Source organism: Drosophila elegans, unplaced genomic scaffold (assembly GCF_018152505.1).
Source record: "Drosophila elegans isolate 14027-0461.03 unplaced genomic scaffold, ASM1815250v1 contig_149, whole genome shotgun sequence".
Lineage (NCBI taxonomy): Eukaryota > Metazoa > Arthropoda > Insecta > Diptera > Drosophilidae > Drosophila > Drosophila elegans.
The window spans coordinates 18,627,910-19,647,958 of NW_024545513.1; the positions used below are offsets into that span (position 1 = coordinate 18,627,910).

At 39.7% G+C, this 1,020,049-nt stretch overlaps 105 protein-coding genes, 3 long non-coding RNA genes, 1 other non-coding gene and 1 pseudogene across 213 annotated transcripts; 54 read left to right on the forward strand and 56 right to left on the reverse strand.

The window, feature by feature from the left end:
• The first annotated feature begins 22,488 nt into the window (after positions 1–22,488).
• Positions 22,489–23,551, forward strand: LOC108143981. Its single transcript, XM_017268596.1, has one exon. It carries the CDS (start codon positions 22,558–22,560, stop codon positions 23,461–23,463), a length of 906 nt encoding a protein of 301 aa, XP_017124085.1. The 5' UTR covers positions 22,489–22,557; the 3' UTR covers positions 23,464–23,551.
• A 16,505-nt stretch (positions 23,552–40,056) lies between these two features.
• Positions 40,057–41,673, forward strand: LOC108143998. The gene is made up of 2 exons (XM_017268620.2): positions 40,057–40,561; positions 41,183–41,673. Exons 1-2 carry the CDS (start codon positions 40,251–40,253, stop codon positions 41,517–41,519), a joined length of 648 nt encoding a protein of 215 aa, XP_017124109.1. The 5' UTR covers positions 40,057–40,250; the 3' UTR covers positions 41,520–41,673.
• Positions 41,674–59,522: 17,849 nt separating this feature from the next.
• On the reverse strand, positions 59,523–60,765 carry LOC108143967 (metaxin-2). Its single transcript, XM_017268571.2, has one exon. The coding sequence runs from the start codon at positions 60,691–60,693 to the stop codon at positions 59,845–59,847; it is 849 nt and encodes a 282-aa protein (XP_017124060.1). The 5' UTR covers positions 60,694–60,765; the 3' UTR covers positions 59,523–59,844.
• A 23,257-nt stretch (positions 60,766–84,022) lies between these two features.
• Positions 84,023–101,356, reverse strand: LOC108144690. Of its 6 annotated transcripts, none has more exons than XM_017269793.2 (7): positions 101,230–101,356; positions 100,782–100,980; positions 94,885–98,730; positions 94,714–94,801; positions 90,297–90,381; positions 88,959–89,297; positions 84,023–87,751 (listed from the first exon to the last, which is right to left on the reverse strand). In XM_017269793.2, the coding sequence occupies exons 3-7, from the start codon at positions 98,414–98,416 to the stop codon at positions 86,291–86,293; spliced, it is 5,505 nt and encodes a 1,834-aa protein (XP_017125282.1). In that variant the 5' UTR covers positions 98,417–98,730; positions 100,782–100,980; positions 101,230–101,356; the 3' UTR covers positions 84,023–86,290. The 6 variants fall into 6 exon arrangements, with proteins under 6 accessions (XP_017125282.1, XP_017125273.1, XP_017125254.1 ...); XM_017269784.2 differs by lacking the exon at positions 88,959–89,297 and having other exon boundaries at positions 94,885–97,374; positions 97,450–98,730; positions 101,230–101,355; XM_017269765.2 differs by lacking the exon at positions 88,959–89,297 and having other exon boundaries at positions 101,230–101,355.
• Positions 101,357–101,964: 608 nt separating this feature from the next.
• Positions 101,965–107,172, forward strand: LOC108144363 (LIM domain-containing protein jub). 4 transcript variants are annotated; one of them, XM_017269132.2, is made up of 7 exons: positions 101,965–103,687; positions 104,411–104,440; positions 105,195–105,335; positions 105,418–105,587; positions 106,143–106,220; positions 106,298–106,463; positions 106,538–107,172. In XM_017269132.2, exons 1-7 carry the CDS (start codon positions 102,274–102,276, stop codon positions 106,783–106,785), a joined length of 2,247 nt encoding a protein of 748 aa, XP_017124621.1. In that variant the 5' UTR covers positions 101,965–102,273; the 3' UTR covers positions 106,786–107,172. The 4 variants fall into 4 exon arrangements, with proteins under 4 accessions (XP_017124621.1, XP_017124630.1, XP_017124638.1 ...); XM_017269141.2 differs by having other exon boundaries at positions 106,158–106,220; XM_017269149.2 differs by lacking the exon at positions 104,411–104,440 and having other exon boundaries at positions 101,966–103,687.
• Positions 107,173–107,373: 201 nt separating this feature from the next.
• Positions 107,374–110,873, reverse strand: LOC108143799 (nuclear pore complex protein Nup93-1). The gene is made up of 5 exons (XM_041710774.1): positions 110,631–110,873; positions 110,388–110,568; positions 109,487–110,296; positions 108,794–109,422; positions 107,374–108,274 (listed from the first exon to the last, which is right to left on the reverse strand). Exons 1-5 carry the CDS (start codon positions 110,789–110,791, stop codon positions 107,578–107,580), a joined length of 2,478 nt encoding a protein of 825 aa, XP_041566708.1. The 5' UTR covers positions 110,792–110,873; the 3' UTR covers positions 107,374–107,577.
• A 332-nt stretch (positions 110,874–111,205) lies between these two features.
• Positions 111,206–121,376, forward strand: LOC108144397 (chloride intracellular channel exc-4). Its single transcript, XM_017269181.2, has 4 exons — positions 111,206–111,564; positions 119,927–120,436; positions 120,901–121,011; positions 121,070–121,376. The coding sequence occupies exons 1-4, from the start codon at positions 111,478–111,480 to the stop codon at positions 121,145–121,147; spliced, it is 786 nt and encodes a 261-aa protein (XP_017124670.1). The 5' UTR covers positions 111,206–111,477; the 3' UTR covers positions 121,148–121,376.
• Positions 121,377–122,155: 779 nt separating this feature from the next.
• Positions 122,156–124,018, reverse strand: LOC108144388 (nucleoside diphosphate-linked moiety X motif 8). Its single transcript, XM_017269169.2, has 2 exons — positions 123,664–124,018; positions 122,156–122,925 (listed from the first exon to the last, which is right to left on the reverse strand). Exons 1-2 carry the CDS (start codon positions 123,942–123,944, stop codon positions 122,361–122,363), a joined length of 846 nt encoding a protein of 281 aa, XP_017124658.1. The 5' UTR covers positions 123,945–124,018; the 3' UTR covers positions 122,156–122,360.
• Positions 124,019–124,673: 655 nt separating this feature from the next.
• Positions 124,674–125,702, reverse strand: LOC121467969 (kelch repeat and BTB domain-containing protein 2-like). The gene is made up of 2 exons (XM_041710770.1): positions 125,669–125,702; positions 124,674–125,602 (listed from the first exon to the last, which is right to left on the reverse strand). The coding sequence occupies exons 1-2, from the start codon at positions 125,677–125,679 to the stop codon at positions 124,780–124,782; spliced, it is 834 nt and encodes a 277-aa protein (XP_041566704.1). The 5' UTR covers positions 125,680–125,702; the 3' UTR covers positions 124,674–124,779.
• Positions 125,703–126,491: 789 nt separating this feature from the next.
• On the reverse strand, positions 126,492–134,459 carry LOC121467959. 4 transcript variants are annotated; one of them, XM_041710741.1, is made up of 4 exons: positions 134,104–134,459; positions 132,898–132,921; positions 131,482–131,614; positions 126,492–128,786 (listed from the first exon to the last, which is right to left on the reverse strand). In XM_041710741.1, the coding sequence occupies exons 1-4, from the start codon at positions 134,382–134,384 to the stop codon at positions 126,738–126,740; spliced, it is 2,487 nt and encodes an 828-aa protein (XP_041566675.1). In that variant the 5' UTR covers positions 134,385–134,459; the 3' UTR covers positions 126,492–126,737. The 4 variants fall into 4 exon arrangements, with proteins under 4 accessions (XP_041566675.1, XP_041566676.1, XP_041566677.1 ...); XM_041710742.1 differs by lacking the exon at positions 132,898–132,921; XM_041710743.1 differs by lacking the exons at positions 132,898–132,921; positions 134,104–134,459 and adding an exon at positions 132,744–132,884.
• A 654-nt stretch (positions 134,460–135,113) lies between these two features.
• LOC108144006 (kelch repeat and BTB domain-containing protein 2-like) lies at positions 135,114–136,142 on the reverse strand. The gene is made up of 2 exons (XM_017268632.2): positions 136,109–136,142; positions 135,114–136,042 (listed from the first exon to the last, which is right to left on the reverse strand). Exons 1-2 carry the CDS (start codon positions 136,117–136,119, stop codon positions 135,220–135,222), a joined length of 834 nt encoding a protein of 277 aa, XP_017124121.2. The 5' UTR covers positions 136,120–136,142; the 3' UTR covers positions 135,114–135,219.
• An 802-nt stretch (positions 136,143–136,944) lies between these two features.
• On the reverse strand, positions 136,945–167,197 carry LOC108138534 (diacylglycerol lipase-alpha). 6 transcript variants are annotated; one of them, XM_017260797.2, is made up of 16 exons: positions 166,663–167,186; positions 164,817–165,038; positions 148,918–149,012; positions 148,703–148,809; positions 148,544–148,648; positions 148,380–148,481; positions 147,616–147,793; positions 146,787–147,206; positions 145,573–146,097; positions 145,360–145,501; positions 144,881–144,985; positions 144,690–144,817; positions 143,334–143,357; positions 141,918–142,050; positions 140,100–140,230; positions 139,198–139,219 (listed from the first exon to the last, which is right to left on the reverse strand). In XM_017260797.2, exons 3-16 carry the CDS (start codon positions 149,010–149,012, stop codon positions 139,213–139,215), a joined length of 2,202 nt encoding a protein of 733 aa, XP_017116286.2. In that variant the 5' UTR covers positions 164,817–165,038; positions 166,663–167,186; the 3' UTR covers positions 139,198–139,212. The 6 variants fall into 6 exon arrangements, with proteins under 6 accessions (XP_041564173.1, XP_017116288.2, XP_017116289.2 ...); XM_017260799.2 differs by lacking the exon at positions 140,100–140,230 and having other exon boundaries at positions 136,946–139,219; positions 166,663–167,197; XM_017260798.2 differs by lacking the exon at positions 143,334–143,357.
• Positions 153,746–155,220, forward strand: LOC108138536 (galactose mutarotase). Its single transcript, XM_017260801.2, has one exon. The coding sequence runs from the start codon at positions 153,807–153,809 to the stop codon at positions 154,965–154,967; it is 1,161 nt and encodes a 386-aa protein (XP_017116290.1). The 5' UTR covers positions 153,746–153,806; the 3' UTR covers positions 154,968–155,220.
• A 1,168-nt stretch (positions 167,198–168,365) lies between the features above and the next one.
• LOC108138449 (TM2 domain-containing protein CG11103) lies at positions 168,366–169,187 on the reverse strand. Its single transcript, XM_017260651.1, has one exon. It carries the CDS (start codon positions 169,129–169,131, stop codon positions 168,454–168,456), a length of 678 nt encoding a protein of 225 aa, XP_017116140.1. The 5' UTR covers positions 169,132–169,187; the 3' UTR covers positions 168,366–168,453.
• A 391-nt stretch (positions 169,188–169,578) lies between these two features.
• Positions 169,579–172,346, forward strand: LOC108138574 (cathepsin B). Its single transcript, XM_017260856.2, has 4 exons — positions 169,579–169,916; positions 170,002–170,262; positions 170,395–170,562; positions 171,715–172,346. The coding sequence occupies exons 1-4, from the start codon at positions 169,797–169,799 to the stop codon at positions 172,186–172,188; spliced, it is 1,023 nt and encodes a 340-aa protein (XP_017116345.1). The 5' UTR covers positions 169,579–169,796; the 3' UTR covers positions 172,189–172,346.
• Positions 172,347–173,169: 823 nt separating this feature from the next.
• LOC108138523 (protein retinal degeneration B) lies at positions 173,170–195,468 on the reverse strand. 10 transcript variants are annotated; one of them, XR_001774132.2, is made up of 14 exons: positions 195,152–195,455; positions 188,465–188,822; positions 187,288–187,432; positions 187,031–187,222; positions 185,888–186,298; positions 184,879–185,210; positions 184,014–184,052; positions 183,633–183,708; positions 181,944–183,179; positions 180,891–181,028; positions 179,807–180,774; positions 178,968–179,140; positions 176,186–177,102; positions 173,170–175,801 (listed from the first exon to the last, which is right to left on the reverse strand). XR_001774132.2 is itself a non-coding variant. In XM_041708062.1 (13 exons), exons 2-13 carry the CDS (start codon positions 188,540–188,542, stop codon positions 175,744–175,746), a joined length of 3,846 nt encoding a protein of 1,281 aa, XP_041563996.1. In that variant the 5' UTR covers positions 188,543–188,822; positions 195,152–195,455; the 3' UTR covers positions 173,172–175,743. The 10 variants fall into 10 exon arrangements, 7 of the variants coding, with proteins under 7 accessions (XP_041563996.1, XP_041563997.1, XP_041563994.1 ...); XR_001774131.2 differs by having other exon boundaries at positions 173,172–175,801; positions 176,186–176,548; XR_001774134.2 differs by lacking the exon at positions 184,014–184,052.
• A 2,352-nt stretch (positions 195,469–197,820) lies between these two features.
• LOC108138447 (vitellogenin-3) lies at positions 197,821–200,253 on the reverse strand. The gene is made up of 3 exons (XM_017260647.2): positions 199,982–200,253; positions 199,087–199,469; positions 197,821–198,653 (listed from the first exon to the last, which is right to left on the reverse strand). The coding sequence occupies exons 1-3, from the start codon at positions 200,184–200,186 to the stop codon at positions 197,979–197,981; spliced, it is 1,263 nt and encodes a 420-aa protein (XP_017116136.1). The 5' UTR covers positions 200,187–200,253; the 3' UTR covers positions 197,821–197,978.
• Positions 200,254–201,364: 1,111 nt separating this feature from the next.
• LOC108138597 (probable RNA 3'-terminal phosphate cyclase-like protein) lies at positions 201,365–203,054 on the reverse strand. Its single transcript, XM_017260887.1, has 3 exons — positions 202,137–203,054; positions 201,913–202,066; positions 201,365–201,837 (listed from the first exon to the last, which is right to left on the reverse strand). Exons 1-3 carry the CDS (start codon positions 202,947–202,949, stop codon positions 201,653–201,655), a joined length of 1,152 nt encoding a protein of 383 aa, XP_017116376.1. The 5' UTR covers positions 202,950–203,054; the 3' UTR covers positions 201,365–201,652.
• A 667-nt stretch (positions 203,055–203,721) lies between these two features.
• On the forward strand, positions 203,722–204,767 carry LOC108138457 (gametocyte-specific factor 1 homolog). Its single transcript, XM_017260660.2, has 2 exons — positions 203,722–203,974; positions 204,047–204,767. Exons 1-2 carry the CDS (start codon positions 203,780–203,782, stop codon positions 204,305–204,307), a joined length of 456 nt encoding a protein of 151 aa, XP_017116149.1. The 5' UTR covers positions 203,722–203,779; the 3' UTR covers positions 204,308–204,767.
• A 1,354-nt stretch (positions 204,768–206,121) lies between these two features.
• Positions 206,122–216,608, forward strand: LOC108138540 (programmed cell death protein 4). The gene is made up of 4 exons (XM_017260810.2): positions 206,122–206,660; positions 209,839–211,263; positions 211,613–211,752; positions 215,653–216,608. Exons 2-4 carry the CDS (start codon positions 209,956–209,958, stop codon positions 215,723–215,725), a joined length of 1,521 nt encoding a protein of 506 aa, XP_017116299.1. The 5' UTR covers positions 206,122–206,660; positions 209,839–209,955; the 3' UTR covers positions 215,726–216,608.
• A 547-nt stretch (positions 216,609–217,155) lies between these two features.
• On the reverse strand, positions 217,156–218,602 carry LOC108138450 (mediator of RNA polymerase II transcription subunit 20). Its single transcript, XM_017260652.2, has 2 exons — positions 218,101–218,602; positions 217,156–217,655 (listed from the first exon to the last, which is right to left on the reverse strand). Exons 1-2 carry the CDS (start codon positions 218,512–218,514, stop codon positions 217,320–217,322), a joined length of 750 nt encoding a protein of 249 aa, XP_017116141.1. The 5' UTR covers positions 218,515–218,602; the 3' UTR covers positions 217,156–217,319.
• A 428-nt stretch (positions 218,603–219,030) lies between these two features.
• LOC108138541 (gamma-tubulin complex component 3) lies at positions 219,031–228,759 on the forward strand. Its single transcript, XM_041709599.1, has 6 exons — positions 219,031–219,192; positions 219,336–219,448; positions 220,371–221,792; positions 221,877–222,069; positions 222,148–222,469; positions 227,424–228,759. Exons 2-6 carry the CDS (start codon positions 219,337–219,339, stop codon positions 228,138–228,140), a joined length of 2,766 nt encoding a protein of 921 aa, XP_041565533.1. The 5' UTR covers positions 219,031–219,192; position 219,336; the 3' UTR covers positions 228,141–228,759.
• Positions 223,380–225,090, reverse strand: LOC108138544 (peroxisomal multifunctional enzyme type 2). Its single transcript, XM_017260813.2, has 3 exons — positions 224,990–225,090; positions 224,758–224,906; positions 223,380–223,800 (listed from the first exon to the last, which is right to left on the reverse strand). Exons 2-3 carry the CDS (start codon positions 224,888–224,890, stop codon positions 223,586–223,588), a joined length of 348 nt encoding a protein of 115 aa, XP_017116302.1. The 5' UTR covers positions 224,891–224,906; positions 224,990–225,090; the 3' UTR covers positions 223,380–223,585.
• LOC108138543 (probable methylthioribulose-1-phosphate dehydratase) lies at positions 225,984–227,164 on the reverse strand. Its single transcript, XM_017260812.2, has 3 exons — positions 226,936–227,164; positions 226,399–226,869; positions 225,984–226,302 (listed from the first exon to the last, which is right to left on the reverse strand). The coding sequence occupies exons 1-3, from the start codon at positions 227,061–227,063 to the stop codon at positions 226,209–226,211; spliced, it is 693 nt and encodes a 230-aa protein (XP_017116301.1). The 5' UTR covers positions 227,064–227,164; the 3' UTR covers positions 225,984–226,208.
• Positions 228,760–228,992: 233 nt separating the features above from the next.
• LOC108138573 (AP-3 complex subunit delta) lies at positions 228,993–239,794 on the forward strand. The gene is made up of 13 exons (XM_017260854.2): positions 228,993–229,288; positions 230,779–230,874; positions 232,060–232,188; positions 232,585–232,725; positions 232,785–232,914; positions 232,997–233,136; positions 234,780–234,853; positions 235,722–235,870; positions 236,440–237,116; positions 237,197–237,842; positions 237,908–238,054; positions 238,114–238,246; positions 238,917–239,794. Exons 1-13 carry the CDS (start codon positions 229,190–229,192, stop codon positions 239,578–239,580), a joined length of 3,225 nt encoding a protein of 1,074 aa, XP_017116343.1. The 5' UTR covers positions 228,993–229,189; the 3' UTR covers positions 239,581–239,794.
• A 930-nt stretch (positions 239,795–240,724) lies between these two features.
• On the reverse strand, positions 240,725–245,667 carry LOC108138563 (DNA topoisomerase 2-binding protein 1-A). Of its 2 annotated transcripts, XM_017260843.2 has the most exons (2): positions 241,351–245,667; positions 240,725–241,295 (listed from the first exon to the last, which is right to left on the reverse strand). In XM_017260843.2, the coding sequence occupies exons 1-2, from the start codon at positions 245,492–245,494 to the stop codon at positions 241,075–241,077; spliced, it is 4,365 nt and encodes a 1,454-aa protein (XP_017116332.1). In that variant the 5' UTR covers positions 245,495–245,667; the 3' UTR covers positions 240,725–241,074. The 2 variants fall into 2 exon arrangements, with proteins under 2 accessions (XP_017116332.1, XP_017116331.1); XM_017260842.2 differs by having other exon boundaries at positions 240,725–245,667.
• Positions 245,668–246,217: 550 nt separating this feature from the next.
• LOC108138570 (E3 ubiquitin-protein ligase MGRN1) lies at positions 246,218–249,317 on the forward strand. Its single transcript, XM_017260850.2, has 3 exons — positions 246,218–247,639; positions 247,697–248,676; positions 248,748–249,317. Exons 1-3 carry the CDS (start codon positions 246,378–246,380, stop codon positions 248,915–248,917), a joined length of 2,412 nt encoding a protein of 803 aa, XP_017116339.1. The 5' UTR covers positions 246,218–246,377; the 3' UTR covers positions 248,918–249,317.
• Positions 249,318–249,998: 681 nt separating this feature from the next.
• On the forward strand, positions 249,999–292,163 carry LOC108138504 (glutamine-dependent NAD(+) synthetase). The gene is made up of 7 exons (XM_017260738.2): positions 249,999–250,123; positions 265,011–265,103; positions 272,546–272,784; positions 286,146–286,431; positions 287,358–287,447; positions 287,517–288,950; positions 289,780–292,163. The coding sequence occupies exons 4-7, from the start codon at positions 286,286–286,288 to the stop codon at positions 290,474–290,476; spliced, it is 2,367 nt and encodes a 788-aa protein (XP_017116227.1). The 5' UTR covers positions 249,999–250,123; positions 265,011–265,103; positions 272,546–272,784; positions 286,146–286,285; the 3' UTR covers positions 290,477–292,163.
• LOC108138502 (cytosolic carboxypeptidase Nna1) lies at positions 250,305–281,885 on the reverse strand. Of its 3 annotated transcripts, XM_041710763.1 has the most exons (16): positions 281,522–281,885; positions 266,759–266,937; positions 262,568–262,720; positions 261,284–261,889; positions 259,344–259,726; positions 258,583–258,856; positions 257,728–258,008; positions 257,434–257,593; positions 256,848–257,006; positions 256,570–256,764; positions 255,428–255,543; positions 255,140–255,275; positions 254,011–254,625; positions 252,711–253,279; positions 251,965–252,378; positions 250,305–251,508 (listed from the first exon to the last, which is right to left on the reverse strand). In XM_041710763.1, the coding sequence occupies exons 1-16, from the start codon at positions 281,622–281,624 to the stop codon at positions 250,647–250,649; spliced, it is 5,205 nt and encodes a 1,734-aa protein (XP_041566697.1). In that variant the 5' UTR covers positions 281,625–281,885; the 3' UTR covers positions 250,305–250,646. The 3 variants fall into 3 exon arrangements, with proteins under 3 accessions (XP_041566697.1, XP_041566696.1, XP_017116225.1); XM_017260736.2 differs by lacking the exons at positions 250,305–251,508; positions 251,965–252,378; positions 252,711–253,279; ... (2 more) ...; positions 255,428–255,543; positions 281,522–281,885 and adding an exon at positions 277,390–277,777 and having other exon boundaries at positions 255,727–256,764; XM_041710762.1 differs by lacking the exons at positions 256,570–256,764; positions 256,848–257,006; positions 257,434–257,593; ... (5 more) ...; positions 266,759–266,937; positions 281,522–281,885 and having other exon boundaries at positions 252,711–253,270; positions 255,428–256,532.
• An 852-nt stretch (positions 292,164–293,015) lies between the features above and the next one.
• LOC108138518 (probable uridine nucleosidase 1) lies at positions 293,016–294,621 on the reverse strand. Its single transcript, XM_017260764.2, has 2 exons — positions 294,300–294,621; positions 293,016–294,237 (listed from the first exon to the last, which is right to left on the reverse strand). Exons 1-2 carry the CDS (start codon positions 294,513–294,515, stop codon positions 293,419–293,421), a joined length of 1,035 nt encoding a protein of 344 aa, XP_017116253.1. The 5' UTR covers positions 294,516–294,621; the 3' UTR covers positions 293,016–293,418.
• A 2,024-nt stretch (positions 294,622–296,645) lies between these two features.
• Positions 296,646–299,313, forward strand: LOC108138517 (uncharacterized protein C1683.06c). Its single transcript, XM_017260763.2, has 3 exons — positions 296,646–296,947; positions 297,831–298,274; positions 298,910–299,313. Exons 1-3 carry the CDS (start codon positions 296,696–296,698, stop codon positions 299,291–299,293), a joined length of 1,080 nt encoding a protein of 359 aa, XP_017116252.1. The 5' UTR covers positions 296,646–296,695; the 3' UTR covers positions 299,294–299,313.
• A 443-nt stretch (positions 299,314–299,756) lies between these two features.
• Positions 299,757–303,699, forward strand: LOC108138519 (transport and Golgi organization protein 2). 2 transcript variants are annotated; one of them, XM_017260765.2, is made up of 4 exons: positions 299,757–300,435; positions 301,320–301,442; positions 301,600–301,903; positions 303,070–303,699. In XM_017260765.2, exons 1-4 carry the CDS (start codon positions 300,294–300,296, stop codon positions 303,524–303,526), a joined length of 1,026 nt encoding a protein of 341 aa, XP_017116254.1. In that variant the 5' UTR covers positions 299,757–300,293; the 3' UTR covers positions 303,527–303,699. The 2 variants fall into 2 exon arrangements, with proteins under 2 accessions (XP_017116254.1, XP_017116255.1); XM_017260766.2 differs by having other exon boundaries at positions 299,761–300,435; positions 301,774–301,903.
• On the reverse strand, positions 303,522–311,095 carry LOC108138515 (RRP12-like protein). 2 transcript variants are annotated; one of them, XM_017260762.1, is made up of 10 exons: positions 310,869–311,095; positions 310,237–310,781; positions 308,557–309,482; positions 306,962–307,843; positions 306,769–306,903; positions 306,267–306,699; positions 305,936–306,198; positions 305,658–305,863; positions 304,463–305,006; positions 303,522–304,140 (listed from the first exon to the last, which is right to left on the reverse strand). In XM_017260762.1, exons 1-10 carry the CDS (start codon positions 311,008–311,010, stop codon positions 304,032–304,034), a joined length of 4,185 nt encoding a protein of 1,394 aa, XP_017116251.1. In that variant the 5' UTR covers positions 311,011–311,095; the 3' UTR covers positions 303,522–304,031. The 2 variants fall into 2 exon arrangements, with proteins under 2 accessions (XP_017116251.1, XP_017116250.1); XM_017260761.1 differs by having other exon boundaries at positions 310,237–310,784.
• Positions 311,096–311,573: 478 nt separating this feature from the next.
• Positions 311,574–358,178, forward strand: LOC108138528 (nuclear factor of activated T-cells, cytoplasmic 1). 5 transcript variants are annotated; one of them, XM_041707166.1, is made up of 10 exons: positions 311,574–312,336; positions 340,735–340,859; positions 341,466–341,881; positions 345,270–345,956; positions 347,410–347,830; positions 348,328–348,484; positions 348,546–348,793; positions 349,044–349,227; positions 353,825–355,837; positions 356,295–358,178. In XM_041707166.1, exons 1-10 carry the CDS (start codon positions 312,207–312,209, stop codon positions 356,297–356,299), a joined length of 4,386 nt encoding a protein of 1,461 aa, XP_041563100.1. In that variant the 5' UTR covers positions 311,574–312,206; the 3' UTR covers positions 356,300–358,178. The 5 variants fall into 5 exon arrangements, with proteins under 5 accessions (XP_041563100.1, XP_041563102.1, XP_017116278.2 ...); XM_017260789.2 differs by lacking the exon at positions 311,574–312,336 and adding an exon at positions 335,750–336,485; XM_041707168.1 differs by lacking the exon at positions 345,270–345,956.
• A 2,276-nt stretch (positions 358,179–360,454) lies between these two features.
• On the forward strand, positions 360,455–390,975 carry LOC108138520 (zinc metalloproteinase-disintegrin-like batroxstatin-2). Of its 16 annotated transcripts, none has more exons than XM_017260775.2 (24): positions 360,455–361,280; positions 367,529–368,332; positions 369,157–369,207; positions 369,408–369,556; positions 369,742–369,798; positions 370,076–370,149; positions 370,213–370,285; positions 370,721–370,867; positions 370,933–371,232; positions 371,302–371,471; positions 371,954–372,123; positions 372,206–372,369; positions 372,477–372,641; positions 372,712–372,856; positions 372,924–373,095; positions 373,281–373,400; positions 373,487–373,673; positions 373,863–374,013; positions 378,414–378,552; positions 383,141–383,299; positions 383,874–383,935; positions 386,483–387,287; positions 388,006–388,036; positions 388,441–388,647. In XM_017260775.2, exons 2-24 carry the CDS (start codon positions 368,263–368,265, stop codon positions 388,522–388,524), a joined length of 3,645 nt encoding a protein of 1,214 aa, XP_017116264.1. In that variant the 5' UTR covers positions 360,455–361,280; positions 367,529–368,262; the 3' UTR covers positions 388,525–388,647. The 16 variants fall into 16 exon arrangements, with proteins under 16 accessions (XP_017116264.1, XP_017116265.1, XP_041564209.1 ...); XM_017260776.2 differs by having other exon boundaries at positions 388,498–388,647; XM_041708275.1 differs by having other exon boundaries at positions 373,496–373,673; positions 378,414–378,513.
• Positions 390,976–392,343: 1,368 nt separating this feature from the next.
• LOC108138522 lies at positions 392,344–393,022 on the reverse strand. The gene is made up of 2 exons (XM_017260782.1): positions 392,691–393,022; positions 392,344–392,573 (listed from the first exon to the last, which is right to left on the reverse strand). The coding sequence occupies exons 1-2, from the start codon at positions 392,958–392,960 to the stop codon at positions 392,367–392,369; spliced, it is 477 nt and encodes a 158-aa protein (XP_017116271.1). The 5' UTR covers positions 392,961–393,022; the 3' UTR covers positions 392,344–392,366.
• A 1,234-nt stretch (positions 393,023–394,256) lies between these two features.
• Positions 394,257–398,647, reverse strand: LOC108138591 (sex determination protein fruitless). Its single transcript, XM_017260882.2, has 3 exons — positions 398,167–398,647; positions 395,775–396,744; positions 394,257–395,333 (listed from the first exon to the last, which is right to left on the reverse strand). Exons 2-3 carry the CDS (start codon positions 396,644–396,646, stop codon positions 394,670–394,672), a joined length of 1,536 nt encoding a protein of 511 aa, XP_017116371.1. The 5' UTR covers positions 396,647–396,744; positions 398,167–398,647; the 3' UTR covers positions 394,257–394,669.
• A 1,291-nt stretch (positions 398,648–399,938) lies between these two features.
• On the forward strand, positions 399,939–406,897 carry LOC108138586 (stromal interaction molecule homolog). Of its 4 annotated transcripts, none has more exons than XM_017260873.2 (8): positions 399,939–399,990; positions 401,453–401,971; positions 403,326–403,483; positions 404,667–404,899; positions 405,278–405,393; positions 405,623–405,795; positions 405,863–406,457; positions 406,521–406,897. In XM_017260873.2, the coding sequence occupies exons 2-8, from the start codon at positions 401,602–401,604 to the stop codon at positions 406,610–406,612; spliced, it is 1,737 nt and encodes a 578-aa protein (XP_017116362.1). In that variant the 5' UTR covers positions 399,939–399,990; positions 401,453–401,601; the 3' UTR covers positions 406,613–406,897. The 4 variants fall into 4 exon arrangements, with proteins under 4 accessions (XP_017116362.1, XP_041566699.1, XP_041566698.1 ...); XM_041710764.1 differs by lacking the exon at positions 399,939–399,990 and adding an exon at positions 400,004–400,166; XM_017260874.2 differs by lacking the exons at positions 399,939–399,990; positions 401,453–401,971 and adding an exon at positions 402,515–402,591.
• On the reverse strand, positions 401,943–407,571 carry LOC121467967. The gene is made up of 3 exons (XR_005977976.1): positions 407,366–407,571; positions 407,106–407,273; positions 401,943–402,013 (listed from the first exon to the last, which is right to left on the reverse strand). It is a non-coding gene; the product is annotated as an uncharacterized LOC121467967 (long non-coding RNA).
• A 951-nt stretch (positions 407,572–408,522) lies between these two features.
• On the forward strand, positions 408,523–414,824 carry LOC108138590 (ran-binding protein 16). 2 transcript variants are annotated; one of them, XM_017260880.2, is made up of 18 exons: positions 408,523–408,780; positions 408,837–409,232; positions 409,305–409,534; positions 410,020–410,119; positions 410,180–410,395; positions 410,450–410,596; positions 410,668–411,344; positions 411,424–411,716; positions 411,895–412,048; positions 412,113–412,518; positions 412,577–412,715; positions 412,774–412,851; positions 412,913–412,974; positions 413,043–413,182; positions 413,431–413,550; positions 413,665–413,735; positions 413,796–413,822; positions 414,561–414,824. In XM_017260880.2, exons 1-18 carry the CDS (start codon positions 408,778–408,780, stop codon positions 414,569–414,571), a joined length of 3,270 nt encoding a protein of 1,089 aa, XP_017116369.1. In that variant the 5' UTR covers positions 408,523–408,777; the 3' UTR covers positions 414,572–414,824. The 2 variants fall into 2 exon arrangements, with proteins under 2 accessions (XP_017116369.1, XP_017116370.1); XM_017260881.2 differs by lacking the exon at positions 413,796–413,822 and having other exon boundaries at positions 408,524–408,780.
• Positions 414,825–416,052: 1,228 nt separating this feature from the next.
• Positions 416,053–420,365, reverse strand: LOC108138448 (gamma-aminobutyric acid receptor subunit beta-like). 3 transcript variants are annotated; one of them, XM_017260650.2, is made up of 8 exons: positions 420,244–420,365; positions 419,009–419,224; positions 418,485–418,656; positions 418,234–418,418; positions 418,011–418,168; positions 417,099–417,602; positions 416,436–416,657; positions 416,053–416,363 (listed from the first exon to the last, which is right to left on the reverse strand). In XM_017260650.2, exons 2-8 carry the CDS (start codon positions 419,083–419,085, stop codon positions 416,188–416,190), a joined length of 1,494 nt encoding a protein of 497 aa, XP_017116139.1. In that variant the 5' UTR covers positions 419,086–419,224; positions 420,244–420,365; the 3' UTR covers positions 416,053–416,187. The 3 variants fall into 3 exon arrangements, with proteins under 3 accessions (XP_017116139.1, XP_017116137.1, XP_017116138.1); XM_017260648.2 differs by having other exon boundaries at positions 420,267–420,361; XM_017260649.2 differs by lacking the exon at positions 420,244–420,365 and adding an exon at positions 419,817–420,188.
• Positions 420,366–421,387: 1,022 nt separating this feature from the next.
• LOC108138465 (gamma-aminobutyric acid receptor alpha-like) lies at positions 421,388–423,126 on the reverse strand. The gene is made up of 5 exons (XM_017260673.1): positions 422,741–423,126; positions 422,601–422,683; positions 422,337–422,539; positions 421,762–422,286; positions 421,388–421,696 (listed from the first exon to the last, which is right to left on the reverse strand). The coding sequence occupies exons 1-5, from the start codon at positions 423,109–423,111 to the stop codon at positions 421,388–421,390; spliced, it is 1,491 nt and encodes a 496-aa protein (XP_017116162.1). The 5' UTR covers positions 423,112–423,126.
• Positions 423,127–425,614: 2,488 nt separating this feature from the next.
• LOC108138549 (low-density lipoprotein receptor-related protein 4) lies at positions 425,615–438,150 on the reverse strand. Its single transcript, XM_017260820.2, has 14 exons — positions 438,060–438,150; positions 436,931–437,174; positions 434,937–436,294; positions 434,120–434,241; positions 433,576–433,767; positions 432,030–433,495; positions 431,189–431,404; positions 429,365–430,590; positions 428,384–428,775; positions 428,182–428,307; positions 427,594–427,711; positions 427,022–427,520; positions 426,808–426,965; positions 425,615–426,734 (listed from the first exon to the last, which is right to left on the reverse strand). Exons 2-14 carry the CDS (start codon positions 436,980–436,982, stop codon positions 426,597–426,599), a joined length of 6,063 nt encoding a protein of 2,020 aa, XP_017116309.1. The 5' UTR covers positions 436,983–437,174; positions 438,060–438,150; the 3' UTR covers positions 425,615–426,596.
• A 1,540-nt stretch (positions 438,151–439,690) lies between these two features.
• On the forward strand, positions 439,691–442,215 carry LOC108138558 (3-hydroxykynurenine transaminase). The gene is made up of 3 exons (XM_017260830.2): positions 439,691–440,038; positions 440,821–441,683; positions 441,981–442,215. The coding sequence occupies exons 1-3, from the start codon at positions 439,889–439,891 to the stop codon at positions 442,150–442,152; spliced, it is 1,185 nt and encodes a 394-aa protein (XP_017116319.1). The 5' UTR covers positions 439,691–439,888; the 3' UTR covers positions 442,153–442,215.
• Positions 442,216–442,846: 631 nt separating this feature from the next.
• On the reverse strand, positions 442,847–445,455 carry LOC108138559 (60S ribosomal protein L7a). 2 transcript variants are annotated; one of them, XM_017260831.2, is made up of 5 exons: positions 445,328–445,455; positions 444,709–444,769; positions 444,523–444,646; positions 443,968–444,338; positions 442,847–443,260 (listed from the first exon to the last, which is right to left on the reverse strand). In XM_017260831.2, exons 2-5 carry the CDS (start codon positions 444,721–444,723, stop codon positions 442,955–442,957), a joined length of 816 nt encoding a protein of 271 aa, XP_017116320.1. In that variant the 5' UTR covers positions 444,724–444,769; positions 445,328–445,455; the 3' UTR covers positions 442,847–442,954. The 2 variants fall into 2 exon arrangements, with proteins under 2 accessions (XP_017116320.1, XP_017116321.1); XM_017260832.2 differs by having other exon boundaries at positions 444,709–444,771; positions 445,332–445,349.
• Positions 445,456–446,650: 1,195 nt separating this feature from the next.
• Positions 446,651–451,159, forward strand: LOC108138566 (protein deltex). The gene is made up of 4 exons (XM_017260846.2): positions 446,651–447,514; positions 448,057–449,361; positions 449,457–449,599; positions 449,665–451,159. The coding sequence occupies exons 1-4, from the start codon at positions 447,017–447,019 to the stop codon at positions 449,963–449,965; spliced, it is 2,247 nt and encodes a 748-aa protein (XP_017116335.1). The 5' UTR covers positions 446,651–447,016; the 3' UTR covers positions 449,966–451,159.
• A 7,970-nt stretch (positions 451,160–459,129) lies between these two features.
• Positions 459,130–500,390, forward strand: LOC108138497 (serine/arginine repetitive matrix protein 2). Of its 10 annotated transcripts, XM_041707694.1 has the most exons (16): positions 459,130–459,202; positions 469,760–470,153; positions 470,724–472,880; positions 473,001–473,372; positions 473,947–479,745; positions 479,812–480,345; positions 480,419–480,558; positions 486,950–487,090; positions 487,184–487,259; positions 488,123–492,449; positions 492,573–493,729; positions 496,137–496,226; positions 496,289–496,391; positions 497,672–497,819; positions 498,915–499,066; positions 499,613–500,390. In XM_041707694.1, exons 1-16 carry the CDS (start codon positions 459,146–459,148, stop codon positions 499,734–499,736), a joined length of 15,771 nt encoding a protein of 5,256 aa, XP_041563628.1. In that variant the 5' UTR covers positions 459,130–459,145; the 3' UTR covers positions 499,737–500,390. The 10 variants fall into 10 exon arrangements, with proteins under 10 accessions (XP_041563628.1, XP_017116199.1, XP_017116200.1 ...); XM_017260710.1 differs by lacking the exon at positions 492,573–493,729 and having other exon boundaries at positions 488,123–488,482; positions 496,134–496,226; XM_017260711.1 differs by lacking the exon at positions 492,573–493,729 and having other exon boundaries at positions 488,123–488,482.
• A 238-nt stretch (positions 500,391–500,628) lies between these two features.
• Positions 500,629–502,458, forward strand: LOC108138456 (E3 ubiquitin-protein ligase MARCHF7). Of its 3 annotated transcripts, none has more exons than XM_017260657.2 (3): positions 500,632–501,210; positions 501,688–501,903; positions 502,078–502,458. In XM_017260657.2, the coding sequence occupies exons 1-3, from the start codon at positions 500,848–500,850 to the stop codon at positions 502,312–502,314; spliced, it is 816 nt and encodes a 271-aa protein (XP_017116146.1). In that variant the 5' UTR covers positions 500,632–500,847; the 3' UTR covers positions 502,315–502,458. The 3 variants fall into 3 exon arrangements, with proteins under 3 accessions (XP_017116147.1, XP_017116146.1, XP_017116148.1); XM_017260659.2 differs by having other exon boundaries at positions 501,107–501,210; positions 501,675–501,903; XM_017260658.2 differs by lacking the exon at positions 502,078–502,458 and having other exon boundaries at positions 500,629–501,210; positions 501,675–501,845.
• A 347-nt stretch (positions 502,459–502,805) lies between these two features.
• LOC108138560 (amyloid protein-binding protein 2) lies at positions 502,806–510,165 on the forward strand. Its single transcript, XM_017260833.2, has 8 exons — positions 502,806–502,980; positions 503,345–503,621; positions 505,745–506,385; positions 506,795–507,019; positions 507,107–507,208; positions 507,664–508,340; positions 508,410–508,567; positions 508,650–510,165. Exons 2-8 carry the CDS (start codon positions 503,445–503,447, stop codon positions 508,779–508,781), a joined length of 2,112 nt encoding a protein of 703 aa, XP_017116322.1. The 5' UTR covers positions 502,806–502,980; positions 503,345–503,444; the 3' UTR covers positions 508,782–510,165.
• A 447-nt stretch (positions 510,166–510,612) lies between these two features.
• On the forward strand, positions 510,613–515,035 carry LOC108138599 (anaphase-promoting complex subunit 7). The gene is made up of 5 exons (XM_017260890.1): positions 510,613–510,844; positions 510,907–511,414; positions 512,109–512,788; positions 513,293–513,573; positions 514,458–515,035. Exons 1-5 carry the CDS (start codon positions 510,773–510,775, stop codon positions 514,738–514,740), a joined length of 1,824 nt encoding a protein of 607 aa, XP_017116379.1. The 5' UTR covers positions 510,613–510,772; the 3' UTR covers positions 514,741–515,035.
• Positions 515,036–516,771: 1,736 nt separating this feature from the next.
• LOC108138492 (GAS2-like protein pickled eggs) lies at positions 516,772–574,124 on the forward strand. 2 transcript variants are annotated; one of them, XM_017260698.2, is made up of 10 exons: positions 516,772–517,198; positions 522,853–522,943; positions 546,970–547,375; positions 563,734–563,930; positions 564,073–564,191; positions 564,332–564,624; positions 568,130–568,237; positions 568,298–568,494; positions 568,783–569,468; positions 570,379–574,124. In XM_017260698.2, exons 3-10 carry the CDS (start codon positions 547,208–547,210, stop codon positions 571,635–571,637), a joined length of 3,027 nt encoding a protein of 1,008 aa, XP_017116187.1. In that variant the 5' UTR covers positions 516,772–517,198; positions 522,853–522,943; positions 546,970–547,207; the 3' UTR covers positions 571,638–574,124. The 2 variants fall into 2 exon arrangements, with proteins under 2 accessions (XP_017116187.1, XP_017116188.1); XM_017260699.2 differs by lacking the exon at positions 516,772–517,198 and adding an exon at positions 519,620–519,944.
• LOC108138496 lies at positions 522,966–530,816 on the forward strand (annotated as a pseudogene).
• An 11-nt stretch (positions 574,125–574,135) lies between the features above and the next one.
• Positions 574,136–575,511, reverse strand: LOC108138495 (calcyclin-binding protein). The gene is made up of 3 exons (XM_017260701.2): positions 575,385–575,511; positions 575,148–575,320; positions 574,136–574,779 (listed from the first exon to the last, which is right to left on the reverse strand). Exons 1-3 carry the CDS (start codon positions 575,397–575,399, stop codon positions 574,272–574,274), a joined length of 696 nt encoding a protein of 231 aa, XP_017116190.1. The 5' UTR covers positions 575,400–575,511; the 3' UTR covers positions 574,136–574,271.
• Positions 575,512–575,943: 432 nt separating this feature from the next.
• On the forward strand, positions 575,944–581,351 carry LOC108138493 (cell division cycle 7-related protein kinase). The gene is made up of 4 exons (XM_017260700.2): positions 575,944–576,208; positions 576,357–576,804; positions 576,869–577,091; positions 579,380–581,351. Exons 2-4 carry the CDS (start codon positions 576,456–576,458, stop codon positions 580,818–580,820), a joined length of 2,013 nt encoding a protein of 670 aa, XP_017116189.1. The 5' UTR covers positions 575,944–576,208; positions 576,357–576,455; the 3' UTR covers positions 580,821–581,351.
• A 1,274-nt stretch (positions 581,352–582,625) lies between these two features.
• Positions 582,626–583,517, reverse strand: LOC108138451 (zinc finger protein 593 homolog). Of its 2 annotated transcripts, none has more exons than XM_017260653.1 (2): positions 583,429–583,517; positions 582,626–583,367 (listed from the first exon to the last, which is right to left on the reverse strand). In XM_017260653.1, the coding sequence occupies exon 2, from the start codon at positions 583,245–583,247 to the stop codon at positions 582,759–582,761; it is 489 nt and encodes a 162-aa protein (XP_017116142.1). In that variant the 5' UTR covers positions 583,248–583,367; positions 583,429–583,517; the 3' UTR covers positions 582,626–582,758. The 2 variants fall into 2 exon arrangements, with proteins under 2 accessions (XP_017116142.1, XP_041563004.1); XM_041707070.1 differs by having other exon boundaries at positions 582,626–583,271; positions 583,336–583,488.
• A 246-nt stretch (positions 583,518–583,763) lies between these two features.
• Positions 583,764–590,057, forward strand: LOC108138561 (high affinity copper uptake protein 1). 7 transcript variants are annotated; one of them, XM_017260834.2, is made up of 6 exons: positions 583,764–583,864; positions 587,440–587,536; positions 587,599–587,804; positions 587,862–588,109; positions 588,624–588,653; positions 589,270–590,057. In XM_017260834.2, exons 2-6 carry the CDS (start codon positions 587,503–587,505, stop codon positions 589,469–589,471), a joined length of 720 nt encoding a protein of 239 aa, XP_017116323.1. In that variant the 5' UTR covers positions 583,764–583,864; positions 587,440–587,502; the 3' UTR covers positions 589,472–590,057. The 7 variants fall into 7 exon arrangements, with proteins under 7 accessions (XP_017116323.1, XP_017116330.1, XP_017116325.1 ...); XM_017260836.2 differs by having other exon boundaries at positions 583,786–584,196; XM_017260838.2 differs by having other exon boundaries at positions 583,802–583,820.
• Positions 590,058–594,725: 4,668 nt separating this feature from the next.
• LOC108138579 (luc7-like protein) lies at positions 594,726–597,462 on the reverse strand. The gene is made up of 4 exons (XM_017260865.2): positions 597,041–597,462; positions 596,036–596,979; positions 595,126–595,199; positions 594,726–595,045 (listed from the first exon to the last, which is right to left on the reverse strand). Exons 1-4 carry the CDS (start codon positions 597,140–597,142, stop codon positions 594,831–594,833), a joined length of 1,335 nt encoding a protein of 444 aa, XP_017116354.1. The 5' UTR covers positions 597,143–597,462; the 3' UTR covers positions 594,726–594,830.
• A 741-nt stretch (positions 597,463–598,203) lies between these two features.
• LOC108138509 (DNA replication licensing factor Mcm6) lies at positions 598,204–600,981 on the forward strand. The gene has a single exon (XM_017260753.2). The coding sequence runs from the start codon at positions 598,314–598,316 to the stop codon at positions 600,762–600,764; it is 2,451 nt and encodes an 816-aa protein (XP_017116242.1). The 5' UTR covers positions 598,204–598,313; the 3' UTR covers positions 600,765–600,981.
• Positions 600,982–601,209: 228 nt separating this feature from the next.
• Positions 601,210–602,101, reverse strand: LOC108138514 (NADH dehydrogenase [ubiquinone] 1 beta subcomplex subunit 8, mitochondrial). Its single transcript, XM_017260760.2, has 3 exons — positions 601,926–602,101; positions 601,586–601,815; positions 601,210–601,517 (listed from the first exon to the last, which is right to left on the reverse strand). Exons 1-3 carry the CDS (start codon positions 602,008–602,010, stop codon positions 601,305–601,307), a joined length of 528 nt encoding a protein of 175 aa, XP_017116249.1. The 5' UTR covers positions 602,011–602,101; the 3' UTR covers positions 601,210–601,304.
• Positions 602,102–602,488: 387 nt separating this feature from the next.
• Positions 602,489–607,011, forward strand: LOC108138513 (fumarate hydratase, mitochondrial). Of its 2 annotated transcripts, none has more exons than XM_017260758.2 (5): positions 602,489–602,642; positions 604,283–604,414; positions 605,242–605,442; positions 605,508–606,312; positions 606,591–607,011. In XM_017260758.2, exons 1-5 carry the CDS (start codon positions 602,553–602,555, stop codon positions 606,851–606,853), a joined length of 1,491 nt encoding a protein of 496 aa, XP_017116247.1. In that variant the 5' UTR covers positions 602,489–602,552; the 3' UTR covers positions 606,854–607,011. The 2 variants fall into 2 exon arrangements, with proteins under 2 accessions (XP_017116247.1, XP_017116248.1); XM_017260759.2 differs by lacking the exon at positions 602,489–602,642 and adding an exon at positions 604,086–604,214.
• On the forward strand, positions 606,943–609,747 carry LOC108138512 (probable fumarate hydratase, mitochondrial). Its single transcript, XM_017260757.2, has 5 exons — positions 606,943–607,058; positions 607,128–607,304; positions 607,371–607,574; positions 608,305–609,109; positions 609,419–609,747. The coding sequence occupies exons 1-5, from the start codon at positions 606,978–606,980 to the stop codon at positions 609,676–609,678; spliced, it is 1,527 nt and encodes a 508-aa protein (XP_017116246.1). The 5' UTR covers positions 606,943–606,977; the 3' UTR covers positions 609,679–609,747.
• A 718-nt stretch (positions 609,748–610,465) lies between these two features.
• On the forward strand, positions 610,466–613,316 carry LOC108138510. 2 transcript variants are annotated; one of them, XM_017260755.2, is made up of 5 exons: positions 610,466–610,805; positions 610,862–611,065; positions 611,128–611,868; positions 611,939–612,940; positions 613,022–613,316. In XM_017260755.2, exons 2-5 carry the CDS (start codon positions 610,901–610,903, stop codon positions 613,220–613,222), a joined length of 2,109 nt encoding a protein of 702 aa, XP_017116244.1. In that variant the 5' UTR covers positions 610,466–610,805; positions 610,862–610,900; the 3' UTR covers positions 613,223–613,316. The 2 variants fall into 2 exon arrangements, with proteins under 2 accessions (XP_017116244.1, XP_017116243.1); XM_017260754.2 differs by having other exon boundaries at positions 610,467–610,805; positions 611,128–611,871.
• A 1,347-nt stretch (positions 613,317–614,663) lies between these two features.
• LOC108138539 (diphthine methyltransferase) lies at positions 614,664–615,963 on the reverse strand. The gene has a single exon (XM_017260809.2). The coding sequence runs from the start codon at positions 615,861–615,863 to the stop codon at positions 614,796–614,798; it is 1,068 nt and encodes a 355-aa protein (XP_017116298.1). The 5' UTR covers positions 615,864–615,963; the 3' UTR covers positions 614,664–614,795.
• On the reverse strand, positions 615,959–622,141 carry LOC108138538 (AF4/FMR2 family member lilli). Of its 4 annotated transcripts, none has more exons than XR_005977492.1 (3): positions 619,562–622,141; positions 616,359–618,165; positions 615,959–616,292 (listed from the first exon to the last, which is right to left on the reverse strand). XR_005977492.1 is itself a non-coding variant. In XM_017260808.2 (3 exons), exons 1-3 carry the CDS (start codon positions 621,215–621,217, stop codon positions 616,510–616,512), a joined length of 3,054 nt encoding a protein of 1,017 aa, XP_017116297.1. In that variant the 5' UTR covers positions 621,218–622,141; the 3' UTR covers positions 615,959–616,509. The 4 variants fall into 4 exon arrangements, 3 of the variants coding, with proteins under 3 accessions (XP_017116297.1, XP_017116296.1, XP_017116295.1); XM_017260808.2 differs by having other exon boundaries at positions 615,959–618,165; positions 619,562–620,089; positions 620,348–622,141; XM_017260807.2 differs by having other exon boundaries at positions 615,959–618,165; positions 619,562–620,089; positions 620,165–622,141.
• A 604-nt stretch (positions 622,142–622,745) lies between these two features.
• Positions 622,746–625,362, reverse strand: LOC108138589 (GATA zinc finger domain-containing protein 10). Its single transcript, XM_017260879.2, has one exon. It carries the CDS (start codon positions 625,124–625,126, stop codon positions 624,125–624,127), a length of 1,002 nt encoding a protein of 333 aa, XP_017116368.2. The 5' UTR covers positions 625,127–625,362; the 3' UTR covers positions 622,746–624,124.
• Positions 625,363–626,553: 1,191 nt separating this feature from the next.
• Positions 626,554–645,453, forward strand: LOC108138545 (mediator of RNA polymerase II transcription subunit 15). Its single transcript, XM_017260814.2, has 8 exons — positions 626,554–627,293; positions 636,459–637,028; positions 639,540–640,654; positions 640,716–640,814; positions 640,888–641,004; positions 641,073–642,056; positions 643,532–643,591; positions 643,657–645,453. Exons 2-8 carry the CDS (start codon positions 636,840–636,842, stop codon positions 644,663–644,665), a joined length of 3,573 nt encoding a protein of 1,190 aa, XP_017116303.1. The 5' UTR covers positions 626,554–627,293; positions 636,459–636,839; the 3' UTR covers positions 644,666–645,453.
• Positions 645,454–648,457: 3,004 nt separating this feature from the next.
• On the reverse strand, positions 648,458–660,868 carry LOC108138537 (synaptic vesicle glycoprotein 2B). Of its 2 annotated transcripts, none has more exons than XM_017260802.2 (4): positions 660,700–660,868; positions 653,293–653,468; positions 651,915–652,641; positions 648,458–650,767 (listed from the first exon to the last, which is right to left on the reverse strand). In XM_017260802.2, the coding sequence occupies exons 2-4, from the start codon at positions 653,327–653,329 to the stop codon at positions 649,627–649,629; spliced, it is 1,905 nt and encodes a 634-aa protein (XP_017116291.1). In that variant the 5' UTR covers positions 653,330–653,468; positions 660,700–660,868; the 3' UTR covers positions 648,458–649,626. The 2 variants fall into 2 exon arrangements, with proteins under 2 accessions (XP_017116291.1, XP_017116293.1); XM_017260804.2 differs by lacking the exon at positions 660,700–660,868 and adding an exon at positions 656,253–656,870.
• A 13,646-nt stretch (positions 660,869–674,514) lies between these two features.
• LOC108138582 (60S ribosomal protein L17) lies at positions 674,515–679,942 on the reverse strand. The gene is made up of 3 exons (XM_017260869.2): positions 679,932–679,942; positions 676,115–676,205; positions 674,515–675,038 (listed from the first exon to the last, which is right to left on the reverse strand). Exons 2-3 carry the CDS (start codon positions 676,193–676,195, stop codon positions 674,559–674,561), a joined length of 561 nt encoding a protein of 186 aa, XP_017116358.1. The 5' UTR covers positions 676,196–676,205; positions 679,932–679,942; the 3' UTR covers positions 674,515–674,558.
• On the reverse strand, positions 678,320–678,392 carry Trnaf-gaa. The gene has a single exon. It is a non-coding gene; the product is annotated as a tRNA-Phe (tRNA).
• Positions 679,943–681,772: 1,830 nt separating the features above from the next.
• LOC108138557 (putative metabolite transport protein HI_1104) lies at positions 681,773–690,907 on the forward strand. 2 transcript variants are annotated; one of them, XM_017260828.2, is made up of 3 exons: positions 681,773–681,942; positions 688,783–690,133; positions 690,196–690,907. In XM_017260828.2, the coding sequence occupies exons 2-3, from the start codon at positions 688,798–688,800 to the stop codon at positions 690,465–690,467; spliced, it is 1,608 nt and encodes a 535-aa protein (XP_017116317.1). In that variant the 5' UTR covers positions 681,773–681,942; positions 688,783–688,797; the 3' UTR covers positions 690,468–690,907. The 2 variants fall into 2 exon arrangements, with proteins under 2 accessions (XP_017116317.1, XP_017116318.1); XM_017260829.2 differs by lacking the exon at positions 681,773–681,942 and adding an exon at positions 681,949–682,189.
• A 677-nt stretch (positions 690,908–691,584) lies between these two features.
• Positions 691,585–710,376, forward strand: LOC108138499. 2 transcript variants are annotated; one of them, XM_017260720.2, is made up of 6 exons: positions 691,585–691,962; positions 697,849–698,099; positions 698,170–705,503; positions 705,715–706,917; positions 706,998–707,692; positions 708,571–710,376. In XM_017260720.2, the coding sequence occupies exons 2-6, from the start codon at positions 697,906–697,908 to the stop codon at positions 710,020–710,022; spliced, it is 10,878 nt and encodes a 3,625-aa protein (XP_017116209.1). In that variant the 5' UTR covers positions 691,585–691,962; positions 697,849–697,905; the 3' UTR covers positions 710,023–710,376. The 2 variants fall into 2 exon arrangements, with proteins under 2 accessions (XP_017116209.1, XP_017116208.1); XM_017260719.2 differs by lacking the exon at positions 691,585–691,962 and adding an exon at positions 696,904–697,727.
• LOC108138501 lies at positions 710,060–711,034 on the reverse strand. The gene has a single exon (XM_017260723.2). It carries the CDS (start codon positions 710,862–710,864, stop codon positions 710,394–710,396), a length of 471 nt encoding a protein of 156 aa, XP_017116212.1. The 5' UTR covers positions 710,865–711,034; the 3' UTR covers positions 710,060–710,393.
• Positions 711,035–711,144: 110 nt separating this feature from the next.
• On the reverse strand, positions 711,145–713,072 carry LOC108138500. Its single transcript, XM_017260721.2, has 4 exons — positions 712,867–713,072; positions 712,385–712,781; positions 711,595–712,324; positions 711,145–711,527 (listed from the first exon to the last, which is right to left on the reverse strand). Exons 2-4 carry the CDS (start codon positions 712,773–712,775, stop codon positions 711,281–711,283), a joined length of 1,368 nt encoding a protein of 455 aa, XP_017116210.1. The 5' UTR covers positions 712,776–712,781; positions 712,867–713,072; the 3' UTR covers positions 711,145–711,280.
• Positions 713,073–713,669: 597 nt separating this feature from the next.
• On the forward strand, positions 713,670–715,547 carry LOC108138578 (5-demethoxyubiquinone hydroxylase, mitochondrial). The gene is made up of 3 exons (XM_017260863.2): positions 713,670–713,789; positions 714,706–715,223; positions 715,291–715,547. The coding sequence occupies exons 1-3, from the start codon at positions 713,786–713,788 to the stop codon at positions 715,447–715,449; spliced, it is 681 nt and encodes a 226-aa protein (XP_017116352.1). The 5' UTR covers positions 713,670–713,785; the 3' UTR covers positions 715,450–715,547.
• LOC108138576 (protein shifted) lies at positions 713,805–724,705 on the reverse strand. Of its 5 annotated transcripts, none has more exons than XM_017260861.2 (8): positions 724,349–724,704; positions 717,769–718,179; positions 716,788–717,045; positions 716,558–716,701; positions 715,564–715,752; positions 714,450–714,545; positions 714,187–714,384; positions 713,805–714,113 (listed from the first exon to the last, which is right to left on the reverse strand). In XM_017260861.2, exons 2-8 carry the CDS (start codon positions 718,166–718,168, stop codon positions 714,067–714,069), a joined length of 1,332 nt encoding a protein of 443 aa, XP_017116350.1. In that variant the 5' UTR covers positions 718,169–718,179; positions 724,349–724,704; the 3' UTR covers positions 713,805–714,066. The 5 variants fall into 5 exon arrangements, with proteins under 5 accessions (XP_017116350.1, XP_017116349.1, XP_017116348.1 ...); XM_017260860.2 differs by having other exon boundaries at positions 715,564–715,764; XM_017260859.2 differs by having other exon boundaries at positions 716,507–716,701.
• Positions 724,706–726,757: 2,052 nt separating this feature from the next.
• Positions 726,758–756,337, reverse strand: LOC108138507 (guanine nucleotide-releasing factor 2). Of its 11 annotated transcripts, XM_017260744.2 has the most exons (15): positions 737,492–739,112; positions 735,301–735,963; positions 735,036–735,226; positions 734,372–734,940; positions 734,127–734,305; positions 733,860–734,036; positions 732,821–733,468; positions 732,141–732,164; positions 731,193–731,298; positions 730,387–731,129; positions 730,071–730,239; positions 728,842–729,417; positions 728,626–728,751; positions 728,414–728,545; positions 726,758–728,342 (listed from the first exon to the last, which is right to left on the reverse strand). In XM_017260744.2, the coding sequence occupies exons 1-15, from the start codon at positions 737,943–737,945 to the stop codon at positions 728,210–728,212; spliced, it is 4,890 nt and encodes a 1,629-aa protein (XP_017116233.1). In that variant the 5' UTR covers positions 737,946–739,112; the 3' UTR covers positions 726,758–728,209. The 11 variants fall into 11 exon arrangements, with proteins under 11 accessions (XP_017116233.1, XP_017116238.1, XP_017116241.1 ...); XM_017260749.2 differs by lacking the exon at positions 737,492–739,112 and adding an exon at positions 755,886–756,337 and having other exon boundaries at positions 730,071–731,129; XM_017260752.2 differs by lacking the exons at positions 733,860–734,036; positions 737,492–739,112 and adding an exon at positions 750,859–751,547.
• Positions 756,338–757,750: 1,413 nt separating this feature from the next.
• LOC108138524 (ATP-dependent RNA helicase dbp2) lies at positions 757,751–767,493 on the forward strand. Its single transcript, XM_017260785.2, has 4 exons — positions 757,751–758,267; positions 759,063–760,594; positions 761,092–762,865; positions 762,929–767,493. The coding sequence occupies exons 2-3, from the start codon at positions 759,074–759,076 to the stop codon at positions 762,481–762,483; spliced, it is 2,913 nt and encodes a 970-aa protein (XP_017116274.1). The 5' UTR covers positions 757,751–758,267; positions 759,063–759,073; the 3' UTR covers positions 762,484–762,865; positions 762,929–767,493.
• Positions 767,494–767,792: 299 nt separating this feature from the next.
• LOC108138525 (synaptobrevin homolog YKT6) lies at positions 767,793–769,339 on the reverse strand. The gene is made up of 2 exons (XM_017260786.2): positions 768,965–769,339; positions 767,793–768,891 (listed from the first exon to the last, which is right to left on the reverse strand). Exons 1-2 carry the CDS (start codon positions 769,087–769,089, stop codon positions 768,417–768,419), a joined length of 600 nt encoding a protein of 199 aa, XP_017116275.1. The 5' UTR covers positions 769,090–769,339; the 3' UTR covers positions 767,793–768,416.
• A 460-nt stretch (positions 769,340–769,799) lies between these two features.
• LOC108138551 (protein hold'em) lies at positions 769,800–772,001 on the forward strand. Its single transcript, XM_017260822.2, has 3 exons — positions 769,800–770,806; positions 770,872–771,028; positions 771,614–772,001. Exons 1-3 carry the CDS (start codon positions 769,888–769,890, stop codon positions 771,999–772,001), a joined length of 1,464 nt encoding a protein of 487 aa, XP_017116311.1. The 5' UTR covers positions 769,800–769,887.
• A 37-nt stretch (positions 772,002–772,038) lies between these two features.
• On the reverse strand, positions 772,039–780,187 carry LOC108138550 (sorting nexin-25). Its single transcript, XM_017260821.2, has 12 exons — positions 779,364–780,187; positions 779,147–779,286; positions 778,886–778,982; positions 778,683–778,817; positions 778,449–778,625; positions 777,630–777,802; positions 777,159–777,565; positions 775,591–776,328; positions 775,344–775,526; positions 775,121–775,258; positions 774,356–775,039; positions 772,039–773,743 (listed from the first exon to the last, which is right to left on the reverse strand). Exons 1-12 carry the CDS (start codon positions 779,486–779,488, stop codon positions 773,351–773,353), a joined length of 3,390 nt encoding a protein of 1,129 aa, XP_017116310.1. The 5' UTR covers positions 779,489–780,187; the 3' UTR covers positions 772,039–773,350.
• Positions 780,188–780,927: 740 nt separating this feature from the next.
• Positions 780,928–784,602, reverse strand: LOC108138580 (very-long-chain 3-oxoacyl-CoA reductase). Its single transcript, XM_017260866.2, has 5 exons — positions 784,039–784,602; positions 783,464–783,510; positions 782,307–782,382; positions 781,897–782,237; positions 780,928–781,596 (listed from the first exon to the last, which is right to left on the reverse strand). The coding sequence occupies exons 1-5, from the start codon at positions 784,202–784,204 to the stop codon at positions 781,261–781,263; spliced, it is 966 nt and encodes a 321-aa protein (XP_017116355.1). The 5' UTR covers positions 784,205–784,602; the 3' UTR covers positions 780,928–781,260.
• Positions 784,603–785,694: 1,092 nt separating this feature from the next.
• On the forward strand, positions 785,695–791,308 carry LOC108138569 (fibroblast growth factor receptor 3). The gene is made up of 6 exons (XM_017260849.2): positions 785,695–785,999; positions 786,238–786,646; positions 787,334–787,780; positions 787,834–788,011; positions 788,848–788,984; positions 789,045–791,308. The coding sequence occupies exons 2-6, from the start codon at positions 786,565–786,567 to the stop codon at positions 789,215–789,217; spliced, it is 1,017 nt and encodes a 338-aa protein (XP_017116338.1). The 5' UTR covers positions 785,695–785,999; positions 786,238–786,564; the 3' UTR covers positions 789,218–791,308.
• A 93-nt stretch (positions 791,309–791,401) lies between these two features.
• LOC108138567 (bystin) lies at positions 791,402–794,146 on the reverse strand. Its single transcript, XM_017260847.2, has 5 exons — positions 793,906–794,146; positions 793,721–793,838; positions 792,277–793,069; positions 791,719–791,838; positions 791,402–791,657 (listed from the first exon to the last, which is right to left on the reverse strand). The coding sequence occupies exons 1-5, from the start codon at positions 794,032–794,034 to the stop codon at positions 791,507–791,509; spliced, it is 1,311 nt and encodes a 436-aa protein (XP_017116336.1). The 5' UTR covers positions 794,035–794,146; the 3' UTR covers positions 791,402–791,506.
• A 675-nt stretch (positions 794,147–794,821) lies between these two features.
• On the forward strand, positions 794,822–796,859 carry LOC108138531 (40S ribosomal protein S6). The gene is made up of 3 exons (XM_017260793.2): positions 794,822–794,930; positions 795,161–795,365; positions 796,178–796,859. The coding sequence occupies exons 1-3, from the start codon at positions 794,925–794,927 to the stop codon at positions 796,711–796,713; spliced, it is 747 nt and encodes a 248-aa protein (XP_017116282.1). The 5' UTR covers positions 794,822–794,924; the 3' UTR covers positions 796,714–796,859.
• Positions 796,860–797,486: 627 nt separating this feature from the next.
• On the reverse strand, positions 797,487–800,294 carry LOC108138529 (general vesicular transport factor p115). Its single transcript, XM_017260791.2, has one exon. The coding sequence runs from the start codon at positions 800,194–800,196 to the stop codon at positions 797,653–797,655; it is 2,544 nt and encodes an 847-aa protein (XP_017116280.1). The 5' UTR covers positions 800,197–800,294; the 3' UTR covers positions 797,487–797,652.
• Positions 800,295–800,570: 276 nt separating this feature from the next.
• LOC108138533 lies at positions 800,571–801,075 on the forward strand. 2 transcript variants are annotated; one of them, XM_017260795.2, is made up of 2 exons: positions 800,571–800,655; positions 800,907–801,075. In XM_017260795.2, the coding sequence occupies exon 2, from the start codon at positions 800,911–800,913 to the stop codon at positions 801,073–801,075; it is 165 nt and encodes a 54-aa protein (XP_017116284.1). In that variant the 5' UTR covers positions 800,571–800,655; positions 800,907–800,910. The 2 variants fall into 2 exon arrangements, with proteins under 2 accessions (XP_017116284.1, XP_017116285.1); XM_017260796.2 differs by having other exon boundaries at positions 800,640–800,750.
• A 37-nt stretch (positions 801,076–801,112) lies between these two features.
• Positions 801,113–801,351, forward strand: LOC108138532 (NADH dehydrogenase [ubiquinone] 1 beta subcomplex subunit 1). The gene has a single exon (XM_017260794.2). It carries the CDS (start codon positions 801,113–801,115, stop codon positions 801,281–801,283), a length of 171 nt encoding a protein of 56 aa, XP_017116283.1. The 3' UTR covers positions 801,284–801,351.
• A 2,017-nt stretch (positions 801,352–803,368) lies between these two features.
• On the forward strand, positions 803,369–805,983 carry LOC108138530 (serine/threonine-protein kinase Nek2). The gene has a single exon (XM_017260792.2). The coding sequence runs from the start codon at positions 803,532–803,534 to the stop codon at positions 805,758–805,760; it is 2,229 nt and encodes a 742-aa protein (XP_017116281.1). The 5' UTR covers positions 803,369–803,531; the 3' UTR covers positions 805,761–805,983.
• A 480-nt stretch (positions 805,984–806,463) lies between these two features.
• Positions 806,464–807,996, forward strand: LOC108138588 (acetyl-CoA acetyltransferase B, mitochondrial). Its single transcript, XM_017260878.2, has one exon. The coding sequence runs from the start codon at positions 806,588–806,590 to the stop codon at positions 807,818–807,820; it is 1,233 nt and encodes a 410-aa protein (XP_017116367.1). The 5' UTR covers positions 806,464–806,587; the 3' UTR covers positions 807,821–807,996.
• Positions 807,997–808,417: 421 nt separating this feature from the next.
• LOC108138466 lies at positions 808,418–812,657 on the reverse strand. Its single transcript, XM_017260674.1, has 4 exons — positions 812,332–812,657; positions 810,592–811,096; positions 809,473–809,660; positions 808,418–809,334 (listed from the first exon to the last, which is right to left on the reverse strand). Exons 1-4 carry the CDS (start codon positions 812,655–812,657, stop codon positions 808,668–808,670), a joined length of 1,686 nt encoding a protein of 561 aa, XP_017116163.1. The 3' UTR covers positions 808,418–808,667.
• Positions 812,658–813,558: 901 nt separating this feature from the next.
• LOC108138443 lies at positions 813,559–816,560 on the forward strand. The gene is made up of 3 exons (XM_017260643.1): positions 813,559–813,923; positions 814,475–815,000; positions 815,547–816,560. Exons 1-3 carry the CDS (start codon positions 813,559–813,561, stop codon positions 816,558–816,560), a joined length of 1,905 nt encoding a protein of 634 aa, XP_017116132.1.
• A 495-nt stretch (positions 816,561–817,055) lies between these two features.
• Positions 817,056–819,932, forward strand: LOC108138488. The gene is made up of 2 exons (XM_017260690.1): positions 817,056–817,907; positions 818,910–819,932. The coding sequence occupies exons 1-2, from the start codon at positions 817,056–817,058 to the stop codon at positions 819,930–819,932; spliced, it is 1,875 nt and encodes a 624-aa protein (XP_017116179.1).
• A 1,643-nt stretch (positions 819,933–821,575) lies between these two features.
• LOC108138444 lies at positions 821,576–823,939 on the forward strand. The gene is made up of 2 exons (XM_017260644.1): positions 821,576–821,931; positions 822,493–823,939. The coding sequence occupies exons 1-2, from the start codon at positions 821,576–821,578 to the stop codon at positions 823,937–823,939; spliced, it is 1,803 nt and encodes a 600-aa protein (XP_017116133.1).
• A 588-nt stretch (positions 823,940–824,527) lies between these two features.
• Positions 824,528–827,634, reverse strand: LOC108138453. Its single transcript, XM_017260655.2, has 2 exons — positions 826,452–827,634; positions 824,528–825,604 (listed from the first exon to the last, which is right to left on the reverse strand). The coding sequence occupies exons 1-2, from the start codon at positions 827,304–827,306 to the stop codon at positions 824,579–824,581; spliced, it is 1,881 nt and encodes a 626-aa protein (XP_017116144.1). The 5' UTR covers positions 827,307–827,634; the 3' UTR covers positions 824,528–824,578.
• Positions 827,635–829,897: 2,263 nt separating this feature from the next.
• Positions 829,898–837,218, forward strand: LOC108138583 (defective chorion-1 protein, FC125 isoform). 3 transcript variants are annotated; one of them, XM_017260870.1, is made up of 5 exons: positions 829,898–830,122; positions 830,961–833,427; positions 833,485–833,756; positions 833,961–834,073; positions 836,459–837,218. In XM_017260870.1, the coding sequence occupies exons 1-5, from the start codon at positions 829,958–829,960 to the stop codon at positions 837,171–837,173; spliced, it is 3,732 nt and encodes a 1,243-aa protein (XP_017116359.1). In that variant the 5' UTR covers positions 829,898–829,957; the 3' UTR covers positions 837,174–837,218. The 3 variants fall into 3 exon arrangements, with proteins under 3 accessions (XP_017116359.1, XP_041562999.1, XP_017116360.1); XM_041707065.1 differs by lacking the exon at positions 836,459–837,218 and having other exon boundaries at positions 833,961–836,035; XM_017260871.1 differs by lacking the exon at positions 836,459–837,218 and having other exon boundaries at positions 833,947–834,043.
• Positions 837,219–837,991: 773 nt separating this feature from the next.
• Positions 837,992–840,445, forward strand: LOC108138445. Its single transcript, XM_017260645.1, has 2 exons — positions 837,992–838,816; positions 839,315–840,445. Exons 1-2 carry the CDS (start codon positions 837,992–837,994, stop codon positions 840,443–840,445), a joined length of 1,956 nt encoding a protein of 651 aa, XP_017116134.1.
• An 8,418-nt stretch (positions 840,446–848,863) lies between these two features.
• Positions 848,864–849,558, reverse strand: LOC108138472 (mitochondrial import inner membrane translocase subunit tim16). Its single transcript, XM_017260681.2, has 2 exons — positions 849,541–849,558; positions 848,864–849,476 (listed from the first exon to the last, which is right to left on the reverse strand). Exon 2 carries the CDS (start codon positions 849,409–849,411, stop codon positions 848,986–848,988), a length of 426 nt encoding a protein of 141 aa, XP_017116170.1. The 5' UTR covers positions 849,412–849,476; positions 849,541–849,558; the 3' UTR covers positions 848,864–848,985.
• A 5,543-nt stretch (positions 849,559–855,101) lies between these two features.
• LOC108138455 (mitochondrial carrier homolog 2) lies at positions 855,102–857,245 on the forward strand. The gene has a single exon (XM_017260656.2). The coding sequence runs from the start codon at positions 855,234–855,236 to the stop codon at positions 856,446–856,448; it is 1,215 nt and encodes a 404-aa protein (XP_017116145.1). The 5' UTR covers positions 855,102–855,233; the 3' UTR covers positions 856,449–857,245.
• Positions 857,246–868,262: 11,017 nt separating this feature from the next.
• LOC108138593 (carbonic anhydrase-related protein 10) lies at positions 868,263–889,206 on the reverse strand. The gene is made up of 8 exons (XM_017260884.2): positions 888,572–889,206; positions 878,078–878,125; positions 875,186–875,322; positions 874,905–875,096; positions 874,213–874,375; positions 872,435–872,589; positions 871,205–871,336; positions 868,263–870,635 (listed from the first exon to the last, which is right to left on the reverse strand). Exons 1-8 carry the CDS (start codon positions 888,654–888,656, stop codon positions 870,549–870,551), a joined length of 999 nt encoding a protein of 332 aa, XP_017116373.1. The 5' UTR covers positions 888,657–889,206; the 3' UTR covers positions 868,263–870,548.
• Positions 889,207–918,078: 28,872 nt separating this feature from the next.
• On the forward strand, positions 918,079–918,851 carry LOC108138476. Of its 2 annotated transcripts, none has more exons than XR_001774117.2 (3): positions 918,079–918,330; positions 918,385–918,605; positions 918,668–918,851. It is a non-coding gene; the product is annotated as an uncharacterized LOC108138476 (long non-coding RNA). The 2 variants fall into 2 exon arrangements; XR_001774118.2 differs by having other exon boundaries at positions 918,389–918,605.
• Positions 918,852–921,047: 2,196 nt separating this feature from the next.
• On the forward strand, positions 921,048–921,735 carry LOC108138477. The gene is made up of 3 exons (XR_001774120.2): positions 921,048–921,252; positions 921,317–921,476; positions 921,539–921,735. It is a non-coding gene; the product is annotated as an uncharacterized LOC108138477 (long non-coding RNA).
• Positions 921,736–942,863: 21,128 nt separating this feature from the next.
• Positions 942,864–943,942, reverse strand: LOC108138470. Of its 3 annotated transcripts, XM_017260678.2 has the most exons (5): positions 943,856–943,942; positions 943,681–943,790; positions 943,477–943,617; positions 943,150–943,422; positions 942,864–943,091 (listed from the first exon to the last, which is right to left on the reverse strand). In XM_017260678.2, exons 2-5 carry the CDS (start codon positions 943,769–943,771, stop codon positions 942,961–942,963), a joined length of 636 nt encoding a protein of 211 aa, XP_017116167.1. In that variant the 5' UTR covers positions 943,772–943,790; positions 943,856–943,942; the 3' UTR covers positions 942,864–942,960. The 3 variants fall into 3 exon arrangements, with proteins under 3 accessions (XP_017116167.1, XP_017116168.1, XP_017116166.1); XM_017260679.2 differs by lacking the exon at positions 943,856–943,942 and having other exon boundaries at positions 943,693–943,849; XM_017260677.2 differs by lacking the exon at positions 943,856–943,942 and having other exon boundaries at positions 943,681–943,849.
• Positions 943,943–956,784: 12,842 nt separating this feature from the next.
• Positions 956,785–957,048, reverse strand: LOC108138490. Its single transcript, XM_017260693.1, has one exon. It carries the CDS (start codon positions 957,046–957,048, stop codon positions 956,785–956,787), a length of 264 nt encoding a protein of 87 aa, XP_017116182.1.
• A 3,215-nt stretch (positions 957,049–960,263) lies between these two features.
• LOC108138489 lies at positions 960,264–962,111 on the reverse strand. The gene has a single exon (XM_017260692.1). It carries the CDS (start codon positions 962,109–962,111, stop codon positions 960,264–960,266), a length of 1,848 nt encoding a protein of 615 aa, XP_017116181.1.
• A 32,283-nt stretch (positions 962,112–994,394) lies between these two features.
• On the reverse strand, positions 994,395–998,393 carry LOC108138584 (mitochondrial import receptor subunit TOM40 homolog 1). Its single transcript, XM_017260872.2, has 4 exons — positions 998,075–998,393; positions 997,609–997,871; positions 996,188–996,605; positions 994,395–995,509 (listed from the first exon to the last, which is right to left on the reverse strand). The coding sequence occupies exons 1-4, from the start codon at positions 998,280–998,282 to the stop codon at positions 995,370–995,372; spliced, it is 1,029 nt and encodes a 342-aa protein (XP_017116361.1). The 5' UTR covers positions 998,283–998,393; the 3' UTR covers positions 994,395–995,369.
• Positions 998,394–998,728: 335 nt separating this feature from the next.
• LOC108138592 (ras-related protein Rab-39B) lies at positions 998,729–1,000,773 on the reverse strand. Its single transcript, XM_017260883.2, has 2 exons — positions 1,000,362–1,000,773; positions 998,729–999,709 (listed from the first exon to the last, which is right to left on the reverse strand). Exons 1-2 carry the CDS (start codon positions 1,000,467–1,000,469, stop codon positions 999,161–999,163), a joined length of 657 nt encoding a protein of 218 aa, XP_017116372.1. The 5' UTR covers positions 1,000,470–1,000,773; the 3' UTR covers positions 998,729–999,160.
• A 450-nt stretch (positions 1,000,774–1,001,223) lies between these two features.
• On the forward strand, positions 1,001,224–1,004,142 carry LOC108138587 (pyruvate dehydrogenase [acetyl-transferring]-phosphatase 1, mitochondrial). The gene is made up of 4 exons (XM_017260876.2): positions 1,001,224–1,001,668; positions 1,002,182–1,002,683; positions 1,003,095–1,003,662; positions 1,003,728–1,004,142. Exons 1-4 carry the CDS (start codon positions 1,001,555–1,001,557, stop codon positions 1,003,978–1,003,980), a joined length of 1,437 nt encoding a protein of 478 aa, XP_017116365.1. The 5' UTR covers positions 1,001,224–1,001,554; the 3' UTR covers positions 1,003,981–1,004,142.
• Positions 1,004,143–1,004,613: 471 nt separating this feature from the next.
• On the reverse strand, positions 1,004,614–1,007,935 carry LOC108138581 (lateral signaling target protein 2 homolog). 2 transcript variants are annotated; one of them, XM_017260868.2, is made up of 3 exons: positions 1,007,653–1,007,935; positions 1,007,241–1,007,581; positions 1,004,614–1,006,504 (listed from the first exon to the last, which is right to left on the reverse strand). In XM_017260868.2, exons 2-3 carry the CDS (start codon positions 1,007,422–1,007,424, stop codon positions 1,004,925–1,004,927), a joined length of 1,764 nt encoding a protein of 587 aa, XP_017116357.1. In that variant the 5' UTR covers positions 1,007,425–1,007,581; positions 1,007,653–1,007,935; the 3' UTR covers positions 1,004,614–1,004,924. The 2 variants fall into 2 exon arrangements, with proteins under 2 accessions (XP_017116357.1, XP_017116356.1); XM_017260867.2 differs by having other exon boundaries at positions 1,007,241–1,007,935.
• A 738-nt stretch (positions 1,007,936–1,008,673) lies between these two features.
• LOC108138547 (negative elongation factor B) lies at positions 1,008,674–1,011,048 on the forward strand. The gene is made up of 3 exons (XM_017260817.2): positions 1,008,674–1,008,884; positions 1,008,960–1,010,258; positions 1,010,325–1,011,048. Exons 1-3 carry the CDS (start codon positions 1,008,753–1,008,755, stop codon positions 1,010,676–1,010,678), a joined length of 1,785 nt encoding a protein of 594 aa, XP_017116306.1. The 5' UTR covers positions 1,008,674–1,008,752; the 3' UTR covers positions 1,010,679–1,011,048.
• An 81-nt stretch (positions 1,011,049–1,011,129) lies between these two features.
• LOC108138546 (protein HIRA homolog) lies at positions 1,011,130–1,014,982 on the reverse strand. Its single transcript, XM_017260816.1, has 5 exons — positions 1,014,831–1,014,982; positions 1,012,833–1,014,727; positions 1,012,245–1,012,609; positions 1,011,983–1,012,187; positions 1,011,130–1,011,920 (listed from the first exon to the last, which is right to left on the reverse strand). Exons 1-5 carry the CDS (start codon positions 1,014,865–1,014,867, stop codon positions 1,011,489–1,011,491), a joined length of 2,934 nt encoding a protein of 977 aa, XP_017116305.1. The 5' UTR covers positions 1,014,868–1,014,982; the 3' UTR covers positions 1,011,130–1,011,488.
• Between the last annotated feature and the right edge of the window lie 5,067 nt (positions 1,014,983–1,020,049).

Sequence of the window (1,020,049 nt, forward strand, 5' to 3'; positions counted from 1 at the left end):
TCACGCAGACACACACATGTCGAAAAGTTTGTCCGTACTAAATGGTACAATGCTTTCGACCACTTGCTGACCTCTATTTGTTCAGACGAAAATTAAATACCTCAGTCGAAAGTTTTGTGCCTCACTTAAAAAACCCATATACCCAGGAATATTTAGTGGGTAACTTGCTTGGTTGCTTGGGCAAAACAGTTTCCACAAGTTTTCATGTTACCTCCGCGCTGTGTGCAACTTTGCCAAGCATCTTCATAAATATTTTGAGTTCTTGTCTCGGATACCGAACAAAGACGCTGTCAGAAAAGTGGCAGGTGCACCAACAAAATACTTTATCAACAGTAGCAACAAGATGCATATCGAGAACAACACAGATAAATATCCGAAAGTCGAAGCTTATACTGTGTACTTGCAGATACTTTAAAAAGAGGGAGCCTCACTTCAACAGCAGGCCATGAACAATGTTCAATCAGAGCCCATCAAGAATCCTAAAAACAATACTTCAAAAATAGCGATAAGAACACAAAGAACACCAATTTATACCCCTAAAATAACACCAAGTCTTAAGTACTGAAATAGCTAGTACTGTTTATTTCTTTAAAATGATAGGTATATATACAAAATTGTATTATTCCAGTGCACAAAATACACAATCAATCAACACCTACACCAAAAATTACAAAAAAATATAAAAAAATTTTAACTTTGGTTTTTTTTAATTTTTTTTTAGTTCTTCGGGGTAAAGTGATGATTAAATATTTCAGAATTACGATTAAAATTTCATCGGACGACATAAAGCTCCAATGGAAACAATAAAAATATTAAAAATAATTTTTTATTAAAATAATTTCTGAAGAGTCTTTTTGTTGTAACTTTGCCAAAATAAGACCCAAAACCAAAAGAGTTGCTATTTTGAACAGCTATCAACCTATACCATCCGTCCCTGATCGATTTAAAACAATTAATTTTGTTTTGACACAAAAACAGAATTTAGAAAAACGTTTTTTGATATATGTATTTTTGTCCAAATTTCGGACTTTTTTGTAAGGGGGTACATCATCATTTTTTGCAGAAATTTGAAAATTTAAAAAAATGTTAACTGTGAATGTCATTCGATTGGAAATTTTATAACGAATTTAACGGTGTATGACATTCCACATTTTCCCAGGGTTTTGACACAAAAACCAAGTTTTTGATGTGTTTTTTTGGATTTTTGGCGATTTTTCAAACACAATAATTTCTGAAGAGTGTTTTTGTATTTCATTCTATTTTTTTTTGCCAAAAATAGCTTGTAGAAAATTTGGCCAATGGAATTTACATATTTAAAAAAAAAAAACTTCCAGAAAACTTTTAGACTTTAAAACTTTTCATTAAGATTTCTAATTTTAAAAAGATTTATTACTTAAATTTCCAAAGAACTGTGCTTAAATGTGGTAGTGACTTTGCTAAGAACTTAATTGGTATTTTGGAATAAAAAACTTGGATGCATTGTAAGTGTTATTCGACGAAAATTGAGCTTTTAAATCTATATTTTTTGTTAAGTACAAATTTTGTGTGATTTTGGGAAACTTGTAGTACCCTTTTATACATATTTCACTAAAGTTATTCCGCTGACTAAAAGTGTTTTTCGATTAACGTGTATATACATGTTGTTAAATGCCTGGCAGAAGGGTTTTGCGAATTGGAATCCCGCAGAGATTGTCGTCTAACCCCAACAAGGGGATTACATGCTGAAACCCGATTCCCAGACCACCTGTTTGTCGCTGTCTTTGTCTCCTTTTCCTTCTCCATCGATCCCCTATCCCCTATCCCCTATTCCCTGTCCCCTATTCCCTATCCCTTTTCCTGTTTCTCTGACTGTCTTGGTTTTGAGTGGTACAACGATTTCCATTTAAGCCATTTTCATGGTTGCGTTTGTGGGCGGCATGTGCCACGCCCCCTGCGGCTTGAAAAGCTGTCAACGCCCTAAAAGCAATAATAATACCTGCAAGCTGAGAAAATTACTGTCAGGATAACGTTGTGGCTGTAATATTTGTACGTGAGCTTAATCAAATGCTAGCTGGAAGCAATCTGTGAATGCAGAAAATTCATTAAACTAATTTATCAAAATAGCAGGCATTAAAGAAAACTCATTTTCTTAGTGATTTTCACAGACTTAACTTAATTATTTACTTGCTTTTAGAAATATATTTCTATATATATTTACTTGGCCTTGTAATAAAAAAAAATTAGGTATTTAAAAAAATTGCCTGAATAACAGTAATTTCCTAACTGAATAACAATATAGTTTTAAATGTTTTCTAAGTTAATCGATTATATATAAATGCTTTTATTGTACGTTCACTTTGCTTATGTAAGTACATGTGTTCAATGCCCTAGAGAGAATACGTCTCGCAAGACAACGTGTCCTGTTGCAGAAGCAGGTGCTCATATGGTATACTTAATACTCCATCCCGCCCCTATTTGAAACCCCTTTTCGTCCCCCTTTCCGACGCCACAGACCAGACGACGCCTGCTTAAGTAACAAAAAAGATCCGGAGTGCAACGCACAACTTGCTAAAAAAGTATACACACTTTGCTTGCCAGCTGCTGTCTTGTACACTCAACAACATTGCTAATATATAATCTATTATATGCATGCCAGCAAACTTTATAAATCTATTAAAGCGTGTTTGTATAAGTTAAGTATTTCATTTATATCTGAAAATGTAATATTATTTATTTAAAGGTTTATCAAACATTGTTTTTAAAATTATGCTGTAATAATATAATATGTATTTGAAGGTTTATCAATTATTATTTTTAAAAATATCCTTCATAAATTATACATTTTTGTAAGGTAATTAGGTCAATTTCTTTTCAAAATGATTACATTATGTTCAATTTTTTTTGAATTTTTTAAAGTGAGCCAACAGCAGTGTCAGTACAAGGTAGACACTTCCAATTTCGAAAACCCAGTAACAAAACTCATAAATGTGCACAAAGGCAGTGGGCGCACATGTACAGTCGCGGTCAAAATAGTAGCACAAAAATGTTTCATAAGGATTAAACCATTTTCAAATAAAACTCTTAACCAAATGGTTTATATGTAATATTTAATGATTCTATTAATCAGCAAATTACAACATTTGCTTGTTTTACAAAATCGAAAATACTGTTGAAGAGTTCATTTTTGAAAAAAAAAATATACATATACATATATATACATGTATATATATATATATATATATATATATAACAGTCACATCAAACCATATAGCAAGAATACAAAAATGCTTTAACATAGTTAATAAGTAAACAAAATTAACCAGTTATAGGTGTATATATTTTTAAGAGCAACTGTAAGTGCGGGTTACATGTGTGTGCAAGTGCCATCTCGCTCGCTCCAGCAGGCTCCCTCTCGCTCAATCTCGCACTGCGACTCTTAGCAACTTTTGGCCTTGTTTGGCCCCGTGGGACCAACTTCAATTCAAAGCGAACAAACTAATTTCCTATGCAAATTGAATGGCAGTCAAGTGTGCGAAGTTCGAGATACATTTGCAGCAAATGCTTTTAAAAACAAGCCGCACACACACAGACGGCACGTAGTGTAAGTGTGTCCTGGATTTGTGCGAGGACCTGCAGCGGATGCCTCCGATCCTTGGCTTGGCTATGTAATTTACTTTTCATTTTAATTACCCAGTGGTTAGTGCAAATTAATTGCCATCAGCCGGCACCACTTTGCAGCACCACTCTCAAACTTCGCCACCAGCACTACGGATACACCACTAACACCGTGTAGCACTACACCACCACCACTACACAAATACACCACTGCCACTGCCGCCACATATACACATCCAATCAAGTGTCACCGAGGGTCCTGTGCGGCAAGCCAAATTGTTATTGTGCTGGCAAATATTTCGAATTGCGAATTACAATACAATAACAATTGACTCGCGGCAATTGGCTCTACTGAACGCCACCACACTGAGAGAAACCATACATACCTCGCCACTTACTTTCGCCGTTATTCACTTTTCGAAAGCCGAAAACTTTTCAAATTTAAATCACCCACTGACAGAAAAAACTTATGCATTTCTTATCTTATTATCAGGAAATTCAATTTTATTTGCTTTGATATTTTTTTCAAGCTTCCATTTATTTTGTTATGCTAAGTGTATGATTTCATCGGAGCTAATTAAATGTATGCAAGAATGCGATATGCGGGATTATCGATACGAGTGCGGAGTACTGAAATTGAAACGCGCAGTATTCTCATGGAAAAGAGCAAATAGTTAGGAAAGTTTCCTTGAGTTTTGTTCTTTGACACAATTATGGTTTAGATTATAATTTCTTTGATTGTGAGTTTTGCAATTTTGTAAGTCTACTGGCACACAGTTTTCTTAGTTTTAAAGAACTTCAATCGACTTCAGAGTTTAAGTATAATATCATGAAAACTTACATTTATTAAATTATTTGCAGCTCAGACTTATAATTTTGATAATGATTTAAAAGATATATTCTTTATAATTGTTAAGTAGAGAGTGAAACAATGTTTTTCACATGGCTTATATTTCTTGCAAATAATTTACTTATCGTTTTCCTGTTAAGTCAATGCCAATAGGATTAACAGGAGTATCTTAAATCGCACATATGCCGCATTGCCATCGTCCGTAGATGCAGAACAATCCGGAGGAGACCGGGATCCATTTTGCTGGCTTCTTCGGACCGGAGCACTCTTTAGGCACTTGGAAATTCCCAGCAGATAAGCCGGCCCACGATGACAAGTGGCTGGGTGCGTGGCCCGAGTGGAAATGAAACTCATTCGTCATACGCAACGTGGGCCGACTGGCTGGCTGACACTATGTTTATGCTATGAATTTCATGAATTCATAAATACATAAAATCAGAAGAGAGGAATGCATGAAATAATATTAGCAGAGATACCAGACGTGTAAAATTAGGTCTGGTAGCTGTGCTAGTATTATTATTTTAGCTGATTATTCATACTTTTAGCGTCGCCAAAGCGAACAGGAAAACAAATTAACAATAAAGTCGAGAGTGACTCTTAAAGGGAGAAATAAATTGAATGTCAATTGTTTATCTTTAAGTCCGCTGTTGCCACCTTATTTATAGCGACTTAAATTGCCTCATAATTTTACGCATTAGACGAATACATGAAATGGTGTTTAAGCACAAAGGTATTTTTAAATTTCATGAATTGATTGCATGAAATGGCCATCGTATAACCACAGTATGAGTCAAATGGGAGTTATTCACGTACGTGAGAGCTCCATACTCCGTACTCCATATACCGTACTCCCAATCTGCGCCCCCTTTGTTATTGTTGTTGCTGGCTATAGCAGCATTTATGATGCTTTGATATATCGAAATGGCAGGAAGCCAAATACAGGCGAACGAGCGTGGGACAAGTTTTTTCCTTTGTCGTTGCCATGACAAACATTCGCCGTCAGTTGACAGTCATAAAATCAAATGCACACACACACATATATGCACACATACAGCAAAAGGAGCTGTATGTGACAGATGGTGCCACGCCCCCACTCGTCCTATTGCCGACCCATCTGGGGCTTATGCAGCTCAAATATTTTTGCAACAATTTCTTTTCGTTTGCTGGGTAAATTTACTTTCAGCTATGCGGCCATTTTCAACAAGAAACTTTTTGATTTTATTTCGTTTCGTTTAAACTGTCTCCCTCTCTCTCTCCCTATCTTTCTGTTCTATTTATTTGCCGTCTTTTTCGCGGATAGATTTCTACTTCTGGCAATTTTTTTCGTATACGTTATTTTTTCTTTTGTCAAGTCCAAAAGTTTGACTGACCAGAGCATCGAAACTGGCTGACAAGCTCTAATTGATTGACGTAGATGTGGCTGTCACTCGAGGCATAATTAAAAGCACATTTATTTCAATTTCCGCGCTTAAGTGGTTTGGTTTTGGCCTTCCTGCCGTCATTGAAGCCACTTTATAGACACCCACCCTTGAAGGGAAATCAGAAATTGGTCAGTTGACTTGTGGATCTCAAAATAAATAGCCAGTGATGCGAAGGCTGAAATTCTGTTGGCCCTAAAATATACCTCCGCTTTGATTGTATTTAATTTCTTATATAAAATAATAGAATAAAGATTATCCTACACTATTCAACTAATATATAAGGCAATGACAAAATATAAACAGATTTAAAATCACAGGCAAATTTTTTTATCTGAATTTGATAGCATTTAAAGTAGTATATATATATATATAATTGCTTAAAAACTTTTTTTAAAGTTAAAAACTTACCTTACCTTAAAAAAAATTTATCATAAACAATTATTAGTGAACGCAGTGATTGCGATATTATTTATATAACATATATAAATATTTGCTCATAAATTTAAGTTTTTGTGATACATATTTCCAGAGCTACAAGTATCATAAAATCGTTATTAATATAAAATGGTGTCTATTAAAAAAATCATTGCCTTAGTAAAATTTTGAAAGTATTGAAATGGATAACATTATTTAAGATTTTTGTAAAACCCCAAGCTTAAATTCTCCTTAGATTAATGGCTTTTCCCACAGATGCTTAAATTGCACCTTAAGGTAAATTCATAATAGTAAGTAATAGTAATTTGAGTGCCAGCACTGCTGTCCGTTTCTCATAGTTACAGGTGGCCCAAAATAATTCATCCATCATCCGACTTAGTTGGCCCGAAACTGAGAACTGAAAACCGTTGCCTACATTCCGGGGCCTCGGCCAAATTTTCAATTACATTCCGTTCGCTGACCCCATTCCCCCGATTTTCCGGCACTTATTGTAATTGGAAATTTATTTTGAGCGTCTGCAAATAATTGCGCATTAATCAATTTCGGGCCGAGACAAAAAGCAGGCAACTGACAGCCAGCGCTTTGGCTTTGGCGTCATAACCAGGATTCATAATTAACCGCGAAGGCAAAGGGGTGAAAATTTTAATTAGTTTAATTAAACATCGCAGGGCTTCCAGCGGCTTAAATTGGTGACTTCTTGACCAGGACAATAAATTCCGCTACCCAATTTCCGCTGCATCGTTCTCAGATTATCAAATCAGAATTGTTTGTTATTATCAGAGGACGAGCGAAACCCTATCAGAGCGTTTAAAACGTTAAAACCTTAAATGGCTGCTGAGGTCATAATGAGCCGGAAGTGAGTTCGTGTCCCCATATACCTAAACCATTTTCCCCATTTTCCTACGACTTTTTCCTTTTGGACTGAAGGGATCTGTTCTGGGGGACGTGTTTGTCGCTTTTCCTTTATGATTAAAAATTGACTTGGCACTACGTTTAGATCGGAGAGGTTGATGCACTTAAAAATAAATATATTTAAGAAATTTTAGGTAATTGCAAATAGCTGATATTGAATAACGTACCTTTAAATGACTTTTAATACAGAATTTAGAGAAAACTAGAAGACCCATACTTTTCAAAGCTCAGTGAAAATAATTTGTTTAGTAAAAAGTTAGTTTAAACTAATTTAACTTGTTGTATATAAATTCAACATGTATTCTATTTGCGCTTTGGTATTTATTTATTTTCATCAAATTACTTTTAGTTTTTGATTAAGTCAAGTGGTAAATAAATATATTACATTGGTATTTATTTTGAGAGAAGTTAGTATATCTTTTTTGTTGAATTTTTGTTGATAAAATGTAATGTAACTTGTTGTATATATAATCCAGGATTTATTCTATTTGTGTTTTGAAATAAACGTATTTATTACTATCAAATAACTGTTAGTTTTTAATCAAGTCAAGTGGTAAATGAATACATAATATTTCCAAAAAAATGCCTAATCGAATTATTACTGATTAAGAGGGCTGCTTGCAGACTTGCGTTGTATAAGTATATCCATATTTTGTTCCAGTGTAGGCTTGTGTGTCGCCAAGGCAACTTGGGCAGGAAAAGCGGAGGAGCGGAAGACTGAAATTTCTTTTCTCCACTCTCTATTCTCTTCTTGTCGCTGGCTTTTCTTTTGGAAATTTCCTTTATTATTGCATTAGTTGCCTGCTGTTGTTGTTGGCATTTTTGTTTGTGTTGCTGCAGTGCCAGTTAATAGAAAAATCTGCAGCCCAGCAAAGACTTTCAAAGTTTTCCCTTGTAGTTGCGCTTTTCTTTGCCAGCGAGTGTATTTCATAATTTAGACCAGCTTGTCGCTGCCGCTTTTCCATGTATTTCCCGGTGTTTCCCTGCATTGCCCCTTTTCTTCTCCTCGGCAATTTTCATTGTATATGGTCCCGCCCCTTTTTTCCCGTCACCCACAATACTCGAGTAGAGTTAAGTTGATTTTTCTTTTCTCTTCGCCGGCTTCTCTTTTCTTCGCGTTCCTATTATTTTCCCTTATTTTTCACTCCCCTGATCTCTGTTTTGTGTGTGTGGCGCAGCGTGAAATTGAATTAGGTCAATGCGTCAGGCAAAAGTGCCAAAATATATAAATTGAGAAACTAGAAAGTGCAGACCGGGGCAATACCAAGGGGAAATTCCAAAATACCAGCGAACAGTAAATGAAATATGCATTGGCCCCGTCCCTCGAAATAATAAAAGTACGCAATAAGAAAGTTTCGAGCGAAAGTGAAACGCTCCCAACGGAATATACTGATGAAAAGCGCAACAAAGTGCAGTCGAAAACTTTGTTATCGGGCGGGAAAAGGGAAATGCCTTGAAGAAACCCACGGGTGAAGCTGTACAATTCAAATGAATTAACCTGACATGTCTTAATAACTAATTTATTTGGTTTAAATATGACATTTAAGTCGTTATCGTTTTAGCACTTCTACAAATTTATTTAGTTTGTAAAAAAAAAATTTCTTTAATTAAGAAAAAGTCCAAATTTGATGCATTCAATACAGTTTAAAATTATCATGTTTCTGTAAATTAATTAATTTTTTTGAATCCTAAAAAAAACAACTGACAAGCTGTCACAATCGAATTACCTATTTATTTACACAAATAAAATAACTATATAGATGTATATCCATAAAGCAGCTTTAAAAGCTTTTTCAATTATCTTCCATGATTGATTTCCCCAGCATATTTATGCGATCAACGCCGTTGGGAACCGTCTTTTTTTTCGGGTAATTAACTTTGCGCTGAAATCCCGAAAACAAATTGAATTCCGAGGCAATTCCCCGGCTGGGAGGCCAGTAAAACGCATTAGGCGATCCAATGAGCCACTACTGGCACTGCTCCACTGCAGGCACCATTCGTGTGTGTGTGTGTGTGTGTGTGTATGTGTGTGTGTGTGTGTGTGTGTGTGTATGGAGGTGTCCTAGTAGCTGACTGGCTAAATGGTAAATGAGGCAACTAAATCATAACTGTGACAGCAACTGCTACGCACTGGGATACTCAGCTCGGCTCGACTCAGCTCGGCTCAGCTCAGCTCAGCGCGTTTCATTGCGCTTCGAAGGAGCGGCAGCTACAACGACAACGACAACTACAACGACACCGACAACTACAACGACAACGCAGCCCATTAACAACTTCAAATAATTTCGCATAATTTATTGGCCGACATGCCGGGCCACTGAGCCCGAATGTATGCCACGCGGCAGCGTAACGAGAGCCAGAACATAACAGAAAAACTCCAACAAAACATCAATTCCACAGGGAGAAAAATGCAGTTTTTTCCTGAGTTTTAATAGATTAATAAAAAAAAATAAATGTTTACAAAAATCTTTGCAGGGATTTACCAGCAACAAAAATGCACCATCATTTTGTTGGAAAATATTTTTGTGTCACCCCGGTAAATATCTATTATAAAACCAAACCTATTTTCCCTTTTATATTAAGATACATTAGGGTAATGAAAAAAAAAGTACAATTATTCAGTACCATCTAATAAAGTGTTTTGTACGTTGTCATACACAATTAAATGAAATTAAATTGTCTATTTAGCTTACATGCCATACCAAGTTTGTTAATTTTAGAGATTTTGGCCAAATTAAAATTTTCAAATTAAAATTAAACTAAAACCAGATAAGGCTTAGCCATAATTTAAAGATCAATTAATATTTTTTTTTTCAAAAAAATATTTTTCTTTTATATACTTCCTTTTAGCCTTAATTCATTCGACTTAGATTATTCTGCGTGCATCAGCAGCATTGCACCATATTCAATACAAAAAGCGCCGATAGGGTGGTGTGCTCATTAATTGAATTTGCGCCCTAATAAGTACGCTGGGAATTAAGCCTCCCCAGCTGGGCGTAACATGCATAAAATGCATAATTAACACGACGCGTGGAATTTATATATGCATACATTCATAACTATCACCATGGCAATATCTGTAAAAACGTATCCATAAATGCAGACCTTTTGGGTGCATTCATTCAGATAAAAAACATTGTGCAATTTAATATTATTTCGATTTGACCATATTTTTTCCCGACAGTTTGAATTAAATTTGAGCCAATATTTTGATAACAGAAATGGATTTCAGGAGCTCTTGCGGTTGCCGTTGCCGTTGCTGTTGGCCATTGCCATTGCCCAATCAATATTGAATGGTTTGAGTTTTTTTTTTTTTTTTTTGTTGATTGCACCTGCATGGCAACATGCAGCCAGTTGCACTTTAATTAACATTAACCCTTCGGAGAGCATCATCATGTAGTCAAAGCTGAAAATTGCATTCACTACTTAAAAAGAGGCATCCTCATCGACACCCACGTCGCTCCCACTTGCATCATTATCGCCAAGTGACTACGAAAGGAGGTCTCTGGGTGGTTGTATTTGTTGTGCTCCCACATACTTTTAAAATACATTTAAATCGGTCTAATCGAACACAATTTTCGAGATTATCATTTTAAAAACATATATCCTTTTCCCGCGACTTAATTACACAATTTACCATTAAGTTATGGGTTCCTTGTTTTTAGAATATAAATGTATTATGCAGTTGTTAAATGTACATAATCTAAGAGTTCTTTAAATTTAAATATATTGATATTATTCATTGACTTTTTTTCTACAGAACTCTTATTAAAAGACATAGTTTAATAGAGCCTATGTTAAAAGATTTTCTGTATTTATGTAAACTTCTAATGATTTTGTTTTTACAACCTTCTTAGAACTATTATTTTTTTTATTTATTTTCTCTCTTGTTTTTTTTTAAATTTATTTGAGTTCAACGTTTTGTTTTAAGTGGATGTGGACGAGTTGGGATTGGGTAAGAGGAGTGCGGATGCGGATGCCATCGGTTTTTCACCGATGGCATGAATGGAGCTCGGGTGGATTGGAATTAAGGTGAGGCTGTGTACCCGCGCCATAAACAAAAACTCATTAACCCAATTTCAATATTAACGCAATGGAGGTGCAGCGGTGCCAAAGGCAAAAAGCACAGAGCAGAGCGCTTGTAAAGGGAAACGGCTGTTGGAGTTGAACTTCGGGTAGGACCCATCAACATCCACATCCACATCCACATCCACATCCGGAGACAAGGCGCCAGTGCGAGTGGCAGTTCAATCCCCACAAAAAACGTTCCCGCAATAATCACTCAAAGTGCAAGTCATTAATTTTCATTACATTTCGTAAGGATTGTTTGTCAGCAAAGCACTTTCGTCATATATACACATTACATGCCATATAAAAATGAATATCACGTGTCTGCCTGATAACAAAAAACGAGCTGTCCTTAAATCAATCAACAGAATTTCGTTCAAGAGCCTAATGAAAGAGTAGGAAATTGTGAAAAAATTTGTCACGTCAAAATAACGTAAATTTATAATGGTTTTTTCGCGAACAGCTGGAAAAATGTTATAAGGGCAATTGGGTGCGTTCTAAAAAAAACTTTACAGCAGTATTCAAATAACTAATATATATTTAACATTAGGTTCTAATATAGTTTTAATGATTTTTTTATAATTTTTAGCAATTTGTTAAATACATATATAAAGAATTTATTTTGTTAGAAATGGAAATGATAATAAAAACATTTTTATTGAAGCTCACCAATTAATTTGAATTACATAAGATAAGGGTTACTATTAATTTAAACACTGGTGTTTATAGAAACGAAAACACCAGCAAATAGGCTTTTATGAAAAACAGCTTTTGTTATTCGTTCGTTTAAATCATAACTGGTATTGGTTGATGGATACAAAATACACAAACAACAAGCAATTGGTGCATTTAAAAAAGTTACTTACTTTAGTTGGCATTAATTTATATAAATACAGATTTCTTCTGGCTGATTTGCAATAACAGCATTACAGTTGTGTCAATGTTATTTTAATCCCCTGTTCTAACAAAATGTATCAGCTCATAAATTGACCTAATTTGCTGTGATAATTAAAGACGTACATGTCCTCGATTCCTCTGGTATGAAACCAGTTTGTTTCCCCAGCCAAGGTGAAGCTCTATAATTAATCACCCGCAAGGCCAGTGTCAATCAAATGTGACCCAAAAAATGGATGAAGCTGTCCCAATCAGGATTCCACAGATTTCCCAGATTCCCGACAGCCAGCACATCCATTTGGCTATCGTCTATATGCTATGCTATCCACCTGACCGCAGCAAACTTTGCCAATAACTGCAAATGCAATGCATTAAGCCCCAACCCGCAGAGGAAAAACAGTTTTGGTGCGGATGAGGGGGGGATGGAGGGTTGCGGGGGTTTGGAGTTGGAAAAGCAGTGGCGGTCCGAGTTGAAAGCTTTTCCCGAAATAAACCCCCCCACCACCAAACGCCAACTCCTGCAACACTCAACGCACCTGTCGCAAAACTGACATTAAATTCACATTACAAAATTGGTTGCCTGCATTCAGCGTATCAATTTTTGGCTACCTTGTTGCAGTCAACTCGATGGGGGGCTTTTTTTGGTTTTGGTAGTGCAAGTGAGGGCTTTTTGGGAGCTGGCTTAAAGGGGAAGCCATCGATGCGCTCCACCTGCCCGAAAAAGTTTATTTTAATGGACAAAGTTGGCTGTTGAACGCTGAACGCTGGTCGGGATTGGCAACTGCCAACTGGCAACTGGCAACTGGAAACTGGCAACTCAAAACCTGGTAGAGAAATGGAAAACCGGCGAAGCTTTCGCCTTGCTCTATTTGAGTTTCAAGTTGTGAGCCGCAGAGCCGAGAGGGTTTCGCACAACTTTTTCCGCCAACACACAAATTAAATTATAAATCAGTGGGCTGATGGGGGCGGAAGGGGGCGTGGCCCTGCCCCAACCCTTACTCCATCACCTGGGCTCAAGTTCCGTTCGGTTTGGCTTAAGCTCCGGTTGGCTTACTGATCCTGGGAGGGCGGCTCTCGCTTTGAGTGATTTTCTTGCTCGTTAAATTTGGCCTGGCAGCGACAACGCGGCGTATGCGTAATCTATCAGATTGTGCCAGGGAAAAGAAAAAGTTTGCCTTACACACAAGAGCAGAATCTAGACCCGATATTTGATGCCATTTAATTCGAGAGCCTTTAACTTTTGCCATCAGCATAAATGTAAATGTTAAAGCCAATAAATATGAATCTCTATTGGAACCATAAATTGTTCAGATAAGACAATTGTTCTTATGTGTATATGTATATGCGTATTGACACTAAATTATTTTCAATTGATCAAGAAATTATTCAACGCAATTTGCGATTAACAACGTATCATTATTATTATTGAGGCTGGAATTATATATTATTATAATTGTTTTCTTAAAAAAATATTAAAGATTATTATACCCTTGCAGAGGGTATTATAATTTCAATCAGAAGTTTGCAACGCAGTGAAGGAGACATCTCCGACCCAATAAAGTATATATATTCCTGATCAGCATCACTAGACGAGTCGAGTCGAGTCGAGTCGACTATATCATAAAGCTCCCATAGAAATAATAAAAAATATATAAAATACCTGTCTAATAATTGAGAAAATCTTCATAGCTTAAATATTTTTCAACATATACGCCAGTAAGTCATAATTTTAATGTTTTTAAAAGTATTTAATTCTTGCTATAGCTGTAAGGGTATATGAACTTCGGCTTGCCGAAGTTTGCTTTCTTTCTTCTTTTTCACTACATTTAAATTATATGAAATTAAACGTATAAAACGCCTAAATCGCTTAAATATAATTTAGATATATAAGGGATTTATTCTTCAATACTTATTCTTGCACTAAAAAATTTATTTGTAAGCTAACATATTACAAAATAATATATTCGCAGTTTTTGAAATCAAATATTAAATTACGTAAAATTTAATATAAATATATATGTTTAAGTATTATTATTAATATTAATTACCAACGGCAGATACTGAAAAAACTATAAGCAGTGCTAGACTTAAAAGTCTTTAACAATTAAGGATTACTTAATTGGCAGACAATTTTCATGGCACTCAAAGTAAATATACCGATTATTGTCAATCAATGCTTTATTTTACAACTGGCAAACATAAGTTAACTTAAGTGTCACTCAATTATGAAAGTCAATCAATCAAATGTAACCAGCTGCACCGTCAAATCGGTTCGTTCGATTCCATCCAACTTTTGTTCTGCGTCTAGGGTTCAGGATCCACTTTCCTCCATTATTGTTATTTTGTTAGCCCCTTTAGTTGTTCCCTATTGCCGTTGCCATGTTACCTCGAGCAACAATTTAGTCCTCTGTAGCCATTAAATGCTTGAGCTGCTTAATGAAGGAAATTAGCAACCCAGCAGGAAGGTAAAGGGGCCAAGGGAAACGGAAGTTGCAAGGAGCAGCATCACTAAGCAGGGCACATTGTGTTGCATTGTGTGGGCAAAAAGTTGTAATGTTTCACCATGCCAACCACGCCCACCACTCCCACCACCCACTGCAATATAGAAAACCAGCATAGAACACCGCCTGCAACTTCGCCGACCGGCAACATCCATCTGGCAAGCCAGTGGAGCGTGCAAGTTATGTTTTCTTTGAAGTTCATGAAGCAAAATGTCTTAATTACTGAAATGAGATGACGACAAGACAGAGGAACGCAAAAGATGGGAGCCAAAGGAGAGGCCAAGGGAGAAGTCAACACCGTAACATATTTGTATAGGGTCATTAAAAAAATAGTTTGAAAATCAAATAAAACAAGAAAGAAAGCAAACTTCGGCAAGCCGAAGTTCATATACCCTTGCAGCTATTGCATGAATTAAATACTTTTGAAAACATTTAAATTATGATTTACTTCAGTATATACTGAAAAACAGTGAAGCTATGATGATTTGCAGCTCAATTATTAGATAGTTATTTTATATATTTTTATTAGTTCTATGGGAGCTATATGATATAGACGTCCGATTTTGATAAAATTTAAACCATAATTCTGAAATAATTAAACATTGCCATATGTCGAAGAACTAAACAAAAAATTAAAAAACAGAAAAGTTATAATTTTTTTTCATTTATTTCTCCGATTGTTCCTATGGGAGTTATATGCTATAGTCGTCCGATTTTGATGAAATTTAAACCGTAAATCGGAAATATTTAACCATTACTAAATGTCGAAGAAGTAAACAAAACATTAAAAAACAGAAAAGTTATAATTTTTTTTCATTTATTTTTCCGATTGTTCCTATGGGAGCTATATGCTATAGTCGTCCGATTTTGATGAAATTTAAACCGTAAATCGGAAATATTTAACCATTACTAAATGTCGAAGAACTAAACAAAAAATTAAAAAACAGCAAAGTTATAATTTTTTTTCATTTATTTTTCCGATTGTTCCTATGGGAGCTATATGCTATAGTCGTCCGATCCGGCTCGTTCCGACTTATATACTACCTGCAATAGAAAGACAACTTTTGGGAAAGTTTCATGCAGATAGCTTTAAAACTGAGAGACTAGTTTGCATATAAACGGACGGACAGACGGACAGACGGACAGACGGACATGGCTAGATCGACTCGCCTAGTGATGCTGATCAAGAATATATATACTTTATAGGGTCGGAGATGTCTCCTTCACTGCGTTGCAAACTTCTGACTGAAATTATAATACCCTCTGCAAGGGTATAAACATAAAAGTTAAAAATAGTCCACAAAAAGCAAGTGACTTTGATATTAAATTGAACAAATTTAATTTTTATAGGGAGAAAATGTCGAAACACTAACAATTTTATTTATGCGCACAACTTAATGTATTTTATAGCTTACACAGACTAACAGAATTTAACCTTGGAAGGAAATGAATATTCAAAAAACAAACAAGCCTTAGTTTATAAGCTGAATTTTAAAAGATCATTACGGAAACTGGTAAATATTATAGTTATTGTAAGATGGTGATAAAAATTAAAAACACAGAGTTTTACAATTTTTATTCCAGTATATTTAAGTAAAAAGTGAAAATATCAAGAAAATATGAATATACAAGCCATTTTGTATATGAAGTTGAAAATTCGACAGTTTTATTAATGGATATCCCTAAATGCGACAATGGAATTGTCTATTAATTGTGTATTAGTTGTTAAGTTATATTTTAAAAGAAACAAATATGTCGCATTCCCTTAAAAAAAAGATCCTTTTTAAATGCATTTAAATATTCACACAAATATTTTTTCTTAAATTCCTGGTAAAATTGAATCAAAGGCTTTTTGGTTTTAATCACCTACTATTTAGTAAAAAAAAGATTTTAGTCTATGTGTTTGCACAATCCTCAGATTTCGACCACAAAACATTGAAATATATTTTTCTGTGCAGCTCAGTTCATAATAGCTCTGGCAGCGGCTACGAAGATTCTTCTCATTCTACTTGTAATTAATTTGTTGTGGGTTGAACGAGCGAGAAAAAATCCAGAACCAAACCAAAATTGGCACAGCCAGAAAATGGCTGCAACAGGGTGGAATAAAATGGAGGAGATGCCGAGGTGCCGAGGAGCCGAGGAGCCGAGGAGCATATATCCTGGGTGGCCTGGTGCACATCCTGCGGCAATAACTCACGACCACTTTATGCGCTTAAGTGATTTCTAATGCAAACCAATTTCCGAAATCAGGCACAAGCACTTGAAGCCAAGGACAAATGGAGCAAACCCAAACCCACACCCAAACCCAAACCCCACCGCCCCCAACTTTATCCCTATGAGGAAAATCTAAAGTCAGAAGGGATATTTCGTTGGAGAACGGACCAAATCGCCTGCCAAAGAACGCGGCCTGCTCTTCCGTCTATCAGGCAAATGACAGTCGCGTCCTGCCTCGTCTTTGGCCGCCCATTTACCACCCCCTCCACCCCCTGTTTGTGTTTCCTGTGTCCTGTAGCCAGACGATGTTTGTCCTCTCGACTCGGTCCTGGCTTAATATCACATGCAGAACTCTCACAACGCTGCACATGAAACGAGAGGCCAATCCGAAAGCTGGCAGCAAAAAAATGCTGGCTCAAAACGAGCGGATGGGTATGAGAATGGTGATGGGGAAATATGGCCATAAGAACGCGGCAAAGACAGTCAGCGGGAGAACGACAGCAGCAGCACCAGGCAGCAGCGGAAAATCATAAAGGAAAATATTGAATTTACTGCGAAAAATGCAAATTTCTCCTTTGAGGCAATCTTCACCGACTTGCACAAGTACTGGGAGGCAAGTGGCATATTTGTTTTATAAGGTTATAAAACTTTTAAGACCCAGACTATAAAGTTTCTTGCCTATTTCATTCGAGAATGTGCTGACTACTAATCCAAATTTATTAGCTAAGTTTAAGTTTCTCGATTCATATTTATTTAATGCGATGTGATTTACTTATTTATTGCTGTTTACAATTTTTTTGTCTTTTTTGATTGGCACTTAAAGGAAAACAACAGCTCTTTTAAATGCACAATAAATTTACTACGTACAGGTACCCAGGCGGATGAGTAATATTTTTTTGTTTTTTTAAAACGTAACTGTGACTGGGCAATTTTAAATACTTTTTATTTTTGTTTTAAGAGTTTTATTGAGTAGAAAAAAATTGAAAGTATTGTAGATGTATCTTTTTCTTCTATAACCTACTGTTAGTGAAATAAGCAATAGGTGAGATCTTATATTAATTACAAAGTATGAACAACCTTACATTCTAATTCTTAAGAACTTAGGTGAGCTTATATTTTTGTTGGAACTTAAAGGACATTTTGTTTAATGTAGGTAAGTTAAAACTGCATGGCGAATTAACCACAATTTTTATTTGAAGTATATACACCGGCCACCTAGGCGGATGAGTAATATTTTCGATTTTTTATAACCACCTTTGCTATTTCCCATTCAACTTTGTGAGGGTATCCTATTGCGGAATGTCCAGTGATATTGGCCGTCTTTCTGTTGTCAGCTTACGCTCTTTCCGGTCCATCTTCTTTGCCGCCTGGAACAGGACACCAGTGTGGTCCCAGCACACTTGTGTGTAATATTGCCACAATTTGCTGGCCAGTTCCAAGGCCCCAAGCAATAAGCCAAAAACCAGCGGCCATTACAACCCGTGTGGATCGTCATCCTGCGACCCCGATTTCTTCGTCCATCCGCAAGCATTTCGGGCCCACCTCGCCGCCCTGTAATCAAACATAAAGACTGGCAGGAGAGGGTGGTTAAATGGGAAGGAAAAAAAACCAAAAAAAGAAAACAAAATCTTTATGAGGGAATACCGCGAGCAATAAAATGTAATATGAGCAAATGATATGGGAATGGGTGGGAGGGCGGCAAGAACCACAAATAAAAGCGGCTGGCAGAGGCAATGACAATAAAGAACGAAGAGGAAAATCAAAGTTATGCAATGGCCCCCCCGTTGAATGTCAGTGTATGTTCCTCTGCGTGCGATAAAATTAACAATTCAATGAAGTGAATTCGAAATGGCAAATCGAAAAGCAAAATCGCTGAAAAGGGGAGCTGGCTTTGGACCTAGAAGAGCATAAATGGCAGACACCCAGCCAAAAATAAAAAGGAAGAACATATATACGAGCACACGCAGTGAGCAGGGCTCATAAAATATTGCGTATACGTTTAGGAGTACAAAGCCAGACGCACAATAAAAATTAAAATAAAATAAGAAAACAGAAGACCACAAAAAGTTTTTCCACAGCAGCTGTAACAATTACGACTGTGTGAGTAACTTGGTTGGTTTTCATATTGATCTCTCCCAGAAAAAAACAACCTAGTGGACATAATTCCGCTTTTCTTTCTACCAAATATGTTTTGTTATACTGTTTTGGACCCAGCTAGCGAAAAAACAATGTCCTTGCATACGTATTTATAAAAGCTTTGTTAAAATAAATTTATATAATATAAAAAACAAATCAAATTTCATATCTGCAAAAAGCATATGCAAACACTTTATACACTAAAGCATGTTTTTCCCCATTCATTTACAAACATTCCTTTCTTTATTATTTCAACACTCAGGAAAAACGCCGCTGCAAATTTTGTGTGCTCTGTTTTAATTTGAGCTGTATGTATTTCCCAAAAAAATATTATTTAAGAATAATAACCGCATAAAGAAAGCTTAGTTCGGCAGGCTAAAGTTATTATACCCTTGCTGTTTTACCGAGAAAAATTAGTTAACCAAAATTCGCCAAAGCTTCATGATATAAGCCATTATAAAATATTAAAAAATTACTTCAGCAGGCCGGAGCTTCAATACTCTTGCTGTTTTACCGAGAAACATTAGTTGGCCAATTTTCGGAAAAAATACATAAGCCCATAAACCCATATAAAATATGCAAAAATTGGCCTTCAAAATATATATACACTTAGTGGGGTCGAAAACTTCTTCTTCAATACGTTACAAACTTCTGGCAAATATTATAATACCAACTGCAGGGGTATAAAAACAGAACCACAACCAAAACATTTGCTTACGGACTGAATCCATAAAATAGTATCGAAACAAACATAAATTCACATTCCCGTATTATGAGCTCAACAGAATGGTTAGTTTAACAACACGAACATTTCTCTTCTAATTACAATTTTTTTTAAGCCCCAGGCTTATGCTTACAAAATACATAATATTAAATTACAAACTAAACAAAAACTATTTTGAAAATGATTGTTTAGAAAACTTAAACCAGTTAAAGTTAGCAAAAACTAAGCGTTTTATTCACATTAAATTTTAACTCAAAACCAACTGCACAGGAAATGGCATGTGTATCCACACACAAATAACTTAAGTTGATATGTTTACCCTGAAGGAAGATATTTTTGTTTCTATTACGAGTTTGTCAGGTTTGGTGTTTAATGAACAGAATGAAGTGCCATTCAAAATTAATATGACAAATCTTATGTTAAGGGCTTAAAAACTTAATGCTTGTATTGATTATTGTTTAAATTTATAGGAACAATGCATTAAATATTTGCCAAAACAAAAGTAATCATAACAATTTCGTCTAAATAACAATGCCTATGCTGAAATGATGAGCTGCGGCTTAATTTTTAATTAAAATGCCAATATAGTCATGTGTTTAATTAAGCTGCTTGATTTTATCGTTTGAGTGTTGCCAAATGAAATCGATGGAAAGCCGTCGCCGTCGGTGGCGTCTTTTGTTTGCACGCCGTTGCGCTAAAATGTTTGCACTTGGCTTAAACGCAAAATTTGCTGATATTTGGCAAAGAGGCAAAAGGATGCCCGAGAATGCCGAGAGTGGAGCGATGCAGTGTCAATGGCAGCATCTGCGGTTTTCCGGCCGGTTTTCCACGGGTTTTCCAACCCAAAATGCGGGGAGGGTTTGTATTGTAGCTTGAATTGTTCATATTTTGATTAATTTCTCTATGCGTTGCGGCTCCTTGCGGTGGCTGCCGTTGTTGCTGTTTGTCAAGCGAAGTAATTGCTAAATCCAGTGCGTTTGTGTGCTGCAATTATGCTCACGCACACGCACACGCACACACACACACACACAAACGCACACACACAGCCAAACTCAAGCACACATGCAAACTGCAGTTGAGCAAATAAAGCGCTAAAAGCATAAACTAAATGAATTAAACGACACAACCAACACAGAGACGAGGCTTACAGCACCCACCACCAACCACCCCACCCCCCTGAACTATATAAACGTAATGTGTATATATGTGCATTATTGCTGGATTGCTGGGTTGCTGCCACATCCACCCCTGTTTTCCTCCTGAAACTTTCTATAAAATATGAGATAATAAAAAGTGAATTATGCTCGCGCCCAGCAGCGGCTCCAGCGGAATGAGGACAAGCAAAACCAAAAAAAAAATATATATATATATAAAGCTCTGATGAAGAACAGCAAATAAATGCGAGTACAAACATAAAGCAATAACAGCATCAACAAGAGCCCAGCAACAGCAGTTAATTGCAATTGTTTGTTCGCCAGTTAGCTTTTTATTTGCACTTTAATTATGAAAAATAGTGGTGGTCCGAGCGTCGAGCACCGAGCACCGAGCACCGTGCACAGCGGCAGAAACTAATTTTCATAAGTAGACAACTTTGCACTGCCAGTCGGTGCGAAGCAGGGCGAAATGAGAACAAGCACTCACATGACTTATGACAAAACACAAAACTTGATGGCCAACCGACTACCGACTACTGACTGCTGACTACTGGCCACTTTAGAGACACAAAAAGGAGCCGCAGGAAGTGAAATGAAATGAAAGCAAATGAAATAAAACGAGGCACTCGAGGATCCAAAACAAATAAAGTTATAAATAATAATGCGAGAAAATTAAGATGCAAGCTGGATGCTCAAGTGAAATGCTTGGCAGCTATGGCAACCCCATGAAAATCTTACATTATTCGGAAAAATAAATAAGAGAGGGATAGGGATTAAATACAAATAAATAAATAATATCTCAAAAATAAATTTATATTATGTAACTTGTAACACAAAATATACCGCCCCCTTTTCTACAAATTCCACATATGGATAAAATGATATTTTATTAACTTTATTTAAGGAGACAAACAAATAAAGTTATAAATAATAATGGCAGAAAATTAAAATGGATGCTGGATTATGGCAACCCAATGGAAATCTTACAAATATTTGATAGGCTGTGGGAATTAAACACAAATAAACAAATAACATCACAAATAAATTTACAATAAGTAATTTATAAACTAACATCAAACATACTGTACAATATGGTATTAATGCCAAACATTTCTTCGTTTAACATTTGCCAATTAAAAAACACGTACGTTAAAATACTTAAATGATTAATTACAAATGTTAGTTGAGCAGTAAATTAATTAATATGCATTTGTGAACGCTGAATCAATTAAATAAAATTGTACAAGCACCGCAATGAGCGAATTTTATTAATGTTGGAATTAATCGATAAACTTTCACTGGTGATTCACAAAAGAAATTAAATTCCGCATTTAATTATAATACCTCAATGAATTCAAATAAGGAAATAAGTTAATATATTATCCATATATGTTATGCATGCATATCCATTAATTTATTAAACCAAATAAATCGATAAAAACAGCCCAAAGAAAGTTCTGGAACAAAATGCAACCAACTAAATTGAGTAACCCATATTAATAAACACATAATTGTACAAATTGGGAAGCAATCTAAGTTGGCTGTGCTGTATGCTTCACATTTGTCAAGGTGCCATTCAGTTTGCTCTGATTTTCAATCCACTGGAGAGCTCGGACTGGTTTACTAAATTGAAAACTTCTAATTTTGGTTGCAAATGAATTTCAGCCGAGTTAATCGAGTAAATCGTTCCCGCGACGACGAAGGAATTGATATGTCATCCCTGAACTCTGGACTGACTGGCAAGGCCAAGAAGTTGGCCACAAATCCACACTGGCTAACTGTCTTGAAGAAACTGCCGCCGAAGCCGCAGAAGTCAAACCGTTTGTTTCAGCCAACATTGAAGAAAAAAGCCATTCCGGTCTCTTTGGTGGTTGGACGCAAGGGTGTCCAGGATGTCCACGATGTCCACGATGGTCACAATGTCCACGATGTCCACGATGTCCAGGATATCAAGGATTTCCAGGATGCCAAGGTAGGAATGACAGTTGAAGAACCACTGCAAGGAAAAGAACTTGCCAAAAGACTTGCATCCAAACGCAATGGCGTGCGTAATGGTCGTGGTGGCAGGATCCTGGATCGCCAGTCCGGATCAAGACGCACCGGGGTGAAGGCGGTGTTCAAGCGCAATGGGGGCGGGGCCCACAATTGGGGATCGCCCAAGCAGGACATCGAGATGCGCAACGAGATCGATTGGAGCCCCTCTTTCAATAAGACCAAGAAGTCCAGCAAGTCGCTGGACATGGAGGATTCGATGGAGAAAAAGGAGCTGTTCACCCTAGACGAGTGGCGTGCCATGCGTGTAGGTGCCCAGCAGAAGAAGAAGCCTCCTCAGGAGAAGGGGCAGGAAAATGAAGACGGTGCACCAGGACCAGGATCATCGGGAACAGAGGCCACTGGACGCCGCTGTGGACGCCAGCAGCGCCTAGTCGACATCAAGATAATTTTCTATGACAAGCGCCTGGCCAGCTCCTCCAAACAGGGTCCCACTCTGAAGATCTCCCAGGATCCGAAGTACTGCCCAAAGGTTGACGACGAGTTGCAGTTCCCAAATCTTCGCTAAGGCTACACATTTTCAAGTTGTCCATTTCCGTACAACTTCGTGTTCTGCGTGATTGGTTGTTATATTAAAAAGCCATCATTGATCAATACTTAATATGCGTTTTACTTCAACATCAACTTCAGAAAAGGCACTATTAAATAAAAATATGAAACAAATTTAATGAAACTGATTTAATTTACTTAAATTTAAAAGTAGTGTTTAACATGAACGCTTCTCTGATTAAAGCCCAGTTAAATACAAGTTTGAATATTAAGGCTCAGAGAAATGTATCACTTCCGATATCAAATTAAAAGGCTAATATAGCATTTATCTGGCTAAAAGGTACCAAGGAATAATATTGAAATGAATAAGCTTACAAATTACAAAAATAGGTTATCAGTTTACAAATAAAAAAAAAAAAGTAGCACAACAGTTATTTAGAAATAAAACATACTGAAACACATTTGCATGTGTAAGATTTATAACATGAAATTGATATGCCAATATGTGAATAGAAAATCAAAGAATTTGAGTGATCCTTTAATAGTTCTTCCTTAGTTCTTCAAAAGATCTTTGATTTAAATTTGCCTGAATCACCTAAGCTTGTGTCCTCTTAATCGCCTTACCATTTATTCGCAATCATTTTTTTTTTTTGGAGGTCGTTTTCCAAATTCTTGGGGAGAACTTAAAGTCGCTTTAAGGTTGTCCGCAAAGCCTTGAACGAAATGAAATTTTCCGACGTCACCGCAAACTTTTCAGTTTTCCATGTTGTGTTTCATCTTGTTTCTCACGCCCACCTCCTTTTCGCTGCTAGTTTCAGCTTTTTGTGCTTTCTCTTCCATGTTACATTAAATTGAACAAATTCTAGCGAAACAAAAACAAAAGCAGCAACTGGGGAGCATAAGAAACTGTAGAGCTCGAGTGCAAAAATAGAAATAAAAAATAGGTCTGCCAACTTTTTTGCGCGGCCTATTCTCTGTCCCCCTCTCGTTCGCACTAATTACAGCACACGTTCAGTGTCAAGAGTAGGAAAGAGACAGCTACAGCGTACGATAGAAAGGGAAAAAGTCTCTGCGAAACTGCAAATTAAATGAAATTCTAGAAAGTTTTTATATTCCCTTTTTTTTTTATTTTGCTTTTTCCACACAGCTGCAGGGTACATAATAAAAAACTGTTTTGGTCCTTGTTTAATCTTATTTAATTGTATTTTATTTAATTTACAACATATAGTGAGTAGAGGCCGAATCGAACTTGATTTGTCCTTTGCACCTCTACGTTTACATAACTGGCAACCAATTAGGAAGATACCCCAAGATCTGAAGTTTTTGTTAGCATGATGAATACATTTCGGTTGGCCTGGCTGCTTGTTAAAATTGATTGCCAGCCAAAGCAAGGGAAAAGCAACAACTGCTTAGGCTGGTTACCTTTTTGCCGACTTTCGAGCCTGGGCCGAACATTGATTTATATTTGTATTGACACTTCTTCGGCCCCCTTTGGCAAAAAAGCCCCGTGCCAACAAAACTGCCACTCCGATGCTGTTTGCCTATCGCACGAATTTGTCCTTGTCATTGTTTTACAAGCAGCCCCTTTTTCTCACGCCCGCTTTTCCTCCCGGAAAACCGGAGACAAAACGAGCCAATCGATTAAGCAACTTCGGAGTATTCCCTCAGCACACTCTGGCATATTCATTTTGAAAAGGCTTTTTGTAATCAAAAACAAAAAATCTCATTTTCAATTAAATATTAAAGGAAAACACATGATTTAGGTACATATATTTTTTACATAAACAAATATTTTAAAGATTTTTGACATTATAGTTAGGTGTTTGCAAATCTAGCAAACTTTTTCTTTGATTTTTTTTTTATTTTGGGCTTTTACATTTCGTATAAAATCTTTGAAAATTAACCAAACTGATTTTATGGTCTATCTCTACGAACGAAAAGGTCTTATTAGCGTAAAATCTTTTCAAAAATAGAATTCCCACTATATGAAAAACATTTTTTCGTAAACTCTATAAGCCCCACATGATTGCAAGCAAAATGTTTATTAGTTTCCCTTAAATATTGCTGATCCACAAACCACAAACAAATCGGCAGAATTGAAAGCTTCGTTACACAATGGCTGGCATGTAGAGCAGCATCGTAATGATTGTATAATTTTTGTGGGCATTGGGTCACACTTGAATAGTCCTGTTTCCGTCAACTGAAATTATGTCCAAGCTGACACACCAAATTACCATTGATAAATACCGGAAATGTGCTACCCACGCCCTCTTTTGACCCCCTTTTGACCCCCTTTTGACCCCCTTTTGACCCCGTCCTGTTTTTGTTCATTTGCGGGGAGGTCAAAGGCCATTGGTATTGGGCGCAGCTCACAATGACCATGCAAATTGGACACGGTTGCAGTTCGACTCCACCACCAGCACCACTCAATCCCCATCCCCATTGCAATCCCTGTCTGATGGCTGGAGCTGGGTCATGTTTGTGTGGCGTGTGTTTGTTTAACTTGGTCATCAAGACAAAACAAAAGGTGGAAAAGCATGGGCAACATAGTGCTAAAAAGAGGACAACCGGTGCCGTTGAATGCAACATAGTTGGTGGTTTCTTTTGAAGGCTAAAGCGGCACTGAGGCAGGCACTAGTTCACAGACGGCTTCCTGCAATTAATGTGATTTTGTTACGAATAACCCGACAATTCCAATAAATAACAAATGAAATGGTTTTAGTCTTGTCAAAATAATATATTTTCCAATTCCAATGAGTTACTAAAACACATTTTTATCAGCTGTTTTATATTGCGTAAGAACATTCTGTAAACATAATTTAAATATACCTATAAACGGGAATTAAAAACAGGATACATTTTTGAATTTGTCCACCATAATTCGATTTTGGCAATTATCTAAGTGCAATTATTGCAAGCAGAGCACGTAAATCGAAAATAATTTGCAGGCCTGTGAATCTAGTACGATAAATTAAGCTAGCCAGTAAATTTATATTTGATTAGTTATGAGCATGGTAGAAATAATTTCTATAATATTTGATAGGTCAGAAAGAGCGGTGTTCAACCATATTAAATTACTTGAATTATAAAATTATTGTCAAGTCATTTTTCATAACCAAATTTAGAGATTATCTTTTATTCAGTCACTTTATTGAATTCCCTTTTAGGGCTTTATTATTTATTTATTTATTGGGTTTTTGTGACATTTGCTATTTCTCAAGACTTTCCCTTCTCGTTGTCATATTTAGCCTCTTATTTTTTTTTTTTGGTCATAAGATTGAGTGGTTTATTGTTAGACCGCCTTCGGCGATCGATGGCACCGAGCTATTTTTGACATGTCGCCCATGTCAACGTCAACACAACGCTGACATCCAAGTGGCGGGCCAACACCTGAGACATGGCTCCAAGCCGAAATTCACATTTTCCATTTCCCATTTCCCATTTGCCATTTCCCCCTGGCACTTTCCAAGTGCCATTTCCCAATGCCGCTTGCCGTTCGAATACCGAGCACCGAGCACTGAGTGCCGAGTGCCTAATGATGCGGCTGAGCGGTGGACGGGGTGCCCGGAGTTCTGTGTTTGTTTATCTAACGAGTAAATACGATTTTAATTAAATGTAAATCACATTGTCAAGCCACAGACACACACACACACACACAGCAAAGCCATAAAAGTTACTCCGCTTGGAAAAGTGAGGAAATTCTAGAGAGGGGAGGGGGGAGTGTGGCATCAACACCATCAACAATTTGAGACACACCAGCTGCCTGCTGGGTAGACTTTTCCGCCACACCAACATACATACATATATTGCTTTCGCATGTTACTCATACGCCCCGTTGCTCTGCAACAACCAGCTCCCCATTGCAAATCCAACAAAACTCCATCTTCTTCAGCCATAAGCCATGGCCAGGACAGGCACGGCACAGGCACAGGCACAGGCACAGGCCAAAACACCCTTGAGATTATTAATTAAAAGACAAGAAAACATAATTTCTAAATTTCCATACAAAAACCAAAGAACTCATGCAGAGGCAACAACCGAAAACAAAAAAGGGCGGAGAACGGCTGGAGAGAAAGAGGGTGGAAAGGTTGGGGTACACACGGAGAAAGTAATGGAGGAAAAGGGAATTGGTTATTGTGCAACTCTGGCAGATGGAAGCTCATTTGACAAGAGATGTGGCTGTGTACTTTTGTCTTATCAGCTTGCAGCCCAGTTTGGCATACTATATTTTAGAGTTCAAAGCGAAGACAAAAGAAATTAAATAAAAGCAATAAATAAACACCAAACTGAAATGACTTTTTATTGTTCTACAACACAAGAGATTGGTATAATGGAAATTTTAAAGAATTTCTTCACCTCTAGACTTCAACTTTCAGGTAAAAGTGCATGGGAACGAAATTTAACTACGAAAGTAAACGAGGATTATTCCCCAACATGTGCCCATCATAGTTTTAAAACAAGACTTTAAAGTAAAACATTGATCTTTAAAATACATATAATATTTCATATTCATATATCTTATTTTATTGATTACGAAGGGGAACTAGAACAATTTATAAACTATTTTTTACAAAATTTCTATATAAGTTTTATGGGGAAACTAACTTTCGTACAGCGAATTTGGCCAACAAAAAAGCACTTGCAGTGCTGATCCCTGCCTAACCCATCGTTGGCACACTTATCCATATCCATTGCATTTTTTAGAGCACAGATTGCCACCTGGCTGGCTGCCCATCAATTCAAATGTCACTGGGAAGGCGGCTTCAGCTCCGGCAGTTTGAATTGATGATGCCGATGATGGTATCGCCACGAAGGCGTTGCCAGCAAAATCTTACGACATGTTCGTTCACCCCGGCCGGATCCGGATCCGTATCCATATCCGTCCGTCTCCAGTCACCAGTTACCAGTCACCAGTCTCCAGTCTCCTCTTTCATTTGCCGAACTCAACAAAAGGCATGTGCCATTGTCGTCGTTTATGCCGTCAAAGTGAAAATCCATGCGAGAAATTATATGTCAAAGTTTCACTTTTGATATGCCAAAGCATTTGCGTGCCACCCACACAGATGTGGTGACGCCTGGGGGTGGTGACCTCCACCTCCTGATGCTGGTTGGTGACCTCCAGTGACTCCCCCACTGCACTGCAACGCGGCACGCTCCACTGACGCGCTGACGCACTGACAAAGACACATTTGCGGGCCACACAGCGCTGAAGATGAGCAATGGCAATGACGAAGGGCTGTCAGGGGTGTGCCAAAAAGAGGAGGGGGTGGGGAGGGATGGACGTACTACCAATTACTCGAGTTACTGGGCCAGTGCAAGTCCGGACTAGTGGCCCGGGTCCAAAGCAGACTCCGGAGAATGTCAACGAAACGTATCCTGCCCTCTTGCCCTGGTCGATCACTCAATGCCCTTTAGAGTCACACCAAGTGTTCGCTGGATATTCGCTTAGATAAAACAAAAGTTCTATCTAAAGATTTTGGTAAATTGCAATTAAAATGACTAATTAAATAAAAAAGCCAGTGCCTCGAAAACACAAGCAATTCTCATGGTAACCAAAGAAAAATAATTTGAATATGTGACCTGTTTATTAAATTGTAATTAATAAGAAAAAGGCCAAATAAATTAAATTAAATTAAAAATCGTTAAGTAATCGGAAACAAGTCAGGAAATAAGTATTATTTAACACCCAAAAAAAAAACAGCAATTTAAGTTTTAATACGTGTGTCTTAAAAATAAACTACAGTTGGTATTAAAGTAAATGTAATAATTTAAACCTAATTTTTATACCGAAGAGTCTAAAATTGTTGTCTAAATTGTGGTCGCATTTGATATTTATTTAAACTGAACTAGCAAGTGTATTTGGAAATTCGATTGTGAGAAGCCAGGCTCAATTCTCCATTCTTTTTTTGTTGCAGCTAGTTGTGCGTTGTCCTTTGCTTTTGTCTATGCGAAAAGACGATGTCTTGCCATTCTTACATCCTTTCCCCTTCCTTTCACCCTTTCCATTCGACTGTTTCCTTTTTCTGTTGATTTTTCCATGGGTTGGAGCCACGACCTGCACCGTTCTGCATTTTCCTATGGGGTATATTTGATAGGCTTAATTTATATATCTTTGTTTTAAATAATTTTGAATAGAAATATTCCAAATATAAGAAATATAAGAATGTGATTAGTCATTAAATAGCAGTCTATATATCATTTGATTTTTAATGGCAATGCCCCAATGGGCATCAAAGTGGTCGAGTCATTGCCTATCTTTCCTCCCATTCCGGTTGGCATTTTCCGGAATCTTCGCTCCTTGGCTGGTGGCATCATTCAAAGCAATGTAATCTACCCTACTTTACAGTTGACAAGCCAAAGAACCCGTTCGCCTCGCCACTTTCCCTTTGTCGGTTGCGGTTGTGGCTCCACCATCCCAGGATCCAACCATCCAACCATCCAACCATCCACCCGACTGTCCTTCGAGTCCTGCCAGCTTTCCGGCTGCATTCGATTCGGAATGTGGCTGCAGTCGGAGGCCACGGCATCCAAGTCCTCAATCTGACGGCCCCGACTGCCTTATCAATGTTTGCACACTTTGCTTAATTTGATTTCGCATTTGGCGCTTGGGCTCTGATTGTGTTTATCCCATGCGCTGGCCACGCTGCCTGCCACATTTAGTGGCCTGGTCACACTGGGCACTGAGCTCAGCCTCGCTCAATTTCCGCAAATTGAATGGCTACTTCCAGAAATTGCCCTGCGGTTCTTACTCTCTGTGTTCCTTTCATCGGTCGCTTTTCGAAAACTTTATTTTATTTGATTTCCCAAACGATAGTAGTTTCATTTTTTGTTTTTTTTTGAGAAGAAGTCTATATTCTATATTCTTGCCTTGCGGTTTTTCTCTTTGTGTTATTTTTATTATTTTTATATGTGATTTTCTAAGCGAAACTAGTTTAATTTTATATATATTTTTAAGGTACAACCTATAACGAAATTGTTTGAATAACATGCTCAGTTTATGAAAATCAAATGCGAGGCCCAAAGATTGATGCCACAACAATGGATCGTTATTCTATATTGAAAAGCTACTTCCATTGCCTTGCGGTTCTTACTCTCTGTGTTATTTTTCTTGGTTTCGTATTGTAAACTTAACTATAAATGTTTTCTTTTAAACTATTAGACTTTAAATTGTTCTTCTAATGTTATGTTTGGTGATACAACTTTAAACTTAGGTGTTTGAATAACCTCTTCAGTTAATAAAAATCAAATGTGAAGCCCAGTGATTGATGCCAGATCAATGGATCCTTGGTTCACAGCCCCCGTTCCTTCTGGTTGTCAAACGATAGGTGAACAACCGCCTTAGAACCGAGATTTGGGTGAACTCTGGGTCTGGATACAGCCATATCCCCTCGGCCCCCTGAGACTCTGCAATTTATCGGGCCCATTAAACGCAGCGCACTCCTTCGATTCCGAGTCCCGTATTCCGTTAGCAATTGGTTGGGGAGCCGGGCTCCCGGCCAAACTGACATGCAATTTATAGCCCCGACTGGTAATTGACAGTCAAGTCGCTCCCTTCCCGTCGTCCCTGGCTCTTGTTTCTGCTGTTTATTAATAAATTGTCACTTGCATCTCGTGGCCCGGACTGGCAACAAACTGGCATTATGGTTGATTGCCCCTTGGTTGGTGGGAAATGGGGGAAAGTGGGAAGTGGGGAAAGTGGGAAATGGCAGCCAGATGAACGAACCCATGGCCAATTAGTTGCCATCATCGTTCATCGGCTGCACCGTATACCGTAACTCGTATCTGTACCTCTTGTTTGCTCCTCTCGTTGCCTAATCCCGCCGTTAAGCTTCATCGAAATTGTATCATTATCATATCGAGAGCTGCCATTTTTGGCTTACACAATGGCTGAGCATCGGGTTGCCGGCTGCCAACTCCCAACTTGCAACTTCCATCTTCTGTATCCGACTAGAGCTCCTCTTGTCTGCCGTCTGCTTCTGGATACCTGGGGGAAATCTCCATTGCCCAACGTCTCAATTCAATCTGTATAATGCTCACTCTCTGTCTCTCTCTCTCTCTCTCTCTCGTTCTTCTTCGGTTTTTCCAGCTTTTCCAGCTTCGATTTTGGCGTTAACAAGTTTTCCCACCCACACCTCCTGTGTCCGAACTACGGACTCCGGTCTGAGGACTCCGGAGTTTGGAGCTTAAGCTGCTTATTATCCCGCGGGGTTCGAAGGTCTTGGGCGAAACACACACTCACACACCCACACAACCACACACTCGGATATCGGCAGCACTAATTGGATTTCTCCGAACAATGGCCAACTATTGGCCATTTTATCGTGGCCAAAAAAAAAATGCAATTGTTGGACTGATTAATCTATGGAAAAATGGGCAGAAAAACATCACCAAAATAAAGTTGATTTGTTCATTTTGGCAGATGTTTACTGCCTGAATTTAAATTTACTTCACAGCTTTAACATACTGTATTTTTTGTAATATACTTCAGGGAGAGCTCATTTAAATTTGATTTTGCATATGCACATAACAATCAACTTTTCCCCAAAAATCTACATTCTGTTGAATTCCTAGTAATTCATATTGATTTGCTAAAGCTCTAAATAGTAAACAAGGTAAAACGTTTTTAGGGAAAACATGAAATTACGTATGCATTGTTTTGATTTGATGCGTACATTTGGGTTAGCCAACAAAATAAAGTTGATTTTGCAGCAATCAGAAAAATTTGCCAAGGGCTTGTAAGCAATGCTGTGCTATTGCAATGCATGAATGCAACTAATCTACTGAACAATTACACCCCAATAATTGCCTTTCATCAGTTGTTTAAGCCAAAGTCAGCTGGCAGTTAATCCAGCCACTTGAACAATGCACCATTATTATAGCGATTGCGAGTGGCATCGGCATCGGCATTGGCATTGGCATTATGCTTTGAGCAGGGAGTGTGGGGGAGGGGGGTGTGGGGGCATGTCTGGCACTGCGACTCCGCCTCATCACTTACGGTTAATTGTGATGGCAACTGGACGGGCATGGGGCACAAAAAGCGCACATAATTCATGCCACTCGGACAGCGGAGCAGTTACAGCGGCCAATGCTAACAAGCACATTAATAATATCTTAACGCAGACGTTCAAGTGGCGCCCACAGACCATTGGCAGCTATATGTACTTCCAGGGGATACAGTGGAACCTCCATCTAGTGGTCAGAGAACAATGATTTGACAGTAATAGCGAATGAATAAAATACTGCAAATCCTGTAACAACATATCCTTTTTAAGGTTCAGCCTAAACAATCAGTGCAAATATAGTACAGATGATTGTGTCTTAAAAAAAATAGCACAGTAAAATAATCATAAATAAAACGTCTGCAACACGAAGTTTGTAGTTTAGTAGAAATAAATAATATTACAAATATTATATAACTCAAACTCTCCCAAGCATTCGGCTGCTTAACATGATTTTATCGCAATATATGTATATCTAAATTTTAAATATGGTAGAAGTACTTTTAGAACTTAATATTATATGGCTAGAATTATTAGCTGCAAGAATGGTTCATATAAAACCATTCCCAGTTATCACCTTGGTATATTAGATAATATAAATAATATTACATAACTCGAACTCTCCTAAGCTCTCGGCTGCATAAATTAATATTATCGCAATATATATCTAAAAGGTAAATATGGTAGAAGTTTTTATAATCCGTTATATATTTTACAACTAAATATTTTGTGGCTTAAATTTATAGCCAAAAGCATTGTTGGTCTAAATAAGGGTTTGTTATGGCTTACGTATTTTAAAGTTAATAATGAAAGTCTGGCTTTCTTACAATTATGTTTAAGATAATATAAAAAGGGCACATAAAAAGGTAAATGAAATATGTTAAAAGGTTAAAATATAGCTTTGATGTGAGTTCATAAGTTTTTAACATAAGAGTTGCCCTCAGCCCTTCTACTTATGTATTCAGGATTTCAATAAGAGGGGGCTCCACTGTGACTATGGTCTGGGGTTGTGGGGTTTCGGTGTGACGGCAAATGGCCGGGGCCACCGGACGTGGTCGAGCACAAAATGCAGTTAATTAATCATTCCGGGCCAAAGTAGTTTGGTGCTTGATTTATTTTCGGCCATAAGCAGCCAGCGAGCGCTGGCAAAAGTTTAAGTTTTTTATCTGTTCGGTTTCAGACGGACGGAGAAGAGGAAAAGCCCTGGCCAAGTTATTAAAAAACGTCAACAGTCGAACACAAAAGGCGTGGTTCAAGGGATTGGGGGCGGGCTGTGAAGCCGCAGCGACAGGAAGTCACTCCAAAAGGGGCGGGCCAAAGGGGCGGTGCGAGCGAGAAGGCAGCATGCAGCTATGAGTCGATTAATTAAACCACAAGCGCTTAAACGGCAGACCGCAGAGGTGGGTGGATGCTGGATGGTGGTTGCCCAAGTTGAGTTTGCTTTAATTTGACTTTCACTCATACACCCCTGTCCTCCCCTCTCCCTTCCACACACACACACACACAGGAAAAGAAAGAGAGAAAGAGAGAGAGAGAGAGAGTTCACCCGCATCCGGTGGTGTTGGTGCTTCTTCTTCGCATACTTCCGGTCCCAACGCAGCAAAGGCAATCAAATTTCGTATTAATTATGTGCTTAACCAAACACCTCACACACACACACAATCTGGCACACACTCAAAAGCACACCCACACACACACGTACACGTACATGCAAGGAAGAACAACATCATCAACTGAAGACTAACATCATTAAACTGAGACAACAGCAATGCGAAGGGGAAGGAGAAAGCGGAAGAAAGGGTCAAGAAATAGTCCGGAAAAGCTACATTACAAATCTTATTTAATGAAGTCTAAGCTGATTACTTATTTAAGGGCACAGTTCATAAAAAATAATTTATAACAGAAAAAGATTGGCTTTTTAAATCTTTGACATTTGAACTAATCACGTAAGTCCTTTTTCAATAAATAAACTCGACAAATTCTTTGGTTGTAAACAGAACACAATGAATTATTAATAAGTGTATTATTATGGGCTTACTTTTTTTTTAAATGTTGTAATTAATGTAAGCTAAAACAATTTTTACACTAAAAACTACAAATTCGGAGTCAGCTTTCCAAAATTCTAGTATGTTTTCAAAAGTCCAGTTTTTAATTAAGTGCCATTTCTATATTTGCAAATTCTTACGATAAAATCTCATAAACCAATTTTTTTGTTTGCTCTTTTAGGCTTAACAAGTTTCGCCCCTCACAATCAAACAGAAATGACTTCCCTTTTTGCTTTCAAATAAATAGTTTTTTATTGCGGTTAAATGCAATGATGTAGAAAATCTAGGAACCTTTAAGAGTTAGTAAGTATTAAGAGCTGGAAATTACTTATAATATAAATAACAAGTAGTTTCAATAGATCTGTTCAATAAAAGCTCTGAACGGAAATAAATTCTATAGTAAATACAAATATAAAATATACTAAAATAGAATTAATATATTTTTGCTGGCTTGAAAACAACCAATTTATCTGCACTTGGTGTGGGTTGCAAAATTGTAAACCGGCAGTCTGGGAATACAGATATACGTCGGCGGATGGCGTTGGCACAAAGATTATGCCAGCCCAACTGGCCATGTGGAGATGTGGGCGGTGGCCACTCCCACAGGGGAGTGGTTGGGTAAGAGGTAGAGGGTCAGGATGTGGAGCGGTAGAGGATCAGGTCAGGGACAGGCGACAGGCGACAAGGCAATAATTCTTTGGTTTTCACATTTTGCTGGCGCCCGTTGTCGAAAATCTTTTTGCGGCTTATGTTACACCAGGCCGACCAACCAACCAGTCAACCCAACCACCCACCCACCATTCCGCCCACATGTAAACCATAGCCCGCCCAGATGGGATGGAAGTGGGCGTGTCCGCTGGGACGGACGACACATGTTACGGGTCAGTGGCGCTGCTGCCGCCGGCTTACACTTTTCGGTTTAGATTTTATTCATTTGCATATGCATGCTTATGATGAGATTTATATATTTGATTCTCGCTCCCTTTCTTTCTTCTCTTTTTTTTTTTTGCGGCTTTTCCCGATTACGGCCGGGTTAAGTTGACGGTGTGAAATTTCAAATAGGTGACATCGCCGTCCGCTGCAAAAAAAATATCGTTTACTTTGTGGTTTGAAAATAATATTTTTATTAAACGACATTAAATGATATGTAAAATATCATGTTTCGCTTTAAATACATGGAAAAGGGGTTTTCTGAAACAGATTTAAACTCACCTAAGGATAAACAATTGCAAAAAGCGATCAATCATCTGAGTTAAAGTTAATTAATATAACAAAAACAAAGCTGCTTGTTCATTGGGAATCAACCATACAAATCCATTGAGTATTCTTTAATATATCAATCATTAAAAATAATGATTAATCACTGTTAAGCTTCTTATTTGCCATCATGCCAAACTCTTTGGTCTGAATGTATTCCGAAATTAAAGCGTAAAAATGGTGGAATTTGGATTTACAAAAGCTTCATTTTTCAAATTCCGCCCTCCCAAACAAAATCTTCACTATTGATGTAAGCTATTTAGCCAACTCAATGTCAAGTCCGCTCTGACATGAATACAAATGCGATAACTTTATGCCATAGTACACAGTAAAATAGTCAAAAGAAAATTGAGCGAGGCATTACGGTACATATGTTTCAACAATATTTTATATTAGCGATTACTTATTAATGAATAAGCTAATTTTATAATTACGAACCTAACGCCCTTATCCAAATTTATTTCCCCTGCAACAAGGCTTTTGATTAAAGCTTTTGTAATCCCATACTAATTACACTTTGAGTGCATTCGCATCAGGTCGATGAATTCCAAATGCGGCAATTAATCACGGAAATGACTTTGGTACAGTCCCGCGTTACGTGCAACCAGGTGGCAACGCCGCACGTCACCCGGCGCAGCGGAAACGGAAATGGGAAACGGGAAACGGGAAACGAACCTTAACCTCAACCTCAACCTCGAAACTCAAAGCACGAAACACGAAACACGAAACACGCAACACACGCGCGATTAGCAGCAATTTGTGCAGCAATTAAGCTCAAGTGCAATAAAACTTATTTCCAGCCAAGTGCGGTGCGGTAGCGGTGCAGCGGGAGCAACAACAGCAGCGATGACAACCGTAAGTCGAGCCAAAAGTTATGCGCTTTTTTAAGTGAATATGATTGCATTCTAATGTCAGGCCATAAATTAGCGACTCGGACTCCGGCGCGGCATGACCTCAGCTCAGCACGCGACCCACGCCTGCATCAGAACGCCCCTCTGCCCACGAAACCGTATCACGTCCTTCGTCCTGCGTCCTGCATCCTGCGTTCTGCGTCCTTCAACCCCACTGCGGGTTACGTGACAGGAGTATGTGAAACTTTTCAACTTGAACGAATATTTATATGCTGAAAAATATAGCGAGCGAAGCCAGTGTTACAGCCACCACAAAATAAAAAAAAAAAAAAAAAAACGAAAGAAAGAAAACATGGGGAAAGGCATCAAAGAGTTTGAGTTTGCCAGACATAAAATACCCAGCACTGCGTTTCCTGCGTTATTTTATGATCTGTCATAAAACCATATTCCTTTTGGCTTCATTCTTAAACTAAAACTCACCAACTTTTAACTAATTTGGAGGGCAAAGGCCAAAATATTGTGTGTAATATTGTGTGGCTCACTAAAATGTTATGGCAAGTAAACATAGAAATTGTAGAATTAAGTGTATAAAACATCATATGAATTAATGTTATAATGGAATAATGGTTAAATTATTATGCAATTTCTCAACTTATCTCTATAGCTGGGTTTCCCTTAACTATTATATTCTATAAGATTTCCAAATATTATTACCATTGCTTTAATGTCAACAAAGATCACATAAATGGGTTTTGAGTAGAAAACTGCCCACAAAACCCTATATGCCTTTGCAGCCTATGAGGTATCAAATAAAGAGTAAAAAAAAGGAGCAAAAATGTGCGAAAAATTCGCAAAAGCATGACTGGGCCAAAAAAACGAGTGAGGGGTGAGGGGTGAGTGGTGAGGGGCAAGGGGAATCCGCGATTGCGATTGCGATTGCGAGTGCAAGTGCGAGTGAGTGTGATGAAGTAAGAGGTTCGCAAGTGGGGGGGGGGCGACATTTTGTGCGGTTTCGCGTGCCACTGAAAAGTTGAACGTGCTCGGCTAATGCTGATGCTGATGCTCCATAGCTTCTTCTCCTGATCCTGGTCCTTCTGAACATACACATCTGGCACTGCCAAGGCCACGGGGGCTGTGGGGGGAGTGGGCGTGGCATGCCGCCACTGTAGATGAAAAACTGCTGCGGATTACGTGGTGGTAAAAACTTTCTGACGCTTGATTTTCATGCTGATTGTAATCCTTGTGTGCGAGTGTTTTCCAGCCTGATCATGAACGAAACAACGCAACTAAATATGTCGGTGGGGGCGTGGCAATTCAACGCAAAACTGGACCGGAATAATGCCAGCAAGTTGATATGGACCAAGCTGGTGCCTCTGGACTTTTGAACTGAATGCTGCGGCCAAATGAACTTTCCAGCTCGCTGCAACAGTGTTGCCAACAATGGTTAACAAACTACACAAAAACTGACAATAAAATATGAAAATTGATTACTTTTATACCTTTTTTCGATCATTGCTCCTCACAAAGACTTTTCTAATAGTTTTTAAGATTTAAAAATATAAAAACTGTGAAAGCTTTAGAACAATTTTAGGTATTTCCTTTATCTAATGCTTATCTGAGCTTTTCTGCTGAATTTCAAAGTGCCTAAAAAACAATTGGGGATTGCAGAGTTCTTAAGAACAATAAAACATGATAAATAAACATTTTTAATAGTAATAATAATTGTATATTCCACCTATTTTTGATAGCTATTATGTAAACATTTTAAAGGAAAAAAATCTAAAAAAAAAAAATACCCATTATTAAATGAATGACAACTTTTAAAAATATCCAGCAAAAAGCCAAAATGGAAGTTCTGTTTCCCCGAAAACAACACCGATGTGGACAGTGGATTGCGGTTGCATCGGCTGTTTCGCTGTTTTGCCTTGGGCGCTGATTTCCCCGCCTTTTCTCATTCGGAACCGGCCCTTCACCCCTCGCACCGGGTATGCGTATTTAACATTTTTGATGTGGGCCCTTGGCCGACGCAAAGGGCAGGGCGAAACTAATTTATTTCCATTAGTCGACGATGTCGGGCACGTGAAATATTTCCGCTAATTGGCATTTGGCAGGCCACGCAGCCGGAACCGAGATCCTGTGCTCTTGGGCTCTTGGACTCTGGGACTTTTGGACTGTGGAACACCAGGACTCAGCCCTCCCTAAAACATTCTGTAATTAATCATTTTCTGATTTGGCATTGGGATCTGCACGGCAACTCCGGCATTTTTCCGGCCATTGGACGTCGTCGGCCTCGCATTTTACGCGCCGTTAAAGTTTAATCGAAAAAGTATTTTTGTGGCCAATGAAAATTCCAATAACGAAATGCCAGCCACAACAAACTTCTTGACTTTTTTATGCCCCGCAGCAGGAGAAGTTTTTGCACCTGTAGCAGGGTCTCGTTTGCTTTCGCTTCAGCTTCAGCTTCAGCTTCAGCTTTGGCTTGATTAGTACACCCAAAGAAAAAAAAAAGAAAAAAAACATTACAATATGCCCCTATTTAGGTGTCAAAAGGGACCCTATTGAATGGTAAAAAGCATTTAATAAGATGATCGTCAATTTGACACCTTTTGCAGTGACCGATTGATATTTTCGAAGCTATCAATATTCACTATTCCGTGTCAATATGCCATTATCAAGCAAAAAACAAAAATTAAAATAACGTGGGTTTCGTCATAATAAGCCACACTTATTAAATTAACACTCAGAGATTTTGTTTTGGGTGTACGGTTGGACTTTGATGCAGCCGCAGCCGGGAATGCCTGCACTTGACGAACATTCCGGACACGGACATCGTCCATCGTCCATCGTCAAATTGTCTGGCTGGAACTTTCGCAATGTGTTGCGTTGTGGCCATTCGCAGGAAACAGGAAAACTTTTCCCTCTAATGCGCAATTAAGCAAAAATTCCAAGCGTGATGGGCGAAATATTGTGGATCATCACCTGAACGCAAAGTCCGTTGGCTCTGACGCTCGCTCAAAATGCTTGAAAATTAACGACTGCAGAGATGTGGTTTGTGGCGGGATCAAAAAACCACCGGAACTTTAATTGCATGTTCTAGGAAGCCCCATAAATTTCTTTGTAAAGTCATATTTTAAAAATTATCATAAAAGCTTTGATAAATTTGTACAAAAATAAAATTATAAAGACAACATATTTACTTTGTTTTATAAATAATTAATACAAATTATAGAAAATTACATTATAAAGTCTATATCTTATTTATTATTTGCGTTTTCTTTTTTGGGCTAACTATATTAGTTATTTAGTTGACTACGAACGTAAAAGACCAACTTGCACAGCTGTTTTTTATTTATTTATTTAAAAGGTAGCCTTTTACCAGTAATTGGGGTAAGGTGGCTTAAAACTCCCATTCGTGGTTGCACAAGAGTACTAAGTCAAAAATTTCAACAAAACAAACAGAGAACAATTTCACATTCTCAGTTAGTTTAGCAACACCAAATCTCTTGCCATGAAAATTGTATCTGTTTGACCACAAAAAACGAAAAGCAAAACCCAAAAACACCATAACAGCACAGTTCACAGGTTTAACCCAGTGTCAACCACAAAATACATACGAAGCAAATCTAGCTGCGATAATTCGGGCACACACTCCAAATGGGCGCCACTTTGGCCGGTGAAACGCGTGCCGAGGGCGATGGAGGCGAGGGTGGGGGCAAGGCCGACAGGGCAGCGGGTGGCGCAGAACATGCCCCCGAACCACTTCCATCGCAGCATGACTCCACCTCCAAGAAGACGGAGAAGTCGAAGAAGGAGTCGCAGGAGGAGTCGCCACCCAGACAACCGGACCAACCCGACCAACCGGACCCACAAGACCAGAATCACAAGCAGAAGCAGCAACATAATCCCCTGTCCAGGGAATCGATCAAGCTGGTGAGACGCCGCTCCACCGAGGATATTCAGCGTATGTAAGTACCACAGCTGATATTTACTCAAGCAAGTGAAAACCAAATCAAGGACAGAGGTTTCCTAATACACAATTCCAAAAAATTATCTCCGGTCACAGGATAGTGGCCATCGACATTTTGGCCAGAACTTTGTATGTACGTCTTGTTTTGGCCAAGTTACACTAAGAGGATTCTGTAGAAATTTTTTTTTTAATCTCCAAGAACCCAAAAATCCGTTTTTTTATCAAAACGCCGGGAAGTAATGCTCAAAAGATGAAATTTCATACATCGCTAAGTTCGTCATTAAATTGCCAATCGAATGGCATTCATAGATAAAATTTTTTCATTATCAAAAATGCAAAAATTGGTCAAAAAATTATTTTTTTAAAAAAATCAATTTTAAAAAACAAAATGTATTTTTCTTAACCGATTGTGGATGTGTAGTATTGGTCGCCAACTATTCAAAACAGTCACTCTTATGGCTATACGTCTATTTTTGCCCAAGTTACAACCAGAGGACTCTGTTTGATTTTTTTCAAAATAGTCCGGGATTGGAATGCATTTGTTCGATATTCTTGGCACTTGAGTAGAGCGCTTCTCCTTGCTTTATTTTAAAGTTTAATATATTTTTTTCTGGCTTAGGCAAACGGAGGCCATTGTCGCGGAGTTCGACCGCCTGCTGCTGCAGGCGGAGGGGCAGCTGAAGGAGGTGGTGGAGTCATCGTGCGCTGACGTGGCTGCCAGGCTGCAGAGTTGCCTGCAAGCGCACCGCCAGCGGTCCTGCAACTGCTTCCCGGCGATGGAGCAGTACCGCAACTGCGTGCTGCGGGCCACCCAGAACCGCGTGGACGATCTGGCGGACAGAGAGCCACCGATACTGCCGGTCGTACCGCCCCAGTCGATCCCTCGTCCCGAAGTGCCGCCACCGAATCAGCGCTCGAATCGCAGATGGTGGAAGTTTTGGACATGGTTTCGCTAGTCAAGAGGATCCACCCATCCATCCCAATCGCTGTCCGTTCTCAGCTGAAACAGTAGTTGTTCGTGGGCAAACCGCCAGCCCCATTTAATGTAACGAAATGCCTTTATTAATTAGAAACACAAGCCCCTTGCCACAATCCATTTTTGCTTATTTCCACGTGAGGAGGTGCAGCTGCAGCTAGGAACGTGGCTGCTTGGGCAATTGATATGGCTCCAATTAGTCTGAGCCCTTGGAAAACTGCACTTTTAGCTGCAGTCTGCCATTTCAATGGCAACCTTTAGTCTATTAAGCAATTTAAAGAGATGTTCAAATTAATTAAGAGAATATTTTTACAAGCTTTGCTTTTAAAGTTACTGGTGCTAATTCGGTTAACCAACCACTGGTTTCCATAATTTACAGGTTGTTCAATTATTATGTAAGTACTAAGCTCTTTGAGGTGCAAGAAAATAACAAATTAAGATCAAATGAAATTCGGTAAGGAGCACCTGAATCGGTAAAGCCGATTCAAAAACCTATTATAATTCTGGCTTTAATGACTTTCATAGCCATTGTAGAGTGAAACCTAAGCGTGCAGTGCAAAACGCATTGTGTGTGGAAAACAAAGAGATTCGTTGTCAGTTTCAGACATGCCTCATTTGCTTATGGGCGCTCATATATATTAAAATCTAAATTAAACCCACAGAGTTCGGCTAGAATTTCGAAAATGTTGCATTTACGTTGGTGCGTAGTGGAGCTGCACTCGTGTAATTCTATGCTTTCAATTTGTGCCGAGTCAGTGGCCGCTTTATGTCCATCATAGCCGGCAGTGACTGTGGCAGACATTGCGAACTAGAGGACGCTTATGAAATGCAGACTCTCCGAGGGCTGGGCATCCCCTCTGCCCCATTGCTCCTCTACTCTGCATATCTGTCCACTCATTCATTTAAATGTCTATATCATGTGGCCAGAGTGAAGGCGGCAGAATGGAGAATGCAGAATGCAGAGTGCAGAATTGCAATTTGCAATAAAAGTAAATCTGCTATGGCGCCGGGTTGAGCTCAAAACCGAGAGCTGAGAGCTGAGAGCTTCGGTTCCAGCTGGCTAGCTCCTTATACATTGTTATATCCCCTGCCAGACCGAAAAACCATCTGCCGCCATATGTGAGCTCGTCTCGTAACCGTGTGTGTGTGTGTGTGTGTGTGTTCATGTGCGGTTTCAGGTTGAAAGCCTTTCGGGCAAGGTAAGCAAACATTAGAATTTATTAAATCCAGCTCATGCAGAGCAGCCACGCCCCCCGCACGCCCACTTTTTCCTTTTGCTTGAGCGCAGAAAAATACAAAAAAAAAAAAAAAAAAAAAAAATAGGAGAAAAATTATAGCATATAAAACTCACCTTGCCACGGCTTCAGCAGCACATTCAACTTTTGGGCCAGGCCAGAACTTCCACACACCTCTACATACAATCAGCCACACACACACAGCGGACACCAAATTCGCCTGTATTATCTTCACACACACCCGCACATATTTGCCCTTACATAATCCAACTTTGCTTTTAGCATTTGGCAAAACAAACAAAATGGCAGCACCAAAAAGGAGTTTGCCTTCGTATACACTGACCAAAAGCTGACTACTGCGTGGTCTGCCGATTAAGATGGTATATTCTGATCAATATTATGTATTAAATAATTTCATTTCGCATTACCTACAAAAAACTAAAAGCTATTGTAACTATTGTATCAAAATTAAAAAAGGCAGATGTAAAAAGAAACTAGAGACAATGGAGACTGTCAAGAAATTAAATGAATACCTATAGCAAAATGTCAATCTGATTTTTTCCTGTGTAATATAAAGTGTTTGCCGGAAAAATGTACAAAAACGCTATGCTTAAATATTATTCCCCCAAAAAATCAAATCAAAAACTGAACTATAAAACTAATTCCCAAAAATGGGACTGAAAAATAAATAACTTGCTTGTAATTTTGTACATATTCATTCCTTGTAATTATTTAAAAAATATTAGTTATCTGTAGATTATGTTATTTATAGCAAATGTGAAGTTATCAAAAATAAAGCATTACAACAAACACGTTGGGAGTTTGATAAATAGTTTGCTAAAAAGGCTTTATAAACAATTTTTTTCACACACGTTTGGGCGCAAGAATAAAAATCGTAAATTTGTTGCTAAATTGTCCGATTATTTGTTTAAGCAGGAAGCAAAGGAAAATGCAGAAGAAATGCAAACTGTCGTATTTGAGTTATTCGTGGGATTTTCCGGGTAAGTTGTTACTTCCCGAGGAAGCAGGCGATTTATTATCGCAAACTTAATCTCACAAAAACACGTCAAACCTGAAAATCCTACAGCTCGGCAGCGAACCCCGCCCCCTTTTGCCGCACGCCCATAAAAAGTGTACTGGAGGAAGGGGGAGAGTGTGGGAGGAGTGGTGTAGCATATATTCGGTCGCTCGCCGTTAGCTTCATAAAAAACCAACTACATGGAGTGCGCATAGCAACAAAAACATGCAGGCAAATCACAGTGTACAGCGCACTTTACCCCCTTTCCTTACTTTTTTTTTTTGTCGGTGCCCCCCTTTGAAAACCCCACCCCTGGCAATTTCCATTTGGTTGCCCTTCTACGGAAGTAAGGCACAGAAAAAAAATAATGTCATAGGACCAGCATAACATTTTTTTAATATATGTTAAATATAGTTTTACAAATATCCCTAAAATAACATATATATTTTAAGGAAATAACAATTAACACGATGTCTTTTTTTTTTGTTAATTACTAAGTTTTGTTATTTATTTCAATAATATTATTAAAAAATATAAATAATGAACTATGAACTTTTTTTAAAAACACATCTTCTTTAATAATAAGAATCAACATTCAAAGACCATTTATTTGTAATGTCTTTCTTTTAAGTTATAGTCTACGTTTGATTATATTAAAAAATCAGGATAATTTTAATTGTAAGAGTAACATAATTCGATATGTTAAACCCTTTTTTTCAGAATCATTTGAAGGCAGCTTATGAAGTGATCCAAGTTTTTTAAGATTTCTGCATTTATATTCGTTTAGCCGTGTGTTTTACGTTTGGATGTATTTTTGTTTTTTGGTAACAGTTTTGCCCACTGTTTTTTTCTATTTTCCTCGTTGTGCCATAAAGATTATTATGAAAGTATTTTGCTAAGCTGAGTTCTGAGTTGAGATGAGATGTGCCGGGTTGGCTATGTTGGCTGGGTTGGTTGAGTTGGGTTTTCGAGTTTAGGTTAGGGTTTTTTGGATAAGGATAAGGGGGTCTGGGGGCTGGGGGCTGGGGCTGGGGCAAATGGCATCTCTGTTGCACGCGCTATCTGGCCGTATATCCGTCTCTGTCATGCCATTTGGCTGGCACACTCGAGGCCTTAAGTGTGCATGCATTATGCCATGTGCAGGACCAGCACCATCACCATCACCATCGCCATCACCATTGCCAGGACCCTCAAACGCCCCCAGCCCCCAGTCCCCAATCCCCAAACCCTTAACCCCCCGCCGAGTGTAATATGCATGCATGGATAATTTATCAGGACACAGACGCAGCACAGCTTTAAATTTGATTAAAGCCCTGGCCATGTCCACTGCCATGTCCTGTCCATATCGCAGTCGTTTTAGTTCCACTCGCCAACTGACAGCAGCTCAAATGCAATTAAATGCAACCACACAGCAAATCAAGCTCAAATCTCAGCCGGACTTTTCACCAGAAAAACCAGATCAACCAGAAAAAAAGCAAATGTTTAGAGAAAAGTGCTGCAAATAGTCCGTAATCTATACTTTAAAAATTGTAATGCAATTGTTTATTTATTTATTTCGTTTTAAAATTCTAAATAGCATACAAGAATTTGCTTGGTTATTAAATTATTAATTTAAAAAAGATTATAATGTTGTGTAATATATGCGTAGAGTACAAGAAATATGCCAAATGGCATAGATATTTAGCAACTGTAACTGAAACTGATATAATTACCTACGTTCACATAAAAAACGTTTAAGAAATTCGAAATAAGTTGAAGTTTTGTATTTGCTAACAAGGTAAGTTCAATCGATTGTACTTAAGGTGGGCTCAAATCCAATCTCAAAATATGAAAAAGTAGTGCAGAGCACTGATGGCCATAAAACCCCAAAAACCCCCATCAGGCATCAGGTATCAGGCACACTCGCGCCCCCCTAAAAACTCTCGACGGACTTAATCCGCTGTCAGGGGAATGGCGAAACAAGTAACAAGGAATTCCTTGTAGCAGAGTGTAACAGCCTGGCTTTGTGCCCATGCCCCAGACCTTACAGCATTTTCGAAATGCTTGTAGTTTCGGTTTTTTTATGGGTTAAGGGATATGGAAATGGGTCCTCGGATGAAGATGAGCATGAGGATGACGATGAAGGCGTCTTGGCGGGCATATGGAAATCGGATAGGGCCGAGTCGGCGGCCAAAGTTGTTTGTTTTTATGTTGTCTTCGGCAGCGTTGCATAAGTGCATTTGTCTGTTATCCCACCAAGCTTTTGTTTCGCCCCTCATCCTGCGCTTTTCACCAAGCCATGCCATACCCAAACCAGTGCCCACCATACCCATACCCATACCCATACCCTTATCCATTTTCTCACACTAGTCCGGGCACTTGTTTTCAACGGAATCAATTTAGCGTAAGAAGTTTCAGCTCCAAGCTCGAAGTTGTTGTCATGTGCAGGACACGATGAGCGGGACGAGGATTTGGATGTGAATGGAGGGCTTCATGGGCGGAGGTCAGGGGTTACGGGGTTCAGGAGGGTGGTGTATATGTGTGTGTGTGTGTATGCGGTGCAATTATGCCAACGACAGCTGCCTGGCAGCCTCGTCGTCGCTCTATTAATCAAAAGTTATACAAAAAGCCAGCGAACTTCGCCACACGACTTGGCCAGCTTTTCCCCGGCGTTTCGTCCCGGCTTTTCCGCATTTTCCTGTCTAAGGCCCCACATCTCCCTAGCTCTATTCCCAGCTCGATTTTCCCAGCTCTCCCAGCTTTTCCAGCTTTCACAGCTTCTGGCGCCGTCTTCGCCTCCTCATCCTGCTCTCCCTGTTGTTTGCAATTTAACTTTGCTTTGAGCGAAGGCTCTTCATGAGTTGGCCCAAGCTTATGTGCGCAAACACATAGACGCACTCGAAGAAAATCTTTAAGCACTATTAATATACAATTATCATTAAAATGATGGAAAACGATTGACTTTTACGTCCCCAACCAATATAAATTCATTATTTTATATTGAACTTTCATATTAAATCAATATTTATCATTGAAATGATCGAAAATTCTTAGCTTTTACGTTTTCAATCAATTTGAGTTTACATATCCAATGCCAATCTATCCAGTAAACCTGCCATTCTTGCCTTTCAAAACAAATTTTGTATAAAATAAGTAGGCAATGACTTTTAAATATATTCATAACATGATTTGTCATTTATATACTGAAATAATATACATTTAAATGATATTTGCTAATTTCATGAAAATTACCTGTTTTTATTAATTATTAATTTTTAAATGCTTTTCACAAGTGTTTTTATTGGAATTACTTTGTTGAATTATTGACATTCATTTTTGAATGATTATGAAATGTATTATAATTAATTTATATTGTTTAAGAGGAATACATTCAAAGGCTAAAATGTTGTAATACAGCTATTAAAAATATTGAAAAGTCTTTTGGGGAAAGTGGCTGTAGATACATCAAGAAGACAATTTATTTTTTAATTTCTATTGTTTTTAGCGTAAACTCAACCAAATCAAAGTACATAGTAAATAAGCAATTTTGAGCATTACTTTTATATTGAAATATATACACGGAACTTTTGTTGAGTGCAGAAATCAGTGTGTCTGTGCGGCTTGGTGAGTAAAAACAAGATATAATATTTTATGAAAGCTTGGTTACTGGCCCCTGAATGGACTGGGACGCATTGGCCATAAATAAATAAGGCAGCCAAACACAATCAAAAACCAATGAAGCACACCAGCAGCCACAAATGACAGCAGGAGCTGCGAGTCCCTGGCAGTCCCTGCCATGGCAGCCCCATCATCATCGTCATCGTAGTCGTGTCAGCTTTTTGTCCTTGTGCTTGGACTCCCAAGTGCCACCAAATGCGCCCAGCCCGTGCTCCCAGTAGTTGGCCATGATTTAATGCCCTAATCTTTTCCGTTTGTCCATCTTTCCACTTCTCCAGTCCACGATGCTTTGCCCCAAAAGCGTTCATTTATCCACGAGTCGCTTATAAATCTTTCATGTAGTTAGCTAGCATAGCCAGCTACGGCTGATCGTCTGTCCGCTGTGATATATTTTATGTGCCACTACCTGGAGAAGATGACGCCCAGCTGCCAGTTCTACTTCATCTTGAAGTTTCAGGTCAGCAGACGTGGCTCCAAATGACCACCAACTTCAGCTGCGAGGAGGTATGTCGCTTCCAAAAAACAATATAAAAACAATATAAAAACAATATAAATCACTTGTACAGCATGCAGCAGCATATTTTGAGTTCGCAAGTCCTTAAGATTCATTCCGCTAAAAAGATGCCACCACTCGATCTCCCATAGAGCTTCATATGATTATTTTAAATATAAAACTATATATTAGTTGTATTTTTGTACTTTTAAGTCAAAGCATATCAAATAATGTAACCATTAGATATAAAGTTTAGTATATTATTATACGTGTTGTTGTCTTTAATTACAATCTGCTCAAACTGTCACATAGGAAGCAGTAAGTTTGTTTATTGAGAAAATATACATTTTTTCCACAATTTTCTAATTTAAATTCATTGTTATTCTTATCCCAGCCCTACAAGAAAGTCTTATAAATTAATGCACTAGTCACTCTACTTAGTTACATTCCGGGAGAGGAAAACATTTGCTATTTACTTTTATTGTCCTACATTTTTTGATGATAAAAATAAAAATATAGTTATTTATTATTAGTATTATATTATATATATTATTATTATTATTTCGTCCATTTCATCAAATTTTTGGATCATCTACCAAAACAGTGATCTCCAAAAAACGTTTGTAATAATTTTGTGGTCTTGCAACGAATCCAATATAACCTTTCCGATTCGAACTGTGTGTTTCCATTCTTAATTCCAAGACGCAACTTTGGAGCCCCTCCGTTTCGGCAAAGTTTTCTTCTTAATTTGATTTTCAGCAGCATTCTAACTCGATTTCACGCGTTTATCGTTAGGCGACAACTTTTTAATTGCCAGGCGGCGACCAGAGCACACACTTTCCACGATGTGTTCTGTTTTGTTAGCGAGTGTAAAAGTATAATTGAGTGAAAGCGGGGCTCTAAAGGAGCTGAAAGTTAAGAGATCACGAGAGAGTTAAAGTTTTATGTTAGATTTGGGAAAATAAAAATATGTGAATATGAATAAAATGGTATTTACAGTTTATAGTAATCACTTTATTCCATGAAAATAGTTACTAAAAATTCTAATAACTTAAAAACTCTTTCCTCAGAAGGCCAAAGAAAAATGTCATTAAGTTTAGCTCTTAACATTTTAGTTAAGTGATGTTTAAAGTGATGTTTTAAGTGATGTTTAAACAGCATAAGGTAACTACCGTAGTCTGTAAAGTTGTCACTATGTATAACAATGGATGTGCTTTAATTTCAACGCTTCGTGATGTGCTTTTCATTTGCCCTAAACGTTTGCGCCATTTGACTTAATGAAGCTTAAAGACAATAAAACGCTTAAGCACACAACTTAGCCACGCCCCTAAAGCCCCTACAGCCCCCGCCCCCGTCACACACACACACACACACACATACATGCACAACATTGTGTCAACGTCAAACGTCTTTTTCTTGCAACTTTCTGCGCTCGCGTCATAATTTCTATGAGTTTTATACACTTTGATAAGCATTCCATTGGCATGCGAGGCACGTTCGAGTAGGAAAACCCCCATCCCCTGGAACATCAGTTCCCTCCCCCCATCTCTGAAGCATTAGGCACCCCTCCTCCACCCCCTCCAGATGTTTGTTTTGCCAACTTTTGTCGCCGTCCATGTAAATCAGGCCAAGCGACAATTAAACGCGCCAAGCACGACAATACTTAGAGCTAATGGCCACGGACCTGAACCTCGGACAATCCCCGAAAAAAAAGGTGGGATATTAAGGCGACCACACGAAAAAAAAATTAATCTAAATATCAGTTTTTTTTTTATAAACTTCAAAAAAACTAAAATAAAATAGAACAGGTGCAGATATAATTTTATATATTTATATAATATAAAAGTGTATGGAAGCTGTTTTGTGAAAGAAACCATTTTTCATAGTTTAAAAACTATTTGGAAAAAAGTTTAAGGTGCAGCAAGGAAATACACACAGTAAGTAGGAAGAACTATTTAGGAGGTGTTTGACTATGAAATAGTACACGAAATAATAATTTATTTAATAAAAATAATTTCAAACTATTTTGTTGCTGTTAAATTGATAGTCAAATTTTGTTGCGTATAAATTTCTATTTTGTATACAAAATAATTTGTTTGATTATCAGTTCCTTGCAGATATACGTATGTTGATACCTTAAAGGCAGTTTAAAATTGGATTAAGATCGTTGACAATGTTTTACAATAATATAAACTTTTTTGTGACAGTGCAGGCCAAGCCTTTGTCGCTTCCGCTCTCATTTCCGCTCGTTGGCCGAAAAGTGTAAACAATTAAATTTTAATTAGAATTCGCATCGCTTGACATGCGACATGGAAATGGACGAAGGCAGGAAAATGTCAGTTGCCAGTTGCCCGGAAAAGTGGGTGGTGGATGGTGGGTGTTGGGTGTATGGGTGGGGAAAGTGTTTGCAGCCGGGACTTAACCCACTCACCCACACACCAAAACCGCACTTCCGATCTCCGCCACCGACCCACAGACATTTCATTTCCGTTCTCGTCTGCTTGTTAATTTATTGGGCACCTCCAGACCTGCGTCTGCAGACCCCCTCCGAGTACCGAATGCACCGAAAAAAAAAGCAACCGAAACTTGTGTCTCATTAATTTTAAACTCATCAAATAATGTGTGCTTAAAATAAAATATTCTTTGGCCTAAAAGTGTGTTATAATTTGTTATTTACTGTTGAATTACAACTTGTACCTTTATAATGCTTCGTCTGTATTAGATTTTGAAGAAAATGCTTTCTAAATTTCCTTTGTCGTTATATCACTCAAAGCAAATGCATTAACGCCCATGTGAATATATTATTTTGATTACCTGCCAGGCAAAGCGCATTAATGGGTGCCAATTTTTGTTTTGGGTGTGCACAACACCGAATATCCCCCTTCTCGACCGCCTACTGCGGCTGAGGTGCCCGAAAAGTGCTTGTAAATTAAACGGCTGACAGTTAATAGAAAACCGAAAGCCTCTCATTTGGCACATTTGCGGCCTGCGCTTTATATACTCCCCACTCGGTGCGGTTTGATGGATTGCCGGCTTAGTTTTAGCCAGTTAACTGCCGCACTCGACAATTTATGCCCCCAATTCCGGAAGGTGTCGACTCGAGGCCCGTAAAATGCTAGGTGGCAAATCGGACGGCTGGGCGGGGGCGGGGCAACTCAAATTTTAATGCCCAAATTGTGGCTAATGAAAATGTCTAAAAGTACTCGGATGATTTGTTGATTTCCTTCGGTGGCCTTGCAAAGCCATAAAGATTACGGGTCAACAAAACAGCAAGCAACACATGCGGCGAGTAAAAGTAATACAAATCATCCAAATGCCATTTGTTAGTAGGGTGATCCCGAGTTCGATTGTTGTTTTGCCCTTCATATAACAAAAAAAAACATAAAATAAATAACAACAAAGGTAGAAAAACAAATATTAAAACACTGTAAAATAAAAACAAAAACTAAATGGTATTGTAGTTGTTTAAACAATAGTCCACCATACCATTTATTACTCATTCGCAACGTTTTGTTTTGTGTGTTGTAATTTTTTATAAATATTATATTCATGTAATAGCTTTTTAGAAATTTGATAATTTACAAACTTTTTATTTAAAATAATAATTTTATTTATATCCTATGAATTTCAACACACTTGAACATTTTGTAAAGTGAATTTTGCATTTCAAAATATACAGCTAAGATCTAAACTCTTTCGGTGGGTAAAATAAATCTCATGTGACTTAAAATCACATAAAACGTTTCCGTGTCTGTTGGAAGCATGAAATGATTTATTTCTTGTGTTAAGAATCGAACATTGAATACACATTTTCACAAGCGATTTCCACACTCAAGGGAAGTTTGATTTATGTACTTTTCAGCTTTCTGTGTATTGTCATTTAAATAGTTTTCGATGCTTGTTGTGATAAGCATTTATTTATTTATTCCTTATGGGTTTACAGTGCCCTGTCAGTAGCCAATAAATAGCTGTGAAATCATATTTAAGAATTATCTCACTACAGCTACTCAAATGCACTATCGTACCTGCTGAGCTTTGTTGTCAATTAATTCCTGTTTAAGCAGCTTGATAGCTAAACCTGTGTTGGCTGCTATTTCAGATCGGATCGACCGGGAAACTGTTTGCTCTCCCATCTAATTTTCCATTGGCCGCAGATCCGGATGGCAGTGCAAATTGCAGCGGCTGGTTAATCCAAACTGTCGTCCGAAGTTGACCTAGTTCTCCGCCGGAGTTATGAAGCCAAACGGAACTTGCAGCACATTTCCTGTTGTCCGGGGACGGGGCTTAAAGCCCCCACATCCCAAATCCCTAAGTCCAAATGCCCCACCGAGATCGCATCTGTGTTTATGGGTGGCAACTAAATTTCGATAACAATAAAATATGATTTTTTGCCTGGCGGGGAAATCAAAGAGCGGGTGCGTATACATACTTATATATAAAATGGAAAACACGAAAAGAAATTAAGGAACTGGCCGGAACCCGGAAAAAGGACACCAAGTCACTGTGAATCGGGATGGCGTAAAACAAACAACAACAAGTATGTCCGTATAACGAAAAAAAATAAACTCAAATTCAGGGTTTTTGGCTATGTACCAGAACGAATGCCAAATGCCCTGATTAAAGAGTTACTGCTGCGGTGAAAATAATAGTAGTGGGAAAATGTAATGTCTTTAATGTTGTTTTAGTTTTTTTTAAGGAAATTGGAAACTGTTGAATAAACTTTTCAAAATAAAGTAGTAAATGATTTTTTAGCAATATAAGGAGACAACCATAAGTATGAAAGTGTTTTTAATATCTAACTTGTTTTTCAAATTACAAATTTAAAAAATAAATTTTTTCATCAATCTTATTTAAACATCTTTAAAAATATTATACATATGATAATTGTAGATTTTTATACTTGCCCCATATATTTTACAGTATTAGTTTCACGAAAATATAAAAATAATTCTCAAAAGTTGCTTCTCAACTATTTTTGATGATATTTCCATAAGCTAAAATGCTACTATTATTTTGACCGCAACTGTAGGTACCATATTCAAAAGCGGAAAATGACAGTTTTTCCAGGTGTATGCCCCAGTGAATGTACCCGAACCGATCAAGGATGCACAGATCCAACAAAGCGCAGAGTAAATATTACAAAAATGTATTACACGAGGCTTTCGGATAGGCGCGACGGAGGTGGCGGAAAATGGGGAAAACGAAAAATGGCAGACGTGACAAAAATGCTTAAGTGAAAAGTTACGAGCGAGCGGCGGAAATCGCTTTCCCACCCCCCGCCCTCAGCATACTCTGTTTCCCTTTGCTTTTCTTCTCTTTGCTTTCATTTTTTTTTTTCTTTATTTTACTTTATTGTGCTTGTTTTGGCAGTCTTCCTTCGGAAAAACTTGTTTCGCGCATTTCGCTTTCCTTTCTTCAGCTTTTTTCGGCTGCGTTACGTTTTTGTTTTGCTCTCGCAGCTGCTTAATATTTTCTTGTTTACGCTTTGTTCGGCAGCCGGGGGAGCCGATTGCACTGAGAGAAAATCTCCCTTATTCTGGCACAAAACTTTTTATTAAAAGGTATTTGAAACTATGTCACAAGACACAAAAATACATTTTTTTTTATGTATTTGAGTTTAAAAAATGACTTTAATTCCATTTGTGTAATATCATTGGCATTCGACGATTTATAGCAGGTGTAACTTTTTAATTATTTTTTTAAGCTGTAAAAATAATGTTCAGTTACGGCAAAGGGGAATGTTTTTAAAATTCTTGGCAAAACACAAAACAAATAAAAAAAAAATTCAAGAAATTATTTTTTTTAATTTTTATTGCTAGACAAAAGCATATTTTAAGGCTGTCAACATATTGTTATAAATCTGTATAGATTTTTCAAACGGCTTCATATTAATAGGGGGTATTTTATACAGAAAAAAGGAATTGTTTATCATAAAGATATCTATATAGATATGAAGTGAAAAAATTCGTAGTGAAGCCATGCTTCTTCCGGATTTTAAATATATTGAAGGGTGCTACAGAAATCACATGTGTTTTAATAGGATAATAGATAAAAATATAAAAAATTTTAATTTAAAAGTACGATAAATTTATAACAAAAGACGACGTTCCTATTTATCATTGCATACTTTAGGACATATTTATACATTTTTTTTAAAAACCCAACTGATTTCTGCAGCTCTCCTTTGTTTAATTTTATTGAACGCCTTCAAAAGTGATTTTGAAAACATAGTGAGTTCTGTGGCACTTTCGCATATGTTTGTTATTTGTAAAAATGTTTTTTTTTTCGCGGTGTGGTCTTGGGACTTGGTGGTGCCACTGGTGGCGCCCCGCTGTTCCTCATCCCGGGTGGTGGAGCTGGTGGTGATGCTGATGGTGGAGCTGGTGGTGCGGGTGGGTTCGGGCTGCCCCTGGCTGCTGTCTAACTTTTCACGCACGCCCGCTGCCGGCGAGCGATTTCCCGGCACGGGTTGAGGACGCGCTCCAAATCGATTTCCGCTTCATTACGCCACCGCTTATGCGGCGCCCCCGAGCGGCAGCCCTGGAAAGCAGGAGCGGAGCCGGGGCGTTGGAGACTACGACCATGGGAGCACTCCAAATCGTATCAATCATCTTTCAGAAACACTTTGCACACCCACGCACGCCACTCAAATACTCGAGGAGACAGCGAATGAGATGTGAGACCCTCACCCTTGCCAAAATACTCCCCTCCCCCCCGGCCCAATCCTCCCAAGAAATGTTCAAGCCGCTCCCGACACGAACTCATATGTCAGAGACAAGACCCGCAAATTGTTTGTTTACTTTTGCATGCCATGCTGCCATCCATCCACTCGAATCCCCCCAACTGCCTGTTATTTCAGGCCGCTTTCATGTCATTTTTCAAGTTTACACAAAATATTTTAAGTGTTTGATGTCTTTTGCACCCGAAGCGCATCAATTGCCATCTAAGTCGTGAGTCCCTCTTTCATATTTCACATTGTTCCGGTTTTGGAGAGATCCCCAAATCGCATACAGACACAGATATAGATACAGATACAGATACAGATTCCGAACTAATGTTCTTTTTTTGTATTTGGGTTGGCTGCTCTGTTGCACAAACAACTCAATTAAAATGTAAGGCAACCGCAAGCGGCAGCGTAAAAAACATATAAATATGGCGCATACGCCGCGTAAATCCATAATTGCATTTGTTTGTTATCGCCGACGCCACGTGACCGGGTGGTTGAGGTGGTTGAAGTGGTTGAATGGGTGGCTGGGTGGGTGGTTTTCTGAGTGGTGGATACAATAACAATAGGGCAGTCGCCAAGCAAAGCTCCATGTACCCGAGCTTTCGCCACGTACCGATAAACGCTTTCCCCGGCTAAATTGACTTTACAAAAAATCAAAACAATATTAATGTAATCACATAAATAAAATATTTTGGAATTGAGTCCACAAATCTGTGGGGCTTTTATATCACAAAGTTTTTGTTTTCTAGATTATTTATTTGGATCATATTATTTGGGAGCATTTGCACTTGCGTGGTGGTATTAAAAAGATATCAGAAGATTTTGTTCTAAGTTTAGGATTTTATTTGGATAATCAATCTGAAATTTTCAGTCTTTTCGGTTACAGTTATTACAACTTTTTATTTTGCTTATAAAATTCAAAAAAAAAAAAGATTTTTTACTTTAATTCTGTAGATTTGTAATACTTTGTAAGTTTGATAATATTGCAATAAATAATTTTTAATCAATGTTTTTTATTTCTCACTATTTACGTCGGAAGATGATATAATGTTAGTTTAACCAAGTGTATTAAATAATATGCATATTTTCAGGATACTTAAACATATGTATATTTTTTTTTTGGAGAAATCGCTTTTCAGCAGGACATTTTGGGCAGGATGATTTTATATGCATTTCGTTGCATTTCCACTTCAATTTGAACGTGCAATGTATTTTTAAGCACTCAACTGGGCGTTTCCGAGGGCAACGAAGGGGCTTTGTTTTTTAGAGTCGGAAGGTGGGGCGTGGCTACCACCATTCCGCCCCCTTTTGGAGGCAACAATTGCCAAGTGCAGCCAGCAATGATGATGATCATCAGCAGTGGCGGCAACATCATGATGATTGCCACTTGAGCGGGTTTTTGCTGCACAGTTTTCTCTGCTCGCTTCGCTTTTTTGTAACCCACTGAATTTTACAACCTCCCTCCCCCCTCCCTCCTCTCGACCACCCACTCCCGTAGCATGTGTGGGTGGTCAATTATTTGTTGCTACTTTATAAACTGCGACCGTTTTTGTTGTAGCTTTGGAGAGGTCTCGCCAAACAGCTGCATAAATTGAGACCCAGTTTTTTTTTTTTTTGTGTTTCCCCTTTTTCTCAGTCTTTTTTTTCAGCGAAGGTGAAACTTGAACTCTGCGGTTCGATACGTGTCCAATAGGCGAATATAAAAATTGGAAAATCGGAAAATCCGGAAATCACACCCTTGGAAAACGCCAAGAATCGAAGGGCAAACTTTTCATATAAATTACCGGCAATAATATTTATTTAAAACTCCCTGCCAAATGGTTTGGGGAATTCACCGACATTGTTGTCGCTTTGGCAAGGAAATGGGAGCACCTGATTGAAAGTGCCAGCCGATCCGATCCGATCCGAAAATTTTCGGTAATTCGAAAGTAATTCGTTTAAAGAAATTTACGTGATTTGCTTAACAACCGAAAAAGTCGTGAGTGAGTGGGCCTGAAGTCCCGGGTTATTGAGTTGTTCCATGACACGCCATATTTCCTGAGGCGGGTTAATATGTGCGCCGTTTGCGTGCCACAGAATTATTGCCTAATCACTGCTCAGGGTCCTTTTTGCCAGGATGAGCGGAGATTGGATGGGAGTGGAGCAGATAGATAGTATATATATATAGTAAATGGATGTGGAAATGGGCCTGGGTTACAGCGACATCGGTGACCGAGCAGCGGCGAAAGTAGCCGCAAGTAAAAGTTTCTTCCCTCAGCCAATTTGAAGCCAAAAGAAAATTTGTAGGCTATAGAAAGTTTTTGGCCCCTCAAACCCCCCCGCTTTTGACCAAGCTTCGGTGTAGAACTTTTCCATATATAAATCTGGACACGGCAAAAAAAATCAAATTTATTTTCCCATCCTTTCATTAATGTTTGAATTTTATTAAATTGAGTCTTAAAATTCGATGTATATATTTAAAATACATATCATTAAAAACCAATACAACTATGGCATTTAAGATAGATTTTTTAAAAGAACCTTCAAACGCACATAAATATTTTTTAACTTTAACTATGTTGTTTATTAGTGTTATGTTCAAATTAATTTTCAAAAGGGCAGTAAAATATATTCTGACTAAATATAAAATGAAGTTATTAATTTACTATGGCATTAAATGCAATTAAATATTAATATATAAATATTAATCCATTAGGGTTGAAGGTCGTTCCCAGCCACGACAACGACAACAATGATGATGACGATGATGATGATGGAGTCTTCTTGCCGGATGATGGATAATGAGGCGACTCAGCTCCGAATAAAGTAATAAAGCACAACGTGACGAACAAGTTCAGGTTCGGATGACTTGGGGCCCAAGTAGATACCGTGGTCATCTTGGGCGGTGATTTCATTGAGTTGCTCCACTACAAATTGAGTGAGTCCAGTCCAGCGAGCCAAGCAAAGTGATAAACATCGAGTGAGTGATGTGCGGTGATTTGGATGAAATCTCTAAGAACTTATGATTTGGAGTCACAGACTTTTATAAGTCAAAACAATGTAGTGTCAGAACATTGATAGTCATAACAAAATTATTTACTCTTAGTTTAAGTAAATAAAAGCTTTTTCGAAATAATGAATGTCAATCCTCTTTGAACTCAAATTATTTGATATTTTGATCTAACAGTTCTTAAAGCTCTTTTATAAAACAAGGCAACTATTTTAATGAATCTTACAACAGAAATTTGATGTAAGTTCTTGGTGCTTTAAGAAATGGTGAATGTTATTTTGAAGACCCCGTGTTAACCTTATATTTTCTCGATTTTAAAACTTATCTAAACTGGTCAAAAGGCTAAAAGGTCTAGTTAAATCTTGAGTGCCCCTGGTTTGTGTACCCACCACATAGATGGCAGGTCAAAATTGAAATATTAAGCCAAACAAATCAGACTGGCATTCGACACGCGCAACGTTTATCAGTTGTTTTTTTTTTTTTTTTGTCTTTTGAGTGTGCTTACACACACACACACACACACCAAACCGGTAGTCGGAGCGGAAGCGGAAACAGACGAAAAGGGCTGAAAATGGCCGGCGGCAACGATGACGATGATGATGCCGTCTGATTTTGCTCATTTCGATGGCAGGACGAAAAAGGAAAACGAGGATGAAGGAGGAGCTCACGCGCTCATTGACGTTGAGCAACGCTTATTGGCGTACTTAATCCTTTTGGCAAATTCCAATAAATTACCAGGACGGACCAGAGACAGGCATCAAGGCATCAAGGCATCAAGGCCAACTGCCAACGGCAGCATCATCCCAACATTATCCTCTGGGAGTCGTTGAAAAAGGCAATACACAAAACACAAGCACACAAAACACACACAACAAAAAAGCACACACAAAAAGGAGCAGAGCGGAAAAAATCATCAATAGGCCATGATGAGTTTCTGATTGCAAAGCACGAAAAGGGGGCGAAACGTGTGGGGCACTGGCGATGATGGCTCCCTGATTGTCCGAACGATGCGGCCATGTCACGCGGGTTGGCCGGAGTGGAGCACCCGGAGTGGAGAACCCGGAGTGGAGCACCCGGAGTGGAGCTCAAGACCCTTCTCCCCAAAAACTCCATATTGGAATTGGTGACTTTGGGCCAGTCATAAAATCGAAATGACATTTTATGTGTGCTTCGGGATGCCTACCTTGAAAGTCGCAAGCCGAACTTAAATTGAATGCCAGCCCGCACCGAAAATGCTGCCTTCTACACTCGCAAATTGGTTTAAAAAAAAATAGTTTACAACAAAATTCTACATTAAAATCCACAAAGAAATTACTATAATTTTTGTGGCTTCGAAAATTAATTACTTTTTTAAAAATTTACAGTTTTCAACTTGACTTAAGCATTTTGCTCAACGTTTTTACTTATTTATTTTATAAACACATGAAAAACATTACATGATAAATATGTATTGTTTTAAATTTTGTTTTCAATGCTGGAATTGCTTAGAAAAAAATATAATATATAATTATAAAATTGCCAATTTTTTAATTTGGTATTCAATGCTATGCATGTATGCACGAAATAAAATACGTTTTATTTAAATTAAACAGTTAACTACGTGAAAAAAATTGCTTATCATAAAATTTGGTATTCAATATCATATAATTTGGTTAACTATATTACGTTACGTATGAATTTAACAATTTATTAATAATAATAAAAATAGCCATTTAAAAAGAAACGAGAATTCAAAAAAAAAACATTAAATGAATTTTAAGGGAAACATCATTTTTTACGCTTAACATTCATTTAAATAAAAAAAAATTAAAAATAACTTTAAGCAAAAATTAAATAACAAAAAAAACAATAAAAAATGTATTAATTGAATGTATTTGCCAAACCCAAGCTCAGTTGGACATTTAATAATTTTGTCTTTGATCTAGGAATTTTGACAAAGGGTGTTGTGTAATTTTTCTCGCAGTGTTCGTCCTGTCTGTTGCTGTATTTTATGGCATTGTGCACTGGCTTATCCTTATCTCTGGCCCGACCTGCTCCCCATGCCGTTTTTATTGTAAATGCTTTGCATATTTTTGATTGGCTTCCCGACCGACCCCTGACCAAATAAAAAAACAATAAGAATCCTTTGTGCCGGCGACTGGGTGTGGAGGGTGTCCCATCCCATCCCGTTCTGCTCTTCATTCATTTTATTTGCTCAACTCGAGCTGCTCCACTCCGGCGAGGAGTTTTCCCCCGAAGAAGCGCTCGTCGATGCGCCGACAGTGGGCCATTAGACGGGGATAGGTGGCCAGGATCTCGGCCAGCTCCATGTTGGGCAGCTGGGTGGTCGCTATGGCCACCATGTGGCCAAAGACCAGGGCGTCCAGTTGACAAGGCCGCTGGCCGCAGAGGTAACCCTCGGGCTGGTGCTCCTCCAGCTGGGCAATCAGTGCGTCGACACAGAGGCCCACCTCGTGCAGCACCTGGTCGTTGTCCATGTCCTGCCACTGGTAGACCTTCAGTATCCGCCTCGCCTCCCGTTGCTTGGCCAACCGGCGGATGAGGCCCAGTGGCCAGGGATGAGCTGCCTCAATGCGCGGTGCCGTGTACAGTTGATAGTTACCGGAGTCCACGAAACTCATATGGAGTTCGGCCAGCGTGAAGACATTCTCCACGTAGGTAACCAGACAGCGGACATCCTCGCGCTGATCCTCGGACATCCAGTCGTTCACCGCCCGCATGGCCTCCACCTGGGCCACGATCGGCTCGAACTCGGCGAAAGTCGCAATCGGACCCAAGCAAAGCAGCGGCAGGTGGGTCAATCGACCGCCCGGCGACATGAACTCCGCATTCTCGCTGATCCGCTCCGAAAAGGGCAGACCGCTCATGAGCAGGAAGGTCTTCACCGCCAGACAGCTGGAACGCTCCGCCAACAGCAGTTGACTCATCTCGGGCGGCTGATGCAGGTGGGCGTCCGCCGGCCACGCCTCCTCCTCCTCCGCCTTGCGCCCCGGTGTCTGCATCAAGGCAGCGGTCAAGCTCTGCTCCACATTCATATTCGAAGTGCCGGAAATTTTGACTAAAAGCGAGTGTTTTTGGCTTTTGAGCAAGCCAAATATAATTGACAGTGATGGCAAAGGTGGCCTACTTTATTGTTTAAATATTTTATTTAGATAATAAAATATATTTCACCTACACCCAGCCCTTAAACGTTCAATTGTATTCAACAAAAGATTACAATAAATGAAAAGGCTTGGAAAGGCTTCATATTTACCCACTTTATAATCTATTTAAAATACATACAGCCTTTCAAAGTTTAATTGTACTCTGCAAATCATTACAATAAACGGAAAGGCTACATACATATTACAACTCACATCTACTTTTGGAGACTGTTAAATTGGCGTGTGTTTTATTAAGACAATAATTATAATTAAAATAAAATGATTTATATACAATTTATATAATTATGATAAAACAAATATTAAATTTTCTTGTAAGTGTTTTTTAGCTAAACAAATAAAATATCTAAATTGTTGTCAGAGTAATTTCTGCTAAGTCGACTTTAAATTTAAAATATACAAATTTACTTAAACCATCAAAAAAACAACCCTATAACTTCAATACATTTACATATGTATATAGGCAGGGAACATTTATTTTTCACATCAATCGCAATCCTGTAATTTTAAAAGATAATAAAATATTCCAAGTCGTTTTGCAATTTGAAGCATTAGCACTAAGGTGAACAAAAAGCACTTACTAACAAGTTTTATACCAAATGAGAGAAAGCTAGGCAAAATTACAAATGCCTAACAAGAAGTTGGAAACTGAGTATGCATTTCCCTGTTGAATTAAATTATAATCTTGCTCAATCACGCAATAATAGATCGCCAAGTATTTAAGCTGCACAATGAGTTCTGTGTTTCTTCAAATATCACTTGAGCTTGTTTGTTTTCTGACTTTTCCTCCCATTGATTGTTCCCTGTTGTTATGGAGAAGCAAATTGATAGGTAAGACCGAAGAGTTCGTATTTAGGCATTTAATTGGACTGCAATTAGAGGAATTGAAATTTGAAATGTGCAACTGGCAACGAAGAAATGCTTAGGCAAATAAACTATATTTGCAATTAGCGAAATTATTCGAATTCAAACGGAGGACCAAAGGACTAAATTCGGACATTGAAGTTGAGGTTGAGGGTTGTCAGTCGTTGTCGTTGACAGGATTCACTTTGCCACTGAAAAATCAGTTTCGCTTTGATGATGGAAATGTTTTGTGAATTTTCCGCTCAAATGGACATTCTGGCAATTAATCACTGGCCGACGTACCCACTCGTTCCTTCCCCCATCGGCAGGCACTCAAAGTTTTGCCTAAAAGGTTTGGCCCACTCTCTGTGCCAATGCCAAATAGGTGGAGGTGGAGTGCCGCCCGCTGCTTTTGGCCAACAGCCTCGCGAACTGGAACCCAAAACCAAGAACTGAGATCCAAGAAGTGAGGACTGTGGACTGAGGACTGAGGACTGAGAACTGAGTACTGAGGATGATAAATTACACCGACCAGGCGGGACATTATGCACAGTTTTGTGGCTGCTCTGATCCAGAGCTCGAGACTCGAGTGTTCCCGGAAATAGCCAAAAGTTCTTGGCGTTCGGGAAACGTTTCATGGATCATCAGGTACGATGAGGGGGTGACAGGCTCTCCATGATTGAATGGCCTTGGTGATATGCTTCTGCACAGAACAAAATTCATAAACTTAAAGCTTTTAAGCTCTTTTAAATACCTTTTTTTTTAAGAACCATTGTTGCATCTATTCCTACTTCTATGTTTTTTTTATGTTCTTATTTGTTACAAGTAAAAATAATTGAAAGTTTTAACTTTATGTTTCAAATTGTTGATTAAATGATAGTTCACTATTTTTAAAGACAGCTAGTAATAACACAAATTAATTGAAAATTGTATAACTGACAAATATAAATAATTGATTAAAATTTGTATCATTGAACAATAATTGTTGCACTAAATGTTTGTATTTTTGGGTAGGACTTTTAGTATTTCTTAAATTATCAAATTAAAAACTATTTTAAAAAACCTGATGTTAGGTTTGAAATACCATTTAAGGATCCATTATCTGATGCTAACATTTTAAACTTATAGTTTAGGGGCTTAACTATTTTTCATTTAAAATGATTTAATATTAAAATTAATGTAACGTTTTGTTTGAAAATATTTTGTAATGTACCCAAGCAATGTTAATTTGTGTGTGGACCTCATTTTCATATAGACAATCCGGTCTGCGTTGACAACTGTGAAAGTGTGTGAAAGTGTGTGAAAGTGCGCTGTGCGATTGACGGATTATCCCATTTCGGGAGTCGCCTTCAACTGATTAGTATTCCCGCGACGTTCGAGCCCCGAGACTAATTTAACGCCAAATTACGATTTTTGGATGAGAGTTTTTGATTTACCAGCCACGTTCTAGGGAAATGAAAGAGTAAATACGAAATGCGAAATACGAAATACGAAATACGAGGACAAGGCGTTGTCGTTGATTGATTTGGTCGAGGACATTTGGGAATTCCTCGGTCTTCGTTCTTTGACAAAGTCCCAAATTAATTAAGCCACACAGAAGCCACTTCGATGTCGGACGAGTGATATCCATCCAGTTTGCCAGATTGGGCTACAGAATATAGAATACTGAGTACGGAATAAGACATACGGAATACGGAATACGAAATACGGAAAACGAAATACGAAATATGGGAGCACGGTGGATGTTCGCCTGGTTGAGACATCGTTTCGGCAACAAAAGCCAACAAAAGGCAACAATTCTTACCCACTAATAAAGAATAATATGACTGCCATAAAACTCAATTTATTACCAAAATGTCGACAAGCAGCAGAGTCTTGTGCGTATGTGTGCCACTTTCTCCTTCTGCTGTGTGTGTGTGTGTGTGAGAGAGTTACGACCGACGAAGAAAGGAGGTGAAAGGAGAACGAATGACGTACGGAAGTGGCAAACAGCAAAAGTTTATGCTGCCATTTTTGTTTGGCAATTTTCTATTTCTATTTCAATTCCATGGCGTCGTTTTATTTGCATTTGGTGTGAGAAATGTGTGCGCGACTTGCGACCCGAGTTTGGCCTTTCACTTTATCACTGATACCCTGTAAAATGCGATTACAGGATTTACTTGAAGTTGAGTTACTTTATTCAACAAATAAAGACCGAAGTAGCTTTGAAATGGCTAAAAGCGAATGACTGCACACTTTAAAAACCTTTTTAACTGATACATTTTTTTTCTTTTCTGCTGCCATTGTGTTTGTATAAATTATTCTGAAAATATGTAACTAAACTAGCATAACGACAAATCTATAAATAATATTCTGAAAAAGTTACTTATTTCGTATATATATATATATTTTTTAATGCTAGATAAATGTTTGGTTTTGAAATAATTATGAATAAAAGAGTTATCACAGCTGCTAAATCTAACCAACTGTTTAAAGTGCAATACTTTTGTTACATAAATTCAAATATATATTTATATTAGCTATTAAACCTTATGAAAATTTTCTTTGACCGAGAATTAAAGTGATAATATTATCAAATGAAAAGTAATTGTGATGCACACTCGAAACCTTCGCATAACTTAGTAAAATACTTATTTAGCTAAGACACTTTGTTTGAAAAAATTCAATTCAATATCTTGTTTTATAGACTTGTACAGGGTACATCTGAGTTGAGGCCAAACACCTAAGGATTGTTAGTCTTAGCTTTTAACGTAATTCTTTCGCACGACTCCCTGGCTCCCACCTTTGTCTTCGTCATCTCCTGCATTCGTTTCATTTTCATCTTTGTTGTGCAATTTTATTTGCTATTTTGGTTTTGTGCTCCTCCATTCCACGTTGCTGCTTGTCTTTATTATTATTTTGTTTCTACAAATGGCGATTTGTTGCTCTTGTTTCTTCTTTGTTGCTCTTTGTTGCTCCTAGTGCTGTGTGTTGGCCTTCGTTGCCATTGTGTTGGTTATTGTTTGATATTGTCGGCCATTCGTTGGATTTCGTTGGCCAGCTGTTGGGGGCACTTCACCGACCGCTTTGTGGCCACAATTTGGCGGAATTCGCTGGAAATGGGGACAGTTGGAGGAGCGATTCCCGCTCTGGATGCCGCTAAATAACCGTTTGGCTGAGCTAATCCACGGCCATATTGTCCATTGTCTGGTGGAGATAGGCGGTCGGTCACTGGGACATAATCGGAGGCACAAGCAGATGGCGGCGGGAGTTGGACAAAAGAAGGATCCTGTTCAGGGCTGATTGCTGGACAGGTCAAGGCTGGCAGCCCATTTGTTATCAGGTACAGGTTGCTTTAATGGCAAAATAAACAAAATATATATTTAAGAAACAAGTGGCATTATTATTTTTCAAATATTAACATTCGTCAAGGGACCTGGGCTTAAAGAATTTCAGAATTTCAGAATTTAACCTTAGCCAGTTTAGTCAACGTTACATATACGTAATGCGCTGAGTGCTATGTTATGTTCAACACTGCGTATAAGTAACAATACATTTCTCATTCTGTTACACAAAGTTATTTCTTTGTAGATAAAAGTAATCAAATACATTTGTGTTAATAATTTGAAAAATCTTCATGTTATAGGAAGAGTAATGTGCGTAAGCCAAATTACTAATACGCCGTGGGCCACACTGCGTATACGTAATGTAGTGGGAAATTTGCAATATTCAAAGCTGCTTTTAAGTATTATAAGTCATCCTTTGAACTAGAGAAGAAGAGCTTATTAACCGATTTCGTCCAATAACGATTGCAGTGTCTGTGCTATTTGCGGTTGTCTTGATGGAACCATTACGTCCCCGTAAATCCATTAACCTGGATGGAAAATGAAATGGAAAACCTTTTATGTTACATTAAATTTGACTGCGTGCCGAGCGACAGTGCGAAGTGTGGTGAGTGGTGAGTGTGGTATTGGGGTAGAGTCCTGTGACTGCTTCTATAGCACCCCAGTGTTTCCGTGTCCCCGTGTCTCTGCACTTCCGAGTCCCGGCTGGCGGCGGGCTTGTCAAAGTTGTCGCAACATTGTGGCGCTGTCAGTGTCATTGTCGCTGCGAATTATGGCGGCCTGAATGCGTAAATGATGCTTAATTAACATTTATCCGGGCTCCAGCCAGGCGAAAGCCGAGGAATGTCCACAATGTGGCAGAGCAGAGACCCAACAAATTGCAAGTTATGCGCGTTGCCAAGCCAAAAATAAGCAACACAATTGGGGCCAAGTGACGGTGTGGGTCGGGATGCTGCAAGCTGAGAAAGTGGGTCAAAAAGGTGGGGCAAAACGCATTGCGAGCGGAAAGCGTCTAACAAAGCCACAAACTGATGAGGCACAAGGAAAAAAAGTATACCAAATTCCTTATAAATTAAAGGCATTTAAATTGAGTCAATGCTTTATGTTTCAACATATTTTATTATAGACGTGTAAAAATAATGTAATATAATGTAATCATAGAATTGTTGTTTTTTAAATGTAAAACGTATTATCAAACTTTATTTTCATATTATGTGTTTTTATATTGTTTATAGTTGCCAGGAAGACAATTGCCGAAGCGTAGCCAAAATATATCGGAGGAAAAAAGTTTTCTAAGTAATCTTATTAATTGAAGACATTTTGCACATCAGTATTACATATTTTGAGGAAAATTTATGTGAAAGCTTTAGATTTTGAAGATTAGAGATTTTGGAAATATGGAAATCACTTACAGAGTTGTCTGAAAATATAAGTCTAATTAATATTTTTTCAAAATGTATTTTTTTAAAGCATACTTTTTGGGTGATTTGAAAACGCCAATAGTTTCTATAAAAGATTATTAGTTATTACATAAATAGTGTACAATTATATAAAATATAAGCAAATGGAAAACATATTTTCCAGGTATTTTTTGTTCCTGTGTGCATGACTGCAAACGCATGCAGCGACACAAATAAGTTTTTGCCATGTTCGGGCTAATCGGAACTAATTGCAATGCCGGCACAAACCCTTTTCGCCTGACCCTAATTAAACCATAAGTCAGATAAAGTCGGCTAGCAGCCCTGGCACGCACTCATGAAAATCACTTAGCCGAATTAGCCGGGGAAAAGCGAGATGCCGGACGAGACTAGATGTGATGAGAGTAGACATTGCGTCAACGTCAACGTGGCCAACATAGTCATCTATGTGGCCAAGTCCGCCCGGCAAAATGGGCCGGGATATGGCGGCGGGATAGAGGCAGAGATATAGAGCCAGCCGTAGGCGGGAAAGGACACGCTTTTAATACAATTAGAGCGCTTAAGTTAAGTGCTCCCAGATCCCAGACTACGCAGATGGCCGGATACTGCTGCTGCTGCTGCTTATGCTTATGCTCCTTTTTGCCCCAACTTTCCCACGATCTCGGGGCCAATGGCACTTTAAGTTAATGGCGTAAGCACAAACGATAGGGGCAACGAAAAAAGAAGGGGCAGAGGGGCAGAGGGGCAAGGGGGCAGAGGGGGCAGAGGCTGGGGTTGGGGCACTACAAAGGATTGAACTTTGTTGGGGACAAGTGATAAATGAAATGAACTACAGGTGGACAAGGACATGGGGTAAGTCGGGATTGGGTTAGTGGGGTTTGGGTTGGCCCAGGTTAAGTTGGGTGCCAATGAGCGCACGAACGAGGCAATAAATAAGAAATAACACGGGCTTCAAGAAGGATGAGACAGGCAGATATCCCTCAGTTTTGATATAGCACCTATGGTATTATTATTTACCAGATCCACAAAGCTCTCAAAACATATACAATAATATGTATACTTTGTTTGTTTCGAGTGCTGAAAAATTTGTTTCTTCAATAATCTAACATTATATAATAGATTGTAATGTTACCTTATTACAGGAAAGCATTATAAAGCATGTTTAATTTTTGTTTAATAACAACCAATTCAAATTGAATATTTCTTAATATATTTTTTGTCATATTCCGGTACCAAATTATATTTTTTATTAATTGTAGCAAGAGGTAAAAAATGTATTTTAGCTCTTAATATGTTTTTCCAGAAGTAGCAACTATCTGTATTTTTGCTGTGATATATTCTGTTAAAAAATACCTTTTTTTTAAACCTTAAGAAAGCTTTTAATGATACAAATTTGTAGAAATATTCAGGGTGTAGGAAGCAATCAAAAATTACATTTTTGTAGTTATATAAATAAGGTTATGTATTTTTCAGGAAACAAAGGATCCTTTTCCCCCAAAACATATTTCAGGGTATCAATTTGACGCGCCGTCTTTGGCAGTTTGCACTCGCACTCGCACACTAACGCTCCGATTAGGAGTGTGCCAATGTCTAAAGGTGACCCAGACGGTGCCGCCCCCACTTCACCAGGAGCACCACTTGGCCACCACCCACAACCCACTATACACAATCCACCATTCGCCATCATCGTTGTTGTCGCCGTCGTCGTCTGCTCCTGGCATAGTGTTAATTGAAAATTAATGGCGCGATGGCAAAAAAACTAAACATGAACATTTTCGCTGACTCGCCACTCGGTTCGCGCAATGGCCACCAGGTGGCGTGCGAGTCCAGTGCGGGTAAATGGGTGGTTACGAGTCGCTGGCCTGAAGTGCTAAGCAAATTAACATTTTCATAATTAAATGCGGATGACGTGGGCAAAGGGTGCAAAAAGGATATACATATATAAATATATACCCTATATATATATATATATATATATATGAGTGGAGGTATACAGGGGAGCAAAAAGAATCTTCAGGCCGATTTTAATTGTGATTAATTGCGAATTTCTGCGCCCTCGTCATCATCTGTGCCCTCTCCACTTTCTCCCTTTTTCATCCATTTTGTACATACATACATACATACGAGTATATGTATATTGCCATTGTGTGAAGGCGTTAAAGTTGCGTGGGCACAAGGCGTGGCACTCGGAGCAGATGCCAACAGTGGCGACAACGGCTTAACACTTTGACCGAATCCCCATTCTCCACCCCCGTCCCTTAACCGAAGGTTAAATTAAAATAAGTAGGTATGCCCAAAAATAAAATGGAGAATAAGGGCGAGATAGGCCAGCGAAATAAGACGGAATGGCGGAAATTAAGGAGGCTGACTGAATAATGAACGACCAAAGGATACAAAGGAACAAAGGTCTGCAAAAAACACAATAAGCAAGAGATGAAGTAGTGCAAGTGGAACCTTCAAAAGAGTAGAGCCTACTTTAAGTATATTATTTAAATATAGTTTCGTCTACTTATATTGTTGATTTCTCACAATATCTATTAAGTGTATAAGGTATAGTTTCAGAATAAAGATCGAATTACACAATTAAATGATAACTAATAAATAAAAAACTAGAGACTGAAAATGCATATTAACTTTGAGAAATAGAATAGGGAAAATTGTATTCAAAACTCGTAACAAAAAAAAAAAAATAAAAAATAAGAAAAGAATAGAATAGAAATATAGGGAATTTACCGATTACACTTATGCATAATTTTAATAGCGACTAAAGCGACTCACAATGCAAAAGTACTACATATAATTTGCAGCAGATTAAACAAATACAAAAAAGTCAAATAATTGATGATAAGGAATTTACGAAACTCGAAAAGCCACCGCCCAGCCAAATGGCCACCGAAAAGTCAAAGTCGGTTAGCTCGTAAAACCAAGGTTAACATACACACACACACACACACACACACACACACACACACACACACACATACACTGATACAAGGAAGTGCACACAGCTGTCTCGGCCACAGTTTTCCCAGCGTATGAGCCATTGTTTGCGGGGGAGCCCACTTAACACAATGTTTGTCTTGGCAATTACACGCGCCTCCTTCAGCGCTGTCCGAAATTTGTTGCCAAGCAAAATTTGATTGTCAAACGAGGGGCATGGAAAATGGTGGGGGAGTGGGTCGAAAAAGTAGGGGGAGGGGGGTTGGCAAACCGGAGGGGCAGCTCTGATTTTTTCTGGTGGGCAGGCAGTCTAGCATTTGGGAGTCAAATGAAGCCTACACTTGAGCACACGAATAATTCCATTACCTAACATTTGAGTCGCAAATAAGGCACGCAACTTGGTCGGAAAAGTCGGAACAACCAAGGGCAACTTTTATATACCATCTTGTGTGAGTGTGTGTGTGTGTGTGTGCTTGTGCGTGTGAGTGTTTGGCTATAAATGTCTCCTGTGACCAGTGGCAACAATGGAAAAGCTGCTGCTTAAGTGATACAAAATGCAAATACTTTGGATACGTTGATGATGGAGCAGCATTTGTTCATGGCTGCACAGAAAAAAACACAATTGTCCTAGGCTTACAATGATTTAACATTAATAATTTGCATTTTACAAAATAATAGAAATTATGAATTTTAACTACCATTTTAAAGGATCGACCAAAAGCTAGAGTAGCTATGACTGCTATTCCTTGCTGTAGCTTTAGTTTATAACTTTAAGCTTACAGTTTGTAAATAAATAAGATTATGACATTATGGATTATGAATTATAGGAAAATTACTCTTATGGTTGCCTTTTAGCAGATGAATAAATATTTTTTTACTTGTTTATAAAAATATATAATAAAAATAGTTTCAAAATAATGCTTGTTATTACAATTTTATTTTAAAGTGTCTGAAATTTAGAAGGCACAAATTGATTTGTAAAAAAATATATACGAAAGATATTATATTTTGTACAAATAAATGTGCTCTCTAGACAAAAGATATGATCTTTCGCTGCAAGAAAACGTGTTAAATCCTTTTTCCATTAAAACGTCTTGCAAACTACAAACTTAGATACATTTCGCTCCGTGTGACGGGTATAGTTTGTTTTTCTTCTTCTCTTTTTTTTGTGCTGGCAGGAAGGCAGCAAAGTCACTTGACGAGCTTCCGGCTTAAGGTTATTTGCACACAACTCCTCTTTGCCCCGCCTTGTGCTTTTGTTATGTCAGTGCTTGTGATATCCACTCGTCGATTGTTGTGCCACAACCCCCCGCCCCCCAAGAGCCATGCCCTCGGGGGCTAGCCACCCCCCAGCCCCTCAAAAAAAAAAAAACACCCCAACCCTATTTGGCCGTAAAAGTGGCGTCCATGTGACAAATATATGGCGGCATCTTGTCGCAGCTTAAGACGAAATGTAAACACAAACACAGGGCAGACGAAAATTTCCTGCAAGTTGAGAGTTTTCCCCGCTGTTCCGACCCTCGCCACGTGTTAAATTATGCGTGGGCGCAGCCACGCCCCCTTTTTTGTCTGTTATTGTCGCGTCTCGTTCACTATTTTCTTGTTGACTTTCGGCTCTCTGCTTTCGGCGTTCGTCAATTTGTTAGATTGTCAGTTTGTCAGTTTGTCAGCTCGTAAAAAGAATATAACGAATAACAAGGGCAACACACAATTGGAAAATGGAAAATCAAAAACTCATCTGCATGCTGCTGGATCGTTTAAATCAACTCGAACTCGAACTGGAACTCCAGCTCAAATTCGAACATTTTGCCCAGCTGCCCAGTCACGTCCAGCCATCGAGAGGTTTTAGTGCCGCTTAAAGAGGAAAATAATAAAAATACGAAAATAAAATAGAAGTTGTAGTGGTAGTAGCAGTGGTGGTGTTGAAAGGGGACATGTCATGAGGCGCTGTTTTTTTTTTTTTTTTTTGTTTTGTTATTTTCGACCATAAAAGCGAACGAGGTGACGAATGATCGTGGCCATAATAAATTGCCAAAAACGATTCCATTCTTTTCAATTCGATTGCCGGCGAATAGTGGTGGTGCTCGAGCTGTGATTTGTTGCCACTGCCCGATGATGCTTGATTTTGGGCTCACAGCGGCCAATCGCGGCCTTAACGTCGATTTATTCGACGCCAGAATGGCGATAATGGCATTCATAAATATGTATTTTTTATCAACTGCAAAATAAATTACAGTCTTTTGATGTTTAGATGCAAATGTTTATTGAACATTAAAGCTTGTTAGCATTAAACTTTGACAAATAAATCAATATTTATAACTAAGTATGTATAATGCATTAATAGGTTCGTGTAGCATAAGCTACAAAGATTTTAAAATATTGAGCAATATATAAAATGTAATAAATAAATTAAGTTTTTTGAGGTTTCAACATTTAAAATTTTATAAAATAAATGTTGTACAAAAAACCATAGACTAATATTGTTTCAGTTTTTTTTATTTAATGGACAAAACAATTTCAAATCAAATGTTGCTTATTTGACCGTTTTAATAAGTAAGTAATAGCTACAACAATTTAATACTTTAAATGTTAATAATAAATATTTTGGGATGACTTTATCTAGTTCTTATATGGAAAAGTAATGTTAAATAGTTAAAGACTTCTTAAAACACAATGACTATGGGCGAATCTTTTTGGCTTATGCATCGAATTCGGTTTTCTAACGATGCCTGCATCCCCTTTGCTCTGCGGTAAGTTCCTGTTCCTTGTATCCTTTGGTCCTGCTTTGCACCTCCTTTGTGCCCCATTATGTTGCCCACTGTGCTGTCCGGGTTTTGTATTCCTTTTGTGGGTTTGCCTTTGGTTTTTTTTTTGGTTTTTCGCATTCCGCTGAGCCCCCTTCAATGCAGAGCCATCGGCCGAGGGCATACACACTTAGCAAGTCGACATTATATCTGAGGGCTGGCCATGGCAACCCATTAGGACCTCCCGAAAGGAGAACACCCAGTGCTCCTTTTTAGCCATTTCAGGTTTTGCAGCTCCCTCGACCAGCGGCGCTTTTGACGCCTCATTCTGTGTGTTGGCCGCTGTCTGTGTGGAACGTCAATTCAATATGTTTAAAAGTTCATTTGCTGTTTAGCTTGGTCATTATGTGCCCGGGCACATAACCATCTTCTGCCGATACTCTACCATCCGACCATCCAACCATCCAACCATCCACCCACTAACACCTCCTGTCCAGCGTTGAGTTGGGTTCCCAAAGTCCCAGTCTGAAACATTGGACGGGGGGCCCCATTAAATGGGCACTCAATGTGTTTGTCTAACTTGCCATTTGCGATGATAATAATGTTGTATGGCCGTTACATTGATGTTACGGCCGGACAGAAGGACTCCGGCTACGAATACGACTAAGGCCTTTGTTGTTTCGGCCTATTGTTGTTGTTGCTGCTGCTGCTGCTGCTGCTGTCCAAGTATTTCCAAATCGTTTGGCCCGACGTTTTGATTTCGTTATCAGTTTTTATGTTTATAAGTATCGGACACATGCACAAGCACACTCCGCCGATATACCCTATCAGGGGGTATCATTAGTTCAATAAGTTCCCAACTAGTTGCTCTAATTTGGGGTTATTTAATGCAGTCAATATCAGGTCAGAGCACTATTATAAGATTTGTGGAATAGTATGTGTTAAGTTGTTTTATATTTCTGCGTAATTTATTTACTAATTCAAAATATTGTGAAGTCCAAAATATGTAACTGAATAAATAATAATAATAATAAATACATTTTTGCTGTTTTTTTACATTCTCAAAAAATTGCGTTTATATCTTTCAAATATCAATATTTAAATTATATTTAGTTTTGTGCAACTCGAATGCCTCCGAACTATATCAAATGAAAACTGGAGCTGGCCTAATAACTATATGATATTATAGAATTTAAAATCTTGAACAAATTTACCTTTTTTTTGAATAATTATTTGCCATGTTATTTATTTTTCATGTATGTTAATGGTAAAACTAGTTAAATTTGACCTTAGCTTTAGGTTTTTTGTTTAGGGAAACGACCGTAGAGTACTTACCTATTCTAACATCCCCAAGCCTATTAAAATGATTTTGTTGTTTTGAACCTGGCGTTGATGTTGCTGGCTTTTATTTTTGCGTTGTTTGGTCAATTGGAAAACATTTCGTTGCAGACTTTTGGTCGCCGTCTCGTTGGCCAAACTGCCGGCGCCACCGAAAAACCGAAAGAGGTGGCTAAAAGGGGGGTGGTATTTGGGTGGCTATGGGTGATTTTTGGGTGGTATTTTTAGGGGGATGGGCTGCTGATGCTGCTGTTGCCGTTGTTCCCGCTGTTGTTGCTGTTGCCGTTGCCCGGCATAATGGCGTCGTTATTATTTTGGCATTAAAAAGAATTAATACGCTTCAATAGTTCTCGTTGTCGTCGCCAGGAGTCTCGAGACGCCTCTCGACGTGAATAGATCGTTAGGCAGCATGCCAGCCGTTCACCCCGAAAAGCAACCCCACTCCCCTCCGGAATTTTCCTTCCCCCTTCACTTTCTTTGCCTGTTTTCCATTCTCCCTTTGACTTTGCACTCTGCTTTGTCACGCATTGGAGAGCAATTTTTGGCTTTCGAAGCATGCAAATGGAGGAGGCAGAGGGGCAGGAAGTGGAAAGCGGTGGGAAAGCTGAGGGAAAGCTAAGGGAAAGCGGAGGGAAAGGGGTGCGCTGGAGGAATAGGACACCGATGATACATGCATTGAGCGGAATGGACGCCGTTTCATAGGCAACCGTGCATGAGTTTCCCTTTTACACAGTTTCCCTAGTTTCTCCATTTTTCCCATTTTTCCCATTTTCCCCATTTCCCCCCCGTCAGTCACATTCTTTTCTGGCTAAATACATTGCTTAATGTTTTCATTTCCTCCTTGACCATTTCATGGTATTTCTGCTTTTCTTTTCGTTGCTCTAGAAATCCTTTTGGTCATCGTTATTGATAGTGTTATTAAATATTGATGTTCCTTTTCACCAACTAACCTGACTTTTATTTTGTTCCACAAGGAAAATCATGCTCACGCAATTTATATAATTTAGAAATTACATTGATTAACAAGAAAGAAAGCAAACTTCGGCAAGCCGAAGTTCATATACCCTTGCAGCTACAAGTATTGCGAGTATTACCCTTGCAGCTACAAGTATTGCAAGAACTAAACATTTTTGAAAACATTAAAATTATGATTTACTTGCGTATATGTTTAAAAACTTTGAAGCTATGATGATTTGCAGCTCAATAATTAGATAGTTATTTTATCTATTTTTATTATTCTATGGGAGCTATAAAATATAGTCGTCCGATTTTGATGAAATTTAAATATATACAAGTATACTTTATAGGGTCGGAAATGTCTCCTTCACTGCGTTGCAAACCTCTGACTGAAATTATAGTACCCTCTATTTAAAGCGTTTGTAAATATTTATGTTAAAAGATTGGATTAAAATAAATACATAAATCCATTTAGACTAAATCAAAATAATATGGTACTTTAGTAAAATAAATAAAAAACAGTTATTTTCGACTTAAATATACATATATAAAAGCGGCTCTGAAAAAAATAAAGAGTTTTTTACTTGATTACTTGATTGCTTTCAAATAAAAACATGTGAATCTAGATTTAATAAAAAACTTAAAAAATTAATCATTTAATATGCAAATGTTGTGGATAAAAACCCAACCATTTAAGCCCATCACAAACTTTTCAAAGCGCATCCCGTTGCTGTCGGTCAAATAGCAAAGAGCACACTAAAAACTCATCAATAAAACAGCAATACAACGTGTGTGATTACACATTGGTGAGTGCATAAGCCCCATACTGTCAAGCCATTTACGAGTTTAAAAGCGGACAACTGTCAATAATTGCACATAATTCCATAATGAAACCTTTGACAACGTCATAAAGCTGGCTGGAGTTCCATCACTAAGCAAACAATATGCGACAAGCCACTTGACACGATAAATGCGCCCTGGATTGTCCACAACCGAAGTGTGGAAAACGGCTGTTAGTGCTTAGTACGCTGGTCATATTGATTAACTCGTAATCTCCACGGACTTACACTTATTTATTTATTTACTTGCCTTTTTGTACTATTCTGCAGGGTGCACAAAGAAAATAAATACTGCTTCGCATCAATAAGAAATTCACAGCCAAAAGTTTATTAACTTTGGACTGATTAGTTCTATAATTCTGTAATCCCGATAACAAAACTTTTTTAGGTTGAAAATGTAACAATAAAACTAAAAGAACATGTTGACATTTTTGATTACACACATTCATGTGACACAATAATAAATTTATCATAATTTAAAATTCATGTTTTTTTCTGGTACAATGGCCAACGAACGCGAAGGTCATAGATACTTTGGCCATCGAACGACATTTGCGCAAATTGCAATTAGCAATGATATAGTTGCTGCTGATAATAATTATGACCAGGCTGGGCTGGAGTTTTAATCAATGCAAATTCGATTTACAATCATTCAGGGCGCACTGGAATCAGAATGCGAATCAGAATCGGAATCGGAAACAGAAACAGAATCAAAATCAGTATCAGAGGCTGGGCCAGCCAGCATTCCAATTCCAATTTAGTTGCACGCAAATATTTATTTAATTTCTATGCAAACTCAGGCACAGATACAGATACAGATAGAGATACAGATACAGATACAGATACAAATGCAGATGCGAATGCAGATGCGACTGCGGATTGGCATGCAGATACGGCCACATATGCAGTGTGGCAGATACAAATGCATATACAGATCCAGATATATATACAGATAAAGATACAGACACATAAATACAGGTGCTGTCACTGCATATCTATTAGATACACATTCCCCGTAAAACGAATATTTTCATTTTGGCATTTGGCCCCTCTCTCTTTTTATTCGGCCAAATTCCAAATTCCAAATTCCCTGCCACCGCCCGGCATTTGTGTTTGCTTTCAATCCGCACAGCTCCACGAAAAACGTATCACAATATACACATTCAGTTGAATTAGTTTTGGGGGGACGGCATTCCCCGCCCCATTCTTACCCATTTGCCACATATTTTGAGCACACGAAGAGTTCAGCAGCCTTTGCACTGGACATCTATTTGCTTATTACGAAGCAGTTCCAATTAAAGTCAAGCTCACAGGCATTGTAATTGACTACTGAAGGATCTGGACGAAATGAAGGACATTTGTTTGCCTCTCCAAAAACCGAAGCAAGATTATGTGCACATCGGTTCCGAGTTTGCCAACTTGAGCTACCAGCGTATGTATCAATTTCATTGTTATTTCTGGGCACTCGAATGAATCGTTTGATTGCCTTGATTGCATTTCCCCATAAATGTTTCATTTAAAACGATCACCGGACTTTGTTAATGGTTAATTTTAAGTGTTTAGCAATTACTAATTGCCATTCCTTTTCTTGATGCTTATTTTGCAATTACTTTACTGGCACGAATAATCATTGAAATGTAAGCATGACTTTTTAAGCATAAATTTTATTCTCTTTGTGTTAAACATATCCATGGCATATCTATAAAAACAGATGTTGTGCAACTATTCGAAAACGCTTTTTTGCCTCAATCATATTTTTGCATTCCACAGTTGCCAAATAAAGTGGCATATTTATTTATTTAACAGCTATTTATTGATTAACAATCATTCGTATTTCTGTTTGCGGTGCTATGAAATCAATGATTGTAGCGCACACACAATGTGCAAAAAGTTTTCCAAACATTCGCCAACCACATCGACATCGTGCCCCGATAATTATACAAATGCAAATGCAAACTCCCAGTGATGCCTTTCAGCTAGAAAAGTGTTTTGGTAATGTTCCCAATGAATGAATAGCATCCTGCTGGGCTTGGATTCCATATATTTTCCCCGGGGGGCATTATGCATCAACAACCAAAAATTTACTTTTTACCCATTATGGGCACTAAACCCCAGCTCGATTGAATTCAACCGACGTTGATGACTGGAAGCTCTCATTCTCGTTCTCCTTGGCTTTGTATGCTTTTTTTTGTCGCTTTCATTGTGAGGGAAAATCATGAATTTCCCAGGAAAAGCTGTAAGCCGGAAGACAGAAGACGAGTGAACCGCTTCTGTGCATTTTGAGTATGGTTGTCGAAAGGGCAAAAGGACATAAATGGAAGGGTAAAATAAAAGAAGAAGGCGGGAGCTGCACAATTCCTAGCTAATGAACATGACACTGACATCAAATGAAAGGGGGGTGGGTAAGGGTGGGTAAGGGGGCAAGTCGAACAAGGGTGTTCAGTGCATTTTGCAATTATGAAATTCTCGCAGCGGCAGTGGGTTTGCTGGCTGTCTCCTGCAGTCTGCCTGCTTTCCGGCAACAAATTTAGAACAAGCGTAAAATTTGCAATTAAATGCCTGGCAAAAACCAACGCCCCTCCTCCCTAAAACCCTCACTCCTTCTCCTGCCACGCCCACTAATAAAGGGACAACAGCCAGTACTTGATGCCATGGATATATATACATATATATACGGCTAACAGTGTGTATACGTAATACGTACCATAAATGAGGTCAGTTCCTCTTGCTCCAACTCTTGGCTACCGTTTTGTTCCTCATTTTTGGGCTTGTTGTGACATTTTTTTGGTGCATTAAAGCAACAATACTGACAAAAACACAGCGACAGCAGTAACAAAACTGAAAATGAATACAAAACACAGGGAACGTGGGGGTCAATGATGACGGGATTACTGATACCCCATAGAAAATGGGGGGAAAATTCGTGAAAAGAAGAATCTATGTTGGATAACAAATAGTTATTGGGTTTCGAATTAGCCCTAGCTCTTTAGCTTTAGCTGATTATAAACCATTACTTTACTGATTAATTTATTCTTCCTAATCAACGTTCCACCTTTCTAATACTATTATGAATATTTAATTTAATAGCTTTTGATTTTGATTGGAACCCATTATAACACATCGACAACTAGTCGTATACGTAACGTTTACCCTGCACCCATCAAGCAGTTATAAAAACGCAGTAACAACAAAAAAAAAAAAAAAACAACGAGTCGACAAAAGGAACAACAAGAGGCAAACAAACAGCGACAAGAAAATGACAGAAGGTTTCGATTATACAACAAGGGAAGGGGCTGTGTGAACAGGGTAATATAGCTTGTTGTTTAAGCGGATTGGTGGGGGGAATAGGGGGCGTATACGGAATATGCCGGATATGCCGGATATGCGGGGTATATGGTATGAGGAGTTGGGGAAGGGGGGTTCCACAATCGCAGGCCATGTGTGTTTTGGCTTCAATGTGCAACTGGGGGCGTGGCCGGTGCAGTGACACTGCGCCCGTTCCGTTGACCCGCATCCACAAACAAGTACGAGGACGTAGACGTGGACGATGAGCAAAAAGGACTCGCAGTCGCCGTGCCATGGCAAATGATAAATGACAAAGGACATACGCAACGCAACGCACTCTCCCTTATATTTGCACTTACTTTTTTTGTGGATCGAAGAGGAGCAGCTGGTGCCTTGTGTTCCTGTCCCTCAAGTTGTTAAGTAATATGTGGAATGTACTGCTACATCAGATGTTCCTTGGATTTGAATGTTTTTTGATTAATTACCTTGCAGGAATTTCTTCACAAAGAAGCACCTAAGTAAATCGATTCATTTGCTTCTCAAGTCCCACGCCAAATGGTTTTTCAATTTATTACAATTAGTTGAGTTACAATTAGCACCTGCTCGAATTTAATTTGTTTGATTTACCTTACATTTCCATTTAATCAATTTTTTGTATACTCATTCATACATAGCATTTAGTTAATGGGTTTACTTTTATACATTTTCTTTAAACTTACGTTAAACAAAATATTTTACTATATACTTTTTAAGGCTCTAGCCAGACTTATTAAAGCCTTTTTGAATTTAATGTGTTTGATTTTGCGTTGATTTCCACCATTCGATTTAATTCATTTTTTTTATTTCATTTTAGCATTTAGCATTTGGGTCTAATCCTTTTAATATACTTTTGTACAATTTGTCTGGACTTAGTTTCGTTAATTTTTCTTTTACTTCCGCACACAAAAATCAATTAAATTGATTGGTGAAATGTAAGGTAATTCAATCAAATTAATTCCAAGCAGGCAATAATAATAGACACATCTCTGTTTTATTCGTTCCTTTATTCCATTTAGTGGTTGAGCTTAATTTTGTACATTATATTTACAAAAATCAAACAAATATATAACTATTTCGAATAATTTGCTATTTGAGGCCTTTGCCAAATGATTTTTGAGTTTATTTATACATACAATAATAGCCGGTTTGGACTTCATCGTTCAATTTGTTCAATATTTTTGTCTCTATATTAATTTGGTTTGTCTTCTTCTGGTTAAACCTTCAATTTACCACATTCTTACACCTCATTGGACAGCAGAGATAGACAATTGTCAGAGTTATGCGTATGTATATATGTATGCGTATGTGCATATGTTCATTGGACACAGAGAGTATGTGTTCTTGGGCTTCCACTCGAACGAGCCATTTTAATTAGGCAAATCAACTCGGTGGGGGCAGTGGGGAATATAAGTGGAAATTGAGATTTCCATTTGACGGAAGTGGACACTTGGCATTGCCATCGTTCGAAGACTTTAAGGAGGATGGCACTTAAAGTCCAGTCATGGTCCTGAAAATCGCATATTTATATATGCATATACATAGGCTGCACTTTTAATACATACGTATGCGTACTGGAATAGTCCGCATCCGGCGTGTTCAATTTGCGGCTACATGAAAAAGGCAGGGACTGGACCCTTGGCTCCTTCCATTTCCGGTTTCCCGCTCCCCCCTTACCACCCTCCCATTGCCCTCTTCCTACCAATTTGATTTTTGGCCGGAGGGAAACGTGGCGGACGATGAAATTAGCACCGCTCCTCCCACTTTGCATATTATCAGGGACTTTCGGTGACCGGACCGTAAGCAATTCAATTAAATCGTTCGTCGTTTTAAAACCAAATAAAAATCCAAATAAAAATCAAAATTAAATTCATGTCGGGATTTTTGCAGAAAAGAAAGAGAGCAAAAGAGAGGTGAAAAGGGGAAGAGGATCGGCCATTCAATTGGCATTTCAATTTGATTTGCTGGCCATGGCCAAAAACGGCCAAGAGCAGAGTTTTTAATGTGCAAATCGTTTGAATTGTTTGAATCAATTAAATTTCTGGCCACGCATCGTCGTCCTATTTTGATTTATTTTTGGCATACATCCTAGGCTGCTTTGCCCTCTTGAGGCATTTTTTTTTTGGTAGGCTTTCAATAAAATTTAATTGAATCAATGGCTTAACAAATCGAAGCGTATAAATTCGTGATGAGTATCGGTGAAGTTAATTCCCCGAAATCCATTAGGCAAGAATTTACACAGATTGCCAAATCGATTGGGCGTGATCGATACATGTGTACGTATACACACATTGATTTGCTTTGCCGTTTTTTCGGTTGCAACAAATTAAATTCAATTATGCTCTATGGCCATTAAGCGATGGAATGGGGCAGTGGCCCATAAATCCAACACAAGTTGTTGCAGCCATCGGCCCATCAATCAATCACTCAGTCAATCAATCAGTGCAACGTGCCAAAAATCAATCTGTCGCACTAATTTCATCAATTTAAGCGTAGTCGAAATGCATTTTATTTTTTTTTTTTTTGCCCAATGTCAGTAGTTTGTAGACTGTTGTATGTAAACTGCTTAATTAGTAAATTGCTTTACATTTGCAGAAAACAAAATATGGCAAGGTATTAAACTTGTTTTCTGTTTTACTGTAGGCACATTATATAAAAATGTACTTTCCCTTTATTTCCTTCTTATTAAATAGTTCGTTTCAATATTGTCATATTATATATATATATTTTTTGTATTTCTTTGTTCCACCGACAGCTAATTTTATTTTTTCCATTATATAAAACCTCATTTTTAATATCAATTTAATTTAAATTTAAATTTTAAATGTCTTTGGTTTGTTTCCATTTATTTCTGTTTCATGCCGATTATTCCATTTCAATCCTTTGCACACACAAATAGTTTGCAAAGGTAAATACAAATTCGACATTCGTATTGTTTAAATGTATTTTTTTATCCTTTTAACTATTTGTCAGTTGTTGTGCTGTTGTTTGATTAATGACCTGTGTCCTAGCTTAAAATGCAGTAACTCTTCTGACTTTTCCCCTTCCACGCTCCCCACAATTCCGGGAGCAAATGACGTTCAGGGAAGAAGGAAAATAAATTACTTTGGTTTGGGACCAGCAAAATGTCAATTTAATTTTGGGCACGCCCTGTGGCTAGAATAAATTGTATCCAGTCTGTCGATTGCACTGATTGAAGGTTTCGATGGGAGGGGGAACGGTATGACCATGGAACGGAAATGGGAACGCAACGGGGAATGGGCAACCGAATGGGAACGAGCAAATTGCATAATGCTAACCGAAATGTGAAATTACGGCGATAGCACCACCGTAATCCACCCAAACCCTTCTTCGGCCCCAAATGAACCACAAACTTTGGTGTGGCCACCAGGTAGGTGCTCCCCTTTTGTGTGTGGGTTAATTTGATTTTAATTATGAACGAGGACGCGACCAGCTGCCCCGTTTGCCTGTTTGCGGTTAATCAACTGTCCATGGCATAAATATTTTGATTGCCACAAATGCGCACCAATGGCCACGAGGGCAAAACCCAGGCCTTGTGCCTCTGACAGGCCCCAAAAATGAGACGCCATTGCCTGCGATGCCACCGAAATGACAATTAAAAATAATTTTAAATGCTGACGGGAGCTGGGATCCAGAAGAGTGAAGCCTAAGGCCTGGAGCCCGAAGCCACAGACATAGACGTAGATGGAGATGGAGCTGGAGCTGGAGACCAGAAGCAGCGCATTTCATTAAAATTTCAAGTCGACTCAACTTTCGAGCACACACAGGAGGACAGCACTTGACAACAAGAGCCACCACCAGCCCAACTAGCAGCTGTCCCACCAGAAGGCCCTTCTCCTTCTCCTCTTCCTCCTCCTTCTCCCTCCATCCATCCATCCATCCATCCATCCATCCATCCATCCACCACTCCAATCCACTTCACTTCACTCCACTCCACATACTTCAGAATATCCTCGCTCAACGGAAGCGCCATTTAAAATTAGTGAAAAAGTTAAAGCCCTAACGGAACGAACAGACAACATGAGCTGCCCCGCAATTAAGTGGAATAGAAGCCCAAAGCGGAACAAAAAGCCCTTAAGAATCGACCAGAGGATACCCGGTAATATCTCCTGAAGGCAGTGGCAAAATTAGCAATTCGCATAACCAAAAGTCTTTTAACTAAAGTCGGATTTCAAAGCTATAGTCTCCACAAATGGTTTGTTCTGACATTCAAATATTTCCAAATTTTTAAAAATGATGAAATATCAAGTTTTTTGTGGCAGGTGAAAGCATTTAACGAGCTTAGTTGCGTATACTCTTTTAAGGAAATGTATATTTTTTTGAAAAAATCTATAACTCCGATCATGTTTATAAAGTTTATAAAAATAATTAGATACTTTATTAAGTTGATTTACTTTTAAAGAGATTTAAGGTTTTAAACATTAAAAAACTGTGTAAATTGAAATAAGACAAACTTACCTTAAGGTACATTAATGTATAAATTATCTTTTCTTCCCTTAAAACAAAGAATTGGCATACATAGCAAATTGTAGTTAAGGTGGTAAGAGTAAAATATTTTGCAAAAAGTGTTTTAAGTTTATACAAACTACTAATAATAATATATTGTAACGCCATTGGGATCCAACACTGAGTAAATAACGAAGGAAATCCAAAAATTTTGGCTCAGATTTTCATCCCATGCAGTTTTTGATTGTTTTAAATATGAAAATAGTAAATTGGTTTTCAATTTTTGATTTGAATTGATTTTTATATCTGTAAATTCCGTTTAAATTTAAAGCATACTTTACTTTAAATTTTTTATTTTCCACATTAATACAATTATTTTTATATTAAATCGTGCAGTTTAATATGCATTACATTTAATATTCAAATTTAATTCAAATATTAAATACCGAATTTTGAACAAAATACTTAGATATTTATTTGCCATTATTTTTGTCAATGAAGTCAATGCCATTGAAATGCTATTCGATCCTGTCCATGAGCCTGTGTCATGGACACAATGCAATCTAGGCATCTGCAGGGTAGCATTCCATACTCATGCCGTTTGTAGGTGATTGTAGCCGTTTGCCAGGGCTAAAATTCAAAACGTCCAGCCAAGTGCTGGCTGCAATTCTACCCCATCCTTGAAGGCACCGACTTTGAATCCCTGCCTCCTGGATTCCACTCCATTGCTCCTGGCGTTCCCATTCGCAGCTCGTCATTTGCACACGTTGCAGTCATTGCTTTGGGTCCTTGTACCCAAATGGTTGGTGGAAAGGTTGGAAAGTGGGAAGATGGGTGGGTTATGGGTCTTTAACCGAACCGAATCGCCTGAGTGGCTCCGCTCGGTTCGATTTGATGGCAGCCCGCAAATCGATTGGAGTCTGGCGGAGTCTGAAACACACAAAATTAAAAATTCCAAAATGCCAAAATGCCAAGTGCTCGCTCAAGCCCGCCCAGGGAAAATGCATATTCGATTGACTTTGCTTTTCGTGTGTATTTCTCGTTTGGTTTCGGTTGCAATCGTTCTCAATATTGAATTTCATTTATTTCGGGTTAGTTCCCGTTTATAGCAGGGCATGCTCTCGCCTAGTTGCCAGCTATCGTTAATCGGTAATCGTTTATCGCTTATCGCTTGCCTTTACTTTTGAGCGCTCCATTGCCATTCGTTATCGTTTCGTTCCGTTCCGTTCAATTCGGTTCGTTTCGGTTCGTTTGGCTTTATATTTTCTTAAACGCATACACACACACACACATATCAGTTTAAGTTAGGTTTTAATAATAACTTAAGGTTAAATAACAATCACATTTACTTATGTTTTTTTTTTTTTTTTTGCTTTCGTTCGACCCAAAAAAAAGTTCTGCACGCTTTACCTAACTTTTATGTTTGATTTACGAGTAGTGTTTGTTTTTTTGGGTTATTCATTAATAATATTCATAATATTTTCTCATTGGCATTCTCGCTCGCCCGTCGGGACTTAATTGTCAATAAAACAATTTGAACAAACGTAAACAACAAAAGTGGTTAATCGTTAGCCAGGGATTATGTTCCACCTATAAACGACCCCTTCACCATATCCATATCCGGGGCATAGTTAATTCCTACTACTTACACTATAACGTGCCACTTGCAGTGCACGGATTTGGGCTTTATTTATTATTCCGTCTGTGTCTGGCTTAAGTTCTAAGAATTTTTCGTTAAAGAGTTAAGTTTTGTTCTATATTTTATCAATGCTGTATATATTGTGGGTAAACCATTAATGTGGGGCAAATGTAGTGGAAATGTCCACGATCTGCATTCATCTAGTTTGCCAATTTTCAATTTTCTTATGCCTATCGTTAGTTATTTAGTTCTCATTTGCTTGGAGTTGAAGTCCTCTTTTTTTGCCTAATTTTTCCATACACACACACGAAAAAAATATACATACACATATATTTAAATATATATATATATATCGACTAAGACTAGAACTATTTTGGTTTTGTTATCGTTTAAAAGGTTACATAATTCTGCTGTAATCACCATATTGGCATTGTATAAATTGTTCGTTTCTTTTTGTAAATTGTATTGGTTTGCTACAAAAGTTCGGCACATTTGATTTTGTCAAGTGAATGGTGTAATTTTCGAAACACGAATATCGAAATGTCAACGATATTTGGGTGTGTCTATGTCCGGAATTTGGGTTTTGGCTTTCTAGCTGCCTTTATATCTATCATTTTGCCTTCGGAAATTTTTAAATAAATACATATGTGGGAAATAGTTATGGAAAATGGAATGAAAGGACTTTAGGCGGCCAGAACATTTGTTTAAATTGAACTCGATCTCATTATTTCAATAAAATCCCTCGTAAAGGAAATTGATGCTTTTGAAACCAACTTATGACCTCCTTTCCCGATTGCTGCCAATTAAAACTCTATACACTAAACCCCAATGGGGATCCGGACACAGGACACATTTTGATGTTATTTGCTGGCCATGAAGTGGCCCATCGAATACCAATTAATTTTACTACAATTATGCCATTGCTGCTACAGGCTTGACATTCATATTTTTGGCTTTTTTGTTTTCCTTTTTGTGTGTGTAAATAATTAGCCTAATTAATTATGCATCATTACATATCGGTAGTTACTCTTTATTGCGCACCTCGTTCCTCTTTTTGGTTTGCCTATGTATCGCATTTCTTTTATCTATTATATCATTTTGTATAGTTCGTATGCAGATTCTATCGTATTTATATTTGATTTTTAATTTGTTTTTGTTCTGGTTTCTCGCATTGTTTGTAGTTATAGACACTGAAATACTCGATAGCCGCATCTCCCTCCAAATGGAGAGGGATTCTGGAGCGATTGGGTGGTAAATATATTATTAAACGGTAGATGGTGGATGGTGGATGGTAGGTGGGGCGGGGAGAGAGGCTGCCAGTCATAAAAAGACAAACAATTAATTATGATTTATTTATATTAATCGCGTTTAATTGTTATTATTCGTTATATTCGAAAATCAACAAACATTAAGTGGAAAAAGTTTCTCTCTATTAAGTGTATATTTAAATTTAAGTTTTGCCACACAGTTTTTGTATTTTTATTTTATTTTTTTTTTTTGGTTTTTGGGTTTTTTTGGGGTTTACTCCTAGTAATCCTTACAAGCTAGTCGTCTCCGTTTCGGGATCTCTACGAGATGCGATGAAAAAAAAAAAACCCGCCGCTTCTTAACCCTTCTTACCTGACCTCTTCAGCCTGATCTCTTAACTGCCGTTCACATCCACGATGGGCAGGGCATGGTTGACATGCATGCCGTTGGTTAACCCATTGCTGCCGTTGCCGCACTGCGTCTGCGATGTCTGCGAGGGCGGTGGCGAGGCGGGCGGCGAGGCGGGTGGTGTCAGGGTGGCGGGCTCCTCTCCGCCGCCGCTCACCACCACGTTGACGACCTTGCCGATTCCATTCCCAGTGCTGACGATGGATGCGGGCTTGTCCTCCAGTTGCTTGCCATTTGCAGGCGGCGGAGGAGTGCACGTGGTGGTGGCCTCCAGGAGCGGTGGTGGTGGCGGCGGCAGGCTGTCCAACTGGTTGGACTCGATGAGCGTGTAGTCGCCCAGCTCCTTGATCTCCTCCGTGGATGGTGGCGCCGGCAGACTCATCAGGCTGTCGTAGTTGGCCTCAGCCTCCGGTCCTGTTTGTGTTTCGGTTTCTGTTTCCTCTGGTAACTCTATTTCTTTTTCAGACTCGGAATGAGTCTCGACCAGATCTGGTCTGGCCTCTATTTCAGGTTCCTCCTTAGAATCGGTCTTAACCACCTCTTTTTGGGGCTGTGAGTCATCTTGAACTGGTTCGTCATTTGGTGGAGAGACTTCCACTGTTGGTGGAGCCACTTCCTCTTTTGGTGGAGCCACTTCCCCTTTTGGTGGCGCTACTTCCTTTTTCGTTGGAAGCACTTCCTCATTAGGTGAAGTCACCTTCTCATTTTTAAGTTCAACCTCTGTCATCTTTTCCGGAATAACTGACTTTTCTGGTGGAGCAACTACCTCCTTTTGCGGTGGATTCTGTACCTCAATCTCTGACTTTCCCAAAACTACCTCAGTTTCTCTAACGGTCACTTGACTTGAACCTAGAGCCTCTACCGAATTGCCAACTTGTGCATCTGTCTTCTTCGACACTTGGCATGCATCGGTATTCGTGTGTTCTAGTTCCTGATCTTGACTTTGGTTTGAACTTATCAAAATGGGCTTGGCCGTGGGTGAACTGGTGGCATAGCCCGGCTGTTCGATGACATAGAGCTCCTGGTTGCCGTAGGAGTAGCGCTTGTTGGAGTCACTCGACGAAGTGGAGCTGAGGTCCGATTGCGAGAGTCCAGTGCGGGCCAATTCGGAGTGGGATTCGTGTGCCGGCTGGGCCAAATCCTCGGCGACATGCTCCTCGGCCTCCTCGATGAGGTGCAGCGGAGCGGGATGGCCGGCGGCAAAGTCCTGGGGCGGTGCATGGACCTGCACCTGCTGTTCGTGGCTGCAAGGCGGCAAAGTCTTGTCCAGCAAATGCCCCCCGTTGGGCGCCACTTTGTTGTCGAAGGGCAATTCGGTGGCGTCCAAGTTCACGCCAGGATGATCGCCGGCCAGCTGCTTGGAGTCGATGCCGCGGGCCACCTCCACCACAAAGACGCCATCCTTGTCCGTGTGCATTTTCGTCTCCCGGGCATTTCGTGAAATGTCCTGCGAAAAGAATGAAGGTTCATTGAAATCGATGGCAGGTGGTCATATGCAGATAAGTTTCTTACACACAACAAAAACACACATCCAGCTACAACATCAATGGTACGACATTGAGAGGGGAGAGCGGAGAGTGGAGGGGGCCGGTAGAAAGTGGCGAAGAACGGGTGGAAAAGAGGTAAATGGGAGTTGAGTTGGGCGACAGAGCGGACAAATCGGTTGGCTGCCATGCGGAAAGTGTCGAAAATTGCATTTGCATATGCTTGTGGCACACATAGACCCCAAGGATACACCATCACACACACACACAGGCACACACACGCAGGCACACAGAGAGAGACACGGGCACTCGCTGGCACACTCACTCGCACACTTAAGTTGACATATAGAAGACACCGGGCTGTTGTTCGGACTCAAATCTGGCCCTTGTTCACTGTCTCATGGCCCGCAGGTGCCCATTGATGGGCCAGGACCACCACCCAAGGACATTCAAGGCCAGGACAAATGAACAAGTGGAAAAGTGGAAAAGTGGAAAAGTAGAAAAGTGTTTCCCCAAAGTGTCAGAGGGCGAGAGTGCGGTAAACAAAGTACTTACTTAACACAAAAGGTTCAGAAACAGAAGCAGGAAAGTGCGGAACCCAATGTAAAGTAATTCAATAATAAAATAAATTAAATAATAATAAAAATGAATGTAGCAAAGAAAGATCTGATAAAAGACATACGTGGGTTATACGAGCTACTTTCAATAGCTTTTTATTCATTCTTGTGAACTTAAATAAATATAACTCTTAATAAAAAGGTTTTAATGGTAGTTAACTTAAAAAAAATGTATAGTTTAGTTAATAGGTGCTCCCAGTAAACATCTACACCCATGTTTGTTTTTTTTTTTTTACATCAAACTGAAATACTTAATCAAATCAATCATAAGTGCCTATTTTTTTGTGTTTGCTTAAGGGTGCATCAAGAAAATAATGTACTTGTTGGATGCAATCGAATCGCTTCTTCAAGGATTTCGGTAGTGTGCGCAAGTCAAGGCAAGATGCTTGGTTGGACGGCCACAAGGCACAGCGAACTAACTACGACAACATCCAGGAGTGTCGAGCAGAGAGGACAGAGCAGGACAGAGCACGACAGAGCAGGACATCCCGGCCAGATATGGATGGCGGGGGGCCACACGAAGACGGTCTGATCGGATGACTAACGAACTTACGTGCCGCTCCTCGGTGACAACAATCAGATGATTATCTTTGAGCGTTATCTTGGTGACGGAGCCACAGGGAGCAAAGCCGCCATCGTCACCACTAGAACCACCAGCAGAGCCACCAATGGAGCCACCCACTTGACCCACACCCACTGTCCCCGCTTCGAACCGAAACTCGAGGCACTCCACACCAGGCGACACAAAATGGCCTTGACTGACGCCAGTTGGGGGCGTGGACATGGGCGGTGGGCGGTGGTCTGGGCGTGGTCGTGGGGTGGTGCTGGTGGTGGTGGTGGCGTTGGCGGATGCAAATGCCGTGCCAGATGATGAGAATGACGACATTTTAGACTGCAAGAGGCGAATAGAGGGAGAGAGATAGAGAGAGAGAGAGAGAGAGCAAGCTCTGTACTTAACTGGAATGCGAATGCGTATGCGTATGCGAATGCAATTCACGCACACACTTCGACGCTTTCACACACAATCTTGGCTCGCACACCATCAAAGGGCAAGAAAATTTCATTACCAGTCAAGGGAATTCATTTCCATTTCAAGTCAACTCAAGCTCCATTTAAACTTGAACCCTAACCTTTGGCTACATCTGTGCAGTCTTGAATTTTGATATTAAATTTCATTTCACATTAAATCTGTATTTGTTTGCATCAAACTTTGCATCAGCCTTTAAAATAATAATTTTAAGTTTAAACTTAAGCCTCAAGTTCAAATAAAGTTTTTAATTCAAAAAAAATAGTTGTAACATTTTGTATATTTATGGAGCAAAAAAAAAAAAACGTTTTAAACCAAATGGTTCTTTGTTCTTTGTTTTGTAATTTCAATTTAAACCAAAAATATGTATAGTTTCACTCAAATAATAAAAACTTTTGTACATCATCGGTTTTGTCAAAGCATAAATGGGTTTTCCTTTTTTTATAGAGCTATTAAACACCTTTATTGCTTAACTATTGAGTAAACTTTAGTTTAAGACCCCTTAGTTTCACCATCCAACCGCAGTTTCGTCTCAAGTTTTGGCCTTTCAGCTCTCAATTTCAGTGGGAACGCAATGAACGCAATAAAATTTCCACCGGAAATTTTAGCCATTGTTTAATTTTGTCGAGAGCTCGTGAGCAAGTGCATCCAAAGGGGGCGTGGCATGGTGGGCAGGTAAGAGTTGAAGACACTTGCTGATGGCACTTGCGTTTCAATTTCAATTTCCATCAAGAGTGTGGGTGTGTTGGGATGTGGTGGTTGTTTGGTGGTTTGGTGCGGTAGGTCGAGGCGGTGGGTGGGTTGCTTGCTTTTCAGGTGGGCTGGGGGCACTGACTTATATTCAGATATGCGCTATGAACTCACCTCATGCTTGGAATCCTGGCCCTGTTCGCTGTCGTCGCCCTGGGCGCCACCCGTGCCTGATCCTGCGTTCTTACCCACGACATACCTGCAAGTAGGGGAATGGAAAGAGACGGGGTTAGTGCGCAAGCGAGACGGAGACGGAGAAGGTGTGTGTGTGTGTGTGTGTGTGTTTGGGCCAAAGACGGCAAAGTTGTTAAGCAGTCGACGCCTGGCCGCAGCTTTTCGGCGCCACGCAGCCCAGAGTTTCAAAATCCAATGCATTTCTAATGATGCCGCGACTCAAATTAACATTTTGTTGCCTACTTTGCGGCCGCCTGCAATTACCTAGGCAATGGCTCTGACTTCATAAAATGGCAAAAACGAGCTTAAAGGGAATGTCTTCCCCTAAAATCTGATAACGAGAATGCATACATTACACTTACTGCTTCGTTTTGCAATTAGTTTTGCTATTTCATGAGTCTGTGGAGGTCTTATGACTTTATTCCAATTATATTTAACTTCGTTGTACTTAAGACTTAATGGTAGTTACTAATTACATTAGACTTATATATTTAACAAATAAAATATGTAAACTCTTCTGAAAAGTATGAAAAGATAAATGAAGATTAAATTGAATTGATTAAGAAATTAAAGCACACACTTAGAAAAACTAATTCCTTGATTTCATGTTTAAACATGGCCATATATATTAAGGAATACATTATTTAATATGTATGGTAGGCTTATTTTAAAGGCCATGGTATTATTTGTTAAATAAGTACAATTTTTCTAAAATTAAGAAAATTGGTTTTCATGACAAAACTTCAAACCCAAAACCCTTTTACTCAATTAAATAGTATGCACTAGATTGCCACTACAAGCACATTTTTTGGTAAATGTTTTTTTTAAGCAAAAAGCTCCTTTCTTGGCACATCCCATTTAAATTTATTTATATTACTTTTATTCCATTCGAAACAGTCCAAGTACCTATTCCCCATGAGAAATACAACCTACTAAATTTTAAGGTCCGAAATAATCTGGTAATGTGTGCTGCCCGAAAATTCCTCAAGTTGGCTTCGAAAGCGCCATAAATATTATTAGCACATCCATGGGAAAGTTCCGTGAGTGATTGAGTGGGTAAGTGGGTGAGAGGGTGAGTGGGTGAGTGGGCGAGTGGGTGAGTATCTGGCGCTGTACCGAAAGTATCCCATTGTCGTTTTGGCCCCACCAAAAAAGGGACGTTGTTGCTCTCGTAATGCTATTGGCACTCAACAAATTTCAAGTTGGGTTGTCGAAACGCCGCCGAAACGAGCCACACGCACAACTAATTTCTCGTCTCAAGAGTTTATTGTGCAATTTCCTTCCAGACACCAGCATCTCAGTATCCCAGCATCCCAGCATCCCAGCATCTCAGCATCCTAACATCTCAGCACCAAAAATACGCACAAGGAGCCACAATGTCCTGACCCGCAGAAGGGAATAAGGCAAATAAATTGTGTGTTTCCTTTTTATTTTGACGCTGCCTGGCTTTTCACGGCACCTTTTTTTTTGGGGGGGGGAGTTTTGGGGGGGGTTTGGGACAACAAACTGGCAACGTTTGCGGTTGCCATTTGCCGCTTTTATGAGTTTTTCCTGCGGCATTCGGCGAAAAGCTGAAAAAGCGGGAAAATCAGGAAAATGGGTCTTAAGCAGGGGCACAGGAATCACCTTCCGAAAGCAGCTGCCTTGTTAGCTCCTGGCATCTACATCATCTGTGAATGTGAATGTGAATGTGAATGCGAATGAGGATGTGTTTGCGGCGACTTCCGTTTCCGGCCTTGCCGATTCCCGATTCCGCCGCGTTGATTTGTTGAGCCTTCAGTTTTCTCAACCTGACACCACCCACAATCCCCCAATTTCCCCCGTCACTCTCCGATTTCATTTTGTTTGGCATTTAGCGCCCAGAATTATATGTGTGTACACAGGGGGAAATGCCATTTCATTTTTGACAATTTTACAATAAGCCAATTTATTGAGTGGACAAATTGACATTAAGAAAATTTTGGACCAGTTTTCTTAAGGGCCAAAAGAATGCCACAATCTGTATTATACAGCCTTTACTATTGCAAAGCTGGTAATAAAAAAAAAAAATAAGGAAAAATTTAAGCTACTTACATGAATATATGCATGTAAATACATATTTAAATGCTTGAACCAAAAATACGCATAATACATGTCACTATGATTTTAAACACTCTTAAAAAAGCAACAACTTAATCCTCGTAGGTTGAAAATACTTTTAAGTAACGTAAAAACGCTTAAAAAATATGTTTATGTATTATAATATACTCCACGTCTATGTATTTTAAAACATTTTCAAAAAAGTGGCCACCACATTAAAAATACTTTCAAAGAAATAAAAAAGAACATATACAAATAGTTTTGTATTGTTATTCATGCCACTTTATTTTGAAATGTCTCTAATATTGTAGAGCATTTAAAAATACTCTGAAAATACCAACAACTTTGTACATTTAGGTGAAATACTTTTAAGCAACTAAAAAAAAGTATTTCTGAAATAAATGCCAAAGAACATGGCTCTTTAGGTAGCAACAACTTCATCGTTATAGGTTGAAACTGCTAAAAAAAAAGGATAATAAATCAACTGACTATGACCCACTTTTTCTTGCTGTGTGTATATTCGGATTCGTATTTATATATATATAAATCCACATCTATAGAAACAGCATGGCGAAGCTGCTTTCAACCCAATTCGTGGCGTGCCCAAGATTTATGTATGGGCCAGAACTGCGGGCGCTAAAGGATGTGCGTCCCTGGCATTGCTCTTAAATTGCCACCACCCACTAGCCACCACCTGCAGACCACACACCACCCACCGCCGACCTCCCAAAACTCCGTCACAGATTTGTCAATGTTTTGTTGCTGCTTCAGCTGCTGTCTGTCGCTGGCAATGCGAATTGCGAATGAGAAATAAAATGCCACGGATGAAGCTGATAAATGCGATTTGCCACGCCTTGCTTGCTGCGAGCGCCGCGGGAAATGCTGGGTTCTGAAGTTCTGAAGTTCTGAAGTTCCGGGGTCAGGGGTCAGGGGTCAGGTGGGTTGCCATGGCAAATTGCTTTACATTGAGTGCATTCTTCTGCCATGCGTGGGTTGCCGCTCAAAAGTAGGCAACACATTTCGTTCCCCTTTAAAATCCTTAAAATATATACACGGTAATTTTTCGCTTTCTCTCTATTTATGAAACATATCAAAGTGATGCAACCAAGACCAATTTTTGTACAAGTATCAATTTTTTTTTCCTGTGTAGCTTTAGGGCAAACCCAGTGGCGGAAACGGATTAGGGTTGCCCGCCACTCAGGACTCAGAATCCGCACCCACATCTGCTGTCTTTCTATTTTAAGGTGGCTTTAGCCCAGCTCATCCTATGCCCCTCCCCCCCCCCCCTCCCTCATCGCTTTCTTTACCCCCCTCCCCCCCTCTCGGTGCGACTGTCACTGCTTTCTCGCAATTTCTTGCAATTATTTTTGATTTGTGTGGGACATTGCCGTCTAAGCTGATTAAGCGCCACACGAGGCGTAACCAATTAGCTCAGCCAAATGGCTAAGGAGCTCAGTATAAGAGGCCATACTGTCTGGGTACAGTTGGCCCCAAGAATGGCAGTTCCATCTTTTTGGGGGGCGGTGGGAGGGGGAGGGGGTGTTTGAGGTTAAGCGGGCGTTGGTATCTCCATCAATTTACGAGGGTTCGATAACTATCAGATGGCTTGAATTGAGGGTGACACTTTACAAATAATGTATATATTTATTTATTTCCAGTTGGCCAAAAGCGCTCTCTACAATTATTTCTTATTTATAACCACATGACTTACAATTTTGTACTCATGGATTTTGGGTTATTTACGATCATGTATTTGACATATTTCCAACAAGAAAAGGACTCTTTTACTTACACTCAAATTAAAAGTAACCCTCAAATAAATATTATCGCCACAAAACTTTATTTTGTTGTCAGTCCATTAAAAAGTTTCTTGTAAAAAACAAAATTTGTTTCCAAAAATAAGGAACTATTTTTTTAATTAAGTCAATTTTTTTCAAACGTAGAAATGGTTGTATAAACTAAAATCGCATTAAAAGCAAAACAAAATTAAGTAAAATTACTTTAGTATTCCCAACTATTAAGTGTGTCTTCTATAGTAGATTAAATAACATTTTATTATTATTGTGTATATGATTTCTTGTTGGTCGGTACTTAATCTATTTATTTAAAATAGAAAATATACCTTGTGCGATGCTTTAGTTTAATATTTCTAAATACAAAATAAAATTACATAACCCTGAACATATATATGTTAGTCTGCTTTTCTGTTCCCTAAGAAGTACTATTTTTATACCTATGCAAAGGATTTTAATAATGTTTAGGTTTTATTGTTACTTACTTAATAGCGCAGTACATGGACACCAGCAGTGCTGAGGGCAGTATGACAATGATGAGACCCATGGAAACAGCAAAGAGATTGAAGAATCCTGCAAAACCGAAAAGAGAAGGAAGCACAGGTTTGATATATATTTATATATATATATATATATATATAGTTCCACCAACTCACCATCGTAGTCGGCCAAAGGATCCTCGGAGAGGGCAGTGGCATTTGCGCTCCTGCCACTTCCACTGGCCATCAAAGGAGCCATTGCCGAGGCAGATCCCGATCCGGAACCCGATCCGGAACCCGATCCCGACCCCGATCCATTGTCATATCGCTGGAGTAGCGTGGCATTGACCATCTCCGCCACCGGTAGCTGTTCGCGGTGCAAGTGGTTGGCGGATGGGTGGTGCGGCAGGCGGCTCAACCCATGACCATGGCCCTGCTGACGGTGAGCGGGACTCTCGAAGGGATAGGAGCCCTCGACGCCGTCGAAGCCACCGCCTGCTCCATCGTCAATCAAATCGCCGCCATACTGAATGGAACTCTCGATCACATCCGGTTCGCCGTCGATGCTGTTGCTCTGGATGTCGTTCTCGTAGATGCCCATTCCATTCTGGCCCAACTCGCCGGGCATATAGTCGATCTCCTTGAGCTCGATCTGCGGCGGAAGTTCACCAATTACGGGCACTCCAATAGCCAAATCCGGCAGCACAGCCGGTTGGATAATGATATCCTGTTGCTGCTGCTGTTGCTGCTGCTGTTGCTGTTGCTGTTGCTGTTGCGGTGGTGCTGCCGTGCTGCTCCAGCCCTGTGGCTGCTGCTCCACCTCAATGACGGACTCACCCACATAGGTCACGTCCAGCGGTGGTGCACCATCGCCACTCGACGACGACGACGACGACGACGACGACGCTGAGCTGCGGAAGATCTTCAGTGCATCTGAGTTGTGGTGCGACAGCGGTGACAGGATGATGTCCTCCTCGGATAGCTGCTTCTGCTGCGACGACTGCTGTGGCGATTCCATCACATAGCTGGCCGGGAAGAACTGATTCTCCAGTTGAAACTTGCGCTGCTGCTGCTGCTGCTGCTGCTCACCCAGTGGCATAATGGGCATCACCGTGGGCAGCGACTCACCCACCTTGACCTCTGTGTTCGAAATGTAGAAAATTGTGTCCGAATCGCGATCGATGCTGGGTTTCCTGGGTGGCGGCGGTGGTGGCGGAGGCGGTGGTCGCGGCATGGAAACCGAACCACCTGCACCACCTGCACCACCTGCACCACCTGCACCACCGGCAACACCCTCCTTTAAATCAGCCATGAACAGCTCATCGGCATCCTGAACCGTTTGAGGTGGACGCACGGGGGGCGGTGGTGCAGCGGCTGCATCGGAATTGCGGAAGGTGAAGATCGGATTGATGTGCTCGCCGCTGGAAGAGGATGACGATGATCCCGATTCCGCACTACTGTTGTCCGCACTATTGTCGATTATCTCCACCACCAGGATCTCATCGCCCGGCTTGCCCTGCTTGTCGCTCACCAACGAGGGCTGCCTGTAGGAGAACTCCAGATCCTCGCTTTCGCTGCCAAATGCCTCGGACACATTGATGTGAATCTCGATGGCCGCCGGCTCCGGTTTGCCCATAATTGCACCACCAGCACCGCCAGCACCACCCGAGGCGGGTTGAGTGGACGTTGAGACATCCGCCCGATCAATCACATACTGGGTGAACCGCTCCTGCGGCAATTGCAGCTCAAACTCACGCGGTGGCCTGGTGGTGCCCACTTCCACATTCTGCTGCTGCGGTGGTGCATAGAAGCCCTCACTGTCGCGGAAATTCGTCGATGCCACTATGGAGTCCACCGTGGAGTCGTACACTTCGATCTGGATATCAGAGATCTTGGATTCGATGCGAGGTGGTGCAGGTGATTGAGGTGATTGAGGTGATTGAGGTGGTGCAGCCTGCTCATTACTGCTGATGGGCAAAGTGGTCTGGAGTTCGGGCACTTGGAAAACGGTGGTGGAGAGCACTGAAGCAGAGGAGGCTGCTCGGGCCACTTGCGGTGGCTCGTGGGTGGTGCTGGTGCTGGTTACATCAGGAATCTGCTCGAGCAGGGCTGTGGGCGCCAGAATCTCCACCAATCGGCCATTGCGCAACTGGCTCTCAATGGAAGCCACATGCTGGTGGCTTGCTGGCTGCGGTTTCTTCAGCGGATGCACCACACTGAACGTTTTCTCGCCCATAAAAATGGGTCCCAGGTAGCCATTGTGCACGGGCAGCAGGGGCGTGGCCGGGGGCGATGGTGCCTTGGTTGTTGTGGTGGTTGTTGTGGTTGTGGGCACTCTCTCCATCTCCGATTCTATGGTTGTGGTGGCCATGGTGGGTGGATAGTGTTGCTGCTGCAGCTGCTTTTTCTTGGTCAGCTTGAGGCCATCGTGGCCACTGTCCAGAGGTGGGGCCACCGTGTGCTCCAAATCCAGCAGCTGCACCACCTGGAATTCCTTTTTCTTGCTCTTGTTGTTTGCCGGTGGTGCTGATGTCTTATTAACTGGTATTTCAGTGGCTCTTCTTAGTGATTCATTGGCTATGGTTGGTATCTCAGTGGTTGTGCTACTTTCAGTGGTGCTTCTTTCAGTGGTGCTTCTTTCAGTGGTGCTTCTTTCAGTAGTGCTACTTTCAGTGGTGCTTCTTTCAGTGGTGCTTCTTTCAGTGGTGCTTCTTTCAGTGGTGCTTCTTTCAGTAGTGCTACTTTCAATGGTACTTCTTTTTGGGTTGCCTATGCCACTAGCACTTCTTTCAGTGGTGCTTCTATCATTAGTACTCCATTCAGTGGTGCTTTTTTCACTAGAACTCCTTTCAGTGGTTTGCCCTTCAGTGATGTTGATTGCAGATACCCCACTTTCAGCTATTTTAACTGTTGGCACTTGTTTGGCCACCTGTATTTCGTCGGTGGCTCTTGGCATCTCGGTGGTGCTGGTGGTGCTGGTGGCGCTGGTGCTGCCAGGCATTGGTGGGGCCTTGGTAGTGGCCAGTGGTGCATGCTTGCCATCCCTGGTGGTGCTGGCCTCCATCAGCGTGGGCGTGTTGCCCTGCACTCCGATTTCCAGATGGTGATTGTGCTGATGGTGGTGGTGCTGCTGCTGCTGTGGCTGCGCCTGATTTTGCCCCACTGTGGGCGCCGCCCAGCCACCACCGCCCAATGTGGTGGCCAGCAGAAGCAGGAGCACCACCCAAGAGAGGCCACGCCCCCTGACGCCCAGTGGAATGGACATGTTGCTGTCGGGAATGTTGCTGCTGGCTATGTTGCTGCCTCCTTTTTGATTTTTGCTTTTGGGCGTTGGAGATTCTGCGGAATCTTCTGTTTTGTTATGTAAATTAAGTTTTGATTCTGCTTGGTTAGCGAAAAATCTTGTTGCTGTTGCTGCTGCGTGTTGCTGCTGCTGCTGCTGCTGCTGCTGCTGCTGCTGCTGCTGTAGCTGTTGCTGTTGCTGCTGCGTGCTGCTGCGGTTGCCTTTGGCACTTAAATTCTCCCTTCGCTCAGCTTGTTGCTGGCACTTGGCATTGTGTTGTGGCTCTTGAAATTGCAACTCGACAACGTCGTCATCATGCGCTTGAGCGACTTCGTCTGCATCATCGTCATCATTATTATTATTATTATCATCATTATCATCGGCGTTGCCGTGCAATGTTGCTGCTGCAGCTGCTGTAGGTCTCATTCATTTTGCTGCTGTTGCTGCTATTGTTATCGCCGCTGCAATTGTAAATGTTGCCGTTGTCGCTGCGGCCATTTTATGCGGCTGCAGCGCCGCTTTACACGCTGCTCGAGCTCTTTGTTGGCTTGAAAATATGCACTGCCCAAAAAAAAAGGGGCCAGAGAGAAGGGGTCTATGTTGCTGCTGCACTTGCCGCCTCAATACCCGCTTCTGTCCCAGTCGATGTTGCTGCTGCAGCTGCAATATCTTCGCTTTGCAGCCTCTTTCGATCTGTTATTTCGATTTTCTTCTCCTGTCGCTCGTCGCTCCAAGGCATCCTGAATGGAAATGAAATTTGAAATAACGAAATAACGAAATCGGCTGGAACAACAATTTAACGTATTGTTGTTGCCGCTGCATTGCATTGCTCGATGGCAAATCCAATGAAACTAATGAAGCAACAGCAATACGGCAAAGCGAAAGACGAACGTTTAGAGGAAAATGTGAAAAGTGTTGGCCAAGATGCCATGTCGGAAACAATAAGGAGCAAGCGAAATAATAGAGAGGAAAAATAAAATAAATCTATGGGGGAATAAGTCAAACTGCCTTGAGTGTTTCCTAGAAAATATTTATTGCTCGTAGTTTAGCTCTTAAGTGGGCCAAAATGTGCTTATTACTCTACTCCATTTTGGTTTATCTGCATTGTGCTGAAAGTCGAAAGTCTAAATGGATTTGCATCCACAGTAATATTGCGTAGCAAAAATGTGCTTCATTCTGACCAAAAAGACATTAAAATCGTTTAAAACACAACAATTTAATAAATAAAAAGTAACCATTAAAAATTCTTATTGCTATTACATAAATCTACCTATGAAATTACCCTATTCTCAATTGTTAAAATAAAACCATAAGGGCTTGAGCTGACTTTTTTGCCATCCCCATTAATTTGTTAAGGCCAATGAAAGCCCAAAATTTTCCACACAGACTGCCACTACTTTCAAGAAAATTCCAACTCAGGTGTTTAGCGGCCACTTGAGTATTTTATCATCAATCAAGCTGCAATCTTTTGGTTTTCCCAGCTTCATTGTTTTTTTTTCCAAACTCCCCAGATATATTCCTCAAATTCGTGGCATACTTTCGACCTTAGAATAAAAAAAAACTGTTGCCGCTGCCTTTTTTAAATTAGTCAACTGCTATGGAAATTTGGGCCACAGAAAGTTAAAATTTAAGGTAAGGATTTCCTTTGAACCATTCGATGGTGGTGGTGGTGGTGGTGGTGCGGCGACCAGACCATGCAAATTAAATATAAAGCCTACAAAATGATTCGATTTCACAGCCCTGACCCTGATCCCAAGCTGGGGAAAAAAAGGTTGTTGCAAGGACTGAAAGGGAAAAATGCGAATAGAAATGGGCCAAAACCGCAGGCGGGTTGGGGCACAAAAGCTTTCAATTCGCTCATCATCATGGTCATCGTAACAAGTTGCTTATCATGGCACCACCGCACCGCACCGCACCACCACCACCACCACCAACCTTTGACCCTTCATTTCGCAACTATTGTGGAAGATCAAAGGGCGCAAAGGGAAAGTGTGCGGCTGCAGGAAAACAAATGGACGCCAAAGAGGCGCCACACAAAAGCGGATGTGTAATAAAGGCGTTGATAATGGCAGCCGTAATGATATGGAAGGCAAATCTATAAATACACAAAATCCACATGTACTGGTAGAGCCCCGTTCTTCCGGATTTGGGGCACAACATTTGAGCCGAAATATATAATTAGATATTAATATCTTCATAAAAAAAACATAAGCCCCAAACCTATCCTATGCCAAAATATCCAAAAATATATGAAATATTCTTGAATACTTAAAATATGAAATAAATTCAATGAAGCCGCATTATAAATATAAAATCTTTATAAAAGCAAATCGGCTTTAAGTGTTGAATATATAAAAAACAATTAATTTCTTTCTACAAATAAATAAAAAAAAATATTTGCCTTCAAATTTTTTAAATGTTTCTTTATACATAAAGACTTTCTTACAAAAATTTTATGTAAGTGTTTAAGATAATCATAATTGATTCATAATTGAATAAAACATTTAAAAAGCAGTTAAATCGCTAAGGGCAAAAAGATTTTTACGATAAAGCAAAACTCATTCAAATTGATAGAACCTAAGAAATGTCCTTTTAGACTATTGCAAATCAACAGTCAACAGCATAAACAATTAACAAAATACTTTTGGGTTCTCAGAAAATATAATTGAAGCACATTTATACATCTAGAAGCAAACAACAGCACTTTATTATTATTTTAATAATGAAAATAAGACACGGAAGGTTATATTTTGATGTCAACCGTGTTTGTTTATATATGTTTCAGACTCACCGACAGCAAAGTTATGTCTGCCGATTCTGCTCGCCCCGCAAGGTAATCCAAGGGTCCTTGCAGAGCCCAAAAGAAACACCCAACTTTTCACGCTCGATTCCCTCAAGTCACATAAAATAGTCTTTTGTTTTGATTTTCCATTCACAGAACTTGAGTTTAAATGTTTTCTTTTTTATCAATTGTTCATACACTGTGGGCACTGCAAAAAATTGAGCAAAAAAAAGAAACTATAAACGATATTACACCGTGAGTAACCGCAAGTGAGTTCGTAATTGTGATTGCAGCGGCAAACAGCATTAAAAAACGCGCAGGAAACGCGCCAAATTTAAGGATAATTTACTAGGACCTCGCATTGGGTTTTTGTGGTGGATTGGGGGGGAGGGGGAGGGAGGGGAATGTTGGATAAGGGGGGATGGTGTTGGAAGGAGAGGCGAGATTATAAACTCACAACTCCTTTATGGAATTGAACCCGCTTAAGTTGATTCTTCGGCGGCCGCTGTTTTTACTGCTGTTGCTGCTTTTGCTGCTGCTGCTGCTGCATCCTATTGCTCCGAAAACCGCACGCAAACTGCGCAAATTTCAAAGCATCCTTTGCCTTAAAGGACACTCGACGATCCGGCAGTTCGGATGAATTTTCGCCGACTTTTGCCGAGCGCCACGAAGTTCGGAGTCCAGAAGTGCTGGCTAACGCGGCAAAACACGCGTGGAGAGTTTGGAGACTTTCGCAGCCAGCTGCTTGGAGGTTTGTGTCTCGACTAAAAATAGCAAAAATAAAACAATATGTTCACTAATTTATTAACGCTTTATAGTGTAATTTAAATTAAACCCTATGATTTTAAGTTTTAAATTTTGTTAACAATTGCTTACAAATTGGTTTTCCTTAATGGGTGTGCATTAAGTTTAAGTTTAAGGCATTTAAATATTAATGTTGTCATATCTATCGATTAACCACTATGGTAGTTGTCTTGGAAATGCTGTTCACAATGGAGAATATCTTGAATAGATTTTTAGCTGTGCGTCAAATGTTGGCCAACAAAAAAAAACACTTAAAAAAGTCGTTCGTCTTAACCCAGATTTTCCACCAACTTTTTTGGATTAGGGTGACCCATCTTTAAAATTGGCAATCGGCTGTGGTATATTTATGGTATTTTTGTCTATTTGCCGGATGGTATATAATAACGGTTACGTAGGGCGGTCACACTGCCAGCCGAGTTGTTCCCACGGTCCGAATTGAATTTTAAGATTTTTCCGACAAAGAAAATGCAGAAAAACTGAAAGTGTAAGGGAAGAGCCCACTGACTGATTGCCAATTAGCCGAACACGCTTAGCTAAGACGTTTTTCCCATTGTCCGTCCGGGGAAAGCGAAGAAATCGTCGATTTCGGGGCGGCGTCCCCCCGCAGAGCGAGACAGCAAGAGAGGGTGGAGCAGGAGGAGGTGGAGGAGAAGGAGGAGAAGGAGAAGCAGGATCTGGAGGATATAACTCAAAAACAATGACCACCCAGCGGACGCAGGCGAGGAATGCGGGCAATTCCGATTCCGACTATGAGACACTCATGCAGCGCCTCCACATCGGCGGCAGCAGTGGCGCTGGGGGCGGGGCAGCGGGCGTAGGCGGTATCCCTGGAGATGGGGGCGCGGCCGCCATAAGGAGCTACCAATGCTCGCCCGGGGCCATCGAGAACTTTGTGCAGGAATGCCACCAACAGCAGCAACAGCAGCAACAGCAGCATCAGCAGCATCAGCAGATGCACCACCTGCACCACAACCAGGACTACAAGTTGTACGAACGCGGCAACATCATAGCCGCCTCCAAGTACGCCACGCCCCGTCCGGTGGAGCAGCTGCAGCAGCACATCCACAATGGGAGTGCTCATATCTATGCACCCACCGCCCAGATTTTGGGTCAGCGGATTGCCCCCCAGAAACACTCGCCGGTGTACGAAAATCTGGAGTTCTACGGCCAATTCGATTCGAATCACAAGCGGGCACAGCCCCAAAGTCCCGGCAGCCGGCAGAGCGCCATGCTGAACGACTATCTGCTGATGCAACCCATTGGGGCAGGGCGATTTGCACATACCCCAGTGCCAGAGAATCCAAGCACTGGAGCAGCAGCAGGAGGCAGGGGTGCAGGCAGCGGACGATCTGCGGCCCTGGGACCAACTGGTGACCTGGAGGAGCACGCTGCCCCCATCTACGAGAACATCATTCCCCATTCCGGCCAGCGGGCACAGCCGCAGGCGTCGCCGGCCACCGCCACCATGTACCAGGAGATGCAGCCCACGTCCAACTCGTCGGGCGGCTCGTCCACGGCCGGACTGGATCTCAATGCGCTGCTGGCCTCGCCCATGCACCATCAGCGCAGCATCAGCAGCAATACGGCCAGCGTCAGCTCCGTGGGATCGCCCACGCAGCGGTATAGGAACCTATCGCTGCCCAGCCACCTGAGTCCGGTGCCCACGGCCCAGTCGGTGGCCAAACTGCAACAGCACACACCGATTAAGTCGCCCGGTGGCGGTGCCATCAATGTCTCCGTCAATCCCAATTACATCGAGGACATCAACAGCTCCGACTATGTGTGCATGACGGCGAATCTGCACAGGAATACGCCAGCGGGATTGGCCACTGGCCGGGCGGCAGCAACGGGAGCCACTGCCCAGCGTACCGTCCAGGAACCAGCCACGATATCATCATCCTCCCTGGCCATGGGCATGGCCACGGCAGCGGCGCCAGCATCCACATCCAGTGCAGCGACGGAGGCCACAGCTGCGCAAGCTGCACAAGCTGCACAAACTGCACAAACTGCACAACCACCGCTGTCCACCGCCTCCCTGAGGGCCACGCCCATCGCAATGACAGCCCCTCTGGCGGTGGCCACATCACCCACACCCTCGCAGGGCAGCACAGGTAGGCACAGATCTCTTCCAGAAACAGTACAGACCATCAATGATGGTAAATTAACTTTAATGCCCAGGTGGAGTACTAAAACTATATGCCAAAACAAAGAAAAGCAATGGTTATCAGTACCACGTATAGTCAAAATTAAATTCCCATTTGTAAGCTCAAAGTACGTCTTGCTAAAATTAAAAACAATAAATTACTAAATACTTTAATTCTCAATATTCCACATAAATAAATATTTAAGACCAGCGTTAACTAAAGCTTATTCCTTTTGCCAATTATATTTATCATATTTTATATATACATTTCTTTGCTATAAAAGAGTTAAATTTCTATATTAAAATACTTAAAACAAAAATCAAAAATATACTTCACTTAAAATGATTTTTCTTAATCACTGTCATAACAGTTTATTGCATTGGCAAATAATTTTCATTTTCAAATATCTTGTTATAATAAAACTAAAAAAAAAGTACTATTGTTAAATATTTATTTTTAAAAAATATATTGAAAATAATTTTAATTGTTAAACCTTTTTCCAGTTCTTTGTTATAATTGATATATAGTAAATATAGTAAATGGTATTATAAAAACTTCCATATAAAAATGATATTGAAAATGTATGCCACCTGGGTATGGATGGTAACATACAAAGTATTTACCTAGATACCTATTAATCAAACTAATGAATCCAAATGTTTACCCCCAACCAAAAACGCTTGCACGCAGCCGTTAATGCTGCCTTGAAACCCAGGAGAGGTACGAGGGGTCTCGGGGGCCAAGATTCGTTGCCCAAAAGGGGTTGGGTCCCAGTTGGGTTACGTTTGTGTCATCACTCATCGCTCAGCTCAATCATAAACCGGTTGGCGGGGCGACAAACTTTGGTCAAACGGTTGCCGCTAACCGGTTTATTTTCAAGTCCTTATCCTGCGAAACCGATTCACAGAAAAACGAAACCGATTCGAAATCATGAATCAGAAATGATGGCATTCCAACTAATTTGCTGCAAACACACATATTTTTAACTAATTAATTTTTACACGGCACAAAAAGTTTATGATTTTATTATATTAGAAAAAAAATAGAACTAAAACTTTCAAACACAAATAATATACTTTTTAAAATACAGTTACAATGTTTAAAAGACTCACTTTTCGAAATTTTGATATTGACAAGTAAAAGTCATTTATTGATATTTTAAAAACAAAATCAATTGATACATTAAAAACACATCTTTTTAATTTAGAGTGCAATATTAAATTATAATTGGTCTTGTTGTTTTTTTTTTTTTATTATATTTTTATCCTAGGCATGCAGTTTTGGTTATGTTAATGATTTCGAAATCGTAAATTAGTTTATCTGATAAATAATAATCATGTAATCATTAACTTTAGAAGTTCTACCGACTTCACTCACCCGCATATGTTTTTGTTTTTGAATTTATTTATATTTTGTGAGCGGTGACTAAGCCAAGTCGAAGGCATGACCTAATGTTTGCCTCGTACTCCGACAGGTCTCACCAAGAATCTGCTGCCGTACAGCGTCACCCCGCCGCGTCCGGCTGGACCGACAGAGGCGCAGCGCAAGATCGAGGAGCTCACCCGCCAGCTGGAGGAGGAGATCGAGCAGAGCGAGGAGCACGGCGAATACTTTGGTATGTCATCATTTGGCACCTGGTCATTGTGTACACATTGTGTTTCATGTCGATCATTTCGATCATTTCGATCGATTCGTAGGCATTTGCCACACCTGCGGCGAGAAGGTGAAGGGCGCCGGTCAGGCCTGCCAGGCCATGGGCAATCTCTACCACACCAACTGCTTCATCTGCTGCTCCTGCGGACGGGCGCTGCGAGGCAAGGCCTTCTACAATGTGCACGGACGGGTCTATTGCGAGGAGGACTATATGGTAAGCAAGTGGTCGTAGTCTGGTCGGGATTCAAAACTAATGATTTTCATATGTGATATACACCTTTCATTTTTGCGAATACACTTTCCTAATTGAAGATTTTTAAAAGCTAAAGCAGTATTCCCCAAAAATATGGAACCAATTGGAAACAAATTGTATTTATCAATTTAATTTTGATAATTTTTTTCAATAGCAGATTTTTTAATATTTTTAAAAGCTAAAGCAGTATTTCTCAAAAATTTTAAACCAAATTGTAACAAATTTTATTTGTATTAATCATCAATTTATTATGAATTTAATTTTTATCAATAGCAGATTTTCTGTATTAAAACTTGTGATCTTTAATTTTAACATATAATTCATAAATATAATTTTGTGCCATCTGTAATCCTGTAATCTTTTGATCAGCAAGTCTACAACCAATTACCTTGTATGTAATAATGTTTAAGGAAATGAAATATCTCCCATATAGAAATCGTTATTTTTACCCACTGACATTGATAAATTTTGATTTTGTTACTTATTATTTTACTAACCCTGTTTAATATTAATAAGCAATCATTGTTGCAGTATTCGGGCTTCCAGCAGACGGCGGAAAAGTGCGCCATCTGCGGCCACTTAATCATGGAGATGGTTAGTACAGCCCACTCGTATCCATCCCGCTCTAAACGGAGTGCTCACATCGCTTTCCCACCAACTCTCCCTTGCAGATCCTGCAGGCCATGGGCAAGTCGTATCATCCGGGCTGCTTCCGGTGCTGTGTGTGCAATGAGTGCTTGGACGGGGTGCCCTTCACCGTGGACGTGGACCACAAGATCTACTGCGTCAATGACTACCATCGAATGTTTGCGCCCAAGTGCGCCAGCTGTGGCAAAGGTGGGTGCTCCTTATTATGCCACACTTTGTGTTGTCAATGAGAATATGGAGAATGCTTTTCCAATCCCGAACAGGCATCACCCCCGTCGAGGGCACCGACGAGACCGTGCGTGTGGTCTCAATGGACAAGGACTTCCACGTGGACTGCTACATCTGCGAGGAGTGCGGCATGCAGCTGACCGACGAGCCGGACAAACGCTGCTACCCGCTGGACGGGCGACTCCTCTGCCGCGGCTGCCACCTGCAGCGTCTGGCGCTGCAGTCCTCGCCGCATGCCCGCCACCAGGAGCCCGTCTGCGCCTCCTATCAGTACATGGGTTGAGCAACCGCCACCTTCGACTGGAATCCGCAGAACAACAGAACAAAACTATCGCAATCAACTTATTCCAATTAACAATATTATCTTAAACACAGACAGAAGTGAAAACAAATGCATTTATACGAAACGAAACGATCGATAAGTAACGTGGCTTTCTTTTTTATTATTTTTATGGCAATGCATGAGGATCTCCCAAACGGATCTATTGGAAAATATGTAATGGATTCCTAGACGAACATCTCAGACAATTGGCAGTACTATTTTCATATGCTATTTTGTGTGTTTTGTAAATGTCCTGTCCGGGTTTTCCCGATACCTCGCGAGGTTTCTTATCAACTGCAACCGATGTCTCAAACAATGCAATAAATTATTTTATTCCGATTTGTCAAATGTATTGTGCAAATGTATTATTTGGTTTAAAAACTCTCAATTCTCAAGTGTAAAATTTCGCTTTTCAACTGTTTTAGAACAACTAATTAGCATTATTCAAGTTCATTTAGCAATTTCACTTAAAATTAACACTCACTAATTTCTTACACTGCAATTTTAGGTATAAAAACGCTTCTTTGTCATAAAATGAAAATGGTTGAGTAAAGTTTTGGAGTGCTTTAAAGTATATTTCATGCAGCCAGAGATTTCTCACTGGCACCCCAAATAGACATTTGTATCCATGAAAGTGTTTTTCTAAATTCAACAACTTTGAAAATATCCCAACCAGCTTATTCAGTGAAGTAATCTTAGACACAAACTCAGCTGGTTGAGGTGTTTTCAATCCGGCTAGTGTTAGTTAGCTAGTTAGTGCATAAGGATCTCCAGCTGAACGAGCCGCTGGTTGGTGGTCGATGGCATGCGGTACGGAACACTGGCTGCCATGTTGGTCAGCGCCTTGGCTCTGCCCCGCAAATGTCGCAGGCTGGCTTCCCGGTTTTCGATCTTGGTTTCATCGCCGTAGACCGAACCCGTGCCGCTGGTGCCCCGCTGAGCGACATACTCCGCATAGACAATGTCCATGGCCGCCAGCAGGATGTCGGGCAGCACCTTGATGATCTCCGGACCCATGCGTTTTAGGTTTGTGACACACTCGTCCACCTCGTTCGAGTTGGCCGGTATCAGCCTATTGTTGGCCAGTATTTTCGATGCCAAACGCGATTCGCCAGCGTGAAAGAGATCGAAAAACTCCATTACCTGCGACAACACCGTATAGGTGACAATCACATGGGCCTCCACGTTCGTTTTGCGATCGGCCAGCGCCGCGTCCATACGCTGGGTGACTGCCCTCAGACGCTCCCGCATGCTGCCCGGTCGCGATGGCTGGTGCACCACCTGCGACAGCAAGGAGCACACCAGTCGCAGCGCCTTGTCCAGCTGGCCGGCGATGAAGTACAGCTTGATGGCCGACTCGTAGTTGCTGCGCTTCGACAGCTCATCGCCCACCATTCCGGCCAGCGAGTACATGTCGTAGTCCATCGTATGGAACTCGGCAAAGATGCCGCTGGAAAAGAGAGTGGGAGAGGAAACCATTAGGGCTTGTTCCCCTTTTATGCGTTAAATCAAGAAAATGGACAATAAAGCCAGGGACAGACTACTTCAAAATGCATTGGAAACAATCTACAAATGCTTATTTCGTTATATATCAGATAAAATTAATGTTTGATTAAGTTTATTGTAGTCATCATGTAATGATCTAAACAAGTTCATGCATAGCATAGTTTGATCTACAACGATCCAAAAAAAGGGGAATATATAGTTCCTTAGAAGGTTCATGCATAGCATAGTTTGATCTGCAATGGTTCAATGGTTAAAAGACTATAGTTCCTATAAATTCTATTTAGCACTATACCAAACAAAGCTTGGTAAATGAATTAGAAAAACTCTATTTGAGTAAGATGGTAAAACTGGATTTTTTCCCCATTTAAAACCCCCAAGAGCAAATGGTAAAAGGTTCTTTTGCACAGACTCTATCCATGGTGAGCAGTACGCCAAGATTGGAGGGACAAAAGAAATAACTCACCCCTTGTAGCGGAAGGAGTTGGATCCATCCTCCTCGCCGAAGACCAGTTGCAGCATGCGGTCATCGCAGTTCTCCACGAGCAGATCGCAGACACAACTGAGCATGGCATTGCTGCCGTCCTCGGCCTTGAAGTGTCGCAGCAGGTAGTAGTACTGCAGCGCCTGCTCGGTGTCCGTCTGCTCGAAGAACTTGGCATACATCACGATCAGCCGCACCAGATTGAGACGCTTCATCGGCGGCGGATCGTCGGGTTCGGAGCTGAGGAGTGGCTGTTTCACGGAACTCGGGGCACCCAGCATGCACAGCTCGTTGAGGGCAATGGCCATGTGAACGGCGTGCGGACGATTTTGCTCGGTGCGGGCCAGAAACTCAATGGCGGCCTCAAATTGACCGGTGAGGGCCAGCACCTGGAAGTAGAGCGGCGTCTTTTCGCGCGCATTGAAGTAATTCTCGCCGTACTTGTCCAGGATCATCGATTGCAGGCCACTGTAGGTCAGCTGCTCGATGTTATAGTCGCGCTTGTCCTGGCCGCGCAGAATGGACAGCTGCAGCCAGAGGAAGTCATCGATGCTACGCATAAGTTCCGCGTGCGAATCCTGTGGATCACAGGCCAGCACGATGGCGTAAACCTGATGGATACATCAATAAAATAAAACCCTTTTACACATACATACATAGATCCCAAATACTCACCGCCTTTTTGTAGGGATCTGTGCAGACATGCAGCTTATTGTTGTTGTACTCCAGCTTGAGCTGACCCTCGATCTTGCCCGTCAAGGTCTCCGTATTGCCGTTCTTCTGCAGCGTCATCAGCTTGAGCAGATCGGGACAGACGCCCGATTCCTTAAGGTAGAGCACAGCTGCGCCCAGATCACCGCTTCGCAGGCTATAGTAGACCAGCGGCCACAGCGGCCGTCCATTGTTGACGTCGTGCAGTCCGTAGAGTGATTGAGGATTTCGGAATGTGACGCCCACATACGAGCCCACCAGGTTGTAGACATTGGGAATGCCACCGCGTCGGGCCAGCACTAGATTCTGCTCGATCACCTTGTTCATGTAGGTCTTATATCTGCGCTCCAGATAGGTGCGCGCCTGATGGATGAACTGCGGCGCCGTCTGGCGACTCTGGATGGGATCGATGTTGCGCGACAGCGGCGTCACAGCGGCCATGTACTCCAGCACGTTCCACATCTCGGCCACGAGCGGATCGTCGAAGGATTCCTGGGCCAGCACGGCAAAGGTCGTCACCAGATTGGGACGCTGAGTGCCCTGGATGTGCGACTCATTGTAGGCGGTGATCTTTGCAGCGTACAGCTGCTGGATACTATTCAGGCGGGAGAACGGCGTGGGTTCGTCGGCCATCGATGTGGGCACCATGTGACGCTGCACGTCGGGAAAGTCCTGCTGGCGCGGACCCACCAGAGCGTTCAGCAGCGATTCCTTTTCCTTGCCCCACTCGGCGTAGATGCAGCGCCACTTCTGCCGCTCCACAGACTCGAAAATCTGTAGGGAATGGGGTTGTCCGTGAGTAATGGATCCGGATCCGGATCCGGATACGCTGATGTACTGATGTGCTGATGTGCTGGACACTTACACTGCGATTCGTTTCGTCTATAACAGACAGGATGGCGTTCTCGCGCTCGTTCTTCAGATAGCCCTGCACATCGGTGTCCGTGACGGGATCGAGTGGCTCGAAGGATTGGCGGGCGCTCAGCGTATCCAGTTTCTGCGTCAGCTTGGGCAGGTCCACGCCCTTGGAGCCGAGCAGTATGTGGCTGTCAGTTAAAGAAGGCTTTCATTATAACTACATGGAATAGGGGACGCATGCAGTACTTACGCCTGCAGATCGTTGGTACCCGTTTGGGTGATACGCGAGTGGAGCTCCTGGGTGGCCTGCAGCACCTGCGTCATGGTTCGCTCCACGCCCGGCATCTCCGTGTCCATCTTGGTCTCGTTCGCCAGGCGCTGGGCCTGCTGCAGCAGCTCCACCAGATCCATGTTGGTAAGGAAATGCCGGCGCCAACAAAAAAACACAATTTACAAACGCACACCGGAGCGTGTTAGTGTGGCCAGCGTGTGGCGATTTCCGGAGATTTTCGCGCCATTAATATATCGCCTAGTATTTTTCTATAGTATTTTTATTGCAAGCAATACATTTTAATAAAACATTAGATTTTTTACTCAATTGATGGGTATACAGCTTATGAACAATTTTTCAAAGGCATCACAGTTTCTAATTTACATCGCATTATAAAACGTATAATTAAGATTAAACTTTGTTAACAGTAAAGAGTGTCGTAAATTGGTATTTATTTGCCGGCACAAAAGTGCACTGTCCTGGCAACCCTAGACCAATGGCTTTAGGGAATTTTCCGCAGCACGCTTGGTATATTCGGCCGACAAGGCGAACGGTCACTCAATCGTCAATACGCTTTGGCAGCGCGCAAATCGAAGAACAAACGAACGGCATATTTTTTTTAAACACTCTGTCCCCGTGTGTGTGTGAGTGCGTCCGAGTGTTTGTTTGTTGTGTGTGTGTGTGTATTGGCAAAGGAAATTAGCACAACAAAAGCGAAAAGGAAAAGGAAACGAACACGCACGCATCTCGTCACGCGGATAAAAACTCTTCGATCCGATCAGAAATCATAAATCAGAAATCGTCTGTAATATAATCGCAATTCGCAATGTCGTCCGAAGTGGAATCGCAGCAAAGTCAGGAGACAAATGGAACCAGTAAATTCGATGTGCCCGAGATAGAACTGATCATAAAGGTGAGCGAATATAGCGAACATAGCGAAATTTGCATATGTACATATGCAAACCTGTGCAGAGTTTCCCATTTCGCTTTGCGCAAATGTCCATGCAAAGTGAAAATGCAGCAAAAAGCAAAAGCAAATAAAGGCAACAACAAGCAGCAGAGTGGGAAAACTGCCGTTCGTTCCTCCTTCTCTTCTTCTTCTTCATCGTTTTATTCTTCTTCTTCTCGCTCTGGCACTTTGCAGTGTGTCACATTTGGTTAAAAATGAACAGAATACGTTTAGCACCCCCTCCGGCCCCTCGCCGCACCCCGCCCCTTTCGCCGTCTTGTGGTTCCTAAGCATCGCCAAAACCGGTTTTCTCCTTTTCTACCTATCGCACACACACCTAAACATCTGCACAGAACGAAAATGTTGATATTACTTACATATGCTATTTAAAATCCCTCTTTTATTAAATAAAATATGCAAAATCTTTAGAAAAGATTTAAAATCATTTTTAATGGCGTAAAAAAGTTTTCTTTAATATATTTTACATCCAACTGTTGTTATGGTTAACTGCAGAAGAACAACGTTTTCACTGTATACTTTTAAATAAATTTGTGGGTGATTTCAAAACCAAGATAATTTTGCTACATTGACTTAACTTCCAAATTCGCATGAAAAAATCATTATAAGGCATCCTTTTTTCTTGTTTAAAATGTATAAATTTTGCATCAATTTAAACATGAGTATTCTAAATGAATTTATTAGTAATCGAATATCAATTTAAAAACTATTCCTAATTTTTAAAATACTTCAAACAACACAGTCGATATTTACAAGTTGCTCAAATTTTAAATAATAAATTCATATTTATTATCCAAAATATGTTTTTTTTTTTGTGCGCCCACTATTTGTGTGCAAAGTCTGCAATTTCCAGAACGTAACATATTTCTGTGGTTTCTTATCTGTTATAAACTTTAATCACATTTCATTGCGCCAATTGCTCAACAAATGTTCCTTCTTCTTCTTCATAGTTCCCTTCCCGAAGACCCAAGTTTATTTGTATTTGTCTGTGTGAATTAGAGGTTTTTTTTATCTTTTAGTGATTTCTACATTTCTTGACGCGTACGTCATGCTCCTCCGAAGAATCGAAAAAAAAACAATAAGCCAACTCCTACATTTGCGGTCAAATTAATAGCATTCATAAATTATATTAGCAAATAAATGTCTAAAACTTGTATTATAAAAGTATTTGTATTTTTTAAGTTCTCAAATCAATACTGCTTTTATTTTCATGTACTAAATAATGGGAATTATACTTATTTGATCAATAAATTCTAGAAAACTTCTTAATGTACATAAATAAATGCCTTAGTTTGTTTGCTTTATTTTTTTCAAGTAAGCTTTTCTTATCAATTACATGCTGAAGAAAAACTTGTACAGCAGTTGTTTACTTCAATCATTCATAGGAATGCTATTTTCGCCGATTACAAACCTTTTATTTATAGATCGCAACTTGTGAGCTATCAATTTTGCCGCTATTGTAAGTCGGGCATGACTCCACTTAACTTTATTTTTTGTTGGCTCCCACTGTTTGCCGAAGTAATTGTAATTGTTTTCGGAACACTTTGGAGCCCTGCTGTTGTTGATTCTATTGGCAAACTCAAACTCTCAAACTCGACTCGACTCAACTTAGCCACTCATCCAGCCCACGCAAATGGAGGCCGCACCTCTCGAGTCGTCTGCCCATGACTAATTCCTCACCTTGCAGCACCTCCCTAAATAGTACAATACCGTACCAATCCAAACCATACTATACCATTCCATTCCCAAAAAAAAAAAATCCCACTCGACGCACAACAAAATGCCAATGAGTAATCAGTGATGTGAACGCTAGTACTTTGTTTTTAAGCTAAGAACAAATGTACATTACATTACTAAGAATGATTGTTTGCATTTTATATTAATCATGCAATCAAAGTCTTGATATTTTATAATGAAAACCTTATTTACTAGGTAAAAGATAATGGAAAGTAGTACCCAGATATCCCACCCTCCCATTTCCCATTACCAAAGCCAATTCAAATGCGATGAGCCATGGCCAAAAATTTCGGTGCAAGACACCCGCTCCCTTTTCCTGTTTTTTTTTTTTTTTTTTTTTTTTTTTGGGAGAAAGTGCTTTGGAGCACCTGTTAAATGTTTTGGTTTGTGTTTTTTTTTTTTACTTGGATTTTGGACAGTAAAAAGCAAAAGTTTGCTTTTCCAGAAGAGTGACAGAAGCATCTTTGACATAACTCCGCAACAGCGCACTCCGTACAAGGCGGCGTGTGTATGTGGAAAGCCATTTCCATTTCCCAGCGAAAAAAGTGAAAGTTCATTTTGCCGCACCAGAGGAAAGCTGTAGTTGGTGTTGGAGCTAAAAAGTGGAGGCTATAGATCCAGCTATATGGCCTGGGATCGGTTCGGTTCGGATCGGATTGGATTGGATCGGATCGGATCGGAACGTGGCATGCCTCTCTGTTCCGCGCGTGCAGGCAACAAACAAATACAAATGTGTTTTCTTGTTTCGTTTGTTAGGATGTCGGAATTGGGGGGGGAGGTGGGGGGGGGGGGGTTGGCGGTTGGAAAAAACAAAACAATCATTGAACGCTAAACAGGTTTTTCTCGTGCTCACGCTTTTCCGCCTCCTTGGCTTGCTTTTAGCTTTGGCTTTGGCTTTTCGGCATCAACTTCGTTCGGTTTTGGCTTGCAAAACATGCCTGGCCAAAGCCAAAGCCAAAGCCAAAGCCAATGCCTTACCCTCGAGTCATCGCCCACGCGAGATTTCCAGAAATTGGCCATGCCATCGAATCGAATCAAAACAAAGCGGCAATCAAAACAAAAGACGATTCGCTGCACTTAGAAAATAAAAACTCATATTATCAGTATCAAAAGAAACACCAAAATGTTTTGTCAAATTTATTATAACATCAAAAAATCAAAAATATAATTGATTCGCAAAGCACAAGATTGCAAATAAAAATTTTAAAAGTTTTTAGAGGTAGTTAATTTCAGGTTCTTCTAAAAGTTGAACTCTGATCTTGAGTTATTATCCAACTGTAATTTTTAAAAATATTATGTTAGAACATTCCGTTTGCCACAGTGCACTTCTATGAAAACCAAATTCACGCCAAGGATAAAACCTCATGCAAACTCAAGCTAATTCAGTGCCTTTTGTTGGATCTCAACAACGCCAGCAATTGTTGAGACTTAAGTTTTGCTGAGTTGAGGAAAATGCGCTTCTTTGTTGCCACTTCAACTGCAGTTAAGAGCCGAGATGAAAAGCTGCACTTAAAGATAAGCACAGTGCCTGCTCTCACATTAAAAGCTCTGCAGGGGTTTTTTTTTAACATAAAACAAAAAATAAAACCTGAGTTGAATGTATTTTGTATACGTTTCTGTAATTTTTCCAAGTTCATATTATTCAATAAGTAATAGTATTTTAAATACAATATTTGAAATAAAAATGTTATAATGTTTAGCTTAACTCATGGAAATATATCTCATGATCTGTATAATAATTTAAATTCATATTTTAATAAGTAAGTAATAATAAATAATTCACTCAATTTAAAAACCAGCAAATTTATGTTGAATGGTTATTTATTAGATTTTAATTGGCATATGTCATTATATAAGTAAATAGAAAAAAGAATAATATTTTAATAATATAATAATTTAAATTCAATTTTTAATAAGTTTATTAAAAGTTTTATTAAAGTTAAAAACTAGCTACGTTTTCTAATGCCGCAATCTTATTTTGACTGGATATTTATTTGATTTAAGTTGTCTTTGCCAGTGTCATTTTGAAATGTAGTCCGGAAATTGGAATTATCGAAGAACCACTGTACGTGTCTTCCTTACCGTTTTTTATTATGTTTAGCTGATGTGCAAAAGTGACAGTTGAGTCGTTTGATTTGTTGTTTTATTCACGCCCCCACGTGCTTTTCTGTGGGTGTGTATTCTGTGTGTGTTGGTGTGTGACTGACATTTTAGCAAAGAAAAACACGCAAATGTTTGCCATCCTCCCCATACGCCCCCACATTTCCACAATTGCCTAGTAAATTAGTCTTTATGGACAATCGCTTGATTTTGTTTATCTTTTCTGGTTCTTTTTCCTTGCTTCGTTCTCAGTGTATTTGCGTTTCCTAACTGCCTTTCGTAACTCATTTCCTACATTATTTATTTCTGTTAATTGCCTAACGTTTTTTCTGTTGCCCCCCCCCAACAATTAAGTCAGTAAAGTTCCAGAAATAAATTAAGAAAACGTATTGCATTTTTAACTGCAATGCCACAATAATTCAAATTCTTCGTAAAACATTTGTTTTATTAATTTAATGTTTTGAATTTATGATAGGATTTTGTGTTAAAAAGCGGGCCGTTGAAAATCCCATTAGCCCATTAAAAAAATTTGTGGGCCAAGATATGCCAGCTGACTTCACCTGCCATGCGACCACTTTGCCCTGATTATATTTCTATTATTTTGGCTATTACTTCATCAGGCCCATCATCATCGCAAACTGTGGCGATAACTTCCGCCCGACTTCTGATAAGATATGGTATATAGTACATCCCTTTCTGGGTGTGCGAGTGCTTTTTTTTTTTGTTTTTTGCGTGTGTGTGTGTGGCCCAAAAAGAATCGTTTTCCGAGTGCGAAGAAAGCTCTCCTCAAGGTTGACATCTGCCTCTGCCCCCCCCCCAACATCATCATGATTAAAATTAAATTATTGCGCTGCAGCTGTCAGCGAACCGGTTCCAAAAATAAAACAGCCAAAAAATTATTTCCACTAATTTCATTCTCATTTTCGTTTACATTTACGAATTTCTTGCTGCTGGCGGCAAAGCCTACAAAATTAATTTTACTTGACTTTACTTAACTTTTTCGTTTCTATCTTATCGCGCTTCGAATTTACAATTAAAGGAACAACAAATCGAAGATGTTGAGTGGCGCATATCTATATGTACGTGGGTAGGTGTACGGCGTACAGTTGCGGACAAAACTATAGAGCTGTGTCAATGCGTTTTCCAAAACTCAAACGAATAAGATATGTAAATGCAGCTAATAAAAAAAGAGCTAACGCATAACAATTTTCGTAATTTGCAATTGCAAAGGATAAGATGAGTAATAATCGTTTTGATAGAAAAATAAATAAATAAAATAAATAAATATTGATACAAAAACACGTATTCAACATTAAGAATTATGTTTCAAAAAATACATTTTACTTAGCTATTGCTCTATAGTTTTGACCTTAGTTGTGTCTAACTTCCCACACCACAACTTATTTTTTCCACCGAAAATGTTTTCAAAGACGAACATTTGTATTGGCTAGGTATTTATTTTGCCGGCAGTTTTTATTAGCCAGATGTGCCATATATAGTATAGTATTTTTGAAGCATACGTGTGTGCGAGTGCTGTGAATGGCACTTGACATTTGCTAACTGCTTTTCGGTTTGCCTTCTCTCGTCATTTCTATTTTGAAACGTCAATTGCAACCGCCGTCTTAAGTCTCTAGTCTCTAGTATTTGTATCTGTAGTTGGTATCTGTATCTGTAGTCTTTCAATAGCTTTAATTTGTATATGTATCTGTATCCCGTTGTGGACTCTCAACTCGAGATGATTGCCTGACTGACTTCGACTGACCTTTTGATGTTGCCACACGTCGTAGTCTCCGTTTTTGCAATTTCCATTTACAATTTCTGCAACTCATATTGCACACTACTTGGCCACTAGTGATGGCAAAAATGTTGGAGCACATAATTAGCTCTTTCTTAAGTAAGTTTTTACTTTAATTATATTGTTTCCATATGATGATTGTAATTATTATTAAATTTATGTGTATTGTGAGCTAAGTTCAACACAATTATCTAGGCTATACCACTCAAGTAGCTTCGATAATAACAATATGATGAAAAGGAAATTTAAAGGGGCAACTTTAAATAAAAATCTTAATAAAAAAAAAGCACATAAAAGATTACTGCCTCCGACAGTTATTGAACAATCCTTGTAAACTCCTTATAAACCTTTAACCCTTTTACAAAACTCTCCATAATATTTAGTTGAATATTTTCTTAAACCCAAGTTGTTTACAAGTTTTGGCATTAACCTTGTGTGCCAACTAAATAGCTAAGTTATAGAATGTATATACTCTCCCATTGCCGAGAAATCGAGCCAAAAAGTGAGGCACAAAAAAAAATGCGGGCCAAGAAAATGCGATACAAATACGAGCGAAACCAATGGTAGTCTCAGAAGTAATCCGGGTCAGTTGGGAATTTATGGAATGGTGGCTATGGATGTGGATGTGAATGTGGATGTGCGTAGACCAGGTAAACGAACGTGCACAGTTAATAATAATGTGTGAATGAATACAAATAAACCGTTTAAGCACCGCAGCAAAAAAATGATACGGAAAACCGCTCCCACAAAACCCAATTGTAGCATTTTTTTTTCTTCCCCCCCCCACGTTCATAGTTGATTATGTTGCGGGCATGTGGGCTGGTAAATGGGTTGAGTTCAGTTCGGTTTGGTTTGGTTATTAAGCCATTAACACACAGGGCAATGCTAATTAACTACGCACTCGAAATAATATTTTAATTGCCTGCAATTGGTGCGTAAAATTTAATTTAAACTGGAGTTTAAGGCGCTTCAAATTAACGCTGGATAATTGTTGACGCCTTGTTATCGTACTTGGAATGAATAGCTGTTAAATATATATTTAACTAATAGCTATAAATAAATATTAATTTTGAAGTTTCAAGTTTTAATGAATATATAGTATTTAATTGGACACTTCATGGCCGTTTAGAAGTTTACAAAGTTTTTTTTTTTTTTGCGGATTTCAAGTGGAGTTTCGAATGCCAAACTTCTCACAACCTTGTTCTTGATCAGTCTGTAGCATTTTCAACTCCCTCTCCCCTTCACTCCCCTGCAACAATTTGTGTTTATTTTCGTATTTATATATTTTTGTTCTATAGTGGCAACTGGTACTTACATACGTGAAAGCAACAGTGCAGGCTGGCTTATCTAACGAATACAAATATGCACACAGCCGTATACGCACATTGATTGCCTGGCGTTGGGGCCATTTGAAGTAAAGCCGGCTGTCGACGCCGGCAGCAACAGAAATGGAAAAAAATATGAGCAAATAAAAAAGGCTGGCAACGGCAATCAACAAGTAAACTTCGCACACACACGGCTGATGACATCATCGCCATCGCATCGACATTGTCGTTTTATATGATGTGTTTTAGCTGCTTCTCAGCTGCAGCAATGCCTCTGATCTACAGTAAATATTAGCTAAAAGAGTTTGCGAAATTGTAGTCTGTAAATACCTATTATAACTTCTAATTACCGATATTTAGGGATAACAATTAAAGCCCGAAGTAATGGTTAAATAAGAAACTGTAACTCCTAATTTCCGATATTCCGACAAAAAAGACCCAAGTTTTAAATGCATCAGTCAGTTACATAATTAAATAGAAAAAGTATATTACCCAATGCAAATTATTTACCCAATGATGTGTTTTTAGGAATAATTTTAAATGAATAATTTGGTTTGCGTTAAATTTTTTTTTGACAAGTCAAGAAATCATTAGTAATAAATGTCTCACACACAAAATTTTATTTAGTGAATAACTTTAAAGCTTTTTCAGTTAAACAAATAATAAAATTCATATTTTTAATCAAATATAAAGATTATTATTAATTAATTTCGGGTTTTATTTTTTAAGCACAACAGAACAGCCTTAAAATGGCTATCTTAAGATGTAATTTTAGACCATTACCAGTCAATACTCACTGTGGACTGTCATTGCCTTGCGTTTGCCAACTCCTCATCCATCCATTTTTCTATCTGCGTAGTCACAAATGTATCTTTTCCTGTGCTGGCCTTGGCAGTGCAGCGATGCAGAATTCTCGTTTGGCTTGGTTCCACATAGCGTCTTGGCTTTGAGTCGCTTCCGGTCCCTAAAAACGCCGGCAAACAAAGCACCTCGATGGTTGGCTCATCACGCGACGGTGAAGGCAGAACGCTTATGGTGATGATGATGACGATGATGTCACATGATGGAATTTTTATGTTGTTTTATTTTGTTAAATTTTGTTTGATTTATTTATCGGTAATTGCCGGCACGCGATGTGGCATTATGTCCATTAAGTGGTCAGAAGGCAATGTCCAATCGCTGGAAAAATGCCCAGTCTGCTGAATGTGACCCACATTAACACTTGATTGTTATTTGTAATTGGTAAAACTTGACAAGTAAACATTTGCTGTTGAGCAATTTCCATAATTTCCTGTAATTTCTTAATTTGTAAACATTTGAATTAATCAAAAATATCTTTGCCATTTGGCAGGCCTCAACCATCGATGGCCGACGAAAGGGCGCCTGTTTGTTCTGCCAGGAGTACTTCATGGACCTGTACCTGCTGGCCGAGCTGAAGACGATCAGTTTGAAGGTGACGACTGTCGACATGCAGAAGCCGCCGCCCGACTTTCGCACCAACTTCGAGGCCACACACCCGCCAATCCTCATCGACAACGGACTGGCCATTCTCGAGAACGAGAAGATCGAGCGGCACATCATGAAGAACATCCCCGGTGGCTACAATCTCTTCGTGCAGGACAAGGATGTGGCCACGCTGATCGAGAACCTGTACGTCAAGTTGAAGCTGATGCTGGTGAAGAAGGACGAGGCGAAGAACAATGCCCTGCTCTCGCATCTGCGCAAGATCAACGATCATTTGGCCCCGCGCAACACGCGTTTCCTCACCGGCGACACCATGTGCTGCTTCGACTGCGAGCTGATGCCACGCCTCCAGCACATCCGTGTGGCGGGCAAGTACTTTGTGGACTTTGAGATCCCGGTAAGCATTTGGCGTTGTCCGAGTGATTGAATACATTTCGGGCGCTCAAAATTGCACTAGTGCATTTACCAACACAATAAGAAGAAAAGATTTTATTTGGATTAGGGAAGAGAAAAAAAACGTTAATGTTATAATCTTGTCTAGGTTTTATTATCATCACAAAGAAGAAACGAAACATTAATGTAAAAGGATCTAAACAGTCGATCTGCAGCATAGCATAGTTTAGTTGAGCATAGAAACACAATGCTAAGACACAAAATGGTTGTTGTATAAAATAACAAGATTAAACCGAACTAACTATGATTTTAGCTAAGCAATATATGTAATATTTTGTTGAGCTGCTTTGAAAAACAGGTTAAAAAGCATTATTTATAGGCATTCGTAGTGGACTTATAGACCAAAACAATTAAATAAACGTATTAGCTATCTATGACTCACCGTTTTACTATGTGGACTTATTGCAGACGCACTTGACGGCGCTGTGGCGTTACATGTATCACATGTACCAGCTCGACGCCTTCACACAATCGTGCCCGGCCGACCAGGACATCATCAATCACTACAAGCTGCAACAGGTGCGAATCTTGTCATATTTCTAGTTGCCACTTTTCACCAACCTTTAACCCTTTGCAGAGTCTCAAAATGAAGAAGCACGAGGAGCTGGAGATGCCCACATTTACCACATCCATTCCAATTGATATTTCGGAGTAGGTTTCCTAGGGAGCAGAGCCATGCAGCCACACATCAACTTATAGTATACAGCAACCACAATATTTTGGACAACTTTACAACAACAACAACAACAACAACAACAACAGCAGCAGCAGCAACTCTGAGGACTATACATAGATGTATACTTAACGGATAAAACTACCCAAGCATATATTATAATATATATATATATATATATATTATATACCTACTATAAATAACGAGTACATAACAAGGATAACAAGTGTTTTTTAAGCAGCCGCGTTGCCTTTCTTCAGCTATGCTTAATTTAAACCTAAACCTATGCCTATTTAAGCACTAGCCACAACCAATCGAGCAGGCTTTGACTTACTTTGACTTACTTTGCCCGCCCGCATGTATTTTTGTTTAACTAATAATGATCCATTTGTATTTGAGATACAGATGTCCAGATGTCAATTAAATTATATCGATTGCCTGAACAGCCGCTTCTCGGTCTCGGCCACAGTTTTTTTCTTACTTTATATTTTGTATTCTGCGAGGAGCTTTTTTTTTTTTTTTGTATTTGAAGACAATCTGTATTTTTTTTTTTGCAAAATTATGATTTTTGATTTTTTTTTTGCTCCCTGGCGCAAGTTGCCATTTTGTTCGCTTTTAATTTTTTATTTAAATATTTTTATCATATAAAAAAAACAAAAAAAAAAAATAGAAGAGGAAATGAAGAGTATTTTTTGTATTTAAGTGAAAAATTACAAATAAAAAACACAAAAAGACAAATATGGCTTTTTAATTTGATGAGGGATTGAAAATAGTATTGTATTGACTATTTGTTTTCATTTTTTTTAATAAAAAGCATTATTTTGTGAGCCAATACTAAAAAGCCAAAACATTGGTGAAGTAAAAAATAACTAAAAAATTAAATGGAATGCCATTAAACTCTTTTAATAACCCAATCAGTTGGTGGAGTAGTGATCAAGAGCATATTTTACTGATAAAATCTTCAAATCAAAAGATAACTATCACAATGAGTTCAACATAATAGTCAACAGTTTTATTGTATAGTTTGGCTTTGTCATTCACAATAAAAATATATACTAAGCCGATGAACACAATTAATTTTAGCCTATTGTTTGGTTGGACCAAAGCAATAACTTTCTTAGTTCATCTGGCCCAATCACCATATCACATTTGGCCCTAGCCTGAGCGGGATAATGGTCCAATACATACATGATCCTCAGGAACGCATCGAGGGATCCGTGGCGTGATGTTCGCGGTGGTGCGGCAACTTGGGTGGCATCTTGAAGGGCCGGATAAACTTGATGTTCGTCCTGAGGCAATCGGGCAGCTGAGTGGGTGCCAGCAGGCTGTGCAGGAAGAGGTGGGTCAGGTAGCCGGTGATGCCCCAGATGCGGTGGTGGTCCACCACGAACACCGGTCCGCTGTAGCCGCTGCGGAATTGGGTGTGCCTGGTAGCCTTGGGCACCATCAGCGCTTGGAGCGGCACGCTGAACGCCTCCTCCACCTCCTCGCAGTTAAGGCGCAGCTCGGAGATGCTGAAGTCCGGCACCATGCCCACCACCGGCACAATGGACGAGGTGCGCGGCAGATGAAGCTGCTTGGCCTCGCCCCACACCTGGATGCGGTGGCGCGGCAGCCCGATCTCCTCCTCCGTCTCGCGCAGAGCGCAGTCCACGTAGCTGGCGTCCTGGTCGTCCCGCCTGCCGCCCGGAAAGGATATCTGGAAGCTGTGACTGCGCAGGTGCCGTGATCGTCGCGTGTAGAGCAGGGATATCTCGTCTCTGGAGGTACAAAAGTGGATTAGATTTAGATAAAGAATTCAACTCGTTCTTGTTGGGCTTAACTCAGGTCCGGAGTGCATTTAATAAGTTCTCAGATAAAATTAATCGAAACTGTTTAAATTAACTTTGTAACATGTTTCAAAATATATATACATATATTCAAAATGTATTAATAGAATATTTAAATAACATTTAAAAAAGTTTAGCTAACTATCGATTCAAATAATAATAATAATAATTTCTGTTATGTAGGTATATACATATATATTTACCATTATACTAAATGGCCTTTTAATAAACAATTGTTAATATTTTGAAAAGCTTCTGATTCAGTTAAAAAGGGATAAAAGGGTTACAACAGGAGAAACGATTGCAAAAGATTGCAAAAATTCTTCAAATCAAGAGGACTTCAAAGGGATAAAGATGGAGCATGTTTGGTGACGCGAATTCTTTAGAGCAAGAGGATATGACAAGGGATTAATTTTATAATTAAATAAAAAACAATCAATCGGACAGAATTCAGCACAAGAGGATTTCAAAAGGATAAAGGATGACCATATTTGGAAGCATTAATCGTTCAATAACATAAGCCCTCGAATTCTTTGGGGCAAGAGAATATGACTTAATTGATTTGATCCAACTTGGAGAAAATGTAGCTAGGGATCTCACGAAGTTAAGATTGAGATTATTGAACTTCGTAAAATGGGGACTCCAGGGGAGGATTAGTGGACTACTCACGTGCCCCGATCCTGGCAGAGTGCGATTAGGACCGCGGAGGACTGCTTCTCGCGGCGACTGGGCGTCAGGGACTTGGGCCGCGGGAATGCAGGCAGAGCGCGCATCTTCTCCATGCACCTACGCTGCGATTCCGGCCCGAGGAGCTCCAGGGCATTCGGCTGGCGGGGATCTGGGGGCTCCGAAGACGACGTGCCGGCGGTGTGAGCGGAGGAGGAAGAGCCCAGGCGGTTCAGGTGGGACAGTAGCTGAGGCGCCCTCCGATTCGCCTGCATTAGGGACATCGTTTTTGGGATTGGATTGGATCCGAGGGAACCGTGATGTAAACAAACGTGAACGAAACGAACTTTGGAATGGGTAAAAATACCAAAACAGAGTGGTTAACAGCCGATTGTGTGCTGTTAGGCGCTTAACAGGGCTGCTGAATCAGCTGGTTTGAAAATACCAAAATTTAACATAAGCGTTAAATTCAAACTTAAAAAAAAAGGATATTTTTAAAAGGATTGATTTTCACAGTCTTTCAATTATTACGACTTTATGTAATAAAACAAATAGGTTTTTAAATTTAATCTTCTTCTGATTCAGTTTTTTCCGATACGAAATATAACACTTCAAGTGCAAGTGTTTTAAGCCACGATTTATTAAGCCAATAAAAAAAAAAATAGTGATAAATTAATGTAATACGCAAAAAAAAATTGTAGAAAAAAAATAATATTCGAAAAAAAATGAAAATTACAATTAATGTTGAACACATTTGAATCTTACAAGAATCATATCAAGTTATCTTATATTTCGTGTACGTGTATATATTTGACCACTATCATTATGAAAACAGAATCTCGATGAAAAACTTATTTTGAACTAAACATAGGTCGAAAAATGCTATCAAATCGCAACAAATTTTAAAAAAATAAGTTTTTTTTAGAAATACGAAAAAAATAGAAATTAGAAATTAGAAAATATTTTTCTTAATTTTTTTATTAGGTTTTACATCAGGTTTTATTTTGCGAAAATTTCACAATTTAAAAATGTCGAGGTTTGGATGACAATCGATTTGCAATTTTATTACGAGTTCATTATTGTGGCCTAAGTAAAAGATATTCGCCTTAACTACCAATTCTAACTTGAATTAGGATTAGCAATTTTGCATATGAATTGATATTTATCATTTATAAGGATCAGATCGGACTTTCCGGGGCCCTCAATGAATTCACTATATGTCATATCCGTAAAGGTTATTAGACTAATAAGACTCTTCACATACTCCTCATTGATATCCTTTTTTGGCAAGGACTCGGAGCTACAAGTTTCCGTAAGGTCCACCACTTCTATTTCGCTACTTTTGTCCTTGATAGCGATAAAATGGTTTTGCATTATAACGTACTTCTCCACCAGATCGAAAAGAACTCTTTCGCTTATAGAGCCCTTTATACGGGTTACGACTTCTCTGAAGGTATTCGATTCCAGTTGATAAACCTCGTCGGTTATAATCTGCGAGCTGCACCAATTTCTCAGGGCCTGTGAGGTGTGCGTGATCATATACTCATTACCGGACTTAAACGCACTGTCAAAGTAGATCAGTAGGTCGGAGAGGACCATCTGGTTAATTCTCGACACGGCGATCTCCTCGCAGGCCTTCCTTAGCGATGGAATCATCCACATGTGGGCACACTCCATCAGCTTTACGATCGACTTGTTGTTGCAGCCAGCGAGTGTGTCCTTGTTGTAGGTATAGATATAGGTTCGAAATTTCTTGAAAGTATCTGCCGACACGTTCTCCAGATGTACTTCCCCAGTCGCAGTTTCCTTGAATCCGCGCTTGAAGAAGTCCGAGGCGGCGGCCAACATCACCTTGTGGCACGGGAAGGCCTGCGACTCCACGATTACACGGCAGTCCACAAAGTCCTCCTTTTCGATGAGGCTTTTAAAGGCACTGGATAGCCTTTAGAAATTCAGTTTTCCATGGGTAAGTGAAGCTGAAAGCGTATATGTATTTTGTATATCTTACCATAACTCCATGCTTGAACGTCCTACTCGGTAGGTTGCTGTACACCAACTAAAATACTTTAGAAAAGTCTACAAATGCTCGAAAAAAACTGGAAGTTTAAGGCAAAGCCTTCTACTCATATATAAAAAACACACGTTCGCTAGAGAAAAAAAGCAAACAAACATAGATTTATATATTCAATTAAGCTCGATGTTACCGAATACTAGGCTTAAATAAGAAACATAAATATGTTAATAAAAGCATATTAAAAAAGAAATGGAAACACAAAAAATCTATGATATGATACTTAAATATTTTATTAAACTATTTCAAATAAAAATACTATTTTTCGTGTTCTTTTTTTTATGAGTACAATAGTTTTGTAGTTCGTAATCACTTAATTTAATCGGGAAAAGATTACATAGTAGCTGATAATACGTAACAAAATTGATAAGATTCTTGTTACTACCATTATTAAATATTATAGTGGATCAATTTGAGTTACAGTAATTTCGAGATCTATGACCTTATATGAAATTAGGAACTAAGATGCCATAAAACTAGTTTCATTTATAAATTTAAAAGATAGGGAACTAGTTAAAAAGTACAAATAATATTTAAATAAATGATCATAATAATAATTCCGATGATTCATAATTCTGACCCCCAATATTCCTCAAAATATTTTATTACAAGGACAAGAGGGGTTTTTCATTTTTTAAAACGTTTTATTAAAATTTGTCGACGCTTGGGGATCGGCTGCACAAAAAAATATATATTTATACATATATATATATATATTTATATATATATATATATTATTTATATATATTATATATATATATAAATATATATACATTGCATTTATTTAATGGTAAACGCCTGTGTTAACGCTAAATGTTGTTATTCCTTAGGTAATCGGTATGCAAAATGTTTGTTTGTTTTTTCTTTTCCTTGTGGATCGCAATGGCATAATTGTTGATTTTTTGGGGGATTTTCAAGGGATTTTCAAGAGATTTTCGAAATATCCGAGTGTTACCAGTGTCCATGGCTCTGTCCGGGTAAAGGTACTGCTTACAACTTACAACTATTAAACATTACTTTCGTTATTGGCGGCGGCCTGCTTGGCTGCCGATCCTCCTCCAGTTGCCACCCGGGTGCGGGTAAATTTGCTAATGGACGTGGGTGATCCGGATGCAGCGGCGGTGGCGGCGGCGGCGGCAGCTGCGTCCAACCGGAGACTATTCCCGGCCGGATAGACGCAGCCCTTGCCCCGTCTGCGTCCCGCCGGAGAGCCCCTATCACCGAATTGTACTAGATGGCTGGTGGTGGCATTGGCGGTGATGCCGGCGGTGCTGCCGGCGGTGCTGCTAGCCACCAGATGATCCTGATCTGCGCTTCTGGAGTAGAAGAACTCCTCGGAGGAGAGGCGCTTCCGTACCCTTCCGCCCACCACATCCGGTCGCTTGCCATTGCTGAGTTGTGCGGGCGTGGGCGAGGCGGGGGCCACCAGGGCTGGGGTCTCCATCTCCATGTTGCTGCTGCTGCTGCCATCGCCGAGGACAGGAAAGTGGGACTCCAGGACCCCCGGGCGCATCAGTATCTCCTCGGGCAGATGGGGTCCACCGTTTTGGCGGGCCGGCGTGCTGGCAAATTGATCCAGCGATGAGCTGGCACTGTAGAAACTGGTGTCCGTGGAGCCCACTCCCAATCCGCTAACACCGACATCGACACCAGCATCACCAGCACCAGCACCAGCACCACCACCACCACCACTCGTACATCTGCCATGCTCGGAGCGGGTGCAGCAGCCACGCTGGACATCCCGATCGCAGGGACAGTGGGGACACAGCCGCAGACAGTCCGCATCCGCCAGGATGTCGCTGTCGCTGAAGGTCAACTTCTTGGCCGGCTGCCTAGCGGCCTTGGCGTCCGGATCCAACCCGTCCAGCGGGTCGGCGGACTTGGAGCTCTGCACCGCATTGGTGCCGGGCGGCAGGAGCAGCTGGACGCGTTGCAGGCTGTGGGCCGAGGCGGACTCGAAGCTGTCGCCGCTGGAGTCCAGGCTGCGGCCCACCATGGGCGGCGACGACGATTGGTCGGGAAAGATGCGCGGAAAGGTGATGAACACACGTCCCAGCCGCTTGTACTGGTCCAGATTCCTGGTGTCCTCGGCACAGCCGGCTAGATTCTCGCTGAACTTGGGCGCCCGCCTCATGACCTTGGGCGTGTGCAGCTGCGACTCGAAGATGTCCTCGAGTGGTACCTTCGCAGCACCCACACCAACGCCCATGTGCTGCAGATATCGCTCAATGCTGTTGGCCAGACTGATGGGCACACTGGTGCGCGACGAGACGCTGGAGATTTCGGAGAGCGTTTCGGGACTGGCGAGCGGGGCCAGGCCATACCAGTCGTCGTGGAGCAGGTCCACGCCCGGCACAGCCATCCCAGCGTCCGAGGCTCGCCGCGGGGCCTGGACTTGGGCCAGCGGCAGGGAGCGCGGCTTCTTCTCGGAGTGCTGGCGCCCGAGCACGGACCTCTCCGGCGGCAGCGATGGGGGCGGCGTAAGGGCCATGTCAAAGGCGACCGCCTTGAGCCGTGGCATGGCAATCTCGTCCAGGTCGGTGTCCGTGTGATTGCCAATCACCGTGGCCGTCGTCTCCGCACTGATCAGCGAGGGACTCTGGCGCAGGGCCACCGTGGCCAGGCTGTCGTCCAGAGCGCTTGATATGTCATACGGCGTGGTGGTCGAGCTCAAGAGCGAGGAGGCCGCCGAGGTCAGGCGCTGCGAAGCTGCAGCGGGAGCGGGAGCGGGCGGTACGGATCCGTTCGTAAAGGACGTCTCCAGGCAGAGCTTGTGCTGGGCCGTTGGCGTCAGGACGAGACAGTTGCTCAGACTCGTGTAGGAACTTTGCGATGGCCGCTTGCAGTGATGCAATTGCGATTGCGATTGTGACATCATGGTCGGCATCCGATCCGTTTCCGGTTCCGCTTCTGACCTCATGGCATCCGTCGTCGTCTCACTGCGGTTGCTGCAATGCGGCGGCTCCAGATCCGTATCGTGGGCATCGTGCGAACCCGTGGAGAATGCATTGGAGGTCTGGCGCTGGGGCTTGCGTGGCCCACTCGTTGTTACAACCTAGAGTAGCGAGTAGCGAGAGTGAAACAGAGATCAGTTTTTGCTTGGGCTTGGTCATTTATGCAGCTTAGGTCTAAGTTGAAGTCCTACTGGAATGTTTAATGTTTATTGATTGGTTGATTGATCAGGATGTATTTCTTTTTTGCTTAGATTTATATCCTTTGAATTGAGATTAGAGAGAAAAAGCTCTTTACTTTTTTTTAAAGAATAGCATTTTTTTTTTATATACATTACACAAGTTTATATGTTATGTTAACTTAGTTATTTTCTTTTTTGACAGTTTCACTGATCAAGCAACCAATCAATCCTGATTTGTACAGCTCGTAGTTACATAGAAATGCAGAGAGAGTCGAGAAGATGTTGCGAGCGAGAGACAGAACGAGCGAGAGTTGGATGCAGATGCATGTATGTACAGTTTCACAGATGAGCAAGAGTGGAAAGAGACAGATGCAGATGCAAGTAGCGAGTGGCATGACTAAGTACAGTTGCGTCAAAGTTGTAAGCGAGTAGGGTGTAAAGGGTACAGTAGTTGCTCATGGTTCGATAGTTCGCTGTGGTGAAATGCGGTTTGTGGGTGGGTGGGAGCTTACGAGTGCGAGACACAATATCGAGATTGGTTTTCGTTGTACATACACAGCGAGTACGATTACATTTAGATAGTTTAGTTTACAAAATTGATAGGTTGTTGGTTTTTGTTTGAGGTTAGGTTGAGAGCGGGAGAGAGAAATATACATAGAGAGAGATAGAGAGAGACTTGTATAATTCGATTGACATATTTAAGAATTTTGTTTGGTTTTTAACGAGAGCAAAATGGAAAGTTGCTTTTTAGTCTTTTGTTTAATGATAACAATTTTATATAGAAGTTGGCGGGCGGCTGTACCTGGTATCTGTATTTTGTGTTGTCGTAGTTGTTGTTGTAGTTGTAACTGTTGTAGTTGTAGTTATTGTCGTGTTATCATTACGTCTACGAGTGGTACATGCCTTTACGGTTCGATCTCTACAAGACACGACCTGTGCACATCATCGGATGATCGGGTCACATACAAATCGTTAACAACGGAATTCGTTAATCGGTTAACGATAATCGTTAAGTTTCATAAAAGAAGCAAAATAAAAGCATAATTAAGTACATTAGTGGTTACACAAAAGTTCGTCACACACATTAGCTATGATCTTGAGCGGATCATCAAGGGGTTGGACGGGTTTAGAATCGATTCAAGGTGTTATCCTAAAGCCTGATCTACTACTACTCTCTCATTGCAACTAGCACACGGCTAGTACGGAGGCCTCCTCCCAGCTCAGCAAAAGCGAATATGTTTTGTCTACCATAATTGTTTTTTTTTTTTTTTTTTTTTTTTTTTGCCATTCCATAAGCTTTACAACAACTTTTAACAACCATTCCCATGCAGCAGATGTTTCTGAGGGGGCTGTGTACTTGTTTTATGGCGGAGTTGTATTTATGTGTTATGTAGTTAAAGTATAATTAAAAGTCCAACTGAATAAACTTACCAAATCAAACTCCACATAAGGAACTTAAATCAAATCATCATGAAACGTGAGGGCTACTTGCTATAAAAATAAAACCGGCACAACACCTCTTTCCATTTAGCGGAGATATCTTCTAATCCAACGAAATTGGAATTAACTCGACATTCGGGTGGAGTAGACAGGGAGTGCAAATACTTTATTTCTCCCCATAATTGATTTCAAAGGCAATCTTAAGCAATAAATAAATTAAACATATTTAAGTACATACAAGTGAGTGTATATTCATCATACAAAAAAAAAAAACAAACAGTTTAAACTTTAAAGTGAAAAAATATAAGAGATAATTGGAGAGCGTGATAGAAACACGGAGATTTAGACAACAAAATGCAAATTACATCTTTTCAACTTATACGATAAATGGACAATGGTTACTTAAGCAATAAAAACTAAATACAAGTATATAAATATCAATATAAATATAACTTAGAGATAACTGTAAACATTCAAAGTCCATTGTCAATGCCTCACACAGCGATAAATACAATAGGGTAACTGGATTTTGGGTATGCATGTGTGGTGCTGGCTAAGTATCGGTTCTTTACTCTGGACATATGTATAATATATCAAAGCAAAATTTCTCAGATATCGAACAAAAGGCAATAAATAAATACAAACAAATCAATGTCGAACATTTTAGCGTTATTGAAATTATAAGCGATAGTTGGCCTTAGACTAGATAACGTTAAACGTAATTGAGTTTACATATACATAGATAAATAGGCATCGGTGTAAATATGCTTGTCATGACTGTGGGTGTGGTGTTGCGTGTTAACTGTTCGAGTGGCTCTTGTGGTTGGTGAGTTGTGTGGGTGGTTTGTGGTCGTTGAGTGGCTGGCGGATCTGCGACCTCCAACCTTAATGCTAAACTAGGGGCAAGGTACAGTACAGTACGATACAGTAGACGAACCAACTAACTAGATCGGTGCTGCGTACTCTAGATATGCTAAGGGCTATAGTTCGACTATATACGGTTCTAGGACAACGACGAAGACGACGGGGTGTGGGGTATAGGGTGTCAACGATCGATCATTCATTCCATTCAACTCGAGTTCAATTCCATTGCCATCCATTCGACTGGCCCTGCTCAACTGGCTGTGGAATAGCTGTGCACCGAAGAGCCGCGCTCGTCGTCGAACTCGGCAATTACCTTCTTCAGGGCGGCGAGGACCTTGTCGGGCATGTGATCCTGCAGCATCACCGGCGAGATGAGAACCTCATCGAAGTCCGTGGAGTCGGCCCAGATGGCCTGGTATACGGGCTCCCGATTCTTCAGCACATTTCTGCAAAATACACAAGAGCTTCGATGAAATTCTCTCCTTTTTGTGGGTATTGTATTAAGCTATATGTATCTACTCTCTAAAGTGTTACGGGAAGTCCTTCCAACTAAATTCCAAAGGGGATCGATTTACGCGTTCACGGAAATCTCTTTCACTTAGTCAAGCTTTTTCTTGTTATACCAAAAACTATATTTGTTTACTGTATATCAAAGTGTTATCTATTATCTATTTGATTAATTAGAGTATGATATACTATCTACAATAAGAAAGACATTTATCACAACTACATAAGTTTGTATAAGTAAACAGCATGGTTCTTATTATTTTGTATATCTACATTTATTTTAATTAGAATAGCACTAATTTTCAGTCAGGTCAAGTTTATCTCTACATATATATCTACAAACATAGGTATTAATATGGTTCGATTATTGTAACATTTATGTTATTGTATTTTGAAGTTAGGATTCAATTGGTATCTATAATTTAATAAATTAATATAAATGCACTAATCTTGAAAGGATTTCCGTGACCTTGCGCATAGTAGAAGAGTTATTAGTCTAAACTTTCGGGGCTTATATCATGCTGGGTCTACAAATTCGAACACAACTCATAAGGATCACAACTGATAATACCCGGACTCATTTACGAGAGTGAGAGAGGGCGACAACGAGAGAAAGAGAGGGGGAGAGTCCAAAGGCCTCTTTACAGGAGTTGAGTTTACATCTGAGGGTTTGGTATTTATAATGGCTTAAAAAAAAAACAAACTGTAATATCTTAGATATCTTAAGAATTAAGATCCTGTAAAAAAGCCTTGAGAAAGGAATGGGGCGATGCATGCATCGGTGATTGTCTCATGCAACAAAGATTAACCAAAACGAAATGGAACACTTCTAATTGATTAAATAGAACTAGGGAATAATTCTCGGACTGCCACTAGTCAACACACAAACCAAACAAGCTAGGACACAGAGAAAGTAGTGTGCGAAAGAGAGAGTTATTGAGATTGAGAGAAAGTGAGAAAGAGAAAGAGAGAGGGCGAGCACAAACACGGGCAGAGTGGGATAGACATAGACAAAAAGAAAGAGACAGGAGAGATAGAGACAGAGACAGAGAGATCGAGTTGAGTTACTGCAGCGCTGCTCAAGCTCTTCTTCTTCATCTTCTTCTTCTTTCAATCTTTTGGATGCGTATTCTCGTATCTGTATCTGTATCTGTGTGCGACGCGGTCTGTGGATGTGTGGGTGCGTGTGTGTTTGCGCGTGTGTCGTTGTGTGTGTGCCTACCTCCAACCACTGTCGTATTTTTGCCTGAAAAACATTTTGGTAACATTAATTTCTTTTCTCATTTACGGATTTTTTGGGGACATGGGGCGCAACAAATAAGAAATCGACCAAACACGTTCAGCAACACAAATCATAACGAAACAAGAGGACAAAACCAAACTCATATAAACGATACATAACTACTAAAAAATAGTCGCTCGAGAACTCCGTCAACTTTGAGCTACCACAATGGTCTGCATTTAAATCTTTCTGATAACAAATACAATACAATGTAATGTGATTGATTAAAAATCAATTCACAATATTATCATTTTTTCAATTATCCTGATGATGTGCTGTCTAACGTCTCAAAAATATAAACATATAGTACAATATAATAGTTGACTCATAGATAGTTTCAAGCAGCAGTTCATAATCAAAGTAACGTTAATATGTTATATTAATTCTGATTATTTTTAACTGAAAAAAGATTTAATTAATTCTTAAAACAGTTATACTTTCTATATTAATTCTGCCCCTAATAAAGGTTCAATTTAATTGATCTTAAAAATGTCACGCATTGTTGTTAATCAAATTTCTCTCTTTCGCTGACTATCGGAATTTAAAATTGTGATACTCTCTTATTTAAGACTGTCTCAAGAAACCGTATAGCTGGGAATTCAATATGGTCCCACATTCTGTATGTAGTCGCGTTGCAGCCAACGAAATGGGGCACTTGTGAACGCAGTAATTGAGGCAGCACGTTTCGGTCATAATTCACGTGGGTATGCCCCGTATGTCTGTGGCCGTCAATTAGAGGCTGCCATTGAGGCCAAAAGGGACCCAACCGCGATGGAGAGGGTTCATTGTTCCCCCTACCCCCCCCTCAAGAGGACTTCAAAGGGATAAAGATGGAGCATGTTTGGTGACGCGAATTCTTTAGAGCAAGAGGATATGACAAGGGATTAATTTTATAATTAAATAAAAAACAATCAATCGGACAGAATTCAGCACAAGAGGATTTCAAAAGGATAAAGGAGGACCATATTTGGAGGCATTAATCGTTCAATAACATAAGCCCTCGAATTCTTTGGGGCAAGAGGATATGACTTAATTGATTTGATCCAACTTGGAGAAAATGTAGCTAGGGATCTCACGAAGTTAAGATTGAGATTATTGAACTTCGTAAAATGGGGGACTCCAGGGGAGGATTAGTGGACTACTCACGTGCCCCGATCCTGGCAGAGTGCGATTAGGACCGCGGAGGACTGCTTCTCGCGGCGACTGGGCGTCAGGGACTTGGGCCGCGGGAATGCAGGCAGAGCGCGCATCTTCTCCATGCACCTACGCTGCGATTCCGGTCCGAGGAGCTCCAGGGCATTCGGCTGGCGGGGATCTGGGGGCTCCGAAGACGACGTGCCGGCGGTGGCAGCGGAGGAGGAAGAGCCCAGGCGGTTCAGGTGGGACAGTAGCTGAGGCGCCCTCCGATTCGCCTGCATTAGGGACATCGTTTTTGGGATTGTATTGGATCCGAGGGAACCGTGATGTAAACAAACGTGAACGAAACGAACTTTGGAATGGGTAAAAATACCAAAACAGAGTGCTTAACAGCCGATTGTGTGCTGTTAGGCGCTTAACAGGGCTGCTGAATCAGCTGGTTTGAAAATACCAAAATTTAACATAAGCGTTAAATTCAAACTTAAAAAAAAGTATATTTTTAAAAGGATTGATTTTCACAGTCTTTCAATTATTACGACTTTATGTAATAAAACAAATAGGTTTTTAAATTTAATCTTCTTCTGATTCAGTTTTTTTCCGATACGAAATATAACACTTCAAGTGCAAGTGTTTTAAGCCACGATTTATTAAGCCAATAAAAAAAAAGTAGTGATAAATTAATGTAATACGCAAAAAGAATTGTAGAAAAAAAATAATATTCGAAAAAAAAAATGAAAATTACAATTAATGTTGAACACATTTGAATCTTACAAGAATCATATCAAGTTATCTTATATTTCGTGTACGTGTATATATTTGACCACTATCATTATGAAAACAGAATCTCGATGAAAAACTTATTTTGAACTAAACATAGGTCGAAAAATGCTATCAAATCGCAACAAATTTTAAAAAAATAAGTTTTTTTTAGAAATACGAAAAAAATAGAAATTAGAAATTAGAAAATATTTTTCTTAATTTTTTTATTAGGTTTTACATCAGGTTTTATTTTGCGAAAATTTCACAATTTAAAAATGTCGAGGTTTGGATGACAATCGATTTGCAATTTTATTACGAGTTCATTATTGTGGCCTAAGTAAAAGATATTCGCCTTAACTACCAATTCTAACTTGAATTAGGATTAGCAATTTTGCATATGAATTGATATTTATCATTTATAAGGATCAGATCGGACTTTCCGGGGCCCTCAATGAATTCACTATATGTCATATCCGTAAAGGTTATTAGACTAATAAGACTCTTCACATACTCCTCATTGATATCCTTTTTTGGCAAGGACTCGGAGCTACAAGTTTCCGTAAGGTCCACCACTTCTATTTCGCTACTTTTGTCCTTGATAGCGATAAAATGGTTTTGCATTATAACGTACTTCTCCACCAGATCGAAAAGAACTCTTTCGCTTATAGAGCCCTTTATACGGGTTACGACTTCTCTGAAGGTATTCGATTCCAGTTGATAAACCTCGTCGGTTATAATCTGCGAGCTGCACCAATTTCTCAGGGCCTGTGAGGTGTGCGTGATCATATACTCATTACCGGACTTAAACGCACTGTCAAAGTAGATCAGTAGGTCGGAGAGGACCATCTGGTTAATTCTCGACACGGCGATCTCCTCGCAGGCCTTCCTTAGCGATGGAATCATCCACATGTGGGCACACTCCATCAGCTTTACGATCGACTTGTTGTTGCAGCCAGCGAGTGTGTCCTTGTTGTAGGTATAGATATAGGTTCGAAATTTCTTGAAAGTATCTGCCGACACGTTCTCCAGATGTACTTCCCCAGTCGCAGTTTCCTTGAATCCGCGCTTGAAGAAGTCCGAGGCGGCGGCCAACATCACCTTGTGGCACGGGAAGGCCTGCGACTCCACGATTACACGGCAGTCCACAAAGTCCTCCTTTTCGATGAGGCTTTTAAAGGCACTGGATAGCCTTTAGAAATTCAGTTTTCCATGGGTAAGTGAAGCTGAAAGCGTATATGTATTTTGTATATCTTACCATAACTCCATGCTTGAACGTCCTACTCGGTAGGTTGCTGTACACCAACTAAAATACTTTAGAAAAGTCTACAAATGCTCGAAAAAAACTGGAAGTTTAAGGCAAAGCCTTCTACTCATATATAAAAAACACACGTTCGCTAGAGAAAAAAAGCAAACAAACATAGATTTATATATTCAATTAAGCTCGATGTTACCGAATACTAGGCTTAAATAAGAAACATAAATATGTTAATAAAAGCATATTAAAAAAGAAATGGAAACACAAAAAATCTATGATATGATACTTAAATATTTTATTAAACTATTTCAAATAAAAATACTATTTTTCGTGTTCTTTTTTTTTATGAGTACAATAGTTTTGTAGTTCGTAATCACTTAATTTAATCGGGAAAAGATTACATAGTAGCTGATAATACGTAACAAAATTGATAAGATTCTTGTTACTACCATTATTAAATATTATAGTGGATCAATTTGAGTTACAGTAATTTCGAGATCTATGACCTTATATGAAATTAGGAACTAAGATGCCATAAAACTAGTTTCATTTATAAATTTAAAAGATAGGGAACTAGTTAAAAAGTACAAATAATATTTAAATAAATGATCATAATAATAATTCCGATGATTCATAATTCTGACCCCCAATATTCCTCAAAATATTTTATTACAAGGACAAGAGGGGTTTTTCATTTTTTAAAACGTTTTATTAAAATTTGTCGACGCTTGGGGATCGGCTGCACAAAAAAATATATATTTATACATATATATATATATTTATATATATATATATATTATTTATATATATTATATATATATATAAATATATATACATTGCATTTATTTAATGGTAAACGCCTGTGTTAACGCTAAATGTTGTTATTCCTTAGGTAATCGGTATGCAAAATGTTTGTTTGTTTTTTCTTTTCCTTGTGGATCGCAATGGCATAATTGTTGATTTTTTGGGGGATTTTCAAGGGATTTTCAAGAGATTTTCGAAATATCCGAGTGTTACCAGTGTCCATGGCTCTGTCCGGGTAAAGGTACTGCTTACAACTTACAACTATTAAACATTACTTTCGTTATTGGCGGCGGCCTGCTTGGCTGCCGATCCTCCTCCAGTTGCCACCCGGGTGCGGGTAAATTTGCTAATGGACGTGGGTGATCCGGATGCAGCGGCGGTGGCGGCGGCGGCGGCAGCTGCGTCCAACCGGAGACTATTCCCGGCCGGATAGACGCAGCCCTTGCCCCGTCTGCGTCCCGCCGGAGAGCCCCTATCACCGAATTGTACTAGATGGCTGGTGGTGGCATTGGCGGTGATGCCGGCGGTGCTGCCGGCGGTGCTGCTAGCCACCAGATGATCCTGATCTGCGCTTCTGGAGTAGAAGAACTCCTCGGAGGAGAGGCGCTTCCGTACCCTTCCGCCCACCACATCCGGTCGCTTGCCATTGCTGAGTTGTGCGGGCGTGGGCGAGGCGGGGGCCACCAGGGCTGGGGTCTCCATCTCCATGTTGCTGCTGCTGCTGCCATCGCCGAGGACAGGAAAGTGGGACTCCAGGACCCCCGGGCGCATCAGTATCTCCTCGGGCAGATGGGGTCCACCGTTTTGGCGGGCCGGCGTGCTGGCAAATTGATCCAGCGATGAGCTGGCACTGTAGAAACTGGTGTCCGTGGAGCCCACTCCCAATCCGCTAACACCGACATCGACACCAGCATCACCAGCACCAGCACCACCACCACCACCACTCGTACATCTGCCATGCTCGGAGCGGGTGCAGCAGCCACGCTGGACATCCCGATCGCAGGGACAGTGGGGACACAGCCGCAGACAGTCCGCATCCGCCAGGATGTCGCTGTCGCTGAAGGTCAACTTCTTGGCCGGCTGCCTAGCGGCCTTGGCGTCCGGATCCAACCCGTCCAGCGGGTCGGCGGACTTGGAGCTCTGCACCGCATTGGTGCCGGGCGGCAGGAGCAGCTGGACGCGTTGCAGGCTGTGGGCCGAGGCGGACTCGAAGCTGTCGCCGCTGGAGTCCAGGCTGCGGCCCACCATGGGCGGCGACGACGATTGGTCGGGAAAGATGCGCGGAAAGGTGATGAACACACGTCCCAGCCGCTTGTACTGGTCCAGATTCCTGGTGTCCTCGGCACAGCCGGCTAGATTCTCGCTGAACTTGGGCGCCCGCCTCATGACCTTGGGCGTGTGCAGCTGCGACTCGAAGATGTCCTCGAGTGGTACCTTCGCAGCACCCACACCAACGCCCATGTGCTGCAGATATCGCTCAATGCTGTTGGCCAGACTGATGGGCACACTGGTGCGCGACGAGACGCTGGAGATTTCGGAGAGCGTTTCGGGACTGGCGAGCGGGGCCAGGCCATACCAGTCGTCGTGGAGCAGGTCCACGCCCGGCACAGCCATCCCAGCGTCCGAGGCTCGCCGCAGGGCCTGGACTTGGGCCAGCGGCAGGGAGCGCGGCTTCTTCTCGGAGTGCTGGCGCCCGAGCACGGACCCCTCCGGCGGCAGCGATGGGGGCGGCGTAAGGGCCATGTCAAAGGCGACCGCCTTGAGCCGTGGCATGGCAATCTCGTCCAGGTCGGTGTCCGTGTGATTGCCAATCACCGTGGCCGTCGTCTCCGCACTGATCAGCGAGGGACTCTGGCGCAGGGCCACCGTGGCCAGGCTGTCGTCCAGAGCGCTTGATATGTCATACGGCGTGGTGGTCGAGCTCAAGAGCGAGGAGGCCGCCGAGGTCAGGCGCTGCGAAGCTGCAGCGGGAGCGGGAGCGGGCGGTACGGATCCGTTCGTAAAGGACGTCTCCAGGCAGAGCTTGTGCTGGGCCGTTGGCGTCAGGACGAGACAGTTGCTCAGACTCGTGTAGGAACTTTGCGATGGCCGCTTGCAGTGATGCAATTGCGATTGCGATTGTGACATCATGGTCGGCATCCGATCCGTTTCCGGTTCCGCTTCTGACCTCATGGCATCCGTCGTCGTCTCACTGCGGTTGCTGCAATGCGGCGGCTCCAGATCCGTATCGTGGGCATCGTGCGAACCCGTGGAGAATGCATTGGAGGTCTGGCGCTGGGGCTTGCGTGGCCCACTCGTTGTTACAACCTAGAGTAGCGAGTAGCGAGAGTGAAACAGAGATCAGTTTTTGCTTGGGCTTGGTCATTTATGCAGCTTAGGTCTAAGTTGAAGTCCTACTGGAATGTTTAATGTTTATTGATTGGTTGATTGATCAGGATGTATTTCTTTTTTGCTTAGATTTATATCCTTTGAATTGAGATTAGAGAGAAAAAGCTCTTTACTTTTTTTTAAAGAATAGCATTTTTTTTTTATATACATTACACAAGTTTATATGTTATGTTAACTTAGTTATTTTCTTTTTTGACAGTTTCACTGATCAAGCAACCAATCAATCCTGATTTGTACAGCTCGTAGTTACATAGAAATGCAGAGAGAGTCGAGAAGATGTTGCGAGCGAGAGACAGAACGAGCGAGAGTTGGATGCAGATGCATGTATGTACAGTTTCACAGATGAGCAAGAGTGGAAAGAGACAGATGCAGATGCAAGTAGCGAGTGGCATGACTAAGTACAGTTGCGTCAAAGTTGTAAGCGAGTAGGGTGTAAAGGGTACAGTAGTTGCTCATGGTTCGATAGTTCGCTGTGGTGAAATGCGGTTTGTGGGTGGGTGGGAGCTTACGAGTGCGAGACACAATATCGAGATTGGTTTTCGTTGTACATACACAGCGAGTACGATTACATTTAGATAGTTTAGTTTACAAAATTGATAGGTTGTTGGTTTTTGTTTGAGGTTAGGTTGAGAGCGGGAGAGAGAAATATACATAGAGAGAGATAGAGAGAGACTTGTATAATTCGATTGACATATTTAAGAATTTTGTTTGGTTTTTAACGAGAGCAAAATGGAAAGTTGCTTTTTAGTCTTTTGTTTAATGATAACAATTTTATATAGAAGTTGGCGGGCGGCTGTACCTGGTATCTGTATTTTGTGTTGTCGTAGTTGTTGTTGTAGTTGTAACTGTTGTAGTTGTAGTTATTGTCGTGTTATCATTACGTCTACGAGTGGTACATGCCTTTACGGTTCGATCTCTACAAGACACGACCTGTGCACATCATCGGATGATCGGGTCACATACAAATCGTTAACAACGGAATTCGTTAATCGGTTAACGATAATCGTTAAGTTTCATAAAAGAAGCAAAATAAAAGCATAATTAAGTACATTAGTGGTTACACAAAAGTTCGTCACACACATTAGCTATGATCTTGAGCGGATCATCAAGGGGTTGGACGGGTTTAGAATCGATTCAAGGTGTTATCCTAAAGCCTGATCTACTACTACTCTCTCATTGCAACTAGCACACGGCTAGTACGGAGGCCTCCTCCCAGCTCAGCAAAAGCGAATATGTTTTGTCTACCATAATTGTTTTTTTTTTTTTTTTTTTTTTTTTTTTTGCCATTCCATAAGCTTTACAACAACTTTTAACAACCATTCCCATGCAGCAGATGTTTCTGAGGGGGGCTGTGTACTTGTTTTATGGCGGAGTTGTATTTATGTGTTATGTAGTTAAAGTATAATTAAAAGTCCAACTGAATAAACTTACCAAATCAAACTCCACATAAGGAACTTAAATCAAATCATCATGAAACGTGAGGGCTACTTGCTATAAAAATAAAACCGGCACAACACCTCTTTCCATTTAGCGGAGATATCTTCTAATCCAACGAAATTGGAATTAACTCGACATTCGGGTGGAGTAGACAGGGAGTGCAAATACTTTATTTCTCCCCATAATTGATTTCAAAGGCAATCTTAAGCAATAAATAAATTAAACATATTTAAGTACATACAAGTGAGTGTATATTCATCATACAAAAAAAAAAAACAAACAGTTTAAACTTTAAAGTGAAAAAATATAAGAGATAATTGGAGAGCGTGATAGAAACACGGAGATTTAGACAACAAAATGCAAATTACATCTTTTCAACTTATACGATAAATGGACAATGGTTACTTAAGCAATAAAAACTAAATACAAGTATATAAATATCAATATAAATATAACTTAGAGATAACTGTAAACATTCAAAGTCCATTGTCAATGCCTCACACAGCGATAAATACAATAGGGTAACTGGATTTTGGGTATGCATGTGTGGTGCTGGCTAAGTATCGGTTCTTTACTCTGGACATATGTATAATATATCAAAGCAAAATTTCTCAGATATCGAACAAAAGGCAATAAATAAATACAAACAAATCAATGTCGAACATTTTAGCGTTATTGAAATTATAAGCGATAGTTGGCCTTAGACTAGATAACGTTAAACGTAATTGAGTTTACATATACATAGATAAATAGGCATCGGTGTAAATATGCTTGTCATGACTGTGGGTGTGGTGTTGCGTGTTAACTGTTCGAGTGGCTCTTGTGGTTGGTGAGTTGTGTGGGTGGTTTGTGGTCGTTGAGTGGCTGGCGGATCTGCGACCTCCAACCTTAATGCTAAACTAGGGGCAAGGTACAGTACAGTACGATACAGTAGACGAACCAACTAACTAGATCGGTGCTGCGTACTCTAGATATGCTAAGGGCTATAGTTCGACTATATACGGTTCTAGGACAACGACGAAGACGACGGGGTGTGGGGTATAGGGTGTCAACGATCGATCATTCATTCCATTCAACTCGAGTTCAATTCCATTGCCATCCATTCGACTGGCCCTGCTCAACTGGCTGTGGAATAGCTGTGCACCGAAGAGCCGCGCTCGTCGTCGAACTCGGCAATTACCTTCTTCAGGGCGGCGAGGACCTTGTCGGGCATGTGATCCTGCAGCATCACCGGCGAGATGAGAACCTCATCGAAGTCCGTGGAGTCGGCCCAGATGGCCTGGTATACGGGCTCCCGATTCTTCAGCACATTTCTGCAAAATACACAAGAGCTTCGATGAAATTCTCTCCTTTTTGTGGGTATTGTATTAAGCTATATGTATCTACTCTCTAAAGTGTTACGGGAAGTCCTTCCAACTAAATTCCAAAGGGGATCGATTTACGCGTTCACGGAAATCTCTTTCACTTAGTCAAGCTTTTTCTTGTTATACCAAAAACTATATTTGTTTACTGTATATCAAAGTGTTATCTATTATCTATTTGATTAATTAGAGTATGATATACTATCTACAATAAGAAAGACATTTATCACAACTACATAAGTTTGTATAAGTAAACAGCATGGTTCTTATTATTTTGTATATCTACATTTATTTTAATTAGAATAGCACTAATTTTCAGTCAGGTCAAGTTTATCTCTACATATATATCTACAAACATAGGTATTAATATGGTTCGATTATTGTAACATTTATGTTATTGTATTTTGAAGTTAGGATTCAATTGGTATCTATAATTTAATAAATTAATATAAATGCACTAATCTTGAAAGGATTTCCGTGACCTTGCGCATAGTAGAAGAGTTATTAGTCTAAACTTTCGGGGCTTATATCATGCTGGGTCTACAAATTCGAACACAACTCATAAGGATCACAACTGATAATACCCGGACTCATTTACGAGAGTGAGAGAGGGCGACAACGAGAGAAAGAGAGGGGGAGAGTCCAAAGGCCTCTTTACAGGAGTTGAGTTTACATCTGAGGGTTTGGTATTTATAATGGCTTAAAAAAAAAACAAACTGTAATATCTTAGATATCTTAAGAATTAAGATCCTGTAAAAAAGCCTTGAGAAAGGAATGGGGCGATGCATGCATCGGTGATTGTCTCATGCAACAAAGATTAACCAAAACGAAATGGAACACTTCTAATTGATTAAATAGAACTAGGGAATAATTCTCGGACTGCCACTAGTCAACACACAAACCAAACAAGCTAGGACACAGAGAAAGTAGTGTGCGAAAGAGAGAGTTATTGAGATTGAGAGAAAGTGAGAAAGAGAAAGAGAGAGGGCGAGCACAAACACGGGCAGAGTGGGATAGACATAGACAAAAAGAAAGAGACAGGAGAGATAGAGACAGAGACAGAGAGATCGAGTTGAGTTACTGCAGCGCTGCTCAAGCTCTTCTTCTTCATCTTCTTCTTCTTTCAATCTTTTGGATGCGTATTCTCGTATCTGTATCTGTATCTGTGTGCGACGCGGTCTGTGGATGTGTGGGTGCGTGTGTGTTTGCGCGTGTGTCGTTGTGTGTGTGCCTACCTCCAACCACTGTCGTATTTTTGCCTGAAAAACATTTTGGTAACATTAATTTCTTTTCTCATTTACGGATTTTTTGGGGACATGGGGCGCAACAAATAAGAAATCGACCAAACACGTTCAGCAACACAAATCATAACGAAACAAGAGGACAAAACCAAACTCATATAAACGATACATAACTACTAAAAAATAGTCGCTCGAGAACTCCGTCAACTTTGAGCTACCACAATGGTCTGCATTTAAATCTTTCTGATAACAAATACAATACAATGTAATGTGATTGATTAAAAATCAATTCACAATATTATCATTTTTTCAATTATCCTGATGATGTGCTGTCTAACGTCTCAAAAATATAAACATATAGTACAATATAATAGTTGACTCATAGATAGTTTCAAGCAGCAGTTCATAATCAAAGTAACGTTAATATGTTATATTAATTCTGATTATTTTTAACTGAAAAAAGATTTAATTAATTCTTAAAACAGTTATACTTTCTATATTAATTCTGCCCCTAATAAAGGTTCAATTTAATTGATCTTAAAAATGTCACGCATTGTTGTTAATCAAATTTCTCTCTTTCGCTGACTATCGGAATTTAAAATTGTGATACTCTCTTATTTAAGACTGTCTCAAGAAACCGTATAGCTGGGAATTCAATATGGTCCCACATTCTGTATGTAGTCGCGTTGCAGCCAACGAAATGGGGCACTTGTGAACGCAGTAATTGAGGCAGCACGTTTCGGTCATAATTCACGTGGGTATGCCCCGTATGTCTGTGGCCGTCAATTAGAGGCTGCCATTGAGGCCAAAAGGGACCCAACCGCGATGGAGAGGGTTCATTGTTCCCCCTACCCCCCCCCTGTGGCCGTCAATTAGAGGCTGCCATTGAGGCCAAAAGGGACCCAACCGCGATGGAGAGGGTTCATTGTTCCCCCCCCTCCACCCCTTCAAACCGATGACGGAATCATCAGCTCGGCCTATCGGACAACCAATGACGCCATTGGCAGATGAGTCAGTTGCGGATCAGGCTTGACATTTCACTCCATCACTCTCACTTCGGCGATAAGCGCCTGGCTATCGCACCTCAATTAGCACAGACCTTGGGCCAGAGGCGGATCTCGGATCTCGAATCTCGAATCGCGAATCGCGAATCACGAATCAAACACAAAAAACATCAACAAATAAATCAGGGAAGGGGGGTCAGGAGGTCAGGTTTCGAGATCGAGGAGGAAACAATTGCGGATGCGGATTCAGATTTGGATTCCGATTCTGATTCTGATTCGGAATCGAATTTGGCCAGCTGTCGCACTTATTTCCAGCTCGTCGACAGATTGGCTTGGCTCTACTCACTCGTCGGGCTTGGGATGATGTCGCACTATATGGATGATGCGACCGGGCGGATATAAGGGCTGGTGCAGGGTTAAAGCTATCGAGCTGTCCGTGGGATGAGCGCTGGTCGAACGGGCTGTTCCGCGCTCCTAAAATTGAACAACAACAATTAATAACTTTCGTTGAACTGATTTTTTGAAGAGGGCAAATACCTCCTGGTACTGATTGATGTGCGTGTCCTGGCCGGACATGTTCACCACGGAAGTGGGCTCCGGTCCACAGCCACAGCAGATGACCGAACAGGAAATTGTCTTCCACTACAACGATAGACAAAATGTAATAATATAGTGTATAATACATATTGTTTAATAAACTGAATGGTGTTTTACATTTTACATTTTTCAGACTTTGGCAATAAAAATCACATTTTTAAGGTTACTTTTGTTGTCACTTGGCCAAAATAGAATGCATGGCCAAAATACAGATTGTTTTTTAAATTAAAAAAAAATGTTTTCTAAATTTTTATTGATTTTTTTTTAGGAGGTTGATTTAATTTCAAACTTTGGGCATAATTTTTCAGGGTTTTAATAAAAAATTCTGGAACCTAATGGGATATTATTGTCAAACTTTTGTCAATAAAAAAGAGAGGTTTTTTCGTCTTGTAAATGGGTAAAATTAAGACGCAACAAACCTTGGGATCCACGCTGCGCTGGATGGCATTGATGAGATCCGCTCGCAGGGCTTCCATTTGGTTGAGACCGATGCGCGGCACCACGTCCTTGCCGAGCACCACCGAGGTGATGAACGACTTGGAGTACTCCACGGCGGGCATACTGTAAAATGAATGACCAGATGAGCATGCGATAGGAAATCAAATGGGACAAATCTTGGGCGGAAATCCAACCTGAGCAGACCGCCGGGCGGGGAGTAACTGAAGCACTGGAGCGTCGGATAGTCGGGCTTCAGCAGGATGGCCAGTATGGCCGCTGTGCCGGCGCCCAGGGAATGACCCACCAGCACCAGGTCGAAGGTGGGCGTCTGGCGGTCCGGATTCCGCTGCAGCGCCCTCTCGATGAGATTCTCCTCCTGCAGCTTGTTGCGTATGTAGATCGCCGCCTGCACCATGCCCTTGTGACCCAACCAATCGTCACGCGGCGGCTGCAGTGGCAGCACCTCGCCCTCCGCATTCAGATCCGTGAGTATGTCCTTCATGCTTAGTGTGCCACGTATGCTAATCACCACCGCCCGATGGGTGTAGTCGACGGCCACGAAGAAGGGCGTCTCGCCCACGTCCACGTGGTAGGTGGCATACACGATGTCGATGTCGCCCAGCTGCAGCGTCTTCTTCAGCGCCGCGTAGTTGCACAGGCAGCAATTGTCCTGGATTACCTCCGTATCCTCATTACTGCCACAGCAGCAGCCGAAACATCTGCGAATATCGGATTCAGAATGGGTTAAATAAATGAGCTGGAAATCAAACATTAAAAAAAAAAAAAAAATTCATTAAAAAAAATAAAATGTGGAAATGAAAAATATACCTCTGTATACAAAACAAAAATGTAACGAACCATTAGTTTTTATAAATATTAATATTCCACAATTTCCTATTAAAAATAAATTTAAACATGCAAAACCTTATTTTGATTATTAAATAAAATTGTTTTCTCGGCACCAAGCACAATAAGTAAAAGGATTTTTCCATTAAAAGTTTTCATAAAAGCGTCAAAAACTCCTGTCAACGAAAGTAAAAAAAACAGCGCTACGCAAATGCACATAAAAATGTTGTGGTGTTAAAAAGTTGCACAACGCGGTATTTCTTTTTGTGCAATTGAGTGTTGAGCGTTCATATAAGATGAAGCATATTGAACATACATTTTTTATATAAATTTATTGAGTTTTTGGAAAAAAAAGAAAAAAACTATATGAGCAATTTTGTATATTATTATTATTATTAATATTGTAAAATCACTTATCAGTGCAAAACTGTTTGTATTTTCCTGTTAAACCACATTTTGTTCAATTAATTACCCTTAAAAAAGTATATTATATATTTCTATGCTTCATTTGCTTAAATGGAGGTTTCCATTCGAGCACCCATCCTACATTTGCCGTACTCACTTCAGTTCCGGCACCAGGTGCCACATCTTGCTGCGATTGATGATGACGTACATGGGCCAACCGTAGGCGCCCTGGGCAAAGTACATGTAATGGATGACCGTCTGAAAGAAGTCGTAGTTTTTGGCATCGTTGAGTGCTAGGAACTGGGTCCGCTCCGTAATTGGTACGCCGCTGAGGAACTCGTAGGTGCCATTTTTGCGCTGCCGGACGATGGCCTCGCGCTCCAGCCGCTGGAACTTGCGGAGCAGGACGAGTCCGGCGACCACGTCCGATGGCACCACGTCCAGCTCCCGAAAGAAGTCGCTCAGCAGGCGGGCGATGTCCGTGAACGAGTTGCGGTTGCGCTCCGAGGAGCCCATGCAGCAGAACAGCAGGCGGCAGCGATGGTCCCAGCTGTCCTGGTAGGCGCGCATCACTTTTCTGTTGAAGACAAACATTTATGGGTTAGACTTCTTTCCAATGACGATTGCAATGTTTCGTTTCTCTATTCAGTCTACTACCCATCATTATTTTGAGTTTTGAGTTTATTGCAGTTGTAACTCTATATTTTACTGATCCAAAACCAATATTTATTGAAATTGAACTCTTTAAAATCACTGTATTACAAAAACCCATAACAATCTAGGTATTTCGTCTGTTTTTATTTATTCTTATTTATTTTTTTTTCTACAATTATTTTTTGCTATTATATTTCGCGCTAGTGACGTGAGTAATAATAAGTCAAAATTAAAAGTATTTATAACAAATAGGCCAACTCATATCAAGATTGTAGCTCATATTAGCCTTGATCTAGGTAAACTTGAATTTATTTTTATTTGTTTAGAATTACCTTTGCCGCCAGTTGCGATTCATGCTGTTGCTCCGCTTATAATTGAACCGCGACTCCGTCTCGCGCATTGATCGCTGGTACTTCTTCATCTTTACCCAGGATCTTCCGGCAGCATCAAAGGTGCACCATATCGTGATGAGGGTGATCACCACCAGAGCCCAATTGCAGATGATGATGGCTGTGGATGGATAGGGAACTCATAGATTGAGGACACATCCAATTACATTCAATATAAACTAATAAGTAGTAAGCAAATCAAGTTGTCTTAGATAATCATTTTCAAACAGGTTCAATAAAAACGAGAAAATTGAAAACTTCTTCAGATATTTAATCTCTCTTAAATGGATTGTAAACTTGCTAAACCTATGCACATTATTGTTAGCTACAAAGATAAAACGCCATAGTTTAATGCATTAATATATAGTAGGTAAAAATTCTACTTATTGAAATGTAAATTCTAGGGAGACGCAATAGTTAAATGCATAAATATTTAATTGGAATACAGCTGTTTTAATTTTTACTTATGAAACTTTGTTGTTAGCTACAAATATAAATCGCCGTAATTCAATTCATAAATATTTAATAAGTAAAAATTCCAGTTATTGAAATGTAAATTTAAGGGAAGTGCAATGTTTAAATGCATAAATATTTAATTATACTTCAGCTGTTAAAAAAAAACAATAAATTAAAGGGCGATTACTAAGTTTACATTAAGATTTATGGTAAATGTAGTTTGAAATAGTAATGCCAAAGATAGAACTTACCTATATAGACCTTTTTGGGATCATCGATGGGTGCGGTGGTGTAGTAATGCCCCAGCCAAACGGAGCCCACCCCCAGCCAGGCAATATCGAACAGAATTACCACTGAAATGAATAAAATATTATCAATAAAAAATATACAGCGATTTTATGCAGGGACAACTTACAGCTCTTGAGATATATCCAGATGTTGATCGAGGTGCGCGCCTCGGCATCCAGAATACTGCCACGCATCGAGATCACACATATACCTATTTCTACACATATTGAAACTGCAAATGGATTTTTGAAGATGGATCCCATGGATATCGGAATTTAATACTTACAAAATAGAATCAACAAGTAGCCTGTTAGATGATAGAACAATAGTTTCACACTTAAAATTCGTGTATTATACTCAAAGATAACCAACGAGACGCTAACAATCACAAAACTGTCAAGACAATCAGTTCATATTTTTTTTTGGTGAAAGAATAGGAACAAGAAATATATTTGTAAACAATTAGGAAGTGACGATAAATACCGGAATGCGGATACTAACCATATAAAATGAATCGTCAGGAGAAATGCACCCGGCACCACGAGATCATCAGAGCCCACAGACCAGCGACGTCTGAAGACCACAAGTCCAGGCATCTGAAATCGAGAATATGCTTACGAAATTAGTTTTGGGTCAACTATTAAAGTTATCGAGAGACGTAACTTCAGGATTATTATGATGTAGCCGGCCGATAAAGTTGCAACATAAAAAGTTGAGTTAAATAAAAATAATTAAAAAAAAAAAAATAAAAAGTAGTACAAAAAATGTCACACTGCGTATGAATAATACATTTAACCAAAAGATTGAACAAACTTTATTGCTCATACGTAAAATGAATTTATCATTTGCAAAGATTATTATTTATAAATATTATTAAATTTTATTTTTAATTTTACCAAAATTGGTTTATCTTTAGGAAAAAATACAATTTAAAAATATAACAATCCATAAAATTTGGAAATGCAACACTGCGTATGAGTAATAAATCATGTTTGAGCTGTTGATTGTAAAATTACATATTTTATTCGTATTTTAAGCATCATAGCCAGTTATAACCTTCAAATTTATCAAGTGGGTCACAGCTTCTCCGGAATTCCGCGATATAAGCTTCCGTCTTAATAGCCAGATATGTGTGCTCTTGGAGCTGCTGTTGCGAATTAAAATCCCCCTGGAAAATCAACGGGCAGCCCTAGCAGTGTTCAAGTGCTAACTGGTAGTACAGTCATGACTGCATGTAAATATGCAAAGCGAACGACTTTAGACAGCTTAAGGTTCCGCCTCCACCCACTGTAGGCCCGCCTGTCGCTCCGTTCCCAATGCCCCCCCAGTGCAATGTAAAGCAAAACATAATCAGGGTTGGACATGAGCAGGGCGTGCTAAAAAGGGGGAGGGACAGATAAAACTACACAGAAAGAAATATAGCTGTATCAGTTTATATATTTTCTTCTGAGCTTGCACTTTAAATTTGCTTTCAACCATTTAAATAAAATTGTTTACATATACTTTTTTTTTATTAATTTTGATCCTTTATAAACAGCTTTTAAAAGATTTAATTATATTTTCCAATTTTACATATGATAGTTTTTCCTAAGTACTATTTTATGTATTCGCTTACACACAAAAGTTGACTATGAAATGCGTGAAATGTCGAGACACAACTTATTTAAATAAGGTGGCAACGCCGGGCGTAAAAGTAAAAAAATTTTAAATGTTATTCTTCTCGCGCTTTAAAGGTCATTGTTACTTAGTTTAATTGTTCGCTTAGGCGATGCTAAGTTAATAAAAGTACTATTAATCAGTTATAGCAGAGGTGCCAGACCTGTAAATAAAGTTGCAACGTCTGGGATCTCTGCTAATAATTTTTCATGAATTCGTCTGTATCTCATAAACAGGGGCTATTTCGATAACAAAAATTAATAAAATTTGTATTGTAAACATAGAACAATCCATAAAATCAATTAAAATGCTCTGAAAAGTTGACTTTGATGTCATATTTTAGAAACATTTTCTCTGAGTGTAACAACTTGTTTGGGGGATGTGGGCCATCATGTTCGAATCCCTCACCATAATCGCTCGCTTGACATTGCACCGGGGTCAGATAAGGCGGACCTAACATGGGAATCGTACAAGGGAATGCATACTAATATTTGCATATCCGGGCTCAGATTAGCTAGACTTTCACTAATGACGCCAAGACATGAACAACGGGTTTACTTATCAGCAGGCACGAAAATGCCAGTAAAATGATTCATAGTCCTAATCGGTGTCACAATCAATACATTTAATCAACTGCGATTGCAAAGTTCACTTGTGCCAAATCAACATTCGATATTATATATTTTCTAAGATTTGGCCGAGGCCTTATATATAGACTTTTGGTGGCCTCGAAGGCTGCAAAATAGGTTTATGAGCTGAGCTAATATAAACATAAACAGGCGAATAATAATAAACTTGCTGAGTGCCTCGAATATAACATAATATCTAAAGATATTTACCTAAACTATCCACCCGGAAATTTAGTACATGCGTAGGCATAATATCTTATAATGAGCTTCTTAGAATCTGTTTATGGTTTGTTAATCTATCTTTTAATTGATAAAATCAAGTAGCAAGTTGATTTGAATTTGCATTGCTCAAAGTAATAATAGTTTCCTAAGTTTTATAGCAAAAGTCATTAAGTAATCACTAAACAAACAAAATTAGCTTATCCATTAAAATGTAATTATCCATATTCATAACAAACTACCAAGACACATACAATCGCTACACGATTTAATTTATTTACTTGCCCAAGCCAAACAATTTTGTGAAAGAAAATTTCAGCATAAACAAACTATATAATCGATGGGGAAAATTTGAAATTTCCAAGAACTTAAAACCATTTCTTAAATTATTTTCAGATCTAATAGGTGAAGTTTTGTCAATTATGTTTTCATTTTAAATCTGTTAAATTACGTTTTAAGCTAAAATTGTTGAAAACGGAAGACCCACTACCTTTCGGTCTTAATTAAAAATATTGCTTTTTTTTTCAATTATATACGAACACCGTTTTGCTGATTTAAAATGCTGACCTTTCGAGAGATAAATATGTTCGTCTCATTCGTTATTTTCGGAGGACTTTTTGATGACAGATTTCATTGCTGCAATATTTATCACGTTCCTGAAAGCTTTAAGTCCGCTTCGTAATTTTAAAACTGACAGTTCTTATCGGCAAACATTTACCTTTTGCCAGCGAAATAACAAAGGTGAAGTGGCAGCAACTAAAAGCTCCAAAGGCCCGACGACATTGGCATTGGCATTGGCCTTCCTGAACTTTGCCCGACAACGGCCAACTGTGGCGACGACTGTGACGCTGCGGTGTCGATGTGGATGACGAGCCATGATTTTGCATTTATTTACACACCTTCTTGCTGTATGGCCAATGAGCCATGATATGGAAGCGGGGACAAGGACACGGATGCGGATCCGGACACGTATACGGACACGGACAGAAAAGAACAACGTAAAGGAAGCCGCTGGCAATTCGAAAACCCATTATACCAACTGCAGGTATGCATGGTCATTATAGCCCACTTTCTCCGCCCTTTCAACACTTAAATAAAACAAAATATTTCAGGAGATCCTAGAAACTAATTAAGCAACGATATGTGCTTCTATAATTTAATTAAATAAAACCATCATTTGTTAAATAATCAGAATTAAATAAAAAGGGTTTACCTTATTTGTCAAAATAAACATATCATTAAAGAAAAGTGGAATCCATTTAAGTTTAAGCGCATTTATTTTGTATTGTATCTACATATATATGCATAATTTATTCGAGTGTAGTGTGAAAAGCACACAGCTGTCGAAGAAGCCGTAATGGGGCAAGGGCAGAGTAATTGATGGCAATTACTCTTTTGTTTTGTCTCCGCCATATATCGCAGCGTATTCAATTATTCAGTTATTGCCATTATAAATGATAATAATTCCTGTCACGGTTATTGGCTGAATAATGATCCGTAGGGTAACTTACTTTGCACCATTTTTTGATTAGGTTTCTGGTGCTGTGTTCCTGGTCCCAATAAATCACATTCTTTTATTTTACTACAGGCCCCGCACGATAAGATAGTTCGATGCACGATGAACTTATCTATCTTGACAATTGGTGTACGATGTACGAACAGGTGGCATGCACTCAACAAACGACGGCACTCGAATTAACAATTTTCCCCCGATATCGTCTCAGTCAGGGAATGGGTAATCTGTGGTAAACAGCCTTGATGGGTGCAATTAACAACTGAATTTAAGATAAGCCATTTAAACAATTTCATACAAATATTCGTGTGAAAGGGTTAACGGTTTAATTATACGCTTTAGTTTCCGAAATCTATAAAAATGTATCTTTATCATTATTAAGCATAATTCATTTATCAAAATTCGGGGAATCTTCTTTCTGTACAAAAGGATTTTTTTTCTAGGAAATTATAGATGTTAATATTTCATTTATTAAAATTCATGGAAAACTATTTATTTCAAGCTCAAAATAGGAAAAAGGGATTATGTTTTTCAAGGACATTTTACAAACTAGTAACATTCATTTTGCACAATAAATGGATACATATTCTTTATCTTTATCTTTATCATTATTAAGCATAATTCATTTATCAAACTTCGGGGAATCTTCTTTGAATTCAAACTGTTCATAGCGAATTCATATTACAAATGGATTTTTTTTCTAGGAAATTATAGATGTTGATATTTCATTTATTAAAATTCATGGAAAACTATTTCAAGCTCAAAATAGGACAAAGGGATTATGTTTTTCAAGGACATTTTACAAACTAGTAACATTAATTTTGCACAATAAATGGATATATATTCTGATTTACTGAATAGAATTGATTCCCTGAAGGCAACAAGGTTGAAATTCATGTTTAAATGTCAAAAGCGCTTATATTATTTACCCTTCGTTTTGCACTTCTAAATGTCTGACTTTTTATAATTTGTAAGAGGTTGACAGCTTAGTTGCATTTTAATTTAAGTTTAGACCAGAGTGACAACATCGGTAAGCCAATAATTAAAACAGACGTGACTGATAATTCTTTATATATCTGTTATGTATTAATTGATTTTTAAGTTAAAATAAGAGAGAACGCTATAGTCGAGTTTTCCGACTAATTATATAGCCAACAAACTTTAAACTAAGCATTCCCCATACAAAACAATCGAAGTTTAGGTGGCGCCATCTGCGGAACTACTTTACGAGTAACGGGTACAAAAGGACGTATAACATCTACATAGCTCTTATTTTTTTTGACAACCTTTTCACATTTTCGATCAAACTTCAACAAAGTAAGAACTGAAACTTTGAACTAAATTCAAAATTAAATAGTCGTCCCCTTTTAATTATGGTTCAGGTTACCGAGGACATTTTCGGGATTGCGACCAATCCGTTTACGAAGAAGGCGCAGGTTGTTCGTCGCTATACGATGAGCAACGCCAATAACCTTTCGGTATCCATAATCCAACTAGGCGCCACGATCCAGAGTATTAAGATACCAGATGCCTATCACCAGGTGTCGGATGTGGTCCTCGGATTCGAAGATGTGGCTGGTTACGTTAAGTACAGGAATTACAAGTTCGGATGCACACTCGGACGAGTCACTGATGTGGTGGGAAACGGAGAGTTCTTCATGGACGAACGAAGGATCATTGTGTCGAAGAATCTCGGCCAGAAGCATCAGATTGATGGCGGCTTTGTGGGTTTCGATCAGGTCATTTGGGATCTGTATATGATACGACCGGATGGTGTTACATTGCGGCATGTGTCGCAGGATGGACACGAGGGTTTTCCCGGCACCTTGAACGTAATGATTCACTTCACCATCGACGATGACAACCTGTTCTTCATCCGTATCGAAGCCACTACCGACCAGACTACCCCCGTCAACCTATCCAATCACATTTACTTCAATCTGGCTGGCCAATGTACTGGTAAGAAAGGTATTTTTGATCATCGCATCACCATGGATGCTGTGGAAACGATGGAGACTTCTGCTGATGGACTTCCGACGGGACGATTTAATAACGATTCCGTATACGATATCCGTTTACCAGTTCTCATTGGCGATCGAGTGCGGCAGTTTGAGAAGAGATCAGCCAAGGGCTACAATGTATGCTATGCCCTCGATAAGGAGTTCGATTCCAATATAACCCGCTATGTGGGCAGATTTATGCATCCGCAATCGGGTAGATCCATGAAGATCTTGAGCAACCAACCGAGTGTGAAGTTTGCCACCGCCAATGATTTTCCCCAGGAACCGCTCGGTGAGGAACCGATTTTGGGCAAAAACTGCACCCGCTATTGGCAGCATAGTGGTTTTAGTGTCCAATTGCTTAACTATCCGGATGCAGTTAATCAGCCTGATTTTCCAAAAATCTTCATCAATCCGGGGGAGCACTATTTACACGAAACCATCTATCAATTTGGCATTCAGGAATCGTGGAAATGTTGCGCCGAACCCGAAGAACTAGAGGCCCTGGGCGAAGAGCCAATGCGGGGGCGTTAAATTTGAATGCCGCTGTCTAGGAAACATGTTTGAGAAGCGCAGAGAAGAGTCCTCCAAAAAATTCCATGAGCGGCATAATGATTGTGATTGTTTTGAGTATATTCCAATTGAAATTTATGGGACAAGTTTCATAAAGTAGTATTTAACTCCAAGCAATTGGAACCCTCTAAATGACACATTACATCGATTTTATGGTGAAAATTTGCTGTTATTGTGCAGGGAAGCCAAAAGAATAATTAAATTGTTTTATTAATTTTTTTTTGTATTTTTTGTTTTGGAAAGGAAAACATATTTAAGAGCTTCAAAAACGGTTAATGGATAAGTTTCTGAAACAAGCGCTTGTGCTGTTAATTAAGCTGTATTCCTGGCAATTATTATTCCCCATTTCCTAGAAATTTGTGCCATGACAAGTGCTTACACAAGACCTAAATGGGGAACTGCTCTTGACCATTCACCACATTATCAATTTGGCTGCTAGCTGGGGAAAAACCAAATGAAAATGGAAAATGTTTCCCAGAATGCATTAAACAATTGAAGCATTAGAAAATGTATCTGTTCGTTTCATTAAGTTTAAAGATTTGCAGAAATACCAAAACAAATATATTGTGTATATTAAACACAACGCACTTAGCCAGCAGGAAACTCGTTTGTGAAGCGCATAGAGCGACCCTCGAACATGAAAATGCGGCTAATGGGGCATCTGGCACGTTTTGGATCGATTGGAAATGTAACCTGATGTTTTGTGTACCCCAGATTGTTGACTGTTTGCTTTTGGTAATACTAAATTTAGCAACTCTGCTTGCGAATCCATTTTACTTGAAGTCTATAAAAAGCTAAACACCAGCGGACGGGGAAAATCGATCTAAATTTAGATGGGATGGACCGCTGCGAACCTCCGCTGGCATTGGTGTTTAGTGGCGTTTTGGGACCATTTTCCGCATATTTCGCAATTCACAATTGAATTTTCATCTCTCCGCTTTTATCGCTGCTGCAATTTGAAATAAATTATTCGCATTTAAGCCCGTTTTGGGGATGCAGCAGTACAAAGGTAAAACTGGGCGCACAACTCACCCACAGAAAGTGCAGTTGCCCTCGGGGGTTAATTGCACACTGCCCCCTGTTTCCGCCCATTTTACTTTTGCTTTTTTTTACTTTCCACGTTTCCCCTCGTTTCCTCGTCACCGTTTATGAATAACTTAATAAGCCTAGGCCGCACTCTCTGATTGCGGTTTCCACTTCCTTTTTTTGGCTATATTATATATGTAGTTTCTGTATTTCGCGTGACGTGCTCCTTCCAAGCAATTAAAAAAAAAAAAAAGGCCCGAAAATGGAAAATGCCAACGGTTTGACACTGGCTGTACGAAGGGATATCCACTCCAAGAAAATCAACCCATACATTTTAAATAAGATTATATTTAGTATTAAAACCATGTCAATTTAACCAAATAAAAGATATTCCTACTCACACAAATATTTGAATATGTATTGTTTTAAAAATATCAACCTTTTTTCTATAAAATAGAATATATTTTTCATTTTAACGAGATTCTTCTTCTGAATGTTTGTCAAGGGTGTCGACCAGGTCGACCGGACGAAAAAGGGTGGGTTAGGTTGGTGGGTGGTATGGAAAACAGCGAGCCTGCGCTTTGAGAAGGGTAAACACACATAGGAACCCGACGGGTCAGGGTATATAATGAGGGGGTTTAGCAGCATTTTCGCCAACGAGCCGCTAATGTAACGCCCAGCCCCTAGAAATGAGTTCTTTTAGGTGGGTTTTTTTTGTGCAACTATATGACACACTCACATCCTCCAGTTTACTGAACCAAAAATTACGGAAACAAGTGGTTGGACGATGCAATCATTAAATCTAGACATTAAGACAATTCTTTTTTGTGTAATTCTATGTTAAGAAAAAACAAAACATTATAGTGATTAAACCCCTGCTTCGGATTTGAAAATGTGCGATGAAAAAGTTTTTATAACGCTTAAAACTAAAGATTTCAATCAACTTTAGTTAGCTGATTGTAAACTGGACTATGCTCCACGATGAACTATTCTATTTATGTCTCGCCTTGTAATCTCTCCCAAAAAAAAATCACACCAAATGCTTTTAGTTGATTAATTTTCTTTTTTTTTCAAGTTAATACAAACAGTTCACATAATTTTATTGCCCTTGAGGTTCATTTTGTTAGTCCTATTTAATCGCATTGTAGCTGATTGACAATCTACCCCAAACACCAATGCCAATGAATTTAAATCCGCAAGTTTTGAAAATAATCAGATCTATTATTTGTGTTTTAATTGTTTGCACGACTTTTTATGTAATATATATATTTTTGTTTAGTAGATAAAAAGAATCCCTACATTTTGTTACATTTTGTTATGAGTGACTTCAGCTTCTATCGTCAAACAAATTAATTTTGCTCAAAGAATCTTTTAATGAAATGAAATTATGAATTTTCTTAGATTCCTTATACTGAATTCTATTAGTAACAAAGGCAATATTTGAGTGACCCAAATTCTGCGCTTGTGTAACGCCAATCACAACATAGATCTATGACACCGATGTCTCTGTCAATACAGCACATCGGTGGCTGATTGACAGCACAGCCATTATCCATCACTCCATCGTGGCAGAGCTATTGTGCTATTTGTTGCAATATGATCAGAATCGCACAAAAGCCCAGCCCCGACAAAGTTATGCACGATATACACTCATCTAGCATACACATATATCCTTTATATGGCGGGCAAATCCTTTGTCTGTAGGTGAAATGCGTCGGCGGAGGAAAAGCGGTTGGGAAAACCAGGGAAACCGGGGGGGTCGCGTCATAAAAACAATGTCATCACAAGGCAGCGTGTCGGACGGAAATCAACTAAAAGGCCAATGCCAGCAGTAGCACTCGTATACTGTGAGACAAGTGCGAAAAAGACGGAAAATGAGCCGCAGAAAGAGATGGGAAATGTTTGAAAGAATAAGATGGAGATAGGGCAGCAGCAGCAGCAGCGGCAGCGGCAGCGGCAAAAGTTGCGTTAGGAACCAAGAACCAACCAAGAACAAAAACCAAAAGAAAGTTTTATGGCAATAATGACGAGTCCCGTTTAATGACTATAAAGATAAAGGCCACGATGATGTGCCTGTGGATGAGCCAGACCGAATATATTGGGTATAAACGCGAGCTCATATAAAATGAAGTGTCGCATATGCCAATGGGTACACTTTAAATCGGAGAAGATCCTTTTGTTTTGGCTAGTTTGGGCACATTAATTCCAAAACTGATTCAACTATCAGTAAAATTAATTGGACCTTAAAGCCATCAGAATAGATTGCATTCGTATACTCTTAAAAATTTTAAGATTTTTAATTTTTTGTGTACAATTGCCCTCAATGAAATAGTTAAGAGTGTCCATTCCAGCTTACAACGCACAAATAAATAAAAAAATGATTAGGTGTCCATATATTCGAAGCTACATATATCCGTACATATTTAGGTTAAATTTCGATGAATCATAAGACAAAAAAAATAGAACATAAGAACGCTTGGAAGCTATTTATTTTGTATCTTTGAAGTTCTGGCAAAACTGAAAATGAGTCTATAAAGAAGAAAACAAATAGCTTCGCTGACGCTTTTCAGTTCGTTTAGTTTGGGTTGGTTTTGATGACAGGACAAAACAGTAAGGGAGGAATGCTGTTCATTTGACATTTTTAACCAATTTCCCATATATTCCCATTTTATATATGCACTAGAGATTGGAGTCACAACAAACAAGCAGGGTAATTTCTGTCCTTCTTCGGATTTCGTGAAAGCTTTACATTGCTTTGCATCTTTAATTTCTCTCGCCCGCCCTTTTTTTTATCGCATTTTGGTATTTATTATATCTAATGGAATGTGGCAAAAGCATGAAGGAAAAGCCGGAAAAGGAAGGAAAATCGTAGCGGGACAAGGATAAAGGGCAGGCAGGAAACACGCAAGGAATGCTGCTGCCAGCTTTGAATTTTTGCCCCAAAAAGGAGTTACAGCACATACATAAATTAATACAATGACTAAACTAGACTTCCAAATTTAATAAGACATTTACACTATTAAATATACATTTTCAAGTGTTTTATTGTAACGCCACTGACAGCAAATAAAGTTCAAAATTTTCAGCAACAAAATAAAATAAACATGACGTTACATTCGAAGTGCACTTGTTATTTCCTTTTTAATTTTAAAAGCTTTACATTTTGTGAGTTTTATCAAGAATGAATGCTTGAATCAACATTTATTATACATTATGAACAACACCAAATAAATTATTCATTGAATTGATATTTTTCAACTCTGAATTACTTCCAAATGTTGTATTTTATTATTAAAATGTGTAATACAAAAATGTCGTAAGTTTTAGGTGAGTAAAAAGAAATGAGATAAGGAATGCTTTTTAGCTTTATCAACATTGTTTGCGAGAATCAACCGATTCCGAAACATAATAAACAACCCGAAATATGTTATTCATTGTTCCGATAAGGATTTTAGTTCAATTCTGAGTTGTTTGTTGTTTAAAATTGTCGTTTTTATTATAAAAAGAATAAAAAAAAATAAAAAGAAGCAAAATTCCGTTGATTCTGATTTAAAAGTGGTATTTTCAAATACAGTGTAAGTTTTTTTATTTTATTTACTTTGTCTTGGCAAACGCCATCTTAACTGCCAGCATGTTGTTATTTACCAAAGTTGAAAATTATGGACCCACTCGACTATAATTATAAAATGTAATTAAGATATTATCACCATTGGGTGCAAAACAGCCGAAGGAAAAGGAAGAGGCTAAAATTGTGGCTCCACTTTCTTTTGGGAGCGCACAACAATAAAGAGTAAGCAACATAGTGCGAATGCATCCAGCATAAACAATAACAAAAAGAACGGAAAGCAGCACTCACACAACCGCAAAGGAACACTGAAAGAAAACAAAAGCAATATCAAAAGCGTCTTAAAGCGTTAGGGAGCCTTTCGCACGCATTGTTTTCCAACTCCATTGTTATTGTAATTGTTCTTGCCGCCAACGAAGGATAACAAATGTATAAGTAACTCCACAGAAAAAAAATGTCTAATGTTTTTAAATGTTGCATTTTAAATTTAAAAATACTTTAAGAATTTTTAAAAATTATATTATTGGTTAAATAGAATGCAATTTGAAAAATTTAAACACCTCAACAACGAAAGTTTTTGAATTGTGTTTTAAGTGTCGCAATTTTAGTCTTTATATACCTTTGCTCTTGCGGTTTTTTCTCCGCAGGCCGTAAAAAATACAATGTAGAATATGAGACACCCAAAATAAATTGCATATACGAAAGGCGTGTGAAGATAACTTTGTTCGAAATAGAATGTATTTGTGGATATTGCCTATGCCAACTTATTATGCACTTAGATTCCACATTTTTTAACATATACAATTGTAGATCATGGCTATTAATGCTGATTAATAAAGTTAACTTTCTTACTTAGTTTTGCAGCACTACAATAAACTTTTTGACTCTAAAACTAATGGGCATAAAAATAACAAAGAAAAAGGCTTAAAACAACACTCCAATTTTTAGAGTCGGAAAAAATGTGCAATTGTTTGTGGCAAACAATTTTGCCAAGCAGAACAAAACCGACAAGAAAAAAAGAAAGAAGTCACACTAAGAAAAAAACATTAATTTTCAAGATAAAAAACTAATCATAAAAATATATTGTAAAACCAACGCGTTCTATAAACAATGCAGTTCCAAAGCATTTTTAAGAAGTTAACAAAAACTTAATTCGATTATTTTGGGCGAGCAAGGTAACTCTTAACTGATATTCTTATTTTTCCAGAGTGTTACAGATAGTAAGACATAAGGAGAGGAAGACGTCGACTGGGACCGGTTTGGCAAAAGACGGTGGTGAGTTTTACAAAGTTCACACACCACACACACACACACCTATCTACCCACCCACCCACTTATCGCTTTTCTTTAACAACCCTCCTCAAATTTTACTGGAGCATAGAGAAGACGCGTGGACGACACAGAATAAGAACAACAGCAAATAACAGTACAGTGTACGCTCGATACAGTGCATCCACAAGAGATATTACAAGTTTCTATTATATATTTGGTTCACTATATATTTTAGCAATATTCAAATATTTCTTTCACAGTTCTTATTGGTATTTTAGACACCAGAAAAAAGGCTTCGGTAATTATTCCAAAATATGTATAAGAATATACCCTTTGCCTAAATTTCCAATCCCAAAACTCTAAATCTTTTATAAGAAATGTATTCACGAATTTTGATTGACCCTCTGATCATTGGCATTGCATTTAAAGCATTTCCCTCCCATGAAGACGATTTCTAACAAATCAAATGTATGTAATCGTAATAATGATTACTTCAACTCAATGGAATCTTCAATACAAATTAACACTGTAATAGAAGTGTCAGCAAAGAAGACGATTTCCATTCCAGCACAAATAAAAGCCGCTAAAAGTCGCCAATGGCCGTCTGGGTGGATGGATGGTGGGTGGCAAAATGGGTGCCATAGTGGGTGGTGGGTGGGTGGTTAGGTGGCACAAGTGACGCTTTCGCGTATGGCGACAGCCTGGCAGCTTTGACATTTGCATGTGTATTATGCGTGGCCCTCTGGCCATGTGTTTGTATGGGGAGTTTTCGCCAATACACACACACACACACACACACACACACACTCACACACACACACATAAGGCATCCTAGATTGGAAAATCCTTCAAAGTTCAGAAACAGAACAACAGGCAACAAAATCATCACCATCGCCAAGTTTGTGCTTCTTTTTGTTCACTTTGAGAGCAGGGCATATGGACAGATGGTCAGAAGGACAGACAGCACCCTTGACATTTTCCAATCCAGCTTTTGGCCGCCGTGATTGGATAGCCATCTGATCCAGATATAGTGATCAATTATTGCCTGAGCTTGATAACAACGGAAATTACGCCAAGCATTGACCACAATAAATTTAGTCAAATCTCTTCAGTTACTTAAAGTTTCAAAAACCAAATGGTTTAGATAAATGTAAATATATCGAACCACCATAAGAAAGATTGCTCTTGGGATTCTCTTCTTTCTACTACTACTCTTTTGTAGTGTAAATCGTAATGTAAAAATAAAAACGTAAAAGAAACTTTACATTTAGCAATGCTTCAAAACAAATTTTTCCAACTCATAATTTTAAACTTTATTTGATGGTAAGGTCAGGTAAATTTACGAAATGTTTTACACAACACGTGAGAGATAAATAGACAAACATTATCCCAAACGAGCTTTACAAGAGAGCTATATATATTTGAGATATAAAGGTGGGAATTACATTAAATATAAAATCTATTTTAAGTTATTTATTACAAACAGAATTCCGCCAAACAGGTCTTTGTGGTTCCGCAAAGATTTATCGGCTCATTCTTTCCGTTTTCTGGATGTCATCGCAGCCGTGGGTTGTGTACTATCCTCCTGCTTTGGAGCAGTACAGCCAACTCCAGAGACAGCGGCCCAGAAAACTGAGACCGAAAATGAAAATGAAACTGAAACAACACACGTTGCTACGCGCCGCTGGCAGCCCAACCTGCACATATTCGCTATCCTTCGTCGAGAATCGAGAATCCTCCTTCACAGTTCAGAGGGCTGATGCTGCTGTTGCTGCTGTTGCTGCTGCTGCTGCTGCGGTTGTCGTCCCCAAAAATAACTAACCCCCGAAGAGCTCGGGCCACGCAAGTTTTAATGGGGGATAGGAAAAATGGAATGCTTGGACATGGACAGCCGCAGAAACAGCCACACATACTGGCGACGAAAAAATCAACGACTACGGCTGAGTTTTGGACTGGTGGCTGTCTCACTGTCTCACTACGACTCCCAGTTTCCCTTTTCCAACCCTGAAAATTGCCACCCACCTTGCATACACGCAGGAAAATGATGATCCAATATTGCGACCGACCATAGCCACGTGCGTTTTATTTCCAAATAACCATTTTCGAATGACCGAATGCATATATGAAATTACTAAACACAGCTGGAAGACATTAGGTAAATACATAAATGATTTAAGGATTTTTCGAAAATGTTATGGGTTAATAACTCAAAATGTCAAGTGAAATGACCGCAGTCCCTAGCCAAATCCATTAAAATTTTGTATGATCTTAGAAAAACATTGGTTTTGGATCGGGGTAAACTTAAAAAAGGCCGGACGTAATCCTTATTATAAAAAATACGTAAATATAAGTCGAAATTTTGTATGCTCGATTTAAAATGGATGACATTTTTTTTTGTGTAGGTCACACTTCTTAATTTTTTAAAAAAATTTATTTTGAAATATTTTATTCCATGCTATTTATTTTTGTGCAATGTTATGGCATTGCTAGTGGCAAACGAAAGCGACATCATCAAATTTTTTGTCTATTTTTAGTACTTTTTGTTTTGATTTTTTTTTTTTTTTTTTTTAATTTACCCCCGTCTTTCTGTGGTATTTGTTTTCCTTGTTTTGTATTGCTGTTTCATTCTGTTAAACGATATTTTCAATTTGAAAAATCATTTACACTTGCAGCAGTTCGAAGCACTTAAATTCAACGATGGGGATGACTTTTTATAAAATCGCTATCATCGGAAAAAGGGGGGTTGGACGTCCTCAATGAGGTTTTAAACTTTTCAAGATGTCTTTGCTTTTAATTCGGGGATGATGTTTACCTATTATTTTATCACAGACTGACAAAAAAAAGTAACTCAAAACACTATTCCATTAATAAGTTAAAATATAATAAAGTGTCAAATTACTAAATACTAAAAATATTTTCGAAATAAAATAGCTTTAGATAAATACAAATATTCCCGTCTTGCTTAAAAATTTGTTTTTCATTTCATTTTAATTAAATAGTTTGTGTTATCCTATAATTTGATACACTATAATTTAATTTAATTATCTTAAACTGGGTTTTAGATAAATTAAATTTTATCAAACTGCTGTGATTTATTTCCTACTAAAATTTTTTCATATGCTCACCATCCCTTACAATTAATTAGGCTAATCGGCGTCTTTTTCTTTTCATTATATAATAGATTAAAGTGAATAATCTCAAATGAGGTTCACCCCATCCCCTTCAGCTGTCAAACTGTGAACTACATTTCTAGTTTCGTTTCTTTTTGTGTGTTTATTATGCTGTGTCTACAATTTGGCAAAATTACAAATTAAACAGTAAAATCAGCAGTGTATGTGTGAGACAGAATGGAGGAACAAGAGTAAATATATATAGATGAGTGTGTTTCAGATAAGTGCATATACAGAGAAAAATATACCTGACATTCTGAGACAACTCAGTAGTATTCATATTAACACATATTTCGAAAATAGTTTTTAAAAATGCAAAAGGTCTCAAGGTTTTGAAGACACCAAATAATGGAGTCATTTTATCACCATATTTTAACTTAATAAATATTTCATAAGCCAAAACTATCAAAAATTTTAGTTTTAACAATTATAAAATATTATAATTACAATCGTGATATTAGTTAATGCTAATGCTAAAAAACAAGTAACACAACTTAATTTTTGTCAAAAGTTTAAAAAAAAATGGTTTTATATTAACTAGATAGATTTGAAAGTAAGAAAACTTAAAATTACTTTTGAAAAAATATGAAAAGCCATTAAAACTAATTTGGATTTTTAATTTTTTTGAAATTGCTTAGTGTAAAATTTTAAAAAGGTTTCAAAATTTTGAGCTCCTCAAATTGCTTTAAAAAATAGTTTTCTGTGCAAAATTGTATAGGGTTTCATAATATATTTTTTCTTCGTTAGAGTACAAAAAATTGTGCAGAAAATTCATACCGCAATTTGTTGTTGCCAGCGCGACGCTGGCTGCAGGCGGGCGTCGCTGCTGACGCCGCTGCTTCTTCGGCTGCTGCGGTCGAACAAAAAGTTGGCAACTTTTGATGTTGGTTTTCGGTTGGTTTTAATTTTTCTTGGCTTCGGTTAACGCTTTTCTCCGATTCACGGCTTCTTGTTATATATTTTATGGTTTTTACTTCACGCTGCTTTGCTTATGTTGCACTTTTAAACAAAAATTCCGAACATGAAAAAAATTGAGGAAAAAAAAACGTTTTACGGTTGGCTTCATTAACAATATTGTTTGTTGTTGTTTTCTCTTAACACTTTCTCGCCCGCGAAAGGCAAATGAGATGGAGATAGACAGATAGATAGATAGGTAGAAAGAGAGAGTGAGAGCTACTAAATTGCCAAGAATTTGATCTTTTATATTTCCGCAGTATCGTTAAATTAGCTGTTTGCTGGCTATTTATAGGCCGGATAAGACCTTAAACATGACCTGAAGCTCACGTTCATAAGTATGTGCTTCGCTTAACCCTAGATAGACTTACTTTTTTAAATTACATTTTCTTTCCTTTTCCTTTTTTTATTTTACCTTAAAAAAAAAAATTAGTTTTATATTTTTTGAATTAAACTAGGCAATGTTATCTAATTTATTTAGGTTAATCAAGGGTTAAGATATTCACCAAGCGGGAAATCTGTCATCTAGCCACTTTGGATTTAAGCACTTTTTAAGGAAATAAAGCGCAACTGTCACTGCAAATGGGCTTCCACTTCAGTCCACAGTGACTTTATGGCCCTATATAAGACCATTTTTTATTCAACATTTAATGTCCCCATAAAAGCTCGGTTCCCTTGTATTACTCGCAGAATTAATTCAGTTTCTTTACCCTCTGGTAACAAAAATCTAATCTTCTTTTTAGAGCTTCAAAAATTGCCATAGTTTGCATTAATCAATAAATTAAAAAGAAAATTACTTTAAAACTTAAAAAAGACTTTTCTGAGATTTTAAAGTTTGCATTGAATGTGGGACACTCCTGTTCAGGATGCTGCTAATTAGGAATATACTGGCTGCTCTTTATCTCGCTTACATCATCTTCGTGCTACGGTAGCCGAGTACCGAGTATCGGGGTATCGAATACCGGCTGACGCGTACCGTTAGGCAGCTGCACTTAATGAGGCTGAACTTTCACACTGCTGCAGCAAAACTGAAGCAATTATGCACACAGAAAAAAAATTAACCTGAATATACAAATTTTTAAAATAATTTTTAATAATTCCTAAGATGAATTCTACATTTGTTCATTTGTACATTTGTAAGCGCTGATAAATCAAAAGCTTGGGTGCGAATCCCACTGCTGTTCAATGAAATTCTGTTATAAAATTTCTATTTTTAAACTTTATATGTTAAGCTTTATGGATTTAACATTTTTTAAAACTGCTTACAAAGACCTGGATTCCAAAATACTTTGCTGGCCAATGAAATTTTTGGTTTTTTTTTATTTGAGGTCCACTTAAATTTTCCTATTAAGTTTAACTTCAGTGAAGTGGGTCGCCGTTTTTTTCTTTCTGTGTAGCGCCGACGGCCTTGGCGGTTATTTACCGGCGACCGGTAATGCGGGCGCTGCTCCGTCGACGCTGCGTGGGCGTGAAAGTCGCAGCGGCGATGGCAGTAGCCTTAATCCCGCTCGAACGGATTAAGTATTAAGGCGATGATGCTAAAGGAAAAGGGGATTCAGGTGTGCGAGCGGATCAATAAATGGAAATCGCTACTGGCTCTCTTTCGCTCTTTCTTTCTTTCTCTCCCTTCTTCTTTTTCTTATTCGCCTTTCTGTTTACACTTATTTACCATTCAGTTTTTGCTGTTTTTCCAATTTACACACACCAACAGACACGCACACACACTGTACATAGAAGGAACAACCACTAAAGCACCGTTAGTCCATCAGCATCCAAAGAAATTCGAAATGTCTCGACGTCTCTGCCGGCGTCGCTGTCGACGTCGGCGTCCCCATGTTGTTCTTGTTCTTGTACTTCTTTTCCCATTGAATTTACACACGATTTTGTTTACGTTCTTGTGCCGCAATTTAAGTAGTATTACTATTTCTTTCGACTGTCATCACTCGTCTTCGGTTTTTTATCGTTTGTTGTATGCATAAATTCTCGCTGCACAATATATTTTCGTTTGTTTTATTTATGCACCGTGCAATCTGCGGCTCCTTCTCGCTGTTGTTGTTGTTTCTTGCGGGAGACGCGCACGCGGCGTCGTCAATGGTAATGGAGAAAGGTAACAGAGTAAAGAGAAAGCGTCCGCTCAGCCACTCTAACGTCGACCGCGCGCGAGGCGAGCTTTTTGGCAATTGACTTTATGGGTTGAATTTCTTTCGTTTCGAGGGCAGCTTTTTGCGGCGGCAGCGACGCAGGCAGCGCTGCGGCGTAACGCCGACTGCCAGTGTGACCAAGTGGGGGGCAAAAGTAGTCTATAAGCGGGGATAATACAATGTCTCCACTAGTGAATAGATTGGGGGATTGGCGTAAAACGCAAAACGACGAAGAAATTAAAAATTGACTTTTGTATGCTGGGGAAGGTGCACAATTGTTTTAACAATGAAACCGAAAGGCAAATTGGTTTCAGGGGACAGCATCCGGCAGACTTGCGGGGAAAATCCAATATCACTACTGGTCAAATAAGTGTAAGTTCATCAGTATTTTGCTGCATTTTAACTTCCCAATGATTTGGAGTTAACGTTAATGAAGAAATAGTTCTAGTAATAATAAGTCTTTTTATTTGTTTATTTGTTGCCTTACTACTTTTTTTAAAGCGCGGATAATAGTTTACAAGCAATACAATAGTATACAATACAATAGTTTAATACAATTACAATAGTTTGTTGGGTTTTGAAAAATAAAACGCTTATAGTAATGTTGAAAGTAGGGAACGGTGTGGCAGCCATATAATTTGTATAAAATGCAATGTCTTCACTGGAGATGGAGCTGTAACTTGGCGCTCAATTCAAAACAGTTGTAAATGGGAAAAAAATTTGTTTAATTTGTTTCCTTGTGGGAAAGCGTGATAAAAGGATCGGTCAGCTAAGCTTACCTTGTTTTTAACGATTTACCTCACTCTATTTATCTTTTTTTGCTATTTTTTAACAACTTACGCTTTTTAATCTTATCAAAATTGGTTGATTATATGGTACATCTGTCTGGTCCTTTTTTGGTTTAAAAAAGAACGTGTAATTTGATGTGATCGCGGCTCAAGTTTAAGCATCTTGGACTTCTATATATTCGACTTCCTTAAAGACAATTGAGATAAATAAACTAAATTTCGTTATTTCTAAGAGAAATGGCTTTTAGTTAACATTAAGCGCAGAATTCTTCTATGGAAGTTATATGATAATTTTAGTCCTGTGTGCTCGTTTCCATGGGAACTTATAAATATATTTTGAAACTCCTAAAAGTGGTCTGAAGATGAACAAGTTTTAAAGGCAATTATTCTTGGCAAAGTAAGGCCGTGCAATTGCCCATTCCTTCTAATGAAAACATTAAAAGTAAGATTAAATTATGCAGAATTTGGCGTGGTTTACTTAACGAGCTTACTGAACTACTTAAAGCTAGAGGACACAAGCATATCACACGTCTAGACATAGGGGTTCCAATTGCTGCCGTCCTCCGGCAGCAGGTTATTGGTGATCAGCAGGATGACGTCGATGATCCACCAGACGCCCACGCCGCCCATGGTGAGCAGTTTGCCGACGGCGGTGCCCGTTTGTCCCAGGCAGAAGCGATCCATGCCGAGGAATCCGAGGAGCATGCTGTAGATCAGGGTGGTCACGAAGTAGTGATCCGTGTAGCGGACACAGGGCACTCCATCGCGCAGGAAGGTGCGATTGCCGTAGCAATCGATGTCCGCGAACACGGTGCACACCACCTTGGCGTGCTCCACCTCCTCGTAGGTGGATCCTCCGAACTTGAGGCAGCCGTGATCCTTTTCCCGCTGTGCGGTGGCATTCTCCCGGTGATCAACGGGATCCTTGCAGTCCAGAAAGTCGCGCGGCAGGAACGAGCACATGACGTTCGGTCCCAACGGGTAAAAGGCCGAGTTTGCAGCTCCGCCGCCGGAACCGGAGGATGATGACGACGAGGATGAGGGTCCCATTCCGGAGCCAAGTTGCGCCTGCACGGGCACCACCGACTGCACTGCCGTGCCGGAAACCACCGTCTGCGGCTGCTCCTTGTCGCTCCGCGCCTGAATAGCCTGGGCGGATTGATGGTTGGTGGCCACCAGGAACGCAACAACTCCGTAGAATATCCGCATCTTTGCGATTTCTTGATCAAAATATTGCCGGTCAGTGTGACCACACCCTGACTGTGTTGACAGAGCTCTGTTATCTTCCATTGTGAATAAACTGCTATCGATAGTTCTTGTTTACAGCAGTTCGTATCCCTAGTTCGTTTGTAGCTCTGGTTCTGGTTCCAATATTTTTGAACTCCAAATTTCGAATAATAGATTTTAATAAATATTATACTATATATTTTAGAAAAGAAAATAAAAAAATGTTTTTACAATTAGATTCAAAATATAAATAATCTTTATTAATTCTCTTTGAAATTTTCTCGTTTGAACAATATATTAATTTGTGGGAAAAAAAACTGAAATTTGCTTGCCCCATTACCGATCACGCGCGCATCTCTACTTTCGATAGGCGATACTTTCCTCGCATCGGTGTGCACACACTGGCCGCGTAATCAACGGGCGCCAACCATTTTTTTCCCGAACAGAACAGAACAAAAACAAGAGAACATAGAGGCATAAAGAGCGTTCTCCGTCCGTTTTTCACTGGCAGTTCAAAAACAACAACGGAACAGAGAACGCAGAATATCCGACGCGTCATTTCCCCCAATTTATTCAAGTGATTTGTGATTTGTGAACTGTTGTATTTTGCTGTGTCAGCGCCGTTGGGTATTTGCAGAGCGAAGAAAATGAAACTTTTGCTCCTGGTGGCCACCGCGTGCTCCGTGGTGGCCCTGTCCTCCAGTGAGCCATCGCTGCTCTCCGATGAGTTCATCGAGGTGGTGCGCAGCAAGGCAAAAACCTGGCAGGTAAGCGGCAACTTCTCCTTTGTTTTCCTTTGTTTTCCCTGCTGACGTGACAAGAAAATTGCATTTTCCGTACTCTTTCCGCCAGGTGGGACGTAATTTCGATAAATCCGTAACGGAGGATCACATTCGTCGCCTGATGGGCGTCCATCCGGATGCGCACAAGTTCGCATTGCCCGAAAAGCGAAAGGTTTTGGGCAACTTGTACCAGGGAATTGAAGGTGATATTCCGGAGGAGTTCGATTCGCGGACGGCGTGGCCAAACTGCCCCACAATTGGTGAGATTCGCGACCAGGGATCCTGCGGCTCCTGCTGGGCCTTCGGCGCCGTGGAAGCCATGTCCGATCGGGTACGTACACTGTTAAGCCTACAAATACATATTGCTTATCTTATCGATATTGTGGGCACTACGATGACCCACCTTCTCTTTGTTTAACCTGCTGATTTCTCACCGATTTCTCCAATCGATTTCGCAATGCAGGTGTGCATCCATTCCGGCGGCAAGTTGAACTTCCACTTCTCGGCCGATGATCTGGTGTCCTGCTGCCACACCTGCGGCTTTGGCTGCAACGGCGGTTTCCCAGGCGCCGCCTGGAGCTACTGGACGCGCAAAGGCATCGTCAGCGGCGGACCCTACGGATCCAACCAGGTTGGTGGAGTCCTTATGTACTTATGTTCATTAGTATCCCCTTAGCAGGCTTAGAACTAAATAGAAAACAAATGCAGAACCCTTTTTTCAAACTTCTTGAAAATGTTTCGACCATTTTAGAAAAAAAAACGTTTTGAAAAGTTTTCTTTGCAGACTTTTTTTTTTACTGTATTTCTCAGTTTTGAAATCTTTACTTAATATCATTTCATTATTATCTGATAAAAAAAAATAAGGGTAACAATTAACTAACCACTGCAAAACAATTATTTCTTCGAATTTTGAATTTCGAGCCAGTTGTTTTAAGAAAACACCTTAAAACTCAGTAGGTATTACATTATCTTGTAAAGTTTGCTTAGATTTTAGAATAAATTCGTTGAAAGATTTGAAATTTTTTTTTCGACAACCTCGTATAAATTAGCGTTGGAAAATATAATATAATAGGTATTTTCTTTTCAATTTCATTTTATTTTCAATCACAAGGCTAAATTTGTTTAGAGGGCCTTTTAAGCAACATTTTTCTTTGAGGAATTGTTACACAAAAATGGTTTTAGAGCAACTTTAGTAGGTTCTTTGTTTACTAGAAGTTAGGAACGGTGTTTACGACGCCATATAGCACTTTTATACTAAAGATATCGCTGGAAAACGGCTTGACATTTATCTCTATATATGTACATATTTTAATATATACCCATGGCTATAATTTTTTTGGATGCACTCCAATTTGCAATGAATCTTTGAATGTTTTCTTTCAAATATTTCTCAATAATTTATCATACCACAAACTAGGATTACTTTCAACTAGTTTCTTTAGCTTTATTTATACATTACAACATAATAAACTTTCTTTGTTTACATGCCGAAGTTATCTCTCAGTTTAGGAGTTTTTATTGGCAGACATTCTAGTAAATGCAGTATAGGGAATTTGCTGATAGCTGCAAAAAGCAGAGACATCGTCGTAAGGGACAAATACTTATTTTTAAAGATAAGGGCTTTTAAATAAATATGCATTAGAGAGTATTAACAGCAAGATCTGGAAATAATAAAAAAAAAATGAACTTTGAAAGTGAAATATACTCATAAGAAAGAAAGTATTTTCTTTTAGAGAGATTTTTGCATTATGACTTTATGTCTAATATACATTTTTCATTGCAGGGCTGCCGTCCTTACGAGATTTCGCCGTGTGAGCACCACGTGAATGGAACCCGACCGCCGTGCTCCCCGGGCGGTGGAACGCCCAAGTGCCAGCATGTGTGCCAGAGCAGCTACACGGTGGATTACGCCAAGGACAAGCACTTTGGCTCCAAGTCATACTCGGTGCGCCGCAATGTGCGCGATATCCAGGAGGAGATCATGACCAACGGACCGGTTGAGGGGGCGTTCACCGTCTATGAGGATCTCATTCTGTACAAGGAGGGCGTCTATCAGCATGCTCATGGCAAGGAGCTGGGCGGTCATGCCATCCGCATTCTGGGCTGGGGCGTGTATGGCGACGAGAAGATCCCATACTGGCTCATTGGCAACTCGTGGAACACCGACTGGGGCGATCATGGCTTCTTCCGCATCCTGCGTGGCCAGGATCACTGCGGCATCGAGAGCTCCATTTCGGCTGGTCTGCCCAAAGTGTAGATGTGTATGTGTATTCCGGCTATACGCTGATATCAACCCTCTATTTTCTATCGCCCCCTTTTTATTTCCATTCCAAATCGTAAATGACGTTTGTAGTTAATGTAAACAATTAAACCTGATTGATAATAAAGTATTGTATATGATATATATGTATGGAACTGATCGTCGGCTTACTGAACTCTGTACAGTGTTACTTCTTTAACTCAAAAGCTAATGCAAATCAAAAGTTAGAAGATAGAGGTTTTGTAAAATGCTAAAGATTGGAAAAAGATTAACTTAATTACTTAAATTTGTAATATAGTGTAGCAATTTTTGTTTTAGTAGGGACATTGATTTTAAACTTTTTATTTTAAAAAAATTTAATAATAAGTGATTCTATTAAAAAAAAATTAAAGCATTATAAACAATACAAATATTTTGCAATTGGCGTGAAATAACAACCAGGGGTTTTTTTTTTTATTATTATAATAAAAAGCTGTTGTCACTTAATTTTAATTGCCAAGTTCGAGATGAAGAAGTTAATCTGTAGTGTTTTGTTCTGCTTGTGATACTAGTAAATATGTGAGCTGATCCATTCGCCTGTCTATACTATATAAATATATAGATTAGCTGCCAATCATCCAAGAGCATTCTATTTATCAGAATTCAGACAACATTGAGTTTGCTAGCTGTTCAGTGGAAATATGATTAGCATCCCATTTGATTAATCAAACAATGAGTACAGTTTGTCATCTGGGGCAATTTTTGTGAATCAGGGAAATGTTTTGATAGATCTGAAATAAAAAGTAGTTTCTTGACCCCAAAACCTGTTCTATTAATTTTTTTTAGTGAAGTCCATTTCCAGCTTTTGAGCTGCCCACAATTTTCAATAGCATATGCCTGGTAACCATTTCGCCACCCATTAATTCAATACACAAATCACTTATTCACATAGCATGTTTTATTTATTTTTCTCATTTGCAACATCAAATAGAACATTTGTTTTTTTTTTTTTTTTTTTTTATCTTTTCATGAACCGCTTTATTTTCGATTTTTCTGTGAAATTAATAACTGGTTTAGCCATATCATTCGCTGAAACTCGATCTTTTTCTAACAAACAGCTTACATCGAAAAATATTTGTTACTGCCATATTTTATTTTGTTATTTGTCATAGTCCAATTTCAATCATTGGCTTAAAAATCTCTTGTTTTTGGGTATGTATATATTATATATGTATATATATATATTCATTTCCCTTGGATCAACTATCTTTAATTCCTCGGTTTGTCATTCATTGTTGCTTGCTTGAACTTATTTTTGTTTAGGATTTTGTAAATAGATTGCATTTGGCTTGCTCCGCGTTTTTTGTTCTTCATCTGCTTGTAGATTTTGTTGTCAATAAATAATTACATTTTTAGTTCGCCTCGTTCTCTTTATAATTGTTTACATTCTGAATTCGTATTTGTTATTCCTGGACTTTTGCACTTAACAATTAAAATACATAACCCAACGGACATATATTTACTTATGTACGTAACAATTGCATGTAGTGTGTTAAACCATTTCAATGTTTGAAATTTGTTGTTCTTTGTTTAAATTCTCGGCATTAGACATCATCATCGCGTGTGTTGAGGGCATTAGCTTATCATCTAAATGGTGGGTTCTCAAAATATCAACACAATTTTGCTAAACGCTTTATTGGCTTAGGGAGTTCTTATTCTGGCGGAAAGTTGAGATATTGAACGTAGAATTCTACAACCCACTCAATTCTACGATTCACCAATCGATATTAAATTTTGGAAGAACAGAGAACAATCGCTTATTTGCCATTGTGTGCAATTTTAAACGTGTTTCCCAAAAATTAATTTTTTTTTGGTGTGAAATATATTTATATAAAAGTGCACTGTAATAAAATAATAAGGAACGCTCCAAAATAATTCCATTCTTTCAATCGAAAGATTTTAATAGTTTAAAATTATAAAAAAGAAGCTACAATTTGCTATTTGAGAATTTGCTAATTTTGAGAAATTTGTTCAGGTACGAAAAAATCTACCGTTTGAAAGGAAATCGGCATAGAAGAAAAGGACATATATGGAAAACTTATTTACCTGCTAAATAGACAGACATCAACCCTTCGACTCTATGAGTATCTGGTGTTATTATTTACTAGGACATGCCTTTAACTTTTATACCTCATGCTTTTGAACCAACTGGCTATGTACTAAAAAATAGGATAAACTCTTCATGGGTAGAGAGATTCATCTTACAATCTAGTAGACTTTCTTCCATCAGTTTTAAGTTTGATACTCGCTACACAAAAATTAAGGAGAGTTAAAAGTCGACTTAAGTGGAGGAGAGAGGAACGTATAGCCGGACAATATTTTGATCGGAACACTTTTGCAGTTTCACTAGCTGCTCCAAAAGTCCTTAATGTAGTTGCGCTAGATAAATATACAGTATGTGGTCTAGGTTATATCCTTACATACAATTACTCTGTTCTCTTTACAACTATCGGTTTAAACTCTTCAATTTGCGTTTACTATTCAATTTATAGGAAGTGTCTTACGTTCGATCATCTTGAACTACTCGACAGTTAACCAATTTTGGCTTAAGTAGTCCGACCTAATCAGATCAAACATATATATCGTGTATTTCGATCTCTTAAAGTTCCCTTTTTGTACCCTCATCTCAGATTTCTTTAGGTTCACAAGTTGAGTGAGTGTTTTTAGTTAACTTGTGTGGACAGCACATATATGTATGTAACTGGGTTAAGCAGACATATTGGTGTTTATATATATATATATATATATAAAGTACTTTATGGGTCAGATTCAATGCCCGTTGCATCTTTTCAGGTCGCCATGAGTTGTTTGTTTAGGTTTCTAGCACGAGAAATTTTCGGCTTGATCTCATCTCGAACTCAACTTTGGTTTCGGTTTTTGGTTTTGGTATCACATAATCGGGTTTTACGTTTACACAATATCCAATAGTTTCTATAATTTTAACTTCTTTTAACTTTTCTCGACAGTTTTTTTTTTTGCCAAATAACAAATTTTGTAGATATATATATATATTTTTTTTTCTGGTTTCTTTTTTAAATTAACTTTTGGTAGCGAAAGACTATCACAATTATGGAGATTTTAAATTTCTGGGGCCAGGTAAGAGATTGTATTCATTTTCATGACGTTTCCTTTTTCATAAATTTTACACGCACAAATATAGTTATCTATTTTAAGGTTTAAATTGTTTGGTTTTACGGAAGCCGTTAAGTTATACTTTTTGTAAGAGTTTGTAGTGGTTGTTTGTCAAGAAATGCATTTAATTTGCCTTTTGATTTTGCAACGCTTTCCTCGCACGTCGTCCTTGTCTTAGTTTTCATCTTAATTCATTGGGAGATCTTCGGTTTCATTAGTTTGTCCTTCAGGTGTTATGCCGCACTTGGTTTGTTGAACTTTGTTCGCTTGCATATGTTAAACGGTTCTATATTTTGAATATATCCTTGTATATATCTTTTCATAATTGTATTTGGTAGATAGCTTTACGATCGGCTTTTGTTTCGTGTAGTTTTCAATGCTTTAAGTGGTTTGAAAAACCATCAAACAACAGGAGGAAACAGTCTTTCTTTCCAGGTACCTAAAGGGAAAAAAGTGAAAGTGAAAAATGTTGATTCAAATACATTTTTAACAAGAACTTGGGGAGAAGATTGTGAGTAAGCATTTATGCCGTAGAAGTCTCCATCATTGTTTTATATTTTAAAGCGGTGCTCAAAAGTATGCAGCATAAACTGAATTTAGGTTTTTGGCATTGAACATTGAGAATTGAAGAATTATTGCATACTTTTGAACGCCTTTTTAAAAAATGATTTAAAGGTACTAGAGATTTCTGTGGCACCATTGAGAGTAATATTGTTCTATCTATTTTTCCTATTTTCTTTAGATTTGGTAAAATAATTCCTTTAAATCTATTTAAATTTTGTAAATATTGATTATATATTTTGTGCTATATATGCATACTCACCGCGTGACACATTTGACTTTGGTTAAATGTTGTACAATTGTTTTTTCTCATTTGCAAATTTGGTTTTCGATATATATATTACACCATTGAATTTTCAATATATATCGCGCATAGTATATAAATATATAATTATATGGTATGTACACGGATGTGGCATATGGAGGCATCGGAGTTGTTGTCCTTTGGCTATATACTTCATTCTATTTCGAAGGGATTACTATCTGGGTTCGGGGGATTTAATTTGTGTTGTTGACTGATGGATCAATCTATATAGCTGCGTCTCTGTTGCTCTAGTGGTGGCTTAGGTAGGTCTTGCGCTTCAGGTAACCACTGCGTATGGGTGATGAAAGTCCCGTCTCGTTGCTGTTTGTTTATCGATACCAAGTTCGATGGCAGTGTGTGCGTGTGAGGTATGTGTGTGTGTGGGTGTTTTGTTCGTTTTGCAAGTTTTTTTTTTCAAGCAAATTTTGGTTTTTGGAAAAAGAGAGATAGAGTTATTGTTTAAAAAAAAAGTGTTCAAATTCGTTTCACTCTAAGTGCGGTTTAGAGGTGGAGGCATTTAAACCATCGATTTCCATCGACTTTTCCTCACCTCCAATATTGGTGGTATTTTCATTGGTTTATATAATCTTTGGTTTTTTGGTTTTTCTTCACAACACCAATCAATCAATAAAATGCTCAGCTAGGTATGCTTCAAAATACTTAACAAGAGAACTCATAAAATGTGTGGGGAGTATAGGGCATATTCTATAACACTAAAACTAACACCAATTGTCTGCATAGTTTTTGTATTATTTTTTTTTTTTTGCTTCTATCTGTTTACAAGATGCTTTTATTGTTGTTTAATTGATCTAAACAATTTATTGTTGTTTGTTTAGGTTGCAATTCAATTTTCATTCGTTGCTTGTTCATGCAGCCTGATATGGTGTATATTGTATGAGGTGTATTTTTCGGCGTGGTGGGTTTTGAACAGCGTGGTGGGTTTCGAGGCCGTAAAGCGTTAAGCGTTTTTTTTTTGTATATTGTATTATTATATATATATAATTTTTTTTTTTGGTATTTGTCATCCGTAAATCAAGAAACAAACAAAGAAAAGACACAAATCGTAATCGAAACATTATAAATCATATATATGTATACTATATAGATATATATATATTACCAACAGGCCCATTACTGTACTGCTTTTTGTTTATTTAGATTTACATACTGGCGTACGTAGTTTTTATGTTTTGTTGCATTTTGGCTTTTGTTCGCAATCAAAATAATATCATACAAATACAAATAAGGATAGTACATGAATGCAAATATAATAACAATCATAATCATAAACATAATAGTATAAACTTATAGCATAAATAATACGGCATTTGTTCTACGTGAAACTTAAAGTTGTAAACTAAGAAATACAATACGATTCGTGGCGGACTAGTTTTGAGAGGATGGATGGAACATAGAGATTGCTTCTATCAATTTGTTTTACTCTGTTGATTAACTAAAGCAGAAATTAAAATATCTAATTTTCCTAGGCAGCCGGAGTGTCCTTCTCAATGGCATTCTCAATCAGTTGGGCCAGTAGGATGTGGTTGCTGCTGCCGGGACTGTTGATGTTGCTGCTGCAGGGACTGATGTTGGCCAATTGCAGCTCGAAAGCGTTGCTGCGCAGGATTGGCAAGGGAAAAGGTGGCATGATTAGGTGGATGGTCGAACTGGAGGTTCGATATTTGGCAAGATTTATTTGGATTTCTCATTCCGAGCGGGAATTTTCCGCCCGCTCGAAGAAGGCGCACACAACAACGTTTAGTGGGATGGACGAATGGATTGGTTATATCATTGCATCGTCCCGATGGCAAAGCAACAAAATTCTGGCTGACAAATTAAACGGCCATGCGACCCAAAACGAAAACATAAACATAAACAGAAACAGAAAGCCACACAAAGTATGTAATACACCAACAAAACGGTTTTCAATGAAATACATGTATAATACCTTTAGCTGTGTCAATTACTTTTTTGAGAGCTTAATAATAGTAGTTACTTGAAGTAGTAATTGTTAATCCGTGTTAATTTTGTTTAATGCATCATGTTACCTACTTAATGTGTTTTATTATTTTCAAGACCATCATGAACCATGTTTTATAGTGAACTTTAGGGGAACAAATATTTCAATTGTTCTAAAATTGTAACACATAAAGCAATGATAATTATATTAAATTGGACATTGATTACAAAGCTATAGAAATTATTTTCTGTGTACAAATGGGTATTTGCAAGACAGACTATAAAGCTATTTTTGTAAATTGTAAAGTAAAGTTATCAAAAACAGTTGAGTTATATAAATTTATAACCAACTATGACTTCTAGTTTTTCACTTCGGTTTATGGAATAAACCTTGTCTTTGTAAACTTGTAAGTTAGAAAAAAAACTAATCCCTGTTTTGTTCCTGTAGTAGAGTATAGGTAAAATCCATTTAAAAAATACGATTTTTTGCCATAATCTGATGACAAATGCAACCTTTGGTAGGAAAGCTATGAATAAACCTACATTTGGTGTTGGCCTCAAACTTTGAACCAGCTAAAGGCATTGCACTGTGCACAAAACATATAACATTAACATACACGAATGCGTTGGCCTATTTACACTAAACACAAACACAGATACAGATACAGATACAGATACGGATATGTACGGATATATACAGCGAGGATCGGGCGTTACAGTGGGTGCGCTCTGTACAGTGGATCGTCGCAAGCAGCGCCAGCCAGTGGCATCAGCGTCTTACCTTCTGCGTCGCGGATTGGCCGTCTGGCCGGGAAGATTGAAGCATCCACGGGGGATGACCATGCGGGCATTGCCCTTCGCCGGTCGCGATCCGCCCACCGCCTGCAATCCGGCCAAGTGGGCGGCATAGCCGTCGCTCAGCACGGTGGCATTGGACTGCAGCTTCTTGCCCACCTGCAAAAGAAAGGGAACAATTGCTTAAAAACTCACTTAAGTTGGTTGTAAACGATGCAGCAGTCAGTTTAATTGCACCCATAATATACTTTAACTAACTAAGCTTTAACGAAGCTTCTTATTATTTAAACATGAATTAACATTATATAGTTTAGTTACTATTAATTAATTTTAATATTTTGCAAAAATACTTTGGTTAACTAGCAACTAGTCAAAAATATCGCTCACGAAAGCTGGTTGTAAACGATACAGTGGCAGCCTTTCAGCAGTCACTTAAATCGAAGCACTTTTATACATAGTTATATTTATAAATATTTTTATTAACTCACATATTTATTTTACAATTTTTTGAAATTTATAACAAAACAAAAGAAAAAATCGTCAGTAAATCACGAATTCTGCATTCTAACATTTAACATGTAATTTCATGTAATTTAATCATACATAAACTTTAAATGCATAATAATTATATATGTATCGGCTGTAAACGATGCAGCGGCAGCCTTTCAGCGGTCACTCAAATAATGATATGAGGCAATGCACGTGTTCTGCATTTTAAATCCTATTGTATTTTACAAGAAGCGATGAAGATTACAATAAAAATGAAAAGCCCTCGTTTGACTGATAAAAAAAAAATGATATATACGAAGTAAGAAAGCCGCTTACCTTGCCCACGATGAAGATCTGATCGGTTCGCATGCCCACATTCGTGTAGACGCTGATGTCCTTGCTGCTGCCGTAGGCGGCGGTGATTGAGATTCCGTGGTTCTGCACCAGATTGTTCAGATAGGCCGTCTTGTGGCCCAGCGGATCGGTGGACAGGCCGTCGGCGAACGAGATGAGGCCGTGCGGGAAGTTGTGCTGGCTCAGCCAGGAAACGACACGCTGCTGCTGCATATCCGGCCGCCCGGTGATGTAGATGAGCAGGTAGCCCAGCTCCTGCCAGTGCCGGCAGACATCGACGGCCCCCGCCCGCACTTTTGGATCGCGACCGGTCACCGACATCGAGGCGGTGAAGGAGCCATCGATGCTAAAGACCACGCATTCGGTTAACGGCGGCACCACCGCCATATAGCAATCCACCGAGGTGTGATCGCCGCGCACCACCATCTTAACGGGATAGATGCCATAGCCGAGGGACACCTGATCCGGTATACTGTACGAGATGCGACCGTTTTTGTCCGTCACCTCGGTGCTGAGGAATGTCCATTCACCCGCCGGCGGATCCTTCATGATGTGCACATCGACCTTCTCGCCATGCAGCGTGATCATGTCCAGCGGTCCGTACATGAAGCGGGCATTCAACCGCTGCTCTTTGCCCTCCTGGACGATCACATCGTTGGCCCGATGATTGGCGGCCACATTTTTCAGTTTCACCGAGGTGCGCTTCTTGATCCACTTCTCGCGCGGCTGTCCCGGATGAAAGGAGGCATTGTCTTTGTCATCGTTGGAGCCCACAAAGGGTATGCCCTCGAATTTGCCAATCTGGCGCAGGATGAAGGCGATCACATCGGGACTCTCCCAGTAGCTGGCATGGAAAAGGTGCGGCAAGGCGTGGGCCGGAAAGTTACTCAATCCCTCCGGGCAGTACAATGCGTAGTCCAGCCGCTTCGATCCCCACCATTTGTTCTGAACTGCAAATGAATAGCAAACATTTTTTTTTTTATTCAATTTGGATATTATTTGGGAATTATGTTATATGTATGTAGTTTCATGCACTAGATCATCTAGCGGGCAATGAGCTTCTTACGGGCATGGATCGTACTAAGCGACACATTCTCAATCAGACCCGATATCGTGCTCTGCATCGAGGCATCTGACAATCGGCGGCCGGCCAACAGGTTGTTGCCATCGTTAAAGTGCTGCGGATGCGACTGAATCACCTCCACTGGAAACGATGAAAACATAACAAGCGGGAAAAGTTCAATTAAATATCAAATTTTAATTTATTTTTAAATCCCACATAAAGTCAATACAAAAATAAGGCTTATAAACAAACCTACATAAACAAAAAACACCATTGTTTAAATTTAATAGACCCTTATAAATTTAATTATTTATTCAATACTAACTATTATAAGGCCCATAATTTGTAGTTTATATAAAAAATTAATTTAAATCAAATAAAAGTATTGATTCAATACTTAATATTATAGAGCCTATCATTCGTAGTTTAATTTCTAAACCAAATTTAATTTTAAATTCTTCTATGGCACTTTTGTAATATCACAAGTTTTATTATTCATCCTAATGAATAATTATTCATCCAATGAAAGTTTATGAGTTAAAGAGTTCTACCAGCTCATTATAGTAAATTAAATATTTATTTTTATAAAAACAGTTTAAAACGAAAAAGTAGTTCAACATTATTAAATTAATTTAAAAGCATAAGCCGTAAATAATAGTTTTTTGAGTAAAATAAAATTATTTTTCTAAAATTAAAAATGAAAAATTTTTAAAATAAAATGTACTTTAACATTATATGACTAAATTAAAAGCATTAACCAAAAATAAACATTGCTTAAGTTTTTAATTTTTAAATGACGACTGTACATTTTATTTGTTCATTTTACAACTATAACTCTTTATACTCTTGCAAAAACTAAAAACAAAAATTGTATATCTCTAAAAAAAACCTTAAGCAACAAATATTTATGGACACTGTTAACAATGTTTAGTAAGACTTTGTAAGATCCAAAGGCCTTTTAAAAATGTTCTTATTCAGTGGTCCAAAAGCTGGTAAAAGTTATATATATATTTTAAATATGTTAAATAGAAATAAAAAGCCCCTATTGATACTCACATAAATGCAATGGCTGACCATTTCCCAGCGGATACTTGGCGTACCGGGGGACATTGACCGGCGACAGGATGGAGAATCGTGCACTGAGGAGCGGCTCCAGACGCGAGGCGATCGGATCGGTTGGATGGAACAGATTGTACACCTGGTGGCAGTTGGGCCTGGCCAGGGCGGCCTTGGCATCGTGTAGTTTCCGTGCGGCAAGGACCACCGACAGCGGCGATCCGAACATGAAGAAGTCGCAGACCTCAAAGTCCAGCTTGGCGGCCCGCGAATCGCTCGAGGAGCTGGAACGACGTCGCCGTGGCGATGGTGCCACCAACAGCCGTTTGGCATCCAAATCGGCCTCGATGAAGAGGCGCTCGTCGTCGTCCAAACGTGAATGGCGTACGGCCAACGGATTGTGGGTATTGATATTCGTACCGGTGGTGTTGGCCACACCGCCACAGCCATCCCCGCCCGAATTCGAGACACCCGTTGCGGTGCCCGGCTGGCTGCCATTTGATCGGCAGAGCGCCTCGTAGGCCAGCAGCGAACCCATCGAATCGCCCAGCATCACAATCTGGCCGGAGAAGCCGTGACCCTCCTCCGATTTCAAGAACTCATGATAGACAATATTGGCAGCGGCCACCGTCTTGTTGACCGTCTCATGGAATTCCGGCGATGCAACGGACAGCAACGGTATGGCTCCTATGGGCACATCCGCTATATTCGGTATATCGGCCGCCGATGGTGAGGCATCGAAGGAGTACGGACTCAGGCTGGACAGGATGCCCAGGGCGTCGGTGCAAATCGAGGGACACGGCACCATCTTAATGGTCACATGGGTGAGCAGGCTGGGATAGTGTTGGCGCATCACCGCCTCGAAGGAGCCGCGAAATGTGGTCACATCGGATTTCTTGGCCGTCAGCTCGCTGGCCGCATCCAAAACACTGCCGGCATGGACGACCAGGATTAGTATTGTGGTCGGGCACGACGGTGTGCTCGGTGATCCTGGCGGCGAGGAGTCATGGCTGCGATCCACACTGGCCGAGGAGCGCAGCTGCCGTTTATTGCCACGTTCCGAGGCGACGCGCATCAAGAAGTCCTGATTGAAGATGCTGTCCTCCTGCCGCGATTGGCCACGCCCACCAACGGATGACGCACTCGAGGGTCCGCCATGTGGCGGTGGACTGTCGTCGCCCTCGCCCAGCAGCTCCAGAGAGCTCCACTTGGCCAGCGAGTTCGTCTCATTGGTGTCTGTTGGAAAAAAAAATTGGGAAATGAGTTTGGTTTACAATTATTAAAACACAAATTTTAATAATCCTAAAGAATTCGCTGTTTTGTGTGGTTAAAAACATATAAAACGCCATAGTAACTATTTTGACTTAAGTTTACAATTCCAAAGGGAATTTAAACAAATTATATAACCAAAGACCATAAGGAACCAAATTGTCATAAAGAATTCGCGCCCTTAAGTACTGAAACTGACACACTAAGATCGCGAATTCTTTATGATTTGACAGTTCTTGAATTAAGTAAAGACACATGTTACTCTTATGATCGAATTCACAATTCCAAAAGAGAATTTTACAAAAGGTTGTCCCCATCAGGGACCTAATTGTCATAAAGAATAGCAGTCTTTTATGCCTTTATTTGCATATCATAATTTATTTTATTATAATCTTAAGGTTCATAAAATAAAATAATTACCCAAACAATCGAAAAATTCTTCATCCGAGTTGGATTTGGAGTCCACTTCCAATCGCTCCATTCGCCAGTTTGCCACCTGCGGTGAACATAAATTGATTTAATATGTGCAATGTATTCATAAACAATAGTATTGTTTAATTATTTTTCCAATTTTGTTCTACAAAAAACTTGAACTTATTAATAGATGGGAAGGGGGGACAGCCGTAAGCTAAGCTAATAGAACTTGACTAATCAAGACCTGCGACTAAGCAACTAACTAAAGGACAGTATATATGTATTTTTACTTTATAAAACGATGGAATAAAGGCTGGGTAATTTGCTGATATTGAAAACGACAGAGAGGGCAGATGGAGAGTGACAGAGAGGGGAAGAGGAACTTACATGTCTGCGAGGCGCTGTTTTTGCATGCGGCTTTTTGGACTGATTTTATTTTTGGTTTTTGGTGTATTTGTATTTGTGTTTGTTTAGATTTGCAATAAATTGTGCATTTTTTGTTTTATAGTTTATTTGAATTTTTGGTGTTGAAATCGGTTGTGTTGTAGTTGTTGGCGGTAGATCGTGTTGGATGGAAGGTAAATTAAAGATTATTTTGGTAAGACGCAGTACATTTTAGGGACAAAGCAACACACACAAAACACAGATAATCAAAAATTGAATTATAGAATAAAGGTAGACACATATATTTTCGAAATTAAAGATTGAAAACTAATTGCAATTGAAGATCGAAATAGTTTATGTTAATGGTGAAGAATTTTTTAAAAGTGTCATTAAAACCCCATAAGTTATAAACCATAAAAACTCAAAAAAGTTCAGAGCTTTAGTAAATACTGAAATTTTCTATAAAGAAGAAAAAACATCGAATCCTAGAAAAATATTTGCCCTCATAGTTTTTATAAACACTTAAGCACTTAAAGCACTGAATATATAAATTTTTTAAAACGTTTTAAAATTATAATATTATGTTTTTCATATTCAGGAATACTGTTTAAATTAAATATTTTAATGTTGATAATAATAATGTTTTTAAATCACATTTAAAAACTCTCTGACAACTCAGACAAATATAATTTTGGGTATTGAGAAGTAATAGATCACTTTGAATCATACTTCAATTAAAAAAAAAAAACACAGAACTTGTAACAATGTACATTCCTTCTAAACACACAAAATCGACATCGAGAAAGAGCAAAAAGGACGCCGAGGACAATGAGGAAAGGACACCTATGGTTTGATCTGACCGGCTCACCTGAAGATCGAAGCTGTGGGCCGAACCCACCGGCGAGTGGAGGGTGCCCTTCGACCCGAACTTGGCCTTCTGGGCCATCTGGATGCTCTGGGAGCGTGACCTTTGGGCGGAGCCGCTTTGGTTGGCCGACAGATCCACGCCGGTGCCAATGGCATCGTTCTCGTCCTCGTCATCCTCCTCCTCCTCGCCCTCCTCCTCATCCGAACTGGCCTCGGCGCTCGGCGGCTGCTGGGTGACAATGGGCGGTACGGCCGGAGCGGACTTCTTCCGCTCGCTGCCCGTCGTGGAGGCGGCGGTGGCCGCCGTACTCACATACGGCTCCGAAGCGCTATCTGCAATGGAGAAATATACAGTTTAACAGGGACAAATAACAAGGAAATGGATAAACAGAGGAATGATATACCAAATTCTTTTGAGATTTAATGTATTGGATTGGTTCCTAGTTCTATTAACTATTTAATATTATCATCAATAATTATTTGACTAATTTTTAAAATCATCCTTTTGCAAAAATTATAATATAAGCACTTGAAAAACTGTCTTTTAAGAAACCAAATTATTTGATGTGAAACCTCGATGGCATTTATTAGTTCCTATATTTTGTACTGCTTTTCAAAATGCAATTTAATATTAAAGATAGCAGGCTTGAAAAGAGCTGCTTTCAACAAAAAAAAATAAATTTTTTTCATAAAAAAAACTAAGTGCTACTTTTAAATAACTATTGGAATTTTTTTTAGCTTTAAATAATAAAAAAGATAGTTACTTCTAACAATAATACATATTTTCTTTTATGTATTAAACCTCATGGGCACTTTTTAAGAATTTTTTTTTAATTTCTAATAATTTGGAGTCTTTTGTATCTTCGATTCGGTAATGAAAATGACGTTTAAGGGGTTTAATTCCCATGCAAATTAATACGTTTACAATTTGGCAAGGGTATGTGAGATTGGTGAGATTGGTGAGGTTGAAGTGGATGCTAGGATGGTGGATGTGGCCAAATCGAACTGACCATCGCTGCACTCCTCGCCGCCGCCCATCTTCTTGGCCAGGGCCAGCTGCGTCTGTCGCTCCAGCTCCCGGATATCCTCGATGGTTAGTCCGTGCCACTCGTCCTGCCACGCCCACGCCTGCCGATGGGCACGCAGCATCATCTTGCGCAGCGCCACATCGTGGATGAACTTCTCCAGCTTCGTCTGCATGCCCCAGTAGCGGAACTCCACGCGACAGATCTTGTAGGCGGTCATCAGGGACATGTTGCGCCCCGTCGGCTGCTTCTTGCCCTTCACCTCGCGCCAATACTCCTCCAGCCAGTCCTCGCCCAATGGACCACGGCCCGTCTTGTCCGACACAAAGTGCTTTGGGTCCTCCTCCTTCACATAGTCGCCGCCCCATAGCTGATCCTTCACAATATCAATCACATCTGTAAGACGAGTCAAGTTGGGATATTATAATAGATCGATGAAACAAGGAATGAGGACATTAAATTTCAGATCTGGTCTTATATTTAAGTTATCTTAATAAAACAAAACGAATTTATTATCTGCCAATAGCACTAATGGCTTTATTTTTAAGTTCCTTTAATAAAATACAGAACTTAAAATAATAAGCACATGTTAATCTGTTTTAAATTACTTCAGACAATTGATATATTATCTGTAATAACATACGTTTTAAAACATTTAAATAAATGGTTCGATATATAAGTGATATAGAAAATTGTTTTCACATTGTACAAAACTTTAAAATAAATTCTCTGTAGCTATTTAGGTATAAGAACTTAGAAAAGACTTGTTTTAAAATTTAACTTATCTTTTGGAGTGTGGATTATAAATTAAAGGTTATTCACTGTTTTAAAACGCACAACATAAAATAATAACCAATGGTTATTCTGTTTTAATTGCCTTCAGAAAATTGATGTACCATTCGTAATACAAATTACAGGTTCATTAACTTTAAAATATTTAAATAAAATGCTTCAATGCATGAGTTACATATATAGAAAACTGCTTTCACATTGCACAAAAATTGAAAACAAATTCTTTGTGGTTATTATAGTATGAGATCTTGTAAATCATTTGTTTAAACATTTAATTAACCTTTAAGAATGTGGATTAAAATTAAATGTTATTCACTGCTTTAAGTACCAACTCACCCACGATGCGGTTACGCAGATCGCTTCCGGACAACTGGAAGACATTATCCTGGTAGCCATTATCCGGATAATAGTATGTCTCAATGTCCAGCGAGAACTTCTCCACAAATGGACAGGTGTAGCGTGTCCTGGTATACGGATAGGCATTCCATGCCTCCTCCTCCACGGTTAAAGCGCTCTTTGGCAAGAGACCTTAATATATTTTCAAATAAAATAGGTTTAGGAAATACACAAATTGGCAGTAATATTAAACTCACTCTTGATCCAGCCCGGCAAATGATTGCCCACGTGGTAGATCTTCTTCGTGTACTGGCCATTTCCGCCGGGTCCGTCTTTATATGGCTCATTGATGATTATTTCGACGCCACTGCCTTCGCCGTGACTCTCCTCGCGACTCTTTTTCTGTGGATGGGAGAACAGTTTTACAAAATTATCATGGTCCACCCAAATAAACTACACATCTATGTTATTATGGCGTATTGAGGGAAGATTTCCGTGGAAAACGTTTAATAAATATTGACTATGGCAAATATTTGTAAATAAGTCGAACGTACAAAGGCGAGTAAACAATTCAAGACGCATTGTAAATTTTGTGACGACCAACGTTTATATTTAAAAATTGTTGAACTTTCACACCGGAAACATTTCGCTTTATAAAGTTTTGCTTGATAGCAAGAATTATTTTTAAGCGTGTTTGTATTAGACGAAATTCCATTTTGAAATGTTACATCAACTGTTAATTACTGATTATCGATTAGTTATAACTTTGTCTATTCGAGATTACTCCCAATTCCAAACTATTTTCAGAATGAAAGGAAACGGGGGCCGAATTTGTTTTTATTTTAATATATAAAATAAAATAAGAAAAAAATATCACATTTATTGATTACCTAGGATATCGATCTTAAAATTTGATACCTTAAATTCAGATAAAATAATCTTTTCAATATTTTTTTTTACCTTTCATTTGGTAAAAGATAAAAATTGGAGAATATACCAAACGAAATCAACTTTTCACTTAAATTAACAGAGTAACCTAAATATATAAAAATTCAAAAGTATGAAATATTAAAAAAAAAAACAATTTAAAAACCTAAAACCAGACATTGGTTGCTTCTAAACTAATTTTTATTTTGTTTATAATGTTCTAGAAACGAAAAATATAGAAAATATATTACAAATTTCACAGAATTGAATTTGAGTCAAAGACTCATTTAAATATGCTAACAATAAATGATTATAAATATATTTAAATAAATCTTTTTCATAAATCTATTTATAAATAAATGTAATTGTAATTGTTTTGGATTTTTTTAAAAGACTGAGTTAGCGAAACTGCTTACTAATTTATTTTAATATTATTTTTAATTTATTTCTATCATTATTAATATTAGTTTTGTATAGGTAGTCTTAATGATGGGGCTTTCCACTTACCGCTATCATGTAGAGCTGGGCGATGCGGTACTCCTCGACGGTGAGGGGCAGCGGAATGCGGTACTCCTTGATCAGCATGTTGACCGCGTGACTTTAGTCCTTGGCTTTCAATACGGGGCGAATGGGAGGGAATCGCCTCCGGCTATTGATGTGTTTGAATGGCGGGCTGAAGGCTTCCCTTCCCTTTTCCTTTCCCTTTCCTTTCACTTTCCCTTTCCCTTTCCGGCTGCCTCTATCGCTGGCTCTTAATGGCTAAGGGAATGGCAATCATCGATTGCCGCTGGTCATGGCTGGATGATGTGGAGGCGACACTCACTGTCGTCCGACGCTTTTCACGAGAGAACACGTCGTCTATGACCTGGTCCGAGAATACGGAATACGGAATAAGGAAATCGGAAATCGGTTAGTCGGCGGGGAAAGTGTAGAAATTTTTTCCGGTGGAGGTGGGTGCTAGTTGCTATGGCTTCTCCCTTGTGCCTTTGGTGACATTTAACCGAATGAGAAAACTGAGAACTAAAACCATAAAGCCCCTTCTGGGAAGTAACTAATACATTATGAAAGTGGGTTTATTAAAAGCCACTTTTTGTTTTGCCACTTTGAGGTCTCAAGAATTTGTATGGTGAGTTTAATATTCATCACATGTACAAATAGGAAGAAAAACTAATTAAACTACATGTGTTATTTGGACGTGTGTTTGCTCTAAAATCTGTTGTTTATTACCAAATCCTGAAGAATTTTACAAATACTAAGAAGCAAATGAAAAACAAAACAAGCTAATAATTCCGAAAAAACTATAAAACAACTGTAAACGGATGACTTTTTTTCATTAAAGATTTGAATAGATTTTAAATGATATTAAACAAAGATAAGAATTTTAAGTCAACTTATTGAGATACAATCCTTTTTCATTGCTTTAAAAGAAAGAAAGAAACCAGTGCTAAACACTTTACCAAATACTGTTATAAACCCCATAACAATTCGATAAACTAATATAATTGTTTATAAATTGACGTATAATATACAAAAATCAAAGGCAATAAAAACCCCAATCAATTATAAATTTGAACTGAACTAATATTTAATAACAATTCGCGAATTCCCTGGCTCAGCATTTTTAATCTTACTTAAATTCTAAACTCTAAAAGTTAAAAAAAAAACCAAATACAAACAATAAAGGTTTAAAAAACGCGAGTCTTTATTTGAGGCAGTGAAATCCATTTTCACACAACATAAATTGATTAATTCTATAATGTCTTTGGTCTCCAACTAGTTGACGTTTTTATTTTGATGGTTCCACCCTTGCTATATATTTTTCTAGGTCACTTGCTGGTCTCGTGTCAAATGGGTAATACCACTAATGCGTGAGTTCTAAAATGTAAATTACCATTTTATTTATTGATTTCGAGTGACAGCAAAATGGGGACATGGTAGGAATTGAGGAGGGGGAAGGTCTTTGACAGGCACTCTAGATAATCGGATGTGACTCGAGGGCTCTCAGGGGTTTTAGTTGGCCGGACGAGAGGGGCACTGTCAATTAAATGACAACAACAATAAGAAAGTATCCGATAAGGTCAAGCACGGTCTCACATTTCACAGCGACAACCAGTGCTGTCAGATCCGCTTTTTTTTCCCTACTTTGACCTTTTCAAAGTATATATTTTTTTTTTAATTTCATTTACGTATTGATTGGTATCCAGGTCTACTTTAAACTTAGTACTTCGTAAAATTGCCCAACAATTTGAAATGTTCAATATAAAGACGTAACTGCAACTGGAATATACTAATTAAGTACAAATACAAAACCTCAAAAAAAAAAAAACAAACCATTTTTGTAGTTTTCGTAAAATGGAGCATATGTTTAAAATTAATTAACACTATATTTATATTAACTACTATATATATATTAAGTACCAAAAGAAAAAAACAATATCAAACAGAGTATCAATACAATTTTTTGAAGGCTTCATAAAATCTAACATATCTAAAAACTGTACAAATTATAAAACGATTAAACTCGACGTAAAATATTCAAATATTTTGTATTTAAGAGAAATTATTTGCTTTAAATTTAAATATAATACAATTTTTAAGCTTCCCAGATGAACTCCCTAAACCTAAGCACTTTCTTCTGACAAGTTTGGTTTTCTTATTGAAAATATGTCATCACTGACTACTACTACTAAGCTAAAATTCAGTTTATCGTGCAATATTTTCGTTGCTGTTCTTACCTTGAACCATTTCTACCTTTCCTATTTTTTGTACTAATTGGATTTATTGTTGACTGCTGACAACAGCAATTCCAGCACATGGGCCGTGAGAGTGGGGGTTACATAGGACTTGGACGTCTGACGCATTTGCATCGCATTTTGACCTATCGGAATGTGACTAAAAGTGGAGGGAGTGTGGGTGGTGATGGGTGCATAATTTTGGGGGCGGTGGACATGGAAATGAGCTGCCTAACACGTGTTTAAGGTCGAGTGCTATGCGAACAGTGATAGGGAATTATCATTATGATTGATAGCAAAGTAATGGATTCCCGTGCATCAATATTAATTAGGTTCTTATTGATATTGGGCGGTAATTACAGTAATTATCGGTTTGAGGAAAATTTGCAAGCGTTAAAGAAGGGCTACTTCCTTAACTTTTTTTTTTAAATAAATAATGAATGTATGCTAGACTTCAAAACACAGCATTTCTTGAAATATATATAGCTTTTTAATCTAAGGAATGTTCATTTACATTACATTCATTTTTTAATAGCATTTACGTGATTTATTGTCAGTCAAACCCTTTCCCTTGTTGTAATCTAATCTTAATATATACCTGATTGACCTTAAGCACCGTAAATAAAGTTAGTTTTTTTTAAATTAAAAGGACAAGCTTTTGAAGCTTTTATTATTTGACAAAATTTAATAAGGAATTAAATAGACATTCTACCATTATTGTTTTTTTCTTTTGTTTCTACATTGCACGCCAACTTTTTACATTTTATCTATCTCCACTGTGGTTACAAACTGTCAACTTCCGGCGCTAATGACCTCCATTAGAGTCCTAATCTGTTTAGATCTTATCTGGCATTTATCTCGACCACAAAATTTGTCTAGTTCCTCATCAAATGGTACTATATTCGCCGTTTGAATTTTATGGATCCCAAGAGAGCTTTCTTTTTAATTGGACTTTATTGTTGGTCGGGAACTCGAGGAGGGGAAATTTTAAATTGATGAAAATGGCGTTTTAGCTACATTGTGCACTTTGCATATTTGTGATCTAAGGAACAGTTTTTTATTTTTAATGGGTAAACAAAGAAGTGCTTTAAAACTGGATTATATATCATTTCATCAGTTTATCAACAAAAGTTTTCTTTGTTTCTTTCATACAAATTAATGAATTTGGTTTAAAAAATTAAGTTTAATTTAAGTTTGGTTGCATAATAATTTATTGTAATCAGTATTAAACTGTTAAGTACACATATTTGGTACTCATTGGTTAAGAAGGTAATGCAAAATATATGCTAATACTTTCATAAATTCGTATATATTTTGACCATGATAAGATAAGAATTTCTACACATAGGGTGTACATATGTTTGGAAAGTTGAAGAGGCGATGCTGCAACAACAAGCACAGCACTGAAAGGCAGTCAATCAATAATTATTGGGCACAGCAAGAAGAGGGAAAAAAAAAACGAAACACAGACATGCACATGTTTATGTCATGGCAGTTACAAGGCAGGCCGTAACACAATCGTAAGCCCCAACAATATGGCCACTGCTTTCTTCTGCTACCGCCCCCCCCTTTTCCCCAGCTTTCTCCGACTGCTCCCCCCTCTCCCGCTCCACGTTAGCCTGCCCCATCCCCTTTGCCTCCTTAGCATAATTACATTTTGTGACACAGAAAATGCGCCGACAGATTTTCTTTTGCCACACTGGGTCAAAGGTTTTTGAAAATGTGAAAATCTATGTACGTTATAATAGACTGAGCAGTATGCGATGGCAAAACAATTTTTTTGAAAGAAAACTATTATAAATCAAAAGAAAACTAATAGTTTTCTGATTCATTAAATACAAATTTAATTCTGTTCACCATTTTTCATTCAGCGTAAATTACATTGCTGATCATATTTCGAATTTGCTCTGTTGAATAGGTATTATAAGCCAATTTAAATTAAACCAAGTGAAGTAAAAAGATCATATAATAAAATTCTTGCACGCGAGCTAAAGAAATTATTTTCTTTATCTTGCCATATTATAGCTCTGCAAACAACCCAGCTTATAAGCAATTTAGAGCTAATAAAGATAAGCAACATGGAAATTCATGATGAGAAAAGGTTTTGCAGTGATAAGATTTAGTTAAATAAAGCTTCTTATATTGGGATAGTAAAAAACTGACTATAAGTCATAAATAATATTAAAATTCTTGAGTCTTATTAGAAAATAAAAAGGTAACAATAAAAAAGGTAATAATTTACTATTGAGATTTTTATTATTTTTACTAGAATTTTATTAACACTTTAAAAGTTTGTAATATTTACCAACCCTGAGTATTTTTTTTCATGGTCTTAAAATTTAATTTGGCGTGCAATTTCTCACGCATTTTGACACACTGTGCATCAATAAACAAACTACAAAATCACACATATGGCCTGGCCATAAAAGAGATGGCCAAAGTGCACGTAGCCTTCAATGTGGTCGTGTTTATGATGTATTTTGTCATTTAACATTTTTTTTTATGATGTGACCAAAGGGTAAAACATGGGTATACACCGAAAAAACTCAGCAAAAGACTTCTCTAAAATTTTGCAATATCAGAAAATACAATAAACGAACTTGCGAATGCTGCATAGAAACTTAGGTTTAATATTTGGTCAGCGGTAAAATCCGTATTTATTAATTTATATTTTAAATCAGTAAAATCTTATATAAATTTCCCTATGATCTTATTCAATTTTATAGCCAAATTTTACTATTAAAAAAAATTTGTTTGATTCAGTTATTGCCCAATAACATTTTTATAATATGCTCAATACGAATGGCAAAGGCAAGCTACATTATTTTTCAGTGTTAAGCTTAATGGTTACAAAATTTCTAGTTTTTTTTTATACAGAGTCTTTTTTATTAAGTCTGGCAAACGGTACTCAAAAAAAGGCAAAAATGGGGAAAATGAATTTGCTCAATTGTAGCAACAACAACGCCAACTGATAAATAAATTGCCATGGTAATTGGCCAAGAAATACAATACAATAAATGAAGGTGTACAAAAAAGAGCAAAAATAAACGTTTATAAAAAGGAAAACAAAAAAAAAAATAAATAAATAAACGCTCTCAAGCGGAAATAACTGAAAGCGTTAGTGGAACAGAGACGGAAATAGTTGAGATGCAAAGAGAGCAAAGGTTCAAGCAAAGCCTATTTAATACGAGTCTCAAGTTTAGTGAGCTAAATTAGACGGAAAAGAGCAAAAAAAAAAGGTCGCGCTCTCTCTTTGGCTCTCTTTCTCTGTCTCACTTCCCAACTCTCCTCCTCTCGCTAACTTTGTGTTGCACACCTGTGGCACGCTTTGTGCTTATTAATAATTTATAAATACAACAAGTAGGCTAAATAAAAACACAGCAAACGCACGCTTAAAAAACGCACATGCCACAAAAAAGCTATCCATAGTTTCTTCCTTTTGTTACTTTTTGATACAGACATAAATATTAAAATTAATTTAATTTTTTATGGTTGAAACATGCATACAATTTTAAACTTTAAATTACTTAAAGCAGTGTTACGGTCTTACAAAAATTAGATAACAAATGTTAAATCAATTTGATGATCATAGAATTCTAGTTGAACATTTGATGTATAGCACTTTAAAATTAAAACAATTTTAAATCAAATTATTTTATTGTCCATCAAATAAAATTGTTTGCGAACAAAAGACCGAGAATTAATATCCTATAAATGTCCAATGAGTAGTTAAAATTTTATTATTTATTATCGTTTAACGTTGATTTAATGGTATCAGTTAAAAATGATACCTAAAAAAGCATAAAACACTTTGATTTTTTTAAAACCTTATTTATTGTCTTTACCAATTTTTCGCTGTGAGTCGAAAATAAAAAAAAAAAACATTTTCAAAAAATATTAAAAAGTAGGTGATGAAAACTCAGGAGATTATTGCTCAAATACATCCCCGTTTTTCCGTAAAGTAAAATAAAAGTTATAAGCCCAAAAACTAAACGGAGTAGGAAGCTTATGACTGAGAAACAAAAAAAAAAAACAAAGAAAAACCAAACTGCGAAAACCCAAACAAAACAAAACAAAGCTTTACGTGAAAATTACGCATGGAAAATTCTTATCACAGACTTGTTGTGTGAAGAAGAGAGAAAAGCTTGCAAGTGAGAAAGAGCTAACGGGACCTTGAGACCTGGCCACAGCCAACACGCACGCACACACACACAACGCAGCTTACGCATTTACGCAGAGCAGCTACAAACCACCCACAAGGCACACACACACACACACACACACACACACACACACACACACACACACACACACACACACACACACACACATCCACCCACAAGCACCGTTATCCTTAACTAAATTTGCGCATTTTTTTTTAAACTATTATTTCCGCAACAAAGAACCAAAAAAAAAAAAAAAACAGGGAAAGACGACGCACAGTCTTTCAAGGGAAACTCACATTTTTATCACTCGCAGGCAGCGGGCAGCTGCACAATTAACAAATGAATAATGCCCAAACGCAACAAAAAAAAAGCACAACAACAAAATATAAATATACAGTAAATATTTGCTGGCTCGATGGGGCGATTAACACAATTTATCTATTCATTTTCTTTGGGGCGCTTTTCCAGGCCGCAAATGAAAAATGTTTTTTTCAGCTTTGTTGCTTGCCTTCCTCTTTTGCTTATATTTTTTTGCAATCAAAACGTACACACTGAAAAACCAGCACGCGCTGCGCGACGACGGTGTTGCGACTCGGCTCGCGTTCGATTGTGAACTAAAGCCTAAAAACAATTTGGCCAGCGGAAAAACTTTATTCTTTGTAGTGTGACCGCACTGCGTGTGCTACGGTCTTACTGTCAGTCAGCTGGGCTTGTTGAGAAGCGGAAAACAATTCAAATTTATCCCGCCAGCTTGCAACTATATTTAAACATTTTAAACAATATCAATACTTTTTTTTTTGTATATTTTTATATTTAATATAAACTTAAGCTGAAATCAACTAAACTAGACGCAGAGAAAAACCAGAAAATGAGAGGCGCAGAGAGAGAGAGAGCGCGATGGCGTTCCCAAAAATAATTTCAGATTTAGACGTTTGAAACCCAAAGATATCACAACTATTTAATGAATATTTTTTCTTGCTTGCAAATTATCTGACAAAAATAAAAACTAGAATGATAACATTTTTTTTTTATAATTTAAGACCAGGAACCAGTATTTCAATTATAGATATACATACTTATATATGTACATAAGAGTGATGCTCTCTATTTAAAACTGTAGATTTTGGTGTGGAATAAATATATATTTTTTTAATTTATGCGATGATTAAAAAATGTTTTCAAATTAAAAACAAAAATTTAATTGAGTACTTGTTTCAAGCCAACAGTGCGTATGAGTAAAAAAAAATTAAAAAATCGCTCATACGCAATGTTGCCATTGACCAAATAATTTTTTTAAACTGATATTACGTGTCGTATAAGTAATTTTTACAGAAGCATTGAAACTTACAACAATCTTTTTTTGTCTTCAAATACACACCGAAATTGATCATATTGAACGGTTATGGTATGGTTTTTTCTTCTGCTTATTTGGAACACCCCTTGTTCTAAGTTGTGCGCAACAAAAGCGCGCGTGAAAGCGCCAAATAAATGCTCGCTCTCTCTCTCTCTCTCTTTCACTTTGAGAACCCCCTGAAAAGGGGGTTCCGTAAATTGGATTTATGCATATCGGCCAATGAATAATATAAGCATAACTCCTGCAAGAAACATGGAGGGCCCCACGAAATGCCAACGTCCCGGCGTCCTTGTGCGCTCTCTCTTGACGATAGAGAGAAGCACTGAGAGAAAGCAAGCTGCAAGCTTTGCAAAAAATAACAAAAAAGTGGGGGTGTGCAGGCAGGTGCAGGAGATAGCGTGAACGAGAAAGCATTTCTATGTGAACGGCGATAAGCTTAAGCTATTACGGCGTATTTCGCTCACAGTCAAAGCAAACATGTCACGACATGCACAAACAAAAGACGCCAACTGTTGTCATTCCGCTCCTGTCACTCCAGCTACATATCTCCCTCCCTCTCTCTCTCTCTCTCCCTCTCTCTCTCTCGCTTTCGGAATTTTCTGGCTTTGTTGTTTTCACTGCCCTTTCTAGTTTGTCTATTGCATGTGATAAAGTTCAACTTTGACATTTACACCGCGCATGCCCGCAAAATAGAGAAACAATTGAGTTTGCACAGGTTGGCGAGTGATGTTTAAACGTGTAAGCGCTAACGGTAAACTAAATGCACCTTTAATTGAGTGCATATCTAATGGCGGCGAAGAGATACTAGTTTCCTCACTTCCACTCACTCCATTTCAATCTCTTTATGCAAACTTTCATCTCAAGTTCGCATACATATCTGATATGTAATTAAATATTTGGTTTAATGAATATCAAGGGTACTTTTCAATTTACGACTTATTCACGACTGACAAACTAATTAAAAGCTTGTTTAGCAAGATTTCAAAAGGATGTTAGGATAAACATTTTTAAGGTATGTTTATTTAATAATTTTATGAAGTGCACTTCGGAATCTGGCTGCTTGAATTCATTTTCTACTAAACTTTTCCAAAGTGTTTTAGCCTTGCTCTATTATTAGGTATCATAATGGTATTATAAGCATTTAATTGTTTGCTTTATTTATCATGTTCTTGTGGGCATCTGCTTAAGATCAGTTCTTATTGCATATGTATGTATGTACATATGTACATACATATTAATTATTTTTAGCTTAAGTTATTTAATGGATTTTGGTTTGCGCGTATATTATCCAAAAGAATAATAAAAGGGTATAAAGTGGAAACCGTATACATATATTTTTTTTAAGATTTTCGCATTTTGTCTTTAAATCAATTTTAAAATGTTTCTTTATCTTTGAAAATTTAACTAATATATAATACATATATAATTTCATATGATTTTATCCATTTTAATTTCCTGATTAAATAACTTGATTCAGATTTTTTACATTTATAAAAATGTGAACTTCAGATTCAATAATGGAATATAAGAACAGATAGTGAAATCGAACTATCTGCTGTGTTGTTTTTTGCATTAACTCCATAAATCCATTAGTTAAACTCAACATATATATATTTTTTTTTAATTTGCAGCTTTATTTTTATGGGATTTTATAAGTTTTTTCTTTTTTTTGATCGTTCAATAGAACTTCTAAACTAGACTACGTTGCTTTCCGGGTTTTCTCTGAGTATCAGAAGAAAGTGCCTGAAAATGTGTGGATGAGATGCGACCTAGTTCTGGGCGTTATGGGTGCCATGGTAGGAGGCCTGCTTGTGGGCGGGGCTGCGCTGACCGAAGGGGCTCTTGGGGTTGACCTCCAGGATGTAGTCGCCGCGCAGATCGTAATCGGTCTGTAGACCCATGAAGGCGCGCTTGCCAAAACCGTCCTGCTCCTTGTACTGCTTCAGGGAATTGGCCGGAACGGCGGGGAAGTTGCGCTCGTTACCGGGACGCACGGATTCGGCAAAGTAGCGGGTGGCACGGGCCACCGCCTCGATCACATTCTCGGAGCCGGGAACACCGGTCGACGGTCCATTGGGATAGAAGTCCACGTCACCGCAACGAATGGGTGTGCCCATGGCAAAGGCCGAGGTGTGGATGGCATCCACGAAATCGGCATCGCCGCGGGACAGACCATCCAGAGTCTGGGGACGCTTGGACAGCATCTTGGCGGGATCCAGACCGGTGATGCGGCGCAGCTTGTGTCCAGTTTGGGCGGTGAACTTGTTGCCAGCAGCTCCGGCCACATGGGCACTGATGCCCTGGCCAATCAGATGGATGATCTCCTGGGGCACTCCCTTGTTGCTCAGCTCGACCAGGGTCTGGCCGATCATGGCGCCGGTGTTCTGCACATCCAGCATCGCGTAGCGCTTGAAGTTCGTCAGGGTGGAGCCGAGGTCGATGATCTGTAAATGAAGATAAATAGATTTAAATACAAATGTGTATAAAGAAGCCCACTTTCTTTGGTCTATCTTGACAGTAAAAGGTTTTAAATGTCATTATTTTAAGCAAACAGTAACTGATGGCAAGGGAGTTATTGTACGCGAAATGTATAAAAACTTTGTAAAAGAGCATGCTATCATTTTAAATATAGGTTTTAGAGTATGGAAAGGCTTAAGAACTTTTTGCAACAAAACCGTTATAGTTCATCTTAACGTTTAAGGTTTTTAGATGCTGCTGATGAAATGAAGAGTCTTTTTCACCCTTAAATCCCTAAATTTAAATTAAAAGCTATACAAAATCAAAAAACCTGTACAAAAACAAAAGGAGTAAATTTTTAAAGGGGTTTGTAAACACTCAATTAATTTTAAATTGAACCCATTGAGTAAGAAAACTCACGATCAAATCGCCGCTGGCAGCCTTGGCCGATTTCCACTGGTCGGCGGTCTCCTCGCTGCTGGTGTAGTCGTAGTCGGAGCTCTTGTGCTGCTCCTGCTGCTCCTGGGCGTTCTTCTGCTGCTGCTGGAGGTTGTACTTCTGGAGGTAGGCCTGGACCAGCTTGCGCATGGCCTTCTTGTTGGCGGGACTGCTCTGGGGCAGGCCGGTCAGCACAATGGTCACCTCATCCTCACCGAAACCGGGCTGGGCCTTGGCCTTCTCCACGTAGTTGTTCAGCTTGGCCTCCATCTTCTGGCCGTTGGACTTGATGATCCAGACGGGCACATTGCTGGGGCTGGGCACAAAGCTGGGGGTCAGATCGTGCTTGATTTGGCCAACATGGTCTAAGGATTGCATTCAATTGGGGTTGAAAGCGATGTTAATTATATAGTTTTTAATTTTCAATTATCGCGGAATGCCAAAGAAATCACTAGATTTAAGTGTATAAAAGTATGCAGTTAACATCGTCTTTTGGAATGAAACCATTGGATTTTTGGACTTGAAATAAAATTTTACATGCTTAAAACACACATTAAATCACCACATAAATCACTAGACTTTGAAAATCACTTATAAAATTGTCTTTGCAACAATAAATTCCGGACTTCGAATATGTTGCTTCAAACATTCAGGCACCTTTTTTAATACTTTCAAATTTTTTTTTAATTATCGGTTATGTCACATATATCACTAGACTTTTAAATTCTCCTATAAAAGTGTCTAAAAGTTTGCAATGGAAAATTGAATTAAATCCATTGGACTTTCTGACTTCAACAATATTGTTGCATACTTTCAGACACCTTTTTAAGGGATTTCAAACATCCCTGTTTCTGTACAGTTTTATTCATTTACTTACAGATCTTCTCGATCATCTTGGCACCCTGATGCAGGGGCTGGTTCTCCAAACGCTCCCAGGTGATGTCGTTGAGCGAGGGCACACTCTCCAGATCGGAGGCGGTCATCCACTTGGTCGGCTTCAGCTGCATGTTGGAGCCATCCTTGGAGGCTTGGGCCGCCACCAGGAGGCAGGTGGCCAGCAGGCACAGGCGCAGACTCATCATGTCGGTGTGGATCAGAAGCAGATCGGATCAGGCCAAACGTTGAACGACGTTTGATGGCTTCTTCCAGCCCGTCTTGTGGCTTATATAGCGTTCCGATTCTCCATAGCTGTGCGAACTATTTTCTGCTGACCACAGGAAGTCAATCGTCGACTGTCTGGCGTCCAGCTTTTCACTTTTCCACCCCTCTTCGTTCTGCTGATCTGTCGCCGGGTTTTAAATGCAAGTCAGGGGAAAATTGCAATAACCGATTAATTTCGCATGTGTTTGCCAGCGGTTCTCTTATCACAAAAAGGTTTTTGAACCTCTTCACACTTGGCAAAAACAATGTGTAAAAATAACCCATTCATAAATGATTAAATTGCGATCACCTGGGATGATGCGACTCTCAAAACACCATTTTCTTCAAAAAACTTCTTCCTCTTTTGAAAAATTTTTATCGATGACCTTTTTTAAAGTTTGGCTCTAAAGTATATATATTTACATAGTCAACTTGTATTCTAAACAATTTTAAAATTTTAATTTAAAGTATTATTTCTTCGTAATGCTTTAAAATAATTAAAGGTGTTATATATTTTTCCTAGAATAAGTTTTCTTCAATTTCAAATTAAAATTTTTTCCGTGCACATATTTTGTAATGCAGCCCGGTGATTAAAAAACTTATACATGTTCCTTGATTAGAATTGAACTGGCAACAAACTTGCAACACCTGCGTCAAATGAGAGACTCATCCGCTGATGTGACCCGGCATTGACCTCCAGCGATTGGAACCCGGCCAAATTCAAATCAATGACCTGGTGTACATAGTATATATTAAAAAGCTATGCAACTGCCTTTGCAATTTTTAATCCATCTACATTAAATGGTATGATAAGCCCTAAAATTGAAATAAGGTATATTTTTATTCATCAAAATGTCATTATTTTTCTTGAGAGGTAAATACAATTTTATGCCTAGTTCAATAAAAAATTCTTCTGCTAAAACTGCACAAAATTGAATTACATAAAAAAGTGGGTTGTGGTTTTCTTCGGTTTTATAAATATTTATTTTGTTATGCTGAAAGTAAACAAAAATTCAGAAAGACCATGGCTAAGTCAATAAAAAATTAAACAAAAATGTTAACAGCCGTTAGTTTTCCTAACATTGAATGATGTTGGGTCATAATAAATTTAGATACTCACTTATTTTAAAAGGTTTTATTGGTTTTAGACCCACCTTTGGCCAATTAAATGAATTCATTTGATCGAATTAATTAATTAACTTAATAAGCATATAAAATAAAAATAGAATGAATGAAATTAATATAATTTAAAGAACAATTGGTTATTAAATATTTTGAATTCTATTGATGAAAATTCATTATCTTACAGAACAAACAAACCTTTCTACACATTAAAATACATTTAATTTCTAATTTGTCATAAAAAAAAAACATATTTATTCTTACAAGTGTTAGCCTAGAGAATAGTTTATGTAACACGCTTGTTGATGTTCGTGTAGCCGATCCCGACACAAGCCATAAGGACCTTCTGGGCACCTCGCACATCCCCAGCCTCGTCCTCATCTTCCGCCTCGGGATTCTCCAACTTGAAGGTGATCGAGAAGAAGTCGCGTAGATGTTGCAGGAAGTGAACCGTGTAGGTGGACAGAGCTCCTAAATTAAGTGCCATAAAACCGAAAATCAATTAAAGCGTGACTCTTCATAAATAGTTATAGTCTGCAGTCCAACCTGTGAGGAATTTGGAAACGTGCTTTTGGCCCAATGCTATGTAGAGTGCTGCCAGCCATTGGTAGCTGGAGTCCACGCAGCCACCGCGGTAGATCTCGTCCAGCAAACGCATGGCCACCTCTTGGCCCAGATCCTCTGGTATGGAAGGGGTGTCCTTAACAGAAAATAAAAATGATTTGTGTTTAGTTTGTGAAACCAATACGAAATCCAAATGCCCGACTCACCGACTCCTCCCTTGTGTTCGAACTGCAATCGGCGGCAAAGCATACGCCATCCGTGGTCTCTGCAATCAGACATATGCCGAATCCGGGCGAATTTCCAGACATCTTGCCCTTGTTCTGGTCGGTGTAGATGTAGACGTCGGGCAGGAATTTTAGCATACAGCCCTTGGCCGCCTCCACGGTGCGATTGGCCATTGCGGGCGAGACTTTGCAGGCGTAGACTGTGCCCCGGATGCGTTTGACCATGCCCTGCGACTGGAATTGGATGGCACGCAGGCTCTTTCGCACCGGACAGCGAAAGGTGATCTCACCGCCGCCCAGTGGTGCAACTCCTCGGCGGATCACCTTCAGTTCGAGGCCCTCGTCGACCAGGAGGAATCGCTTGAGCAGGGACAGTGCCGCACCCTTGATGTGGTCCACCGATGGCGAGTCCTTGCTGTTGGTCACGCCGCGCAGGGTGCAATGTAGCGGATTCTTACAGAACGGACCCAGGGCAATCAGGGCGTCCAAATAGTAGCCAATTCCACGTTGAACACAGCAATCGTGGTGGATCTGCCCGCCGTGCAGCAATCCCGGCGTGAACATGACACTCGTGCCTGCGGGATTTAGCTCGATCTTGGTTCCGTTGGTGATCTTATCTAGCAGACGGATCAAACTTATCTCGTACTCCCGCAGTCCGGGCGCCATTTCGTCCTCCGCTCGGATTTGGTTGATCTTCACCGGTTTGCCGGACAGGCAGGCAAGGATCAGGCGCTGCTTGAGAAAGTTGCTGCCGCGGTAGATCAGGCAATTGCCCTCCTGGGCAATGGGCGGCATCTTGGAGTTCCTAAAATGCTTTGTTAAATCAAAGAATTCCACAAAAACGGCAATGCACGTGCGTTGAAGGAGGTAAACAACGGCAATCGGTGGTGTTATCGCTTATCGACACCCGACGACTATCTGGCAACCTCTTTCTGGCTTAGAGTGGCCAGGCACTGCAATAATCGTCTACTTCACTTCACTTACAAAATAAATAAATATTTAAAAATTAAAGTATTATTATTTATTTTTATACACTTTCTGTACAGTGACTTGGGGCATAATAAATAAATTACTTAAAATTAATTTAGTAACTTGTTATATTGGAGGTGAAATTAAAGCTCCACTAACTAAAACCGTTTTCTCATTGAATTCAATAGATATAATCATATAGGGGCTTACGCCACTGTGACTGTTGTCTGATGTTTTTAGAATTCAAAATTTGGATGGTGGCTCTGTCGGAAATGAGTTTCACTTCAGTCAAAAATCCCAACCGTTCCGCTTGAAAGTGCTGAGATTGGGCTTTCTATTGAACATATATATATAGCTACTGCAGTTGAAAACATTGTGTTTTTATTATAACACAAACAAATATTTTCTTTTTTTGTTACGTATTTATTTATTTACAACAATGTTATTTCATTAAAAACAATTATGTATATTCCAACATTTTTGCAATTGAATTGGCGTATTAAAATACCAAATAAAATGGCAACAGGTCACAAAGCGAATTTTGGTATTTTGACAACCCTGTCCAAGCGTCGATCAATTCAATTTTACTATCGGCGCCGAAGAGAACGGAATAGACTTTAAAACAAATTTGTTAAGTTAAACAGTTAAAGTTTAAAATGTCTAAAAAAGAATACTCGGTGAGCGGTCCGAATTTTGAGCAGTATATCGTGTGCCCCTACGATAGCGTCCATCGCATAATTCCGGTTCGTTTATCCTATCATTTGACCCGCTGCGCGAAGAATTTTTCCTCAAGCAAGATGGTCCGCTGTCCATTCAATAGCTGCCATTTACACTCTGTTTGGGACATGCAGGTGGGTATTTAAAATAAATTAATACCGAACATATGGTAGGTGACTGAAATAAATGGGCTATACGACTTGCAGAAACATGTCATCGAGTGCCCGAATCGGTCATCCCTAGAGCGCTACAAGTTGCCGGATATGCTGCCGCCTGTGGAACCTCGTCCTAGAGATTTTATTATTGAAACCACGGAGGATTGGGATGCCGAGCCGCCGGCCCCCACTTACAATCCCCGAAAATACTGCGAAAAGGAGTTAATTATCCGGAATCCCCAGGGTAATCCGCCGGCCGCTCGTCGCGAATTCCGTGAGCGCGAACGCAGGCGCTTCATCGAAAAAAATTAGTTATAGTACTCTTGTTCCCAAACATACATATATATATATATATATATATATATATATATATATATATATATATATATAAGCCTCTAATACTAAGCCACTTTAAGTTATTTACACACATACATACATATGTATGTTTGTGCATATGTAATCGAACACATATTAAGAAGAAGCATTCGTCAGTTTTTTTTTGTTTGCGTTGCTCAGCAATTTTTTTGATTACCTATTTCTAAGAAAAAATTGGAAACTTCGAAAGGAATTCTGGGAAATAGTTTAAAATATAAATGCATAAGAATATAATGTAAATTAAAAAGTTTTTAGTTATTAATTTTTTTTCTTCTCACTTTGCTCACGAAATACTTTGTTATTGATTAAAACATACATATTATTCTATCAAATCACATGTTCTCTAAATTTTATTATATGAATAAAACTATGTAAATATTCTCTAAAGCACAAGGAATACGTAACGGTTAAACATTCATTTTCTTGTATTATCTTTTGCGGCTTTTTAGAAAAGAACCGCAATTTTGCGTCGTTGCCACTATTTTATGCGATAGTTCGTGAAAAACATGAAAAATTCAAATTTTTTTTACTAAATTAATTTGAAGGGAAATATTTAAAATATAAATGCAAAATAATATTATGTAAATCAGAAAATTTTATGTAAATAATTTTATTTTTCCTTTCCACATTTCTCACTAAATACTTTGTTAATAATTAAACATTTTTCTATCAAATTACATGTTCTCTAAATTTTATAATATTAAGAAAAATAAATATTCTCGAAAATACATACCAAACGGTAAAACTTTTATTTTCTTTTGTTGTATTTCGTCCCTTTTTGGAAAAGAACCGCGATAGTTCGTGGTTTTTACAGTGAAGTTTTGAAAAAAAAAGCTATGAAAAATGCAAATTTGTTTTACTAAATTTAGTTTATGCATTGAAAAAAAATAACTATTTTATCTTCAACAATATTGGAATTGAATTTAAATTAACGTATTTAAGAACTATTTATTTTGAGCTAAAAATGCAATGCCAAGGGTAAACTACAAAATAAAAAAGATAAATCGTACTATCAAAGCAAAAACAAAACAATGTAATTCGCATTTAAATAACAATAAAATAAATTTGTTTTGACATTTTTGTTCTGATAAATAATTTATTCATTGTAATTAAAAAGAACCGTCACTTTTCGTTGCTGCCACTACCATGGAAGACTGTCAAGAAGATCGCCATCAGCGATTAAGATTTCGATTATGTCTTCTCGTATTTTCAGGATCAACTGACAAATAGTAACATATTTCATGGTTTTTCTACCAGGAGGAATTTCTACTTTACAACTGCTTGACAGCGCGTTGCCTAATATGAACAAGTCTGGCAACCTCGATGCGTTAAAATTCTTGGAACTTATTTATTTAATTAATTCTTAAATATGTAAGTTGTTGCAACAAATACAAGTTAAGGTATTAAAAACCTTAAGCCGCTACGTACATAATTATTATTATTTTTAAAAGTTCTTATTTCGGTCCCACGAAAAGAGACGAAAAGAGAGGCAAAAAAATGGATAACAAGGGTATATTAGTTATTAAAACAGTAACGAAACGTGCATTTCTCTAAAAATGGGTAAGTTGTATTTTAAATGTGTGTCCTGTGCTAAAACTGACCAAATTTTATCAGTAAAGTCGGAAAGAGGGAACTACGAGAGCCTTTCGAGCGAAGAAGAGAAGTAACGTTTCCCGGAAAACGAGAGTGTAACTCAAGTCGACCCCCGGCGATTTAACGAAAACGCTATAAAAGCGCACGCCGCGTGGCTCTCACGCTCATTCAAAGTTGATTTCTCACGGCGTGTGGTTCTGTGCGTTTGTTACATTTAGCGGTTCTCCATCCTTTTTGTTCCAACAAAAGTTCACATAGCTCTGCGCAAATTACCAACAAAAGCAAGAAAAGGAGCAGCAGGCGACAGCAACAAATAAAAACAACAATTGCAGCAACAGCTCCCCCACACAAAACTAAATGGTTGTGGGTGTTGAGTTTGTGTGTGTGTGAAGGAACCCTCTTGTAAACACACACATATGTGTATTTTTTTCTGTGAGCCACAAAAGATTTGAGTGCATTTTTTGCCACTCGCCCCCACGCCAATAAGAAGTGAGCGAAAAAGGAGACCACGAAACAACAACAAAACAGGCTTCCAGCGCATAAAAGCAGCGCGGTCGACGTCGACTGCAGTGGGCCAACGTTGTTGTTGTCGCAGTCGCGTCGTTTGTTGTTGTTCTTGTTACAGCATCAGAGCGAGAGGGGGAGAGCGAGCGAGACAGATAGAAAGGGACAACAGGAGAGGCAGAAAAACACATCGGTAAGTGGCAAAGAAGAAACAATAACAGCAACAACATCGATCTTGACGAAGAGCGATTAAAAGTAAATAAGAAAAAACTGCCGGCGAATGCGAGTACAAAAGCACAAAAGTGCAAAACAATAATACAGCCCCGGTCACAAAATGATAACAAATGTGGTTTTAAACTATAATTCATTATTAAAAGTGTTTAAATTTTAATGGTTTTAAATGGCATGTTTTCTCCAATTGGAAAAATGTGGAATTTTGGTGTACGTGATAAATTCAACCGGCACGCACGCACCCGAATGTACAAGAAAAGCAAAAGCGAGAAAAACCTAAAACTGCTGCCCACAGCCGCCCTCTCCAAATTTTATTTTATTTCAGCCTGTCCAACTTGTATGTTGTATATTTTGATTTTTTTTGTAAATGAGTTTATTTGCATTCGGCGCCTATTCCGGAAATTTCCATGTCATCTGATGCTCTCGACTCGATTTTTATTTTTCCATTTTGTCCAACCAATCACGGTGCTGATAAAATATTTAGTCTTCACAGAATTGATTGTGATTTAAAAGCTAAACAATTATTTATAATAACATTTTACAGTAGCTTGAGCTTTTGAAATCTGATGTAAAAATCACAAATACCTAGCGTATATCAATATGTCTGAACCGGTATTCATCAGCATTTTAAGCAATTATGTTGACTTAAACGGTAGGAATTGTAATACAGAACCTGTTGGTTTCAAATCCAAAGAAATGAAGAAATAAATATAAACAAATTCCAAGTTATCTTATTACTTCGTATATATGTATGTATATATTATTATACAGCTATAAACCTTAGTGTGTCTAATATTCTTACCTCCTCCGTTAAAACAAAGCATACAATGTTGCGACCAATTCTGATTCTTGTTCTTTTTTTATTGTGCATTGCTGGCTTTTTGCGAAACTTTTGCGACGCAATTTCAACAGCGTCACTTTTATGCTTTTCCCCTTTCCTTTCTCTATCTCTCTTTCCCTCCACCTCTCCTACTTTTCCTTATTTTCGGGGTTAAAAAATAATTTCGGGCTCGCATCAACAAGAAGCAAAGGAGCAAAAGAGATGGGAACAGCAGCCGAAAAATGTTTGTTTTGTTGTTTCTGTTTTTGTTATCAGAAAAAGGGGGCACAACAAGTGCGAACGAAGAAGAAGCAGAAGCAGATGGACAGAAAAAGGAAGGAGACGGCAATAAAAACATAGAAATTCGTAAGGCGCACTAAATTTTCAAGGTTAAACCGGGCAAAACAAACATAAAACCGGTTACAGCATACATATGTATGTATTCACAAAGAGGGAGTATATAAGAATCAGTATTCAAAGGAGAGAAAGAAGAGGGGAAACCAAAAGCGACGCAATACTAAGCACAGACACACTCACTCACACACACCCACCCAGCTAAACGCACCAAAACAACAACATACATATTAAAACAAAAATAACACCGTCGTGCGGCTTTTTTTGGCACGTTATCTTTGTTTTTATTATGCTTTACATGGGTGAAAGAACTAGAAGTGAAAAATGGAAATTCGAAACAAACAGAATAAAAGTAATATGAAAAAGTTTTATACATTATTATTTTAAATAAGTTTTGTTAAAAACAAACAAGCTGACATAAAAAAATCAGGATTATTACAAAACATAGGGATTCATGTACATATAAAATACAAAACAAAACAATCACAAACAAGGACTACTTTCAATTCACAGTTAGTGGAAAAGAGATGGCTCTAATGTTTGTGGGGGTTGCAAAGCTTTAACGGTAACAGCATTATGTAGTCTCTCCACTTTTCTTCTTGTTGTTGTTGTTGCGTGACCTTGAATTTTGACTATAAGGGAGTTTCGATACACGTCGTTGACGCTATCTCTGTCACTCCCACACCCATTGACAAAAATTTGCTATTTCCAAGACGCAGTACCGTTATATACAGATGTGGAACTTGTACTAGCGCTGATGATGCGGAAATAACTTATTATTCTTATTATATTTCCAAACAACAGGTCGTAGAATAGTTTCGATTATCTTTTAAAAACACCATCATAAGCAAAAACACTTGTTTTTATAGGAAATTTATATCTATAAATAAATTTTAAAAGGCTTATTATGTTTTTAGATATGATAGCCTAAAAAAACAAATTGGTATAAATGCTTTATTTCAAACACATCAGTCGTGTATTCACGATATTACTTTGCATTATTATTCAATTAGTTGTGTTGGGCATAAAACAACAATACAAATTACAACCAAGCCAAACAGCTTATTTTATTTTTAGTTTATAACACGCCAGATAGAAAAGAATCTGAATAACAAAATAAAACAATAGGGACTTATTAAGAAAAGGGGGTTTTGGGGCGATGTCGGCTACTTGCCAGACATCGGGTGTTTTTATACTCTTGCAGAGAGTATTACAATTTATTTGCAACGCACTGAAAGACACATTTCCGACCCTACAGAATATATATGTATATTCTTTATCAATATCACTAGACTCTTCGATTTAGCCATGTCCGTCTGTCCGTCCGTTTCTACGCAAACTAGTCCGTCAGTTTTGTAGCTATTTAAATTAATCTAAGCAAAAAGGCATACAATATCATATAGCTATAGCTGCCATAGAAACGATCGAATAATTCGTCAAAAAAATTACGTATACAAATTGGAATATACATTTTATAAGGAACTTAATTTAATTTAATTTGTGCTATAGCTGCAAGGGTCACAAACTATCTTTCTTTCTTGTTTTGCATTAGTTCTGGTGCCATGAATTCCACAAACAAGATGCACAATAACAAACAAGACCTTAGAAAGCATTCCAGCTTAAAGGCGAGACAAGCTAATTAAACCGCATCCAACACAACAAAAGTGAATCCTCAAAAAAGTTCTTGGCTACATTTTATAATTTGTTTTATCCTAGTTCGTTAAGTATACCGAAAACTTGCTTTCAATGATTATATTTGCATCTTTAAACATTGTACTTGTGTATTTTATTTTCCATACGGAAGTTGTACGATTTTATTAAAATGTAGGTATGTAGGTTAGTATTAAAGTAACCGGGGATCTACCTTTTTAGAATTTTAAGAATGTTTTATAGTCATATACGAACAATATTCTTAAAGACACTTATTTAGTTTGTACTGAAATATATACATATATATTTTTTATAGAACAAAAAGGACGCACCTGGTGCCAGAGTACAAAACCCAAACCGTCACATAATCCTTGCTGTGCATTCCAAGGGGAAAACGAGGGACGTATTGTAGAGAGTGTGAGTTATCGCCAATATGGAAGTGGAATTGAATAACAAACGCGCCACCAACGGCGGCGGTCGTCACTCCTCGGCGGAATCCGATTCCAAGGAAAGTTCCGTGGAGCGGGAGCTGAACGGAGAGATTCAGGCGGTGGAGTTGAACGGCGGTGACGCAGGAGGTCACTCGAACGGGCATATCAAGAAGCCGCTGCCCGTGGAGGATGGCAGAATAAAGCGCAAGGCCAAGCGGCTCATCCAAAGACAGAACAGTGGTTCGGGCGGCAGTCCCAATCAAACCAACGGCAATGGAGCTTCTTCCGGCGGCGCAGGTGCCGGTACATCGCCACTGGTAGCCAACGGCATCCTGCCCTCGCCCGGTGGCTATGTAGTGCCACATCGCCGCTGGAAGAATAGCCGGCGATCGAGGAACCTCAATCGTGGCCGGGGACTACCAAAAAAGGGTGGAGCCGGTGGCAAGGGCGTCTGGGGATTGCCCGGTTCCGAGGCTCTGGCCGAGGTCTATGAGGATGAAAATGATCCCAATTACGATAGCGAATGCAACGATCGGAATGTGGAGCTGCGCGAGGTGATCACGGAGATCACACCCGAGGAGTTCTTCAAGCTGGCGGAGCCAATTGTCCTGGAGTACTACGAGCACGGGGATACGCACGAGGTGGCCTTGAGTTTCGATGAGATACTGCAGGGTCCGTTGCGGGAGCATATAACCAGCATTCTCGTGGAGATCGCCATGGATCACAAGGACTCGCAACGCGAGATGACCTCGGTGCTGATTTCCGATTTGTATGGCAGAGTTATAACCGGCAAGGATATTGAGAAGGGCTTCAACATGCTGTTGGCCAATCTGCCGGATCTCATCCTTGACACTCCAGAGGCGCCCATTATGTTGGGCAACTTTATGGCCCGTGCCGTGGCCGATGACTGCATTCCGCCCAAGTTTGTGGCCAAGGCGGAGGAGGAGCTTAAGCATCTGGAGCTCGGCGAACATGCCGAACAGGCTCTGCGCCGTGCGGACTCGCTGATCCATAAGCAGGTGTGGGCCCATTTGGACAATGTGTGGGGCATGGGCGGGCCACTGCGTCCGGTGAAGACGATCACCAAGCAGATGGAACTGCTGCTCAAGGAGTACATATCCTCCCGTGACGTGGCCGAGGCGCAGCGCTGTCTGCGTGCCCTCGAGGTGCCACACTACCATCACGAGCTCGTCTACGAGGCGATCGTGATGACACTGGAGTCCCTCAGCCAGACCACCGAGGAGTCTATGTGCGAGTTGCTCAAGCAGCTAGATCTCACCTGCCTGGTGCTGCCCGCGGGCATGGAGCAGGTAGGTTTATACTTTAAAACTTTACTATTTTAAACTGCTGAATATCTTTTATATCTTTCAAAATATAGTTTGAATCAACAACTGGATATTTAGTTGAATTAAAAATACTTAAATTTAAACTCATTAAACAAATGTTTTTTTTTTCTTGCCAGCTAAAGTTTGGGAATTTTGTTCCAATTGATTAATTTCTTTGTGTTATAATTTTTACTTGAGAGTTTCTATTTGAAATGATTTCATATTAATGCTCATAGAGAAATGCTCTTGTATAATAGTTTAATGATGAGAATAATCCTTAAGTTTTATAAATTCTTCCTTTTCTAATCCACCAAATTGTTAATCCTTTTGCCAGGGTTTCATGCGCGTTTTCGATGACATGGCGGATATCGTTTTGGATGTGCCCCTGGCCTATATAATACTCGATCGCTTTGTTGAACGCTGTAATCGCGCCGGATTTCTTACCGACAAGATTATAAACAATGTGCCATCTCGGTAAGTGATCATTTTGTTCTTTAGAATGTTGTAAACATGATTTGGGCGCCTTAAATTAGTATTACTTCTTGGAATAGAAAACAGATAAGAGTTAGAATTAGATAATTAAAACGATTTTCAAAGATAATTGGCGTTTACTTAAATCAAGCGACCATTACATTATGGGTAACGTTTCGTCTCCTTTCTGTATGTGACAATTAAATGTTTGTGTTTATTTCTTTGAAATATCAATTGATAAGGACAATAGAAATAGAAAATGATGAGCCCACCTGTTTACAAAAATATTCAAACTTAGGCACATACATATGCATGTAGAAGAAAACAAACTCAGTTAGCAATGAGAGCGAGACGTGTTTACGTAATCTTAGCAGCCATAAAGACAGTACGCCCCCAAAGTGGTGCCCCCTATAAAGCAGGCCTATACATTGTTGTTTACAATTATATGTATGTTTGTGCATATGTGCATATACACACTCTCCATATGAAACAGGGCCTATTGATCAGATCGTCAGCCACAAAGAGGTATTGGTTAATTGTTCATAAAAACTCGCTGTTTAGTTTGATAACAATATTAACTAAATGTCGATTATGGAAAGTTTTTGTTGTTTGATTATTCTATTTTTGGCGAAGGGCATAGCTAAGATTTATGGAGGCCGTTGGTTTGCTCCAATTTGTGCCTATGAGTGAAGTGCAAACACTTGTTGGCAATTGCATAAGTAATGGTTATTTAATAAAAATAAATTAAGGTACATATATTACAACTTAATTAATACCTGCCACAGGAAGATATTTTTAACATTAATTTAAAGGACTGTGGGCGTTTTTTTGTCACGAGTTTTTATAAAGTTCATGTATGTATACATAATGCGGTATTACTATAATGTTTACCGGTGCTGTGCTTAGATATGTAGGCATTTTTGTACGTGATATTTTTTTGTTTTTGCCGGCTTCGACTTGTTTATTATTCTCCTATTTATTTATTTTTTTTTTTGCTTTTGGCTCAGTTTCTTATATAGACGGATAAGTAGTACATATAGACGTGTTTTGTTTGTGGCCAAAGTGTTTGTCTGTGCGAGTGTATATGTTTGTTTATGAAATTTCTATTGCGCAGTTCAGTTTCGCATTTTGGAATTAACTTGACGGACGACGCGTCATCCGTTGAGGCAGTCGCCGATGGTTGTTGGTTGTTGGTTTTCATTTATTGTTTATGTTGTTTTTCTTGTCGTTTCAGTAGTTGTTGTTGTTGTTGTTGTTGTTGTTGTGCCGGTTTATCAGGTGCCGGCTAGTTATATTTATTTTTATACCGAGTTCTTTGCCTCTCCTATGCGATCATATTTTTTCCATTTGTACTTTCTGTTTCTTTGCTGGGGCTTTTGTTTTTCAGCCGTTCATGAAAAATACTGTCGGTGTTTACAGTTTTTAAGGATATCGTATTATTTTTATATAATCTCTGCACCCAAAAAAAAATCATTCAAAAATGGTCAAGGGCTGTAAAGATGTGTATCTATTACTCAAGATAATTATTTTATGGAAAATTTTTGGTCGAGTTTTTCGATATAATTTATTTGTAGTCAGTCATGGAAAATCATTACGACTTACAATAATTAATTTTATTTTTAAGATAATTATAATTATTCGTATCCTAAAGCTAAATAACATTATTTAAGCTATATGCATGTACAAAGGAGCGAGAGTATTTAAGACTTCGGCTTTCTTTACAGTTTTTGTCGTTTGTTTTGCAAAAGAAGTGGTTTTTATCTATAGGGTTTGTGAGGGGGGAAGGGTGGATGAACATCTCTTATCGATTGCTTTTTATCGCGGCAAACTTTGCATTACTGAATTGATGTTTGTTGCATTTTTTTTTTATATATTATAGTTTGTTGGTGCAACAACCTGCAAGTGGCTCAAGATCGTCTTGGGGTTTTGTTTGCTGTGGTTGTGTGCTAGTGTTTGTGCGAAGGTAAACATGGCGGCCAAGTTGCTGTTATCGACCTGCTTGCCACTCCCACTTTAGTTGCTATCTTTGTGGTTGTTGCTGTTGTTTTTGTTGTTGCCTATGTTGTTGTTTCTGCTACTATAACTGCATTTGCATTTTGCATTCGCCTTGACTGCGGCTATTGCACTTTGCCACTTTTAGCGCAGTAACAACAACGCAACGCGACAGCCACGACAACGACTACAACAACAACAGCAGCAGCAGCAACTGCAGCAGCCACAACAACAACACCAATCACATTGCACCAACACACCACCAACAACAACGCCAACGCAAATGCAGCTGCATAAAGCTAGCACAAAAAAAAAACGAGCTGAACTCAATGCCAAGACACTCAGACATATAACGGTTAATGAGTTCGAGTGCTGACAAAAAACGTTGTTTATTTCGAGCTATTTTACTAATGTTTATATTATATATTTTTTAATTACAAATTTTTTTCAGGGTGTTAACAAAATTGTGGTATAAGTTTTATGTTCTATGATTTATCTGAAATATTTCTAAAATATGCATTTAATTATTTAATACCAAGCTTCAAATTTTGAGAACTTCTGTTAAACATGGAGTTTTAAAATTTCTGTGATCTATTCCAAATTATTGTGACCCCTTAATTGTTTAGCTGTAAATTAGCTTTACTGTCAGCACTGCCGTTAAGCTGACTTCGTTGGGGGCTCCGCACTATTATGCTCTTTTTTTTTAATTTTGTTTTTTTAATCCGTGTATTTACTTGTGTTTGTGTTCGCGCACGCTTATCTTGGCGCTATTTTATTTTGATTTTTTTTTTATACATTTGTGTATTTATTTGTGCAATTTTGTCCCCCACTTGGTCACATTTATACATTTGTATTATGTACATATGTGTATTTATAGGAGCAACAATTAAGGCTTAAGCTGTTTTTTTTAGTTTTTTACTTTATTATTAGTATAGAATCCTTTGATTGGTCAGCTCTTTGAGAAAAAAAAAACTAGTTTTGATTTACCTCCCTCCTCTCAATTTAGTGCACCCGCTACTTTTGCACAGCTGTTGTAGAGAGAGATATATGGAGAGCATTGAGAGTCCGAGAGAAACCGCAAAGAGAGAAGAGAGCACGAAAAAGGGTCAATGGTTGAATGAACTTTTGTGCAAATTCGTTGTTGTTCTTGATGTTATTGTTGTTGCCAAATTTGCGCCAAGCATTTTGCAACTTGTTTTTGTTTTTTTCCTCTTTGTTTCCTTGTTCTTTGTTTTTGCAGCATTGCATTGCATTGCATAATTGTATAATTGCTAAGTGCGTACGGCAAAGCGAGAAGAAATAAAATACAAATACAAATTATGCAGTTGCATTTTAAATATATTTTCTTCTTTGTTACTAGCTTGCTGTTGCTATCGCTTCGCGATGTAGAGCAATATTTATATGTTCCATATTTAAATCGTTGATGTAAGATGTTTGATCAAGAATCAGTTTAAATCATTGCAAATAGTGATAAAATTTTGATCAGTAATTACAAAATAAATTTTACAAATATGAAACCACTCTCCAGCAATATCAAATGATTTTATGTACAAAATTTCTAATATTTCATCTCTTTGGTTCATTTGTTGTTGTTGAATTCTTGTATTCAGGTTCTTGGGAATTTTATTTTTTTTTGTTTTTTTTAAAAGTTGTGTATTTCTTTTTGTCATATATATATTGAATTATGAAAGTCGGACATAGTATCATTATTAAAAAAAATAATTTAGAGGCTGTAAAACTCGGAAGGTTGTTCTGAAAATATAAATACGTTTTCATTGTTATCTAAAAGATAACATAAGATCGGTAGCCAATTTAGAAATTTGTTTACCAAGTCTAGTCCATAATATAACCCCTACTACCCTTATTGGATTAATCAATTTCTGATCAATTTCTCTGGTTTTATATTTGCAGCGGACGCAAGCGTTTTGTTTCTGAGGGCGATGGTGGTCATGTGAAGCCGGCTACCTTGCCCATACGCGATTAAATAGGTATGACGGGGACCTTTATATGCTTATATAACGACTCGACCCCAAGGACACCTAGAAGCAACCGCAGATTAAAAAAAAAAAACAAAAAAACACCAAATTACGAAAAGGAAAAAAATCCACAGGAATAAGCAAACAAAAAAATTGATAAGAAAAGACGAAATGGAGAATTTGTCGCAAATCTTGATATAAAAAAAAGAACCTATCCTTTAACCCGGAAACGGTCACACACACACAAAACAACAAACAATCAATCGGAATTTGATCTCCGTTTAAACTATATTCATAATTATAAATTCTACATAAACACCTACAACGTATATCTTACCTACATGTAACTAAAAACGTAAAGCGGAAGTATATTTTAAAGATTTGTAAAAACGAAATGAGTGAAAAGATCACAAAAAAGATAATCCAGCCAGGAAAATGCAGAAATGAGAATAAAAGCAGTTGTGGGTCTTCTTTCGGTTTGGATCGATCGCAAATGATAAAAGATGGAACAGAACAGCAGCGTACTTAGCACGCTGTCATTATGCCACTTTAAAGCAAAGCATATTACTTATACGAAACTGTTATACACTACACACTCGTACACCCCAAAAAAAGTGGATGAAAAGTTGTATGAGAATTATGTTTAACCAACCATTGTTATACAGCCAAAACAACACACAAATTCCATTGACTTGAAATTCAGAAAACAATTTTGATTACTCCCTAAGCACATCGTCATGATTTATTTCCTTCATTATTTGTAACTTTGTGTGTTTAAATGACTCACCTAATTAAGTTTAAAATTACGTATCACATACATTTACCAACGATTCACTTATTTCTTGCTTGCTCTTTTTTTTGATTGAATAAACGTTGCATTTTATAAGATAAGAAAAAGACTTTTGCTTTCGCCCACTTATATTTTAAATTGTTTACATTTCATGAAGAAAAAAAATTCGAAAAATTTATACACGTACATCCACACATCTATATATAATATATATATCTACATATATATATAAACTATTGTGTTAAAAGCAGATATACATAAAAATAAAACTTAAAAAAAAATTTGTTGGTTTAATAATATTCATTTGGGTGGTATTTAATAATTGAATATTTTTAAATAGCGTAAAAACAATAAAGAACTATTGATAAAACTAAGTTTTTTGTTAAGATTATATACCATTTTTATTCTGTGATTTAAATTCTGATGATTTTTAAAAATATATATATCATATACAAATAAATTCATAAAAAATCAAAGATGTCCCTATAATATCAAAAGCTTAACAGTAAACAGGTGACCAAAGTGTGCCAGTAATCTCCAGATATTTATAAAAAATACGTATTAATTTGGATATGGTAAACCGGGTATTTACTATATAATATAAGTTTTCATTACATACTAATTAGATTTCTAATATAAATACATGTATAAGAAAGAAACACTTTATTGCTTACACTGACATAACTAGTTTGCTTTTGGAGAACTTTAAAGATTTTAAGAACACCTTCAATTTAGTATAGGACAAAAAAATAGATTTTTTCAGCTTAATCTGCTACTGAGCCATCTGGTGGCTCCAGCTTAACGTCGGCGGATCAGGGTCGGTGGGCATGGCCCACCACCGAGGGCGACATGTGCACGGGCGGGCCACCCGGACCGCTGCCCATGCTTCCGAGCAGGGCCACATGCTTTCGGTAGTTGGTGAACTGCTCCAGGTACTGTTTCACCGTGTCCATCGGCTCGAAGATGTCGTTGTGCTTCGCATGCAACTGCTGCTGCCCCATTGCCGTCATTATCGTCTGTGTGGCGAAGTACGAGGGGAAGTCCTTGCCGACTCCGATGCCCAGGAATCCTTGCAACACCTCGCGTATCATTTCCCAGCAGTAGGCCAGTATCACGCACGCCTTGTACTCGATCTCGATTAGGATGCCCTATTAGTAAATGTTAATATTGTCAAGTCGATTTAGGTAAATGTAAAACTACAGAAAGGTTATATTTTTTTCTGGGAATTCCTTTAGATATCCCAATATTTAAAAACAATATATGTATTGTTTAAGAAATATTTTGTTATAACATTGTCAAAATACGAACAAAAGGAGTTAAAATAAATAGATAGTAAAGCAGATTAGTAATACCTTAAAGTGCTTTATTAATTTTAGAAGCTCTGATTTCGAAGGACTATATGGTTAAACGATGGCAGTTTACTGATAACTTAAAGGGCTCCATTCATTTTAAAAGCAATGATTTTGAAGGAGTAAAAATAGATGCAAAGATGGGGGCACTTTGGTGATACCTTAGAGTGCTTTAATGTATTTTCAAAGTTCTGATTTGGAAGGAGTACAAAAACAGATGGTTAGAAGGGCAGTTTAGGGATACCTTGAAGTGCTCCATCATGGTGACTGATCCCAGTTTGATGACGAAATCGCCATACTCGAAACGGGCGCCTCGGGACTCGATTTTGGTTTGCTTCTTGGACGTGAAGGTGTTGGTCACCTTGCCCATGAGCAGATCGAAGCTGTTGTCGGCGACGAGGGCCACCTGTTTGCCGGTCCCGTTGTCGATGATGGAGAACGTGGAGGCGGGATGTTCCGAGTCGTGCAGGACATGGACGGCACGTCCTGGAGAACCATTGTGCGGCTGGGGCGTCGAAATGTACGTTTCGCAGTCCACCAGAAATTGACCGGCATGTGTGGCGCCAAGCGAAAGCAGTCGTTTGCTCAGCTGATCGATAATGTGCGCCCCCGATTTACCCTCGGGCAGGGGGTATGGTTGCAATACAGTGACACCCATACTTTATTTTTAACAATTAAGCGAATAATTTGGTTTTAAATGATACTAATTTTTATTTGTTTACTTTTGCAAGCCGTGTTTCGGCAGTGTGACCATTGATTGCTTTAGTTGGAAAAACCAACAGGGTTGCCAGAAGTTTTGCAATTGTATTCAAATATTTAAAAGCTGAAAAGGTAAAAAATATATAAATTTTCTTATTCGGGCCTGGAAAAACACTCAGATATTGGAGAAAGATATATTTTCTAAAACGTTTATATGAGCATCTTATGAGTTTAGGAAATTGTCATGAAATTTCTATAAAGATAATTTTAAAAATTAATTCAATATACAATACGTGTTTTTTGGCGAAATCAACAGATTTAAAATTAACAAAATTAAATAAGTCACTTAAGGTCAAGTTTGTTCTGTGTACCTATTTTAAAATTAAATTAAATTAACGGCCAGAACTGCCAGTGTGTCCCCACCTGAGCCATTAGAAATTCAGATTTTGACATTTACCAGTTTACCGAATACGGTAACACTGCATTCTTTTTTATTTTGTTGTTGCTATTTTGATCATTTATTAAATTTTGCACAAAGTACGCGCCATTTGGACGCTTTTTGGACCTTTTCCCCGGGCATTTCGAACATCAGCGGAACTTGGAGGTGTTTTTATGCCGGATTTTATTTGGAAATCAGGTGCGCTTGTATATTTAGCCACCAGTTGTTGTCCAATTCGCATTTCCACGCCATCCCAAATTGTTATTTTATCGCGCGCGCCTTTGGATTTATAAATATATATATCCCAATCGGAGTCAACAACTCCAATTTCTGTCCGCCAGGATGTCGCAGGGAAAGATTGGTGCCAATGTGGCTGGCATGACAGCGGAAATAGAAGAGATTCTCTCGGATTTTTGCATCTGCATTCAGGGCAAACAGTCGCCCGAACTTCACGGTAAGATTTTGGGATTACTCATTGATTGTCCACAAGGACATTGCTTTTGGTCTTCATTCTTGTGTTCCTCTGCATCATACTTATTTCTGGAGTTACCGAAGAATCTCCAAAGATATCGAGAATACTAGGAATGGACCATGTCAGATAGTAATCTAAACAGTAGAGGAGTCCATGGAATGCAACTATTTTGGGAACCTATGCTAAAATAAATAACCAATTAATCCATGTTTTACGAAAATGATAAAATATTTGGATAGATTACATATATTTGTATATATAGAAGTACATATACAGCTGTGGTCATGGAAATAGTGACATTGGCTTATGAAAATAGCATTCAAAACTAGTATTGATGAAACTTTTGAAAAAATTGTTTATATATTCACGAAGCTAATACTTTAAACTTAATGAGGAGCATATAAAAATCCACATTTATTATTAATTTGTATTATATTTTAAAAACATTTAATATTTTGTTCATCTTCACATTGTTTTGGCATATAAATGTTTTCAATACCTGATTTTTTTAAACTGAAAATTTAGTTTATAATTTGTCTTTAATTAAGGTTTTTTTTAAAGTATTTTAAAATGGTATATGTATGATAAAGGTGTGTGTGTGTGTACTAGCTTTACGAATATATTGAAACCTTTTCAAAAGTTGTTCCAAAGTATTTTTGATTTCAACTACAACATACAAATTCTCTGAGGTTCAAAAAGTACACAATATATTGAGTTTCCAAACTTACAATATACTTTTTATATTTTTTCAGTATTTTTTGTGTTTTAATTTGGTAATTAAGGATATATGTAGTTGTGCTGGAGAATTGAAAGAAGACAAATGCATATAAATACCAATTTGTTGAAGGGAAAGAAAATAAGTATTATATTCGGTGGTTTTAATATATGTGTCTATCCTCCACAGAACTCGCATTGGCCCGAGCTGCTCAGTGTTTGGCCGCAAATCCTGGTAACTTCCGCCATTCGATACCTTTTGCCGAACGTGAATGTGTCCAGAAGATAATGAAGATCCTGAATGCCAGGGAGAATGTGGACGGATTTAATGTGGCTGGCAAATTCTACGCCATCTACGGCAGATTTCTGCAGATTAAATTCGATCCCTACCTGAGGCATTCACTGATGGGCTATCTGCTCTCACTGGCAGACAAATCCGTGGAGTGGTCTGGTGCAAATGGAGACTCCTCCTCCTCCTCGCCGTCATCAGTCACCAAACTTGATCGTGAATCGGATAATCTTCGTCAGGTTTTGAGCAGTCGAACGTCCGCCAGCACACATCGCAGTTCATCGAATGGCTCTTCCACCGCATATACATCTAGCAAACAGAATGGCAATGGCAACGGCAATGGCAACGGCAATGGCAATGGCAGTGGAGTGACCAACGGTGGCAGCGTATACAGCTACGATGCCTCACAATCCAGCCTGGGATTGGGCCAACAGCCCATGCCCAATTACCTGAGCACAATTGAAGCACAAAAGAATCCCGAAGTCATGCAGGATATAGTGACAAATGCCGTTTACTCCTTCACCGGCGTCCAAGGGAAATATCTAAAGAAGGACATAGTCTCGGGACGTTTTAAGCTCGATCCGCTGAACATCAAGGCACTGACCATCGGCCAGGCGGGCATGTTGGTGCGTCTTTCCGAACTTGGCTATTACCACGATCGCGTGGCCAAGTTCGCGGACGTGACGACTGGCTTTAATGCCATGGGCTGCATGGGTCAGGCCCTCATATCGAAACTCAAGGAGGAGCTAAGTGACTTCCATGGCCAGGTTTCCGTGCTACACGACGAACTCAATCGCCACCGGGAGGCCCGTCTGCGTGGTGATGGCGGTGGCGATGGCGATGGCAATGGCAATGAACTAACGCTGTTCAAACTGCTCGCCTGGTACATGAAACCACTGCACCGGATGCAGTGGCTCACCAAGATCGCCGATGCCTGCCTGATGAAGAAGGGCGGTGATTTGGCATCGACTGTTTACGATATGCTGGACAATGGGAATTCGATGGTCAGGGAATTGGTCAATCAGTTGATGACCGCCATTTGTGGTCCGCTGGTGCGCATGATCTCCACATGGATGCTGGAGGGCGGCATTTGCGATCTCTACGGCGAGTTCTTTGTGGAGTCGCTCAACGAAGTGGGTCCGGATCGGCTATGGCACGATAAATTCCGCCTACGGTGGGCCATGCTGCCCAAGTTTGTGCCCCTGGAACTGGCCAATAAGATTCTCAAAACGGGCAAGTGCATTAGCTTTCTGAGGGAAATTTGCGAGACGCAGGAACTAGTCAAAAGTCGTGATCAACTCAAGCAGATCATGGACAACAATGGTAAGTGGTTTGTGGTTGGCGGTTGGCAGTTGGCGGTTGGTGTTTCTTACAAAGTGTTATTGTTATTTTCTTGTTTCTTCACAGTTGCCCACATCTTTTCTTACGTGCCAGACACTAGTTGGCATGCGGCTGTGGAAACGTGCTACCAGCAGACCTCCAAACATGTCCTCGATATCATGGTCGGTCCACACAAGCTGTTGGATCATCTGCAAGGCATGCGTCGCTATTTACTGCTGGGCCAGGGCGACTTTGTCAGCATTCTCATCGAGAATATGAAGTAAGTTTCATACTAAAATCAATCAATCAATCAATATATATATATATATTTATGTATTTATACAAAACCAACTTGCAGGGATGAACTGGAACGACCGGGCGTTGATATATATGCCCACGATCTGTCAGCCATGTTGGATGTTGCTCTCCGGTGCACAAATGCCCAGTACGATGATCCGGATATACTGAACCACCTCGATGTGGTGGTGCAGCGGCCCTTCCCCGGGGACAATGGCTGGGACATCATCTCCCTGCAGTACATCGTCCATGGACCATTGGCCACAATGCTGGAGCCCACCATGCCGGTGTACAAGACGCTCTTCAAGCCCCTCTGGCGCATGAAGCACATGGAGTTCGTGCTCTCGAAGAAGATATGGAAGGAGCAGATGGCCAACGGCAAGGTGAGTGGCTGACCTGGCAATTAAGCTTCTTATCTGCGTCCCACAAGTGCATGCACATATTTAAATAGAACCCCGCTGACCCTAAGATTGTACATGGTCCAAAGTAGACTGCTTCAAGCGGGCAGAAAACTGAGGTTTTTACTTTCAAATTTGGCATTCAATTTTGAACACTGTGTGCCGCCGTTTTCACAACTTTTGTTGTCGCCACACTTTATTGGTAATCTCCAATAATCGACATAAAAACCTTTAAAATGGTGTGCTCAAAAAGAAATTTTAGATGATTATCTTATCTTTTTCTTTTGACATCTCATTTTGATTTTAAACGAAATTAGCTGGCAATTTGTTTAAACGATTTAGGTATATTACAATTTTATAAAATTGAAACTAAGGGAGTTTAATAGAAATGTAGAAAAGTATTTGCATTCAAGTATCCTAAGTAAAAGTAATACACCAATTTGAAGTGATTAAACTTTTTTAATGGTCTGAATACATTATTAAATATGTCTAAAATGTCTGGCATTTGCAATATATAAAATGTTGCAATTGGCAACAATCTCAAAAATGAGTATCTTTTATACGAATTTGCTTGCTTAAAATTATTCAAGGTCTATGACATTCTATTTACTAACCTAAATAACCTAAAATAAAGCTTTATCTACCATGAAAAGCTACAATGTTCCTGATATTGATGCTTTCCAAAATCAAAGATTAAACGAATCCATGGATTTATACAATCAAAAAGTTTCACTGGCAACACAGATGTGAGAAATCTATGTTAAAAGGAAGTCCAGTCGCAGTTCGAAAGAAATTGCCTATAATAACCATTGAGATAAGATTGCCCACGTAATCTAATCCGCTGCGATTACCCACTTACCGATAAACCATTCAATAGTATCAAAGTGCACAAGAATTTGTCGTTTTCGCCTTATGTATTATTTTTCTAGTTTTGTAGACGATTTCCCGTACAAAAATAACATTAATTATGTGGTGAAACAAAAACACGAATACAGATTACAAATTACACACGAAAAAAAAAAATATAGAACACACACACACACACACACACTGTGTTGTTGGTGAGGAATGTGCAGGATGTGTGGGACTCTGGGGATCCTTTTACAACTTGGCATCGGTCTTGAGGAGGGGCGCCAGTTTCTGGGTGAGCATGATGTTGCCGGCAATCTTCAGTTTGCCCTTCATGAAAGCAGCCTGGGGATTCAGTTTGCCGAGGGCGATGTCAACCATGTCCTCGTCGGCGACCGTCAAGGTGGTGTCCACCTTGATGCCCTGGGCGGGTCCCTCATAGGCCTTGGCGTTCTTGCAGTCCAGAGCTGTGGGGGCAAAAAAAAGAGCATTATGAGTACAAATTTTCACTGACTTTAAAGGTCTAAGGGTCAAACGGCCACGAGGTTGTGGCTCAAACGAATCTTGGTATTTTTTGTATACATTCTATGCTTCTTAACATATATTCTTTTATCAAAAACATCACACAAACTTCCTACGAATTGTTTAGTATGTAATAAAATCCCAGTTACTTTTTTAATACATTTTGCATATACAGTGATTTGTTGAATTTTAAATATATTTACTGCCTTAAGTTCAAAGGAAATGTTTATGACTCTCATGCCATTTGAATACCCTTTATTTGCATTCATTGATTTTATTCTTATAGGTAACTATTAATAAACAATTTTTTTTTTTTTTAAATCGTAGCTTTGAGGTTGAACCTAAGGCATAGACATAGTTTACTTCTAGATACATTACTAATGAATGAAAAAGTTCAAAGACGACAGAAAACAGGGCTCTCTCTAAATAAAATTGATGTTTTTGCCGCAACAAGTTTTACATGCATCTTTTTTTTTTTTTTTTTTTTTTGATGAAATGTGCAATACAAGTAGTGATTGTGTCTATGCCACAATAGCTGGTGCCGAAGTACAAACACAGTGCACTTTGAACTGTGGCTACCAGAAAATGCAAAACGCGCACGCAAAGACCACGTACTCCCGGCGACAGAGTCGGAACCCAGGGGGGTTGTCAACTAACGGTACTTAACTGCCCCCCTTAAACAAAAAAAATTTGTGTATTGAATGTAACTTCAACACGAAATCATTATAATTGGAATATTCAACTAGAGCAGACCCATTTAAAATCATTACAATTTTAATTTTCAACTGGAGGAGACCCCTTAAAATGACGCCCCTGTTCTGTTGAGGGTGTGCCTTCCTTTTTTTTTTTTTTTGGGGGGGAGGTAGGGGAGTCGCGCAATAAGCGATGAGGCGGCTACTTACTCCACTCCTTGGCCACCTTGCCGTCCTTGGTGATTTTGTAGAGGAACACTCCGTTGACCGACTTTGCCTTGGCCTCGTTCTCCTTCAGGCCATCGATGATCTTTTGGAAAACGGCGTCCGACTGCAGCGACATGGTTGTTGTGTGTTTTCTGTGTGTTTTTTTTTTTCCGGGAAAAAAATAAAATAAAATCAACGGTTGGTTCGTTTTATGTGCGCCGTGAAAAATGCTTACGATTTGAGCGGAGAACGCGAAATAATGAGCAGACAGCCTGTAAACGTCGATTTTATTGTGGCTTTTTTTCACTTTACTCCCCGCCCGGAGAGAGCGAGATGGCGATACGGTGTGAAGCCGGTCAGCTATGCCCCACTTGCTCACTCTCATTGCTTTTGCATATGGTGTCGGAGTTCTTGTACTCTCGTACTCTCTCCCTCTCGCAAAACTGTTAGCCAGCTGATGCACAGTGGGTCGAACCCATCAAATTGACTCTATATTGGCAATAAATGATCCGATTGGGGAGTTGACAAAATTGTTGATTCTGCTTACCCAAATCATATACATCAATTTTATTTACATTTCTTAATTTGACAAATTAAACCATTAAAAAGAAGTAACTATACTCCCTTAAACCAAGACTTTTCAATATATAAGACCGAATAATATATTTTCCAATGGTACTCTTCGCACTGTCTACGATTAAGCAATTAAGAAATATAGAAATTGGGTACCCTAAACAAATTCAAATTCTTTTGGAAGATTGTGAAAATTTTGACTGTTTTGACCACCTTTAAACCACGGTTTCAGGTGTGGAGTTTAGACTTTAACATAAACATGATACGCTTAACATGGACCTTTAACAGCGGTTATCAGCTGTTGACCATGGCTGTTACCACGCTCCTTGGTCCAAGTTTTAGTGCAAAGTGCGCACCAAGTTTGAAATGCCCATAAAACGGCGATAAGACTTGAAGAGTCTTCAGATTATTCGGCAAAAAATATGTCGCCTCACGAGCTCATTCAAGAAATATTATTAACCCTACTACCTTTAGAAATTTTTTTTTTTAATATGATTTTGTTAAATATCCCTATCAACAAAAGAAAAAAAATACCTACCAAGTTATATTCCTTATTTAAAAATATTTATAAAATACATTCATCTATAATTTTTCTCTGATAAACTGAGCTTACCTCAAACTACAAGTCAAAATTATTGAAGACATTAATAGTCCAATTAAGTTTTATAAATCATATTATAGAAGTCAACCTTTGATTTTACAGGGACTTACAGTACGATTTGTATTGTAGAAGTTTGCTTATATTTAGCCCATGAATGCCTACAAAACGGATACATTTACCATTACTATTATCTTGCATAGATTACAACATTTCTGATAGTAAATGCAGCATTACGTTTGTATAGGATTAAACGACGAATGGCGTGTGTATTTAAATCAGCTCAATTTCCTGAGGCGCTCTCGAACTTCTCCGGATCGATTCCGGCCTTTTTCATTTCCACGGCAATGGAGAACAGATAGTCATAGCATTCCGACCTGTTTGTTTTTTTTTTTTTTTAGTTTTGGTTTTGGAGTAGATATAGGTTTGGGGTTAATAAGGATACTTGGTAGATGAAATAGGTGAAAACCCACATGGTTTTGGCGCTCTCCCAGTTCTTGCCCCAAACGTAGACGCCATGCCGTCGGACCAGGATGGCACTGCAACCGGGATGCTCCATCATGGCGGCGTACATGCTATCGGCAAGGTCGCGCTCGAAGGGTGTGTTCTCGATGATTGGGACGACCAGTTGGTCGTCGTAGCGCAGATATCGCTTATCCGCCTCATCGTACACGCCCTTGATCATCTCCAAGTGGGTGCAGCGGAAGGTTTTACCCGGCCACAGTAGCGTGGCCATTACGGCGTGCTGCGAATGGGTATGGATAACGGCTCCGGCCTGGCGATGTTGATAGGCCAACATGAAGAGCGGCGTGCACTGGCTCTTCTTCAGGCCTCTGATCTCCGGCGGCAGCTGCAGATCTATGCCAGTCATGTCCTGCACAAACAGATCCTCCGGTTGCATGCGCTCCTTCTGCACGCCCGATGGTGCTATGTAGATCTCATCACTGCAAAGGTGGGATTGGGATATGGTTGGGTAGAATAGGTGCTATTTTTCTGACCGGTAAACTTACTTGTGTTTTATGCTCATGCCACCGCCTGTGCCGGTTACCCATCCCAAATGATAGAATTGCCTGCATAGCGATGGAATCAGGTGGCGTGGATGCTCCGCCGGCAGATCTTTAAAGATCGAAAGGGCCATCGCGCTGACAACGTGACTTTTCGAGTCGAGGCACTGATAAGAGAGATAATGGAAATCTTCTAAAAGCAACGAATCACGAATGTAAACAATCTACAAACGATAGTCCTGCCTATCGACTGCAAGTTGCAATCGAATATGGCAGTTGGACAGCGTTGCCAGCTCGCTTTAGGTTTTTTTTTTAAATTTTCGACAAAATTTGAGATGAAGTTTTTTTTTTTTTTTTAAATAGGAGCATGTTTTTTATTTATTATAAATTACTTTAGGTATTGCAAAATGTATAAGCAAATAATTACAGAATTTAAATGTTTTTTGTCTAGAAACAAATATTAAATGTGTATGTGTATCTTATGTTTTTTGCAGACCCTCCATTCGATGAAATCAGAGATCGGCAAACCGTCGCACCGCCTGTACCTCTTCACGTCCGAGATAATGCACTTTATCCACCAGATACAGTACTATGTACTCTTCGAGGTGATCGAGTGCAACTGGGTGGAGCTGCAGAAGAAGATGCAGCAGGCGACGGCCCTGGACGACATCCTGGATGCTCACGAGAAGTTCCTGCGAACGATCACACTGGGCTGTTTCGTTAACACCCAGTCGGACATGAAGAATCTGGAGAAGGTGTACGAGAACATTAGCGCACTGGAGAACTGGCAGTCGCTCTTCTACAAAGATTGCTTCAAAGAGCTGGGCGCCCGCCAGGAACTGGCCAATATAGTGGAGCAATCGGAGAAGGAGGGTGGCTTCGGCCTGACCAACGAGCTCATCTTACAGCGTGATCATGAGCGCAAGATCTTTGCCGAACAGGTGGAAATTGCCAGCCACGGCCTGGAGTGTATTGCATCCGACTACGAAAAGGCCGTCAGCAGTTTCCTAATGACCCTCAACTCCAGCCAAGATCCGAATCTCCAGCTCTTTGGGACTCGACTGGACTTCAATGAGTACTACAAGAACAGGGACACCAATCTGAGCAAGCCGCTGACCTTCGAGCACATGCGCATGAGCAATGTGTTCAGTCAGAACAACAGGAACAGCCGGTTCGTAATCCATTCCCCGGCCACCATCTCAAAGGAATAGCAGGATCGGTCCAACGCTCCAGCAATCACATCATCCCAGTGCCAATATACGAATGATCAGGCCTCACCATTGCATCCAGTCCAACTGTTGTTAAATATTTGAGATATCACAATACCATTGAAACTAGGCAAACGAAACAAACGAAAGCAATCAAGCAAACTAATCCAACTAGTAACTAAGCTATTTTTGCACTCATATGTACACACATATATCTCAAGCATTTCCGTCAATCGGCTGGCTGCAAGCCATCAACTTCAATATATCTCGAATATTTATCTCTCATCTCTCATTTTTTTTTGAGTAGTTGTAATCGAAAAGTATTAAACGGAGATTCGTTTGTCGAGAGGCGCACATTGTTTTTAAAATCCCCTAATTTTTGTACATCGAAGGCTGTCGTTGCGAACAGGTGCGATGGCACAACTAAAGCTTATTTAAAACTTGTTTCTGTAAGTGAGTTTGTCAATTGCCCAATGGTAATGAAAACGTAAAGGATAAGAGAATGTTATGGATTTTAAATGGAAAAGTTAGAGAACGTTTTAAAATGTTAATGTTTTGAACAGTTTTAAATCGTAATGCGAGCTCTAAATAAACGCTTAATTGCATTGAAAGTTTCTTTAAATATACGTGTTTCATTTTCATTTAGTTATAATAATAACTTACGGTGTACTTTATTTTAATATTAATTTTATTTATTAACAGTCACCCTATCTGCTTCTCGCTCTGTTTCAAAACTTGTTGCTCTTTATCGGATTTAAATTCGATTGGCCTGCAGGAGATCGATAGCTTGCGGCCCATCACTGTTATCGATATATCGGCCAGTGGCCTTGTTTTGCGGTATGTTTTCGGCCGTCGCCATCTGGCCACACCACATCGATGTTTCCTTTTTGCAGCAACTTTTTGCAGAAAAAAAAAGAAAACAAATCGGAAAAAGACGGAAGTGAGTGTTTTCTGCTGCCGCCGGTGATGTGTTGAAATCGCCTCGCCAAGATAGTCAAAGTGAATACCCGTTTGCAAGCCGAAGTAATCGAGAAAACAAACAAAGAGCAAACATGGCACTGAAGAAAGTGAAGGGTAACTTTTTCGAGCGTATGTTTGATAAAAACCTCACCGATTTAGTGCGCGGCATTAGGAACAACAAGGATAATGAGGTAAGCGTGTCCCTTCGAACAGGCTCCCTCCCCTTTACGCCCTGTCCCCCGCTTAACGCCCCCCACAGCCACGCCCCCGTCGCCCAGCTGTGCGTCCAATTAGAACTCGCTAATTGGCTGACAAATTTCGTTTGCATTAAGGGAATCTTATTAGAGTTTCGTGTGCATGCGTGTGTGTGTGTGTGTGGGTGAAAGTAGCTATGTGTGTGTGTGTGTGTGTGCGTCGGCATCTGCCAACAATGCAAAAGGAAAAGCAGGAAAATTTGCCAAAAGAGCCACAAAACTGAACGCAACTCCCACCTCACTCATTTAATTAGCGGCAAGTGCTTTTATCAAATATTTACCCACATGTGAGGTCCCCCGCCGATTGCCATTTTGGTCCTTATCAGATGTTTTTCGGCAGGATCAACTAACGGAACTCACCATCTTAGGCACACAGAGAGAAAAATATTCAAGATTAATGATTTAATTTATTTTTATTGACCAAATACCAGATGGATATCGAATTGATATGCAAAGATTCACAAAACAATATACTAAACATTTTATATTGATATTTATGTATTAAAAAATGATTTAAAAGCCTGTAAAATAAAAATTATTTTTTGTGCAGTGGGTGGATTTGAACCTAAACCATTTGGGTAAAAATTTATTTTATACATATATCAAAAAAACAAAACGAATTTTTTAAACAGTTTTTTATGTTAAATTAAACATTGAGAGTATTTAAAATGCTGCAAAAATATTAAAACTCATTATAATTTGGACACATGTATTTTTAAAACTTTTTTGAACTCAAATCCGTTCTTCTATTATTAGATTAAATATACATTATATCGCCAGCAAATCTATAATATATCCCATTTAACTTATGAAGATATTGTGAGGAATTAAACTATTTATTTATTAAAACTACGCATTTGGACTTCATATCGAGCTGTTTTTTTTTTGCTGTGTGCGTTCTAAGCGCTGATTTACAACAGTAGTTAAATTAATAGCAGCACTTTTAGGCGACCATCCATATCCATCCCATTAAATGCAGTGCAATAAGTTACGAACTGTGATGAGATGAGATCCAAATGAATCTTATATTCTTGTATTATGTTGGCTTATAATTAATATTTATTACTCATCAGTTTGTTAGGGTTCTATGTTCTCAAAAGGATAATACCAAATATCTTTTAAAACACGTTTAAAAATTTAAAATTTGTTTTTTTTTTGTTTCGAGGTAATTACGTAAAATAGATTTAGCTATTAATTAGTTTAGATTTAGATTAAAATGCAATATCACTATTGTGTTGCTTGCAACTGTATGTTTTGGAATTTTTGTTTACTTGATTTTGCCTCTGTTGCTGTGTGCATGTTGGGGGTATAGAACTGATAGCCCCTAGACGATTGTTTTATGATTTGCTGCCATTGCACATTTCGAATACTACCAGTATAGTATATACATATACATATATATTGATGGACATTTACTTTCTCCGCAGGCCAAATACATATCGACGTGCATCGAGGAGATTAAACAGGAGCTGCGACAGGACAATATCAGTGTCAAATGCAATGCGGTGGCCAAGCTGACCTACGTAAGTTCATCAGCCACCGTAAATCCCATTTCTCACACAAACCACATATGTACACTTTAGCCCACCGACTTGGAATTCTTGAGCCCAGGGTAGACTTCAAACCATTAATTAAGTTTATATTTGAATGTAATTCGATAATTATAATAATGGTGCAGCATAGGCTTTTAAAACTTTGTAACATTTGTATTATTTTGTATTATCCATATGTAAGTTTCATGAAAATCTGTTACACTCCGTATGGATTTCGTTGGAAAAAATAGCATATATTTTAGATTTTTAGTAACAAAAAAAAAAGTTTAAATAACTTGTGCAACCCAAAGAGGCTTAAAATTCGCTAAAAGACTCCTAGTCGTTAGATTAGAAAGTGCAGATGCAGCGTGCATGCCTTGGAATCAAGTTCTATCCATTCAAAGTCGGCAAAGTGCCTAGCTGTACTTAATGCAAATTGCCTGGGGTGTGGGCGCCCTTGAAGGCGTGTGTGACAATAAGGACAAAAACAGCAACAGCCAGAAAAATAACAACTGAATCGGCGGAAAGAAGGGGGGCAACAACAAAAGCCCACCGCCCACACGGTGGCCAACTAACAAGCGATCCGAAAAGATGCCATCAACAGCATGTAGCTGTTACAGTTGTGGTGCTAATAATAGCAATTGCAGTCGAGAAAATAATTTTTGTTCTTTTTGATTTTTAATTTATTAAATTTAGAATCATTACAATTTTTCTATTTTTCTTTTATAGGCTTAAGAGATTTTATAAAATGAGATTACAATGAGATTGGAAATTTTTATGCACATTTAAAAATTTAAAACTCTTAACCTTTTCTCTGTACAAATATTACATTTATAAGTATAAACATCAATTTATGTCATTTCTTTTAGTTTGATATTTCCAAAAATTTGAATAATTTTAAAAGTTGTACAGCAAAATATTTTTGAATTTAAAAGAAAATGGTGATTTAACAATTATTTTACCCCCGGGCGTAAAGTAGTGAAAACGAGATGCAGCAAAAGTGATTTCAATGCTAACGAGTCCTTGTGCCTATCCTGCACACACGTTTATTAAGCACACACACACACACACACAAGAAAGACTTTCTTTCACTTTTTCACACCCCATACAATCAGCAGAAAATGTTAATATTTATTGATTTGATTTTGATTTTGATTTCAATTTCGACCTCGACAGATACAAATGTTGGGCTACGACATCTCCTGGGCAGGCTTCAACATCATCGAAGTGATGAGCTCGTCCAGATTTACCTGCAAGCGAATTGGTTACCTGGCGGCCAGTCAATGTTTTCATCCGGATAGTGAGGTAACCCAGTCTCCAAGTAAAAACAAAAGGGAGAAAATGATTTGTTTAGATTTCTTATTAAAGCATTTTATATATGAACATATACAAAGCAATACCAAAATAGCTTGAAATCGATATGTCCTTAATAAAAGTACCTGTTTAATTTTAAAATTTATTTAGGTAACTATTCTAAAATGGCGAAGAAAAACTATCTATTCAAAAACAAAAAAAAACATATAGCTTTAATTTTGTTTTGTTTTTGGATTGATGGATTAAAGAAATCATTTCAAAACATTTACTTTTATTAAAAATTAAATAACTTTTTCATATTATAGGCATGTACTTTTTAATAATACATAACGAAATGTAATTTAATTGATTTTATTTTGAATTTAATTAAACTTTGTAACATTGCAGCTGCTCATGCTGACCACGAACATGATTCGCAAGGATCTCAACTCACAGAACCAATACGATGCGGGTGTGGCATTGAGTGGATTAAGCTGCTTTATATCACCCGATCTGTCCCGCGATTTGGCCAATGATATTATGACATTGGTATATAATAATTATATAAATATAATGTTAGATATGTGAATTAATCTCAAATACACTAGATGAGCTCAACAAAACCGTATCTGCGCATGAAAGCCGTCCTTATGATGTATAAAGTATTTTTACGCTATCCCGAAGCATTGAGACCTGCATTTCCCAAACTCAAGGAAAAACTAGAGGATCCAGATCCAGGTTTAATCGATAATCTGCACAATATTGTGCAGCAATTGGCGCGAATTTGAACTTAATTGTTTTGTGTTTCGGTCTCTTTTAGGTGTTCAATCAGCTGCCGTGAATGTTATTTGTGAGTTAGCGCGTAAGAATCCAAAAAACTACCTGCCCCTGGCGCCGATCTTCTTCAAGCTAATGACCACATCGACAAACAATTGGATGCTGATCAAGATCATCAAGCTGGTGAGTGATGCTCCACTACACTGGCCACCAACGATTCACATTGATTACTTTACTCTTAAGTTCTGTTTTAAGTATGTATCTTTTCGTTTTCGTTTTCGTTTGTTCACACGGACAAACACCGATTTATTTTTGCTGTATATGTATATAATACGTATACTTTTCTATATACGACAATGAATTTTTGTCTAACAAAAAGTTAATTAACACTACAACTACTCCTCCCCCTCTCCTCCCTTTTGCTCCCGCTCCAAACAAACAAACAAAAAAATATATATATATATAAAAAAAAAAACAAACAAATACTAATGAAAACCGAATGAAATGCCAAATAAAAATCAAATGAATTTTAGTTCGCGAGCCTCACGACAATTGAACCGGCGCTGGGACGCAAATTGACTCAGCCCCTAATTGAAATTATTTCCAGGTTTTTATCGGCGCGCTTTTCTTTAATCAGACCAACGACAATTCCAATCCAAACTTAATTAAAAAACCAGCACGCGCTTTGATTTACTCTAAAGCATTTTACTATTTACAAATTTAGTTTTTGATCAACCCTTATCGTTTCGTTGGTATATATTTTGGTCTCCTAATTGTTTAAATGGAAGCAACACAGATATTGTATACTTTAGTAATTATTTCCTATGTTTTATGTTAATTGAATAATCCAAGGCAAAGCTGCATGGGGTGAAGATATATATGTTGTAGATAACTTTTATTTGTTAAAATACTCCCAATATTACTTCACCTTTTGCAGTTTGGCCGGGATCTATATCATATTAACCACACTTTACACTCAAAACCCAATCACACACCCAAAACACATGAGCGTCGTAATTGATTATAATAATTGTATTGAAATAAACCAAAGTGACTTTGCAATTTCAATGACACACAACGTTTTTACAACCATTTTGATGCACATGATGTTCCATATCCCTTCAAATGAATAAAGCTTAAAGAGATTAAGAAAAATAAATTGGATTAAATATGTAATGTGCCTTTGTAAAGGAAAATTATTAACGTAATCTTTTCAGAAAAGTACATATATTTTAGCATTGAACACGTTCCAATTGCAAGCATACTTCGGTCTAAAAACTTTTTTAAACCAATTCAAAGTATAATTTTAAAAGTATCTTGTTAAATCTTTGTCTTTAAGCTTATATTCATTCGCCTTTTTTCACCACCGCAATCCACCACGTCGTACAACTTTGGCTTTATTGTGTTTAAAAACTGCTTCATTCGCTTGATTTAATAACAGAAAACTTAAAACCATAAAATGAATACCAATTAAATTGTACAACTTGTATTTCGCTACAAAAAGAAAAAAAAAAAACAAACACCCAATACCCTGAGATACTCCAAATATAAAGACATATCAACAATGACATCCGATCCGGAAGGAAAAGGACCACACCAAGAGTGATAAATGAAGAACGACTGACCCAAACTCACAGCCAGTTTAAGAGAAAGAGAAATATATTCTTTAGAGTTTTAATTTACATTTTGTTTAAACATTTTATTTTTAATTTAGTTTTCGGTTTTAGCTTTAGTTTTAGTTTTAGTTGTGGATAAGGACGTTGATGTTTTCGATTGTATGTAAATTATAATTTTTTGCTTGTTTCTTTTTCTCTTTGCATTTGCAGTTTGGCGCTTTAACCCCCTTAGAACCCCGGCTAGGAAAGAAATTAATAGAACCACTCACAAATCTAATTCATAGGCAAGTCTTAAATCATTGCAAAACAATCAAACAAACAAACAAACAAAAAACGAATGAACTGAACCTAAAAAATACGATTTCCTCGAATGTGTGTGGAAAATGATTGCAACAAAGCAAGGCGAAAGCAAAGAATCGAAAACACAATGTGACCGATTAATGGCCGATTACTATCGATCGATTGATAATTTGAAGCTGCTCGATGATTGTGCGACTGAATATTATATATATATTAGTTTTTTATCATTTAACTGTACAAATTTTCTAGCTTTTTATGTCCGTTACCTATCAAGCTCTCTTTCTCTCACTCTCTCTCGAATTTAAAACTGTCGCCATCCTGCTTTAGTTTGTATTTGTTTTAGTTTTGTCTCTCTCTCTCTTTTCATTGTTTGCTTATCGATAGTTTTGCTTATCGAGCACACTCATTGAGAACAAAAGATATTAACTAGTAAAGTCGTATTAAGCGAAACCCAAAAAAAAAAAAAAACAAAAAAAAAAATGGAATCGAGCCGTTGCAGTTGTTGTTGTTGCTGTTGTTGGTTTTACTTTTTTGGTTGCCTTTGCTGCGTTGCTTCGCAATCTTGTGTTTTCCTATTGTCTATCGCAATAATCGCTAATTGTTATTGCTATCACTATACTGCTATCGGTATTGCTGCTGTTCTTGTTGTTGTTGTTGTTGTTATTGCCATTGCTATTTGCTATTGTTGTAGTGCAATGTTTGTCGCTTTACCGCTGCTTACTCTTAATACAAGTTCCTTTTTTTTTTTTCTCAAACTAATACAAACCAAAAAAAAAAAAAAAAACAAACCGAACAATCAACAAAAAAACCAAAACAAAAACGAACCAAAACCAAACCCAACTCACCCAACAGCACCTCGGCGATGAGTCTCCTGTACGAGTGCATCAACACGGTGATCGCGGTGCTCATCAGCATCAGCAGCGGCATGCCCAACCACAGTGCCTCCATCCAGCTTTGTGTGCAGAAGCTGCGCATTCTCATCGAGGATTCGGACCAGAACTGTACGTATATAACGCTTTTGTTTTATATTTTTCATCCTTTTAGTCACAAAGACTTTTGAAATTCCTTACAGTTTATTTTCCCATTACATTTTACTCATGTATATATATTTTTCGTAATCATTTACTTCTCATTTTAATTGAACTTAAGAATTCGCGTTCAAATAATTTTAAATTATAAAGAAATTTTTATTTTTTACTGTCCAGTTTAAGGAAATTTGAATATTATAATATAATATAATATTCTTATTATATTCAAAATTATTTTTCCTCTCCTTCGTACTGAATATTTCAATATTTTTGAGACTTTTTAAACTAAGAAATTTGCGCTTTAATAATTTGTAACGTTTTTGAATAGAAAAGTTACCTCATTATATTCAAGATTAAACTTGAAGTTCTAAGAAATCACGAAATATTATTGTATTTAGTAACACTTGCTAATATTTATGATTTCTTATAAAGGGATTGGATTTTTTTCCTTTTGTAGATAAAAACTTTTTTTATGTGGGACTGGATTGGCTTAAGAAAAACCACATTATATATAGTTTAATTTTAAATATGTCCTTTCGCAGTGAAATACCTTGGACTGTTGGCCATGTCGAAGATCCTGAAGACGCATCCGAAGAGCGTGCAGGCGCACAAGGACCTAATCCTCGCCTGCCTGGACGACAAGGACGAATCGATTCGTCTGCGCGCCTTGGATCTGCTGTACGGCATGGTCTCCAAGAAGAATCTAATGGAGATCGTCAAGCGATTGCTGGGCCACATGGAGCGGGCGGAGGGCTCGGCGTATCGAGACGAATTGCTCTACAAGGTGATCGAGATATGCGCCCAAAGTTCCTACCTGTATGTGACCAATTTCGAGTGGTATCTCACGGTGCTCGTGGAGCTGATTCAACTGGAGGCGGGCTCACGGCACGGCCGTCTCATTGCCGAGCAGCTGCTTGACGTGGCCATCCGTGTGCCGGTGGTGCGGCAATTCGCTGTCAACGAGATGACCAACCTGCTGGACACGTTCACCGTCTCGACGCAGAGTAACTCCATGTACGAGGTGCTCTATGCCGCCGCCTGGATTGTCGGCGAGTTTGCCGGCGAGCTGGAGGATGCAGAGAAGACGCTCAACATTCTGCTCCGTCCAAGGCAACTGCCCGGCCACATCCAGGGTGTCTATGTGCAGAACGTTATCAAGCTGTTCGCTCGCCTGGCCACCACCTGCTTGGAGCTTCAGGATCTGCCGGGTTTGGTTAGGGTATGTACATCTCCATCTCCATCTCCATCTCCAACTCCAACTACTCGATCAAACGATTTATCTCTACCATTGCCGTACAGCTTTGTGACCATGTCCTGGATAAGCTGCAACATTTCAATGGCTCCAGCGACATTGAGGTGCAGGAGAGGGCCAACTCCGCCTACATGCTGATCGAGATGCTGCGCAATCAGTTGACCACGACGGACGATGCCATGGCCATCGATATGACGACAGATGGCGGCGCCATTCCGCCACTGGCCATCGAGATTGTCCAGGAGATGACGCTGCTGTTCGCTGGCGAGCTAATACCGGTGGCGCCCAAGGCGCAGCGCAAAGTGCCCCTGCCGGATGGCCTCGATCTGGACGAGTGGATCAATGCACCGCCGCCGGAGGATGCGGCGAGCAGTTCGTCTTCGGAGCACGACAAGGATGAGCTCTTTGTCAGTGCCTCACAGGGCGGCACTGGAATGGAGGGCAGTGGCAGCATTGGCGGTGGCGGCGGCGGCGGCGGCAAGCGGCGCCAGAGTCTGGAGCTGACGCCAGAGCAACTGGAGCGACAGCGGATGGCCCGCCTCATGGAGCAGTCGAACAATCCGCACTACCTCAAGTCCACGCCAACGGCGAGCGGTGGCTCCGCACATGCGGATCAGTATGACAATATCGATGATATACCCATCACGGAGCTGCCGCTGGACATGGAGGGCGTGGCCGCTCTGCGCGTGGGCAGTAAGTCAAGTCCAACAGTTGGCTTTATTTTTATTTAACTATTTTTTTTTTTTCTTTTGCTGCAGTAACCAAGCGATCGGACAAATATCTGCAGGAGCAGCAGGCATCGTCACAAAGCGGCAAAGATGGCAAGAAAAAGCATAAAAAGGGCAAGAAGAGCAAAAAGGCTAAGAACAAAGTGGCATACAATAGTAGCTCCGAATCGGAAGGTGGTAAGTTCGAGTTGCGATCTCCCTTATTTCCATCTAAGATTAATTTGTTGGCCTTGCAGAACCGAAACCCTTGCACATCGTGAACACCACGCTGGACATGCCCGAAGGTGTCTCCATGTCGGACAGCGAGGACAAGGACGGCAAATACGATCCAAATGATCCGCATCGAGCCCTGGACATTGAACTGGACATGTAAGTGCTGCCACAAATGGTCTCCTTCAGTTTTTTAGCTATGTTATTTTTCTTGGCTTAAAAAATCTAAAGTAAAAAAAAATAAGGAACAAAGTTTAACAGCCAACGTAATGGAAATTTTTTTTAATTTAATATTTTTTAATTTGCTTAAATTAAATGTAAATTAATCAAGAATTTAAAAGGATTTCTTATTGAAATAAAAGCAGTATTTGCTAGTTTTAAACAAGAGTTTAGAAATATCTAATTTAAAAGCTTAAATAGTTAAAGTTTATATAATATGATTTTGTTACTATTTAGATCATAAGAATACCCTTCGATTTTTTGTAATTTTAATACACCTTGTAGACCAACTTTCTGTACTTTCGCATTCAAGACAAGAGCAAATATAGGATTTTTTGAGATTTTTATAGATACAAATTACAAATAAAATAACAAATAAAAATCCCATGTAACGATTATCTGAGATTTTACAATATAAAAATCTTAAAAAACGATTATTTTAGGTTCTATATGAACTTAAATTTCTAAAAACGATTATTTTTGATGCTTTTTTTTTGTATAAAAACATAATTTTTTTTTGTATAAAAACATAATGTAGCTCAATTCCTTCATGGTGAAATTTTTTTATATTTAAATAACGATTATCTTATATTTTGTAATCATTGAACAGAACGGACTTCGAGGCGCCCGCGGTAAAATCGTCGTCCAAGAAGTCAGCGGCGGGTAAAGAGAATCTCAAGGTGCCGCCGGAGTTGGCCGGCAGCAGTAGCTCCTCCAAAAAGGACCGGAAAAAGGACAAGGATAAGGATAAGGAGAAGGAGAAGGACAGAAAGATGAAACACCGGGAAAGTAAGCGGGATCGCAAAGAGGCCGCTGTCGCTGAGCCGGTGATCGATCTCATCGATGCCGACACGCCCACTCCTAGTCCCAGCCACCGGTCCATCGCCCCCAGCAACAGCAACAGCAACGACAACAACAACACTTCAAACGTCCTTCCAGATGCCGATGTCGTTGCCGTCGCAAAGCATCATAAAAAAAAGAAGAACAAGGAGAAGTCGTCGCGGGAAGCATCGTCAATGGCCATCATCGATGTGGCGGGGGTGGAGGTGGAAACGGAGGAGTTGGAGGAGCAGCAGGTGGCCTCCAAGGCGCACAAGAAGAAGCATAAAAAGGAGAAGTCGCAGCGCAAGGAGAAAAAGGCTTCCGAATCTGCATCAGCATCCGTATCCGTATCCGCAAACGTAACCGCAAACGTAACCGCAAGCGCAACCTTAGGCGCCAGCGATTACGAACAGCCACTGGGAATCTCAACGCCCAGCAAAGAGATTTTTTAATTGCTAAGCTCCAAGTTCCACTCTTATAATTATTATTATTACTATTATTACGATTGTGTGTGTGTGTCGATTCATTACGCGTTTATGCAAAAGAAAGAGAAGACTTTCCATTTTCGTTAAGTTGAAACTATTGCCTCCCAACAACAACAAAAAAAAAAGAAACTAAACAAATTATCGCTGCGATATAAAAACAAAACCAATATTGAACAAATTGAAATGCTAGCAAAAAAAAAAAAAATAAATAAATAAATAAAAATAAAATAAAACCTAAATCAACATAAACCGTATATTTATATATATATAAATAATTATTAATATATAGAAGTGTAATTTTAAAATGTAAAATGCCGCCAGTCTGCCAATTGCGGCTTAAAAGAAGAATGAAAGCAACAAACGGAAAACAGATAGAGAAAAATTATTAACTATAAATCATAAATCGATGCAGAGATGTTGATAATCATCGATTCGATGTGTATCTATCTATTTTTGATGAATTTGTAGCCTAGAGAGCATGCGATTCCACTAAAAACACACCCACAAAACACAGACAATTATATACATACATACCTATTGTTATATAATATGGAATTTTATAATGAATCCCACACACAGAACAGAACAAACTGCATGGATTTGGATTGTAAAAACAAATTAACTATATGTATACATGTGAACCATATGAATCAAACATAAAGTACTGCTATACCATAATTACTAAAAAACAAAAAACTGAGACAAAAAAAAAACAAAACGGAACAGAAGCTAAGTGAAATTATACATACATACATGCTATATTATATACAAACAACCACACAAACACACCCACATACAAAAATATATAAACGTTAAATAAATGAAAAGTACAATACAGTTGGATATTAATTGTTGTTACATTTCGTTGGTAGTGGAAAAATAATTAATAATTTTTGAATTTCTGATTGATGTTTATTTACAGTTCATCTTAGTTAACAAGTTTACATAATTTTATTTTATATCCTGAAAAAATAGAAATTGTCAGAAACTGAAAGAAAAATCCAATTAAATTTTTTATTAAAAGAATTTCAAAGTTTTCATTTTCAATTTAATTTATTAAATACAAAAAATGGAATGAAATAACAAGAAAAATAAAATAAATTCCGCTTTGAAAAAGAAAATAATAATTATAAATTTCCTTAGCATTTTCATTTTCATTTGCCCATAAATAGTTTCTTATTATACGTATAGATTACAAATAATGCTTGAAAAAATATCAAATTGTTTTCAAACAAACAAAAAAAAATGCAAAATTCTAATTACAAATGAATGTCTCATATGATATATTTAAATTTAAAACCGTTTTAGGCTTTAAATTAACAACTTTTTCGTAAACTAAAAAGTATCAATTTGCAAACAGGAACAATAGAGAAAATTGATGATGAATTTTAGATCGGCATTAAGTGAGTTTATCCAATTACTTGAGCTCGTACTTGCCAAGATCGGCATCCCGGCCGTTCATCAGATAGGCATTGATGGACATCTGGCTGAGCACTCGCACACCGCTCTGCTGGAGATGGGCCATGTCCCTGGACGACAGCGGCGCCTTCTTGGCGTCCACGAAGCAATGGGTGGCTGTGGCGGCCAAGGGATCGCCGGCGAACGGTGAGCTCGGCTCCAGGATGCATGCGCCGCCGGCACGCAGCACATTCCTAATTGGCACACCGCTCCGTTCGTGCAGGCTAAGGATAACGCGGTGATTGGAAAAGGCACCCACATCCACACCCACACCCTTACCCTCATCCACACGGCGTGCACCCAAATCGGTGCGCCAACGATGAACAGCGGCGGCAATTGGTTCCTCCTCCGGTGCCAGAGTGGGTAAATTCAGTGCCTTCGGGTTGCCCCATTCGTAGAGGGATTCGTCGAGAAAGTGTCCGCGCGCATGACACTGCTCGATATACTGCAAATTGAGGATCCATTTGCCGGCGGCAATGCAGGCCAGCATCTTCTCGCCGCGATTGGGACGCTCGCACAGCAAATGGGTGCATGCATCATCGTAGTTCACCAGATTCTCGCACATCTTGCCGCCCAACTGAACGATCCGTTCGATTAGAACCGTTCGCTTCTCATCATCATCGCCGCACGAGATGCTGAAACAGGGCGTGCCCCTGTGCTGCATCTTGGGCGAACCGCCCGACGATCGCCGCTTGGCCGCATTGAACGCATTGAACTCGGCGGGATCACGCCAATCGACCATGTCCTCGGTGCCCAGGGCGAAGCCCTCGGACTCGAACGGCTGCACATATTGCACCTCACTCTCCGCACACTCCATGTCGCTGTCGTGGCTTCGCTTCAAACTATTCCGTCGCGTCTCGCAGTTCCGCAGGTAGTCCGTGATCTGTTTGACATCCGGCGGCACCGCAACTGAAGCTGCAGCGGACTCCTCGAAACTGATCTTGTCAAAGTCAATGGTGCTTTGGCCCTCATCGTTCACAGTGCTGACTCCTTCGGATTGGCGTGCTGAAGCGGCAGTAGCTGCTGCTGCTGCTGCTGCTGCTGCTGTTGCTGCTGCTGATGATGATGATGATGCTTCTGCTGGACTTTGGGTGCCGGGCACAAAGGGAGATTGGGTGCCGGCTTGGCGGGGTGAGCCCATGGAGACCCTGAGTGGCGTCTTTCTGCCCACCGTTAGCTTGGGTGTTTTCGGCGATTTATCAAAATTCAGTTTGATGGCCTGACTTCTGACCGGTGGCTTCTTCTTTGACATCCTGTTCGATTGGTGCTCCTCCACTGGCGTCACCTCAACATCACCATCAACATTGTCGTACTCGATGCCCAGCGTTTCGCATGTGATTCGCATGACACGCTGCCTGATGACGGCCAACGGAGTGTCGGGTTTGATTTTGTGGGTGGGCAGGCGCCAGCGCCGCTCGAAATCATCCGCCATCCGTTGCTGGAACTCTGGCGTTAGACAGAAATCCGGAATGCCAGGCGCTGGACGGGGATGCTTACGACTGACCGGTGTGCATGCCTGTCGCCGTATGCGTTCCAATTCCGGCGTTTGATTCTCACGCATCTCACGAATGATCTGACGCACACAATCCTTGCCCTCATCGTTGTCCAGCCGCTGGACGAATTGCTCGAGGAAGTCCAGATTGTAGTTCGGTGGTGCACCCACCTGGCTAAGTGGCGTACATGGCGAATCGGGTGATGAGGTGGAGCTGCTGTTCCGATGGCGTGCGCTGCCCCCCGGAATTCCGGCCAGTTCGGATACCCTCTTGTTGCGCAATGGTGTCACTTCTGGTGCTGCAGGCTGGTTCTCCACCTCCTCTTCCGCTTCCTGTCGCTGCTGCAGCTGCTGCTGCATGGTGACCTCGGGTGCCGTCACCGTCACCTCCTGTCTCCTGGGCGTACGGACGGTATTGCTTTCGCGCAAACGCGGCGAGATGGGGAAATCTTCGGGACTCTTGCCCACCAAATGAGACGCATAGGGTAGCTTGTGACCCGTGCGGGCGCACTGCACCAGCCAATCGGATGTGACCACGGGATATTGCCATTTGATGGCACCCTCGTACTTGGAGCCCTCGGCCGTGGGACACACCAGCAGCGGTTTCTCCTTCTTGATGAAGGTCTTATTGACACTGGCGCCCAGCAGTTCGGCTGTCGCATTGATGAAATCCCGCTCCAGGCCCGCATAGGTGGACACCACAATGGTCATGCCCTTGAGCGGCATACGCAACGCAGTGGCTGGCACTGGTTTATGGTAATATTCGAGGGGCAGCAGTTCGTTCTTCTTCATGCAGCTCTCGAGGAACAGTTCGGTGACCACATGGCGTGCCTTCACGGGCAGATCTGCGACATCGAAGGCCACCTCAAAGCTGACAATGGCAAAGTCCACCTCGTCCGCAAAGCTCGCGGGGACCAACAGACCCTGGGCAGCCTCACATTCGGTTAGCATTTGGTTGTAGAACTCCGCATTGAAGCACTCCTTGTGCACGTACACGGAGATGCCCGTAAAGTAGTCCAGCTTGTCGTAGTCAATGGCCAGTGAGCTGGCACTAAGATCGGGCAATGGCAAAGCGGCGACTGCAGCCGGATTGGTACTGAGTTGGGGATGAGGATGTGGATCGGGCAGCACGGATTTGCGCTGGCATATCTCCATTTGAGTGGAACTAGCTGCTGGCTGGAGTAGACTAATGTCCGCCGGCGGCAATTGGGCCACAGCACCCTGATCCTGCGAATACTGATCGAGCAGAAGGTCATGATCCTGTTGCTCCTGTTCCTGTTGCTGCAGCTGCTGCTGTAGCTGCTGTTGCTGCTCTGGTTCCTGCTCGAAGAGTTTCTTTTTGATGGGCAACGTGGGCTGCTTGAAACTGTGGTTCATGGAGCGCAACGTTCGCTTGCTCGCTGGCGAGGCCACATCGGGTTCGCGACACTGCGGCAGCGACACACGATGCACCAGCTCACTGACCACACGGCCAGCACGTATGCTCTCCAGCAGCCAGTCCAGCCGCACCACATGCACCGAACCCATGAGACCGTCGCGCTGCCACTGCCGATACTCGCCGTCATCCAGTTGGCCCACAATGATGTGCGAGACGCCCTCGTTGGCCTCGTCGTAGCGCATGGCACCGCCGGTGTTCAGCACCCTGTTGAGCTTCTCCCGCTCCTCGGGTCGAAAGCCACTCAAGTACACACAGCAGCCGTCGAGAAAGGCGCCCGCCTTCTTCGCCTGTCGCGTACAAATCTCGGCCAGCACCTGCTGATAGGTACGGCCATTGCTGCTGCTGCCGCTGCTGCTGCTGGTGGTGGCCTGCCGAAGGAGATCCTTGGCAGGCGAATTGCCGGCCAGACTGCTGATGGATTCATTGACGGTGGTCAGATCGCTGCCCATGCGACGCGAACCGGAAACGAAACTGATCCTGGAGAGATCCGACAATTGTGTCTGATCCGCAGCAGGAGTGGCGGACATGCGAGTGCTTTTATTGGGGGTGGAGGCCTTCTTGCCCGGCCGTATCTCGTAACCCTTGGTGGGCAGGGCATAGCCACGTTGTGAGCTATCGAATATCCACTCCGGCAGGAGGATATCCTTCTTGTAGCGCACCGCCGCCTTGTACTTCTCGGTGTCCGTCTTCGATTGGTCGGTGATGACAATGTCCACCACCTGGGAGCGAAAGGCACGATGATAGATGCCGCCATTCTCGTTGACCAGTCGCATCACCTGATCCTTGCGCGCCACATCCAAACCGCTGCACGTGATGTTGGCCCCAAAGAAGATGGGCAACCGGTACTTATCGAAATCGGCATCCGTGGCCCTGATCCCTTCGCGCTGGCTGCGTCGACTCTGCTCCCAGACGTACTGCACCCAGTCGACATGCATCACGGGCACGCCATTTAGAGTGGCCTGTTCGTACTTGCTGGACTTGATGGTATTCGATATGAGATGGGTGGTGCGATGGCCGAAACTCTGGAAGTAGGCACCGCCCATCCAATGGATGAGTCTGCTTAGCTCCTCCTTCTTTTGGGGCGTTATACCCGTGGCCGAGACCTGCAGATCCCGCATGGCCGTGGTGTAGATGGCACTGCTGCCCAGCGGTATGGGCTCATCGCGTCGCAGGCAGGTTATCAAGCAGGGCGGCCCCAGGATCAGGGCGCGCGTCTGCTGCAGTTGCTCGAAGAAGTCACCATCGAACTGGGCCAGCACGAAGACATCCTTTTTGGTTAGCTTGCCGGCGGCTATCAGGGGATAGCCCTCGCTGGGCTTTATCTGCCGGATTTGGGTCTCGGCCAGCTGCTGGCCCAGAAGTTCCCGTGCCGCCTCGAATTGCTCCAGGGTGTCCACATCTTGGGCAGCTCCGCCAACGCCACCGCCGGCGTCGCTGGGCTTCTGGTTGTTCACGAAGTACGCACAGATGGACTCGTCCATGCTCATGCTCATGGTGCTGGCGGCGTGTGTGTGATGTGCTCCGTTTATTGCAGCGAAATGCTTTGGTTGTTGCACTTTTTTCCAGTTTGCTTACGCTTTTTTGGCGCCGTTTGTTGTTGCTTTGTGTGCGATGGCAACGCTGGCTTTGCTGTCGTTGGCAACGCAGGATCGAGCTGTCTGGCAACGCTGGCTGCGAGTAGATTGTACCTAGGTACATGTTTTGTGTACTGTCCTTACTCTTAAATAAAATAGTCTAAGTAAAGGTTTTTCAAAGAGTGCTCAGCAAATCGCTGGCTATTTTAGAAAGGCTCTAAGAAAAAACAATATTCACACTATTTAATTTGTAAGCCACTTTTCCTTTTAAAACGTGACACATAATTTAATATTAAGTTACAAATGTCAACAAGGACCGAAAGTTTATACAATGTTCAAATGGAATCTCACTTAAAACAACACAAATAACAACATTTTTAAATCACTTATAAAATAACAAATACCCTTAACTGGTTTTAAGTAGTCTTAAGTTAATTGCTTTTTATATTAAAACAAACACAAGTTTGGTTAACCAAACTTATTTACTTACTTTTATATAACAGTTTGTTTACAACATTTTTAAAATTTGAAAATCAATTATTTTACAACGGTTTTTAAAGAAGATTTTTTGTACCGTTAAAAGCATCGATACATTGATATTTTGGTTGACCTCTTTATCGTCACTATCGGTAATATCGATAACATGCACTGTCGATTGTTTGGCAGCTCTAAAAGAAAGGAGGAAAAAAAAACTAGATAATAATAAAGCAAAGAAAAGAGAAAAGCATCGGTTATATTGGATCAAATCGGATATCGGAAGCATCCAGTGACCACTGACCACCGACCACTGACCACTGATCAAATGGGTAACTTTGTGAGCAGGCAAAATGCGGCAGTGGAGGAGGCGGATCCGAGCACTAACAATGCCTACAAATATCCACCGAGAATGGGCAACTTCTTTGGCACCCACTTCATTATGGGCGGTGAGCGCTTCGACACGCCCCAACCGGAATCGTACTTGTTCGGCGAGAATGCGGATCTGAATTTCCTGGGCAATCGGCCCACGGCCTTTCCGTATCCACCGCCGCAGGCCAACGAACCGACCAAGACCCTGAAAAGTCTGGTCAACATACGCAAGGAGTCGGTGCGTTTCGTGAAGACCCTGAATGACAAGAAACTGGGCACTGGCATGCTGGACAAGCCCAAGATGAAGGAAATCGACCGGGATCTGGATTTGGACAAGGAGAAATCCAATGTGACCATCGAGGATGTGGACGGCAATGTGTTGTGCTCCATGGGTCTGGGTGGCGGTGATGCCGATTTAACGCCACCACCGCCACCATGCTCGTACAACATCGAGTTCACCTTCGATTCGGACGCCAAATGCGCCATTACCATCTATTACTTTTGCTCGGAGGACGTCAGTCCCAGCGGCGTGACGCTGGTGCCGCGCGAGGGCCTCACCTCAGAGACGTATCACTACGAGAAGGGCATCAATCAGTGTTTCTCGCAGCCGGGCCATGTCTTCAATCCGCAGCAGATGCCCGAGGATGAGCTGGGCTATAGCCCCGGCCGGGAACAGTACCCGGTGGCCATCCACTGTGTGGTGGAGGAGGGCAGCGACGAGTGCCGCCAGTCGCACACCACCATCTGTGTGATCGATCATCATCCGGAGAACGGCAGCTATGTGCTGCGCGCCCTCAAGCAGAAGATCTTCGTGGATGGCCTGTGCTATCTGCTGCAGGAGATCTACGGCATCGAGAACAAGGCGGTGAACAAGACATCCCTGGACGAGGAGATCGACGATCATGGCAGCGAGTGTGTCATCTGTATGAGTGAGACCCGGGACACACTGATCCTGCCCTGCCGTCATCTCTGCCTGTGCAATTCGTGTGCGGACTCGTTGCGCTACCAGGCCAACAACTGCCCCATCTGTCGGGCTCCGTTTCGAGCTCTACTCCAAATTCGGGCTGTCCAGAAGGGTATCAGCACGCATGTGCTGCACCAGAACACGCCCACATCGACGGCCGGGGAGCCGGCACCGGTGGATGTGCCGCCGGGCTACATTCCCGTCTCGCTGATCGAGGCGCTCAACGGACCACCGCAGTATGTGGCCAGGGCCAGGTGAGTAACGTTGGGTTTCTTCGATTCTGTTTATTTATATATCTTTCTGCCGTTCAGGACCAGTGATCACGACATCACAGACTCCGCCGCCACGGTGGCCGCCTCGACAATGACCAGTGGCGACATCAAGGCCACCTCGCCCATCAAGTCCAGCAGCCAGCGTCGGCCGAAGATCAAGAAGAACGCCTCGACATGCACGTCGACCAGTGAGGTGGGCACCATAACCAACCAATCCGGCGGCAATGCCAACGGCTCATCCACACATTCCGTGGAGATTGAAAGCGATCCGAAGAAATCCAGTGCGGCCACCTGTACATCGCCCACTTTGGGGGCATCCACATCGCCGGATGCCAAACAGGATAAGCTGCAGATCGTCAATGAGCGCAAGTATCCCAGATCCATGGCTGGATCCGGTGGCGATGGCTCTGCCAACACCGACGACGATGTGGACAGCGAGAACGAGAAGCTATCACCGTTGCTATCGCCCGGCAGCAAGAGCAAGAATATGTCTAGCAAATCGCTGAAGCAAGTGGTCGCCTGTCTGGAGGCGGATGAAGTGGATAAGAGTGGCGGTGGTGGTGCTGGTGGTGCTGGTGGCGCTGGTGGCGGTGGTGATACCCCAAGCGAGGAGTCGAGCCTTAAAAAGGTCTCCTCACTGAAGCGCTCCAAACCGAGGCCAGAACTTAGCGGTGGCGGGGCATCTTCGCCCGTCGAGGCCACGGCCGAGGATTCGGATTACTACACGCCGGAGGATACTCAGAACTCGATATTGAGCCCATTGTGCCCCACGGAGCGGGCCAAGAGTGTTGATCCATTGGGCGCGGGAGGCTGCAGCAATGGCGGCCTGGGCGTGGGCGTGGGCAGGAGTGTTGGATCGGTGGGCGGACCAACTGGAGTGGGACCAGTAGTCGTCGGCTTTAGCAGTGCGGTGAAGAAGAACCTGCACAAGAAGTCCACCTCGGTGGGCAACATGGTGGGCTCCGGTTCGGTGACAACGGTCGTGGATTTGAAGTCCAACAACGTGAGCTCCCTTCCAGGTGGGTTGCGATTTCAATTCAATAGTAGTTCTCTTTTTGTGTTAAAAGCCAGATTTCTATACCTATCCCAGACATGTTGGACAGCCCGATCAGCGGTAATTCGGCCTCAACGCGCAGCTCCAGCGACAGCTACTCCTCCAGCTCGTCCACCAAACAGCTGCTCAGCTCCAATCCAACCACCACGGCGGCCAACATCATTGTGGATGACAAGACAGCTCTGCAGAATGCCGTCAATGTTTAGTGATGGTCTCAGTTGAATTTCGCGGAATTTAAGCGTTTCGTTTTCTCGTTTTTAGCCTTGCGTTTACTCTATTTATTCGTAGACACATAGAATTAGTTAAATCAATGCTGCTTCCCCCTCCCCGCCCGCAGGAAAAAATGATTATGAGCATGAGATAAGGATAATAATGGTCAGGATGATATGATTATATGATGATGATGAGCAGGAGAAAGGCCACCAGGACACAACACTTAACCAGTATACATTATACACACACACACACACACACACACACGGAAAGACAGACACGTCCCGCATGCATGTGTACGTAGTTTAATCTAGCATAATGGCTTGGGTATATAACAAATAAATTAAATCAAATAAACAAAGGCGCCTAGGGCGCTGCATTCCACAATATAAATCGAATCTAAGTACTAATCGTATTGGACGGTATGGACCACTATTGGTTGATCATTTTAATTGCAGTGTATATCTGTGAACTTAAATTCATGAGTTGATTTCGGTCGTATTTAGATCCGAAAGCGCAAATACATTTCCAAGGGTTTGTTTACTAATAAAGTCTTTAACCAATATTTTTGGAAAACGTAACATTTACTTGACAAACTCTTCAATTTTTGTGAATTCATTAAATGTTTAAATTGAATTTAAATAATTTGAATGAAAATGAAATTCACTTTACAATACAAATGCAGTTATTTTTCTCAAATTATTATTATGACTTGATATTTTATTATTAACTTTCGAACCTTATATTTTAGTTCGAATTTGTATAAATATTACGTATACGTTACTAATAGAAAATGCTTGAAACCACGATTTATATTAAAGCAACGATAATACATATATTGTATGTTTATTTACAATGGTAAGTATAAAAAAGACGAGTTTGATTTAAATAAAAAAGATTTAATTTAATTTTAAATGAATATTACGTATACGTTAAATGTAAGCATAAAACAATTTTTGAATATACAAAACTTATCAATTGTTCGCTATCGATAACAAACGCCACCCGAACTATCGAAAGCCTTCGATTGGTCGCCCCATCGCAGTGCCATCACTAGAGGTCACTCTTGGAATTGGGCAATAATTTGTTTACCTTTCGCCAGTTTAAGCTTTCCGGTGGTTTTTGGAGCGGTAAAGTGACTGAGGAGCCGCGCCGTGAATTGTGCGAAGGATCGAGGGACGCCAGTTGATTTACCGAAGGTATGTAGGCGGGAAATTTACCGTAAACTGTGGCCTGGAATCCTTTTGATTATTTTTTTGACCTGAGCCTCCGATTGCCGGACATGTGCGTAATTGATTTTTCGGTCAAGCGGTCAAACATTATTTATTTACCAACTCGAGCAACACACACACACACACACCCCTTAAACACACAACGCAGTTGTTTTCACATTTTTTGTTCGTTTTATTGCAAATCTCAATAGAAAAACTTCCAGCTGAAAAAAAAAAACAACACACACACACACACACACTAGGACTTTCAACATTATTTTTGGGGATTAAATGTAGGTACAGAGAGATCGGGATTACATAGGATTACATATATAAGATCGATAGAGAGATATGTATATGAATTATTTAGTTAATTTAGCTAATCATTTCCTTATCGGTTTTTGTTTTGCGTAACAAATTCGACTAAAATTTTGAACGAAATATATATGGGGTTTTCCGGATCGGATCGGATCGGATCGGATCGTATGGGATCGGGGATCTCTGGATGATACTATTTCGATGCACCGTTGGACAAGGTGCGGGATTTGCGCTTCTTCAGTTTGGTCTTCACCTTCCGCACCAGATTCACGGTGTCCAGCGAGATTCCCGTGGCGGATTTGTTGGCCTGGACATTGCCGTTGCTCCGCTGGTACTGCATCTGCTGGCCGGAGGATGAGCCCAAGGTGCCGGTGCTGCTCTTGGCCTGCAATCCGGCCGCATTCCGCATCCGACGCGAACTGCCACCTGGCATATTGGTTGGCTGTTGCACGGCTGTGATGACCAATCCGCCGGTCTTGAATTTATTGGGTGCACGTCCTCCGCCGCCGCCACCGCCGTTGCCGTTGCCGTTGCCGCCTGCATGCATGTGACCCATGACCCCGGCCGAGTGCATGCGACCGGCCATGGATCCGACGACACCGCCACCGCCACTTGTACTCTGGCCCTTGAACATCATGCGCTGGTGCTGCTGATGCATCTGCTGTTGCTGCTGCAGCTGCTGCTGCACTGCGGATCCTCCGGCACTGTTGCGACTGCGGGCAAATCGGGTCACCAGTTGCGTGGTTTCCGCAATCTTCATCATGCTGCTGGACTTGCGTTTCACCTTTCCGCCCGATTCGGCTGCCACCAAAGCCTGGATCACTTTGCTTTGGCCCGTTCCCGACGACTTCTTGGCCATGGGCCTGAAGGCGCCATGCTGCTCACGATCACGATCCCGCTCACGATCACGATCACGATCCCGATCCCTTGAATGTGGCTGCTGCTGGTGCTGCTGGTGCGAGTCATCCACCTTCATCAAGCGCTGCGAGGGCTGCGGATGGGAGCGTTGACGCTCCTCCTGTTGCTGCCACAGGAGCAGTTTCTGGGAGCAGGCGCTGCAAAAGAAGGACAAATTGGCAATTAAGTCTCTCAACTGGAAAAGCTAGATGTCAGGACTGAAAAGGGAAATGTTTCATCAGAAAAGAGTGCTCTACTATCATTTAATTTTATAAATTAACTAGTTTATGACTACTATATATTTGATAGTTAGAAAATAGGTCCTTTTCAAATTGGAATCATTTTTTTATTATAATTATTATTATTATAATATGGTGATCTCTGTTTGATCAGATTAGAATTCTTCGTCTACTATTTTAGGTATTTATATTGCAACATATTCATTAATCTAACTGAACTGTGGTGAAACAAACATGTTTATAATGTTTGTACAAATTCTGCTTTAGAAATGGGATATTTTTGAGACATTTCCCACATTTTCTTTTGATATATACCTTAATTAGACATTTCCAATTTCAAACGACTGATTGCCTTGGCGATCCCCATTTACTCACTTGAACAGATCCACTTGCTCCAGTTTCCTGGGCTTGCGTGGTGCTCCTATAAAAGCGGGTGGCACGCCCATTGCGTTCCCACCGGCGGCAACTGGCGGCTCCCTGCCACTGGATGTGAACATGGTTCGGTTATGCCCACTTCCACCCGCTCCTACTCCGCCTGCTCCGCTGGTGACGCCTCCTCCTCCTCCTCCACTGGCTCCGCCTCCACCGCCTGCACTTCTAATGGCCGCCGCAGCGTTGGCCATTTGAGATCCTGGCATTGAGTGACCCTTGTACCAGGCCAGTGGTCGTCCTTCCGCATCCCCGTGCGCTCCCGTCCAGACTTTCTTCTTCAGCGAGAGCTTGAGCTGCAGGTCATCTGCCGTTTGCACATTGCCATTTCTCTGGGGAATGAAGTTGCTCGGGACACTTCTGAAAGTGGGCAAATAAACCACATTAGCTTGAAAAATTAACAAAGGCTATATGGTAATGAATTTATATGACATAAAAATGTCCTCTGTAAATCCTTAAAAATCAGGAAATTTTGTTTTCTGAATGCATGTGTTCATAGAAAGCTTAAGAATTCGCGTAGGATGTAAAATGTTCTATATTTAGGAAAGCATTACACCCAAAAATTTATAAAGCCTATATGGCAATGATTTTTTAAGGCATCGGAGAGTGTCATGTTTAAATCATTAAAAATCAAAGAATGCATAAGTTTATAGGAAACTTAAGAATTCGCGCAAAATGTAAAATGTACTAACCTTCTAGGCGGCGGTTTGGTCATTGCCTTCATCGTCGGCTTGGCTTCGCCCATGTAGAAGTTGACCTTGCCCTGACCACCGCTACCACTGGGTATTTCCTGCTGGTCGAGATTGTGCCACGAGTAGGTGCGTCTGGCGGATGATCCAGCTCCGCCGGCCTGTCGCTGCATCATGGCCATCTGATGGCCGCCCGTGTCCAATTCGGGTGCGGTGCGCGGAGTCAGCTTGTAGACATCCAGTTTCTTGCCACCGCCCGGGGTGCCGCTCTTCGAGGGCGTGGTCACGATCAGTTCCGGTGGCATGTGGGCGGGCTTTGGCTTCTGCACCACCGTATCGCCAATCTCCTCGATGTACCGCCGCTGCAGATCGCTCTGGAGCAGTGTGTGCCGGAGCGGAGCGACTGCTCCGTAACCATTTTGTCCGGTCGTCGGCGAGTGCTCCTCGTCGTCGGTGGAGAAATGCAGATCCGATCCCGGATCCGTTGTGGGCAAGTCCAGAGTGGTGCGCACCACCTCGCCACGTTTCTTTGGCGGCTTGCTTCTCACCTTGGTGCGACGCGCCTGTGTGAACTAAATGGGTTAGATGGAGGAGATTGGTGGCCAAAAAGGAAGTAATCAAATTAGTTGTGCTTTCGTGCTGGGTGGTGCTGCTACACTGAAAGAAATAATCTCCCGAAGTGTTCGATCCTTCGGTTGTTTTTCATATGAAAAAGGCCTATCGTTTTAGAATATTTAAAATATTCAAAAAAAAAAAAACTTCTAATCAAACTTTCAATTTTATAATACAACATTTTTTTTAACTATCAACATGTGTTTAATGTTTCATTTAAAATCTATAACTATTTATGTATTTGCTGGCCTTAGAAAGTGAATATAAATGTTTGTTAAAACCTATTAGATACATTCTTATTTCAAAATTACTTTTATAAATGTATGTCCATAAACATGTGTTATACATATGTTACTTTTAAAATTAATATATTTTAAAGTACTAGAAACTGGATAAACCTTTTAAAATCGTATTAGGTTTCCAATAGATTCGTTCCTATTTCAAAATTAATTTTATGAATTTCTTTTAACATGTATTTTGTGTTGATTTTACATTTTAAATATTTTTATATTTATGTGTCAGAAAAATTTGTTGCAACTATTTGAAAAATTTCGATTAATTAATCTCAACTACTTATTATTACCACATGTTGATAGGTAAAAAAGGGCAAATAAAAAAAGAATTTTTTATATGCTGTGAAGTATTATATAATGATTTTTACTTCGTTAGGGAGACACGCTTTAGCATATACCTTCTTGCGGCGGTAGATGTAGATGCGTCGGTTGGCCAGCCACAGCCGAAAATTGCGATCCACGTGAAGTTTCTGATTGACCACCGGCTTCCTCTTTTCCGTGTGCATGAATTTCTTCTTTCTGCCCGTTTTCTTGGACCCACTGGCCACTCCGCCAACGGTGGCCTTGACCCTTCGCTTGACCTCCCTGCTGCCCGCCGCGGTGCTGGCACTGGAACACTCGGCATCCCGGAAAGATTCCGTGTGCGATGTGTCCAGGCTATCGCTACTCTCTGAACTCTGAGATCCAGTCGCTTGGCCTTTTTTGATCGGCGGCGGTTTTCGGGCCAACTGCCTGCTGGAATTCTGCTGTTGGGATGTTGCAGTGGCCTCCATGGTTAATCCGGCTGCTTTTACGGCAGCTGGCACTGACGTGGGCGTGGCATCGCCTGTGGCATTACTGCCTCCACCTCCACCTCGCAAACGTTTTGCATTTGGAGACGCCTTGCCAGCACCATCGATCTTGTGACGCCTCCTCTTCAAGGTGGTCAGCGTTTTGAACTTACGCTGGAATAGCGGCGTAAAGTAGATCCTGTCCAGCTCGTGCATCACTTTGCGCATGCGTCGCATGCGAAACTGCATTTGGGAATGGATGAAGTACGGCAAATAGGGTGCAAGTGCAGTGCGAGAAGATATATGTTTTAACCCATTTTGTGACAGTTTTAAGGCTGATCTTTGGGTATAACCTGACTGCTCGTTCACAGAAATATGTGTATATAAAATGATCAATTTATGCATTCTTTTTTTATAACTGGATTTTGTAATTTACAAAAATATCACACCGACATAAGAACTTTTATATATTTAATTACAAAAATCTGTACAGTGGTGTAACTGGATTGTGTGATAATAAAAAATACCACACCGACAGAAAAACTTTTTAGTTCAATTTTAAATATTTCTAAGTTAAAAAAACTACTTTAGACAACGGTGGAATTTAAACACGGACTTTAGTACCCATTCTTACATATTATAAACATACAGAGCTTATTTAAATGATAAATCAATTTCTTTTCATATGGAGCTGTTTTTTTATTCTGCATAAAATGGGTTAAGCAAAACAGGTAGAAAGGAATGGGTCTCCACTTACCTTTCGGATCTCGTGAATCACCTCCGGCGAACTGGGCGGAGCTCGGGTGGGGGCACAACAGGGGCCCTCCAGATCGGAGGCAGTTATCGAGTGCTTGCCCTCATTATCCGAACTGGAGCTGCAGTTGCCCTCGTCACTAATGGGTTAGTAATAGTGAAAAAAGGCATTCGCCAAAGCGATTAGTATAGGTTAGTAGTTGACAAAAGAACAAACAAATTTGCATCTATGTTAATTGACTTTGTCGGTTTGATTTAATGTTTAAACTAAATGCGGAGTTGAAAGACCCACCTTGAGTAATCCGACAGGGGAATATTCAATGGCTCGTCGGCACTGGAGCCTTCTCGCATCAGTCTTTCGATAATTTTGGATCGTAGCCTGTCCTGTTGTTTGAGTAAATTTAAAATCTATTGTAAATGTTAATGCATTTGGATTAGTGAAAAAATCAAACACTGGCAAAAAAGGTAAATTAAATTTATTATAATGGTTGTGAGTGTGTGCAGCAATAATAAAGCAATCATTACAAATTGCAGCAGCAAAAGCGATTGTGAAAAGCGAAAAACTTATTGCTAAACTAAAAGACGACTAAATAAATCATATATAGGTATGGTATTTATTTAAAAATAAAAATTAATATTCTCCGGTTATAATAATACGGTTACACGCTTACGGCTATCAACATCGAAAGAAACGCGAATTATAGTTAGATTAGAGTAACTAGGATAATAATAGAGAGCTCTCTCGAGTGCCTTTTGCGATGCTGTGCTGGGTGTTACAATTCTAGCTACGTTTGTGCGGGATCAGGTGGTAGTGTGTATATATATATATATATATTTATAGATAATCTAAGTACCCATTGCGTGGATAGTATATCGGTTTGTGACTCTATCCACGCAACTGGGTGCTCAAAAATATTAGAAAAACGGCGGTACGCGCAAATAGACAGCATTGAAATTAATTCAATTCAATGACGCACATACATAATCCCCTATTGGATACATATGCAGATGATATATGCCCAGATATGGGAAAGAGTATATCTGTCATATAACTTCTGTGGCTCTGGCCGATGTGTGTGTTGTCTTTGAAATTGTCTTGGATGTGTGAAGATGTATAGATGTATTTTTTATGGATTCGGGATTTTGAATTTCGGGTCAGCACAGCAGCGCTTTTCTTTTTTTTTTTTTTTTTTTTGACAAATTGCAGGCAGCGACGAGTTGGCGACAACAATAGCGATTACAATTACGATTGACGATATACAATTAACGATTATAGTTTAACAATAATATTTCAACTGGCACAAGTTGGCGTTTTACAGAAAGAGGCGTGTGTTTTGGTGTTCGGTGTTTTATTTTTTTTTTTTTTTTTTTTTTTTTTTTTTTTTTGGGGATGGAACCTTCCTAGGAGACACTTTTCTCCACAGAACGTTTCACTTTCAGTTTGTCGTTCATTATACATCCCTGATCGGCCATTTTCTGTAATTTCAATGCTTTCTGTTCGCGTTTCTCGCGTTTTCTTATCTTTTTGATTTGTTTAAACAACTTTGCGTGCCGCTTTACTTTGTTCGGATTCTCATCGCAGTAGTCCAAAAGTGTCTCACAAAATGCTCGTCCCATGTGCTCATAATCCTATGAATACAAATTTAACAGATTTCCATAATTAATTACTAGTGGAAGTGGAGGTTGGGGGTTAACCTAATACTCGCACTCACCTGCGTGTTAAAGTGCGACCCCTTGCGCGATCCCAGCGAGGAGCCGCCAAAGGAGGCCTCGATCGTATAGCTATTGGTGATGCCCAGCATCCAGACCACAATGCGTCCGGTGCCCTCCTTGCTGCGCTGGATCTTGAACTTGCAGCTCTCGAAGGAGAACTACAAATAGAATGCATTTACAGTGGTGTCAGTGGCAGAGAAGTCAGTTACTTAGGAGGAGAAAAGTTTTAAGCCCCTCTCTCATGGGTTAAAATGTATGAAAAAGTTGGAATCAAAAAAGTATGCTATATTTTTTTTTTTTAATTTGTTTTTTTTTTTTTTTTGTTTTAGAATTTTTTTGAGAATACATGAAAAAAAAGATTGCTTAGCTTTAAATACTTAAGTCGGACAAATCACTCATAGAATTTTGTTTTATATACAAAAAATATATTAAATTTTAAATTTGATTGATATGTTTTAATTTAACTAAAAAGGTGGTTACACAAAAAACTTTCAAAGCTAAAAAAAGTTAACAAAGCCTTTTTTTTGCCAAGTTCATCTGGTTAGGATAATTCTCTTCGACCTGTATTGGCTGGGGAAAACTCACCCGATCCGCACTGTTCTTGTGCAGCATCAGTGGAAAGACCTGCTCGGTGAGCTTCTTCTCCGGGTTGCGTTTGTTCTCACAGCCATATATGAATATGTTGTGTTTGCGTGAGTGAGCGTGCATATCACAGTACATGGCCACGCCGCATTCCTCAATCAGTCTGTTAAGTGAACAAAAGTGAACAAAATTGTTATATATTCATAACAAACAACATTAACATTTACAAATTATATCATTTAATTTGACTGTTACAACAAATTGCATTATTTTTGTACCGCGATCTAATCCACTTACCTTCTAATCATGGCTTTGGTATACCAAATGGATGGATATGTCTCGCGAATGACCGTGCGGTACTGGCGGTTGAGGTCCTTGCCGGTCAGCGAGTTCCGGGTGTTGCCCACGATGACTCCGTCCGGATTCAGCATCGGCACCAATTTGAATATGAACTTGTGCCGCAGCCGCTTTGCTACCGTCGTATCACCCGTGATGAAGTCCATCAGACCCTTCATCATCCACGAGGCAGGTGTCTCACTGGGATGCACACGCGCCGACACAACGATCGATTTCTTTCGCTATATATTGATTAGAAATCATATGAGGCCACAGAAGTTTTTACATAATTCTCAAGTGAAATTTATTACATAAAGTGGCAAAATTAGTTTTTAACACATACCTACACAACAGATAAAATATTTTGTTTAAAAATTCAACTCTTTAGCTTTGCAAGTATATTCTCAGCTTTTAATTTCTTATTTTTTGAATATAGAAGGTAGATTAAAATTTCTGTCGCTATATTTTGATTAGAAAATTATATGATTACTGGTAAACAATTTTTATACTTTGTTGTCACAGAAGTTTTTACAATCCTACAAAAATGTAACTCTGTAGCTTTGCAAGTTTTTACTCAGCTTTAACTCCTTAATTTTTGCATATAGAAAATACTTTTTAGTTATACATATTCCTTCGGTTGTTTAAATAATTAATTTTAGGTATTTCATTAGGACCTTTGCTATCGACTTACCTTTGGTACATTCGAGCTACTTAAATCTAAAATGATGTCTCATTAAAACTTTAGCTACCTCTGATATGGACTTTATTTGCAAAAGTTTGTCGGCAGATTAATTGCCATTAGATTAACTCACTCACCCGCATGTTCTCCTCGTTGGAGGAGGGCGCCGTCACCGTCAGATAGTAGACATTATTGCCCGCCAAGGTGCGGCAGAGAAGTCGCAGCTTGCAGAACTTGGACTTGACCGGATGGCGCTGGATCTCCATGAGGTAGTCCTGCAGGTCGCTGTAGGTGTATGGGTAGCTGTGCGCAAAGAACACCGTGTCGTCATCATGCTCGAACTCGATGGTGAACGTCAGCGTGTACGTCGAGTTGTCCTCGTCGTCTTCGTTTGCGCTATTGCTGGCACTCCTGGTGGGAAAAAAAAGATGTACCAGTTACAAATACTTCTGAATGAAACAACTTTTTAAATCCAAAAGTCTGATGACAAACTTTTTTTTTTTTTATGTAGCAAGCTAAGGACTTTCTTTTTAAAGTTTTGGATAATTGATATAAATCGTGTTGAAAAGCACAATTAACGGATTAATCGGATAAATCGTGTTGAATAGCTCCATTAACGGATCAACTTACTCATCATCGTTCCGGTAGAACTTTTTTTTTTTTTTTTTTTTTTTTTGTATATAATGATTTGTTTTTTAAAGTTTTGGTTGGATAATTGAATAAATCGTGTTGACAAGCACAATTAACGGATCAACTTACTCATCATCGTTCCGGTAGTACATTTTTTTTTTTTTTTTTTTTTTTATATATAAGCAATTTTAAAGGATTTATTTTTTTAAGTTTTGGTTGGATAATTGAATAAATCGTGTTGAAAAGCACAATTAACGGATCAACTTACTCATCATCGTTCCGGTAGTAGCATATGTTGTCCCCGCATCTCCGCCAGCCTTCGCTCTTCTCCTTGGCGCCCAGGGTTGAGTACATGACCGGCTGCATGCCGTCGTTGTAGAGACTGTCCGACTTCACCAGATTAACGATCGAGAAGCGGTAGAGCATCTTGCGCCTGGTGCGTCGCACCCGGAAATAGAACCACTGCTTGGACCGGCTGGTGTAGAGATCGGGTCGCAGGTAGAGCTCATAGTAGGTGGGCGTTATCTGGACCGCCTTGGCCAGATTGCCGCTCTCGAAGCGCGACTCGAACTCCAGGCCGTCGTACTCCTCGGGATTCATAGGATGACAATTGGTCACGAAACGGGCTCCGCCGACGGCCGATCGACTGAACTGCGCTTGGGGTAAATCGGAGCATAGAAAAGATTGCGACGAGTTGGTGGTCATCGTCGTCGTCATTGTCTGGTTAGTACTTGTATTGGAGTTAAGGGTGCCGGTCGTCTCCTGGCTGGCCATCGAATGCAACAGCTGCTGCTGCTGCTGCTGCTGCTGCTGCTGCTGCTGCTGCTGCTGCTGCTGCTGATCCTTGCTCAGCCGGAAGACGTTTTTACCAGGCGGAGATGTGGTGCGATTAGTGCCCATTGAGGTGCCAGTGGTGCCCGAACCCGCTCTTGCTCCCACCATTCCCCCCACTCCCCGTGAGGATTCGTCCTTGCCGCTCAGACAACCGTCCTTGTCGCGGTGGCGCCCTCTGGCGAGCGCCGCTGCCGACGCCGCCGCTGCCGCCACTGTGTCCGCATGGGTGTGCGGTACCGCTCGGGGTAACGGCGGTCTCACATGCAACTGACGGCTCCGCGTGAAGGCCTGCTGCTGCGGATCACCAGCTGGGGAATTGGGTTATTGTAGGGATTAACAAAGTACCGTCAGGTTCCTATACAGTGAAAGCTCTGTTGCGGGACGTTTTTCTAGGCTCATTACACTCAGAGGTACACCCAAAAACCAGAATAACGAAACCTGAGGTGTCTAAATGGATAACATTTACCCTAAAATTACCCCAAATTGGTTATATTTTCTATTTTTTTCTATTGTATTAAAAAAACACTTAAACAAATTACCTTATTATCATGATTGTAAATAAAGATTATACTTGTAAAGGCATATGGGTGTGAATCTCTCCATGCAATTTGCTTTAATACATATTAATATTGGAGAACATATATAATTTGGAGCGTAATTATTTATTTTAGACAAACAACAGTTAAATACTTGTGTACCAGCTTTAATTCAGTTTTTTATAAAATTAAAAGTAATGCTTCTAATTATGTAAATGCATTTCAATTGTAACCCTGCAAACAAAGCTTTCACTTACTATCCCCTTTTTTTCGAGAAAATAAATAGATCCTAAAGATAAAGCAAATTAATGATTAACTGTGGGTTAATAACCACAAATAGACTCGAAATAGAAGCCTTTGAAAATGGAAATTGTTAACTTAGTTAGGCTTAGATCGTTCGAACTGGGGACCCATTTGCTAAACCCCCATTATTCGCACTATGCTTACAGCCAGCCAGCCTGCTCCTGCTCTCATCTCCCACCAGCGTTTCGGTATCCGAAACGGATCCGGGACCGGGACAAGGACGCTTCTCGGCGCCACCGGCCAGCCGGGCGGAATTACTTCCGGTGGTCCTGCGCACGGTATCACCGCTGCCCGAATCCTCCATGTCCGAGTCGAATTCCTCATGCTCATTCTCCATCACCCCGTGGCCAGAGCTTCTACGGGTACTGCCCATCACCACCACCGCACCGCCCTTGGTGATTCCCCGTTTGGAAAGCGACTGGGAACCCACTGCAGCGGATCGATCCTGGCGAGCACTTCGCTGGAAGGCCACCTCTAAGCGGGCTATATTCGTTTTGGGCAACTTGATGGGGGTGACGGCGAACTTGTTCGATACCTTTTGCGATCCCGTTGATGGAACGGCGGCGGGATCATCGTTATCCACCATCCTATCGATCACTGCCTTGGCCACCTTCTTGCCAAACTGACTGAGAACGTAGCGCGGCGAGGCGGGCTTGTATTCACTGGTGTTGTTCTTCCAGATATCATCGATATCGCTGGCATCCTTGCTGGCCTCCGAACGGCTGGCTGCCCTCGAGTTTCGGGCCGTTCCACCGCCGCCGCCGCCGCCGCCGCCTGTGGGTGTGCCCGCTTCCGCCTCCTCCTGGTAACGCTTCTTCTTGGCCTCAATGAGATTCTTAATGATGGCCTTCTCCTTAAGCTCACCACTAAATCCACCTCCGCCACCTCCAAAGCCACCGGAGCTATCGTACTCATCATCATAGTAGTCATCGTTGTCATCTAGGGAGGCGCTCGTGGATCGATTGTCCACCGTGTTGATCATCTTGGACACGCTGTTCAGTTTGCCACGGGCACACCCACCGCCCCCCGTCAGACGCATGGGCGTAGCCCTGCTGGGGGGCGTCGAATCCTGACGGGAATCCGATGAATAGTCCGATTCGTCACTGGACTCATCCTCCTCCTTTTTCGCCTTGGGCTTTTCCTGTATGATTTGTCGCGACTTTTAGTTTATACATTTTTAAAATACTCCAAACAGCTGGTTAGTTCCCATTTAGTTGGTTAGTTGCTTTTAGCCCATTTTAATTGATCAACTTTCCCCATTTCCCGTTTTAGTGCAGGTGCAAAGTGCAGGAAATTCACGTTTAATTCGATTTCGATTTGTTATTCTTTTAAATGCAGAATTTTAAATAAATTACACATCATCATAAATCGGAGTTCTTATTTGTTATTACAATTGATTTAGCTTAAATTAAAGTTTGTTTATTTATTCAACGCAAAGTTTTAAAGTTGCAAAAAGAAGTCCATTTTTAAAAGGATCTAGTTAATTATGGTCTGTTTAATATACATTTTACTATTTAACCTAATTTAAAAAATATAGACAAGTTTGCAATTAACTATGAATAATTAAAGTTATAATTTTCCATAAAATATAGAACTATTTTGTGATATATTCAAAATTTAAGCTTTACTAAAAGCACTTTTTTTTTCGAAAAGTTGTGGAAATATTATTCGGAATATTTAGAGTCTCAACAACTTTATTGAAGAAACTCTAGTCATCGAATCAAATAGAATTAATCAGATGTTTAATTACTCCAATGCAAATCGAAATCGAGCAAGTTCTGCGACAGTTAGGCCGTAGATATGGACAAAGGATACTCACGTAGTTGACGGCGCTAATCGGACTGTAGCTGAACACCACGATGCCATTCTCCTCGCCCACGGGCCGTGGCTTCAGCTCGTTGCCCGTCGGAGCGTTGAGCGGCTCCGGCGTAGCGGGCACGTACGGAATGTGTGTGATGCGCTCCTCGATGACCTGGATGCAGAATGCGAGAGCAAAATATGTAGTTGGCACAAATATTTCCATGGCTCTTACAACAAAATTCATCAGTATCAAAGTTTCTAAAAGTAAAGATGTGAGTTCCTCAACTCAGCTTACTGCAACATGGACACACCATTTCATTGTGTTCCTAACAACTGTTTACTAAATATCCTGTTTATTTCAACAATGAAATTATTAAATCAATTTGGGCATATCTTTTCATACCTTAATAGATTTGTTTAGCCTCAGCACTTAATACTTTTAAGAAAGTTCCTCTACTAGCAAAAAAACGAAGTAAATACAAGTATTTATATATTTTTGGCATTGATTTTCTTCATAGCCGTTTTTTAGTTCATTTAAATATGAAAAATATTAATTATTTTTAGTTTGTTCTTTTGGCCATTTTCGAAATTCAATTTTCTGCAAATTTAATTTAAATTTAAACCATACAAAGTGTAAAAATAATAATTTTATTATTAGATAAAGCAATTTTTATAATTTAAAAATGAAATACAAAACGTTGAATTCAATGACCAGATGTTTATACTTTTGTACTTTCATCAGTTTACTCACATTAGTAGGTAACTATTTGAATTATTTATTACCAAGATTTGAAAATCACTTAGCTATTAACTTTTTAAATTACCCCGATCGATAGAACTCCGATAATTACGCTAGGACACCTGTTGTGTTTTCAAGGTCTTACTATTTAAAGGCAGTGATATTTCGATTCAATGCCACAGATGTTGTTCGCCATTGTAGTTCTCATCGTTTTTTCGTCCCTGACAAGGAAATTTGCGAATGTCAGTGGGAGTTATTCATTATCCTGTCACCGATGACGATTTGCTTTGTGCCCGGTGGTCTCAGCTGCCCACTCCCTGTCATCCATTCATATCAAACCCTATATATATATATTCCATTCGTTTTTGAGGCTTTGATGTCCTTTCACTGTTGTTGGTTTTGCCGTCGTTGTAATTCTGCCCACAAGCTTGAGCAGCTTATTTGTTTAGCCCTTTGATATGATTACACATGTAAGATGTGCACAGTGAGTCAAGATCTATTCTCAAATGAATGAAAATTAAGAAGAAAGAAAGAGGCAAGGGGGCTGGAAATGTCCGTACACTGATCTGATTTTCATGAAACGTTACCAATTTTGTTTCCTCAAATAAAATTTGTATTTACTAATATATTATTTGTATTTACTAATTTAATATAGTCAAATCAAGTTGATTTTAACTTGCACACTGTGCATCACCATTCTTTTGCAGGGTTTGAATAACATAACATTACTCATACGCAATGTTGTCTCATTTACAAGCAATCGGTATAGGGGTTCGCAATTTTTAAATTTGAAGTCTTGCATTAATTTCCTGAACTTGCTTTTGTTTTTATTTTAATAAATAATACATTTTTCACCAAAAAATTTTGAAAGAATTTTTTGTATTTATTTATTTATTATATAAGAATATGAGAATATTTCAGTTTTAATACAATTTCTGCCTTCAACAACTATCTTAAAATTCTTTTAAATGTTTGTTTAAAATACAAGTTTTCCAATATAATTGTCCAAAATTTAGAAGTTTTCTTTATAGTTTTTTACACACTATGCAAAAACAGGACGATAAAACATGCAAATGTGATACACATATACATAACAAATTGCTGGCATTTGTCTGTCTTGTATCAGTGTGTGTGTGTGTGTGATAGCTTAATTGAAACATATCAGCGTCAGTTTTTGTAACAATCCCCCTTTCTTTCTTCAGTCACTACCTCCGTCTCTCTCTCTCTCTCTCTCTCCGGTAATGTGACGTGTGTGCCAGAGGCTTTCGTTTTTTGCTCACTTATTAGGGCTTTATTTATTTACGCTGTGATTGTGTATGTACGATATGAAACTAACTAATTAGCTTGTTTGTTTTGCCCAACGGCTTCAGCTGTCAGCTATCGCTTGCTGCTACGAGCATGTGAGCCTCTCGTTTTCCTGGTAATGAAAATTCGCGAAATAAAACTAACCTTTTCATGCCCATTGCCAATGCCATTGTCATTGTGGCAAGCGCAACAACAATAACAACAACAACAACATAGTGAGTCAATTCAACACCGAAGGCGCTTTCTTTTCGAATTTCACTTTTTATTTGAGTTTGCATTTTGGACGTCATGGCCAAAAGACGAAAAAAAAGTCGAGACAGAAAAAAAAAGTGAAGGAAAAGAGCGGCGTTGGAAAGACGTTTCGCGAAAAACTTTCTTGACTTATTATTTATTTTTGCTCTTTTAATTGCATTTACAGTTTGCCGAACTTTGAGTGTGCGTGTGTGCCTGGAGCCTTAGAAAAGAAAGCGACTTGACGGTAAAACGGCGAAGGACAACGACAGCAAATGTGGTAAGTATGGGTTTTACAATTCAATTTCAAACATTTCCCACATTATGTTAATTTTGTGTGTGTTTTTTTTTTTTTCATTAACTTCTTTAAAACTTTTAATGGTACTTCTGAGGTAAATTTCTGTCGGCAATTGTTTTGTTCTTTAAATTAAATTTATTAACGAAATGTGAAACAAAATTCTAGTATCGACTCATTTTAATTGCCTTTACTTTAAGCTTTGTGGCAAAAAAAATTTTTAATTGTATATGAAGTTAGGACATACTCTTTTATGTATTTTCAAATATCCTTAAAGAATATTTAAATGCATTTTAAAATGTTTCTTTAGTTTATTTATTTATTTATTTTTCATAATTTTAGTATTTGATTAATTTTGATTTCAAACTTAAAAATTTAAAGCGACTAAGGTTCTTTTTTCTGAACTGAATTTATGTCCAATTATATTTGGTTGTTAATTGACAAGGAAATGTTGGGCATTTTTTTTGTTTTTACGATTTATTCGAATTGCGCCACAAATTGTTCAACAATTGACCTCCAATTGATTCATTGCAAACCTCCCACTTTGGCCGCCTGTTTAATCAATCAGTTGGCCAATTTGTTGTTTGACCCCTGGCACAATTCATCCTCCCGAAAACCCCCTGAAATGCCCCCGTAAACGGTCCCCATAAATTGTTCTCATTCAGCGGCAGACGGGGCGTATGTGTAATGTGTAATATTTGCCCAACACAATTTGGCAGCGCATCGAATGCAAATCGAGTACAAATAAATAAAATCGATTGTTAACAATGCTAACGACTTGGCCAACAATTAGGCAAAGGAAAAAAAAAAAAACAGGAAAAAAGAGCGAAAAAACAAAATAAATAAAATCTCAAAGCGGAAACGAAAGGATTTTCATTGCACTTGGCTAGCGTTTACCGCACATGCCATGGGTTAAGCGGGGGCGGCGGTGGGCGTGGCCTAGTGTGTGCACCTTTTATTGCAATTTGACCTACATAAAAGCAAGATGGTTGAGGGGCACTACAGTCCCACGTCCCTAAGTCGAACTAAATCACATTTTACAGAAAACCATTTTTAGCAATACAAATTTATTTTATATGAAATTAATGTTCTTTTTTTTTAATTTCATAGTATTACTTAATATGCAGACAATTATTTTCCTTTTAACATTTTTTTTTTGATTTTGTCTTTTTTAATAAGTTAAGCAAATGGAAAATTATTATTTATATCGAGCAAACATTTGATAAAAAGCTATTTTACTTGAGCTCAAAATTGCCCTAGACATTTTGGTTTAAATCAGTTCGGCTTATTGAAGTTGACCTGTAACGTCTTTGGATTTGTGGCTGCTCCTTTTAAGAGCCTTCACCCTATTAACCCCTGCCACCCGAGTTTTTATGTGCATTAATATTTATGGGGCGCGGCACGCATGTCCTGGGATGGATATCCTGGCAGACAAGGTGCGTGTCAAAGGAATTGAAGCTCATCCCCCATCCCTGGCACAAATCTAGGACAGATAGCTCTGCCTTAGACTTGTCCTCGTCCTTCGACTGCTCTTCGATGGACAAATTGATTACGGATTGTGATTGCAATTGGGATTGGGATTGGGATTGGGATTGGAGTCAGGGGAGAAGAAATCCTCCTCGACTTGCTAACTCACTAACCTGGCATTCCACCGGCCATCTGGGGGCCTGCTGTGAGCAGTCATTGTCCTTGTCCTTCGGCAGGGCGAAGAGATCGCGCGGTTCCTTCAGACGTGCAACCGGTCGCAGGGTCTTTTCATCCGTATTCACAACCAGCTGATTGGTTTTTAGGCCCTTCGATAGGAAACTGCCAAGAAAGCCTGCAAAACAGAATTTAAAAGGATTAACAAAGGAATTCATTGGCCTCTATAGAAAAATTCCTAGAATGTCTGTAAGATAATGTGTCAAGATTGTAATGTACATATTTACAATTGAACAAGTCTGCAATGTATATGTTTATTTTATAATTTCGTTTAAATTAACTTCAAAATCCATTATAATTTAAACTCGTTCGCAAATTAATAATAATAATAATAATAAGTTAATAAAAACGTAAATAAAAAGTTGATTTAAACATAGTAAATTATACCTAACTGATTCGGCTATACGTTTTACTCTTAATAAGGAACGCAAAACGAGAATACATAGATTGAGATAATTAACGACTTAACCCATTTCATACCTTTTGAACGATTTAGTCGATTTTCATTTGAGGAATTGAACACAGGGGATTTCTTGATTTGACGAGCGGATGAGATCTCTACCAAGATGTCACTAATCGCGTGCCAACAATCGTACTGTAAAATTTTGCCAACTTAAATAGCCAAAATAAAAATATATTCTCAACTTATAAAATGAATTGTTTACAGCACTGAGATGTGAAAGATATAGAAAATCGCCTGAGATGATGTTCAAGTCAAGGCCTGTGTGTGTGTTTTTTTTTTTTTTTTTTGTACTATTTTGTTTGGCGAGGGGGTGGTGGTTCAGCAGTGGGTCAGCAATTATATAAACATTTGTCGTGCCAAAAAGTTGTCTCCTCTTCCAGTGGCAAAAAGTTTAGACGGTAGGCGCAAATCGCCATTAATTTGGCCTAAATGAGCAGCATTTGGCGACTTTTGTCAACAACAATTAATTGCCATACGTGCGGGGGTGCCACCGATTTCTTGAAATAAAGTTTTTTGTGTGTGCTAACGATATTTCGTTTTTATTTCGCTCTTTGGAGCTTCTTTCTTTTTGCTTTTTCCTTGCCCGCCAGTGCAACATATTTTGTTAATTAATTTTTGGTTTGTTTTTCTTTCTTTCCTTTGTTGTGTGCGTCTGCTTAGTCGGTTTTTATTAGCACATAAAAGCAGATATTGTTTTCTTTTCTACATGTATTGTGCTTCTCATTGGCTTCTTTTATTGCAATTTTTCACTGGAAAAGCCGGAAAACGGGGTGGGCTAATGTCTGGAAACTGTAAATCTTTGGGGGCTTCTAGCGAAAAAATTCTGCCGCAGCAGCCAACCATTTATATCCTGCCAAGTCGATTAATATCGCTAATAATTTTCGGCTTTTTTACTTTTAATGTTTATGGCCCGAGGGGATTTTTAATGGATTTGGATGTGGCTTATGTTCCCGTAAAATTAAAGCTCCAACGAAAGACCATAAAATTAATATGTACACATAATTTGTAAATACTCCTGTGTATGCATTTAAAAATGTTTCTGCATCAGTAAACAAAATAACTCATAAATTAAATTGTTAAAATAAATGGAATACGACGAAATTTAACAGTGCTACTAAGAAATGACAAAGGGGAAGGATTCTGAACAAAGAAAACGAAATGTTATAAGATATTCATGTGTATATATTAAAATATGTAAAGTTTTCTTCTTCTCGAAAATGCAATTCATTTTGAAACAATCTGATTTTCAATATTTCAACTAAAAATATATATGTTTTTCAAAGTTAATCGCTTGTTTCGCTTGTTTATAAGGCTCACACTTCTTATATCAACATTTTCAAGAGTTCTGTTGGGGATATTTAGCCAATTATTCTGGGAAGCTGTCGCGGAGATTACTCAGTTGATTTTTCGGTAAAAACACTCGAGCACAAGTATGTCAAATTGTTCATGGCTCATTTTGAATGGATCTATGCAAATGCACTGTGAAAAAATTATGATTTCGGCTTATTCTGAATGTAATCCTGCATTTTAATTGTATTTTAACAAAAAATAATTAATGGGTCATAAATTAGGTTCTTTTTGGTGTGCTATATTTTTAACAACATATAAAATAACTTGTAAAAATAAAAATAGATAAGACCACTAAAACCAAACGATATTAGATAGAGATATTTAACTATCATGTGTTGATAAATCACAGATAAGACCTTTACTGATGTGCAAACAATTTTTGTTAACCCACTTGTAGTACATTGGCATATAAACAAAAAAGCTCGTATATTAGGTTTTGATGTGAATTTTCATTCTAATTGTTAAGAAATATTAATGTTTCACATTTTAAGGTCTTTAAGGCCATTGAACTTATTGTACGACAAAATTCTTGATAAGGAAGTTATACTTTCGTTGTGGGGGTTATACATTTTACTGTTAGTATGAGTTTATGCATTTCGCTCTGTGTAACCCCAAGAAATACCAAGAAATGTTCTTACCGGCACAGAATTCAGAACTCGCTCCTCCAAACGATCTCAAAAACGCACAAAAACACGGGCGAAAAAAGCGAAACAAAAACAGAGGAAGACGCTAATTTTAGTGGGTGAAGGGGGTCCGGGAGCGAGAATGAAGAGGCGGCACTCGCACAGCTGTTCGTATTAGCTGAATTTTTGTTGCCGTCTTTTGTTTTTGTTTTATTTTTATTTATTTTTTATTTATTTTTCGACAAACGATGTTCAAAATTTGTGGCACTCGAACAAACAGATAAAAACAAAAAAAAATAAAATTAAAAATGAAGGCAATAGAAAACCGATATATAGAGAACCGATATTTGGCGGCACACTTTTCGAATATTCGGGGACCTTAAATGTTTTTGAGCTTTGTTTTCAAAAATTCGAGCTCTCAGTGTTGGTTATTTTGAGTTTCTGGATTTTGAATTTAAATTATGATTTCATTTCGTTATTTTGATTTTGTTTTGGGATTTCGACTGTTTATCTGTCGTTTGCCGTTGCGCGATTTGTTTTTGACTAAAACAGAAAGGAAAGCCAAACCCCAGTGAATGTGGAATGCTCTGCTCTGCTGCGTCGCTGCCGACGGCGCTGTTGGCGCCGCTGCCTGCGAATATTATTTAATGCAAAAGAGCGGGAGGAGGCATACCAGCGAGAGAGGGGGGGGCGGGCGGTGGGTGAAAAGAGAGAGTGGGAGAGAGCTTTTGCACTTTCGCTGCCGACGCAAGCTTCGGCTCAGCTGTTCTCTCCTGCACCTTTATCCTGCGTATGTGTGTGCGTTTTTCTTGCTGCCATTGTTATTATTTTGAAGGAGCTTTCGTCTAGTTCCTCCATTGCAGCTGATTTTTCAGGGTATGTGTGTGTGTGTGTATGCGGGAGACCACAGGAGTTTTGTGCGTGGGTGATCTTCAAAAAATACGTATGCCATTTCCACAAACTCGAAAAATATTTTGTTTTCTACAAATTATAAAATTATTTATACAATTCTAACAAATGAAATGGACTAACTGAGGGAAAAAGATGCTGCCCAGTTTAAAATAAAATTGTTTGGGATACAAAACTTAAAATAAAAAAAATATTTTTGTAGATAAGTTAAATTGTATTGTTCCTTCAAAAGTTTTCACCTATTCGAAATTATGTTAAAATATATGTTAAATGCTTATAAAATCGAGTCTAAAATAATTTTTTTTCTCCAATGTCAATTTGAACTTTTTTATTTTTTAATATATATATATTTATATATATTTTAATCGCATTTATCTTTAAGTCCACAAGAAAGCAAAACGCACCATTAAGCCACGTTAGTTCCATTTTAAGTGGAATGACAAAGCTCAATAGGCAACCTTGACCTTTCACCCTACGCAACCTCTTGCACATGTGTTGTTTTTGTTATTGTCAATTGTAGATGTGCTCTGTTTCCTTTTGGACGAAAAATTGGCCAATGTCATTTGCCGCTTAAAATTGTACACTCTGGAATATATTTTTATTATATTATTATTATATTAGTATTATATTATTATTATATTATTATTATATTTATATTTTAGCTAGTTTACAGTTCATTTGTTTCTTTTATTTTTTTGACTGCAAGGCCACTTCTTTCACCAATCGATGTGGTTTGGCCAAATGGACAAGGGCAAACATTTCGCGTTCATTCATAACAAAACCAAAAAGAGGAGGCCCAGAGAAAGCAGGAGAAAGGGCTAGAAAGTGGAAAGCTCTCTCTGTTTTGAATTGTTGAGCCAATGCGACGTTTCGCTGCCAATGGCGACAGCAGGAATTTGGCGTTAATTAAATTTTTATGCTCAAATGCAGGCGGCAATCGAGAGCCAGAGATCTGCTGGCCGATCGCCTCTAATTGCAGCCTTTGCATATTATTTACTTAAATTGTATTATTATTCGTAATATTTATGGCATTTTGTTTATCCCAATCGCAGGCATTCGGCCAATGCCTTTGAGGCCAGACCGAGAAACCTCAGAGCCAACAAAATCCGATCCGCGAAGCGCAATATTTTTCACTTCCCAAAATATTTCACAATTTTTATTAGCGATTTGTTCTTGCTTGTTCGCCTAGGCCATATTTTGTTTGTTTTTTGTTTTTTTGTGAATTCTCAAATTGAATTTTCATAAAATTTGTTTAATACATTTTGCATTTCTTTGATAGCCATTATTCCAGACGCTTTTACGTTCTATTAAAGTCCTAGTTTGGGGTATAAAGGTTTGACTATTTATTAAAACAGTGTTAATAAATAGTCAATTTGAAATCATAAAATAAAATTCAATGCCTGTTAAATGACATGATTGAATATTCAAAATTTAAATTAATGTGGAAAATATTAGAAAAAATAATATTGTACTAACCATTTTAATACAATATGGATTATATTTAAATTAAATTTTCAGGCACTCAAACCAAATTCAAAAATAGTTAAATGAAAAATTCAACAATTTTGTAATATTTTCATATTTAAATAACTAAAAACCGCGAGGGATGAAAGATGATCAAAGGAAAATATTATATTTAAATACATAGAATACAAAAATTTGGATTTACTAATTTTTTTAACCAGTGTATATATCCGATAATTTAGTACGAAATATAACAAAACAATCCATTAGGACTGCTTGAAATAACATAATTTAATGCGTACAGAGTTAGCAAGGCCAATTAATTAATTAACCACGCCTTCTTTGGATGGCCCACAAGACAAGGATATTAACCCAGATACATTTAATTGCGCTCCTTTGTTAGGGGATTTCCGCAATCGAATCCCACCTTCGATTCTACTATTCCACCTGCATCGGTACGGTCTGTTTGCGATTCATATATATCCAACAGACCCGAACGACAATGATCCCAACCGAGCAAAATTCCACGCTAGAAATAATGAAATGGTCGAGGGCCCAAGTCAATGAACATTAATGAGTTTACTGCCTCCGATTTGGAAGACCTCTGCGTCTCTGCCTTTGATTTATGCAGGTGAAATATCATTAATCGCAATCCAATGAACTGAAATGGGTTCGAATACCCCCTATTTGTTCCCCCTTAAATATATATATATATATATATTTATATTTTCTTGGCCAGGCAAACGACAACGTTGACAACATCAGGCAACGACTTTGATTTCCGAATTGCGATTCCGGAATTTGTGTGTTAATGGTTTTGAGTTGCCGTTGTCATGACAGCCGCAAGTGGCAACTTAAATCAAACAGTTTTGCGGCTAATTCTAATTCCCATTTATCCGCACTTTATCCGATTGCAGGTGGGCCAAGAAGGGGTGAGGACAATAAAAGCGGCAACGAACGGAGGGTAAACGAAAGGATCCAATCGAACGACGACTTACATCGGTAGAAGCCCCACATTCAACAAATTCCCCATGCTGGCCATGTAGTACAGTGAACTACCAGTAACAGCAACAACTAAAACGAACTACAACACCGAGGTGCCCTTAGACAATCTATTCGTACAACAGTAACAACAAACTCTAACAACAAATTGAAAGTGAGTATAAAAATACTGTGATTTTAAATACCAATAAAAATTGGTAGTCCTTCATAACTTAAAATCTATCGGTTATTAAAAAAAAAAGTAATCAAGTTTGTTTTTATAACAATAGCAATGAAATGAACATAAATTTACGTTTATTTATATTTGAAATTACATTCAGAAAAAGTTTTTATGAAGTATCTAATGCCAAACTTCTCTTATTTTCTATTAATTTATATAGTTTTACTAGCAATCAGTAATTGCTTTAAGTTACAGAAGTTATACTGTATTATTAAATGGATTGTACATCGTGCATTTACTCGACAACTCTTTTAGCAACTGTCATGTTGATTTATAAATGAATGTAAATAACGATTTGGCCATTTCAAAGCATACGAAATTAGAAAAGCGGAAACTTATTTGTTCTACACTAAATTATGGAAGTAATGCTTTTTCTTCGCCTTTTCAAGGCGACATTGATTTTTTGAATGAAATTAAAATATTTTAGTAATTAACTTTATGATTTTGAGCACTTTATTGCAATATTTCACGACTAAGTAGACGCACTTATTTAGTTTTAAAAAATGTTTCTGAACCAAGTGCGAAGTACTTGGTTTGTTCTGAGTGCCTATGTACATACATACATATATAGTTTATTGTTAAATATTTAGATCCATTACCTCCACTTGACGTGGTCAGCGTGCAGACGGGAAAGAGCTGAGCCTGCAGGAACTGCACGCGACCGCCTCCAAAATCCATGGTATATAGTATTTCGATGCTTACGGCATTATGATGGGAAGACCAAAAGGAAGACCATTGCGGGGTAATGCGAATGTTATATGGTGGAATGGTTTTGAATGGGAGCACAAATTTGCTGATTGATTTCACTCGATTCACTCGTTTTTGGCACACATTGAAAAAATGCAAACCACTTGGATATGTTCCTTGCAGGTCCTTATGCAATCGAATCAAAAGAAAGCCGCTTTGTGCGGCATTATTATTGTTCCCACACCGATTACGACTCTACGATTCTACGACGACTCGACGATTTTTTGTGGCTTTTTCTGCGGCTCCATTCGCATTGCGTCGTCAAATGATAACCACTGATTTCCCCGAACTGAGCCGCAGTCGATGATTCGAGCCGTTGTGAGCCAACTCGAATTTCCACTGCGACTGTTATAAACAAATAAACAATGCCTCGCCAGCACACCAGCTCACCAGCTCACCAGCTCGTTCGCTCACTCTCTCCCATTCAGTCGGTCCTCGTTTTGTCTAATGTTCCAAGGAAGTGCAAGGTAGTCCTGGCATTCTACACATACCCATACACTCCTCCATACTATACTCGTCGTCCTCTCCAAAACACCCCGTACATATCTATGAACCTGCCATCCCATCCGACCATCCATCCATCCATGGCATGCCGTGAACATGAATTCGATTCGATGGCTCAAACAAAGCCAAAGCCAAAGGCAACCAGCCTTGGATACGCCAAAAAAAAAAAAATAATAAAAAAAAAAGGGAAAAAAACACAATTTGTGGAATTTTTGTGCATATTCTAACGAGCAACAAATGTTTGCCGAAGGTGGTGCGAATCACGGTTACGGATATCTCCAGGTCATGTTTACACCGAACACCTTTTAGTTTGTTCGGTAAGTGTCGAGAGATTTCTTTTATAAAACCGTTTAGATCTCTGTAACGTTTCCAATTGATTTTAATTAACATTTTTTTTTATTTTTTAACTAATCGAATGTATAAACAGTGGACAAAACAATTTTACGAACATTTTAAATGAAATTTCAGTGCAATACTTAAGCTTATACTTATACTTAAGAAGAGCTGGGATTGCACAATGTGGATAAGGACTAAAATCTTTAAAAGGAATTTAGTAAAAATTAAAAAAAAAAAATTGTCTATAAATAGGTTACTGATGGTAAGGAATTAGCTTTACCGCTGCACCCGATGCCCTATATTATTGTTTTGGACAAACAATTTAACCACTTAGTCCCTGACGATCAATTGCTGCTCGGGTTTTATTTATTCAAATAGACAGCAAGAAAAAGAAAACAGTCACAGCTAAAAAGAAAAGCAAGACAAATCAAAGCAAAGCCTCGATGCCAAACAAATTTGTCAAAGTCGCTCCCTCGGCGGCAAACGAAAATCGGTGGAAAATGCAAACGGGGTGGCGAAAATCAGAGAGGAGGTGGGTGGGTGTGATGGCAAACCGTGGGTTCTTATGTGGGATGAAGCAGCAGCTGTCAGCTGCCTACGCGGACACAAAACGAACAGGTGTCAAAGAGCGAGAGGAGAGAGCAAAAGAGAGCATCAACTTTTAATCACTCACTCTCAATAGTGTTCCCATCTCTTTCCCCTCCTCTTTTATCCCACTATTTTTCTGCCTATGGGATTATGTCATCGAAGTGGCTGAAATGCAAGAAGAAGCAGAAGAAGAACAAAGTAATGAGAAATAAGCTGCACTTTCTACACCCTTATATTAAAACTGATATTTATTATATGAGGTTTTCCAAAATCAGTTACCATAAAGGGTTAAAAGCATTCTCCATCAATTTATTTTCCCTGGCATTAAAATGATCTGACCAATTTTCAAATACCCTCAGAAAGGGTACATCGAAAAGCAGGAGCGACAGAGGCAACAGCAATGATCTTGATCGTGCAATTTATGTGTTTTCTATTTTGGCAAGACGCCGTGACTGCCAAGGCGAAAAGAAGACTCTCTAACCGAACCGTAAACGCATGCTGTCTCCCCTCCTTCCCGTACTCCTCCCATGTCCATTTTCCCCCGCTTTCCCACCCCTTTTTCGCCACCCAACGCCGCTTGGCCCTCGTCAATCATCGAATTGTGCCAGCGATTAGCTTTCGCCACCCCATTCCCCGATTTGTCCGCCAAGAACATTGCCTTACTTTTCGCAACTACAGTGGATAATGGACAATCAATGGACTAGATGAACTACATTAATCGTTCTTAAAGCTTTATATTAAATTACATTTTTTATCAAAAAGTTAGTCATATCAATTTACAAAGTTGAATTTCATTCAAAATATAGTAATTCGTTTAAAACACCTAAGATGAGGTATCATAGTTTTCGTTTGAAAAAAAAATATCGCAAATGCAAAAGACTTATTCCTACACCTGACTAAATAAGTATTATTATTATCATGACATTGGGATTTATCAAAACAGCAATTTATTTAATGGTTCTCAAACACACAAAATTATGTTTATCACTTTAAAAAGTTCTTCTAATCCGATATTTACGGTAGCGCTCTTTTTGCTCGCTGCTGGCTGCTTTGGGCAAATTAACAAATTGCAATTAAAAATTTCCGTTTGCCATATTTTGGCAACGGACGACATGTGTGTTTTTGTTCAGACAAAAAATAAATTCCCCGAATCCGCATTTCGAAGCTGTTTAATAATTGTGACAGAGATAAACGATGTACACGAATTGGAAGTGAAAAGCGAATTATGAACTTGCTGAATAATATTCCCGATGGATATCTGCAAATTGTGCATGCTTCTTTTGATGTGAGAGCTCATTGGGGAGTGAGTCAGTTGTTTTTTATTTAAAGTCTTTTAGATATTTTGTGAAGGAGACATATTCTACCCTTTACAATTAAAACACTAATTCAGCATCCTCAGCTGTAAGTTTACAAGAAAATATTGAGAACCAAAAAAAGTTAGTTTAAAACCAAAGTATTAGTAGCTTTAAATATTTTTATAGATCGAAAATTTTTCAGAAAAATTACATATACGACATGAGTGCCAAATTAATGGAATTTTTTGTAATCTACCCAGATTGTTTTAAAAAAAAGTTAGGGGCCTGATCAATATTTTAAGACATTTCTGTGCCAACAACTTTTAAACAATATACATTTTTCGAATACGATTACATTACGTATACGTAATATACACTTAAACCAAAAATTCGTCGAGTTTATAGGTCCGTTACAAAAATGTTACTATTGTTTGAAAGTCAAAGTTATACCCTCAATGTGTTTTTGTTATAAATCGCATCAATATCAATTTCAAATTCCATCACCGTTTTGTACCAAGAATCGCCTACTATTATGTATCACAAAAGTTTTAGAGTATTTTCAAGGGTAATCCAAGCCTCATATCCTGCCTTCCTAACCTAACCTACTTGAGTTATTTCTTTTGTTCCGTTTTTTCTGCTAACACATCAAATTGAATCTTCATTATCTTTCGACAGCGCTTGAGTGAACATCTTGAGTGGTTGAGGGGGTGCGAAGAAGGATAAGGCGGATGCACCGTGAAAAAAATCAGCTTAACATCAAATGTTTTATGTACAAAATGTTACATTTTGATGTACAGAATGTTATATTAAGATGAACCATACATTTGTATAGCCCAGGCTTAGGTCCCGATGCTGCCCAGTGATTAGTTTTTATTCTTTAGCTCAATAGAGGTAAAATGTTTTAACATTTTTTTCCGATCTATTAATTGCTACAACGGCAACCAGCTTCAGAGCCAATTATCTGCACCGCTTGACGTGGAGTCTCGTAAATATTTAAATGTGATATAACACATTTTTTAAGCATACAATTTTGTTCTGTGTGGGGGATGGAGAATCTAACGGGACTCACCATTCACGTAGTCGCCGAGGACTAGAGAGCATTCCATGTCATTGCATTTGAAGTTGGCTCGCACCACATTCACATTAACGGTGCTGTCTCTCTTGAGCTCCAGCTCATCTTGTTCTCCCACTTCCTCCTTGGATTCCAGCTCCCCAGTTTCCGTTTCCTTCTCTTCGCCATTGTTGTTGCTATCGTCGCTGCAGCTGCTACAGCATCTCTCCGTACTCTCTGTGCTCTCCATCTCGTTTTGGCGCACGGGCAAAGGCAGCTGGAGGGCCAAGGGCGGGGCACAGAGGGGCCGTCTGCTCATCGATGCCGAGCTCAAAGTTCTTAGGAGGCGGCTGAAGGAGGCTGACAACTCCTCCCGCTCTCTCTCCGCCATCTTAGGAGATGCACTCGAAAAAAAAGAAAGCACTACTTATCCCGTGGACAGAGGAACACGCGCGTGCCTGTCCAGCCCAACTAACAGTAAATCTCGATCTCCAGTCGCTCTCTTCTTCGCTCAGCTCAGCTGCTAGCGCAACTGCTGACTGAGCTGGAGCTGCAAAATCAACGCGGACGACAATGGTGGCCGCTGCCGGCGTCGACGTCGCTGCCTTTGGCGAAATTGCGAATCACAGTAAACCACGGCATTAAAATTGTTGCTGCCACGGCGTTGCCTTTGTGCAAGGCACCGACAAAAAACAACAATACAAAAACAAATTGAAGGTTCAAGTTCCAAAGAACGATGCATATATACCCTTAAACCCTCCTGTAGCGGCAATGGCTTATGATGATCGGTAAAAACTTCATATGATAGTTGGACAACAAATAATACACCAATAGGCCAAGTTTCCTATTGATTTAATGAAAAACATTAAAATGTTCGAAGACCTTTGTTGTAATAGGTTCTTATGAACTAGAAAATTTGCCAGGTTTTTTTTTAACAGTTTATTTAAAAACAGTCATTTTCATGTGGCTTACTTGGCGTATGAGTAACTATTTGAACTATTTTTTTTTTTTAAATCATTTATAAAATTTCTGGTTTGGTATCTAATTTCAAATATATGTGTTTATATCACAAAATGATATTTAGGAGTCCTATCATCTGGATATTGCGTTTCCATACTATAGCTCATAAATATGATACCCTCTCTTGCTAGAGTATTTAAAGAAAACAGAAAAACAACAAAAAAAAATAGTTTTTCGTTATTTTGTTGTAGGCCTACTACACGTGGCAAAGGAGGCGGGGGGCGGGCGGTACATTGGGTGACTAAGGGGGGTGTACTGCAAACCCTTCACTCCACCTCCCCTTTGAAACTCCGCTGTGATTAACATAAATTGCGCACGACATGGGCTATAAACAGCGCAGCAAGTCCTAGTCCTCCCCATCTATATTGTAACCCGGCCCCTCTGCCCTTCTGGGCGTGGCTTTTGTTTTCAAATTTTAAAATATATAATAAAAAATATGCTCACTTAATCCCGTTTGAGCTGGGACAAATGCTTATATGGGTCCCTCGTTCTCCAAATCCATTGAAATTTCATTCACCCCCCTTTTCGGCTGCCTTCTTTTTTGGCGCGTGAGCGATTTCCATCAGTGATGACGAGTTTTCGGTTTTACAGTTAAATTAAACAAAGCTCTATTACCAAAAAATCGTTGTAATAAACCAATCCTATGAATAAATCACTTTTACAACCTATGTTATTCAACCGATTGCATAGTTTGTATATTAGTTTGAATATTATTTCATCCCATTTATCACGACCGTTTCGCTTAAAAGCTTGACATTTAATTTTTTTCTTTGAGTTTTGCCAAATTTTGGCACATGAATTTCATTTGTCGATGACAGATTGCCGCAATTTCGAAATAAGCATTTTACAAATAAGTTGTACACTATACAGATAGAAATAAGAGCAAAGATTAAACCGAACGAATTAAAGGATTATTCGATCAATAATAATTTGTTGTACCTAATGGAATATGATATAATGCATTACAAATATTTGCACTAGCGAAAATTTATCTTAAAAAAAGCCAAAAGGGCGATAAAGAAATAGCTGATTTGGCAATACCGATTCCCACTCGTAGCCGCCCCCTCGCTTCATCTCCCCCTGCCCTTTGTGTGTTTTGCATGGCCCGCTTGGCACCAATTTTTCAGCTTTAGCTTGGTTGTTTTTGCCGGAGATGGAGACGATGTCGGCTTATTGGCATTTGACAGCGCCCTGGCAGCGGCGGGACGTCCTTAGAGAAGAGGTCCTTTCGGGCGGCTCAATCTCAATGACTTGGCGGTGGCGCCACGCAAGGGAAACCCTTTCAAAATGTGGCACAGATCCATTTCGGCTGATAAACCCATTTTGCAGCAACGATACTTTAATAACAATGCACTAAATTAACACTCGACGGCATTGCCTACGTTTTAAGTTTTAAAATAATAATTTACAAAATTTAAAATATTGATTAAAAATGGTAGATTACCAATCAACAAAAATATATCATTAACAGATTAAAAATGTTGATACCTTATTATATCGTACAGAATAATTTTTGATAGTCAAGCATCGATTAAAAATCGCAAAAATGTTTAGGTCATCGAGCAACAGTAAGCACCATTAATAGCAACACAATATTTTCTATCAAACAATAGGGACAATAGTCACGAAAATAGTCAACCATCGCGCCATACCAATCAGTAATCGTAAAAGATAATCTTTGATTGCCAAGTATCGGTTAATAATCGCCAAAATAATCAGCGTATGCCGTATTGCCACCACACCACACTCGAGTCATACACTATAGTCGTATCCATCCGGCGCATATTGCCACGAGGCGTCGTATCGTTTTTGTCTGCAATGCGTCATTAGGGCCATGGGGTAACCCAAACCCGGGTCCAACACTTGCTGCAACACCCGATGGCGCCTCCGCCTGATCCTGTACCCCCGATCCTTAGACCCCTATAGCCTTGCGTCGCTTGCATGTCATTTTGCTTCACCAATTGGTTGCGTCTCCTTTGTTCTTTCTTTTTTTTTGATATACTATACTATAGATTCTTTGTTGTGTGTTTGCTCAATGGTTTCGTGTAGTATATTTTTATTTTTGTATTTTTGGCTGCGGCCGCCCGCAGTACAGGTACAGTGAAGACTATCCGTCCGTGCACCCCCACCCCCACCATTCCCCTTCCCTTTGGTATTTCCGTACTTCCGGGGGCGCCGCCAAGTAAAAGACAGTGACAGGAGCCAAAACAGAGCGGCAAGTGCTCCGTTTCTCCATTTCTCCATTTCTACGTTATTGATATGCATTTAGAGCCGAGACGAAAATAGACGCCGGCACCGAAAAAAGAAACAATTTTGCAACTATTTACGGTGGACGTCAGGCGTCAGGTACGTCAAATGCAAGCAAAAAGCCAAAACTACGGCAGCAAAGTGAACTTTATGGGCAGGTTTATCGTTGAGCTTTGATTTATTTCAAGCGATTTTCGAAGGGTTCTTCTAATTGATTGTATTATTTACAGCCAGATAGAAATATAATTAATAGTGCCGTCTTTCCCAATTAATAAAACCAACTACCTACATAGGTTATTGATAATCTTAAATTTAGAACAGAAACCAATTTAGCCAAAATGTAATTATAATATTCCAAGCCCAAGCCCCGATTTAAGTATAAGGTCTAAGATAATTTGAATCTTAAACTATTGTGTAAGAAAAGTTTCTCAATAAGATGAGTTTATTTTTAAGACTCACTTGTTTAAACTAAACTTTCAGATTTATTTATTAACGTGTTTACTTAAACAAGATTTTTAGTTCATTTAAAACATTATTATTACCTTATAATTTATAATGCTTACTTTCAGTTTAAATTGCAAACTAACAGTTGGTGTTCTTCTATTACTAGTATAATATTTCAAATGAAAGAGTTAATTCTCTAAAATCGTATTTATTAATGCTATATGAAATGTATTATATATTATCAGTATAAACCAGTAGTTTTTATTTTGATCATAAACATCAGAGTTTTTGTTTTTTCTATTTGACAAATATGGGGAACGAATAGTAATTAAGGATAGCTGGTACACTACACAACACACAGAAGGTTCATCAATTTAACATGAGCTTAGTGAAAACCTTAATTGTCTAGTATGGTATAACCGCACCGACTTTGACTCACCTTCGTTTTGTTTTGATGGCGGCTGCTGCTGCTGGTGGAACTCGCAGATCTCCGGACCCATCGTCGCATTCCGGTTCTCCTTGTCCTTGACGCCCTTCTGCATTTCTGGAGCTGGGCTCGGCTTTTCCGGATGGCTTTTCACTTAACGATCTGAGGATCTTGTGGGATTTCCAGGTCTTCAGTTGGCTGTGTTTGTGTCCGGATACTGTGTTCTTCGATGTACCAATTTGTGGTCGCTATTTCGCTAGACGAGCCTAATGCTGAATTTTTCTCCGATTTGGAATGGTATTTTAACTTTTCGTGTGCTCATGTGTGTTCTATAGAATTGCAAAAGGGTGTAAATAAATGTGGGGTATTCGGATGGGGTTTTTTCTGGATGTGCTGTGTGTGTCTAGTGTGTGTAGTGGGCCAAATAGAACTGAAGTATCAGAGCCTACTTAACTGCGGGAATCGATGGGAACTGAGTTTCAAAATCGACCGGCACACTGCGATTACCTCGCTCATTCTTTATTCCGCTGACTCGCTCCTTATTTTACCCGTACACTTGAAGAAAACTGTTCGCAATGGTCAATGGAATTTATTGAATTTTTTTCATGGCTCAAAATTAAAAAAAATTTGCTAATGCAAATTAAAATTTAATTATTTTTCTAACTTTACCAATTACACCAATGTGTGGTGACTTTTAAATGTAAACCGCAAAATGTGTGTTATTTCCTTATACACATGAGTAATAGATAGCAATTAATAGATTTTTTCCCAGTGTACGATTCCAGCGGAGCGGTATTTTCACCTTGGTGCGAGCGGTAAATGTTAACGGTGAACGGCGCCCGACGCCGGATACCGGGTAACTGGCTACTGGCCACCGGATGGGATCCGATGCCGCCGGAAAAGCCGGAAAAGTCGGAAAGGAAACGGGAAACACTTCGTGACAATGCGACGCGGGCTGGCAAACAAATCAAAGCGAATTAGTTGCATTAGTGGCAGCTATCAGCGGAAAAGGCTCCGGGATGCGGCGTCGCTGCCAATGACTTTCCTCTCCCTGTCCCTGTCCCTCTCCCTGTCCCTATCCCTTTCCCATTACCTGTCCCATTTTCCAGTTCCAGTTCCACATCCACTTCCACTACCGTTGCCCCGATCCTCTGCCAAGTCAAAAGAGCAGGTCGCCTGGCGTGCCAGCACCTAGGTCCATAATGCACATGCGAGTCCATCGGAAAACAGGGTGTCCTTTTGTGTTAATATCCAGGAAGTTCTTCAAATTGCTAGTTAAATTCTGTAGCACTTTTTTAAGATAGCAAACTCTTTTGATAGAAAACGACATTTTATTTGCCTATTTAATAATTAAATAAATTTAACTTAAATGTTTTTTTTTTTGAGGACTTATTATTTATTATTTTTATAAAGAACTCTTGAATGTGTATATTTGATAAAATATTTTTTATTTTATTGTTTGGTTTTCATTTTTGACAAAAAAAAATGTAACAAATATTTATATATATATAATATATATAAAAATATATGAAATAATATAAATGTAGAGTATATTAAATAAAATAACATTACAATAAATGAAGGTTGAATTTAACGATATTGTACTATACTTCTATATTAATATTATTATTGTCCGTACGGCAAGCAAAAATATGATTAAAATTGTGTTATGAACTTTTAGCTTAGCATAACAACAAGAAAACAGTCCTTAATGCTTAGGAACTCTTATAATTTTAAATTATAAAAAATAGGTAATTGAAATAAAACTGCAACTGTTTTCAAGCACAAAGGCCGATTTCTTGAAATCATATTGTTAAAACCAAAGTCGGTGTCGGATTCACAAAGCGAAAATAATCGTTTCGAATCGACACCCATTATCGCAGATAATCGTATATGCTGGCATATTTATCGGATTCCCCAACATACCATCCATTCCATTCCGCTGCCACTGTTGATTATGTGCCATTAAAAAATTGGCTGCCAATTGGCAAAAGTTTTTTTTTCATTCTGCATTCTGCATTCCCGCTTTCTCCAGTTTTTCACTTCTCCACGATGTCGGCCTTTTGTTTTTTGTCCTGAAGCTTTGCCCTTTGCTGCGGGTCAAAGTTCAATGCATTTCGCTTGCGACACGCACATACTCGCACACAAACACACACACTCACCCGTTGATATGCCACGCCCCCAGCGACCACATTCCCAACACACCTGACCAACGCTGTTGTTGCGGAAATTTGAACACCCATAATGGCTTTCTTGAAATTAAACTGGAAATAGTTTTTTGTGTACATTTTTTTTTACAAATAACGTAAATTGTAAAACACTACAATGTTTCAGTTTCGAAATTCAGATATTTTCTTTAAAAAAAATTTCCGATTCCCGTAAATTTATATTTAAAATAACATACTTTTTTGCTTATCGTACATTTTAAATCTATACTTCTAAGGGTTTTATAATTTCAGTAAGATTTTGCAAATTAGTTAGGGTATTTCCCACCCTGAATGAATTTAGCTTCGCTATTTTTAAGCAAATAATTAAATAAACAAAATACATAACATTGCATATATCTCCAGATATGTAATCGTTAGTATAATATATGTTTATTATAGTTTCAAGGGCAAATAAACTTCGGCTTGCCGAAACTAGCTTTCTTTTTCGTTTAAGACAAATACAATATCTAACGAAAACACAACATTTTTGTTACTCTTCCTGTCTTATTTTTCTTTTATTTATACAAAATTGGCAGCCCTGCACCTGACAGTCCACCTTCACACATTTCCACAAACGCCGAGGCGTCGAAAAATCCTAAACGCAACTTTGTCAGTCATTTTATGAGGATATGAGGGATATGAGGCTGTTGATGGGTTGGGGTCTGTGAAGGGGTTTTTTTGGACTTGAGCTTGGGTAGAGTGCTCCTGTCAGCCATCAAGCGACGGGAGAAATGAAATATGCGCGACTTCTACGGGCCAACTAAATGAACTCTGAACTTTATGCGAAATTTCACCTCATGCATGCATGCATGTGTGCGAGCGAAGGTGTGTGTGCGCTGCGTGTTTTAAACTTTTGTTGCCTGGCAAAGTAAATTTGCATAAGGTTTTTTGGTTAAGTGAGGCAGAAGAAAAAAAACATGGAGAGAAAATATTACAAAATATCAGATATTTTATCAATAACAAAGCTGCTATAGCTTTATCCAAAGATTAAGAGATCCAGAAATTTTAATGGAAACATTGCATAAATATAACATAATAACGATTCTTTTATTTCATCACATTAAAAAATAAAAAGAATTTTAAATTTAATTCGTAAAATTTAATAGGTTTGCTAATAATATTTATTATAATTAATTTAAAAAAAACACAAATTCAAAATTTTATTTAGAAATCAAATTTTTTGTGATGAAATAAAATTTTAGTTTTTCGCTGTGTAGCCGTTTTTCATTTGGCTTTCAATTTTTCAGCTTGAAATGCCAAAAGTGCGTCATGAATGATGATATATGGAGCCTGCGGTAACAGGGCAGCAGGGAATTTGTGAAGTTTTGGGGAAAAAGCAATGGAAATTCAGGGAAAGTAAAAGGGGTGTAAAAGGAAGTGGCCAAAACACCGGAAATTCCGCAACTTGATGCGGAATTTTCAAATTGCAACACACTCGCAAGGGTTAAGGGATTTACCCAAACTAGAACTCTTACCCCCTCAATACACATGTGTCAATACTCTTTAATAATGTTACATTTTAGAGCTTCTAAATTACATAAGTATTTTTAAGCAATTCACGAACAAGGTTCGAATTTACTTAACATTTTTTTTAATTTTATTTTAATTTTATTAAATTGATTAAGAGTGGTATGAATTACATTTCATACAAATCAAAGTTATGGTCACTATATACCATTGATATATATATCAATAAATTTAGAAAGAAATGTATTGTTATTAAAAACAAATTGTGGAAAGAAAAAATCAATAAAATCGTATTTTAGCAACAATTTTTTTACAACAAATTTTAAAAAATATTTAAATTTTTTTATTTATTTATGAATTTATTTATGTTTTCATGTCAATAAAACCAATTAGATCTTTAAACTACACATTTTCAAAATGAGCAAAATATGTATTGTAATTTTTTTTTGAATACTTATTTTAAGCTTTTATTTGTTTGTTATAATCCATCTATTAGGCTGCTTTTAAATAGATAATTTGTATGCAAGTTTTGCCTGCACTAAATCGCATCGGTATCTAAACCTTTTGGATGCAATTTGAAAAGTTGGAGGGTTAATTGAGCGATTTTCGCGGCTCTCTGTCGCATTATCCTCCGGTTTGCCGCCGTTGTCCTGCCGCCGTTTGTCCTTTTGGCTCTAATTTTAGATGCCGGCTACGTCAGCGGGCCAATTTGCAGGTCGTCAGGTCGTCAGGTCTCGCTGCCACCGGTGACTCTGCGGCTGTTTGATCAATAACCTAGATATATTGGCCGTAACAACAACACCGAAATCAACAATGCCAGCCGACAGACCAAAAAGCCATGAGAGCCGACCAAGTCCCTCAATTTGAATCGCAGCCATCAAATTAATTGCAACTGCATTGTGCACACCACAGCGCGGGCATTAAAAAACACCTTCATAAGTCTCCAATTTTCTCATTTTCAGTTGATAACTGCCGATTTTTTGAACTGACAATAAAACTAAGCGCAACCGTAACACCAACAAGGAACCAAAAACCAAATCAACCAAAAACAAGGTATTTAATCAGAGGAGAAAGTAAAAAGCCTAAAACAAAGCACGAAAAAATGGGACGCAAAGTGACGGTGGCGGTGTCCACATTGAACCAATGGTCCCTGGACTTCGAGGGGAATATGGCCAGGATACTGCAGTCCATTCTGGAGGCCAAGGATATGGGCGCCAGCTATCGAACAGGACCTGAACTGGAGGTTTGGTAAGTACATACTATTTACCTTAAGACATACATATTTTTAAGGAGTTTCAAAACACTTAAATTATCTTTATCGTTTCTGTATGTTATATCCCTTAACAATTAAATTAGAATACACTTTCATTTCTTTTTTTTTTTTAACTCAGTATTTATTTATTTTATTTATTATAACAAAGGTATCTTTGCCTTAAACTTTAACCTAAGACATCTGATCAGCCCAAAGTCTGATTTTATATTTTCGATACTTAAATATTTAACTAAGTTTTCTGGAAGCCTAACATAAATGCAATATTGCGGGATGTCACAAAAATTACTTGGTTTTTAAAATCACTTTAAAAAGTGTTCAAAAGTATGTACTGAAAAAATAAGCGGCAACTTACGAAATAAATCCCATCGACTTATAGATTTGAAATATATTAATGTATATTTTTACACTTATTTATAACTAGTTTCAAAACCCTAGGAATTTCTGTTGGATATCCCAAATATATAGTTCCTAGGTTACCTTAATATATTATAAGATAGTAATATAATATACTATAATAATAATGAATCAAAAAGGACCAATAAAACCGAAATTAAAAAAAAAAAATTTTTTATTATAAAAAAAATTTTAAATTGAAATTGTTTTTTTTTTTGGCTTGTCTTGATTCCCTTAAAAAGCTAACAAAAAATATCTTATATCGCAAAAAAAGTAATCCGTCTTTGAGCAACATTTTTAAATTAAAACAATATCGGTAAAAAAAAATTTTTTTTTCGCTGAAAAAATTTCACAAATAAATTTTTTTTGTTTTAGGAATTTGAATTCTTTTAACAACAATAATTATTCTGTGAGCGAATATATAATAATGAAAAATAAATCATTTAATTGTGATTATTATTAATTTTTAATCGAAATAAATATGTAATGAATGTACATTTTCGAACAGTGGCTACAGCTGCGAGGATCATTTCCGGGAGCCGGACACCTTCCTGCACTCGTGGGAGGTTCTGCTGGAGGTGATGATGTCGCCCATCTGGTGAGTGCCATTGAATACTTGAAGCGCCATGGAGTGCCCCATTTAACGGTAATGATAATGTTGATATAGTGAGAACATGCTGGTGGACGTGGGCATGCCGGTGATGCATCGCAATGTGGCCTACAACTGCCGGGTGGCGTTCTTCAACCGCCAGCTGCTGCTCATCCGGCCCAAGATGGCCATGTGCGACGATGGCAACTACAGGGAGTCGCGCTGGTTCACCGCCTGGACGAAATCGCTGCAGACGGAGGAGTACGTCCTGCCGCGTATGATTGCCCAGCATACGGGACAGCAGACGGTGCCGTTTGGCGATGCAGTGATTGCCACCAGGGACACCTGTTTGGGCTACGAGATCTGCGAGGAGCTGTGGAATGTGCGCAGCAAACACATCGACATGTCACTGGCCGGCGTGGAGCTGATCGTCAACAGTTCCGGCAGCTACATGGAGCTGAGGAAGGCGCACATAACCACCGATCTGGTGCGGAATGCCAGCTTCAAGGCCGGCGGCGCCTATCTGTTTAGCAATCTTCGCGGCTGCGATGGCCAGCGGGTGTACTTCAATGGTTGCTCGGCCATAGCCCTAAATGGTGAACTCCTGGCCCGGGGTCAACAGTTTGCCCTGCAGGATGTGGAGGTCACGTTGGCCACCATCGATCTGGAAGAGATTCGTGCCTATCGCGTCAGTCTGAGATCACGCTGCACGGCGGCTGCGGGAGCAGCGGATTATCCCCGCATCCATTGTGACTTTGAGATGTCCACGCACAGTGACATCTTTAAGACGTCAACGCCGCCGCTCAATTGGCCCAATCACACGGCCGAGGAGGAGATTGCCTTGGGGCCAGCCTGCTGGCTCTGGGACTATCTAAGGCGATCCGGTCAGGGTGGCTTCTTCCTGCCCCTGAGTGGCGGCGTGGACTCCAGCAGCTCCGCCACCATAGTGCACTCCATGTGCCGCCTGATTGTGCAGGCTGTGCAACTGGGCGATGCCCAGGTCTTGCATGACATACGCAAAATCTTGGCCGACACCGACTATACGCCGGATAATGCCGCCGGACTGTGCAATCGACTGCTGGTTACCTGCTTCATGGGCAGCGTGAATAGCAGCAAGGAGACGAGACGACGGGCCGCCCAATTGGCCAACCAACTGGGCAGCTACCACATCGAGATCAGCATCGATTTGGCTGTGAATGCTCTGCTGGGCATATTCAATGTCGTCACGGGTCTAACGCCACGATTCCGGACGCAGGGCGGCTGTGCCCGCCAGAACCTGGCGCTGCAGAACATCCAGTCGAGGATTCGCATGGTCCTGGCCTACATCTTTGCCCAGCTGATGCTGTGGGTGAGGAACCGGCCGGGCGGACTGCTCGTCCTCGGCTCCGCCAATGTGGATGAATCGCTGCGCGGCTATCTGACCAAGTACGACTGCTCCTCGGCGGACATCAATCCGATTGGTGGGATCTCCAAAATGGATCTGCGACGATTTCTGATCTACGCCAAGGATAAGTAAGCAATAATTGCATTAAGTGGGGGAGCAACTCATGGACATTATAGACTAGACATCGGATAAAAATATTTGTTTTAATTAAATCATAATTCAAATTAAACTAGAATTTAGTTCTGATGATTTAAAAACAAAAATTTTATCAGTTCAGGAAAATATATTTGAACATCAAAAATGGTTTTAATAAAACCCCAATTAAAATTTCGCTATTTTAATAATAAATCGCTTTAATAAAATTCAAATAAGAATTAAGCTAAATTTAATTTTGAGTTTATCAAAACAAATGTAGTTCACACAAACTTTGTTTGGAATCGTATGCTCAGCATACTGCTTTTATCTGACAATCCGATGACTAAAAATAATATAGAATTTTTTTTAATATCAAAATCATCGCCATTTAAGAAATCTATACACTTTTTTTTTATTTATACCATTTACAAAATTGATTTTCTCCAAATTTTTTAATGGAACAATATAAAGCTTTAACAAACAAATAAGAGGTGTTGAAAACAAAATTTTATGAGTATTCAAAATTATAATTAAAATTATATTTTAAATGGCTTCTAACCAAATCTTGTTCCAGGATAAAAAAAATTTAAAAACGTTCAAAAGCTTATCTTTGGTTTTAAATATTTTATTCAATTTAAATTAATGGAAGTAAAAAAAGTTATTCTGCTTGATATTATTTTTAAACAACATTTTTAAGTAAAATTCATACAAGTTGTTCAAGGAAAAGCCTCCGCTCTGTAGATTTACATAAGTGAATATCTTCAATATCCTCCCGAAAAGTTGCTAGATATCTAACCGACTCCCTAATCCCTAATTATCCAGGTTCAACCTGCCCGTGCTGGAGTCGATTATCGAGGCGCCGCCCACCGCCGAACTGGAGCCGCTGCAGGAGAACGGTGAGCTGCAGCAGACGGACGAGCAGGACATGGGCATGTCGTATGCAGAGCTGTCCGAGTACGGGCGATTGCGCAAGCAGTCCTTCTGCGGACCGTACAGCATGTTCTGCCGCTTGGTGGCCACCTGGAAGGGTGATCTCAGTCCCAAGGAGGTGGCCGACAAGGTGAAGCACTTCTTCCGCTGCTATGCCATCAATCGGCACAAGATGACCGTGCTGACGCCATCGGTGCATATGGAGAGCTACAGTCCGGATGACAATCGGTTCGATCATCGCCCCTTTTTGTATCGGCCCAACTGGAGTTGGCAGTTCAAGGCCATCGACGACGAGGTGGACAAGCTGCAGCCCATCTACACGCCATCGTCGGCGCAACTGCGTCCCAGCAGCGACGACCTATTGCTATCCACTCAGCGATCATTAGCGCATCTGGACGACTCCAAGCACTCGTCGCCGTTGTCCTCGGCCTCGGCGTCCGCATCGATTGACGTGGGCATTTCCACGGCTGCCGTTCCACTACCAGGTGCCGCCGCTCCAGGCGGCCTCTCCAAGAAGCCCAGCGGCTACTCCAAGGTCCATGTCAATGTGCTCGGCAAGATCAAGGATCGCACGGGCATTCCCGTGTAGGAACGACATACTCGCAAAGCACTGGAATTATACAAAAAAACAAATTTTTTTTTTTTTTTAGTAACCACAGCTTGATGTCTTTTGCTGCCTAGAAACTAAGAAATTAAAGTGAAATTTGTTAGCAATCTTTTGTAACTATGTGCCTTCTATTGTTCCTACATTTCTTTGACTTCTTTGTTTAATTAAAAAAAAAAAAATACTTAATTGCTTAGTAATTTTAGATCTATTTGGCCATATAATCAATAAAATCCCTAAGAAAATCATTCACACAAATTTTTTTTTGAACAGTAATTTTCTTATAATTTTTTTTAAATCTAAAGTTTAAAAAATTGACCAGTTTGAAATTAAAGAAGTTTTCTTAAACACATTTGCATCGCTTAGTGTTACTTAAAATGTCATAAATATAACAAAATTGATTCGGATAACTTAAATGAAACTATTATTAAACATTTAATATCAAGCACTTGACAAACATTGATTTTTAGATCACTAAATACGTAGCGCTATCATTAAGCAGCAGCAAAAGGCATTATCCTGTATATATACAAAATCCATATGTGTAGGCCTAGGCGTAGTCATACTCATAGCGTTGCTCGTCTGTCTAAATCTTTTATTTTTTTTTAGATCCTTAGTCTTTTTAGAGTCTTTTCCAGTTTGCCTTATCTAAAAGTCTTTAATCTTGTCTAATGCTCAAGCTAAAAAAAGAATGGACGAAAAATTTGTCCGCCTGTCCAAACAATATTTACAATAATCCTTAAAAAAAAACTAGGCAAGTCAATTGCCAAACACATTTAGTTAGATAAAACATTCTGTTTTATTTGGCTTCATAAATTAAGGATAACATTTATTTTGTTTTATTAACATAAACGATGAAAAATATCCAAAAATATCTTTAAATAAGAATTAAAACATAAATGGTATTAAATTGTTTGTTTCAACTAAATTCGTATATGTACAGATAACTGCAATACAAATGATGATGATTTTAATGTTTTTTTTAAAGACACACCTTTAAAACGCACAGTTTACTTAGTAGTTAAGATAAATTCATTAATAACGAGATACTTTATCTACGTTTACGAAAGCACAACGCAAACTATACCATGTAAAAGAAATTAGTAACGTCAATTATGTAATCTGTGGTCAAATTATGCCGCACAAAAATTAGAACAGGGCCCATTAAATCGTTGAACCATTAAAGCTCGCTTACTGTTTGCATAACAAACTGCATTGGCTATAATTTAGGTAATGTGGGGCGCCTTACAAGGCAAAATGTTAGTTAGTCTTTTTAGCTACATTGTACATCAACTTTATTGGTATATGCCTTACCTAAAAGAACCAAAAAATAAAAATGTTAATTTTTACATTGATTTAAAACATGTTTTTCTAAAAACGCCATTTCATTAGCATTGCTAAACATTTGCTAATAAATAAACTGCATTCATTTAAGGCACTCAGATTGTTTGTTTTTCCTTATTAAATAAACTGATTTAAGTTAAAAAGTAAGATGACAAAGTTTATGTAAAATTTAAAACATTTTTGGGACTGTTTCTCGGGAGATGAGCAATGTTTTGTTTTTAGTAATGTATGTAGATTTATAGCACATTGTGAATTTGAACACTCGCATCGGATCGATTTAATGGATCACTGATTATACACCTCTGTAGAAGGAAATATATACACCGAACATTTTTGTAGTTTCAAATGGATTGGGTATTTAATCAATTGCTACCATATTTGGTAGAATAAGTATAATTTTTGATAAATATGTTACTCTTTCTTGTTAATTTCTAAATTAAATAATTTTTTGCGGGTGATTTCGATTTAGTTTTTCTATATATCATTATTATTATTTGAGAAAATTGGATTAAAAAAAAATTCACCTGTCAAGTCCAATCAATTGGAAATTTAATGACGAGTTCAAAATTAGAGCAATATTTTCCAGGAATTTTATGAAAAATCTGAAACTTAATCGGATTTTTTCAAAATTTTGGCTCTACAAGTCAAGTTTTGTAGGGTTTCTTTTGTTGACACTTGGCCAAAAGAAAATGCACAACAAAGAGACTGACTGTTTTGTGCAAATGATGACCTAATAACAAATAAAATTTTCAGCTACGTATGCCACCAATCAATTGGAAATTTCATGACAATCCAATATGCGAGCCATATTTCCCAGGGTTTTTTAAAGTACCAACTGCCCTACACCTCTATATTGTTTCCTAGATTGGGTTATCTGTATTTCAGCTGATAGACTTTCTTCGGTCACAGAATGTGAATGTGAACCTTCAAGCACTTCAGCATAATCTGTGGCCAAGTCAGGCCACACCTGGTGCCGCCTTATCAGGTCATAAACAGTCTAACAAAGGGTTAACTTAAACAAGAACAAAAGGGCTAATTACCTAAAAGTATGACGTTAAGCAATTGTGGTAGATTTACTACTTCTGAGATGATATGTGCTTTGATTTTAAAGATACAAGTCTTTACACCATAGTTTTGGGAGTCTAAAAATAGTTAGATAATCAAATAAAAATAGGACAAATTACTTTTTTAATAATTTTTTTTTTTTATTTTTTTAGGACTAGACTATGAGCTTATTAAATGATGAATTGTAATACATCGTAAGAAACATTGATAACAAACATAAGTAGACTGAATTCATCAAAAGACGGCGGATCATTTAGAAATTTTATAAAATATATTTTTAAAAATTGTATTTTTTCAAACGATTAATGATGGAAAACATTATTTTAAAATCATTCGGCGCCATGGCAGCATTAAATCCAAGTTCCAGAAATCCCGAGGTGGCCAACATCCAAAGTTTAAGCCGGACCCCAAAGCAGAAGTAAGTCTTAACACTAAACCAACTTTAGGCACATTACTTTCACAATTCTTTTCACAACTATAGGATCTTCATTATATTTGCATCAAGCCTCATAAAAATGCTAAACGCAAAGTTGCGCGATATCGACTTCGTTCAGGAATCCCGTCCAGGCGATGATCGTGCGGAAGGGTTCGCCATTGAGGCGTCTTACGATGCGCACGTTACTCTTCTTGCCGTGAATGGCATCCACTTTGCGGCCGCGCAGGTGATCCAGCACCATCTGGCCACGGGTATGGGTGCCGTTTAATTCCACGGTGGCATAGTACTCCCGCTGATCGGCTATCATTTGCTCCGGAAAGAGGTAGGTGGCCGTGAGCAGGGCATCGCAGCTGATCCATTTCTGAAAGCCGCGCGGCTCCAGCATCGAACGCTCCACTCTGGTCAGCAGTTGGACAAAGGGATGGTCCACAGATCCCAGAACATTTAGCCGCCAGTCGAGGCTGATGCCGAAATCGCCATCGATGCACGTCTCCCAGGGCACAACCATAGCTGGCCGTGACACTCGCTCCAGGGCAATGTGCGCCGCCTCGGGATCCATCATGAAATTGAACTCGGCACTCTTGGTGACGTTGCCCTTGGCGTAAATGTTGCCGCCCAACATGTAGACGCCGCCAATCTTGTCCAGAAAGGCCTGACCGTACAGATTAATGCAGTTGGCAAAGTTGGTGAGTGGGCCGCAGAGCAGGAAGTCCACTTGACCGGGATATTGGTTGGCCAGGCGGTACATGGCATTCACGGCATGCTCCGGCTGCAGTTCCTGCTCTAGGCTAACCTCCGGATAGTTGCCCACATCGTTGAGCCCGTCCAGGCCATGGAAACGATTGGTGTAGGCCCAAGTACGTGGCACTATGGGATCGGCACAGCCCTTGAAAACGGGCACCTGTAAGGGGAGGAAATGCATCCAAGTGGGTGTGTGAACTTCAATGGAATCACAAATCTCACATCCCGCCTGTCCAGTGTGTGCAGAATCCGCAGGGCATTCAGGGTCCCATTGACCACATCCGTGTTGCCCTGCACCGTCGTTATGGCCACCACCTTGGAGCGCCTGCCTCCTGGCAGAGCCGGCAGCTCCTCCGCCCGCAGCATCATGGCCAATCCCCAGGCATCGTCGGTTCCGATATCACAGTCGTAGACCACCAGGCGTTCCTTCGTCTCCATGGCCGAAAATTGAGTGCCGGAGTTGGCTCCTTTGTTGTTGGCCCAATCTTTCGGCTTTTATCGATTGCGAGACTATCGTTCCTATCGCCGGACCTTTGGTTATTCAATACTATTATTAAGTTGAATTGTTTTCGTTTAAATAACTTATTAAACTATTAGCCTTGGCCGTTTTTTAAATTTAATTTTACTAAGAATAATTTTGGTGTTGGTTTGCTGAATGCATTTTAAACGCATAAACATTTTTAATTTATTTATTAATTATTTAAAAATAGAGTAAACTTAGCTGCAAGATTTACCCACACATGTTTACGGATTGAAAGAATCTGGAATGTGGTGAGTTTTCCAGCTGTTTCCAGTGGTGAATATACGAGCTGCTGTTTTGGCATCTTCCGGAGAACCGTTAGATTTTATTATTTTGTTAACTTACTTTTTAACTAAAACGTCATAAAAAATTTTATATTTAAACATTGTAAAACTTTATTAGCTTAATCCGTTAAATACTAAATATTTAATAAACTTTAGCTATTATTTCAAATCATTTTTTCTGGATGCTATACTATTTAATAGAAAAATTATAAATATACTTCAAACTAACTGATTCAAAATAAAATCTCAAAGACCAAAATAAAAGTCTGGATGCCTTACTATTTGATAAAAAAAAAATTTGGAATATATAAGAACTACTTTTATCGTAATATTAAGAAAATTTAAAATAAAATTTACTTAATTTTTATCTCGAGTCAAGAAAGTAAGTTTTTTTTTCATTTTCTATCGGTAACTTAAAAATCATATAATCGTATAATTTTAAACATCAAAACACTTCTATGCAGTCATTTAACAAAAAAATGCTGTCGTTTTTTGGTTGATATGTTAATAGAGTACAGGCGTTTATTCTAGAATATAGAATCTAGAATCTAGATTACTCCAAGTGTCGCAAGTGGGCGACGGACGACTACTCTCATTATGGTTCGTTACTATCGCAACGCCCTGCCGCAACTTGATTACCATTGCAATATTACAAATAGTGGTTCCAGTTGCCCTTCAAGTGCCGCCTCCGAAACTCATTGAATTAAATTGTGAATTCAATTCGTTAGGCCCCTCACAAATTCCTCCCTCTTTCAACAGATTTCTGGAACACTGACATTGCGAATCGGGGAAAAAGTCCCATTTAACCGATAATCACGATTTCATAATCAAATATTCTTATTTCTGTAAACCTGCTCACATTTAACGAATTGACTATTTACTATTTGCCTAGCAGCTATTTTAATGCATATTTTTATATCAAAATACAAAAGCAATAAAAATTATTAAAAACTGTTTTTTATTTAAATAATTTTTTTTTTATTCTGGAACTTTAATTTTTTGCAAATACTTGATAATATTAATTATATAATTTAATTTAATTTAATTATTAAATATATATTTGCTCAAAACATATGTTATTTTATTTTATTAAATAAAAAAAAACTACACCCAAAAAAACAGAATAACAAAACGACCAAAAGTTAAGAACAAAATAAGTCTTTATATTTTTGGTTACTGTTCCTAAGATTAAGGCCATTTTGAACATTTTTTGTAGTCATTTTGATTTTTTGAGCGTAATAAATGCATATCTTAATATGTTTTGAAAAAACACATAAAATTCTAATACCTTGTTCAAAATACTATCATAATCTCATGCTTTTACGTTTTTTGGGGGAAAAAAACCCATTGGAACATCCGGTTAGGAAATGTTGCTATAGGGTATTTCCTTGGAATGTTAGGGCATTGGATTAGCGACCTTTTAGAGCCGCAATATTCCCACACATCTTATCCGTTTGTCCGGCTCTGGTTCGGCCCGATCGTGAAATATACTGCGCCGCCGGCAGAAACAGATATGAATTGCACACATGGCGACATATCGCATCGCAACACCGCACATGTGAGCTGTGCGCTGTTAGCTATGAGCTGTGAGTCGGCGGCGGAGAAAGGCGAGTGCGTTATGAAATTCGGTGATATGGTGCTGTGCTGGTAATGCCCCAGAACCGAGTCAATGCGAACCGAATGTCCGATGTCCGGCGGCGGCGGCGGCAAACCAGATGATTGGTGTATGTGTATAGCATGGCTATATGGGTATATGGGTAAATGGGTATAGTAGTCCGGAGTTCCGCGGCGCGCACATTCACCAATTGCCGGCGATGGCGGACGGACGCACAGTGGAAAACGGTGACGGCGAAGGATCCAAATCAAAATGCAGATCCACCAGATACGCGATCCTCGACTGCGATGGCGGTAGCGATGATGCCTGGGCCCTGCTCCTGCTGCTCCATGCGGCCGAGAGTCATGGGATCGAGCTCCTGGCGGTCACCACCGTCGGATGCGGAAACACCAGTCGGGAGAACGCCGCTCGCAATATGCGTCGGATACTGGAGGCCTGCAAGCGCACAGACGTAAATATAAATAAATTATGTTATTAGAGTGCACTAAAAGAAAAATACATTTCAATTTATAAATATGTAACAAAATATTTATTAAACTGAAATTAAAAAAAAAAAAATCATTGGTCAGCCATTAAATCTTATCTACACAATAAAAAAAAATAGAATTATAAAGCATTTAAGAAGAGCTAGATTATCCTTGAATTGTACATTTTATATTAAAATATCAAAATAATATTTATGAAGCTGAAATACCAAAAAAAAAACCTCTGGGCAATGGTTAGTTTTGAACCAGTGCCCAACATACATTAAATTTATAATCCAATTTGATTTAAAACAATTTCTGTTACTAGAAATTTATTTATTTATTTAATTAAAACATTTTTTTTTATTTGTCCCTTTGGAAAACTTTATTTTATTTAGCATAGCTGAAGTTTGTTTAAATAAAATAACAATAATATCATTTATGAGCAAAAACAACTTAAATGATATATCTCTAAAATTGGTGTATCGTTAATTATTAATTAATTAATGTGCACAAAGAGAAAATAACATTAAAACCGAGTGTGTAAGGCATCTTTTTAGATCTACATAGTAACAGACACTTAACCTTAATCAATGTGATTTATAGTAACATCCGGGTTATGGTCCATGTCGCACTTTATAATCAATTGTCTTTTGAGGGCTTGACATGGTTTTATAGGTTTATATATAATATATTTTCTATTAATTTGCAACTTTGCAAAAGCTTTTTGTTATCATTATTTTGAAATAGTATGTTTGAAGAAGCTTTGGACATTTGTATAATTATGAAAAATATATATGTTTCTTTTTGCAAAGTGTAGACTAAGAACTTTGTTTTCTGCTGTATCTGACTAATATTCAACGATTGCAGATTCCCATTTACCTGGGTGCTGTGGATCCCCTGATACCCGTCGAGGAGGACGAAAAGAAGTATTTCCATGGACGCGACGGATTCGGGGACTGTCTCGCCGACGACTGCGGTCCGGTGGAGAGTTTTGTGCGGCCGGAGCACGCTGTGACCGCCATCCATGATCTCTGCCGTGCCAGACCCAAACAGATCACAGTATTTGCCGTGGGCCCACTAACGAATCTGGCCCTGGGCTTCACCATGTACGGGGAGACGTTCGGTGAGAGCTTTAGGGACATGTTCATCATGGGCGGCAACTACCAGGGCGTGGGCAACTCCTCACGGGCGGCGGAATTCAACTTCCATTCGGATCCGGAGGCGGCACACACGGTGCTCCTGAAGAGCCGCTGCCCCATCACCATCCTGCCATGGGAGCCCTGCACCCCCAAACGATTCAACATACCCATTGTGAGTATAACACATCCTTGAGACAAGTTTTTAATTTCTAGAGTTTTTCTGAAATAAAGTCGAATGTGACTGGAATGAAGTAATTTTAGCTTACCTCAATTCATTTGTGTGTAACATGTGTTACTCTTTCAACAACAGCAGTATCATACAAAATTAAGTTTATTACGTGGCTAAAATAAATTTCATATTAAACTTATAAGTTAGGAAATTATTAAATATTTTATTTAATTCTGTTAAATATTTAATAAAAGGTATTCAGCAGGTCTGTCAACAATTTTTTGTTGAATTAAAAGTCTTGTAAATATTTGACTTTTCTAGAATGCGTTAGCATTCATACTTTTTAAGGGCTTCGATTTAACATATAATTTATCATATCCAAAAAAAAACTTTTAGTTCTTAATATTTAAAAGTAAATTAATAATTGTAAATTATAAAACAAAAATGTATGCATTGTTTGGTAATTAATATATAACTGAAATAAATATAATTTAGATTTAGAGGCAGGTTAAATAGTTGTTGTAAAAAAAAAAAAAACATAAAAACTCTAAACTGTAATCCTAGATTGTTTTGGTATGTATATGGTACATACATATATACTAAATATGACATGGTATTTAATTCCGTTTCCCCCTTAGAACTGGCGCCTGAAGGAGTTCGCCGAAAGGGCCAAGGATACCCGTCATCCGGCGATCACGATGCTCAACCAGGTGGAGGCCGCCCAGTGGCTGCCGATGATCGAGCTGGACGGGATCGACATATGGAACCCCTGCGATGCCATCGTGGTGGCCGCCTGTCTCTTCGAGGATCGTTTGATCCGCAAGCAAAGCACCTGGCACGCCACCGTCGACCTAAGGGGCACCCACACCCGGGGTCAGATGGTCCTCGATCATCTGCGGGAGCGGGAGAAGTATCCGGAGAATGTGCGCATCATCGAGCTGGTCGACGCCGAGTTCTTCAAACGGATCTGCGAATGGATCGCCGGCTTGGACGATGGCGCCCTGCTCCGCGAGATCCAATAAATACCCATATCTATAGTAAATCCCGCCTTTTTTTTTAAACTTTATTATTTTATGAGGCCCGCGATAAGGGTGGGGCTTCTTCGATAAGAACTCCCTGCACACCACTAGCAATAAACCGGTTCTGTAGATTGTGACGTTTAAATTTTGATTCAAAAAATATTATAAAAATTATTTTTTTGTAAAAGTGCTACAGAAATTTTATTTTTTTGGCGATGTCTATCGTTTATTTACCTAAATATTAGAAAGCCTAAAGGAAAACAATGTCTGAAAAAATATATATAGAACAATTTTTTTGTTTTACAGTATTTACAGAAGTTAAAACATTAAATTAATGATTTTAATTGTCCATAAAAAATATAATAGCTATAATATTTTCACTCGCATTACTATAACGTTATTTTTATTTTTAAATTTTGAAAATTTTCAAAATATTTGGCACCAGAGGGTTAACGATTTGTTATCGTTTCCCCGTCAGCTGACAACGATTACAAAAAATGTAAATAAGAAAGTCCAACCAAAACAAGTGAGCCTCAGCATAGAAATGAATTAAAAGACTGCCATGTTTGCGATTATAAAATGTTAATGGATCAAAAATAGATGGAAAACGAAAAACATACCATCCCACCCACCAACAAAACGGGCGCAACTTAAATTCCCATTTCAGATTAGTGGCGTTCGTAAACAACGGATAAGACTGTATACATATATGTACTATATAATCAGCTGTACGTTATTTTTGGTGATAAAATCATCGTAGAGACCACAAAGCAAAAGCCACAAAGGGAAGACTGACCGAACGACCTGCCGTTTCTGATAGCACCAGTAGAACCAGAACCACCATCACCATCACCATCGACACCCCGCCGAGATTAAAGACCACTTTTTGGAGCCCCATCCACAGTTGTCAGCCGTCTCTTGATCACTTCACATCGGTTTGTCGCGAGTTGTAGCTATATATTAGACATAAAAGCTACTGGATAGCCCCCAAAAACTATCCAAAATGTGCGTGATATTCTTCTGCGCGGATTCAAGTCCACGGGAGGGTGGCTATAAGCTGATCCTGGCCTCCAATCGCGATGAGTTCTTCGCCCGGGCCACACAATCGGCGGCCAAGTGGCCAAATGCCGATCATGTTTACGGGGGTAAGTTTGTGGAGGCGATAACATATCTTAACTAAAGGCCTACATATCATACGTTTACGCTAAAATGCTAAAAAATCACTGCATATCTCGTAAATAACATTTACTTATTTTCTAAAGTTTCTGGTGCAGAGATGATCGAGTAGTTTTTAGTCTATATTCCATTATATATATTATATTCCATTATATTTATTAATGGCATATAGCATATAAAATATTTAAGTAATTTCTATAAAAATCTGAAAAGCATTGAATTTCTTGTAAACAACATTTCTCATTTTATTATTTTTTGATCGAGAGGAGGATGAGCTATTACACAAAATATTATAAAGTAAAACTATTTAAGACTATTAAATCAAAATCATGGTACTTTTTTTTTAATTAATTATGAAGGAATTTTTAAATTTAATAGAATGACAATTAATTTGTCGAGTATTTTGGTTCAACGGAAAATAATAGTTTATTTGTCAATTAATAATGTGTAAACTTTTAGAAAAGTAGTAGTTGTTTTTCAGACACCTTTTATTTCTATTTTTATATTATTATATAGATGAACAGTTTAGTATGCATTATCAGAAGAGTTAAGAAATATTTAGTATTTTTCCGTGGATAAATAGAATTTTAGCCGTTCTTCCTGCTGAGTGATTTATTTAAACAGAATGTAATTATGTTTAAGCCAAAGAATAATGTATACATTTCTAAAAAATATATTTATCCTTTTCTAAGGGATAATTTAAAAGTAGTTTGTATGCATTATTAAAAAGTTTAGTGGTTTAGTTAACTTGGATAAGTACAACTTAAGAAGATTTCCCTGCTGAGTGATTGATTATTTGTTTTTTATTTTTGTGGATAAAGAATATTGATAAATATATATATATATATTTCAGGCATCGATCTGGAGCCGGGACGCGAGGGCGGCACTTGGCTGGCGATTGGCCATGCCGCTGGCTTCTTCAAAGTGGGCGCCCTGCTCAATCTGACTGGCGAGCCCAAACCACGCGATGCAGTCGGTAAACCCATTTAAGCCATTTATGTATTAACCAAAACCTCCACACGCACACGCACACCATTAATTTGCCTCGAGCTTAAACTTTCACAAATGCGAGAAATGAAAAGAAAAGAAAAAACAAACAAACAACTTTCTTCGTTTCTGTTTTCTGTTTGAAGCGCACAAGAACATTTTGCAACCGCATAATCACAACAGCAACAGCAACACCGGCATTAACCTCTGCCCCAAGCCCAGCCATCCGAACCCGAATCCGAATCTGAATCTGAATCCGAATCCAAATCTGAATCCGAATCCGAGTAAGGGGCATTCGAATAACGAACATTTCTTACTAGGGCGCGGCATGATCGTGGCTGACTTCGTCACGCGATCGGACGACCAGCATGACATCGTGGAATACAACCAGAGCCTGTTCAAGGACTGCACCAAGTACTCCGCCTTCAACTTTGTGTCGATTGAGATTGGGTAAGATTTGGGAATTTCGAAAAAAAAGCAGTCTATGCAAGGTTATAAAAATAAGAAACCCACGAAACGGTAATCTTAGATTTATAAAAAAAATCTTAAACAACGATTTTTGTTGGATTTCAATTCATAAAAATAGGTAAAAACGATCATTATTCAAAGTTCTTTTAATAAAAATCTTGAATAACAACTATATTTTAGATTCGTAAAACCAATGTTTCAGATTTATTTAAAAAATATCTCTAATAACGATTAAATTTTTGATTTTAATGAAATAAGAAATGTTTAATAACGATTATCTGAGATTTACTTAATATACAAATCTTTAAAAACGATTTTTTCATATTCCTTTAAGCAAAAACCTTTTGTAACGATTAAATTTAAGATTTCTATAAGTTAAAATCTCTATCTCTCAGATTTACATAAATTAAAATCTTTAATAACGATTATTTCAGAAATCTATTAATAAAAATGTTAAGAATCGATTTTTTTTAGAAATCTATACATTAAAATCTTAAATAACGATTCAATGTTAGATTTCTTAAAATTTAAAGCTCTAAAAACAAATTTATAGAAATCTATAAACAAAAAATTTTTTCATAAAAATCTGAATTTAAAATTTTATTTAAACTTAAATTTTTCGTCATGATGACTTATATATTTTAAATACGATTAAATATATAAATATACAAAATCAATTTATTAAGCTAGAAAAATATATATATTCGTTAATCATATCTTTATTTATAAGCTGAGAAACCCCGTTTTTATTACCTTTATTTTATTGGAATTCTAATTAAAACAGTTTTCTTGTTTTGAATACAATTTCGAAATCAAATTCGTTATGTTCTTTAAACATTTTATTTTAATCGAGCATTGTAATATAATAAGTTGATGGAAATATTTATATATTTATTCAGTAATAGTCATGCGATTTACGTAAATGAATTCAAGTGAACCCGTCAATTTTATAACTGACCATAAATATGCCGATTACTTGCCATAAATAAAACTTTCTTGACTAAACACAAAAAGATTAGGACTAATTCAAATAAATGGTATTACCTTTGTGTTATTTTGTTCGAGTAAATAGAAACAACAAAGTAGATTTGAGCCCAACAAAACACAGGCACTTAATGAACTGTTTTATATTTCTCTATATTTAATAGATCGTCATCAGTGCCCGCCCGCGTGAAGCTACTCAGCAATGTGCCACCCACGCTGGAGGAGTTCCAAAATGGGCAGTGCTATGGATTTGGGAACAGCCTGCCGCACACTCCCTTCGAGAAGGTGCATCACGGCAAGCAGGAGTTTGAGGCGATCGTTAGGGAGCATGGTGGATCCAGTGTGGAGGACCTGTCCGCCCACCTGATGCAGTTGCTCCGGAAGAAGCACAAATTCTGGCCGGACGTGGAGCTGAAGAGGCGTGCGCCCAACTGGGGCGAGGGTTTGAGTGCCCTAAATGTTCACATCGCGGAGCATGCCTATGGCAGCCGCACCCACACCGTAATCCTGGTGGATAGCCACAACAAAATGCACTTCATCGAGGAGACAATGGCTGGAGTGGATCCACAGGGTGAGTGGATTAGGACCCATATCGAAAAGGATTTCCAAACTAGCGTTTGATGACGAAGCTCTACACAATGTAGAACAATTTATTCGCTGATATATTAGGAAATTGTAAATTTCTGCGCTTTTTTTTGTAGCAATAATCTGTATTTTTGACACTGGCATTTATGATAATAAATAGTTTAGATACTTTTTAATATAAATGAGTGGATTGAACTCATTACACATTACTACTATCATCTTATTGTTTTGCTTTGAAAATTCTTTATTTAAACTTAAAGTCTGTAAAACTCAACAGTTCAAGAAGCTGTTCTCATTTAATACATGACTATATCGTTTTCATTTTAACTTTATCTCTGGCATTTACAACGTCTCCACATGCATACGTAATTAATTATATATATATATATATATATTTAATCAAGGTAACAGAGGAAATAATACCCAACGTCTTAGCTTGCTTATCAGCCAGCCGTCCGCACTATCCCGTTGTTATTATATAGGTATATCTATATCTCTATAGCTTTATTATCCAGTTTATTTAGTGGCCTCACTCTCCAGACTATTTGTATTTCTTGGAAACCCGACCGCCACCGCCTCCAGTTCCTCCAGTTTCGGCGCCAGTTCCTCGCAAAACACTCTTGAATTTCCGCGAGTTCATTGAACGTTTTCTATTATGGAAAGAGAAGGAAAATTAGATAAGGACAGGGCATATAAAGATCTAGCTCTAGCTCTAGATCTAGATCTTATATATAACGAAATATAAAGCTATCATCAAACCAAAGTTTTTATGCCCTCGATGTTTAGATATTGAAAATTTCTCAAATCGGCAAACCAAAGTTTTAAAAATTGAAAGTTATTCAAAATGTTTTCCAGTCTAAATAGATGGATAATTAGATAAGAACAGATCATCCGAAGATCTAAATCTAGATCTAGATCTAGATCTAATGTACATATAACGAAATAGGAAATAGAAAATTTAGAGATACCAACCTCTTGTTGAGGTTATTCCTTGTCAGTGGTATGTAGGCATATGGATCCAGTTGTCCGCGCTTCTTCATATCGCCCTTGGCCTTTTTGCTGCTGTATTCATTGCCCGCCGGTCGACTGGCGGACTTTCCTGACTTCACGGACATGGCATCTGAGTTGCCACCAGCTGCCAGATGTCGATGGATGCCCTTGCCACCGGCTGTGTAGCGACTGCTGGCGGTGGTCTTGCCGGATTTGGTGCTCATCGCATCGCCGCCCTTGCGTGTCCGCTTGGCAGCCACCGATTGCTGCTGCTGCAGCTCCTCCTCGTCGCTGGAATCGTCCTCCATGCCGCGCTTGGCCTTCGGCTCCTTGGCCGCCGTGCCATCGGCCATCGATGCATCGGAATCGGAGTCGGAATCGGACTCATCATTGCCACCCTGGCCGCGCAGGGCCTTGTCGCTGATGATGAGGCGGCCATCGTCGGCGGTCTTGAAGCCTCCGTTCGGCAGCTGCGCTTTCGTCTTCAGGCTCTTGACGGTGGCTGCCGTTTGTGCGGAGCCACTGGCTGCAAATGGACAGGAGAAAATAGTTATTATATGATGTATCATCAGTTTAAAATATAAATTTATGTTAGCTTCGTTTGGCAAAGATATGAGCATTGAGCATTTTTTTTTTCTATAACAAAGAACTTTAAAGTTTCATTATATTGTTTACTCCCTTATAAATTGTATAACAATAGTAATGAATTTATACCATGTTATTATTAATTAAGTAAATTTTAGTACAGAGATTTTAAACAAAAACAATTTAATTAATTAAAGGATAAGAATAGATTTTAAATTTGAAATGCGTTTTTCTCGAATGCCTTCATTAAATGCTTTGAGCAAAATCCCTTGAAAACTGAACTCTTTAAATTTTGCAGTCTTATTTAACATACCAAAATGTAGCCTTAAGCGATCAATTTTTTTTTTATAAAAAATGTTTTTTGTTTATAGTAATTTGATTTGATTTGATTTATTTAACTGAATCTATTGAAATTTTTGTTTAAAATTATCCAGTTCTGTGGAATTTCAGTCACCGCAAAACAAAATCAGAAAAAGGGAATTTACTTATCACGTATTTTTTGTACACAATTATTTCATATTTTAAAATTACGGAAATGTATTTTATATATGTAATTTTGAAAAACCTATTGATATAGTTATTATGAACTTACTCAGCACATTGCCAATGGACTTGAGATCGGCCAAATCGACAATCTCGTCGGGATCCTCGCGAATGTAGGTGCTCTTCTGCTGCTTGGACTTCTTGCTTCGCTTGCCAGCAGCAGCAGCAGCAGCCGCTCCTCCCGCTCCGCCCTCGTCCTCGGCGTCCATATCCTCGGGCAGATCCGAGTCGGAATCAGCCAGAATATCATCAATGCTGATATTGAATAAGAAAGAGTAGTGAACATCGCCGGTGGTTAACAGCCACCAATAGGTGGTCTCTACTTACGTATAGCTCTTCTGCTCCAGTCCGCCACCCAGCTCCTCATCGGAGCTATCCGCCTGCGCCTCCTCGTTCTGCTTCTTGCGCGTATCGCGGCGCATCTGTTTGCGGATCTTCTTGAGCCGGCGGTGGGTCACTTCATCATCGCCGGGTACAAAGCGGGCCAGTTCCTCGGTGGTGAAACGCTTGCAGAGCTTCTTCAGGAAGTAACCAATCTGAATGCGACAGTAGCGCTTCGTGTCCTTGGTCATGGCAGATAGGGCGCGCATCTGAAAAAAAAAAAAGAGATTAACCAATTGATTGGAGGATAAATTTATGTACCCTGTGGATTACTTACAATCGTCTCCAGATGATTGGACACCAGCGGTATGGGCATCACCTTGATGAATGTGATCAGGAAGGCAACGGCTGCCTCCGATTGATTGCGTGACTTCTGGACGAGAAAAACGGAGACCTGTTGCAGGACAAACTCGAGAGTGGCCACCGTCAAGTGCTGGCCCTGCTGTTGGAGCACAGCCCTAAAGGCCAGGATCGTGTTCGTGACCAGCGACTCGTCGCCGGCAAAGCCAGCCGTCAGGATGTCCACAAAATCATTGATCTTGCCCGCATCCTGATAGAGTTGTGTGATCGATTTGATTAGTTGCTCGGCCACCTGCTCCTTGCGCGTGGAGAACTCCTTGTAGTTGAGCACCGCCTCGGGAATGGCCTTCATGACCAGCTGGTCGTTGTACACCAGATTGCTGCGGCACTCCATCAGGGATTTCAGGCAACTGTGTTTCAAATTGGTTGCATTCTGTTAGCTATTGGCTTTCCTGTCATTATTGCGGCATCAAACTTACTACAATCGCGATGCCTGGCAAACGCTGCAGCTGGTGGTGAAGCCCTCGAGGAGTATCTGCTGCAGGGCTATGCTGTTCTTGCGGGTGAACTTCTGGCACGATGCCTGCTCCGAGGTCATCAGCTCTCGCAGGAGTCTACAAAACAGGATGGAGATTAAGTAAACTACTACGACTACTATCAATTAACCATTACTCGTAGGTCTTCCTCTGCTGCTTCTTCAGTTTCTGCTCATCCTTGGCCACCAATTTGGATTTATCGTTTCGCAGTATGGGTGCCATATACTTCTCGAAATAGGTTTCGATTCCCCGACACTTTTGCACCCGCACAATGGCGGCATTAATATCAAACAGGGCATCGTATTCAAAGCTGGCCACGGCACTGGCTGCCAACTGACCTTGCGAGTTCTCGAAGAGCTGCTGCTGCACTTCGGCCGGAGCCCGGGAGATGTACAAACGGATGACGTCCAGGACATGCTTCCGCTGATCGGCCTCGTACGTGCCGCTCGGCTTTTGTGTGTAGATATTGAAGAGACGTGGCAGAAAGTTCTTGGCATACAGGCCAATGGCCTGATGGCATTCAGCGCTCTGGCTGTCGTCGAGCAGCTCCAACAGGCCATCGTAGATGGGTGCCCTGAACTCCGGATTCTTTTCCAGAGCGGCGCCCAAAGTGGGTGCCAGCTGACGCAGGTATTCCGGATCCCTTGGCCGGCGACAGAAGCCGGGGAACAGGCCCCACAGCTGGCAGCACAGCAGCTCGTAGATGTGCGACGACGACTTGTTCTTCGCCTCGCTGAACTCCTTCCACTTCTGCTGGCAGTCCATGGCCAGTGGCACGATCTTCTCCCTGAAGAACTGCAGGCTCGCCCCGTTGGCTCCCTCGCGCAGCAGGGGCAGCAACCAGGAGCGCTCCAGCTGCATGCCACCCCTGCCATCGCCAAGGGGAATCGCCGTGAGGATCAGCTCCGGTCCCAGCGCCTTGATGGCGCTGATCAGGGTGTGCTCGATCTGCAGGCGATGGCCGCTCTGGCTGTCGTACCGCTTGGAGATCGTCAGCAGCGAGGGTGTGAGTTCCGAACTGCCAAAATGTAAGCCCAAAAGTGATTAGGTTTCTTACTATTTTAGATAGTGGGTGTAGAGATTTATCTTAGTTAAAACATTTTAAATTTAAAGCCATGTTTTACTGAACAGATGGTACTGAAAACTATTCATCTTTGCAATATTATTATCCTTAAATAATCAGGATTAATTAAATGAATTATTAAATATATAACATTTTTTTTACAAAATTCTTTCCAAAAAGGCTTATTTTTCAATTTAAAAATTTCACAATTTTCAACACAACCACAAATTGACCAAATTTTGAAATTAAAGCAGAGATTTTTTTAATTTTATGTTGTATCTAAAAATATACATAAAAGTCAATATATAATTTCATATGATGGAACAGAATTTGGATTACTTTTTTAAAACTATAAATTGTTTATAAAAGCAAATTTCTGTGTTCTCGATTTATAAGAAATAGATGCCTTTCTTTAGATTTGCATTCAAATATCAATCATATTTGAAGTAAAACTAAAGTAATGTGTTTTTAAGAAGACGTTTTCACCTCTATTCGCAAGGCATTTGATGTGGCTTTTATTATTTCAAAGAAACGAAAGTTAAATCTTGCCTCACGGAAACTTCTTCAATTTTGAATAAATACCTAACAAAATAACCAAAGATTTCGGGGGCAACTTTATGCCAGAAAAAAAATATATTTAAAAATTATTTAATCTAGCCAAAACTCACCCGAATTGCTTGCCACATGCCTCAAAAACGATGGCAAAGATGAGGATGACGTATTTGGAGATCTCGCCGAAGGGAGCGTTTAAGACCTTGTGCAGTGAAGCGATAATCCTGGCCACACTCTGCCGGTTTCGCTGCGCATCCTCCGGCGTGGCACATGCCCGGGCCACGCAGTCCTGCAGCAACTCCTTGATGCAGTTCGAGACGCCGACAACCAGTTCCGTTCGCTCCGAGAGCCACAGATCCGTGGTGCAGACGTCGATGAGGCGCGGCAGAGCCTGCATGCACAGATCCAACTGCAGGGTGGCCAAATGGAGGTGACCCTCCTTCAGTACGGTCACCCAGGCGAGCGTCTGGCGGACATCGCTCCTGTCCGGCCGATACTCGTGGATGGCCGCCAGCAGCTTGGCGCACAGCGAGGCATTCAAGTTGGGGCTGCGCGTGACGAAGAGGGCATGCAGGGCCTGGAAACAGTTCGTGCGGACCAGCACATTGGCCGCCGTCATAATGGAGAGCAGATGCTCGCAAACACTGCGTATGTCCTCCGTCCGGAAGCCGGATAGTGTGTCCTTCAGCAGTGCCAGCGTGTGGAGCACCGTCGTCTGGGCATTGGCCAGCACCTCCGGTTTGAATTGGGCCAGACAGAACTTGGTCACCCGATTGCTGGCCGGATGGTGCTTCACCTTGGCCTGATCCACCGCCGCCTTCTGATTCTGTTCTTGATCCTGATCTTCGTCGGACTTCACAGGCGGCAGCATGAAGCAGCTGCCGTGGATAATGGACACCACCGCATGCTGGGCCGCCTTGCGGATCTTCGGCTTGGAGTGAATGCTAAACGCGAGCAGGGCATCGAAGTATTGGAACGTGGAGCTGTACGTCCATGTCGCATAATCCTGGGCACGCAGCAGGACGGACAGGCAGCCGATTACCTGGAAAAGCGGAAACCATTGGGCATTAGAAAGCTCAAAATATGAGAGTAGTTGAGACCAATTCAATTTATCTAAATTCATATGCTTATAAATAAATAAGTTTCATTTATTTTATGTCAATGATAAAACAATCATAAATAAGCTGATGTTAGAGGTTTCATTTAAATAAAGAATTTTTTATAATAATTTATCTCCTTAATTATAGTCTTTCTTTATTGACTTCCCTGAATATATATGGATAAAAAGTAAAACATACAAAATTTACATATTTTAATGCCATCTTGTTAGTAATTTTAATGTTTTAATTTTGTTTAATTTCAAAATTTTGTTGAATTGGTTCTGATAATCTTTAACCCCTAAAATTGTTAGTTTCGATAAATAAATTCAATTAAATATAGTTCAAATTTTGTTAAAATATTTAAAATTATATAGATTGATTTCCCCGAATATTTTTTTATAATCTGCTTTAAATATTGAAACTTATTGCGGATATTATATTTGTGTAAGGTAAATTAATCATTTCAATTTATATACTGATTTCCCTGAATATTTTCAAATGATAACAATGAAGAAATTAACATATTTTAATATCATCCGTACAGTAAATAAAAATTGACTACAACCATAATGTACATACGAATCTTTTCCAAAAAACCCGCCTTGATTGCTAATGGTTTACTTTATCATCTAGCACTTTAAAGTTTTTGTATATCCCTGACCCTTATTTTTGGTAGTCCCCTGTTTCCCAACTTACATATCGGATGACCGACTGGTTGGTGGCGTCCACGAACCGCTGGAGCAGCGTCTGCATGGTGGCGGCGGTCTGGGCGAACCGCTTCCTGAGCACCGGAGCCGGCACCGATTTGATGCCCATGGAGAGCAGCGCAACGCCGGCCACGATGTCCCGCTCCTCGGTGGCGGCCTCGATCTGCTCCATGAGCAGCAGGAAGTACTCGGTGGACGACTCGCCGCCACCGTTCTCGCGGATGATCTCGGTGAGGGCGCTGAGGATGGCCAGCATCTCCTTGTGCAGATCGGAGGAGGCCCGGAAGCCGGTGAGCAGTTTGCGGAAACTGGTGTTGCTGCAGCTGCTGTAGTTGGAGGCGAAGGTCTGGAAGGTCTTGAAGGTGCCCGTGGGAGCGGTCCCAGAACCGGACATGCCCTCATCTTCGTCGTCCAGTTTGAAGCTTCTCAAGCTGCCGGCCACATCGTTCACTGTCGTGGTTTCCGCATTGAAGGCCTGTCTCTGCTCGTGCTTGTGGACCGCCTCCAGAGTGAGGCCAGTGGGCGTGGCAGCCGCTGCTGGAGGGGATTGACAATGAAGGGTTTAGAGATCCACAGGTGGCTCGTTCTAAGAAACGCAGCTGAAATTGCTGCTGCACTCACCCAAACTCAAATTGGGCTGGAAGAAACGCGACTTGGCCTTCAGGCGGTGCTTCATCTGGTCGGGATTGGAGGTGGCCGACTGGCCCTTGCTCCACGTCTTCCCCTTGCCATGGCGCTTCAGCTTCGACCGGAATTTGCCCATGATCCACGCGGGAATTGCTCAAAGAAAGTAGTCAATAAAAAAAAACAAATCGCAACACGTGCGAACTAGTGTGACCGCTCGACCGTTAAAACATTATCGGAACGATAAGATATTCTTAGGTAATCGATAGACCAATCGATTGCTATACGAGGTGAGTTTCTAGCTAAGTTCTGTACCAATGTTTGGGGAAGCACCATCGTGTTTAATTTAATTACCAGCATGACAGATTTGTAAATTTACAGCACCATATATTACTGACTATCACAAAAAGCTAACAGTTCACAAATATTATTAACTTGAAACCTTTGAGTTAGATGTTTAATGCTAATTTATGTTCTTTTGCATATTTTAATTGGCTCTAGACTACAAGAATATATAAGTTGTCTGTGGCAATTGGATTTTTTGGTTCGTTCAATAATGTTGAACTTTAAGTAACTTAAATTTGGCAAGGACCGTGGTCAATTACCACCCAAGATAGCAACCAAGGACATAAATTAGCCAATATACAAACCAATTATCGAAATGGTTTCTGACAAGTCGATATTTCTTCAGGCCGGTCTGGCATCTCTGTGCAACAAGTTGAAAAATAGAAGAAGAAAAATAGAAACAGCGTCCGCAAATAGTGCGCAAAATAGTGTTTTTTTTGTTAACGTGCAACATCGAAATTGTCAAACAATTAAAACGGTGAATGCGAGTGATAGTGCGACCAAAAACAATGCAAAACACTTGACCACGCAACAAAAACAATTGAGCAAGGCACACAAAACACACACACATGTGCAGGCACCCACTCGCTTAAGAGAGAGAGAAAGAGAAAGAGAGAGCGCAAGTGTGTGAGTGAGTGAGAGGGAAGAACTGTTACTGTAATATAATTGATAAAACAAAAAACGTCAGGAGCAGGAATCCAGTGAGAGAGAGAGAGGGAAAGAAGGACAGTCAGCAGCGATAGAGAGAACAGAAAAGGAGGAGGAATTGTTGTTGCTAAAAATAGCAACAAATAGACAGGCAAAGTAGAAGAAGAAGAAGAAGAAGGCGAATACGAGGAAGAAGAAGAAGCGTTGACGCAGGCAAAGTCGCAGCCTTTTGGTTTTGGCCACTTGGACTTCACTCTCATTTTGTCCCGTTAGCCAGCCAGCCTGCTCTCTCGGCCAACAAAAACAAATAACAATCAACTACGACGACGACGGACCAAAACTATGCTTTTGAAATTCACTAAAACCAGTGGCGCTGGACCCTCGTCCGTACCGCTACAGCCGCCCAACCCCTCGCCGGGCTCCAGCTCGTCGTCCATACAGGCAACAACAACGTACGCGGCCCGCGGAACAGGTTTGTAACCCCCACTCTCTTTCACCCCTCTCTTTACTCTCTTTTGTTTTGATTTTTACCTTTGAGTACTCTAAGTTATACACCTTGCCCACTGAATTCCGATCACTGAAAGCATAGTTAATCGACTTTGTTGATCTTGGAATGTTCACTAATTTTTCCCTTTTTTGCAACAAAATCAACTATAATATTAAAACAATTTTTGACAATTGGTTACAATGGTTATATCTGACCTTGGAATCCTGTCCAACAGTTGGCCTTTTTTTTTTATTGACTTAAAATTGGTAGCACGAATCATTTATAAATTAATTAATTTACAAAATTACTATTTATAACGCTTTTAAAGAATAAACATACTTACTTGGTTTACTTAACTAATAAACCAAGAGATTATTTTTAAGTAACAATTTCCGCTATCATTATTTATAATTTTGTTTTAATATCTGTATTTGTTAAAAACAAAATTTAAATCTTAAATTGTTTTTTTTTTTTAGAAACTTTGCTGAAAAATTTGTTACAACAAAGATTAAATAAAACACATTTCAATTGGTTTTCAGTTAAATGTTTGAATTAGAAACTAATGTTTGTACTTATATAATCATCACATTCTAATTAACTGTTTAGATCGGCCTTGGAATTTTGATACGCATTTCTTTCTGCCCCTTTCGAACCTGTTTTTGTTTACTTGCAAAAAATTTGGTGGTGAACTTATTTGTGTGAACTTATGTAAATAAGATTAAGGATTTTGTTGTGTTTGCCCATTTTCTGGTCTCTTACAGATGTTTGACTACGCTAATTTTGTTTTTATATGCTTTTGACGCAAATAGATGGCATACGAAAATAGACCGCCCCAAAAGGTGTACACAAATTTTTTCGTTAAATTATTGCCTCCTAGAAATATTTCTTGATTGATTTCCACCCTTCACCGACCGCCGCCCATATTCGAACTTTCTGCTTATCGATATCAGCAAAAGTTGACAAAAAACACTATTTGGCCCCCTCAAACACTGCGACATTGAAAACCACGCACGTGTAACCACACACACACGTGTTTATGCTTACACGCACACACACAGGCAGGCGCAATTACATATGTATGTTTACATGAGCGAGTACAGGGATCCCTCAAAAATTAGAAACTTCTGAGGGAAGCTGATTTCACGATTTGTTCAAGCTATCAAATATAAATATTTGGTAATAAAAACCTCATATTCTTTAACTTAAATGAAAATTCAATAATTTTGCAGATAAATAAGTTTTCCACCTATGTTATTCCAAAATAAGTCTTAAGTTCCATCGAGATTTAGTAATAGAAACTGGCGACAAAGGCTTGGCCTTTTCTTAAATCCATAGTATTTTTAACAAAATGCTAAATGCTTTCCTGTAATCTCATGGCAAAAAAAAAGCCTGTAAAAAATATGAATATTTTAATTCTTGCAAGTTCATTCATAGTTTTACTTATGGAGTAATCACTGTACTTTTACATGTGCTCAATGTTTGGACTGCCGCTATTTATTTTGATATTCTTTTAATTGCCATGCCCTTTTAATTTACGTTACTGTAAAGACAAGAAAGGCATAAATGGTTTTTCGTTAGCTTAAGTTCCTTGGAAACATCATGCGAATCCTTTTCAAGTTTTTTCTTCAGCTGTTTGCTCGGTATTCAATTTTCCCAGCCATTTTTCCGGCCTTCCAACCAGCGTTTTCACCCCACCACCCGCTCTTCTGTCTCATTTCATTCCGCTCTCTTGAGCCATTTGTTTGCTCCGCTTAATGCTCATATAATCAAATTGAATTGAATTGAATTGGATGTTTTTCCAACAAGGTCGCGGCTCCTTGGCAACCTGCTGGAAAACTCATTTAATGGTGTTTCCTTTCGCGAGGGTGTGTCTTTGGTAGAAGGGAAAACCCACCCGAAAGGGAAATGGAGACAATAGAAAATAGATAAAGAAAAATTAGCAAAGTGTTGCACTTGTTGAGCAAGCACAGTGGTTAGCCGCAAAACATTAAACAACAATTATTTTGATAGTTCTAAAAATCAGAAGTCATGTTTTTCCAGTATATACAAAATAATCACAAGTACAATTATATTCTAATAATAGTCCAATCATTATTGTTACAATTTAATCTAACATAGATTAAACATAAAAAGGGAATTCAATCTTAGGTTAAATTTAAACATTATTTGAAGCCTCAATATTAAATACGACTTAATTATTTATAATATTCTAATCAATTTTGTTTCATTTTGAAATAGGTTTTTTATTTTTTTAAATTCAAATACGCTTTGAGAGGTTTATTTTTGGGTTATACCTAATAAAATTATTTTAAGTTTAGTAATCATTATAACGTTAGGGGCGTTTGTACTCTTTGAATATAATGTTTGGTAATGCCTATTGCTTGGGCACTGACCCATACTGTACGCACATACCACAGCTGTCCATGATGCATTCGGATTATATATGTCCAGCTGGGAAGCCTTAGGATGCTGCCTGTAAATGAAGTGGACTTTGTTCCTTCTTCGACACTTCTACGCCGTTTGTCTGTCTGTTAATTGCATCGAAAGTCTCGTGACTTGACTTAGTCAGCAATTGTTTATTGGTTAATTTAATACAATTTTCTGCTCTCTAAATTAGTTAATGATTGTCGGTGCGCAGCTGTTGTTGTTTTGTTAGTCCGGCTTCAGGTTGTTTTTTCGAATTTGTTTATTTTTCAGTTTAGTATGCAAAGCATGGCAACGACAACGACAACGACTTGAATAATTTTAACTTAGTTAATCAATTTAATTATGTATGAAAATCGTTTCATTTGTCATTTGTTGTTGCTGATGCGACACTATTATAGTTTGCTCGGATTCCGCTTTGGCTTCAAATTCGTTGTTTGTCTGATTTTAAATCGACAAAAAACCTAATGACTTCGTAAGCTCTCTTTCCGCTCTTTTTTTTTTACCTTATTTAGTCTTTTTTCTGGTTTTTCTTCATTTTTCTTCATTTTTCCTCTGGTTCTCTTTGGCTTTCACCTAAAAATGTCTATGGCAATCGGTTTAAAGTTGACTTTTGTTTCTTTTTTAATTTTTCGATTGGATGTCCGTTACCTGAATAGTTCAAGGGTTTTTCTATTTACTCAGCCGTTTGCAACTTACTAACTAACTTAACTTTTCAAATAAAACCAAATTTGACTCTACATCTCTTTTGAATTTTACTTTATAAATTAAGAATTATTGCCGCCGAGCTTTTTGTCAAATGCATTATGAAATTAATGTCTGTATGTATGAAAAATACCAAATACTGGTCATGATTTGTTAACTCTGACTAATTGCTTTCAAATATTAGTCATTTGTCAAAAACGATTGGGCCAAAACTAAATTAAATAAAAAAACTACATATACCTAAATTAAAGGGTAACTGATAGTCGCAAAAAATTAAATTTTATTAGGCATTAGCAAGAATGCTAGCCCACCTCAATTATTTTGTTATTGCGACGCCAGCAGACACGCACAAATATGTATGTGGGTAAATGATTGGGAGGGGAGATATATGATATATATATATGGGTGGGAGCAGGTGAAGCAAGTTCATTATTGTCCCGATGTCGATGCATCATTCAAATAAACTTTTCGTTCAAAACAAAATGATTAAACTTGTTGTTTTTTTTTTTGACTGCTCGAGAGCATCACGTTTTGCTGATTGATATTATTTCAGAAATGGTTTGCTGAGTAAGCAAAGCAGGAAGTAAGAAAATTATGCTTTAGTTGTTAGATTCAATTTTTTCTTAAAATTTTTATTATCAGCGAGCAAAGAAATATTTTTTGAAGTCCCAAAATAAGTAATCGTTGTTTTTCTTCAAGGTAAAAATTTCTGTTGCATCTTTAAATACAAACTAAATTTAAATTAAGATATGTATGACAAACTTGTTCATTAAATAGATTAAGAAAATCCAGCTATTTTAGAAATTTTGACCGATTTATATACATATTATAAATAATAAAATAACTGAATTTCAAAAAAATATTTAACTAGTTTATTTAAAATCTTCCCAACCTTTGTCTTCTCCGCCTGTACTTCTTCGACTTGTTTCTTTATGGTTCCGTCCAAAAAACAAACCTTAAACAGCCAAGTGAAAAATCGAAATAAAGATATTGTAATGGCAGTCGGTCGATAAGTCCGCTCCGAAATTTATATATGCCCCCATTAAATGAATTTTGACATGTTTTTTGGGGCTTTTGTTTGCTTTTGTGTGTTGCCTGGTGCTTTCATTAAAGCCCGGCGACAAACAGGAGACAATAAAATGCAATCAGAGCGTTTATGGAGGCATAATTTTTGATCCAAAGCAAATCGAAATCAGTGGGACCGTATTGTGGCCGGATATTGGTTGAAATTGCCAACAAATGACTCACTGTGAGCACTCAGGACTTTTTCTACTCTGGTATCACCTCCACAACTACATATCACTATTTATTCTAATGAAATAATAATAGTAAAAAACTGAAAAGAACCACCGTGAGAACAATAACAACGCCGATGATGATTGGCCCAATTCAAAAAGTATGCGATATGCACTTAATTAATGAATACTTTGAATTTTCATTCTGCGTTTTTAATTACACGATGGGATATAGAGGAAACATTTCCTTATTTAAGTGTGGGAATTACATTCAACACACATATATGTAGTTATGTGTTTATTTATTTTCTTTTCTCATCATTTTTTTATTTTCAACCGCTTTTTCTTGTCCTTTCTTCCTTAAAAAAATTTTTTTTTAAATATTGGCTTTGAACAATTAAGCTTTTACAAATATTCTACTTTATTTATTGTGCATTCCATAAATAAAAGAACCAAAAAAGTATTTAAAAGATTGTTATATGTAATACAAATATTCTTACTTTCACAAAGTCTATATTATATATATTTTTGCTCATTCATTCATTCGTGTGGATTGAGTAACCAAGTATTTCATGATCATTGAACTAAAATTCTCCGCTTTATCGTTGTCATTCGGTATGGCATTAAATTCCATTACGTTGCTAGATTATTCCACTGCAACGAGCAACAAAAACGCGAGCCCACAATTGTCTAAGGTCAAAACGCAACGCTGGCAAGCGTTTCTTGGAAAATTGATCTAGTACAGAAGCCGGCTTTCCGTTGAATCCCATAGCCCTTTCCCCTGCCGTTTTGCACTGCCTGTCTATATTATAGAACTCAATTGACTTTAACGTTCACTAAAACAAATGTGTACATAATAATATTAAAATAAAAAAAGTTACGAAATATATTATTTTTTAAATTGTTTTAGATTTCAGTTTTATTATTTAAAGCTTTAGAAAAACAACCAAAAAATTCAAACCATTTTTCTTATTATTGGAAATTTAAATTTTCAGCATCATCTTCATTTTTGAAAAAAAATCTTTGAAAATATAAAAATTGAAACCATATCTTTCCTGGGACAAGTAACCATAGTAACCATAGATTTCAAATTTAAAACGGGAAAAGTTTGAATTCAACAACATATAACCAAACAAAGTCGCCTCTGTCTTTAAATATGTCTCCTTTTTTTTGCCAGTGTAGGGGGGTTTGTCCGGAAATGCCAAGGAGTGAAAAACTTTTCTCCGGCTTTTGTTGTGACGTACACGAGAACTTGGTTCGGTTGTCGTTATTCAGGTGAGTCCCCCGTGCAATAGCCGGTTTGAAAATGCATCGAAGGGTGAAAAGATGACAGGCAGGTGCAAGGGGGAGGAAAGGTGAGATGAGGAGGGGATTTTCGCAAGTGAATGGGTCGGCGGAATGGAAATTAGCGTTGGCAATTTATTTGTTATGCAGGTCGGTAATTGGAAATTGGAAGTCTAGCACATATGTACAGTGCGTCTCACAATCATATCCGATCATGGTCCATGCTAATTTCTTGAATAACAAATCGTCCATGTTTTCTTATTCATACCTTTATTCATAAATGACTCAATACTGCCAAATATAAACGTTTTTAAATAATTAAAGCAAACATTTGTACTTAATTCCACTAACTAACTTGGAATGTGAAACGTAATAAAAACATGATTTAAAATTAGTACAGATAATTACATTAATTATACGAATTATAAAATCCCCTCCCTGACTATTAAATCTTTAGCTTAAACTAGGTAACAAATAGTTTCAGATGAGTTTAAGAACTCTTCCAGAGCAACTAAATTTAAAAGGTTTTACAAAAGTTTTTTTGTTTTACAATATAATTGAATGCTTTTTTCAGCTCGAAAAACACGATGGCACTCGGTCAGGGCATTTAAAAGTTCGTAAAGCTAACCGATTTTTAAGATTTTACTGTCAGTCTTTGAACAGTTTAACCCTTTGATAAAACGCTGTCAGGCTAAAGACCCCGACGGTCGATATCTGAATGGCGGTTTTATTTTGACTCCGATTTCTGGCACGCCAATCGAAGGAATCAGCCCAAATCAATTGTCTTGGCCGTGACGTCAGCAACTGGCACCAATCGACACTGCGCCGCGAACGTTTATTAATTTATTAATTTATGAATTATTATAATCAACGCCGATGGAGCCAATGAATCGAGACGTAGGTCGGATTTCGATTCATGCCGCACCATTTATTACTTAGCAATGCAGGTCTACAATTTCACCAAGTTTCTATTTGCTAAGTTAAGTAATTTAAATTCGTATTAAATGAAAATTCATTTGACAACAAAATAATTTTTTCTAACAATTTAAGTAAAATGCAAATTTTAATTTAAGGGGTTTGGCTAAAAAAAAAAAAGGTTGAGCTTTTGCTGACATATTCAACAAAGAATTATATAATTATTTTTAAATAAATTTTATTTATTTTTTGTAATTCGTATTGAGTATATCATGGGGATTGGGCTTTTGGCAATATTGTTAATATTATCTTGTATCTATCCAACTTGCTGGCCTTGAACTCTTCTCGCGTGTCATTCACATCGGCGAAACCAAATGGGAAAAAATCAAAACAAATACTCACTCGGCAAGGAAAAAATGCAAAATGTTGAGAAAAATGATAACTTGCAGCGAATAGCACTGGTTATTATACTCAAGAAAGACTACAGACCTGGCGCTTGGTGTACCTACTATATTTTTCGTTTTCCCTAATGTCTGTGTCAACATGTTTATTTATCTCTTAACATTTGTAAAATCAGTATCTTGAACGTGACTAAACAGCATTCAGCTTGTATAGAAAAAAAATGTTACAATTGGAACGGGAATTTCAATTGAAGGTATTTTTAGAATTTAATTTTATTATTTTTATAGATAAGATATTAAAAATCGAGTTGTGTTACAAAACAAAACTCGAGAAATTTAGTATTTTGACTTTAAGATATTTTGCACTGCCTGACTTAATACAATAAAAATATAAATATTTTTACCATAAAATTTGCAGTATAATGCTACAGATTTGTATTAATCATTTTAAAGTAATTGAAAATATATTTTAGTTATTATTACCGATGCCTAAATCATTTCTATTGTAATGTGCTGAAAATTTGTCAAAAACACAACAAAATAAATGTTATTCAATAATTTTTTTTTATGATTACTAACATTTTCTTAAACTAAAAACAGTTTACTCAAATGTTTTTACCCCTGACTGTTTTTGTTTACTTTTAAAACAACACAATAAAATAGTATATCGAAAAGAGAAAATACGGAAATGCCGATGATTCTCACCTGCCAGATAATAAACCTGAAATTCGCGTACGAATCTTTTCTCCTGCGTTTCGGACTCTTTTTGCACTTTGAACAGACACAAATCATCCAAATTATTTGTGTACATTGGCTGCGGCTTGTTGTCTTGGCGTTTTCTGTTTTGGTTGACGAGCCCCAAATATAATACAAATTGTGGAGGGGTCCAGCCTTTGGCAAATATGAAGTGGGGTGTGTGTGAGATAGGTTTTATTTTCTGGGTGTGTGTGTGTGTGTACAAGTGTGCCAGTGTGCGAATGTGTGTAAGTGTGTGTGTGTGTGTGGGGGCGGTCTTGGTCCATCGACTCTAATTGAAGTCGGAGCGAGATGGCAGTATATGGGGTAGATGGGTGTTTGCCTTGTTGTGTGGGTGGCGACACTGAGCCAGAAACGCATTTGAAATCTTTGTTTGCCTATTTACTTTCATTATTTAAGTGCTAAACGAACGTTTTTCATTCCCATTCAACAGAAAAAAGTAACACAATTAAAAAAAAAATAAAGAAAAGAGGTCTCTAAAAGTGTAACACAATTGAAAAGCAACTTAGAGCCACTTAAGACGAGTTTTCCGACCCTTTAGAGGGGGCTCCTTCTCACATGAGTCGAAAATGGCTTAATTTGAATATGAATAGGCTTAAACTGTCCAAATAACACCATCATAACAAGTGCAAATATCGACTCATTTGCATAGCTGGTTGTGAAAAGGAAATTTAAGTCGCGCCATAGATCGGTAGATCAATGAACAATACTTTTCGATATGAATTTACTGAAGTTCAGGTAAACTATTTAGCGAATTTAGCGATCCTATATACCAAATTCCTTGTTTCCAAAGATTCTGCGAATATAGTTAAGATAAGAGCTCACTTCATAATATTAATGAATAAGGTATATTTATAGTGCTTAGGGTATGATCGAAGTCCAAAAATAAAAATAAATCAAATTCTTGTTTACTTTTGGTGACACTACCATTAATTATGATAAATATTATGACATTTTGACCAAATTTTATTTTCCAAAACCCTTCATTTTCCCAATATCCCCGACATTCTACGAATACCGGTTGCAAACATGACAAATAAACACTGGGCGCCACTTTGTTATCATCAGGGGTCAGGAGAATCGCAGAATAAGAACAAATAGAGGGAACCCAACGAATCTTACCTATTTCAAATATTTCGTATTTCCCTTCTGAGCATCTTTTCTTTGCTCTATAGTTTACATGTTGCTGTTCTGTTGCGTAAATATTTGCCTTTTGTATATATAATGTTTTAAGAGATTATGAATTTATGCTCTACCTTGAGTGGGGGCTTTGTGCTGGCGACCTCTGGCAACGACGGCACGTGTAACGCCCGATTCGGGGGGTCTCCAAATAAAGCGGTGGGGGGAGGCCCTAACTTACAGCAGTACTGGCATACAATATAGTCTATCTGCGAGATAATTGGGATCCCAACTCTGCGAGGCAAACTAAACCAAATCAAACCAGATCGCATCAGATCGCAAAAGTAGTTCGCATTCGTATTCGCATTTTGATTACGGCTACTGCTTCCTCTTCCACGCAGTCTGCGGCCGGAGTTTAACGATCAGAGAACACATAATATACCATACCATACCATACTCGAACCGATCAGACAAAGTCTTGCAATTAGTGTTTTTCTTTTTTTTTTTTGGCTAGCTAAATCAGCGATTGCCATCGGTTAAGTGATTTTGGTATTGTAAGTGGTCAAGGCTGGCTCAGGCAATACCCTTTGTTTTAATTTTACTTTGTGATTTAGCCCAGAGTTCATTCAAAAATGTTTAAATTAAGATATTTTTGATGGTATAAAACCTTGCAAAATTAAATTCATTATAGTCGCGAAACTTTTAGAATAAATATGGGAAATATCAATTTTTAAAACTAAGTTAAAGTTAAAGTTATGCAAATATTATTTGAAACGGATCCAGATAAGATTTTACGCATCTACGAATCCAAATGATAAGCTTTAAAACCGAAGAGCATTCACAGGTCGTTGGGCATACTGCATAGTTAAACGTGTTATTGTTGTTTTTTTGGTATTGTGAAATTCGCAGCGCCGACGTCTACTGTACACATATGTATATATATATATGTATGCGCTCACCGCCGAATGTATCTGTATCTTTTATGAGCTGGGCGTGAGCGGTGTCTGATAAGATTTTGTTTACTTTTCGCCAGCGGGCCGTCTCGCTATTCTCTCGATTTTTCGGCACTGCCAAATAGAATACGAATTCTATGAAAAATGTTAGCGAAAAGTAAGAAAACGAATACATGTGATAACGACTATGACGAACACTGCGATCTGCTGGATGATTTGATGGCGATTTTTGATTGAGAGCTGCGATTGAGCAGGCCAGCATCTTGAAAAAAAACGTTGACTGTGTCGCTGGTCGCTGCTTCTGCTGCTGTTTCTGCCTCTGCTTCTGTTGTTATTGTTATTGTTATTATATTATATTATTTTTTTGTTTTTGCTGATTGCTGGCTTTTTGTTTTGGCCCAAGTCACGTGATGCGCGCGTGCCTCTGTTGTCCGCGTTTTCTGACGTGCGCGCTAAATCGTCGCTATCTTTCCTCTCCATTTCTCCCACTTTCGTGGATTCTTTCGTCCAATATTTTCTTTCCTCTTTTGGCTTTGATTATTTTATTATTATTTTTGACAATCTGCGGCTTGGGTCATTTATCAAATGTTTCAGAAATCGTACTGATTTTTCATTCATAAAATCATATTATTTTTGTCATTCATTGCTAAATTCAAACTAAAATTAGTTTTCTTTCTTTGTTTTTGTTTTTTTTTTTTTTCACCTAAACACTATTTTGGTTTTGATATTCCATATTTGAATAACAAAAACTATGTTTTTTACTGATCTGCCTTTCAGACAGAAATCTTGAATAAATTTTAAAATATTTTCATTCATAAAACGCTGGCTCATCTTTATTTTAGTATTGTTTTTCACTTGGGGAATGCAAACTATGTGAAACGATCAGGGGGCGTTTAAAAACGCTCTACATTTTCTCCGTTCTCTTACTATACTTTGTTGTTTTTTTTTTTTTTAAGAATTTTAGATGAGAATTATACGCTGTGATGTGTGTAAACAAAAACAATAATAAATCGCAAAGCGCCAAAAAAAGGCAGAACCGAAAAACCGCAGAGGCAGGAAAATATAAGAATACTGAGATGAAAGAATTGAAGGCTGGATGAAAAGAAGAAGATCTATAATAGAGATAGGGAAAGAGCAAAAAGAGGGGCTGGAGAAACATATTATTTAGCACATTTCGTGACATTGCTAAGAAGTAGTCATCCATTTTGCCTTATGAATTGATGAAAACGCACGACAAGCAAATACAAATACATACATCAATTAACAGCAATTTATTCAGTTCTTGATTAATTTACGCTTCGTTTTAGAGGGATTTTCTTGATTCATTCTCATTAATTTTCCTCGATGTGGAGACAAATAGAACATTTGAAAACTGCAGCATAAATCTTCACGCAGAAGCATGTAAGTTTTGCATTTATGGCCTGTCGATATTCTACACCAAAATTACCAGAAATTTATTTATTACCCACAAGGAATATATTGAGACACTTCTTCTTTTTTGCTTACTTAAAGACTTGTACTTTTTGTTTTATCTAAGACAATTTCTTTCGATGTACATGTTTTCATTTTCATAAGTTCAAATCTTGTTAAATTATTATTTTAAATTTATAGTGATTATTGCTATCTAAAACGAGTTTTCAATCGATTTTTAGTGAATCCCCATAGCTAAATTTTATGCTAATCAATTTAACGCGCAAATGCAAATAACATTTCACCCGTTGTTATTATCGTTTGCTTCTCTGTGGTGGGCGTTGCTCATTTAAATATGAGTAAAGTAATGCCGAACAATAAAAAACTATTTTTTTTCCTACTGCTTCTGCTGGCTGTGTTGCTGAAAATATAAATCAGGGATAATGTGTTGTCATGGCCTGTTATCAAACCCGTCAAAACCGTCCATCCACGTGATGCCAAAAACGAGCACTTACCACCCGAAACAACCTACCCAACCACCCACCCACAACATTCATAGACGTACATCGGCATTCTCGCCCAAAATAAACATAGATCCCCCCGAAGTTCAAAATATTAACCACGAAAAATAAATGCTGGTTTGGGGGTATGGCACTAGAAAATGGTCGCCGGATCTCTCAGTTTTGGATATGGGTATGGTATAATATGGTACGGTGGTTCCCTTAAACACCTTGGCTACTCCCTTTTGCCCCCGCCTTATCGCTGTCTGTGCCTAACCACGTTTGCATAATCTAAGAACAAAAACTGGCGATTAGAAGACGCGCGCAATAATTCCCATTAACTGTAAGAGAAGCAGAGCCAAAAAGATTATTTTGTGAACAGGAAAGGAACTGAAAATCAGGGGTTTGTTTTAATTATTTTTTAATTCTAACAGAAATTTTCAGCCATAAAAAATCACACAATTTGACTAGTTTTTTGTTGTTAATATCACTCCAAAGCAAACAATCTTAAATAACTAAAAAATTAACTTTGAATACAAAAAACAGTCTGTATTGAATTGTAATGAAATTGTAAGTTTTAGTAGTAGTTTTAGTAAGTTTTAGCAGTTGATGATATTAGTAATCTTACTATAAAACCTGTTTGTCTTCTGCAAATGGCTTTAAGCTTGAAAAATCATTGAACTTTTATTATCTCAGGTGGCAATTATTAAATATTTTAAATATTCTTAAATAATATATGAGAATATACAGGAACAAATTCTGACAAATTAACAAATTATGTTGTTAACGTTAACTTGGCTGTTGCAGCCTTTCGTTCGCTGTTAACTTAGCATGCTCTTAACAGCTGTGTTCGCCGCTCGGCCAATGCGGCGTATGCGTGATTTCTTCTACTGCTTGTGCCATTGCTATAATTAAATCAAACAGTAGCGGCAGCAAAACAATTACAACAAATTTAAACTAATTAATTAAACAATACAATAATACAACATGAACAAGAAAAAGAAGCACTAAAAAACTCTTTTCCTTGATTGTTGTTTTTGAGTGTCTTTTGAAGTTCAGTGTTGTTACTGTTATTATTATTTTTGTACGTGCAACAGGGAATAACAATTTAATTTTTGCGATTTTTCTGTATGTTGATTTTACTTTTTACGATCAGCAGTCGCCGTAAAAAAAGCGCCATACGCAAAACGTTTTCAATAACATTTCGTGTCTGGTGTTTCGTTTTTTTATTGCTGTACAAAATAGTAAAATTGTTTACCGAAAAATGTAAAAACAATTGTTAAGAATTTTTGGTTTATCTACCAAAAAAAAGGTCTAATAACACAGTTCAAACGAGAATTTTTTGTATAACAATTTTGTTTTGGTTTAATCTCACAAGCCTTAAACTTTATTTAAACCGAAAGAAAAAAATGTATGTTGTATAACTAAATTAATAACCAATATATTATTACAGAGCATTCTCAAATTCAAGTGCTAAAACTTGTTGCATAATATTGAAGGAGATAAAATCTCATCAGCATCATTAAAAACGGTAACAAAAACCACCTTAAGGATAATGTAGTCAAAATAATACAAATGTCTAAAAAAATCAACCATTTTTCTAAAAACCAAAATTGTCTTGCTGACAAAATAAAATTCTTTAATCAAAAAATCTGATGAAAAAAAGGTTGGTGCGCTTTTTGTACGCTTTTTAGTCTTGTTTTGTTTACCTTCGTGATTAGCATTGGTTCGTGGCGTCGCGAGTCAAAGGGAATTGTATAGGTGGAAAAGGGAAAAGGAGAGGAGGAATCGCGTTAATCGATACGAAATAAATCGTCCGAGATCGTGATAAGGCATTTAACATGATTAAGATATTGGACTACGTATGTACAGTGGTATATCACATAATTTACAGCGTCCGTTGAATGTGAAAACATTTTTTTCGTTTCGCCGCCTCCGGCAAAAAGTAAATGTCTTATATCGAGATCTCTGGTCGATTTTCCATTGGCCAAATCGGAATAAAAAACGTTACGCAAAAAACAAGGATGCGGAGACAAATGATTAAAAATAATTTTGCAATTTTTTGAGCTATACTAATAAGAGTGCCAATCGAAACAAATCAAAGCGAGACAAATCAAATTAAATATGTGTCAGCTAGTCAGTGCGTTTCGCGGGTGTAGGGCTATCGGGAAAATATGCAAAGTCTCCAAAACATATTCTAAAACAATATGCTGTAAAATGTTGTATGCTTTGTCCTTTTGTACTGATATCCATCCAACTAATTAGGATTCTAAAAGACGACAATTGTGTCCCACTACCTGGTACCCCTGGTATTTATTTTTTGTCGTTTTTTTTCTTGATGCAACTTCGGAAACTGGTAAAATTCCGAAACAAATGAAACATCGTATAAATAATTATAGAAGCCAATTGCTCCTGCAGGTCAAGTAACTATTGTTGTAGTTGTTTGTTGTCGTTGTTGCTCTGGCTATTGTTTTTGTTGGTTGTATTGGTTGTATTACTGATGCAGGTGATGAAACAAAAGTACAATAAACCGTATTAATAAGTGCAGGTTGTAACCTTGAACCTTGACAAATACCCAAGTATATTGTATATGGTTGTTGGTTTATTATCGTCTTCGTTGTTGTTGTTGTTGGCTATGATCATTGCTAAGGTCGCCACGCACTAAAAGTAGGGTATAATATAATACATTCATCGGAACAGCAACAACAATCAGCGAACACAACAATCAGCAAATACACGACATGTAATCATCATCATATGTGAGGATTTGAGGGGAATCGGTAGTTTCTGGGGGGAGTTATACTGCCAACGAACAAAATGTTATAAATTATACATCGCCGAGTGACAAATGTGCGCAGCGGCCATTGAAAATGTTAAGTATTAATTAAATTTCAACGCAAAATTTGCGGACTGCGATTTAGGTTCGATTAGTACTCTACATAATCAAGTCTAAAGATCCAATAGTCAACCAAATCTCGAAATCACCTATTCCGGAACTGATATAAGACGTGGTAAAATGTCAATAGTTGAGGTAATGCGATATTTGTAGTTCTCTGTTGGGTTCTGTACTACGAAATATAATTTGTAAATTATATACATTTTTTTGTAATTATTTACCTTTAAGGCTTTAACAAGTATTTATGTTTAAAAGTCTTAATTTCGGTCAAGGAAGATAAATAAAACATGGCAATTGCATTATAATTGTAAATAAATTATTTTAAATTGTTTTGTTTTGATCGCGTGAACGAATTTTTTATCCACCAGTGAAAGGGAAGCGTCAAAAACAAATATTCGGGTTCTATTATGTATTTTCTTTGATAAGACCAAAAAAAGTGCGTCAACGCTGCGTATGCGCATTATTATTGGGTGCGTGTGCGTGTGGCTCTATTGTGATGTTACCTTCACACACACGCTCCGCCTCTTTTCCCCCTCCCTTCAATAATTTTCAATGCTAAGCCGAAAAATATCAAAAAACTATCATCACTGGTTGCCGTTCTTGTTGTTGTGATAACACGGATTGAGGTGTGCGCGAGCTCTCTTTTCTCTGCCGACGACCTCTGCCTCTGTCGACGCGCTGCCTTTCATGGTGACGTCGGCGTTAAAAATTTACATGTGTTATATGCTGTGTTTGCTTTGTTACTGCTATAGTTGTTGCCGACTATTATCAAAATTTGTTTGCGATACAGTGGAGCTAAGAGAAGGAATGTCTGTAAAGAAGAAACCAAAAAAAATATTATGAACGTATTTTTTTAACCAGTAGAAAAAAGAAGATAGCATTTAAAGATAAAGTTTAACTTTGACAAAAGTTTACATTTAATTTTTTCACAGTTGAACTTTAGCTTTAAATGCTATATACTTATTTTTTATAAAAAGTACAGATTTTTGTTTGTTTATTTATAATTTAATGTTGTTATTTTATTCGTTCTTTTTTAATTTGCTGGTTTTTTAATATAATATACAATAATATAAAGGACTAACGCAGATTAAACAAAGGTTTTTTTAATAAAACCTTAGTGGACTGACCTGTTTTGTTATTATTATTATTATTTTTATATTATATTTATTTATTTTTGTATTTTCACCCACTGTGCGCCATCGGCAACCAATAAGAAATTAACGCCATTGCTGTTACTGTTATTGTAGTTGGCACGATCGGTTGCCGTTTCGCTTCGTGAGTGCTTTGCACACATTCGGGTTTGGAAAAAGAGAGCGCTCTCTTAACAGCTGTCCGCTCAGCTAAGCCACTTGACTTGTGGGCCCAAACCACCACCCCACCATTCCCCCCTCGTTACGCGTGACTGTGGTGTGACCAAATTTGGGGCAAACGAATTTCGAAAAAAGTGCACCGTTATGGCTGCACACAAGATTTTAATGAGGGATTTTAGAGAACAATAAACAACTCTTTTTTCATATATTTTAAATAACAATCGAATAAGCAACATACACACAAATAATGGTTGAAATCAAATTACCCGTAAATTAACTAAGTTGTTTATGTCAAATATCACCTTTTTTGATCACACTTGCCAAATAGTTTTTTCACGCCCAAGAGAAATAGTTGACACAGATGCACTGAAAAAGAACATAAGATGTTTTGACTTTTAAGAGTAAAAAAAAAATTAAAAATGGGCACCAAAGAACTTTTGCGTTCTTAGAATTAAAAATACAAGAGGAAAGTACTACTAATTAAACATATACTTTAATTTAAAATAATAAAATTCATTTCTTGGAAACCATTTCTTTAAAAATAAAATCTTAAATTAATTAATTATCTTGGATTTTATTTTATTTGGATTACCAACTTTTTCATCATGTACAATCGCTAGCATGGGGTTGTTTGTCCATTTATCAGCATTCGTATGTGCGAACTTATGTTGGTATTCCGTTCTATAGAGTGGCCCTGACTGTCTGCAATTGACCGCAAAGCGAACGTGTGCTGTCTAGTGTTAATTAACAGCCACGCATCGCAGCCAAACATGAAAATACACACGTTGGGATGGACCGCTCTAGGTAAAAGTAAAGTGTAAAATTTGTATTTTCGAAAGACAAACAAAATTACTCATACGACATGGTACTCTCTAATATGGTGCCATTAGTAGGGAAGTTTAAGCCAGTTTGTTTCCAAAAAATGATAATTATTATTTAATACCGTCTTTAAAAATCGATTCAAAGCTAAGGGAATAATAGATGTTCTGTATGTATGTATACATACGTCATTTTAACTTAACCAGAAGGTACAAAATGCTGTGACATGACACTAATAGATACACGTTATATTTTGTCCACAATTATCAATGCAAAAGGTCCATCCCAATCCAATGCGCATACGCACCGGCGGCTGAAGCATAGCATAAAGAAGAGCGAAAAGAGATGGTGTGTGCAGGTTGCAGATTGATCTTTTGATTTTGATACTTTGCTGATATTGATTTCAATTGCTCTTCCTTTCCCTTTCCCGCTCTTTCTCTCTCTTTGTGGCTGCTTTATCAATTTGCGTTTGCAATCAGTGCTGCCGACAAGAACAACAACAAACAGAAACGAGGCGCGCGCTGTGCTCACACACACATGGAAATCAATTAAACCCGTTGTCGTCGTCGTCGTCATTCGGCCACGCGTACACTTGTTGTTGCTCCTGCTCTGCTCTGTTCCGGCGGCCCTCTCCGCTCAGCATCACTCACACCACTCGTTCTTTTCGCCGGACCGGACACTTGGAGAGAGAGTTCTCCTTCTCCGGGCCGCCGGGTTCGGGTTCGAGTCTGCGCTAAAGTTATATAGTGCGCCCACCTTTTTCCGCCGCAGTCCATCGATCTCAGCGTAAGTGTTCGCATCGCCATTTCGCCGCCGCTCTTCGTTACGGGTCACGGTTTGCGGTTAACGTTTGACAACTTACGGTTTTACTGTTCGCGGTTCGCGGCTTACGGGCTACGGTCTACGGCTCTTACGGTTACTACAACGAACTCGTGCTAAAATTTCGGACTTTTTACAACTGCCCGCTTTTTTTTCTGGTGTGACGTGCTCAATTAACACTTATTATTTGAAAAGTTAAACGTTGTGCGCCCATTTTTTATCAGTCGAAAAATGATGGCCTGATCGAAAAGTTCTGAAAATAAAAAACTGGAAAATTAAAAATTAATTTCAAAATTCACCGTAAACTGAACAAATGTAGCTTAGATTATATATCTCATAAATACCTTTCTAGTTTGGCGCTAGGCTAAATTATTAAGTTTCTTTTTTAAAAACTCACTACAATTTGTTCCCTTCAGAAAAAAATCTTCAATAAAATTAAAAAAACGAAACTGTAATTCGAATTTTTTCACATCAAACTTTGATTTAAACAATGAGTAGTGTAAATTTTTTGGAGGCAGACCAAGTAACAACTCTTAGTCGCGCGCGGTTTATCTTATCGGCTATTTGGTCGAGGTGTAGACTACGGACCGTCCCTGTGCATAAGGCAGTTCCCAGTCGAAAACCCCACGATCCGCAGACCACAACGAAGTCAACCGGAACCCGTCTAGAATCTCCCAAACGCCAAAAAGAAATCAAATACAACACAATTATATATACATTTTAATTCACTTTCTGTTTGTGAGTCCCCGCATTCCGAATATCGCGTACAAACTTTTGTTTATAACAAATTAAATCGCGGCCAATAACACAACGAAACAAGAACATAAGAAATAAAACGAAATTATTAAAAAAAAAAAAGTGATTATGATAAGTGAGCGATTGATTCGGTGGATGAAGAGGGCAAGCATTAATATAAATTCTTTGCGTTAGTTTATTGAAAATGTTCGTTTCAAGAATTTTGTTCTCTTGGGCCTAGTTAGGCAGGTGATCTGTTGAAAAATTGAAATGGCTTACGGATTTTAGGAAATATAATATAAAGTTCTAATGAAGTATCGAATTTCATTAACTTTACGAGTACATTTTTTTTTTATTTTTATATCAACTGCCTTAAGATTCATAAATGCATATTAAAATTGTAAACGTATATGATTCGACAAAAGTCAAAAGCACTGTATTTTTTATATACTGTATTAATTGGCAATAATTTTTTTTTTTGTGTTGTATTTTGTATTATATGTGTGTTGATTAAATTTTAGCAATTTTAATTCTACTGATTCTCGTCAGACAAGTATTTTAAAAATTATTTTGCAGATGACTGCTTGTAGTTTCATAGTCCCCAAAATCCCTACTCAAGATTCCCGATCTTCCGGCGCTTCCTGCTCGAAAATTAAAAACAAATAATAATCTGAGGAGCGGAGATCAGATAAGATCAAGCTTAGTTCTGCTCACTTGAGGCTCGTTCGTTACACGTTCAATGTGGGTCAATGAAACAAGATCATAATTTTTACAAAGCCAACGGCAGTCGCTACACACATTACACACATTACACACAGTGCACACAGTATATATACATGCATATAATACCGATTGCTGATAAATACACCGAACAGTTTCAATTAGCATTTAATCAAGCCAAGAACTTGCCTTGGCATTTGATTGTCAAATCCAAATAACATAAAGACCAATCCATGCCGAAACCAGAGGCCAATGAAGTTATGGTCGAGGGGCGGTCCAGAAGAAGGGGGCGGGGTCGGTCGGTGCTAACACACTCTGTGTCACCTCGATTAGCAGTTAAAGTCGTTTACACCAAAATTCAAATGCACTGGGGAAAAAGTGATTCAGCAAGTTAGGAAATTAAAGAACATAAGAAAATTGGTACAGAGCTAAGAAGTTGTATATTTATACCCTTGCAGAGGGTATTATAATTTCAGTCAGAAGTTTGCAACGCAGTGAAGGAGACATCTCCGACCCTATAAAGTATATATATTCTTGATCAGCATCACTAGGCGAGTCGATCTAGCCATGTCCGTCTGTCCGTCTGTCCGTCTGTCCGTCTGTCCGTCTGTCCGTCCGTTTATATGCAAACTAGTCTCTCAGTTTTAAAGCTATCTGCATGAAACTTTCCCAAAAGTTGTCTTTCTATTGCAGGTAGTATATAAGTCGGAACGAGCCGGATCGGACGACTATAGCATATAGCTCCCATAGGAACAATCGGAAAAATAAATGAAAAAAATTATAACTTTGCTGTTTTTTAATTTTTTGTTTAGTTCTTCGACATTTAGTAATGGTTAAATATTTCCGATTTACGGTTTAAATTTCATCAAAATCGGACGACTATAGTATATAGCTCCCATAGGAACAATCGGAAAAATAAATGAAAAAAATTATAACTTTGCTGTTTTTTAATTTTTTGTTTAGTTCTTCGACATTTAGTAATGGTTAAATATTTCCGATTTACGGTTTAAATTTCATCAAAATCGGACGACTATAGCATATAGCTCCCATAGGAACAATCGGAAAAATAAATGAAAAAAATTATAACTTTGCTGTTTTTTAATTTTTTGTTTAGTTCTTCGACATTTAGTAATGGTTACATATTTCCGATTTACGGTTTAAATTTCATCAAAGTCGGACGACTATATCATATAGCTCCCATAGGAACAATCGGAAAAATAAATGAAAAAAAATTATAACTTTTCTGTTTTTTAATTTTTTGTTTAGTTCTTCGACATATAGCAATGGTTAAATATTTCAGAATTATGGTTTAGATTTTATCAAAATCGGACGTCTATATCATATAGCTCCCTTAGAAATAATAAAAATATATAAAATAACTATCAAATAATTGAGCTGCAAATCATCATAGCTTCAATGTTTTTAAACATATACGAAAGTAAATCATAATTTTAATGTTTTCAAAAATGTTTAATTCTTGCAATAGCTGCAAGGGTATATGAACTTCGGCTTGCCGAAGTTTGCTTTCTTTCTTGTTTGTTTTAAAGTTGTTCTATATTTATAACTAGTAATTTTTTTATATATATATTAAAATTCATTGTAAAATTTAATAAGCACTTAGAACGGTATTTTTTAAAACAAGAAAGAAAGCAAACTTCGGCAAGCCGAAGTTCATATACCCTTGCAGCTATTGCATGAATTAAATACTTTTGAAAACATTTAAATTATGATTTACTTGAGTATATGCTGAAAAACATTGAAACTATGATGATTTGCAGCTCAATTATTAGATAGTTATTTTATATATTTTTATTATTTCTATGGGAGCTATATGCTATAGACGTCCGATTTTGATAAAATTTAAAACATAATTCTGAAATAATTAAACATTGCTATATGTCGAAGAACTAAACAAAAAATTAAAAAACAGAAAAGTTATAATTTTTATACCCTTGCAGAGGGTATTATAATTTCAGTCAGAAGTTTGCAACGCAGTGAAGGAGACGTTTCCGACCCTATAAAGTATATATATTCTTGATCAGCATCACTAATAGAGTTGATCTAGCCATGTCCGTCTGTCCGTCTGTCCGTCCGTCTGTCCGTCCGTCTGTCCGTCTGTCCGTCCGTTTATATGCAAACTAGTCTCTCAGTTTTAAAGCTATCTGCATGAAACTTTCCCAAAAGTTGTCTTTCTATTGCAGGTAGTATATAAGTCGGAACGAGCCGGATCGGACGACTATAGCATATAGCTCCCATAGGAACAATCGGAAAAATAAATGAAAAAAATTATAACTTTGCTGTTTTTTAATTTTTTGTTTAGTTCTTCGACATATAGTAATGGTTAAATATTTCCGATTTACGGTTTAAATTTCATCAAAATCGGTCGACTATAGCATATAGCTCCCATAGGAACAATCGGAAAAATAAATGAAAAAAAATTATAACTTTTCTGTTTTTTAATTTTTTGTTTCGTTCTTCGAGATATAGTAATGGTTAAATATTTCAGAATTATGTTTTAAATTTCATCAAAATCGGACGACTATAGCATATAGCTCCCATAGGAACAATCGGAAAAATAAATGAAAAAAAATTATAACTTTTCTGTTTTTTAATTTTTTGTTTAGTTCTTCGACATATAGCAATGTTTAATTATTTCAGAATTATGTTTTAAATTTTATCAAAATCGGACGTCTATAGCATATAGCTCCCATAGAAATAATAAAAATATATAAAATAACTATCTAATAATTGAGCTGCAAATCATCATAGTTTCAATGTTTTTCAGCATATACTCAAGTAAATCATAATTTAAATGTTTTCAAAAGTATTTAATTCATGCAATAGCTGCAAGGGTATATGAACTTCGGCTTGCCGAAGTTTGCTTTCTTTCTTGTTTTTCATTTATTTTTCCGATTGTTCCTATGGGAGCTATATGCTATAGTCGTCCGATTTTGATGAAATTTAAAACATAATTCTGAAATATTTAACCATTACTATATCTCGAAGAACGAAACAAAAAATTAAAAAACAGAAAAGTTATAATTTTTTTTCATTTATTTTTCCGATTGTTCCTATGGGAGCTATATGCTATAGTCGACCGATTTTGATGAAATTTAAACCGTAAATCGGAAATATTTAACCATTACTATATGTCGAAGAACTAAACAAAAAATTAAAAAACAGCAAAGTTATAATTTTTTTTCATTTATTTTTCCGATTGTTCCTATGGGAGCTATATGCTATAGTCGTCCGATCCGGCTCGTTCCGACTTATATACTACCTGCAATAGAAAGACAACTTTTGGGAAAGTTTCATGCAGATAGCTTTAAAACTGAGAGACTAGTTTGCATATAAACGGACGGACAGACGGACAGACGGACAGACGGACAGACGGACAGACGGACGGACAGACGGACGGACAGACGGACAGACGGACATGGCTAGATCAACTCCACTAGTGATGCTGATCAAGAATATATATACTTTATAGGGTCGGAAACGTCTCCTTCACTGCGTTGCAAACTTCTGACTGAAATTATAATACCCTCTGCAAGGGTATAAAAAGTGATTAAAAAATATTACACATGATTATAGAAACAATACTAAAGACTTTTTCTTAGTTGCTATTTTCTTAGTTAAGGTTATTTAAAAATCTGTTCCATTTTTATAGATTATAAAAAAATAAAGATTATCTTTATGTTCTGAGTGTAAATTCTGACTCTGAGGAGTTGAATGAAGCGAAGTGTTTAAACTGGATGGAGCGTGGAGTTCCTTAAGACCTTGCGGAACTTGCCACTCTAAAGGGCTTAACATTCCTACCCAAAAAGTAAAAGGGAGCCCAAACAAGTAGAACAGGGCCAGAATTTTAAGATTGGGTTCGAACCCGTTTTCCGATTCCGAACTCTAACTGTAAACGTGAAGATAAGATTTAATAAAAAGGAGGGAAACCAGGAAGCTGTCGAGGGATCGAACAAGAAAAGAATGAAACAAGCTTTACCTTTCAAGGCGCCTTGGACAACGAAACCAGTTTAGAGGAAGGGAAAAATAATGCACTTAAGACCCCAACTCCTCCTCCGCCGATTATCATAATCATTATCTATATGCAACAAAATGATCATTAAACCATTGCGATCTCCTTATTTCTGCCTTTTCTTGTCGCTTGGACTTTGAACCGCGCCGGCGATTAAAGAAGATGTGTATAAAAAACAACATTTTTACATCGTTCGGTTTCAGTTTTCGGCATCGGGCTGAAAAAAAAAAATATACAAAAAAAAGCAAACGGTCATATGAATAAATGAATAAACTAGCGAAAAAGGCGAAGCTCCGAAACAAAACAAAAACGAAACCACGAATTTTTCAACCTGTTTTCAAGGCGTTTTTAGTGCATTTTTCGGGCGTTTTCTAACCGTTGCAAAATGTCAAAAACGTTTAAGCTACTTAATAGGGTTTCAACTTACTGGTATCGAGTTTTCCCCCGGATTCTGTACGTTATAATAAGTTTTCTTTCTCTCTATTCCAAAAACGTGATAGATAAACACGAAATCTACAACTGCAAAACTTTTTAACAACAAACAAAGCTACAACAAACAAATGTACAAAGTCAATCCAAAATTGTAACCATTTAATTAAAAAATAAAACAAAAAAACATTACAATGTGCCAACAATAATTACCAAATAAACAAAAAACACTATTAGTCAAAAGGAAAACAACAAAATCGATGCCTGTAAACATAATTATAAAATATACTAAAAGCACTTATCCCAAAAAGAGAACGAGAAACTTGAGGAGAGAGTAAAAAGAGTGAAAAAACACTGAGAGAAATATAATTTATTGCATTAAATAGCCATAGGAGTAACTTATTCGAGAGTCCAGTGCCAATCCGTCAAAATGCGCTTCACCTACAATCAGTATAAACATTACGAGTCCGGTTACCGGATTCCATCAAAAATGCATAATTTGAACCACCATAACAACAATAATAATAACTCTGGGGGTGGCAACAACAACAACAACAATAATAATAATAGCAACAACAATAGCCATCATTATGCCCACTACAACAACAACAATAATGGCGGTAACAACAACACAAATTTCCAAGCCTATCAACATCATTACAAAAGCAACTTCGGTAAGGACCTGATAAGGAATAGAAAAAAAAAACAGCATATGCTCCTAATAAGATATATAAAAATATTCTAAGAAATTATTTGCCAACAAATTGGAAAGATAACAATTAAAACATTTGATTATTCCGTGTAACTGGTGGTAAAAAATTGAATTTTGAACTTAAGTTTGGGAAATGCATTCAAAATAAAGGTATTTTAAAATATTTCGCAATCTGCTTCATGCGAACATATTTTACCATAACATGGTTAATACTGAAATTCATAAAACCAAAATCTCAAAACTTCTGAAAGAAAATTTTTTTTTATATATTCGAAAAGTAAAATTTTATTTTTTAATTTCTGTTGGTCCCGAAGTTCTATAATTCTTTTCATTTTAAAGATCCCCCATTAAGATACTCTATAAACGCTTAAGTTTCACAAAATTTAAACTGTTTTCGATATCTTGAATGGTTTTTGATAGACTAAAATGGAATGCCAGCTGCCAACATGACGTGGACATAAACGTTTCTTTTTGGCCAATTGTTCCCTTTATTGGCATTACGTATATCCAAAGCAGAGTTCAAGAATCTAGACATCACCTTAATTGTACCATCCCAACATTCAATGCTAATGGCTGGCTTATCGGCAACACGCCGTAATTGCTTTGAAAACAAATCTCTCGCTTCGCCTTTGATAACATGTCATAATCGGTATAGGTGTTCGAGTACACTTGGAATTTCCTCGCCTCGAAGATCCAACCAGAAATGCCGAGCTCTCCAATCTTCAATTACGCGAGAGGCGCCAGTTGTCGCTGGTGATTCAATTTCTTTCTCCATATCAGGTTTGGGTTCTTGTTTAACGCTTTTCGCCAGTTGCCAAGTTTGGTGTGGCGATAAGATTACACGCAAAGCAGTAAATAATAAAGCCAAGGGGCCCGAGCCATCCAATCAAACTCCGAAACACTTGACCAACCCGCTAATTGGATGGTGACAAATATGATCCAAAAAGGAGAACAATTGGTTGATAATGGGCGTGGATCCTACAAATCGGATATAGAAATTATGGAACTTTGATGATGCTTAAGCGGGGAGTAGGGCAAATCCCCGTTAAAAACAACATATTTTTGGTAATTTTTTCCTCGACGAAACAGTTTAAATATGTTCTGGAATATCAATTTTACATTATAACATTTAAAAAATATTTTATACAATTTTCATAGAGAAATTTTGAGTAGTATGGCAACGGCGGCAATTACTTGAAGGTTTTTTTTTTATTTTAAAATGTAGAGATTTCCTCTGTATAACGTAAAGTTAAAAGATCAGTCAGTCAATATGCAAAGCATTGTAAAGTTATAAAACCAGTTTATTTGTTTCAAAAGACCACAAACTTGTACTACTTAACAACAAAGTGAATTAAAACAGATTTCTCTTTTGCCGTTTGCTTGGGATCTCAGCAATTCCAATAATAATTGTTAAGCTGAGTGAAATGTTGCACTTTTGTTAATTTTGGACTAGTGCCTTTCAATCAAACAAATTGTCCAGACTCCTCCTTTAATTTCCGTTATTATTTCGACCCTCTGGTCGGTGGGAGGGGCGGTGTTGGCGCTCATCTTTCACTATTGCGGTTGATGGTGGGGCGGGCACAGTGGGTCAGGCAGGTTCAATACACTTTATTTCCCTCGCCATTGTTTTATTGACAATCTGTTTTGGGGTTGACCTCTCCGAAGCTGTTATTTCGCTCAAGGAGTCTGTGTTTAATTATAGAACCTGCAAGCAGCGTCAGCACCATCTGTGTTTAACTACATAACTTTGGGGGGAGGAACTCTTTATGCCAACCTCGCTCTGATCTCCGGTGAGAATTGAATTAAAGCACGCTTTTTGTCTGCCAATTGAGTGCAATGTCTAGTATACCATAATATCATGATAGGTGGATGAAAGCAACAATGGCTTTTAGGCGCGATTGTCGTATCGTTAACGTATCCATTTATCTGTGGTATCTGCATCTGTATCAGCGGCATGAGGCGGCAGTTTAGCCCCTTGGAAACAAAAGGCCGTATCCCCTCTGATCCCAATCCCAGCCGCTCTTATCTGTAGCGATCACAGGTAAAGCCCATTTCTTCCCAGGTTAACGGGTTCCCGAGTTCCCGAGTTCCCAGTTCCCATTTATTTGGGTTCTGCAGGTAGGCGCGTTCCGCAAGCCCAGTAATAAATGTTTGCTTGTTTGTTTGTTTGATTTCCACCCAAGGTTAGGCCAAAAGGGTGCGGATCGCGTGGGTGTTTTTACTTATGGTATGGTATGGTATGGCATCATAAAGGCCAAGAGTCGAACAGATTTTCTCACCTCCCTAATTTGTATATCTATATGTACATACATTTGTTTGGAGCGCAATGCACGTCACCGAGGGATCTTCGTAATTGGAGATCAAAGTTTGTTTGTTTTCGTTGCTGCTATCAAAGGCGCTATTGTTTGCTCGATTCTTATCTCGTAAATAAGCTCGTAATTATTTAACGATTTTACCGGAATTAAGGAACGGAACATACAATCATAGCAGATTTCTCTGGAAATAAATGGATTTCGGAAAGAGGGGTGTTAAAACCTATGTATGTTAGAAATATGAATTTTATTTGACAACATTTATTACATTTTCACACTAAATTTCACACGATATTTTATTCTTATACAGTGTAAGTGTAAGTGTACAGTGCCTTTAAACTTAAATGGCATTTCATTACAAAATATCTTTATTTGTTTGTAGAAACGGTCATAATTTGATAAACATAAATAATTTTTTACAATAGGTTTCTAATGAACATGTCGCGACATGCCGTGACTTGATACAATGCCTATAAACATATATATGTATTGTAATTTAAAGAATATAGAACTAATTTGAAGAATATGACTACTAAAAATTTGCAACATTATAATACATATGTTACTATTAAACGTACATCCTATTATAATACATACTTTTAAGCTTAAGTGGCATAGCCTAAAATCTGTCTCGTCTTCTAATCATTCTGTTTTCCCTTTTATTTTTTGCTTCCACTTTGGCCTATCCCAACAAACATTTTAGTCCCCAGATTGCACCCCTATATATGGCGATATACATATGTAAACCCAAGTTGAGTTCCACTTGTCTGCGCCCCCCAAGAAATTATCAAATTTTATTTGCAATTGATTTGCATTTTAATTAAATGTTCTGCGAAATAAACCAGTAGAGAAAGGCAGGCGTTTGGCGTTTTTTTTTTTTTTTTTTTTTTATACAATTATAAACAAATAAAGAAGCGCTAGCCAAATATACGATCGAAAACGGGGTAATAAAAAAAAAAATAAAACGAGGTGGGGAGGCAGGGGAGTGGAGTGTAGTGGAGTGTAGTGTAGTGGAGTGGAGTGGAGTGGAGTCGCAGCTTGTTAATGGGTTGGCGTTGGTGTTGGGCTTGGGGTTGGGTCCGTTTGGTTTGGTTTGGCTGGGTTTGTCTGGCTTCCTTATCAGCGCACTCCGGCTCATTGTTCCGCTGCCCATGATAATACACAAACAGCACCCAGCCAGATGATATACATGTGTACATATACAGAAGTGTTTATAGGCAACACAACTCCATGTAGAGCAAAATATAACGCTGAAACTGCGACGGCGGCAACTGCTGTTGAAATTGAAATGGAAATGCGAATGCGAAAACGAAAATGAATGCAAATGGAAATTGAGCTTCAATTGAGATCAACAATGAATGCAATGCAACAGTAGCATCACCATCACCATCACCATCACCATCACCATCACCATCATCATTGTTACAATAACAGCTGGAACTGCAGCTGCAACAGATTCTATGCTGCCGACTCTACGGACCTTAGATCTCCGGGGTTTGCACTCTCCGGCGGAGTTCAATGCACCCCACAGGCCGAGCGTCGCAGTATTATCAGTTTCCCTGGCATATAACTTGCAACTTGCGAACGGGGACCACAAATCGGACGATATTTTCTTGGTTCCTCTCTATCTGGATTTTAATTCTTTTGTGTTTCAATGAAGCCACTACCATAGGCGCTATATAGAACTGAAAATGAGGAGCTTTTCTAGTAAAACTAATGGCAATCACATATTACTATAACATTACCCACAAAACAACATTGATTTCTATTACTATTTGTTCTATTCACTGGCACCTTCCCTTGTAATTCCATATTTATATGGGTTTAATCAAGAATTTCAATAGATTTCAATAAATTGAAACCTTGTTTAATTATGATTTCTGTTCATTTTTCTTTTAGGCATGAGGATGACCATGTCCACCAATTCCACAATGAGTGCCCGAATACATCGGAAGGGATTTCGCATACCATCGAAAAGACAACCGGGCAAGGGATTGCCCGGCAAGCTGCATACTATTACCAGGGTAAGTAAATAATTCGAAATCAATTAAATATGATGTTAAATAAATATAAGAAAATTTAACATAAGGATCACATTCGAATTAGCCATATTATTACAGAACTCTTTTTAATATTTATTGTATACATTGGTTAATTTAATTTTATTGTTTATTTAACAAATTAAGCCGGTGGCCTTCGACTCTATATTTGGTTGTTTTTTTTTAAATAAATATAAATAATATCTATTGTTAGAAGAGCCAATATTTATTGAAATCACTTGGTAAAGGTGTTTTAATTAACAATATTTAATAGTTCTTTGAACTATATGATTTCAAAATTGGGTTTATTATTTATTGTATTAATTTGTTAAAGTAATTTTAATTGGTAGATCCCACAAGATATCTCTAATACTCATTTGATATTGTAATTTTTTGTAATTTCTTTTTTATAAAATAAACATAACTAGAAAATATATACTTTATACATCTCTACGGCCAGAAGACCTGATATTTATAAAGTTTATTTGCTAAAGGTATTTTAATAATTATTTATTTATTTTAAGTAATATCTTTAATACACGCTTGTTAGTTTATTGTATTGATGGTTTCAATTCTGTGACATTTTTGCAGACGGGTCCCGGCAAAATCGTGCCTGGAAAGCGAATACCACAGAGACCCCATCCGCCGCCCTGCGACAATTCGAACGACAGTGGCCTGGGCTTCGATCAGCACACGGAGATGAGGTCCTCGGCAGGAGCGGGCGGATCGGTTGATCCGGCGGTCCATGGCAGCAACTCCGGCCAGCGATCCGCTTTGATGGTCAATAGTGCTCTAACCAACACAGTGGCTGCCGCGGCGGCCGCAGCAGCTGCTGCAGTGGCCAGCAACACGTTGCAGCAGCATCAGCAGCACCACCAGCAGCAACAGCAGCAGCAGCAACAACAACAGCAGCAGCAACAGCAGCAGCAACAACAGCAGCAGCAGCAGCAACAACAGCAGCAACATTCACCGCAGCAGCATTTAATACGAGCGATACCTGTATCAAGGTGAGTCACTGTCCACTGTCAACTGTCCACTGTCACACTTTGCCCCTCAACTCCAGCCACTTAAAGTCCCCCTCTCAGCCTCCAAATCTTCTCATCAGAGTTCATGCGCAGGCGCGACTCGAGATAATTGCCAGCTCATGATTTCATTTCGTTTTGCGTTTGATTCATGATTTCGAGTGAATGAATATTGATTGCCTCACCGCAAAATACACCCACACTCTGATGCACAAAACTACATATGCACATATGCAGAGAAGTAATATTTCGAATTTGCTAGCTTTAAAGTTCAAAAGGGAAATATTGTCAGATCGAAGGGCTTCTAGGGCTAGCTATAAAATCATTTTTTTATTTTCCCTTTGTTCGTTAACGAGAATTTCTAGTGGGCCTAACAATATTCTAGTGAACTTTGGGGATTTATAGTTTTATATTATTATTAATAAGTTATTTTTTTGTATACCCATTAAAATCTAGTCAAAAATTTATTTAAATATATGGTTAGATAATAAGGGAGAAAATATTAAAGTTTACTTCTGGATTGTAATGGTTAGCTTGCCGCATTTAAAGTGTTTAATTTTATTTGTTTATTGGTTTGAAACGGAACACCTTGCGTTTAAACGGAACGATGTTTGTTTTTCTGAAGGCTCAGGCTCAAATAGCTGAAACCCACTGGAAATGTGGCTTCTTTAAAATTCCGTAGCTGTTGGCTGTTGGCTCTATCTATTGCATTCAGTACAGTCCAGGCTTTTGTATCGATAGCAACGCAGGTGTTTGACTGGCGATCGAGGAAAACATCAATTTTCATAGTGATAATGTCATTTATTTTCTGCAAACCCAAGTGAGAAATAGAATATTGACGAACTTAAAACTGATTTCGAATGGACATCATTTTAAATTTGGTTTTATATCTTGATAACTTACTTAATAGTATTATAACAATTTAACATGTGGATCGAAAATTTTTGGTTTAAAAGATAATACAATTTGTGGGTAGTAAATTTTAGAAACTTATTTATTGAAATACAAAATATGTAGACAAAGAGTTTAAACTATTTGAGAAGTTTTGCATTTGAATGCAATGCTTTTATACATAGAATCCTCAAAATCAATTTTGCAAATCTTCTGGCGATAGTTCACATATATGCCTTTTTATTTTCCACGTTGGTTATTGACTCTTGTGAGACTGGTTTTCTAGGTAGGTCATGGTGAATATGATTACTACGATTTGGCTTCATACGATATGGATTAAGAATAACATTTTCATATGGCATTCTCTGGGTCTGCGGGCTCATTATATTGTTGTTGTTTGTGCTGTTGTGTGTGTGTACGGGTGTGTGTGTGTGTTGTTTATTTCGACCTTTGTTGTTGTGATTTTGTAGCTGTAGCTATTGTAATTGCATGCCCCTATCTGTGTAAATCGCCGCATTATCTTATCAGCTTATCAGTTTTTCGAACCCTCCTCCAATTGCAAATTGCAGTTGGGAATCTGAAAATTAAAAAAGGCAAAAGGGGGTAGGAGGTGGGTTAATTCAGAAGGTGTTTGGCTTTTGGGGTTGCCCCTTATCTCTGAAAAAAATGTAAAGGGAAAACAATGGAAGTGTTGTGATTTTTATGAGGTTTATTTAGGGCTTTGGTTAATTGCCGGGTACATGGGTTGATGGCTAAGTGGCTGCCTTTTATTATTATCGATTATTTACAAAACAATCAATACCTTTGCATGTTTCTAGCTGCTGTAAGAAGCTTCTTAACTACATTTCTGGCTAATTTTATTACAACGCGATAAATAATTCTCTTGATGTACCATTTTTTCTTTATTAAGCAAAAATAGATTTTTCAGCTTGCATTTCATATTATATCGTTGTCAAAAATGTTCTCAAAAAATATTCTAAAAATATTTCAGTTGCTCCACAAAACTAAGAATTTTTAATTATGAAAGAACACCTTCATGTTATCAATTAAAATTCCGAATGCATTTCCATATGAATAAGAATTTACTAAATATTTTTTAAACATGTTTTTTTTTGCAGAAGATTTCATTTGTTGATTTTTTCTCTTTTCGGTTTTTTTTGTTAGCGTTCTCGTTGTTGATCTTGCAGATTTGCACATTCTTTGGCGATTTATTTAATTTGCATATATGAAAATACGCATTTCCTTTCGCACTTTGGCCAATGACTTTTGGATGTGGGATTGTTTTCTTGTGGATATTACTCTGTGGACGCGATTACTTATACGCACTGTTGCCGCCGTTCGCCTTGCGATTCGTGAATTTCCCTTCCCTCTGCTCCGCTTCTTATCAATCGGCTGCACTCTTAGTGTTTAAGTGTTCCATTCGCCTGATTTGGATTAGGATTGAAGCGCAGTATCTGCGAGAGATTACGTATAGCATTATGGATGCAGGGAACATTATGGCATACGACTTCTATCAGTTTGATTCGCTAATAGGCAAACTAGTTCCACAACTAAAATGAATCTGTTATTGCTTTGCAATGAGTAGCTTTGATGAACATATATTTCGCCAACTGAACTGGAACAAACTAAACTGACAAAGAACTTGTTTTATTTAATTAACTGTCAACAAATCGTTTATTTGTTTTAATTGTGGCTAGATTTTGTTTAATTGAACCTATTTTATATCAGTTGAAAAAAATATATTTATTTAAATACAGGTGGAGTAAAATTGTAGTCAAATTAGACTATTATAAAAAAATATTTTATTTAAATAGCATAAGGTATGTTTGGTTTTTCCACCAATGTCGTTTAAATTGCATTTGCCAAGGTTCTAGGTATATTGCATTTTTTTTCCAAGTTTTCAATCCCCAAGTAAATTTCTTTATTTTTTCAACCTTCAACTATGATGTTCACTTGATTTTTCCTGCCGACTTAAATCAAAGTCAGTCCTCGATTGAGTTCAGGCCGTTAGTTCCGTTCAGTTCCGTTCAGATCCGCTCAGTTATATTCAGTTTAGTTTGTTTGTATGGAGATGATTGTCCATTTGGGTTCGCTCAATGCATTTTAAATGCATTCGGACATTGATTGGCGCATTTGAACTCGATTTATATTTATTTTCCTATCTCTTAAAAGTAAACCTAGGTTCTAGTAAATGTTTTTTAGTGAATCAATTGCAAATGCATATGTTTTTTTTAATACATACTTGTAAATTAAAAATAAATGTAGGACACAATTCGGATGAGTTTTTGTATGTAAGGTAGGAAAAATAATTTGAAAAAAATTGAAACTGCTGAGGCGCTATTCCCATTTAAAGACTTTTAGTTATTCAGACTAAAATTATTTAATACCGAAATTTGACGACAGAGAATTATTATAATTCGTGCGTGTGTTGCTGTTGTGTATCCATGTACATGAATGTCTGTATATATATGTTAATGTATAGATCGCGGCACGCCATGAGCCACTATCTGGAGGATCTGGATCTGCTCTCGGCGTCCTCCTCCGAGGACTCGGCCACCTCGACGCCGACCAGTTTGGACGAGGACACGGGCTTTGTGAACGACAGCAACTCGACGACAGCCGGTGGCAATAGCAGCTCCGTTCCCTTTGGTGGGGTATTCCAGGCCACCGAAGCAGCCGTTGCAGCAGCAGTCAATGCATTCAACCTGCAACAACAGCAGCATCAGCAGCATCAGCAGCAGCAGCAGCAACAACATCAGGTGCAACAGCAGCAACATCAACAGCAGACCCAGCAGCAACAGTTTCAATACAACGGATTGCTGTTGCAGCAGCAACAGCAGCAGCAACAACAACAGCAGCAGCAACAACAGCAGCAGCAACAGCAACACCATCATCACCACCATAATCGTCATGGGAAGCACATCAAACGCAAGAAGCTAGAATGCAATCAAGTGGAACTGGACAACGATGATGCCTGCAGTGAGGATGAGTTTATCCGAAAGATTGCCAGTTCGGTGGCTGTCGCATCCACTGTGGATGCCACACCTCCTCCTGTCGCCGCCCCCGCAGCGGCCACGCCCTCTGTCAGCCTCCTGCCGCTCATCAGCAGCATCAGCAGCAACAGCAGCAGCAACAACGACAGCAACAACAACAACAACAATCAGACAAAGTAAGCAACGTGTTTTCTTTTGCAGCTAAAAAGAAAACAGAGTTTGCCACACAAAATATCCAAACAAGTTTTTTGGTAAATGTTCCATGACTAAATGAAATTAATTGATCGAAACTATGTAAGCAAAAATAAGGATTAGCTAAAATGTTGAGCCACAAAATATTGGTAAAAAGAGAAAAGGGTGCATTGTAGACAAACAGAATATATAAGCAAAAATAAATTTATCTACACTGCAAATTGTCTGTAGAATTGTTTTGAAAGTCGTTTTCTATAACATTTTTATTTTAAAATATTTGTATATAAAAAAAAGTATGGCAAAAACAAAAAATATTCGCTGATTTTCAGATTTCCAGTCGCTATCAAAAAAAAATTTTAAATATGTACAATTGATCGATATAATTGAATATATTGAAAATAACATATTTTGCCAAGCAAATTTGTTTAATCAAAGAGACAAGAAAAAGGTATACCCCTCAAAATTGGAACTATAAATGTTTAGTCATCAAAAAGGATGTGCGAGGAGAGGTAAAAGAAAAAATCTAGGAAAAGTGGCCTTAAATTGTTTTAGTTGATCAACAATATCTAGACAATATTTTTAGAGTATAAAACAAAAAACAAATTTACATTCCAAAATTGTTAGACACCGAAAAACAATGTGAAAAACCAAATAAAATTATTTCGGTGAAAGAATAATTGACTTTTCGCATACTGTAGAGCCAGAACTTTTGTTAGTCGCAAAGTATTTACTTAGATGGCTTTGACTTTTGTTCCTTAATAATTGCTCAATGTGTGTTTGTTTCCCGTTTATCTGTTTATATTTTTTTTTTGTTTATATATGTGCGTATGTGTCCGTTTGTAAACAAAAGCAATACAATTCGAAGCAATGGTAAACAATTGGTCAAAGCTAAGATTTATTTAAACAAAACGAACCAAACCAAACCAAACCGAACCGAACCAAATGCAAAGTGCAGCAATGAAAACTTGCGAAAAATTCCTTTTCGGCTTTTTTATGTTTCATGTGTGTGTTTGTGTGTGAGAGTGTGTGTATGTTTGTGAGTAATTAACACAGACAAAGTCATATATCATTCATTTTTTAGCTCTACATATTTAACTAAATCCGTATCTATATTCGTAGCTATGTAGCCAATATCTTTGTGTCTAAAAAAGAATTCATCTCATTTCATGCCCCAAGCATCCCTTATTTTGGCCAGCATATGTGAAAACTAAACCATAAATCATTTAACCCAAATCAAATTGAATCTAGATTTGTATTTCTTTAAACGGACAAACGAACAAACGGCCAAAGTTCAAGTACAAGACGTGCCAGACATTTAACGATCCTTAGACAAATAAACCACCAGCGTGCGATCGATCTTTAACGATCGAATGGAAACGTTGTTGTGCCAGTGTGTTAAAGACTAACACATTTCGATGATCTCAATCTAACCCGCAGATTCATATCGGCCAGGACTGTCACGCGGGTGGCCAACAAACGCCAGCCCACCACGCCGCTGAACAGCATCGCCAGCTCCAACGATGGCCAGGTGCAGCTGGAGATCGTCTCGCAGCCGGAGCAGCAGCATCGGGCCCGCTACCAAACGGAGGGCAGCCGCGGCGCCGTCAAGGATCGCAGTGGCAACGGATTCCCCATCGTCCGACTGGCCGGCTACGACAAGAACGCCGTCCTCCAGGTCTTCATCGGCACGGACATTGGCCGTGTGGCGCCGCACATGTTCTACCAGGCCTGCAAGGTCGCCGGCAAAAACTCGACGCAGTGCAACGAGAAGAAGGTCGACGGCACCATGGTCATCGAGATCGATTTCAAGCCCGAAACGGACATGACCATCACCTGCGATTGCGTTGGCATCCTGAAGGTGCGTTGCGAAACAAATATGCAGAGAATATGTATTTATTTATTTATTTACAAACTGAAAGCTTAAGGCTTCAATATATATAGTTTATTTAATTTGTCTGTTCAAGTAGAGTAAATGAGAGCTAAACTTAGAGATACATACATAGACGAATACTTGAGCTCTGAATTGTTGTGGTTATTATAAGAAGGGTTGTGTTTAAATTTGTGTTGGCAAAATCAACAGTTTTTGATTATGATTATGATTAAAATGCAGATGATCCAATATAAATTTAAGAAAGAAACACAAGTTTAAAAAACTATCAAATGAGAAAATAAAAAGCAATAGACAATAGATATTAAAATAGAAATACAATTAAATATAGTTAAATAAATAAGTAACCTTTACATAAAATCATGTAATAAGAAAATGTAAAGAAATACAAAATATGTTTTATAATAGAAATACAGTTTAACCTAATTTTATTTCTTAAATCTAATTGATGATCATTGCATCCGCAGGAACGCAATGTGGATGTGGAGCACCGCTTTCCGGAGCACCTGGCCCAGAAGAATAAGAAGAAGTCCACCCGCTGCCGAATGGTGTTCCGCACCCAGCTGACCCGCGACGATGGCACCACCGAGACCCTGCAGGTCTGCTCGAATCCCATCATCTGCAGTGAGTATAGCAAACTCATTTTATTTGTGAAATCTTCCTAAAATATATTTCCGTGCTTTAGCTCAACCACCTGGCGTGCCGGAGATATGCAAGAAGTCATTGAACTCGTGCCCAGTGGATGGCGGCCTCGAGCTTTTCATCATCGGCAAGAACTTTCTGAAGGACACGCATGTGGTATTCCAGGAGACCTACGACAGCGTCAATGGCGACGATCCGGCCACCGAGATTGCGGTGCGTCAGCAGCTCATCGGCGGAACCGCCGCCCTCTGGGAACAGAGCGTTCTGCCGGACAAGGAGTATCTCCACCAGGTGTGTGCCAATCTCCATTGAAAAATTAATGGAATTCAACCATTGTGGACGAAGTAAAGCATTGTTAATTGAATTGGGACTTTAGTAAATGTTAAACTAAATGCATTTGAAAGTAAAACAAATGTTAAAATGGGCTTAAGTTTAATTGTTGCTATCAAACAATTCTGCAACTTGATTTCATTGATTGTTTGCTATAACAATTTAATTTGTTGTTTTTGATTTGAATAACTATTTGCCATTGCCTTTGCAGACCCATCTGATTTGCACGGTGCCGCCGTATCTGCACCAGAATATCCTGAAGCCGGTCCAGGTGCAGGTGTCCATCGTTTCGAGCGGCAAGAAGAGCGAGCCGCACACGTTCACCTACACGCCCAAGGGACAGTACACGACGCTGGCGGCGGCCAGCACGTTAAGTAACACAGTCCACACCCAAGGTATCTATTTGTTGACTAAGCGTTCGTTTGCACCCAACCAACCGATTTACCAACCACAAACTCCCAGCCGGAGATCGCGAGTCGTTAGCTATGTAGAAACCACAAAGAAATAATCGAAAAACTCTTGTCAATATTACGAAAAAAAAAAAACAAAACAAACCAAAAAAAAATGAGAATAAGATACATATGTGAGGTAGGCAGGCTTAGGCAGTTATTAAAAACGTATGTTTAATGCCATTGTTAGTCTACCTCTAGTGCCTCCTCGAAGTTGACATTTTTTTTTCGTTTATTATTTTTTCAAAAACCAAATTAGCTAAACTAGAACCGTTTATGGTTAAAAAAAATATAACTATATAACAAACATATAAATCGATAAGCGATAGGTAAATCAATCTGATCTCTTCATGCGTTATTCTGTTCTTTCCTTTTCCCTTCAATGTATCTTCTATTTCTCTCTGACTCCTTCTCCCTGCTGGCTTTTTATTATATATTTAACAATTAACACGTCTGTGTGTGGCTAACCGAACAAAGAAAAGTTAACAAAATATTGCGAAATATAGGTGTTTTTCACCTACCAAAAGATGCCTACCAAAATAAGCTAAATGTGACGAATTTAAGAAAGCTATACAAGTTATTCAATCAAGATAAAAGACTGGAACGTTTCAGAATTAGCATACAATCTAATACAAGTTTCGAATATAAATCATAGTTAGTTTAAGACTTAAGCGATTACTTTAACTGAATTATCTCCATACATTTTACCTGATAAATAACTAAAAGATCTCGAGTTCATTGCCTTATCATCATATATACTAAATGAATGAAATTTCATAAATAGGCCACTAAGAAGAGAAATTTGTTGCTCATATTTTGCCTGCCACCTATTCTATTCCTTTTCCTTTCATACTTTCTACTACTTTTTCTTTTGCACCGAATAACGCATGAAAAAATCAATACCATATATTTTTAAGTAGGAAAAAAGGAAAACGAAATCCCACAAAAAAGTATAATTTAATCTATAAGCACAACCAAGAATGATAAAACAAAAAAACCTAAATTAAATTAATAACCATAAATGATTAAGGCACAGGACGGTGCAAATCTTCGGAGAATCGATTTCTCCAGTCTTCCCCCACCTCCCGTCTCTCACTCTTTCTCTCTGCCCCTCTCTCTCTTTGTCCCGTCCAAAAAAAAAAAACGACCGGAACCGGAAACTGATCGAAACAACACTGCTGAATGAATGAACTTGATTTCCCCTGCAAACGGATCCTTCGCGATGAAGAAGAATAGAATAGAAGATTTTTTTTTTGGATGTGCAAGGCACGTCAATCCGTATTGGACTCCATTTTAATATTATTTTCTGTGTAGAGAACATTTTCATCCATAACTGGAGTCGACTTTCCTTGCTATTTTTACAAGTAAAAAAAATAAAAGTTTCGCTTCCCCTGGGGGACTTTTCTTCTGGCTTAATTTACGTGTGTTTGTTTGCTTGTTTGTTTGCTTGGTCGAGTGTTTGCGCGTGTGTTTGTTTGTTTGCCTGTGTGCGTGTTTGTGCCGGGGGTTCATTGAATGAAGTGCAGAGTTTTCTTGATCAAGTTCAGCCGAGAAAAATATCCAAAACAGATGAAGGAAAGCTCAACCAGAGCGATAACATAAAAAGAAACCGAAAATAAAACGACACACGATGAATCAGCAGCAGCAGAAGCAGCAGAAAATCAGGAGGATATATCTATAAACCAGACAAGATGAACAGATCCCCCCGTAAATAAAAACCTGTTTCTCAAGTCAGGAAAGAACAGGATGTCTTAAAAACTAAAAAAAAAAATCCCCCCTCCACTATACAAAAAAACTTCCTCCTCCTCCCAAAAAAATATGCATATATATATTTTTACTTTATATTCTTCCTCCTTCCCCTTCTCTTAGCAATTTAGGTGCTCAATCTAACTATATAGTCAAATATGTAAATTTTTGAGTGCTATAAAATGCAAGGCCAAAATTAAATCCAAATTAAGTCATTAATCGACAGTCGATATAACAAGTATAGAGACACCGATATATCCTGTATCTCTCGATACATACAAACACAAAACCATAACTATAGCAAAGAGGCCGACGAAAAGCGAAAAAATTAAAGCTTGCCTGGAAAGCAACGCTGGACAAAAGCGATGATATCGATAGAATTGCAGCAATCGCTCGATAAGTGACTGCCAATCGCTTGCGTTCGATGGCGATAGATACTCACACACCCATACACGTCACACAGACACATAGAAATCTAAAAAAAAGAAATACCCAAACAAAAAGGACCTTTGGCACCGAGGAAGCAATATCCTATCCAACCCCATGGAAAATGATGACCAGCGACGGACTTTCAGCCCCATCGAGTCTTCAACAGCCACATCTGCTCATCTCTAACCCCATCTCTAACCTCCAACAACAGCTACCACAGGCATCAAGGATACTTTTAGGGTACTGGTTAAAAAAAAAAAAAAAAAAAAAAAAAAAAAAAAAAAAACCATCCAACTCTTACAGAAAAAATTACCAAAAATATTTACCGATTGACCAACGTACAAATTCTTTTTTTGCCATTTCGTAATCCATTTTTCTATATGTCTATTAATTAATACCAACACACAATACCCTACCCCCCCCCCACACACACACACAAACACCCACACATTTACCATTACTATTAACTATAAGGGAAACCCATTTCACATATAACCTTAGAGCATTACCTTTAAGCATCTATATATATATACATATATACGATATATTTGCGTACTCACATAAAGCTAACTAATTTTTTTGCCCTGTCTCTCTGTGTAGATCTTGTGATCGTAAATCGTCATTAAGTTGGGATTAGTTTATTTGCATAGATTAGTTCTGAAATTTCTTCGATTTTTGATTGGGTATGGAAAATGTTGAATTTATGTATTCACTAATTCGCGTCAAAATCGTTCATTCATAAACGTAATACATTCATTAGCTAATATTAATGACTGCATTTCCTCTCCCAGTTCCTCTGAAAATGGTATTTTCAACAAGTCTAAAATGTATAGTTTCTTTAGTACTATCTTTTCCTAAATACCAATATCATAAAAGTAGATTGTCTTAGATTTGATATATCTCTATTGTTACAATAACATTCATTGCATACCCTTTGAAGATCAGTTTCAGTTCTCCACTATCTAATCACGCAATTCATGTACAGAATTTTCAGCTCTATATGGAGACCAAAAGACCAAAGCTAAAGCTATATGGATGCATATGACAGTGTCAGACCCCAGTAAAAACGATAAACTTGAAATTATAAAAGGAAAGCTGATAAAATTAGAAAATATAAGCGGGAACTTGTTCTGAAAGACCCTAAATAAGAGGTGGTAGTGATGGGACTCGTCTAGAACGAGTGGAATTTCAAGCATTGCTCGACTTCAGAGCCTCAACATTACGCCTAGCGAACGACAACTAGCTTTAGATCAATGCGACCCCGCTTAGGAATCGAGAATTGCAGACTGGGATCATAGAAAGATGGGTTTTCTGGCTCCTAATACTAATCCATAAACACCTACAATATAAGATGTAATACTTAAGTTCAGATACTAGAAGTAGATATAAATCTATTAATTAAGTAAAAATGCTTGGAGTGTGTTGGTGTGGTTGTTGAATTTGACGACTGTTGTTGAATGATTGTGGATTTTGTGCGACTGGCGGTAAAAATGGGATGTGTGGTATAGATTCGTAAACGTCTGTCGCTCTGAGATATTTGTTAAAAAGCGGTTACCTTTTGCTTGACTTTTCTTCAGTTGTGTGATTGATCAAGGAATAACTGATTGATTGACATATTGATTTAGTGACTGCCTAGAGTCTGTCTGATCTAATTTTGATCGGTTTTGCCTTGTCAATTCTAGTGTGTATTCAATGATTGCTATCATAATCGATTTGGACAGCTTGGTGTGGTTTGATTTAGTCAGTTATTTTTGTGCGTGTCGTGGACTGAACAAATGTTTTTAAGCACACTTTGAAGACCTCTTTCGTAGCTCTCTAGTTGCTGTAGTGCCTTTTCTGAATGCCGCGTGAAAGGATTTGCCAGTGAAACAACAAAGCCAAGCATAAATACTCTTAAGAAACTAAATTTACATAGCCATCTAGTTTTAAGTAATCGTTAAGCCTTAGCTTTAAATACCACTGCCCTCGCGGAGATGGCAGATCCAACGAATTCGAGTGCTTTTCTTGAGCCATAGTTTAAGTTTGTTTTTAGTTTGTAAGTTGTAGTTACCCGAAAAGATGGGAAAGGCACTCGGATTTGGCGGATCTCTCTCTGCGATGAATACCTCCTCTCCCCCTGACTCTATCTCAGAAACCTGGCCTAGGACTAAGCGCTTCCCAAACCCCTGACCACAAAAAAAAAAAAAAAAAAAAAAAAAAAAAAAGAAATAATAATAATAATTTCTTCCCGACTGTTTTATATTACATCTTTGTTTCTTATGATTTTGAATTATGACCCACTGATCCCTGTTTCTGATTCTATTGCTTGACATGCCACCAAAATGAGATTACTAAGAGGCGTCTTGTCTGTCCATTGTTCCTCTTGTAGATGTGAGCGGTTTCATGGACACCACAGCAGCGCCCGGCGCTAGTGGCTCCAGCGGTTGGAGCGGTGCGTCCAGCGGTGCCGGCAATGTGCCACCCCAAGGTGACAATGTGGAGGCCAAGCACGAGATCGATTCGGGCATGATGCCGCCTCCGATCACCACCCAGATACCGATGGGCGTTCGTCGCTCCTCGCTGCCCAGCGTCACGCCCATGATAACGGACCAGCAGCTGGTCCACCTCAGCGCGGTGGCCGCCAGTGCGGAGGCCCTGAAGACCGAGCTCCTGGACGACAGCAGCTCGCACAGTCCGCTGACCGGCGAGTCGACACCGGACAGCCCGAATGCCGCCATGCAGTATCATCGCTTTGTGCGCAAGCCCAGCCTCGACACCATCATGTACGACCAGTCCAACAGCTTGCCCGGCTTCCCAGCCGTCGTGGCACCGGCAACAGCGGCCGCCGTGGCCGCAGCCGTCGACATCGATACGGCAGCCGTGGCCGTCGCCGTGGAGCTGGCCGTCAAGAATGAGATTGTGAAGCATGTGGTGCAGCAGCACCAGCAGTTGCAGGAGCAAATGCAGGAGCAACAGCAGCAACAACAACAGCAGCAGCAGCAACAGCAGCAACAACAGCAGCAGCAGCCGCAACAGCAACAGCAGGTGCAACAGCAACAGCAGCAGCAGGTGCAACAGCAGGTGCAGCAGCAGCAACAGCAGCAGCAGGTGCACAAATTCATCGATGAGCTGACCAAGTCCACGTCGCTGGTCACCAGCAACGGCACCAGTGAGCCGGCCCTGTTCACCACATCGGCCGTGATTGACCATGCCCTGACCGACATACTGCAGGCCAAGGTGGGCATTGCCCCGCCCAGTGTGGTGCTGGAGCGCAGCCTCTCGCTCAGCTCCACCAACTCCAGCAGCTCGCTGAGCGGCAGCGAGAGTTCGCCGAATAGTTCACCCCTCACCCAGGACATCATACTCAATTCGGAGCCGGCGGCCGCGCTGGTCGGAGCAGCTGCCTTGGGTGCCCCGGCCGCCGTCGATGTATCCGGTGGCCTGTCCACCGACATCATCATGAATCCCGCCGTTTCCCCCTCCACGATTCTGTGCTCGGCCAACGGGGCCGCCACAGCGGTGGTGCCCAACATTCTGGCGCCGCACCAGGTGACCATGGCCAACTCGATCTTGAACGACATAGCCATGCAGCCGGAGCCCACACAGCAGGATGCGGCGGTGGCCGCCTTGGCGTTGAGCAACATCATGATGAGTCCGCCGACGGCTGCCGCGGGCGTGGGAGTGGTGGACACACTGCCGCCGACTCCGGCGGCCATGCAGCCGGAGGTGGCGGCCACGGCCACCTCCACGGCGGTGAGCAACATGATTATCAAGGCGGCGGCGGACTTTATAACCACCCAGGAGCAGGAGCAGCACCACTACCATCGTCACGGCTGCGTCCACTCCCATTCGCCGCAGGCGGCCGTGGGCGTAAGCGGCAATCCGGCCGAGACGGCATCCGATCCCTTGGTCAATTTACTGCTAAACCACTCGGCCACACCGGACACAGCGGCAGCAGCCGCTGCCGCGGTGGCTGTGGAGGCGGCCAACTTCCAGTCGATGAACCACAGTCTCCATCAGCACCATGGCCATCATGGCCACGGTGTGTCGCATGGTCACGGCCACGGGCACGGACGCCACGTGTCTGGCCATGTGAACAGCCACCATCATGGCCATCACTTGCCGGTGGTGCCGCCGACACCACAAGAATCTCTGATCGTTGCGCTGGCCAGCGAGAATGCGCTGCAAAAGTCGGTGGCCACCGCCGCAGTGACCACCAACGGAGCGGTGATGACGCAGCAGGCATCTGCACCCAGCACGGCGGGCAGCATCCTGCCGGCGGCGGTCGGAGCGGTGGCTGCGGCGGCGGCCGTGGCCGTGCAGCCGCCCATTCCCCAGGAGCTGACCACGATGTCCGATCAGGATCTGATCAGCTACATCAATCCGAGCACCTTTGATCAGCGTAAGTAGAACAGAGTATAATTTGGTGTCAGTAGAAGAAACGATATGCAGTTATAGATTTTTAAAAAATTTATTTCTTTTTTAATTGAATTTGGTAAAGAAACACAAAAAACTTAATTTTGTTCGATTTTTCAAATTCAGCGGATCCAGTCTAAAGATATAGTGCTAAGGATATCAATACTTTGTCTTAAAATACAGTTAAAATATAAAACAAGATGTGTACAAAGTATCAGATAATTGAATTTAATAGTTTTCTCAGAACAAATTTACCAAAATTCGGCTTTCTAACTGTGTATAAGCCAAAAGTATTTAAATTCAAATCTATATTAAATTCTTGAATGAGTACTTATTACCGATACTAATGGGTCTAAAAAAACAGGCTTTAATAAAATCGTTTCTTTTAGACAACCATCGACCACAATATTATATGGCTAATATATTTTTCTCTAATCTTTCAGTTTAAACGGCTTTAAATCAACAAATTAAACTACGTGGATGCGTTTTTTTTTTAAATAACAATAAATGTTACTCCTACACAGGCTTAGTCTTAAGTTTATATGTAGTATCACTAACCATGTTGTATGGTTAGTGGTAGTATTTAGGCAACACACACACAAAACCACACACAATTAGACGGATTAAAGGTTTCAATGTGGACCAACTTTCTGACCAAGCGCGTACGGAACAAAATCGGAAGAAGAGAATGAAACCCACAAAAAAACACACACACACACACATTAGTAGCTGTAGCTTTGTTTACGTTTAAGAATAAACCATACTTTATATGAATACCTACATTAATTTTTTTTTTTTTTTTTTTTTTTGCTATTTTAATATTGATTTTTAAAAGAAATAATCAACTTATCTCAAAAGGTTAAGTTAAAACAATGATAACGACTGCCATATACCTACGAAACATAAATGAACTCCCTATAGTGAAGAATGAAAACTGAAAAGGAAGAATTCATATATCAACCTTAAAAATCCCAAAATTTAAAGAAAGAACTAACTTTCTAAAAAAAATGTTGATTACACTTTTAGCAGGAAGCCCTAATTTTCAAAATAAAGTCTGATTTGTAAACTTCCTTTATATTTGTTTGAGAATTTAAGATATGTTTTCTAATAAAAGCCTAGCTATATGTTATGGCGTTAAAAATTAAGCTTATTACATTTTGGGAAACACGAAAAAAAACACGAAAAGAAATAATGATTATACAGTTAATAATTTATATGAGAAAAAGTACATATTATGTGTAGCTACGAATATAATGAATATGCGAGAAATTCCAAAAGACTTTTTTGATTTAAAGAAAATGCAATTATTTTGTTTATGGTTTAATCATTTTTATTTTAAATTATATTCAAGAAACACACAAATAAAGATGCAACTAACGTTATTACTATTATAATAATTAAATCGCTATTATTATGCCTACCCTTAATGTTGATAGTTGTTATGTTTAGCTTTGTAAGCCAGAAATTGGAGTTATCCTAGCCCATTTACCATACGAAAATAAGACCCAAAAAACTGAAAACGTAAAAAAGAACAAACCAACAACCAAAACACACCGAGAAACGAATTAGAATATTGTTATACCGATTAACGATTGAATGAACTTTAACACATGTTAGGTCAACCCGAAGTAAATATAAAGATCGAGAGAACTCTGCATTTGTATGCTCTGTGCCCAACTATTTATAAACATTTACAAATATTCCAACCACGAATTTCACCCACTCCCAAGAATCGAACTAACTGAGAACGTATAACTATAAATGTTTAATTTTTTTGGTATTAGCTTGTTACATATTAAACAATTTGATTGACATACGTAATCTAGATGTTCATGGAGTCGATAAATGTGTTAAACAATCTCAGAGATTGCATATTCCTCATTAAATTAAATGTTACAGTCGAGTCAATGAACGACAGAGATAGCGATAGTAAGTGCAACTGAGAAGGAGAGAGATAGAAAGAGAAAATGAAAGAAAAAGAGAGGGAGAGAAGAGCCCGCGCTTAAGAATTGTTAGTGTTAAATGTTATACACCTAAATATACATTATTTATGCTATATATACACACATATATCTAACTTTACAATGAATAAAATAAATGTATTTTTGATGTTCTTATTGCCCAAAGTGCAGAGCCGAGAAACAACTGAAAACAATGAAGAAAACTCCCCAATCTTTGTATCCGACCTTTCAAACGTATCAATTGATAAAATTATTAACTCAAAATCCACACCACCACAATTTGTCTAGGATCCCCCCTCAAAAACAATATTAATCTGCTCGTTATCTCTTTTTATGTGAATAAAAAATGAAATCTTTCAAAAAGAACCAAAACTGTTGCATTATTATTCTAAGAGAAATGGCTGGCTGCTAATATTTTTTACATTGAAATTAAATTCAAATTTTTGACGACTTGAAATTAAATATTTATAAGAATACAACTAACTAAAGATAATATTTTTTATTGGGAATGCCAGCTGTTCAGAACCATCACTGTAATGGCTATGCGTCCGATTTTGGGCAAGATACAACAAAAAGACTCTTTGAAAATGTTTTATTTTCTTATTTCGCCAAAAACCCAAAGAGACCGCTTAAAAATCAGTTTTTAAATAAAAAACCTGGGAAATAATTGTCAGAAGTTAGAGTGTCATGCATCGTTGGATTCGTCATAAAATTTCCAATCAAATGGCATTCACAGCTAAAATTTTTCCAGGCTTTCAAATTTTGGCAAAAAATGATGATGTACCCCCTTATCAAAAATGCGAAAAATGGCCATTTTTAAGAAAACGACTTTAAAAAATCGTTTTTTATATCGAAAACAAATTTTTTTTTCGAGAAATCGATCGGGATGGATTTTATTGGTCGCCAGCTGTACAAAACAGTCACTTTTATGGCTATGCGTCTTATTTTGGTCAAGTTACAACAAAAAGACTTTTAGGAAATGCTTTATTTTCTTATTTTGCCAAAAACCCAAAAATACCGTTCAAAAATCAGTTTTTGAATAAAAAGCCAGGGAAATAATTGTCAGAAGTTAGAGTGTCATGCATCGTTGGATTCGTCATAAAATTTCCAATCAAATGGCATTCACAGCTAAAATTTTTCCAGGTTTTCAAATTTTGGCAAAAAATGATGATGTACCCCCCTTATCAAAAATGCGAAAATTGGCCATTTAAAAAAAAAATGACTTTAAAAATCGTGTTTTTATATAAAAACAAACTGAATTGTTTGTATTTCGATCGGGATGGATTTTATAGGTCCCCAGCTGTAAAAAACAGTCACTTTTATGGCTATGCGTCTTATTTTGGTCAAGTTACAACAAAAAGACTTTTAGGAAATGCTTTATTTTCTTATTTTGCCAAAAACCCAAAAATACCGTTCAAAAATCAGTTTTTGAATAAAAAGCCAGGGAAATAATTGTCAGAAGTTAGAGTGTCATGCATCGTTGGATTCGTCATAAAATTTCCAATCAAATGGCATTCACAGCTAAAATTTTTCCAGGTTTTCAAATTTTGGCAAAAAATGATGATGTACCCCCTTATCAAAAATGCGAAAATTGGCCATTTTTAAAAAAACGACTTTAAAAATCGTGTTTTTATATCAAAACAAACTGAATTGTTTGTATTTCGATCGGGATGGATTTTATAGGTCCCCAGCTGTAAAAAACAGTGACTTTTATGGCTATGCGTCTTATTTTGGCCAAGTTACATCAAAAAGACTCTTTGAAAATGTTTTATTTTCTTATTTCGCCAAAAACCCAAAGAGACCGCTTAAAAATCAGTTTTTAAATAAAAAACCCAGGAAATACTTGTCAGAAGTTAGAGTGTCATGCATCGTTGGATTCGTCATAAAATTTTCAATCAAATGGCATTCACATTTTCCCATTATGTGCATTGTCCGAGATTTTCTTAAGATTTTGTCCAATTTTTTAGGTATTGAGTTTTAAAATCACTTAAAAGAACACCTTTTGCACACCTATGACGGAATCTTCCAAAATAAATGTTAAATAATTGTTGCATACCTTTATAGCCTCTTTCAAAACGATGGTGATTTTTGTGGCACTCCCAAAATTCAGTAAAAACTTTGAAGCCATCTTGGGCTGCATGTTTGGGCCAATTTCGTTTTATAGGAATAGGTGTATAGGTATTTACTTTATAAGGTCGGGGTCGGTTGGTGCCTATACGGTATACGCTCATAACATAAACAGACGTACCCGGAGTGTAGGTCTGGTAGGACCCTCCGACTACTCCTCCACGTACTAAATTTCGGTGCGAATCAGTCGAGAGAGCTAGCAATCGAATCGGAATCGGAATCTGATTCGGAATCTGATTCGGAATCGGATTCGGACTCGTACGGATGGGACAGAATACTACCACCACCACTACGCTCCCTAGAGAGCTGAACTGGGCTGAGATGGTAAAACGCCGAGATGCTGCGAGGAGAGGGCCGAGATGACCGACGTGTTGGGATGACCGGGATTCGGGACTCGGAATTCGGAGCTCGGAATTCGGAATTCGGTATTCGGAATCCGCAGTTCTTCGGTTGTGCGGCTGCGTCGACCCCGCAATGGCAATCGTTTTTCGCCTTTCGCCTTTCGCCTGGCCTGCCCAAATCCTGCAGACGTGTTCGAGAGCTTTAGAACGTTGTTTGCAATTGCGGAAAGCGGTAGCGAGGCAAGAGACACGGTGATAGTTTCAAACTGAAAAGAGTGCAAGATGCAAGAATAGCCGAGTTCGAGTCAGTGGAGCAATAGTTAATAGGAGAATAATCGGAATTATCGGAATAATCGGAGTCGGCGCCCCAAAGATCCATCAAATAGTCGAGAAATAACACAATTATTACTGTCAGGCCAGAACAGAACCGAGCAGAACAGAGCAGAAAAGAACAGAACAGAACGGAAGTAGTAGAAGTAAAAGTAAAAGCCTCGTTTTCCAAAAACATCATCCATAACCAACCACACACTGTGAACGAACATTAAATGAAAAACGCCGAACGGGTTGGCCAAAATGTGAAAATCCAATTCCAATTGCAAATCCAACAAACAAATTATCCAGAATCAAATGATTGATATACATATACGTGTATGTAGCAGCAACGCAAACCAAAAGCAAAATCGGTTACAAAAACCAAACTCATTTTAATCAAATATGGGAAAAATAAATATAGAATAAGTATATATACATATATATGCTGAAAGCAAGAGCGAAAGCGAAAGGAGAAAAGATCATAAAATACATATTTTATGAAATTTTTTTGCATATTTTTTTTACTGTTTGGCCAAAAACTAAACTGAGTGTGTTCATAAAGCAGTACAATGTAAAATTAAACGGAAGGATACATTTAAACGCAAGGATAACAAATACATAACTAGTTTAAACGACTGTGACTGTGACTGTTTCAATGGATTCGAGTGAATTTTCTGTAATTCCGTAGGTAAGTCGAGCCCAGATAAGGCACATAATGATTTTTTTTTTTCATTTTTTTTTTTTTTTTGCAATTACGTACATGTGTACTACACTTGTATGTACAAATATTTCTTACATATAGACGCGTATACACGAGAAAAGTGTGGGCAGGCGAAAATGTTGCCCAGGTGATGTGCAAAAGGGCAGATGGAAATGGATAGGATAGTAGTGTAGAAGGGCACTATTGCGAAGGGAAATGTGTGCTTTGGCCAAAAGTAATACCACAGCCCAGCATACTATTATTGCGAATATAGTGGGCCCCAGCTCGACGGCTCTTGAACGGAAACGAGGCGCGGCTGACTGCGCATGACCAATGAATAATAGCGATACAGAAATGCTTTTATATCCTATCCCACACTTTGTATTCCAATGCATATTCAGCATGCCTCTCTCTTTACATATCTCTGTCCCTCTCCCTCTACCTCTCCCTCTCCCGCCCCCTATCTCTCTGGCATCTCTCTCTAGTGCATTGGCACGCTGCGAAGAAGGAGTTGCAAAAACGATTTTTCGGATTACAATTTACTAATTCTCGGTGGAAGTATGTAAAGTGTGTCACGCTTTCTTAAAGAACGTGTGTTTTTCTTGTGTCCTGTGGTGGGGCACATTTATCCACAATTACTCTGGATATCTGGACATCCTGGACATCCTGGGCATCCTGGGCATGCGTTGCCATTGACCCACCTACCCCAAGCTCTGCACGGTGAAAAATATCAACAATTTTCAGCCATCGGCATCAGAAACTTGACAAAGAAATGCCGCCACCCCAAATTCCCGTGTGTAACAATTTGTTGCCTTTGCATAAAACTCGTTTGAAATTCAATTCAGAAAGAACGTTCAATTGTGAAAGCTTACTTTTATATGTGCTCAAGAGTGAAGTGTTTTTACTGACTAACTTTAATGCTCAATATGAAAAAAAAAAAAGGACTTGGTCATGTCTTTTTCAAAGCACATAAGGCAAAAACAAAGTATTTGGAAGATTGCCTTAAAGTCAACAGTGTTTGAGATTTTACTTTAAGTGGCAACGCCCAACACTTGGCGATCTGGAACAGCTGACAGTTCCTGCTGTCAGATCGCGCTCTCTGTCACTCTCTCGTTAAAGTAGATGCGGATATAAGGGGGTTCTCCCGAATTGACTACACATATACAAATTATTTTATTTCAACAAAAACAATTTACAAAAAATAAACGACGCGACATTTTCCTATAGTAATCCAATTTAAAACAAATTAAAATCGTTTTTCTAAAAAAGCAAACGAAAGTGAATGTTTCTGGTTATTGGCTTTCAAACTGTAATTGACCGACGGACAGATCTGGTAGCGATTATATACAAATACGCCCTAAGGTCGCAAATGCCAAAATTTTAAAACCCCCAGCTATCGAAAAGTCAAATTTGTTAGTCTTTATATAAATGTTAGTTTTTTTTTCACATTAAAATATATGCATTTATATAGCCATTTATAAGCATTCCTAATGGGTTTTTTTCTGTTTCCTTTATTTGCATCTAAATAAAAATGTAAGTTAAAAAAGTTTATTGCATACATGTATTCCTTTTGCACATATAAACTACTGAAATATTGAACCATTTAAAAAAGATTATATGGATTTTTTAATAAAAGTTCAAGGGAGCACATTTAACCTGGCCACTCAAGGAATTTTAGTTTTGGTAAATGTTTATCTTAAGGATGAGTGTTATTTTTTTTATTTTAAATAGCCTATAAATAAATTTCAAACTCTACATTACATTATTTAATAAAGTTCTTTATTTCTATATTAAATCCTGCGTGTTTTTGCAAACTAAAAATTATTTTTTAACCTCGATTTTTCAAAAGAAGTTTTGTAATTTACTTCATAGGGTCGGAAGTAGTTTTAAACTTTCTTACTGACTTCTGAACATAACTACAAAGGCAACACAAAATTTGCCTTATGTTATTTCCAAAGTAAAATTTATTTCAGCAGTTAAGAGTTTAAATGCCAATAAGAAATCGATATTAAATGGCTTCGCTTTTCTAGGCTTAATATTAAACCGGTATTATCTAAAATTAATAATCGTCGGTATCGAATTATAACTAAGGCGTTCTTAAAATACTTCTAATTATTCTTTAACATGTTTTTTTTATTAGCTTATTGCCAATATAATGCCTCTGTTAAAAATTGTTTTAATATACCTAAGTAATTGGTAATAAATTGCGCTTTCAACTTTAATGTTTAGCTCTATGCACTTACGGCAGCTGCATCGTTTACAGATAGCTTACAGTATTTATTTCATTTCGTTTTAAATTTGTATAATAATTATTTGATTTCGTTTTTAATTTGTACAATAAGGATTAGCAAATCTAAAATATGGAATACAATTCGCAAGAAAAAGCCATTTGATTCTAAGTCATACAATCGGTCTTAAAGTAGCCATTTGCTCTTAACATTTTTCTGTGTACGTTTACGTCTTTTAAAGTTTGTTATGTGCTTAATGCGTACAACTTTAATATTTTATGGAATCAATACCATTCTTAGCAATAAAAACTTTTCAACAATGAGTTGGACAACTTAAAAACGCTTACGTGCAAAAGCATAGGATTGAGTTTTGAATTCTCAACTTGGTTTGAAAAAGGAAAAACAAATTTGTTTTGCGACAGTGGACAAGGTGTTGTTATTTTTGTTATAAAATTATGAAGACATAAGAAATTTTATTGGCCAAGAGATTCATACACATGTGCATCCATCTCTGGCGAGCTGTCTAGTCGGAGGCTGCGCAGTCGCGAGAGAGCTGACTCTCGCGTTCTTCTATTTCATCCCTTTATTTATTTATTTTCTGCCAGCCGCCGCTGTCTGGTGTCTGCCCAAGGTTTCTACCGCGAACGCCCTCGACACCAAGAAAATATCTGAAAGTTATTCAGAGTTTGAAAGCAAAAGACTAAAAATCACGGTTATTCCAACTTAAAAATAAATCTGTAAAAATTAAATTTACAAACGGATTGTTTAGACTCAGGGCTTGTTTTCTTTGTCAATGTCCCATGTTCAAAATAAAGCTATAACATTAATTTTTTGGGCTTTGAGGGAATATTTTTTAACGTACGAATTGTTATCGTGTATCTTAAATTTTGATAATGTCGTCAAATTTTGTCGAACCTGAATCATGGACACACATACACACCTTTGTCGATTTAGTTTTGTAAGCCAGTGTTATCTGGGTCTTGTTTATTTTATTGAAAGGTGGCTGTAAAAAAAGGGATATGTATGAGCATTTCAGCCAACAGTTTCACCAAGTAAAACTAAATTCAAAGTTTAAGTAAACAGATTTGTATAAGATTTTGTTTGTTTTCTAAAATCACGAAAACTCAACTAATCTAAGCGACTTACATATAATTTACATGAGATAATTGATTTATATCAGAAAAAAGTATTAAGGTTTATGAGTATTTTTCTTTTTTGTTTTTTTTTTATTATTTTAGAATTAATATGTGATAACATTTGGTTTCACGAAACCTCTATTACAAATTCAACTACTTAATTAAAAACAACAAAACTTTTTATCACTATTAGCTACGATTGGATAAAAGAAAATATATATATAGACGTTAAAATTGTATTTTAGCGATCAGAGCCTTTAGCCAATAAAAATAAACACAAATGTACATAAAGAGTGTTAATAAATACTCGAGACAAAACTACGTATAGTACTTTCTTTTCTACTCTATTTACTCTACTTTAGACCACATATGGGAATGATGTTTTCCTAAGTGTATTCTTTATTCTAAACCTAAATCTGATAACATAACAGTTTCTTACCCTTTTCCAGCACCCACAATATTGAAGTAAAAATGAAAAGATAATTATGAGTTTATGGATTGTTATTTTGTATATCTTATATGCATCTTTTTTTGAACTTGCAAGTTGGGGGAACTTGTTGATTAAGCCACATTATAATATTATTAAATATATTTGTTTATTGAAACAAAAAATTGGGAAAATATATGTGATTGACGATAGTTTCTTTCTACGAGCTTATAAAATCAAATCAAAAAGTGTTTTTACACTTATATGTGTTTTTAATATTCTTAAAATATATTGTCTAACTTTTTACTTACATTTTTGATCAAACAGTTTTATACTTATTTGTTGATTGTGGATACAATATTTCTAAATATATTGCCTGAAAATATATTCTTCTTCTTGTCAAAGTTGGTCTTCCTTTCTTTACTCAAAATTTCTGTTTTAACACGGCTTCGAGATTGTTTTTGACATTTTCTGTGCTCTATATATTTAATTCATTTATGATCCGAAAAAGGTAAACATAGGCCAATGTTTCGGGCTAGCACTGTAAGCTATCATCCCGAGTAAATTCATTGTAATTGCGCATGTAAAAGCGAACTATGAATGTAAACAAAGATACGGTCCCTTCCACCGCAAAAACTGGGTTCTGTTCTGCTCATCAGTCTGTGCAAATCCATCCGCGAATACGATTGCGAAAATTCTATGGTCAAAAAATTCGGTTTCAGATCAAAGTTGCCGATAAAAATAAAAATTGTAAGGTGTTTTAAGTTCCGATAGATTTGTCTGAATCCAAACTCAAAACAGGTAATAAGTGTAAACTGAGTGAATGATGGATTTGATGCAAGCTTGCAAACCTATTTTTGAAACTATTCGCTGCCATTCGCTGATGCATTTGCAATCCGCTTTCTTACCGCCTAATGAATATTAATTAATTAATAGGATTTTTCTGCTAATTGAATCTTCTTTCTACAATTTCTCTGTCACCGCTAAATGTCTGTCCTTGCCTAATTAGCGCAAATTAAAATTGTCGGCTGTGGCCTCGGTGGCGCTCTTCACTGTCCGGTCCCCAACATTCACATTCACATTCACCTTAGTGCCCAAGTGGCTTTTCATTAGTTTCGGTTGAGCAATTCGCTAATGCACAGCTCTAAACAGATTTAACGCAAGCTTACCGCAAAAACTTCGAGAATCTCGCTTAAAACCAACTAAACTAAACTAAACTCCATTTCAAAGCAAAACCTAACAAAAAAGACCACAGATTTGCTCCACTGTGAGAAAAACGGAACTCAGATTGAAAAAATGTTTCTTTGGCATATATAAAACCTCCTTGGTAATACAATGACAATTCTACGAAATGGAAACAACAAAGTTTTTCCATTTTATTATACCCAGTTCCAGGTGTAAGCATTCCAGGAATATGCAATATGCTAAATTCATTGGTATCCGATTTTCTGAGTAAAATTTGTGTTCATATAAATCGCATCAAAAAACATTAAATCTTCAATTGAATTACAAAATTCAATTGCTTTAAAATAAGCTTTCGTGAGTGAAAAGCGAACTTTTCATTCAATCCGCCAACAAATTAAAACTACAAATAAATACGCTGCCCTAAAAATATTATCCATCAAGAACAGTTCAAAAAAGAACAAATCTATCTGGCGCAGAACAAAATGAAATTCTTATTCCAATACTAAATAAAGATATGCAAATTTCAGAGTATTTCTCTTTTTTTTCGAAATTAAAAACATTATATTCTAGTAAAATAAAAAAGATACAAAAATTGTTTTACTACATAATGTAAAGGAAATGCAACTGCAAAATATTTAAGTGTTTGCGTATAATGTTTTTAGTAATCAACAGATATAGGAAAAACAGAGAGAACCTAAATTGAGTTTAAGTTCTACACATGAATAAAAAAGAAAACCAATTCGGGTCTCTATTTAAGTTAAAGAATAAATAAAATTTAGTTTTAAGTTCAAATCGTGGTTTTACTCTGATTGATAGACATTTTAAATTACAAATTTCGATTCTAAGGTACAGAAATTTTAAAAAGTTCTTATAAATAAAATTTAAAATTCTTATTAATAAATTTTTAATTTTTTGTCGAAAATATTTCCACCTCACCTCGGGAATTTTCGCAATTAGACACAAAGTATAAATTTCTATATTAGATTTCGTTTTTAGTGATTTCTAGCAATCAAATACTTTTTCGGAATATCATATCTCAAGATTTCTTCCATGGAATAGTCTCTCATTGAAAATTTTGGAACCTAATGTGTGTGACCTAATATATATTAATTTAGTGTATTCACCTACTGCTAGATGTTAGCTAATAACTTATAATAATAGCAATAACTTATTTTAAGGAATGACTGTTTTATGGAGCTCTTAAGTTTGTCTTCCGTAGATACCCTGATCTCTAATATATTTACATAATTTTTTTTGCAGCGTCAAAGGACATCGCGTGCTTAGAACTTACGGCGGATTTTGATGCATTTTAACCCAGCTGCGGTTGTTTTAAAAAGCCGTTGTGGCATACGCTCCAAAGTGTGAATATTAGATTCGAATTTAATATAATTATCCTGCTAGCTTGTTTATTTTGCGAGCTTCCTTGAGTCGAATCGAGTGAGTTCGTGTGATGAATGCACAATCCCAGCCGAGTCTGAAAGCCATTAACACCCAAGCCTCAGGCGCACTGTAGCCCCAATCGGTTATATCGCCACCAGTCGGTCAAGAAGGCCAAACCACTGCCACAGACAAACACACACAGAAAACAGAAAATCAGCTTAAAAGCAGCTAAAAAGCAGCTAAAAAGAAAAACAGCTGAACAGCTGAACAACATAAAACCACATAGAACAACACTGGAACTCAGCAAACCCCAAGGAAAATTGTTTGGCTGTTGCGATGGATTACTAATGCTAAACGGAGTACTGCAAATCAATTCAAGGCCTGCGGCTGCCACAGATAAATACAGATAAATACAGATAAATACTGATAAACACACTACAGGAGAGAAGTTAACTAACAACTAACAAACGGATATTTTTAAGCACCATAAAGTACCATATGAAGGCAGTTTTCTATAAATTATTACTGGAAGGAATTAGGAGAGAAAACTAAGACTTAGAAGTGGGGCTGGATTCGACAACTTCACTTTTAATCACAACCTTGCGGCCGCCGTCATGTGGATACAAATCGCCTATTTAATCCTCATCATTGCTCAGCTGTGCGCTTTTGTCACATCTGCAGGTGGTGAGTAGACTACTTTATAAATGACCTACTCCTTAAAGTCGTGGCCCTCCGACAATCGCAAATAGTTCGGGATACTGACGTTTTTTAATTCTTTTCTCATAATATTTAACATTTTATACGCGTTCAATTTGATATTTTAACCGAATTCCATTGCAACATATAGCGTTAAGAAGAGTATGAGACAAAATAATAACCACTTTTTATAGATATTTAGAGTCCATGTAGCATCTGTGCTACAATTAAAAAATAGTATGCTTTACTTTAGTTTAAACCAGACTGGTTTTATTTTGGACGAGTGTGGAAACTGTACGAATGGCCATCCGAACAAGGGTATATAATTGATTACTAAACTGTTATTAATGCGGCTTGCACCTTGGATATTGTAGGGTTTTAGAATTCCTACGCTTTACCGTAGCATACGAAATTCGGCAAAGCGTTTGGATTCTGAAACCCTACTAGTCCATTATCTTTTTATTCAAAAATAAAACAAGCTAAAAGTTTAAAAGTTTTCTTTGTGCATACGAGGGCGGGTTAATAAGTCCGTGGCCAAATATCTACAATTTTCCCCCAGTAATCGTATAGCTAGGCAAATTAAATTGAAAAGATACCTCCGAAAAAAATTCTCCCTTTTCAACGAATACTAAATCCAATTTGTAATCCAAAACAAAAAAAAAACACCTAAAACAAAGTATTAATTTGTAACCAACCAATATTTGTTAGCTCATATTTTAACGTATCCGATAGCATCATCAAAATCACTTAGTTCAATAGAATATGTATCTTGTGGATTACAATTAAAATAACTTAACATTGTCTTCTTGCAGAAGCAGATTACACACTAGATGATTCGTTTTGGAATGAAGAAAGTCCTGTTGGTGAGTATTAAATTCATTACAGTGCCCTATCCCGTCCACATAGACTTATATTTTACTTAGAAGTTTTTAAGACATTTTAAGAGTACCCACAACTTTCCAAATTCCAATCCAGTTTTCAATACATTCAATTCATTTTAAACAAATTTCATTCTTCGGTTGAACAACATTTAACGCTTTTGTTTGTCTGTCTTTTGTTTTAGGTGAGGTGGAACGTTTACTTAAAGAATACAGGCAAAATCAAGAGCTTGTCCGTCGAATCGGTGGTCATTATTACCAAATTATATACCCTGTACAGCTGCGCCATCACGAAAAGATGGGCATATCTACGCGTGAAGTCAGTCTCCCAAAGGTAAGAAATTGTCATATAAAAAATATAGATCCACAAGAAATTATTGCAAATGAAACGTTGTATCCAATAATTAACTGTTAATAGAAGAGGGAAGAATTATTAATTGAAACCTGTTAAAAAAGCTTTTTTTTTCAATTTTGATTATAACTAAATTTTGGACATTTTACGTCTTGTATATTTTGCAGCCGGGACAAAGACCACGACCACACGACGACAGTGGATTTAACAGGGGAAGAACAAAGGTAAGTTCTATTGCCCCAGTGACTTAAAATAATATTTCGAAATATTTTAGGTAGCCTTTTGTCATTGCTTTAAGTTTTTTTTTTGTCTCAAGCCAATTTTTTTGTTTTTCATCTGCAAAACTATGTAAATAAAAAACAATTTGAATATTCTATATCGCTAATAGAATTGATCATTCAGCCCATTTTAAATTGCTTCAAAAATATTACATTTTCAATTATGTATTTTTCATTAGGTTCTTAGTAATTATTAAGCTTACATTATTGTTTCAACTTACAGAAACACTTCCATCGTACATCGTTGCTAATTAAAGCATTTAATCACAAATTCCGTTTGGACTTGGAGCTTAATTCGTAAGTTATTGGTAATTTATTGTGCGGAAAATACAGTGATATTCTTGTACTTTTATTTTCCAGGCAACTTCTTTCTCCAAACATACAACAGAAACATTACCACGTGGGTGGATATCTTGTGGACGGAAACCGACATGTGAGTTAAGGTTTCAACATTTCAAGAGCTTTACTAAGTAAACGTAAACGTAATGCAATAAAACGGGAAAATATGCAAATAGCTAATATTTTCACGTTATGTTAGACTTTCTGAATATAAATTGAATTTGCTAAAGCGGAATGACAATCATATTGTTTTGTTTGATACATTTCAAACTATAATTGTTTGGTATTCGAATCTGTTAAAAATCAGTTTACAGTGACCACAGGTTAAAAAAAAGGTGTTGTTTTAGCGAAAATAAAAATGTCAAATGTCATTTTTTTAAAGTAATTTTTATTTTTCAGATTTGTTTTATTTGCTCAAAAATAATTACTATTCCTGAAGCACAATTAACATACAAGCATCAACAAATACTCATAAATATTGAAATAAAACGTTGATTATTAACCATTTGGTCCTTCAACATTTCGACAGGATATCGAGCACTGCTACTACCATGGGACCGTGAAGGATTATCCTGGTGCCAGCGCTGCCTTTCACACCTGCAACGGAGTGAGTGGCGTCATCCACATTGGTAACGAGACATTTGTCATCCACCCCTTTTACGGCGGGGATCTATCGGTAAGGGCATGTGGTTGGCACGACATTCCAGTGAGTTAACGAATAGTTACTCGATTTGCGCACAGAAACATCCGCACGTCATCTTCGAGGCGCGCACAAAGGCCAACAAGGGATGCGCCAACTCGGGAAACTTGGACTCGTGGCGATTGTCGCGTCGCACCAAGCACTTGTCCGCCGGAGTGGCCGGAGTGGTCGAGGAGATCCTACAGGGTGGTGTTGGACGCAATAAGCGGGACGTCAGGGAGGCCACCAAGTACATTGAGACGGCCATCATTGTGGACAAGGCCATGTTCGACAAGCGAAACGGCAGCACTCGAGCGGAGGTCATCCACGATGCCATACAGGTGGCCAACATAGCCGATCTGGTTAGTATTATTGCTAGCTGTCAAAGGTCGCCTCCAAAACTACATGACTACTTTACGCTTGTCTTTCAGTACTTTCGCACCCTCAATACCCGTGTGTCGGTTGTGTACATAGAGACCTGGGGAAAGAACCAGGCAGTTATCGATGGCAGCAAGGATATAAGCAAGGCCATATCCAGCTTCAACGACTACACCTCGAGGAACCTTTTCCAAATTGAGCGAGACACAACGCAATTGCTCACGTAAGACTGAAGCCACATCCCATTTTTTATACTTGTAACACATATGTACATACTAGGCAGAAACCACTTTTGTTTTTGCTTAAATCGACAAACTTGTGCAGTAAACTTACTTAAACAAAATGTTTTTTGTTGCATTGCATTGACAGTTTACTTAACCACAATACTTGTCCCTTAAACAGTCACTGTGCATTTATAAATCCCAACTGGTTCGTTCCAGACAATTTGAATTCAGTGTAAATTGATAATCATTATGTAATTTAGTACGTAACATTTACTGTCAATAACAGTAACGTTTTGATCAATTCAATCAACAATTGGTTAATTTTTCAAAGGAATTGCTTTCTCAGTGGCAATACTGAAAAATGCCTTTTGAAACAACCTTCTCCTGGCAATTAAGAATAACTAAAACAAAAAACTTACCCCATCGATGAGTTTTTCAAAATTTTTGTGATTTTTAAATATACTTTATTTTGCGACTACAGCGGTGAAACATTTGCGGGCGGGGAGGCTGGCATGGCCGTTCCCGAAACTGTTTGCACGCCCCGTGCTGTGGGCATCAGCGTGGATGTCAACGTGTACGAGCCACACCTACTGGCGGGAACAATGGCACACATGATTGGCCATAACATCGGCATGGGACACGACGACGGACGTAAGAATTATCCATTTATATGCCATATGCTATTGTTCACCAGCACAAAATCCAAATTTTTTTTTTGAATTTTTTCCCGTAGGCGAGGAGTGCTTCTGCCGCGACTGGCATGGCTGCATCATGGCCCAGTCGATTGTGGGCCAGGAGAATGTGCAGCCCTACAAGTTTTCGGAGTGCAGTAAAAAAGATTACATTGACGCATTGCGGACTGGCCACGGATTGTGTCTGCTCAACAAACCGAATGAGGTGGGCACTTAATAAGTTTGGCGCTTTCGTTACCCATACTTTGATCGCATACTTTCCATTTTTGAATTACAAATATTATGTGACAAATGTGATTTTCCCTGAAATAGATTGAGCTGCGCCGTAACTGCGGAAACAAGGTGGTTGAGGAGGATGAGGAGTGTGACTGTGGTACCTTCGAGGAGTGTGCTCTGGACCCCTGCTGCGATGGCATCACCTGCAAACTAAAATCAGAGGCACAGTGTGCCAGTGGGGCATGTTGTGACCAATGCCGCGTAAGTTCTTCATTTGCCTTCACTCACATATACATACTTTTGTAATCGAGTTATATCAACCCCTTTGCAGCTGCGACCAAAGGACACAATTTGTCGTGACTCCAACAATGAGTGCGATCTTCCTGAATACTGCGACGGTGAAATTGGCCAATGTCCTTCCGATGTATATAAGAAAAACGGATCCCCATGCGGACACACCAAGACTGGCATTTCCGGTCAGTAAACTACTTAAACTTAGTGCGTACATCAACGATTCTAAGATTTGTCTTTCTATCTGTTTAGGTTACTGTTTTCAAGGATATTGTCCCACGCTGAGTTTGCAATGTGAGGCGATTTGGGGTTACGGTGGATCCGCTGCGGATCGTCAGTGCTATGAGCAATTCAATTCCAAGGGCTCCATCAACGGACATTGTGGACGAGATGCCAATGAGCATTATATAAAGTGCGAACCCGAGTAAGTGCAAATATATATATATAAGAGCCTTTAGGTCGGGACGTAAATCTCATGGGACTGGGGTTGAAGTAAATATTCTTTTTTTTTTCTTTTCTTTTGTTTTTTTTTTTCTTCCATTAATTGTTTGTTTGTTTTTTTCTTTTCTATGGTGTATATTGAAACATCCTATATATTTATATCAACAGGAACGTTCAGTGCGGTACACTGCAGTGCAAGGATGGCGAACGGCAACCAGTTAACGATGGGATCGACCAGCTCTACTCACGAACGATCATCTCGATCAAGGGACAGGAATTCGAATGCAAGTGCGTAGCAAATAACCATAACCATCAGGCGATGCCGGCCGAGTAAAGGTGATGTTCGGATCAAAATAGTCTCACAACCGTTTGAGTATTCACAGGGCGACCAGCGGGCAGGTGGGTTCCAATAGCTACCCAGAGCACGGCCTTGTCAAGGACGGAACTCCGTGCGGCGATAATTTGATTTGCCTGAACCAAACGTGTGTCAGTTTGTTCCCCCACGTGGATCAGACCAAGTGCCCGGCAAACACACAGGGTCAAGAGTGCTCAGAACATGGTGTAAGTTCATAAATTGTGCCATCCTTCTACCGTAAACATGTAGAACTCTTGGGCATGCACATCCATATATCCATATATCCATATATCCGTATATCCGAATATCCGTATATCCGTACATTCGTACATTCGTACAATCGAACACGAACGAAAGCCATTACCACGACCACACTCTGCATATTGCCATTGCAGGTCTGCACTAACTCAAATCGCTGTTTCTGCGACATGGGATGGGGCGGCAATGACTGCAGCTCCGTCGTTCTGCTCACCACGGCACTGCCAACCGAAGCACTGCCCACCCCGGAAAACACCATCAAGATGGAAAAGAAAGAAACCCCATATGGTAAGAAATAGTGTCTATGGCGTCGGGTTCCACGATGCTTGTATCTTACCTTGCGCCAGCTGGAAGAGACTAAAAGAACAAATGAACTAAGCTAAATCAATTGAATGATATCCATATCCATATGCATATCCATATCGGATGGAATTGAACTGAACTGAACTGATTTGAACTGGTCTGATGAAATTCAAACTATTCTATCTTAAGTACTTAAATGCTAGGAGCGCTGCCTGAATTAAAAATATATAAAATATATAAATATTATAAAAACCGAATACCATTAGAAAAATAAAAAAGCACTAAATAAATTCAAGCAGGGCTCCATTGAATACCAACTAAGTGTTGTTGAACAAGGTCACTTTTGCCTAATTTAATGACGTCGGCAGCTCACAATTGAATAATTGGGTGCAATCTTATGCAATTTAGCTTTGCTACTTGTATGACAATGGTAGTCAGGTAATTTTTCATTTTGACAACTTACACAATTTACAACATGTAATACTCTTGTACATTGCAATCCCAATTTATAAATTGATCATTTAAATGAGTTCTTAACGTCTTCCTTTATTTTTGTACAAATTTATTATATTAAAAGGGTTAAGCGATGAGTGTTACTCTCACAATAATATACTTCGTCCTAAAAAATTAAAAGGTTAATTTATCAAAATTCTCAAGAAGAGCCGAAATGTATTGGCTGGGAATAAAATTTGCACAAGATATTTTATTTTTCTATTTTTTTCTTAAGCATATGTTTTCTTTTCTCTTTTTTTCTTAAACATATGTTTTATTTCCTGGTGTTTGAAGCATTCATTCCAATGGAAGCTAACTTTGGAAAACTTAGTTTTTTTACCCTCGCAGCACAAAGAATAGAACATTTTTTAGACAGTTTCGCTGTCAGCTTTTTGATACCCATAAATATGTATCATAAGGTAAATAACTAAAAATATCTTTCTAATATTGAAAAAAAAATCAAACCGGTAAGAGATATACCCAATATCTCTATTATTTGGAAGATCGCTTCCAAGAAAGCTTCGGAATATAATCGTCTGATTTAATCTGCGTCTAGAAAAAAACATATAAGAACTTTCAAACGTTGTACGCGAACAGAGAGAAAATCATATATATTTTGATTTATTTATTTTTCGAGCATGTTATAATGTAATTTAAAGCCGCATTACGAAAACTGGCGCATATATATTTATATACTTTGATTAAAAATAAAACGCAACCACCATTTGCAGGCACCTCTGACCAAAATAGGATCAGCACATTAACCATGGTCATCATTTTAACAGTTATCGTCAAATGTGTCTTCATTAGTTTTGCAACACTGGCCGTTTGCTACAGGTAGAGTACCCAGCAAGTCAAGCTCCTCCTCTTATGAATTTAGCAACACTACCATCACTACACATAAGTTATACAAGTACATTTTAATATGGTCAATGTCTATTTTGTTGTCAATCAATTAAGCAGGATACATTTCTATTCAGTCTAAAGCGTACTTTCTGTTTCACTTGAACATCTCTGAAAGTGATAGCTCTATAAACTCCATTTTCCAGAGTAGATAATCAGTTAATTAGTTAATCAAAACAAAGTCAATTAATTTTTGAACATTGTCTATTTACACAAAAATATTGAAGAAATTTGTTGCAAAATTGAGTCATTAATATTTTGATTAAAGGCAACAGTACGGATGAGTGATATTCAATTAAACTGTGTGATACTCATACGTACTGTTGCCTCTAATCAACAGGCTCTTTTGCCCATAAGCCAAAATAAGTTATTTTAATTGGCCTATTCAGGAAAATATACTTTTTATAGCTGCTATTTTCATTTAAAGAGATCTCGATACTTTTGTAAAATTTACGAAGTGACGCTTAGGAATAAAGGCCTGTTCCTCTTATAATGCACACTTTTTTCAAGTGTCCTTATACTGACTGTCAATTAAAGCTTCGATAATGTGGCCAATTAATGCTTCCATTTTCTACATAACATTTGCTCTACGCAATACCGCATAGATTGAAAAGGATAATTATTTCAAGTGTTCTTTTTTTACATGGAAAAAAAATTCGGAACAGGCCATAGTACATAGTTTCAATTAGGGTACCCCCTCTTCAAATCGCTCTTTATTCAATCTTAATACTTGTATATAAATCATTGCCACATCCTATCTTCATTATGAAGTGCAAACACATATATTTAAATATATATATTTGTGTCTGAACTCATACCTACATTTACATTCTCGCATTAAGCATTTTACTGTTTGACTGCTCTTTGGACTTCATCGCTGTGTGTAAAATATTCGTAGTGCTTTTATAAGTTTCAAAATTGTATTTGTGCTTGTAATTTGTCGTCGTAATCCACAAAATGTACTGTCGATATTTTTGTGTATAATTTGGATTTTTAATAGAATTCTATTATTATTTTCTATATAATTTATAACAATATGCATATAAAACTGATTCAGAAACATAAAAAAACACAGCAAAAAATCGAAATAAATTGGAAAAAAAGTATTATTTACGAATTTACTTAAATATATAGATAAAGAAAAAAAATTATTAGGTTATCTTTAAGTTGTTATTTTTACTCACTCCGCCCGTAGGCAAACTCACACACATTAAACAGCCATCATTTATCGACATACAAACAGAATGCGCCGACTTTTTTTGCGAGTGTGAGATCTATATAGTAATATTCAATATTTGAACACCAAAAAAAAAAAAAACAAAAATTTAAAAAAAACGTAAATTAATTTTCTGGGATATTTCTGCTTTTAGAAAGAATGTATGTTTGGCTAATGAATGTGTTAAATACAAATAAAATGACTGTCCTTTTTTGGGGCTATTAAATATTCAAAAATATCGCTTATATGCCGAAGGGTACTTTTTTTTGTATCCAATAAAATCGACCCTTGATTGATATTATTTTTCGATTGAAATAGGTTCATCGAAATCTTAACCCATGGGTTTGATTAGCTGCATTTTTTAGGCAAAACAATCTGATAGAATTTATACTTATATACAAATAAAAAAAAACTGCGATAAATGGGAATACATATAGATTAAATTATGCGAATTAATGAAAAACATTTTTTTATTTACAAGAGCCAGTTAAATTTTTAAAAATTTACTAAACTTAATGAAAGTCCTTAAACTTAGATCATTATTCTTATAAAAAAAATGCAATGTAGATAAAAACAAAAAATTTAAAATATTTGATGTGAAGTGTATTTATTAAGTTGGATAGACTTAAATGTTTTTTAAAGCTCCGAGGGTACAACAATTAAAGCCTGCCGAAGTTAGTATCTTTTATTGATAATATGATAATTACATATATGCGTTGCTATTTCCAAAGCTAATAAAATAATTAATGCATTACTAAAAATTGTAATAAACAAATAAGTGGCTTTTAAGCTTTTTAAAATTGTTTCTTGATTAATTGATTAATTAATTAATTAATCTTGATTAATTAGTATTAGAGAAACCTCTTCTATATATTTTTATATACTATTTTTCCATATGTAAGATTTATGTTCTGAGATAGTTTTTGATATTTTCTTTTTCAAGCCAGTCAAAAAATTTAGTGCTCGTATATATCCAATTAATATTCAAAATTAGAAATACATTTAAAACAGTTTACACTTTCATCTACGCTAGCCAATTTAAGATCTTATAGCTAACACTTGGTTTCGGCTCGTTTAAAATGTGGTTTTAGGTTAATATCGAAAGCTCCCCATTAGTGGTAATTGCACAAATAAGATTACCATTGTCATAGAAAAGCAAACAAAAAGAAAAACTTAAATTTAAGCAATTGTGAGAATCATTTTTCTGTTTTTTGCCAATTCGAATTCGATTTGGCATTCCGAAAGAATTTCTCAATGAGAACACATACTACCATGTATGCATGTTGTCGTTGTTATAAGTTTATTTTTTATGTATTAATATTAATTAAGAGAAAATAATTTAAAAATATAAAACAGTAAAAATCAAAAAGATCCCTTTAAACATGTGTGAGATGCCTATTATATCATATTTCCCCCAATGCAACAAAACTTTGTATTTCCTTGTTTTTTCGGCTGACTCACAACCCAACTGCAATAATGAAATGAATAACTACGAAATATCGTCTTCGAAAAATTCGTTAACCACCTGGCGTATCGCTACGTAACCGTAACCCAAACAAAAATATCATGCAATATAACGAAATGAAATGAAATGCAAATGAAACCCAAATGTATTACTCCACTATACGAACACTCGAACAAACTGCACTCCACTCCACTCCACTCTACTCCACTTTACTCCACAAAAATGAAATACATATGGGCACATGAAAATGAAAACGAAAATGAAAATGAAAATGAAAATGAAAAACTTGGCTAAAAATGTCTCGTATAGAGAACTACCACGGCTCAAATACAGTGTTCCTAGTCGGTGTTCTAATGTCAGTTGTAGGGTTCGTTTTTATAACATTCACCTTGATGGCATTGTGCTACAGGTCAGTTGTAGTACATAGAAACTTCTCCCTGTGTCTAAGGTTAGTTGAAAAGAAGTAATGAAAAAGCCAGCTTTAAATACAAATACAAATTACAACCACAAAAAGAACAAGCAAAAAGTAACATAAAAGTATTTTTAAAACTTAAAAAACACTTGCAAATGCAAATATGAAAAAACTTTAGTAAATTTGTTTATTTTGTTTCGCATTTTGATAAATTTGTCTGTGTCGTTGCATTTAAACCATTGTCATTGTTCGTTTTTGTTAAGCTTCATGTAAAAAAAAACCACCCAAGCGTACTTACTTCTTCAATGTAATAATTAAAATCTTTAAGCAGTATCGTATGCAGGATAAGGTAAATTATTCTATTTATTGTCTTTTAATTAATTTTTTGATTTATTCTGGCCTAATTCGATATTAGTCTGCGTACGCAACTGCTTACTCACAATTGCACATCTGTATACATTTTATTATATTTATAATTCGTACACTCATAAAAATATTTTTCTAAATTTTAGAAATATCGCCTTTAACTTGTGGCATCAAATTCTGTCGTTTGTAATTGAATTTAGATATCATTTTTTAACAGTAATTTAACAAAAAACTTTTTCAATTCAGTGGAAAACAAATATAGTTTTTTAGGCGATTGCAATAATAACTTTTTAAGATTTTAATAATCGTATTTAAAAATAAGAGAACTTTTTATTAATTTAACTGACATGGCACTTTTATTAGAAAGTCGCTTTTTAATGTAGGAGAATAATTTAAATCAATAAAATAATTTTTTTTATTTCATTGTCATTTCTTTTCTAAATAACGGCCTATGAAATTATTTCAAAAAATTGCATTACGTGTCTTAACGTTAATTTCATGGCGTTTACTAATAATAATTAATTGTATTTTTATTGAGTAACAAGGTTTCTGTTTTAAGAAAGAAATGACTTTAGAAATATAAAACAATTTGATTGAATTTTACAGAAGTTACAGGTACTACAATCTTACACTTTTGGTACGCTTTTAATAAAGTTGCATTTTCACTGATAATATGTAGCAAAGGTCGACAAAAGTAATCTTTTTTAAATAATTCACATTTTTTAAAAAATGTACAGAAAAATGATTTGTTGAAAGTGAATATATAAATACGTATTATCATTGAAAAAACAAGGAAGAACGTTATAATCGAGTTCCGCGACTGGAAATGCCCACTAGTCACTGTCCTGTTTCAAAGAGTTTCAAAAGCTGACGTTATTTAATCTCAGTCCATAGATAGTCACTTAAACAGAAAAACTGAGGAAAAGTGGTCAGCATAATTTGACCAAAATTTGTGTATGCAGTTTATGAGTTCTTAAAGTCCATAATCAATTTTGTCTTTTACTTGGGGAAGCTGCTCACTATGAAAAGTTAGCGAAAAAACCCTAAGTTGGATATAAAAAGCGACTTAGGATCGCGGTATCTATTCTAGTTATGCAAGTTCAACTTATGGAGACAAAATGGTATGAAATATAGTCGCTAAACGGTATTGCCACTCACATTGGATCAAGTCATTGAAGTTCGACTGTTGTCCTTAGAAAAGCTTTATATAATATGTATATTTTCCCCAGCTCTCTCTTTCTCATTACCTGCAAATCCCTTTGTGCTACATTCATTTGATCTTCTAATTTTTCAGGCAACTTTTAAGTAGCTCCATTTGCATTCCATGTTATGCAATAAACTACGAGCAAATGGAGTAGCTATGAAAGAGGTTTTTTGATCAATCCTGAAGATCAACGATTGGCTTCTTCATGAAATAATTGTCCATCTAAGCCCGTAAGATGCAACGTGATTGAACGGCTAATACCTTCCAATAAATTGTCTTGACAATCCAACCAAAAAATATTAACTTTTAATTTAGTTTTTTGTTTTTTTTTTTCTTGTCGGAAAAGAAAGATTAGATACATTAACAAATTTAATAGTTCTACTATTTCATATTTTTAGTGAACATATTCCATTACTTATATCCTTTAGTTAGTCACTGATTCTGGCCTTAAATCTTATAGTTTTTGAGTCAAAGCACACAATTTGAGAGCGGCTATACAAAGGATTGCCATTTGTGTATGTTATCGTTGTCGTCAGGACGGCGGTGAACTCGTTGACGTTTTTCATTACTACTTTTGTTCAGTTTAGTCTGTCCAGCACTATAATCTCATGCCAAACTATATCCATAAATATGTATAACCAACCAATCAACCAACCAACCAACCAACTAACCAACTAACCAACTAACTAATCAACCAATCAACAAGTAAAATAATGCTGTACCGTTTCTACCACCACCCATTATAAAAACATATACCCGCCGTATGAAGCACAGGGCATAATGACCTCTATACATTCCATCAGCCCCAATCGAACCAAACTATGTGATAGTGTATTCGTATAGCCCATAGCCCCGCTAACTTGCAGCCCAAAGCCAAGAGTAGAGATATGCCATGCGGGGTGCATCCGACAGATATATCTTTATCTTTTTTTTCCTGCCGCCAGTCCAGGCGAAAGCCTGCGATCCAGGGCGATCGATCAGATCAATATTTTGATTTCTCTTTGCGCTTAGGGCCCAACATAGATGAAACTGACTTTGAGCTATGGTGGTGCTTTCTGCAGAGTAAGCCTGCTGCGTTCCGAAAAAAAGCCGTCTTTATGAATGCGAATGCGAATACGAATACAATGTACACACATAAAGCATTTATGTTTTGTTTGTGTAATATGGTATGAACATTGGGATCAATGAAACAAGCACCGATACGGATACACATACAGATTACAGATACGGACACATTTACAGAAACAGATACAGATACAGATACAGATACAGAACATCTTCAAATGGAACAACACACGAACAGTAACAAGAACAGATACAGATTGTAGTACAGAAACAGATACAGATACAGATACAGATACAATATGCAAACCGAATACACTTATATTACTACTATTACTACTGTCAAAAAATATAAAAAAAATTGCAAACACTCAAAGTACAAAATAACGTAATAGGAAAACCAATGCTACCGATCATTCCCGGTTAAACATTTCGACATAAAAACTTTTCGTGCATGCACAAACATCCGCTAAGAATGTACGTTTTACACTTTAAAAACGGAGTTTGTTAAAAACCTTTTGGTGGCTTTTCAATACTTTAACGAATTTATCAAATTTCAATTTAAATTAATTATATTTTAAAATCCAAATTATTACCGCTAACGGTGCAATCTCAATTGAAGAATTTGCAAAACATTCGTGGACATTATTACAAGTTTAAGATGCACTACGCCTAGTTGCATGTTTCTTAAATTTTGTTTTTCGGGGCTAGTTTTTTATTCCTTCCTGGTTACGCATGTGAATTAAAAAAAAAAAATCTTTTTAATACATTTTTCAATATTCCTTGAGTTCGCATTGAAAAAAATATTGAATTATTTAATTATAGTTTTGTATTATATTCTTAAAAAATTGTGTCAATTTTTTCAAAATCTGTGTATATAATCTTTGCCTATTCTTATGTCCAATTTTTTTGTTTATATAGTTGAATGGCTTTTGAAACTTTAAGTGTCAAAGAATATACACCCTTGCATTCAAAATAGTCCGACTTTTTTATTGCGGAGAAAATTGTATTCAGTTTATAAGTCTGTCCGTTTATACATATGTGTTTGGTACAACAAATGCATTTAAATTCCATTTTATTTACTAAGAATGTGATTTCATTAATATAATTTTAAATAATTTATGTTTGCAAAGGTATATGAATACTTCGGCTTGCCGACGTGAATTAGCTTTTTTCATTCTTTGTATGGCTTCAAACATGCATGAATGGGTGTAAATATATTTTGAAAGACCAGACATTTAAGTGTGTGTTCATTTTAACAAACAAGTATACAATTCATAACAAAATCTTATATTCAACCCAAAATGTTTATTCAAAATCTATGAGCATTTGATTAATTAAGACTCTCATTGCAACATTTCGTTTCCAAACAACAATCAACAACAACATCAATATAATGATCCAACAAAACAAAATCAACAAAAACCAAATTAAACCTATTCAAATCGGTATTTACTAATTTAAAAACGATCCTGATAAAACCTCTGCAATCAATACATATTTCAACGGACCCTTTTATACACACGCATGCACGTGCAATTGCATTATTAAAAAAAAATATTTATTAAATATTTAATAAAACCAAACCGGGTGCATGCGTGTGTATGGGGGACGTTTCTACCACATACTCTTCAAATAAACCATAAACATTGTTTATTTATTCATTAACCGAACCAAACTGAACCAAAACCAAAACAACTAAACCAAACCTAAAAACATATACAAACCTACGATCTATCCATCAACCACGCCTCCCGCTCCATAATTACAAAACACTTTGACGTAAAATTGATTTTGCTGCATAAACAAATAAAATAAATACGATAACTGACTTCATATATCTGTAAAACACGCATAACTTTACGCTTTAAATTATTACACATACTATATACATTGGAGTGTATGCAAAATCTATAATATATATAACGCATATAAATGAATAAACAACTACAACAACAACAATGCGGGTACCACCGATGGCCACATATATAGGCGCAAGACAACAACGCTAAAATACGATCCGCCCTACTCGAAGAAACCTATTGCAAAAAGTTACGGTGGAGCGGCGACGGCGCCCAATCATCATTCCGTTGAAGAAGTCTCCTTGGATGGATCCAGCAAGTTAGTCTATGCCAATCAGACTGGCTTCAGGTGCGTATAAGCCCTAGGAATCGGACAAGAGCGTACCGTAGACGATGCATCAGCAGGTCAAAGTGAACTATTTATTAGCATTCCACATATGAGTTCAAATACAAAAAAAAAAGAATATTAAAACCGTTTAGACCGTTTTTTTTAATTGTCCCCTGCAATCGAGAACTCTCTATTACAGCTGATGCATCGTTTATCGCTTGGCTACGCTGTTGGTAGACGATGCAGCAGCAGGTACAAAATAACTATTCAGCTGGTTTCCCCAAATGTATAAAAACGGGTACGGATTATAATGTTGTCCCCTCCATAAGGGAGTTTTCTACTGCAGCGTTTGCATCGTTTATAACCAGCTGTAGACGATGCATCACCAGGTCAAAACTAACTATTCAGTACCATTCATCATATGTATTTGAATATAAAACGGAATATGAAAACCGTTCAGGCCATTTTAAATTGTCCCCTGCATAAGAGAGTTTTCTACTGCAGCTGATGCATCGTTTATAACCGGCTGTTACCACTTGGCTACGCTCCTCCGATCGAGCCAGGTATGCCCCTACTTCATTATTATCATCCACAGGGACAAGGGAATTCATGGACGACGCTACACGACATGTGGCGAGGACGATCAGTCACATGCAGGTTAATACAATACAACTTATATATTTTACAATTATGTGCTTAGAATAGATTCACAAACAGAGTGCCTGAGAGGGGTGTCACAGAAACCTCTTTGATTCGAGCTCAAACTAAAAGCCCAATCTCGGTGTCACAGAAATCTACAAAAACAAATCTTGGCTGTAATAAAGTTTATTAATTTTCGGTGTTGAGATAATTTAATTGTAATAAATTCACCATTTTTTTCTTGTGACACCGGCGGACTTTAAGGAGCTTTTAAATTTCTCTTGAGATTTCAGTGAGATCCCCGATTACGAATTTAGAGTTGCATTTAAGACGAGGTTCCCGTTCTATGGCCTCAAGTATATTTTATTGAATTTGTTATTTAAAAGAATTCGAAAATGTGTTTTGGAGAATCAGTAGAACTTCCATAACTCAAACCACCATCTGCCAACATAAAAACTCGAGATACATAGAGTTCGAGTTGCCAAAATTATAATATTTTAAGATATAGTTATAACTTCTTTTATTCAAAGGTTCGGTCCATCGAATTCTTTCGTTGTCAGCTTGTGGTTGGAGTTATAAAAGATCGACTGTATATAAAATTAGAAAAAATTAAGTTGACAGCAGACAAATCCGCCCGGTCTCGTATATCTCGAGAACAATGTATATTAGATATCGAAATATCATTTATTCCAACATATTCGCAGTACCATAAGAATTCAAAATTGTTTCCCACCGCGAAGAACGGGAATCTCCCCTTAAGACACCATGTAATCGCATATTAATGAAAAATCGGATTGAAATAATTTGTATTCCCGCTTAACAGCTTAGATGCCTTCCATATTAACAAGCTAAATTTGAATAGAATACTAATTGATTAACGTTTACTGCTTGTACTCTTCAAAGCTTCTATTATTGCAGTTACAGTTTGACATTAATACTCTCAATAGCAATCATAAGTTTATTTTCAGCGAACATATGTTAATTATATATACGTGCACCCCCTAACAAGCTTCTTATGTCCTCTTTAAGCGACCTGAGTTCTCATATTTGCTTTTGTCGGGGCTTTTCTCAAACAAAGAAATCACTACATTTTGTGGAAATATTTTATTGTTTTTTAAACGTGCAGCCCGTATTTGACGGGTAAAAGGACATTTTCGGCCTTATACAGAATACAATATACTCTGAATTTTTTGAGAATTTTTTTTAAGACTAAACACGCCGCCGAAAATCGGGAAATTTTTCGCTTTTCTAGCATATCTCTCCCCTTAGGCAGGAACATTTTTTTTAACACAGCAGAAAGTTTTGAATATCTTCCTTTTTTCTTAGTAAACAACATAAGGCACTATGGGACTTGCTTAATTTTGACATGAGAGTTTATATACGTTGTTATTGGTATTGAATAATAATAATAAATAAATCATTGGATTAACTTTTACTGCGCTTAATAGATTATTTTGTTTATTATCTTATTTTATGTTGTCTAGTTTAAGGGACTTCACAAAAAAAAACTTTAGGAGAACCATCGATGGACACCAGTTAATCAAAAGTTTAGATCGAATTATTTTGTATTTTTATTCAAATACCCGAGTCGCCTTCAATCGTTACGAAATACCAAACACACTGCATTCCAGGGTCGCAATTTTAAATAATGTAATTTAAATCATACTTTAATATTTTAAATTTTTGTCAGGTAGAATGAGTGCAAGCTATACATTTTCTTGATCAGCATCAACAGCCGAATCAATGTAGTCATGTCATCAAAATTTCGATCAAAAATTACAACTTGTTTTCAAAATATAAAATTTGTTCTTTTTCTTTTGATTTTAATATTATTGATAAATATATCAGATTTATAAAAAGCATACCAATATTCTTATTTATTTGTGTTAGAAAAGTTTCTTATACAATATGTATATTTTTATACAAAAGCACTTAAAATTCTTGTTAAACATTTAGTAAAGTTAGTAAAACTTTTTGGAAATTGTATTTCGCAAGTTTGAAGTTTTAAAAGGTCCTGCTAAACAAAGCCTCGAACTTTTAATTTAATTATAGTTATTGTGAGTTCTCTGGAATTTCTTGTTTAACATTTATCAAGGAAAGGACCTATGTTTCCATCGACTCGCAATGGTGATGATGATCAGAAATGTATGCACTTAAATGAGGTCGAAATTTGCGCTAGGCCCAATATTCAAGCTACCACAAACAACTTTTTATATGGGAAAATGAATTCGGGAAACATTTTGTTAACTTAAATACTGGGCCTTAACTGGAGCGGCAGATTCGACGAAAATTAGGAAACGTTTTTGCAAGGCAACAAAAAAACACAAACAAATTAAAAGTCCAAGTCCAAAGTAAATATATTCGTTTTTCTTGTGCAATTAGGTATAAGTCCATCCACTATAATCGCTGTTTTGCAGTCTCTCTCGTGCCTTTCTCTACCAAATTTGTATATTCCTTTACATGCACATTGGAACTTAATACTAACTAACTTCAAACTTCCAACTTTCAACTTCAAACTTCAAACTCCAAACTTAATGCATTATTATTGGCTGCCCACACACACAGAGAAGGGTATATTAAAGAAGCACGGCTACGGTCTGGTGCACGGTGAGCAGCTAAAAGATAAATGGGGCGATGACAATCAGTCGGATAACCTCGAGCTTATAACCCAAGACGGCACCCTGGCCTCGACGAGCGGCGGGGCGGCGGCCTCGGAAGTGGAGCGGACCCTCAAATCGCTCAACGGCTATCATGAGGACATCCTGGAGGCGCTGCGCAATGCGGCCACCCATCGCGGCACCGGAACCGGCAACACGCCCGTCGGCAGTGGCAGCCTGAGCGAGGAGATGCTCCGCAAGACGCTGCAGGATTGCAGCAATTCCCAGCTTGGCTACTCTGCGGAGCAGTACAAACGGAATATCGGATCGAAGTCGAGCTCGCGGGAGAATATCTGCGACAATGCCGCCGTTCATGCCATCATTCTCGATGGCAGCGGAGGCGGCCTTGGCGGCATGGGTCTGGGATCGAGCGTGGGCGGAGGCGGAGGCGGCGGAGGCGGCGGTGGAGGATCGGCCACCATTTCGGGGGGTATACCGCATGGGAGCACACTGCTCCATCATCATCGGTCGCAGCATCAGTTGCACCAGCCGTCGACGATACCCTTGCAGCCGCAGCAGTTGGACGATGACGATGCCCCGTCGACGGGACCACTGCGTATACGCAATCTGGAGGACCTCATACGGCAGCTAGAGCATCACTCGTCGCGCCACATGAGTCCCAGTGGATCCGAGGATATACGCATGTCGGAAACAGAAGCCGATCGCCACTATAGATTAGAAAGTTCCGCAGCTTGTAGTGAGTCATCTCAAGGGTTAGTGTTATTTCTGCTTCAGATCTTAATCACCGTAACCTTTTTTTGCTATTGGTATACAACCGAGTCAGACAGCCTTAGCCCGAAAAGCCCTTCAATTGCTTATGTGTCCTGTCCTTCCAGTCCTATCCTGTCCATTCCTGTCCTGTCCTGTCCTCTCCATTCCTGTCCAGTCCTGTCCATTTACTAAATCTTTCATTTGTTTACACAACACTATAACTATATCAACATAAATGACTTAAAACTAACTGTGCTGCGATTTCTTAGATGTTTTTACACCTACATACATATCTGTATTGCGCTTTGTATAACATGGTATATAAAATGTAGGCAGTGCAGTTGCAGTTGTTGCTTCTCATTAACCGTATTCTTATAACTCAATCTATGGTAACAAATTCCAATTTCCAATTTACCTTCATATTACGTACGTATGTATATCGAAATCGTAGAGCAAGTGATTAATTAACCAAATATATTTGATGGCTTGAGAGTATCACATTTTCATAAAAAAAAAAAAAAAAAAAACTTGCGAAGCCAAAAGCTTCATTACCCATCTTAAAAGCATATACATAAACTCATGATGTTAATTTAAACAGAAAACTAAAAACTAAAACTGACCTACCATTTAAGGCATGAAAGCCACTGCTTGTTTTGTACTGCAGTATAATACATAAATGTAATTCAAGCCAATGCCAATTTATATTCGCATTTCTTGCAGGCTTCAGGCTGGAATACCTTGTGTGATAAAGGTTGGTTGCCACTCTAACTAACTCTAACCTAATACCATCTTGTGGTCTTATTTCTTAAGGGTCTCTTGACTTCACATCGTTTTCCTATTTACGTAATCACTTGCACATATTCTCTCACAAGCATTATACAGAATGCGATGACATTGCTCCTCATTTCTTCATGGCTATCGGTGGTCTCTGGTTTGGTCTCGGTCTCAGTTTCAGGCTCAGGCTTCAGTCCAACTCTCGTTTCAAGCCCACAAAAAAAAAAAATAGTCCCGAACCAACCAATCAACCAACCAATCAACCAACCAATCAACCAACCAACCAAACCAACCACCCACCAACTACCACCCACCCCATTAACTCCCATGCCACTAAATAATTTGATTATTTGCTTGCCTTTTTATCCTTATCGCCTATAGCTCCAATCAGCAAATACCACAATCTCAGAAAACCGCTACAATTCATGCGTCTTACAGCAGAAGCTGTCGTCCCCGTTCCGATGAGGAGTCGCGGTTCACATTCGGCGGCGGTGGACGCTACCGCCAGCCGGCATCTTCTGGACGACATGCGCCACACCAGTCCCATTCACCGCACGCATTCGGGCACCACACGCATCATTCCCATGCCCATGGACATGCCACGCACGGTCCGCACTCGTCGCACCACTCATCGCACACCCATTTGCAGCAGGACGACGAGGGCATCTACGAAACCGCCGACCACCACGAACGCAACGTGGTTGACGCTCGGCTAGACTGCCACGAGACACCAGATAGCGAAAGGTAAGTCCCCTGCGCCTCTATTTCTGTCTGTTTGTTCCATAGCCAGGCCATTACTGTCATTACTCCCGTTCGCGTGAGAGGCTGGTTGTAAACGGTGCATCAGCTGTGTGGCTGTAAACGGTGCAGACCACAAAGATTGAGCTAAGTGTCTAAATGTACTTACATACATATTTGATATTTTGAGAGGTTTTACATTTGTGAAATTGAATTCTGTGGCTGCTGATTCATCGTTTACCACCAGTTCGCCACAACAAAAGCCCAGCCACCCGTTTTGTAATTGTTTAGTTTATCATTTAGTTTAATCTCTAGCCCCGACCATTTTTATACCACTGCAGATCGAATTGTGTTCAGAAGAAAACAAAAGCTAAGCCAAGGGAATCCAATAAATCAAATTAAGTTATTGCCATAATAGACATTAATATCTCTAAGAGGTAATCTAGTCAAAAATGTACCTAATTAAAGTTTCTTTCAGTCAAATTAAGTTATTGCCATAAAGGACATTAATATCTCTAAGAGGTAAAAATGTACCTAATTAAAGTTTCTTTCAGTCAAAATAAGTTTTTGCCATAATTGACATTAATATCTCTAAGAGGTAAAAATTTACCCAATTAAAGTTTCTTTCAGTCGAATTAAGTTATTGCCATAACAGGCATTAATATCTCTAAGAGGTAAACTAGTCAAAAATGTACCTAATTAATAACTATAACATCTGCAAGGGATTAAAAACGTTTGGGCCAGTGATCTTTCGTTTCATTTACTTATTAGGCATCTTACCCAACCTGTCTGACAACCAATCCCAATCGAAATGCCAACCATAATCCAAATCCAAATCCAAATCCAAATCCAAACCCAAATCCCCGATGGCCTCCTTTTGTTCTTACCATGTACCGGTGTTCCTGCTACGATTATTATTTTCTAGTGATGACTTTATTCAAGCTCAACAACAGTTAGCCCGGTGGGCGAGTGAGGATGTGGTATCCGTCGTGGTATTGGACCAGCCGCCATCCGGTACAATGTCGGATTCCCAACCATACATCGACGTCGGACCCATTTCGGGGGCTATAACGAACAGCGTACTCCACCACCAGCATCCGCATCAGCACCACGGCGATCATCATCAATCCTCCGCAGCGGCAGCGGCGGCGGCGGCGGCGGCAGCGGCGACTTCAGCCAGCAATACCATAATGGCTTTGCCGGTCGTCCCAAATGGTATAAGTGTAAGTCAGAGGGACTATTATCCATCCCCACCCTCAACGGAAACGGAAAGCAGTGGAAGTGTTATCCAGCCGCCCATACGTCGCGCTTTGCAGTCGGCAGACACAGCGGCAATAAGTCAACATCAGCAACAGCAGCAGCAGCAGCAGCATCAGCAGCAGCTCCTTCAGCTGCCAATTTATCAGCAGCATCCGCATCAGCATCAGCATCAGCATCCGCATCAGCTTCAGCAGCAATCAGGCGATACCAGCAGCAGCAACAACAGTCAGTCCGAACAAATCATCGAGAATGGCTGCTACCCGGAATATAAGCATTGATGTTGAATCGCCATCAAGCATGTTTTAACCATCAGCATAAGTATTGGCATCAGGATTAGCATAAGGATCAGTATCTGGATCAGCATCTGGATCAGTATCTGGATCAGTATCTGGATTAGCATCAGCATTCACATCAGCATCCGCATTCGCATCCGCATCAGCATCAGCATATGCCACGCCCACTCACATGTGCCCGGAGCCAGCGCGCAGCTAGCTTTCTCTCTAATAAAGAAATTTGTATCGACCTTTATGATTACTTTAGCATAGTTCAATACGTTGCTCGTGTATAAGCACATAAATAAATGTAAGCTAAGTGTAGTTAAGTACCTACATACATATGTAAATGTGAAAAAAGAACTAGTTAACGTAAATGAGGGGAGAAGCAAAACAAAGAGAAAAAAACTTAACAAGCAACAAAAAATGTGTATTCTTATGTGTGAGTGGTAAATACATAGCCATACTTTATTCATAGATTAAAACATAAACAATTTATTAAGTGAGTAACATCCCAAATTGATATTCATAGTATTCGTGCATACGTATAAAGAAGATAAAGTTAAAGCTAAAGATAAAGATAAAGATAATGTTAATGATCTAGATAATGATTATGATTATGATAATGATTATGATTATGATAATGATAATGATAATGATAATGATAAAGATTAACAAAATAAAAATGAAAATAAAAAATTGGGAAATATTTACATATTTTTTTTTGCATACCTCGGACCAAGCAATGCCAACGTTCGAGTAGGAAAACTTTCAGAAAATAAAAAAAAATAAACAAACAAACACGCAGCTGTAAATATGAAAATTAATATTTATGCTAGTTAGTAAATTATACGATCCTTTGCAGGACGTGTAGAGAACTTGAACATTTCGATGGTCACGGATAAGCGGCAGGAAAAATACAATTGTGCACTGGGCCCAGCCCGGGCTTTAAAAACCCCCTTATTGGGGCAATCTTACACCGACTGATAGAAAATTTTGGGCTATATTGCCAGTTCTCGTTCAATAATCTTAAAAAAAAAAAAGAAAAACAAAACAAAACAAAACGCTATATACATAATTAAATAAATAATTCAAGAAAACGGAAAACGGAAAACATTAAATCGGAAAATATTAATATCTGTATGGTTAAAGTATGAATATGATCAACATAAAGTTAAGGACAATGCTAATGTTAATTTATCGGTTTTGAAACATCAGTAATATATCGTATTGTACCGTAAATTAAGCCATTTAGAATGAAACGTACGAATTAAATTATTTTCCAGCTTTACAAGATTATTTTTGTCTTAACTGGGGTCTGGCTTATGTATTTACCAGAGGGTTCGGGTTCAAATTTGGGTTCTCTACTTTAAGAAATGACTTCATTTCGGTTCAATGGGGTAAATAGTTTAAGGCTTATTTTTGGAATGCTTTCAGATGCGTAATGTAAGTATTTACGGAATTTCACTAACAGATGACAACCATTGCTTTGCTTATTAAAGAAAAATTCAAAAACCATATCAGAAGATGATGTTGATATTTGAAAAGTAAGTTCATAAATGATTGCTTTCAGTCTGGATCGTAATTGTTAAATTTAGTTTAAGAGGTTGAGCTTGCCTGATTCAATAAATTATGTCTTTGTTGCTATACATTTTTTATAGTTTAAAAAATATTTGTTTTCCCAATTAAAGCGCTCTTTACATTAATTTTATGGAACCAATTTTTTGACTATTTAATTAGGATTTTTTAAAGTATTCATTAAATTAATTTAATGAATTCGGAGCCAATTGTACGGATAAGATAATATCTTTTTCTATAAATTTGCCCTTAAACTATTGCTTATTATAAAAGTGGTCTACTTTGGAATTCTTTAGTTAAAAATACATTTAGAAAACACCTTTTCTGGCTCAGCATGCGGGCCAAATACAAGCTAAAATGGTATGCTTACGTTGATGGTTCTATCTTTCAAGGAGGAACATACATTTGGATGTAATTAAACAGAATAGCCAAGGAGTAAGGTGTATATAGTTAACTATTTTATTCGTCAGTTTTTTTCAGACTTGTCTTGTACTGCTGTTCCGTGACCATAACTCCGTCCATGTCGACAAATCGAGTATGAGTTCCGGCAGCGATAAATCGCTTGGCAGCCTGCATGTCCAGTCTTGGAGCCGCCAGTGAAGCGTTTATTTCCTTGTCACGGGCAAGTAATTCTTTGGCGCGTCCCAAATCGTGTAAAACTCCATGCTAAAATATGAAATAAATTAATATAATGTATAAGCATATTTCATAAAGAGTTTGAGGCAGTTTTACACGTTTATTGAATTAATTTTGTTATATATAAATTATAATTCTTACTCTTACCTTTGAAACATCGACACCCTGCAATTTCAAATTTATCCAAAACAATGTACTGGTTAAATACGCTAAATAACTATCCAATTTAATTTGGTCGTTTAGTGGTAACGTGCGATCCTCTTGTAGCGCGAGTGCTTTCTTCAGGTCAGCCTCCAAAACATCAATGGCACTGTAAAATGTTTTTAAAATCCCCTGCATATTTTTGTCCTCCTGCAGTTGTTTGTCCAGGAAGCCAAAAGGCAGCCCATTGGCATTGTCATTGTTTCCTTGGGACATTATTTACTGATATTTATAAATCTTGTTTTACAGCGTGGGAATATTTACGTCAAACGCCGAAGTGTGACCACCACATGTGCATAGAAAAATACTATCCAGCCCCCAAAAAGTTAGATGTTCTTTATAATGCCCCGTTTCCACTGGCGTAGCGTTAACTTTATAAAATCGCATTTAAATGCATTGACGCGAGTTTGTAATCGATTTCGAAAAAAAAAAGAATTGGCGTAAGCATATAAACGGGGTACTCCCTTAACGACTTTACCAAATTAAAGATTCAATCGCTTAGGAAATACCCAATATATATATATGCTATCAATTGATATTAAAAAAAAACTGTGGGTAGGAATTGAACCCAGGTAGCCAGCTTTGTATCAAGGTAAAATGCATCCTAATAAAAAGTGCACTCCCTGTACAACTTAGTATAACTTTATACCGATATTTAGTACAATTCATCTGAAAGGTACTTACTTTATTGCCCATGTATATAAATGATTTTATTACAATTTAAGGTTTTGTTTCTCCAAATTTTAATGATGGGACTGCCCGTGACCAGAGATAACTCAAGGAAATTTCGATAGATAAACATAATGGGATTTATTGAATAGGCTTACTTCTAGACTTAAATCTACAGCTTACAATAGAATACTCGTATTTTATTGCTCTTAATGGCTCCATAGCTTTCTCTGGATAACGTATCGCTCAGTAGAGACAAACATGCGTTTTCACGACTTTTTAGAGCATAGTTTTCCTTGACTTGCATCTTTAAGTTTCGATCTTTGTGATCTTAATAATTCCGGCACTTGGAATTCGATTTAAGAATTAGGACTTAACTTACCTTCCCCAACACTGTACCTTACACATTGGAGACCCCTTTTATGCAGGGTAGCCCAAATGGGTGCCTGATTCTGTTCTGTATTTAATACTATTCTCACAACGTCCAGCTTTTCTATAAAATAAAAAAATCATGCAACTCTACATCTCCTCAAAAATAAAAAAAAAAATGACTGGTTTTTGTATTAACTTATGCGCTATATTGAAAAAAATTTGGTTAGAAAACGTTTGACGTGGACTGCAGAACTACTTGCTGGTTTAAGCTGAACAGGATTTTGTAAACAATCATTACATGCCCTTTAAAAATCTGCATTGACTAAAACAGTTGAAAAGTATTTGACCCACTATACCACAAATAATATTTCGTAATAATTTTTTTTGTTATAAGCATATTGATAATGTCTTGATGACATTTGTTTTTATTATGAATTGTCATCTTATATTTTCAATCACACACAAACCTAGTTTAAGTTTCCAGGTTGATTTTATTTAGCTTTATAACAATACAGTAATTTCTTAGAGTACTGGGCGACAAAAAACAGATTTGAAATTTTTACGCAAGTTTTAGTCATAGTCCTTGTTAAATAGCGCTACTGTAATAGTTTCTGAAATATTTGATGACAAATTATGGTTGAACAGTAAGTATAAGGAACCAAGAATAAAATTATTAACTTCAAAAGGTAATAAAAAAAATCCAAGGAAAAAAATTATACAATGTTTTGTTGACTATGTTATGACTAAAGATCCCACACATCAGCTCGTGTATCCCAAAATTAAAAAAAAAGCAGCTTCCCAACCTTTAACTGCTTGAAAGACCCCCTCTTCATTATTATATATATATGTCTTACTAGTAGAGTACAGCTTAGCAATCTGCGTGGTTAGATCATGTGCAATTTTTGTTCGTTCAGTTTGAATTCCGCCGCATCACTATGGAGGTGAAAAGGCACGATATCCGCTGAGGTGGCCATGTCAAACGATGGTGACATGGATGTAGCCGTAGCAGTCGCTGGACTATTGCTACCGCTGGTATTCGTGATGCCGGCCTTTAGATGTAAGCTTTCCAAGGACATTTGATGGGACTGGGGATTATTTACGTTCGCTGGGACGGTTGAGAGTTTTCCTGAGTTTGTTGTGATAATTATGTTCCCAGCATGGGAAGCACCACGTCCACGTTTCCGTTTCGGTAGAATGCCTTTTCGCGCCATATAGAATCGAATGGTGGAGACGGGAATATTGAACATATTGCTGACAGTTTGGAATGTCTCGCCTTTCGAAACACATTTGGCCGCTTGTGCCAGCGATGCCTCTGAGCGTCGCACACGTTTGTATGAAGTATAGCCATCGATGGTATTGTGCATCATTCCAACGGAAGTGTTTGCAGATGTGTCGAGATCAGTGTCAAGGCTGACAGACAGACCGGATGTGCAGCCCACTCCTGCTGCAAAGCTGCCATCAATATTTTCATCGTGAGCGGCTACATAATTGTGGTCGTCCTCAACATTAGAGTCCAAATAATGCTGTTGCTGAAGCTGCAGTTGTATCCTGTAAAAGATAGATTATTAGGTTACACATACTGATTTTTAAAAATTTGTAATTGGATAGGTGAAATTTGAGTTGGATATCGTATTGTTGTTGATTTGTCTGGGTAAAAAGCTTCGTTTATCATAAATATTTACTCTAAATGCGCTTAGTCGGAAAATATTTATCAGGGGAAGAATATCTACTCAATTTTAGGAAGTAACTAATACTTTTTGTCGCTTGTATGCGTAGTGTTTGGCACAAGATCAGTATTATGTTATTTATTTATTACCGGATTTTACATGCAATAAATATAAAAAATATTAATAAACTTATTAAACACGTTGTGTTATAAAAACATATAAAATAAACAGTAAATATATAAAATAAAATAAATATAAATATACAAAAAGTGCAAAATAGCGGAACAGATAGAGTATAGTAGAGTAATATGCTAATACAAACCTCGACTGCTGAAGAGATAGTTGGGCGTTCGTTATGTTGCGTACGGCTGGCGGAGATACCTTGTAATCCTCAAAATCGTCCCTGTAGGCATTCCAATTGTTGGAGACCTCATCGGCGGAGTCATCTTCAGTGGCTGCATTCGAGTGGCTGGCCAAAACAACGGCAGGTGTTGTCTTAGATGGCTGTTGAGCATTGTTGCCATTTGTGTGAGGTCTCTGGCGCACATCCTGGATCTCTCGCTTCAGTACTATCGGCTGCTGCTGCTGCTGCTGCTGCTGATGCTGCTGCTGCTGGTTAACTGCTGACAGTGGAGCGGAGGAGTTGGTTATCGTTGAGGTGGTTGAGTTAGTGGCTGCATCATCTGTCTCGGCACCATCCACATGCTTATTGCTTCTCATGGCTGATCCTGAATCCTTGACCCCTCCACCTCCACCTGCACCTGCACCTCCACCACCACCTCCACATCCATCCAGACTCGCCTGATGAAGTTTCTTGTAATTTATCGTCGCTTCGGAACCGTACAGACCGCGGATCTGAAGTTGTTCGGCACAACGCAGTAACTGACCAAGTCCGGCTTGTGTGACATTAACCTCCCCCTTGTACATGAAGTCCACGAGTGCCTGAATCTCCCATAGCTTGATTTCCCGTGGCAATATAATCACGGGATGTTTGCACGGATGCTCGGCCAATATCGCCTCAAAGTAGGTGGAACACGCGGCCAGCACCAGACGATGGCAATGCAACTGGTGACCCTCGCAGGCCAGCGTCACATCGACGAATCTCTGGCCGGCCAAAAGCTGAGGAAATGCCGCTCCAATGCTGCCCAAATGGCTGTTCCAGCGCACACAAAATTCCTGATTGGCGGCGCTCATCGTAGTCAAACTCGTTGCCGTATTTTTTTCACAAAATTACACCGCGTGTATTATCTTTATTTAAAAATATGAGCATTAAGATTGGGTCCTTTTTTAGCCTGCAACAAATATAATATTTGTTATTATTTACAAATGTTATACAAAACATTACTTTTAATAAATTATTACATCTAATAAAAGTTCATTAAAAAGAGACTATTTTGAAAAGTACCTGCTAAACCAAAATCTTTTTGCAACATATCTATACAGCCAAAATATCTTGCAACATAATGTTCGTTACATGACGACAATAGTTTATAGTAAGATTTCCCGAAAATACTGACTAACATAAGGACATGCATGGATCGAATCAGATATTCGTGCTGATCGAGAATACATATATAATGTATATTAGGGGTTCCCCAAAATTCATTGGGGGTCGTCATGTAACAATATTATACAAAATAATATTAGAGTTTGGAGCAAGGACCTCTCAGATTAACATCGGTCCATATTTAAAGTCGGAAGTTATAGCTTATCATTTAAGATTTAATTGTGTTCAAAGAAAGAAGGTCTGCCTTTTTGACATAATAAAATAGAATATCCAATCTTTCTTTTGAACCCGGATGCTGATCGATCCGAAGATTGGCTAGTTGAACCCATTAAACTGGCTTTAATTTTGAATTATTTAGAAAAGAAAACAATGATTATTTATTATGTAGTGCACAAAAAAAAGTAAAGTGAAATAAATCTATATATATAATTTTTTTTTTTAAATTGTCTTTTTTGAAACCAGCTGAAGAAAAACGAATTTGTTTAACATTTAATTCCTTTTTCCATTAAGAGATTACAAAAGTATATATATATAAATCGAAATCGCTAATTCAACCAATAATTTTTTAATGTAATTTTTATTGTTATTAATGATTTTACAGGATAACCTTAAATTAATGTGGACTAACCAGCAATAAGACATGGTAAAATTCTCTTTGTTTAAACTGTATTTAATGGTGGGTTTTGGACAATAAGCTATCCCAATAGTTGGCGATTTCCCATCTTCGGATAAACAAAGTCTTGTGGCCCTAAGAATATGAAGGGATTTATATGAATTCAATATGGTAAAATATTTGTTTTAAAGCTATAACACTCACAACTTTATTGTTTCGTTTATGCTGAGAGAGACTGTATGTATGTACCTAAATATATATACATATATTTACGTGCTTGTGTCTATGCTTATTTACATGCGAATTTTATTATGTGAGTAAATAATGTCCTAAACGCTTTGCTAATTTGAACATGAAAAAACATAAGAATTAACATTTGCTCAGCACAAATGTACATACACACACACATACACACACAGACTCACACACACACAAATGTTTGCATAAAGGCAAGCATTTTGTACATACATATTCACTGATAATTTTGCACAATTTGAAATACATTAATGGTCTCTGCTGCTCCTTCTATATTTAGTAATAAGGATGTAAACATTCACAGGCGTATTATGCACACACATCCCTTTAAATACATACCTGTTTGCCAATGGGTTGAAACTTTTGCTGCTTTTCAGCGCTTTGAGTTACATAGATGGCGTGAAATCGACAATTTTATGTTAGGACTTGTGTCCTGTGCGCGTGAGCTATCAGCGCCCGAGACTTGTTTAAAAATACACTATTCTTGCAGCGGTCACAACACATACAAATATGTACATTGCCATTATCGAATGGTACTACTCGTTCTCCATCATGGCTTACTGTGCATCTCATTCAAATAGTTATTTTTTTTAATGTTTATTTAAACAAGTAATACTACATGCGCGCGTTTTAAATTTTTTTTTTTTCGGCTGCGTCCCTTATAGTTTTACATTCTGTTAAACAAACAATGGTCGATTTCAAGTGCTGAATTTGGTTTCTCCTAGCACTAATAGTATTCTTATATTTTAACGTTGTTTTCCAATTGCATTAAAACTACAGATTTAATATTGTCTTTCGCGCTGTCAACTTCTGTAGCAATCAATTGTTATTTAAACTAAGCGTTAGGCAATAAATTGTGGTATTTTGCACTTCCTCAGAATATCGTTTTTGAGTAAATGGACTGTTTTTACTGCATTTATACAACAACTTCATTGGCCATTTCAATTCAAATGGCATTTATTGCTCTATTAAAGATAATTTCGCTTTCTTTTGGCAAAAAATACTCTCTATTGTTAAAACGGGTTCTTAAAGTTGTTTACTTAAATTTTTATTTGCATTTTTGTTGTGTGCGTAAAATTAATCGCATATTCGAACAGCTGTTAAAGTTCGTTTTGGGTGACAGTGTGAGCTGTAAATTATATGAATTGTTAAATGGATTTGTGGACCTACGGCGAATTGGATAGTGCTCAGTGGAAATCCAAGCTTCTCATATTCAAAATATCCCAACCATTCCATTAAAATAGATACAAAAATCAATTATACTGTTCTGCAGTACATTGATTTAATTTTGTATGAGTGATCCCAAATGAATTAACCTATCATTGTATAATTAGGAAAATTTATTTCACAATATTAAGTATGTTAATTGCACAACGCAAGGCTAAGGTGAAGAACGTTATTTAACAAAAAAAAATTGTCTTCTTGCTTGAAAATTGATTTACTTTCCATAAATAATTTATTTCGGACAAAGTTACCTATTTCCCAGTTTTCAACCAAACCTATGGGAACATTGATAATTTTTTAAGATGCGAAACTGCGATTTCTACTCTGCAACGAATAATGCGGCGAACCCACTGCGGAATGGTTGGGATTTTTGAAAGATGTGAAACTTTGGGCACCATCATAAAATTTAAACACTATAAAAGCTCGGCTTTTATTCTTCTCAGAAGGATAAAAGTTTTTGTGTATATATGCTTTTTATTTAACTTTGATTTTGGAAGAATTAATGCATATTCTATAAATTAATAAATCCTTACAATTTCCCTAAATAGTGTAATGATTTTTATTATAAGTCATATGGCTAGAGTCCAAGCTTGGTACCATAATTTGAAACACATGGTCTAGTTTAATTGTGTTTAAAAATAAATACATTTTTTTTTTGTAGGGTTCTATGGAAAGTCAACTGTTGATACCCAAACCGAGCTTAGGCTGATGGGTTTATAGCGTTAGCATAGGCAGAGCGCATATCCTAGATCCGCTCAAATCGTTTGTTTTTAAATCATAGTTTTGCTCAAAGCTATATTTCTTGTTAAATTGCTAAATGCGTAGAATATTGAAGTTTCTCACTAGACGTTTTATTGCAATTTCAAATTGACGAATGTATTTTTATTTTTCAGTCGACTGGTCACATCGTTCAACCCAAACTGACTCGGGAATTTTAGTGTGAGTGCTTTTATTTTTATTTGAGGTCTAAAAAAAACTTATGGAAGTTTACAACTGGGCATCCACAAATCTGTGGTTATTAATTGTTCAGCAATGACATCGTAAATTGTGCGGTCAAAGCGCTGTTAAAAGAAATAAAACATTTACCAATTTCGGAGTTTTCTACAAGTTTTGAAGTAAACAAATGTTTATGTCTTCCAAAACTTACATATCTACATACTTACATACATAGTATCAATGTCTAATATTAAAAATATTAAAAAATCAGTATTACATTGAGCTTTGCGTATGATCTACAGTCGAATTATTGCAGGCATGTAATTTTACCGTCATGTGTTAAGTTTGTTACGATATTTGTTAATGATGTCGTGTTAATTCTATTTTGCATTCATATGTTTCAATTTAAAAATCAAAAATATAGATGTATTGTAATTATACAAATGTACAACACCTGTGTACGAAATGATAGATTGGAATCATAGTATAAGTCTACTTAGCTCTCGAAAATGTTTTATAAAGCATTGACGGCTACTTACACTTGTTAACAAAAACCTTAATCTCTAACAACCCCACATATATTTTTCACGGCAAGTCCAAAATGTATTCACTCTATTACTCATACTTCTCCCCTTTTATTTATATTGTTAAACAAATAAGCGCTCGGCGGTTATCTTTTAATAACCATACAATTAAATCTCGACAAATACAAATAACAGTCTCATAAGTTTGTGCCCAGTAAATCTTAATTTATTGGCGAACGCAATTAAACTTTTGCACACAGTCGGCTTTGCTTGATTATTTAATCAATTTTCATTAGGTATTGTATGCATTGGTCACTATGGAATCTATGAGAAAGAAGAATTGCGTTAAAAACAAAAACAATTACCTAACTGAATCTTTAGTTGACGAGCAATGGGGTGATATACAAAGATTTGTTAGAATATTTTTTCTAAATTGCAAAATGTTTATTATTAATGAAGCCGCCAGGCCCACATTTGTTATACAAAAACAATTAGTTAAGATGTACACATAAATGATTCCCTTTTTTAATTTGTCATGATTAATATTAACGAAGCCTTTTAACCGTTTCCCTTAATTCTTTGAACTTATTTTAAGTTGTTACTGTCTATTTCGAATTCAAGTTCTTCAATTGCCATCTCATTCAATCCTAGCTTTTATTTTAAATTTGCCACGCGTTTAACAGCTGTCACTTTAATAGATCACATAATTTAAATATAACTTTTATAAGAAAGGTTGAATTTTTCAAGTTTAATAATAACCCCATGGCTGATTCTTGACAGTTTTGACACAGTCATCATACTGTGTACTAAAATAACCCCCAATTAAAATTGATTCGCTCACTCCGCCAAAAATGTTGGCAACAAACAAATAGTACCTTAAAATTTGGTTACTTTCATCTTTCTGTTACATAAACTTACAAAATGTTTTTATATAATTTCAGAAAATCATCTGTTGAATATTATAAATTTCGCGACTAACTTGTCAAATGTGATCTGTAAACTTAGAAGCACTCGAATCGAATACCTATAATAAAGAGACATATGCGATAATTTATATATACATTTTCAAGGAGTTCGCACATTTTTAACAATGCGAAAGAATACTATTTGGAACTACTCAATCATAGTTATTTGCTGCGTGCTTAAGAGCATAAGTACACTTGATCATGGCACACACACAGTTTCCGTGGTTCCAAATCGTTACAACGCGCAAAATCAATTCAAACAACAAAATCCAAATCCAAATCCAAATGTAGCCTCACGTCACTCATCTAATGAGGCTGGCCAAAGTTTACACAATTCACCCGGAATGGCAGTCGAGTCGGAACATGTGACACACATCGCTGCGTCGCACGCTGGAAGTGGCGGAGAACATTCAACTCATCTTGAACAGAATTTGCATAGAAGTTCATATAATCTTTTGAGCGAGGCTATGTCGCAGGCTGTCAGTAATGAATTCAGTAAGTTTAATTTGGACAAAACACTTTTCCATCTTGTACGCTCTGCAAAGAGATTATATATATTTTGTAAAACTAGTCATTATTGGCACATAATAAGTTTATGTATAAATTTTAGTTTTAATAGCCTCTTTTTATAAGAAACTAATATGACAACTCATTACACTGAGCCACATATTCGAATTTGTACCCACAAAACACTTAATTCGCAATACCGGTAGGGTTATCCTGAGTAAAAGTGCCATATCGGTTTATAGAATTTTAGAAATGAAGCATGAAATTATCAATTATTATTTTCGGTTAAGTTACTTTGATTATTATACCCTTGCAGAGGGATTTACAAATTTAGTCACAAGATTGCAACGCAGTGGAGGCGACGATTCCGACTTCATTAAGTAAATACATTAGCATCTCCGTCTGACTGTCCATCTGTCTGTCTGTCTGTTCGTTTCTACGCAAAATAGTCTCTCAGTTTTGAAGCCTATCCGGATGAAACTTTAACAATAGTCTTCTTTCTATTGCAGGTAGTATATAAGTCGGCACGGCCGGGATCGGACGACTGTATCATATCATAGCTGCCATAGGAACGATCGGACAATGTATAGGACAATCTGGCCAAATTGGTAAAATTTCGTTGATTTTAATATAATTACTACTCAGAATATAGTCGTTTTTTTTATTTCGTTTTAACAGTAGGTTTTTAATTTATTTAAAAGTCGTTGCTTACTTGCTATAGGAACGATCGGTCCGAAATGGCATAATTTCGTCGTTTTTAAAACTACGAGTATAGCATGTAACTCGAGATTGAGACTACTATTTCAGTAAACTGTTGATTATTTCATTAAAACCGGAAATATATGTTTATCTATAGTTAAATATAAAATATGATTGTTTAGTAGGATTTTAGTAAGATATTGTAAAACGGACGATGGTTACTGAAAGTTTTTTAGGACTGGAAGATTTTGGTTTATAACTGCAAGGGTATTTAAACTTCGGCTTGCTGAAGTTATCTTCCTATATACACACTGCTTATTCTTTTCAAACGACTGACACAATTGGGAGGCTCTTTTTTGGGGCTAGTCTGATTTACACGATAGAATTTAACACAAAAATATTTTGATATATTATCGAATGTAAAACCCTTTCCGTAGTTTATGTTCTCAATACAATGACTAATCAAATGTTATCATCTGAAGGACCTATTTTAATAAATGTATGTATTATATTATTGCCCTTTTAGCCATATTTTTTATATTTTTAATATCTATTTTATTATTTGTTAGCCCAATCATTTGTGTGTCCATTAGTTTTACTTTGTATTCAAATATGATACTTTGAAACGATTGATTTTAAACAGGTTCCATGGGCAGCGGTTCAGCAGATGGCGCGTGTGCTGCAGATGACTTCGATTGCTATAATGTCCAGGATCGCTTTGGCATGGAGGCCATTGCAAGCTTGCATCGCCAACTTGATGATGATGATAATGGAAACATTGATTTGAGCGAATCTGATGACGTACGTTATAAAGTCTTTTCATCTTAATGTGCAAAGTGTATTTAACTCATGTTCCCATGACTAGCAATTATAATTGCAGTTCGTTTAGCTGACACAAATCATACTCTTTACTAACAGCAAGCATGTACAAATATACAAATGGACAGAATTTTAGAAAAACTAATGGTTTTAGAGACTACTTTCCATTTTAATTTCATTATTTTCTTAATTGTTGTTATGATTTTGGCTGATTTGCTAGCGTGCCAATGCAGAGGGTTTTAAATTTCGACAGATTAAATTAAAAATTAAATTGACCAAATGGTTTTTTTTTCTTTAAAGGTTTTGTAAGATTTTAGGAGTTCTCGGAAGCATTATAGCCTAGTTTATTATTTAATTACATTCAAATTTGTCTCATTTCCTTCCTGTATATCATTCACATCTCATTTAACACCAACTAATATTTTTATAATTTTCTTCGCCGAATTACACCTTGATTTATTGATTGATTTTTTAGATTTTCAAGAACAAAAGAACATAAATCCGTCGTCAAACAATTGCCTCTAGAACTGGGTGCTTCATTTTTTTCAAATTTTCTATTAGTTATAAAATATTTAAGAAATGGCTTAAGCCCATTTTAGCGGAACAAATTTATGTAACTTTTTAAGTTTTTTTTTTGTTTGAAATCGGACGACTTTTTCCTAGAGCTGCGTTACAAATTCTCTTTCTATATATTGCCTTATTAATTGTTATTTTAACTGCAATAATGCTAAAAACTCGGCTTGCCGAACAAAGCTTCCTTTCTTGTTGTTCAAATTTTCAATTTTAACATGGGTTCAGATTATTTTAAATCAGGCCTGGGCAAAAGGATACTTCCGCTAGGATTATAGTAACCAGTACCAATCTCCCAAAAAGGTCAGTTATCAATTCAACATCAACATAGCGAGCATTCATCTCTCTTTCTTTCGCGATAATCCACCAACGTCATTTGCCCCACCAGATCTAAGGCTTAATATAATCCGCTCCAAAAGAAACTGACAGCTTTATAAGAAAGCTGTCCAATTCGAACCGATTCGTCTCGACCAATTCGTATTGGCTCGAAAACTATTTATGTAAGGCATAATTTATAATTTCTCATTCTTAATTTTTTAATCATCAACATCTTATTGTCTTATTTTATTTTTACTTTTTAAACTGATTTTTACAGTTTTTGCGGGAAGAATTGAAGTACGACTCAGGTTATGAAAAGCGGCAGAAAGCATTTCACTTTAATGACGATATGCATATATCTGTCAAAGAACTGTGGGAGGCTTGGCTGAGATCAGAGGTGCATAATTGGACGATCGAACAGACCACAGATTGGTTGGCACAATCTGTTCAGCTCCCTCAATACGTTGATCTGTTCAAATTACATAAGGTTACTGGAGCTGCTTTGCCAAGGTACGCTATTGATTTAAATGATTTAAAACTTCTGATTTTGGGGCCCGTTTCCTTGTCTTAAAATAAACTGAAAGTTGATTTTAAATCCTGTTTTCGTGTCCTACCCTAGTGACAAGAAAACGTGCCTGAAAAGTACAAAATTTCTACTTGTTATGGAGCATTTTATTTAAATTGTACTCTAAATGAAATATTCATGAAAAGCTTCAGCTCGCCAAAATGTATGACTTTTAATTACTATTAATGCAAGAAAGGAAGCCAACTTCGGCCAGCCGAAATTGATATACCCCAGATATATATACATATTATTCTGATAATGGATAGTCTAACGAATGCGCTTAACAAAAAAGTTTTTTGATCTAATTTTATTCTGCCTTTTAGGTTAGCTGTGAATAACCTTCAGTATGTTGGCAATGTGCTTGGAATAAAAGACCCCATACATAAGCAAAAAATCTCATTAAAAGCAATGGACGTTGTTCTTTTTGGGCCACCGAGAGGTAAGTTTTGCAACATAACATTAAGAATACAATAATTATACAAAAATTAATAATCAAAATTAAGTGGAAGTCATATACACATTGAAAATTTCTATTGGTTTTTAAAAGGTCTGTATGTTTTGATTTTGCAACGCCATTTGGTTATCAGCTTATTACGTTTAAAAGTTTGATCTTTTGTATACAAAATTGTAATAGAAGACATTAAAATATACTTTTCATTGAATAATAGAAACCGGAACGCGTTGGAAGGACTACATATTGGTCACTTTGTTGCTCAGCGCTATAATTGGTTGTTGGTATGCGTATCAGCAAAATAAAAATGCCAAACGTCATCTGCGCCGCATGGCACAAGATATGGAAGGATTGCAGAGGGCTGAACAAAGCCTACAGGAAATGCAGAAGGTTTATATTTTGTAAATTAAAAAAAAAGCTTTCCTTTATAAAACTTTTTTAACTTTTTGTAATAAAGGAACTAGAAAGAGCCAGAATGGAACAAGAAAATGTAGCAACAGAAAAACTGGATTTGGAGCGACGTTTAAAGGAAGCCCCCACACTCAGCTCATCAAACTCTGATTTGGAAGTGCAGCAGCTCAAGAAGGAAATAGAGATGCTACGCAATGAATTGTCGCGTGCCGAATTCGAGTTGGTTGATAATTGCTGGGCACCACCACCACAGCTTCAATCGTGGCTGCAATACACCTACGAGCTGGAAAACAAGAATCATCAGAAAAAACGAGCATCGGCTGAGAAACAACTTCAGTCGGCCAGAGAAGCCTGCGAAAAACTGCGCAAGAAGCGATCAAGTTTGGTGGGAGCATTCGTTTCCACCCACGGAAAAAGTATTGATGATGTCGATCGATCGATTGTTGAGGCCCGAAATTCCCTTGGAGATGTGACAAACGAGTTGCAGGAGCGACTTCATCGCTGGAAGCAAATTGAGACATGCCTTGGCCTAAACATTGTGAATAATAATGGACTGCCTTACTTGGAAAATGTTCTGTATGGCCGAAATGGAGGCTTACAAAGTTCTATGGGTGGTATGAGTTCCACAAAAGGATCTAGAAGTGCGTATATGAAAACATATATTATATGGTCTCTGGTACATATTTATTATTCTCCATTCGCAGCACGTATTACCAACAGCACCGAGGACCTGGATGATGAGTCCGTACAAGGTAAGCTGAATTTTGAGAACTTTTCGCTGCTTGCCACGGAATGAGGCTTGTGCGCTCGCTCGGTCTGTGAGGACAATAAAACACGGCTCTTCAGTAACAGCATACTATTTGACGAACTAAATAAAATTTAAAACCGCTTATTGAACCCTGAATGAAATCTGTTTTACAATAAGATCTGTATTAATGAAGGTCATATAACATTATGTGTGTATGATATTTTAATCTTTGTATTTGTAATATATCCATTTTATTTTTGATGTATACAAAATGTCATCTACTTAAATATTTGTCAAACACAACGAATACTATAAATCAAACTGAGTTTTGTATGCGACAATGAACTTATTAAGGGTGGTTATTTTATTGGCAGATTATTTTAATAATCAAATGAAAAAGTAAAGGACGCGATTCTGCGTCAGGTGAAGAAACTTCTTCAAGCGGATGGGATGGGATGGGATGGTTGACTGCTGATTTGGAAGCATGGAAGCTCTGATGACCCCGATTTAACTCGGTTTTTTATACAAACTAAGTTCTCACCTGAGTTCTTGGTATTGGTTTCCTTTGGGCAATGAAACTTCATACTATCCAGTTGACGTCGTTATCATATTTTCATTTAGTCGTCATTATAAATCTCCTTTGGCGGTTGTTGGGATAACATAAGTAGATGGTTGCCGGCTTCAATATTTCATTGGACACCTGGATGACCTAAACCAGGGAAATTAAAATTATTTAAAGAAATTAAAGGCATTGCCTTGGAACAGGGAACGGTGTGAGCTTTTTGATCTGGCATTAATTACTTTTCCCGCACATTGGTCCTTCAAGCCGGGCTAAGTTTACTCCTTCCTAAGGTTAATATCAGGGTTTGCAGGCGTGCATTATAGCCAAACATCAACATATGTTCATAAACAGAGATGCACAAGGGCAATATGGTAAAACATAACCCATGCGTGACTTGTGTAGACATAATTTTCCAGTCTGCGTTTATATTTTCATGTTTTTTCAGAGCTTCGCTTAATGTCCAACAGCTTTGTACCCCCTGTACCAAAATCAAAACAGAGAACAGCTGGTGCTCGAGTGTACATGGGATTAAATACCAGGCGATTTTATCAATAAAAATCTCGGCATGGTTACTTCATGGTGAAGTAGTTTGTTGGATTAATATTTGCTTTTAATTCAAATTTATTTATCTATTGTGTCTGATTTTTCTACTTGCGATTAAACAACTTGGTTTAGACCTTCCTCTCTATTTTTTTTTTTTTTTTTTGAGGTAGAAATACAAGTTTATTAATTGTAACCATTTTTGTTTAAATTTATAGAAACTAATATATCAGAATTCATAGTATAATACAAAATAAACAGGTTTAAGAACAAGGACCATAGGAACGGTTGGGAAATGTGAAAGATGTGAAACTCCTATTCACACTTTCGGAAAGGCTGGTATTTTTTAAAGATGTGAAACTCCAAATGGGCTTTGTAGAATTATTGGGATTAGTTAAAGATGTGAAACTACGATTGTCTTGCTAAAATAAAGAAGTCAAACTATGTGTAGGCAGTTTTAAAACAAATTTTGTTATATACTATGTTTTTAGTTCTGCTTGTTTTTTTCGATTAATTTTGTTTTTATCGTTATTTTAAAACAAAAATCGACATAAGACAGCTAAGATAACAAAAAATTTGTTATTTCTTACCAATTCTACGACCTTGTAATACTCTTTCGAACATTTTAAATGTATCTCTCTTATATAAAAATTTTTATTTTTATTAACATAAGCAATATCTAACCACCATCCCCTCTCATAGTAAAACTGTATCAGAGTGCGCACTCCTATTTGTTAAAGAAATGATTAAACAATTATTAAAAAATCCGCATCGTCTCTTTCTGTTGCTTTTGTGGCGTGCCCCTAACAAATGCAGTCGCAGTTCAACAAGTGCAAGAATACCGCAACCATTTTTAATTTCTTTGTTTTGGTCACACTTGTTTGTTTGAGGAACAATTTAGCGTTTTGTTTTCATTTCTATATTAACTCAAATAAGAACTATCCAAGTAGGCGAGTTGTCAGAGATTTCTCCATGCCTTTGCATTGGTCGAACCGATTTTAAACTGAGCACATTAATTGACACCGATAAGGTCTTAGTTATAGTACCGGATTGAGGAGCCAATTCTAGCATCTTTTAACACCGATTCCCGGTGTTCATCTTGTTCGGCGTTATGGTATGTACTTCCCGCATATTATCAATGCAAACTTAAAGGGCAAACGCCGTTTGCAGGATATACAACAACTGGAGGTGCTCTGCAAGCAACTGTACGAGGCCACGGACATCAGCGTTCGTGCGGAAGCGGAGGAGGCCCTCGTCACATTCGTCAACAGCCAGGATGCGTTGCCGAAATGCCAGCTGCTATTGGACCGTGCGGATTCCAGCTACGCCCAACTGCTGGCCGCATCCACGCTGACCAAGCTCATCCAGGGACTCAGTCTGGAGCAGCGCATCGACATTCGCAGCTATGCCCTGAACTACCTGGCCACCAGACCCAACTTGCAGCACTTTGTGGTGCAGGCTTTGGTTACACTGCTGGCAAAGATCACGAAGTTCGGATGGTTCGATGCCTACAAGGGCGAAATGGTCTTTCAAAACATCCTCGAGGATGTCAAGAAATTCTTGCAGGTACATACTCTAACATATATCCCCTAAATATTATCAGTATGCAATTGTCAAATGATTCTTAACTTATTCCAGGGTTCTGTCGAGCATTGCACAATTGGCGTCCAAATTCTATCGCAATTGGTTTGTGAAATGAACTCAATCGTGGAGCTGGACGTGCACCTGTCGTTCTCCAAAAATCGAAAAATAGCCACTTCCTATCGCGACCAGCAGCTATATGACACCTTTCTGTTGTCCTGCTCACTATTGATCACAGCCCGTGAAAATAGTAAAAACATTAATTTTATGGATGAATCGCAGCAAACGTGAGTTTATAATGCTATATTTATTTGCTCAATAAGCTTTTTTTCAAGGGAATTCTATATATATAGTATATATATTCCTAGCAAGTAATACTAGACAAGTCGATATCAACAGCTCCGTCGGTCTGCGAGCTGCGGTTGGTATTTTAATTGCTATATATAAATGTTTAATTTGTACAAATTTGGAGAACTACATCAAATAGGTCACATAGAACCGATCGGAGCAACAGATGACTTGCAGAAAAGGAACCCAAAAACCAGATTTCAGAAGAATATTACTTTATTGTCGTTCAATTCTTAATAGTCTGTCAAATATTTACATATGTTATATGTTTTGTTATTTTATTAAGAAACATTTGTAATTCAAACGTGGAATTTTATTCTATCTGCAAGGCTTTAAAATTTTAGCTTGTCAAAACTAGCCTTATTTCTTGACTTAAAATTGAGTTGCGAGTGACTAATTAAAGATCTCCTTTTTTACCTCGTAGGTTAATATCACACGTATTGCGTCTAACGAAAAATTGTCTGAGCTTTGACTTCATTGGCAGTTCCACCGACGAATCTGCAGATGATATGAACAATGTTCAGGTATGTACGCAAACGCATTTAATTGATTTTGAATTTCTATTAAATTGAACTTATACGTAGATACCCACAGCTTGGCGTCCTGCATTCTTAGATTCGAACACACTTAAACTTTTTTTTGATTTATACCAAATTTTGCCCAATGGTTTAGCTAGCTACTCCATATCCTGCCTGGTACAAATGACATCTGTGCGTCGGTCTCTTTTTAGTAATTCCGAGAGAACGAAATTTCTAACTCATTTGGTCGAAGGAGTCAGAGATATATTAACGAGTTTGCACGTGAGTACTTGCGAAATTATTTAACAATTATTAAGCGCCATGCATTGTTTTCAGGGCTTGAGTGATCCGGATAACTATCACGAGTTCTGCCGCTTGCTGGCTCGCCTTAAGTCCAATTATCAATTAGGTGAACTCATAGCGGTCCCATGTTATCCAGAAGCAATCGAACTTATAGCTAAGTTTACCGTGCAATCCCTGCATGTATGTACTTAAATATTGTATGGTTTAGAGGGTTAATTACTTATGCAGGCAACCATTACCTTTACCTTTAGTTGTGGCTTTTTGCACCGAATAGTGTACATTATTTACTCACGCTGTGGCAACGTATGGTGGCCTCTGTGCCGTATGTTAAATCGCCGGATCCGCACTTGCTGGGCACATACACACCGGAAGTTATCAAGGCGTACATTGACTCACGCCTCGATGCTGTCCCCTTGATTGTCCGAGACAATTTGGAGGACCCACTGGACGATCTGTGTATGGTGCAACAGCAGCTGGAGCAATTGTCGGTTATCGAAAGGTGCGAGTACAACAAGACGTGCAGTCTTCTGGTTCAGCACTTTGATCAGAAGGCCCGTGAGTATGAGAACCTTTTGCAGACGCCCAACGCCAATCCCATAGACATCACCATACACGAGCTGCAGCTAACGTGGCTGGTGTACATTATCGGGTCGGCCATAGTGGGCCGTCTGTCCGTCACGAGTGACGAGCACGACACCATGGACGCAGAGCTCGTGATCAGAGTCCTGCAACTGATGAGTCTAACCGACGCTCGATTGCCCCAGGCTGGCTGCGAAAAGCTGGAGCTGGCAATACTCAGCTTTTTGGATCAGGTGCGAAAAATGCATAGCAGTGAGCAGGCCCAAAAAGCAAATGTATACAAGAGACTTAGTGAAGTATTTGGACTGAGTGACGAGCAGATGCTCTTAAGTTTTATAAATCGTAAAATGTAAGTACCTATTCATACTATACTTTCAAATTCATATGTATATTTTGCTCTTTGCTAAACACCTTGTCTACATTTGCAGTATAACAAATTTAAAGTTTTGGGGACGTTCTGAACCGATTATTACCAAAACCCTGATGCTACTATCCGATCTCTCTGTGCACTTCAACTCTGTGCGTAAACTTGCACGACTGGAGGAAGTTCAATTTATGCTTACACATCACACAAGCGAACATTTTCCATTCCTAGGAACCAATTCCACATTGAGTGAAATGAGATGCCGCACCATGTTTTACACATCCTTGGGGCGATTGTTAATGTTTGATTTGGGCGAAGATGAGGAGAGATTCTATAGTTTTTTGGAACCTCTAACAAGTCAGTGGCTTAAACTAAACATGGGCATTTTCAGGGTCGGAGTTAGACACTATAATTTTGAAATTTAAATTAATTTGTTTAGAATATTGATTAGATAAGTTCGATTTGATCCTGAAAATGCCTCTTTAAAAAGCACAAATACTTCTGATACAATTACCTATTTAAATACCCCAATTAGATCAATTCGAATCCCTTGGTTCTGTGCTAATGGACACCAATATATTTCCTAATGATGAGGCTAAAAAGGCCACTATTGGCTTGGCTCGTGACCTTCGTGGCTTGGCTCTGCCGCTCAATGCTCGCATTCAATATACGATGCTCTTTGAATGGCTGTGCGTATGAATCTTGTGCTGGCTTTTGTAATAGATTCAATAATATTCAGTTATTTAATTGCAGTTACTATGCGGACTATTTGCCCATACTTTTGCGCGCGATGGAACTATGGGCTCACGATCCTGCCGTCACAACACCAGTGCTGAAATTGTTTGCCGAGTTGGTACACTGCCGCACCCAAAGGCTGGCAGGCAATGTGTCGAGCCCAATGGGCATTCTGTTATTCCGTGAGGCTTCAAAACTTATCTGTATATACGGCAATCGTATTCTGCATCTGGATGTTCCGCGTGATCAACTATACCCAATGAGACTTAAAGGAATTGCCATATGCTTCTTAATCTTAAAAAATTCTCTAGGCGGAAACTATGTTAATTGTGGTGTCTTCAAACTATACGGAGACAATACATTAGACAATGTTCTGAATATCATCGCAAAGTTAATTCTTTCCATACAGCAGAGCGATTTGCTGGTGAGCAACTTAACGCTTGATGTTGCTTTTATTTGTATAACTTTTAAAATCGTTACAGGAATACCCAAAACTATCATCGGCGTACTACAATTTACTAAATTGTCTTTCGCAAGACCATGTTTCTTACTTGGCCGCTTTGGAGCCGGCTGCATTCGTTTACATATTGAAAAGTCTTACTAAAGGACTTGCAGCGTTAGGTATTTGCCAAACTTAAGATAATCCCATGAAAAGAATATAACAAATATCTATTTTCAGACTCGGCCATTTATATTAGCTGCTGCACAATTTTAGACAGTATTGTTTCATACATCTTTAAACAGCTACAAATGAAAGGTACATGGGAAAAATATTCATCGCCAAAAGCATTCACATTTATTCCATAATTATCTTTTAGTTTCCACATTTCCAAACAAAAAGCTTCGTAGCTTGAATCAAGAAAATGCGCAATTCTTAAAGGTATGTTTTTGAGAATCTCAAAGAACTGTTTTAATTAACATTTAACAACATCACTGCATTTATTTCAGGTTGTTGAAATGAACTCTGAATTGCTACAGAGTATGATGTCCTCGTTGTTAAACAACGTTTTGGCTGAGGATGGTCGAAATCAGTGGTCTATGTCACGCCCATTGCTGGTTCTTATATTACTTTATGAGGACTACTATCGGTAAGAGTATTTCCATAAATAGTTTATATATTTGATGTGGAAATTTTCACGCTGTTTATTTTAAAATAACGTGTTTTATATATGTTATACACAAGTGTGAAAAGTAGGCTTATGATTTTACACATTTACAAAGTATTTTAAAAAACTTAGCAAAATTGTAGGATTTCAATTGCTTATATCTCTTTAAATTATCCTTGTTAAATATATCACTAATATATAATGTTGTTTTCTTATTACTTATTTTACAGCTCTCTAAAAGACAGAATTATCTGTGCGCAACCAATTGAAAAACAACAGACAATGGCTCAGTGGTTTGACGAACTTATGGTGGGAATCGAGCGAAATGTGTCCAGTAAAAACAAAGAAAAGTAAGTCAACAATATATTTTATTTCAGTAACCGTATGCAGGTTTATACATATATATACCGAGTGCCATCTGCGATCTTCTTCAGATATTAATCATTTCTTGTTTTTGTTTCTAGATTTACTCAAAATTTGTCAACATTTCGGCGTGATGTGGTTAGCTTACCAAAGTCAGCTGGAAATTTAACAGGTGTGTATTTAACATAATATTGTTAAATGTGTTCCGTATTTAAATCAGTTACTCTTATAGTTCAAGGGTATTCTAGATTCGTGCAAAGTAAGTAACAGATGAAGGAAGTTTTTCCGATCATATTTAGTTTACGACAGGCTTACACACTTACACACTTAAACCATTTTCGGTCCCTTGGATCAAGAGGGTTTCCCAAACCTATTCTGGCCATATTGGCTTGCAGTGTGCTCCCATCGGATGTTAATATGAAGCCATAAATTCTTTTAAATAATTCCTTTTAAATACTACCTAAACTCAAAATTCCAATTATTAAATATAGGCTAAATACCCTTAATTTAACAAAAAAAACCTATTCATTTAAATGTTCATAAAAATGTAAAAACGATTAAGAAATATATATTTTTCGTATTTTTTGGATGCAATAATGGCTAAGAGCTTTTACATTGGCATAAACGTGGGTTTTGAAATTTTCCTTTTTTTTGTTTCACAAAATAAGAAAAAAATACGGGCCTTAAATTACCCGATACTCTTAAAATAAAATTCTTTTGACTTTTGTAACTAATAGAAGAGAGAGAGTTTTAAAGACAGGGCCCCAAAAACGAAAAATCTATGTAATACCCGTTATTTTTGTGATATAAATAATTTGTTCACTAAAACATCTAAAAATATGTTTAAATTACTTTTAAACTCTTGTGGAAATGTCCATATCACCAGGCGTTATAATCATGTCCGTCTGATTGTTTTCCCCTTTGTACGTAAACTAGTTTCAGTTTTTAATAACATCTTTATGAAGCTTTCAAAATTGTTTATTTTTTTTTATTGCAGGTGATATATAAGTTGGAACAGACGAGATCAGACGACTATATATAGGAACGATCGGACAATGTATAGAAAATCTGGCCTATCTGGTATAGCTTCCTAGTATTTCAATATAAATGAAAATACGATTTCTACAAAATGTTTTTCAATTTTATCAAAACCGGACCACTAAATCATTATACTGCTTTAGGAACAAGCAGGTCGATTTTGCAAGATTTCGTTAGTTTTAAAGAAATTTGCGTGTAAATATATGGAACCTTTTTTGCATTACTTGTTTTAAAACCAATGTTGGAACGAAGGAGTAAACGTAGCTACATTCTGTTGTTTTTTTGCACATATCTCTTTTAAGTTTGATAAAATAAGGATATGATTTTATAGATCTCACATATTTAGCATACTCACCTTTTGGTTCTTCCAATGTATTTATTAGGTTTGACTTTCTCATATGCATTTAGTCCATAAATTAAAAGGGTATCTAAACTTTGGTTTGCAAGCAAATAGGCGGTGGTGATCACATCGCGACACATGCAATTTCAACGGCGCATCAAAATGCAAATTCTACGAACTATGCACATCTGGTATGTCCGATAGCCGCATTAGTATCCCATTTAATGGCACTAGCTGACAAAATGAAGTGAAGGTATTACTCCAGAAACGAAAATATGTTCTTTTGAGGCAGTGGGCTCTCTGAATATGAAATTTGATTTCACGGTTTGTGTATAAACGTAGATACAGGTGCAAACTATGCAAATATATATATTTTTAATTAGGACTAACAAAATCAATTTGTCCGTCCGTATGAACGTCAAAATAGAATATAGAATGGAGCTCTGGATCAACCCGGAATATTGAAAATAATTATGGTTGAGCAACGCAATGGTCGACTAGAGCGAGAGAGTTTTTTAAATCTAGATTTTAAATTTCGTATATCAAAATCTCAATTACCAAATAAATTTCTAGAATGTGAAAGAGGAAGGTAAAAAATAAACCATAGTTGAGCAAGATTGGTAAACTATAACTTGAGATTATAAATAAAAAAGGAAAGTTAAATGTACAAAAAATTGCATTATTCAGGGAATCTTGAGTAATTCCAGTACTTAATTTTTTGAAATCTCTTGTAAGCATGTGAAACAAACTAGTGTTCCCAATTTAAATGATTTTTGGACTTTTGGCCAGCGCTTTCGTGATATCGACCAGTGTGCGACGGTGGATTCGAACCCCTCGAACCAGAGTCATAGTGCAAAAGGAGGACAATGGTGTTGCTTCGACTGAAAATGAGCAGCGGATAAAAAATGGATGCAGAACAATTAAGAATGGCTAAACGTAAGACTAGCGATAAGAAACTTAGCATAGTAAACAGTAGATACTAAAACTCTATGCTTTCTCACTGGACAAGTTGTGGGTAAATTGAAAAAAAAAAAAAAATATTTGTGGAACAGCCAGGTAGATCGTTAGCAAACCTTGGGTCTTTAGCCAAAAAAATGAGGACAACTCTGAATCAGGTACGCCCAAATAATATGGCGAAGTCAATCTTTATTATGGAGGTTATAAAAAGTTGTATTTGGATCTCGTGGTTCTGTTTCTAGGGGAATTAACTACTCGTTTGCGGCATTTATATATATATATATATATATCATTCCAGAATATAAAACAGCCAATAGCCAAGATTGAACGCAAGGAAACTGATTGGAAATATCATGCGGGAGTATTTGTCAATAATATTGACATCCTTGATTTTCGGTATAGTGGCTTTGATGGCAGAGGCACCCCTTTTGAGTGCATGCAACATGCGTGGGCGGTTGGAGATTCCTGCAAATCGGTATTAATATGAATGGTTGATAATAAATCAATAATAATAATAATAATATAAGAACACATTACCCCTCTGTGCCCGACGCCTGAGCTGGCTGTGTCCGGTGCCATAATTACGAGTTATTCGAAAACTTGGCGGAAACTTTCCCAAATTCATGGTTTCGGTACCAATGGAGTCGAGGGTAGCGTTATATGTACCTCTTCGCAAAGAAGGTATAGGACTCATGCGAACGTCCTGCAGCTCGATAATGTCCTCTGTCGTTGAACACGTTTCGGATCTTTCACTCTTTCCTGCGGCAGATGGAAACATTGAATTTGAAAGTTAGAAATCTATAACACATTGCACATATATGACCAGATTGGCTTGACTTTTGAGAGACTTGAATTGTTATGTCTCAATATAAAATCACTAGCGCTTAGAAATAACTTAAAAATATGTCTAAAAGTATGCAATGAAAAATTATAGTCGTATTTCGGGATGTATCACACGGACTTTTGGCTCAAAATATATTGTTGCATACACTTAGACATCTTTTCCGGTAATGTCAAAACCCTAGAGAATTCAGTGGCACCGCCAAAAGATTTTGATTCTTCACCAATTACCTATATTATGAAGTGCTCACGTATAGATGAGATGAGAAAGTAATATGCACTTGCATAATATAACGTACAAGCTATTTAAATGCCAACAATGGAATTGCCATAGCGCTGAACTAAAACTAAAAAGCTCACCGATCTTCCCTGGACAGCAATCCTTGACCTTCTTTATTTTCTTCTTAGCTCTTTTGCCCCAGTACGTATAGTTAACGGCGGCATATTCGAGAAGGGCTGCGAACACAAAGACGAAGCACATGACCAGATAAATGTCGATTGCCTTCACATACGATATACGAGGCAGTGAGCTGCGAACACCGGTGCTAATTGTGGTCATGGTGAGCACCGTGGTGATGCCCAGGGCGACGCGGGCACTTGTGGCCTCGTGGTTGATCCAAAACGAGACCCACGACAGCATCACGATCAGGATGCTGGGCAGATAGGTCTGGAACACAAAGTAACCGATGTTCCGCTGCAGTTTGAATGACAGCGAGAGGCGCTGATAGACCCCAGTGGCCAGTCGCTCCTTGCGATCGTTGGTCTCGTACCCAATGATGGTGAACTGGGGCAGCTCCGCATCCTCCACACCACGAACAGGCGTCGGTTTCCAGTACATGACCACATCACTGACCGTATATCCATCTGCAACAATAAATAATAATAACAATGAATTTATTTGAACGTGTGATTAGACTGCGGAGTTGAGGCGAACAATGGGCTTAAAATATCCTTGTTAAGAATATATTGAACATATATTAAAATATATTTCCATATTTAGAAATATCTATATATTTAGAAAAGTATATAAAATCATTTGGATTGGATTGTTCCAAACAATACATAGATTTTAAAACCCCGGTTGCAAAACGTATTCCCGAACTTTGACATAACACCTTCAATTATAGGAACATCACTTGTATTAGTCTTAAACTTTTCCTTAAAAGATGTATCTAATTTTTGAACTTCACCTCGACACTATTGATCATTCTCAAACATCTATTCAAAAGGAGGGCGATCTTGTTTTACCTCTACACAATAGAGTTTACTTACAGCTCTCTATTTCCACAGTGCAATTCTGGGAGTCTAATGGATAGTAGTGCAAGTCCATCATACACGCGAGGGTCGTGGTGAACCGCATGCCATATGTAACAGCACCGTCGCCGCCGAGGCGAACCAGTTTATTTCTCTCGGTAACGTCGTGCAGAAAGCTATGCCAATATGGGAAAGATTGTGAAGATTTAGTTGCACAGCATTTGGGGGTTTTGAATTGTACCTGTTTTTATCGTTGGCGAAAAACGTGTCTGGTACCCAGATCTTTTCAGCAAAATCTCCTGATAATGTTAGAACATCATTTATGCCATCGTCACTCTCATCGGCGTCAAAATATTGTCCAAAGATATTAAATGCCAAACGCTCATCGCGCCAGTACTGATTTAAATACATCGTTATCGTATAATCCTGATGATTGAAATATCAAATTAATAAGGGTTGTATAGTTAGTAGTTCCATATATAAAGCTCCCACCATGTTAACTTCTGATATGGCGTCAAAGCTGGCTATGGTCAAATCCATGCCGACATGTAGAGGCTCTCCCCCAAAATTGGGCCTGAGACGAATGTCGTAGCCCTGAAGTATGTTTGATATTGTTTGCGTAACATTCTCAAGGCGACCGGCAAGCACATCTTTCCGAATACATCTGAAAAATTCGCTCAGTTTTAAAATATTTTTCTAAACAGCTGGTTTTAAGGAAAATGAATAATTATATTTCAATTTAAATCGGACGAATCCCATTTAAAATGTAATTAAAATTTTGTTTGCGATTTCTTGAAATACATTAACTTTATCAATAACATAAAATCCGATTGCTCGGCTTTATGATAAGCAAAGAGTAGCGGTTATAATCACTTTACAGTTTTAAACTTGCGTTTAGCTTGTTTCGAAGACGAGAAAACGGTCCTAAAGCTTTTTGTACAGAAAGATCCAATTACCAGGCGTACAAATAAATGTATTCCTAATATGTTATTTAAGCTAATTAAGTTATAACATACCGAATAAATTGTAGCTGGGCCCCCAGAAGGAAGAACAGCAGACTACAGGTTACTCCGACGCGCGTAAAACATGTCATATTGACAGCTTTGGCTTGTGTAGTTGTCGGGTCTCAACTTTTTGGAATCGATTGCGCTGTCATTTCCAGCTTTTCTTCTTTCATCGCGGTAGAAAAATCAAATGCATCTGGCTTTCTTAACCCGGCATGGTTTACGGAGCTGTGGATGTGGAATATTTCGATTAGTAAATCATATCATATCACAAGACCAAAAACAAATCCCAAATTCTTTAGTTGCTTTCAAAACTATTGACAAATTCATGCCCGGAATTCCCAAGAATTTTTCTTGTTTTATTCTATTGTTATAGATTGTAAAGCATATAGCATTTAAAACTAATAACCACTCAAAGCCGCGAATTCTTCAGCTTTTGTCTTGTCATAGATAATTAAAGATAATTAATATGCGTTACACAAAAAGTTCATTAACTCAAAGCGTCAGTGATTTTGCACCAGCACCAATTCAAAATAGATGGCGCGAATCATGACGGCACAAACATGTTAAAGGACAATAGATGTAGCAATGCATACATATCTACAACATTTTGTCCTTTTGTCCTCAAAATCAAGGTGTTATGTAATGTGCCCAAAATAAGCATTATGTGAAAAATAATTTTAATGTTTCATTGTCCTTAAATTAACTGTTTTTGGGAACAGCTGAACTAGGTGGCAACACCAAAACAGTGTCCTTGTTTTTCGCAATTAGCATTCTATCGGGTGATTAATATACGCTAATTTTTTTTTTCTTTTTTTACCTAACGCTTTTTCGAGGTCTCAGTTCCCAAATTAACCTGGATACGTTCCAGTGTTGATAACAAAGTATTAAACATTTTTAGGGTGAAGACCCAAACAAAACCTTAATTAGGACAGGCTTATAATTGGGGGGCTATTATTCTGAATGAAAATTGTGTTAAAAGCAAAAATTTTCCGCTGCATTTGGGGTTAACTGATATGAGGATATTAACGAATCGGGCGGAAAGAAGCGCAATAAAATATATGGTTGTTGATAAGAAAACACGTTACTACAACCGCAAGAAAACAAATAAAATCGCGCACATTTGTAAGACACAACTTATGCATTTATGACGGCAGTTTGCCTTGCTTTTTCGTTCGTATCACCAGCACTAGCCAATAAAAAGGGAAATTGCAATCACACACATTTAGATTGATGCATTGACATACTCTATCACTTTTCCCGCTGCTACCTCGATTCCCGATTTCCGATTCCCGAATCTGTCTGTATTTTGGTCCACGCGTAGCCTCGAACTGCTGCGTGTGGGCACCCACAGTATCTATCTAATGAATAATTGCTTATAGAGATGCTTATGCAGGAGCTTCTCGGGTGAGTTCATTTCGCTCGGCTTGACCTGCATTGCGCATCCCTATTATTCAAGTTTGTTCGTTTTATCAAATACATACATATGCCTGTGCTTTCTAAGGATGTTCTTTTTGCTTTTCATATTTGGCGGTTGAGCTTTTTGCAGCGACATCCTGCGGTCGTTGGGCTAAGCTTACCACCTTCAAAGGTTTCCAATTTTTTTACCACTACAAATGGTGATTAAATTAAATATAAGAAATAAAACCCTTTGACATTCATTCCACTTCAAATCATCTAAATATCCAACTTAAGGGAACTTACCACATTCCTTAAATGCTATTGTCGATTAATATTAAAGTCCAGTGCTTCTCAAACTGATCACTTCGCGTTCCCTATTTGCGATTTTTGGTCAGATAAAAGCCCAGTGTCTCTTTAACTGAATGCAGCAGTGCGCTTATCCTTTTCGCAAAAAAGTTAAGTGCTTCTCAAACTTAAGGAACTACATCTCTTATTGCGGTTTTCGATCTAAATAAAAGTGAAGTGCTTCTTAAACTGTAAGGCAACACTGTTTGTCCTATTCCAAACGTAAAATATAATTTAAAACACTCAAATACTGCAAAAATTGGGGTTTATTTGTATCAAAACCCCGGAGATATACCAATTTCGAACCCCCTTTTTAATTTTTTGTGTCGATACAATATATAAGAGCACCGATTAGAAATTCAGCCTTCTGAAAGTAGTTCACATATAAAGGTTTATATATTTACTCCGTATAACTTTAGCATTTATTCTTATGCCTTCATGTTGGACCAGGAGAACTCTTTCTTATACATGCCATAAGTCAGCCAGTACAAAAGGTTCAGAAATGCAAAGGACATCGGGAAGGCTATTCGGGCAACACGATCAATGAGGGACACACTGTTAACATAACAGTTGGCGCCCACTTCAGAGTGTAGTTCACATTCAAAAGTTTGCATATCCTACTGCGTATAATTTTAACATTTATTCTTATGCCTTCATGTTGGACCATGAGAACTCTTTCTTATACATGCCATAAGTCAGCCAGTACAAAAGGTTCAGAAATGCAAAGGACATCGGGAAGGCTATTCGGGCAACACGATCAATGAGGGACACACTGTTAACATAACAGTTGGCGCCCCCCTGCTGGCTTTTTTGCTCCGCTGCTTTGCGTTCTCGCTGTTTCCGGAAACTGTTGTCGCTCTTCAGGCACAACCACATTTGGTGCAGACGGGAAACGGCCGGAGGCTCCGTTTGGGTGGTGCTCTCCATGGTGGCAGGCAGGATATACGATGGCTCCTGTTCGGGAACACAAACGGATAAGTGGCAGTATTTGTACGCCTGTAATTGTGGCTCTTACTTACATTATATGTGGGACAGAAAATGTTTTCGCGCCTAAGAAAACCATCGTATTCGAGGCCCAGAGCATCGTGTTTTTTGCATACGCAGACACCATTCTTGGAGTCAATCGATTCGCTGACACCCCCTTCGTTGTCATCATTTTCGGTGCCATCGCTTGTGTCCTCCTCGTCTGCGAATGGAGCATCGTCCGCATCCTCGGCCACGTGATCCGACGGTTCGTTGGCTATACTAATGTCCTCCCACTGATCCTCCAGCTGAGGACTCTCCCCGCTGCCCAGCTTGGTAAAGTAGTGGACGCCAGCGAACTCCAATAGTGTGGCAATGCAGTAGAGAAAGCTCATCAATAGAAACCAGTCCAGGGCAGTGGCGTACTTCACTTTCGGCAGATCTGTTCGGGAGTCCAAGCTAATGGTGGACAGGGTCAGTACCGATGTCACACATAGACTGACCCTGTCACTCGTGGCCTCGCGATGTATCCAAAACGAGACCCACGACAGAACCACAATCAGTATGCAGGGTACATAGACCTAGATTACATATTTACTAGTAATTATAAATAATATACAAAATTACTCACTTGAATCAGGAAGTATCCAGTGTGTCGTTTGAGATTAAATGCCACATGCAGAACTGAAAAGTCACCTTCGCGACGCACCGTTGTAGAGTTACGATGCATCATGCTGATGAGATCAAATTGATTTAATGTCATCCCCGGAACGAAGGACACGGCATCATCTTGATTTTTCCATTCGTAGATTAGCTGCTGGTTGATATATCCATCTGAAAATTTTAATTCATGGCTTAAAATATGAGCGGAGTATAAGAATGAGTTAAAACTTACAACTTCCAATTACAAGGGGGCATGATTGTCTATCCATTGGAAAGTTTTGCAGCTCCATGGGACACGTAGCCTTAATTGTTAGTCTATATTAAGGGGAAACATTGTATAAATAATACATATTTAAAAGTTTTTCAACAAACCGCATCGAATAAAGAATTCCACCGTTTTGGTCAAGTCGAAGCAATTTGTTTGGGACAGTAATCATGTGTATTTGCGAGTGCTTGCCATTGTAGAAATAAGTGTCTGGCCGCCAAATTTTGTCGAGCATTTTAATGCTGAGAGATAGGCTCTTGATGGGCCCCTTGAAACTGAGACGTTTGTCGCGCCAATACTGTCTGAAGTAGCAGTCCATCGAGTAGTCCATGTCCAGTTCCGAAACAGGGCCCATGCTGCGGATCAGGATGTTGGTCTGCACCACGGTGGGCACTCCTTGTCCGTGGGTGGGCAGCTGCGATTGTTCGTAGCGCTTCAGTAGGTTCTCCAAAATCATTGAAATATTGCGACTGAGCATGTCGGCCGAGGCCTTTCGCGGCACTCGTCTTTGACTTGAGACCTCTGAGAAGTAGTTAACAGGCTTGTTGCTTTGGCGTTTCTTTACCGATCGACTGGTTACTTGTTCAAACGACGGCAATGTGCGAAAGGAGTTGAATATTCTAGAGCTAAACTCGCTTGTTATATTTGGTAATTTCGTTAAGATCCCAGTTTTCTCGAGAGCCTTTATATAAAGTAGATGTGATGAAGTTGGCGCTAGTGTACCATCACTTACGTGTCCCTCACACACACAAAAGATTATAAAAAATCTGAAAGCAAATTATTATACAAATTCGTTTCTTTATTGAGCCCATTGATGTGTTTCTATTAAATAGATCGCTGAGCTTTCATTGCAAATATATTTTTTAAGAATGTTTTAAAACCAATTGGATTGTAAAGTGATGCCAAATACTTTATAGCTAATTACCATACAAAATATACTAGCTCTTTACATTAAAAGTATTACCTTAAAAGCTTATCTTGTTGTAAAGGATCTACTAACTATTAAGATCGGACTTCGGACTTCTGAGAGTTTGTTACCAACTCTTCAATAATCTGTATAACAATCGTTAAAAAAACTAATCTTTTTAATTTAAGACGCTTAGAGGAGATAGTGCTGTAGTAATTAGACAATATAGAGTACTCTAGATATGTCTGACTATTTTTAAATCCGTTGTCGCTCAGCCCCAACGTGTGGGAATTATAAAATCAATCAACTGTTTACCCACTTTTATTGATTGTTTTCCTCATAAGCCAAGTGGGGGACAGGCATTGTAGCCTACATTTTGGAATTGAGGTGCCCAAGCACATATTGCATATTTGATAACGGCTTAGTTAGCATCGATGTAAATATACATGTATGTATGTCAGTTAGCTAATCTCAATTTAAAGCATCACACGATTAAATTTCATTTCAGAATTACCTTTCTTCCTTATTATCTAAAAGTTATTACTAAAGTGAAGTGAAGTTACAGAAGACTTTTGAACTTACCCGCTAACAATTAATAGAGCTTGTGTTTTTCGAAACATTTTTATTATCACGGTTAGCTTACGGGTATATACGAAAACTATTATTTTCCTGGTATGGACGAACACCGAAAGTCTGACATTCTCATCGCTTTTTGGACTTTTCCGTATTAAAAGTGCTGCACGTTGTGACATGCTTTATATAATGCAGCATCAATAGCCGCTGGCATAGTTTGTATTCGGCATGCGCAAAGCATGTTGCAATTAAGTCCGCACGCCTTTTATTTCATGTTCATTTGCGAAAAAACCCTTTTTGTCGCCATAGAACCATGTATGTACATAGTTTCTATTACAATTATGAGACCCTTAGCTTCTGTTACGTTTTTGTTGTGGAATTTAAAAAGTACCTGAAAGTGGTTTAAGATCTAAGCAAGCTTAGCACGTATATCCTTAGGTATTATTTTAGTTATTTTAGCTTAACTAATTTAAAAATAACAAATATTAAAAAAATAAAATACATTTTGTGCATTTTGCAATTCAAATAAGATTAAATTAAGACAAGATGTGTGAAGTGCAGGCCGAATAATTACCCGATCGCATTTCGATCAAGCTGTCTCGAAAACTGCAAACTCCTTACATGTTCGGTCATGAAAAAAGTTTTCTTGGAGCGTTGACCTGATTTTCACATCATGTAGTAGAAGACGAGCTTTTGCCGGCAAGCCAATGTGCTTGACCTACAGGTCACAGTACCCTCGGTCGAATGTCCTGTTGGACTGCCACGGTGAATTTCGAAAATTAAATGCCATTCCAATCCCTTTAACCGTTTAAATATTACAATGGGAACAATTTAGTTAACAGGAAATCTTTGTTGCCAACATCATGTGCTTTAAGGACAACAAAGCACACTTGAGCTTTAGCAAGGCTTGATAAAGCTTTTAGGAAGTTCCTCTTGATTTTCCTTTCTATATGGCAAGCGAAAGCAGTTGTAAAAGCATTTGAAATGCCCAGTTTTAGCCTAAGTTTATATAAATCTATTAAAGGGAAACACTAATTTAAATCATTTTAATGCAAATTTAAAAGGAATTTGTAAATCAAAATAAAAATCAATTTTAAGACAATTTAAAATGTCTGAATTTCTTGTAATCCTTTTAAGACTTAACTTGCATTCGTAAGGTACATATGTATATAGAAATTGTATACTTAAAGAGTAGAGAAACCGACATTTAGTAATTTTACATATATTACCACAATTGTCCACCGATGTTATCCAACAAATTTTGATAAAAGTTTTGTATAGGTAGCCACTACAATAAAATCAAAGAAAAAAGTTGTATTTCAAAAACCATAAAATTGTCCTGCACAGTCGAAGGTAAACATTATATAGTCTATGGTTGTTAACCCTTTATTTTTCACCTACCTGTTGTTGATTAGATCTTATAAAGTAAGATCAGGCTAATGGGTCCCAAACCAAGAAAGACAGAAAATTATTTTGTCTCAAATTTGTTGAGCAAATACAAGAATGCTTTTTTTGTGTATTTAATAGTTCATACATCTGCAAGCATAAAATATATTTACAAACACTGATAGAAAACTTAAGTTGCCAGATATCTTGCTGAAGCCCTGAATGGAATTAAGCCCGCGGTCTTCATGTTGTGAAAATCATCATTATCATCATTATTTTTTAGCTAAACCAGTTTAATAACATTTGTGTTAACCACTTAACCGAACGGTGCTTACATTCTTGGGCTTTGAAAAAAAAAAAACATTGACGCCTCATTAACATTCATTATTAATTATGTTGTACAATTTTTCATACAGACTTAGATCGACGGTCTAGCACTTATAATATAAGAGCTAGCCTTTTAATTTGGCTTACAGACGCACAGTAGTTTTTCGACATAGTTCTGCGAGGGAAATCTCTTTAAAAACTTCCACACTTCCTTTGTGTTTTTAATGTTTGGTTTTAACAATGATTTTATCATTGGCAAACAGATTAATATGTATGTAAACCAAGTTATGGACATTTCAATTGGTTATCATCAAAAGAAAAAAAAAAATGCGCCCAGTAGTAGTAGGATATTTCTTTGTTCAAAGTCGAAGCACCCGAATTACTTAATAGTTATTACCTATTGTTAGAAAATAGGAAAATAATTTATGGATTACATAATTGAATAATATATCATATAATATAATATATTTCGTATTATCTTAAATCCCCTTTCGAGCTTTAACAGGACATGGATGCACTTGTAAAAAAAAAAACAAAAAAAAAACCAAACAAAAGTTAACTGATTCACTGAATTTGTTGTTGCTGGGCAAAAATTAAAAACAGTTTGCTTCCACACACTCACACACACACGCACACACACACACACATTTACAATCAAAGAATCCAAACTGCAGGAGTCGGTATCGAGTAGATTGATCGACTGATCGATCGATCGTTTGCTTTTAAGGACCTTTTCCCTTATGGAGGGCCTTTTGAACTATTTATGCCAGCTATGTGATAGTCGAGAGCGTTGTCAGTTGGATTGTTTTTGTTGAGGGCGACGCCATGGGCGATGGCGTCGGAACAAAAAGGCTCGAGGAAGCCGTCTCCGTGGTAAGACTGCGCTCTTCATAGACCCCTGCTCGTTCCTGTCGACCAAAAAGTACATACATATGTAGTAATTACTACCACAAATACTATACTATAAACGCCATATCTTACATGAGACTTGTCGTATTTGAAACGCTTCCATATGTTCGTCTTGGGCTCCATTGGCGTTCCATCGACATTATAGTTTGGATTCGAGAAGGTTAATACTGATCGACTGGAACCGCGGGAGTTGCGTTTGTTCTTTTTCTTGCTCGTGTTGAAGGCCAGCACTGCAAGTACAAGTTTGTTATATAATAATATTAATAATATAATGATAGGCACTTACTGAAAATCACGAGTATTATGATGACAACCATAACAATGACCACGCCCAGTGCCACCAGGACGAAGAACTCCCGTTCCTGGTCGCTCTTTTTCGTGTGATTATCACCATCCTGGTTACCGACATCGCCCAGTTGCTCCGTGGGCGTGGAATCATCGGTGGACTCGTCCGAGTACTCCAGCAGCTGGTCGTTCTCCAAGCTGGCATGCACCAAAACCTTGGGCTTGGTCGAGCATGCCGCCTCCTTGGCATCCAGAATGTCGGGGCAGGCGCACACGTAGTCCACATAGCGATAGAGACAGAGATGGGTGCACCCTCCGTTGTCCTGGGCGCAGTGGTTCCAACTCTTGGGCTGCCGGCTCAGCGAAACGGCACGGATATCCAGTGCTCCACTGAGGGCATCACGCACCTCGAAGGGATTCCCGAATCCAGTTCGTGGCAGGCGCTGGGATCGGTACACTGATTTGTTGTACCAATCGGTCCAGTATATACTACTGTCGAACTTTAGTTCAGAACGGTTAAGCATTAGTATATCCATTTCTCTTATATCCCAATTATATAATATATTTACTCACCATAGTCAGGCCAAATGGATGCGGTGCGTATGGAACAATCGTTTGACGGCGCTTCCCATTGAAGTCCACTTGGCCAATGTTGTCCTCCAAAGCATCGGCCCAAAGTAATCGCCGATTACTGGTTTTAATAAAAAATAAATAAATTTTTTAAGAATCTCTTGGAACTGAAAATGCAATTTCTATGAATACCCTACTTATTTTTCTTACAAATTTTTTAAGTTTTGCATTGTAATTCATTGTTTTTGTAGGGATTGTACACTAAAAAAAAAAAAAATATATATCAAAAAATTATGGACCATATTCCTTAAATAAAATATGAAAGTAATTATGGGCTTGCTCCTTAAATTATTATTTCACTTAAGGATGTGTTATCCATAATTTCATTATTTTATGTTTTTTTCAGGTGTGGGCATAAATATTATTTTACTGCCACCATCGATTAAAATAACAGAAAATTTGAGTCATCTACCAGATGATTATTTCTAAAATGTAGCTCTATTGTTTAAGATGGTGTAATACATTAAACACATTTGTAGTGGTTTTAATATAATGGCCAGAAAAGTAGAATTTTCCAATGGATTAACTCACCTAAAATCAATTGTCAGGCCTGTTGGAAAACCGATTCCAGAAGTAATCAGAACGGTTCGATTTGAACCATCCAAGTAGCTACGTTCAATTTTTGCTGGTGAACTCCAGTCTGACCAGAACAAATAGCTGCAGAGATACGATATGAATGAAATGCAAATATAATAATAAGGACTACAAAATGCGGATTGAATAGTATTCGTACGCTTTCTTAGGATGTACAATGAGTGAGCGCGGGTCACCCAAATTATCCTCGACAATCCTTTTGCGAGAGCTTCCATCCAAACGAGATACTTCGATTAGTTTGCGATCGGTATCCGACCAATATAGGTTGTCCGCAATCCAGTCGACAGCAATTCCGTTGGGCGTTAGCACATCCGTGCCCACAATCACCTTGCTTTCGGTCAAGTTCAAAAGGTTAACCCTCCGAATGACGTCCAGATTCACATCGGCAAAGAAGAGCAAGTTTCTTCGGTAGTGGTAATCGAGGACAACTGCTCCATGAACGCCATTTATGGGCAAAACGACGTCCATAAAATCTCCAGAATTCAAAGAAATCATGCCAATTCCAGAGCGCAAGGCGATTAGAAGATAATCCTATAATAACATCCAACAAACAAATTTGCAATTAAAGCATAGTTTATAATTGAACCAATGTATTTTAACTGAATAAAATATATTTAAAATTTAAATTACAAGCATTATTAAGTTGATTTAACTGACTATTAAGTAAAATTGTTCGGAATACCAATTCCAATATTGAAAAGTAATCGTTTTTGTAACAGTTATTTAACTCGATATTAAGGACTTGACATGACATTGAAAAATCTGTCTTCAAAAGTTTAAATTTTAATATAAAAAAACCCTTTCCTTGAATAATGTAAAATACAGTAATTAAAATCAATGGGTAGGATTTTAAATGACATTGAGAAATCCGGTCCTAAGAAGTTGAAATAATCCAACTTAAATTGAACAACAAACGTTTCTTGAATAATAAGTAAATATTTCCGAAAGAGTTATTTAACTCAATGTTAAAACTTAACATGACTTTGAGAAATCGGTCCTATTATGTTTTAAAAGACAAATTTAAATGTCATACAAATTTCTCTTAAAATATTATTATTTATGTTGAATATTTGAATACCGTACTCTATTTATGATCAGCGTTTGCACCATTAACTCTTACCTCTGGCAAATTCTGGCATTGCGTAGTGCTATTCTGACGCAATCGCAGTCCAATGGGGCACTGGCAGGAGAAATTAGATGGATTGCGGAGACAGAGGTGCGAGCAGCCACCGTTATTGCGACCACAGACATTTTCGACCATCGCCTGATCCTGATAGATGACCTTGATGTCCATCAGTCCGTCGATATTGGTGATTATGTCCCGCTTTGCCGTAATGTTGCGTCTTTCGGTCATGTGCAAGGCCTTCGACTTCCAGTCCGTCCAATAGATGCTATCCTCCGAAAGGGCCAACGCATACGGATGATGCAGCGAGGACATGATTAACTTGCGCTGATTGCCCGTATAATCACACGAGTCAATGCTCTTGAGGCGTGCATCGACCCAGTAGATTCGCTTACTCTTCAAATCGAGCGACAGTCCGTTTGGCCAGCCCAGATTGGCAGTGACGATGCGGGACCGCTCGTTGCCATCCAAGTGGGAGCGCTCGATCTTGCGATTGTGGCCCCAGTCGGTCCAGAACAATAGGCCAGCCTCGTAGTCGAGGGCCAGGCCGCGCGGCGATTCCAGATCCTTGTAGGCGATCACATGCCGATTGCTGCCATCCAAGCTGGCCACCTCGATGGTGTGACGACCCGCGTCGGCCCAGTAAATGGTCCGGCCAATCGAATCGACCACCAGGCCGTCCGGATTCTCCAGGCTATCGCCGACCACTTTGTGCACATGCAGACCATCGGGACTGGAGCTCATGATCACGTTCTCAATGGTGTCCGACCAGAAGATGTTACCCGTCTGCCTGTCCACGTCCAGGGCCACTGCATTGGAAATGGGCGGCAGTGGCAGAACCACATCGATCAGGTGATCAAAGTCCAGCGATATCTGCCGTATGTCGATCCTGTGGGCGAACAGTATGTACTGGGAGGGTCCCTCGGAGCACGTGTGCCGATCCTCCTTCAGCTGGACGCCCACGGTGCAGGCACACGTGTAGCTGGTGGGATTGAGCAGGCACAGGTGCGAGCATCCGCCGTTCAGCTTGTCGCACGCATTGAAGATGCGCCTCCGTGTGCGATGGAACACCCGGATGTCCATCAGATCCGTACTGTTCGCAATAATCACATTCGTTTCCTTGCCCGTCAGCTTGTCGGCGCTCATCACTGACTTGGTATCCCAATCCGTCCAAAACACACGGCCCTCGCTCACATCCAAGCCGAAGGGATGACCAAGTCCATCTGTTTAAAGACAGGTATTTGTTAAGAAAATATAAGCAAACAAATTGTGATATTATAAGATATATAACATGAGCCCCGACATTATTTTAAGGATTTATTAATTAATTTATTACTAGGTGGATCTAAAAATAACATACTTAAAAAATAAAACAAGAAAAAATTAGCGTTTTCTTTCTTCTTAATATATATACTAAAAAGGTATTTAAATAAATTGTGTTAAAAAAAAACTGCAATGAAAAAAAATGTTTTAAATGTCTTAAAAGACAAGGTTTGCACAATATATTTTGTTTATTTCACAATTAATAAGTATTGAAGTAATTGTGAAATGAATTATTTTTTTTAGAGCTATTATTCAAAAACAAAAAATTGTATATATGTTTTGAAAATAAATTTATTTTAATAAAACCATTTATAAATATTTTAATAAGCAAACCGAAAGTTGTGATCTTCGTGTGAAATGAACTAAATTTTATAAGTTAAAACATGTACTACAAAAAATTAAAGCAATATTTTTTTTAAACAAAAACCTTTTGATAAAACTATAAATTGTTTTTTGTTTGAACGAAGACTCGTAGATATAAAAAAGTAAATCACTTACTTATAATAACTTGGCGGCCACTGCCATCAAAGTTCATGTACTCCAATGTTTTTGTGCCACCGTCAACAAAGTAGAGTTTACTCTTCTCGTAATCAATCGCCAGTCCATTGGGAAAAATTAAATTTTTCGATGATATAATAACGCGGTCATGTCCGTCCATATTGGCACGTTCAATCATGGGATCGTCACCCCAATCCGACCAAAACATAAAGCCATCTGGATAGGAAGAAATACGAAAATATGTATAGAAGTTAAGTTATTGTTATTAACCCAATAACTAGAACAACTTTTGTAAAGAGTTTGGAATTGAAAATAAAGCGTTTTCGACCCATTCATGGAAAACTTTGATTTATGTTAATATAAATTACAATCAGTGTTGGGAAAGGTACGAGTGTTAAGAGCCTAGGTTAGGTACTATATAGGTTTTTTTTAAGTATTTACGTTCGGTAAAAGTTTCAGATAAGGTACAAAATATTTTGTAGCTTAACATTTTTAATAATTTAGGGTATTTATGTCTGATTAGGAATATATTTAAAATAAATAATCAATTAAAATATACCATATATGTTAAAGTTGCAGTGGTACCTAAATTATTTTTATTAATTTAAACGAATATATATTTTAGTATCTAAATACCTAGCTCAGCTTTTTTGTAAAATGTATATAAAAATCAGTATCTAGGTCAGGTAAATGATGGGTCATATATTTGATTACCAATGTGAGCTAATAAGTACCACATTTAGTTAACTGGGTACATACCTAGGTATAGGGCACATATCTAGGTACTCCCCAACAGTTATTGTAATAAAAGTACTGACAAATGAAAATGTACTCAACTTACCAATTGGGTTGACAACGATATCCCGTGGCTTGTAAAGTTTCTCCCAAATGAGCAGTGTCCTCATCTTTCCGTTCGTTGTGGCGACTTCGATGCGATTCGTTGTTGGGTCTGTCCAGTAGAGCTTATCGGTGATCCAGTCCAGGGCCAAGCCCGCGGGGGACACCAAGTTGGAGTGGACCACCCGCTGCTGATAGCTCCCATTGAGATGGGCCTTGTTGATGGTGCTCCGCTCCACGTCCGTCCAGTAGATGAAGTCCGTGTCGCTGCACCAATCCAGGGCGACGGCGTGTTTCAGGTTGTCCAGGGGCACTATCATGTCCACTTCGTTGGGATCGGCCTGGTTGTTCTTGAGGTGCCTCAATCGGATGTCCTTTCGCCGGGCCACCAGTACCAGTTTATCCGCCGTACTCTTACATGTCTTTCCATCCTCCTTCAGGGAGAGACCAATGGGACAGCCACACCTCCTGGAGGTCTTGTTCGGCAGACACAAATGGGAGCAACCTCCTCGCAATCCCCGACGATCCTTCTGACAACGATCGGCGTACTCCGGCTGACGGGCAGGATGATAGGCATGGATGTCCATGGGGAAATGGAAGTTCTCGTGCACCGCTCGAAATTCCTTGCCCGTTATTTTGTCCGCTGCCGACACCGTCTTGGTGTTCCAATCCGTCCAGTACATGGTGTCCTCGAACAGGGTCAACGCGAACGGGTGTGGCAGATGGTCACTGAGCACCTTGTTCCGATCGGTGCCATCCAGATTGGAGCACTCGATGGCATGCTGCTTGGCATCGGCCCAGTAAATCTTGCTGTTGGGAAAGTCGATGGCCAGGCCATTGGGCCAGGTCACACCCTTCGAGATGATCACCTTCCGCTGGCTGCCGTCCATGTAGGAACGCTCGATCTTCGGATTGGGTCCCCAGTCGCTCCAGAAGGCCAGTGCCTCGCCCGGATGCACCACAATGGCACGAGGTTTGTCCAGGTCATAGGAGGCGATGACCGTGCGCAGGTTGCCCTGAAAGTTGGAAACCTCCACACGGCGTGTGCCCGAATCGGTCCAGAAGAGCAAGTCGTGAATCCAGTCCACCGCTATGCCACCCGGCGACTCCAGGCCCCACTTGATGACATCCCGCACCCTCGTCCCGTTCATGTAGACCATCTTGATGACGTCGGTGGACACGTCCGACCAGAACATCAGTCCCTTGCGATGGTGGAAGTCCAAAGCGATGGCGTTGTGCAGTCCCTTCACAATGGCCGTATAGCGATTGTTGCTCAGCGTCACCCGACGAATGTCCCATCGGTTGGCCACCAGCAGGGTCATGGCCCCGCCCAGTGCCTTGCAGGACCTCAAGTCCGGCCTCAGGATGTAGCCCGTTTCGCAGGAGCACTTGAAGGAGCCCATTGTGTTGTGACACTTCTGCGAACAAACCGGACTGGTCAGGTACTGGCATTCATCGATGTCCGTGCAGCTGGAGAACAATGATGATGAAAAAAAAAACACTCAATCAGTTTTGGATGGTGCGAGTTAAGACGGTTTCTTTCCACTTACTTGACCTTGTTTTTGTCCATCACATAACCCAGTCGACAGGCACACTCATCCAGACCCGCATGGGTCTCAATGCAGAGCTGCTCACATGGACTGGGCTCCGGGCACTTCCGCTCCTTGGGACAGTCCGCCTCGTCCTCGCCGGCAGGACACTCGTTGTGGCCATCGCAAATGTGCTTCTGATGAACACAAATTCTGGGGAACACAGGTGATACCAATAGCAAATCATTATAGAATTATATTACATAGTATAGTGTAAAATAGCCCTAAGAGGAGTATTTAAAAAAAATTTTAATTACATTTTTTGTGTTCGTTTTTTAAAGAAAAAAATGTTCTTATCAAATTTCGAATACATTTATCACCAGTTAGATGTCCACCAATGGGTTTTTTTTAAGAAGTTAACAAATACGATTCCAGTTCAAAAATTTAAAACATAAACTTATTTGTTTTATTTATTTAATTTTTGTTTTTATGATAAGATACAAATTGTTTGACAAAATAATATTATTTGATTTAAAAGCTTGACAAGAAATTACTCAATACTCACTTAAGATTTGTAATGTTCTGTTTTGTCGGGCATAAAAACTGCCCCAGGTCGCATTGTAGGTGACACTCTACCTCATCCTCTCCAGTCGTGCAGTCTGGATAACCATCGCAAAGCCAGGTTTTCTAGAAGGAGAATAAAAAAAGCAAAATAATAAAAATAAAATAATAGAGATCAATTGGAATTCCTACACTCAAATTAAAGTTAACCCTACAAACAAGAAATTCGCCCTAGTTTTATCCGCAATGGCATAACCCCATTAAACTTAAACAAAAGTAAGCCTTTTACTAAATATAATTAATTAGTTTTTAAAATGTAAAAAAATATTTATAATAAGTAGGGCATTTTAGGGCTAGAAATATTTATAAAAAAAGGTGACATGTTTGTTGATGACGTATTTATTATTTCAAATTGTTGACCTATGTATCCTAATTCTTTTTTTGTTTTTATGGTAAACCTTTCTTTTATTAATTACAATTTTTAACTTTTTACTTGTTTTTAACTTCACCTGATTTAAAAACACTGTTTAGAAAAAAATTGCTAAAATCTAGAAATTTGTTTTTGGTTTCAGAAAAAGAATTAATTTCTTTGGGGAATTTTCGAAAAGTGGTGTAAATTTATTTTAAGTGGATTTAGAGGTCAAAGGGTGTTCTTTCTAGACTCAGATAACAAAATTACTTGATTTTGGGATACATTTTTTATTAAATGATGATAAAAATGGCCCTAACTTTTTTTAAAGGAAGTTTTTTTTTTCAAAAACAAGAAATTTTGATTCGGTGTGAGGTGTATTTAGAGATCTATGGGGTTATGTTCGACCTACCAAAATGCAGCGACCATTGTTGCAGGTGAACTCGTCGGATCCGCAGGTCAGGGGGTGCTCCGAACTGAGACTGACGCAGTCGTTCTCATCCTCGCCGCCGTCGCAGTCCTGCTCCTTGTCGCACTTCCAGCGCTTGGGGATGCAGGTACCATCGGCGCACTTGTACTCGTTGGAGGTGCACAGCGACGGCTTCTGTGGGCAGTTCTCCTCGTCGCTCCAGTCGCCGCAGTCGTTGTCGCCATCGCAGCGGAACCGATTGAGGATGCACTGGCCACTGGGCCCGCCGGCGCCGCCCAGTCCGCCGCGGCACTTGAACTCCCCCTCCGGACAACTGTTGATCACCGCCGCGCACTTCATCTCGTCGGAGTTGTCGTTGCAGTCCTGTTCGCCATCGCAGCGAAAGGCCAGCGAGATGCAGTAGCCGTCGTTGCAGGTGAAATGCTCGTCCGTGCAGCTGGTGCGATTGCACAGCGACTCGTCCGAGAAGTCCTTGCAGTCGTTCTCGCCATCGCACAGCCACGTCCTCGGAATGCAGAATCCGTTCAGGCACTCGAACTGATCGTCGGTGCAGTTCGTCCTGGCGCCGCAGTGCGTCTCATCCGAGTAGTCGCCACAGTCGTCGTCGCCGTCGCACAGCCAGTACTTGCTGATGCAGCGAAAGGTCCGCGGGCACATCACATGCAGACCCGTCTTTTCGCAGTCTCGCTGCAAATTGGGCATCGAATCCTCCTCGTTGTTGCACGCCGCATTCTCGCCCGAGTTCTCGTTCGAGTTCTGGCAATTGGCATACGTCTCGCCCGGCTGGCTGGGATCGTCCTGCACGAGGACGGCCATGTTGACGCGGAAGGGCTTTTGTTTGTTGCTCGGCCCACCTATGAATCCATCCCGGCCACGGGAACCGATTCGATCCACTTCCCTCTGACCCACGATCTCCGTGCGACTCTTCTGCGCCCCAATGTTCCGGAATTTGGGCGTGTCGCTGGAGGTGGCGCCCCCGCCAGGTGCTCGCGCCTTCGAGGAGGGCACTGGCGGCGACTCCATTGTGGGCACTCGTCCCTCGCCACTGTGATGCACCTCCTGGCTGTCCTCGTTATGGTGATTCTGATAGGGCGGATAGTTGGAGACGGGAAAGAGCTTCTCGCCGAACTTGCTCAACTCCTCGGACAGCTGATCCTCTCGAGACTCCTTCTCGTTCTCGTTCTCCGTCTCCGTCTCTAAGTGACCCGGAACTCTGGCATCCGAGTTCAACTGCTTGTGCTTATGCCAATCCCAACGACCCAGTGCGTTTGTCGGTTGAACTCCATAATGGGGCGCATTACGTTTCACAGCAAGTTTGGTTAAGTCGCCAAGACCGAGACCTACTCCAAAAAATATTCCTTTTAGTTTAAACTCAATTCTTGTTATGGTGCATTTATCCCCTTAGCGAAAACTATTACCTTAATATGTATGTAAAAAAAAATTTGTAAAAATAAAAAAAATAAAAATTTCTTAGGAGTTTAATACTTTATGAACATATATACAGTAAATAAAGAAGACTACTTTGACTACTTTTTTTTGTTATCCTATAACAGCTTAGACCCCGCCCCACTTGGTTATTTATAAATAAATAATTTTAATGTTACAAATTGTTATGTGACCACTCCTTAGTATAAAAAAAATATGAAATTGACAGTAAATGATTAATTAAAATATAACCTACAGAAGCAAATCAAATTAAAAAACATTGTCCAAGACATGTTTTATGAGAATGGCCTTCAAAACTTAAATGGCACTTTAAATGCAATCCTTAGTAGAGAATTTAGAGTTAATTAAACTAAATGTAGCTATTATATCGCTCAAAAGAGAAATGTTACAAGTGGTTACATATATATGTATGTTATTTTTCATGTGGTATGGTTAGTTTTCGCTGTGTGTGTATGGACCATGGACCATGGACATTGCGTGGGCGTTAACAGTGCTCCCCCAAACGAATCATTTCCAAGTGCAATACTTACAGAGCCACACAAAGCAAACCAATGGCCAAAAGGGAAAGGCTGTCAAATACATTGCCAGACATGTACACCAACTCGCCCACTCATAGGCACGTAGGTTGTTGTTGGTTGTGGGTCGTGGGTTCTACGTTGAACCGCAATGTAGCGAGCTTTTCTGCTTCGCGAGCAACTTCTGCCCTGTTAACCGGATGCTGCTGCCGCTGCTGCTGCTGCTGCTGCTGTTACTGTTGCGATTTCTGTTGCGTTTCTGTTAAAAAAAAAGGAGATGTTTTTTTTTTTTTTTTTGTTTGGATAGAGCGCTTGCGTATAACTTATATAGCTACAAAAGGCGGATCTACAGATATATTTTAAGGGGGCCGTACTTTTTTCGAATTGGAAATGTAACTTTTTAAAAACAATCAAATTTGCTCAATGATTTTGTCCTGATAGTACATGTATACAATTTTTAATTTTATTATTTGGTGTGGGGGAGGGTGGAGATACTGTCCTCGAATCCCGCCCACCTGAAGCTGTTGTATGTTTTACACTTGACACTGAATTTTATGCGTGGGTGTCAACTCAATGGGTGGATAAGTTTTCAGTTTTAAAACTTTAGTTTTGTAATTATATAACTTGTTTTTGTTTTTATATTATTAATTCACGTTTTGGTTGACTTCCCCATGATTTTCAATATAACACTCTTTGACTTAATGAAAGGTTAAAACTGGACGTAACAACTTTCTAAATCCAAGTCACACTTCGTTTTTGGACCTCAGATTAAATATTGGGCGGCACATGAAAAACTTCATTTAAACATGGGTTATATATCCATTTATCTACACACAGTGGGCAGACTTTATTTATTGACTGCGTATTTTCAGCACGAGGTTTTACATTATACAAATGTGTATAAAGGAGTTTATAGAGCTCCACAAAATCCATTGAGTAGGAACACGATTTTTAGGGACTTTGTTGGTATTTATGTATGTCATGCGCATCGCACACGCGAACATATGCATATTAAACTGAAGATTGTTAAACGTTAATTGTAGTTATGCACATTTGTTGTTTTTAGCAAGTGGCGAAGACGATTTAACTAGTTTTTTGCTCAACACATTTTGGGAATTATTTATTAAGAAAATTATTTTCATACAGCACGTCTCTTGTCGTCTTCAGGAATATAACGAATATAAAATTTGCGGAGATTACAGCATCCCTCAGTCGGAAATCGAAGTCAGTAGACGCAAATGTTAAACTCAACTCTCGTGTCATGTCCCATTCAAACTTTTCCGTGAATCGTTGAGCTTTTGCTCTCAGGACTCAGGATGCCTGCTGGGAAATGAGCTTTTGTGAATAAATAAATTTGCTAAAGCTTATTTGGAACCATACTTAACAAAGAAACCTAATTAAAGAGAGCAATAAAAAGAATTTGAATGACACTGAGAGATTCTCAATTATAAACAAAGCTAACTACAGCTTTAAATCTTCTAATATCATTTTTTTTTTATTTAAGCAAAGGATGAACACTAAAATCATTCAATTCAAATAAAATGTAAACATTTTATAAATCAGAAAAGCTTCATAACCTTTGTCAACATAAAAAGAGTTACGCTTTTACATAGATAAAACTTTTTATTGAAAACACTTCATTCAACAACCAACAGTAGTTATAGGTTTGCCCCTTAAAAATGTTTTTAATATTTGTTTTAAATTTCTAATGTATCTGCTTAAAATAAAAGTAGTATAACATATTTACAACACTATGTTACTGTATGTAGAAAATTGCAGTGCAGAAATTAAAAATAAAGGCGGTGAATAATGTTAATTTCAAAATCTGAAAATTAAATATTATAACTTTTGTTTTTTTGTGCGAGTTCAACACTTTTTGATTGAAACAAAATACAATTTCTCAAAGAATATTGTGTTATGATTTGTTTTTAGTCGCACAATTTCACCACAACTGCAAAGGTAATTAATGTTATTGGGCACATAATTCGACATTTTATTGTCGATGACCTGCTGGTCACAACATTTCCATCAACGGAAGCTGGAAAAATTGGCGGGGAAAGGAGGGCCGCCAAGATTTAGTTACAAACGATTATCAGCAAACGTCGTTGGGAGTATTTAACATTAAATATCACAGCTCTCTGCAGATTCTTCTAGCATCAAAAACAAAAACTACTATATAGAGAATACGCACGCATTTCCAAGGTTTGTATTGCTGAATTTGTATTTCACAATGAGTATGGCCCGCCAACCTTCCGAAGGCCATCCAAAGAATCAGCAGGAATACACTGAAAATAAACAAATAACTAATAGAATATTCTACCTTTTGTAAGTAAATAAAAATAGGAGTTGGTTAGGAAACAAACACAAAATTAAAGTAGAATGGTACTTTAATTAAGATTATATTTTGTATTCTTTATAACTTAACGGCTTACAACCACCCAAATATATATGTTTGTATTTATACAATGTAAATTTTCAAATTTAAGACGTGATTATGGACGTTACAAATTTAAAAGAAAATAAATATCGCCTGTACCCCATCAATGGTTTTATTTTTAAAATATTGATAGACATTATTTTTTGTTTGTAATTGGTTATATTATTATTTTTAAAGATATTTTTTCCTGTGCCATCAACGACGCAGTTGCTCCCGATCTTGATTCTTGATAAGCGGGAGAGCGCATCATTTACCGCTTGTTCAAGTGCGTTCATCGGCAATATTGCGGCGATAAGCTGCGAACCCGGAGAGCTATAAAGTGGCCAGCAGCCCGGGCGGCGTTTCAGTCAGATCTTGGCCAGCCAGCGAGACACACCGCCTCATCCATTTAACACCCGAAATTACCCAAGACGAAGTCCACCTGCTCCAGCGGATTAGGCGATAAGGCAATCATAAACACAGAGATCTGGTTACGTAAACAGAAAACAGAAATCAGAGAGCAGTGAGCAGAAGGTAGAAGGCAGAAAGTCGGTGAAATGGAAGTACCGCCACCGCTCGTCCTCAAGCGACCGCTGTATGTGCCCAGCAAAACGCTGATGGGTCCGGGACCCTCGAACTGCTCCCATCGCGTCCTGGAGGCCATGAGCAACCCGGTGTTGGGCCACATGCATCCCGAGTGCCTACAGGTGCGTATTACACAGGAAAAAAACATGAGAGCACTGTGTACCTAACATGATTCAATTTAAGTAACTAGTTTTTCATATCTTTTTTAATATTTAAAATCAGAGATTTAAGTATTATATATTTATTTTCAACAACATATACCTATACCTTATTTAATTCTAATTCTTATGTGTTGTTTTCTATTTTTATTTATTTATCTTCGTCTTTATGCTAAGAAAAGGGTATTTAAAAAGGGGTTTCAGCTGTAATAACTCAGAAAAGAATATTTTAACATTGTTTAGCTTTGACTTTCTAAACATAAGCCTCACTGTACTGAGAGTGCTCTATTTACGTTATCGGGACTAAGTGAAACATTGAGATACAATTACCGAGATGGGTCACAGATCTATGGATTGAAAGCACCCCATCTTTTATACTATGTGGTATAATAGTTTGTTGCTTATATGTAGATCTTACAGTTGAAACAAGACATTCTGATGATTTTTAACTGGCAACTCAACTAATATGCACTTATAATGTATATATATTTGAACCGTATAATAAAATATTTTTTTTCTAAAACAAATCATTACACTCAGAAAAGAAAATTCCTTGACATCAGGAAATTAAGGATAATATGTTACATGTTTTTCTACATTTATATGGTAGGCTCAACTTTAAGGTCATGTTTAGTTCTTATTCCTTAAATTAAGGGGTTAATGTCATAATTCTTTTTTTATGAGTAAACTCAACCACACTCAATTCTCTTTAATAATTAAATTTGTATTTACCTTGCAATCCACAGATTATGGACGAGGTGAAGGAGGGCATCAAGTACATCTTTCAGACCCTCAATGATGCCACCATGTGCATCAGTGGTGCTGGCCACTCGGGAATGGAGGCCGCTCTGTGCAATCTGATCGAGGATGGCGATGTGGTGCTCATGGGCATTACGGGTGTTTGGGGCCATCGGGCCGGTGAAATGGCCCGGCGTTACGGGGCCGAAGTCCACTACGTGGAGGCGAGTTTCGGCAGAGCCCTCAGTCTCGACGAGATCACATTCGCCTTCGAGGCCCATCGACCACGCGTTTTCTTCATTGCCCAGGGCGACTCCTCCACGGGCATTATGCAGCAGTCTATCCGAGAGTTGGGCGAACTGTGCCGCAAGTACGATTGCTTCCTGGTCGTGGACACGGTGGCTTCCTTGGGCGGTGCCGAATTCCTGATGGACGAGTGGAAGGTGGATGTGGCGTACACGGGCTCCCAGAAATCCCTCGGCGGTCCGGCCGGACTCACGCCCATTTCGTTCAGTAAACGCGCCCTAACGCGCATCCGGAAGCGCAAAACCAAGCCGAAGGTGTACTACTTCGACATCCTGCTGATCGGCCAGTACTGGGGTTGCTATGGCACCCCCCGGATCTATCATCACACCATATCCTCCACCCTGCTGTACGGATTGCGCGAGGCTCTGGCCCACTTTTGTGCCGTCGGTCTAAAGGCGGTGGTGCGGCGCCATCAGGAGTGCTCCAAGCGGCTGCAACTGGGCATCGAGGAGCTGGGACTGGAGATGTTCGTCCAGCGGGAGGACGAGCGGCTGTCCACGGTGAACACGATCAAGGTGCCCTTTGGAGTGGACTGGCGAAAGGTAGCGGAATACGCCATGCGCAAGTGAGTATTGCAAGCTATTGTTCTTAGCAATAAAATATTTTGTACATAATATATTCAAATTAAGCCGATTCTTTTTAAAACAACCTATTTCGACTAAAACTTGATAACCATACTAAAATCAAAAATTAATATTATTATATACATTAAAACATCACAAATACATAAAATAGTTTTTTAAAATACTAATCTTCGTAAGATCTAAAAATTAAAAACCATTATATATCGATTATTTAAGATCTAATTTCATTTTTAAATTTTACTTTACAAAATCTTAATTTAAACTTCAAATATTTTCAGGTACAGCGTGGAGATCAGCGGCGGATTGGGACCCACTGTGGAGCACGTCTTTCGGATCGGTTTAATGGGCGAAAACGCCACCGTGGAGCGCGTGGACATGGTGCTGAGCATCCTGAACGAGGCCATCCAGAGCAGCAAATTGGGAATTAAGACCGAACGCTCCAAAATTTAATGACGCCTTATTGTTCGCCCTTGTTTTAATTGGTTTTTAAATAAAATATAAATATAAACTTAACAATTTAAACTTATCGCCGATTACAATCGTAGGTACTGGAAATTCATCGCCGATTACCGATTGTAATGCCAGATCAACGTTGCACTTGTTTTCATTATAAATATCGATAAATGGTTTTAATTTAAATAATTTTATTATTTAAAAGCTAAGAGAGATGAAGAAGCAACCTTGAATCGCAAGAACTCCTTACATAAATTATACAGAAAGATCTTTTTAAACTCCTGGGACTCCATTTGATTATTATGTTACATATTAATTGTTATTGTTAAAAAAAAACCCAGTAATAAGTATCAACCGGAAGCTGAAGAACTTTCCTGAAAGAAAAAACTATTTAGGGTCAGCAGACAGCGACAAAAATTGTCTCATCAGATTAAACTCGTGCTTCTCAGAGTGTAATTATTTGAAATCATATCCAAGGGATATCCAAAACGCTTCCATAGCATACACAGCTCATCTAGTAGGCACAAATTTAGGTTCCCCAGCCAATTTGGAACCCATCTTTGAGTGTACTCGGCGGAAAACAATGCGTTACATGGGGGGATACAACTTAGATTTATTGAACGCCGATGCGAAATCGACTCGTCCAAGCACTTCTCACAGACACTTAGATAAAAAAAACAAAAAAAAATTGTACACTTAAATGTTTATTTGTTATCAAAATCAGTGGACGCACATCGCCCAAATCATTTCATCCATCTTGTGTACTTATAAAACTCTCCCAAATCAGCCGCAGATTGGTTTAACCCTGCTTCTGGGCCAATTCGCGGGCCTTAGCGCGCTCCAGCTTGGAGATGCGGGCCAGACTCTTGGAGCCAAGGATGCCACCGCCCCAGTGACGACGGATCTCCTCGTGGCGCTCGTTGAAGTTGGTCTTCACGGCCTCCAGAACCTTGCCGAAGTTGGCCTTGTCGTTGTTGTCGACGGTGGTCAGGGCGAGGGTGGTGCAGGTCTTCCTGCGCACCAGGCGACCCAGACGAGCCTTGCCCTTCACGATGCAGTAGGGCACGCCCATCTTGCGGCAGAGGGCGGGCAGGAAGAGGACCAGCTGAAAAGCACAGAAAGAGAGACGAAAAATGCACATTAGTTGGGTTGTCTTCAAAAAACCACGTGGTCGGGGTGTTCTGGGTATCTGGTTTTATTACGCTGCCCTTAATTCCTTGGCTCTTAAGCGCTGTGCTGATCATAAGCTCAATCTCTTGGCTTGTTACAAGCAATGTAGCTTAGTTCGTATATACTAAGTTCAAACTAAGCAAGGCTTATTTCTTCTTCATTTCAAAATGGTTAAATCTATAATAAAAGTACTTTTATCTAGTGTGTGAAAATTATTAATCAATTATTAAAATGTGCTTGGCCTCAAGAACACAACTAACTGCAATGAAATGTAAACCTTAAACAACTCCTTAACTGTTTATTTAAATCATAGATATAACTGAGATGTATTACAAAACACCTTAGCTTAGCAACTAGCCCAAAGATTAAGCTCTGGTTTGCACACATTTTTTTCAAGGAATTAAAAATTCAGGCGTCAATTCTCCACATGGCAAGCTTCCCGCCCAAAAGAGAGCGGGAAGCCCTTCGGTTGAAGAAATTCAAAAGTTTACATCATAGCAACGAGAGATAAAACCATAAAAACATGCAGTTCCACAATCTCCAGAGATAATTAATTGATTTTCAAAACAATCATCGAGAAACGTGGAAGTGCAAATTTGATTGAAGTGCCGTAGACTCCAACAAAAAAAAAAAAAAACTCACCTCCAGAGGATCAACATCGTGAGCGATGACAACCAGCTGGGCTTTCTTCTGCTCGATCAGCTTGGTGACCGTGTTGGTGCCGGCGGACACGTAGCTGGGCTTCTTCTTGGGCTCCACATCCTTGCCCTTGGCCTTGGCCTCGGCGATCTTCTTCAATCGCTGCTTCTTGGCCAGAGGCGACTCGGGGCGGTACTTCTCCAGCAGCTTGAACAGCTTGACGGCGGTGGTCTTGTCCAGAGTCTGGCTGAACTGGTGGATTGGCGGCGGGACCTTGAGGCGCTTCTGGAGCACAGCCTTTTGCCGCTGGACCCGGATGTATTTGGGCCAACGAACGAAACGGGACAGATCGCGCTTGGGCTGCACATTCTGGCCTGTAAAAATGTTACAACTTTATTAAATAATCTATCTATTAACTTGAGCCCAATCATGGCTCCCATTAGTTTCAAGAAAAATTTTATTACTTCAATAGTTATAAGAATTTTGCAACGCTGAAGCTATATAAATGATCTAAAAACTTTTTAAAACCCATTGAACTAAAGGAAATGTATAACTTACCGATTCCGAAGTTCTTGGGCCGCTTCTCGAACAGCTGGTTGACGACCTTCTTGACCACGGGCTTCTTAACCGCCAGAGGAGCTGGAGCTACCTTCTTGGTCACTGGCTTCTTCTTTGGCCTGGGCTGTGATTGAAACACGAATAACATTAATTGTTTATTAAACCACCATAGTAGGTGTTACTTACCTTCTTGACAACCATTTTCAAGCAGTTGTTTCAAAGGTTTCTACCGAAATTAGCTTAGTTGCTAGAAGAAAATAAAGACAACCATTAGGTTTAAACTTGTCAATCACACAAACAGGCTGAAAATTTGGTTGGCCAGCAAAACACGTGCAAAACATCAAGTACAATAGAAAAAAAAAGAAATAAAAAAAACCATGTTGTGAGTGTGTGAGTGACACGGGGGTGTAAACAACCAATACTTTTACTGCATATCTCAATAAAACTGTAGTGCTTTATTAAATTTAGTTCAGTTTACTTCATTTTAAGCAGTTTCCAGTTTTTTTTAAGTTTTAATGAACACTTTTACACAACACACACACACACACGCACACCCATACATCAACATGCCGCATCGCACATTTTTTGTTAAAATCAGTTTTAATTTGTCTTATTTCACCGAATAAAAAGGTTTTGTGGTATATAATATCCACTCCATGTGTTGTTTACACTTTGTATTTTCAAGTAGCACCTTTTAGTTGGCTTCCAGCCCCACATTAAAAAAAAATATATATAAAAAAAAGGGTTTTGCACAATTTTTCGCCGGCCACTTAATTTTATGCAGATTTCTTCTTGTAGCAATTACCTGGGACTAACACGACCACGAACGTATCGAAATACTCGCTGCAAGTATATTAAAAAAGAGATATTTTAAGTACAATTTTCAAGCGGAGTTCGCGGAGCACATGCACTCACCGGAAACGTGGAAATTAAAAAGAAAGGAAACGGGCAGTTTCTAGAGGTGGTAAGACCTACGCTCCTATCGATGAGAAATCGATAAAGCTTATGTTCGAGATGGGCGATACTTTTAAGAATGTATTCGATAGTATATACTTTTAACATTTTTCATTAAGAGTAAAATAAAATTTTTTTGTAATAGAGGCTTAAAACTAATATTATACGTAATGCCCGAATAGTTTGCCCAAATATTACGGTGCACAGGAGATGGCTTGGCCATCAAAGCTTTGATTCGCTATCGATAGTTTGATTTTGGTCAATGGTGTGACCAAAACATTTAGCAAAACACCCAAAGCAGCTAAAATTTTCTACATGCAAAAACATATAAAGGAATAAAAACAATAATATTTTGAATCGATTTATTATTATAGTTGGCAAGATACAGAAAATAGTATCCAAATTATTATTTTTTTAACTTTACTATTATGACATTTGAGAAACAAATATATATACAAGCTTCAGAATTGTAATTATAAAATTGTCCCCCTCAATAATACTTTACGTTATCAAAACTTGCAGAAATCTCACATTAACATTTCCATGATTTCATTTATAAATACATTTATATACAATAATTATTAATATGATTGAAGAAAGAAATTGTCGCAGTATAATCATTGTTATTGCGTATTATTTAATCTCTCATAAAATAAATATTTTTATTTTGATTTATTTTTTGAGCGATATTATTCTGGATCAAAAATTGTTTTGTGCGTCATTCTTGGAAGGGGTTGTTTTGTTTATGATTAAGCGAATCGAGACAAACCCAAAAATATGTATTACGAATTCATTATTTTTTCATAAAATTGTGTTTCATTATAAAAAAACTTATTTTGAAATTGGGTTTTTTTTTTTTGTGTTGACTTACATATAGACTTATGGTTAAAATGTGGAAATGGAATAAAATCAATGAATATATTATTAAGCTAGGAAGGGAAACAGAAAACAAATTAAATATTCAAAGCTAGCCAGGTTGCGATTAACATAACTAGATCATTCAACTGGTAATCATTAATATCATAATTTTATTATAAGTTAAGTGAGCACGATTGCTCAGTTCTAATAATAGCTAGATCCAGCTAGAAACCAGTTAAGAATGCAGCCCTAAAACTAGCGAATTCAACTGGTGTCTGTTTCTAGTGCAGTATTTTCTGTGCGGTATTTTAACCTGGGTTTTATTAGCGTTTTTCCGCTGTTGTCTCTGTCCAACTCGCTGTCCAAAAAAAAAAATTTCTCGCCCTGCGCTTGCGCTTATTGCTTAATAAACCAATTGTGACCGTTAAACGCGAGTGCCAAAGTCACACAAAACTTAAACGGAGTGACTTAAAAGTGGCCTGCGAAAACCCGGAAAAATGAAAGCCGAGGAAAAACAGGGCTAACAAACGCAGGCCACCATTTTTAATTTCTTTGTTTATTTTGTGCCCATCTTCGCGAGCGACAGAGACAGAGGGAGAGAGAGAGACAGAGCAGGAGGAGCTGGAAATCGAAATGGAAATGGAAATGGAGTGAGCACAGGGAAAACGGATAAATTCCAGCGATGGCCAGCAGCGCTGGAAGTGCGGGAAGTATTCCCGGATCCGTCGTTTCTGTGGGGGGAGGATCCGCTGCTTCCAGTTGTGGCACCATGGCCTTGTCCTCCACCGGATCCGGTGGTCCGCCCGTGAACCACGCCCACGCCGTCTGCGTCTGGGAGTTTGAGTCGCGCGGCGGCAAGTGGTTGCCATATTCGCCGGCCGTTTCGCAGCATTTGGAACGCGCCCATGCCAAGAAGCTGACCCGCGTCATGCTGAGCGACGCGGATCCCAGCCTGGAGCAGTACTACGTCAATGTGCGCACCATGACCCAGGAATCGGAGGCGGAATCGTCGGGCTCCGGGCTTCTCACCATCGGCGTGCGCAGGATGTTCTACGCCCCCAGCTCGCCGGCGGGCAAGGGCACCAAGTGGGAGTGGTCGGGCGGCAGTGCCGATAGCAACAACGACTGGCGGCCATACAACATGCACGTCCAGTGCATCATCGAGGACGCCTGGGCGAGAGTAAGTGTTCGGAAGCTTGAAATTCCTTTAGACTTTATGCTCCAATTGCGAGGGTTTTTATGATATTGAATGAGAAAGCAAAGATAATTTCAAGGAGCCATGTTCCCGGATATACTAAAATATATTTATACGAAATTTATTCGAAATTTAATGTTGATTGTAAGAAAGTTGAAATACTTTCCAGAATTTTCTCGAGATATTCTAAATTTTATTTTGATGCTAAGTAAAAAAAATAAATATTATGATCAATAATTGATGAAAAAAGATTAAAGTATGTTTCTGGGAATTGCATTTTATCAGATATCAAATATATATATGGTTAATAATATATAATAGATCAAAATTGCTGCTTTTATGCATTTATCATAAAAATTTTTAGAAATCGAACTGTTTTTAAAATTAATTTTGAAGTCTTTTTTTGTAAGGTTTTGCATCATAGTACCAAGTTTTTATATTTGAAATAGTAATAATCACATAATACAAGTCATGTTACCCATTTAGCAACAACCTGTTCTAATTGGTATTTTCGAACTTTCCCGCAGGGCGAACAAACCTTGGACTTGTGTAATACCCACATCGGCCTGCCCTACACCATCAACTTTTGCAATCTCACCCAGCTGCGCCAGCCCAGCGGACCCATGCGCAGCATCCGGCGAACCCAGCAGGCGCCGTATCCACTGGTCAAACTCACGCCGCAGCAGGCCAACCAACTCAAGTCGAACTCCGCCAGCGGGAGCAGCCAGTACAATACTCTGCCCAAGCTGGGCGACACCAAGAGTTTGCACAGAGTGCCCATGACCAGGCAGCAACATCCACTGCCCACCAGCCACCAAGTGCAACAGCAGCAGCAGCAGCATCAGCAGCAGCATCAGCAGCAGCATCAGCAGCATCAACAGCAACATCATCACCAGCAGCAGCAACAGCAACACCAGCATCAGCATCAGCACCAGATGCAGCATCATCAGATGCATCATCAGACGGCGCCCAGGAAACCGCCGAAGAAGCATAGCGAAATCTCGACCACAAATCTCCGCCAGATACTCAACAACCTGAACATCTTTAGCAGCAGCACCAAGCATACGAACATGGCGACGGCGGCCAGTGCCAGTTCGTCCTCCTCGTCGGCCTCCCTGCATCACGCAAATCACCTGTCGCATGCCCATTTCTCGCACGCCAAGAATATGCTGACCGCCTCGATGAACAGTCATCACAGTCGCTGCTCGGAGGGATCACTGCAATCGCAGAGGAGCAGTCGGATGGGCTCACATCGCTCGAGATCGCGGACGCGTGCCTCGGATACGGATACGAACAGCGTGAAATCGCATCGCCGGCGACCCAGCGTGGACACCGTCTCCACTTACCTCAGTCACGAGAGCAAGGAGAGTTTGCGCAGCAGAAACTTTGCCATTTCGGTCAACGATCTGCTTGACTGTTCGCTGGGTAGCGATGAGGTGTTTGTGCCCTCGCTGCCGCCATCGTCGCTGGGTGAACGGGCACCGGTGCCGCCGCCATTGCCGTTGCATCCGCGCCAGCAACAGCAGCAGCAACAACAGCAGCAACAGTTGCAGCTGCAACAGCAACAGCAGCAGCAGCAGCAGGCGCAACAGCAGCAGCAATCAATCGCCGGTTCGATTGTGGGCGTGGACCCGGCCAGCGATATGATATCGCGTTTTGTCAAGGTGGTGGAGCCACCGCTGTGGCCCAATGCGCAACCCTGTCCCATGTGCATGGAGGAGCTGGTGCACTCCGCCCAGAATCCGGCCATCTCGCTGAGTCGCTGCCAGCACCTGATGCATTTGCAGTGCCTCAACGGGATGATAATTGCCCAGCAGAACGAAATGAACAAGGTAAGCACTGTGGCACTACACTAAATTCCCCCAATAAGAGGGAGATAGAGGCATAGACAACCTGACTTATGTTCATTTTTAATGCTACCTTTTAGAACCTCTTCATCGAGTGCCCTGTGTGCGGAATCGTTTACGGTGAGAAGGTGGGCAATCAGCCCATTGGCAGTATGTCCTGGAGCATAATTAGCAAAAATCTGCCAGGACACGAGGGTCAGAACACCATACAGATTGTCTACGAGTGAGTGTGAATTCTAAATCGACTCTGGCAAAGGTCATTAATAAACCAATATATTTTAATTGAAGCATTGCATCGGGCCTGCAGACGGAGGAGCATCCGCATCCGGGTCGTGCCTTCTTCGCCGTGGGATTCCCACGGATCTGCTACTTGCCGGACTGCCCACTGGGGCGAAAGGTGTTGCGCTTCCTCAAGATCGCCTTCGATCGTCGGCTGCTATTCTCGATTGGACGATCGGTGACCACCGGACGCGAAGATGTGGTAATCTGGAATAGTGTGGATCACAAGACGCAGTTCAATATGTTTCCGGATCCCACCTATCTGCAGCGCACCATGCAGCAACTGGTCCACCTGGGCGTGACGGACTAAGGATAAGGGAGATAAGGGAGATAAGGGGAGAATGAACCCAAACACCCACCCACCGAAGGCCCATGAAATGAAAACGAAACCCTCACCTCGATCACTATCTTCCATTCGTTAATAAGTTACTCTCCACATAATCTCAGTGTGTGTGCAATCCTCGTTTACTATGATCTATTTTTTTTTATAGATATATTGTAATAGCGTTCGAGCTGCTCGAACCCTAAACAACAGCAAACCACAATGGCAATTGTAGCTTCCTTTCCGCTCTTCCAATTCGTATTTGTACTCACTTAGCCGATAAGGTTCAGTACATTATATGTATTAGCTAGTTAGTTAGTTAGTTGTAGTTATAGTTGTAGTTGTAGTTTTAGTTTCCAAGAGAATCTTGACCCAAGACACCTATTAGTATAAGGCATTATCCTGATTCCTGATTCGATTCAAGCCACGCCACGCAACGCCATCCCTCAAGCATTCGAGTGTAAGCTGTGCCAAAATCATAAAGCTCCCATTTAGGATATGTATATTGTTGATATAGATAGCATATAAACCGTCGCCCATCTCTCCATCTCTCTCGGTTTCGAATTTCTCTTTTCTAATAGACCTTTATAGGCCTTTATAAGCCTTGAGGAATCCCTTAGGATAGGTAACATATATGCTATAGGTTTAATCGTGTTCAGAGAGAGAGAGAGAGAGAGAGAGAACTGGAGATGGGCAGATTAGATAGACTTGTCTCACTCGTCTTGGCCATTTAATCTCTTCCATTCAGCGAATTTGATGTGATTTTAATTTGAATTATTCATTAATAAACAGAGCCTGCTACGCATATATAGGGAGCTTAGTTGTAAAACTCAGCCAGATATTCCATTATATATATAAATATATATATATATACATACATAAACATACATTTATCATACCGCATACATACATAGAACATACCACATAAAATCATTTTTTTTTAATTGAATCTTTTGCACACATTTGATGAATTGTTGCTTTCATATTGATATCAGCTTATGTCCGCATCACCATATTTGATATGATATGATTTTACCAAGTTGTATTTAGCACTGATTAGTTTTTAGTGTTCATTGCGAATATTCCACAGCAAATTCCACACCATTAATATATGCATATTATATATACAGTACATTTATACATAGTTCAAATAAAGTAATTTCATGTTTAATCATGTTTAAATGGGTTGTACGTATTCTTGGTTTCTTCTTCTCTAACGAAAAATGACAAAATAAATATTTATTGGTTTTATAGGTTTTAATCAAATTATAAAAGAAATTTTTCTTTTTTAAATCTTTTTTCGTAAACTGTTTTTAACTGACTTTTTTTTTTTAATTTGAGACAACGATCAAGAATCTTATATTTTCTCAACTCTTATTTGAAATATAGATTCTATACTAATTGGAAGAATAATGTGAAAATCCAATTGGGTGCTCTTTGGCGTGTTTTTATTGCATCGCCAGTTTCCCTGCATCGCAATGCAATTCAAATCAATCAGTTGACATTTTTGGGACTTTCAAGGTTCGTTTTCATTTTCGGTTTCAGTTTCGGTTTCGTTTGCCGTTTAGCAGTTTTCGGCTTCAGTTGCTGCCGTGAATCACTTAAAATAAATTAATAAAAGACAAAAAATCATGAAAATCAGATGCATTTTTTGTCATTGTGCACATTGCACATTGCACAGTGCTTGATGTTGTTGTTTGCGATGTTGGTGAAGTTGCTCCGGGCCATTTATGGCGCAGCGGCAACATGTTGCAGACGTGTGTTGTCGCTGTGTCGCTGTGTCGCCTCTTCAACTGCCTACGTGCTGACGTCAGACAGGCGCAAGGACAGTGTCCAAAAGTGGCCAATAAAACGTGGCTTAATGCTTTTCATGGCTTTCACTGCACCTCCAAGGGCGATCATCTTTCTGTGGCTTTCTGCAAGCAGCAACAACAGCAGCTGTTGCTGTTGCAAGGCGTTAGTTTGGCATTAGCCATATTTTTTTAAGACCAACACGTGGCTACGTTTTCCAAAGTCTGAAAATTTTTCAAAAAAACATTCTCTTCTCGGCTAGAAATTGCACATGTTGCTGATGTTGTTCCTGCAGCAATTGCAGCTGCTGCTGTTCGACTATGTCTGTTTTGAAAGTGAAGGAGTTTAAATGAACCTTAAGATCATATAGAAATTGATGTTGGAAAACTTTTCATGGGTCCTAACACCTAGAAACAGCACTTGTTGCAGTTGCTGTTGCTGGCAATATTGCTGATATTGCTGCTGTTTTTGCTGCTGCTCCTGCTGATGCGGCTGTTTTCCTTGTGCCAGTTGCATAAGCAAATGTTTTCCTAGAATTTACAGCATTTCATGCAATTTATATGCGATTTTATGTGAATGACAACGTTGACATTCAACACACGCACCTCAGCGGATAGAGCAGCAACATATCGAACATAAATATATATGTGTATGCAGGGGGAAAGAGAGAGAGAGAGAGAGAGAGGTGACAAGTGCGTGATGATGAGATCGCTAATAAGGTGGTTTTGGCCAAAAAAAACAAAAGCCTGCTCCATTGACCCTGTGGCAATCGCGTTTTTTTTTTTGGCCTCAGCCTCGTCCTGGCCATTTTCATTTTGAGATAAACACTGGCGATAAGGCCACCCGATCTGGCCCTCTATCTACAGTTCTTTAGATTCATACATATGTACATATATGTAGATACATATTCAAAAGAACACATCTTTATCTTAAGTTTTATTATCAGATATAAAACAATATAATATATAATTATAAATTTACATATATACATACATAATTTGCTACAAATTTTCAATGAGGGAATGCTAATTACTCCATTCTCTTATTGACTATCGTATTTTATTGTTCTTTTTTTTATATAATAATGAAATACTAGCACTTTAATATGTTTAATGTGTTTTAAACATAAACAGAAAATAATTTAATAATTTCCATCAAATGGAATAAGATTTTTATTAGAAAACATTTAAAAAAAAAAAAAACAAATTTATAAACTTATTAGTAACATTTAATATAAATGTTTCCGAAAGCGTTTTTCAAGCAATTAGTTGCTCACTATATAAATTCAAATATGCTACAAATTCCAATTGGCATGCTTCATTTGTCTTGGACTTGCACAGCAAAGTCTCATAAGAAAAATATGCAAAGGGTTTGGCAAGCATTGAGTTTTGTTCCTGTTTATGTTCTTGGTTATTTAATCATTATTTTTTTTATTCATGTTCCAGTCATTCCACTATCCCCCTCCCACTCGCACACCCAGTGGTCATTAGTCATGCAACTGAGCAGGGATTATCAAGTGCTGGTGCTCTCGCGCTTGCTCTCACTTTCCTTATCTCTCAGGATCAGCTGAGGCGTCGACAGAGAGATGTACACTGAAAAGAAAACTATTATAAACTATTATATATATATTATATATTATTATATATTATTATCTTGGTATTTCAAAAAGTTTCTTTAGCATGAACGATTTTAGTTGCCCTTTTATTAAATAGTCTGCTTTGGGCACCAAAAAGTAGGCAATGATTTTGGCGAGTCAATAATTTTTGTGTTCTCGAAAAATGTTTGTTTGCGAAACAGTCATGCGCCCAGTTATGATAGTTTTCAAAATTTTTCGAATATTTTCGGCGAGTGTAGAGAGCGTTGCAGTGGCAGTTGCGTCGACGCCGGCGTTTTGGGCGGCCGAGAGAGCCAGCGCCTAAATGCAGCAACAACTGCGGCTTGCAATCAGTCAAGAGCCTCCGCTCGTGCCAACCGCATCTTGCCACGCCCCTCAGCCCTACGCCCCTTTCGCAGCACAAACCCCACTTCGAACTTCGTCATTGTTACATTTTTAACAATCAATTTTTAAAGTGTTTATTTTTTTTGACAGTTTTGTTTGCTAAATCAAGAGTGTTTTATATTGGTGATATAATTATTTAAAGGCTTACTTTTTCAATCAAATGAAAATCGTTTTTTTAAGTGCATTTCCTTGACTGCTTTGTGGCAAAATATAGTGTTTTTTTTCGGTGGAATATTTGTTTAAGCTTAATACTTAATACTTTTTTTTCAAATCTCTGTTATTGGTCGCGTGTGACAGCAGCAACAGCAAACTTATAAACCGCAAATCAATCAAACAATCGTAGAGTGGGGAAAAAAAGGCAGCGCCCGCGTTTTAACCGCGCTCAAGTCGCTGACAACTTTTCGCCGGAGAGCCGTCGCAATTTGATCTTTCCGTAAATTAAACTATTTACTGTTTAAATATTTGCCAAGTACACAAAAATACACACATTTGCTGCTCGCTGTCGCCTCGTCTTGAATTACAAAAGCCTCGAGAAGTCGACGTCCCTCTGATAACAAACAGTAAGAGAAGCAGCAGCAGCAGCACAGCAGGTGAGTACAATTACTACACAGGTACAGTACAGAAAGATATATTCCCATATACTATATAGAGGGTGACAGAGGCACAAGATTGACTACAATGTTGAGGGAGAAATTCTAACAGTTTTGTGGCGATTTTTGTGGTTTTCCTGACCTGTCGCCATCTAGCGGCGTCTCAGAAGAACTATGAAAATATTATGGCTATATGACACTGGTCAATAAGTTTTTTTAAATTCCTAAGAAATTGAATTTTAGTTTGAAAACTTTTTCGAGAAGCAGCTGCTGTTTCTCAAATAACACTGTTTTTTTTCTCCATGAACGTACAGTGTCATACTGCCTTAAATTTGCATCTATGCTTATTTTGTTAGCCATAAATCTTGACTGACCAAAACAGAGTGATTTTCGATAATAAAACGGTTTTTAATTGCCTAACAGCAAAATATGACGGTTTCGTTATGCCGTTTTGGTAAATTTATGAATTTATGCGATCGACGATCGCCGTTCTTAGGGCATTGGCCACACGCCAGCCCACGCGATTTGTATAAGGTATTGCATACGGATCGTGATATAAAGTGTATCATTTGGTCTGGCGGACATATGTTTATTGGACCTCCGCTTTGATTGATGATCCATAAATGCGTTAAATGGATATTCGTCTGACGTTTGACCGCTTTGATTTATGAGGAGTTTAGATATTGTTCTTAAATTGTTATGGTGGATTATGATAATAGCTACAAATTGATTTAAGACAGTTTGAACTACTTTTTTGGAAACATATTCAAAGCTATGATTTTACATTTAAAAGTATGATACATTTGTAGAAGAATAGCATTGTAATGATTTTAAGACTAAAGAAAATGGTGAGCAGATTTTTGTTGGGCAAGATTGTCTTTTGATTTTCAACAGATAACAAATATATCTCCTTTTTTATTTACAATTTTCAATTGGAAACTATACTTTTTATGAAAAAAAAAACCTAAGCCTCTTTGTATTTTGTATGTGCGACAAATTAAAAAAAAAATCTATTTCTTATTGATATTTTACTAAGGTGGATGTCAAGTTGCCGCAATTCATTGAGATATTTGCTAACTTGACCAGACCTTTCTACCTGACCCATCACCTCCCCCTAAAAATCAATCGTTAGGTGCTCACTTTGAAGCTGGCTCAGTTTTCAAGTTCAATTGCTTGATTGAATGGGGCTCTGGGGCCAACGAGTGTTTGCCCAATTGTGGTTTTGAACTTGTTTGGCTTTTGGCCGAGCATTTCCCCGGACAACCCCCCTCCTAACCGCCCCCATCCACGCCCCCTTAGATGCATTGTCAGTTGACCGAGCCCGTTGATGCTAACCAAAAGCGAAGCCAAAATGTTGCGGCCATGCTTATCAAGCTAGCAACTCAAATGCACAGCGAACAAAAAATTAACTAAGTTTTTTTTCTACAAATAGTTAAAAAATAACATTTATTATTTTCAAATTTAATATCACTAAAAATTGCAAGGGAGGAAAATAAGGGCGAAAAATATATAAATTGGGTACAAAATATCAGTAAGCCGAAAAATACTTTATTCAAAAAATGCCACGTAAAATGCATATTGTACACTCAGAAAAAAACGCCGCTCTAAAATTAAGTACGATAGTACTTGATTTTTGATATTCTTGTTTTGAGTATTTTTTTTCCTATTCTGCTTAAATTAAGAAAAAATAATTCTTAAACTACAATTAATCCTTAATAATACTTGATTCAAGTATAAAATTCTTAAAACAAGTAGAAAATTCTTATTTTAAGTATGATTTCGATTTATATTAAGAAGAACAAATTCCAAGAGAATATTCCTCATAATAAGTAGAAAATTTTCTTATATCAATCTATCGCAGTTCATGCTTTCAGAAAATCAAGTATAGGAAATTCTTAAATTAAGGAAGGCATGTACTCAAATGTAGTGAACAAATTTAAGAAAAAACATTTCTTTAATCAAGCTAAAATCTTTTTAAGATCCGTCATTCTTTTCTCTCATTATTTTTAACAGGATAGAGCAAAATTCTTAAAACAAATTTATAGCGTCATTCGTATTTGTTTGTACATACAAGTTTGTGCGTACTATATACGATGTGCATTTTTTAAGACATAACGGATTCTTGAAAGCAACGCTTTCCCGGAATAAGCCGAAATAACTGTTGTCAAACAATACACACATAAATGTATGTGTGCTTTTTGTAAAGCGTGTGTGATGAGTAGAGATGGAAAAACATCGATAGTCGGTATTTAATTTTTGTTTTATTTTTTTTGTAGCCCCAGCATAAACAAAAACTAAAAGTTGTTGCTTAAATAATATTCCTGTTGGAAAACTACGCCTGGGAGGATATATAGATTAGAGTTATAACATGAGCAAATCTGAGCGGTATGGCCAACTGCTGAAAAAAGCGTCTATCGACAATCGATATTATTCTGAGTGCTTAGGCCAGCTCTAGGAAGAAGCTCCTCGTTTTTAAGTTTGAAGTTTATTGTGAAAATGAGTGCGGAAGACGAAAAGCTGGAGGAATTTTTGAAGGAAAACGAATGTGAAGACATTCGTGAATACCTTAAAGGTAAGTAATACAAGCCAAGCGTAATAAAAGGTTTATTTAATAAAAGTGCGCGTCGGAGTTTTGTCTTATGTACTATTTATTTATATACTTAAAAGAACGTGTGTGCGCGACCGGCTTAAAGAACCTAACCTAATGAACCTGCAATCCTAAAAAAAATAAATAATGCGTTGAAATAGGTTGCTAATAATAAAACGCTTAGAGAATAGTAAGAAAACCAACTTAAAAAGTGAGCATACATACAAACGGTAAAAAAAAGAGCGGTACGTAGCTTGTATAGAAAAGTTTCAACCTATTTTTTTCATGGAACAAGCTACGGACCGCTTTTTTTTACGTTTTATGTGTACGATCACTTTTAAGTTGGTTTTCTTACTATTTTAACATGCATTCCTGTGATCTGCAAATTATTCTTGATTGCTAGTGCATGTGCACTAATTATGTGCACACATAGTATTTACACATACATATACATGTATACATACGTATACATGTGCACTGATAAAAAAATGAAATATTTGATTTTAATATGTTACTCATATATTGACATATTTCATATTAAATCATAATATTAAATACAATACATATTAAATAGCATGACTTCATTCATATTTAAATTAATATTCACATATTTAGATTCAATATTTCGTTTTTTACCAGTGTACCATATATGAGTAAGCAAATACGTTTTTAATAAATAAAATTATTAAATTATAATTAAATTATATAATTATAAGCAATTTCAAAATTAATTTTAAATTTTTAGATGCTCAAATAAGATATAGTGATTTAAAATATATCATAACGGAAGAAAATTTAAGCGAAGCTGTGCCTCCGTTGGGACCCCGCCTGAGGTTTCGGGAGAAGCTTTTTTCATGGAGGAAGGCAGAGGTAAGTTATTTCTTCAGCTAAAACTTTAATAAAATAATTTCATTTCATTTCATGGTCCATTATGCCTCTGCATTTCCAAAACATATCAATAATAAAATATAAATTGTAATCCCTTTTTCCAGTTAGTTATAAGAAAACAATAATAAATAAATTTAAGCAAACAATTAAAATTAAAAATAAATACAAAAATTTAAAATGTCAAAAAACCAAGGTTTTTGCGAGTATAATTTAATAAATAACTCACCTTATATTTCCTTAATTCAAGGAATAGCAGTGCTTTTTTTAATAACTTTTTAGGTTTGGAAATGGATTTATATGCTCTTAAATAAAGCAAAATTTTGTCTTATTATAAGAACAATAATGCTCATGCTAGGAGTTTTATTTAATTAAATTGGGATAGTATCTTTCTTGATTTGAGATTGAAATATTCTTTTTTAAAGAGTTCGTAATGTTTAAAATATGAATTTATTGTTCTTTATTTAAGCCGCATGCACTCTTAACTCAAATAATGATCTTTCTTGATTAAAGAATTTTTAATACTTGATTCGAGTATAATTCGTACTTCAATTAAGTGCACGTTATACTTGATTTAAAAAAAATTAAAACTTAATTTAAGCAGAATTCAATATTAATTTAAGTACTATTTACTGTTAATTATCGACCAAAAGTCTCTTAAATAAAGAATTATGGTTTAAGAATGAAACGTTCTTAAAAACAGAATTTATGACATAAATAAGAATTTTCCTAACTTGACTCACTTTCATGAGCGTTTATACTTAAAACAAGAACAAAACTCTTGGTTTTTTTTCTGAGTGTACAGGCAGTTTTAAGCTTAACTAAGAGAATTTGCATTTAGCGGTATCCAACTCCGATCGTCAGTTTCTCTCGGTGCAATAGCGATGCACTTGACTGTGTTGTGTGTGCGAGTGTTTTTTTTTTTTTTTTTTTTTGTATATGCAATTGCTGTCCATGTTTGAAGTTATCCATTTACGGGGGAAATGTCACAACTTGTTGGGGTGTGGAGATCGAAGCGACTCTGACCGATTCTGGACGATTCCATCCGATTCTGGCTTGCCTCGTTCACAGTGCCCATAACACTGATCATGATCGATGGCAATTGATATTACTCAGTTAACTTTGCGGACCAGCGACATTTTATAATCATCAAATAAATCAACATGAGAAATGTGCAGCCAAATAATTGCATCATCAGCCAAAACAGAAAATCTCTGACCACCCTCTATGGAATTAATCTTAATCTGCGCTGTAATATCTTGTATAATATTATTTATGTATGTATGTTTTTTTTTTTCAGTTTTCAATCATCTGCCATGGAGGTGGAATGCGATTTGGGTGATATACAAAATGAGGAATTGCTGAGGAAAATGGTAAGTTTTTGGGTATTCTTTTAATTATACATTTTTGCAGATTATTTTATTTATTTTTAAGAAAAATTTATCTACTATCAGAGTTCTCAATTTAATCCTTATTTTATTTTATTGTATGCATATTCTTGCACTTTATTAGATTTCATTTGTTTAAAGCACTGTGATTGTTGTGCAAACATCTGGCTGCAGTTCATTGCCTCCTTGCCGGACTTGTGTCCCCATTCCCAGCTCATTGCCAATGGCATTGCCTTTAAAGCCCTGTTTTTCCCCAGACGACACATTCGAGAACTGGCCAGAAGCGATCCAGACCATCCATGGCCAGAGATCCACTCACTCGGTTAGTCAGTCTCCGTTTCCATCGCCATCGCCGTCGCCGTTGCCGTCAACCCAAACCAAACCAAAAGCAAACCAAAGCCAACCCAGTTCAACCTGGCCAAATTGGGTCATTTATGGGGTTGCTCACTGTAGCTCATTTAGCGGCGTGGGCCGCTAGTCGCTGACTTGGCTCAGACATTGGCAATAATCGTTAAAAAGTCGTTAGAAAAGTCAGTGGAAAATCGATGACGATGTCGCATCGGTTACCTGGCCAAAAAAATGATCTATCTATCTGCATTAGTCAAGAATAACAAAGATGTGCTAGTTTTCTCCAAAGCGATGTTAGAATACCCTTGGATCGAAAAATGTATATAATGAAGGTTAATTTACCAACCGCCTTATATCCAAAAGTTAGGAAACATTTAGAACTTGATGTTCTTAGATAAATAATAATGTGATACGACATAGTAAGTTATCTAAAAGATCATTGGAAGTTACAAAGGACTTTAGATAAAGGGAACCATTTAAGATAATGATATCATATTATCATATTATGAAATGCCAAATATTCTTTTCATATAACTAAAAGTTAGAAATTTTGGGGACGGGTTTTTAAGAACCTCTTTTAGAAACTTATTATATAGCATAAAATTCCTAGCTTATGATCTATAATATGAGGGTATAAAAAAAAGCAACAAAAATGACAGAAAATAACAGACGATAGAAGAAGAAGCAGCAGCAGACGATCGTCAGCCCACGCAATCGTCATTGGAGCGAGAGAGAAAGATGCAGAGTGAGTGCAAGAGAGAGGGAGAGAGAGAGGGAGAGACAAATTGGGAGGCTGCGCTGTGACTGCGCTGCAACTGCGCTGCAACTGCGCTGCGACTGCGGCGGGTGCTGATAAAAAAGCCTGAGATGATGACTCATTGGCCATGAATCAATTTCAGCTTTGGCCTCTGAGCCCGCTGACCGCTGTTGGCCTCCTCCTCCTCCTCCTCCTTCTCCTTCTTCTTCTGCTCATCCTCCTTTCTCTTTTCTCTCTGCAATCTATTCTGCTTTGCTCCTTGAACAGGGATGGGTGAATAGTAAATAAATATAAATAAAAAAATGCGAATAATCTCCCCTGTTTAGTATTTTTTTTAATTAGTTAACATACAAAAAATTCTAATAGCTCGCCCGGCAGTTTCTTGTCTAATCAAATCCTTAATGTGATTGTATATAAAAGTAAAATTTACACCCATATTAAATGACCATAAACTTAGCTGCATAAATTACAATGGTGTCTCGGAGATAACAAATTTCAGAGGTGTAAAGCAAAAGACAGCACCTGAAATGCTAATGAAAATAGCCATTAATAGCACACGATGATTTGTCATAATAAATCTTATCAGTTTCCAAGCAATTCAAAAACAATTTCTTATCTTATCAACTAAAATTTATTTTAATTTAACGAGCGAAGCCAATACATGTTCAAAATTAAACTTGCATTTATAATTATATTTTTTTCTATAATCTGTATTCTTTTTAAGAAATTTGTTATAAAAATATAAGTTTAGTGGCCGTGAGTAGGTTACTTTTTTTTGGTGCATACGGAATAGAGTTTAAATCACACTGGCAAACAGTTCATTAAATCGTGTATCTTTAAGTTATGGAAACCAATTTGTGAAATTATGAATTTGTGAAGTGGCGTGCATCCCTGGCCGATCATATCCCGGCTCAGAGTAGAACAAGACACCAAAAAGCCAGCGTTGGCTGGCCACGATCTCCGCGACTTTGGCCATGAGGCGATTCAATTCGACTTCGAGTTCGATTCGAGTCAATTCGATTCGATTCAGGCCCGAGTCGAAAAATCGCGTGGGTCGCCAGCCGTCGACTGTTGAATAAATCAGTGAGCTGAGCCAAAGTTGAATTGGCACACACGGAGTAACGAATGTAAAATAATAATAAATAAAAAAAGTAAATAAAACACCCGCGTATGGCAAATGGCCAAATGCAGCAAGTGGCCAACGGACGGTGGACAGTGGGCCACAAAACTGGACGTCGGACAGTGGGGTAAATTAGAACGACCGTCTAGTCACGACGTCTGCGTCTGCGTCTGCGCAACGTCTGCGCCAACGTCGATGAGTAATTTTTTGGGGCCTGTTCGAAGACAAATCGTTACGATTCGATGGAATGGTGGGCGCCAGCGGCTCGAGTGCTTTCCAAAAACGCTGGAAATAGTTTCGAGTTGTATTTAAAAAAAAAAAAACACACTTGCTTGGGCTTAAGGTGTTTATTAACATATTGCAACAATGACACCCACCTCCGGCCGCCGATTGAGTGATTTATTATTGCTGATCCACACGGACACGGTTTCTTTTCACGAAAAACCGAAATCGCACACGTTTCAATGCAATCGCAGCGTATGAGCAATATACAAAAATATTGGTTATATTTTTATTGAACGGAAAAAGGAGGGGAACTACCAGGTGATAATGTGACTAATTGTTGATCGATGACTATTTGTTAACCTATATGTTTCAATTAATTTTGAATTCCCGCGCATTTTTTTGTTAGATATTATTTTCAAAGACCTGAAAAAGATAGCTCAAAACATTTTTTTTATCTTTGATAAATTTTTACCATATTTCTTGTAAATTTTGAAGGGTTTAAGATAAGATTTCAAGATCATGGATAGTATTAGTTACTTTTTTACATAGATATGAATAGTTGTTTGGTATTTTGAACTTTCTTGATAAATATTTTGGTTTTCGCAATTGGAAAAACCAATTTTATAAATATCAATTTTATTTTTATCAAGCTGATATGTGCGATTTGTGCCACTGTGCGGCCGGTCGCGTCATCTTCGTATTCGTCGCTTTTTCGTATTCGGTCATATCTCGGCTCGCTGCCGACGTCGCTGCCGGCGTTGCTGCTTGCGTCGCTGCCGAAGTCGTCCGGCGGTGACGACAGCGTTTAAGCGGCGGCCACTTTAGGCGGCTTTGATTCTGATTGGAAACTTCAGTCTGATTTTGGTACTCGATCGATTGCAACGTGCCGACGCTCCGTGAAAAACAACAAATACCCAAAACAACAACGCTCAACAACAGTCAACAACGATCGCTTATTTTTTTTTTAACACTCTATTATTTATTTACCAATCGCACGAAATTTGACAAGGAACAAGAGAAACGCACAGGATTTAGTCACACCCTTTGCCATCAAGTGTTTTTTTACGTGCTTTTTTGCCGGTGCAACAACAACCCCACAAAAGAAAAACCCCAATAACTACATCACAGCAACGAGAAGAAGAGTTCCCAAATCCAAAAAAAAAAAAAAAAACAAAAAAAACAGAGGAGCTATACAAATTCTTTTTTACCTGAGGTAATTTTCTGTCATTTTGGCCAGAATGTGGGGAATAAAACGTAAAAGAAGCTGCGAACAGGCCGTAAAGCCATCTCTTTCACCCCTTTCGAGCCCCATCTCTTTTACTCTTCCACCGCACATTCATTCGCATAACTTTCACACTTTCGCACAGCTTAGCTTAACGTTTTTTTTTCCCAGTCTTTTTGCATAACAGTTAGTGAGTAACTGTAGCTATATCTGTACATCTGTTTAACACAGTCGTCGTTGGCATTAAAGCCAACCCTAAAGAAATTATAGCCGACTTAAAGGTAAACAAGTTGGCCGAAGACACCCACACAATTTATTATTTAACAAGCAAATCAATAGTGACAGTAATTGCAGTTGCTGCAGCTTATTGCGCACTTTCTTATTGCGTGGGAAATTGGCCAAATGCAATCTTAAAGTTATTTGCAATGCAATTTAAAAAATAGTCTAACCCCTTAGATTTTTTTTTTTTTAATAATTACAGTAATACAAATGTATCGTGTCATTAGTAACAATTACTGTTATTAAATTCATAACAATATTTTTTATCTTCTTAAATATTTGCATTTAATTTACTAAGATACAATGTTTTCTATGCAACCCAAAAGTATATATTTCTAAAGATGTATAATTAAGTGATTATCACCGTTAGTTTCTAATAGATTGGCAAAATATTGTGGTTTCTTGAATAGTCATAAGAGCAGACGCCCTAGAGCCAACGCCTGTCAATTAGCGAGTGCTACCTGTACCTCCTTCTACACCTATTTATCTATCTCTAGCTGTATCTGTATCTGTATCTCTAACTGCGCCAAGTGGCTTGTAAACAAACAAACGGATCTTATCGGGGAATTAGTGCTCAGCTTGTGGGTTTCGGTCGCCAGTTGATCGAAGATCCCAACTAGAACAGCTGACGGGGGAGGTCTTAAATAGAAAAAGTTATACGAAGAGAGGGAGATACATACATACATATGTATGTATATACATAGTATGCTAATCGGGAGTGAATCTAATTACTGGCGAACAAGTTTACACCGCCGTGGGCCGTCGGCCTTGGCAACCGTTCTACGCTTTTCCACTTTTCCACCTTTTTTTCCACTGACGAAACCAGATCACAGCCGAAAGGGATTTATTTTCGGGGTGCGGGGCACTGGCCGTAATTAGCCATGGTAATTGCTCCCATTGTCGGAGATAGATGTTCCGATAAATCTTCGCCTCGCTTAATATGCAAAACTTTGTTGGCCTATCACCGGGGAAATATCTCTATATGGAAGGTTGGCCTGTCTGTAAACAATTTATGACATCCATTGGGAGTTTGATCTATTTTTATATGTTTTTTATAAAAAAAAGTAATTTAAGTAAGTGTTGTCAAATAGAATTCATCTACTCTGCTAGCGGTATTTTTTCAGGATCCAATGTTTTCCAAATAAAAACCTCAAATGAAACCTAACGATAATTATCAAATAATATTCAATAGAAAAGCGAAATAATATTGATCTTAGGGATCTTACTTATTGTTTATCTGGGAATCCCAATTCTAAAAGTGATAATTTTTGTTTGCTTTTGGGCAAGTATTCTTAACTTTTGAAGAGAACTCTCAACAGATCTGCGGGCCAAGATAGTTAATTTATCTGAAAATCATAACCTTGACTTGAAATTAAGCAAACTATAATTTGAGAAAACAGTGCAAATCGTTTTCCGGCCCGCGAAACAAAAAAAAACTCCACCTGCACTAATGACTGTGGCTCTAATAATTGTGTAGAATTAACGTTATGCATAAAGATATTCTCCCCCCGTTTTTCGTTTTCGAGTATGAGATCATTGCGGCTTTAAGATTTATACAAAATCGAGTTGTTGCGTTGCCTATTTTTCTTTGTTTTTTTATTCCACACCGATATGGTGACGATTGGCGGCTATATATCACCTATGGATCCAAGCTTGCATTATAATTTCCCACACGCTTAACCATTTGACAGCTGTCCATCGATCAAAAAGCCGAAAGACCGAAAAACCAAAAATTGAGTTATTTTTTTAACATTTTCCCATGGCCCAGTGGGGACCGGCTAATGTGTGTGTCCAGTTTTTCTGGGGTCTTTTATATGCAAGCAACGGCCCACGAAAGTGCTCCACTTTTAGAACTCGATTGGGGTTTTATAGAGCCATGTTTTATTCACCTGGGGCGATGCGATGTCATACCCAAAATAAGACACAAACAATTAACAGCGAAACCGAAAACACAAATAAGTCCACGAAAGCAAACATAAACATGTTTTGCCCGCTCAGTTGGCTTCGCTGCCTTCGTCGACTGCAAATGACACAATTCGGAAAGATTCTAGACTCTAGATTCTAGATTCTAGCTTCTGTACTCTCGATGCCATATTCTCGATTCGCAATTGGGCGAACAGTGGCAATTAGGTCACTTTAATATGCATATGCATATAGAACAGATTGAAGGGGAATCGGATCGGAATTGAAGCGAAATTGAAATCGAAATAGCCATAAAAATACAAAACAAAATATATTCAACAAGTGACGGCAATTAACGCCGGCAGCAAAGTGCAAAGCTATTTTTTCCACACGATTGTAGTGCTTTAGCGTTTGCTTTCACTGACAAAAATATGTTACTTTAGTTTAAAAACAAAACTGAATGTACATTTTTCAAATAAAACTGTTTGAAGTTGCCATGAAAATGAGTGTTAATTAAATAAAACTCTTTCTGAGATGGAAAACTTATTGAATATTAACAAAAAAGGCAACCCAATAAAGTTAAACTTCAATTTGAATATGTATATAGATATGAATATATATATTTTATTTCAAGAAAATTAATTTAAAATATACCATTCATATAGATTAATGTATTTACGAAGTTTTAGTTAATTAATTGATCGTCAAAAACAAGCTATATTTTTCGGTGTGTATAAAAAAAATATTGAAACTTTGTGAAACGGTATTACATTTGTATTATAATCATTAGTTATTTCAATAATGTATTTGACACGAGCTTAAGGAAATCTGATTATGAATTGGAAATCCACATCAGCTGGCAAAAAATATTTCCAACATTGCGTATGAGTGATAATCTTTAACGGCATCTTAAAGACATAAGAAAACACACATATAATAAAAGACTTCAAAATTATCTGTAAAAAATTATTTTTTCCTGGGTTGATGTATAATTTATAACATTATGTATCTCAATTTCAAGCCAAAGTGATAAGTCTTAAAATGTAGGTAATTCTCTTGCACGTTTACCTGATAGTTGTATGGAGCAATTATCTATAGGGAAATATTCAGTAAAATATGTACTATTTTTAAACGCTTACTATCTGGAATTTTTCTTAACATTTCTTGTCTTATCTCGATTGATGTGCAATTAAGCGAGGAAACATTTAGTCATGAGCTAATCGCAGCCAAGGTTTATCTGTACAGTGATCACCGGCTAAGTGGGAGTGCCTTAGCTGACCCCTTGACCTTCTCTTTCACGATCTCTCTCTCTCTCTCTCTCTTTTTTGATTTCCTCCCAATTAAGTTTTAATAAAGTTTAATTTCAATAACAAAAAGATTTTTGGCGCAAAAAAAAAATAAAGTTGGAGGTCAACATTGCTGACACGACAGCTCAAAAATGAAAAACAAAAACAGCTAAAAAGCGAAAAAACTTTAAAATAATTTATCAGCATTCGCACATCAACAAAATCTCGCACGTCACGTCATCAGATGAAGAGGGAGAGGGAGGTAGGCAGAGCTAGACAGAGAGCGAGAGGGAAGAGCGGTCCATCCCATCAGTAGGCTCGCAGTCGCAGTCGCAGTCGACGTCGACATCGACGCCAACAGGTTGCCGCTGTCGACTTCGCCGCAGAGGTGCGAAATCTGCTGACGCCGCTGCCTCTTCAACTGGTTATCACAGTACTTTTAGAAATTACGTCACTCGAGCAGAGACAGGGACAGAGAGTTACACTGCGAAAAAATATGCAAAAGAAAACAAACATTTTACAGATGCTTTTTAAGTTAATATATACAAATTTTGATTGCAATAATAAAAAATTCTCGATTTAAATAGATTTTTTTCGAGTAGTTAAAATATCTCTAGAGCTGAGTTGGTTTCGAAATAGCTAAACGGCATTTCTTTGTAATTTGTTAATCAAAACCAATCAAAGCCTCTAAATATTTGTTAGCCTTTTCAATTAATATAATTTATAAAAACCATATATTTATTATTTTATGTGTTAAGAGATTAACAATTATTAACTAATTATAAAATCCAAATGCCTTATATTTTAATATGTAGAAATATTAAAAATATATTTGGACAACATAAATCTCTTGCTTTATTAGAATCAATTAGTCTTTTTAATTTTCTGAATTGCAATTGGAAATCCGAAGTGAACTTTGTATGTTTTTAGCAACAAAACATGTTATGAGTTAAGTCACTTCGAAATTGTTTTCAGTGCACAAAGAGGGGCAGAGGCTGTGGCAGCGGCGCAAGCAGAGGCGTTTTAAGACGCAGGTCTAGACTAAGACCCGACCACGCGACCAGTTCTGGAAATAAAAAAAAAAATCACACACCAGCGAGCAAACAAACAAACAAAAATGAAAAAACAACAAAGCTAAGTTGCAAACTTTTTGCACAGACATACACACAACACACACACTTAGATGTTTTTCTCTTTGATTTCGCGCATTTTGTTTTATTTTGTCAATTCGAATCCGTTGATTTGGGCGAGTGAAAGCGCTGAAAGTGATGGCAGCGCCATCTGTCGTTCCGTTTTGTCAGAAAAGAAAGCACCAACTTCGCTATCAATCACCGGGGATGCCGCAAAAATGAGATTTCGCTAATAACTAGGGAAATGGCAGAAATCATAAATCTCTGCGAGTTGGGCGAACCACTAAAACTAATGGTCTCAGGCTGATCTAATTAAAAGAAACTTCAAATGGCTCTTTTAAATTGGCCATCTGGTCATGAGAACTTCAAGAACCCATCATAACAAGTTAAGATTTGTCATTCTATAAATCTATAACATATTATTTGTTTATTTTGTTTTTATGAATTATTTAATAAAATAAAATCTCGAATATTTTTGCAATAAATACTTGAATCTTAGTATTAAACATAAAAATCTGCTTTAAAATGTTGTTACTTTTGTATACCTATTGAAGTATGTTCAACCTTAAAATTTTGCTATTTTCTCCCATCTTAACAATTAATCTGCTTATTATTCATAATTCCATTTCCTATATAGTCCCCTTCCAATACATAGAGTTCCATCTGCTTTTAGGAAGTTGCCCATTTGTCTGTCATGTGGCCTCAGTTTGGCTAAAATTAAACAGTTAGCGAATCTAGCTCCGTTCCCCTCTCCCTTCCACCCACTATGCATAGAAATCGAGGTGTCATTATTGTTAATACAAATGTTATTTGACATGTTTTTCCGCCAAAGCGAAACTGGTCGCTTTGAGGTGAGGTGATATCACCGCTTCAACTTCACTCAATTTGTTTGCTAACGATATTGTGATCGCTATCTCTCTCTCTTTTTCTCTTTCTCTATAAAGTCTGCCACCTTTCTAGATTATTGTTTAAACAAATACGATCGTTTGGCGAAGCTCTTTGTTGTGGCCAATACGATCCGCTTATCGGTCAGTCGGAATTGTTCCATGTTTTATTTATAAGCTGGAAACGTCAGCCCTCGATTTCAATTTCGATTTCGATTCGATTCCGATAAGCAGCAAAATATTATAGAACCCGGAGTTCCACAGAAAAATTGAGTAACTGGAGCGAATTCCTGTAAACTGAAATTGGATTAAGGCCTGTCATCAAATCTTTGTTTTTATTTGGTTAATTGTGGCAAAGTGAAGTACCTAGAAAATAGATAACACAAGAACTTTATAACATTCTAGACTTTATTGAGTAGGGATCACCATGCCCCATTATTCACTTCGTTTGTCTGAATCATTCAATTTGTTACCCCTTAGCTAATCCCAGCCATTTTTGGTCATCGGTTGCTTCTGCCATTGAAATCCGAGAACTTATTGGGGGCGTCAGTCATCTTTATCATCTTTCTCGCCGGCTAGATTCGATACGACTTCTGTCTAAAAGGCAAGTGGCTGAGTCAGGCGAACTGGCTTTGGCGAACTGCAGTTGCTGTGTTGGCTGACCGGCTAATTGTTAGTGGCCCGGGGCGCCATAAAAGGCGATCGAACCGCTGGAAGCGAGAAGCGTGGGCTCCCTGCACTCCACTTGGACTCGCTCTGTACTCGTACTCCACTCACAGGCACTCAAACTTGAGCACGAGTTCACTTGGCTTAATTGGCTCAAGGACGGGCCTGTCCACAGATACACAAAAATAGATGGTTTACATTGAAAGTAAAACATTGAGACCGAAAATAAGTGAACTACACAGGGAAACAATTATTTTTATAGTTGAAAATCTTCCAAAAGGGAAGTTCAACAAAAAAAGAAAAGGAAATTATTATTGACTTTAGATATTTATCCAAACCCCTTTTTAGTAATTGACAAATTTTTGAAAGTAAACTCTTGAGTCAGATATTATTTCTATAAAGTGGTTTCAATATTATGCAAAATACATAAAAAATAGTTTCTTTGCTTGATAAACTTGAAGTCACGATTAGCTGTAACATTGCTATAACACAACAACATTATGAGAAACTCACAAGACCCTTCTGCCGAGTTTTAATAAACAGCTGGGAAAAACTCCTGAGAAAAATATACTTGTCTAAAGAATAGTCAATTATAAATATATTTCCAGCAGCTGTGGCTGACACCATTTCAGTGGCTTAGTTAAGACTTAAGCTAAAAGTTTACAAATAAGTAATGTGAAAATATACGAAATTAAGTTTCTAGTTATTTTCTGATCCTTTCAGTGGCAGCAGTCCGAGGACAGTGAACGCAAGAAGCAGATCCGATCGCATCTCTATAAGCTGCGCGAGTCGCGACTTTGCAACCTCTATAGACACGAAACAGACCCAATGTCGGAGCCCAACGGAAACGGAAACGGACATGGCAACGTGAACACGCTGGCCGGATACGCAGGCAAGGATCCGTTGGCCACCAGCCACGGGGATGCCCTGCTGGACCAGAACTTCCAGAGCCTCAAGTCGAAGGAGGTTCGCGATTCGACCAGTCCCACGCACGAGCTGCGATTCCACTCGATGACGCTCAGCCAGCCCAATACAACCGGATGGGATGTGCAGACCTCCTCGGAGGTCAGTCCCGATGGACGGGCCTATCGCACCGAAACTCTCGCCAAAACAGATGGTGAGTCCTGAGATCCTGAGAGGATCCTTTTTCCTTGGTGGTAGCTCCTTTTTGTCTGGCTAGCACCAAAGCTGACCAAAAGAGACATTTGCTGGAAGTTTACTGACTGACTGGATTAGAATGGTTTAAATAATGCATAAATAAATACCTGACTTATGGAAAGTAGTATTGGTAATCATATCAAATATGTTAGTTTTTGATGGTCTAGTTGAACGCAAAGTAAAAACAAGTAAAGAAAAGTAAAAAAAATTGTTGGGTTGCGTTGTAAAGATACCTTGAGTCATAAATCGTAGATAATACATTAATGATTCTTTGGGTTCCGTTGAAAATATACCTTAAGTCATAAATATAAAATAGAAAATGCATTTATGATTCGTTTGTCTTTAACAAAACCTAGAAACCATACCACTCAGTCGACAGAGTTTGCAGCAGTGTCCAACCAACCTAACCCCCATGTCCCTTGTCGGTGAAGTTTTGTGTATAACCCAATTCTGTTTGTTCTGTATGTCCATGTCCACCACTCGACCTCCCACCCAACGACCTCCGAACACCCCGAACACACAATCGCAGGCGTGGAGAAGCTCAATGGTGGTGGCCTGGCCGAGTTCAAAGGTCGCAACGAGCAGCGCTCGAGTGCCTCGCACCAGGGCGATGACAAGAACTTTGTGAAGCAGGCGTCGGATAGCTCGAAGACCCAACTCCAAGAGACGGTGGTCTTTGGGGACGAGACCAGCGGTCGCACCGAGATGAAGATGAGCTCCACCTCCACCTCGTCCTCCTCCAAGGTGGTGTCCTCTTCGTCCACCGTGGAATACGGTGATGACCCGCGATATCTGCTGGATAGCCAGGAGAAGAAACCTCAGCAGTCGCAGCACCAACGGGATTGGGAGCAGGATCAGAGGCGTCAGGAGCAGCGCATCCAGGAGCAAATGCAGCGACAGGAACAGCTGATCCGCCAGGAGCAGCTGCAGCGTCAGGAGGAATTCCAACGACAGGAGCAAATCCAACGCCAGGAGCAAATCCAGCGCCAGGAGGAACGATTCTCGGAGAGCCGCGAGCAGAGCAACAGCACCCGAAATGTCCAGACCCAGCAGCATTACGAGGAGAACAAGCGCTATGTGGATATGGACAAGGCCTCGCCGGAATATCAACGCCATGTCCAACACCTGATGGAGCAGCCCGGCGAGATTATCTCCAATACGGTGGAGTATCCCAAGCCGAATGTCAAGATGATCACCACCGTTAAGCGTCTGCCGGACGGAACCATTGTCAAAAATAAACGCTACGAGACGGAGCAGCTTACTCCCAGCCAGGGTCAGACAACCCACAAGCAGACCAACAACCAAACCCACAACCAGACCCACAATCAAACGCGCAATCAAACCCACAACCAGCGACGTGCACAGGATGTGCAGGATAGTCAAGTGCGCGATGTGGTGGACAATGTGGAGCAGAAGCATGTGACGGAGTCGCAGAGCTTCTCCTCGGTGAAGAAGTCCAGCCGTCGTTTCTCCACGGAGACCACTTCGGAAACCGTCGAGGAGTACGATGATCGTGGCCAACCCTTGTCCAGGGTGGTGCAGAAGGCACCGGCCCCCACACCCTCATATGCCCAGTCGCCGCCACACTCTCCACGTCAGTCACCGGCCAGTGACTTCAGTACCCACGGTTTCCCCTCGGTCCGTCCGAATAAGCCCACCCAGGAGTATGCCTCTCAGAGACCAGCCGCCGCTGGCGAAGAGGTGGTGGTGGTGCGTTCGGAGAAGAGCCGCCAGGTGAAACAGCAGACCAGTTCACAGCGCACCACCGAAACGGAGGTGCTGGGTGATGATTATCAGCAGCCCCAGAGGTCTCCACAGAAGCTGAGGGAGGCGCCATCACCTAGCTGGGAACAGCCCAGCACCCCGAGGCGTCAGCAGGTGGATGAGGATTTCAGCACCCATGGTTTTCCCTCGGTGCGAACGACCATCAACACCACAACAACTCGTCCTGATCAACCCGACGGCGAGGTCTTGCACACTTCCAAGACGGTGAGTCGCAATCAGAGCGCCAATCGCAAGACGAACACGGAACGGATCATTGAGACGCAGGTGGAGCATCCGCATGCCCACTCCACTCCCAGATCGGGAAGTCCGCGTCGATCTCAGCCACGTGAGGATTACGGAAGCCAGGGTGTGTCCTCGCCTCGTGGGCCAGCCGGCAAACCGAGTCACTCACGTCCCAGCACCACTGGAGGTAGCACAACCTCCAAGACCACCACCACCACCACTTCGGAGCCATTGACGCGGCGTCAGTTGCAAAAAGAGCGCGAGGTGGATGCCGCCCATCGGGCTTTTGCCGCCTCGCTACGAAGCAGTTCGCCGGCGGACAGCACCACCTCGGTGGGCTCACACCACCAGACGCCGCGTTCGAGCGTCTCCTCGAATCGTACCTTCCGCCGGGAGATGCGTGAGGGATCGCATGACAGCCAGGCGCCATCGGAATCGAGCAGGATTAGCTCGACCACTGTGACCAGACATACGGGTGGCACCACCAGCAGCAGCAGCACCACCAAGACCAAGACCACCAGGCCGGTGAAGAGTCCCAGTGAGCCGAGGTCGCCCACGCCGAAAACAGGAGGAAATGTGATCACTACCACGACCACAACCACTAGCAGCACCATCAAGTCCAGTCCCAGTCCAGCACCAACTTCACCCACTTCAGCACCAGCCAGTTCCGCACCACCAGGTACGAATTAGAGAACAAAAATTAAAGATTGAAAACTTCAATTAAAAAATGAAACCACATGACTATATGCTATATAAATATTGGAACTATGAACTATGTATATGAATGTATATCCTTCAGATAACAAGCTATCACAGTATACGTATACTACCACTAAGCCCGGCGATATATTCTCTCTGCCACCAACTACTCCTCCTACTATTAACAACGAACCAACACTAACCTCCACCACCACCAAAACAACAACAACAACCACCACCTCCAACAACCAGAACCACCCGAAAAAATCTGCAAACGAAACCGCTACCGCTACCGATACCGCTACCGATACCGCTACTGATACCGATACCGATTCCCAGCCGATCCGCAAGGTGAAGCTGAGCGCTAATGAGGCAATGGTGGTGGAAGAGGCACCCTGTGTGCGGCGTCAATATTACCAACTGGGAAACGAGGGGGAAAACCCCGAGACGAACGAGAGCTCAGGGACCCCTGGTAAGGCTTGATTTCAACCACTCCCCGAAAATTGCCAAAATAAATTTAAAAACAAAAATCAAGAAACTCTGTACACCTAACTATGCTATATCTATACTTCTTTATTTTTTTGGATTTGTTTGCAAATAAATATACTTGAAAACTGTTTACCAAAACCGCAACTCTGAAATGTTCAATGTTCCTATGTCTTGACCAAGCACCACACAAACTGAATTTGCACTGAATCATTGAAACTGGGAAGCCAACTGGGTTGCAGAATGAGAAAATGATCTGTGGCCCTAACTACTCTACTACTCAAAGTCTAACATTTTTTCCTCTCGAGCTTTCACTAATGGGTTTATTTGCCATTGCCTGAGACTGAGCTTGTGCCCGTGCCTGCCTAATCCTGTAGAAATTGCCTAACCTCAGTAGCTGAAGCTGCTGAAACTTAGTTGTAACTAATCCTAACCAATTAACAAGGGCTATGCCATAGTAGACACAACTTATGTACACCGTAGCACACACCGGTTGTAGAAGTTTTCGAGATCACGTAGCGCCTTGCGTTCCCCAAGTCTTATGCCCTGATCCGTTGCAGCCGGCCAGAAACCCCAAACAAAGAGGAGGCCCCACGACGAACCGGAGCATCAGCCTCAGCTGAGGCGTAGCTCCAAGTCGCCCAGTGTGGAGCCACGTCCGGTGCAGCGGGAAATGACTTTCGAGGGTCGACGCATCTCCCAGCCGGAGGATCAGCTCTCGATCGACGAGCTAATCCTCATCGAACAGATGAGCGGAGCTCCGGGCTTGCCCACGCGGCCTGAGAAGCCATCAGCTAGGGATCAGAGTCCGCAGAAACCATCACCTAGGGCTCAGAGTCCTGGAAAACCATCAGCTAGGGCTCAGAGTCCCGAGAAGGGTCCTGGATTGCCACAACCTAGGGCAACTCCCAGACAAAGTCCTGAAAAGGAGCAGCCAACCTTTAAGCAACCGGGTGAGGTAACGACTCCTAGCCAGTTTGAAAAGCATTTGCCCCAGGGAAGTCCTGGGAAGACTCCTGGGTGGACTCAGCCCCAAGTTTCACCACGACAAAGTCCCGAAAAGCAGTTGCCTCAAGCGCAAAGTTCCGAGAAGGCTCCTGGTGTTGGCCAGCCCAGTGTTTCTCCACGTCAGACTCCCGAGAAGCATATACCCCGACTTACCCGTGTTTCACCCCGGGAAAGTCCTGAGAAGCAATTGCCCCAGGAGATTCCGGTGAAATCCCGTCAAAGTCCGGAAAAGGAACTCTCCAGCCAACAGAAACGAGAGGAGGAGATGTTCCGTAGCACCATTACCACTACACAAAAACGAACAACCAACAATTTAAACGAAGAATTCATAACGAACGAACGAGACACTCAGAATCAGCCGATCTATGAAAAGAAACCGCAGACCACCGCAGGTAAAGATGAACCGATGCAAAAGAAGCCGCAGGAAACCATTGAGAGTCCAGATGGTGGATTTATCTCTAAAGCAACTGAAGTTGAGACCCAGCCCGAAGAAAAAGAGGCTCCTACTTATCGCAAGAAGGGTTTGACTCGTCGTGAGACCTTCGAAGATCGATGCCGGCAAATTTTGGGCATGGAAGAAGATGGCGATACTCAGGGAACTTATACTCAGCGCCCGAATGACGATCAGGAAACTGAGAATGTTACACACACAACCATAGAGACCATCGAAGTAAAAATTGAAGATTGCCCTGATGATGATGACGATGATACGCCCCGTCGCGTGACTGAGACATTTGTGGTGCGTACACAACCGAAAATAAAAGTGGAGGAGGAACTTCTCGTCGATATTACAGAGCCAGAGGGTGTGGAGATTCTCACGACTCCCTCCAAAAAGGTACCCAAGGAAGGCGATGGCCCTAAACATCCAAAGGCGCAGGAGATTCCTAGGATTCCCAAGAAGGAGCAAGAGATTCCTAGGAATCCCAACAAGGAACAAGAAATTCCCAGGACTCCAAAGAAGGAGCACACTCCTTCTTATGTGAATGAAGGAGAAACCCCCAGACATCCCAAGGACCTAGATAAGCCCATGCACCCAAGGGAGCAAAACAGTCCTAGATATCCGACGGATCCAGAAAATGTTGGGTATCCCAAGGAGAGCCCCAGGAATCCCAAAGAGGATGCCGAAACGATTAACATCAATGAAGAAGCCACCATTGTCATAAGCAAACAAGGTTTCAAATCTCCAACCTGGTCACCTTCTACCAAACGTAGGGCTCCAGAGAAGTCGCCTTCCCCTACTGCATCACCATCCCTGTCTCCTGCTTTTGGGAGAAAAACTCCAACCAAGCTAGAGTCGAGCTTTGTGACCGAGAAAATAATCGATTGTCAAGAAAAAACTATGGTTGAGAAAATCAGGCAGAGGCCTCGAACTCCAAGTCCTACTACACCCAAAAAGGGCACGAAGCCAACCGAAAAGCTGCCTGAAAAGGAAACCGAAACCGAACCGGAACCCGAAAAGGATTCTGAGCCCGAAACGAAGACAAAGACGACCGGTGTGTCCGTTACAAAAACTGAAACCGAACGCCGAAATTCGCGCACCACTAAAACAAAGCAAACTGTAGCGTCCAAGGAGCCACAATCCAAGCTTCCCGCTGCGAAGAGTCCTCGCAAGGATTCGCTGACGGGTCGCAAGAGGGACAGTTTGGTGGAGGAGACACGAACTACCACAACTGCCACAACAGTTCGGCAGGTTCGTAAGCCCAACGACATTAATGGTTCACCCTCCATTAAGGACCGTCTTCGTTCTTCGCCGCGCAAGCAAAAAACATCTCCCCAGCAGACCCGAACACCCACTCCGGCACAATCACGAAACCCAGAAGACGACGTCGATGGAGACTCCACATCTCCAGATGCCAGTCCGTCGAGGGTTAGTAACGAACGTCGTCGTTCTAGCAATATTTCCGTGCACACGGAGATCATCATAGATCATACGGCACCAAAATCCCCGAGAACGGAAAGGCGACCTCAAAATACCACTAATAGCGCTCCCAGCCCAATAAGAAAACTTCCAGTAACGGAGCGCAAGGAATCGGCTCCCGTGCCACGAGTAACTCGACGCGATAAAACCGAGAAGGTCACGCGCTCAACCAGCGAGAATATCATTAAGATGGGCGGTACTAAGCCTCATCCCGAGATGAGTAGCCTGAAGCCAGGTGGAGAAAGAACTCGACCCAGTAAATGCTGCACTACCAAGACGATCAATTTGAGCGAGCAGCGAATCAATACAGCCACTGATATAGAGGGTGTGATCATTGACATTCAACAGGCGAAGAGCTCTAGGGAACCATCTCCGGATAGGATTATACCAACGCCCGTGCCCGCTGAAGTGGAAACGGGAAAGCCACGTTATCCGGATGTGGTGCAGGAGCCCGATGATGAGCCCCGTCGCAAGCCACAGGTCACAAATATACCCATTTTCGAGGAGGAATCTCAAACCTATGTGGGTTGTCAGATCTCGGAGTTGCGGAGCTCAAATGGGTTAGAGGTGGATATCCTGGACAATCCCACAGTCGAGGCTCCCAAGAGCCTGGACTATCCCGTTAATACTCCCGATACGGATGAAAGTCTATTGAGTGTGCACGAGAAGGTCTCCCGATTCATTCACACCGCCGAAAAGGTAAAGCAACCGCGAGCTTCTGCCCCATTTAGCAGGGAGTTTGATACGCACGCCAAGATTCCTGAAAACGATGAATGCCTGCTAAGCATTAACCAGAAGGTAGACAAGTTCCTGCGCACTGCCGAGAACGTAATCAGGCCTTCTTCGCTATCACCTCGACCGGAGATTGAGCGCCCTGATCTGGAGGAGATCGATGAAGAGCTTCTGCGGGACGATTGCACCCTGAGCGTCTCCCAGAAAGTGCATAAGTTCATCGACACAGCCGAGAAGCTAGCACCTAGCATGCCCCAGAAATCACCACGCTTGGTGGCCAACATTGAGCGCCATATCTCGCGTCAGAGCGAGCCAGAACGAGAGTTGGACGAGGAATCAGAACCAGAGCTGGATCGGGACTCAGATGTAGAGGATGGAGACCAAACCAGCCACCAGGAGACCGAAGAGGAGGTCAGTCAAACTGTGACCAAAAAGCAAACCATAAGGGAATTCAAACAGCAAACAAAGGAAACCAAGGATACACGAAGGGAATCCAAGGAAGAGCCGGAAAAGGGACCCAAAAGAGTGCCCCAAAAAGAACCCCAAATGAGACTCAAAGAAGAGCCTGCCAAGGTACCCAAATATCAAGCAAAGCTACCACAAAAAGTGTCACAATGGGAGCCTAAAAAGCAACCTCAAAAAGAGCCCAAGACGCCTCAAAAAGATTCCCTTTGGGAACCCAAGAAGCAACCCCTAACTAAGCTCAAAGATGAACCTGACAAGTTGACTAAAAAAGAACCTAAGGTGCCACAAAAGGAACCCCAAATGAAGCTCAAAGAGGAACCTGAAACCAGTAAGGCTCCACAAAAGGAACCACGCAGGGATACCCCAGAACATTCCGAAGAAGAACCAGAATTCTCTCCTGAGGAAGAATTTGATGATGAGCCTCTCCCAATGACCAAGACACATACGACAGCCATCGAACTTAAGCGTCAGAAAGAAATCCTCAACCGTCCATCGGTCTTTGGCCAACGCAATCCAGAACGCAAGCCCAGCGCTACGCCGTCACCAAATAAGGTGAATGGAAATCGCGGTCGTCCAAGTCCTAGCACCAGCTTGATAACTGAAGAGAAAAGATCGTACAAGAATCAGGTGACCAATGTGAACAAGCCGGGCTCTAGAAAAAACACTCCTTTGGCCATTTCAACTGTCCACTCGCCGTCAAATAAGACAACGAGCATTTCCAAACGTATGGAGCAAATCAGTCAGCAGTCATGGGTAGTCCAAGATGTGGATGTGGACGTAGAGGTGGTGGGACCGGCACCACCTTCTCACATCAGCGAGAAGCCACAAGGAAAAAGCCCATCCCCAACGTCATCACGATCGCCATCGCGATCTCCCTCCCGATCGCCTAGTAGACGCACCTCTACCAATTTGAGCACGACCACTACCACCACCACCACCACCACTGAGCACCGCCACCCGAACACCACCAAATCAACCACTCCCAAACCGACTCCAACTAACCCTACCAAAGACGAACCCGAAATCACACCCATTGAATCCGTTACAGAAAAAAGCATCACCACCACTTACACGACGAACACCACTGGTCGAAATACGGCTAGCCGCAGAAATGTATTTGAGCCAATGCCAGCCCAGGAGACTCCAGTGGATTCCGAGCCCACTGGACGACGTCCCTCGTACATGGATCACACGAAGAGCTCACTAGAGCACATTCGACGCGATTCGCTGGAGATTAACAAGAGCCACTATTCCAGAAAGTCCTCCGTGGAGGATGATTCTCCGGCAGAGCCACGCAATCCCAACACATCCGTAAAGTTCGATGTGCCCAGGAAGACACCGTCGCGGGGTGGCGAAGAGCCAAGGAAGAGCTCCCTAAAAGGCAAAGATGAGGACTCCGACTTGGAACTGGAGATCGAGGAGATCTTCGATCTACAGCGACTGGAGAAACTCTTGGAAACAGTGGCAAGCTATGAAATGCGTCGTCGCATTCGCGCCCAGATGCGTCTCATTCGCAAGAACATGATCAATGCGGGTACGACAACCACCATCACAACAATAACCACTACCACAAGTCCCGGAAAAGGTTCTCCGCTACCCAAGAAACGCGAGCAGAGTCCTGTGGGCAGTCCTGAAGCAAAGACCACTGGCAGTAGCCTCAAGGAAGTGCGTACCACCACGAGTCGCCGTCGAGTGGAGCAGGTGGACAGCGCCACCACAGCCGCAGCAGGAAAAACCTCACCGCACGGCAAGCCGCCAGTAAAGCCAAGGGAAAGGAGTGCGAGTCCCGCCCAGAAACGGCGCAATAGTCCACCGGGAAAGCAATCTCCCGGAGAGAGAAGCACCACCACAACCACCAAGGTCACCACTAGTGGCACCACTCGCGGTGCTCCGAGCAAACTCGCTCAAGGACCCATTTGGGCAGATCGCTCTAAAGTGCTAAAGGGTCATGCAACCGTTCCACAACAAACAAATGGAAGTACTTCACGTAAAGGGTCCACCTCTAGCACCACTTCGAGCAGTGGAAGGATTACTCGCACATTGACCAGCTCCAGCACTACCACCACTAGCTCCAGTAGCACCACGAACGCACGCAACAAGCAGCGCGAAGAGGACTCGATCACCTCCAGTTATGGAGTGGGACCCACGGACGAGAACGGATTGCCCCTATTCGGAATTCGGGCGCTTAAGAAGAAAGTCACGCCACCGGTAGAGGAACCATGTGAGACCAAGCAAGGTGAGTGTGGATACATATATACCTTCTCCAATATACAATCTAACACACATCTCTTTCTATACCCAGAAATCACAGGCTATGTGATCGAGGAACAGTTCTACTCGGATAACAAGTCCCCGCCTCGTCACGAGCGCAAGGAGCTAATCTACTCCAGCAATGCTGACGAACTGGCTGCAATTAAGCAGCAACTTCACGATGAGGACGATAGCTCACCTCCGGAATTGGATGCCCGTGTGGTGCGTGAGTTCAAAAAGGTGGTAGCGCAGCAATCGCTACCGGATGATGCCAGATATGTGCGTCGAGGATCGGTTAAGGAGCTCAGCGAGAAGTTCATACGCAAAGAGTCCTCTTCATCCACCCACTCGACCCATTCGTCGACCGCCCAATCCGTGATGAGGCATGAGGATGAGACCGAGGAGGATAGCGAGTCCAACGAAGTGTGCAGTGTGATCGAGGCACCTCAGATGCGTCAGAATCAGAGCCACACCAGTAGTACCACTCGATCGAGCAACACAAGATCGTTCCTTAACAGCAGTGCCGATCAGCGTCAGGTGACAAGTGTGGACGATGTCCTCGAACGTATGCGAAATGCGGATAATGGTGAGAACTATAGAATACCCCTCTCAGTTTTTTGGAAAATTCCTACTGATATGTATATATTTTAACTTTACAGTGGAGGAGCCCGGAGATACAAGCGAGGATCGCGAGGCCCGTGCTCTGCTCAATAAATTCCTGGGCGCCAGTGTCATTATGCAGGGTGTGGAAAGCATGCTGCCGCCCACTGCCACGGGACAGCGTCTAAACAGTCAAGGGGTGAGTAAGGGAAGCACGTAGTTTTATTTACACTTTTCTAAATTATTAAAATTTTCCAAAAAATATGGTTTTAATGTGAAAAGCATTTTGGGTCAATATTTTTTGGCGATGCTCAATATGGCAGGCGAATATTTAAAGCAAGAATGGTTGGTATTCTGTCTACCCATGGCCGTGAAAAAATGACTTGCCAAGCTCTTTTCCATATGTGGTTGCATTTCAGAAAAAAACCGTATTTTATAACAGTTTTTGCAGCACTTGTTGCACGATTTAAGCACTCTTTGTTGTTGCAAGTGCCATGCAAGCATAACCTAACCTCAATGATGCGCGCAAGCACGTGCACGTGCTCGATTAACCGTTAACAGAGCGCGTGCTCTCGCTTCCCCTCGACCCGATCCACCCGCTCTCTTTCCTTTTGTGAGTCTGGTGTGCAACAACCGTTGCTCTCTCCCCACCTTTCACCCGTCCCGCTCGCACTTGTGCAATTGAGACTTTGGGGCATGGTGTGCCGTGTGCGTGATGCGATGTGCGAAGAGATGCGATAGATGCGCATTATGCTCGGCTGGTCAGAAAGCCACAAATACAGTGGAGGCAGAAAGAATAGTTCTTTAAATTTGTATTTATTTTTGGGTCAAATTAAAAAGTATTATTTAAATATATTGAATTACTTAAGAACTTTGTTCGAGTTTATATTTTTATAAATAAGAAGAAAGCATATTAAATTTATTCATTCATTAAGTCTCTTACATTTTTTAGATAGGAACAATCTCATGAAAAACTCATTAAGTGAGTCGAAGAATAGTGACTTTTCTATAATAAATAATAATAAAGTTTGACATAAACTTTAAGCAATAAAAAATACTGTTAAATCGTTTATGTTATGGTGCTATTTATAAAATTAGCATAGATTTCGTAAAATGCTATTTTTTCTACCGCTGCTGTGCAACGGGCATTAGCAGAGGCTGCGGCAGAGGCAGCGACGCTGGCAGAGACAAAAGCAGCGCATCTCGGCATCGAGATCGAAATTGTCAGTAGAAACTCAGAGGCGGCATCGATCACTTCACTTGTGCGAAGAACCACGGGCAAAACAGCTGAGCAAAAAGAAATAATAAAAGAGTGCCAAGCGAACCACTTGTGTTAACAAAAAAAATAAATCAAAGGAAAAAGAAAAGAAATAAGAGTAATAATAAGCAATAGAAGCGCATAACAAAAGACAAGTTTTGTAAATTTTTTTACTGTGCAGTTCTGTTATTTTGTTATCGTTATATGGTGAACGAACGCGAGTGTCCATATTTGGTCTAACAGCAACATCCCGAGAATCACGAGTAACATCAAAAACAGGGGGCCGAAGAAGCGCAGAGCAAAGCGTAAGTTTCATGTCACTTGTGGGGCAAGATGTTACAAAATGCGGTGGTTAGGGGGCGGGGAGGTGAGAGGGCAAATACTTTTGTCAATTATTTTTAGTGCGCATAATTTGCTGGCAAAACGAAGCATTCCTGTCACGACACCTCAAAAAAATGCACCTGAAAGGCGACGACACCGCCACAGCACTATAACATATACAAATAATATATATGTATGCATATGTATATGTATGTATATGTATATTTCTTTTTGAAAGATCTATATCCACCGATACATATAGCTATTTATATATGTATATATACTAAGAAGTCTACCGAGATACAGACACGCTCATCTTCCCAGCTATAGAGCAAATAAATAAATAAATACATTTAAAAACAGAGCAGAGAGCAGGAGGAGCGATGAGGATGCATGAATGAGAGCGTCAAGCGTACGGAAAATTTCGACAAAAATAGCTCCAACGACGGGCACTATTTTTACGGACTATACGGACTATACGGACTATTCGGACTATACGGACTATGTTGGAGCATTTTTGGGCAACACAATATGGTCGAAGGAGGAGCGGCAGGAGGGACAGGAGGGGGCGGTGGGCATTTTGGGATGGTGCATGTGCAGCGGACTCAGGCATCTGATGTTCCCGTTTCCTCCACTTGAGTGAACCAAATACCGATTCCCAACGATATACTCGTATTCCCCACAACTGATGCTAGAAATTTTCGTAGATATCTGGGATATCGGACGAAGCTTTGTACATATATCAAATCCTCTTGGAGAAGATAAGGCATAATATCAATATCAATATCAATAACATATCCTGCAATCAAATAACAAGGTTCTCCCTTTTTTCGACTTCTTATTTTTATATTATGCACCCGTAGAAAACGTCCTATTTTTATAGAATTTATATTTAACTTCAAAGAATTTTTTGAATTGCAAATTTCGAATGTTTAGGTACCAAAATAAACGTGTTGGTCGTAAAGTTTTGTAGTTCTTAAAGGAACTAGATAGACAAGGAGACGTAAGTTGAATATAATTTATGGAACTTAAAGTCTTTATTTAGGATCTACAAAACAACTTTTGTACACTACGATTATAATTATGTAGCAAAGTTGGCCAACTATAGTTGGCATAAAAAAATTTTATAGAATTAGTACATTATGGTGGGTCAGCTTCTATTTTCGAAAACCCTTAATAAATAATTAATTTAAACGATTTGTTGTCATATTGTCGCCACTTAAAGTTGGGCTTGCTGATGTACACTTTACAATGCAAACTCCACGGATCCCCGATTCCAGCCAATCGAACTGGAACGTAGAGAAATGCCGTTTCTGTTTGCCATTTTCAGGTGTGCTGTGCTGCTGCCCCTGTACTTAGTTGAGCGTAACATGCAGAGCGGCAAATCCTCAAACGCCGCCTCTGCCTCTGCCACTGCCTCCCAAATCCCCCAAGCCCCTAAAGTCCCCCTTTCAGCTCACCAACTCTGCGTTCGGTGATTAAGCATCGCCTGCTGGAGCTGCTGCAAGTGCTCAGAGTTGGGGAGCCGGTTTCCATTATGGCCGTATCACACTAAGTTGGAAATATGGCCATAAAATACTAGCAAACATTAACCTCTTCAGAGTCAAATATATTCCATATTAATAAAATCAATGATTTTTTATGTTACGAGATAACATATTTTGTAAAAAAAAAAATTTTTTAATTATTTGAACATGCTTCAAATCAAGCTGATTTACATTATAGTGTGATTTAATATATATAACCATTTTTACACTTAATGCTTGGAGTAAAATAAAAATAATAAGCAACATTCAATCAAAATAAGTTTTGCTATTTTCAATAAGTACTTCTGTTTACATAAGAGTTCACAAGCCATCTATTTCATTGCTGACTTAAGTAGACTCAAAATATTGTTTTAAAATCGTTCGGGATAATAACTTAAGCCCTGACAGAAACCAAACAGCTGAAACAGTGGAGCTAATCTAACACAAAATGTCGAATAATGATGTTATTTCTCGCCATAGAAATCCTCATATGTATATATTTGATTTTTTTTAAGATGCATGTTGCAGCCTATACATGTAGTGTATATCCCGCATATCGTGCTTTGTCAAACAGTCTTAGCTGCGACTCCCATCGCTCCAATCATTTTTTGTTGGCTGCTCTTCCTGCTTTCTGGCGTTTCATAATCGCTGTGTGTGCGTGATGTGTTCGGCTGTATCGCCTTTGTCTTTGACTCGCATTTTGCATGTCAAATAATTTCTCATTTTGCGCGAGCTAAAAATACAAATAACAACACAACGGATAACAAATGAAAAAAAATCGAAAACGAAAGCAAGTCAATTTGAAAACGCAAAAAGAAAATTATTATTCTTTCTGCATGGAAAATCGGGTACATTTTTTCTTCGTGTGATTGGTTAAGTTTTTTTTCTTTAGGCGGCGGTCACTACTGGTCCAATTGTTGCCAAGTACTAAAATACGCTGAAAGAAAAAATGGTTTTAAGAATTAGGTATTACAGAAAAAGAAAAACTAGTCTGATTTTTACCACTAAATTTAAAGCTTACTCCAATTTTTATAAATATCTTTAAAAATATAGTTTTTAAGTATGGAATTGAATACATTTTAATTAATATTTATTCATGAAAAAATATTTAATTTGTTGTTGCTCTTAGTGATTTGTAATATTTGTTGCTGTAAGGAAAGAAAATATATATAAAGAATTAGATGAACTTTTAAATTGTCCTTACATTCATTTAAGTTTATATTTTAAATATTAACTTAAAATTTATTTTATACTTTTTGCGTAGGCTTCATCCTTATTTAAATTGAGTTCAAGTTGTTATCTAAGATTTATTTTCAATTAATTAAGTTTCTGCTCTTTTATATAATTTTTTTGTAGCATTAAAAGTATTTGTTTTTTGTTAAGTTCGTCATAACAATAAAAAAAAAACATTTTTTTCCATTTTAAAATTAAAACAAGTTTTTGCGTTGCTCAAAAATGGTCCAAAATATTTATGTAGATTGGTTGGCAGAGCAAACCACACAAAATGTGAGTTTTGTAGTTTTTAAAAAAGATTAAAGTACAATATTTATGTGTGCCACTTTTCGGCAGTGTCTGGCTGGCTGTACAAATTGGTGGCCATCAATCAAAAGGCTGTCTCTGGCCCATTCCGCAATTTCGCCATTATTTCGGGCAGTGTCAAAGCCGAAAAAAGACAAGTGTTTTGACCACCAGCAACAGTCAATGGCCAAGTGCAGCGGCAAAAAACATCGACTAACTGGCAATGATCGCTCTGGTCAGCTGCACTCCCCATTTCCCCCGCCCACCGAGTCTTTTTAATTGTTTTCTTCTTGCAATTTCCATTTTGATTTCCATGCTTGGATTGCTGCCCCTCTATTTGTTACGCTTTGGCGGAATTGCGCCAAATAGTTGGCAAGCTTTTTCAGTCCCCCAAAGCGAAAATAACCAACAATAACAAATGAAATTATTAAAAATAAACCGAAAGCGAATGAATAAAATTCAAATTAAACTAAGTCAAATTAGTAGAAAATTTTTTTGTATTTTGTGGCCCACATTTTGACAACAATAACAAATGCTGGCGGGAATTGTAAAAATGTTTGCCAATTAATTTTGGTTTGGTTGTTGTTGTTGTTGTTTTGGTACACTTTGTTTATACGACAACAAAAATATTATATAAAGTTTGGCCCAAAAGAACAACGAAGGAGAAAGAGAGAGAGTGAGAGTGAGAGGAAAATATGAGAAACTTTTCCTGAAATATGGTCGACCCGTTCGTTGGTTGTGTGTGTGTGTGTGTGTGTGCCCAAATAATTTATAATTATAAATAGCAACGCGTGTTGCAAGAGGAAGAGCGGGGGCGTTTTCAAGCATGGTGGAAGTCAGTTTTTCAAAACGAAAAAATTTCCCATGACGCTGACCAAATTTGGTCAAATAGTTGTTTATATCAACTACCTTTTTATATTTGGCCAGAAGCAGAGAAAGAGAGCAAGCAAATACAAAATATATATCGTTTCGGCCTTTGCGTTGCCTTTATGCCTCAATGTTTCATCGGCAAAAAATTGCAGGCCAAGGCGGCGTATACTTAATTGCACTCAATATATCTATAAAGAAATTTACTATATGTATGCAGCAATATTTGGCATCAATTCAGGGGTCCATAAACGCTTTTAGCTGAGTTATCTGATGAGCTGTCCGCCGGCACAAAGAGAAATTTTTATTAGCAGATTTTTCTTCTAAACCAATTAAAATGAGTTTTTGCCATAAATTCGAGGATAACATTTTTATTTTTATGTCGTTTTAGTATCAATGAGCTCTTGAGGGGAACGACTTAAGTATATTAATATTTGAAAAATCATTTAAGAATGGGAAATCTTAAATCTTAATTATTGAGATTTGTTCAAATAATTTTGTTTTTTTTTTACCTTTACATTTTTTTTAGCGGAATTTGCTTAACAAGTTTTTTCCTAACTGGTTGGTTACCTTTTGAGAACAATAAGACAAGAACAATGCTCGTTTCAATGCGATATTCCCCTTTGTTGTGTATGCTCTTACCTTTGGTCAACGTGCCGTATGCGCACTTTGTATATTTTACTTGGGCATATTACGCATACGACAGGTATGCAACGACATTGATCAACTGCAGGCGGATGCGGCAAGGGGGCTATGCAGCAAACAAATGCATGCGAAATCACGGCTAAGGACAAATTGTACTGACAAATTGATTTTTGTGGTTTCTGCCTTATCACGGCCATCGATCGAACAAGGTGGCACCAAATTTTTTTTTGGCAACTCTTGGCAAGTGAATAATTGCGCTGGCTGGCGTGGTTTCGGTGGCCGGCGAATGTGCTCATCGTGCTTTATTTAGCCAGACCCCAAACAGCTGGCGTTTGTTTCTCACCCACACACAAAAATGAAACGAAATTTTCCGGTTGATAAACAAAAAGCGAAAAGAAAGGAATTGAACGCTTGTTCTGATCTCCGTCAAATCTTCTGCTCTCCCATTCTTTTAGGTAAAGCCCACGCGGATAACCAACACGTACAGCAAATCCGGCAATAGCACCACCAACAAGGTCAGCAGCTCCTCAGCACCAGTTACACGCACAACTTGTGACATCGAGGAGATTTGGGACGAGCAAATCCTCAAGCAATTGGTAAGTATTGTCCAATGCTGATCCTAGAATCCAAGTCGTGCCATCCAAATCAATACGTTCAATCAACCATCATCCATCCTCGAACGCTTCCAGCTGGAACAGGCGTCCACCTACGAGGAGCGTCGCAAAATCCGTGCACGTCTACGCGAACTTATGGCGGAACGCGAAGGTGAGTGCCCCTTCGTAATACCATATCTCCGTAATATCCCCCATACAAATAAAGCCAGCGGATTAGCCCAACACTTCATCAACAGCGGAGACGCCAGAGAGCTCCGGCACATGGAAACACGCAGTGATATCGAGACAAAACCGTCTCAATATTGTGTTCTGTATCTGTATCTTGTAGATAATGCGCACAGCAACTAGATAGGCAGGATAAGGTGAAGTCTTTAGGACCAAAGTTAAAGCGTTTATCCGATTTCTTTCGGTTACCATTAGTCTGCAGGTATTGAACTACCCAGCGTTTTGATCTTGGTCATGTCCATTGTTCCTTCCCAGTCGATGAGCATTTATCGTTTCCTTGTCGCGTTCCACACATCGTTATCGTTGAAGTGCCATTGTTTCTATCGTTACTTTGTTGTACTATCTATCGTTCAATGTTGTCGTCGCTCAGTGAATGTCTCACGTCGAAGACCCACAAATAATTGGAATCGATCCATTGTACTCCAAGAACAAGTAATCGATACACCAAGTCTGCTATCGTTAATTTGTTTGCATTATTTTCTATGCTCAGGTGAGCGAATCCGGGGATATGGGATATCTCAAAAGCCTGCGAGGCCCTATGTTGTCCAAGTTTTCGAGATATACTCAAATATCTGATCTTATACATTATTCAAAAAGTTGTACACCCTAAAGTAATAGGGATTCGATCAACTGAGCTATTTCCGTTTAAAAATTGCAGATCCCTATCTGAGTTTTTGTATTGCTTGATTGCGTTCTCGTTGCGAGTCTTAAGTCTTTTGCACCACTTTCTCTATCTCTCTATCTATCATCTCTCCTTTATCTCTTGACTTTCTTTGCTGCGGCAAGCAGAGCAAAAGAATTTGAAGCAGGCGCCGAAGCAGGAGAAGAAGGAGGAAGAGGAAAGCAGCGCCAGCGAGTATGAGGAGATCATCGAGGAGGTGACCGACTACAGCGACGAGGAGGAGGAGGACGAGACGGCAGTGCCGGCAAAAAGCGAGGATCCCAAAAAGGAGGTCACCAAAAAGGAGGTGACCAAAAAGGAGGTCACCAAACAGGCAGAGGTCAAACAGAGCGCTGTTCAAAAGGTTGAAAAGACGGAGACCAAGACCAAGACCACTACCAGCCAAGTCACCGAAAGTGTTAGCAAAAAGCTGGCCCAAGTGGAGCTGGCCAGCTCCTCGACCACAGACGGCGTTCAGGTGCAGCAGGGTGAGTCCCTGCCAGCGGCAACAACAGCAGCGAAAGCAGGAGGACCAGGCACCAGCAGCAGCAACAGCAGTAGCATAGGTAGTAGGAAACCCAGTAGTCTTAGCAGTAGTCAGGTTAGCACAGTGGTTAGGGCCAGGGACAAAGCCAAGTCGGATACAATGCCAGTCACGGGATCTGGAGCAGGAGCAGGAGCGGGAGCAGGAGCGGGAGCAGGAGCGGGAGCAGGAGCTGCAGCGGGAGCAGCCAGCATAGCCAGCACAGCCAGCCGCTTGAGCGTGCCTTCGAAAGAGGATTCTGGCACGGAAAGTGGTGAGGATTTGCGTCTGCTAGCCGCCGGATTGCGTGACACCTTGCAGCAGCGCAGTGGTAGCGATGCCAGTGAAGCGAATCGCAGCCTGGTCGAGGAAGTGACCGATGCCCTCAGCCGCCTGGAGAGCAGCCTGAAACAGGGCAAGGAACTAGCCGTTGATGGGGGCCAACGGCAGGCTCTGCTCGGCCTGGTGGCTCGCCTCCAGAGTGGACTCAGTGCGCCCGAGAAATTGGCGGACGATCAGCGGCGGGTGGGGGAGGATCGCCAAAATGACGCTGATGCTGGCAGTCCGGAACCGGAAACGGATAGCCGGCAGTCCCGATTTGCCAAGCGACGCCAGCGCAACAGTCGTCACACCGTTGGCGTGAGTCGAGAGGAACTGGCGGATGCGCGACGCTACATGGAGGACATGCTAATCCTGGAGGGCAAGGACTTTGCCCTCACCAAGACCCCAAGTTCGAGTGCAGTGCCAGTGCAACTCTACCGACCCAATCAATTTGTGGCCCAACCTCCGCAGCAGCAGCATCAGCAGTCAGTCATTATACCACCCAATGTGGCCAATGCGCCCGTAAATCCCACCCAGAATCAATCTCAATTGAGACCTAATTCCAACACCAACCGACGTCCACTTTCCGGTGATTATGCCGTGAGCTTTGCCAGCTATGAGGCGAACCAGAATTCACAGAACTCAAGTCCGGAGGGCAACGGGAATTCCCCCAGCAATTCGCAATCCAATTCGAACTCCAGTTCGAATTCCAGTCGATTTGGTGGCGGCAAAAAACACTTGATGAAGCGAGCCAACACCATTGATATACCCAAGGCTAAGGCCAAGTACATGGCGGACTGTGATTCGGATTCGGATCTGGAGGATGATCATGGTCCGCATTTGGGTTTGAAAAGGGCGGTGCAGGTGAGCGTAAAGCGACGCGTTCACAACGCGGTGCCGCCGTTTGAGCCAAAAACCGAGAACGATCACAAGTTTTTGGCCTTCATCAACAAGCAGAGTCATCAGACTGGCTTGGGTTGGGGTGGCGGCGGTGGACGAAGTGTCTCGAACTGGACCCACAAGTTTGGCAACATCAAGCACACCTTTGAGACAGGGGCTGCGGCCACGGTGACCAAGGGTAAGCCGCCACCAGTGCCCGGTCATGTGCCCGGATGGGCCAAGCAGGAGCAGCTGCATCATCAGCAATTGCAGCGAGAGCAAATGCAGCGAGAGCAGATGCAACGAGAACAGTATGAGAGGGAGCAACGGCAGCGTGAGCATAGGGAGCTAAGTCAGAGGGATCTGAAGCAGATACAGCGAGAGCAACAGCAACGGGAACAATACCAGAGGGAGCAAGGCCAGCGAGACCAGAACCAACGAGAGCTCTCCAAGCGAGAACAATTCCAGCGAGAGCAGCTCCAGCGTGAGCAACTCCAGCGCGAGCAGTTGCAGCGAGAGAAACTACAGCGCGAGCAACTGCAACGAGAACAACACCAGCGAGAGCAACTCCAGCGAGAGCAACTCCAGCGCGAGCAACTTCAACGAGAGCAACTGCAGCGCGAGCAATTGCAACGCGATCAACTCCAGCTCCAGCAGCAACAACAAGCTGCTGCCGCAGTGCAAATCGAGCGGCAACGTCGCCAGGAATTAGAACGACAGCTACGACTCGAACAGGAGGCGCGATATGAACGAGAGGAGCGAACTCGCCTTGAACGGGAATACTACGAGCAGCAATTGCAGCGACAACAGGCCGAAAGGCAACAGCAATTGGACAGGCAACGCCAGCAACAGGAGCAACTGGAACGCCAGAGACGGCAGGAAATGGAATTGCGACTTCAGCAACAGCGTGAACAGGCCGCACAAGTCAACAACTTTATACACGCTCCCCAGTCCGTCTTTCGTCCCATCGAAAATGAGCCGCAACCGCAGCCGGGTATTTACAAGCCCGTTGCCCAGAAATCACAACCCAATCCGGCCATTTGGAAGCCACCCACGCAACAGCCACCGCAATCACAGCAACATTTGCAGGCCAGATCGGCCACGTCGTATAGCAATACACCATCGCCATCTTCAACGGCCACTTCACCCATCGGTTTGCCCTGGGTGGCTAAGCCCAAGGTGGATAACAGTGATTTTCGACGGAAAGCGCACCATTTCGAAGAAAGATCTTTAAGGGATAATCTCGAGCAACAGCAGCAGCAACCATCCTATCCCAATGGCAATCCAGGTTATCTACAGCGACACAATTCCCTGCGTTCCAAGGCACCAGCGTTAAGTGAGTTCAAGAAGAGACCATCGCTGCCAAATGCCATGGAACCGGATACAGTTGCACCACCCAGACAGGTGTATCAAGCTCCACCGCCACCCACAAATATATCATTTACGTACGCTGATTTTCCGCCAGTGAGACGTCAACAAGGCGGCAATGCTCACAACTACAGGAGTCAACCTTGCCTTACAAGTGCTGTGGAGCAGGCCGACGCGTTGACCAATCCTCTGGCAGCGCCTCTTGTACTCACCAGCTCAAATCCCACCTATCTGCCCCCAGCTGGAAGCAGAAGATTCGATTTCATAAGCAGTCCTATCGATGTGGACGTGGACAGTCCACCCAACAGCCCCACGAGCTTCATGACCATGCCCAATCCCACTCTGATGACGGATAACACGGATGATGATCTCGATCTGGATTCGGATAACAACATGCTAGAGTATCGAGCCGAAACGAAGGTAATGCGAAAGCCACGTAGTCAGACAGCTGTGAGAGTGGCGGACAGAAGAAACGCTCATATGAGTGATGACGAGGTTTACGGTAAGAATTCAAGGGCGGCCAAGTCCTTGCTGTACACGATGAAACAGCTGGGAGGTGGTCCAGGTAATCAACCTGTGGGCAATAGCAACCAAAGAAGACAACCCTTGACGGCTCCCAGCTCGCCGAAATCTGGTTGCCTTTCGCCCGATGGTCGTCAGTACCAGGCACCTCTGGTGGAACCACTCTTCCCGCAATTGAGCACATTTGAAACCAAGCGACAGCCACAATTTACCAATTCACCAATGTCCACATCGCCTGCAGTCAGCATGCCACAGATAAATTACCAAGCGAACCCCACCTATACACCACCAAGAACCAATCAGGATGCCAACTCCTATTTGGGTGAGACCCATACCTCCTATGTGGTCACCTATCCCGTGGACGATTCCGGCGATGAACCCGAACAGGAATCGATGGCCATGTCTGTGAGCCAGCGATTGCGTCGCACTTCGGAGCACTCGAATGCCAGTTCTTCGCTTTCATTGGGCAGCACCAGTTGGACAGCGAATCCGGTGCACCATACAGTGCCCACGGTGGGTTCCATGGGACCTCCAGTGGATCGCAGCACCAAGCCGCAAATGAGTCAGCAAACGGGACCAAAGATGACTCAGCAGGCTCCCCAAAAGAAATTGCCCCAGATGCCTCAGCAGGTTCTTCAGCAGGTTCCTCATCAGATCCCTCAACAGATTCCTCAACAGATCCCTCAACAGATTCCTCATCAGATCCCTCAACAGATTCCTCAGCAGTTACCTAAGCAGTTGCCTCAAGAGCAGCTACCTAAGCAGTTGCCTCAACAGCAGCTACCCAAGCAGTTGCCTCAACAGCAGCTACCCAAGCAGTTGCCTCAACAGCAGCTACCTAAGCAGTTGCCTCAACAGCAGTTACCTCAACAGGTTGCACAACAGTTGCCTAGGCAATTACCACAAGAGATTCCCCAGCAGATACCACAACAACTGCCTCAACAGATGCCTCAAAATACAGCCAGCAATGTAGCTAGACATGCTCCCAGGTTAAGTTCGCGTAGTCACACCATCCAGGGAGATTCCGGCTACGATAATCGTCCCCTGCAGAATCGTGTGATGTCACAGCAAACTCTTAACTCCAGCATTGTCAGCAGCAAGAACAGCACCACCGTTCAGAAACAGCAAAAGGAGCAGCACATCAATGAGCTGCGTCGCAAGAGTCTGGGCAATGTCCTGGAGAGCAGCCAGAGAAGTACCTACTTTGAACAGGAGTACAAATCGTCGGCACCGCCCGATACGCCGGATATAGTTAAATCTTCGCTGCCCAAGGAGGATGCACCGCTGCTGAAGAAATTTGGTCCACCACAACGTCATCACTACATGCCCAATTCGTATCAGAGTCCGCAGCTAAATAAGCCGGGAAATAGCAGTGCCAGTAGCAGTAGCACCACCACCACAATAAGCAGCACCACAGTGGTGCAACAGCAACATCAGCATCAGCAAATCAAGCCGAGCATTGTGGAAACCCCGGCGACACCACAGCCACATGTACCCCCCGAGGATGAGATACCGCACAACATAGTGTTCAACAATGTGAGCGCCTTTACCTCGATGAGCAGGAGGAATCACGAGGAGGATTCGCACCAGGGAACACAATCGGGATCGCGGGTGAATCGGCTGAGCAAGTGCGATTCGTGGAACCAAATCTGCCAGCTGCAACAGACGGCGGGTCCCAGTCCGGCGAAATACAATCAACCCGGATCTCCCGGCGAACTGAGACGCTCCAAGTCCGGCCACTCGCTGGCTGTGCCGAAGCTCTACGAGGCGGGCATCGACAAGGCCCAAGTCAGTGAGAAACAGCGAACGGTGGCTGCCTACTTCTCGGGTCAAAAGTCACCAACTGAGGTCACCACGGTGACCTCAACGACATCGAGTCGAAAATCGGCCATCAATCGCACCAAAACGAGTGAAAAACTCTCGGCGGCAGCTCGAAAATCGCTTAGCTCGCTGACGACATCGAATGGTAATGTTTCCACCGCCGGTCTGGGCTTAATCCGTGCTGGTGGTGCACCCATGATGGGTGGTGGCCTCAGTCGCAGCGCCACCATGCCGCATATCGCGAATCTCAACCTGCTGGACGAGAGCAATGTGGAGGATGCCTTCGAGCAGCTAATGATGGGTGCCTAAAATTTACAAATAAAAAACATAAACAAATAACAAACAGTCCAGCCAACCACTCAACCACTCAAGCCAAGAATTTAACCCACCAAAAAAACAAAACATAAAGAAAATCAAACGCATTGAGGCATTCCAGTTCGAAACTGGATGAGAACATAATAACATAATCACAAAGAAAACAAAAAAAAAAACAAATGAAAAGCAAGAAAAGAAGATATACGAAATCGAATCGAAAAATCGACATCGAAACGGAATGATAACTGTAACTTGTAACGGCAACTGTACTGATTAATGTTTACTGATATACTCAAGCGCTACTGTTGAGCCTAGGATTAGCTTTGTTTTAGTGTTTAGCCCACCACCCAGAACCACCTACCCACCCCACTTTTCCTCACTTTACCCACCAAGTTCGAATTGAGTTTCGTGAAGCAGTTAGAAAAACGCGGATTACGATAAAGAGAAAAGCAGCAAAAGTTGAAAATTGAGGGACTACAGGCGGTTTCTATTTCCTTGTTTTTTTTTTCTCAATTTGTAAAACACTAATCACACACACACACACGCTGAAACGCGATAATAAACAAGTAAGATAAACAATTGTTTGCTGCACTGCGTCCCAAATGAAGCCCCAAACAACAAGAACAACAGCAACAACAACAATAGCAACAACTTGATCAATATTCCGAGATTTGTGAGTTAAATATGAAAAATATCAGATGTACAGAATGCCAGCCTTGAAAGCCCCCCATATTTTTCCCTTTATTTGCCAGCGCCCTTGCCCTGCCTTGACTACCAGAAAATAAAAGATAATAATAAATTCATAAAATATTGCTATACCGCCCAGCAGCAGCCTAACAGCATAAAAACCACACACATATGAAAACATACAGTCGCAATCTGAATAATGGTTTTATTAATATACTATTATTTTCTTCATTATAAAAATTAAATAAAAAGACATTTTTAAATTAAAAACCCCTTTAGTTTGCTGATTTTCAGCAAAAATATTTTATATTGATTTAAAGAATATCTCCATTGATTTACGTATACTTGATATTTAAATAAGTTTTCTAGTTACTTAAAACCTTTATTAAACAGACAAGTGTGTGTGTTTTATATTTGTGTGTACGTTTTTCTTGTACATATTTGTTTTGCCTGAAAGTTTTTACTTGGCCAATTGTGGAAATGTAAAAATGCGTCGACTTTTAGCGCTTATCCCCATTTACACTCCCCTTACGTTGCGTTACGTTACGTTATGTTACGTCTTGTTACGTTTTGCTCTTTTGCTCGTTCGTTAGTTGGTTGGTTGATTGATTGATTGATTGACTGGTTGATTGGTTGGTTGGTTGGTCCAGCAAGGATTCAAAAAAGCAAAAAACAAAAATTGAAAAGAAAACGGAAGCAGCAAAAAGAAACCCCCTATGTTGTCCCTTATTTTTTAATCGACTGTTTCTCTCTCTGTCGTCCTTTGTATATATTTTTTATATTTTTTTCTTAACCCTACCACAGATGAGATGAGGAAACAGTGTTTTTCGTTTATTTTATTGATCAGTTTTTTTTTTTCGTTTTTATCTATGTCTATATATTTTTTGTCGATCTGCTGATCTGCTCCTGTTCCCTGTCCCTCAATTTAAAGCATGCTGTTCGTTGATTTTTAGCTGTAACTGTAAATACACTTTGTGCATGATTTTTTTATGAATTCATAACTACACAGATGGAAATATGTAAAATGAACTTAAAAATTGTAATTCAAAACGCATTTAAAAAACGAATTACATGTTATGTTAATAAGCTTTAAAGTGTTTTTATGTAATTATGTTATTTTTACGATACACTTCATATTTTGCTCTGTGTGTATAAATAAATTTACAATAATACATAAAAAGAGCCATGGACGGCAGAGGCACCACCACCACCACCACCGCCACAGTCATATCCACACCATTAGCGACGATTTCTGATTGTTTCTTTGTGTGACTTCAGTGGTGCATTTCCTTTTGAGGGGACTACACAACCGCACACACTGCGGAAAAAATCCTGCCCGTTTGTGTGTGTGGCAGCTTGAATAATGCCATATTGTTTTTTGAATTTTGCGTAGTAGCTGATATTATATAACCAAGAAAAAAAAAACCGTTTGAAAACAATTAAGTTTTGTGCTGTTTTCCAACACGTTGCGTAGTGTGTAAATGTGTTGCCTGCCAAGATACAAAACACATGTAATTTTCAATAACCCATAGAATTGTTGATTACCCAAACAGATTGATATTTTTTGTGTAATTGATTTTGTGCATGCCCCAAAACTAATAAATGTAATTTGTTTGCTTTTCTTTTTTCTTCCACCTGCTGCAAAAAAAAAAAAAAAAAATCGAAATCCAAAACCGCATCCCTAAAAAACTCTATTCACACAGCAGCCCAGCACAAGAGCTCCTCCACCAGCGAACAGCGAACGGAAAGCAAGTCCAAGGATGGCGGTGCCACTGTGACCACAACAACAACAAAGGGTGAGTGGAAGGTATATATGCTATAGGATATGGATTAACCAAGACATTCTCCATTTCCGTAGTTACCACACGCACTGTCAGCGGTAGTGCTGCCTCTAAGAACATCTCGCCCTTGGCCAAATTTAAGCAGCTGGACAAGCAGGCAGCCGCCCAGCAGGCGCAAAAGTAAGATACCCCAACCACCAATAATTCAGATTATTTCACATATATATATATATATATATATATATATATATATATATACATACATATATCGACGAGCATACAAACATAGACACACATGTGGTAGCGAGGGCATACATACTATACACACAAGTCAACATTTGTGCAGGTCACTCATTAAATTCAAAGGCAGTTGGAGAAGAAAGCAGTGCAAGCAGTGAAAAGTAGAGATTGTGCCACTATGACACTGACTATGTCGTTGACAAAATTAAAAAAAAAGTTAATAAATCACTTTAAGACAAAAATTACCTTAACAACTAAACAGTACTTTAATAACTAAACAGTCTCTACCATTTTCTCTAAAAAAAAATAATCTATGTTTTGAAAAGTTTGATGCAGGCATAAGAATAATTAACTTTTCATTTTGCTTTAATGTAAAAGCACATTGAAATTTTTTTATTAAAGCTCAATTTGATTTCTGTGCTATGAATAAAACTTCATTTTCTAAAGGGGCACAAAAAAATGTCTTCTGCAAAGGACTACTTTTGTGATTTCTTCTCCAAGCCTTTCCACAAACACACTCAAATAATTATATTGGTTAAAGAAGGGTGTCTCACACTTACACAATAGATATATGCAATTCAAGCTCAATCTTCACACACCCTTCTAACACATACATGCATATACGATCTCTGGTGTTGGTTCTCTATGGAAGTGTGTTGTAGTATCGTCTCCCAAAAAAAAGCTAAGAAATCGTCAAGGATATTTTATAACTGATAATGAACTAGTGAAGGAAAGGTGATTCCGCCCTATGTACATAGAATACCCAACTGTCTCCCTCTGTTTTTCTAGTTAGCCTATGGAAACTGGACTCGATCTTCCCTCTTTTTTATTCTCTCCTTCCTTCTATATCTGTCTCTTTATGTTTTTCTTCGGCGAATGAAAAATTCCAACAAAAAACCAAACCAAACCCAAAAATTCGTTGAGAGAAAATCAAAAACATCGCGTTAGTTGTTCCAGTCCAAGTTTTTTTCGTATTCAAATAATTGTTGTTGTTGTTTCTTGCTAACACAAAAAAATATATCTATATATACACACACACAAATACACAAACAAAAATAAAACAAAAAAAAGAACACCTAACACAATTGAACTAAAAAATCAAACAAAAAACACACGAAAAAAAGAGAAAACAGAAACTAAGAACAACATGAAGATGAACCGATTTTGTGTGAGTTTCGCTAAAACGTCTGCAATCCTCCAACCTTGACTCATTTGTTCAGATCATCTCCAACAACAAGCACACCCACGACCCCCGGTGGTTCGGCACAACCGTTGTTCAAATTTACCGATCCGGCATTAAATGCGCGCGCCGCCACTGTCAAGGATCAACTTCTACAGTGGTGTCAGCATAAAACGCAGGAATATGAGGTATCCAAAACCTAAACCAAAAAAAAAAAAAAAAAAAGAAAAAGCAAAAACAAAAAACCAAAACCAAGCAAGCCCTACAAATTTATGAAATGCCGAAGCCACAGCCAATATTTGTTATCCTTGCCATTGTTTGTTATTTATTTAATGCACTTGAGGTCAAAATAATAGCGCTGACGAAAAGGTTTTATGTTATTGATAAATAAAACAAAATATCTCGATCGATAGCTGATATACATAGCTTCAGATAATTCCCTCTATGTTGCTTAAGAAATAAATGCTAACTACATTTTGTTTATCGTAATGGACCTTTGTTATCGAAATACATAATTTTATAATTAATCGGTAATATCTATCGACTTTTTAAAATTTAGATTTTGATTTATTGTTTTACAAAGACATTTTAAAGACAATATATTGCAATTTGCAAAAAGCATGGCTAGTTTTGACCCCAACTGACAAATAGACTTGTTTATTATCGTTTCTTTAGTTTTTGCCGTTCGCTCCGATGTTATTTAGCTGTTAGTTTTGCCATATTTAACAAATCTAACGACAAACCGAAAACAATTACAACAGCAAACAAAATAAACCAAAGCAAAAACATCTAACAGCGCCTAACTTTGGCTGAGCTTATAAGCTTTCTTCAATACTCATACACGCACACACACTCAGACACACACACACACACACACGCTCACACACGCACACAAACTCAATTCACGAAAGAGAAAATAGAAATTAGAAAATATTATTATGGATGCCATTTCCGTTTCCGTTTACCGCTATTTGCTGCCGATTTTAATCGATCACCGCTTGTCGTTTTTAGTTTTTTTTTTTTTGTTTTGGCAATTTTGCTTTGTCGCTATAGCTATCGCTGCTGTTGTTGTTATTGTTTCGACATAGTTGACCCACTTACTAGTTACTTATTAAGTCTTAGTTAGTATTGGATCGGAGGCTGCAATCTCGCACTAAATGCTTTTGCTTTTGCTCCAAGTGCCATCCCAAAATCAGCAAACCATCTAAAAAAAAAAAGTGCGCTCAATCATTATCGATCACCACTGATCACTGAATGCAAATTATGTGTGTGTTGTTTCGCAGAACGTCCAAATAAGCAACTTTAGCTCGAGCTGGTCAGACGGCTTGGCCTTTTGTGCGCTGATACACCATTTCTTGCCAGATGCATTTGACTACACCACACTAACCAAGCAGACGAGACGACACAATTTCGAGCTGGCCTTCAGCGTTGCTGAGTAAGTATACGCACCGTGGAATGCCCTTGAATAATTCCTAAAGATTATTCAATGATGTAGCACCAAAAAAAAATATTGTTTATTAACGTACATACAAGTAGTACGAAAATGGTTCCAATAAACCGTCCTTTTTATCTTGGAAAATATAATATTAAAGTTATGCAAATAATTATAATATTTAAGAAGTTTGTTGAAAAAAACCAAAATTGATATGGTAACAATAATAACTTATGTATAAAAATATGTAATTTGTAGCTCTTAAATTAAACCAAGTTTTTTTATTGATTGCTTTAAATATAATATTGTTTTAAATATCAAAGAAAATAATTTTTTAAAGCCATTGGAATGATTTTGTGAAATGTACTTACAAAAAAAAAATAAATTTGTAGTTATTATATATTAGGAAATTGTTGTCCTTTAAAGAATTGCAATTGCTTAGATTAATTTCTGAAGATTTAAAATCAGAAAAAATGTATAACTTTTTTTGCTACCTTGATTAAACGTTCTGTAATTTCTGCATTGACTATTAACTTTGATATTTTGCAGTGAGAAGGCTGGCATTGCACCACTGTTGGATGTGGAGGATATGGTGGAGATGAGTCGCCCCGATTGGAAGTGCGTCTTTGTCTACGTGCAGAGCATATATCGCCGATTCCGGAACTGTCAGTGAATCCATCGAAAGCAGTGACAGCATCAGAAGCAACAGCAGCAGCAGCAGCAGCTGAATAGTCCAAATCCAGATCCAAATCCAAGTCAACTCTCAACAGCAACAGCAGCGACTCATTAAATTTTAAGTTTACACCACATATCCTCTTTGGCATTTTGTGTTAACACACGCCACATAGTACACCCCCTTATGTATCCCATAAACCAAGATCCTACGTCATCCTGCGAATATCTAACTGTGTAATCGGCATATGTATATTCTTTAACTGAAGCGCAAAGGGCTCGTCGATTGTGAACAGCCGACTCTTTGTACGTTTTTTGTGTTTGTTTTACCCATTTTTTACTATTATTACGATTACGCATTATTATTTGTTATCGAACTTGAAGCAGAAACTATGCAATAATTGTTGATTTATATATTTTTTTGTCATAATTTTAATTGTGAAGAAATGAAGCAGTGCAGTTACTAACCCTGCTGGCGGTCATCGACAATTGATAAAGTATTTAAGATACGTCTCGATGCCGTCGCTCACATTGATGAATTACTGTAATAATAAACATATATTATATGTACGTACGTGTAACGAGAACGAAATATTTACTAACCAATGGCATTGAAAAGGCCGCAAAGAAATAAAAAAAAGCAAATGAAACCCAACCAATGTGTGTCTATATGATTTGGGCCTATGAATATAAAGCAGCTTTTGTTTGCTGTTTAAGCCAGGATGTAAAAAAGCTAAAAACGTTCATATGAATTTTAAAAAATTTCTCATTTTGGAAGGGTGTACTTAAAAAATTGCTCAAAACAATGACTTATAAATTATTTTTTCAGAAATTTTAAGTTTGTGTTTGGAACATCTTTTCTCTATTACTGACTTGTAAGGCAGTGTGCCTTTCGCATAACTTATCAGGTGTGCTTAGAAACTCGGTGAAAGTCTAGCGTTTAAGTTTTATGTAAAATGTTGCAGGAAAATTAAGTGTAAAAATTTGTATATCAAAATTTGGTTCGTTACGCACACAAAAACACACGCTCCTACCGCCAAGCAGTTCAACAGCAGTGCAAGCAGTGCAGAAGACACAATATACCCACCACAACATCTTCGAGTCAGAGCAACATGTCGCAACATCAGCCAGTTATTTCGGAGTCTGCCGCCCTTCGTTTGGTGAATGGTTTTGCGGCCACCGGTAGTGCCACACCCCTCGCCGTTCAGCCGCCCACCGCGGCGCCAGCGGAAGTCATCTGTTCGCCGGAAATTGGTCATCCTTCGGCTCAGCTGCCCAGTGGCACACCCACCGCTTCAATGGCCGCGCTAGAAATTTCATCGGCGCGACAAAGGATGTTGCCACCGATCACCCGGCGACCTTCACAGGAGAGCGTCCATTCGGCCAACGAGAATGGCAACTCGTGCCGCATTTGCCGCTGGAACCGCAACGACATGGAGATCATCAAATGTCCGTGCAATTGCAAGGGCAGCGTGGTAAGCGAGGGTCATTTCAGCCATGCCCAACCATGTTCTAAATTAAAACCAGTTCGGGGTACTCCTGTTCGAGATTCACAAAAAAAATTTAAACAAAATTGAAGAATTTCGCCATCTTTATAAAACTTAATTTAAATCTTTGATTGATATTTTTATTAGAATTGAAACGCGAATTTGTTATTTAATAACATGGCAAAGTAAAGTAATCTTATATTTTATCCATACAATTTTTGATGAACCTTTAACGGTTTAAACGCAAATTCTGTAGCTATAAATAACACTTGTGTGTGACCATCTAAAAATACCTATATATAATATATATATATATACCAAATGTCTTAGTAAAAGCCAAGGTATACAGTAAAAAATGATTTTTAGTTAGTAAATAAAATAGAAATTTGTGAAAATTTCGAACAGAAATGCTCGTAAGCTGGTATCGAGTGTATTCGGCTCACGGGATCTAGGTGACCTTTGCAGGGCTTCATCCACCTGAAGTGCCTGAAGCGCTGGATTATGCACAGGCGGGATAATCGCTGCGAGATCTGTAATGCGACCTTTGACATATCGGAGGAGCGGGTAAGCCTGAAGCAGATGATGCGAACCTTCTGCTGCGGTCGCTGTTGTGGCCTGATTGTGAAACACCTGCTGTTCAGCGCCTCACTGATGCCACTGGCACACATCATTCTGCAGCAGGTGAGCTTTCGTTTGTCCTGGTTATAAACGAAGCATCGGCAGCTTGGTAGAGTTCAATCTGAAATATGAAATGCAAGGGTGGGCAAGGCTGCCGCTGCATCGCTTATAGGCAGTTTTATAAAGAAAATCCTCAAGTTTCAATGTTCTTTTTTTTTTTTGGTGCCTTGCTCGCAGGTTCTGCAGTGCATGGACAATCTGAACCAGGGCAGCACCGAGCAGCTTACCGTCCAGGAGGTGTTCGTCGCCTCCTGCGCCCTGCTCACCTCCAGCGCCCTGTTCTTTCACTTCTTCGAGTTCGTCACCACACGGTGCCTGCTCATCCGGAACATCCTGCGCCACTGGTGGATGTTCGGCAGCACCTCCGACTTTTCTCTGGTGGAGATCGACGACGATTCCATCGATTTCATTTGATTGGGAGAGGATCTTGTACTAAGACTGTCGCCAAAGGAGACGATGAAGGGCGACGACAGCTGTAGGTTATGCGCTACATCTTAGGTGATTTCAGCAAGATCCAGTGATAACGAATTTCAATATTAAATAAAGTAAATTTCAAAACATCACATAAATATTTCCAACTTGTTCAATAAAGACAATCGCATTGGGTATTATTTGTAAATCAGGTAGGCTTACATTTTTAAATAAATTAACGATGCTTTTCGTCGGCTCGTATGTTTTTTGAGTCAGCCACTCTACCCTAAAACCATCAAACAAAAATACATTTTTGTTTTGTTTTTGGTTTTTGTTATTAAATAACAAATTATAATAACGAATTTGATATTAATCAATCGAAATTATTTCAACCATAAATTATTTTCAAATAACCAGGAGATTGCAAACGGTCACACCGCATCTAACGACTATCGAACTATCGTCGCGAGTTTAAGCCATTCGGCTGTGGTTATCGATAGGGCCTCGCCGCGAGTAGTACCACCACTGGATTCATCATAAAAAAAAAATAAAATAAAGAAAAGTGCCAGTGGACTGGACGAACGTAAAACAATTCCCGACGCATTAACCGTGGGCGCAGATTTCAACTTTAGCTGACGGCCCCCAATAATTCGATGTATTCCATGTTGTGTAAGTGCCAAAAAAGCCCAATTAAATCGAGAGCAAAACAATCGCAGCAGCAGCAGCAACAGCAAAAGCCAAAGCCAAAGCAGCGAAAAGCAAAAGCAAAGCAGCACGCGAGCAGAGACGAGCAGCAGAGAAAGGAAAACCGAAAACAGAAATCAGAAATCAGAAGAACGCCTCAAAAGAAAGTGAAGTGAAGTGCAAAACACACTCGAAAAAACCGGATATCTTACGGGTCTTTCTGCTTTTGCTTATGCCTTTGCTATTGTTTCGCATCTTCCTTTGTCTCTCACTTTCTTAACAAAATAAAAAACGGCACGTGTGCGAATGCATTCCCTACAAATATCGTACAAATCCAAACCTATTACAGAGTGCCACGCCTCCCGCGAGTCCCCGCCCCTTTAGGTCGATAAAACAGCATTAAAGTTTACAGAAAATCGAAAGAAAAAAGATCAACAAAAAGTAGCGAGATGGCTGGCCAACAGCTGGCCTTGATGCTAAATCCCAATCCGAATACCCCGAAGGCCCTCTACGCCCTTTCGCTAGAGGCCCTTATCGGCAGTATGAACACCAAGGTTCCGGCGCTGGACAGGATCAACCGACTGACGGAGCTGCCGCGCAACCTGCTCATCGATGTCTACGAAATGGTGAGTGCTCTCGTTCTGCTCCCACTAACTACCCCCCATCCCTCTCTATCTCTCCCAAAAGATCCGATCTCATTATCATAACCAGTAATCGTTAGTAGCTATGTAGCTTGGGAAAATACCAGATACTCAACTATGTAGTTCTAGTTGTTAAAGCCTTCCATTGTTATGCTCTTGGTATTATAACTTACAATCCTGGAAAACATATGTTCCAGTTACTTCCAGGAAATATGGTTTCAAAGAACATGGTGTAGCATTAAATGAATGCATTTCCACCTTAGTTTTGATTTTTTTAACGGCTTGTGGTAAAAACTTGAGGGAATTACGAAACGAGCTTTTTGGAAATATATATACATATATTTTTGGATAAATTAAAATATAATTCTTTTAACTAATAAGAATTTTGATATTTATGGTAAAAACTAATTTAGATTGTGAATTATTAATTTTACTGGAGGAATAAACTGTTCTCGGAAATATTCACCTTTATTTGGTATGCAGATATGGAAATTAGGAACATTTTTTTCAAAATACAGGTTCCTGGAACTAGATGTATGTACATATTTCCCTTTTGAAGAAGAGGATTGATAGTATAAAGATTGCGGATCGTTTTAAATACATATCTTTTTGCGATACCTGGGGTTAAACCTCTCCATCAGTGATCAAAACGATTACAGCACTTGTTGGGCCGCTGCTTATCTCCACTCGCCGTCCGAATTTCGCCACTGGCAATTACCATTCTCTCATACTCATTATCAGGGATTGAGGGGGGTATGGCACTTGTCTGTTTGTGTTTGCTTTTCCGCTTAAATTGTTTACACCCCGCCAGTCCGGCCTTTAACCCTAGAGAGAAAGACCTTCGCCAGATCGGACAGGGAAAATTGTCTTTAAACACTCATTAAACCTTCAATAATCATTTCTGATAAGACAAAAATTTTCGATTGTTTCCCAGAAATGCAATAAATTCAGCTTATTGAATGTGTTTTTTTTTTCTAAAAATATTAGCTATTCACAAAGATTTTGTTTTTAAATTAAAGCAACACTTGGTCTTTCACTAGTCTTAATTCATTGCTAACCTAAATAATTATTACTAGACTTTTTGAAGAAAGTTAAATGCAAAAAAAAAGGGTTAAGCTATTTCTGAAGTCCATCGATCAATGTTTATTTCTATTGAACATACAAAAGATCATGTAATAACCTTCAAATTCCAGCACTAAACGGTACCATTTATTGTTTACTATTTTAAAACCGCCTTTCTTGGAATTCAATTAACTTGGGCTTCACTGTACACATTCCGCTGGTGGTGCATGCCTTTCAGATGGATTTCATTCGGACGAAGGAAACGAAACTCCACAGACCCACAGGTGGTTGTGGTTGCATATATGTACATAGTTGGTCAGCCAAAGGTTTCGATTCCACACATGGATTGTTATAATAAGTGGCAATTACCGTGTAAATTATAAACAGAAGCGACAATGAGGGGCATCTAAAAATAGACCAACCAGTTGGATGGGTCCAGCGCCCTTTGATTGTCCTGTTCGGAAATTGTGGAGCTCTGCTGAGATGGGGATGGGGATGGGAATGAAGATGGGGATGGGGATGTGGAGCTCTGATGGTGCAGTGATGCATAGAGAAAATGCTGTGGCGCAGCTGCTGGCGAAGAGCCATTGAACTTGCTGATAATGGCTAAGCAAATTCCATTGTTCGCTGATTGGATGTGTCTTTTCTCCTCTTGTTTACGTGACTTTTTGCTAGCTTCTGCTCAAGTCGTAACTTTTAATTTGAAACTAGGATTCTAGATATTCTATTTACCAACCAAAACTTAAGTTGTTTGCAAGGGGTCTTTCGGCAAATGTTAGAAATAGGTGTTAACAAAGTATGTCATCTCATGTTATACATAGTTGTAAGTTATAATTATAACTTAAATCAGTAATTTACCTTAATGTCTGGAGATTATTTTTACATACTTCTCAGATGTTTAAACATGCAATTATACTTATATGTACATACTATAATATTGATTTATACCTAAACTAGTGACCAACATTAAATGTTTTTCCCGCTGCTTAACATGTCCATATGTGCTTCCATTAAATGCCATGTGTTTCTCCGTCTCCATCCCACAGATGTCGCAGCAGGAGTCCTTGAAGGACACACTGCTGGAGGAGTTGGCCCAGCTGGAGGTGTTTACGCGACTCGTTCGTTACTCGGCTGCCCGCAGCAAGTTGCTGCGCATAATGGCTGCCCTTATGGCCAGCAAAAAGATGCTGGCCAAACGACTCAGCGAAAACTATGTGTCGCGCTACTGGACCCCCGGACATGATGATGATGATGATGAGGGTGACGAATTGAATCAGGAATCGGTTGACTTGGACAAGAGCCATGATCAGGCCCCATCACTTGATTCCTCACCGAAGCCGCAGCCGGAGCCCAGCAAGCTGCACATTTACGATGGGGAAACGGAGGAGGACGGCTCTGGTGCCAGCTGTAGCGAACAGCGCAGACAATTCATCACCATAGAAGTGGACGCCAAAGTCCTACAACCCCAGTCCCAGTCCGAACTCAGTGTGATCAACAATTTAGACCTCGAGGAGTTGCCCGCTTCGGAGATGCAGGTCATCGACATGGGCTTGCGCCTCGGTTCGTTCCTTTCGGAGGCCGGATGGATGCAGGAGAGCATCACCGTGCTGGAGTGCCTCAATGGAAGACTGAAGCGCCTGCCTCCCCACAAACACTGGCTGGAGATGCGTCTCGACTGTCTGCAGCGGTAATTATCAGATATTTATTAAATCAATCAACTCACAATTAAACTATCTCAATTCACACCACATCATTTTGGTGAAATATTACAAATAATGCGTGATTTGCACTTGCACTTGCTTAACATAGCCACAAAATCAATGTATAAATATTGAAAGTATATAATATATCTCAATATTTATGTGAGTTTACATGATTAAGCTCGATAATTTTATCAGAAAAAGAAATGCAAAGGCACTTCTCTTTACTATGATTATTACTTAAAAATAATTGAATTTAAATTCAAATTTCCCATATTAGTTTCATAAAAACTTCCAAAACTTTATGTTTAATAAACTTAGCTTTATCTATTTATGCTATTATTTGTAAAGTTTGTTTGACAACTAATGTGTTTTATATATGTTTTGTTTTTAAAGCCTCCTATATGCAGAGTCGGCGCATTGTAACTTCAAGCTGGCGCAGCGCACCTACAACGAACTGATCGGTCTGAACAGATCGCTCAATAGCCAGGTGCCCGCCCAACTGGTGGCCATGGCCTACACACAGATTTCGGCCATGTACTTTGCCCGCAACGAGTACAACCACAGTCACATGTGGAGCGGCCTGGCCATGCGATTTCTGAAGGGATCTGCTTCACCGCGGTGAGTTGTCTGCTGTCCCACTCCCTCTTCATCTAGTCCCTGTAGTCCGATCTCGATTGCTGATCTCTAACTTAACCCATCCGACAGCATCACCATCGACGTACTGCGCCAGGCGGCCAGGGCCTGTGTCGTCAAGCGGGACTATGCCCGTGCCAATCTGCTCATTTGCCAGGCGGTGCGACGCGCTCGGTAAGCACAGCAGCCCATGGATGGTTATTATCTATCTATTGAAAGGTCAATCGGTCTCGGCCAAACTCTGTTCCATTGTGAACTGATTGTCAGCTATAAATAAGAGATGGCCACGATGATCACAACCCGTATTGCTAAGACAGAAACAATATCATTCCTTAGAAAACTCAGTATAAACCTCAATTATATAATTATAATTTTTCCATTTCATTTAAAAGTTTTGAATTATAAATTCATTTAAATTGCAAATTATGTGATCATCTTAGAGGAAATTCAAAGGCCACATAAGGATATAAAAAATAAGCTAAACGAAGTAATTTAAAAAATCAGCTTTTAAAGGAATTAAAATATCTGCAGACACAATTTGTTTTTTTTTTTTTTTTTTTTTTTTAACGATTTATATTTAATCAACTCACTTAGTAGTCATACTCATTGGAAATCTTTATTCCCCACAGCAAACACTTTGGACTTAAGCATCAGAAGTACGGCGATGCCCTGCTGGACTACGGATTTTTCCTACTCAACGTGGATTCGGTGTTTCAGTCCGTTAACGTCTACAAGGAGGCGTTGGCCGTACGCCGTGGCATCTTTGGCAACATGAACTTCCATGTGGCCATTGCGCACGAGGATCTGTCGTATGCCTACTACGTGCACGAGTATAGCACGGGTGACTTTAGCTGTGCCCAGGATCACGTGGATAAGGCGGTTAATATCATGAAGAATCTGGTGCCCAGCAATCATCTGATGTTGGCCTCGGCGAAGCGCGTTAAGGCGCTGCTGCTGGAGGAGATTGCGCTGGACAAGATGGCCGATGGCATGGACGAAGAGGATCTGCTGCAGCAGTCCGAGGAGCTGCACAACTTCGCCCTGCTCCTCTCCCTCGAAGTGTTCGGCGAGGTGAATGTGCAGACGGCGAAGCACTACGGAAATCTGGGGCGTCTATACCAAACAATGAATCGCTTCGATGAGGCGGAACGAATGCACCAAAAGGCGATCAAAATCAAGACGGATCTGCTGGGTGCCTTCGACTATGAGGTGGGACTGTCCATCGGCCATTTGGCCTCGCTGTACAACTATCAAATGAAGAAGTATCGCGAGGCCGAGACGCTCTACCTGCGCAGCATTGATATAAGTAAGCAAATCTGACCCAATTAATTATTGTTTTATCGCAACTAATCTACACTTGATACATATATTAAAGGCCTGCGTCTGTTTGGGCACTCGTACTCTGGGCTGGAGTATGACTATCTGGGTCTGTGCCACGTCTACGAAACGTTGCACGACTTTGAGAAGTATTTGAAGTATGCAAACACGCTGGAGAACTGGCAGGTGCTGCGTGGCCAAAACCTCACACAAAACGTAAGTGATTGCATCGTTACGGAGCTACAATAGAACGAAGCTAATTGTTCGGTTTTTTGTGTTTTTTGCGATTTTCATTCAGAAATCCAGCTACCCCGCCATCGAGGAGGACTATTCCATTACGGAGGTCAAGATCAAGTTCGTCAGCATGTGTGCCTGCAAGAAGAGTCCAGTCCATTTGCAGTCAGCGTCATCGGTGGTGAATTTGAACTGAGATGGGGCTTTGGGAGTGGGAGCGGAACTCGAAATGCGACTGTCAGCGGAAGAAGATCAAGTACGAGTTGCACCCGTTCCCGCTCCCGCTCCTGCATCCGCACCCCCACCCGTACTAGCAATAGCAATCGCAATAGCACCCACCCCCCGGCATCGGATGGCACAAACTGTAGGCCAAACTGCAGCAGGAGCGGCAACGGTGACAGAGGCGGCAACATCTGCAGTTTGTCATAGATAATTGGACCACGTTGATTATACAGATAGATAGATGGATGGATGGATGGATGGAAAAGTGGGGAATATCGAGGTGGTAGGTGGTCGGTCGATCGACCTGTGTGTGTTCATAAAGGATTTCCAAGTGTAGTTTAATAGCTTATTTCGAACGCTCGGTCGGCACCTAATCATCACCACCGCGCTCTTTTGAATGTCTCGTTTTATTTTCTTTGTCATTTCCATCGAATAAACCGCACACGGCTCTACCATATGGATTAAGTCGCACCGAGTGTGGGTCAGTTCAGCTAGCTTGCCGTTGTGTTCCAGCCGTCATCGAATACGTCCAGTACCCTTAGATCCCACTGTTTACGAGGATACCCAGTCGTCCTGTTCTTTCCGTCAGATTTTCACCTAGGCTTAGATGTAGTAGTATTGTTGGAGCTTCGGTTACACCCCGCTGAACGGGAGATCGTTGAGCAAATATTTTTTTTTTTATTATTATTGTGTTCTTCACGTTTTGGTCGATGTACAAACGTTTAATTTTTAACGGATTTCCGCCTCTAATAATCTACTTTTGTATTTTTTTTGTTGTTTGGAAACTAGATGAATATGCCAATCGCCAGTCGCCAGTCGCCAGAGAATAAACGTTGCTTTCGAAAGAGATGTAGTGAATAAAAATGTACTTCTTTTTTAATTTAAATTATCATGTTTGTTGTTAGGGCGTTCAGAGCATAGAACCACTCGAAAAATAATGTTGTATAGAGCGCAAGGAATAAGCGTATTGTGTAGTCTAGGCCCATCAAAACAAAAATGTATGGTATATATTTGTAATACGTTAACACATGGAATATGCATCAAAAGTATTGCCACAGCCCCTAAAGTTAATAAACAAAGCAACTGGAAAGCATTGGCGATGGGAAAGCGTTGTAAATAACTCGGGTTGAACATAGCAGCTTCCAGTTAAATGCAGAAAAGATTTATTATAATACATATATATATATATATAACATAAATAAATAAAGACAATTTATACCATTAACATTTGCTACTTAGAGCGATACTTATAAACACAACATTGTAGTTGCAAAACTCTTTTTGGCATTACTTAGCGATTTAGTTTTAAAGCGAATGTCGTAAATCTCAAAATAAAATGCCTGCAAGAATAAATGTTACCACTGAGAGCGCTTTTATTTTAAAGCTAATAAATGGGTTTAAAAAACTATTGATGAAGTTCAACTTTTCTAAAAGATTTTGGTGTGCTGAATTTTTAAAAAAGTAACATCAAAGTTGGAAAAATGATTTAGATAATTTTTGCACCAGCGAACCAATTCTTTTTTTCGAAAAATAAATCATATTACATTAATTTAAAAAAAAAAACACTTAAAAAATTTATTAATTTTTAAATTGGTTGGATATCATAGATATATAATATATATTAAATATATCCAAGTTTTTGAAGAGTTTTTGTTTTTAAATAAATGTGATGAGGCTGTGTGAATTAAAACATGATTTGTAATGCAAAACTGTATTGGAAGTAAACACTTTAAAAATGTAACAGTTAAATTGTTTGGAATCGATATGGCAACATCGATATTGGAAAAAGAGAACGGACACAGCTTTCGATATTAAAGGTTATACAGAGCCTGGAATTCATTTATTAGATAGTTTTTTAGAAGTTCATGGAATTAATTCTCTTGATTGCTATTTAAATATTCCCAAAAATAGTTCGAAACTGAGTGGGGATTTCAGGAACAACTTTGATAGTTGCGCATCGAGATAATGGAGAATACGCTATTTGCGAATGTTAAGAAGCTTTACGATCACAAGCTTTACGAGTGCGTGATTCCAGTGGTAATTAGTTAATAGGCATTACTTAGCTTTCCTCGTGTGTAACTGGTCTCGTTGACATCCAGGCCAAGTTGTTGAGGACGGTGCTGCAGAATGATCGCAACATTGCCACCTTGGAACTGGAGTACCAGGCGCAGCTCTACCTCAACATTTCACTCTACAAGGAGCGACAAGTTCGGGCGGCATTGCGACTCTTTGACGACATGATCCACCAGCGGAGGTTGATGGTGCGCCACAAGAACGCCTGTCTGCTGGCCATCGAGAGTGTGTATCCGGAGTTCGGCGAGGTGGAGCTGCGGCGGCGAGCCGCCAAGTGCTACCGTGAGATCGGGAATCCCGGCATGGCCCTAGCCACGTTGCTCGAGGTGCCGGTGAAGTCGCGCACACCCCGCATCAACCTGATGCTGGCCAGGCTGAATCACCACGGACCCGGCCCTGGGTGCCCCAACAGGGCGGAGGCCCTGCACGCCTACAAGGAGGTCGTCCGCGAGTGTCCCATGGCGCTCCCGATGATCCAGGCTCTCCTGGAGCTGAAGGTCGACGGCAACGAGGTCAACTCGCTGGTGATGCACGGTACCCTTTAGACAACAAAATTCCTCAGTTTGGAAAACAATTATCTAATTTTGGGAATAATGCCCCAATGACTTATGACTTCGTTCAATTTTTAAATCATTTTTTTCCTAAATTAATATGGAAGAGTCATTATCCCTAAAATAAATTAATTTTTCCTATAACTAAGGAACTTTTCTTTAAATTAAGTAAGTTGTTCTAAGATTACCGAAATTATCCTACAACTTGGGAGCTTTTCCTAAAACAAAGAAATTTTTTATAATATAATTTTTTATAGTTTTTAGCACTTTTTTTTCTAAAATGAAGGAATTTTTCCTGAAATTATAGAACTTTTCCTAAAATTAAGAAAGTTTTACCAAAATGAAGTAATTTTTCTTAAATTAAGAATTTTTAAATTTAACAATGTCAAAAAGAAGTTAACAACGCAGTGAAGATTTCTATTATTTTTACTCGATATTTAGTAAAGACTTCTTGTATTGGAATTACGGTTAAAATTTGATCAAAATCGGACCACTATATCATAAAGATCTAATGGGAACAATCGGAATTAAAAAAAAAATTGTTTTTAAATTGAAATTTCTAAAATGAAATTTTTTTTTTTTAATAATGCCCTACAATGGCAATAATCTAACCTCTGTTTTAGAAGGCCTTAAGTGTGCTTCGCATTAATGATTACTAATTTTCCCCGCCCGAGCAGCTGCCACAGTGCACGAGAACGGAAACATTGACTGGCTGAGCACGTGGATCAAGGCGCTCGCCCAGATGTTCGACTGCCAGCATCTGGATGCGGCACGCACCTTCCAGCGGCTGCACGACTCCACCCGGCTGCACGGCAACGAGATCCTGATGGTTGCGCTGGGCAGGTGCCTCTACTACCACGGCCACTACTCCCAAGCGGAGCAGCTCTTCGCCACGACGGTCTACGGCCATCCGGACAACTTGGAGGCCATCGGGCTGCTGGCCGTTGTCCGTGGGCAGGATGGTGGTCCCGGGGGTCAGAGCAGGCAGGACATGGATCGTTTGTATGCCCAGGTGACCCGAGAACGGAGATACTCAGCCGATCACTGGTTCATCCATGCGCACGCCATGTACGACGCGGAAAAGTTTGAGCAGGGTTTAAGTTTCGTGAAGCAGTGTTTGGAGTCGGAACCGCGGCACCAGGAGGCACTAATCCTGCGCGGCCGGCTGCTCATCGCGACGGAGCAGCACAAGGCGGCGGCGGAGGCCTTTCGGCTGGTCCAAACTGTTGCACCCTATCGATTCGAGATCTACAGGGAGCTCTATCGCAGCTACTTGGCCCAGAAGCGATTCAAGGAGGCCCAGGCCATCTGCAACTGGACACTGCGTACCTTCCAGAACTCGGCCAGGGCCCTCACGGTGAGCAGCTTTTATAAATTATGGATCGAGTTGATCAGTCAATCAGTGTAATTCTGGATATATTTATTATGTTTTATATCTATGACAGACAGACAATCACTTTATCTTCTTTAGAACAATCTAACATATCGCAAATTTTTCCCATCTTTAATAGTCCGTCAATTCTTCAACTGAAGGAGTCCAATTTATTCCTAAACACTGGCTTGATGACCGTAATTTCTTAAGAATTTATAAGCATTCGAAAGATTGTGTATGGGGAAGATGGTTTCGCCTTCAAGAATACATTGGACTATTTTAAGCTGAAGAATTCGCGCGGATACTCAACAAAGAAAAGGATTAATCTGATTAATTTTCGAGCTTGTTTTAATTGATTGTTTTGTTTTTGTGAGCTACTCGAGCTAAACTCTTTGATTCCATGATTGCAAGACCAAAGTCCTGGACTGATTCTAATCTCAACTCGTGCTGGGCTTAACTATTTGCAACTTAACCTTATTTTTTTTATAGATGTTTGGTTCCACTCTCTTCGCCTCCCCGGATCCAAAGGTTAAGCAAACTGCCCGCAAGTTTGCCGAAAAGTCCCTGAAGATCGACCCCAACTACACGCCGGCGGTGACCCTTATGGCCGATATCTGTCAGTTCGAGGGCGCACCCAAGGCGTCCATCAAGCTGCTGGAGGATCACGTCTCACTCTTTCCGCAGGCGAATCTGTTCACGCATCTCGGAGATATGCTGCGAAGCGAAAAGGAACCCATCAGGGCGTTGGAGTATTACTATAAGGCATTGGGGTGAGTTTGCAGAATATCAACAGCTGTGGTCATGAATATAGTAGTTTTCTAGCTTATGGAAATGGCAATCAAAAGTAGTTTTAGAGAAACTTTAGAATTTTTTATTTTATGTCTTCATAAAGCTAATATTATAAATTAAATGGGGGTCTAAATTAAAAATATTAAAAAACTAAAAAGGAAGAAAACTTTGCCAAGCCGAAGGTTACATACTCTTGCAGCTATTGTAAAAATTAAACATCTAAATTTCGAATTTATATAAGTACCCATTAAAAACCATTAAAGCTATAATGATTTTCACTTCAATTATTCGGTTGTTCCTATGGCAGCTACATGATGTCGTTTTCCGATTTTTATCAAATTAAAAGCGTAATTTAATTTAATCATTCCTATGTCCCAAAGAATTGCAAAAAAAAAATTAAAAACTAGAGAAGTTAAGTTTTTTTTAAATATTCCGATTGTTTCCATGGGAGCTATATATGATTAGTCATCAAATTTAAATCGTAATTCCGAAATAGTAAGCCAACACTAAATATCGAAGATCTATAAACAGAAATTGGAAAACAGCAAAGTTATAATTTATTTAAAATTATTGATAGCATAAATTTAAAAAAAAATTAATTTTGATAGAAAGTGCACGAGAAGTATGGTTATTTTATGTAATTTTTTTAAATTTCTTTACTACAGTATTTTGAAAAATGCATTTTTTTAACTAAAACTATATTAAAAGTTTTTTAAACCTTATTTGGTTCGTTGGTAACTAAACGTTGAGATAAATTTGAACAAAACCACTTTTCACTTCTATTATTATGACCGCAGTTGTATATTTTCTTAACCACTTAACTTAATGTGTAAAATCCCCAATTAACGTCCTATCCAAAATTTAGTAAGGATCCCAAATGCGAGCGAACTTTGCGGGGAATCAGTTTACTGCAGGTCTCCAACTCGTTCATTGTTTCGTCTATTCTGGATGAAGGTGGCGCCACCAAGGTGGATAGCGCACAGTCCACTGATGGATCGGCCACATCGAATCTGGAGTGGATGGGTGCCGATTGTGCAGAGATCGCTCGAGAGACATCCTCCTCACCGGCCGCCAGATCTGGTCAGGATGCCGATGACGACGGCGATGTCCCCGTTTGGCACGATGTCGATACGGATATGATCAACTGATTAACGATCAATAAGATCGAGTTACCACAGTCGGGGATCTGTTTTTTCGTTCTGTAAATAATTTCAAGCTTTGGTTTTCTAATATTTATCCATACCTGCGACATATAAAATCATTATTTATTTTAATTTTCATATCTTAAAAAAATATCAAAGCAAAGAACAGCTCAATGTATTTAAATGTACTTCGAGATATAGTTATGGTTCACTATTCGAAAATACGGGTTTAATTTTAATCAAATCACATCAAATTAAATCTATACTTTGCTGTTGTTCAATTAAATTGATTATGCTTCGAGATAAAGAGATGGTTTAATATACAAGTATTACGGCTTTAATATTGCTAAAATCAGTTCACTATGTCATATAGCTGTTATGGGAAAACACTGTTTTAAAATGTGTACGCACTTAAATTTTATTTCATTTTTATGATATAAATAAAGCCTTTCCAAAGCTTTTTCTGTTGAACATAAAACAGGATTAAGAAAGGAACTGCGAAAAGTTTCCTAATTCCAGGAGGTGCTTTCTTCATCGAAATTGATTAATTAATTCTTTAATTTATAACTGTTATTAAAACCAATAAGTATCATTGGTTAAAAAACAATAGACTTAAATTTAAGATTTATTCCATTTTAAATGACTTGTATAAAAAGCATGTTATTTCATTGGAATAATGTTTGAAAATGTAGTTTTTATGACCACTAAGAAATTTAAGAAGGAATATAAATGCAGAAATTCATCAAAAACGAAAGAAACAAAGAAAATACTTAAAATATAGTCATTGTCGGTGGTACATATACTAATATATGTATATTTCTAAAATCTCATAAGTTTACATAAGTTCATAACAGCTCAATTTATAATTATATTTATATAAACATTACATACAATACATAGTAACTTAAATGTTTGCAAATTGTTTAAATTTACGCGCCTTGCAGCGGAACAAGTTTAAGTTTAAAAGCTGGGATGTGCGTCTTGCAGCAGGCAGCCTTTGACCGAGCTCATCCAAAAGCAACTGTTAATGCCACTGCTGTTCACTCAGAGAGAACTCGAGAGCGAATCCCGCAGGGGCTTAGTGAAAGGGGTCATAACTCTATTACACTACAAATCAAAAATATTTTCCAAATATGGAAAATGTTGATAGTCTAGTTGTTACGAAATTAAACTATTTCAAATGTGTTTCTAACTTTTTTTTATCATATATCCGTTGCATTACCATAGGTTTGTGGTATTTAACTACAAAAGATAAATATTTACTATTTATTTAATTGAAGATTAATTTTACTCATTATTTATCTTACTCTCAATTTGAAAAACTTGCCAACTTTTAGAAATTACTTGTAAAGGGTTTTCGAGTAGCCCTTATGATTTGTATATGCTTTTTGAAAGAATATGAACCTTATATACTTTGACTCACTTTATTACCCCTCCGCTAAAACAGTCACCGACATTGAGATAAAGAGAAAGCGAACCAACATCTCGTGATACAAAACTTCTGTTAACGGATTTTGCCGCCAAAACTAATTTCAAATAAATTAAACAGAGCGGAATTACCTAGAATAAAAAAATTTTGTACATTTAAAGAGCATAAGTTCTCAAAAACTTTCCATAGCTGATTCAAAAAAGGATATAAGATATAATTTTGTTTTAAATATATTTTTTTAAATTAAAATAATATATAATATAAATAAGAGAAAGAAATTATTTTTATAATATAAATATTGCTGGTTGTAAGATAATTTTTTTCAGTTGTTCTTTTCATAAAATTATAAGCAATTTTTAATTGTAGATTGAAATGTTTAATTAAGGATCTCTTAAAAATTCTGATACGATATATTTAGCATTTGTATTTCTTAAATATTTCCTAAATCTGAAGCGAATTTATTTGTTTCGTGCTGCTATGATTACAGAGGCTTAACATTGAGAGAGAGAGTCTTAACAGCGACGCCGACGTCGGCGTCGCGAGAGAGAATCAGCAGCGCTGGCAAAGTCTATATAAGCGGCAGCGCGCAATCCATTTTTTTGAAATTTTACAACCGACACCGCGCTGATGGTTGAGTTTCGGTTTCCGTTAAATCTTTTCAAAAAACATTTCGAAAAACATGCGTTAAACTACCGGCAAAAGATATCACTGGATGATATTTTATTTGTTTTACGAGAATATATTGGTATTATGATAGTTCCATATATTCCTCACAACCCAATCGTTTTTGGGACGTGACGCGGGATTTTTTGTTTATGTTCTATTGCAAACCTGTGTCCGAAAAAAAACCCTTTTTCGAAAAGAAACCGCGAAGTGAAGTGAAAAAATTCGAATCCCTTTGTGAATATTAAAACAATATACCCGCAATATTGATACTATTTAATATGATTTCATATAATTCGATGCGAAATTTCTCACAGAAATAATAAACAAAATTTGCATAAACATCTAGCGATTGGCGGAGATCTTTAAAAGGTTTGCAACCCAAACAAGACACAAATTGTGGAATATTTCACACGGACTTTAACACAGAATTTAGAATTTAGTCATTTCCCTTTTTACTCGACGAGGTCCGACCAACGGTTGATTTAATCAGACACTGACTTTATCAGTGGAATAAAAACAAATGGTAGCGTTACACATGTTTGGTGCGATTGTGGATTTGTGTTTTATGTTTGCCTTGTCGTTTTTGCGCTTTTCACTCTTCGCTCGATAAAGACAAAGCGCAGAATAATGTCGCGAACACATGCCCTATCGAGTGGGTCAGAGCACCATGACATATCATATCACATCATATCATATCACCCACTTTTATCGGCCACACGCACTTGTTGATTTCGGCACTTTTTGTTGTACATTCGGTTGCAGTTTTGTGTGGCGATTTCCTAGAACGCGGTTTGTCATGTCAACAAGAATGACCAACGTTCCCTTGGCTTTGTTTGCATGCTGGTGACTTTCTCGCATGGTCTACGGTCTTCCACGAAATCGACTCATGAATAACACTAAAATCTGCTGCACACCATAAATTTAAACACCACCCCCGCCGGAAATCTCTCGCTCATCCGCCCTCCAAATTTTTTGTGTGCTAATTAAAAGCAATAAGGCAAAACGGTGACAGGATCAGCTTACAGATGCGGGCAAAAATATAAGGCATGCTAAAACTTTTATTTCTGGAGATGGAAAAATTATTATCCGAAATTGGAAGAACAACTAATTGAATAAAAAATGAATTTAATGTGAAATGTTTATTGGAATGATAAACTAATTTATATTAATTTCTCATTGCTTGAAATCTTGAAAATTAGAGACTGTCAATGTGCTTGTTATTTCCATTTTATTACTGATAAATTTTGGGCTAAACCAAACGCAAGAGATATGTACATATGTATGTACATATGCATATTGTTTTATGTTTTATTTTTTTGACCTAAGTTATGGGTATGTGTGCGTGTTTATACTTGCATGTATGTGACAACAATTTACAGCTGTTTACGCCTGTTGGACGCCCGCAACAACAAAAAAAGCCTTCTGAGGAGAAAAGGAGCTGAAAACTCTCTCCTGTTCTCTCTCTCTCTCTCGTTTTTCTCTTAGAATCCCCTTAAGAAATTGAGAGAGTGAATGATCCCATTGTGTGATGGCAAGTTTTTAATTTCTCAGGCCGTCAATTGCCGAACTGATAAGAAAAAATGCTCAACTGATAAGGGGTAGCTTTTACACATTTTACACACAATGGGTCGAGTGTTGCGGGTCTTGAGCTCTCGGTGTCTGGAGTTTTAGTAGTGCCGTTTGGGCTGGGCCTCCATATGTTTTCCCATGGCATATAACGGTCGAAAACGCATGCGCCTCCCTTCCCACAGCCCCAAATTCCCTTTTCCATTTCCCTCTTCCCTTTCACTCCTCCATCCCCCTCGCACTCACCCACACTGGCACACAGATAGTGCTTATGGATTACAATTATTTCCAGACGGCGACATCGAAATCAATGCACAGTGGTTGCTACATTAATATATCTCCAATCGACCCCCCACTGTTCACTTACTACTAACTGCGATTTTATTGGCCTGCCATTAAAAATATTTGAGTAACTAATGTGGGAAATATTAACTGAATTCAAATGGAGTTAGTAACATAACAACAAAGTTTTCAAGACTATAGAAATTTGAGGGTATTAAGTTCCATACAAAAGTTATTAAAGGTCGGTTTTCTTTACATTAAAATTTACTTTACTCTAACAAAAAAAAACATTTGGAACGAACGCATAAATTTAAATTTAAAAGTAAATCTGCGGCATTAAATTGTTAACCAATTATTCGTGCTATAGTGTGGGTTGTGCTTAAAAGTTGTTTCGTCCCAAACAGCTCCCCAATTGGGTTGAAAAATAATAATTCTTCATTATCCATAATATTTTTTCCAAGACCTATGATGAATTTTACTTGCAAAACTTTGTGGTAGTATTGGTACATTTCCATCTAAAATATATACAAGATTACCTACTTGTTATTTTAAAATTTTTGTATTACCTTCTGTTCTTATTGTTATATTATTATAACACATTTGGTTGTCATTGGTATATTATTATAAAATATTATGTTCTTATGGGTTATTACCTTCGGTTGATTAAAAAAAAATTATTGTTTTGGTCTATAAAATTAAACAGTTTAGATATGATATGCCCTCATACTTTTTGGTACAGCTCCCTAGTCCCACTGTACTTCGATTCGGTGTCCAACTATTGAAATGCGTTTTGCCTTCTGCTACTTCTCTCCCGGAATAGTTGGGCAAGGACTTGCGCGGAAGCTGTCGGTAAACAGGGGGGAGGTGGGTTCGCGTCTCTTTCTCTGGCTTGCAACCCTGGGCTTTTGTGGCGAAAAGTCGAGCCATTCTGCGTTAGTCTTCGGTCATATGGTCGTCCGTCGAGTTGCGGAGTTGCGGTCCCGCGGAGTCGCCTTCTCGCGGTATTCGCGTCCACTCCAAACATCCTGTGCTACTAAACTTTTCGATTTCCCTTCCGTTACCGTATTTAACTTTTGGTTCTACTTTTTTTTTCGTGCATAGTGTTTGTGAGTGTTTTGTGTGAATTGAATTTTGCGACAATAAATACATTACTTTTTGTTGCCTAGTTGTTATTTTTTATTGTAGCACACTTTTTGCTATAATAACGTGCTTCCTTGTCTGGCCGATTTTTTCGGTACCGCCTCTGCCTTCGTCGCGTGCAGAAAAAGTAAGTGCAGAATTTAACGTACATTTTCAGCTATTCAGTTATTGTTGTTGTTTTGGTCCGTGAGGGTGGCAACCATCGATTTGCGTGTCGCGCGGCCAAAACACAGAAATTCAAAAATCAAAATCACATCGGGAAACAAAAGAAATCAAATGCCAAAACAGCAATTCGATTGTTTGAAATGGGACGGGAGGAGAAAGAGCCAAAAAACAAACAAACAAACAAACAGCACAAAATAATGATTATTATTATTATGATTATTGCTGGGCTGTCTGTTATTGGAACTTATCGTTTTATCTGTCTACCGATGATATGTACTATACACACAGATATCTGTGCTGTGGAATGTGCTGGTGTAAATCATAAACATAAGGCGCATTCAATTATAATTCCACATGCAACGACACCCCTGATAACAACAATGAGCACTAAACCATACCCATACTCATACCATCCAATCCAGTGGCCAAGTACCCCTTGGCTCTCCAACTCCCCCGATCTTTGGCTTGCATATATAGTATGTAAATATAAAAAAAAAAAAAAATATATAAATGAACAACAAACTGTGACAGCTTGGTTGGTCCCATAGCTTATGGGGTTTATCTGAAGTTCCACTTACAGACCGACAAATGACAAATGACACAGGCATACAAACATATGGATATACCAATATATGCATATATATATGTATATATCTGTAAAATATGTCATACGAGCAGGGATAAGGCAAATAATAATGGCCCGAGCAGATCCAGTTTTAACCACTTAGGGACAGACCAATTTATGAGTATAGAACTTTACAACTGTCATTGATATGTGTAAGTCGATCGAAGAACAAAGAGCCAATATTCCTTTATGGTTATATATAGTGAGAGATAAGAAAGTAAGTCGCCATTCTTGAATAGTGGCTGTTAATTCTAAGAACTTATTATAGTGACCAATCCAGATAAAGATCTTCAGCTTAAAAAGCTTTGAGATAAGACATGTCGATCTACAGGTATTAATAGGCCTTTGCCTATATATAATATAAATCATTTTCCTTTAGAAGTTTTCCTATTTGTCCCCATTAAAAAAAATGCATTGATTTATTTGCAAGACAGCTTTCCTTAAAACCATTTGCAGCTTAAAAATAAAGCACTCGTAAGGAAGCATCATCAGAAGATTATTTATTATATCCCGTATGGACTTGAGTTCCATGTTTTGCTTTGAATGAATACAAAATTTGAGTCATAAATCTTTCTATAAACTTTCCTTGCACCGCAAGATGTCTGGCCTTTAATTAAAGAACTTGTAAATGTTCTATGGCGGTAATATTATTAATTCTCCCTGGCTGAATTTCGCCAACAACATTTTTTTTATGAGTCATAGTGTGGCAGGCCCTCCCACCGTGATGGCGCCTCTTGAACTGCTTGTTTTTTTATTTGCCAGGAGATTGAGTCACGTCAACTGTTCTAATGAGTAAGTGGGAGCCGAGAGTTGGAGGGGTGATGGTGGGCTGATGGGCTGATGGGCTGATGGGCTGATGGCCATCTGACCTTGGCGACCGCATGCGCAGGCATTCGTCACGCACCCGAAACTGGCAGGAGATTCCCTCGAAAAGGTCGAAATACAGCACTCTGCATATGTGGCATTGACCTTGCCCAATTCTTACCTGGCCATGAGACCCTCTCACCCGCTGAGCGGCCTTCATGGGAAAAGGTCGACCCTCAAGGTTCAGAACCAAGCCAAGGTCCAGAAGGTGTCAAGCCAGCAAATATTGGTCTTCGATTCAATAGTTTCCCATGACTGAATGAGCATGATTTAATTTTTATGACATCTAAGTGACATCATAACATAACACAGCACCATTTCTTATCACTATCTCATTTAATTTTATTCTGATTTTCAAAGGGCACTATTTTCTAATATTCTACGTAAAAAAACTATTTTTTTTTAAAATATTTTAAAAATATAATACCTATGATATACGAGTCTATTTTATATTTTGCCCATTGATTGTAACCTTTACGAAAATATAAAAATTGTACCATAAGCTAAGTTTTGGTAAAATGCATCAGAACTGGAGTAGTTGGAAAGTAGATTAAACGAGTAGGGTACATAATATTTGATTTTGTAATATTATGTTTAACTATTTATGGACTTTAGAAGGTTACGTAATTTTAGGGAAATTACCAACAGCAGGACACACCCAAGTATTCTGTGGTGATGGTTCCGTTTTTCAATTGGATTCACCGACGGCATGCGTGCGAATTTTCGTGTATTTTGAACGTGGTGTTATTTTTTTGTTCCAACTCTCTTGCCATTTCCGCTTGTCAGACATTTGTCAGCTTTTAGCTTATTGCCAACTTCTGTAGCCGAAGTCTATGAGCGATTGCGAAACAAGCCTACACCGATTGTGAGCCTGAATATGAGTTTGGGACTGGGTTTTGGGTTTGGGTTTGAGTTTGGGTTTGGGATTCGTTTTCGTATTCGTATTCGTATTCGTATTCGCATTCGGAATGGAATTGGGATTGAGTCCGAGACTTGAGCCCACCTCGGTATGGTTCCGTTTTCGTATTTATCAACGTTTTAGTCGTTTCTTTTCGCTCATTTCATCGCATATTTACGTAGGCCATTCGAGCCAAGTTAACGCCTTTATTTATTGACTTATTTGTTTAGACAACCACCTCTCTCCATCTCCATCACCAGCACCATCACCATCGTCAAACCATCTCTATCTCCAGCTAGTTCTCAACGATGTGTGTAACGCTCACTCACGTTCAATGACAAAAAGCAAATAAAACTCCATTTACCGTTTTCTACTTACGTTTCTGATGATGTCACACTCGGTACCGGTACCATAACTAAAAAAAAGAAAAAAAAGCCCAACTATATATGCATATATCATTTTCGATTTCCTTTCTGTCCCCAGGTTCCGGCTCCAGCTGAGGAAAACCAAACAGAAAAGACCAAGAAACCGAACAGAAGAAGGCGCACAGCAAAGAGATATCAACACCAAATCGGTAAGTTCATCGAAGGTCGCGAGGGAAGTGTTAACTGTGGGGCGAACTTTTTCTGGCGGGACGGATCGTAAAAAATCATAGGAACTTTCATTGTTATTCCACTGTTTACATAGTTTGTTTGCAGATAAACTCTTTGTTTATTTTTAATAGGACTGTATTTTGAAAATACAAATTTTCCCAGAATTTAAAAGACTGTGCAGCATTTTATTTTGTGGAAATTCTAGCTCTTATAACTTATTATTCTTATAGGTTTATGTTCATTGTATTATTGTGTTTAGTCGGATCCAAATATATGGTCTTTAAAGCTGTGATAAAACCAAAGCTATTTCTTTAAATTAATCAGAAAAGATTAATGTTATTTTTAGCTGCCAATATAAATATAAAGTCAGGCAAACTTTGAATTCCATGAGTCATTTTGGAAGAGTCCTGATGCCTGCATACCTTTAGAAATAACTCTACCCTCAAGCATTTACTTCTAACAAAAAAAAAAAGAAAACGAAACACTTTTATCTGGCGCAAAAATGATCACTTAATGCTCGATGACCATTCGCGATCTAGAAAGAAATGCGCCCCGGCACTAATCACTTTGGTTCTGGGAAAGTGTTCCGCCGTCACGATGTGTGAATCATGTGGCTATAAGCATATATGCCCCGGGCTCTATCAAACGCGTATCTCTTGGCCATGATAAAAATATACGATCGATTTCGTCACAGACCGAGATGACGACGTCTCTGGCTTTATATATTTGTTTATATATACATATATATTAAGCTATATTCGTGTGAGCGCATTTTTCGGGGGATTATGTCGTAGGTCAGGGAATCTGAATGTGCGAAAGAAATGCTCGTTTCGAGTGGTTATGAATGGGCAGACCGCCAAAAGAATCTGACTCACAAGACACGGCGCTTCTTGGGCTGCATTTTTGTTGTCGGTTTTGGGTTTTGGGTTGTGCGTTGTGGGTTGTGGGTTTCTCGACTGTCGACTGTCGGTTTCGTTTTCGATTTCGTTATCAAGCATTTATCACCCCAATTGGCATTCAACAACTAACGCGTATCGATTCGGGCAGAAACGTGGCGCGAAATTCATTCATTCAACGATCGCCAAATGGCGACGATCGATAGCTCGGAAGTCGATTTGTCGTCGTTTGTCATATTCCCCTCGAACCGCATATCTCCCATCGAAAATTTCAATATTTATGAGTGTGCAATCGCTCCTAGTTGCCCACAGCTCCTCAGCTCGTCAGCTCGTCAGCTCGTCAGTTCCTCAGTTCCTCAGTTCCGAAAATGGACAACCGAATCGACGTCAGGGCCCCATCTCCGATCAGTTTTTGGACAGTTCATTTATTTATTTCGACAGGCGACGGCGGGGAGAGTGTGTCAAGTGATCGCCAAAGGGCCACGAAAGCGGCTGAATACCAAATACCAAATACCAAATGACAGGCATTCAAATTGTGGTTGGGAGTGGATCATAGATCAGTTGGCAGTTGATCAAACACAGATAGCGAGGATGACAGGCAAAGGGATCCCCAGCTGAATGGGAAATGATGCAGAGGTGTGTGGGATCCTCAAGGAACAAATCGTCGGTATTTAAAAACGAAATAGGACCTCGGCCTTATTCAGGTATTTAAAGTAGATACAAATAGATATGATCGAAGAACCTTTCTTTCAAATTTAACAATCAATATGAGATGTTTCATGGTTCACCCATTTGAATGCATGGTCATTAGGAATGCAAGGATAATAAATATTTTTACTCAACCAGCCAACATCACTGTAAAATTTGTGGGAATCAATGAAAAAGAAAAGGCAGTTAAGCCAGAAGGATTTACTAATGGTTTTACAAAAGGATCCCAAATCCCATTTACTGATTTGATGAACAACTCAAGAATTTCCAAAACATTGCCAGGGTTGAGATTTATTTTATAATTATCTTCAAAGAAAATTTAAAAAAAAGGTTTATTAAGATTTTGGATCAGCAATCCCTCATCTACATTACTGATGTCTCCAAATCTTTAGTTTCAAAATTAAACTAAATCTAAGCAGCGTTACTTTAATTTTGCTGATCTACTGATCTCTCTACTGATCTCTCTACTGATCTCTCTACTGATCTCTCCATTCATCTTTGATTCACAACTCCTTGCGTGTTGATCGTGAGGCATTCGCCCGAGGCGATCTTTTGTCTCTTTGTCGCCACTGCTCATTGAATTAATTGCACACAGAGTCGCAACTTAGTTGGTCCCATCCCAACCCGATCTCCATCTGCATCTCCATCTGTACATCTATATCTGCATCTGCATCTATATCTATATCCATCTGCATCTGCATGTTGAACAGAAGAGTAATTCCCAGGCCCAGGAGCCTTGTAAATTTAGTTGTTCGCGCACGCAATTTGCTGGCTCGCAGACGAGATGCTTGCTGTGGTCATGAACCCGCATTGTAGTTGCCATTTTATTTGTTTATTAATTGCTCAGCCCCTCTCGCCAGCGGTTGATGGATGATGTGGCCCCGTCTTCGTCTCCGTCTCCTTCTCTGACTTCGTCTCCAGCTTTAAATCCATCTCCATCTTTGTAATCATCTCCAGCTCCGGCTCCATGTCGTTGGCATGTGGGTTGTGGGTGAAATGAAACCATTCAAGTCGACAATGAAATGCTGAAGTTTCACTTGGATTATGCCTCAACTGCCATGGGTATTACGCAGTTTGATCTCGCATTGATCTCGGCTGATTTGCCAGGCAGATTTACCAGATTTGTCAAGAGATTCAGATCTTTTACAACCGATTCTAATGACTGTCGCTGGCTGCGCACATTTCAGTCCCTAAGTGTTCTTAAATGTTCTTTTAATTAGGGAAACCCTAGTAGAGATGAGATGCTTCATGATCTGATCGCAAATGATATGTTTAAGCGACTAATTTGTTTTAAATAACAAGTTTTTAAGATTGATCTAATTTTAGTTTATGGAAAATAGTTTCTTATAATTAAGACTTTGTTGCCCAGTTTATAATGGGAAACTACTGGAGAATATGCTTTTAAATTGGATATGATGATTTGATCTTGATCTGATATTAACTGATCTGTTAAAAATTCTCATACGAATTTGTATTTATTATATTTTTAGATAGAATGTTTTTTAGTGTAAGCAGTAGATTCTCTTAATTCTCTTATAATTGAATTCAAAAATTATCCCAACTTGATCTACAGTATTAAAAATATTCAAACAATTTAAAGCCTTAGTTGAGATCATTAAGTGAACATTTATTCCGCCACTCTTTAATGTAATTAACATCTGCCAAGAATAAACTATACCCCCCAAAAAGCAGCCAGAGTTTTCCATCACTTTTTGCGATCTTTAGCGATCGCAAAGCAGGCGTGAAATCATCGTTATTATGATGATTTGTTTTTTGCTCGGCGGTGGGCATTATTATCAAATTAACACGGCGCTTCACGGACCCATTATACGAGTGTATAGAAGTTAGTGGTGATTTCGGGGGAGTGGAAGCCAAGCGGATCCGATTAAATGCCTTCGACGATTGTCGCCTATTAACGAAATCAACTCGAATGCGGGCGGTCTGATGATGGGCCTAATCAAAATCGTATTTATGAGATACGACACACACATATGTACTATGTATATGTGTAGTAGGATACATACATACATTATTTAGTGGGTCAGGGGTGCCAGCGGTGCGTACTTAAATTTCATTACATTTAATGGCGTTTAGTCATCAAGGGATTATTATTATTATTATTTTCATTTGTATTTGCATTTGCATTTGTATTTGTATTTGTTGTATGTCCGTCGAAAGTTTGTCAGAAATCTGTGGAAATCGAAATCCATCTGTTTTTGGATGGAATGATAATGCTGAAAGGGGGCGACAAGCGATCGAATGTCCGAATGTGATCACAGCTCGAATGCCAAATGGTTGCGCATGCGCATTTTCGGGCCAGCGAATTATGAATCGAGATGCGATGGCGATGGGTTTTGCGACTAGAGAGACTGTGAACCGAACCGAACCAAACCGGACTGGACCAACCTGATGTACGGAAAGGTGAAGACAAATTGGGCAGCTTACATCATGAGGTGTGCTTTTTTTTCCGTTTTTTTGATTTTTTGCACAGTCTGACAGAAAATATATATCGCCCTAAGGCCCGGCAATTAAGAATTTTTGTCTTTGGCCTGGCCTTTAAGCCGATGTTTGCCTGGGTGGGCGAGAGATTTTGGTGTGTGTGTGTGTTTACTTGTAGTTCGAGTGGCTGTAGCTTGTTGCTCATTAAGTGGCTCAAATGGCAGTCAAAAACTGTTGGCCGGAACCAGGCGGCGAAACCCAACTCGGCCAAGAATCATTATGTCAATGTCGGCTGCCCGTCTTCCCCTCTGACTTTATGCCCCGACACTTAATTTGGTGTTCGGGTTACCTCATAAGTCAAACCTCGACTGTGAAGGTCTATTCTCGGAGATTTTGCAACCGAGTGCGAGTGTGTCAAGTGTCGATCGCTTCGTCCTCGGCCACTTGAGTCAGGAAATCAAAAATCTTTCTTTTTTTTTTTTTTAGCCCATCTCTCGGGGGAATAAGGCTCTTTGTTGTCGGCCATTGATGCTGGAGGATCGTTCGGGTTAAAGGATGGGTTTTCAAGTTTCCGAACTCAAATATCCATGACTCGGCACTCCTTTTCGGCTAAAGTGGGATCATCCATCAGGGTGGCTGGAATGAGTGCCTAGATTAAACGATCGGCTCCGATTGAATCATTATGCCCTGACGATCTTGCCCTGATCTTGGGCATCGCTCCATTGTCTTGTGCATAATTTGTAACCAAATTTAGTTATAGTTTGGTGCTAAAGGGAATAGGTTTATAGGGTTCGGTTTTCTCCTGTTGATCTGAGATCTTCGATCAACGGGCTGCGTGTGTGGGGCCTTGCCTCTCTCGTTACAATCGCCTAGCTGCAGGGGCTAATTTCTGTTAGCTGCGTGCTCGTCATTCCCCTGATTGGCTTCGATCGTAAAACCGAAGCGTGCCTCGTGCCCTGCCCCCTTGGCTTCAAAGATCATCCAAGTCTTTTACGATCGCTTTAATACTTTAGCTCCCCGGAACCCCGGAACCCCGGAACCCCACTACCCCCAGTCCATTAAAGAAAAAAAAAAGAAGAAAAAGAGACAATCTCGTACCTTGATTGACCAAACGTTAGGATAGATCATTTAATTTAAACTATTTATGGATATTTTATGGCGGGTGATTTGCATTTGGCCAACTTTCCATTTGACAAAATGAAACCTAAACTGCGCTTCCTCCATCAATGGGCCTCCAAATGATTGTGGAGATCATGAATGGAATTCCATTTAACGACGTGAGAACGTTGGGAAAATCCCTGAAAGCAGCAAAGATTATGGAGGTGATGAATTAAAAGATTGACAAGATCGTTGCAGAGCAGCCTCTATAAAATTCTATAATGGTTTCCTAAGAGTTCTTAAGGTCTGGTAAGCTGTGATTATTGCATTTTTGAAAAGGCAGGAAATGTTAGGTGGCCTTCGTTACATTAAGAGAATAGGAAAGAGGATCAAGGAATTTGAAGGAGAATCACGATAGCGACTTTGGTGAAACCCAAAAAGATTAGAGAAAGGGATATCTGCAGAAAGAGAAAAGAGGATCGGGCAAATGAATCACAATTGAAAGTAATCACCCCAAAAACTCCACCAAAAAAATGGCAAAAATGAAACCAAAACTGGGGGCTTCCAAGGTTTATCCTCACATACTGCTTCCTTTGAAGACCTATCTAACATCCGGTGTTGAGATTGTGTCATCCATCTATCAAGCCATAGTCACTGAGCAAACAAACACCATATGGCAATGTGAATCAAGCACAAACAGGCGTTGAGGCATTAGCTCTGTTTCTGACAAAGAGTTATTTTATCTTATCGGGTGTTTACGTACGATTTTAGTTCGATTTTGATTTGGGACTGGTGCAGTTCGCTTTTGATGGGGTTTGAAACTTTTTAGCTCAATGTTTACCTGCTGGAGGAGATGTTGCTGTCTGGTAATGGGAACTGAAATGGAGTTTACGAGTTCATATGGCCAGATGTACACATCCATCCAGGGCATAGATATACGAATATGTATGTTGCGCCCAATTGTTGATTCTGCTTCAGAAGATCTTTTTTCATTTGCAAAGACCAAACAAAAACAGAAACACAACTTTCTGTATTGACTGAGGAACTTTATTTTCTGCTTTGGTCGTATCTCTTCATTTGTATCGGTATCTGTATCTGTATATCTGTAGCTGTAGATGTATCTGTATCTGTATCTGCATCTGTTTATGTTTTAGTATCTGAATCTGCTTCATCTCTCTGTGTGTTTTTATTGTGTTTACACTTGACTCCATCATGTTGCTAGTGCCTGGGATTGGATCGTGTTGAAAAGTCTTTGCAATTAGCACGCTTTCAGCGCATACCAAGCACTCGCTATTGGGTCAAGGTTAGTAGCCCAACCCCACCTCTAGACCAAAGCCCTAGTCCGTCTCATCGCCAGCCAATCCATCTTGCCAGCCCAACTATCGAGCTGTTTGTATTTACATTTATATTTGTATTTCCATCCGTCTGTATCTTGCTGTGGGTCTGTGGGCGTAAGTACACGGCAAACAACTTCATTTGAGGGGAAATCAGACAAGAAGTTGTCGCTGTCGACGTCCCAGTTTTAGGTTTTTTAGCTTACCCCTACCTCTTGATTCAGGTCATGTCGGGTTATATAGTAAGCTGAAAAGTTACATACATTGTTCAATTCTAAATGATAGCATGGCGAATCCAATAACGAGATTTTACTGGGACATACTTGAGCTGTTCATAAGTACCTTTTTTGCACATCGTCAAAATCAATATAAATTCTTAATTTCAATCTGATCATTGTAAATATACATTCTGATTGTAATTAATTGCAAAAAACTTTATCCACTTTAACTGCTTAACTTCAGAAATTTATGAGGCATATTTTCACGCCTTGTGCTTTGGTTTCTCGTATCAATCCAATTCATTCAAGAGTTTCGAACGATCCACCATATTCCTTTATCCCTAATTGCTAAAGAACGAGGCATCTTGGTTGATGAAAAGATGGAAATGGAAAGTGGGGATGGCAATGGAAATGGAAGTGGAAGTGGAAATGCATTCGGAGATGGTAGATGGAAGTTGATGTCAAAGTCGGAGACCTAACCCCTATATAAATGTGAATGGCAATTCATGAGGCTGGGCATTCGTTGCACATATATGTATATACATATAAATCTATATATACGAATTTATATGCATGATGCAGCTGCCCTCCCTTCTTCCATACCGTTTTCATCTTTTGTATGCTCCCCAAAGTTCCCAGTACCCAGTAGCCAGTACCCAGTTTCCAAGTTCCCAGTTCCCAGTTCCCCGTTTCTTTCCGTCTTTGTGACGTTAATTAGAACGATGCACCATGCGTGGCTGCTGCCGGGGATTGCCATTGGGGAATCTTTCTTTGCTGAGAACGCGATGAGGATGAGGATGAGGATGAGGGGTTCTCCCCACAACGCTGCAGATATAGCTTCTGTTGGATTAACGGCACACGTGTCCGCATCTTGCGCTTATTTATTACCTTTCAGCGCCGACTGAAAGAATTTTCCCTTTTCTTTTTTAATGATTTTTTTTTTTGTCTCTTTTGGTTTTCACATTTCTGATTTGATACTCTAATTTTTGCAGAAGTTGTATTTATTTTGTGCTTCCATTTTTAGTTTTTTAAAGGAATTTCTAATTTCTTCAAAGATATAATATCAAGTGTATACACATCTAAGTATCTATGATTTGCAATCTTAAATAATAATATTATAGTAGTGTGGGTTTCAACAAAAAAAAAATTTTATTAATATTTTGCAGAAAAATTTAATTAGTTTAAATTTTCAAGCAAGAATGAAGCAATTTTATTGATATGATTTTCTATTTTAGTTATTTGTTGAAAAGATATGGTTGTGAAAACCATAAACTTTAATTAAAGCTACAAATTTCTTTCATGTGTTGTGGCTTAGTTTCCCCCAAGGGCATTTGATCTTCGGTGTGAAGAGATTGTTTATTGTTTCCCCATTCCCAATGGCTTCTAATGTATCGCATGTCGGACAAAACGATGCGGACATCGTTCAGTGCTCTCCCTTGAATTCCTCGCCGGGTGCATTCCTTGTGTGCCAAAATAAAATAAAATGAAATACATCGTTTCTTGTTGAAAGGTGAAGAGCCGGGAAAAAGGGATAAAGGGGATGCAGAACGGACCAGGCCCAAGCAATATCCAAGCCGTTCAAGCGCGAACGGTAACATTTCCGCACATAAATATTTTCCAATTGAGCAGGCCATGCAGTTTATTGGTTTTCACTTTTCAGCCCTTAACCTCAGCACAGCCACCCCATTTCCCTCTGAATTTTTTCCATCCAATCCACCTCATATCGTCTTAATAAATCTTCAATCCTCGTTTCCTTGTAGTTGCAATTTCAATTGCATACTCACTCGTATTGTTGGGGGGTTAAGTGGGCTACATTTGTGTATAAAACTGGTATGCACATCTATTTCGCAGCTTGTGAAGCCTCGTTCTTCTCCATGCCAATTGCCGGAAATTATCGTTTAACGCCTTTGGACAATGTCTGTTCTACCCTATAGCTATTTGGGTATAATCAGATTATGTATCAAATAAAACCTTTCAAAAATCTTGAATATGATTATTTTCATACTCCAAGGGAAATAATAAAAATAAAACCTTTCAAAAATCTTGAATATGATTATTTTCATACTCCAAGGGAAATAATAAAAATATATATATATATATATTTTATATAATTTAAGAAATTAAACTAAAAAGTAATATGAAATTAATTTTATAAAAGTAAATTTATAGAATGTTTATTTAATACATACACCATTTGAATAAATATAGTCAATTTTAAGTGACCTTTAACCTCTCAAAGGCAAAATTAATAGAATAACAATTTCTCCATGCCTTTTAGTCTTTTGCTTTGCGTGTCTGAAAACCGCATTCTTCTCTAGAATAAAAAGTGATGGCTACAAGTCTTTGATCCAATCTTTAAGTTGTGATTAGCTTAATTAAGATTGATGGATGGCAAACATGTTTCGATGGTTCTGCTTACTTTTCACGAAATCTTCGCTCAAATTTTTCAGATTTAGACTTATTTTATTTAAATTCTCCACAACATTACATTTTTCATTTTGTTTTTTTCCAATCTTCTATTTTTATTTTATATATTTTTACAATGATGATTGTTATTTTGGGTGAAGTTTTTAATATATTTATGTAATTGTTTCTACAAATTAGTTTTTGTCATTATCAAGTTTAGCCATTCTTGCACTGATTTATTTTCTGTGTATTTGGCATCGGATTCTTGTTGGCCCTGAATGTTTGGACATTTAGTGGCTCCAACTTAAAAAACGTCTGGCCCCACCTCTCCGCCTCTCCGCCTCTGCGCCTCCCCACCGCCCCTATTCGAGTGCGTTTTCCAATTTGTTGTTTTTCGTATTAATTAACAAGGTGAACGCGGCGCGAGTGTGTTGATAGGTGACCGGTTTTGGGGTCAGTAATGGGTTAATGGCTTGCTCATGTCTGTTTGTTGTCGCAGATTTGTTTAATTATGCCAAGACATGTCCGTGGGTGTTCGTGATGAGGGTGGAAGGGGTTGGTTTATCTATGCTCTTTTGAAATTCTCTGCGCATGCGCAACTCAAGAACAGCAACAACATCGCGGCAACAACAACTGCAACCTGTCAATGTCGCTGCAAAAAAAAAAATGCAACTATGAATTACCTTTGACAAAATGCCGACAGTGAACGCCCCCTCCTCATTTCGCCCCTTGGAAGTCCAACGATTTCGATTCGTTTCAAATTGCAAAAACAGCAAGAAAAAAAAATAATAATAAAAAAAAAAAAGTAAGTAACCAACTTACTCAAAGTGCATTAAGTACACACACACAGAGGCAAAGACACAGGTACTCACACAGAAAAAAAATAAAGTTCGCTTTCAATTATATCTTTAATAGTTCGTACTTTCGACCTTCAAGAAACGGAATTCAATATTTTAACCTTAAAAAATTACAAAAAATGAATGTATATTCGAATTTATCACTTTAATTTATTGATAAAAATTAAAAAAAAAAAATCTAATTATCGCATTAGTAATAGATTTCTTTCTGTGCAGAGATACACACAGATTTTTGCTTGTTATCAATATAAAATGCATTTTTTCTTCTTCTTCTTCTTCTCCTGCTACTCACATTTGCATTGCATAAAATTTGCATAAATAATTCCATTTAGCTGCAGCAAAAACAACTTGAAACTAAAGTGAGTGAGTGCAATAAAAGTGATGTGTCCCCGAACGGTAATCACCACCCCCAGCACCCCGTAATATCCAGCACCCTGGTGTACAGTTGCTCCATCCGGTTGCAGTTGCATGTTGCATATTGCACATTGCACATTGCACGTTGCACGTTGCACATGGCAGGCAACAACGTATGTTGCAAGGCTCAAAAGTGTTTATTTTGTCTTGGGGTTGGGAGTGAGTGGTGAAAATGTCTTTATTTTTACCCAACGAATGTTGACAGATATGGCCAAATGATGAACAAAATGTAACCAAGGGGGGGGGTTAGCGGAAAATTCGAGGGGGTAAAACCTGAGGATTTGCCCGAGGCGAAAAATGTGAGGGTGAGTTGATGGGATTTTGTCGGCATTTTTCCTTGTTTTCATAATCTTCTTAGCCCGCCCACTTCTTGCTGTTGCTTATTCCCTTATTTATATTCTTGTTGTTTCCTTTGATTTAGCTTGGTATTTTGTTCTTCTACCAAGTTTAGTTACCCTTTGCTTTGTATTTATTTTCCTTGCGTTCTATTTTTTTCTTTTTTAATCAATTTTGTACCTGACTAGCAAATAACTTTATTTTTTTCATATGTTTTTTTATTCTTGAAATAAACTTTTAGAAAATTAATGTGAAATTGCTTCTTGAACTTTATTTTTCATTGCATTTTTTGTTCATTTCCAATCAAAGTATCCTTATCGGTTCTTGCAGTCAAGACCCACTCTTTTCTTATCCACCTTCATGCTGTGAGTTTGAGTCCTTCTACAGCTTCCTACCACTTTAGTTATGCCCTGTAAATCGTTGCCCTTTTCGCGCCCCGCATTCTAAATGTTCTGCCTCATTTTGTGGGCGTTGCGAATTCTTTGTTCATTTATCGGCTGCGCAATTCGTTTGGGCCATTCCGGCGACCATTCGTTACGACATTTCCCTGCGAGCTATGGTGTATGGTATTGATGTGGTATGGTATGGTATGGTATGGTATACCTACCCCTCCCTGGGGGTTCCAGTAAGAATTCCCAGGCACAAAAACACACAGCTCACGGCCTGATATTTGTGTATATATTCAGCTAGGCATTCGCTGAGTGCTTCTGTAACTGCCGAGGCAATTAATCGATTAGCTGAGCACATTTATTTCGCATCTTGCATTTCTTATTTAAAAGTTTTTTTTTATTCTTTAGAGGGGGCATTCGGAGGGAGATGGGAAAAATGGTGGCGCCGCCGATGCCTTTGTCGCCTCTCCTGTCACCATTAACGATCGCCCAGCAATTTGCCAGTGAAATATGACGGAACAATAATGATAATAATGCACTGGGCGTTGGTCAAGCCCAAGCTCGAACGCTTTTAGAATGCGAATTGGAAATGATCGAAGGCACTGGGATACAGATATAGTTGAGCAGTGAGCTCGAGTAACCGAATGCCAATGCGGAAATGCCGGCTCTGATCTATGGTCTTTGAGACCAATGTCCAAATGTCCAAAGATCGATCTGCAGAGGGAGGCGTGGGTCGTTCTTCGCCGGGTGGGTGTATCTATCTATTTGTGTATCTGAAACTGGAGCGAAAAGGAATGAACGCCTTGAAAGCGTGATAAATGAGTGCAGAAAACATTGATCAATGAAATTCGCTCAATGGGTGCCAACGAACTCTGGTCAATTGTGGTTGAATCTCTTGGAGCTACCAAACGAACAAGAGCCTTGAAGACATCGAAGACAGCGAAATCAACAGACTTCAATAGGAACTGGAATTGCAAAGAGCAATGTGTCAGTGAGATCATTGAGCAGGAACTATAGCTGCAGAGTGATCGATAAAGAAAATTAATGACCCAAACGCTATACGATTCTGTTCTATTTGCGGTTTCAATAAGTTCATGTTTACTATTGGCGCTCAACGGGGGATCATTGACTTTTAAAGCCCCTCGTTGGGCGCTATTTAAATAGTTAAAGCTAACTTTTTACATATATACAAACCATTAAAAGCCTAAGTAGGATTTGATCATAGTCCCTGACTTCAATTATTGTCTCATAATCGATTTGCCCCAACATTGATTCCCAAAATGGATCTCGTTCGGGGGATTTTCAATGATCAACGATTGTCGAGCGCTAATACGCACCCAAAACGGATCCAATTATGTCATTTAATTGATCCGCACAAGTTCATATCCGTGTAATTTGTGCCAGTCTCTTTCGCAGTGTGTCAAAGTTGAGTTGATAATGCGATCATCTTGTATAATGATCGTGCAATGGACTCAATTTCGTCTCGGCAAACATCATCAAAAACTAATTGATTGCAGGCACCCCTCAAATTGCCCCGCCTGCTGATCACCTGCTGTGTTTTATTTTTTTTTTCGTGTTTTCTATTTTTCGAAGAAGTAGTGGGGGGGCTTTTTGACAGTTTCCAATCCACTTGAAATTTAAATTACGAAATCGAAATTGAAACTGGCCCAAGATTATAGTGCGTTTCAGCGTGTTTTGGATCTGGGGGGGGAACTGTCTTTTTGGTCTGGGCCATTTGTTTTGGGCCATTTGACAAGGCTTGGCATTCACACTAGTTTGGTTTTGTTTTAAGCCCTCTGTTTGATTGCCGGATCATTATCAGAAAATGATGTTGTTTGGCTGGCTGTTTTAACGATTCGACGTGAACATCATCGTGTCCGATGTCTTGGGTCGCAGCTTGATCAGTTGTAATTGCTCTAACCCTCTTTAAGGGTCCGTCATAAATTAATTTAAAGCGTTTTGCCAACGAAACGATGTGAAATCGAAAGTGAATTTATTTTCAATTTCGTTAACCATCATTGAAGTGCGCACATGCGCAGTAATTGTGTCTAATTTGTAGCTCTATCTGTATTGTAACTATCCCCTGACCCTGACTAAGGTCATTCGATCGATCGTTTCGGCGCGACTCGTCCACAGTTTGTCGTTCATTCGTTCGCCGTGTGACTAAAAAAAAGACAAACACTAATTAATTGTTCTAAAAGTGACACACAAAAATATCGCCTGCAGTCGCGAGATGAAAGACCTTTGGCGTTGAGTTAGTGTTGCGCCTCTGTTTGCTTTTTGGAGCCACAAGGTTAGCCATAAATAGCCCTGGGAAGCGAGACTCCCAAATAGCTCGAATGGATCATTGACACTAGCGGATATTTTTAGGGTACCCCACACACACAAACACACACACACACACACACACACACACACACACACACACACACTCCTCTTTTGGGGGGAGGAACTCTTTTTTTTTCGGTCTGTTTTCTAAAGCGCCCAGTGGGCCTCTGAGATGCGATCTACAATCGTGTGTTTTGTGTGCGGATAATGATGATCAATGAAACCAATAAACAAAAAAACAAAACAACGGCGACAACAAACAACAAAACGCCCAACACTCATGCCGGAAATTGTAGAACGTGTTTATGCCACAATTTCAAGTTGTTAAGCCACGCACAGAGACAGACAGACAAAATGCGTCAGACGACGACGGTGACAACAACAGCAACATGCAATATTCGTGCCAAAATACAGATACAGATACGAAGATAGATCCGAATACAACAACCGTTTTCCTACCAAGAAAAGCTCAGTCTCCCGATTCCTACTTTTTTATTCTGTAGACTCCACCAAGAAGCAATCTGTAGAAAGCGAAACTATCTATCAGATGCACTGAGAAAATGTTAGCTATATAACATTTATTTTAGAATTCATAATCTCTAGATATTTAATGGTTGTTATATATTTTTCCTTCTATGCCTTTATAATTCCTAAGTGGTTATAGCGTAAAGTCGCATACAAATCGCAACAAATTTAAGAAGTAAATTGCTATTTTTTTTTTTTTTTTTTTTAGCTTTTTGCCTTCTTATGACTTTAAGGTTTAGGTAATTGGAAGTTAGCCGTTTATAAATTTTTTGTTTCAGTGCATACACGCTCACGCACATCGTAGAACCCAGCTGAACTGGAATGAACCAAACTATAAAACCGAGCTCCAACTTGAACCGAATGCTTCATTCATAAATTCTCCATTCAGATTTGGTTCGCCAGCGTTTCGTCTGCAGATCACGTGCCTGCTATCAAAACAGATCGGGCGGCAAAGTAAGGAGTGGGGCATACGTATATATGGTACATAGTACACAGAGTGGGGAGCAGTTGATTGAACCGATTCGTAATAACGTGGCCAGACTCACGATCGAATTGAGTTGTTTATGGAGGTGGCACGTTGACATCAACGCCTCAAAGTCGCCCCATCTCCATCTCCATTTCCATCTCCCACTCCTTTTGGCAGGTCCACCAAGACAAAGTCCAACCGAGTCCAACTCGAAGTTTGGATTTGTTTTCCTGGTCGTTCGATGCATAAATTGGAGTGATCCATCGCCGTGTGCGTGTCGCATATCAATTATGCCCTCTGCCGGCGGAGTTCTTCAGTGCCAAAGACAGTGCGTTTCGCCACAGTTAAGCCCACAGATATTGGATAACTGCCTTTAGCTCATTAAGTGTTCCCGTTTTTTTACGCCTGTTCAGGCGTGGTATTTAAAAGCTAAACTATGATTAATAGTTATTGTATTAATCTAATTAAAAGCTAACATGTAACTTTAGCCAATTCAATTGGCGTTTATTTTTTGCACAATCTTCCATTACTCGAACGCCAGGGGATTTTTGCATCAAGGGATCCGCACAGTTGTCCCCCGCTATGTGCTCCAGTTGCTCGCCGTGGCCTGGTTCCTGCTGTGTGTGCGTCTTGACCTCGTTACCAGTGATCTCAGGTGATCTCAGGTGATCTCGGAATCGCAGGCTGGGCCGATGAGTTAGAGTTAGTTTGTTCGCTGGCTAGCTGGCTGGCTGGCTGGCAGCAATCAGTCCGTAAATGGCTAATTAACAACAACGCATAACTCTCACCTGGCCAAAGAGCTTGGTAATGGTAATGGTAATGGAAATGGAAATGGAAATGGAGATGGAGCATTGGAGGTCTTTACGGACTAGACAATTGCCAATTATGTGCAGGTCCAGATCCAGTTCAAGTTCCATGTTGAGTTCTAGTTACGGATTGCAGGTCTAGTCCGAGATTTGCTCTTGCTCTTGCTCTTGCTCTTGGACAACTACAACTCGGTGGTTTCCATTTCAAAATCCTAACGACTTTTGTTCTTGGCCCCCTTGTTTGTGTCTGCTGCAAATATTGTCATTGGATATGTGGCAATTGTGTCACACCACTTGGCCACCGAGTTTGGTGTGACTTGAGCTTGGCCAATGCCAATTGTCATTAGATAGTCGTCGCCATCATCATCATCATTGCCTCCAGAACGGACAGCTCCCACTAGGCAGCCGATCGTAACGCTTTATAATCTACTGGGATTATCGCAGTTCCAATTGTAAACCCAACCAGGTCCCTCAAATATTTTGCCCAAGTAAAGTCCAGATAAAAGTGTAGAAAATGGAATAGTGTGTCAAGAGCTATTTGACTTCATAATGGATTTAACTACGTTTGTACGTGGTCATTAGGGTGTTTAAAAAAAATGTAATGTTATTGGTAGCAATTTATTCACTATGTGTGGAATATATACAAATTCCAGAATTAATCAATTATTACGGTATTTACTCAAAAACATAAAAACAAAATGCTCATTATAAAGTTTATTAAACTATATATGCAAATACAACTACTAATCAGTAATTCTTTTTGACACTTTGTTAGTTGCAAAATAGCAAGCGAACTGAGGCGTGTTTATTAAGAAGAATATATTTGCAAGCTTTGACATTTACCATTTTAATTTATATTTGCAATTATTTGAAAAATGTTGTCATTAAAAATTTAAAAATATATATATTTCTTAAGCGTTCAACATTATAAACCTTAACTCCCTATAATAAATATTAATATCGTTTTTGAATGTCAAAGCTTAACATCAGGTAAGAAAGATTAAATCTAAATTGCTTCTTAGAAGAATCTTTGCATTTCATGAGATTTAATAACCTATTTGTTACTTTATCCTAATTCAGGGTTCGATCAATTCATTTATCTGTTCAGGCATTTCATCGATCGGCTTCAAAACTTTCCGAGAATCGTGGAAATGACTCGAGAATCTGCGGAATTGGAATTTATGAGGAGCATATAAATCTTGTTTGCATAAACTCGTAGAAATTACAGACCGAACTGATTCGATTTCTGCATAAATACTGCCCAAAAAAAAAAATTACCCTTTTTTTGGTGGGTTCCCAGAATTCGCTTCTTTCCGCCCGCCCTCCCCCTCTCTCTGCATCCCCCTCCCCCTTCTCCCCACAAAGTGTCAGTAAGATGGCATTAAGCCTGATTAGGCCAGGCCAAAAAGAAAGGCAACAATAAACCAACACACAAAAAAAGAGGGAAAAAACTCATAAGTGATGGCGGGGCGACCAAAAGAAAACAAAAGTAAACCCGACACAAGTTCAAGGTCAAGAGCGTAGAAGAGAGAGCAGGAGAGAGCGGAAAGCTGCGCTTCAGGCCTGTCTCATTCACACACACACTCTTACACACACGCAAAACAAAAAACAAATCCAAGCGAAAGGTGAAGATGCCAGTGAGGGAGAGGGAAAAACGGGTGGGGGAGGCGGTTGGAGCGAGAGGGCCTGAATTGTGCAGCAGCAAGAACTTCGCAGCATCAATACAAAAAAAAAAGACAACTATAAAAAGGTACAGACACACTTCGTAAAGACGAACTTAACATCAAAACATTAAAAGACTCTTAAAATATTAAAATAATTTTGAAGTTCATCAAATTTTTTAATTGATTCACCTATCAAGTTTTCAAGTTCATTTAGTTTGAAATCTTTTTAGGCTTCACAAACTTTAAATAAAAAGTCTCTCGTTTCGGTCCAGTTAAAAGCTTACAATTCTGTTTTCTATATACCATTAATATTCAGTAAACTTGAGAAATATAAGCACTTAGTATTGCCTTTAGAAGTCATTAACTGCTTTATCACCCCGCAAAATCTTTATTAAATGAATAACTATAAAAACGTGGACTTGCACTTGTTTGGTATGCAGTTTGCTTACAACTCGTAAGCCGAATTGAAATTCAACATAGCGAAGTAAGACTGTACAGGAGAAAAGAATCAGGTAAAATAGCAACCGGAACGCAACAACAAAGGCAGCAACTTCAAGCCATGGTTAATGAAAGTCAGACAGTGGGCGAGTCAGAAAAAAGCTGAAAAACATTAGAAGTGGCGAGGCAGAAAAACGCTTGCAATCGCCGCCTTTGTACCTCTTTTAGCCAACGTGTTCTCTCCTTGGCCAAAATCCCACTTTAACGCACTGAAGTGCTACCGCCATTACGTCATTGAGCGTGAAATAATATTTAGTTATACATATGTATATGCAATGTATATGCACATTCTATACAACAATCACAGTCGCTTGGTGCCCGTGTGGTATCTGAGTTTTAGATAGTGCAAAAACCTTTCTAGTTTGCTCAATGTAATCCCCACATTGACTGATGGATCAACTGATAAGATTTCCGAACACCCTACCATCATAAAACTATATTATTTTCCTCAGTCATACCAAAAGAGAGAACGAAATTATGGAATCTTATAAGGCTTATCACTTTGAAACTCTATATGTATATTTTTTCATAAATAACAACACCCTTAAGAGCAAATTTAAATTGTATTTTGTAATGCAAATAAATTAATAATCCCCTCAGAAAACAGGATTAAATAGATGAAGATATGAGAAAACAAATTATTAGAAATTAGACATTTAAATATATATATGTTTATAGGTCATTGCATTGGTCATCAAAGTCAAAGAAAGGCGCACAGCATTACTCCCCCTTGTTGCTGTCCCTCTCTACGTTCTCGTCTGTCCATCTCTCTCGCTCGCTCTTGAGGCAACCCACACTGAGCAGCTGCGACTGCGCAAATGACTTTGAGTTCGACTCCGACTTGTTGCTAAGCTATTGTTGTTGTCATTTAAAGTCTAATCAAAACATTTGAAGTTACTTAAGAAACCTACGCAGCTTAAGTTGCGTTTCTTGTTTCGAATTCTTAACTTGTCGCAGCTTTGTCTTTGTTTGTTTGTTTTTTTTTTTTCTTTTTCTGATTTCTTACACAGACGGAGGCACAATAAATTGTAAATTAAGTTTCTGCGACTTTTCTACAAAAAGCGGCCATTCAGCGACAAGTTTTTTTTTTAGCTGCAGTTCTTTAGTATTTGTGTTGTGTTTTCTTTGCCCTTTTAAATGACATGGCGGCTTTAGAAGGTTAACATGTGTGTGATTGGATGTTTGATCTACTTAAGGCCAGACGAAAAAATAACTACTTCTTTCTTTGTGCTTCCCTATATATCGTATGTATATATTTATTTTCTGTGTTTTTTTTTTTTTTTGTCGTGGAGCACTTTTATTTTGCTTTGGGTGAGTCAGTTTTGTGAACTTTAAGTTTGGCCCGATGCCAGTGGATTTCCTTACTCATTGTTACCCCCTCCCACTCCCGTTATCCCCTCGCGGTGCTCAGCTAGTCCAAGGTCGTCGTCCTCCCACACACGCCACCCACTCCGCACTCCAATAAAATCGTCAGGCGACATCACCGTCAGTCCCCAACACCAACTGAATAATATACATAAAAGTATCTATATGAACACAAATATTGTACAGTGGTTCTGCGAATTAATGAATATTAAAAGCTTGCAGATATAAAGCAAACATTAGTTTATAAAAAAAATATTTAACTACTATTTATTCAAATGAAATGAATAGAGCCCAACGTGAAACCGTTCAGAAATAATGGTGTCATAAACATAATTCAATTTATATGGATTTGCATTTGGCAATGGCTGTTTGTTCAGAAAGCAACTCTAATACTGACAGTAATCGTAAAGTTAAAATGAAAATGTCAGCAAAACATTAATTTAAAATATAAATTAATTTTAACATGTGCTCAAATCACATAATTAATAAAATATTTGAATTCGTGTTCGATTCCTATAAACCGTATCATTTTCGGACTTTATGTTAAAATGTGTTTTGAATATGTATGGTATGGTGGGACAGTCGTAAATCACATTTAAGCTTAGTTTTACTTTATTTATAGCTACTAATTTCGATATAATTAATTTACAGCTTGGGGGTGAATAGATTATAACATTTGAATGCTATCACATAGTTTATACGTTCCAAACTAAAAACCACTGTAAAATACGTTCAACCTACTCTTTGCTAGTACTTTTTTTCCATACCATATTTTTTGATTCTTAACTACAAAATGGCGGCGCCGGTTCTCCTTTTGTCTGCCGTCTATTGATTTAGCCGTAAATGACGAAACGAACCGGAGACAAAGCGTCAAAATGGAAACTCCGCCGCCAAGTGCATTTAAGCAAATGAGCGGGGAAAATGCGGAAAATGAGGTGGAATAGGGATAGTGCTGACATTTATGGCAACGCCGCCTGATGGCTGATGATGAAAAATAGGCTGGAATGCAATGGGTGGATGTGGATGTGGATGACAATGCATTCAACAGACAAAGGAACCAAAAGGGAACGCTCGCAAAAGGAGCCAAACATTCCATATGGGTATACGTATCATATACGATTATATGCAAAAGAGGGCGAAAATGGGTACAACTTTGGGAGAGGCAACTCCATTCGAGTGCTATGCTTAACCATTGTTGTTGGCTCAATGGCTGCAAATGGATAGATAATAACTTGTGAAAATAACTTTTGCACTTGAACGAGATTTCATATGTTGCTTGCTGTTGAATGGGGAGCACTCAACAGAGACACACTGCATCCAATCCATTTCATATACACCATATACATACATGTGCACTGTCAAAATCATGGTCCATGGTCCATGGTCCATGGTCCATGGTTCACATTCGACACTGAAATTTCTGACAGATGCGAGTGCATCAAGTTCAGATGGTTTCGAGAGAGTTGGGACATGGAGATGGAGATGGAGATGGAGCTGGAGATGGAGCTGGTCGATGTTGATGCCTTGATGCTTGGCCTGGCAACGGGGTGGCAATTCGGAGTGGGAGTGTGAACTGCACTCCCATTGAATGTTGTTGCTTGAAACGAAATCGTTTCGATTGTCGCTTCAAGTGTCATTGAACGTTTGGGTGGTATAAATGGAAAATATGAGGAATGAGTTATGATGGAGAACTCTCTGGGGAGTACACTGAAAAAACGCAATGAATTATGTTTCAATTTCCCTAATTGATTTAAAATCCATAAAAATTTGAGTTTGTTTTCAAAATAAAAGTTAAAAAGATTGTTATTTTTTTTTTCATTGCCGCATTTTGTTTCGTGTCTGTTCCTTTAAAGCGATAAAACTTGTTGGGAATTATAGTGCCATAAAGCAAAAGTATAAGGTCTAAATTTCTATAATAGTTTATTAGGCAAGCTTTGAGCATTTATGCTTGTAATCTTTTCCTGGTGCTTTAATCAAGCCGATATACTGAATCGAAACAACCAAAACCATCGAGTATCTCTTGGACATGCAATAGATACTTGACATCTTGTTTCGTTCGCACTTGAAATCCTCATGTGTCTCGCATTAATTTTCTATTGGTCCATCGGATATCGATATACCAATACCGCCCCCTACCCAATTTCAGCGTTGTGAAACTCAATCACATGAGCGCCAACTACAAATACAAACTCTATCTCTTTTGCGACGTTTGTAATTGTTAATTGAAAAAGTAAACAGCAGCAGCAACCACAAAAAGATTCAATTCGTTACTTTTATAACATGTTTTCCATACTCACTGTGGCTATAGCCAAAGTTATATGTTGCTGTTGCTGTTGCTGTTGCTGTTATCGCTTCACACTCTCGATCATTTTTACTGTCGTTTGGCAATTTACACTTTACCATTGTCAAAAGTGGGGGAAAAGGCGATGGAAACATACAAAAATATTGGAGGGGGGCGATCTCATTAGTTCGTTTGTTACTTGGCTGTTAGTTTGAAGAACTTAAGAAACATCAAAAAGATAATGAAAGAAATACCCGAATGGCAATTGTGTAACAGACTGTTTAATACGCACAATCAGTCTTATCAAATTACATTACAAAATACTTTTAAGAAGACAACTAGCAAGTTATAAATGTTTAGTACTAAATCAATTTACTAAAATCTATAAAATATAGTCATCCTAGTTATATAATGTAAATGTAATTGTAAATGTTATGTGTTTGAATGCTATAAATACCTCAATTATTCTATTAAAAGGATACATGTCCTATAAACCAATAAGCCATAACAACTCGAAATATACCTAGTTTATAGCAAAATTTATTTAACAAGCACAATCAGTCTTATCAAATTAGACTGTAAAAAAAACAGTCGTTTACTAATAAAACAATTAAAACTCGAAAGATAACAAGTTTATATTTATATCACTTGGGTGATTACTGAATATGTATACAAATGCAAGGTTCTCCAAAATAGAAACTGTTTTCTTACGATAGACAAGGTCATATGGAACACTTGCTGCAATGTCTGATAATTAATTAATATATGAGAGCTCATCAACTGTACAGCCATAAGGTCTGGGAACTTTGGAAAGATAAGGGACAAGTTTCACGCGTGGCAGAACAGAGAACCATTGAAAAGCAATATATCAAACAGCGGGAAATGTGGGGGAGTTGAAATGACAATTTCGAATGTGAAAATCGGCAATGGAAAAAAAAAAAAAAATAAAAATAAAAACAAAAACGGCAGAGGCACATTCAATTACCAGACTTGGCGATGGGAGGAGATTGGATCGCATTGGATTGGAATGGAATGGGACAGGCCTTATATGCGAATCGATGCCGACGGCGCATCCTATGCAAAATGTGTGTGCTGTTTATACATTTAGCTGTGTTTGGATGCGGATTTTTTAATTAAATTCACTTTCAAAAATACCGCTAATCATTCGAACAAAAGGCCAGCGAGCATTTGCATATTTGTTTGTCTCGAAAGTTTGCGACTTTTTGCGTTTTTTATATTATTTTTTGGTTTTTGATTTTTTGTTTTTTTTTTAATTTTTAGTCATTCTCTGGCTTGGGTCAGTCAGCAGGGGGCGTGGCATGTGAATAGATTGATCGATCTAGGCAAAAGATTTTCGCAAGTGCGAAAGTGAAATCCGGGGATGAGAAGCGGATTTGGCCAAATGCCCAAACTCCCCGCCGAGGGTTACTCTTTTGGACCATCAATGGCCAGCAAATTAGCCAACACACATGGGTTTTTGTACTTGTCCGAATCGCAATCCGATTCCGAATTCGCCTGATCATTTTGAAAAAAAAAAAAAACCAAAAAAATCAAAAACACGTAAGTGGCCAAATCGATGCGCCTTAATTAAGACCAGCCTCATCGGGAATGAGGCGGTTACGTAAGCACTTAATACAACTCCGGGGACCAACGGATCCAATAGCCAGGCGAATTAAATACACAAAACATTTAAAACACACACCAAAAGCCGAAAACAGCGGAATGCCAATGCGAATGCGAATGGGTTTTGATTTTAAATAAACCTTTGTTCCCACTCTTTCACCAATTGGGTTAAAAAAAACCGAAACTATTACCGATCGGTCCTACAAGATACCTTGGCCCAATTAATATGTGGCAGGTGTGTCGAAGGTGTGAAGTTGATTCTGACTTTGCATTAGAATTTTTCTAATGAAATCAAGAGATTTTGTATATACATTAAATAATATCGCCTACCTTTATGGTAACTAAAAGAAATCGGCAACTACTTCATATTTTGTTGTTTTACAAATTTATATCTTCACAAAATTATGGGTTCTTGGCATTTTAATTATATATTTTCCTAAAAGTCTTATAGACCTGTTAATTTATTAAGTCCCACAAGTCCTAATTTTCGTGTTTTGTTAGGCGTATTTAAGAACAAAAAGTTTGAATTTAATAATTTACATTTACTTTTAAAGGCCCTAGGAACCCATCTTTATCTATAATGTTATTACATGTAAAAAGTTTCCGTTCGTTTTCCTTTTTGCTTGAGATCGTTTCGAGCGTGGCTTAAACCCATCGGAGGATTAATGAGGGGCGGATGGCAAAACCAGCAACCTGTTCTGATGGCCCAAGGTCAAATCCTGTTGCGGCATCCTTATGCAAAAGATAATTCGATAAACGCTTTTGATAAGCCATAAGTTTTATGACTGGCCTTGGCTGGCAATTGCCGGTCGGTTGGTAGCTTCAAAAAATGCAATCGTCTTCGACATTAATCTCTCCTTCTGACCGAAGTTCACAGTTCAATTGGGCTTACCGCTAATTAGCCGCTCGAGAAACCGACCTGTTAATGAGCTGGGGCGGGGGGTTGTGGACTTTAACTTGGGTGTGATGTGATGCCATTAACCTGGCGCCCAACACTCGTACCAACTTGGTTTTCTTGAGGTTGCTGCTGGCTTGTCTGAGGCTTTTTCAAGTAACCGACGACGATTGTGTGCCGCTCGCGAGTCACTTTTATGTTTTATTTATTGATTTTATTTGTATAACTTTTTGCAGTTGCTGTTGCCGGCGGCGGCGGTTGTTTGCCGTTGTGGTTTTCAGTCCCATAATTATGTCAGCTGCAGTGGCACAATCATAAATTTACGCCGCTTTGGTGCAACAATTTTTGCAATTTATGATCCACTTGCTGGCAATCTGATTGCATATCATCAATCAACAAGGGGGGAAATTCTTGAACATTTAAAATATAAATTTTACAATATTTCTTACTATTTCTTGCAGCTTGAATTCGAACCCAATCGAAACGCTAATCCGAACCAGACGCAATGCACTGCAGCCAAAAGCGTAACGAAAATCCGACGATCAATCTTTGCTAAGGTCGCCCGAAATTCCCCAATACAAGGAACATAAAAAAAAAAAAAAAAAAACAAATACATAAACTAAGCCCAAAAAATCGAAAGCTAAGGCAAAGGAGCTGTGAAATAGAATTTTAAGGGGATTCACAAAGCACAACTCGACGATGGCCATGTTGGAGGCAAGGCCGTACAGGCCATTTAAATCCAGCGAGGAATATCTGGAGGCCATGAAGGAGGATCTGGCCGAATGGCTCAGCACACTCTATCCGGAGCTGAGCATCAATGCCGAGAACTTCATGGATCGACTGGACACGGGCGTGGCATTGTGCAAGGTAAGCTCTTCCGAATCGTAAAAGAAAAGTCACACGTTTTCCAGCCCACATACTCGCACTCTCGACACTTTTCAAGTGCTAAGAGCTCGACAGATTTCCATTTCATCTTTATGGCCGGGCTAAAAAGCTTCTTACCTGGCCAACGGCACTCTCCAGTGGGAAAAAAGCAAAAACCAGGTCACCGGGAGTTCATTGAGCCAGCTCAGTTGCTCAACCGAAAGCATTTGTTCATAAGTTCATAATTTAAATGAAGCACCAAAGCAAAGGCTGTGCCAGGGAAGTAAGCCAAGGGGCAGGGATAATAAAAGTCGAGGAACAAAAGGATACCGTCGAATGAGTTGGGCATTTTAAGGTATCTAGTAAATTAACCTAAAAGCATTGCCACAACTATTAGCTGAACCGGGAAACAAACAAATTAAAGCAAATACAAATATCAAAACAATTACAATAAGAATAAAAATATAAATATTATTTTATAAAATCATTACTTATATCGACCGTACGAATTTCTATAAATTCGATTTACAATTAACCTTAGTTTATTCTAACTACAAACTAATGATTGGAGATCAATTCAGCCAGGGAAATTCATTAACAATACTTGTTTGGAAACTTATTTTTCCTATTCAGTAGTTAAAACAGCTGAACATCTAAATTTGTTACTGTTCTAATAATAGTCCATTTTTGTATAGTTTATATATTATCTTCCAAAGAACATTTTTTAAAAAATATGCAATTTTCTGCGCGGTATGTTTTGATTACTAGAGTTGGTTTGAAAATTTTAAATTTTTAATAGCCATGAATGCCATCAAAGTTCCTAAATGATGAGCAGTCATTCGAAGAAGGTCCTTGTAAAGATGAGGATTTCGGAAATATACGAAAAAACATTTGATAAGTTTGAAGAATGTCTAAGAATGTCACATTTGTTATGAATACGATTTTCTACCTCCCACTAGCAGAACTGAACTTCTTAATATGCTACTTACATCTGATCTCTGAGAACATTTGATGGACATAAACTATCCCCAATAATGTTCGGTTACTTGTATGTATTTATATAATATATGTTGTACATATACAATCTTGTTATTTCTTACATCTGCCATGCTATGGTCTTTTCTTTGATCAGTAGTTCTATTCGCTTGGCTCGCTTTGGCTTGGCTTTTGCTTTTCTTTTTTTCTGTTTTTCTGCTCTTCAGTTTTTCACTCAGTCAGTTTTTCACTGCTTCACTTCTACAGTTTTTCAGTTGTTCAGTTGTTCAGTTTTTCAGTTTTTCAGTTTCGGTTTGGCTTGGTTTGGTTTGGGTGGCACATGCCATAACCACAGCTCCCTGCCCGCTGCCTTTGGCCCTCTGTTTTCGGTTTTCTGTCTTCGGTTTTCAGTTTTCGGTTTTCAGTTTTCAGTTTTCAGTTTTCAGTCTTCTGTTTTGTTGGCGCTGAGTGGCGCCAGTAGCACCCGACATCGTCACGCTGGAGGCCAATAGCAAGACCTCAACCCGTAGACAATTTGTCTTTACTTGTGTTGTTGCTGCCCCGATGTTGCGATGTTGCGATGTTGCAGTTGCAGTTGCAGTTGTGTTTTTCTCTCTTTTATTTTGCTGTGTTTTTTATTTTTTTCGTTTTTACACCCTAGCAAAGGGTAACATAAGTTTTGTAAGAAACTTACTAAATGAGACATTTCCAATCATATTAAATATAAATAAATATATTGTCGATCCAGCCATTTTTAGAGCTTTATATGAGTATACTTCAAAACATAGTTATGGCTAACTATTTTAGAATTAAAATTCAACCGAAAATCGACATTGCTTAATTGTTTTTTTTTTCATACACGCATACAAATCGAAATAAAGTTGTTTTAAAGAATTTTGTTTGTAATAGCTGAGAGGGTATTTAAATTTCGACTTGCCGAAGTTTTCTGTACTTCTTGGTTCGTACTCGTATCGGCATCGAGATCGCCTTGCCCCCTTTGGTTGTCCCTCCTGCTGCGACGGTCCAAATGTGTGCGGATATTTGTTATTTAGCAGGAACATAGCCAAGAATTCATAGAACATTGAAGCCGGGGCAGAAATATAACACAATAAGTGTTGGGAAATGTCAGTTACTGTTCAAGATAGCAGTAAAATTAGTGACTGTTATTAACTGACTATTTTCTAACAACGTAAATAGACGTCGAATTATATGAGAAAACTTATTTTAAACGTTTAAATTCTATTGATTGTTTATTGATTATTGTGATTTTATGAAAAGAAAAATAGTGTGTCTACTCAAAAATCGCTGAAAATTTAAGGTCCCAAAACTCCCACGTCTAATCATTTAAAATTGGAGTTTTTAGACTGTAAACAAAATTATATTTATGTAGTGTTGGCTGTGAATAGACTAAAAACTATCTATATCTTAAAAAAATTTAGGTAAAATAGATTTTCTAAATTTCATTTTTACTTTGTTTCGAAATTGGTGATGTAAATAACTTTTTCGTTGGCCCAAAAAGAATTTAAGTTAATTTTTTTAGCCAAGGATTAATTGTAATTTTGAGTGAGTGCATAAAAATTAAAAATTGATTAATTTGCCACTGTATCAGAGCTAGTAAATTCTATAAAGTATTTTCATTAATTTGCTCCTATCATTTAGAGTTTTTAATTTGGAGTTATCATATGTCTGCTATATTTGTAGGCTTGGTTACTGGATAAGTGCTAAAGGTAACGCTGTTTTTATACGTTTATCCACTCCCCTAACCACTGTAGCCACACACAGCGATCTCGCAGCCTCACCTGCAAATACACACCTCACCTCGGATCTTGGATCTTGGATCTCGGGGATCTTGGATCTTGGATATTTCCCCCCCCCTCTATTCCCCAATGGACAACAAGCATAGACAACTCCACCCCGAGGCGAGTGCTCGATATGGTGATGGATATGCGTGCAGCATAATCATGAAGTTGCTTTGATCTTCTGTCTGCGCTGTCTCGAAATAAATGAAATGACTCAGACTCAGACTCACATCACATCACATCACATCACATAAATTTTGCACCAGCCAAAGATTGGGGGGGGGGGGGGAACCTGCGACGGCTGCCGGAAATGTCATAAGCATAAATATAATTTTTGATAATTGTGTGTGTCGCGAAGCGTTAATGGAACTTTAATTGAAACTCCGGGATAGAGAAGTGGGGCTCTTTCGGTCTGTCGGTCTCTCGATCTCTCAGTCTTATGGGTCTTAAAGCAAAACAAATCTCTCGTTGAATGGCCAGCAATTCTGAGGGGGATGCAGTGCGATTTGATGTCTTCATCGTTCCAACAACGATCGTAATTACGACTTGATGGCCACTTTAAACGAAGGGTGGTCCGAACAACGGGGCGAGGGGGGGAGGGCCAATTAGCCAAAGGAGATCGTTAGCTGTCCGACGATCATTAGCGAACTGTCTTAACGATCTGTATAGCCAATTGCTTGCCAATTTATCTAGTTAATTATACGGATTTTCTATAGTTAGAACTTCTCGCTTATGCATGCGCGTTTTTAAGTTTTGAATATTTTTAAAACTGATGATCCACCCACTCCAATATTGCCCAATAAGCAACTTTGTTGCTCAATGTTTTCCGTTACGTTTTTTTCTTTTTTTTTCTGTTTTATTTGGGCACTTTGTTTGGCTTTCGTCGTCGGTGGCTAATTGAATTTGATAAAAAGCCAGCGAATGCTTTTAATTGACCAAACATTCGGACACTCACACAGTCGCCAATTATACGCAGATAACCCAAACAGGGGCAGATAATGCCCAGTTCTCTATTTGGGTCTTTCGATTGGGTAAGTGAGCTCTTCACTTCCGCCAGCGAAGTCCGGACCCGTATCTCCGTATCTTTGTCCGGAACTGGGACAGTCTCCACTCGGGAAATGAAACATTTTGAAGACCATAAAAGTGGACTCAAAATATGTACGAACTGTATTAATAGTTAACTGGGAAGTCTGGTCTTTATAAACAGAAATATGCCGATTATGGTTTAGAATGTTTATTTTGCGTTATGCTACTCTGATTTTGTTTTATGCTATTTCTATTTTGTTATTCTATTTTATGTTAAATTGAAATGTTAAATAAATAAAGAAAATAATAATTTACATACAAATGAAAAAATCTTTTCAAATCTATAATATCCTTGCTAGTTTAGCTATTTTCTTCCTTTATTCCTACTATTAAAAGTGGATTATAAAATATGTTTATTATATGGTATTACAAAAAAAGCTACAAGTCCATTTTAAAATGTTTGCAGGCTCACTAGAAAAGGCAATAGCTAATTCTTTGAAAATAGTTTAGGATGGCTACATTAATACATATTATTGTCGCTGTAGAAATATTTTTCTTAACACTTAAAAATAATTTTGACACAACAAACATTAACCAACACCACAATCTATAGCTGTGTGTTTTCTGACAACGTTCGACCATTTGCTTGGCTTGACAAGTGAAAATTCCCAAAAATATTGCAAAAAGTCGTGAAAGAATAACGAAAATTTAGAGAAAAATGAGTGAGACACCTGAAGAACTAAATAAGCAACTGATTGAAGACGAAATTCGCGAGTCGGAAGAGAAAAGGGATATGGAAATTCAGCAAACACTTAGCCAGCCGGCGGAGATGAAAGCTGGCGGAGAATCTGAGCCGGAGGTGGATGAAAAGGGGAAAAGCCCAACCAGTAAGCGTTCGACATCATCGAGTTCGTCCAGCTCGAGCTCCAGCTCTACCTCCTCGGGTCCAAGCACTTCCTCGAGTTCTGGCTCGAGTGATGGCTCTGATGGCAGTTCTACCTCTACCGCAAGTGCACCTTCGATCCAGAGCTTCAAGGTCAAAAGTCAGTGCCGGGAATCCTCTACAGAAAGTACCACTACCAAATCTGATGCTAACAAGGGAATGGCAGGCAAAAGCGTCGTCAAAGGCACTTATAATCCCTGGAAGAGACAATCGAGGAGCAGGAGCAGCAATCCCCCTCAGAATCCGTGGAGGAGCCGTAGTCCCCATCGGATTTTCAATCCCTGGAGGCAACAACCGCAAGGTGAGCGCATTTCGAATCCTTGGCGGTCTAACAGACGCAGTCCCCGGAAATGGCAATCGATGGGCGGACGTTCACCGACCCTAAATCCGGGTCACATTCCCAGGACATGCTCGCCCAATCGCCGCCCGTCCAGGCAATCGATATACCGGAACCGCAGTCCCCCCCAAACATCACGGAGGAGCCGCAGTCCCCCCCAAACATCACGGAGGAGCCGCAGTCCCGGCAGTCCCCGCCGGAATGCGGTCAATCCTTGGAAGCAACCACAAGGTCAGCGGGAGGATCTGGAGCGAAACGAAGCGGAGCTCTACCGACGCCGCCACAAGATCACATTGGCCAGCAATGATCCGCGCCCTGTGCCCAAGCCGGTGATGAGTTTCCGTCGCAGTGGACTCGGCGACTCGATAGTCCGACTATTGGAACGCCAGGGCTACGAGGCACCCACTCCCACCCAGGCGCAGGTCTGGCCAGTGGCCCTGGCGGGCTGTAACCTGGCCATGGTTACCGCCAAATGCTCGGGCAAAACGTTAGCCTACCTGCTGCCCGCCATATTGCATATCCAGCGGCATGGACGCCGCCGGCTGGCCGGTGGACCCATTGTCCTGGTGCTGTCGGATTGTCGTGCGGCGGCCACGAAGGTCCACCAGAAGGCACTGATCTACACGATTCCCCATCAGATCGACGCCCAGTGTCTGCTGGGCAAACTGAATGGCAGGCAGATCGACTGCCAACTGTTGGTGGTCGCAGCCAGTCGCCTGCCGGATATTCTGGACGGGAATGGTAATGGAGAGGAAGGGGGATGGGGAGGGGGACGGGGCCAGGCGCTCTGCCTCGATCGCTGCACCTATCTGGTGGTGGCCGGCATCGATCGCTTGATCGACATGGGACTGGAGGCTGAGCTACGTCGTCTGCTCTGTCGGATGAGTTCCCAGGCCCAGGTGGTCATCACCGCCGCCAGGTGGTCAGACGACCTTAAGCGGATGGCCCGCAAGTATATGGATGACTATACCATGGTACGAGTGGGCTCAGGGCTCGACAGTTCGCCACCGAGGAGGGAACGGTTCCTGGGCAAGCTGCGCCAACGGGTGGAGGTCATGAAGTCGCGCGTGAAGATGCAACGCCTTCAGAGGGAGCTGACGGCCATCTACGATGCCGACGATCGTCCCGGCAAAGTGGTCGTCTATGGGGAGTCCAACAAGCGTGTGGACGTCCTGGCGGCCCTGATCCGTATCTATGTACCCTGCGGCGGCATCCACAGCGGACGCACCCACGCAGAACGCAAGGCCACAATGGATGCCTTTCGCAATGGTACCTACAACATCATCGTCGTCACGGACACCACAATTCGGGGAATGGATTTGCCAGACGTCAAGCACTTGATCAACTACGATTTTCCCATCTCCATGAAGGAATATGTCCATCGTTTGGGAATCCTTTCCAGTTCCGCCGAGTGCGAGGCCGTCAGTTTCTTCGGCCATCTGAATCGCCACCTGGCCGAACCCTTGATCGGATTCCTTGAGAAGTCCAAGCAACAAATTGATCCGACTCTGATCAGGATGGTCGGCAACCCATTTCGCAATCCTCAACATCAACATCAACAACAACAACAACAGCAACAACAACAACAACGCCATCGCAATCGCAATCGCAATCGCAATGACAATCGAAACAACCATCGTAGGTAGACATGATCATTTAAATAAAAGCAAACCCCAGAGCAAACATTTTGATGGGTTAAACGTAATGAAATGCCACAACCGCCATCCACCATCTTTTATAAATACTGCGTTAACCCAATAAATGTTTATCGATTGCCTTGGCCAATGCATACCAAGTGGGGAGTTGGGGAGTTGGGGACTTAAAAGGTTAAGGGGGTTTCTTTTGAGTGCACGTCGCCAAAGAAAGTTGTGCATCCAGAGCAGAGAATACGTGATGTTATGCAAGTGAAGAACAGGAAAGAAATGCATGCCATCAATATTCAAATAAAGTACTTTATCTCTTTATCTCCACACAGGCATTAACACTGGAATAAAATTGGAACAGTAAAAATAAAATGGCTAGTAAAATCAAAATTTAAATTTAAACTAAAGATAAAATCATAATCAAAATATTTGAGTTAATGTATTTACAATGAATGTACATCTAATTAAATATTGATGTTAGGTTGCCATTAAAACTAGTGAGACTTAAGAGTTAAGGGCTTTTCTTTAAAAATATTTATCTTATATATTTCATAGCTTGATAATGATTAAAGGAAGGTTATGATAGTTGGCTTATCATAGAAAACAACAATTACATTTCTGCACAAACGCTCAATAAAAAAACTATATAAAACTAAAGGAATGGCTTAAATTTACCAAAATCAATTCGATTTATAACCAACCATTGAAAAAATATCCCAAAAATTAGGAAGTTTAAATCTTATTCATGCCTGCAGATTGTTTTCCATCGATATTAGTTTGGTAAATTGGCATAAAAACGGCTGGATCTCGAATCGAATCGAATGGAATCGAATCATTTGGCTTCTGTCACCGATTTGCCGGTTCGCCTACCGTCCAACTCTGACATATATGGGTCAATATTATCTATATCCCCCCATTGATTGCCGGAGTTATTTAGTTGTTTGCGCCAAAAGCAAATGGAAATGAATCAAAATTCATTAGTGGTGAATTTATTGTGTTGGCCATTTGATTTCAGTTCCAGCCAAGATCAAATATCAGGCCAATCGATCGGGTGGGCCGTTCGTCCGTTGTTCGTTTGCCTGATTGGGGTGTGAAGGGGTGGTGCGCGTATATATCGCGGCTATATCACCGACAGATATCACAGGTGGCTTGGCTTGCAGCTGAATTTTGTACTAAAAAAAAAAAAAACACATATATATATATATATGTATAAAAAAAGGGGGGCGGCGGGCCGTGTCTAATCCGATTTTGACTTTATTAACGGTGCAATTTGTACCGACAACTGGCAGACGGGAACCAAACGAGCAGCAGCCCAAACTCTTAACTCTTTTAACTCCGAACTCCCGTAGACTGTTAGCCAAAGACCCCGAGCGATTATTATTTATGGCCGCGAGTGTTAGCCCCACACTCCGCCCCCCCACAAATTGTATGCTAATCGCTTGGACCCCAAGACATTGGCAGCTGTCCCAAGTGGAACTGGACATATGGACATGTGGACATGTGGACATGGAACCCAGGGGACCTGGAACACTCGATTGTTTTGCTCCATCGGTACTATGCACTATGAGTGTGGTGTGCCTGATTTATGGAGTGTCGCTGACTAATTTGAAATCTTACGAGGGGTGTGAGTTGCAGTCGCATTTGCAGTTTGCAGTTGACTTTTTTTTCCCAACTGCAATTGACCATTTCTAGGGATGGCAGAAAAGCGTGACCAGTGAAGGCAGCAAAAAAATCGCTCACGATCGTAACTGCAATGTTTCCAAATTTAGAACCACCAAAGGTCAGCGACAAGGGGGCGGAGTTGGTGGGATGGAGCCCAAATAAGGCAATCGATACAACAATTGATCGATTTCGCTGAGTCATCACGGTAATTTTAGATTACGAAAACTGTTTTTACATATTCAAGTCCTTATTCAACGGATATGTATGGTTATATAGGAACACGTTTTGATTTGGCTATATTATGGTCGTAATCATTTTTTTTTTTTTTTAATTTAGCAAACAATATAAAATTGTACATGAAAATATATTCTTAAACAATCCTATATCAGTGATCATTTATAAATTAAATGTTTTGAAGAATTCCGAATCCTTAGAAAAGTTTCCTATTAAACGATTCCTTTAAAATGAAAGTATTAATTTCCAATTAGTGATTATAATAATTCGAATAATTGTCTGATCTGGTCACACTTTCCGAGCTTATACTGATTGCAAAGAAAACAAAAACAGTTGCAGCGATAAGGTAAAGCAGTCACATATGCCATCCACTCGAATTGTATTCGGCGGATTTTCACTTCAAAGGCAAGGCCGCCGAGAACAGGTAACACCCACCCACTACCCAATACCCCCTCTTCCAGCCAAAGTGATTCCCACGCACTGGATGTATGACCGATGGCCCCTGTCAACTTCTTCTTTAAGTGCAAAAAAAAAAAAAAAAAAAAAAAAAAAAAAAGTAGAAAGACACAAAAGAAATACACTACTTTTGCCATCACAAATATTGTGAATTGAAAAGCCAAATATGAAAAGCCGCACAGCAAACACAACGATACGTGTGTCGTGTCAGCGACGTCAATGTGCCAAGTTTAAAAGCCTTATAGCTTCAATAACCCAAAACCCCAAGTCGCTGCGAGATCTTGCAGTCACGTTTGCTTAATAAAATTAATATTTACATATGTTCCGTATTTACACACACACACACACACACAACAGCAACAACAAATGCTGCCCCTCCGAAAGTGGACAAATAGCCAAATAGACCGGCATGGCCAGGCAATTTGCACGATCCGCGTGGCGAAGATCCCCTCGAATCCCCGATCCACAATCCCCAATCCCCATTCCTATACCCCAGCACGCACCATAATTCGTCCGTGATGATCTCTGTGTACGTTAAAGGGGCTTTCGTGATCCGTGATCCGTGATCCATTGGGGAAAACGAGCAGGCCATGCGGTAACCACCGGGTGACTCATTCATTGCCAAACGGCGATAAGGATCGCAGTCAAAACGGAAGCTCACCGATCGTGAGCCAATCGAGGAGAGATATCTCAATGGCTATCACTCAATTTTGGAGGAGAGCCACCTCCCCAGAATTTAAATAATATTAAAGCTCAAGCCGCATTTCCTCGAAGATGATTATTAAAATAGTAAGGTCCTTAAAAAAAATTTTTTTTTTTTCTTTTACATAACAAATTTTCTAACGAATTCAACGAGGTATGACATTTTAGGTCGGCAATAAAGACAAATGTTTGTAACATCGGGATTATAATTTTCGAATTTTGTATTTCACATCACGTTATTTTGGTTTTTTATCAGAAGGATCGGACCTTAATAGCATAAACTAAAGATCACTTGATAGTTAGTTTTACACTTGCCCAGAACTAAAAACATTCCAGAAGCAGTTGAGAATTACCCTTTAAAATGTTAATATTCTATGAGAAATTCAATAAGGAAATCTTTCCAATAAAATGAGATCATGAACATTATACAATGTACTAGTTGTTTGGGTTGTTAGTCTTACAAAATATATGGATTAGCTCAGCCTGGAGTTTTGCTAATGGACAGCTCATTTCTAATCGGTGGCAAACAGAAAAACTCGTAATGCTTTTCTCGTGTCTCTCTCTATGGATTTTGGCAATTTGAAACAGGAAACACACCAAATCGGACAAATTGGACAAGCGCGACAAACAGATCTCGACGTTTGTGACTTGTTCTGAGTCGGACTCTGTTTTTTGTTTTCTGTTTTTGTTTCTGTTTGTGTATCTGTATCTCCATCTGTAAATCCAAATGTATCTGTATCTGTATCTGTATCTGTATCTTTTTTTTGCAACTAGCCGTCGCAGTACTGTATTTTGTCAGTCTCGCTCTCACTTTGGTGGCAAAGTCGCGAGCTCGCACATAGATCGACTCTAATTTGGCCAGAGTCTAAATTCAAGTTTATAACTAAATATGCGCCAAGTAGGCACAGATCATTGTGGGAGGGCCGAGGGGTTGGGCAGGGGGAGGGGGGTTCTCGGTATAGCCAAAGCTCTAGCTAACCTCGATTGCGTTTGCCACATTTTTAACAACTTCACCCACATTCAAAATTCGTTTTGGCTTTGGCCGACAACAACAGCAAAAACCAGTTCGGTTCGGTTTTATTTTGTTTTTTTTTTTTTTTTTTTTTTTTTGGTTTTAGCATCGAATTCTGCCACTTTTGGCCATATCCAAATGCCCATCTAGCTCTGTTGTTGCCGTCTTTCTTTAGTTTCACCCAATGTCTCTAAGCCCTAGAATCGTAAATATTTTATTGTATCTTAGGAAGCTGTAATTTCCCCTGACCGTATAAAGAGTACCACCAAAATTTGACTTGATCATTAACAACCTGATCGTTTAAGTCCGTTTAAGGAAATAACTCTGCTAATTTAAGGGTATTTAGTCAAAATTATTGTTATTTAAGTAGCTCTAATTAGTACTTCCTAAAAAGTGGACTTTTAAAAAAGAGGAAAAGAGATGATAACTTTTGTTGTAATTTCGAATTCGAAAATATAATAATGTTATGAAATATATTTATAACATCTTATAATAAATTATAATTGTTAGACCTCTTCACATATGTGATTAATAACTAAAAGCAATTAAAAGGTATTTGTAAAACTTTTTCTTTTTGTAATTACAAAAAAAAAACACTAATGGGAAAAATATGTTTTTGTTTAGTAACTAATGAAATATTTTTGTCGTGAAATCAGTGAAAACTAATATTCGATTGTCTCAACATATGGTTGCAAAAGGCAAACAATAGCCTTCGTTACTGGGTTAATTGGATTGGAGCTACTCGGATTTCCAGAGCACACACTTGTTGCCATTATTACCATTTCCATTTGCGGTACCATTTGCTCCAAGTCAAGCGGAAGTTGTTGTTTCTAATTTAGTTTTGCAGATATGCTTTAACTCTGCAATCGTCATCGACAATCGCGAGTTCTGAGTGATCTCATCGATGATTTCGCAGAGCTCTATCGGAATTGCCGATCGTCAGGGTCGCGCAAAAAGATTTTCCCACAGAGCATTAAACTTTGGGCCACAAAGCAGAAAAAGCAAAAGGCAAAAAGCAAAAAGCAAAAAGCAAGAACGCCTTCTATGGGCATTATGGAAATACCGTTACCAAGATCAAAAGACCTCCGAGCAGGTGAGCCAAACTCTGCGGATCTCGGAGAGGAGATCGATAGATCGATCATTGTTTGTTACCTGTTACCTGCAGAAATCATTTGCAAGCGAATCGATCGATCTATCATTGCCAAAGCCATGCCATATAAGCAATACGATTGTGGGTAGGAAGTCATCGCCATGGGAGAACCTTGAACCCAAAGAGACAAAGCCGCCGATGGGACGGCGTTTGAAATATGATTTTGAATGGGCCGCGGACAGTTTTTGTGATTTTGATTGAGCTCCCAGATTTCGCGTTTTTTTTTTTTTTTTTTGTTTTGTGTGTGTGTGGGGCCAATCGATGGCAATCAGCGGTAAAATATAGTATACAAAAAACACAACAGCCAAATAGGAAAATAACAGTTGAAACGGCGGCAAATCCGCTTAGCAAACTTCCCCCGCTCTTTATAAGCCCCTGTCTTTTACACTTTGAAGAAATCACAAAAGCGTCTGGGTAATTGCAAATATCAACTATTGTTTTGTACAGTAAAGACTGCATATGCATACATATACTATGTATACGTTGAACATATTCCAGTTTTTCAATTGTATTTTTCTCTTTATTATGAATTTTAAAAAGTCCCTGATTTTAGGCCCTTTATTGACTGTTAAATCCAAAGAGGAATATTTAAGTTTCCTTTTGAGTTTTAAACGCATCACAAAAGATAAATAAATTGTTTATTTACTTAAAAAAATGTATTCACTGAAAGAATATGTTTTTTTTTTAAGATTATTTATTTGTTTAATAATTTAAATAGTTAAAAAGGAAATCAAAATTATACAAATTAATTTGATATTTGTTAAATAAAATGTGTGTTGCTTTTATGAAAATTTGTGCTATTTAAGCTTCACAATTTTGTGCGCTTTTATTTTTTGCGTAAATTTGATTTTTTGCAATGTCATTTTATTTATTATTTGACTGCTGCTGTTATTTCTGTGCGCTTTAATTTTGTTTTATTTAATTTGCCTTTTGCGGAAGCAATAAATGCTTTTGCACTGGCTGCGTTGCTCTGCCGCTGCCTCTGCCGCAGTCGGCGTCGCTGTCGACGCCCGCGCTTACGTCGTCGAATGTTACGGTACAAATAATGCGACAGAGTTTCTTTCTGTTGTTGCAGTTTATTTCACTGTGTTTTTTTTCCATTTCTTTGCAATTGCTTTTAGTAGTCATGTAATGTTATTAACGCCATATTGACATACATTTTGTGCACAGGCAAAAGCGCAGAAGAAAATAGAGAAAAATCTAAGCTAATTACGTGACGTTACGTTATGTACCTGTAATAACGCCCTCTCTTTTTTCGCACACACCATCTACAGTCGAACTTCCGTAAAATGAATTTCCCTAGCTTTAGGTCAGCTTAAGCCGAACTATTTATAGTGTACAATTTGAACGAATAAACAATTCTATAACTCAAATAGTCTATATGTTGATATTTTCTTGGCATTTAGTGTTACGAGTTATAGAAGTTCTACTGTAATCTTCTTCTTCTTATGCCTCCTTGCCGCCTTCTTCTTCTTCATCATCTTGTTGTTCTTCTACCGCATCAACGTCACGTATTTGCAATATGAAGGGGGCATGGCCAGATTGAGTGGGCGGTGGACTACAGGTCGACCCACTTTCCATCTCTTTCCGACCCAAAGTTCTATTCCCAGGGAACAAAAAGAAGAATATGAAGAAGTGGGAAACCATATGGATAAGAAGAATAAGAAGAAGAGTCATGTTAATTGCTTCGACACTTGACTGTGAAGAGGCGGATGCGGATGTGGCTGCGGATGCGGATGTCAGTTCACTAGGTTAGATGGATATGAAAATAAAGTTGGACTCAGTAATATCTTTAACTTTTTCATTTAGGTTGTGTATGATAGGGCTTTCCCTAAACCATACTAAAACTTACACAAATTATTAACAAGTTTTATACGAATTTTTTGATGTCAGATACTAAAACATAAAAAACAATATGCTTTAAATTTAATAAAAAATTCTCAACTTTTAACGCATTATCCTTATCTTATTGCATTTAGTCAAGTTAGTCAGTTATCAGATCAGTTACAAATACATGATCGGGTTCTGATTTCCAATCATATTACCGATCATTTCTGTATTAGGTACTATATTCCAGATAAGATAAACATAAGCCCCAAAATTGATAAACGACGGTTGAATTATTTTTTCCGGTGTCCCAATATCGATTTATCAATGGCTACCTGCACTTGCACTTGCTCCACCAACAGAAAACAACAGCAACAACAAGTGGCACGTGCTATCGCTGTTGATGCAAGAAAGTTTTGATGTCATAATAACCATTTCCACAATGGTCCACCCCCTCTTTCTTTATTTCTTTCCTTCTTTTTTTTGTTTGCCTTTGCCTCACTCTCAACTGTCGAATTTCGAAAGTGAAAATGTGATGCTGCTGCGATTATCAAATATGCATGTGCGTCCGTCTCTGTCGCGCGCCACTCTGCATGCATTATTCAGATTTAGATTCGGATTCGGATTCAGAAGAGGAAGAAGCCAAACAAACATTGGGAGTTGAGCTGCAGTTAACAGATGCTTACACATCTACATACATATGTATGTTGACTCACAGCAGCGGTACAAAAAATAGGTCTAAATGTGACCTTCAGTTTGATATCTTTGGTTCCTTATAGTCAAATTTTAAATGTCGTTTTAAGTACTCATAAATTGAGTCTTATTGTCAAATGACTTTTTTTTAAATATAATTTCTTTACCTTTATAATTTTGTGCAATATGCATAGATAATACGTTGGACCAGAAGGTACATATCTAGATTTATCCTGTTACCAAATTGACTATTTTTTGTTTACTTAAAGAACATAGTTCCATATTTTTTGAAAATACCAAAACAAGATTAAAATAACTAATTTTTTTTTTTTCTCAATCTTAATCTACGATATTAAATAGAAAAACTAAAAAAGGAAACAAAACCTTTTCTGTTTTTGAGTTCTATTATTTTGTCTTTCGCTGTACTGGCGTTAAAGCTTCGGTTCTAAGCTGGCGGCCAAAGTGAAACCAAGGCCCAAACAAACTTCGTGGGTAGCCCATCGGTCCAAGGAGAGCAAGAGAGACGGAAATGACGACGAAGAAAGAGATGGGGCGCGTAGCGGGGCGAAAGAGATGCATTTAACGCCTCTGGGTTGCCGAAATGGGTTGTGGGCGTCGCAGCTTTACCTTGCAAGCGGCATGATAAGAGCCCAAAGAAGAAGAAGAAGCCGAAGAGGCGATGCCAAAAAGAAGATGTAGAAAAGAAGGCAGGTCGAAGTGGTTATGCCCTACACATCAAATTCTTCAATAGCTTTGAAACTGCAAGCTATTATAAAAGTATATTTATACAGTTTCAGCTGTTAAATCTAAAAAGAAAAGGCAAAGTAACATATTGAATTATTATGTCTATTATTTTTAGTCAGCTGGAACAGACATATAGCAAATTAAAGTGTTACAGGCTATTGTTAAAAATGTTCAATAATATATTATCTTAATTTAACCAAATTTGGGTTATAGTGTTTACTTATAATATGCATATTTGCAATTAGTTCAAGACCTCAATTTGCACCGGTCCCCTGATTTAGATTTCCTTGAGGTTTATGTAAACGTCAGCGGAGCGTCATCATCGTCGCCGTTGCAGTTGTTGTAGTTTCTGTTGCCCTTATTTGGGGTTAGGGTATTATGGTAAGGTGAAACAATAAACACCAAATAAAGCATTTGTCAGATATCCATAAAAGAGGAGAGGCGGTAGAAAGAAGAAGAAGCTGAAATAATAATATTGTTTAAATATTAAATTATTACAACAAAGTGTGCATAAATGAATATGGAATGATGCAAATGGGAATGCATGACACGTCGAGACACGATTGCAGTTGCTTTTCGCCCCGAAATGGGATTGGAGCTTAAGTTTTTTTTTTTTTTTTTTTTTTGGACCCAGGAAACTTGCATTACGGATGACATAACCCCCAACGTCAAATGTGCCAATGACAAATTATATACAAGTGGCGGAATATGTGGGAAGTAGTGATACATTTTACTTTCGAGATGGTAATCTCAAGGGTATTTCAAGAAATATATCTGCTTAGGTTACCCATCACAATGAGCCTTATTCCTCCAGAAAGAGCTTTTATCTGCCCTGAAATACCGTTCATCCCAAAAGAAAAAAAAACACAACAAGAACAAAAAAAAAAAAAGTATTGTCGCGACGTTGATCGTTCAACGCCCATTGCAGGTTGCAAATCTGCGAAGATCGAGGGAAATCAGGGGGACAGCCTAAAAATGCCGTGCTAAATTCTTTAGGAGCTTAAAAATAAACCGTTTTCTAGTTTTGTATTTTTGACTTTCACTCGGTTGGCACTCTGCGAAATATTTGCCGTGCTCATTGGGTATTTCTGCATCATCTCATGCTAATGCTAATGCTGTTTATTTATTTATTTTTTTTTATTTTCCCTCTCCTTGCAGCACGCAAATTATGTGAGACAGGCGGCAGAGGATTATTTGGCCCGGCGACAGGCCCGCAACAAATCGATGACCCGATCCATGACCTCTGGTCTAGCGGGTCCAATCCTGGCCCTAGGTAACGTCCATTACCTTCCGGCCGCCAAAAGCGGCACATTCTTTGCCCGCGACAATGTGTCCAACTTTATAACCTGGTGCAGGTGAGTTCTAGAAAGCAAAGTCCCCCAACATAACTTAAAACTTAAATGAAATGTAAAAAATCAAACATTTATTAAACTAACATGCATATATGGTACATTTTAATATAGATATAACCATTATGTATTGATTTAATCTCCGCAGGAAAAGCCTGAAGATCATTGAGTGCCTGCTGTTCGAAACTGACGATTTGATTATGCGCAAAAACGAAAAGCACGTTATACTCTGTCTTCTGGAGGTGGCACGCCGGGGCGCTAAATTTGGTAAGTTTCTAGACCTCCTATAACTCAGAAACTAAAAGCAGTTCGGCTTTTAAAATTGGTATGCAAATTAATATGGGCCTTGACAATCACTACCTCTCAAACTTGCATAATTCAAATATTTCAAAATATTAAAATGTTAGGAATGTTGGCTCCCATGCTGGTGCAAATGGAGCGACAAATCGATCGGGAGATCGCCGCCGATAACAAGGCCAATGGAGTTGGCTCCTCGGAAAGCGGTACCCAAACGGAGGCAATTAATTCTGGTAATAGTATGGCCACAACGACAACAATAACGACCACCACAGTGGAGACGGATCTGTATGATGACAGTGATGATTCAGAGACCGAGGACGATGGCGATGAGAATCCCGTGCTGATGTACGGCCCCCAGCCCCAGATAATCACCAACGATCTGAAGAGCCTCGATGAGATGGTGAGTACAACTATTAGAGAGTCTGTCTTTGTTTAAAATTTATAACAAGGAAATATGTTTCGAATTAAGATAAGAAGAATTCCACATATATTTGTTAAAAGTTTAAATGGATGTGAACATTGGTGAGACCAAATCTACAGAACGTAGAACGCAGAACATATATGTATGGTTATAATTACTTTTATTTTGTAGAAAAAACAAATGACCTTAAAAGCCCTAGAGGGTCAAAAGTATGTTTCACAAATATACTAATAGATTTGAAAATTAGTAAGACCAAACCTTTTTGAATGGCAGAATAAGCCCGGCATCTTTCCCCCAATTTCCTTTAAGTTGGCCAACTTGGCTTCCGATATCGGATCTTTCCGCTTTTGGTTTTCCATTTTCCCGCAGGGCTTTCCGTCCAAGTTTTGCGTTCCTTCGGTGTCCCAGTCCCACTCCCAATGTCCACTTTGGGTTTTCTCTTTTATATTTAAGGTTTTTTTCTGTTTCTGATTTTCCTGCGCTGGATCAACTCACGATTTGGTTTGTTATTGTTTTGCTTGGGCTGCTGCTGTTGCTAGTTTTCTCATGTCCATTTTTAGCCATGGCTAAGTTTCCAGTTACCTCAAAAAACAAAAAAAAAAAAGCGTGCCCGAAAACAATACTAAAACAAATAAGAAGCAATTGAAACTGGGACTTTGGTTTTCCTCTTTTTTTGTTAATTTTGTTTTTTATGGGGTGCTATGAGGGTTTCCCAGATTTGCCTGCTGCCATGTTGAGATGTCAAATTAATTTGACAAGATGACGATGTGCCAACAACAATTACAACAATTGTAATTGTCAATGTAATTGCAAGTGTGACGACAACAGCAGCAGCAGCAGCAGCAGCAACAAAGGATGAGGATTGGTCAGGCGCAATGGAAAATCATTGACGACCAAACTAATGAAAGCCATGCAAACATTTCCTCACGCCGCCAGCAACATTGACAACAGCAGCAACATGAGCAGCAGCAGCAGAAGCAGCAACAGCGGCAACAGCAACAACAGCAGCAACAGCAGCAACAGCAGCAACATGGGCAACAGCAGCAACCATGTTCGACAGCTGGGGGATGGATGGTCGCTGGATGGATGGGACATGGACCTGGACATGGACATGGACCTCTCCCCGTCCTCCACGCCACCAAAAGTCCACTCCGAGGCAGCCAATCAATTTGTGCAGCAGGCAGCAGCAACACAAGCAGCAACAGCAGCAGCCAAATCAGCAAATAGCCTCAACAACTTGTCGAAAATCAAATGATGTGCCACCAACAGCAGGAAAGAAACAAAAAGAAATGAAAAGAAAAGAAAAGAAAAGAAAAAGCCACGATCATTTGTCGACTCCAAAAGTCTGGAGCTATGGAGCTATGGAGCTGAGGAGCTGAGGAGCTGAGGAGTTGAGGAGATCTTTAGAGCTGCTGGCACGTCCGCATCGCCGCTGTCTGTCTTTTCGGTCTCCAGCCACCAATCTCCAGTTGCTGTTGGTTAGTTGGTGGCATGCGATTTATGGTTAGGCCAGGATCACATCGCTATCCCCATCGCAATCCATGGCCAGCTAATCTCGTATGCGTCAGAGTCACGCCGATCCCCGATCTCTGGCAGATCGTTGGTTGGATCGCTTGGATCGCTGGCGAATTGCTCCTACCCCCTCCACACACACAAGCGAAAGATTTATTGTCATGTCGGTTCCAGCTTGGAAGCTTGGAAGCTTGCAAGCTGCCAGCCACCATTGAGTTGGAGTAGTAGCTCCACCTAAGCACGCATCCCATGCCATCCCAAGCATCCCAAGCAGCCGGCGAGAAGGAGTTGCAAAAGTTCAAAGGTGCCAATGCGTTGCTCCTCAGCTCCAAGCTGCCACAAACTACAGTAGCAATGGGTTCGACTAACAGTCGGGGAGCCCGAGTTGCTGGCGGAGAACTGCAGTTGGAGGTGGGGTTGCGGATGGGGTATTGGAGCCAGGGCCAGAGACAGAACCACACTGGTCAAAATTTTATTTATTTATTTATTTATTTATTTATTTATTTATTTATTTAAAAAAAAAAAACAAGGATAACAAAATTACCATTAAAATAAATACATATTTCAAAAGAAACAAACCACAAACTTTTACAGATTTGGCACTTTGTAAGTTCTCTCTTAAAATTTGGGTTCTAAAAGTGCTAGCCATTAAAACATTGTTTTTGGAAAATTGATAACTAATTTCAAATTTTCAATTAAGAAATGAAGTCAACATTAACCAACATTTAAAACAAAATTGGAATCGAGATTGAACTACGATCTTTAAAGTCAGGATCCGATGGGCTGAGTGATTGGTTCTAAAAATGGAATTTAGGGTTACATTTTTGCCAAACATTAAAATCCAAAATGTTAGTTCACATTTATATTGATTATTAAACCAGAAACTCTTAGGGGTCACTTTAGAACATAGGTTTTGGGCCACTTTTTACCAAATAAAATGTGTATTATATAATAGGCCTTTTCGGATGATTTTGTTTGCTAAATCGGTTTTTAGTTTTTGTGAGTGTAGAATCAGACCCAAAGGCAGGCCAGGCCAAGTCGTCATTTGTTTGTCTGCCGCCGCCCGCTGGGACGGACTGCTGATGGTGGAGCCGATGCTGACTGGTCTTGCCATGGATCCCAGATCCCATGGCTCCCTAGGGCAAGGGTAGCCCCGCTAGGACCCCCTAGGCCCCTTTAGCCCCTTAAGTCCCTCGATCCTCGCGATTCGCCGCCCCTGCGGATCATTTGTTTGTTGGACAATGGCAGCGCGTGAATTTATGCAGTGAAAAACTATTTGGTGACCCCGATGCTCGTCGCTCAGCTCCTTCACTCCCCCTCCTTCCTTTTTGGGTTTTTTTTTTTTTTCTTTCTTTTGGGCCAAATTGCAGCTACAAACTGCCACTGCAGAAGTCAGGGAGTTAGGAAGTCGGGGAACTAATCGGGTCAGGCTTATGCAATGCTAAGGGTCAATCAAGGGGGAAGGAAATGGGGGGTGTGAGGGGGGATTGGACACTTGGACTCAAGAGTTTTTGTCTGCAGATCTCGGAAAGTTAGTACAGTGTCACTGAGAACATTGGCTTTGGCTCTGGATGATCGTATTTAGGGCCCACACACATTTTTTCCCTATAACTGATTACCTTAAATTAGCCATCGTTAAATGCTAATTAAATCCATAAATTCCACTTATAATAACTGTCATCGCTGCATATTTATATGGTCATTTGTTAAAAATGTATTATATTTAGCTCACAGTCGACTATTAAGGCAGAGAGCTCTGTAAACACATGTAAACACAAACACAGAAAAAAAAAACAATTTAATCATTTTTAATATGTGGTATCGAAATAATTTATGATCATTTGCGGTTAAAGCAATATGTAAAAGGGTTCAACCTTTTCAAATCATGTTTTGAACTAAGGCATATTATTTTTATTATTTTTATACGAACCTTTTGATACTAACGTTACGTTACTACGTTATTCTGTTACAGGTCAGGGATTTGGTAGAGAAGTGCACATGCCCCTCGCAGTTTCCCATGGTCCGAGTGTCCGAGGGCAAATATCGCATTGGCGACACCAAAGTTCTCATCTTTGTGCGGGTGAGTATTGCACAACCAATTGAAATTGGCGTTAGATAAACTAGATAATCCCACTGGCAGATCCTTCGTTCCCACGTGATGGTTCGAGTTGGTGGCGGCTGGGATACGCTCTCCCATTATCTGGACAAGCACGATCCGTGCCGCTGCCGTGCCCAACATCGCAGCTCCGTGGCCGCCCGTCTCATTCCCCGCCAGTCCCCGAATCACAATCCCAGCAATGGCATCGAGCTCCATAAGGCCCAGGTGATATTCGAGAGGTGAGTAGCTTATGCCTAAGCTTTCTATTTTAAAGTTGCAAGGGAAAATTAATCGAACAACGTTTATCGTTCAAATCATTGTGAATTTATCGCCTATTTTTAAAGATTTTACCCATATGCTTACGCAATGTTTCTGATATTCATTTATGTTTCGTTCTGAGAATATTTTAAAGATTTCAACCTTATGCAGAATTTAAAAGGCCTCATTAATCGTTATAATCATTTTGAACTTATCGATCATTTTTCCAAGATTTCTTAAGCATTTACCTATCTTTATACCTTCTCCAGGTCACCACCAGCAGCTCGTCGCGTGTTCAACAGTCCCAATTACAATGGGGGATCGGGATCGGGAACGGTCACGGGAATGGGAGCAGGATCCTCGGCAGCCGGCACAGGAGCAGTGGGCGTGACCCCTCCTCCTCCGATCCAGAACGGCCACAGCTTGTCACCCAATTCGGGAAAGTACCGCAGTCGCAGTCCGACGCCACAGCGCAAGTTTCTCAACCAGCAGACAAGCGGAGGAGGCAGTGCATCCGCAACGGGATCCAGCCAGACGACAGTCACCACAGAATCCTCCAGCAGTCAGCTGCTCGGATCGCCCAGTCTGGCCAGGCGCTCCATGTCGCCAAGTCCTCGCCGGCTGATCGATATGCGCAAGAAGCAGAGCTCCCTGGACTCGTACAGCAGTGGTCCCAAATCGCTGCCCGGCTACAGCTGCTCCCTGGAGGAGGCAACTGGAGGAGGAGGAGCAGCGGTTCCGGTCGGATCGGCAGCAGGAATGGCCGGCACAGGAAACGGAGGAGGATCGGGCCCATCGACGGAGCAAGGTGGTGCCAACAAGTTCGAGAATATCAGCGACAATGGCAGTGAGATCAGTGACGAAGGCTACCGCAGCCTGGGCGTCATCCAATCGGGTGCCCAGAAACGCGAGTCCCTGCACAGTCAGGCCTCCATCGAGGACGCTGAAAGCAATGGTGAGTGGTCAGACTTGCACTACCCATGGATAAGACATCTTCCTGGGTATTACAAATGGATGAACATTCAACATTCATTATTAAAGTTTTTAAAGTTTTTTTTTTTCTAATACCTTATAATCAGGTCATCATATATTTAGTTATTACTTTAAAATAGTGCTATTGGAATCGAACAACGCCTGATATTATTAATATTTTTGTGTGAGTTGTAGATTTTTAAATATCTAAAAATACTTTATAGAGTTTATAAAATATTGAATTTATTATATATAATAGAACATCGAGTATGTAGCTAAGTATATTTTAAAGAAAAAATCTATTTTTCTGATGTATATATATTTTTCTGAATTAAATTAATTAGAAATTTAAATATAAAAGTATATATTTTAATCAAAAAGATTATTTGTAAAAGAAAATTAAGTTTTATAAAATATGTTAATAAATGAAAGAGGCACAGTCTTAAATAATTTTTAATAATAAATATTCGGAATATTTAATTTTTGTTAAGCTGAAGAAATTATCTTAAATATGTCAGATCAAATGGTTTTATGAACTTTTCTAGACCAAGAAATCGGAATTGAGTCAAGTACACTCAGAAAAAAAAACATGGTAGATTCTTATATATATACATAGAAATAAATAGTTTCAATACTGATTTAAACCCAAAAGGCGTTGTTTTTATATGTGTTTTACACAATTTTTACATCCTATTTTACATATTTAATTATACAGTAAACATGAAAAGTTTTTGATTTAAAAAAAAAAAAAAATTTAATTTTAGAAAACCACTTAAATATGTTTATAATTAATTAAGTATGTTTTTGAAATTTACATATTTTTCTCTGGTTGTTATTCCAAAAATATAATCGTATTTTAATATATGTATATCATTATTTTTTTCATCCCGCAGCGCGTCTGGATCAGACCTCCAGTGACTCGCAGATCTCGCCCTCCGATGAGCCGGCGGAGAAGACAGCCGTGGATATTCTGGAAGAGCAGGATCTAAGCAGCCAGGACCGTGAGGAGGAGCACGAGGACTACTCCGTGTGCGATGGTCCCCAATCCCTGCCGGCGATTCTCAGCGGCGGTGCCCACAAACTAAATGATAAATTCGAGCAGTCCGGAGTCTTCATAACCGACGACGAGATCACCGTGGACATGGTGACCAAGGCCGAAGACGCATCGGTGACTCCAGTGGCTGGAATACCCACTCCCAATCTCAGCAAGATTCCACGCTCACCACTGGCGCAACGTCGTCGCCGGAGCATCGATAATAGTACGTGCGGTGGTGTCGGCGGAAGTCTTCAGGATTTGACCAGCCGCTCGGGATTACCAGCTACGGCTGCCTTTAGCCGTAAGCAGCCGGTTTATCGATCCGTGCGAACGCGAAACTCAACGGGAGCCACGACGAACACGCCCATTCCGGTGGCGCCGCCCCGATCCCGTCAAGCCACCCAGTTGCCCATGGTGCGCGATGTCACGAATACGTGGAGTGGCCGGGCCACTGGGGCACCGAAACGTCGACCTCCCTGCAACGCCGACACCTTTGTGGCGCCCACAAATGGACAAGGACTGGGGGCTGGATCCTTTGAGCGCAATGGCAAGGGACGCTCCTCGCAAATCCTCTACGACAGCAATGGTCGGCGGGTGAGGAGCGGAGCACCGGGATGTACCAGTTCGCTGACCACGTCGCCAGTGAAGAATCACGCCTCCTCACCGCTGGCCCAACAACTCCTGGAGGCGGCCAGTAGCGCCAAGAACGATACACAGATTCTGGAGAAGATGAAGTCACTGCTCTCACGCTATGCGGCTGGCAATCAAGCGAAAGCGGGAGCAACGGCAAATAAGATCAACAGTAATGGCAAGAAGACACCGGTCTACGAGGACTTCACCACGGCCTGGGTGCACAGCAATGGGAATCTGGAGCGATCGGAGAGCTGTTCACCGCCGGCCAAGGCCCGATCCAAGCGGAGCTCCGCCGCCAGTTCCTGCGAGAGCAACAACTCGAATGTGGGTGCAGGAGCAGGGGGAACAGGAGGAGCAGGAGGAGCAGGAGGAGCTGGAGCTGGAACTGGAGGAGCAGGATCATCCAGTGTGGTATCGCCCAGGCGGGAGAGGGGCATGTCCAAGATCCCGGCGCCAGTGCGCCATCACACAGAGCTTTACTAGCAGCGCCGGAGGACGCCAAGCGTCCGGGTCCGTTTCCAAGCCAAGTCGAGGGTTTTTTAAAAACAAGCCTCCAAGCGAGCAGAGGAGCTAAACGCTGAAGTGTCTGGGGATTGGGGGTAGTACATACATTAATGCATAAGATAGGGTTAGAGCAAAGCTGGAATTGTCGTGTGTGTGCGTGGAGAGCGGGAAAAGGATGAAGAATCAGGACAGAATCTGCAAGAGAATCAGAAGATGTAGAACCATTCAAAAGAAAGGGCAATCAAAAGAAAACCCCTATAAGTCCAGTAACTGAAAGGTGAAGAACTCTAGAACATTGGAGAATCGGAGGTGATCCCACTCCAAAAAAGAAATCCAGGGGAAAGCCATAGATATAGGATACCCAAGACAGAATCAGGATCGGGAAAGTGTCGAGTGGAGAAAGTGAAAACTGAAACTGCCTCAAGGACAGACAGGTCAGAATCCCTAGCAGCCAGAGACCCCCAAGCATATCCCTCTTATAAACAGCTCTCTGTAAGTAAGCTTTTCTTAAATTCAACTATAAAAAAAACCCTCTGTAATCGTCGTTATATAAGCTCCCGTATAACCACTTAATAACCTACCTTTATGCGCAGACTTCAATTTTCTTGAGCTTCATATTTCCAAAGTCAGTTATACATTTTTGTGACTCTATCGTATACGTGCATTTTCGTAACCCAAATCGAAAGCATTTGATTTGTATTTAACGTAAGATATGAATTTTGGGATACCCCCATTAAGCTTCGATCTGTGCTGATCTAGGGTAATGAATTAACCATATATACAATCCAAATTTGAGACTCGAGTAAAAATTTTAAATCAATTTTTTTCTAGGCCTAGAACAGGAATTTTAGATCTACACCAAAAGCCACAAAAGCAAAACAATATCGAATATATCTATTAAAAAAGCATAGGCACACACACACACTCACAATTGCATACACATAGACGAAGCATATACATAGTTTTCTAGAAATTTTTAAAGTAAAGCCAACCAAATTCTTCAGATTCGTTTCTTAGCGAAGCAGAATACATTTATTTTTGTACGCTTGACCAGAAAAACCGTCGGAGATCGTGGGATCTGAAAAGAAGAATAGCTTTTAGACAACTCGACTTTTACAGTATAGCTATATATATACAAGGAAAAGTGGATTCGGTTAGAGATATATAGAAAGCATAGCTAGGAAATGAAGCGAACGCCCCCGCAAAACACCTCCGATATGTGGGTGCTCCTTGGTCTGGGAACTCCAAAATCACGCTCTTCAAAACCACAAACCTGCACCACCAAAAACACCACACACACACACCACACTAGGAAAACATACAGTGCGTTTCGGAACTGTAAGGCAGTTATAAGAAGTTTAGTTCGAATTTAATGACCGTTTAATCGCACTATATATTAAAAGAAAAATTAGCTAACTGTATCGAATTAATCAAAGAAATGCAAAATCAAAGCGATTCGATAACAGCCCCAAAACGCATTGTAAATTACCAACAATACTTTATGACACACATAAAATATAAACACAAAACATGATAAAACGGTCACAAAAAAAAAAAAAAAAAGAAAAATAACTGAGAAACTATAGCTTTTGATGGGACATACGGATATCGTAGAGCGAACGAACGAACCATAGCGTAATTTTCAGAACTTTTTAAATTTCTACAACTATAAACCATACATATATACTGATTATTATTTTTTTTCTTTAGCTTTAACAATGTTAACATATAGTTTAGTACATCGTACCTATGATCATAACTATATAGATTGTAAATTGTGTTTGTCTAATTGCCCCCATGTTGTATAGTTCTTATGTACTCGTAAAATCGGCCTTAATGTTCAGTCTGTCGATACCTTAAATATCAGTTTTATATTGAATTTTTTTTTTTGATTTTGTATTATTTCTTTTTGAATTTAAGTTGCGTTTTTTCAGCTTTTTATTGTACACCAAATGATACCAATTTATGTATAGAATCGAAATGGCGAAAGAGATCGCAACCAAAATAATTAATGATTAATTGTTTAACAATTAAATTATTCCAATACACACACACATACACACATAGACAAAAAATACCCATACACATACACACCTGACCCGTGGTGAATTTATAATTATAGAGAATTAAGCAATTTGACCGATTTGCATGCCAAAAGGTTGATAACAATTCGAGCAAAGAGAGGAGGAGATTACACCACGGGTTCTCGAGCGCTGGCCATGATGAGCATTGCATCGCATCGCATATAATATACATATGTATTTGGATATATATCGCAGAACATATAAAGTGTATTTTAAATACAGCTAAAAGTGTAATTATCAATTCATTTCAAAAGCAAACTAACTATTACAAATGGAATAGATTAGACCGCAAGGGTGTACTCTAAGCGAACCAGCAGCATAATTGATTTTAATCACAAGAATTTAATTAATAAAAGCCTATATACAAATATATAAAAACGAATCAAACAATGGTTTTAGCTTAATACCCTCGCAGGGTTTTTATTTATCCACATATACAAAGCGTTCTGGAATCAAAGCAGATCCTAAGTATTTAGCAATACATATAAAGTTGATTGGATAATGGGTAATGGGTAATGGGTTATAATATCTAAAGATCGCCGAAAGAATCCAATCCGCCGCCCGTCTCTTTTCCCAGCTTGACCTTATCCTGACTCTCTGTCCAGGCCTTGGCAATCATTTGCTTCGTCTTCGTGTCACCATCGTTGTACATCTTCTTCATGATGTTAACCAGCGCCGATTCCGGATTATCGCTATCCTTGCTCATTTCGGTGTCTTGCTTTTGCTTTAGCCGTTTCTGGATGGCGGTTAGCACGTCCCAATTCTCGCCCTCCTTGGCCTTCTTCAAATAGATGGCCACCATGTCTGTTTTGATCTTCCGATAGCTCTTCTCCACATCAATCCCATGCAGCAGGTTGTTCACGCTCAGCCCAAAGTCCTTGCCCTGCAGATCGCGCACATGCAGTTGGAGTGAGTTCGTCGTGTAATTGACGGTCACATCCTCCTCCTTACAGCCCTGCACGCCGTTCAGCGTGATGAAGAGCTTCACGAACTTGGGGCTCTGGTCCCAGCCGTAGTCGGTCAGCTCGTGCAGATATCTAGGAGATCGAGAAAGAAAGGATAAGACTGCAGCCTTAAGCAATAGAAATGACAGGGGTCTATAAATTTGGAGTCCCGAAAAAGGCTAATCGGCAAGATGTTAAGTTGGGAATGGGGAACTATTCTGCTTTGAATCCATATACAATGTATGTTATACATATACTTATGAGGGTCGTCCCGTGCCTTCCTTAATGACCAGACCAAACTTCTAGAAATTTCTGGACAAAGTTCAAGAAGTTAACAATGGATAAGGTTTAAGTTTATAATGGATATGTCTGAGCAACGTGACTATTGAGATACGAATTGGGGACCCTCGTGGGTTTCAAATTCCCTGTATTCCCCGAACCTGGAGCACCCCGGCGCTTACCTCTTGGCCTCGCTGGATCCCGCCGCCTGTCGCTCCGCCGCAATGCGCGCCTTCATCTCCAGGTTGACGATCTGCCGTTCCGCCTCCGCTTTTGCCGTGGTCAGCACGCCTTTTACGCGGGCGCTTTTGGCCTGCTCCAAAAAGGCCGCAAACTCGGCCACATCGCTTTTCAGCTGTTTTCCAAGTGGGTGAATCGTTTATTAAATGATGTCACATCTGCTGTCCATTCACACTTACCTGTTCCAGCGACATATTGTCGGAATTAACAATAAAACAGAGAAATTTCGTAGAACCGCAGAAGTTTCGAGCAATTCAATGACGCCGGCTCCCGCACTAAATGTCCTAAAACACGAATATCGCGTCAAGAGGATGATTGTGGGATTGTGGGATATTCTTCTTATGGTATTTTCGGTATTATCGGTATTTTCTGTAGGCTGATGAACGATATTGTGTTTAATTGAAAAGTGCCATCTCTAAGCACTGCTGTTTCGTGGCCATCGTTTTTTAAGTTTGTTTTTATTAAAATAAATAGAATTTGACTTTAGGTCAAAAACAAAAGCCAGACAATATAAGAAACATTTAAGTTTAAAACAAATTTTTATTCGTTAAAATATATGAATGAGAAAGTTTCAAAAATGACAATTAACAACGAAAAGAAAATATCCTTGCAAAATGAAATCTATGGCACACTTCTCACTTCCGAAAAAGAGATTTTCCGCCAAGGGAGTGTGACCAGTTGAGAAACGCAAGACGTTGCGGTATTCTCGGCGCAAATACAGCGAAGCACACTTATTTTTTATGGCCTCCGTCGTAGTCGAAAAAAAACCATCGATGGTACCGGCTGTACTGGAACTTAACCATCGATATTATCAATAGTGCCATCGATGGTTTGATACCAAATACCTAGCCACGACAATACGAGCCCAGTAAATGTGCTTTATCCAGGAAATCCACTCCTCATCAGCGGACGCTGCGCCACAGCCAGAGTTCCGGGATTAAAGGGCGGCGCAGCAGGCTTTGCTAATCCGTACTCGGGATTGGGAAAAGTAAAAGGCATCCAAGTGAGTAGGCCTGGCCGGATAGGTCAATATGCCATTCATGAGGCAACAATATGCCATTCATAATCCACTTTCCCAACATTTCGGAACCCCTTTGGCTTTAGTTAATAACTACATTGGATTTAATTTAAATTAACCGTTTACTTCGCAGGCATATAAACCAAAATCAGTAAAGCTCCATACATATACCCTTTCAAGCCGATGCCCAGGATTTGTCTGCTTCTAAGATACCCAGTTAAAGCGCCGGATAATGGCCGAACGCGTCTTGTGCCAGGATATGGCGACGCCAGGCGGCAATCACTATCGTCGCCCCAAATCGGGAACGGGGAGTCCCAATATGGTATACGCCAACGGGGGAGGATCCTGGCGAGCAGCTCCAAGGCAACAGCAAAGGCAGCAGCAGCAGCTGCAGCATCATCATCATCATCATCACCACCAGAAACCAACCCCTCATCAATCATACAACAGTCCAGGAGCTGGGGGAAAAGGCGGCCTGGTCAAGCAGGAAGAGCAGCCGTTGCCGGATCCCACAGGAGCTGAACTATTGGGTTTGCCGGCCACCCCGCGAACCATTAAACAGGCGCGCAACAAAAGCGAAGGTGAGTTCAAGCATCCCAACTCCTATGTACCAACTCCAGTAATCACAATACTCCACCTCCGTAGAAGCCATCAATGATCTCCTTGTGCGAATACCGTACATTGGCCAGCTGTTCGATGTGCACAGCCGGATTGGTAATGGAACCTTTAGCACGGTTCTACTGGGCACACTGCGGCGGGAATCGCATCTGCCGGACAGTCTGCGTCGCAAGTTTGCCATCAAACATCATATACCCACCAGTCATCCGGATAGGATAATGAAGGAGCTGCAGTGCATGACCAAAATGGGGTAGGTCCTTCAGTTACACGTATCCCATACTATCCCTAGCATCCTTAGTGTATCCCCTGATATGTCTGCCATGTGTACACCCACGCTCTTTCGTCCTCGCCTGCGTCAAACACCGTTAAACGACGTCAGCCGGTAGCGGCTCCATCTACGTCATTGCAATTTATTTCGCCGCACGAACGAGCGAGATGGAGAGACTGTGGCGTTCGTTTATTGCACTTTCATACGCCATTCACGTGCCCATTTACAGTTACATCGAAGCCCTCCCTGTCTCTCGCTCTCTCTCTCTCTCTCTCGTTCTCTGCACAGCAAAAAATTCCCTTCTATTTATATATATATATATATATATTTACATTTTTCACATTTTGATGTGCGAATAATGTCGAACCTAGATAAATTCCACATTTGTTTACGTGAAATAGCATCTCCCTTTGCACGGAAAAAAATCAAATAGATTTGCCTAAGACAAATAGACACATTTATATATTTTTACGCCATTTTTTTCAGATGATAATATAATTTGAAGATAAATTGCATTTGCTATACATTTGTAGAGCGTCTGCCTCCCGCGTTTAAAACCCAAACGTCCAATGAATTTACATACATATGTATTTTATCAGCCTTGCAAATATTGTTTTATATATATATGTATTTCTGTACAATCAATATGTTTGTAATATTTGACATGCTGATAATATCATCAAATTTTTATCATATTCTATAAAAATTTGTTTTCTGTGTGGCAGTTGTACTGTTTGTTTACATCAGACATGCGTGGTTTCGAGTACAGACACTCGCATATCCTGCAATCCCAGCCGTCTGTTATCGATTGCCATGCCCTGCCCGCCAGTCGATTAGATTAGGCGCAGTAGTCGGAATCCGAATTCAAATCGGTTCAATACCGCCTCGAACCGGCGGAGTTAGGGTATCGTCGTCAGCCGGCTGTATAATTCACCCTCTCGAAAAAGCAAAAAAAAAAAATAAAGAGAGGGAAAGAAAGTGGGCAGTTTGTGTAGGCGGCTTTGCGTGTTTGACATTAGCCGGCTGCCCGGCTGCCCCCTGATTACCCATCTTTTGCCCCCTTGAAGACCCATTTGCCATTTGCCTGCTGCGATTTTGTGTCTACTCAAGCAATTTGCGCAAATTCTTCAGACCCAATTGCGTCACAGCCGACGATAATTATGACTGGGCCATGCCGAGTGCTCCCTCACGTATTCACATATGCCGTATACCATATTCCGTATGGCCATCGCCCAGTTCGCAACTCGCATATTCCACATCGCCCATCGCTCACCTTTCATAAGTGTGCTAAGCGGTTGGCTAAAAGATAAGCTAAACAAAACAAGTGGTTAGCAAAATGCAATTCATAGCTGTTCCTGCTTAATCAAAAGCCGATTTTTATTATGGAAACGAAGCATAAGGTTATTTAAATAATTTCTAGTTTCAATATGTAATGTTAAGTAATTAATTATTTTAAAGTTCTTTAAAAAAGACTTACATTATTTCGTGCAAAGACTGATAAAAACGTAACATAAAAAAACAGAAAAAATTTTAAAATAACTAGGCTATATTTTTAAAACATTTTCCGAATTTCAGAATTTAAACATGGTTTTTTTTTGTTTTATTAATTTATACAAGAATACGTTTTTTTAAATAAATATTGACTTGAAATAGCTAAAAGGCTAGACATCACTGCTTCTGAGTGTGACGTCGAAGCACCTCTCTCTTTTTATATATATCTCTCTCTCTCTCTTTTACATACAGACTTAGTGGGCGGAAGTGTGGAGGTGTCTCTGTTGTTGTTGTTTATCCACAAGTAACGTAGGGAAACAAGAAGTAGAAGAAGGTGAAATAATCCGGCAGTCTAATTTAGTCGGGATTGACAGGATTAGTTTATTCGGAATGTTTTTTAATTATATTTTTATTTTTATTTTTAATTATAACGATAGAGTATATGTACTATTTAGTTAATTTAACATATAAAATATTTACCTTTAAGACTAGAAAATAACTAATTTCAAAGTTTTAGCCCTCCAAAACTCAGCAGGAGTATTATCTTATTTAAATCAGGACAGCGTCACCAATTTTGAAACCCCAGAACATTGTTAAATCAATATGAGTTCCAAATTTTGTATAATGGACTTAGTAACAGAATTCCGGGTTCAACTCCCACTGCTAGCCAATAAATTTAAAGGATTTTTTATAGTCTAAATTAAAATAGTTTCTGCTGAGTATTTATTTTCTGAGTATTTATTTTCTGAGTATTTATTTTCCGAGTCTTTATTTTCCAGGGGGACGGAGAATGTGGTGGGCATCCACTGCTGCCTGCGATGCGACGCCTCCGCCGCTTTTGTGATGCCCTACATGGCTCATGACCGATTCCATGACTTTTACACGCGGATGGACGTGTCTGAGATTCGATTATATATGCGCAATCTACTGGTGGCCCTGCGACATGTGCATAAGTTCGATGTCATCCATCGCGACGTGAAGCCGAGTAACTTTCTCTATAATCGTCGCCGTCGTGAGTTTCTCCTGGTGGACTTTGGCCTGGCCCAGCATGTAAATCCTCCGGTTATGGGTTCTTCTGGGACCGTCGCCTCCTCCGCTGCCAACAACAACAACAACAACAACAACAGCAAGCGACCACGTGAGCGGGAAACAACGGAGGCACTGCAGCAAAGTACACCAGCGGATGCAGGTTTGGGTGGCGCTGTTAAGCGTATGCGTTTGCACGAGGAATCCTCCAAGATGCCCCTGAAACCGGTAAACGATATTGCCCAAAGCGAATTGCAGCAGCCAGCAGTAGATGGCTCCAATCTTGTCCAGCAACAGCCGGTGCAGCAGCAGCAGCATCAGCAGGCACAAGCGCAAATGGATCAAGCAGCATCTACCGCTTCCGGGAGCAAGTACAATACGAATCGAAATGCCTCGGGAGCGGCGGCCAACAGTGCAAAATGCTTCTGCTTCGCCAATCCCTCGGTTTGCCTCAACTGTCTGATGAAGAAAGAGGTGCACGCCTCCAGGGCAGGAACACCTGGCTATCGACCGCCTGAGGTATTGCTTAAATATCCGGATCAGACCACCGCCGTGGATGTTTGGGCGGCAGGTGTGATTTTCCTTTCGATCATGTCATCGGTGTATCCGTTTTTTAAGGCCCCCAATGATTTCATTGCCCTGGCCGAGATTGTCACCATATTCGGGGATCAGGCCATAAGGAAAACGGCTTTGGCCTTGGAGCGCATGATTACATTGAGTCAGAGGTCCAGGCCACTTAACCTTCGCAAGTTGTGCCTGCGTTTTCGCCATCGATCCGTTTTCGCTGATGCCAAGCTCCTGAAGAGCCATGAATCTGTGGATGGAAAGTGCGAGGTGTGCCGGAACTGTGATCAGTACTTCTTCAACTGCCTCTGCGAGGATAGCGAGTACTTGACGGAGCCCCTGGATGCCTACGAATGTTTTCCGGCCAGCGCCTATGATTTGCTGCATCGCCTGCTAGAGATTAATCCACACAAGCGCATCACCGCCGATGAGGCACTGCAGCATCCGTTTTTCACGGCCGCCGAAGAGGCAGAACAGCCGGCAACGGATCAGGATCAGGTGGCAAATGGAACACCACGCAAGGTGCGACGGCAAAGGTATCACAATCACAAGACGGTGCCCGCCACTCCAGAGCAGCTGAAGCAACAGGTGGCCCTCGACCTGCAGCAATCGGCCATCAACAAACTGTGAAACTAGTCCTCATACATTACTCATACACCACCCAGTCTCGTCATTTGTATATAAAATATAACCGAATCACATATCACACGATTGTATATAGATAATAACACACATCCGAGCACATCTCATATGCACCCAAAAAACTCGTCCAGTGTACAGTGTCCAAGTGCCCAGCTCGGCCGCATCTACTTACCTCAAGCTGCAGGAAGAAAACCAAATGAAGCACTCAATCCACATATATTTATAGAAAACGTTTTAAATCATGAACAATAGGCAAAAATACCAAAAAGAAAAAAAACAAGAGAAGAGAATGATTATGATTATGAATTATGGCCGCAAGGCTTGAAAAAATTGTAAAGTTAAGATCCGCAAAGGCAACCCAAGTGCATGGCCACCGACCAGTGGCAGAAATTCTGCACTATCCATCAAGTTGAATAGTTCGAATAGTCTTAGCTAACCTAAGTATAATGTATTGTATATCAGAAAACCATGTGAAAGGAGATATATAAAGAAGCAAAAATATATTTATACCATGAAGTATGAGACCTGGTTCCTGAATCCTAGAACTGACATATAGAAAGGGGTTATAACAACTACCAAAAATTGGGACGAATATAAAAACGAAGATTTAAACGCAGATTTAAAAGATATTAAGCCACAATACGTTAAATTTAAACTACTCGAAATCGAATGTCTGTAAGAAAAGTTATAAACTTAGAATTTCAGGTTTTCTCACTTTTCTGCATAGCAATTTTTTTGAAAATTTAGAAAGGGGTTACATCCAAATCGAATGTCTATAAGAAAATTTATGGAATTAAAACTACAACCCAAGATTTAAATGCAGATTTTAAGATACCTTAGCCACAAGACTTTAACGATTTACAACATCCAAATGGGATGTCTGTATAAGTTATGGAATTAAATCTGGAGGTGAATAGTCAGTTTTCCCCAAAGCCATGTTTTTAAAAAATTTAGAAAGGGGTTACATCATAAAAATGAAAAAATTTAAAACCAAACTGCAGCCCAAGATTTAAATGCAGATTTTTAGATACCTCAGCCACAAAACTTTAAAGATATACCACATGCAAATCGAATGTCTGTAAGAAAAGTTATGGAATTAAAACTGGAGGTGTTTAGTCAGTTTTCTGCAAAGCCATTTTTTTGAAAATTTAGAAAGGGGTTACATCATAAAAATGACAAAAATTTAAAACGAAACTATAACCCAAGATTTAAATGCAGATTTTTAGATACCTTAGCCACAAGACTTTAAAGATATACCACGTTAAAATCGAATGTCTGCAAGAAAAGTTATGGAATTAAAACTGGAGGTGTTTAGTCAGTTTTCTGCAAAGCCATTTTTTTTTGAAAATTTAGAAAGGGGTTACATCATAAAAATGACAAAAATTTATAACGAAACAACAACCCAAGATTTAAATGCAGATTTTTAGATACCGTAGCCACAAGACTTTAAAGATATACCACATCCAAATGGGATGTCTGTAAGAAAAGTTATGGAATTAAAACTGGAAGTGTTTAGTCACATTTCTGCATAGCCATTTTTTTTGTATATTTAACCTTAATTCTTTTTGCCTACACAGGCATTGGCTATTAGAATTTTGGAACATTTTTAAAGTGTATTCCTTAGTCGAATGTATAATTTTTTGTAATTTTTAACCTCGTTGAGGAGTTATTTTTTGATTGTTATAAATTAAAAAAAGGCTTCACCACGAGCCGGTAAATCATAAAATAATAAAGAGAAAGGTCGCCAACACAGTTACTTGCAGTTGTATTGAATTGAAACACATATAAACAGATTTATGTAGGAAACATTAGTGTATTTATATAAAGCAATTAAATGAAAACAGATTTTCAAAGGGAAGAAATAAGACTATTCCCAGGAGAACTTAACACTAAGCTAGATCAAAGCACAGGTTTATTTTCCCATATCTAGGTTTCCATCTTTTCGGCTTTCTTGCGCTTCGTTTTGGATGTGGAAGGGGATTCAGCGGCATCTGTATTCTCCGCAACCTCCTCCACCCGGATCCTCTTGCCGGCGACCACATCCTCCTTGGAGGGCTGTGTTTCCATTGTTCTTTTTTTGGGCTTCACAAAGCTGCCACGCCCCGCGGCGCGTTCCGCCTCCTCGATGCTATAGGGCTCCACTTCCAGCGCCTTGAGCCGCCTCTTGTGCACCTTGGTGCGGAAATGGGCCTGCATGGCAGTGTCGTCTATGAAGTACTTCGCACAGTGCACACAATAGAACTGGGCGAATCCCGGCTTCTCCAGATCCACATTCTGATTGATGAGTTCACCGCTACGGGTGCGCAAATCATCATCGATCTGGTCGAGATCACGACGGCGATTTCGCACACGCCATCTTCTCTGCAAATGGGTATCTCCATAATGCATCTTCTTGCGCTTCGTTACCATTCCCATTTTGCTGTTTTTTGTTGTGATTTACTACTTGAGCAAAAAAAAATAAACGTTGTTTTGGCACGTGTTTTGGTAGCAAGTGTCTTTCTACCTGAAGTTGTTTGTATAGAGTTGTTCTAGAACCTGTAAATAGTTAGGCCATTAAATTCTGCTTAAAAGTACTCAATTTTATTGTAAACTATACTTTTTTTTTACTAACTAAACACAGTTCATTAGTAAAAAGAAATTTAATGCGCACAAAACAATGGCAAGCTAGCGATAACTCAAAACTATCGATAAATACGTTAAATCAAAGGTGTGCACACTGTCTCGCAGCTGTTTGTTTTTTTTTTTAATTTTAAATACTAATACATTTAAAATAATAAGAACAAATTAATTCCTAATAAATGATAAATCTACTTTACTTTTATGTTTTAAAAATGCATTTCATTTGCTTTAAGCATACACATTGAAAAACCAACTATTTGTCATTTTTTAGTCCCTTTTTGTATGCAAAGCACTTTTAAATAAAAAAAACATATGTTCGCTAATAATTCATCAACAATCGTGCGAACAAGTTGTCTGCGGGCGGACGTGGTGCGCATTTTGTTTTGTTTTTATTTATTTCCGCAGGAAGTAAAGTAAGCCTGGAATACAGGGATATAAACAAAAAGCTTATAAAGATAAAGTGCAATTGATTAGAAAACGAGTGGGGGAAGGGAAGCCAACGCACACACATGTGCGATTGGATAACACTGTGAAACAGATCGGGCTTTACACTTGCAAAAAACGATTCAAGCTATTATAGCAATTGTTTTTGTTGTTTGGGAAGCTGCAGCCGGTTATTGCTATCTCTTTTGGTCTCCAAGCTTTGCATATATCTTTAAGTGTATGTGCGTTCGTGTGCGATTTGGTGCAAAAGCCACTGCAACATAAGCAATAAACAGAAACTGTGATTGTGGATAAAAGAGAAGTAAGTGGCCTAGGGTGGGGGTTGAAAGGGAGCGGCCCAGCTGCTGCAACCATTGTAAAAAACAACAATTGTTGGGCTATTGGAATTTATTGTTGAGTCTCTGTTCCAAGCTAGACATTCCGTTGAATTCACTACTTAAACCGACAATCATTATTACAACTAGAACAACAACAACAAATTGCACCGCAAATTGCAGTAAGTAAAAGACAACAAAGTAGACAGAACTGATAAATAGTAATAACTAAAAACAAAACAAGAACAAGCAGAGCTTAACAACTCTTATCGATAATCAGCGATTGCATTCCGATTGTGATTATCAGTGGAAATTGCTTATCAGTCAATTATACCGTTACAAGCACAATTAAGCGACAATCTGCGTGTGTGTGCTTTGATTGATATACGAATTTAGATCAACAAACACTCTCTCTTTTTCTCTCTTTCACACTATGATATAATAGCTACCCTTCCCCCACCTACAAAAAAAAAAAAACACACGCACTGAAAATAAACGCTCTCGCTCTCTTATTTGCTTTTGTAGTGCATGGCAGTCACGATTTGACATTTCGCAAAGATGTGGATGTCTGAGTAAAAAGGATGGAGATCTCTTGTACTTACAGCGTTTAATGTAAACACTTTTAGATCAGCTGATGAGCCAACGGTTAATGCCATATGTCCATCGAAATACACAAAAAGAATAATGTATATTAAAACTTTCCAAAAAAATTTAGTTCAGCTAACAATGTTTCAATTTTTAAAATGATTTTCCAATTCAAATTTTAAAATTTGTGTAAGTTTTTTAATTATTTCTCAATTTTTTTTGTAGACGAAATGTAATAAGAAAAAAGAGTTGAAAGCTTTTTCGTTTTGTGTGTACATCACTTACGATTGACAAATGCGATTTTGTTTTGTAGATTTTTTTTTTAAACAACTTGCAGTAGATCTTGTCGAAATGGGCTAATTTTTTCCTGCGTAGAGATAATGCGGGAGCGGGCTAGAGTTTCTAATGCAAGTGACTAAAAGCGAGAGTGTTGGAGGGAGAGCGGTCCAACCGGTTTAGTCTAATCGTTAGTTTTTGTTGTTTAGTTAACAGAGTCGTAGGCAAGGGGGTTCACCTCCAACCCCCAAAGCATTTGGCGTACCAACCACTTGAACTATTAAACCAAACAAGGTTGCCTTCGAAAAAAATATTTATTTTGAAGGAAAATATGTTTTTACATTTAAATTTGCTTTATTAAGAATGTTGCTCTTTTTTAGATCTTAAAGTGATTTTAACTTATTTCTGTTAATATGCAATTCTATAAACATATTATTTGTTGTAAATAAGCTGTTTTATAAACAAATTCCCCTGAAAAATGTTTTTTTGCAGCTGCCACTGTTCAATAGATATATTGCAACACCCAAAACCATTGCTGCATCCAAGAGTAGCAATTATGTTTTGTATATTCTCTTTTAATGGGTTGTTTTGAAAGCATCTGGTTTCCGTATCGATCTTTGGCTGCCTAGAGATACGGTAACAGAGTTAATTTTCCTTTCGTTTGGCCAAAAACAGAAAAAAACCAACCAACCAGTTGACCAGTTGTGCCAGTCCAGTTCAGTTGGATTATTATTGAGTTCACCGCTCCAAGGCTATAGCATTCCATTTCATTCCTCGCCAGATCACTTAAAGAGGTTTTAAACGTGAAATTAAACTCGTCACTGCACTCGACTACCTATTTTCATAAAGATTTCGCCGCTCAGAATAAAAAGAATTTCATAGGAACGGGTTTTCTATCGCGTAATCTAGACACGATTGGTTCTAACGCTCTGTTGTGGTTTTGCCATTTATTTTTTACGAATGGGATTATTTACAAAAAAATGAGGGGAGGAGTACGTGTCTTAACATTTCAATGGAACCTGAGCATGTGTTTGTTTGCGTTTTTTCCCGCAGCTTAATTATTTTTATCATTCAATATTAATGAATATTTACTTGTGAAATTGTTACGAAAAACATGTATTCGATGTATTTTCGCCTTTTTGAACGGTGTGCGAAATGGGGTTTTCATTTTAATGCATTAAAACACACCATATCCGGTTTTAATTTCGAATGAATTATGATAATTTAGGATCAGTTAGGTGTTTCATGGTGGTAACCTGTATCCCTGACCTCGTAGCAGTTGTCTTTTTTTGTGCCTCAACCGCGCTTCCTGCGATATCAGTTAGCTTTTCGCCTTGCATGCCACAAGTGGCTCGAACATACATATTTCCCTGATTAAGTTGTAATGTGTGGTCGCAGCTCCTTATCACCAAACTCCGATATGAACATTCGAATGCGGTGAACCACAGAGACAAACAAAAGTCCAAAAAAAAAAAAAAAAAACAGACAGAAGTCACAAAAAGTTCTCAGCTCGATTCGTCTGTTTTAATTCAGGTTCGAAGTGTTCCCATTTGCAGAAGTGGAACAGCAGTTGGAGGAGTAGCAGGCGTGCCATTATAATCCAGGTTAATCCAAGGTCAGACGTGAGTCGGGGGAAAGTGGGCGGTATAGTTTCCTCTTCATCCGGTGGGTGGGGTACGCGGAGTTATGTCTGGTATTTTTATTTCACTCACATTTCACATTTCATTCCCCCATTTCGCATTTAGCATTCCCCTCAAAGATGTGAAAGGGAAAGGGCGGAGGTTGGATTGTTCAGAGATTGACTTTCTAATTGAAATATCGGTTTGAATGAAACTTAGGTTGGGCTGCTGACCCAAAACACACTCACAAAGCTAACTTTACATGCATGTACAATAGCGGTCGGAATTTGATCTGAAAAAATGTTAACCTATAAATGGTTAAATGGAAGATCTTGGGACATTTTTAAGTTTTTTTTTTTTTTTTTTAAATTTCTAGATTTTTCAATATTTTTGAAGACTTGTTATAATAACAATATATCTATGTTTCCTGATAATTGAGATATAATAATGGAAATGTCATTTAATTATTTGTTTTCATACACTAACATTTTTATAAATACATCCATGATTGCTAATCTAAAATCTCAATCTAAAAGTTTTTAAAATTGATAAAAGTCAAAATATTAAGATAAATATCTAACAAAGGAAAAAAGTATCTTAAGTATCTACAAGTTATAGTAAAGATTATTACCCTAAGCTATTATTTTGCCCGCCGTTGTACTCATTCATATAATTTATATGTACATTGTTTATTGTTCACTTACGAGGGGCAAAGATTTAATGCGACTTTCACTTCATTCTCCTCCGCAGTCATTAATCGCAGATTCACAGAAAAGTCGAGTGCGGTAAGAAGACAATCTTCCAGCAGCAGCCATGGACCACGCCCATCACAGTGCACCCGGTGTTGGTGAGTTTGAGTCTGGATATATCCCCATGATCCGTTTCTGATAACTCCTTAATTGTTCACAGATCACTCGATGATGCACCACGACCATGCGGGCATGCATCACGACCTCAGCGGAATGGGTGCTGCAACTGCTGCGCCGGTTGAACCTGCCTCAATGTTTGACATGATCCCCGACTCCAGTGATTTGCATGCCGGTCACATGGGTCACGCAGGTCACAACCACGGCGGTGGTTCTGGCACGGGAATGGAGCACATGATGCCCATGGCGGTAAACGAACCTATTCCCATGGAAAATCCCCTCTTAATTGCTGTTCACCATTCACAGTTCCACTTTGGCTACAACGAGACGATCCTATTTTCCTGGTGGCACATCGAAACGGTGGCCGGTTTGGTTGGCTCCATGATTGCCATTTTCCTGCTGGCCCTCATGTACGAGGGTCTGAAGTACTATCGGGAGTACCTGTTCTGGAAGACGTACAATCTGCTGGAATATCGCCCGGTTACGGGGCCACAGCGAAATCCGGAGGCACCGCGTATACCCTCGCCGGCGGCGGCAGCTCCCTCGCCCGTGCAGTGAGTTCTGGAGTTTTGCTTTGATTACCCATTATACAAAAAGGGCGGATTTTGCAACCCCCAAGGAGTTAGTGCATGCTTTTTGCCCTCAGCCCTGCCTTTAGCTTTGTATCTATACTTGTATCTGTACTTGTATATATTAATCTTAATGCTTTCTTCTTTCTTCTCGTTTCGTTTTCGTTGCCGTTACCCGTTAAATCGTTTAAATCCGTACCGCTACCGCCCCATACTGTTCCATCAATATATATCTACTTATCATCATCAATACGCGCCGCTCTTCTTCATTTGTAAAATGATCCATCACAAAAACTAAATATCAAAAACCCAAACCAAATTCATACCGCTCTGCCTCGCTTCGTTAATTTTTGTATAATTGATTTTGTGATTCACGCGACCGTAATTGAAACAATTGTAACTCAAATCTGATTCTGTATCTGCATCTGCATCTGCATCCGCGAATCGCATCCGCAATCGTGTGGTGTCCCCCCGGCACGCTTCGATCGATACTTTTCAGATATGTGGGCGAAGTTGTGCACAAGCAACCGTAAGTATCGCTCCATTTCCCTGTCCCTGTCCCTGTCCCTGTCCCCATTTGCCCACCCAAATATCAACCAATATTTTTACTCAGTATCTGTTTAATTTGTATGCCTCACTAAGTTTGCGTTAATTTCCACATGTTGTTGGCTATCCGTTATATGTCCGTCCATCCGCCAATTAATGGGGAAAAAAAGAAAACTGACTGCAGCTGTGGCTCGGTGCTGCATACATACATATTCGTATCGGTTTGCAAATTGCCGTGTAATTTGTACAGAAATCTAGGCGAAAAAATATAGTATTACACTTGGTTACACACTTGTAAACAGCACACAGTAGTTGAAGTTGAAAATTAGTCTAGAGCCTAACCCTAAGTTATTGGTAGCTTAATCTAACAATGGAACTGTAGACCAGCAGAATCCCAATGACCAACACGAAGCCCTAAAGGAACAGCGCTATATGTAAAGTCTGTTTTGTTATGTTCTAAAACGTTTTGTTTTGTTTTGTTCTGTTCTGTAATGATCTTGTGACTTTCAGTTATTATCTTTCTGTTGTCTTGCTAATTTTGTATGAATCTCTTAATGGTTTTGCTATAATTTAACGTTGATCTCTTGATTGCTGTATAGACCTTCGATGCTGTCGGTTAACCACGTGCTCCAGACACTACTGCATGTCATCCAGGTGACTTTGTCCTTCCTGCTCATGCTGATCTTCATGACCTACAACGTGTGGCTCTGTCTGATGGTTGTCCTCGGCGCCGCCGTTGGTTACTTCCTGTTCTGCTGGAAGAAATCGGTGATCGTGGACGTCACCGAGCACTGTCACTAACAGAGGACCACTGGAAGCCTCAGCCGTCGATGTCTCACGGAGGCGGACGCGGAGGAGATGCAGCTGTCCATCTAAACGGAAGGCGAAGGCGTTGGTGCTAAGCTGGAATTGCCGGAAGCTCTCATCCCCACAGAAAATACACTGTTACACCCCCTGCCACTTGCTACTCTCTGGGTATTAGCCCCATAACTTATTTGTAAGCTGGTTGTAAACGATGCAGCGACAGCCTGCACAGAATATCAAAACAATTAAAAATCCTGTAGCCGCTGCATCGTTTACAATCAACTCAAAATCCCGACATTAAGATCAACTGTCTAGACGGTCTGCCCGCAAGGATTTGAGGGCATTCGTTTTAAGTCGAAAGTGTTAAGTATACAATAGAACAAATTGAGCGACAGCGAGCGAATTGTATAAAGTTAAGCAATGCAAATATAATTTTTTTCTGTTGGTACTCAATCGATGTTCGCAGAATTTCCCCAAAAGCAAATATATATATTTTTTTTATCATTACTATTATATACCATTATGTATCCTTATTAAACGATTATGATTATTATTATTTGATAATAAACTTAATTCTTTTTTATATCACACCCTTATTTGTTAGCCCCCCAAAAAAGACATTTTTGTTAAATTTGGCTTCCGTGTGAAATGTTGAACAAGCCATGAATGTTGAAGGGTTTGCGTATGTGCTTCAACAGTGCGTTTCACAAGAGTAATTTGGATACGGGAAAATGTGCAGACCCCCAAAAATTCCAGTTAAGATGGTTGTCATTGATTTATGCTTGCATTTACGTGTTGTAAAAACAACTGACATTACTTTAGGCTCGAAAATTGTCACAGCTTTTTAAACACTATCATCATCTCATTCATTTTAATGTGTTCCATTTTATCCACAACTGATATTTAATTGTTGTCTGTTTTTTTTAATTGACTGTGTGCAAAAACAGGCGCTCGGTTCGCTTAATTTTTGCTCAACTCGAAAATAACTGCTGTAAATTGCTTTGCTAAATAATTGTCCACCCTCTCTATCGCAATAGGCTTTCAAAGCAGAGTCTTACAATGCCTTAATGTCCCGAAACGCACTGTATACAGCATATAAATTTACCTATCTTATCGGCGTGCATAAATAGATGTTGTAGATATTAAACTTAATGCAAATACATACAGTAAAACGGCAACAAATTTATAAATATTATTATTAAATCTACGTATACATTAATAAATATACAAGCAGAATATTGTTATAATTGAAAAACGAACCAAAAACAGATTTTAATATGAAAAGTATTGGGAATGGAAACTGGGCTTCAAAAAAATCGAACTAAGAAGCTTATGGTAAATATAAAACAAAGATTTTAAATATTGTAAGGAATGTGAATTTAAGTTAATGTATAGATTTAATAAATTAATATATAGATTTTGCAGAGAATAATTTAATACCTTTTACCTTGTTTGATCTTATTTATGATCATGATTTATTTATTTACCTAGGAAATGTAAAATTATGATTATTAAGAAAACAACACATTTGATCTCATTTTCAGGATTTACTTTGATCTTTATTAGAAAATTTTGCGAGTCTCTCGATAGAATGTTGAATCCTTACTCATATCGTAATTCATAATTAAAAACATTATTATATGACTACAGGCGATCGATCGAATTTTATTGATTGGTTACACTATACTTAATTCTGCATTCGTAAATGTTTTTTTTTGTAACTCTTGCTTGCCCGATGGGAATTCAATTTAATTGATTAATTTGCTAGGTTTTTTGTTGTAGGTTTAGATTGTTGTAACAAAAAAACAAGGATGATGGATTAGTGGATGGATAATAGGATGTATTTGGGGGGAATTTAGGTCCTCGCACGGAAGGGGAAAGAGGAGCTCAGCCTGCGAGAACACAAAACTTAAGCGGCCCATACATTCATATATGTACGGTTCAAATGGTTTAAATATTTAACTGACAACTCGCGCATTTTCGATTACGATATTACGATCGAAGGATGGGTGGAGTAATGGATAGTGGAGTTATATATATATATACATATATATATATAATATATAGTTATAGGTAGATGAGAGAAATTGAAATTCACCTCGTTTGTATCATGCCTAATACAGTTTCTATACGAGTGTCTCTTTCTGCCTTCTCTTTCACTCTTCTCTCTCTCTCTTTCTGTGATCACTGATCGTTCGTTGATCGCCGATTGATGATCGTTGATTTCTGGATTTTACGGAATCTGGATTTCGGGTTCTTGATGCGGATGCGACGCCGCCTTGTCTGTCGTGAAGAAACATTTATGTGGGAGGTGTGGCATAGAAGTTACCTGGTTGGTTCTTCTTTCTTATATACATATAATATATAAGTATATATATATTATATATATATCTCCCTCTCTCTATATATATCCAACTCCTTCTTTTCTATATTTCAGGGTTCCATTCTTCAGTTTGGCAGCTCCTGGAATATGTTTGCAGAGAGAAAAGTGTGAGTTAAATGAGCCAGATTAAAACTTCGGGTGCGTGGGATAGAAAGTGGGTAGCGCAGCTTAAACTTATTTCGAGCTGATCGTGTAAATATAATATATTTATATAGATTCAGATTTCTAAGTGTGTTTGTTTGATTTGGTGTGGCACGAACAGTACAGAACATAAATCTACGAGGGTTGGTTGTTATACCCTTGCAGAAGGAATAAGTCTCTGAATTATTAAACTTTCTGCTTCTTTTTGTTGCAGGTAGTATATATGAAAGTCGGAGCGAGCCGGATCGGACGACTATATCATATAGCTCCCATAGGAACAATCACGAAAAAAGAAAGAGAAAATTTCTTTAACCATTACTATGGTTAGATTTCTCAGAATTGCGCTTTTAATTTTATTAAATATACGACTTTTTAAGAAAAATTATTACTTCGCTGTTTAAACATTCCTTGAGATGTAGTTATTTTTATTAAGAATATTTACATTTTGCAATAGCTGCAAGGGTATATGAACTGCGGCTTGCCGAAGTTTGCTTCCTTTCTTGTTTTTTGTTGGCTCTGGACAGAGACTCAACCTACGGCTGATCGTATCACATCACATAAATAGGCTTAATATATCATGGGGTGGGGGTCGGGGGTCAGTCACAATTTACCTGTTGGTGAAGAGGAGGGGGGAACATGAACATACACTTGTGTATGGGTATAGGAACTCTCGCCCTCTCTGTCTGTGCTCTGTTTGCTGTCTCCCTCTGCTCTGCCTATGCTTGTGTTTATTTTTGTATTGATTATAATTTAATTCGATTTTGTAATTCAATTACCTCGTGGTTTTTTCGTAGGTGTCTTGGAATCTTGACTTGAAGAGTTCGCTGGGGTTAGTTTTTTTTTTTTTTGTATATCTTAAGAAATACGATAGTGCAGGTGGGAGGGGAGATGGGAGGGGCAGTACACCACAACAATGAGAGCAGGATACAAAAAAAAAGTAACATGTAAGACCTACGTCGGCAAGCCGACGCCTCAAGATCCCTTTCCAAGTGCAGTTTTCTGATTTTTAACCAAGATAACAAAATACTCATACCAACTACTAAATGATATTCACTTAAATCTGGTAGCATTATAATAACAAAGTGAAATTGATATATATTAACAATATATTTCGATTATTGTATTTCTATTAAAAATTACAAACTATTTAAGCTTTCAAATCTTTGGAAAGGGATCATAGGTTCATTGGTTTCATCGATTGATCAAATGTACCTGCAATCAGTCTCACATCAGTAGATCCTTTAACTTTCTCACTGCCTTAGTCCGTCACTTTCTCTGTTTTTATTTGGGTATGGGTACTTGGCAAGGTACTACGACTACGTACCTCCACTTGGGAACTTGAAACCCATCCCATCGCACACAAAAGGACCCAGCAACCCAGTCGCCAAGCCAAAAGCACATGCAGTACGAGTCTCTCACTAAGTCACTCTATATAGCACTATATATATATATACATTTATCGTTTATGATTTATGGCGTGTGTTGTACTCGTGTTTTTGGGATTGTGTGGACAGGTATGTGTGGGGTGTGCAAGGGGGCAATGCATGAGATGCGTGAATCTGTTTCTGTTGGGTTAATTAAGCGCAAGGAGATAACAGTAAGGCTTGGTAAATACCTGTTTTCAGTCACTGTCCCACTTACAATTGCAAGGGAAACGTCCGAGGAACGTCCCGTATCGCCCTAATCCTTTGCCTACTTCTCAGTCGATTTGTATATTCGTTTATATGCGAAATTCATTGATCTGTGGTACAAACCTGACTAAAACTATCTAATGTTGTCTTCTAATCAAACTGCGGAAGCAGTCTAAAATATTAAAGTCCGTAAACGTTAATGATTAAGAAAATATTTGGTTTGCAAAACCCTTGTTTAATATTTAATTTGCTAATCAAAAGTTTCCCAACAAGGTATAAAATAGGTTTTACTTTTATTAAATCTATGATGTAGCTAAATAAAAAACTTCGCTTTTATTTAAAATGGTTAATATTTTTTTATATTGAAATTATAATAATTTAAAATTATAGAATTATACCTTAACAAGTATATCAACATTAAAATGTCCTTAAAATAAGCTCGTTTTTTTTTAAAGAGTTCAATTTTTTTTATCAAGAAAATAAGTTAATTTGAGTGTTTTAGAAACTGAAGCAGCATTATATACCATACAAAAATTAATTAAAATCAATTTTGAAATACCAATTGCCATCTGCAGCCTAAAGGGTCGTTTCGTAAGTCCGTCTGTTAATTAAAAAGGACCTGACCTTCGTGAAATCCTCGATGGGATTTGTACGCAACTGAACTGGGTACACACATTAAGGAAAGACGTGTGTACACGGCGGATAGAGATCTATATATATGGTAAAGTTATGGAACGAAACGAGTTTGTCTACGGAATGTGGAGTGGCACAATGGCGCCGGAGTGTTACTTTTTACGGGTTTATCAAGTGTTCGACTCACCTCAGCGCACTCGCTCTTGCCAGCTCAGATACTATTTCTTTTTTACTGTTTTTTTATACATATTATTTTCAAAAATTGTGTTAATGATTTTTGTTTTTTGTTTTTTTTTTTTTTTTTTTTTGTTTTTTGGGGTACCTCGATGCTGCCACCTTTTGCCACGGCAGCTGCTTACGGGTTGTGGTTGTGGATTTGCGAACACACACGAGACTGAAGATTGGAAGATTGCAGTTGGACGAGAGGTTGTGTTGCGTTGGTCTTGAGTCTTGATCTTATTTAGTTGTGTAGTTGCGGGTTTTTAGGGCTTTGGGAACAGCTTCTGACTTTCTGCTTATTACTTGTGGTGTTTGCTTTTCACTTGGTTTATTATGCTGTTTTTGGTCTCTAGTAGCGGCTGCGACTCCGACTGCGGCAATGTCGTTCGCGGCTGTCGTGGCGGTAGTGATTATGGTTGTGATTGTGATGGCTCCGGTTGCTTCGGTTGCCACTACCACTACCACCACCACCACCACCGCCTCCTCCTCCTCCTCCTCCTCCGCCGCCGCCACCGCCACTGCGCGAATACGAGTGATGAGAGCTGTGATGCGACTTATGGTGATCTAGAACACAAAGGGCAAGGTTTAGAAAAGCTGTGCCGTGTGCAATTGCAAGCGGGAGAGCTGCTTTCGTGGGCACTTACGGTGACGCCGATCCGAGGGCTGGCGATTTTGGACATAGTCACGACTTCGTTCCCGGTACTCATTGCGTGGCTCGCTAAAGGATACAAAAAAAAGAATACAAGCGATTAGTTAGGAACGAATTATGAATTAAACTGACATAAGCTTTTTTGCTAAAAATCATAATAGAGGTCAGAGAACATTAAAATAAAGAAACCGAAGAGAGGTTAGGTTGTGAGCAGCTTAGAAGACACATTTACAGCAATACCAAAGCTAACAATTTTTCTACTAAACACGTTTATAACAAAATAGAGTACTCCAATGTTTACTAAACTAGAATGGTTTGTGAAAACGTACACCTCAGTTTTTTAAACAACTATATTTAAGAACCAAAAAGTTGTTTATAGGATTCTATGACATCATAAAGTCTTGAAAAGAATCTAGACAATTGCATTGTGCCATTGCCATGTGATATAATAAGCCCAAAGTAAACAAACTAAGTAGTATTACTCATAGTCACATTGAACGGCAATCTGCCAAGTTTGTTGTAATTAACTAGAAAAAGAATAAACGAATTCTTGTTCTTGATCGTCTGTATAGGATATAGGGTTTGACATGGCAAAACACAAATAGCTGGATTAGCGTAAAAACAAACATGCATATACCATTTGTATACTTTAAGCCCTAAAGGGTAGTGTATTCTTAAGCCCTAAAGCGCGGAGGCGAACTTATTATGGTAAACTCTATATTGCATATTCAACAGGCTCATTGTTTGAATATTTATATATGTGCTATATTGGTATATTGCTTCATGATAATCGTATTTATGAGTTCATAAATATTTTGGCATGAAAAGCATTGAACTTCTTACATAAATTAAAAGTTACTGTCTAAATGCTTAAATGAGTATTTTAATCCTGAGCATATCCTTACCGTCTGTTATCGTAGGAGTGGAAGCGCTGCACTCGACCCTCCCGCCGACGTCGATCCTCCTGCTCGCGCTCCTTCTGCCGCGCATCGTTGATCTCGGCGACGGCGTTGCGAAGCTTGGAGTATCCCAAATGCTGTTTGCCCATCAAATGGTCCTCGATCCGCTGCTGTGCATCGCCGACGATCAGGAAGGCGCCACAGATCTCGCAAACCTTCATTTGTTTCTCGGGCAGGGCATCGTGCGACCAGCCAGCAGCCTTGCTTTCGTTCTTCTCCGCTTTATCTTCACCCGATGCTCCAGCTGATTCACCTTCCTCCGCTGGAGCAGCTCCTGCTGCTGCTGCTGCCGTACTTGGAGCAGCCTCTAGAGTTTCATCGCTGGTGATGGCGGCCGCAGGAAGTGGATTGGGGGTGTCGTCGCTGGGATTTGTGCCAGGACTGCTGCTGCGCCCCGGCTGCAGCTCATCGTCCGGTGGCTTGGCCAAGCTAATGCTGCTGATGGCCTTGTGATTTGCCTCGTGCTGCTGCACCAGCTGCTCCTTCTCCTCCTTGAGCTCCTCGCACAGGGTCATCAAATCCTGCGCCTGATCCACATCGCCACGAATGCCCGCTTCCTCGGCCTCGGAGAGGAGCTTATTGATCCTAGCATTCAGGTTGGCCAGCTGCTCCTGGTGCCTGCTCAACGGAGCCGGAGTATTGGGCTGATCCCTTTGCATTAAAAGCAAGCGCTGCTTGCCCTTCTGGATCTTTCGGTCGACATCGTGCAGCATGACATTGCAAAAGCGCAGGAACTCATCTTCGTACTGTCGTTTCCTTTGCGAGGGACGAGCATCCTCGTACAGATGACGGGCCTCCTCGTCGTGGATGCGGGCACAGGGTCCCAGATCCGCGCGGGTATTTATAAACAGATCATGTGGGCAGAACTTAACATTGTAGAACTGGCAGAACTAGGATGGCAAAATGGATATTATTATCGGATTGCGTGGAATGGAAACTCAAAGACCTCACCTCGGGATCCTCCCAGTTGACCTTGGCGCCCGCCTCCGAGGGATGAAGGTTCCGATTCCTGCCCATCAGCTCATCGAGCATTTGTCTGGCGGCGTCCACCATTTTTTCCGAGACTTCTTCGCCTTTGATTTGGATATCTTTAGTTTCAAGGGGTAAGGGTAAACTGCCAAGAGTGTTGGGGGGTGGGGGAGGGGGGGAGTGGCTGTGGTGTGCAAAGCGGTGCAAGTGCTCCAATCCAAGTGATGCTAGCGATTCCGGTGGAGCGCACCCAATTTTGTGGCCTGGGTGATGCCGGCGGACAGGTGCAGCCACGTAGAACTCGTGCAGAAAGGTCTTTAAGCGACAATTTCTCCAAAAAGAATCAATAAAATTCACGAAATAAAATTCGTGTGGTATCGAATTTGTGCAGCGCAATGTGACCGTCGCGTTTATTCGCGAAAATCAATGGTCCAAAACATCGCGAACTGCAAAGGCGCTTTTGGTGGGGTTTTTAAAAAGGTTATAGCCTTAAACATATCTTGTAAGTTTGTGGAGAATAAAGGGGTTTATTGTAGTGGGAGGGTTTTTTTTATCCAAACTAAATGGTTCTACAGATCTTTGGAATTACGCAAATGTATATGTGTTATGTATTATACAAGGGCTGAAATTGTTCTTCTACTTCGTTTTCATCAATGGAATGTTTGTTTTTCGTTTGGTAATGGGAAAATGCCAATAATTTAGATTTTATAAAATGCTTAAGTGACCAGAACTCATAATTTGTTATATCTTGCTGTAATATAAACTAATTCATTGTTAAACTAAAAACCACAATTTCAGAAGCATTTTAATTAACAAAAGAAAATTGAAAAACTAAATTACATTTTAGAAACAAAACTAATCCACTCTGGAATTCCTGGAGGTAATAAATATTTATTATTTATTTTAAAATTAGTCTTATTTTGCAAAAATTACTAATCACAGTACACACACACACACTTATATTAGAATTATTATATACCTTTCAGCCAGGGTTTAAACAAATAAGTAATAAGTAAGTAAGTAATTATAATAAGTATTGATAATTTAAAATAATCCAATAATGTGACCAGCCATGAATAATAAAGAATAACGCAGTGGCAGCCCTCTGTCTGTTGGCGTTGCCACCACCTAGCAACTGTCAGAAAAAGGCGCCAAAAATTGGCAAAGCACGCAGCTGTAAACATTCGCAAACACAAAATTAACCGCGTTTACCTCTGGCGTTTGTCCATCAGTTCCAAACAAACAGTCACCCAAAATGGATGTAGCAGATGCTCAGGTTGGCCAGCTGCGCGTCAAGGATGAGGTGGGCATCCGGGCGCAGAAGTTGTTCCAGGATTTCCTCGAAGAATTCAAGGAGGACGGCGAAATTAAGTACACGCGTCCGGCGGCCAGCTTGGAATCGCCGGATCGCTGCACCCTGGAGGTCAGCTTCGAGGATGTGGAGAAGTACGACCAGAATCTGGCCACCGCCATCATCGAGGAGTACTACCATGTCTATCCGTTCCTTTGCCAGTCCGTTTCGAACTATGTGAAGGATAGAATTGGCCTGAAGACTCAAAAGGATTGCTATGTTGCGTTCACGGAGGTGCCCACGCGGCACAAGGTCCGCGATCTGACCACCTCCAAGATCGGCACACTCATCCGCATCTCCGGCCAGGTGGTGCGCACCCATCCCGTCCATCCGGAGCTCGTATCTGGTGTGTTCATGTGCCTGGACTGCCAAACGGAAATCCGGAATGTGGAGCAACAGTTCAAGTTCACCAATCCCACTATTTGCCGCAATCCCGTCTGCTCTAATCGCCGGCGTTTCATGTTGGATGTGGAGAAGAGCCTGTTCCTGGACTTCCAGAAGATTCGCATACAGGAAACACAGGCGGAGCTGCCCCGTGGCTGCATTCCCCGGGCCGTGGAGATCATCCTGCGCTCGGAGCTGGTGGAAACCGTTCAGGCTGGCGATCGATACGATTTCACGGGCACTTTGATCGTGGTCCCGGACGTGAGTGTGCTGGCGAACATTGGCACCCGGGCGGAGACCAGTTCGCGCCACAAGCCCGGCGAGGGAATGGAGGGCGTCACTGGCCTGAAGGCTCTGGGCATGCGGGAGCTCAACTACCGGATGGCCTTCCTCGCCTGCAGCGTCCAGGCCACCACAGCCCGCTTTGGCGGCACGGATCTGCCCATGTCCGAGGTCACGGCGGAGGATATGAAGAAGCAGATGACGGATGCCGAGTGGCACAAGATCTACGAAATGTCCAAGGACCGTAATCTGTACCAGAACCTGATTAGCAGCCTGTTTCCCTCGATCTATGGCAATGACGAGGTGAAGCGGGGCATTCTCCTCCAGCAATTTGGTGGTGTTGCCAAGACCACAACCGAAAAGACCTCGCTGCGTGGTGATATCAATGTTTGCATCGTGGGTGATCCCAGCACGGCCAAGTCGCAGTTCCTCAAGCAGGTCTCCGACTTCTCGCCCAGAGCCATCTACACTTCGGGCAAGGCATCATCTGCGGCGGGCTTAACTGCGGCCGTGGTCCGCGACGAGGAATCGTTTGACTTTGTCATCGAGGCCGGAGCCCTTATGTTGGCCGACAACGGCATCTGCTGCATCGACGAATTCGACAAGATGGATCAGCGCGATCAGGTGGCCATTCACGAGGCCATGGAGCAGCAGACCATCTCGATAGCTCGCGCCGGAGTGCGCGCCACACTGAATGCGCGCACCTCTATTCTGGCCGCCGCCAATCCCATCAATGGACGCTACGATCGCTCCAAGAGTCTGCAGCAGAACATCCAGCTGTCCGCACCGATTATGTCACGTTTTGATCTGTTCTTCATCCTCGTGGACGAATGCAACGAGGTGGTGGACTATGCCATTGCCCGAAAGATTGTTGATCTGCACTCGAACATCGAGGAGTCGGTGGAGCGGGCCTATACGCGCGAGGAGGTCCTCCGCTATGTGACCTTTGCGCGGCAATTCAAGCCGGTAATTGGTCAGGAGGCCGGACGCATGCTGGTGGAGAACTATGGCCATCTCCGGCAGCGGGACACGGGCACGTCGGGCAGAAGCACCTGGAGGATCACGGTGCGGCAGCTGGAGTCCATGATACGGCTGAGCGAGGCAATGGCCAAGCTTGAGTGCTCCAATCGCGTGCTGGAGCGGCACGTCAAGGAGGCTTTCCGGCTGCTTAACAAATCGATTATACGCGTGGAGCAGCCCGACATTCATCTGGACGACGACGAGGGTCTGGATGTGGACGATGGCATTCAGCACGACATCGACATGGAGAACAATGGAGCAGCGGCCAATATCGATGAGAACATGGACACCTCCGGCAGCGCTGCGGTGCAAAAGAAGAAGTTCACGTTGTCCTTCGAGGACTACAAGAATCTGTCCACCATGCTGGTGCTGCATATGCGTGGCGAGGAGGCACGCTGCGAGGTGGAGGGCAGCGATACGGGCATGAGACGAAGCGAGGTCGTCACCTGGTATCTGGAGCAGGTGGCCGAGCAAATCGAATCCGAGGATGAGCTGATCTCGCGCAAGAACCTCATCGAGAAGCTGATCGATCGCCTCATCTACCACGACCAGGTTATCATTCCGCTGAAGACCTCTACGCTGAAGCCAAGTTTCAGGGCCCAGGGCCAGGACGATGATCAGGCGGAGGATCCGCTGCTGGTGGTGCACCCCAACTACGTTGTGGAGTGAACTCAGCCAGACGCCAGTTTATTATACCACCATCATCATCTACCTAGTTAAGTTTCTGTTTCCCCACATTTTCACATTTTTTGGTCTTCTAATCATTGTATTTATCTGTAAGTTTAGAATACTAAGCAAATTAAGCATTTTTTTTGACTCATCTGTAGTCAAGTTACTATGAGAATCATTCATGTTTTCGTCGAAATAAACGTTCATCTCAAGTTAAGCCGTTTTTTATTTATATGTTTGGGACCTCTCATTGGGCTTTTATTTAAAGTTAATCCCATTAAGCATTAACTAATCGGACATATATATTTAGACCACTTATCTGAAAATGTATGTTGGTTTCCTTTCATGTTTTCCTATTTTGGGCCTCGGTATTTTTCTATTTAAGCTCATTAAGCATGCGTTTCAAATCATCCGAAACACTTGAAATTAACGCTCACAACTCAGCTTGGTTTCTTTTCATTTTAATTGTACAGATGCGTTGATAAATTGCCTATGAAATAAAAACGAGGCCCGCAGAGCGATCGAGTTGAGGATGCTTTCCTACTTCTCGAAGGTGTAGTGCTTGACGCCTTCGGCAGGATATTGCTTGGCGGCCACGGGGCGGTACATCTTCTTGTCCTCCAGCCAGTAGTATAGGGCCAGGCAGCCGGACATGACGCTCAGGAAGACAATGAAGTAGTACGAGTTCTTGTAGCGTGGCGGTTCTGCCTGCGACCAGCGATCCTCACTGTACAGATCGTGATCCGCCGAGATCTGCAGATGGCGAAAGCGATATTCTTTGGGTATTTATGGCATAGAAGCATGCGTAGTGATCCACTTACGGGCTCGTGGTGATTACGCTTGTGCTCCGGATAGTCCCAGGGATAGTAGTTGTCCTTGGCCTCCACGCCCAGTCCGCCGCCCACTTTGGGATAGTCTCCGTAGCCCAGGCCATCATCCGCATATGGTTTGTACTCCTCCGGCAGAAGGTAATACTTCTTGGCCGCCGCCAGACGCTCCTTCTCCGTTTGTGGAAAGGGTGCCGGCTTGTAGTCCTTGTTCCAGCCAGCCACTAAACGAGGAGGGAAACTAGTTTAGGACTGCGTACACTCAAAAGTTACGTAAACAAAACAGAGGCGCAGGTTCTACGGATTTCCCCAGCTCTGCCGGTTTTTCACTTACTGCTGCGCACCGCCTGGCGAACCACGGCGGGATTGGCGGCGCATAGCTTTTGGGCCAAGCACACGGATTTCACAAATGCCGACATTGCAGGCTCCTCGCTTCCAAAAAAAAGTTTGCAATTTAATTTCCAAAGGCAAACAGCTGTTTGCCTGCAGATGGCCCTGACTCGATATGTAGTCACGGACTATCGATAGTCGACAAGCGGTAGTTCAGGTACCTAGTAAAAAATTTGAAATGTGTACAACTTAAATGTTTTCAAATTTTGGAGCTTTAAAACTATTGTTTTTCCTACAGTAAAATCTTAGTGTACTATGATACATTAGAACTGAATATAAGTGAATTTGAATATCTACAGCTTGATTTCTTTTTGTTTTGTTTTGTTAAAGAAATTATAACATTATAGTAATACATATATTGTTATGCTTGTATTATTATTATTTTTATTTCTTTATTATTTTACATTCTGTCCATAATTTTGTTTCATTAAACTTAAGCAACCATCGATAAGAGTTATCGATAGGCGATAGTGTGCACCCGCGCATCGTTGTTTTTGTTGTGGTGGGCTCGTCCGTGAAAAGTGATCGGCAAACTTATTTATTAATTACTAATTAAGGAATAAGCATTAAGATGGTGCTCCCGTTATTGCAGCGTTCCAGTCTTCGTGGCGTTCAACAAATAACGAAGCCTTGGGCAGCTTCCATTGGAAGCTTGCGTCTGGTAAGGATTTATATAGTTTATATCCATTTCCCTCGGATATGTCAAATATTGTGCCTTATGTAATGCTTCTTTTGCTTATGAACCACCTAACAACTCCAAAAATTGTTATAACAATTTGATATGAACTAAACAAAATGCAGATGAAAAGTGCATTAAATACCGGCGTTTCGTAATCATTACACAATGGAATAGTAGTGGCAGTGACCGCCTTCCAGCCACTGGAATAGCAATTCCAATTTGCACACATCTTCGACCACTTGTGGACATACTCCAATTGGGGGTTTTGTCGGCAACTCCAATTGGAAGCAGCTGCATTGATTTTTTCACTCAAAATTCTCACACATTATTCTCTTTTTTTTTGTTTAAATCGCACTCAAATCACATGATAAAAAAAAAAACAAAACAAACAAACACCGCGAATAAAAACTCGCAAAACGAGTTGTAATTCAAGAAACGGTGTTAATCAGCGATTCTTGTTTTCGGCAATTGTATTTAAAACCGGTTAATTGTGGTGTTTTTATCCATATGCCGACCACTGTTATACACTCTCTGAACTTCTGATTACTCAGATAACAAAATAGTGACATATAGTAGCAGCAAATCGGCATAAATTACACTCATAACTCCTAAGAAAGTGCTACATTTGCAGAATATCACACACTGGAGGTCAAAAGAATAGAGCTAGAACTTTTGCCATATAAATTAATTCATTTTGTCGTCAAATATATTGTTTTTGGATCAGTTATATATATGGTAAAATTGAAATATAGTAATTAACTAATCTTTGTCTTAAGGTGCATCAAAATTGCGATATAAATATATTTTTTGAATTATTCAAAAGTTATAAATGTCTGGAAATTAATGATTAGTATAACTTTGTTCTTTTCAAGTTTTGCGAGCATAGACATTTAAGTATTAAACTATTTGTTATATATAATACTACTTTCACAAAAAATGTAACAAAATATAAATACATAATTAAGTATACATAATTAGAAGTATAATCTTTAACGAAAAAATAAAAAAAAGAAAATTAAACAAATAAATTATTTTAAGTTAGATGGTTATGAGGTTTTCCACTTTTGATTAAACAATATATAAGAAGAATGCATTTCTTTTGATACAAATTCAATATAGAAATTTGTATAACAATTAAAAAAATGATTGCACAAGTTTCTAGCTTAAAATAATGTTGTTTACATCAAAACAATGTGTTTGTAGATTTAACTATTTAGCGTTTTCGTTGCTAAGCATTTGGCCCCAACTGTTTTTTTGTGTGCCAAACCGCTGCTGATTAGCGAAACACCCCATGCTGGGCAGGGTCTTCGGTCCCCTCCAGAATCGCCCTCTTTTACACCTCCACAATTCCATATTTATTTTCGTTGAGAGCGACTCTTTCAAGAATCTGATTGCTGTTCACTCGAACCTGAGTTTCATAGTCGCTCGCTTATCTGTCGCCTCAGTTAACTTTGAGCAGTCGTCGTCGTCGAGTGGTCGTCCTCTGATTTCGGATTTCTGTTTTCTGACCGACTTATCACCCGACTTATCTGCCATCTATCTTCACTCATAATGGTCAGATGGTTGCCCCTTATTTTTTATTATATTCCCCGCTCTTAATCTAGTAATTTAACTCATTGCAGGCCTCCCAGGATTTTCGCGTGGAAAGCGACACCTTTGGCGAACTGAAGGTTCCCGCGGATAAGTATTATGGCGCCCAGACCATGCGATCCCAGATCAATTTCCCCATCGGCGGAGCTACTGAACGAATGCCCGTAAGTATTTCCCATAGTAATCCCCATCGAAAATCACAAAGAGTACAAAGAGATGAATTCAAGCCCTTGCACTGTTCAATTAAAAAGTATTTTGCAAAACATAACGAGAAGTTTTTTGCCACACCAAATGGGTTTTATAATGATTGAAAAACAAATTATTCATCAGAATCTTAAGTTTATTGGTTGCCTTAAGGGGTCTTGAAGAGATTTTACATTGAAGAATACAATTGTCAGTCTTTTTAATGATTAAACATTTTTTTAATACTAAGATAAATAAAAAGAATACAAATAGTTTAATGATTTTACCTAAAAACATTTTTACAGACAGTTTTTTTTCTAAAAAAAAAAACCAATTGGTTTTTGTGTCATGGCTTTAATATTTTAATATTTAGCTAAAAACAAAAGTAAGAACAAAATAATAAATTATAGTTTTCTTGTCTGTTTTTTACAAGGTTTTTAAAAGTTGCAATGTAATATTGTTACAAGGTTAGATAGTACATTTACAAACAAAAGGCACAAAAAAGAAACTTTATGTTGAAATGTCTGGGTTTTTCATATGCTAAATAAAAAATCAAGAAGTTAAATTATTTTAAGATATAGTCAGTCTATTAAGTAAGTAAAAATATGTAATACTCTTCGGTTTTTAGACCTTTAAAGACAACAAAGTACTTTGTAGATAATATATCGATTTGGAACCGTTTTAAATTCCGAGAATGAATATTAAATTATTGAAAAATATTGTTAAGCGTCTGCTTTATGTAAAGTGGAATAAAGTTTTCGACAACACCCTAGATTCCTATTTAATGCATTTTTTGTACGTCTTTTAGAAACCCGTGGTGCAGGCCATGGGCATCCTGAAGAAGGCCGCCGCCGAGGTGAACAAGGAGTTTGGACTGGACAGCAAGGTGAGCGAGGCGATCTCGAAGGCGGCCGACGATGTGATCTCGGGCAAGCTGTACGCCGATCACTTCCCGCTGGTCATCTGGCAGACGGGATCGGGCACCCAGAGCAACATGAATGTGAACGAGGTTGGTCATTTACCCATTTCCATTCCCTTGGCTTGCCTTCATCACTACATTACGCTATTAACCAGGTGATCAGCAATCGTGCCATTGAGCTGCTGGGCGGCAAGTTGGGCTCCAAGACGCCCGTGCATCCCAACGATCATGTGAACAAGTCGCAGAGCTCCAACGACACCTTCCCCACGGCCATTCACATCTCGGTGGCGCTGCAGCTGAACAACAACCTCAAGCCGGCGATCAAGACGCTGCACGATGCGTTGCGGGCCAAGTCGGAGGAGTTCAAGGACATCATCAAGATCGGACGCACCCACACCATGGACGCGGTGCCACTGACGCTGGGCCAGGAGTTCAGCGGCTATGCCCAGCAGTTGGCCTACGCCCAGGAGCGGATCGACGCCTGTCTGCCGCGTGTCTATGAGCTGGCTCTGGGCGGCACTGCCGTGGGCACGGGTCTGAACACCCGCAAGGGATTTGCGGAGAAGTGCGCGGCCAAGATTGCCGAGCTGACCCACCTGCCGTTCGTCACCGCTCCCAATAAGTTCGAGGCTCTGGCTGCCCGCGATGCGATGGTGGAGGTGCATGGTGTGCTCAACACGATCGCCGTCAGTCTGATGAAGATCGCCAACGATATACGTTTCCTGGGCTCGGGACCACGTTGCGGCCTGGGCGAGCTGTCGCTGCCGGAGAACGAACCGGGTAGCTCCATCATGCCCGGCAAGGTGAATCCCACGCAGTGCGAATCGCTGACGATGCTCGCCGCCCAGGTGATGGGCAACCAGGTGGCCGTGACCATCGGCGGTTCCAACGGACACTTCGAGCTGAACGTGTTCAAACCTCTGATTGTGTCCAATGTGCTGCGCTCCATTCGGCTGTTGTGTAAGTTCATGGCAAAGATTAAAGCGGTTCGTAAACGGTGCAGCTGCTGTAGGAACAGCTTTAAAGTGTTTTAAGCTAAATGGCTGCATCGTTTACAACCAGTTTAAATTACTTATTTAACGGTTGCCAAGTAAGGGGAACGATGCAGCAGTTGTGGGAAAAAACTTCTATTCCAAAAAGCAATTATTCAGCTGAAAAACTAATTGGCTGCATCGTTTACAACCAGCTTAAATAACGTATTTATCGAATGTCACGTAACGAAACTCTTTGTTTTCCAGCTGATGGAAGCAGAACTTTCACTGCCAACTGCGTTAATGGAATCCAGGCCAACCGCGAGAACATTGCCAAGATCATGAACGAATCCCTGATGCTGGTGACCGCCCTCAATCCGCACATCGGCTACGACAAGGCGGCCAAGATCGCCAAGACGGCGCACAAGAACGGAACGACCCTCAAGGAGGAGGCCATCAATCTGGGCTACCTCACCGAGCAGCAGTTCAAGGACTGGGTGCGACCGGAGGAGATGCTGGGACCCAAGTAGTAGGCCAACCGTCTGACCTCATTTCATTCATCGCTGCTGTCAACGAAATTCCGTATCGGCTTGTCGGGTTTAAGTTCGTTTGTAATTGAATCGCTCGGAACACACAGATCAATAATAACTGAAAATGCTGAAGCAAGCAAGCAATGGGCTAAAGCTAACCACGCGCAATCTTTGGGTGGCTTGCGGTGGCCTGCGGGCCAAGGATGTAAGTAGCAAAAGGTGAAAGATCAACTGGGAGGGCGGCTTTTCACATATAAAAGGGGCACTTTTCCAGGGCGACCAGGGCAAGGGCAAGGGCAAGGATAAGGCAGACGCCAACGCCAACGCAAAGTTTCGCACGGAGAAGGACACGTTTGGGGAACTAAAGGTTCCAGCAGACAAGCTATTTGGAGCTCAGACTATGCGCTCCAAGTTGAATTTTCCCATCGGTGATAAAGGCGAACGGATGCCGGTAGGGATCTCCTCTGTAGATTTGAAATTCTGCAGACCTTTAAATCATATTGTTCACTGTCTGTAGATGCCCGTGATTCAGGCCATGGGCATACTGAAAAAGGCCTGCGCCGAGGTCAACAAGAACTATGGATTGGATAGCAAGATCTCGGAGGCAGTGTCCTGTGCCTGCGACGATGTCATCTCGGGCAAGTACTACAAACAGGGCCACTTCCCGCTGGTCATCTGGCAAACTGGATCCGGTACCCAGTCCAATATGAATACCAATGAGGTGAGCTTGAGTTCACAGTGCATAAAAAAAAAAAAATGTATAACTGGGGCAATTCTAAAATTCTTTCCTACAGATTTTCGGTTTTTAATTGTACATTTTTATATTGAACGGTTATTGTCCCGAAAAATTAATTAATATCGAATTACAATTAAAATTCGATATTTCGATCCTTTAAATTTGACTATCAAAATACATTAATATAAAAATAGAATTATAAAAATAAATATCGGACTATTCAATTCATCATGTTATATTTAATATTTAAATTATAATTATTATAGTATTTTAATTAAAATTATATTTATAGAATTATAATACAAATACAATGCATATTTAATTACAATTTTGAATATTTTAATAAACGTGGAAAATATTAGACGATAAATAGTATCTTCTTGATTAAAATGCATTTTATTTAAGTTATCATGTGGTATAAATTTAAATTAAATTTTCCGTTATTAAAATAAGTTTCGAAAATATTCAAATGAAAATTTAAATAATTAATATTTTCATTTTCAAAATAACTAAAAACCGCAATAAATGAAAATCAAAGCGAAAAATATTTAAATTGAGTACAGATTATTTGGACTTAGTACGATTTGTTCAACAGTGTAATATTATTAGTATTTTTTGTATAAAAAAATTGAAAATTGCGATGGTCTTTATATCACATTAACAAAGAAACATTATGCTAAAATCATATTATAAGCTTCTTCCACTTTTTTTCCAGGTGATCAGCAATGCGGCCATCAAGATGATGGGTGGCGAACTGGGCAGCAAGAGTCCAGTGCATCCCAACGACCATGTGAACAAGTCGCAGAGCTCCAACGACACCTTCCCAACGGCCATTCACATTTCGGTGGGCATGGAGCTGAACGAGCGACTGATTCCGGCGGTGACACACCTGAGGGATGCATTCAAAGCCAAGTCGGATGAGTTCAAGGACATCATCAAGATCGGCCGCACCCATCTGATGGACGCAGTGCCTCTGACGCTGGGCCAGGAGTTCAGTGGGTACACCCAGCAGCTGACCTACGGTCTGGAGAGGATCAAGTGCTGTCTGCCGCGGGTCTATGAGCTGGCCTTGGGCGGCACTGCCGTGGGCACCGGTCTGAATACCCATAAGGGATTTGCCGAGAAGGTGGCCAAGAGGATTGCCGAGCTCACATGCCTGCCCTTCGTCTCGGCGCCCAATAAATTCGAGGCCCTGGCTGCCCGCGATGCCATGGTGGAGGTGCATGGAGTGCTCAATACAGTTGCCGTGAGTCTGATGAAGATTGCCAATGACATCCGCCTGCTGGGATCGGGTCCACGTTGCGGCATTGGGGAACTCCTGCTGCCGGAGAACGAACCGGGTAGCTCCATCATGCCCGGCAAGGTGAATCCCACGCAGTGCGAGTCGATGACCATGCTGTGTGCCCAGGTGATGGGCAACCAGGTGGCCGTGACCATCGGCGGCTCCAACGGACACTTCCAACTAAATGTATTCAAGCCCCTGATTGTGTCCAATGTGCTGCGATCCATTCGGTTGTTGTGTAGGTTTTTCAGGGGTGCCCTTTTAGGTTGAAAATGTAGTTTAAAGTAGGTTGTATACGATGCAGCGACTGCCCATGCTGCAATCCTGTTCTTTTAAGCAACGTTTACTACATGCTCTAAATAGCACGAGCATATAGGCGAACAGATTATATGCCTTTTGCTGTATCGTTTACAACCAGTTTAATGCTTTAAGCCGCATGACATATGCTTTACCAGGTACACAAGCTGTTAGGCTGCTGCTGCATCGTTTACAGTCAGCTTTAAGTATTTTCTCCTCCAATTTCATGTCAAGAAACCTCTTTTTTCAGCCGATGGCAGCATGACCTTCAGCAAAAACTGCGTGGAGGGACTTCAGGCTAACAAGGACATGATCGACAAGATTATGAATGAGTCCCTGATGCTGGTAACCGCCTTGAATCCGCACATCGGCTATGACAAGTCCGCCCAGATCGCAAAGACGGCCCACAAGAACAAGACCACTTTGAAGGAGGAGGCCCTGAAAACCGGCATCACCGAAGAACAGTTTAAGGAGTGGGTCAATCCCAAGGAGATGCTGGGACCCAAGTGATCCATCCTCCTCTTAGTTATTATCAATGTTGCCAGTTGAATGTAATAAAATTATTCAAGTTTATCAAAAGTTACCTTATTAAGCATTTACCCTATTTTTTTGATAAGTTTAAAGTGGTTTTTAAGCTGTACGTTTGTACATTTGTAAGCTTACTGTTCGTTTTATTGTATTAATGTTGAATTTTTTGAACTGATAGTTTTGTAAGGAATATGTTTTTTATAATTGTCACTCAAATATACAAATAGGACATAAGTATAGATAGGATGTTATTTGTTATAATTTCTCTCTTCTCTGAATAAATGCAAATTCGATATATATTCTAATTTTATTGTCCCTAAACCTTGGGTTTAGTTTCTTTTTAATCTCGAGATCTGATTTAAAAGATAATATTTGTAATGGAATTTATTACGGTTTCCTATATCAACCATTTATTTAAATTTAAAAATTTAAAATAGGTGGCAATGGTTTATGTACATACTAAAAGCCCGCCGGGTTTGAGCGACCACTAAGTCGTTATCGATTTTTGAGCTTTTATAACGGTCACACTGGCGCCTTGCTGTTTTTTACTTTTTCTTTGTTTTTATCGTGAATTTTTAGCTAATTAACTACTTTTCAAAAGCATAATATAAACATATTGCCCAGATAAACAAGGGTTAATTACTCTTAGTGCGTTTGCTTGTCAAAAAAAAAAACACTGAAAGCTAAAAACGATTATCTAACGACAAAATCGAAACGAAACGAGCGTAGAAGTAGGCGCAGATAATAAGAACAACCAGCCAGGCAAGTGGTTCCCGAAAATTATCCGTTTCGTGCAGTTGAAAATAAGGAAAAATCGGTTTAGCCCACACAGGAATCGAACAAAGGATATATATTCCGAGCAGCAGCCCTTTCGATCCACGGTTTTTGCCTTGTTAACAGCCAACACCCCTCCCTCCACCCCAGCAACACCTACACACTTCTCAAAAGCCAAAGAACAACAAAATAAATTTACGACGCAAAACCCAAACAATCGACACCAACGCACCAGCTGTTTGGCTGTCGATCGGTGTTATCGATTGCCCGTATGACCAACCGTGAATGCGAAGAAGAAGCAGCAGCAAGACTTGAGCACCACAAAACTTGAAAAGGTATTAAGTTTAAAGTTTATGTATTGCGTAGAGGAGTGGTCAAATGTGAATTCTAGTTACAGGCACTTAAAGCCGGGGTCTAGTCGGGCCGAAAAATGTCTGTGAGACTGCTGACCGTGCGACTGATCAAACATGGTCGCTACATTTTGCGCAGCTATTGTAAACGTGATATACACGCCAACATTTTGGACCAAAATCAATTGAAAACAAGAAGCAAGCGAGGCTTTCCCCTACCCTCCACCGCCGCCCATGTGTTGCGGGTGAGTATCGAACATATTCCCGCCTAGAAAGTGCATATAACATTCACCTTAATCCCCGCCAGACAACGCCCCAGCAGGCGGCCAAATCGGTGGTCAATGTAGTGCCCCGCACTTCCACTCCCTCAACGGGATCGCCACTAAATGGCAGCAGCAGCCCATCCTCCAGTGGACTCTTTCGCGTGGGCCAACATGCCCGCAAGCTCTTCATTGACAACATCCTCAGCCGGGTGACCACCACCTACTCCGAGGATCTGCGCCAGCGGGCCACCCGCAAACTCTTCTTCGGCGACTCGGCTCCCTTCTTTGCCTTGATCGGTGTGAGCCTGGCCTCCGGATCGGGTGTCCTCAGCAAGGAGGATGAACTGGAGGGCGTGTGTTGGGAAATTCGGGAGGCGGCTGGCCGGCTGCAGCGAGCCTGGAACCAGGACGAGATCTCCGAGACGCTGGACAGCAAGTTCAGCATTGATGACTTGGAAATAGGGCCGCCCATTGCCAAAGGTTGTGCAGCTGTAGTCTATGCAGCGGGCTTTAAGAAGGACCTTAATGGTGGTGCCACAGAGGAGTCATTGTCCATGGGTGCAGAAGTGCCAACACCAGCAGCAATTCCAGCCTTTGCTCCAAATAGCTGGAGTGCCCACGAGATGATGTCGCCGCTGCAGAACATGTCGCGTTTTGTCCACAACTTTGGCGGCTCTGTGGATAATATCTTTCAATACAGCCAGCCCTCGGCGGCCAGTGACTTTGTGGGCGCCCAGGAGCGGGAGCAGGAGCAGCAGCCGGAGCCAAGGAGCAGTGCCTTAAACGTGGTAAATTGCCAGCCAAATGACCTCTCACTTTACTTCTTTTTAATGGTTAAATCCTTCCAATCTTTAGAACACCCCTGCGAATTCAAAGATCGACAGCTATCCGCTGGCCCTCAAAATGATGTTCAACTACGACATCCAGAGCAACGCCTTGTCCATTCTGCGTGCCATGTATAAGGAGACGGTGCCCGCGCGACAGCGTGGCATGAACGAGGCCTCCGACGAGTGGGAACGCCTGCTGCAGAACCAAACGGTCCAACTGCCGCCGCATCCCAATATTGTCTGCATGTTTGGCTTCTTTTGCGACGAGGTGCGCAACTTTCCCGATGGCCATCTACTTTATCCGGTGGCCCAGCCGCAGAGGATCAATCCGCAGGGCTATGGCCGCAATATGTCGCTGTATCTGCTGATGAAACGCTATGATCACAGCCTGCGGGGACTGCTGGACAACCAGGAGCTGAGCACACGCACCCGTATCCTGCTGCTGGCCCAAATGCTCGAGGCTGTCAACCATTTGAGCCGTCACGGCGTGGCCCATCGTGATCTCAAGTCGGACAATGTACTGATCGAGCTGCAGGACGATACCTCGCCGGTGCTGGTGCTCTCGGATTTCGGGTGCTGCCTGGCGGACAAGGTGCACGGCCTGCGGCTGCCGTATGTCTCGCACGACGTGGACAAGGGCGGCAATGCGGCACTGATGGCGCCAGAGATCTTCAACACAATGCCCGGACCGTTCGCGGTGCTTAACTATGGAAAAGCGGACCTTTGGGCCTGCGGTGCATTGGCCTACGAGATCTTTGGCAGCCACAATCCATTCTATTCGAGCAGCGGTGGGCTGGCACGCGAACGTGGAGAGCTGACGCTTTCGCTGAGGAACAGCGACTACCGGCAGGAGCAGCTGCCACCGATGAGCGATGCCTGCCCGCCGCTGCTGCAACAGCTGGTGTACAACATCCTCAATCCCAACCCGTCCAAGCGGGTCAGTCCGGATATTGCGGCGAATGTGGTGCAGCTGTTCCTCTGGGCCCCCTCCAATTGGCTGAAGGCGGGCGGCATGCCCAACAGTTCCGAGGTGGGTGTTTGTTTTCGATTGTTTGTTTAAGGACTCAACACTCACTATATGGCATGCCTTGTTCGCATTATTCGCACACAGATCCTCCAGTGGCTGCTCTCGCTGACCACCAAGATAATGTGCGAGGGTCGCCCCTCGGCACTGGGTGCCGGATTGATGCCAGTGGCGGCCAGCGGAAGGCGCGCCTATGTGGAGTACCTGCTCATCTGTAGCTTTTTGGCACGCGCCCGCCTGCGTCGCATTCGTGGAGCACTCAACTGGATCCAGAATGTGGTGGCGTAGGATCTACGTCTACTTGTTACTTTGAGAAAATCAAATGGAAAAGCGTGTGATACCTATATTTTACATATGTATTTATAAAACAAATCAAAATTAATCGCTTGGCTCTCCGCACATTCGTTATCTATTTGTCCTGGAATCGCTGCAGTTCCTGGCTGAGCTGCTGCTCCTCGGTTTGTGCCGTTTCCAAATCGTCGATCAGCTCCAGCATGCACGCGTTGATGGTCTGAGCTGCCAGCCGTGCAGCCTCGGGGTCGTCCTTAAAGTCCACCATCAGGGTCTGGGCAAGATCGTGCATCGCCTCAATGCTCTTTCGCGCCTGATCCAGAACTGCTCCGTCCATCTTGTCGGTGGAATTCGGTTGGGGATGCTGCAGGGATTGAAAGTGGGGGTATATTGGAGTGCTATGTGTCAATAGTGGCCAAACTACCATGACAAAGTGACGGAAATTCTTCAAATTACTATTTATTTGCAAATTCGAATGTTTCCTCAAGGGATGGCAAAACGAAATGCCATATCAGCGATATCTGCTTATCGCCCAGGGCTGCTGAACCGGCGGCCAGCCAGGGATGGATGCTTCGTTTTTTTTAAATAAGTTTAGAAATTTAATTAATTACAGTGTTGATAAATTTTCTGCTTGGTTTATTGTTTTATTTTATTATTTAATTTATTACAAATAGTGTTACATAGTTACATAGTGGCCAAACTACCATGACAAAGTGACGGAAATTCTTCAAATTACTTTTAATTTGCAAATTCGAATGTTTCCTCAAGGGATGGCAAAACGAAATGCCATATCAGCGATATCTGCTTATCGCCCAGGGCTGCTGAACCGGCGGCCAGCCAGGGATGGATGCTTTGTTTTTTTTAAATAAGTTTAGAAATTTAATTAATTACAGTGTTGATAAATTTTCTGCTTGGTTTATTGTTTTATTTTATTATTTAATTTATTACAAAACAAAAAACATTTATGTACAGAAAATCTCAATGTATTTATTAATCTTCACGCGACCACACAGCCTTAAATTAATTAATTATGGCTTTTAAGAGTTAAAATCAAAACATTAAAAATCTTTAAAATATCTTTACGCGAAAGAGAAACTCTATCTTTGCTCCTTATTTGATTTATTGGTGGTCCCAGATTTACTCGTTTACAGGACATATATTTTATACTACATTAAAAAAGAAATCCTGCCGAACCTTAATATAATTAAATTGATTTGGGTTATATATATTTTTGTAGCATTTAAACAACTCATTACAAAATAAAACTTTTAAAAACTAATACATAACTGTAATTATTAAATATTAATTCATTCTGTGCTCATAACTTGTTATTTGTAATTTTAGATCCTTATCCAAGTGTTTTCTAGCATTATTAAAATGGAGGAAATAATATTCCTTTACTTTTTATTCTCCTACAGGATATATATTTCAAATAACATTTAAAGGGAAATGCTGCCGACACTTTATTGATTTGGTTTATATTTCTTGTTTATTCAAACAATTTATTCACAAAAAAAAAAAACATTTGTAAAAAATTACATCTAGAATGTAATGTAAAGGACATCTTAATTTATTGGCTTATCTCCACACGACTGAGGCACAACTTATGATCGTAAAAGGAGCAGGTGGCCATGGTCAAGGCGCCATCGTCCTTGCCACAACTGGGAGACCAATCGGCGCCATAGCAGATGCTCTTGTGCTCCTCATAGGCTCCCAGGAGACTCAAGCCCGGATCATCGGCACCCAGTTGCACCAGGCTAAAATTGGTGTACATGCAGGCGGCCAGGATGAGATTGGGGTGAACAGGATGCGGTTTGAGCCGCCAGATGCCTCCGCCCAAGTCCAGTTCCGCCAGAGTTCGCTTCATGGCTCGGGTGTCGAACAGCCGCAGCTGCTCATCGTAGCTGCCCGTAAGCAGATGGTTTTCATGCCTCGGATGACTTAGCAGACAGGTGACTCCGGCCATGTGGGCCCGGTTGGTCCACACTTGCTGCTCCGTGCGCAAATCGTGGGCCATCAGGAGCATATCGTCGCCACCGCTGTACAGGAGATGCGGTGACCAGCGATCAAAGGCACAGGTCCAGGCCTCGAAACCGTGAGCAGACCAGGAACGCTCTCGGATCACCTCACCCTGCGGCGAGTAGTGCAGCAGATGCAGGCCTCCATTGGAATCCGAGATGGCTAATTGGACCTGCTCCTCCTGCCGCCGCCAATCCAGGGCCAGAGCCAAAGGCGGTGCCTCCTGGGGCTCCGTCTCCAAACTGAAACACGTGCGTTGCTGCAGTTTCTTGTCATCCCTTTGAAACTCATAGACCTCCAGCTGGCCCAATGAGTTGACTGTGGTAAGGTGGGGATTGCTATCATCGCTCCAAGCTGGCAGCCACTTCATGTCCAGTATGGCCGCCGTTTCGATGCACTGCAGCCGCTCCAGTGCTGAATTTGTGGCCTCGTATTGGTACAAATAAACGCGACCTTTGCGTGGACGTTTGGGAGCAGCTTCCTCGGTGGATTCCGTCTCATCCTGGACCAACTGATAGGTGCCGCAGGCAAAGTAGCCCACATCCGGATCATTCTCCGGCAGCCATTCAACGGAATCCGCCGAATATTCCGTATCCTCGCTGTGGAGCGTTGTGAACATGTTTACAACTCGGCTGAGGCGCGCTCATCGATAGGCGATAGTCGATAACATGTACCAGGGCTGCGATAACCTCTCCCCACATTCTCTATCGACCGTTCCATTTCGATCTTATTAGATTTATTTGTTATTTTCACTTTTTTTTTCTAATTTAAAAAATTAATAGTTAATACATATAACTACTTAGTGCTCTCGTTACGCGCTACATATTCTGGATTAGGTTTAGTTGATCTTGTCCCACGCTCGTAGTCTTTAGCTGCATATTTCCTCATTTTCCAGTGGTTTTCGGGGCGTCACAGTGTAATTTTTGTTTGCTCATTTGGGGTTTCGTGGCTGCCAGGCATCCGCTAATGTTATTGCACTTAATCCTTGATCTCCGCTTGCTCTCATTAACTCACTTTTTACAATATCGCTCTCGGTCAAATACATCGACTGACATTTAAAAAAAAAAAACATATTTAAAAAAAACTCTTATTGATAACTATAGACAATCCCTACTACTCTCTTCGCAGATCTCTCATCCTTTTGTGCGTCCAACGCCTGATGCTCTTGGTTTTAATGGTTGTTTTAATGGCGGGATAGCGTGGGCCTGGCTAACCACACATCCCCTCTAGCGATTGGTGTTGCGACTGTGACGCCTCCGCGATCCTCATTTGGTCTTCATCACGATGATTGGCTCGAGTATCTTTAGCATGTCATTGTTCTCGGGTGCTCCGCTTCCATTGCCGCCGCCCGAACCCGGAGCTCCTCCGCCGCCCGCTGCACTACCGTAATCCTTGACCACCTGCAATTTGCTGAAGCCGGGATGTGATTGCTGCTGCTGCTGCTGTTGCTGCTGCGGCTGGTGGAGCTGCTGCTGTTGGTGCTGACTGATGGTGACCAGGCGGTGCTGTTGGTTCAACACAATCGCCTCGTGATGCGAATGCTGTACCAGCTGTTGCTGCTGCTGCTGCTGTTGCAGGCTGCCGGCAATCTGTTGCAGTTCGTGCTGCTGCAGCTGCAACGGCGGCAGTTGTTCGTGATCATTGGAGCCATCGCCGATGCCACCGCCACCGCCGCCACCGCCGCCGCCTCCGTCCAATGGCGAGTCCTCCTCGTCGGCCTTGACCACGGTCACAAAGCCGCCATCGCTGCCCGTGCCGGTGACCGAAACCGCTTCACTCTCGTACAGCTGCTGCTCGGCGCTGGTGTCCTCGTCCTCATCGTCGTCCTCCTCCTCGGTTTTGGTGCGAAACTCGGTGCTGGTGGCACTGCTGCTGCGCGGCGTATGGCTGCGCATGCGTCGCATTCGCGCATACTCCGCCTGCTTGGACAGCCGCTCCTTGCGCTCGTCCGTGTTCTCGGTGGCCCGGATTTGGGCCCGCTTCAGACGCGCCCGTTCGCTCAGCTTCTGGAGGCGCGTGGCCCGCTGCTCGGGCGTCTCGTTGGCCCGCACCGCCCGCTGATGGGCGGCCATCTTGTCCAGCCGCAGCCGCTTCTCCTCCTCCGTTTCGTATTTGTTCGCACCGCTGCGACGCGGCGTTGTCGCCACCGGCGTTCGACTATCACCATCGGCCGTGGAATGTACATGAATCTGGCTGAGCTGCTGGTGATGCTGCTGCGATGCCTGCGACAGTGGACGGCCGCGTCGCGGTGTACTGCTGGCCAGCTGCGGTGCGGCCAGCATCTGATTGAGCTCCTGTTCCAGCAGACTGTTGACCTTCAGCTGCTCCTCGCTGGACAGCAGATTCTTTCGCGGCCTGCCCCGCCCCACAGGGGTGGTCACAATGTGTGGCTGCGCTGCTGACTGTTGCTGTTGCTGCTGCTGCTGCTGTTGCTGCTGCTGCTGCTGTCCCAATCCGGTAACCGTGAGCGTGGGATTTGTGGCCAGGATGTTGTACTGGCCGCCGCCGGTGGGACTATTGCCGCCACTTGCGTTAGCAAAGTGAACCGGTGTGAATGGAGGCGGCACCGGATTGGGTCCGATGCCGATCTGGAAGCCATTGTGGTACATCGGATAGTAGGCGGTGGTGGTGGTGGTGGTGCCACCCGCACCCGTTGTCGTCCCCGCCGTCACCACGCCCACCTGGCCCACATTGGTGGCGCCGCTGCCGCTGCCGCCGCCGCCGCCGCTGCTCGTGGTGCTGGGAAAGGTGGCCAGGTAGGGGAATTGGTTGTACAGCTGCTGGGCCTGACCCGGCGTCGCCTTGAGCAGCTTCTGCTCGCCGCTGGCGGTCGTCACGATCACCTTGGTCTCGTTGTGGCCCAGGCTAACAGACCCGCTGTTATCGTTGCCGCCCGCCGATCCCGGAGCATCGCTGTCCGACTGCAAAAGGGGGAGAGGAGTGGAAAGCCAACGGGTGGGTGAGTTGCTTTGGTTTCGTTTGGTTTCGTTGGGTTTGGTTTAGTTTGGTTTGGTTATGGATGCATTTCTTTAAATGAAGAAATGAAGGAATTTTTTTATTTTTTGTTTTGTTTGATTTTCAGATACGGATTGATATGCTCATAATTTGACTTTGTTTTTCAAAATTTAAACGGTTGGTATACGATCGTATTAAAATAGCATTTTAAATTACAATTCGTAATTCATAAATCAATTATTATTGGACATTTAAGTCCTTTAATTTTCAATTTGGTATTAATTGAATATGAATATAAATTGTTTTTTTGGTATTGCCATTGCTAATATATTTTTTTTTTCAAAATTTTAACGTTTGTTTTAAGGAGCATTTTAATTAAAAATTCATCATTATTCGATTATTTTAATAAATATTTAAGAACAAGTTAATTTTAGTTTTGCAAGCAAAAGACTGGCTAATTTAGATTTGTCTTTTGAAGACCAATCAAAAGTTAGAAAAAAGATTACTAAACCTTAATTTCAATCATATAAAACAAAGTTGGATCAAAACTATTTTAAAACACCAGAGAAATAAGTCAACAGAAGATTCTAAATTCATTTCTGTGCTGCATAATGAGTTTAAAGATCAGTTTTCGAAAAGAAACGAGTGCGATAGAGTAAAAGAGATAGAACTACGACACACCCACACACACACACACACAAACACACAGGCACAAGATTATTATTAATTATTGCGAATTAAAACTACTTATATTAATATGTTTTCTTCGCTTTTATCATTTACATTGCTACATTTTTCTACACTCTAAATGTTTCATTTATACCACGTTCCAAAATACCAAAAAATAAAACAAGCAGGCAACAACGATAAAATTAAACAAAACTGGGGCTTCCCAGTTAGGAAACAAACAAATAAATGTCCATCAGCAGTTTTTTCTTCCCATTTCCATTGAAAATTCTATATTTTCAAGTGCTACTTATTCGGTTTTTTGTTTTTTTTTTTTTTTTAAGGCAGTTGACTCTTCCAACTGCAAGATAAATAATTCAATATTAAAAGTTTTAAAATACTTGCAAAAGTGCTAAAAACTTTTATCTGATTTCAAATTTTAATTTTACATTTTTTTTAATAGCTTAAAAGGAAAATTAGCAAAATTTGCAATTAATCGAATCAACTGATATGCATTCTACCACAGAAGAAGTAGCTAATAAAGTATTTTCTCTTCATGTTTTCTGAATATAATTAATTCAAAAATATATTGGTTGGATAACCTTGCCTGCGTTGGGGTGTGTGTGTGTGTGTGTGTGTTTTGGGCTGCTAACCGCCCCCTTTACCCATTCCTTGTGATGGCTGTTGCATACGCACCTGAAGTTCCTGCTTCTTGGCGGCATATTTGTGCGGGTGCGGGTAAAGCTCTAGTTGACCACCGGCGATGCTGAAGTGGGGCACATGTGCTTGGAGCAACTTGGTGGTGGTGCCCTTGCCACCGTCATCGCCGTAGATCTGCTGCACAAAGATGCTGCCCGGTTCGGTGCCCTCGAGCAGGGCAGCCGTGACCTGTTGCTGCTGCTGCCCGGTGATGGTGTATCGCTGGTGTTGCTGCTGCTGCTGCTGCTGCAGCTGCTGCTGGGTAATCTGCTGCTGCTGCTGCTGTGTTGTCTGTGGCTCCTGCTTCAGCTGCATGGGTGCACGCAGCGAGCCGGGAGCCAGAAACATGCCCTGTCCCATGTACTCCACTCCAGTTAAGGCCTGATGCTGCTGATAGGCGGCTGCTGTCACTAGATGATGCTGCTGCTGCTGCTGCTGCTGCTGGTCCTCCGTGGGCTGTGGGGTTTGTGTGCCTCCTGCCTCATCCGTTGCTGTTGTCGTCGTCGTCGTCGCTGTGGTGGCCGCCTGGTTTAGATTGATAGTGTGTTCGTTAGTACAATTGGCTGCCGCCGCTGCTGCGGCTGCTGCAACAGCGAGCACCTGCTGCTGCTGCTGTTGTTGCTGCTGCTGCTGCTGTTGTTGCTGCTGTTGCTGCTGTTGTTGTTGCTGGTGGTGGTGCTGCTGGTCCGTTGACGACGAGGAGGATGTCGGCGTTGAGACGACCACCGACGACGAACCACCGTGCACCACAACATGCTTCAATATCTTCTTCTTTTCTCTGACCTTTTTGGCATAGTCGTTCAGCTTTCTCAGTCTTTCCTTGCGCTCCTCCGGTGACTCATTGGCGATCCTCTGACGCGCCCTGGCCGCCATCTCGGCCAGACGTAGCTTCCGCTGATCGTTCGTCTCGCTGGCCCGATACATGCGCATCCTTTCGGCCAATTTGGCCAGACGCTTGGCCCTCTGATCCGGCGACTCCATGGCCCGGCGCAGCCGTTGCCTGGCCGCGTTCCTCACCAGCCGCATGGCCCTCTCTATGTCGGATTCGTTCTGGCGCCTCTGGCGATTCGCCTCGGCATTCCGGAGCAATCGCTTCCGATACTCGTCCTCGCTCTCCCGCTGGCGGCGCTCCCGCATCCTTTCAGCATTTCTGGCCAGACGACGCTGGCGTGCCTCGGGACTCTCGTTCCACCTCTGCTGGTGGCCAGTGGCGGAGGCACCTGTGATGGAGGCGGAACTGGCACTGCTCGTGGGTCCCAAGGGAGTGGGTGGCTGTTGCTGCTGTTGCGTCTGCTGCTGCTGCTGCAACTGTTGCTGTTTTAGTGGGGTGTGGGCATAAAGCTGAAGGTGCTGTTGCTGGAACTGCAGTTGATCCTGTTGCTGCTGGTGAAGATGTTGCTGCTGCTGCTGCTGCTGGAACTGCTGTTGTTGCTGCTGCTGCTGTTGATGCTGCTGCTGCTGTTGATGCTGCTGCTGCTGGTGTTGCTGCTGCTGCAATTGCAACTGGTGATGCGAGGACAAAGGTACCAACAAAGCTGAGGGGTGCTCGATGAGCAGGCGGGTATTGGAGCCATTGATGGCCAGCACATGGGTGGCGTACTGCTGCTGATCAAGTGAGGGCTCTATTTTTATCCCATTGGGATCTGGTTCCATTCTTGGTCAAAAAGCCGGGGGGCGAACAACAATCGAAATTGTCGTGTCTATCGGGCTTGGGAAGTGTGAGGATCAATTAGTTATCGAAAGGATGAGCGCAGCAGTCCTTTCGATAGACTCGATAACATCTAGGGGCCGCGCGCTCGCTCGCTCTCTCTCTCTCTCTCACTCTCCTTGGCGTTTCCTCTTTGCGTTTGTTTTGCTTTTTCCCCAATAGTTATATAAAGAATATGTGTGTGCTGGCGCCGTCACTCTCGCTCTCCCCCTCTCTCTCGTTCTGCGGCGATCGCTTCGCTAACTGCTATTGTAGTCATCTATCATTATTTTTCTTTTTTTCTTTGCGTTGTTCTTACTTCTTTTGGGGTTTCTTTTGCGATTTCGTTAGGTTTTTAAAAAGCGTGCTTCTTCATTTGAGTTAGTGACAATTGGCGCCGCCGCCGCGCTGCTACTGCGCTGCCAATCGATTTTTCACATGATTATACACACACACCCATGCAGCACGTAGCTCACATACACGCACACTCACACAACGTATGTACGTGTGTGCGAGTTTTTTTCCGCTCCTTATTTTGCTTTTCGCACAAGTCTTAACCCTCTATTTTTTGGGGCCATTTAAGCATTGTGCAGTTGGCTGCTCTTGTGATGCTAATTAGTGGGCCAAAACACCATAACCACTTCAGTTTGATCGCCGTTTTAACGTATTGTCGGCATCGCCTCAATCGGCCAGTTTAATTTTTGCATTGTTTTGATTTTGGGGCAGAAACTTCGCGAAATATCAAGTCTTAAACACTCGCTGGTTAATCGGCGTGTTTGCTTCACACTCCATTCGCAAACGAGAACGGAGAACGCAAAAAACGGCGCTAAAATCCGGCAAAAAATAAAATAACGCGCAACAAACACACATTAAAAAATAACCACAAGACGTACGTACATGTGTGTATGTATATGTTAGAGCTGGAACAAGAACATAGTTTATTGAATACTATCGATATATCGAATGCATTTAGTGCCGCAAAGATATCGACTGTTGAAATTATCGACTATTTTTGAAAATGTTGGTTGCAAAAGTGGCAGAAAGTTATAAACTTACCAAAATAAATACTTTTTCCAATTCAAAACATAATTTCAATAAAACATTAGCAAGATTAGCAGCTATACCATATAGTCAATTGATCTGCGGCACCTTACAAAATTTGGTATATCCAACTGTCGCGCCAAAAATACCTCTGCTGTGTAACCATTATATCCCCACTTAAAAATACCAATTAAATTCAACAATTTCTAAGCTTCTTTCTATTTTGTTGACAGTATTTTCCATGCGACCATACTAAGCTTTTTGAACCATAAAAATCTCGACTTTCGCGGACTTTTTAAACTACAAAAACATATTTTTGGTGTAGAAATCATTTTCAGGGTATAACAATGTTTTTTGTATAGGTCGTCAATATTATTCCTGGGACCATTTTGTTTTTTTTTTGTCCCAGCTGGTTCCTACAAATATACTTTCGCCCATTTTAAGAACTCAACATTTAAAAATTGTGAATGCAACTTTATTCAAGTATATTCATTTTGTTATTCTCGTTTTTTTGCTTGTTATGTTTTTTTTTATGTTTTCGTTTTCTTGGTGTTGTGTGTTTGTTTTGTTGTTGTTGTGTGTTGTTATTGTTAGTGTACATGAATATTACAATACACAAAAATGTATCTCAATCTTAAGTCTTAAGGCAAAACAATTGATAAACGTATTTAGACAGGAAAAAAAACAATTTGAAATTTCGACTAGAACTTAATGGTTACGTTTTAATTAATTATAATTAGAATAATATATTTAGTTATCATGTGGGCCCGAGCTGAAGTGTCTTGAATCCGTCTAAGGACATGGGCGTGGGTGGGAAAGGGGGAAGGGGTAAGGGGGAGGGGGAAAAGAAGGATTTGGGAAAGTAGGTGGTGGGAGGAAGAAGGATTGCGTGCTATAACAAATATTGCGTTATGTGCCTGGCAACGGATCATGTGTGTATGCATACATGGCTCCAAATATATGTATTTATATATATGTATATATATATATATGAATGTGGGACTGTCGAGTGTGTGTATATCCTTATGTGACTGGCGTTGTCCGTTTTGGGTTACATGCTTTAACCAACTACACACACATATGGGGGTTGATTGGCGCCAGGGTGCCTCAGATGTTTTGGAAAAATACGATTTTTGAATACATTGCATGCATGCAAGTGTGTAGTTTCGCCCGAGGATTTGCTGGGAAGGCACTTGTTGCCTCGTTTGGAATTATTTTTATTTGCGAATTTGTTGTTGTTGTTGTTTGGGACTGGAAGTGTACCTCCGTTTTCCCTCCGTTTTTATTTACAGTGAGGCACCCTGGCGTTGTAAGCTTCCTTTTCCGTTTTCCCGGGTAGTGGGGGTATTACTGCCATTTTTGGGGGGCTCTATATATGTGTGCTATGACTATGCTAGGTGTACATGTGTGTGTCCTGCGTGTATACATAACTATACGTATATATTTATATATATATATATATATATATATATATATATCGTACGAATATAATGCATGCATTATAAAAATACTTTACTTTACGTTTACGTTACATTACTTCCATCTTGTTAAATTTTAACTTAAAAAAAAAATTGCCTGGCTTTAATCCTAGAGTGCCTGCTGCCCATTCATCTGTTCTTACGTCACGTAATCCTTCTGCTTTTTGACTGTTTTTAGGCTGTATACAATATATATTATTTATAGATGTGTGTATGTTCCTCTGCCGATCCTGGCCAGCTTTGTTCAGCGGGGCAAAAACAAGGTTGTGTTCCTGACTGCTCCGCCGCCGCTGTTCGCATTGCTGGAGAACCAGCTCCAAATGGTTATGTTCCGGACACTAGAAGATCCCTTGCTTAGTAACCTTTGAGCCTGTCGGCCAGCGGCGGCTTGATGACCTTGGGCGCACTGGCCCGGGCCACTCGCATCCGTTCGGCGGCCTTGGCCAGCCGCTTCTTTCGCTCATCGACGGTTTCCGAGGCGCGACGCAGTCGCTGCCGCGCTGCGTTCTTCATCAGTCTTAGGGTTCTTTGTACTTCCGTTTCGTTCTGCCGACGCACTCGATTCGCCTCCGCATTCTTGGCCAAACGCACCCGATACTCCGCCTCCGATTCCTTGGACCGTTTATCCCGCATTCGGGCCGCGTTCCTCTCCAGTCGCCGTTCCCTGGCCTCAATGGACTCGTTGCTCCTGCGGCGCGCGGCCTTTTGTGCTCGCGAGGATTGTCCCTGCTGTGTGTTGGCCGACTGCTGCTGGCTGCTGAGATGCGGCACGCCGAGATTGGCCAGGCCAGGTACGCCACCAAGTACGACACCGGCCTCGACGACAATGCCAGCGGATAAATGATGATGCAGGGGATGCTGCTGCTGCTGTTGCTGCTGCTGCTGTAGGACCTCCTGGTGGGGATTCCCTTGTTGCTGCTGCTGCTGTTGCTGTTGCTGGTGGGGATTGCCTTGCTGGGCAAAGTTCTGGCTCTCCAAGCTGAGTACTGCTGCCGTGCCGCTATTCGCTGCGGTTGCTGCAGAGCCACTGGCCGGGACACCTCCACCAGAGGAACCGGATCCCGATCCCGATCCCGATGCCGATGCCGATCCCGAACCGGAAACCGAAACGGAGCTGGCTACCGGGGAGGCAACGGCTGCCGCTGCGGCCGCCGAACTCGTATAGTTATTGTACTCTATGAGGCCACGGTTGCCCGGATAGAGGGCATGATGCATGGGACTCTCATAGCTGAGATACTCCGGCTTGATGAAGAACGGATCGCGGGCGGTGAGCGGCGCCGTTGGCGAGTTGAGGAAGTAGAGGCGACTGTGATGCTCGGTGGTAATGCTCCCTCCGCCACCCACACCCGCGGACATCGGGGGATTTTGTGCGCTCGCTCGCTCGCTCGCGACGACTCGACTTTGGGATCCTGTTTGGGGTTTGACTCCGATTTCCTTCCCAGTTGCTGCACTGCGTGTCCTGCGATTGTGTATCCTGCGGTCGATTTCCCGCGCACCGCTAAGCACAATTGACTGGCTGGCCAAAAAAAATGTGGCGAGTAAACAACAAAAGCGACATAACTAATCAATATGGAAAAAAGCTGCAGATGGTCTGCTTGTGAAATAGCTTTTGCGACGGAAAGCTCTCGGGAAACCGCCACTATTGCCCAACACTGGTTGTGGCGCCGTTTTACAGCTCTACCAACACTTTGTTTGGTAATTCACTAATATCACTAACCATTAAACATTCAACATGTATGGTTAGTGCTAATATTCAATAATAGTGTTTTATTATATTTGATTTAGCCATGTTCGGTTAAAAGGTAACCAGCCTTTAAGCTATTACTATTTATAAGAATGGGTAATTTATGGTATTTTTAGGTATATTTTAGTGCATTTAGTGCAGCGTAACGGTTTTTATTCAATATTTCCTTTTTTTAAGTTCAAAAATAAAATTGTGAACTTTAGCAAGGCGAAAGGTAAACAACTTTAAGTTTATAGTCTAAAAGTTTAAAAAAATTAACTATTTAAATTTGATAGGAAACATAATCAAAACATTACTTTTACTGCTTTTATCTAAGATATTACATATGTGAAATTAAAAATAAATTGGTTTCCTTCCGAAAAGGGTTAGTTATTTTTAATTTACTATTTTAAGTTCAGAATTGAATAGCTAAAGGAAATGATTTCATTATGTTGAATAGAAAATCATAATCATAACATCAACATTTATTATAACTTTAGTTATAAGCTATTTATTTTGAAAAGCACGTTAAATATATGTAAGTTGTATTTTGTCCATACAGCATGAGAAGAATAATAAATAAAAACATAAATTATAAGTTTACATAGGTTTGTCTGTGGTATTTTGATACATTTTAAAATTATACACGATGCTGTTATTTTATTTTATTTCCATAATTGGCATTACAAATGTGTCCTTCTTTGAGCGAAATTATGGTTTAGAGCTCAAGCAACCTCAAGCCTTTTGACGTCACATCAAACATGTTGCAGTTGCAAGTTCGAGACCAATTCGATATGAACAGAAATGCGCGCGTGCGCGAAATAAATACATGTAAACACGAACGTCATTTTCCATGACAATGAAAAAATAATAGACCCTCTTTAATCATTTCCTGTAATAAAAACAGTTATATTTGGAAATATAAATACTTGGTTGTCGAGTTATCTTTATTACAACATAATGTTAATGTAACTAATGTCAAATAAAGTGTTGGCTCACGCGCGCATCTCCAATAGTTAGGTGAATGGCTGGTGGAATGACAGCATACGCCATGTTGCACCGCATTTTTGTTTTGGTTCTCGACGTGAACGGACGTGTGTGCTTGTGTGATGCGGCGCCAGTTGGCAGGTAGCGTAGTTTACCTTTGCCGCTCTACAAAAGTCAAATAACAATAATAATCGCAACAACAACAACGACGACGACAACTGCAACAATAACAATAGGCGCATTCTTAATTGTGTTTACCTTTCGATTGTCATTCGCCAGTGTTACATACACAGTCACACACATATATGAACATACATTTTATAACTGTGTATCGTCGCGTCTCCTCTTTGCCCCCCTCTTCACCCACCTCTTTTTGTTTGTTTGTTTTTGGTTCTTGTTCTCTCGGTTTTCCTTCAATTGGAATGTGCTGCGAAAAGAAAGGCAAGAAGAAAAGCCAAGCGCAAAGCAAAGAAAAGCAAGAACGAATCAAATCAGAGCAGCGGTATAAAAATTTATATAAGCACTAAAGCGCACATAACATAATTTACTATTCACACACACACACGCAGACACTCAAGGCAACTACTTCAAAAAAGCAGTAATAAATACAATTTTACACATTCACATTCCATTTTAATTCTGTTGTGTGTGAAAAACTTATAAGAGAAAAAAATAACAAAAACAACTGCAAATAACAAAAGTATCAACAACAACAAAAATAACAACAACAACACAGCATAGCAAAGCAGCGAAGTCAACCTCAAAGGAGAAGAAGAAGCAAGATAAATACATAGCAATTTCGACTAAATAAAGGTATGTGCGACGACGATTTTACTTGACTTTATTATTACTATACTCGCAAGAGTGAGATAGCCATACATACTACATACAATCAGAGGCAAACACACATGCACACACAAATTTTCATTATTAGTTTAACTCTTCAATTTATTATTGTTATTATTGCTTTGTGTCCCTGTCCCGCTCGCACGCTCCTTTTTCGCTCTTCTTTTGCGCCGCTCTCTCATTTTCTCTCATTTTTCTTGGCCCTCTCTGTTGCGCTCTCTGCTAGTTCTTATTAAAATAGTTACGTTAAATCAGTGCGTTAACTTGTATTTGTGTGTATGTCTGCTGTCTGTGTAAGTATCTGTATCTGTGTGTCTGAAGATTAGGCTTTTTTTTAAATATGCCTAAGAAAATGTTTAAGAAACTAAGAATGTGTGAGTTCGTGTTTATTGTTCTTCGTATTTGATCACCCGCTTGATAAAATAGAGAAAAACAACAAGTCAGGTTAAAGCGGCGACTATGTCTGTATGTTTTCTATCTGTAAGTGGCCTCACATATGTATGTGTGCGTTTGCATTGTACATAAATTGAATTAAGTGAAATTTTTGTTGTTGTTTTCGTTAGCGGAAATTTCTACACCGCATGTTCGTCGAGTCGATCACTAAAAAATCGAACTAAAAAAATGAAACACATACGCATGCATAACCGTTACTCTGTGACAGTTGCGATAAGTTTTTACTTTGATGTTCAACAATTTCTGATTGGAATCTCGGCTGTTACGCAACATTTAGATGTAGAGCTCTCAAAAAGATCTCAACGTTGTAAAAATTAATTACATCTCCCCGTCAAGATTGCCGTCTAATGTTTTTTCCATCAGTTTCGTTTTTTTTTGCACCCAAAAAGTTAATAGATCTTACGGAATAAGAACAACTAACCCGTGTTGGTTAATTAACCATTTCACTAATTAATATTCCAATTTGTTTCTTAATTCTATTTAACAAATAACATTTTTAATGCATTCCAAATATGTGGACGTTTTAGGTAATATTAATTTCAATAATTTACCAAATAAAAATATTTACTGGAACTTGGCCACTTGGTGGATATAATGTTTTTTTTAAACAGCACACCAGATTTCTTGGTAAACTGAAAATTAATTATTCTCTGCAATGCACAGTCTGCACAAAGTTATAAAGTTACAATGTACATATTTGTGTAGTATAATTAAAACATGCAATATTTTTTTATTGTAAACAAAAAAAATGTGTTCAGAAAGCTAATGCTCCATTCAACCAGTTGTCTTTATATGATTACTAATTAAATGCTTTTCATTAGTTATTATGCATTAATTGTAATAGAGGTTTTATCATAATTATAATAAGCTTGTAGTATATTAAATACCCTAATAAATCCAATTCAAAGATTGAAATGTTCAACAAACGCGATTGATTATTTTTGTAGTTAACAGGAAAACGCATTAACCTCATATTCTGCCATAAAAAAAGGTAAAATATTCCTGTTTTATGCAAGTGATCACCACTTTTGTGATCCTTTGCTTTGGCTTGGCCCTTCCCTTTTTTTCTATAGCTGACTAGCTGGTATTTGCAGAAAAAGAAGACAAAAACCCACTAGACGAGTGGAGCTGCACATATTTGTTAACATTACCATTACCATATCCCATTTCCAATTTCCAAGCCCGCTTCTCTGTGACTCAGAAACAACAACAATAACCAGAGCTCAAATGAAAACAGCAACAACAATAGGGCAACACACACCTATTTACACCTGTAGTCAAATTATTAGTTGTGGGCATTGCAAAATTTCTAAAAACCTATTTTTAAAGTCATATTATTATGTTTTCTTTTATATTTAATTTAAAGTTAAGTTAGTAATAAAAAAGGAAAACTATTCAAATATCTTTTTATTTTTACTAAACATAGAATATTATTTTGAAGAAGTATAAATGGTTTTTCTAAACAATTGGTTAAAATATAACAAAATTGTAAAATTCTATATCCTAAAAATTTTTTATTAGTTTTGTATAAGTTTTAAACCAATTTTGTTATCATTTTGAAAAATATAAATAATATAACTATTACTGGGAACACAACTGTATGTGGTAGCACACACACAGGTACACTTAAGAAAAAAAAACAAAGAGTTACCGATATGCATATGTAACTACTCGAGTATCATTAAATGCAGATCTCTATAAAAGCATAAAAAACGAAGTCGAAGCGGAGAAGTGACTTTTCAGTGCGGTTTTTTTATTCGTATCGTTTCGTTTCGTTACCAAGACAAGCAGACAAGACACACAGCCAACAATCCATAATAATCTTCCCGTAATTTATAGTCCAAGACAATTTATGTAATTTACAAATACCAAAAACGAAAGAGACGACAAAAGGTGGAAATAAAAAAAAACCAAAGACGATGAGAGCGAATGCAACTGCTGCAGCCAACTAACGATAATAACAATAACGAAAAAAAATATAATAAAAAAGAGAGAAAAACACACGGTGGAAAAAACAACAAGGCAACACACACGGCTATAGCAATAAACAGCTACAGCAATAGCAACAACAATGTAGCAGCGCACTAAATAAACAATTCAACAAATTTGATCCGAGGCAAACACACACACACACACACACACACCCAGACACACTTAGACAATCATAGACAACTCACACGCAAATAAAAATGCATATGAATAAAAAAATATGTAGGTATGTTTAAATAAAAAATGTACGACAAATGTAAGTGCAGTAACAGCAAAAGCAACAGTAACAAATGCAGTCAAGTCAAAAGACAAAAAGCAAAACCAAAAACTAAGCTAAAGACAAAGTCAATGCAAAGACAGTGCAAAGACAGTGCAAAGCCAAATGTCGTTTAAGCTCCAAGTTGTTCCTTTGTTTGTTTTTGCTTCTCAAGTTTGGTGAACGCATAAAATAAGCAAAGTAGTGTTGGGCACTGTTCTAGAACTCGACTATGCGTTACCCCCCAAAAAAAAGGGGCTCTTAGAGATTTGAAAAGATTCGCCCTTCTACGGATGCGGAAAATTTGAAAGAATTCTCAGGTTTTAGCTGAGGTTGTACCGGTAGTTTTTTTGTACCTTGCAATGGAATTAGTGTTAAGAGCTAACAAAAACTAAGACTACAGCATACTTATACCTTGGTATCTATTAAGAAACATGTAATTTTGCAATTGCAAGATTTATAAAAGCCTTGTGAGTTACAAGATTCAAGATCTACTGATTTAGTTGTCTAAATTTTTTACCTTTCAAAGTAACAATCAATCTACCCTTGATACCCCTTATATCAGAAGCGTCTATAAAAGTCTAGAGAAAATGTACAACTTGAACCCATAAACTCGCACACAAACACATACAAATGCTTACTTGAATGTGGTAATTGCATTTATTGCACGTGCTCTAGCTATCTCCTTTGTACTTGATACGCCCTCTCCCTCTCTCGCACTCAAAAGTCAAGCACAAAATGTAAGGCCATAAAAATATTTTTCAAGCTGTAAACTTTTCTATGCTGCACAGTTTCTTTTGGTTCTTTTTCTTTCTCTTTTTGTGGTTTTTCCGACGACGACGACCAAACCGCACCAAACGATTTCCCCCCCGTCCACCTTAAACCCCTCCCTCCCCCCACCAAACTACAGGGTATCAATCAAGCGAGCTCTTGCGGTTGGAGGATTTCCCCTTGGGATTTACAAATGAGGTCAAAATAATAGTAACCCTGGTCTCATTGTCGATCCAATTTGCTGAATTTATAAATTTAAATTCTTACAGAAGTGTCAAATAAAAATATTCATTAACTTCCCAAGAATTGTTACCCACATCTAGGGGCTATACCCTAGGCATCACTAGTATGTGGATAATGAGAAGGTAAGGGAGATTTATTGCCAGTTTTTATATTAAAAGGTACTAATAAAGGGTCTTGGGGCCTTTTAGAACTATACGATACTATATAATATATAGTTATTATAGTTCATTAAGATGGAGCAAACTAATTCGATTCATAAATGCATAGTTATATAGCTTATAAAGTTGTATAACTTATAGAGTTAATATTTGAGCTACTAGTATTTTGTTCACATCTGTATTTTTTGCAACAGAAATGGGAAGATGTGGAGAGAGGGCGCTGCATCTTGGATGCTTTTATGGGCAAGTTGCTGAATACGAAACTTGTCTATTGAGCGCGCCTGCTTCTTTCTTGTGGCTGGTTTCTTCTCGTTTCTGGGTTCGTAGTTCTTTCGCATCGGCGTTCTTCGGTTCTTGGTTCTCAGTTCTCTGTTCATTCCTCTCAACTTCTGCTTATCTCTGGCCATTTCCAAGTTTTTCATCTAGTTTTTTGGCCTGACTTTTCCCCCTCTCTCCCAGGTTTGGTTCCTGTTCTTCTCCGGCTGTCTTCTCGAGCTGTTTCTTTTCCTTTCGGCACTCCCACCCGCCCACACGCATCTCCTTTTGTGGAAGCGGTCGGTTGACTGGGCTTACGGCTCCCTCGTATCTTTTTTTTTTTTTTTGACTTACTATCCTCACTCCGTCATCATCATTGCCGCAATCTTCATTATCAGAGCGCTTTTATTTGTTTTCTTTAAGCTTTTCTCTGTACGCATTCCTCTGGTCTTAGTCTTTTGTCTGTTTCTACAATTTTTTGTTGCTTTCTTTTGAGTTCTATAGAAATTTTAATTGCAATATTTATTCGGGTATTTCTGCGAAACAAAAACATCAGCGTTTATCTAGGCTTTATTTCTTCCTATGTATGCATATAATATCGGGGCATATAGTTGGAAAAATTGTTTACATAATCAGATAAACCTGATATGGGCTTAGCTATCGATATCGAGCGACTATCGAAATTAATATCTCGTCTACTGACTGCAAAGAAAGAAACAAAACAAACAATCGACAAACACATTCCACACATCTTTCCAATCTTCTCTTTTTATATTATTATTATAGTTGAACTTACGGATGCTTGTGAGTGTACATTTCCTCACACAGACACAGGCCACTGTAATCACTCGTGTGTGTGTCTTCTTCCGGAGCTATTGTTATTGCAAGTACACGTAAAATTATTGTTCACGTAGCACATTGTCGTGAGTTTGTAATTACCAACCTCACCTCACCTCAATCTCCCACCCTCTTTACCACCGACCACCGTTCATATGAGGTCTCAATATGCAGCACAGTGATCGCTCGCTAAGTAGTATAACCTGAATATTTGACCTTCTGATTGTTTTTTAAGTTCTTCGTGTGAGAAGATAATATACATACATTAACATGTTAGCATTCAATTTATGAGTGTGATTTTAAATATGATAACACTTTTTTAAAATCACTAAATAGATGTAGTTATGAAGAGGTCTTAGCAAAGATTAAAAAGATCTATACCACTGTGATTTGTTTCATGGAAGACTGTGGGTAGGATAGATCTAATATTTACAGATTCTTAATCCAGCCTGATTAAGAATATAAAGTTACGTGAACAGGATCTTCTCCCTGCATCATACTTTTGTCCTAATACAATGTAACCTTATACTCCAAAGGTGCCTGGTATAAAAACAATAAATAAACACATCTGGAAATCGGGCCTTGCAATCAGTATATCATTATTTATTAATGGTGTGAGTTTCATCAACAAATTTCCACTTGTAAAGTCAGAAAACGAGTTAGTGTAAACAAGCACTATCGCTTTTATAGGAATGTTTACTAATTTTCGATGATCATATTCAATTGAAATTGTTGGTTTTTATAGGTCGCGTATCTTTAAGATGCAACTTGGCAGCAACCACTGTAGTTGCCCATGCATGTTTATACACATGTCTGTGAGAGCTGTAGATACGAGAGTTAATGATATTCTTTTGGGGGCATTGCATAATCAGTGTAATCTCTTCGACTTGCACCCCCCTTCCTTCCGCTTTCTTAGCTCACTAGCTCACATTCCCGCCCTCTTTCGCTCTCTTTATCGTTCTTTTTGTCCCCCAAAACTCTTGCATGCAAGAAGGCTCAAATCAATTATGAACAGAGCAATTTGTTATGCAAGGCCATGGAAGGTTTTCTTGCACATTTTCTCCACTGCTTCGAGTTCTTGATCTGTGTGACTTGAAGAAAGAGAGAAAAGAATGCTGGTAAGCTGACAGAAGAATTGCCCGTTTCTTGTGCTTCTTTTGTTATTTGGAATACTTTCTAAGTCAACGACAGCATTTAGAATTTATCTAGTACTTGCGCACACACGGTACAAATACCGATACAAAAGTTTACTTTGTCATCGCTCGCTGTGTCTTCAATTCTTCTAGATGTGCTTCTTCTGTGTCTTCTCAGCGTTCATTCGTTCTTGTGCTTCTATTCTATGTATTTCATTCCATAGCCATTCCGTCGGTAAATATGCTCACAAATATTAAATTCTGTATGGTATGTCTGTATGTATCGTTAAAACCCACCTCCTACCTCCTACCGCCCACCGCCCAACGACCCCTTGTAACTTGGTCGTTCGTGTGCGGTGTATAAATTTTCTGTGGAACTGTACAATAGCTAAAATAATCATAAAAAAAAAATAACAAAGTTTTAAGTCTCACAGTGTGAATGGAGGTAAACCAACAAGCAAAAGCAAGCAACCAACCAACACACATGTCTTTCTCTGGGATATATGGGATAGTAAGTGTAAGTAGTGTGTATTTGCTTTTCTCGACGCGACTTCTTGAATAGTTGTAGAGTAGAGTCGTTCAGTTCAGTTCAGTTCGGTTCGTTTTCGGGTTCGTTGGGATTCGTTTTGAGTAAGAGGTTCGTGTTGGGGTTCGCTTCGGTTCGTTTGGAGCTTCGACTTCGACTTCGGCTCTACAAAATCTTCTCTCTCTCTAGTCTCCTAGTCTTGTCTTTGTGCAGAAACAGAAATCTCGAGTTTCTTGACTTTTCTGCCTGCTTTTCCGCTCGACTCTTACGCACTACCCACCACCTCCCCATCTCACCCTCTTCTCATAAGTAATAAGCATTTCGTTTGTTATAAAGTCTTTTTTTCTTGCTCCGTATTCCGTATATTTCCTCATGTGTGTAAAACCACGACGTTTCCCACCACCATCATTCCGCCCCCCCCTAACCACTATCACGCGCCTTTGTATGGGTTCCATTTTATTTAATTTTTATTTTAAACTTTAAACAATGTCTGGCTCTGACTTGAAATGGTAATTGACGGAGAGTGGGAAAGAGGGGGGGGCTTAGCTCCATATGCGGGCCTCTTGCAGACATGGAAACTATTCATATACAGTCGAACTTCCATAATTCCAACCACTATCCGTCTCATAAAAATTCAAGTTTCTTTTAAAGATTATTTATGGAACGCAAACAAGTTTTGTTTCTCGAATTATTTGTAATAAAAAAGTGGTTCCAGTTTTATAGTATACGTACGCTTTGACTTTGACATTATTGTACTTTGAATTCGTTATAAAGTTACAGAATTAATTAATTAGTTCAATTAAATCTAGTTTAATTAAGTTTAATCTGACAAATGTTTATAAATATTATGTTTACAAGTGAAACATATGTTTTTATTAGAAAAAACGTATACACTTGCGAATTAGAGGACCACCAAACAGTATGCAAAGATTTTTAGAAATGGAGGTTCAGGTGTTGTTAGATTTGGTATTACTTTTTTTCTTATTGCTGCAAGGATATCTTTCTAATCTACTGGATACTTCGATTTTACTATAGTTTTAAGGTATCTATTTAATAACAAATGGGGTATTTTACAAGTTCACAAATACGACTATAAAATACCCACAAGGATAATTGAACCCACAATTGGTCGGGCTTATAGAAGTTTGACTGTGTTCATATCTTGGTATGCATTATGTTTTTCAAGGAGTATGCGGAGAGTGCTTGGGGGGTAGTACCCGTTGTACAAATATGTATTGCAAATTGCTTTGGTCTTTTTACCAGTTCCAGTTTCCAGGTGCCGCTCGCTCGCTTGCTCTCTGTGCATCATTATGCGAGAGCTTGTTCTTGTTCTCTTTCCATGCAGATAGGAACAAAAAACAGAGAGATCTTCGGGTAGAAGATCAAAACAGAATTTCAATTTGCAAACTCATGTGCCTAGGATTCTTAACCCCCCATTACCCCACACAATCCGCGCCTATTTTTTTTGGATATGATTTTTTGCAAAAAGTTCTCGGGAGGAGAAACTGGTTGAGAATTTTTGCATTCCGTTGCTGAACTTGAATTGCATTTGGAATTTGTTCGTAGTTTTCTGTTGTGCTGTGTTCCACGCATTTTCCATTTCCGTTCGTTCACCTTGTTCTTTCCAGTAGTTGTTTAAGTGGGAGGGGGTGTTAGTTAAATGGAATGAAAACGTCGATAGTTCGATGACTTTTTGCCGCTGGCTTATCGATGACGCTGGTGATTTATTGATCGAGATGCTTTTACCGATGGAGCGAATGGCAAACTAAAAAATAATTGCTCAACTAAATTACAGCCATTTTTCCCATTCCATAATGAGCGAAAGAGAGCGACCATGAATTTATCGTACTTTGTGTGCTTTGTCTTCCGCCCTATCTCCTCTATAATCCCCCAACCTTCCCCTCATTCCTAACTTTTGTAGATATAAAGTTTTATTTCATTTCGTTTCGTTACGATTTTTGCTATTATTATTTGTTCGTGTTTCTCTGTCATTGTATCTGTTTCTGTATCTGTGAGATACCCCTGTAACTGTGTGTGTGTGTGTGTGTGTATAGATGTTATTTTTTAGTTTCGACTTGTTTTCTTTTGTGTAATTTTATTTTTGTGTTTGCTTGTGTGTGTATCAAGTTCATAACTTTTGTATGGCGACTACGACAGTAAGAATTGTTTTGTTGTTGCTGGTGTTGTTTTTGAAATCCACACAATAAATATATGTACATATGTACGGGCAAGGAGTATGTTCGTATGTGTGCCATTGTGTTGCCATCATTGTGTTTTTCTGTGTGTGTTTTTTTTTATTTTTCACATTTATTTTCTAGTTTGCTTGCTCGTTGTTTTGTTAACTCTTATTTAGTTTTCTTTGCGTCTTGATCGTTGCTGCCTTCGTATCATTCGTATAAGAGTATATATTCTTTTAATTTTTATTTTTTTTTATTTTCGTACACACATTTTTCGTTTATGCCCCATTATTAATAAATAGTTTTCTTGTTCTGCTCTGCATTCCCATTTCAGTTTACCAAACGTCGTCGGTACAACCGGAACACGTTCCGTTCTCCCGTTTCTGTTTCTTCGATTTTCCGTTTGTTCCGCGCGCTACTCTCTCGCGGGAGAGAGATTTGCCACTTGTTGCCGGTTGTGGTGGTACTCCCTTTCTAAGTATTCCATTTCCCATTCCATCGATATTGGATTCGATTTGACAACTGATTGATTTGATCCACCCACTGCCGGAGATTTGTGGAACGACGACTCTCAGTGGAAGCAGAAGGACCAGGAACCAGTGGAAGGCATGCAGTTGATGGCCAGCGGTTACTCCTCCTGTTACTCCTGCAGCAGCTCCATTTCCTTCAGTTCCTCCCGTTCCAGTTCCAGTTCCCTGGGTAACAATCTCTCGCGATGGAGAGCGATGGTCAGCAGGAGGTTGGGGGCGGAATTGCCCCACCGTTATGTCGCATCTGCATCACCACCCACCATCAGCAACAACAGAACAACATCACTGCAACAGTCACCACAGCCCTGCCCATGATACCCATCTTCGGCGAGGATGCGCTTTGGCAGAAGATTACCACGCTGGCCAACGTCAAGGTGAGTGGAAAAAAGCTAAGAGAAAGACGAGCAACAAAATGGGGTGCTTAAAATAGGGCCAGCAAAAAGGGTGACAAATTCTTAAACTAACAAGTCTGAGCAGGGGAACAAAGTGGTGGAAAAGCAGAGGTGAAGGGTAAACCGAAGGTCAAGAATTGCAAACTCATCCGGCCAATAGAACTTGGTTTTCTCCATTGTCAATGGGGAAATATAAGAGAAGATTAGAATATTATCTGATTATAATTTCTTTCTTAAAAAAACGTTTAATACTTTTGTATATATTAATTTATATTTTTATATAAATCTAATTATAGAATATAATATTAGTTATCTAACATAGATAAGTCTATTTAGGGATAAATACAGTAAATTGGGTTTGTAGAACAGATATTATAGTTCTCAATTTACATAGCCCCCTTATCATCTTTAGATGGTAAACTTTTTGATAAGAACATTTTAGGACTGATTTCATAACGACTGATTAAAATAGACGTTAAAATAAGCAAGCACGTGCCCTAGGCATACCTGGGTGACCTCAAAAATCATGGAAAATTTTACTGTAAAATCTTTTTTCTTTTCACAATTATTATAAATGACTGTGTAGGCAAAAGAAAGATAGTTAATGTTATAATCGCATATGTAGTTGGGTGGTTGGGTAGTTGGGAAGAATCTTTAAACCAATTAATTAAGCAATATTTCTATAGCTACCAACCACTGTATTTATTGATTTTGATGTTTTGCTGTGAATTTCTATTTGTCTTTTTTATCCCGTTGATTCTGTAAAGCTTTTCGAGCTGTTTGCATATGTATAAAATCGATCCTAATTTGTATTCCATGCGAACCATCTAAATATCTAAATAGCGCTTAGAATACCTATGTATGTATATCAAAAAACATTCTATGACAGGAAGCAAATATTTTGGTTTTATCTTATTTGGCAAACAGTTGTGTTGAACAGGAGGACTGAAGTGAAAGATCTTTTTGGGTCTATATTTATTTTTAACGAGGTGTGTCGACTATTTGAGCCCACTGCTTGTATGTAATCCAAGATTGTTGTTGTGTTCTTCTTCGTGGAATACTAAAACTAAAAAAAGCAAACACATGAAAGTTATTCACACCAACACAGCCACTCCACGTATTTATTATTCATATTAATTTTCATACACATTCGCCCGTACGTATTATATCTTGTATCCCATATGTGTGTGTAATTTGGAATCAGTTTTCATTGCTTTGTCTTGTTGCTCCACTCCTCTTTGGCCATTTATTCTGTTTATTTGTTCGGTGGAATGGCTTCGGCTTTGGTTAGTTTATTTTATTCATATTGTGTATACAATTTTTTCAACGAGCGTTTCATATTTTTTCCGTCGCAGCTCGATGGAATTTCTTGTGGGTTTTTTGGTCTTGTCTTTAGCCGTATTTCGAATTTTGTATTTCTTCATTTCGTTTCGTTTCTCTGCGGTGGCTTTTGTAAAATAATTTACCGTTTGAATTGCTGTTTAGAAGTGTTTGTTTTTTTTTTTTTTTTTTTTTTTGTCGTTTGTCTGTATGTATGTATGTACATATGTCTTGGGTTTTTATTTCATAAATTTTTCCTTTACTTAACTTTTCAATCTTAGCTCTCTTCGCTCTCTTTTCCTAGCCCCATTTAATCTCTTTGACACTGCTACATAAACAGAAAAAGTATAGGAAATAAAATTTTTTTTAAATTTTAAACATAATTTATTTGTGTTTTATCAAAAGTCAAATGACATTAGTATGCTGATATAAATTAAACTCCATTGGGACGTGGTGCGATTTGAACCCGTGCCTTTAAATTAGATAAATATTATTTACTTACTACTTTTTTTCCTACTGTGTACTCGCTCTTTGCCCATTTCCCACTTTATGTTCGGCTTAGACGTTCGTTGGCCCCTCGATTCTGGACTGGTAAGGGGTAAAGTAAGGGGTAAGAGGTGGCACGTGAATGTGAATGGGGTGGCTCTGTGTGTTTTCTCGCCCGTGTGTCTTCGCCCCCTTATTCGCATTGGTGTTTTTACAATTCATGTGCATATTTCAATTTGATTTTCTCCTTATGTGTTTTTCCTCAACCGTTGAAATGCTGCAATTTTCTGGTTTATTTGTGCAATTTTCCCACTTGAGTAGATTATGTTGCCAATTCAAGGAATTTCATGTTGTCTTTGGGCAATTCGTAATGTCTGATCTGGCAACGCTCGGAATAAGGATGCTATTAATTGGGGTAGGTAGGTGAAGATACAGTGGTTCTTCAGTAAAAGCAACAAATAACTCTTTAGTCAGAAATTAAACAGAAAAGTTACAAAACATCTTGTAAATGAAGTTTATCTAAAGTAAGATACTTTTATATCGTAGCTTAGATTTCGTGGGTAATCACTGTGAACCGCTATTAACTTGGTTATTTTTCATCAATCTGGCAATCTTGTGCTAGCCGTTACATTTGGCATAGGTGAAATTTGAATTTGAAACCAAATCCTATCTTTTCAAACTTTACAGATCAGCAAAAACGACACCCTACCGCAACAGGTGTGTGTGAGCTGTGCGAAGACGGTCATTTCGGCCTGCGTTTTCAAAAAGAAGTGCGAGGAGGCGGATAACTTTTACCGCCAAAAATTGAGGCTCCAGAAGATCGAGAGTGCGGATCCGCTGGAGAACAGCGCCGCCGCCGACCAGACCAAAAGCAGCGGCTGCAGCAGTGGCAGCGGAAGCAGCAGTGCCAGCGGAAGTGGCAGCAGTTCCACCAGCAGCAGTTCCTCCTCCTCCGACGAGGACGAGGACAATGATCACGATCACGATCACGATCACGATCAGGATAATGACAATGAAGTTGAGGCTGGCGAGGCACACAAGCTTCTGCCAAATGGTCATGGCCAGTCCATCAATGGCCATCGGGACGAGGACGACGATGATGTGGTCCACGAGCATATGGATGACCATAACGAAACTGGCCATGACGGGGAGCGAGACGATGATCAAGAAGACGACCATCATCGAAACGGTCTTGAGTTAAGGGGAACAAATCCTGAGAATGAGGATGATGTGGAGGAGATAAATCCCCTGAACCACCACCACCATAACCACAACGACGATGGGGAGATAACCGTCCATGGCGTGCACCCCAAGGAGCCGTTCGACTTCAACTCCATTCGCCTGATGCAGGAGTACATGCAGCATCAGATGAACAAGTTTCCCAATGGCTCCGCCACCGGTCCACCGGGTCAGGATATGGAGCTCGATCTCGACCAGCAGCAGCATCACCACGACGACGATGATGACGATGACGAGGACATGTCGCTGCCGCTGATACCCGAAATCGAGTTGATCACGCCAGGCGACGAAGCATCGGCGGATCTCTCAAATCCAAATGATTTGGTCAACGGAGGAGCCAGCGTTGGCGTGGCTCAGGGAATGCGGGGACCTGGTTTCCAGTGTCCCCATTGCTATCAGATCTTCGAGATGAAGCAGATCCTCAAGGCGCACATGCAAAGCGTCCATGGAGCACCGGGGCCGGTGTACGAGTGCAGCAATTGCCGCAAAACATATTTCTACAAACGTTTTCTGGAGAAGCACATACGGCGTGGTCGGTGCGTGAAGAAGCGTCGCAATCAAACGTGAGTTTAGTGAGGATCTTTTAGTGCAATAAGATACTAGTTTGATTTCTTATTTCAATAGTCGGCCCATGCAGTGCTCGGATTGCCATGTCCTCTTTCCCACGGGCCACCATTTGGGCTGGCATAAGCGCACCGGTTGTCCTTCCAAGGCAGCCAAAATGTAAGTGGCACTAATTGTGTACATTGATTATGTGAATTCTGTGTATATGGACCATTTCTTTATAACTTTGTAGGCCCCTGCAGCAGCTATTTAAGCAGAACATTGTGCAGTTCAACAATTTCCCCAAGCGGATCGCTGCCGGAGGAGCACGTAAGCCCACGGCTCCTGAACTGCATGTGAATAATCGCAAGTAAGTATTTCATTAAAACTTATCTACATGGATCCCTTGTAAAATTGGCTGATTTCTCTTACTTGCAGACTGGGCCTAGCCAACAAGAGAAAGGGACGCACTCGCATCAAGTTGGATGCCAAGAAGATTGCCCTGGCCAAGCAGTTGATACTGCGCGAGGCCACCACCACGGTGATTGCCAACGAGCTAAATATCTCACGCACCTTCGCCTGGCGCCTGCGCAAAAGTCTGGTTAATGGTGTCAGTCTGCATGAGCGCGTGGTGGATCCATCCCAGGAGGAGCATCACCTCCAACAGCTGCAGCAGCAGCACCATCAGCAGCTACAGCTGCAGCAGCAGCATCAGCAGGAGGAGCAACAGCAACAGGCCGCTGCTGTGGCAGCGGCACAAGCGGAACGGGAACGTGAACGTGAACGTGAGCATCATCATCTGAACCTTCCCTATAGCCACCTTGGCTTGGGTCTAATCAAAGAGGAGCGGCAGGACAGCGAGGATGAAGAGCAGCAGCAGCAGCAGCATCAGCAGCAGCAGCAGCAACGTCATCACCATCATTCACATCATCAACTGGGTCTGGTGGATGAGTGCGGAGCGGAGGAGATCGGCGCCGAGGAGACGGCTGGCTATATGGGGGATGAGGATGCCGTTTGTGGATTGCTCCACAATGGCTATGATCCCGATCCCGATTCTGATCCCATTGAGCACGATCCCTTCGAGGGCACCGAGAACAACGACCATCACTCGAATGGTGGGCGACCGGGTTCGGTTTCGCCCGCGCCACCGCTACCGCCGCCATCGCTGGGAAGTTCTGGTGTTCCGGTGCCGGTGCCGGTGCAGGTCCACGCTGCCGCGCGATCCGATGTTGAGGTCTATAAACGTCTGCTGGCCGAATCGCAGCACTTCCCCCACATCGTCAACGCCCAGCAGTTGCAGATGCAGCAGCAGCATCGCGAGCGGGAGCGGGAGCAGCGGGAACGTGAACGTGAGCAACTGCAGCACCAAAAGGCCCACAACGGCGGAATGCCGATGCTGACTCGTTATCCGCCCGCCGTCATGTAAGATTTATTTATTTATTTATTTATACAATGCTAACTAATAGTTAAAACTAGGAGTTAACAGAAATTGTGGTTAGAGCTATAGCTGCAAGAGGCCTTCAGCTCTGAGGGTGGTTTAGTATTTTATACTAGCATTATTTAATTATTTATCTTATATTATTATTCTACTTATGGTTTTATATATATATATACATTTTCTGATGAACTTATATGCCTTAAGAATAGTTTATATTGTGTAGATTATATTTGATTTTTCTAAGAAAGTGAGGATCATTAGGGAATTAACTTTGGTGGGATTGGCTAAGGCCTGGGTTGGGTTTAGATTGGGGAATGATGAGGATCGTTGTGTTGAGAGAGAAGGGCAAAGGGAAAGGATATGGTTAACGTCTAGAAGAGCGTTGTTGCACAGTGGGCATGTGTTCGGTATTGAACGGTCAATATAGTGTGCGTTTGTTATCTTTGTGTGGCCAAGTCGCAAGCGGGTGATTACGATTTGTTGTCTCCTATTAAGTTCGGGGAAGTTATGTGGGAAGTTAGGTGGTGATAATTTAGATATGAATTGGTACCATGTCGAGGTTTTGTTTAATAATTCTGTGTGTCTGTGTTTTAATGATTTTTTGATTAAGATTATATTTATAAATCAATTATTAAATCAATTCAGGGTCATTCAAAAAGTCAACATGTGTTCAGCATTTACTAAATTAACTAATTTTAATCAGTTCTATAGTATTTTAGGAAACCATAAATATATAGGTACTGTTATCTTAACTTTAGTCATAAATACTTTAGCCTAAATAATATGATTAGCAACAAGTTCCTACCGAAAAAATTCTTAAATATGTTTGGCCATCACAAATATTGTGCTAACTAGCTATTGAGTTTATTTATTTAGTTATTTGAAAATGAATAATATGATTAGCAACGGTTCCTATCACAAAAAGTTTTGTATATAAAGAAACGACGCAAAATAGATGCACAAAAAATTAAATTGTTTAGTTGAGAATGCCAATCAATTGGAAATTATGACATCATAAAAAAGACGGTCTATGAAAAATATGACTGTTTTGTATAGCTAAAGACCTAAACAATCGACTTCAGTGGAATAGGAAAGTTTCATTTGCTGTCCAATTTAAGCATTTTTTTTTGCGAAAATTTAACAAAAAAGAAATTTTCAACTGTGAATGGCAATCGATTGGGAAATTTTATGACGAATTTGAAGAAGAATGATAGTGTCATAGAGTTTCATAGTGACTGAAATAGAAATACCAAAACTGGGTTTGATTCTTTCAGACTTTTGACAATAAAAACAAAATCTTTTAAGCATTTCTTGTTTTTTTTTTTTTGATTTGATTTGATTTGTTATCTATTTTATTTTTTTGATAATTAATGTCTGGTAATTATAGCTCATCTTAGTATTAAGATATAAAAGGACACCGGTTCAATATTTGATAATGTTTTTATTTTTCATACTTTAGGCACGCCCTGCCCGTCAACCTGTCCCTGCGCTCAATGCCCCACATGAACAGCAACGAGAGGTGAGTGTCAAAGGGGTGCTCAACTCGGGGAATATGTCCCTTAATGCGCAAATCTCACTCCACAGCAATGGCAGCTCCAGCAGCAACACGGCAGGCCCAGTGCCCGTTTCTGGCTCATCCGCTGCATCTGCGTCGGCGACGCCCACCGGCAAGAAGCCACGCAAGCCGAACGTATTCATCGATGACGAGAAGTACGCCATGGCCAAGTTGCTGGTGGCCCAGAACTCCTCCACCATGGAGATTGCACGGGCCCTCAACGTTTCCCAAATGACGGCCTGGAAGGTGCGCGACGCCATTCTCAAGGGAGTGCCGCTCTCCTACCGCAACAAGCGATCCGATGGCAGGCATTCGGAGGAGTTCACCGCCAAGGAGCAACAGCAGCAGCAACAACAGCAACAGCAACAACAGGAGCAACAGCAACGCCAGCAGGAGATTCAGCGACAGCAGCAACATCAGCAACAGCAAATGGAGCAAATGGAGCTAATCAAACAGCAACGCCAGCAACAGGAGTTGCTGCTTCAACAGCAGCAACAGCAGCAGCAACAGCAACAGCAGCTGCGTCATCACACACCAGCGGACACATCACACTATCAGCAACAGCAACAAACGCCACCAAAGTTGCTACATCCTCGCCGCCGGCTAAAGGCCGCCGAACGCGAACTGCGCGACAAGGAGATCACGCGCGAAATACTCGAGCTAATCAAGGAGGACAGCAACATACAGTACTGGAAGGTGTCGGCCCGCCTGGCCGAGAAGGGTATCAATATATCGCCCTCGTCCGTCTGCCAGAAGCTCAAATCGATGGGCATCCACCGGCGCTGGAAGCCGGGCGACAAGCCACCCATGCTGGCCATTAGTCAGCTGAAAGCGGCCACGGTGGCGGCCGCAGCAGCGGCAGCTAGCTTGGCCGGCGTCGGCGGTGTTGTCGGTGGCGGTGTTGTCGGTGGCGGTGGCGGTGGCGGCAACGGCAGCGCTGGACTGGCCGGCAACAGTTTTGGCCTGGCCGACGACAGCTACGAACAGCAGCAGTTTGACATGGGCGGGCCACACTTTCTCAGTGCCTTCACGCGCTAGCCGATCGACCGGAAGTCGTCCTTCCCATCTTCACCTAGAGTTAAATAATACACGCATTGGAGTGGATCAGAATCGTAGGGCAGCAAGTAAGCTATCGGGCAATTCTTAGGCACTTTGACTTTGAACTTGTAGGTCTACGAGTTTTCAACATAAAATGCCTATCAATTGTCCACAACTATGATTTTTCAGTCTAATGTATTTTTTTTTTCGAGCCACCCTAATCCAAATGCATAGACCAGCAACAACAACAACAACAACAACAACTTGTATTTTTTATATAGTATTTGAAAGAGAAAGCGCGCTTGAAATGTATTTGTATTTGTAATCGATATGAGATAGCATATATGGTATGTTTCTATATTAGATTTATATATCCAATATATATATGCTAAGCATTCCTAGAATGTAACACACACACAAAAAAAAAAAAAGAAACGCCCAAAACACTTTCATTCCAAGCGAGAAAAATATTTCCTTTTATTTCAGCAGCTTCCTTTTCCTCTTCCTCCATCCACACGCCAACGCACACACACACACACACATACAAATACACTACACCAACACACACTTAGCGGATTATTTTGAATAATTTAATTATCATATTTATTGATCGCATGTCCTTGTGTGTGTGTGCTTTTTAGCTGAGAAATGTATTTAAAGATTTTCATCATATTTTATTTATTTATTTTACTCACGCACACACACACATAAGCAATTATTCAGTACTGAACTTTAATTTAGTTAAATTAATGCATCAAACGATAAAATAACAATCAGAACAAAGCAAACGGAAGCAGAACAAACAGCAGCTAGAGAGAAAGTTAAGAAAGCTAGCAACATAAGTGCAATTATAAACAAAACTAAACCTAAAGCAACAGAAGAATGTTAATCATTAACAAGTGACCGAGACAAAAGATCGAAAAGTGAGAGATGGGAGAAAGAGAGGAAAAATTGCCTATTCAATGAGGTCCAAACACCACTGAAGATTTGTGTAGAATTCATTTTTCCAAATGCAATATATTCGGAAGTCATTCCTAGCTTTAAATGCACATTTCATTACTGCACACTTTAGAGTTCATACATTTAAGAACTAATTACTTTTAAAATTTCCAATATTTTCATTTGAAATTATTAGCATATAAAGTTAAATGTATGTATATAGAAACGTAATTGATTTTTAAATCGTATACAATAAAATATGTTGTGTTTTGGTCGAAAATGTAAGAAAAATTAACATTTAAAAACTTATAATATTAGTTTAGGGCAATTAAAACAAAAGTGTTGTTTATTTAAAACCTTTTTTTTATACACTCTTACATTTCCAAAGACCTACCAAAATTTTGTTTAGCTATAACCAGGCTGGAAACTACAAAATCAATCACAAAATGTTTTTTTTTGTGTGTGTTTAAAGTGGTGTTAAGCCATTAGTTTAATAACTCCCCCAAGGACTTGTATACCCTTTTCTTCTTTCTTTCTCCTATTCTTTTTCCATATTAGACAGTTACTCCGAATCCATCCTCCAATCAAGCCCATTTAAGAAAGAAAGTAATGAAATCAAGACAAACGATCAATGTTAAAAACTTCGTAGCCAATTGTTAGTTAAAAATGAGAATTAAAAAAAAAACCACAAAAGAACAAAGCAAAAAAAAAAAGAAGAAAACTGAAGATAAGCTGATGACTCAGAACTGTATTTATTTACAGCCAATTTTAGGAATATATATTTTATTTTTTTTTGTTGTGGATGAAATTGCATTTCTCTGCAATTTATTTTTGTATAGCTTTTAAGGTCAGAAGTTAGAGAAAAAGAGATAGCAAGAGATAGAGAGAGAGAGAGAGAGAGTGAGCGAGCGAGCGAGATTGCGTTAGAAACTGGTTGAAATAGTATTTTTTTTACATTTTTGTACAATTTGAAATTGTAACTGCTTTTTATCAATCAATCAATAAATGATTCCCTCCCTCCACCAACCCACACTCATACAAAAACACATACACCCACATACTGTGCAAAGTATTTTCTATATATTCATTACTTATAAATATATCCATATAAAAAATATATAACATTTAAACGCATACGAAACTAAATTTATAAATTAGTTTTTTTTTTTTTTTTTTTTTTATATCATATTTATTAGCCACACCTTATGAAATAGATTTAAAAAAAATAATTTTTTGTATGAAATGCAAAGAATGATGTCTATGAAATATAATTTAAAGTACATATAAATATATATTTTAAAGCGTATATTCATAAGGATCCATTGCAAGCAGCATCAACAAATAGAACTGACGTGCCTATGTAGCGATTAAATCTGACTAAAAACCCACACACAGAAACACCCAAACACACACACACACACACACACCTAGAGACAAGCCGATGTAATGCATTAAATAATCATTCCAAAATGTCATATGAAGGAAAAGAAACAAAAAAATAAATACAAACAACATTTATATATTTTTAAATGAATAAATAATATTTCAAGAATATTCCATTTGAAAACGGGTATTTTTTTAACTGTTTTTAATGGGGGGATTAGAAAAATATTTATATTTTATACAAATCTTTCATACTTTTTATTTTTTTAAGTGCAAATCACATTGTTTTATACATACCTACATACATAAATAACTTACAAGTTCGACTCTGGGTTAAGAGATCCTAAAAGCAGGCAACATTTTTGTAAAGAAAAGCAGTGGAAGAAAAGCTTTTATATTTGTTTCATTTTTTTAGTTTAGCAAGTTCTACTTCCCTCAAGTCGCGTAATTCTCACTGATCAAATTATCACAGCTGTCGCAACATCTCTGAATTTTGATTTATACATGTGTACATTGTGCCACCCAAAATGTGTATAATATTTGAAATGTAACAAATGATTTTGTTATTTATTATACCAATATAGTCTATTATAATGTCGGGAAGAATGATAAAATGAACAATCTGTAAATCAATGGAATTCATTTTTTTCAATAGAAAGTTAAAAAAAAAGTAAAGAAAACTATTAAAAACTCAAACACATAGACATGCCTGGAAACAAATGGTATTTCTTAACATATTTATAGATTTTTTCTTTAGAGATTTATGTGACATCATAAAATATTTTAAACTTGTGAATTAATTTTTTTATGTTTGTCCATTTCAAATTGGAAATTTGGGCATTTTTGTTTTTAATGACGCAAATCAACATTGCTAATCTTTTTATATGAATTCTCTTTTATTTGATTCTTCCCACTTGTCGATTTTTTGCACGTGTCGGTTTACATATATGTACATATATACTACACTATAATTTTCAACCAATTCCAATTTACTGAGGGAAAACTTCGACATTTGTTCGGCTATTTTTATTTGTCGGCGAATTTCTTTGAGCGCTTAACCCAAGAGACATGCACGTCCACTTCTGTTTAGTTTAGCTAGATAAATATGTACATATGTACATGCATGGGTACTTTTGTTGAATCTGTGAGTCTGCGGATCTGGGCAATGGATTTATTTAATTAACGCTAATTCTGGCCTGCTGCTGGCCGGCTCCACGTCCTCGTCAATATTTTTCATTCATTGAGCAAATAAACATTAGCCAAGTCGCGTGTTCTATTCGAAATCCACAGATGTGCGACTGATTAAACTGATCTTGAATGGAATCGAACTTGGCAAAGTTCAGGATGACTCTTCAGAGCTAGAAAAAAAGGCTGTTTTATTAAGAAACAGGTATTCTTTTGGCATTTTTAAATTCAATTTATTTCCCCACAGTTTTCAAAATCCCCTCTTTTCAAATTATAAACTTTGTGTTTTTGTGGTTTGTTCTTTTTTTTATTAGGTTTTTCTTGTATATATATGTAGCGTAACTTTTAATAACGTAACTAAATTTTACAAATATTCTTTCACTTCCTGTGCTTTGGTCCTACATGACGAAAAAAAAAACAAAAAAAAAATTTGTATAGATATGTGTACAAATATATGTTATAGAAAAATGGTTTTCGATAAATGTTTAATATTTAGATAAAGTTATATACGTATGTGTTTTACATTGGATGCTTTAATAATAGCAATAATAACAACAATAACGGACAGCAGAATGGAGGTGGTGAGTAGGTTAGCCCACGTGACCCTATAGTATTATTCTTGGGATTGAATCGGTATTGAAACCTTGGGCCTAGCTTTACCGTTACTCAGATCCTCTGCTGCTGCTTCAGCCGGCGCCGGCGCTTGCCAAATATATATATATATATTACTTCTACTACCGCTACTACACACAAAATACATATCGTACATACAATACATATACATCGATTGCAATCGATCGATTCTACCTGCTATATCTTCTCGCTGGCTTGGGGTTTTCTTTGTTTATCATTTTGGGCAAAGGCATATGGCTTGACTCGGCTTATCATCACATTTCTTCTCGATATGATATGATCGTATTCCCCATCGCCCTTCGCCCTTTTCCCTTTGCCCATTTACTGATTTCTCTTTTTGTTGGCTCGTCTAAATTCCAATAGATAGATAGATATTTGTAGGGGGAGAGGGGGGAGTGTTTAAAATTAGACAGACAAAGAAAATCGTTATCGCTATCGTTAAATAATTACTGACGATACAAATAATCGTGTATTGTAGCACACACATACCATATATACACAGATAAGCCCCCTTAATCCTCTGGCGGGATGGGGGCACATGGAAATTACTTGTGGGTTTTGTATTCTCTTTAACTATTGCCGATTTGTGAAGGATAAAATATATGTATGTACTAAGCCCATCCGTCTGGCAATCGAGTTGATATCGTTTTTTGTTGATTGGGTTTTTTTTTTATGTCTTTGAGCTTGAACCACTATGATGTGTGATCACTGTGATGTGTACAATCAATTAGATATCAACTCAACACAAGGCAGATGGGCTACAGTTTTGGGATCTGATATTTGTAGGGGAGGAGGGATAATTATGATTAGTTATTAGGTGATTAATTGAGTTCCTTGCGCGTCGTATTGGGCAGCAGGAGGCACATGAGACCGCCGCCGATGAGCAGGCCCGACACGATGAACGTGGGCGATGGACAATAGTTGTCCAGCAGCTGGGCGATCACGATGTTGCCAATGATGCCGCCCAGACGGGCCGCAACCATCGAGATGGCCACACCGGTGGCCCTCAATTTGGTGGGGAATACTTCGGTGATGAGGCAGTCCAGTGCCGCATTCGCGGCCGAGATGGCCCCGCTGAAGATGGCCGATACGACCAGGTTCTGCACGGAGCTGCGCACAAAGTACATGAGCGCCGAACAGATGCCGGCGGTCATTGTGCCAGCGATGAGGAAGAACTTCCTGCCCAGCATGTCCATGCCAAGGATGGCCAGCAGATTGGCCGGCAGCGCCGAGGCCAACGAAATCAGTGACTCCATGAACACCGATTGCGGTATATCCGAATTGCATGTGCCATTGTTGCTCTGCTCCTTGGCCAAGTTGACCACATAGTCGGTGACCGAGCAGACGCCAGCGGACTCGCCCGGGAAGGCCTTTTCGTACTCCTCGAAGCGGTTGAACAGCTCCGGGAACCACATCAACAGGCCGTAGTAGCCAATGTGGAATGTAAAGTTGATCGTGATCGAGACGATGGTGAAGCGCAGGATGGGCGATTTGAACAGCGCACGACTGTGGTCCACCATGCCGCTGATCATGCGGCTATACTTGTTCTTCACATTGCCATTGCTCTCCAGCAGCTTCTCGTCCACCTCCAGGTCATAGACCATATACTCATCCGGTCGACGCTTCGTGTTCGTCACGAAAATGCCACGGAAAATGGCCAGGGCACGGTCCTTTTTGCCGCGCGTCAGCAGGAATTTCGGCGATTCGGGCAGATAGAAGAGCAGGAATCCAACCAAGAACGACGGCAGGGAGCACACCAGCAGGAAGATGCGCCACGAGTTGTACGTAAAGTACGGCGTGATGAAGCCGATCGAACGCGGGATGATCAGCCAGGCGAGACTGGCCACGAACAGGTTGCCGAATGTCCAGAAGGCGGCCATGAAGCTCAGCATGGAGCCGCGCTTCGCCTTCGGCTGGAATTCGGCGAAGTACGACCAGATCACAGGACCACTGCCGCCCAAACTGCAAGAAAAGAATCACGACAACGAAAGGATCCATTAGTTTAGCTATCGATTTGTTATCGTAATCATGTGTCAGTTATCGCGCATATTGCAATTATTCAATATTCACTATTATTCAATAGTTTATCAGGAATTTTGAAATTCTTTAATTAAATCTATCGATTTGTTATCGTAAATATGTGGCACCTATTGGTCATTTTGCAATTATTCAATATTTTTTTACAGAAGCAATCGATTAATACAATAAGAAAATTTTACAGACCCTTTGGATAATTATAAACAAAAAAAATACACTAGCAAAAAACAATGTATTCAAATATACTTCGCAAAACATTGCGAAATAATTGTAGTCAGTTCGCTCGGGTAATTAGCAAACGATTGGCAAAAATAATGTTAAATATGGGTGAGCATGAGGGGAAACCAATGACTAAGCGTCAATGTAACCCAAAAGCCAGGGGGCCAAGGCCTGAACTGAGATTTTCCATTTGCTTGCTATGTTTTTGGTTTTTGATTTTGGGCTTTTGCCGATTTTCGTTTTTTTTTTCGTTACATTTTGGGGCATTTCGATCGGATTTCGAGGGGATTCGAGCCTTTAATTAGCATAAACAGTCACGATATTGCGGCTCAAATATTTTGTTGTTATTTATACCGGAGGTAATTGAATTAACACTTTGCCCCGGGTCCGGGCCCGTGTGTCACTCGATCCACAATAATCGATCGCCGACCGATGATCCATGGCTGCATAGAGCAGTAATATCACCTCAGGCTCTTGTTTGCGGCACAACAATATGAAATATGTATACATTTTCAAAATAAACAGAGGGTATTTTTAAAAAAATGGAACTGATTCTTAATTGAAAAAGCTGTGAGCTTGTCCCTATCTTATCCCCAAGATTATGTTAACCAATTGTTTATAATTAATTAATTAAAAGTCCTTAAAAAAAAGCTTTTAGGATAGATAAATCTGTTTCTAATTAATATTTGAAATTGGTAGAACCTTTTTATAATTGTTTTTTTTTTTTATTTGTTGCTAGTATATATTTTTATTTAACGGATAGGCAAAAAGGGTTAAATTGCTCATTTTCTCATTCGTTTTTAAAATGAGTTTTTTTTTTGGAACTGTTATGGTTTGATGTAGAAGTACTTACGCTGCACCATTGAGGAACCGGAACAGCATGAAGAAGGAGTAGGACTGCGAGAAGGACGAGGCGACGATGCAGAAGGCGTTCATGAACGAGATGACGATGAGGACCTTCTTGCGACCGAAACTGTCGGCGATGCTGCCCCAGAAGTAGGCGCCCACCATCATGCCGATGAAGATGATCGAGTTCAGCCAGCCCTTGGTCTCCGTGTTCAGGTCCAGGTCACATTCCGCCGACGGCAGGATGAACGACATCGAGATGACGTCCATCTCCTCCGACGTGCTGACCAGGCCGCAGATGGCCAGCAGTATGTAGTGGAACTTGCCATAGCCGCACAGTTCGATGGCCCTCTCGAAGTTGGCGACTATCGGGGCGGTGGGTTCCGGCAAGGGTGCGGATTTCTTGCGACCCTTGTGCGGCTTGCCGGGGCCTCCGTGACCCCCGTGACCCCCATCGGGGGCATCCCGCTCTACGTCCTGCGGCTTGCCATTGGAGGCATGGCTGTCCGGCTCGTAGCCGCGATTGTCCGCCGCAAACTGATACTCCGGCTGCTTGGATCCGGTGCCCAAGGAGTACGGCTGGATGATCGCTCGGTTGTCGATGTGCGGATTCGCGTTTCCGGTGGCGACGGCGACGGCGGTGGCGTTGACCTGGCCAGTTGGATGGTTGCTTGCTTGGTTGCTTGCTGCGCTCTGGTTGTAGTTTGGTTGTAGTCCAGCTTCTACATTATAGGCTGTAAGTTAAGGGGTTAACCAGGGGTTAGTCAGGCGGTTAAAACAACGATCAACAGGGAATATCTACAGTGGTTAAAAAAATGTAATGGTGAAAACAAGTATTTGGAATCCAAAATTGTATATATATATATATATATATATTTTAATTAAATATGCAATGCATATTAAATTGCATGATTTGATATAAAAATATTTAAGCTAATGTGAAAAAATATTAGATTTAAAATGGGTCCTATTTGTTTTAAATGCATAATATTTATATTACATTTTTTGATATTAAAATATGTTTGGGCAAAAGTCTAATTGAATATTAAAAGAAATATTATTTAAAATAACTAAAAACGGCAATGAGATTGAATTGAAATTGTTTACTATACAATCTTTGGAATTATAATTAGGTGACTAGTATTACAAATTATATCTTTTAACTTTTACAAAATTAAATAAATAACATTTTTGAAAAGAACCGATTTTAAAATCATAATATTTTATATACATAATTATAATTATTCAAATGTAAATGTAATATTTAATATTTTGTTCAACTAGATTTATTTGTTTTAGTGCAAGTGAGAAAGTCTTGAAAATTATAACTTTTCGATTTTTAATCTTTTCTTAAATGTAAACTAAAAACTAAAACTAGTACTTACATTCGCTTTTGCCCTTTGCGGAATCACCTTCTACCATTCTATAGTTCAGGGGTTTTTTGGCTTCTTGTGCGCGTAGCAAAAAGGAAATTGGGATTACTTTTTGGGGGTTTTTTTGGTTGCGGTTTGCTCTAAGCTCTGCTTAGATGGGTACAGTTGTGTCTGCCTCGCTTAGCGGTCTGCAATGAAAAGACGGAGAGAAGTATCGATTAGTTAACCATCGACCGATCGATTGTTTCGCCATCGGGAGAAGTGGGTTAATTTAACGCAATTGGACGGCAATTGAGCAGAATAAATGAACGATCTGTTCGTCGCGCACAAACAACATCGTAATTGATTAATAAAAAATTATGCCCGAAATAGTCGCGAGCACAGAAATTAACCCAAAGTGCCGAAGGCGTAAAAAAAGCCCCCGTTTGGGGTGACATTTTTATTAATAAATAATTGGGAGAGCTGAGTTCGTATTCGTTGAATATTTGAATGTCACTGGACAAAGAGGAGTGGGGGGCTTAAATAGTTAATAGTAAATAGTTATAATGAGTACTTTTAGGTAATTTACAGTTTTGAGACAGTTCTAAACAATTGTTAGCCCTTTTTATTTCATCTCTTCGCTCATTTAACTAACTCTATAACCGTTATTAAATGTAACCCCAAATGCTACTTAACATATGAAGGCGTTTTGTTTTAGCTAACCAGTTTACAGCCCCCAATAATTTGTTATCAAATTAATTAACAAAATGGAGAGCAAAAAAATAGAAACTAAATCGATGGTATGAGAAGAAAAGAGTCTTCCGCTCAATTAAAAGATTTGCGATTTTCTTGCGCTCTCCCCCGTTAGCAATATCAAATTCAATTTGTGATTTATATCGCGGCAATCTTTCACTTTATTCATTAGGCAGGAGCAACAACAATTACAAATGTGCATCAGATACAAATGATTCGTGTTCGTATTCGTGTTTGTATTCGCATTGAACCTGAACCTGAAACTGAACCTGCCGTACGCATGTGCAATGAAGGAGAACAGGAACCAAAAGCGCAACGGCAAGTGCACTTGGAGAAAATATTATGTTTTCACTAAATGGGTATAAGATAGCTATACTTTAAATGAAATAAGACTTAAGTTAGCCAGTGTCTCACACTTGTGATATCCTTTGAATCAAGTTCAAGTTCTTGTTGATCGAAAACTATCTACCCATTTGGTTTCGTGTATGAGCGAGTTTTGCAGCGCTCAGCTGTTCGTCACTCGTGGGTGGCTGTGTTTCATTGCCAGTGCGTTCCGTTCCGCACTCTCTCCTCTTCTCTACCCTCCTCTCTCTCTCTTTTAAAGCGATAATCGCCAGCAATTAGCCATGTTTTAATATGAATATATGTTGATTTATGCCCTGGACGACGAGTAAACGCCTACGCTTCCGCAAGCCGGAGCCACATGGCCCTTCACCTGGCCTTCGTACCAGTCCCACTTCCACCACTCCCGATCCCATTCCCAGTCCTATTACCATTATCATTCTCATTCCATTTCCCCCCAGCGATGTTCCATCCGAAGCTAATGAAAAGGTACAGTCGCACCTCCCACAACTAGAACTATAACCATCCGGGAGATACTTAAATATGCCTAATGGCGTCTTAACTCCCATAAACTTGAAAAGTTCTATCCAATGAAGTACGACTGTATGCTTTGCTACGTATAAGCGCCATAATAAACGCACTCTCGTATCCAGTTTGTTGTTTAACAAGTCGCATTATAATGATTGTCTTTTTCAAGCGCAATTAAAGCAGCGCAACTGGAAAAACTGCGTGTGAATGGAATACCCCGGACTTGACTTGGTCCCAGCTTTATAGTCGGGGGGCCTCAATGTCATCCGATTCCGATGCATGTGCCATAGAAAATAGTAAATGGGGGATTGGGTGGACGTGGACGTGGACGTAGTCGCGGGCATGGACCGTTTATGGTGCATATTGCTTTGTTTTTTGCGCCTTTGCATATCTCTCAAATGAATTAGCACATAAAACCGAGACCCGCCTCTAGACGGGCACTTCGGGGCACTCAGCCTGATGATATATCGGAAATAGTGATCGGTTCGAAGTCTGAATGAACCCATAAAACTACAGATTTGAACAAAACATTTGTTAGAGTTTTACCACTCAATCGATTGCCAAGCCAGTGCGAAAAAAATATGACTCAGATAAATGGCTTAGATGCTCTTTAAAATGGAAATGTAAGCAAAACATTTGCAAGCGAGGCGTTTTTAATAGGGATAGTTTTAAGTTCGAGGCTCTTAACTTACAAAACTTTAATGTTCTAAGCAATTGCATGGAACAATGTCTTCTAAATAACGTAATTATTATTTTTTAAGCTAAGTTTAGCAATTACCTACGGAAAACTGTCTAAATAAATAAGTTAACATTTCAGTAATTTGTTTCTCTTAAAAGTTGGTTATTTAAACTAAAATTTATGAGAGTCTCGGTTAATATATTGATCAATTAGAGTTTGGTTTCAGTTTACTTTATTATACCACATTTGTTTAGTTTATTATTTTAAAGACTGTGAAAAACACGAGAGATGTCTGGCCAGAAGAGTTTTTTCAAGAAGAACAAGGCAGTGCTTTCCTTCAACCCATACAAAAAATGTCATCGACACTAAACCATTGTTACCTGAATTTTAAACTATTGGGTATTAAAAATTTCTTAACAAAAAGTTTATTAATTAATATCACGAAATTATTAAAATAAAATAAAAACTTCAGCTTTAGACTCTTCGGTATAGAAATGAAACTTCTAAGTATTGAGCTTATTTTATTTAGTATTGAATTAATTCTTATACTTTAATACTGTCTGTAGTTTATTTTCAAGGCACTTTGATTTAAACTAAACTTTCAATTTTGTTTTGTTTTGTGTAAATATATTTAAATATTTAGCTTGCTAATTTTCCCCAACTTCGTTTTTATTGATTGGCATTCCATTACCTTGAGGATTGTGCTCGTATTCGACCTGGAGATCTTTGGGTTTGTTTACACCTGTGTTTCGGAAAGGCTTATTGTTTGGCAATTAACTTGTTTCTTTTTTTGCGCTTGCGAAAAATAAAATATGTTTTTTGCTCCGTTAAATATTTGCTTTTACTGCGCGGTTACGCCCTGTATTTTGCACTTGTTTGGTGTTTGTTTATTTATTTACTTTTTCTTTTTTTTTCTGAAAGAGGGGTTGTTTTTTGGCGTTGTTCGATGGAGACTAAATTTTCGAAAATTGCTCGTCAGCTCAAAGTGGACTGTTTGTGTTTCTGCTTATAGTGGATTTTGGCGTTGGTGGTGCGCGGAGTTCTCAAAGTGGCTTGGCAATTGTTGCAAACTGGCGAAAACATTAAAACCGTTGGCTGGCACACAAAGGGTGAATAGCAAGGGGCATCGAAATCGATACAGTAACCGGTAACCGATAATCGAAAACCGAAAAAAAATGTATTTTTCTGCTCTTTGCTTTTTGTTATTTATTTTTATTTTTTTTTTGTATCGGATGCGATATTACGAGCGGTAAGCGGCTAGCGGAGCGGTACGACGGCGGTACTATGGGCGGTCTCTCGATCAACGTTCGTGCACTTCAAGCGGTGGAAAGTATCTGAGCGCCGCTCGACGCCCGCTTAAATACACCGAAATCGCATCCGCGGAACGGGCGGCAGTGGAACGCGGCTTATCAGCCGCTCAGCACCAGCGCACCACCCCCTTTTACCGTTTTCGCTGTCAGCCACTTTCAACGTTCCGCTTCCGACGTTCCGCCTGCGAGCGCAGGCTCAATAATTGATATTCAAATTGCGATCATCGCCAAGTGCTCGAGCCGCAATTGCAAATCAATTAAATGATAACACCAAAGAACGAAGAAACCAAATCAAAACAAGAAAATAATGGGAGGGGCAGGGGTATTGTTCTCGATTCGATTCAATTCCTTCGGAGAGCAGGTCAAAGCGAGAGGAAGACTTAAAAGCCCGCTTATCATACATCAAACTCATAATCACTGTTCATAGAGTATAGTAATAAAGTAATAATATTGTCCTAGAAAGTTGGCCAAAATATTCAATATTCCTGCCTAACATTTTTGTTCTTTAATTTTAAGACGATTTATAAATTTACCCTTTGGTAAATGAAAAATTACAGAAATTAATTAATTAGATTGTATTTTGTAGTGGAATACCTTCGATAAACACTTTATTAGCTATTTATTTTAATAACAATTTGGTTTTTGAACATTGGATTGATTTTGTCCAACATTTTTCTAACGTTCATGATATAACAACTTATTTACTGATCACGTAAGTATGTTATACCCATATGTTATTCATATTTTTTGGTATGCTTCATTTCAATCTATAAATAAAAAAAAAGAATTACTTGTCTGGACTGTAGCCAAAATGTCTGAAAAGTGAAAATGTCTCATGAATCAAATTGATGACCTCGAAAAAAACCAATTTCCTTGTTTTTCAAATATTTTAAACGATAAAGAAAAGATTGCGTAATTCGTCATAAATCAATAATGTTCATGACATAGTTCACTACATTACAATGATAACAAATGGTTACCTAACTAAATGAGACTGTGGGATCTATGGGTAACTAGGGAACCCTTTAGTAAAAACCACTCTACTTGTTGAATCTTGCTCTACCTTGATCCCTTAAAATCCTAAACATTTAAGCCAATCCGAGGTGAGTCAAGTTCATTATAATGCAACGTAACTGGCCGATCGGGTGACAAACTCGATGAGCATTCGAATTCGACTTCGGATCCCTTCTGGTGAACAATTAACGGCAACAGGCATCGGCTTAAGTGATCAAAAGAATTATACTTGAGACTTAATAGCGGCATTATCATTATTGTTGATATTGTTACATATAGCGAGCGTATATACATATATATAAATATATATAAATATATATATGGATTGTTCGTATTGTTGTCATGGCGATTACTGATACTACCACTCGATCGCAGCGAGCAATGATCGTGTAAGCTGGCCATGTGACTGGTGAGACTCCAAAAAATATATATAACGTAAATAAAAAAAATGTGGTTTTGAAAATAAATATAAAGAAATAAATGAAATGAAATGAACTAAGCTAAGCTAAGCTAAACGCTGATCTATTAGCGTTTCCAAAGTGCTGCAATTAGAAGAGCTCATTTATCATTATATCATGCGAAATATTGCCATAAAGTCGATCAACGCTGGTTAATTGCTTAATTGTGTGCCACATTTTGGTGGGAGTTTTTCGCTCAGTGAGTCATTAGTTTATGTTTATGGGCGATTCAAGATCGTGAACAAAGCGAAGCTCGAGATGGTCGTTTTTTTTGTTCAAGAACCCGTCGAGTAGAAGACGTGACTCTCTCCAGAGTCAAATGCCGATTAGGGCCTTGCATAATGGGCGATTAGTGAGCCGTAACTTGACGCTAATTCTTGGTTGCTTCATTTCGCCAATTATCACACCTCTGACCCACAGAAGACCCACACAAAAGATTCGATGGGAGTGGGTTAGTGCGGTAACGGGTACGTGTTCTTTGTTCGCTTCTCGGTTTCGCTTAATATTTGCTAACCGTTTGTTTAGGCCGCCCACAATTAATTTAATTAGACATTGTTGTCACGAAACGAACACGGCTAATTGGAAATTATGCTAGATGAGGGGACAGCTTAATTACCAACGATCGCCAATAAAAAAAAATACCCCCTTTCTACAACGGAAAAACAAAAGTTTCGAACATTCGTACCGCTAAGAAGCCGATGGTTGTCAACCCGACTATGGGATCAATGGTTGATGTCCGTGCTAAGTTCAATTTGGGGCGTATGTAGCCATGGCTGAGTTTAATCTACAAACAATAACAGAGCCAAGGAACACAGATGGGCCTATATATTTGTTCGTTCCTTTCCTACACATATTGCAATATATATTCTGTATGCACATTTATCTGTTCATACATATATGCATATATGTATATGGCTGTTGCCGCTGAATGTTAATCAAACTGCGTGTGCTCGAAACTCGTTCGAATCGGATTTTTATTTCCCCACTCGAGAGCAAGTCTCAACATCTTCGACCCATCTTCAATTGAACAAACCAGCATCAGCGTTTATTCTCTTCCTCTGCGATCGCTGCACAAACATTTCAATTAATTGACCACTTTCAATTGAAGACAATGCGCGAAAAGAAAACAAAAGTCGCCAAGAGAGCATGAAAATAACGAATCATGAATTACGAATTAAGAAGAATTCGGAATTCCGAATCGGTTATTCAATAAACAACGGAACGGATCGCACTATGCTTGATAATTCAAAACAAATAAACATGACTAATGCCCAACAGATCGCTGGAGGTTTTTTTTTTATTTTTTTTGGCGAGAGAGTGCGACTATGAGCCACAGTGAACCCTCTCAGAAATCGATTTGGTGACCCAGCAACAGAGCCCACAGGCTAAATTCGATCTGTATGATTCAGGGGGACCTGATGAAATTTAACTGAATGAATGAGTGTTTGTGGGTTCCGAAGAAATATGGGTTGCACAGAAAAACGTGCGTCTAAAAAATGGAAGAAGAATTTGGTGGGATTTTAGAGAGATCTAACAAAGTAAAGGCATCACGTTTTTAATAAACTATATTAGGCGAACAAACTTTATGTTAACTCTACTTTTAAGATGATTTTTTCTATCACCCCTCAAAGTAGTAGCCTTAAAGTTACGTATGGAATGGAGAATTTTATGGGATATTTTTAAATGCTCAAAAATTTGAATTAAAAAGATAACTTTTTGGAGACAAAGTTTGTACTCCTGTTAAGAAATCCTCAAATGAATTTTTGCAGAAAGATCACTTAAAACCCCTGTAAAATTTCAAAAGGAATTTTGAGTACTCCGAAGAAGAGTAGTCCCTCGGGCATTTCGAGTATTTGCCAATATTTGCATAAATCTGGAACAGGTGCCGTCTGCATCCGTTTATTCCGCTTTTTTTTTTGTGATGGTGCCCGTTCAATCTGGTATTCACTTTGGCAACAAAATAAATGTTAATATTGCGCTTTCTTGTTTCAGCTTATTCCACTTGTTTTGAGTTTTACGGGCACGCGACAATTTAGTTTGCATAATTAATTTATGCATATTTGTTATTTTCAGCTGTTACACTGTATTTTGAGAAGAAAAAAAAAAAAAAAAAAAAAAACAATTTTTCAAACCAAACAAAAAGATTGGAATAAAGAATGTGGAATAATGCCCCTGGGTGGCAGAAAATAAATTGTTTTGTGCCTCCCCTGAATCTTATTTACGAGCAACAGGAAGAGTTGAGATGTCTGCTGAATCACCTTGCCCATTGTATTTTATCCTTGGTGGGTTATACATCTGGGATTGGGTTTTCGGTTTGGGTTTGGGTTTGAATTGGGGGTGGGTGGGATATACGCACCTACTACTGCTGTCCTTGTCGACGATGTTTTTGTTTTTCTTTTAGAAGAGACTCGATTCGGTTCGATTCGGTTCGGTGCACGGCGGTTAGACGAGAATCGGGATGTATATGGATCACTGGTTGGAGGAGCTCCACGCGGCTCCAAGAGCGATTGGACAATGCGTTCCAAGTGGCGTTGGGCCGGGGCTTTTATAAGTGCCAGCCAGGCAGTCGGCCAGTAGCGACCCCTCCCCCCTTCCCCCATCCCTGCCATCATCCGCCGCCCCTTATTTCACATCGGGATGCTGTCTACTGGCCTGGCCGACTCTTCGCTCTTTCGCGATCGCACAATCTGTGTGTGTCTGCCACTCTCGGGGGCACTCGGTTCGTTTGCTTCTTAGCTTGTGTACACTCAGCTGCTTCTGCTTCTGCTTTTGCTTCTGTTTTTTTTTTTTTTTTTTTTTGTACAAATTTTTGTTTCATTTTTCGCTCTTGACGTTATCGCCAACGGATCGAAAAACAGCAACAACAATAGCACACAAAAATGAGATGAGATGGGGCAGCCTCAGCGATGTCGCCCTCCGATGCTTATCACTTGGCTCTCAGGCGCTCTTATCTGAACTGTAATCGTAATCGTAAGCGTAATCGCAACAATGTCTCCGCGTGGGCATTCAAAAAACAAGACTTGCAATCTTTATGGTTCGATTCAAATGCAATGCTCTTCCTTGTGATTCGCAAATACTAGGGCCTGCCAAAAATTGCATGCATATGCACTTTCGGCGAGGTCCTTCGCGGCGGATCGGGTGCGAATCGGTTAGAAGCGGGTAGGGTTAGACTATGATGCATATTTAGGCTGAAACTGATTTCAAATCACTTAGCCATGATAATTAGCTTGGTTTGCCAACAATTTTTGACAAGGTCCCATTAAAACGGCCAGGAAGTTATTATTTTTTTAAACTTTTAATTGCATTTCTAATACAACAAAAAATCGAGAGGTCAATAAATGATGAATGATAAATCCGCAATAATATTTAAACAAAGGGATGACAATTTATATAGACTTAAACCGCAACAAAATGGTTTTTGAAAAACGCATAGGGATTATAATTAAATCGCTTATGAATCGGTTAAAAATTGTTTTCGTAACAAACGAATCGCTTAGTCACGGGCAGCTGGACATGAGTGCGATTTCGAAACGGGTATGAACCAGTTGAACGATCGGTATGGACCAGCTAAAGGTTGACTATGCACTATATACGATTATATAGTATAGCCTTAGTCAAGGTGCCACAGATGTTGAATCGCATAAACCCTAGGGCACATACCATTTAGCCATTAACTGTTTTAGCAATCGGTATTTTTAAAGGTAATCGCTGCAGGGTCCCAAAATTGCGCGTCAACAATATCCAGGCGCTACAGAAATAGCTCCACAAAATATGTATTAAATATATATATGGTCATATGGCTAGTGTGCGTGCGAATTTCAGAGTCTCTCTCGCGTTTTTTGTCGCCTCGCATGTGTCGGACGTATTTGCGTGTATGTGCCACCCGCCCCCACAGACGCCCCCTCGAGAGTCCCCAAATCCCGGGCGGCGGCGAAAGATCTACGTAATTTCTTTCAGTTTCATAAAAAACATGGTATTTTTGTGTGTGCAAAGGTTTTTTCCGCGGCCCACAGCCATGAAACCGAATCGAAAAACTCATCCAAGATCGGCAGAGCGAATGTGTCAGACAGTTTCCACAGCGTATAGATTTTGGGGCATAATTGCAAAGTATTTTTATTGATTTGGATCAATTGTTCTTTTTTTTTTGGCGGAAACGTGCACGGTTTATATAAAATACTTCCTAGAAAAGTGGTTGAAAATAGTTTGATTTACATTTCATCGTATATAGTATAAGTATTTTATATTGATTTGGATCATTTGTTTTCTTTTGTGCAATAAAAATTCTGTTTTTAAATAGTATGCTTTTAATTTGCAAGTGAACGTTTTCATCGTAAATAAAAACTTGCGAAATTATTAAATATTTAAAAAAGAAATGAAAATATGTTTTTCTGTATTTTCTATTAAATAAACCACCACATTTTGCCTACACAATCTCTTTAGTTATTGCTAAAAATCCATAATCTCATTGCAATGACAGCTGATGAGTCAGCAACAAGTTGAAGTTAATCAAAAATTCGACTTTTATTTAAAATCTATTTCAAAATTTACTATTTCCGTCTAAAAATTCTCTATTTAAAATCATTCGAAATGATTAAAAGGGAATTGGTTACTTATAAATTTCTTAATTAATACAAGTAAGAAATAGTTCTAAAAACCAAAATAAAATAGAAAAAGATTTTCTTACTTCAATAAAGTTAAGTCTTGGCATTATATCAATGACATTCGAGCCAATAATTGTTTGTATAAAATGTTCCAAAAATGGGAAATAGCTTAAAACAAATACAAAATATTCAAAATTCAGAATAATAAAAATTACAAAAGGTGTTTGCTTAATAAATCCGGCTGCATGCCGCCAATGCAATGTGGATCGACTAAAAATAAGCGAATAAGCGACGTGTTTTTTTATTTCCGTCACTCATCCTCATCTTTCGCAATCCGGAGTGGACCCCAAGCAAATATTGGCCCAGCCGCCATCGCCATCCAATCGCCCAAGTTCAGTGGTGTTTGCCCGCCTGTCATCACCCCTCGTGACCAGAGGCACTCACTCTGTTTTCGTTTTTTTTTTTTTCTTTTTTTGTGGACAGCCCAGTGTGTGTCCTTTGACTGCCATCTCATCTCATCTCATCTCATCTCGTCTCGTCTTCAAACGCCATCAAAATCAAAGTCAACTTCCATGGCAGCCCAATCCCAATCCAAACCAAACCCAAACCCAAACCCGAACCATCTCATACCATGTCACCAATCCACTCCACACCACTCCACTCCACTCCATAGCACTCCTCCTGATCTTGATCTCTGTGTACACTGCCCATGCGGGATCCACTGACGTCAGTGGAAATTTGTGTAGACTTTATGAGGTTGCGGCTTAAAGTTTGTTGATGTTTTTTGTGACTGCTGCCACTGGGGATTTATGGGCCACCCTCTTGCGGAGATACTCCATCCGCTTATCGGCGCACTTTTTATCAGGCATAAATCTGCCTAGCTTGGCATTTCTGCGCTGGCATCTGGAATGAGTTGGATCCGCTAGATGTCTGGATCTCTGGACTTAGCTCAAAAGTATGCAAAAATCATCTCACAAATAAGTGGCCACTTTCATTGATAACTCACTCGAATCATTGTTGTATTGCAAGTCCCTCATTAATCTTTCATTGAGATAAAATCATAATATTGCCCATATATCAAACATTATCTTTACCCATCAATTGATGGCGGAAAATAGAATTGAAACTAGTTGACAAGAATCTCAATTATTTTTAGTGGTATGCAGTGCACTGATCTTGCCTTGAACTTTCTACACATAAATAGATTCAAGATCATGGGCACATATTCTTGATTGTTTTTCCGCTCCATAAATAGGGGAAATACGGCATCTGTGTTGGATTTTGAGTGGTTTTCTATTGATTTTAGCCTTATTTATCTAGCTAACAGCTTAGAAGTAAGAAGCTAACTTAATAAAAAAAAGTACTAAATATTATATAAAGGCTTGGTTTTGAAAAGTATACATGTTTCATTGTTTTTCCGCTCCATAAAAATGTGTGTGATTTCGTTTTATCTAAATAATGGAGGGGAATGTTTTCAACAGTTTATAATTAGATAAATGGTAAGTCCTCTTATCCTTCAGTTGGACAATCGCTCCGCTTTAGTCTAGCTTATCACCCACTTTAATGATCTATCTTTAGGTTTACGACCTGCCATTTCGCTGAGCCGCAACATTATAACGTTCAAAACATCAACATTATAATTGGCTTAGCGGGGCCTTTTTCCTAATGCTCTTGTTCGAAGCTCCGCAGCTCCACTCTGTGCGTCAGAGAAATGAGAACTCTTTGGTTGTTTGGATGGGAGTCACGTGAATCGAAAGTGGCAAGTCACCTTTGGCTACGCAGTGTCTATGGTCAAACTGGTTTGATTCCTTGAAAACACCCCCCTCTTTTCATTTGCCGCTTCAATCAGATGGCAAACAAACCGAAATGAATGCGCACAGCTCGCGAGCTTGATTAATCATTGCATGCTCAATATCAATTAAGGCAGGGGGAAAAATACAAGATCGGGTCTCTTATTCAGAAGAGGGCTATATATATGATATACGATACTATGCAAGGGAGAAAGGGACAGAGAGAGAGAGAGAGAGAGAGTGAGAGTGAGAGATGACTAACCATTTGGCACAAGCTGAAATCAATTCAATGCCCAATTTTGAACAGCATCAAAAACAACAGCCCGCAAAGAGGCACGTTCTGCATTCTACAGTCTACACGCTACAGGCTACAGTCTCCAGTCTTCAGTCTCCAGTGTCCAGTGCGAACCGGTTAGAACCGGTTGAAACCAACAATCAACCCGCTGAACCTTTAAGGCAACTACGTCATCAGAATTAAAAAGGGGCGACACCGAGTTGAATGCTTCAGTTCCGCAGATCAATTCGGAAGCGGCTCTTATGAATCCTCAAATACAGCTTCATTATATAGGTTTTGCTAATGATTTCTAAGAATTCAATAAAAAAATACCCTTATTAAGACTCCTTAGAATTTATACTTATATGCACATAATAGTTATATTAGTTGTTTTAAACAAACTTTCAAATATAGTATCAGAGCATTAAAGAAATTGTGTATTAATCCTTTATAATCATTTTGAAGATAGATCTATTATGCTACCAAATAAAGTATCCGAATCATTAAACCCATTTATTATAAAAATCGCCCATAAATATATACCTGCCACAAACACTCCTTGCATTGCGCACAATTTTAATCGTTCCTGTACAAACAAAAAAAAAACACACATATTTCACACAACAGATATTGTTCATAAATCAAAAATACATTCCCAAAATCGAAATTAAGTCATTTCGGAAATTGTAAAAATAATGAGTCTCAATTTCGTATTGCATTTTCAGCTATAAACAATTAATTTTTTGTAAACATTTTTTTATTTAATCGTTTATTTATTAATGTTCTGTATTCAGCATTTATTGAAGGTCATAAATTAACTGCAGTGATCATATAAACTTGAAGAGATTTTTATTATAAAACATTTAAAGTTATTATTTATTTTTTTATACAACAGTTAAGTGTCTATTAGCCGGATTCCATTGGCGCATTAAAACGCATTTAGCCTAATGCGCATTTATTTACAGAGGGAATCCCATAAGGTTACATGCCGCATTTAAAATAAATGGGAATAAAAATCATTCGCCCCGAACGTTTTTACAAAAAATACTGGAAAACACCGATATTTCACACTATTTCGTTAGTGCCATCACTACAACAGTTGGTTTTTTATATGCAAGGTTGGCGCAATTGTTGATTTCTTTCGAAATTAAAATCTATTTTCATTAAAATGACTGCAAACAAGATCAGAGGCAGCAAATCCTGGACGCAGTACCACAATACATTACTACTGGATCTCTGGCAGGAAATCCCAATCCCACATTTACGGGGATCCTTGCTCTTCTTTTCGAAACTTTGGTGGTCTGCTTTGCAAACCCGTCAAATAACACCATCAGCTCCCCTTCCTTGTCGTCAATGTCGCTTTACGGATGTCCAGCTGAGCAGGACATGATTTTTAATTCATTTCGTTTTGATTTATGACAATTCAAAAGAAAGAAGAAGCCCAGATCAGCTGTTCGTGCCATTCACATGTCGGAGTAGCATTAGCTAAATGCCAATGGGCCAATGGAATCAGGCACATTTAAAAGGTCCACCTAATGCGGCAATGGAATTAATATTATTTTGGTTGTAGCAGTTTGGTTGATATTTATTTAAAGAATTTTCAGACACTATCGATGAATGCTTGTAAAGTATACCCAGAGTTTCAAGTGATTTTAGTTTACGATTGATTGTCTATTGCTATTCTGTCCTCTCCATTTAGATCTTTTAAGTATACAATATTTCAGCTCTTTGATTATGCAGTTGTTTGGTATTGCTAAATCCTGAATTTGGTAAATGGACAATACCCAGCCATGGGTATAAGAAACCTAGTTGAAACTAGTTGCCTGGCACATGATCGATGAAAGCTGACATTGCGTCAATTGGAAGACGATTCACGGGCACTGAGGACTGAGAAACTGTCTGCTTGAGTGCTTTTCCATTGCAGAGACTTGTTCATTTTGATTTTGATTTTGATTTTCATTTTGATTTTGATTTTCATTTGATTCCATTTGCGAACAAACAGGTTTGTGGCGCCCGAGCAGGTACAACAATGGATGTGACAACAATTAGAAACTGCCACATGTCGCTTGGCTCTTTGTTCGCCACGCCATGCAAAATAGATATCTGAAAAGCCGAAAAGCACTTGTTTTGTTTAGTTCTACGCGGCTTTTGTTTGTATTTATTGTTTTATTTATTTTGTTTTTTATTTACCTTTTTTCGCTGCCATTTTCTGTCTAACTGTCGCGCGGGGAGTTTGATTTAAAATGCTTATCTGGATTAGGGCTCTGTTGGTAAATGTAATCGAGGCATTGTATAGCCACTACTACTGCAAATAGCTACTGGATCAACAACGATGCGACACGAGCCAACCGAAGGGCCATAAAAATGAAAAATAAAAAACAAAACAAAACAAGCGAACGAGGCCCTCAACTCAACTGCATTGACTTTCGGCGCAAAACATATAGAATGGGTATACACATCCTATATAATATACTATATGTATGCACATGTAGAGATATTTGCATTCTGGTGACCCCGAGCAGGCAAAAAAAAATGTATTTATAAGACTTCCCACTTAAATGTATTATTTGTTTGCTAAATGCTAGCATTAAGGTGGGCAGAAGAAATTAAAATCAGGGGGCGGTGAAGGAGAGATCGGCGGTGCTAGAGAAAGTGTCAGATTGGTGACCCCGAACTGCCTGAAATTGCTTACGTGGCAGGTTTTTATGAGATTTCCCTGTCGCGTTTATTACTATTTGTTTGCTAAATGCACAGGGAAAAACATTATTGACTCCACTATTTTCGCATACTGCTAAAATTATCTTAATCAATTTTGTATTTATTTACGTTAGCTATTTATTTAATTTTCAAGTGGGTTAGAGAACTATAGGTTTTTGGTAAAAAAAAATGTGTATTACAAATACAAATATTAAACATATTAAAATAAAACAAATATATTTAATGAATTAATTTTGGAGAACTCAGTGAAGGAATTTTTGTATCTCGCGAGTTTGGATAGACTTTAGTCGGCTGACTTTTAAAACGGTTTGTCCTCGACTCAATGAACTTTACTTGTCTTGAATAGTGTGGTTAATAAATAAAGATTAACTTTAAGGAAGAGCTGCAGCGTAGCTCTCTTTTCAGCTGGATTGTATGGTAACTTAGCTTACACAGTCTGAGTAGTTATGTGTGTTTAGTAAATGTACATATACCCATTTTCTACCCTCCCCTTGAATCTGTGATCATTCCGAGCATTGCAATTATGCAGCTAATTGCACAATTAAAGTTTGCAAGTTGCCTTGCCTTTTTGTTGCCTTTCGTCTCGTCGTAGCCCCCAAAAAAAATAATTCGCTGCACTGCCAGCACAGACTGTAGCTGCATCTGTATCCGAATCCGAATCGAAATCCGTATCCGTGTATATCTGACGATATATCGAGGAACTTTGCGCTGACCCAAACCAATTCGAATCGGATCGAGCCGCCTTGCCGCCTTTCTGCCTTGTCGCCCCCCAAAAATCGAGAAAGAGCGAGCGAGGGCAAGGCAGAAAATAAACAAACAAACAAATAAATAAATAATTATGGCGGAGAGAGCGATCTATATGCGCTTTATTTTAAGAATGCCTCGAAGGAAATGTTTGCCCAGATAAAAATAAAGCCTCTCGCAATTTTTGGATTTGAAATTGGTCGCGTTTCAGGTTCAAGAACATTTGTGCGTGGCGTTAGAATTAGACAAAGGAAGTAGGAATCAATGTGGAATTAATATACATTTAATTTAAATTTAAACTGTCTAGCTACATAGCTTTTGTTACATGAATTTTTAACTATTGGGTAAGACAAATTTCTCAATAAGATAAGTATAAAATAAAGGCCACGAAAGTATCAAAATAATACTTAAGTGGTTTAAAAATAAAAGCCTTAGACTACAGTTTTAGACATTTCGGTATAGAAATAAAACCAAAAAGAATAGTATTGAATTATTGCTTTTACTAAAATACTGTCTGTAGTTTATTTGCAAGACACATTTATTAAAACATAAAACAATTTTATAATATTTATACCAAACATTTATAAGAGAACTTATCTAAACTATTACTTTTATATAATATTTAGCATTGAATTTATACCTAAACGTTAATACCGTCCGTAGTTTGTTTTCAAGACACACTTATTGAAATGAAACTTTCAGTGTTTTTTTTTTGGATGTACAAATTATGATAGAGTTATATATTAAATGTACAAAGTCTTACATAGATGAACGTATAGAAAGACTATTCACGCTTATCTTTGGAATGTATATTCTACCCTCACTCGTTTAAATTTTGGCCGCTTCCTGGTATTTTAAGCGCAAGTACACAGTTTTACACAATTTCAAGTATGTGAGGATGTGGCGCCAAAGCTGTCTGACCTCCCTACTTCCTCTTCAATCCCATAACCACTCACATTCTGATTCTCCCGATTTGCCGCCGACACGTTTCTCTTGTCTAATCTGGGCGCAAATATTTTAATTTAATTGTAATTTCCCCACGATTCCGTTTTGCTTCTGTTACAAAAGTGCTGTCATAAGAAATGCGCCACTAACTTAACTTGTTTGATTGTCGCCACATTGCACAAATATTTATGTTTTTGATGCGCTTTATAGGAAAGAAGACGAATCAAGTGCAATCAGAAATGATTGAATGGCCAATTGGGTGTGAGCAAGTGGTGAAAAAGAGGAGAAATCGATTTGAACTGAAAATAGATTTTTAGCAGAATTTTTCAGATCTGGTTTTAAAACCGACGTCACTGTTTCTGCTCTTCCAGCAAATAAAAAGTGTTCAATTAATAATTGAGTTATGTGCCACTAGGCGTATACGTAATTTATAGATGGTTGACCTTAACTCGCATACAAAGATTTTCCGAAAATTTAAGACATCAAAAATGCAATGGAAATCTTATGGAATTATTATTTTTTTTTTAGTTTAAGTCAAATTAATATATTTTAATTGAATATCAAATAAAAAAGGCTGAATTTTCATTTAATATTTTAATTTTATGCCACTTGGCGTATGCGCAATTTAAAGTGACTTTTAATGCGCTTTAGAAAAGTATTAAAAAACCAAAAATGCATTATTAGCTTGAACTCACCTCTTCGCGATAACGGTGGGCGTGGCAATGCAGAAGTCTTGTTATCGGCGCCTTTTTTCCGTCCTTGTTATCGGTTTTATCGTTGTCTTGCCGATTGAGCTGCGATATTGCTTCCATTCAAATAGTTATCGCTGGTTTTTTGGTGTCGTGGATTATGTTTTCTTATTGCCCCGACTTTTAGGCGCTTTCTGTTGGATAATATCGAAATAATCGATCAAGCAATTATTTGGCGCTGCGCTGAAACCCATAGAACAAAATCAAACATTACTACCGATTTAACCCATGCATCGTAATCTAATCATTTGGATGTGCACATGCGAATGCGATCGAAAAGCTCCACACGATCGGCACGTTTCACCCAGTTTTACCTAACAGCCAAAATATAAACAATACACAGCACGTGAATCGCGAATCGTGGATCCTCATGAGGCCCCCAGAAAGCGAAAGTATATCGTGCGAAAGAGTGGGCCATAGCACTGGGCGAAAGAGACGGAATGAGAGGAAAATGTGTTTTGCCAAAAATGAGAATGGAAAAACTGATTCTATCTTGTTTATTTCGGACACCCAGCGGGTGAGTCTGCCTGTTATTTCGATCGTTTTTAGTACTTATATACTCTCCGTTTTGTTTATGTTTTTTTTCTTCTTTGGCTTCCAATTTTTTTTTTTGGCTTTACTTACGCACAGAGCATGGGATTCTTTCTTTCCTATTGACATGCCATTATGCCAACCATTTGAAATTTGTCCCATATCCTAGGAATTGCTGAATTTGAACCAAAGCACAATCGGTTGAAGTTCCCGCTACCCGTTGCAACCGGTTAAACCGGTTCACAGTGTTTTCGTTTCGAAAATAGCACTCATCTCTGGAACAACGAGTTTTCAAACTGTTGCCGAGAGAACATTTCCGCCAACAAGTGTCGTATTTGGGTCTATATTTGAATCTTGTATGGCGAAAATGTGCGTGTCCCCAATGACGCAGCACCTTCGGAAGGATGATTTAGAAACATGCTCTGTATTTATAGCCGGAATCGAATCGGAAATCTGTCTGAGGTCAGTGGGGGTTGAGATACTATAGTGGGAGAGTGGCATGTCTGCCGACAGAGTGCCGACAGAGTGCCAAAAGAATAGAGATCGCATTGTATCGTATCGGATCGGATAGAGAAGATTCGTAGGTGGACCAGACCTGTTCGGTCTGGAATGGGGCAGTTCGGACCACCACATGGGCCAGACCGCTTTGAGACTGGGGTAAAAATACGCACACTCTTTCAAGGCGTCGAAATGCTGACGTTGACATTGGATGACGTCTCGTTCGACTTGTGGGCAGCAGCATTCAGCATATAAACTATGGGAACATGTACATATATCCACCAGATCGCTGCGTGATGTCGAGCAATTTCGGGCCAAATGAATGTTAGCCATGTTAGTCAGTCAGCTGGATACGGATTCGGATGCCATTCGGACTTTCAGACATTCAGACATTTAGACATTCCTGATCCGGACGGAAAGTACTAACCCCCCATATTTATCAAGGGGGCGTTGTTCCAATTCGAATTAGCATGCAAATACGAGAAGAAACAACGACCAAGTGAAAATATTCCCACTATTTAAATGCAAATTTCGAGTAAACAAAACCAGGCGCACAATATTTACTTGCGTTATTTTCCATGCTGAATATGAAATGATTTATCAATCAAATTATATGTAAATATTAGAATAGTTTTTTTTTTGTTTTATTGCAAAACGCGATCGCTAGTACAGTCCGCATGTATGACAACGAGCTACCATCATCTAAGCTACACAATTCTGGATGAATCCTTACTTTGTGGCTATTTTCCGCTTTGGTCAAGGGTAACTCGCAATTCTATCCGTTGGCCTGTGTTATTCCTTTTTCTTTCTTTTCTTTTATTTTATTTTTTTTTGCGTTTTTTTTTTATCGATGCTTGGAATTGGAAACAAAGTTTTCCGCTGTTTTTCCAACTTGTACGATTTGTTGATGCCTTCGCGCTGAAATGTGTTTATAATTTGGACTCTTGCCAGGTGCTTTAGTGGTTCGATTTGCTTTTTATTTGCTTGGTTAATGCTTGTTAATTTTTTTGTATATATTTTTTGTTTGCCTTTTAGTTGTAATTCATTTATATTGATCTGTTCACGCTCTAGAAACGCTTGCGTGGAAATCGATTTCAATTGGTATTTGCACCCGCCTGGGAATCGAAATGGGATCACTAAAAACGATTTATTTTATGTGTAATTTTTATTACGCTTTATTTGGATTCTTTTTTTTTTGATTTCCTTTTTTTTATCTGATTTTTATTTTTTTTTAGTTTAGTTTTTTATTTTTGTATTTTTAGTTGGTGTCGGATAATCGCAGATTTCGTGTGCTAATGTCGCGGCTTGAACTTTAAAACTGAAAACGAACGAATTTCAGTTGTTTCGCATTGTTTAGTGCGCTGTGCGAGAGCTCTATTGTTGTTGTATTATGTTTACTACTGGCTACTGGCTACTGGCTAGGTGCAGCACGGCAGCGACGCCGGCAGAATCCCAATCCAAATCCCAATCCCACCGATCTCAGCCCCCTGCCCATGAACACCCCAATCCCATGGATCCTCCCCCGCATTTGCACAGTCCATTCCCATTCCCATTCCCATCCCCATCGAATGTCTCCCCACAATGGAGCGCTCAATGAGCTTGAGTGTCATCCACTTAGGAAGCGCCAACCACTGAACTCGCCACAACAGTACCAAAAAAAAAAAAAAAAAGAAAGAAAAAAAAACAAAAAGCAACAACCACTACAGCAATGAACTGGGGACGGCGGCAGAGGTCGATGTCGACGCAGATGATTATAATACAATGGACGAGATAATGCGAGCGATCATGTAAATTAGATTTGTCTCAGTTCAGGCGACGTTAGGTGGTCGAATGCGAATACGACCTGGCAGGCCGAGTCCGAATCCGAATCCAAATCCGAATCCAAGCTCAAGACTCCCTCCAAAGATCCCATATATCGCTAAGATCGCAAAAGAAAAGCAGAAACAAAACCTGCCATTTATTGCATTATTCTGCTTAAGTGCTCTTCGTTGAGTCCCCGATGCTTGGATTTTATTTCCATTTGCTTGTTTTCCATTTTCATTTTTCGTATTTTGTTATTTGTTTTTTTTTTGTCTTGAGTCTTGAATGGAATTGATATCAAGCAGCTTGTGGGCGTGGCGTTTCAGGGAATGATTCAGTATGTCGCCAAGTAAAAAAAATTAAGAAAAAAAGAAAAATAAATAAAACAGGGAAGAGCGCGCTCACCAAAATAATACGAAACGCTGGCCATTGAGCCAGAAGCCCAGCAAATTGAAATAATTCAATTAATTTGCATTGTAAGTATAAGTACGGCTGAATTGTAATCAAAGAAAATGTGGGGAGGCTGGTAAACGAGTGCGCTACAATGAAATCAGTTTAAATGAATATGCCAAGTGGTCACTCGAAGGCAATTGATGCAAGTGAATGCGCGCAAAAGCCACTGAAAAATTCCAAAAGCGCGCTCTGCGGAAGGAAATAAACAGAAAACTGGACGTCGGTGTGCTCAACAAAACGTTTTTCAAATTCAAATGTCTTAGCGCGCGCAAGTCGCTTGCTTTCTGAAGATCGATGTTACGGCACGCTATCTAAGCTAAAACATGTATTGCCTATCGAAATGGGTTGATGTTTATGATAGAAGTTTATTGCAGTTATCCACCAAGTTGCCAGCCCTGTGAGTTCGTGGCTTGCGACTTTGATAAATTATTTCCAAGTTGATTTTTAGGGTGACCTTCGTTTTTCGTAATAGATAAATCAGAAAAAACTATGCCCCGAGTAAGTGTTGCAAAATATTTGGGCACAAATATTACCATGTTGTTTTTTAGGGTGGATCTTGTTTTTCGTATTGGATGTCGGTTAGAAATCATCCGAAATATTAACAAACCTTAGGAAAAAACCCAAATTAATCACGAGTATATGGGCTCGAGATCATCCGCAATTTGAATAATTATTATTGCATAAAAAATCTGAATTAACTAAGAGATCTAGCCAAACAATCAAATCAAAAAGATCAATAACCGACCTCGACAGTGTAACAGATACAATTCCCAGAGTTACAACGGCATCTAAAAAGATAATGAATCTTAAGAACGCCAAACCCTAATCCTAAACCCATTTCGAGTGCAAGTCACATGTACGAAAATATTAATTTTCTTTATTGCGCCCAAAGGCGCTCTCCTAGCCTAGCGAAAAAAAAAAACAGTTAAAAGCAAAACGCATAACATTTCCAGTTGGTCAAATCTGGGGTTTGGTGCTCTGTATTCTCCACATCCGCGACTTCCTTACGCACTTTTAACTCTCATTAAGTTATATTATTTAGGTTACACAAAAAAAAAAGAATGGAGCTTCAATTGTTGTCACCGGCTTGGGCGGCTGGCCCAGAACACATTTTATTCAGAACGCAACATCTTCTCCTTCTGGCGCTGCAGCTTCTTCTTGGAGAGCTTCTTCTTGGTGGGCTCGTCGTCGGTGGCCTTGGAGACGACCTCCTCCTTCTCGGTGAGGATGACCTCGACGTGGCACGGCGACGACATGTAGGGGTTGATGCGACCGTGGGCACGGTACGTGCGGCGACGCAGGCACTGGGCGCGGTTCACCTGGATGTGGTGGACGACCAGGCGGTCGGCATCCAGACCCTTGCAGTCGGCGTTGGCCTCAGCGTTGCGCAGCAGCTGCAGCAGGAACTCGGCGGACTTCTTGGGCCAGCGACCCTGTGTGGTCTTCCACTGCTTGGCCTGGGCGCAACGGCCGACTCCGCCGTTGAAGCGACGGAAGGGCACGCACTCCTTCTGGTCGATGACGGCCTTCAGGTAACGCTGGGCACGACGCAGGGGCATGCGCTTGATGGCCTGGGCGGTCTCATGTGTGTTCTGCAAAAGCAAACATTGATTTTATTAGTTGGTGATCTGTGATGTGCTACAAGTGCCTACAAGTTCAGGGGCACAAACATTATGCTGTACCAAAGTTCAGGTAGAGACGCGAGCATTGAAAGCCGACACGCCGCTGTTTTACAATGGCTGGAGTTTGCTTTGGGCACAGCTTTTAATCAGTGATCTTTCATGAGGGATAAACCACCTGGTTTTAAAGCTGTGCCCATTTAGGGAGGCTACATTATCATAGTTCATATATTGTTAGTTATTTCAGGCAGATAATCATAGATTTTGTTTGATTTAAGTAATATGTTTACTAGTTTTTGGTCTAGCAGGTTATCCTAAGCTGTGTTTATTATACATTTTAGAAGAATTCAGATAAACAAGGAAATCAAAGCTAGTATATTTCGGTGCAACCAACAATTATATCGCATTTGTCTCTAATGAAATGTTAAAAAAAAATATTTTTTAAATTATTCGTTCAATTTATAGGAACTGCATGATAAAAATAATCTTGTAGCATTAGCTTTATCATATATTAAAAGGCAATTTTGAAGATGTTCATAGTAAGATTGTTTAACTACTGCCAAATAATCACAATCAACTAGTTATCAGCTGTAGCTGCTAGTTTTACATTACTGGATGGTTAACTTATATGAATTTGATTTTCTTCCCCGATTGGGTAGACTATAAGGTACTGAAGATCTGTGCCAGGCTACAGGTAGAGACTCGCTCATGGAAAGCAGCAGGCCGCTGTTTTAGCAAGGCTGTGACTTCGCTTTGGGCATGCGGATCGTCAGTAGTTGTCCATGTTGGAGCAACCACCTATTAAATGGGCATGCCGGCATGGGAATGGAAAGGCTTTCCCAATTATTCTATACAGTTTTAAGGAGTTGTAGGCGAGATTTTAGAAGAGGGCATCGAGAGACTTTAGATGCACTCAGCTGATGAACTCGTCCACTTGGAGGTTTCCTCTGGCAACATTGCAAAAGCGAGATGCTGCACAATCGGCTGGCATTCACTGATTTAAGCTGCGGACGAAGTTAGTCCTATATTTTAGGGGATCGGTATCTCACCTTGAAGTGCACACGTAGATTGGGCCCGCGCGCCTTGCACGACTTGGCCACGTTGTCTGACTCGCGTGAGTAACGGCCCATTTTTCAATATCTGCAAGAAACATTAACAATTAGTGAAATCGTCTAACATTTGTATTAACAAACATACGAAATTTGCGGTCATGACAATAGAAGTAAGAGCATGTTCTCAAATGCGCAATTAAGAAGTATCTGAGAACTAGAATTATTGCAAATGTTGGTGGCTTATATTTTTATAAGCCAAACAAAATAAAAATTCTTCCTAAGAACGTGAAACAATATTTAGGTATATTTAGGTATTTAGTTGTTTGAACCTTAAAGAAATAATAATTACGTATTTTACATTGCCCTGCCACTATTATTTTGACCGCAATTGTTTGTTTTGTTAACACTATTTTTTGCCCAGAATTTTAGGCACTTGGGCCGGTAATTCTCGCAAATTCTATGGGACAAACTGTTTACGCTGCGGTCGTGTAAAAATTTCAACAGTAAAACTAATTTGCAGTCCAATTTTAGTTAAAACCGACGGATAAGGCGGCAATCAAAACACGTGCAATATGAGCGAGAAAAAAAAACCTAAGCGACTGCTTATGTGTGTGCGTGTGTGTTGGTGCGTGCCTGTAAACAACAACAATACTGGGTCACTTTTGACTTAAAATACTCGAAAATTTCTGAAATTTGTCTAGTTTTACATAGAAACATTTAAATTTAACAAGTTGAAGACTTTTTGGAAACACTTATAATCCTCTGACACACACACACACACATATACATGTACAACTAAACACACACATATAGGCAGACATTTGTTCACTACATTTCACAGGAAAAAAAAGTTATGTACCATTAAGGCGCATATAGTATTGTAAACCAAAGTGTATTGTTTACATGGTGTAACTTGCATTTTGGCCCAAAGGCCCACAGTAAAAAAATATGTAAGAAAAAAAAGGGGGTAGAACGTTTTTGGGCCGGCCAACTGGCGGCTTTGATTTACCACCTAAAATCGCTCTGCCAACACAAATTTACACGACCGCAAACGCCTCGAAGTGCCCTGGCCGCAATAAGAAGAGTTTAAAGTTAATTTAAGTGACAATTCACAGCAAAAAACACACGGAGCACATGCACTCACCGGAAACGTGGAAATTAAAAAGAAAGGAAACGGGCAGTTTCTAGAGATGCAATAACATCGATGACACAGATGGTGGCAAATATCGGTCGTATCGATGTTTGGCATCGCTTATCGATGTGTATCCATCTCTAACGATATATTAAATAAAATATCAACATGTAAGGTTAAAATGTCGGCTGAGGGCAAAGACATCATGAATCATTAATAAATAAGAGATCAATCCAAATTACAATCACCAATGATGGAAACTTTCAAAAGTAAAATCTCAATATATCTATACTGTCGCAGAAGATTGCTGAACCCATCGGTTTTAAAGTTTAAAGGCAACACAAGCTGTTAATAAACAAGAATGATCAAGACCTTATTTTAAGATGAACATAAAATTTCAAAATCCAACATTAACAGAATATTTTATTATATTAAATACTCGATTCTAAGACGATACTATCGTTATAAGACCGTTTGTTGTCGTGAGAAAAATCGATCAATACGGCAGCCACTATCGATTGTTTTAAGGCCGTAGCTATTTATTCGATACTTAAGATGTTCTGATTTTTCTGCATCTGTCGATCGGCGGTATTTTTAAAAATTAAATTCTTCTGGCAAAAAAAATACACAAATAAACGTCTATAGATGTTAATTATATCATACAAAAACACATTAGGTTTACGTTTAAGATTAAGGTCTTAATGGCAAAAAAAATTATTTTTAAGTATTGTTAATTGTTTGACAAGCTTACTACCAATATTTTTATAAAAATATCAATTTGTTATATTCAATGCAAGAGTTTTCGAAGAATTATTTGCATTATAAATGTTTTGTAACTTTGATCAGGTCAGCATAAAGCTTTTACTATTTTTTCAAATGTGGCAGTATTCGTGTTCCAATCCAATGAAAGCTTTTACAAGTATTTTTTTAATGGTATGACACATTGGCTAACTGATGGTGATTAAGTAAAAAGTAAACGAAATTAGTCAAAATATAAAGACAAAATGTGAGATTTAGTAACAGAAGATATCATAATAAAGTTTGAAACTAAAAAAAAGAATTGTTTTAATTGCCGAAACCCGGGATTGAACCGGGGACCTTTAGATCTTCAGTCTAACGCTCTCCCAACTGAGCTATTTCGGCACTTGGGAGCTCAGCTTCCTGGAACTTAGCTTGCTTCGAGCGATGAAAATTACAATTATTAATCCTGATTTAATAAACAGAAACTAAACAGAATCTGAGATAAGACGTTTTATTTGGATGACTTTAAGGTTCATTAGTAGCCATATTAGCTTTAATAAAAATAGATCTTCTCAGACCTGTGCATAAATTACTCAATTCAGTTATGAACAATGGTGCATTCACTTGGACCATAATTCCCATAGATTTAAAATCAAATAAATTTTGTTAAGTCATAAATATTTTTTTTATTTTATTGGCCTATATTAAACAGTGGGAAACAGTTCGTTTATTAAGAAGATTATTTTTCTGGATCTCTGTGGCTTTTTGTAATTAGTTAAATTAGTTAAGTCAAAAATTACTTTGCACTCCTTAATTCAGCCAGGAAAACTTCCATATGACGATCCGGTGTTTTGTGGTTTTCGGTATTGCGGAAAATAACTAGCACTTGGGGGCAATGATTTTTAATAAAGCGAACCGATAAAGTCGATCGGAGTGGAAGCCATAAAATTAGCTGGACACTAACCGCATCGGCATTGTCCCTTTTCTGTTAGTCATTTATTAGCGCGTTCGCTCTGGACATGACCGTAAAAATGCCTGTGTTGCTAATCGGCCAGAGATCAGAAAAAAGACTGCGAATCAAACCGGTACCCACCACTCACCCAAAAAATCCTCCGGCAATTCAGAGTTCTTTGCGCAGTCAGGCTGCGCGACAAAAATGCCTTTATTGTTTTGTAATTTGTGCGAATTTAATATACTCGGGAGTATATTTTTAGAGTCGCACACGGGACCTTTCAATTTATTCATGATTCACGCCTAATTGCAGGTGTCTCTCGATCGTTTGGATTTCCATCTCTTGAGGTCAAGTGTCGAGGAACGGAACTGAACTGAACTGCACTGTACTAAACTTGGCGACAGTTCGTCCAGCGTTGCACGTGCCGTAGTCCACATCGCCATCATAAAATCGCTCTCAAGGATCCGGTTCCACACTCAAAAGGCACTTAACCGGAGCTGCCAACCGGCGAGGGCTGCCTTGAAGTCAGTGCTTCGTGGGCGTTCAAGCAAGACCAACTAATAAAAGACCAAAGACCAGCGCTCCCAGAACAAAATGTAAACGAACCAAGCCAAACCAAACTATAACCAAAGCGAACCGAAACCGAATCCGAAACTGAAAAGCAAACAAAGCCCCAACCACCCACTACTCAGCTACTCAGCTACTCGAACTTGACACTCCCAGAGCCGCCCAACCACCACCCACTATAACATTTAACCAAACCTGACGTCACAATAGTAGAAGTTGACCAAGCAAAAATTAGCATCGAAAAAATTACCCGAAAGGCCCAGCACCAAACACCAAACACCTGCAGGCCAAAAAGCACAAGCAAGTGGAGAGGTGTATACAAAAGTATAAAAACCACCATGGAAACTGGTTCCGCGGGGAAGCTGAGATCTGAGATCTGCGCAGATGAGAATATTTGGAACAGGGGACAGGGCATTGGAGACCGGAGATCGGAGATCCGTGAGTCAGCGGCCACCGCCGCCTATCGTATGCACCGATTTACGACACGCACATGAGTTTCCTTGGTAATGATAGGAACCGGTGAATAAAAACAACAAAAATCCCCCCAAATTGCAGCCTCGAACGTCAGACTTCGCTGGCAACTGGATTTTGCAGCGCATTTTAATGTATTCCTCGAATCCAAGAATCCATCTCAGAGCTTAACCCACTGGGAAATGTTAATGTTATACTTTTGAGATCTGAAAAATTTGAGATTAAACTTTTCAAATAACTTTTAATAAAATATAAGCGTTCGTTAGGGATTTATATAATAACATAATTTTCTTTAAGACTCAAATTTAATTTGCATAGAATAGTATATCCTTTATGATGTTAAGCGATCATTTTTACAACATTGTGTGTCAATAACTAATATAATTTTTAAAATATACCTTTATTTATAGAACCTATTTTGTATTACATTATCTTATAAAGAAAATGTGTTATTTTTATGCGTAAATCAAAAATATATCTTAAAAGTGATAGAGGCGATCGGCAGCTACATGAGTGGGTTAAATAATGTTGTCTTGGGGGTCAGTCCAGGGATCGTCAGCATAACATGGCACAGACAAGCACCACTCATCATCGGTATTCTCGGTTCCTTCGGATCTTTCGGATCTTTCGGATCTCTCTGGAGAAAGGAACGTTCCAAAACAGTGGAGATCAAGAGGGTTTGATGTTGGCAAAGTGGGGAATCCACCGAACTCTCGATAATGCGTGGATTTTCCATTGCCGCTAACTGGTTTTCTCTGCGGTGATTCGTTTGTTTTCGCTGGTTTTTCGAGAGAGAACAGCGTAAACAAATCTCAGAGGCGGGATCAAGGGCAGCATGATCATGATCGTCAGGCATGCAGTCTAAGATGATTAACCAAATGACCATGGCAGAGGTCAGGTTCTGTTCAAAAACTTATTTTTGCAAACTAACAAACAAAGCTAAAAATTTCATTGTTTTGATTTATTAACTGAAGAATTTCTTGATTTATTTCATCATTTGTGGGAAAAATACTATGTAGTTCAACTATTTACGATTGTACATTTCAAAATTTAACCACAAATTGGAAAAATATTATGATTGATTTTGGGATTTATGTTCAGAGGCAAATTGTCAGTCAGTTACACCAAAATTAAACTATTTTAAATAAGTACTTAAGCCAAAAAACAAAAAGATGGGCCTAGATTTTATTTTATAGGTAAAATTGCATCCAAACTTAAATAGTTTTTTTTTTATTCTCTGAGAGTTTGAAAATTTAAGTACAGCTTGAATTAGTTACATTGTGGTAACACCAAGCAGTGAACTTTCTGAACCTTTTAGCACCCGAACGCGACAAGCCCATTGATTAAGTTACTGTGCTCCAATTGAATGACAATCAGAGAGCACCTGCGGCAGTTCAAACGAGAAAAAAGGAGGCACGGCCGATGAAAATTGGGGATTCCGATTAATCAGTCCTTTGTTTGCACTGCAAATACTATTTTTGGGACGGGGATTTGGGATGGAATGGAATGGAAGGGTTATGTTATGTTGTTCCCGCTTGCGGTTCTTGACTAAGCAGTCGACTCGCCTTTGCCTTCGCCAACAAAGAGCACTCGGAGCGCTCTTTCTGCTTTTGCTCTCCGCATGCCTGACTGCTTGACTGCCAGACTGCTTTGCTTTTGAACCTCTCTCGACTTCGGATCGGGCTGAAGCAGAAACTTTGCATTGTTTAGCCGGCGAGGGCAGCGCCGTCGACGTCGCCGTTTGGGCGGTTTGGCTTTCCTTTTTAAAAACGACGATGGACTGAGCCGTGTTTTAGTTCTGTTTGCCAAACGCAGTCAACTGGACGTGCCCCAAAATAAACAGCATAGTCGGAGTCGCAGTCGCAGTCGCACTCGAAGTCAAGTCCAAGTCCAGAGCCAAGTCCTACGGTTCGGACTGTAACTGAACAGTGTACTTTCTTGCCATCGAATTGTTTGTTCTGTGTAAGTGTCGTCTGTTGACTGTCGCATGTCGTGTCGCGCTATCTTCGCTGATGCTGCAAAGATATTGAAATAAATATTAAACGCCTTGACAGTACTCAATTGCTCGCCGACGCGTGCTTGTGTGCAATTAATTAATTTAAATCCATCGAGGGGTACAGTTTTTTTCTGTGTCAGTGCCAAAGCCATCGATCGATCGTCGAACGAAGAAAAGAATTGCAATTGCAGCAGCTCGACAGAGTGGGAAAGTGTAAGTTAGCCGGGGAGTGAATCAGTTTAACTAGGGGAAGACCAAGTAACCGCAGACTTATTAATCAAAAGGTGTGACAGAAATAATTCCACGAAAAAGATTAGCAATTGATCCGAAAGTCAGTGAGAAATAGCATCTATGTAATTTTAAAAGTAAATTGCGATGTAAAGTCTTTAAGAAAAATCAAAAGTCTTAAAGGAAAAACGATAAAAATTACCCAAAAGAATAAGGAAATGAAGAAAAGGTTTTTTTAATGATCTTACAAACACAAATTCAACTAAGGAAATATATTTTTGTAATTCTCCAGTAGAATGTTTATGACTTAGCCCTTCCAAATACGATTTCTTACACGAAACAACAGATCTTAACGATCATTGCCTAACTAGTCATATATTTAAGGCCTAACAACTATAAAGCCAAATCATTAAAAATCGCAGGCAATAAAAGGTACTAATCCTATTGAGATTGCATTCTAATTGATGATTTGCCAAATATGTATATAACGATTGCCAACGACCAAGTGCTAAAAGTAAACAATTGTGATTAGGCTTCTATGCAAAACAAAAAGAAAATAAACAAGGCTTGCTTGTCATTAATAAATGGCAATAAGCATCCATACTCGTTTTAAATGATTTTTTGAGGGGAACGGGATGTGGGGAAATAGCCAAAGGCACTTGGGCTACAACGAAAACCATTAAAAGTGTGTGTTTGAGCTACATAATATTGACGCAACTCAGTTGCTGTCAACAATTTACGAACGACACTCCCACACCCAAAAGCTAATGAGGCCTGAAGTTTGGACTATCTTATCAGCGAAGAGCAGGAAGGAGAACCCCCGAACTGAAACAATAACTGGATTGTACAGAATCCCAGACGAGACAGTCTAATGAATCTTCGAGTCGATCGGGCGATCGGTCGATCGATCGATTGAGTGAGTAAGTTAGGTAGCAAGCGGGCAATTTGTTCAAACGTGTTATATGAATTTGGCGTTATCGCAAAAATTGAAAGCTCGATTTAAATAGGAATTTATTAAAAACAAACTCCTGTGGTAATCGATTATTTTAACTTTGATTTAGACAACGACACGATTCGTGTTTGTTCCCACATCAAACAAAATTTCTGGTGGGCGTCTTTCGAAAAGCCCCTTTTCCCCCTGCATTTGATTGGGAGGTCATATTGTTGTGGGCAGTCACGAAGATCCGAGATTCCAGATCCGAACGGAATGCAAAAATCAAGCAATATATTATGGAAGAGTTAAAATTGCAAATGAACACTGGCAATTGCATAAGTGTGTCTGATTTTGATTAACATTCTCCTTTTCTATAATTTATATGAACTTTTTTCGATTTTAATAATGCCCGTAGAAGGTCAAGTTGCGATCTCTCGATTGGGAAATCAATAAGCCCGTCTTCAATTACGGATACAGTTGACAACATTCCAACCTCTCCCTATGAGATCACATAATTTTCTTAAGTACTTTTTTATAATAGTTCAATCCATATTGGCCGAGGAATGTAAGATCTGTAGCAAAACAATTAGAAAGGTTGCTCAGGTGTCGCAGATAATTAATTTTAATTGATTACTCTCGCTGGCATCCAGTTCGAGAATTGCTTAATTGTTTGACCAGACCACTCTAATTATGCCGTAAATTTAAGCCAAATTACGGCCATCTGGCGTTCTGGGAGATATGTAGCAGCTGATAGATATTAATGAGTAATTTATTACCCAATCTATGTCTACTAGGGCTACTGTGATTAAATATAATAAGCAACCCACTCATTAGTGAGTGGTGCTGACTAACTCAACCGAGTAAGCAGATCTTCAAATCCATAGGAAGTTGATTAATTCTTTTCATGGGTATATATGTAGTCGAATCTGTATGGCTGATCTCTCCATTTAGCTCGTCGTCCCCTTGATTTGCATTTGTCGAACAAGCAAAGACGACGTAATTACCCGTAATTCGGGTTATACAGTCCGGCAGTAGTCATTTTTTTTTTAGAATCCCCTCGAGATTGAGCAAACAGAAAGCCCGAGACGAGATACATTTTGCCCCAGATGATGATGACTATCAACTTTGCCTTTGTTGCACTCGGATTCGCTTCCATTTAGCTATGGTCACTGGTTTGACCAGCCGGGCGATACTATTCGTATTAATTTATGCTAATAGCGGAACAGTTTCATCTGTCTCACCCTCCGGGGGAGCCCCCCACTAAATTGACCGGCTTCAACTTAGATCTCGGTTCACGTGGGCACGATTTGCGGATCCATAAGTCTTGATGCATTTGCATTTGGGATCGGGATCGGGAGTTGGTGACAACCCCGCCCACCTGCTTCCCAGTTGCCAGGTGCGATCGCTCTGTCATTTTGTAACTCATTAAGATCAAGTTTCGAACACCTGCTCCCAGCCAATCGACGCTGATTCATTGGCAGTTAATCTTCGACATGCCATATCCTTAAGAATTATTTGGGGGGAGTGTTTTTAATTTATGCCTGAATTAGTTCTTAAAACGATATGTTGTATTTGTTAATTTCATGTTTTACTGTTTTATCTTTTTGGCTAGTCCTCCTCTAATATTTGGGTTTCAACGTTTGATTTTTTCATCCTTGTATTTTAGTCATTAGTTGTTACTTCTTAATAATATGTACATACATATGTAAAATAGACTATCCAAAAAAAATGTAACTATAAAATAAAATAACAAAACCAAATCGAACCGAACTAAGAAATATTGATAACAACATTTTCTGCTGATATAGAGTAGTTCAGTTTTCTAATAAAAATTTATAGAATTACATGTCAATCGCTTAGAGTATATGAGTGAGGTATAAATCTTTTAGTAAATAAAATCGGAACGAAGGCGTGTAGAATTATTTTAGAATTATTTTTTAAGATTTATGACCCGGTTGACCTCAGGCGTTATTGCACATATGTTATTCTTTGAAGCAGTTTTAATTTTAATTTATCTAATTTATCTGATTCTTTGAGCCCATTTGTGACTACTTGCTTTACTTTCTTCCTCTATTTTAAATGGGTTTGCTCTAGCTTTTATTGATCGACTTATGCAGTTTTAATGGCAATGTTTACTTACTTATGCAAGACAGACATCCGGCATTTCTTCAGGTGGCGTCGTTGGCACTTAACACATGGGCCATAATGGGTATGCAAACCATGTGATTCGCCCGACACTTAGCGGCTGCTAACTGACCACACTCAACGGCACTCAAAAAACGGCAATTCAGCGGCTTGATGGCTTCATTGCGACGGCGAGTGCCATGAATAAATCAAAACCAAAAGCCCAGACAGAATCCAACGGGGGCGTAGCCCCTCAAACGAGCTGCAGAATGTAATTGTTCACACAGACAGGTGTCAAGGTCGAACCGAACCGAACCGAATCGTTGGCTACGTCACGCCATCTTAACTGGCCCTAAAGATCTCCCATTCAATTTAACTAAATGCCTGATAATTGTGGGCGAGAATAAAAAAGAGACACCTGCCCATAGAGGCCTAGCCAATAAATTAAGAACATTAATTTGCAAATTAATTCAAATACCAGAAAATCAGCATCTGGCTGCAATTCATAATTGGTGGCCAAGTTAACCTTGACTGCGGTTGCAAGTCGGGCTGATAAACCGCATTTTGAGCCAACTTAATACAATTGTACGAGTATAATGTGTATAATGTGTAATGGGCATGCTTGAGTGCCGGCCATTTGTCTATCAGTCTATTCAAAGTGCTTTGCATAGACATCTAAAGAGGCTTAGGCTTATTAGGCGCGAGCTAATCGAATCGGGGTAAAACTGGGCTAAAACTTTATAGGGGGTACAAGATAGTTCCCAGAAGTACTTAGCTTTAATTGTAATTCACATTCAGATTAAATGAGATCTTAATAGCAGTTTAAGGCACCCAGACGAGAGCTGGGTAAGTGTGGAGTCGCGCCCACATCCGAAAATCTGTGAGCATATCGGAATCGGATATTCGCACATTAGTCATGCACATGTCCAGTTCTCAAGTCGACTCGAGGCAGCCAAGCCTGACCGTTCTTGGTCTAATCTTGTCACGAACATTAGCCAAGTCGATGCTGTAATATGGGGGTTCTGACATTCTAACAGCGTACCTGTAATTTCGCATTGCGTGATACGATGGGGGGGAAGGGGTGGTGGATGGGAGGTCAAAATGGAAGCTCATGGGGGTTACCCTCAGCGTAGTTGGGTTCCAAAAGCAGAGCACTTTATTAAATTTGATCAAATAATTAAATGCAAATTTCAAGTTTTATGCTACGAATACAGTTCCATTTTTCATTCCATTTGTGTTCGAAAGACATACATTTTTCCTAGTAGCAGGTTCTAAAGTTAAACGCTTCAATGGTCATGTATTCGAGTAGTATAGTTGTTAATTCACGAACTGCAAATGCGATGGCCTTGCCAAAGAAAGCGAAAGAGGCGAGTTTCCCCAAGGGGAGGGGTTTTCCAGGCCAGTCACGTTTGGTCGGCGGTCCGGTTTTTGGCGCCTTGGCATTGGTCTAGAAACATAGAGAACGAGATTTACGGCACGCACTGACGGATGTGGATGTAATGCATGGCCAAGGCTCTTCAATCGCAACAGCTGCGACATAAACGGTTGAGATAGAAACGTGTGGTATCCACCAGAGTCGTCTAACAAAAGACCAATGTCAAGGTCGTGTCTTGGTATTTCACTACCACAAAAACCACAAAACAATCACAAATAATACCCCGCTTCCTGCATCGAATCTTCATAAAACGACAGACTAGACTAGACTCACGTGTCAGCTATAATACCCAAAACGGTGATGCTAGTATTTATGGCTCGATAAATGTCAACGCGCATCGTGAAGCGATCAAGGCTAGCAGATTTACAATGGACTTAGCCGTCGTCAATGGTTTAATAGCTATTATTATTAAAATTGCACCGAACATTAGGCAGTTCGAAACCAGAATGTGTTAAAGTTCGAAGGCGGAGAGTGCGGATTGGGAAATAGAGGCACAAATGTTTTAGAGTTCGATTCACGAGCATGAATCCGGTGCCCAAACAATGAGCACAAAGCAAGACAAGCCAATGCTTAAATGGTAAATATAGAGAACAACTTTGCAATAGCCCAAGCGGTCAATACACCAAGCATCCGCATTCTTGAGACCTTTTGTTTGACCGCATATCCGTCGGATAGCTAAATGTGTCTGGCCACCGAGTTCTGAGCGATTCTTTAGCCTGACCTTGGCGATTTTGACAGCGCAGCCATTGTAAACCCATAGCAAAAAAAAAAAAAAAAAAAAAACAAATTAACTTGATTGATTAAAGGAATTTCGGTACGCATGTTGGCGGGGCGGGCGTGTTTGGCTGTCAAAAGTCAAGTCGATGCTCAAAAGCCGAGCTATAGTTTTGTGCGATCGGCAAGCAACCAGCTACGATTATTATGAAGCTTGGTTAATGGCGGTTTGCCAAAAATTAATTTGCCGGCTGCGAGAATGGAGGGAATAACGAAAAATAAGACAAATTGATTTAGGCACTTTGCTTGGTACATTAGGTGAATGTTTTGGATTATTCCAACTGAGGGATTTGAGAACCCACTTCCGATTTACTTGAATGATTCAAACAGCTTATAATATTAAATTTAAGGTCACTGCTACAAGGTGGACACAAGATGCTTCCCAAATTTAAGATTAAGTAGTCTTTCGTTTAATAAATGCATTACTCTGTTAACTAATTTATCAACAAACAGGTACTTTATTCGACCAGAAAATGCTTTCGATCTTAACTTACAATATTAAACTTAAGGTCACCGCTACTAAGTGGACACAAAATGCTTCCCAAATGTAAGATTTAGTAGTCCTTCGTTTAATAAAAGCATTACTCTGCTGACTCTGTTGATTTATCAATAAACAAGTACTATATTCAGCCATAAAATGCTTTCTTAACTTACAATACTAAATTTAAGGTAACCGCTACTAAGTGGACACAAAATGCTTCCCAAATGTAAGATTTAGTAGTCTTTCGTTTAATAAAAGCATTACTCTGTTAACTGATTTATCAATAAACAGGTACTTTATTCGGCCATAAAATGCTTTCGATCTTAACTTAATTGTCAGCACCTGCGGAGCTCCGATTGGATATCATTATGTCGGCTAAGTATCCGGATAGTGGTCGTTAGACACCGCCTTTCGCATCACGTACGCGTAGTTGCCTTCACTTTCGTTACGCTGCGAGGGAGAATTATGGACATTGTGCCAAAGTTCCTTTCGAAATTCCAGTCACGACAGATCAGACAAGATTGCATTATGTGCAGCTGACCCGTGAGCTGACACTCTAAGGCTGGTAGACCCATTAATTGAGTGCCCGCAGATTATTTGTCATTATGTCGAGGCACTTGATTATAATTTTTCACTGCTGCTTGTTGTTGCCTCTTTATTGCCCCGCTCTCAGTGCAAATGAATGCAATGTCGGTACCCAATCGAAATGGGGGATAGATAGCTGCCCAGTTTAAATTACCAATTTGGTGGTTTGTGTATCTTCTTGTCAATTTTCGATTGCCAGATGCGGAGACTAATCAGCACACACTATCTTCTTGTCTCTCCCGCAGTCAACGGCCATCAAGATGATACCGATTCTCGACAAACTGAGCGGGTTCTACAACTCCTACGTGCTGGCCCTCCTCACCATCGGCTACATCCTGGGCGAGCTGGGTCACTATCTCATTGGCGTGACCTCCAAGCAGACGGCCATTGAGTTGGACTACGGTGATCATGCCTGCCAGCAGAACACATCGATGTTCAATCGTCACGAGCTGCCCACGCAGTGCTCGGCGGTTGGAAACGAGTCCAGCTGCTATGCCCTCGACTTCAATGGCACTGGCTACTGTGAGTGGAACTACAATGGCCTGGGCATCGACTACCAGATCCTAGCCGGTCCCACCTTCATACTGATCTTCACCATTGCGGGCGTCTTCATGGGCTTCGCGGCCGACAAGTACAATCGCGTCAAGATGCTGACCGTGTGCACGGTGATCTTCGGCATTGCCATGATCCTGCAGGGCACTGTCAAGGAGTACTGGCAATTGGTGCTGCTTCGCATGGTGATGGCAGCTGGCGAGTCCGGATGCAATCCCCTGGCCACGGGCATCATGTCCGACATCTTTCCGGAGGATAAGCGCGCGCTGGTCATGGCCATCTTCAATTGGGGCATTTACGGAGGCTATGGCATCGCCTTCCCCGTCGGTCGGTACATCACCAAACTGAACTTCTGGAATCTGGGATGGCGCGTTTGCTACTTGGGCGCGGGTGTGCTCACGGTGATTATAGCCGCCTTGACGGGAACCACCCTGCGGGAACCGGAGCGCAAGGCCATTGGCGACGGCGACCGACAGACGGCGAGCGGAAAGCCGGTGAGCCTGTGGCAGGTGATCAAGAGTCCGGCAATGATCATGCTGATGATTGCCGCCTCCATTCGTCACTGCGGTGGCATGACCTTTGCGTACAACGCCGATCTCTACTACAACTCGTACTTCCCCGATGTCGACCTGGGCTGGTGGCTGTTTGGGGTCACCATTGGCATTGGCAGCGTGGGCGTGGTCGTCGGCGGCATTGTATCGGACAAAATTGTGGCCAAGATGGGCATTCGATCGCGTGCCTTTGTATTGGCCATCAGTCAGCTGATTGCCACACTGCCGGCCTTCGGATCGGTCTACTTCGATCCGCTGTGGGCCATGATCACGCTGGGAATGAGCTACTTCTTTGCCGAGATGTGGTTCGGCATTGTGTTCGCCATTGTGGTGGAGATCGTCCCGCTGCGTGTCCGCTCCTCAACTATTGGCGTCTTCCTGTTCGTGATGAACAACATTGGGGGCAACCTGCCCATTCTGGTGGATCCAGTGGCCAAGGTTTTGGGCTACCGCGGATCGATTATGATCTTTTATGCTGGCTTCTACGGCATCAGTAAGTAGTCTACATGGCCACTTCTATGTGTTAACTCAACTCATGGCTGTCTTTAATTTCAGGTTCCATTCTCTTCTTCATCACCTGCTTCCTGCTGGAAGGCAAGCCCGATGAGGCGGAGGAGCTAGAGTCGCCAAAGACCCATCCGAATGCCGTGCTCAATGCGCGTCACATGCACGGACACGACAACTCCGTGTTCTCCGTGGACGAGACCCTGCCCTCCAATGGCCGTCCCGCCCAGCTGCCCCAGCACCTGCAGATGTCCAGCAACGGATACGACAAGGCACAGCCTTCTCCGGTGCGACAGAACGGCGCCGAGAGCAGTAGACTATAGTTTAGTTTAAAGTCCGAAATGTGTGTTTTTTTTTTATTAATTACTATTACGGAATTTTTAATTCGTTTGGGGCGTTATGACACTGGCCTGAAATTCGGCTAAATGACTGGATTTATTGAGTGCTAATAATTGAAATAGTACATTATTCAGTCAAGCTGTGCTTTAACCCAAAAAGCAGTTTTATTTTGACAGTTGTTTGGGTTCTGCTTCACCAACCTCGAGCATTCCAAAAGATTTACTAGCTGCATTTTGGGCAAGTGTCATAACACCTTTGAACTTAGTCCTAAGTTGGGAAAGTGTGGGAGGACGAAATGGAGCACTATCCTTGCCCTGGTTCCCTCACACACTGTCTTTTTAGCGCGATAATTGTGTACTTAAATCTGCAGGCGATGACAAGTGTACAACTTTAATAAAGTGCTGTTTTGTTAATATCAAATTTACATAACACTCGCGGTACAATATATTTACCCATTGTAGAGGACCTACAAGGTCGGCTATTCCCTCTTCTTTTTTCGCTACTGGCAAGCGTAAGTGTATGTGGCAGAATGCCGAAGTCAGTTATCATCCTCCTTTTTGTTACAATTTTCTTGCAGTATGACCAGGCCTATCAATGGCGCAAATACTTGCGAGTAATTTTGGCTTGAAAACAGCAGCGGCTTCTTAGCTAGAAAAGTAGTTGTGAGGCTTGTTAAATGGCTTATATGTATGCACAAATATTCTACAGAACGTTTGTGTCCTTAACTATACCCTTAATTTTTTTTATACTTGTCTTCCCAGTAATCCTATAGCTACCAAAATTTATCGATTTTGTTTTTTATTACAAAAAATGTTTACAAAAGTGGACATTTTTGTATTTTCGTTATTAGTACCGATAAAAGACAGCATATGGATTATATATTTTTATAACAAGAAATTCGATTTAATCATACTTTACTTTACTATACGTCCCTTAATATTTTTTCCCTTTCAATATTTTGGTCAACCTACTTTTGATCTAAAATTCACTTGCTTAAGTTGACGTAAGGGCAGAGTGTAGAACTAAAATCATTTGTGCCCGGCAACTCGTTAGACGTACATATAAAAGTAAAAAAAAAAAAATTCAATATTTTGGAAGCAAAAAAGCATACATATAAAAGTAAAAGAAAATCCCAACGAAGACAAAATCTTTTTTATCGCAAGGGAGGATCATCGCTGGTGGCGATATACGCGAAGCATAAACGATAGTTTAGTTGCGGCGAATTGAACGCAGCGAATTGGGACCGTAGTCGTGTCGGTGTGGGCACGTGCGTGTGTCGGAATCAGCGTCTGTGTGGATGTGTGTACTGTGTTTCTCGCCGGTAAGTGTTGCGTTCGGCAACACGGGCATTGTTCCGTCATTTCGACGTTGACTTTTGATGTGCAAGCATCGTCCCCTATATTCACAGTAGCCTGCCAGCCAAGGACAAATCGCGGATAATCGCTTTGAAACAGGAATAACCGTAGGGCCAGCGCTTCGGTGAGTACAGTCAACTATTGTGGTTTATAAAACGGAAAGTGCGCTGCAGAAAAAAAAGACAAGAAACTGTGCAGGCTAGCAACAAAAAGTCGTGCTCCCGCATGCCTCTCTGTTCGTCGTATGTGTGTGAGCTTTGCGGGTGTGTTTGTGCGAGTGTGTCTGCATAAGTTTTGCGCAGAACTTATCGGGAAGAATTCAATTACTCATAGAGAAAACATAATCATTGCCTAATTCAACAGCGAGATGTTGTTATTGAATGCGCTAAAACCCAAAAGGACATTCGGCTTGTTGTCGTTGTTTTGAGAAGCTGATTTGTGCGTTAATCGATAACCCTATTGGCCTTATCGATATTATCATCAATTCAAATAACATCGATAAGAAATTCCACTATGTTTATAAGAACGGCTTATTTGCAAATAAAAAAATATATATATATATATATAAGGTTTTCTGGTTGGCTACTTTCTAAACAATGCAGTTAATTTTATATTACATACTACGTTTATATGCACGAAGTAATTGCAGAAAAAAAATGTATCGATAGTTGATTATTGACTAATAATTACGCAATTTCGTTATTTTTCCACACTCAGTAAGAATCGAGTTAGAACTGATGAAATACCTTTGTGGAAATAGAATGACAATCGTTATCTTTTTATGTGCAATGTGCCATGCCTATGAACCTATCAAAAGTAGTAAACCACTATCCATTAATTATTTGCAAATAAGGCGTACCTATGATCCTAGTATCGGTTTGAATGAAGTTTACTTTGCTTACTTTACAAAATTTTCAACACACTGATTTGATTGACTTTACAATCATTTCCATTTTTTATCCTTGAGCCTGCTTATACGTTATTAGGATTGACTTGGGAATAAAACCAAATCCCTTTACTGTTCAGATATCGGTAATGCATCAATAAACGGCAAAGCTGAAAGCGCCATCTGTTTTGCTGCAATGACGTCACCAATTATAATTGACATGTCTCTACAGAGTCACCTAGATACTTGTGACGTGGTATATGCCCAACCAAGAGGAAACTTTGTGCTCTTAAACCCCGACTATTGGATACCCGTTACTCAGCTTACAAATATTAAAAGAGAAACCAACTGGCGCCATCTGCCACACTGCATTTAATAGCCTGATTCCATTGCCGCATTAAAACGCATTTAGCCAAATGCGCATTTATTTACACAGGGAATCCCATAAGGCTAAATGCCGCATTTAAAATAAATGCGATTTTTAAATGCGATTAAAAACCATTCGCCCCGAAAGTTTTTAGAAAAAATACTGAAAAATACCGATGTTTAACGATATTTTGTTCGTGCCACCACTACAAAAGCTGTTTTCTATAAGCAAGGTTGGCGCAATTTTTGATGTCTTTTCAATATAAAATCTATTTTGTATAAAAATGACTGAAACCTAGAGCGCACGCTGCAAATTCTGCTCGCAGTGCCACAATGCTTTACTGCTGGATCTCTGGCATAAAATTACTCCCACATATACGGGGATCCTTGCCTTTTTTAGAAACTGTGGTGGCCTTCATTGCAAACCCGTCATAACGCAATCAATTTCTCTTCTTTGTCGTTCAAGTTGGCAAATGTCTCGGTCGCAATATGGATGTCCTGCTGAGCATTACAGAGTTAAGTAAACTCACTCATGTTCATTAATTTTAATTAATTTCTTTTGGATTTGCCAAAATTCAAAAGTAAACAAGCCCAGATCAGCTGTTCGTGCCACTCACATGTCGGAGTAGCATTAGCTAAATGCTAATGCGCCAATGGAATCAGCCACATTTAAAAAGTCCACTAATGCGGCAATGGAATCAGGCTATAAAACAGTGCAAGTAAGGAGCGAGCAGCATCTCAATCCCCGTTAGCAGCGGCTCTAAGAAATGCAGAGCAGCAGCAGAGCACCACACAACTATGATGCAACTATATATATTGGTCCTTTTAGCTCTGCCGAGGACGATGAATTGATCAGCTCTCTCCGCTCTTAGAGGGACAAACGCTAGAAAGAGATAGCACGATTTGCACGTTTGACAAACGACCGGCAAAAAAAAAGTCCTTAGAAAAGAGCAGCTCTAGCGTTTAGATCACCTTATATAGTTACACCATGGACTCAACGAATATAAAACCGCTGTCGGCACAAAGACATTGACAAGTTTCCCCGTGCAAATTACTGAAACAAATTAAGCGCGAGTGAACAATCAGCAATTACAAAAATAGTTCAATATGTTTATTTAAATATTTAGAAAAAATAATATGGTGGTAAATATTTCTCTATTTATATTGAAAATTTGCGCTTCATTGTTATTAATTGAATCTACCTTTTGTTGAGCTGTATTCCAATAATTGTCATCGAAAAATATGTAAATTATATACCTTCAATGCTTAAACTTCTTAAAATCCTAAAGATCTTACAATTGAATTTAAAACAAACTTGGTGTAATTGAATCTAAAAAGTATTTGCTTTCACTGGATTGAAGTCAAAAAGTGATGATTTTTCACCAGGCGTATCAGGATTGCCAAATCTATTTGCTATAAAAACACCGCAGCAACAAATCGGGCAACGTCTACATATTTCAATAAAAATGGAAATATATTGGATACTTTTAACCCGCCGAAAAGAGGGAAATTTTTGTCTAAAAAAATCGGAAAAACCTAATTTAGATTATACTGAGTAGTCCACGAAAAGTATGGGTGAATATTTTTTAAATATAGCACCAACATTGAGGTTTATTTGTGGAAAACCAATTTCAGTTCGCAAAATGGGTCGAAATCGATGTGGATGAAGCTCAATTTCATCAAGTCGTCTTGAAGAAATCAAGCATCCACAACGAGTGACTGTTTGATGCGGTATATGGTCATGCGGCATTATTGGCAAATTTTTCTTCGAAAACAAATCAGGAGCCACCGTAACCGTCAATGGTGACCGCTATCGCGGTATGTTGAAAGTTTTTCTTTCCCAAAATTGGAGTATTGGACATACACGACATATACTTCCAGCAGGTCGGTTCTACGTCCTACACAGCCAACGTAACAGTGGACTTCTGCGCGGTACATTCGAAAATCGAATAGTCAGCCGAAAAGACGATGTCAACTGTCCTCTTCTCGCCTGCGAGTTAACCCCGTTGAAATAATAACCATAATATATATATAATATCCCATAATATCAAAATTTTTGTGAAAAATTCGGTCGATCAAATGCAAAGCTGCGCGGAAGCCATGTGAATGATGTGATCTTTCACAAATGATCCACAATGTTTGGGCTGTTCAAAAAAAAAGATATTTGAAAAATATCCACGCGCTTTTTTATAGCCATTTTAAAAAGCAACCGCTAGCCCATCTAACCGTGTATCTAGGGAAGCTATCCGAACAACAACAATATATAAGACAAACAGAACACGTAGGGACGTATTCTCTGTCGTTAGATTCTTTTAACAAACTTAAGTCAATCTGTGGAGATTTTTATGACACCCGAAAAAACGATTTTCGAACTCTTTTTTTGTTAAAATATTTTGTATTTCAATTTAAGTCGATTAATGATCCGAATGCTTCAGTGCGAATTGGTTTCGTGGTAGGAGAGTATAATAACAGTAGCAATTAAAACAGCAATGTTGATAGTTATTTTTATTTATTTTTAAAAGCTACAAAAATATTTGATTTGTTTTCAGCTTAAGATGTGTAGCAGTAGTATAGTGTTCATTGATATATATCCGTAAATATTAGAAGTGGTTGTATTAAAAAGGAGCTTTAAAACTTTAAAAGGAGCTTAGAAACAGACAGGCGGGAATACGGCTTCTGCCTTCTACGATGTAGTAACATCAATTTCCATATGGTTTCCACGAGAGTTGCAGTTCTTAAGGGGGTATTCTGGTCAAGAAGCGTGAATTATAAGCATTTTTTCAAGTAAGATATAAAAGAAATGAAAAAAATTTTTAGTATACAATTTTTTATATGGTTTTAATTAACATTTTAAGAATGCAAAAAAAAAATTTAAAAAACCCAATATTCGCCGAGACACAGACCTGTGAAGTTGGAACTTAAAAAAATCGCTGCGACCTGGTTGACATGATTTCAGCCCTTGTAGAGATCGGAAAGAAAAATCAAACGAAATCTTTAATAGTAAACATGCCGTTATCGGGTTGGCTACTTTCACACAATAAAGATAACAAAACGCCGTCGACTTGAAAACAAAAAATGTTTTTTAATCAATTTTTTCGACCTTTTCGAATATTTTATAAAATTTCAAAGGAATCGGTTCAGTAGAACTTGAATGATCATGTCAACCACCTTTAAAAAAAAGTAGTTTTCAGAAAAATGCGATTAAGTTTAGGAAACATTAATAACGGCTCGGACGCCACGTCACAAAATCGGCTGTATCTCTTAAAATAATTCGATTTTTAAAAAATCATTTAAGGAAAAAAACGATTTTTTCAAAATTGTAGACCAGAATACTCCCTTAATGCGTAGCAACCCCTCGAAAGGTAAACTTCATCCTCCTTTCAGTTATTTTTTGTCGATCACGACGACATCATCGCGCCTTTGGATGTCTTAACTTTGTTGTATACTACTGTCGGGTTTGTGAGATCTCCGAGTTAGGCAAGAGCCTCCGATTGAGAATTGTGTGTTTCGTTATACAACTAAAAGAGTTTGGTGTGAAAAATTGTGGGTAATTATTAAGAAATTTAAGCACTTTAAAGAACAGAGCATCAATGTTTAACTATGTACAACATTTGGTTGAATGGGTTCAGTGGGATTTGATCGTACTATATTATTATCTATGTTCTTGATCAGCCAACAACAGAGACGATTTAAAATTCTCGGTATTTTCGGAATTTTTGATCCCGGGCAAGGGTCGTATTAAGTTTGTATTTCGCATGAACAGCTTTTTGTGTCCTCTTTGTGCCGTCTGTTCGTTAGATATTTGCTTTGGCTAGTTTTCACATACTATTCCAAAAAGGCGATGTGTGTATCTACATCATTATTTACGCATGGATGTGTATATTGCTCTTTTTTTTTGTGTTCCGTGTTGTGTAACTCGCCTTAAAAGCGCAGTCAGGTAGAAGCGTTTTGAAATACGTATTTACTCTTTTTAATATCGCTCAAGATCGCAGCATCGTAAGTTTTTTTTTTGGTTTCTCTGCAAAAGCAACAACAGCAAAAAATCGATCGCCCTGCGACACTAATACACTGACACTTGGCCACCGCCACACGCACACTAATGCAAATAGCGGCGAATTTACTTCGCCGTATTTTAATGCGCATTTATTTGTCTTCTCTTCTTCCTACTTCACTTCGCGACAACACTTTGTTTGTGTGTTTTTCGTACCCACTTAGGGGAGTGCTTTGTTGTTTTTAGTGTGCCCGTGAGCAGCAGTGCCCGCCTATCGCACTATCGATAGTCGGCTGGGCCAAAATACCGCGTTCTAATTTATTTATTTTTAAATGGTTAAAGGATTTAAGTGGATGGGAAAATAAATAACACGGTAATCTAACAAACGGCTTGTACTCAAAGGTACAAAATCGTGTGCGTAATTATTTTAAGTTGGATATAACTTATTAGATAGTATCGATTACTTGCTATCGCATCAGCCCGTATTCGGATTCGGCGCCACAACAGTTGTTGTCATTCGATCAACGACGCCGTGAATTTTACATGTGTGTTGCCTTTTATTTATCTTTCAATCGAGTTTTGGGACACAGTTTCCTGTTTCCAAGCACATCAATAATGACAATCTAGTTGATGTGTTCGACATTCGGTGAGTGAAGTGTGCGTGTGCGCTTTAGTGTCAGATCTGGAGAGTTAGGAAACCCTTCCATGCCCTACTACATCGCCATCATCATCCTGCTAACCCTTGTTATAACCCCTAAAACCCACAGAGGAGTCGGATCCAAACGAGACGCCTCGACGCCAGTGCCTGACGTTCCAGAGTCACCATGTACGAGAGCGAGGACGATGTGATGGAGGTGGAGGGCTCCGGAGCCGCCTACGAGGCGCAGGTCAAGGCCAAGCTGGAGGAGATCCGCTCGTGTGTGCCCTTCATCCAGCGCGTGCAGAATTCCTACCAGCAGAATCTCTCCAAGGTGCAGGGTCAGCGGCTGAGTGCGCTGGTCGGTCTGCTGGAGCGCGAGTAAGTGACACGGACCTAGAGTCGACCACACCAAACTTGGCTATTAAAAATCCAATCCTCCCTTTTCTAGCAATGTATCCATGAGCACGCTAATGAAGATCGAGCGGATCATCGACAAGCTAAGGACTAAGTTTGGGCACTTGATTCTGGGCTCTTCTAGGACTCAGCCCAAGGCGTTCATCGATATGGTTGACCAAGCCGAGATTGAGTCCGTCTCGTCGACTTCCTCCCAACAGTCAAGTACGGCCGCACATCCACCAACACCTGCGACACAGCCGCCTCAGCCGGAAAAGGGTAACAAGTCGAGCGGCTCACCCTTCCCAGCGGCTGCCACCAAGTCCAAGCCAGCGACTCCAAAGGCACAGGAGCCGACGTCCTCCGGCTCCAAGTCAACAGCAACGACTAAAGGCTCCTTAGCCAACTCTATGGCATCTGGTTCCTTGGCCAACCCAAAGGCATCTGGTTCCTTGGCCAGCGCTAGTCCAAAGAATCCCATCGCAAGGCCACCAGAGGTGGTGCAAAAACCCGCCTCAGCTCAAGTCCCTGATACGGGAGTACCAGCCATTCCACCTTCGCTCAAAATGAAATCAGAACCGCTGCCCAATTCACATGGCAATCGCGGAGTGCTGAGTGCCATGCATGAGGCTCGCATGGAGGAAAAGAAGCAACGGGCAAATCACCAAATAATTACATCGCCATTAACCAAAGAATCGAGCGTTGTTGCTGTTGCTGCTGCTGGTGCTCCGCCAGAGGTGGACTTCGTGCGCCGATCTTTCCCGAAGTTGACCAGCAGTTTGCCAGCTGCCAATGTGGGGCCTTCAGACAAGCCGGATTTTATGCGCCGGAGCTCACCACTTTCGCTGCCCATTCCGCAGCAGGAAGCCCCGCCAACGGTGTCCGAAAAGGATGCTGCAAGCCAGTCCTTGGCGTTTAAGGAGTCACCCAGCCCTTCGATTATCTCGAATACACTGGAGGAGGCACGCAGAAAGTTGGCCGCCTTGAAAGGAGGAGTTGGATTAGGATTGGGGCAGGATATGCCGCCGCTTTCCTCTAACAGAAACGATCCGCGCGGCAAGAAGAACTTAAGCCAGCCGCCCAAGCCCAAGCCCAAGCCCAACATCAACAACAATAACAACACCGAAAGCTTGCCACCGGTGACTCCGCCACCCAATATGCGTACACCCTCGCCAATTCCGCCAGCTCCGAGCATGAGGATCGGCACATGGCTCCCGTATTCAAACATTCCTCTGGAGACTGGCGGCTTCAATGCTCCTGCCCAGCAGTACGGCTCGGAGCCTGCGGGAGATGTTCGGTCCTATGGAACTGGTTCAGCAAGGGAACCGAGCCTTGATCCCAGGCGCATTAATGGCACCGAGTCCCGAGAGCCACGTAATCCTCTCATCTGGCAGAACAATACCGCCCATTCGCAACAGCAGCAGCATCAGCAGTCGCATCAGCAGTCGCATCAGCAGCCGCATCAGCAGTCGCATCAGCAGTCGCATCAGCAGTCGCATCAGCAGCCGTCGGCACAGCCAAATCAGATACCGCCGTATTCCAGTGATCCGCGTCGTAACACAACCATCTACAAAGGCTTTGAAGAAACCAATGGTTGGCAGTCGACTAACACTTATAATAATATCAGTGTCAACGGGAATGGAAATGGAAGTGAAAATGGAAGTGGAAATGGAAATGGGACCGTTCCCAATGTCTACAACAAGTCCAACTGGAGAGTTGGTCTAAAGGTAAACGGCGGGCCCACTGGCACAGGTTTAATGGGCAATCAAAATGGAGGTGGAAACGCATGTGGCTTTAATGGCACATCCAGCTTCAGAGGCGGATATCGTGGAGGTCACAACAGCAGCGCACGGGGTGGTGGCAATGGCAATGGCAATGGGAATGGCAATCACAACTCGCGTTTCGAGCGACCCAATGACACACATCGCACCTACAAGGAGCACCGCAAGGCCAAGGCTCGTGCTGAGGCAGAGGCCAAGGCCAAGGAGGCAGAGCAGAAGCGCCAGTTGGAAGCGGACATCCAGCGTGAACTGGATGCCGAGGTGAAACAGCGCAGGCTGCTTGCCGCCGAGAAGCAGCGAAAACTGGAGGAAAGTCAGGCTGCTGCAGCGGCGCCAGTGGTGCCAATGGCAACAGTGGCACCAGTGACACCAGTGACCACCGAACTGGACACATCCTACCGCAACTGCTCGCTTGGTTTGTTGACCAAAAAGCTAGATTTTCGGATTCCGAAGAAAACAACGAGCACCCCAACCACCTCAAACCCAAACACAAACCCAAACCCAAACCCCAGCCCAAGCTCAGTCAATGGAGATGGGGATAGCCTGAGCAGCTCCTCGAATTCCCTTACAAGCAAATCATGTGATGCCAAGAAGGATAAAGATACTGATAAGCATAAGGATAGGGTTAGGAATTTAGATAAGACTAGCGATAAAGACGACAAGGTGGAGAAGGGCAACGATAAGCCGGCTAACAACGTGGAGAAGTCTAAGAAGCATCACAAATCGCACGATAAGAAGTCCGAAAAGGAGAAGAATAGATCCAACAAGAAGGATAAAAAGAGGCTGGATAGGGAGATGGAGAAGAAGTCATCCGTAGCTGTTGACAAAACCCGTGAGCTCGGGGATGCCGAAAGCGTGATCAGTGTGGACAGCTCAGAGAATACAGACAACTTGGAGAACGAACCGCCAGCCAGCGAGGCAAATGCTTCTCCTGTTCCAGGAGATCAAGCGCTTAGCGCTCCCGACAGCCAGCCGGTCCAGCCGCCGGACGAGGAGCATCTGGGCATCCTGGCCAAGATCCGAAAGGCGGCGGCTGCAAGCAAGCCTTCCGTTTCGAAGGCACCAACTCTACCTGCTAATGGTAACGATGGTGAGGATCAGGATCCCTTCGACAAATTGAACAAGATGAAGAGACCGACGAAAAAGCGAAGAACTTCCACTTCAGAGGCAAAGTCAACTATCGCCAAGTTGGATGATGATACTGCCACTTCGACTACTGTTCCAGGCAAGGGAAACCACGAAGAGGACGACGACAAAGTACAAGTTACGGCGGAAGGGGAAGAGGATACAAAACCGACGCCCAAGCTTTCCAAGATGAAAATCGTCGTTGGTCCCAATGACACTTTGATGGTGGTCAACGATGAGAAGGAGCCCAAGATCAAGAACCAAAAATCGCCAGCACAGCTGTTTGAGGATGAGCACGACGACGAGGAGGTGCCCGGTCCCTCGCCTCAAATTCTGCACCGTATTATGCAGCGTCGCAACTCCATGGCTCCCACGGCCAGTAAGCCGCTGGTGAACAAGGAGGAGATCTCGACCAGTCTCCTCTACGAGGATCTGCAGGAGCAGAGGCGCAAGTCCCAGAATGCCCGCAGTCTGGCCAACATGTTCGAGAAGACCAATGACAATTGTACCGTGTCCACGCAGAACATTATCACCGGCAAACGTCGCACCCGCGGCCTAGAGGCCTCCTTCAACGAGACGCTGCTGAGCCGGAACTGCTTTGGCCTGGGACAGATCAATAAACCACGGGCAAAGGCCACGAATAGGGGCACTTCCAGGGCGAAGACTCCTGCTCCTGACGCCGCCAAACCAGGAGACGATTCTTTGAGTAACAATGACAAAGTTGTTCCGGCCAAAAATCGTAAGCGCAAAAGGCAAGCTGATGCTCATCCAGATGCTCCAGATGCTCCAGAGGAGCCGAAAAAGGCTCGTTTGGACAATAAGAAGGAAACCAAGGAGGTTAATGGAGATGGGGATGGGGATACAGCGGCTAAGCAGCCAGCAATGGAGGACAACCCGCCCGTGATCCCAGCACCGCCCAAGCCTCGCACGAAACCGCGAAAGAAGCGCAACGAACTGGACAAGCTGAACGAGGACATTGCCCAAATGTACTACGGCCAAGATGTGTTGCGGGCCACCGGACGACGAGCCTGTACCCGTCGTTCCCGCACTCCCTCGCCGCCGCGATCCTCTACTCGCTCGCTGCGTTCCCGATCCCAATCCCTGCAGCGATCCTCGCCAGCCCCCGAGAGCATATCATCCAGCCGCCTGTCCGTGGCTAGTCCGATTTTCATCCGGAATGTGGCGCGACGGGGCAAAGCCTTCAGTCGTGGCGGTGGCATCACCAGAGCCTCGTTCAAGGCATCGTTGCCGAAGACCAAACGCTGCATTGTACGAATCAAGAAATGTCTGGCCCTGGAAGAGCTACTCAAGAAGCCAGTGAAGGAGAGCCTGCTACAACAAAAGAAGAAAAAGGACAAAGGAAAGAAGAAGGATGTTCGCAACATAGATCCCGAATGGCACTCCAAGTCAAAGGCCAACCTCAGGTGCGTTGTGTGCGCGAAGCCAATCCGCCGGAGCTCCGTCTGTCACTACATGATGGAGCACAAGGAGCACTACGCCGCCCGTTTGCCACCCGGTGTGCTGGACGAACTGCGAGCCGGACGCGGCAATCGTCCGGAGTACTGGCATGGACTGCGCTACAAGAAGTACTACTTCAAGTGTCCGTTTTGTGATATATCCCTCCTGCGCGGCCCACAGGGCCTGGGCGATCACCTCAACTCGCACCTGGGCGAGCCGCGTCAGCAGTGCTCCCACTGCAACTATCCGCAGAGCTACCAAAACAAGATGCAACAGCACACCGCGTCCTGTGGCCCGGGAGCCAAGCCCCTGATGCATCCCAAGAATGGCCGACTTCCGATGACGGTGCTCGTGTGCCATCTCTGCCAGTTTGTGCAGCAGAGCAAGGAGAACATGGACCGCCATCTGATGAAGCAGCACGACCTCACTAAGCAGCAGCTGGCGAGTGTGAAGCTGGAGAAGCTGCTACTCTGCACCACCGAGGGCGTGCCAATGGCGCGGTCAGGACGAAATGAGGATGACACCACCGCCGCCGCCGCCGCCACCGACGACGACGACGACGACGCCAAACCAAGTACAAGTGCCAAAGGCAAAGCGGCGAGCAGAGCCAGCTCGGCCTCATCGAAGGCAAAGCGTTCGCAGCAAAAGAAGGACAAGATCCGGTTCAAGAATATGACCAAAAGGTCGGCGCAACGGGTGAAGCGAGAAAGGGAAGAGGAACAGGAGGCGCAGGAGGTGGGTCTGGATTTGTTGGAACTGCCGCAGCCACCGCCGGAAAAGGAGCCCGTACTGGTGGTCAACGAGTGTCTGATGGATGTCGAAATGGACGCAGAACTGGAGGCAAGCCTGGACGAAGAGCAGGCCATGCACAGCAAGAGCTTGATGGTGGACGAGAAGCCTGTGGTGCTGCTGGAGCACGAGGAACCAGAGATAATCGCTGATTTACAACCAGAGCCACCAGCTCCATCTCCCATGGAGGTAGATATTAATGAGGAGGATGACGTGGATGTGGAAGGGGATATGGATGTGGATGTGGTTGATGTAACGCCACCAAAGACACAAACTCAACCTGTACAGCCGGCGGCTCGGACGGTGTCGGAAGTCAGTCTGGCCGAGTTGAATGGCGACATTCTCGATGGCATTGGCAGCGATGATGGTTCTGACGTTGAGATCGAGGACGAACCGCAGAGCCGCCAACAAAACGCTGGCAAAGATCCGGTTACGGTGAAGCTAAATGGAGGCCATAACCATGAAAAGGACCAGGACGAAGATGACGTTGATGATGTTGATGACGATGACACTGACTTTGATGATGACGAAGACGACGTACTCACCGATGATTGGGTGGATCTGGAGACGGCCAATCGCAACTCCAAGGCCAAAAAGAGCATTTTCACGCGGTTCAACCGCTTGTGCTCGCGCTTGAAAAAGAACGCCACCCGATCCTCTGGTAGCAAAGCAGTGGCCTCCAATGCGAGTCACAGCAGCGATGGCAGCAACGACGGTGTGCTCACCGATCCCGGCGAGCTGATGTCCAGAATGCAGCCCCAAGAGCCCGAACCGAAGCCGGGGAAGGCAAGTCCTGTTGCCACTACTATTGCAGCTCCTCCTCCAGTCACTCCTCCTCCAGTCACATCTCCTCCAGTCACTTCTCCTCCTCCAGTCACTTCTCCTCCAGTCAGTTCTCCTCCAGTCAATCCTCCTCCAGACACTCCTCCCACGCGTCTGATGTCGCAACCGAAACGGGTGGAGAACGTGGGCTTTCGAATGTCCTCGTCGGACAGAGACAGAGACACAGCCTCATATTTCTGCATGCAGCCGGGCTGCTCTTTCCTCTTCTCCAATGAACTGGAGGGCCTGGAGAACCACTTTGCATTGGAGCACCCAAAGGTGCGCTGGAGCGGCAAGTGTGCCATTTGTCCGGACACTTGCCTCCAGGCGATGGACTCGAATCTCGGTATATCCGGGGAATTGCGTCACATGAGGGACGAGCACATGATGCCTCTTTCTACGCCGTCTGTGGTGCAGATGGCGCCGGAACCCGAACCTGAACCTGCTCCCGTTCCCGCTCCCGCTCCTGTGCTTCCCAAGCTGAGGGTTCGTCGCTTCACTGGCGATCGTTTGGCCGAACCAAAACCAAATCAGAATACTCAAGCAGAGAATAATCAGACCAACGAATGGCTAAGGGGTCTGCTCGCGGCGGGTCCAAGGCCACCCAATCAGCAGGTGGACTTCCAAGCCGTCGGATTGGGCGAGTTCCTTTGCGCCAAGCCCGATTCACCGCCAAAGGAGCAGCCAGCTGTGGACCAGCCTTTCATAATAAACTATCAGAGCGGTTTGGGTTTGGCCATCAGCCAGGTTTACAGCGGGGCTCAGATGGGCGGGGATGCAGTGGTGGTGCCGCCATCGCCATCCGCCATGGGAATGCCTCAGCCGCCTGAGCTCAGTGCCTCGACTGCTCCAGCCTTAGCTCCAACTTCAGCTCCAGCTATAGCTACTCCAGCTACAGCTGTTCCAGCAATAGCTACTCCAGCTACTGCTGAGCAGGGGAATCGCTTTCGTTGCATGGCCGCCAACTGCAACTTCTCGGCCCACAAGGTGATGTTCGTGCGGGAGCACCTGAAGTTCCACATGTTCAGCTTCCGCAGCAGCGACTATCTGAACTGCGCCTACTGCTCCCACGTGGCCGTCGATGTGGATGACTTTCTGCGTCACGGCGTCCTTATCCACAGCCTGGCACCTCGTTCCGATCTGGACAGCGTGACCGGACCGCCCTCGGTTAGCCAGCAGATCCGGGACATGCTCAGTCAGCGCGGCACCACGGCCACTTCCCGACTCCCAGTTGCCATTCCGCCGGCCGTCCAGCCTGTGGCTAGCGATGTGCCATCATCATCATCAGCAGCAGCAGCAGCAACAGCAGCAGCAACAGGAGGATCTGGAGGATCTGGGGCAATTGGCGCTCCAACTGGACTGGTCTCCTTATCCGTTGCCATCACAGATCTGCTCCGACCCACTGGATACAGTGGTGAGTAAACTGGACCTATTTAGTGCCCAAATGAGGTGGAACATTACTAACCACCTACAAGGGGGCTTCGTTTCCTAAATCCACATCCACTATGAAACAAGGTTAAACCTAACTAACAAGACTGCTTGCTTTTCGTTTTCGTTTTTTTTTTTTTTCTGTTTTTTTGTTTTTCGTTTTTGTTTTTGTTTTCTGTTTTATTAATCCTCAACAGAGGACAGACTGTATGCCTGCCCGCAGAAGGGCTGCATTGTGCGGCTGACGGAGGAGCAGTTTGTGAATCACTTGCGCTACCACATCCGCAGCAATGTCAACCAGGGCAGCGAGCAGGTGAAGTGCAAGTACTGCAGCCAGACGATGCTTCCGCCTACCCTGCGGACCCATCTGCAGCAGGCCCACGCCCGGCACAGCATCTTCTGCGGCCTCTGCTTGGCCACGGCCGTCAACAGGCGTTTAATGCTCTACCATGTGCGTAACGAGCACGGCGAAGCCTTCGACCTGGTCAACCGTCAGCTGCAGTTCATCCAGCTGCGCATGAAGACCACCGATGCTGCCGTGGGCGGCAGGTCTTCCGGTTCGGGTTCTGGTTCCGGTTCGGGTTCGGGTTCGGGTTCCTTGGAAACCGAGTGCTATGTGGCCGTCGTGGAGCAGCCATTCGGGGGCCAGCAGATGCATGATTTTCAGCGCAAACTGTTCGAGGAGCTGGACCTCCGCAACAAGGGCACAAAGACGGTCTTTCGAGGCTCGGAAGTGCGCCTCCTGCCCCGTGATCCCCACTTCCAAAGGCCGCTGAGCTGTGGCGAGTGCCCCTTTGTCAGCACAGTGCGGACCGCCATGCAGCTGCATCTCTACAAGCACAAGGAGGAGGCCATTCATCAGGCCTACCAGCAGTCGGAGATGTTCTTGGCCGCAGAATCATCGACTGCCACACATCAGCAGCAGCAGCAACAGCAACAGCAGCAACAGCAGCAGCAGCAGGAATCATTAGCCGCACAGAGTGGCCAGGCCACAGAGCCGGATTCGCTGGTGCCCGGCCAGCACAAGGCCGTAAGACCGCCGTTCGAGTATGTGCCGGCGAGGATTCGATACCGCTGCGGCTTCAGCCACTGCGGCCTGCTGCTGCCCTCGGAGACGGCACTGCGCCAGCACATGATCCTCAAGCACAAGTACTCGGAGGTTATATTCTGCCAGCACTGCAAGACGCGCCAGGTGGGCCAGGCCAGCGTGGCCAAGTATGTGGCCCATTTGCTGATGCACAAACGGCACATCTTCCAGTGCGGCGCCTGTACGCGCTACAACACCAAACGCATGGTCATCGAGCGGCACATCCAGGATCGCCATTACAATCAGAATGTGGATGTTGTGGTGCACCGGCACAATGATGACGGCACAATATCCGCCCGCTGGCTGAAGACACGTAAGTGATGGAGTACATTAAGCAGTCGAATAGCCATCTCACACCCCTCTCCCCACCCCACCCCACCCCATCTTCCGCAGGCAAACTGGCGCGCCTCGGCGAAATGGAGTTCACGTGCAACCTGTGCCTGCAATACTTCCCCACGGTCGTCCAGATCATGGCCCATGCGGCGGCCGTTCACGACCGAAGCTATCAGTACCACTGCCCGTATTGCCCTGTGGGCGCCAAGGACGCCACCCAGATCATCGACCACATCCTGGCCACGCATTCCGGCTGGCGCGTACAACCCGTACAGATCTTCCAGCGCATCGTGAGCAAGAACAAGCAGACGCTTGGCCTGTTTTGCAGCATCTGCAACGAGTCGGCTGGCACTTTGCAGCGCATCATTGCGCACGCCGAGGAGCAGCATCAGTCTCGTTTCCAGTTTCAGTGTCCGCACTGCGAGTTCGGACATCCGGGGGAGCGCGACGTGGGCAGGCATATTATACTCAAGCATCCGGACAGCATCGGACTGGCGCTGGTTCAGTACGAGCGCGTGGCCAACGAAATACCCGACAGCATAAGCTGGCAACTGGGTCAGCCCATCGAAATGCAGCTGCAGTCCAAGGAGCCGGATACGGTGGCGGTGGCGGTGGCGGCACAGGCTCAGAGTCGGGAATCGAAGGGAAGGCGACTGCAGGGGCCACACATCGTGACGGAGGTGGTGGATCTGCTGGCCTCGGATGACGAGACGGAGGAGGGCGAATCGGAGCCGGATGCGGAGGTGGATGAATCGGTAAGACACATGTCACTTATGCAGGTGGAATGTTAACAATGTTAACAACATACCAGTAACGAGTCGAGTAAAAGTACATATGTAACTTGATCGGGATCAATAGCCGTCTGTCTGTCCGTCGAGATTTCGGACATAACGATTTGAGATTTGATATGCAGCTTCTAGTGGAGCCTATACAGTGCAAGATTATTTCAAAATTTGGCCATGACAACTCTAACGTCCACAAATCGAGAAACTCTGTCATGTCACTATGGGTCATGGGTCAGTTTTTGGGGAGTATATCGTTTGACAGTCAATATCTATCTGCACACTAAAAAGTGTCAAAATTAAACCCTTATTTTATAATTTATTGGAAAATTAAGGTTTAAATATGACGTCACTGCATGTTTGATAAAACTTTACAAATATTTGCAAGTCTGTAGTTCGGCAGATGGCGCCACTTAAAAACTTATTTTTTTCTGAAGGAGTATTTATTATAAAATTTAAAGGCTGAGAAAAAATAATTTTATAAATTTGCCAAAATTGAAACACTAATTTTGATTTGTCATCTAATTTCTCCAAATTGCCTATTTTAATAAATCCTTCGATTTGAGAATAGTTTTAAAGTGCTTATGGTGTTGATTAACTAATTCTATTGACAACTTTTGTTTGAATTGATCCAGTTCAGTTGAATTTTGGCAAACAAAATCAGGGAAAAAGAACATTTACTTGACAGATTATTGAGAAATACTAAAATGTATGTAGTTAGTGTGTGCTTTTAGATAACGTCTTGATCGTTTTTGTAGTATATTTCCCGAAAGCAGCTTGTTTTTAAGTGCAAATGCATCAATAGAATTGCAATAGCATCAACCAACCAATCCCTACTATCTCATCCGTAGAAAATTGTGGAGTTCGCGTGCACGCACTGCAACGAGACGAACAGCAGCCTGCAGGACTTGCGCTCCCAGCACTGGGCCCGCCATCATCCCGACCAGCCCTTCTACTTCCGCGTCCAGCCGCAGCTGCTCTGCTCCGAGTGCAAGGAGTTCCGCGGCAACGCGAAGGTGCTGCGCGACGAGCACCTGCTGACGGTGCACTCCATCCGGAACATCGTGGCCGCGGACATTCGGCGGCCCGAGGAGTGCGCCTATTGCGACTACCGCTACCACACGTGGCATGATCTGGCGCACCACATCAGCCGGATGGGCCACCTGCCCAATGACCTGAAGCATGTGACGGACGCGGAACTGGATGCCCTGCAGCAGCTCAGTGCCAGCGGCAACGACGGCAGCGCCGTCAACGAGTACTACCAGTGCGATCTGTGCAGCATGGTGATGCCCACCAAGGTGGCCATTGGCCAGCACGGCCACATTGAGCACAACAAGCCCGGGGAGCCATTCTGCTTCCGGCAGCTGAAGGCGCCGGTGATCTACCATTGCTTCTACTGCATGTTCACCTCCTCCGACGAGCTGACCACGCTGCGCCACATGGTGGACCACTACAGCCGCTTCCTGTACTGCCACTTCTGCACCAGACCCCAGAAGGGCGGCTTCGACGAGTACATTCAGCACTGCTACACCTTCCATCGCGACGATGTGCATCGCTTCCGGGCCGTGCACACGTACAACGATCTGCGCAAGTTCCTCATGCAGGTGCACTATCAATTCCAGAACGGCCTGATCATCACCAAGAGCAGTTTGCGTTATACGCGCTACAACGACGAGTCCACGATGCTCAAGCTGGACGAGGAGTTGATGGCCAAGGCCCAGCGGCCGCCAATCCCGCGGCTGCACATCCGTCTCAAGTCGACGGGCGTCCAGGGACAGCAGCCGCAGGTGGAACTCCAGACGTCGCAGCCAGCTGTGCCGTTGAAACGGATTGTCAAGCGTCGCAAGACCGTGAATCCGGACGAACTGCTTAGGATATTCCTTCAGGAGCAGCAGTCGCAGGCGCAGTCGCAGGCGCAGTCGCAGTCTAACCTGGGCAACGTTTCATCGACGTCGTCGGCTACTGGGACACCTTCTCAAGTAAGAGGTGTTCCGCCTGTGCGAACGCCGGGAACCCATCTCCAGGGAGCGCAGGGCCAGGCGGCGCAGCCACCGATGCTGTTGACACGGATCACCAAGCGCCGCAAGACATTGAACCCGGACGAACTGCTTAGGATATCGCGGCAGGAGGAGCAGGCGCAGTCCCAGTCGGTTAGAGTGGTCGATAGGTCGATGGCGACTAACGTGGACATCGTTACTGGCACTCCTGCTCAAGCTCGAGCTGCTCCGGCCGTGCGACCGCCGGAAAATCTTCTTCGCCTCCTCAAACGCCGCAATAGCTATGTGGTCCACTCCGGACCCTAAAACTTTGATCGAGACAAAGACAAAGACAAAGACCACATCATTATTACAAATACTTTTAATACCCATGATTATATCGGCTTGTAGCCATGATTATACATCATGATTATACACCCTACGCGTAGTTGTGCTAGTTCCAAACTAATCAAGCATTCAAAATCAATTTTTTTTATACCAAATTAAGTACCATTATGTTTACTACATTTGTAAGAGCTTACGAAAAAAAAAAAAAAGAAAACAAAAAAGTGGGCGAAGTAGTTAGGGAGTGGAGAGTAAAGGAGAGACAGATTTGGAGACTATGATATAATGTCGGCATTCGATTCGATTGATTAAACCATCATTTTAAATATGCTCAAATAATGGGTTTGTGTGATTCAGCAGGCACCATCGTGCTGGTATTGAAAAACGGGCGCCGAGTGACCCTGACCCCGACTTTTCAGGACACTGGCGCAGCGCACTTGGTTGTGGAACTCGCAAGGCGTGGCGAAGGTCACCTGCCGGCCATTACGGAGCACGCAGACGGGGCGATAGTACCGTGGACAGCTGTACTCGCAGCTCTCCTCATCCTCATCCGGACTGGCGGCATAGGCTTGGGCCAGTAGATCCTCGGCATCGTCCTCCTCCTCCTCATCCTCATCTTCATCATTATCTCCATTTTCGTCGTACAGATATTCGTCATTATCCAGCCTTGTGGCGTACTGATAGCCACCAGAATCTCCATTACCCTGGTTGTCCCGCCAACTCCATTCCTCGACAATGGTGTTGTGCTCAGTGTGCACCTGCTGCCCTGCAGCCGATTGCTGATGGATGATGGCCAGGAGAAGGGTCACAAATATATACCGCATGTTGGTTCCGCTGCCAATGCTCAACTGGTTTCCTGGCCACCCCGTAGCCGAGTTTCTTAAATAGACAACTGTGCCACCAGTTGTTCAAATAGTTTCCGTACTTTCGGGTGTTTTTTTGAAGTGACGCCACCATATCACAGTTGATAAAGCTGCCGCTGCCACTGCCGCCGCCAAATAACATGAATATTCAAAAGTGAATCAAGGCCACAAGCGTGTGTGTGTGGTGCCGCCTAACTTTGCAGTCAGTTTGGTCTTGGTTTGGTCTCAAAGCACGCAGAGATTCGGGAATGCAACACAATCGGATTATTTAATGTAAACGCTACACAATCTAGGCACTCTGTGCAGATACTATACTTAAAGTGTGAGATTATGGCTTATGGCCAAGACCACCGCTGTTTTGTTTGATGTCAGATAAGCTATATCTCGTCCATGTAGCCGTGCTCGTAGGCGTGGCGCACCGTCTTGAAGATCTCCTCGTTGGCCACGTCACCGGCAATGTCCAGCGACAGTTGATGGAAGGCCCGGCCGTGCATGTCCGTGTCGAAGAGCCGGGACAACTCGGCGCAATCCGTTTCAGTGCCCAGCAGCCAGGGCATGAAGTGCATGCAGACCATCACTCCGTAAAAGGCATATCGCTTGAAGTGGGCCTCAAAGCGTTCGAAACTGGAAGATGGAAGGGATACGTATATAATCACAAGAGATGAAGGGAAACCATGTATGCGCTACCCACCTGTAGTCCGCCAGGAGCTGTTCCACCCGCTCGTCGCTCAACTCATCCCGGTTGCGATGCAACACCAGTTCCAGCATTTCGATCATGTGCTTGTGGTACTTTCTCAGCAGATCCGCAAAGATCTCCTCCCTGCCCAGGGAGGGTGTGTTCATGTACATGAAGAAGCTCAGGTCAATGGCAGTGGTGCTGAAGCGTAGCTCCTGGAAATCGATGGTCCGGATGGCATCCACCTGGTCATCCTCACCGTAGTGGAACAGCACATTGTTGCGATTGTAGTCGCCATGCTGGAAGGTGGCAAAGTGCCTATCCGGCTGATCTTCGGCGTACGACGTGGTGCGTATCCGCTCCAGCAGGTGCGTGGGATTGTCGAAGTACTTCGCTCGCAGCCGCTCAATGGCGGCGGCAAAACCCACGTCGGAGTCCTTGAGGAGCTGCGCCTTCTGCCGGTCGTAGAACTCGTAGAAGCGATCGAAGGCCACGCGATAGAGTACATCGAAGCCGGCCTTGCCGGAGCTGGAGACAAACGGCATGTCCACCACTCCCGAACGCAGGCGGGCATGCACCTGCGGCTGGAGTATTCGTGTGGCATAGCCGAGGGCATGGAAGGGTCCCAGCAGACGCACCATGGCCTCCAGTTGATCACGACGCAGGGTCAGACGCGGGCCCAACTGATAGCCATCGCCCTTGAGATGCTTCAAAGCCAGCACAGATTCGCGACCGCTCCCGAGACCTGCAGGATATGGGCAGGGATTAGTTGGGATGCATCACACTCCACTTTGGTTTTACCCACCATTGACCTCCCCGAACTTGGCCAAATAGCAGCGCGGCACCCAGTTGGCCACCACATCGTTGGCCAGGTGACTGGTGCGCAGCAGGTGCTCGTAGGCGGGCAGGATCTCGGCGTAGGCGAACACCTCGTTGGCAAACTGGATGTACGAGTTGCTCTGCTCGCGGAACTCCTCGGTGCCCTTCATGAACTTGACCAGGATCACCTCCGTGCGCTTACGTTCGGCGACCACCAGATCCATCTGGACGGTGTACAGGGCGGACATGAATCCGTCCAGCCCTTTGGAGCACTCCACCCGGTGCCCCTCCAGCGATGCGCCCGACCCGAAGTACTTGAAGATGTCGTACACCAAGTGGCGCTCAATGTAGTCCAATTGTTGCTGCTCGGTCGACATCTTGCTCTGTGGAATGTCGAATTGCGATTGCAGTTGCTTGTCTGGTGCGTTGACCCGCCCCCGATCCCCGATAAGTAACCCTCCCGCTTACCAGCCAATTACTACGACAATGGTGATCTCAGCCAGACTGTTTGTCGGCCAATTGGGCAGCGGGTGTTTTATATTTTGCGGCGCTATTATCACGCACATGGCCACGCCCACACCCCACCGTCCACCTTCAGTGGCGGGAGGCAATCATAGGCGAACTTGGTGAAATTAATCAAGCTACAGATAACCAAACGGATCAAAGGCTTTGCTTTAGATTGCTTTTTGAATTTGGGGCCACGACATGCACAGCTGACTATCGAAACATCGAACTATCGCCAGCTGATCGACCAGGGATGCAAAATTATAGCTAAAAAGCAACAGTTTGTCATGTTGTCCAGTGTAATTTAACTAATATCAATATAACTGGACGCTTTTCGCAATCTTTTCTATCATTAATCATAAAAAAACTGGTTATAACATTATTCAAAATATGCCACTTCATATTTTGTTTTGAATTGTCAATGTTTTGAGCTAAGTAAATGGGTCACATTTCTTCCAGTCCCTTTGCGAAAGTTTGAAAAGGGGTAAGTAAAATCCTAAAAATTGGCTTAAATGTATTTCTTTAGCTTTTGACCATGACATTATCTATGGCCTTTTTAAAATCGTTAGACAAATAGATCAGCGAAAAGTTAATAAATTGTAGTATAGATTATTTAAAAATTTGAACAAGTTCATTTAAAAATACAGTTTGATTAAAATAACTCAAACTTTGTCTTTGGAATCACTGATATCACTGGAATAATCACGAATCACGGTCACAGACACGAATCACGGTCACATTTTCGATATTATTCCAGTTGCCGGCTGGCAGTGATTGTCCATCCCTGCGTATAATAAACAGAACTTTTTTTTTGGCTCGTCGAATTGGATTGTTATTTAATATTGTTTATTTTGCGAATACCTGGAAAAACTGCAGACAAGTAATGAGTAAGTGCACTAAAATAAGTTACCCTTGACCTCAGGATTCTTGTCAAGATCGGGGCAATTCTTAGATTTCGTTTTTATTTAAAAATGTTAAATTACAAAAAAATTTTATCACAATTAGAATTATTTTCTTTTCATCCTTTTGTCGCTGTTGTTCTGGTTGTTGTTGTTGTTGTTGTGGTGGTAGTAGTGTTTTTTAATAGAAAAATGTTGCAAGTTCAATGAATATTACAATATATCATCGTATACGACGGAAGCCCGTGGAAAAGTCACAATTGGGCTAGAACTTGAAGTCGTCGTCGTTTCGGTGGTCATGTCGTCGCTTGCCTGGAAGGACAATATAAACAGATATAATCAGATCATTTGCCAGATCTGAAAGATCTGAGGGATTTGCACTCACGGCCGTTGCAGTGGCGCCCATAGAATCCCGGATTGCATTTGCAGTGTTTGTGGGAGATGCATGTTCCATTCCGGCACTTGCAGATGGATCGCTGCTTTCTGCCGATCTCGCAGTGATCACCCCGTAATCCATTGGGACAGCGGCACAAATTGTTCCCGATGCAACGGCCCTCATTCTTGCAGGGAATCACGCACTTGGCTGTGGAGTAGAATGGGGATTTTAGAGCTCCAGCGGCGATTATTGAGGCCATACTCGCTACTCACAGTACTCGCAGCGCAGGCCATAGTAACCCTTGGAGCACTGGCACTTGTCCTTCTGTATGCACTTGCCGCCATTCAAGCACTTGTCCTTGCAAATACCTGTGGAAGGCAGAGGAGTCAGTGGGTAAACCCAGAAAATGGTTAGGATTAGGGTATAAGCAATTGGAAGTCATATCTAGAAAGTAGAAATATACATTAGCCAGAAGGTCAAATTTCCCCAGTTTCTTTCCCCTGATTGTAAAAGTCTACTCCCTTACAGACGGAATGCTGAGAGGAGTACTCTGCAGAGCCGAGCCGCGTCTGCTCTACATGCGTTGCCTTAGCTCAGCAGGAGGAGGATCTGGATCAGGATTAGGATCAGGAGGAGCAGCCAGTGCCGAAAGAGCCGCACCAGGAGTCACGCCTCTGCGCCCACGACCAAATGCTCTGACAGACGAGATCATACGCGTCGATCATGCCGGTGAACTGGGCGCAGATCGCATCTACGCCGGACAGATGGCCATTCTGGGCAACGGACCGCTGGGCAAGACCATCGGACATATGTGGGAGCAGGAGAAGGAACACCGCAAGCAATTCGAGCAGCTCATCCAGCAGCATCGCGTGCGTCCAACGATCATGACGCCGTTGTGGAACGTGGCCGGATTTGTGCTGGGCGCCGGAACAGCCCTGATGGGCGAAAAGGCGGCGATGGCCTGCACGGTGGCCGTGGAGACGGTGATCGTGGAGCACTACAACGACCAGCTGCGCCAGATCATGGAGGCACCCAACCCAGACAAGGTATAGCGCTACTTTTTACTTCCGCACCCAATTTCATTCAAACTAATGGGAATTGATAATATTATAGGAGCTGCTGGAGACAATCACCAAGTTCCGGGACGAGGAACAGGAACACCACGACACGGGCATCGATCATGGAGCCGAACAGGCGCCTTTCTACCAGGCGATGACCGAGGTGATCAAGTTTGGCTGCAAGACGGCCATTGCCATCTCGAAGAAGATCTAAACTTGATCCGGATGGATGCGCGAGCCCCCTGTATATACCAAAATGATCTGTTCCCGCATCGTGTTAAGCATTAAAGATAGACCTAAAGCCATACAAAATGTCCAGCGTACTCACCACCTTCGCACTGGGTGCCCTGGTAGCCCTCCGGACAGGTGCAGATGGACGGAGCCGTGCAGTTGCCACCGTTGAGGCACTGCGGGAAACAGAAGGCCGTCTCGCAATATTGACCCGTATAGCCCACCTTGCACTTGCAGATGTGGTGCTCGTTGCAGTAGCCGTTCTTGCCGCACTTCAAGCTGCATTCTGGATCGGGAGCTTAAGTTTTTTTAGTTTAGTTCAATCGTTCGCAGGTCACGAGGCATTAACACTCATTTACAACACTCAGTCACATCTAGACTCACACTAAACGGAGCACATCGGAACCACAAAGATGAGGGGGAAAGTTGGAGTGGATAGTGGATAGTGGACAGTGGACAGTGGATACAAAGATCGACAGATAGATACAAAAGCGGGTTGGCATGAAAGCGGCTGGGTGGTTCAAACCTTTTGAGGCTGTCAGTAAAATTATTTTGGAAGACATTTGATGAAGCTTCGAAAATGTAATTGATAGAGTACGGATCAAATAGTTATAAAACTCTGCCAGCAGACATTCATAAGTATCACTTATTTATAGAAAACAGTTTTATATTAAAAACAATCGGGAATTTATATGACAAACAAAATATGATTTAATAATTTTTGTATTTAAATCTAATGTAATGGGAACAAGGCCGCAATCAACAAAAGTTTTGAAAGGTTCCGTGTGTAGAATTCTTCGATTGGAACCCCATTTCGGCCATTTTGTGCTGAGAAGAAAATGGAAAGCTGGGCGCGGAAAAGCCGTGAAAAGCGACTACATGGCGATAGGGATGGGATTCAATGGGGCTGGGATGGCATGCAGGGATTGGCATTGTCTCAAGGAGCTTGATGGGAGGAGTGTGCACAAAACGTAGATGCTAATTAACAATTACAACTATTGACTAGATAAAAGCATTGCTTGATATTTCATATACACTACCTTGCAAAGTTGTTAGTGAAGTAGGGTTGGAAGCGTCTATATCATACACACCTCTGTGGGCGCATTCCTTTTTGAAGTTGAGGCGAATGGGTGTGCCCGAGAGCGGCTTGTTGTGGCGCGTCTGGATCTTGAGGCCGACGTTGAAGGACGCGGTGCCGGAGCTGTTGCCGGTGCAGGGCAGGAATATGCTAAAATCTGGCTTGGGATGAGGCTCGTTGCCGGGGAACTGATATCTCAACTGCTGCTACTACCACTACAACAGTCTCCTACGCTCTACTTACTCTTCTGCTCCTGCGGAATGCGTCCACTCTTCCGGATGGACAGCGTCGGCGCCTTCAGGATGCTCTCGTCCATCGTCTGCAGGCGGTCAAAGTCGTAGAAGTACTTGCGACGGCCCGACTTCCACGTGAAGTTCACATAGTTCACCTCGGACGGTATCACCAGGAAGTTGTACAGTGTGGTGTCGCGCAAATCGTTGGTCACCCGGCTGTTGTGGATGGCGTACAGGCGTTCCGAGTAGCCCTGCGGAAAGTAGAGCGCTTGGAAGGAGAAACTGGTCAGTTACACGTCCATATTCAGATCTCTCTGCAGTTAGCATTATCGAAAACAAGACTACATTTTCAAAATCCAAAAAAAAATTGGGTATATCCCAAAGACATATTTTCTATAGGCAAGGAAATTATACTAATACTTGTCAGAGAAAAATGACTTATTTTTAAAAATAAATTACCTACAGATGGGCTAAACGATCTTATGAACTTAAGTTTTCCTGCTGCCTTTAAAATAACCAAAAGCTATATGGTCTGATATATGGACTTGAGTAATTTTTTAGGTCGTTTCTTTCAAAACATGTATATAAAGGATTTTTTTCTGTCTGTTTATTAAAAATAGATTTTGTTGGCACTGAAAAAACCACCAAGTTGACCATTGAACTCTAACATAAGTTGTTTTCTAATAACCTTTTTTAAAATACAACCACCAAGGCAGTTCTTTTTTATCAATCGATTATAAATTTGAGTTACTTATTACTTTCTTCAATAATTAAATTATATAGTTCTAGGCTTTTCTGCCTAAAACTGCGTGTTAAACGTTGAATTTTAAGGCAAGTGTTTTTTTTTCTGATAACATTTTATTTAAGGATATATAAATTCTTAATCGTTCGAATAAAAATTGTAGATTTTTTTAACAATGGTGATATTGCGAGAGTTATCTACTTAAGGCTTACTATTTTTAGGAATATAAGATTCTGATTGCCCACTTACCGGTCAGCATTTTAAGCTGCTGTTCGTTGATCCACAGCGAGATGCCGCTTTCCTCGTTGCGATTGTGCCGGTTGCCACCGCCTCCTCCGTTTCCGCCACCACCGCCACCACCTCCTCCTCCTCCTCCTCCTCCGCCGCCGCCCTGATGTTTCTTTCGCTGACCTCGTCGTGGTTGATTACCCAATCCGCCATCCTGGTCGGCAAAGTTGTCCAGGCCATCGCTGGTGTTGCCATGGTTCTCCTCAGAGCTGGAGGAATCCGATCTTCTGTTATTGTTATTGTTATTGTTATTCCGATTGTGGTGCTGGCGACACTCAAGCTGGCCGATGCAAAGGAGCGTGTGCACGATCAGCACCAGATAGAACCACTTGACCACACAACCAATGCCCTGATGTGTCATCTTTACCCCAGCTGCCAAAGCAAACAGAAACAGAAACAGAGATCGAAATTAAAAATAAACGATGTGCTGTGCATTTGAGTCTGGCCCCCCGAACCCCCAATCCCCAATCACCGATCCCAACCATATATCGAATATCAGTTGCTTATTGCCGATCACTGATTGCCAATACCACACCCATGCAGTTTGTTTATCTTTTGCACTATTTGCAGATACTCGATCTATTTACGATTCGGTTTCGCTGCTTTGGACGCGACATATCGCTGGTATTATCTATTTGCTCAGACTTTAGTTTTCCAGGGAACATCCTAAATAGTTTTGTGAGAAATATTCTAAAGCTAAATACATAGTAGGCACAATGCATTGGTTTTGAAGAAAACAAATGTTCAAACGTATTTTCTCTTTGGAATTTGTGTTTTATTTTTACATTATCACTTAAATATCAAACTAAGTGACTATACAGTTAAACAAATTTAAAACGTTGTGCTCATATAAACGTTTGAATAGATAAACTGATTGAATAACTCGGAGATTAGAATGGATATTTTTGCTATACTTTAAATTATATTATATTATATTTAATTTTGTATGCTTACAACTTTGTTCAAAACCCCAAACATTACAGGCATATGAACCAATTTCGTATTAATAGTTTTTGAATATTGCTTAAGAGAATTTGATATGAGCTCAAGTCGTAGTTTTCTTAATCGGAACTACAATAAACTTGAGTTCATTAATCATTTCAGCTCCTTCGTGTGGCATATAAAGCATAAACGAAAAGCGACGATGCCGTCCACAAATTGAAGTGTCCCCATTCCGGTGCATTCCCATCCCCTGCCCTCGGCAGAAACCCCCTCCCTTCCCCTCCCCAACTTCGGTTTAGCCAGATTGCATCGGTAAAGGGCAGTCAGTATCTCGAAAGGGGCAGACGTGCTGGTGGAGGGACGGGGGAGCAGGTACAAAGTCGTTAGCACTTTGCCTGGTGTGAAGTTACCCAAGTCAACGAGGGCCAGCCCAGCAACAGCTGCAGCCAAAGCTCCAGCCAGCCTTGTTACACGGACACGAACCGGACAGCCAGAAGCCAGAAGCCAGACGTTTAACACGGCCAACAAGTGAACGGACAGCGGATGCCGAACGGTGGACAAAAGAGTGGTCCAGTGATGCCTGCTGGGCTTGGTATCACATCTGGCTTTTTTTGTTTTTCTAAAAACCTCACCTATCACAACTGGCGGCTTTAATGGAAACTGCAATTTTACATTTGTACCACGATTAAAATTAAAAACGTTTATTACTTTGAACTCAGATTTTAATAGGTAATAGACTATAGAGGCTTAGAATTTAAAAATCAAATTAAAAGTGGTTATTTATTTGGTTTTTTTTATACTCTTCAACAATAAACAAAAATAAACATTAGTTTTTGTTAAAAAAAAAAATAAAACTCAATAATAATGATTTTTTATAATATATATATATTTTTTTATAAAAAATTAAACTAATTTAGAATTAGTTTTTGTTTTCAGATTTTTTAAGTTTTTTTTTTAAATATTTAGTGGTCTATTACTGAAATCAGATTTAAATAGAATAGATATAAATAAGCCAATTTTAAAAACGGGTCAAAAGAGAATTTAAATCTTAAACTATTAGAAATATATCACTCGAGATTTATTAGATCAAGTTATGAGTCGCAGAATATAACCTTGAGGCAAATACTTCTTAGTCTATTGTATGTAGTGTATTTTGTTGCCAGTTGGAGTATACTATTTAAATTACCCGATCGATCGAAAACAGCTTGTCACCTCAGAAAACGCGACAACACTGCAGCCGACTGCTGCTGGACAAGCGATCGATCGAGCGTTGTCTGTCCATCACGTATGAATGGGTTGCTTGGAGATCCGATCCGGGGACAGGGCAACCGACGATGATGGGTCAGAAAACAAGTTAAGCTGTCTTAATAAGATCAAACATGGCGATTATGAGGAATTACTTGGAGATAATGACATCGGCCAGCGATTTAAAAGACTCTCGAAGATTCTTCTCTCGGGTGTGTGGAAGTGGAGAGATCGGCGATCGACAGTACTCAACTCCAACTCGTCTGCAAAACGGCCTGGGAAACGCTTTAGTTAAGTGAACTAATTGCTACTTCTGGTTTCCCAGGGATCCCACGTATATCCGATTCGTAATTGAATCAGTGGGTTAGAGGATCGTAGGCGGAAGTACTGCCAATGCGATGGAACAACGCAATTCGTCTATAGAAGAACATCAACGGGAACGTCATAATGGCATTTAGACTCGAACCGAAATCAAGATCGCAGTGGGGAACTGGGAATCTGGGGATCTGGGGGATCTGGGGATCGGGACCGACACCGGGACCAGGCCAGACCTCAATTTCCTATAAATACAGCGTTCACGCTTTGTTTTGAAATTATTTTTATTTCGTGTTAATTAATAGTCGGCCGATAAGCGAGCACATGATGGCGATAGCCAGCAACGGCGCATAGATAATCTTATTCATGGTCAATCTAATTCCGAATCTGAGTCGGAATTTCCAGTAAATCGCACCAGCACTCGCATCATCGCACTTCGACAGCAATTCAACATGCTCCGAAAAGCTTAGTCAGAGACCAAAAGATCTTAGACTTGCATTCAAGTATTCTCTACTTGGGATTTTCAAAAGAGTAACTTAACTTAGGGTGTGAAAAAAAAACATTACAAATTGTACTAATAAATTAAGATTTTTGCTTTTTTTAAGGAGACTACTTTAATTTTAAAGTGCGAAAAATATCTTAAGAAAACGTTATATTTGTATCAATCAATCTAATCAATGAAATTTGCACTTCGGTTTTTGCACAAATTTCATTTAAAGAATTCGCGATATATTTTGTAAGTTGTGTTTTTCATAAATTTCAGCTAAAGAATTTTGCGGTTTACTTTATGAAGTAAATTGCACAAATCTGAACGAAATAAATTCGCATTTTGTTAAACTGCATTTGAATTTTGTTGTTTCCAGTGTATTTTTCTCCGTTGAAAGATCAGGTGCAGCACGAGAAGAAGAGGTGAGGGTCAGCCGTCTGGCGGGGCAGCATTATTATCAAACTCCATATCAAGTCGATGGAATGAAGATGAGGCCATGTGTTTTGGTTCTTATTGTTGTTGCTGTCGTCAACGATATAATTGCTTCAACTTGAGAAAAAGGGACAGATTAACATTTTAGCGTGAAACCGGCGACAACACAACAAGCGGAGAAAGAGGAGTGAGGGAGATGCCAATAGAGGAGGAGGGGAAGGGAAAGGGAAAGGGGGAGGGGGAGGGGGAGAAGCAGTAGCAATCATAGTAGGAACAGCAGCAACAACAATTTGTTAGCTCTTTACGATTATTGCCTTTCTCACACCTTATTACCAAGAAAATAAAGAAGCAGCCTCCACAGGGGCAACAACAAATACGCGACGATGAGACGTGAAAATAAAAAAAAAAAATACAAAAAAAAAAACATACACAAGGCACAACAAAAGGCAACAACAACGGCAACATAGCTGGGAACAAGATGCTGCCCGTTGGAGTGGACTGGACTGGACTGGGCTGGAGTGGAGTGGAGTGGAGTGTAGTGGAGTGGAAAAAGGAGTGGGAGGAGCGGAGAACAGGGACTGGAAATCGCACACTCACAACCACTCTCGCACACCCATAAATGCTGCACACCAAGTGCAAGCGAGAGGCAAGAGGTTCATAAACAATCCCTACAAAAAAATTGATATGCACAGGAAGAAATATTTAGTCATTTGCACAGTAATCACAAATAATGTTATCTAAAGTAAGCTTAAGGTGTAGGTGTATACATGTTTTTAAATCTAGAGATTTGTGGCACTTTATTAGCAATTTTAAGCATATAATATGTTTTTGTACAAAATAAGATTAAAAAGATTTGAATAATAAAAAGAATTTTAAAAATGTTCCAAAATTAAGTTAACTGAGAACTTTTTTTAATTTATAACCTTAAGACTTTTAAGACAGCTTTAAAAATAGAGACATAGAGATTTTGCAATCTTAACTGAGCCTAAAATTTGTTTTATGTGTATATGAAAAGAGTACGACCAATTATTGGCCGAAGGGAAATGAGAAAAAGTCATCGACTGAAAGGATTTCAAATGCACACACACATGGACTCAGTTATGGTATCAGAGGAGAGGGAGAGTTATTTTTCCGACTACTGATTTAAATTATGTCCAGTGTCCAGGAACAACAACAACAACGATAACAAGTGGCAATTGAAGCTCTGTTTGCTTAATGAAACAACAATCACACACAGACACACACCAATCACCATACCAACGATGCTGTATGATACACCGACAAAAACACCTTGGTCAAATAAAGATACTCTGCCGCGCTCTAAACTAACTTGGCCATTTGAAGGCCTCTCGGCTTGTAGGGGAAACGGGACGACCAGAGTCAAACTTCCGTTAACCAATTCTTTAACATTGGATTTTAGATTCACACAGACAAAAATTGTCTATACATGGATCTGTATTTCCACTATTTCGTTGCGATTTCTTCATCAAATACAATATCTGTAAGATATAAATGTATCTTTAATTTAATTTATAGTTAAAAGGTAACAAACTCTTCTATACGCTTTTTCTTAAATATAATTTTAAATTATATTATTTTATATTGTATTTTATAACTCCAAAACTACTAAAAATTGTTGATAATTTTTATTTTTTTCGTTTTTTTTTTTTCCTGTGTAGGTCAGCCTTTGATTGTGACACCTGACATAGAGGATGCTGGGCTATTCGAACTTCTGTAGACTGGCGCAACCCATTAATCCTGACTGCTACTCCTACTAATGATAACGATCACCAATTGAGTGGCAGAAGAAGGTGGGAGAAGAAGGAAGAGAAGTAGGAGAAGGAGTAGAAGCAGAAGGAGGAGAGCCAGACAACAAGCGGATAACAACGCCTGTCTCCAAGTGGGCTCAAGTGGCGAAGGAGGTCGAGTACCAAGAGAAGCTGAAGGAGGAGGAGGAGGAGGAGGAGAAACAGGAGAAGTGGCAGAGAAACTGCCAGCGAGACACGCAGGCTGGCTGGCCAAAAGACGGACGACGACCGGCAGCAGCCAGCAGAAGCAGCAGAAGTAGCAAAAGCAGCAGCAGGAAAGCCAAAAGCAGAAGCTACTCAAGAGTCTCAGAATTCCGATACCGATGAGGCCATCGTGTGTCTATATGCATGCTGAAGAGCCAGGCAACGCGCAGTCGCACAGCCACCATTCCACTCCATTACCAGTTCGCAGATCGCCGCTTCCAGCACCCAGCACCCAACATTTAGCATCCAGCATCCAGCTCCCAGGAGCTGGCAATCAAATGGCCAACGTTGGACAATGACTTTCACGCCTTTCGAGCGCGCCAAAATGGACAAGTCAAGTACATGCAGCCCAAGTGGTACCCCAAATACCCTACCTACCTACCTATATTTAAAAGTTACATACATTTTTTTATATTTTGCGACTCGATATTCACCGATAAACATTTTTGAAGTTTTCATAAATCATCCTCTATTAAGTTTTCATTGTTACCTGAGTTTTTGGCAGATTGGAAATGCTAATTAAATTAAACTGCGACATTTATGATAGTTTTTTTTTTTTGGTTATAAGAAATTTGTACTCAAACTTAAATAAAATCATTGTCAATAGATAGTAGATTATTTTTCGAGCATTTAAGCATTTTACTATAAACCTTTAAGACCTCTAAATCTCCGAATTTAGATAGCTACAATTCCAGAACGAAGAATATGAGAACTTTCTTTTTAATATTTAATTTATATATGTTGATTCTAATTAATCACCACACTCTTTTTTTTTTTTTGTGTACACTTTTCACCCAGACGCCTCTCGTTTTCAATTTCAATTTCAATTTCCGTTACGATCAGCACTTAAGCCTTCAATCTGAACTTCAACTCCCGATCGATTGAGGTTGACAGCGCAAGGGGAGGGATATTAATTGAAATTGAACGGCCAATCGCCCCATTGATATGGCAAAAAACTGCAAGTGTTTTCGCTCTGGTTTAGTTGGTTCTTATCGCTAAAATACGCTTGTGCGCGATTAACTCTCAATGTCTGGCAATATTCACAACAAACACAAAAAGTTAAGATCACAGGTTAGTTTTCAATTTCAAATTTGCACACTTTACGTACTCGTTAACTGTCGCCGAGCCCAAAAAAAGCAGTCGGATTGCCAGTTGACTTGGTTGACAAAACAAAAATATGAAAACAAAAACAAATATAGCCTGATTGGGGCTTCGAAAAAAATATACACTTTTATTTGTCGAATTGTTTGAGCCTTTGCACGAATTTCGTCCCGTCAAAAGCTTTTTTATAGAGCCGAATACGAAATTGATTGTCTTATTGGAATTATATCAATATTTGATGTACCCGAAATCAAATAACAATGTCTTTTTATTTCTTCCCGGTAATGTTTACTTGTGATGTTTTTGAACGAAGCGAAACATCTATACAAAGTCGCGCAGAGTTTCGGAGTGCGACCGTCGCGTTGCAGCTCCTGAGCTGATCTGAGCAATCCAACAAAAACCGGGGAACGTTTCGATCGGATCGCAGAGATGCCAACTCTTCAGAGTCATTACCGCTTATAAATAGCTAGAAAAATAAAAGAAATCCTTAAATAAAGTTACTTCATAAATGAGTGACATGCGTTTGTGTACGGTTTTTTCTTACCTTAAGTGTACTTGCTTAGAATATAGTTAGTAATGTAATACATTTTGTTTACATTAACGGATGTCTTCACATTTGGGAATATAAAATAATTGTAACAGAATTTAAATTAAATAAATATTAGAGAATGGTTTGCCATATTGAAAATTTTTTTTCCGAACATATAATAAAAATTTTTTCTTAAGATCTCGAGGCGTGAAAAGAGCTTTTAGGCGTAAGCGCTTTAAAAAAAATTATTAATTTAAAATAAAACGTGGCGTAAAAATATCCAAATTGGCAACACTACTCTCGCTGCCTCAGTTTTTCGAATCGTCAAACAATCTCAAGCTTCTTCGGATTTCTCTTAAGCCTTTTCCTACAACAGTTTCTCTCTCTTAAAAACATTTTATTCAATCATTAAGGGAAAAAGAGAAGAACAAAAACAAATTTTTGAATTCTATAAAAATGTTTTCTTTTCGAAAGTTAAAAAATTAATTGTTAAGCTTTCAAAATAAATAAAATTGCTTTAATAACTTTTTGCCGTTTTTCGAAATTTATTCTTATAAATTGGCCAAAATTGGACGCATAGCCAGCAAAAACTGGATAAATTGGTATTTTAAATTATATTACATAAAGATTCTTTTACGAGATCAACGGGGTTTGAATTCCATATTTAAGCCCTTATTTTTATTTTTATGGCTAAAATACTGATTGTTTTTGCCTAAAATTTAATAGTTAAATTTTTTAACGAAATATTTGAACGTTTTTAATCTAAAAAAAAATCTAAAAAACAATGTTTTTAAGAGTTTTTCTGTAACTTGGCCAAACTAGGCGCAACTAGACGAAATTTTATGACGAATTCAACGATGACCATTACATCCCAGGGTTTTGACAAAAAAAAAAACAATTTATTTAAAGTTTTTTCTGGGTTTCTTGACACTTAAGAAAAGCAAATTTCTTCGCAGTTTCTTTTGTTGTAACCTGGTCAAAAGGCTGGCTGTTTTGGCGGCAGCTGGCAACCTACACTTTCCATCACTGGTCGATTTTAAAAATTGACCCTATGACAAATTTTTGAATTTTTTATAATTAAATTTTTTTATAATTTAATTTTTTCGAAAACTTTTAAAGTTAAAAAATTTGTAACTGTGAATGCCATTTCATCGAAAATTCTATGACGAATTCAACGATGTATGACATTCCAACTTATGACCATTACTTCCAAGGGTTTTGATAAGAAATCAAATTTTTTAGTCGAGTTTTTGGCTTTCTTGACACTTAAAATAAAATATTTCTTCAGAGTTTTTGTTGTTGTTACTTGGTCAAAATTAGACGCATGTATATTCATAAGAGTGAGTGTGTTGTATAGCTTGGACCTACACAAGCATCCATAATCCACAATTTTAAAAACTGAAAATTTTTAAATTTGTGAATGTCATTCGATAGACAATTTAATGACGAATTCACCGAATTATGACACTTCTTCGGTTTACCATTACTTCTCAGCGTTTTTTAGAAAACCTTGTTTTTTGTTTTTTTTTTTTTTTGGTTTTTTGGATACTTGTAAATAAACAAAATCCTAAGAGACAATTTTTTCTGTAGCTCGGCCAAATATAGACGTACAGCCATAAGAATGACTGTTTAGTATAGCTGGTGACTTATGCTTGAAACTTGAATAACTGCTAAAGGAATGACTTTTTGGTGCAGCAACTGACCTAAGCAATCCTTATCATTCTTTATTGGTGAAGAATTCGTGACGAAAGCTGCGTCAGAGTCAACGATTTGTTTGACTATGGGTACTTTGGTGACATTGTGCAAAACAATACAATGTGGACGCGGTTCGGGTTATGAAAGTTTTGGTCCCCACTTTTCCTCCTCCCAATAAAAAGTCAGTTTGCGTAATGACATATCAACTAATCAGTTAAGTTTAACATACATACATACATATACAGTATAATTAATTTAAAAATAGGAGAAAAAAAAGGAGTAAATTGTTATCCTTAGGTTCGTTAGCTTAGTAAACATAATTTATGCGCCATCGGCGCCGGAAGCAGCAGCAAAATGAAGACCGAATTCACTCAACACAAATTATTATTTATTTTCAATAAAAATGGCTATGGTGATCGGGAATTATATTCTTCAAATAAGCAGCCTTTGTTTCTTTATCCCATTTCTAAATAAGAATACAGTATTTTCAGACGAGACAGAGTTTTGCTTAGTAAAAACCACTTGAGGTCGATTTAATTTCGATATCATTTCATTTATAACTCAGCTCTAAAGTTCTTCTCTTGTTTAATATTTATTTTTACACACATTATCAATAAATTTATTCCTTGCAGAATCGAAAGGAGAAGTCAAAAGCGTTATTTAGAACTATTATTACATGCCCATAAATATTTTTAATGTTAGTCGTACATTTAAAAGCAAATTGATTTTAGGTAATCTTCCATGTTGTTTTTATTTTGTTTTTTTTTTTTGTTTTTGTTTTTGTAACTTTAAAAGTTGCTTCGATTAATTGAGTCGCGAAATGAATTTTTGATTGATTGATTTGATCGACACCTGCTCTGCATTTTGCACTCTTGAATCGAAATTCGATTCTGAGTCTTATTTTCAGTAACTTCTAACACACAGGGGTAGTAGGTATATTAGGTATACTGGTATAATATTGGTTGTTTTGAGAGAATTGCATATAACGCTTTGTGCTTGGTGGCTTGGTATTCCGCTCGTGGATTGCATCGATTCATAGTCCGAGATAACGCTAGATATATCATCGAATATAGTTTTTTCGGTTGGCCTCTACGTACACACGTAGCTTGATTCCAAAAATTCGTTGTGTTCTTGTGTAAAAAGAGATCTCAAAACAAAAGCGAAAATTGCTGATTTCTTGATTGGTTTGTCTCTCTGGTGGTTCGTAAGTTTGGTGTTCTAGTGCTGGCAAAAATTCCGGGGAAAATTCGGGGAGACTTGTAAATAGGGACTCGATTATTGGTGGGGAGTTAGCTGAGGATGGGCCACATGGCCCAACCGTCATAGAGCTTAATAGTTAAACTACAGATCGGCTCGTTATTTGTACGCGGCTACGTGTATCCGTATCTGAATTGCTATATCTTAGGTATATGTATTTCTGTTCCGGCTGCATCGGCTGGTAACTATATCTAGATATCTTGTATAATTGTATATAGACAGAGAATAGCGAACATTGATGCTCAGACCCATTTGAATAGTATTTTTTTCGGCTGTTCCTGTTGATGCATCTCCAAGACGTGCCAACCATTTGCACTATTTAATTAATATTGTATATATATTTCTTGTAATATATAATATTGGTGTTTTGCTGTTGCTGCTTGTAGACTAATTGTTGACGGGGCGACGGCCTCGCGGCTTAATCTTCTCGGATATCTGCCACATCTCCTCCTCGCCCATAAAGTCCTTGAAGTTTTCAAAGAAGCGTATGATGCGCTCGTTGCGTCGAAATGGATATGCGCTGTATGCGAACAAAAACAAAAACCAAAATCAGTCTCACAAATGGGGTATCCTTTTGACTAGATAAATTACCATTTCTTAAAACGTTTCATGTTGACAATTATGTTGTACTGCTGCCAGCGCTTGGAGAAGTTAATGACGCCCTTGGACAGGTAGTCCTGGTTGCCGACATGCACGAACGTCAGATCCTGCAGAACCAGGCCGCTAAAGGGTACAATACGTTAGCTTTTGAATCGTGTTTGCAAATGAGGAGAGATGAGGAGAGGAGAGGAGAGCATCCTTACATGTAGGGTATACAGGGCGGATTAGTTTCGGCCAGGGCCTGGCGATAGGCGCGAAAACTGGAGCTGGAATCGATGAGTGTGCAGAAGGAGCGCACCTCCTCGGTGATGCCCTTTTGCCACTCCAATCTGCAGGACAAAACGATGATTAATCGACCGCCTCACGGATCTCACAGGCACAACACCACCCAAAACACTACACACAACATCAACACCCACCTTCTTATGGGGCCCGAATCGAGGGCCGAGAGGAGCGCCAGATACGAGTTGTAGTTGTTCATCTTGCGCAGGTGCTTCATGATCTTGATGAACTTGTTCACATGCTTCTCCCGCTCCTTGGCATCCTGCAGACGCAGGATTTTGGAGCGCGCCCAGTAGGACATCTTGTTGAAGTGCTCGGTAAACTTGTTGAGGTTGGGCGACTTCTCCTCGCACTGATCTTTGGCAAATAGTAATACTTCGGGTATCTCGATCTTTTGGAACAGTTCCGCATCTAGCAGCGTCATCTGTTCCGCAATCTCCAGCGACTTGAGGTCCAGCAGACTGGGCTGGTTGCCCCCACCGCCGCCTCCAGCGGATGCACTGCTCCCACCACATCCGCCGATTCCCGCACCGGCGCCACCACCGCACTCCAGCTCCCCGATGAAGCCATACACCTTGGGCTCCTTGTACAGCGTCACCTTCTCCACGAACTTGTTGCGCAGCAACTTGGCCAAGTAGAGTTGGCCAGAGCAGACCAACTGATAGACAAACTCCACCAGCAGGCTCAGCAGTCGACTAGTGAGATCCGTCGACCTGGACGGAAATAACAGGGATTAGTAGGTATGCAATGGTCGATTGTCATTTTTCATGAATTTTCCCAGTTGTAACTCAAAAAAAATTGACTGTTTTTCTTTAATTTTTTTTTAAACAAAAACCTTTTAATTGTTTTGAGCGATATTTTTTAAAAGTACATAGATTTTTTACATTTTGAAAAATTTTTTTTATAAAAAAAATATTGAATAATTATGTTTATAAATATATATTAATTGAAAAAAAAAATGTCAATAGATTTTCTAAAATATCATCATAATCTAGTCTTTAATCGAAGGATTTATTTATTTATTTATTTATTTATTTATTTATTTATTTATATTTATACAAAAAAAAAAAAAAAAAAAAAAAAAAAAATTAACGATTAATGACTACAATTTTATGTTAGTCTGGCAAAATAATAGTTTTCCCAGGAATTAATTCTTTCAACCCTCATACCTATTCAAATTTGTTCGGATTAACTTCGAAATCTATGATAAGTTATACTTAAAATTTCAAAGTTGCAAGTGGAGGTAAGCCCTTCAAGAATTTAATTGGACATTGACTTGTGATCTAGGATTGTAGGCCCCCATCTAAATCATTGTAGAACTGGTCTAAGTGCCCAGAGTTCAAAGGACTAGCCACTCATTACTCACGTGAGATCGTTGACGACTCGGACCAGCAGGGAAAAGGTCTCATTGGCGGCCTTCTGCTTGTTGTCCTGCACTTGACAGAAGAAGTATGTGTAGCGATGGGTCAGCTTCTCGATCACGTCGATCGGCTGGATGAAGGTGCGGAAGGTGGTAATGAAGGCCTCGCTGAATGCTGCACGAACGGAATGGACAGAGACAACAGAGGCGTTGGGTAAATGATTATGCGACGAACAATGGGATTTCGTATGTGCGGCTGTTAGGTGCTGCTTTTGCTTGTGCTTGAGCTTGTTTTTTTGCTTCTGGGATTTGGAATGCCTACCATTGTCGGCGACCTTCTGGACACGACTGGCGTGCACGATGAGGGCATCAATGTAGCCGCCCTTCACCTCCGGCCCGTCCTCCTCCTTCTTCTTGAGTATCAGGTACCGTGTGATGTTGACCTCTTCGAGCATGTTGATCAGCATCTCCTTTGGCTCCGGCTCCGCTTCTGCCTCCGCATCCGCTTCCTCCTCCTCCTCCTGGTGGTGGTGGTGGTGGTGGGCGGCATTCTCTGGTTTGGCAACTTCGTCAACGCTGACAGAGCTGACTCCTGAACCACGATTGGACTGGTGGTCCTCCGTCAGCGGTTCCGACTCCTCCAGCACCTGGGGTGTGCTTATCGGCTGGCCGGTATTATCCTCGCCCTCGCCAACGTCAACGCCAACGCCCACTTCGCTGGGCAACTGATGCGAGTGACAGTAGAAGGTGTGACCACCATCGTCGACAGCGTTCACATTCTCATTGCTGTCCAGCACCGGCGAACGGGACTGCGGCAGCGACTCCTCGATGGCCAGGCCATCGTTGAGCTCCTCGCAAACGGTGGCCATGCGGCTGTCCGGCCTGCCCGTCGACCCATTCTCGGCCAGCGTCGGCTTCGGACTCGGCGGCGGTGTGGTCACAATGATGGGCTGCAGCGAAGGCGACGGTCCCAGGCTGGTCGCCTTGCGTTGCCTGGAGTTCTTTGGCGGTAGGGCGGGCGGAATCTCTTGCTCCGGCGACTGCTTCTTGCTCGTCGACATGGTGCTGCACAGATTGAAATGAGGTTAGCAACCCATATATATTCAAAACCCGAACCCAAATACTCACTCCATGGTCTGACTGTGCGTGATGTTGCGTATGGTGTTGACGCCATGTATCGTCTGGCAGCGCTCAACTCGCGTGGACGCCGAGCAGATCTCCATGTAAGCCAGAACTGCAGTGGGGTGCAAGGGAAACGGGAATCGTTAGCAACTTTCGCTTAGATGGACTGAACGACGGTAACCGAACTAAGCGAACGGAATGGATCGAAACGATCGATCGATCGATCCTGGTAGACCCTCACCACTTGGGTGGGATATACAATGCGAATGCCCCGGATGAACTGGTCGTTTACGGGTCTACGCCAAGGGATCGCATCACAACAACAAGTAACAAGTAACAGGAACGGATAACAGCACAGAGAGCAGGAGCAGGAGCAGATTTGGACAGTTGGGGACGACACAGTGGGTTAAGGAAAGGAGCGAAAGGAAAGCCAGTGAACCGTAACTGCATCTAGGACTAGAGGGCTCTAAAACGGAAACTGCAAACGGCAGCAATTTTCAAAGCAAAGCGAGCTCGAAATGCTCTTTTTTTTTTGTGAGTATACATATATGATTTATAGAATGTAATTATCATGCTCACTAAATGGCTATCAAAATTGTAACGAGAATTGATGGAATTTTAATTAGAATTAGAATTTTAAAGAAATTATAATTATTTTTGTCATGGGAGCTTTTCTATGACTTTGGGTTTTGACTACAACAAGCTATAGCGATTATATATAAATTCAAGTCGAAAATAGAGTGGTTTTGGTTTAACACATACATAAAAGCATTGCGAGCTCTCTAAGGGCGGCGAAAATGTTTGTTTTGTGGGTGATTTCGTTTCGTATTTTTTTTTTTTTTTTTTTTTTTTTTTGCATTTAGCATTTTGTCATTTTGGCAGCAAAAGTTGGCTAAGTGTTTGTTTTTTTTGTTTCGTTTCGTGTTGGTCCTCTAGTAACACACACAGACTTACCCGAAAAGGCCACACTTTGAAACACTAGATGTTGGTTGGAACGATAATTTAGATGGGTTAGACTCTTGCGAACAACAATTTGGCAAACTTTCTTGTCGCCAGCATTTCTATGGGGTTTGCGATAATGCGGATGGTGGTATGTGCTATAAATAAAATGGTCTTAAAGAAACAAACAAATCTCACACTGCCGGGCTACCAATAACAAAAGGTGATGACTGATTGGGTCTGATTGAATCTGATTGGGCTGGCCAATCAGTCATTGACTGACTGTTTGGAGGTTTGATTGTTGTTCTGGTGTTTCGTCTGCTTTTGTTCTGGGTTTAAAGATCGATGGAGTCACCTATTCAATGGGTATGGTATGATGGATACCACTCATAAAAACAACATAAAAAAAGGACTTTGATGATGGAGGAAATCCCTTGAAATGCGCTCAACATATACCCAAATTGAAACTTACCGCTCAGTCTGGCCTGGGCGGTTCGAAAAAAAAAAAAAAAAAAAAAAAAAAAATTAACATATATACACAACAAAAAACACACATACACACAGTACGTACGGTACGAGATGCAGAACCAAAACAAAAAATGGAAGAAAAAATAAATCAAAAATCAAGAAGAAAAAAAAAAAAGAAAACAAAAATCGATGTAAATAACGTGTGCAACGTGGGCAAACCGACTTACTGTGCTTTTTCTTCATGGGCAACGGCGGTGGCTCCTGGTCGAAATGGCGCTGCAGATGGGGTCCTTCGATCAGGCTGTGATGCTTCGCCTGCCACTGCTGCAGCTGTCCGGCGGAGCACGAGTGCGGATGGTGATAGTGATGCGGATGCGAATGCGAATGGGGGTTGAGGTGATGATGCGGCGACAACTGGCGCAGCTCGGCCACCTCCGACTGGCTGCTCCGGTGGCTAGCCCAGCCGGAATGCGCCTCGTCGAGCTCATCGCCGGCGCCGGCGCCGGTGGACTCGTGACGCGTGAGGCTGCCCCGATGGATGCTCTTGGGCGGCAGGGCGGGCGCCAGCTCTGGCTCCAGTTCGCTGCTGATGCCACTGGCATAGCCGATGGTGGTGGTGGTGCTACTGCTCGTGGTGGTGGTGGTGCAGTTGCTGCTGCTGCTGCTGCTCGACACCTGCCGCTGGCTATGCGACACCGACTGGCTAATCTGCTGGTACTCGCTGCTGCTGCTCACCATCGACGCCGCCGTCGTCGCCATCGTCGCCGTCGTCGTCGACTCACTGATGCTGATCGCAATCTCCGAATTGCTGCTCGAGAATTTCGTAGAGGACTCTGTTTGCGTGGAGGTGCGAAACTCACGCATCGAAACGAAACCTGCCGGTCGAAAGGAGAGCGTTAAAAATAGTCCATAAATCAGTGTGAGTTGTGGATAACAGGTAACAGGTAAACAGCAAGCCAAAACCAAGCGAAAAGTAAATAATAAATAATATAGAGGAGAGAAGCAGTGGGAGGGGGGAAGGGAATCAAGCCAAACTATTTTTACACCAGCTGTTGATGTGTTTAAAAATATATGTACAGAAAGCCTAGTGTGAGAAAGGCTAAAGCCTCCAATGTATTTATTTTTATGCAATTTTAAAGTCTGCCAATTAAGCTTTACAACATTAACATATTTATGCAGGAAAGGAAATGTCACCAGGTTGGATAACGGATACAAAATATAAAGCAGGCTTGTAACTACGTTGATAGATTATTTGTTTTTGGGTACCCGATTCGTTTGAGTGGCGATTGCTGTTAGTTTCCCCGCCACCAGCCACTGATGCAGCAGTTACGCCATCGGCTGCTCCTCCAGTTCCACCAGCAGAAGAACCAGTACCAGCACTACCAGCACTACCAGCACCACCACCAACCGAAAGTGGTGTCTGCATTTTGTCCTCCATGGTTTCTGTACGGGATTCGTTGGTTGAGGGTGGTTGGATCACCACTTGAGTTGAGCAGTGTGAGGGGAACGGCGGTGCGTGGCCGCAATACTCACTGTAGCTAAGCAGCTTGTCCATGTCCTCGTCCATCATCGCCGGCATCTTTGGCATCATCTGTCTCAGCTGCTGCTGTTGCTGCTGCTGCTGTTGGTCCTCCTCCTCCCGCGAGTGATTTAAGGCCGAGTCGAAGGAACACTGACTGTTCTCATCCGGCGATCGCGAGCGCACTGACAGGCTTTATAATCAGGAAATCAAATCGTTAAACTGGAGCAACTTAAATGTGTGTGTGGGTGTAAGTTACCGATCCACGCCATAGTTCAGCAGCGAAATGTTGGAGCTGCAGTCCAAATCCCAGTTCTGGCTGATATTGTTCGACTGGGCATAGGGCAGCGGACTGGCCTGATTGGAGATGCATGTCGATGAGGACACTACCGCTCCCGTTCCCGTTCCCATTCCCGTTCCCGCTGCGGAAGCTGCTCCCGGTTGGCTGCGTCGCTTGGGCGGCAACGGTGGCGGATTACTGGACCGATTGGGCAGCGGTGGCTTCGGCGGTGGACTCGTGTCGCGCAGGATGCTTTCGGTGCTGTGGGAGCCACGCATGGGATTCACATTGTGCTGCTCCAGGATGTCGCGCTCCTTGGGCGTCAGCGCAATGTCCGGCAACGAGGTGCGTTGCGCAATGGCCGCCGATTCGGCGGCCGAAACGCGCATAATGCCGGCGCCAGGGACACCGGCTAAGGCGCCCGGCGAGGCGGTAACCACGCTCATTATATCCGCCGCCGCACCAATGCCGCCCAAACCAGATCCACTATAGCGAAAGGCGCTCTGATCCTGCTCCTTCAGCTTGCCCTGCGCCAGCGTGACGAGATTCTGAAGTAAAGTAGTACATATACGTTTAATGTTTATATATATGGTTTAGCTCAGAAAGAGAAATAGAGAGAGAGAGAGAGAGGGAGATGGCTTACCCGCACTGCAAGCTCCAGAAGATCGATGACTTCGCGGACATTATCGTTGCTCAACGAGGCGCACTCGCCGCTCTCCTCGGAGAGCATCACCTCGTCGCAGAGCTTGATGAGCTTGCCCAGACTCTGGTAGACCTGCTGCGTGGCGGAGCTCATGATGGCACTGTTTTCGTTCATCGTATAGGTTTGGATCACTGGCGAAATGGGATCAATTGGTGGTCAATAGTTGGTTGCTTAACTGGGGTAACTGGTCTAGTGGTCTACTCACCGGAGTACATGCTGGCTATGGTTTCCAGGATGACCGTGCCATTGCCGGGCAGCACCTCCAGCTTCTTCTTGAGTATGACATCGCGGAAGTGCTTGAGCGCATTCGAGATGTCCTTGACGTGCGTCTCCAGCGTTTGGGTGGACCGCTGCACCTCCTCGGTGGTCGGAGGTGCCTTGGAGCCGTGCTTGCTGCGCGGACTGTGCGGCGAATGGGAGCGACCCAGGGTGTTGTTGGTTGTCCGCATCAGGGAGATCTTCTCGATCAGATCGTCCTTGAAGGAGCGCGCCCGGCGCGCTAGCTTGGTGCCCTTTAGGCTGTTCTTGTGACCCGACGATCCGGCACTGGGTGGTGCCGGTGGCACTCCACTTCCGCCTCCGCCTCCCGCTCCTCCTGCAACCCGACTAGATCCTCCAGGCGTTGCCTGTTGCTGCTGTTGCTGATGCTGCTGTTGTTGCTGTTGCTGCTGCTGCTGTTGCTGCTGTTGCTGCTGTTGCTGTTGTTGCTGCTGCTGCTGCAACAAGTGATGGTGGTGGTGGTGCGCAGGTGGTGGCGGGGTGCAGGCGGCCGAGTAGCCGCCGCTGTTGATGCTGTTGTTGCTGCTGCTGCTGCAACCGCCACCGCCCACTCCGATGCCGGGCGTGGATGGAGAACTGATGCTGCCGTCTGCAAGGAGAGCAATGCGAAAAAATATGGGATACATCAGTCAGAGCAAATTATTGTCTTTATTTATATGTAGTCAGTCAGAGGAAATTATGTTCTTTATTTTAGGTGTAAGTTGTGGAGTTATCACAGCATAAACCTTCAAGGTAAATACATGTATTTTAGATTAAGATTTGCAAAGTTCTATAGCAAGCATAGTATATTTTTATCTTTTTTTTCATAAATATAGAGCTATCACAGTATAACCTTAAATCAACGTGCATTTATAGGTTATTAAGTAAAAGGTACATTTATTTTTAATAGCACGTTGTCCAAAAAATAAAGAAACAGGATTTTTTTTTTTTGGAAAAGTAAGAGAATTTGTTCCCTATCATAGGATATCATAATCTTTGGACAAATCACATTCACAGATTGAACACATATATGAATTGTTTGGAATCAAATTGCATACGTATCAAAAAGACATTATGCCACTTTACCATTTGTAATTAAGTTTTAGTTATAAAAAATTTGGCATTTTATTTTATGAATGTATATCATGCCTTATATATGATTTGCTTTGTGTGCAAAAATAAAATCTTTCCTGTTGAAGCGGCATTCTTGAATGGCAAATCTAAAAGCAAAAGTTGTCACATTTAGAAACAACAATCTTCTGCAATATAAGGCAATGTCGAGTAGGTTTCATACTTTTCTCCACTTGGTTATGAAAAGTGAACATTTTAAATTCATTGAATAAATTATACCAGAATAAAATCAAAGTCATTGTGTAAGAGTTGGAAATACTAATTTATCCGTTCAAAGAAGGCTTCAAATTCGCTTAAGTCAAAAATGTTAAAACAGAAAATTAGCATTCCAATTGTTACAAAATTTAAAGTTTTATATTTTGTGTTTGTTATTTTGTACAATTTGTTGAACAAACTTATCATAATAACAAAACTTTAATTAAAATGTTCCGTCTTGTAAATTTAAATACTAAAGAAGAAATGATTAGATTTCCGGTTTAAAATTGTGTAAATTGCCCTTGGCCATCCGAATATAAAAAAAAGTGACAGTTTTATAATCACAGCAAAAAGAAACCAATCAAAGTGAAAAACTTTACACAACAAAGTAATTTGCAAAGCTTTGAAATAAAAGAATTCCAAATTTTATATTTATTATTTATTATTTTTGAAAACAGTATTTAAGAGGGTAGGAAAACTTTCTTCCCACCTTCAAAAAAAGACGATTTTTAGCTTGGAGGCTTGCAAGCAGAGGCATAATAAAAAATAGTGAAATAATTACAGCTGAAATGCACATATGTTGTTATATGTTATAAAAATTCCTGGAATTTGCAGAGGCTCCACTTTTCGGAATTGTTCATGCGAGCCCAACCATTTGGAATTTTGGAACTTTTAGAGTGGCCCCAAGTGCTCAGCAGTAAGAGCTAAAAAGCGAAGAGCGAAGAGCATTCGAATAACACACACCACACACCACCCACCACCCACCACCCAGCAAGCGAAAATCGCTTCGAGTAGTGGCCGCTTTCACTTACGGCACACCGCATTCTTGAGCGGCACAGGTGTGGCGGGCAGTTCCATTGCCATCGCCATCGTCATCTCCATACCGATATCCCCATCCACATCCACATCCATCTGTAGTGGAATCACTGGCGTTGATAGCGCCAATCGCGTCAGCTTTTTGTATTTGCGACGTCTGTGGAATTTGATGCTATGCAACGTGTTGCCGCTGCTGCCCATGTTGCAGGTGTTGCTGATGCTGTTGCTGCAGCTGTTGCTGTTGCTGTTGTTGTTGCCGTCGCGCGGCGACCAAGATTGCCGCTGCGTCTTCCAATGATGATGACGAATGCCATCATCATCATCATTATAATTATCATTGCCGCCGCCGGTACTGGGATTCGGTGGCAATTGCTTGACCGTGTACGAATAGAAACGCCAGCGATCGGCCAGCGCACAGTCGCTCAAAAAAGATTCATCAAACTGCGGCATACTCTATTGCATAATGGCAGCAACAACTTGAGCTTCAGTTTTAGCTTCAACTTCAACTTCAACAGCGACAGCAACACGCATACGCATAACAATTTGTTGTGGTTAAAATGTTTGGCCAAAACGAATGTGCCGATAGCAAAACACACACACACACACACACACACACAGTATGTATGGCTGATTTCACCAAATACCGATAAGCGATAGCAGCAACATCAGTAGTTTGTATAATATTGTTGATTTAAGCGATTGCCGATTGCAACATCTTTATTTTATTGTGCAAGTAGCATGCTTTAAATTGATTATTTCACTTTCGATTTGCTTTTCGGCTATATTTTCAAGGAAGTCTCGAACACTGATCAACACACAGCATCTTTTCCATATCCAACACGATAAGCGGTGACAGCAGCAAGTAGATTGTAAATATTGATTTACTGATTTAAATATTTCACTTTATCATTTATTTTACATATATTTTGGTGCTTTTGGTGATAAAAAAAATCTGTTTCCAATACGAGATAAACGATTTAAGCGATTACCGATTACAACATTTTTTGGTCATGTCGATTTAAATTTTATTTACTACGAATCAATTCGTTTTGTTGGATTGCCAATTTATCTGATTAGCCATAAAATGTATATATCCTTGTATTTAACATTTACGAGTTTTTCAGTTTTAACTGCCGCAGTTGTGTGTGTGCAAACTAAACTTAATCCATTTCAAGAGTCAATTTCCTATTTTCTTGACAAATTCAAGTGCGATTTCCGCACTTTTCTTATCAATTGCAATTTCCATTCACCACCGGCACTTTGGCGTTGTAATATCAATAAGCTGATTGATAAGCCACGATAGGCAAACACTTTGTTGCACTTTCAGTGCACTTTCTTTCACTTTCAAGAGCAATTTGCCGCTATTTTCTTTGATTTTTCCTATCTATCCATCTACTTTGTCGCAGCGCCCCCGCACAGTCGCCAATCTTTCTGGTTGGCCTCTGGGTGAAATGTTGATTAAATAAATCACAAATAAAAATGATTATATTTAGATGCCGCCGCTGCTCTGTCGCTGGTGGGTGATGCTGATGTTGCTGCTGCTGTCGTCAGCTGTCGCTGTCGCCGTTGTCGTCGTCGTCCGTTCGCGTTCGCGTTGTCGTTGTCGACTGGAAAGCGCACTGAACTATGAAAATCCGCAAAACGGACAGAAGCAAAAGACCAGGCAAAAGCGAGTGTCCGAGTGTCTTGGAGACCCGCTAACCGGCCAACGGCAATGGCAACACATTAGCAATATAGCAATAGCAATAGCAATAGCAACAGCAATAGCAGCAACAGCAACAGCAACAACAGCAGCAACAGGCACGGCGGCAACATTAGCCGACACAGCAGCAAAATGAGAGCCGCCGAGGAAAAAGAGTCCCAGTCCCAAATGGCAATTGCCCACCTGGCTCATCTCTCCTGATCTCTCCCTGCTCTCACCTTCTCTCTCTCCTTCTCTCCCATATTCATCAAACAAATTTTGTATAGAAATACATTCCACTGATAGCCAAAATACAGTACAAAAATAAATAAATGATTTTAATATTTTTACCAATATTATTTTGATAATTTATAATTTAAGATTTGTAATAATAAAGATTGATTACAATTTTTTTTTCTTCTTTAATAAAAGAATTTAAAAATAATGAATTCATGTCATGTTATTACTAATATAGTAATTAATTTCAATTTGTAAGCACTGATTCGATTAATTTAAGATATATTCGAAACCTCAGAAATTTTGTGATTTGATAATTTAAAGTCACATTAATATTACAATTTACTGGAAGAATACAAAGCTATATTTTTTTTAACATCAACATCTAAAAAGGCGAAAAGAATTGATTTTTATTGATTTTCTTTATTAAAAAGTATGAGTCAAAATTGGTTGATTTTATGATTTTATGCCTTAGAATAAATAATACAACATTTTCTATTTATTTAACAGAAATATTAGTATATTATATCAGCATACAAATCTTAGTTCGTTGACAATTCTTAACCTTGTTTAAGTCAAAAACATTTTATAAAAAGTTAAAGAGACAAACACTGATCCCATACACCCAATTTTTCTCAGTGCATCCAGCGGTTTGCGGCTCTTTCGAGGAGGGAGGCTGCTCAACTACTCGACTGCTCTCCATCTCTAGAGCTCTCCGCCAATTATCAATCAGCTGGCACACCTGAAAGAGCTGAAAGAGGTGAAAGAGAGGTGAAAGAGGTAAAAGAGCCGCCGGGTGGGAGAGGGTGAGGGGGTGGCGAAGGGGCGGTAATTGGGGGGCGGCAAAGGGGGCCATGAGTCGACTCTGGGCGGATTTCTTCAATTTGCAAGTGCTGCTCGTGACTTGCCTTGGAAATGAACTAGCTGCTGCGCAAATGGGCGAAAATCGAAGGCGTCGCCAAAAGTAAATACAAAAGAAAAATATCGCAAGCAAAAGCATACAAAATACAAAACACAAAAAACATAAAACAAAAAAAAAAGACCCAAAAATTCCCAGCAGTACTTGAAAAGTATATGGAAAGCAAAAAAACCCCAAGTGGATCGAGTTTAGCGGCAAGAAAGGGCCATTATTATCGTCGGCCGGTAAGTTAAGGTTAAGGTTAATGTTAAGGTTAAAGGTGTAACCCAAAACCAAAACCAATTCCGGGAGATAAGGTTAATGTCAATCCTGAATTCTAAATCCTGGCCCACAACATGGCCTATGGCATATTAAAATAGAATAATGGGGGGGAAGTTCTGTTCGGTGGTGCGGATTTCAAGGTCAGCGGCATACCGCCCTTATCAAAAGCGTATTTCGCTGGTCGTTGATAGAGCTTTTATCGTGTTGCGACTTCCTGTCGATGAAATGTTAGCGATAGGCGTACAAACGACTTTGTTCCGGCTTCTTTTTTTCCCGACCGGAATTCTTATTGGGCTACCCACAAAACTCTTCACAATTATCAGTTATTGAAGTTCAATTAAACGAATGATTCGAATATTGTTTTAAAGATAATCAAAATGTTCGTGGTATGTTCGTAATCAAATGTTCGTAGCAAAAAATTGGCAATTTATAAAAATTAAAGCCGTGAAAATAATCAGGAAATAAGCTCCTGAAAAAAATTAGCCACATCATAAAAAAAAAGGATTTAAAAATGATATCTGGTTAATTTTAGATGTAATTTCATAAACGTTTCTAGGATATAATCTTTCAAAAATAAAATTTAAAAAAAAACAAATTTTCAAATCAAAAATAAAACACAAAAAATGTTAACTTGAATTTCTGCTAATCTAAGATATTAAAAAATAAGGGCAGAGAAACGAAAGTGTTGACATTGACCCACAAAGCCTTACAATTCATTACACTAAATTCTAAAAATATAAATATGAAAAATCAAAAAGTTATTCTCAAAAGTTGTAAAAATCAAGAAATGCAACAACATTAGAATTGCTACATTTTGGCCTAGTGCCCCACCCCGCTTTTCTCGGGCAATCCAATTACCACCCACTCCAGTGGAGGCAATAGAAGTCACGTTCACCCAATTAATTTGGCACACCGCAGAAATGGGAAATGCAAAGAGCAGTCAGACACAGACACAGACATAGACACAGACACAGACCCAAAAGCCAAACCCGATATCACCCGCCCCTCGGCGACTGCAATATCGAGTCGAGAGCCACTTTGCATGATTAGGAAATTGGATCAGGCAACGGACCCAGCGACTTGGAGCCACCGAGCGGGTTGGACGAGTCGAGTGGAGTCGATCAAAAGGTGATTTCAATTCTGGTTTTGGCCAAAAAAAAAAAAAAAAAGAAGACAAAAATGAAGGCACAAACCAAAAGAATTAACGCAGTAGATCTTGCCTAACACGAACCGCCAAATAGGTTAGCCACCAGTGTCCCAGATTTAGTTTAAATACTATTAAGATATGATTAATTTAAGGAAAACTTATACTGAAACAAACATAATAAATAAATAACGACTCTCCAGAAATATAATATAAAAAAATATTATACATTAAAAAAAAAGTAATAGACAGTAGTTTTTTTTTAAATTATACCAGAACCCAGAACCCAAAAAGTTAATAAATAATAGACAGTAGTTTCTTAAATTAATTAAAAAAATAAAAAAAACAAATATAAAAGTTGTACAGGAAACTAGATATATTAAAGCATTTAATAGTTCATGTTATATCGTAGGTAATACCACGTATCGACGTTCTGTTGTGGCCAAATCTGGGCTAGGCGGATTCAAAGCAACTGTCAAATCAAAGAAACAAATGGGTGGGGATTTGGGCCGAGGGGGAGGAGTTGACACCAAATTGGTAATTGGCACACCCGATGAAGACGACGATAATGAAGATCGTTCATAAAATCATCGAACGCATCATCATAATGCCGTTGGCTCGTGTATGCAAAGTCCTCGGGGCCTATAAACTTGACCAATATTCGCGAATGTCGCCCCTCTTTTACCTCCACGCATTTCCCGACCAGTTTCAATGTTGCTGTTATTGTTATTATGCAGAGAAAAGAAATACTTATACAGTAAATAAGTATTCTTACAACCGACAATCGAAACTTGAAGATTTTTAAATAGATGTCACCCATTAAATAAGCAGTATTTAGTTGAAGCATTGCTAAAGTTATTGATTGGAAAAGGGCAATATCTAAGAATTTTAGATATACCAAAGATCTCTTATTTCAGAAAATAGGAATATAAATGGATCTTGGTTTTTTTTTCTAGTGCATCTTTAACCAGTTTAGAGATTGAGAGATTGAGAGACCGAGAGTAAGCCTATTAGCAAGAGCAGCCACGAAATCGCGAAATGTAAAACGAAAATAAATCCAAAACCGCACAAAATGTGAAATGCCCACTGAATGAGCACACCAGAAACAACAAATAAACAAAACTAGAGTCGAGGAATTTCTGTTTGCCTTTTGGAATGCCATGCTTTCTAACTGCCGCGATCGCGATAGTTCCTGGACATATAAACACATAACATATGTGCACACGTATGATGTAGTACCGCACGCACATGGGTGCCCAATAAAAAAAAAAATACAAAATCTGCTCCACATTGAGCAAAAAGCCATCAAATTCAACTAAATGACATAATCTGTTGGAAAACAAAACAGAAACAGAAACAGAAACAGTAACAGACACAACACACATTTTACGAAGCGACAAGTTTTCATGTAAATTGGCCATTAGGAGCATAAAAACACAATCTCAAGTAGTAAAATAAACTAAACGATTGAAGCTGAAAATGTACAGAGCTACTTGCCTACTGTCAAAGTAGTTAGTTACATATTAATTAAGAGCAACAATTTAAACAGCCATTAAGGCAATGTTTCAATGAACCCCGGCATTTGTTTGACCTACACACTTTTGGTCACAATACCAGAGCTAGCTGAATGTAATTAATTAATAATTTCACAGAATTCAAGAATATATTTTTAAAAAGAACTCCCTTGTCCCTAAAAATCTTGTAAAAGGTTATGTTTTGACGGTTATAAGTTCAGTAGTTTTTGTTCCATCATTTATTTTCAATGTTTCTATGGTGCTATGAAGTTGACCGCTGCTGTAGATAACAGCAAATTCCAGTTTATGCCAACTGACTGTTAGCTTGCTAACTTTTTCGCTGTTAACACTGCTCAGCACATGCTAATTTATATACAGAGAAGCGATATGACCAATTTTGGTAATCAAATCGGTCGTATTTCACACCACGACTGCTCACATTTGTGACACACCGAAATTATGTTTGAAAAATATCAATATGATATCTTTAAGATCTGTTTTTAAGCTATGAATTTATATTTCGTATTATTTGATAAAATAAACGTGATTTTTATAATGAAAAAATTGCACTACAAATTCTTATAGATTTTTCCACAGTGTAGTTGAAAGTCAGGTGTGTATGTATGTAAAGGGCTCATGTGGAATCCAATTCATTTGACAGTCTCTGATTTATGCATGGGCATGGGTCATCGAGTGAAGTGATCACGACAGGTTTTCATGCCGGTTAAATGCATCGCATAATACCTATACACCTACACACGTGGGCAATATGTTATCCACAGGGAGGAATAATGTAGTTATCTTGATATATTTAGCTATTATTTACCAACTTAAATTTAAATATTTAGAGATTGCTATATATTTTGTACAATTTACTGTGATAAAACATTGCTAGTGCTCATATCAAATATTATATACATTTCTATATATAAAATCATTCAATTTTAGAAAATCTCTGAATATGAATAAGTGTGATAATATTAAAAACCACGTTTATTAGTTCTCGTATGTTCATTATTAACGATCTGGAAATAGGCATAACCCTTTTTAAATTGTTTGCAATCATTTTGAATCAATCTGCGTTCATATCTCACTGATAAACCAATGTATGATTAGCAAAATTGATGTATTTTTTCTTCAAGTGTGGTCTAATATAGGGGGTGTGAGAATGGGACGGACTACTTTGGAACTCCTTTGCCTTTGCCTTTTCCTTTGCCTTTGCCTTTAACCATTTGCCCTTTGCCCCCGCCCTTCTGATGACGTCACTCACAGGTGCTGTCATCGGGAAAGTATGTGCATTTGTTTTCGTTTTGTACGAGAGCTCAATTGGCGCCCCCCGCGTATGAGTATTATTCCCATCAACAATGCCAATGAATTGCTGAATTATACATCATCGTGTTTATAATTTGCCTTCTCCGTCGATTACTCACTCAGGAATTGTCACTGTTGTGGTGTGGCTTCTTTTCGCCCTTTTTTTTTGTGTATTTGTTAGTGGCTAATTTTCCAGCCGCCGTGTATTTATTTAACTTTCCACCTCGCGCAAACACAAAAACAAAACTAAACAACAGAACTTAAACACCTAAATATTTGGGCGCACACTTCACACAGTTCCGATACTTTTCTTTTTTATTAATTTTTTTTTTTATTTTTTGTTTTTTGGGTTCTTTAGCTTCCGCCGATGGAGTCCGTCGTAAATCGGTCCGTTCGTCCGTTCCCGGCAACGGTTAGATAACTTTTGAGCAGCTCGTCGTCATAATTAATAATGCGCTGCAAACAAACAGTCAGAAAGCAGCGACAACAACTGAGGAATGGCACAAACAAAAAACATCAAAAAAAAAAACAGAAAGAAAACTCTTTACGCAGCGTAAACGAAAACGAAACTAAACATTTTTTTGGCGCACTGAGAACAAAATCTGTGCCTTTATCAACAGTCGAATTCGTATAATAAGTATTTTTGTTACTATTTTTGTATATGCTAGTAAATGAACGCTTTAGTCACAAAGCGATAAAGATATACATAATGAATGTACTTGTTACACATAACTAGTCACTGGATTTAAAATAAATACTCACAATTATAAGAACCTTGCTGCTTGTTTTTAATACAATATGATAACAATTTAAATATTTATAGGAGAAATTGGTTTTTCATCCTTGGAACTTTTAGGATCAAGTATGACAGTTGTTGTACCGCATATCTCTTGATCTACAAAAAAATATTTCTTGCCATGTAAAAGAAAGTGTGCGTGACCTATTTTACGTATTGAGAAATTTCACTGCTCATTCCAGAATATACAAACTGATTTTTTGTTGATGTAAGAATAAGAATACCTAGCTGATATTTTCAAATTGTGCCACTCGTGTATATCGTTTAATGTTTAAACATTTTTTTTTTTTTGTGTGTGTGTAGAAGGGGTGTATGAGGTTTTTTAATGCCTACTCCATACTCCATAGGCAGAGAAACGAACGACAACGAAGCGAGGCTGAGAAATTCTATGGAGAATTGAGAGCGATGACGATGACGATGGCGATGACGGTATAATGGTGACAACGACGATGACGATGTCGCCTGGAGTAACTGCTGTGCGTGAGTGTTTGTGAGAGGTGTGGGTGTTTGGGTGTCACCCACTTAACTTTAAAAACTAGATGGGAAAAACGAGGGGCCCCTAGTTAATACTTGTCAACCAGAAACATTGACAAACAAATGCAATAAAGGTGGAAACCCATTAATAGTTGTGTTCAACAATATTAAGTTGGAATACTCCCTAATACTTTAGTTTCAGTATAAGCGAACTTTTAGTTGCCATGCATACATGGTTATAACAAAACGAGCATCATTTATCCAATTTTAAAAAGACCCACAAATCAAAATAGTTGAAAACATAGGAAATATGATTTTGTAGTAATAAAATGAACACAAACACTCTCGATATGGCCAATAAAACTAGTTAATAATTAATCTTATGATCTCCAGTTGCTTTTTTATCTTTATGGCTATCCACGGAAAGCTGTGCAAGTTAATCGCTTCAATAAATCTGATTATTAACTTAAGGGAAACAGTTAAAAGCGATTGGACGGGGTGAATACCCTCCAATTAATTTGGATTTCTCAATTCTCAATGAAAACTCTTTCACTTTCGAATGGAGTGAAACAGGCGCTGAATGAAATCTTCGATTCGATTCAAGCAGGTGGTTATAATACTTATAATAAAAAAAGGCCAGGGGAGTGATGGGGGGAGGGGAATAGAGGGGGGGGGTTTACAACCAACTGCAACAATGTAACTGTCCAATAGACACGCTTCAGATACTCTTGGTCAGAAAGCAAGACAGAAAGGCGGAAAGACGGAAAGCCAGAAAAGAAGAATGAAAGTTTCGCACTCGAGAAGAAAGCCACACGGAGGGAGGGAGGGGGGTTGGGAGGGGGGTTGAAAAAAGATTGGGCGGCCAGGTGAACAATTATGACATAGAGCGTTGAGTTGACGATATTAAAAAACGAAATCCATAGGAAAGCAAAAGTGCAGAATGGCAATTGTGTAAGTGAAAAGCACCGAGCAGGCACACAAACCACAAAGCACAAAACAGTTAAAACGAAGCCCACCATCGAGTTGACATAAACAAACCAAAGTTGTGGGGGCTGCCAGAGGGAAAGCGGGTAAGCGGGTAAGCGGGTGAGCGGGAAAGCGTCATCACATACGTGACCATAGACCGTAGTCCCAGCACAATGGCCACCAAAGAGACAGGTAAACGCAGTCCAAATTTCACTCGGACGGACGTCACTGAAAAGCATCTTCCCACTTGTGGCCACACACCAAGATGACCATTAAATAAACATCCCAAGATATGAGTTCCCCAACTTTATCTCCTTTGACCCCAAGGGAATTGTTAATTCAAAAGCATTTCTTTGGAGTTTAAAAACGAGCCCAATAGATCTTACAATTTGTCTTTTATAACTTGGATTTTCTCTGATAAACTATTAAAGCAGTTTCTGTCAAAGCTTGAACTATTGATCTTTTGTACAAAAACCATAATTTCTATAAATAAATCTTGCAAGAAAATAGTTTCACCCTTTTTAACCACCAAAAGTCAGTTAAGTACAAGTAACTCACTGTTTTTAGCAAGTTTGGTAGCAAAAAACAAAATATTACATTTAATAACCTGCAAGATTAGTTGGTGTTATAAGAGAAGAACTATATTTCAGCATAGAAAACAAATAATACTGCTGAATAAATAATAAATGTAATTAAATAACGCCTAAACCAGATGGTGTTATAGAATTAGGACTATGTTCCAGCATACTTGAAAATACCCTGAATATTTACATTAGATTTACCACCTTTATTTGGTAAACTCAAACAAGTGTCCATTAGTTGAGTAACAACACAGGCATATTCAATGTATGTTTAAACATTGCCACTTGCCATTTTTCCTTTGACTCTGCCGCTATCTCTTTTAATCGCTGCTCATTTCAATTAAATAATTTTCAACTCGAGCGAGTCTAAAGACTATATGAATATATGTATAATGAAATAAGGGCATCTGTCGGCGGGCTCTCACTTGGTCAATTAAGAGCTCTTTGGACACAGCAGAAGCAGAAGCAGAAGCAGAACAGACGCCCACATGGATTCTTGCTTAAGGTCAGGGTCAGGGTGGCAAAAACGAGGCAATCAAAGCAATCGAAACAATTCCCGGTAGCCATTGACCTGCCATCTCGCATCGCATGTCACCTTTCAGCCGCAAGCGGATGCATATTATTTCCAGGAATCGGAATTCTCCTTTTGACCTGGCTCCACCTGCCAGGCTTCTCAATTCTCAATTCTAAATTCTCCATTCGCCATTTGCCATTCGCCATTTGCCATTCGCCATTTGCCATTCTCAATTCCTGATTCCTGGCACCCGTTTTGTGCGCTTTGTCAGCCGTTATTGGACGGTCCGGAGTTCCGTTTGGTGTCCTGGCCACAAAGCCATCAATTCCCGACACTTGGGCGCCTTTGTTTTGCCTGAATGTGACAAACAAACGCTCGGAAAAATGTTTATTCTCTGGAAATCTGTTTTCAGCCCGGGCAAATATATGACAAAAGGAGCAAATTTTTCTGTTATTCAATTTATTTCATTTATAATCTCATATGTATTATCAAATAAAAGATTTATTTCATTTAACAGAAAAAGTGTTTTCCCTGGAATTGTGCATATATTATTTACATATTTTCAATTGCTAATAAGTGCAATTAAGAAATCAGCTTATTGTTTATTGATTTATGGTGGGCGACATTTTATTTGGACTCATAATTAACAGAAATAATCTACTGTTTTCTGTGGTATTAAAAATATGTTTAAATATGTTTACTAAAAAGAAAATAGCTTATCACAGAATTTAGTTGAATGGTTTTTAAGAATAAGTAATGGTTTTTCGAATGAAATCTCTTATTTGAGGAGAACCTTTTAACTATTTAAAGTTGCAATTGATGAACAAAAGCAGGAACTTTATAGAAAGGATATAATTTAGATATTTATAGTTTATATCAGGAAGAATTTTTTGGATGAATTTGGTGCTATTATCAGCCTTATTCAGCTTTTGGAATTAAAAAATTTAAAAAAAAAACAATAGTTTCTTTATTTTTCGTTACAATTGAGTCCATACTTTTGACTGAGTATTCTACATATATTTTGCCAGAGTGCATTCGTTTTATACGGATTCGGGTTGCGGCAACAGGTGACAAGGCAACAGCTTCCCCCTTTCTCCAGTTTAGTTAGAAAGTGCAGTGAAAGCTAACACGAAATTGTTCAATCAACAACAATTAAACAAAACCCTTTTCATGTATACTAAATTCCCATTTACATTTGCATTTACATTTCCATCTCTCGCCAGTCGGAGAATGTTTTCATTCGTTTTGCGGCATGCCAAAATGTCGTAGGCAAAAACAACACAACACAACACCACACACATCGCATCACATATACTATAAGTATGTATGTATATTTATATATATGTCGCACATCACCCAAATGCTGGCAATCCCAACAATGTGGACATGTGTTGACACAGACATGGAGCCGGGCGATTAGATTAGATACTGGACAAGGTGGGCGAGATATCCGATCGGGTTAGGAACAACCACAACCACGGGCAGTATAATATCTGGGAATATCTGGCAATATCGGTTTTATGGCCCAGCATTCTGTGCCGTGGCCATTAATCAATCAAATATCCGATATTACTACTTACGAACTATTCAAATTAGAATTGTAATGACTTGCTGTTCCAAATATATTTAATATATATTTATTTAATATTTTATATGGATAAATAAAAAAAAAACTTCCTATACTTATCCGATATCTTGATAACATTTACTGGCTTTATTATAAACCAATTTATGGTAATTATAGCTCTGAGATTTCATGCCTACGTCAAAGGGTTTCCCAATTGCGTACTTCCGAGTGATAAACTCCAGCTGAAACAATTCCCTCTTCCGTTGAAATTCCAGAAACGATTCACACAGCTCCCCAAGGAATGGTAATATATCTCAATAAGCCTGTTGCCCAATTTATTGGCAATTGATTCGTCTTCGATCCGGGCATAAAATGCCACCGCGGCTGCTTTGGATTCTGATCAATTTGGCCGATTATGCTCGCCTAATTTGAAACAATTGCAGCTAGATGAAAATGATGATTTGTCCGTAGCCATTATTCCATTATCTCGGCGAACGATCGCATTCCACATCGGCATTCCACAGAGCTATCTCTCTGTCTCTATCTCTATCCCTATCTCTTTCTCTATCTCTATCTCTATCTCTGTCACGAGCTCAAGGCCGTTTACACATTCAACTGGAACTGAAAACTACTGACAAACTGACAAACTGGAAACGGAAAACTGAAAACTGGGCACTGGCAATTGTTTTGTTTTTGTTTGTTTTATTGGGAAAAATTGCACACAGAAAAATGCACACGAAAAAAATAATTAACACGATATTCATATATTTGTGTAAAGGTATTATTACATGGGTTTAAATACCTGACTTTGATCTTGAGACTTGGCTAACAAAGCGCTCTGCCCTTCAAGGGTTATCAATTTGGTTTTCCATGATAACAGAAATGATTAATTACTTTGTTAAGCCATTTATGATAGTCCCCATTAAATCGATGTAGACAATATTTATTTATTTATGCACAAAATTCCCAGTAATTAAATACAAAATTAAATTCAGTAATTCGGTCTTGACAAATTAAAGTAAGGAGAACAGCAGCTCTGTATTTATACTTGAACAACTAAAATAAATTATCCAACAACTTGTAAATTCAGATAACAAAGCTTACAATTTTGCAATATTTGTGAATTGCATATGGAAGTCTTTAATTGCTAGTTAACACCTTGGGCTATTTTACTATTTGCAAACATAATAAAACAACTAGATAGTAGTAAAAATAAAATGTACAACCAGAGAAACAAAGCATTAGTCAGAGGTATGACAGCAATCAAATTGTATTTTAATTTTGATAGGGGAAATATTTCATTTTAAAATGATCAATTTGTATATGTTTTTAAAAAAGAAATCAATGGATATCATAGTGTGTTTTTTTTCACAGTGCCCACTCATTCATCATACATACGCTTATTGGTGGCCCCATTGAGGCGCTGATCGAGGGGTCCCACATCGACCCCAATCCCAATTCCAGCTCCGATTCCGTTTCCGACCCCCGTCGTGGCCATATCCATCGCATCATCGGCACTGGCAGCTCGATTAAAGGGTCGCGGTTTGCGATTTTTGAAACGCAGGCGCAGCTCCGTGTTGAGAACGCGCATTTTGTCGACGGGCGGAAATCGATGGAAATCGATGGAAATCGATGTAAATCGATGTAAATCGATGCTATACTCCCTACACCCACCCTGCTCCTCTATAATGGGAGATGGGGGGGGCAATGCCTAGAGCTTTGTTATTGCTGGTTGTGGTTGGGGCGCGGGAATTGGAGCAAACGCATCAACGACTCCAACTCAATTTGTGGGCCGCATCGATTGGATCGCTTCGATCACTGATCACACAATAAAACACTCGAAAAAAAAATGAAACAAACTGAATGAATCAATGATTTCGGGGATCGCCCCTATATACATATGTATGATATCACTCTATGGAGCTTTATGGCGGGTCACGAGAGCTCACAGACGGCACACACACAGGCTTTTCATTTATTTCGACTTGACTCAATATTTCTATTTCTATTTCTACTTCTATTTCTATATCCGTATGACCAGCAAGCAGCAGCCACACACACCGTTGTTGTGAAAATTTCGCGTGCGACTGACTGACCGAGCTGAGCCACCCAACAAAACCCAACCCAACCCAACCCAACCAGCCCAACAAAACCTACAAAACCAACAACCAACAAGCAACCAATTCAACCTACCCAACCGACCGCCGAACCAGCGAGCGGTAAACTTTGAGCGGTGAGCGGTAAGCGATGAGCTGCGAGCGCACAACTTTTACAATCTAATCGCCGCGGCCACTGGGCAGAGCAGTCGTCGCCAGAGCAGACAATCTAGCTACTTTCCCCGCCCCACCAGCAGTCTGATTTCAGTATTCAATTGGTAATAAAATATATCTATAAACATTAAAAAAATAGTACCCTTTATTTTTTTGGGACGTCCAAAATACAGAATTTTTTTATAAAAAAAACTGCATTCTATAAGCGTTTTTGTTGTTATCTGGCCGGAGGGAAACTCACATCTGAAAGACTTAATGTTTTTCTTTTGGAATTAGCTATATTTTAACTTTTTATAATGGGAAACATCAAGTTTTTTACAGAAATCTCAAAAAAAAATTCAGGTGTGAATACCAATCGATTACAAATTTTATTACAAATTCAACGAGGTGTGACATTTTAAGCGAAAACATATATAATTTATGAAAAAGATAAGCACGCCTTTCGATACATGCGTATTAAGTGAAAAGTTTGTGGAAGCTGCCCTATTCGCAAACCATTGCAAAAAGTGTTGACGACTAATTAGATAATTGTACCTAAAGTTTAACCGACAAAATGTAAGTAACAAAAGTAAGTCACTACCTTCTACATTGCCTAGGTATTAGTTTTTATCTTGAGAAAAATCTGATTTATGTATTTAGGTACCGAAGTATTTATATTTATTTTGTTTCAAATTTGCTTAATATTTGTACCTTGCCAAGGTAGAACGAATTAAAACATGTCTCAACACTGATTGTGTATTATACTTTAGGTCAAAAATTTGTCACAACTTTACAAAATCAATAAGCTATTTTGGCTCTTAGAATTTGTTTTAAAATATTATTGTTTATTATATTTTCGGGCTCTACAATTTATAGAGAAACAATTTGTACACTAATTTTCCATTCCATATACTTGCTTTAACATATGTATATATTTTGAGAAATTTCAAGCTAGTTGAAATCAATTGTTTTCCCTGGCAGCTCTGAAAACTGGGAAAAGTTTGCACCACATGTTGTAGTTCTTTTGCAGATAGTTTTTACAAATTCAATGAACTATTGCCCAGAGCTATGCGAATGCCCGGGAGTGTGACAGCCAGCGGCTGTTATCACCGTCAAGGGGCTCTTATCAGGGCTATGGAAACATTCAGTCAGCTGGCTGTTAGCTGGCTCTTAGATTTTGCACTCGCTAAAAAAAAGGTAAACACCGAACGGGCTGAACACACAAAGAAAGACAGAGGTTGTCCAAAATTTGTTGGGTTTCTGAAAAGGGAATTAGTGCTCATACTAAGAAGTCAATAAGAGTGATGCCGAAACAATAAAATCCACACAGAAATATTAAAAAAAAAAATTCTATGAAGCTTGTTGTTTTGGTAGAACATTTAACAAAATTATTTTTGAAAGCCATAAAATCAAAATCAGTTGTGTAGATTTTTCTGTAAAATAAAACATATTTTAATATTCTTACTCATAAAAACCCACAAGATATGCTACAATTTGCATAAATGTTAAGCCTTAAATAATTTCATTTTAAATTTAGAAAAAAATAAATTAAAAATTCCATTATGACTTAGATTAAAAAAATAAAAATATGTTAATATCGCTCTGTAAAATGTCTGTTGCTATCCCTTCAAGCTTGCATGGCATTTAGGTAGGGAATTGCTGGAAAGTAAAACAAAATTCGAATGAAAAGCCCTTTAAGGGCATGTTTCATAGTCAGCAGCAAGTTTCAACACATTTCCTCGAAATCGGAGCCCTGCTCATTAATTAAGAGCAAGGAACTGCCATTGCACTGAACCAGAATCAACAGGATAATAGTGAAGCACACAAAGGTCCAATTAAAAATGAACGATAGACGGCAAGAATTGCGATTTCGAAGAATAAATTACAATGAAAATTGGAATAGGCAGAGGGATTAATATGCGTATCTACCGTATCTAGTTAGAGACCTCTGACTTGCATTTTCACTGGAAACCACTGACTTGTAAATTAATTAGAGGCCCAAGACTTGCATTTCAGTTAGACACAGACTAACTGAAAAAGTTGCAGTTTCTGGAAATTAAATAAAATGTGCGACTCGTAGTTTGGCAGCCCATTGCTTCCGCTTAATTCAAAATCCAAAATCAAACAGGATAATGCCGACTTTTGTGGATTCAATTAAAACGAGGATGCGCTAAACAATGGTAAGCCGTTAATCAAAATGAACATACATACATACATAATTTAACCGGAATCAATAGGATGATATAACGAAATAATGGTAAACCAAACAAAAGCCCAAATGAAGTCTGCAATTCGCGGAATTTAACATATTTGTGCAAATGGGCCGAAAAGTCAGGCCTTGCAATTTCATGTAAATCACAGTTTTGCCTCATTACAAAGGACTGTACATATGTATGTACATACATACTCCATTTTATCAAAACCACAAAGGCTAGGCGCACGCCTAATAAAAGCAGTCGTTCTTGGAAAATGTATTAAAATACGAATACGAATACGGGTATAGTCAGCCGTACCAAGGAATGCATTTTCCTGGAAATCAGATTTTTGCCGAATTTTATAACTTCCACTTCAGTTCGCCAAAAAAGTAAATTTGCAAGGGGTTGCATGCATTTTTAGCAGAAACAACTGTATTGAAAATTAATTACAGGCCAAAGTTTGCATTTCACTTGAACAGAATCAACAGGATAACGTCGATGTAGACAAAGGTAAACAAATATCTGTAGTTTCCCGGAATTAATTAAACTGTGCATACCGCATTTTGGCTGCCGATTGCTTTCACTTGATTTAACAGGAATCAACAGGATACTTCCAGGTCAAACAAAACAACAACTTAATTGAATTAATTCAAAATGTAAAAGTGCTAAACAATGGCTAACCGACGCATATGATGATTTAAGTAACCTGAAGTCAATAGGATAATACGAAATCATGCGAATCAAACAAAAGTCCCAATGAAAGCTCCAATTCGAAGAATTTAATTATGTACTATGAACAAAGTGTTCCGAGATGCCGGGCTATTAGTTTTTACCCAATCACAAAGAACTCATCTCGTTTAACCAAAAACACAATAAATCTTAGAAAGATATTTAAAAGCAGTCATTCTCAGAAAGTTAACTAAAATCTTAATACGGGTAAAAAGTGCATAAATATAGCCAGCAATACGAAGCAATCGAGTTTTTGAAGAAATTCCAATTTTTTGGGCAAAATAAACATTCTCTTTATTTAACCAAAAAAAAAGATATGCAAAATAAATTTTATAAAATTAAATCAGATGGAACTATGCTTAATAAGATTTTTAAAAACATTTTAAAACGTTTGCCTACTTTTTTGCTAAACACAATAACAAATAGTAGGTTTATCTCTTTAGAGTTAAGTCAAAATAGAAAGGATAATATAAATTGTGGTATGTTTATATGCCAAATGAAGTTTAAGATTTCCACAATTTTAATATAGAAATATTAATGTTTCGTGTAGTAAACGGATATATTATACATGACAATTCATAGGATTAAATTTAAGTTTAATTGAACTAAAATCTATTGCTCAATAGTCAATTTGTAATTTCCTAGAACAATAACATGAACTATAAACGTAAACAATGGTCAAGAGCAAAAGGATTTTCTAAGGAATTAATCATAATACCCCCCATATGGATGCAAGGACTTAATCAAAACATGTAGTTCCTGGATATATTCGGATGAAATAAAGACAACAGGATAAATTCCAATTAAAAACACGGCCATTAGTCGTGTTCCAAACCATATGAATTTAGGAGAAATTTTAGAGAAAAGGAGAGGGAGAGGTGGAAAATGAAAATAGGAAGAGGAAATAAAAATGGAAATCTTTAGCTTGTGTTGTTGTTGTTTTTGTTGTTTGCCTTCCTAGAGTTCTTCTCCAATGTTTAACACTTCTGGAAGAAGCGCAACTGCAACTGCAGCATCCGAAAGTCTAAAAATAGACTTGTTGACAGCTCCCAAAACGAGCAGTAGCAAGAACAACAAAAGGCGGAGGCGTAGGAGGCGGGGGCGGAGGGGGAAAGGGAAGGGGCAGCGGGAATGTGTGTAAACGATGGAGGCAAATGCAAACGGTAAACTGTGGAAATTGGAAGGGAAAATTAAGGAGTCGCAAAGAGAGTCGCTTTGCGCTCTCCAAGAAAATTAGGAGGAATATACTGACCGATTTTCTGCAATATATTCATGATGAGTCCGTGTGTTTGGTTTTTTTTGGCCAGGATTCACAGATTTTCGTGATGGCAATAATATTCATTCTCCTTTTTCCGCAATGAAAATCTGTTTTTTTTGCTCGCCATCATTCTCTTTCTCTCTCACACGCACATTTTCGTTTATTAGTATTAGTATCTGCTCACACACACAGTAGAGTATTTTTATTTGATATTTCGCCCCGTCTCTCTCTAACTTATATATATATATGTTTACATTCCGCGTTAATATTCACACTTCTGCACACTTGGCCCGGCTTAAATGTTGTTGTTCGAACCAACTGTCGTTCGAGCCAAAAAAAAAAATACAAAAAATAACAATAGAATTTTAAACGCAACACAACAACAAAATGCGGTGGTTGCTGTAGCAGTGAGTCAATGTGACCGTCTTACGGTGGAGCCGAAAGCCGTTTCTAAACAATATGTGCCTGAAAATAGTGACGAAAGTAACGCTTCTGCTAGAGCTGGCAGACAAATCGATTCGGCTATCGATTATTTTCGGGGTGCATTCGAATTCAAGCAGTGACACACACCTTATTTGAATGGTTCATTCAATGTTTTCCGTTAAAAAGTATGAGTAATTTCATTTAAATTAACTTTTGTTTGACTTACCTGTGTCATGAATGTCATGTCATGACTAGAATATTTGATACTCTTCGGTAATACATTTGCATCAGTTTCTGCAATCCTAAGTAAATAGTGTATATTGAAATTTCAATTGCTATTCCCATTTGGGCTTAAAAATTTAAATTCAAATTCTCGCGCATAATTAAATTACGGCTGGGTTGAGTCTTTGCTAGGAGTGGCTTAGCGCTTGTTCTTTTTGCGCGCGCTAGTGCGTTTTATATCCCGCACATTTTCAGATATTTTTAAACTTTGTTTTGACTCTTATACTTTTATTTGCAAAACAAACTTATACCATAAACTAAATCAACTTATTAATTGTCGTTATTATAACTCCCATTGAGTTTATACTGTTATATAAAACCAGTTTTCGCCTTTACTTTAATTTATTTTAAACATTTTAAGATTCAGAATTGTACTGTTGCGCTGTTAGTTAGTTTTTCTTAAAATAATTTTTAGGATTCTGTTGGCTTGTTCCGAAATGATAGATATTTCCAAAACAACAAAACGGATTAACTTTAATATAATTTAAAATCTGGGGATATGTTTTGAAGCTTACTCCCTAACTTTTATATATTAGTTGTATATATTAATTGTATATACAAAGTATTCAAAATATTTTTGCTCAGCATTGCCCTAAGGTATATCAAATCAATCACATAGGTAGGTAAGGTAGAAATGAGTCGTGATAAGGAAAAAAGTATCACAGTAGTGTCCTTTTTAATAGAGCTGCGAATAAACAAATTCTCAGTGCATCAGTTTTTTTCGATCTTTTAATGAAATTAAAATTAAATATAATAAAAATGTTTGTTCCGAAAAATGTAATTTTGTAAAAATATTAAGATAATATTTATAGCATTTCAGAAGAATTTAATATCCAATTGATATTCATACATAAATAAAAATATAATTATTACATTTTTAAGACTCTAATTTTTTTGGCAATCATCGCTAATAAAAGTATTTAAAAAAAACACTCCCTTTAAAACACAATCGATACATCAATTATTTCAAAACCAAATAGTATCGATGCTGAAATCGATATTCTCGCAGCCGTTCTTTTAACATAAGTAATGTTTTAATTCTCTGAAATAAATTCTGAAACTAAAATATTTTCGATAACATGTTCATATAATAATCAAAAGTTGCATACAAATCATCGATATCGACGAATTTCTTGAAGCATCGATAATAAACATCGATTTTTGGTTCAGCTCTAACTCAACTTGCTGCTGCAAACGCGTTTTTTTTTGTTGTAAAAAACTAAAATACAAGAATTAGAATTAGTTAACTTGCTCCTAGTGTTTAACCAAACAAAGTTTAGTTAGCTTTACGGTTAGTTTCCCGTGGCGAAGGCGGTTGGAAATAGAGTAGTAGCAATTGCAAATAATTACCATTACCTCTCGGCCGCAAAGCAAAAAAAAGGAGAAGAGAACAAGAGGCGTGTGAGCGTGACGACGAGAGCAAGCGAGAGAGCAGAACCAAATCGAACAGGACGGCACAGGATCGAATCGAAACTAAACTATCTGCAGGGAAAAGAAAAATTTAAGAGGCTTCGATATCGAAAACTTATATCCAATTCAAAATCCGACTGGCTGGGGAGCAAATGTCAAATTGCGGCGCATAAATACATAAATTGAAGCCCCCCGCACAAGTCAGGCTCATCCAAAATTAAAACACACACAAAGGCAGCAGTTGTCGCAACAGGAAAAAAGGTAAATGCGTGTGTGTAAGGCGTGAAAATGCAATGCATTTTCGGTTATCTGAGTGTTGTGCTCCCTCTTTCTCTCCGCGGTGCACTCTGCTTGTCCCTCTCTCGCGCGTGCTTTCGCTCTCCGCGTCTCGTGTGCATTGGCGATGCTGTATTGATTTTTCCGGTGGTGGAAAGTTGTGGGTGGGTGGGTGGTGGAACCGCCCGGCCGTCTTCATTCTGCCAAAGCAACCCCCCTGATCTATCGGCCAAAAGCGTTTCTCTATTTATATTTACACTCCCGAGCGGCAGCACTAGCAGTGCGAGAGAGCGCCACAGCGCGAAACAGTTACAAAAGTGCAAAGTCTTTAAGTTTGTGTCTGTGTGTGTGCGAAAAAGGATGTAAACTTCGGCAAACCGAAGTTTATACACCCTTTCTTTGTGAACTTGACCAGATCGTTCTATTGATAGCTAAATGTATATATTCTCAAACTTGTTTTGACTACACCAAAGAAAATAAATAAATTGGTAAAGTTTTGTGTTTGCAACACTAACAGTGATAAAGTCATTCGATTTTGTTTAAAGAGCATATGTATGTGACCAAAAAGGCGACATGCTATATCTTAAAAACAATGAAATTGTTGCAATTTGAACCATATTTTATAACTAAGGCCTTTGCACAATATAAGAATGTAGAAATTTCAAGTCCATAGCTTTTAAACTGAGGGAGTAAATTAAAAATGCGTATATGTATTTAAATAGGTTCGGTAGCAACAATTGACCAACATTATAATCCATAATTTGTTCCGTTTCTCCTCAGGATTTGACACGATGTACGCCGGAGCATATGCACCCAACGCCGGCGGCGTTCAGCAGCACACGGGCGGCGGTTACTATGGTAATGGTGCCGCCGCAGGAGCTGGCGGCGGCGGTAATGGTGCCCCACGCCACGAGCGTCCCTTCTATCCGCGCAACAATTTCGCCGGCGCCGCCGGTGGAGCGGCCATCAACGGAGCAGCCGGGGCCGCTGGTAGCATGCACTTTGGCCAGCCGTACGGCGTGATGGCCTACGGCATCCAGAATGGCCTGGGCATGGGCGCCGCCGGTGCCGGTGGCGGTAATCCGTATCGCCAGCAAAACGGTGTGGCCTTCGCCGGCAATGGCCTTGGCGGTGGTGGCGGCGCGGGCACCGGTGGAGCTGGCGGCAATGGCGGCGGGTATGGCGGACCGCGTGGCAAGAATCCCAACTACGCACAGCGCTACCAAAAGCCGCACAACGGCGGCGGAGGAGGCGGTGGCTACCAGAGCAATAACTACAATGCCGCCGCCTTGGGCATGCTGTCCAAGGAGGAGCGCGCCGAAATTCAACGCGAAAAGGCCAAGAATCCCGGCCGCAATCTGGTCAAGCCCAAGTGGGAGAACCTGGAGCCATTCCACAAGGACTTCTACCAAATCCATCCGAATACGCTGGCCAAGACCGAGCAGCAGGTGGCTGATATACGCCGCGAATTGGAGATAACCGTGTCGGGCAACGAACTGCCCCATCCGGTGGTCAGTTTCGAGGAGAGCTCGCTGCCCGCCCACGTCATCGAGGAGATGAAGCGTCAGGGATTCACCAAGCCCACGGCCATCCAGTCGCAGGGCTGGCCCATTGCCCTGAGCGGACGCGATTTGGTGGGCATTGCCCAGACCGGCTCCGGCAAGACGCTGGCCTACATGCTGCCGGCCATTGTGCACATTGGCAACCAGCCGCCCATACTGCGCGGCGAGGGACCCATTGCTTTGGTGCTGGCCCCCACCCGGGAGCTGGCCCAGCAGATCCAGTCGGTCGTGCGGGACTATGGCCACCTGTGCAAGCCCGAGATCCGTCACACTTGCATCTTTGGCGGCTCGTCGAAGGTGCCGCAGGCACGCGATCTGGACCGCGGCGTTGAGGTGATCATCGCCACACCGGGACGCCTGATTGACTTCCTCGAGAATCGCAACACGAACTTGCAGCGATGCACCTATCTGGTGCTGGACGAGGCCGATCGCATGCTGGACATGGGCTTCGAGCCGCAGATCCGCAAGATCATCGAACAGATTCGTCCCGACCGTCAGGTGGTCATGTGGTCCGCCACCTGGCCCAAGGAGGTGCAGGCCCTTGCCGGCGACTTCCTAAACGATTACATCCAAATTAACATTGGCTCGATGAGCCTGTCGGCCAACCACAACATCCGCCAAATCGTCGAGATCTGCACCGAAATGGAGAAGCCGCAGCGCATGGTGCGCCTGCTCAAGGAGATCACTCCCACCAACAACTCGGCCAACAACGGCAACAAGATCATCATATTTGTGGAAACCAAAATTAAGGTAACGTGTCGAGCTTATATATTTTTTGAAACTAGGCTAGATGTGTTCGTCAGTCCGTTTCTTAGCCGGTATTCTAGTTGCATATAAGCCAAAAAATAACTACATACATCCATAACTCTTATATGCCTTTATTATATTTGTCATATATTAAGTCAAAATAACTTAATATGAGTGTAGGTTTTTATATTAGAATTTATCAAAATTGAGCCTGTTAAGATTTGAAAACGTAGCTTTCTAAAAGGTAGAATATATTACAGATTATTTGGTTTCAAATGTTTTTTCCTACCACAAACTATTCTCCGTATTTTTCTTGGTTTTTTTTTTTTTTTCTTAGAATTTCATGATTATGTTTTCATATATTGCGTGGAATTTCTTTTGTCAATAAGTTATACTGCAGGTTTTGTTTAAAGTAATCAAACAGCTGTAGCGTGAAATTAGAAACCAATGCAAAGTTACCCCACTTATTCTCTTTTCGTTTCGCGCCTGCCATAATCCAGGTGGAAGACATTTTGCAGATCATCCGTACCGAGGGCTACACCGCCACCTCGATTCACGGGGACAAGACCCAGAACGAGCGCGATTCGGTGCTGAAGGACTTCCGCAATGGCAAGTCCAACATTCTGATCGCCACCGATGTGGCCTCACGCGGCCTCGACGTGGAGGATCTGCAGTACGTGATCAACTATGATTACCCGAACTCCTCGGAGAACTATGTGCATCGGATCGGACGCACTGGACGCTGCCAGCAGCTGGGCACTGCCTACACCTTCTTCACGCCCGACAATGCCAAGCAGGCGCGTGAGCTGATCTCGGTGCTGGAGGAGGCCGGCCAGACGCCGTCGCAGGCGCTCCTGGATCTGGCTCGCTCGATGCCCAGCTCGGGCGGCTATCGCGGCAACAAGCGTTGGAACAACAACGCTGGCGGTGATCGCAACACTGGCGGCCACAACGGTGTCTATCAGCAGCGCAACAGCAATCCGCTCAACTATCAGGCGGGCAACAGCTATAACAACAATCGTGGCGGCCCGCCCACTGGCGGTGGCTACCAGCAGTATGCCGCTGGCGGCAGTAGCTATCAGCAGAATGGAGCCGGCAACGGCGGCAACTGGAACCGCATGAATCAAATGGCAGGACAGGATGGCGGCCAGCAGCAGCAGCAGCAGCAACGAAACGGAAATACCTATCGCCCGCGGGCCCCGTTCAACAATGGCGGCCCACGTGCCATAATGGGACACCAGGGCGGCGGCGGCGGCGGCGGAGCAGGTGGCGTGGGCGGAACAGCCGGCGTAGGCGGTGGCCCCCAGCCGCATATGGCACCGCAGCAAGGCGGCCAGTACATGCCGCAGGCATACCGCGGCCGTGGACAGTTTGTGCCGCAGGGAGCCGGTGCCGGTGGCATGCCGCCACGTTTCCAGCAGTATCCGAAGCGGGAGTACCAGCAACAGGGAGTGCCCCACTACGGCCAGCAGGCGGTGCAGCATCAGCAACAACAACAGCAGCAGCAGCAGCAGCAACAACAGGTTGGCCAGCAGCCCAAGGCGCCCAAGGATGATGGCAACAAGTATGCCCCACCGCCGCCACCGGCTGCGGTGACCACCTCGCTGGTGCATTACACGCCGGCCAATTCGCCACCGATTGCGGCCGTAGCTGCCGCTGCTGCAGCAGCCGCCGGACGGGCAGCAGCCGTGGCGCCGGCTCCCGGAGCCGCTTACATGTACGATGCGGCCGGGGTATTGACCACGGCCGCGGCGCCGGGCACCAATCCGTATGCCAATCAGTTCAGCATGCCGGCCACCTACTATGCCGCCCAGCATCACCAGTTTGCCCCAGCTGTGGCTGGACCCGGACCAGGACCTGGACAGGCCATCGAGCAGGCAGGACATCAATAAGTGGCAGGATAGAGGACAGTGGATCGTGGATAGCTAAAACAACAGCAGCTTCAGCAACAACAACAACAACACCAACACCAACGACATGGACAAACAATCATCAATTCATGACGACAGTTATAAAATCCAAATGCATATGAGAAATGATAGTAAGAAAGAAAGGATATATAATTTGCCAGTATATAGGAGCAAAGAAACTCCCTAAATTCAAAGACAAAAACTTGCTTATTTGTTCGTATTTTTATTTTCTCTCCACTAACTATTATTAGTGTTTTTTGTGTTCTCCTTCGCTTATCCAAGCATTCGCAGCTTGTGTTTGCGATACATTTCATTTGTTACTATTGTTCTTTGGGCAAGCAGCCGCAAACATCAAAAACCAGGGGTGAGTGTGTCCTAAGTTATTTGTTCAAAACTAGTTTATAATGTCATTTTTTCTCTCCCTCAGCCATAGCATGGATCATCGCCCCAAAAAAAAAACTCCCCCTTCATGTTTTCCGAATAAGGTAAAACGAAACATATTACGTGAACATCGCGAAAGTCAAAATTTAAAGTAGTTTTTAAGCTGACAGTTGCATGTTCTTCGAATGTTTAAAAAGAATTAAGTAGGGTTTATTTTTATTTCTTTTTCGCCACGCAAAATCAAGCGAAACTTAAAACTAGAGACAAACAGACACTGTTAGTTAAGTTAAATATATATATATATATATATTTATTTATATGTATATATATATATATATTATTCATGTGTATTTATCGGTACACGAAGCTAAGAACACAAAAAAAAAAAAAAAAAAAAAAACGAGCACGCAACCAAAAAAAAAAAAATTGAATTCGAAAATTTGTTAAAACTAAAGGGATCGAAAAACCCTTTTCACTAACTTGGTTGGTATGAAATGAACGGTTTGCTTATAATAACACACATTTAAATACATGTTTAATTGTTTTATATACAATACATCCGAGCGAAATTTACAACAAACAATTACAACAAAGGGAAAACTGACAAAATTCTATACAAATTCCATTTAAGAAATCGCAGCTTACGGTTGAGATTATAGTTCACCTTTATTTTGGCCAACTCCAAAATAGTAGAAAAGGGAATGGGCAGCGCTGCTTTGGTAGGAAGTATGTAAAAGAAAAAAAACCTAACAATATACAATCGATAATAATATAAAAACAATCGAAGCAATGGGAGAACACTCACACAGCCACATGGAACCCACACAAGCACACGCACACACACACACCCACACAACAAAACACACCACGAACACCACAAGGACAAGCAAATTTACAGTTTTCATTTAATTTCCCATTTTGATGCATATATGTGTGTAATCTATATGGATATGATTTTTAATGGAGATTAAAACAAAAACTCATTTTGTTTAAGACACTTTATAGAATTTGATAATAATATCCCCCTAACACAACATTCGCATAAATTAACGAGGTTTTTTCAAAAGTTCTATGCAAATACTTGAAAAAAAAAGGAAATTACAATTACATTTTCAATTATTCCAAGACCAAAGAACAGAAAGCAGTTGAAAAGAAAAGAAACGAAAGCGAACAAAAAAGAAAAGACGCCACATTCATCCATAAAAACAAGTAAAGCGAACACGAAACAAGAGGAATAGAAGGAAGAACACAAAAGAATGTTAGAAGATCGAATAATGCCAAGCAATGCCACACGAAAATAATGATAATAATAATACAGCAAACATATTGCATACTTCTGACTATTCCAGAAAGCTCTTTTCCGTTTCCCCATGTGTTACATTTTTTTTTATTTTTGGTTCTTATTTTATTTAGTTGTCCTAGTTTTTCTCTTCCGAATACTTTTGGCCAAAGTTCAGTACGAGTTAATAAGTAGTAGTAACATTAATTGGCAGCTCCAGTTATATAGTTAGCAGTAATATATCCATATATCGTCTGTCCAACCCAAGCAGTTGTCCATGTTGTTGCAAGCAGTGTGTTGTCCTTCGCCATGGGAAAGCAGTACAAAAAGCTGAAGAATTTTGGGAAGACGTAACGGACACAAGGGAATTATTCTACAGAGGAAATGTGTGAGAACACAAAGCAAATAGATGAAAATCATGTAGATTATATTATATATATATTTGTTAGCCGATCGGGGGAGTGAAAGGAACCATTCTATTAATTTTTTTTGTATAAGTTTTCTACGTGTACGGTTTTTTTTTTTTTAGCAAATAAAAATCTGGAAAAACAAAAGGGAACATTTTTATACGGTATATCGTATCTCATTTTAAAGCAAAAGGGGGAAAGAAAGCCCGTTAATTGATACAGAAGAAAGTCCTTTTTAGTTCATTTCATATTTGGGTTTTTTTTTGGGGTTTTTAGATTTGTCAAACATTTTGAAAATCATTGGAGACGACGGGAACGGGGAACTACAACTAAATATTATTATTTTTTGTATGTACTCTAGGCGTATACGCAAAGTTACAAAGTGAACAAAAGGTTTTATTTTAATAATTTCCTACTTCTTAATTATGATTTCGATGCAACCGAATTGTGATGATGTGATAGACTTATATAAACAAACGAAAATACAAAAATACTAATTAATAACCAATTTAAATGAAGTAACCGCTAGGCCCCCAAAAAGGCCAGGCCAAAAAAACTGAAAACTGAAACTGAAGCAGAGGCAGCTGAAACTGAAGCTGAAATCAGTATCTGAACCAGAAGAGAAATATGAATATATGTTATGTATTTGTATTATTGTCGTTGTCGTTGTCGCTTATAGACAATGTCTGATGGCTACAATATAATGTATTATGGATGACTTGAGGCATACATTCTTTTTTTGAAGAAATAAAACTATAGAGCGCGATATTTGTATTGTATTTATCTATAAGTTGTTGTGTACACACTGCGAAAAACAAACAAACCAAACAACAAACTAAAAAAAAAAAAAAGCAAAAAAACACGGAAACACAAAACCAAAACAAAACGAAAAAACGAGAAAAAAAAAGCAAAAGAAGTTGAAACTGATAAAATTTAAGAGTAACTGATACCGAAAGTCCCGAAAAAATAAGGGGAAAGCGGCGATTTGTTGCCCCCTTCAATTTTTTGAGGCATATCCTTTGTTTAAGTCCTGATTGATCGCTCTATTTCTGTCTCTCTCTCTTTCTCTCTCAGCCCCCTTTTCACCCCTATACGATATATTTCTCGCTCGCAGTCTCTTTAAAACGATAGATTTAAAACGATAGAAATTCGCGTATACATATATTTTTGAAAGTATAGAATTGCAACTTTTGAAAAAATGCAACCAAAAATAAAGACGAAAGACTAAAGCCAAAAACAAAATGAATTCAATTGTTTGAAGCAAGAACAAGAAAATAACGGAGAAAACGCAACGAAGTGCCGTTATTTCGATAGTTTGTATAGCTGTTTTTTTTTTTTCTGTTCGTTTACTTAGAACTAAAAATCGTTTACACACACACCCACAAACACATACGCGTTTTTGGTTTAGTTTTTGTTTTTGAGTTTGTTTTACTTTTTTTTTTTTGTTTTTCGTTTTAAGTTTTCGTTGGTAAACCAAAATATATATATGTGTATGTATGGGCATACATATGTATCTATGTCGTAGGCGATAAAGTGAATGCATTTAACGTTACAGTGCAACGCGCACAAGTGCCAAAAATGCAGCAAAAAAATACACCCGCACACACCCACGCACTCTCACACACACACATACAACAAACACAAACACACACAAATACACATCGAAACATACAAAAATTTCTTATAGATGATACAAACACAAACGAACATACAACATATTTACAGTGGGCAAAAAAAAAAGTTTAAAGTGGACTTTAAAGTGTTCGTATGGTCCACTGTACATACATACAAGACCTACAAAAAACAAGCATACTCTTAAGCGCCAATATTAGGAGCGGCTTTTGGGGGTTCTAAAACCATTAAACACCAAACTTGTTGGGCAAAAACATTTAGAAGCAGCAGTCAGATCGTAAGTTATAAGCTAAATTTGCCATCGGCAGACGACGGAACTAACTTAAAGATAATAAAAAAAAGTTTAAACCAAAACCCATTGTGATAACAGCTGCGTAAATGAAACACGTTAGAACCTTACTTGTATTTCGATTGCAATTCGATAAAACGGGGATCCCCCACTAAGTCCTAAATAATACAAATTCAATCAAAAGCAAGCAAGCCAACAATTTATCCAAACTAGTTTTTAAACAAATACAAAACTCACCCAGCCGCACATACACACGTATTTTATTGATTTAAAAAAAGGAGAAAAACTTTTCTTGATTTTCATTTGTTGTGTTGATCAATGCAAATTTTAGCGAAAAAAAGAAAACCAGAAAACTCAAATGCAAATTCTTAGCCATTTCGAAGGAGCGTGCATTTAAACATTTAAAACATTACATTATATATATATATATACACTTGCATATATTCAAAGCAAACCATTTGAATAAATTCTAAATATTACTATAAATCACTAACACAAAATGCAACTGAGGAATCAGACGATATACATATATACAAGCATACAAGTTAATGCTAATAAACAAGAAGCCAAGCAAACGCGTTTGAATGAATGTTTGCAGCTTAAGCTAAGTTAGCACACACAATATTATATTAATTATAACAGATCAATATAGGTATGCAATATAATGCATATATTTATAATGCACCGCCTCCCCTTTTTCCGTCTCCAAAACAAAAGAAAATCGGGACGGAAGAGGGCGAAAACTAACGGAAAAATCTAAATTGTAATCAATTTACCTATCTTAGACTAGGTTATACGAACCCATAAACATACCCCGTCCCCATTTAGGAATTGGACAACCAAATTCCCACTCCCATCACCCTAAATCCCAAATTGTTAAACACGAAAACCTAAAAAAAAAAACATAATTATGAAATATGTATGTAACGGAAATCCTTACAAAAAACGGAATAGATATCTTCTATGTAATAAATAAACGACAACAAAAATCACTTTTAAATTAATTATATTTTTTGGTTTCCTTTTTTGGGCAAATGGTATTTTCAGTTTTTATAAAGTTCCAAGCGTACGTGAATCCAAAGGGGAATATAGAGTGGTAGGTATGAAAAAAGTATGTATTAATCTAAATGTTTAAAGTTTAGCATTATATAACTTATAAAAATGGTACATTTTTAGAATAATTTGAATTATTTTTAGGTCACGCTAAACTTTAAGAGTATGTAAAAATTAATAAAATAAACTTTAAAATTACCAAAAAAAAGTTATTGAATACATAGAGGTTAGATAGGAAAAACACGTTCGATTCGAATCACAATTCCCATAATACTTCTTTATTGAAACGCCCACACATTCCGACCGGATTGCCAGTTGCCCAGATCGAAAGTGCGATGGCGTGTGTATAAGTGCTGCCTCCCGACATTTTAGATTCGCCGGAGAGGCGATAACAAAGCCCACAACATCAATATCAATAGGTTGCGAAGAGTCAATTTCGGACCCTCGGAACAGATAAGAGAACATTATGGTAAACACAGGTTGATATCATAATTTGTATTGGTATTAATCAATTAACATCCAAATATCCAAAGCGTAGACATACAGACAGGACCCGAAGATCCACAGACGAGTAAACATGGGGTTAGCGGGCTTACATAACTGGCAACTGGCCTTCCTATTCATACAGTTACAGTTACAGTATAAGTATAGTATATAAAATTAACTAATTCATTTATAAAAAGCAATCATCAAACTCCAAGCCACGCCGCTCCCCAGCAGTTGGTTTGTTTGGTTGTTTGTTTGTTTGTTTGTTGGTGTTATCCTTTATCCTTTTGTGTGGTCTTTGTTTTGCATTATCTGGTGTTGTTTCCTGTTTGCTTGAGAGGATTAGAGGAGTAGGGAATGAGATGGTTGGCTGCCGTCTCCCGCCTGCCTAAGTGAAGCTGCAGCAGGAGTTTGTCTTTTTCGCCGTCTTGTAGAACGCCTTGCTCTGCAGCGACAGTTTCTCCGACTTGCTGACCATGTCGTCCAGCTTTTCGCCACGCTCCAGCACTGCCTCGATGGTGTTCTTCAGGATGATCTTCGTTTCGTCCAGGTCGTTTTGCATTTTCGTCAGCGGATCGGCCTCGACGGGATTCTGGTAGCGTGCCAGAAACGCTGGCAGCAAATCGAACGAGATGGTGGCCTCCGTGCCATTGGGCCACTGATCCGCCGACACCTTGGCCGTGAAATCGTCCAGGATCTTTGTGATGAGGGTGTGGGCCACGCGATGCGGGTACTCATGATCGGCGATCAGCACACCGGCCAGACTGTCTGCCCGCACATAGACGTGGCACATGTAGGCATCCTGTTTCACCGATTGCCGCAACGCCGGCTGTGTGCGCTCCACAATTGTCTTGGACGCGAAGCTGCAAGTGGGTGGAGAGTTGGTGGTGGGTGATTGGATGATTGGATGCTCTGAGCCTGCGCCGTTGTACTCACGTCATGAACTCGTTGACGGTGCCACGTTGGAAAAAGGAGAAGGACTGCAGGTCGGCGGTCGTCTTCAGGAGACGCGCCTCGCTGGCTCCCTTGTGGAAGATGCTCAATGCGAACAGCTTGACCATTTTAATGGGGGCTACGTCGATCTGATCTGCGGGCTGCGAAACTGTTGATGTGGGCTGAAGTGGGCTCCTGGGGCACTTGGCGTTATCCTGGCTTATCCTGCGTTGCTCCGGCGGGTGGATTTCAACTGGGGCGCACTGGCATCCGTGGAAATGTGGAAAAGTCCGACAAGTGAGTTTGTTTAACGCAGTAAATCTGTGCCGTCCCCTGTATATGTGTATGTGTGTATTGTACAGTGGTGTGTCAGCCCAGAAACTAGAGATGACACTCCGAAGCGATTGGACTATCGATTTCAGCCAGCAAAGTAAAAAGCTTTTCCATCAGTTAAAAAATGCACTTTCCAACGCCTAGTTATCAATAAAGATTTAATCAAAGAACCAAACATTGACTGCACAAACATTTTTTTTTGTCTTTAAGCTATTTTTTTTTCTACTTTTACTTTACACTTGAAAGAAACATACCACAATCTTGCCCTGGCTACTTATTTAAGACTTAACAAGGACTTTTGTAATACGGTAGTCTGTTTTAAAGAAAAACTTCTGTTATGCACAGAATAATATTGATAAACATGTTTAATATCTATTATTGTTAGTTTTTTTATAATATTTAATAACTATACAACTATACAAATTTTTAACAAATTACTCAATTTATCGCTAGTGAAATGGCTATCGCTAGAGTCGCTAGAAACATCGATAGGCAATAATCGGCGGTTATAAATGTAACGGTCTTTTCCGGCATTGCATTGAAAGCTGGCTAGTTTCATTAATAAACTTAAAAAAAAAAACAAAAAGGAAACAATGGCAAAGCGCGTAAAATTCCAACGTCTGGCGAAGATGCAGCCCACGATGACCCACTTCTCCACGGTGGCGCTGATCGTGTCCAAATCCTCGCCGAATATATTCTACGACAAGATGAGTGGCATCGAGCGTGGAGTCCTCACCCTGACGATCCGGGACTCACCCAACGACCTGACCATTTGCAAGTGCTGGGGCCAACGGGCCTGTGTGGACGAGTACGCGGCCATGTTCCACATCGGTCATGTGGTGGATGTGGTGGACGCCAAGGTGATGTCCCTGCCGGAGGCTCCGCCGGGTGAGCAACGTTACCATCCGCAGACAACCCTACCCAGCGCCCTGGTGGTCAACGAGGGATTCGGCTATGTGGTGCGACATAATAGCGATGACTCCGACACCATAATGGTCCTCCAGCAGCTGCTCCAACGCCCCATCAAGCCTGTGGCCGCGGCTCTCAAGCTGGCCGATGTGCGTTCCGGCCTGGGAAGCCCCGATAAGATGATCGCCACGTATGTGGATCTACTGGTGGCCGTCGCTGCAGTGCGTCCAGTGCGTGAGATCAAGCGAAAGGTGCCGGCGACGGGGCACAGCAAGGTCCAGGATCTGCTGCACTGCCTGGAGGTCATCGTGATCGATGCCAGCTGTCCGGAGGGAATGCTGCTCTCTATTTGGCAGGCGGATTGGATACGGCGTGCCCAGCAATGGCAGCCACGTCGCACTCTCCTCCATTTGGTGGACGTGCGTGTCTCCTACTCGGACTTCCATCGTTGTCCCGTGCTCTCCCATTCGAATTGTACGCTCATGGGCGAGAATCCCCTGGTGGCTGGCGAGGATTGCCGCCTGTTGCTGGCCTTCGCCGCCACTGTGCCGCTCAAGAGCTTTGATGGCTGCGCCCAGGCAGAGCTGGACAACCTGCCGGCAGGTGGGTGATGGTTGTCACAAATCGATGGTCCCTTATCTGACTTATATACTCTTGATCCTGCACAGCTGCCAGCATCCAAGTCCAGATGACGGTGAGACAGATCTATTCCCGCGCTGAGGGCGAGTTGCAGGATGCTTCCATCAACCAGTTTACATCCGTGCTGTATGGAATGGTCACCAAATTCGACTTGGATGGATTTTCAAAGCACATCAACAGAAAGTGGCAAGTGTTTTGGCAGTGAAAAGCGTTTTTTCCTATTTCGTAAATATTTCAATAACAGTCAAAGTTCATCCATTTTCTAATTTTTTTTATAAAAAAAAACTATTTAAATTAAAAAAAAACTCAATCAAAATTAAAATTGTAAATAAATAAAATATAAGTACTTCACCTTTTTCAATAAGATTTCAAAGTCTGATTTTATTAATATGCATTAACTTTCAAAAACTTAATTTGCATTACTTTCTATTCTGTTGTATAAGTTCTCATAACAAAATGTCTTTAGTTTAAAACTCAAATTTATCCTACTTTTGCTCCCATTTCAATAACAAATGCTTATGTTAATTAACATTATTATTATTTATTTAATTCAAAGAATTAAAATTCTCGTAACCATAATTATTCTTTTTTTTTAAAACTTTGTTTCATTATAATTAACTCGCTTTAAATATCAATAGTTTTATTATTATTAATTTTTTTATTTTTTTAAATTAAAATAAACCGTTTTGTTTTTTAATTCAAATGAAAAGTTTTTTGGTAGCCACAAAAGTAAAATAATAATTAATTTGTAACAACTTTGTGAAATTTTAGCACCGCCTGTGAACGCCTCATACCGCGAAATCTGGAGGATTGCTCTACGGAAGCCTGTCGGATGGAGTTTTTGCTGGCCAATGATGGCCCCAGATATACCAGCTACTTCAACATCAACATTCACTTATCGGATCAGACGGGCACCCTCGTCGAGACCCGGTTAGCTGGCAATCCGGCGGAGCGGATTTTGGGCCTCCGGGCGGAGGAATTCGAGCGACTGGGGGAGCATGATAAAAGCGAGCTAAAGTGGCGCTTCCTACTCAAATACTTCGAGGCAAGATTGCTGGTGAGGAAGCCGGCGGGGATGCACAAGAATCTCGTGGTCGTGGTCGTCGACATGCAAGCCATTCCCCTGGACAAGCTCGTCGAGAAGGTGGCCGTATTTTAGATGTTATGCCCATCCCATACACACGACTGGCGAGATCTACATAAATAGCGATCTTTATTTCGCATTTTCACATAAAAGTGTACAACTGCAATACATAAATAGATTGAAAGCGCCTAGAAGGTCTACCTGGATGTGGGTCTTAAGTGGGATACGTTTGGCTCACTGGGATGAATCGTCAAAGTGCCATTTTGCCTAGTACTAGAATGGTTGTGGATTGGACGTTTCAGGTCCATAAAACAGTTTTCGGTCGTTATTCAATTTACTAATTTCGATTTGTGTACTTAATTTGGTATCAAAATGCAATTGGATGCAATCCAAATGCTATAGGATTAATACTTCTTCGAAGTCCTCACTTGCGACTGTTTTATTGTTATCAAACGCACTGTATTTCAGACAGCCTCATCCAACATTTAGTCATAAAGGTTATTTGATACCATAGTACTTAACAATTATGTCCAATAAAATGTAAAGTACAATTTTCGGTCAGTAAGGAATATTTTAAATACAAATTTTAATTACAGTGTAAAAGGTTTTTAAATACAAATTCGAAATAAGAATACAGTTGTTGTTGGACTATTGGGAAAGTGATAAAATAAACTATAAGTAACAGATAAAAGGGTTTAATCGAAATCAAACATAAATCTTAGAGTTAAACAATAATTAAATTAAAATCCTGCCTTTAAAGAATCACCAAATGGAGTAAATATAAAGTTGTGACCTCTATGCCTGCCTTATGGCCATGGAACGCACTGTTTAATACGCTTACACCTTTGCCTCGAACTAATCTCACCTGTTTTTTGTGGTCTACAATCTTTTCTTGTGGGGCAAACGAATCTGCAGCTGGAGCGGAATGGGGATCACAGGCACCGGACTCACCAGCTGCCAGCTGCAGACGCAACTTTGGGCTCAATACCCCTGCTACTAAACTAAATATCTATAATCAATCAAAGCTGAGTGTCACATTTCACTATACGAGTATATAAGTATATAAACAACAATTTGGTACAACGCTTAATACTGACCTATATACAGACATATACACATAACAAACAAACAAATCCGGCTACAGGACGTGATTGTGGACAAACGAATCAACATGGGGCTAATAAATCAATTGGTTTTTTTTGGAATCTGCATTTTGTACAGGGAATGATACTGGTAACTACTGAGTTCTTTTGTGGCCCTACTTAACTATTCCTCGTGATCACTTTCTCCGGCTAAATCGACAACATCCACCGATCCGAAAGAGATGCAGAGAGAGCATTAAACATCAAACATAAAATCGAAACAAAACGAAAAACATAAATAAAAAACAAAAAAAACAGAGGCTTAAGTTAAAGTAAAGTACTCTACTTGGAGCTGCCCGCCTGCGAATGGTGGTGGTGGTGGTGCTGCTGCTGCTGCTGCTGGTGGTGGTGGTGGGATGCGTGGTGGTAGTGCGATTGGTGGTGCGACCCGGCTGATGCTCCACCGCCGAGGGCGACGCTTCCGCTCGCCGAGGATCCGCCCGTCGTCGCTGAGGATCCGGACTGATGGTTCTGGTGTCCCGCCACCGATGCACCACTGTGGTTCAGCGAGGGCAGCGAAGCGGATGCCGTGGCCGCCACCAGTGCCGCCGCTGCTGAGGCAGCTGCCGCTCCAGCGGTGGCCGTATTTAACTTGGCGTTGGTTCCGTTGGCATTGCTCACCCGCAGCTGGCGGATTTCGGGGAAAAACTCAATCATCAGTATCTCGAGCAGCTCCTGAAGATAGAAAATGACAATGTTTGGTTGGCAAACTTAGTTCATCACATACAGTTGCGGGCAAAACAATATGTTATAATGTAAAGTGCTCAAAAAACATACACAAAGTGAGATTCAAAAACAATTTTTATATTGTTTTAGGTTTTTAAAAACAAATTTAAACTGTTCAAAATTTCTTAAAATCTCGTTTTACATATGCAATAATTTAAGAATAGTTTAATCAAATAAACATGAACATTCCTCAACTTAATACCCGCAAAAGTTATAGTCCAAACCAACCAAAAACAACTCACATTTTTAGAAAGATTTCAAATTATCTACGAAATATAAACTAATTATTATGTAGGTATATAAATAAATCAGAAAATGAATATATATGTATAAAATTATAAGTAGCTAAAAAAAAAATTGGATCTATAATATAAAACTACTCCACGTGCTAAAGGCCTCTAGCAGTTTAGTTTTAACTATATGCTAGCATTGTATAAATAAATAAATAAATGCATATTTTTTCACGAAAATATAACAACGTTTTTCAAAAGCTAAAAAACAATTCGATTTTTTGAGCGCAACTGTTATTGTGGAAAAGCTGTCCAAATGCCCAGCACTCACGTAGAAAAGCTGCTTGTTGTAGGCGGGATTCTGCAGCGCCTCGAACACCTTGAGGACACCTCGCTTGGCCGCCTGGGCGCCGACCAGGTTGCACAGCACCTCCGGTATGTGATCGGTGAGCAGGGCCTTGGCCGCCGTGGTCGTCATCTCGCGCATGTCCTCCGATCGCGTTGGATAGGCGGAGGCCAGGACGCCGCCCGGCCAAAATGACTTGAGGATGGCCGAAAAGTAGTTGTGCAGCATGGACTCCTCGAAGAGATAGGCCACCGACTCACGGATCTGGCGATTGATCGTCCGGCCGTATGTGATTTGGACAAAGGAGATGAGGCTCTTGCGCAGCCATTTGAACACACCGCCCATGTCGAAGATCTCGCCCATGAGGGCGTACATTGGTTCCGCTATCGAATCCTTGCTATCCAAATCGGCAGCCAGCAATTTGGCCTCTCCGCCCGACTCGCCATCCAGATACGTGGATATGTCCTCGTCGTCCCGCTGCAGCCCCCAAAACGGATCGGTGGCCTTGGTGGCCTCGTGTGCCTTGCCAGCATCGCTGCGAAAGAGCGTGGCCAGCGAGAACTTGGACTTCTTTGGCGAGGGCAACGATTGCTTCAGGTGATCGGAACTGGGGCTGAGAAACGTGTAGATGGCCTCGCTGCCATTCAGATGGTCGTCTTCCAGGATGAACTATGTGATGGACAATACAAAACGTGTATCAATACAAAACGGCTCAAGAGTTTCATGTGTCAAGTACAATATATAGCCTACATTCAAGAACTTTTGAATCTGTGCCTTGGCCTTCTCTTGGCCATGTCGATCGGTTTTCAGAAAAAAGAACTTGAAGTTCGTTGGCAGGTCGATGGCCTTCAGGTTGGAGCTAACGTGGCGCAGTTTCCGCTGCAACTCCTTAAAAAAAAAAAAAAGGTATAAATAAGCAACATTAATAGGTTATGCTCCTGAGGCATCGTCTTAAGTTGAATACCCAACCCACATGCACTTGGTTGAGGGAGCGCATCACCACCCAGCCACTGGAGATGCCCGAGGGACGCTTGCGAAGATTGGCATGGCCGCCGTCACCGTTTTTCGATGACGTCGTCGGCTGAACTGGGGCATTGATGTCCTCGTCCACATGCACCAGGATCATGAACTGCAACGATTCCTTCTCATCGGATACCTGAAGAGATAGAAATCGCTAACATAAGCTATCCTTTTGATGGGCAAAACCGTGAAGTCCTCACCTCCACACTCTGTATGGTGGCCTTCCACTTGCCCAGGTGCTCCGTCCAGGCGTCCGTGCGCCGCAAATGTGCCTCCGTCTGGCGTTTCTCGCTCTTCAGCCACTCCATCTCCTTCTCGAGTATGGAGAGGACCTTGGACTCCGGCTTCACCGAGTACTTGAGGGCGTCCAGCGCCTGGTTCTTCTTGTCAATGCGCTCCTGTATTTGTTCCAACTTTCGGCGTGCATACGATGTGTGGGCGGCCACATCGATGGCACCGCCGGCACCGCCATTAAGGCCATCCGTTGCACCAGGATGCTCATCCGCCAGCGGCTCCGGGGCATCGCCCATGGGGTGGCACATCATCAGCGTGGGATCGGCTATCTCATTGGAGTCCAGCGCCTCCTTCAGCTGGCGGTACTGATCGCTCAGCACGAATGGCGGATAGTACTTCTCCTCCAGTGTGCGCAGTACGTTGCGCTGGATCTCAAAGAAGATGTCCGGATCGGCATCGCCCAGCAGGAACGTTTCGATCAGCTTGCGTTCGTGCTTGTCGATCTGTATCTCCGATTTGGGCACCCGGATGTACGTGTAGAAGATCTCGGTGCCCAACTGGTGGCTGACCGACTTGTGCGCATGCTTGATCTCCTCCACGGCCAGGTAGAAGCCGATCAGGGCGCTCGCCTTCAGTGGCTCCAGGAACAGGGTGAAGTAGCGACGGCCCACCGCCGTGTTCAGGATCTCAACCAGCGTCAGGTCCTGTACACATCAATTTGGGTGATTAGTAATTTAGGGATAAAAAAAAAATCCCGGGGTCAACAAATTGTTCTAAGCTCATCATTACAATGAGCCTTTCTTAGCTAGACAAGTAATGTAAGTTTTCACTTAAAACAAAACAATTTTACAAATAGTTCAACAATAAACAAATTTTATTAAAATTAGAAAATAGCTGAAAGGGGTTTAGTATAACCATTAAATGCACTGAGTAAGTTCATAAATATCAAATAATATCATATTCCGAGAACTAAAAGATATATAACTTCTATTTAAAAACTAAAAACGAAAAAAGTGAGTTGTTAAGTACAACCTACATTATAATACATTGTTATCAAATGTAAAAAAATCGTTTATAACTTTTAAAACCTAAAATATAAAGCAATTATATAAAAAGTTGCTTATAAAGTTTCAAAATAAATTAATTAAATTCAACAAATTAAAATAAATAAAAAAAAGTAAAAGTACATGCTACATATATTTTACTAATTGTTATTAATTGTCAAAAAAAATCGTCAATAACTTTTACCAGCTTAAATAATAAGCATATTACATAAAAAGTTATATATGTATATGTAAAAATAAATAAATTAAATTTAACAAATAAAAATAAATAAAAACAAAAACAAAAAAGCCCATTGATAACTATTTGTTACAACATGATAAACTTGAATATTATCAAATGTCAACAATTTCATAAAATGCTACAAATTTAAAGTGCCTGCAGTTGTTATTTAAACCTACTGTTTGGAATAGCTACTTTTGTTTAAAGTTTAAATAGGTATGATGGGTATTCTCCATCAGGGATTACTTACAACATCGCTGGAGTAGTTGCCATTCCAGCCGAACTTGGCCAGGTTCTTCTCGCACTCGTTTTTGGCCATCGTGAGCTGGCGGACGTAGCGCTTCAGCCGCACGGCGGCCGTAAGCTCCGACTTGGAGAGCGAGTGGTCCTCGTGGTCCGGATCGAGGCCTTTGGCACGCTGCAGGTTCTGCATGGTGGTGGCATGCATCAGGTCGTTCACAATGCTCTTGCGGATGAGCGAGAGCTCCTCGAGGTTGCCCGAGTTGTTGATGATCTTGAGGAAGTCCTCGAAGCTGGCTGCATACTCGTAGCTCCGCTTGCTCATCGCCGCCGCCGCCAAACGGGTCTCAATGTTCTGTACCACCTTCTGGTTGATGTAGTCCGGTGCGGTTAGCATTTTGATCATCGGAAAGAATACTAAATGGATGGAATGGAATGAATTAGTGATGGATCAGTGAGACAGATCCCGACCACTACTCACTCTTGTAGGAGAGAATCTCGCTAAGCAGAACCTTCAAGGGTGGCAAAGAGTAGCCGCGAGGCAGCAGCAGGATCACCATAATCTCGCACAGCTTGCGCAGGAATTCCATCTCCTTCTCCTCGTCGGCGAGGTACGAGTTGGTACTAAAAACTGGCGGCGAATTTGTATCAGCCCTGCAAAATAAAAATAAGAAACAATTAATAAATGAAGTACTTAATATTGTAGTTTTACCCTAAGCTCGATTAATCGTAAAACAATAGAATGAAAAGTAATGACAGGCAATTTCCGCTTATAGATTACCAACTTAATGATTTGTGATTGATGACTATTCTCTGGCGCATATAAATGACTTTTAATTCTACGTATTGCATTCTTTCATGATAAAGTAAACTTATTGTGGCTGCAAGAGTATAAAACAAAGAATCAAATTTCAATTTATATCTTAATATATCTTATCAAAAATACTATATCTTGGATTTCTTTGTTTTTAAGCATGATTAAAAAATGTGTTAATACTAATCTCACAATTGCATGGCATATTTTGGTACTTATATTATAAAAATGTGTCTTTGATTGAAAAGGTTAATGACATTGGTTTTTAACAAAGTTAAAATAAAATGAAAACTATAATTATTTTGCTTAGTTTAGTAATGAGCAATGAGCTTATCAGTTTCTTAAACCTTCAAATATTTGTTTTATAATAAATCCATTTCCTTGAATTGTGAATATTTGATATATATATACATATATATATATATAGAGAGAGCTAGATAAAGGGCTTTAGATAGGCGACGTAATTACAATTAGAGAAGAACTTACGCTCTGGCCTCGGCAATGCGAATCTTCTCGAGATGCACTGTCACCCGGTTGACCATGTCCACGGCTATGATCTTGGCGGCATCCATCCTGGTGGCCCGCTCATGAATCTTCTGTATGGCATTCCACAGATCCTCGCGCACCACATCGTTGATCAGCTTGGGCTTGGTGACCACATACCTGGGACACAGTTAAACTATCAGTCTGAGATTACAATGGATTAAATGGCAAGCTCACCCCAACCAGGGCAACATAAAGTCCCGCAGCACATACTCAATGATCTGCTGGAGCTGCAGATCCACTGTTTTACCGAATATCAATGGCAGATTCGATGGATTCTTGATGGGCTTTGGCAGATCAAAGATGTTGCTCCTGCGGATCGGATATAGATTGCTATAAAGAGTATATAACAGGGGGGGGGAACAAAGTCCGGAACTCACTTGGTGGCATTGTAGAGCAGTCGCGAGGACACGCGACTCGGTGGCGTCGGCTCGTTGGTGGTGAATATATAATGGATATAGACGGTGCCGGCCACAGCTGTGGACGAGATAAGGGCAATTTAGATATTTGGCAATTTTAATTAGGCGCTTACGCTCCAAACTGATTGGCCGATTGGATGAGGTGGATAAGGTGACTCATTCAGCCATATATATGGCCTATACTATACTATTATGTGTGTGTTCCAGAGGCGGAAGACTTACCAGCAAAGACCAAGACCAGAGAATAGACCACGAAGGCGAAGAACAGAAAGAAGGTGGGATAATACCAGATGACGGCCAGCAGTGTCAGCGTGATGCCCGAAACAATAATCCTCCAGTTTAATTGCAGTGCACGCAGTAGTCTGTAATGTAATGGATTTTTGGTTATCTCTTGGATTCAATGTGAAGGGACTTAATGTGATGGGATTTGTGTACCCACCTGGTGGCCAGGAGCGTCAGGCGCTGCGTGGTCGTGGCGCATGGCTCCGGTTCGATGGGGAACAGTGGCAAGCGGTGGCGACTCTCCATGGCGATGGCGTCCACTGCGTACTCCTCCGATTCCATCGGCCAATTGACACTCCAAATCCGGGCAATCACTGACTCTCCTCCTTATTGACTGCTTGTCGTCTTCTGAATATTTGATGACTTTCGTACATTTTCGACCCGCTGGCTGGCCATTAAAAATAGTTCTCAACAATTGCGTCAATTCCGCTTTGCTCTAATGTGTATGGTATGGTGTCCACTACCTCCTCCTCCTTCTCCTCCTCCTCCTCCTACAGCACTTTCGATGCCCTCCACGAATGAAAACCGAACACAAATATGGTATCGTATCGGTTTTTGGAGAAGCGTAGCGTAGCGTCGCTTATGGAATATATATTTATGTATGTATATATATTGGGGCAGATACAGAGAAGACAGCTGGCTGGGAATCGGAATCACAACTGTCAGCTATATGTGCTAAATCAATACTGGGCGACGCTGCGGATCCCGCAACAAGTTGATTGGCCAGCTTTATCCGGAGTTTCCAATTTCCGTGGAAATCATAACAAGGCGCAGTTCTGATTGCCTGCTTGTTGTTGTTGTTGCTGCTGCTGTTGTTGTTGTTGTTGTTGCTGCTGCTGGCGCTGCCGCTGCGCAGTTGGGATCGGTTGTGGGGCTTATCGGCCCTGATAGTACGTCACGCCCGGCTATCCACTATCCACTATCTTTACTGTTATGTTTATAAAAACACATATGTATATGTATGTACATATATCCAACCCTAACCCACCGATAGCCCAAAGGGCCCGCCTATCGGTGGCCCATCGATAGTTTGCAATTATCGGGACCATCACTAATCGACTTCCTTATTCAAATCGACAATTCAAATAGGAATTGAAAATTTAAATAAAATCTAACTGGAACTTGTGAACTCGTGGAATAATATCATTTTACAGTGCTGATATATAGTTAACAAATTAAAATACAAAGTATTAATAAAGAAAATCCTATCAATAATATTTTTTTTAATTTTCTGTCAAACTAAACTCAAACAAGTCTAATCAAACTAGTCTAGAAAACTAAAACTAATTTTCTTGTCAAAAGTAAAATATATTCTTTTCAATGACGTCAAAATGACGTAAAATCTAGCTCACAAAATAATTGATTATAAAAAAAAGTTGTATCTTACAAGTTTGGTGAAAGCAATAAGACATATAAATTTGTATAAAAGGCTCTTGTTAAAAAAAAAAGAATTCATAAGAATGCTATGGCATTTAAAATAAAAAAAAAAACATGAGTACAATTTTTTTTTTAGTATATGCACCAATGTAACTTAAATTCCAAAATAGTTAATACAATTTGTATACAAAGGTTTGCAAAAATAAAAGAAAAACGGCATAAATACAGAAATAACAATTTTTTTAACACAGATTATGTTTCTTATTTTTTCGTTTGTTAAATATCGAAGTCCACCTAGAAACCCAGCGCTTAATCTCTGAAGGGCCTGAAATAATAGGCATTGCTTATGATGAAAAACATGATATACATATGTACAGGGTACATATATGTATATCCAGTGACTTTGTGTTTGCACACATTTTTTTTATTGTTTACATGACATGGCTGTTTGCGAATCTTTCAGTGTTTTTCAATGACAAAAACTAACTAGACTTAGTTTATTTGGGAAACATTTTTTTGGTATTTCAAGCTTTCTGTTTGTTTGTTCGTATGACAAGCGGTGCTTTCACAAGCTACATATATGACTTGCCAGATTCCCCCACAACCCAACGAACTCTTCACCACCCCTGTGTGACTCCCAATAAATGCTTTCGGCTCCTTGATCGAGTCCCAATCCTTTACTGCTCCTTGGCCAGGCGGCGCAGGGCACGTTTCCGAGTGCCCAGGATGTTCTTCAGCACCACGCTGCGGGCGAACTGCTCTCCGAAAACGGCCTCCGTGAAGTGGATGACCAGCTGGAGCAGGGCATGTGGCAGGTAGCCAGCCGTCTGGGTGGCAATGCCCAAGGTGGACAGAGCCGAGCGCACATACGTCTCCGGCGAGGGAGCGAACACGCTGGCCTTGCGGATCTTCGACATGTTGGTGGCCACGAAGCCCGGCTGGACACTCTGGATGAGGATGCCGTGCTCCTTGTACTCCGTCTGCAGATCGTCGCTGAATTTGTTCACGAAGGCCTGCAAATCAAACGAAATTGGTAATGTAATTTCATTACAACAGTTGTAAATTAATATAGTAAACTAATTATAAAGGAAGCAAAGAAAACAAAACTTGCATAGGTAAACTTCTGAAAAAAATAATGAATTCTGAGAGATAATATTAAAGCTAAAAGGATCCTAATCAATGTAGCATATGCAGTGATGCATTTTAACTAGCTAAGGTACAATGTTTAAAACAAATACTTCGAGTGAATAAAGTATTTTAAGTACAATGGCATTCTGTTTGACTATAAAAGCATTCTCCATGTGAATCCTCACCTTGGTGGAACTATAAACGCTCAGTAGGGGATTGGGAATGACTCCGGCGGTGGAGGACAGGTTGATGATCACTCCGCGACGCTGGGCAATCATGCCCGGCAGGAATAGTGCGGTCATGTGCGTCACCGAGTGAATGTTGGCAGCCACAATGTCGCGCAGGAACTTCGGATCGGCCTTATAGCAGTCCAGGAAGTACTCCGGATGGCTGTAGCTGATGCCCACGTTGTTGACCAGCACTCCGATGTTCAGGCCAGTGGTCTTTTCGCGGATCTTCTCGTAGATCTCGGCACCGCCGGTGAAGTCCACATCGATCACACGCACCTCCACGCCGTATTTATCTCCTGAAAGTAGGCAGCAGAGCGTGATTAAAGTTAGTTAAGAGGTCTTCAACTGCCGTTAGCTAAACTTACCTATCTCCTTGGCCACCACATTCAGTTTTTCCAGGGATCTACTTATCAGCACTAGCTTCAAGCCCCTGCGAGCCAGCTAAAAACGTGTAAATAAATATTGATTTAGTATTTAAAAAGCTTAAAAGTTAGTAACCCATTTTTAGATGGTGCTTACAAATTATTAATTTAGGTAGTCGGGTTCACTATTCAATTAGTGCAATTGTAATGAAAGTCAATTATAGGCACTGTGTAATAGAAATATTATAACCAACCATGACATGACTCCAAGTTCAGGAAGCAAACAAACTAGATTTAGAAAACTGTTTTCTTTGAAAGACTTTCAAGGTGCAACTAAATAGGCAGGCAGAACGGTTTTGGCTTTTAAGTAATTTTAAGGGATATAAACTATTAGAATAGTTTGAAAATGAATAATATAGAATACCAAAGAATATAGTTTTAAGCTTGTAGAACTAAAATATAAAAGTTTTACTCAAAAAAGAACTCAATAAGTCAGAAAGTGCTTAACAAAGTAATCAAGTTAAAAAAATGAATCGGAGTAATTTCAGAATATTTTCTTTGTATACATAAAACCCATAGTGGGAGCCTCTAGAAATTTGGAGTGAACATTGAACCATTTCTAGTGTGTCCGACGCACGCCGAATGCTAATTTAGCAGAAGCACCGGGCGGGGCCCTCTTTAACCATATCCACTCGGTCGACACGTGTTCTTTATAAATTCTACGTTCGATTGTTCCAAGTGGGTATATCACAAAAAAAGGAAAAAAAAAAAAACACGGGAACCGCCCGTTTTCCAAAAAAAAAAACAAAAAAAACAACTGCGACTGCACTTTGGAAAAATAAACAACGAAAAGTACAAGTGCTAAGGCTGCAAATGTAGCAATTTTCAGTCAAGCAAACACCATTAGGGAATGTTTGCGACTGGAATGGGGACCGGAGATCGATTACAAAGTGCAGATTCACTTGACAAATGCATTGGAGGCGTTAAAACCAATGTCCAAGTCATTGTGGGCGACGCTCAATTCGGTAATTTGTAATTACTATTTACTCAATAAGTTTCGATGACCCGCTTCCCGTTTGCAATAGTCATAAGTCATTATTCGCGGACGGACTTTGCTTGCTGGCCAAGATTGGGTCACCTCCATGTCGTCGTTTACGTACCTCCTTCGCGTAGGCCTTTCCAATTCCATCGGTCGACCCGGTGACAACTGAAAATTATACAAGTTAGCCAAGGGTTCCAAGGGTTATCAGTGGATTGTTTTATCGCACACAGTGAAAAATTACTTAAGCAAGGTATTTGATTGGAAATTCTCATATAATTTGTGTTAATTAATTATTATTTACCAATTTTAAAAGTACATTTCCAAAGTATGAGCGTAACAAGTTTGATACTTTTCAAAACAATAAATTAATTTATTTCACTTTGATTTACTATTTTTCGGAGAGTTTTTCATTAGCATTGTTGTAATAAATTGAAGTACAAATCATTAAATACTCGTAATAATTAATACATGCAAATATTTTTGTTATATTTACATTTATATTATTTAACCGTTGCTTTGACCGAACTTTGGAAGTTACTGAATGGTGTCATAAAAAACCATTTACGTAGAAATATTATATGCGATTATTTTTGATAGTCTTTGAAAAACTATACGCATTTTTTCACTGTGCACTTGATAAGTTCCCATTTACCACTCCTTTCCGGTGACTTTATTTCATAGCAACCGACTCACCTGCCCACTCGCCCATTTTGGAAAGATCCACGGTGGATCCGAAAACCTTGGGCCCCACCACATTGGCGTAGATCCAGGGCAGGACCTTCCGGAACACCTGGAAGCCCACGATTCCGATGGCCAGACCGCCCAGCAGTCCCAGCACTCGGGAATTGTTCTCCTCCATAATGGGTATTATGTATTTCCTGGCTCCTCTGGGTGCAATATACTGGGATCGGGATCGGGCGTTCGGCTATAGCCTATGCCGGCTGATTAGTTTCTGATTCTCCGATTTGGTTTTCAGCTAAAATGCCGAATTGCCGACGCCGCTGCTTTTTTCTCTGCCTTTTCCGACTGCGCTGCGTTTGTACAATTGTGTTTGTGGTCGTATTGTATCGTAGTAAATCCACACAACACACACCCTTTAAAATCAGCAGTGATTTTCGATTTCTCGATTTTTGAACTCGTAGCTTTTGTTCTTCCCTGATTATTATTCAAAATGCGTTTTCTTCGGAAGGAGAAACAAATAAAGTAGAAGAGGAAATAAAAACAAATTGAAAAAGCAATTGAATGTCAATTGTCCACGACACAAAATGCGAATGGACGGTTCTTTTCCCTATATATGTATATATATTTATATATATATATATGTATGTGCAAATGTCCTCATGTGTGTGTGCGCCACTTATGTCATTCCATATCGCGCACACATACAATCCAATAAATTCAAAGATAAGGGCGGCAGCAAACAGTGTCCGCGAAAATTAATCTCCCCAAGAACCGTTATGTTGCATTGTATGATTTTGAGTAGGGGATGAAAATAAAAACTACCACTTTTAGAAAGGAAAAAATCATTCTCCAGGTTGCAAAGTCTAGAAAACTATAAAATAGCTACTTTTTTTTTAACTTTATTGTTAAAAATTAATAATAAATAAGTAAGAGTAAGTCATTGAAAATTTTGACTCATTTTGAATAATTTTGACAATTTTGGCTTAATTTAATAAAAAATCGGAACTTAAACTTTAAATTGGAATGCAAAGGCAGTGACCGGTTATTAGATGATTTCCTAGAGTCCTTCAAAATTTTTAAAACTTAAAAGTTAAGAAATTTAATTTAAATACAAAATGTATGCTAGTGTTTTTTGCTGGTGCTTTTCTTTGTAGGTAAATTGATTTGGTTATTGAATCGAATAAGTATTGACATATTAAGCTCTTTTATATCCTTTAAACGATATTTTTGTCAAATCTTTATTAATTGGCCGCATATTTTAAGACCTCAGTGTAAGTTCTATGTTCTCACCAATACACACCAACATGGGGCCATCCACCGAATTAATTTTACAGTTATACTGCACATGCGCAGGAAGCATCAGTAAATGCGATAAATAATTTAACTTGTACTATTTAGTTGCTGTACTGTGGTACAATTAAAGTCGTTTAAATTCCAGAAATTATCAGCAAGGCCTGCTAAGTTAACGGTACTTCGAAGACAAAACGAGATGGCGTATGTTGATAATCCTTTGCCTATCGATAACTATCGTTTTTAAATCGCTTTTTGAATTTTAAGCTTACTTTAATTTCAAATGAAAGGTAATTTATATATATTTTCAGTATAAATTCTTATTAAATTAATACAATCTCTTATATATATATATGTAGGCATTTGTATAATTGACATTTAAAGGGAAACGGATTTAATGGGCCATGGTTAGTGGGTGGAAATCTCTAGGTTCCGAAGATGCCGAGAGAAATGCTGTCTTTTCGGAGCGGATTCAGTGCCGCAGCAATTGTGGGTGAGGGAACAACAACGTCTACGGCCCGGCAAACGCATCTATACGGTCGTGTTTATAAATCCAAACCCTCCGTCGATTTAAAAAGAGCTTTAATTTGTTGAAATCCATGTGAAATTCATCTGCCAAAAGCAAGATACTTGCATTTTCTACTACAAAAAACTCTTTCATTGTAATTGTTTGAGATTGAGAGGTGAGTCGCCTTTTTAATTTTGGTGTTCGGGAGGGGACTTTCGTTTGGACTCGGTTCCTACGGATGGGATAATAGGGATGCGGATGCTGGCCATGCGCAGAGCATGTCCTGACCTACATTCTCGCTTATTGGCCATCCAAGCAGCAGTTGCAAAAAGATAAATACACACGCAACACGAGCTGGTTAATAAACGCTTTTCCGATTTTCCAACTATCCGACGTCTTTTGTTTCCCCCCAGCCACACGCGCTGAATAGTTGGCAAACAAAAATATCCGAGCAAGGACTCCCTGGGAAATGTGAATTCAGCTCCGGATAACATTCTCAAGTGCAATATGTCGAATATATTGCCGCAGTGCAATCGATAAGCAGTGAAATCCGTAGACGTATTGCATCCCAGAAAAGAAATCAAAAAAAAAAAAAAAGAATGCAGTGGGACGCTGATGCAGCTGGATCGATATAGAACAGATTTCAGGCGCGTTCATATGTGCATATCCTGCGGCGAGTGGCGCCAGTTGGTGTATCCCATATCCTGTATCTCGGCATACCCAGATACCCTGTTGCAGTGATGAGATCGAGGCTCTTTTGGATACTGGCAATTATATACTCCTCACTCCACCACATCGGATCGGGCTCCACGTCGACCACATGTAAGTGTCTGCCGTCTCCTAGTGTTTAAGCTTAAGCCATCATAAATATTTATCAAGCAAATATAATTGAATTATTAATATCGATTCGTTACTAAAACATGCATTTTTGTATGTTCAAATTGTTAGAAATTTGAAATGTAAAATAACTTTTTATAAACGAATTTAATTTATAAATTACATGTATATTTTATATTTGTTTCTGTATCAATCATTAAATGTGTGATATTAATCACTTATTAATTGTTTTGTTTCCAAAAAAAAGACTATTATTTTCAGTACTAAGTATTACGTTTTCTCTGAGTTTTCCTAAAAAAACAAAACAATAAATATTTGGTTTTTATTAAGTATAATATTTAAAAGCAGGGACCGTAGATATTATAAGTTATTATTTTTATTATCATTTTTAAAAGTTTATTATGTACACATAATGTTTTGTTAGGTAGCTTGTTTGTTTGCAGTCTGAAAATAATCTCGAAAATACCTTATTTTGAATTGAGAAACTTAAGCAATAATTATTAAACAGCTTTCAAAAACATAAATAAATACCCCATAATATATTTTAAGTTTTATGCATTTTAAGTTTTATACATGTTTTCAAGTTTTTATATATTTAATTTATTTGTTAGAGCTTTTTAAACATGAAAATAGCTAATGAAACGTATCCAAATTTATATTTACAAAAAACAGTAAAACGACCGCGGGCTGGCGATCCGTTCGACACTTTTCCGAAGAACTTCTGGCAGGAGTTCTCGTCACCGTTCACCGACACGCCCGAGGATGAGGAGCTGGAGGTCACGGAGACGACCACCCACGAGCCGTTCCCCTTCTTCGCCGATCCGTTCACCACGCTGAACATCAGCACCCAGCTGTCGTCCAACGTCTATCTGCACTGCCGGGTGAACGATCTGCAGGGCAAGACGGTGTCCTGGATGCGGCGACGTGGCGAGGACCTCACCCTGATCACCTTTGGCCAGCACACGTACAGCGGCGATTCCAGGTACTCGCTGGAGTTCGAGGAGCCCAACGATTGGAAGCTGCTCATTCAGTTCGCCAACGAGCGGGACGAGGGTCCCTACGAGTGCCAGGTGTCCTCGCATCCGCCGCTCGTCCTGCTCGTCTACCTAACGATAATTGGTGAGCAGATGGCTTTCACATTAGATTATATTTTATAATATACTCCCCTGCAGTTCCTCACGTGGAGATCCTCGATGAGCGGGGCTCGGCCACGCCGGAGAAGTACTACAAGGCTGGCAGCACCATCGAGCTGCAGTGCGTCATTTCCAAGATTCCGCATCCCTCCTCGTACATCACCTGGCGGCACGGACCGCGTCTGCTCAACTACGACACCAGTCGCGGTGGAATCAGGTAGGGTTCTGGGTGATTCCTCAGAAGAAAAAATCTTTAAAATCCCATGACTTAATTTTCTTAAATTAAATATTAAATTTATCATGGACTTAATACAAGTTTAAACAATTACTCGTGGCCTTGAATTGAATGCTTTTTGTGCCATTATTAGGTCCATGATCAGTTAATATTTAATTTAAGGACATGTTCTCGATAATTCCTTGATTTTTTTTTCTGGGTTTATAAGGACCAATAGTACATATAAGGATATAATGTCCATATATATATTTTTAAATTTATTTTCATTTAAAGATATAGAGTTGTTTGAGCAGTCTTCATTTAAATATGAAACCTATTTTTGCTCAATTTTAAGAATTTTTATAAACACTGATTTGTCATAAAAACAACAGAATCATTCTTAATTTTTTTCCCGAACTAAATAAAAAAGTGAAATACATTTCCAATAAGTGTCATTTGGAGGGCAGTTAATCCATATCCGTAGTAAGAATAACATATGCATAAATTTAATAAATAAAATTCCAAGGTTTTTGTTTGTTTCTAAAAGGCGTATTTTTCATAACAATAATTTTATACCGTTATACACGTTTTTCAATTTTTAATGTGACAAGCCGTTATTGGTTCTTTAACTAATTTATTAAGATAAGGCATGCGAAATGCTTCCATAAATTGATTAAATTATGTTCGACTTCTTTTATTTCGATGGCAATAATTTCTGACAATTTACATATGTACATACAAAATTTGAAAACATAAAAAAGTGATCTTTACCTATAAATAATGTTTATATATGAAACAAGGAGTCCTTTATAAAGTTTCCCTACGTTGCATACTTGTAGTGTGAAGACGGATATGCTGCCAGGTCGTGCTCTAAGTCGGCTGTATATCGCCAATGCCAATCGCCAGGACACTGGGAACTACACCTGCATGCTGGGCAATGAGATTACGGAGACGGTGGTCGTCCATGTGCTGAACGGTAGGTGTTGATCTCATTTGGAGACCACAACATAGTATACATTTTCATCCCGAATTCCAGGTGAGGAACCCGCCGCCATGCAGCATGCAAATGGATGCCGCCAAAAAGCCAACTCCTTCACAATGGTTGTGTTATTTCTAATGTCCGTATCCGGAATCGGTCGGTTATTGCATTTGGGATCGGGAATGGGATGGGGATGGGGATGGGGATGGGTTTGGGGAATGGGACGATGACGACGACGGCGCGACGGGAATTAGGGATCCTAGATCCTAGATCTAGATCCCAGTTTTGTGGCGCGGGAAATGCATACACCAAAAGAATCTTGTCCAGGATTGCATTTTCGACTTTTACTCTAATCATGGGTTGTTTAACATACGATACATAGCATAAACCGAATACTAAGCTTAAGTCAAGTGTATTTAAAACAAAAATCCCAAACCGTAAATCGAAAGATCAAAAACACAAACAGAAACTGAAACTGAAACAGAAAACTTGTATTAGTAAGGGCGTACGCGAAATATAGATGAGAAATTGATTTTTAGCGCTAGAAAACATAACATTATTATCATAATCGAATCGAATTGTACTACCAAACGGCCATGTTTTTGTTGGCTACATATTGATCTTATATACATCTAACGCATCTAACGTATCCACATTTAGCTCTTTGTTACCTCCACATCATTATGGAACTACCTAGATTCGTAAGGTCCAAGAACAAGTCCAGTGTCCAAGTCCAATTCCAAGCTTAATTTTTTTGTCGCTAGAAAAACCGAACCGCCTTTTAAAGGTCGTCAAATCCCAATCCCCCGTAACGCTCGTGTGTATCTGTATCTGTATCGGTATCTGTATCGGTATCTGTATCCCACATAACATATAGTATACACCTCAGATCCAAGGCCTTGTTAAAGAAAAAAAAATGGTTGTAGCTTCTTGAAATCAAACAGCATATCAGTTGGGATCATTCTAATCGTAATAATAATTAATACCGATCGAAATCGTAGCTTCATCCTTGATTCGTTTTTCGTCCTTGTCTAAGATTTCAAAAATATTTGAATCCATCGATAGCTGAAGTGTTTTTGGGAAGCAAACAAAAAACTTGTTGTTAACTTATGAAATAATTCCAAAGAAAATTATTACGAATACGTGAGCTTGATCAGAAGTTAGTTTTTCCCTTGAGTTAAACCATGATTTACCGAAACCAAAAATGTAGAAAAAACCAAAAAAAAAAAAAAAAACGAAAACGAAAACTCTTAGGAAATGTTTAACGTTAACATAACTGTGCCATTCAAAATGGATACATATCGTTTAATTGTTGTTAATTCGGTTGCGGAACCAATGACCATTTGAGGCAGAAGAAACTAATTGTATATTTGTATTTGTATCTTTTTGGCAAGAAAATCGAAAACACAATACAACAACAACTCGGACCAATGGGTAAATACTTGATTGTTTAATTGCAAGCGGTCCCAAAAACCAAATCAAAACACAAGTACTTCAATTAGATGAAATAAATCACGATCAAGAACAAGAACAAGAAGCAAATGAATATATTAAATATTAATTTAACGATTATGGGCGCGACCCGTTCATTTATAGCCAGTGCCCACTGTATCCCCTCCCACATGCGAGTATATTCATTTACATCTTTAGCTTTAGCTTCAAACGATCACCGCCTATAAAAGCCCAAAACAAAATTTTTCAAAATCCTTACACACTGACGGCTTTTCAAATTCATATTGCTTTCAAGATCGGTTAAAATACACTCTCTCTTTACAAATTGTATTATGAAATCAAAGCTCAGCTTGGAATACACAACAAAAAAAAAAATCATGAAAAACAAAAATATTGATAGGGCTCAAGGTCCAAGTACTTGTGGGTAAACTAATTTCAAATGGTCCAGTGTAGTTATTGTAAATTATTCAAATTGATCCCGACCCAAATCGGTCCTTGGTCTGAACCCTTGGAGTATGCCCTTAAATAACATAAATTAAAAACAAAACCAAAAAAAAAAAAACAAAACAAAACAAAATGTTGGAGTGAGATAATGAAACAATACTTAGAGACTAAAGAAAGTGACGAAACGAAACTTTTAGAAAGATTTTGGTTACAGAATTATATTTAATAATTACAACATTTAAAATTGAGATTATAAAACTACGTACATACATACATACATACATAATGTATGCATAACGCGGGCGTCCTCTGGTCAATAGCCAATACGACTGCGACGGCCCCCATTGAAACCGTCATTTGTCAAACAACAACAACAAACAAACAAGCAACTTAAAATTAATGCAAAATTGTATAAAAAAAACTTACACACACACACACACACACATTTGTTTTTTCTATTAAAACATTTAAAACATCAAAGGTGCTTTTCCTCTACCCATTGAATACGACCAACTGAATTTGATTTTCACTGCATATGTAGATATATTTACATATATAAAGACTATCGAGTTATTAACTGGTAAAACAATATCATATTAAACTAATCCTAAGTAAGCCCCCACTTAGCCATCGTACTCCACGTCGGCATCTGTGTACATCTTGGCCGGCTGCCCAGCTAGACCATTGTCCGTCTCCATCATCTCCACATCGCGGCAAGTGGCCGCCTGCAGCTCCCTCCTCACATCTGGTGTGATCTTGAAATGGCTCTTCTTCCTGCCATTGCAAAGAGTTGGCATTAACACTGGCTTTGATTCAGAGGATTGGGTTTACTTACTTTAGGAGCTGGAGCAGGGCGTCCCGCTGCTCGGAGGATATATCGTTCTTGTAGCGCTGGGCAAAGGTGAGCAGGCTCTGGTGCCATAGCACTGGCAGCTCCCGCTTGTCGTTCTCGAATCTGGAATTTGGGAATAGGAAAATAATGAAATTTAATACAAAAACATATTCGAAAAGCTAGGCTTGCATTTTAATGCTTTTTAGTTTATCTTCTTAATCAAGCAGAATCTTAGGAATATATTAGCCTAAGCAACAGACTAATGCATGATTAAAGCCATTTTCTTTTTGATTTTAAATGAATTAAATATTGATCAAAATTAGGAAAACTTGGACAGACAGTTTAAACCTAAACACATGCTCGGGATATTCTTTAATATCAATCTTTGCAATGCAACCTAGACAAGTTACATTTAAAGAAAATTTGAAGTTGATAGTATAATTTTTGACAAACTTCACAGAATGATTAATTAAAAGCACAAATTTATGGAATGAATATTAAATGAAAAATGAAGGCATTTTTTAAGCCGAATATATTCGTTGTAAAAACCGTGAAACGCACCTCAGAAAGTGAAAAACGGCAGCATCCACGACGCGATAGGGCAGCGCATACCGCTTGTCCAGGAAGTAGCGAATGAAGATGGAGTTGGCTCCCGAGTAGGCCATCTCGCAGATCTTCAGCAGGCAGGCGGAGGAGTGCAGAACGGGAATGGAGCTGCGTGCCACCACGCTGCCAAAGATGATCGCCTCGCGCAGCGTACAATCGCCGCCCTCCAGAAGCGGCAGGATGATGCCCTTCATGAAGGCAGCCGGCTTGAAGAGAGCCCGCTTCAAGGCGTTATATAGATGCATGTTAAGCTTCTTGTATTCGCAGAGATCGTCGCGAATGCGTGGCAACAGCACCAGATTGTAGAATCTCTGGGCCATCGCTTGTGACAGCACCGAGCAGAAGATTCGTGTGCCCTGGAACATGGCGGCAGCGCTCCAGTTGTGGGGCTCCGTGATGAACAGGATCTGTTCCCAGTTGCGCAGCTTGGGTATGATCTTGAAGGCCTTGGGGATCTTGCCGCTGCGATAGCGCTTCAGCACATCGCGTACACCCTCGTACATCTCCTTCACCTTCGGGTCGATCTCCTCGATCTTCAGCGAGCCCTCGTCGGAGATCTTGGTGTGTATGTCGGCCTCCTTCTCCTGGATCTTCTGCATGATCATCTTGGAGAGGTGCAGCGTGCGCTTGCCCTCCTGCGCCGGCTGCTGGAAACGCTCGAAGGCGGCCACATCGTCGTCGTCCATGTCTAAATCCGCCATGAAGTCCGTCTCATTGACCTCCTCGTCCTCCTTAACATGGCCATCGTCTGAGGAGGAGATTATACAGTTGATATGGAGTTAATAGTGGTCATGGTAGTATATGGTACATATCATTTCATGGCATTTTAATCTTTTCTTTATATGTACAAGGTCTTGTTTAATAACCGATTGGTTTGAACTACACTATCTTCTAGCTGCCATAGAAATAGTCAGGCCTTAAACTTCCTAAGATGTAATACCCATACATGTAGCTGCCATTGGAACTATTAATTGTATAACTTCGCTGATTTTTCTATAAATTGGAGTATAAATCCTCGATTTTTGCCATAAATTCTGTTCTTTATAGTACTACGAGCTTGTTAAAAATCGGTTTACTATATCTTATGGCTGCCATAAATGTTGTACAGTTCTGCCCATAAAGTTCTAGAGCCTTGAAACTTTTCATATCGTATTTCCTATATCAGCCATAAGAATGATCCCGTAAAATAAGCTAAATTAGTTTGTTTTTAAAGAATGATCCGTAATCTCTGCTGATTTTTGCCTTCACTGTAAGGTTATTAGAACTCGGCCTACCGCAGTTATCTTCTGATCTCGTTTTTTCTTAAGCATACATAATGTAGTCGTTTTTATGATATAATTTAAGCATTTTAATAAGCTCTGAAGAGCCCTCATGGGAAATCGGTTTTTAATGCACTTACTCAAACTGAAATTGACTTTCTTGACGGTCACCAAACTGGGAAAGTTCTCCTCGTCCAGTTCCAACTGTTGCAATTTGGCCGCGGCCAGAATCTTCTGGCTGCTCCTGGCATCAATGTTCTGTGAAAAGTTATACAAATTTAAAGGTTTCGAAAGGAAATGCGATTCAAATTCTAGTATTTAGTACCGCTGATTCCTCGGCCCGCAGTTTGACCTTATCTTTGGTCTTGTTTTTGGCCACCTTGCCCTCGGTGATCTGTTTCTCCAGGTTCACATTCTTGATTGTCGCCACATTGGCCTTCTTAGGCTTGCCCATTTTGACGGATACACTCAAATATCAATCGTTATAATAAAATAAAGTACAAATTGTAATCACTACACGTGTTGCAACAAAGCAGTGGAGTTGCCAGCTAGTTGTGAACTCGGAAAACAAAACACATTTTTCCCATGTCTGGCAACTTTGTACAGGACTGCTTTTCGATTGTTTTATTTCCCTAGAGATGGTAGCGCGTTCAATATTGAAACTGTGCCTCTAGGACAAATCCGTGACCTAAAAGTGACCGTGACTTTTTATATAAAAACTAATAATTTAAGACCCGTTTTCTCGTCCTTAGCTAAAATAAGGTTATAAGCTCAGTAAAATTGGGATGGTATTTATTTTTTCCCTTGTTCTCTTGTTCCATAGGGGTTTCAAATAAAATTGATCGAGGGAATTTTGTGGGTCAAAATTATTTATAATGGAATTGTACAGTTCCTGAGGCAATGTATATAAAATAAAAATTATTAAAATTTACACAAAGTTTTTATGTATAAAATAAAAAAGGTTTTTGAGAAACACTCTTCAATACATTTTAATAATATTATATATTATCTTCTTTTTTTTAGGTATAACTATAAAAAATGAACGGTTTATTAATTTTACTAATGGTGGCATAGATTTTAAATCAAAACAAGAATTTTCCCAGAAGTTATACCTCAGTGCCAGGCTATTTGCCACATAGATCATGAGAAAAGGCAAAAAGGTAAACAAATGAAATATCACCCGCCACTCTTCGCCGTGATTGCGAACTATCGATAGGCGCCAGGCAAGCAGCCCAGCTCCCGTCTCTACTTCCTCCTATCGGTCTTTTCCAACCCTGCGCTCGCAGCCAACAGACCTCGGCCGATTCTTTTTTTTTCTGCGTTGCGTGCAAACAGACCGACATAATGAAGGTGTGCTAAAAATTTGTGAATTTCGAGCGATAAGCCCGGTGAACATTGAAAATATTGCGAAAATGCGATGGCGCAAGCACTGGCGCGTTGATCTGACATATTAAACAGCGAAAAAAACCAGTGATTGCGTTTGGATCAGTAGATGATATATTTTTTTTTTTATATGCGAATCCGATTTGTGTACAAGAACAACATCTACATTGTGTGTGCATTTTTGTTATGTGTTGCAGCTCAACGTTTCCTATCCCGCGACGGGATGCCAAAAGCTGTTCGAGGTGGTCGACGAGCACAAGCTGCGTGTCTTCTACGAGAAGCGTATGGGCCAGGTTGTTGAGGCCGACATCCTCGGAGACGAGTGGAAGGGCTACCAGCTGCGCATCGCCGGCGGCAACGACAAGCAGGGATTCCCCATGAAGCAGGGTGTCCTGACCCACGGTGAGTTGGCTTGCGATTGTGGCACAAACCCAGTGTTTGGAGGGTGACACCGGCTTAGTACCAGTAACTCTAACAGTTAGGACTACTCAAATAGGGAAGTTTCCATTAAAGTGCTATGTCATGGTTTCTGTATTCTAAACAGCCAGAGAATTAGCTTTGTCACTCCTTCCTTCAAAGATCGTTCCCCAACATAACCTATGTTTGCATCTTGAAATGTGTGAATAAGTTTCTTTGAAACATACATATATAGATCACGCAATTTAGTTTGTAGTAAAGAATCCATTAAATACATGCTATAAGGTACATATTCGTTTCAAAAAGCAAATCCCAAGATTTAACTTTGGCACTCTTTTTAAGGAAATTTACCCAAACATAACCTTTGCTCGCATCATGAAAGCATCAAGCATTTTATTGACAAAATTAGCTTGAACAAATTGTATATAATCCGTTTATAGGCAATGGTCTTTTAAAACCCTTTAAATAAAGTAGTTTGGGTATATATATTGTCATTAGTTTATGCTTCTCAAATAAGTATATTATAGATATACTTAGATTATCTTAATAAATCATCATAAAATAGAACACATTTACAAACATAACCTAGGCATGAGCTGTCTAGAGAAAAGTTTAGCAACTTTAAAACCTTTAAAGAATGTAGCAAGCGTTCAATTTATCGATAGCATCATCTGGGAATAGTTCCTCCTCCCAAAGCTATTTAGCTATATAACCAGCGTAGTAACCTTCCAATCACTGGCTTTAGCTCCAAAAACGCATTAATTACCGCAGTAATAAACACATTTACCATCTACCAGGTCGTGTGCGTCTGCTCCTGAAGAAGGGACACTCGTGCTACCGCCCACGCCGCACTGGCGAGCGCAAGCGCAAGTCTGTGCGTGGATGCATCGTGGACGCCAACATGTCCGTGCTGGCTCTGGTCGTGCTGAAGAAGGGTGAGCAGGACATCGCCGGTCTGACCGACACCACCATCCCCCGTCGCCTGGGACCCAAGCGTGCCAGCAAGATCCGCAAGCTCTACAACCTGAGCAAGGATGACGATGTGCGTCGCTTCGTGGTGCGTCGCCCCCTGCCCGCCAAGGACAACAAGAAGGCCACCTCCAAGGCCCCCAAGATCCAGCGTCTGATCACACCCGTTGTGCTGCAGCGCAAGCACCGTCGCATTGCGCTGAAGAAGAAGCGCCAGACCGCTTCCAAGGAGGCCGCCGCCGACTACGCCAAGCTGTTGGTCCAGCGCAAGAAGGAGTCGAAGGCCAAGCGCGAGGAGGCCAAGCGCCGCCGCTCCGCCTCCATCCGCGAGTCCAAGAGCTCCATCTCGAGCGACAAGAAGTAAATGCCGCCGACACGGAAACCACATTCTTTGTTTAAGCTGAAACTGAACGTAGACCACATCCCCCCCTCCACACTTGGTCATGGTCTACGAGAGGAGAGAAAGAAACTTTGTAATCATTTATGTTAAATAAATGTGAAAAAATGGTATACAACGCGGTGTGTTGTCTTGAATTTTGAAACGATTGAGGGTTTGGTCAGTCAGATGTGTAGTGGAATTCTATTTATAAAGTTGATCAGCATCACCATCCTTTCTGATGTTTGGGAAAACATTTATTAATGAATTAATTAAATATTAAAAGTACCCTCAAGCTCCATCATTAAAGAAATGCAGAAGATAGATTATTAGCTTCAATATATCGATTCCCATTTATTTATTTATATTTGGCGTCAGGTAAATGCAACACTTCTGACAATAGTTCAGTTGAAACTTGGTTTGGCATTATAAGCTGATAGATATATATATTCTAGATTTAAAAAAAAAGGAACATGCAAATAATAATGAATTGTAAATAACTGGGTGCAAAAACATTTAAAAGGTTATTTCCATAAAATAATGATATGCTCAAGGTCAAGTCATATTATTTAAAAACACAGTTGCCAAATTAGGACTATCTATATCAAATATATGGTCATTACAAAATACAAATATTTTGACCCAAGCAAACAAAAAACTTAAGAGCAGAATAAAAAGAGATGGAAATAGGAAAACCTGCAGGAATATCTTCTATCTCTTGCGATTCGATGCAGTTCCCGCCAAAAAAAATTTGGGTTTTGTTTAAATTCCGATCTATGCATATATTCTGTACGTAAGTAAATATATATATATAAATAAAAACAAGTAGAATGTGTGTATATATGATGGTTAAAGGTTGTTTTTAGGGGGAGGAAGGGGGCAGTCGAACAATTTCCAGTCGTAAGGAACTCATCCTGGAAGCGTTCCTTATCTGCTGGCGGTGCCACTTGGTATGGGACTCTGACACTCCTCCTCGGGCGGCGGAGGAGCTGCAGCTGCCGGCCCACTCGGAGCTTGGTTAGCAACTGGAAATGGAGCCGTCGCAACCGCTTCCTCGTAACGCGTAAGTTTGGCCTCCTGATCGGCCAGCAGCTCGAGCAGATCCTCCTGATCCTTTTGTGTGGCCGCCAGCGATTCGTGCGCTGCATCAGCCCGCAGCTTTTCGGCCGACAACTGTAGACGCAGCGTCTCCAGCTCCTTGGTCAGCCGGATGTTCTCGGCAAAGTACATGTTGGCCTGGTAGCGTGCGGCATTCAGCTCCTCCTGGTTGGCCGCAGTGGTGGCTTCTGCACCCTGGACGGCCTGCACCACCTGCTGACCCGTCGAGGCACCCAGCTGCGCCTTGAGCAGTGTATTCTGATCCGAGAGCTGCGCCTTCAGCGACTGCTCCTCGCCGAGTTTCTCCTTCAGCTCGGCATTCTCGTGTTCCAGTTCTTTGGAGGATTGCTGCAGCGCCTGGATCTGGGCATCCATGCCGCGAATAATCCCCTTGTACTGGGAGACCAACGCCGAAGCCTCCGAACTGAGCGTGAGTTCGGTTAGCTCTATGCCATCCACATCGAATCCGGTGACCAGCTTGGCAATCAGCGCCTCCAATCCCTTGTACAGCTTGCAGTACTCGTAGTCGAGCAGCAGCTCTCCGGCGGACTTGGCCCGAATTTGCGCCTGCTTGCAGGCCCGACTGTAGGCCTCGTGGCGTGACACCTCCGCCAGCTTGCTGCAGAAGCTCTCCTGTCCGATCCGCTTGATGATCAGCTGGCTAATGTCCTCGCGCTTCTGGCCGGGCAGCGAGTTGTCATTGAACTGAATGCACAGGCCCATGAGAAAGGCGCACATGCCCTGCACAAGGAACTCGCGCTCGTCGTGCTCATTGGAGCAGAGCTGGGCCGTCAGGTAGGCCATGGTGCCCTGCGTCTCCAGCAGGGCCTTCACCGCGCCCGGGCAATGGGCCAGCCACAGGCTGAGCAGCATCAGCAGGCCCACCTTGCTCTGCAGCCGATAGCGCTCCTGCTGCATGAGATTGGTGCACTGCTCGAGCAGCGTGATGGGCCGTTGGCCGCCGGGCGTGGCCAGCAGGACGCGCAGCAGCTCCTCCTTGAGGGCCACATTCTCCACGAGCGTGTGCATCAGGGCCACGGCCGAGAACCAGTTGGCCAGGGCGTCTGTGGAGAAGAGTCCGGTGCAGAGAAGTTGACCCGTGGACAGGGCACTCACATCGGTGGCACTGGAGGGCAGCAGCGTTTGGACCACCGCCCGCTGGCCATCGGCATTGCGATAAAGGAAGCATTCGAAGCAGTAGAGAACGGCGCAGCGCAGAGCCAGCAGCTGTTTCTCATTGATCATGGACATGAGCAGCACCACAATGGCCGGTCTGGGTGGACTGCTCGGAGCCATGACCCGTCCCAGCTCATCCTGGTTGTCCCGATCGCCGCGCACCACCTCGGCCACCGCATTGATCGTCTCCGTGAGTATATCGGCCGGGACACCGCTGCTCATGAGAATCTCGCAGAGAGCGTGGAGCAGCCGGGACTTTTGCATGACACGCTGGCAGGCGGCCACCACCTGCTGTTGATTGCTGGGCGTGACCAGTGCCCGGACCACCTGCAGCAGACAGTGAAAGTTGGAGACCTTCTGCGGCGACCAGCCCGCCTCCTCCGCATCCTGCGTGAGCTGAAACATCGGAGCCAAGCGCTGGATGTAGCTGCCCTCCTTGAAGAACTGCTGATTGCTGGAGTTGTTCTTGAGGAGATTCAGCAGCAGAATCAGGCAGTCCTCCACCACGATGCCGCCATCGGAGCAGCCCTCCTCGCGAACGATCTCGAACAGGCGATCGAAGGCGTTCTCGAAGGCCACGATCTTCTGGATATTCGAGTTGCCCTTGGTCAGTTCGATCAGCAGCAGGAGGACATCGTTGCGGATCACCTCGCGGCTGTCGGTGAGCAGGTCCATCAGCTTGGACACGCCCATGGGGCTGACCAGCACCAGATCCTGCAGCTCTCGCGTCTTGTTCGAGATGAGGGACGTAATCAGCTGGATGGCGGCACGGCGCACCCGAAAATCGTACTCATCTAGGTAGCCCATCACCAGGGTCACATGCTCCGGCGTCTTGATGAACATCTCCGTGAACTGCTCGCCCACATTCACCGTAACCGTGGGATTGTCCGCCTCCTCGTCGAACTCCTCGCTGGTGACCACGTTGCACAGTGTGTCCAGCGCATAGCTGATGATCTCCGCGTCCTGGCCGTCGTTCTGGAGTACCTGCACCAGCGGCGGCATGCCCTGGGCGCCCACCTCGATTCGGTATTTGCGGGACAACGCCTTTAGCGCTCGGCACGCATCCCGACGGTCCTCCAGGAGCGTCGAGGAGTAGACGCGGTCCACCAGCTTCTCCACCGTCTCGGCGGCACTCGGCTGCTGGCCCGGCTCCGTGCCGCCCAGCACCGTCTTTATGCCGCTCTTCAGGAACTCCATCCGACTGTGTTTACGGTCTATTTAGCTTTTTTTCGCATTTAACACGACACGTCAATGTATGAAAACAATTGACGGGCGGCTTAGTGATGGCCCATTGCCGATAGGTGCCCACTTTTCGATTAGCGAAATAACTTTCAAAGCTTTTGGCGGGCTTACTACTTTCGTTTAGTTTTTAAAACTACATAGGGATAGGGGAAGCATATTATTAGTTTTATTTTGTTTTACATCTCCGTTTATATATTTTGAGTATTAACATTTATCACATACAATCAAATATAGTTTTTTAGGCTTGGCATATATTATATATCCCGTTTTTGAAATCAAAATAAAATCTAGCTATTTTCAAGCTGATTATAAGGTGGCAATGCTGTCATAAGTAATCGATAGTAATTCCACCGATAATAATAATGTCATTTAACTAAAAACGAGTCGACAGCCCTGGTGCTATCGATGCTATAAGTAAGTTGAAAACAAATCTTATTTAGCAAATTGGAGTTCAAAATCCAGGGAAAACTCAACAAAAACACAATCGACGGCTTGTTCACACACACGGCGTAAGAACGGTTCGCAGAAACCAGCCAACTTAACACGCCACTGGGGAGATATCAGTCATTTTCATTACGTAATCCGGCAAAATCTCACACAATTTACCCAATAACATAACACATTTGTGTCTCATAAATCCATATATCCGTGTGCTTGTCTTGCAGACCTATGGGCAGTGGGATTGTGGTGCAATTGGCTCGAAAGTACGGCGCAGTGATATTCTTTCCCACTGTTGCAGTAGGATCGATTTACGCAGATTGGTCGCACACCCGCGAGTGGAAACGCCAGCAGCTCCAGTTGGCACACAGCGCACACCTGAAGAATCAGCGCTAGGAGACATATAAAGAGGCTTTAAACCAGAGGACATACCATGGTATTCGGGCTGGACAAGCGAGCACTGTGGGGCGCACTGCCCCTGCTGGGATTCGCCATCGGGCACTTCCTGGACAAGAAGGAGACGGAACGCATGACCATGTTCCGGGACAAGAGCGCCCTGTACGGACGTTCTGGCGGAAGTGAGGATAAGGCCCCGTCCTGGTAGTAATCCCGGCCAATCTTCTCTTTTTTCCCCACTTACTGTTTACCAATAAACCGGAGAAATGTGAAAAATGCAATGTGTTTACCTGCTCAAAGGAGGAGATCTGCGGTTAGGAACGTGATTTATTTGTGAAGGATTGCGTGGCATTGTTTGTTTTACCCAGGAAAACCATAAAAACATCAACACACGGCTAACGATAAGCCGAATAGTTCGAAAATTCAAAGAGATAACTCGTTTTTCGAGGGATTCTACCTGTGCATCACAGCGGGAGCGAACGAGAGGGGCGACATGTGAGTTCTACTTTGTTAGGATCAGGGGCGTAGACAGGATACTTGTATAGAGGATTTCCAGACTTAAAAATTATCATTGTATATTGTGGGACTACTTGAAGTACATAAATCATAAAATCATAAATCATAAAATAACTCAAAAGTTTTATTTTATGAAATTTATTAGTTCCGTTTTTATTACTTTTTAGTGCTGTTATCATGTGTTCAGTTGCTAAAGGAAAAAACAAAACTTTAAACTTTTATTTCACAATATTTTTTATAAAATGTTCAGAGTATTGTGAATTAGTTAATTTTTTAAAATTATTTTAAACATTATTTATATCAGAATAAATGCAACGCACCTAATATAGAGGCCTTGTACCTAATAAATTTAATAATTTGAATTGAAAATCGAATTGCTGCTATAATTTCCACCTACTAATTTTTTAAAGCTCACGGGAAACATGAATCTTACCTTACCACAACTTTCCTAAATATCTGCGAAATGAACACCCCTAAAGGTAGCTCCTTGCACGCCCCTGCTTTAGTTTGTAAGTGCTTCCAGCTGAAACCGTTAGACTGAATTCCCGCTCGGATGAGAACCACACTCTCTTTAAATATGAATTATGAAATCCGATGAGGACATTTCCACTTTCCAAACATGGCAGCAAATTGAAATGCCAATGCAACAAAACTAATTTATTTTTATGGCCTAGGGTTAGGGGTTTTGGGATCAGATTCGGGTTCGGATTTGGGTTTGGGTTCGGGATAGAGCGTGATGAATCGTTGGAATTATGTTCTTGGGCGTGCTGCCTCTTTCTTCCCCATTGTTTTCAATGGTCAGCAGTTTGTACACAGGCGCAGTGGGATTGAATGGGGGGAGGGGATTTTCCAGGTTTTCGCCGCACAAGTGCACTCTCTCACAGCGGGGGAGAGTGTGAGCCATAGAGAGGTGCAGGAGATTTGCAAGTGTCTAACCATTGGTGCGAAAGAGATAGCAGCATGATCCTCATTCCTGGAAGGAAACGAGAAACGCAAACGTGCTGAAGTAACTAAACAGTGCTGCAGAATCTTGTCTGAAAAATAGCTAGATTGCACATTAGCATCTAGGTGCGAAGGATTTTCTTAAAGTGGGTTAAATCAAATGAAGGTCATTTTATGATTGCGCTAAAATGAAATTGAAATAGTCTTATAAATTTCAGGAAACTTAATAACTGTTCTTGTATTCACAGAGCAGGCATTACTTAAGTTCTAATATATTGTAAGTACTTTATTACCACTTTTTTGATATACACTAATATTATTTCGATTTTGAGAGAGTCAGCGTAAATTGAAAAATTGAAGAAGGGTTGAATAAATAAGTATTTATTTTAGAAAGATTTTAGAAATCAATTTTTTTATATATATGTATATAAAATCAAAATTATATTAATTAAATCAAAAATTAAAATAAATTTTGACAATCTTAAACAATTTTAGCTGGTTGGGGTTTTATACCCTTGCAGAGGGTATTATAATTCAGTCAGAAGTTTGCAACGCACTGAAGGAGACCTTTCCGACCCGAAACATTAATGTTTTTTCATAATTTTAATGTTTTCAAGAAGATTTAATTATTAAAACAACTGTAAGCGTATATGGCCTTCGGCTTGCCGAAGTTTGCTTCTATTCTTGTTTAAAATTCTTCTTTCCTAGCTATTTTTCAGGACTTCTAGGTTTTCCCGCCAGATCTAGCTGGCGAGCGTCAAGTGCTCAACACTTCAGCCTCTCTTTGCCCACTTGTTGTTGCTCTCTTCGATTTTTGCAGGTAGTGGGTTTGTTTGTGTGGGTGCCGAAAATGAGAATTCCAGAAATCCAGAGAGTCCCAAACTCCTGCATCCCAAAAACCAGTTTCAATTCGATTTTGGATTTTAAAGCGGGCGGATCGAAAGAAACAGGCGGCGGAATAATCTAAACAAGTGGGATAGATATAGAATCTACCAAAAATGAGCGGAGAGGATTCAGCCGGCATGGACTTTTCGCAGAAAACCCTTCAGGACTACGAAGTCTTGGCCGTGATGGGCAACGGATCCTTCGGCACCTGCTATAAGGTGCGGGACAAGAGCACCGGAGAGCTTTTCGCCTGGAAGGGTATGAACTACGACGAGCTGGATGAGGCCAAGTGCGAGGACCTGGTTTCCGAGATCAGTGTTCTGCGGCAACTGCAGCATCCCAATATTGTGCAATACTACCATCACCTGGTCAACCGGGAGGCCAAGTCCGTATATATTGTAATGGAGTGTTGTGCCGGCGGCGATCTCGCCCAGATTGTCCAGCGAGCGAGAACACAGAGGAAGCGTTTTGAGGAGCCCTACATCTGGCGGGTGCTCTTCCAACTCTGCCGGGCTCTCCAGGTGTGCCACAACAAAATTCCCAATGGCACCATCCTTCATCGTGACATCAAGCCAGCCAATATCTTCCTGGATGAGGCTGGCAATGCCAAATTGGGAGATTTCGGTCTGGCCAGGATGCTGCGACGGGATCAGAGCTTCGCCGCCTCTTTTGTGGGCACGCCGCACTACATGAGTCCGGAGCTGGTGAGGGGCAGGAAGTACGACCGGAAGAGCGACGTCTGGGCGGTGGGCTGTCTAGTCTACGAGATGTGCGCTCTGCGGCCACCGTTTCGCGGACGAGCCTTTGACCAGCTGTCCGAGAAAATCGCCCAGGGCGAATTCAGCCGGATTCCCGCGATCTACAGTGCCGATTTGCAGGAGATCATCGCCTTTATGCTGGCCGTGGATCATGAACAGCGTCCCGGCATCGAGGTCATCATTCGGCATCCATTGGTGGTGCGTAACATCAGCGAGCTGGATGGCAAGTTTCCAAGTCTAATTGAGGCAGGCGAGGATTTCTACACGCTGCCCACCGGCGGCAGACTCTTCGAGGACGAGCAGGATGAGGAGGTGCCGCCAGAATTATCCAGTACTCTGTTTACAGAGCAGTACAGCTTCAATGAAGGCTATGGCCAAAGAAGACTGAGTGTCACGGGTGTTTTTACCCCAGATTTAAGGAGTGAACTCTTCTACTCTGCCAAGCGAAAAATCTTTCCCCCCAAGAAGCTTCAGCTATCGGATCCCGCTTTGTATGAAAGTATAAGAAGAGAAGAGCGAGCGGAGGAGAGACAGGTGGAACAGGAGCAAGAGCGGCGACGAACAAAGGATCAGCAGGAGCAGCAGAAGCGGGTTCAGGATAGCCTAAGCAAGGATCATTTTACGGAGGCTACTAGCAGTCCGCGTGCTCTCACCCAGAATATTTTCGATGAGGTGCTCAAGACCCGTCTCCATGCCATTCGCGCCCAGGAATCCCTGCTGCAGCAGAAGCTAGAGGAGCTGCAGGCCCGGGAGCAGGAGTTGCAGTTGGGCGAGCAGCGTGTCCAGTCGCTGGAGCGCCAGCTGCAGGAGAAACTCATCCAGCAGGAGAAGCACACCTGCAGTTGCAGACAACCAATTGCTCCGCCCATTCCGCCCAGGAAGCCAGTGAAGTCGCATCACGATGACACCTACTGCACCATCGAACTGAATGAGACATCGCCGACGGTGGCCAAACTCAATTTGGCCACACTGCCGGCTCCCAAGTCCCTGAATACTCTGCGCAAGGTAACGTTCCAATCGCCCCAGAAGTTTGTCACCTATGGGATTGAGAACATGCCCCCTTCGGTGGCTAATCCGACAGTGAATCCCACGCCCGCTGCCGTTCCCATGCAGATGAGTGTGTCCAGCAATGATTCCGGTGACAGCCAAGCCTCCTCCACCCGCAGGAAATCGATTCTCTCCCTTTTCGGCCTGAGTCGCGGGTCCAAGGCGGCCTCCAAATCCCTGCCAGCGGTGAATCAAGTTCCCCAGGCCGCTCCAGCTCGACTCCAGCGACCACCTTTGGCCCTTAAGCCACCAGTTACGCAGGAACAGCCGGCAGTAGCTCCTCCGGTGGCCAATCTCTGGACCAAGGAGCAGAAGAAACAAGCCTTCGAGCTGCTGGCGGCCATGAATGCGGCGGAGAGGGAGGCGGGCGGAGGAGGAGCAGCCGGCGGATGCGGGCCCGGGGGAGCTCGGCGCCAGCATCTGCGGCAATCGGTGAGGGAGCGGAACTCCACGCTCCAGCGGAATCGCATGCGACGATCTCTGGTGGTGCCCAGTGGCCATCAGAAGCTATCAACGCGCGACCAGATGGTGATCTAAGCGGTCGACGGGAGATTGTGGAGTCCAGCAGCCATGGCAACCATGGAAACTACGAGCGTTGTGATGTGGAATAAGTTCCGTAATATATATTCCTCTTTTTTTTATACACATTTTTTTTAATTGCCATATTTTGCAAGCGTATTATTAGCAGTAAGATTTGTCCTTTTTTCGCTGCCATTCATTGTGCAATTTGCATTAGTTTTACAAACAAGTCTAGCTCTTAATGTTTTTTGCATTCAATAAAATATTTACATTCATGATGAATAATAAATTTTTTTGTAATTGTTTTAAAGCTGTCTATGAATTTATATGTACTATTTTTACAGGAAATAAATATGTCTGGAAAATTTATAGATTTATAGATTTATAATCATATAAAAATATGGGTTTTTTTACAAATTAATTTATTTACTTGGTCCAAGTTCCGTTAAATTCAATTAATGCATTTTCAGTGCTGTGTTGTGCCGAAAAAAAGCTTAAGGACACATAGCTCTGCTTTAAATAAAATTCTGCGTGAAAGAAAATTGGTTTATAAAAAATTAAATGTGTTCATTTTTAATCAGAAAAGATCTTAATAATAATATTAATATTTAGCTTCAAAATTCAAATATATAATTTTTGGCTTTTTCCCGCCCTTGGCTAGTGTTCTTATTCAACAGTTGTCAACACTGTTGCCGCGCCAGCTGTTGCCTATCGATAGGCCGATTACCGGTTCGTTACGCAAGCAACAGGTTCTGGTGTGATTTCTGGTTGGACTCCGATTAGATTCTTGCTGTTTCCAAGTGTTCTTTGCTTTGGTAGTTGCTAAAAGTTAATTAAATTCCAAGATGTCCGCCCGACTGCTGCAGGCCACGCGTCGCTGGAGCGCCCAGCGTACATACAGCTCGAAGATAGCCGAAGTTGTGGTGGTTTCCGCTGCCCGCACTCCAATTGGCAGCTTCCAGAGCCAGTTGGCCCCACTGACGGCCACCCAATTGGGAGCCCGGGCCATCGAGGCGGCCATCGAAAAGGCGGGCATTTCCAAGACCGATGTCCAGGAGGTGATCATGGGCAATGTGGTTTCAGCCGGCCTGGGTCAGGCTCCGGCCCGACAGGCGGCCATCTTCGCCGGCCTGCCCACCAATGTGTGCTGCACGACGGTGAACAAGGTCTGCTCCTCGGGCATGAAATCCGTTATGCTGGGCGCCCAATCCCTACAGCTGGGCTATGCCGATGTGGTCGTCGCCGGCGGCATGGAGTCCATGTCGAATGTGCCCTTCTACCTGAAGCGCGGCTCCACCCCCTATGGTGGTGTCAATCTCACCGACGGCATCGTTTTCGATGGCCTCTGGGATGTGTACAACAAGTTCCACATGGGCAACTGTGCCGAGAACACGGCCAAGAAGCTGCAGATCACTCGTCAGCAGCAGGATGACTTCGCCATCGAATCCTACAAGCGATCGGCGGCCGCCTGGGCCAGCAAGGTCTTCCAGGATGAGATTGCGCCCGTTAAGATCCAGCAGAAGAGGAAGCCGGAGATCGTCATTTCCGAGGATGAGGAGTACAAGCGGGTGAACTTCGACAAGTTCGGGCAACTGGCCACGGTTTTCCAGCGCGAGAATGGCACTGTGACGGCCGGAAATGCGTCCACGTTGAACGATGGTGGTGCCGCCGTCGTCCTGATGACCGCCGAGGCGGCCCAAAAGGCTGGCGTGAAGCCGCTGGCCAGGATTGTGGCCTTCCAGGATGCCGAAACGGATCCCATCGACTTCCCCATTGCCCCGGCCTTGGCCATTCCAAAGCTGCTCAAGCGGGCTGGCGTTCGCAAGGAGGATGTGGCCATGTGGGAGGTCAACGAGGCCTTCTCCCTGGTGGTGCTGGCCAACATCAAGAAACTGGATGTGGATCCCGCCAAGGTGAACGTCCATGGCGGTGCCGTGTCCATTGGCCATCCGATTGGCATGTCCGGCGCCCGTCTGGTGGCCCATCTGTCGCACAGCCTGAAGAAGGGCGAACTGGGCTGCGCCTCCATTTGCAATGGCGGCGGAGGAGCCTCCTCCATTCTCCTCGAGAAGTTGTAAGGTCGGCGAGAAGGCCCTGCTCCCACTCAACCAGAGATGCATTTATTGTTCTAGGGACCCATGTTCTGTGTCTTTTTTTTTTAAATTGTTAAGTGTCTAACTATCTTTGTGCCTAGTCGCATTTATCGAAATCTTGTGATTTGCATAATAAAATTATGAAACAGTGAGTAATCAAAGGAGATATGAGATTTATTGCTTTCTATTTACATTATTAATGGGTTACGAAATATTCTGTACTTAAAACTTCTTAAAAGATATTTTAAAAAATTATTTGGGCTAATTTATTGGGTTCTATTTACATTACTAATGTGTTACAAAATGTTCTTGAAACTTCATCAAGATTAAATTAAAAATTATTTAAGAAAAAAGAAATTGAGATCAAAATCAGAATCAAGAACTACTCAATGCTTCGTCAAAAATAATTCAACATTTTTGTAACCAAGAAAAATAAAATGAGATCAAACAACTTTTTAAAATGTTAATCTTCTTAAATGAAAAAATGTAATATTGTTCTTCTTGAATATGGTAATTAATATTTTAGTCTCTTGTTAATGAAGCCAAATTAAAATATTTTTTAAAATATATTTCTCTGTTCCTACTGAATTTTAATTTTATTAAAAACTTAACTTAGATGTTGAAATGAATTATCAAAATTTGTAAAATATTCCACAAACATTTCTTCTGAAGATTATATAAGCTAATTATTAAAATACACACAATTTTGTCCAGATTTTATTTCTTATAGAAGCAACTGTCCAGTGATTATATGCACTCTTCAAACATTCAAACATTCAAACATTTTATTTAAATTTTTGTAATCTATTTATGGAGAGGTCGATAAATATTTTCAGAGCCTTCCGTTTGCAGTTCGTCTGGCGGTCAGGAGTTCGCAGACAAAGACGACCAGCGAAAGGAGATAGAGTCCGGCAGCCAGGAGGTAGATGGCCCACAGATCCGGCTGCTGGATGCGCTTCTCGCGGTAGAGGAACCGGCTGCGGAAGTACCGCTCGCTGGCCACCTCGCCGGCCCAGTGATGGAGCAGGCCCACGGACCGAATGGACATGACCAGGTGGTCCAGGTGCGCCACCAGATGCGAGTGCTTCTGCAGGTAGATGGCCAGCTGCTGCTCGAGCACGTGCTGCGGTACAATGTGATACGAGCCCGCCCGATGACCGCGCTGGGTGAGATGCAGCAGGGTGTCCTGGGAGAGCAGGCCAAAGAAGAGGGGATGTGAGCCGGCCAGCGAGCACCTGTCCAGCTGGCGCAGCACCTCCTCCTCCCGTTCGGAGGACACGACCAGCGATCGGAGACCCAGCAGCTCCTGCAAACTGGGCACCTCCCTTAGATCCTGCCAGGTTATGCGAGTCATCACCGCCGCATAGCCCCCCTCGGCCAGGTCCTGCAGACTGTCCGGCAGACGCTGGTGCAGATGATACCGTAGGATCAGGAACAGCAGGGCCGAGTACATGGCCCTCACGACCAGGCCGAAGCACAGCCAGCTGGCGAAGAGCAACTGCAGCGTCGGACGCTCGGGCGGATCGATGGGCAGGCCGAGGGCGGCGGCATAGACGGCCAGGACCAGGGCCACCCGGTCACCCGGTCCGCGGCCATGAAGCAGCACCAGGCAGGAGATGCTCAGGAAACTGGACAGCAGACAGAGCCACGTCAAGGCCTGGAACGGAAACGACCAGATCTCCAGGCTGGTCAGGTTGTGGGCATTGAGCAGCAGACATCCCACCAGGCGGTTCGAGTAGTGCGGGAACACGGGCGTCAGGTTGGTGGAGTACTGGATGCGCTTCCTCACATAACCAATCGCCAGGTCGGCCAGGCCACCTTGGACCTGAAAAATGGCATTCAAATTGAGTTTATCAAGCTGAAAAATGTAATTATCTTAAGAGTGAATATAGACCAAACATTAGACATATTCAAACTATTTATATTATTAAAGAACTAAAAACTGTATAGATTAAATTGGTTTATCCAAAACGTTATTATAAAAAACACAGCTTTTCTGCTTTAAATAAATATTGAACTTGTTTTTGTATTTTAATTAATTTAATTAAATTAAATAACACTCTACTGCACCAAAAGTTAAAATTAGAAAGTACACTTTTATAACTGACTTCGGTGTCCTAAATTGTAGTCCCCAAAGCTAAAAAATTACGTTTTTTAATATTTCCTCACCCAAAGATTTCTAGTTTTTTTTAAAGGAGTTGTTGCAGAAAAGTTAAAACCACATTTGTTTTAGAAATTACGCAGTCGCATTCATTCGCAAATAACTACTATTAAAATAAATCCTACTATAGAAATACATTTAAGACTAGCTTGGAAAGAGATATTTGAAGACATACTTGTATAGCATCAATTTGATTAACATTAATCTGTTTGCCTGTTGAGTAGTTTAAAAAATGATCAAATCTGCAAATTTCCAAAGTTATAAATTATCTTGCAATTAAATTTAAAGCCTGTTTATCAAATTTTAATCGAAAACTATACTTACATTAATGAACAAAATAATGGGTAATAAAATAAAAAGGTCTGAGTTTGAGAGCTTCTTAAAATTTTGTAGTATCTAAAAAATATAAAAAGATTTAAATTTAAATATGTTATAATAGCTTTATTATCTATGAAAAAATTTAGATAATATCAATATATTGTTGCTATGTTTCTGGTAATTTTTAACCCGTTTTTGGGGCATATTATTATTATTTTATTTAATAATATTTTTAAATTTCAATGTGGCCTGTCCCGTTAGAGTGAGGCCAACTCACCAACTTCTGGAGCATTTGCATCTCCGACCAGGTAGTGCGATTCTCCTGCTGATCCCTGAGACCCTCGAACCGAATGCTAAAGTTCATCCTTCGTGACAGTTCCTGCAGCAGTCGTCCCTCCAGACCCCGGAGCTCCCGCTGCCCCTCATCCAGATCGAAAAAGGGCGACACCCGCCGGGCCAGGACAACCAAAGGGCATCCGTGGAGATTGTGCAACTTGGAGGGAAAGTAGTCGCTATGCTGCCAGGACTCACCCAGGAACTGGTTGATCTGAGTGGGCCGGGAATCGTTGCACTCGCCAGCTGCATAGGGGAAGTACGTGTGGAGCAGCACCTGACCCCCGGAACTCTGCGTCATCACGTTGCAATTGATCAGCTGGTGGCGCCAGCAGTACGCGAAAACACCCTGCATGTCCTGCGGAATCAGGGCATCCCTTTGCTGCAGGAAGATGAAGTAGTACTCGCTGGCATCCGACTGCGCCGTGTACGTGTGTATATCGATGTCCCTGGCATGGTAGGTACAATAATTAATTGTGTTTTTATACCCTTGCAGAGGGTATTATAATTTCAGTCAGAAGTTTGCAACGCAGTGAAGGAGACGTTTCCGACCCTATAAAGTATATATATTCTTGATCAGCATCACTAGTAGAGTCGATCTAGCCATGTCCGTCTGTCCGTCCGTCTGTCCGTCTGTCCGTCCGTCTGTCCGTCTGTCCGTCTGTCCGTCTGTCCGTCTGTCCGTCCGTTTATATGCAAACTAGTCTCTCAGTTTTAAAGCTATCTGCATGAAACTTTTCCAAAAGTTGTCATTCTATTGCAGGTAGTATATAAGTCGGAACGAGCCGGATCGGACGACTATAGCATATAGCTCCCATAGGAACAATCGGAAAAATAAATGAAAAAAAATTATAACTTTGCTGTTTTTTAATTTTTTGTTTAGTTCTTCGACATATAATAATGGTTAAATATTTCCGATTTACGGTTTAAATTTCATTAAAATCGGTCGACTATAGCATATAGCTCCCATAGGAACAATCGGAAAAATAATTGAAAAAAAATTATAACTTTGTTGTTTTTTAATTTTTTGTTTTGTTCTTCGACATAAAGCAATGGTTAAATATTTCAGAGTTATGGTTAAAATTTCATCAAAATCGGACGACTATAGCATATAGCTCCCATAGGAACAATCGGAAAAATAATTGAAAAAAAATTATAACTTTGCTGCTTTTTAATTTTTTGTTTAGTTCTTCGACATATAGCAATGGTTAAATATTTCAGAATTATGATTAAAATTTCATCAAAATCGGACGACTATAGCATATAGCTCCCATAGGAACAATCGGAAAAATAATTGAAAAAAATTATAACTTTGCTGTTTTTTAATTTGTTTTTTAGTTCTTCGACATATAGCAATGGTTAAATATTTCAGAATTATGGTTTAAATTTCATCAAAATCGGACGACTATATCATATAGCTCCTATACAAATAATGAAAATATATAAAAGAACAATCAAATAATTAAGCTGCAAATCTTCATAGCTTCAATGTTTTTAAACATATACGCAAGTAAATCATAATTTTAATGTTTTCAAAAATATTTAATTCTTGCGATAGCTGCAAGGGTATATGAACTTCGGCTTGCCGAAGTTTGCTTTCTTTCTTGTTATTTATTATTTAATTACATAGCATAATAACTTAATGTTACAGTTCCGTTGCCCTAATTTTGGATAACCCACTTACAGCAGTGCCTGCAGCGAGTCCACCAGCAGCAGATTGTGCGTTCTTGGTCCTTCGATGCGACGCGGACGAGCGGACTCGACCAGGACCAATTGGATGATCATGGTGTCCACGCTCTCGTAGAGCAGCTGCATGATGTTGCGGTAGAAGTTCATCGGACTGGGTCGCCGGCAGGAGAGGATTACGATGAAGGCGGGTGCCATTCGCTGGTAGAAGTCCTCGATGAAGACACGAAGTGCCTGGGCCACATGCTGATTTATGGCCGCCGCCTGCGTCTGGGCGCCCATATACTTCATGGACTCAAAATGCAGCAGGCTGGTCACGTTCATGTCCGTCTATTCAAAGCCGGGAAGAATACTGCCGGAATTGTCCCATCGCCGTTTAGAAATCCAGTCCAATGCGGTCTCTGTTTGCATCTCATTAGGTCCTAAGTCAAACAAAACTATTGTGGGTCACGCACCACGGTGGACAATTAGCCAGGGATTTCATTTCTCCTACGATATGTTACCTATAAGGTAAGGTGATGTCGATAATTGTGTATTTTTATGGGCTTGCAGGTCTGTGTTCTACTTATAAGGTGGTGGGTTTTATTACTTCCTCGATTGATGTAATCCAAAAATTCAAAATAAAGTTCATACTTATATTAAGTATCTTTACACTGAAAGATAACCTTAAAAGTAAATTATATAAGACGACAAATAAAATAAAATAAAATAAAATAAAAAAAACTGAAATTTAAAACTTTAATACAAATTCGTTTGAGTTTCAAATAAGAAAATATTTCAAAATAGTGACAAAAACAAGACAATTACCAAATCAATAATTAAACATGTTTTGTATTTAAATTGTTTTTGTATTGACATCAAAAAAATATATATTTTTTATTGTAATTTTTTACCTGTAGCTAGGTTTAATGACCTTAACTACAATTAACAAACAAATGAATTAGTTTGTAAATCAAATAAAATAAGAAGCTTAATAAATATCTTTCCAATATTTCTAAAAATCGAATTAAAATATTATTGCCTTAGTTATGGCATAGCTTTAATAGTTATGCCCATTTTGTATAGCCCGTATACTCCTAAATATTCATTCCCAAACTGAACCTCCCGATTTATTTGCTTTTAATTAGTGCAATCTCTTTCCAGATCTGGCCATGAAACACCGAAGTACCCAAAAGCCCAGCCCGAGTTGAATTTATCCGCCTAGTTGAGTCTTTGACGGAGCGCCATGAACACCAGTTGCAACTCCAGTTCCAGCTGGAGCTGCAGATCCGGCCATGCGATCTACAGCACCTACCTGGAGCACTCGAGGATCGACATGCAGGCGGAGGACGCCAATGTGTATGTGGCCAAAGCCCTGCGGCTGGTCATCGAGCAGGTCCTGGCCCAATTGAGCACCACCCTGGTGGTGACCATTGCGACGAGGGACCTGAACACGGCCCAGTGGTTCGAGTACATGACGAACAGCCTGATGGACTCGTGGCGAACGGTGGCGGTGCAGCTGCTCCGCTTCCGGCCGGATTTGGTGGCCAGTCCGGTGGCCGGAAGGAAGCGGGTCAACCTGCTGATGGTGGACTCCTACGGGGGGCTACTGTGAGCATATCTAAGAAATGAAATTGTTGAGAGTGTCACAGAAATCTCTACGATTTTCAAATCACCTTAAAAGGTGTCTAAATGTTGGTTTTGAGAAATAGTGTCTAAGTAGATCGAATTTATCGAATATCCGATTTGAACTATATTCATGCATACTTTCAGAAAAGAGATCACTTGATTTTAGGACCCAAAAGTTTTCTGTGGCATCAAGGTGTCTAAAAGAATGCTGTGAGAATATTACATAATTATTCAGAACGAATTTATCGAACTTTTGCAATGAAAATATATTGTTGCATACTTTCAGACACCTTTATAAATTATTTTAGAGCTCCAGTGGTTGTTTATTTTAAAAATTAAACCATCGAGGGTGCTGCCGAATCACTATAGTTTTCAAATCATTTATAAGGCGCCCAAAAGTTAGCTGAAAAAAGATGAACGTGATTATTCAGAACGAATTTATCGAACTGAAAATATGTTGCATACTTTTAGACACCTTTATAAGTGATTTCAAAACCCCAGTAAGTTCTGTATAAGTAATATCTAACTTTTAGGGACACCAACATCACGGCCAACAATGCGGACTTCGATGACCCGGACTACTACTTCATCTTCCTGCAGACGCGAGATCACCTCATTGCCACGGAGCTGCAGCTGATCCTGGACCATTGTCTGGCCCATTTTTGGCTGCACTGCAACGTGATGATCCAGACCGCCCAGGTGGACGTGTTGGTCTACACCTTCTATCCGTATACGGCGGACAGCTGTCAGAAGGCGCATCCCGTGCTGGTGAACACCTTCAATGGCCGGCATTGGGTGCGGACTGCGAAGATGTTTCCGGACAAACTCAGCCAGATGCACGGCTGTCCCCTGACCGTGCTCACCTGGCATCAGCCGCCATTCGTGGAGTTTGCCTGGGACTCGAAGGCCAACGTTCAACGGGCAACTGGCTTCGAGATCCAGCTGGTGGAGCACCTGGCCAGCCGGATGAACTTCAGCCTGGAGTTGGCCAATATTTCACTGCTGCGGCCGGATGCATACCGCCTGGCGGATGGCGTCAGCGAAGGACCCATAGAAAGGGTTAGTTCAAAAACTAACTAACCAAAATGGCTCTGGGGATTTTGGAAATTAAACTCGTTCTTCAGTCTCTTATTTGCAGGGCTTATAAATCAGTGAAAATTGTAGCAATCTTTAGAACATTTCAAACTTTAAAAGACATTTTCTAGAATCCTCTCTAGCGTATAAAAACATTCATGAATTTCTTTAAGTTTTAAAGAAGACCTTCTATGAAAAGTCAAACATTCTTAAATATTGTCAAAGATTAAAGGGAACTAGGAGCACAATTTTTTTTTTGTTTTTACGTCTGACAAACATTGATAGCACTGTTTCTAAAAGGAAAGAATTTAAAAGACTAATAAACATTTTAAAACTATATCTTCAAAGTTCTATGGCTTTTAAAATGTAAAAATTTTAAATATCAAAATTTGTATAACATCTGGGGACTTTTACATCTTATAACGCGTCCTAATTAGCAGGCTTTGTTAACCCTTATATGGTTTTAAAATTGTTAGGAGCTTTAATCTTAAATTATAAAATGAGATTATATTTTATGTTAATTATTTTTAGCTCCAGCAGCGCAGTGTGAACCTGAGCCTGGGTTATTTCCGGAGGACGGCACGCCGGAGTAGGCTACTGACCACGCCCATGTCCTACTACTCGGCCAATTTGGTGGCCGTGCTGCAGCTGGAGCGCTATCGTCTGGGTGCCTTGGCCCTCCTCGTCTTTCCCTTCGAGCTGCCCGTTTGGTTGCTCCTGCTCCTGGCCCTGCTAATCCACCTGGTTATCCATTTGCCACTAAGGAGAAGGATTCAAGGAGGAGGAGGAGGACTGCAGGTGGTGGCCCTGTTGCTGGGCGCCACTTTGGCCCGGCTGCCACGCTCCTGGCGGCACCGCCTCATCGCCGCCCACTGGCTGTGGGCGAGCATACCGCTGAGGATCTCCTACCAATCGCTGCTCTTTCACCTGATCCGCCTGCAACTGTACAGCACACCATCGTTTTCGCTGGAACATCTGTTGGAGGAGGGTTTCCAGGGCATCAGCACGGCCAATACCCAGCGATTGCTGCTCGAGATGCCGCAGGTGTCCCGCAGTCCGGATAGGTTTCACTCCCTGGACACACCCTCCGATTGGGACGTTCTGAGTGCCCTCCAGCGGAACCGCAATCGCAAATTATTCGCCGTGGTCAATCAGGATATTACGCAATCCTTTCTGCACTCCTTCGGCCAAACCAATGCCTACCACGTGGTCAAGCAGCCAGTGAATGTGGAGTACACCGGGATGTACATGCCCAAGCACTCCTTTCTCTACGAGAAGATGGACGAGGTGCTACGGCGTCTGGATGCCGGCGGTTTCATCCTCGCCTGGCGCCGCGCCTCCTTCGCCGCCGTTCACCGAAGGGAGCAAGTGCCGCCGACCAGCCGGCGGTTCATCAACCACGCCAAGCTCTCCGGAATCTACATGGTCATGGCCGGAATGTACCTACTGGCGGTCCTTGTTTTCGCCGGAGAGCTCTTCCTCCGGCGGAGGAACCGGAATGTCCCAATATTCTGCAATGTTATATATCTCAGATTTCACACCTAAGATAAGCTTTATATTGATTGAGCATTTGAAGATGCACATTAAATTAATCGATCCAAAAACCAAAACTGAGTTGGTATTTTTAGTTGCTTAGAAACGCCAGCAGTTCACTTCGTCGTCGACTTGGACGGCCATCCAAAGAAATGTCGAATTATTCTTACATTTTTACAAATAACAAATAATTAATTTGATTTTAACCGACTGTTTATCTATGGTTTTAAAACTTTAGGAAATACTAAAAGTCAAAAACATATAACTTTGGAATTTTGTATCTTTTTGAATGGTAAGTTTCCTATTCATTTTCGTGTTCCTTAAAACGGTATTTACCTTTTTTTTTCCGTGTTAGAGAACCCATTCAGCCACTTAGTTGGACAACCATTAATCAAGAAACTTTTCGGGGCAATTAACCGGCTGGTCACACAAAACTCTGGGGTGATTCAGGGCACCGAACCAGATCGGGACTTGGAGCAGCGTCATTGGAGTCCGTGTCCCGGCGGGATGAACATCAGTGCACTGCTCAACTCGTACTACGACCTGTCCGGGGAGCAGATGAACCACATCAACGAGTTTGTGGCCCGGGCCCTGCTCCATGTGGTGCACCACTTCATTCTCAGTGTGACCCCGTCGCTGGTGTTGACCCTCTGCTGCCGAAGCAATCACACGTGCAACTTCTACAACGAGATGATGAGCACCCTGTTCCGGCAATGGGGATTGGCCCCGGTGCAGATCGTGAACGTGGAGCGGGGTGTGCCATGGCATCCGGTTCCGGGTCGTCGCCACTTCAATGTCATCTTCACGGACTCCTTTGCCGCCTTCGAGGAAATCCGGATGGAGTACTATGCCCGGGAGTACAACTACAACGAGCACTACTTCATATTCCTGCAGGCGCGGGATCGTCTCTTGCTGGGCGAGATGCGGTTGATCTTCGACTACTGCTGGCGCTACCAGTTGATCCACTGCAGCATCCAGGTGCAGAAGTCCAACGGGGACATCCTGTTCTACAGCTACTATCCCTTCGGGGAGCGGGGATGCTCCGACCTGGAGCCGCAGCTGATCAATCGCTACAATGGCAGCATGCTGGTGGAGCCGGACCTGTTCCCCCGCAAGCTGGCCAACTTCTACGGCTGTCCCCTGCGATGTGCCCTGTGGAATGAGCCACCCTTTCTCGTCCTCCATGAGAATGAGAATGAGAAAGAGAAAAAGAAAGAGGATGGGGGCCAGGAGGAGCACGTCCTGGTCGTGGGCGGTGGCTACGAGGGTCGTCTGCTCCTGGCACTCGCCGAGAAGATGAACTTCACCATTGCCGTGCGCCAAGTGCATGCGAATGTCAGAAACCAGGCCTTGGAGATGGTGAGTTCTTTAATCGATCTGCAATAGAAATACGGAATAATACATACAACATACTTTTCTCAGAAATTAATAATAAAATGTATGCCGTATAAAGCAGCATGAATTTTTGGCTGTTTTAAGCAAATTTAAATTAACTTTAATTTACTAAACTGAAATGTTTTATATTTTTTTATATTTCAAAACCTATAATAGATTGAAAGATATATTTTCTTGAAGATGGTGAATAACTTAACTCACAAGATAATTGATTGATTTATTTAATCAGTCTGCATTAGATATATGAAAGATGGAGGTTGTTAAAAATTTGTATGCCAAATTAAGTAGTTTTAATCTTCTTATTTGAGTGTATGTTTATCATGACAAAAATGGAAAACTTGTAATTTTAGATTTAAACGTTTGACTTGTTTCAATTTGTTAAACTGGAATTGATATTTTGATGCTAACGCTATGTCGAATTTTTGTTAAATATATACAAAATATAATTTTAATTGTGGCAAAAATCAAAGCAAGAAAATGGTGAGCTTTTTAATCAAAATGCTTTATCCGACTTATTCAGCCTGCTTTAAGAATATAAAAAATTATGAATCAAAAAACTTTCTTATGACATCATGTAATGATATTTTTGTTGACTACATTTTAGAAAAGTCGACTAAAATGTTTACAATACCAATCAGGACTAAAAAAAAAACTCAACCATTTATTTACCTGAATGTAAACATATGAATGGTTTTAACTTGTACTTCCATCTATTAAGTTTCTGTTAAAAAATCATATCAAATGATCGATAAACAACACTGGTGAAAAAACGTAATAAATCCAAAAATTGTATATTTCATTTCAATATTTTTGCTTTGATTTTCATCCATTGCGGTTTTTAAATACTGTAAGTAAATACAACTTCGAGTTCAATAGTCAGATATTAATTTTTACTTTTCCCTTTTTTTTTATCAGTGTAGCTAATAGGATCGAAGCTAAATCTTGATCTAACGTTTAATTTTGCAGCTGCAACGTGGCGAGGCGGACCTCACTCTGGGTGGGATCAGGCAGACGGTGGGCAGGAGTGTGGTGGCCACTTCGACGCACAACTACCACCAGACGCGCGAGGTCTTCGGGGTGCTGACCTCCAGCTACGAGCTGAGCTCCTTCGACATCCTGCTGTACCCGTACCGCCTGCAGATCTGGCTGGGCATCCTCGGCGTGGTGGCTCTGTCCGCCCTCCTCCAGCTGGCGGTGGACAGGCTGCTCAGGGAGCGTCTGGGATCGCGGTCGTGGCTCCAACTGGAGCTCATCTTCGTGGGCATGCCACTGCTGGAGGCGCCGCGATCGCAGACCGCTCGTCTCTACTGCCTGACACTGATGATGTACACCCTGATAATCCGGACAATCTACCAGGGACTGCTGTACCATCTGATACGCACCCAGCAACTCAATCGATGGCCACAGACGATCGAGTCGCTGGTGCAGCGCAATTACACGGTGGTGCTAACGCCCATTGTCCAGGAGGTGCTGGACGAGATTCCCAGTGTGCAGCACATGCGGTTCCGGCTGCTGGAGGCCACCTCCGAGCTGGATCCGCTCTACTTCCTGGAGGCGAACCATCGGCTGCGGCACCATGTGACCGCCTCCGCCCTGGACATCTTCATCCACTTCAATCGCCTGAGTTCGGACAAGATCCACCAGAGGGCTGGCGGTGGGCAGGGCGGTGCAGGAGCCCACTTCGAAATCGTGCCCGAGGACATCATCAACATGCAGCTGACCATGTACCTGGCCAAGCACTCCTTCCTCATCGATCAGCTCAACGAGGAGATCATGTGGATGCGTTCGGTGGGTCTGCTGTCCGTGTGGGCCAGGTGGGAGCTCTTCGAGAGCTATCTGCGTAACGAGCAGAACTACCAGATCCTGGGCATCATGGAGCTGTATGCCATATTTCTAGTGGTCATGGTGGGTCTGATCCTTGGCTTGATCGTCTTTATCCTGGAGCTCGCTTCTCGGCGGTCGCTTTTCTTGAGGAAACTTTTTTCGTAGCACCTGGCCAGAAGAGTTTCCTAATATGTAGTTATATATTAGATTAATTAAGATTACGCAATAAAATGCTTTTTCCACAAATCATTAAGAGCATAAAGCATTAAAAAACTGAATAAAAAAATACATATTATTTTAAAACAGTTTCTTATATATTAACTAAGAATGTGCAGTAAAAGTCTTTTTTTAACAAATTGTTATTAGTATAAAGCCTTTAAAAATACCATAAAACAATACAAATTATTTTTTTTAATTTATATTTTATTTGTGGAGGCTTGCAATTGATATAATTGTTGCACAATTTATTCGTCTAACCTTTTCCCATTTAGTATCATCTTTTGGAAAAATTTGATAAATAAACATTTGTTTTCTATTACGTTTTTCTACTTTTATTATAACACAAACATTTTGTGTTAACCAAAAATAATATTTTTTGATATTTAGTTTAGTACACTGAAAAACATGGCCAACGTTTAAGTTCAAAAACATTTTGAAAGGTAAAATTAATTATCACTTGCATATATATCAAAATGTTTTGTTTTGTATTTTAAATTCGTTGAAATAAATTGAGGCTTATTTTTGTTATTATTCCAAGAAAATATATTTTATTTACATAAAACTCGTTGTTAAGTTTTAAATATACATTGCTGTACGACTTTTTTTTTATAATATAAAAGGTATACTTTTTTCTAAGTGTTGGTGACTTTCAGAAACCTTGTGGTTTCGATGGGGGCCAGGATATTATCCAGCTATTTGTAAACCTCGCCCATGCGACATGGCGTTTGCATGAACCTGACACCGACGGTGTGTTCCCGACCCTCCAACACCTACCGCCACCCACCACCCACTCCACCCACAGGTGTGTGTGTCTGTGCCTGTGCCTCTGATGGTGTTAATTTATGGTTATGCGCCCCATACATAATACTGACACCAAAACCTGTCACGCACACGACTCCGGAACGGTGGGTCATGTGGGTGGTTGGGTGGATGGGTGGTTGGGTGATGTTTGGATGGTGGTCAGAGGGTGCTCGCCTGTACGCAGCAATTAGTTTAAGTGATGAACACGGATTTGTTAATGCATTACCTTTACAGGCACAGTCCTAGAATTAATTTGAATCGCATGGGTTTAGGTTTTTGTGAGATTCGAATAACTGATTTGAGGTGCCGCTGCTTTACCACGTAAATAAACATAGTAAATAATGGTGAAAGTTTGACATCACTTTCATTGCATTGAGGTAACACGATTTGTTTGTTGGAAATCTATAGAAATAAAAACGAATCAGCGATTTTTGCTAATAAGGAGGATATTTTAAATTATTGTTGCAAACATAATATGTTTTTTAAAATGAAAATCTTCTACTTATTAAAAGATGATTTTTTATTTTGTTTGAGGGGATAACTAACTTTATAAATATAATATATTTTTAATCATTATATTCAAGTCAAATGTTAAACCAATTTTCTATCACTGTTTTTTTTGTGAAAAATACGATTAAGACCCACTGTGTACATTGCAGGTTTTTAAAAATTGATAGTGCACTGAAAGAGCCACAAAGTCCCTTACCAAAACCAATTCAGTCCCTTGGAACGCGAAACCTCAATCAAATAAATTTGCAAAAATGTTGCAAATTGTCTCACTATTCGCCATGGAACTTCGGTGTGCGGTGTCAGTGCTCCTGGCACTTCTTGCCCATTTTCGAGTGCAGGCCGTTTTGTGGCCAGACCAGAATCCTTCGGAGGAGCACCTGGCCACTGAGATCTCAGCCACTCTGCAGAAGATCTTCACCAATAGCTTTGCGGTCAATAATTTAAGTATCTTTATTAGCACCGCTTACGAAAAAATGGACAGGGATCGTGTGAACCTGGTCCATCTAGTCCTGGATCGCAGTTTAATGCGTCTGAATTGTCCAGTGCCCGTGGTTCTGGATTCCCGAATGAACCGTAAGCTAGCCACCCAAGTCAGCACCCAGTTGCTCTTCGTTCAAAACGCCCAACAGGTCAAGTAAGTTGGAATAATAATACATACTAATTAATATTGGTTCATAAGGCTGATTTCACTATCGTCATTTAAATTAGGATTAGCAGAAGAAATTTTTGTATTGGTTTTTACTTAGATTGAATAGAGATTTTCTCTATAAAATACATAAATAAATAAAATTTTCAAAAATTCAATATCTTCGGAAATTATACTAAAAAAAAACACCATACACTAAAAAATATAATGGATTTTTGCATAAAATGGTTTATCTAAAATTGGCTACTTTGTTTCAAAAAAATCTTTAACTTATTAAAAATGCCCAATTAATGATTATTTAGATATGTTAGGAAAAGGAAACTATTTTGTATTTTTTTATTGCACTAGTCAAAATGGGTTGAAAATATCAGAATTTTGTTTGATGACTTAAGATCTTTCATATTCTAACAAAATTAATATTATATAATATGTATTTATTATTTATTGTTAATATATGTAGCATTAATCTTTTTGATATAACTAATTTTAATTCTGTTTATTTGTTTAAGATAAAAATTGTTAATATTGGTAATGTTCTTTTCGATTTAGGGCCGTAGCCGATGGCATAGAGATAAATCATTTGTGCATTGTGGTATTGCTGTCATTCCTGTCGGATTCGGAGGAACGTTCCATAATGTCCACCATATTCGCATATTTCTTGCAACAGCGCTACAACATAAACGTGGCTATCGTGGTGCCCAGTTTGCAGGGAGTCCGGGGATTCAATGTCCTGCCATACACCGCCGAAAGTTGCACGAGCACGGAACCGGTGGCAATCGATTTGAAGGATTCCCGCATACGAGATCTCTATCCGGAGCGGTTGAAGAACCTGCATGGCTGTCCACTAAGCGTCATTGTGTGGGACATACCGCCCTATATGAAGGTGCATTGGGAGCGAAGCGATCCCCTGACCATGCTGGAAGGATTGGATGGCAGACTGCTGAGGATCCTGGCCCGTAAGATGAACTTTACGCTGGAGTTGATCCCGAATGAACCGGCTGGACTGATTGGTGGTTCCAGCTATATGAATGGCACCTTCACGGGTGCCTATAAAATGCTCCGCGAGAGGAGGGCCAATATGACCATTGGGTGTGCCGCCTGTACGACGGAGAGATCCGCCTATTTGGCAGTCACTGTACCCTACAGCCAGCTGTCCTACATAATAGTGATGCGGGCCAGAGATGGCTATAGCATCTATGAAGTAATGTTGTTTCCCTTCAACAGATATACCTGGTTATTCCTGGGAGCTATTCTCTGCCTTCATAGGATTCTGCATAGATGCTGGCTAGTGCCGGCTCCGGTTTTCGCTGGCTGGATGCTCTGGATATTTGTCATTCGCGTCAGCTACGAGGCTTCTGTTTTTAATTTCATACACAACTCACCGGTGAAGCCATCACCTCGCACATTTGAGGAAACATTGAATGTAGGCTTTCGTTTTATCACCGATCACGCCACCTACCGGATGACCTTGAAACTACCGGCTTTTGAGGGGAAAACCGCAATATCGCCGGGGCAACCAGTGGATGTTTTCCATACCCTTTTGAAGGCTCCTTGGAAAACGGGCGCCTTCACAAGTCGCTCTTTTCTGGCCGAATACTTGGTCAAACATAGAAACCATCGAAGTCAGTTGGTGATTCTGGCCGAGAAGATCGTCGACAATATGATATGCATGTACTTTCCCTATGGCTCCTACTTCGCCTGGGAGATCAGTCATCTGCTCTTCAAAATGCGCAGCTTTGGCCTGTTCCAGCACCATTCGCAGATCCTCGCGTGGAACAGCATGCCCACCACCACGGATGCCCCGGATCCCAGATCGGCGCGATATGCTCAACGTGAGGATGCTGCCACGGGATTCGCCAAATCCATGGGCTTCGTCCTGGCGGCCCTTAACTGCCTGATGGCAGCCCTCGGCGTTTCCATTCTCGTTTTTGGGCTAGAGCACCTCAGTCACACGCACCGCTCGCCGAGATTGACTTGGCTAATGGAGAGAATTTGATCATGATTTGTTTCACTTTTACGTTATTATATTAATGTTAAATGTCATATTTAAAAAGGAAAAGCACTATGTTCTTCTGTCAGCCTTGAAACAAAACATTTTTAATAGAGAAAAATAATATTATTTCCAATTTGTACAGAAAATTCGATTTTTACCAATAAAATCTCTATAAAAAAGCCTTTTTTTTAATTTAGTAATAAAATCTCTATTAAACAGCCTTTTTTTTGAAGAATTTTAAGGTTTAAAATTGAAATTTACTTACATTTTTTTATGATTACAATATTGTCTAGTTTAAATTCCCATCAATTGGTTTTATTTGTTGCGGTTTTAAAATTGTCTGTTACCAATAAGCCATATCTTTTGAAAAGAGAAATATAATTTATTTTAATTAGTTAATTTATTTTTTTGTATAATTTTTGTATGATATTTTCTTTTAACGTAGCCCAAAATCATTCAATTTTAGTGGTTTAGTTGAAATAACAATTTAACAACATTTCTTAAAAGCTATTTTGTGACAGTTTTGAAATTTACTTTTTACTGTTTATAAAATTTAAAAAAATCCTTTATTTCTGGTTTCAATTTGTTTTATTCTGTGGGTATATTCAACAATTATGTTTATGTATTACTTTGAAAACTAGCCTATGCCGTGAATCGATTGATTGCGTTTAAGGTCCTGCGCAGTCGCGGATGTCTGCTGCTGAAAATCTCCAGGACAAAGACGAGGATGGCAAGTAGCTGTAGCATGCTACAGCAGAGAAAGATCCCGCCCAGTCGCCAGAGGGTTAGAGCTCTTGGCTCCACGTTGCGCTTCTTGGCCAGCCTCTCGATCCTGTCCAGATATATGCGGCGATAGCGGTAGACAATGCCCGAGGACATCATGGCCATTAGCAGGCGATCGAAGCGCTTCTTCAGGTAGGAATGGGGTCGCATGTAGATGGTCATGGGCACGGTCATCAGGGGCACGGGCAGGGTGGTCAGATGCCTGCCATTTGGCCCAGAGCGGTAGTCGAACTGGTAGACCGTGGGCTGCAGCACCGGCACCGCTATGCCCGGATCGTCTTCGTCCCGCATGCGGTACAGTGCGTTCTCGAGCGTGGGGATCACCCGCACATGGCTGCTGGGCATCGAGTCGCGGAAGACGGTCTGCAGGGCGGGCAGCATGTGGAACTCGTAGCCCTGGGCCAGCACCTCGGAGACGCTCCTCAGCGGGGCACGCATCTCCAAATCCTGCAGCAGCAGGAACAACTGACCCGAGTAGGCGGCCCGAAGGACCAGGGTTTGCAGCAACCACAGGAGCAGCAGGTAGCGGGAAAAATTCCTGCGCGGACTGAAGAGCGCCAGGCCGCCCACCAGGATGCTCCACATGTCCAGGCATGGCCATCGGTTGTGCCTGCCCAGCACCAAGTTTCGCAGTCGTCCCGGCACCGCACGCAGCCTCAGCAGGGCGATGAGCGCGAGGCCCAGGAACAGGCTGACCACCACGCACGACCAGATGATGTGGCGAAAGGGGCGGGTCAGGCGCTGCATGGGCGTCATCGATCCACCGCCCGGAATTACCAGCACAATCGGGAAACTCAGGTAGGATATGCTGGGCAGCATCAGCTCCGAACGGGCCTTGTTGTACATGAAGCACACGAACGTCACATTTGCCTCGCCATCGATTATCTGAAAGGGATCACCATGCGTATACTCAATTAAAGGGGCTGACATTACGTATGCGACCAGTGAACAGTGAGTGCGGACAGTACAACAGGAAATTGTTTATGTAAAAAGTTAGTTTGTTAAAAGTAACTAAAATACAGATATATAAAATACACGTATTATATTTCTTTGTACAACCCTCGGTTAAGGAAAAATTTTACATTTTCTAAATTTTTCTTGACATTTTTAATGTGTGCAAGAAATGGAAAATATTTTGCTTACAATTTGATAATGACTTTCTTGTTAAGGTTGTAATTTTGAGAATCCTCTTTTTTGAGCTAAAAGATTTGCTTTTACATTCTGTACATTTCCCTTGCCATTTTTATTATGTGACAAAATATAAAGTAATATGTTTAAATCCGAATATGACTTTCTATTTAACTTTGAAATGCTATAAGTGCTTTATGTACACTTTCTTTAATGTTCCTTGCCTTTTTAACGTGTTAAAATAAAACAAAAATATAATAAAATCTGTTTATGACTTCTTGTTCAATTTGTGATGTTATAAATAGTTTTTTTTTGTTTTACACTCGCTTGAGCTGCATTTTTAATATCTGTAAGAACAAAAAATTTTTTTTTCTCTGTTCTTGACTTTTTTTTTGCGTGGGCTACAAAATTTAACATTTTCCCAACTTTTGCTTGCCATTTATATGATTGTGCAGATCAAGTTTGAAATACGTTCGTATCAGAATACTACATTTTATAACTATTCGAGGCATTTTACTATGATGGATAGCCCTTCCAAAAAAATAAATAAATAATGTGGAGAACAAATTGAAAACTATTAATAACAAAATGTGAGTATTTTTACCATTTTGAGAATGCCCGTGAAATTTCCATCTGGCAGGATTTGGCCGCGGTCCTTGTCCTGCCGCTCCACCAATTCAAAGGTGAAGTTCATCCGTTCGGCGAGACTGCGGAAGATCATGCCTTCGATTCCGCGCATAATCCTGCCCCCCTTTTCCCTCACATCATCCTCGATGAGCACAAAGGGCGGTTGGTCGAAGGTGACCACCACCAGAGGGCAGCCATGCATATTGGCCAGTTTGCTGGGGAAGAGCGGCTTGGTGAGTCCGAGTCCCGTCGCCGGTGGTGGCATGTTTTGAAAGGCGGTATAGTACACAGGCAGCGAGGACTGACAGCGATGCGGTCCATAGGGATAGTAGGTGTACAGCTCGACCGTGCTCTCCCGCTGGAGGAACACATTCACATTGAGCACATACATGTTGAGCAGTCGCCGGAACATGATCTGCACCGTGTTCATGGGGCGATCCTCCTGCCCCGTGTAGACCACCACAAAGTAGCCGTTCCGTTTGTACGAACTGCCCGGCTGACTGAGGTACATCTCCAGTCGGAAGTACGATAGCAGACTGTCCAGGAACCAAATGGCCATGGGTCTGCCTGTCACTCCACTCGGCGGTGGCAGATCCTTATGGTTTCCCGTGCTCTCCACGTGCTCGTCCTCCAGCACGAATTGGATTCGGCCCGTGCCCGAGGATCGGACCAGAACCTCATCGATCAGGTCGTTGTGGAGGCCACGATTCTCCGCACTGGTGGCGAACTGGACCACCGCCAGTGGAGTGCTGCTGCCGCTTCCGTAGAAATTATCGATGGCCCAGACCAGGGCGTAAACGAGGCTCACGTTGTGCACACCGCTCGGCAACATGACGATCCAGCAGTGGCTCCTTTCCAACTGAAGTCCTGAACGGTTCCAACCATCCTATTACATGATGGGCTACTACACTGAAAATACACAAAGTACACAGCTACAAAATTCCACTTTTCAGTGATTGCTTTTGTCCTAAAGTGTCAGTGAATAAAAGGAATTAAATGTTTATTAATTATTATAAATGTCTTTTTAATATATTTAACCTTAGAAGTTTCAAAAGCTATAAAATACGATAAATTCTTTGACAACTTTGTAACATATCATAGCAAAAAATATTAAAAAATGTTATGTTAATATAATAGCGAATGGATTCCAATAAAATTTAATGTAAATTAAGTGAAATAATTATTAAATATATATATATATATATATATATATATATATGCAATCCATCAAACATCAATAAAAAAAATAGTATTTTAATTAATTAGTTATCGATTGTATGCCTTTAAAGGCAATCTGTAAATGTAACAGTGGCTTTAAATAAAAAAGAAACAACCGATTGTTAAATTTTAATAATGTTTTACTTTCACAATACTACATATACGTCCCATAATAAAAAATATTTTTTTTTCAGTGAACTAGCTCGTTACTATTATCCAAGAAGGAATCACTTAACTGGCGGGTGAAATTGCGTGCTAAAAGCTCTATCTGCGGCATCTGGAAATGCAAATGCACAATCAATTAACTTTAAATATATAACATTTAATAATATATATATGCAACCTTTGGTTATTGCTTTGTCATTTTTGTGTAAGTATAAAAAGGTTATATATGTAGGTTATAAAAAATATTTTTGGAAAAATTTGATCAGCTCATCAATTTACAGAACAAAATTTTTTAGCACCTTTGCACGGCTCTTTTTGGCGAGTCAGAAATATTTTTCGAGCAGTTTGAGGGTAATTAAATAAAAACAAAACATAATCATATTTTTACATGCAGAAAATAATACAATATGAAATCGGAGTTTTTAAACAAAAATATTAATTATAACATAATTTTATATTTGTAGAAGTTCTTAAAATAAATGTGTACCATTTATACTTTTGAATTAAAATATATTTCAATGCTAAAACTGGCTTTTAAACAATTTTTTTTAAATATAACATTAATAATCATAAATTAAAATGTATAATAACTAAATGACCTTGTGACCTTGTACCCACGTGTGCCATGCATAAGGCCATGATTACTTTAATATTTTAAGAAAATTTATGTTTTTATTTAATGAACTTTTAATTGGAATTGAACTTTTAATCGTGATTAAATGTAGTTAGTTTAGGGCCGTGTGTAATTTAATAGTGATCAGAATCTGGTCAATCTGATTGTGAACCAAGCAAAGGTCGCTGTACCGAGTTGAAGAAATGCACTTGCTCTTGCTTTTCGCACTTTTCGCTGACCTCTGCATAACCACCCGCTGCGATGACAAAAACTTTTGTTTTTCGTGTCGCTACAAGCTGCACCACCGCTGACCTCAGCAAACCTTGTGGTGGTGGTGGTGCTCGAAGTGATGGAGGTGCTGTTGGTGCCGGCGGCAATTGTGGAGGTTCTGGTGACACACAAACGATACGACGATCGCAAGAATTCCGGGGATCGACGCTTGAAGGGCAGCCCCACCACGACCCTCGACAAAAATCAGTGCCGGATTTGAACGAAAAGTGTGTGTATATAATAATATATATATATTTTAATAGCTTGGTAATTATTTAAGTAATTTTTCGAAGCCATAGATCAAAATTGATTGCGAGTAAGTTTCATTTATATATTTATGAAAAAGAAAAAAAACATATTGTATCATTTGCTGAAATTCTCATTGTTATGGGCTATATTAAAATAAAAGGAAATTTGAACATAATTCGACAAAATTTATGGAAAAAAAATAAAAAAATCATATTTAACACACATTTTATAAAGTTTTTTTTTTTAAGTGTGGCAACTAATTGGTAACATTATTATACTCATGGGCACTTGCTATAAAATACTATGATTATAAAGTAGGTTTATTGGTAATTTAAACTAATTTTGACTTCGAGTTGGCAAAGTTATTATATGTTTTTTAATATTTAATAATATTTACAAATTTCTTACAATACAGGTGCTTTTGTTTTGTATTTTTTTATTCCAAATTGTTTGTTTTTAAAAGTCTAATAAAGATATTGAAAATAACCATGTGAAAATACCCTATGCCATCCATATATTTTATCGCGTTTTTGTTAACAAAAGGTGCAACTTTCCGGACCTGTTCTCTTTCGACTTGTCTACTGTGCATCATTTGCGCTGATTTCGTGGAAAAAGCTGGCCGGCAGAATAGTTGGGCAAGGTTTTTTGCAGCGGTTGCAGCTGCGGCGGCTGCTGCGGTCCGAATTTTGAATTTCGATTGGGGTCACACACACGGAAACGCTGTTCTCCCCGTTTTCTCCACTTTTCCACTCTTCCACTTTTCCACTCTTCTCCGGTGCGTGTGGCGGACCCGGATTCGGTACGGGTCACGAATTCGACGACGTCTGCTTTTCTGCACCGCCGACGCGGTGGCAAAAAATCTATTTGGACCACCGTCCGACGACCAACAGCAGTCAGTCGGCCAACGAGCTCCGGCGAACACCGATCATCGATCATCGATCTTGCGCAGAGTTTTGACCAGCCACAGGATGAGATTGCACAGACTGCTGCCGCTCCTGGCGCTCCTCGGCGTCCACGTTTCTTGCCAGTGCCCAGGCCAGGCCATCGTTGGCTCCGGACTTCCTGCGCCGGATGGCGAATCAACGACCAACTCATCCACGGACACCAGACTAAGGTTTCCCAGCCAGGACGAGGTGAGTTCGTTTGGGGAACACATATAGTAAATAGTAGTATCCCTGCAAGTGGAAAAACAAGTGTTTCTAGTGTTTCAAGTTGAAGGAGGTGGAAAATTAATGAAATATTGATAAATATAGATAGTTAAATGTATTTATTTACATATTTTATATAAATATATAGCGATTTGAAGAACAAAGCTACTCAGTCGAATTTTAGCTACTGATTTGATTAATTTCTAAACAAATTTAAGTTCTCCAGATAGTGAAATATAATATATAAATATCTTAAGCAAGCCTATAGCCATTTATGGATCTAAAATTACTCTGTTAACTCAGTGATTTTTAACAAACTCAATCTTGCTTAAAATGTTTATATACATGATACAATAATAGGAATTTATAACTCTTTTTTTTAACAATATCCACAAAAATGTAATCTCTTAAAGCAGAAGCAATAATAAATAAATGAAAAAATTTAAATAGCACTGTACTTAAGGAAAAGTGAAGAAAAGTGAGACTAAGTTAATTGCCATAAATTTGGTTAAGCTAAAGAATTGCTATTGCCATGTGGTTAAAGAACTTTAAAAAAATGATTTAATGAATTAAGGAAAAGCGGTGATCAAGTAAAAGTTGGTACATTTTTGTATCATTTATACTTTTGTTCAATTGAAAGATTAAAATGTTATGTTTTATCATTTTTATTGTAATAATAATATATATACATTTTTAAAAATTACTAGTTTAACTAATTTCTATGACATCTTCAGTGTAATACTCAAAATAAAAGCTAGTCTGACCTCACACTTAAATAAAAGTGAAATAGAATTTTTCAAATAAATCTAAAATTGCCTTCCAGATCCTGGGACAGATGCCGCCCATTGCCCCCATCCGCACTGGCAGTCCGCAGATGGACGCCTTCTACATGATATTCCCCGCCCTGAGCAGCATCTTCCGCTGGAGCAGCCTCTTCCCGGCCCAATCGCTGCTGGGCGCCTTCTCCGACAACATGCAGCCTGCGGCGGCTGCCTCCAAGGTGGTGCTGGTGCTGGCCGATGATGCCACGGCGAAGACCCGGGTGACCCGTCAGAATCCACCGCAGCCCAATCCCTTTGGCCAGATGATGAGCTGGCCGCAGGACTTTGGCTTCCGGCCGGAGAACTTTGCACTGCCCAACATTGACATGGGACCGCAGGTGGGCTCGTTTCTGGCCCAAATGCCGCCACTGCCTGGCCTCCTGGGTGCTGCGGCTCCAGGGCCAGTTGCAGCTGCAGCTGATCCTCCTGCTCCAGCTGCTGATCCAGCGCCACCAGCTCCGCCGGCAGCAGTTGCAGCCGCCGATCCTCCAGCAGCGGATGCTCCCCAAGTGCCATTCCTTCTGGGACAATCGCTGCAGAATGCCTTCAACTCAATGACGCCGCCGAACTTGGATATGTCCACGCTGCTGAGTCAGGCCATGTCCCCGCTACCCAATCTTAGTCAGGCCTTGCCCCCGCTCCCTAATCTTGGTCAGGCCATGCCCCCGCTCCCTAATCTTGGTCAGGCCATGCCCCCGCTTCCCAATCTTGGACAGGCCATGCCCCCGCTACCCAATCTTGGACAGGCCATGCCCCCGCTACCTAATCTTGGTCAGGCCGCTCCTTCCACCTTGGACTTTGTGGCCCAGATGCAAAGGCAATTCTTCCCGGGAATGACACCGGTAGCTCAGGCAACACCTGCCGCCGGCACGGATGCCCAGTCCTCGGATATTTCCGAGGTGAGGGTGCGTCCCGAGGTTGCCCACTCGTCGGAGGCGGAGATGGCCCACCAGAAGATCAAGTCGACCATGGAAAGGGAGAGGGAGCAAGTGCCTCTGCTGTGGTTCCGCATGCCCAGCACTCAGAAGGGAGATGCGACGGAGGAGAAGTCAGTGGACGATCTTCGCGTGGAGGCCAAATTGAGGGCTTTCGAGCGTCAGGTCATTGCCGAACTGAAAATGCTGCAGAAGATCGAGCTGATGGCCAAGGAGATGAGGGCCAGTGCCGATGGTGAGGCCACAGGCTACAGGCTCAACTATCCCCTGAGTCGCACTCCCGTCCACAAGATCACCCGCGCTGACATCGAGCAGGCCCTGCGGGATGACTATGTCCGTCGCTTGGTCGCCAAGGAGGCGCAGCGCAAGACCAGGACTTTGGCACAGCCAGGTGCCAGACAGGCAAGTGGCCTCAAGCGACAGGCCAAGATCCAGGATCAGACCATGTCCAAGGAGGACATCGTCCAGATAATGGCCTATGCCTACCGCATGGCCAGCGAGCAGATGGAGGGTGAGAAGGGCCACAAGGACAAGGTGTACGCCGCCTACAGGACAACTGGACGGCAGAGTGATCCGCTTCCACCCACCCAGGAGCAGAATTTCCCGACTCGGAGACAGTGGTCCGAGGATCAAGCCACGATCCAACAAATCCCTCAGCTTCAGAATCCACCCATGCAGAGACAGATGGCCGAAGGTCCCCAAATGGAGCAGCAGATGCAGTTGCAGCAGAGACAGTGGTCCGAGGAGCAGGCCAGGATTCAGCAGGTTCAGCAGCAGATGGCTCAGCCCCAGAACGCCATGATGATGCAGCAAAGGCAGAGTGATCCGCTTCCACCCACCCAGGAGCAGAATGCCCCGACGCGGAGACAGTGGTCCGAGGATCAGGCCACGATCCAACAAATCCCTCAGCTTCAGAATCCACCCATGCGGAGACAGATGGCCGAGGGTCCACAAATGGAGCAGCAGATGCAGATGCAGCAGAGACAGTGGTCCGAGGAGCAGGCCAGGATTCAGCAGGCTCAGCAACAGATGGCTCAGCCCCAGAACCCCATGATGATGCAGCAAAGGCAGTGGTCAGAGGATCCCAAGGTGATGCAGCAGATGCAGCAGGAGAGGCAGTGGGCAGATAACCAGGCCAGGATGCAGCAGCAGCAACAGCAGCAGCAGCAGAGACAGTGGTCCGAGGAGCAGGCCAAGATGCAGCAGGATCAGCAGATGGCCCAACAACGTATGGCCCCACAGAATCCCATGATGATGCAGCAAAGACAGTGGACAGAGGAGCAGGCCAAGATGATGGAGCAGCAGCGTCAGATGGCGGAGAGTCCAGCCCAAATGATCCAGCAGAATCCCATGATGATGCAGCAGCAGCCGCAGCACCAGACTCCCATGATGCGTCAGTGGGCAAATGAGGATGAGGCAGCCCAGAAGTGGGCCGACGAGAAGGCCCAGGCTATCCAAATGCAGCAGGAGGAGCACATGGTCGGCGAGGCAGGTCCCCAGATGCCGGAGAACGAGGGCATCGCCCGGCACAAAGGTAATCTCTTCGGTGTGTTCCGCCATCCTGACTCAGTGCCGTCTATATCCCCCACAGTGGACTTCCTGGGACTCGGCGGCGACAAGCGCAAGAAGTCCAAGTCGCACTCCTCGCCCCCGACGGTTATCAACTATTACTATGCGGCTCCCCAACGACCTGCTGCCCCAAGCTATGGTAGCAGCTATGGCACCACCTATGGCGGCGGTGGCTATGGATCGAATGCCTACGGTCCCGTCCATGCCAACTACTATCATGGTCAGGGCTATCGCACAGCCGTGGGCAACGATGAGGTCGACGAAATGCTGCGCCAGCACCAAACGATGGCCAGGGTAAGTTGAGACTCAAGTAGAACCACTATAGACCAAACCACATTGTGCAGCACACACACACCGCACACCGCACACACACACCGCACACCGCACAGCACAGCACACACAAAACATTAGAACACGTAGAAAGTTGCCGCCATTTGATTCATTTCATACGATTCATTCGCCTTTTGCTCATGGCATTAAACAGGCGACGCATTTCAGACAATAAACCCTCAGCCATCAGGAGCAGTCGGCGGAGCGGACTCCACGCCACCGCCAACGACGACGGGAGGAGCTTCGCAGGAGCAACTGCAGCCACATCGAGTCCACAAAAGGTTAGCCATTTACCGCAGGTTGGTTAGGGGTTTGGGTGAAGTGGAGGCCACATCCAAGGGTTGCGGATGCGGCCGGTTGGCGTGCCAGTGTGGCAGGAATTGTCGGTGTGGCAGGAGCAGATGGGCCTCAACTGGCTACTGCCAGTGCAAGGCCAACCGCAGGAGCAGACGTAGTGCCGAGTACGGAACCTTGGAGGCCATCGACGAAGGCTCCCTCAACGAACTGCGCCGCGAATACAAGATGGGTCTGAAGGAGATCACCCTGACGCCCGACGAGGATCCTGCCGAGGCACTGATGCGCTACAATGCGGCCTCCATTCGGGAGGCCTTGGAGCAGGCCAGCATGGAGCCCCTGGAAATCGGTGGAGATCAGTACGAGGAGGGCATCCAGCAGCCGGCCATGGAGGAGCAATCGCAGCCAGAACCCAACACACAGCAGCAGCAGCAGCAGCAGCAGCAGCAGCAGTACAACCACCAGGACTTTGTGCGTCTAACCACTTCGACGGCGGCACCAGCTGTGACCACAACCACCACTGAGACCACCACTCCCGCAGGCAGTGAGTCCACTTCAGAGGCACCTCCTCCAACGGAAGTATCCACGACAGAAGTTACGGCACTCCCAAAAGTTGAGGATGGCGACATGCAACAGGACTCCATGGCCGAGAGTTCCCATGCGACCAAATCGATATCCAAGCAGGAGGCGGAGATCCATCACCTGCACAGCATTGTGGATCAGCTGAAGGGCGAGATCCTCAAGCTGAACGACAGGTGCAACCAGTTAATGCCAAGTGTTGCTAACAATAAGACAGTTACGGAGAGTGGAGATGCCAAAGAGGTGCAGAAAGTGGATCCGGAGGAGGAGGAGCAGGAAGAGAACGAGGAGGAGACAGTCACCTCCACCACCACCACAACCACAGAGACTCCGGGCACTAGAGCCGAATTTAAGTCGATTATGGCCCATGCCGAAGCCAGGATAGATGGCACCACCAATGAACTGGACCACGAGGATGATCGCAATTGGCAGCGCATTCTGGCCAATCGGGGCTACGACACGGACTACCTGACCAAAAGCCATGATCCGAATCAGAATGTGGAACTGCCGAAGCCCTGCAATTACGTGGGCACCGGCAGTCAGGAGTACTCGGCCTATCCGGAATTCCAGGCGGACGAACCCACGGCCGATGCAACGGAGGGCAAGGCCAAAAGGGCATTGAGTGTGAAACAGCAGGCACTGCTGCTCAATGCGGCGCTGAACGACAGTGGCAGTGAGTCCGGTGGTGACCCTAGCAGCACACCCACTCCATACGCGATGCGGGGAAAGTTTGTGCGGAGGAGGAGGACGCCTAGTCCGAAAACCACAAAGGACGCTGACGTCGAGGGTTGGGTGCGATCCACTCGCCAGGCGAGAATGCCACAGCGACCCCGTAAGGTCAGCAGCGTGGGCAAAAAGGTCAAGGGGTCACAGGTCACCGCGCAGGCCAGTGTGAGTAGCAGCAAACTAGACAGCCTGGTGGATGTGCTCAAGGATCTGCTGCGACTGCAAATCGAGAAAGAGAAAAGGGCCAGTCTTCTGCGATCACAGAGCAATACCCTTTCGAAGGAACCAAAGTCCATCAAGCCCATCAAGTCCATCACGCCCATCACGCCCACCAAACTCGTCAAGCGAAAGAGGTTGCGCGGAAGGCAACACAAACCCATGGCCACCACTACTATCAGAAGTTTCATCCAATCGAATGCATAAGACCCTTAATCCAAACTAACTAACCCTAATCTAACTACACTCAAATTCCATAATTTTAGGAAAAGTTCCTTTAATTAAGGAATAAAGGACTAAAGGTGGCCTTAAAGATGAGACTACCAAGTGTATAAATGCCAAATTACCCTAAAACTATTAAGCCATTTTGTTTGATGATTTTTACGTACACTGACAAAAACAGTTAGGAAGTTAAACAAAAATATTTGACTATGGAATTCAAGAATTTATATTAAATATTTAATTAAATATTAAATCATAATATTAACAACTTATTTCATGATTTAATATTATTATTATTAAATTAATGTGAAAAATATTAGATTTAAAATACTTAATATTTGATTTTAATGCATTTTATTCAAGTTGAAATTGTCAGTTATTGAAATCAATTCCGAAAATAGTCAAACTAAAAACAGCAATGCGAAAAATATTTCAATTGAGCTCAAAATATTTGTATTTATAACGTTTTTTCCAGTGTAATTATGTGATTGGTAGGCTTATCTTCAAAGTCATTTTTTTTACTGAGTGTCAATAACCATTATCGTAAGCTAGTAGTAGTAAAGTTGTAGCATGTCAACTAATCATCCTCAAACCATCCATGTCCATTTCTCATTTGCATATCCATCCAGTCCATCATCAGCACCATCCGAAACCGAATCCGAAATCGAAAGTCCACCTCCACCAGCACCAGCACCAGCACCTACACCCTCATCTGACCCCCAAGTGGGTTCCATTTTCACCTTCGACGAGGGACTGCTGCATCCGTTCATGGGCCTGCTCCCGGTGGCCAGACCCGATGATCCCTGGAACGAGAAGGCCTACGATCCGCACCATCCACTGTTCACGGGCGGCGGGAGCTACGATGCCTACCTGAAGGACGGTCGCCGGCGCCGGGATACGCACATCATGGGTCAGGGGTCACAGCAGAACCTCCTGACGCCCGGCATGCTGGAGAGACTGCTCCGCATCAAAATGGACTTCCAGCGCAGGTTTCCCCATCTCTACAAGGGCATGCTGAATCACCACACCAATCTGACCCGGGTGGAGGTACAGCCACCCGTTCTGGGCAAGATCTCCACGCCTGCGGCGAAGTCCAAAGCAGAGGTGGAGGACCTGGATGAGCCCGTCTTCGAACTGGGTGCCGCCGAGCGCAGCCTGTTCGAGGCCGAGGGCAGCGATCCCCTGGAGAAGGAGCCCCAAGCCGAGCCGGATGACGAGGCGGATGACCTGGACATTGAGGAGCCCAAGGAGAGCAGTGAGCCCAGGGATAGCAGCAGCAGAAAGGAACGGGATGACAACGACATCGACTACTTCAATTTCGACGACGATGATGTTGATGATTAGACTTTTAATAATAATGCCGATAAATATAAAATTATTAAATAATAACAATGAGACGGCTTGGCTTTTTTTGTGTAAAAACTTTTTACAAATTTGGACTGTTTTTGGTTAGAAAAAACTGCGATTGCCAGCACACTTTTTTGAAACTCGTTTTTGAGATATTCTCGAAAATTGTTAAAAATTTTAGGATCTTCTGAAAGCATATGATTTGGGCTGTTAAAGGAGCTATAGATATGCTTAAATTATTTTGAGTTAACAGTTCGAAAGGATATTAAATTCAAAATTCAAATTATTAGTACTATTTTATTTTGATATTATTAATATCAAACAATGTTTAAATTATTTTGAGTAAACAGAGCGAAAGGAAATTGTATCCAAAAAATAAAATTAGTTTTTAAAGTGAATTTTTTGTAAGCTTTTGTAACTGGTTTTTATATCAATATATATTTTTCCTGCTGCTAAAAGCTTAAGTTATGGCACCACTCACTATTAATATGTTGCTAAAGATAAGCACATATACGTTTTTTGGAGATTAGCGAAGAAACCGCTAACAAACAATATTTATTAATATATTTCAAACTATCATATCAACCAAAAACCAATATTAGTATATACTTATTAACAGCACTCATATGAGATGCCTGTAAGTTAATAAATCTTGATCATTAGTGGGCAGCCAACTGAGGTCCCCAGGGTAATTGCCTTTAATGTGACATGATTAACGCGTTTGGCCAAAGTAATTCCACAAAATTTCCCCCGGGATGTTAAAACTCCCGGTTGAAGTGCTTACATTTCCACATTAGTTGGGCAACTCTTTCGCCATGAAGTACTGGTTATACATATTGTTTTGCTGCTTCTTGGTGACCAACACAATGAGTTCCGAACTGGATACGGAATTGGTGGATGCACTGGCTCACGTAATGGTTAACTCGCAGATGGGCACTTTCAAGACCGTGTATATCCATACCCACTCAAGTGTCCGGTCAACTGGTGGCCATTTGGAGGAGCTGCTCACCCAATTGCTGGTGACTTTGCCGACCACTTTGCAGGCGAGGAGGCTGTTCCTCCAGCAATCCATGGAGTACAAGCCTTATGCACATGCTGTCCTGGCATTGGTGGATGATTTTCCAGCTCTTTCGGCCATTTACGAACGCATTCGAGCCACCCAGGATTTATCCTACACTCTGGTTTACATGTCCCTGCCCACGGATGCGTATGGTGAGGAGATTCAGTTGAGCCTGCAGCTCTTGTGGCGCCTTAGTGTGCTGAATGTGGGCGTGGTCGTGCGTCCTCCAGGCGGCCAGTTCCTCATGGTAAGCTATTTTCCGTTCAGCGCCACCCATGGTTGCCAAATGATCTCGGCGAATGTGGTGAATCGCTATCAATTGCCGGCACGGCAATGGGTAAGCCAGGATTATTTTCCCGCCAAGTTGGGCAACTTCTATGGCTGTCTACTCACCTGTGCCACCTGGGAGGACATGCCCTATTTGGTTTGGCGGCGCGACGGTAGCGGATCCTTCGTCGGCATCGAGGGTGCCCTGCTCCAGTTCATGGCCGACAATCTGAACTTCAGCGTGGGTCTCTATTGGATGAACAAGGAGGAGGTGCTGGCCACTTTCGACGAGTCGGGCAGGATTTTCGATGAGGTGGGTCTAACTACATTCAGAAAATTTGAAATCACCTATTAAAGGTGTCTAAAAGTATGCAATATACAATATATCACATAGTTGCAATCTGTGTTCGGCTGTTAAGTCAACATTATTTGGGGAATTTTAATTAGGATCGATATTTTTCGAAACAAAATTGCCAATGAAAATTAAACGATAAGATAATAAAGTTTAATTGGCATACTTCCGTTTTACCGATTGAAGAAAAAGTTCGTCTTGCATACTTTTTTTTAGACGGTGATAATTTTAAATTAGCATATTAAATTTAATAATTACCTTTGACATTACTGAAAACGTAGTCTATAAATATGCATTAAGATATGTTGCGTCCAAAAGTTCAATAAATTTATTACAAAAGCGGAAGTTCACATTTTTCATTGCATACTTTTAGACACTTTTGCAAATTATTTGAAAATCCTAGGGACTTTTTGGTGGCACGCCCTATAAACTGTGATATTATCCTCCCCATTCTTTTAGATCTTTGGCCACCATGCGGACTTCTCCCTGGGTGGCTTCCATTTCAAACCAAGTGCTGGCAGTGAGATTCCCTACTCACAGTCCACCTACTACTTCATGAGCCACATCATGCTGGTGACCAATCTGCAGAGTGCCTACTCCGCCTACGAGAAGCTGGCCTTTCCCTTCGATCCCCTCCTGTGGCGAGCCATTGGCCTGGTCCTGATCCTGGCCTGCCTGCTCCTCCTGATGGTGGATCGATGGTGGCGTGGCCACGAGTTGCCCCGCCATCCGTACTACCAGCTGTTGGTGCTGACCATGGGTGGCAATCTGGAGGATCGATGGCTGCCACGTGGAACTTGTGGACGCCTGCTGCTGCTCACCTGGCTGTTCGCCACCTTGGTGCTGCGGGGTGGCTACCAGTCGGGAATGTATCAGCTGCTGCGCCAGGACACCCAAAGGAATCCGCCACAGACGATTGCCGAGGTGCTGGCCCAGCGATTCACCATTCAGCTGGCCGCGGTGAATGAGGCCAGGATTCTGGCCAGTCTGCCGGAGCTGCGACCCGAGCAGCTGGTTCACCTCGAGGGCAGTGAGCTGCAATCCTTTCCAGCCCTGGCCCAGCAGAGTGGCTCCTCGGCGCGGGTGGCCATCCTGACCCCCTACGAGTACTTTGGCTACTTCAGGAGGGTGCATGCGATGAGCAGGAAACTGCACTTGGTGCGGGAACGCATCTACACCCAGCAGTTGGCCTTCTATGTGCGACGACACTCGCATCTGGTGGGTGTCCTGGACAAGCAGATCCAGCATGCCCATTCCCATGGCTTCCTGGAGCACTGGACGCGACGGTATGTGAGTGCCGTGGACGAGACGGACGAGGGTGCGGCCAGAATGGCCACCACGGCGTACAGCACCCTGGATGGCATCGATGGCGATCCCCGGCTGACGGAGGCGGAGGAGCAGCCGGTGGCCCCCGGTCGCCGCAATGTGCTCTCCATGCGGGAACTGGCCGCCCTCTTTTGGCTCATCCTCTGGGCGAATCTGGGTGCGGTGCTGGTCTTCTTCGCGGAAGTGCTGCTACCCCGAATAAAACGTGGCAAAAGGACAACACAAATACCCACAAGGATAGCAAATTTATCAAATAGTGAATGAAAACCTGATTCGGTGAAGGTATAACATACTTATTTGCAGTGTTATAATGGTTTTTACCTTATTTTTGGCTCATATCATTTATTCTTTAAGTATATTTAAAGTTAAGATACAAGGATATTATTGAGTGTATTCATTTCAGTCCTAAAATATCTGGAAAATATTAAATACAATACATATAAGTTTACAGCAAATCGCTATGTAGTCTAATACCCAGGAAAATATAAGGTTTTAGTTTATTGCAAAAAGGGTTTAGGGATGATATAAAGGCTAGAACAACTATTTATTGTTGTTTGAATATAGTTCGGTTTTTGATAAATTAATAAAATAAATATATAATACCAATTAGTAACAACAAACTGCTACGATAGTGTAGAAGTAATGAACATTTTCTTTTCAATCCGAAGAAAAATAATACTCTTAATTCCTTAAGATTATTGGTTTTAACGACCATTCTGATAAAATTGTGCTGATTACTCGGTCACGAGATGTCACGTTTCTTTTGCAGGGCGGCATAAATAATGCCGGATTTATTTGCGGCCCAGGCGTTTTAATTAAATTACTTCATAATCCACAGAATCGGCGGGAGTCACTCCCACTCCCACCCCCACATCCACTTCCATCCAGCCTCTCCATCCACAACAATGGACATCCCCTCCAGCTGCAAGGATAGTTGGCCAAAGTGTTCGCTGCTCGTATCGTAAAAACGCAAAACGTTTTATCTAAAAGCGATAAATTTTGAAAACCAAAACTTGTGCTGGCGAATCAGCCCCCACCGATCTACCCTCCCCCCTCCCTTTGAATAGTTGTCCTTCAGCCACCCACAACCGCTCTACTCCCACCATCCCCCCCTACCAAAAAAAAACACCCAAAAACCATCCACCGCACACATAGACATCAATTTTGTGTGTGCTTCTTGCCGGCAATCCTTGCAACATTTGCGGCTCCCGTTGTCGCCATCGACTGGTTACATGTAAGTGCTGCCATTGCCCCCTGAACTCCTGGCCCAGACCCCTTACCAGACCCCTTACCAGACCCCTTACCACACCCCTTACCAGACCGCCTACCCAACCCCTTACCCGACCCAACCACACCCATCCTTGCCAATCTCTTGCTGCTTTGCTTATCGCCTCGCACATTTGAGCTTTTTGAAATTTCTCGCCACAAAAACTGTCTGTAATGGGCACAACGTTGCTCGACTTCGCCTTCCTACACTGAGATAAAATTGTCTTCTATTCCTGTGTTAGTTTAATAAACTTCCCTTGGGGTAAATCTTTTAGATATGCATAAAACTTGTGCTTAAATTGATAAGAATCGATTAAATTTAAATCAATAAGCACACAATAATTATAATGTTTACTTAAAGTAATAAGTCGAATTTTTCTAAAATAAAATATATTAAAAAATAGACAAATAGACGGTAAGCTAAAAAACCAAAATATTCAAGTTATTCAAATGTATAATCAATGGCAATTATAGTTTATAAGAATATATGTCCTATCTTATATCTGTTTTATGTTTAATTTATAAATATTTCTTAGTTAAGTAAATATGTTAAAGACTTTTAGTAGACTCACAGAAAACCTGTACTTAAATTAATACAAATTAAAATACAACTACATACACTTTTTAAAAAGAATAATATTTTTAAGAAATTATCATTATGACTTTCGATAAACTAATGTAAAGCAAGAAACAAAACAAATTATTTACAAGGTATTGAATTGTCTATTTTTAGGCAATACCAATTTATTAAAAGCTTGAATGCTGGCAACTCCTTTTATAATGTGAAGTAAATTATAAATAAAGATAAAACTTAATAAATTGAGAACAATTGTTTCCGTGTAGCTCTCCCAAGTTCGGCGTCCTCCACTTTTCCGACTCATCCTTGGGAGCCAACTAGTCAACGACATCGTCTTCGTCCTTGTCGTTTGCTGGAAATTCAAGTAAATGTATTGAACTTAAGCTCATTGCCTGCAATGTCGTTTTCGAAGCATTCGCAGTCAGCGTCTGAAGCGATACATCCCATCTAGCATCTAGCATCTACCATGCCCATTCCCATTCCTACCACCATTTTCCATTTTCCGTTTTCCTCACAGCCCCCAAAACCTCTTTAATACGCTGCGCTGTTTAGGCGAAAAGCGAAGAAAAAGGAAAGAAAACTTTATGCAATTCCTTTTTATAAAATGTTTCCTATTTTTGGTTCTTATGCATCATTCATAGCTGAAATTTTTTGTAAAATGAATACAGGTTTAATATAAAATGTCCATAACAATGTATATAACTTGTTTTTTTTTGTAGTAAATAATAAATTTCTAAGTGTTAAGAACACAAACTTATTTAGCTTGTAGAGCCAAACATTGTATTTTTTATCCTTTGTCCAGAAAAAGAGAAGACTAAAATATGTTTTCTTTTCTGGAATTTTAATTTTAATATATCGAAAATTGAAAAGAAACATTTTTTTTGAAATTCTTAATTAAAACATTTTAAAATTATTAGCTCAAAAATAAATTCATAATCAATAACTTAGTACTTCACACTACACAAAAATTTCGTAAGAACAGCGTAATTTTCTAACTATACACTGTACAAATGAAATCGAACATTTTAGGGAAAAGCTGAATTTAAGAACCAAATAAAAATGTGAAATCCAAACTGTGCGATTTTGTTATTAACCCAAATCACCCATACGCCATGTAAGCCGAAATAAATGATCCTTCGATGGGTGTTCCGTCCAATGTCACGACTTGCGGTTCAGCTCAACTTTCAGATCCGTTACCCAGCTTTTTGCAGCTCAGTCTGGACTACTCTGGGCAATTGCCACTGCCACATCCTCATCCTCATCCACTGCGGCAATACTTTGGCTCGTTTGGCAATGAATTTTTATGGCGCGACTTTTACGTCACCATCATGGATGGAACAGGGGGCGTGGCTCAAAAGGGGGGCGAAGGAGGTGCAATGGGGGTGGCTAGTCTGAATCTGATGGAGCGGAACCCTTCAAGGCGAGACATGACTGCGCGCTAAACAAACATATTCATGACGATATTATGGTCTCGCACTCAAACTGCTGCTGCTGCACTTAAAAATTAGCATGAAACCCTTGCCACCGATGGAAATAGAAATTGTCCTCCTAATGGCTGCCCGACTGCTACAGCAACTGCCAATTTCCGGCCGCGAAATTACATCTAATTAGCTAATCAACACAATTATGGTGCAACCTGCGGCCACGCCCACTCACAGGATAAAAGGACAGCTGCACATATACACCAGCACATTTAGGTTTAGGGATTGTTGCTGCAACGGAAGTTGCCCAGACACAGCAGCAACATCATCGACATCGACATCGACATCGACAACATTCGATGAGGAGGCGGCTTAGGACGGAGTTCAATCCACACAGCCGCCACATCCGTCCACGCCCCCCTGAAACGCCCACGGACAGCGGGAGCCATTGACGCACAATGTGGCCAATGCTGGCCACTCATTACGGATTGCTGAGGTGCCAGCTGGAATCCCCGGATTAGGCTGAACTTTAAATACAGCAGAGCGTAGGCACTAAAAAAATAGATAGAAAAAAATTATAAATAAATTGTAAAGTCATTAAGAAAATAAATGTATTATATACAAAAGTCGCCGCTTGCAGATCTACTGGCGCAATAAACAAAAAAATAGCTTCATTATTTTATTTATTTTATTTCAAGCATTTTTTATTTATCAAATTACATTCGAAATGGAAAGAAATTGAAAATATAAAAAAGTGTTTTAATTTTTCAATTAAAACTGCTTTGTTTCTGTGCAAAAAATATAATGTTTTGTTTTTTTTTTACATTTATATTTACATACTTTTGATGAACTCACTTTTTAAGTATTCTTAAGTTCGCCTTATAATTACCAAAAAGCTAACAATTGATTGATTCAAATTAAAAGTTCTAGAATTTCTTTGTTCTTAAAGGTAGAAGGTATTAAAACGCTGTCAATAAATAAAGAATATATATCGAAAGCTCTAATACCAACCCCTTTGGAGTTTCAAATGAAGGCCATAATTTGCAGGTATTATGTCCTGGTCGCACCATAAATTGAAATGGCAGTCCCTGCCGAACCGCCACCCCGATCCGCGTGGGAGGTCAATGCTCCCGACTTGGTCGCCCGACCATCTGTACATATGGTCTCCACTCAATTATCCGGCGTACATTCGTTAGCTCATTAAGGTTCCTTGCGCGGCGGGAGCATGTCCTTCCTTCGACGAATCCCGAGCTGCTGGCCATCGTCCATGGTTAATATCCTGTGTCAACTGTTGTCCATTCAATTTGCATTTTTGCAATTATTTCAATTAAATCGACAAAAGAAAAGCGTCTGCTCTCCGCAAGGCGAGGCGAGGCAACCCCGCCGAATGAGTCGGCGATTGTGTGTGGGCAAAAGGGCGGCTTGAGGGTGAAAGTTGGCCGCCCGGTGAGGAATATAATTTCCTCGTGCCGGATGTGACAATGAATACGCATTAATAAGTGTATACAAACGGACAGACGCACTCATATTATATAGGTACAGTGAACACTAAATGGATTAAGCCACACATAAAAATGTTACAATTTGTTAAATCAATATAAGGCAATAAACAATATATATATAGAACATACTCTGCATTTTTGTAAACAAAAAGGTAATACAAGAAAACCAAAATCAATATAGCAAAAAGATGTAAACATTGTAGATGCATTTATTTTTTTTTAATAATGATATTTTTTTTTTATATTAATGTTATAAGGAGTGATATCTTTAAAAAATAAAAATTAAATCAGAGAAGTCTGAAGTTTTAAGATCTAAATTTTATTATTCAAGTAAAAATTTACAATTTCAAATTTTATTTTATGTACATGTTTATGAACTTTATGTAAATTATTAAAAAGATTCTTTCAGAGAACACTAAAATTCAGCAGGTTCCTGGCATTGTAAGTAAAGAAAAGTTTCAATCTAAATATTTTATTTTATATTAAGCATGATTAATAAGTTTATATATAAATTGTTCTTAACTCTCCAATAAATATAAAATCTTAAAAACTTTCTGCAGTTCTATCTCTTTCATAAAATTTACATAATCTTTTTTTTTTGTAATTTTTGAAGGGCCTGCAATTTGTGAGCTTTTCCTGTAATGTATTCATGCGATATATTTGTGCTTCACATCGACGGTGGGATATGTTTACGATTTTTGAACTCCCGCCGAGACGGAGCGAATCAAACCGAATCGGGTGGCATTCTTTTGTTGCCACTGATGTTGCTGCTGCGTGCCTTCCGGTGGGTAAATTGATATGGCCTTCGTCCCCGCTTTCTCCCGCTTTCACCCACTGACAGACGCTGCCCACACAAGATGGCATGAACATGGACGGAATGCGGCATGAATGGCGGGCTAATTTTGTGGAGCGCAACGGGCGGCTTGCTTTTAACAATATTAATATGCAAAATAAAATAAATGCAGGCAAATGAAGGATAAGCCGGAGACAAAGCGTCGTGAAGAAATGTCATAATAAAGGAGAGAAGCTGAAAATTTTCATTCGCACAGCGGGAAATTGGATTTGGGCCACTCCATTCCACATTCTCTTCTTTGCCGTTCGCAATGTATGTACATAGTTTATATGCACGGCCCTGCGGTCGTATACGTAATGTGATTATTGCATGCTGCCAGGGTTGCCACCGCCACCGCCACCGTAGCCGTTGCGTGCCATAAAGATGAAATTATATGATTTGAATAATAACTGAATTAGGAAATCAGAGAGACACATATCGCACATGCCTGGCATTTTTAGACTGCCCTCAAGCCGCAATTTGCCATATATGATATGCATTGCATTTTTATATTTTATCACTTAACCAGTGACTTTATTGGACAATCGAATTGAATTGTGACTTATGGTCCGACTTTTTAAATGTGTGCAATTAAGAGCCATAAATTTGTGAAAACTAGCATTTCCCAATGGGCACCTGCCACGCCCCTCTCCTCCGGATTGCACTATCTTTGGCCATTTGTTTGACTCCTCCGAAGCAGCTCAAGTGGAGCCAGATCCTGGATTCTGGATTCTGGATTCTGGATTCTGGATCCTGGCAAGTGCCGACTGGAGCTGAGCACAGGTACAGTGGGTGCATACAGTCATTTTCTATGATATGTAAATTCTGTACTACAGATCAGTTTCTATACAACAAAAGGGAAAACATTCATATTACTATCTATTCAAAAGAATATAGTTTACTGACAGATTTTTGATCCACCGATCTGCATTTGCAAAATACGGAAATTTGTAAGCTAAAAAATATTTCCTTAATGTATATATGTCCAGAAATATATATTTGAATATTTGTTTTGTTTATCAAAGCCAAGAACTTTCAAGAAAATGACTTCCTCTATTACTCTTGCCTGTTTTATCAAAAAAAGGACATCATCGTTTTTTGTTTGAATTGAAAATGGTATCGAAAAAAGAAAAAATTTATTTAGTAGCATTTGAGCCACTGTTTCCACAGTTTCCACTATAACTATGTCTAATGCTCTCGACATTTGTCGCCTTCAAATGGTTAACAAGTTTCTGCAAACATCGACAGACATCATTACTTACCGCTCGCACTCCATTCTCTGCTTTCTCCACTCGACTTTCTACTCTCTCAGCTCGGCTGTAATCATGTGAATCCGCTTAAACTGTCGAAGTGTATTGTGCGTCATTATTCTCTTTCGTGCCATTAGACTTGAATAGTTTTTCTATACTAAGAAGTTAAAAAAAAAAACGCATAAAAACGCAAGAAAGGCTAGGATGAACGCAAATCGCATCGTCGACTTTGCTGCTCATCATTTGTTGCTGCACTTCTGCCAATATCTGTAAGTACACGGAACGAAATTAATGCAATTGACAATTAAACTTTTTGTCAAATATTATATTATTTAATAAATAAAAACAGTGATTGGAAAGAAAAAAGAATTTAATTATCAGGAAAACAGTAATGTTAATGGTAAAATCGTTATTTGTAATTCTAAATTTGTAATTCTAAAATGCTTATTCTTAATTATTTAAAAAATGAAGATATTTCAAAACCGATTTATTTGATTCAAATAAAAAAATATGAACCAGAAACTTCGCCATAAAAAATGTGAGAATTAAATGTTTATTTTAAGAAGGACATGATTTACATTCGACATAAATTACATGAATATATTATTCATTTTTTTTCTGCCTGGTTAAGTGTCACCCTTCTCGATTTTCCGCACTTGTGTGAAAGTTTGGTGCGATGCCCCCTTGATGATGATGACGACACTCGACTGCATTTCCACTTAAGTGCTCGCCTTTCTTGCAGCATCACACACTTTTCCACTCGCACCACTCATTTTCCGCCATCTTGATCAACTCGTGTGCGTTGATGCTGTTTTTTTGTTCAGCTGTTTTCCGTTTTCGGTTTCAATTTATTTGGGTTTTTATTTCATTTTTGTCTACAATTGTGGCCAATTTGACTTAATTGTTTTTATTAAGAGTTCGCCAGCCGAACAGCCGCTCTTCGTCCCGCTCGCCGGTCTTCCAACAATGCGTATAAATAAATCACTTGCATTTTATTGAGCCACGCCGCTCGCTTTGCCAGCGAAAATTGCATTTTAAATGCACACACAAATTGAAAATTGCCATAATACAATATGCATGTGTGTGAATGGGCGAACTTTTGCTTTGGTAAAACGTGCCTCATTATAGAGATCAATGACATGTCCCGAACAGATATAAAACGCCATTTGAATGTAAATTGTTGCTCTTTTCATATTCATATGCGTAGGCAAATAATAAATTTTAGTATTTAAATATTAAAGTATGTTTAAAGTAAAGCCGGGGAATTTCGATTGTTGTGTTGTACTGTCAAGCTTGTTTTTGTATTATTATTATTATTACATGTTACAAAGTTATTTCATTATTTGCATTTTAAATTATTAAAGCCGCTTTTGAAATTGTTCATTGAAAATGTTTTATATTTTTTTTATATTTTTGCGAGATAAATCTTGTAACGTTTTTATTTTTGAATAAATCAATTGGCAATAAAAATCTGTCTTAGTCTCATAATGTAGGTTATAAAAGTTTACCATCCCATTAATAATAAATTAATAAATAAAATAAAAAATAAATAAATAATTAATCCTAATATTTGTTCTTAACTTGTTTTACATTCACTTTTTATTTGCAATCAATTGAAACCCAAGAGTTAATAGAACAATTGGTGGCTGTTGAGTTGATCACTTTTAATAGTTGTCTTCATAGTTATTCGATTATGATTGCATATAAAAAAGTATTAAATAATACTTGAAAATAAAAAATTTTGCTTATCGCATTTGCAATTGGTTATCTACCACCAAGAGTTGATAAAACAGTTGGAGGTTGTAGTGTTGAGTATTTTTTAATAAGTTGCTGTATAGTTTATTTTCAATTAAAGCATATACATGTACTAGGAATGCGATGACAGATTTGGTTATTAACATGACAGGACAGATCGATTGCAAACCGCTTAGATATCCATATTCCAGTTGGGAATGATCACTGGTCTTTGTGGACCGGCTCCTTGGTCTGAAACTGGGATTGTGACGGGGCTGTGGATGATGCAGAACGGTGGTCGTGGGTCTGGGCCAGTTCCTGGTCGATCCGTTCCTTGGCCCGAAAGACCTTCGACTGGATGTAGAAGGTGCCGCCGGAGTTCTTGTCGTTCGCCCGGAACAAGTGCTGGTAGTGGGCCTCGATCGCCTGCCGGTCACTCAGGTCCTTCACATTGAGGATCTGCTGGGCCTCCACCAGGGTCATCCCCTTGACCGCCACATCCCGGTCGCTGGGCGCGTTGGCCCGCAGTGTCTCCTGGATCCGGGCCGCCTCCTGGCAGACCTCGATCTCCTGGCGCAAGGTCTTCACCAGCGCCCGCCCAACTACCTGGGCGCCCAAATAGACGATTTTTGCTAGGTACCGTGCCATTGCCTGTTTGTCTTCTGTATGAGGAATTTTGCTCGCAGTTGTGTAGAGATCTCCGAAATCAGAATCTGTACATTATAAGAAATATAAATATAGAAATTCAAGCGATTCCGCCTTTTAGATATGACTGACATTCAAAAGTTATGTGTTGAGTAGTTTATGGAAAAATATTGAAATATTATTTGCTAAAAGAGAATATGTACAAAAGAAGCTTTTGTTTGTGTATTAAAGGCATATCAGAAAAAAAAGTTTTAGCTAAAAATTAGTTTTACTTACATACTGTTGCCTTTCATAAAATAATTTATTTTAACATCGCGCAATACTTTTTTTTTTGTGTACACATATTTACATTTTGAATATTTTTAATATGATAAGAGGCTAATAAATAGTTAGCAAAATACATTCTTCAACTTTGTATTATTTTAGTATACAAACAATACAATTTCGTAGTTAAAGTTTACATAAATAATATTTTTGTAATTAAAGCTGCGAATTTAAGACTATCACAACATAGTTTTGTTATACCTACAATATTTTTGTAAATATTTTGGCATTGATTAAACTCATACATTGTATCCATAAATTTTCAATCAAATTGTATGTGTCTTGCCACATTTTGTCCAAAATTGAATCACTTTATGCAAACAACTTTTGAGAAATCTCACATTCCATTTAACTAAAGATTCCAAGCATTTTTTTTCTGGGCTTCACATAAAAGTTTATTCAAACAATTTAGTTTGGACTGAATTTGTTTTGATTTAAATGCTTAACTTGATGTTTCCATTTTTAATACACTTTGCCACGTGATCCCAAACCCGATGAACATTTGACCCAGTCAAGTGTTTTAATATTCCGAGCAACGACTGTGTCAAAAGCTCAGAGTTGAACAGCTATCGTCAATTTAATAAATGTTTTTCTTTAAATTTGTTTCTCCAATTATATTAATTAAAAAAAAAAAATTGGAAACCAAGGATATAAGTTGCCTATCTCAAGATTAAATCGTAAATCAAAGCTTTCTAAGATTAAGTATTTTAACTGATTAGGATATTAAGAAAAAACATAAAAATTTTCAAGAATAATTTATTGTTATTACTGAAAATAAATTAAAAAACAAAAAACATCGAAAATAAAGAGTAAAGAAGGAGAAATATTAAACTCCGTTCTTAATAATATGGTTAAATATTTTACAAATATATTCCATTAAATAGTGCTATTTTTTCGATCAGCACTGTGCTTGGAGATTCAGAGACACAGAGATAGCTGAATGAAATCAAAACGTTTCCTTGCTCAGATTTCCAGCTTCCGTATCCGTTTTGAAGGCGTTTTTGCCGAAGCGTGTGTGTGTGTGAAGCTCATAAACAAATTATACGCAAATTGACAGACTTCCGGCCGCATGGCCAGACCATCAAGCAGTCTAGTCTGCAGTCGCCTGGTTGTCACAATCTCGTTTTCCCGGGGCACGTACGCTCCCTCCGGGATGTCCTGCGTGTGGATAACTACTGGGTGAATATTAACATAATAACAATAATGACTTGTTGCCGGCCCTTCACTGGGCTGTCCGGAACTCCGGCCGCATATCCATACGGGTGCAAAGATGGAGTTAGCAACCCTGGCCGCCCAGAGTCACCATACCCACCGCAAATGCACAACAATGGCTTTCTGGCCATTTGCTGTTAAAATTCACAAACTGTAATTGATCACATTTGCGTTTGTCGTTTGATTTCATTGTCTTGTGCGTGAGCCCAAGTCTGCTGCACCCCGTTTTCCCCTTTTCCCATTTTCCATCCACTTTTCCAATTCGGGAGCCGCAGTTGATGGTCAGCGGCTGTTGTTGCCACTGGTTGGGGCTCATTCATTATGCAAACACCTCCACATGGCTATCTAAACGTGGCCATGTCCGTTGCGCTCTGCCGCACGGAAAGAAAAAATCTGAGGTTTAACAGAAATTTCTTTTGCTCAAGCAAATTTCAACTGAAAAGATTTGTTCGTCATCCCCGATTTTAAGTAAAAATTATAAACAATTAAACAATTTCTTATTTAGAATAAGAAATAATAATAATAATAATAATAATAATATTGATAATATATATATTACACTGTAAAATATACTTTTAAATAAACCCTTTAAATGCTGATACTTTTCCGTACAAAAAATGGCACACGCAAAGCCTTTTAAGATCAATTAATTATATAATGTGATATCAAAGTATTAGACATTTAAGAAAGTTGTTATTAAAACATTACATATTCGAAACAAGTCCGGTGACTTAAGAATTTTTTTTCTCTGCACAACAGCTTGGAGCAACTGCCTTTTGCGATTAGTTGCCATTTAAACTGCTGTTACCGCTCCCGAAACCTCGTCCGATTCCCATTCCCATTCCCAGATCAATTTTGATTCTGAACCGTTTGGGGTTTTTTTTTTTTTTTTTTGAGAAATGGGAATGGGACCCGGTAGCGGGCTCCATCCGCTCGTCATTTGTGTCCGATGGCTGGCCGCCATAGCATTTTGATTTCCGCACTGCATCCGGCAGTTTTAATCCCCAGACAGCGGCGTTGTCCACTAACTCTCAGTATCCCTCGGTACCACCAATGCCATCAGTACTCTTCGAAAAAAAAATGTTCGAGTGGAAATGCAACAAGAAGTTGTGAAATGGTTGGACTGCAAGTAGAATTGTATAGTTCACTATGTCTTAAAATGTATTTTTGCTAGATTTTAATTATAAATACATTAAAGAAAAGTTGTTTTCAAAAAATGTATATTGTTCTTTTGCAAATACTTTAAATTACAAATTGTTAACTATAAAAACTGTGTCAAAAATAAATAAAACAAAATAATAATATTTAATATTTAATACAAGTTAGTTAGGATGAAAAAACATATATTTTTATTAATAAAATAAAATTAGTTGCATGAGTTTAGGCAAAAAATGGTTTTTGGTCCTTGAAAAAGCTTAAACATTTTACCCATAAATTTAAACATTTCATAAAATTGCCGAATTTTTCAATTATTATATATCCAAAATTAAAATACGTCAAACACAATTTCTAATCGATCCCTTTCTTATAGAGAACTGCAGCTACCAATGCGAGGTCGTCAGGGAAAATGCGAACAGTTCACTATTTACCACACACGCGACGTGGGATCCACTGCAGCGCGGTGGTGTTGGTAAGTGGGCGGTGGGTGCTGGTGAATGGGCGGTGAATGGTGGTGCTCTGGTGGTGGAGGCCATCGGTGATGCATGGCCATGGCCATGGCGCTGAAAATGCTCCTGCCTGCTGTCTGCCGTCCAGTGTCGCATTCATTGCCATTCATCCGCTGCTGCCGTTCGTGGTTGCCCCACCACCCATTCATCTATACTACCACCCAACCACCCACTGGCAGTAGCACCATCACCACCCACTTCGGAATGACGCTGGCTGTTGTTGCTTGTGGCTAACATGCAAGCTTTGGATTTGGAAAACAATTTCACTGTTAGTGGAATGTCAACGTCAGGTCTCGCTCTACCAGAGTCCAACGGCCACCCATCACCCATCACCCATCACCCAACGCCCACCACCCACTTTGAATGACCATCCATTCGCCACCCACGATCCCCACTTCCCCCCTCCCCCTTTTGATGGTCAGAAATTTTAGGCGCGATGCGTCGCACACATCACTAATTAGTGATGTGCAATAATCGCGTCAGTGTGTGTGGCGAATAGATGAAGTTGGGTGAGTGAAGGTGGTCCAGAGGCTCAGTGAATCAGCGGGTGGGCGGTACATTGAAAAAAATATTTCTAATTTCGATTCGATTTGTTAATGTAAAAGAAATTCGCCTCAGGCGCATTTAAGACCCAAGAAAAGTGCTGGCAAACAATCTATAGTTAATTGTGTCGATATTTCAATCGTTAATTAAACTGTGAAACATTTTTTCTACTTTTTAGTAGCATTTTTCGTTTAAGCTTTCATTATCTATATTATTTTAATTTCATTTACATTACATTACATTTCAATGATTTTTATTTTTATGGTTAAAAATACAAATAATGTTAATATATGTTTTTTAAAGGAAAGAAGGAGAAATTTGATGACATATTGGCAATACCAGTGTTAATCCACTCCCAATTAACATGTTTTCTTTCTGCGTGTATTTTAGCCATGGTCGGCGAGATTTTCGACGTTGGTTCGGTTCAAAAATTGCGACATTGTTAATCAACTGTGCGTGTCGCATAAGTTGCATTTGCTTTCGGTCGCTTGGTCGGAATGGATTGCATGCGATTGCCATTGGGGGGTTAATGTGGGGAAAGGGTTAAGGGGTGTGCTTGCGATTGGGCACTGGGTTGTGTGATTGGTTTCCATGCTCCAGAGGCCGAACCCGACTGACTCAACATTACTCCCGACCATCTAAGTAAGTGGAAAATTGCTGTGGGTCATCAAATAATGATATGCAATGGGCTAATTATTCTCGAGTTAAATTGAGTTCAAGGTCGTTGAGTGGATGGCAGAACCGTGGTCTGTTAATTTAAATATATGCATATAAACATACTTTTTACATCTCAAAAATAATTTTTTAAGAAATAATATATTTAAGGTTGTTTTCTGACTAATTGCTGAAAGCTTTTTTACACATATTCGTATTTATGTTAAAAGTAAATCGTTTTGTATAACCTTTAACCTTGTAACCTTTTTGGGCATTTTCCGATGGCTCTTGATTTGCTCGACTGCGGTACTAGAACATAACGGCTTTAAACAAAAAAATAAAATGCAGTTCAATCCAATGAGAAGTGGCAAAAGGGCCGAAATTGGGATGGCCAATATGGTTGCATTTAATTGACCAGAAAAACAGCAAAAGGGCTGCGGGGCCAGCCTAATTGAAATTTCATGTTGCAACAGTAAATGAGAGCCGTGGGCAGGGGTTTCCCTGTTCAAAAAGGGGGGTGGGATGCCATTTTCCGGGATTTGTAATCAAGTAGAGATGAAAAACGCAAGTTGGGGCATGAATCGAGGAAATGATGAATCCAATAAAGAAGTGCATGCGAATTTAATAATTTTTTTGGTTCTTTAAATATTACTTCGAATCTGACAGAATCATCAGAGTTTTCTCAGTAAATTGTAACTTTTGCTTAAAAGAAATCTGCTTTATTTAAGTGTATTATCATGTATACAAATAAAACGTAAATAAGTACGCATACCATTGTATTATTAAATGTTATTGGAATTTTTTATAAAGTTATTTGTAACAAGAAGACATAAATGCCAATGTTAGTTGTTAGTATAATTGAAATTTAATACGTTAATTTATACAGTTTCTTTGTTAAACCAAAATGTAATTTTACAATAATTAGAAATAAAACAGTTTTTAAACAATATTTTCTTTGCATACTAATTGTTTCTATTATTAAAATTTAGTTTGTTGTTCCACATATTAATAAGCTAGATTGTTTTTGAAATGAATGCATAGTGTGTACATGTCGCATAAGTAATTTTACAAAGATTGATTAATACTTAAATCTTAATTTTTGTTACCATTTGTGTTAGGTTTTTTGTTTGCTGACTAATGTTATTATTTAATTGTCTTGAGAATAAATAATTTGTAATATTTTTTTTGATTCTTAACACATTAAATATCGCAATTTGGTTGTTTTCGAATCCAGCAGCCCTCGCCAAAAATGTCAAATGTGAACGTCTGTATGCCAAAGTACGCCCAATCAATAATCATTATTTTTCCAACTGAAGGAGAACTCGTTTTGATCAGCAAATAGTAAACTAAATAAATATTAACTACATTCGATTTTTGTTTGGCATTTTGCGAAGTGACAGAGGACATAGCGGAAAGGAATCGAGAATGGAGCACATGGAGCACATGGAGCACATGGAGCAAATGGAGTACGATCTTCTCGATGACGAGGCAGCGGAATTCTTGTGGTCCCGAGGTGGTGGAGATGCGGACAATAGTGCCCTGATGCGCCGCACCACCAACGTGGTGGTGCAACGTCAAAGTCAGAGAACCGAGTTGGTGGTTGAGCCTTCAGTGGCGGAGCCTTCCCGCCCGATGAGGCCTCCTAGCCAGGTGGCCCAACCAACTGGCCACAGCCCGGGATCGTCGCAGTTGGCTGCCTCATCCACGTCCACATCGGCAGCTCCATCGAAGGTCATCGAACACGAAAGGCCCAATGAAATGGTGCGCTTTTGCCTGCGCCTGGGCTACAATGCTCTTTTTTATCCCTACGAGTTTGCCAAGGTGCTGATCCAACTGGGCCATGAGCCGCTCCAGGCGCTGCCCTTCCACCTGCCGCTGCTCCGCGGGCGACCACGCCTCTTTCTGCCCGGCGTCCATCGGTATGTGCAGCACATCCAGCAGGTGGATGGCTACGTGGGGATGTATCGTGGCTTGACCGCTCGTCTGGCCGCCAATACAGTGGACTTCCTATTGGGTGACGTCCTGCTGGCCATTCTACGCTTTGGTCCCTACAAAGCAGAAGCAGGAGAGGAAGTTAGCCTGAAGGAGTTGCTGTGGAATCTAACGAGGGACAGCATCCGTTTGGCCACTGCAGTGGCACTATCGCAACCATTTTATGTGGTAATGGTGCGCCAGATAGCCCAGTTTGTGGGTCGCGAACGGGTGTACGAGGGAGTGCTGGACAGTTTGATGCTGCTTGTGAAGATGGAGGGATTTGCGGGACTCTATGCCGGCATTGTGCCACGCCTACTGGGCGAATGGGTCGTCCTGGCCGCCACCAGTTGTGTGAGCCACCTGTGCCGGCGACTGTTGCCGATGAGCCGCCCTCAGCAGCTGTACAATGCGGTGATCATCCAGCTGCTGGCCAGCATGTTGATGTACCCGCTGGAGGTGACCTCCGCCTGCATGGCGGTGACTGGAGCACCGCTCTCCGCCTGCGAGCCGCCGAGCATGCCGCTCTACCACCACTGGGCCGACTGCCTCACCGATCTCTACGCCCGCGGAGGTCACCAACGGGGAGCCATCCTCTTCTGGCGCACGGTGCCCAGGATCCAGTTGCTGCGACGCCAGGATGGTCAACTGCCCAAGACGGCATTCTGAATGGGGTGGGCTTAGATTCTGGAAGTTTGGTGAAATTGAGAGGAGGTGAAATAAGAAAGGAGATTGGAAAGGCGTGGAAAGCAGTTGCAGTGAATGGAGAGTAAAGAAGTGGAGAATAGGAGCGCATCTTGAAAGTTGGAGATTGGAATGACACAAAGTCAAGAAGGGGGAAAAAATTTAAAGAAAAGAAGACTTAAGAAACTGTAAAAAGAACAAGATGTACATATAAGAAGGGAGGAAGATTCAGATTGAAGACACAAACCAAAGGTGGAAGAAAGCGCAAATGGATGTTAAAGAAACTTAAGAAAGGAGGAAACTTAAAGAAGGAAAAGAGCGTATAGTGAGGAAACTGGAAACTATAACAAAGGAGGAGGATATTAAAGAAGGAAAATGGAAATGAAATTGTAGAGTGAAGAAATTGGAAAATTTGGATTAAAAATTATATGCAGTGATACCCATGATCTCTGATTGAAGATAAAAATGCGGAAGCAATAAAAAAAGAATGATAAGCAGAGAATGAACTTTAAAGAACAAAAATTAAACAAAATTTTGAGTGAAAAATACAAACTATTGGCAAGCCAAAAAATTGAGCAGAAGAAAACAGAGGTGTAACATAAAACGGCAAAGATTGGCGAATGGAGAGAGCAGATCAAGAAGCGATCACAGACGTATCACAGTTTACCGATATTGTGCTGGTTAATTGCTAAACTTTTGATAATGTGTCGAGAGAAATTTGTAGTTTTTCAATAACAATAATTAAAAAAAAAAACGATGCAAGTAATAAATGCTCAAAGGTACCAATTTCATTGTGTTATGAAAAATTAAATGCGTTTCAATTTACATTGTGAGTTAGTTTGCTTTAATGGCCTTCAGAGTACATTAAATGTACACAATTTAGTGTAAATTTATATAGCAGTGAGTACGTATTTAGGAGACAGATGGACAGGGAATCTCACCGCATTTGGCCTATGAACAGAGCCCAGATGGATGTGGATGTGGATGTGGATGTGGATGACGAGGATGACGAGGATGCCCAGCTAGAGAAAGAGAACACCCAGTTGAGTTGTAGATTTGCACATCCTCTTGTTGTTTTCGCATTCATAAGCTTGTAAAGCAGCAGAGCCGCTCTTTATCTGTCTCTTTTCACTGCTGCTGCTGCTTGTGCTGTTTCACCAAATGTCAGCAGAGATTAAGCGACTGAAATCCGGCTAGAATGGAACTAACCAAGGCCAGGACACATGTACGACAATCTATGCACTCCTTGGCTCCCGAACGAACCCATATACGCCATACTACATGGTATGTATGCCAGTAGTGGCACACCCACACAATGAGGCGTAACTGGCAGATGCACGTAATGAAAATATCAAAAATCTACAACGAAATGTGCCAACAGGACTTCAGTGGCCAGTGGCGGGCGGAACGGCGGGGGGAGGGGCGGAAGGGGGCTGTGATGCCTTAGACACAATTCAGTTTTGGTTCATTTGAATGCGACACATTTGCGGGCCACACTTCGGTTGGCAAGAGGGTAGCACTCGGGACTAGGATTCTCTCAAAAATCAGTCAAAGTTTGTTGTTTAAAAACGGTAGACCTTAATTTATATTAAATTCAAAAATGTGTCATCGTTAAATCATCGCTAGATTGAAGCTTATGTGAAACTTAAAAGAATCATATCTGAAATAGTTTGTCTATGAGTGTACCATATAGATCTTTTTATCCGAATATAATAGTTATATACAGCGCAGATCTATAAACGATCTTCTCACAGGATATCCCTCATTCGATTGATGAAACCCCAATCGATTTTCTAAATGCCTGTTATGCTCGGTTGTTGCTGTTGCGGGTTGGTCAGGTTCATTTGGGCCAGAGAAATCAAGAGTCAAAAGTTGGACCTCCTACATCTTCCATAAACGTTGCAAAATTACTAGTTATTACGTGAGTGTGTTTGTGTGTGTGTGTGTGTGTGTGTGTGTGTGTGTGGCTTTGGGTGTTCGTGTGTGTCTCAGTGTGTCTCTGTGTCTGTGTGTGTGACGATGACAGTGCTGTGAATCCAAGTCGTATCGTCTTAATAACCAAAAAATACCATCAGCCATCAGCCTTCGCAGGACGAGGAGTACGTGTCCTGCTGGCAGGCTGCCTTGATTCCTGCAACATTCACGCATGCCTGCCTAGCTGCATATATGTATTTGCCCATATATATATATAGTTTATTCGATACATATATATATATATATATATGTATATATATAGGTTCGCTTGTGTGTCGGGGCAACTGTTGAGCAGAACACGAATCTGTTGTTACTGTCGCCTGGCAAAATGCAATTAGACTAACGATGCAACACAATTTTGTCTTCAGCTTCATAAAGATGCGATGACTGGGATAAGGGAGGCGGTGATGTTGGGCGGGCAGTTTTCACAGAGTCAGATGGTCAGTCGAAAATCGAGGGCAAATGCAAACCTTATAAATGGTTTCTTTGGGTAAATTTTTGAGTCTGTTTGTGTCTAAAATTCGGAAAAATAATGATCTGGATATGAAGTGTCGCAAATCACTAAACTTGCCATAAAATTGCCAATCATATTTCATTCAAGCTATAATTTTGTTATATTTTGCCAATTTTCGCCATAAACTATTTTTTACCCCTTGTAAAATATGCAAAAATTGGCCATAAAATAAATAATCGAAAGTTAAGTTCGTCCGCTGCATAAAACAGTCAGTCTTAATTATTTTTAATAGTTTAATATTGTTCAAAATTTGATATGTCACACCTCGTTAAATTCGTTGTTAATTGCATTCACAGTAAACAATTTATTTATTTTCTCAAAAAATCAATGTGTTAACCCATTATTTAAAATCCAAATGTGTAAGTCTGTTTTATTTTAAATAAGCTAGACAGTGATAAGCATTGTTACATGTTACTTTTAGTTGTGGGTTTCCTTTTGGTTCTCTTACAAATAAAAACACTTTTTTTGTACACCTAAAATCCTATTGCTGACTTTGGCTATTTGATGAAGATTTAATAAGTTAGAACGAAACAAAAATTCGTCTTAAGAGTCCTGTAGAAATAAAAAAAGCTTTTATGTTTTTTGAAAAAACAACTTTTTCTGAATGGAGCAAACGTTTTAATTAAACTTGCCAAAGTGTTCGCACAACCCTCGCACAACTTGCTGCATTCTCAGGCTCAACAATTTCATGTTTCAATTTTTGTTCGTCTGTGTTCGTCTGTGTCTATGCGTAGCGGATATGCTGAACAAAGTCATGCATTTGCATGGATAACTTAGGGCCTTGTCTTGGCCTCAACTGGCAAAGCTGCTTGTCTCTGGGCCCAAAACTAATTGCCGTGCGTTTGGGCTTAATTAACATTAATATCGAGTCCATTATTCAGTCAATTATGAATTATTATTCGAATCAGATCAAATTAAAGCCACATCTGGGCTAGTTTACGTAGATCGATATCCGTTCCGTATCCGTTTCGAAAGCGATATGAATATATATACATATATATGTTGAGACTGACTTCTTAGGATGGGAATAGCAAAATTGCAGTGTAAATGTCATAATTAACAAAAGCCACTAAATGCATGTGTGCGGTCCTTTTGCTGCTGCCTGTTTTATTTTGTGCTGCCTTTATTGGTAACATATTAATATTAATGGTCAGCCATGTTCCCCTAAATGAATTCTCAATGAAGTGACTGCAGCAAGATGAAATAGATTTTGTTGAATAGAATTCAGTTTTACATTTACTTTGAAAATAGTTTTTATTAAGAGCATAATATATTTTTAAGTGATAGATTTCAGCTCGATTTAATTTGTTTTTTTTTTTTTTTTAACAAGTTTTTTTATTAAAGTTAAGTGCAGTATTGTTTGAAATGTAGCTAAAATATCATTTAGTATATACAAATTATTCGGTTTATTAAAATCGATTTCATTGCTGAGAACACAGATGTTTTCCATCACAAAAGAGAGTGGGTGAAGTCACCTTTTTCCGGTGTTTCAGAAATATATTACGCATACGCCGCATGGGCTTCCGACTTCCGACAACAACGTCGGCGGTTTCAATTTTATAACGTTAAACCAATTAACAGGTTTTACACACAGACACACACTCATTTATGAGGTGTTAATCGACGTCATTCTGATGTAAAGCGCGATGAGAAGCAATATATATTTTATGGGTTGCGTAATTAACAGGCAACAACAATAACACACCAGACAGCGACAGGTTAATGAGGCTCCATTGATTATGCATATGAGTTTTGCGGGTGCTGAATGTGTGTTGTGTGTGTGTGTGCGTGTGCGTGTGCGTGTGGGTCTCTGTGTGTATGTGTGTGTGGGGGTGGCAGGGGATAGGGGCGGGGCAGGCGAGAGGCGGCTTCCCACATCAAATTAAAATGTTACATATGCTAATGAAATCAACCAAAATTATGAGCAATTATGAATAGCTTAATGGGATTGCCAATGACTGGCATTGGTTTGGCTTACTCCTTTTTCCTCTGCTTATTCAACTCATCCTATCAGCTTATCCTTAAAGCTGTTTAACTGTACAAGTCCCTGCAAACAATCATTAATTTTAAAGCATATTTATAGATTGCCTTAAGCATTCAGAATTAAAAAAAGGAAAATTCAACAATGACTTTTTTTTACTTATATTTTGTATTATTTTTTATTAACGACTTATAAAATCAATTGTTTTATGAAATACAACCTTATAAATAGTTTTGTATAGTCAAAGCATGTTCCAATAAATTTAAATTTTAAAGCAAATCAAATATTATTAAATGTTTTACATATCTTGTTTCTTCGATAATTACTACTTATTTTGGACCCATTTATGTATCATATATATTTTTTATTAACAACTAATTAGTCATAAAAGAATTTTTTTTTGTAAGTTGAGCATTTGGAATTCTAAATAAAAATACTTGCCATATATATATATATTTTTTAAATCAATAAATGAATTTGTATACTTTGATAAATCCAAAATACGATGTGTTTTTATTTTTAAACGACTATTATTCACAAGTTTCTTATAACTATAACATGTTAAAGAATTTATTTTGTTTGTTTTACCCTCCCAGTTGACACATTTTCCCCACTGATTTTTCCCTTAAAGCTGGTTGTTGGCAATGGTTATTTTTTTGCCTGGTATGGGGGAAATGCGAGGCGAGCAGCCAGGTGTAAATTACGAAACTTGTACGATTTTGCTTGGCATTTCCTCTGCGGGCGGGGAGATGATGATGATGGCACTCCCGGCACGACTGTCGTCATAGCTGGCTGCCCCGGATCTCGACTCGAACGTAATGCCAACAATTACGCAGCTGAATATTTTATGAGCCAAGCAGATTAATATGAATATTTTATTATCATTTTAGATTCCTTATTTCCCTCCGTCGCTCTGACCAAAAAAAAAAAAAAACAAAAAAAGAGCCACGAACAGGGGCCAAAACCAAAGAAGAAGGACCAAGCCAAAGTCAAGTCAGAAGGCAATGCCAGAAATATGCTTTGTTTGGCTTTTCTCTGCCAGGAGAGGCCGTCTAAAATGTAGCTTCTTGGCCAATACTATGTTGGCTTAAGAACATCTATTGATTTTAGTGGAAGAGAGTATTTTAAATTAGAGATTAAATATTGGTATTTACTTGCCTTTTTCGGAAGGGTTGCTTAATTTACATTATAATATTTTACTCGCCTACCATGGGTATTAAACCGATTGTAGGTGTTTTGGAATTTCCAAACGTTCGAATATTTTTAAACATTATTGCGTGCTTCTTGGTTATCAATTTGTTTAAATGTTAATGGAATGTAAACAATTTTTTGTTTTAATTTCCACACCCATTGTAAGCCCCCAGGGGTACCCTAAATATTAAAGAGCATTCAAGGATCGACTTTGGCTTGAAGAAATTTTATTTTTAGCTGCCTTGGCTGACTCTTGATGCTGCCACAGTTTTTTGCACCTTGGCAGACGAAAATGTTTGTGCCGGCCCCTTGCCAATGGCAAACAAAAAAGCGGCAGGGAAAACGAATAAATGAAAAACTCACAAAACTCACAGGACTCGCAGGAAGTGTGCGGCAATGGAATGGGCTGGAGGGAGAATGTGGTGAGAATGGAATTTATGACCACGAGCCTTCAAAGGGCCAAGTTGCCTAAATGTTTTTTTTTTTTTTTCAGTCGCAGCACCACCAGCCTCAGACAGGCAAATAAAAACGGGCCAAAACAAATTGTGGCCCAGAGAGCCAGCTTCGCCGATTCTCCCCTGCCTTAATTCGCAGTCAAAACCAGAAAGCCACTTGGAAATGTGTAGGGTGAAGAAAAAAAAATTATAAAACTTGAAAAAAACCCGAAACATTTTCTTTCATTTGTTGCGTTTTAAATTTTCATGCGCAAGCGAGTGTCGGCAATTACCAAGGCCTAAACTATATATACGTATATAGTTTTTTTGGGGGGGAGGATGTGCCTCCAAATAATAACGTCATCATGTATAAATTGCCTGCCACGCCCACAGAGAGGGGTGGGGGAGGCGGAGGGCGAGGGCGAGGGCGAGGGACTGGGAGCGGTTGAGGGCATCTCTGATTTATGCAGCCCATAAAATTGCCTGGCGTGAAAAAGCGGAGAAAGTCGAAGCTGAAGAAGTGCAGCAGGAGCTGGGAATCGAAAAAGGAACTGCCGGGAAGTGCGATATTCCCGGCTCGACTGGATCTCAGTCCGAATTCAAGTCTGAGTTGGCTTAGCCTCCGGGCTGAGAGGAGCTCAACGTGTTTTTGGGGGGCAGGCGCAGGATGCAGGATGCAGGATTCGGGATGTGGGATGCGGAATGCAGGATTCTGGATGCCTGTCAGGTCGCATCGAGATGAGTTGGCAAAAAGGGTTTCGTTCCTGCTATCCCTATTCTTGTGTGGATTACTCAGTGGAACTAGTTCACCGTGAAGGAAACAAACAAAATCCATTCAAATGTAACCGGGTTGATTTTCACATTGATTCAAATACAAGTCAAGCCCGTTAAGTACTTAAATATTATAGTTTTAGCCATCGAAAGTTCAAAAAACAAAATGACAAAATATTTTGAATAAATATGCAACATTTTAAGGGTGAAGTCTTATGAATTTGACGTACAAGTATTTACTTTATTTACTTATTTGTTTGTTTTTGCTTCATAATTGTTGGTGTTGTTCGATAAAATTACTCAAACCCTTTAGTTTTGAGCACATTATTGAGTTATAAAAGTGGTATGTATTTTAATGTTTTAATAATATGCTAGAAACTTTTTGTTTTATATTTGGGATTTCCATTTTAAAATTACAGATAAATGGGTTAATAATTGTGTATTCAGTGGTTTTTTCTCAGTTATAATGATAATTTTTAATTAATATATTTTTTTTTAAATTAAGGTTAGATGGGTTTTATAGAACTCAAACCATAATTTGTATACTTCTAGACTCATAACTGGAAAATTGGTTAGTAGGAATGTTGATAAACATAAAATGTTGCAATTTACACATAAAATCAAAAAAAAAAAAATGCGCCTACCTACGGAGTGAATTAATCAAACTAAGTATTTGATTTGATTTTCTGGGAGTCCTGCGAACCAGTTTCCTGGAATCTGTGGCTGCAGTCCTGGTGCGTTAGTCACGTAGCTTAAATGGAGTCCCAGGAGGACGCGAGGACGAGAACCAGAGGCGTTCGTTCTTGTTCACGTTCACGTTCATGTCGGTTGGCAGGCGGCATTATAATGCATTTTTTTTTCCCTTGCAACCCGTCTCTTCGGCTTTGCCTGGCACTCATTATGCGTTCGTCTTCAACTACGGACTGCGGACTACGGACTACGGACTACGGACTGCGGACTACGGGCAGAGGACTACGGAATCGGGACTCCGGACTGACAGGAATAGGCAACAGGCAGAAGGTCTCGTGCGATTTTTCCTTGGCCGCACATGCCTGACTGCACTTCAATCAAAATCAAATATTACACCCGGCAAAAGGAGATGGCAGGTGCTTTCACATACACAGCGGGAAATAGTGTTCAAATTTCTTAAATGTAAATATTTTAACTATTTTAAAAGTCATTTGTTAAGAACAGTTTAATATTAAATATCGATACTAGTAAGTCCTTTTCATAAGCAAATATTCAACATTCTCATTAAATAAAAATAATTCGGGTCGAGTTACTGATGAAAAATAAGAGCTGAAAACAAAGCCCAATTAATTTCCTTTAGATACCATAATGTTAATGTTACAATTTTCTAAAATAAAGGCATTGTACCTTTTTCTTAGCTTTAAAGTGCAATTTACAAAACATTTCTATGTTTTGTTTGTAGCCAAATAATTTACAACATTGTATTAATTTAGAAATTAAATTTAGAATATTATTGTTATTATAAGTATATTTTTATACGTTTCGTAGACATTAAATTCAACCTGCTCAAGCTGGCACACTTGTTTATAAACATTTTTAGTAAAAACAAAAAAAAATTACAATTTTAACATTCCCCAAAAAGTGTGCTATATATTTTTTCTTAAAATGGCGTGTTTTAAAGGCGTATTTGGCAAATCACCCCTGAGCTTACCTTTTTCTTTTCAGTGTGGCATATGTGCACTGGCATTGGCTTTTGTTGTGTGCCTCCGACATTCAGACGGATATACAATATACATTGCTGGCCATGGCTTGATTACGCACGTTTATTACTGGAAAAGGAGCAGGAATTGAATTCTGGGATCGGAATAGGATTCGGATTCTGATTCTTATTCAGATTCGGATTCGGATTCGCCATCAATATGCGTTGTGTGGCCTGGAAATGTACAACATGATTGCCTGCAAATCACCTGAATGCGAAATGGGTATTATGAATGGCAATGGGCGAAGCAACAAGTGATGGAATTATTTATTTCTAATTAAAATTTGAAGCGGTCGCGCCGCTGGCTCATGAATATTAATTTCGATTTTGAGGCCGCAAACAATGCAAACTAAACATGAATTACAACTAAATATTTATAACTCATTTTCAGCGGAGCACACACACACACACACACACACACAAAGATAAAAAATAGACAAAGTTAAATAAAACGTGTGAGATAGAGAGTGTGTGGAGCGTGAAAATACACAAAAATTAACTTGTATTTAAAATTTAATTAAAACTTTTGCTGTTATTTACATGTCCAGCCCTCCACCCAAATGCAAAAACTTTCGCTCCAGGGGCCGGGGGCGTGGCACTGGCCACTAAGCACCGAGCACTGAGCACTGAGCACTGAGCACTGCGCACTGAAAATACAACTAAAATGTGGCCCAAAATCATAATGCATTACATATGCATGGCCATCGGCATAACAATTTAATTGAAATATCGTGCACAATTTTTGGTTTATCGCATCACTGGAAAAAAAAAAAATAACAACAGCAGTGAGTAACAACTGCAGAGGCGGAAAAAAGAAGAGGCGGACGGGTTTTGGCCATGGCCAACTGGTTGTTGCGGTTTTGGCGTTTAGCATAATTAGTCCCTTTGACCGCATTCCGTAAAATGCGGCTGATGCCTCAATGGCCCGCCCCCTTTTTTTTTTGCCCAAGGCTGCTGCATCAGCGTAAACAATGGCCAAAATCGAGGGTTGTAAAAAAGCATTGCTTTCAACGGTTCAATGTGGCTATCAGGGAAATGTCGGCCAAATCGCTCAAATGTTATGCAGGCCAATTTATGGCCGCCAGTTGCAGCGTGTTATGTTGCAAAAACAAACCGTTTTTCATATAAAACTAGGTCTTTTTGCTATGTGATTTATTTTATGTAAAAAAGTAAAGAATTTGTAAACATTTAACCACGATCAATTTGGACCTCTTTCTATTTTAGGCTAAGGATTTCGGTAGAACTAGATATATTTATTTTTTAAGTCTATATTTACACCTTAACAATATAACTATGCTGTTGCTGCAACAAAAGAATACAGGTTCCTAAAACACTTATCGGAAATTGAAATGGAAAGAAAAAAATTTTGAAAATCAAGTAAGTAATTGTATTATTATTAAATATTATTTTAATATTCAAATGTAGGATCGAATGTAGGATTTGTGTGTATTTTGGGAAATTCGTACAATATTTGAGTTTCTATGTTCTAAAATTGTATGCGGATACTGTAAGTTAAGAATTTTTAATATTTTATAATATAAAGCGATATAATTATAGGTAATTTAATTCAATAATAATTTGGCTGCGATATGGGAATTATTTCCTAATAAATCTACCAGCATCACTGCTTATTTCACATGCTTTGCATCTATCGTAAATATTGCTGAATAACAAATTGCTATCTCAATATCAACGGATATCAGTGAGCTTGCCACTGATTGCTTAAATTAATTCCCTTTTAAAACGAGTGCCCACTGTAGGCGAATGTTTGGGGGCGCTAATGAACAGTCGTTATATAGAGAGGCACCGCCAAAACGCATCGTAATGCATTTGGGCCATGGTCCAGTAATTGGGGCGACTTCGGGCCACTCCACTGACCGGTGAGTGGGGGGTTTGGGGATGGTATTCCAATTTATGGTAAATTAATTTGTAATTAATTTTTATGCGAGACGAAACGAATGAATTTCAATGGCCATATGGTCACATGGCCGCGAGCGGCAATTCTATTTGTGTTTTTATTTCTATTTTACGCTAGTTTAGTTTCAATTGCGTCCAATTAAACATGCGGCCGCTGCCCAACCGCCGCTCAAATCCGCCATTTCCGATTGCCTGGTAACATTCAACATCAAATTTTACATCCTCCCAATCGCCTCCGGTTTTCCACTTTTCCCCCACTTTACTACCACCCCTCCCTCCCCACCACCTTAACATTTCCATTTTCCATCCAGTGAAAATCCTGAGCTGTGAATCCTCTGCGTGTTGCACGCGTTTTGTGTTTTTCGGAAATTGAAATTGCATATTTAAACAGGCCATTCCCACTGTGTCCATCGTTGTGAGGGTGTGTGTGTGTGTGTGTGTGTGTGTATGGGTGTGTGTATGGGTGTGTTGTGGGTGGGTGTGACCAAGTGCATAGTTCTGTGTGTGTATGGATACTGTGACAGCATACGGAAATAAAGTGTGTTTTTGTTTCTGGCCCATTTCTAAGCACTTGACTGCGTTACGCATTCGCTTCTATAATTATTATTGTTCTGCTGCACAAGGACATTCCAATTTAGATTACACTTAAAATATTTTACAAATATTTTGGAATTTAAGTAGGTACTTTGCCCTGTCTACCCAAGTATCCATTGGGAAATTTCTAAAGTGAAGCAATTGTAAAACCGAGATTTACTAAATATTTTAAAAAAGAAGTAGGTTTCATAAAACATTAAGCAAGTGAAGAGCTATAGTTAATTAGTTTTAAAAGAAACAGTGTATTTTTATTTTAATTATTATTAAACTTATATTTATTAAAAAGAACCTTGAAAGTATTTTATAAGAAGGGTAAATATAAATAAATTATTAAGCGTAAGTAGCACCTTTTTATCTTTTGAATGATAACAAAATAATATTTTGCAACCTTGAATCAATTTCATAAAAGTACTCATGCTAATTTCTCTTCAGTGTTTAGGTCAACTTTAAATACCTTTAGTTGCAGCCTTGGTAAGACAAGCCCTCAATGATGACGAATGAACTTCCTAATTCTTGTAAGGGAATTGCCGAAAACTCATTACGTAACTGCCTTGGTAAAATGTATAATCCTTACCTCGCTCTCACCCCAAAATCGACATTTGGTGATGATTTGAAATTCCATTTCTATTTCGAGTTCCGGATATTGCGATGGCTGGGAGCTGAAAAGATTACCCGCCAAAAAGAAAAACTGAAATTTTGGTTTTCACATAATACTTTCGCTTTTCATTTATTAGTTTTGCATTCTCCAATTTTCATTTTTCTCGGGAAACAATACCCTCTCTTTTTATTGCTGCTAACCTGTTTTATGCTTAGTAATTCTTGCAATTATAGTTACATATATATATATAGAATTTGTATAATTTATATATATATATATATATAGTTTCTGCTCCTTTCAATGTTTTGTTTTTGTTTTCGTTTTCGTATGGCAACACAATAGTAACTTACAGTCGTAGCAAAGTGTTACCGAGTTGAGGAATTCGTATCGATCCCCTTAGCTTTATTATACAAATAGTTAATGCTCTACACATAATCGGGGGGCCTAACTGGTCGGCTAGTTAGTATGTTCCTTAGTTGGTTGGTTGCTTTTTGGCCCAAAGAAATAATTGCACAAAGTGTCGCTCGACAGCTGCGAATGTGGGAATTGAACGGATCTGATATATGTTTAGGTATAGGTTCACTATATATTCGTGTATATCATACAAACTCAGGTGTTTGCTAACTGCTAAATGCTATTCAGTAACTTAGGTTCTACATTAGCCATAATACTTGTCTTTACAGCACTTTACAACACTGTTTTCGTTCAAAAAAAAAATGTTGTTTAATGTATATATATATATATATATATATATATTTTGTTTTATGACTTACTCATTTTAATTCGAATTTGATTTACTTGGGTTTTAGCTAGCAACACGGCTAGTTAATCAATTAATTAGTTAGTTAGTTACATCTAGTGTTTGCCTTCTAGAGTTGGATTACGTTTTGTAGCCCATTCCTTTAGCTGGTGTATACTCCATCACTGGTGACTAGGTTTATAGATATATAGATGGCCGCTAACTGAGGATGGGATGTCCTGCCAGATCATCATATCTGAAGCCAATTATATAGACGCTAATAGATGTCTTGGGTGTGTGAGTGTGTGTGTGGTGTGTGTGTTTTCGGATGTATCTTAGGGTGTGGGAGTTAAATATAGACATCCTGTCTGCATTATTTTAGTTACTGCACTTTTCCATCCACATATGTATATAGTGTGTAGATATATACAGGGGGTGCCACAAAAGTCTTTAGAGGTTTTGTTTTCTTGCTGATAGTTCGATATCTATTGGAAACATTTAAAAGCCCAACATCTTTTGGCAAAATAATTGAAATATCCTTTAAAGTACTTCCAAATATCAAAACTCTAGAGAAATCTGTAGTCGCCACCTGACAGAGTGGTATATGTGTGTATATATATGCTTTTTATATAGATACCTTTACTTTTGTGTATATTTATATGAATATTTAGTTTTTGTTAATTTTTGTTGCCATTTGTTTATATATTTCTTCTCCATCTCTTTATTTATCTCTCGTTTCGTTTCGTTTTGTTTTGTTTTGTTTGTTAGTTATTGTCCACCCATCCAGTTAACGGAAACTCCCTAATTCACTTTGTTTTTGCTTATAACATTGTTTCTCTTTTTTTTGCTGAATCATTTTAAAGGCGAATCACAAATAATTATAAATTTATTGGATGCATTGAATTGGAAATATTTAAATGAGCCCGGCTTAAATCTAAGCATTTTTATCGACCAGATTCCCTTGACGACAAGAATATCTATTGAAAACTAGGTGTTTAACAAGCAAGAGCCAAAACACGCTTAAATTTACAAAATTAAAGCCCGACATACAGAAAAATGCTATGGACTCGTGCTTTTTGTAATTTGCATACAACAGAGACAAAAAATAATGAAATTTCATTGAATTAAGTTCTTATGCTTTTGCACAAAAAATATGCAATAACGTTTTTACGCAAATTTTAAGCTACTATTTGATATTTTTTTGCTAGTGTCTGTGTGACAGTTTTTGTTTGTTCAATTTAGCATTTGCGTTTGGCATGGAGATTACTCTATTGTTGTTCTCGCTCCATAGGCATTATTTTTCCGCTTTTTGCATGCATTTGTTACCTAAATTTGTCCTGTTGTTGTATTATTAATGATAATGAAATAAATAATACAAATTGCTGCGCTGCTGCTGCCGTAGGAATGTTGCAATTGCAAGCCAAACGAATCCTGAGTTCGTGTTGTAAACATGAATATAAAAATTGAATGCGACATAAAAAATGCAAAATGCTTCGTTGCCAGCCTCAGTAGTTGATGTTTTTGTAACCAGTTGTTGTCATTAGAGTTGTAATTGCTGTAACATTATTTACCACACATAATAATAATAATAATAATAATAGCAATAATAGTAATTGCTTTTCGCAGCGCTTCCTGCCCAGTTGTCAACGTATCAAAAGTCCCGTGTCGGGTGACCATCGATTCGCCCGATAGTACATATCCTTGTACATCGAGGGGCATGCATATTGATTCTGTCAATGTTTTCGGAAGAGAAATTGGGATACTTGAGAATTTCTTAGAGGATTTGCTAGGACTAACTACACGGTTGCAGGACTCATAAAAATGTAAACAAACAATAAAAAACAAACAAATGTGCCACAAATAAGATGCAGCGCCATCTGGCGGTCACTGACCAATCTAAACTTAATTCCTTAATAACTTCCGAAATAATTGTTTACCAAAAAATACAAAACAAAAATGTATTGCATGAAATAAATAAATAAAAACAAGCCCAGCAATTGGTCACCTGATTAACAGACTTAAAATATTAATAGTTTTAACAAGTGATTTAAAATCATAACAATGTTTAACATTCTGTATGTGCCCACAAATCGCTCATGTTTTATTACAAATAAATTAACAAAAAATGAAACTTCTCTGTGAGTTCAACAAAAACGTAATCAGAGATGAAAGTTGTGTATGCATTAAAAATAAACGAACAAAAAATGTGTAAATGCTGTAGTTAATGTGACCGCAAATAGAAACTGCGTCCACTTGGCAACCGTGTGGCTAATGGGTTAATTAAGGCAATGCCACTCACCTTGTTGCGCTTAAAATCTATGTTCGTTCTTACGGTTCTATGGTGTAAACTTTGCACGGGTCGCGCATTATTACCTAGTGGAGCTTTTGGTGTACTCTCGGAGCCTTGCATCAGTCGTCGGAGTTGGTACAACTGCAACACAAATTGGACATTGGTAATGGCTTAATAGTAGCTTTTTAAGTGGCTTGTCCAGCTGGTTAAATGACCCGCTAATTGCCGCCAAATTAAGTGCTAATTTGTCAATGCTGAAATGTTTCATTGATTTGACAACTATATTTCAGTTCAGTTGGTGCAATATCCTGTAAAATGAAATGAAATTGGCAACAAAAAAGGACTTTATAACATAAAATAAAAAACAAGTTTAAATGCTAAATTGAAACTCAGAAAAATTTAACATATAAAAAAATGTCGAAATAAAAGTGTCACCACTCGTTCAAACTGAAATTTATTGCCCAATCAATTTGCATTTAAACCTGAAAAAAATGTGTTAATTTTAGGAATTGTGCAAAAATATGTTATACTAAAAAGTGACTTTTTCGACATCAGCTAGGTTTTGTTTTTGCTCATAGTTTGTCTTTTATTCTCTCAATTTTAATAAACGGTTTCGTATTTAATATTTTTGACTATTTCTTAATATTTGCCTTAAATCATCTTGTTATTGCCAGGCTAGGTAGCTGATCGAAATCACTTTTGTCATTTGTTGACTTGTTTACATTCCACTTAATGTATTTTGGCCAACTTTTTGCCTGCACTATTTTGTTGTTTACTCATTTACTTTGAGTATTTTTTCGCAGCACTCTTTGACCCCGTTACACACGTTTGATATGCATTTATGCAAATTGATTAAACTAACCAAATATTGTTTTTTAATTATGCACAGAGCGTAATATTGACCGCATTTCCACCGCGATCTGACCAATGCCCAAATTGATGAGCAATTTTATAATTGCATTTTTGCGATTTCATTGTACTTCCAATCAGCGACCAAAAAAAAAAAAAAAAAAAAAAAAACAGGGAGTAATATCGCAAAACCAAAACAAAAAAAAAAAAAAAAAAAGGGGAAAATCGAACATAAATAAACCAGCAAGTACAAGCCGCTCTAATTGCAATTGAAAAACACACGAAATCCATTTAATTATTTGCGGTTCGCCGTGCCGCCGAATCGATACGATGCGATGGTAGATGTTGGATGTCGGATGTGGGATGTGGAATGTCGGATGATGGACTCACCTCCTGTTTGGTGATATAGATGGGCTTATTAACTATGATCCAGACGGTGCTCTCCCAGCAGCCCGGATGCGTCGTGGAGCCCTCGTAGGTGATGTAGTGATCCGTATTCGGCAGCAGCGACCTCACGGATATGTGCCGGATGGGCGTGGAGAAGCCTGAAACACGTTACAATGCTAAGTTCAAGGTGCACCAGGTGGTGGGCTATTTATGCGCAAATCGCACAAAAAAATATGAAAACACGTCTGCCACGGGATCTAATGAATAATTCAGACCAGTTCTGCCAGTTGCCAGTTGCCAGTTGGTAGTTGGTAGTTGCCAGTTCCCAACCTGACCACTTCAACGTCAGCGTTTGGCTTCATTCATACAAATCATTTTGCCAGCCGGAAATGAAGCAACTCGCGGCTTGTAGTCCAAGTCAAGCGGAATCCGGAGTGGGAGAAGACTTTTCCCGGACGGAGAGGTGCCTTTTTTTTCCATTGCAAGTGTTAGTTTTCCCTTCTGCGGGGATACTCTCGCATCAATCAGCTGATTGGCAGGAATATCTCATGGTTATTTTAGCGGGATTAGTGGGAAAATGAATGTTGGACAGTCGAAGTAATAATATATGTTTCGAACTATAAAAGTCTATAAACATAAATCAACACTAATCAACTTTTACTCCAACAAAATTTGTATTTATCATATACTTTTGTGTTAAACTTTAATTGAAGCCATTTTAATACTGTTTTTGGACATGTCTACATTTTAAAATAGGAACTTTTAGATCATTTTTTATTTTAAAAAAAACTTGTGTTTTAAATATATAAAATATAAGAATATTAAACCTGAAATATAACATTTTATGTACGAGTATGTATTGAAAAATATATTTCTTTGTTTATTAACGTGTTTTTGTGTTTCCTGATCTGATGCACAAATAACTATTTTCCTGTATCAGATTGAGTAATGGTAATGCTGGTCTATCGTAATTTTTTTTGGAAGAGTATCTACAGTAAAATATAAAATCTAAAATTGTATTTGAAAATTTTGACCTATCTTATGTGATGCACAAATAAATATTTTCCTGTATCAGATTTAGTTCCGGTGAAAGGATCAGTTTATAAATATGTTTTCCTGGTCAATCGTAGTTTTTTATATGTTTGGAAGAGTATCTACAGTTTGAGTACTTTAAAGTTACTGTAGCTCTGCTTTATCCCGCAGTTATTGTGGTTGTTCTTGATGTTTTTGGCGAGTGGCCTGGCATATTTCTCGATTCTCGGCTCTCGGCTCTCGGTTTCAGACGGTTGGTCGCTTCGCCCTGGCATTTTACAAATTAAGGCTGGGGCTGGACTGCCATAAAGTTGTACGACCTGTAAAAAGGCTATTAAACTGGCCAAGAAAATGCCAACGAGACGTGCAATGGGTGTGGGCGGTGTGGAATTATTAAGTGTCGGTTTAGTGTAATTCGCGGTTTCATTTTCGTCACTTTGTGCCGGCCAGTCTCAATTTGGCCAGAACCCCGCCCACCGCCTTTCACTCGTCAATTTTTTATGGCTCGCCTGGACATAATTATGACCCTCTGCAGTTGTTGTTGTTGCTGCCGCTGCAATGACATCATAAAAACCGGCAGCCGAAGAAAAGGCAACTTGCAACGGTATTAACATTGCAACATTTCCGGTAGCATTTTGCGTAGACGGAAATGAAGGTGGTCAGTGGGTTGGCATTGGGTGGCATTGGGTGGCCTTTGGGTGGCTTTTGGGTTGATTTTATGGCAGAAGGTTAGGCAGGGTAGCACTCACCTCGATACAACACCTTGTTGAAGGTGCTCGTGATGATCCGCAGTTCCGGATTGGGCGTTTCGCCGATTTGAACCATCAGCGAGAGGCCCACGATTCCCTGCGATTTGTGCTGTGCCTCGGACATGTTGTGGTACAGCTCCTTGTTGAATCCGTAGATTTGAATCTACAACAGGGTTAACTCGGTTATTGTCATTGCTTAAAAGGTTTTTATTTTTCAATTTAATTTAATTTAATTTAATTTAATTACAAATTTTAATATCTGTGTGAAACAAAATATCTTTAGCTTTTGATACTATTTGTATGCCGAAATCTTCATAAACTGTTAAGAAAAGTTTAATAAAGAACAACACGCTAATTAGGAATAAAACGTTTTAATTTTTTAAAATATACAAAAATATTTTTTTTTAATGTCTAATGGCAGTCGAAAGTTAAAGTGGCTAACAGTTTTATGATCACAACAAAAAAAAAAGCGATTGATTTCCATTTAAAGTATGACCGACAAAAATTTCGAAGAATCTACATATAAATATTCTTTAATGACAAGGAAACATTCATTTTTGTAAGGATTGAAAGATTGTAATGCCAAATTTAATGATACTTTTAAGATTGTTTGCCGGTTCATAAAGGAACAAATTTTTAAAATAAATATATTTATTTCTAATACAAAATTGGTATCTTTAAGATGATCTCACCTCGCCGGGGAAACTGTAGCCCTGGATGAAGTGCTCGGATCCGCGGACGTTCTCCGTGCCATAGTGGATGTAGATTTCCTCGAACTGGTAGCGGTAGGCCAGCGGTCCGCCGGATATGTTCACGTGCTGCTTGGTGTCCTTGTCCACCCGGAAGACCAGGGACTGGCCCGTATTGTGCAGTGTGCCGGACACCTGCAATGGCAGGACATACATATGCATTCAGGATATGTATTCGGGGCATAACCAAACCAAACAGGTCAAATTCAATAGGTCATACGCACCTTGTGCTTGTCGATGTGCAGGGGTCGCAGGTAGGGATCGAAGAGCAGCTTGTCGGGCACCACGTCGATGGGCGATTGGCGGCGACCCTTGTTGCACATATTCCACTGCGGATTGATGAGGCCCCAGAAGCTTGGTCCTGCCAAAAAAGAGCCAAAGTGAAGCCAAAAGGATGAGTCGCCGTCGCTCAAACGGACACATGCGCAAAAAGTGAGCAAAACAGGTATACTGATGGCTGGCTAGCCATGTTTTTTACATTGGTTGGATTCAAAAAATAGTTCTTATTTTGGAGAACCAGTACATTTAATGCCATTACTTAAGGAGTAAAAAAGAAGATGCCCATTTGAGGTAGCAGTTAATCCAACATCTTTGCATTTAGAGGACAAGAATTTCATAATTAAAAACATCTATGATATCTTTAATAAAATTAAAGCAATAGTTTGTTATTTATTTCAAATATAATCTTTCATTCAGAACACCCAAATACATAAATCTACCTAATACGTATCGAAATTTTCCATAAAGGCAATTTTTGCAAAAATTATTTTGGTGTTTTAAGGTAATGCATTACCGAAAAATGTATTTTCAATTTTTAAGATCCTGCAGAAAATAGCAATTGGCTCGAAATTTAATAAACTAATTTAATTATGGCAAAGCGGTATTCCATAGAATAAATAAAAGTTTACAAACTACATGTATTTTAATGTCCGTTGAGGTGAACAGCCTAAATTATTAATGTTATTTTATTGCTAGTTCTCTAGGTGATTGCAACTCAGTACTTAATTAATATAAATAAATATTTAATAAAGAGGACAGGCACAAATAGTCCAATTTTACAGCCAAATTTGCGTAAAAAGAAAGGATAAAAGGTATGGGAACTATTCCCCACTGACCAGTGCTATATACTCCGGTTATTGGCCCCATCATTTGGTTCTATTTCAGTTTCTGTTTCTGTTACCGTGCCACAGTGTTCTGTCAATCCAGCAAATGGAAAACGTGTCTTCGCCTCTTCGCCCAATGCAAACAGAAATAGAAACAGGAGCAGAAACTGCAGCAGCACCATCGATGACGTATCCGAATGCCAAATGAAATTTCATAAGCTACCCAACTGGACCACCATCCCTGCAATTGGAACCCCTTTTAAATGGCAATTAAATGCAGCTAAGGGGTCAGAGGCACCCCCATTTTTATGGGCTTTCGGCTCGGTTTCAAACTCCAATGTGACGGGCTGAAAACTGTCGAAAGTTTTCAAAACAATGCCTCACCACATATGTATACCCATATACTGGCGAACTGGGGGGCCAAGTGCGGATCCTGTGTGGTTCCTGGTAAAAAAGAGGAGCCAGTGGAATTAGGCCTTTGGTGCCTCACGTTAAATTTAATATTTTTCTCTATGTGGTGGGCAATCAAATAAAGGCAAATAACAGTTGATAGATTATTTGGGCAACGTCAGCTGCATGCAATACTCTCTTTTGAATTTCAAAGGCAATTTTAGGACAGTCCAATTTATTTGTTACAAAAGTATGGAAATATTTGCTGTCTGTAGTATACAAATTTGTACAGAAATTTAAATTATTTTTAATGTTAGTAAGGTACTTGTAAAACATCATGCAATTAAATTTCCAAACAATTTCTTTAACATTATCGAACCAATTCGTTTATATTGATAGTCAAAAGGGGTAATGTTAAATTTTTAAACTTTTAAGAGCCAAGTGTCTCGTCGCTAAAAAGGCATACAAAAATCAACTTTAGTTTAAAAAGAATACAAAAATGATTGGTAATTCACAAGAGTAGTATAGAAGTTTTAATTTTGATTTAAATATAATACACATAATATATAAGTTGCGGAAATCTTTATTGAAAAAGAAATTGTTATCCTGAAAATATATTATTTGTATAAGCATTTTACAAATAGTTTTCAGGACTTTCAGGATGCGCATTCCGTTTTCTACAATTTGGTTTCGATTGCTAACGGTTTGTGTGCATTTTAGAGTAAGTTTGGTCGTGTTTTCCCCTGAATTTGTGTGTGGATGCTGTGATGACGCGCGGCGGCAATAAATGCCAATGCTTTAAAAGTGCTCCGTGATGATGCAGCTGACCTGCCCAATGTCCACTGTGCAATAACCGCCTCCCTTACCGCCCCCCTTACCGCCCCCCTTACCGCCCCTTTACCGCCCCCTTACCACCACGCAATTGTCGCTTTTGTGGCCGCTGTTCATTTTGTGTTTTGCATTCATTTCTTGCTACTGTTGCAGTTGCATGTTGCTTGTTTCTCCCTTTTTTTTTATTTTTTTTTGCATTTTATTGCGAAAAGTGCATCAGGGGTTATAGAGGAAAATGCGGACAGTGACAAGCAGCTATTACAACAGCAACAACACAACCACTTTGTGTAGCTGTCGGTGTTTGTTTGTTTGTTTGTTTGTCCGCTCTGTCTGCGTTTTTCGTTGCCAAACCATTTGAAATGTAATTAAATCAGCCACTGCATCCGAAAAAGGGGTGCGAAAGTTTTACCAATTTATTCATATAAAGATGCGAACGTTCGGTTATTCACAAAATAAATTGATTAAAGGGAGAAAAGCTTAAAAACTTCTAAGACTAAAGTATAAAAAGTATTGCGCTCTTTTATATAACTGGAATGTTGTAAAGGCCGTTTAATAAATTTTATAATATTATGACGACTTTTGTAGTTGTAAAGGAAATTAAGATTTGGTAACATATTCTTAAATTATTTTGCCAATGTAATTTAATGGTATACGAACTGTAAATAATGTTTTATTTACTTTCAAGCCACAAGGTTCTCATATTTTTATAAACTATCAAAGATAAACTAGCACTGTAGGGTAAAAAAGTCACCCTTCTTGGCAAAGCTTTAAAAATACGTTTCAGCCACTTACCAGATATGCCATCGTATGTCCACCACTCTTCCCAACTGGACAGGACCTCTGAAAATAGACGAGAAAAAAAAAGAAGCAAATCAAATCGAGAGCCTTAAAGCGGAAAGGTAAGCACCACCGAGGTGCCAAAGAGCTTAAAGTCTAGACAAGTTGAAAATGCCAGCCAAATTTGACTCCAAGGAGCAGTCAGCCCAGGACCCAGGATTCCATATCCCAGATCCCTTTGCATATGCAGCCGTGCAGGATTTGAGGATGCAGAATGTGGAAAGGGTAAAGTGGATGGCCCGCCCGCTGGCAGCCAAATCTCGGTTTTTCAATGCGCATAATTCGCTGCCAATGTAAACAGCGCATGAAATCAACTAATGTAAGACTTCCTCGATTTTACCACCCGCTCTCCCAAAACTTATCCCGCAGACTGAGAGTCACCGGCGAAGTCAGACAAAACAAACAAGCGGCTTCTTTCTGGGGGGTAAACGATGACTTTAGTGGCCAGCCATCGAGACGCCATCGGATCTGGTTGTAGTCGTAGTCGTAGTCGAAGTCGTAGTCCTGGTCCTGCTTATCCTGCGTGTCGCATGAGTCAACGTCCAACTGGGCCACAAAAAAGCAACCAGGATGCTCGGATACTGGGATACTGGGATACTGGGATTCTGGGATGCTGGGTTTACTGGATTCGGGGCCAAGGGATGAGGATGAGGATGAGGATGAGAATGGGGATGACAACAGCCATGTCGCCAGGCAGTCTGGCGCCAATAAAGTTTACACTCAGTTGCCACATTTCGTTTATGGGCAAGTTCTGCTTCCGCTTTATCAAGCGACAGACAATTTTCGCTATTTTTTTTTTTTCTCCTTTTTTTTTTTTTGCCAGGACCCCAGACCCCTCGCAGTCCTTTGAGCAGTTTGAGCGTATTCAAAATTTATGCTATATGCGTCGTAACGGAGCTTTTCGGCGAAGGGGGATTTTGCAAAGGGGTGATTGGGGGGTCGAGGGGTTGGGGGGCAATAAAGCCCAAAGAAATTGCTGCAAGCCAAAGCGGAAGTTCAAAAGGGAGTCGCTGGAACCGTTGCCCGCTTCCTGTTTGCTGCCATCACTGCGAAAATACCCTGGCGATATTAAGGGCACTACGACTTTATGCCCAAGGAAGTGACAGATTTTACTTTTATATATTTTTACAAAAACGATTTAATATAATATTTGTCAACCTTTTCTTTAAGCTTAAATTCTTCACTTAATGCTTATTCGATTTGACTCCTAAATTCTTGTTTTTTGACAACTGCTAATTGGATCAGAATATAGGTATTTTCCACTCAAATTTTGATAGTAATTTGTTGTGAATTTTAGTGACTCCAAGATGTCAACATTTCTTTAAACCTGAATTTCAATTGATTAAGCCTAAGAGGCCGACAATTTATACACATTTTTGGGCTGTATTTTAAAGTAAATTTAATTAAATTGGCAATTCTTTAAAAATCTAAACATTTTTCTTACGATATTTATTTAAGGGTCAAACGCAGAAGCAAAACTTTTATAAAAATTTATTTAATTTAAAATTGATTTTTATAATTTTGTCCAAAAGGAAATAATTGAGAAATAACCTAACGTAAACTAGCTTAAGAAATTAAAAGAATTAATGTTTGGGAGATCTAAAATTAAAGGATTACATATTTTGAAGTCACAATAGTACAAAAACGTGATATCAAAACTGAATTAACGTCTTGACTCATGCAATAATTAATATGTATTTTCAAATTAAAGTGTCAAGATGCAATTTCCAACTATTTCTTGCAACTAAAATAGTGTATTTTCAATTTGCCATTTGATCCGTGGCCATCGCGGTCCTTTGTCTCTGTTTGCTTCTGTTGAATTCCTTTTCGGGTCGTCGTGTTGCTTTTCTTGGCATAACAATGAACGTCCGTTTTTGTGAGCCGCGACTCGGCGACGTCACTTCATTTTGTTTGTTGGTTTGTTTGTTTGCTTGTCGCTAGTCGACCATTTTTTTGCCCCTTATTTGCGCTGTTGTTTTTGTCTGCTTAGCGCTGTAAAAGTATGCTATTAAATTGGCCCCCAAACGGAGTGCCAAATGGGTGCAAAACGAGAAGACCAAAGGCTCCCAATTCACTTCCAGGACTCATCTCCTGCGATCCGTCAACCGATTGCACAGTCATGGTCCCCAACTCATCCAGTTCCCCAAATACAATTCAGTCATTTGGTAAATTCGTTTTTATGCTGCAACAGCAACTTAATTTATTGTTATAACAGTTTTATTTCAACGACCGACAAAATTTGGGTACACTTTGAACATTTTCATAAGTGATTGCTATATATGTAAACATTATATAAATAATGTGAATATTATTTGTATATTTTTGTTATTGGAAAATCAAGTGAAACTTTGGACTTGCCCAAATATTTTAATGAAAAAGAGACGATTTTTACATTAGTGTTTTTATATAAATATTAATAATTTTATACAAAATTACCAATATAATAATAGAGCATGCTAATCAAAAACTATTCTGAATATAATCCTAAATATTAATAGAAGAGTTATTGATCCAAAGTAACTTTTACACTACAGTAAACAAATTGTATACCTTTTTTTTCCTGTGTAGGACAAAGGGTGATGGGTTTTATGAGGGCAGGGACGGGGTGCCAAAGACAGTCAGCCTGTCGCCACAATTGTGTGTATATTTGCGAGTGTGTGCGCTTTGGCCAATGGTTTATGGGTTCCTGCTGGCCATTCAAATGGAATCTGGCTTTCGGGTTATTGTCTCTATCGGCCCCCAAAACCCTCTTCCAGCATATATATTTCCAGCTCTATCTGTCTATATTTATAACTATCTATTTGGCCTCTCTGGCATGCGGAACACTAGGCCTTTGTGCCAGTTCCAGCTGCTTTAATTCCAATCCAAGGCTGTTTATCAAATCCAGCGGCTAGAAGTCGATATATATGTGTGTATATATGTCAACACTTGTATTGGGGCGGATAAATAGTTCATTGGCTTGCCGATTATAAAGTCTGGCCTGGCCAAAATTCAATATGGTCAATATGGTTTAGGTGACAATTGTATTAAATATTTTCTTAGAAGTTTTATTAAAGTGAGTAACTGAATTTTTAAGACTTCCATTTGTGTTTTTTTATTTAATAACATATCAATATGGCTTAGGTGACACTGGTATAAAATATCCGCTTCCAAGTCTTATTTTAAGCGACTATCCTGTATTTTGTTAAACACATATGTACCAATGAAAAATATTTGAAAAATACAAATGTAAGGAAATAATTTTTTCTGTACAATTTTTGCTCATCCATGTTATTGTATCAAACATTTTTAGATTGGAATAGTATTCATTAATACAATTTTCGTACAAAATGCATTTTCTTTTAAGTAAAACTTTTCTTATCGAATAAGTCCATAAAAAGTCCACAAATATCATAAATATTTAGATATTGTTTTCCTTTCGTTTCACCCCTTAAACGGAATGTCGTTTTCCAAGTCGTATTTCAACCCTGCCCACATTTTATTACTTTATCAGAGGGGACATATTAATTGCCGTGTTTTCCCCTGTCTCACTTTCTTATCAATAACAAGCGCGTTTAGATGACTAAATTAACTGGGATTTCCATTTGGGTTGTTTGTTTCTCGTAATCACAATATACTTTGGGCGTTAAATCAGAATCAAGTGGGCCAACGACAAGGAGGCGGACGTGTGTCTGGGCCATTTTGCCATTGTTATTTGTTTGTTTGGCTGGCTAACTGACTCACTAACTCACTGGCTCACTGGCTAACTGGCTAACTGGCGTGTTCATGAAAATGGCGTAAAGATGGAATGCTCGCTCGGCTATCAAAGAGCAGGAAAGTGTCCTCGACTTTGGTCCCGGTATAAGGATATAGTCACGCACACCACACACACCATATCGTGCGTGGGTCCCATCAAAAAGGGCCAACACGCCCCCGCTCACGATTCAATGTCTAAATGAATTAAACAAGCCAAACAAAGGCTGTTCTTAAGGCAAATGATCGGGGGCTTTGGGGGAGGGGTTGTGGGTGGTGGGTGGAACAGGACAGCCCTTTTATGTGTAAATTATGGCTCCAATATAATATTGACAGTGAATCAATAAAGGAAATGTCCTTAAAATTAATAGGCGACATTTTGATATTGAATTACTCGCTGTGTCATCGCTTTTAATTAAAATTTCTAGACAAGGGCGCGGAAAGCGCTTACACACACATATATCCTGGCATGTCCTGGCAGAATTTATTGCTTCCTGTTAAGCGAGCAGCGAAGCGCTGATGAGTATCTGAAGCGCTGCTTCAGTTTATCAAACTGTCGCCTTGGCAGTCCCCTCATAAGATTGACGACCATAGTTCTGGCTTTTCAGACCTGAAATCGAACCCAAACCAAAGCCCGATCCCTCATTTTTACCCCTTGACAAAGCCTTTCAGCGAGTTAATTTGCTCGCAAACATTCGATCAGATTTCCTCGGTTTTTGTTTGCACATTTTTCACTTCAATTTTTAATTGGTTTTACGCGCTCGAGCTGAAAGTTCACACTCTGGATTTCGATGGAAAGCGCATTAAATCTGATTAGCTGCATAATTCATGACCCGAACGAGGCTAAAAAATGCAACTACAGGTTACTCTACTGAGGACAAGCTGCAGCTTTAAATGCATTAGCAACTCAGCAGAGCGAACTCTGAACTAAGCTGGCATACAAAATTATATTAAAAAAGTTCAATAATATTTTATTTGTTGGCCAGTATTTTTAAAATAAAAACCAAAGATAATTAATGCAATTCATGAAATTGGAAAGTAAAATAAACTATAAAATATATAACATCGTTCTGTATAAGCTTGAATCAAAACACATTATTGTAGGAATAAGTTTGCAAATAAAAATAAATGCAAATAATTTAAAAATTGATCTGCATATTGAATATTATCAATATCAAATGAAAAGGGTAACTTAAGCCTTCCTGTTGTAATTTGGTCAAGAGTTGAGTAATGCGACATGAACTTTTATGACTGAGCGTGAAAAAAGTAAAATAAATTTCCGCATTCAACTCAGCTCAATTTTCAATGGCATCCATTAAAGAGCGCCTGCAAAATATGTTAAAAGCATAGTTTTACCCAATACACCCTGGACAATAATTATACACTATTTGGGAGAATTTCACAAGTGTTTGTAAAAGTCACCACTGCCATTTAATCTACAATTTACATTTAATCGCTAAGCAAATTAAGCAGCAATAGGGACAGAAACAATTTCCACGCCATTACATGATTTTTCTAAATAGTTAGCAAAACTTTTTCCATTCCCTCGCTCAAGGAGAAACATTGTGGGAATTCCGCACTTCATTTCGTTTTGTTTTTTTTTTTCCGTTTGGTGTTTTTGCAGTGAAATACTTTTGTTGGTTCTTGGCGCCAAAAATAAAATTCCCATTTCATCTTCTGGGGTAAATTAAAAAATGGGTCAGGAAAATAGAAAAATAAAAGGGAAGGGGAATGCTGATGAACAAAGTGGAGAGAAATAAACGTTCAACTCACGCGATGAGTTAACAGCAAAAGTTGATGTTTGTGCTGCTTGATTTGTTATTTTTTCGCATGCTGTGGAAATGTGTTTAAATGCTACCGAAAACGTTGATTGAAAAGCAATTTCATTCAGATAAGGATCTGTTCCAAACAAACAAATAAAAAAAAAACGAAAAAACCGAAAAGGGGCACGCCCACAAAAGTATTAAAAAAAAACACATCTTTCCTTTGAGCAAATGCTAAAGTTAATGTTTTTCTTAAGGATAAATATCAAAGGAATATTTCAAAGGAATATTTTACATTTATTAAAGTTAAGTTAATACTATTTTTAAATAGTAAACATATTGTAAACATTTCTTTGGTGAAAAATGTTCATCAAAACTCGCAAATTATAGTTAAATATACTACATAAAATGTATGTTTGGTCACATTATTTTCGCAGTGCATAAAGGTAATTGCCAACAAAGTAAGCCAAAAGCTCATGTTCAAAAAGGATGGAGGGTCAGAGGTTTGGGGCGAGCAAATACAACGATAGAAAACCATAATTTGGCTAAAAACCGTCTAGACATTTGCCGCTTGCAACTAACCAACTATCTTAATTTTGTTGGTGCCAACAAACTTTTACCAACCACCACTGCACCACCAACTTCCCCTGTTCTTTAAGCAATAAAAAAAAAGGGGGAAAAAAAGAAAAGGAAAAAACCACCTCGCAGAAGTGGCTGAAAGAAAGCGGCGAAGAAGGCTCAAGAGGAAGTTGTGGCCGCGGCTGCTTGGCATATACAATTTCGATAATAAGCAACAGTACATTTTCCTGTGCAGAGGGCAAAGTCGATGGTTGGGGGTCAAGAGGTGAGGGGTCAAAAGGTAAAGCCGGGGGTGGTGCAGACACACACACGCGTGCAGTTTTCGGGGGCTAATGCGAGTCACGTCAACGCTGCATGCGAAATCGTTTTTTGAAAACTTTTGCCGGCTTGGCAACTTCATCTACGGGTATCTGAGCTGGCTCAATTAGTGGCATTGGCCTTTAAAAAGGGACAAGTACTCCATGTCTTTGCATAAAGCGGCGGTCAAAATTGCACCAGTGCGAATGGAAACCGCACTCTTTCATTAGCTCCGTTTTATATTTTTTTAAGATTTTTACGTTAGGCCATATGAGGAATATAAAAATCAGTGAAACTTAAACATTACCTTTTTTATGACTTTCAATTTTAATTTAAAAACCATATTAATTTTGCATTCTTTGATGGCTTAAATCTAATGATGATTTCACATAAATATTGCTTCAAATTGAGTGTTTTTAAATATGATTTCATAAGTAATCAATTTACGAATTACAAGAAGAAGACAGCAATTGCTGGGGCCTCAAAAACAGTATTTTATTTATATATACTTTCTTTCTTTCTTTCTTATATACTTATTACTTTCTGATATTCACTTTCTTATATTTACTCTTTCATATTAGGAAAAATGCAATTAAAAAGTAGAATTGTAGAATTGGACTTAAGACTTTCACAACTTGTTTCAAAAACTATTGTTTTAAGTAGACGAGCAGATGCTTACAATCAATCATTGTTTGTAAAAAAATTGTTTGCTATATTGAATTAATTTAATTTTATGTAATATATTAACTTTCTTTTCATAATAGATCTTTAATCAACTTACATTCATTTCAGTAAATTGGAATTCAAAGCTGCCGTTTAAAAAACCATTATTAAGTGATATTAACATATCTAAAAAATCTTTTTAAGCCATTCTCAATTAATAAAGTACATTTTAATGACTGAATTGAAATAGAATTCTTCAAAAACCATCATGAGTGCTATCATCTTGACCGCAGCTGTGTGTTGGGAGCACTTGCAGCAGATTGGGGCAGCCACTTAAAGCAGATCGGTGGTCAAACGAGGCGTATTGCCCGCCGGCTGACATATGTATTGGCGTTTGTAATACGCCAGACAAAAGTACAATCAGCTAAGCACTTCTGGGAAAAGCGGAGAAGCGGAAAAGTGGAAAAGTGGAAGGCTGGTGGCAAAAAGAAAAAACGATTGAAGGAAAGGCGATGCCTCTTGGCTGGTCATGTCAAAGTGATTTTTCACCTCAAGGGCAAATTTAACACAATAATTTGCACAATTTGTCAAAACAACCCTCTGGCTAAATGGTATCATAAACCACACACACACACACTAGCACACCCCCACACACACATTTATTGAGTCCTGCGAACGTGTGTGTATGTGTGTGTGTGTGTGTGTGCGAGAGTTGATTGTCCTGCATGCATTTTTGCCATATAGCTAGCTTTTGTTACGCCCCACAAAATGTTTTCCTTTCCTGTTTTTCCTTTTACCGCTTTTCCTGGGCTTCCCTGCTTTATTTTTTATGGCCTGCCTTCCATGGAAAGGCCTTTCGATTATTATCAGACTGTTTTGGCCATATTCATATGATTAGTCGACTTTTAGATTTAAAGTTAACTGATTTGGTAGGAGAATTATTTTGGCTTAAATTCGGAAGAAAAAGGAAATTGATTTGGGCACAAGGACTACATTATTTATTTCACTTTTTTATTTTTGTAGTATTTGCTACATTTTATTAATGCAATTTATCAATCACTCATTATTTTAAATATTTTTTTGGTAGATGTCTATTAAGTTTTCTATTTATGCCCGACATTGAATTATTAACTTTCTGTTACATATTTTGTTTCAGTTTCAATGATGTTTAAAATTACAAACAATTTATGCAAATCATTTTAGAGACATAAGAAGCTTATGCAAATTACACAGAATTTTATAGATCACTTAACCTAAAAGTTCTCTTTATTTTAATGGTGGCTAAATACTAAATAAATGCATTGAATATATACTAAACATGATTATGAAATTGGTTTGTTAAATTTAAAATCTTAATTCTTTTCGTGCATTCAGATTATAATTATTGTTATAATTTGAAATAAATATCTATATTTCAATAACGAAAACGGTTTTGTATCACATTTATAATTCTTTTCTTTCTGTTATACATAAACTTAACTTTACACAACCAATATTTTCACAATGAAGAGAGCATTTGAAGTTCGTTTTTTGTGGATATTGTTCAATATTTTCATATTTATGACTGGGCAATGTTTTGTCGCCAGCGACCCGCTTTTCACACCCCTTTTATTCGCTTCACTCGTTTTTCAGTTTTGCACTTTACAGTTTATGCAATTTCAGTTGCTGCCGTTTTCACTGCCTTTGTTGTTTTTGTCTGACCGCACTGCCACTGTTGTTGTTTGTGTTTCGCTTATTTTTATTTGCACTTGTTTATGCTGCAATTTTTATAACAAACGCCAGAGTTTCCCCCACCTGACATCATCCGTACCCGCAGCCCTGTACCAAAAACCGATCTGTCTGCGGTTTTTATCACTAATGCGCTGTTCAATGTGTAAAAACATTATGAATATAAAATTTGAATATAAATATATATTGTGCCCATCAACTGCAAGGCTGCAGTGCAAAGCGACAGGCAAAAGCTACAGACCACGGCAGAAAAAGTGTGCAAAATTCATGGCATTAAACCAGCTTGATGAACTGTGTCTGTGCTCGCTTATACTGTTTAATTCGCTTTCCATTTTTTTGGCGACTTTAATCGCAATTGTTGACTTATAAGTTATCTAAAGATTTTAGGAAATTTCCTTGATTTTTAATTAACATGGGGAATCATTTATCTTCCAATAAAACGATCGTCGTTATTGAAAATCTACTTTGTTTATTTTTAAAAATTTTTACTAATGAATTTTTAAGTTAGTTTCAGTTTAAGTTTAGTTTCAGAAATATTGTTTTTAAATTTCATACACAGAGAACAATCAATCTGAATACAGTTTAAGTTTAAGAACTGTAGGTTTTTTAATCGTTTTTAGTATGAACTAAGAGTTTTTATTATTTATAAGTCATTTGAATTTAATTTATTTTCACTAAAAATGTTTTTAGTTGCCGTAAACTGAAATGGCATTTTACAAACTGAAAGTTTTTTAAAGGCAGGCTTACGAAATGAAGTTCTTTTATAAAACATAAAATAGGAAATATATTTAATTTAATATTTCTTCATCTTACAGTTTTTTAATTTGTACATTTGATACTTCTGTTTTGATACTTCTTTCAATACCATTTTGTAGAACTCCGTAAATTCTTGTTGGATTTTTTAAGAACTCCCCCCGTGGCAAATTGCTCAGCTAGTAAAAAACCTGTCGGGATATTGGATTAGCACAAAGGAAAACCGCATTGAGGACTGAGTTTTAGGTTTTGCTACTTGAGCGTTAATTTGTTTGCCCATTGCAACATGTGGATGGCGGTGAAGGGAAAAGGGTCGCCCCAAGCTGCTTGCAGCACATTTTTGTGCAAATATATTTATGTTTTCCCCTTTTATGGGGTTTGTGCAACCAAATGCATTAACTCAGCTGAAGTTGTCCGAGAACATCCTGTCACACATGTCCCTATGTCGTTATGTCTCTATGTCTTTTTATCCCTTTGTCCCTGTGTCCATTTGTCCAGTTCACCATTCCACCAGACCTTTGCTGTGTTTTCCCCGACTTCCCTTTGTGCCTGTGCCCAGGACTATCGTCCTTTCTCCTTTCACTGTTTGTGGCAAGTGTCGGTGGGTTTTTGTTGTGGTGGATGGACTCGTCTAGCAGTCATCTGTATCTGTTTGTGAGACTGCATCTGTATTTGTATCTGTATTTGTGCCTCTGCCTGTGTGTGTGCCACCGTCAAAATCCTTTTAAACTTGCCTCGCAAAACATTTTACATTCGATGACGTTTCCATTGCAAGATGCAACGTCAACAATAAACCAGAAGCAGGCAAAATCAAATTTGTTGGTCAACAGAAAAGAAATCGAGGCAGTGAGTTAAAGAAGTGAGCGAGTGAAGTGAGTGAAATGGGTTGGTCCCTTGGATCCTGGGATCCTTTTGTTGGGCATATTTCACTTACCGGAACTGCAGAGCAGAACGATTGCTGAGCAAGCGATAAATCCTGCCGTGGAGCAGCAGAATGATGTGTGTCCTGGCGACGGCATCTCACTACTTTCTGCTTCTGCTTCTGCTTCTGTTTCTGCCTCAGCTTCAGCTCTGGACTATTGGATGTGGACTATGGCTCCTGGATGGCAGTGGTGCCTTCTGTTTGTATTTGCTTCTGTTGAGTTTTCGCTGGTTCGCTGGTGGGTTGGATTGCGCACGAGTCTGCAGTTAGATCTGGCACTTGAGTCTGGCTTCGGTCAGTTGCGGGCTCGCTTTCATCTTAATTTTCATCTTCATCGCTCACCGCTCACCGCTCACCGCTCGCCGCCCACCGCCGCCCACGGCATATATGCAAATTTTAATTTCCGCTACTTTCTCCGATATGCACACAACTAGCTGGTTTCATTTCCGTCTTCTGTTTTCTCGATTTGCAATTTTTTTTTTTGTATTTTACCCGACTCTTGCTTTACACACTGCACACTCGAAAAAAAATTGTTTTACCTCTTTGCTTGGCAAGGGAGGAGAAGGCGACGCTTTTTTGAAATTTTCAGTTTTCGCGCTTTTTCGAAATAGTTGCAATCGGGAGGAACGAAAGGACGCGTCCGTCTGTCTCTGAATCCGAATCGAAACTGAACGGCGCTGTCAGTGGCATCAGCGCCAAAGGATATGCAACGGGCTTCTCGGCAGGCGCGCAGCAGCAGCAGCAACAGCAGCAGCAACAACAGCAACAGCAGAGGCGAAGGCAGCAACACCAGCAGTACAGCAGCAACAGCGAAAGGATTTTCGTGCCAGGACGAAGAGGGACGAACGAAGCCGAAGGACAACGACGCCTGGTCGCCGCACGAAGTGCTTCCTTCTAAAATACTGGGAACGAAAGGTAACGAATCCTTCGTATAAGAAGGTAGGGAAATTGCTCAAATTGAGAACAAATCCGAAAAAAAGAAATTGGAAAAACTAATAAAACAATACCTAACATTCACAGTTTGTAATGCTGATTGTTTGTATATGGCTTTTTTTTAGCTGTATTTGAAACGAAACGTTACAAAAAAAAAATAATCAAAAAGCATTTTATTTCAATTATGAAGACTCTTAGCAACGTACTGTTCCAGTTGATTTAAGACAACCCAAATTAAATAAATCAACATAAATGTCATTGGAAATAGTTTGATTGTCTGTTTTAGAGTTTTTTTTTTGTTGCAGATTGGCAATAAGACACAAAGCCTCAAGAGTAACTGATTTTAACATTCCCAATTAAGCGAATTTTCGCATTTTTCATATCATCATTTTTTGCAAACATTTTAAACACTGTTAAATGAATGCCAATTTTTTTACTTTTTTGTAAGGGGGTACATTATAATTTTTTTGCGGAAATTGGTTAATTTTCAACATATTGAACTGTGAATGCCATTCGATTGGAAATGACGAATTCAACGGTATATATCACTCCAACTTTTGGCCATTATTTACCAGGGTTTTGGTAGAAAAACGTAATTTTTGGAGATATTCCAAAATAAATTATTTCTGAAGTGTCTTTTTGTTGTAACTTTGCCAAACAAAGACCCATAGCCATAAGAGTTGCTGCTCTCAACAGCTGGCAACCTATACTATCCATCCCCGATCTATTAAAATAAATAAATATTTTTTGGAACAGAAACCGAATTTTGATAAACGATTTTTGAAGAATTTTCGGACTTTTTTGTAAGGGGGTACATCATCAAAACAGTAAAAAAAATGTAAACTTTCCTTTCTTTGAAATATTTTGTAAAAATTATTTTGTATCTAATTTATTTACATTAGTTTAGATTTACGATTTTAATTTAATTCAAATCGGTAACCAAAAAATTTCTTGTTTTAAATAATTTTATTTCCGTTACTTTGAGAGAGAACAATAAATGTCATGCGAATAATAAACAAATATATTAAACTATACATATGGAAATGTTGATAGCGGTGGTCGACTGTTCCCACCCAAGGGGCCGCTGTTCCCACTAATACCACCACTCTTATACGGCCAACTCTTCTACGACCGAATGTTGTGGTGCTGAGTTTGTGACAGGACACGAGGTCCTGGCGTCGCTGCCGACGCCTGCGCGACTTTGGGCCGCCGAATGCCGCCGATCCGGCGAATTACAACGCTCGCCAGCCACGTGCAAGGCGACCCGCTGTTGTTGTTGTTATTGTCCTGGGTTATGGTTTCGTTGCCTTTTTTTTATATATGCAGTCCTTGCTGCTGGCAATCAGCGAAACGTTACGTGCGTTGCCTGTTTTTTGTGCTTTTGTCCTGTTCCAGGACGGCTTTCTTATCAGTGCCGATGGGCGAAGGACGAAGGATGTGGCAAGGGTATCCTTCGACCACGAGGAGTCCTCGGATTTCGTCGGGAGTCGTGGCTGGGTTCTGGTTTCTGCTTGGCAGCCAGCGTTGATATAAATTCTTATTGGCGCATTACAAATTGCCGTCTTGCCTGAAGATGTTTATGTGCGAGTGTGAGTTTGGGTGTGTTGTGTGAGTGTGGGTGTGGGTGTGGAAAGGTCCTGGCACATAATGTAATCGCCTTACATAACACAAGGCATAAACAGTTTTTCTTACTTGATTCGCGACAGACAACGGATTTGGTCCTTTGTTTTGCGGTAATTAGATTTCCACCTCATTTGCATACAAATGAAAGCGAATCCATGAATGGTGAGAAGCAACCTTTCGACATGCACGCTTAAGTTAGCGCAATAAAATATGTGTAGTTACATATACAATATAACATATATGCATATATATATATTCGACGGGTCCTTTGTGGAATTAAATGCGACGCGATAACGTATTAATGCCGCTGAGCGTTACACAATTTTCATTTTATCCGTAATTTACCGATTTTGAAGTTTCGAAACGACTAATCCATAAAATCGCTTTCGCCGCTAATTCAATTCAAATGTCTCGCTGCATTATTAAAAGCATTTCAATCAAAGTCAGTTAACAGTCGGCGGTGGTGGCAATGTGGGAAAGTTGGAAAATCGGCAGGCATCTGGCGGTCTTAACCCCACAATGACCCTCTCCCAGCTCGTCAACTCACGGAAGCCAATCACTTGACATTGCAATTGAATGCGAGGGCAGCCCGACCAAAGCATGGCGCCAACTAACAATAACAATAGCGAAAACAAATGATGCTTCCCAATCCGATTCTGGCCATACTCTTCGATTGTATACTCTTCTTAAGAACTACAAGGAGTTTTTTAAATTAAAACAAAGTTGTTTCAGCCTGAAACATGCTTGCAATTTGGGGACTATTGGAAAGGAAATAAATTACATTTAAATGCTTTACGCATGGCAAAACAAATATAGTTTCATTAAAAGATATTTTTAGAAAATGTGAATATATTGCTTATTATATTAAGCTGCAAAATTAATGGATATTTTGAACATAATATATGTAATTTAAATTTTTATAAACATTACTACAATGTTTTTAAAAAAAATACACTCCAAATATTAAGTTATTTTCGTAGCGCAACAAAATTATTTTAGATATATAATGGATTTTTTAAAGTTGCGCTTTTACCATTTTATTTAAAAAATTCTATGAACAAACGTAATATTATTGACACGAATTCAGAAAAGTATTTTTTTTATAAATTTCAACATATTTCAAATAATTTTAATATATAATTTTTTTTAAAACAGTCGCACAATAAATTCGATTGCGCTTGAATATTATTACAATCATAGAACAACAGGAGTGCCAAAAGGAATTAATATCAACTAGTTTCCAAAATATTCTTGAGTTGATAGAGTTAAAAGTTTGCAAAAAAAATTAGCGTAAAATTCAAAATATGTGACATCAGTGGTTTATAAGTCAGTGATCGAGACTTCAAAGGAGGAGGATCAGTGAGGTCTGCAGATCAGGTTGTATTTCGGATGCTGTTGCTCATGTTATTGGCAGGCAATTGGCATTGATTAAGGCCAGCGCCAAAAAAGTATGCAACGCAATTTGCCGCTCTCACTGACACATAGACGCTGACAGCTACACGGTCGCAAGGACATACACATTCACACTTACACCCACACGTACATACACATTCACATTTACATTTACATTTACATTCACATTCACATTCGCAGTCACACTCGCTCATTGCAATTGCAGGCAATGCAATTGAATTCGTGGCAGTTTTAATGTAATTAGTTTTTACACCTTGCCAAACCGAATGAGAGACAGACACAGCGAATTGAATGTGTGTGTGTGTGTATTGGTGTGTGTAAGTGACTGTGGGTGGGAGTGAGGTGTTGGAGGATAAAGGCGGTGGCAAAGTGGGTGGCTGAAGCAGACACTGCGCATTTTCTAATTAAAAACGCCAACGGCAATTGCCATTGGCCTGCGAACCCAGAAGCAGCATCATCGCCATTGCCATCGCACTTACCACCCATTTGCCACCCATTTTCCACCCATTTTCCACCTCATTTTCCACCGCCCCCGACGACAGGAAACTGCGGCTAATTGGCAACAAGACAAATCGCTGTGGCAATTTGCTGAGAATTATGCGACAAGATCAATTTGGCCATCGAATTGGATGCGAATGCGGCAGGTTCAAGGTCTGCAATTGTTGTAAATTTTCACCAGCACAGTCACAGGATAAAAAAAAAAAATGAAAACAGGGCCAAGAAAAACCCCCTTTACGGGGAAATCGTAAAACTTTTACGGCATTTTCGGTTCACGCCTTTCGCGAGTGGGGTGTGATTTGAAATTAATATAACTAAAAGGTTTTACGGCGCCGCATTCAATCGTTCTATCATGGGTTTCCCATTTTCCTGTCTCTCTATTTCTTGTTTCTTATATTTTTTTTTATTGATTCGCTGCTTCGTTATTTCTCCGGTATGTATATATATTTGTGTGTGTGTGTGTGTGTGTGTGTTTGATTGTATAGTTTTTCCTTTCGCGGAAAAGCAGCGCTTTTCCGTTTCCCCCACACTTCCTATTTCGTTCCGCTGGCGATGTCGTTCCATTCCGTTCCGTTTCATTGCCGGCGGTGCGTTTAGTTGGTTTTACCTTTGACGCTGCCGCTTCAAGCGGAAGTTCGGTTGAACTGGTGTGCGTGTGGCTACACAGACACACATACACTTTCGGGCGGACAAAGCCTGACGGATTTAACCCTTAGGCGGCCACATCAGTCGGAAGGTGGACAGCGATGCAATCGAACGGACCGCAAATTAAATTGGAACTTCAACTCCAGGCGCTGGCAATTCATTTGGGGTAATAGACCCTAGTGGATGCGCATGCAGCTGGCTGATTAGGTGTAAATAGTACTTACCTTTTACTTATCCATTTCAAAATTAAAAAAAAAAAAAAACAAGCTCTCAAGCTCTTACGCAAGTACTCCTTAAATGCTTACTCTTATATTAAAAGTTTTAAGACCGAGATCCTTTTCGAAGTTAGTTTAAAAGTAACACTGAAGGTGTTCATAATAGATTTCACTATTTCCTATAATACTAGTTAGTAATAAAAGTATTTGTTTTTAACCCACTTGAAATAAAATGCCTTATATTAAAATATTACGTATCATACCTTCTTCATATTTATTTGTTATATTTATTTTTTTCTTTATTTATTTGTTATTATTATTTTGTAAGCAGCTTAAATTCACAGACTAATAAGGCTTATATAAAATTAACTCTTTTTAATATACTTCTAAAAATAACTTGTTGTGAAGAAAACCACTTTACTGATTAAAAGTTAGTTAATCCTTGGACCAAGCCAATGAACTTTGCACCGCAAAGCAGGAGGGCAACATCTTCGATATCATTGATATTCTTATTTATTTATTTATTTATGCACTTGGGTAAGAACATCTATGCCAGCTTCTCGAAATGTATGATGTCGCTATCAGCTGACAACAACGGCCTGAAGTTAGCCAGGTTTTGGGTTCGGGGCTCTGTCCATCTGCTGCTTCCGTTTAATTTGGCTTACACAAATATATCCGTTTTAGTTTAAAGCGCCATATCCGTTTTCCCATTTTCTTTTTCGCCCCTGCAAGTGCAACACAATCCGCACTCCGTTGCTGTTGTTGTGTTTGTGTGTGGCCTTCAGGTGTAAACATTATCTGCATTTTCACGCTCCAAACAGAAATTTATTGCCGATGGAAGCTGGGAAGGACCGTTAGGAGGGGGGTGAGTGGGGCGGGGAAAATAGGAAAATATAGGGGAAAACCAGCCACATCCTATCTTTGCGGTCTGGGCAATCGAAGGGCAACTTTATCGCTGCAATTGCGTCTCATCTTCCAGCACTTGACTGTTGCTCTCTCGTTCTCGTTGTGCCTGTGTGTGCATTACGCTAAATTACATTTTGAATATTGAATTGACGCTGCTAACCTGACCTTACCTGTCCCCCTTTCTTCACTTTCTCCCCTTTTCACCCCTTTTCACCCCACCACCTGTCTGGAATATCGAATTCGTTTGTTGCATTCCTTCAATTGAATTTTTGCGGTCCTTCGTCGTCGTCGTCCTCGTCGTCCTTGTCGTCCTTGTCGTCCTCGTCGTTTTCCCGGCTGTCTTGGGGTCCCCTTTCAACATTCAGCTTTCACCTCCCTTTCTTCTCTTTTCCAAGCTGCGAGCGCCTTTTTCATCTAATTTGATGGTGACGCAAACAAATTCGCTGCACAACCTGGCAATTTTCCGAGTTTGTCGAGCTTTCCTTGGCATCACTTTCATTTGCGATTGCTCCGTGCAACAGAGATCGAATTTAGGTTGCAACTTCAGGCTAATGAAATATGAGTAGATTGGTTTGGCATGGCTCAAGGATATACTCAAATGTAGTTCCTGTTTATCACAAAGCTTTTTAAAGAATTAAACTACTATTTTTTAAAAGAATAGCAATAGTACATCTGGTTTATTAAACATGTAATAATTTTAATAATGGTCTATATCAATATAAAATAAATTGATTAAGCAAATCAAATAATACTACAATCAAAGTTGAATTTTTCGTACAACTTTATTGAAACCGTTTTGCCAAAAATGTATCATAAAAATTTTTTTTTTTTAAATTGAATCAAAATAATAAAATCATTATTGGCATTACAAAGTTTTTTTATATTCAATACGTGTTAATTTTTAAAAAGATATAACTGAAACGCGTTTTAATAAATTAACTAAAAAGTGTCCACTTTAAGTCTATATACAAAAAAAAAAAAATATTAATAAATTTAAAATTTTAGCAGTAAGATCTAGGGATTTAAAACGAACTAATTGTGGATCACTTGTAGATTAAAATTCCAGAAGATACTGTTTCAGATATATTGAGGACTTACCGATTGTATCCTTAGCATTTAAAATCCACCCTAATTATTGGCGCATTAAATGTGATATTATTTCCCACACCCCTATTTAACCCTTGTTGGCCTCTCGAATTTCCACATTCTGCCAATAAATCATTATCCCTGGCTATCTTTGACCATTCCCCTTAGCAATAGCTGGGCACAAATCAAAACTGCGAACATTAGCAGCTACTGATTTGGAGTCCAGAGTCTTTAGTCAGATTAGGGCCAGCTTTGCTTGGCCCACGTGTGTGGAGTGTCCTTTGGGGAGTGGGTGGTTGGGTGACGGGGTGTTTGGGTGGCTCAATGCTCGAGCCACCTTTCTTCTTTCGGTCACGCACAGGGTGAAAAACATTTCACAGACACGCAACACCTGACTCCCAGCTTAAGTGTGTGTTTGAGCGAGTGTGTGGGTGAGTGTGTGGGTGGGTGAAAGTGGGCGGCTGCGGATTGCCACTTCTTGACTGGCTGGCTGCCTTCGCTTTTTATTACTCAACTTTGGCCGCCATCCAGTGACGAGTCCTTCGCTTGCTCTCATGAGTTTGGGCGTATGTACGGCCCACCTTGACTTGTAATAAAATGTAATTTTAATGTGTTAATTCAGTTGGTTTTGTCGTGTCAGGGGTCAGTTGACTCCCTGGCTGCACTGCCAACTCAATGGTTCGAACGGAAAAAGAGCTTAAGGAAAGCCCCAAAAGAAATGCCCAGTGGAAACACAACGGAAATGGACGAAAAAACATTCGCCGTTTTCAATTAACAACTTTTTGTTCGTTTCTTTTTCTTATTTCGTTTTTTTTTTTTGTTTTTTTTTTCGTTTTTGCTAAAGAGCTTTTTGCAATGTTTAACAAGGCGCCGTGTTGCCTAATTGATTTGCAGGTCCTTGGATCCAAGTTTCTCCCAGACAATGCTGCAGTCCGCCACCCAATGGCGCTCAACTTCGTGCTCATTTGTTGCCAATTAGTTGTGCAGCACCGCAGTCAATTGGAAATTGGAAATTCTCGGCAGACAGGAACAGGTAGGAAAACTGTTGACCAGTCGATGGCTCCCGCAATGACAACACAAAGTTGGCCCGGAAGGATGTTCCGCTCCCCTGGCTGCCGACCAACCTCCTGTTTTGGTTATCCATTTATCGATGCGGCTAACTTTCGTAATGACTTTGAAAATAAAAACAGCACAGCAACAAATGGGCAAGAAAACGCAGTACAGCCGAAGGGGTATGGAAATAAAACAATGGCCAAACGAGGGACCGCAAAAGGTCTCAAATTATCTACGAACTATTGACAATAATGAGCTTTCCTAATGAGTAGTGTAATGGGAATGGAAATGGAATGGTGTTGGGCTTAGGGTCTAGTAAAATTGGGGCCAGCCGATGTGCAAATGACAAAAGTTTTCGACCTCCACTTCGGACATGGGAATGTTTGGAAAATTATATTGTTTGGTGTTAATTAAGTGCTCCCGGAAAATGCCTGGCCGTCCGGTATCCAAATGGAATAACTTTCCTCGACCATTTTATGCGGCGAAGAGTTACGATCGGAGTTTGGGGCGTCGAAACCTAATCAATGCCCCAATGAGTTTGGACAGTTCAGTAATCAGTGGTTGTGCGTTGTAGACTCATTGCAGATAGTAAATTGATAATAGCATACATGACTTTCTTAGTCTATGCTACCAGTATTAAAAGAAATTTTCAGGGAAAGAAATGTGTTTTATTTTTATTTCAAATCATTATAACTTGATTTTAACAAAAAATACTATAAAAGTAATCGATTTTTAAGACTTTCTAAAATATATTTCTTTTCACTCTTGTCTGGTAAATACTGTAACTATTTTAGTAAGAATGTTTAAATAAATGTCTTGCATATGATATACATTATTGTAGGTCCCTGTTTAAAATACCAAGAACAATGAGCAAGCTAATAGCTATTTCCCAATCTTAAAAACTGAAAATTAATAACAATGGAGAAAGCATTACAGAATTTGCAATACAAGAGTTACAAAAAGCTGAGGTTAACTAACCGCAGCAGCAACATCATCATCAAAAACACCAACAATCACAGCGCCAACAATGCGCAATAGCAAAAGCAAAAGCAATAACAATGGCAACTGGGCTAAATGCAAAGGCAAAGGTAAAGGCATTAGTTATTTTACAAAAGGACAGCAGACACACCTAAGACATAAGCCGCTATCATTCACCCTTAATCCCTTTAAGGACACTTGACGTGTGCACGACCAACAACAACATCAGCAACAGCAACAATAGCAACAGCAATAGCAACAACAACAGCAGCAACAACCGCAGCAACAACAACAACAACAGGCTGGCACACCTCGGACCAAGTCCAAATGGCCATGTCCTTGGTCCTGGTCCCTTTTTACCTTCTTCCTTGACTGTCACTTCACGGAGAGCCACGCCCCCTTCCGCTAAAGCCAACTAAAAGTCAGTCAAGTTGGCCAGAAGTGCTGGAGTTTATAAAATAAAATGACGACAACGATGATACAGATGATGATGATACGGAAAGAGAGTTGGTAGGGAAGCAGCACTGTAAAAATACAAATATTTCAAGCATTTTGAACGTTTATATTTGCTTATTAAAATAGAGTCAACGTTATCAAATCGGAACTAGAACATCTCCAAAAAAAGTACATACATTATAGTTATAGTTATTTATTATAGTTGTATACAATAATTAAATTTTAACGTATTAAGAAATAATGACACCGAAAACATTATAATGTTTTTTAAATATATCAAAAATATAATGAAACCGAAAACCACTTAAATACATTTTAATTTAGGAATTAAATATGTAAAAAAAATAAACAGAAACACATTTTAATGTGATTTTAATAAATCGTATAATAATAGGCAGTTCGCTTTTTTTCCCGTGTGGTATATAGAAAGCTGATCATGATGGTAGTTGAGGCCAGAATGCAGGAAAAATGGAAACATAAAGAAAATAGTTGGAAACAACAGGAGAGCCCGCATAGAAAGTGAAATAAAACAAAATACGGAGACTTTTTGTCCAGCTCCCCACCACTTCAGCACCTGGCCAGGTGTCCTTCGTATCCCTGAGTGTGAGCTTGAGTGTGTGTGCTGGTGTGTGTGCGGAAATCTGAAGCCTGAAATCATCCACTTAAAAGCTAAGGGTCGATAAGTTACTGATGCCTGACAGTTTATGGAGACTAAAATTGCGGCGACGGGCCTTCCTCTCCCCCAAACTTTGACTCGAAAGCCCTAGAATCCCCATCCACCCAATCCCTTTCCACCTTTAGCCACTTGAAGTGGCCAGACAAGAAGACGTTTTATTTATGGTCTGTTGTGGGTTAAGGTTGAGCGGCTTTCAAGGTGTCGACTCGTCTCGACTCGACTCGACTCGACTCGTTTCGTTTCATTTCGTTTCGGCTCGTCAAACGTTTTACAAGTGGGCCAAAAAAGATGGGAAACTGACCTTATATAAATATATATACATGGAAAAAAGCGAATTAGAATAAAACCATTTCAGATGTAAGAGTTCTTCCCATAATAAGTATTACCATAAGGGTAAATTATTAGAGTAATTGATATACAACAATTATATAAGTATTACGAAAATGTTAAATATTTTATTAATTATATAATATACATAAATAATTCCAAAAAAGTCTTTAATGCTTAAAATACAAAATCAAATATATTATGCAGCTAATGCTCTATACAGGCAACCTTTACACAAGCAACTTTGCTTAAAGCAACTTTAATAAGCTAATTTTTCTTGTCTTAATTAAAAAAAAGTATATTAGTCATCTATATGACGACTAAAAGTGATATTTCTTAGGCAGTGCTAAAATAAAATAAGCAATTCCTGCAATAACTATAAAATAATTGTGTACATAAATAATTTCTTGAAATATTGAATAATAAAGGTTCAAGTCAATTGGATGATTATTTAATTTGAATATTGTAAATTCAAATACATGATAGTTGCATAAAAATGTGATACCTTGCTCAGTGCATATCTATATATCTTGTAAACCAAATCCCCCTTTCTGCCTTTTGCTTTCGAAATACTTGAACCAAACTCTTTAGCAATGCAGTGCTTAAAGTTTGTTTTATTTTTCTCTTGGTTTTCACTTGAGAGTGAGGAATTGGGGACAGAGCTGTTCTGGCTACATTTATTGTGGCATAAATTTGCACTTTGTTGTGGTTTGCCGTCTGGCGATGTTGTCATCAGGCTCATCCTCATACCCATCCTCATACCCATCCTCATCATCATCATCATTATTCCACCAGCTTCATTGTCGCATCTTGCTGGCGTTTTGTTATTTAGCCGGCAAATTGTTTTATGTTTTGGCTTGTCTGGCAATTTGTGGCCAACTGAGAAGGGGATGTGAAAAGGAAGAGAGGTGGAGAGGTGAAGCATGGCCCAATTTTAAAGCTCAAATCAGCTTAAAGTTCCATCACTCTGGCACTCTACATATAAAGTATCTACATATCACTGTCTTCCTTTTGCATGCAAAACAATTAAAAAGTTGGCGCCCCAAAAAAATTTTTGGCGGCTGGCTCAAGATGAACATTTTGATGGCTGGAAAACTCAACTTGTGGCACGTTCTCGGGCACAAACAACAAGAACAATAATGCCAGTTGGCTGGGGAAAAGACAATGACACAAATCAAAAAGTTTTCCCCTTACTTCCTTAGCTTTTTCTTGGCCCTCTTCTTCGTCACCTAGCATCTTTTGGCTGCTTTCTGCCACTAATTGCATGCTAATTGCTGCACTCACGCACTAGCGTCAGCATGGCGTATACGTGATTTATTTGTTCGCCTTCCTTTTTCGGTCTTTGTTTTAGCTCGGTGCGCTCGCTTAATCGGCAGTGTCAATATTTGTAAAATATTTTTAAACTACGTGGCAGCGATGGCAGAGTTGGCTGAGTTGAAAATCAATTGGCCAGACAGCTGACAGATGTTGCTGGCTGGCGGGTCAAGAGCTGTATTTGAAAGCCAATCCGTTAACTTCCATTGACAGTTTTGCGACACATGCGTTGGAGTTTGGGCTTGGGTTTGGATTCAGGCGTTCAGGGGTTCAGGCGTTCAGGGGTTCAATAAAACAAGTATCGCCATTTGTTGTTTGAGCCCATGAACAACCATGTCACTGGGGGGAAATGGAAAAGGAAAGCACTCAAATTAATAAACTCCATAAAAATGTGAGAGGGCAGACAGTTATGAAAAAAATGGAATAAAGAGCCAAACACCCAAGAAGTGGGAAAAGCGAGGAAGCGTGTGTGTAGCGTTAAGTGGCCGGTCCTTCTGTTCTCCCCCATTCCCCACGTAAATCAATGTGGAAACTGGACCCAGACAGACTGACAGTCGGGGAAAATGGGGGGGAAAACTGGTACCATTGCTCTTGGCCTTTCTCACTGCCGGTCACTCAGTCAGTCAAACTTTTGTTTTCACAATGGGTGCTCCACCATGCGCCCCGGGAAATGGGAAATGCGAAAAAGGGAAAATGGTAAATGGGGAGCCCAGAATTGGTCCAGATTCGATGGGGTCTGAGGTCAAACCCACGCCTGTCAATTGGTTCTGCTCTCGACAGGCCAGTGGCCAGTATCTGTTTGTCAATGTTTTCCATTTAAATGATCCTCGGGGCTTCACACAAAAAATGTGCCGGGGTGTGCAAAATGGTTTGGGGGGCAGCCAGAATTTGAGATTTAAAAAAAAAAAAAACATATAATTAACATTTATTCATTTACGGCAAACGCAACAGGTTTTTACCTGTGGCCCCAAAAACAGACTAAATACTCTTTAACAAGGAATGAGAACTGAAATGGTCTTACACTAAGAAAATAATTATTTTACAGACGCTTATCGCTGATGAGAAAACATGGTGATGAGGATTGGAGAATAGAAAGTTTAGACATAAATGTATGACTTAAAAAATTCTATTCTTACAAATTTTGATTTTAAAATGCGTCTTTTCTAATTTCATTAAGAATGTTGGGCTTGCCAGTATTGCAAATAAACAAACAAACAAATTGAAGTCTATTGAAATCAAAACAGTAACAGTTAAAATTATATTTAATTTAATTTAAAAAGAATGTAAAAAATAGAATTTACATGTAAAATGTTTTTAATTTAAAGAAAGAAAAACTTTTAATATCAACAATTTCTCTTTTGGTTTAATTCACCTAAATTTCGTTGCTTCTTTTAAATACTTTTCTTTTTATATAAATAAATGCATTTGTTATGCGAAAATAATTTAAATGGAATGTACAAATTGAACGTTAAAATATAATACTTACATTTTTCAAGGTCCTTATTTAAATGAATAACAACTTTGAAGTTTAATTTTTAATTTCCTTCCTGGTCTCATTGACCAACAAATCTTCGCCTTTTGAAGCCTTTGAACGTTCAACTCTTCTGCAGCAAATACCTCGAATCAAGCTTCTGTTTCTCTCAGTGTGCAAAGACTAAAGATGGTGACAGAGTCACTGGCAATTCAATTTGTTAACCAGTGGCAAATTGAGGCTGTTTTTGTTGCTGGGCAATTTGCCAGCCAAGAGTGGAAGAACAGTGGAAGGCAGAAGAGCAGAGGGAAATCTTGAACCAGGTTAAAAGTGAGAAGGAAAACCCGGCGGAAAGGTGTGTGCAGTGGCAGTGGTAGTGGCAGCATTTACTTAGGGCCAAGTTTGCATTTCCCCAACCGTTGCCCGTTTTGGTGGCTATCAACTGTCTCCAGTTTTGGCAGCTGGCAAAAGTTGCCGCCGACACTTTTCTTTATTCTGTTTTTTTATTTTTATTTTTTTTTTTACTTATTTTTTGTTTTTGTCAGAGAGAAGAAGATCCTGCAGCAGCGACGACTGCATTTCATTAGCCAACAACAGCGGCAGCGGCTGCCACTTTCTGCATAAGTTAGTAAATATGAAAATTTTTGCACTAAACACAACAAAAGCAACAACAGAGAGCTGAACAAAAAAATCAAAGAAAGAATTCTAAAGTCAAGAATGAGATGACAAAAGTTGTCTGGCGAAAGTTTGTCGCTCTTGGCTTTGCTTTGCCTTGGCTTGTCTTTGGTTTTAATGCTTAAACTGGGAAAATAAAGGGGGTATTCCTGTCAGCAACAGACCACAAAGCGTTAATTCCCTGCCTTAACCCAATTACAAAAATTTACTTTAATTTAAACCTCCTTTCAAGGTTTGTAAAAACAATGTAACGTGTTAAAATTTCTCAAACAAAATATTTTTTAAACCAATTTCAAGCCTTTTTTTTTACCAAATAGGGGTTTATTTTCTTTTTAAGCCCTCAACTTATCAAAATATATCAAAAATTTGATATAATGTACCCTAAAATCTCTGTTTATTTTATTTTACGAACTTTTACAAAAGATTTGAAAATCGCCAATTATATCGGTGAAATGCTGATCAATTTGGGTAACAACTTTCTGTTGGTGGCCGCTCAATCTTGAAACTTATGTCGAATGCAGACCGCATATGTACATTTATGGGTATATTTGGTATGTATGTATATATGTATATTTGGGCAAAAGTTGGCCAAAGTTGTAAGCGGTGGGAGGACACTCGATGAACTTGTGTGCAACTTTGCACCAATTAAACTTGTTAAAACGCTCGTTTTCGGTTATCCAAAAGCTGACAACTTCACTACACAAAACTCTAATTACATTTCACGGGACTCCCACACATTCAAGCATCTCGCACATATGCAAAGCAGCCCTTGGTTGTGCGTAATTAAAAGTTATTTTATTGTGTGTCTGCATTTGTATTTGTAAATTTTGGGAGACGCTCAATTCGGAGATTTGGGGTCAAGTATTGAAAGTAATTGTAGAATTTAAATGCATTCGAAAATAGGCAGTTTCAAATTAAAAGAGTTATTGTAAGTTTACAGCATTCACAATGCTTGAACCACTTATATTAGTTTTAACTTTGCCTAAATTGTAAACATGCTATTACTTTTGCAATAAGTATATTAATAGAGTGTGTGTTTTGAGGAATAAAATGATAGGCTAATCAAAAGCCAAACACTCTGAGGCTATAAACTGATTACCAAAGTATCCTGTCGAAGGCATCCGAAAAACCGAAAAGTTTCGTTTGATTTGGCAACCTTTAATCCGGCTCGCGTCAACTTTTAATTGGCAAAGTTGTGCGGCATATTCCCTTGCCATATTGGGCTGTTGTTACTGGTTACTTTGTGGCCAGCCTAATGGCTAATAAACATAAAAATATGCCGCTGGCCTAAAAGCGCAGCTACATAAAAACCAAATTAATATATCCTTGGAGACCGGAAAGTACATTAAAACTGACGACCTTCTTCTCTGGCTTTCTTGTGTCGAGGGGAAGTTTTCTTCAGCTACAGCTACGAATTTCCTTATTTTTATGCTGGCCATTCGTTGATCGAAGATGCGAAACTTTATTTGGCCGTCAAGTCGGCAATTGTTGTGCAATTTTCGGCAGCAGCAGCTGCTAATTCTGTCAGAATCACACAAAGCAATACATCACACATGCTGTGTTTTCCCAGTCCCGCCCACAATTGCCCCTCGCCCCCTTTTTCATGTGGTGGGGTGGGGGGGGGGGGTGTATGGAAAATGCATGGCAAGCGTCGGAGATAGATTGCCAGATGGCCCCGTTTCGCCGTTGTTGCCCCCACGCACTTGCAACACCCGTTTTAACCCCCTCATGCCCCAACGTCGACTGTCGACCCCCTTTTGTTGTGCATTTTAGCGCAGCTGAGATTGAGTTGAGTTTGGCATCTGAGTGGGCGGGGCTGAGGGTTTGCATGGCAAATTGTACGGCATTTGACAGCCGCATTCATTCAGCGGCATTTCCGTCTCATTTTTCTTTATTTTCGCTTTATTTTTTCTTTTTTTGGGGTTGCTGCCGCAATTGCACCAGCAACATCAACTGCAAGTGCAACTGCGCCACTGCTTTTCGCGGTGAAAATGCAAATGGCCACGGGTGGACACCCTGAAAAGTAGGCTATGATGTTTCCATCTTGACAGGTGATTTGGAGGTGTGCAGCCATGAATTGTGGAGCTGTCACTCTTTCGGGGCTAGCTTAAAAGTATGTACTTAGCACCGGAATGATATCTTCCCTTCGCCTTTTTTAGAACTACGCATTATCTTTAATATTGTATATTTTTCTCAATAAACAATTGAAATAAGACCCGTGGGCGTAAACGCACTTTTTGGAGTGATATAACACCCCATTAATGTGCTTCAAGTTAAAAGAATGTCTTAAAATAAATACCAATATTTTTATTGAACTAGCGATAAAATGATATTGCTAAAATTTACCAAGTGCTTCCAGTTTTACTAAGCTTCAACTTTAAGCAATCGCTCTTGACAAGCAATTTTATAATGCTTCAAAAGTTTATTTACAACATTCTTATTGAGTTTTTGAAAATTTAATATTGTTATTTTAATCAAATAATTAATATAAAATAGCTTTCTTTACTAATTTTTCCATCACGATAAAATCACAGCTACCCTTGCAAAGTTCATTTTTCTTGTCTTGCGGTAAATTGCAAATACAGCTTAAGTGAACATAAAAATCGATTATTTAGGGTATCAATAGCTACAAGAATATAGCCATGTTTTTATTTGCTTCTTTCTCCATTTTCCTTTTAACCCCACTTTTCAACGTAGCCGAATTAATTGTCGTGTCATTCAATTAAGCCAAGATAATTCCCCTAAAAATGCATCAGTTACATGCACTCACAATTAGCCCGCAACAAAAACCAACAATAAATTCGGCAGAAGCAAATGCAAAATCAATAACAATTCAAATGGCAGTAACAATAACAACAATGCCAAAAGGCAAACAAAAAGAAGAACATTTTTCAGCTGAATGCTTCGACATTTGCAACATTTTGCAACAATAAATAAATAAATAAATGCCTGACCGTGTACGGAGTGCACGTATTGAAAAAGAAACGGCAATAAAATAAAATTAAATAAATTCTCAGTTTTAGCTAAGGCCCAGTGGCAAAATGATTGCCAACGCTCTGGACAAATATTCAATAAATATTCGAGTTCAAGTCCGAGTTCAATCGAAGTATTTGCATCGGAATTTCACTTTAATGCTGCCTCTGCCCCGAATCGAAGTTTGATATTTTCGCCAGTTAGTAAATTTTCAGCTCAGTTCATATTTCGACAAGCTGTGTTAGCATTTCGACTTAAGTGCGGTTGAAAGTTGTCCTGCGGCAGCAAAGTGTTTAAGCCAAGACAATTCGAATATGTCAGTACTTTGGCATTAATTATGCTTCCATTTGTTAATCAATGTTCAGTAGCCTGCTATCATAGAATCAAATTTGACACAAAATAAGTAAACTCAATCATTATTTTAAAAACAAAGCTTTTTCAATTATCTGTTTATAGATAAATTACCATCTAAGCAGATTTTCGTTCATCCACCATTTCATTTGTTTCTATTATATTTTTTTAAGAATGCGCTTAATGATTATAAATTGACAAGCATACTATCTATTAAATATATATATGTTTATTAATTTTATAACTTATTTGTAAGCAAAACTAATGCTTTTTAAAAAATAATTTTAAAACTGTTATTTGCAACAATTTTTAAGCTAAGAAAATGTATACAACTATGTAGTTATATTACAGCATACGTTTTTCTTCCACCATCTTTCATATTTCTATAACATTATAGACTTATTTTATAAAAAATCTTTGAAATAGGTATAATGTAAGCTGGCTTAATTCATTTTTAAAACATAAAATGCATTTGTATTAAACGAAGCGATAGCCAGTGATCAGCTTAATTTCCCTTAGCCTTTTACCCATGTCGTCAGCGGTATTTCAGCTAACTGCTATTAAGTACTCACTTCATGGATAGCCATCTCTTTTTCCTTAACCCAAACCGATATTTTCCCAATCCCCACTATCCTCTCGCTGCGGAAAGCGCGCTAAAATGTTTCAATTTAAATTAATTATTGTTTGCACCACAAGTGCCATGGGCGGGCGTTGGGGTGTTAGAGGGGCAGATTGGCGGAGGGGATCGGCCAGGCAGCACAACTTTTAATTATGGTTACAAAGATTTTTAGTCCTTGTCGATGGCTGCTGTTGCTCCGTCAAACCCCCGTTTCCGTTACCGCCCCCTTCCCCTCCCCCCCATCACCACTTTCCACTGCAAGTGTCTGTCTGGCAGACCAAAAAAATACCCCCCCCATTACCCCACCGCCCCTGTGCTCCGCCATCAACTTTGACCAACATCGATTAAAACGATGAAAACGCGGAAAATTGCGCCAACTAGAGGAAAACTGCCGCGGCGGCAAATGAAAATGGCAAAAGCAAAAGCAAAAGCAACACCAGGCTAAAAGAAGACCAAAAAACAACGAAAAGGCAACCGAACAAAAAATAAATAAAAAAAAAAATTAAAAGTGAGAAAGAAATGCTCAGAATGCAAGGCACTAGGCAAAAGTTGAACGTTTTTATTACGTCTGAAAAAGTTGTGCAAAAACGCGATTGCCGCCGCTTAAGAGCATCGAAAGAGCGGGGGGCGGGGGGCGATAGAGGGTTAAGGCCGGCAGATGGGGAGGGGGGAGGTGGGAAGGGGTTGCGAAAAGAATTGAAGTGGGGTTAAGGCAGCCGACGACGTCATCCTCGAGTTGATTTAGGTTTTCCCTTTCTCCTTTTTTGTTTGTTTGTAATTTTAAAATGCTGTTAACTGGTTTTTGTTTCTGGTTACTTGCGGGCCCTTCTCCAAAGCCTCTTTCTTCTTTCCTATTAACCCGTTCCCCTTAACAGCTCTTGGAAAATCACACCGATCCTGGAATGTCCTCGATGCTAACAAATGAAGGGCAATGGGCGAAAAGAAAGGGGCAGGCCAATGTCACCCAACGAGAAATGGACTGATCGACTTTAAATTAAAAATAAGTATTGTGAATTGGTTAAATACTCCAAACTTGTCAACAAAAAAGAAAAACTTTTTTCCCAACAAAAATACCTTTTTTAAACAGTACCTAATTTTATACATTTTTGATACTTTTTGTTGTTTTTCTACTCATTTGGTAAGTTAGTAAAATAAAGCTTAAGAAATACTGTTTATTTTATGAAAAAAAAAATTCCGATAATCGATTTGATTTCAATTTTTAAAAGCTAAAATTAAGCAATTTTGTTCATAAAAAATGCTTAGTTTTTGCCGTGATTATAATAATTCTCTCTCTTTCGGCCAAAACTAAGCAAACTGCTTCCAAAATATAAATTTCTCCAAATTTTTTAATTTTTAAAATTATAAAAAAGAGGAAAAATTGGTTAAATTGTAAAAATGGTATTCTATTGGTATTTTCTATTAGATAAAATGGCTTCTGAAAAATTAATCATTAAAAAAATGGTAAACACTTTTGAAGTTGCTGAAGTTTGCATAAAAATTAACTTTAAAATCGAATGAACAGTCTAGATTACATCTGATTTATTGATAAGTGAATCCCAAATTAGGCGATGATTCCCGCTCATCAAGCGTTTAACCCTTTGTTGCCCATTGTGCTTGGAACTTTGTATTCTTATTCTCGCCCATTGTTGTTGCTTACTTTCTATCCGGTTTGCCCACTTTTATTTTTGCTTTTGTGGTCGGGAAATAAAGGGGGCAAAGGGAAAACCTTCATAACGCCAACGCGGCAAAAATTGTTGGAAATTCAATTTGAGCAAAACTTGAAAATGCCAGCGGCAGCGGATCCCCGGTCCACGGTGAAAGTAGAAAGTGGAAAGTCACCTCAATTTCCCACATTTCCCTGCCCAGCCCTGTGTTAATGCACGAAATTTAATTGGCTGCCCTTCAAGAGCGCCACAAAGAAACGCAAGAAGTAGCAACCGAAATCCACCTGGCGACGAGCACTTCAGTTTGCTTAATTAGTGGCCAGGGCACAGGCTTTAAAGTTGCCTTCTTTGCAAGTTAAACAGGGCAAGTTGTTACCGTCTTGTGCCGCTTTAAGGTGTCGACTGCACGGGCAAATCCGCCGCCAGACGTGACGTGACAATAATACCGAAAAATCTGTCAACCTAATGCGGGGAAGCCCACTTTGCCATCTTTCCCCCATTGCGGGTACTTCACCTTTGTTCCGGCACAGTGAAAAAAAAAAGAAATTTAATAGTGGCGAATTTATTAATATAAAGTTAATATAAGAATTGAAATTAACCATTAAGGATTGTTGTGTTATATATATTTTATTGTCTAACGTTTCTACATAGAAATATTATATATAAAATACTGTCTACTCCCCGAAAATCTTGAAATATAATATAAGAAGGTATTGTTTTATATATTTAATTGACTAAAAATTAAATGAAAATATTATGTAAGCTGAGTTATCCATGGAAATATTATATATGAATACCCGAAAAACTAGAAATATGAGAAGGTATTATATATGAAAATATATGATATATATGAAACTAATTATTCAGAGAAAAGGTAATGTTTTATACATTTGTTTGCCTAGTTTTTTTTTTTTTTTTTTTGATATGTTAATGCTCTTATATAAATACTGTTTAGTACCAGCGACTCAAAAAAGAGTTCTAGTTATAATTATGATTTTAGTTTCAGTGCAGCTTTCAGCGTCGCTGGTTGCCCCTTTGGGCAACTTTCATGGTGTCTGCCTTACATGTGGCTGCATAAATTTTACGCTCATCACCTGCCGCTGTTCCGCACCACCCACTCCGCCCACTCCGCCCATCGCCTGTGACCTTGTTGTTGCTGCCGCTGAGTTACTTATTTAGCATAGCACACATTTGTGCGCGACTCTTTGAACATGGCACAAGGCTGAGCGGAGCCTGCTCTCGGTTTCACACTTTGGGGGCCCTTGGCTCGTAAACAAATTGAATTGAAGTCATAAAAGTCGTCGCCAAAAAGAAGTGAGGTGGGCGGTGGATTAAGGGGGAGGGGCAGGGTCTGAGCCTTATGCTGCGTGTCAGTGATTGCGTTGTTCCTTCCCTTCATATAGTATACCTTATATGTATGTATATGTATCTCGTTCCAGTTTGCTGCTTGTCAGCGCCATTATGTCGCACTTGTTAAATCCGAGAGTGTGCCTCACACACACATAAACACTTACCCATCCACCCACACACACACACACACATGCGTGGGAGCAGCTTCCCTTTTTTTTATGCCTCAATAAAAATACAATACGTTACAATTGAATTGAACTCAATTGAATTTGATTGAAGTTGTAAAGCTCAGACAGGCACTGCAACTGTCTTCGTGTGAGTGTGTTTTAGTATGTGAGTGGGTAAGCGAGATAGCTTCAGGAGGGAAAGGGAGGGACAGAGGTGAGCTGAGCGGGCCAAATGCAATAACGTGTAGCCAGGACACAGATTCTACACTGTGTAAAAAACTCAAATATAATGCATTGAATTTATTGATGTTTTAATGAATTGAATTTTATATATTTCAATATGTTTTGCATAACTCTTAGAAATCTTATTCTTCGAAGAATAAGCTTAATTTTTCAATAAAGGTTTAACATTTATATTTTTATATATACTTTTTTATAGAAAAGAGACAAAAAATGTAATTTTTGAAGAGCTTACTAGTTGTGATATTTAAATTTTAAAGAACAACATAAAATTGAAGAATTGTAAGAAAAGTAGTCATATAATATAAAACTTAACTTAAAAAAAAAAATAAAACTAAAACTAAAACCAAAGAAAGGCTTCATATATTTCTTGGCAATGGGTTAAGTGTGTTGGCCAAACAAAAATATGCATATAATTTGTATAGCCCTTATTTATCACAGTGTCCTCGGAAGTCAGGACCTCGGCTTTTGGCCTGCCATCAATGAGGTGTCAATGCTGGAAACGACAATGACAACGACAGGAGGACAATAATGACAACCAAAGCTAACAACGATGATGAAAACGATGGAGGCGATGATGATGATGATGATGATGACAATGATGTTGATGATGATGATGATGTTGATGATACCCTCGATGATGAAGTGTGCTGCCATAAATACATCTTTGAAGACAAATGTGTGTTGGTGGCTATGATGCTGATGATGGTGGGGCTAAGCGGCTGCCGTGCGGGAGGAGGTCATTGGATGGGCACACACACACACACACCTGCACACAGCCACAGTTTCCGTTCGCCCGCAATCGAAGCCCAATATGCGCAAGGATATTCAGTGACATGTGAATACATGCAAATCATTATATTCATTTCATATTACGCATTCATACATTAAGGTACATGTCGAGAGCACTGTTACCTGCTGTTTAATATGCTCGATGATACGAAAAATGTATCAACATATTAGAGTTTAGAGAGTTTGTCCACTTTAATAATTTGTTATACCTTTGTTGATATCCCCATACTTTTCACCTTAAGCTTAAGCTTAAGCTTTATATAAAATGAAATGAAATGCCAATTAAAAGTTGGCAATAAAATTATGACATTTTCAAAGGTTTATTCCAAGCCAATATTCTATGACATATCACTGAAAAGCTAAAATCGTTTGGCAATCTGTAGCTTCCCACTCTGTGAAAATCGTGTGAAAACTGCTGGCCATTTTCCGATGTCTAATGCTAATGGAGTGCTGGAGGGGAGAGAGTGGAAAATCGAGGAAAATCGAGGAAAGGTGACACCTTTTGCGCGATAGAAAGACAATAGAGTGCGGAAACAAAAAATAGATGAAATTGAAAATAAATATTAAGAGTTTCAGCTGCAATTCGCGGGCAAAAATCGAGGGGCAACAAAAGGGTGGATGTGGACGGTAAATAAAAACACTGTGTACCAAACAATAAACGCGTCAAATAAATAAAGGAAAGCAATTTTTGCATCTCCAATTCGCTTGCCTGCATGCCGTCTCTTTCTCGTTAGCCTAGTGCTGTCTCTTTTAAGCCATTGGTGGATTGGTGTTGATAACACTTTCGCTGGCAGTCAGCAAACAATAAAAAAATTTTTAAAAATAAAAACTGCAGAAAATATTGGAGAAAGGTGCATTGGGCAGCTTGTTAATCCCTGGTTGTTCATTATTTTCCTTCATTTTTTTTTTGTCCTGTTTCTTTGGCTGGACAACACCATCCTTCACCCCACACACTGTTGTTTGCATTGCACGCTTGGACATTTTTTAATTTCCGCTTTAAATGAAAACCACTTTCCCGGCAAGTGGGCCGAGGAATAACAACAAACACAAAGCCCAATGCAAACACGGTAGCCAGGCGCAAAAACCAAAATTGCCATTAAGGGTCCTGAACGCAACAATTGAATGCTGGGCCTCATATATGTTTATATATTCGGGTCGGCATGAGGCGACGAGCAAGAGACGAGGGGCGAGGGGTGACCGAGGAGTTGCACAGCCCCGGATGATTGCAAATTCTCGAAACGCAAATGCAAACGCAAGTTACCAAAATGTGCATTTGTCTTGGCCCTGGACAATCGCCCGCTGTTTGGCACGTCAATGCCAGGACACACCCGCACTCCAAATCACTCTCGAGCACAATGGCGGTCAGAAAAATAGGAACCAAAGCCTATGACTCCTTTGGGTTAATGAACACTTTTTGAATATCACTCAAGAATTAATTTATTAATTTTAAATAATTAAAATTTAATTTTATTTAGCTTTGTTTCATTATCACACTTGTTAAACGTTGTTAAAAATATTCAAACTAACACTAGCTGCCCAAGGAGCATAGAATTTCGAATTTTATACACTTTTACAATGAGAAACTTACGTTATGGTTAAAAATTACAATTTTAATTTTTTGATTAATAAATTGTGAGATACACTAGCAGAAAATTGGAAATATTTAATTTCCGATTACACAGTTTGTCATTGGAGAATAGGATCACAGTTGAGTTAATATTAAAACAATTTTTGTTATTGCTTATTTTTGTAAGCTTCTGACTAAAATCAGGCTAGCTTACTAGCTAACTTTCAGAAAAGCAATATCATTCAAAAAATAAATTAAACAAAATATATAAAAATATGCTGGCAAAACGATAATAGAACATTAACCAATCTCATTCGATTTTGTAAATCTTTTTCATGCAGTAATTTTAATCTTATTTGACTTGAACTTGTCTGTGAAAATCTCCTCTTGACACAGGTACAGAATGGCACACACTTGAGCACGTCGAGCAATGCGAACGGATTTCGGGTGAGAGAAGTCAGCCACCAAGCCAAGTCCTTGGCCCTGCCTCCTTGAACCCCGCCTCCCTTTTGACCCACCACTCACCTCCTGCCAACAACAACAACAACAAGAAGAGAAACAGCACAACTCGATTAGTGCTGCAGTTGCTGTTGACAATGCATTTGCCTTACATGTTTAATGATGTATTTACCTAGGCCAACTAAACTGAGCTCTGCGCCTGCGATTCGAATCCCCGACGAACAATGCCCGAATCGCCACCAGAGTTTGGAGTCCAGCTGAGGCTTCCCTTGGGAGGTGGTGCTCCACATCAGTGCATCGGTCAGAGTACCATTCGGATCGCCAGCCAGGCCAAAGTGGTCGCAAAACGGAGGGGCTGCACTCGGAAAATTCAGTTTGCCAAGTCTTGAACGGTGGTCAAGTTGGAGTAATAACTTAAGTTCAATGGCAATGTCAGGAAAACGTTAGAGGTTCAAGTATTTGGGTTAAATTGTTCGTTCTTCATAATTTTTCAGCAGATAATTTTTTAAAGCACATATGTATGTTTGTAAATTGTAACTCAAAAATGTTTTTTGTTTAAATCTTCAATGATCTGTATTACAATTGTTGATCTTTTCAGTTTGCTTTTTCAAGTTTTCAAAGGCTTGCAGCAAGAGGTACCTTAAAAAAAATGTTTATTTATATTTATTTTTATTAATGTTGTGCCGTTGTAATGATAAGCTACTTGTACGTTTTAAGCTCAATGGTTCTTTAAAATTGTGCAGTATACTTAATTTAAAAAACATCAATATATTGGCTCCAGAATAAAGTTATTTATTAGTTAAGTTCCATGTGTAATTAATTTTATATTCTTAGTGTATATAAAATATAAAACAAATACACCAATATGTTTTTTACCTACTTTAAGGATATCGTTTTATAAATTCAACTTTATTTGAGCTCAAGAATATTATTTGAAAGTTGCCGGCTTAGTTTGAATATTGAAATAATACATTTTGACGACATGTAAATTAAATTATAATGTTAAGACATATGAGACAATTGGAGAAGTTTTCAAACCCAATATTTTTTGCAGTGTTTGTTCGCTTTGATTGCAAGCGTGCTGGCATTTTCAACACCTTACCGGACCGGACCCAACCGGACCAGCTCCTCAACCGACCTCCGTCCAGTGGTCCTGGCAGAACCTCACCTCCCCGTAGCATTTTGAAACCCGAAACCAAGCCAAATCCAACTCCAACTCATGCCATTCCACAGCAACTGCTCTTCAAAATCCGACTGCAGTTGACGTGAATTGTTCAGCTCGAAATCTATGATTGCAGCTATAACTGCACACACAGATACACGGATAGATAGGAGTTTTCCGTGCGTGTGTGTGTGGGTGTGTAAATTTGGGGTGTGGGGAAACTGGGGGCGTTAAGAGCAAGTGGACATGCATAAATTTCTGACTTGCTGCCTGCCATTTAAGTGGAAAATGGAACATTTTGAGGCCTGCAGCGAGTGCTGAAGGAGCTGGTTTATAATAGACATAGGAGAAGCAGGATGAGGATCGGGATCAGGATAAGGAGCAGCATAGGGATAAGGATAAGGATATGGATGAGGAGGAGCATAGGAACGGGAGTACTTTAAAAAGCAATGTGCCCGGCTGGAGTCCAGCCACATACATAAATGGATGAATGGAACGCTGCACATTGCACATTGCACATTGCACATGACATATTGATTGTTTATTGTTTATTGAAATTGATTACCATAAATTGATTGGGCAGTCAAGTGGCCTCCTCTCTTCGGATTGGAATTGGGATTTGGATTTGGATTCGAAATTATGAATCCAGAATGGCAGAAATACCTAACATAAGTTAACATGATTTGGTAAATAAATGCAAAAGCCCAATAAATAAATTATACATTTAGCTTAAAAGAAAATATTTCCAAATATGTGATATAAATTTAAATTATTTAGCTGTAAGCAAAAAGCTCACTTTCAGATATAAAAGCTTGCCAAAAAAAAAATAGCTACAGTTTTTCCATTTTAAACAAAAGTCCTGTGAGTTGCTTAAAATAAACTGCATGTTTGTTTGGCAATGTTTGCTTGTGTAAGTGCGTATGCGTGTGCGAGTGTGTGTGTATGTGTATGTGTGGAGCACGTTTTTATTTGCGCTAACACATTTTCCCATCTTTCGCTGCACTGTAAACAGCAGGGAAAATTCAGCATTTGCCCTGTGCCAAGTGCCAAGTGCTGCCGCTTTTCACCAGCAGCCGCTTAAGGCGTCCAACACACACACAAAAATACACACACACACAACACACACACAACACACACACACACACACACACAGATACAGGACAGCCATTTTCTAATGCAAACCCACACAGCGCCATATGCAAATACTTTTCCCACTGCAATTGAAAAGCCGAAAAAGAAAAAGCGGACGAAAAACAAAAACAAACTCCGCTGGCGGTATTATTCAGGGAATCCGGGGGTCAAGGGCCAAAATCGTTGGTACATCAGTAGGAGATATATATAGTCCAGATAAGCTCTGCTCTCTTGGCAATCCCAAACGGGGGCACTGAGAAAAAACGATAAATCTAAAATTGAAAATACAATTTCGAACATTTACATTTTTTGTTCATGATATCACAGTAGTGTTCATTGCTGTTACTTGTATTTTCTCTCTGCAAATATGAAATAGTTCCTGCGACAAAAAAAAAAACAACTAAAACAATTATATGTACTTTTGGCCACAAAAGAGTAAATAATGGTCCAATTATGAAATCTGATAAACCAATTGACACTCAAGCCTCGACATTTCTAGTTTTAAAACAATTTTGCAAAAAAAAAAAAAAAAACGTAAAACGGATTATTGAATAAGTTTAGTAGCTTGATTGTTTAAATCACACCTTTAGCTGCGTTTCTAATTTTAACTATGTTAAAATTATTTGTTTTGCTAAAAGTCCTTATTCCTATTTTGCAATAAATATGTTCGCCAAATGATATTGACTACAATAACGAATTCAGTTCGTATTAAAATTGCAAGACAGTCAGTATTCAAAACCGGACATTTCTATATTCGCCCATTTTCCCAAAAAAAAAAAATGGTGAGAAGCTCCCTATGAAAAATGCGAAAATTGGAAAAAAAATAAAATGTTTTCGCAAAATAATGAGCATTTCTAAATTGGGTCATCAGATACACAAACACAGTTTGTGACTTAAATGTGCTAGGTATTTTTGGGAAATTATTAAATTAAAATAAGTTTTAATTATTCAAAGCCAAAAAAATTGCATTTAAATCCACTTTTTTTGTTATAATTACCAACGATTTATCTTTATGAAATAAAAATATTTAAAATTAGGTATACCAATAAATTGTTGGTTCCAGCAAGTGCACTCCATATTTTAAGATTAAAATATCTCTGCAAGATATGAGTACGAGTGATTACAAACTTACTTTTGCGCTGTTTATCTTCTGATGGCGTTCCGGCTGCATCTCTTCTGTTACACAAACTGTTTTGCCTTCATAACCAGCAAATATTTGGCTTTAAGCAAAGCGGGCCGGGCTCAAAGTGAATCAGCAGGAGCTGAAGCTGTAGCTGTAGCTGTAGCTGGAGCAGGAACTGGCTGCTGTTCAATCTTCATCAGGGCTGTCAGCAGTTGGGCAACTCACCTAGAACCGCGCCGTACCCTCATCTACAACCATCTACCATCTAGCATCTACCATTTAGCAACGACCATCGACCATCGACCATCTTACGATTTAGATCCTCCGTCGCGGACCCCGCCGAGATATACTTTCTATTTGCGAGAGGACATCAACTTGATTATCATACAACGTCCGTGCGGCCGGCGTTCGATTTTGGCGCCCAACCATGCCATTAAGCACTCAATCAGTCTTTATCAGGTTTTGACAACGATTAACGCTTCGGGCGCCGAATGCTTTTGATGGATGGCCGACTTGACTTGATGCCGGCCTATCTACGTCGCTGAGCGTCCCGTTCTTCCCAAAAATCCCCCAAGTTGGCAAGTTGTCAGGCGTCGTCCTGCGAAATTGATTTGCAACATGGACACGGACATCCATTTATACCCTCAACACACCCTCGCCACCCCCCTCGCAAGTAATTCAACGGTACCCGATACCTCAACTTGAACCTAGAGCACACTTGCTTTTGGGTCTTAAATTCGTTTTGCGGTCTTGCACTCGACCAATCGATTGGCCCGTCACGGCTCATTGACTTCAACTCCGACTGCGACTCCTTGACTCCCGAAATCCATACCTTTTGCAGTCAGATCCACGTTATCCTTTGTCATGTTGACGCCGTTAAATGTTTACTACAAAAAACGATGGCAAAGCCACGACCTGGCCCATCAATTTCAAACCGTAGCACATGAGAAGGCATATACTGGCAGCAAAAGAAAAATAAATTAGCTCAGGGCAAATCACCAAAAAAGGGTTTAACATTTACAACTGCTTTCCTATTTTACTGACAAACACTTTTAAATTTATTTTTATAAAGGCCTTTAATTAAACATATATTTTATGACTTTTCATATTTTTCCCAATTATTTTATTAGTACACTGATAAAAGCTGAAAAATTTTAATCAAATATCTGGCAATTGTACACAACATTTAATACTTAATTTGTAAATTATATGTAAAATTGTAAAATGCAATCCATAAAAAATGTTCTTATGATATCTGTAAATATTGTATTAAATTTGCTGTAAGTTGTGTTATAATATTTTTAATATTCCCTCGAGTGGATGTCTGTCTGTCCCACTCCGTCTTTCATTTTAATTTGTAATTATTTCTTCAGCTTTTTTGCTGCTGCCTTCGCCTTTTCCTCTCCTCTCGAGTTATTTCAAACGATTTTGTGGTCGTTGTTGACTTTTCTCGAATGCCTGTGATATGATTTTCAGATAAAAGGATTTCAAAAATTATACATGGACTTTTCTCATCATGTCCTCATCATATTCTGATCCAATCGGTTTTTCATCTCCTAAAAAATTCAAAATTGTTGCCTTTTTCTTGATCAAACTATCCATGCTTTTAATTTCGGGTTCTACTTACACCCATCAGTCCCTACAGAGTTCAGTATACAAAAACATGTCGGAGAAATAACACACAGGAAATTGCAACACAAAAAAAAAACAAAAAAAATTAGTTTTAAGCATAAAGTGAAATAGTTTCTTGTACGCATGTTGCTCAACTCTACGACATTTTTGTAAAAATTTTCTCTACTCGTCTGATTATACACGTCTTTTTATACCCACACTTAAAATACACAAAACAGTGACAGAAGCGACAACAAAAGGCCGAAATTAACAGCTGGCCCAGGGATATGAAGGTAATATTTATCCAACTTTTACTGACTATGTAAGATATCAAATAAATTTCAAAGTTAGCTGACTAAACGCGATGCCAGTTGACACTTTACGCTAGCTATATGGAACGATCATAAAAAGACTGGAAAACAATGAAGACAAAAGTGAGAAGGTAGAATATAATTCAAATTCCCTGTTAAATACCTTAACTGAATGGCAAACAAGTTAAGAGGAGGATCAACCGTATCTTGCAGTGCAGTGCAGTTCAGTTCTCAATCAATTAACGACTTGAAAAATGGTGAGTAGTAACCAAACAATTTTTTATTAAAACACTTTATTTTTATATATTTTGTATTCCAGAAGGCAAGGATGATTGGCCATCTCTTCATAGAATTCCTTGGTATTTGCATACATACTGGAGTCAACCACTGAGCTGCACCACCGAAACTAAAACCATCCCTCAACTCTATTGGATCTTGTCCCTGCTCTTCGTGTCCGGCTCTTTTATTTGTAAACACGAAGACACTAACAAAAATACACTTGGCAATAAGTAAACTTTCGTCTATGGTCTTTATATAAAATCTAGGATATCCAAGGAATACAAGTAAATTATAAGCAAAAAGCAGCAACAAACGCTGCCGCGATCGCCAACACTTACAGCGCCGCGAGTTGGCAATAATTATCGCTTTTAGTCCCATCCCCGCTTGTCAATGTAATTCGAAAAATGTCGTCAGTGTCGCCCAGTGCCGGCGTAGTAGCTCATCATCAGTGCTCTTTGGGATCCCGGTATCCTGGATCCCCGATTCCCCGATTCTCCGATTCCAATTCCGATCGCAATACCAAGTACGCAGATTGGACCAGTGATTTCTCCCATTCGATGATTTCGTGCCAGTTGCCTCGTTGTTTTTAAAATGTAATCACATTAAAATATTTATGGGTTATATCTCTCGCTCTGGCCAACGGACCTTCAACCGGAGGACAGGACTGGTCGCCATACATAGCAATTGGATCTCACGTTCGGACCACAAAAAAAGCGGGGAAAAAAAGAACAGAAACGCGTTGCCAATTTGGCGTCATCGTTCAACTTCAGCTTCAGCTTCAACTTCAAGTTGAATCTAAAGTTGCAGTTAAAGCCGCGATTCCAGCTGAATCGGCTGCTGAAGTTGTCATTGTCATTGTCATCGTCACCTGTGTCTGCATTTCGGATTTTCATTTTATTTTTATGTCTGGGAGCTGCTGAAAGTATCTGGATATCTAAATATCTGGAGGACGAGCATCTGTGCGAAGATCGATTGTGATTTGGGGATTTTATTCAGTAATTTATTCATTTGGGTTGAGTCGTTTTCTGATTATATGTTACTTAGTGTATTTAAATCTTTACATGACTTCTGGCATATGTATTTTGAAATACCTTGATTAATCTTTAAGGTAAGTAAATTAAGAGAAGTTAAATGGAATTAAAGTGTCATAGGGCTTATTTCAGTTATTCCTATTTATGGATTGTAAAATAAATTTTGTCTTGCTAAACAGTATTTCTCAATTATAGAATATTTTGTCTGTTAACTATAAGCAATTTTATGTAAATATTTCATTAAAAAGAACTTATTGTCTTCTGGAAAAAAATAATTTTATGGTTTTCTTGCACAAGCTTGTATTTAATATTTTCAAACGTATACTATTCTTAAAGAACTTGAACTTTTGACCTTTTATGAGACCAAATACGACCTCCCCATCCTGAAGTTCATGATTAAAAATATACAGTAGCTTCGATTTGTGTGTTCGTCGAGGCGTGATCACAGTCACTGCCACTGTCACGGGCATGAGAACTGTGAACGGGAATCTTAGGATCGACGTGGTCCACCCCTAAAAAATGGCCACTTCGATGACTGTCTTGTCATTTTTTCCCTGTTTTTTTTTATTTATTTATTATTATTATTTTTGTTTTTGAATGGAGGAGTCTTGAATGTTGCTGTTGTCGTTTATCAATTATGACACATCTTTGCGCATGCGTGGCCAGCGGCGTCGTCAACGCAGCTATTTATAAACTTGGTAAAACTCCGGCCCCCCAAATGCCCCCTATATCATCATTTCAGAGCCCGACTCTTCCTCATGTGAATGTCTGTCTGTCTGTCCCATTCCGTGTTTCATTTTAATTTGTAATTATTTCTTCAGCTTTTTTGCGGCTGCCTTCCTCTTTTCCTCCCCTCTCATATTATTTCAAACGATTCCGTGGTCGTTGTTGACTTTTCTCGAATGCCTTTGCATGTCGGGTTTTTTCGAACTTCATTTGCGCTTCGGTTCGGTGACAAATAAATTAAGTGGCAGCCTCAACCAGAGAGCGGGAAAACAAGAGGCGAAACCCAAGAAAATAAAGACTGCCCCGGGGCTCTGCCCAGTATTACAACAATATCATCCAGTCAGCAGCAACAGGTTGCTATCCTTGGAAGTTGGGTAGACTCGACTAGGAGATACCATAGGGTTTGAAGAAGTTTCAGAATCGCATTTTAAGCCTGTTCCCTTTCTTGTTTTATAGTTATGTGAAAGCAAATTAAGTGTATTTATTGATATGGGTTTCATATAAAAGGACTTCGAAAATTCTACATGGACTAATCATGTCCTCATCATATTCTGATCCAATCGGCTTTTCATTTTCTGAAAATTTCAAATTTGTTCCCTTTTTCTTGATCAAACTATCCATGCTTTTAATTTCGAGTTCTACTTACACCCATCAGTCCCTAGAGAGTTCAGTATACACAACCATGTCGGGGAAATAACACACAGGAAATTGCCTTCTGAACAATACAAAAAAAAACAAATTTAGTTTTAAGCATAAAGTGTTAAATAACTTTTTTGAAAAACACTTTCTTAATAAACAAAACCCAACAAACAAATGCTTGCTAAAGGACATAGAACGAGATTGGACAAAACACGTGGTTAACAATGGAGTAAGTAAATAATATTAACGCAACTTTTTCTTGCTATGTTAAATATATGAATTAAATTTCAAAGCTTGCTGACTGAATGATATTGATATTTTCTTCTGGCTCGAGATCGTAGACTTCAAATTCCCTGTTAAACACTTAAACCGAATGGCAAACAAGTTGAGTGGAGGATCAACCGTATCTTGCAGTGCAGTTCAGTTCTCAATCAATTATCGACTGGACAAATGGTGAGTAGTAACCAAACAATTATTTATTAAAATACTTTACATTTATATATATTGTATTCCAGATGGCAAGCACTTGAAAGTTCAAAAAACAGATGTCCGACAGGGAGAATACTGGAGTCAACTACTGAGCTGCACCACTAAAACTTAAGCCATCCCACCCTCCACAATTCTGTTGGATCTTGTCCCTGCTCTTCGTGTCCGGCACAATTATTTGTAAACACAGAGACACTTACAAAAATACACTTGGCAAAAAAGAAAACTTGTCTATGGTCTTCATTTAAAATCCGGAATATACCGGGAATACACTTAAAATAAGTCTTTCGACTTAAAAATCATTATTTAAATACAAAATGGGAAGTAAATTTCTAGCGCAACACAATCTAGTTGTGCATACCCAGCTTATTTCCAGATACACACTATAATAATCACAACAACTAGCTGCAATTGGGCGATTGGTGATTGGAGGAAGGTAATTACTCACAATGGGTACACAAAAGGTGAAATTAATAATGGGATGTTTTTTTAAATGCCTTCTTGATATACACTTTTTAGAACAGGTTTTTACATTTTTGAATGAAAACTTAGATGAAATAGTCTCATTTGTCTAATTCATTAAAGCATATTTCTTCCACCAACCGAAAGGGTTTTAATTGGCTTTATTTTATTGCCAGTTGGCTTTGATTTTCCCCATTTTGCCACGTTTTTCCTTGACTTGATAGCATTTTGAGGTTGCGAAGCGATTTTGCGTGTTTAGTTAACATTAAAACGCAGCCAAATTAATTAAATAAAACGCTCGGAGCCACGCACAAACACACAATTGAACGCACACACACACATACACACACAAACTGTGGGGCAACAAAAATTCAATAAATTTCAATTAGGAAACAAAGGACATTTAATTGTTCTGGGACCCGGGCAAAGAATGCAATTTGCAATGCACAGAGACGCACAAAAAACATTCAATTATGATAAGTAAATAATAGAAATGTAACGCCAAAGCGTGCCAGGCCGTATTTTAATTATGCCAATAAAACTAGCTGGCTTTAATCCCTTCTTTTGTTTTTGTTTTTTGTTTTTTGTTTATTTTTTTTTTTTTGTTTTTGGTTTGGTTGGCTTGAAGGCTTATGCGGTACAAGCCCAAAAAAGTTTTTCGTGCCTTGTCATGGCTTGTGTTTTTAACGACTCGCCTTGAGTCAAATGGAACAAGAGCAATAAAAATATTCCTTCAGCCAGCGAAGAAATTACATCATGGCGATGGAGGAGAAAGTCTCATAAGTCATTAACATTCTAAAAGGTTTTTCTAGTCTATACGGGGCCGACATCATCATAAGCCCCATCAAAATATCATCCCCGTGGCAGAGTCATTATCATTCTGTTGCCTCGTTCCGCAAGGTGCGTCCTTCACACAGATTAACATACCCAAACGTACACACACAGATACTCACAGAAACAGCTACAGAAATATAGAAATGTTTATAGATATAGAAATAGATATAGTTACAGATACAGATACAGATACAGGACAGGCCAAGTCCCGCTGATGTCATTTCATTAGTTTCATAAATATTTATTCGATTTGTTATTGCTGTTGTTGTCGCCTTTATCCATAATTTATCAATGTAAGCTGCAACATTCTCAGCGTCGTCTTGCCGGCGTCCTTGCCACTCCATTCCCTCTCCCTCTCCCTTCCACCCCCACTCCACACACGCCCACACACACAGGAAAAGGACCTCCCCCCCTCGACATTTTCGTTGACAATTTTCTAATCCAATTGATTTGTGCTGCGGGCCAAGACCCCTCCCTTAACTTCTCCGCCTCTTTTTCTGCTCATCCATAACTTGGACAGCCGCAACGCGCGCTGTTTATCTTCCTGAATATATATCTGGATGGATATACACTGATAACTCTCGAGAACGTTGATATATAATGCCCTTGTACCATGATTTTTAATAAAATTCATCACATGCCGTTATTTCCTTACAAGCTTTAATTATTTCTATAAATTTACTCAATGAACACAATAAAAAAAATAGATGAAAATGTATCAAGATTTAATATGAATAACAAAATGTATCCTATGCTAGCAAAAGACTAAGGGGAAATTAATTAAGAATTACAAACAGCTGCCGCAAAAAAATGATTTATAAAATGCAAAAATATTTAATAAATTTTTAGTACGGGTTTTAACATTAAAACAAAAATATCTTAACATTGATAATATTATTCCTATGTTACAAAAAAAGCTTTTTTACTTCCTAGACGAATTTAGCTCAATTAAAACTGTCGTCAAAATTATGTTCCCTTTGAAATAAGATTATTTTCAGCTGTTTTATAAACATTTTGCCTATATATACTCAAACTATTAAATAAAAATTGAAATCAAATTTAAAATCAAAACCACAAAATTCCCATCTCATAAAATATTATTTCTATAAAATAACCAAATCTTCCCCGCAGTGCACAAATATCTATTTGAGTGTGGAGCGGGGGCTGCTTTGGGTATTTTATTTATGTTATGTATTTTTGTAAATTTGTTATGCATTTTTTTTTTTGTTGCTTGTCGCATTAGGAATGCAAAATTGCCGCACACGAGCGCATTGCACTGGCGTTCACATAAATACAAATACAAGTATTTTATTTGTGCCATCCATGTTGCATATTTATTGGCGTGATTGTAGTTCGCATAACCGGAGGCCATCAGCCATCCATCTGGATGGGGAAGGGAATCCAGTGCCCAGAAATGTCCCTGTCTTGTCGAGAGCAAGAACCACCTCCGCCCAAGTCTACAAACACCGGCTGATTGCCATGACAGAACAGCATTTATTAGCTGTGACATTATGACAGGCCAAGCACAAAAGACGGAATAATATTATCCCCCCACCAACTCTCGGTAATTATCCAAACAATAAATAAATGCGTAGTTGGTGATAGTTATCATTGACTTGTATGCACATATCCGTTAAGCCATTAAAACCACATTTAATAATGTTCCAAGCAAATTTAGCTGCAGAGAAAAACCAAAAAGCAAGCAAACCATCGATAATAAATAAAAGTGAACAAAATGTAACTATTGAATTCTTTGTATATACCAGAAATTAAGAGTTTTTAAATTATATTTGCAATGTTTCAATTTTGCCAGCCTACCAAACTTATAAACCATTTTGTGGTTGAAGTTTGATTGAAATCATGGCATGTTATTGCATTATAAAAACATGTTGTGTCCACTGTGCCAACTTTATTTAAGTTTCAACAATTGCCAGTAATTATATTCATATTCATTCTAGCATTTGATTTGAATTACAGCTGGTAGCCAGTTGTTTTCACATCCCAAATTACTATTTACGTTTCAATTGAATGATTGATGGACAGATGGGGAGTTGGCCAACATAATTCAGTTTTAATCTACCAATTAAGCACTTCGATTTCGACCATTGTGGGGAGGGCAATACGTCGAAACGCTTGACCAGACCCAGGCATATATAATCCAAACAAATATTGCGGTCGATTCTTGGGTTAATTTGTTGAATTAGGTCTGCCTTTGGCGCGTGTATAATTTCAAAGGGAGAGAATGGGTGGGTTAAAGTCGGTCGAATTATCAAGATTGCTCAATTAGTCAATCAATATGGCAGCAAATTGAATATGTGACATTCGGCCATTCACTCGCCTGTCGACACTAATGACGACTTTGTCGACTTTGATTGCCCAAAATGCCCATAATGTTGCGATTTAGGTGCGCGCCCATCTGCGCACCTTGTAATTGTCGAATATCCGAATAATATTCGATATCTAGCAGAATACTGAATGGGTTAAGTGCACCATAAAAGACTGATAAAGCAATGAGACAAAATTCAAAATGCCACAAAAAATTATAACTTTGATCTTTCAATTTCTATCCAGGTATCAAACTGTTTATTAATCGTATCAATAGTTTGGTTACCATATAGATAAATTTATATATACAATATATATATGTATAATATATATAATTGATTCCAAATCTGTGTACACATCTTAGAGAAATTCCTATAGATTTGGAATCAACTATAATGTTATATTATAAATACAAAAATCTCATGATTAATTGTGAAAGAGTATGTTATAACTATATTTTACTGCATTTACAACACCCCAGTGATTTCTGTGGCACCATCCTAAAAAAAATCATTAATCTTATACCATTTTCAATGCGGCTTCTTTGTTCAGGGTAATATGTACAAGTGTTATATTAATTCACAAAACCTTTGATTTTTCAATAAAATTTTGCAAAAACCAATGATAAACTAATCAAATGAAAAAAGTGGCGTTAAGAGAGAGAGAGAGAGAGAGAGACAATTGTGATTCTGATTGAAAAAACGAAAACCCATTTGATTGCCGGGAAACATGCTCAGCGAAGCAAAGCTAATTGTTTTGTCTGGCTTAACTTCTTATTCCCGGATGCCGTGCTCCTGCTGCCGCAAAATCTCCAGATAAATGCTCCATGGACTAATCTTCAATCCAGTCGATTGTTGGCCAGCTCCCGATGCCGAATGGCCCGTCCATTACCCCTTTTACCCGTTTTGGACCAGCTAGTCGCCAGTGCACTGGTGAGGCAGTAATCAGTAACCCGTAATCATTTCGAACGGTCAGTCCATCGTTGTTGGCACTAAAACGGGCGTTTAGTTGGCTAGTGCCAGGGGTGGGGCATTGCCGACCCCCTCTTCGAGGTCTGCATCTTCAGGCCAAAACAAACTGCGCCATCCAACCGACGGTTGCAGTCGCCAGTCGAAGCAAGTTCATTATTTGCGCTACGTGACCTGCAGGCAGCATTTGCCGAAACCTCCGCCCACTCCAGCCAACACCTCTCGGGGAATCCCCTCTCCTACAACAACCCCCACCTCCCCCCTTAGAACACCCATCGCAAGGCGTTGCAACTTCATAATTGGGATGTTGTGTGTGCCATAACGGAGAGTGAGCCAAGTGCAGGTGGGGAATGTAAAAAAAGCGTGAAACATCAATATTTAATATTGCATATTAATATGATTATTTCGTTTTAAAAACAAATATATATATAATATACCGAACATTTTTCATATAACATACATTTCTGTTTATGTGTGTCTAAAACCACATGCAAAAAAAAAGCATTTTAAGATGCTTTTTTTATAGATCTTAATGAGCTATTGTTTTTTTTTTAAATTAGGCGATTTGTTGATTTCGATTTGCAATATTTTTTCTAATACTTTAAGGCTTAATGAATCGAGAGAAAAATAGCTTACAAAATGTTAACACGTTCGCAGCTCTAACGTGAAGAATATAGCTCTTCTTAGAGCACGCCCCCATTTCACCTGGCCACGCCCCTTTCCCAATGGACTACGGACAAAAAAAAAAAAAGAAACGAAAATGCGGTAAAAAGTAAAAACCGCAAAGTTTTAAGCGAGCGCATAAATCATCAGCTTTCTTTTGTTTTCACTTCCAGCGATGGACAAACAGCAGCGTCTGGTCATAAAATTGAGAAGACACCTGCTGCCACACCCCCACAGCGCCCCCTTTCCACAGGCCCCGCCCTCAGCCATAAAACTACCCCTCAAATTGAACTGATCTGAACTGATTCCAAGCTGCTTGTCATCATTTCAGACACACAATTTATATTTATATTATAGAAATATTCCAGAAATAGTATGGGACTTGGCCAATACTTTTTATAATATTTTGGGTAATTAAGAAGGCTTCTTAATCATTTTCCATTTAACAAAGCCAAGAGTGATTTTATTCAACCAACTGAACCTGCACTTTTCCGACCGAGATTGAACAGTCACCGCGAGATTTGCTTTCGACTGTTGCCAGTCACTCCGCTGTCGTGTTAGTCTCATTTGAGTTACCCCTGGGCTGCAGCCCCCCAACCCTCCAACCCCCCAAACCACCTGTTTCCCTTGGTTTTTGGCCAGAAACACCGAGAAGCCAAAAACCAAACACGTAGCCCCAGTGAGGGCACGAAAAGTAAAAGTTAATACGATATTCATGAGCTGCTAAGCACAGATGTGACTCGCATTGTGATACCACAAGCACTGCCGAAAAAATGTGGCTTAAATTTAAAACATTTTAAAGAAGATATAGTGTTATATGTTTTTTTTTAAAGGCTGACTAAACCTTTTTAAACTTAACTTAAAACCAGTTAGTTGTAGTTTTTGTGTCCTCAAAAAAATATAAATAGCAAAAAACAGAAGACCTATTAAAAATATTTGTAATTGCTTTTAACTTTTTAATTGATTAACACATTTTCAAATTGTATTATACCCAAGCCCTTACATTTACATTTAGTACCTACTTATTTCTGTTTTAACAATGAATTGTGCAAAAATTATTAGTTGGCTAATTGTACATCCTTACAAATCTAATAAATGATGTGTTAAAGACAATACCAATTATAATAATTAACTTAAGACATCTCCTAAATAAATTGTTATTTGGTTCTGTTTGTATAAATTTATATATAAAGAAAATCCCCTTAAACTTTTACTTTATTATGTTACTTATTAAGCAATTTTTGGCATAGCTTAGAATAAACAACAGAGTATAAAAATAAAGTGAAGGCTAATTAAAAAGATTTTGTCAAGATGCATTCAATTTATATGTGAGGTACAATAATGTGCTTGGGGAGATAACCTTAAGGCTTAAATACGCTTTTCATTGGAGTCTTTATATAACTATTCCTTTTTTCCCGCAGTGTAGCAGCACGGTTAAATAGAGATACGATACCGTTACAACTGAGCACCATTCCCCATTCCCCATCCACACTCACACTCATACCCACAGCCACCCCCTTCGAGTGCCTCTACATCCCAGGCTGAAGTTTAATTAATTATTTAATTTTAAGCACTTGAGCGCACCGAGCGACGATGGTGAGACGATGGCTTGGGATTAACTCAATAATATATGAGCCATGTGTGCGAGGGGCAATGTCCTGCTGCTGTCCAATCGTTCTGTTGTCCTGTCGTCCCGTCGTCCTGTTATCCTGCTGCTGGGTGTCCTTGTTGGCCTGACCGCTTGGCCGCTTCAGTTAATGCAGACTAATGAGACATTGTGGAACGAATTAATTTCACGCATGATTAACACATCAAATGCCACAGTAGTGGGCCAAGGAAGGACATCCCCCAGCCCCCCAGTCCCACCCCCCCCTGCCTAAGGACATTAGTGGCGAAATTTTGGGGCACAAACTTTAGCACTTCTTGACGCTGTCAGTTTGCCACATTAACCCAGTTACCAGTTAGCAGTTCCCCGAGAACAGATAACACGGCACTGTCATCCTTAACATCAACATTGCACTGCAGCTCTGACTTTTCCACTTCCCACAGTTCCGAGTGCAAAAAAACAAAAAAAAAAAAAAGTAGAACAAAAAAAATAGAGAAAACGCTACAAAAACATTATTCGCACGCCGCTGAAAAACATGGAAAATCATGAAAACATGCATATACCCACATGTTCGCGTAGAGGAATGTGCTTTAACTATAAAGTTGTTGCTGCAACTCATAAAATGCGGGTAGGTGTGGCATGTCTGTTATGCCAGGAATTTGGGTTTTTGCTATACAAAAAAGTACTTAAGTACCTTAAGTACTTATGTTTGTTCTAGATAAGCACTTCATTTTATTATATATTTTAAAAGGAAATCATTTACATTTATTATGGGTTTTTAAGCCTTTAAGACATCAAAGGAAAAAGTTCTACAGATTATTTAAAAAAAAAAAAAACAATTCGATACTTACATATACATTAGCATGCATACATATGTATATTTAAGACTTTAATTAATTAAAGCTCTAAATGAAAGCTCTAAAATTGTTAGCCTCAGTTAAATATTGTTAAAATTTATATATATTTTATGTTTGTTCAATTGTGACTTGCGCTAAAAAAAATTGTAACAAAAATAAAACACATAATATATGTTTTAATTTAAGAATTAATTCTTCATGTCAAATTCCTTAAGCTTTAGCATCTAATTTAGTTAACAGGGCAGGATTACCTTATGCTCCACTTCTAAGTCCAATTTGGTACACATTTTGTATTATATTTACAGCTTTATTTTATATTATAAGATCATTTACTACTCCCCATCTATTTTTTTTTTTAGAATTTAAACATAGGTGTAACAATTTTTCAGCACAATCATGTGGGAAAACTCCGTGCTACACCAAGTTGAAACAGTCTTGAAGTGCATTCAAAGGTTGTTGTAACACGAATGCCCATTTTCACGGTTGCAGAAAGAGTTGTGGGAATTTTGTCGGCTTGACTGCCAAAGGTCCTTGCCACATGATGAGAGATAAATGCCAAATGCTGCGGCGCGCCCCTGCGTACAAATCTGGCAGCTGTGGGTCGCATTTAATTACGTTAGTAGCGTTCACTACCTGTTTTGGCTTTAAATTAGCATATGTTGAGTGTAGCACAATCATATATAACTGTGCAGGGGCTTAAAGCCTTAAAGCTGCGTGGCCTAATAAGAAATCAAATGGCCAATGGCAGATATTCAATAAATTCGGCTTCAGTAGTCACGTGCGCTGCGAAGTGCGAACACGTACACAGGCCGGTGCAACTGATGCCAGGATCTTTGGATCTCTGAGACGCGGGCCAAAACGGATACTGGAATGGCCAAGAGGGCAAAGAGGGCCAAGAGGGCTAAGAGGGCCTTGGGCCAGGTGCAAAGGTCGTGAAAAGTGGGTGGAACATCAATTGCTGTCTCTGCCAACTGACTATTTGGCTAACTGGCTACTGGCCATCCAGATACAGCTATTTGGCCAATAGACAATTCCCTTCGACCTCGCTTTTGGCAGCACTTGCTGCCTCGCCGACCACCGGGAAGTTGGAGACGATTGAAATTTCTGGTGGCAAGTGGATAAGTGGACATTAATCAAAATAAATATGAGAAACGTGCTGAAATACGAGAACTCACACGTGAGTGTGAAGTCCAATCCTCGGAATTCTGTTCAAGCTGCTGGGAATGGCACCTAATGAGGTCCCCTTGCCATGGCCAAGTAAATTCAAAAACTATCTTAGTAACCATGGTAGCTTCCTTTATATTATAAAATACATAACCATTGCCGGAATAATCTTTTAAAACTTCAAAAGGGTTCACACTCGAAATACATTAAGTGTTTTCAGCCCTGTTAGAAAAATATAATCGAAAACTAAAATCAAAAATTAAAAACAGCAGTTATGTACAAAAAAATTCAAAAATTGGCGAGTTTTCTTTTTCTTTTTCTAAATTTGTTATAAGGCTTTATTTAAAAGCGGCATAAAACTATAATGAAACATTTAAAATAAATAGATTTTTCAGTCTTTTATAATCTAATTGCAAAAAAAAACCAATGAAAACTGAGTCTCAAGACATATTATTTATATTGAATTAAAAAAAAACAAATTCCGAAATAATAATAACATAAAAGCATACTTTACTTCTAAAAAAATCTGAGCCAAAGGGAAAAACTAAACGTTTTATTTGTTACTGTCAATAAAGTCCTTACAATCTTTAAATATTAAAACCATGAATTTCAAAAGTATACATAACCTGCAATTAGTGACTTGATATCGCAGCCCTAATGGTCCATTTATGGGCATTTCGCTTTCGATTATACACGCAACATGGCACACATGTCGCATTAAAATTCAAAACACATTTCTATAAACTGAAGGGAAGGATGACTGTAAACACCCACAAAATACATCAAAGTTCAGGCTGTAACTTTTGCTCAACTTGTAAGCAAATTATGCATGAGAAATTCAATTTGCATTTATTTTGCAATAATTTTATATCAACATCACCAACAATCATAAGCAACAACAAATACTTTTCGCATGTAAAATGATCTTAGATGCTCTTTAGAAGGAAAGAGATAATGTATTTTTGCAGCGACTTAGATCCTGATTCCGATAAAGTAGAACTATTAAGCTCAATATAATAAACTAGTCGATGTACAAAAGAATCAATAAAATATGGTTAGCAATAACAATTTTGATTATTTATTTATTAAATAATCATTCCTTAATAAAAATCTACAAAATTAAAATTTTGTTAAAAATTTGCTCAAAAATACTCTTAATTCACTTAAAAAAAATTAAAAAATATATCTAATCAGTTCAGTATATAAGACCCAAAGGGCTAATATCTTACGCATTTGTACCACTTTTAACAAGTATTAAACTAAGCTCCCAAAATAAATATAGGGCAACAGACAACGGCCTCCCAAAAGAGCTGATTTCGAGGAATTCAAGGAGAAAAAAAAAACGAGCAGAGAAAAAAAGAAAACTTTTTCAATATTTTACGAATCAGGTGTTTCCTGTCGAAGTTTCCGCTTAAGGACACGCACACGACGCACACAATGGCCCGAAAATGCCACAGGGCGGGGAAAGGGGAAAAGTGGGGGGGGGAAAGCAGACGGCACGTAAAAATAAAATTTAATGAAATGTAACTGGATATGCCAGGACCTGGCCTCCAGCTGGCCAGCCTCCAGCAGCAGGCTGTTCAGGATGCTCCCGCACTCACGGGACGGCAAAAAAGCGCAGACAGACACGCCGGCAGACAGGTAGAATGTCAAAAAGCCTATTTAGCATATATTTACTGGCAAAAAGGGAAGCCAACATCCGACATCTGAAAACCAAAAACCGAAAAACGAAAACACCGCACAAAACTTTTGTCGGCCAAGAAATCCTTTTCACGATTTCCCCTGGCCAGGAGCTGCTGTCATTCGAAATATTATAAATCATGTGCTACATTAGCCAAGCATTGGCTCTTGTGGCTTTTGCAAATTGCCAGAAAATTTATAGAGCAAACACAAACAACAGTCCCAGGATAAGAAGTCGCAGGATTCGCAAGATTCGCAAGATTCGCTGGATTCGCAGGACGTTCAATTGGAGCGCCAACACCCAACGGAAATGAAGTTCATTGACGCAGCAAACTCTGGCCAAGAAAGTGAGGTAAAGTACGGCGAACTGAAGTCATTGTTATGTGCTGAAAAACTTACGGAGAGGTATACAAATAAACCAATTATGTTGGTACTGACAAAGTTACAAATTGCTATCGGAAGCTTTTTATTTCAAATTGTCATAAATTTGCTTATTCTATTTTTTTTTTTTTTTTTTGAAGTCTCAACAATATATAAATGATATTAAAGGGGTTTTCTCAAACAAATAATGCCTTCAAATGCTTGTACAAATAATTTAATCAAGTTACAACTGACATAGAATTGTTTTAAATATTTTATTTTATTAAAATCTTTTTAAATTTTGATTTTATCGAAAGATTTTGTGTGTTGCCGAAATCCGGTTACATTTGAATGATATAAATCCGTTTTTATATTAAAAACTTTTAAAATAAGCCAAGATGGTATGCAGTGCTTTAGGATTATAAGTAAGTTATTATTGAATGGATTTAGCTGTTAGTTCCCAATCCAAAAGAAAATATGAATTATATAATGAAATCAGCTGGTATTTTCAAAACCAAAGAGTATTTGAAATGCGATTTTCTTCCACTTTAACTGTATTATTTTCTGTGTTTTTCTTCAGAGTGTTTGCTGTTGTTGTCGGTGCTTTGAATCACGCATTTGAAGCGGCGCCAGCCACGCCCACCCCCACATTTCCCACATTTTCCGCGGCACTTCTTGCACTCTTGTCACGCCAGGCACGGCCAGCAACTGCAATTCAATTGTTGTTCAACAACGCCTGGACTCCTCCCCCGACTTGGGTCCTTCCCCGGATCCGTCTCGAGTCCCCGGATCCTTGGGCAAATGTTTGAACTTCTTTTCCCCGACAGCAATTTGCGGCGAAAATTGTGATTTGTTGAGGAAAAAGCTGAGTTGAGGCGCCCGCGCGCGCGATTTTCATCAGCTGTCGTCATCGTCATCGTCATTTTCATCGCCATCGTCCTGCGTCTTGCGTCCTGCGTCCTTTGGCAGCTTTGCATTTTGTTCAGATACTTATCACACAGTTTTGCCAAAATGCTGCACAAAGTTTTGCTTAATAGCCTGGAAGTTTTTAATGAAATGCTTTCGCCACAGCCACAGTCACAGTCACAGTCACATTCACAGAGCGATTTGGTTTTTCGGTTTGGGCTTCAGCTAGCCTTCTATTTTTTTCTTATATATTTATTTGGTTTAGCATTTTCCCTCTTCACTTTACCAGGCTCAGCTTTAAGATGGAATGACCCTCATCAAGTCGAGGGCGAGATGGTAATTCCATTTTGGAGACAAACAAAAAGGTGAAACGTCACACTCACATTTTTGCTTTATTAAAATAATACTTCTGTATTGGCAAACAAAAAAAAAAGGGCGCCTGGCAAAAGGGAAATTCTTTGCCTTTCTCTTTATTACACTTCTTTCCATTCGCTTTTCCCCACTGACAGCTGTCCAGCGTTTTGGGGCCTAAAACTATTCCGGCCAAAGATTAAATGTTTGCCAGAAGCAAGAAAATTAATTTGCCCCGGCATTAAGTTTGATTTTAATAAAGTGACCCACAGGGTCAAAGGGCATCCTTTCAGCGGCGAACAAGGGGGGGTTTTCGGGGCTAACTGTAGAGTAAATAAAATAGAAATAAATACTGACAGCCAATAGGAATTTACCGAATCACTGCTCCTTTGGAACACATGTCAGAGTAAAAGATAGAACGATTTATTTTAGCAATAAGTCTTTTAAACAGGAAAATATCCATAGTCCTAGTTACGAATTCAATTAAACATTAAACAAAGGTACAATTTCAAATATCATATCAATAAACACATCTTTTTTGCGCAAAGAACATAGCTTAATTTAGTTTATATATTAAAGTACCTAAAGAAATTTGCCTTTTAAAAGTTACATGATTGGATTTTAAGAAATTGGCAATTTGCAAAATAATAAAAGTATAAGCAAGCCAAATAAAAAAGCCCTTGTTTTTATCCAGTCTACGCCCCTGAATCCTTTGCCACAACCGGAAGGTTGCTAAACTTAATAAACTGTCCCTCACTCCTTTGTTGTTTTTATACCCTTGCAGAGGGTATTATAATTTCAGTCAGAAGTTTGCAACGCAGTGAAGGAGACGTTTCCGACCCTATAAAGTATATATATTCTTGATCAGCATCACTAGTAGAGTCGATCTAGCCATGTCCGTCTGTCCGTCCGTCTGTCCGTCCGTCTGTCCGTCTGTCCGTCTGTCCGTCCGTTTATATGCAAACTAGTCTCTCAGTTTTAAAGCTATCTACATGAAACTTTCCCAAAAGTTGTCTTTCTATTGCAGGTAGTATATAAGTCGGAACGAGCCGGATCGGACGACTATAGCATATAGCTCCCATAGGAACAATCGGAAAAATAATTGAAAAAAATTATAACTTTGCTGTTTTTTAATTTTTTGTTTAGTTCTTCGACATATAGCAATGGTTAAATATTTCAGAATTATGGTTTAAATTTCATCAAAATCGGACGACTATAGCATATAGCTCCCATAGGAACAATCGGAAAAATAATTGAAAAAAAATTATAACTTTGCTGTTTTTTAATTTTTTGTTTTGTTCTTCGACATAAAGCAATGGTTAAATATTTCAGAATTATGGTTAAAATTTCATCAAAATCGGACGACTATAGCATATAGCTCCCATAGGAACAATCAGAAAAATAATTAAAAAAAAATTATAACTTTGCTGTTTTTTAATTTTTTGTTTAGTTCTTCGACATATAGCAATGGTTAAATATTTCAGAATTATGGTTTAAATTTCATCAAAATCGGACGACTATATCATATAGCTCCCATACAAATATTAAAAATATATAAAAGAACAATCAAATAATTAAGCTGCAAATCGTCATAGCTTCAATGTTTTTAAACATATACGCAAGTAAATCATAATTTTAATGTTTTCAAAAATATTTAATTCTTGCGATAGCTGCAAGGGTATATGAACTTCGGCTTGCCGAAGTTTGCTTTCTTTCTTGTTTTTTTTGTTTTGTGCGCCCTGGAGCATTTGTCATTTGTGCTAAGTACTCTTGGCCGTTCATTTTTTATTTTCTGGGCAAACATGACAGCAAACATTAATTTCGCCAGCGCTGCGCGGTAATTAAAAGCGAAAGTGTTTGACGCTCTCGAGTGGGCAGTGCGAAAAAAAAATAAAAAGAATTGAGCGGCGACCCCACGACCGAAATGAAAGTAAATTAGGAAGAGAGTTCTGGGGGCAGAGGAATACCCACCAATAGAGCAGACACTTCTGGCCACTTTCCCTCCTACAGATTTATGATGGCCTCATTAATTAATGCCCCAAGTTGAGAAAAGACACTCGAAGCCTGCAATTAAATGCTGCGAGTGCCACGACACGCAAATCAACATAAATTGAAGCCATTGCTAGCTCCATATGGAGGTCATAAAACTTCGCCAGAAAACTCGAGTGAAAAGGCGGAATTAGGCGTGCCAAAATAAATTTGGCACGCGCCACACTCAATTGGCAATATAAATCCATAAAAAATGTATGCCAATCTGTGTCTATCTACACATTAGAAAAAATAGTAATACAGAACTAAAATAAAATGTTGTAAGTCTTTAACCTTTTTCAAAAACGAAACAAAGTATTAGATTGATAAGGACTGAATGCAAAACTAATATAAAGTTTAGGTCTTAAATTGTGTACATACAATAATTTATAAATAAAACAACAACATATTATGAAACAAAAAAAGGTCATATTTTCCACGATATAAATTAAAGGTATAAAATACAATTTCAAATTTTTGAACATTTTTAGACTGTATAGATGTAATTTGACCAAACAAAGATAGTTTGTATAATCATAATAAGGATATTTTTTATAGGTTCAAAAAAATTGTAATATATTTCAAATATTATATTTATTTAAACGTAATACATTTGAGCAATTTTGGAAATATTTTTTTCGCACTGCAAGGTATTGTAAGCCATGGGCATTGCCAATTTGCCGGTTGGCCGATTTTTTATAGTCCAGAGGAGGGTGGCATGGATTTCGCAATGGCATGGGAAATTCATTAATTCCGTCCGGCGACGACTGTTTGGCAAGTTTTCTAATTAAAACAACAAACAAATGGGCAGCCGGGATAACAATACATATGGAAATCAAAGTGGGGGGTTCCTCTTTTTGAGAGATACCCCCACATCTCTTGAGTGTGTGTGTGTGTGTGTGTGTGTATGATGGCCGGAAACTGTCTGGCAAGATGCTAATTCGGTTAAAAACTTTTGTCGTCAAGTTTGCTGCAAAACGGAGTACCCCTGTCAGTTATCCTGGCATAAACTTGGCTTAATTCCGATCCTGATGTTGGCAACTCGTCCTCGCATTGTTCTGCGGCGCATGCAAATTGATCCAGAAAGCAGAGAGAACTTCTTCATGGGATATGCATCAGTTTGTTTGAAAAATTTCTGGCGTGCCACGCCCCTTCTTTCAGTTTCCATGGCATCGTTTAAATGCCAGCAGTTTGTTAGCCAATTTACATGCTCGAAATGCTTCACCGCTATCAAAAATAATACCACAAAGTATGCAAAGTGATTGGCAAAATTGAAATGAAGCGAATTTTCCATTTGCGTTAAATGTTGGGGAATTATCAACAATTAAGAGTCAATTAAATCGCCTCTTTAAACGATTTTCTTTGATTTTCGCAAGCCGCATTATGAGCAAGACAATTTTGGAAGATGTGTAATTAAAATAAATAAAAATTAATTGGATTTTTTTTGTACCATTTCCTCGTTCAATGCAATTCGCTGTCTATGAAAGTCAGTGCATATTTGCTGTGCCATTCAATTAAAGCACACATTGGGAGTATTAACATAATATTTGCGTATCAGATCTATATACATCTATCGTATTTATCCCCTTAAAATCCCTCTCGTCTAATCTCTTAAGCACTTGCTCCCACTAAACGGCATATTTGGTTAGGGGGATGGCATTCTCACGCCCTTGGCTAAACATTTATTTTGCTAATAATTTATTTATATGCCCTGTCAATATACATGCTGTAAGTATGCTCCGCTTGCCCCTTGCCACCACATAACATTTTGCCCCTCGGGGCGCACACACAATTTGCTGAAGTAAGCAGAAAGAAACAAAACTGTTACGGCAACAACGAATTGATTTGCTTTATGGAACGTCAACACTAGACTTATCCAGTTTTTTTCTATCTAATCCGAGTTTTTCTTAGCGTTTTCCCCGGCTTTCCCCGATTATTATGCACCCCGTGGAAGACATCGTTGTTGAGTCAGTGACTCATATCATTATGGCGCCATGTCCTGAGGCGCCACGCGCCTTATTCCACCCACTGGAACATTTGGCCCTCTGTTTTCCGTATTTATATGCTTGTATCGTTGGGTGAAGCTTTTTCGACCTTATAACGTATCTACGTTCTTCTACATTTGATCTCAGGATCTATAAAAGCTAGACCCACCATAAAGCTTTTTCTTAGCAGAGGTATAAAATTATTATAATTGCATGCTTTAATATTAAAACATTTAAATTAATGTGAAAAATATAAGATTTTACGATTTTCGTATATAATTGAAATGTATTTTATTTCTAATCTAATCTGAAGCAACCACGTTTAGCTAAGAAAGCTGGAAAACAAAATCTATTTTTTTGACTTGAAACATAAAATTTTTCTGCATATACAGAGCTAAAAAAAATTAATAATTTTTTAATAAGTTTTACTGCTACACATTTTTAAGACACATAATATTTGTGTTTGCTTATTAAATAAACCATTAATCGTTGTTTTTGGCTTTATATTATATACATATTAGTTTATATATTTTTATCATCTTCGATTAGTAGGTATTCCATAGTCGCAGCCCACGACTATATCGGTATTTCTTGTTATGTCAACTAAGAGCTCAAACCGCACTCGATTTCCACTTGAATAGCCCAGGCCAAGCTTAGGATCAAAATGGAAATGAATCGATGACGGTGGAGGGCAAAAGCGTCTGGCGGGGGGTGGAGCAGGGTGGAAAATGGGGATACCTGTTCGCCATCTAGCCATCTTTCCTTCATTTCATTTTTATTTCCCTCTTGTTGCCGTGTTTGCCCCATTGATTAATGCGTAAATATGCGTTCCATTGCTCCGAGTTTCCTGTTTGTTGTCTGTCCTTGACTCAGCTGCTTTGAGCTCAACCGAATTGAATTGAATTGAATGAGGACACTTTTAAAGCCGGCAGCTTTAAGAATTTAATGTGTTGAAAAGGGATCACAACTGGAAATACAATACATATATTTCAAGTCTTTCTTATCGGAATTTTATGCCCTTTTCTAAGTAATAAGCTACATTAAACATTTAACCTTATAATACTGGTATATTTATTTATTCTATAAAAATAGAACAACATTTTAAAGTCCTTTTATCTAGCAGTGAATTAAATTATGTTATACAATTAGAAAAGATGTAAATATTTAGCTAGAAGATTCAGAAATTAAAAATAAATAAACTTTTATGCAAACTAAATTGTTTGGCAACTACAAAACTTAAAAGGCAGTAAATGGAGCATATATTTTTGTAAAACATTTAACAAGATTAACAAGTTAAGTAGCAGAAAATCATAGTTATTTATAAAACTTTTCTACCCCACATATTGACCACATTTTCTTGCTGTGCACAGAATATGTTGATAATTATCTAAAAATCACGTTAACAACTTTGTGACGGCAGCATGTCAGTTGTTCAAAAGCGGCAACAAAGTGTTAACACCAGTGACGGCACACCTGCGAAAATGGCGGCATTTTACGGCTTGAGTTCGCAGGACTCACACCCACTTACACACATACACACACCCGTACACACACACACACGCAAATGGGATAGCGATTACGTAACACGACAAGGGCCATCAATCATATTTAGCTGGATGGCAGCAGAACCCAAAAATAAATAATGATGCCGATTTGTAGCTGTCGCGGTGGCATTTAACATTTTTAACTAGCCCAAATAATTACTAGACTTTTACCCTATTCTTCCGGTTCCCCATTTTCCAACAAGGCAAGGGAAAACAACAACAGCGGAACAAAAAAAAACAATAAGTAAAGGGAAAGCGGCGGAAAGTAGAAGATAACTGGAAAACAATTTCTTATGTGGGATTTGCAGGGCTCGTAGTGAAATTGGAAACGCTGCACGTTGGCTGGGCGGTAAGATGCTGAGCTGCTGATAGTGCCACCCCCGACTTTAACCCCCTTAGTACTCGCTGGGGGGGGGAGCTCATCTAGATGATGGTGGCAGCGGATTAGGCAGCAAAAACGCATGAACCGCCCCGTGACGTCAGTACCGGGCAAGCAACAACAAATAAAGTAGAGCGCAAAAACAAAGCAGAAACCAAAACAAAAAAATAAAACAAAAATTCCAAAAAAAAAAAGCTGCAGCTGAAGCACAAGGATTACGAAAGGATTCGTTGCTAACTAGATTGACAACAAACCGCACCCTAATACATGTGGATCTGCGTGTGCAAGTGTGAGTGTGTGTGTGTTTGCGTATCATCGGATGCAGCGTTTTTATTTCTATTCCCTCCCAGATCAAGAATACACTCTGTCCATAGTACATTGTTTTTTTTTTATAGGAAAAAAAAATGGTTACTGATATTTTTTCATAACGTAAATAAGACCTTAAATACTGTTACATAAACCATTTACATGAATACCAACAATGCTATTCAAAAAGTATTATTTTTTTTATCATTTTAGAAGATCTAAGAATCTTTGAGATCTAAAAACCTTATCTAATTATTATTTATATGATTGTTATGACTTGTAAATGCTGTAAATGGTGGGCTTACATTTATTGAATACTTATAAAATACTTTTGAAATTAATTAAATTAATTAAAAATATTGCAAGACAGCCAATTTTTCTTTTTAAACTAAATTAATATTCATTTTTACTGTAGACACCATTTGCTGTTCTAAGATCTTATATTCGATAATATTTTTAACCGTTTTATTATGCCAATAATTTAAATTAAAAAAAATCTCAATTAATGTAATAGATGATCTAAAAACAAAGAAGCCAAACTTTTTAAAGAGTATTCGCCAGTCGTTTTGACCTCGGTTTAGGCCGTTGTCTTTGCGGTTGACCGCACCCCGTTCCCCTTGCCCTGCTCATTCAGCAAACAAAGCAAGTTTTGCCCCATAAAACTAAAACGTTGGATTTAATTTTGCAAAATAAACAAAAAAAAAATTGCAAAAAAAATGGGAGAAGGACTGGCGAAATAAAGAAATCCAATGGGGGCAACTATAGTTTCTTGGCCCAGATGGATGGTCGGATATCTGCTCCGTAGATCTTATTGAAGTGGCAAGCTTTTATGTGAGCCCATGAATTTTGCGATAAGTACACACACACACACACACACACTCTCACACACAGCAGATGGAAAACAGAAACAGAAATACGAAAATGTGAAAATGTTAAAATGAAGAGAAATTCATTATTCATTTGGCAGGCAGCAAAATAAAATAGAAAATGCAAATACTGCAGGGGGCGGAGGCGGCAAATTCTGTGGCGTTCAAAATCGTTTTTTGAGTTTTGCTGTTGCTCCTGCTGCTATTTTGTTGCTGTTGTTGTTTGGTAAAAAAGTTTTCTAATTAAAACAACAACTGACAACACAAAATTGTCAACGTATATATATATATATATATGTTTATATATAAATATATATACAAACACATGCAGATGTACAGAAACAGAAACAGAAGCACAGATATATTTGCCAACTACAAAATGCTTTGTTAAAACAACTTGCACAAAGCCGGTAAAATGCCGGGGGAAATGTGGAGAAAATGTGGGGAAAATGTGGGGAAAACCGGTGGTTGCCCTTGGCGTTAGATGGCCCGCCAAAATGAGGGGAAGGGATGGGGGGCTTAAAGGCTGGTTCTTATTGTTAGCAGTTGTTAGATTAGTTTGACTTTTCGACCCTCTCCCCTTTGGCCAAAATGTGAATGTGCAACGAGCGGCGAGAAGGACATCGCAGAGCCGCAAAATTGTCAGTTGATGATGGCTTAAACTGAAATGGAAAAAAACGGAAATAAAAAGCGGGCAAAACCAGAGCAAACAAACAGGATCGGACAATTGTTTACATGTAAATTACCTGGGAAAAACAGGGCCAGCAGTGAACTACTGTTGGCCATTTGGGAAAGCCTTAATTAGCCGCTTTCCACTGGCTTTTCTCTCGGATTTGTGGCTTAAATAATGGGAATTGGCATTTACAAAGACCAAAGACCATCAGTCGATTCGTTTGACATTTCATAAAACTTTGTACAAAGCAAGCCAGAATTGGTTTAAACTGTAGATTAACTTTACTTTAATAGTATTAAAAAACATAAATAATCTGCGTCAAAGGAAAATTTCGCACTTTTGTTTTTCTAAGCCCTGATGAATTTTGAAAAGTTCGATTTTATTAAATTTGAAAACATTTTCCGCACAAACTTTAAGCCATAAACTTTCCCTGCAGCTAATTTCCCCCAACAGCTTTCCATTCGTTTATCCAGCACTAAAGTGGATGGAGGAAAAATGCCGAAATGAATTGGCTTTTGCAATAACTCGTAATGAAAAGTTTGCATTTGGGCTTCAATCAAATTAATTTGTTTATTAGGAACAGAGTTCGGAGCTCTCACTCAAACTCTGTCCGATTTTTGCCGCCATATCTGTCTGGGCGAATGAATCATAATTTTTATGATTGCGTATACGCCGCGTGGGTGGCAACTCATTCCACCATTTCGAGGGCAAATTGCTGTTGTTATTGTGGCAATTGTTCTGCGGCACAAACACATCGAGTGGGTGGCGATGGTGAAAGCGGTGGGTGGAAAGTTATTATTATTATTTTAACAATTTTGCAACTCTTTTGCGCTTGAGCGGCGCCAGTGAAGGTCGCGTAATTCAAAAGCAATTTGTTGAAATTAAATTTGATTACGTTTATTGCGCGCCAGCTGGCTCTGGCTGAAAAACTTTCGTCAGTTTTTCCACAGAGTTTCCCGTGGAAACTCTTTAATCGCTCGGTAATTGCCCCAAATTGTGCGACAGGGGGCACCACGCAAATCACCGATCAAGCGAGCTTTTCCTTCTCCCAATTTCCCCTTTTCCATTTCCCATTTCCCTCATTTTCTACCACTGACAGTTGAAATTGGACAGGCGCACCCAAGATAATAAAGTGTTGTTTTGTCAAAAAATAAATTAAGTTTCAACTTGTCTCAGTTGAAAGAAATTAATGGTGGTTACTTCTGCTTAAGATGTCTTTAAAATTTTGGCTTAGTAAAATTCCGCTTTTATTTTAAGGAAGTAAGTTTGTATTTCAAAACATAATACATACATATGTATATATAGTTCTACTCAAATCAAATTCATAAAATGTGAACGAAACTATGCTCCTATTTTATCTTTAATAGTGGCATACCTCCTAAACTTCTAAATATTGATTTTGGCATTAAGTTAGCTTTAATTGATCGATAATATCACTTATATGCTTTACAATACATAAGGAAAAAATATATATATTTGTTTTCAGAACTTGGTTTAATCTGAATAGATATGTGGAGAGGGCTCATAACGCTGTCGAAGGCTTTCCACATAAGGATTGGCCTCATCGCTGGCGAATTCTCGTTTATAATCCATCATGGGACTATTTATTAGGTCATATTTGCTGGCTGAAATTGATGAGCAAAAAATATATATGCTTTCGGAAGTAGGTTACACATTAAGTACCTTCAGATTTTTCAAGCATATCCTGGTCGTGGTCCTGATCATTATTTAAGTGATCCCAATCGTAATCGTTTAGAAGTCCCGGCTTCTGCTCGTAAAGAAATTTATCCTCCTTGGTTAGAAATGGTTTTATTTTGGCATAGTTTTCAAAACGCGGCTCTTTAACTTGGTTATACGATGGATTATGGCTGTAAGTCTTCCCCACAGCTAACTCTGCCTTCTGCACTTTATCAGACTTTCTCGATTTTCCGGGCCAAGAAAGGAAGGCTTTGAACGCTGAAAGAAGTCGCCTTAATTAAAAGTGAAAACAAATAAATCCGAAAAACCTACGATTCATGGACCGATCGTGGCGATTACGATTGGCATCCCTTAATTCCCTAAATAAACATCCACCTTCCTTTTTCTGCTCTTTTTCAAGTCCGTGAACCTGCTGGTGGTACATCTGCAGTAGACCATGGTGGTTCACCAAAGCTATCGGGGATCAACTCATTATTTCGACACAAAACTCTTAACCAAAAAGAGATTTCTGCTTACGCCAAGGCTTACCCCACACGGTGGCCAGGATTATCAAGAAAAGGAAAAAAAGTGGCGTCCAAATGGACAGTCCAAAAGACTTTCGGCTCATCTTCGAAATATTCTGCTTTCTGAATAAAATATAATATAAAAAATTAAATATTTTCAACAAAGTTATTTTGATATTCTCTCTGACCAGACTGGGAAATATGAATTCAAATGTTCTGGGGCAGAGAATTGTTCAAAAGGAAACAGCTTGACTTGCTAAGTTAACTCAAATATTGTGCAGCACAATAATTTGTAAGTATTTAAAATAGAATTTTACCACTTAGGTTCCTTTGTTTGCATTGTAAATATTTGCTGTTTAAAAAATTGTAATCATCAAATTGTAAAGCGAATATGACCTTATGTTAACTCTCCCTGACACTTTACAAGCTAGAATCTTAACTTGACATTGAGAAATTAGGCCTATGAAATTACCATTTAAATATCTTAAAAAACAAATCCTTCAAGTGCGAAGTGAAAAATAACACAAGGAATCACCAAGAAACCCCACCTGAATTAAAAGAAAATTTTGGAAAAACTTTAGCCAACGCCTCAGTTAACCCGTTACCGCTTAAATTTAACCATTATCACTTGTTCTTCGCTTTGCGGCGCTTTTGAGCTTTCTCGGCCACAATTTTGCCTTATGCGGCTGACCACCTTTAACCCCTCAATGCCCCCTGTGCTGCGATGGAAGCGTTGAATCAAGTTGCCAAAAAGTTAAAGTTTCTGTGGCTGCCAACAACAAAAGTTGTAGCACATCAAGTGCCACGCCCGCACACATATAGCCGCCCACTTGCGTAAACGTTTTGCTAACAAGCTAGAAGGGAAAACTATGGGTAAAAGGTTAGGGGAGGGGGGTGCTGAAGAAGGGAAATTTGGATTCTGAGAGAAACCAACAAACATTTTTGGGGCAAAGTAACCAACCCCCCGCCCCCACAAACGGATATGTGGATAGTTCCAAAACCCTCTCTTCCCCTACCACTTCAATATTTTTAAAACCCAAACAATTTTGCCAACAAATTCATCTAGAAATCCAGGCAACAACAAAAAAATGAGATGAGATGAATTTCGAAAAAATCGAAAGAATAAAGCAAAATAAAATTTTTGAGGTTTGCCAAAAATATTTTTAGCATTTCTGTGTGTAAATAGTGAAAAATTGCTGCTTTTGTTGGCACAAACAAACCGAAATATCTAAAGTTTTCAACACGCCTCCACCCCCGCCATCCGCAAAACTGCTCTTTATTAAAATGTCAAGCCATTAGGAGTGTTGATGAGAGGGTCGGAGATTTCAGCAATAAAACGGATTCCAACATTTGTCAGTTGTTGATTCTTGGGTGTGGGGGAGGGGGCCATTAAATGCAGGATATGGCAACAAAAGCCAAGCTGGCAAAATGGCAACGCAGGGGTGCTGCACACTCCTCTTCACATGCCAGTTAAAAACATCTTAAAAGCTACTTTTAACCACAATTATGTAAATATTAACACAAACGAAACATAAGACAAAAGCACAACAGCACAACAGCGTAGGTAAACTCAGCAGCACACAGACACATATATATATCCCTCCACATATGTAGGTATGTATGTATGAACTGACTTATTTTTTCAATAAAAGTCACAGGCCCAGATAATACTGTTACTTTGTTCACGAATACTGCGACTGTGTTGGAGACTTAAAAAAAGATATATAAATATAAATATATAAAAAACCATATATAATTTTCTATTTAAATGGTTTTACCTAAAAAATAGAATAAAAATAAAAAAATCAGCAAACAAACATTAAAGGTAAAGGAGTACCTCTCAAAATTAAAACAAAACGGACTTATGATTGTGAGGAATTTATTGAAATTCAGAAACAGCACTAAACATCCGTTTTTTTTTTTTACCAAAATAAAAATAAATTTTTGTATTCTTATACCTTGTTTAAGTTGTAATTAAATTTTCAATAAATTGCTATTTAAACCTATATATAGTTATTTTATACCAATTTTTACAAAATGCGAAAAATAAAACAGTTTTAGAGATTGATGAGCTTCTTATTTTGGAAAAATTAAAACCTAAAAACACTTAAAAAGTCTTAAAAAGTTGCATTTTTAAGGTAAGATTGATCAACATTATAAATGTCATGCCTCGTTAAATTCTCTTCTAGTCAAATAACCCAAGCCAAACCAAAAACCTTTAAATATTAAAAATTGCAACAAAAGCCTTATGCTGTTAAAAATAAAATGGTGCAAATAAAATATGCAATGACTAAACCAATGACTTTGGAGGATAGAATCACAGGTACGCCTCATCACTGAGACTGGCATCTTTCAGAGGCAGAACAACAGAATTGTGGCGAAAAAGTTGGGGGTGGGCCAGGTGGAAAAGCAGAAGCATCAAACGGGTGACACAGAAAGCCAGCAAATGTCTGGAGTGTCGACAACACAGCCATTAGCATCTGGATGAGTGCGTCTGGTCCCGCCCACCTGTCTCCGCCTCATTTTCCCACCAGGTGTTGAAGTTAATGTCAGCTGAGTGTGCGAGTGTGTGTGCGTGTGAGATTGAAGGAGGCATAATCCCCAAGACGAAGACTGTGTTAATAAGCAAAAGGGCGGCGAAAAATGCGGAAAAGGTGGAAAATGGGGGGGCGGACACAGCCGCCAGCTGGCTGCCATTATTATTGAAAACTGTTAGACATGACAGCAGGTCACGTTTTGTCAGGCCACGCCACCCAGTCAGCCAGTCATTCTGGCAGTTCCTCATTCACCCATTCTCCCATTCACTCATTCAGTCATTCAATCCAGCCAGTCAGTCAATGAAATGAGCAAAAGAAATGCAAAAATGCACAGACGACAATCCGTTTTCATGGCTGATTTAACAGAGTTTGAGTGAGTCTGAGTTTCGGGATGGAAATGCCCTGACAGAGACTGAAGTTGAGACCGGGAACGGAGCTCCGGATTGGGATGGCAAACGTATCAGGGGGAACGGGGCGATGGGGCGATGGGGGGATGGGGGAATGGGGCTCATCCCTGCGGAGCACCGACAAACAAGTTAAGGGACTTAATCTGCAAAGGTACAGCCAAAAATACCCTTAGGATTACTCCATTGCTTATAATACAGAAGTCATAAAGGTCGATATGGTGAAAATAAAACAACAAAGTTTGCCATCATTAAATGATTCCATGGCAATAACATACATTCTTATATATAAACAGTTTGCACAGAATATTTATAAAAATGTTTCTCAATATTTTCGTAGGTTGCATAAAATATTGCGAATACTTATGAATATGAATGGGCATTTAGTAAATATAACTAATTTAAATTTCAATTATTTTACAACAGTAGAATATATTTAAATAATGTTAATATTAAGTTACCTTTCCTTCTTTCTTATTAAACTTGTCATGATAATAAAATAAATAAAATAAAGAAATAATTTAAATTTTTAATTCAAATACAGAGCACCGCGTTGCCTATATATTGATAAGATATAAGCACCAGCTTCATTGATAAAAATGTCCTCCTCCGAAAAGATGTCCTCCGAAAGGATGAACCGACATCCCGCTACTTGTTGCCAAAAGAAGGAGCCGAAAAAAAAGCAAAATTATTTGATAGCAAATACAAGGCGAAGAGAATGGAAAACCAAAATCACATTAAGCTTAGAGAACCGGCGAAAAGATGGAGGGAGAGGGGGAGGGGGACGGGGAGGGGATGAAAAAGGACCGATTTGTGGGCGGAACTAGCGGAAGGCCCCTGTACAAATGCCAATCCAGTCACGGGTTCTAAAAATCAAAAATTTGAATTTCGATCACGTCTTCAATTACGTCGAATCGACGTGCATATAAATCAACTCTGTAACAGGCAACACACACACACACTATACGTATAGACTCACACAGACAGACAATGGGAGTGCCGGGGGCGGGGGCGGGGGCGGATATATAGAGGGGCCTATGGGGGCGTGGCAGTCAGTCGTCAGTCAGTCAAATGTGGTTTTGTTGTTGCTCCACTTGCCCCTTATCCACGTTGTTGCGTTGAGTTTTGTAAATCAAGTGGAAATGCCACACAGAAAATGGGGGAAAAAAAAACAAAGCATAGAGTTTGGGGCAAGCGGTGAAAATCGGGAAGGGAAATCGGGCAGGAAAATGGAGCTGGGAAATGGGGAAGTGAGCCACACACCGATGACGATGACGATGGCGATGGCGATGATGATGACGATCTAGTGGAAATGTCGGTGGAAAAGCACAACCAAGTCGAGGCGCCAAGAGTTGAAGTGCTGATGTGGCACAAGTGTGGGTGTGCCACGCCCCCTGATCCCGCCCCACTGTTAACCCACTCGATGAGCACTCATGCAAAGTGCAGTTCACATGCGGAAATTGTAGGTGCGGCCACGCCCACCGCCCCTCAAGGCCACCAAATCGTGCATGAATAAAATGAATTAAAAAAAAAAAGTTGGCCATAAAAATGATCAGTCCCATAAAGTAAAACTTAAGAAAGTGAAATTAAGCTAGACAAAATGTATAAAGTTATTCACGTTTCCAAATATGTTTGACTAATCATCACATTGCCAATTTCAATTTTGCTAACAAATTTTGTTTAGTATTTTGAAAGCAATTATTTTTAATACGCACTAGAATTTTGAATGATTTCATTTGTTTCGTATGGGTATACATATTATCTAAAATAAGTTTTATGATTTCTTTTTGACAACTACTTTTTTTACAATTCTTAGATAAGCGTTAGGGCAAATAATAGCAAACAATAAATAATCATTTAAATTCCAAAATATACAAATTAAATAAATCCATTTTGGAGAAGCACAGAAGTGAGTAAATGTTTTCAACGTATAAAAATTTGAAAACTTCTTATTAATTACCAAATGCACTGACTGCCGGAAATTGTTCTCTACTAGCAAAAATTAACGAAAAGGATGGGATGGGGGGGGGTCGTTAGTGCCTGTCAGCCAGCCCAAATGATTTGACATTAAAAATTGTAATTTCTGGCCAAGACATGCAATCGGGAACTTGTTGTTCAATTTCCCCCCATCACGCTGATTATCCTGGCACACACATGAAGCCACTGACATGTCCTGGTTGTTGTTGATGTTTGTCGGGAATTTGATTTGATTTCATGGAAGGAGCAGCAAAACAGGAACTGCAACAGCAGCAGGAGTTGTCCCCGTCAATGCCGTCCCTGCAAACCCTGATCCTGATCCTGATCCTTTAGCTCCTCCTGCTCCCGCTCTTGCTCCATGTCCTCCTGTTGATGCTCTGTGAAATGTCCTGGCCTGCCATTCGCTTGAAATTACTGACAACTGCTTCAAGCAGCGGCAAAGTTGAATTTGCATTGCCCCCAGCCTCGTTGTGTGTGTGTGTGTGTGTGTGTGTGTGTGTGTGAGGGGGTGTGTGTGAGTATGTATGACGGGGTGTCCTGCGAGTGTGTCCTGTGCCTGCGCAAGTGTCTGTGTGGGGGAGATGTCAGTCATTGGCACAAGTGCATCACACGAGGGTGAGTCAACAAGAAAGTCCTTTTAGCGAAAAGCCACAAAAAGAGTTTCAATTATTCATTGAAAGTAGTTCAAGTTTAAATTTATTTTAAGAAAATAAAACATTAAATGCCCTTCACTAACAACGTTAAAAAGGATAATTGATAATATTAATATACCAGGTCCATTCAACAACATTTCCAATAAAACTTTAAAAAATATCAATGCATTTAAGGTCCCACGCTTATTTTAAATTAAAAAAAAAAAACTCACAAAGAAATTAGAAATATCGATTAAAGGAAAATGTATAGCGTTTGACAATTTTATTTTATATCCAGTTATGAAAATGTAAAGCGTTTAACTTATTTATTTTTTAAATAAAATTAAATTTTTGCACACCTGACGACCCCTTGTGTTAATATTTAAGAAGAAGACCCTGAAAAAAGCAGCATCTTGCTACACATGCATTTGTCTGCAGCATGGCCCTGGGTTTTCCTCCATTTTCCCCCATTTCCTCACTGTTTCGTCCTTCCTTTTGACGTCAGGGCAGGATGTAAAATTGGGACCTTGGGTTGGGGTGGGGCGGGGGGGATGGAAGGGGGCTAGAGGCAGACTGTGTGACAGCTTTCTTGAGATGCACTTCACGTGCATTTGACTGCTTAAATAAATTTTGCTCATGGTAATAAATTCACTAAAACTCAAACTACTGGCAAGGATGTGGGCCACCCAGACCACCCACTCGAATGCGAGGACAACGGGAATGCTGACGGCTTTATAAGACTTTTTGTTTAGACACTCATAAACATAATTGACGTCATAAAAACAGACAGAAGCAGCAGCGGCAGCAGCAACAACAATGACATAATGTCATGTAAATCTGTGCAGAGATTCCGTGTGTGGATGGCATTTTCCCCCAGCTTTTCCTCTGTCGCTGTGGTAAGTGAAAATCATTAGTTTCAAGTCTACACAAAAGCCGAGGCATTTGTTTTGTTTGAGCTGCTTTAAAATGAAATGCCTCTCATGTTTTATATGGCCAAAAAGGACCTGCTTTCCACTTTCCACTTTCCCGTTTCCCCAACAAAAAAATCCTCCATATACCATATATATTGTATATGAAACTGTGGTATCCCCCCTCTTCTATCCCGGGCAAAGCGGCCTGCATTTTTTTGTATAAATTCTAACAAATTGTCTACACTTCCGACCAAACGGCGCTCTCTCATAGAAAACCGCCCGCTCAACCGCCGTCCCCTTTTTTTGCCCACTCGGTGTAACCTAGTCCCGCTTGGCTCTCCATAAATCAAAAAGTGCTTGGCTACAGTTTTACAGTTGGTGCATTTGCTTTGTGTCCTATCTGCCCCCCTCTACACATTCTCCATACCCCCGTCACTGTGTTCTCTGTGCTCTCTTTTCTTTACATTTTTTCATGAACTCCACATTAGTTGTGGGGGCTTGTGGGTATGGGTAATGGTCCACATGCTTGGCATGCCGCACTTTTGTGCGTCGCCAACTCTCGCAGTTTAACATATTAAAAGTGAAGTGAAGTGGGCACACTGGCAGAAAAGATGCGATGAGATGGACACACTGATGCTTGAAATTAAACAGAAATGGGCACACTTTGTGAACAATTAATTTGATTGCAAGAAAGGATAAATAATTAGATTCAATAACTTTAGGTAAATTGAAAGTCAAAGTCTTAAAAAGTATTAAAAATAAAAAAATATATATTTTTAAGAACATTTTAACATTAAGGTAGATAAGTTAAGTTTGGTTTGGAAAAAGCTTAAAAAGATATTTGATAAAAGTCCCAAATATGTTTGTTTTTAATAAGATAACAATCACAATCAAAAATAAGTTAAGTTAGTTTTTTTTTTTTTTCAGTGCATCTGTAATGGGCTACTTCTAGAAAAATCTCACAATGAGCCGGAGAAAGGGGAGCAGAAGAATGTGAGTTCAGCCCGCCTATTGTTGCCTGCCTGATCCCATTCATTATTCACCATTGGCAAGTCCTTGTGTGGAATGTCCTTTGTACCACTTGGCGAGAGATAAGCACCCATCCTCTAATCCCAACCACATTTTGCACTTCCTGTTGCATATCCATCCAATAATTATCCATTGGGACTGAAGCCTCTTTGGGGCCTCTGTGGGGTTAAGTTAAGCTTCAACGAGACGAGAGCCTTTTGAAATATAATACCGTTATTTACACATCACTTCATTGAGGGCGCAATTTTTTAAACAAACAAGCGACAAGGAGAAAGAGGTTCTTATCGTCTCGGCTCGTTTATCAAGCTCATTAGTCGCTGTCGCATCTTCGTCCTCGTTTTTGTCCTTATTTTTTTCCCGCTTTTTGCGGGAAATTATTGAACAGCATCGAAAACATTTTGAGCGCGTCCTTCGAAGTGGCCGTGAAGGAGTCGCTTTTCAACCCGAATCCCCTCCCCCCTCGAAGACGCTTTTATGCTTATTAATGATGCTACATGCAATTTATGGCCGTAGTTAAAACGCTGGCGCAAATTAATGGACGTAATGTGCAATGCCCTCCAAGGATTCACACACATCACTGCGAGGAAATCTCCTTGAAGGGATAAAGCTCTGCCTAATTACAGTTGAAGATAATGCTATGGAACCAAAAGCTGCAGGCAGTAACTACGAAAGAAATGTTAGTAAGGTAGTGATTGGTGAGAAAACATCGTGAAAACAAGAAAGAAAGCAAACTTCGGCAAGCCGAAGTTCATATACCCTTGCAGCTATCGCAAGAACTAAATATTTTTGAAAACATTAAAATTATGATTTACTTGCGTATATGTTTAAAAACATTGAAGCTATGACGATTTGCAGCTTAATTATTTGATTGTTCTTTTATATATTTTTATTATTTGTATGGGAGCTATATGATATAGACGTCCGATTTTGATGAAATTTAAATCATAATTCTGAAATATTTAACCATTGCTGTATGTCGAAGAACTAAAAAAAAAATTAAAAAACAGCAAAGTTATAATTTTTTTCAATTATTTTTCCGATTGTTCCTATGGGAGATATATGCTATAGTCGTCCGATTTTGATGAAATTTTAACCATAATTCTGAAATATTTAACCATTGCTTTATGTCGAAGAACAAAACAAAAAATTAAAAAACAGCAAAGTTATAATTTTTTTTCAATTATTTTTCCGATTGTTCCTATGGGAGCTATATGCTATAGTCGTCCGATCCGGCTCGTTCCGACTTATATACTACCTGCAATAGAAAGACAACTTTTGGGAAAGTTTCATGCAGATAGCTTTAAAACTGAGAGACTAGTTTGCATATAAACGGACGGACAGACTGACAGACGGACAGACGGACAGACGGACGGACAGACGGACAGACGGACATGGCTGGATCGACTCTACTAGTGATGCTGATCAAGAATATATATACTTTATAGGGTCGGAAACGTCTCCTTCACTGCGTTGCAAACTTCTGACTGAAATTATAATACCCTCTGCAAGGGTATAAAAAGGAGTCTTATTGACAACAAATTTTTTTTTTTCTTACAAATTAGTAGGTAAAGTAAAAATAGAGATGAAACTGAATATTTATTTATATTTGCTTTGAGTTTTAATTAATATTTAACATTTGATTTGTATAATTTAAGTTTCAATTTTAAGACTTATTGACAAAAAAATATTTTAATTTCTTGAAAATAATATAAGTATATGGCTAACAGCTTTGGAAATTAAAGATGAAAGTCAGCAATCAGTTTCATATTGGTTTATATTTAATTTAGTTTTAAAACAATATTTTATATAAAGTCTGATTTCTGGTCCTCATTGAAAGCTAGTTGATAATACAAAAAAAAAAGCCCCAATAAAATATAAATACAACTTAAGCGAGGTATAAGTTTCGAATAAAACTTATTGAGCTGTAACCAGTAATCCAAGTAGAATGAAAAGCTGTCCAAAGATGGATAAAGTTAAAAGAAAACACAAACTCTGGGCAAAGCGTAGCTAAGGATCACTTAACCTATTTGAAGGCACTACCAAACAGCAAATTTAATTACTTAAGCTCATTAAGGCTCATTACCCTCAAGTTCGACTGCTGAAGCATTTTAGTAGTTGAATTGGCTGCAGCTTGCAGGTGAACGATATGGCACACAGGCAGGGAGATAAACACCCAGCCGAACAACCACCGGGTTAACCCACAAGGCTGGGCAAGGCAAAGCAAGGCTTAACCCCCCGCGTGTTCCCTTCTGGGCTTTCCCTTCAACGATTTTCCCTTTTCCCTCCGCCCAAAACTCTCCCATTCTCTAGCTTTCTAAACTTTCGCACAAAAGGAAGCAAACCCTCAAATGGATCTCCATGGTTCCCGGGTCCCTTAACCCCCTACTGCCCGCCTTCACGGCTCCTTTAACCCCATACTGCCCCCCTCCCTCCCTGTGGACTGCAACTTTTTGACTTTGTGTGCGCCTTTTGCGGCTGTTGTAGCTGCGAAAATTTATGGCCAATTCAATAAACGATTTTATTACATGCGCACGTTGTGTTAACAATGTTATTATTATTGGCGCCCAGTTCCGAAAAAGGGTTGCCGAACGGAAAGGAAAATCCCGAATGGAAAGCCCCGGGCAATGCAGTGAATTGGTTCCTGGACGGCGATGGCGATGGCGACGGCGAACGGGTTAAGCGAAGCCAATTATTATGAAAATTAATTTATTTTCTATCGGTAATATGAGGCCAGAGCCCAAATGCCGGCTACTTTTCGATGGCGTGGAGTGAGCGGAGGACGAGGGGGCGAACCTGGTTCTTATCGCCAACTGGCCAGCAGAGCTTCCAAGCCCCCCTCCCCCCATCGAAAAGCCCCCCCCGTTTCGTCTCCCTGGGCACTTATCCACTGAAATTGCATTGCCAAATGCTTTTACTTTGTTTACTGCCCTGCAATTGTTGTTGGCAAGCAGCACTGAGGAAAATTTAATTATTCTTTTTTATTGAAAGTTACTTTAAATGAAATCTGAGGTGTTAAAAATATCTGTATATATTGTAAACCACTTTAAAAAGTAGTTAAGAGCTGTGACGGACTAGATTTTCTATAGTGGTTATCTTAATACCAATGTTGCTATGACTTGAGAAATTGTTTAATCATTTCTTTTCGATTTATGGATTCAAAATAAAGCATTGCATACTTTATACACTTTAAGCAGTGATTACAAACCTCTAGTGATAATTTATTGCGAGGATGAAGTATGATATTTATGCCAATAAGTAAATATTCCATGCATAATTTTAAAGTGATTTTTCTTTTTGTTATATTTTATATTTTAATGAAGTGACTTATTAGCATGACATTTGTAAATTTAACAATGGTCAACTGCATATCAAAAACGATGCTTTGTGCATAAAAATGTTAATTAATTTAGCTAAATGTCAATTGGATACCTGAATAAAGTATATCCATGGATTTCAATATACGTATATATTAGCAAGCATTTAATTAAGTTTTTTTTTTGGCTGTTATCCCAATGTGCAGCCCACTGTCTGCAACGATTTGTGCTTTTGTTTGTCCAATACACAAAAGGCCAGCGCTCACATATTCTCACACAGATACTCCGCACACTTGTGTCTGTGTGTGTGGAACCTTATTTTCCGCAAACGCATTGTGCTCGTATCAGAGAGTGTGTGTGTGTGTGTGTGTGTGCAAACACAAAGAATTCATAGAAGGCGCACTCATGTGCAACCCAACAAGGCAACAAAAGTCTCATTACTTTTACTTGGCAAATAATGAACCTAACAACAAAACAGCCAAACACACACACACACACCCACATACATGCACTTGCCAGCATATGTCGCTGCATATGTGTGTGTGTGTGTGTGTCAATTTGACAATTGACTTTGGCTCACTAACACACACATGCACACTTATGTGGCAGGATGCGAATTCACGCTTCATTCTTGAGGCCAGTAATTTGGATTTTGTGGTGTGTGGTATTCCCATAAGTATGTGTATGTATATATATGTCACGGACTCACTCTGATTTCTTCTATTTATAATTAAATAATATTTACACTAGAAACACAAAAATACTTTATATGTACTTAAAACACCATCATATTCATTATTAACTGTATAAAGTGTTTAAAAACTTACCTTTAAGACATGGGTCATATGTTTACTGACCAATAAAACGACCGTTAATATTGTTTTAGTTTCCTAAAATAACTATTAATTATTCCTTATAATTTAATTATCAATATACTGTAGTAAATGATTTTGTAACAATTTAATAAAATAACCAAAAATGCCCCTTCATCTGCACTTTAATATCTGATTTGATCTACAATGCCCAAATAACGGCAGAGTTTTATGTTGAAGTAATAAGAGATCAGTTGGAAATACAAAATAGTAAATTTCTTAAAGCTTGAAAATGCAAAAACCGTTGATAAAGATGGCCGCCAAAGAAATACATATTTTATAAAATAAGGACCGTTTCAAAGGTTCTCCCTTACCTTTACCCTTTTTGATAAATAACTTAAATGTTGTTTAATGGCGCCACACAGACATATGCACAATCATGTTGCCCAATCATGCTGGCACTCAGTTTAATTGGTTTTAAAGTTTCAACAAAAGTGAAGCTAGTTGGGTAGTGGGGGAGTTAGGTCCAAGGGGCAAACAATGGCATACGGAACTGCAGCGGAACAGATGTGTAACAGGTTGACCCACACAACCAAACTAACCACTCTATGCCAAAAAGACGCCCCAAATAAAAAAAACCCCACAATACACAAACCCTGAACAGAAATTAAAAAACAAAGACGAAACTCACCAACAGCGCGTCGCAAAGCTCTTGAAACTTTGGCAGGGGCGTGCGGAAAAGGGGGCTTCAGCTCAGTGGAGTTCGGTTCGGTCAGGCGGCTTTTGAGTGTTTTCCACCTGAGCACAAACTTAAGTGGCGAAACTTGATTAAAACCGCACACTCAGACACACACACACACAACCAGGGGCGTAGGGCGGGGTCCAAGCCAAAAACCCGGATCGGGCTAAAAGTTTCTGATACGTCTAAGGACAGGTCGGGGATTAAGTTGCGGTTATGCACTTCACCGATGCCTAAGTCAAAGTTGCACACATTTCATTGTACACTCATTCAAAAATTAAGGTCACTCAAGAAGGTGTTCAAAAGTTTGGATATTCAAAGAAAGTTATTAAATAAAAATATTAAAGCGTAAGTCATTACAGGCGATTCATGTCTATTCTTAAATTTACTATTTTCCTTCCTATTTTTCAATAAATAATTTTAGGAATCTCTCAAATATTGTACATATTTAAATAAAAAAAAAAAAAACATTAATTTAAATAGCAATTTCTGATTCAAATATTTTATTTTTTTTTCGTTTACAATTTCAATTATTTTAATGTAGAGAATTTTTAAAATAAGTTTTGCGTACCGAAGTGGGAAATTTATTTTTAATTTATTTTAATACATTGCTCCTCACCAACTTTTATCTTAACAAATCTTAAATTTCTTTTGTAAATACTTATACATCCGATTGTTTTTATTGTTGCCTTTATTTATTATATGTTTTTCACATGACATCCACCATTGTCTGTTACTAATAAAGTCGTTTATAAACTTTCCTTAGAAGGGCAGATCCAAAGCGTATTCCTGTTGCTGCCTCAGAAATTGATGAACTCCCGGATAGTCCACAAAGATGGGGGCGTACCGCTCAAATGGATCCTGGTCGGTATCGTAGAGGAATCCATTGTCGACTAGTGGCTTTTCATCTGGAACTGGGTGATTGTTCTTAAGTGGTGGCAAATAGGCATTTCCAGGCAATTCCGCCGAGAAACAACAGACTGCAACCAGCAGGATCAGGATCAGGATAAAAGATTGGTTCAACATCTTGGTAGCTCCGATTGATGGCTTCAACTGTTCTACAACTTGAAATGCAATTCGCTTTTATGGCCAAATTAGCAAGGCCAACTAGAGTGCACTATGAAAAATATGTGTATTCAAATATTAATATTATTACATTTTTTTTTGGCAGTTTTAAATTTTTTTTTTCATTTCCTAAAAGTGTTTTTTAAATCAACTATTATTGCATTTGAGGTAACCCAGCTACACTGATATGACAAAAGTGTAATCAATTAATGATTGCAACGATAAGTTATGAGGCTATCAAAAAAACCTATTTTTAATTTATAATTTTTATTCGGTAACGCATTTAAGAAGCAATTTAAATATTTTGTCATTTTTTATTTATGTTCTATATATTAAAAGCCAGTTTAAACATTTTCAAAAATCGCAATAATAAGGTTTTCTTTTCCAAATATCAAGGCAATTGCTTAAAGTGTACTCTTAACAATTCAATGAGACTCTGCCAGACCTTGGGCTGAAAATAAATTTTTGGCTGCTCATTAGATAATAATGTTATGCTGATCCTGATCTTCAGCGACGGGCCAAACCTTCGCTTCTGGCTCGTTATCTCGCATAAATTTCCCGATATTTCTATGCCACACACATGGGATACTGGTTTGTAGCTCTTATACTGAAATTTGTGGCAGCGAAAAACGAAGCTTCTACGACCGACTGTCGAATGTCGGATTTTTGGACGCATGCGCCTTGGGCCGACAAATATCTGACGAATTACAGCGTTTCCCGCCAAAGTCGCCGATGGAGGGCATCAGTTCATCCATCTGGCGCGGCTTTGTTTACCTTTGTTATCAGCTCTTATCACACGACCTCTCACCGGGTTTTTCGTGGGAGTGAAGTGGCCGCCCATTGGCTGTGGAAAACCCACTATATGGGCAAATGGTGTTATTCCCTCCTTCCTCCGCGTTTTTTGCCTTAACCGGCAATTAAATGCAATTAATTCGAGACAAGACGAGACGATGCAAACGTAAATGCAAATCTCTTCAAACACACAAAACTTGTGTGTGTCGAACGGCAAAATGAATGACAACGACAAGTTGGCTAAGCCCTAAAAGGCATAATTAAGAGTTAGTATTGCAGTAGCAACAACAGACTGAGATAACTGGTAACCGGTAAATGTTGAACAACAAAACAGGAAAGGATATTCCTAGCTGATGGAATAACGAATTTTAAATGTCCTTTTCCAGGGCAAAATGTAAATGTAAATCTATTTTTCCTCACAAAAAACGCAATCTTAAATTGATCTTAGAGCTGTATTGAATTCAAAAATGTTTTTGTTTTTAATTTAAATGGACAATAAACTATATTCTATGGTATATCTCAGATGGACCTGAATCCAATAAATAAATAACTTTTTTTTTTAATTTTAAATAAATATATAAAATACACAATTTTAAATTAATAAACATTTAAAGAAATGTACCCAATAAACAGATTTGTCTTAGTACCGAGTATGATGACAGTGGCGTATGACCTTAGATGTCAAACATTGAATGCTACATGCTGATAACATTTGTTGCTTGTTGGCACTTTTAGGATCTGAAGGGGTTAAGACGGGCGACGACCATGCCCACTTCTGATGTGGCCTGCAACACTTCCGGCATTTAAGCAAACAAAATATGTAGTAACTAGGAAAGCACACGGCTGCAACAAGCCAGAGCGCAATTTGTGTTCTATTTGGGGACCCGTGCCCTTCACCCCCTCTTCCCACCCCTTCTTACACCCCTTACACCCCCGATCAAAAACAAAATTCGGTCAAAATTATAGTATTGAAGTTAAAGCATGTCAAGCAAATCGTTTTGTGATTAATATTTATGTTTTTATTTTGAACTAATTTTGGGTGTTTAACCTATTAGTTAATCTGATAATCTGATAGTTTTTCAATTATTTATTCTCAATTTCTATATATTTTGTGTTTATCTCATTGAAATTATTTTTTCCTATTTCCTCCTTCCCTGTATTTGTTATTTATATAATAATAATTTATTAAAATGTTGCGTTTTTTTGTCAATAAGTTATAAGAACGCCATCACTGTTAATTATTTTAACATTTTGTAATGATTAATTTTGTTTTAAGTTCATTAGATCTTTTTATTTACTTATTAAATCTTATGTCATTCGATTTAATTTATTTAATTTATTATTTAATTTATTTAATGTATTACATTTTGCAATAAAGTGTTTAAGACATTTTTAGAGCTAGTATTTATACCGCTGGTGTATATCCTCCCCCTTTATTTTGGCACATGTGTAGACGAAAAATGCGGCCATGTAGGCTAATGAGTTCGTTCCATGTCGGACGTGTCTTGTTTATGTCCTTTTATTTTTTTTATACCTCCCACATACTGCTCCTGATTTTGTTGGCATATTGTTGTTGTTGTTGTTGCTCTTTATGTGCCGCTTAACGAGGACGTTCCATTGTCTTCTGACGGTCCAAACAAAAATGCCAGCGGCAGCGTCACAACTCGCTATCCATACGGAGATTCAAGAACCCAGATTGGAGAATGAAAATTTTAGACAACACAGAGCTGGTTAAAAACACATTCCAAATAAACTAAGTCCAAACTCAAAGAAATATTTATTTATCATTTGAAATGAATCACAAGGTAAGGTGTTCACAAACTTGGAATAAAGAATATATTTCAAATCCGGAAGTTTGAAGAATTCGTTTCGAAAAACGACTTTAATGTTCTACATACTTTTAGACAATGTTGTAGGTGGTTTTACGTCTTTACTTTTTCTTTAAATTTTAAATATTATATATTTCTTATAGAAATGCTTTGTTGACCAAATAGATTTTAATTTAATATAGTTATTTCATAACTCCAGCTGATACATTTATAGTGCAAAATTAAAGAACTTGGGATCAATAAAATTTTTTATTGTACTTTTTTTTTAATTTTAAAAAATTAGTTATTAAAAGTACGAGTAACTTAATTTTAAACATTAAATAATTTTGCAAAAAAAAATTTATTGGTTGTGCTAAAGAAATCACTAGGTCGTTGAAAAAAAAATGTAAAGGTGTCTAAATATATGCATTGAAAGATAAATGCTATTGGACTTCCAAAAATATATAATATGTACAGCATATAAGTGATTTCAAAAACCCAGTGATTTCTGTGGCACCTAACTAGTTATATCTATATCTCATTAGATAAAAGAGTACAATTTTCAATCGAAATCCACTACTCAAAAAGCCTCCTCAGCCATTTAAACCTCAAACTGAGCAACTCCAGAACAAAGGCAACCACAGCAGCGGATAGAAACAACGCATAAACTACGTACAGACCGCAGAAGGCATTCAACGGAATGGCCGTCACCTCGTAGTCATCCTCGTAGGGATCACTGTACAGGCTGCTATCGAACTCACGAACGAAATACCCAATAATGCCGGCCGAAAACAGTTGCTTGATCTTCCGATCAAAGGCGAATTTGAGCAGCGAATGACGCCGCAAGTAGATGACCAATTGATAGTTGAGGATGTGCTCCCTGATGTGGGTCAATCGGCTGGTGCTCCAGTGCCTCTGATTGTACGAGGACATCGTGGCCATTAGCGAGGTGGTCGTGAGTCTAGTCTCCTCAGCCGAACTCTGCATATAATCGAAGCGATCGCTGGATCCGTTCCGGGTCAGGACGGTCATGCTGTGGGGATAGTAGTCCAGATATTCCTGCGAAATCAGTGTGTAGTTGTCCCTGATCAACTCCGCTATTTGTGTGGGCACGGCCTTGGTGTAGGGCATGCGAAAGGAGTCGTATAGTTTGCCCTGGTAAACGACTCGCAGGACCAAAACCAAAAGCAGCCAGCCGGCGTAGAGTATGCGTATGCGGCCACTTCTGGACAGGCTCCTCGCCTCCAGGGGATTTCCCATCAGGGTGGTCAGCACCTGGAGGGCATTATAGGCCAAATCGGACTCCTCACCCTCGATTTTCTTTCGCAGCCACACGACCAGAACGACCAGGACTCCGGAGAGGATCAGGGCCAGCCAGACTGTCCCACAAAAGGGCACCGCCAACTGGGCCACTGCGCCGTATTGTTCGCTCATGTGCATAATGAAGACCAGCGAGCTCTGATGGTACGAGCACGTGAAGGAGAACTGCGACCGATGCTGATGCGATCCACTCATGGCCCCGATCAGTATCGAGGAATTGCTGTGTATCACCTGGTCGAAGCACCCACTGCAGGCATCCTTGATGTCCGGCGATAGGCACTTGTCGCACGGCTCCTCGAGCTGAATGCGAAAGCGAAAGATCTCGGCCAGCAGTTTGATGAGCTCTCCATCGATACCGGTTAGTCGCCAGATCTCCGCCCGTTCGGCCGGATCACTTGAGTTGCCATCGAAGGAGACGAACGGCGGCAGGGGATACCAGCTGACCTGCAGTGGACATCCCGAAAGACTGCTGAGGGCCCGATCGAAGGACCTGGCCCAACGATCCTCCCGAAACGAACCATTCACATAGCGATCCACGAACTCCAAAGTGACACTCTGATCGCAGTGTTTGTTGTACAAGCAGTACGTGTAGATCCGAACCACGCCATACCTCGTTTGCGTGAGCAACAGGACATTCAGAGTGTGGAAACGCACACAGGTCTTGGCTATATCCCTGAGCATCTGGTGTCGCCCGGCTCGCGAGGACATGCGACGCGTGAGCAGGATCAGAAAGTTATATTCCCGCGTCGAGTGCATATCGGTGAAGTTGAAGCTCAATGTGTTGAAGGCCTGGGCGGAATTGACCAGGAAAACCACATAGCATGCGGGCACTTCGGCTGGTGGCTGCTGAAATGTCCGCACTGCCATCGAATCGCCAACCTCCTTGATGATCATGGTCATCAGCTCCTCCTGCACGTGATCCCGATGCTCGTCCTCCGGCGTCAATTCAATTACGGCCAATGTGATCTGCGAGGGGCTAACCTGCTCGTCCAGAATTTCCAGGGCTGCCGCAACCAGGGGTGCCATCACTTCCGGTTCCGGCGGATGAACTGCACCCATTGCCAGACACCGAAGTGCCATCAAAAGCCACAGATACTGAAACATTTGCCCGCCGTTGCTGTTGCAAGTTGACGAACAAATGCGCTGGCTAATTTCCCTAATGGTAAACTTTTCAGTTCAACTCAATCGCCGATAAGCGGCCTTTCATCAATACCGAATTAGCCATTCTGAACCCGATCTAATCCTTTGCTGCCAGTGGATCCAATTAGCTTAATGTTACCAGATATTATGAAACTATTCAAATTATTGGTTTGAATAATGAAGAAGCTAATGCATTAAGAAAAAATTTGCATTACTAGAAAAAATTTGCTGAACAAAATGCGTTTTAGGGTATGCGCATTGGCTTTAAATTTAATCACTAATACGCAGTGTTGGTTTTTTTTTTGAATATATATTTTCATAGTTGCATTCTTTTTTCAGCGAGATCAATTAATAATTACTCAACACGGTTGAGGAGTGGGATTTTTTTGTACAATATTTGAGATGGCTAAAGTGTCGAATGAGTAATTATTATGGAAACTTTGAGACCAAAAACTTGAACTACAATTCTTTGGTTTTTGGAAAGTTTTTTGTTGTCTACCAAAAACTACTATACTTAATGCTGAGAGTTTGGATTTTTTTTGTTCCACCCTAATGTAAACCCAGAAAACATAATTCCCTAAATTTTGAAAATATTAATACATTTAGGAATAATTACTTAAACATGGCCTACAATATATACTTAGAAAAGAATCCCTTAAAAATGCACTAAGTCTTAATGTTCAATATTTGTAAACTTAAATGGTCGGCTCATCTTAAAGGACATGTTTAATCCATAGTTTCAAAACATAAGGATGTTTTCCTAAAACTAAGAAATTTCGGTCCTTTGGAGTGGAGTGCATTTTATAAATATTTCTTTTAATTTTTTTTTTAGAAATAACTACCATATCAAGCACTTGAACTCATACACTTATCCATGCAAAACAAGAAAAAAAAAGGAAATGCTGGCAATCAAGCAGCAATCATCACAAGAGTGGCCGCAATCCCGAGAGCAGTGTAAAACGCAAAGAGCCAATTCAACTTTTTTGCCACATCTGTGGGGCTTTCGTGAGATCCAAGGATAAGATGGGGGTATTCCCCAGCCTAGGCGCCCCGTTTTTATTTATCTTTGTGGAAAGTAAAACCCCCCCTCTCGTCAACGAGAATGCAAGGCACCAATGCAGCATACATATCTCTGCGGCTTGTTAGTCCAAGCGAAAGGAGGCGCTGCCACGCCCTCCTTTACCCCCACTTCACGCCCATCTGGCGCGCATAAAAATTAAAAATTTCATTAAATTCACAAAAATGCTTGAAGTGGAAAAATGTAATATCCTTTGGGCACAAAGGATGTGCATATAAATGCAAATGCGGTACTGTTGCCCGGGTAAAAACGAAGCGATATGTCCGAAACGCCCACTCGACGCCGCTGCCACGCCCCCACTGCTGCCGCAGCAGCTGCATGCATGAATGCACACTGAATACACTGAGAGAAAATGGGACATTTTTGTCATGCAACTTTGCCGTTTAAAATATGCATTTTTTATAACTACATTCGATGCATAATAAAATGTAAGTGCACTAAATAATAGAATATTTTTAAAAACTTGAAATTTTTTTTTAATTTGTTATATTCTATGCTAGGATTCTACACTTCATTTAAAATGTTTTTTTTTCATATTTTTTTCTTCTTTAATAATGCTTGATTTTGCTTTTATATTTGTTTCTTACACATGTTTTTGTTTATAACTGTTGGATCCTTACATAAGATTAAATTTTGATATATAAATTCTAGTTTTCTTATCAAATAATGTTTTCTTCTGTTGATATGTTTTGCCCCAGTGCCTTTGAGATCCAGGCAGCTTTTACACATGCATTTCCCGCTCGCTTATCTACGAATGTTCCCCTTTCACCGCCCCCCACCCTGCCACGTCCCTGCCCACAACCTTTGTTTGCAATTAGTGGGCGACTTTCATAAACAAAGCGATAAAGAATTGGGGAAAAGGGGAAAAGGATATGGGATGCAAAACGATATTTAAGAAAATCCCGGAGAGCAGAGTCCTTCTGGGAAGTAACATGACTCCAGTGACTCTCGAGGAAAAACTTTGCAGCATTTCATTTGCCTAATAAGACGTCATCAGATTGGGCCAATCGAGGCGAAAGTGTGGAGTATGTGGCCGAAGAAAGCGGTGAAAACTGAAGGAGAGAGAAAGGAGCAAAGAGCAAAGAGCGTGGAACATATGCCAGGCAAGCGACAAAAGTTCGAAAATTAAAAGTTTTCCGAAAAGTATGCAAAAGTCACTGAAGTGGGTGGAAAATGGGAAATGGAAAATGAGTGGAGATGGTGGTGAAGTAGCAGCGGAAAACTGCATATGTTTGTGAGCATGTTTTGTGAACTGTAATTATGATGCTTGTTAGCAGTTATTCCCCATTTTCCTGTCTCATTTTCACAGTGAAATTTGGAAAGCCTCTTAACAAATATTTTTCTTTAATACCATTTCGATAGAAATATATTTAAATTTTATTTAATATTTTGTTTTATATAACATTAAATTAAATAAAAAGCAATATGTTCTTTTTTTTATTTTTCCATAATAAATATTTATTATTCCGACCCAACCACCAACCAATCCCGATCATTGAAACAATTAAATTACTGGCCAAGGGCAAAAAACAAGACAAAACACCCTTTTGCTCCACCCCCTTTTTGTACACCGCCCCTGCGGGTTTGCTTCTTAAGTTTTGCGAAAGTTCAAGCTTGGGCTGCGCATAAATTAAAAATGACAAGGATATGCCAAGACGAGTGGGAGGATTGGCATCGTGTAACCGAGCAGGCAACAAGTTGCAACTTAACGTTGCCCACATCTTGCCGAAGTCCACCCCTCACACCTGAAACCCCTAAAACCCCTTTTATGGCATATGAAACATGAGCATCCCCGCCCCTGAGAAATTCTACAAATTCAGCGAAAAGTATTTTCCACCTTTAAACGTGGAATGAAGGTGAGGCTGGAAAAAAAGAGGGAAATGATTTATGAATGCAAAAACTTTTCGGACCAACTTTGTACGGCCGTTTTGCCATTGTGTGTGTGTGGGTGTGTGTGAGTGTGAGTGGGGAAAATCCTCATGTTACACATGTGTAAGGGAAGGGAATAGTGAGGGAAAAAGAGAGGGCGAGAGAGAGGGAGACAGAGGCAGGACTGTCCGCTTAATGGAATTATAAAAATGTTAACTTCAGCAGAAATTCAAACAGCGCCATACTCTGTTTGTCCCCTTCAAAGCCCCAATTCCCCTCCCCTTTTTCGGCCCTTCCTCAAGCCTTCCCAACCCCTTCTTAAATCCATTCCACTCACTTCCATGTGTTCGACATGTGTGGGCAACTAACCTTTTTTCTCCTTGCCTCATACGAATTCAGTTATAATTTTGTTTAACATTTAAAGTGGCTTTGTTTGTAAACTTAACAAAAAACTTAAAGAAAAAAAATGTTGCACTGCAAACGATTGAAAATATTTGTATAGACACGAAATTAAAAACAAAGCAAAATGGGGGGTACTATTGAAAATAAAAAAGAAACCCAAAAGATGTGGTAAAATTTCAACGTCAGTAGCAGACGGCCTTTGGTTAGCCAGCTGATATTTCAGATATATATATATATATAAATCTGAAATGAGATATATATGGATAGATGAGCAGACATATGGGTATTTGTGGCCAGGGCAATCCAATATACTCTTCAAAGCAAACACGAACACAACTTGAGGCTGCCACAAGGCCAAAAAGAAGACGGCAAGGGCTGACACTTGAACCCACAGCCGGGAAAACACCACCCACAGAAGCACCCACCCTGCCCACCCCCTGCAACAGCAGCAGTCAGCCAATTTCAAGCCAAGTCCTGAAAACGGACCAACTTGTAGTCCTGCAGCTGCACTGGGGAATAAAGGCTATGCTTAAATGCTTATTAAATCCAAGCTTCAGCATGCGCAAAGATCATGTATTTATTTTTAATTTCTAAGTACTAATACTAAGAAAAATAGTATGAATTTATTACCTTTAAGGATACTCTACCAAGACTTTTAAAATTAATTATACAACAATATCCAAACTGCAGCTTATCCTCATATTTAAATTCCATATGAATTTAATAAATAAAATCAAATGTATTTCAAGATAAACGCAATTTATTGTAATATAGGGTTTTAAAAACGTATATTTGTTATACAAGTAGAATGAATATATAAATTATATAACAAATATTTATTTTAGATTAAAAAAAAACTCGGTATTATAATACAATCATAATGAATATACATAAAAAACAAATTAAGTAATTCTTAGTACAACAATTTAATTCAAATTAAAAGTTAAATATTTTTGGGTCTTCAGATGCAGAAGAACATAACTGGAAAAATGAATTACCTAGATGGAGGACTATTTTTCTCAGTGCAGCTCCCGCTGCCACTGCTGATGATGTGTCTTATCTTGTCCTGCAGTGGCTGAGCGATGCCAGCGCATCCTGGAAGCTTTTTATCTTGGCGTCATGTTGATGTTTGTCGGAAACTTGATTATTTTCATCTCGCTTTTTTCGCCAACACACACATGTCGAGGAATCGCCGGCCCATGTTGCTCCCACTCGGAAGATGTTTTGGATGCTGGGCCCGCGGCAGACAAACACAGGAAAGGAGCAGACTGGGATTAGCTCCCAACCGCCCAACCGAGCAACCAAAAAATATACGTTTGTGGCCAAAAGTTCAAAATAAAGAGTTTCGGCTCGATGTAAATGCAGCTTTAACTCGAAACGTGGGGCCGCAAGGACTCCGTTACAGGTTGTGCTCCTTTTTTATTCCTATATATTCGTTGCTGCCGTTGTTGTTGACAAACAAGGAGCGCATAAGTAGAATAAGTTGTAATAAGAGCAGTTAACAACATGAGTGAAGTCAAGGCGAGCGCACAGCGGGCAGAAAGCCAAGACACCTGAACGTCACGGCACGAACGTGGCCACAGTGGATACACCTGATGGAGAACCAGCTCATTAATTTCGGCCAACTTATATCGGACTATTCCAACACCCAACGATTTTGGGAATATTTACTTAAACACTCTATAGATAGAATTAAATTGCAAACAATTAATGTAGAAAGCAGGAAAAGTTTGCAAATTAAATTTAATAAAACATAAACATATTCCAAGTATTGTAGATAAAATTTCTAAATATAAATATATATATATATATATATATATATATATATATATATATATATATAAAAGTAAAACTCACATTTATTATTTATGTGGACATTTGCAAAATGCAAGCAAAATGAAAAAATTGAGCAAACAATAAATTACAAAAATCGAAAATGTTATAAAAAACTAGAATTTAAGAACCAGCATTTGTTGGTTTCTAAGTTCCGGCTTTTATTTCATGCTTTCAGTTATTGACAGTTATTATTAGTTAATACATTTCTTAGATAACCAAATCTTAAACAAATTAAAATAAATAATTTATTTTATATAAGTATTTAATAATTCATTATTACATACAATAATATCAAATAAAATAAAAGTACGATACATGACTTAAAAGCCAGCCATTGCATCGCCAGCATCAACAACTAATTTAGGCAGTACTCACTGTAACTAAAGGGCACGGGCCACGCTCCTGACAACTGACAACTCCTTTAAAATGTAGTTACTGTTGTTATTATTCAACCTTAATGAACTTAACAAGCTCGCACAGCGACGGGCCGAATAACGAGGGACGAAGGACGCAGGACGAAGGACGAGGGACTTAAGGACGACAGTTGGACACAGGAATCCCGCCCACCGCCTCCCACACACACCTACACACTCACCCACAGCCAGAGGGAAAGACAGACAACAGACAAACGAACAAGTCAAACAGAGGGTGGTGAAATGGGCGGTATTGGGTGCTATTTGGCTGGCAAGTACGTATGTTGCATGTTGCTCTGGGGCCACATACGCCCATCGAGTGTGCCATGTTCATGTCGCAAGAAATTTCCCAGCTCTCAATGGCGCAGGGTCACGTAACTCAAATAAAGCGCCAAAGCCACCAGCCGCAAAAAACACAGCAAAAATGCTTAAAAAAAAAAAGAAGACAAAGAAAAAAGCCGGCTTCTTGTGCATTTTGGCTGTGCCGAATGTGAGGCGAAATTAAAAATATTTAACAAATATTGAGAGAACGAGGCCGGAGCTCGGAAAGTAAGCTCAACAGAATGTGATACCAATTTAAACCAATATGTGAAATCAAATGTCACTAATATTTAACTTATTTTGCGATCATATAGAATGGATTCTACAAAAAATAATAAGCCAAGATGCATTACTAACGAAATTCTTAAAGTAAAAATTTGGAACTACTATAATAAATAAAGAACTGTTGTATTTAATAGCCATAGTAATACGCTCTAAACATTTTATTCAAAAGAAATATATAACCTTTATATTATTTTTTTTTTTGTATTTTTTTTTATTGACCTGTTAATGAAGACGCGAATCGAAGAAGTTTCTCCATTGAATGCCTACTAATCATAAAAACAAAACAATATTTGGGTTTCAGTTGTTCACGAAAAAAAATAAATATAAGTCTTGAAAAAAAACATTTTAAAATGTTTGCTTACATTATTTTACAAAGAGCATAGACTCTTGCATACCGCAGATGTAAACTTTTAATATAAAAACCCATCAGAAAATTCTGCTCGTTCAAACTTATTCATTATAACATAATGAAAGAACTAATAAAAGTGAAGCTTATGAAAGGGCTTATTGACTTATAGCCATTACACTGATAAAAAAATTGAATAGCAAAAATAAATATCTGACTATTGAATTCAAAATGTTATGTATAATATTTAAATTAAAATTTAAATCACATAATTAAATACATTACAAATGAAATGCATTATTTAATGTTAAAATATTTAAATTATTGTGGATAATAAAATATTAAAAATAGTTTATATTTGATTTAAATGTAATGTTGTTGTGAAATATTGTTAAAATTTAAATTTCAAATTTAGTTATTAAAATCAATTCCAAAAATATACAAAAACAACATTTTGAGAAATTTTTTTTTTTTTCATATTTAAAATAACTACAAACCATTATGGATGAAAATTTAAGCGAGAAATGTTTAAATTGAGTACAAAATATTTGGATTTACTACGTTTTTTAACCAGTGAATGATTAGTAATTCACTTCAACTATCTGAAACTATTTGAATTCAAATGAAATTATTTCGTATCGCCGACAAGTCTAGATCTGTTCCCACTATTTGTCAGTCTTATACGGCCTTTCGGTGATTAAAAGCCGGTTGCCTTTATGCGTTTGCCAACAGTCGCTGGCTGACACTCAAAGCTGCCGGTTGCGTTTCATTTCAGAGCAGAACAGAGCTTATACAATTTCGTACAATTTTCATAGTTTCTGTAAATTAAATTAAAAAAATAGTTGTATTTTCTATAATAATTTATTTATGATTAACATAATTCAGGAATTGCACTCATTGGAAACCCAAACAAATTTACTGCGAATTTTACTTATAATACACACAAAAGTGAACAAAATGTAATAGTTTAATTTTAAATCTCAGAAAAATATGTTTTTTTAACCAGAAATTCATAAATATTTTCATTTTGAAAGTTTAATTTCGTTTTTAAATTCACCATTACAATATGACTTTTAATCAAATATTAAACACCTTTCTATTGCCAATTTAATGGCCTCAAGGTAGACTTTCATTAATTTCAAACGTTTAATGAACGAACTTCGCATGACTAGATTATTTATTAATACAACTTGAGTATGAATGAGCTGGAGAGTTGAGAATTGTGGTTTCTGGTTTTCTGGTTTCACATTTCAATTTCATTCAGTATGTCCTTTCCGGTTTTTGCCACAACTGCAACTGCATCGAGTTTATGGCTGCGAGCCGTTTTACTGTTATTAAATTTATTTATTGAAAACGACACTCGGTCCCCGATCGCAGGGTTTTATGTTTAGGTCATCGATATGCAAATTGATTGACAAAAACACTTTAGCTAACAACCTGCTCTTCTGTGCACCTCCAGCAGTTTTATTTTATTCGATGCTGCGACGAAGGAGCGAAGGAGGTCCTGGTCCATTTGACATAATTAATTGTAGCACAAACAATTACAAGGCGAGACAGCGAGCAGGACAATAGGGATATACATTTTAATTAAAGCACCTCGAGCAACTAATTACATTGCCAGAATGTGTGTGTGTGGTGTGTGGTGCGTGGTGTGTGATGCGTGGTGTGTGGTGTGTGGTGTGTGTGTGTGTGTGTGGGTTTGGGTATGGGAGTTGCGGTGTCCGAAATGTCCTTGAGCACCTTTGTCTGTGTGCGGTTGTCCGCAAATCCATGAATGTCCATTTACCTATGTGTGGGTGTGGGTGTGTGTGTGCTTGTGGGTGTGTGTGCTACTTGATTCATGGGCTTGCAAATTGAATGCGAAAATTCTTAGCATACTTTTAAGCGCGCCGCGACACTCGTGTGGCCGCACAAGGGTTAAGCGCGTGGTTTCCTCGGTGGTTTGCAGGACGTTTATTAACCAGCGGGTTTTGGTGGCTTAGCACTCAAGATAGAAATAGAAAATTCTTATTTAATGGGAAAAAACCATGTTTTAAAAGTGTTTCAAATTGTAGTAAGAAAAAGGAATTGAAAAAAAAAAAACATTTTAGTTTTTGTAAAAACTGTGCATTTCTTAAAAAAAAAGTTTTACCAAAAAATCAGCTGTAAATTGCATATAAAAATGAAAGTTTAAATTTTATCAACAAATCAACTTTACCTAAGCTATTTCATTAACAATGGGAAAGTATTTGTAATTGTACTAAGTTATATTCACAATTACAAATTAAATATCATAATATCAGCTCTTTATTCACTTGAAAAATAAAGTCATGTTTATGAAAATATTTTATAGAGAATTGGTAGTAGATATTTTGTAAAGGATTTTTTTTTTTAATTTTTGATTGAAGTAATTTTATACTTACTTAATACTTAATTATATGAGTATTCAATCTGTTTAAAAAAGCCTAACAGTGGCTAAATAGTAATTTATTTATTTATGCTAATAAAACAACTTTATCTGAAATTGTTCTTAACAATTTTAAATAAGTTATTTTAACATTGTAATTAAAAGACATAAACAAAACGTACCATTGTGTATGTAATATGATTTTATGATATATAAATATTAAAAATGCTTGCTTCTACAATATAGTTTATTGCGATTAAGTGACTCAGAGAATAAAACCTATGTAATATGGTATATGATTATTTGAAAGTAATAACTAGCTATTTTGAACGATAGTAGATAATACTTGCCGATAGCAACACTTTGGCACCTCTTTGGCGCCTCGCCGGATTATCGCAGTCTATCATCGCCACCGAATAAAAAACAACTCCACGATAACTTTCAGTTACTCAGTCTGTCAGTTCATCAGTCTGCCTTCCCGAATGTGGGTGTGTGTGTATGGGTGCGTGTGTGTGTGGTGGAGTCAGACAGTGTCAGACATAAATAAAATGCAAGACGGCAGGCGGCAGTCGGAGGCACAGCGCTGACAGGTTAATGTCAAATCGCCCAGCCAAAACCGAAAAGCCAACAGGAAAAACAACTAACGAAAAACACTAGAGGGGAAAAAGCTGAATCTAGGGTTACATACTCCAAATACTTAGGGAAAATTATTTATTTTATTTAAATTAAATTAAAAATGGTTAGAAATATTATCCAGTTCAAAATGTTCAATAATAATACATTAAAAACATTGGTAGTCATAATCTAGGGATAGTTTTCTAAATTGTATTATTCTAAGAATCAATTTAGGGAATTTTTCCGAATACATTTTTTTAAACTGAATCCCACAAAAAAAATTAAATCTCAATATAATTCAAAATCAAATTGATTACAAAAATTAATATTAAACTAGCTAAAATAAAATATACCTTTTCTACAGGGTATGCAAACAAAGCAAAATCAAAAGGATGGCGGATGATAAGTGAAGAAAATTACGACAAAAAAAAAAAAGAAGAGAAAACAAAGCGCCAAAGTTTTTTCGTCAACGCCAGAGGACGAGGAAAACTCCGGCTGGCTGGAAAAGCGACTCTGAAGCTGTCAACTGACAGTTATGAGAAAAAGTAAAGCTGACGAAGACATCAGCGGGGCAAATTTGTTTAGTCTTAGTCGCCTTACCGCCCCAACCGCCCACTTTGCGTCCTTAGCCCGCATCGCATGCCATTTTGGTAATGATGGCTTAAAGGACGCCCGCTGCGACAATGTGTTTGTTTTGCCAGGAAAAGCGTGGAGTGGAAACTCAGTGGGTGGGGGGTGTGCTGGTGAGCTAGTGGGTTGGTGGGCTGGCAAATGGAGGAACGTCCTTCGCGAGGACGCGCCGTTAACAGAGCATGTCGTGGCTTTGCTTTCGGTGGGGATTTTGGCCAAAGGGGGACCAGGGTGTCAACCGCTAAAAGGGCGTTAAGTGTTTTATTTACCCTCAAAATATAATTTATATTGTGGCTGGATATGTGTGTGGGAACGGGACGGGGGACAAGCAAAAAAGAGATAGAAACAACGAAGAGGATTTGCTGTGAAGTGATTTAAATTTTAAGTACTTTTTGCATTTCTGTTTTTTTTTTTTTTTTTTTATTGGGTGTGGTTGGGTATTTACCCCCGCCAAAATCCCTTCCATCATTCTGTGTTTCTCTTACTGATTACTTTTCTCATTTTGCAAATTGACTTGATGACATTTTCGGGTAATTTACACAATTCTGTTTATCCGTTTGCCCAATGAGTCCTTTTCGGATTTATTTTACAGGGGAATCCCCGCGGCCATCGGATTTTTATTGTTATTGTAACAATAAGCGTTCGATTAACGAGGTGCGATTTAACAATTAGGCGACACCGTTCTTATTATGATTGCATATTAAAAAATGGAAAATATCAGCTTTTATTAGAACAAAACGCATTCAAATATTTTGACATTATGGCAACGTTTTAAACTGAAATAATTTAAAATTACTGAAATTACTAGCTGTGCATAATAGACAAACAAGTTTAACAAAAAAAATCGTAATTTATATCTCAATGTATATATATTGCCTATGCAATATCCTTTTAGATAACAAGATTTGAAATAAAATAAACAAATTAAAATGTATGCTTTCCCATTGTAAGTAGTTTAATAGCTAATTAAGCATATAAAATTCCACCTCAATTTGGCTAAGATATTGCTAACGCAGAATAACAATAAAAGCAGGCTGTGGGGCATTGAAAAACTGAAAATGAGCCTAACCAATTATTTTGAAAAGAAAACAACTTTTTGCACAATTCCATCGTGTGCCAAAAATGTGTTCAGCATTAATTTAACGTCACATTTAACCGGGTATCCCGGCAAACGCCCCCATTTCCCGCTTTTTGTGCCCCATTTTCAGGGCCGTCGCGACACTTTGCGGGTGGCGCTTTGGCAAGTAAATTAAAATATTTTAATGAGTACAATTTATCACGCACCAGCGGCTCTGGCAGCGCAGTTTAAAGCGTTACCCGGTGGCTTTGTCCTTCATCCTTCGTCCTGCGTCCTTCGTCCTTGGTCCTTGGGATCCCTTTTTCGGTTCGGGGGATTGCAGGGCTTGGCAACTTGTTGCGACATTTAATTATTGGTGACAGTATAATCAAGTAAACTCGGCAAGAATTTCAATTTCATTTAATGGTTTAACACATTTTCCCGGCTTTTCTCGGGGTTAAGCCTCAAGTGTCATGTAAACGACGTTAAACGGGTAGCGGAAACGGTTAAAACCCACAAAAAGGGTTTAAGCTTTAAGCATTATCCCCGCCTCTCTGTTGTGTCCCTTTGCTTTTGGCCCTCTTATCATTGAACAATTAGTGGGGAAAACAACAAAACAACAGAACAATAAGCATAAACATTATGTCAAAGACAATTATTAGGGTTTTATGGATTTAAATGGGTTGTGTAATCGCCTGGTGGGCAATAGAAAATGGCACACTATAACAACAGGAAAATAGAAATGGTAAAACATTGAAAAGGGAGTTTTTTAAGTTGATAAATTTTTTGCTAATGTGCTTTTATGCCAATATATTCAATATGGAAAAAATATGTAAAACTAATTTATTATTATACATATATATTTGAAAAATGTTAAATAAATATTTCCCAGTTATTTTTCACTTTGCCTTCTATTTCGTTCCCCTTTTTCATTAAATTTGCTTTCAATCAAATTTGATTCCTTTCTTTGACCTTTTGACGGCTGCTGCCTATAAATTGGCATATGAAAATGCAATTGGCTTTCTCACTGATTTCATTTGCTCCACAGCGGAAAATTCTCACAAAAATATAAAATGCAAAAAATGTGAACATACAAAATTGGAAACAAGAGCATAGAAAAAGAAAGGAGAGAGTAGAGAGTAGAATGTAGGATGTGACGGAGAAATTGCATTTGGCCCGCAGAGCTTTGAAGTGTGGCGCCAACTGCACTGATTAGATAAGCAACAACAAAACAAAATACAAAATGTAGTTGATAGAAAAAAAAAAAAAAAAAAAAAAAAAACTAAATATTAAAATGCCCTGCGGGTGCAGCACAGCCATCTCACTCTTTAGCGACTACTGCAACTTTGGCTTACAAATTGTTTTTTAGTTGGCAGAACTTTTAATTTGGTTATGGTGTGAAAATGTTGCTTTTCTCCATCTTTCTACCATTTTTATTTTATTTCTATTTTTTGTTTTGTTGCCCCGCATTTTGATGAAGTTTGTGGTGCAAATTAATTTGCATTTTTACTCCAGCTAAAATACGTATATATAGCAAAGCAACTCGAAATGTTTACATAAATAACTTTTATGCAGCGACTTTTTCAATTAGCGGAGCCACGAGCTTGTTTTTTCCCCATTGCGTGACCGTGAGCAATTAGGGGGCAATTAATAGGCCCATGCTTACATGTCCGGCGACAATGGACATTAATCAAATACAAATCAATTTTCATATCAGATAGCCAAAGGCACTCAGGTCCAAGAGCCCCCCTTACGAAAACTGATATTTGTTTCATAAATGTAATAAAAAACCTTAAAAGCCTCACACGTCACAGGCAATTCGATTTCATGGACGCAACAGAAAACAGAAAACAGAAAATAGAAAACAAAAACCATAACCGAATGACAATTATCGGGGCTATTTACTAGGCCGCCACCAAAGGCAACTGGCACTGGGTCGATTGGCGTCCATTTCCAACATCCATCTTCCCAGCCCCCAACAATTCAATTTGCCTGACGTCCTAAATGGCTTTGACTTTGGCTTTGGCACTTTTTGTTTGAAGGGTCACATGATATGTCGTCTAGTTCGGATCAAGTTTTCCTCTCGGTCCGTTCCGCCTTGTTTCCCGGTTACTTTGTGTTGGCTTGGCAAAACTTTCGCATTGATAAGCGAACTCAGGAGGAGTACACTTGGAAAAAAAAGTGATTTTAATTAAATTATTTGTAATTACAAACTTTTATGGGGAGGGCCTTTTGTGCTTTAAATAAGGAGCCAATTTAAGATCTACAGAAATTGTTGTACAGCCTATACAAATGGTAAATTTTTATATATATTAAAATATAAATATTTTTTAGACCTTATGTTAATTTAAATATCTGACATTTTTAAATACTTCAAATATATTGTTATAGATTACATTTAAAACAAATTTCCATGAAAGAAGTTGGTTAAATAAAAGTTTAAAATGGTAGAACGATTAAACCAAGTATAGTAAAATAATAATAATAATAATAATAATAATAATAATAATAATAATAATAATAATAATAATAATAATAATAATAATAATAATAATAATAATAATAATAATAATAATAATAATAATAATAATAATAATAATAATAATAATAATAATAATAATAATAATAATAATAATAATAATAATAATAATAATAATAATAATAATAATAATAATAATAATAATAATAATCACCATAAGAAGGACATTTTTGCTCAGTGCACGAATGGAATGGAATGGATCTGTGTTTCCTTTCCAGCATTCCCACGCACTTTCTCCGCTCCCCCCTTTCTCTCCTGCGTAATGAAAAGTTTTAGCGTAATGAAATAAGCCAAAGTTTTTGCAGCTTTCAATAATAACTGTAAAAGTAACTAGCCAAAGTTTCTGAAAAGAATGGGAAATGGGTAAGAAGAGGAGGAGAATCCAAAGCTGACAAACTTCTTCACGTGTGATTGTGAGTGTGTGTGAGGGCATTTCCCACACACTTTTTCCTTTTGTGTGTGTGTGTTAATGGGGGGGCTATCAATGTGATTATGAAGTGACGACTAATGTATCTATTTGAGTGCACTTTGATAAGGCTATGGATGTCATAATGAAATTCGATATTGTTATCGGTGTGCATTATCGATACATTTATCTTTTCAAAGTTAACTTTCCAATTTTAATACTTACACAAACTTCTAGTTTTAAAACTATAAACCTTTTTAGGCCGTCGATTAGTTATCAGCCTTTCGTCAACTTGAATTTTGCGAACTTTATATATTTATTTATCAATATTTGAGAGATTAAGTAATGTATTTGAATCTGTTAATATTTTCCCTTTATTTACGTCATTCGCTCACAACATAACCCATTTATCTCAGATCCGCTCCTTCCTCTCGGGTTCGGGTTCCTTGATTCATTTGATTACTGCGCCCCAATTCGATTCCCCACGAATTATGTGCAGCCCATTGAACAGGTCATTGAAAAGTAAACACCGGCCGCATAATAACAATTAATCATAATTAAGGTCCCGAATGATACAAATTTACTGAGGGGATGGAATGGCCTTTTGGGGGGTTGGGGAGCTAATGCAAAGGCTGGCGCAAAGCTCCTTGTAAGTGGAAAATCCTTATCCATCGAGCGCCTTCAGCCAACTGACCTATTGACTTTTGACTTGGGGCACACGGCATGTAAGGACACTGAAAAATAATTAACAGACCCAGAAATTTTGGTGTGATTTTAAAGAAGGTACGCCCTCCAAAATTTTGTCACCTCAAACTACACTTCTGGAACCCATAATTTTATAAAACTGATTCCGATTATGAAGGGGTGCCCCTAAAATTATGTGGTTTAATTCTTTAGCAATCTGCTTACAATATTTCCACAAATTTATTTGCGCACAGTTTTGCCAATTTCGGTCAGATTTTGAAGGACATAAACTACAATTTTGGAATCCATAACTTATAATAAAAACAGGTTATTTAATTTCAGTCAATTAGCAATTTTTATGATAAGCCGCTATTCAAAAAATGTATTTTGTAGTTTCTAACACCAAATGATAATAGTCACTAATTTTGTGGAATGCATAACATTATATGACTAACCTGTATTTAAGCAATTTAAGTAATAATTTTAGTATAATATTATGTAATTAATAACGCCTTAATTGCCATGACATACTAATGAAAAAAAATCATAAATTAATGGATTTTTAATGAAACTTTGGATATACTTTAGTACTTTAAAATGGGTTTTGGTGACTCCAATTTTAAATTATTTACTGTGGGGTGTTTTTGCCAGTGTACTTTCGCCCCTCTGACCCCCTCACTGCCGTTAAACTGACCGCAACGTTAATCAGGCGTTAAATTAACGTACTCATTAGCACAAATTACAAATTGAGCTGCAAGGCAGAGGACAAAGTGCCGGTCCAAAGGGCACATCTCGAAGGGGCGTGGCTGGGTCGGATGCGGCAGAAAGGGGGGCGGATTCGAGCTAAGCCAGGTGCTCAGCATAAATCACTTAATAATCAAGTGCAGCCCATTTAATTGGCTTGCCGCTGGTGCGAAAGCGAGGATGTCCGTTGTCCCTTGTCCGTTGTCCGTTCTCGTTTGCCTGCGAGCAATTAATTATTTCATTATGCTGGCTGACAAAAGCTGCCTGCCGGGCAGTTCCACGCCCCCTGCCACACCCCCATTTTGTTTGTTTGTTTGTTTGCCTTTATTTGGTGACATTTAATTTAAGTTTTGCAATTTGCAAGCGAATTACAGCGACGCTGATTGAAATGACCCGCAAAATTCGAAATTCCCCAGGCAACAGGGCATGTGGAACTAGAAACTCTTTCATGTGAAAATATTTCCAAAAATCAGAAGCAAAACAAAAATAACGACCAAATGCAACGAAATTTGCAAAGTTTTTAATTGCCAGAAAACCGCTGGCAGTGACAACCGCAACAGAAACAGAAACGGAAACGCAAGTGGAATGGTAGAACGGAAACGGAAGTTGCTTTACATGCCTCTCAAGGTGTCAAAGGCGTTTTTCCATTGAAATCCTACCATTTTTAACATATTTAAAGCGGTAAATATTTGATTTACCACGAAAAGACTATTGAAGCTATGTTATTATAATTATATAATGTTATTATTGTTAAAGTTTTTGTTAACAATTAAAATAGGTAATTTAAAACATTAAAGCAAGCAAATAAATTACGTACTAAAAAAAGACCTTTATTAATAAATAAAATTTACGTAAAATACTGAACAAATGCATTATTTTGTATGAAACGCTGTTAAAAGTGAAATGCTAAACTTTTTTAAACCACAAAATGGTGTAGGATGTGAGAGCTGACTTTAATTTTGTCCACACCCTAATTCCTGACCTTTTTCACCCATTGTAGCTCCTCTTTGGCGCTCATCAAGTTCAATGTCGAGACTTTCAATGGCTGCAAATGCCTGGCAATAAACTAAAATTACAAAATGGCTCAAGTCTGCAAGTTTAGTTCAGATCTCCCCCAATTTTTCTGATGGCCGCAGGTCTTGAACCCCTTCCAACCCAACATACCCGCCCCACCATCATCATCATCGTCGTCTTCATCATTGGACAAGCGACGACGATGTGCAGATTTGGCCGCAAATAAATCGAAACATTTGCCGGGCCGCCATAAAACTAGACAAGCCCCAAATGAGAGGCACCCCGCCCATCAGCCAAATATCCTTGGGCCCCCTTAACCGCGATAAGGACAACAGATAGCGGTTGCCTTCGACTGCAAAGCAATCCACTAAACCCCTATCTCTATATATCCTCCTTCGAGCCGGCCAATCTCTCAAAGTGCCAGACATGCCAAAAGGACTAAACAATTTTCTGGCTGGCAATTTTTATGGCCAAACGATAAGTAAAACGATATTGAATGTGTATCCCTTTCCCGGCGAAAAATCAAAGGGGGACGGAGAGGAAAAAGCCACCGCATTAAATGCCGATAAGCATCGGCTTTGTCCTCGACTCGAAGGAAATTCCATTCGATTTCTGTGCATTCGGTCTGTCTTTGTTTAAAGCTTATTAGCACTCTGATTGGCGTCCCAAGACCAAAAACTTTAAGGCTTTCACTGCAGCAAATAAAATGGGAAATGGAAAGTGCACAGGGGAAAAATTGAAATTGAACAGAAAATTAAAGTTTAAAACTTATAAGTAAAATATAAAAGAAAACCTTATCCTTCTATTCCCTTTTTTTAGTTGTCACCATTTATATTTTGAACTTATTTTAAAGTAAGTATATTTTATTATTTAAATCTTATTTATACACATTTTCTTAAAATTTGGCTTACATTGTTATTAAAATAATAATTTTTTTCTAAAAAACAAAGAATGTCCTAGGTAAACATATATTGAAATGATTAAATCAAATCAAATCAAAGTATAAAAAATAAAATTGTCGTTAAAAGTTTGATATAAAATATATGCAAATAATTTTGGTAGTGTACAAATTGCTGGTGGAAAAGCGAAAAGTGGGTGGACTAAGGCCAAATTAGCTGCACGAGTGCAAAGTGCGAAATGTGAAAATGTTAAATGGCCAAAGGACCTTTACTCCCTCTTGAAAAACACCACCCGCCACCAGAGGAAATGCTGCGTTAAAAATTATGTTTGCTGAACACCCCCGCCCCTTCCCCCGGCGAAAGCAACAACAACAAAAAACACAGTGTATACAGTGTATACATATATATTCATGGCATTTATAAAAGTCATTTGGAGTGGACCCGATTGGTGAAGGGGATGTGGTGAGGTGCATGCAAAGTGCGCCCATTACCAATTTTGCACCCTACAATCCGCAAGGCTTTACGATGTCATTTAAGAATTTTTGGTTAAAATAAAGTCCTTAAAAAACGTTCCTCCCCTTTTAGAGTCTGAACTAAGAAATTCTCAATTAAATACTAAATCAACTAATGACATATTATTGATAAATGGATATGAAATACTCTATTATCAATTTTAACTAACCTAACTCATTTCTATGGGAAAATTGTTTTGATTTCAGAGATATAAGTAGTTTACAAATATATCTCTGATTGCAAAACTACAATCAATATGCCCGTAGTGCTGGATAAAAGAGTGCTAAGAGGTTAAATTGCTTTGACTTTCGCTGGCGCTTTTCGCCACTTTTTGGCATCCCCTTTCACCATTTCTGGCTTTCTCCCTTTGGGCCATTTTGCTGCCAAGTGCAAGAGCAAAATGTTTATAATTAAACTTTAATGTGTATTTAATGAGCTTGGGGGCAGGGCCCTCAGCGGTGGGGGCCTTGAAAAAGTAATGCAAACTGAAATGGCAAATATGAATATGAAAATCGTACCAGGGTTTCGTCTCTGTTTCAATTTCAGCCAGTCGTTACTCCCATTTTCCCATTTTCCCATTTTCCGGAACCGTTTTCACCAGTGTTCTCTACAAGACCAACAAGTTGAAGCGACCCAAAAGATATGAAGATATAGCCAGACAGAGGGAGTCAAAGCACACGAGATACGCTGGCCAAGTTTATCCCTTGATAATATAAATTTAATCGTTCGCCTAATTGTCTTCATGTGAAACCGACTAAATGGTGTTAAAACTTTGGCAAACAAATTGCAACTAGTTGCAAGGAGTCTCAAGGCAAAGAGCCGAAAACCAGGACGACTTGAGAACAAATTTCTGGAGTCGCTTTGGGCCACTTCAAATTGCAAGTTGCTGCTGCCACTGATACTCGTACGTTTCCCAAAGTTTAGCAGCTCTAACTTTGGCCACACAGACACACAGAGCAAAAAATGTTGAAAGATCTGCATTTATTTGGTGCCATATTTCATTAGATGAAGATCTTAGAAATCTTATGGAAGACCATAAGGTCAGCAAACCAACCGCATACTTTTATTATATATTCAGCCAGAAAAATGTATAGGTGTTAAATTAAAAATCGGGCTTATTACTATAAAATTTATTAAAAATTTGGATTTTTGAAAACCATGTTAATAAAAATAAATCAAAAGACAGCACTGTAGAAACAAGAATTTAAAATTTTTCAAAATTTCATTTACGCTTAATTTACCGTTATTTTTCCTTGTGCATAAATTTGTTTCTGTGTATGCGTAAGTCAGTTTTAGTTGAGTCCTTGGCTTTGGGCCTGGTCACGGGCTTAGGCCAACAACTTGCTCTGCTCGCAAATGAAATTTCACTTAAAAATTTATGAAAAACCATTCTGACACAGGATGGCCGAGTAGATGGCCGAGTAGATGGTCGAGTAGATGGCCGAGTAGATGGCCAGACAAGCTGCACCAAAGTGGGAATCCCCTCCAACAGATGGTTTTGCATTCGTTAAAGTCCTTGATGTGAGCTCAACTGGATTATGATATATGTACAGAGTTTTTGTTAGACCCACATAAAATCAATATCTTTGATTGCGGAAAATAGTTCTAAATAATCGATTAAGCTCACTTTGCTTTGTCTTTTCTGAAAGTCTAATACAAATTTATAATGAACATACGACTCAAATCCTACCCAATTTCTTAAGCAGTTAACCCTAAGTATACCCCAAATACTTTTTCAATTTAAAGAAAATTAAATGCATCGTTTTCGGCAGCTCTTGAAACCGTTTGCACTTGCTGCAAATGTGTAAAGTTTGATTATGGAAACTAGCTGGGAAAAAGCGTGGGAAAAGTATGGAAAAATATATAGAAAAAGCTGCTAATATATATAGCGACTAAATGTGGAGCAAGACGACGGACGAGGATCTGGTAAAAGTTTCTTTTGTAAAATACCATTTGTTTTATTGCTGGCATTGCTAAAACTTTTCGAAATTGTATGCACACACAGTCGGTTATAAATACACATTTAGAAGTCGGCAGAAGTATATGCATATTTAGCCCAATATATAGTGGAGAGATATCGAGCATAAATTCGTATAAATCAATAAACTTATTCAATAAATGTTCGTACCGCTGGGTATTTTGACATTTATGGCGACAATCATTATGTGCAGTAAGCGAAACAGAATCCGTTCGATGGGTCGTTAAACGTATAATCGATACTAATGAAGCTCCTGGATTTACTTGCTGCCAGCAATTATTGTGACTGCAGCAGATACGGATACGGATACGGATACAGTCCCCATCCTTCCAATCCACCCAGCCCAAGTGCTTCTGCATCCGTTTCATGGCATAATAAATTGCCTCTGTGCGTTTAAATGGCTTCATCAATAAGCAGACGAAACATGGCTTAAATCCCCCCATGGCATAAAGATTTTATGTTCCTTATTTTTCTTCTCTTTTTTTTTTGTTGTTGTGTCGAGCTTTCACCGAGATTTGTTTACGCGAGAAATGAGTGGAAATGAGTGGAAAAGCGGGTGGAAAAGCGGGTGGAAAAGCCGCCCTAATGAGCCTGGGCCAACATTTTATGTAGCACACTTTTGAGCGCGACTAATGTAATTATCTGATTAGACTCCAAAATGGAGTGGGATGTGCATAATCATTGCCCATTAAAAAAGGGGGCAAAAATGTAATGAAACTAGAGGGAGATTGAGTGGATGCCCACTTAAGTCGTTTGGTGAACAATCTAGAATATTATTACATTTAAAACTTATAATCAGCACCAAAAATGTCTTCTACATTATGGGAATCAAGTTGTTTAATCCAACAAATGTAAAGTCAAACAATCTTTATTAGTACAAAATCGTAGAAAATTTTTGAGAAATAAAATACAATTTTGTTTGAACCTTCTTATACTTTTTTTGTATTCTCTTACACACTTAAAAATATATAGAAAATGAATAAATTCATAGAATATTGAACATTTTAAAAATATTTGCAATACGAATCGCTAATCCTGCACTCAAAGGAACGTTCTTCATAAGCACATTCCACAAGATGCAATGCATGTGCTCTCGAAATAACTGAAATTGCAATTCAATTGAGTGGAATAAACTTATAGATGCCGATTTTCTATTCGCCAGAAATTTATGACTGTCCGCGGACGAAGCCCAGCCGTCGATCGTTGGGTTTGGGTGGGAAAGCCGGATGGGAAATGCCCGGGAAAACTGGGGATTGTGGACTTCTTGGTGGGCGACAGAAGACAAACGGCTCAATAAAGTCGCAATTGAATTGCTGACAATTGCAATTGCATTCCGATTGCGATGGCGATTGTAGGGCGGCTTATCAAGCTTTTCGCATTAAACGCGCGCCGTCCAACAAAGGCAAACAATAATAAACCCTGGTTGGCGGTGGAGGGTTAAGGCATCCCTGCGCCTGTATCAGAGGGCGTGGCAACAACGCCCAAGTGTCGCATAAAATAAACATTTTCCAAATTGACACTTGCGATTCAAAGCCAAACACTCAATTGCAGCAATGCCAGCGACACCAACACTAATACTAACAGCTGCAACAACAGCAATTGCAATAACAACGATACCAACACTGAACAAAATAATTACGTTTTTTTCTTCTACAAAAAAATATTAAAATTAAATAGCTGTGAGATCAACGAATTTTAAAATATTAAAGTTATTTTGTAACTTAAAAATTAGGTTAAAACAAAATATATCACCGATATATTTAAAAATGCATATATATTTATTTAAACGCCTTTCAAAAAATGTTAGTTAAAAATTAAAGTCTTTCCACTTGTATTTTAAGATCTTGGGAAAAATTGTATGGACTTACATTTGTTTGCTTTTTTACATTTTTATTGCTCTCACACAAACAGAATTTTTATTTATAATAACATGAATCAGTTACAACCCACTTTGTATGCTATCAACTTATATTTACTAAATTCGAAATTTAAATTTTATTTAAATTATTTGTAGTGTAATCATAATATATCTATTTGATGATTAACTTATGATGTACTTTTATGAAATTCTACCTTTTTCAAAAATGTATATTAAGCAATTGGGATTTGAAAACAATTTTCTTCCAGTGTATGATGCCGGGACGACACCATCATCAACTACAACAATAATAAAAAAAGATAGAGCAGGAGGAGCCAGAGCAACAACAACTATAGCTGATGTTGTCGTTATCAACTAAAATTCCTTGCATCGACGCACAGGACGCACCAACAGGATTAAGGGAAGGGGCTATAGGGGGTCAAGGAGTGCTAAAAGGGGGCTAAAGGAGATTTCACAGGGGGGTGAAAAAAGGGGCACTCCAATGGAGCCGTAGAAAGTCACCGCCACAGTCAACGCCATGACCATTATCGGCAACCTCAGCCACCGCTGCCATTTACCAACCAACTAACTTTTCGTCCCCCCTAAAAACCCCCCACTTAAGTTCCCAACACCCATGTCCTTACCGCATCGTCATCGACATTTATAAACTGCACACAAAACACTGTCCAACTGTCCCGAACAGTTGCCCGTGGAAACTTTGCAGTTGTGTTGTTTGGACTGTTGCTTCGATTTCCCATGTCTGGGTTGGCTGTGTTTTTTGGCCAGAAGGCAGGAAAATGGCTCCCTGGACAGAGGAACCAGTTTCCCAATCAATATTTATTAGTTTAACATTTTTTACCTAGTATTGCTTCTCAAAATCGATAGACAGTTTAACGTTTCTAATAGTTAAAAAAAAGTTTAAAATTTTATATATCATTTTTAATAGAATTGTATTTCATTCATTAATTTATAGAAACGATTTTCTTTTAGGCAATAAAAATATGCCAAATTAGAAACAAGAATGCGTTAGCACATTACTACAAGATTACGATACTTAAAAAAAAAATAGATATATATTTCTAAGCTTACTGATATTATATTTTTGAACTAAATAAATAAAAAATATGATCCTAAGTTATGATAGGATTATCCTTAAATTCATTTACTTTAACATTCAAGGATAATTGAAAAATATACAATTTTTAGCCTTATTGCGAAAAAGAAAAATCTAAAAAAAAAAAAAAAAATCGAGTGCACGTTGAACTAGTTCCTTTCGATAAATCGCTTGTGAAGCGAATCGCGCAAATCGAATAAAAGTTGAGATGGCATTTTTGTTGCTCTAACGACCATTTCAATGCGAGTGTAAGTGAAGACGATAATGCTGATGTTGATGATGGGGATGGGGATGGGGATGGGCTGGTAAATGGGTTGGCTGCTCTTCCCGAAGAACGATAATGAAGCCATGCACATGCGGTCCAAACTGGAGGAAAGCTTGGGGGGAGCAGAAGGATAGGAGGGGCGCTAAGAAGACACAACCATGGCCACAGTCACGGCCACAACACAGGACCAATGTCCACCACTTGCCGGACCTCTCACCATGTCTACCATTCGCCTCCACGTCCTTGTTACTCCTTTTTGCTGCCCTTCCATCCAACAGAGAGAGAAAAGGAATTACTTGCATTGCCAATTTGTTGGCCAAGCAATTTTGAAAGACAAAAGCCATAGCTATATATTTATGCATATTGTATCATTATTCATAATGCATATAAACATAAATAAAATTACAAAACATTCTTATTTAAAAAACGAAAATTTAATTGGATTTTACGCCGAAATAAAAGTTTACCTATTTAATATAATAAATATGTAAATATTATTTGCTCTTAATATAAGACCATTTTCTATAAATATAAAATGGAAGTTTAGAGTTCTGCAATATAAATGTATATAATATAAATGTATCTATTTCTTGAAATGAATATATATCAATATAATGTGCCTTAAATATGAGACATTAATTTATAATTAAATTAATAAAGTAATATTAATTAGAGCCTTGCAATTTGTGTTATAAACCCTTCAAATGATATACCTAAGTTAGGAAATGGATCTTAAACTATTGAATAGGTTTAGCTTTCAGTGCACTAACTGGCATCCCTTTTTTTTGCGACACACACACACACACATTAGCACAGCTGCGGAGTGGCGAAATGGAGAGTGTAAAAAGAGAAATTCCTAAATGAACGATATAAATTGTTGGCAGCCACAAATAATGAAAACACTTTGCGGTCATTTAGCGCTATTCGAAGCTCTCACACAGATACTCCTTTTGCTCCCCATACCCGCACTCACACACACACACACAAACACAGACACACACACACACACAAATACACACAAGCAGGCTGTTGACAGTTATCCTTGCGAAGTCAAAGGGGTGTGAGCGAGATGGATGGACAGATAAATGTTGGGTGCTCTTGCTCCTTTTGCTCCTGCCGAATCCTTTGCCCTTCGTCCTTCGTCTGCCGGTGACATTTTTTCTGCTTCGACCCCAGTTCAAAGTCTATTGCAATTTGAAAATGACATACGAAGTCCATTAAGCGCACAAATGTGCAGCGAATGCGGCACAACAATTGCTGGCAGGACCTCGTCCTGAGTCCTGAGTCCTGAGTCCTGTAGCTGCATCGCTTGGACATCGAAGGGACTCCTAAGCGGAATGACCAGCCAGGGTTCTGCAACCCAAATTATCTTAATTAACTCAAGGCATACAGTGGAGAGTCCTTAAAAACGAGGTTCTTATAAAAAAACAATTTCACACAGCTCAAATTTTTTGTAAATATTACAAAAATGTTGGTTAAATTTGTATTTATATTTATATTTCAAAAAAATGCAACCAAATATTACAGCTTGCTCTAATTCAAAAAATTTGTTTTCTTATTATTTATATTTATATTTAAATATTATAATTATTATATTATTATAATTATACATTTTTTTAAACAACAAAATTTATAGGATCAATTAATATTATCTTTTGCCAGAAACCACTGTTCCCTTAAATAAGCGCATACACTCACACACAGCCAAAAATTCGAAAGAGACAAAGGACTAAGGATTGAGGACAAAGGACGGAGGACGAGGGACCCATCGATATCCACGTCTACGCCTGATACGTTTGTTCCATGGATAATGAACATTGACAACTTTGAATGCAGACAATTGAATCTTAATTTTCCACCGCACCCCCTCGAAAGGATGAGAACATGGCGACTTCGAAATCCATTACGACATCATCCCATGAATCAATGTTTGAACACAATAAACATTTATTTATGATGCAGCAGACATTTTTATTCCGTTTTCCCATCGTTTATATGATCCTTTTGTCTGACAATACCCTTGGAGCACATTTAATTGCTATTAAGCTTTGAGCGCGATATCACTTCAATAGAAATATAGAAAATAACTACTTTTGAGCAATTAAATTACTTGTAAATACTAAAAACTAAATATTATGCTATATATATTTAGCTCATTAGAAAATGAAATTAAAGTAAAATATCTTTAGTGATAATATAAAAATCATTCCCAAATAAATAATAATTTTTTAAAACTTACTTAGCAAGACTCAACTCAAGTTTTAGTATTACCTTTCTAAAGAAAGTACTACCCATTGGTATATCTCTAAGTACTGCACAATCTGCTGTCTTGAAGTCAGCTATCTGCTGACCAAATCCATAAATCAAATGTGCACAATAGGCATTTATTTATGAACTGGATGCTGTTCACAGCTTTTGGGAACTCCTTCATCTCAGCACTTTGGCAATCCTTTCTGGATTGCATACTGTGTTTTATTACCTGACTGCTGCAGTTGCAGTTGCAGTTGCAAATGCAGTTCTTCAGCCGAGAAACATGCAAAATAATAATAAATCCTTTGAACAAACAATGTCAGGCAGTCTAACTCATCTAGTTGTTCTGGAATTTCTTAAAATGGGCTTTAAAAAAAACTAGGTTTATATGGTATGAATAATTTAATATCTGCATGTATACAAAAAGGGCAATAATATATATGGATAACGCATACATTATTATATTTCAAACTCTGGTAGCCTTCTGTACAAAAACAGACAAGAAAAATTAAAACTAAGCAAAACCTTAAGAATTGCAATACTATCGATATTTTCGATAGTTTAAAACAAGCAATTACAAATTTTTGATATGTTCGAAAATAAAATAGCTTAACTCGAGGTTTTGTTTAAATTAAATAATAATTAATTAACCAAATAAATATCAATATCATTAACATTTTAATTTAAAAAAAATCAATCTTTAGATAGTCGGATACTCGGAGGTATCCGATATAAATCTATTGATATTGCAACTCTTAAAACGAAAACAAAACCTAAATAATACGTATTAATAATACATATTCACAATGGCTAATATTCATAGGGTTCAATATTTGATTAATATACACACTGGGTAGACGAGAAAGAAGAAGACGCTATCAAAGTGCTGGGAACGACCGCCAGGTGGCGCCTGCCCCTGTCAGGTTTATGAACTAATTGAGGCACAAATGGCAACTTAACTTTGGTCCGGATTCTGTCTGCTCACGCTGTCGCACATTTCACAAACAGCAGACAGACACGCCCCCTGACTTCTCCCCCCATCGGCCCACTTGACGAGTGACAAATAGGCGTATGAGCAATGCTGCTGCGATGGCATCAGTTCGCATTCATTATGCATTACAAGCTGCTTAACCGACTCGCCGGATCTTCAGCGATTTTTCCATTAAATTACACCGAAACTGGCTGCTCTTCTGACACTACCAGAAGTACCCACCACCCACCCAATCCAGAATCTTAATGCGAAATGGAAATTCGGCGAAAAGAAAATGCTCCCATTTACTTATTTTTTTTTTTCTGTTTTGAGCTGGGTGTGAGGAGGTAAAAGATTGCGAAACCTCATAATTGGCTTAACCACAGGAAAGGAGGAGAATCCCGTCGAGTAGCACTGTTAAAGTGGTAAATATGTCAGCGGCAGTGGAGAAATAAATTTTCGTTAAGTAGACGGGCACACGCAATCGCTGCCAGAAAGTAGAAGAATCACTTCGCGTAGAACCCAAGTCAGGCAGATGAAGATGTGTTAGAATGGGTTTGGGTATGGTACACCGAGAGAAACTAATACATATACATATATTTTAATATGTAAGATATAATATTTGTATTTTAGATTTTAATTACTGATAATAAAATGGCTAAATACACATTTTCCTTCCCCTGTTTTTTTTTTAAATTTCAATTATTTATTATTATTTAATTTGTTATATGTTTTTCGATAAATAAAATTTTCAATAAATAATTAATATTCAACAGGTGATATAAAAAAACTGTATTCTATTTTTAGCATTGTTTTTTATGGAAAAAATGTGCTTCCGCAAAATCTATAAAATTATAAAAACTAAATAAATTGAGTTGCCTTAATTTCTCACTACTTGTTAGAATGTTCTCAAACGCAAGCAAAACTTGAATATAATTCCTTTTATATTTCAAAAAAATGGGAATGTAAATAATTCCTGTATATTTAAGGACATCTTTCAATATTAAATAGATAAAAATACGTAAAAAAATATACTCCCATCTTATTATAACAATGGAAAACTGCATTAAAAAATTTAATTTTTGTGTAGTAGGCAATAATCGGTTGGTCTAATCTTGTTGCGCTTGAATGATGATGATGTGCCACGCCCACCGTCTTTCGCTCGCTGCACACACACATACACATGCACACGGACAAAGCCTTAATTACAACGTGCCAAGAGTTAAGTCGGATATTTTTTGGTTCTTTGGGCAGGAGAAGACGAATGAATTGCTGTGGTGTGGCCAAAAAATAAAGGGCGGCAGGCGATTGTGGGTTAAGATGGATAACAGAAGGGAGGCGGCAAGAGGAATGGGGGGGGAGAGGGGGACGTGGTCCTGAAGGGGCCGTGAAGAAGATTTTTTGGGAGAACACGTGCGCACATGTGCAACTTCCGTTAAAAATCTATTGCTAACTTTCAACAATTCACAGACACAAACGTGGCCAGACACACACACACACACACACACACATACACGCGCACACGCACAAGCACACACACTAGAAAGGTGCACGCTTTGGCTGTTTGTGTAAGTGAGTTAGAGTTTCCTGCAGCTGTCGTGGCAACTTCCGGTTCCTCTTTTTCTTCTTCTTACACTGCTCTTGCAACAACGTTTACGTCGACGCCAAAGTCCATGTCTCAAGACCCCCTTTTCATGCTTACCAACCCCTTCTCACCGAACAAACCCCCAACCATGTCCCTTCTTCTATCTCCTGCATGACGGCTAAAACACTTATTTGGCTTAAGGCTAAAAACTCAAAGCCAAAAATAGCAATAACAACAGATGGATAAGTCTGGAGGTGGAAAACTTGGAGTTTGGCTTAAAATCAGGAATGTCCATTAGGGTGATCCCGAAAATACCGTTTAGTATTTTTTGTTGTTCATACAAATTAATCATACGACACGTATGCCACTTATAATTTTGTATAATTTTGTCTGAAAATTTATCAAATCTGTAGCTATTTTGGGTTGGTATATATAAAAAAAAATTATTTAATGCTCATTTGTGTAAAAAAACTGCTTTATTGCAGCAGAAGTCTCTAACGATAAAAAGTTTCTCAAAAAGGTAATTAAATTAATGGTTTTAAAAAGACTTTTTTTAATGATCTGTTGCACCTCCAATAATTTAGGTAGCTGAAGTTAATGCTTATTTCCTTATATATATTTTATATTGGTATACTATTATAAATATGCCCTAACTAGCGATTTCCTTTGCCACTGCAATATTCCGTTTGGAAACATGCATCTGTAATCAACAAAGATAGTAGGGATGGTTAAAGTAAGTAGTACGCGTGCTGTTGTCAGTGTGTGCTTAAAAAATTGTACAAAGTTTAAGCTTTGTGTGCACGTGTGCATGGGTGGGAAAAACAGGGAAAACCAGGGAAAATGGGGATGAAGGGGAAATCGGGAAAAGGGGGCTGTGGCGTCAGTCGTGGAACTGTTGCTGAAGTCACGTAATTCAAATAACTAAAGTTGCCGTAAATATGCCGAGCATACAACACACCCACTCGAATAGAGTTGAGCTACTGGCAAAAGACAATTGCTCACGCACTAACTTGTTGTTGGGCCGGCTTAAAGTTCATTAATTTCTCTCACTACGCTTGTAACTTATTTTAAGCAAACAACGGACGAGAATGCTGCAGGCTTTCAATTGGGTAAAATTGCAATGTGCAATTATAACATATTTAAATTCGGCAAAAAATATATTTTAATGCATTTCGAAAGAATTATTAGCATTTACTTTTAGAAATGGTTTGAGCATAGCTATCATAGTTATCATATGTTTAAAGGCAATACTAAAATTTGGCAAAAAATATATTTTAATGCATTTCGAAAGAATTTTTAGCATTTACTTTTAGAAATGGTTTGAGCATAGCTATCATAGTTATCATATGTTTAAGGGCAGAACTAAAACTTCTAAATTAAATAAAGTGATATATTATAAATAGTATTTTCACATAGTGTTGACTTCTTCTCAAATTTAATTTTTAAACTATGCTTTTAGGACTTTTACAAAATTAATACCTTTTTTTTATAAAAGTGAGCTTTATAAATCTATATTCTCTGAATATTTTAAAACTCAATTTTAATTGCCTAAAAGTATTTAATAATGTATCTATTATTATTGATTAGTCGAAATTGACTTTATAAAATCAATTTAATAGGTTTATGGTAAAAATGACTGTCTTGATTAAATTTTAAAATCTCCCTCGGAAATCTTGAGCTCGGAAAAAGTAGGGATGAGCTGCTAATTACTCGCTAAGCTTCACTTTTGAGCAGCTAGCGCAAAGCAGAATAAGCACTTCGCCAGTGCAGTTTGGCCAGCACTTGAGTTAAGTCCTGCCTTATGAGCCATGTCGGGATTCTGGCTCTGGACGTCTGTTGCGTAATTAGTTACCAGATTTGTCTGCGCAATTCGCGCGGTGGCTACTTTATATGTTAATGAGTTTTTGCTGGGGCTCCACTTGGCCAAGTTCGCTCTTCTTTTGACACAAATTTCCTTTGTCTTGGCCATGAGTGGAGTCTGTGGTTAGGGACAATTGAATTGGAAAACAGCTTTCGCGGCTTACATAATGCAGGCACTGGAAAAAAAAAACATCTCAATATATTTGGGAAACTTCGATTTTCTGTAAAGATAAGCAGTCTTGCAAAATTTGACAATATTTACAAGAATAAGCAACAAATATCTGAGATGTAAAAAACAATTGCTTAATTCATTTGCTATAGGAAATAATAAATAGTTAATAAATGTTTAATACATATAATTTATAAAAATTATGTCAATAATATATATAATATGTAAACTAAAATATGGCGATAAAAAGTCATATTATAATTTATAGCAATTAATTGAATTGACAAATATGTAAAATATTTAGTTTACTTTTACTCCGTTTATAAACAATCTAAAGACATTTATAATTTGTATCAACTAAATGAAATGATATTTACTATGTAAAACATTTAGTTTTCTTTTTCTCCTTCTAAAAACAATTATGTGAAATTTTTCCTATCTGCAAAAACACTAAAGCTGAAGCTTCTCTGGAGGGAAAAGGAAGCGCTGAAAATTTCACAAAATATGAAAGTCGCTGTCCTGCTTATCGCACAAATGGCATGGCCAGGAAAAAGGGTTGGGAAATGATGCAGGGAAGGAGGAGTTGGCCAGAGGTTGCAGAAGGGGTACAGTGAAAACTCTGCTAAAGCGGCCGCTTTTTGCCAAAGTTCAAATTGCATTTGGCAAAAAGAAAGGAGACTGGCGAAAAGAAAATGTGCATTGCAAAAACGATTTTGATAGACAGCGGGGAAAGCCGGAAAAGCGGAAAAGCACCTCATGTGTGTTTGGGTGTGTGTGTGTGTGTGTGTGTGTGTGTGTGTGTGAGTGTGGCAACATTTTCTTATCTAAACAATATTGCGACTACTGCACTTGCAAAGCGACAACAACAACGAAATCGCTTCTATGGCTGATTGAACAAAGTTTGTTTGCATATACTTTTGCTTTTGTTGTTGTTGTTGTTGTTGTCATAACAACAGGGTATTAATGGGAAGTTCTGACAGGCAATTCCTTACGAATACCAGAAGCAAAGAAAATAACACTTATTCTTGTAATTCAGTATTGATGTATTAAGCCAGAAAAGCTATAGTATCCTGATTTTCACAAGATAAGTTTATTGTTAAATTAAATTAATAAAAACCATTTGCTGCTAATACAATTCTTTTTTTGCCGGTTTTCCAAAAAAAAAAAACCATGGTGACACCTCTGATAAAATATTCGAAAATTGATTCATTAGTTAATTCATCTTTTGGCCAATCAATCAGAGTTTCAATCTCTTAGAAAAATATGTTTTTTAATATTAATTTTTTGATAATACATATTATATATATTATATTCTTGCTAAATGCTCATAATAATAATGATTGAATAATTCAGTAAATACTTCTGTGACTCCAGGAGAAGGTACTTATCGCTAGCTTATCATAAAAAATCTATCACCTTATCCATAAATTTCTGAGAACCGCGTTGTTTTCAATCTTATTTTAATTAAAAAACTTCGAAAATTGCCGGGTGTCAATGAGTCGCCACCAAGTCTTCATGTGTAAATGGTTTTTCACGAACTTTTTGACATTTGCGCTGCAAATGAGAAAATGACAACACAATGTACTTCTTATTGTTGTTTTTGCCAACAACATGTGCTGCCGATGACTCTGGGTACTACGCGAAATTTCGCCAGAATGCTGGTCAAGTTTTAGGAAAAACTTAAACAGGCCACGCAAGTTATTGGAAAATTAAAGCAGGAATTTCATTTACAGTTTTTAAAGACTTTCAGAGTTGAGCTTCTAGGCTTTGTAGAAGTAAGAATGGTTTTTGCCTTAATTCCATCATTTTCAAACATTATATTCATCTCAATATCATATCAATTCCACTTTAATTTCATTTAAACTCCGCCTTAATATAACACAACTTCAGTATGAATTCACTATGAAATAAAACTAATTCCTTATATACCTACCCACCATAAACATTTAAATACAAATTAAAGATAAAACAAAGATCAACAAAGGTACTTATCTCCACCGATAACTAATTAACTCATTAAGTGATAGTTGTGGAAATTAGCTGTATTTTTAAAGTGTGTGATTTGTTATCTAATCACACAACTCCACAAACTGACGTGGCTGAGAAATATCTAGAAATTATTGCAAAACAAAAGCGTAAAATAAAACAAAACGTGCACACATTTGTTTGAATTGTTTATTTTTTCTAAAACCTATTTTGTTTTTTTTTTTATCATCTGGTTTTCTTTGTTGTTTTTATGGTTCTTGTTTGGGAACGGTAAATTACAATGTAAATTAATTATTTCACATGTTTAACATATTGTTTGGGTTTTAACTTTTTTTTAAGGAGTTTGATTTGTTTGGTTTTCTTTCCCCTCACAACATTTCGGCGCCGTCTCTTTCTCTGAATTCTGCCTAACGCTTTCGCACCGCAAAGGTAATTCAAGTTGGGTTAACAAAGTTTTTGTTATTAGAACTAATCGTAAATTTATAAATTATAAACTTAAAGCAGTTTGTTACCAATTTGATAGCTTGTAACATACATTTTATACGCATTTATTACATGTTGTCTCTGCTTGTTGTTCTATTTATTTAATTGTTTTGTGTGTTGTGTGTTGTGTGGAGGAGATAGCTGGTTGTTCTAAATAAATGCGTACGTTTAGGAAGCAACTTAAAATATACAGTGACAGTTTGCTCATGTAGTTTTGCGATGTATGTGTGTGTGTGTTGTTTGTTTTGTGTGTCGAGTTAAGAAATAATGTATAATAATTGTGGAATATTTTTCTCTCTTGTATTTTAAACTCCGCGTTAATGACTCTGTCAGTGGGGAAAATCAGGCGACGGACAACGGACGACGAATAGTGGCACACTGGTAACACATTAGATCAAAGAATAAAAGCCACTCCATAGGATCCCAGATCCCTGCTGGCCGCAATTCATGCACACAAACGGCAGATCATCATAAAAAACGTTTGTTAGCAGATTTATATATCTCTTTGTTGTTGTTGTTGTTGTTTGTTTGTTTTTGTTGTTGTTGTTGTTAGCGGATGATGTGAAAAAGTTACAATGGATGTGTCTGTGTGTGTGTGTGTGTGTGTGTGTGCTTGGGGTCTGAGGCTGAAGTAGGGATTTGGCTGCTCGATCCGGCTTGATCCGTTCTAACCGATCATCAGCCCGCAGCCGAGTCTGAAGTTATTCTTCACGTGGTTCATGCGTCCGCTCAGGGCTAGCGTGAATGGCAATGGGCTCAGACGCTTCTCCAAAACTCCGGAGATGTGCCAGTTGGAATCGATTCCGCCTGAAATGAAAGAAACAATTGAGTAACAGGCTGAGGGATTAAACATAGCCAAGGATCTCATTTGGACTCTTTAAACCTTATCCGTTCTTAACAAATTCCTATATTTTCTTACTTCTTTTGCTTTTAGATAAATAGTTTGATTTTTAGAATATGACTAGCTTAAATTAAAATCATAAAAATATACAGAAACACTATTTTGCTAATTATAAGAGAACGATTTTAAAATGAAACCTATCTATAAATATAGGATCATAAAAATGTAATAAAACTATTATTTTTAAAAGCATTAGTAAACAAATAAAATAAGAATATTAAGTAACACAATGTGGAATGTGAACGAAACATAAAAACTTATGGTATACTCAGAGAAAATATTAAAGAGCATTCTTTGTGAGATATAATTGTGGAAATTTATAAATTAATTATTTTTATAAACAATTTTTATAAATGCTTTATATTAAAAGCATTGACAAACAACAAAAATATGATATTTAAGTAAGATTGTCAAAGAATAAAATAAAGAAGCATTAAATTTGACATATTTTTGCAGAAATCTATACAATTATCTACAATTATGAACTACTTTAACCAAGAACTATGTGGTCTTTGGACTAAAAACAACAAAGTTCGTTGCCAAATGTGATCCCTTGGCCATTAATCAACCGCATATGCTCTCACCTCTGAAGACCAGATCCGCCTTGGGCAGATCGATCTGGTAGGCCAGCGTGGCCACCGACTCCTGCATGCGCAGGCTGGTCTCCACCTCGACACCGATCTGCAGCTGGTCGCTGGCCTTCTGGTAGTAGCACACGTGCAGACCGCTCTGGCCCAGGGTCCCCGACCACACCGAGTTGCCGACCGCGTAGCGGCCCACGGCGGACACAATGGCTATCTGACGGCCGGGAACATTCGGACCGAACTGGTAGGCCAGTTCGGCGCCCAGGGCGAGGGCTGGAGTGACTGACTGCAGATACTGGCCAACGATCACGCCGGAGTTGGTGAATATACTGGGGTTGGCCACCGTCAGCGAGGCGGTGTAATCACTGCCGCGATAGTCGGTCGTCAGCTGCGTGGCCACCATCTTCGAGTCCTGGATCTGTGGTTGAACAAAACATAGGTCATTAGAGTCACAATACAATAATATATAACAAATAAATGAATAATGAAATAGACAAGCCTGTGAGTTGGCAAAACATGGATCATTACTAATACTACCAATAAAAAAGTCTTTTTTAAAAATCCCTCTAACTGCACAAATGGAATATGCCAAACGTTTTGATACTATATTCCAATCGTCAATAAAGTTAACTTAACACTTGTAGCACAAGATTCCTCAGAAATCTAAACAGCTTTACAATTATTTGATGCAAATCATCATCCCAATTAGGTATATGGAACATTGAGAAGTTTGTATTTTGATTTAATAAAAGTTTCGGCACAAAGGAACATGCTCTAATCCGTGGCTGCCATGGGTTATGATCCACTTTTTTCCTAAAAAGATTAAAACATAAGCAAAAAACTAAGAATATCAATCAATCCTAATGTTTAGACTTCTTTGGAAGTTTCTGTCTAATGTGGCAAAGTTATTTAGATACCAAAGAAGCCATATAGTGCTCAATAATAATCATTAAAGAATTCTAAAACTTCTTCGCAAGTGGCTGCCAAATGTGGTGAAGTTATGGGCTTACGCGTTAATGGGTTATATTTCCGTTGTGACCCTATCTTAGGACTTTCTGATCTTGGGCTGTAAAAATATCCAAGTATATTATTTAAATATCAAAATAGTTATTTGGTACTCGATAGTCACATGAAATTGATCAAGTATTTTTGAAAAATAAGACTTCCTTGAGATTTTCTGCCAAATGTGGTTAGCTTATAGTTGCAGAATGACCTGGACTACATTGTCCTTTAATGAAGGATCTCTTAATCCTGCTTTGTGTTCCCAAGATTAACTAACTATGTTCCTTAGATGCCAAGAAATCACTAAGAAATATAACTATGTGTGAAGTTTGGGCAAAATGTTGGCCAAGGTATCCTTGCATTGCCAGCTCCTGATGCCGTATCCTATTTGCTGCGGCCCAATCCCCGCCAGAACTCACCTGCGAGGCAAACTTGCAGCGCAGACGCGCAGAGAACTGGTGGATGACATTGGCGTTGAGGTTGCCCGATGGATCGATGTCGCCCAGGAGAACGGGGAACGCCTCCGTGGGGCTGTATTGCTTGGTGCCCACGTAGGTGGCCCCGAAGCGATAGCCACTGGGTACCACATTGCTCATGTTGATGGTGTGCGACACCTGGAAGTGGTTGCTCAGCCCTTTGTTCAGCATGATCTTGGCGCCCTCGAAGGTGATGGCCTGGATATCTGCAGGTGGAGCGAGGAAATACATGCTCTGATAATACATAATATATAATAAAGTGCCCCTCCCCCCCCGAAATCACCAATACCCCCTACAAATGCCCCATCTCGCTCTCGCATGTTGTAGGTTATGTCATCAGAGGTGCGGGGTTGTCTACCATTTCCTTTGGCCATTGCCGTACGCAAATTCCTGACTGAAGTCCACCTACCTTTGCACTTTTTGTGGAGCTCCTCGACGGTACCGGGATTCTCCAGGGGCGCATCTTTGGCGGCGAACGTTCCTCCGGCGGAGGACGATGAGGATCCGGACGGAGAGCCGGAATCGGCGGGCAGGGAAGCCGGTTCCGGGAGGCCGAGGCCCAAATTTGAGACGCCACTGCCACTGGCGCCGGAGGAAGCCGCTACCACGTTGCCCATTTCCAAAAAAAACCCGATGTAATCTATGTAATTTCAAGCTGCACGCGCTAATCGTGCTTTTTTTTTGTGAGTTACGGCAAAAATCACAACGTGACCAGATGGGTATCGTCTAAAATAACCTAATTAATACCGCGGTTGCGGGTGTTGCCAGACAAACGCGATTTCAAATATTTTTATACGGAATTTAAAAAGTTACACAGTGCAACATATAAATTGTGAACCTACTTTTGAAATTTGCTGCTGAACGTACTTGAAAAAACTAGAAATTCTACATTATTACTTTTACCGAATTGTTGCCTTAACTGACATTTGGAAATCTTCTTTGACATTTCGATACGACTATATCTCGTTAGCCAAGAGATATATATATATATTTGTTTCTTTTAAAAGATTTTGAACCTGCTCCCAAAATGTTAAGTAGCCCTTTATTTACAAACACCATGCCATTCGTATTAATAAAAACGTTTATATTTCAAGTATATGTATAGCTTTTCCGTTCGTATTTGTGTATGGTGAGTTATGTGTTTTATGAGTTGGGAGCACAGAAACTAGGCTTCGTATTTCTCGTGTGACTTGTTAGCAATAATAGGAGCAAAATAAACATTTTTTGGAAAGAGGGGGCCTAACTCAATTTTTCACTAATTCCCGTGAGTCATCTAACTAAACGTTAACTTAAGAGCGAAACTAAAAGTAATTAGAAAAAAAACGCATTGTACATACAAATATACGTAACTGTTTTGGTGTTTCAGCTAAACTAGGCCATTAAACAAGATTAATAGAGTTAACAAAGTGGGGGTTTTGGGGGTCACGATATACAAGTCAATGTACACTAAACAGTATTGAAAATAATGTGTGGGAGGGAAGGTCGGGGGGGGGAATCAACAACAGGATGACTTTTCCGGCTCCGCCACCACGAGGTTAAAGTCCAGACTGTTGGGTCGCGAGAAACCGGACTTGATGCCATCCCATCCGTCCTCGGCCTTGTATTCGCCGGATCGAATGCGGGCGTAGACCTCCTGGGTGACCATGCGAAAAGCTTCCTCCACATTCGCACCGGATCGAGCCGATGTCTCCACAAAATGCAGTCCATGCTGTTTGGCAAACTTTTGCGCCTCCTCCGTGGTGACCTCGCGATGGCCGCCGGCATTGATGAGGTCCAGCTTGCAGCCGACCAGCGCGAAAACAGGACGGTGGGGCTCAATGTGACGCTGCGCCTCCATCATCCACAGCGGTATGTGTTCGAAGCTGGCGTGATTTGATATGTCGTAGACCAGCAGCACGCCCACCGAGTTCCGGTAGTAGGACTTGGTGATCGAACGGAAGCGCTCCTGACCAGCGGTGTCCCACAGCTGCAGCTTGATCTGTGTGCCATCCTTCATCTCGATGAGGCGGGCGAAGAAGTCAACGCCAACTGTGGGGTCGGACAGCTGGAAAAAGTGTGAAAACATTATATCATCTGAATTATTTTTTAATTTATTTATTTATGTACCATTAAATTTGGTATTTCCTAAAATCCTAAATATTAAAATATTAAAATAGCTGCAAATGTACAATAACATGAATAAGCTAAATAAATGAATCACAAATATTATCAATTTAAAATTAATTCTAAATAGATTGTAGACATATGTTTATAATCGTTACAGTTCCTTTAAAAGCAAAACTTAAATATATCAACTTTTGCGCAAATGTACTTAATATTTTTTTTTAAAACAGATAATCTCTTCTGTAATCCCCTTACATATCACCTTAAACATATAACTTAAATTTTCCAAACTTGTTTTTGATATCTCCTTAAATTTTAAATATCCCGCCCCAATTTTATGCAGCCCTGGTCCTTTTTAAAGCCTTGCGTGTTGTTGTTGCTGGCTGCATTATCAGGCGAGCACACACAGTCATAGCTTACACACACATGCATGTGACTAAGACAGCATCTCGAAAATAAAATCCACTCCCTTTGTCTGTTTATTGTTGTTTGCAATTACTTAATTATGTAATAAACGCATTAAATGCATCACAAGGAGATCGCACAATGGGCACACGCATACGCACTGTGGTCAAAATGAACGAAATACGCACCTCGGCGAACTTGCCGTCTGTGAAGAACTTTAAAAGCGAACTTTTACCCACGGTGCTGTCGCCGATTAAAATCAGTCGAAATTGGTACTCGAATATGGGTTCCACCATTTCGAAGGCGTTTTTGTGAATTTACGGCTGTTAATCCGCTATATTTCAACGTCCCTTTCGCAAAAGATTGAGACGCAAATCGCTGGTTCGCCTTTTACTGCTAATTTTTCCCTGCTTTACTCCAGCAGAACGTAGTTTTGTGTATTCCGCTCGATTTCTGGCTTTGCGATGCGTGTTTTTCGATTAATTATAAATTATAAATATTCGAGAATTCAGCTGCCACTGACTTTTGTTTTGTTTTGTGTTTTTTTTTCTAATGCGCAAACCTGGGCTTGTGTGCGTGCGCCCGTGTGTGTGATAAAAGCGTCGTTGCCGGATAGCAGAAAAATTTATCGATAGCACAAACAGTTGAATAATCGAAATAGCCAAGTTGCAAATTAGATAAATTCTTTCTTAATACTTTTAAATTAAAAACAATAATTAATTTCAAATGTAATCCGGAATGCAATGGGTCGACAAGTATGGTTTTCGACTTTTAGAAAAACTAAACCAATTTAAAAATGTAATTCGATGAGTCAATTTATGAGAAGTGAATGAAGTAATTTATTTTATTTTGTTTCCTAAATATCCTGTTACAAATGGTTTTTACTACCTGAGTTCTTTCAGCTGCACATTAAAAGTTCCAGTTTCTCGTCCATAAATTGTTCCTGTTAAAAACCTACTTATTTTAGCTAAATAGCTAGATTTAGCTCGAAAACGGTTACCGGGTCATGGCAGCGCCTGCGCCGATCCGGCTACGCCGCCCAACTGTCACTCTGACAGCTGTTCGATTGTATATATATTTGTACGCATTGTATTTTCTTTTTACGTTTGTTTTCCGTGGAAATTGTCGGTATTTCGTACAGCACACAAATGTACAAACAATTCGCCGGACTTCTGGAAGCAGCAACGAAAATCAAAAGCATTTTGTCATTAACTGACAGCCGGAGTCCGTAATTTAGCCGCTACGGTATACGGAATCCACCTCGTTCTCCGCCATCTCCTCCGCCTCCGCCTCCTCCTCCCCCGATTCGGTTACGGAACCAATAATATTACCGTTAATTATAGCAACAGCGGGGCGAGAGCATATAGAAATTGCCATATAGATGTTTAAGTTCGTGCTGAACGACGCCACTAACTACGTGCGCTCCAATGTGCGGGATTTCAGTCTGAATGCACTGCGATTTCTGCCGCAACTGCCCCAATTGAGCCCATACGATGTAAGATCTGGGATCGGTAATTACCTATGGATATACCCTATACAGCATCTCTGTCAATAACCCTTATTAATTGCCAGAATTAAGTTCCTACTTTAAAACTTTTGAGATATCAACTCTTTTATTGACCCCCGTTAAGTTTAGATTTGGGATCAGTTAAACCCTATAAATAGCACCATTAATTTGAAGAACACAACCCTTACAATGTTAAATCTGGAATCTTAGATAACGCAATTAATTCCTTAAATAAGTCCATACAATGTCAGATCTGTGGGATCTGTAATATCCTATAACATTTTTGGAATACCTCTCTAACCAATCTAAGATCTTTGTTTAGTAATACTCAATAGATAGCATTTTTGTTGGAATATGATCCAAAACCACGACTTCCATTTCCCTTAAATTCAATGTCATTCAGATTATTTGATAAAAGATCGCAATTAAATAAACATGACATCAGTAATAGCCTTTGCAAAAACCCAAAGATTCTGTGCTAATCACAACTTTACCCCGCAGGTAAACCTAGTTCTAAGGGAGAACGAGTTCGTCTACAACTTCCCCGTGGAGGGTGTCATCCGGAGCTATGAAACGAATCAGCTGGGATCCAATTCGCCCTGTGAGGATTCCCGCACGGAGGCCAGTCTGCTGTACCGCAACGGCTTCATTTGTGGCATTTTCGACGGCCATGCCGGTGCCGCCTGTGGCCAAGTGGTGTCCAAGCGTCTGCTTCGCTATGTATCAGCGGCCACCTTGCCGCGCCAGGTGCTCCGGGAGCAGATGAAGCAGGGTTGCAACAGCCAGTCGTTTCTCAAGTGCCACAACGACAATGTGGACTTTGTCAGCGAGATCAAGCCGATCTACGAGGCCAGTTTCAGCAAGTACATCAAACAGTTGGCCAAGACGCCGCAACGGGATGTCGCCAGCGAGCTGGTGAACGCATTTCTCCAGCTGGACGAGGGTCTGTCCCAGGAGGCGTTGGCCACCAGCGATGTGCGCACCATGAGTGTCGCACTTTCCGGTGGGTGTTGCACTTAAGTACCTACCTATAACATGGCTAAGCTGGTTGTAAACGATGCAGCGTTTTCAACAAGCACTATGAACCTATGTAGTAGCTTACATAGTTAAAAAAAAAAAAAAACAATCTTGTAACTCTAGACCAATCGCTTGTGCAATGGCATTTGTAAATCCAAAACCAATAGACAAAACAATCAAGAAATCGTTTTTAATTGTTTACCTTATTTTTCTATATTATTTACCAACTATATAGATTTACAAACTTCTGTTTATAATGTGTAAACAATAGGATTCTATCAAATTGTAAAGTTTGTTTGGCCACTCTCCTAATGACTCATTTGATTCATTTCAAATGTACTTGTATATAGAATAATAATAATAATTATTTACAAAAATACAATAATTTGTCTTTCAGGAGCCGTTGCCTGTTTGGTGCACATCGAGGGACTGCAACTGCACGTGGCCAGCACCGGTGACTGCGGCGCCGTGTTGGGCGTGCTCGATCCAAAGACACAGCAGTGGCAGCCAAAGAAGCTCAACATCGAGCACAATGCGGACAACATGACGGAGGTGGACCGCATCCTGGCCGAGCATCCCAAGGAGGAGCACGACACGGTCATCCGGATGGGCAGGCTGCTGAGCACGTTGGCGCCGTTGCGTGCCTTCGGCGACTTTCGCTACAAGTGGTCCCTGGACATAATGGAGCGAAAGGTGCTGCCAATGTTTGGCAAGCAGGCAATGGCGCCGAATTACTATACGCCACCGTACCTAACCGCCCGTCCCGATGTGCAGCAGCACGAATTGGGGCCCAACGACAAGTTTCTAGTCATCGCCAGCGACGGCCTGTGGGAATTTCTCTCGCCCAGCGAGGTGGTCAGCCTGGTGGGGGAGCACATCAACTCCAAGAAGATCCTGGAACCGATGCGCCTGCCCGAGGGCGACATAACGCTGCAGCAGATCTCCGATCAGCTGGCCGAGCGCAAGTCAGTAAAGGCAATTGGCTCAATCCTAAAGCTAAAAACTAAATCAGATATTGCTATTGTTTCAGAGCTGGATTAACCCGCAAGCCGGTGGACCAGAACGCGGCCACCCATCTCATCCGGCATGCTTTGGGCGCCACCGACTATGGGATCGAGCACTCGAAGATCTCGTACTATTTGACGCTGCCCAGCGATGTGGTGCGTCAGTTTCGCGACGACATCACCATCACCGTCATCTACTTCAACTCGGAGCACATTGCCCAGCTGCAGAGCGAGACGGATCAAGCGGATAAACCGGGGGTCACTGCGCCGGTAGCGTGATCTCCATAATCTTCGTGAGAATATGTGTATATTTTAACGAGCCTAACCTTCAGCCTAACTAGCCTAAGTGTTGCGTTTAAGTTTGTTTCATCCGCCAATCGGACCTCGGACGACTGCCGCGCCAAATAAATCCCACGCGGAAAGCGAAAACTAAAAATCACATATGCAAATTGTCTTCTTAATGCAGAGCAGGGAGATCAGCTTTAGTTGCAATTCATAAATAAGCTCTGACCTACTGAAATTCCATAAGAATGCAGGTCACGTCAAGTTAGATCCAATATTCACAAGTAGTTTCTTCACTTATTTATTTTCAAATAATTATTGATATTGTAAAGTAGCTGATAATTGTTTTAAAACAACCTTATCCTTATTGTTTGGTGGTTTAAAATTATGCAAACAATTTGCAATTTATAAACTCTATTTCATGTTAAAACTTCTTATGCTATTCTATATTATGTTAATTTTTTCTGGTTTTAAACGTATTTGATTTTTACTTTGGATTGCAAAAGGGTTTAACTACAAATATCCTAAGATTAGGAGCTAATTTTAGCTCGGAGCTGCAACCGAGTTAGCCGTCTTAAAGAATTCAAAATTGTACACTTTCTTGCCGTAATCCCCCAAATCGTATTATCATTTTCGAGAATCGATTTATTATACACTTAAATTCAATTACAATTTTTTATATAACGCTGGGTTATATATATATATATATGTGTATTTATATATATATGTGTACATGCGATTTGCTGTTGATTGTGGGTGGTAAGGGTAAAGCTAACTGAAGAACACGGAAGCCGCGAACTTGCAAACTGGTAAACGGTACGACTCCTAAATCCTATACATGGAAAAAACTAAGCAACTACTCGGGGATCGCGGGGGGATTGTGTGTGTGTGTGTGTTGGGGGGGGAGGGGAAGGTTCATCAGAGGATTAGCAAGGATGTTTCTAGTCCTTGCCATCCTGCTCGGCCACCTCCTGCCGACTGACGCAATTGAGGAACTCCATCTGAATGTGCGTGATCTGCGTCTTGCTGAAGCACTGCATCTTCTTCTTGAGGAAGTCAAAGAACAGATCGAGCTCATCACGTTTGGCCAGCGCCTGGGCCACTTGATGCTGCTGATGCAGCTCGTCCTCCTTGACAAGATTGTTGGAGCTGCTGGCCGCCGCACTGACGGCCAATGGCTGGCCGGATCCAGATCCCGATCCGGATCCCGATCCGCAACTCAGGGACGGCAACTGAAGGATCGTGGCCGTTGGCGTGGATGTGAAGGATGTGGTGTTGCATAGTGCCGCTGCCGGTGTGGTGGTCACCGTGGCGGCATTCAGCGAAATCGCCGGCGTGCTGGAAATCGTCACACTGGTACTGGTGGCCTCGGTCACATCCACCAGAGAAATCTGCTGCGTTGCAGACACCGAGGAATCGTGACGATTGGATGATGGTCCACCGCCTCCTCCGGACGCCGCAGTGGCCGTGGTGGTGACCAGCGTGAGATTCTTGAGCTTGCCATCGGCCACCACAGTGCCGCCGGCGAGGACACTATTCGAGGCATTGCCCGATCCGCCGCTGCTCGAAAACTGATGCTGAGTGGAGCGAACCGTTTGCGGCTCAATGTCCGATATGCAAAAGTCATGCGCATCGATGTAGTGGAAGTCCTTGCCGTGGGTGACATCGCTGCCGCCATCTACGGCATCGCCCACGCCCATTTCGCAATCCACATGGGCACCGCTGGCCTCCTCGTACAGGCAGACCTCCTCGTAGTCCACCTCGGCGCCGGTGGCACCGTCCTCGTCCAGTTCATGCTTCACAATGTCCACCTGGCCATCGTGATCGACGACATCGTCGTCGTCGTCCACATCGTCGACCACATCATCATCGTGGGCAATCTGGGAGAGTTCAATGCTGGAGATGCTGCCATCGTGCTGCGACTGATGATGATGATGGTGATGATGGTGGTGCGGCTGGTGGTGGTGATGCTGCTGCTGCTGCTGGTGGTGTTGGTGGTGATGGTGGCCATGATGATGGTGATGATGGTGCTGCGAGACAGTGTCATCCGAAACGCCCTCCTCGTAGGCGGTCAGGATGAAGGTCTCCGCCTCGTCGCTGACCAATGTGATCTGCGAGGTGCCGTGATGTGAGGATAGCGTGCCCGTATCGTGATCCGATTGCCCATCATCGTCCACCATCTCATCATCGTCGTCGTCCACATGCTGCTTCAGATGCAGCATCGAACCAATGGGCAAACTGTTGCTATTACCGCCTCCCACGCCGCCGCCTCCACTGCCTCCACCTGCTCCTGCTCCTGCTCCTCCTCCTCCTCCTCCACCGTTCGCCTCATAGCCACTCTGGGTGTTCCGGTGGGACTTTAGCTTGGGCTGGTACACCGTCGACAGGAAGTCCAGCTCCTTGGCGTAGCGCCACTTGGACAGTCGGCCCTCGATGTACTTGGGCGTGCGCAGGCGGTACTGGTGGAACGTGTCCCGCAGGTTCTTCCACTTGCGCCGCACCTCCTGCACCGTGTACTTGTCTGGAATGTCGGAAATATGAGAATTAACAGGCGGTTTATTTCGAATCGCGTCGATTTCAAACTTATTTGAAATACTAGAATGTAACGAGATCAGATTTATAAATATTTGTATGAAGGAGAATTGGAATGGGAATTAGTGTGAGATTTCACATTTGATCATAAATAACTGTTTCCATTTACTAGATTGATAAATATTTATAAATCATTTTTGTTATTCGGAATAGTATGTTTAATAGATATTATATTATTATTATTGTGAAAATGGGTTTGCCTTTTAGTTTTTGAACCTTTAACTTTTTCAAACTGTAATAAATTCCTATTGATTTTTATAATTTTTAGGTAGAATTTTCCAATATATATAGTTCGATCTAATGAACAAATAGGAAAAGTAATTCCTAACTGAAATTCAATGTACATTTTTTGACAGTTGAGTTTATCCTTACTGAATATTAAAAAAAAACTGAGTTATTTTATTCCCTATTTATCGGAAATTTAAGTAGTTTGGCAGGAGAAATCCTAACATGTGACCTGGCTTATCCTTGCCGGAATCTACCTGCCATTCTAATTTACAATGAAAATATAACTAGCTAACGAATTTTATGTTAACACGAAGGGCTTAAGTAGCCAGAATTTTGCACTATCTAAAATTCGGGTAGTTTCAGTGCATGCAACTCCCGAAATGGCCCTTAATGGTGGTCAAAGAGCCGGGTAATCACCGCCAGGACATGCAACTCACTTCCTATCTGCTGGGCAACCTCCTGCCATCCATTGAGGACATCGGAGCGGCGTCGCTGGTTTGGCTGCAGTTTGTAGTTGTAGAGGGCTGGATTCTGGCGCACCAGGTTGATCAGCGTAAGGATGTCGTCTGTGGGCGCGTTGTCCTTGTGGTAGCGCTTGCGCTCTGACGTCGACGAGGACATGTTGCTTCACTGGGGCTGTTGGTGCTGTCGCTGCTGGTGCTGCTGCTGCTGATGATGATGCTGCTGATGCTTCTGGTGCCGATTCACTGGACTTGTGCTCCTGATCCGGATCTGTATCTTGATCCGATCCGTATACTCACGATCCTGCTGCTCACATCTAATTGTTTTGTTTTTGTTTACCCAGAAAAAGAGCGATTTTCGATAGTTCTCGTTGAGATGCACACTCACATGCACACACACTTCCACACACAGTTGGAATTGTTGTGTAGGTGTAAAAACACGCACTCACACACCCCTGCACACTCGATATGAAGGGATAGCGAGTGTGTGCGGCAGGATCTTCTCCTTTTGGTATATCCGCCACTCAATCTTCTCCAGAAACCAATCCTCCACCACGGGCTTTTGCTAGAACTCTGCGAATTTTCCCAGCTCCGATGCTCTTGCTTTGCTTTTTTGCTATTGCTTTTTTTTAGCGTTGCTTATTTCGCGCTAGAGATGGCACATCGCACAATTGGCGTTCGTCTCACACTCACGGCTTTCAAAAAATCACGAGAATAAATTAGCTATGGAGAGAGTCCTTTTCATTTGGAAAATATGGATAATATCTTAAGGATTTCCCAAGCCGCTATATGTTGATTATTATAGATTTTGTTGGCGCTTAAGCCGTTTTTTAATTAAAAGTGTTTTGATTTCTTGAATAACTGTTTTGGCTTCACATATAAAATTCGTGTTTAAAAAAGTTGGTGCGATTTTTTTTTGCAAAAGGTAAAGAATGCATTGCATATTTACCGCTATACAGCGGGTGTTGTAGGAATTCCTATCAAAGTGATCCCAAGTACCTTTCAAAGTTCATATCGCACCCAATTTCCTACCTTTCGAATCATGCCCATTGCTTTTAAACGATAGGAAATGGTTGGTCTTTTATTGAATTCACAACAATTCAAAATATGAATATATTTAATTTTTTTCCAAAAATTGAATTAAGTAAATCAAAATGGGTAGTTTCTCTTAAACATATGGCATTGTATTAAATGTTATATACTGGTATTCTAGATTTATTTGTTTTATATATTGAAGTGAGCTCAATAAAACAAAAACTTAAAATAAAAATAATTATGAACATTAGTTTTTAAAGTAATTAATTAATTAAATAAATTTAATTATATTAAATTAAGTATTTGAATCACGCTTTTAAGCAGCGTTGCACAGCAATCGATAGGAAACTATCGATAGCTCGGCGCACATGCAAGTCTGCGTTTATTTTTTTTGCTCCTCACCCGAAAAAAAAACAAATTGTAAATTAGCCGCAAAAAGCAGAGCAATTGTTAATGATAATGAGCACGCCGGCGAAAAATAACAATGGAACCGGACTGGAGGACGTGAATATTCCAGGACAGGCGTACCTGCGCGAAGCCTTGACCTCCTGCACGGATCCTTTGAAGGCCATCGAGAGTTTCCAGGTTTGTTTACGTTGCACCTGAAATGGGCGCGAAAAGTTTGCACGATTTTCACCTTTATCCGCCTGGTATTTTCAGCTCGAAAATGGTGTCCTGCTGCCCTCACTGCGTCCCATGTTGCCTTTACTCGATCTGCACGGAGTGCGCCGCCTGGACTTCCACACATCGCTGATGGAGGAGCTACGCGACAAGCTGATTGCCCACATCAACGAGATGGGCCAAAAGGAGCCGCGCGAACGGGACAAGAAGCTCAAGGAGCTGCTGGTCAAGAGCTTCCCCGTCGTCCGGGTGAAGTCCCTGCGCCCGGTGGTCATGGCCATTCTGCGGAATACCCAGCACATCGACGACAAGTACCTCAAGATTCTTGTGCGGGATCGTGAACTGTACGCGGATACGGATACGGAGGTCAAGCGACAGATCTGGCGGGACAATCAGTCACTATTCGGCGACGAGGTGTCGCCCCTGCTGTCGCAGTATATTCGCGAGAAGGAGCACATCCTGTTCGACCATACCAACCTGAATAATCTGTTCTTCCAGCCGACGCCCAAGGTGCGAAGGCAGGGGGAAGTGGTCCAAAAGTTGGCCAACATGATTGGAACTAGCGTCAAGCTGTACGACATGGTGCTGCAATTCTTGCGCACACTATTCCTGCGCACCCGCAACGTTCACTACTGCACGCTGCGGGCGGAACTATTGATGGCCTTACACGATCTCGAGGTGCAGGAGATCATCTCGATAGATCCCTGCCACAAGTTCACCTGGTGTCTGGACGCCTGCATCAGGGAGAAGAACGTGGACATTAAGCGTTCCCGGGAGCTGCAGGGATTTCTGGACAACATCAAGCGCGGCCAGGAGCAGGTCTTGGGTGATCTCTCCATGACCCTGTGCGATCCGTATGCCATTAATTTCCTGGCCACGTCGGCCATCAAGATATTGCACCATTTGATCAACAATGAGGGCATGCCGCGCGACAATCAGATACTCATCCTTCTGCTGAGAATGTTGGCCTTGGGCTTGAGCGCCTGGGTGATGATCGATTCGCAGGACTTCAAGGAGCCGAAACTGGACTGCCAGGTGGTCACCAAGTTTCTGCCCGCCCTCATGTCACTGATGGTGGACGACCAGTGCCGCAGCTTGCATGCCAAACTGCCGCCGGATGAGCGTGAATCGGCGCTGACCACCATTGAGCATTCGGGACCGGCACCGGATGCCGTGGAGGCCTACATTCAGGAGAGTTCTGTGGCCAGCATACTGGCCATGTACTATACGCTGCACACGGCACGGCTGAAGGATCGTGTGGGTGTGCTGCGCGTGCTGGCCATTCTGTCCGCCTGCAAGGACGATCGGGCCTACGAGGATCCCTTCCTGCACTCGCTGGTGAGCACTTGTAGACCATCTTAGCCAGGGAAATGCAATGCAAAACTCATGCATATCCATTCACAGATCGCCTTGCTCATCCCAATGAGCGAGGAGTTCGCCACGGAGGACTTCTGCACCACGCTCTTCGACGAGTTCATCTTTGCCGGACTGACGCGCGAGAATGTGACGTCCCGTCACATGCTGAAACTGCTGTGGTATGTGCACAATAAACTGCCCGCCGGTCGCCTGGCCACATTGATGAAGGCCATGCAGCCGACGTCGGCTCACAACGAGCACATCCACAAGCTGTACGAAACGCTGCAGGAGAGGATTGGCACTGGGGCGGCAGAGACGCCGGTCATTGAGGCGCCGCCCATGGAGTTTGATTCACCGCTTAAGAGTGTGCCCACACCGGGACCACATTACAATGTCCAATAGCTAGAGGCGCCGGCAGTCGCACCGCCAGCGGCTGTCGTCGGATGATGATCGTTGATAAAGGTGATGATGGTGATGATGATGATGATGATGATCGGTGGCCAGTCATGTGGTGTCGCCTTCTTCTTTACTTCTGAGCAGCCGGCGGGATGGTAATCCCCATTTAGCATACATGCGCAAATCATAATTATACATTTTAGACTAAGCAGCAAACTCTGCAGCCGAGCAATCGGATATAGTTTACATATTTACAAATGTATGGCTTTGTTAGCAGGCAATCAATTTGTTGTCGCTGGCTATTATATATATTATATATTACTGTTACGCTAGTGTAACGATCGGATCTAGTACACAATATAGAGTACAAATCTAAGAGCTCGTTTTTTTTTTTTATTTGCATGTGTGTAAAAGAAGTATTTGAACCCTAAATGGCTAGAATGAAAACAAAGGTGTATAATTGTTTCTATCAGTTCAATTTTCACTCAATTTTAATGCTTTACATAACTGATCTCTTTTTTTTGGGCAGGAAGAATGCAAAGTTCCTAATATGATTAGGTACAAAAGGTTTTACACTTACACGCTTATAGCTTACAGAGGAAAAACCGAAATGAAAAGGGTTTTTAGGGATAGGAGTCTTTCTTTCATCTGATGTTTGAAATGTTTCAGCGGCTTTGGAACTGGAAACTGGAGCTGCTCCCGCTGATGTGGAGGCAGCTCCTCCTCATTGTACGGGGAACGTGTCCAACGGAGGTAGATGGAAATTGGGGCCGACGACAACAGCTCATCCATGCAGACGTTGGCCAATTCTAGGGCTTAGATCTCGGGCGACAGACTAGGCGCTGGCGGGGGCGCTGACAGTGATGAGGATGAGGATGAGGAAGATGAGGAGGAACCGGAATTGGAGGAGGATGAACCTGAGGATGATACGGAGCTGCTGGTTGTGGTGGTGTTCGTAGTGCCAGTGCCAGTTGTTACAATCGTTGGTGATCCTTCTTCGGGTGCCACTTCTTTTTCAGTCACCTCTTCTCCAGCTGCCTCATCTCCAGTGGGCCCTGCGCCCGGAGATGATTCAGCCGACGAGGCAGCCTTGGACTGTGGAATGGCGGGCGTGGCAAAGATATCCTTTTGCCTTTCAGATTTGCACTCCCTCAGCAGCTCCACGTATTCCGAGTGCAGGCGCTGCCATTCGGAATGTGGCTTCAGCGTGTCCAAAACGCACTGCATTAACTCCAACTTTGGCACGAACTAAAGAGGGATAGAGATATATATATAAACATATGATTATCCTTTAAAGCTACACAGCATACCGGTGATAAACCCGGCTCTGGAATGCTCAGCAGATCGTCCAGGAACACACGCATCCTCTTTTCGGAACCGTGGGTGGCCAGCTGAAAGGTGAGCACCTTGTGCCAGTGCTGCAGTTCATCCAGCGATTGGAGGGCTTCGCACAGCTTGATCTGGTTCTCAATAAACCTGATTTTGGCACTCTGCTGCCAGCTCTCCGCATTCCTCCTAAAATATAACGATTTATAGATAGTCAAAGGAACACAATAGAATAGAATCACATACAGCTCCATGCCGCCAGTGAAACAAAAGTAATTCTGACTGCTGGCCTGCATGCTGAGGAGGGGAAACTTTTGCTGCATTTGGTCCATGTCCCTGGGCAGTGTGCCCCGGATGCCGTGGTACATGATGGCATCCTTGGTGGCCAGCACCAGCCACGATTCCAGGCTCGTCGAATAGGAGTACGAGTTGCCGCTGGGGAATCCAATCAGCGGCATGCCCTGATCCGTAACCGAAAACTGTACGGCCGTGCCATGTTTATTGAGCAGCTCCATGCAGCCCGCCGCCAGGCTGATGACCTTCCTGGCGATGTGCCATATCCGCAGCAGTCCGCACTCGGTCAGCACACCCACCAAACTGTTGTCCGGACTCTGAAAACATGTGCGATTAGCTATCGGGTTGGTTTTAGTTTCCATTTTCACGATTAGATTTTGTTAAAAACAATCATTGGATATCTTAACAGTTTTTCGAAAGATTTAAAGTAAAGAAGATCATTACAAATGGGAAATAATTTAAGGAAACAGTTATTTGCAGAATCAAATCGTGAAATAGTTGCTTTATAGCCATATGTAAATGCTTGTTATCCGGACTCACAAAAGCGCAGTGCACTGCAGAACTGGTCAGCGAGATGGCCGGAAAAACTGGGCAGCCGGTCTCCATGGAAATCAGTCGCATGCTCCCGTCCAGGGAGCACAGCATGGCGTATTTTCCACACAGATTCAGATTGACCACCGGCGATCCGACGAAGAATTCCCACAGCATTTCCTTGGAATCCGAGGCGGTGACCTTGGCCAGCATGCCGTGATTTGTCTTTAGATAGCCATTCTGGACATGCACACGATAGTCCAGGGCGGCCTTCACAAACTCACTCTTGCCATTGACCGTGACGTTCAGGTTGCTGGGTCCGTTGGTGCTACTTTGGTGCTCCTCCAGTTGCGGCGGACGTGGAAATTCACTGCTCTGGCCAGGATCGAAGGGTAGCGATTGCCGGCGTTGGTTGGCGGGTTGCGTCTTCAGTCGGGAATCCAGGCGACCCAAATCCGCCTTACTCACCAGTGGTTCCAGTGGCATGAGGGGCGTGGCAGCGCCCTCCGTTGGAGCCGCACACGTAACAGCACCGCCCGCCACCGAGCTGGATGTGAGTGCTGTCGCCGCCGATCCACTGCTACTGGACACTATGTGCGTGCTCAGCGATGTAGGTCCCTCCTCGTGCAGCGGTATGAACATGGGCGTGATCCTTCGCTTGCCATCCTTGGTCCTCGTTTCCGTCTGTTTGCTAATGGGCCGCTGGTTGGCCTCGCTGCTGCTGCTGCTGCTGGACGGGAACTTGACGGGTTTGGAGCCGCAACGCTGCGGATGCTCCATGGGTGCCGTGTGACCGTTGCCATAGCTGGCGCCATACATTTTCGTTATGATGTTATTCTGCTCCTCGGCGGAGAGGGCCGTGCCGAGCTCCTCCTGGGAGAACTTCAAGCAGGCAATGCTGCCGTCACCGCTGCAGGCCATCAGCAGGCACTCCTTTGGGCCCCAGGACAAGTCGAGGATGCTGTCGTTGAACAGCTCGTGGATGACGATCATGGGCCGCTGGAAGACGTTCATCCACACGGACAGGGAACGATCGCGCGAGCCCACAGCCAGGCAGCAATATTGCAGCGACTTGCACGGACTGCCATCGTTGACCTGACGCCTCAAAATCGAATTGTGAAAACGCACACAGGTGACGGCCTTGCGGTGACCCACGAAATCTTTGTCACACTTCCAGCCCTCGCGTTCGATGATCTGTGCAGTGGGGCCACCGCCGTTCATGGCATGTGCCGAGACCAGGTACTGGCCATCCGGTGACCACGAGAGCCTCAGGATGTGCGTGGTGCCGCCGCACTCCTCAAACGGTTCGGTTATCGTGTGCGTGAGGTTCCAGTCCGCCGTGCTCCAGATCTTCACACTGCGATCGTCCGATTGCGAGGCCAGAAAGTGGCCAACCGGATCCCAGGATACGCCCTTCACCAGGCCCGTGTGTCCCTTTAGAGTGGCCACCGAGTGGGGAAAGGCCTGGGCATTCCAGATGATCACCGTGTTGTCAATGCTGCAGCTGGCCAAGTATATGTCGTTTGGGGACCAGGCCAAGTCCAGGACATCGCCATCATGGCCGCGCAGCGTGTGAAAGCATTTCCACGATTCGTGGTTCTTTTGCATGCCGCCGGTGCCGAAAACGCCGCTCGATCCCGCACATTTGCGCCAGATCATGATGAGCTTGTCATCGGAGCCGGAGGCCAGATTCTGGCCATTCTGCGACCAGCGCACACAGTTGACACAGGCCAAATGCTGGTCCATTTGGCACAACATCTTCGGCACCTCTGCATCCGATTCCGCCTTTTCGGAGAGCACCGGCAGCAGATTCCAGATGACCACGCGTCCACAGTCGCTGCCCTGGCCGCCGGTCGCGAATTTTGTGCAATCCTGATGGATATCCACCGAGAATATCTGTTTGTCTGCCGGTTAAAATGCATTCATTACAGGGATTTTAATTGCAAAAGCGCGAATATTTTGCCGGTTCGGGGTTTTTGTTTTTGTTTTTTGGTTTGCGCAACTCACCATCGTGATGCACCCAAGCCGGCTTGAGGAGCCGCATTTACAATAGACTAATAAATAATTATTCTTTGATATACAATTGAACTTGGGAACTTGGGTTGACCTAATAAGTTTAACTAAACTAAATAAACAGCTTTAAAACAGCTTGTTGCGTGTGGCCGTAGCTTTTTGTCGACAGAATACCAAAAAACTAAAATATTACAGTTGCGATTTTCACAACTGGTCACACTACAAATGGCGGGTGTTTCAACATTTCCTTTTAAAAATGTTTGCCCAAAAAGTGAAGGAGTGAGAAAAAGATTTGTGTCAACAATTTGAAAGACACCAGTACAAAAAATTCCATTTGCAATAAAATGAATTTATCAGTAAAAAAAATCCTTAAGAGAAATATTTGTTTTTGTGTTCAATATGCTATTATGTAGCTCATGCATCTAAAATGGTCGAAAATTTGAAATTCACAACAAAATTAATAATCCCCATGCATTTAAAATATAGAAAATTGAAAACAAATTTAAGTATTATTTTGTTTAAATACTGTAAAAGCCAAATTGAGCAACAATAAGTAACTGAAATGACAACATTTTAGACAACAAAATTTATTTTAATTATGGAAAAAAAATGTTGGTTAGAAAAAGACTGATAAGAAAAATGTTGTGGGTGTATCTAGAATCTAGATATTTTCAATTCGATTAATACCATATTATTACCATGTCACTGAAGTTAAAATCCTTTAATGTATGTATAACTGTCCTTAAATGAACTCAAGTTTTATAAACCTATTCTACCTTTTTTAATTCCTTTGCCGGTTAAAAAGTTTCATTTAAAACAATTGAAAAAAAACAGCAGGTTTTCTTTTTGATTATAACCCCTCCCCCTTTTAGGCACCTTTCCTCTGATAGGAGCCACTTTTCTACTTTCTTTTTTTGCATAACTGCCTGGTGGGTGGAGTAAAGCTAACGAAAGGAAACGAACAGCGAGAAAAGCGGCAGCCAAAACACGAAAGTTTTCCTAAGCGCTTGGCTGTCATTGGTCTCCATATTTCGTGGGCGTGGTTGGGGTTAAATTGGGAAATGGGGGATGGGGGATGGGATCGAATGAATCCAAATAAGACAAATATTTTGTGAAGAAGAACAACAACTTAGCTGGGAAATTGCTTTTGCAAAATTCCACATTTGCTTAATTTGCATACATGAAAATTGTCGCCAAATATATTGTTTGCTTATTTGTTTGTTTGCATAGAACTCATCCCCGATTTGCGCCCATGCAAATCTCAAGCCACAAATTGACTGACAATAGGGGACTAGAATTGTCTCGTCTCAATAAAGTGAAAAGCGATTGAAGGCAGTGTACGAGCACACTTTACCTGGGACAATTTGCAATCCAACGCATCTGTCGCCGGCAACATGTGGCGTCAATGATGTTCCTCTAACATTCCCCCAATTCCTCGCTTTTCAACCGATTTTCCACAGTTCTTTGCCGCCTCCCCCCGATTTTCCCATCCATTTTCCCACCAAATTTCTCCGGCCCATTCTCAATGCCACTTGACAATTGTCAACAAAGCGCACGTAAAGCGATTACAGTCTGCGTGAGTGCAGGGAAATGGAAATGGGTGTGTGGAAATGGATCCTGCTCCTGGGATTCACACTGCATGGACATCTTTTGTGGCACTCTGTGTATCTGACGGATATTTGGCAAATCCGATGCCAGCGGCACTTAAGCTCCTCAAGATTGTTCACATTGTCAAACATAAAAGATGGGGTTTTTTCAGGGAGGGCAGCCATTATGCGGTGGATATATATTCATGAAGGCATTGCGAGGATCGACTTTCCACTTTTTACAAAACATATTATTTGAAATGTTTATAAATTCTTATCTACAAGCTTTATGGCCAGGTTATAATTACATTTTATCAATATTAAGTTAAATCAATGCAAATAATGTAATCAATTGACTTATTATAATTCGTTTCGTAATCATTCTAATTTTTAAACGATAAATTGTCTATTATTGAAATATGTATACATATTTTAATTAAAAAAAAAAACAAAAAAATTATATCCTCAAATTAAAATTCTTATATAATATAAAAAAAAAAATTTAATCATAATCAATTGGACTTTAAGCTTTGGAAAACTACTTTATGTCTGACCCTTTCAATGCAATCAATATATTAAAAAATAATGGAATGATGAAAAAAAAACATTTAATTTTATATCACAATTTAATGATAATTAAATTAATATAATCATTGTACACGTAATCCGAAAAGCCTTATAGATATGTTTAATTGCTCTTACAATTTTTAAAAAGACTATACAACTTTCGGGGTCAATAAGTAAAATTTGAAAAGTAATATTTAAATATTTATCTAATTTACTGACACAACCGTAGAATAACAACTACAAAATCATTTTGAAATAAAATCTACACCCAACCAAACAGGAAATAAAATTCTAATTTAATTAATGCAAAACTCGACCAAAAAAGTTTCAAATATCCCGCCCACTAATTCATTAGCCGCAGCCCAAAGCACATTTTTTTTTTTGTTATTTTGGGAAAAAGAAAAAGGAAATCTTTTTGGGCCTGAGCCCAAAAATCAAACCCACGAAAAGCTGGCGACTTGATTGTCCTTGATGGATGGATGGAATGGATGGATGATGGACGTTCCACCAACCAGGAACCACTCATAATGGAGAATGCTGGGTGGAGAATGGAGAATGGAGAATGGAGAATGGGGAATGGAGGGTGGTGCGGCGCTAAAAGCAAATGACAATCAGCGGGGAGAGCGGCAAACATTTAACAAAAAGACAAGAAACAAAGTTTAAAATCTAAAAAATGGGAAGAAGATGGGGAGGCTAAGAACGGTGGCACATTGCAATTTACATGCAAACAAATAAAACCACCCACCACCCAACGTATGGCCTTCCCTTTCGCACCGCTTTGTTTGCTTTCACCACCCAACCACCTCAAACCTTCTGTCTGTCTATATGTCTGTCTATCTGTCTGTCTGTCTGTCTGTCTGTCTGTATATATATATATATATATGTGTGTATGTTCGTTCAACATTTCAATCAACGCTCGAGTGAAATGTGAAAAAAAAATCATAATAAAAGCAAGGATAATATGGCAAGCGAGTGGTTTGGAGGAAGTGGTGCCGCCGCCCAAGCGGAAATGGATGCGCATCACAAAAGTGGCACAAATTGTGTGGCATGTGTGGAGAAGTGGCATGCAGCCTTAAAAAGCGACGAAGATATAGTTTCTTTAAATTGTAAATAAAAAACATAGTGGTTTTTTCAAAGGTTAAAACACAAATCAGAATCGAACATGCCAAAAACCCAAAAACTTCAACTATTTCAGTAAAAAGCCAACTGCTATAATCAGTTTGTCTTCTCAGCGTTCTTAAAGATGAAACAATTCTATATTATCGAAATATAATATTTCTTATTTATTATTATAATCTCTAAATATATTTACACTTAAATACATGTTACAAAATTTTATGTGATTCATTTAGTTTATAAAATATATTACAAAATTTAGAACAAAAAAATTTATTTTGAGTTACAACTATATAGAATGACGGCATTTCTAAGATATTTCTAAGAGATTTTTTTAAGCCCCCCTAATTTTTATAGTCAGCGATCTTCTTATTTCGTTCAAAAAGTTGAATTTTGTCAAAATTCGACTCCTTTTGGCCACCTGAAATGGCAACTTTCGGATGGGAATCCCCGCTGCAACAGCCGCTGTTACACGCTGGAAAACCAAGTACCCTTCTCAAATGGATTGCCATAACAACCATTAACCGAGATACATTTAAAATCTCGAGCAGAGTCCAACCAAAACTGGTAAAAAAAAAAAAATGTAGTGGAAGGGAAATGCGACGACCAGAACCAAATCCAAAGTGTAAACATTCACAGCCTCCGTTTGGCGAGGGAAAAGCTCGGTTTTGGTGTGGGCTGTGTTGGGTGGTTACGGGCGCTAGACAATGCTGAATGCCCCACCCAATAACCACATCCACACCCACACACCCATACCCACCTCCCTGCACAGCAACAGCAACAGCTTCCTTCCGTGCTGACGTTTGATGTGCAGCCATGGAAGCTTTATATTTTTGTATTTTTTTTTTTTTTCGTAAAAGACTGCGAGATGGTGGCAAACACGCAACCAACGTGTGGCCACAGCTAACAACTACTGCAAAAAAAAAAATGAACAAAATGCGGTATTTATTTCAAACAAGCTCAGCACAGCGAACTGAAAAAAAAAAGGAAAACAGTTCACAAAAAGAAACACGAGTTTTCCAATGCCTTTGCTCCGGATTCTGATACTATTGCCTATGGCAAGCTGCACACATACACAGAGAAAAAATATGCGAAACCAAACAAAAATTAAAAAACAAATTTTTGTAAGTTCTTCAACTCCACGGTGAAAAACTTTGTATTTACCGTTTATTATAAAAATTATTTTAAATAGTTGAAAGTGACATTTTTTATTTGAAAGTTTAAGGACACAAGTTCAATTCTATAATGAAGCGTTGTAATTTTTTGTATTTTTTTTTTTCAAATTGTATTCAACTTGAAGCAGTAGTGGTGTTATATATCACTAGTTAAGAGCGATCTTTAGTAAATATAACACATAACAAATATTTAAATAGTAGAGAGCAATCATAAGTTCATATAAATGATATACATTGCACAATTTTTTGTCAGTGTCTTCCACACACAGACACCCGATGCAATTGCTTGGCAACAGCTTGTGGGGAGGTGTCGCTAATGAAGTCGCAAACAGTCGGTGGCAGCAAAAAATTAAGCAAAGAAAGTAACGCAACGTTCTACATATCCAACCGCATCCGCATGCCTTCATTGTAATAGAAATTATAAGCTTATCCTCCAACCCATGGTCTCCCCGTCTCTTGGTTGAGCAGTCGTTTTAGCAACACGTTGCCCATAGCCAAGGATTGCATCTATTGTTCCATTGGCAACATCCGCCACAGGATGGTAATTGAAAACGGGCAACGTTGCTCGAGAATTATGCGAACCAATTTTAAAATTCAGCATTGCTATATTAATATCCCACATTTGAAACCAATTTCAAAGCCTGGAGCTAGTTACGCTGAACAATTTGTAATATTCCATAACATTTGGGTTCTCCCGGGTTATAGTCTTATACACCACTACCCACAGATTTCATAAAACAACGAACCTCGGATAATTGACATCATCTAT

Excerpts from the sequence above, each read along its gene's own strand:
- LOC108143981 (XM_017268596.1), top strand. The coding sequence starts at position 22,558 with ATGAATTTCAGCCGAGTTAATCGAGTAAATCGTTCCCGCGACGACGAA.
- LOC108143998 (XM_017268620.2), top strand. The coding sequence starts at position 40,251 with ATGGGCGCCACTTTGGCCGGTGAAACGCGTGCCGAGGGCGATGGAGGC. Across the intron at positions 40,562-41,182 it reads ACCGAGGATATTCAGCGTAT|GCAAACGGAGGCCATTGTCG; the intron begins GTAAGTACCACA and ends TTTCTGGCTTAG.
- LOC108143967 (XM_017268571.2), bottom strand. The coding sequence starts at position 60,693 with ATGAATGTGGAGCAGAGCTTGACCGCTGCCTTGATGCAGACACCGGGG.
- LOC108144690 (XM_017269793.2), bottom strand. The coding sequence starts at position 98,416 with ATGAGACCTACAGCAGCTGCAGCAGCAACATTGCACGGCAACGCCGAT. Across the intron at positions 90,382-94,713 it reads TCCATGTACTGCGCTATTAA|GTATGTCGTGGGTAAGAACG; the intron begins GTAAGTAACAAT and ends CCCTACTTGCAG. Across the intron at positions 87,752-88,958 it reads TTGTCACCGAGGAGCGGCAC|GACATTTCACGAAATGCCCG; the intron begins GTAAGTTCGTTA and ends TTCTTTTCGCAG.
- LOC108144363 (XM_017269132.2), top strand. The coding sequence starts at position 102,274 with ATGACCACCCAGCGGACGCAGGCGAGGAATGCGGGCAATTCCGATTCC. Across the intron at positions 105,336-105,417 it reads GGAGCACGGCGAATACTTTG|GCATTTGCCACACCTGCGGC; the intron begins GTATGTCATCAT and ends ATCGATTCGTAG. Across the intron at positions 106,221-106,297 it reads GCCACTTAATCATGGAGATG|ATCCTGCAGGCCATGGGCAA; the intron begins GTTAGTACAGCC and ends TCTCCCTTGCAG.
- LOC108143799 (XM_041710774.1), bottom strand. The coding sequence starts at position 110,791 with ATGGATCTGGTGGAGCTGCTGCAGCAGGCCCAGCGCCTGGCGAACGAG. Across the intron at positions 109,423-109,486 it reads CAGATCCCTACAAAAAGGCG|GTTTACGCCATCGTGCTGGC; the intron begins GTGAGTATTTGG and ends TGTATCCATCAG. Across the intron at positions 108,275-108,793 it reads AACTCCTTCCGCTACAAGGG|CGGCATCTTTGCCGAGTTCC; the intron begins GTGAGTTATTTC and ends TCTCTTTTCCAG.
- LOC108144397 (XM_017269181.2), top strand. The coding sequence starts at position 111,478 with ATGTCGTCCGAAGTGGAATCGCAGCAAAGTCAGGAGACAAATGGAACC. Across the intron at positions 120,437-120,900 it reads TTGTGGACTTTGAGATCCCG|ACGCACTTGACGGCGCTGTG; the intron begins GTAAGCATTTGG and ends GACTTATTGCAG. Across the intron at positions 121,012-121,069 it reads ATCACTACAAGCTGCAACAG|AGTCTCAAAATGAAGAAGCA; the intron begins GTGCGAATCTTG and ends AACCCTTTGCAG.
- LOC108144388 (XM_017269169.2), bottom strand. The coding sequence starts at position 123,944 with ATGTCCCTAATGCAGGCGAATCGGAGGGCGCCTCAGCTACTGTCCCAC. Across the intron at positions 122,926-123,663 it reads CTCTGCCAGGATCGGGGCAC|AGACGAGATATCCCTGCTCT; the intron begins GTGAGTAGTCCA and ends TTGTACCTCCAG.
- LOC121467959 (XM_041710741.1), bottom strand. The coding sequence starts at position 134,384 with ATGTCCCTAATGCAGGCGAATCGGAGGGCGCCTCAGCTACTGTCCCAC. Across the intron at positions 131,615-132,897 it reads AAATACGACAGTGGTTGGAG|AAATGTGCTGAAGAATCGGG; the intron begins GTAGGCACACAC and ends TGTATTTTGCAG. Across the intron at positions 128,787-131,481 it reads TCCTCGCCGCCCTGAAGAAG|GTTGTAACAACGAGTGGGCC; the intron begins GTAATTGCCGAG and ends TCGCTACTCTAG.
- LOC108138534 (XM_017260799.2), bottom strand. The coding sequence starts at position 149,012 with ATGCCTGGACTTGTGGTCTTCAGACGTCGCTGGTCTGTGGGCTCTGAT. Across the intron at positions 148,482-148,543 it reads CTGGATATATCTCAAGAGCT|TGGTAATTCTGTTCGATATT; the intron begins GTAAGTTGTCCC and ends TATTCATTTCAG. Across the intron at positions 146,098-146,786 it reads CACCTGGTGCCGGAACTGAA|ATGTTTCGGCTGCTGCTGTG; the intron begins GTGAGTACGGCA and ends CGATATTCGCAG.
- LOC108138536 (XM_017260801.2), top strand. The coding sequence starts at position 153,807 with ATGGTTCAGGTTACCGAGGACATTTTCGGGATTGCGACCAATCCGTTT.
- LOC108138449 (XM_017260651.1), bottom strand. The coding sequence starts at position 169,131 with ATGCGGATATTCTACGGAGTTGTTGCGTTCCTGGTGGCCACCAACCAT.
- LOC108138574 (XM_017260856.2), top strand. The coding sequence starts at position 169,797 with ATGAAACTTTTGCTCCTGGTGGCCACCGCGTGCTCCGTGGTGGCCCTG. Across the intron at positions 169,917-170,001 it reads GCAAGGCAAAAACCTGGCAG|GTGGGACGTAATTTCGATAA; the intron begins GTAAGCGGCAAC and ends TCTTTCCGCCAG. Across the intron at positions 170,563-171,714 it reads GACCCTACGGATCCAACCAG|GGCTGCCGTCCTTACGAGAT; the intron begins GTTGGTGGAGTC and ends TTTTCATTGCAG.
- LOC108138523 (XM_041708056.1), bottom strand. The coding sequence starts at position 188,542 with ATGCTGATCAAGGAGTACCGCATTCCGCTGCCCCTCACCGTCGAGGAG. Across the intron at positions 181,029-181,943 it reads TGGTCAGCCATTGCATTTAT|TGGAGGTGATTCAGTCGCAT; the intron begins GTGAGTATCAAT and ends CATCGTTTCCAG. Across the intron at positions 180,775-180,890 it reads GCTTAGTACGATCCATGCCC|TTCAGAACAAATGGTGGGGA; the intron begins GTAAGAAGCTCA and ends ATTCATTTGCAG.
- LOC108138447 (XM_017260647.2), bottom strand. The coding sequence starts at position 200,186 with ATGATGAGTCTGCGCCTGTGCCTGCTGGCCACCTGCCTCCTGGTGGCG. Across the intron at positions 199,470-199,981 it reads CAAGATGATCGAGAAGATCT|ACCATGTTGGCCAAATCAAG; the intron begins GTAAGTAAATGA and ends TGCAATCCTTAG. Across the intron at positions 198,654-199,086 it reads CTGCCAGCGGCGATTTGATC|ATCATCGACCTCGGCTCCAC; the intron begins GTGAGTTTTCTT and ends CTTCATTTACAG.
- LOC108138597 (XM_017260887.1), bottom strand. The coding sequence starts at position 202,949 with ATGCCGCCCATTGCCCAGGAGGGCAATTGCCTGATCTACCGCGGCAGC. Across the intron at positions 202,067-202,136 it reads CGAACACAAGGGAGGAGTCG|GACACCCCTTCCATACCAGA; the intron begins GTGAGTCGGGCA and ends TTTTCTGTTAAG. Across the intron at positions 201,838-201,912 it reads CGTTTCCAAATTCCTCACAG|GAGCTCTGTCCACCTACACG; the intron begins GTTGGACTGCAG and ends CACTTAATTTAG.
- LOC108138457 (XM_017260660.2), top strand. The coding sequence starts at position 203,780 with ATGTCTAAAAAAGAATACTCGGTGAGCGGTCCGAATTTTGAGCAGTAT. Across the intron at positions 203,975-204,046 it reads ACTCTGTTTGGGACATGCAG|AAACATGTCATCGAGTGCCC; the intron begins GTGGGTATTTAA and ends TACGACTTGCAG.
- LOC108138540 (XM_017260810.2), top strand. The coding sequence starts at position 209,956 with ATGGAAGTGGAATTGAATAACAAACGCGCCACCAACGGCGGCGGTCGT. Across the intron at positions 211,264-211,612 it reads TGCCCGCGGGCATGGAGCAG|GGTTTCATGCGCGTTTTCGA; the intron begins GTAGGTTTATAC and ends TCCTTTTGCCAG. Across the intron at positions 211,753-215,652 it reads ATAAACAATGTGCCATCTCG|CGGACGCAAGCGTTTTGTTT; the intron begins GTAAGTGATCAT and ends TTATATTTGCAG.
- LOC108138450 (XM_017260652.2), bottom strand. The coding sequence starts at position 218,514 with ATGGGTGTCACTGTATTGCAACCATACCCCCTGCCCGAGGGTAAATCG. Across the intron at positions 217,656-218,100 it reads CCATGATGGAGCACTTCAAG|GGCATCCTAATCGAGATCGA; the intron begins GTATCCCTAAAC and ends ATTTACTAATAG.
- LOC108138541 (XM_041709599.1), top strand. The coding sequence starts at position 219,337 with ATGTCGCAGGGAAAGATTGGTGCCAATGTGGCTGGCATGACAGCGGAA. Across the intron at positions 219,449-220,370 it reads ACAGTCGCCCGAACTTCACG|AACTCGCATTGGCCCGAGCT; the intron begins GTAAGATTTTGG and ends TATCCTCCACAG. Across the intron at positions 222,470-227,423 it reads AGCAGATGGCCAACGGCAAG|ACCCTCCATTCGATGAAATC; the intron begins GTGAGTGGCTGA and ends TGTTTTTTGCAG.
- LOC108138544 (XM_017260813.2), bottom strand. The coding sequence starts at position 224,890 with ATGTCGCTGCAGTCGGACGCCGTTTTCCAAAAGATCATCGATGGCCTG. Across the intron at positions 223,801-224,757 it reads CAAGGTGGCCAAGGAGTGGA|CTCTGGACTGCAAGAACGCC; the intron begins GTAAGTAGCCGC and ends TTGCCCCCACAG.
- LOC108138543 (XM_017260812.2), bottom strand. The coding sequence starts at position 227,063 with ATGGCCCTTTCGATCTTTAAAGATCTGCCGGCGGAGCATCCACGCCAC. Across the intron at positions 226,870-226,935 it reads GGCATGAGCATAAAACACAA|TGATGAGATCTACATAGCAC; the intron begins GTAAGTTTACCG and ends CCACCTTTGCAG. Across the intron at positions 226,303-226,398 it reads TGGGAGAGCGCCAAAACCAT|GTCGGAATGCTATGACTATC; the intron begins GTGGGTTTTCAC and ends AAAAACAAACAG.
- LOC108138573 (XM_017260854.2), top strand. The coding sequence starts at position 229,190 with ATGGCACTGAAGAAAGTGAAGGGTAACTTTTTCGAGCGTATGTTTGAT. Across the intron at positions 232,189-232,584 it reads GTTTTCATCCGGATAGTGAG|CTGCTCATGCTGACCACGAA; the intron begins GTAACCCAGTCT and ends GTAACATTGCAG. Across the intron at positions 238,247-238,916 it reads CTGGACATTGAACTGGACAT|AACGGACTTCGAGGCGCCCG; the intron begins GTAAGTGCTGCC and ends ATCATTGAACAG.
- LOC108138563 (XM_017260842.2), bottom strand. The coding sequence starts at position 245,494 with ATGAGCATGAGCATGGACGAGTCCATCTGTGCGTACTTCGTGAACAAC.
- LOC108138570 (XM_017260850.2), top strand. The coding sequence starts at position 246,378 with ATGGGTAACTTTGTGAGCAGGCAAAATGCGGCAGTGGAGGAGGCGGAT. Across the intron at positions 247,640-247,696 it reads CAGTATGTGGCCAGGGCCAG|GACCAGTGATCACGACATCA; the intron begins GTGAGTAACGTT and ends TCTGCCGTTCAG. Across the intron at positions 248,677-248,747 it reads CAACGTGAGCTCCCTTCCAG|ACATGTTGGACAGCCCGATC; the intron begins GTGGGTTGCGAT and ends TACCTATCCCAG.
- LOC108138502 (XM_041710763.1), bottom strand. The coding sequence starts at position 281,624 with ATGCAGAAGGGCGTCAAGGACAAGGAGAACCGGAATGCGACGATGGGT. Across the intron at positions 256,765-256,847 it reads GGTCGCACTTTAACACGCAG|GATTATGAGCACATGGGACG; the intron begins GTGAGTGCGAGT and ends TTGTATTCATAG. Across the intron at positions 255,544-256,569 it reads TAATGAACGACAAACTGAAA|ATTTTAAATTTACTCAAACA; the intron begins GTGAAACGTTCT and ends CATTTACAATAG.
- LOC108138504 (XM_017260738.2), top strand. The coding sequence starts at position 286,286 with ATGGGACGCAAAGTGACGGTGGCGGTGTCCACATTGAACCAATGGTCC. Across the intron at positions 286,432-287,357 it reads GGACCTGAACTGGAGGTTTG|TGGCTACAGCTGCGAGGATC; the intron begins GTAAGTACATAC and ends ATTTTCGAACAG. Across the intron at positions 287,448-287,516 it reads GTGATGATGTCGCCCATCTG|TGAGAACATGCTGGTGGACG; the intron begins GTGAGTGCCATT and ends ATGTTGATATAG.
- LOC108138518 (XM_017260764.2), bottom strand. The coding sequence starts at position 294,515 with ATGGAGACGAAGGAACGCCTGGTGGTCTACGACTGTGATATCGGAACC. Across the intron at positions 294,238-294,299 it reads ACACACTGGACAGGCGGGAT|GTGCCCGTTTTCAAGGGCTG; the intron begins GTGAGATTTGTG and ends CTCCCCTTACAG.
- LOC108138517 (XM_017260763.2), top strand. The coding sequence starts at position 296,696 with ATGGCGGACGGACGCACAGTGGAAAACGGTGACGGCGAAGGATCCAAA. Across the intron at positions 296,948-297,830 it reads AGGCCTGCAAGCGCACAGAC|ATTCCCATTTACCTGGGTGC; the intron begins GTAAATATAAAT and ends CAACGATTGCAG. Across the intron at positions 298,275-298,909 it reads AACGATTCAACATACCCATT|AACTGGCGCCTGAAGGAGTT; the intron begins GTGAGTATAACA and ends TTTCCCCCTTAG.
- LOC108138519 (XM_017260765.2), top strand. The coding sequence starts at position 300,294 with ATGTGCGTGATATTCTTCTGCGCGGATTCAAGTCCACGGGAGGGTGGC. Across the intron at positions 301,443-301,599 it reads CAAACCACGCGATGCAGTCG|CGCACAAGAACATTTTGCAA; the intron begins GTAAACCCATTT and ends TTCTGTTTGAAG. Across the intron at positions 301,904-303,069 it reads TTTGTGTCGATTGAGATTGG|ATCGTCATCAGTGCCCGCCC; the intron begins GTAAGATTTGGG and ends TATATTTAATAG.
- LOC108138515 (XM_017260761.1), bottom strand. The coding sequence starts at position 311,010 with ATGGGCAAATTCCGGTCGAAGCTGAAGCGCCATGGCAAGGGGAAGACG. Across the intron at positions 307,844-308,556 it reads GCATGTGGCAAGCAATTCGG|TTCGGAACTCACACCCTCGC; the intron begins GTGAGTTTTGGC and ends ACATTTTGGCAG. Across the intron at positions 305,007-305,657 it reads GTCCATTGGCAATGTGCTGA|CCAGTGGCTCCGCACAAACG; the intron begins GTAAGTTCATAA and ends GTCCATTTGCAG.
- LOC108138528 (XM_017260789.2), top strand. The coding sequence starts at position 336,242 with ATGCGCTTCACCTACAATCAGTATAAACATTACGAGTCCGGTTACCGG. Across the intron at positions 348,485-348,545 it reads CTCGAATCCCATCATCTGCA|CTCAACCACCTGGCGTGCCG; the intron begins GTGAGTATAGCA and ends TCCGTGCTTTAG. Across the intron at positions 348,794-349,043 it reads ACAAGGAGTATCTCCACCAG|ACCCATCTGATTTGCACGGT; the intron begins GTGTGTGCCAAT and ends TTGCCTTTGCAG.
- LOC108138520 (XM_017260768.2), top strand. The coding sequence starts at position 368,263 with ATGTGGATACAAATCGCCTATTTAATCCTCATCATTGCTCAGCTGTGC. Across the intron at positions 369,557-369,741 it reads GTGAAGTCAGTCTCCCAAAG|CCGGGACAAAGACCACGACC; the intron begins GTAAGAAATTGT and ends TATATTTTGCAG. Across the intron at positions 369,799-370,075 it reads TTAACAGGGGAAGAACAAAG|AAACACTTCCATCGTACATC; the intron begins GTAAGTTCTATT and ends TTCAACTTACAG.
- LOC108138522 (XM_017260782.1), bottom strand. The coding sequence starts at position 392,960 with ATGTCCCAAGGAAACAATGACAATGCCAATGGGCTGCCTTTTGGCTTC. Across the intron at positions 392,574-392,690 it reads AGGGTGTCGATGTTTCAAAG|CATGGAGTTTTACACGATTT; the intron begins GTAAGAGTAAGA and ends TTCATATTTTAG.
- LOC108138591 (XM_017260882.2), bottom strand. The coding sequence starts at position 396,646 with ATGAGCGCCGCCAATCAGGAATTTTGTGTGCGCTGGAACAGCCATTTG. Across the intron at positions 395,334-395,774 it reads CTATCTCTTCAGCAGTCGAG|GATACAACTGCAGCTTCAGC; the intron begins GTTTGTATTAGC and ends TATCTTTTACAG.
- LOC108138586 (XM_017260873.2), top strand. The coding sequence starts at position 401,602 with ATGCGAAAGAATACTATTTGGAACTACTCAATCATAGTTATTTGCTGC. Across the intron at positions 403,484-404,666 it reads ATTTGAGCGAATCTGATGAC|TTTTTGCGGGAAGAATTGAA; the intron begins GTACGTTATAAA and ends TGATTTTTACAG. Across the intron at positions 405,796-405,862 it reads GCCTACAGGAAATGCAGAAG|GAACTAGAAAGAGCCAGAAT; the intron begins GTTTATATTTTG and ends TTTGTAATAAAG.
- LOC108138590 (XM_017260880.2), top strand. Across the intron at positions 410,597-410,667 it reads TTACCGTGCAATCCCTGCAT|TTGTGGCTTTTTGCACCGAA; the intron begins GTATGTACTTAA and ends CTTTACCTTTAG. Across the intron at positions 411,717-411,894 it reads TTTTTTGGAACCTCTAACAA|ATCAATTCGAATCCCTTGGT; the intron begins GTCAGTGGCTTA and ends TACCCCAATTAG.
- LOC108138448 (XM_017260650.2), bottom strand. The coding sequence starts at position 419,085 with ATGACATGTTTTACGCGCGTCGGAGTAACCTGTAGTCTGCTGTTCTTC. Across the intron at positions 418,657-419,008 it reads GCCCAGCTACAATTTATTCG|ATGTATTCGGAAAGATGTGC; the intron begins GTATGTTATAAC and ends CGAATTTTTCAG. Across the intron at positions 417,603-418,010 it reads CACTGTGGAAATAGAGAGCT|ATGGATATACGGTCAGTGAT; the intron begins GTAAGTAAACTC and ends TTATTGTTGCAG.
- LOC108138465 (XM_017260673.1), bottom strand. The coding sequence starts at position 423,111 with ATGCTCAGTCGCAATATTTCAATGATTTTGGAGAACCTACTGAAGCGC. Across the intron at positions 422,540-422,600 it reads CCCCCTTGTAATTGGAAGTT|ATGGATATATCAACCAGCAG; the intron begins GTAAGTTTTAAC and ends TAAAATTTTCAG. Across the intron at positions 422,287-422,336 it reads CTGGATACTTCCTGATTCAA|GTCTATGTACCCTGCATACT; the intron begins GTGAGTAATTTT and ends TATGTAATCTAG.
- LOC108138549 (XM_017260820.2), bottom strand. The coding sequence starts at position 436,982 with ATGTATTTGACAGCCTTTCCCTTTTGGCCATTGGTTTGCTTTGTGTGG. Across the intron at positions 433,768-434,119 it reads CAGAACATTACAAATCTTAA|AATTTGTGTTCATCAGAAGC; the intron begins GTGAGTATTGAG and ends TGTGTTCCCCAG. Across the intron at positions 433,496-433,575 it reads ATGGACAAAAACAAGGTCAA|CTGCACGGACATCGATGAAT; the intron begins GTAAGTGGAAAG and ends ATTGTTCTCCAG.
- LOC108138558 (XM_017260830.2), top strand. The coding sequence starts at position 439,889 with ATGGAAGTACCGCCACCGCTCGTCCTCAAGCGACCGCTGTATGTGCCC. Across the intron at positions 440,039-440,820 it reads TGCATCCCGAGTGCCTACAG|ATTATGGACGAGGTGAAGGA; the intron begins GTGCGTATTACA and ends TGCAATCCACAG. Across the intron at positions 441,684-441,980 it reads GCGGAATACGCCATGCGCAA|GTACAGCGTGGAGATCAGCG; the intron begins GTGAGTATTGCA and ends AAATATTTTCAG.
- LOC108138559 (XM_017260831.2), bottom strand. Across the intron at positions 444,339-444,522 it reads GCCCAAGAACTTCGGAATCG|GCCAGAATGTGCAGCCCAAG; the intron begins GTAAGTTATACA and ends ACATTTTTACAG. Across the intron at positions 443,261-443,967 it reads ACGATGTTGATCCTCTGGAG|CTGGTCCTCTTCCTGCCCGC; the intron begins GTGAGTTTTTTT and ends TGTGCTTTTCAG.
- LOC108138566 (XM_017260846.2), top strand. The coding sequence starts at position 447,017 with ATGGCCAGCAGCGCTGGAAGTGCGGGAAGTATTCCCGGATCCGTCGTT. Across the intron at positions 447,515-448,056 it reads TCGAGGACGCCTGGGCGAGA|GGCGAACAAACCTTGGACTT; the intron begins GTAAGTGTTCGG and ends ACTTTCCCGCAG. Across the intron at positions 449,362-449,456 it reads AGCAGAACGAAATGAACAAG|AACCTCTTCATCGAGTGCCC; the intron begins GTAAGCACTGTG and ends GCTACCTTTTAG.
- LOC108138497 (XM_041707694.1), top strand. The coding sequence starts at position 459,146 with ATGGAGGTGGAATGCGATTTGGGTGATATACAAAATGAGGAATTGCTG. Across the intron at positions 480,559-486,949 it reads AGCGTCTAAACAGTCAAGGG|GTAAAGCCCACGCGGATAAC; the intron begins GTGAGTAAGGGA and ends CCATTCTTTTAG. Across the intron at positions 496,392-497,671 it reads GCCGCCCAGCAGGCGCAAAA|ATCATCTCCAACAACAAGCA; the intron begins GTAAGATACCCC and ends TCATTTGTTCAG.
- LOC108138456 (XM_017260657.2), top strand. The coding sequence starts at position 500,848 with ATGTCGCAACATCAGCCAGTTATTTCGGAGTCTGCCGCCCTTCGTTTG. Across the intron at positions 501,211-501,687 it reads GCAATTGCAAGGGCAGCGTG|GGCTTCATCCACCTGAAGTG; the intron begins GTAAGCGAGGGT and ends TGACCTTTGCAG. Across the intron at positions 501,904-502,077 it reads CACACATCATTCTGCAGCAG|GTTCTGCAGTGCATGGACAA; the intron begins GTGAGCTTTCGT and ends CCTTGCTCGCAG.
- LOC108138560 (XM_017260833.2), top strand. The coding sequence starts at position 503,445 with ATGGCTGGCCAACAGCTGGCCTTGATGCTAAATCCCAATCCGAATACC. Across the intron at positions 503,622-505,744 it reads TCATCGATGTCTACGAAATG|ATGTCGCAGCAGGAGTCCTT; the intron begins GTGAGTGCTCTC and ends TCCATCCCACAG. Across the intron at positions 508,341-508,409 it reads CCTGCGCAGCATTGATATAA|GCCTGCGTCTGTTTGGGCAC; the intron begins GTAAGCAAATCT and ends CATATATTAAAG.
- LOC108138599 (XM_017260890.1), top strand. The coding sequence starts at position 510,773 with ATGGAGAATACGCTATTTGCGAATGTTAAGAAGCTTTACGATCACAAG. Across the intron at positions 510,845-510,906 it reads ACGAGTGCGTGATTCCAGTG|GCCAAGTTGTTGAGGACGGT; the intron begins GTAATTAGTTAA and ends GTTGACATCCAG. Across the intron at positions 513,574-514,457 it reads TATTACTATAAGGCATTGGG|TAAGGATCCCAAATGCGAGC; the intron begins GTGAGTTTGCAG and ends TCCAAAATTTAG.
- LOC108138492 (XM_017260698.2), top strand. The coding sequence starts at position 547,208 with ATGGCCATGTTGGAGGCAAGGCCGTACAGGCCATTTAAATCCAGCGAG. Across the intron at positions 563,931-564,072 it reads AACTTTATAACCTGGTGCAG|GAAAAGCCTGAAGATCATTG; the intron begins GTGAGTTCTAGA and ends TAATCTCCGCAG. Across the intron at positions 568,495-568,782 it reads GCCCAGGTGATATTCGAGAG|GTCACCACCAGCAGCTCGTC; the intron begins GTGAGTAGCTTA and ends TACCTTCTCCAG.
- LOC108138495 (XM_017260701.2), bottom strand. Across the intron at positions 574,780-575,147 it reads GGATCCAGCGAGGCCAAGAG|ATATCTGCACGAGCTGACCG; the intron begins GTAAGCGCCGGG and ends TCGATCTCCTAG.
- LOC108138493 (XM_017260700.2), top strand. The coding sequence starts at position 576,456 with ATGGCCGAACGCGTCTTGTGCCAGGATATGGCGACGCCAGGCGGCAAT. Across the intron at positions 576,805-576,868 it reads GGCGCGCAACAAAAGCGAAG|AAGCCATCAATGATCTCCTT; the intron begins GTGAGTTCAAGC and ends CCACCTCCGTAG. Across the intron at positions 577,092-579,379 it reads CAGTGCATGACCAAAATGGG|GGGGACGGAGAATGTGGTGG; the intron begins GTAGGTCCTTCA and ends TTTATTTTCCAG.
- LOC108138451 (XM_017260653.1), bottom strand. The coding sequence starts at position 583,247 with ATGGGAATGGTAACGAAGCGCAAGAAGATGCATTATGGAGATACCCAT.
- LOC108138561 (XM_017260834.2), top strand. The coding sequence starts at position 587,503 with ATGGACCACGCCCATCACAGTGCACCCGGTGTTG. Across the intron at positions 587,537-587,598 it reads TCACAGTGCACCCGGTGTTG|ATCACTCGATGATGCACCAC; the intron begins GTGAGTTTGAGT and ends AATTGTTCACAG. Across the intron at positions 587,805-587,861 it reads AGCACATGATGCCCATGGCG|TTCCACTTTGGCTACAACGA; the intron begins GTAAACGAACCT and ends CACCATTCACAG.
- LOC108138579 (XM_017260865.2), bottom strand. The coding sequence starts at position 597,142 with ATGGTGGACGCCGCCAGACAAATGCTCGATGAGCTGATGGGCAGGAAT. Across the intron at positions 596,980-597,040 it reads TCAACTGGGAGGATCCCGAG|TTCTGCCAGTTCTACAATGT; the intron begins GTGAGGTCTTTG and ends TTGCCATCCTAG. Across the intron at positions 595,046-595,125 it reads GCCCTCGGATCGGCGTCACC|ATCACCATAAGTCGCATCAC; the intron begins GTAAGTGCCCAC and ends TTTGTGTTCTAG.
- LOC108138509 (XM_017260753.2), top strand. The coding sequence starts at position 598,314 with ATGGATGTAGCAGATGCTCAGGTTGGCCAGCTGCGCGTCAAGGATGAG.
- LOC108138514 (XM_017260760.2), bottom strand. The coding sequence starts at position 602,010 with ATGTCGGCATTTGTGAAATCCGTGTGCTTGGCCCAAAAGCTATGCGCC. Across the intron at positions 601,816-601,925 it reads TCGCCAGGCGGTGCGCAGCA|TGGCTGGCTGGAACAAGGAC; the intron begins GTAAGTGAAAAA and ends CTCCTCGTTTAG. Across the intron at positions 601,518-601,585 it reads AGCGTAATCACCACGAGCCC|ATCTCGGCGGATCACGATCT; the intron begins GTAAGTGGATCA and ends CGCCATCTGCAG.
- LOC108138513 (XM_017260758.2), top strand. The coding sequence starts at position 602,553 with ATGGTGCTCCCGTTATTGCAGCGTTCCAGTCTTCGTGGCGTTCAACAA. Across the intron at positions 604,415-605,241 it reads GAGCTACTGAACGAATGCCC|AAACCCGTGGTGCAGGCCAT; the intron begins GTAAGTATTTCC and ends TACGTCTTTTAG. Across the intron at positions 605,443-605,507 it reads GCAACATGAATGTGAACGAG|GTGATCAGCAATCGTGCCAT; the intron begins GTTGGTCATTTA and ends GCTATTAACCAG.
- LOC108138512 (XM_017260757.2), top strand. The coding sequence starts at position 606,978 with ATGCTGAAGCAAGCAAGCAATGGGCTAAAGCTAACCACGCGCAATCTT. Across the intron at positions 607,305-607,370 it reads ATAAAGGCGAACGGATGCCG|ATGCCCGTGATTCAGGCCAT; the intron begins GTAGGGATCTCC and ends CACTGTCTGTAG. Across the intron at positions 609,110-609,418 it reads GCGATCCATTCGGTTGTTGT|CCGATGGCAGCATGACCTTC; the intron begins GTAGGTTTTTCA and ends CTCTTTTTTCAG.
- LOC108138510 (XM_017260754.2), top strand. The coding sequence starts at position 610,901 with ATGTCTGTGAGACTGCTGACCGTGCGACTGATCAAACATGGTCGCTAC. Across the intron at positions 611,066-611,127 it reads CCGCCGCCCATGTGTTGCGG|ACAACGCCCCAGCAGGCGGC; the intron begins GTGAGTATCGAA and ends AATCCCCGCCAG. Across the intron at positions 612,941-613,021 it reads GCATGCCCAACAGTTCCGAG|ATCCTCCAGTGGCTGCTCTC; the intron begins GTGGGTGTTTGT and ends ATTCGCACACAG.
- LOC108138539 (XM_017260809.2), bottom strand. The coding sequence starts at position 615,863 with ATGTTCACAACGCTCCACAGCGAGGATACGGAATATTCGGCGGATTCC.
- LOC108138538 (XM_017260806.2), bottom strand. The coding sequence starts at position 621,217 with ATGGAACCAGATCCCAATGGGATAAAAATAGAGCCCTCACTTGATCAG. Across the intron at positions 618,166-619,561 it reads CCAAGAAGCAGGAACTTCAG|TCGGACAGCGATGCTCCGGG; the intron begins GTGCGTATGCAA and ends CCCCTTTTGCAG.
- LOC108138589 (XM_017260879.2), bottom strand. The coding sequence starts at position 625,126 with ATGTCCGCGGGTGTGGGTGGCGGAGGGAGCATTACCACCGAGCATCAC.
- LOC108138545 (XM_017260814.2), top strand. The coding sequence starts at position 636,840 with ATGGAGAGCGATGGTCAGCAGGAGGTTGGGGGCGGAATTGCCCCACCG. Across the intron at positions 640,655-640,715 it reads AAGAAGCGTCGCAATCAAAC|TCGGCCCATGCAGTGCTCGG; the intron begins GTGAGTTTAGTG and ends TTATTTCAATAG. Across the intron at positions 642,057-643,531 it reads CGTTATCCGCCCGCCGTCAT|GCACGCCCTGCCCGTCAACC; the intron begins GTAAGATTTATT and ends TTCATACTTTAG.
- LOC108138537 (XM_017260802.2), bottom strand. The coding sequence starts at position 653,329 with ATGGTAGAAGGTGATTCCGCAAAGGGCAAAAGCGAAT. Across the intron at positions 652,642-653,292 it reads CGCAAAGGGCAAAAGCGAAT|CCTATAATGTAGAAGCTGGA; the intron begins GTAAGTACTAGT and ends CTTAACTTACAG. Across the intron at positions 650,768-651,914 it reads CGGTTCCTCAATGGTGCAGC|TTTGGGCGGCAGTGGTCCTG; the intron begins GTAAGTACTTCT and ends CTTTTCTTGCAG.
- LOC108138582 (XM_017260869.2), bottom strand. The coding sequence starts at position 676,195 with ATGGGCCGTTACTCACGCGAGTCAGACAACGTGGCCAAGTCGTGCAAG. Across the intron at positions 675,039-676,114 it reads ATCTACGTGTGCACTTCAAG|AACACACATGAGACCGCCCA; the intron begins GTGAGATACCGA and ends TTGCTTTTGCAG.
- LOC108138557 (XM_017260828.2), top strand. The coding sequence starts at position 688,798 with ATGATACCGATTCTCGACAAACTGAGCGGGTTCTACAACTCCTACGTG. Across the intron at positions 690,134-690,195 it reads TGCTGGCTTCTACGGCATCA|GTTCCATTCTCTTCTTCATC; the intron begins GTAAGTAGTCTA and ends CTTTAATTTCAG.
- LOC108138499 (XM_017260720.2), top strand. The coding sequence starts at position 697,906 with ATGTACGAGAGCGAGGACGATGTGATGGAGGTGGAGGGCTCCGGAGCC. Across the intron at positions 706,918-706,997 it reads CGCCCGCTGGCTGAAGACAC|GCAAACTGGCGCGCCTCGGC; the intron begins GTAAGTGATGGA and ends CATCTTCCGCAG. Across the intron at positions 707,693-708,570 it reads ATGCGGAGGTGGATGAATCG|AAAATTGTGGAGTTCGCGTG; the intron begins GTAAGACACATG and ends TCTCATCCGTAG.
- LOC108138501 (XM_017260723.2), bottom strand. The coding sequence starts at position 710,864 with ATGCGGTATATATTTGTGACCCTTCTCCTGGCCATCATCCATCAGCAA.
- LOC108138500 (XM_017260721.2), bottom strand. The coding sequence starts at position 712,775 with ATGTCGACCGAGCAGCAACAATTGGACTACATTGAGCGCCACTTGGTG. Across the intron at positions 712,325-712,384 it reads CAAGTTCGGGGAGGTCAATG|GTCTCGGGAGCGGTCGCGAA; the intron begins GTGGGTAAAACC and ends CATATCCTGCAG. Across the intron at positions 711,528-711,594 it reads CAGCTCCTGGCGGACTACAG|TTTCGAACGCTTTGAGGCCC; the intron begins GTGGGTAGCGCA and ends TCCATCTTCCAG.
- LOC108138578 (XM_017260863.2), top strand. Across the intron at positions 715,224-715,290 it reads AGGCACCCAACCCAGACAAG|GAGCTGCTGGAGACAATCAC; the intron begins GTATAGCGCTAC and ends ATAATATTATAG.
- LOC108138576 (XM_017260858.2), bottom strand. The coding sequence starts at position 718,168 with ATGACACATCAGGGCATTGGTTGTGTGGTCAAGTGGTTCTATCTGGTG. Across the intron at positions 716,702-716,787 it reads CATTCCGCAGGAGCAGAAGA|ATTTTAGCATATTCCTGCCC; the intron begins GTAAGTAGAGCG and ends ATCCCAAGCCAG. Across the intron at positions 714,546-715,563 it reads GGGCACCCAGTGCGAAGGTG|GTATTTGCAAGGACAAGTGC; the intron begins GTGAGTACGCTG and ends TGCCTTCCACAG.
- LOC108138507 (XM_017260742.2), bottom strand. The coding sequence starts at position 737,945 with ATGCCGCAGTTTGATGAATCTTTTTTGAGCGACTGTGCGCTGGCCGAT. Across the intron at positions 735,227-735,300 it reads CATAGCCAGCATGTACTCCG|TGATCCAAACCTATACGATG; the intron begins GTGAGTAGACCA and ends CCATTTCGCCAG. Across the intron at positions 734,306-734,371 it reads CTGAACTATGGCGTGGATCG|CCTGTCAGTGCGCTCGCGAT; the intron begins GTAACTTACACC and ends CTGATTATAAAG.
- LOC108138524 (XM_017260785.2), top strand. The coding sequence starts at position 759,074 with ATGTACGCCGGAGCATATGCACCCAACGCCGGCGGCGTTCAGCAGCAC. Across the intron at positions 760,595-761,091 it reads TTGTGGAAACCAAAATTAAG|GTGGAAGACATTTTGCAGAT; the intron begins GTAACGTGTCGA and ends GCCATAATCCAG.
- LOC108138525 (XM_017260786.2), bottom strand. The coding sequence starts at position 769,089 with ATGGTCAAGCTGTTCGCATTGAGCATCTTCCACAAGGGAGCCAGCGAG. Across the intron at positions 768,892-768,964 it reads ACCGTCAACGAGTTCATGAC|CTTCGCGTCCAAGACAATTG; the intron begins GTGAGTACAACG and ends ACCCACTTGCAG.
- LOC108138551 (XM_017260822.2), top strand. The coding sequence starts at position 769,888 with ATGGCAAAGCGCGTAAAATTCCAACGTCTGGCGAAGATGCAGCCCACG. Across the intron at positions 770,807-770,871 it reads GCTGGACAACCTGCCGGCAG|CTGCCAGCATCCAAGTCCAG; the intron begins GTGGGTGATGGT and ends GATCCTGCACAG. Across the intron at positions 771,029-771,613 it reads AAGCACATCAACAGAAAGTG|CACCGCCTGTGAACGCCTCA; the intron begins GCAAGTGTTTTG and ends GTGAAATTTTAG.
- LOC108138550 (XM_017260821.2), bottom strand. The coding sequence starts at position 779,488 with ATGGAATCGGAGGAGTACGCAGTGGACGCCATCGCCATGGAGAGTCGC. Across the intron at positions 776,329-777,158 it reads GCAACTACTCCAGCGATGTT|GACCTGACGCTGGTTGAGAT; the intron begins GTAAGTAATCCC and ends TGATGTGTACAG. Across the intron at positions 773,744-774,355 it reads ACAACAAGCAGCTTTTCTAC|GAGCTGCTCGAGATACTGAT; the intron begins GTGAGTGCTGGG and ends TTCTATCTTCAG.
- LOC108138580 (XM_017260866.2), bottom strand. The coding sequence starts at position 784,204 with ATGGAGGAGAACAATTCCCGAGTGCTGGGACTGCTGGGCGGTCTGGCC. Across the intron at positions 782,383-783,463 it reads GAAAGGCCTACGCGAAGGAG|CTGGCTCGCAGGGGCTTGAA; the intron begins GTACGTAAACGA and ends ACACGTTTTTAG. Across the intron at positions 781,597-781,896 it reads GCGTTTATAGTTCCACCAAG|GCCTTCGTGAACAAATTCAG; the intron begins GTGAGGATTCAC and ends TTTGATTTGCAG.
- LOC108138569 (XM_017260849.2), top strand. The coding sequence starts at position 786,565 with ATGAGATCGAGGCTCTTTTGGATACTGGCAATTATATACTCCTCACTC. Across the intron at positions 788,012-788,847 it reads ACCAGTCGCGGTGGAATCAG|TGTGAAGACGGATATGCTGC; the intron begins GTAGGGTTCTGG and ends GCATACTTGTAG. Across the intron at positions 788,985-789,044 it reads GGTCGTCCATGTGCTGAACG|GTGAGGAACCCGCCGCCATG; the intron begins GTAGGTGTTGAT and ends CCCGAATTCCAG.
- LOC108138567 (XM_017260847.2), bottom strand. The coding sequence starts at position 794,034 with ATGGGCAAGCCTAAGAAGGCCAATGTGGCGACAATCAAGAATGTGAAC. Across the intron at positions 793,839-793,905 it reads TGCGGGCCGAGGAATCAGCG|AACATTGATGCCAGGAGCAG; the intron begins GTACTAAATACT and ends AACTTTTCACAG. Across the intron at positions 791,839-792,276 it reads GCCGTTTTTCACTTTCTGAG|ATTCGAGAACGACAAGCGGG; the intron begins GTGCGTTTCACG and ends CCCAAATTCCAG.
- LOC108138531 (XM_017260793.2), top strand. Across the intron at positions 795,366-796,177 it reads GCAGGGTGTCCTGACCCACG|GTCGTGTGCGTCTGCTCCTG; the intron begins GTGAGTTGGCTT and ends ACCATCTACCAG.
- LOC108138529 (XM_017260791.2), bottom strand. The coding sequence starts at position 800,196 with ATGGAGTTCCTGAAGAGCGGCATAAAGACGGTGCTGGGCGGCACGGAG.
- LOC108138533 (XM_017260795.2), top strand. The coding sequence starts at position 800,911 with ATGGGCAGTGGGATTGTGGTGCAATTGGCTCGAAAGTACGGCGCAGTG.
- LOC108138532 (XM_017260794.2), top strand. The coding sequence starts at position 801,113 with ATGGTATTCGGGCTGGACAAGCGAGCACTGTGGGGCGCACTGCCCCTG.
- LOC108138530 (XM_017260792.2), top strand. The coding sequence starts at position 803,532 with ATGAGCGGAGAGGATTCAGCCGGCATGGACTTTTCGCAGAAAACCCTT.
- LOC108138588 (XM_017260878.2), top strand. The coding sequence starts at position 806,588 with ATGTCCGCCCGACTGCTGCAGGCCACGCGTCGCTGGAGCGCCCAGCGT.
- LOC108138466 (XM_017260674.1), bottom strand. The coding sequence starts at position 812,657 with ATGAACGTGACCAGCCTGCTGCATTTTGAGTCCATGAAGTATATGGGC. Across the intron at positions 811,097-812,331 it reads GACTCGCTGCAGGCACTGCT|GGACATCGATATACACACGT; the intron begins GTAAGTGGGTTA and ends CTACCATGCCAG. Across the intron at positions 809,335-809,472 it reads GCCTTGACGTGGCTCTGTCT|GTTGCTCTTCGCCAGCTGGC; the intron begins GCTGTCCAGTTT and ends TCCGACGCTGCA.
- LOC108138443 (XM_017260643.1), top strand. The coding sequence starts at position 813,559 with ATGAACACCAGTTGCAACTCCAGTTCCAGCTGGAGCTGCAGATCCGGC. Across the intron at positions 813,924-814,474 it reads GACTCCTACGGGGGGCTACT|GGACACCAACATCACGGCCA; the intron begins GTGAGCATATCT and ends TCTAACTTTTAG. Across the intron at positions 815,001-815,546 it reads GCGAAGGACCCATAGAAAGG|CTCCAGCAGCGCAGTGTGAA; the intron begins GTTAGTTCAAAA and ends AATTATTTTTAG.
- LOC108138488 (XM_017260690.1), top strand. The coding sequence starts at position 817,056 with ATGAACATCAGTGCACTGCTCAACTCGTACTACGACCTGTCCGGGGAG. Across the intron at positions 817,908-818,909 it reads GAAACCAGGCCTTGGAGATG|CTGCAACGTGGCGAGGCGGA; the intron begins GTGAGTTCTTTA and ends TTAATTTTGCAG.
- LOC108138444 (XM_017260644.1), top strand. The coding sequence starts at position 821,576 with ATGGAACTTCGGTGTGCGGTGTCAGTGCTCCTGGCACTTCTTGCCCAT. Across the intron at positions 821,932-822,492 it reads CAAAACGCCCAACAGGTCAA|GGCCGTAGCCGATGGCATAG; the intron begins GTAAGTTGGAAT and ends TTTTCGATTTAG.
- LOC108138453 (XM_017260655.2), bottom strand. The coding sequence starts at position 827,306 with ATGTTGCCGAGCGGTGTGCACAACGTGAGCCTCGTTTACGCCCTGGTC. Across the intron at positions 825,605-826,451 it reads TCACGGGCATTCTCAAAATG|ATAATCGATGGCGAGGCAAA; the intron begins GTAAAAATACTC and ends GATCCCTTTCAG.
- LOC108138583 (XM_041707065.1), top strand. The coding sequence starts at position 829,958 with ATGAGATTGCACAGACTGCTGCCGCTCCTGGCGCTCCTCGGCGTCCAC. Across the intron at positions 830,123-830,960 it reads GGTTTCCCAGCCAGGACGAG|ATCCTGGGACAGATGCCGCC; the intron begins GTGAGTTCGTTT and ends ATTGCCTTCCAG. Across the intron at positions 833,757-833,960 it reads AGCACCAAACGATGGCCAGG|ACAATAAACCCTCAGCCATC; the intron begins GTAAGTTGAGAC and ends GACGCATTTCAG.
- LOC108138445 (XM_017260645.1), top strand. The coding sequence starts at position 837,992 with ATGAAGTACTGGTTATACATATTGTTTTGCTGCTTCTTGGTGACCAAC. Across the intron at positions 838,817-839,314 it reads CGGGCAGGATTTTCGATGAG|ATCTTTGGCCACCATGCGGA; the intron begins GTGGGTCTAACT and ends CCATTCTTTTAG.
- LOC108138472 (XM_017260681.2), bottom strand. The coding sequence starts at position 849,411 with ATGGCACGGTACCTAGCAAAAATCGTCTATTTGGGCGCCCAGGTAGTT.
- LOC108138455 (XM_017260656.2), top strand. The coding sequence starts at position 855,234 with ATGGAGCACATGGAGCACATGGAGCACATGGAGCAAATGGAGTACGAT.
- LOC108138593 (XM_017260884.2), bottom strand. The coding sequence starts at position 888,656 with ATGCCGTCGCCAGGACACACATCATTCTGCTGCTCCACGGCAGGATTT. Across the intron at positions 872,590-874,212 it reads CAACAAGGTGTTGTATCGAG|GCTTCTCCACGCCCATCCGG; the intron begins GTGAGTGCTACC and ends AACGTGTTTCAG. Across the intron at positions 871,337-872,434 it reads TCTATATCACCAAACAGGAG|TTGTACCAACTCCGACGACT; the intron begins GTGAGTCCATCA and ends TTTGTGTTGCAG.
- LOC108138470 (XM_017260678.2), bottom strand. The coding sequence starts at position 943,771 with ATGAGCCGAAAGTCTTTTGGACTGTCCATTTGGACGCCACTTTTTTTC. Across the intron at positions 943,618-943,680 it reads CGTGTGGGGTAAGCCTTGGC|CTTTGGTGAACCACCATGGT; the intron begins GTAAGCAGAAAT and ends GATCCCCGATAG. Across the intron at positions 943,423-943,476 it reads CCACGATCGGTCCATGAATC|CGTTCAAAGCCTTCCTTTCT; the intron begins GTAGGTTTTTCG and ends GACTTCTTTCAG.
- LOC108138490 (XM_017260693.1), bottom strand. The coding sequence starts at position 957,048 with ATGTTGAACCAATCTTTTATCCTGATCCTGATCCTGCTGGTTGCAGTC.
- LOC108138489 (XM_017260692.1), bottom strand. The coding sequence starts at position 962,111 with ATGTTTCAGTATCTGTGGCTTTTGATGGCACTTCGGTGTCTGGCAATG.
- LOC108138584 (XM_017260872.2), bottom strand. The coding sequence starts at position 998,282 with ATGGGCAACGTGGTAGCGGCTTCCTCCGGCGCCAGTGGCAGTGGCGTC. Across the intron at positions 997,872-998,074 it reads GCTCCACAAAAAGTGCAAAG|ATATCCAGGCCATCACCTTC; the intron begins GTAGGTGGACTT and ends CTCCACCTGCAG. Across the intron at positions 996,606-997,608 it reads GCTGCAAGTTTGCCTCGCAG|ATCCAGGACTCGAAGATGGT; the intron begins GTGAGTTCTGGC and ends GTTCAACCACAG.
- LOC108138592 (XM_017260883.2), bottom strand. The coding sequence starts at position 1,000,469 with ATGGTGGAACCCATATTCGAGTACCAATTTCGACTGATTTTAATCGGC. Across the intron at positions 999,710-1,000,361 it reads CAGACGGCAAGTTCGCCGAG|CTGTCCGACCCCACAGTTGG; the intron begins GTGCGTATTTCG and ends CACTTTTTCCAG.
- LOC108138587 (XM_017260876.2), top strand. The coding sequence starts at position 1,001,555 with ATGTTTAAGTTCGTGCTGAACGACGCCACTAACTACGTGCGCTCCAAT. Across the intron at positions 1,001,669-1,002,181 it reads CCCAATTGAGCCCATACGAT|GTAAACCTAGTTCTAAGGGA; the intron begins GTAAGATCTGGG and ends TTTACCCCGCAG. Across the intron at positions 1,003,663-1,003,727 it reads GATCAGCTGGCCGAGCGCAA|AGCTGGATTAACCCGCAAGC; the intron begins GTCAGTAAAGGC and ends CTATTGTTTCAG.
- LOC108138581 (XM_017260868.2), bottom strand. The coding sequence starts at position 1,007,424 with ATGTCCTCGTCGACGTCAGAGCGCAAGCGCTACCACAAGGACAACGCG. Across the intron at positions 1,006,505-1,007,240 it reads GGTTGCCCAGCAGATAGGAA|ACAAGTACACGGTGCAGGAG; the intron begins GTGAGTTGCATG and ends CCGACATTCCAG.
- LOC108138547 (XM_017260817.2), top strand. The coding sequence starts at position 1,008,753 with ATGATAATGAGCACGCCGGCGAAAAATAACAATGGAACCGGACTGGAG. Across the intron at positions 1,008,885-1,008,959 it reads AGGCCATCGAGAGTTTCCAG|CTCGAAAATGGTGTCCTGCT; the intron begins GTTTGTTTACGT and ends TGGTATTTTCAG. Across the intron at positions 1,010,259-1,010,324 it reads ATCCCTTCCTGCACTCGCTG|ATCGCCTTGCTCATCCCAAT; the intron begins GTGAGCACTTGT and ends ATCCATTCACAG.
- LOC108138546 (XM_017260816.1), bottom strand. The coding sequence starts at position 1,014,867 with ATGCGGCTCCTCAAGCCGGCTTGGGTGCATCACGATG. Across the intron at positions 1,014,728-1,014,830 it reads GGCTTGGGTGCATCACGATG|ACAAACAGATATTCTCGGTG; the intron begins GTGAGTTGCGCA and ends TTTAACCGGCAG. Across the intron at positions 1,012,188-1,012,244 it reads TTCACTGGCGGCATGGAGCT|GAGGAATGCGGAGAGCTGGC; the intron begins GTATGTGATTCT and ends GTTATATTTTAG.